Source organism: Microcaecilia unicolor, chromosome 1 (genome assembly GCF_901765095.1).
Source record: "Microcaecilia unicolor chromosome 1, aMicUni1.1, whole genome shotgun sequence".
In the NCBI taxonomy this organism is placed as follows: Eukaryota; Metazoa; Chordata; class Amphibia; order Gymnophiona; family Siphonopidae; genus Microcaecilia; species Microcaecilia unicolor.
In genome coordinates, this window is record NC_044031.1 from 589,436,463 (window position 1) to 590,589,895 (window position 1,153,433).

Consider the following 1,153,433-nt stretch of genomic DNA (forward strand, 5'->3'; position numbering starts at 1 on the left):
AATGATCAAACTTGAACTAAAGCAGTTATCCTAACCCTTTCCTCCTAGCAGAAGGCCCTGGAGACATATCCACAGTGCAGGAGACTGCAATTCTAACATCTACTGAAATGCAGGTCCTAGCTACAGGATAACTTTCTGCTTCTCCAAGGTAATGCTCTCCTCTAAGGCAGCACAGAGATTACAAGACTGGAGGTAGGAGTTTTCTACTATGTTTCTGTAGTTCTCCTCTATATAAAACTTTGCCTCAGCTCCTCCATGTCTGCTATTCTAAACTTTAGAGAGCAAACTACCTTTTTGAGAGACAGGAGCTCTTTGTAGATCCCTAGTATAGGAAGGTAGTTTACCATGGAAATGGAAATTCAAGGACCAGGGGTCATGGTGACACGTAGTTGGAGATAGAAGATTTAGAAGAAAGATGAAAAATTATTTGCCATCAGATGAAATAATTTATACCTGCTTGTTCAGACATAAAAACCAATGATTAGGGCCTGTAGAAGAAATGAGGATTGAGGCTTAAATAGTTGCATAATGCATAATAGTTGAGAATGCAAGTCAGTGTACAGAGCATAATATAACTATATCAGACTTCCAAGAAGGCTAGGCCAACCTGCACAAAGCAGCCATGGTTGTAATCCTAACATTGGCCAGATTTTTGGACATCAACCACATGAGTTTTGGTTGTATAGAAACAGAGAGGAAACAGCTAAGTAGATAGGGTGGGTCAATTGGCCCTTATATGCTGTCATCTGCTATATTAATATGACACCATTTTCGTATTACAACCTGTGGAATGTGAAAATTTGAAAAGAAACAAGATAGCATGGCATGTCTCTCTTAGCATTCCATAGGACAGTAGTATTCCCTGATGGACCTTGAGGGCTGCAAAAAGGTGAGTTTTCAGGATACCCTTGATGAATATGTATGAAGAAGACTTGCATGCATACTACATTCATTACATGCAAATATACTCACACATATTCTTTAGGGACATTCTGAAAACCTTACCTATTTATGGCCCTTGCACAAGTAAAACCACTGCCACAGGAGAAAAAGAACATGAAACTGATATTTTTCCTACTATAGAAAATAATAAATTAGATGGTAAAAATGGAGGCAAATATCATTTGTTGTAACTGAAGAGGTGCTGTGAGAACTTCCAAAGCAGGACAAATCTTCATAGGTAAGTTATTTGCTGGGAAATAGCTTTTAAACTTGGGAAAGGTAGATTTAGAGTTAAATAGGTTATCTCAGTGTCTTTATTTTTAAATTACTCTTCTTATTTAGCAAAGGCAGTTTAAAGAATAGGGTTTTTTTTTATTTGTTTAGCATTTAAAGTCTCTATTACAGTTCCATAGGCTAGCAGTTAAGAGTCTATTCTAGAGTTTACCATAGTATCAGTGTACAGCAGAGCTGACAGTCACAGGAAACCCCAGTTTAGAGTTTTACCTTTAGTTTGCAGCACAGCTATTGTCCCCATAGTATAAAACCCTTTCCCCTACAGTTTTAAAACTTGAACTTTCTGCAACAGCCTACAACATTAACAGATAACCTAATTCAATCTTGTTTCCCACCCGCCCTTTCCAACTCCCATCCACCCCAAGTACAACTCTTCAATTATAGGCTTAATTTATTTATTTGTTACATTTGTACCCCACATTTTCCCACCTTTTGCAGGCTCAATGTGGCTTACATAGTACCGTAATGGCGTTCGCCAAATAAGTTGATAACAAATACAAGGTTATTTTGTGGTCGAATGAGGTAGGTGTGTATCAGGCATCATGAGGGTCGAGGGAATGAAGACTGTATATTTTCCAGTACGATCATTAGTTATGCTGTGTTGCTGGGTGGCTATTTCTGTTATGCCATGTCTGAAGGAAATATAGATTGTAACGTCATCTGCATAGATGAATGGGTTGAGGCCTCGATTGGATAGGGACTTTGCCAGTGGGATCATCATTATGTTGAAAAGTATTGGTGATAATGGTGATCCTTGAGGTACTCCACAGGCTGCTTTCCATGGTGGTGATATGTTTGAGTTTGATTTTACTTGGTATGTTCTGGTGGTTAGGAAACCCTTGAGCCAGTTAAGTACATTTCCATCGATCCCAAAGTGGCCAAGGAGTCTTAGTAGTATATTGTGGTTTACCATGTCGAATGCACTCGACATGTCGAATTGGAGAAGTATGCTTTTACCTGTGGCTATTTCCTGCTTGAATTTAGCCAGAAGAGTGACTAGGACAGTTTCAGTACTATGGTGAGGGTGAAATCCTGATTGTGAGTTGTGTAGTATTGAGAACTTGTCCATGTATTCCGTAAGCTGTTTGGTCACCAAACTTTCCATCAGTTTGACTACCAGTGGGATAGACGCAACTGGGCAGTAATTGGTGAGGTCGTTTGTGTTTTTCTTAGTGTCTTTTGGTATTGTGTTGAGTAAGATGTTCCTATATTCCTCAGGGAAGAGACCTTGTTGTAGCATGAAGTTTAGGTGGGATGTAAGATCTGCTATGAAGCTGCCGGGGGCGGATTTAAGTAGATGACTGGGACATATATCCAGTTTGCTGTGGGTGTTGGCGAACCTATGAGTCACTTGTGTAATGGATTCAGTGGTGAGGAGGGTAAAGGTTGACCAGATAAGGTCAGCTGGGTAATCACCAGGGATTAGGTCCAGGTCGTTGAGAAGTTTTCAATGTCGGTGTTGTGCTGAGGAAATGTGCTGCGTAGTTTTATTATTTTTTCATTAAAGTAATTAGCAAGTTTGTCTGCGGGTGGGATGTCTTTGTTGGCTCTGGTGATAGTGGTGGTGTCTAGTAACTTATTTATGAGTTGGAATAGTTTTTTTCAAGTCTTTGTAATCCGGTCCTATTTTAGTTTTGTAATAGGACCTTTTGGTTTGTCTTATTGCATATTTGTATTTTCTATGTATTTGTTTCCATGCATTGAGTGTATGTTCATCTTTTATGTTTTTCCATACTCGTTCAAGTTTCCTGGATTGTGTTTTGAGTTTTCTAAATTTGTCGTTGAACCATGGTATCGAGTTTTGTCTTCTTGATATTCTTGTTATTAGTTGTTAGTCAGTTATACTAATTAGGATAACAAGGGAGGAGTCCTCGAGAATTTTAATTGCATTTCATTACTTTTTAAGAAGCAAACACTAAATAAATCACACAATATACCATATAATCTAAAGGCTCTTTTATATTAATCTAATATCCTTTCTACATAAGAATAGCCATACTGAGTTAGACCAATGGTCCATTTAGCCCAGTATCTTGCTTCCAGCAGTGGTCAATCCAGGTCACAAGTAAGAAAACTCACTTTTTTCAGATACATTAGAAGCAGAAAGCCTGTGAGGGAATCTGTGGGACCGTTAGATCATGAAGGAGCAAAAGAGGCACTCAGGGAAGACAAGGCCATAGCAGAGAAACTGAATGAATTCTTTGCTTCAGTCTTTATGGAAGTAGACGTAAGAGATCTATCATTACCAGAAATGTTTTCCAGAGTGATGATGGGGAGGAGCTGAAAGAAATATTTGTGAACCTGGAAGACATACTGAGCCAAATTGACAAATTAAAGAGTAGTAAATCACCTGGACCAGATGGCATGTATCCAAGGGTTCTGATCTGCTGTTAGCAATATGCCTGTTGTTAAAGTCATCCATAGTACCTGGAGGGCGGCCAATGTGACACCAATTTTTAAAAAGGGGGCCAGGGGTGATCCATGAAATTAAAGACCAGTAAGCCTGACATCAGTATCTGGTAAAATAGTGGAAACTGTTATAAAGAATATAATTACGGAACACATAAATAAATATGGTTTAATGGGACAGAGTCAGCATGGGTTCAGCAAAGGGAAGTCTTACCTCACCAATTTGCTTCATTTCTTTGAAGGTGTGAATAAACATGTAGATAAAGGTGAGCCAGTTGATGTAATGTATCTAGGTTTTCAGAAAGCTTCTGACAAAGTTCCTCATGAGAGAATCCTGAGAGTTATGAGATAGGAGTCAATGCCACCTTGGGTGAACCTCTTCATAAAGGTGGTTAATAAATGAATGAATGAATGAATGTTCTGTTGTGGATAATAAATTGGTTATTGGACAGAAAACAGAGGGTAGGGTTAAATGCACATTTCTCTCAATGGAGGAGGGTGAATAGTGGAGTGCCACAGGGATCTGTACTGGGAATGGTGCTACTTATCATATTTATAAATGATCTGGAAATTGAAATGAGTGAGATGATTAAATTTGCAGATGACACAAAACTATCCATGGTTGTTAATACACATGTGGACTGTGAAAAATTGCAGGAAGACCTTAGGAAATTGGAAGATTCTTTCAAAAAGTACAAAGACTAGGGGACACTCAATGAAGTTACATGGAAACACTTTTATTACAAATAGAAGGAAATATTTTTTCACTCAATGAATAGATAAGCTCTGGAACTCATTGTTGGAGGATGTGGTAATAGCGGTTAACGTATCTGAGTTTAAAAAAGGTTTGGACAAGTTCCTGAAGGAAAAGTTCATAGTCTGCTATTGAGGCAGACATGAGGAAGCCACTGCTTGCCCTGGGATTGGTAGGATGGAATGTTGCTACTATCTGGGTTTGCGACCTTTATTGGCTACTGTTGAGAAACGGGCTGGATAGACTATTGGTGTGACCCTGTATGGCTATTCTTATGTCCTTAACTTTATGAAATACATTTTTGTCAACTTTGAATAACCTAAAATATATCCTAAAATAAAGTCCTTTCACAGCCCAAATATCTGGCACTATTTACTAAATGAAGACACAAACACCTGCAGAGAACTGAGCCCTGTATTTTTAAGCCACGCAAAACTAAAGAAAGATCATTGAAGATTCTTCTGGATCATTTGCTGTGAAATAAACAGATGTACAACAAGAATGTTAAAGAGTGTTTCATTACAGTATTCTACAATTCACTTTCATTTGATATAAAAGTTACTATTAAACATTTTCCTTCCTCCTCCACTATTCTCTGTTTTTGGTTTTATAATGACTGCAGCTTTTCAGAAAAATAAATCCAGCAGTGAATCAGAATGTGTGAGAGAGACATTGCAAATTAGGCAGCTGGAATGCAGCAATTAGACAAGGTACACTAACGCAAAAGGTTAATTGATGATGCTTTACGAATTCCTCCATGCTTTTAAAGGATGAAATCCATTTTGCTGTATTTGCACACGTTCCATCTGTGCCCTGTTTTCTATAGCAATTTGTTCCTGCTGCACTGAGGTCCCCTGGTGCTTGCAAGTGCTTAATCTGCTTTCTACTATTGTTGAACAGTAGTAGAAAGCATTCAGGGTCAATAAGTTGGCTAAGTAGTTTTGTCTCCCATACTAGTGAAGAGCCTTAGAAATGGCATTTCCTGCTCAATCTTTTTTTTTTTTTTTTTTTAACTAATAAACCTGCCAGAGAGGACTAGTATGGGCCAGAAGTGTGAACTTCAATGAACAGGGAAAAGACTGGCCGACTCTGAAATCAAGTATATAAGCTGCTTATATCTATATAGTTTTTAATGCATGGAAATTGTGCGACTTCCAATTGGTGAGATTATTAACAGCAAGGCAATCCCTGCAAAAAATTTAACTGTTACATTTTAAACTTTTTTTAAAAAAATAGGTTATTTAGGAATAAATGACAGAAAATAAGTCACTACTGATGTTTTCTTTTTCCAATAATTTATTTTGCATTCTGTTTAGAAAAGAAAGGATGCTAAAATAATGCACTTCAAAAAAACTGGGAGTGATGCCTGTTTTTGGACATCTAATTGTGGTACCCAAACTGCATGAGTTGGATTTCAATACATAGCAAGAGATCAGAGCAGGAACAACAAATTCTAGTGTTCTGTCTGCTTCAGGAATACTCCAAGGAAATATTTCTTTATGAAAAGTGGTAGATGTGAGGAATGACATCCCAGTGAAGGCGGTGTTGATGAGGACTGAATCTGAATTCAAGTATGGGATAAGTACAGATGATCTGTAAAGGAGAAGGGATAAATTTAGTATTAGGTATGGTTATGCAAACTGGATGTGACCTTATCTGCCTCATTTTATATATTTCTATGTAAGAACACTTTGGGACATACCCAGAATCTATCTCCCACCTTACCCTCCTCTCTCTATCACCTGTCTCTACCTACCTACCCATCCATTTACTACCCATCCATCCTTCTATTATGTTATACTTAATATCCTACTTTACATAACAAAATTCTGTGTTACCTATTACTATGTAAGCTGCATTGAGCCTGCTTTTAGTGGGAAAGTGCGGGATACAAACATAATAAATAAATAATAATAAATTAATTAATCTAGCCCATGGGTGTACTTTGGCTGCTTCATTGGGGGGGAGGGCGTGGCTTGGTATATTAGCATATTGATTTGCATAATACAATTCACATATATTCATTATAGTTATTCAAAACACACACACACACACTAAAACACTGAATATGAAGCCAGCATATTAAAACAACGATTTTTTTTTAAACTGAAATGAGCCAGCACCATGGGAAATTTCTCTCATTATTCCCCTCTCACATTCACACAAATTAGCAAGGGGAGAGTGCATTTTCCCTAAGCCTGACACCAGCACTCTTTTGTTTGCCATCTCTAAATCCCAGCGCTTTCGCCTTCCTTACAGCAACTCCCCATACTATACCACATGGATAGAAAAAAATATCCCCTCCCCAAACAAACAGCACTTTTGTTCTGAGGCCATCCACAGACAGTACTTTTTCATGCCCCCTCCCCACCCCTTACAGGCAACACTTTTTTTTCTAGCCCTCCTTCCCCAGAGGCAGCACTTACCTAGGCCCCCTCAGCAAAACTTTTTCCTCTTGGTCCCCTCCAGTGACAGCACTTAACCCCAGGGGCAGCTCATGACAGTCTGCTGCCTGAAATAAGGGATGAGGTGGTACCCCCCCCCCCCCCACGAGGCACCCAAAAGAGAGGACCCCCTGAAAAACTCTGATTAGGAAGGAGGATGAGTAGGTCCCCTCAATCTAAACACTAATCAGGCAGTTGCCCCAGGAAAAATAGAATGTAATTTATTTTCCCAAACTACACAAAACAAAACAAAAAAAAGCTGCCAACACTGCCTATACTCAACAAAAATTATTTGAATTAAATTATGTTGCCTGGAACTCTAGTATAGAAAAAATACTGATCCCTGACTGTTCATTGTCACAGTATTAAATGAAAGCATAAATTCTGCATTCACAGGAGCCTTCCTCATGCAACAGTGGGTGCAGAGCTGAACTACAGCATTTCCTCATAGAATTCACCACACAAAATAAAATCAGATAATCTCAGTATCAAAAACATAACCCCTTTCCAACTGACGTATTGGGCCCGATAGTTAGCTGACGGCAGTTAGTATTTTGCTAACCGCTGCCAGCTTTATTCCCGCATATTCAATGCCAAGTCATGGCCATGCACTGGCATTGAATATCCAGGTCTACGTGGCTGGATAAAACATAGCTTGTGTGATATTCATCACTTAACTGGCTGGGAAGAACCATATTAAGATAGTACTATGTTTGATGCGGTTATCCTAGCCAGAGAAGGGGGTCTTGTAGTAAAGCTTAGCTCGATTTAATTTTTAGTAAAAGACCCCTAAGTGCTTTATCCCCGTTACAACTCACTATACAAAAATATTCAAATTGTGATCACCACAATTGTTGATATCCACCACTTGCTGTGCAAAGAGCTTTTCAGGAGCTGGGGGAGGGGTTAAAACCTTTGGTACAAACAATAGCTTTTTCTGAAGTATTACCTACCTTTGGAAAGGGAGAGAAAAGATTGCAAAGTACTGAAAATTTCAATAGCTGGCTCAAAGCCTGGTGTCACCAAGAAGGATTTAGGTTCATAGGAGGATGGGGCAATACATGGAGAAACAAAAGACTATATTGTAATGATGGGCTGCATCTTACTGTGGCAGGAAAAAAAATCCTTGGGGAGAAATTTAGGCGATATATTTCTAGGCATTTAAACTAGAAGGCGGGGGTGGCATATGGAAGCAGGTCACTTTAAGCTAAAGATAAGATGTGACAGTAGAAAAGAAAGCAATGAAAGCAACAATCTTAGCAAATCACTTCTTACCAACACAGTAGGAAGTGAGACTAAACAAAAAATGAAACAGAAGACAAAAATGCCACTGAAATGTAGATGGAAAGCGATGACCACAAATACTCGTAGTCTAAGCAATAAAGTTCATGACCTGCAAGCCCTGAGAGTAAATAAAAGCAAGAGAAAAAGGAAACTGATATGGTTCTCCAAGCAAATGGCTGAGAAAATAAAGGCTAAAGAGTTTGCGTTCATGAAATACAGAAAAACTCAAGAAGAGGAACACAGAGAGGAATACCGGATGAAATTGAAAGAAGCCAAGAGAGATATATGACTGGCGAAAGCGCAAGCGGAAGAACAAATGGCTAGAAATGTATGGAGGGGTGACAAAAATTTCTTCAGGTATATTAGTGAAAGGAGGAAGACTAAAAAGGGAATTGTGAGACTGAAAGATGCTGCAAACCGCTATGTAGATAATGATGAAGAAAAAGTAAATTTGCTAAACAAATATTTTCGTTCTGTTTTCACAGAAGAAAATCCTGGAGAAGGACCACGATTGACTGGCAAAAGTACATATGAGAATGGAGCGGATATAGCACCATTCAGAGAAGCGAGTGTGTATGAACAACTTGAAAATCTAAAGGTGGACAAAGCCAAGGGACCGGACGGGATCCACCCCAGGATATTGAGGGAGCTCAGAGAGGTTCTGGCGGGTCCTCTTAAAGATTTGTTTAATAAATCCTTGGAAACAGGAGAGGTTCCATGGGAGTGGAGAATGGCGGATGTGGTCCCTCTTCACAAAAGTGGTGATAGGGAAGAAGCTGGAAACTACAGGCCGGTAAGCCTCACTTCGGTTATTGGAAAAGTAATGGAAGCGATGCCAAAGGAAAATAGTGAATTTCCTGGAATCCCATAAGTTGCAAGATCTGAAACAACATGGTTTTACCAAAGGTAAATCGTGCCAAACAAATCTCATTGAATTCTTTAAATGAGTGACCAGAGAATTGAATTGGAAACGTGCTATAGATATAATCTACTTAGATTTCAGCAAAGTTTTTGAATACACTTGACAGGCTGAAGATAGGACCCAACGTGGTGAACTTGATTAGGAACTGGTTGACGGACAGACGTCAGAGGGTGGTGGTAAATGGAATTCACTCGAATGAGGGAAAGGTGAGTAGTGGAGTGCCTCAGGGATCAGTGCTGGGGCCAATTCTGTTCAATATATTTGTGAGTGACATTGCCGAAGGGTTAGAAGGTAAAGTTTGCCTTTTTGCGGATGACTGTAATATATGGTAACATATATTAAATGTTTTTTTTCCTGGGGCTCTGTGTGTGTGTGTGTGTGGGGGGGGGGGGGGGGGGGCTGTTCCAGGGTTGTGGTGGATGCTTCTGGCTGGAAAAGGTTTAAAGTTAGTTTGGAAATTATTAATAGAGTTAGGTGAAGAAAGTGTGAGATGTTTCTTAAATATGGTTTTATTTTTCAAGAAATAAACCATGATCAGGTGGGGATTGTACTATAAAATGTTTCTTGCTGTTTGGGGTACAAGTCAGGTTAAAATTGACTTTGAAATTCTCTGTGTAGGAAGTTTTGCATTTACTTCTATGGGGGGAAGGGACAGCCAAGATTCTAAACCAAACAGACAAGAAAAAAACCCAGTCTTTAGCTGACAAGCTGATTGGTTGAGTGATGTCAGAGGTTCCTCTAGGGGGGGGTGAGTTGCTAGGGAGACTGCTGAGCTAAGAGAGCCAGTGTTGCCAGGTGGGCGGTTTTCCGCGACCCGCCGCGGGAAATTTTTGCCCGCGGCGGGTCGCGTTTTTTTTCGGCTTCTTTTTTTTCTTTTCCGCGGTTTTTCGGGCGGTTTTTTCGGCCGCGGGGGGCGGGGTTAGTGACGTTTTGGGCGGGGTTAGTGACATTTTGGGCGGGGCCGGTGACGGGGGAGGCGGGGCCGGTGACAGGGGAGGCGTGGCCGGTGACGGCGGGGGCGGGGTTGATGACGGCGGGGGCGGGGGTGATGACGCGGGGGTGGGGGTGTCAGGGGCGGGGTTTGAGTTTGGGCGGGTTTTGGGCTGTTTTTACGTTGGATTGGGTGGGAAAAAATTTTTCCACCTGGCAACACTGAAGAGAGCAGGGAAGCACTGGGAAAGAAAAACGTATGGTGTGTGTCTGTGTAATGTAAGAGAAAACAGTATATTTTATCAGTTTAAAATGAAATGTGACATTGAAAAAGGGTACTTTGATATTGAAGGTGAGCTGAGGTGAGTGTGAAGGGTGTTTCAGAGATAGAACTAGGTTCCAAGAGATAAAAAGTGAGTTACAATTTTGTGGAATGAGAGTCTGTATGCTAAGGTATTAAGTGGGCACACAGCTGCCTACTCTTTTTAGAATAGGGAAAAACAGTTGAGACTCATGTTGAGAGAGACTGGTAGGAGTGTGGGAGACTGTGATTTCTGCTGGTAGTTATACTAAGTGAGAGAAACTATAAGGGTGTCAGGGAAGGAAATGTGCTAGAATTTAAAGGGTGATTAAAGGGGAAATTGAAGGTGAATCTGTTATTTGGAGAAAGAAGCTATTAGGCTGTGTCTGTGGGGAAAGGTGTGTTGTTTGTGAGTGCTCTGAGTTCAGTGCAAGGTTTGTCTGGTGGCAGATTAAGCACTGCTTCTGCATGAGTGTGCTGTATTTTCAAAATAGATCTGATAGCTATAAAGGGAAATGTTATGTTTTTATGTGAAGTCTGTGAGATGGAATGTTGAATATGGAATGGGTTACTGTGTGAGATCCCTGAATGCAGTGCAAAAACCTTCTTCTGCCACATTTTAGAATAGGGAAACAACAGTGAGAAATAGGTTTTGTAGTGAGAAAACCTTTAACTTATTTTATTTCAATTAGAGAGTGTGGCCACAGTATTGAGAAATGATTAATTGTCACCAGAGTGGAGTCAGTTCCTGAACAAGTACAGGGAGTTTAAGATTTTGCTTCCCTGATTATTTTCTTTATAAGTGAGGTTTAGGAAGAAGAGATCAGTGAATTATCCTCTGAAGGGTTCCGGCTGAGCTCCAATGCAAGAAAAACCTCACCTAAATAAACTCAACCACAGCTAAGTGACATTTGCAAAGGGTGTTGAAGGACATATAATTTTTTGTTGGTTTACAACATTTTAAGGGAAAACTAAAGAACAGAACAACATCAAATATAAAAAAAATCCATGTTTTCCAGACTTGCCTAAGTGTTCTGGGTTCAAGTGAGATCCTTGCACAAACACCCATAATACCCATAAAGACTCAAATTCTGACATCAATAGCAGGGAAAGAGTATTAAAACAAATATCTGATTTTGATTAAAAGACAATTTAAATATTTATCTGAAAAGGTTCTTTTCTGCCTTTTTAGGTGATTTTGTTGAAAGAAACAGAAAAAGTTAAGGGTGTACATGTAGTTCTACATTTGAATGTTGAATATGTTATTGCAGTACTATTAAGCCACACACTAATTGTGAATTTGAGTTTATTTGAATGAAAATTTGTTTGCATTTGTATTCAATAAAGAAAAAGATAATTTGCAAATCTGAAGGTGCGGTTCTTCCATTTCAGGAACAAATCCTAAATTTAGCTTCTTTTCCTCCTTTATTCTTTGAGAGTAAAGGACGAGGTTAGTTTATTTGTTCCACTCCCTCAGCTGTGAGTGTGTGCTCCCTGGATATTCGCCATGACTACAATCATCAGGTATCTGGGAGCACATCACTACAGTCCAGCCGAGAGGGGTGGTAACATGACACCAAGATTTGTAACAGAGTGGACACCCCGGAGGGAGTGGAAAATATGAAAAAAGATCTGCAGAAGCTAGAAGAATGGTCAAATGTTTGACAATTAAAATTCAGTGCAAAGAAATGCAAAGTGATGCACTTAGGGAGTAGAAATCCACGGGAGATGTACTGTATGTGTTAGGTGGTGAGAGTCTGATATGTTATAACTTAGATGTAACTACACATATTATCCTTGCATTTACGAAGTTTGTAATGAGGTTTTTTAAGCATAGGTCTTTTATACCTTGTATTCAGCTTTAACAACATTAGTTGACATTTTATCCAAATTGTAATAAGTGCTCGTTGTTTTTAAGGATAAAGTTTATAATCTGTCTCATTTTTAACACTTGGAAAACAGGCTCGTTTCAGGAGCAAATGAAACGGGCGCTAGCAAGGTTTTCCTCCCCAACCCCCCCTTCTCCCTCCCTCCCTACCTACCAATCCCTTCATCGCCCCCCTTCTCCCTCCCTCCCTACCTACCTACCTACCTACGGACCCCTTCATCGTTCTGACGGCATTGGCATTGCTCTGCATTCCGCACCTCTTGGACGCACCAAACGCCATTGCTCCGCCCTCGACGTCATGACGTTTGACGCGAGGGCGGGGCCCCTAGCCTGGGCGATTTTGGTGGCTTCACCACCATGGTCTTACGAACCGTTCTGGATGGAAGTGACAGTGACGTCACTGTCCTCAGAACGTTGAGGGAGAGTTTTATTATATAGGATGTTATCTAATAGTATGTCTCAAGCACTAGTACTATAGACCTAGTTATATAATATGCTTTTATGTTACTTTAATGACTATATTTCAATTTTGTTTATACTTCCCTCTTTTTTATTGTCTTTTATTTTTTCCTTCTTTCTCGGTTCACATATATGTTTTGAAAGTCCGTCATGTATCACATATGTTTTATATATTTATATATATATATATAATTGTTTTATCATCTGTAATGATTTGGTTTATGTACTCATCATACACATTGCTTTACATGTTATTTTATATGTTTCCAGACTCCTGAGGTAGGCCTGTGGCCGAAACACGGATCTGTGTCGAGTCTGTAATAAAGGTTTTCTCATTTTATCCTCCTGTCCCAGTCTCTGGAGTCATTGGTCCATTTCCCACTCCTGTTTTCTTGTCTAGTTTCAGGTAAACATTTATGTGTTAATACCTTGGTGGTGATGGTCACCTCAGACTGAAAATTAACATGTCTTGGGATATTGTTAGCCTTCTATCATAAGGTGAGCAAATAGCTTCTTAACCTGAAGTGCATAAAGAGTTGGGCTCAATTTCACCAATTTGTCCATTCAAAGTAGAAAAGGGACCACATTCATAAATATCTCCCAATCTGCTGCAGTAGGAAGCAGCTTCCATGCCTATATATATATATTTATATACCCACACTCACCATAAAATTCCATTTGGGTTGTTGCAAGGGTCAGACAAACCAGGCAACTGCCCTAGGCATCAAACTAAAAAGGCACAGAGAGAGAGAGAGAGAGAGAGAGAGAGAGAGAGAGAGAGAGAGAGAGAGAGAGAGGAGCAGTGTCCCTCTACTACAAGTACATTTTCTTTCTCACAAGAAGAGGCATGCAAGGATTTGAAGGGGTGAGGGAGAGTGTAAGTTAAACTTGAACTGGGCCATATTGCTAGGGGTTAGGCAACAGGTCAAGGACACTCACTTGCAAATTCTAAATTCTGGGGTAAGCCTGAGGTAGGAGAAGGGGTTTTGAGGGCATTGTGGGTAGGAGGGGGGCATAAATGGAGCTGATTTGGGAAACTAAAGGCAGGACTTCCATGAAGGCACTTTTAGTCTTAGAATGGGACTGAAGAAGTAGAGGTTTTTGCCTAGCCCATAAGTTAAGGGCAATCTACTCTCTTAACTTCCAGTAAATGGCCTGTCTACCACTGATGATTGCTTAATTACAAAACTTATTGTGTGGAGATGTGCAAGCTGCAATGTGACCTAATTTGGATTTCAACTCAGCTGGGTTTGCTTTGGCTCAGATTTTGTTCCAGATTTCTGAGTTAGCTTGGCGTGGAATTGAATTTTTTAGATTTCACCCAGATTGGTCTTCTTCGATCTGGTTGCATTTTTCAGGCAAGCTGTTTTAGGATTTTAACATAAACTAGCATTACTTTGCCAGTAACTTGCCTTGAGCTTGGATTTTAAAAGGCGAGTAATTAAATAAAAAAAAATATTCCATCCAGGTGGATTGGCATGATGATATCTTGGAACTGAAAGAATACTCTCAACATACAGTATGTAGTGACTTTTAGCAGTTATTTCAGAGTTTCTGATTCAGAATCATTCTTGGCCAGGTCAATCCTAACGTGTATCACAATTAAGCACAGACTTGAGCTTTTGTAAGTCAAATTGAGCCAGCACAGATTCGATCTGAGCTGCCAAAGACTGTAATCATAATGATACCAGGTGTTCTGGATTTTCTAATAAGTTCAAGGGTCAATTAGTCAAGGAGCCATCCCAGTGAAAGTTCTTTCTTTCTTACCAATCTGAAATCCTTAACAGATGGAAGGAGCCACAGGAACCAGGAAGCTTCTTATCATCCCATATGGAAGGCCTGACTAGCGACAGGGGTGCTCAAAATCAAAAGAAATCCACTTATCTCTCATTCCGTTTTTATGAACTTTCTTTCAGATGTTGTTTTGCAGAACTGAAATCAATGGGCATATGGATTAAAAGAAAGCAGCATTACTACCTTATGGTTCTCAAAATATCATCTCTATCTGTTTCTAAGGATAATGTCTTCTTTTTAATCACAGAAATGTACAACCTTATTCAATGACTTTTTCACAGCCAGCACTTCCCTACTGCTATTATTACTAATATCTGCATAGTGCTACCAGGCATACACAGTACTTTTCAGATACACACAGTAGACAGGCCCTGCTTCCTAGGAGTAGCCTAATAGTTACAGCAGCTGGCTGACAACCAGGAAAGACCAGTTCAAATCATTCTGTTAGATAATACGCTGAAATCTTCTGCTCAGTGTGCAGCGGCGGCCAAAAAAGCAAACAGGATGCTAGGAATTATTAGGGAAGGGATGGTGAATAAGACCGAAAATACTATAATGCCTTTGTATTGCTCCATGGTGTATCTGCACCTTGAGTATTGCGTTCGGTTCTGGTCACTGTATTTCAAAAAAGATATAGCAGAATTAGAAAAGGTTCAAAGAAGAGCGACTAAAATGATAAAGGGGATGAAGCTCCACTCGTATGAGGAAAGGTTAAAGAGGTTAGGGTTCTTCAGCTTGGAAAAGAGATGGATGAGGGGAGATATGAGGTCTACAAAATCCTGAGTGGTATAGAATGAGTAGAAGTAAATCGATTTTTTACTCGTTCCAAAAGTACAAAGACTAGGGGACACTCAATGAAATTATATAGAGATACAACAAATAGGAAGAAATATTTTTTACTCAATAAATAGTTAAGCTCTGGAACTCTTTGCCGGAGGAGGAGGTTAGCGTATCTGGGTTTAAAAAGAGTTTGGACAAATTCCTGGAGAGATTTGCATGCATGTAACAATGCATGTAATGTGGAGGGGCATAATTGAAAGGGGCCGGCCATCTATATGCCCCGTAAAGCGGCATCCCGACCGTATTATCAAAACAAGATAGCCGGCTATCTTTCATTTCGATAATATGGTCAGAGCCGGCCAAATCTCAACATTTGGGCAGGCTTTAGAGATGGCTGGCATTGATTTTCAGTGATAATGGAAACTAATGGCGGCCATCTCAAACCCGGCCAAATCCAAGGCATTTGGTCATGGGAGGAGCCAGCATTTGTAGTGCACTGGTCCCCCTCACATGCCAGGACACCAATCGGGCACCCTAGGGGGCACTGCAGTGGACTTCAAAAATAGCTCCCAGGTGCATACCTTTCTTACCTTGTGTGCTGATCCCCCCAAATCCCCCCCAAAACCCACTCCCCACAACTGTACACCACTGCCATAGCCCTTAGAGATGAAGGGGGGCACCTACATGTGGGTACAGTAGGTTTTGGGGAGGGTTTGGAGGGCTCCCATTTACCACCACAAGTGTAACAGGTAGGGGGGGATGGGCCTGGGTCCACCTGCCTGAAGTGCACTGCACCCACTAAACGCTGCTCCAGGGAACTGCATACTGCTGTCATGGAGTTGGGTATGACATTTGAGGCTGGCAAAAAAATTATTTTTAATTTTTTTTTGGGTGGAAAGGGGCTGGTGACCACTGGGGGAGTAAGGGGAGGTGATCCCCGATTCCCTCCAGTGGTCCTTTGGTCAGTTGGGGCACTTTTTGGAGGCTTGGTCCTAAAACTAAATGAACCAAGTGAAGCCGGCCAAGTGCTCATTAGAGCCGGCCTTCTTTTTTCCATTATCGTCCAAAGCCGGCCATGTCTTAACCACGCCCCTGTCCCGCCTTCCATACCCTGCCAACACGCCCCCTTAAATTTTGGCTGGCTCTCCGATGGAAAGCAATTGAAGCTGGCCAAAATCAGCTTTTGATTGTACTGATTTGGCCAGGTTTAGGAGATGGCCGGCCATCTCCCGATTTGTGTCGGAAGATGGCTGGCCATCTCCTTTGAAAATAAGCAGGATAATTAGCTTAATCAGTGTTGAGAACTGCACTTAACAACCAATAATGAGCTCTAATTGGCAATAATTAGAATTTATGAGCATTACTTGCTAAACGTATTCTATAATGAATTGCGCCTAAATTCTAATGTGCGCAGTTCAAAAGGGGCATGGCTATGGGTGGAGAAATGGCCAAGTGCATTTAAATCTATGTACAGGGATTTATGCCACATTTTTGTTGGTGTAAATGCTACAGTACAAACAAAAAAAAGCCACAGACAGAATCCCCCTTATAGTGACATACCACCCAGAGCTGGAAAAATTAAGAAAAATCATAAAAGATCTGCAGCCTCTACTCCAGGAGGATGAATTACTGAAAGAGATATTCCCATCCCCACCAGTGCTGGCCTTCTGACAGCCACCCAACTTAAAACACAAGCTAATTAGAAGTAAGCTCCCAACACAGACTCAAAAAGAAAAGAATGGCACACATCCTTGCAATATATCCAGCTGCAAACTATGCCAAAACATTTCGCAGGATCCCACGGTCGTTCACAAAGGAAAAATATTCAACATTAAGGAATCTTTCACTTGCTCATCTTCCAATGTGGTATATATCATTCAATGTAAAAAATGCAACATTGGAGAAACCAGTCAGATGCTAAAGAAGAGATTTAATTTAGACACCATATGAAAAATGCCAGTACCAATAATGATGTCACGCCTGTGGGGCAGCACTTTACAAAACCAGAACACTGTACCAGTGATTTCATGTTAAGAATCTTAAAAGGGAACTTTAAAACAATACAGGAACGTAAGACCTTTGAAGTCAGAATGATTAAATATTTCGACACCCACCAGACAGGACTTAACAAAGATCTGGGTCTTCTAGCCCATTATAAACCATAAAATTGTACTGCTTTGTCACCCTCCTGTCTCCATGCATATCTCCCTGTCCCTCTTCCTGTCTCTCACGTATCCACCCCCATCCTGTTAGGCTGCCACTGGAATGCTTTGATGTTTCACTTATATATACACTGTCATCTACCAACATTTGCTTATTTCCGATATGACGAAGAAGGGCAACCTTCGAAAGCTAATCAAGAAATGTATTAAGTTATGTCCAATAAAAAAAGATATCATCTTATTTTCTTTCCCATGTTTTATTTGGTTTTATTTCTATTGATTACAATTAAAATTTGTAATCGAGATTAATCATGCAATTAAAGGTATGTTATTTATTTTCCCACTGCAGCTCCTCATGACTCTGGGCAATGGAGAGTTAAGTGACTTGCCCACAGTCAGAAGGAGCTGCAGTGGGGAAAAAAATAATATACCTTGAATGGCGTGATTAATCATGATTAAAATTTTAATCGAATTGCAGCCCTAATATAAATCTATCTATCTTGCCTCTTCTGGAGCACGTTTATTTTACTGTTTTGGATCTTATGCTATTTCTTTGTTGTTTTTTTTCCATCAGGGGCGTACATGTTAAAACTTGTCACTATTTTTTTTGCTTCCATCACCTCCAGTGGAAGGTTGTTCTGTGCACCTACTAGCCTTTTTGCAGTACTGAGTTCAAAGCATAGTCAATCAAAAACACCAAGATATTTAAATAATGTCACTGATTCAACCGGGGTCTCATTCTTAGTCCCGCTAATGCCAATCTTTAAAAGAGCATTCATTTCTACTTCTTTCATCAAATAACATAACGTTTTGGTTTCTTGGTATTAAGGTGGAAGCTTGGAGCAGTGTACAGCCTTGTATTTTATTAAATCCTGATTGCAACTGAGTCAGAAAATCAGGGCATTTTCTTTTTGAGCAATACAGGACTATTTTATCCGTGTAAAAGAAGTTCATTTGTTCCAGAAACAAATGAAATCTTGCTTGTGCATAAAGTGAACAACAGAGGGCAAAGAATGGATCTCTGACAAAACCCCAAGGTCATGGGAGTCATTTTAAAAGGCTTGTGTGGTATTTGTATATGTAAAATAGTGGGTTTGCGCATGTAAATGGCCCATTGTGTTTAAGTAATAACAATAGAAAAGCAGCTACTTAAACAAATATGATCACAACATGCAAAGTTTTCAAAGGGGTGTATTCTGGGGGGCAGTTTGGTCCTGCCTTAGGAGTAGAGAATGACACGGGAACGGGGACATGGGGTTAACAATGGAAATGGGGTTGTGGACAGAGCCCGTGGGGATGGAGGAGGGACAGGAGTGGGGACAAACTTTGTCCCTGTCCCTGTGTTATTCTTTAAAAGCTTGAGATTAATCTTAAACAGGTTGTTCCAACTAGATGGAACAGCATCTATAAAATGCTACTATCAATATGTAAAAACTTAGACAACTGACAACTGAATTCAATGGTAAAAAAATGCAGAAGCTGTTTTTGGATTTAAATGAAGCACTGTTAAATGGCATTGTTTGTGTCTTGTCTGCCTTTGATGTGGCAACAAGAGTCTTGTCTGCTGATCAAACTCCTACCATCTACAATGTCTTTCCATCACATGCCCAGTTGCTCAAGCAGTTTACTGTTACTGCAACAGATTCATCCATTGCTGCTGGAATCAAGGAGCATTTTCAACACTTAATTGACCCTTATTTTCCTGTTCATCCAGTGCACAGTGTTGGTTCTCTACTGCATCTACATTGAAAGACAATCCAATTATCTTCCCAGATGACATAAAAACACAGTCAAACAAATCTTTGAGAAGGTTGTACCAAAACCAGATTGAAATGAAAGGGGTGAGTTCCTCAACATCAACAACTCAGGATCCTCCACAATCTACTTTCCCAGAAAGGGTAACATCTGTGAAAAAGCCCCCCTCTAAAAGAATGAAAATGGATGTTAGCAGTGTAAAGAGTGACTTCTATGGAACAATGCTTCCTTTGAAGGCTATTGCTAATGAATTGGACAGTTATTCATGTTTAAGTGATGTAGACAATGATGTTTTGATTTTTAGAAAAACATGCAAAAGTGCTGGCCAAAACTGGCAAAACTTGCACGGCGGCTCATGTGCATTCCTGCTACCAGCACGTCTTCTGAGAGGATACTTTTTGTTGTGGGAAGCCCTGTCGAAGACAGGAGAGCTAGACTGAATCCTGAGATTGTCAATGACTTATGTAAAACTCCTCTCCCACGGGTGTGTCCGAACCTCCGACCTCTGCTGCTGGGCTGCTGCAAGATTCCTTCTCCCACGTGTGTGGCCGAACCTCTCACCTCCACTGCCGGGCTGCTGTAGGATTCCTCTCCCACTTCTCTGCCCAAGCCTTCGGGTTCTGAAGCTGAGCTGCGTCTGCCTCTCCTCTTTTCAACAGTGAATTACCTTAGGAGGATAGCATCCCACCCAGCAAAACTCTTCCAAGCCCTTATCCTCTTTTCCAAAATGGCTGATGCCCCCACTCAGTCGGTCCCCCCCCTTGTGAAATGCAGTACCAGTCCCACATGACTGTAGCTTTGTAGTTCAAACAGCCAGTCCTAATAACTTTTGTCCCTCTTCTCACTCCTTTCTCCCGAGGGAGCAGGGTTTTAATGCACTCCAACAACAGTTCAGTCAGTGCTTCCTCTCTCCCTCTCTCCGTCTCTCAAAAACACAGTCCAAACTCCTTGCTTCTTCTTCTCACGTTGTGTTAAGTAAAAGAGACCGTCCTCCCTCACTTGTCAGTCAATAACCTCCTGACAGCCACCCCACGGGTTAATTTGGCTGTGTTTAACTCCTCCACAACAGCCTACCAAAATTAGTACAGCAGCTGTAACAGTTCTTATCACTTATTAATCCTTTCGGCTGTACCTGAGCAAGAGCCGAGACTTCCATTAGCCCTTCTTCCTCCTCCTCCAGCTGGTCTCCTTCTCCCTCAGCTCCCTGCACAGCCTTATCCCAGTCCATCAACTCATCCTCCCCAGCTCATCTCCCAGGTGCTCCTCCTCTACGTGATTGGACCCCATCCTCCCAATCTTCCCCTTCCTCTGAGGACTGCTGGGAGTTGTAGTTCTGCTCTTCCTGTTCCCTGTTCCGCTCTAAGGGCTTCTGGGGTCTGTAGTTCTCTGTCTTCCCTTTGAACCTCAACTGATCCCTTCCCACAAGGGGGTGACCCACCCTACCTCGAGAAGTCTGGGATTTGTAGTCTGTTCTTCTTGAAGGAAAATCTTTCCCTTTACTTCTTTCTTGAGTCCCCTCTTCTTCTCCAAAACCTGACTTCTCACACTTATTATTCATCCACAGAATTAAAAAAATCAATAACAGGGCATATTTCTCCCCTGCTGGGGCATACAAAGTAAATTGTATTTTGTACCCCTGGACATTTTAACAGGGTGGATTATGGTTCCTTGGGGTAGTAGAAGTCATCTATTGTTGGAGTTGGAAGGGTAGAAGGTGGCGGGGGGGGGGGGGGAGGAGATTATTATAGTTGCTTGTTGTTATTCTTGTTTTGTATTTGTGATTTATAAAGAACAGTTGTACAGAATATTGAAATGGTTTCAGGAATTCCTACAGAATAGAAGCTATACTGTTAGGAAAGATAATGTTCTCTCTCGCTGTTGGTCTTCAGGTTTTGGGGTCCCTCAGGAGTCCCCTCTGTCACCCTTTATCTTTATTTTCATCATGTCTTCTTTGGGTAACCTTTGTTTTAGTTCTAAGGAATTATTGTTATCATACATAGATGATATTTTACTTTTAGTTCCCATATTATGAAATAAGGAGGATACTATTGAGAGGCTTTCTTTATGTATGAAGAAGATTCAAAATTGAGCTTCCATGAACCTGCTGAAATTAAATTCAGGAAAAACCAAGATTTTGTGGTTTTGTGACCCTGGTTCAGTTGTTCCAAAAGAGATAACTTTGTTGCAGAACATTTCTTTTCATGTTGAAACTAAAGCTAACATACTTGGAGTAATTCTAGATTCATCTCTGAATTTTGAAGCACATATTAGTCATCTCTGGAAGAAAATGTTCTTTAAACTGAGACAATTAAGATTGATAAAATCTTGTTTTAATCTGCTTATACCTTTTTAGTTCAAATGCTAGTTTTATCGCATTTAGATTACTGCAATGTGCTTTATTTGAATCTATACACTAAATTAGTGAGAAAATTGCAGTTGATTCAAAATACTATTGGGGTGATCATAGGTGCCCGGTATAAGAGGCTTGGGGAGGTATGCCTCCCCAGCCACAGCAGGATGGATCAGCTGTTTCTATAGAAATGCTAAATAGTAGTAGTAGTAGTTCTCCCATGAGTCCCGCTGCTCTGGGGGGTTTAAATAGCAGCAGCGGCAGTGAAAGCTGTCTCTAGTCTTGTGTATAACCAGTTGTAATTTGATTACCTTACTGCTGGGAGAGCAGAGCAGGGGGGTTGGCTGGAGGTGTCCTGGGTTGCCAGGGAGATATTTAACTAGGATGAATTCCTGCACATGAGCAGTTCATACCAAAGAGACTTGCACTGAACCCTGAAATTTTAAAAGTGCTAAAAATAAGTTTTAAAAGTATTTGCATTAAATCTAATTGCAGAATTTAGGTGCTAAGAAGTGGGATTGGTATGCCATGTACTCAAATTTGCTCAAGCCATATGCAAACTAGTCCGTTTTTGGGAGGTTCTCATTTGCATATTTATGGGTAAAAATTGTTGGAAATGTTTACAGCCTTAATGTTAGGGCATGGCTCTGATCAAAAATGTGAAGTTTGATCCAAAAATGAAGGGTTTAGCTAGTGTTTTTGACTAAAAATTCCCATTAGAGTGTCTGTATGTTAATCTGCATTCAAATAGAGCTCTCTGACTGGATGAGCAGCTCCTGTTAGAAAATCTGCCCGGGAACAGAGAGGAGAGGAGAGAATCAATGGGTGGGTGGGTGTGGATGACTGGAGGGGGGGGCAGGGGAGAGGAGAGAATCAATGGGTGGGTATGGTTGGCTGGAGGGGAGGCAGGGGAGCGAGGACAAGAAATGAAGAAGAAAGGCACAAAGTAAAGAAATAAATGGAGAGGAAGCCCTGGAAACGGAGTTAAGAGGACAGATAGCAGCAGAATCGGATACTGGGCCAGCATGATCAGAAAAACAAAGACACCAGACAACAAAGGTAGAAAAGATCATTTTATTTTCATTATAGTGTTTGGAATATGTCCACTTTGAGAATCAGGTGCTCAACATTAAATGCTTATATTTATTTACTTATGTATGGCATTTTATCCCACATTAAACATGAATTAGGATGTATTGTGGCTCTACATGAGAATTGTGATATTATGATCCTTGTTTCATATTGTTGACGGTCTGCATTTTCCGTATGGGTGGTCTATTGGTGTATTAGGTTCTGCCCAGTGAATATTTATGGTACAGTAAGGTTCTGAGTGTGTTTTTGCACAAAGTTGTGCATAGTGTTTTGCAGTTGAGCGATTGTGGTTAGTATATGCTTTGAGCAACCACTTTATTCTTTGACATATGATACATATCTAATATCTAAATTTAATAAAAGGTATTAATTGTGACTTTTATTTTTATTTATTTATTTTTTTCTGTGTGTTATCAGACAATTATGGATATAAGCTCCACCCCTGGCCCCACCCCCTAACCCTGCCCCCTTTAGCCTTCCCAAACAGTTGGGCCACCGACCGCCTATGGGGGTGATCTTTAACCCAGGTTTGACAGTATTTCATCTTATCGAATACAGCTACACTGGTTTCCAGTTCAACAAAGAATATTGTATACATTTCTTTGTTTTTTCAGGCAATCTATGGGTTTTCTTCCTCTTTAATTACTGATTTAATTTGCATCTCTTCAGGCAGATTTTCAGAGAGATTACATAGCCTGCTGATATTATGCCCAGTAACGTTGAAGGGAGTTAGATTTTTTAGGATAGGAAAGACAATCTTTTCTAATTTTATGATCCTGTTTTGGAATGCGCTCCCCTCTGATATTAGGACAGATGCTAATTATTTTTCTTTTCATAAGAAAATTATTACCTATTTGTTCTCTATGATTTTATGTATTCATGAACTGTATTTTAGATTGCTTTTACTTTTTCCGATGATATAAACCATACGGGACCCATTCGGGGAGGGTGGCGGTATATAAGTATGTATTGACGTTGACAATATTGTTCCTTTTTATACTTTCAATAAAAAGATTCAAATATAAAATGATAAGTGTTCAAGATGAGGACAGAGCCTGCGGGGCAGGGATGGGGACAGAGCCTGTGGGGACAGGACAGGGTGGGGACAAACTTTGTCCCCATGTCATTCTCTACTTAGGAGTATACACGTATTTCCTATTTTGCAACGGAAATGTGTATCTACTTCATAAAATCTGGACCTAGTCATTTTCAAGTGTGTCAGTTAAGTATTCATTTTGAGCTAGTTTTAGAGAAGTGATGGTGGTCAATTGTGCTTATATTTCTGTCATTGTATTTTATAGCTTCACTTCATAATTTGATCCCATTGAATGTCCAGTTTTGTAAAATCCAGCACTTAAACATGTGAAGGGTAGTTCTGTAACCTGGGTACCCACATTTATGAGCTTCTTGTGTGGAAATGTTTAGAATGCTAGCACTTGTGTGCATAAGTGTGCACTTATCCATGAAATTGCAAGCACAGAACCTAAATGCTATTCTGTATGGGCACGAATAGATGGCAAATACAAGATGGGTAAACCCATGGATGAAGCATGGGAGGGGCTCCCACTTACGGGATACTGTGTGTTATGTACGTCCCTGCTACAGTTACATAACCACAGTTACCCCTGGCTGGTGTAACTGCAGGTACAGAAATGATAGGTCCGCCGATACTGGGTTATATTAGTTTCCCAAAATGGAATCTGGGCACCCAGATGCTCTTATAGAATAGGCTTTCACTAGGTCTCCTTGGGTGTTGTAGCATTGCCCCCATAGGTTACAATATCCACCCTTTCACTTGTAAGTTTGGGCGCGTAAACAAAACCCCTTGAGATGTAGCTCTTTTTTTTTCCTTTGCAAAATGACTATTCCCTCTGGGTGTGTTGCAAACTATATTTTTCTACCTTAGAGGTATTTTACAAAAGTCTGTGCATTCAGTGAGCCTTTTAGAATATGTTCTACAAATTGGTAACATCTAGGGACCGATATTCAGACCATGGGATGTACATTCGTACATAAGTATTACAACACTGGGACAGACCAAAGTTCCATCAAGCCCAGCATCCTGTTTCCAACAGTGGCCAATCCAGGTCACAAATGTAGCCAGACTACTTCCCGTGGTCAGCACTGAGCCCCAATATTGAATGCCGAGCCATTTCAGGTGACTGGCATTGAATATCTGGTTTCTTTTTGGCTGGTTCATGCGTAACTGGCCAAGCCGATATTCAGTACCAGCCAGTTAAGTTTGAACTGGCCAAAGATAATACAGCTATTGATGCGGCCAGATTTGGCCATCAAACTTAGCCAGCGATGCGCCAAAAATTGATGGATGTCTGATTATATTGCATGATATAACTGGCTGTCCGCTACGCATTAACTGGCGATATTCAGCAGGCGATACCTGTCTATCTACCATTGAATATCGCTGGATAGCTGGCTAAGTATCATTTAACCTGCCAGGTGCTATTCCACGATGTTATCATCTCTTTGTGGTGTGGACCACTGGCTCAATGATGGCTCTGCTGAAGAAGTTCATTGTCTTCAAGGGAAATCTTGTGTCAAAGTTCCCAGGTTGTTCCAAGTTGTCATTGATGACCTGTAGTTCTATATCTCTGATGACATTTTGGGGGTCAATGTCTGGTCTTTCATCAGATGAAGTTGCAATGCTGGTGGCAAGAACAGTCATCTTAGGATGGATCTCTGTGTCCGAGTCAGCGTATATAAGCGCAAAGAAGTTCTCCATATCTGGAGATATGTAGTCAGGTTTTAGAAGTTTCAAGTTTATTAGGGGTTTATACCCTGCCTATCAAATAACAATGTCTGAACAGCTTACAAATAGTAAAAAAAAGAATGGAGGGGAGGGGAGGGGAGAAGGTACAGTACAAACAGTGGCGTTCCTAGGGGGGCTGACACCCGGGGCGGATCGCCGATGCGCCCCGCCCCCTGGGTGCAGCGCCCCCCAGATGCAGCGCGACCCCCCCTCCCGGTGAAAGGACACCCCCCCGTGAAAGACCCCCCACGGGTGCACGCCACTGGGGGGGTGCCGCGCTCGCCTGTCCGTCGTTCGTTCCATGCTCCCGCTCTGCCCCGGAACAGGAAGTAATCTGTTCCGGGGCAGAGGGAGCATGGAATGAACGGCGGACAGGCACATGCAGCACCCCCCCCCTAGCGGCGTGCACCCGGGGTGGACCGCACTCACCGCCCCCCCTTGGAACGCCACTGAGTAGAAAACAAGACCATGAGGGTAGAGGGAGGAACTACAATATTGAGAGAAAAGAAGGTAAGGGGATGTATGAATGGGTTCAGTATTTTGTGGTTTTTGAGGCACTCACACTTTCCACCACAAGTGTACCAGTAAAATTTGGATATGGGCCTGGGTCCCCTTCTCTACAGTCCAATGCACCAACCACTTGGCTACTCTAGGACCTGTTTGCTACTCTAAGAGAAATGGTCATCTGCAGCTGTCATAGAGTCTAGCATGTACTGTCACTTTCACCTCTGGGGAAGGGAGGGGGTCAGAGACCACTGAAGGGTTAAAGGGAGGTCATGTCTTTATTCCTACAAAGGTCATCTGATCAGTTTGGGCACCTTTTCAGTACTTAGTCATTATTGAGATAGGTCTAGATAAAAACATTGTATTTTGTGCCCTGGGCATTTTAAAAATGTTTCATTATTGCAGAAAATGCCAAATCTTAAACCCACCCTAATCTCACCAAAGCACACCTCCAACATGCCCCCTTGAGATTTAGACAAACTGCATAGAAAAACGTCTTAAAAATTAGTTTTGAAAATAGTGATTTGGATGTTTTTGAAAAAAAAAAACAATCATCTGTCTCTTTGTGCCATTTTTTGGATGTTTTTCCATTTTAAGATTGAGCCCTATAGCATTTTATAATCTACATGTTTCCTTGGACACTCCACCCGCAGCTCTTCCCAAATTCCATGCCTATGCACACCCACCAGCAAAGTATGTGCCATCATGCCATGCTCTGTACTTTTCAACTAGTCAGTATTCTATAAAGGATCCTTTATGTGTGTATGTTGTAAATATCTGTGTATAAATGATTAAAATACCCCAAAGTGGGCTTATGACTGCTTAAAATACATGCCCCATTATAGAATTAACACCATGGGAGCAATTCTATAATTGGCTGCATCCATTTGGGTGGCCCAATGCCACCCAGTGAGATCCTATTCTATAATGGCACCAGTGGACCCAGATTTTATTACAGAATACTAGTGTAACTCGGTATTGGCATTCCTAACATTTAGGTGCCCACAGTTAAACCAGTCATTGGCACCTAAATATGGCAGGGACATGAGCAACTTATAGTATTCCTATGTAAGTAGGAGCCCAACCTATATCCTGCCCATGCTCTACCCATGTGCATTTACACACCATGGACTAAATTGTATAAATGTTACCAGAAAATTGGCACCGAAAAAATAGTGCTTAACGCTATTCTATAAGCAGCGCTCAAAGTTAGGCGTTGTTTATAGAATAGCACTAATGGCCGGAATCTGGGACTACCTTTAGGCATAAACATTTACATCAACTCAACCCTGGTGTAAATCCTCATGCCTAAATTAAGTGTGGATCCCCTTTATTCTCTAACAGCATGCATAAATTGTGGGAATGCCCCTGATGCGACCATGACCATGCCCTCTTTTTGGAGCAGCACATAAATATGCACACGCAAATCCAAATTGATGCCAATTAGGGTCCAAATATCAGCTAATTGGCTCGTTTTTCAATTAAATTGCACATGCAAATTGGTACCCTGTTATAGAATTGCCCTTCATATGTCCAGGAAAGCAGTATGCAATAAAAAAATATTCCTTGGAAATATTTGCAGGTACAAAATATGCCATTTCTCACCTTTTTTTTTATTTGGGGTTTTCAAATCTGTTTCTATTTACAAACACCTCTGGATCTTCTTCCTTTCACCATTGTGATAAGAGTGTTTCTGTTAATGTTCTCAAAGAATCTCTCTCTCCTCCCCCCACCCAAAAACAAAATCATATATTCCTTTTTCTTAAAGCTTTTCACTGGTTTCTTATGTCTTTTAGATCCATCAACTATAGCAATGACTCTCACTTTGAAAGTCATCCAAGTATCATCCTGTCTTCCCTCACTGGAACTCAAGAATACTTAAATCTAACTAGGTCAAAGTATAGGGACTCAAACATGACTCCAGACATCTCTTACTTTTCACAGAAATCCTTGTTCATGTTTATAGCTCCATACCTGTAACATGGCTGTCGTAGCCTTCACCAAGTTAAAATCCAAACTTCTCTCTGCCCCTACTTTCAGTTATAGAGCTTCATATTCAAAAGGTTTATCTAGTTAACTTGAAGAGTTATCCAGAAAAACCTTGAGTTTTCTGATTAACTAATGAGTGGGGCAAGGGTATTTTTTTTTTCTTGGGAAAATTCTTTCCTAAATCTGTTAAAAAGATGTGGTGCAAGGTGATGATAATCAGTGTGGACTGGTCAAAATTATCCTCATAACTCTGCTTGACCAAATAGCTGTCCTAAAGTTATAGCATGCCTGATCAAAGATGATGACTATAAAGCCTATCTTGTCACTTGAGGGTCTTTATATTTTATGTCACCTACAGGTAAATGAACTCACAACGTTAACAGGCAAGTAATCCATACAGGTTTAAACCAGAACAACATACACAGAGAAACAGAAGAGGGCTTTGCTTGAGAGCAAACCTAACAGGAAAGTAATCCATACAGATTCAAACCAAAACCACTCACACAGGGCTCAGAGCTGTGCCCAAAGCCATAGCATAACAAGAAGATCAGTTCCCTCAGAATCAAACAACAGTACAACAAGAAAAAGGAAAATAGACCTGTTGCAAAGGCAACATAGGAAAGCTCCCTGGGTCCTTATAAAGGAGTAGGTTGATGATGTCACAAGTAGGAAATGAAGCAGAAGCAGGGAGACCAAAGCGAGGCTTGGCTTCAGGGACACTAAAGCGAGGCTTGGCTAACAGGAAGAACAACAACAGGAAAAAAGGCAGGCTGGAGAGGTCACAGAGCTAGATGCAGAGAAACAGTAGGTCTGAACATAAGGGCTCGGCTACAACCATGACACTCAGTTAATTTTATTGAGTCGCAGCTGTCTAACTATCAACGTCTTGGGCATGTTTTTTAAAGTGTGGTAAAATTTTGCATTTACTGCATGTTATGTACCAAACTTAAGGTGCATAAGTGCAAAGCTCTTGCAATAAATGCAAGGGGGAGGGGGTACATGTGTGACATTTCCCTGTATTTCGACAAGGTCACGCATATACCACATGGGCACACATTACATGTATTACTCTGCTGCCCATCTCGTCTTCCGCCAGGGTCGTTTTACTCATACTAACCCTCTCCTCAAGTCGCTTCACTGGCTCACTATCCGTTTTCGCACCCTGTTCAAACTTCTTCTACTAACCTATAAATGTACTCACTCTGCTGCTCCCCAGTATCTATCCACACTCGTCCTTCCCTACACCCCTTCCCGTGCTCTCCGCTCCATGGATAAATCCTTCTTATCTGTTCCCTTCTCCACTACTGCCAACTCTAGACTTCGCGCCTTCTGTCTCGCTGCACCCTACGCCTAGAATAAACTTCCTGAGCCCCTACATCTTGCCCCATCCTTGGCCACCTTTAAATCTAGACTGAAAGCCCACCTCTTTAACATTGCTTTTGACTCGTAACCATTTGTAACCACTCGCCTCCACCTACCCTCCTCTCCTCCTTCCTGTACACATTAATTGATTTGATTTGCTTACTTTATTTTTTGTCTATTAGATTGTAAGCTCTTTGAGCAGGGACTGTCTTTCTTCTATGTTTGTGCAGCGCTGCGTACGCCTTGTAGCACTATAGAAATGCTAAATAGTAGTAGTAGTAGTGGCAGATAGCACAGGTGTACCCACACTATCTGCAGGCCATACAAAGGGGGCCCCTACACAAGTCAAGAAAAGAAATTGCTCTGGCAGCACAACCTAACCTCCCTGAACTTCCTCTCGAGTCCCCCCTCCGATCACAGAAAACATCTGCCCCACAATTTCTCCCCTATCAGCATTCCTCCTCAAGCGACCCTTCAACAGGATCCTCCTAAGAGACCTTCCACAACACTTATTCCCTAAAGAGACACCCAACAGGTACCCCCCAAAGAGTCAAAGCACTAAGCATTCCCTACTACATCCCAATCCTTCTGGTAACAATTTTCCATAGTGCTGGAAATGGTGGGCAGTGGGAGTATAACTACGGCCGGCACCCGCATTGGTCAGCGGTAGTTTCAGGTTGCCAAGCGGCAATCCTTTGGTAAAAAGGCCCCTAAATACATTCATATTTTTGAAAGCCTTGCTCCGGATTTTATTGGAAGACTATTTGTCCATCCCTATTTTCTTTTGCTCTCTTGGATTTGTATGTAGTGTTGAGTTTTCCTTTGTTTTGCTGCAATAAGAAATGTCATCATTTCCCATGTTGTTTCATGTCATTGGTAAATGAAAACCAAGCAACCCCCCCCCCCCCCCATGAATAGTGTGTACTCTTTTGAAAGAATGCACACTATTTTCAAAGAAGAATGTGCATTATTTGTGACATGTGCACTCTTTCACAATGTGTGTACTCTTTCCAGATAGTGCGTGCATGCACAAACCTAAACATACACACACACACACTTTGTGAACAGTTTACATTCTTTCAAAATATTGGTCACTGTTTGGGGAGAGTGTAAACTGTTTCCAAAAGAGGGTGCACTCTTTCTGAAAGAGCACACACCGTTATGACATTGCTCCCATGACATCATGAAAAATAATCCTGAAAAAAATAAACATTCCTGGAAATGACATGTGAAATGACAGAACACAAAAGTTTTCTGTTTGCACATCCTTATCACAGATGGGTACATGACTGAGGGTGCCTTTACTAAGCAGCAGTAAGTCCACCATGGGTTTACCACATGGCAATCCAGAACTATTGCCGGCCTAATGGGGGTGCTGGCAGTTCCACTACCAGCACGCAGCATTTTCAGGGCTAGGGAAAATAGGTCCCTATTTTTTACGGCAGCAGTTACCCAGTGGTAATCAGGCAGGGTTACTGCCGGGTTAGCATGGGAGCCCTTACCGCCATCTCAATGGCTGCATCACTACTCTGCTGAGATGTCTGTGCGGCCAGTCTACTAAGAATGATGGCCCCAGACATCCGAATTGTTGGTTTTTTTTTGTGTGTGTGTGTGGGGGGGGGGGGGGGGGGGGGGTTGGGCATTTTGTTTTCAAAAATTGTCCTATAAGAAAAATGCACTGAGCACAAAATCTGTAGGAAAACAATTGTTAAACCAAAAACTTTTTCAGGTTCCAAAATGGCTGTTTTTTTTAATGTTTCGAGCAAAACTTACAAAATCGGACCTAGACATTTGATCAAAAATGCCCCTCTATATGTTCCACCTCTGCTTACACCCTGTTATTTACTGTTTTATTTTATACTGTGTTGACATTGTAAGTAGCATACTATAAAGTTTGTTCAAAAAGAATAGTTATATAAAAAATGCAACACTATACTATAGTAAAGCCCTTTAATCAAAAGTATTACCTACAAATCAAAACGTAATTATGGATGACTATCTACAAATATTTTTAATGATACAAATCCCCATACATATGCTGTTATCTAAACACATTAATTGTATTAAATGTCCCACAACAATAACTATCATCACTTCCAACAAATGTCCAATATATATGTGTGTATGGGATTCAGTTCTCAGTCCTTCCAAATGCTCCAAGCAGATTCATCCATTATAGAACCACAGTTTCTTCAAATATCAGAATGAATGTCACACCAAAATAATGCTAAAAAAAAACAAAACCCTTTTCACAATGCGTTCTTTCAATAGCAGTTCTCCAAAGAGTTAACAAAGTGGATACTTGTGGATCTCTTAAAACTTCACTGGAAACATTGTCACGTCCTTAAAGCTTTGTAATCCAATAACAGCTCTAAGCAAGCTGTGTTTCACCAATCAGCATCTTCAGGAGCTGTTAATCCTCCCTGCAGAAAGTAGCACATAACTTCTGCCGATGTAAGAGAGAATGTGTTTGCTCATATTTCTGTAATAATATAATATAATACTATATAACTTACACTGAATAATAAAACCATTTACTCACATAACCTTCATTATCAAAACAATTCAGCGATCCCAAGGATGATTCTCAAGTCTAAGTGCCCTGTTTACTAAGCAGCGTTATAGGCGCATTAATGTTTTTAACACGTGTTAACCATGTATGTGCTTTAAACATGTATGTGCCTACAATATCCCTATAGGTGCCTACATGGTTAGCACACGTGCTAAGTGTAGGCACGCTAAAACACACAAACACATCTTAGTACACAGGGTCCTAACTGCTGTAAAACACTGGCACATGCGCCATAGAAATGCTCCTTTTAAATTGCTGTGTGAACCACATAGCATCATGTTATATTAACAATTTTGCCAAAATTACATGATCTCACTCCATTGTATTTCCTTATTTAGTCCATATGGATGGATTGTGCACCATGAATAAATTATTTTTTACTCTAACTTATGAAGTAACTGCAATGTATTACCCCCCTCTACTAGATGTGGTCTGTAGTGGAGGAGTAGCCTAGTGGTTAGTACAGCAAACTTTAGCTCCTTGTGACTTTAGGCAAATCACCTAATCCTCTATTGCCCCAGGTACAAGTAAGTACCTGTATATACTATGTAAACTGCTTTGAATGTAGTTGCAAACACCACAGAAAGGCAGTATATCAAGTGCCATTTCCAATAACGTTATAAATCTCAAATCTTCATCCTCATGATTCTTTTCAACCCAGTGAGTTACTAAAGGTGCCTGTAAGCATTGTCTTCTAATGTTACTAAGGTTCTCAGCCACTCTATATTTAATTTGTGTGTGTTACTGTCTGCCCCACATACCACTTACCACAGGGGCATGTAATAAACATAAACAACCCCCTCCGAGTTGCAATCAAAACTATCCCTTAAAAATAAAGTTTTTTGAACAGCTTGATTTTATAGCCGATCTGCATTAAATGCAAATTTACAATATGTGCATCTTTGACAGGCCACAAAACCAGGGAGTAATTGCTGTTGACTTTGTTTAATATTTGTAACAGATACTATTTCAGCCAATTTTTTTGCTCGTCTATATGCAAATGAAACCTGATGGAAAACAGAGTGTATTTTTAATGTCCCAATATTTTAAAATTGCTTTATGTATAGGCATTGCTTGAGATGAATATGATAAAACACAAACCGTGTTATCTGCTGAATTTGAACTTTTAACATCTGACAGCAGCCACTTTTGGTAGGTATACTTCACTCTTTTATAAGCCCTACTAATAACTTGCCTGGGATATTTCCTTTGTTGAAATCTCTGAATCATGATATTAGCATGATCGTTAAATTCCTGCATAGCTGAATATAATCGTCTAATTCTCAGAAATTGACCACTAGGAATACTGTCCCTGAGACTTTTAGGATGATAACTAGAGTAATACAAAAGGGAATTTCGATCTGTTTCTTTGCGAAATAATGATGTAATAAAATGTCCCTCCACTATATAGAAATGTCCAAAAAATGAATTTGATTCTGATGATATTATTACTGTTACATGAATTCAAATACTGTATGAAAGTCTGAAACTCATGCACATCTCTAGCCCAAATAAGGAGTGCATCATTTATAAATCTTTTCCAAGTGATAATATATTGCACATACATACATACATGAAAAAACATACTGTTCATACTGAGCCATATGTAAACAAGCAACTGTGCTGGGCTACAGTACCCCCCATCATCATCCCCTTGACCTGGAAATAGTATGATGTCTTATACTGGAAATAATTATTATCAACAACCAATTGAGCCATATCATTAAGTACTTGAATATGGTCTGTTGATAACTGAGGGGTCCTTTTAGAAAGGCACGGGAGGGCCTATGCACGTACAGTGCATGCCAAATCAGCAGTACTGCCCAACTAGCACGTGAGCCAGGCAGTATTTCTGAATTGGGCACAAGCTGAATCCCACGCTAGAAAGTAGTTCCCTATTTTCTACCGTGGGCTGCTTACCTTGTGGTAAACAGCAGTTGGCTCACACTGCATGCTTACCAGGCAGGTAGTGCGTGAGTCCTTACTGCTAGGATAATGGGTGGCGGTAAGGTCTCGGGTGAAAATCGACGCATGATGGTTTCAATTTTAGCGCAGGCCCATTTTCCGGCCGCTTAAAAAAAAGGCCCTTTTTCCTAGACGTGGTTAAAAAATGGCCTGGCATGCACCCAAAAGATGCGCTGATACTACTGCAGGCCACTTTTTACCGTGACTTAGTAAAAGGACCCCTGAGTTTAGACCAGATAATGAGCAATTACCTGTTTAGCTCCCTCTTGTAGGGGGGGGGGGGGGGGAGGGCCTGGTTCCGCCTGCCTGAAGTGCACTGCACCCACTAAAACTGCTCCAGAGACCTGCATACTGCTGTGATGGACCTGAGTATGACATCTGAGGCTGGCACAGAGGCTGGCAATCAGTATTTTGAAAGATATATTTTGAAGGTGGGAGGGGGGTTACTAACCACTGGGGGAGTAAGGGGAGGTCATTCCTGATTCTTTCCGGTGGTCATCTGGTCATTTTGGGCATCTTTTTGTGCCTTGGTCGTAAGAAAAACACGACCAAGTAAAGTTGTCTAAGTGTTCGTCAGGTAAATCCTTGTTTCTTTCGATTATGGGACGAGGACGTCCAAGTGTTAGGCACGCTCAAGTCCTGCCTTCGCTACGCCTCCGACACACCCCCTTGAACTTTGGCCGTCTCTGCGACGGAGTGCAGTTGGGGACGTCCAAAACCGGCTTTTGATTATACCAATTTGGACGGCCCTGGGAGAAGTACGTTCATCTTCTGATTTATGTCGAAAGATGGGCATCCCACTCTTTCGAAAATGAGCCCAATAGTATTATATTATAATATTATAGAAAGATAAGCAAACACATTCTCTCTTATACCGGCAGAAGTTATGTGCTGCTTTCTGCAGCGAGGATTAACAACTCTTGAAGATGCTGTTTGGTGAAACACAGCTTGTGTAGAGTTGTTTACTCTAACACTTTGGGATTAGATTACAAAGCTTTAAGGACTTGACAATGTTTCCAGTGAAGTTTTAATAGATCCACCAGTATCTACTTTGTTAACCCTTTGGAGAGCTGCTATTGAAAGAAGGCATTATGAAAGGGGGGAGTTTAGCACTATTTTGGAGTGACATTCATTCTGATATTTGAAGAAACTGTGGTTCTATATTGGATGAATCTGCTTGGAGCATTTGGAAGGACTGAGAACTGAATCCCATACACACATATATATTGGACATTTGTTGGAAGTGATGATATTTATTGTTGTGGGACATTTAATACAATTAATGTTTTTAGATAACAGCATATGTATGGGGATTTGTATCATTAAAATTATTTGTAGGTAGGCATCCATAATTAGGTTTTGATTTATAGGTAATACTTTTGATTACTATAGTATAGTTTAGTGTTGCATTTTTTATATAAATATTCTTTATCAACAAACTTTATATATTATGAAGACTAGTGACATTTCTTAATTCCCTATATATTTTTCTTTTAAGCAGCATATTATGCCATAGTGTGTACTATTATCTGAACAGTATTTCTGCTGAAGTTGTCTATTGCCTATGTCCAGTTTGTCCTTGCTGAACACCACCTGTACACCGCCTTGGGTGAATTTCTTCAAAAAGGTGGTAAATCAATGCTAATAAATAAAAAATAATTCAGCATGTTATAGATGAGGATGAACTGCTAATGCTCTCCTTTGAGTCACTACAACAAATGCATGGACTCTTGCTTGGGACTGGTATGCTTACAGACAATTACATCACTGTATTCATTCTTTGTTCTGGTCATTGTGAATTGATTTTGAGGAATCTAGTTTAAATGAACATAGGCTCCTCCCAAGGTTTGGTGGGTCATTACTATGATGGTTTCCAGAAACCTCTGGGATCTCCTCAGCTGTCTATCATTTTGGACAAATGGATTTGTGATTTTGGCCCCTTTCCTATGGACAATTTTTTTGTCAGCTTAAAAGAAATTGGCAGAGAGTATCCAAGAGGCGCATTACAAATTTCTTATGTGGAACAGCGATGGGCAAACATTTACGGTCTGTGCTCTGAGAAAGGCAGGGACAAATCAAACTCGGGTATACATATAAAGTATTACATACCATGTAAAATGAGTTTATCTTGTTGGGCAGACTGGATGGACCGTTCAGGTCTTTATCTGCTGTCATTTACTATGTTTTTTTGCATTTAGAAAATGTGAAGAACTTGTGTCAGTATATGGGGTAAATGGGGGGGGGGGGGGTAGTGTGGGTAAATGGGGTGGGAGGGTAGTGTGGGTTTTGTTGGTGTGTTTTTTTGGGTTGAGGATGTAGGGTACTGAGGGAGAGATTTATAGAGGTGAGGGGTGTACCATTCTTTAAAAACATCTTCATATTGTCACCTTGTTTGGATGTTATCTTGCTAAGTTTCAATGTCTGAGATCACTCTTTTGATACCTGTGATTTGTTCATTTGGAGACGTCACAAAAATACTTACACATAAACAAGTAAAAAATAAAGTACATTACATTCATGTCGTTTGCTATGAATCTCAACAGTGTGAAAGAAATCTTAAGGTTGAAATTAGTGAGTAAACTGTTAGTTAGCAATATTGTTGGACTGCTGGTTTAATCATGTACTAATAATGAATGTGACTATGCTGCAGCCATAATAATAAAACCACTCTCCTAAGTATTGGTATGCTGTGTGGTTTTGTGTTCCAAAATTGCATCATATATAACTGCCTATATGTGTTTGCGATACCAGCGTTTAATCATGAAAGGCGTGCAACCTGCATGGAGTGGCAGGTGTAGCTCTGGCTGCTGTGATGGGCAGATTGGATGGACTGTGCAGGTCTTTATCCGCTATCATTTACTATGTTACAATGAGTTTTTGAAATCACAGAGGCGCTTTCCTTAGAAGGGATGCAAAAAGAGGAAGTTCATGGTGGGCTAAGAGGCATGAAGGGATGAGGAGTAGGCAGAGAGTGGGCAAGAGGATGTAAGACTACAAGGTGGTGAGAGACTCAAATATCACAACCTCTATCATGCAAAGACTGCACTATATCCAGAACCAATATGGTCACTTGAACTCTGCACTACGATTGTGAAAACACAAATAATAGTGTGTCACCAAACTGGAAGCAAGCGATATGGCCCAGCATGATCCCGCTGCCAGGCTGTGCATGAGGTATCTAGGACTGGCTCCCAGTGTTCATTGTACATTTCACTTACAGTTCAGAGTTTAGAAACCGGGAGCACAAAAAATTATCATACTAATTGTAAAAAAATTATACCCTTTTTTATTTATGTATTTATATATAAAAGAAATACAAAAAAAAAATGAACACACAGAAAATGTTTATTATGGCAATTCAGTTTTGTCAGTGCCCTCTGCCTGGGCCACTGCCTCAGATCCACTGGAAGTTAATAAAGTCCGTCTGTTATAATGTCCCTTCATGATACCCGAGTTGTTATTCTCATTCAGAATTTGTTTCTGTTTTTGCCTGTTAAGGGACTGTACGAGTCCTAGTACAACAGCTGCTAACGAATACTGTCCAGTTAGTTTTCTTGGCTGTAATATTAAAGGATTTGGCTGTACTCTTCCTAGAAGAAAATAGGTTTTGATCTTTCCTTCTTGCTCACTGATACCCTTGACGTAAATCTCTCCTCGGTATTCAAAAGCAAATCCTTGATCCTTCAGAATAAGATACGTTTCTTCAGGCACTTGTATTCTGCCACTAACACCAGTGCTGTCCATTCGACTTGCCAAGTTAACAGTTTTGCCCCAGATGTCATACTGGGGTTTCTTAGCACCAATAACTCCTGCTACAACTGAGCCATGACTAATACCTAAAACAAAGGAAAGGAAAAATGATATAAAATTGCAGGAAAAATATATTCAAATATTCACAAATACTGTATTGTAACCTTTGGGCTTCATCAGTCCAGTAGATATATTCTCTCTCATTGTAAAAGTCAAGGGTGTATTTGTTTGATTGACCATCTAGGGTGTTGCCATCAATGTGGTTTACATTATAATAATATTAATACAAAAAAGGATATGGAAAATATAATATAAAAAGAAAGCAAGCCTGCTATATCTTACAGGACTCCAGAATCAGAGCAGAGGGAGAAGTGGCCTAATGGTTAGCACAGCAGGCTTTGATCCTGGCAACCTGGGTTCAGTTCTCACCACAGCTCCTTGCAACCTTGGGCAAGTCTCTTAACCCTCCATTGCCACAGGTACAAAAAATTAGATTGTGAGCCCTCTAGCAACAGGAAGTACCTTCATATAATGTACACAGTGCTGCATACATCTAGTAGCATTAAAGAAATGATCAGTAGTAGTAGAGCAGTCCAATATATCAGCAAACCAGGTCAGATGTTAAAAGCTAGCTGAAACAAGTAGATTTTTAATAGCACCACATATGAAGAGAGGGAGGGCTCCATGTGTAATGACAGAGGACGGGCATTCCATAGCATAGGTCCTACTCGCTAAACATCAATTTACGAAATGTATGAGGTGGAATGGCCTGGACCAAGGGGATAATCAATAAGTTTTTAATATGTCCTAAACACTGCTTATGGTGCAAGTATGTAAATTAGCTCCTTATCACATAAAATCATAATAATAAGTTCATTGTCATAGTAATGCAGCTTATATAAATTGCATTAATACTTGCAAAGACCAAAGGTTAACTGTAGCAAAAGAGCTGTTGTTCATTTTCCTAGGCCAAGCATTGTATGCTAACACACACATCCATGCTAGGCCTTGGACATCCCCAGAAATGAATAAAGGGTCCCGAAAACCAGCCCCCCCCCCAAGGTCATGTACACACACACACCCCCATCATCATCAGAAACCTTTCACTTAGCTAGATCAGCTAAACGTTTGGCGCAAGATAAGAAAAGTCCTGACCCTGAGAGAGCAGTTTGAAACACTGACCAATGTCGGTTTGGGGACTACTTTGTTCTCCTGGAGAAAGCTAGATAAGTGCATTTCACTTTGTTAAAAAATATTATAAGAAATGAAATGGTGATGTGGTGTGTTTTTTTGCCACTGATGTAGAGCTACTAGCTCCGAAGGTGTTGTACCTGGCACTCCTTGAGACTTTTTCTACCCACTTTTCACTTTGTTTAAATCTATAGATTTACTTCACAGACTTGACTATATATTGAAGATTATATTGAATATTTGCAGCTGGTTGGATCAGTTCATCCTCTACCCATCTTTTTGGAATATAATTGTATTAAATAATCATATAGCAATTTTCTCCTATCTGTGGTCTTAAAAGCTCATGTACTTCAACATAATTTTATGTTGGACAAAATATTTATAAGAATATACATACTAAACAGGGTCTGACTGATAATATAGCATATCTGATCTACAGACCATAGGACATCTCTTGTCAGTTGGGATCTTTATATCTTGTTCTGACAAATGGCTTCACAAGCCAAAGAACATTAGCATTCTGTGAAATGTGTCTCTCTTGATGGAAGTTTCTCTGGATCTTTATGTAAAGTAAATTGTGAAGAACAGCCATAATGCCCTTTTCTTTAGGCTTTCCTTTATGCATGCCGAGGTTCCCCTCCCCCACCCCCCCAAGCTGTGACAGTGGTAAAGAAAGAAAGTAATTCACTTAGAAGTAAAATGGAGCAAAGGAGGAAAAAGGCCTCAGATGACTGTGGTAAACCAATCGAATAAACCCTATATCAGAGTGTCATGATATTCAAGCCACAGTTCTCGGTTTCTATCATTGATCTAAAAAAACCTCCATGAAAATAATTCTCATTTTTGTTAAATTTGTTCACATTTTTGTTAAACTTTTGCTAATTTATCATAACATGGATTTTTTTTTTATCAAAACATGCTCACAAAAACAGATTTCCCTTATGTATGAAGTATTACTAAATAGCTGAACTTAGCTTAAGGCAGTCCACAGAGATCCCAACGGGGACCCGTTTTACCCCTTGGCTTCCTCAGGGGATTTAATTTACTGCCAGCGTAGCAAACTCCATGACAGCTACATAAGAACATAAGCATTACCATACTGGGACAGCCTGAAGGTCCATCAAGCCCAGCATCCTGTTTCCAACAGTGGCCAATCCAGGTCACCAATACTTGGCAAGATCCTAGAACAGCTAAAGGAAAGGATAGTGAATTTCCTGGAATCCAATGGGTTACAGATCCGAGGTAGCATAGTTTTACCAAAGGTAAATTGTGCCAAACAAATTTGATTGAGTTCTTTACTGGGCAACTAGAGAGTTGAATCTAGGACATGCGTTAGATGCAATCTACTTGGATTTCAGTATAGCCTTTGACACGGTTTCTCATAGGATACTCTTGAATAAACTTGACAGGCTGAAGTTAGGACCCGTGTGGTGAACTGGATTAGAAACTGGTTGACACACAGATGCCAGAGGGTGAAGGTCAATGGAATTCACTTGGACGAAGGAAAAGTGAGCAGCCTAGTGCCTCAAGGATTGGTGCTGGGACTGATTCTGTTCGATGTATTTATGAGCATATTGCCGAAGTGTTAAAAGGTAAGGTTTGCTTTTTTGCAGATGATACCAAAATTTGTAATAGAGTGGACACCCCGGAGGGAGAGTAAAACATGAAAAGGATCTGCAAAAATTAGAAGAATGGTCTAATGTTTGGCAGTTAAAATTTAATGCAAAGAAGTGCAAAGTGATGCATTTGGAGAGTAGAAATCCAAGAGAGCTGTATGTCCTAGAAGGTGAGAGGCTGATATGCATAGACAGGGAGAGGGACCTTGGGATGATGGTTTCCGAGGATCTTAAAATAAAACAGTGTGACAAGATGGTGGCTGTAGCCAGAAGGATGCTAAGCTTCATTGAGAGAGACATCACCAGTAGAAGAAAGGAAGTGTTGATGCCCTTTTATCAGTCACTGGTGAGGCCCCATCTGGAGTATTGTGTTCGATTTTGGAGAACATATCTTGCTAAGGATGTAAAAAGTCTAGAAGCAATCCAGAGGAAGGTGACAAAAATGATATGGGGCTTGCGCCAAAAGATGAAAGAAGGGACAGGAGAGATACGATACATTTAAATACTTCAAGGTATTAATAGAGAAACAAATATTTTCCAGAGAAGGGGAAATGGTAAAATTAGAGGACATGAATTGGTGGTAGACTTAAGAGTAATGTCAGGAATTTCTTTTTCACAGAGAAGGTAGTTGAAGTTTGGAGTGCCCTTCTGAGGGAGGTGGTGGAGAAAAAAAAAATCGGTGATAGAATTCAAATGAACACAGAGGATCTCTAGCTAGAAAATGATGGTTAATTAACCCCCAAAACTTTAAATGGTTGCATGTCTGTGGATGTGTCAAGTGACGCTTAGATAGCGACTCTGGCTGTGACGAACTAAGGTCGGTGCTAGGCGGACTTGTAAAGTCTGTGTCCTATATATGGGAATCTGGTTTAGTACGGGCTGTAAAGGGTTTCAACAGCAACTTCAGTAGCTGGAACCTGAGTACAGTGCACATAACAAGATGGATATGGATAGGCTGGAGTGGGCTTTGTTGGTAACTCCAGTAGTTGGAACATAAGGACAGTGCTAGTGGAATAGCAACATTCCATGTAGAATCTCAAATAGTAGCAACAGAATCTCCAATAGAAGCAACATTCCATGTAGAATCTCAAATAGGGAAAGGGAAATGGGACTTGATATACCGCCTTTCTGAGGTTTTTGCAACTACATTCAAAGCGGTTTACATATATTCAGGTACTTATTTTGTACCAGGGGCAATGGAGGGTTAAATGACTTGCCCAGAGTCACAAGGAGCTGCAGTGGGAATTGAACTCATTTCCCCAGGATCAAAGTCCACTGCACTAACCACTAGGATACTCCTCCATTAGCAACAGTCCATGTAGAAGCCTGCCCTTGCAGATCAGCAGTGCGGCCGTGCAGGCTTCTGTTTCTGTGTACGTGCAGGACATCAGACTCACAGAAACTGAAGCCTGCACAGCCGCGTTGCTGATCTGCAAGTGCAGGCTTCTACATGGAATGTTGCTAGTGGAATAGCAACATTCCATGTAGAATCTCAAATAGTAGCAACAGAATCTCCAATAGTAGCAACATTCCATCTAGAATCTCCAGGGGCAATGGAGGGTTAAGTGACTTGCCCAGAGTCACAAGGAGCTGCAGTGTGGAATGAACTCAGTTCTCCTGGATCAAAGTCCACTGCACTAACCACTAGGCTACTCCTCCACTCCTATGTGCACCCCATGCATGCCAATTTGGATACCACCCAGTTACCATGTGGCCCGGGCGGTAATTTCATTTTTTTTACGCGTGCCCACTTCCGGCACGTGGCGCTAACCGGGTGGTAATCAGCATTGTATGTGCGCTGACAATTAATGCCCGGTTAATGCATGAGACCTTACCGCTAAGTCAATGGGTGGTGGTAAGGTCTCAGGCCCAAAATAGACGTGCACCAATTTTTATTTGGCTGCACGTCCATTTTCGGTCAAAAAATGTTTTTTTTGCAGGCATGCTGAAGAATGGACCCGCGTACATCTACAACAGTGCAGGCCATTTTTTGGTGCACCTTAGTAAAAGGATCCCGCAGTAATTTTTATTAATGGCCTTGTGCTAATTAGTGCATGGCCACTAATTCCAAAAATTGAAAATTGGCCATTTGACAGTTGCAGCAAAAATGGCTTTGTCATGTGGGATAAAACTCGCGAATGGACGCGCTAAGGTCACTTTTTGTGCAGCTTGGTAAAAGGGCCCCTAATTTAACTAAAATCAAGAGAATTTTGATGAACTGCAAACATATCTCATAGAGTTTAATAAAGAAAACAATGATTTTTTGTTGTTCTTTTTGTTCTAATTCTTGGACTCCACTTACCTATCCGGAGTTCAAAGTTGTTAAATGAATGCTTGTTGATCTCTTGAATGCTTTCATTCAGTGCTAGAGAGAAGTCTGCCACAGCACACAAATGTCCCCACTTATCTTCACATAGCTAGAGAACAAATACAACACCATACATTGAACAAGATGCAATTCACCTGTTTTTCCCCTTTCACTGCATGTTATTTACTGCAATTATGCCTTATTTTTTTATTCTGGAAAAGATAAATAGGTGAAATCTTCACCCATGCACATAAATCTCAGGTTTCATTAAGCCTCAGCAGGCTGCCGCTAATGGAGGGTAAATGATTAATGGATTCTAGCTGAATGCATTTCTACTGAGATGATTTGTGTAAAGTGATAACATATTTATGCTGAAGTTCAAAATATTGTTCATTACCAAAACAAAGAACAAGCAACTCTAGGTATTTTGGTTTTCAACCCATTTAATTAAAATAGATCTAACAGTAATTTACAGTACTAGCAGGAACTCATTGAAGTTTCAGTAGAACATAGATGGGCCTTCACCTCGCCAACGTTTTGTAGCAGAGTATGCATGTTTTACAGACAACAGCATTCCCTTGTGGTCATAAGTACATAAGTACATAAGTACATAAGTAGTGCCATACTGGGAAAGACCAAAGGTCCATCTAGCCCAGCATCCTGTCACCGACAGTGGCCAATCCAGGTCAAGGGCACCTGGCACGCTCCCCAAATGTAAAAACATTCCAGACAAGTTATACCTAAAAATGAGGAATTTTTCCAGTCCATTTAATAGCGGTCTATGGACTTGTCCTTTAGGAATCTATCTAACCCCTTTTTAAACTCCGTCAAGCTAACCGCCCGTACCACGTTCTCCGGCAATGAATTCCAGAGTCTAATTACACGTTGGGTGAAGAAAAATTTTCTCCGATTCGTTTTAAATTTACCACACTGTAGCTTCAACTCATGCCCTCTAGTCCTAGTATTTTTGGATAGCGTGAACAGTCGCTTCACATCCACCCGATCCATTCCACTCATTATTTTATACACTTCTATCATATCTCCCCTCAGCCGTCTCTTCTCCAAGCTGAAAAGCCCTAGCCTTCTCAGCCTCTCTTCATAGGAAAGTCGTCCCATCCCCACTATCATTTTCGTCGCCCTTCGCTGTACCTTTTCCAATTCTACTATATCTTTTTTGAGATACGGAGACCAGTACTGAACACAATACTCCAGGTGCGGTCGCACCATGGAGCGATACAACGGCATTATAACATCCGCACACCTGGACTCCATACCCTTCTTAATAACACCCAACATTCTATTCGCTTTCCTAGCCGCAGCAGCACACTGAGCAGAAGGTTTCAGCGTATCATCGACGACGACACCCAGATCCCTTTCTTGATCCGTAACTCCTAACGCGGAACCTTGCAAGACGTAGCTATAATTCGGGTTCCTCTTACCCACATGCATCACTTTGCACTTGTCAACATTGAACTTCATCTGCCACTTGCACGCCCATTCTCCCAGTCTCGCAAGGTCCTCCTGTAATCGTTCACATTCCTCCTGCGACTTGACGACCCTGAATAATTTTGTGTCATCGGCGAATTAATTACCTCACTAGTTATTCCCATCTCTAGGTCATTTATAAATACATTAAAAAGCAACGGACCCAGCACAGACCCCTGCGGGACCCCACTAACTACCCTCCTCCACTGAGAATACTGGCCACGCAATCCTACTCTCTGCTTCCTATCTTTCAACCAGTTCTTAATCCATAATAATACCCTACCTCCAATTCCATGACTCTGCAATTTCTTCAGGAGTCTTTCGTGCGGCACTTTGTCAAACGCCTTCTGAAAATCCAGATATACAATATCAACCGGCTCCCCATTGTCCACATGTTTGCTTACCCCCTCAAAAAAATGCATTAGATTGGTGAGGCAAGACTTCCCTTCACTAAATCCGTGCTGACTTTGTCTCATCAGTCCATGTTTTTGTATATGCTCTGCAATTTTATTCTTAATAATAGCCTCCACCATCTTGCCCGGCACCGACGTCAGACTCACCGGTCTATAATTTCCCGGATCTCCTCTGGAACCTTTCTTAAAAATCGGAGTAACATTGGCTACCCTCCAGTCTTCCGGTATTACACTCGATTTTAGGGACAGATTGCATATTTCTAACAGTAGCTCCGCAAGTTCATTTTTTAGTTCTATTAATACTCTGGGATGAATACCATCAGGTCCCGGTGATTTACTACTCTTCAGCTTGCTGAACTGACCCATTACATCCTCCAAGGTTACAGAGAATTTGTTTAGTTTCTCCGACTCCCCCGCTTCAAATATTCTTTCCGGCACCGGTGTCCCCCCCCAAATCCTCCTCGGTGAAGACCGAAGCAAAGAATTCATTTAATTTCTCCGCTACGGCTTTGTCCTCCTTGATCGCCCCTTTAACACCATTTTCGTCCAGCGGCCCAACCGACTCTTTGGCCGGTTTCCTGCTTTTAATGTATCTAAAAAAGTTTTTACTATGTATTTTTGCTTCCAACGCTAATTTCTTCTCAAAGTCCTTTTTTGCCCTCCTTATCTCCGCTTTGCATTTGGCTTGGCATTCCTTATGATCTATCCTGTTACTTTCAGTTGGTTCTCTTCTCCACTTTCTGAAGGATTGTTTTTTGGCTCTAATGATTTCCTTTATCTTACTGTTTAGCCACGCCGGCTGACGTTTAGTCTTTTTTCCCTTTTTTCTAATACGTGGAATATATTTGTCCTGAACCTCCAGGATGGTGTTTTTAAACAGCATCCACGCCTGATGCAAGTTTTTACTCTGCGAGCTGCTCCTTTCAGTCTTTTTTTCACCATTTTTCTCATTTTGTCGTAATCACCTTTCTATAGTTAAACGCTAGCGTACTTGATTTCCTAGTTTCACTTCCTTCAATGCCAATATCAAAACCGATCATATTATGATCACTGTTATCAAGCGGCCCTCGTATCGTTACCCCCTGCACTAGATCATGAGCACCACTAAGGACTAAGTCTAGTATTTTTCCTTCTCTTGTCGGCTCCTGAACTAGCTGTTCCATGAAGCTGTCCTTGATTTCATCAAGAAATCTTATGTCCCTTGCATGTACAGATGTTACATTACCCCAGTCTATATGCGGGTAATTGAAATCCCCCATTATTATTGTGTTGCCCAGTTTGTTTGCGTCCCTGATTTCCTTTAACATTTCCGCATCCGTCTGTTCGTCCTGGCCAGGCGGACGGTAGTACACTCCTATCACTATCCTTTTCCCCTTTGCACATGGAATTTCAATCCACAGTGATTCCAAGGAGTGTTTTGCTTCCTGCAGAATTTTCAATCTATTTGATTCAAGGCTCTCGTTAATATACAATGCTACCCCTCCACCAATCCGATTCACCCTATCACTACGATATAATTTGTACCCCGGTATGACAGTGTCCCACTGGTTATCCTCCTTCCACCAGGTCTCAGAGATGCCTATTATATCTAATTTTTCATTTAGTGCAATATATTCTAACTCCCCCATCTGGTCGGAGCCAGAACAGTGCAGATAGAGGGCAATGATGTCGCCGAGTGGTAGGTGGTCAACTCAAAGGAAGAAGAATCCCCAATCCCAGTGCATTGTACTGTCACTAACTTAGGGATCCTTTTACTAAGGTTTGCTGAAAAATGGCCTGCGGTAGTGTAGGCACGTGTTTTGCGCCGACACAGAATTATTTTTTAGTGCACCTACAAAAAATGCCTTTTTTGCCGAAAATGGACGTGCGGCACAATGAAAATTGCCGCGCGTCCATTTTGGGCCTGAGACCTTGCCGTAAGCCATTGACCCAGCGGAAAGGTCTCACGCAGTAATCAGGTGGTAATGGTTTACTCGTGTCAAACTCCACTTGATGCACGTAGCTGCTGCGCGTCAGAAAAGAAAAAAATATTTTTCAGACGTGCGTAGTGGACGCGTGCCAAAATTGAAATTACCACAAGGGCCACGCGGTTACCAGCCGGTAACTCCAATTTGGTGCTCGTTGGGCACACGTAGTCGCCCTACACGGCTTAGTAAAAGGGCCCCTAAATATGTAAAATAGTGCATTAACCAGTAAACACAGAAAAAATGAACAGGAAACACAGACGAGCCTCCTGGAGGAAACAAATGGTTTCCTTTTCAGAAAGTTATTTCATATTATTGCAAAGGAATGAAATACAAAACAACGTACGCATCTGGCTTCGCCTACATAAGTGCACAACTATGGAATGGCCTCCCAAAAGCTGTGAAAATAATCCACGACCGCTTTAGCTTCCGAAAATCACTAAAGACCATCCTGTTCGAAAAGGCATACCCTACTGACTCAACTTAAGTGCCTTGAACCCAGCAACACAATAAATCCAAAGCTGTAATGAACACTGAATAACCTTTCTTCCACACGATTCTCCTAAACCTCTTTGATTATAACATCTGAATGAACACTGATTAACTTTTCTTTTATATGATTCTCCTATAGTGTCTGTAACACATGAACCTCATTGATTATAACATCACCTTGTATTTGTTTCACCATCGAAGGCGACTAACGCCTCATGGTACTATGTAAGCCACATTGAGCCTGCAAATAGGTGGGAAAATGTGGGGTACAAATGTAACAAATAAATAATAATAATAATATCTAGACTTCCATTGCCTTGATGGCTACGGTACAAGCATATCTGTTTCATAAAGTATATCCTTTCCTCCTTTTCTCTTCCTTGCATTTATTCTTGTGTTTGTGATCCTCCTAAATGTGCCACCCATTGCAACTGACTTTAAATGAAAATTACACACTTTTCTGGTTATTCCACGTTTATCTGTCTATTTATCTATTTTCCAATGATAAAGACACTGAGGGGTCCTTTTACTAAGCTGCAACAAGCAGTAGCATGCAGTGGCGTACCAAGGGGGGCGGTGGGGGCGGTCCGCCCCGGGTACACGTCGCTGGGGGGTGCCACGGCACGCGCCTGTCGGCTCCGAGTTCGCTAACTTCGCTCGTTCGCTGCAGCTCCCTCTGCCCTGGAACAGGTTACTTCCTGTTCCGGGGCAGAGGGAGCTGCAGCGAACGAGCGAAGTTAGCGAACTCGGAGCCAACAGGCGTGCGCCGAGGCACCCCCCCCCAGCGGCGTGCACCCGAGGGGGGTGTCATTTCGCCTGGGGGGCGTGCTGCGCCCGGGGGTGGGGCACATCAGCGATCCGCCCCGGGTGTCATCCAGGCTAGGAACGCCACTGGTAGCATGTGCTTACTGCAGCTTAAAATGCCTTACTGTGAGGAGTGCTCAGGTGTCCTGTGGTAAATTTGACATCTGCAAGCTTCCCACGCGCTAAAAATTAGATTTTATTTTTTAGCGCTGGGGCAGGTTGGGGAGGAGAGTATTTGCATACTGTGCTAATAGGTTAGCACAGTTACATTGCTGCACGCTAACCAATTAACAAGTGGTTAATGCGTGAGCCACTACCAACTATAAAACAGGTAGCAGTATGGGCTCAAACGCTAATGGAAAAATTAGCGCATAGCCATTCATTTAAAAGATAGAAAACTCAGCCATTTTACCCATGCGGAAAAATGGCCTTATTGTGCGGAAATGACACACTTAAGCACGCCTTAAGGCCACTTTTTACCGCAGTTTGGTAAAAGGGCTCCAAAGCATTTTTCCCATAAATAAAAGGGGGCCAGTGCAGAAAGCTACTACAAGCATGTGGTTACTGCGAGGTGTATGCGTACGTTCATGGGTGCAGAATGCAGAAAGGGATTTACTATAGAAGTTAACTCATGTGGTTCACGAGAGCACAGTATATTAAAATGATTGGTAATGAGGCCCATGAGGTATTACGCCACAATGCACTGAGGTAAACATGAGATTTTAACACACACAGGACTAGATTATATATATGGCGCTGAAAAAATTGGTGCCCAAAAAAACTGCACTTAGCGCTATTCTATAAACCTCACCTAATGTTAGGCGTGCTTTATAGAATATGTGTAGCGGCCATTCCAGTGACTAAAATTTAGGCGCAACCATATACGCCCAATAAAACCTGGTGTAAATGCCCATATCTTATTTAGGCGTGGATCGGGCATATCCTGTAACAGTGCGCGTAATTTTCAGGAATGCCCATGACCCTCCCATGGCCACACCCCCTTTTTGTGATCCACACATTAGAATTTACATGCACCACTTTACAAAATACGCTTAGACAGCTGTGCACGTAAATTCTAATTAGTGCCAATAATTGCTTTAACAGTAGCCCATGTTAGAGGCCAATTATCAGCGCTGATTAGCTTGTTAAATGATTAAGTTGCACATACAAATTGGCTATGTGCGCTGATTTGCACGCATAAATTTAGTTGCCATATATAGAATCTAGGGGACAACGTGAGAAATACACTGCCAGTTAGTTGAGAAGATTTTATGCCAATTTTTATTTCTGTGCTGTCAGTATGGAAGTAACAGCTGTGCATGGAGGTAACCGTACTCATGTCCAAAGAAAATGAAAGTACCAGCACACATCTGCACATGCCATTTTGCACATAAATATTAGCCTCGCAAAAATGTCTTGAGCATGAAACTTTTGCTAGGCTTTTATGCTCAGCTTTTGTTATGTTTGAACGTCTGCACAGTGAAGCCACCCTTACCACAGAATCTTTGTGAACAGACTTTCCTTCATTAGCGTGCAAGTTCTGAGTGCTTTGAATTTGCATCTCATTAGCTTGCTGCATCACGTGGAATATTTTCTCATGTGGCTTTCTGCATCAGCCTCAAAATGGGAGAAAGCCACAAGTAAACAGGCTCCTTCTCTTGTAAGCCTACCTGGGCTGGGAATTACCTAGCACACCTGATTGTATCTCACCTTGAGCTCGGATTTGGAAAGTAATTGCATCCAAAATCCAAATCCAGCAAAATAAAAAGGAAAGGAAGAATGGGTTAGCAAAATAAAATATTATCTATGTTTACAGACAGCAGTATTTTAATGTTAGTGCGACTTGAAGTTTTTTGCTTAAAGGTCAAAGAGATTTATTTGTTTAAAACAGCATCATGACTGTTAGCTGTCAGAAACACTGAAAAGATATGTTCTTTAGGCACTGCAACACTTCTGCAAAACCAAGGAAGTTATCATTTCATACAGTGGGTGCTATGACTCATGCATGATAAACGCTGCTTAATAGCTGATAAGCGTCAGCAGCTTCTTACCTGCTTTTCCGGTGACAGTCCTGACACAGCCATGTATGTGCTTCCAATTGTTTTGATTTTTTCAATATCTTGAAATCTCTCTTCACCTAGCAGCTAAACAGAATAATGAAATTTGTGTCAAGACCATGAGTTTTTGTTCGGCATTATTCTAGTTATCCACACGGGCTACTGTTATGATGGATTATTTTAACACAACTCGTTTGACTTTAGCACAAGTCGCATTTTATGCAGTGAGACCTATGGGTCCCTTTTCTATGCCGTGCTAGGTGTTAACGAGCACTTAATGCAGCTAAAGATGGAGTGCTGTGGGATACGCTCAGGCCCTCTGTGGTACCTTCAAAATGCACACGCCCTAAAAAATGTTTAAGAACATAAGAACAGCCATACTGGGTCAGACCAATGGTCCATCTAGCCCAGTATCCTGCTTCCAGCAGTGGCCAATCCAGGTCACAAGTACCTGGCAGAAACCCAATTAGCAGCAACATTCCATGCTACCAATCCCAGGGCAAGCAGTGGCTTACCCATGTCTGTCTCAATAGCAGACTCCGGGCTTTTTCTCCAGGAACTTGTCCAAACCTTTTTTAAACCAGATACGCTAACCGCTGTTACCACATCATCCGGCAATGAGTTCCAGAGTTTAATGATTCGTTGAGTGAAAAAATATTTCCTCCTACTTGTTTTAAAAAGTATTTCCATGTAACTTCATTGAGTGTCCTCTTGTCTTTGTACTTTTTGAAAAGAGTACAAAATTGATTTGAGGGGGTATGTTGAGGGGGTATGTTAGAGGTGGAGAGTGGACATTCCTGTGCTAACCAGCCAGTGCATCTACGTTATCGAAAGCTAACTGGTTAGTGCAGGGATACTGTGTGAGCCCCTACCACCTACAAAATGGATGGCAGTAAGAATGGCAGTGCACTAATAGCAACATTAGCGCATGGTCATTAATATAAAAAATAGAAAATAAGCCCTTTTATGGCCATGGTACAAATGGCCATAGCAAGCAGGAAAGACTCACGTAAGAGCATACTAAGGCCACCTTTTGCCGCATCTTAGTAAAATGACCCCCTAGTTACTTATAACTGGGGTAACAGTAAAATAACCCGTCTTAAGAATAGCTCATGTTGATAATGTCCCCTCAAAATGGTCTACAAAACAGTTTTAGATAAATTGCTGATAATTTCAAGAATACTCTAATTCTATCCACGGAATTCTGAGATGGTGACTACTACCCTTGTGTGAAGATACAATGACTGTTAATCTTCTTCAGAAGAAATCCACCTGGGTAGAGAACTCAAAGATCCCATGGTGCGTAGCAAAAGTGAACGAAGTGGGAAAGGAACCATGGATTCAAGAAACAAGGGTAACAAACTCAGTACTTCACCTGTGCTTTGAGTTTAATCTGGTAATCTTTTCCATGCTCTTCTTTTTGCATTTTCCTGTATTTCTTGAATGCAGTCTCTTTTGCCCTTATTTTTTTGGCCACTTGTTTTGAGAACCATATAAATTTCCTGTTTCTCTTGTTTTTGTTTACTTTCCTTGTACAAAGATCTGCTGCCATATTTATAGCATCTTTCAGTTTGGGCAACTGCACTTCCACGTCTCCTATGCCTACCTATGCCACCAGTTCCTTCTTCAGGTTTTTCCCCATTTTACCAAAATCAGCATACTTTGAGTTTTGTGTATCTGCACTCTGCTTTTGCTCTATATCAAACCATATCGTGTGATGATCACTATTGCTTAGGTGGGCACCCACCCAGACATTTGAAACACTTTCTCCATTTGCAAGCACTAGATCCAGCATCCACCCTTCCCTCCTAGGTTCCGTCACTATTTGTCTGAGCAAAGCACTTTGACAGGCATCACGATCTCTCTGCTTCTTTACGATTCTGCTGATATGACGTTCCAATCTACAATAGGATTGACTGTGACGTCCTTATATCGGTGATGCTGTAAAATCTGCTTTTTATAGACTGCAGTTTCTATGTAGAATGAAGCTATATTTGTCAGCTGGCAATTTGAGATCGATCTCATAAGTACTAGTTATTTCCAGAATACATCATTGCAATTTATTTGTCAGTCTTCCAGCAAGTTCTCTGAAAGCATTGCAACATATATGAAATTCATCAGTATGTTTATTGATTGGACACGAGAAAAATAAACATATTTCTCCACTCTCGGCCTCTTTTCGCTGATTGCCTATTGTTTGGAGAGTCTAATAGAAACTGGTAATGCTGGTTCATTGAGCCTTAAATGGTGATGCTCCATAATATATTAATAATTTACTTAAGATTTATATATTAGTTCAAGCCTTGAGATCAGTGGGCATTCAGACACTGCAGACACCCTCAGCGAGGAAACCCATCTATCACGGACAATACCAACAGAGTAGAACAAACTGCTGTATACTGTCACATATTTGCAAAATAAACTTTATTCAATTACCCCTCTGTGCTGATCATTAATCAGCATTAAACTGCTGTTGGAATGAAGATTAATAATCAGCACAGAGGGGTAATTTTATAAAGTATTTTTTGCAAATAAGTGGCAATATACACATATAACCTGGCTCTTACGAAACAGCAATCATATAAAGAGATGAAGGCTAGCAAAAATAGCATAATTAATATTAAAAACATTTATAGTTCAGTCTTATCAAGGAAGAAGGTCCCACTATTTTCATATATAATAAAATTTCATTTATTCAATTCTCATCAAACTTTATTTAAAAAAATATTTTATAGTAAGCAAAACAATTGACCATTCAAAATAAAGAAAAAAAAGTCCTAAAAAAATGATTACAAAATAACCTTTCCTTCCATTTGTGTTAAGTAATGTGTCTAATTATGCAGGATTTCAGAAATAATTGAAGGTCTGGTTGTTTATAAAGGCATATGGCAAAGAAAATGGAGAATGAAAGGTCTTGATATTATGCAAACATTGTTGTTTGTTGTTTTTAGTGCTGCTGTTTAGTAAAATGGTTTAATGTTTGTTGATTTGTATGGATATTGGATGTGAATCAGGATTTGTGGATGATTCAGACTTTGTTGATTTATGTGTTTGGAATTGAACACTGCTTAGGTCTGTGCATTCAGAGTGTGTAGGTCATGCATCGACAAATTTTCATTAAATCTAGGATCCAGCCCAAAAGCTTAGGAGCCAGCAGCTGAGACGTCTCTCACTTCTCCTTCTCCACCCTTCCAACATTGTCTGCAGTGAATTTTATTTTTCTTGGGGGGGGGGGGGGGTAGGGGAGGGGGAGAAGAGGGATTGGAATCCCCTGCCAGATCAGCAGTAAACTCATTCAGAAACTGATTTACTAAGGCTCCTTTCCTATTCTATGTCCCTGGGCAAAGAAACTTTAGTAAATCAGTTCCTCAAGGTGACTTTGCATATCACTGGCAGAGGCCATCAGTCTCCCTTCCTTAAGTATGCTGCCAGCAAAGAGGCAGCTGGGCCACACAACTCCTGTGCAGGCCTCGGCTGAATATCAGCCCACCCACATTTAGCCCCCATATTAAGTGTCAGTGCCCAGATATTGCCCAGCAAGGAGTACTGGGGTTAATTTAGCGAGTGACAGTCAGCATCAAAAAAAACCACAGACCGTCGCCAGCTGAATATCAGGGGGATTATATTTATTTGGCCAGCGTTCAAAGGGTTTATTTATGCTCTTAATTTTGAGAGGCTTAACAATGCTGTGACTTTGAGGTGGACATACCAGATTGCTCTGGGATCATGATTTAGCCTAGATAAGGAGGTAGCTTGCTGGTGCAGTAACAAGAAAACCAATCTTAGCCACAACCTTAAATTATCTGTTGCTGGGATCGTGACATTGTGGGTTGTTTCTTTGGTATGTACGATATGATATGGGTGCCAAAGGAAGAATAGTCTTTATAGAAGCATCATATTCTATTTAAAATTTTAAGGCCAAATTAATAACTGTAAACTAAATAGTGTACATTGTTTTTAACCTTCAAGTTCATGGGACTGATGCATCTTGTTCCAGAAGTATCAGTGAAAATACCCCCGTGTTGTCAATATACAACTCTCTTTCTTAATTAGATCGAAAGAGGAGTTGAAATTTCAATAAGGTACAGCAGATTGTGATCTAAGTAAAAGTCTTGGCACTGATTTTTAGTGCCATAGCAGAAATGACAATGTGTTTATCATTGGTAGTACTGACAAATTTACATCAGGCTGTTAATGTTTTTTTTTTTTTAGTTATTTTATCAGTTGAAATAACTGAAGATACAAGATGTGTGAAACATCATGTCCAGAACAGTAGCTACAAGAATGTGGGTGGAAAAAAGACATGTCTCATGCTGTGGCAGTGTTCAAAGAGATTTAAGACGTACTGTATTAAAGTTTAGCTGGATAATGAGTTACAAAAAATGTGAGGAAAATAAACAAGATTCTATAAAGATGGAACAAACCTACCAAGACCTCATTAGGCCATACATTTCTGTTTTTTTATTGATGAGTCAGACTATATAGCAAAAAAGTACTTCAGTGGTATTTTAACAATTTAGGATCATAATAAGTTGAATTACAGATTTTGATGTTGATTTATCAATTCTTTTTCCCAAGGCTAGACATAAAATGAAATTAATCTCCTGATAAATAAAGTTCAGTTTCTATTTTATTCCTTGTATATAATGGATTATCTTTGGGGCTAAAATAGAATACTTTGCCCTCTACTTTGGCCTCACAGTTTTTTCTCCTCTTCCTTAGGGGGAGCTGGAACAGATATTATAATACGGGTGCTGAAATCACCTTTTGTACCTGTGTCTCCTACCCAATCCCCTGTGGCCATGTTACCTATATTGGTGAGTTAATAGAGGAAAATGACTGACCCCTTAATCCTCCATGTTCATTCTTCACTATTACTCAACACACCCTTCCACATTTCCATTTTCCTTACTTTTTAAAATTTATATTTAATACACCACTCTAGCTGCAATCATGCTTTCTCTTTTGGTGAGAACCTCCAACTGCTTTCAATCCCCCATAACCCCTCCTATTTCTTCAGCCCTTCTCTCTCTCCAATAAGTTCTCGCAGCAAAAGGAGGCAACAACAGGGAAAGTGCTATTTTAGTGTGGGGAGAACAAAGAACATGGCACCTAAGGTTTAGAAAGGAATTACGGGGACTAGGAGGAAATAGGTAGTAACAGCTTAAGGGGTGGAAAAGACCCGAACGCCAGGAGATACAAAATTTTACAATTCTTTGGGTTGAAGGTTTTTCTGTGAAGTGACTCCATTTCTATTTTAACATCTGACTGTTTATCCCTCCCCTCTCCTCCACAAGAATATTAAAAATATTCATGAGACAACTTTCAAACAGTTTCATGAACAGGAAATAGGAAAAAATGAAAATGAAGTAAAAAAAAAAATTCCAACAGTGTCTTCAGTCCAATCTTCATCACAGCAACAAAAACTATAGTGAGGTTTTCCAATGACGAGCTCCATTTGTATTTTAACAAGCAGCTATTTTAGAAAGCTATTCCCATGCCTATTGCATGTGTTGTGTCTTTGTGTGTTTGCATGTGTGTGTGTAGGGGGAGGGGTGCAATTTGTTTTTCTCCCATGTGCAGCTTTTTAAAATAGGTGCTCCCTCTGCATATGGAGGAACTTGGATGTGCAGCCATGCTCTTATTGTTCAAAAGGCTTTATGTTTGTCAGAGCCTCTTGTAAAATAAAATGGGAATTCCACACATCCTGACTTGGACGTGTGAATTCCGTTCTACTATTACTACTACTACTTATCATTTCTATAGCGCTATTAGACGTATGCAGCACTGTACACTTGAACTGAAGAGACAGTCCCTGCTCGACAGAGCTTACAATCTAATTAGGACAAACAGGACAAAAAAGGGATAAGGGAATTACTAAGGTGGGAATGATAAAACATGGGTACTGAACAAGTGAGTGGGTTAGGAGTTAAAAGCAGCACCAAAAAGGTGGGCTTTTAGCCTAGATTTGAAGACGGCCAGAGATAGAGCTTGATGTACCAGCTCAGGAAATCTATTCCAGGCATATGCAGCAAGATAAAAGGAGTAGAGTCTGGAGTTAGCAGTGGAGGAGAAGGTGCAGATAAGAGAGATTTACCCAGTGAACGTAATTCCCAGGAAGGAGTATAGGGAGAGATAAGAATGGAAAGGTACTGAGGAGCTGCAGAGTGAATGCATTTGTAAGTCAATAAGAGGTGTTTGAACTGTATGAGGAAATGGATAGGGAGCCAATGAACTGACTTGAGGAGAGGGCTAATATGAACATAGCAACAGTGGTGGAATAAAGGTCATGCTGCAGAATTTTGAACAGTTTGAATGGAAGAGAGATGGCTTGTTCTATCAAAAATCTGACTCTGTGTATGAGTTTATCTTGTTGGGTAGACTGGATGGACCGTGCAGGTCTTTTTCTGCCGTCATCTACTATGTTACTATGTTACACTCTGCCTACACTCCACCTATGTGTATGCCCACCCTCAAATTATACGCTATGTAAAACGTGCATAGTTATAGAATATGTTCTACTAGCATATCTGGTGATCCACTGTAGGTGCCTTCTTTATAGACTTACCCTGTTAATACAATGAATGTATGTGTGAAGGGTTTAGTAATTAAGATCTATGCTCCTCCCATTGGAGATATATTTACAGTCTGATGATCTTGGGACATCCAGATGATCCAACAGAAAACTATGATCTACTCCTTACGGTTCCACATTGGAACACTGCCCCTCTAAGTTATGATTTCTGAAGCAGTTTCCGAAGTATGCTATTAGTAGAAAATTACAGTCATTTAGTCCACCTGATGATACCATCAAGCTCAAAACCTGTGACCAGCACAGGTGGGGCTATCACAGATCAAACGAAAATATGGTTGAACTAAGACTACCAAATAGATTAACTGCCCAGTAGATGACTTACATCGAGCACAGTGTATTGAATATTAAAACAATCACACAACATGCCCCAACCACCTTGCAAAGACAATTGGTATGTTGGTCAGTTTAATTGGAATGAAGAAATATACCAGACCAATACAGTAGGAGGCACAGACATATCATCATCACTGTCTACTGAACACCATTTGGGTTCCCAGCCACTCTATGAGGAAGGCTTGTAAAGAAGCTGGATCACTAAAGTTACTGGTGGTGTTATGTAGGGTTACCTGCATAATTGCGAAAATAGGAGGCCATATCTTAAATTAGTTAATTTTAACTCTCCCTACATGGCTAAAAATAGTTTGCTATTTATTCCAGACCTAAAGAAGGCCATAGTCCTCCATTGCAAACATTTGCTTTCACAAGTGATTGGCTCACAGGTCTGGGTGGCCTATCATCAAAGCTTTCAGATATCAAAGAATATGCATAACAATAGGCCTTGGGTACTTAGCTTCTTTTGGTCTCTGTGATGGTGTGTGATGAGTACACTCTATCTCAAAGTCATAGAAACATTTCAAAATGCCATTATTTCTCATATAAACTGCTGCAAGAAGGTGAATGCTTTTGCAGAATCCATGGTTATGCATACCTTCCAGTTCCTGCTCTATCTGTGCCATTTTCTTCAGTTGCCTGCTCAGTGCAATCTTGTTGGGCAGACTGGATGGACCGTACAGGTCTTTATTTGCTAATGTCTACTATGTTACTATCAGGCTTAGTTTTGAAAGATAAGGGCGCCCATCTTCCGACACAAATCGGGAGATGGGCATCCTTCTCTCAGGGTCGCCCAAATCGGCATAATCGAGAGCCGATTTTGGGCACCCTCAACTGCTTTCCATCGCGGGGACGACCAAAGTTCATGGGGGCATGTTGGCAGCGTAGTGAAGGTGGGACTGGGGCGTGCTTAAGAGATGGGCATCCTCGGCCGATAACGGAAAAGAGAAGGGCATCCCTGACGAGCACTAGGCCGCCTTTACTTGGTCCATTTTTTCTTGCAACCAAGCCTTAAAAAGGTGCCCAAATTGACCAGATGACCACCAGAGAAAATCGGGGATGACCTCCCCTTACTCCCCCAGTGGTCACCAACCCCCTCCCACCCTAAAAAAAAAAACTTAAAAAAAATTTTGCCAGTCTGTATGCCAGCCTCAAATGGCGCCCTTCTCTTTCAAAAATAAGCCTGATAGTCTAGTATTTAGAGCACCAGCCTCAATATGAAGGGGTGCATGGTTCAAATCCCACTGCTGCTCCTTGTGGTCATGGGCAAGTTACTTAACCCTCCGTCGCCTAAGGTACAAAATTAGATTGTGAGCTCTCCAGGAACAGGGAAATACCCAGTGTACCTGAATGTAAATCACCTTGAGCTAATACTGAAACAGGTGTGGACAAAATCCAAATAAATAAATTACAACAACAGAAAAGAGTAAACCTACATAACAAACCATAAAATTAATTTAATAAATGAACAATCATAAGTCAACATAAGATATCTTTCTGCTTGTTCCTCAGAGCAATACAGTATTCTAACTATTTTATACTTGGATGCCATTTGTGATTGATTATTAAAGTGATATCTTTGGCTTTATAAACATTTTTGATTATTTCAGCTCAAATTTCCTCTGGAGCAAGTTAATTTTGTCTTTCATTTTAATTGATGGATTTAATATTAGTTTGCCAAGAAAAATAATTTTAGACCTTCTGTTTGTACAAAGGTACAATTTATTTTTTTTAAAGAATGAGTACTTATGTGTAATTTGATAAATAAATGGAATAATAATAGATTTCTTTCTTTTCTATTTTATAGATATTTGGTGTTTTCACATTTTACCCCTCATACAGCAATAAGCTGAAATGTTTGCCATATTTAGGGCCCAATTTACTAAGCCGCACTCTAGGTGCGCTAACTTTTTAGCTAACATTTGAAACACTCAATATATTCCTATAGGTGTCTCTGGTGTCAGCGCATGCTAATTTTTAGCACACGCTAAAAAGTTAGCGTGCCTACAGCGCAGCTTTGTAAACAGGGCCCTTCAATTTTTATAAGGACTTAGGATTCATGTATTAGATTATTTGGATAACTTTTATGGTCTGGTGTTTGGTTTTACTGTTTCTTCTTGCTTGCTGTACTTTGCTTCTCTGGACTTGCCTAGCTTATGTAACTAATGGTTAAAGCAGTTTACCCTTCTATTTTAATATACATTCTTACTTTATAAAATCTCACAGTACATGAGATTTTTGATATGAACAAATATATCGGAGAGGAAAGCCAAAGACATGTCCTGCTTCATGAGTCTGAACCTGTGGCCTCCTCAGGGCCAAAGTGTTTTTATTTTGCCTTGTGACTCCTATATATATATATTTTTTTTTTTTGTTACATTTGTACCCTGCGCTATCCCACTCATGGCAGGCTCTATGCAGCAGGCAATGGAGGGTTAAGTGACTTGCCCAGAGTCACAAGGAGCTGCCTGTGCCGGGAATCAAACTCAGTTCCTCAGGACCAAAGTCCACCACCCTAACCACTCTACCACTCCTCCACTCTAATTCACGCTGGTAGTGGTTTGCAACTTGATGAAGTGGAGTTATTGAAGGGGTACTGTCAACTCTGTGATAATTTGTGAACATTTTCCTGTAGGAACATAAGAGAATTGATATGTAGGGGTCAGTTCTCTAACTGAGTGCCTGGTAGGAGCCTATTCTATAAACAAACGCAGGTGCTTGGTTTTCTTTATTGACTGGCATAATAGGTCATATACGCATGGATAAGTTAGGTGCACATGCTTATGCTAGACATAAGGCTGGCGTGTGCGTGTGCCTATACTCCAGAGAAACACATGCAACTTGTAGTATTCTATAAGTTATGGTTGTTACTTTAGATGTACCCTTCGTGTAAATGCAGCATTTAAAGATCTGGAGAAGCCAAGATGTTTAAATCAGGAGCGTAGCCAGACTTCGGCGGGAGGGGGGTCCAGAGCCCGAAGTGAGGGGGCAATTTTAGCCCCCCCTGGCACTGCCAACCCCCTGCCACTTTTGACCCCCCCCCCCGGCACCACCGCCCCTCCCTTGTCCCTTTCGACCCCCCACCCGCCGCCACCAACCCTTCCCCGCCACCGCCAGGTACCTTTGCTGCCGGGGGTCCCCAACCCCCACCAGCCAAAGTCCCCTTCAGCGCCAGTCTCTGAGTCCAGCGCGTTCGCTAATCTGGATTCTGTTTCTGTGAGTCCTGACTGAATTCGGCTGGGGAGGGTCGGTGGCGGGGTCAAAGCAGGGGGGCCAGGGCTAAATCTGTGGGGGCCCATGCCCCTGTGGCCCCACCTAGCTACGCCCCTGGTTTAAATGCTATTTCAAAACATGTGATTCAAATGTGGGGGAAGCTGAGTACATCTAGATGTCAAGGGGATGTAGGAAGGGTGAGTAGGAGTGGTTTGGGTGGGCCTGCAACACATAGGAAATCTACATCTGTTTGGGGAAACCTAGATGCTGGTATTTACACCTGCTTCAAGGCATGATTAAGTGTCTGCTGTAGAGGTTAGCTGTAGCCACCAATTTCAGAACTTCCTCCTCCACTGAAGTCCTGACCTTGATGCCAGCTTTCTCCCAGTTAGAGAATCTCCTCAGTACAAAGACCCCTTAAAGAATACTATCTGGCAGCACCCGACCCCCCCCCCCAAACAGAGCACACTCCAGACAGCAACCATCCCCCCAAATAGGCCCTCCTCACAGCACTGAAATCCATTCCAAGCAGGCCTCCCAGTGGAAGGCCTCTCCCCCCCTCAAAAACTCCCCCACTGGACAACACAATTCCTACTTGCCACTGCACTGAATGCCCCTTTTACCTTTCAGTTTTAAAACAAAGAGGGAGCCACGAAGGGAGTGGCCACTCATGGAATGCCTAAGGGGCTAAGCAATCTTTCTTGTGTGTCAGCTTCAAAGTGTAATTATGCAAATGAGAATAACAGAAGAAGGATATGTTGCATGCTTTTTGAGATTTATAGCAGTTTGAAGGACTGAAACCTTTGGAATGTGTGTCATTATCATTCCAGTACATTACCTCATCAAAATCTGCGATGATTTCATTCAGCAAACGCAAGCATTCTACTCCTTGATTATTCATTTCAGTCTGGGAGTAAAAATCTGCAAATCCAGGAATGGAAGCAAACATCACGCCAACTGCATCATAGGACTGGGAATATAGTTCCTACAAGAGGGACAACAAATTGTGAGAATAAGTAACATAAAAATACAACTATTTCACTTCTATGCAGATTGAATGTTGCAGAGTATTACAGATATACTCGTACTGATATAAGTAGTCATGAAAGAATGAAATATATTTCTCCACATTAAATTTAAACTAGGCTGTTTTATAGTTATCTTAAAGTGATTTTTGGAGGGCAGGAAAGGCTCCTGCCTGTTTAAATTCCTACAGATATTCAGCAGCATTTAACCAGGCAGTGCCACTGAATATTGACACTAACTGGCCATATCAAATATAGACAGGAGAGGTGTGTTCCAGGGGCAGAGTTGGCGAAAAGCACAAGTTATGAAGGTGTTGGCAAATTCAGTACCAGTACTTGCACAGCTAAGCAACTAAGGAGAACTACATAAAGGGCCGTCCTAACTTTGGTTGCTTAGCTATGTGGTTGCCAGCGATGAATATCGGTCAGCACCCACAAAGCTTCTGGGCAGGGGCTGCTAACATGCAAGGGTCCCCCTCCTTCCCAACCCCCTCCAATTTAACCCAACCCCCAGACTCCCCCACAACAACAGAATCTCCTCCACATGATGCAACCCGTCCCAAATCCCCTCCCCCAGAGCCTTTTGGCCCCCAACATGGTCATTATATATCCTGTCTTAAGGAAGAAGACACAAGAGATCTACCTGTACCAAAAATGGTTTTCAAGGGTGAGGATGCGGAGGAACTGAAAGAAATCTGGGTGAACCTGGAAGATGTACTGAGCCAAATGACAAATTAAAGAGTAGTAAATAACCTGGACCGGATGGCATGCATCTGAGGGTACCGAAAGAACTCAAACATGAAATTGATGATCTGCTGATAATTATCTGTAACCTGTCAGTAAAATCGTCTGTATTACCTGAATATTGGAGGGTGCCCAATGTAACACCAATTTTTAAAAAGGGTTCCAGGGGTAATCCAGGAAATTACAGACTGGTAAGCCTGATGTCAGTGCCGGGTAAGATAGTGGAAACTATTGTAAGGAATAAAATTATGGCACACATAGATAAACATAGTTTAATGGGACATAGTCAGCATGGATTCAGCCCAAGGAAGTCTTGCCTCACCGGTTTGCATCATTTCTTTGTAGGCTTGAATAAACACATGGATAAAGGTGAGCCGGTTGATGTAATGTATCTAGATTTTCAGATAGCTTTTTACAAAGTTTGTCATGAGAGACTCCTGAGAAAGTTAAAGAGTCATGAGATAGGAGAAATGTTCTGTTGTGGATTAGGAATTGGTTATTGGTAGGGTAAAATGGCCATTTCTCTCAATGGAGAAGGGTAAATAGTGGAGTGCCACAGGGATCTGCACTAGGACCAGTGCTATTTAACATATTTATAAATGATCTGGAAATTGGAGCAACAAATGAGGTGATTAAATTTGCAGATGACACAAAATTATTCAAGGTTGTTAAAATACATGGTCTGTGAAAAACTGCAGAAAGACCTTAGGAAACTGGAAGACAGGCCATCAAAATGGCAGAAGAAATTTTAATGTGGACAAATCCTAAGTGATGCACATTGGGAGGAATAACCCAAATCATAGCTACCTGATGCTATGGTCCACCTTGGGGATAAGCACCCATGAAAAGATCTAGGTGTCATTGCTAGAAAATATGCTGAAATTTTCTGCCTGTTGTGTGGCAGTGGCCAAAAAAGCAAACAGGATGTTAGGAATTATTAGGAATGGGATAGTGAATAAGAACAAAAATACTATAATGCCTCCTTATCACTGTGACCTCAATTTGAGTATTACGTTCAGTTCTGATTTCCGTATCTCCAAAAAGATATAGTACAATTAGAAAAGGTTTAAAAAAGAGCAACCAAAATGATAAAGGGTATGGAACTCCTCTCATATGAGGAAAGGATAAAGAGATTAGGGCTCTTCAGCTTGGAACATAGACAGCTGAGGGGAGATATGATTGAGGTCTACAAAATACCGAGTGGTATAGAATAAGTAGAAGTGAACTGATTTTTTTTAAAACTCTTTCAAAAAGTACAAAGACTGGGGGGCACACAATGAAGTTACATGAAAGTACTTTTAAAACAAATAGAAGGAAATATTTTTCACTTGGTGAATGGTTGAGCTCTGGTACTCATTGCCAAAGGATGTTAGCATTAACAATAAAACTTTTATTCTGTCATATATCTCTCAGTTCAATGCGGATCACATTTGCAACAAAGCAGCGGTAAGCATATCTGGGTTTGAAGAGGCTTTGGACAAGTTCCTGGAGGAATAGTCCATTGTCTGCTGTTGAGATGGACATGAGGAAGTCACTGCTTGTCCTGGTTGTTAGCATGGAATCTTGCTATGTTTGGGTTTCTGCCAGGTACATGTGACTTGGATTGGCCACTGCTGAAAACAGAATACTGGGCTAGATGGACCATTGGTCTGACCCAGTTTGGCTATTCTTATGTTCTTAAGAGTGGAGTTGGCTCCTGCCCTGATGACCCCTAGATTACTAAAGATTTAAAAGGTAGTCCCAGGGGTCCTATAGGGTGTGCTTTGGGCCATGCTGGGGTCTAAAAGTCTGGGGAAGGGGTAAGAGGAGGGAGAAGGAGAGGAAAAGGATTGAGGGAACCTTTGCTCTTGGAGGGGGGGGGTGAGGAGAGAAGGGGAATCAGACTCAGGGGCTGGGTCTTTGCTTTTGGGAAAAGGTTATAAATTTGTTTTTTTTGGGGGGGGGGGGGGGGAGGGAATGTGACCAAGAACCCTTATTTGAGTCTCAGCCGATATTCAGCTGAGACTCACATAAAATGTCTTATATGGGTGCCTGAATGAAAATTGGATGGGAGCCCCTCAAGCATTGGAAGCTACCTTCAATCCAGTCAGGTTTGGATATTCAATGCTGCTGTCTGCACATTCCCTAGCATTGAATATCAAGTCTAACTTAGCCAGTGATGGTTATGTGTTTAAAAAAATGTTCCCTGCCACTGACTGAATATTGACCATTTAATAAACAAGACATAACTTCAGAAAACCACACAACTCAAGGTGAAGGGATTTGGAACTTGGTTGTATTTCATCTCTTCGATTCATCTCTTCAATTGAACTGTAAGAAGTATATATTTATTTTTTTTTCAAAACCTGTTAATTGCCAAAAATCATGATTTAACACTATAGCAGACTAGTTTGTTAACATGAGGTTAGAATTAACGGTTGATGAACCAAGCTCAAGGTACATTAGGGTCATCTCCAGGATGGGAATTTTATAAATTCGTAGTAGGACCAGTGCTGGGCAGACTTCTATGGTTTGTGTCCCACAACTGGTAGGGAGAGATAGATATTAAGTAAACCAGTGTTCAATCATGAAGAAGTGAAACCAGTGCAGAATGCCAGATTCAATTCTGGCCACCTTGTTGGGCTGACATTTACTATGTTACTATATAAGATTTAGAAAAAGGAACAGTGGCATACTGACCATTGGATGGTTTCGTTCTCCACTTAAGGCATAAAGACTCCTGAGGCAGGCCTTCGGCCGAAAAACAGTGGTGTGTCAAATCTAATTGTTCAATTGAGCATTTAAAATTTTTCTCATTTTGTCCTTGGAGAGCCTGGGTCCACTCCCCACTGTTCCTGTCTCTTTGCATCCTTTGTGGGATTTCAGTGTTACTCCACCATGGCGGACTTTCTTAGTACTATGTAAGATTTAGGCATCCCAATGCAATATGCTTAGCGTCAGTTCTATAATGGCTTCTTGGCACCTAGATACCATTATAGAATACCAGTGTAAATCAGTATTGGTGTGCCTAAAGTTAGGTGCCAACAGTTAAACTAAATCAATGGCAGTTATAACTGTTGGAATCTTATTTATTTATTGGACTTTATTATTTGCCTTTATGAAGACATTCACCCAAGGCGGTATACAGCAGGAACAGTTTTGCATAAAACTTACAATTTTGTTAACAACATAACAATAGTAAAATGACCAAATATAAACATAAATACAATAAATGAGATAAAATTGGAAACAGCAAATTGAAACCTAATAATAGGACCACCATGAAACAAGGATCAAAAATATACACATGTAACAGAACTGCAGAACAGCAATATAACAGAAATATGCTAAATGTCATTACATTACAGGCAGTACCATAATAACATGGGAGAACATTCAAGGAACAGCTATAATATGATGTCAGCATACTAGCAATTGAACACTTAATAAGCATACATTACAACGTTTGAACATACATATAATGCTAATGCTGTTCCTACAATACAAGTTTTAATCCACCTATCCCATGACTATTTAATTTTCTCAGGAGTCTCTCATGAAGAACTTTATCAAAAGCTTTCTGAAAATCTAGAGACACTACATCAACCGGCCCACCTTTATCCACATGTTATTCACACCTTCAAAGAAATGAAGCAAATTGGTGAGGCAAAACATCCCCTGGCTTTGTGTGCATTTCTTGATCTGGACGTCCCAAAATGTCTATACCTGAAACAATTGGGTCTATACCTGACACAGTTAGGATGTTAGTATTTACACCTCCTCTGAGGCAGCCATTAAGTGTTAGTTAATTATCCCTTGGAACTGGGATTTGAACTGGTGACTGAGAAGTCAATTTTGCCTACTTATCTAATGTTTAAAAACATATAACATTTTATTTTAGATAAGAGGGTTATCTTGGTTGGCTACTTAATTGGAGTGGAGAAGTGGCCTAATAGCTGGTCCAGTAGGCATTGATCCTGGTATCCTGGGTTTAATTCCCACTGCAGTTCCCTGTGACCCTGAAGAAGTCACTTAACCCACCACTGCCTCAGGTACAAAAACCAAGATTGGACTGTTATTCTGTTACTTACATGCACTAAAGGTGCCTCTTGTTAGTTGCTAATTTATGGAATTGTCTTTCATGTCTCCTGTGTTAATTTTGGGTATATCTGGCTACTGATGTATCTGACTACTAGAGCAATGATGAGAAGCTGGATAGGGAGAGGCAGAAGACAGTCACTGTTCTGTCAGTGAGTGAGTGATAAACTGCAGATAGAAATTTGCATGTTGCTCTCTAAATCACACCCAATGCCTTAAGAGATGATGTGACATTAAGGAACCGGGGCCTCTCATATGACAGCCTGGATGACATGTTCGAAGGCACAGGGTGAAAGATTAAAATAAATCTCTTCTGATGGATAATACTGTCAACAATCTCAAAGCACCTGAGCTGAGAGCAGTGAAGATAGGTATAAAGTAGTATGCTAAATGCCCAAGAATAAGCAGTAGGTGACTGGATAATACAGCAATACTTCCTTTACTGTCTCTTATTCCAAATTCTAGAAATAAGGGTAAACAAACAAGTTGTTGGCACATGAAGGGGCATATTCAAAAGGGACGCCCAAGTTTTGCTGAGGATGTCCTTGCAAAATGTCCCGGAGAAGGGGCAGGGAAACCCATATTATCGAAACAAGATGGACGTCCATCTTTCATTTTGATAATATGGTTGGGAACGCCCAAATCTTGAAATTTAGGTCGCCACTAGAGATGGTCGTCCCTAGACTTGGTCGTTTTTTGATTTTCGGTGATAATGGAAACCAAGGACGCCCATCTCAGAAACGACCAAATGCAAGCCCTTTGGTCGTGGGAGGAGCCAGCATTTGTAGTGCACTGGTCCCCCTGACATGCCAGGACATCAACCGGGCACCCTAGGGGCACTGCAATGGATTTCATAAATTTCTCCCAGGTACATAGCTCCCTTACCTTGTGTGCTGAGCCCTCCAACTCCCCCCCCCAAACCCACTACCCACAACTGTACACCACTACCATAGTCATTACGGGTGAAGGGGGCACCTAGAGGTAGGTACAGTAGGTTTTGGAGGGCTCACATTTACCACCACAAGTGTAACAGGTAGGGGGATGGGCCTGGGTCCGCCTGCCTGAAGTGCACTGCACCCACTAAAACTGCTCCAGGGACCTGCATACTGCTGTGATGGACCTGAGTATGACATTTGAGGCTGGTATAGTGGCTGGCACAAAATATTTTTAAAGATTTCTTTTGACGGTGGGAGGGGGTTAGTGACCACTGGGGGAGTAAGGGGAGGTCATCCCCGATTCTCTCCGGTGGTGATCTGGTCATTTTGGGCACCTTTTTGTGCTTTGGTCATAAGAAAAACATGAGCAGGTAAAGTCATTCAAGTGCTTGTCAGGGATGCCCTTTTTTTCCATTATGGGTCGAGGAGGTCCATGTGTTAGGCACGCCCAAGTCCTGCCTTCGCTAAGCCTCCGACATGCCGCTGTGAACTTTGGCCTTCCCTGCGACGGAAAGCAGTTGGGGATGCCCAAAATCGGCTTTCGATTATACCGATTTGGAAGACCCTGTGAGAAGGATGCCCATCTTCCGATTTATGTCGAAAGATGGGCATCCTTCTCTTTCGAAAATAAGCCTGATAGTAACATAGTAGATGACGACATATAAAGACCTGTAGGGTCCATCCAGTCTGCCCAACGAGATAAACTCATAGCATAAGGTATGATGTGATACTACATATGTATACCTGATCTAATACTTGGCGATATGCACATTTGGTGACACCCATCTGCCAAATTAACTCAGTACTGGGTCATTTTAGAAGGTGTGGATGACATATACATATATAAATGCCCAATGCATGTAAATAGTTATTTCAGAAAGCAGTTATTTATACATATAGACCCTCAACATGCACATTTTTCAAGGGATCATGCTGTAGCCACATAATCATACTTTACAAAATCTGGATGTTGGCATCTAGAGGCTGAAAACCCTCAGTGATGACGCTTCTTTTTTTAACTTTTTATTTTTAAAATAAAATGGCTGTTCCTGCTGGATATACCATCGCTTAGAAATGTATGTCCTGATCTCCTTTGGCATATTAAAAAAACAAAGACTTTCTGTGCCTTTCTTGATCTGGATGGCCCAATCTTACCTAGATACCTAATAAAGATTTCAGTATTTACACCTGCTCTAAGGCAGCTATTAAGTGTTAGTTAATAATCCCTTGGATCTGGGATTTGAACTGGTGACTGAGGAGTCAATTTTGCCTACCAATATAGTGTTAAAAAAAAACAAAAAAAACCACTTTCTTTTAGATAAGAGGGTTATCTTGTTTGGCTCCTTAATTGGAGTAGCGAAGTGGCCTAATGGTTAGTCCAGTAGGCTTTGATCCTGGCATCCTGGGTTAAATTCCCACTGCAGCTTCCTGTGATCCTGGGCAAGTCACTTAAACCACCATTGCCTCAGGTACAAAAGAACAAGATTGTGAGCCCTCTAGGGACAGAGAAAATATCTGCCTATAATGTGTGATTGTCCTCCACCTTGAACTTGATGGTTAAGCAGATTATAAATGTCAAAATTAAATTAAATCGACTCTTCATGGATGTCTAGTTTTGTATAGCCTGGCACTTATACATACATATTCTGATATTGTAAAATCATCACCAACAAGTGCAAGTATCAAGCTTACATATTCAAAACTCCCACTAATGCTGCTCTTTTTCTGAACATATTTCTTACCAAAATGGCTGTTCCCACTGGATGTACTGGTACTTGCATGCATATTTCCCAGTATTGTTAACAGTATTTTACACAAGTCTCCTCGTTTATCGGTCCTTTTGTAAAATGTTTAGGGAATTGTATGAATTCTAACATGCATGTTCCAAATTCTACCTAGATGCCCTATGTAAAACTGGACCTTATATCTGCATCTACAGCATCATGTTGTGATAATATGTTAGTCCAGTTAATAGGCATCACCTACAGCTTATTTGCTGGCCTTAACTTCTATATGCTGAATAAGAACATAAGAATAGCCATACTGGGTCAGACCAATGGTCCATCTAGCCCAGTATCCTGTTTCCAACTGTGGCCAATCCAAGTCATAGGTATCTGGCAGAAACCCAATTAGTAGTAACATCCCAAGCTACCAATCTGGGGGCAAGCAGTGGCTTCCCCATGTCCATCTCAATAACAGATTATAGACTTTTCCTCCAGGAACTTGTCCAAACCTTTTTAACTCAAATACGCTAATCGCCATTACCACATCCTCCAGCAATGAATTCCAGAGCTTAACTATTCTTTGAGTGAAACATTTTGTCCTCCTATTTGTTTTAAAAGTATTTCCATGTAATTTCATTTAGTGTACCCTGGTCTCTGTAATATTTGAGTGAATGAAAAATTGATTTACTTCCACACGCCCACACCACTCAGGATTTTGTAGACCTCAATCATATCCCCTCCTCAGTTGTCTCTTTTACAAGCTAAAGAGCCCTAACCTCTTCAGCCTTTCCTCATATGAGAGAAGTTCCATCCCCTTTATCATTTTGGTCGCTCTTCTTTGAACCTTTTCTAATTCTGCTATATCTTTTTTGAGATATGGCGACGAGAATTGAACACAATACTCAAGGTGATGCAATCCCCTTTCCTGTAGGCAAACCTCTCCTCAAAAGCATACCTTAACTTGCTTCCAACAGGCCTGTTATTTGCCCACTCAATCCCTGGTCATCCACTGGAATGAGGTAAGATTGGGCCCCCTCTTCTCCCACCATGCCTTGCTCTAATTTCAAAGTAGCATCTATGACCCCTAGCAGTAATCTCCCTTTTTATCACTCATGGACATCTTTCTACATAAGGGGTGACTGCTCTGACATGGAAGGATGTTCTTGAGTAATAGTGCTGTAACATTACCACTAGGGGTCATAGGTACCATTTTGAAACTTAGAGTCAGGTGGGGTGAGGGTGGAGGAAGACCACTCACACTTTGTTCCAGTAAGTGACCAGGCATTCAATTGGTAGGTGATGGGGGGATTGGGAGTGGGGAAGGGATATCAAAGTGTGTTTTAGGGGGGGAGTCCTCTACTGGAAGAGGCTTACATTTGGAGGTTTTGAGTTGAGGGGTTGAGAATTGGGATGATCAGATTGGGGTTAAGATCTTGGGAGGGCTACTCTTGAGAGCTGGGCAGAGAGGCAGAGAAGGGCTTGATCAGGGGAGATGCTTAATTGGAGGAAACACTTGATGGAGGGGGGGATGGAGATTCTTATGTGCAGAGTCATGGCCATCTACTGGTCTACTGGCAGCGTGGCTGCAGTTAACACCACTTTTTGAAACAGCATTAAAACCAACCACACTATCGGCAGAGTAGCACATAGCACCAATTCATGTGCTGTTATTGCCAGATACACCCTAGTGCTAGTTCTTTTCCACCTACAACTCACCCCTACCTGTGCTAAGCAGATAATGCAGGATTTTTACCATGCTTGCTGGTTTTAGTATTCAGTAGCCATTACAGCAGGTCCACGCTAACAGCTGCCATGCAGTAAAACCCACATTAGCTGTTAGCTGCTTAACACACCTTAGTACCCCCCCCCCCCCCCCCAAGCCTGGCATGAAATAATATGAATGCAATTAGCATGGTACTTATTTTACTGGTGCATTTGAAATGGATACAAGGGCACTAATTTCAACAGGCCAATCATTTTGTTGGAAGGTTACATTAATTCAAATTAGCTAAAGCAAGGTTTCTGACAAACTTACATACTTATAAAAGTTAAGCCTATTATATTTTATATGGGAAGTTCTAAAAGATTTGATAGTAATCCCATTACCTTTTCAGCTGTGCTAATTTTCCTAGGAAAATTACTTTAAAATTTATCCTAGATTTTTCCCCCCACAGGTACTGGATGGGAGATGAGTGTTAATGAATTAGAATACATTAAGCCCAATTTTGAATAGATTGTCTAGGTCTACATAGGGTAACCTCAGCAGAGATTTTCACAATTTGCAGCCTATTCTACAAAAAACTAACTTGACATAGAGCCTTTTGTAAAATGCCTATTAGGCTGTCCTAAAAACATAAGTGGCACCAGCCATTTTATAAAAAACATATTCAAAAAAGAGAATGGCTTCCTTTGAAGCTTTTTAGGTGCAAGCAGGGCTTAATTGCTGTGGGAATGGTCTGGGATGCAGTTCCATCATTTCTTTTCAGATTCCAGAGGCAGGGGATGTTCTATTCCAGCCTCACCCTTCCAGGTACAGTAGTATGCAGGGAAGAGGAGAAAGGGAGAGTCTGGAGCATAGTAGAGAGCAATCAGTCTGCTCCCCAATTCAGCTTCTCTTCTCTGCCTGCCCCTGGCTCATCCATCCTCTATTCTGGCTTCACAATTCCACGTCCTTTTTGCTTACAAATTAAGATCTGCATTTAGAAGTGTATAGGATAGATTTTGCAAAACTGCAGTCAGTTAAGTAACCTATTTTTGTTAATTTTTGAGATGCTTTTAAATTCTAGAAATATAAGCACATTTCTCCAAAGCCCTGGTCCAAAGATTTTTACGCATGAATCAGTGGATGAAAATGCCAGTAGGACATTTTCTGAATTATATCCCCCTAATTCTATATATGGCGCTCAAAATTGCATGCCCAATTTGCATGTGCAATTTAATTGCATAATTAGCCAATTAGCACCAATGAATGAGTGCTATCAATTATTGGTGCTAATTGGCAATATTTAGAATTTACGTGCATATTCTTATAGTCCTTATTCTATAAAGATGTGCACGTAAATGTTTTCATGCAGATATGAAAAGGGGTGTGGCCATGAGAGGATGATGGGTGGGTCAGGGGCATTCCTGGAATTTGTTTGCAGTGTTACAGAATAAGGTCATGCCACACCTAATTTAGGCACGAGGATTTACACCAGGTTTCACTCCGTGTAAATACTCATGCCCAAAATTGGGCGCAGATCCCAGTGTGAAATGCTATTCTATAAATGGCACTGAACTCGGATCACCGTTTATAGCGCTTAGCTCTCATTTTTTTCCAGCACCATTTTTTTGGGCCCATATACTGAATCTAGCCCTATGTGTATATTGTCATTGTAAGATAGGAACTCTTTGTATATTTTTAAGATAGGCCCAAACTGCGCTGAGAACATGACATGTGTAAAGAACAGTTTTCTCAAAACAGAAACTTCAGAAGGGTAACCCCTTTTTTTTAGTTAAGGCTCACTGGTTACCTATTCAAGTGAAAATAATTTTTAAGGTTTGTACTATGGTATTCAAGATTTTATTTGGTCAAGCCCCACAATATATGGTATCGCTAATTTCTCTCCTGTCTTTTAAAAGTATTATACAGTTAAGAGATAGAATGATACTATACTTTCGAAATGGAAAAGGGGTTAGGTATAAGATGTTATATTGTCCTCTTCCTTTTTTGGCCACAAAGTTGTGGAATGATCTTCCTTTAGAGCATAGACAATCCTTTGGTTATTTATCAATCCGCAAATGTCTTAAAATGTGGCTGTGTGTGTTCTCTAGGTATGTCTAGACTCTTATGATTGTGGTCCACATTGAACTTGTTAAGGTATATGCAGGCTATAAACATTCTATTGATACTGCATATTCATTTACACGTGTGAATCTGCATATTACACATGTAATTGGCACTCAACCCTAACTAAACGATCTGCTAAATGTTTAAAACCCTCTAAGGAAGGCGAGGAGAAACTTGCAGTAGGATAGGTCTGAAGTAACCGGGCATTGCATGCACACTCTGAGTGAGCATTAATAAAATACAATTCTGTATAATTACTAGCCTTTGTTAGGTGGATTCCAGGAGCTTCTTGTAAAACTGATTGTCTTTAATGTCCCATTAGCTCCTGTGCATGGAAATCTGAAGCTTTGGTTCTGGTTCACACTTTCAAGGACAGTGGCAGGAAAATTTGTTAATGCTTTCTTCCAGGTGGAGCACCAGATCTGGGCAGTGAGGACACGAAGAAAAGTCTGCTAGTTTAGTTAGTTTCGGTCATGGCACAGGTTTCTGTTTATGAGTTTTGTTTTTGCAAAAGATTTACTGTTCAGAAAACACAGCCACCTTTGTCTTTTTTCAGAGTCTTGCCTGGTGACACTGAAACAAATCCTCATTGAATACTCAAATGTTATGATAACATAGTGGAGGCTCTTTACCACCTCTTTTTAGTTTTTTTTTTTAACTTTTAAAAAGCAACATATGATTATGGTGCTGCATTATGAGAAACTAAAAATCCCTGGTATGGATATAGTGCCAGGAAAATGATTGCAATTGATCTGGGAGCCATTTTGGGCCTCTATGATGCCTTTGGCCAGCAGCAGCAGGGTGTTGAATACTTAACTGAATTATGAAGCACCAGAGACCATATGTAAGCTTAAGTTTGGCTGAGGGAGGGGATAATTTGTTGTGGATATAGCCAGGGTACTGTACAAGGCAATTTGGAATTGTGAATGTTACTTTGATGTCTATGATTCACCCATTGTGTTGTTGCCTGATTGCTGTATTTGCCTGTGTTTGAATAAAAAATGATTTAAACAGAATAAAAAGTAACATGACCACCTCCGTCCTCTCACACACATACTCTTGTTAATAGGCACTAAGGTAAATGGGATCAAGAAATGACGCATGGGTAGCGTGATGATTCACACTAACTTGCAAACCAAGAAGAACTCCCAACACTCTTCTATGTTATTTTTTCTGGACAGGCTTTTACTCCATTGCATACAGTCTGTACTTAAAATTGGGATAAACCCATTACTGAGTCAACCTGTCCTGCAAAAAATACCAAGTCACTGGGTAAGCTTATCATACCCATTCTGCTTTGTAAATAAAAGCTAGACTTCAATCTGATCAAGCTCACCTCTAAATCACCGAAAAACTCAGGTACCCATACCAAGATGGGTTCTACAGATAACACCATATGTTTGCTGCATAGTTATGGTGTGAATGTTAATGAAAGCATCTGCTATAACTAATTTGCCTTGAGTTTAGCCACCTATTTATCCCAACGGAATCTGTTAGATCAAAAAGGAGCAAAAGGGGCACTCGGGGAGGACAAGGCCATGGCAGACTGACTGAATAAATTATTTGCTTCTGTCTTAAAGGAAGAAGATGTATGAGATCTACCTATACCGGAAATGGTTTTCAAGCGTAACAATGTGGAGGACCTGAAAGAACTCTCGGTAAAGCTGGAAGATGTACTGAGCCAAATTGACAAGTTAAAGAGTGACAAATCACCTGGGGTACTGAAAGAACTAAAACATGAAATTGCTGATTTATTGTTTGTGATCTGTAACCTATCGTTGAAATTATCTGTAGTACCTGAAGATTGGAGGGTGGCCATTATAATGCCGATTTTTTAAAAAGGGTTCCAGAGGTGATCCGGGAATTACAGATCAGTAAGCCTGACTTCAGTGCCAGGGAAAATAGTGGAAACTATTACAAAGAATAAAATTATGGAACACATAGACAAACATGGTTTAATGGGACAGAGTCAGCATAGCTTCAGCCAAGGGAAATCCTGCCTCACCAATTTGCTTCATTTCTTTGAAGGCATAAATAGACATGTGGATAAAGGTGAGCCAGTTGATGTAGTGTTTCTGGATCTTCAGAAAGCTTTTGACAAAGTCCCTCATGAGAGATTCCTGGTTATTGGACTGAAAACAAAGGGTAGGGTTAAATGGTTATTTTTCTCAATGGAGGAGGGTGAATATTGGAGTGCCGCAGGGATCAGTACTGGGACCGGTGCTATGTAACATATTTATAAATGATCTGGAAAATGGAACAAGTGAGATGATTACATTTGCAGATGACACAAAACTATTCAGAGTTGTCAAAACACATGCGAATAGTGAAAAATTGCATGAAGATCTTAAGAAATTGGAAGACTGGGCATCTAAATGACAGGTGAAATTTAATACGGACAAATGCAAAGTGATGCACATTGGAAAGGATAATCCAAATCATAGTTACCTGAAGTTAGGGTCCACCTTATGAGTCAGCACTCAAGAAAAAGATCTAGGTGTCATTGTAGACACTTGGTAGCTTGGTATGTTTCAAGTTTAGGCTGGCCACTTGGACGGAGAAACATGTGACCATATTCCCACATGTCTCAAGCATTCTGTAATTTTCCTCAACTCTGAAAATGAGTTCTAAGCCTAATAAAAAGGGGAGCTCTGACCAGTGAAGTCAAAAGCTCATCTATGGATGGACACATCGCATAGAAAGATCATTCCTGGTCACAAGGAAGGGCTTCCCAGCTGATGATAAGAGCCTGAACGTGGTAATTCATGATCAGTGATATATGTATATTATGATGTATTATTGCTTCTTTTCCTGGTCAAGAGACTCCTGGTGTTGCTTGGATGTAATGACCAGTGATATAATGATTTTTTCTTTTCTATTAGTGTTTCTCTTCAGCTATATAGCTTAATCATTGTGTATATATCTTAATCATTGTGTATCTAAGACAATAATGACTTATACACTCTCCATTTTAAAGTGAATTTCCAATAAAAGTCTCATTTACCTAATACGAATCCAAAAGAATCCACAGTAATTATTGAATAGTCTGTGTTAGTGAGGCAGGCTGTAAAACCAGGTCAGTACACAGTTCCATCCCTATCTTCTGGAGTGACTGCCTCGTCTGCAGTGGGAGCATTGAAAGGGGAACTGCTCCCCCCCGAGGCTGATGTCACCCTTAGTCTGGAAGTATGGAGTACGCCTCCGATGCTGGCGTCTGTGGGCTCTGTAGAGTGGCAGTTCTCAGGATCTCTTGTGATGACGCAGGGCTGTCTTACTCGGGAGAGCCATATGGAGAGGCTGCTGCATCCACGGCAGTCCAGGAAACTGGAGGCGATAAGTGTCGGAGAGGAGTTGGAAGTGGCAGTAGCTATAGAGGGAGAGCATTTACATATACATGCAGTACTCAGTGAGTCTTTCTTTCTTCAAAAACCTGTGGACATAACATTGCATACTTTGTGGGACGCAATGGTTGGCGTGGAACAGTCTGTATTCCAAAAACTTTTGTTAGTTTCTCAACAAGTTTCAATGGATTTTGCCCATGTTGGAACAACAAAACTACTTTAGTTGAAAAAAGGGTGGAAAATTTGGAAACCGGAGTTAATGAAAGACATGATTTATTGGTAAAACATAATATTCAGCTGCACTGCAAGATAGAGAACATGGATAATATTTTAAGACAAGATTTATAAATTTTCCTAAAGTATCTGCTGAAGCATCGTTGGTTACTTAAGAAATATCTGGGAGTTTTGAAAGTTCCAGAGCATTTTTATTTGCCAATATCTAAGATACACTTTATTCCACCTTTTTCAAAAAAAGAAATGGATAAACCTAGATGCAGTAACTAACTTGGAAGTTTCATATGATTTGCTGAATTTGACTCAGGTCATTGAAATGGATGTGACTTAAGTTAAGCCTGCAGCTTTACTTGTTTCCTCTGTATTAGATCTGGATCATGATTTGGTTTTAAGGCTCTTCTTCTGACACCGTGATTCTCTTTTCTTAGGCTATAAAGTCCAGATTTTTCCTGATGTTGCAAGGATGACCCAGAAGGGTCGCCAACGATTTTTGGCTGTGAGACCACGTATACTACAGTTGGGTGCCCTTTTCTAGTTGAATTATCCATGTAAATGTGTCATTAATTATAATTCTGTTAAATATGTTTTCTTTGATCCTGACCATCTGAAGAATTTTTTTGACTCTTAAGTCACCTGATATTGTCTCCCTCCCCACTCCGTAAGTTAGGCATGATTCCTGGGCATAAGCACTAGTCTATAAACCAAGCCTAACTTTAAGGGTGGCTTATAGAATAACAGTGCTGATTTTTCTTGCTACATATATAGAATCTAGCCCTTAGTGTGCAAATTTGTGCATGCAAGTTACAAAATAAGGTCAATTGAACACACCCAAAATTGATCATGTACAAATTCTAGGGAGATGTGAACATGGGAGGGGCACGGGCAGGTCAGGGGAATGCCCAAGATAAGCATGGACACTTACTCTAGTACTCTATAATAGTTATTACATGCTTAATTGCCATAATAGAATTCACTCTTAGTATGTTCTATCAGAGCCTCTAACTTCAGGCACTCTTTCTTGAATTTGTTCCTATGTGTTTACGGGGTGTGTCATGGGTAGAGAATGCTAGCGCATTGTCAATACCATGTAGTAATGGGCACTTTTGTAGTTAATGAAGGATCATTTATCAGATTCTAAATAGGAGGTACAAAATACTTCAGTGTTAACTCTAAGCAAGGTACTAAGTGGTAGCTGCAAATTTAGGGGCCCTGTTTCAAAGCGGCTGTAAGGCTATCACACAGGTAGTGTGTGCAGAATTAGCACTACTGCGGGACATCCTGAGGTATTTCTGAGATCAGCACATGCTGTTTCAGTGCTTGAAAATAAAAATTATTTTCTGTCATGGGGGCAGCGAATAGGCATTCCTGATGGTAACTGGGCAGTGTGGGAACACTGCCACACACTATCCAATTACCTCATGAGTAGCGCATGAGCCCTTATCGCCTATTAAATAGGAGGCGGTAAGGGCTCAGGCGATAATGGCATGTTCTGACAGAGTCCTTTTGTCAGAGTGTCCTTTATGGACCCAGAATTTCTTCATTTAAAAGTCTTTTTCAAGACTACACTATACAACTTGATGCTCAGAACACAAGTTATCTTGAAAACCATCTACATTTTCATGAGACTCCTGATGCAGGCCCACTAGCCAAAACACGATGCCGTGTCGAGTCCTTTTATGAAATAAACTTGAGTTTGATATACTATCATTTCCCATGTGTTTTCTTGGTTAGTGTCCTGTTTACTACACTACTCCTTCTGTTTTTGACCGCTACTCGTAGTGTTCTGCATTCCTTCACTTTGTGGTTGATCCCTGTGCATGCTAATTTGGAAATTAGCTTGTGGCCATTTTAGAGCTGTGCTAAAAAGTGGCCGGAGCACCATGTGCTAAAACTGCCACCGCCTACTTTTTTGCATGGCTTAGTGAAAGGACCCATTAGTATGGCACCTGTAATGGCAAATACTGGGAACACCCCCAATATTTGCCACATCAAATTTGTGGCTACTACATAGTAAATCTCATGATAAACTGCAAATTTTACCACGATTTAGTACAAGGGCCCCTTAGATACTACTACTACTACTATTTAGCATTTCTATAGCGCTACAAGGCGTACGCAGCGCTGCACAAACAGGCGTACGCAGCGCTGCACAAACAGATGTTTAATCCAAATGAATTGAAAGATAAAAAAAAGTATTTTAACAATAACAAAAAAATATCCAAGTAAAATACATAAAAATATTTTTGCAGGTGTGTGGCTATGTGATTGAAAGCTGAAGTCATTTTAAAGGCATTCTTATCATAGCAAATTAAACAGCAGTAGTAAAGCATATCTTTTTTGCAGAAAATCACAACATGAGATCTAAAGAAATGGAGTTTGCTAACAGTCTGAAACGGTCTTACTTTTCCATAGAAATAAAGCCATTCAACACATGAGCTTATAGCTGATGTTTAAAAGAAAACCTGTCAATTTATCCTCTGTGATGTGGCTTTCTCAGTTTATTCCCATTTAATGCATTGACCTTGCACAATACATTTCAGTATTTTCCCACAGTAACATTCTATTAATGTATTTTCTGTTTCTTTAAAGGTTTATGGATATTCTGGAGCTACTATTATTTGTTTCAAGGGTATAATCTTGTATTAATTATTTGTAAATTCATAAATACACAAATAAATAATCCCCACCCCCCCAAATATCTATTCATATGTTGCATATTCTAGAAGAAAAGCACTGACTATTCACCTGTGAAATTAAAAATCACTGCATTTTGGCACAGTGAGGGAGTAATTTTAGTTTAAAACATTTTACTGAGTATCAAAAAGTAAGGTGAAGAAAAAGTACAAGAACATTTCTTCAAACATGGTACAAAGAAAACAGTTATACCATATATGATTAATAACAAAAAGGATATCCAAATAAGACATGGATGTTTTGTTCCCAACAAACATAGATTATGCTACAGACAGTAACAATCAGCTTCCTTGGTTATTCAGTAGGAAAATAAGATGTATTAGAAGACGTACAGTTAAAAGTAATAAATGACGAGTCAGTTTCAAGGGGGTAGTCAGATACAGAGTTTCCAGCTCTTTTCAAATGTTGATACAGATCCATTTTTTTCTGCTGAGTACTTTTCATATTTGGCAATCAAGCATAAAGAATTCCACCACTCAGCTTGGCTCAGCAAAGTTGAGTTTTCCCAGCGAAGCACTATAGCCCTAATGGTCACAATAAACGTAATCTTCAGTAGGGGGGGGCCTGAGGATCGGGCAGCAGGGCAGTTAGTCCAAAATTACCTAAAAGGACATGTACGTGAGATTTTTTAGTAATATGAAAAATTGAGGAAATGGTAGCCCAAACTTGTTGCCAATAGGTGTGGAGCTGTGGGCAATCGTACAGAAGATGAGAAAATGTGCCCATCTCACTGCTACACGACCAACAAGTGCCTGTTTCTGAAGTTTTGAATTTTGAGAATTTCTATGGAGTCCACACCACCCTGTGCATAATAAGGACTCAACCCATACATCTATGCAGACAATGTTATGATATACATCCCATTTAAAAAAGACATAACTGAAATCACAAATGAAATCACACATAGCCTCCAAATAATGAACTCATGGGCAGACGCATTCCAACTAAAGCTAAACGCAGAAAAAACACAATGTCTCATCATGTCCTCACAATACAACACAAACAAACCCAATACCATAAACACACCAGAATACACCCTTCCAGTTTCTGACAGCCTGAAAATCCTGGGAGTCACAATTGACCAAAATCTCACACTTGAAGACCATGTGAAGAACACAGCAAAGAAAATGTTCTACTCAATGTGGAAACTTAAAAGAATCAAACCATTCTTCCCAAAAGAAGTATTCCGCAGCCTTGTACAATCAATGGTGCTAAGTCATCTAGACTACTGTAACGGCATCTATGCTGGATGCAAAGATCAAATTACTAAGAAGCTTCAAACCGCCCAAAACACAGCAGCCAGACTCATATTTGGGAAAGCAAAATACAAAAGCGCCAAACCCCTAAGAGAAAAACTACACTGGCTCCCATTAAAAGAACGAATTGCGTTCAAAGTGCACCCTGGTCCACAAAATTGTCTACGGGGAAGCCCCGACCTACATGTAAGACCTCATAGACTTACCTACTAGAAACGCAAAAAGATCATCATGCACATTCCTCAATCTCCACTATCCTACCTGTAAAGGACTAAAATATAAATCCACATACGTGACCAGTTTCTCATACATCTGCACGCAGCTATGGAACGCACTACCGAAGGCCATAAAAACAACGCAAGATCTAACCATCTTCCGAAGTCTACTGAAAACAGATCTCTTCAAGAAGGCATACCATAAACAGCTATCCTAAACTTTGAATAATAACGCTATACACGATCTATGCTAAACCGAAACTTCACCACAAGACTGATTACCTTCTTGCTATTAATGACTAAGCAATACCACTTCTATACCTATATCGAATAGGAGCTCTCTATAGTCACTGGCCAAATGCTGCAACTAACGTAACCTTCATGCAATACCTTAATGTATTCTTCTTTACTAACTATATATGCACATTTTATATATATATATATATATATATATATATATATATATATATATATATATATATATATATATATATATATATATATATATATATATATACCATGATCAGCTCCATATATGCTATGTACCATGTATGTTATCATGTATGTATGCACCTTAACGTTACACTACTTGTACTTCTGTTACCCGGAAATGGCAACCGCCATTATGGCAAATGTAAGCCAGCAAATTGGTGGGAAAATGTGGGACACAAATGCTACTACTACTACTACTACTAATAAAATACATTGATTGATTGATGGCAGTTGAGTGTAAAGATTTAATATTGGACAACCATAAGGGTTCCCATTGTTTACTTGTAAGGGTAACATTTAAGCCTTTTTCCCCAAACTCCCTCTGTGCCCACTGATTTATGATATTTGTGACTTTGTAGTAGTTTGTACCATTTGGATATTGCTCCTTTAGCAGTGGAGACTGTGTTGCAATTAGGGTTGTACATTTAACACGTTAATAACACGATTAACATTTTAAATGTTTAACTCATGTAAGAAGTTTTAACATGAGTTAACGCCTCTCTCTCCCCCACAGTGAACATCCAGCATTGCTCTGCCTGCACTTCTTCTTTCTTCTGCAGTTCCTTCTCCCTGCTTCTCATGGTCACTGCACTCAAAGCATGCTGTGTGTCATCTGGCTCCAAGCCTCTGAAACAGGAAGTTCTGTCAAAGGAGGCGGAACTTCCTGTTACAGAGAGGCTTTGGCACCAGCAACACAGCAGTATGCTTTCACTGCAGTGGCTGTGAGGAGCATGAAGGTGGAGTTTGGAGGGCTCCCATTTTCCACCACAAACGTAACAGGTAGGGGGGGATGGGCCTGGGTCCGCCTGCCTGAAGTCCACTGCACCCACTAAAACTGCTCCAGGGACCTGTATACTGCTGCGATGGACCTGAGTATGACAATTAAGGCTGGCATAGAGGCTGGCACAAAAAGTTTTTAAAGTTGTTTTTTTGAGGGTGGGAGGGGGTTAGTGACCACTGGGGGAGTCAGGGGAGATGATTCCTGATTCCCTCCGGTGGTCATCTGGGCAGTTTGGGCACTTTTTTGGGACCTGGACCTAAATAAAAGGGACCAAATAAGGCAGACCAAATTTTCGCCAAGGATGCCCTTCTTTTTCAATTATCAGGCGAAGCTGGCCATCTCAAACCATGCCCCTGTCCCGCCCCTGACCTGCCTTCACTACCACGCCAACACGCCCCCTTGAACTTTTGCCGGCCCCGCGACGGAACGCAGTTGGTGCCGGCCAAAATCGGCTTTTAATTATACCGATATGGCTGGATTTAGGAGATCGCCGGCCATCTCCCAATTTGTGTCGGAAGATGGCCGGTGATCTCCTTCAAAAATAAGCTGGATAGTGGAATTAGAAAAGGTACAGAGAAGGGTGACAAAAATGGTAAAGGGGATAGGATGACTTCCCTATGAGGAAAGGCTGAAGCATCTAGGGCTCTTCAGCTTGGAGAAAAGATGGCTGAGGGGAGATATGATAGAGGTCTATAAAATAATGAGTGGAGTGGAACTCTTTCCAAAAATACTAGGACTAGGGTGCATGCGATGAAGCTACAAAGTAGTAAATTTAATACGAATCAGAGAAACGTTTTCTTCACTCAATGTGTAATTAAACTCTGGAATTCGTTGCCAGAGAATGTAGTAAAGGCTTAGAGGGGTTTAAAAAAGGTCTGCATGGCTTCCTAAAGGAAAAGTCCATAGACCATTATTAAACTGACTTGGGGAAAATCCACTGCTTATTTCTGGGATAAGCATCATAAAATATATTGAACTTTTTCGGGATCTTGCCAGGCATTTGTGTCCTGAATTGGCCTTTGGTCTGTCACAGTGTGGCAATACTTATGTACTTTCAGGAAAGCTGAAAGATTGTTCACATTAATTTTCCCCCTTCAATCCGCCCTTCTGTGGTCTCTCTTGGCTCTTTCTTTAAGGAACTTGTGGACTCAATATTTTTTGAAAAATAAAGTTTTTTAGCTTTCGAAATCTCAAGTTTATAGTTCCTGATCACATTTCTCCATGATACACAATCAACATCCAATTGTGTTCAAAACCATGATTTCTCAAGCTTCCTGCACTCAACCTTTAGTGCCTTAGGCTCTATGGTGACGGACAGCATGTAAATGTTTTGCTTTTATACATTGAAAGGGGCAACAGTATCAGCTATAGAAGATAACTCAGCATTCCAGGTAGTAACCATTTCCTGAATATTAGTAGAATCATTGACCAAAAATTAAAAACATATACTTGTTATTTAAAAGTATCTCTATCAAAGTTAACTCTTTTCCATCTACATTGGCTCGACTTAGCACTAGCCTGCTTCTCAACTAACATACTAAAAGTAAAATCAATGTTACAATGATCAGACCAAATTAAAGAGGTGGTGCCCAAGTCAGAAATTAGATACAACAAAGTATTAGAAACAAAAAGATCATCAAGAACATGCCCATCTCTGTGAGTAACTTCCGCTGGTAACCACTGCAGATGTAAAGATGATGGAAAGCTTTTAAAATAATTAACAGTGGAATCATCTATAACATAAAGATGGACGTTAAAACTGTACAAAATACAAGTAGTTTAAAAATTAGCAAATGCTGTGCAATAATCTTTCATTAAAAAATTAATCATATCCTTCATAATTCCAGGAGAACTGTAAACTAGAAGGCAACCTGTTTCTTCACAATCCTGATCCTAGGCAATGCCCAGGGAAAGGCAAGTATACCATAGTTAGTAAAGATTTGTAACACTGTTAAGAGAGAACTACTCCTTACAAAGAACTAGCACACATCTCCTCCCTTTTGACAACTCTGAGAGCAATAGACAGGTTTGTACCCCAAGGAACATAAAGCATTCAGTCTATGTCCTTCTAATTGAGAAAGACAGGTTTCTGTAATAAATGCTAAGTAATATTCAGAATCTCCTACTAAATCCCTAATCATGTCCAGTTTATTACAAACCAAGCTAAGGTTAGAAAGAATGCATGGAACTGGAGTAGAATTAGTAACAGTAGAAATAACAGTTCTATGTATAGGTACTAGCATCCTAATCACCATCTGTTGAAATGCCCATTACTCCTTCCTTGACCCACAATCAGGAATTTGATAATAACAACAATAAGCAGAACAATCAATTAGATTCTCTAAACTTTTGGACCTAGCGGAATGCAGTTTAACATTACGTTCCCATACAGGTAATGAGAAAGGAAAGTTAGACATTGACAAAAACCCACTAATGAACCCCAGTGACAACAGAAATATTAGACTGCATCATGCTCTCAAAACAACCCTTCTCTGCCTCCAGTATAAAAAAATTATATTATAAGATACCATTCAAATTCTAGGTTCATTCTTTCAATTATTTTTGCTTACCAGGTTGCCCGCAAAGATACACTAATGCCCCTTAGGAGTGCCCCTTTAAGAGCAAGCCTGAGGTGGCTCACCTCACAATTGGCATGCTTATCAAAGTGGAAGTCCAGGCTGGCTGATGTCATCACAAATGGGCAGGACTAACACCGAACCGTCAATGTTCCCAGCACAGCACATCACAGCATTAAGATGTGCTAAGCCCAGATTCTATTGTCCTTTAGTAAAAGGGCCTCTTTACTGATAAAACTCAATCAGAATACTCACAGAAGAAAAAGTTGCATGTTCAATCAAAAAAAAAAAAAAAACAGCACTCTTCTACATGCAAGGCAGAAATGCAAAACATTACAAATATTGAAAAAAAAAATAGCTTTCATTAATGCACACCTCATTATCACGATCCTTCTCCAGGAAGTGCCGAGCAACATGACTAGGTAGAATGTTCCGGAGCATGTTTTCATTGTGTTCTCTTAACTCCTTCATTTCATTGATTTCTTCTTTGGCCTGGACCCGCCACAGAAAGTCAAGTCTGGCTGTGTATTCCAGCTGTATCAATTAACCAAACAAATATTATCAACAGGATCAAAAATTGCCATATAACTCTCATTGTGTAAGTTAGCAATACATGGACAAATTTTACCAAAAAATGTTGACACTGGAACCTCGAACATGGAATAGTTGTATTAATTAATTAATTTATAACAACTTATATCATGCTCATTTACAAATCTGAGCAGTTAACAAAGCAACCCATATAATCCAAGAACTTATTATATAAGACACAGGGCTGGACTTAAGCAGGGGCAACAAGGGCAGTCACACAGGGCCCCAAGCTTAACTGAGTCAGTTTTGCAATTGGCTGCTGACCAAAAGTTAAAGCTTATTTTTCCTTTCCATCTCCATCTCTCTCTCCTTCTCTCTCCCTCTTCCTCCCCCCTTGGTTATTGTGCATCTGAGCACTGATGCTCTTTACTCCTCCCACTACACCCTGGGCAGCTCTTACATCTCCTCCATCTCATTCCCCCTGGCCCTTTGGTCTTATAGCCTTTTTGGCTTCACCTTCTCACAGGGCTAGCCTAAAATAAATAAATAAATCCCTGACACCTCATTTGAAATCTTAAGCCAGGGGGAGGGCACCAAACTGGCCTGCAATTACTAAGACTGGCCCTAATAAAACAGACACTACAAAAAAAGCAAAACACATTACATGTTTTCCAAACATTGACCTGAGGAAAAAAATGTATTTCAATTACCCCATCACATCCTTTTTATACACCCCTCCACTAATTTTGACTTTTGCATTGTGGAATGCAAAAACATCTGGGAGTGTTTAGTATCTCAAACCCTAGTCCAATTTTGTTTATATGATTTTTAAATTTTTTTTTGAATGCATATGTCCAGCTGCAAGAAATGGAAAAATGTAACATAATACAGAACATAGTACGACTGAGTTTCTCACTTTAGGAATCTATCTTTCTAATTGCTATTGAGAAAGAAAAATAGCTTCTCACAGGAAACATGATACTGACGCACCATTCTCTTGTTAAATGAAAAACATACTGACTGAGATTATGTATTCATCCTCATTCTGAAGCAAATCATGTACAGCAGCTGTCAGAACAATGAAACATGCTTTTGGAAGGGCTTTATAACTTGGCATGACTTCAGCGTGATGCTTTTATTGCATGGGTGAGTAGACACATTTAGACTGAGTGTAATTATGATAGAAGATATATGAAGATGAACACACAGCATCTGCATGGGATCATTTCACATCCTGATCTAACAGCAGCAAAATCCTCACAGAACAGTTGTGAGGATTATCTTGTGAAGAGGATAACCAGACCACCTCATAATGAGATTATCTTGTACAGATCATCCATTGATACATTTATCCTGGGACAAGACCATTTATCCTGTGATTATGTTACCAAGTGAAAATGAAAGTAATTGGAGGCAGGTGATGGGTAAACTAGGAATCTCTTAGCTGCTGTTAGCCATTTGAAAAATAGGGAGAGAATTACTATGTTAATAACACAGTTGGCATCTTTCTGCCATCTTGTCTTCATTAACAAATGCTATCCCTGCCTTCTTTCATAGTTTTTGTTTCAAGTTTGATTTTATGCATAGGTAGGGTTACCATATTTGCAGAGACCAAAAAGAGGACACAAAAAATAAAATCCTGCACCACCTCCCAACCCCGCATTGCACTCTGCCGCACAGTCACCTTGACCCCCCCCCCCAAGAAAACCAGACTCCATATGCAGTGAAAATACTAGTAAAAGTAACAGAAATGCATTTTCTTCCGTAATCTGCTAAATACAAAATTAGAAAATACATACATTAAAAAAAAAAACTCATCCATGAGCTGCATGTTCTCCTTTCCGTCCCATTCATAAGGAACATGGACCCTCTCCTCTACATCCCCTTCTATCCAAATCCTGCATTTCCCCTTTTCCCTTCCCTTCTCTCCCCTCCATGCACAACATGCCCCCCTCCCTTTCATCCACATGCAGCTTGTCCCCTTCTCTCCCTCCCATACATGTGTAGTTTGACTGTTTCATTTGGGGGGGGGGCAAAGGATGGGGTGGGCCATCTCTCCCCTGCCCTCCCCTCCATCCATCCATGTCCAGCAACTCTCCATTCTCCCCTGCCCTCTCCTCCATCCATCCATCCATAGCCAGCAAATTTCCTCTCTCCCCTGCCCCCTCCATCCATCCATCCATGTTCAGCAATTCTCCTCTCTCCCCTGCCCTCCCCTCCATGTTCAGCAATTTCTCTTCTCTTCCCCTGCCTCCCCTCTCCTCCTATCCATGTCCAGTGATTTCTTCCCTGCCCTCCCCTCCCATCCATGTCCAACGATTCTCCTTTGACCCCCACCCTCCCCTCCCATCCATGTTCCCGAGTTCAGTTCCAACCCAGCCCCTCCTTCCAGCCCTCAGCTCCCCGACAGCCATCCTCTCCGTTTCTGCTGCCCTGCATTTAAACCTTTTATTTAAAATCGCAGCGATGGAACATTTAAAACAATTTATTGATCAGAAAAAGGTATTATGATGCAAGTTGGATTCGTGCAGTTTGATCCAGGGTTAAAAGTATTGTTATTATTTAGTGGATAATGTGTTAAGCTTTACTTTAACTTTAAATGACTAACTCTCATCTCCTGAGTTTGTAACGGCTCTGCCCCTCTTACTTGGTGGTCTAATACAAGATGAAAACTTTTTTTCTTTATGTTAATGATCTAAGATTTCCTGGAATCAACTAATCTGTTTTTTCTGATTCAAGTATTATATGCTTGTAAAATTTAAAATGATAAAGAATTTTAAAAAAATCGCAGCGATGGCACTGAAAACATCACAGTGTGACAGCGGGCTCACCTTCAGCCTTTCCCTTTGCTCTCAGTGCTCCGCCCTCGTGGAAACAAGAAATACATCATCAGAGGAAGGTGGGACACTGAGAGGGAAGGGAAAGGCTGGAGGTGAGCCCGCTGTCACGCTGTGCTGTTTTCAGTGCCGTCACTGCAACTTAAAATAAAAGATTTAGTTGCATCAGGAATGGAGAGGAGGGCTGTCGGGGAGCTGAGGGGGGGGGGGGGAGGGAGGGACCAAGAGCTGCCTGCAGCTGGGTTGCACCAGCCCTGCGTTTGGGGGGCATTTCCCCCTTTGCCCCCAAACTACGCCCATGACCCCCTTCCCCTCCCATCCCATCCATTTGCAGCATATCAAACCCCCTCCACCTTCTATCCATGTACAGCTTGTTCTCTTTGGAATGGCTGCCGAGATTTCAAGCGGTGGTCTCGCAAGATTTCCATGGAAGTTTCACGAGATCACTGCTTGAAGTCTCGGCAGCCATTTTAAAGCAGTGGCAGCGGGCAGGAAAGAGTGGGGTTCTTTCCTCCTCTGAAGATGCCACTAGACCACCAGGGCATTTTACGGTAGGTTCAGGTGGGGGAGAGAGAAGGCCCGCCTGCCAGCCAGACTATCCATCCGCCCGTCAGCCCACCAGCCAGTCTGCCTGTTCAGAAACCCAGACAAATAGGCAAGCTGGTAAAACCACCAGAACCCCCGACAGTCCCCTGAAAAAGAGGACATGACCGGGGGGGGGGGGGGGGGGGGAATCCAGATATAAGATAATTATATGAACAGGTATGGTGGCTATGGCCCAACCAATATTTTGCTCAACACAGCATCAGCACTGAGTTTGGAGTTGGAAATTTATTTCACCACCCCCTTTAGTTAGGTCTTTTCCTTTTTTTCAATTTAAAACATTTAAAGGACCATTTAACTAAAAACGTAGCTTGTGCTAACAAAATCAGCACATGCTCTCTGAAGTGTTCTGTAGAAGCTCGTAGCGATAGAGATATGCAATAAAAATATTTTCTAGTTTATCAAGGTTTTGTATTGGACTTTAATGTACAACCCATCCGACATGGAGAAAGAGCACTATTGTTTACTAGGAGTACCAAGGCAGCTCTACCAATAAATAATTGTATTTATCAAAAATGGCCCCGCACTTCAGCCCTTTCAGTCTTATGTAAATGAGGCTGTGCAACAGGTTTCTGTACATGGTACCATATCCAGTGCGTTTTTTCTAGCAAAAAAGGTGCCAGTACTCAAATGCTAGGCCACCCTTCAGGGTTGGGGTGATGACTGAGCAACCCACCCCACAATAGCTAGGCCCCCTGCAACCAGTCCCAGAATCTATGACAAGGCAGAATTGGTGCGTAGAGTCTGAGCTCTTTCATTAAAACTTGGGGTCCATGGGTCAATTTCAGCAGACAATGGAAAAGGTGCCAGTACTCAGTATCCCCAAGTACCCCCTCAAAAAAAGCCCTGACCATATCCCTCCACATCCTTCACACGCTGCCTATGAAGAAGACATATCGAACTGTACATTTTGAGCCTGATATTTCACAGAAGCTCAGCTTCTCAATAGAGACTCCTAAACTGGGCACTAAAGTTAAGTGCCTATATTTATAGATTTGAGGTGTCTACTGTTTTTTTTCTGAATATAGGTGCCTAAATTTAGACGAGCAAGAGCTAGATCACCAGGGATATCCAAGGTAGGCCCAGGAGACCTATGTGGTGGGAGGGAGGAAGGGGCACCAGAAACCCCCTTATTGCTACCCAGAAGGTAACTGAGCAGCAGCCAATATTTAAGCTCATGCTTGGTTAACTCAGAGAGTAAAATTAGGACAGCCTTTTTGCTGTCCTAAGTTTAACAACTTACTCAACTGGTTAGTGGTCTGAATAGCCAGTTAGGTACCACAGATATAACAAGTCACATGCATTTGGCGTGTGGCACATGCAATCGGGCCCCTTCTCCAGATCACATGCTTAAGGGGCCCGATCACACACATTGGCTTCCTAAACTCCCCAGCAGTTTATCACAAGAGTCTGGCATTGGCTCACCTCTTTTTCCCCTCCCCAGTTTCCTCAGGCAGGTATTGTTGGAATTTATTGTATTTTACATGCATTGCCTGTCACCTATTATTTCTCTGTGATTACTCTGTGACCTCTGATGTGAATTACTTAGAGAGGTCACACTGCTATGCAACTTCCTGTGGGGGTTAGATGCAGCACATGCAGCACATGGAGCACATGGAGCTCATGATCTCTCCTAACCTGAGAGGATCTATGGTGGTGTGAGCATCCATTACCATCTAAGCACATGGAAGGAGCTGATAATACAAATGTATAGTAATATGTATATATAAGCCTGTCTGATTATAATCTAACTACAAACTGTGAGTAAACAGATGTTTTGTTACTTCAACTTTAAAGTGACTCAGCAGTGAATTATTCAGGGGTGAATGAGAGAGAGATGAAGAAAGAAATTAACATTTCTAAAGCTGAAGCTGTGTGTACTAAAATCTGCTAATTATTTACTACAAATAATCCAACAAAAGGGTTATGGGCCCAGGGCTCAGGAATTGAAAAAGAAGAGAAATATTACCAGGCAGAAAAAAAGGTCACATTTTTCTCTTAAGTTTTAAAGGAAAGATTCAGTCTGTCTCTCTCTCCCCCCACACAGCAGACAGAAGGCTAAGAAAATGGCTGAGGGAAGAAATTCACCATTGTTCTATTCTCTCAAGGTGCCTAGATTAACTGAGTTTAATTATCAGAAGTGGGAACTAAGATTCATATGTCTCCTTCGAGCAAAAAGATTAAATATATGCTTAGACCAAGACAGAACAGCTGAAAATATGGCTGAATGGGACAATGCAAACTATTATGTGAAGTGCATGCTTTTGGAAGCTCTCTCAGAGAAACAAGCCATATTAGTGGAGGGAAAAGATACACCAAAGGACATTTTATATAAACTGAGAACTATGTATGCAACTACATATGCAAAGCAGCAACCAATTTGGCTGGCAGAGTTGAATGAAACCAAATTAAGGGATAAAAGTAAATGTAATGATCACATTATGCATCTTATGTCTTCATTTCAAAAGTTAGAACTTTCTGGAATTCCCATGTGTGATGCATTGAAAAGAGCATTTCTTTTTACCTCACTATCAAAGAAGTTTGATGTTTTTAGGTCTGTAAATGAGGCCATTGAAGGGCAATCTTTTGAACAGACAACATCAAAACTAAGGCAGGAATGCATAATAAATGATTCTGAGGAGATGTGTTCTCAAAGTCAGTCAGAGAGAAATGAAACAAATTTCTTGGCAAAGAACAGAGGAAGGCGGAGCTATGGGAAAACTCCACCCAAGGGCAAGCTGATTTGCTACTCATGTGGAAAGGAGGGACATGTATCTAAATGGTGTAAGGAAACACAAAACACTCCCTCTAGCTCACCTAAGCCAATGGAACTAAAGAATTTTCAAACCAGGAAATGTATGAAGGACAAAGATAAACACAAGGGCTTTCTAATGGCAGAAAAATCTTTGACTATGGTAAATAATAATTCAAATGAAAGTACTTGGATTTTGGATTCAGGGAGCACATGCCATTTAACCAATTCTAAGGATTTCTTTCAGGAAATGTGTCCAGAGGAAGGTATTCTTAAAACTGCAAACGCAGGGACTGCTAAGATCCAAGCAAAAGGTATTGGATTCTTAAAATGCAAAGTGTCTAATGAAGTTAAAGAAATTCCTGTAAGTGATGTCTTGTATATTCCCCAAGCAGTTTGTAATATGCTTAGTGTATCTACATTAGATAAGAAGGGATTTGTGATTCATTTTGAAAACAGTAAGTGCACAATCTCTAAAAATGATGAAGTGTATGCTGAAGCTTTTATGCATAATGATGTTTATAAGCTGAACATTTCAGGTGAAGCCTCACATATGGCGCAAGTAAGGAAGAATGATGGTAAATGTAGTCTGGAAATCTGGCACCGCCGCCTGGGACATCGTGATTCTAAGGTGATCCAGGATCTTTACAGTAAGCAACTGGCCACCGGCATTCAGATAAGTGCAGATGCTGGTAATATGGAGAAATGCATAGACTGTGTTACTCAAAAAGGTGTGAGACCCTCATTTCCTGCATACACAGGAAATAGGAGTAATAAAGTACTGGACTTAATACACAGTGACTTATGTGGACCGTTTAATATCCCATCATTGGGAAATAACAGATTTGTGCTAATATTCTTGGATGATTTCTCTAGATACTGTGTGGCCTATTTGCTGAAAGAAAAAAGTCAAGTCACAGACATGCTGAAGAAATACGTAGCCATGGTGAGCAATAAATTTGAAAGAAAACCAAAGGTTCTTCAGACCGACAATGGTGGTGAGTTCACTTCACAAAGCATGCGCACATTTCTAGAACAAGAAGGCATTCAGCATATCACAACAGTAGCTTATACACCAGAGCAAAATTCTGTTGCAGAGAGAAAATTTAGGTCACTTGTGGAAATGACCAGATGTATGCTGTCAGATAGCAATCTCCCTAAAAGACTATGGGGGGAAGCCATTCTCACAGCAGTGTACCTACAAAACAGAATGCCAACTAAAGGCGCTGAGCGCACACCACATGAGACATGGCATGGTAGGAAGCCAAACCTGTCACACATAAGAACATTTGGAAGTACAGCATATGCTCATGTACCAAAGCAAAGAAGGCATAAGCTGGATTCCACAACAGAAAGGGGCATTTTAGTTGGCTATGCTCCAGGACACAAAGGATATAGAATTTTGAATCTGAAAACTGGCATTGTTGGCATAAGACATGTTACATATTTTGATGAAAACAAAAGGGTTGATAAAGGCTGGATTATCCCAGATGAGCCTTATCATCCAGAATATGAAACTAGAACCATAATAGACATGCCAGTGTATATAAATGCCATACCAAGGCAGATGTCTGAAAGCAACTCACCTGTATCTAACGAGGAACAGGCAGAGGAAGCAGACACAGAAAGGATCATTGAAGAAGACAGTACAGTTGGAGAAGGGGAATCAATTGGAGAAGGACTCTCAGATTTAGAGGATGCGGAAAGGTCAGACCAACCTGTTGTCAGACGCTCATCCAGGGAAAACAAAGGTGTTCCACCCCCAAGACTGTCTTACTTAACAAAGTCAGCAGAAGCTCAAGAGCCCTTAACATGGGATGAGATTGAGAAAATGCCAGCAGAAGAAGCTGCTGAATGGCATAAAGCTGCACAAGAAGAAATTGATGCATTGGATAAAAATAATACTTGGATTCTTACAAAATTACCTCCTGGCAAGAAAGCTATAGGATGCAAATGGGTATTCAAGTTAAAAAGGAATGCACAAGGAAAAGTGGAAAGGTATAAAGCAAGATTAGTCGCAAAGGGATATCTTCAAAAATATGGAGAAGATTTTGATGAAGTGTTTGCACCTGTAGTGAAACACACGACAATCAGAACACTTCTGAGCATTGCAGTCTCAAAAGGCATGCAAGTCAAACACATTGATGTGAAAACAGCATTTCTTCACGGAGATATAACTGAAGACTTGTACATGGAACAACCAACAGGTTTCATAAATACAAAACAAAGACAGCTAGTGTGTAAATTAAACAAAGGTCTTTATGGATTAAAGCAAAGTGCAAAATGTTGGAATGATAAATTGCATGAAATATTGACAAATTTAGGATTTAAGCAAGGTGAAGCAGATAAATGTTTGTACACTAGGTGCACAAATGGACAATATGCATACATTTTAGCTTTTGTTGATGATCTGCTCATTGCAAGCAAAAGTGAGCAAGAGTACAAGGACATTGTAAAATGTTTAAACCACAATGTTGAGATAAAAGAACTGGGTAATGTGTCATACTATCTTGGTATAGAAATTGAGAAACAAAATGATGGTTCTTATCTTCTAAGCCAGAAGCAGAAAATAAATGAGCTTATTGAAAGTTTAGGTATGCAAGATGCCCAAGTTGTAAGCACTCCCATGATCACTGATTTTCTGAAGGATGAAACAGTAAGAGAACCTTTACCAGATAACATCCAATATAGATCAGCCATAGGTAAGCTTTTATATCTAGCTACCACATACAGGGCTGATATAGCAAATGCAGTAGGAATTTTGAGCAGAAGGGTCAGCTCACCTACCAAATCAGATTGGACTGCAGTTAAAAGGATGGTAAGGTATTTAAAGGGTACCATTGATTGTAAATTAAAGATTTCAGCCAATAGTAATCCAAAACTAATATGTTACTGTGATTCAGATTGGGCAGGGGATCATTCTGATTATAAATCCACAAGTGGATATGTGTTTATGTATGGAAATGTACAAATTTCATGGGCCAGTCATAAACAAAGTATTGTGAGTTTGTCTTCTACAGAAGCTGAATATGTGGCCGTATCGGAAGCGTGCAGAGAACTGATGTGGATTGAAAAACTTTTGCTGGATTTTGGAATAGCTGAAAAGAGACCAATCCAGATAATGGAAGATAATCAGAGCTGCATCCGACTGTCACAGAATGACAAGGTTCAGTCACGCACCAAGCACATCGCAACGAAATACCACAACGTGCGAGAGTTGGCGAAAGAAGGGGTCATCAGTCTACACTATTGTCACACCAGTGAGATGACAGCTGACATCATGACCAAACCATTACCCAGAGAACATTTTGTGAATCTGCGTATAAAGCTTGGACTTTGTATGAATAAATAATTGCATGACAGTTATGCATGAGAAGGGGTTTGTTGGAATTTATTGTATTTTACATGCATTGCCTGTCACCTATTATTTCTCTGTGATTACTCTGTGACCTCTGATGTGAATTACTTAGAGAGGTCACACTGCTATGCAACTTCCTGTGGGGGTTAGATGCAGCACATGCAGCACATGGAGCACATGGAGCTCATGATCTCTCCTAACCTGAGAGGATCTATGGTGGTGTGAGCATCCATTACCATCTAAGCACATGGAAGGAGCTGATAATACAAATGTATAGTAATATGTATATATAAGCCTGTCTGATTATAATCTAACTACAAACTGTGAGTAAACAGATGTTTTGTTACTTCAACTTTAAAGTGACTCAGCAGTGAATTATTCAGGGGTGAATGAGAGAGAGATGAAGAAAGAAATTAACATTTCTAAAGCTGAAGCTGTGTGTACTAAAATCTGCTAATTATTTACTACAAATAATCCAACAGGTATGGCATCTGACCTCCCCTCTCTTCTGCCCCCCCCCCCCCACACAGGCCCTAAAAACTTGGCCATTTGCCAGCACTCTTACATCAGACCCTCTCTGGCTAGTCCCGGGGTCCTTCCCTCTGTCGCAGCTTCCTGTTGCCATGTAAGCAGGACATGGCAGAGGGAAATAAGCCTCTGAGCAGCCAAAGACAGCTTGATACAGTGTTGACAAACCTGCAAATTTGTAGCGCTTACGCAGGGGAGGGGGCGGGCAGAGGGAGGAGGGCAGGGAAAATGTCAGATGCGGTGGAGGAGGGAGGGAGGTAGAAATGCTGCTCTTGAAGGGTACAGGTAAGAATGGGGGAGGGGGAGGGAATGCTGCACTTGAATGGAATGGGTGGAAATGGGGGAGGGGACTTTGTATGGAAAGAGTGAGAATGGGGAAGGAATGCTGTACTGGAAGGGGTGGGAAAGCTACACATAGAAAGGAGAGGGAGTGGGGGAAATGCTACATATTGATGGGGGGAGGAGAAAGGAAAAGATGCTAAGATGGTGGTTGGGGAGGGGGGAGAAGAAGAGATGCCAAAATAGTGGGGGAAGATAGAGGAGAGAAGAAGGGATGCCAAGGTGGTAGTGGGGGGGGGGGGGCGGGGAGGAAGGATCCGTGGGGCAAGAAGGAAGAAGGAGAGGTGCTGGACTTGCAAACTGGAGACAGAACAGGAGCAAGGAAAGAGAAAGGAGCACTTGCTGGACCCTGGGAGGTACAAGGGTAGAAGGAGGAAAGAGAAAGGGAGAGATGCTGGTTTCAGAGGGGGAAGACAGGAGGGAAGAAAGACAGAGAGGGGAGGAGATAAGCCAGCATATTGGGGGGGGGGGGCATGGCATGGGGCACCGAAGAGTTATGTTGGATAGGGCAAGAATGGGGACATAGAGATGACTGGAAGATAGGAGCAAGGACAGAAGGGTGATGCTGGGTAGGATAGATAGGGGATGCAGAGAGAAGGTGGATGCTGAGCATGGAGAGAAAAAAAGTGTCAAATGCATAAGGTGACTCTGGCAAGATAGTTAAGAGAAGATAGAGGAAACCAGAGACTGGGACCAGCATTAGAAAGATAATGACCAGACAAAGGTGGAAAAAATAATTTTATTTTCTATTTATTGATTAGACTATGCCAGTTTTGGAATGTGCTTCTACCAGAACTGGTTTTGGACATGGCTGGGGACCACAAGAAAAACCTCACTCATTGGCCTTCAATCTTCAGCACAGCAATGGTAAATTTCAATCTTTGGGATGGGCCAGCCTTGGTGTCTCGGCTACCGGCTCTGCCCAGGCTCTACCCATAGACTGCCCAGCTCTATCCAGACAGTGTAGGGGTGGTTAATGCTGCTATTCAGCAGCACTGTGTGGTTAAGTGCCAATAAATATCAGTCAGTTTAGCAGGGTTTAAAAAAGGTTGGGATACTTGAGAAAATCCACTGCTACAAGCATCCAAAATGGTATTATATTACCAATTAACTAATTCAAGCTTCAATTCTATTTTAATTTAAAAATCAAATACAAAAATGTCATCTTTTGACAAAGACCTCAAATGACCAAATAAGCATTTTAAAAGAAAAGTTTCCTTTGCCTAAAATTCAGTCACTTGGCGTAACTGCCCGTGACTAAATTTAGTCGCATGGACAGGTGCTCGGTGTATTCTATAAACTGTGTGGAACTTTAGGCTTATTCTATAAAGTATGCCTAAATGTAGGCATACTTTATAGAACATGCCTAGGTGTATTTTGTTTTGGCACAAATATTTAGCTGTGATATATAGAATCTAGTCCTGTTACTTGCAAGAAAATAAGGTCAACTTGCTTCTGCCAAACATAATACAATTTTTTTCCTCTTAATTGGGTTATTCAAACCCTTGATATTTAAAGACAAAAATGTGTTGGTATACCCATACAAGAACCAGCTTAACTAGGATGACAGCTGTAGGACATCCAGACTAGCAAGCTTCAAGCCTCCACAATACAATGACAGGAGATGATTAGAACAATGCAGGGATACTCATTGAACTCTAATCATGAGAATAAGACTCCGTGGAACACTCTTCCTCTAGAAATGCGTCAAATCCCCCCATTATTAATGTTTAAACAACAGTTAAAGACTTATCTGTTTTGTGAGGCATGTCATTGAATAACTGAAGTCAGTTATTTGGGGGTCCTTTTACCAAGCTGTGGGAAAAAGCCCCCAGACACCATAGCCATGCGGTAAGAGAACTCATTGAGGTGGCAACAAGGGCTCCCAAGCTAACCCGGCGGTAACTGGGCAGCGTGTTTGAAATGGTATTTTTGACAAAAAAGATGCTCTTCTTTTTTAAAAAAGAACCTTCTTTCCTATTTGGATTTTTGACATTTTGTACAAAACAACCAAAGACAGGTGTCTTATCGAAAGTAGCCCTCTATATCTACTAGTACAGGAGCAAGAACAGAGACTGGGGCAGGCTTTTCAGATGAGGATACTTAGGAGGGTCCTTAGGACTCTTACCATCACAAAGGACCAAAAAATCCTCAGGCAATGAGGATTTAATTCCCTCAAGTCTCAAAATAGGTTGAGGGAGTGGAGTTTGTTCACCCAAAGACAAAGAAGCCTCAATAGGAGATAAGGACTTCAAGTTATGGGTGGTCAACTGACCCGATATGACATGTTGATCCATTAGGCCTTTAATATTACACTGGCTTGGTTTACCACCCAAGCCCCTTAAAGACATTTTCTTCTGCTTGACCATGTTGATAATTGCCTGATAACCAGAAATCCAGGCTCCTACGGGGCTCCAAAGTGGTAGGATCTGCCCCTTTGGGCATGCCCCAGAGGCCACAAGCCCGCAGCTGCATCCCACAACAGGGCATGTCTTTTAACCTCTTGGGGGCCTCGCCAACACAGCATTTGGAATGGCTCCTGCCCAGGAACTGTCTGTCTGAATGGCATTTAAGGTGGTCTAGTTCTGCTCCCAATTTTCTCCCTTTATCAAAACAAATTTTTTAGGGCCCTTGGATTTGGCCATGAACAGGTCACTGGAGACTTTAGAAAGGGCTGTTTCTGTTGAACATAGAGGGTGAAAATCAGGTTGTAGTGGACAAAGAATAACTTGAGATGAAAGTCAAGACAATGGCAGAGAACAACACATTCAAGTATCATGGATAAAATAGGGAGGAGGGAGATGGGACAGGTAGAGTCCTGTGAAGATTTTTTGAGGAGTGGTGTAACTATAGCATGTTTGAATGAACCAGGAACAATTGCAGTAGAAAGTTAAAGATTGAGAAATGACAGAAGGGATGACAGTAGATGAAATAGAGCTGATTAGATGGGTGAGAATGGGAACAGGTAGTGAGTCTGGAGGAGGAAAAAAGATGTGCAGTTTCCACTTCAGTGATTTTAGAAAAGGAAGAAGGAAGTTTAAAGGAAGGTTGTGGGAATGAAGTGGGGAAAGTGGAGATGGAGATTACATGATGGAGAACTCAAGGTTAATATTGTTGGCCTTGTTATGGAAGTACTCAACTATAGTCTGGGGAGAAAATGAAGCAGAAGTTTGAAAGTGGAGGCACTTTAAGAAGAGAATTCAGTGTGTCAAAGAGATGGTGAGGGTTGAAGCTAAGAGAGTTTGTGAAATGGATGTAGTAGTCTTGTTTGGCAAGTGCAAGAGCAGTCTGGAAGGAGGTCAGCAAGAGCTTAAAATGTGTAAAGTCAGCATGGGTGCAGGATTTTAGCCAAAGGAGCTCAGCAGAGTTGGCACAGGAACCTAGGCAGCAGTTTCTGGAGGTCAGTCAAGGTTGGGTTTTGGTATGCCTTAGAGAACAGGGAATCAGAGGAGTGAGAGCATCCAGAGCAGAGGAGAGAATGGTATTATAGGAAGAGACAGCGTCATTGACAGACTTGGGTAATGTGGAGGGGCATAAACGAAAGGGGCGCCCAAGTTTTCCTGAGGGTGACCTTGCAGGACGTCCCCAGACAGGGGCGGGGAAACCCGTATTATCGAAACAAGATGGGCGTCCATCTTTCGTTTTGATAATAAGGTCGGGACGCCCAAATCGCGAAATTTAGGTCGACCTTAGAGATGGTCGTCCTTGGAGATGGTCGTCCCCGATTTTCGGTGATAATTGAAACCAAGGATGCCCATCTCAGAAACAACCAAATCCAAGCCATTTGGTTGTGGGAGGAGCCAGCATTCATAGTGCACTGGTCCCCCTGACATGCTAGGACACCAACCGGGCACCCTAGGGGGCACTGCAGTGGACTTCATAAATTGCTCCCAGGTGCATAGCTCCCTTACCTTGGGTGCTGAGCCCCCCAAGCCCCCCAAAACCCACTACCCACAACTGTACAACACTACCATAGCCCTAAGGGGTGAAGGGTGGCACCTACATGTGGGTACAGTGGGTTTCTGGTGGGTTTTGAAGGGCTCACATTTACCACCACAAGTGTAACAGGTAGGGGGCCTGGGTCCGCCTGCCTGAAGTGCACTGCACCCACTAAAACTGCTCCAGGGACCTGCATACTGCTGTCATGGAGCTGGGTATGACATTTGAGGATGGCATAGAGGCTGGCAAAAAATATTTAAAAAGTTTTTTTTTTTTTTAGGGTGGGAAGGGGTTAATGACCACTGGGGGAGTAAGGGGTGGTCATCCCCGATTCCCTCTGGTGGTCATCTGGTCAGTTGGGGCACCTTTTTGAGGCTTGGTTGTAAGAAAAAATGGACCAAGTAAGGTCGCCCAAGTGCTCGTCAGGGACGCCCTTCTTTTTTCCATTATCGGTCGAGGACGCCCATGTGTAAGGCACGTCCCAGTCCCGTCTTCGCTATGCTTCCGACACGCCCCTGTGAACTTTGGTTGTCCCCGAGATGGGAAGCAGTTGAGGACACCCAAAATCGGCTTTCGATTATGCTGATTTGGGCGACCCTGGGCGAAGGATGCCCATCTTTCGATTTGTGTCGAAAGATGGGCGCCCTTCTCTTTCGAAAATAAGCCTGATAGTGGATAAGAATAGAGTTGAAACAATGGTGGAGAGAGTTCAAGGGTCAATAGCCTGAAAATTCCTAAATGTGTTGGTGAAGATTGGATTAGACTGAGGGGGAGGGTGAATAAGTGTGGAAGTTATCAGATGATGGTCAGAGAGGGAATACACTGAAGTGGAGAAATTAGAAGTGTGAAGTTGGAGAAAAAGACAAAATTGAGGCAGTGGCCATGCTGATAAATAGTGATAGCAGAGCATAGCTGGAGACTGAATGAGGATGTGAAAGCAAGAAACTTAGAGGCATAAGAGTCAGAGTGGTCACTAGTATGATTGTTAAAGTTCCCAAGACTGAGGGAAGGGGAGGATGGTTCGAGAAAAAAACAATGTGTTATAGCATTGACTACAAACTATGGGGCCCTTTACAAAGGCGTGCTGAAAAATGGCCTACGGTAGTGTAGATGTGTGTTTTTGGTGCGCGCAGAATCATTTTTCAGCGCACCTGTAAAAAAAATGCCTTTTTTAATTTTTGCTGAAAATGGAGATGCGGTTTTGTACTTTGTTCATTTTTTTGGACCATTTTCGGAAAAAAAAAGTCTAAATGAAAAATGTAGAAAATCAAGCCACGGGGATGTAGGAGAGGTCAGCATTTTTACTAGACCAATCCCCCAGACATCCCCCAGGAGAGAAATGAGGCACTCTAGGGGCACTAAAGTGGACTTCAAATAAATGCTCCCAGGTATACATCTCGCCATTGCTCCCTTTTCTTGTCTGATGAGCCCTCAAAATCCCACTCATAACCCACTACCCCAACTGTACTCCACTACAATAGTCCTTATGGGTGAAGGGGGCACCTATATGTGGAAGCAGTGGGTTTCTGGTCAGTTTTGGAGGGTTCATAGTTTCCACCACAAGCATAACAGGTAGGGGTATGTATGGGCCTGAGCATAGGCGTAGACTGGGGGGGGGCGAGGGGGGGCAATGCCCCCCCAAACGACGAGGACGTGGACTGGCGCTAGAATGAAAAAAAAAAAACCAAGCAGGGCACGCGCTCGTCTCCGTCTGCTTCGCTGCTTCCCTGCCCTCTCTGTCTGCGTCCCGCCCGAAAGGAAATGACATCAGAGGAAGGCGGGACGCAGACAGAGAGGGCAGGGAAGCAGCGAAGCAGACGGAGACGAGCGTGTCTATCTACCCCCTCTCTTCCTACCCTCCGGCGCAGGCAGCACCAATCTTCTCTAAGCCTTTCTTGTTCCTGGCAGCGGTAGCGACGTACACGCTGCCTTCAGCTCTGCCCCGAAGCCTTCTCTTCAAGTTCCTGTTCCCGCATAGGTGGGAACAGGAACTTGAAGAGAAGGCTTCCGGGGCAGACCGAAGGCAGCGTGTACGTCGCTACCGCTGCCAGGAACACAGAAAGGCTGAAGAAGACTGCTGCCTGCACCGGAGGGAGGGAGGGAGGAAGAGAGGGGGTAAACGGAGTCACGATCCTGGACCTCGCGGGGGGGGGGGGGAGCAGAGGGAAGATGAATGGGACTGGGAGGGTGGAGAGCAGAGGGAAGGAGTAAGAGATGGATGGGACTGGGAGGGGTGGGTGGGGAGCAGAGGGAAGGACCAGGAATTGGATTGGACTGGACTGGACTGGGAAAGGAGGTCAGAGGGAAGGAGCAGGAGATGGATGGGACTGGGAGGGGTGGGAAGCAGAGGGAAGGAGCAAGAGATGGATGGGACTGGGAGGGGTGGTGAGCAGAGGGAAGGAGCAGGAGATGGATGGGACTGGGAAGGTGGGAAGCAGTGGGAAGGAGCAGGAGATGGATGGGACTGGGAGGGGTGGGTGGGGAGCAGAGGGAAGGACCAGGAATTGGATTGGACTGGGAAAGGAGGTGAGCAGAGGGAAGGAACAGAAGATGGATGGGACTGCGAGGGGTGGGGAGCAGAGGGATGGACCAGGAGATGGATGGGATTTGGAGAGGTCAGGCACAGCAGAGGGAAGGAGCAAGAGATGGATGGGACGGAGGGATGGTGAGCAGAGGGAAGGAACAGAAGATGGATGGGACTGGGAGGGGTGGGGAGCAGAGGGAAGGAGCAAGAGATGGATGGGACTGGGAGGGGTGGGTGGGGAGCAGAGGGAAGGACCAGGAATTGGATGGGACTGGGAGGGTGGGAAGCAGAGTGAAGGAGCAGGAGATGGATGGGACTGGGAGGGTGGGAAGCAGTGGGAAGGAGCAGGAGGTGGATGGGACTGGGAGGGGTGGGAAGCAGAGGGAAGGAGCAAGAGATGGATGGGACTGGGAGGGGTGGGTGGGGAGCAGAGGGAAGGACCAGGAATTGGATTGGACTGGGAAAGGAGGTGAGCAGAGGGAAGGAACAGAAGATGGATGGGACTGCGAGGGGTGGGGAGCAGAGGGATGGACCAGGAGATGGATGGGATTTGGAGAGGTCAGGCACAGCAGAGGGAAGGAGCAAGAGATGGATGGGACGGAGGGATGGTGAGCAGAGGGAAGGAACAGAAGATGGATGGGACTGGGAGGGGTGGGGAGCAGAGGGAAGGAGCATGAGATGGATGGGACTGGGAGGGGTGGGTGGGGAGCAGAGGGAAGGACCAGGAATTGGATTGGACTGGGAAAGGAGGTGAGCAGAGGGAAGGAGCAGGAGATGGATGGGACTGGGAGGGGTGGGGAGCAGCGGGAAGGAGCAAGAGATGGTTGGGACTGGGAGGGGTGGGAAGCAGAGGGAAGGAGCAAGAGATGGATGGGACTGCGAGGGGTGGGGAGCAGAGGGATGGACCAGGAGATGGATGGGATTGGGAGACGTCAGGCACAGCAGAGGGAAGGAGCAGAAGATGGATGGGACGGAGGGATGGTGAGCAGAGGGAAGGAGCAAGAGATGGTTGGGACTGGGAGGGGTGGGGAGCAGAGGGAAGGAGCAAGAGATGGATGGGACTGGGAAGGGTGGGTGGGGAGCAGAGGGAAGGACCAGGAATTGGATTGGACTGGGAAAGGAGGTGAGCAGAGGGAAGGAGCAGGAGATGGATGGGACTGGGAGGGGTGGGGAGCAGCGGGAAGGAGCAAGAGATGGTTGGGACTGGGAGGGGTGGGAAGCAGAGGGAAGGAGCAAGAGATGGATGGGACTGCGAGGGGTGGGGAGCAGAGGGATGGACCAGGAGATGGATGGGATTGGGAGACGTCAGGCACAGCAGAGGGAAGGAGCAGAAGATGGATGGGACGGAGGGATGGTGAGCAGAGGGAAGGAGCAAGAGATGGTTGGGACTGGGAGGGGTGGGGAGCAGAGGGAAGGAGCAAGAGATGGATGGGACTGCGAGGGGTGGGGAGCAGAGGGATGGACCAGGAGATGGATGGGATTGGGAGACGTCAGGCACAGCAGAGGGAAGGAGCAGAAGATGGATGGGACGGAGGGATGGTGAGCAGAGGGAAGGAACAGAAGATGGATGGGACTGGGAGGGGTGGGGAGCAGAGGGAAGGAGCAAGAGATGGATGGGACTGGGAGGGTGGGGAGCAGAGGGAAGCCTACTGGAAAGAAGACACTGCATAAAACAGAAGACACTGGGATCAAAGCGAATAGAAAAACTACATGATCAGACAACAAAGGTAAATAAAAGTTTATTTTATTCATAATTTATTAATTGAAATGTGTCAGCTTTTTGAAATGTGCATCTGTGATATTTTGCCTGTAAATTTCATTTCCTTCCTCCATATTAGCATATTCATTTGCATATGTATATATGCAAATGATATGCTAATATGCTCCGCCCATTTTTTGCCCCCCCAAATGAAACAGTCAAACTACGCCTATGGGCCTGAGTCTACCTGTCTACAGTGCACTGCACCCATCACTACACTACTCTGGGGACCTACATGTTGCTCTAATGGACCTGGCTATAACACCTGAGGCTGTCATAGAGGCCGGTGAGTACTATTTTTATTCACATTTGTTTTGGGGGGGTGGAAGGGGGTCAGTGACCACTGGGGAAGTAAGGGGAGGTCATTCCTGATTTCCTCCAATGGTCATCAAAGGAGTGTTTGTTGTTATGAACTGTGACATGCATGAGAGCAGGATATAGCAAGCCGTACTGTGCTCCCAGAGATTTTAGACGATCACGAAAGGAAAGAAAACTGTTTCTTTTCTGGATAGTATTTTTACTCAGCTTCGGAAAGACTATTATTTTCATGCCATTGTGCGTTAATGGAGATTTGAGCCTTGCTTTTTGTAAGATAAGTAGTGTTTGAGAGTATCGAAGTAGCATAACAATAAATGGTCTGGGGTACTGTTGTTTCTGCTGGTGCGTTCAATTTCCAGTGGGTGGTCAGGTGTGAGATTCTTTAGAAAATGAATGGAAGCAGATCCCTCTATTCCTTCTCTTAAACCCAGTATATGAACATTATTCCTCCTGGATCGGTTATTTAGGTCCCTCTAGCTCTTTTTTTTAGTGTGAGGCTTTCTTTAGATCTTTGTTGTAAAGCAGAGATGGTTTCCGAATTTACTGTGCATTTTATCACCAGGAAATCAGTCCGAGATTGCATCTGTGAGAGTTGATTATTCATGTTAGCCATCTCTCCCTTAAGTTCTAGCAGCGTGCCCTGATTGACTTGTAATATATCTTTAAGAGACAGGAGTTCATCCATGGTTGTCTGTAATGAGATCCCATCTTCTTTAGTTGTCACCATGATGTCTGAAGTGTGTCTCTCCTTTTTTGGTCTTTTTGAAGCAGGAAGAGGGACAACAGTTTCAGGATCAATTTTTTGGTTTCTTGATGCCATCGATAGTAATGGTATAATAGTAGTTCTCGTAGATGTAAAAAGAGAGCAAATATCCGAAGAAAAGCAGGATTCTAATAAGTGATCTTGAGAGCTGCGGTTTCAGGTTGTCATCACCATCAGGCTTGCTAGCGCTGTCTCCCCCCCCCCAAAAAAAAAAAAATTCAATTTTTGATAAGAATATCCAGCTTATAATCGAAAGACAAAAACGCCTATATTGTGACCTAAATCGGGAGATAGGCATTTATCTCCCAAAAACGAATAACGTGGTATAATCGAAAGCCGAACTTGGACGTTTTCAACTGCACTCCATCGCGGAAGCGTACAAAGTTGACGGGGGCGTGTCGGAGGCGTGGTGAAGGCGGGACTGGGGCGTGGTTATCACCCGAACAGAGATGGGCGCCTTTCGCCGATAATGGAAAAAAAGTATGCGTTTGTAGCTAGAATTTAGGGCACTTTTCCTGGACCCTGTTTTTTCACGAATAAGGCCTCAAAAAGTGCCCTAAATGACCAGATTACCCCCAGATGGAATCGGGGATGACCTCCCCTGACTCCCCCAGTGGTCACTAACCCCCTCCCACCACAAAAAATGATGTTTCACAACTTTTTATTTTCACCCTCAAATGTCATACCCACCTCCCTGGCAGCAGTATGCAGGTCCCTGGAGCAGTTGTTAGGGGGTGCAGTGGACTTCAGGCAGGTGGACCCAGGCCCACCCCCCCTACCTGTTACAATTGTGCTGCTTAATGCTTAGTCGTCCAACCCCCCCAAACCCACTGTACCCACATGTAGGTGCCCCCCTTCACCCTTTAGGGCTATAGTAATGGTGTAGACTTGTGGGCAGTGGGTTTTGAGGGGGATTTGGGGGGCTCAACACACAAGGGAAGGGTGCTATGCACCTGGGAGCTCTTTTACCTTTTTTTTTTTTTTTTTTTTGTAAAAGTGCCCCCTAGGGTGCCCGGTTGGTGTCCTGGCATGTGAGGGGGACCAGTGCACTATGACTCCTGGCCCCTCCCACGAACAAATGCCTTGCATTTATTCGTTTTTGAGCTGGGTGCTTTCATTTTCCATTATCACTGAAAAACAAAAACGCCCAGCTCACAAATTGTCGAATAAAACATGGACGTCTATTTTTTTTGAAAATACGGTTCGGTCCGCCCCTTCACGGACCCGTTCTTGGAGATAAACGCCCATGGAGATAGACGTTTTCGTTCAATTATGCCCCTTCACATAGTACTAAGGCACATTTTCTTCCAATACATGATTTTTGTTCTGTTTCCTATTGTATTTTGATGTTACTGAATATGGTTTTTGTACCTTGCGTAGAAATATGATGATTGGGTGGGTTAGAAATCATTGAAATAAATAAATACATACTGCTTTCATAAGCACTGAAAGTATCTTTGCTGCTTCACTTGACTGAATGATTTCAGAATTACATTTCACCCACTTCAATGCAATTAAACAGGAAATGGAGGGTAAAGTACCCTACTTACTTCTCTGTTTTCTTTAATTCTATTTTCTCCATTGTTTCCCTTTTTAAAATTTAAAATGACTGAATTACAGGAGTGAGTTATAAAGTATGATGGTAAGAACCTGTCAATTAGGCTTAGTGGATGCTTGCTTTTATAGACTAAGCTGGCAATTAAAAAAAAAAAAATAGAATCAATGTTAAATGGATGGTACTAAAGATGAAAAATGGCCATGTATTTTTCCTGATCGTTTGTATGCTGTACTATTAGAGAAAAAACTCTGGTAGTCAGCTAGACTGTAAATTGTTTGTTCAATTGAAACTGTAAGCCACTAGCATGGTACATTAATAAAATAAACAGAGGTGAAACCGAAGTGTCTCCCTGTGCCTAATTTTCTGCTTCCAATCCATGTCAACAGTTCAATAGGTAGCTGTCTTATACAATAATATAGTAAATGATGGCAGACAAAGACCAAAGAGTTAAAATTCAATTTTGCTTAACATTTAAATGCTAATATTTCATCTTATTAAAGAATCCACATAACCACATTTCAACAAGCATTGTAGGTTGTCAAGAGCAACATGAGAAATCAAAAGACAAGATCCGGAAACTGCTACCATATTGTGCAGGATAGCTGCTGAATGTCAGAGCTAGATTCCAATTGCTTAGTTATCTAGCCAGTGATTTTAGATTTTTGTGACTCTTCCATCCAGGCCTCTTATTTGTTTGGGAATTCAGAACCCTGCTTAAAACTTAGGGGCACTTTTACTAAAGCTTAGTGCATGCTAACACTAATGCCTACGCGCCTATAGATCTGCACCAATTCTATAACAATGCACGTAACTTCACATGCTGAGGATGATAACAGCACTTAACGAGCAATAATAAGCACTAATTGGCAATGATAACAATTTAGGTGCCCAAGTTGCTAAGCGCATTCTGTAACGATGTGTGCTGAACTTCTAATGCATGCTGGCAGAAAGGGCTATGGTTATGGGTGGGGAAATGGGCATTTCGTGGGCATTCTGAAATTTACATGCTTAGTTATAGAATATGGCCAAGTGTGCCTAAATCTACGTGTTGGGATTTACACCATAATTTTGTTGGTGTAAATGGATGTGCATAGATTTAGGCACTGAAATATCAACTAAGTGTATTTATAATCAGCGCAGAAATCTAGTCACTGATTATAGAATACGCTTAGTCAGCACTGATTTTGGCGCTGGTTTTCCATATATAGAATCTTCAACTAAATGCTAAAAACCACATAGGCACTAGGGACAGAGAAAGAACTGGTATATAATACATAAACCACTTTGCTTGTACCATAGAAAAGGTGGCATATCAAATGTATGGCCCATACACATACCCATTAAACCATGTCTCTTACTCATGCTAGAGAAACCTAGGGAAAGCCATTGCTTATCCTTGAGATTAAGTAACATAGACTCTTGCTACTTTTTGGGACTCTGCCAGGTAGAATTGGTCAATTCTGTGGCAATGAATTCCAGAGCTTAATTACATGTTGAGTAATATTTTTTCTGATTTGTTATAAATGTACTACTTAGTAGCTTCATTGAGTTTGTGGTAGTCTTTGTATTTTTGGAAAGAGCCACACAAGCAATTCATGTGTACCTGTTTCACTCCACTCAGTATTTTATAGACCTCTATGATATCCCTTCAGCCCCTGTCTTCTCCAAGTTGAAGATCCCTAGCTTTTTAGCCTTTCTGCATAGGAAAATTGTCCCATCTCCTTTATCATCTTGGTTGCCCTTCTTTGTACTATTTCTACTTCTGTGTAAACACAGAAGAACACAGTCTTCGTAGACCCAAAGTAACAAGGAGCATAGCAAAGATGACACAAAGATAAGATCTTAGACAATGTGTAAACAAGTCCACTTTAATCGATAAGTCCAAACCAATATGATGATTCAAGACTCGTAACTCAAGAAGACTCGACATGGCGTGTTTCGGCCAATCGGCCTGCCTCAGGAGTCTCAATGTTCTTTGGGAGTAGTCTGCAGTGACAGATTATATCTGGCAATCTGTTTTCAAGTGAAAACCTTGTATGTAGTACTCAAAACACGAAGAGAACGTTGTGCATGACCGAGTTTTGAGTACTACATACGAGGTTCTCATTTGAAAACAGATCGAGTCTTCTTGAATTACGAGTCTTCTTGAATCACCATATTGGTTTGGACTTATCAATTAAAGTGGACTTTTTTATACATTGTCTAAGATCTTATCTTTGTGTCATCTTCGCTGTGTTCCTTGCTATTTCTAATACCATCATCTTTGTTGAGATGCTGTGACCAGAACTGCACATGATATTTGAGGTGCAGTCACACCATGGAGCAATACAAAGGCATAATATTCACTGTTTTGTTCCCCATTTCTTTTCTAATAATTCCTAACATTCTATTAAAAGAAGCCATTGCACACTGAGAAGAGGGTTTTAATGTATCATCAATGCTGACACCTAGATCTTTTTCTTGAGTGGTGACATCTAATATGGAACCGTACATCATATAGCTATACTTTGGGTTCCGCTTCCTTACATGCACTTCACACTTGCTCATATTAAATTTCTTCTGCTATTTGGATAACCAGTCTCTGAGTCTTGTAAGGCCCTTTTACAATTATTCACAATCCTCTTGTGATTTAACAACTTTAAATAACTTTGTGTTGACAGCAGATTTGATCACTCGTTATTTCTGTTTCAAGGTCATGTTGATAATCAGCTATCCCAGCAAAGATCCCTTATGTTTTTGAGAGTTACAATGAAATCCTTGATTTTCAGTAGGCTTTTGAGAGGATAACACTAACTGGCTTACATTGGCAGGGGGCTAGAGGAAAGATCATTAGATGGGAAGAAATATTAAAGATATAAAACCTTGGTTTTGACATTAAAATCTTTGTACATGCCTTTAGAACTTGACCCAATCTTTTTGTTCTAGGGATGTTCAGAGTTTATGTTTTCCTGATTGACAGATATGATGAATGTATCCTTCAAACAGGGTAAGGTCTCAGACTGTCTGAAGAGACAGTGGTGACCCCTCTGTTGAAGATGAAAAGGCTGGAGATTTGTGAAAATTACTGACCTATTTCTAATCCAATATAATCTAATTTTGGAAATTTTTAGTCCACCTTCTTCACCAAAAGGTCCAAAATAGATAACATAAAATAACCCATTTCTAGCTCTTGGAGAAAGAAGTGGCAGCTCTGGTTGGGGATTACATGGAAGACTTTGGTCTATGGGATGAAGATTTGGCTGGATTACTAAATCTATTTTGGTACTTTATAAGGTGAAGTTTATTATTGGAGGAAGAAAGGGAAAAATTACTGCATATTTCTATTGATATGAGTGCAAAATTTGATATGGTAGAGAAGACAATCCTTGTGGAACCTTGTGCTAATGTGGAAATATGTGATAAAGTTTTATGATGATTTAAATCTTTTCTGTCTGGTAGAAAACATAGGGTACAATTTGATGGACTTTGCTCTCAAGTTAGAGAATTGGTTTGGGTAGTCCCTCAAGGTTCCCAGCTGTCTCCTCTATTGTTTAAAGTTTACATATCCCCGTTAGGTGCTTTGGTTCAACATTTTGGGTATTTATTTTCTTCTTATGCAGAGGATATACAGCTCATTCCTCTAATAAATGAGGGTGTAGTAAGCAAGAAGAGAATGTGTTTTAGTGTGGAATGTGAATAAATCAGCTACCATGTGTTTTGGGGATATTGATTGGCATGGTCTTTGTTTTCAAGTTGATGTGGGTGAAGAAATTATGCAGAAGGTGTCTTTCCTGAGAGCTTTAGGCTGATTTTAAAAGAAGGAATGATTGGACAAAGGCAAGTAGAACGGGTAGTGAACAGCCTTTTTTTGGGGGGAGGCCCAGAGGTGGACTAAGGAGCAACACATTTCCTCTCTGCTCTCTCCCCTCCCCATTAAAAATCTTATCTCTGTTGGCGGGGATACCCAAGCCCTGCCAGTCAAAGAGATCCATTGCCTACACATGCTCAGTTGATGTGTGAACTGAGCATGCATGAACAGTGCAGGCATCAGTGGCTGAAAGCATGCCACCAACTTTCTCGCTGCTGAAGCTGCATCGGGTGGGGGGGGGGGGGGGGAGAGGAGGAGTGTGGGTATCAGATCTCTTCAGCTGTCAGGGTTACATTTTCACCAGCCATTCAAAGGTGGTGCACTTTTAGAGAGGGTCTAAACCCAAACTGGTAGTTAGACAAGTGTTATTTTCAATTATGTCTTGTAAGGAAATTGAGACCTCTTTTAGCTGCACATCTGTTTCAAACTGTGGTATAGGTGCTTATTTTTTCTCCCAAGCCCTTTCACTCATCCTACACCACTACCATAGCCCTTATGGGTGAAAGGGGGCACCTAGATGTGGGTACAGTGGGTTTCGGTTGGGTTTTGGAGGGCTCCCATTTACCACCACAAGTGTAACATATAGGGGGGATGGGCCTGGGTCTGCCTGACTGAAGTGCACTGCACCCACTAAAAGCTGCTTCAGGGACCTGCATTCTGCTGTCATGGAGCTGGGTATGACATTTGAGGCTGGCATAGAGGCTGGCAAAAAAATGTGTTTAATTTTGTTTTTTTTGGGTGGGAGGGGGTTGGTGACCACTGGGGGAGTAAGGGGAGGTAATCCCCGATTCCCTCCGGTGGTCATCTGCTTAGTTGGGACACTTTTTTGAGGCTTGGTCCTAAAAATAAATGGACCAAGTGAAGCCGGCATAGTGCTCGTCAGAGCCACCCTTCTTTTTTCCATTATCGCCGAAGTTGGCCATCTCATAACCACGCCCCGTCCCGCCTTCCATACCCTGCCGAAATGCCCCCTTGAAGTTTGGCCGGCCCTGCAACGGAAAGCAGTTGAAGCTGGCGAAAATCTGCTTTTGATTATACCGATTTCGCCGGCTTCAGGAGATGGCCGGCCATCTCCCGATTTGTGTCGGAAGATGGCCGGCCTTCTCGTTCGAAAATAAGCAGGTAGGTGCCTACATTTCAGAACGCCCACTAAATGCCTATTTCCCCACCCAAAACTATGCCCCTTTTTGCCTGGGCACGTTAGAAGTTTGGCACACATCGCTACTGAATGCACTTAGCGAGTTGTTTGACTAAATTTTAATCACTGCCAATTAGTGCTCAATATTGCTTAAGAGCAGATATCAGCGCTCATTAGTTAGTTACATATGGTGTTTTGGTGCCTAAATCTAAGTGCACTATATAGAATCCAGGGGATTAGGACTAAAACTCTCTCTCTCAATGGCTTCATTATCTACAGTTATGCAGATGCCAAATCAGTTTTAATTCCAGTTTAATCTTCTTTAAAACAGGTCTCGTTGCCAGTTAACAACAGTTTAGAACTTATTAGCTCCTGGATAATGAGATATAAATTAAAACTAAGGAGCCCTTATATTAAGCTGTGATAAAAAGTGTCCAGCGCTAGTTTGAATGCATGGAATTAGCTTGCACTGGGCCATTTTTTGCCATAGCAAGTTAAAAGGCCTTTTTAATGGGGCGGTAAATGTCTGTGTGCTAATATTAAAAGTATTGCATGGCTATTTACTACGTGAGCCCTTAATGCCATCTATTTACTTGATGGTAAGGGCTCATGCGCTACTCCTATGGTAATCAGACAACACTTGGCAATGTGGCCGCGGTATCGATTACCGCCCCCCTAGCAGAAAATAGAAAATTATTTTCTACCGCAGGAAACAGCACACACCAACTTCAAAACTACCGCAGGATGCTCGTGCAACCCCTGCAGTAGTGTCGATTTAGCGCATGCTACCCATGCATTAGTTCTACAGCAGCTTAATAAAACTGCCCTTAAATGCAGATAAAACTAAATTCTTACTTTTGGATTACAGACCTGACCCTTGGAGACTCATATATTGGTTGGGAGTCCATACTGATCAGACTTTATCAGTGAATATATATATTTCAATATTGTTAAAAGAGTTCCTTTTTTTTGTTAAGGAAATTAAGACCAATAAGGAAATTCTTTGAACTTATTCAATTCAGGCTGCTTGTTCAGTCCATATTACTTTCTAAACTAGATTACTGCAACCTTTTGTTGTTGGGTGCCCCTAGATGTCAACTGCAAAAATTACAATCAATACAAAACACGGCAGTAAGATTGATTTTTTCGTTACAGAAACATGATCATATTTCTTGATTTTATTTACAGTTACATTGGTTACCGGTGGAAGCTAGGATTTTATTGTTTAAAATTTTAACAGGAAATTGTCCAACTTATTTAATAGCACCTGTGGAGTTGAAGGATTTTAGGAGGAATAAAAGATCTTATTATTCTTCACCTTTTTCTGCTCCCTCTCCTAAAGGGATAAAAAGATTTGGCTTACTTGAACAATTGCTGGTATCTCAGGCTCCAAAAATTTGGAGAGATCTTGTTTTAAGACCAGAAGATTTGGGGTCCTGTTTACTGAGGCGTGCTAATGTTTTTAGTGCATGCTAAAATTAGCACGCGCTAAACACTGGAGACATCCATAGGACTATATGGGTGTCTTTTGCATTTAGCTCCCGCTATAAAAGCTAGCATGCCCTTAGCACAGCGTAGTAAACAGGGCCCTTGAATAGTTATGTTTATTTTCAGAAATATTTGAAGATTATTCTTTTAAAAAGATTTGTATAACTTTCTCCTTTATTTGATTATATGATATTATTGTAATCCCTGAGTTTTGTCTCGGGGATTTTGTTTTTAAATATTGTAAACCACTTAGAACTTAGTGGACAGGCTGTCTAGAAATTGTATGTAATAATAACATGAGTGTCTGATCTATCATCAAGACATGAATTGACATCTCCAACCAGTAACGTAGCTTGATATTGTAAAACATATTTGGTCACAAAACCTTGCAAGTTATCCTTACAACCCGTCCATTTGCCTGGTGGACAACACACAACAATGCAGTGAAATGTACCTAAAGATGCAGAAACCTGAATGGAGAAGCAGATCACTTCCAGGGAGGATAGACACTGAGAACTGATTTAATAAACTAATCAAGAAAAAAGATCTAGATATAATTACAGTCTCCCCACCCTTTACCTTATCTTGGGACATGTAGTACTTTATACCCATTTGGACATACAGACTTCAAACAGGGGTCGTCTGGAATTGAAAGCTTGGCTCTTCTCTTAAGCTTTTATTACACGTGGAGGGGCATAATCAAACGGCGCCGGCAAAATCGATCGCCGGCGATCTATTTTGGCGGCGCCGCAACAGCTGTCCAGAACCGTATTATCGAAAAACATGGCCGGCCAACTTTTGTTTCGATGATACGGTTGGGGCCGGCCAAATGCCACAGATCGCCGGGTTTGAGATGGCCGACTTTGTTTTTCAGCGATAATGGAAACTGGAACCGGCCATCTCAAACCCGGCCAAATCCAAGGCATTTGGCCATGGGAGGGGCCAGCATTCGTAGTGCACTGGTACTTCTGGATGTTTAGATCTTGCTGATCAGTTATGTTATGACTTAGTGTTCAGGAGTGCTGTATTTTGTGATAGTGTTTTGTTCAGGAGTGCTGTATTTTGTGATAGTGTTTTGAGAAATGTTCAAGAAAGACTTCATACAAATGAAAAAAGTCCCTGCCGTGCATTTTCCCTTGATGGCCGTCCCTGCCGTGCACTTCCCTTAATAGCCGTCTTTCTCTCCGAAAGTGCACTTCTCTTAATGGCCGTCTTTCTCCCTGAACAGGGAGATCAAAAGTTTTTGCACACTGCTTTTTTTGTAGCAACAGTAGGATTTGAATCAGCCACCTCTGCTTTAAAAGACCACTGATGTAACCACTTGGCCACAGCTCCACTTACTTGGGTGTCCCTCCCTTTTGATTATACCCCTCCAGGTCTCTCTCAGCCACTCACAGACAGCTTAACACACTGTGATTGGCTGAGAGAGACCTGAAGGGGTATAATCAAAAGGGAGGGACAGCCAAGTAAGTGGAGCAGTGGCCAAGTGGTTACATCATGGCTTTAGTAATGCAGAGGTGGCTGGTTCAAATCCCACTGTTGCTACTAAAAAAACTGTGAGCAAAAACTGTTTTGATTTCCCTGTTTGGGGAGAAAGACGGCCATTAAGAGAAGTGCACTTTGGCTATTAAGGGAAGTGCACGTCAGGGATGGCTATCAAGAGAAAGACAGCTATTAAGGGAAGTGCACGTCAGGGATGGCCATCAAGAGAAAGACGGCTATTAAGGGAAGTGCACATCAGGGACGACCATCAAGGGAAAATGAACAGCAGGGACTTTTTTAATTTGTATGAAGTCTTTCTTGAACATTTCTCAAAACAGTATCACAAAATACAGCACTCCAGAACAAGTAAGTCATAACATAACTGATCAGCAAGATCCTTTTCTTTTTTTACGAGCTGGCCGACTGGCTTCCCCTCCTAAGAAGGAAATGTTCTAAAGTTTTTTTTTTTGTTTGGGAGGGGGTTGGTGACCACTGGAGGAGTATGGGGAGGTCATCCCCGATTCCTTCCGGTGGTCATCTGGTCAGTTTGGGCATCTTTTTGAGACTTGGTCGTGAAAATAAATAGACCAAGTAAAACCGGCCAAATGCTCGTCATCGCCGGTTTTCTTTTTTCCATTATCAGCTGAAGCCGGCCATCTCGTAAGCACGCCCACATCCCGCCTTCACTACCCTGCCAACACGCCCCCTTGACGTTTAGCCGCCTCTGCGACGGAATGCCGGCGAGTGTGTCCAAAAATCGGCTTTCGATTATACCGATTTGGCCGGTTTTAGGAGATGGCCGGCCATCTCCCGATTTGTGTTGGAAGATGGCTGGCTATCACTTTCGAAAATAAGCTGGGTGGTGACTTACTATCCACTCACTTCACACCAGGATTAGTTTGCTGCACACCCTGTAACTTAGACCAATTTCTCATATCTTATTTAACTGTAATTTGCCTTCAGTTTAGTCATCCATCTATTTATCCCAATTATCTGCTATTGACTTTGAACTACCCATCCTGTTCCCATTTACATACCTCAACTGCATTCGGTCCCTCAACTACATAGGAAAATGTTTTATCGTAAGAACAGCATTAGTATCATATGACCTATCCAATCTGCCCATCCATTCCACCTACTCTCCTTATCACTCCCTTAGAGATCCTATGTACTTGATCCAGCTCTATTGAATTCAGATACTGTTTTCATCTCCATCACTTCCACCAGGAAGCTGTTCCATGAATTCATCACCCTTTCTGTACAGAGCTATCTCCTCAGTTACTTGTGAGTCTATGCACTTTCACCTTCATCCTGTGCTCCCTCATTGCAAAGCTTCCTTTCAATTAAAAGAGAGATGCCTCCTGTGCATTTATGCTACATAAATATTTAAATGTCTATCTTATCTCCCCTCTCTTGCCTTTCTTCCAAAGTAACAAAACAAAATCCCAAGAACATTTCCACAAATAAAGCAATATAAGCACCCAAACAAGTGGAATTAAAGTCGCCTATGAAAATGTTTTTTTCAAAAGCAATCACAAAAATCCCCATCAAAATTATCTTATTTTCTTCTTGTTTACTTTATTGATAATTTCTTATTTTTAGTATGTTTATTAATCATTTTTGCTTACTCAATGCACTAATGTAAATACTATAAGGAGGAAAAAGCCTCAGCAGTCACAAGCTCATGCTGTGGAAACGAAATCCAGTTGTTATGACAAAATTACCACAGCAGCCTGATGACTAAGACCAATCATTGGCAAAACCTTCAAGAGAATTTTTTGTATTTGCAAATTTTTTTTCGTGCATATAAAAACGTGTTTATGACCATCTACTTACTTATTTCAGTATGCTTGTAACCATTGCTCTTGACAAAACACTCAAAGTCCTGTGCAAATTCTTCAATGTATCAATACAAATGCAACAGCACTAAACTTAGACTCACTTTGGTCTTCAATATGTGAAAATTTAGGACAGCAGCACTTAACTTTTAAGCTTGCTTCTTCTTGAACCTGATCCCCCAAAGCTTCTTCAGTGGAAACTCAGGGTCACAAACAATTCCTCCTGCTATGCAGAGCTCCGTGATCGCAGCTCCAAATACCCTTGGAGGTTTTGCCAATGATTGGTCTTAGTGATTTGGCTCCTGTGGTAATTTTGTCATAACGACTGGATTTCATTTCCACAGCATGAGCTTGTGACTGCTGAGGCTTTTTCCTCCTTATAGTATTTACATTAGTGCATTGAGTAAGCAAAAATGATTAAACATACTAAAAATAAGAAATTATCAATAAAGTAAGCAAGAAGAAAATAAGGTAATTTTGAAGTGGATATTTGTGATTGCTTTTGAAAAAAATTCTTTCTTCCAGAGTATACATATTGAAGTATTTAAATCTATTCCCACACACTTTGTGAAGAAGAACACTGGACATTTTAGTAGCTGCCCTCTGGACTGACTCCATCCTGTTTATATCTTTTTGACTGTGCAGTCTCCAGAACTGAACACAATATTCTAAATGAGGTCTCACCAGAATCTTATACAAGGGCATCACCTCCTTCTACCTTTCACCATCTCATTTTCAGGTCCTGCTCCTCTTTCGTGCACAAAAGTTCATCACTGTACTTTTCCCTCAGGTTTTTACAGCCCATATATATGACCCTGCATTTTTAAACATTAAATCTAAGGTGGAAAATTCCAGCTCATTCCTTTAGCTTCACTAAGTCCTTCCTCATGTTAGCCACAGCATCAGGAGTATCTACCCTATTGTAGATTGTGTTATCATCTGGAAAGAGGCAAACCTTACCAGCCAGCCCTTCAGCAATATCGCTTACAAAAATGTTAAAAAGAACCAAACCTTGTGGCACACCAATGGTGACATCCTTTTCCTCAGAATGAGCTCCATTTACCTTAACCCTCTGTCATCTTCCACTCAACCAGTTCCTAACCCAGTCACTCACTTTAGGGTCCATATTGAGGGCACTCTATTTATTAGTTGTCTATGCAGAATAGTGACAAACACTTTGCTATAATCTAAATACACCACATCTAGCACTGTTCCTGATCCAACTCTCTGGTCACGCAGTCAAAGAAATTAATCAGATTTGTCTGACAAGACCTGCCTATAGTGAAACCATGTTGCCTCGGGTCCTCCCATTGGATTCCAAAAACTTTACTATTCAAAGTTTTAAAAACATTTCCAATAATTTACTTACCACAGAAGTCAGACTTACCAGCCTGCAGTTCCCAACCTCTTCCTTACTTCCACTTTTGTGGAGAGGAACCACATCAGCTCTTCTCCAGTTCTACAGGACAACTACTGACTCTAGAGAAGCACTGAGAGAGTGCGGCATCCCAAAGCATGTGAGGACATGTGTGTCTTACCCCTGAAAACATCTAGTTTGCTGATATGGCTCACTGTGCAACACAGCTAGAGCTTTAGAAGGAAGATCCTATCTTGGAAGCCATCTCTAAGGATGCTGTCAGCCCCAAAACATGAGAGGAGGGATCATTCCTATGGTTCTGGGGTATAATTAGTTTCTGCCCTTTGCTTGCAAAGGGCAAGTTGGATTCTCAGGTCCTTCATCAGCAAGCCTAATATATTTGCTGCTATTGTAGTCTTTTCAGAAAGTAATCATTAGTTGTGCTGTAACAGAATATCTATATTGTGTAATCCTCTTTATACAAAAGATCTATTTTGTAAGCTTGAATGCCATATTTGCTTATTATTATTATCCTATAATAAATAGTATATATATTTCCACCTAGGCAATATACTTCTTGTGTGCAGACATCACCCAAGCTTTTATGGACTAACATAGGTGCAGACAAGACCAGATAATCACTAATCTGAGTGACTATCTGACCCTATATGTGCCTAGAACCCGGGGCTGACAAAGGCAGTAGAAGCATGACAGGGAGAATTTCTACATCACATTAGCCACCTCACTGAATATGAGAGCTTCAGCTTCCTCTCCTTGCTGCTCCATGCCCTTATCACTTGCATCAGCCTAAAACTAATAAGAAAGCACCACTATTATTATTGCTAGTAATGTTAGAAGGGGAATGGGAATGGAGTGGAAGAGTGGTCTAGTGGTTAGGGTGGTGGACTTTGGTCCTGGGGAACTGAAGAACTGAGTTCAATTCCCACTTCAGGCACAGGCAGCTCCTAAGTCCCTTAACCCTCCATTGCCCCATGTAAGCCACATGGAGCCTGCCATGAGTGGGAAAGCGTGGGGTACAAATGTAATTAAAATTAGAGGCTTATGTGCTAACATCTAGAAGGAGAGAGAAATAGGAGTGCTTCTAGGCAAGGAAGAGTGAGGGCAATAGGGATCACAGTGCTGTTTGGCAGGAAGTGGTGATGGAGATTCTTCAGGGATCTACTGGACTGTGAGAGGGTGAGCCAAAGTTTTTAGCTTCTGGATGGGAGCTATACAGAGATATGCTCAGCAAGAAAAGTGTGTGAGGGGCCAGGGGGCTAATAGTTTGAGTGGTGAAGAGGGCCAGTGGTATGATCTACAGGAGAGGAGAAGAGGGTCAGGGATCTACTGAGGTAGGAGAGATAGTAGAATCTCATTTGTTGTATTTTTCTAATAGGCCTTGCATAGGTGTTGCAGTTATGGTCTATTTAAATCATTCCCACAATAGCTTCCCAGTCCCTTACTTGTCCTCTTTGTCTGAATAGGTTGTAAGCTCTGTCAAGCAGGGAATGTCTCATACATGTTTAGTATACAACACTGTGTATGTCTAGTAACGCTATAGTAACGCTTATCTGATATCGCTGCCTGGATGTCTCAACGTCATCTAAAACTTAACATGGCCAAAACTGAGCTTCTCATCTTTCCCCCTAAACCTACCTCTACTCTCCCCCCTTTCTCTATTTCTGTGGATGGCACTCTCATTCTCCCTGTCTCATCAGCTCATAACCTTGGGGCAGTGGCGTTCCTAGGGGGGGCTGACACCCGGGGCGGATCGCCGATGCGCCCCGCCCCCGGGCGCAGCGCCCCTCCGGATGCAGGGTGGACCCCCCCTGGCGAAAGGACACCCCCGCAAAGGAACCCTCCCCCTCCGGGTGCACGCCTCTGGGGGGGGGGGGGGTGCCGCGCGCGCCTGTCCTCCGTTCCTTGCTTCTTTTTGCCTCGGAACAGGAAGTAACCTGTTCTGGGGCAGAGAAGAAGCATGTCGTTTCTTTCTCTATAACATTAGCAAAATCCGTCCCTTCATCTCTGAGCACTCTGCCAGAACCCTTATCCACACTTTTATCACCTCTCGTCTTGATTATTGTAACCTGCTTCTCGCCGGCTTCCCTCTTAGCCATCTCTCTCCTCTTCAATCAGTCCAAAACTCTGCTGCGCGACTCATTATCCACCAAAGTCGCTATGCTCATGTTAGACCCCACCTTAAGTCACTTCACTGGCTCCCTATCTGTTTCCGTATTCAGTTCAAGCTTCTCTTCTTGACCTATAAGTGTATTCACTCTGCCGCTCCCCAGTACCTCTCCACTCTTGTCTCTCCCTATGCCCCCCCTCGAGTACTCCGTTCTGTAGATAAATCTCTCTTATCCGTCCCCTTCTCCTCTACTGCTAATTCTAGACTCCGTTCCTTTTGTCTTGCTTCAACTCACGCCTGGAATATACTTCCCGAACTTGTGCGTCTAGTCCCGTCTTTGGCCGTTTTCAAGTCCAAACTTAAAGCCCACCTCTTTACCACTGCTTTTGACTCCTAACCATTATTCACTTGCCCTGTCTTTATCCTTACCTATTTATTCCCTTACCCTTATTTGTTCTGTCTGTTTACCTGTCTTATCTAGATTGTAAGCTCTTTGAGCAGGGACTGTCTTTTTGTGTATGGTGTACAGCGCTGCGTATGCCTTGTAGTGCTATAGAAATGATAAATAGTAGTAGTAGTAGAAGAGACTTGAAAGTGTGTTATTATAGTATGGCAAGTTTATTACATATGTGATCTTTGATGAGATTTTTATTTTTGGCTGGTTTTCTATTATTTCATAATGTACAAGGCAGTGGTAAAATTTATGTCAGTTACTGAGATGACACCAGAATCTGAATTAATTTTATATGGTGTGCTTAATGGAGAAATGAAATGTCCTAGTTCTACTCTGCATAAAAATATACAAAATGACAGTAAAGACCATATGGTCTATCCAGTCTGCTCATCCATACCATCTACTAATCTCTACTAACCCTTTCTGTCCCTTAGAGATCCTCTGTGAATGTCCCATGCTTTCTTGAATTCAGATACAGTCTGTCTCCATCACCTCCACTGGGAGGCTATTCCACGCATCCATCACTCATTCCATAATGAAGTATTTCCTTAGATTACTTCTGAGTCTATCCCCTTTCACCATCATCCTATGCCCTCTGGTTCTACTACTTCCTTTCAGTTGAAAAAGACCAACCTCCTATGCACTTTTGTCATGCCTCTATCATATCTTCCCTCTTCTGTCTTTCTTACAAAGTATAAATATTGAGATCAGTAACCATTTTGGGGGCAGGGAGGGGAGTTCTTTGGATGCAAGGTATGCATTTAAACCTAGCACTGTGGTGACCCTGCATAAATAATGACCTACATGTGATCATCATCCGTCAGGTATGCCTCAACAGAAAAAAAGAAATGAGGCCCACTATACTAGATCAATGAATCAATTTTACATTGTCATAGTGCAAGAGCTACCATTCAAAAATGTGTACTTTCATTATTCGGCTTCAAATTATTTTATGCTTGATATGAAAGTAATACAAGTCAAATAATATTTTTACTAGATGCACTTGGTAGATGATATTTTTAAACTGATCTCATGGGAACACTGAACAGAAAAAACAGTGATCGTACTGAATATTTGTATGTTAGGTGACTCATGGCTGATACAGTTTATTGATGAGGTTTCTTGCTTTGAAGGAAATTGGCTCTTTATAAGGCACAATGATGTGATAGTAGCAAGTGTTGTGTTGTTTTGTACTTTATGTTTTTATTTGTATTTTATCTTTATTATGGATGTTAATGTGTTCACCACCAATACGATGGGGTGTGTGGCTAATAAATATTTTAACTAACTAACTAACTAACTAACTAACTAACTAACTAAATAAATAAATAAATAAATAAATAAATAAGTATTACCTGCTGTCCATGATAAAACACAGCTAATAGAAACATTGCCATCAATAGCAAGGATGCCTCTTTTGTCCCCAGGAAGTCTGTGCTGGAAAACAAAAAGATAGCACTACTTATTGATCTCCAAGTATAGATTTTTGGTCTGCTGCAGTTGTTTCCATTATAAAGTACTTACTGCCCAACCTGTAACAAAGATTCTGCAGTTAGAAAGGGAGAAAATCAAGAGCGTTTTTATTGTTTTATTTATGTATTTGGATTTATCTACTGCCTTTTTGCAGAATTTCACCCAAGGCAGTGTGCAGTGTAAAAATTAGACACAGGCAGTTTACTATTACAGTGACAACATGACTGTAATACTATCAGCATAATACATAATTAGAACAGCAAGGTGAAAACTCGGACAAGGCAAATTAAATCATAGTAATAACAATAATATGGTATAGCGTCAGCACTGTCACATTAAAACAACGCAGTAAAATATTCATATAATTAGAGGCATGATACTTACAATGACAACACAATGCACTCTAAAACATCTTTATAGACATGCAACCCAGAGAGATAAGACAGGGTAAACAAAGGAGCTGAGATAGGGAAAGGGAAGAGACTAACTTGAAGGTTAAAAACTGCTGGTTCAGTCAGAGAAGGTACCTGTAGCTGATCTCAGAGTATGTGTGATTAGCAAGCCCTGATATAGTATTAAAAGCTAATGTCAATCTGGGTGTGTGTGATTGACTAGTTAATCTCTACACTCATTAAAGGTTTGGTAGAACATCTAGGAATTCTCCTGCTTCCTAAAATAGATGCGGTCTTGCATTTGGTAAAATTCTTCTGGCAGTGGGTGTCAGTGGCGTTCCTAGGGGGGCTGACACCCGGGGCGGATCGCCGATGCGCCCCGCCCCCCGGGTGCAGTGCCCCCCCCCCCAGAACAGCGCAACGCCCCCCCCGGCGAAACAACCTCTGATCACCCGGTGAAGGAACCCCCCCTGGTGCACGCCACTGGGGGGGGGGGGGTGCTGCGCGCCTGCCGGCTCTTTGTTTTCATGCTCCCTCTGCCCCGGAACAGGAAGTAACCTGTTCCGGGGCACAGGGAGCATGAAAACGAAGAACCGACAGGCGCGCGGCACCCCCCCAGTGGCGTGCACCCGGGGCGGACCGCCCCCACCGCCCCCCCCTTGGTACGCCACTGGTGGGTGTCCTATTGCAGGGTTGCTTCTGAGAAGACTCACTGATGAGCAAGGTTGGTGTTAGACATGCAGGAGTCTTTTATCACTGAAAGCAAGGCTCCTACAATTAGGGGGGGCCTTTATACTTAAATTTCCTTGTAAATGTTATATTTCTTTAGAATCCACTAATAATATTTTCTTTGAACCCGGAAAGCTTACAGAATTTATTGTTAGTAAAGCGTAACGTGTTGCTAGCCCTGATGGAACGCTAAATCGGCTGCTCCGACTTGAATCTTTGCCCTTCCCTGTTCATTAAGTTTTCTTGAATTTTTATTGGCTGAGGTGGGATTCCACTTCAGCCTTGCTTATTTATTTTTAAGCACCTAGATCTTGGATCATTTAATGTGGACTAACAAAAATTATACTTTTACTGATTGTTTATTTCAATAAGTATTATCATTTTCCTTTATTCCAATTTATGTATTTGACATAAATGTAATGATAAAATGAATAAAAAAAAGACATGCAGGAGTCCAGGGCAGAAACAGGGGGAGGGGGATGCAAAGTTCACTTTCCAGCTATGTCTCCTTCTGATCAAGACAGGCTTGGAGCCTCCTGTGATAAGGGGGCCCAGGGCAACTGCCCTGGTTGTAAGCCTCTAATATCATCCCTGATGGCAAGTATCACATTGCATGATTTCTTTTTGTGAGTTTATGGTCAGGGATGTACCATGGAAGAAATTTAGGGACCTCAAAGCTGCATAGAGAAAAATCCTATTCTTGAAATACATGGAGGGGCATAATCGAAAGATCGTCCAAGTACGAATTAGGACGTTCTTACGAAAACGCCCAAAAATAGACATGTATAATGGGAAAATAGTGTGGGCGTTTTTCGATAATCGATTATCCCTGTAAGAAAACAATCAAATGACGAGCGCATAAGCGTGACTAAATTGGGCGCCCTAACACGGTCGATTATTGCAGGTGCAAACGACCAAATCACGTGGTGTGTAAAATAATGTACATAGGTGTATCGCAAGTACAGTACATGTTGTTCAGGCCATCCAGGTACGGGAAAATATGAGGAACGCGTATATGTGTCAACTACAGACATAGCATGCTGCTCCACCCATACTTTCATCATATGTGCCCATCTGCATGTCCGGATCTGCATGCACTGTACACCTACTGAACATGCAGCTATATGCATATTGTGTATATGTGAAAAGGGTCGGGTGGGGTGCGTCATACTCATCTATATAAGGCACGTTCCACACACGTGCAGGCATGTGCACGTCAAAGACGTCTATGCTTACGAGGGCGTCCACGTGCTGTATGTTATTGAAACGACGACCATTCCCATATCCCTACAAGAATGTATTTCGTTAGTTATGTGACTATTATATTAGTGTTATGTGACAATTTCGTTAGTTATGTGAAGGCCACATTTTCCAACCTCTCTTTGCAGCCTCTATGTGGCTTACAACGCATCCGAATAGTGGAAACATGAGACCAATGAAACCTATACCATACTTTATAACATGGTCATGATAACACATATAAAGTAGTTTAACAAGCATACATTATAATGTATACAAACGGTACTGTCTGGCCTCATGCCCACCTCTCTGGCATCATCTGCATAGGAACCAACTCGGTGGCTGCTGTGGGTGCTTGACCACCCCACCCCCAATATTAAATAAATGCCTTGTATGTATGGAGGGAGGGGTCATCTCCACTGGGGGTTCCACCCCCCAAAATGTTAAAAAGGTGGCTCCTATGATTCAGTACCAATGGAGGTGGTCCCCCCCCCCCCCAACACTGTAGACCCTCTCTCTCTGGTATTTGAATAGCAAATGAATGTGTGCAGAGGACAAAAAGGACCATCCCCCCTGACCCCTGCTCTACAAACTTATATCTTACAGACGCTTTGGAGTCCACCGGGACCTGGAGTCCCTCAGGAGGCGGTTCCGCCGTGTGAGGCGGGAGAGGCCTGACCTCATCCGGGCGGTGCGAAGGCACCTCAGGGCTCGCCATAAGTATTCAAAAACAGGACACCTGTACAGATTAGTACATACATTTCTTGAATAATGCAAATGTGTTGTACAATATCAGCTGCCTCATATTTTCACATTGAATACATCAGCTATGGTATATAATGCTGAGGAGAAAAGGGGAAACAATGGGAAACCCAATAGATGGATGGTTACTTCATCACAGTTGCAATGTAATACTTGTGTTAGAGAAGGGCACAAATAAAAATGGTGCTCATTATTTGCAGCTGTGATCACACTTTCTCCAGTAGTCGATCAAGGTGTGTTACATTCAGGTATTCTGGGTTTGTGTCAAACTTTGCCCCTGAAGTGACTTGCCTTATGTGGGATTTGAACCAGCAACCTTATGATTATAAGGCTGGTGCTCTAACTACTAGGCCACAGCAGCCACCAGGCTTTAGCCACCAGCAGGTACTTTGGGTTGGGACCTGTACACACACCCCTCTCTCTCACCACCACGTCATAGGCCTCAGTGGCAGTACCTGTAGCCACCTTGAGCATTTTGTCCAGGCTACCGATTAAAAACAATGTGCATGTTCCCTACTACCTATGGAGGAATTTAGGAAGGTGTTCATAATGTGCTATACACATCCATTGCATTAATCATTCTCCCCTCCCCCGCCTATGGACCTTGAGAATGGGTGGCCACTTCATAAATGGGGACTGGGGTACACCACATAAACAAGGAAGATGGAAGCTACCGGGAACCAATACAGCACGTCCAACAGCTGGCCCACACCACTGAGGACCTGCCAACCCCACAGTACAGTGCACATGAACCTGGTGAAAAGAGAGCTACCTAAGATCTGACTCCAGACTACATACATACAGTGAATGCACACTCCTTGACTATGAGCACAAAGAGAAGAGGTGTCAGACAAATGAGAGCTTACCATGAACGTCTATTTCAAGACTGTGTAGTGCGCCTTTTATCTTCTGGAACATTAACTGCACATCTCCCTGATTGAAATGACCCTTACCGAGGGGTGCTTGATTTGGGGCGAGTGTAGTAAATTCGTGGCCCCCACACACTGCCTGCTACAACCAGGCAGAGAGAATGGGAGAAAGGAAGGGAGCATCAGGGGATGTGGAAGAGAGGAAATGGAAGGCGTGGTGGCTGAGGGCCAACAATAATTCCCCCCCCCCCCTAAATACACAGGTGTACCCAAGCATACATTGCTAAACACATACCTTCATATAAGTGAGGGTAAAACCCTGTAAATGATTATTACGAACAACCGGCAAGGTCTCAGTGCAGGAAATGGCAGGTAAAATGGCAATGAAGAAAGGGAAGGCAGGTGGAGACGCCCATACTTATCTACTCATAATCGAAACCATGTGTTCCTAATCGCTATCTGAGCTGGGCACGCTTAGGAATTATGTGTATAATTGAAAAAGAAACGCCCATATCAGAAACGCCTATTCCCCCGTCTCAATGGGCGTTCTTGGCGACTATATAAACGCCCACTCCGTATTTTCGATAACCCCATTGGTACAATGCCACCACGTATGCCGCCGACCCGGAAGGGTAATTTTGTTGAAGCTGAGGTGGAGCTCCTGGTGCAGGAAATACTACAGCGGCACCAGAGTCTGTTTGCTCCCACAGGGCAGAGGCTGGCTGCAACAACAAAGCAGCGCGAATGGGAGGCAGTACGGGACAGCCTGAATGCTGTCTTCCATGCTGGGAGAGACGTGGAGGATTGCAAGAGGAAGTGGCGGAAGCTGAGGAGGGATGTTCGGAGGAAGGCGGGGGCCAATCCCCCAGGCAATGACACTGCCAACCTCACGCCCATGGAGCTGATGGTGCACTCCCTCCTACCCCAGGAGGGCATCCATGGGATTGGCTCCCTGGACACCTCGGGCCAGGCTGAGGACTCAGGTAGGTGTTTCATTATGCAGTTGGGGTATCTGTTGTGCTGCAGTACACTTGTGTTATAGAAGTTGGGGCCAGGGGGAGGGAGGTGAGGAGTGGGGGGCAGGAGGAGGGAGGTGGGGGGGGAGTGTCTCTGGCTGTCTTTATGTACATTAACAGGCCACCTTTATGATGGTGTTGTGACCTGGTAACCCCTACTCACTAGCTCTGTACCCTTACTCCCTATCCCTACCGTTGTCATTGGGTTTCCTCTTACTTGTCCTGTGTGCCCATCTTTATTGAATTGTAAGCTCTATTTGAGTAGTGGTACTGGTCATGTGTGTTATAGGAGCAAGCAGACAGGGTGGGTGCTGTGTGTGTGTGTGAGCACCCCCAATATTGAGGAAAGATCATGTAGCTGTGCAGGGAGGAGTGTTGGTCACTGGGCTTAGCACCCCCAATACTACTTTCCAGTAGGCTCCTATGGGTGTGTGTAGGTTACTACTGTGGCAGAACTTTGGGGGCCGTCCTTCCCTACTACTCCCTCCTATTTTCCCATTAACAAACTGTGCCTAGTTCCCTCTGTGACCTCTGTGCTCTACTGAGTGTGGGCCACATGCATTCAACTGAAGGAGCCTGTAATGGGGGTCATAAAGCAGTTCTATGCAGTCTAGCAAGTCAGTAGTAACACAACACATGCTGCAATGTTGTTCAATTTAACAATTATACAACTAACAGCTTGTCCACAACGTTGTGAGTGGTGTCCTTCTCTTGGCTGCTCATCCACCACCTCTACCTAGCTGCCTGTGGGGCTCTCTCTTTCACACCCGTGTCAATTCCATTCCTCCTCACCATCTCTTTGCTGGGTCATCAGGTTGGGGGACATGCCAATGTATATGAATGCTGAAAGACAAAAGTGGGTTATTTGCACCAACACTATTCCTCACTCTTGTGCTATACAGGTGATGACTCAGAGGAGGCTGGCCCTAGTGGCCTGCAAGGCCAATGCCCTACACCAGCAGTCCAGCCTCAACCTCCACAGCCTGCAGCACCAGCAGTCCAGCCTCTGCCTCCATCCCCTGCAGCACCAGCAGTCCAGCCTCCACCACCTGCACCAGCTGTGCAGCCTCTGCGTCCACCACCACCTGCACCAGCTGTCCAGCCTCTGCAACCACCACCACCTGCACCAGCTGTCCAGCCTCTGCCACCACCACCACCTGCAGCACAGGCACATGCACCACCAGCAGAGGCCGCACCTCCAGCACCGGAGGACTTTGGTGAGGAGGAGGGCCAAGCTCCCCGCCAGAGGCCATCCGGCCAAAGGAGGCAACTCCTGCGGCTGGCCACGGAACTACTCCGCCACAACGTGCGCTTGGAGGAGTACCGGCACCAGAAACTCGAGCTGCAGCGCCAAGCACTGGAGGCACAGCAGCGAGCCCACCAGGAACTCCTCCAGGCGCAACGTGAAGGCCACCAGGAGGTGCTCCAGCAACTGAAACGGCTGGAGCAGAGCATCCAACACCTGCGCCCTCAGGGCACAGCACCTACTCCAGCCCCCGTGCTGCTGGAGCAGCCCCTGCCATCAACGTCCTCCTCCACTGACCACCACCAACCACCAGCTAAGAGGTGGGCGTTGCGATCATCAGCCTCCGCACCCACTCCTGCAGCACCCACCAAATCTGCTCCCATTCTGGGTCCTGTGGCCAGACCACTAGAACCAACAAGGTGGCCCGATTTCCACGGTGCGGCCGAAGCCGCAGGCTGCCGTGGGGATAGGGAGGAGGACACTGGGAGCAGCAGCTCAGAAGAGGGTGAAGAGACTTCCCGTGCAGCACCAGCTGCAAAGGAAGGGCGTGGGAGGGGTAGGAGGGGACGGGAGAAAGGAAGGGGAAAATGATGGGACATGCTGTAGGGTGACGGTTGGTGGGAGGGGGGTGGGTGTGGGAGGGGGGTGGTGGTGGTGGGGTTGAACACACACATGCACTTAATGTAAATGAATAAATGTTCACTTACTTTCACCTAAAACTTGTTTCAATGAGTCTTTGTCTTGCTCTTACGCCAAGCTGGTAGGCATTGAGCTCTGCTCTGTGGGCTGGGGGTGGAGGGGGCTCCTCTTCCAGCTCATCTGGGGCCTCTTCTGGTGGTGGCTGTGGCTCCTCTGGGAGAGGCTGTCCTCTGCGCTGGGCCAAATTGTGTAACATGCAGCACGCCACAAAGATCTTGGCCACCTTTTCTGGACTGTAGAGCAGCTCTCCTGAAGACCGGTCCAGACAGCGGAAGCGGTTTTTCAATAAACCAAAGGTGCGCTCAATGATCCCCCGGGTGCTGCGATGTCTCCTGTTGTAGGTTTCTTCTGCCCCTGGTTGTAGGTGGATCAGGGGGGTCATGAGCCATGTCCTCTGTGGGTAGCCTCGGTCACCTTTGCAGAAAAGCCGAATGAGATAGATGAGTGTGTATTGCTTGGAGCAGGTACGGGGGGGGGGGGGGGGGGGGGGGGGGGGATTTGGATAGTGGGTTGTGGTGGAGGAAGCCAGGGCGGAGGGTTGCCCAGTGGAGGAGGTCTAGTATGGGTGGTACATGCATGTTGCACTTACCTAGTAGCCATCCACCAATGAACTCCCCTCGCTCGAACCTGCGGAAGATGCCCGAGTGCTGTAGGATGTAGGCATCGTGGGTGGAGCCGGGGTACCTGGCACACACGTCTAATATCTCCCCCTGGGCATCACATACAACTTGCATGTTCATAGAATGAAATGCCTTCCTATTTCTGTAGGTGGCTTCGTGTGCCCGGGGGGGTCTGAGGGCTACGTGTGTGCAGTCTATCACACCGATGACCGAGGGGAATCTAGCAAGAGCATAGAAGGCGGCCATGTTGTTGTGCAGGGCCTGGGGGGGGGGGGGGGGGAAGTGATGTAGTGTGAGTTATGAAGGCATCCAGGAACTGGGTGAGACAGTGTGAAATAGAAGCCTGGGTGAGGCCTGTGTTAGCAGCTAATACGGATTGAAAACTGCCAGTGGCCAGGACAGAGAGAGAGGAAGTGATTTTGAGGTGGGCAGGGATGGGGTTATTCCTACGTGTCTGGGGCTGAAGGAGGGGTTTCAGCTGCTCACACAGCTGATGAATGGTGGCCCTATCAAACCTGAACCTTGTTAGACACTGCTGGTCAGTGAGTTGTAGGAAGGTGGTGCGGGGCCTAAACACTTGGGGCCATGAATACCTCCTGCGGTGGGTGGCCTCTTCGTGTAGCATGCATACCACAAGTGCATTAAGTGCATCCATATCCCCACCACCAGTGCAAGTATTAGGACTAGTAGTCAAACAGCAACACACACAGATCTGTCACTTCCAGCCACCACGCCCTCTGGCCACTCACTCACCAAACAGTACAGGAACACAGAGACAAACGGAGGTCAGGGAATAGAGTATACACGTGGGAGGAGTGAATGGGGAGGGATAGGGGGAGGGGAAGGGGGCGATGGAGCAAAGGAGTAGGAGTAAGGAACGGCCAAAGGGTATGACACAAAAAGAGGCAGGGCACACAGACGACCGTCACAGGTACTCAACACGCTCGGCTTTCTCTCTGCAACCACCACTTCAGCTCTTCCACCAACAATGTCGCCACTCTCCAACTACGCACAATCGCTAATGGGTCTACAGACGCTTTCCCCCTTGCTCTGGTCGCTTTTATTTCGGGTCCATCATATTGCGCCCATCTTCCTGCTCAACCAGAGCCATTTCGCTATTCGTTATACGTTGTACACGTCCACGTCATATCACCACCCCTAACACGCCCCCGACACGCCTCTTATTTGGACGTTTTTACGTGAACGTACGAGCGACACGGACGCACTGAAACATTGTTTTCCATTATATTGATTTACTCGTTTTTGTGAGATTAACGTCTATCTCCCGATTTAGGTCATAATATAGGCGTTTTTGTCTTTCGATTATAAGCAGGATTGGCTCAGTTCCTTTAAGGGACTTGAAAATCAAAGACAGAATTTTAAATATGGCGCTGAGGTATACTGATAGTAAGTAAAGTTTTTGTAGGAATGGTGGACTATAATCATGTCACTTGTAATCATGTTGCTTGTAATCTTCTATCAGTTGTAAGTTATTTGGAACTGGTGCAACTCTTAGTGGTTAGACTGATGTAGATTGCATTGCAGTAGTCCAGCTGTGTGGATCACCATAACAAGATTTGTCTTTCTGATGTACAGAGAAAGATTGTGTAACTGTCACAGGTGATGATGCAACTCCTGAAGGTTGTCTGGATACGGGGTAGCAGTATCAATTCCAGCTGTTTAATGGGTAGAGCAGTGGGCTGAAAACCAGAGAAGCCAAGTTCAAATCCCACTTCTGTTCCTTGTGAACACGAGTGACTTATTTAATCCTCTAGTGCCTTGGGTGCAAACTTAGATTGGAAGCCCTCCAGGTACAGAAACATACCTGAATATGTCTCATAAGGGCTCTTTTACAAAGCTGCGTTACGTACTAACAAATGCTTACTGCAGCAAAAATTACTTACCATGGGGCGCACTGAGACATCCCATGGTAATTTGGGGATGTGTGTGCACTACCCACATGCTAAAAAATAAAATTTATGTTTTAACACTGGGGCAAGTTTGGGGGCATGTTCTGTGCTAATCGGTTAGTATGTCTCAAGACTCTACCAGTAAGCTCAAAAATTATTTTCTAAATTTGTTCAGTTTTCAAACTTTAACATGATAGAAGATCTTGCCATTTAAAATCAATGCGGTCATCTCAGTTGCTTCCTGTTCCAGCAGTTTTGGAAGCCAAGTTATCATGTGAAACGTCATAGACCTTTTCTTGTGTTCCATGGGTGATCAAGCTATATGTTAGATTTGGTAAGCATGCTTTTTGAATTAACTGTTTTTTTAAAATATCTTATTGTAACCCACCTTTACATGCTATGTAAGTGGTCAGGATATCGGGTTAATAAACAATTTAATTTAATTTGACAGGGGTTGATATTCAAAGTGATTCAAATTGTCTGTCTGGGGCTAACCAGGGATATTCAATGGTACTTAACTGGATAGTGCTGCTGAATATCCCCCCTAACCATCCATACTAAAACCAGGTAGTTTGTGGGCAGTGTGGAAGTGGAGTTAGAGTGGAGATAGGGTAATGCATAAAGCTAGCCAGTTAGGAGAAATTTTCAATCTGCTAACTGGTTGTTCAACTGCATAAGTTAGGACAGAGTAAAAGAATAAAGGCTGTCCTAACTTTATGTGACAAAGGCAACTGGGCACCAGTTTGAATATTGGCTGCTGCTCGGTTAACCTTCTGAATCATGACAACACCCTCTTCCAATGCCCATTTCCTCTCCCACCTTCACTGAAACCACATCAGACCCCCCCCCCCCCCCCCCCCCCCCCCCCGTCCTGCCTCTGGAACCTCCCTAGAACAACAAGCCTGCCTTCTATGTTTTTGGGCTTATCTGCCTGTTCCCTGCTGGTTCAGTGCCTGTTGCGGTAGCCTCCCAAAAATGGCCACCATGACCACTAGCAGCAATCTCATGGTACTTGCTGTTCCAGGGGTAGGGGGATGTCTACTGTTGCTTTTGCTTCTGGGGGCCTGCATATGATCCAACAGCTACCACATGCCGAATTAGTCCTGGATATTTGATGCTAGTGGCTGGACATGGCCTGGCATTGAATATCTGAGGCTAATTTTGCCCACAGCGATCAGCACTATAAAAAACTCAGACCACTGCAGGCTGAATATTGACTGGGACATTTATAGTCTGCTTCTTTCCAGAAAACATTTGAAATGGATAACAAACCAAAAATCAGCTTAAAATAAGATTTCTTTGTGTTTTAGAACTTATTTTTTGAGAGATTTTATTTTTGGCTCTGAATAGGGTTAAATATCTGTCCATTGAATAACATGGCATATGTGTATATGTGAGTGGGGGAGGGGGGGAGGGGGATGAGTTAGGGACCAATAAAGGGGACTCCCAGTTCTTCACCTGATTATCTTTCAGGATCCAGTGTAGAGGGACCATTACAGTCTCTCTAGGAGGATATTCGTAGCCCAGGACCTAGAAAATCTCAGCCCTGGGCTCATCCTCCATCTCCAAATGAATGGGAATGGCAGCCTTAATGTCCCTGTCAAACCCGGGAAGGAAAGGCACTCTGGTGAAGACTTCCTTCTTTCCTCTGCAGGTGGTGGTGGTGGTGGGGGCAGATGACAGATGGGATACCATAGGACTCCTCCTCTGAAAAGTACCGTGGATCCTCATCAGACTCCCATAAGCACTCCTTATCAGTGTCAGAGAAAAAACTACTCATTGGAGGGCCGAGATCGAGCCTGCCTCAAAACAGAGGAGCCATGTTCTTTAGACAGATATCGAGGAGTGGGCTCCAACCTTGACACCGGTGAAGCTTCCTCCACCAACGTCGAGGGGGTGCCCACACAGGTGGCTGCCAATACTGGAGTCGCACCTGACACCAGCATCAGAAATCTCACCATAGGATGAGGGCCTTGTGGGGCAGCATGAAGGGGAACGGCTGGTGCAAGCACCCCAGATGTCGATGCACACTGCTGTAAAAACCCCACTAACAGTTAAGGAAGCATGGCCATGATGTTATAATCAAGAGATGCCATCGGGAAAGGCTGGGGTGCTGGTTCAGAGACAAACTGATGAACTGCTGGGGTCGAGATGGGTGCCTGGTCCTGGCTGCATGTAAACCCGTGCATTGGCACCTTCTGTATAGAGGGGGAGTGGTCTTCTCAGCGCCGATGCTTCTCAGGGACCATGCGTCAAGGGGGATTGATACTGATGCTACTTGGCATTTGCTGGCCATCAATTCTCCTCGATGCCAATGTGGGTGGTATCGAATCCCCATGTCACCGATGCTGACTGGTCCCGGGGATCCTGCACAGCAGCCAACGTCGAGGCAGGAGGAGACTCACTTGATGCACATCCACTCCCAGTGTCTAAGACAGGTCTCTCAGCCATATGGACTGATGCACTTGATGCAACTCCTGACATCCATGTTGACACTGATACTGACGCTGAGGTTTTGGACCGGGTTCCAAAAAATCTTTTCCCTTTGAGCCTCTCTGGCCAGCTGGGTTCTTTTCTTCATATAAAGGCAAAGAACACAGCTGGAAGGGGTGTGTTCAGGCCACAAACACTGAAGACACCAAGAATGAGTGTCTTTTGCAAGAGATGGTCGTATTGCATCTGCTACGGCGCTTAAAGCCACTGGGAACCTTTGATGACATGGAAGGGAAAATAGCCATGGCCAAATCAAGCAGCTTGATGGCACCAGAAAAAATGAGGGAGAAATACCCGAACACAGCTCAAGCCTAAGAAGGCCTACTGAGCTCACCAAAAATAAAGTAAACCAAAAAGTGGGGAAAAATAAACAAACTATAAGGGAAGGGAGAGGGACCTTTCCAAGGAATGAAAAGAACAAAGAGTCAGTGCAAAAAACGCTGAATGGAAGGCACAAAAATAAAAAACGTAAGCTCATGTACCAGATGATGTGAGGAGCATCATCCTCCCTGCAGATGAGAAGAGACTGGTGGTCCTCCGCTCTTCATGGCAGACAGGATGGCACTCGCACATGCGTGGTGGGGACACTGCCTGTGTTCTTAATGCTCTAGTAGCTTGTTTAAGTTGCACACTGGGAGACGTGGATGATGTCACCCACATGTGAGAATATGGCCTGCTTGTCCTCAGAGAAAATTGGTTTCAACCACTGCACAGAACCTTCAACCATAAGTCTGTTTCATGAGAAAAAGCGATGTTACTTTCATAACATAGAGTATAAATAGAACTAATTATACATTCTACAGCCCTTGACTGAGAACACTGCATTACATTTACACCCACAACAAATATGGACATAGCTGGTTTTCATGAATATTTGTTTTGTTTTTGTTCACAAAATTTTAGAAGGCTTTCAGGGCTCTTAGCCAATTAATATGTTTTATAGTTCATCTTTCTTTTTCTTCTTCCATAAAAACCCCCTTTAACTAAATTGCAAAATGTTGTACTAATTTTCCAACATGGGGAGAGTGATTGTCAAAGCTTTTCCTCAGGTATAATCCCCACTGAATATTTTACCACTCTTCTTTGCAGATAAAGTACCAACATTGAAAAAGGAGGCAAATCTTTTCTAGGGACTTTTATTTTGAAAGCCCTGAAATGAATTTCTGCAGTTACATTTTCACCTACTCCCAAGCAGTAGATGTAAATGCAACATACACATGTATATTGGATCCATTGGTCTCCTTTGCAAATGTCCTTGTAGACCTATGAAAATAACATACCCATGGAATTGCAAGCAAGGTGGATGTAAAATAAAAATGCCCCAACAGATCCTAAAGCATGTTTTTTGATACACAGAGTGGGTGGATATAGCTGCAACTGAAGCTAAGTGGGTGCTGGAAGAAGGGCAGGCCAGGACTGGGCCTGACCCAAAAGTTGTTTTGGTACCCCATTATAGTCATTTTTGAATTAAAGGAGATATTACTGGACACTTTTGTTTATGTTTATTGGTTTTCTGTTTGGACACTGCTGACACTATCAGGCTTATTTTTGAAAGAGAAGGACGCCCATATTTCAACACAAATCGGAAGATGGGTGTCCTTCTCCTAGGGTCGCCCAAATCGGCATAATCGAAAGCCAGTTTTGGGCATCCCCAACTGCTTTCTGTTGCGGGGATGACCAAAGTTCCTGGGGACATGTCGGAGGCGAAGCAAAGGCGGGACTTGGGCGTGCCTAACACATGGACATCCTCAACCCATAATCGAAGAAAAAAAGGGCGTCCCTGACGAGCACTTGGACGACTTTACTTGGTCCTTTTTTTGTTATGACCAAGCCACGAAAAGTTGCCCGAATGACCTCCCCTTACTCCCCCAGTGGTCACTAACCCCCTCCCATCCTCAAACAAATAGTTTAAAATATTTTGTGCCAGCCTCTACGCCAGCCTCAAATGTCATACTCAGGTCCATCACAGCAGTATGCAGGTCCCTGGAGCAGTTTTACTGGGTGCAGTGCACTTCAGGCAGGGGGACACAGGCCCATCCGCCCCCCACCTGTTACACTTGTGGTGGTAAATATGAGCCCTCCAAAACCCAGCACAAACCCACTGTACCCACATCTAGGTGCCCCCCTTCACCACTTTGGGCTATGGCAGTGGTGTACAGTTGTGGGGAGTGTTTTTTTTTTTTTGGGGGGGGGGGGGTTGGGGGGCTGAACACACAAGGTAAGGGAGCTATGTACCTGGGAGCAATTTATGAAGTCCACTCCAGTGCCTCCTAGGGTGCCCGGTTGGTGTCCTGGCATGTCAGGGGGATCAGTGCACTAGAAATGCTGGCTCCTCCCAAGACTAAATGGCTTGGATTTGGTCATTTCTGAGATGGTCGTCCTTAGTTTCCATTATCGCTGAAAATCAGAAACGACCAAGTCTAAGGACGACCATCTCTAGGGACGACCTAAATGTCAAGATTTGGGCGTCTCCGACCATAATATCAAAACGAAAGATGAATGCCATTCTTGTTTCGATAATACGGGTTTCCCCACCCCTTCGCCGGGATGTCCTGCGAGGATGTCCTCAGGAAAACTGGGGCATCCCTTTCGATTATGCCCCTCCACAAAGAGAAGTTTCCATGGTCCTTGAAGTTTCCCATCTTATCATTTAAGCTTCTATTTGTATACAGACATTCGTTTGTTTGTATCTACAGCTGCTTATCAGTTGTCATGGATAATTTGCAAACCACTTTGGTTGTACCACAGAAAAGGTAGTATATCAAGAATCTAATAATTAATCTTTACTGTCTGCATCTCCCTTAAAAGCACCTGGCTTATTTTTACCTGTGTTGCAACCTCTCTATCAGGATGCTCTAACGTCCCATGATATTTCAATATATCTTTTCGGCCAAAATAGCCCCGCCAAAAAAGCTCCAAACAAAAAAGGTTCCCGACATAATAGTCCTTGACATAACAGCCTCTGTCAAAACGGCCTGCCTACAAAATAACCCTTGACAAGTTAGCCGCAAGACAAAAGGGCCCGATCAGACTGCCCAGAATATGGGACTGCATTTTTTCCTAATAATCTTGCCTTGCCAACCAGGATAAGGTTAGTAAGACTATGAAAATGATGGCAGTATTGTTTTGTTTTTAAATAGCATGTTGATAGAAGAATAGTTTCTTTAAATAGCAGAACAGATCATGAATACCAGTTTGTAGCTATAGAATTTTATTTATATATGCTTTATGCAATTGAATGCTGGTAGGAGTCTTGAAGATTTCAGTTGTAGTTTATTATATTTTTTGTGATGTGTTATTTTTTCTTAGGGGGGCTGTTTTGTTAAGGGGGCTTTGTGTAGAGGCTATTTTGTCAAGGGTTGTTTTGTGGGAGGGGCCATTTTGGCACGGGCTATTTTGTTAGGGTGTGAAATGTCAAGGGTTATTTTGTTACAAGGCTGTTTTGTCAGGACTTTTTTGTTGGGGCTATTATGACTGGGTGCCTATATTTTCAAATGTATGGTGTAATGAATTACCATATTGTTGATTTTTTTCAGATATAGCTAATTGCATCTCATCCACTCAGAAACAGATTGAAGGCACTGATTTAAAGCCAGATTTTGCATAAGGTATCTAGCTAGGAATTAGGACATCCAGATCATAATGGGGATAATTCTATAGGGAGCCACCTAGTTGAAGTAGCAAGACAGAATGTAAAAGGCAATATTTTAGTTATCTATGCATGTAGGTGACTACTTATGTTCATCACTGACTTCTTGAACAATTCTGACTGATAGAAAAGTACACACCATGGTTTGATGGTACATACTTTGATGTACATGGGTGGAGTTCTGGGCATAGTGTGGGTGGAGCACACAACTGCACCAATAAGTTATAGAGACGGCTGAGGGGAGACATGATAGAGGTATATAAAATAATGAGTGGAGTGGAACAGGTGGATATGAAGCATCTGTTCACGCTTTCCAAAAATACTAGGACTAGGGGGCATGCGATGAAACTACAGTGTAGTAAATTTAAAACAAATTGGAGAAAATGTTTCTTCACCCAACGCATAATTAAACTCTGGAATTCGTTGTCGGAGAACGTAGTGAAGGCGGTTAGCTTGGCAGAGTTTAAAAAGGGGTTGGATGGTTTCCTAAAGGAGAAGTCCATAGACTGCTACTAAATGGACTTGGGAAAAATCCACAATTTCGGGAATAACTTGTATAAAATGTTTGTACGTTTGGGTAGCTTGCCAGGTGCCCTTGACCTGGATTGGCCGCTGTCGGGGACAGGATGCTGGGCTCGATGGACCTTTGGTCTTTTCCCAGTGTGGCATTACTTATGTACTTATAATTTATTCATGTTCTAGAACACGACTAAGCACAGACAGTTACATTAGCTATAGATCTGGTGTAAGTGCTCATGTCTTACCTGTAAATGCATTTTTGGCTACTTGCATTAGTATTTCATAAATAAAAGCAGACGCCTTTTTTTTTTTAAAGAATAGACTTAAAATCAATGCAATTATCACTGCCTTTGGTAGGTGCCCTGTTATAGAAATACCTTCCATGTGTATAATTCCTTGAGCATTTTTTTCCAAAAGGATCACATAATGAATAGCCTTTTGTGTAATATATATAAAAATGATGAAAAGTACAGTGCAAGTGCTAACAGCCCTATTAGTAAGAAACATGTTCCATAAAAGAGCAGAATCACCCCGGGGTTTGAATATATAAATGCTGGCACTTACATGCCTAAATGACAGATTTTACAAAAGTAGACATTATTATATAAAAGCCACACAAGCTTTCTAAAATGATCTCCCTCGAGTATCCACAATACTTTAAGAAGCTGGGGCTGGAGGTCAGTAGAGATGGATGTAGTCAGCATTAACATGGAATGAAATTCTGGAACATCATTGGCAGAAATGTATGGAGAACTATGTAGAAAAGTAAATACATGTAATATAAGACCAAGTTTCAAGAACTGTTTTAATTTTTTATTCATTAGAGTATCTTCATTTAAAGAAATGTTCTGGAGGTGGAGGCATTACTTTTCATTTTACCCTTGTAGGTGCCCACAAATCCTGGAAAAATTGTGACTAAAATGTACTTTCCATGTTTTTTTATTGATTATATTGTTGGTGCTGTATATATATATATATACACACACACACACACACACACACACACACATATATATATATATATATATATATATATATATATATATATATATATATATATATATATATATATATATATATATATATATATATAATGTTTTTTTTTGTAAACAGCTTTGATTTAAGTGATCTATAAATTTGTAAGATATATGCATGGATAGCCAATGTGACTCACATATTTTATAAAGTGCATGAATAAACTGTGACTCGGCCTATGTGCTCCACCGAAAATCCAGTTCAGAACATGTCAAAACACCAAATGTGCATGACAGCACTGTTACACCTGGGGCAAATTTGTAAGAAACATTATCCCCCGGATTCTATATAGTGCACCTAGAGATTGGCGCTGAAATCAATGCGGATTCTATAACAATACACGTAACTTAACAAGGTAATGAGCGCTGATAACAGCACTTAACAAGCAATAATTAGCACTAATTGGCACTGATTAGAATTTAGGCGCACAACTTGCCTGTAACAATGTGTGCCAAACTTCTAATGCATGCAGGTAAAAAGGGGTCTGGTTATAGGCGGAGAAATGAGCATTTTGTGGGCATTCTAAAATTTACACGCCTAGTTATAGAATATGGCCCAGTGTGCATAAATCTACGCGCTGGGATTTACACCATGTTTTCATTGGTGTAAATGGATGCACATAGATGTAGGCATTGAAATATCAAATAAGTGCACCTAAATCTAGGCACCGATTATAGAATACGTTTAGTCGGCACTGATTTCAGCACCAATTTTTAGATACCATATACAGAATTTCCCCCTATATGCAAAAATGACTTTATGAAATTACCCCAGAAATCTATTATTATTAATTACATTTGTATCCCATGCTTTCCCACACATAGTAGGTTCAATGCGGCTTACATAGTAAATAGAATTACAAAGTCTTGAAGGAAAATGTTACAAGTTGTAGTAAACATAGTAGTAGCGGGGTTTTGAGGATATGTAAATTGACCATGGAGAGGTAAACAAAGATAGGATAAGCAAAAGGAGAAGAGATTGAGAGGGGTAAGGAGTAGGAAGGATGGAGAGGAAGAGATTGAGGAATGAGCATAAGGAGATTGTGAGACATGGTCAAAGGTATAATAATCGTCAAGGCAGGAATCTAAAAATGGATACATCAAAAGCTACAGAGAGACTGAGGATGACAGCCCTATTGGAATCCCTTCAATTACATTTGTCTCTGAAGTCACAATTTTTGTTTGCCTGTGGTCTTTTTTTCCTGATTTTCAGACATATTTTTTGGTTGTCTATCATATTTGCATTAAAAATATTTAATCCATGTTAGAACTTTCTAACACATGGTAATCAGTACACATTAATTCATGAGTTAACATGCATTAAATCAGTTTTTAATGGCCACTAACAAAATGTACAGGAAATGCAAGGTTGATTGTGCACCACATTTTCTAATATCTTGCTCTCAAATTATTAAATTTGACACTGGCAAGTAACCAACTAGCACATTAGTCTCTTAAGTGAATGATGCCTCCATTTCCATTTCCGAACAGTAGGCAGAGATCCTTCATCAAAAAGGCATTGATTATAACCTTAAGCTCTTTATTTAAAAGAAAATCTGTATTTTAACATGGAAATCGCATATACGTCTCAATGGTGATTTTTTAAAAAGTAACTGTTTACAGGTGGGGATCCTCACCACACAGAGATTCCAGTGCAGTGTGGCAGGGGCATGGTGCAAGTGGTGATGGGGGTAGGGCAAAAATCTTTATGGGTATTCCCCATTTAACAAAGGGGAATATATATCTATGGGGAAAATATCCCTGCTGGGTTTTACATCAACTGAAAGCCATGCACAGATTTTTAAAAAGTGCTCATTTCAGCCAAGGATTAAGGGGAGTCATTTTTGCTTCAAAAATTAAACCAAAATTGTGGCATCAATACTTAATTGGTGATGCTTACACGTACAGGTTTATAAAATAGGGTAATTACACATGGAAGCAGCACCACTTCCACGTGGAGGACATAAGAACATAAGTGTTGCCATACTGGGACGGACCAAAGGTTCATCAAGCCCAGTACCCTGTTTCCAAAAGTGGCCAATCCAGGTTACAAGTACCTGGCAAGATCCCAAAACAGTAAAATAGATTTTATGCTGCTTATCCTACAAAAAAGCAGTGGATTTTCCCAAGTCCATCTTAATAATGGCTTATGGGCTTTTCTTTTAGGAAGTTAGCTAAACCTTTTTTAAACCCTGCTAAGCTAACCGCTTTTACCACATTTGAATTCCAGAGTTTAGTTACAAGTTGAGTGAAGAAATGTTTTCTCCAATTTGTTATAAATTTACTACTTAATAGCTTCATTGCATGCCCCCTAGTCCTAGCATTTTTTGAAAGATTAAACAAATGATTCACATCCACCCATTCCATTCCACTCATTATTTTACAGACATCTATCACATCTCCCCTCAGCCGTCTCTTCTCCAAGCTGAAGAGTCCTAGCTGCTTTAACCTTTCCTCACAGGCAAGTAGTCCCATCCCCCTTATCATTTTTGTCGCCCTTCTCTGTACCTTTTCTAATTCTACTACATCTTTTTTGAAATGCGGTGACCAGAACTGCACACAGTATTCTTGGTGTGTTTGCACCATGGAGTGATACAAAGGCATTATAACGTTCTCATTTTTGCTTTCCATTCCTTTCCTAATAATACCTAATATTCTATTTGCTTTCTTAGCCGCCACAGCACACTGAGCAGAGGGATTTAAAGTATCATCAACGATAACACATAGATCCTTTTCCTGGTCAGTGACTCCTAATGTGGAACCTTGCAAAACCAGTTATCTCTGCTGAATATTTGCAGTTACCCCCTGGATTCTATATAGCACGCTTAGCATTCCACGCTGAAATTCAAGTGTATTCTATAACAATGCACATAATTGGCTTAAGCTAAAAGCCCACCTTTTTGATGCTGCTTTTAACTCCTAACTCTTGTTCAGTTGTTCAGAACCCTTATTTTATCATCCTGACTTTAATATTCCCTTATCTCTTGTTTGTCCTGTTTGTCTGTCCTAATTAGATTGTAAGCTCTGTCGAGCAGGGACTGTCTCTTCATGTTCAAGTGATAAGTAGTAGTAGTAGTAGTAGTTAACAAGCCAATCAGCGTTGTTAACAGCACTTAACAAGCTACTGAGCACTAATTGACAATAATTAGAACTAAGCTTGGCATTCGCACAGCATCCACCGGCTCTACTCAGAAACCCCAACATATTTCATTAAAAGAAATTATTTCATTCCAATGCAAATCAATTTTGGAACATATTGGCTGCAGCTTGATTAGACTTCTTCATCTAACAATACATTAATTCATTAATGTAACAACAATTTAGCCTTATTCTCCACCCCGCCCATCAGAGTAGCCATAACCCCCAAGCCCCACTTTTCAAGACTAGTCAGTATCGACCCAGCCTCAGCCCACTACTACAAAGTTCATTACTCATATAATTTTAAGCGAGACTTGCGGTGTCACCAAGTCCCACCTCAGCTCAAGGCGGTATCGCACTTGAACGTTTTTCCCTGGCCCAAACTTACATGTCGATTCTTGCAACTCTCCCTTTCAGTACCTCCCCCATCCCTCCTCCTTGGCCACCCCGCCAAAGCAGTGATAGCTACAGCTTATCACTGCTCACCCTCAAATCTGTGGCCGAGGAACAGCTACAGCAGAATGCAACAAATCCTGAATGGTGCTCAAAAAGGTATCCAAATCATAATATGAGACAAGGGAACATCATCAGATCAGTACAAACCAGGATAGTCAACTGTTAAAAGCTCATGAGTGAGCACCTCCCACCAATAGAGGCCAAGAATTTTGACACTTTGGCATTAACACGTTTCTGCAAGTTCTCAATAGCAAGAAGCTCTTGTTCTCCCTGCCACACCTTGCAAGGAATGATTTATGACCATACCAGCCGAGCACTGGGAAAATGACACAGAATGGATAATAAATCTTGCTTCATTCTTTGAATGAGGTTAACACCTTTTACGGTGCACAAATCATTCTCCCCAAGATGCACTAAGATGAAATCAGGATAGGAATGACGCTGCACATCCATCAAAGTTGACAGCAGCTGGTCCCACTGTACCTCCCACAGACCCAACCACTTAATGGACACACTCATTGTAGCAAGTCCCAAATTCATCCTCCAATGGGACTCAGAAGCACACTTTTTAGCCCAAAATATGAAAGAATGGCCGCACAGCCACACACAGAATTCAACTGGAGAGGGCTGAATTGAAGAAATTAAAACAAAACAGAGAAATTAAGGCACAAGATCTCACACATAAATCTTAAAGCACTGTGATGATCAACACCCCACCTGCTGAATCAACCCTACCAACCCCTCATTCACAGTCACCACAGACTCAGTCCTAATCCTAAAAGAATAAGTGCTGAACTAGTGAGATCCAAGACCCTAAGAAACTCAATGAGTGCTGTAGCACTGCCCCAAATTTATAGGAAGTTAATGGTGTCCCATCTGCATGCACCAGCCAGAACAACACGCCCTGAGGCCGCAGTGATACATATCGTGCCGCCCAGGACACAGGACATGTCAACAGCCCAGGGACACACTGCAATCTCACTCACGCCCCCTTACCAAGCTGATCACTCTTAGAATGAGGCAAGAATAGTGCCAAAACCCTGGGCCCCAAAAGAACATTTTGTAACAACACTCTAGATGTCCCCACATCTGTCTTGGACAGAGACACCAGCTCTTCAAGTCTAAAAGCTCTGAAAAACATGATGGAGAATGCCAAAAAAGAGCTACGTCAAACAAAGAATTATGCACTCCCCCTAGAGCCCCTACTAAAGAGATAAGGAGTTCATGTGAAATGGGCAACCGCACCAAATGTCTGCCAATGTACCCACTCCGCACATAGCCCATAAGCAGTTTCTTAAGCAAAAAGTATCTAGCAGGGTCACAAAACCCACGAATTTTGGAAACAAAAGCTACAGCAGCTAAAGACTGAGACACCGAGCCCCCAAGAAAGCCCATGCTGCAAGTCACCAGAACAAACCGCAGGACCCAATCTTCCAAAATTGGGAAAAGCCCATCCCAATTATGTCCTGCAGAAAATATTTGAAAACGCTGCCAATCCGACACATAAGACTTCCACGTGTTAGCAGCCAAATATTTTTTCAACAATTCTTTGAAGACAGATGAAATGTGGTCCATAACTCCATGGGCATGTCCACTGGCAACTCATTTGCATTGGGAAACAAAGACCGGAAACAGGACCACTGAAACCGAGAAAGAGACTCAGCAATCCCATTATCCCATCTTGGAAAATGTTTAGCATGCAATGAAATATTGTTATGCAAACAACCCAACACCACCTTCCAACACAACTCTACCATAAGCAGACAATGAACAGACTGCTTATTTACAGCTTGTACCACTATCATATTATCGGAATACAGAATCACCCTGTGGTTAGCCAGCAACACACCCCAAAGCAACAAGGCTAACCAAACCGGGAAAAGCTACAAAAATGCCACATTAGTGCACCAGCCCAACTCCTTCCACCACTGTGGCCATGGGGCCGTGCACCACTGCCCATGAAAATACACCCTTAATCCAGAACTGCCAGCAGCATCAGTAAAAAGCTGCAAATCCACACTAGAGATGACTGACATTTCCATATCCCATTGAACTCCTGCAAGAAAGCTAACCACATCACCAAATCTTCTAGTATTCCATGAGGTATCTGCACACAATAGTACTGTTTGAGAATCCTTTTAATTAACAATGCCAGGTGCTGACAAAAAAATTCTCCCTATAGGAATCACGTGAGCTACAAAATTAATACAGCCCACCAAAGATTGTATCTCTCTCACTCACAATGTTTTGCGCTTGAATACCACTTCAATGTAATCCCGTAATGCTTGCACTTTATCTGGGGGAAAGCGAAACTCCATAGCCACCAAATCAAGCTGAATGCCCCCCCCCCCCCCAGAAAAAAACAAAGAAGTTGTCAGACCCTCTGAATTGCCCTCAGCCAGGGGTATACCAAATGCTTGAGCAACGCTACGATAAGCAGACACCAAATGCTCGCACTCACCCGTCCCCGCCTGCCCCCCAAAACAAACAAAAATCATCTAAATAATGATCCAAAGCAGATAAATGATCTTTAATAATTAACTGTAGTCAGGAGGGAAAACTAAAATCTAATGTGTGCCTTGGAATCATGAAATCTAACAAAAGTGAAATCTTGCTAAACATAGTTAAGTTTCATTAGAACAAGTGTAAACAAATAGATTGAGTTATAACCTTTTTAGAAATGGCAGACAAAGACAATTCCCTATGGCTTTGCTACACATCTTAGTGCTGTGAAAAATATAGCAATGTATATCTTCCCTCTGTAAAAAACTGTATTTACACATTACTGTAAATTGTTCTGTCTAGAATACACAGTTGAATGGAACGGCGATAAAATGCCAGATGAAGGAAAGGAAACCCAATAAAGCAATGTTGACTTGCATGCCAAAATCAGTCTATTACGTCACTTTTAAGGCAAATTGATTTATTCTGAAGAAAATCATCAAGAAGTCTCATGTACACAATAAATAGATATGCTAACATTGATGGATCAGATATTCAAATGAACTTATGCATTTAGTAGTGGCCACTAAACCCCTAATTCTATATATGGTGCTCAAAATTGCATGTGCAAATTTGGGCATGTACCAATAGCGCTTTTTTGGCACTATATATAAATTCACCCCATATGCATACGTTTTAGCCCTGCCCATGATTGGCCCAAGCTTCACCCATATGTACATTCCTCTTGCAACTACATGTTATTTATTTATTTTATTTATTTGGATTTTGCTCACACCATTTTCAGTAGTAGCTCAAGGTGAGTTACATTCAGGTACACTGGGTATTTCCCTATCCCTGCAGAGCTCACAATCTAAGTTTGTACCTGAGGCAATGGAGGGTTAAGTGACTTGTCCAAGATCACAAGGAGCATCAGTGAGATCTGAACCAGGCATCTCTGGATGTCAGGACTGGTGCTCTAAACAAAGCAAAAGAAAGCACTATAGGGCCTTTCAGGAATGGGACCATAGGCGCCCCGTATAAGAGGCTTGGGGAGGCTAAGCCTCCCCAGCCCAGTTGTGACCTTCGCCGCCTGCCTCCCGCCCCCCCTCTGAAATTTAAAACTTGATACCGGCTCAGGGTTATGGGAAGGCGGCGTCGGCAGCGACACAGCACGTCAGGACCAGTGAAATGCGTGCTGGCTCGGCGCGCCTTCAGCTTCCCTTCGTTCTGTCTCTCAAGCGCTGGTCCCGCCTTTGAGGACCTGGTGCTCGGTGGGAGGGAGGGAAGGAGGAAGGCCTGATGCTGGGTGGGTGGGAAGGAGGAAGGCCTGATGCTGCTGGGTGGGAGGAAGGAAGGAAGGAAGGAAGGAAGGAAGGAAGGAAGGCAGGCAGGCAGGCCTGATGCTGGGTGGGGTGCCTGGCACTTGATGCTGGGTGGGTGGGTGGGAGGGAGGGAGGGAGGGGTGCCTGCCTGCTTGCCTGCCTGATGCTGGGTGGGAGGGGTGCCTGGTACTAGGTGGGTGGGAGGAAGGGGTGCTTGATGCTGGGTGACAATTATGGGTTTAAGCTCTGCCCCCCAACTCCGCCCCAACCCCACCCCCTTTAGCCTCCCCAAACAGTTGGGCCACCGACCGCCTATGAGTGGGACAATCAGAGGTTCTTTATTAAAAGGACTTAGCATGGACCGTTTTTCAGAGACAACTCACCTGCATCAAAGGTCACAGATTATTTCAGCAAAACAATGTAGATCTGCCACGTAATAATCAAGTTAATGCGATCCCACTACAAAATCCCAAATCTACGTTCTTAAGTGGCAGATCTACATTGTTTTGCTAAGATACCCTGTGACCCCTGACACAGGCGAGTTATTGCCAAAACACGGCCCGTGTCGGGTCCTTCTAATAAAGAACCTCTGATTGTCCCACTCCTGAAAGGTCCTATAGTGCTTTCTTTTGCTTTGTTTGGAAGACTGGTGCTCTAACCATTAGGTTGATCCTCCACTCCACTGTTATGTAAGCTAATAGCATTTAGGTGAAATTTTGGCAGTTACATGCATATGTGGGCATAAATACACATAAATGCCATTATTCCAAACATTTACATACATAATCAGTGTAATTGCCTCTTTTCTCTAAAATTAAGTGGATTAAATTAAGACAGGAAAAATGCCAGCTAGGTTGCTGCATATATGTGTTTCTTAAAAATGCTGCAGCTGGCATATCAGATAAATTCTTGGGGCCAGGTATGAATAGTGACTTGGTTGTTTTTTTATAACACCCCAGAATTTCCAAACCCGATGAAAGTTTGAAAATATGCAGTATTTTTCCTGTTATCAATGTGCAAACCATATTTAATTGCATATGAGAGGTAGAAAAAGGCCGCTAATTAATCTAAAGGGAGTCTAACTGACACATTTGCCATATATATTGCTTTCACCTTTGCAAGCCTGTCCAGTTGGCTAGTAGGCAACAATCACTACCTTAATTAATCAAAACTAATTGTGGATAGAGCAAAAACACATCCTTTTCCCCTAGGCTCCAAGTGTCCCAAAGTCAGGTTTAGAGTAACCCTAACTCTTCATATAAACCCCACCTTTTTAAAAAATTTCTCATGGGCACCTACTTCAATTGATGTATCAAAAACACTTTAAATATGTACCCTATCACTTATTGATCCTTAATGCAATTACCACTCTGTATTTCTCATACCAGAATTGGCAATCACCATCACCGTATTATGTAAGCCACATTGAGCCTGCAAATAGGTGGGAAAATGTGGGATACAAATGCAACAAATAAATAAATAAATAAACAGGACAATAATTCCCAAGCATGTGTTGCTCTGATCAATTCTAGTAACAAAAAAAAAAGTGCAAGTAATGGGAATAGGAAATCATGTACCTCGTTTTTATCTTGACTGATTTAATAATAAAACTACTTTCCTAATATTTTCAGAAGGTTGGACACTAACAGAATGGAGGAGTGGCCTACTGGTTAAGGTGGTGGACTTTGGTCCTGAGGAACTGAGTTCAATTCCCAGCACAGGCAGTTCCTTGTGACTCTGGGCAAGTCATTTAACCCTCCATTGCCTGCTGCATTGAGCCTGCCATGAGTGGGAAAGTGCAGGGTAGAAAATGTAACAAATACTAACAGAATGTCAGTAATAACATCAAATATGAGTACATCAGAAAGTTATTAGTGTACAGGATTGTGGTTGTCAGGTTAATTCAATTTACACATGTTGAAATGAGGGTCAGTGAACAGGCTGTAGGTAATCATTTTTTCTTTGGACCAGTTTAATATACCTGTGACAAGTTCTCAAGAGTTAATCTCCCATTTATTTAGGTCAGTAAGAAAACAACAGTTGTACTAGATTTCAATAGTCAGCTAAGTCTGAGGGTGCTTGACTTTGTCACAAGAGCTCAGTAAACAGGACGGGGAAGAACATAGGAGCCAACTTTTCAAAATTATTGGGGGTGCTAAAACCAATGGAAATAACCCCTCCCTGGACACATACAAGGAATTTTCTCAATACTGGGGATGCTCAAGCACCCACAGGGTCGGCTCCTATGGGAAGAAGGTGATGGCAATGACAGGGAGATAGATCACCAACATAATCTTATAGGAGGTACACTCCAAACAGAAATCCAAACACACACAAACTCCATAATTCTATAAAACGCGCCTCGAGATGCACGCACCCAGATTGCACACACATCTTAATTGAATAATGAGCCAATTATCACCAAAATTAGTGGCACTAATTGGAATCAATTAAGATGTGTGTGTGTAAATTTAGATGTATGATACATGCCTAAATTTTACATGTGTCCCGAGGAGCAAGGCAATGGGGGTCATGGACAGTTTGGGGTGGAGCGTGGGTGTGGATTTTGGTTATACGCACAATTGGGGCTATGTGCCTAATTTTAGATGCTGATAAATCCAACAAACAGGACAAAATCTCAATGAGCAGGGATTAATAATGATACCAACGAAAAAATCTCAGCAAACTAATTGCTTTAACCTCAAAACAGAACACATTTGATATGAAACTTTTTCATTTCTTTTCACATTTTGTGTGTGTGCATATATATATTTATGTTAGATTTGTACCCCATGCTTTCCCCACTCATGGCAGGCTCAATGTGGCAGGCAATTGAGGGTTAAGTGACTTGCCCAGAGTCACAAGGAGCTGCCTGTGCTGGGAAATGAACTCAGTTCCTCAGGACCAAAGTCCACCACCCTAATCACTAGGCCACTCCTCCTCTTCTGGATCTTCAGATGCCTTTGTCAGTATACTGCATCATATAACATTTTTTATGCTATGCAACCCATTCTTCATGTGCATGTGATAATGTATAAATAACTGTCCATACTTAATGACTATGATTTCTGAACATGCGTGCATCATTATAGGACAGACTTTTAAATGCTCAGTTGGGTATATATGCTAATCTCAACTTTGTAAAATGTTTCAGACACATCCATCTACTTGCTTCCATGATATTACCGAATTCTATTATTTTGCCTCACTATTCTAATGTAAGCCACATTAAACCCGAGTTTGCTTGGGATAATATGGGATATACATGTCAAAAAATACCCCCCCACCCCCTTTATCCTCTATCTTTTATGGCACTGCCTATCCAATTGGATGGTGATGGCACAAAGAAAGCAAGTTTGGTCCAGTGACGACTAACTCAAAACAACCTGTTCCTTAGCCCAGAGATGGGTAGTAACTTGTACTTTGTTACAGTACTTAAGAACAATTGGCAGCACTTTTACTTGTAATGAGTTACATTTTTTTTAAATACTTTTTACTTATAATGAGTTACTTCTGTACCTAGTATCAAAGTACAAATTTGGAAAGTAGTTTAAAAAAAAAGTATTTTCCATTCCTCTGCTGCTCCCCCTTTACAGGCTTTCCAAGCGGTGTCAGATGCAGCTTCCAGCTGATTGGGCCCGAACTTCCGGTCCCCAAAACAGCAGAGCTGGGAGCGGAAGATCAGGCCCAATCAGATGCAAGCTAGGGTTTGACATCACCTGGAAACCCTAGTTCCCGCCCTTTATACCTGCCCAGAATAGCAGTTAGTTAGCTATTACTTTGTTGTTGTTAGGCTCATCTGCCTCCCCAGTCTGAACTGCACCTTCACTGCCCACTCCCTCTTCCCTCCCATCCACCATGGCCCTGCAGCACAGTCTTGCTCCTTCCTTCCCACTGCACCTCTACTGGGCTCACGTTAATAAACTAACATGGGAGACACATGGGTCATGACTCTCTGCAGCGCCACTGGTGAACACTATCTACCCAAAATGGTTGTTTTGTGGCTGTACATGAGGAATTGTGATACTGCATAAATAAGTGTGTGCTTTTGTTCCTACTCATGCATCCAAAGGCTATGTAATCCTTTCAAGAAAGCCAGTTAATCATTCAACTTATTAGTGGAACATAACCATAAAGGCATTGAGCTCCTTTTATTTTCCACCAGAAAGAAGTGCTCAGTTGTGGCACAGTATAAATCATCGTAAAAGAAAAATATAAGAAAACCATTATGATTAAATAAAAGAGACCTGCGTGAAACAAAATATTTATTTTTATTATTTTAACTTATAAGACCACTTGTTCCTGAAACATGCTCAAAACAGAATAATCCATGTGTGTATCTACAATATAAACTTCTACATGTAAAGATGTTGATTCCATGGGCCCTAATGAAAGGAGAGTTTAACTTTGCTTCCATTTAATTTCAATATATTCCATCTTTATAACACCATGCATCCCATGGCAGATTACAACAGTTAAGATTGTAAGCTCTTTGAGCAGGGACTGTCTTTCTCTATGTTTGTGCAGCGCTGCGTACGCCTTGTAGCGCTATAGAAATGCTAAATAGTAGTAGTAGTAACATATCAGGAAACAAGATATCCTCACTGAGATCTGGCCATGCATTACTGTATTCTATAGAACAGTGTAGAAAAATGAGCATAAAATACATAGGGGCACTTTTACTAAGCTGCGTAAGCTTCTACATGCGCCTAACGCATGCCAAAATGGTGGTGCAGTGATACCCGGGTTACATTTATTAATATTATCATCTATGAAATGCTCATATAAGAATGTTTTGGCTACACTGATTAAATCTCTTTACTTCTATGATCATAGGAGCAAGGGCAGATATTATAGACTGCTTAGAAGTATTCTCTTTTAACCCTTCTTTTAATTCTCCGTGACTCTGACTCCAACTCCACTGCTCTTCAGGAAAGGACTTGTCAGGAAAAAAGCAAGGAGAGTTAAAATTTTGTTATACCAATATCAGATTGGCAGTGACTAAGGCAGATTTAATCAGGGATTTTTGTGGGAGACAATAAATTACTGTCTTTTATTCTTAACTGAAACTTGGATAAAGAATAATGATAAAGTAATTGAAAATTTATTATGCCCCCAGGATGTGCCATGCTTTCTGTCATTAGAAAGAACAAAACAATATTCTACATCTGCATACAGTAGAAGCTGGAAGTAATTTTACTTAGTGTGAAAGTGCCTCCTTAGGGTTATCTAGTTGGCCTACTTCTGGTTTACAGACCTCCTAGAAATTAGGGTGACTGTATAGATGAACTTTACTCTCTATTTCTGTCCTTCTTTTCAGACAGTCTTAAAAATAGGAGATCTTAATTTACACTTGGAAGATTATGCTGACAAACAATGTTATTTCTTTTATATAATTCTTAGAGAAACTGAACCTTAAGATTGTCAATGATCAGAGCACTCATGATATAGGACATACACTGGATGCCATAATATCACCAATAGAGAGGAAAGAAGTTTTGATAGATAACTGGACATCATCTAAATCTCTTTGGTCTGATCTCTATATTCAAGAATTTATGATGTACTTGAAGTTGGAAAGACCCCATACTAAGAAGCGAACAATGGTTCTGTCCAGGATCAAGACTGATACTCCCATTATTATTCCTATTATGTTTACAAGTGGAAGAACAATTCTCTAATTTAATAGCCTTCTATAATTCTCTCTTAGACCAATGGAACACATCTGTTCAGATAGCCCTAGACAAGGTAGCTCCGTTTAGACTGTTACCACAGGCTAGATCTAAGATTATTGGTTCATCAATGAATTATGGATCAAAAAACAAGAATGAAGGGAATTAGAAAGAACATTGAACTTTACTCCAGTGGATGAGCTGAAAAATGTATGATGACAACAGATTTATTCATATAACAGAAAAGGATGTACTTCACTAAAATAATTGAAAACAGAAATTCCTCAAAAGAAATGTTTAAAATTGTACATAAATTTGACAACTCTGTTAATACAATCTCCAAACTGAGCTCACCCAAGATGATTTTGCATTTTATTTCCAAAATAAAATTACCAAGATTCAGAATAATCTAAATAAGGAGACCAAAATCTCAAATGAATCTGTCATGATTGATCAGGATAATGCCCCAGATGGGCAACTAGGATGTCCAGCTGACAGTATCTGGAACATGTTTCCCACATTAACAGAACAAAGGATATTAAAATTGGTTAGGAAATTTGCCATTAGAACCATGCCCTGCTAGGCTAATAAAAAACAAAACAAAACCCTTCTACTTGTCTGATCATAATCACCTAATTAATAAACCAACTACTACAGGAGGGTAATTTTCTGACTCAACTGAGGCAAATTTTGCTGAGTCCACTGGGTTCCACATTAGAACCTTTTCCCTCTTCCAATTATAGACCAGTGGCTAATCTACCCTTTCTTATAAAGGTTGTAGAAGCAGCTGTGGGGATGCAACTTCAAGTCTACCTCTTACAACATTGACTATTAGATCCAAGGCATTCAGTGTTTTGATGCAACTACAGTACTGAAACGATACTGCTGGCTTTCCTAACAAACTTAAGAAATACATCAGATAAAGGTAGACATACTTTGGTCATACAGTAGGACTTGTCAGCAGCATTTGATTTAGTCAGTCATGAGGTGCTGCTTTCAAAGATTAAGGGCCCTGTTTACTAAGCTGTGCCAGAGGTGCGCTAGTGTTTTTAGCATGCACTCAATGCTAGAGACACCCGTAGGAATATACGGGTGTTTCTAGCATTTAGCGCACACTAATTTTTAGAGCACACTAAAAACACTAGTGCATCTTAGTAAACAGGTTCCTAAATGAATTAGGATCTCAAATAAGGTAGTGAATTGGTTCACAGGATTTTTAAAAAGACAAAACCTTATGGGTTTCTTGGAACAAAACATTCTCAAACTCTTGAAATATGTCTCAGGGTGTACCACAGGGCTCTCCCTTTTCATTTATTTTATTCAATGTATATTTGAGTGGTCTGGAAAAAGCATTATGTCCCTTTGAGATTTCTTATTACTCTTAAGCAGGTATCTCTATCTTGCTCTCAACTGGAAGTTCTTTGGTAGAAACCTTTACTTTCATGAACCTGCTGTTTGAAAATATCCATAATGTAGTCAACAGATTAAAAATAACTCAAATAAAACCAACATATTATGGGTCGGGAAGCTGACATGCCAACAAGATTTAAAGCATGACAGTAGATTTCAAACTTAAATATGGAAAAGCGTATAAATGGAGTTATTAGTAAAACATTTGCCAATTTAAAATTATTACGTAGGATTAAACCTTTTCTGGGTCCATCCCAAGTGCAATTAGACATTCAGGCCATTATCCTGACTCAGCTGGATTATTGCAATATTGTTCTGTTAAGCTTTCCTAATTGTCAATTACATAGACTTTAGATTATGCATAATGCCACTATTAAACTGGTCCACAGACAGTGCTACTCTGGCTATTTATAAAATCTAGAATTAAGTTCAAGTTTTTATCGTTCATTTTTGAAATTGTTCATGGCCTGGCACATGATTATCGTAGTATGTCAATCTCTTTTTATTCCTCAGTCAAATCTCTATGTTCATCTCAGGAAATCTGTTTAACAATTCCATCTAACTCCTTGTGCATAAAAATCTGTCACAAGACAAAAATAGATCATACGCAAAGTAACAAAGGACCTGTATTTTAGCACGACCTATGTTTTTCTTGGGACTATAGCCCAATTTCTTTTTCATTGTTATCTACCTAGTTCTCAGCCCAGTCATTGGGACTTGCTTAGCCAGTCAAATTTTCAGGATGCCCACAATGAAAGTGCATGAGATAGATTTGCATACAATGGAGGTAGGGCATGCAAATTTATCTCATGTATATTCATTGTGGGTATCCTGAAAACTTGACTGACTAGATGTGTCCTGAGTACTGGGTTGAGAACCCCTGACCTAGCTCCTTAACTTGGTTAACTGGAATAAAAATACTCATGCAAAATTAGATTTGAATTTGGTAAAAGCAGTTAGCTTTGCAGGGTTTAAAAAAGGTTTGGATAGCTTCCTAAAAGAAAATTCCATAAACCATTATTAAAATGGACTTGGGGAAAATCCACTGCTTATTTCTGGGATAAGCAGCATAAAATGTATTGTACTGTTGTGGGATCTTGCCAGGTACTTGTGGCCTGGATTGGCCACTGTTGGAAACAAGATACTGGGCGTCATGGACCTTTAGTCTGTCCCAGTATGGCAACACTTATGTACTTATGTAGGTTTAAACATGGTTATTTGAGAAGGCCTTTGGGGAATTTTTAGACTATTAATTTGTTTTATAGAATTTTATTGTGTTTTAGTTTAGTATATGAATTATGTGATCTTTTGTGTTTTGTATTTTATGTTACATATTATATCTGATTTTAAGAATGATTTACTGTAATTCACTTAGAAATATAATGATAGGTGAGTCATAAATCATCATCATCATAATAATAATACCCGAATACTGGCGCTGAATATAGCCAGTCTCTGGATAACTCCTGACCCCCCTCTGGATCCAGATAGTACTAGGACAGTCTGTAGAGATTTTCAGTGGCATTATCCAGATAATCCCACTAAAAATCCAGGCACAGCCCCAGTCAGCACTACTGTTCTGGGTATCAGTACATAGCTTTGAATATTGAGCCATCAGTTTTCTCTTGCACCTTTATAGCTAAAGTCTATTTTATAGTTCATAGGTAATAGATGGACTTCATAAAAGGTATTTTATAAGTGTTGTGGGAAAGATTTTTCTCATACAATTTGAAAAATTGAACTTGGAGGTTGAATTTTTAGATGGATAAAGAACTTCTTATCAAACTGCTTGTAGAGAATATAACTCAGAATCAGGTTTTCTGAATTATGTGGTATAAATAGTGCAGTACCACAAGATTCAGTGCTTGGCCTAGCACATTTTAATCTGTTTTATAAGTTATTTAGATGTGGAACAAAAGACGGTGATGCAAAACTGAGTGGGCTGTAAATATAGTGGAGAGCACACTTTTAGTACAAAAGGGTAGACACATTAGGAAAATAGCCAGCTGAAGTTTAATTTAGCTTACAATATACCACACACTAATTGTCCTCTGAAGGGAGAAATATGCACTGAAACAAATCATGATAAAGGTTCTGTGTGTTACAGTGAATTCTAATTTAAAAAGTTCTCGGCCATCAGTAACAAAACAGTCGAAATGTATACACCTCCATTTATCTAGACTACGTGCCTGAGATAGTTGCTACTGCAATCTCAAGAAAGGAAAAAAAAAAGAAACAAACTTCTAGAAACCCAAGCAGTTATAGAGACTTTCGTGGCCCTTATGCTGATCTTTCCTGCACACTAAGGACATTTTTACTGTAGCTGTAAAAAATGGCCTTTTTTTTGTATTAATGACTACTATGTAAAAGACACTTGGGGCCCTGTTTAGTAAAGTGTGCTAGCATTTTTAGCAAACACTAATGCTAGAGACACCATAGGAATAATATGTGTGTCTCTAGCCTTAGCATACGCTAATTTTTAGCGCATGCTAAAAATGCTGGCACGCATACAGTGCAGCTTAGTAAACAGGGCCTTAAGGATTTTTCCCTAACCATCAGAAGACACCTTCAGGAGAACTAGGGAACTGGGAGTTTCTATTGATTTGCAAGTGAAGTGTTTTTCATTTTTTCAATATGGACTTGATATTGTTTTCATGAACTGATAAACTCATAAACAAGTTGGATATGACTATGAGAATTTAAATGAACATTGATTGATATGAACAATATATGAAGTTTTTTTTATGACCTACGATGTGGGCAATATATCAAAGGGGTTCCTTTGTTAATTGACAACTCTGCCGAGGTCTTTTTCTCCATATTGGTAACACACTCAGTTCCCACTATTAACAAAGATATTATACATCTTTTAACAGATTAGGTTTTGTGGACAGGATCATTAGTGCTCAGCCATTTTGAAAAATGGCTGGATGTGCACATACCGCCACCCATTTTGTAGGCAGTAAGGGCTCATGGACCATGTTTGGGCTATTAGTGTGTAATAATGTGGCAGCACTAACTAGTTAGCAGAGGAATGCCCACTCTCCGCCACCTTACATGCCTCCTCAAAAATATTTTTTCATGTGTGGTTAGTGTGGGCCAGTGGCGTAGGAAGGGGGGGTGGGAGGGGCGGTCCGCCCCGGGTGCACGCGCTCGGGGGGTGCCAGCCCCGCTGGTTCCCTGCTCTCTCTGCCCCGGAACAGGTTACTTCCTGTTCTGGGGCAGAGAGAGCAGGGAACCAGCGGGGCCGACGCAGCTCCGAGTGCATGGATCGGCCCTCCCGCAGGTAAGAATGCGGTCCGGGGGGGGGGGTGCGCCAAATGGGGGGGCACCGAAAGGGGGGGTGCGCCGAAGGGGGGGTCACGCCGTGCTGCACCGGGGGGGGGGGGGGGGTGTGCAGCGGCGACCTGCCCCAGGTGCCATTAGCCCTCGCTACGGCACTGGTGTGGGCACATTTGGCAGTTACTGCAGGACACCTGAGCACATTCTACAGTATGCCATTTTAAGCTGTGTAAGGTTAGCGCCTAACATAACTTAGGGGCCCTTTTACTAAGTTGTGGTAAAAGGGGGGGGGGGGGGCTGTGCTAGCATCAGCGTATGTCTTTGATGTGATGAGGCTCCCTTTTACTGCAGCAGATAAAAGGCTATCTTTAAAAAAAATAAATGGCTGTGCAGCCATTTCAGGGGGCAGCACTTACTGCCACCCATTGAGGTGGCGGTAAGGGTTCCTGCGCTAACCCGGTGGTAACCAGACAGCATGCGGCAGTGCCCGATTACTGCCGGGTAAACACTGTCGCTATAAAAATAGTAAATATTTTTGTAGCCCTGGAAATAGCATGCACTGGGGGTGGGAACTACTGCTGCAGTAGCCCAGCGGTAGTTCCTGTTTGGCGTGCGGTAAGCCTACGGTGGGCTTACCACTGCTTAGTAAAAGGGCACCTCAGTAAAAGGGCCCCCTATATAGGTACATATACATGGTAACATGGAGGGGCATAATTGAATGGGGCCGGCCATCTATAAGGGCGGCCATCTTCAAGGTCGGCCCCGTGAAGCGGCGTCCCAACCATATTATTGGAACAAGATGGCCGGCCATCTTTTGTTTCGATAATATGGTCGGAGCCGGCCAAATCTCAACATTTGGGATGGCTTTAGAGATGGTCGGCATTGGTTTTCAGCGATAATGGAAACTAATGGCGGACATCTCAAACCCAGCCAAATCCAAGGCATTTGGTCTTGGGAGAAGCCAGCATTTGTAGTACACTGGTCCCCCTCACATGCCAGGACACCAACCGGGCACCCTAGGTGGCACTGCAGTGGACTTAAAAAATTGCTCCCAGGTGCATACCTCCCTTACCTTGTATGCTGAGCCCCCCAAATCCCCCCCAAAACCCACTCCCCACAACTGTACACCACTACCATAGCCCTTAGGGATGAAGGGGGCACCTACATGTGGGTACAGTGGGTTTTGGGGGGGGTTGGAGGGCTCCCATTTACCACCAGAAGTGTAACAGGTAGGGGAGGGGATGGGCCTGAGTCCACCTGCCTGAAGTGCACTGCACCCACTAAAAACTGCTCCAGGGCCCTGCATAGTGCTGTGATGGAGCTGGGTATGACATTTGAGGCTGGAATAGGGGCTGGCAAAAGAATGTTTTTTAATTTTTTGGGGGGTGGGAGTGGGTTGGTGACCACTGGGGGAGTAAGGGGAGGTCATTCCCGATTCCCTGCGGTGGTCATCTGGTCAGTTGGAGCACCTTTTTCCCGCCCCTTTGCGGCACCATCCTTACACATGGGCGCCCTTAGAGATGGTTGTCCCCATTCGAAAATGCCCCTCCACATCTCTGTCTCTCCCTGCCAATTTTGGGGTACAAACTATAGAAGTCAACCCAGCACCAGTCTTACTTCCCAAATACTAGAGTTGCTGAAGGCCATTCTAGCCTCAATCCTGATAATAGAGATCTGGCCCATAGCATTCTACATGAAGATCAACCACTAGAGTGGAGGAATGATTATTTTATTTGTATTTTGCTCACACCTTTTTCAGTAGTAGCTCAAAATGAGTTACATTCAGGTACACTGGGTATATCCCTATCCCTGAAGGGTTCAAAATCAAATTTTGTATCTGAGGCAATGTAGAATTAGGGGCCCTTTTACTAAGCTGTGTAGGCACCTACGCATGCCCAATGTACATGAATTTGGAGTTACTGCCTGGCTACTGCGTGGCCCAGGCAGAAATTTTGTATTTTATGCACATCTGCTAAATGTGCTGGAAAATAATTTTTATTTTCTTGCGCGCGGCGGAAACCGGGTGGTAATCATCATTCTATGCACATAGATGATTACCGTACGGTTGCCGCATGAGATCTTACCGCTATCTCAATGGGTGGCGGTAAGGTCTCAGACCCAAGATGGACGTGCGCCAATTTTTATTTTGCCGTACGTCCATTTTGGGCAAAAATTTAAAAAGGGTCTTTTTTACAGGTGTGCTGAAAATGGATCTGCGTGCGCCCAAAACACATGCTTACATTAGCGCAGCCCATTTTTCAGTGCACCTTAGTAAAAGGACCCGTAAGTGACTTGCCCAAGATCACAAGGAGCAGCAGTGGGATTTCAGCTGGCCACTTCTGGATGCCAAGACTGGTGCTCTAAACACTAGGCCACTCCTCTACTCCACACTAAACACTCCTCCACTAAACACTACAAAAAGTAGGCAGAACAGAAGGAGTAGTGTAGTCAACAGGACACTTCCAGAAAAAATATGTGGGAAATAAGGATATAACAAGCACAAATTTATTTCATTAAAAAGACTTGGCACGGCACCATGTTTTGGCAAATGTGCCTGCCTCAGGAGTTTCATGAAATGGTTGATGGTTGTAAAAATAACTTGAAGTTTAAGGATCAAGAAAAAGACTTTTGAGTGCTGACATTCTAAATCTGGAGAAACCCGCAGACAAAGAGGTACAAAATTCATCAAACAGGAATAACAGTCTACTCCACTGAAGATGCATGGGCAGAACTTTACAGCATATACAGTATGTTGATTGTACCCCAACTGGAACTGTGAATATTGTGCATTAAGAATCTTTTAAACAAATTTATGTATTTATATATTAGCATTTATTTACCACCTTTTAAAGGAATTCATTCAAATAAATAATATGCATAATTTCTGTACTTCAAAAGATCTTACATATTCAACATAATTCACAAAGCACCATGTAACTGCATCTTAAATATTTTCAGATTATTACTCTGGTTGTAGTTAATAAAAAAAGAACGAACTGCACATTTTTTCAGAGATACATTCTTGGCACTTACTTTCCATTATGATGAAAGTTGTCATACCGAAGGAAGAGAGAAGTGTAAATGGTCTCAGTGAGAAGTGAATAGATCGCAATCATAATGAGCAGCACAGCCAACTTCAGGACCGAGTTGAGGCGCAGAAAGACAGCGCAGGTAACCATTGCGAGCACTCCAGTGAAGACAAAATACTGAACAAAAAAGAGCAGTGGTAAGACTTGGAAGTCACATGGAGAGTTCTTCTGCAGAGCTGCACATGACAGGGTATCCACTGTACCACCAGATGAGTCAGGCATTTTTACCCACAGACACAAAAAAGTCATTCCTGTCCACATATGGCCATATACATATGTAAACAACTTTTCATACTGACTGGTCTACAAGTACACTCCAAGACATGATGGTTTGTCCTTTGCCAGTGGGCATGCATGGGGTGGAGTTTGGGCTGAGCATGAGGCAGTTAGCACTACAGTCATAGATTGTGAAATATCTTAATCTATTCACATACTTGTGGCATATCTATGAGTGGGCCTGGATAGGCATACGCCCAGTCAGCAGCCACGCATCTGTGATGTGGCTGGCAGGGATCCCCAAGCCCCAACAGCTGACGACTCCTGTCATCTCTCCCTCCCTCCCCCACAGATGAGCTGGTGTCTCTTAATTCCACCCCTCCCCAAATAACTTTTAAACAATTCAGTTCTTTGCTGGCAGCAATAGCGTCTCACATATGCTACTGCACCAACCCCAAAGCCTTCTCTTTTACATGGTCCCACCTATGTGGAAACAGAATTTGAATCAGAGGGAAAGTTCTGGGGCCAGCACAGCAGTATTTATGAGTTGCTGCTCACTGCTGGTGAAGTACTGAAATGTTTAAAAGGTACACGTGGGGAGGGGGGAAGTTGAGAGATGCCAGATCACCTGCAGGGTGGGAGGTAGGGTTCTCATGCCCACCCAATTTGGGCTCAGGCCCACCCACAATTGGGTGTCTGGCTATACTACTTGCATGCACCAGCTCTTTAGCAGATGTAAGTGGTCAAATCTACATTCAAAACCACGGAAGCTAGTATTTTATAAAGACACATCAGCATTTGTATTTATAAAACAATGACTGTGTAGATGCCCTGGGAAGAGCTCTTGAGAACAATTGACCCCTTTCCAATTGGCCATTAGTGCCTGTCAAGCTTTTTTGTAAGAAATATTTTCCAGTGATACTGTCTAGCTTATTTTCGAAAGAGAAAGACGCCCATATTTCGACCCAAATCGGGAGATACTACTACTTAACATTTCTAAAGCGCTACTAGGGTTATGCAGTGCTGTACAGTTTAACAAAGAAGGAAGGTCCCTGCTCAAAGGAGCTTAGGTGTCTTTCTCCCGTGGGCGAACAAATCGGTATAATCGAAAGCCGATTTTGGTTGTCTTCAACTGTACTCCATCGCAGGAACGAACAAAGTGGATGGGGGTGTGTCGGAGGCGTGGTGAAGGCGGGACTGGGGCGTGGTTATCGGCCGAGGAGAGATAGGCGTCTTTAGCTGATAATCGAAACAAGAAGGGCGTTTTTGACTAGAATTTGGTCCGCTTTATTTGGACCCTTTTTTTTTTTCAGGTCCAAGTCCCAAAAAAGTGCCCCAACTGACCAGATGACCACTGGAGGGAATCGGGGATGACCTCCCCGGACTCCCCCAGTGGTCACTAACCCCCTCCCACCAAAAAACCCCCCACTTTACAAACTTTTTTTCCCAGCCTGTATGCCAGCCTCAAATGCCGTACCCACCTCCGTGACAGCAGAATATGTTCTGTCCTCTGACAGCCTTTCTCTGGTTCTGATGTGGCTCTCGGGTGAGTGTGACACCTTTTCTGTTATGCGCACTGCAGAGTCACATCAGCAATGCATTGTGGTGGGTGTAGGGTATTGGGCTCCGTGATTCCACTAGCTTGTGTTAAATGCTCACGATGTTGGTAGTGGTAGGCTCTACTCCCATGGTGCTTTTCCCTCTGCTTACTGGGTCAGTGTGCCCTGTTTTGTTTCTGGTAGTCCATGAAGTAGTGGCCATTTTTGTAAGCCAGTTTTAGCTCCCTTTCATGTGTTACTCACGTTACTGAAAGTGGGCATTGTACAGCATTCTGCCAGCTCTGACCTACTGCTAATCTCAGTACCAGGGAGACTCTTTGCCAGTGGGGCACAACCTCTGATCTGCAGTTAACTGTGAATAAACGTGCTTATTCCAATAAAGGACGTTTTCGGAGACATTAGTCTTCAGGTGTCAACTGGTGTGCCAAGGTTCTACAGCAGCAACAAGTCCTAGAGGCCTGGAGCACTTTTAGTGGGTACCGCAGTGCACTTCAGGCAGGCGGACCCAGGCCCATCCCCCCTACCTGTAACACTTGTGCTGGTAAATGGGAGGCCTCCAAAACCCACTGTACCCACATGTAGGTGCCCCCTTCACCCCTAAGAGCTATGGTAGTGTTGTACATTTGTGGGTAGTGGGTTTGGGGGAGGGGGTTGGGGGCTCAGCACCCATGGTAAGGGAGCTATGCATGTGGGAGCTGTTTCTGAAGGCCCCTGCACTGACCTCTAGGATGCCCAGTGTCCTGGCATGTCAGGGGGGGCCAGTGTACTATGAATCGTGGCCCCTCCCACGACCAAATGGCTTGGATTGGGACGTTTTTGAGCTGGCCGGTTTTAGTTTCCATTATTGCTAAAAAAACAAAACGCCCAGCTCAGAAATGAACAAATCCATGGCATTGGGTCCGTACAAACCGTATTTTCGAAACAAAAAAAAAAGACGTCCATTTTTTTCGAAAATACCGTCTGTCTCTCCTCTTCACGTACCCGTTTTCGGACATAGACGCCCATGGAGATAGGCGTTCACATTCGATTATGCCCCTCGACGTCTCATAGCAGAACTACCCCTAAAATTTAGTGCTGAACATGACAGAAAGGTTAGTCCCAGCTACCTCATGCTGCCCTGCTTTGTCCCCAGGAAGTAATATGTCACTACCATACAGTTAGAATATTTAGATTTTGCTGGCACATTCCATTGCACTTTGGATCATGCCATAATATTTTCTTCTAAAACAGTGGCTTAGCCACAGGTGGGCGGGCCCACCCACTTAGGGCTCAGGCCCACCCAACAGTAGCACATGTTTAGTGGTAGCTGGTAGGGATCCCAAGCTCTGCCAGCAGAAGACTCCCCCCTGATGGTAATGAAAACGCTACTCTCCACGATTCCGGCACCTGCACATGCTCAGTTTTCAGTGCATGCCTGCTGCAGACTGCCAAGGTGAAAAGAAGCGTTTTCCCACCAGCTGAGATATTTTTCTGGTTGTAGTGGGGAGGGGGGAGAACACTTGTTGCTCACCCATTTCTTGCTTAGGCCCACCTAAAATCTGTTGTCTGGCTACGCCCCTGTCTAAAATATGTTATATGGAGCCATACATTATTTTTCCATAAATGCTAGACATAAAATGTAAATGGGGTGTTTACACAAAAATGTCATCTGTATGGTGATACAGGGACTGGGGTAATCATCTGTCCTTCATTTACCCTACAGGTCAGGCATGTACTGCATGGGGCTGTATTACATGCTCTGGCAGATAGCACAGGTCACCTAATGCCAGGCAGGGTTGTTACACTTAATGCTACCTCTTGAGGTGGCGTTAAGTTCAACCATACTATCAGCAGTCATAACAGCTAGAGTGTGGGATGCACCCTTGTTCTAGCTTTTGGTGCTGTCCATACCAGATCACCATCCATGTCGTGCCAGAACTTGCCTCTAACTGCACAAAGAATATTTTCTGCGCTGACTTGTTTTACCATGTGGTAGCCATTCCAGGGGGTCCATGCAAATGGGTACCGCATGCTGACAGCTGCACTAGCTACTTAGTGAAATTTAGAAAACATCCTCCTACATGTATATTTATATCCATTTGTTTGTTTATTTTGATAATGCCATCCCTAAATGTACTTAGTTTATCAGGATAGTGTACCTATATTCCTTTCCTCATAGGAAGTCATTCAATCTCCTTTATCATTTGGATCACTCTTTTCTTTACCTTTTCTAATTCTGCACTAGCTTAATCATGAATTAAGGATAAAGAGTCTGAAAGTCAGAGGCAGCTGCTGCATAAAGTAAAACACCAGTGCTTTATTTCTACAGTCAGTGGCGCTATCCATTTTATTAGCATTGCTAGATATATATTTATGCGCTAGCCAGCATCACCATGTATCCATTTGAGTTAGGTCTGGCTTAACTGAAATGGCTAAGTTAATCTTGAGAGTGGCTGAACTTTGCATAACTTTTGGATCACTCCGGACCATCCCTACCTTATCTCCAAGCATATGGATAACATATTCATATAATTCAGAGAGAGAGAGAGAGAGAGAGAGAGAGAGAGAGAGAGAGAGAGAGAGAGAGAGAGAGAGAAGACATATGTGGTTGGCGTAAATGGCCAATCTTGCAGTGTAGGCACAATCTCTTCCACTTATGCTAATATTTGATGAAGGCACATCAGCTTACTAAATATGAAGTCTTTTATAAAATGCATATAGCAGTGCATATTTGGGCAGCACACACATCAGCAGAAGCCATTTTACAAAAGAATACATTCAGAAAAACAACATGGCTTGGGGTTTTGCATGTATGAATAGCACTAATTGCATCATATCTATATTAGTTGAATGTTCTAATGCATGCTTATTAGGTGGATCATTGGTATTATACTAACATTGTATTATATCTCTGATATTTGAATTCCAGTGCTGCTAAATGTGTATATTTTTGATACTGTTTCACTGTAGTTCTATTATTAAGTTCCAATTTACTGTTTTCAAGTTTACCGCATTTATTGTATTTATGTTTATTCTTGGTTATTTTACTACTGTTATGTTGTTAACAAAATTGTAAGTTTTATGTTAAACTGTTTCTGCTGTACATCGCCTTGGGTTAATCTCTTCATAAAGGCGGTGAATAAATCCCAATAAATAAATAAATAACAAAAAAAATAAAGGGCTGTTTTGCTACTTACACAAGCAAGTGATGGATTTTGCAAGTCCAAAGAGAACCAATTAAGGCACTAAGCTCCAGATTCTATATAGGTCACCCAAAGCTGGGTGTGCAAATTTGGGCACCAATTGCAGATCCGTGTTCAAATTAATTAGCTAATTAGGCACTAGCAATCCATAATTGGTGTTAATTGGCAGCAATTTGGAGTTACCTGTGCATCTGCCCTATGCCCTGTTTTATAGCATGTGACTCTATAGGGGGCATGGCCAAGGGAGGGGCACAGGCAGCTCAAGGAAATTTCCAGAAGTTAGGTGCAATGTTACAGAATACTGCCATTTACACATCTAAATTGGGCACCAGCATTTACTCCACCATTTGGAAGGCATAAATGCTCATGCCCAAAATTAGGCACCAAAATGCACGCTAAGCTATTCTATAAAGGTCATTTCACACGCTTAACTGTGGGTGCCATTTACTGAATTCCCTCCTAAAGAGTAATTCTATAACAGGATGTCAACTTGTACGTACCCGTTGTGCACATAAAGTGACACCATACTAGCATGTTCAGAGGTAAGTGTGCACTTATGCATATAATTGCTAGCAGGATGCTTAAGCGCTATTCTGTAAGGGTGCAACATATGTGGCATAGCGTGTAAATGCAAGGGGAGTGTACACTGGTAGAGCATGGGTGGACCTGTAGAGGTAGATGTTCAGCCGGCGGTGGTCAGCTTTTTTTTTGGCTGCTGACAACTTAGTCTCTGGATATTCAGAAAACCTCCTTCCTCAGCCAGTCTTTTTTTTTAATACAATTTTTTTCTTTCTTTTTTGAGTGCAGAACTTTCAACTGTGCATTTACTTGACATTAGTAGTAACTGTTCAAAGTAGTTGACATTTGTTGCTTGAAATAACAGCAGCTCTATTGCAGCAAGTATTGCAATAAAAATGACACATCTTTAAACTGAGACCCCCAACAGGCACCCATTTCACCACTGATTCTTTGGGGGATCTTTCAAAAGTCATTTGCAATGTTTGCTCTTGCATCCCCACTCTGCTGCGAATGCAAGAGCAAGCATTGCGAGTGATCTTTGGAAGATCCCCTGAAGAAGCAATGGTGTAACAGGTGCCTGTTAGGGTCTCAGTTTGAAGATGTTGAAATACTTGCAGCGACCTCCATCTTCCAGATCTCTTCTGGATGCTGATTCACTAGCTCGGTATTTTGTGAATAAGGTCTCTTCACTCATATCTTCAATATCTTCTCTATTATTGCCCGCTATTATCCCAATATATCCTAGTGATTCCTCTTCACTTAATGGTTGACTGGTTTCTCCCCCTGGTCCACTTTTTTAATTCTGTCCCTCATTCAATTCTCTGTTTTACCTTCAGGTATGCATCTCACTACCTCACCTCTCGATCCTTTTCCTTCTTGTGGATAAAACTTCTAGATATGATCTTCTTCCATTAATTTTACATTTGGTCACCTTGAATCTCTCATCTGGCTTTGTCCATGACTCCTGGAAGAAAGCTATTATTAAGCCCATTCTGAAGAAGACTTCATCCGATCCATCTAGGACAGAACATTACCGGCCCCTTTCGAATCTCTCCATAGTGTCTATAATTAAAGAAAATGTTGTTTTTGACTAATTAGTTCAATTCTCTGACCAGCATTTTGTCTTGCATCCTTGCCAGACAGGGTTTCGAGCTTTACATAGCACCAAAACCACTATTACAGCTTTAAATAGTGAGCTTCATTATTATCTTGATTCAGGTTCTGTTGTTCTTCTGGTTTCTTTGGATCTCTCTACAGCTTTTGACCTGGTGGATCATTCTCTTCTGTTAGCTCACCTTCAAACCCTGGGAATCTCTGGTACTGCTCTCTGGTGGTTATTTTCATTCCTCTATGATAAGTGTTTCTCTGTCTCTTCCTGTTCATCTGCTAGACCACTGAACTGTGGTGTTCCCCAATGTTCAGTTCTCTCTCCTCTACTATTTAATATATTTTTTTAAGTTCTTTAGCTCTTCTCATTCAGAATTGCAACATTAAAATTTTAATTTATGTCAATGATATTCTTCTGATTTTCCCATTGTCTCCATTCGCTCCTGATTTAGCTCCGTTACAGTCATGTCTCCACTTGCTTGCGGATTGGCTTGACAACACAAAATGGTACTCAATCCTTCCAAGATTACAGCCTGTTGGATCACAGGTTTCCTTTCCCCTCAATCTATTGCAATTAATCTCTTCAATGTTCACACTGTTCCTGTCTCATCTTTCCATTACCAAGGGGTAATATTTGATTCCAAATTGGCATTTGATCACCAGGTTTCCCAAGCTGTCAAAAAGGGTTTCTTTTGACTTTGCTGAATTCGATCTGTTAAGCGATTTCTTGATTTCTCTTTGCTTCACACTCTCATTCAGGCATTTGTCATCACCTACATTGACTACTGTGATTCCATTTACTGTGGCATTTTGAATTACCTCCTTCGTCATTTACAAAAACTTCAAAATTCTGCCGCCCGCTTCATATGCAATGCCAAACGATATGATCATGTTACTTAACTTCTTTCTCACTTACACTGATTGCCTGCCCATTTTAGATGCCAGTTTAAAGTCCTCTGTCTAACGCATAAGGCATTACACTTAGGTGCTACACTTAGGTGCCCCATCATTATCTCTCCTCTCTTACCATTCCGTACACTCCACGTGCTTTTCGATCTCTTGACTCTCACCGATTGGTTCTCCTATCACTAGATATGCTCACTATGAAACAACCTATGCTTCAGTCTACTGTTTTCTTTCTCCCTCCCTTTGGAATGGTTTGCCCACTTATTTTAGAGCTTTTGGTTTTCAATTGAATCTGGGTTCCCCAGAGACTAATGGTTCTGCTCTGCCTCAATAGCTAGGGGATAGAGTGGTGGTCATTTTCTTGTGTGACTGTGGTTTGATTGTTTATCTTTCCTGTTTTAAATGGCATTCCTTTGCAATTTTTCCATTTTTAATTTGATTTTAGTGTGAGCTGCCTTGGCCTGGTTTCAGATTTGGTGTGATACAAAATTTGTAATAAACATAAACATAAAAATTATGTGTACCTACTTTGTAGGCATGGACATTTACACCAGCCATAGAGCTGATGTAAATGTTTGCACCTAGATTGCAAAATAACACACATACCCCTGGATTCTATATATTTAGCCCAGAATTGCACCCCCAAATTTGGGTGTGTTCCCAAGATATGCGTGAAAATTAATTGAGTAATGAGCCTTTAACTATCAATAATTGGGTGCTAACACCAATGATCGATATTAATTGGCATTCATTAAAATTTGCACTTGCACCTAGCTGCACACTATTCTATTGTTACAGAATCGCACTTGGCGCCAATTTCTTCCAGTGACAAATTATTGAGCGCCGTTTACTGAATCCAGCCCATAGATCAAAAGAATTTATAATCTATGTACATAAATTAGAACACTCTATTCCTAAGTATCCCGAATCTACTCCTTCCCTCCTCTTCAAAGAGAGAAGCAGTAGGTCTTCTGGGGCAGGAATGATGCCTAATTGCTTCTGCTTCACAGGTGGTAAAATGTAAAATGGCAACCGCTGTCCTATGGCTCACTTTTGCCTTTCATGTATAGGATAAAGGCAAGCTGTGGATCTGTGGACATTACTTTGAATTTTGGTGCCTGCAGGCCAAGAGTAATAGGGCATTTCTCTTGCTCCCAAACAACTGCAGCTTCTTTCTGAGGTAGAGGAAAGGGCAACTGTCCAGTTGGGATTCTGGATATGATCAAGGTAGCCTGATCTGACTATTGAGTTGGTTTGGGGTTTCTAAGGCAGTAGGGGGATTGAGTATGGGGAGAATAATGAAGGTCTGGGGGTATTTTTAGAATGTATAACAATTAAGCTGAGGGTGGGGGGGGGGGGGGAATGGACCACGGGGTTACATGCACCTTTAAATTTGTAGAGACCAGATCGCATAACATGTTGCCATGGCTGAGAATGCACAGTTTTCTTGGCCACAGTAATGCAAGGGAACTTTCTTGCAGCAACACAGCATGAAAATGTGTTACTGTACTGCAGCTTAGTAAATTGCTCTCTTTATCTGTTAATCTATAAGATGCCACCAGTTTGTGTGTTCTGATACCTCATACAGTTTAAAAGAGCAGTAGAAATAATTTTGTATGGTGAACCAAAGAACTAATGAACTGACCTTTAATTACAAACTGTATGAAATATTTATAGATCCCTGCATAGATTAACACATTACCTATTCTCCAGTATCTGGCAAGAGTATTCTTTGTGCCTCGTTCTGACTGTATTTCAGTGAGTCTTATTCTGCAATAGACATCCTCCCTAAGGAGCAGGATAATGAAACACAATGCTGCTTGCCTGTTTCTATGACATGCTACAAGGAGGGAATAATGGAGCTAACTTACATTGCAAGAAGCTATGAGTCAATGCCAGGCTAAAATTAACCAGCAGCATAGCACAATCTCCTAAAACAGATAGCAATGTCTAGTGTTTTACAGAATATTTGTCAGGCCCAGGTGATCTTCGGGAATAATTAGTACACTATAACCTGCTGGTTACATGCATAGTCTTTGAAACCTGAGAGATGGGTCTGGATGTCATCACAGACGCATATCATGTGACCATCAACAGGTCTGAAAGGATTAAAGGAAAATGAACCGCAGTTATAGAATTCTTGTCTCAAGGGCCCTCCTACAGATGGACGTGTCAAACATAAAAATGACTATCTGAAAACCATAATCAAACCAGAAAATTAGACGTTTTTCTGGCTGAATTATGGCTGTGAGCTCTACGTTTCTTTGAGACATTTTCGGCAAAACATCTCAATTCGGACTTAGATGTCATATCGAAAATGCCCCTCCACGAAACAAAGCAGAAACCTATTTTCCTTTATAGAATAGGCTCCTACTGTGCATCCTCCAGATGCTTAATTCTAGGTGCCCTATTATAGAATTGTCTCCATTATGCCAATAATACATCCGTGCTCTTCAGCTCTGTTAACCCTGCTGCTGCTCCTCGCAGTGACCCCTCCTTACGTCAGCAGCTCTACTTTATCACCCTCTCCCTCCTCCCCCTCCCTCCCCTTAACCCTTTCCTTACCTCCTATCTCCCACCTTTCCTCTTTCCTTGCAACACTTCCCTCCCCCCCAATCGTACCCCTCGTTGGCCTTCAGCCCAGTTGTGTCCGACCCCTCCTAATCGGATTGGCCTATTTCTTTGCCAAAAATGTGTGGCTCTTTCAACTTTTTCTCCTTTTGTACAATGATTTTTAGGTGTTCAAAGACAATTCCTTCTTTGAGAGAAAGCACTAGGGTAGTTTCTCTTGCTAGCCCTCGGATCACACCAGCCACTTTCATTTTCAGAATATTCACAATCACCGTAATTATATATATGGTGCTCAAAATTACGCACGGAAACATGGGCACACACGCAATTCTATGTATAATTTAATTGATAAACATGCTAATTAGCATTAATAATTGGGAGCTAATGATCAATTATCAGTCCTAATTGGCATTAATTATAATTTTTGCACACAGTTCTATAGAATAAGGGAGATCCTGCCTAATTTAGGCATGAGAAATTACACCCAGGTTTTATTTGATGTACATCCTCACACTCAAAATAACCGCTATTCTATAAACAAGCGCCGTTTATAAAATAGCACTTATCGCTAATTTTTTTTATCGATGTTCAAATTTGGGCAGCATTTATATAATTGAGCCCAATATGTATGAGATAGATTTGCATATACTGGAAGTAGTATGTGCAAGTCTATCCCGTCCATATTCATTGTGGACGTCCTGAAAATGTGTCTGATTAGCTGTGTCCCAAGGCTTGGGTTGAGAACAACTACATTAGGGCCCTATTTATTTATTTATTTATTTATTTATGTATTCATTATTAGGATTTATTTACCGCCTTTTTGAAATAATTCACTCAAGGCAGTGTACAGTATTTAGTAGTTACCATACAGTAATTAACACAGTTTAATGTATGGTAATTGCAAAGTCTCTGCAACTTTATTTCATGCCATTTATTTCATTTATTTCAATATTTAGCTCATCCTCCTAAAAATGATCAGAGCAATTTCCATAAAATCATAGAGGTTGATATTCAGCTGTATTTAAGGGGGAAGTTATCAATGTAGGCTACCATTAAGATGTGTCATTTTACTGTTAACCCAGGTTTTTAGTAACTAGGGGGCCCTTTTACTACACCGTGTAGGCACCTACACGCGCCTAACGCATGTTAATTTGGAATTACTGCCCAGCTACCCTGTGGCTTGGGCGGTAATTTCATTTTTTATGTGCATCCACTACACTCGCCGGTTAACGTGTGAGACCTTATTGCTAAGTGAATGGGTGGCAGTAAGGTCTCAGACCCAAAATGGATGTCTGCCAATTTTCTTTTTGCCGCACGTTCATTTTTGGCCCCCAAAACGAAGGCATTTTTTACAGGTGCGCTGAAAAATGGATCTGCGTGCATCCAAAACATGTGCCTACATTACCGCAGGTCACTTAGTAAAAGGACCCCTAAGTCTTGCTGCATAAAATGGGACCTGTGCCAAAAAATAGCATGAGTTAATGGTAAAATAATCCACATTGACGGCAGCCCATATTGATAACTTCCTCCCCTTAATCAGGCAGAAGAGGCTCCTGCCCAGTTAAATAGTGCTGACCAATCCCCAGCTACCATTCAGCAGCCCTTAACAGGAGAGTGGCACTGAATAGTAGCACATACCGATGCAACACTCTCCAGGCAGAGTCTGGGTGGTCCTAGAAATTATCAAGGTACTCTCAATGTTCAGTGCCAGTGCCCCAATAACCATCTGCACAAGGAGGACCACATAAAAAGCTGTTCTAACTGGGTACCAGTGCTGAATATCCATAGTAACTGGATAACTTCCTTGAACCGCCAAAGACCTGGATAGCTAGTGCTGGTAGCCAGATATGGCTAGACACCGAACATCGAGTACTTACTGTGCCCGTGACAGTCAGCATTTCTACAATACTGACCACCATGGAATGAATATCAGCTCAGTACATAATAATGCATAATTTGCCATGTTAACAGTTAACACAAAATAGCTATTTCCATGTTAACTGAAAGGTGCAGTTCCTACCTTTCACTGCTTCTTTCCATGTTAGGTGGATAACACAACAAATTGCCCTGTGTTTTTAGCACAGCACTTGCATGAAGGGGGGAAGTTATCAATGTGGGCCACCATTAAGACAGGTTATTCCTCTATTAACCACAGTTACTAGTAACTAGGTCTTACTGCATAAAATGGAACCTGTGCCAAAACAGCATGAGTTAGTGATAAAATAACACATCTGGATAACTTCCCCCTTAGTGTGAAGAGTTTCTGGTATCCAGAGCTGGTATTGTGATGTCAAAATGCCTCATTCCACCAATGCTTAAGAGCCAACCTCATCAGTGATGTCACAATGGCTTGACTGTCCTGTACTTGGCTCACTTTTATTATATATGGCAGTGATTTCAGATTCTAGAGACATTTCTTTTTTCTTTCTTTAAGAAGGGGGGGAAGTTATTAATGTGGGTGACTGTTAAGATGTGTTATTTTACTATTAACCCCAGTTATTAATAACTATGTCTCATTGCAAAAAATAGGACGTGCTAAAATAGCATGAGTTAGGGATAAAATAATACACCTAGGACCAGATTCTATATATGTTGCCTAAACAATTGGTGCCGAAGGAAAGCACACTTAGGCACGGTTTAAGAATATGCCTAAATCCATCCGCGTTTCTAGAATTTAGGTGCAGCCAATTATGCCAATAAAAACCTAGTGTAAATGCCCATGTCTAATTTTAAACATAGAGCGGGTTATTCTATAACACTGCGCATAAATATTTGGAACGCCAATGACCCAGCCATGCTCCTCCCATAGCCACGTCCCTTTTTGGGAGCCACATGATAGCATTTACACAGACCACATTATAGAATATGCTTAGCGAATAGTACACGTAAATTCTAATTATTGCCAATTAGTGCTAATTGCTTGTTACCATCTAGCACTGATTAGCTCGTTATTCAATTAAGTTAAATGCACAAATCAGCTATGCGTGCTGATTTGCACACGTAACTCAAGGCACCATATATAGAATTAGGTGGCTAACCAGTAGCCCACAATGATAACTATGCACCTAACAGTTAATGTATGTTAATTGCTGCTCTGACAGCTAACATGGCTTAGTAAATAGGCCTTTTATCTTTTATTCACCTGATTGTTCAATAAAAATCTGGTTCATTTCTATGAGCACTGACATGAGGTTTACAAGAAGAGGCTTAAAAAATGCTGTACCTCTGGATAGAAGCAGATATCGGTGAATAAGACAGATGAATTGAAGGTCTGGTTCTTTAAGGTAACTGACTTATCAAAATCACACCATAGCTGTGGATGAAAATAAAAAACAAAGCCAGTAAGACAGGTTGCTGTAGTATATTGAACAATGCAAAAAAGTTAGTATGACATATTTACATCTGCTTGTTCAATGCAAATACATCAGAAATAATTAGGCATTAGAAGATAGGATTTGCTTTTCAGTGGCAGTAAAATCTTGAGTAAATCCAATTGCAGATATGTATTTATTGCTTCATGTGGCAATAGGGAAGGTGATTTTCAAAGCCATTTCCCTGAGTGACAGAGAGGGGCATCTTTGATATGACGTCTCAATCCAACTTTGGACATTTGCAAAAAAATGTCCAAAATCTGAATAGGAAAGAAGGTCATTTTCAAAAAAACAAAAAGTCTATTTTTTAAATACTATTTTGAACAAGGTTTTATGATTTAGATGTTTGTTTTTTGATCCATTTTCAAACAAAAAACGTCCAAGTGCAAAACGCACAAAATCAAGCCATTGGGATGTAGGAGGAGCCAGCATTTTTAGTAGACTAGTCCCCCAGACATCCCAGGAAAGCAATAGGGCACCCTTGGGGGCACTGCAGTGGACTTCATAAAAAGCACCCAGGTACACATCTCACCATTGCTCCCTTATCGTCTACTGGGTTCCCCCAAAACCCACTACTCCCAACTGTACACCCATAGCCCTTAGGAGTGAAGGGGACACTTATATGTGGGTACGGTGGATTTCTGGTGAGTTTTGGAGGACTCACAGTTTCCTCCACAAGTGTAACAGGTAGGGGGATGTATGGGCCTGGCTCACCTGTCCGCAGTGCACTGCACCCAACACTAGACTACTCCAGGGACCTGCATGCTGCTCTGATGGACTTGAGTATAACATCTGAGACTGGCATAGAGGCTGGTAAGTAATGTTTTTAATCACATTTTGGGGGGATGGGAGGAGGTTAGTAACCATGGGGAGAGTAAGGGGAATTCAGCCCTGATTCCCTCCAGTGGTCATCTGGTCATTTAGGCAACCTTTTTGTGCCTTATTCATTATAAACCAACAAAAGAGTCAATCCCAAAAATGTGAAAATCTGGCAAAACAAAAACAAAACGGGTGTGAATAGAGAACTCCACAGCAAATGTTCAAATATATAATAATTAAATAATTAATAATTTTATAAGAGTTCAATGGAGAGTTCAGTATAGACTGTACCTACAGCCGAGGAATACTTCAGTGAGTCAGGCTGCGAAAAGTGGCTCACTTGAAAGCTCTATACATCATAGAATACTCTCCAAACAGAACTCTCAATTTAAAGTGTGATTAATATGGTGCATGACCCCAAAATTGAAGTGTGAAATCAAAACCTAAGCATTAAAATAGTAGTAGTGTTCTCTACAAACATCTTACGTCGCCAGAGTCCACCTGATGGAGGAAAAAAGGTGAACTCCTTTATATATTGAGTGAAGTTAATGTCTTTCAACCTTATAAACTCTAACAAACACTGGGAATTGAGAAACAGACAGGAGCAGACTTATCTGAACTTGCAACTCTGTCGCTCATATGATGTAAGTTCCAAACATATGGCTGTCCAAGTGTTAGGAACGCCCAGATCCCGCCCTTAGCATGCCCCTGACACGTTTCCTTGTGATTTGAATGCACTTCTGACAGACTTCATAGAAAAACGCCTAAAAATTGGTTTTGAAAATACCTATTTGGACGTTTTTGTGAGAAAAATGTTCAAATGCAGATTTATGCCACTTTTTGGGTGTTTTTCTCTTTTGAAAATGAGTTCCAGAGTCTTTTAAATACTGAAATGTTTTTTGTTTGAAAAGCGACCAATTTTTATGTGGGTATAAGCATGCACATAGTTCAAAAATATATGTACACCCTGACCCCCTACCCCCTTTAACTCTATGCTGCTACAGTATTTATATACGCAACCCTTCTAAAATGACCTTGTTTTCATACCAAGCTGCACTAGTTGACTTTTCTTTACATTTCTAAAGCTTTGGTCATGTTCTTGAGAATTAGATTAATCTGTGACTTTCAATTTGCATATCTTTGCTACTGCACCTCAGAGAAAGGAAACATCATTGAAACAGAAGCAACTTGGTTGCTGGAAGAATCTTTGAAGAGCAGCTAAGTATAATTTAGTTTCTCTGCATATTCAATTGCATTTTTCTGTGTTTTCAAAATAAAAGAGGAGTTTATTATGCCTCTGGGACATCCTCCTGCCTGTTCATTTCCTCTCCAGTGCAGTAACAGCATTGTTGGAGCCAGTGCACAAGGACTGGCACCATTCCTCTGGCATCACAGCTGTGCATTCCATGTCAAATGCTGCAGCATGTCTGATAAAGAGAAGAGATGGCTGAGGGGAGATATGATAGAGGTTTATGAAATAATAAGTGGAATGGAATGGATCTCTTGTTTATTCTTCCAAAAATACTAGGACTAGGGGACACACAATGAAGCTACAAAGTAGCACATTTAAAACAAATCAGAGAAAATATTTCTTCACTCAATATGAAATTAAACTCTGGAATTCATTGTCAAAGAATGTAGTAAAAGCAGTTAGCTTAGCAGGGTTTAAAAAAGGTTTGGATAACTTCCTAAAAGTCCATAAGCCATTATTAAAATGACTTGGGGAAAATCTACTGCTTATTTCTAGGATAAGTAGCATAAATTGTATTGTACTGTTTTGGGATCTTGCCAGGAACTTGTGACCTAGATTGGCCACTGTTGGAAACAGGATGCGTGGCTTGATGGACCTTCGGTCTGTCCCAGTATGGCAATACTTATGCACTTATATAAAGGGTTGCAAGTGGCATGACTACATCATTCCTTTCCTGTAGAAACAGCACTGGCTATCCATACTGTACAAGGCCAAACTTAAAACTATCTCTGATCTTCAAGGACCTCAGACAATATGGGCCAGAGTACCTAAGAATGAGTTAGCCCATTATACACTTTTGCAGTCTCTAAGGCCCCCTCAAGGAACATCTGTAACTATATGTTCATCTAAGAAAACCACAGGATGTGACATTCACCAATGAATCCTCTTAGGAGTAGCCCCCCTCCCCCTCCCCACTCTAGAACTCACCTTACTCAAACCTACCTCTATTTCAGGAAGCAGGTGAGAACCTGGCTCTTTCCCCAAGGATTTAATGGCTATGGCAACTGATTATCCATAAACTCCACATCTGAGACCAGCTCTAAATACCTTCAACTGGAAATATAAGAACATAAGAATAGCAGTACTGGGTCAGACCAATGGTTCATCCAGCCTAGTATCCTGCTTCCAACAATGCACAATCTAGGTCACAAGTACCTGGCAGAAACCCAAATAGTAGCAATATTCTATGCTACCAATCCCAGGGCAAGCAGTGGCTTCCCCATGTCTATCTCAATCGCAGACTATGGACTTTTCCTCCAGGAACTTGTCCAAACCTTTAAACCTAGATACATTAACCGCTCTTACCACATCCTTTGGCAATGAATTCCAGACTTTAACAGTTTGCTGAGTGAAAAAATATTTCCTTTTATTTGTTTTAAAACTATTTCCATGTAATTTCATTGAGTGTCCCCCTAGTACATAAACTGATTTGCTTTTTCCCTTCTACACAACTCAGGATTTTGAAGACCTCAGTCATATTTCCCCTCAGCCACTTCTTTTCTAAGCTGAAGAGCCCTAACATCTTTAGTCTTTCCCCAAATGAAAGGAGTTCCATCCCCTTTATCACTTTGGTTTCTCTTCTTCAAACATTTTCTAATTCCACTATCTCTTTTTTGAGATACAGCAACCAGAATTGAATGCAATACTCAATTTGAGGTTGCACCATGGAGCGATACCGAAGCATTATAGTATTCTTAGTCTTATTTACCATTCCTTTCCTAATAATTTCAAGCATCTTATTTACTTTTTTAGCCACTGCAGCACACTGGGCAGAAGATTTCAGCGTATTATCTACATTGACACCTAGATCTTTTTCTTGGGTACTGATTCCCAAGATGGACCCTAGCATCAGGTGACTAAGATTTGGACTATTCTTCCCAATGTGCATCACTTTGTATTTGTCCACATTGAATTTAATCTGCTAAGGTCTTCCTGCAATTTTTCACAGATTGCATGTGCTTTAACAACTTTGAATAGTTTTGTGTCATCTGCAAATTTAATCACCTCACTGGTCATTCTCATTCCCAGATCATTTATAAATATGTTTACTAGCACCAGTCACAGTACAGATCTCTGTGACACTCCACTGTTCACCCTCCTCCATTGAGAAAAATGGCCATTTAACCCTACCCTCTGTTTTCTGTCCAATAACCAATTCCTAATCCACAACAGAACATTGCCTCCTATCCCATGACTCTTTAATTTTCTCAGGAGTCTCTCATGAGGACCTTTGTCAAAAGCTTTCTGAAAATCTAGATACACATATCAACCGGCTCACCTTTATCCACATGTTTATTCATGCCTTTAAAGAAATGAAGCAAAGTAGTGATGCAAGACTTCCCTTAACTGAATCCATGCTGACTCTGCCCCATTAAGCCACATTTGTCTATGTGTTCTGTAATTTCATTCTTTATAATAGTTTCCACTATTTTTCCTGGCACTGAAATTTCCCAGATAACCACTTGAATTCTTTTAAAAAAATCAGTGTTATATTGGCCACTCTCCAATCTTCAGGTACTATGGACAATTTTAATGACACAGATCAGTAGATCAGCAGTTTCATGTTTGAGTTCTTTCAGTACCCTATGGTGCATGCCATCCATTCCAGGTGTTTTACTACTCTTTAATTTGTCTCAGTTCATCTTCCAGTTTTTCCAAGATTTCTTTCAGCTCCTCCACATCATCACCCTTGAAAATAATTTCTGGTACAGTTAGACCTCTTACATCTTCTTTTATAAAGATCGAAGCACAGAATTCATTCAGTCTCTCCACTATGTCCTTGTCCTCCCTGAGTATCCTTTTTGTTCCTTAATGAACTAACGGGCCCACGGATTCCCTCACAGGCTTTCTGCTTCTGATGTACCGGAAAAAGTTGTCACTGTGAGATTTTGCCTCTGCGGCAAGTTTCTTTTCATATTTTCTCTTAGCCTTCTTTACCAATGCTTTGTACCTAAGTTGTCAGCACGTATGTTGCTTGTTATTTTCTTCATTCGGGTCCTTTTTCTGTTCTTTAAAGGATGTTCTTGTAACTCTAATGGCCTCTTTCAATTCAGCTTTTAACCATGTTGGCTGCCATATGCTCTTCTTTCCACCTTTGTAAATACATGGAATACATATAATTTGCCTTCAGTCTAGTCACCCACTCATTTATCCCACACCTTTTTTTTTTTACCTATCATGTCTGTCTATTATAAGACTCAACTTGTCCCTTCTGCTGCCTATTAAAATTGTATTATGCTTTGTGTGTATCATATCTATGTTATATAAATGTTCTTGTATGCTGCCTATTATGTTATCATTCATATTCTGTTGACATTTATCATATTTCTGTTATATGAATGTTCTACTGTGCTGTTTTAACATGCACATTTCTGACACTGTACTATATTATTACTATTACTATATTTTCTTGTCTACCTTTAAGTTCACCTCAATGTTTTAACTGTGTTTTACATTGCTATTTGGAGGCATATTTTCAAAGCACTTAGACTTACAAAGTTACGTGGAGGGGCATTTTCTATATGACATCTGAGTCCAATTTAGACGTTTTATACAAAATGTCCAAAACCTAAATAGGAAAGAAGGTCATTTTAAAAAAAGACCTGACACGGGCCGTGTTTCGGCGCACAAGCGCCTGCCTTAGGGATTTTTACAGACAGCGTCCGGCAATTTACTTAGATTGTCTGAATATTCCCGCTCATATATTGTGAAGACACAGTCTGACCCCTGAGGCAGGCGCTTGTGCACCAAAACATGGCCCGTGTCAGGTCTTTTTCACAATAAAGGATAGCCATTGTCTCTTTCTTGAAGGCTCAGTGTTGCTTTTTCTTGTTTATGTTTTACGCTTGTATGCTGTATTACCTGAAACATAACCATAATATGCAATTCTATACTGTAAATAGCACCTTCTAAAATTTCTGTTTACATGCATCCATCATTTATACATCTAAATGCCACCGTTTAGACAGGTAAAATCCAAACTGACCTGCACACCCAAAGAAAACCTGAACTTGGATTCACAGCAAAGTATGAAAACATTTTGGCATGCATTGCTTACAGTATTCTGATGAGCAACTGAATACTTAAAAACTTTGTACAATGACTGATATAGTATAAATCTCGACTGAAATGTTTGTGTGAGACAACCACTTTCTGAAATTAGATATTGAGCTGTAATAGGGACAGAACCACCATGATCATTTCATGTTCCTGATAAATTAATTTTAGAGGTCCCTTGTCACAAAGATTCATCAGTTTAAGATTAATGTAGCTAAATGTTTCACCCTGCCAACAGATAATCTGAATCCCCTGTCATTCTGGGAAACAGAATGAAATCATTTCCAACAGCAGGTGAGGGCAATGTTCTCATTACATTATTCTAATCAGCTGTGAACTGATAGTTCATTTTTCTTTAATAATTGTACCATACTCTTTTTGTAATGAAATGTTATCCATGATAATTGATCACTTGAATACTGATTCACTGCATTGAAGCATAAGGGGCAATTCTATACCTGGGGGCGCATGTGTTAGGCATCCCGATGGTGTGTGCTGGATGCTAATTCTATAAAAGCATTTGTGCACATAGATGCCATTATAGAATACAGGTGTAAACCAGCATTTACATATACAAAATTAGATGCTCACACATGCCAAGTCAACTGAGGGTTCTGAGCCATTGTAAAAAGTGGCTTGTGGTAGTGTGGGCATCTGCACAGGGCCATTTTTAGCAGCGGCTGTGAAAAAAGGCATTTTTTTTAATGAACAGTAAATGGAGGTACGCTAAAATTAAAAGTAGCACATGGCTATTTACTGTCTGAGCCCTTACCGCCACCTACTGACCTAGCAGTAAGGGCTCATGCGCTACTCGTGAGGTAATCAGGCATATAAGTACATAAGTATTGCCATACTGGGACAGACCAAAGGTCCATCAAGCCCAGCAGCCTGTTTCTAACAGTGGCCAATCCAGTTCACAAATACCTGGCAAGATCCCCAAAAAGTACTAAATATTTTATACCGCTTATCCCAGAAATAGTGGATTTTCCCCAAGTCTAATTTAATAATGGTTGATGGACTTTTCCTTTAGGAAGTCGTCCAAACCTTTTTAAAACTCTGCTAAGCTAACTGCCTTTACCACATTCTCCGGCAACGAATTCCAGCACACACCAATGTGGCTGCACTGCCGATTACCGCTGGGAATATGCCCTACAGTAGAAAATAGAAAATTATTTTCTAGCATGGGAAACAGCGCATGCCAGTGGCGTCGTGAGGGCAGCTGACACCCAGGGCGGGTCGCCGCTGCGCACCCCCCCCGCGTGCAGTGCAACACACCCTCCGGAGCGCAACCCCCTCCCCCCGAGAACATACCTGCTGGAAGGCGGTGAGGGGCGGGCGGGAGAGCCAATCCGCCGAGTGCACGCCACTGGGGGGTGTCGGCACCTCGCTGTTTCCTTGCTCTCTCTGCCCCGGAACAGGAAGTAACCTGTTCCGGGGCAGAAAGAGCAAGGAAACAGTGAGGCGCCGACACCCCCCAGCGGCAAGCACCCGGGGAAGACCGCCCCACCGCCCCCCCTTCCTACGCCACTGACGCATGCCAATTTTGAAACTACTGCAGGGTGCCCATGCTACCCCTGCGGTAGTGCCAATTTGGCGCAAGCTACCCACACATTAGCCCTACTACTGCTTAGTAAAAGGGCCCCTGGGAACCTAATTCTGTAAGTTACACACATAAATGGAAGCCATGTCTATTTCCTACCCATCTGCCCCCATGTGTATGTCCTCTGTGCAGTTACGAGCTAATGACCAAATTGAATGATAGTTTGACTATAAACACTTTCTTCAACTTCATGTTGTAATATTAGAGATCATTCTGAAAATATGATTTAAATTTTGGAGTTTGGCATGCTTGACTTTCATGGAAAAAAGGCCTTTGTATATTGTGGAACTGATTTCTGAGGTTGAATGATCAAGAAGGCCATGGGACCAATATATCTCAAGAACTTTATAAGCTTTTGTGAGAAGTCCCATAGAGGGTGATATGATAAATCATATTCATTAACGTTTGAACTTCTATCCGGCATGTATGCTTTTAACTTATATTAGTTGAGTTAGCATGATAAGATTAGCTCCTAAAGTATGAAACCAACCACCAGCAGACAGGATGGTTGGCAAAATTCAGGAAAAATAGTTCTGGACTGTTACTCGGTGGTATTGCGATATATTGCATGTTGGGGATCTAAGTGCTATTCCATGGCCTGTCTTCTACTTCCTGGAGGTGGGGATGTTGCAGAGGCAATCTTCACAGGCCCTGGAGGGAAAGAGTCCTAGTCATTGCTCAACAGTGACATTTGGGGGCCCAACGTAGGGACCACATTAGCGGAGTTCCAGTCCTGGATTATAGCCTCTGGTCAAAGTCTGCTGCTGCAATGGCTGAACAGCAAGGGGGAGAAAGGGGAAAACTTGGCTAGCTGTGAATGTAGATTCACAGTACTAAAGCCAGTTAGAAGGTGATTTTGATGGGGTTATAAGCTCAATGGAGCAGAAAGAAACTGTCAGGAAAAAATATATTTCATGGGTATTTTCTGTCAAGCTCATTACTTGATTCTGTTGGACTTTTATGAAGTATAAATAAAGTAATTTAAGAGAATGTACTCTTGACTGAGGTGCTTGCCTCTACTGAATCTAGTACAGCCTCCTGATATTGGAAAAAACACATTAGGAAACTTGCTCAGCATGCTAGGTGGAGTCTCTTTAAAGTTCTCTTGGAACATAGCCAACCAAAGGGGGTCTTTTACTAAAGCTTAGTTTGAGGTATCTGCAGCGGGGCCTAATGTATTCCTATGGGCCCTGTTGCAGATAACTCGAGCTAAGCTTTAGTAAAAGACTCCCAAAGTTTGTTAAGCTATAGTAGCAGAGTAACTAACTGCATTAGGTTCAAGAGAAACCTACATTTAATCAAGATCAACCTCATTTGCCCATCTCTGTGGCAGCTTAGTAAAAGGGCCCCTACGTGACTTGCCCGAGATCACAAGAAGTAGCAGTGGGATTTGAAGCAGGCACCTCTGGATGTCAAGACCAGTACTCTAACCACTAGGCCACTCCTCTACTTGCCATAGAGTAGTTGTATGATTCCTTAGTTGTACGATTCCTTAGTGTGGCTGTGCCACATGAACTTTATCTTACCACAACATCACTTTGTATTTGTTTACAGCGGAGTCTGTAACACCTCACTGGTACTATGTAAGCCACATTGAGCCTACAAATAGGTGGGAAAATGTGGGATATAAATGTAACAAATAAATAAATAAATAAAATAAATGTGTTCATGCCTAAATGTAGGCACACCATCAACAACATATGCTAGTTTTTTTATAATGGATCTGGCACGTACATTTGCAGTTAGAAAATACTAGCTTAGTGCTCAGATGTTTGGTGCCTAATACTTAGCACCTTTTATAGACTGCATATAGGACTAGATTCTGTATATCTAAAAAGATCAGTGCGGAAAAAAATGCACTTAGTGCTATTCAATAAACCTCACCTAAAGTTAGGCACAGTTTATAGAATATGCGTAGCACCCATGAAGACAACATTTGTTTTGGGCCATGGAAGTAGGTATGATATTAAACTGGATAGGCCAAGTATCCTTTGTTGAGGAAGAGTTGAGAGTAGAAATATATCTTCACTGTGTAACCTTCATTCCCCTTAAGATCTTATCATCGTAATCCACGCCCCCACAATCTCAGAAGTCAGCCCTTACCTTCACTAATAGTTGAACTAGCCTGGAAGAGAGGGCCCCATAATGCATTACCATGTTTTGGGTCAAAAGCATTTCCTGTGTAGGCGGCCACTACAATAGCCTGATCCTTAATGGATATGCAGCAGGAAAGCAGAGAACTTAGATACATGGGTAGTTTGTTAGATTCTAGACTATTGTCTACTACTCCTATTTAATACACAAATTAGACAACTTCAGCTACTCCAAATCACTTCCTTTAAACTTCTTTATAGCATGAGGAAATTTGATAGAGTGAATGTTCTTTAAAAAAAAAAAATTGCTGGCTTCTAATTGCCTATTGCCTTCCATTTAAGATCCTCACATTGGTCCATCAGACTTTTTCTTTAGGAAACCCTCCTTTTTTCTTTAGTCTTCTAACACCCTATAAACCCTCGCACCAGAAAGCTGAAAAAGAAGAAATGAAGGAAAAGAAAAAAGAAAAGAGGATATCATCCCACCATATTTATGTAAAATCAGAATTATCAGCTAAAGTCCATGATTATGAGGATCAAATTCAAAATGGAAACATAAAAAATACACTTCATATAGAATAATGAAAGGAAAATAGCATTATACTAAGTTACTTTAAGAAAAAAACTCTACAGAACTCCTCCAGAGACCACCTCCTGAAGCACTGATACAGAAATCTACCTAGCAACCAAAAGTGAAGTGAAATGTGAGGGCTCCCAAAATATAAACTTCATAGGCTGATAGTATACCATGCATTTACAGGGAAATTTCAGATACAAAGAGGCTCCCAGCTGCATAAAGTCAGAACGAAGCAGCAAGAACTGTCTATGTCTTCTCTGAGTCTCTCGAAACACCTCTGGAAACAACAAAAATTTAAGACACATAAAACATTTTTTCTTTAGATCTGAAATAATATTTAAGCAAAAAATCCCTATTAGTACTCATAGCCAACGTTACAACCATTGTTGCCCAGGATCTCCCATGCAAACCACCAGGTGATCTATCAACTTCTCTAGCTTCCAATGAATCCAAAGTAAGATATTCATTATTCACGTGCCCCTCCCCCACACACTTTTGGGTGCATAAGTACATAAATACATAAGTATTACCATACTGGGAAAGACCAAAGGTCCATCAAGCTCAGCATCCTGTTTCCATCAGTGGCCAATCCAGGTCACAAATACCTGGCAAGATCCCCAAAAAAGTACAAAACATTTTATACTGCTTTACCCAGAAATAGTGAATTTTCCCCAAGTCCATTCAATAACGGTCTATGGACTTTTCCTTTAGGAAGCCATCCAAACCTTTTTCAAACTCCGCTAAGCTAACCACCTTTACCACACTCTCTGACAACGAATTCCAGAGTTTAATTACACGTTGAGTGAAGAAAAAGTTTCTCTGATTCATTTTAAATTTACTACATGGTGGCTTCATCGCATGCCCCCTAGTCCTAGTATTTTTGGAAAGCGTAAACAGACGCTTCACATCTACACGTTCAACTCCACTCATTATTTTATAGACCTCTATCATATCTCCCCTCAGCTGCCTTTTCTCCAAGTTGAAGAGCCCTAGCCGCTTTAGCCTTTCCTCATAGGGAAGTTGTCCCATCCCCTTTATCATTTTCGTCGCCCTTCTCTGCATCTTTTCTAATTCCACTATATCTTTTTTGAGATGTGGCGACCAGAATTGAACACAATATTCGAGGTATCGAGGCAAGTAACAGGCCTGTATAACCAGCAGTAACAAATCTGAAGTCAATTGAAGAGTGTCCAATAAATGTCTTAAATAATTGTTTAGGTGATATATTTTCAACATTCTCAACCTTAAAGATAAATCTGAGACATATTAATACAATGAACTAAATTATTTATCATTGAAGAAAGCCATATAGAATCCAAAGTCGGGGGGTCACGTGATGACGTGGGGGGGGTCACGTGATGACGCGGAGCTGAGCGGACGCCCGAAGCACCGGCTCCAGCCCGCCTTCAAATAAATCGGCAAAATAACCCGCTAATCCCTCCCGAAGTGACTCCTCAGCGAGACATCCGTGCACAGGATCGTAAGTGCAGCAAATTGAGACGCTCACGAGTGCTTATAAGAGAAAGAGAAGCAGGGTATGCCAGCGAAGACCCCGCGGGGGAAGAAAAGCATCGGCTGCGAGGAAAACAAGATGGCGGCGGCTACAGAGACTCCGATAATGGGGCCGATTCCGCCCGAACTAATTAAAGAATTGGCGCAGCAACTGTCAGTGGTCCTAGAGGAAAAGCTGTCTAAATTGCAGACATCAGTGGACAATATCCGTGAAGCGGTGAAGCGGTGGAGCGCCAGAGCGCCCGTTTGCAACAAGTTGAGGACCGAGTGTCACAATGTGAAGATGAGGCTGCGGGCGCGATCGGGAGAATTGCAACGCTGGAATGCAAGTGTGAGCAACTGGAGAGAAAGGCAGATGACTTAGAAAACCGCAGTAGGCGCAATAACTTACTGATTGTGGGCCTGCCTGAAGCGGTCAAAGTATCGGAGCTCAGGAAATTTCTAGAACAATGGCTCCCGGAACACTTAGCGCTGGAATTTGGCGGGAAACCGCCACAAGTGGAACGTATACACAGAGTGGGAGCAGAGCGGCCGGCTGATAGCAGACCGAGACAAGTCCTGGCGAAGTTACTGAATTATATGGATAAAGAAGCTATTTTGCAGGCCTACCTGCGAAAACCTGACTTGGAGTACAATGGTAAAAAAATCCTGCTTTTTCAGGACTATTCGGCGGCGGTGGCTGATCAGCGGAGGATTATGGGTCGCCAGTGTAAGAGACTGTATGAGAAGGGAGTTCGCTTCTCCCTATTGTACCCGGCTAAAGTACGTGTGCTGCACGAGAATAAGACTTTGTTTTTCACTAAGTCAGAAGCATTGGAAACCTTTGTGACCAACTTAAAATGAGGTGGAGCTGCTGAACTGCAAGGATTTTAGGGTCACAGCTAGCTGAGGATGGCTGTAGGACACTGAAACATGCGTCAGGAGACATTTTGAAGAAAAGGGAGCCACCATGCACGAGTGAGTCTTGATGACCAGAGATGGTGACTATGATGAAAGTAGCTGGGCAGGACATCATGGTGGTGAAGGTCATGGCCACTATACTTGCGGGCCCTGCGGATATGAGAAGTTTCTGGATTGACTCTCTGCAATAATAAGTCTGGATTACCAGACTTTAAAAGTGTGGGAGCTCCCTGTTGAAATCTTTCTGGTAGTATGTATTGATGACAGGTTATGTCGTTTATTGTTATGTGTTAAGGTTATCGCTATTAATCGGGACATAAGTTGGGGAGTCAGGGGAAAGGGAGGGAAGAGGAAGGGGGCGGAGTAGCCGGGAAGAGTTGGTGGTGTGTCAGAAAGGTGTGTGTGTGGTGGAATGGGTGAGCGAGGGGAAAGGGTTCTGGGGGGGGGGGGGGGGAGAGTATTAAGATGGGGACCTGGAAGGGGGAGAGGGAAGGGTGGATTAGGGGAAGGGAGCAGGGAAAGGGGGAATTGAGGGACTTAGCGGTTAATCTACTGAACAGCACTGGAATGATCACCAAGGGGTGGAGATTTGAAAAACTGGTAGGTAGACAAGGCACAGAATGGAAAGAGACAAGTGTGAACGAATGGCCCGAGGGCTTAGCTGGGAGGCTCTTGGGTTCTGCAAAGGAAATACAAGCAGGGGGAGACGATGAGTGGCAGTTGAATGGTTAATTTAAGGATTGTGACTTTAAATGTGGATGGAGTGCACTCCCCAGTTAAGCGTACGAAAATACTGCAGGCACTCAAGAGGCAGAAGGCTGATATAGCTCTGTTGCAAGAGACCCACCTAAGTAAAATGGAACATTTAAAATTAAAAAGGGACTGGGTAGGAGATGTATTTTTCGCCTCTTACAATGGGAGACAACGAGGGGTAGCCATACTGTTTAAGAAATCTATTTCCTTTGACTTACATAGAATGTACCAAGACCCAGACGGGAGATTTCTCATAGTAGCAGGAGAACTGCAGGGCAAACGGGTGGGGTTGTGTAGTGTGTACGCACCCAATGTATACTCACACAGTTTTTTCACCTTGCTGGCCGCCAAATTGGTAACATTTGATCAATATCACTTAGTAATAGGGGGGGATTTTAATGTCGTCAGTGACCCTTCTATAGATTGTAAACCCCCCAGAAGGGCAGGCAAAGATCAAGACGATAGAGGAGTCAATTTTTTGATGAAAGAGTTAGATTTAGTGGATATATGGCGACACCAACATCTAGATGAGGCTGATTATACATTTTCTCGCACCCTCATGGGACGCACTCTCGTCTTGACTACTTGCTCGTGCCTTACTCGGTAGTCCTGGGGGTGTGTCAATCGGGAATCGGGGAGCCAGAGGTATCTGACCACTCGCCGGTGTGGCTGGAGTGGCAAGGGGGAGGACGGGAGGGGGCTGACCTATCTGAGAAAGAGCTGGATAGATTATGTTGTAAGTACATAAGTACATAAGTAGTGCCATACTGGGAAAGACCAAAGGTCCATCTAGCCCAGCATCCTGTCACCGACAGTGGCCAATCCAGGTCAAGGGCACCTGGCACACTCCCCAAACGTAAAAACATTCCAGACAAGTTATACCTAAAAATGCGGAATTTTTCCAAGTCCATTTAATAGCGGTCTATGGACTTGTCCTTTAGGAATCTATCTAACCCCTTTTTAAACTCCGTCAAGCTAACCGCCCGTACCACGTTCTCCGGCAACGAATTCCAGAGTCTAATTACACGTTGGGTGAAGAAAAATTTTCTCCGATTCGTTTTAAATTTACCACACTGTAGCTTCAACTCATGCCCTCTAGTCCTAGTATTTTTGGATAGCGTGAACAGTCGCTTCACATCCACCCGATCCATTCCACTCATTATTTTATACACTTCTATCATATCTCCCCTCAGCCGTCTCTTCTCCAAGCTGAAAAGCCCTAGCCTTCTCAGCCTCTCTTCGTAGGAAAGTCGTCCCATCCCCACTATCATTTTCGTCGCCCTTCGCTGTACCTTTTCTAATTCTACTATATCTTTTTTGAGATACGGAGACCAGTACTGAACACAATACTCCAGGTGCGGTCGCACCATGGAGCGATACAACGGCATTATAACATCCGCACACCTGGACTCCATACCCTTCCTAATAACACCCAACATTCTATTCGCTTTCCTAGCCGCAGCAGCACACTGAGCAGAAGGTTTCAGCGTATCATCGACGACGACACCCAGATCCCTTTCTTGATCCGTAACTCCTAACGCGGAACCTTGCAAGACGTAGCTATAATTCGGGTTCCTCTTACCCACATGCATCACTTTGCACTTGTCAACATTGAACTTCATCTGCCACTTGCACGCCCATTCTCCCAGTCTCGCAAGGTCCTCCTGTAATCGTTCACATTCCTCCTGCGACTTGACGACCCTGAATAATTTTGTGTCATCGGCGAATTTAATTACCTCACTAGTTATTCCCATCTCTAGGTCATTTATAAATACATTAAAAAGCAACGGACCCAGCACAGACCCCTGCGGGACCCCACTAACTACCCTCCTCCACTGAGAATACTGGCCACGCAATCCTACTCTCTGCTTCCTATCCTATGATGTGCAGGATGTGACCCCAAGAGTATTCTGGGAGGCCTCAAAGGCAGTACTACGAGGAAAGATTATCTCGTATGTGGCCTCAATGAATAAAAAACGAGGGGAGAGAATCCGAATACTTACCTCGCAACTGAAAGAAGCGCGACGAGCGCTCATTGGGCGTGCCTCTGACTCCACTAGGAAGGCATATATGGAACGGAGGAAAGAGGTGCAAAAAGTGCTGGAGGAAAGTGCACTATATAACATAAAATTATACAAATACAAATTACACCGGTGGGGCAATAAGACAGGTAAATTACTAGCATCCCTAGTGAAGCAAAGAACGGCAAAAAGATTTATAACTAAAATAAGGAATAGGGAGGGTGAAGTCAGAACTCAGTTAGCTGATATTAAAAAAGAGTTTGTTGAGTATTACTCAGCGTTATACCAAGCAGGGGATTTCTCAGAAGATAAATGCTTGGAATTCTTTGAAGGGTTAGGGCTGCCCAGAATTTCTGAGGAACAGAGGAGGGGGTTAAATGCACCTATTCAGGGTAAGGAAGTGCAACAAGTGATTAAGCGCCTTAAGTTGGCCAAAGCGCCAGGCCCAGATGGCCTAGGGGTGGAGTATTACAAAATATTGCAGGACGTCATGGTTGCACCCTTTATAGCTATGTGTGAAGACAGCAAGGAAAAGGGTGCATTGGGGGCGGTATTAAATCACGTGCATATTGTGTTGATCCCTAAACCGGGGAAAGATGAGGAATTGGTGGGTTCCTACAGGCCCATATCGTTATTAAATCAAGACATAAAGATCCTGGCAGCGGTGTTGGCGGACAGACTGGGAAAGGTGGTTCCAGACCTGGTCCATCCGGACCAGGTGGGTTTTGTTAAAGGGAGGTATGCTAACATCTTGAAGGTGAGCCGAATATTAATGGAAGGTGCTGGCAGAAAGGGAGACGCTATAGTGGCAAGCCTTGATGCAGAAAAGGCTTTCGATAAGGTTGTTTGGCCTTACTTGTTTTGGATCCTTGACCGCTTTGGTATTCAGGGAGATTTTCTGGGATGGGTTCGAGCGTTATACTGTCACCCAACGGCGCAGCTCCTTGTCAATGAGTCCCTGTCTGATACATTTACTTTGGGGGGAGGGACTAGGCAGGGTTGCCCCCTCTCACCGCTGCTATTTCTTCTAACTCTGGAACCCTTGGCAGCAAAACTACGGCAGGACACCACGCTGAAAGGATTAAAGGTGGGTGGGGAGGAATATATCATCAATTTATTTGCAGACGATATGCTGCTTTTGTTGGATGAGGCAACTCGTACCCTGCCACTGGTTATGTTTTATATCCGAGCATTTGGGGCTTTTTCGGGTCTTAGTATAAACTTTGACAAGTCCGAGGCCCTACCGGTAAATGACCCGTGTATTAGTAGAACCTTACATTCCTTCCCATTACGTTGGGCTACAGAGGGTATTAAATATTTGGGGATCCACATCAGTGTGAACTTGGCATGGGTATACAAAAAAAATGTGTTAGACCGACTAGGAGAGATAAAAAACATATGCCAAAAATGGAAAGAGCTACCTGTGAATTTTTTAGGGCGCATAGCGTTGGTTAAAATGGTCTTGTTGCCCAAGATACTTTACCCATTAAAAATGCTCCCCTTATGGGTCGGGGCTTCGGAGGAGCATTCCTATAAAAGTATTGTAGGTACTTTTATCTGGCATGCTAAATGCTCGCGGATAGCGTTTACCAAGTTGACTAGGAATAATGGGCAGGGGGGACTCCGACTCCCAGACCTACGGGTTTATAATGTAGCAGCACTGATGCGGTGGATACACGAATTGATTACGGAGAAGGGTTTTTTTGCCCCACGGGGCTTTTGGGAGAGCTGGTGCAGGCCAAATGACCCTTTTACAGTTTTAGAATCCTGGGCAGTACAGGGGGCAAGAAAGAAAGTGGATAATCCTTACGTAGCAGCCCTTCAATTGGCCTGGAGATGGTGGAGAGGACAGGCGGGAAATAAAGTGGGGGTTAGCCCATTCCTACCATTGGTGGGGAATATGGCTTTCCCAGCGGGAATGGGAAGGTCAGTCTTCTGTAAATGGAGGGATAAAGGCTGTCGGTTTATAGGTCAATTTCGGGGGGAGGGGGAAGATGTCTTTCCTACATTCGCCAAAGTGTGTGACGAATTACAGATTCCTGGCTCTCACTTCTTTGCATACCTCCAGGCACGAGATTACATACTGAGTGTGGAGCGTCAGAGCAAGACGATAGTGCGATTTACAAAACTTGATCACACCTTTATGCAGATGACTCCGCTTCATAATAGGTTGACTGGCTGGTGTCAGTTGATTAGGGAGCAAATGCAATCCCCCCACTTAAAATCACTAGCTGCAGCGTGGAGTGAGGATACTGTGGAAGAGGTGTCGGTGGAGAGATTGAGCACAGTCTTCCGAGATCTGCGGGGGCTCACACCGAATGCGTCTTTACAAGACACACAGTATAGAATCCTGTACAGAGTGCATATCACTAAAGTTAGGGGGAAAGCCCTGGGAATGTGGGATAGTGACACATGTGACAAGTGTGGGGGGGGCAGTGGGCACCTTTTTGCACTCTTTCATGGAATGTCCTACACTGCAGGAATTATGGTCTGGGGCGCTGACAATCTTGGAAGAGATATTACAGCGCTCAGTGGAGTGGCAATACTCAATTACATTAATGGGTTGTGGGCAGGCTCTTAAGGAGCAGGAGCTGAGAGTTTCACAATGTAAATTTGTTTTGTTAGCCTTGATTTTGCTTAAAAGGTGTGTGCTGAAACAGTGGGTGCAGAGAGAGCCCCCGGCACTTGCAGTGTGGAAACATAGTATGCTTGAGATGGCTCATTGGGTGGCTATGAGATATAAGTTTGTGACCTCTCTGGGTGCTCGTCAATATCGTGATCTGTGGGGAAGAACATGTGCCTTGTTCATGATGCCTACATAAGAAGAGCAGAATCGATTAAGTCTGTGTGCTGTTTAAGTGATAAAGGACAGGGGGGAGGGGGAGGGGGGAGGGGGAGGGGGGAGGGGTCTCTGCTGGGGGAGGGGAAGAAACGGGGGGGGGGGGAAATAAAATAAAACATGGAATTCAGTAGATTGTTGGCAGAGTTGTCAGTACATGCTTTGTTGTTTGTATTAATGTTGCTTTTGATGCCTGTATATGAATCCATGGAATAATAAAAACATTTATAAAAAAAAAAAGAATCCAAAGTCATTTCTGTAGGTTTATTTTTATTTATTTAGTTTTGCATTTGTACCCTACATTTTCCAATTAGGTTGTCGGTTCAATGTGGCTTACAGTTTAGTACAGTGAGCCAGGAATTTTCTTTTTTTAAATTTATTTATAACTTTTAATCATATAACTAAGCAGAATACCCTTGTACACTAAGCCAGGAAAAAGCAAATAAGAAGGTAACCAACAATATAAAGATAACATCATAATATTAGCAACAATGAGAGATCCAATTTCAAAACAGAGGAACAAATAAGAAATAAATCATCCAATTGAAACTATGAGAAAGCATATGAAGCTACCACAAAAACACACACATTAATTAACCCCAACTATCCCATGATGTCTGGCCCACAACATGGTCAGGTGAGAAGGATCCCAAAACACATTTTTAATGAACTGGAAGCTTACTATACATTTGCATGGGCACCAGGCACTTCCTAAACAAACATAATTGCTTTGGATCCCTCTACCTTGAGCACACCTCCAGCACTTGCAGGCCTCTGCTTCAGGTTACCTCCATCTTGGTTCTGCCATACTCTCTTCACCCTGAATAGTTTTCCCATGATGGTACCACCTGAGAAGACCTTTTACCTGCTCTCTAGCAGCCCACATTTCTTGTAGTGGGTGCTGAAAACTTGGGCACATTAACTAATTTCTTTCAGCTGTGGGGGCTGAATATGGGTATCCGGGCTTAGGGGCCCTTCAAACCCAAAGGAGAACTCCTGCCCTCACCTGCAGAGGCAGACTCCAGTGGGGACTGCACCAGACCAGTTCTAAACTCTTCTGCATGGCTCACAAAATGATCAGTTGGTTCCACAACAAGGGCAGCAGTAGTTGAGGACTGAGAAGAACACTGTTTATATCCACCCTTGCGTTTTTCCATTGCAGAAAATAGAAAAGATAAAAAAGATGCTGCAACAACCTAGCATGTGGTAGCCATCTTGGATCATTTGTATCACTCACAACCCATGTTCAAACCACACATAAATTGGAGACACTGACAGTTTCTACTAATTTTGTCATATACAGCATTAAAGAACAATTGGTATATAAGAAATTAACTTTAGTTTATTACACAAATTAAATATGAACTAAACTAAACAGAAGTTCTTTGCTTCTTAGTCTCTAAGCCTACATTTGGGTCATGGGATAGAGAGTGGCTGGACTTTCACAGGCCCCATGGCTGCTGCTACCAGGGGAGTCCAGCGGTTTTCCTCAACTGTTCCAGCTGATACTCTAACCATAGGACTAAAAAGGTCATGATGATGCTGCAAGAGAAGTAAAACAATATAAGGGAGCAATTTTCAAAACAGCCTGGATTGCAAAGTCCGTGGATACTTTGACCCAAAGACTTTGCAACAGTTCTGAAAGGAAATGTATGAACACATTTTCCCTTTGAAAATTGCTCTTAGAAAAAGTACCCACACAGATCTGCACCTACTTTTTCTGGGGGGTAATTTTTCCTTTCAAAAATAATGCATGTAGATTTGAAAATGAAAAACTCTACCTATCATTGCTTCCCCACACCTAACTCTACCTCTGACCTCGCCAAATTTTTCTACAGGTAGAAGTTTGTATATTGCTGATAACCATTAATGCTTTTACTTGTGTGAAGGTTGGGCAATGTTCAGGCAGACAAACTGGCTTTTGAAAATTGCCTTTTAAGAAAATAGCAACTTAAATTCCCATCTTAGCCACAGAAACCATGGTAAAAGCAGTCAGATGTAAGCTGTGACTTAAGCACACAATATTATCAGAGAAAAGAAGAGCATAAGTTGATGTAGATATTAGAATGGGAAGGGAAGGAAAGGGAAGGGAATGGGCGATGTACTACCTTTCTGTGTTTTTTGAAACTACATTCAAAGTGGTTACATATTATGTGCAGGTACTTATTTGTACCTGGGGCAATGGAGGGTTGGGTGACTTGCCCAGGGTCAGGAAGCTGCAGTGGGAATTAAAACTAATTCCCCAGGATCAGGGTCTGCTGAACTGACCACTAGGCTACTCCTCCCCCTACCTAACCCTAGTTCTGTGATTTTCCCTTTTATGGGTTAGAATAACGTTTCTGGTATACCAGATTTAAGAGAAGAGCAGATGAATAGAAATTACATATCTAATTCCAACTTTTCAGTTCAAAAACAAACCTTCATCAGGGTACAATGAACATCAACAGCAAATTCTTATTTGGAAGACAAGATATCCCATCTTCCCTCTTGGTTTCATGTAGTACTGCTCCCATTAGTGCATGACATATTTACTGATACTTGTGGTCCTATTGGACTTAAGAAGGCATATGTTTCAGTCCTATTCCTTTTAATAGATATTGGTGTATAGGCCCGTCAAACAAATGCCAAATTCTTCCATACCATTTAGAATGGTTGTTCATCTTTACTTACATGTGTGCCTGATTCACTACCCTTGAAATTAGCTAAAGGAGCAAGAAATGTAAAAAAGGCACTTTTTATTCAGTGTGATTGGGGCTGGTAATGACGCTCAAAGGGGTCTGATTTCTCCTTGATCCCAAGAAGCTATTAACCGAAAGGAAGCTATTATCACATCACAGCCTGAACATTCATTGCTTATTGCTAATGATTGTGGTGGCCACATTCTTCAGATGCTGCCACATAAAGGTCCATTTTTATATAAAACATTGAGATGGGAATTGAGATGTTCAATTCAGCACATTTACAATTCCCCTCACATTTAATAATAGGTTCTGCTAGATATGGAGCCTTCTATAAAATAATAGAATGGCATGCAAGAGTGCACACACAGTGGAAGCAGCAATTTAAAAAGCCGCACATGGAGAAAAACAGCATCCTTCTCTCTACAGGTTTCCATGCTTGCTGCTCTTTGAAATTGCTATCCCCAAAATCAGACCCTCTGAACTCCCCAATATCATTAGTGTCTATTTCTGAACTCCCAACCTCGACATCATTAATATGCATACTTGAAACTCCTGCATCCTGTGCATCATTAGTAGCCATACCTCCAAAACCTCCCAGTAAAGGCAGCCCCCCCCCAAAAAAAAACATATCTATACCTGACTCTCCCCCAGGTCTTACTAAAGGTCTCCTTGGTGTGTAGTGGGGGTAGAAGTGATCCCCAATCATTCGTGTCTCTTCCAATGCTGAGTTCAAAATGGTGGCAGTGAATCCCTAGCAGTAGTACTTGCCTTGGGCAGGTGTAAAGGCCAACATGGAAATTTTTAGGTCTACATGTATATTCCTCTTGTAAAATGGGGAATATTCATGTAGATTTTCAGCCTGCCTAAACCATGCTCTATGCATGTTCACACTATACCCCTTAAAAATTACCATTTGCACATGTAGCCAATCAACATATGCCAAAACTCCTATTTATATGTGAAGATGCTTCTAAATTAACCTCCAAAATAAATTAAAAGTGTAAGTACATGTAAGACGGAGATTTTTGAGATATATGGGAGAGAATGAGTCCTTGTAATTCATACTGTGATACTGTATCCTTCTTGTTTACAGAATTTTTGGTATTTATGCTAGTATAGAAAATTCAATGAAACCAAACTAAATGTATTTTCACTTTTCTGGCTCAATTCATTCATGCCTTCATATGCTTATTCAGAAAAGTGCTACAATAGAGACAGTATACAACATACTTGGTTTCTGCAAATTCATTTTAACTAGTTGACACCACACTGACAGTTTTCTTCTTCTATAAAATAAAAGAATAAAAAAAACAAAGGGAGTGACCAACTTGAACAACTGTGGTAAGAAACATTAAGCTATATTACAAAAAAAGCCCCAACAAAACTTAACAAAGGAAAACGAGATAGGAGGTATCATAACACAAATCAAATCGGCAATGTGATCTCCTATAGTGCTAAGTTATTCCACATCTGCAGCACTTCATGTGTATTAATCATTTGCCTCCTATACTGGATTGAATCCTACAGATTATTAAATTTTATTAAATTTTGTAAGTTAATTGCTTTTATATAGATTTGCAATAAAACCAAGAGACAGCAACCCCAATACTTAGCTAACACCACGATGGCACAGCGCTGAAGACAGAACAGCACTGGTCCCTATTTTTTTACTTTAACAGAGATGACTATGGGGCTTATTTTCGAAAGAGAAAAACATCTAAAAAGTGGCATAAAGCAGCATTTGGATGTTTTTCTCATACAAAAGTCCAAGTCAGTATTTTCAAAACCAATTTTTAGATGTTTTTCTACAAATTCTGTCAGAAGAGTGTTCAAATCACAAAGAGGCATGTCAGGGACATTTTGAAAGTGGGATTAGGGCATGCCTAACACTTGGACATTTTACGGCCATAATGGAAAAAAACAAAAATGTCCAGGACTAAAACCAAGATGTTTTGGTCTAGACCTGTTTTCAGAACAAATAAGGCACAAAAAGGTGCCCTACATGACCACTGGAGGGAATCAGGGGTGACCCCCTATACCCCCCCAGTGGTCACTGACCCCTTGAATAAAAACATGACTTACCAGCCTCTATGACAGCTGCAGATGTTAAAGTCAGGTCTATTAGAACAGCATGCAGGTCCCTGGAGTAGTGGTTGGTGCAGTACACAGTGGAGGACCCAGGTCCCTATTGTCCTTTCTACCTTTTACACTTGTGGTAGAAACTGTGACCCCCTCCCAAAGTCACCAAAACCTTACTGTACCAACATATAGGTGCCCCCTTCACCCATAAGGGCTATTGTAGTGGTGTACAGTGGAGGACAGTGGGTTTTGGGTGGGTTTTGGAGGGCTCAGGGGACAAGATAAGGGAGTAAAGGTGAGATGTGTACCGCGGAGCATTTTTATGAAGTGCACAGAAGTGCCCTCTAGGGGGCCCCATTGCTCTCCTGGGATGTCTGGAGGACCATTCTGCTAAAAATCTCTACATTTTTGCACCTATTTTTTTTTCTCGAAAATGGACCAAAAAACAAAACATCCAAAAGAGACCTTTTTTAAAAAATAAATAAATAACATTCTTTCCTATTCAGATTTTGGACGTTTTATGCAAAACGTCCAAAATTGGACTTAGATGTCATATCAAAAATGCCCCTTCACACTTTCTAAATTGCTGGTCACAATGGTGACATTCCAGAGACTGGGGCAGTTTCAAAAGAAAGTAGTAAGTGATACTTGTTAGTCTTGTAAGGGTTCTGTGAGGACTTTAATTCATTTAATTTATGAATGCCCTAATTTGCGAATATTTTGGAAGGAGGTCTAGCCAAATATTACAGATGTCCTGCATGTTGATCTTGATTTGTCATTTTGGGCCCTGTTTACTAAGCAGCGTTATAGGAGTGTTAGCATCTTTAATGTGCGTTAACTGTGTATGCACCTACAATATCCCTATAGGAGCCTACACAGCGCACTAATTGTAGGTGCATTAAAAATGCTGGTTATTTGGAAGTCATTACTCCTTCTAGAATATAACCCTAGGTCAACTAAATTTCTTTTTCATTTCTTAATATTGTTTATTATAAATCATTGGAAAAATAATGGTGATTTGCACTTCAATTTGTGGTGAAACTGCATTTATTTAGAAGTTATGAGGAAACTGTGGATCACAGGAACTTCAATACTGACAAAAATTAATAGGTGGGAGTTCTTGGATTGTTACATGTTGAGTGTTAACTGAGAGATTTGCTGTAGACGTAGTTTTCATTTGCTGTTTATTCATCGGCTTGTACAATGTTTCATATGTGATAAAATAATAAGTGATTCAAACAAATATATGAGATAGTATAGTGGTTAAGTTCAGGTGAGTGCTTATGACTTCATAACCTAATTCTGTCCAAAAATGGTCACTAATTTCCTCCCCTGAATTCCAGATGTTGGCAATGTCAAGATAGCAACTTTACACATTAGAAAATGGAAAATGTGGTCATGCATATATTATAATTAAGTTCATATTTTAAAATTCCAACCTGTTCAAAAAGGCATAGCACAATGACCCATCCTAAATACCAGACAATGAAACTCTTCCAGAACTAGACAAAACTGAACTCTCTGCTCCTGACTGCTTCAGTCACTCCGTCACTAACGAACGTTAACTTACCACCATCTTATCTCTCACGCCGGAAATGAACTGATTATCTAATTTACTCTACAAGATACTCTATAATGTATGAACTTAATGCAATACCACTTTGTATTTCTCATTCCGGAATGGCGATCGCCACTATGGCATACTGTAAGACACAGTGAGCCTGCAAAAAGGTGGGAAAATGTGGGATACAAATGCAATAAATAAATAAATAAAAGACCCCCATTGATATCTATGCACCTACATACTGATAAAAATAAAATTTTGCACCCATAAAACTATACAAGAAATTTTACTAATTGTGAAAGAGAAAATATTTGGGGAACAAAAACAGGCTTTTTCAGCAAAAATAGGAAATAGTACATATTAGAAATCACAAACACGCTTTTTTTTCCCCATTTTAGCATGCAAAACTGATTTGGTGAAATCTTCTTTCCTGTAGCACATGAGCCTCAAGGTCTTTATTTTTCTCATAAACAAGGGGTCTGACAATATGGGCAGGATACTATGGAGCCGTTTTACTAAGCCGTGGTAAAACGTGCCCCGCGTTAGTGGCAGTGGCTGTTTCTGCTGCATGCCAGGGCCCCTTTTACCGCAGCGGGTAAAAATGCTGAAAAAGAAATGGCCGTTTCAGGAGGGCGCACTTACCGCCATCCACTGAGGTGGTGGTAAGGGCTCCTGCGCTAACCAGGCAGTGCATGATGCTGCCTGATTACCGCCAGGTAACCCTCTGCATTAATATTTTTTAAATATGTCCCGCTAGTGGTGGAAATGGTGCACGCTGGGGGTGCTACTATTGCCGGCACCCACAGTAATTCCAGGTTGCCACACAGCAGACCTTTAGTGAAAGAGCCCCTAATTGTAAAAACAGTGTTACACTATCAATAGGGAGCAGTTAACACAGAAACCCAAGCTGCAAACACAGAATTTGTAAGGAGACTGTTTACATTGTTGATAGAAAAATGCGTTCATTGGGTGCTCTAGAAAATGGTAGCTGGCATTTCTTTGACATTTTTGCCTTGCTGAATTGATTGCAAACAATGCAGTGTTCCAGTAGAATGTTACACCATTTACCTATGCCAGATCTCATGAGGACTGGCATCCCCTGAGAAAGAGCTATTGTAATTGAACTCTAATGGCTCAGTAAGCATGAAAAGAACAGAGCAAGGGAAATGCTTTTGTAGTCGATAATTCTCAGAAGGACGAGATAATTAGCCAGTTTGGAAGCTCTGTCCTTAAATAGCAAATGCAATATGTTGAGGATTTAAAGCGTTTGCCCTGGATTCTATATATGGTGCCTGAAAATCCACGTGGAAACCGAAGCATCTAATATAATAAAACGCACCCTCAACGTTCTGAAGCCACGTTCTGTGAAGCCGGAAACTTGAAGCCGGAAGCCTGAGTTCTGTGAAGCCGGAAACTTGAAGCCGGAAGCCTGAAGCCTTGAAGCCTGAAGCCTTGAAGCCATCTGACGTCACTCCCAGGCTGAGGCTGAAGGGTTCAGCCTGCCGTCTCTGCCCCGCCCTCGCGACAAAACAAACAAATCCGGAAGCGAAACGTCAGGGAAGGAGGCAGCGCTCCCGACGTCTAGCCTTCCCTTCACTGTGTTCCGCCAAGGCGGAACACAGCGAAGGGAAAGCTAGACGTCGGGAGCGCCGCCTCCTTCCCTGACGCTTCGCTGCACGAACCGCCACGGAGGTAAAGTTAAAAAGAATAAAAAAAAAAAAAAGGATGCATGGATGCGAAGGGGGGGGGCATGGATGCGAGGCAAGGATGCGAAGTGGGGGGGCATGGATGCGAAGGGGGGGGGAGAAGAGGGCGGGCCAGGCTGGGACATGGGAGAGAGCGTAGCATGGATGCGAGGGGGGGGGGAACATGGAAGGGCGAGAGGGGACTTGCTGGAAAAGGATGAATGGAGGCGGCAGGGGACAGAGGAGCATGGATGGGCATGGATTGGGAGGGCAGGACTCAGGGAGAGAGGGAAATTGCTGGATAGGGAAAAATGGAGGGGCCAGGTGACAGATGAGCATGGATGGGCATGGATTGCAAGGGCAGGACTCAGGGAGAGGGGAATTGCTGGATAGGGATGAATGGAGGGGACAGATGGGCATGGATGGATATGGATTGCAGAGCAGGCCTCAGGCAGAGAGGGGAAATGCTGGATAGGGAAAAATGGAGGGGCCAGGTGACAGATGAGCATGGATGGGCATGGATTGGAAGGGCAGGACTCAGGGAGAGGGGAATTGCTGGATAGGGATGAATGGAGGGGACAGATGGGCATGGATGGATATGGATTGCAGAGCAGGCCTCAGGCAGAGAGGGAAAATGCTGGATAGGGAAAAATGGAGGGGCCAGGTGACAGAGGAGCATGGATGGGCATGGATTGGAAGGGCAGGACTCAGGGAGAGGGGAATTGCTGGATAGGGATGAATGGAGGGGACAGATGGGCATGGATGGATATGGATTGCAGAGCAGGCCTCAGGCAGAGAGGGGAAATGCTGGATAGGGAAAAATGGAGGGGCCAGGTGACAGATGAGCATGGATGGGCATGGATTGGAAGGGCAGGACTCAGGGAGAGGGGAATTGCTGGATAGGGATGAATGGAGGGGACAGATGGGCATGGATGGATATGGATTGCAGAGCAGGCCTCAGGCAGAGAGGGGAAATGCAGGATAGGGATGAATGGAGGGGGCAGGTGACAGACAAACATGGATGGCCATGGATTGGGAGGGCAGGGCTCAGGGACAGAGGGGAATTGCTGGAAAAGGATGAATGGAGGGGGCAGGGGACAGATGGCCATGGATTGGGAGGGCACGGCTCACACTCTCTCTCTCATATACAATGTCTTTCTGACTCTCACTCTCACACACTCTGTCTCACACTGTATCACATTCACTCTCTATGTGCCACACAGTCACTCACACACTCGCTTGGTCTCATACACTCACTCAAACAGAGAATCTGTGTCTCACACACACTCTCTCTCTCGCCCACTTGCACACACTCTCATTCTCACACACACACTCTCTCACAAACACACTCACACCCAGACTCACGCTCTCTCTCACACAATCACACTTTCACTCTGACTCTCAAACAGACACTCTCACATACACTCTCACAAACATACACACTCCGAGGAAAACCTTGCTAGCGCCCGTTTCATTTGTGTCAGAAACGGGCCTTTTTTACTAGTATTCTATAACAATGCGCATAACTTAATTGGTTAACTAGCTAATCAGTGCTGTTAATTGGATGGTAACAAGCAATTATCAGCACTAATTGGCATTAATTGAGGTTCATGCGCACTAAGTTCGCTAAGTGTATTCTATAACGTGGTGCACCTAAATTAAAAGTTGCATAGTTGAAAAAGGGGCATGGCCATGGTCGGAGCATGGACATTTCTAAAATCTATGCACATTATTATAGAATACACCTGATCTGCACCTAATTTAGGCATCGGGATTTACACCAAATAAAACGTGGCCTAAATGGACGCAGCAAAAGTTAGTCATATAGCGAGCTGCTCAGTGTATTCTATATACCGCTTAGAAATTTAAGTCTATTCTATAAAATGTAAGCATACTTTAGAGAATATGCCTAGGCGTAATTTTTTTTTCATGTGGACTTTTCAGAAACCATATACAGAATATAGGCCTTGATGTATCTACATCTACGTGTATATAGGGATCGATATTGAAAGTGATTTAAATGGCCAGAAGAGGCTCCTGGGCATTTAAATTGTTTCTTTGGGGCTATCGGGAATATTCAATGGCGCTTATCTAGATATTGTCACTGAATACCCCCTTTAACTGCCTTTGCCGAAACCGGCTAGTTTGTGGGCACTCTGGAACAGAGTTGGGGATGGGGCAGAAACGTAGCCGGTTAGCAGTAATTTTCAGTCTCATAACCAGCTTAGTAACTGTATAAAGGGCCCTGTTTACTAAGGTGTGCTTGCATTTTTAGCACGTGCAAAAAATTAGCTCGCGCTATGTAGGCACTTATAGGAATATTGTGGGCGCGTATACAGTTAGCATGCGCTAAAAATGCTAACGCACCTCTAGCGCAGCTTAGTAAACAGGGCCCAAAAGTTAGGTAAAAAAAAGGCTGTCCTAACTTTGAGATCCTTTTACTAAGCTTCAGTAAGCACTAACACATGCTTGCAGCAGCTTAAAATGCCTTACCGTGGGGCACACTCAGGCATCTCATGGTAATTTTGGCATCAGCATGCGCTTCCCACATATTAAAAAATACATTTTACTTTTTTAGCACTGAGGGAGGGTCTGGGGGAGAAGAATAGGCGTGTCCTGTGCTAATTGATTAGTACAGTTACATTGCTGCACACTAACTGAATAGCGCGCGAGTCCTACTTACATAATGGATGGTGGTAGGGGCTCACATGCTAATGGGAACATTAGCGTGTGGCCATTAAGCAAAAGTGACCATTTTACCCATGTGGTAAAAATGGCCTTTGTGCATGGGAATGACCTGCATAAGCATGTGTTAAGGCCACTTTTTACCTCAGTTTGGTAAAAGGTCCCCTTTATGAAGCAAGCAGACCATGCACTGGTCTGAATATCAGCCATTGCCTGGTTAACTTCAGGATCGGCAGTCATACTCAGATACTCAATACCAAGAAAAGTGCATTCCTCAGCACTAAATATCTGGAGTTAAGTCAGCCCACGATGGGAAGTGGCTTGCGCTGTGGGTTGATTATTAACCCAATCTATATCTATCTATAAATAGATACAGTTTTTAAAAAACATATTTCTACAGTAAAATAAACATATTGGTTTGATTTTCGATTTACTGTTATATTTCAAGTGTATAGCATTATTGTTTTTTTCTCTGATGCTTACAATATTTATCACAGCTCCAAGGAAATTAATCATTATGGAAGCAAAGATGATGACGTTCCTGGCCAGGTAAGTCTCGTTAATCCAGCAGCAAGTTTTCCGGAGCACTAGGGGTAAACATTTATAATCCTCCGCAGTGGTTATTAGCACGAGAGCAGCATGCAGCATAATCAGAATAGAAAACTGAATGATCATTGGCATCATCCTGTGAAAATAAAAGAACAATTTAGTACACAGTGAGATTTTAGTAAAGCAACAAAATAAAGACTCCCATGTTATCTATTTTAAAACAGATTTTTTATTCAGTGGGTCGCATGTGAATAATTATCACAATAGTTTAAACCAGGACACAGCTTTCCCAAAGATACAGTGGTGAGGCACATTAAATTAAAACTTGAGGTAGGGAATGTAATTGCTCCCTTCCCCAACATAATATGTTATGTGGCTATAATAAATTGATGGTATAAAATCATCTGACACTGTATGGCATGTCCCAGCTCTAGTTCATTCAGAATCTGGCAGCACAACTGAGAAAAAACTGCAGGTGGTGAGACCAGTACATTCCAGGGCCAAATTTAAAGATTTCTTTGATTCTCTAGGTCCTCAGACAAAATGGGCTACAGTACCTAAAGAATAAGTCAGCCTCCTACTTGCCTTTGAGGCCTCTAAAGTCCTATCAAGGAGCATCACTGTCTGTACCCTTGTCAAAAGAAATTGCATGATGTGATACCTGCCAGCGAGCCTTCTCAGGAGTAGCCTCCACATTCCGGAACTCACTCCCAGAGAGGCTACGTATAACTCGAAACTACCTCTACTTCAGAAAGCAGGTGAAAGCTTGGCTCTTCTCCTAAGCTTTTAATACATATGGCAACTGACTCACTCACATCTGGACTAGCTTGCAGCACACCTTGTAACTAAGACCAGTTCCTTATATCTTATTCAACCTTACATGTGGAGGGGAATAATCGAACGTCGCCGGCAAAATAGGTCGCCGGCGATCTATTTTGGCGGCGGCGCAACAGCTGGCCGGAACCGTATTTTCAAAAAAGATGGCCAGCCATTTTTTTTTCTCGATAATACGGTGTGGGCTGGCGAAATGCCTTGGATTTCGCCGGGTTTGAGATCGCCACTTTTGTTTTTCTGCAATAATGGAAAAAACTGCCGGCGATCTCAAACCCGGCAAAATCCAAGGCATTTGGCCATGGGAGGAGCCAGCATTTGTAGTGCAATGGTCCCCCTCACATGCCAGGACACCAACCAGGCACCCTAGGGGGCACTTCAAACATCTTTTATAAACAACCAAATTAGCTTCCAGGTGCATAGCACCCTTCCCTTGTGTGCTGAGTCCCCCAAATCCCCCCCCAAACCCACTGCCCACAAGTGTGCACCATTACCCTAGCCCTAAGGGCTGAAGGGGGGCACCTACATGTGGGTACAGTGGGTTTTGGGGGGTTTGGGAGGGCTCAACATTACCCACCACAAGTGGAACAGGTAGGGGGGGGATGGGCCCGGCTCTGCCTTTCTGCAGTCCACTGCAACCAACAACAACTGTTCCAGGGACCTGCATACTGCTGTCTGGGTGCTGGGTATGACATTTGAGGCTGGCATACAGGCTGGCAAAAAAGGTTTGTATTTTAATAATTTTAGTGTGGGAGGGGGTTGGCGACCACTGGGGGAGTAAGGGGAGGTCATCCCCCATTCCCTCCGGTGGTCATCTGGTCAGTTGGGGCACCTTTTTGAGGCTTGGTCGTGAAAATAAAAGGACCAAGTAAACCCGGCAAAATACTGCTTATCGCCGGGTTTTATTTTTCCATTATCCGCGAAAGCCGGCCATCTGGTAGCCACGCCCAAGCCTGCCCATGTCCCGCCTTCGCTTCGCCGCCAACACGCCCCTTTGAACTTTCACCGGCGAGGCGAAGGGAAAGCGGCGAAGCTATCACAAATGTAGCTTTCGAATATATGCTTTTCGCTGCTTTTGCGAAATCGCCGGCCATATCCTGATTTGTGTCGGGAAATAGCCGGCGATTACTTTCGATTATAAGCTGGATAATTAGCTTTCAATTTAGCCTCTCATCTATTTATCCTAATAATTTATCTCAAATCCAAGCAACCTTCAATAGCTGCTTCTACTATTGTGACAACTATGCTGCCTCTCTCCTTACATCAAGAATGCAAATCTTATTCCAGTTGTGCATGCTATGATAACATCAAGACCAGATTACTGTAATGCACTGTACACTGGTCTGACTTCAAAGGGTCTGTACCAGCTCCAATTGATTCAGCAAGACTGATAGAAGGTTGCAAGAGATGTGACCACATCACAGCATTTTTGCAAAAACTTCACTGGTTACCAGTACAATACAGGGCTAAATTTAAAACTCTATGTCTGATCTTCAAGGCCCTTAAAGGAAATGGCCCCCCAAGTACTGGAAGAACAGGATGACCCTCTAGACACCTATCGTTACTGCAGAAAGCAAGTGAAAGCTTGGCTCTTCAACCAGGCCTTTAATGGAAGAAGTAACTAACTTGTTAGTCTCACAAGGACTGACACGGGTTGCACATACTGCAGCATGTTTATCCATTTCTACCCTAGCTGAGATAACATTTTATGATCTCTCTGACCTCATGCACTAAAAAATAAAATCTATGTTTTAGCGTGTGGGTAGCGCATGCACATGTAAAAATTACTGCGGGATGCCTCAGCATGCCCCACAGTAAGGTGTTTACCGCAACTTAGTAAAAGGACTCCATAATAAGTACTATATCATGTTACTGCTATTTCTAGGATTAATTCTGCCATGCCCAAGTTTACCTAATTGTTGTATTTATGCTTATGTTTGATCATTGTTATGCTGTTAACAAAATTCTAAGTTTTATGCCAAGCTGCACCATGGGTATATCTCTTTGTAATTGCGGTTAATAAATCCTAACATATAGATACATAAATAAAATGGCAAAATACAAAACAAGTCTTCAACAGCCCTGAAATGATCCTAGAGGAGTGTTGCTAGACATTTAAAATTACCAGCAGGCAATTTGCAGTCATAAATCAGATGCTCATAGATTTTTATGATCTTCTGGCTGGCAGTTTTAAAAGGGCAAGCCTTGTCACCTCAGATGCAAAGGTCATTGAAGGTGTAGGTTTTTTCAACATATCTTTCCATTGCCCATTTTAATCCACTTACATTTAAAAATAATCCTTTCCCATGGCTTCTGTGTGTGTTTGTAGAGATAGAAAAATCATGTAGCCAAAGGGCAAAAGGCCATGCCTTCAGAGAAACCCTGTGCTTTTTTTTTTTTGTGGTGCAAAGAGCAGACCAAATACACCAAATGTTGAAAGCAGTGAGCAATTCATTAAAAACAGAAGAGATAAATCAGTGCCCGAAGTGGCCACGTTTTGCCTTTGTTAGACTGCATCAGGGGCTAATGATTAACCATTGGGACACACTTCCCTCTATAACAGTGGTTCTCAACCTTTCTTCCATTGTAACACACCTGACAGACATTCACATCTGTGACACACTGAACACTACAGTTCATGGCTGGAAAAAAAAATCCCTTGCATATCATTCATTAATTGCTGACAGTGATGCAAACAAAGGTAGTGACTGCTGGGTGGGAAAAGCAGACTTGCAACGTTTCCAGTTGAGGCTGGTGGCAGCAGTGAGCATTGTGGGCAATGGTGAAACAGAAAGGACCTGTTATGTGGATTTCATGTACCTGATTCCCTGCTCTGCTCTCCCTAGCACATAGGCACACTTGGTTGTTAAGGAAATCAAGGGCTTGCTGTCTGCCACATCTTTGGAGATATGCCTCTCAGCTGCTGGTGACACACACGAGTGTCCCAACACACTGGTTGAGCACCACTGCTCTACAACTAAGAAAAGAGGCAAATAGCCAAACCAGTCATAGCAGTGCTCACCACAGCTTCATTCATTCATTTGCCACTTTTGTTAGTTCTAGAGCAGGGGTTCTTAACCCAGTCCTTGGGACACATCTAGCCAGTCAGGTTTTCAGAATAGCCACAATGAATATTCATGAGAGAGATTTGCATATAAGGAAGGTAATGCATGTAAATATATACTATGCATAGTCATTATGGCTATCATGAAAACCTGACCGGCTGAGTGTGTCCTGAGGACTGGGTTGAGAATGTTTTTATCCACCTTTTTTAATGGTACCATTAGATATGGTACATTGATGTAGATGGGGGGGGGGGGGGTATTCCTCCACATTAGCAAGAATCTGTGCCAAAGTTTCAAGCTAGGTTATGGGCCTACGGGGGCTGCACTGTCCAGTTTTAAACTACTGACACAGGGCAAAATACGTCGACTTCCTTAGTTGTTTCCAGAGACATTCTGGTCAAACACCCCATGGCTGGCAGAAACAGGCCCTACATAGGAAATATGTAAGTTACACCAACACTGAATTATATGCAATAAACCGTTAAACTCAACCACTGCCCAGCATATCTATTTTCAGTTTACATGTGGCACCCAACAAGAGTTTTCTTACCTCTAGAGTCTCTCCCACCATTGTTTCTTCATTTTCGGTTTGTTACTATCATCATTTGATGATCAGAAGTAAATGCGGGCGCTAGAGGCCATTAGTGCCCTACTAGCACCTGCATTTACCTGTGCTTCATGTTCAGCCACCAAGAGTGCCAAAACAACACAGCGTGCAGCAGATCAATGCAAGTAGCATGCTAATGTATGCCGGTGTGCTCTTTCATTCTGATGCCCCATGATCAAAGAAACAGCATGCTGAACAACGGCGCTCTACCACCTAAAATCCTACGCCAGCTTGGAGCTGGCATTAGGGCAGGAGGGGAAGCAGATGGACAGTAGCCATGCGGCAGGGTGCAGCTCTTCACCCAAGCTGTCACTGTCAGCTCTGGGTGTCCAGTGGACCCCAGAACCCCCACCCCCAATGGAAAAAAATACATGGGGAAAGCCACTGCTTGTTCCAGGGATCAGTAGCATGAATCTTGATACTGTTTGGGATTCTGTCAGGTACTTGTGACCTGAATTGGCCACTGAAGTAGGATATTGAGCTAGATGGACCATTGGTCCGAACCAGTATGGCTATTCCTGTGTTCTTAAGTGTCTTATGTGGGCCCCAGATGAATATTGTCCCATACCCATACAAGCTCCGGCAGTCAGCATAAGATGAATTATCCTTAGGTATTCAATGCTGGGGCCCAGATATGGCCTGCTTTCCTTGACGGTTTACTGATATTGCCCTCAGAGGCTTTCTGATATACCTGAAAAAGTTATTACTATGAGTTTTGCCTCCAATGCAATTTGTATTCGCTTTTGGCCCTCTTTATCAATGCTTTGCATCTAACTTTATTTATTTTAGATGTGCTCACACCTTTTCAGTAGTAGCTCAAGGTGCATTACATTCAGGTAAACTGGATATTTCTCTGTCCCAGGAGGGCTCACAATCTAATTTTGTACTTGAGGCAATGGAGGGTTAAGTGACTTGCCCAAGACCACAAGGAGCAGCAGTGGGATTTGAACCAGCCACCTCTGGATTGCAAGACTGGTGCTCTAACCACTACGCCACTCCTCCATTTGCCAGTGCTTATGTTGCGACTTATTTTCTTTATTCGGATCTTTTTTCACATTGTGATGTTCTTTTAGCTCTAATAGCCTCATGCACTTCTGTCTTTAACCATGATGGCTGTTGTTTGCTCTTCTTTCTACCTTTATTAATACGTGGAATACATTTAGTCTGGGCCTTCCAAAACAACATCCATGCCCGATTAAAATCCAGACCTTTGGAGCTGAGCCTTTCACCTTTAAAACAAACATTTTCCTAATTTTTTCATAGTCACCCTTTTGAAAATTAAATGCTGCTATAGTAGATTTCCTTAGTGACTGCACTCCAGTATTAAGTCAAATCAATCATGTTATGATCATTGTTTCCCAGTAGAGCCAACACCGTTAAACTCTTGTACTGAGCCCTGCATTCTACTAAGGGCTAGATCTAAAATAGCTCCCCCCTCTTGTTGGTTCCTGTACCAGTTGCTTCAAGAAGCAGTCAATTATTATGTGTTTTACATCCCTAGCACTCCTGATACGGCATTTAGAGACTCATTTTCAAAGCACATAGGCTTACAAAGTTACATGTAACTATGTGGTTTGAAAATAAACATCTTAATCAGTCAATATTGTGATAATTGAAATCAACACACAATAGCAATTCTACTGTTAGAAATGTACCAGAGAGGACCAAGAGAAACAAAACTAACAGAAAAAAAATCGGAGAAAGAAGACCTCAGTTAAAAACGAGACTAACCCCACCGGCAACAGCCTTTACAAAGGCAACTTGCAATAATCATTGGTTATTAAAAAATGCCACTAAAAATGTCATATCATGCCTCTTCATTTAACCTAAATGATAATTGTTTCATCTGTTGTCCCTAAACAGTTTATGCTATAAAAGAAAGAGAGGTTTTTTGGTTGTTGTTTTTTTTTATAAATGTCACAAACAAGTCTACAATATATGCAGGACATAATGCCCAAAAGCCATATAATCAATTCAGAAAAAGGCACATGTTAAATATGTCCACCATCTAACAGTACTCCTGACAGGGGGTCCCTATTTTGCTGGAAATGCTGCTTAAGGGGAAAATTATGTCTGAACATCACCACTTGACTGGAGCTCACAATGTGACTTTTCATCCGTCCGCATTCAAAGATGGGGGAAATTATACACGTGGCCATAGAAAAACCCCAAACATGTCCATTTTACTGCTGTGCTAAAAGTTGCCGGCTTAGTAAAAGGAACCCTAAGTTATGTGTGCTCTTTAGCAATCTAGGTGCAAGCATTTACCCTATCTCTATGGCTAGTGTATGTGATTGCACCTAAAATACAGGCATATTGTTACCTATTAGACTAGTATTCTGTGAAAAAAGACATGTGCATACTTTTTCTTATTGCATAGGCTCTGAATAGGTGCATTTTTGGAGTCTAAAAACAGGTGCTCCTTTATAGAATTACCCTCTATGTGGCATGATGATCGATAAACTGAGATATTAATAAGTAAACAAATAGATAAAATTAATATTGCAAGAACCCCCTGATGATCAGCAAATCTATGACCTAATAAAACCATCTAATTGGTCTTGCTACTATATAATTTATGATTGTAATAATAACATACACCAAGATTCATATTATGATAATACTCTAAATCACATTTATTTTTCTTAATTATTTATTAGCCTGTATAATTTATTGACAATGTTAGATGCAATTTATGCAAAGAAAACAAGAGGAATTACTATTGGAAATAGACAACAAAGTACCTAAGTTATAACTTACTAAAATAAAATAGCTCAAAAGAGAGAATGATATAAAAGAAAATTTCCATTAGCAATCATCAACATATCTATTTAAACAAAAGTGAAAACAACATTATCTGGCCACAGCCGTCAAATATGCCTGTATCCTTCATTTTCAGCTCTTATTAGTAAATTACCATCTGGTGTTCAAATTAAAGAAAAATTCCAAATTTAAATTAAATAATTGGGGAGGTCAACAGCGAGAAATCCATCAGAGCTGGTTTCAAATCTTGTTTTGTACTGTTCACTAATTTGTTGGCTTTGGCTTGATGAAAATCTGGAAAAGTAAACATTTGGGGCAATTCTGTAAACTAGTGCCTCAGTTTAGGCATCCTAATGCCATGTGCCTAGTGCCAATTCTGGAACAGGATCATGGTACCAAGATTTCATTATAGAATACTAGTGCATGTCAGAATTGGTGCTCCCATGTTTAGGCCTGCCTTGTTACGTCATGTCAATGACAGGTGCAAGCTGATGTGTCTAAGTGTGCCAAGTGACACATGTTATTTATAATATTCTATAAAGTATGCATGTATCTGGAAGACTTGCCCATGGCCCACCCATATTCAGATCATGTGTATTCTCCCCTCACAGTTAGGCACTGAATACTATGTAATGAATATAGGTGTCTAACTGTCAACATGTTTGACACACATATGTGGCACGTACTTCTAGGTGCCAGCTTATAGAAGTGCTCCAATTATGATCAAGAATGACAAGATGCTTAGCATATTAACAAATAATTGTTGAGGTTGTAAATACTATTAAAGGGGGCTGGCAACATCAGGAAATTTTTGTGGCCAGAACACTCCACCAAGCACAAACCATCTAGTGCTGCCCCAAATCAAATCCTGCTAAATAGTGTCCCCTAAAAAGAACCCCCTATTATAAAGACCCCCTTGGAAATATCCCCTCAACACTGGAACCATAACCAACCCTTGAACCCTCCCCCAAGGCCCTCCCCTGGGCTTACCTTAATAAAATCCCTGTTCCCTAGTGGCCTGGGAAGGAGCAATCTCCAGTCGTTCCTTTCAGGGCCGGTCAAACCCAGTAAGCAGGGTAAGCACTGCAGAAGGACGTCTGCCCTCAAGGGCGTCACTTTGCAAGCAATCAAGCTCTTCTGAGTATCTAATCTCTGCTGCTCATCTCAGTCTGGCTCCAAAGCTGTCAGCTCTCTGTCCTGTCCCCTCCCCCCTCCCATGCAGAGAAATATCCTCCTTGTGTTTGTCAGAGGATGTCACTGCTCCAACTGAATCTGGCTCTGAAATAACTTGTGGGAGCTCAGCTAACCTCTGTCCTCTGCCCAGAGAGGGCTCAGACAGAGACAGCACAGCAGAGCCTGGACCCTTGTTTTGTCAGAGACTGCTGTTTAGTGCTGCACCTGACCCACCCTTTTCCACCCCCAACACAGCAACTCACAGGACAGGAGGGCTAGATGCCTGCTTTCAATTCCTAACCATCACCTATCTCTCACTTCAGTAATTCCTGTTAGTCTGTCCAACTCAGATTGTAGAATATGTTAGTTTATGCTGATTAAGTCTGTCCTAGCTAGATCCTAAGCTGTGCTCAATGGGAAGGCTATTGTGCTGCATGCAGAGTCCAACTTCTTAGGATTTCAGGTTAATTTTTGAAGAATTTGAAGAGGGGCTATCTCTGTTCTACATGTGTGACTGCAAGGCCAAGTGTCTGAATAGGGATCTGTTTGTTAGATTCTGAAATTTTGATAACACATTGTTTTTCAGAGTTGGCAAGACTGTCTGTTCTCCTAATTCCTGGTCTGTGTGCTAAGTTATTTTTCTTCTATACTGGTGTAATATTTTCAATGATGCCATGGCTGGTAAAAGGGGTGTGTCTACTGTGGGGGCGGAGCCATAGTGATCCCGCCTCTGGATGGGTAAGGGCGCCGACTAATAGACTGCAGGAGGGCGCTAGAAACCCTAGGGCCGGCCCTGGTTCCTGCCCTCACTGGAGCCATCATGCAACATGGTACCGGTGTCCCTAGTAGTAGTCTTATGTGACTACTACTAGGGGTCATGTTTCTGCATCAGGACTTCTTTGCCCGGGGAGCTTTGGTAGAGGCTATATGTGTGTGCATGTGTCTGTGTCTGTGTGTGTGTGGGGGGGGGGGGGCAGGGGGACTTCCAGTGGCTGTACAATAGGGGGTGCTCTTCAGGTGGGGGTCTCTGGTTGGGGGCACTATTCTGGGGGTTTCAAAAGTGGGTTTGTGCTTGGAAATAGGGGGTTATTCTGGTCTTACCTATTTTATACAGTTGCCGACTCCTTGAAGATATACCCAGGAGCATCAGGCTATTGCTTGGCGGCCCAATGTCCCAGGGACAATGGAATAATGCTGCTTGCTAGGTCTCTGACAAGCTGTGTTATCCTTTTCTCACAGGCATCAGCAACCTGTGGTACTCCCAAGATAAATCAAGGTGTGTTAAGAGCCTGCTTTTTACTGCACATTAATAACTACCCTACTAAGGTATTTCCACAAGGTGCTCTGTTACAGAATTTCCTTTGTGGACAAATACATGTGCACTCCTCCAGATTTTTCTGCAAAATTCAATGCAAGCTACTTTATTCGATTTGTATATTAATGAGATACTTTGCATGCATTTGCATGCCTTGAACCTCATTATAATGCAGTTCTGGTAAACTAATATGAATTAAAGGAAATAACACAGAGTTTTACCTTTTAACACACATTAAACAGCAAAATCCTGTTATTACCTTAATTCAAAGCAGTAACTACCCCTCACAATCTAAGTTTCAACAGCAACTGAAAATATCTTTATTTCAGTTGGCCTATTCCTAATAAATCTTTTATAATGTGAGATTTTAGAAGCTAGGAACGGTTGAAGATATGATTTTGAGGATGGAGATGGTTGAGGTTCTGTTCTTTTATTTCCAATACATTTATGTATTAATAACCTGAAAGTGTGTGTGTGTGTGTATATACAGTGGTGGAAATAAGTATTTGATCCCTTGCTGATTTTGTAAGTTTGCCCACTGACAAAGACATGAGCAGCCCATAATTGAAGGGTAGGTTATTGGTAACAGTGAGAGATAGCACATCACAAATTAAATCCGGAAAATCACATTGTGGAAAGTATATGAATTTATTTGCATTCTGCAGAGGGAAATAAGTATTTGATCCCCCACCAACCAGTAAGAGATCTGGCCCCTACAGACCAGGTAGATGCTCCAAATCAACTCGTTACCTGCATGACAGACAGCTGTCGGCAATGGTCACCTGTATGAAAGACACCTGTCCACAGACTCAGTGAATCAGTCAGACTCTAACCTCTACAAAATGGCCAAGAGCAAGGAGCTGTCTAAGGATGTCAGGGACAAGATCATACACCTGCACAAGGCTGGAATGGGCTACAAGACCATCAGTAAGACGCTGGGCGAGAAGGAGACAACTGTTGGTGCCATAGTAAGAAAATGGAAGAAGTACAAAATGACTGTCAATCGACAAAGATCTGGGGCTCCACGCAAAATCTCACCTCGTGGGGTATCCTTGATCATGAGGAAGGTTAGAAATCAGCCTACAACTACAAGGGGGGAACTTGTCAATGATCTCAAGGCAGCTGGGACCACTGTCACCACGAAAACCATTGGTAACACATTACGACATAACGGATTGCAATCCTGCAGTGCCCGCAAGGTCCCCCTGCTCCGGAAGGCACATGTGACGGCCCGTCTGAAGTTTGCCAGTGAACACCTGGATGATGCCGAGAGTGATTGGGAGAAGGTGCTGTGGTCAGATGAGACAAAAATTGAGCTCTTTGGCATGAACTCAACTCGCCGTGTTTGGAGGAAGAGAAATGCTGCCTATGACCCAAAGAACACCGTCCCCACTGTCAAGCATGGAGGTGGAAATGTTATGTTTTGGGGGTGTTTCTCTGCTAAGGGCACAGGACTACTTCACCACATCAATGGGAGAATGGATGGGGCCATGTACCGTACAATTCTGAGTGACAACCTCCTTCCCTCCGCCAGGGCCTTAAAAATGGGTCGTGGCTGGGTCTTCCAGCACGACAATGACCCAAAACATACAGCCAAGGCAACAAAGGAGTGGCTCAGGAAGAAGCACATTAGGGTCATGGAGTGGCCTAGCCAGTCACCAGACCTTAATCCCATTGAAAACTTATGGAGGGAGCTGAAGCTGCGAGTTGCCAAGCGACAGCCCAGAACTCTTAATGATTTAGAGATGATCTGCAAAGAGGAGTGGACCAAAATTCCTCCTGACATGTGTGCAAACCTCATCATCAACTACAGAAGACGTCTGACCGCTGTGCTTGCCAACAAGGGTTTTGCCACCAAGTATTAGGTCTTGTTTGCCAGAGGGATTAAATACTTATTTCCCTCTGCAGAATGCAAATAAATTCATATACTTTCCACAATGTGATTTTCCGGATTTAATTTGTGATGTGCTATCTCTCACTGTTACCAATAACCTACCCTTCAATTATGGGCTGCTCATGTCTTTGTCAGTGGGCAAACTTACAAAATCAGCAAGGGATCAAATACTTATTTCCACCACTGTATATTTATTTATTACATTTGTATCCCACATTTTCCCACCTATTTGCAGGCTCAGTGTGGCTTACAATACATTGTGAATGATGGAAATACAATTTGTTACAGTATGATTATGGGTTACATTGTGAAGAGTTATGGGAAGACAAAATTAAAGTCAAAATATCAGTTCGGGAGTAGAACAATGGAATGTAACAATGAGGAAATGATAGGGCGATAGAACAATAGCAAGAGAACATAAGGGTATTACAATTTTATCTGTGGGTAGAGTTTTACGTGTGGTGAAAAGACGGGGGAAGAGAACTCAGAAGAGAGTGTATTGATGCATTTCTATTAGTGTGTGTGGACTTCATGTGTTTTGATCCTTGCAGTAGGTTTTCTCAAAGAGATGAGTCTTCAATAGTTTGCGGAAGTCGGTTAGTTCGTAGATCGTCTTCAGGTTGCGTGGTAGTGTATTCCAGAATTGCGTGCTCATATAAGAGAAGGTTGATGCATGCAGTACTTTGTATTTTATGCCTTTGCACTTTGGGAAGTGGAGATTGAGGAACGTTCGGGATGATCTTTTAGCGTTTCTGGGTGGCAGGTCTATTAAGTCAGACATGTAAGCAGGGGCTTCACCGTGAATGATTTTGTGAACTAAGGTGCATACTTTAAAAGTGATACGTTCCTTGAGTGGGAGCCAGTGTAGTTTCTCACGTAAGGGTTTTGCACTTTCGTATTTTGGTTTTCCGAAGATGAGTCTGGCAGCTGTATTCTGGGCTGTTTGAAGTTTCCTCAGTGTTTGTTCTTTGCAGCCTGTGTATAGTGAGTTGCAGTAGTCTAGATGACTGAGTACGAGTGATTGCACTAGGCTGCGGAAGACAGATCTTGGAAAGAATGGTCTTATTCTTTTCAGTTTCCACATGGAGTAGAACATCTTTTTGGTTGTGTTGTTCGCATGAGTCTCAAGTGTTAGTATATATATATATATATATATATATATATATGTAGTGATTTTATTATTTATGGATTACTCTTGCTTTCTTTTGGCATTTTTTATTGTACATTGCCTAGAGCAAGAACATGACAACCAGGACATTTTAATACATAAATAGTGAAAATCTTGTTTTAGCATATTAGAATTCAAATAGTTCAGGACCACAGAGAGGGAGCAAGATTTTCCAGGGAAGGCCTCCGAGGGGGGTCCAGTCATTCATGTCGCTATAAGGTGGCACAAATGGCTTTGTCAAACCAGTTTTACATGCAAACTGGCATGCCCCACCCCCACCCATTTCAGTATCTCTCTTGTCTTTTCCTCCTCCCCTTGGCAGTGTTTATGAAGGCTACTGACAGCATCTAAAATGAAAGCAGCCTGCCTCCAGCTGGCCTCAGACGTGTTCCCTCTGCTTTGTCTTGCCTCCTCTGACACAACTTCGTCTGTTCGTGCAGACAGAATACAGCAGAGGAAACACTTTGAAGGCCAGTTGCTCAGTGGCGTTCCTGGGGGGGCTGGCACCCGGGGCAGATCGCTGATGCGCCCCGCCCCCGGGTGCAGCGCCCCCCCAATGCAGCGTGGACCCCCCCCCCGGCGAAAGGACACCCCCGCAAAGGAACCCCCCCCGCCAGGTGCACGCTGCTGGGGGAAGGGTGCCGTGCGCGCCTGCCCTCCGTTGGTCCATGCTTCTTCTCTGCCCCGGAACAGGAAGTAACCTGTTCCAGGGCAGAGAAGAAGCATGGACCAACGGAGGACAGGCGCGCGTGGCACCCCCCCAGCGGCGTGCACCCGGGGTGGACCGCCCCCACTGCCCCCCTAGGAACGCCACTGCAGTTGCTTCTTTTTTAATGCTGCTGGCAGCCCACAGGAACACTGCTGGTTTACTAGGGTGGGGAGGAGGGAAAGATATTGAACTGGAAAAGGTGGCGGCAGTGGCAACAGGCGGGGGGGGGGGGCGAGTATAGGGACAATACCTTGTGTGCACTATCGCTTGCTCAGCTGGTCCAAGAAACAGGAAGTTACATTGGACTAGTAACTTCCTGTTTCTGGGACCGAACGAGACAGCAGCGGAGTGCACATGGGAAAGACCCCACTCCTGCCTTCTGCTTGCTATTGCTGTTGCTGCCATTGTGCAGACCCACAGGAACAGAAGTTGGTGAATGAGCAGGAGAGGGAGCAGAAATGGAAACAGATGGGGCAATTTAGGATATGGAGAGTGGAGAGGGATGGGTCAATGCTGAATGATAGTGGTAGTGTGGAGCAAAGAGAGATGGGCTGATAATGGATGGTGATGGGGGGTATCTCTAACAAAAGCCTGTGCTAATCTTGTTCTAATACTTATGTGGTTCTTTAATAATAATTTAAAATTAGGAGGAAAAGACCGCAGAAGCCCTTGGTGTTCAGTGCCTCAGCATAGACAATATTAGCACTCAATGGGCAACCTGCTTAGCCATAGGTCAGAAAAACCTCCATATAGTTTATATCCTTTTCATGCGTGCATTTTTTAATTTTGTATTTAAAATATCAAACTGTTCAAAAATCACTTAACTTCAGGCACTTGACTTCATTCCAGAGTGAGGGGGGTGGGGACAGAGGGGTGGTGCATTCAATTTTGCTTTAGACACATGTTCAACTTATATTCAACAGTGACTTATGTATTAACTTTTCCAGTTTTGTCCTAATTTTTCCTTCCTGCGACTAATACTTAGCAGCAACATAACCCCCAAAATACGGGTAGGTGTGCACATGGACGTAAATGCCAAAATTCCACCTAAGCGCTATTTTGTACGTATGAGCATAACTTACATGACATGTATTTGCAAAGAGGGCATACACCTTGCAGAACCTGGGGGGGACTCTCAGATGCATACGTTGTACTTATATATGTATCTCTGACTGGGGGGGGGGGGACTCTTAAGTGCATAAGTTGTTCTGGCACATGTATCTCTGACTGGGGGAGGAATTCTCACATGCATAAGTTGCACTTACACATGTATCTTTGACATGTAGTAGCAAACACTTACACCAGCTCTGTGGCTGGTGTAAGAGCTCGCACCTCTTATAGACATGAATTTTCAAAGGCAAAGTTCAGAATTACGTGGGTGTAAACAAGCAGAGGTGAATAGACTGGTTGATGCGACCTAACTGAATTTTCAGTCAGCTAAAAGAACATGCACAATTTTACAATGCAAATACTTTAATCTCCCGAGTCACATCTCGGGGCACAACTTGGTCAGGGGAGAAAAAAGTACATATATTAAAGTATCAAGACTATAAAAGGGTCATTTTCTAAGGTGTCTACTTTAAGCTGGAAAGTAGGTACCTATATAGTATAAACCATGCCAACTCTGCAAGCATGGACACTTACACCAGCTCTAGAGCCAGTGTGAACTGATGCCTAGATTTCAAAACAATGGGGGGTAATTCTCAAAAAGTTGCCTAAAGTTAGGCACTGTGATGATGTACACTAATCATGAATTCTAAAATGGCAGTTATGCACATAATTGCCATTATAGAATACTAGCGTAAGTCTGCACTATTTCATTAGCTGGTGTAAATGTTCCCATCTAATTGTAGGCGTTTAGGCACCAGTGGCATAGCTACGTGGGGCCACAGGGGCCTGGGCCCCCGTAGATTTGGCCCTGGACCCCCCCGCCAATGACCATCTCGAACCCCCCTCCCACCGCCAACCCGCCATCGCCTACCTTTGCTGGTGGGGGACCCCAAACCCCACCAGCCGAGGTCCTCTTCTTCCGGCGCAAGGCTTCGTTCTGTTTCTGAGTCTGAAGTCCTGCACGTTGTATTTGCAGGACGTCAGACTCACAGAAACAGAACGAAGCCTTGCAGATCTGCAAGGCTTCGTTCTGTTTCTGTGAGTCTGACGTCCTGCAGGTACAGAAACAGTCCTGCAAGTACAGAAACTCACAGAAACAGAACGATGGCTAATCTTCAAGGCTTCGTTCTGTTTTTGTAAGTCTATGTACGTGCAGGACTGTTTCTGTACCTGCAGGACGTCAGACTCACAGAAACAGAACGAAGCCTTGCAGATCAGCCAGCAACCACAGGACGTCAGACTCAGAAACAGAACAAAGCCTTGCGCCGGAAGAAAAGGACCTCGGCTGGCGGGGGTTGGGGGTTGGGGGTTGGGGTTTCCCGCCAGCAAAGGTAGGCGATGGCGGGTTGGCGGCAGGAGGGGGGTCAAGAGAGTCGTTGGCAAGGGGGGGGTCAAAGTTGGTGGTGGTAGTGGCGGCGGCGGGAGGGGGGGGCTAAAATGTGCCCCCTCACCTCGGGCTCTAGACCCCCCTCCTGTCGAAGTCTGGCTACACCCCTGTTAGGCACACAACTGATTGTATTATATATACCATATGGGTAAGTGTTAGGGATGCCTCTGACCCACTCATGTTCATCCCAGGTTCACGCCTCCTTGCAGTTGTGCACTATGGATTTTGAATGCACATTTTGTAGGATACCAGCTAAGGGCAGTTATGTATTATCTGCTAATTAGTGCAAATTAGCACTAGTTAACGGTAATTGTAGCCAATTATTGCTCATTAACATCAATTGTCAGTTCATAACTGTGTGTAAATTAGATGATTTTATAACCTATCTGTATAATGGTGTGGTCTGTCCACACGCCACGCAAACTGTGCCTATGTGCATGGTTACTGTAAAAGTATGTGCTGTTGGTTCTATGTATGCTTATAAAGGTGTGCCCAGAGAAAAAAGCCAATTAAAGTGCATATGTGACCACATACCAGGACCAGCCTAATCATTAGTCCAGACTAGGTAGTTGCCTAAGGCAGTAGAATCTGGGGGCATTAAGGAGCCCCTGCAGTCTAAGCAAAATAGGTCCTGACAGTTGCACAAACTCAAAGAAACAGGAGATACTTTTGCCAGCAGACAGGCTAGGCAGTTTGAAAATAGTCAATTTCCCCAGATTATTCTGGGAGGGATAGTGTTGGGGTGATCATGATGGAGGGGCCAAAGTGCATAAAAGTGAATTGAAGATGGCAAAAGATTGGTTTGCCTAGGGTGTATAATACTCTTGCACAGACCCTGCCACTTACATATGTAAATGCCCAAAACACCACCATTTATGCATGTTCTTAGTGCCAAAAATGGACTCCTCCTTATACATTACACTCTGTTCTGACCCCATATTACTGGAGGCAGGGTATATTGTGATGTACATTTAATATGAGCATTATCTGTTTTTAGTAGCATTGTTGTGTAATAGCACTGTGTACTGGGGCTTACCCCTTCTATTGTTTGCAGTATCCTGTGGACTCTGTGAACTTTCCCTATTGGCTGTTAGTGCTGAGCTAAGGCCAGCCCTCCCTCTCTGCCCTTGCGGGCTGTGTGAGACAGCCCAGTCTTCCTAGCATGCCTTTGTGATCAGCAGCTGTTCTAGGGACTGACCCCTCAGTAGTGTACCTCACCACCATTTGTCAAAATTAATTGGTTTTGACAGGTGACACTCCCACTTATGGGTTTTCAACTAATCAGAAGTGAGGGCAGCCCAAGCCACACCCTCTATCCACACCTTTGATGACATCATTGTCCAAGCCATGCCCATTCCTGCCCCTTGGATGACATTACCAGATATGATGTCTTGACCCCTCCCAAGCCCCACCCATTTTGCATAGCCATGTCCCTTGTCATGCCTTATTAGTGTAACTCCATCACAAACACCCTCCTTTTTTGCATAGCCCTGCCCCCAAACCCTGCCCAATTTAGTGATATTGCAGGAAGTGACATCACAGCCATGCCCCTTTTTCAATATGGCGGCCACTACTGTATGCATCGCATCACATCACTTCCTGTTTCCACTACTAGCCACCATCTTGGATGGGGTAATGTGATGGGAAATGATGTTAAAAAAAACCCTGACACCACCCTCTATAACCTTGGAGGAATTTAGTTGTGCATGCTCAGCTTAACCTTTTTTTTCTCACAGGAAAGAAAATAGACATTTTTTTAATTTCTTTTTTAATAGTTTTTTTCTTTCAAAAGGATACCTTGTGCTTAATTTTAAAGCTGTAACTTCACTTTTTTCCTCACAGGAAAGAAAATAGACATTTTGTTTTCTTTTTCTTAGAATTTTTTCCTTCAAAAGTATACCTTGTGCTTACTTTTAAAGCTGTTTTTACTGAATGATATCCGTTTTAAATTTCAAAACAATAGACCAACCTTCCTCCTCCTCTTTGGTTTTAGCTTACATAAGAAACCGTAGGGGTCTGACTCGTTAGGCTTTGAGATCCATTCATGCGGGGCAGAAGCCCATGGGCTGTGCCTGCAAAAGCTGGCTCCCCTCCTGTTTTCAAGAGAGAATTGTGTGAAAGATCATGCCCCGCAGCGCACACACACACACTGGTATCTTGGTCTGTGAATTTTAAAACACAGGGATAGTATGAGCAGAAAAAGTGCTTTTTTTATATAGGGGTTGCCTGTGTAAGATCAAAACAGCCTGTAGCCAAACTAATTATTTCTGCGGCCCCTCCGAAGGATACTGCCTTTCTAACTCATCTCTCAAGGCAGCGTTGCTGCTTTGTGTGGCAAACCCTCCCCTCCCCCTACTCCCCCTCCTGTTTTTGAGACCTCTGTGTGGGCTCAAATAAGGCTTCCAGACTTCACACAGCTAGAAGCTTCTTTTAGTGTGCAAATTAAAAATAAAAGAAAAAGTGGTAGAATAAATACTTTTATATAGGGATTGTTTTGCCCCTAATAGTATTCATTTTAGGTAGCATACAATGTTTTAAAAAAATGAAGTAAAAATGTAATCAATAACCATAAGGCAACATATTAAAATTTTGAATCAAAACCTATTGATCATACAAGACCCTTTGAATTTTTTTAACTACACGAGATTCAACCTGCCATTGGGCCTTGTTTCTGTCGTGTTTTTGCTGAATGGATATCTTAGGGGGTCTTTTACTAAGGCACACTGGCGTTTTTAGTGCACAATAAAAATAGGTGTGCGCAAAATGCTAAAGACGCCCATGTATTCCTATGGGCATCTTTAGCGTTTTGTGCATGCCTATTTTTAATGTGTGCTAAAAATGCTAGCTCACCTAAGTAAAAGACTTCCTTAATTTGTTCATTCGGTGGCACCCTTAGATCGTAATCCATAACTAGCTCCTTTAGACTGCAGAAATGTATTTTCTTGCTGTTTTCGCTGTTGAATGTGATACCTTTTACCTTCAGACGAGTCTCACCGCTGGATGGTTTGTACCTATATGCTTTATGACAGGCCGATACAAATCTGTGATATACAAAAAGTTGTGTAGATGCAGTGGCGTACCAAGGGGGGGGGGGGGGCAGTGGGTGCGGTCCGCCCCAGGTCCACGCCACTGGGGGGGGGGGGGGGGGGTGCCGCATGCCTGTCCAACACGTTCATTCTGTGCTCCCTCTGCCCCGGAACAGGTTACTTCCTGTTCCAGGGCAGATGGAGCATGGAAACAAACGAAGCGGACAGGCGCGCGGCACCCCCCCAGCGGTGTGTTCCCGGGGGGGAGGGTTCTTTTGCCAGGGGGGGTCATGCTGCACCCAGGGGGGGCACTGCACCCGGGGAGCTGGGCGCATCCACCCCGGGTGTCAGCCCCCCTAGGAACGCCACTGTGTAGATGTCTGTTCAAAATGGCAGACCTCATAGATTTCCCCCTACCCTGTACCCTTTAGAGATAGCCATTTCCAATTCTACGGTACACCATGTCCCTACCAGGGCTCTCTTGCCATCATTGTGGGCGCATTTGTCCTGCTGACTTATTACGGCACAGGTGTGACACAATAGGAACATGAGTTTACTGTGCACCTTAAAGGGCAGTATGGGGAAAAAGAGTCCATGTGGGGAGAACACCTTGACTTTCACAAGCCCGAAATAATCGGAGAGGGGGTCAAAATTGTCATAGATGATTTTGGCGTGTCCAATCAGATATTCTTTAGTTTTATTGACAAAAGAATACAGGCTGGTAAAATCATAATAGTGTATTATCTCAACCTGTTTAACCTGATACACGGCATTCATTCTGCCTTCAAAAAGAGTGTCTCATGGAACTAAAGGTTCGGGTAATGTGGCTTTGCTCAGAAAGGCCGCACATTTATCCACTCATCTTCCCAAATACTGATGACCTTAAACCCTTTCTCTTTTAGGTAATCTGTTTTTTAGAATAATAGCAGGTCGTGCAGCTATGGTAAAAGCATCTGTTAAATTCAAAGGCAGTGCGCTCACTGTTAACGACAGCATAACCATTGAGAAAGTAGGCACCACCACATTTCGTCCCTCTTTAGAACATGTCTGATTTGTATATGTTTTTTGTCCTTGGTATACGTCAGCCAATGGATGCTGACGATTGAATATCTTTTGGTCTGCCGATAATAATCGGCAACCGCTGGCAGAACTATGGTTTTCAGTTTTAAAGACATGAACCTGAACATGGCCATACACGCGGAAGCAAGTGTGATATATAGTGGATCAAGTCTATACAATTCTTTAAGGTCACCTCCCCCCCCCCCCCCCCGGTATTTCTTCTATGTCTACCTCCACAGCTCTTTCCGTCATTTTTATAATTTCCTCTCTGTATGGGACACGTGATTTTTGTAAAATATATTAAAAAACAAAACCACTAATTGGGAATGCACAAATATAAACAATAGAAAATCCCCAAGTGCAAAGGAATATAAGATGTAACACCTCACAAAGTTTAAAATATATGTGTGATGAGACGGTACTCTGAGTTATCTTAATCCAAGACGCTCTCATGTTTAAGACTTCATTAGGCAACAAGAACTATGATCCATCCCTTTAAAGCTCTCATTTAGTGCCCCGATACATCCTTGAGTAAACTGTTGATGTGAATGTGAGTAGTGCGATATAATAACAAATTAAACATACATCCAATACTTGATAGCAATGATGTCCCCAAACAAAATAGAGAGACGCCAAAGAATGATGACAATAATGAAAAACAAAGTCATAGTCACTAAAAGTTAGTACTTATCTGAAGCTCAAATGATAGGTAGCAAAAAACTATCCAACCGCTGACTCTAAAGAGCTCCATTTCGAAGCCTTCTTCAGGAAGCCTGGCATCAAAAAGAGTAGAAAGCAGACTGCAACTGGAATCAAATGTCTTTCAAGATGGTGAAGAGGATGGAGGGGAACACCGACTCAATTTCCTGCGGAATCAGATATACCCAAAAATGATATGTTGAAAAAGCTTTATAAACGCATAAATTGAACAGATCAAGCAATGCTGTTCCATTCAATACATTCATTCAAACCGTAAGGATGTATCTGGGCACCAAATGAGAGCTTTAACGGGATGGCTCATAGTTCTTGTTGCCTTATGAAGCCTTAAACACAAGAGCGTCTTTGTGAGGTGTTACAACTTATACTCCTTTGCACTTGGGGATTTTGTAAAATATAGACAATAGAAGGCTAGTTCTTTTTGTAAATCAAACATCTTATGCTTTTTCTTGTTGTACCAGAATGTGAATGCTTCTTTCTCATCAGGCATCATGCTCTCAATGCCACAGTACTTTTTCTCAGGCATTTCCTCCACATAGTTTTGGTTTTCCACAATGTTAAATAAGTGAGGAAAGTACCCTTTGCTGCCTTCAAAGCCTATGGATTGTGGAAGCTTGCTAAGCTTCATGGGCAGAAAATTTAGAGAATCTATAAAGCGAATGCACAGCGCATCAAGTCCCATTTCTAAAAGCTTACCGTCCTGCGCTAAGAAACTCATATCCATCATTTCCCGCAACAGCTAATGATGAAATAAACATCGGAACCTTTCGAATTGTGCGCTTTGAAAGTATAGTCTTTGAACTGCTTGTCAATAAAAAAACCTATGAATCTGGAGAGACAATTCACCCCTTGAATTCCCAATCATGCTCACGGTTAAGATCCGTTGCAAAGATGTAGTTGGGAATGTGCACCCCTGTTTCCTACATACATTCACAGTCATTAATGATATCTTTCAGATGTTTTAGGCCTAGCCAGACTTGTCACATAGCATAAATGTTTTTCCCCCTTCAGTAAAGGATCACTGTACTGCAAACATTTTATGATTTTGCATTTGTGCTTTTTTTCTGTGTAGCAATTATTTTAGACAAACATTCTATCTCTTTTTTGGATGTCAGGTTTGTACACTGTTTAAAACATTCCTTAGAATGATGGTACAACTGGCAGTTAGAGCACCTCAATCTATAGCCCTCCCGAACCACGTGTGTGTTGGATAGACACGGATTACAGTATGATTTGCACATGTGGTTGCAGCTATAAGACATTTTACAGTGTTTACAGAAATTTTTCTTATCGTAGAACTGTTTGATATCTAAGATACTGTAAAAATGATCACGATGTAGTAACAGATATACGATCTTATGGAATGGCTGACGATCGCTTGTTTTAAAAAGACACCAGCCTTTTCTGTCTATACGATGTAGGACTCATATGTTTATGCCCAGATGTTGTTCAGAAACCACTACGTTGCTCAACATAACTTTTTTGTTTTCTGACCATCCTCGCTCAGCGTGTAGTTTTTTGGCTTCATGTAACAATTCTACATCTTTTAGCCTGACAGCGGTTGTGAGTGCCTTGAGACTCCCCCTGAAGTTATTTCCCACATTGTTTAGATCTACTAAATGCCTTCTTCTTTTTCCCCAATAATGTGGCTATCGAGAACACTTTGTAAAGATTTGTTACAACTCCCACCACCCCCTTTGTTTCTGATAACCATTGCAATGAGATACATGTTCTCATTGATGTGTATTTCTCTGAAACTCGGCAGAAAATTACTGACCTGTTCTAAGAAATGCGCCGCCTTGGTCCCTCCCGATCAGTGATTTCTAGAATATAATGAATTATATAAACCCCCCAGGCATAAATCTTATTTGTAAGTAATCCTTGGGTGATGCTCTTCTGTTTATGATATCTAAAGCTTGTTGGATACCCTGTCATCTTGAACATTGCTGAATGATCTTGTAGTGTCTACATTAACAAAACAAAAATGGTCTGAGTAGCTCATACCAATAAAACTGGATGAGGGACTAGTTCACCTGTTCACAAACTCTATATATCTCACAGTTCCAGGTTTGTTGTAACATTTTCAGACACATTGTCTATAACAGGCACATTTTCAGGGTCTGCTGTACCATTTTCAGACACGTATTGTCTATAACAGACCCAATTTCAGAATCATTATCGGCCTCATAATCGCTACCGGATGTGTCTATGTCCGAAGATCCGCCTTGGCTCTGGTATCACGGCGCACCTATTTCTCCCTTTTTCCATGGGAGGGCAACTCGCTTTGATCAGTAGGGGTGATGGCGGTCGCAATGCTGTTCGTGTTCTGTCCTCTTTTCTTGGTGCTAGCTGTTGATGTTTCACCAGCCATCTCTTTTTCTTGATCTGGGGGAGGTAAAAAAGTAGAACATCATAAAACTAATGAACAAAATGAACACATGGCCTATCCACATGGCAGCGATTACAAGTGCCATTTTGAGACTCTGCAGCTGTATCAAGCATAAAGCAAAAATTGTTCTTTTTCAAAACAGAAATGCTTACTTTCTTGCTGATGTAAACCTCCAAGCTGATTGAGACATTTCTTTGACTAATAGGAATGATCAGGGTTTGCGGTGCTGTTCGTATTCTGCGCTGTCAAAATACACGAGAGACCATCACATTCATCATATGTATCTATATTTTGCTTGTTTTAATACAACAGTATAAGGACCTGCAAAATACTTACATTGTCGCTTTTTGAGGACTGAATCTTTTCTTTTTCAGCTGTAAACATGTTCTAACTGTATGTGTGGCGGTGCATTACAGCGAGTTTTCCATTGTTATCCCCAGACCCCTGACACACTGTAATTGTGTTCTTCCTGTGTACAATACATAGGCCTTTAGTAAATTATGTATTCATGTCAGTTGATGCGAAGAGGCAATGTAATATTTTAAAAAATCTTATCTTATTACTGCCGCTGCTCTCTGTAGATTCCATTTCTGTGTTGTGGTGGGGTTTTTTAGTTTAAAAACTAAAAAAGATCATGCAGGCCTTATACTTTCCAGCCATACTATTCCTTCTGGCACAAGCTTGGTGCTGTAGTAGTCTACTCATTTGAGAGGTGTTTCAGAATAAACGTGCCTATGTGAAATACGATTGGCAAAGGAGGAGAGGCCCCCGTCTCTGTGACACCCATCCCCTATATTTTTGGCCGACCGTCCGAAAGGTCAATTGTGACCAGATGTGCTGATGCTGGAGAAAACCAAAAGGTCCTGAACCTGTTTTTTTTACACAGTTTCAGAAGAACACACATGCTGCTTCATTAGTTTTATGATTTTTATGATATATGCTTTTATTCAATGACCGTAGCCTGCGCAGGCTGTGATCTACACTTGTATGCGTTGTCACTGTTCAACATGTCCCAAAGTCTGAAACAGAACAAACAAGTTTAGAAGTACATACTTTTCTAAAAGGAATCAAGTTTTCTTTCAAGTATAATACAATGGATATAAACATGCCTCAAAGTCTGAAACAGATACAATCATATTGAGAACTACATGCATTTGTAAAAGGAATTACATTTTCTTTCACGTATAATACAGTTTATATAATTTATAAAAGCCCTATCCTTCAATCTGTTGGCCAAACTATCTAGTTTTTCAATAAGATTAGGCACTGAATTTACACTTTTGATGAGGTCCATGATAGTGTTAATAGTTTCATTAAAAACCATCAGTATTTCCATTTTATGCTCAACTATCAGAATGATGTCTAGAAAACGTTCCAAGCACAGTCTCTCACAAAGCTGTCGCAGTTTCTGTGCTCTGACATCAGGGTGCCATCTCAGGAATGTGTGTTGGCTCAGTCCCCACCTTTCCAATGCAGAACCTTGACAGTCTTTTTCCCAGCCTCAGCCCAGCAGCGATGTATAATGCTGTAAACCGCTATTCATACGAGCGAATTGAAAACACTTTCCCAGTAAAGAGCATGGATCCTCGTTTGCTTAATAAGACTTCTATGGTGCCACCATCCCATGTCTTGGGCATCCTTGGGTCTGGAAGCCCATTTGCAAAGTCTCTGTATATCTTGCGCATTTTTGCTGGCATCCTGACAGCAGCACAAGAAACACAAACATGTGACGCTGACTGGCTGTGGCTTCGCAGCATCTCTATACCCTTCGTTGTTCACCTACAAGAGAATATGTACAGTCAGTTAAAGGCGGATCAAGAAAAACATCCACAAAGGTATACCTCAGAACATATTTTGTCAAAAAAAGAAAACAAAATTACATGCATACCTGTGAACCGGGGAAAGATAATGCCTCTGTCTGGTTTAGAAGATCCACGATTTCCATATCCTCAGCCACTTGATATATTCCTGCATCATCAACAGCATCTCTAAACATGTCTTCTACCTAATCCACAGCATTTTCAGTCACAGTTGTATTCTAATCACAATCTAGGTCTTTTTTTTTTAAGCAAGATGTTGATGAGAGTGAAACAGCTTTTGCCCACATGGCAGTTCATTCAGCAAGGACACTGTTATTTCCTGGCCCAGCAATGGGCCCTCCTGTTCCGTTTCAGCCATACACTGAACGTTCTGGTCACTAACAATGTTTTCTGATTGTCAGGTTGATTACTGGTGGGTAAAGACTGAGTTATCACCCTCTCTTTAACAACAAGGGCTGTTTACCCCTTCTGGTCCTCTGTATATTAGGGGTTTCGTAGGACTCCATGTTTAGCTGTTGCGTCTTTCTGATCCTCTTGATAGATGGAAAGTAGCTGAGGTGATGTATTTAGAATGGTGGTAACATCTTTTTTATATGTATCATTCACATGTTGTTCTTTTTAGGCTCCTTACGGTCTACCTGTAGTCATGTCCAGACATGCCTAGCTTTGCCACATGTTATGACATTTTCATTCACATGAGGAAAACATTACCCATGTGAATGGATCTCAAAGCCTAATGAGTCAGACCCCTACAGTTTCTTATGTAAGCTAAAAGCAAAGAAGAGAAGGAAGGTCAGTCTATTCTTTTGTTTTGAAACCTAAAATGGCTGTCATTCAGTAAAAACAGCTCGAAAAGTAAGCACAAGGTATCCCTTTGAAAGAAAAAAATTATAAGAAAAAGAAAACAAAATGTCTATTTTCTTTCCTGTGAGATAAAAATGTTAAGCTGAGCATGCACAGCTAAATTCTGCTGAGGCTGTAGGGGGCAGCATTGAGTTTTTTTGAATGTCACTTCTCACCATATGACCCTATCCAAGATGATGGCTAGTAGTGGAAACAGGAAGTGATCTGATACATACAGTATGGGACAGGGCTATACAGAAAGGGGCAGGTTTGGGATGGTTATGAAAATAAGGTGGGTATGGGGCATGGCTATGCAAAAGAGGTGAAGCTTGAGCAGAGTCAAGACGTCATATCCAGTGATATCATCCAAGAAGGAGGGAAGTGGACATGTCTTAAGTATGTCCTGGATGGTGATGTCATCAAAGGGGGCAGGGAGTGGGCATGGCTTGGGCCTGTCCTCGCTTCTGATGGGCGGAAAACTCAGAAGTGGGCGTGTCACCTGTCAAAATCAATTTTGACAAATGAAAATGAGGTACACTACTTCCCCCCTTAATCTACTGTAATTCCATCAAGATTTTTCACCATCTCCCCAAGTGAAACCCCATTTATTTTCTCTGAGTTACTCTCCTTTATTCCCCTTTGAGTGTTACAGCTTCTCTTCTCATCTGGGTGGAGGATCTGGCCATCTCCTTGCCTCTGAGGTGGCTAGATACAGACTCTGTATGCAGAAGGCCACAATTCTTTTACAAGCAACTGAAGTGTAAGTTGGATTTTCATTGTTTATTCTGAGCACTACAATAAAGAAGATTTGCTTAAGAATTGAGCATCTACTAGTAAAGCTTCTACTTAGGGATAGTTTATGCTGGCTGTTTAAACTATACTATACTTTGCCTAGAACAGTACTCCTAGAGTAATTATACTAATTTTTAGGCACCTATATGGAGCCTATTCTATAAAGGGGTTTTTTTTAAGGTGTAATCACAGAGTTGGTATAACAGATTATGGAATTGTGTTGTGGTCATGCAACAGGATTAATTTCCCTAAAGCAGCTAATGCGAAACAGGGATTACCTGTCTTGAATAGTGCATAGTTTTTTTTCCCCTGTTTGCCGCTGATGCAGCTTACACTCTTTTTGATGATTTTGCTTAAGCAGAGTTTTTTCTTACCTATGATGGTTGTGGATGTGCTTTAGCTCTATGTAGTTGGTATGAGATAAAATTTTGACTCTGAGGTCTTTTTTGCCAATTAAAAAAAAAATGTTAATGCGATTTTTAAATCAATTAGAGTGACGCTGCTAGGCAAGTTTATAGAAACAAACTAAAGAGTTTCTAGCTCATGTGATATTTTTGTCTATGAAAGATCACGGCCCAGCATGCTAAAATATGCATATAAATGAGAGTATTTCATAATTTATGCACGCAACTGTGCACACTGCCCATGTTCTGCCAAGACTCTGCTCAGGGGTCTTCCCACCTTCAAAGTATCGGCCATCACATTTAGGCACTATTTTATAGAACAGCACATAGCTGGAATATATGCTCACATGTGGGCATATATGTTGGTAATCTGGTCATTTATATGCATTTGAGGGGGGTAATTTGGGGGTGCTTCCTTTTAGGTGGTGAGATCCTATTACATAACGGAATCTGGAAATCCATATTCCATTATAGATTACTAGCACAGCCCCGTATCGGTCTTGGAGGTCATACGGGCAGGAGAGATATACACTCGCTTCTTTTTGTAGTGGGTCAAGACTCAAAATTGCAGCCATGACCCCTAGTGGCAGTCTTGGGGTACATGAGTGCTTGAGTAATTTTTTTTTTTTTGGGGGGGGGAGGGAGGAGGATCGGGACCAGGCTTTGATCTGACTGCAGGGGAAGAGAGGAGGATCAAGATCAGTAGGGGGGACCCAGAAAGCCCAATGCTACTACCTAGAAGTTAACTGGATACTGGCTAATTTTCACATTATTGCCTAGTTAGTTTCTCAGTTAAAGTTAGGGAGCCTTTTTGCTTTATTACCTTATGTAACTGCCACTAACTAGTTAATTACTGGCCACTGTTCTCTCTACGCTGAATGGGAGTCCTCCGCCTACAGTTCTGCCAGTATGTGTGTGTGTGTGGGGGGGGAGGGGCCTGTTTCACTATCACATTTTCAATAGTGAGGGATAGGCAAGCTTTGCAGGACTCCAGGAAACTGGCCTGTGCCTAGCGATTGAAAAAACAATATTGAAACACCACACCCCACTGGTAGCAATGCAGTTGGAGGACTCCCACTCAGCTTAGAGGGAACAGTGGTACTGGCCTTCCCAAGCATCCAACTAGGGACCACCCGACATTAACTGGATAATACAGGGGTGATATTCAGTGGCACCAGTGGCGTTCCTAGGCTGCCTGACACCCGGGACGGATCGCCAATGCCCCCCCGGTGAAATTATCCCCCCCCCCACTGGCGAAATTACACCCCCCCACCAGCAAAATTACACCCTCCCCCGGGTGCATTTTTACCTGCTGGGGGGGGTGCCGCACGCCTGTTGGCCGAGTCCGCTCATTCCCTCCCTGCTGCTCCCTCTGCCCCGGAACAGGAAGTAACCTGTTCCGCACAGAGGGAGCAGCAGGGAGGGAACGAATGGACTCGGCCAACAGGCATGCAGCACCCCCCCAGCGGCGTACACCCAGGGCAGCGTGCACCCCGGGGCGGACCGCCCCCCCCCTTTGGTACGCCACTGAGTGGCACCGTTCAGTTAGGCAGCCACATACAATTTAACCAGGAAGGATCCTCTCCTGCCCATTTAAATCTCTATGAATATCGGGCAGTGTGTGCTTAGACTGCCAGTTAGATCCTCTGCTGAAAATGTATCCTATAAGGAAAACGGATTTCATTACCACAATAAAGTGAATGAATGATAATGATGTCAGTTTGGTTTTCTGCACTTATTTTCAGTGTCATCATTGGTTATACCACACTTTTTTCTTTATTCTTTTATTTTTATAATCAAAGCTATATTTGGAGAAAAAGGATGACACCTCTGTGTAACATCTGCTTGAAATTTCAAAGACAGTGCATTCAAATACATTTTTGTACAACTTTAAGAAAAAATATCTAATAGGTTTTACAATACTTCACAAGCAAACTCAAAAGTGATAGATGAGAAAACTTACATGTATTGATCCATTCCTCACGGTTGAACTAATATAGCAAGTAATTTTCTGAAAATTATAGCATAATACTGTATAAGATTCACTGTACTACAAATGAATCGTATTTACCTTGACGAAGGAAGCAAACTTTGGATTGCCGTGATAAATACAAGAACAATAAATGCACAGACCAAGTTTGACTTGAATACTTCATCCCTCATTTGAGAATACTGGAATAAAAAGACAACAAATGAGGATTAATTGATTGCATCTTAAGTGGTTTCTTTGCAAGTTTCAACTTTTACAAAGGTACTGAAAAATTATCAAGTGATGGATCTGGCAGGTAAGGCAACTCATTTAACAAAAAGTGGTTCTTATAAAATCTGTTCCAGCAGAGAGCCATGCATTTAGTCTCAGCAAACAAGCTAACCTCAAATACCATTTCTGATTTGTGCCTTTTTTTGAAATAAACTCATTCGAAGAAGAATAGAAAACACACAAAGAAATTTTCAATTAAACTGGCATTCAGTTCTAAACTGAATCAGTCTATCAAAATCCTGTTTTTCAGTTTTCTCCATGAGCAAAGTTGACTCTGATTTACTGTTTCTTTAAGTGGAAGTTCAAACTAAAACATCGAGGGGGGAACTTATTGAGGTGCAATAAAAGATTGCATTTTACTGCATCATGATTTCCCACGGGATTTAGCAACCTGCAGTATCTCAGTCCCGCAGGCTGTTGAATCCTGTTTTAAAGGAATAATGCTGTTTGAGAGCTCCCTCGCAAGCGGTGTTATTCCAGTGGCCCAGGAGCATTGGGTCACAAAAACGCAGCCTGATGTTCCTGGGTCAGCAAATCAGGGACCTCTGGCTTCCAGACCCCTGGCTGAAACTCCTCCCCTGGGTCAAGCCCCACCCACCCACCCCCACAAAGTCCAAAAGTCCTCATTCCCTCTCACCTCACCCCCACTCCTAAAGTAACCCTTGCCACCCCCCGAAAGAATACCTTCAGAACAGTGGTAATTCAAGGGGGTTCTTCAGGAAGGAGTGATGTCCAGTCGCTCCTGCCCAGTCCAGTACTAGCTGCAAAATGGCACCCCTTGCAGTAATCTTGCATTCTACTTCCAGGGGTCATTTTTCCTCAGAGGGTAATTTTACGATCATGTTTTTTGTCTTAATGCTTGTGGTGTATCACCGCAAGTCGTGTTAGTGTATTTGCATAGTAATGAGATGCAAAACATGCATTTCCAAGTTTTGCATCTCATTACTACTTAACCAACAGCGACTTATATATCACTGCAGTAATTTAAGTCAGGTGGCATTAGGGCCCTTTAAGTCGCATTAAGGGGGAAAATAACACTGTTATTTTGTAACACAACTTAAAGCCCTAACGCTGTTTGATAACTTGCCCCCTGAATCTATTGGAACCACTTTTCTGAAATTTAAACTGCTGATTTTGCCACATTCACAAAAGCGTGTTCATTTCATATTTAAACCAACAATAGATCAGAATCAGTTTTGCCCTTCCTGCTTTGGTTGACCAGTTCCTTCACATGCACTTTATCTCTTGCATGTATATTGGAATTTGCTTTATTGGCATCTCTAACTTTAATAACATCTGTTCTTCATGACAGCTTAAGCTCACTGGTCTTTATTAGGTTATACTAGAAACTTAGTAATATTATATCATGATTTTATGAGACATTGAAATGAAAATTTGTTTAAACTGAAAGACTTGTTGAGTTAATCTTGCCATGCATTTAAATAGAACTATTACAAGGGACTCGGAGGATTTCCAGAACACTCAGTGCATAGGTATAAAGCAGCTGCCTGTTCAATGATAAAGGGAAAGGAAATATTTGCACAACAAATTTAGATTAGAAGAAAGGTTCTTCAATATGGTGACATTTGACTGATGCTGCTCATGAACATAGATTATTTTAACTGCATCTTCAAAAAGCAATATTCCTTTTGGACAGACTTGGTTAAGGCTGGCTAAATAATGTGTAATGTACGTAGATGCAATAAGTTACATCGAGGAATTGTTACCACTACTACTATTATTGCTACTATGGTTTGCAATCTTTAAAAAGTGCTCCCAGGCATAAACAGCACTGCACAAACACATATAGAAACACAGAAAAGAAACAGAGAAAAATGAAGGCAGATAACGACCATATGGCCTATCCAGTCTGCCCATCCATGCCATCTACTCTCCCTATCACTCCATTAGAGATCCTATGTACTTGTCCTATGCCTTCTTGAATTCAGATACTATTTTCATCTCCACCACCTCCACCAAGAGTCCATTCCATGAATTCTCCACCCTTTCCATGAAGAAGTATTTCCTCAGGTTACTTCTGAGTCTATCCCCTTTCACCTTCATCCTATGCCTCCTCGTTCCAGAGCTTCCTTTCAATTGGAGACTCGCCTCTTGTGAATTTATGTCACACTGGTATTCAAAAGTCTCTATCATATCTCCCCTCTCCCGTCTTTCTTCCAAAGTATACATATTGAGATCTTTAAGTCTGTCCCCATACACTTTATGACGAAGACCACTGATCACTCTAGTAGCCACCCTCTGGACAGACTCCATCCTTTTCAAATCTTTTTGAAGGTGCGGTCTCCAGAACTGTACACAATAATCTAAATGAGGTCTCACAAGAGTCTTATACAGGGGCATCAACATTTCCTTTTTCCTACTGGCCATTCCTCTCCCTATGCACCCAAGGTTCCTTCTAGCTTTTGCCATTGCCTTTTATACCCATTTAGTCACCTTGAGATCACCAGATACAATCACACCCAAGTCCCACTCCTATTTCGTGTACAAATGTTCTTCAACCCCTAAACTATACCGTTCCCTTGGGCTTTTGCAGCCCAAATGCATGACCCTGCATTTTTTAGCATTAAATCTTAGCTGCCAAACTCTGGATCATTTTTCAAGCTTCACTAGGTCCTTCCTCATGTTATCCACATCATCAGGGGTGTCTACCCTACTGCAGATTTTGGTATCATCCACAAAGAGGAAAACTTTATAAGGCAGCCATTCAGCAATATCACTTACAAAATGTTAAAAAGAACTAGCCCAAGAATTGAACCTTGTGGCACACTACTGGTAACATCCTTTTCCTCAGAATGAGCTCCATTTTCCACTACCTTCTGTCACTTCCCACTCAACCAGTTCCTAATCTGTCAGTCACTTTAGGGCTCATACCGAGGGCACCCAGCTTATTTAATTGTTGACTGTGCCCTCTATCCACAGTATTCGACTGCAGACTGTTCCTATGCAAATTATTTCTGTTGTCGGACCTCAGTTGTGGAATGCTTTGCCTCTTTATGTGCGACAATCAACTTCTTTGGTGGTGTTTAAGAAACAGATAAAGGCTTTGCTGTTTTAGAGAGCATTTTCTGAAGCATAGTTGGTGGGGGGCTTGGGCTTCAAGATTAAGGTTCAGTTTATTAAGTGTATTGATGATGTTTTATGTGATTTGATTATGTTTGTTTTATTGTACTCCGCCCAGATTTTTGGAAGGGCGGATTATAATGTTTTGTAAATAAATAAATTAATTAAATTAATAAATTTGATCGTCCCTAATCAACAAAGCTTACAAGCTAGTCAAAAATGAACATATAAAACAAACAATAGAGTCTAGAATTCAAAATGTGTAAACAACCTCAAAAGTGTAAGTTTTTAAGCAGGATATGAATATGGCCAGAGAAGGATTATATTTCATCTCAGGAAATCTCTTCTGGGCAAATGGTATAGCCAGGGTGAAACAGTTCAGTTAGAAGTTAGCAATGGAGCAAAAAGGCACAAATAAAATTGCCTTACCTGATGGAGTGACATTTCTGCTTGAGAAAGACAAATCTGGGAGTCATCAGACTATCTTTCCTTACCATCCTTCCTACTCCTTAACCTTCCCTATCTCTTTTCCTTTTGTTATCCCATCTCTGCTTGCATTTACATCTAACTCACATTTTCTCAAACCTTACAACTACTCGTTTACTACAATTGTAATATACTTCTCCAGACTCTGTAATTGTATTTACTATGTAAGCCGCATTGAGCCTGCAACATGTGGGAAAGCGTGGGGTACAAATGTAATAAATAAATAAATCAGTGTAAAAATTGTACTAGAAGTCATGAAATGAGATTGCAGCATTAAAGGAACAAGTGTAGAAAGAAAAGAGAAGGCCCAAGACTGAACCTTGAAGTACTTATCTGGCAATGTTTTTCAATGGTTCAAAGGCTTTCTCATCTCTAGATTCTACATAGTAAAACAATCAGGCCTCATCTCAGCTTCCTGGTCCCCTAATTGCTGAGTGCCACAATGCTCTCCTCTCTCCTACCATCCTGTTTAATATAATGATGGCACCTCTAGGTTATCTACTTGAATCAAATGGTTTCAACTGTTTCATGTATGCCGATGATGTTACAATCTATGTCACTTTTGACAAAGATATTGAAGAAATCTTAACCAATATAAAATCAGGCCTAGACCTAATGGAATCATTGGCAAACAATTTCAAACTGAAACTTAACAGAGAGAAAACCAAATTCTTAACACTAACAAACCCTCACCAACCAATTACTTATTCTACCTTTACTATTGGTAAAAAAATCTTATTCACTGGAGCATAATTTGAAAATCCTGGGAATAATCCTTAAAATTGAGCGTAGTACCAGAAGATTGGAAGGTGGCCAATATAACGCCAATTTTTAAAAAAGGTTCCAGGGGAGATCCGGGAAATTATAGACTGGTGAGTCTTACGTCGGTGCTGGGCAAAATGGTAGAGACTATTATAAAGATCAAAATTACAGAACATATTCAAAGGCATGGATTAATGAGACAAAGCCAACATGGATTTAGTGAAGGGAAATCTTGCCTCACCAATCTACTACATTTCTTTGAAGGGGTGAATAAACATGTGGATAAAGGTGAGCTGGTTGATATCGTGTATCTGGAATATCAGAAGGCGTTTGACAAAGTACCTCATGAAAGACTCCAGAGGAAATTGGAGAGTCATGGTATAGGAGGTACTGTCCTATTGTGGATTAAAAACTGGTTAAATGCTAGAAAACAGAGAGTAGGGTTAAATGGTCAGTATTCTCAATGGAGAAGGGTAGTTAGTGGGGTTTCCCAGGGGTCTGTGCTGGGACCGTTGCTTTTTAACATATTTATAAATGACCTAGAGATGGAGGGTAACTAGTGAGGTAATTAAATTTGCTGACGACACAAAGTTATTCAAAGTAGTTAAATCTCGGGAGGATTGTGAAAAATTACAAGAGGACCTTATGAGACTGGGAGACTGGGCGTCTAAATGGCAGATGACGTTTAATGTGAGGAAGTCAAAGTGATGCATGTGGGAAAGAGGAACCCAAATTATAGCTACGTCATGCGAGGTTCCACGTTAGGAGTCACCGACCAAGAAAGGGATCCAGGTGTCGTCAAGGATGATACATTGAAACCTTCTGCTCAGTGTGCTGTGGCGGCTAAGAATGCAAATAGAATGTTAGGTATTATTAGGAAAGGAATGGAAAATAAAAATGAGGACGTTATAATGCATCTGGATATTCGCCACGACTAAAACAATCAGGTATCTGGGAGCACATCACAACAGTCCAGCAGAGAGGGGTGGTAACATTTGTATTGCTCCATGGTGCGACCGCACCTCGAATATTGTGTTCAATTCTGGTTGCCGCATCTCAAAAAAGATATAGTGGAATTAGAAAAGGTACGACAAAAATTATAAAGGGGATGGGACAACTTCCCTATGAGGAAAGACTAAAGGGGAGATATGTAGAGATCTATAAAATAATGAGTGGAGTGGAACAGGTAGACGTGAAGCGTCTGTTTACACTTTCCAAAAATACTAGGACTAGGGGGTATGCGATGAAGCTACAAAGTAGTAAATTTAAAATGAATCAGAGTAAAATGTTTCTTCACTCAACGTGTAATTAAACTCTGGAATTCATTGCCAGAAAATGTGGTAAAGGTGGTTAGCTTAGCAGAGTTTAAAAAATGTTTGGACAGCTTCCTAAAGGAAAAGTCCAAAGACCATTATTAAATTGGACTTGGGGGAAAATCCACTATTTCTGGGATAAGCAGCATAAAATGTTTTGTACTTTCTTGGGGGGATCTTGCCAGGTATTTGTGACCTGGATTGGCCACTGTTGGAAACAGGATGCTGGGCTTGATGGCCCTTTGGTCTATCCCAGTATGACAATACTTATGTACTTATGTAAGGTTAAGACCTTATTTTCAAAACAATTTTCAAATCATTAACTCAATCGTTGGTACTATCAAAATTTGATTACTGCAATGCAGTCTATGTAAGACTTAAGACCTCACTAATCAGAAAATTACAAACTGCTCAAAACACAGCAGTTCATCTCGTACTTAAAGCTACCCAATACTCCAAAGCGACCCTGCCTCTAATCAAACTATACTGGCTACCTATAAGTTCACACATTACTTTCAAATTATGTGCATTCACCACCAAATAATTTATGGTTCATCCCCATCTTACATGCAGAATCTTATAGACCTATCAGCACGCAATGCTAAAAAATCATCCAGAGACTTTCTTGTATTACACTTCCCTCAATGTAATAAAATCAAATATAAAACTATCCACAATGCTGGATTTGCATACCAAAATAGAACCATATGGAACTCTGCCCAAACAACTCCGTCAAACTGAAGACTATCTCATATTTCGTAAACTATTGAAAACTCACTTGATAAGATCGACCTCTAACAATAGAAAGCCACATTGAACTTGAATCCTATTTGAGATAATGTGGGACATAAATTTCATAAATAAATTAATAGTGGAGCAATGATGAAAGAACCACCAGAGAATACAATAAAAATGTGATGGGAGAAAACCAAGAGTCCTGAAATCCAATTAAGTACAGTATGTCAAGGAGTAGACAGTGATCAACAGAATCAAAAGTGAATCATAGGTGAAGGAGAAGAATAAAGTTTGAATGTCAGACCAGAATCAAAGATGACACCAAGGATTGTGACCTTTATGGGAAACATGCAAGGCAATGCTGAGAGGCAAGATTATTAGTTATAAATTTTGGAAGATCAATTAAATAATTTGATCACAACAAAAAACACCCATCCACTGGCTGGATTTGATTTATGTGATCTGAGCTGTTATTCAGCAACACTGCCCAGTTAAGTGCCCTTGAATATTGGTGATTGGCCTACTAATCATGATTTAACCAGGCAGAAGCCTGATCTGCCCGATTAAATCACTTTTAATATTGACCCTTATATTGCTAATATTGGTGTGGAGAAAGAATGGACCAAAGATGTCAAGACAGATGAGAAGTGCACACATTGAGATGATTTTGGTGGGTGATTTTATAACAGGGCACCTAAATTAGGAGGGTATGAAGATGCCTCCTTAGATGCAATTTTATAAAGAGGGATATTTTCGATATGATATCTAAGTCAGATTGGACAAATGTCCAAATTCTGAATAGGAAAGAAGGTCATTTTCAAAAAAACAAAAAAGTCTCTTTTGTTTTTGAAAATACTGTTTTCAACAAAGTTTTGTGATTTGTGTTTTTTTGGTCCATTTTCAAATAAAAACTGTCCAAGTGCAAAACACACAAAATCAAGGATGTAGGAAGAGCCAGCATGTTTAGCGAACTAGTCCCCCAAACATCCCAGGAAAGTAATAGGGCACCCTCGGGGGCACTGCAGTGGACTTCATAAAATGCACCCAGGTACACATCTCACCATTGCTCCCTTTTCTTGTCTGCTGAGCCCCCAAAACCCACCCAAAACTCACTACCCCCAACTGAACACTACTACCATAGCCCTTATGGATGAAGGGGGCACATATATGTTGGTACAGTGGGTTTCTGATGAGTTTTGGAGGGCTCACAGTTTCCTCCATAAGGTAATAGGTAGGGGGAGGTATGGTCCAGGGTCCACCTGACTGCAGTGCAGACTATTCCAGGGACTTGCATGTTGTTCTAATGGGCCTGAGTATAACATCTGAGGTTGGCATAGAGGCTGCCCTTTATAGACTAGCGCGGAGTGCCAGGATCCGCACTCAATTTTAGGCACAATGATTTACCCCAATTGAAACCAGGTGTAAATATCAGCATGCAAGTTGGACGTGGATCTACACTATTCTATAACACTGCATGCATTTTAAGGGAATGCCCCTGACCTGCCATGCCACTCCCCTGGTCATGCCCACTTTGCAGCTCTGCGTGGAAACACTTAGGTGCTATTCAATAAATGGGTGTGTACTGTAAGTGTGCTTCCAGATAAGTGATACTGCATTTGGGAGCTTTGTGCCAATTGTCAGTCATTCCATTATGGTTTTTGAGTGTTAATAATCTTTTTTGAAGAATGATAGATTAAAGGGAAAGAAAGATACAATATAATTGAAAACCCATAAATAAAGTTATAATGCACTGATTTAGGTAGGAGGCTTTTTTTTGGTCAGTTATTATATTAGTCACTAGTGGGATTCACCTATCTATTTGGTGTTGATAACTGATATCATATCCCAGTGATAAATGAGACCTTTTTCCCCCATTAGAATATTTTTGAGTGAACATTGTGTCTATTTGTTGAGGTTACCAGTTCTACGACAGAAGAATACTGAGAAGCCATTATATATATTTTCTTTTGTACAGATCTGCCATTTCTGCCCTGTTTTGGCACCTTGCATCGTTAGAATGCTTTTCCATGCTGAAAATTAAGTGTGGAAGCAGCACCAGCACCTACAAAAACAATTCAGGCCCTCATATCTGCATTGCTGTGGTTGACTTCCATAAACCTCTTAGGTCTTATGTGAGGTGGGTACTTAACCTCTACCAGTCACCCTTGGCAATTCCCTTTTCTATCTTGGGACTTCTGGGCTTGCTTTTCTTTTCCTTAGCCATACCCCCATTCCCAGAGCTGGTATTCATCTTTCCTCACAGGACACTGCAGCAGGGCTATCCAGGCTTCCTGTCATTCCTAACCCCAGATTCCCATCATGTAATCTGATTTGCTTCATTCAGATCGATGTCCTAGATATAGTTTCCTCACCTTCTCAAAGGGAAAATAATACCATTTTCCAAATTCTTTCCTTCAAATGCTGTTTCACCTGGCAAATACTTTGTCACCTTATATATATACATACATACATTTAATTTCACTAGCTTTCTCTCGTATCTCTACATAAAACCCAGACACAGAGAATTAATTGCACTAGCTTTATCTCTTATAGCTCTAAAGAACATACAAACATAAAATTATTCGCACTACCTTTATCTTTTATAGCTCTAAAAAAAACATAGAGAATTAATTGAATTAGCTCTATCTCCTTATAGCACAAGGACAGCAAACAGAGAATTGCACTGGCTATTTCGTAGACAGTGTTGAGAAAACAATTATGAAATCCTATGTCATCACTGAAGAGAAACAATTTGTATGTAAGAATAGTCCAAAATTCCTCAAGGGCCACCATGTAGTTGAAGCTATTGCTGCTGAAGGAGGTGCCACCACCTACTGAATGAAGTACTGACATAATTTTTCATAGAAGGACATGGGGGCAGTCCTATAACTTGGTGCCACTGATTCTATAACGGCATCTGAGTGCCAAAATGCCATTACAGAATACTAGCGTAAACCCAAATTAATGTAATGTGCCAACATTTAGGCATGACCATTTACAACTAAGTGCACCAAGCAAATATGTAACTTATAGTATTCCATTAGTGTGTATTTTGGAGACTCGCTCATCTCATCATCTTAGTGCAACTCTTATTCTGAAGACATTTTTATTTATTTTCTTTATTTGTTGCATTTGTACCCCACATTTTCCCACCTATTTGCAGGCTCAATGTGGCTTACATAGTACCATAATGGCGTTCGCCAAGTCGGTTGATAACAGATACAAGGTTATATTGTGGTCTGATGAGGTAGGTGTGTGTCAGGCTCCATGAGGGTCGAAGGGAATGTAAATTGTTTATTGTCTCATACGAACATTGGTTATACAGTGTTGCTGGGTATGGTGATTTACGGTGGATCGGTGGGGTAAGCCTTTTTGAAGAGATTGCTTTTTAATGATTTCCTGAAGTTTAAATGGGACTCCATTCCATAGTTGTGCGCTTATGTAGGAGAAGCAGGATGCGTAAGTTGTTTTGTATTTAAGTCCTTTGCAATTTGGGTAATGTAGGTTTAGATATGATCGTGATAATCCGATTCTGTTTCTGGCTGGTAGATCTATGAGGTCTGCCATGTATGCTGGGACTATGCCTTAGATAATTTTGAGGGTCAGGGTGCAGATTTTGATGATGATCCTTTCTATGATTGGGAGCCAGTGCAGTTTTTCTCAGAGGGGTTTGGCACTTTCGAATCGTATTTTACCAAATATTAGCCTGGCTGCTGTGTTTGGGCAGTCAGGAGTTTTTTTTTTAGTTGTTTTTTGCATCCCACGTAGATTCCGTTGCAGTAATCTACATGGCTTAGGACCATTGATTGTATTAGGTTTCGAAAAATTGCTCTCGGGAAGAAAGGCTTTAATTGTTTGAGTTTCACATTGCGTAGAACATTTTTTTTTATTACGGAGTTTACTTGGCTCTCAAGGGTAAGGTTGCGGTCGATTGTGACTCCAAGTATTTTTAGGCTGTCTGAGAAAGGGAGGGTATTTGTCAAACATTTGCCAAACAATCAAAAATACACTTAGCTTTTTTTCAATAGACTCACTGCCAACATGGCAGTGAGGCATTCTGTGTGAAAGCTTGTTACGTGTCATCGGACTACTACTACCCTGACGAAAGAAACAAAACACTGGACATGCTGGCAGTGAGTCCATTGAAAAAAAAAACCTAAGTGCATTTTTGATTGTTTGACAAATGTCTTCAGAATAAGTGTTGTACTAAAAAGATGAGTAAATTTAAATAAGAGATAAAAGTGGACCAATGATGATTGCAGCATTGCTCTGCTTAATAAATAGCGGTGACAAATGAAAATAATAATGCTATTTCTGATGGTCCAAAAAAATAAATAAATAAATAAATAAATAAATAAATAAAACAAAGGGTGCTTAAAGAATTTGATAGACTGGGAGTTGGTTCACATTGTATTAAGAACGTCCCTAGCACCATCTCTTTATAGCCAGGTAAATTTTATGGGGCTCTTTTACTAAAGCTAAGTAACACACTAACAGAATTAGCATGCGCTAAATTCTAAGAAGCCCATCGGTATATAATGGGCATCTTAGCACTTAGTGTACACTAATGTCTATTAGTGTGTTAAGCTTACACTAAGCTTTAGTAAAAGGACCCCAAGCATGCTAAGATTTAGCTGTACAAAATGCAGTCAGTATGGGAGGGATTCTTTTTTTGTTGTGCATTAGAAATTCGGTGCACATTGTTACAGGATATGCTTAGCGCGTTTTGTGTCTAAATTCTAATCAGTGCCAATTAGTGCTCATTATTGTTTGTTAAGTGCTGTTAGCAGCGCTCGTTAGCTTATTAAACCAATTGAGTTGTGTGCATTGTTATAGGATTGCATGGATCTCTAGGCACGCTATATAGAATCTCTGGGTATAGAGGGAATTTTAACACTAAAACTTTACATAAGAACATAAGTATTGCCATACTGGGACAGACCAAAGGTCCATCAAGCTCAGCATCCTGTTTCCAATAGTGGCCAATCCAGGCTACAAGTACATGGCAAGATCCCAAAACAGTACAATACATTTTATGCTGCTTATCCTAGAAATACGCAGTGGAGTTTCCCCAAGCTTTATAATGGCTTATGGACTTTTCTTTTAGGAATCTATCCAAACCTTTTTTAATCACCGCTAAGCCAACTGCTTTTACTACATTCTCTGACAACGAATTCCAGAGTTTAGTTGTTTGACTACCTCTCAAAATTAAATGGGACATGACTGGATATAAGCTGGTGCACTGCTAGAACTTTCCAAACAAAGTCCCTGTCAAGCTCCATGATGGTCTGGTGACCAAGGCTTTTCGGGAGTGCACTGGGTCCCTAATTGGTTTGAGTGGGTGGCAGACTGTCCTTCCTTTGCCATAGTGGGTTCGCACCACCTTGGTCCAATGAATGCTGGAGGTGGTGAGTAACAGCTATGCACTGGATCTGGCATGTCCTCTTTTAGAGGCCTTCCTGATCTCCTCTTGTGCCTTATTTAGGCGCTGGCCAACATGCTTCTTCATCTGGTCCAGCTGGGGCTATGGAGATTATGCCTCCTGAGAAGCATGCAGAGGATGCTGCTATATCTTTCAGGTCCTAGACCTCAAAGGTCTCAATGCAGTGATACAGGTACTACGATTCTAGTTGGGCAGACTGGATGGACCATACAGGTCTTTATCTGCCGTCATTTACTAAGTTACTATATGAAGTTGCTGGACTCAGTCATCACCTCAGTAAGATCGGCAATTTTCTAATATCCCTGGATCTGATCGAGGCCTACCTTCACATTCTCATTGCGTTACTTGTGCTTCTATGGCCCGGTTTTCACTTTTGCACTCTTCCTTTCAGGCTACCGACAGCCCCTTACACCTTTTCCAAGCCCACCTATACTCACAAGGAATCAAAATAGACACCTACCTTAGTTTTTGGCCTGTTACAGTTAGTTTTGGGATGGCTTTAAGCCCCTAGGGTTTAGAGCCAAATTAGGCTTTGCTACTTAGCTGTCCAGACCAGGCCTGAACTATATTTTTTAGAGAATTAAGCTGTTAGCATTATTGATCCAAGCTGATGTACTAGAGAACATTGCAATGTAGAGCTTGGATGGATACAGCTTGAGGGCATGATGACCTAGCGCAAGTGTGTCCCTCCATGTGGTCAGAGGGTGGATCTGTTGATACACCCCTTTAATGGACCTATCAGAGAATGGGTTGAGTATGCTTAAGCTCACTAGACCTTTGCATCATTGGACCAAACCCCATGACTTAATCCTTAATAAGTTGGAGCAATCATGAAATGCCAATCTCAATTACTTCCTTGTTAGCCTCTAAACAGCCAATGACAGGACATACCATTAAAGTCTATGAACACAACCCCTATATAACATTGGATTTCCTGGACATTAGCCAATAAGAGTATGTGGAAGAAGGAGTTCACCAGGCCAGCAGAGGGACAAAAAAATGTACCATGGAGAGAGATTTCCTGCTGAAGTGGAGAGCACAGAAGATCTCTCCCTAGTGGATGGTAAGAAATTTCCACTGAGGGATTCAAAGAAAGGGTGGTGAATTCATTTAACAGCCTCCCAGTGGAAATGGTGGAAAAGAAAACAGTATCTGAATTAAAGAAAGCTTTGGACAAGTACAGAAGATCTATAAGGGAATGAAATGGAGAGTAGATGGCATGGATGGGCAGACTGGATAGGGCATATGGTCTTATCTGCCTACATTTTTCTATGTTTCTATGTTTAGATAAAACATCAAATATGCTGAACAGTGAAACTTTTGTTCAAAATAGACTTTTTTGGAACAGTACTGGTTTGACAGCTAGCAAAGTCTGAGAGAGAGAGAGAGAGAGAGAGAGAGAGAGAAAAAACCATTTTAATGTGAACAGTGGGCTAGCAAGCAAATGAGTTGTATCGACCCTGTGTGGAAACATTATACAATAACATCTTATCAAGAACATAACAACATAAGCATTGCCATACTGGGACAGACAGAAGGTCTATCGAGCCCAGTATCCTGTTTCCAACAGTGGTCAATCCAGGTCACAAGTACCTGGCAAGATCCCAGAACAGCAAAACAGATTTCATGCTGCTTATCCTAGAATATGCAGTGGATTTTCCTAAATCTATCTTAATATTGGCTTATGGACTATTTTGGTAGAAAATTAGCCAAACCTTTTTTAAACCCTGCTAGGCTAACTGCATTTACCACATTCTCTGGCAACAAATTCCAGAGTTTAGTCACTTGTTGAGTGAAGAAATATTTTCTCAAATTTGTTTTAAATGTACTACTTAGTAGCTTCTTTGCATGCCCCCTAGTACTAGTATTTTTGGAAAGAGTAAACAAACAATTCACTCCACTCCACCCAGTATTTTATCAACCTCTATCCTAACTCCCCTTAGTGGTCTCTTCTCCAAGCTGAAGAGTCCTAGCCGCTTTAGTCTTTCCTCATAGGGAAGTTGTCCCATCCCCCAGTTATCTGTTTTATATCTTTTAACCAGTTTTTAATGCACAATTGGACATTGCCTCCTATGTCAAGATACAGAAGTTGTAACCTTTTACATACTATATTGTCTCTAATAATTGCCTGGGCTATTATTAGAAACACTGGATTTTCTGAAGTCTAGGGTGGGCTATTGTTGGAGGCACTTCAATTTTTTTACGAAGCCTGTTCAAACTGTCAGGTGCCACCCTCCACCCTCAGTTCTGAACTGTGCACTGCTTCTAGCCGGTCTCAACAACATCCTAGGTATAAGTGAAACCTGGTTAGATGAAAGTGTGGGTTTACCACCGGCTGAACTACGCCCAACAGGTTTCAACATCCAACATCAATCAAGACTAGGAAGATGGGGTGGAGGAGTGTCAGTCTCAATTCGGGATACAATCAAAATACACAGAATCTCCACCCCCCAAGTAAATGAATCACAATGAGGGGCATAATCGAAAGGGACGCCCAAGTTTTGCTGAGGACGTCCTCGCAAAACATCCAGGTGGAGGGGCGGGGAAACCAGTATTATTGAAACAAGATGGACGTCCATCTTTCGTTTTGATAATATGGTCGGGGACGCACAAATGCTGAAATTTAGGTCATCCTTAGAGATGGTCGTCCCCTAGACTTGGCCGTTTCTGATTTTCTGCGATAATGGAAACTAAGGATGCCCATCTCAGAAATGACCAAATTCAAGCCCTTAGTCATGGGAGGAGCCAGCATTTGTAGTGCACTGGTCCCCCTCACATGCCAGGACACCAACCGGGCACTCTAGGGGGCACTGCAGTGGACTTCATAAATTGCTCCTAGGTACACAGCTCCTTTACCTTGTGTGCTGAGCCCCTCTAATCCCCCCCAAAACCCACTACCCACAACTGTACACCTCTACCATAGCCCTTACGGGTGACGGGGGGCACCTAGATGTGGGTACAGTGGGTTTGTGGTGGGTTTTGGAGGGTCACATTTACCACCACAAGTGTAACAGGTGGGGGGGTGGTGGGCCTGGGTCCACCTGCCTGAAGTGCACTGCACCCACTAAAACTGCTCCAGAGACCTGCATACTGCTGTGATGGACCTGAGTATGACATTTGAGGCTGGCATAGAGGCTGGCAAAAAATATTTTAAAAGATTTGTTTTGAGGGTGGGAGGGAGTTAGTGACCACTGGGGGAGTAAGGGGAGGTCATCCCCGATTCTCTCCGGTGGTCATCTGGTCAGTTTGAACACCTTTTTGTGCCTTGGTCATAAAAAAAAAACAGGACCAGGTAAAGTCGTCCAAGTGCTCATCAGGGACGCCTTATTTTTTCCATTATGGGTCGAGGATGTCCATATGTTAGGCACGCCCAAGTCCCGCCTTCGCTACGCCTCCGACACACCCCCGTGAACTTTAGTCGTCCCTGCGACGGAAAGCAATTGGGCACGCCCAAAATCGGCTTTCGATTATACTGATTTGGGTGACCCAGTGAGAAGGACCCCCATCTTCCGATTTGTGTCGAAAGATGGGCGTCCTTCTCTTTCGAAAATGAGCCTGAATGTCTTTTAATCTAGCTTGAAAAGCAGAAACCAATCTAGCTGCTCATGGTATACCAAGCAACTCGTAACAATACAGGCACCATGATCTTGAGAAGAAGTAATAAGAAGAGATCTGTTCATTTCGAAGGGGTGGGGGTGGAGAGTGGAGGAGAACAATGCCAGGTTACTGCAAATTCCGAGGGTAGGTGATTATTGGGGGACTGAAAAATTGGTTGTATAAATTAAGTGGTTTTCTGGCCCTTAAATGGGGGTGGAGGGTGAGAGATTATTAATCTGTTACTATTAATTTGTGCCAAATTAAAGTCATAATTCATTCATAAGAAAGGTCTTAGTTATGTTGGTTATCCTAATGCTCTTGTATAGGAATTAAACATAGCATTGAGAGAGGTCATTTAGGGTATCATTCAGATACAAAAACCCAATTTCCTCTTTCAGTCTAATCAGGGCAGACTCAGTGGAGGAGTCCAAGATGGCTACATCTCAAGTGATTCAGCTCTTGAACAGCTTGGGATGGGTGGTGAACTGCACCAGGAGCAATTTGGTTCCCTTTCGGTGGTTGGAATATAGGTTCAAGGTTTATTTTACTTGATTGACTACCCAATAGTTAAGCCATCCAGGTGGTTTATACAGCTTTTGGATCTTGCCAGGTACTTATGACCTGGATTGGCCACTGTTGGAAACAGGATACTGGGCTTGATGGACCTTCGGTCTGTCCCAGTATGGCAACACTTATGTACTTGTGTACTTATGGTTTACAATATAATCAGTCTTGACAGAGGTTAAAAAAGAAAGAAATTACAATGTACATAGTAAAGAAGAAAGAAGAAGAACAATTATTATTCTATATCTGGGACTTGTGTTTAATATTGGCTGTGGGACAGTGTTTCTCATGAAGGAATGGATGCACGAGCTACAGTCCCAGCTGAGTCATCAGTGTGCATCGTGGGCATCTAGGGTTTGGATCTATCTTCAGGTCCTTGGCTCCATAATGGTGGCCCTGGAAATGTTTCCAGGGGCATGCATGTATATGAGACCCCTGCAGGGGGTCATGTTTCTATACTGGCCCCTGAGATCTCAGAATTTCAAAGGCGGGTTACCCCTTTTTCTGTGGATTCACCAGACCTTTGCTTGGTGGACTTTCAACTCTCATCTGTTGAGAGAGGTACCTTTGGATCCCCTGCAGTGGAGTTTGGTCACCACAGATGGCAGCCTCAGGGGCTAGGGGGCTCACTGTGGTACAAAGAGTAGTGCTGGGTCTCTGGTCCTTTCAGAAGTCAACGTGGTTGATCATTTGCCTGCAGGGCAGGGTGGTGGTGTGAGTGATGTCGGGCAATGCTACAGAACAGGCTTGTGTCAACATGCAAGAGGGTACCAGGAGCCACATGGCCAAACTGGAGGCAGCAGCTCTATGCTGCTGGATAGAGAAGCATTTTCTGGCGCTCTCAGCGGTTCACATTATGGCCAGGACAAGCAGATTTTTTCAACTGGTCCATCCTAGGTCCAGGGGAGTGTGAGCTGATCCCGGAAGCTTTTCAGCTTATTGTGGATAAGCGGGGCAGGCCAATGTTTGACCTGATGGCCTTGAGCTGCAATGCCAAGGCAGCTTGGTTCTTCAGTTGCAGAAGAGAGGCTAGCTCTGCAGGTTTCCCCACATTGGTTCTTGAGTGGCCTCAGTTGGAGCTGCTCTTTGAGCCCGATATTCAGCACTGTTTAACCAGCCAGGAATGGATTTGCACATATTGGATAACTGGCTATATCACATGATATAGCCTGCTATCTACGAATATTCAAATGCTGGCTGGCTAAGTTTAGCAGGCAAACTAGGCCGCATAAAAAGCAGTCCCATCTTTGCCCACTATTAATTTAATAGGCTAGCACTGAATATTGATATAGCCGGTTAAGTTATAGCTGGAAATAAAAACCCCATATATTCAATGCTGGTCACCAAAACAAGCCAGCATTGAATATCTGGGGTTAGTGCTGGTGGTAGCAGCTAACCGTGCTGCGTGCCACCAGATGAATATCAGGGAGTTTGTGTTTTCACTCGGATCGCTAATCTGGAAGGTACATCACAAGTTTTTCTGCATCCTTCTCTGGTCCTTCTGATTGCAACGGATTAGCAATGAAGACCCTGGTATGTGGACTTGGTGTCTCTACCAGCATATCTTCCTGGCCCTCTTCTGAGGGCAGGTGTCCTCCATCAGGCTCCAGTGGAGATGGAGGATCCAGATCCCTTCTAGTGAGGCAGCATCTCATGAAGTGACTGTTTTCAGCTTTAGTCATCTCCACCCTCCTGACGGTCCGTAAATCATTCACCTCACTGGCTTATGTTCAGGTCTAGAGGGTTTGTGAGCATTGGTGTGCTAAGTGTTCCGTGTCATATTTGAGGGTGCAGGTCAACCAATCAGTGAGACTTATAAAGATTGTATCCTATAGAAAGGGGGCTTGTTGTGCAGAGAGACTGATCCTGCAGATCCAAATGGGCCCTGGACAGCAGACAAGAGCTTATAGTGCTCAGGGCATAAAGAGAGCAACTCCTACAGATTGTACATGATATTCCTCTAGCAGGACATCAGGGGCTGACACGTACATGCACTAGATTGACCCAAAACTTCTATTGGTCTGGACTATCTCGAGCCATAGCTGACCACTGTCGTACCTGTGATGTGTGCCAAAGAGTTGGTAAGACCCAAGATCACCCCCAAGCTCCCTTGAAACCTTTACCAATTATCAGTCAGCCCTTTGAGACAAGAGCTGTGGATATAGTGGGGCCTCTAGTTGTCCCTAGCCGGATTGAGAAAAGATATATACTGACAGTGGTGGACTTTGCTACCAGATATCCTGAAGCGGTAGCCTTATCCTCCATAGAATCAGAGAAAATTGCCACTACCCTGCTAGAAATATTTTCCCCCGTAGGATATGCATGAGAAATACTCTCAGACAAAGGGACACAGTTTATGTCTGAGCTGATCCAGAATCTGTGGGTACACTGTGGAGTGAAATCTGTACGTACTACTCCATATCACCCTGAAACTAATGGGTTGGTAGATAGATTTAATGGAACCTTAAAACATACGTTAAAGACTTTTGTGGACGTAGAAAAACCACAAAAATGGACTGAACACCAATATCCCATGTGGAGTCCAAGAGAAGATGGAGTGTGGGAGAAGAATCAGGTTCTTCAAAAACAGACCAAAGATGCTGAATATGAATCACAAGTTTAATAAAAGATGACTTAACGTGATACCATGTTTCGGCACTAAAAGTGCCTTCTTCAGGAGTCTACGTAAAAATTAATGAAAACATGTGTAAAACATATTGAGTACACATCAGAAAAAAAAGAAAGAAAAGAAAAGCATAAACATTGAAAATTAAACTCCTAAAATTAAAATAGTTAGTTATAATATATATATATATATACAAACAACAAAGAAAATGTTGCTACAAAGGTGGACAACCAAAAATATAACATTGTTAAAGTAAAATCTATACAAAGTTACATCATTTTTAAATGAAGGGTGAGACGAGTGGTATTGAAAAAAATCTCTCTATTATTAAGAAACCGATGTATAAGACCAGTGTGTTTTTTCTAGGGAAAAAGATGCCAGTACTCAAATGCCAGACCACCCTTCAGTGGTGGGGTGATCACTCAGGGATCCACCCCACAATAGCCAGACCCCCTGCAACCAGCCACAGAATCTATGACAAGGCAGAATTGGTGTGTAGGGCCTGAGCTCTTTCATTAAAACTTGTGGACTGTGGGTCAATTTTAGCAGACAATGGAAAAGTTGCCGGCACTCAGTACCCCCAAGTACCCCCTCAAAAAAAGCCCTGTATAAGACTAAAGGTGCCTTCAAAGAAGGGAGCAAAGAAATGTGTGCATGTATAGGTCAAAAACACAAGTATATGTGTATACAAGAACTGACCTTGGTAAACGTGTCTGGCAATCTTTGTCTTCAAAATAGAATCTTTGAAAAGTAGAACGTCGTGGTCTGAAAGGGAAATGCTAAGACTGAAATATGGATGCAATGCGATATGAATGACACAGGCAAAGGTGTATCATGAAAGTAAAAGTAACAAAGGGACCAGCCGAGTGAGTGAATACAAAAAACCCAGAGTGAATAAACACAAAAAACTATGATTGTATGGGCTCATAATATGTCTGTGGGACCAGGAGAGGTAATGCTGAACAAAAGTTATAAGAGAGTTGAAACGCACCTGATAGTGAATGCATATGCTAAAAACAAAATGTACTGAAAACAACACACAGACCGATTATAAAACGCAACAATATTCAATTCAGTTTAATTCAATTCTTGTATACCGCTAATATTTGCTTTCCAGGGTTCAGTGCGGTTTACATTCTGGGTGAGACAAAAGCAGATAGTGTTAGTGTGAGGTACGAGACACATATGCTGAAAAGCTGAAAATGAATGTGTTTATGAACTGGAGCTATATTAACATCATATGGCATATGGATGTGTTGTGATGGCATAATGAATATGCCTCGTCTACCTCAGGTAATAAAAATAAAGACATTTTTTAAAAAAGAACTTGAAGTAGACACGGTGCCGATCAGCCATAAACTGCACTAATTGTAAGTGAACTGGAAATCAGTGACAGTAACCAGATAAAATGCTATGTTGTGGATTAAAAACAAAAAATGCCTTCAGAAAGAACCAATCTGAGGTATTGTGAGTGATATCACTTCTGGATGTCGCTGTAAAGCATAAAAAAGACAGACTGTGTGTTGGAGGTGTTTAAAGGATGGAAAAAGGCACCAAACCGATATGATGTGAATAACATGGACTTCAATGTATCATGAAAGAAAATATTTCATCTGTCCTAGTGATGTGAATAACATGAACAAAAATGTATTATGAAAGAAAATCTGCAAAGGGACCAAAGTGAATACATGAGCTCCTTGTAAAAAATGAAAAAAAGATACAGTGCCAATTGGAAATCAGTAACGTTTAATCAGATAAAATGCTCTGTTCTTGATAATATAGAACAAAATAAGTACCTTTATAAAGACCGAGGGATATCGCTTCTAGACGCCGCTGTAAGGTTTGAAAAAAGCAGACTGTGTGTTGGATGAGTTTAAAAGGACTGCGAAAGAGCGCCAAAACAAAGGGGAGTGCGGACGCATGCGTGTTGGTGAAACATCGGTAAACGGCACAAAGGTACATAAGTACATAAGTACATAAGTAGTGCCATACTGGGAAAGACCAAAGGTCCATCTAGCCCAGCATCCTGTCACCGACAGTGGCCAATCCAGGTCAAGGGCACCTGGCACGCTCCCCAAACGTAAAAACATTCCAGACAAGTTATACCTAAAAATGCGGAATTTTTCCAAGTCCATTTAATAGCGGTCTATGGACTTGTCCTTTAGGAATCTATCTAACCCCTTTTTAAACTCCGTCAAGCTAACCGCCCATACCACGTTCTCCGGCAACGAATTCCAGAGTCTAATTACACGTTGGGTGAAGAAAAATTTTCTCCGATTCGTTTTAAATTTACCACACTGTAGCTTCAACTCATGCCCTCTAGTCCTAGTATTTTTGGATAGCGTGAACAGTCGCTTCACATCCACCCGATCCATTCCACTCATTATTTTATACACTTCTATCATATCTCCCCTCAGCCGTCTCTTCTCCAAGCTAAAAAGCCCTAGCCTTCTCAGCCTCTCTTCATAGGAAAGTCGTCCCATCCCCACTATCATTTTCGTCGCCCTTCGCTGTACCTTTTCCAATTCTACTATATCTTTTTTGCAACAATGTGAAGAGTAGCTCTAAAATATGTTTTAAAGAACACTCGACGAAATGCAGAGAAAATAATAAAACTGCAAAACATTTTGTTGATTATACGTACAATCTTGGTCTGAAGTTGCTGTGATCAACTATTTGCCGTGAAGGCTTAATATTTATCAGAGATCCTCATTTCACATAGAGGGCAAGATTCAGTAAATGGTGCTCAAAAATCAGCGCCACAAAAATCAGAGCTCAATGCTATTCTATAATGGGCACTTAAAGATGAGCACCCATTATAGAATAGCATTAAATGCCGATTTCAGTGGCCAAATTTGAGCTCCAGGACTTACACCTGTTGAAACCAAGTGTAATTCCCAGTGCCCAACGTAGGTGCACATCCCCGGTATTGAATAACACTACACACAAATTTTAGGAATGCCCCTGACCCGCCCATGCATAAGTGGATGCGCCTAGAGTTAGGTGCAGCCATGGCCGCTAAGCATATTCTATAAACCACACCTAAATCTAAGCACAGTTTACAGAATACGCCTAGACAGCGCTGATTTTTCAGGCACCATACACAGAATATAGTCCTAAACGTATAAGAGGAAAATGTAAGAAATACAGATTCCTAGCTCTCACTCTATTCTCAAGGGCCTTGAGTCTATGATAAACAACAAAACCATTCTTGATATCAAATAGTCCAGTAGCCTGCAACATTGCCATCTGCACTTCCAGATTTAATAAACATTTTCCTATCAACCAGTCCTTTTAGAAAGCTCTTCTAACTTGCCACAGTCTCTTTAGTAAAATTACAAAGTTGAGAAATAGTTCTTTTTAAGGAGACCCTCAGTCCTGGTTACTACTTGCCAAATATCAAGAAGCTTCAACTGTGAACCTGATCCTGACCTGAACAACGTCAAAACCCAAGGGATAGGACACCACTTTAGGAAAAGGACAGTCCCTCACAGTTCAATCCATGAATATATCTCACCTTTTCTGTTTTTCCTTTATTCTTTCTCTTTCTTTGCATTTTTTTGTTTGTTTGTTTTACTGTTCTAAAAACAGTAAAAATGTGGACCGCATGCAGATGAATAACCCTGAAACATAAGGGGAGTAGCCAGCACTGGCTTTCTGGGGGGGCCCAGGGGTGGATGAAGGGGAGAAGGCATTTCCTCTCCCCACTCCCTGGCCACTGCCACTGCGGAATTTATACCTTTGCTGCCAGGGATGTCCAATCCCCGCTAGCTGAGGGATCCACAGCCAGAATTGCCCCAGCGCTGACTCTGCAGGGAAGAAGTCTGTGGCCTCCCTTCCTGCTGCTGACATCAGCACTCATTTTGAATAAGCAAACTGAGCATGCACGAGGCGTGCCGACGTCAGCGCCAAGAATGGAAGCCATCAACTTCTTCCTTGCAGAGATAGCACTGGGGCAGTTCCAGCTGTGGGTCTCATCGGCTGGTGGGGATTGGGCATCTCCCCAGCCAGCCAAAGAATACTCCGGTTGCAGAGGGGGACTGAGCCAAACGTGGGGGGCCCAGACCCCAAGGCCTCCCCTTGGCTATGCCACTTCCAACGCTGGAAACCCATCGTGCCACATTTCATCCTCAGTTTGAATAAACAATGAGGATTATTTTATATGATGGTCCATTTCATCAATAACCCTGGTGATCCAAGTGGTATTTGATGATTATGGGCTCCTTTTACTCGCTGAATGGGAAGAAGCCAATTCAGTTCCCATTGGATGGTCATCATTCAGCACATGCAAATTGGAAGTGCAGCTTTGTTAAAGGATCCCTATGTTTGATAGTGGGATTTTGATCAATTTTTGTTTGGTGCTATATATAGAGCAGCCACTGCAATTCCGTTTGAATATAGTGCCTTAGGATCCTAAATTTAGGGTAACTATTGAAATGCTCAAGTTAAAGTGCTCAGAGCTGAAAATCAGTGCACATGACTTAACTCATTTTCCTTGACCTGGTCCTGTCCCATTTTTTTTGGAATCCTAAATGCCAGTGCTAGGATAGGGCAGGGGAACCAGCTCTAAAAATTAGGTACTTACATCTTTTGAAAATTGACCTTTACCTGTTTTGATGGCAATAAATGATGTAGGAAAGCCTTTAAATTTAGGAAATAGGGGTAGGAAATCCCTGCTGAGAATAAAAAAAAAGCCTACAAAGCTGATACAAAAAGGTCCATTACCAACATGATAAGTCCAAAACTATCCCAACTGGAAACATTATAACCTGAAATTCATTGCCAGCGAATGTGGTAAAAAAGCAGTTAGCTTAGCAGGGTTTAATAAAGGTTTGGATCATTGAATATGGATCAAGATGATGTTGACGCTTTCTTTTCGTCATTTAGACTCTCTCTTTCTGGGATCTAAAATAAGAATTTATCCTGATTTGGCTAGACAAACACAGAAAAGGCGCAAAGCCTTTTTGGCATTAGGTGCAAATTTTGTACTTAAATTTCCTTGCATATGTTGAGTATTATTTCAGGCTAAACAATTTCAATTCTTGGATTCCAAGCAGTTAGAAGATTTTTTGCTGTCTAAAAAAGAGGTAAATGTTATAGTCTAGTCATAGATAGTACACTGTATGATTGCTTGGAGTAAACTAGCTGGGTAGCAATAATTATAAATTGATTTCCTAGATTAATGGGTTTATTTAAGCTCTTGGATCTAATTGACCTAATTATAGTGGTCGAAAGTGGGGAAAAGATTTCTGTTATTGATAACATTGAATATTTCTTTATGTTAAGATTTTCCAATTTCTTGTATTATCTTTTTAAGAGCTGTATAATATATAATTTGAATAAAAATAAATAAAAAAAAACAACAGAGATAAAGGCTATAAAACTGGATTCAGGCAACTTTCATTTTTGAAAGTTTTGGGTACTATAGGGTCAATAGAATCGGACTACGCAATTTTTTTTCACAGTTTTTGTTTTTCATGTTCTACAGCCTAAAAACTTCAGGTACCTAAGGGGGGGCATGTGATTTCTTTGGTTAATTAATTTTTATTGATAAAACGTTTCTCATTTTTTAAAGATGTAATTAATCCATACTTGAGGCTGAAATTTGGCAGGAATATGTAATTGATACCCCTCCATATTGTGGTATAAATAAATCACATACCCCACTTTTGGTACCGTATCTCTCAGCAGGTCACAATGTGTTTACATCATTAATGGCACAATGCTTCTTTTGCACAAAGATCTTATTAAGATAAATAGTTATTTGCAGGCCTGGGGACATCAGGGCCTCTACTTGAAGTGGAGGAAGAATGTTTTTAGTATAAATTCAATGAAGGTTAAACAAACTAGAGGTCGATAATAGAGATCCATTATTTATGCTTCCCAAATTTGTTAAGCAGACAAATAAATGAAAAGAACTTGATGACCTCTTCCCTTTAAGCTCAATAATTACAAAAGATTATGAGTAAAAATGCATCATCCATGAAGCCGTTCCTCCTTCCAGAGATGCTGCAAGAATTTTGAACAAGCAATACATACTATGCATATGCAGGAGTTATTCAAAATGCTGCTTTAAGGAAAAAAAGGTTTGTTAAACAAGATGTCAACATGTTGAAAGGCATCAAGACTAGGGAACCAATGCACAGACCAGTAAAATGAAGCAAAATCAATCACACCGTGGGTTTTATTTTCTCCCGTCTTCACAACAATTCATGCTGAGGCAACAGTTCTTTACCTTTAACTTTGTAATTTCAGCATCTTAGACTTTTCCCATCAAAGTGGGCACCATTTTGCATACTCTGAACTGAATTAATATGTTCTGCATCACAACCATAACCAGTATGCTTATCTACTGTTTTCAGCTCAATCACGCTTACAAGAATCACAACACAAAGCTGTCTCCTTTAATTCTCCTCAAATTCAGTGAATATGCTCAGACAATTTTATTTGGACAAAATAAACAGCTATCAGGACTCAGCTACCTTATGCTCCAGGCTGGAGTCTTTAAACATCAGAGAGAAAGGCTTGATATGCTCTCGTCTCAACTTATCGCCACTCCGTAAGTCGATGGTGTGCTCTATTCGCTTGTTAATTTCCTCAGGCCCAGACTGGACATGCAAAGCTTGTGCAAGATGGTTTGGAAGCAGATTTATTGAATTTCTTGTTAGAGCAGCCAGAGTCTAGGGGGAAGCACATGCAAACAGAATAAACCTGCTAGTCCCCTGGTGTTAAAATGCAAGGGTTTTAGTTCATGTTGCATTGCAAATCGTACCAGCATTCCATGCAATTCATTCAGTGAACCTACAAGGTAACGTAAGGTTAGCAAAAATGAGTTTCGTTCAACTGAAAATACACAGCTGGCTACTTTTAAGGCATATATTACACATGGTATATTTCTGTGCCCTTGCACTTGACATTCCACTGGTCAAGATCATTATTGTAAATGGCTTTATTATTAAAGTTATAATAACACCAAGGGGTCCTTTTACTAAGGTGATCTGCAAAATGGCTTGCGCTGGTGTAGACACGTTTATTGGATGCGTGCAGGTCCATTTTTTCAGCGCACCTGCAAAAAAAGCCCTTTTTGGGGGGGCCGAAAATGGATGTGCGGCAAAATAAAAATTGCCATGTGTCTATTTTGGGCCTGAGTCCTTACCGCTACCCACTGACCTAGCAGTAAGGTCTCATGCGGTAACCAGGCGGAAATGGTCTACACATGTACAATGAGGCATATTTTCAAAGCACTTTGGGAGGCTAAGTGCTTTGAAAATAAGCCTCAATGTCAATTACCACCGGTTAGCAGCATGTGCCGGACAATTTCCGGTGCACTTAGTGGATGCATGGAAAAAAATGAAATTACCGCCCGTGCCACGCGGTAGCCGGGCGGTAGTTCAAAATTGATGCACGTAGGATGTGTGTAGATGGCTTCATGGCTTAGTAAAAGGGCCCCTAAGAGTTATTATTATTGGGAATGACATTCTGATCTTATGAAAAGAAGGTAAAAAGTGACAGAGGGATAGTATGCCCCGTTTAACAAAACATCACCCCCCACCCCAATATTCAGCGCTATTTAACTGGCCAAGAACTGCTCCTGGCCAGTTAAATAGCATTCAGCTTAACTGGTTAAGCTCCAATGGCCACCCCCCCCAAAAAAAAAACTCCACACTTATCCAATACCAATCACTGAAAATGGCTCGGCATTGAAAATCTGGGGTCAGCGTTCACCACAGAACTTATGCGGGCTGTATCTCACCAGCTGAATATCAGCCCTCATGTATTTGCATACAGTCTCCCAGATTCTATTTGGGTGCACAAAATTGTGCATGATCCTGAGAGCCGTGCGCAAATAAATTAGTTAATGAGCCATTTATCATCAATAATTGTTGTCAATTATTGATGTTAATTGGCTCTAATTTGGCTTTGCGCATACATCTTACTGCACACAATTCTATAGAAATGTGCGCCTAAATCCTCTTGCATGCAACCCAAAAGGGGTATGGCTATGAGAGGGGCATGGGTGAGTCAGGGACTTTCCAAAGATGTAGGCGCCATATAGAATATGGAGGTTGTGTGCCCAAGTTGCGAGCCAGGAATTGCACCAGATTACAGTTGGTATAAGTCATTGTGCCCAAGTTGGGCATCAAAATACATGCTAATGGCCTTATTCTATAAAGGTTCTGCTCCCAACTTTACACTCCTAAATTTATTCTCCTGTATTACTCTCCTAAATTATGAGCGTAATCTATGCTCCTAAATTTATGCTCCTAATTTAGGGCTGGCCTATTACGCTCATAGATTTAGCATAGATTTAGAAGCATAAATTACGCTCTTAAATTTAGGAGCATAGGGCCAGATTCTATGGCGCCTGAATATGGCCCAGTTCACCTAAATCTACATGCTGAGATTTACACCAGGTTTTCCTTGGCATAAATCCTATGCGCATCCATTTACACCAAGGAAAATGTGGCATAAATAAATACCGGTGTGTAGATTTAGATGCAGAGCGGCATATTCTGTAACACTTGTGTGTAAATTTTGGAATGTCCATGAAACACCCATTTCCCCACCCATAACCACACCCCTTTTTGGCTGTGCGCATTAAAATGTAGGTGCTGTGCATTACAGAATACACTTAGCGAGTTATGCATGTAAATTCTAATTATTGTCAATTAATGCCCATTGTTGCTTGTTAAGTGCTAGTATCAATGCTGATTCGCTTGTTAAGCCAATTAAGTTACGTGTGTTGTTATAGAATTCACTTAGATTTTGGCGTGGAACACTTTGCGCAATATGTAGAATCCGGAGGATAACCTTTATAGAACAGCACTAAGCTCACATTGTTCCCAGCACCTACTTTTCGGCTCCATTTAGTGATTGTGGCCCAATTTTTTTCCACAGGTTTAACCATAATATTCTGCACCAAATGAGACATTTGGGGGGGGGGGGCTAACATGGGCACCGGAGATAGTGAGGCCCCCAGTGCACACCAGTTCCACCACTCCTAGAAATTAGCTGTAATTTTTACCACTGGGGGTTACCGCTGGGTTAGCGTGGGAGCCCTTACCGCCACCTCAATGGGTGGCGGTAAGGCATCCCCTGGAAAAGGCCACGTGGCAAGTGTTTACTTACCACATTTACTTTTTTGGGCTTTTTATCTGCTGGTGTCAAAGGGGCCTTGGTGCCGATGCTACTGTACGTTCCCTTTTACCGCAGATTGGTAAAAGGGGTTCTTTATTAGCTGAGACTTTTGGGACTAATTTATTCAGTAGGGTTTATATTCGATAAGGAAATTACATGGAGCCATTTTTTGTGCTACTTAATATTCTGTTCCCCATCTCCAAAATAGGATGCATCATATTTGTATTGTTTTCTCAAAAAATGATATTTTAATAAAAGACATTGGCTTCTGACAGCTGTCAACATTTTAATAAACCTGGTATTTCATCAGAAAAAAAAGAAAACACCAGTCTTCTAGGATTGTTCTTGTTTTAAAGAGTTAACTTCATTTATCACTTCTATGTGAGCTAGGTAAAAGATCCAGAACGACCCATAAAATAGTAACAATAACAAATAATCCTATTTGCACAAATGTAAGCGTGGCCCTAGGAGAACAATGCACCTGTTGCCGTTCTGCCAATGAACTAATGTTGGCAAACAGAAATCTGGCACAGAAAACAGAGCTTCTGATCATGCCATGTCAAGAAATGGAAAATAGAAAATGAACCCACACACGCAGTGATCTTTAACCTGTTCACTCCCTTCAGTTACAGCATTAGCTAACAGAGTTGGTGCAGTTCTTTAGTTCTTGTTGAGAGGTTAAGTGACCTGGGGGAGCTTAGATTCCAGTATATGGAATTTCACTATGGGCTGAAATGGGATAAGAGCCTCTGGGCAAATAGTAAGGCATAAATTCAAAGAGGAAACGCTAACTTCCTTGTTTACAAAGCCGCGCGGCATTGCCGACACAGCCCATTCAAAGTGAATGGGCTGTGTTGGTAGTACTGCACCGCCAGCTGCTAACGCGGCTTTGTAAACAGGGGCCTAAGAGTTCTAGCCATGCAAAAGAATATGCATTCATCAAATAGTCATAGTTAATACTGGGAAGAATTAAGGGGCCCTTTAACTAAAATGTACTCAAATTTGCACTTAATGTGGGAATTTTCCATGAGCTAACTGCAGATTTTATGTTTCCTTTTTATAGGGCATGTTCCTTTTTGAAGGTCATGTACTAATATTTCCATTAGTATGTGAGGCCTCCAAAAACTTAACGCAGGCACTTACCTCAGGATTCTATATATCGCGTCTTAATTTCCGCATGGAAATCGAAGAGTATTCTATAACAGTGTGCCTAAGTTAATTGGTTAACTAGCTAATCGGTACTGTGAATTGGATGTTAACAAGCAATTATCAGCACTAATTGGCAATAATTTAGATTTATGTGCACAACTTGCTAAGTATATTCTGTAACGTGGCGCGCTTAAATTCTAAGTCGCAGAGTTGAAAAGGGGGTGGGGCCATGGGCCAGGCATAGCCATTTCTAAAATATATATAGTAACATGGTAAATGATGGCAGATAAAAACCTGAACGGTCCATCTAGTCTGCCCAACAAGATAAACTCATTTTACATGGTATGTGATGAATAATATGTATACCTGAGTTTGATTTGTCCTTGCCTTTCTCAGGGCACAGAATGTAAAAGTCTGCCCAATACTGTTCTAGAACTTTCCGTATCTATAGAATACACCCGCTCTGTGCCTAATTTAGGCATCAGGATTTATGCCAAGTAAAACATGGCGTAAATGGCCGTGACTGAAATTTGGTCATGTAGAGAGACGCTTGATATATTCTATATGCCATGTGGAAATTTAAGCCTAATCAAATCTTAAGCCTAATCATTAAATTATAGGTGTGCTTCAGAGAATCTGCCTAAGCGTATTTTTTTTCCAAGCAGAACTTTCAGGCACCATAGCTCTTAGTACCTTCTCTTTAAGAAGCACTAGGTGTTCCTTCATTAACTCTGTGTTAACAAGTTAGTGTCCACTACTAGTAATGCACTAGCTGGTTAACGCAAACATGCCCATTCCCCACCCATGCCGCACTCCCTTTCAAAAATATTTTAATAAAATTATTACTTCATGGTTTAGCGTGTGAAGACAAGCAAAATGCCACACAACATGTTTATGCAGTAGCTTGTTCTTGTGCATTAACCTCGTGTTAAGGGCTTAGCACCTTTTAGTAAAACAGCCCCTAAATATAGATCACCTGATATTGAAAGTAATTTAAGCAGGCAGGAGGGGCTAAACTGGCCAATGCCCCTGAATATCATCTTTGACTGCCTATGTTAAAAGTAGGCAGGACAGGGGTGCTACAAGGGGTGACACTGGGAAGGAGCTGGTGGTTATGCGGGTGCCAGCAATATTCGTTGCCAGGACTAACCATTGAAGTAACAATCCTTGGTCAGGGGCCACAAATTGTGGCTGCCCTTGGATGCTGGCTAATTTGGGCTCTAAATATAACATCTGTGGCTTGCAACCCCCCCCCCCCCCCCCCCCCCAGCAACAGCCTGCTCAAGAAGCAGAAGGACAGCTCTCGCCCAGTATGATACAGCACTTGCCCCTGAAACATTCATTGGCCCAGTTACTGCATTTTAAGTGCTTCACTTAAGTGTTTACTTCAGCTCTTTCACTATAGAAATGCTTTATGTAATATCTAGTTATTACACTATATATCTGATCTCCTTTTTAACTGCAGTGCATTTGATGCTTCAGTGATTTCAATTGTAAAATTAATATTGTGTGTTCAGCAAATTAATTTTTGTCTAAAGTACTGTGGTTTTACTTGCATGCTGTATTTGCTTCTTGTATTTTGACTAAGGCCAAATGTAAGGTCTCAGTCCTGAGCCGAGAATGGCCTCTGCATGGTCTTTGCCTGACACTGAGAACTTTATTTTACCGTCTGATTTTATTGGGCTATGGACATATTACAGTCATGCCAAAGGAGAAGCATTAAATCTTTTGCTGATAATATGAAAAACAATACTTAGAGGTTCTTTCACTAAGATGCAGTTGGCAGGTAATTTTGTGATTTGCGCTAGCAAACCGTGCACTAAATAATATATTTTTTAAATTTTATCACAGAAGGGGCATGTCTGGGGGAGGGGATGGAAAATGGACATGCCAATGCTAATCAGCGCGCCCTCATTACCATGTGCAACTGATTAGCACAGGATTAGCACATCAGCCCTTACTGCTCCCCCTGTTTATAAAGCCACGCTAGCAGCTGCCGGTGCGCTAATGCCGACGCAGCCCATTCATTTTGAATGAGCTGTGTCGGCATTGCCACGCTGCTTTATAAACAGGGGGTAGGCGTTGGTATGTGCTCACATTCTAATTTTTTTTAAATGGCCACATGCTAAGGGAAACAATAGTGAATGGCCACTGGGAAAATGGAAAATCAGCCATTTTACATCTGCAGTAAAAATAGTTGTAGTGTGTGGGAAAATTCCCCATATGGGCACACTAAGACTACTTTCTACTGCAGCTTAATGAAAGGACCCCTTAGCACCCTAACGAAGATCAGTAGTGTTTTTGGGCAGTTGAGGAAAATGAGAGAACTAAGTTCCCTAACATATCCAGAAAATATTACTTGTCTCTTAGAATATGTATAATAACCTTTCTTTCTAATAAATAAGCTTCATGGGGGCAGCAAACAAAACTGATCATGATGGTACAAACCCTGTGAGTGTCAGGGCTTGGGCCTGAGCATGGAGAGGCTAAGCAGGGTGGTCCAGATAAGCAGGAGCAGGAGAAAGAGACAAATTCAGGCCAGGATGGAATGGCAGACAGAGTGGGAGCAGGAGCCAGGACAGCATACAGATGACAAGCAGGTAAGGCAGCAGGAACCAGGAACAGAAAGGTAATTTGATAGCAAGTAGCAACAGGAAAAATCAGAGCTGGATATAAGCCAGGCACAGGAAAGGACCATCAGATTATTTGTTAGACCAGAAGGGTGTGCCGGGCTGACTTCCTGTACGTGATAGACATACCCCTTGCTGGTCTAATGGGGGTGGGGACCTCCTTCCACCACCTCCACTCAGAGGCTCCAAGGGCTGGATCACCTCCACTCAGAGGCTCCAAGGGCTGTGGCTCACTCACAGGTTAGAAGTCTCCAAAGTCCAGACCATGGGGTCCTAGGTTTCAATCCTGACAGAGTATATTTTATCTTCGGAGACTGCCTACCAAAATGCCTTTGGTTATTTCTTCTCTATTCTACAAAACAATAATCGGACAATGACTGAACAAATGTTTTCAGGGTCCCCAGTTAACGGGGGAAGTTATTAATGTGGGTTATCGTTTTACTTTATCGTTAACCCCATTAGTTACATAGTATATGACGGCAGATAAAGACCCACATGGTCCAACTAGTCTGCTCAATAAGGTGCCAGAGTCACACCTGCCACTGTGTGCAGCTTATACTCTGTCATGAGCAAATCCTGGCACCACAAATAGGGCAGCCACACAATCCTGAAAGAGTGGTTTTATCATTTTGATTGCAGGATAGTCATATTCATTGCCAATACCAGCAAACTGACAACATTTTATTCCCTATGAATCGTAAGGTGTTTCCTCCCCCAGTGGCATAGCCAGACCTCAATGTTTGGGGGATCTGGAGCCCAAAGTGGGGTGCATAGTTTGGCCCACCTCCCTGCCACAACCCCATGTACCTTGGCTGGTGGGGATCCCCAACCCATGCCAGCTGCAGCCTTTCTCCAGCGCTGTTCTCTGTGCATTGCCTGCTTGCTTCCCCTCACATCGTGTGCATGCTCGGTTTTAGTGAAATTAAGCATGTGCGAGTCACGCATACTCAGTTTCATTAAAACCGAGCATGCACACAACATGAGGGGAATCAGGGCAGGCAATGCACAGAGAACAGCGCTGGAGAAAGGCTTCAACTGGCTGGGGTTGGGGACTCCCGCCAGCCAAACTAGAGGCCCTCGATCCAATTTGGGGGGACCCAGGTCCCCAAGGCCCCCCGTAGCTACGCCACTGCTCTCCCCCTCTGAGATACACTCATAGCATATGATATGAATGTGACACAAATTCGCACACTTGTTCTTGATCTGTCCCTGCTATTCTCAAGTCACAGACCACAGAAATCTGGCCGGCACTGGTCCTACTACCCAATCACTGGAGTTGCTGTCAAAGCCTGCTGCAGTCCATCCAAATTCATCATTCTATAATCGGGACAGAGACCCTAAAACTCTGCCCTGTTTTGTCACATTTTGGGACACAGACCATAGAAGTCCACCCAGTACTGACCTTATTTCTCTACTACTGGAATTGCCATCTACCCACCTACAAGTTTTGCTTTTATTCCATCCCTTTTGCATATAAGTTCCTTTGTATTTATCCCATGCATAAAATAGGACCAGTGCTAAAACAGCATGAGTTAGAGCAGGTCAACCCAGCCCTTGGGACACACCTAGCCAGTCATGTTTTCAGGGTACCCACAATGAATATGCATGAGATAGATTTGCATGGAATGGAGGTAGCACAGGCAAATCTCTCTCATGCATATTTATTCTGTATGTGTCGGCAGCTCCTGAAGAATTATATATTGTGAAATGGAGAGATTCTATTGAGCCCAATCGAGATAAGTTTTAGAGTGTCGTTAAGAATTATAACTGCTATTTGAAGTGAACTGCAAAGATCAAAGATGGTATATTGAAGTCAAGAAGCATTATTATTATTATTATTATTATTATTATTATTATTATTATTATTATTATTACTACTACTAATAGTAGCAGATGATTTAAATAAGGGAGGAGTGGTCTAGTGGTTAGAGTGGTGGACTTTGGCCTGGGGAACTGGGTTCAATTCCCACTGCAGGCACAGGCAGCTCCTTGTGACTTTGGGCAAGTCACTTAACCCTCCTTTGCCCCAGGTACAAATAAGTACCTGTATATAATATGTAAGCTGCATTGAACCTGCTATGAGTGGGGAAAGCGCAGGGTACAAATGTAAAAAAAAAATAATAATAAAAGATACAAGACAAAGAAGAAAATCTAGAAAATGTGGAGGTGATAGAAAATCTATAGCAACCTTTAAATATATCTACAAGGCATATGAGGTACTGTTAATAACACTGAAGTCTTTTCTTAAACACAAAAAATTTAGTTGTTGGGAATATAGAACACAATTATAATTAAAATTAGTTGAGCAGTAATATATGAGGGAGAACTAGCTATTATTTGGTGATAATAGATAATTTAAACAAGCTAATTAGTCAAAGTGAAGGCCTCTTTTTCAAAGCCGTGCTACCGACTCTCGGTGCGGCAAATGAGAGGAAGCCCATTCAATTCCTATGGACTTCATCTCATTTGCTGCACGGGAATTGCTAGCGCAGCTTTGTAAAAGAAGCCATGGGTTTGTAGTGGTATCCTTAAAACCTGACTGGCTAGGTGTGACCTGAAGACTGGGTTGAGAACCCAATAGTTAGAGATAAAACCATATGTTTTAACAGTAACCCATGTTAATAATTATGCCCCTAAGTCTGCAATTTAGGACAACCAAATTAGACCAATTTAATTAGTTCCTATGTTAATTAGTTCCCATGTAGGCCCCTATTTACTAAAGTGTGGTAAGGTTTTTCAGTTACTATGGATTAACAGTCAAATTTAAGATGATACCACTGCAAAAACTCTACCTTAATGGTCAGGGATGTTCCCAGTAATAACATTCAGCTAACACAGAAAACGTTTCCATCCAGTACAATGAATGAATGGTAGATGATGCAATGTCTATAACGTAACTGTTTTGTGCTACTTGACTTGTTAACAGATAATGAGCAGTAAGGAGCACTTCATTAATTGCAAGGCATATACCCTGTCCATTCCATGCTCCTTTCCAGGTGAGGTGGTTAGGGGCACTCAGGGAAGACAAAGCCATAGTAGAGAGATTAAATGAATTCTTTGCTTCGGTCTTCACTGAGGAAGATTTTGGAGAGATACCAGTGCCAGAAAAGGTATTCAAAGCTGATGAGTCAGAGAAACTGAATAAAATCTCTATAAACCTGGAAGATGTAATGGCACAATTTGAAAAATTGAAGAGTAGCAAATCACCTACACCAGATGGTATTCATCCCAGAGTACTGACAGAATTGAAAAATGAACTTGCAGAACTTTTGTTAGTAATATGTAATTTATCTTTAAAATCAAGCAAGGTACCGGAAGATTAGAGGGTAGCCAATGTAACACCGATTTTTTAAAAAGGTACCAGAGGTGATCCAGGAAATTATAGACCAGTGAGCCTGATGTCGGTGCTGGGCAAAATGGTAGAGACTATTATAAAGAACAAAATTGCAGAGCATATTCAAAAGCATGGATTAATGAGACAAAGCCAATATGGATTTAGTGAAGGAAAATCTTGCCTCACCAATCTATTACTTTTCTTTGAAAGGATGAACAGACATGTGGATAAAGGTGAGCCGGTCGATATTGTGCATCTGGATTTTCTAAAAGCATTTGACAAAGTACCTCATGAAAGACTCCAGAGGAAATTAGAGAGTCATGGGATAGGAGGTAGTGTTCTACAGTGGATGAAAAACAGGTTAAAATATAAAAAACAGAGAGTAGGGTTAATTGGTTAGTATTCTCAATGGAGAAGGGTAGATAGTGGGATTTCCCAGGGGTCTGTGCTGGAACCACTGCTTTTTAACATATTTATAAATGATCTAGAGATGGGAGTAACTAGTGAGGTAATTACATTTGCTGATGACACAAGTTTATTCAATGTTGTTAAATCGCAAGATGATTGTGAAAAATTGCAAGAGGACCTTACGAGACTGGGAGACTGGGCATCCAAATGGCAGGTGATGTTTAATGTAAGCAAGTGCAAAGTGATGCATGTGGGAAAGAGGAACCCAAACTATAGTTATGTAATGAAAGGTTCCACAATAGGAGTCACCGATCAGGAAAGGGATCTAGGTGTCATCATTGATGATACGATGAAACCCTCTGCTCAGTGTGAGGTGGGGCTAAGAAAGCAAATATAATGTTAGGTATTATTAGGAAAGGAATGGAAAATAAAAATGAGGACGTTATAATGTCTTTGTATCACTCCATGGTGCGACCACACCTCGAATATCATATGCAGTTCTAGTTAAAAAAAGATATAGTGGAATTAGAAAAGGTACAGAGAAGAGCAACAAAAATGATAAAGGGGATTGGATGACTTCCCTATGAGGAAAGGCTAAAGCGGCTAGGGCTCTTCAGCTTGGAGAAAAGACAGCTGTTGTTTGTTTGTTGCATGTTTACTCTTTTCAAAAATACTAGGACTAGGGGGCACGCAATGAAGCTACAAAGTATTAAATTTAAAACAGAGAAAATATTTCTTCACTCGGCATGTAATTAAACTGGAATTCATTGCCAGAGAATGTGGTAAAAGCAGTTAGCTTAGCGAGGTTTAAAAAAGATTTGGATAGCTTCCTAAAAGAAAAGTCCATAAGCCATTATTAAGATGGACTTGGGGAAAATCCACTGCTGGATAAGCAGTATAAAATGTATTGTACTGTTTTGGGATCTTGCCAGGTACTTGTAACCTGGATTGGTCACTGTTGGAAACAGGATGCTGGGCTTGATGGACCTTTGGTCTGTATCAGTATGGCAATACTTATGTTCTTATATACCATGCATTAACTGTAACAATACTGCATTATTAGTGGCCTGTACAAATAGTGAGTGGTAATTCTTGCATTAAATACCTCATGCACTTTAGTAATTAGACTCCACACTGTGAGCCCACCTAGATCTTGACTTTAGACATGTGGAACAGAAATGTTAAAAATAGTTTAAAATATAGCTCAATGCACATTCATTACAAGAATCTTGAAATTCAAATTCACTTGGGGGCCATTAGGACAAAAGTCAAGAACCACAGTTCTAAATGAGGTCTTCATCAACCCATGTTAAAATAATTTTTTTTCCTAATACTTTATTATTTGTCTGAGGAGAATTTCCCTGCAAACTCTATTGAAAATGTTCTGCTGAAACAGACATTTCTTTGTCATCTATTGCAGTGCAGTAAATCTCCTCTTTAACGCCAATAATTGAATGCTCAGCAGCATTTTTTTTGTTTTATTTTAATAGACAGATCATTTATATTAACAGCTTTTCAGCTGTTTCAGTATCTAATTACGGATGCTGACGGAGGCCAATTCACAATTACACAACAGTAAAGAGAGATGGGAGAGATGTGATTATATGAAAAACATTTTTTTGTTCTATGCAGAAAGATTCTGTAATGTTCTGCTCATTTTTTTCCCAACAGGTTGATAGGGAAACTCTTCATGTTTGAAAATTCTGTTAGAATTGGGGTGGGGTGGGGGTGGGGGAGGCTGTGCTGTAACACAGCATGTCACTGCAGTGATATTTGTTTTCAGATATATTATTTGATATTAAACTGGACCTCATCACACATCATTAGGAGATACAAATTTAGAACAACACAGAAGCTTAATGAAATAATAATTTTAGAAACCGAGATAAAATAGTTATTGATTTCACGTTTCTCGTGTTGGATGATAAATGTTCTTCCCTGACATTTTGTATACAAGAAGGACCGTTATTTATTGTTCTCTTTTGTCACAGTCATTGCTGCTAAATGAAATTGCCCTTAGATGGTACTGTAAAAGCTACACAGAGCCAGATAGAATTAAAAAAAAAACAAACAAACAAAACCTTGAAGATTAAAAACCAAGGATGCAGAAAAACACACAAGGTATAGAAAAGTGACTGGTCACAAAACAAGCCAAGAAGAGGTTTGCTTATGGCTATAGTTAGTGCTGTTCAAATTCATATATAACATTATTTTGCTATTCTGGCTTTATTAGATACTAGGTTAAATTGGGACCTCCCTCCCTGATATTCAAAGTGATTTAAGCGGTTTAAGCGGGCAGAGAGGCTTCTGCCTGCTTAAATCACCTTCAGACACCTAACCCCCCAATATTCAGCAGTGCTAAACCGGGGAGTGCCACTGAGTATTGGCTCTGACCTGCCTCAGAAAAAGTGGGCAGGTCAGGGGCAGTACAGGGGGTGGCACTGGGGATGAGCCAGCATTATTCAGTGTCTGGACTACATAGCTAAGTGGGTGAATTTAAGACAGCTCAAAAGCTGTTCTAAATTCACCCACTTAACTAGATGGGCCCTGGTGCTGAATATTGGCAATCTTAAATCCCACTGATCTCCCTCCTGATGCCCCCAAAAGAGCCTCCCTCCTTCCTACCCCTCTCCTCAGTCCACAAGACTCAAGCGCCTCCTTCTCCCCTCTCCCCACATGGCCCTCAACTCCCAACCCTTGGGCCTACCTTAATAGCACTGGTGGTCCTAGTGAGGGCACTAGGGGCAGGAGCAAAGCCGACTCTCAAGTACTGTGAGCTGCCATGAGAGGTCAGTGCAGACATTTTCCAATGGAAGCTACAAGGGCAGGAGCAAGTGGCCTTCACTCCTGCCCCCATTGCCCCCAGTAGGACCACCAGAGCTATCAGGTAGGGCAGAGGGGGGTTGGGTGGCCATTGCTACAGGGGTTGAATGAAAGAGGCTGGGGGTAGGAAGGAGAGGTTCTCTTTTGGGGGGCTAGGAGGGGGATTGGGGGGACTTAGACTGCAAAACTAATTATGCGGGTCCTGGCCAATATTTAGCCGAGGTCTGTTTGAATGTCTTATGCGGGCCCTGGTTGAATATCGACCCGCATAAGCTCTGGCAGTTAGCCCCACCCGATTGAGCCTCCTGATATCAATGCTAGTGCCCAGACATGGGCTAGCTGAATATTATTCCCATTGTTTCTATGTACCTGCAAATTAGTTGGGTATTCCTGTGTGGAAGGTATCTTATCCTTTGTTTTCTATTAATTAATTTGCATTTATTGTTTTATTAAATTTGTGTTTGTTTTATTATGGGGGTTTGATATTTTCTTTTGCTTCCTTCATTAAATTGAATATTTTACTTGTGTTTTATGTTATGCATTTTGTTTCTTTGTACACTACCCTGGGTGATCTTTGGAAGAATGGAAAAATACTTTAGAAATGCTTAGAAATATATATATCATTCATGATGAGTAGCATAAAAAATCAGACCAAATTATTGTGGTAGAGATGTGATCAGTATGAAAATACTTAGCTTAGTTCTGTGGTGCAGAAGATCCACCCAAGCTCTAAAGACCCTGTATGACAGGAGCTTGAAGGTCTCAGATGTGTTGCAGAGGGGATATGCTCAATACCACTCAAGGAGGAAACATGGCATCAACAACTACAGTAAACCCTGCAAAAGATCAGATGGTAGCAAGGGCTGCCATCACTGTCAATCTGCCTTCAAGGACTGCAAGAGTTCTAGTGTCATATAAGCAAACTGCCTTGGAGGTTGAGGGTGATAGAGATCTATAAAATAGACGTGAATCGTTTGTTTACTCTGTCCAAAAATACTAGGACTAGGGCATTGAGCCTGCCATGAGTGGGAAAGCGCGGGGTACAAATGTAACAAAAAAAAAAAAAAAGCTACAAAGTAGTAAATTTAATACGAATCAGAGAAAGGTTTTCTTCACTCAACATGTAATTAAACTCTGGAATTCATTGCCAGAGAATGTGGTAAAGGCAGTTAGCTTAGCAGGGTTTAAAAAAAGGCTTGGATAGCTTCCTAAAGGAAAAGTCCATAGTCCATTATGAAAATGGATTTGGGGAAAATCCACTGCTTATTTCTGGGATAAGCAGCATAAAATGTATTGAGCTTTTTTGGGATCTTATCAGGTATTTGTGACCTGGATTGGCCACTGTTGGAAACAGGATGCTGGGCTTGATGGACATTTGGTCTATCCCAGTGTGGCAATACTTATGTACTTATGAAAGATGAAGATTGCAGCAAAACAAATAAAAAGGGTGACCCTCATCTACAAAGATATTTGGAGAAGGGATGCAGTGTGGTTCAAAACTTATATACAGATGTGGTTCCAAATAGCACCAGAATATGCAACCTACTCAGTTATTTATGTAACCCCCCTGTTAAACTGGGATTACTAAACAGAGTAAGTCCCTGTGAAGAGTCACTGAGGGAAGTGACTGGGAGGTCCCTGGGTAGGAGGAAGCCCAGCCCATAGGAGTTTTTATGAAACAAAATGCAGAAGAAAAGTCCTCTGGTACAGAAGAGTGACAGGGGGTGGAGTTAAGAGATAATAAAAGTGTGTGTTCGCCCTTGAGAGGGGTCTTGGTGTGGTTTTCTTTTTCTTTGTGGATTTTGGCACTTCTGGCTAGCGGAGCCAGAAGGATAAGTTTGAGGAGTTTAGGGACCTGGAGGCTAGAAAGAGCCTGGCCCACGGACCAGGGTGCATTGAGGAGAGTGGAGGAGTGGCCTAGTGGTTACAGCACCAGTCTTACAACCTACAGGTGGCTGTTCAAATCCTACTGTTGCTCCTTGTGACTCTGGGCAAGTTACTTAACCCTCCATTGCTCTTGGTACAAAATAAGTACCTGAATATATGTAAACTGCATTGAATGTAGTTGCAAAAACCTCAGAAAGGCAGTATATCAAGTCCCATTTCCCTTACCTCTTATTCATTCCTAGCCAGTTAAATGGTTTTAAATATTGGGCAGATTGTGTCCAAATTTTCTTTCAATTGAGATCTAATTTTATATACAAACAAACAAATCCTACTTGATGGAAAACAAGAACTTCATGACAGAAAGAACTGGACATAGAGATCCAAAACCTGGTCTCATTTCTATTACTTATCAAATTCAAAACTACCATCTTGTTGACTAGAAATGTCACAGAGAACTTCCAATTTTAATGGCTCTATAAAATAGAACAATTTTATCTTTTGCTTCTTAACTACCTTATATTTCTATTTATAAATGAGAAGGGAAAAAGATGAATGACCATAGAACAAATGTTGCCTTCTAAATGTGCCACTTAGGTAAGAAACTGCTGTTCTCTTGGAAACTGAAAAGCCACAATTCAGGCTCAGGCACACACTGAAATGAATGTTATTACTATCTGAAATCTGATAGTCTAAAAGAAGAGTGTTGATAGCCCCAGTCCACCTCTGAGCAGACAGGTGTTCATATGACTATAAAACTATACAAAAACATCATTGGTGCTAATGGTCATCCTTGGCAGCCTCAGCACAAGGCCCAGAGCCTGGGTGGGCATAAGAAGAGAATTACTGGCTAACCATTAAAGGTTCTTGCTCCATAAAGGGTAGAGAAACATTCACAGGACAAACGGACTGCTGTTAGATTATGCACATGATTACAGCCTGAGCAAATGATTATTTTCTTAAAAAAAAAAAAATCATCCTAACTTTATTGATCTTACATACTGGGAGGCCAATACAGGAAGCAACAAGGGGCTTAGCTGCGGGGTTACTGTGGGTTGAACATGGGGTGTATGTGCTAAGCGATGAAGAGGGGGCTTGTGCGTGGGAGTTAACTTGCACAGAAGACACAGCCTCACATTGTATTAAAAAGCATGCTGATGAGCTCATTTAGATATTCCATGCAATGCAGGGAGTATGCTGCTCATTTTTGATTCGGGAACAGCGCAAGAATTTTTTCGGTAGGGTCTGGGATGGAATAGAAGATTTTGTGGAAAGGGTATCTTGTCAATCTTTCAAATTTAACTGCTGGTTTTGTCTTGTTTTCCAACTGGAAGGAAGCCCCTGCAAGGCAGCAAACGTGCACATGTTGGAACAAAACCAAAAGTGAAAGCACACATAGGCTTTTGCGAGGCTCATATTTAGGCGCAGGAGAGCAAGCACTGATGTGTGCTGATACTTTCAGTTTTTGTTTCGATGTGCAAGAGAAGCCGTGTTTACTGTGAAACCTTGTGCGCTTGCGCCCGGCATATTCTCCCCACACTTGCTGCAGGTTTTCCGCACATAAAATTTGCATGCAGTTTGCTTCTTGCATGCCACTATGTGTGCGGTAGAAACCATGCGCTCAGATATCCATGCACAGCTCTACTGTGAGCCTTTCTGCATTGACCCCTGGGAAAAATACAGAGAGGCAAATACTTTGGGGCTGATATTCAGAGCAATTTAGGGCGCTGGAGAGGCTCTGGCCCACATAAATCACCTGTCCCCGCCCAACCGCTGATATTCAGAGGCACAAAACCAGGCAAAATAAAGTGGGCTGGACAGGGGTGGATCGGGGTGGCATGTTGGGGAGGAGGTGTGGTTATGCGGGTGCCAGCGATATTCAGCCAAGGCCAGCTTAAGCTGGTGAATTTAGGACAGGTCAAAAGCTGTCCTAAATTCACCCACTTAAGCTTATGCAGGCCCAGCTGAACATTAGGCTGGGACCCAGATGGGTTTTTAAAAATTGAAATTCCCTGATTCCCCGACGCAGTCCCCCCTTCTCCCAGCCCATGGCCACAAGCCACTTCCCCCAAACCCCTCCCGCTCCCAACCCCCAATCCCTCAGTAGTTCAAGTAGACCTACCTGGGCCTACTTTGATACCTGGTGGTCCAGTGGTGGTTGTTGGGGGCACGCTGCTGCCCCTTGTGGCGCCTTCCCAAAATGGCTGCTGCAACCTCTCACGGCAGCTTGCGGTACTACCATGAGCTGCCGTGAGAGGACACAGCAGCCATTTTACAAAGGCGCCAAAAGAGACACAAGAGGGCTCTACTCCTGCCCCCAACAACTGCCACTGGACCACCAGGGATCAAGGTAGGCTCGGGGGGGGGGGGGCTACCTGAACTACTGAGGGGTTAGGCGCAAGGAGCATTTGGGGGAGGAAGGTGGAATGGCTTGTGGCTGTGGGCAGGTGAGGGGGCTCGGGGGCTTCAATTTTTTCAATAAAGCTTATTTGGGTCTTGGCCCAATATTCATCTGGGGCCCACATAACTGTTACAGGGGCCCCAGCTGGATATTGGCTGGGCCCTTATAAGCTCTGCCACCCAGCCCGCCCATATGTAGCCCGCCCACATGGCCCGGCATTGAATACTGGGAGCTAATTTAGCCGGTGACAATGTTTAAAAAAAAAAAACACTCACCATCACCGGCTGAATATCGGGAGGTTTATACAAATTATTCAGGTCAATATGCATTCCAACCTATTGTCTAAATATAATGAAAATACAGAAACCAAGACAAAATACACAGAGACTATTCAAGCATTGTTTCAAGTTCTGTTTTCCCAGAAGTAAATACAGTACACCTCAAATACATATGCACAACGCAGACATTTTAGACAACAGCAAATCATGCCATGCACCATGTTAACTTTGTGAGAGCCTTTCAATGATGAGTACATTTAGAATTAGCAAGTAGGTTTGTTGAAGGAAGATCTCTCACAAAGTGGAGCTAAATGTGATGAACAGTTTTCAGACTTACAGGCTAAATGCATACAACAAAAGAAAGATGCACCATGTCCTTATAATTTTCTCATATAAAAATAATGAAGGCATCTTAAGCTGACCTTGTTTGCCAATGATTCCTTTATGCTTCAAATGCAAAAGAAAAGTGCATTTGTGCATTATACATGTTTCAGCTTTTAATGTGCTTAAAGACCCTGGTTTTTGCGGTTAGCATAAAATATAGGAATAATGCTTCAAATTCTAGGGCAGACTTGATTCCATGAACACTGACATATTCTGTTTAGTTATATTTATTTATTTATTCTTGCTCCTCCAAATGTTCTACAAGATCTAATTCTAATTTCACAACTAAATGCACTGCAGAATAATGTCAGATTACTCTGCCGTGGGGACTCAAAACAACAAAAAGGGGGAAAAAAAAACTTTCCACAGGCAAACACCAGTCAAGCAAAGAAAGTGGAAGGCACCAGGCAAAGTCCAAGATTGGCCAAGCAGTTCAGTTTATTTATTGTTACATTTGTACCTCATGCTTTCCCACTCATGGCAGGCTCAATATGGCTTACATATTGTATACAGGTACTTATTTGTACCTGGGGCAATGGAGGGTTAAGTGGCTTGCCCAGAGTCACAAGGAGCTGCCTGTGCCTGAAATGGGAATTGAACTCAGTTCCTCAAGACCAAAGTCCACCACCCTAACCACTAGGCTACTCCTCCACACCTTTTCATGGAGAAGATGCCATTGGCATTTTCATCTGCACTCTTGTTTGTCTTTGCGCTTTAGAAAAGTGCACTTGACAGTTTGAACTCGTTGGATCCTTGCAGTTTGCAATTTTAATGTTGGTTGCAGTGTTGACAGGTCCCCCAAAACACGGGGCCTGTGTTTGTGAAATTGTTGTCGAGTGCATCCTGTATACTGCATGTGAAGACTGTATTGTGAATGCTTCTATTGTTTTTAAAAAATAGACTGAGCTGCTTGGCCAGTCTTGGACTTTGTCCTGGTGCCTTCTACTCTCTCTGCTTGAATGGGGAGTCAATCAACAACTGTGTTGCGCCCACATCATTTCCAGGGTACAAGGAGTCAGCTGGATACACTACACTAAATTAACTCTTTTTTTTTCTTATTGTTGGTGCCACTTTCATTTATCTTGTGCTCTCAATGGAGAGAACCACTGCTATGGCATTAAGCATTAGGAAACAGAATATTTCTTGTTATTCAATATCAAAGTTCGGGAAAAACTACTTTATAGCAGAGGTCTGGTGAAACTCGCCATTACTAAACTGTAAAAATCTATGGAGCTGCGGTTTAAAAAGTAATTATATGTTGGTAGCGGCATTTCAGAAAAGATGCAGAAATCAGAACTGAGATGTCCACAGGGACATGTCAGGTTCTGCTAGTGTTTTAGGACAGGATATGCCGATGCAAAACCTGTTCTAAGATACATGGAGAAGTGGACGTTTATGTGCATCCATTTTATAATCATAAAACCCCAGTTTCTATTTACTGCGACTTAAATTGCGTGTGCAAATCTGGTCGTATTCTGCATTGTGTGCAACTTAGTTAACAAGCCAATCAGCACTGATAATTGCCACTTAACATGCAATTATTGACAACAATTGGCAATAATTAGAATTCACACATACAACTGTCTAAGTGTATAACGTGATGATCGTAAATTCTAAGTTGCATAGTTGAAAAGGGGGGTGTAGCCATGGGCATGGAATGGGCAGGCTGTGGGCATTTCTAAAATCTATGCGCGTTTTTACACAATACACTTGGTCCCCGCCTAATTTAGGTATCAACATTTGCATCAAGTTATAATTGACGTAACTGCTTGCGACTAAATTTAGTCACGTGGATGAGCGCTTGGCGTATACTACAAACTGCACAGAAATTTAAGCTTATTCTGCAAAGTACACCTAAATTTAGGCGTACTTTATAGAATACATATAAGCAAATTTCATTTCAGTGCTGTTTTTTTAGGCGAGATATGTAAAATCTAGTCCAAAGTGTCTAAAATATGATGAGCAGGGTCCAACTGTGCGCATAAACATTATATACTAAAATTCCAACATACACATTTTTGTTGGGGAACATTCCCTCCTAATTCTATATAGTGCACTAAAATGTAAGCGCCAACTAGGCACCTAACTTTTACAGCTCAAATAGAAGATAAGCACCAACACAGGAGTGAAATGGCAGTTATGTACCCACGTGGACTAAGGTGTTATTCTATAAGTGTTTTAATGCATAACTGCAAAGAGGTGTGTTCACATGGGAGGAATATGGGTGTTCTGACTATTTAAGCGCACGCTTTATTTACTAAATACTGTCAGTTAGGTGTCTAACTGCTGCAATTAAATAAATGTACCCATTTATTTGCCATAGAACAAGGGTAAGTGCTTGTACCTAAATGTAGACACTTAATTGCTGACTTACTACACTGACAACCCTTTTTATGAAGTTGCAGCAAAAGGGGCCCGCACTGGTGTTGACATATGCTTTTGACATGCGCCGAGGCCCCCTTTTACCACAGCGGGTAAAAGACAGGTCTTTGGGCTTTTTTTCAGGAAATGGCTGTGCAGCAAGTGAAGCGTTTGCCATACAGCCATTTCGGGGGGGGGGGGGGGGAGCATTTACCACCACCAATTGAGGTGGCGGTAAGGGCTCCTGTGCTAAGCCAGTGGTAAATGGGCAGCACTGTGAACCCTCTAAAAAACAATAAATACATACTGTACCTACATATAGGTGACACCTGCAGGCATAAGGGCTATTGCAGTGGTGTACAGTGAAGTACAATACGTTTTGGGTGGATTTTGGAGGGCTCACCATACCATATAAAGGGGTAACAGTGAGATGTGTACCTGTGAGCTTTTATGTGAAGACCACTGCAGTTCCCACTAGGGTGCCCCACTGCTCTGCTGGGATGTCTGTGTGGCCACTCTACTAAGAAGGTTGGCCCCCATACATCCCAATGGCTTGTTTTTATGCGTTTTTCCCTTGGATTTTTTTTTTTTTTAAATGGTCCTAAAAGCGTCACTGAGCACAAAAACGTCTAGCAAATGGCCATTTTCAAAACAAAGATGTTAGACGTTTTTCTGGTTTAAAAACGGTCATATTTGCTACTGGAGTTTTGGACACTTTTCACAAAATGTTCATAATCGGATTTAGACATCATATCGAAAATGTCCCTAATTTGTCTTTCTTTTTCAAATTACCTTTGCTCAAAAGAAAGTATTCACTGGCAATTGGTTTTACTCTAAAAATAACTTGCATTAGATGTCCTCCCCTTTACTCAGAACAATTAATTCCTGTTGCAGTTATCTCCCAGTAGAAATCTCCTTTTTCAAACTATGTTTAGAATGGAAGAGAAGGTGTAAAATGACAATTCTGTCTTAGGTGCAGTTAACCAAGTTTCTGGTCTTTGCCTCATGCATCCATCCATGCTAAAAGTTTGCATATCCAGTGTAACACACACCTGCAACTTTTCACCTTGGGAATGAGGAAAAGATAGCAAAACATGCAGTTCTAGATGTTTCAAGGTCACAGTCTGTGGCTTAGACTTTTGATTTGTGAAGGTTAATAATCTGACTCTACTACAGTGGAACTTTGATTTATAATGAAATATTGAGTTGTTTATGGCATTTCATTTTAGAAAGACAATAAAAAAAACCTGGCATTTTTGTAATGTGGACCATAGGTTAATTCTATCCCGAGGAGGTTTAATCATTTGCAGTTCCATGTTAGAGAAAAGGTTAAAGATGGATGTGTTTCCTTTGAGGCTTCCATTAGTGAGTTGCAGTCAAGCATGCTTTCATAGTTGCTGACATGAAGGAAAATTTGACTTACATTCTGTTTTCCCACAATGTTATCAAATGGAAGTTCAGGGCTCCATGATCCTTCTGTAAATGTTGCCCCACTGTTTCTCCTGTCTGATGCACTCACAGCCTCCTTTACAATGTCTTCAGGTAAGGTCAACAGACTTTCTTCTGGCTGTTTTATTAAATAGGTCTCTATATTGTGTTTCCGCAGGAATTCATTACGTTCTTTACCATGTCCTTCTTCAACATTATAATCCCCATTGAGACAGTCCAGGGTTGCTTTTGAGATGTGAATCCTTCTGCAAGAATGAACCAGAATTTAAAAAATACAGTAAGTGTATATTTGGAAAATTGCATCGCACTTTGATTTCATGCATTTTCATATTCCTCAAAGACATTCAGAAGAGATTGAGGCATGGCTACTCTATGCCTTCTGTTTCTTGAATTCTATTTTCAAAAGTCTATGCAAGAAATTCTTAAGCAATTGAATGAATTGTACATCTCTCTTAGCTGATGTGCACAATTTCTAAATTGAAATAGGTCTAAATAAGTATGTGTTTCCCATCCACAGTGCATGTAATAATGAGATGTTTTGAATGTAATTGGAAAGCAGTATGTAAATTAATAAATTCCTCTGGTACTCAAAAAATATAATGAGCACTTTTATGTGTTTATATAACCAAAGAAATATCCAGTGTATCAATTTATATGTGAATCTTCATTAGGGATGTGCAGTCATTTGGAAACAACAAGAAAAACACAACAAAACAGACTTGTTCTGTTTAAAAATGCACTGGAAAAAAAGCCTGCCAGTCAATTTTCAGCCAGCAGTGGTCAGTGTTTTTATTAAACACTGTCACTGCCTAAATTAGCCCCAGATATTCAATGTCAGGCCATGTCCAGGCACCAGCATTGACTATCCTGCTCTCTCTGGACTTCTGCTAGCTGTCTGAACTTAAGTAAGTCCTGACCAAAATTCACATAAGGGGGGGGGGGGTCAATTATTCTCTCCCCACCACCATTGAAAAGATCTAAACCTCCACCTCCAAAAAGAGAATCCTATTTTGGCATCCCTCTCACCCACCCATCTTTAGCTCCCTCCCCCCCCCCCCCCGGGCCTACTTTGCATTCATTGGTGATCCAGTGGGGTAGGTCAGGCAGAAGTGAACCCCACTCACTCCTGTCCCTATCGGCTCCATTTGAAAATGGTCACTGCAAGCTCTAGAGGTAGTCTCACAGAACCACTAGAGGTCAATTTTTCATATTTGGAGGACTGACCTCTAGCAGTAGTACTGACCTCCTTCCTATCTCCACCAACTTAATCCAACCATGAGTATTTGCCCCTCCAGGCACTAGGGGCAGTAGTGATTGGGATTCATTCCTGCCCAGCCTACCCCACTGGACCACCAGGTTATGTAAGGTATGTGGAATGCTGACCTCTAGCAGTAGTGCCATGAGACTACTGCTAGAGCTTGCAGCAGAAATTTAACAGATGGAGCTGATAGGGGCAGGAGTGAGTAGGGTTAACTCCTGCCCAGCCTATTCCACTGGCCCATCAGGGAGCAAACGATAGGTTGGGCGGCAGGAAGGGAGTCTTCTACTGGTGGGAGTGCCAGGAGGTGGGAAAACTCATAGTTGGGGAGTTTGGTTGAGTGAAATTGGTGGTGGTTGGGTGGTTGGGTAAGAGGTCAGGCCTTGCTGGGGTTGGGAGGTGAAATGGAAGGGAGTGCAACCACATTTTCAGCCAGTATTGGAATCTACGTGGGTGCCAGCTGATATTCAGTGCCAGAACCTGTTATGCAGTCCTAAATGCCTGGTTAGCTAGGCGGCACAAGGAATGAATATTGCTGGCACCCACATAACTTCCAACTTTTTTCAACTCTGTCTCTGAAACACCCCTCTACTTTCCACTTTCAAAACAGCTGGTTAGTGCCAAAATTCAGTGGTGCAGAATATTTATATGAGTAGGAGAGGCTCCTGCCTGCTTAAATAGCTTTGAATACCAGACTCCTGCAGTGAAATTTATTTTATTTTTTTTTCTCATTTCATTGTAGCACATGATTTCCAAATAATGTTGATTATAGATGAAACAAAAATAATTGGATTAAAATGTAAACTGCCAAAAAATGCCCCCCCCCCCCAAAAAAAAAAAATCAAAATGAAAAATGGCCCATATACACATTCCTAATCATCAGCAAGACTCCTCGGGATAGGATGAGGTACAAAAATTAGACCCAACAAGCCTCCATTCTTAGTCACCAGAGGTTTTTTGCCCTGATTAGAGTCCACTTATAGTCACTGCAGTGACAGTCATTGACAGAGAGTGACTCCTTTTGGAACATAGTGTGGTTGCATCATGGCTCCCATCTGCAGGTAATTTTGCTGTCTGATAATGGAATCCCTCCTTTTTCAGAACACATGCAGCCTATTTTAGACAGAAGCTAGAAATCATGACTGATATATCCAAGTTGGAATGTACACAATTCCGGTAGTATTTTAGAAAACAATCTGCTACCGCAGAGCTTTTTCTAACGTACATGCAGGAGTGTACGTGTATATGCCTGCAATGCAGCAGGAACAGCCATTTCACAAATATACATGTTGAAATATTGAACTGAGGAAATGCAGCAACATATATTTATTTATTTAGTAAATTTTTTGCATGTCCTCCCAAGCATGCCCAGATTGGGTTACAAAATTACACTCAATAAGAAAACACAATACAAAACCTGACATAATAAAAACATTCAAATATTAATTTCAACTAACAGAGAGCAATTCAATACAGCAATTGCTCAACTTAAATTCTAATAATCTTCCAAAAACAGATGAGTTTTTACAGCCTTCTGAAAACCCAGTAGGTCATTAATGGATCTAATAGCAGGAGGCAAAATATTCCACAGCCAAATCAAGAAATAAGAGTAAGCTCGTGAATAAGCACACTCTAGTAAAAAAGAACTGGCAGAGGGCAAAAGAAAAATGTAACAATTGTTTATATCTAGGTGCCATTGCCATGCATATGCCTGCCATTCTGCAAATGTATATATGTTGTTAATTGCCAACAGGGGATGCAATTTTTTTCCATTAAAAAAAAAAGAAAATAAGCAATGGAGGAATAAAGGGCTGAACTCTCTTAAACCCTCTTGTAGTGGGCTATGCTATGCTATGCTATCAAGGACTTATTACTTGCCAACTCTCTTAAGATTCAAGGCAAGTTACAGTTGTGAAAAGAGACTGATAGAATCAACCAGTAGTTTTGCATCTTAAACAGGAAGCATACATATGAAAAACATTAAATGAAAAAAATTACATCTCACTCAATCTAGAAAACAAATCAGTCTTCAAAGAGTTTTGAAATAGTAAAAATCTTTGAGGGGGAGATTATTCCAATAAAGGACAGCTGAGAAGAAGAAAGAGTGAGAAAAGCAACTTTAAACCGAATACCTTTGTAGATGGAAATGCAAACAACAAATAATTGCAAGTCCTATAGCTAGCCCTAGACTTTAGCAAGTTTATTAATTGAGGTCCACCTTTAGGATCTGTACCATCCAAAAATTTAAAGACAAAACAAATTATTTTAAAAATAATTTGAAGTTGAATGACTAGCCAGTACTTAACAATGGAGTCAAATGATCCATTTGAGTCTTTTGAAATATTAATTTAGCTGCTGAATTTTGGATCATCTGAATTCTTGAAAGCTGCTGGGAAGACAAATCCAAATATAATGAATTACCATAATCTAATAAAGATAAAATAGTCAATTGAACGATAATTTTAAAATGGTCTTGAAAGAAATAAAATCTTAACATTCTCAATTGTTTCAATTTAAAGTAAGCTTTTCTTATCAAGCCAGTAATCTGTGGATCCATAGTCAAAGATAAATCCAAGACTACACCTAGAACCTTAGAAGTTTTCACAACACTTATCAGGGACCCCTTCATTACTTGAAATCTTGTGGGGGATCTTATCCAAATCTAATGAAAACCATAGTAGCTTAATTTTGTCAGCATTACGTTTAAGTTTGAACCTAGGTGACCAACATTTTACCCTATTTATACAATCATTAATCCCAGAGAAAATAGAGTCCTTACTCCTATCAACGGAGATCAGAAAGAAAATATTGTCTGCATAAGACAACATGAACTCTCCAGGTTTCAACAAAACTCAATCAAGAGAGCTCATATATAAATTATGCAGAAGCGGATAGATAGGAGAATGCTGCGTAACACCAAAGGGATAATACCTTGAAGAAGAATATTTGTCATCCTTTAACACTGAGTACTGTCAATTCCTTAAAAAAGAATCAAACTCAGTTAAAGACAGTTGCACTAATACCAACCTTTGACAACCGAATCATCAAGATGTCATGATTTACAGAGTCAACGGCAGCAGAAATATTGCAACAATGTCAACTCTCCTGTACTGCATAAAACATGTCTTACTTCAGAAGTCAACTGCAACAGCACAGTATTTTGAAAAGATCTGTCACTACCTTCTATATGACATCTATGACCCTATAACAAACTAAAGCAATTTTGCAAAGAATGGAATATTAGCAAATGGTCTAAAATTAGAAACTAAGGATTGATCTCCATTATGTTGTTTTAATATAGGAGTCAACACAATATGCCCTATATTTTGAGAAAATTATCCTTGTTTTAATGCTGAGTTTACAAACAAAACAACCCAATCCAATAGGATCCTTTAACTAATAAGATATATATTTTTAGTAATCATTTTGTATGTTTGAAGTTTTTTTGTGTGTATGTGGAAGTGATGGGGTGATTATGGTGATTTTTGTTTTTATTTTGTTAGATAACAGACCCCTGAAGTTGCTCGATTGAGCGAAACATGGACCATGTAGGGTCAAGGTAGAAGTGGTTGTGGTTTTTCCATCTTTGAGAGACTTTTGTTTATATTCGGCTGGACATGGCTTGTGAATCTTATACAGAGTGTGAAGATTTAATCAACAGAATTAAATGACTGATGTCCATGGCATTTCAAGCTGTAGAATGACTGATGTCCACGGCGGTTCAAATTGTAGTGCTGAATGATCTAGGAAATACAAGACTTATTGATAAGACAGGAGTTCTACAGTCAATGTTTGTTTGGCTCTCAATCATCATGTTGGTGGACTGTTGAGATAAGTATAAAGATTTTGTCACTGTCAACAGCCATGTTATTTGACAAATAGTATGGTATTTATGGTTTTTCAAAGATAATATGTGTTTGATACTATAATAACACGTTAGAATGGTGAGTGATTGTATGAATGGTGTAGTTTATTAGTTTTGGTTTTCTGGAAAGTGTATAATATGATTGATAATAAAAGTATTTGTAAGTAATCATTGTTGTAACGAAGATAGTATTCTTAACAAATAAGAAGGGATAGTGTCTAAAAAACAACCAGATCTAGATAACCTATTTATTAAAGGATTTTTAAAAAGTCTTAGAAACAGGCTCAAAAGAAGACTAAAGTTTATCAGTTGGAATACATATAAGATGAGTCATCCAAAACTGACTCATCAAAATCATCTTCATTTTGAGAAGTCTTAAAAGATTGATGAATATTTTGTACATTAGCAGCAAAATAACCAGCCAAAGCCTCTGCAGAAGGCTGGATGGAAATGGAATTATTAGGTAAAGATACATTTTCTTTTAAGGGCCCTGTTTACTAAGATGCGCTAGCATTTTTAGAGCATGCTCATTTTTAGTCCATGCTAATGCTAGAGATACTCATATATTCCTATGGGTGTCTTTAGTGTTAGTGTGTGCTAAAAATTAGCGCTCGCTAAAAATTAGCACACGCTAAAAACATTAGCACACCTACATTGCAGCTTAGTAAACAGCCCTAAGTTTAGCCTTTCAGTTATCACCAATTGAGAATAATATGTTCTTTTGGCAAAATCTATACTCCTTTGGCATTCGAATTGAGCACTTCTCCAAGTCTTCTCAGCTTCACTCTTGGATTTACACCAACTACATGCTAGCCTCCTACATCTCTTTTTAAGCTCCAACAACTCTGCTGACCCATATGAGCACTTATATGTACAGGTGGAAGGGAACAGCTGTAAATCTTGACGTTGAAATATTGGGTCATACATGTGCATTCCCTTTCTAAAATGGGAAATACATATGTAGATGTTTGACCACATTTTCTCCCAATCTGCCCCCTTGTTATTTATATGTGGAGAGGATTTACACCTGTAAATACCGAATTTCTAAAATCAGGATTTATAGTGTGTACATATGTAAATTCCAGTACTTATGTGTACATCATGACTAGGGCTTCTAAATAAGGGCCATAGCATTCCTAACTCCTGCTAGCCTGAGGACTGGAAACTGGGTCCAAGAACAAGCAAGGTCTCCCGCATGGTAACATATAGGGGATAGTCCCATAACTAAGCACCACAATTTAGGTGCACATTTACACAGGCTGTGAGCCTATTTTATAAAAATGCTTACATATGTAAGTTTTTAAAAAATAGTATACTAGCGTAAGCGGGCATTGCTGTGTTTACATTTAGACATGTACATGAATGCCAGGACTATGGTTTATGGTTTAATAAACTTGATAGACCGCCTCTAGTACAGGACAGTGAGGTGGTTTACAGTTAAACATACAATTAAAACAGAAATAGAATAATAATAGGACATAAGAATAAGATTAAAGAGAAGAGTACTGTCAGGAATAGGCTAAACTAAAAACACTGAAAGCGCTGAACCACATATTATTGCAGCCAGTCAGAGTCGCACATGATGCCCAAATGCTAGATGAAAAAGATGTGTTTTAAGTGAGCATTTAAATCCTGGAAGAGACAGCTCAGTGAGACCTGAAAGAGGAAGAGAATTCCAGAAAAGGGGGCCAAGGCAACAGAAAGCACTTTGATGAGTAGAATCTAGTTAGGCACGTGAAGCAAGGGGGACAAAAAGTCAGTTGTCATGAACTGAACATAGGGACATGGAGAGTAATAAGTGAGGAAAGACAGCATGGCTGACCAGAATGTACGACCTTGTGGATCATAGTAAGGATTATGAACTAAATACAGTATTGTACGGGAAGCCAGTGGTGTTGTACTAAGAGTGGGGTAATTCGATCAAATCTAGTTGCGTGAGATAGAATTCTGAGATCTGTGTTCTGAATAGTTTGAATGCGCTTAACGGAATGTTGAGGTAGGTCAGTGGATAGTATTGCAATAATCGAACACTGAAATAACTAGAGCATAGAGGAGAGTCATTTGGGAAGAGGAGTTGAGATAAGAATGGATTATATGGAATTGACATAGAATGAAAAAGCAGGACCTGGCAAGATAGGAGATTTGGATTTTGAATAAGTCCTGGTCAAGGTAAATTCCTAAGTATTTAACTGAGGTCACCATGGTGACAGGAGTGCTGCCGATAAAGGGCTGAGAGGGAGGGCAAGGGGAATTGCTAGTCACCCACATGGCAACAGTTTTAGCTGGGTTAAGAAGAAGTTGATTGTTAGCGAGCCAGGAGGAAAAAGCAATGATGGGCACCAGAGATACTAGGATGTAGAAATTCAGTATATGCAATAAGCAATGCATCATTGGCACAGTAGTAGGCACTAATCTCATGTTCTTGGATTAGTGTGGTGAGTGGACTTAGAAAAATATTAAAGAAGAGGGGGGCCAGTACAGATCCCTGAGGGATACCACAGGAAAGTGAATAAGAGGAAGAAGGGGAGACAGGGGAAGAAGACAAAGAAACTGAGAAAGATCTGTCACATATGAATGAAACCATTGGACAGAATACCAATGGATTTAATCAAGCTAAGAGAAGAATGTGATTAATTAGATCAATGGTTGCAATGAGATCCAAGGAAATCATCAAGGCAATTTTCCCATCCTCTAGAGCTGAATGGAATTCACTAATGAGGGCAGTAACCACAGTTTCCATGCTATGTTTTGAGTGGAACCCAGAACAGTGAGGGAGAAGAATGTGAAGAGCGTCTAGATTCTGAGTTAGTTGCTCAAATACTATTCTGTCAATTTGAAGATATAGCAAAGGCTAGAAATTGGCTGGTAGTTTTAGATCAGAGAGGGATCCAGTGTCATTTTTTCAGTATTCATCATATTACAGCGTGTTTCCATAGGGAGGGGACTTCCTCTGTTGAAAGACTAGCATTGACTAAGACCATAGAAAGAGGAATGAGAGCATAAGATTGGATTTGGAAACAGGGAAAGAGATTAGGGTCAAGAGAGCACGTAGTAGTCCTGGTGGATGTGACCAGTTTAGAAAAGGTACAGAGAGATAGTAAATTAAAATAGGACCAAGAAGGGGTGCCAATGAAGAAGGACGTTGTTACCAGTGCTAAGGAAGTGACAGGTATAGAAGGGATAACAGGAGCAAGACTGACAGAGTGATCTATGGATAGTGGCTACTTCAGCACTACTCAAGTTTTACAACTAGGAAGTACCAAAGTATTAAGATGAAGCATAAAAGAAAGAATTTTAGATCCGGCTTCTAAAATTGCTGCTTTTATGGGGTAATATAAACTCTATTCCATGGGTAAACTCTGTTTTTCCCTCAGACAGGGTTTTTATAAAATTACCCCAGGGGTTATGCATATGTAAAATATGTAAGGAGAATCTTTGTGTCTACTTTGATGCGTTCAAAGTGTTGGCAACAGCTGCATCTGTTTCGTCCCTCTCCACATCCTTAACAAAGCTTGCCCACTTGTAGCAGTTCACAATGGTTGCCTAACATGATTCCAGGCTTCTTTCTGCATATGTACGGAATCCAACAGTGATAGATTACGAGCCAGTTCAACAGCACATTTATCCTTGCCAGTCTGGTCATACATAATGCTCATCAGATGACATAGCACAAGAGCCCGATATTGTTGTTTGAAATTGGCTATTATGCCCTGATCCATAGGTCGGATCAGAGAGGTAGTGTTTGGTGGCAGGAAGACCACCTTGACCTTAGACAGACTGACATCATCCCTATGTGCAGCACAATTATCACAAAGCAACAAAATCTAACGCTTTTGTGCCCACATTCTAGTGTCCAACTTCTTTAGCCACTGCTTCCAAATTTCCCCAGTCAGCCATGAATTTGCGTTAGCTTCGTATGACACAGGAAGTCGCTTAACTTTCTTAAAGCAACGGGGCTGTTTGCTCTTTCCAATGACGAGGGGTTCCAACTTCTCACTCCCATCCATATTGCAGCAAAGGAGGATCGTCAGCTGGTCCTTCAATGTTTTACCTCCAGTAGTTTTGGCATGTTTGAATGCAAGTATTCCATCAGGAATCGCTCACCAGTAGAGACCGTTTTTGTCAGCATTGAAAAATGTCACAAGGTGCAAACTCGTTCAAGATGGTAGGAAGAACTGAAACAACCCAATTTTCAGCACCAAAGTCATCAGCGTCTTGTTTCTCATCATGCTGTTTCTTGAATTTTATGCTGTTCCTCTCCTTCCATCTTTCCAACCATCCAACAGTGGTTTGAATTCAGTTAGTGCAAGACTTTCAGCTAGCTGGTTAGCTATCTCCTTAAGCAGTAGACCACTGACAGGAAACTGTCTGCTCCTGACTCGAGAAAACCACCAAAGAAGAGCATCTTCTACCTCCTCAGCTTTACCCGCCCGTTTTCGTTTCCGTTGTGGATTTGTATTGTTTTGCCAGTCTTCCAGAAGCTGGTCTTTCTGCTTCAAGATACGTGAAATTTAACTGGGATTGACACCATATTCTTTAGCAATAGATGCTTGACTTTCTTTCTTTTTTTAATTTTTTTAAGAACTTCTATTCGTTCAGCCAGTGTTAAAGTTTTACATTTCTGCCACGACAATGACCCCAGTGTATGCTCTAACAACATTCTTTCGCTTATTCTGCCTGTGGTAGTTAAATGGGTGGTAAATTTGAAGCCAATCGGCTTCCATATTCCATGCGTGTGCTTATGCGGAGTCTTTCCTGCAGAGGAGCGGTCTTGAACCATGCATATAAGCGAATCTTGCACTTATCAGTGGTGCGCTAAATCGAAGTTTGTCCCCATAGAAACTGATGGTGCCAAAAATGGGACCGAAGTACGGCATGCAGTTAAACAGATCATGTGCTTATCCGACGTGCACTTAAATGGACTGCAGTGTATATATTTTTTTCTCCTGTGCACATGAGAGGCTCTTGTTAGATTAACATGCTTATTTTCGAAAGAGAATGATGCCCATCTTTCAATACAAATCAGGAGTTGGGCGTTCTTCTTGCAAGGTCGTCCAAATCGGCATAATCGAAACCCGATTTTTTGACATCGTCGACTGCTTTCCGTCACGGGGATGACCAAAGTTCACGGGGGCATGTCGGCAAGGTAGCGAAGGTGGGACTGGGGCATGATTAGGAGATGGTCGTCCTCGGCCGATAATAGAAAAAAGAAGGGCGTTCCTGACGAGCACTTGGCCGACTTTACTTGGTCCATTTTTTTTCACGACCGAGCCTCAAAAAGGTGCCTGAACTGACCAGATGACCACCGGAGGGAATCAGGGATGACCTCCCCTTACTCCCCCAGTGGACACTAACCCCCTCCCACCACAAAAAACAAGTTTAAAAATACTTTTTTGCCAGCCTGTATGCCAGCCTCAAATGCCATACTCAGGTCCATCGCAGCAGTATACAGGTCCCTGGAACAGTTGTAGTGGGTGCAGTGTACTTCAGGCAGGTGGACCTGGGGGGGGAGGGTTGGGGAGCTCAGCACCCAAGGTAAAGGAGCTATGCACCTGAGAGCAATTTCTGAAGTCCACTGCAGTGCCCCCTAGGGTGCCCTGTTGGTGTCCTGGCATGTGAGGGGGACCAGTGCACTACAAATGCTGGCTCCTCCCATGACCAAAGTGCTTGGATTTGGACGAGTTTGAGATAGACATCTTTGGTTTCTATTATCACCGAAAAACGAGGATGACCATCTCGGTCGACCTAAATGTCAAGATTTGGGTGTCCCCGACCATATTATCGAAACGAAAGATGGACGTCCATCTTGTTTTGATAATACGCGTTGCCCCGCCCTTTCACGGCACCGTCCTTAGAGTTGGGCGCCCTTAGAGATGGTCGTCCCTGTTCGAAAATGCCCCTCCACATGTCTTTTTCAGTTTGATGCCAGTCAATTCAGAGGTTAAACTAACCAAATGACTTTGGGAATTGTACGAGTAGGGGCTGAGAATGCGTTTACTTTAATGAAAACTGAAAGAAGATATTCTCAGAAGAGGAGCTAGGGCAGAACATGGATTGAGTTGCGATGTATGCATGTATTCTATAAAATTATGCACATATGCATACCAGACATGTAAAGTTACAGGAATTCCAGAGCAGGTGTAAAGTCATTTTATTGCTGGTTTTCTGTGACTATTTCATAATGACACAAAGGTGCCTATGTTCTATTTGAAAATTATTCCCAAAATAGGCATCAACTTGGCCTTCATCCACATAGATAATGAGCTATAAAGTTACCACCATGTAGACATACTTATGCTTTGTCTATAAGGTGAATTTTACACAGCCTGGGTTTTACATACACAAAAACATTCTCAACTTGCTCGCCAAGTATGCTTTAGAAATGCTAGAATTGAAAAGCTAGGTTCAAAATGGCACTGGCCACCCCTAATGGTAGTCGCATGGTACTACTGCTAGGAGTCACTGGTGCCATTTTGAACTTGGTGACAGCAAGGGGCAGGAGAAACAGGGGATTGCTCTTGTCTCAAACCCATTTGACACCATATATCGCTTAAGGTAGGCTGGGGGGGTGAGGGAAAGCCTATAGGAATAGGGTCAGGGAGGGGGGTCTTGAGTGGGTGTTCTTTGGGGAATGGGTGGGTCTTAAGGGGGAAGCTCTTGAGGGGGTGGGAATTGTTCAGGGGAAGATCTTCAAGGAGAAATTGCTTCTGGTGGGGAGAGCTCTTTGAGGGAAGCTAACAAGGTGCTGTCCCGGAATGAAAAAATACCACCAGCTTTCTGTTGGTGGCATTTTTTCCAGGAATAACACAGCTTGCGGTGCTTTAGTGCAAGCCACATTATTATAGTTACACAGTAATGAGCTGTTTTGCATGCATTTGCATGCTTTGCCTCTCATTGCTATGTAAGCTGTGGTAATTTACACTAACATGCCCTTTAATATATATTAAGAGGCAAATAACATAGACTATGGCCATAACTCATCTTGATAACTATCCCTTTAATTATATAAGCCCTATAAAGAGCTGAAATGTACAAGAGATGATACTTTATTTCATGTTTTTCCTTGCAATTCATTATTAATGAAATCAGTTTGGATATATGGATTATTTTAGATATATTGCAGGTGTGAGGCTGGTAACACCCAGTAAAAGGCAGATCATTACACATTTCTACCAAATCATTAGGAAACATTTGTCTGACTGTTTCATAGGCTAAAATTTTCTCTGACCGAACTTGGGTTTCATTTACATTTGAATCTATGTTTATGAACTAGTTTTTGGAAAGTTCTCAAAATATTTTCATAGAATAAAGATAAATCGCTATTATTGCTGTGCAGGTTTCAGGTTTAGAGTCTCCTGGTAGTACAGTCTCTTTTGAAAGTTTATTCTTTGGAATATAAATCTCAGTGAGTTTTGTCCATCCCTAGTTGACATGACCATGAATTTGCTTACCCAGGAATTCCACCTGATTCCAACTTGTTTGCAATATCCACATCCCAAGACCAAACATCGAACTGCCATTTTCGCAGGCCCAGAACGCCACAAAGCACAGAGCCGGAATGTATTCCTATCCGCATATCGACATCATGCTTTGTTCTTGATCTAACATATCTGGCATAAGAGATTGAAACAGGAAAAGATATATGAAGTCAAGATCTGCAACATTATTCTTTGTCAAATAAAATATTTTCACTTAATTTTATCAATTTGACATAATGAAGTACAAATAGCCTTCTCAGAAACAAAGAAACTTCAGAAAACAAATTACATTGTAGCAGGAGCGTGCACAGAAAAAAAACATTTTCACTCATTTTAAAGCCATTTTCATTTTTTGTTTGAGTTTTGGAATTTTTCCAATGTCAGAAATTAAAGAGAGCCCACAGAAGGGCCCTTTTATTAATGCGTACCAAAAAGTGGAATGCCCTGGCATAGGCGTGTGTTTTGGACGTGTGCAGGTCACTTTTTCAGTGGGTCTGGAAAGAAAGGCATTGTACAAGAGTGAAACCAAACTGCACTTGCGTTTGGATACAGAAAGTGAAAGTGCCTTGTTGCTTTGTAGCTTTTACTATATGAGACGTGGGGTAAGGAATAATATATTGTAGAGGAATATATTCTAGTTATTCCCCAAGTTTTCCACGTCATCACTGTGACCCCTGACGCAGGTGCTAGTCACCGAAACACGGCCAGTGTCGGGTCTTTTTGTCAAGGCTCATTCATTAAAGAACAGTGTTCCATTTTTAAAGGCCCGTGGTGCTGTTTTTTTTTGTTTGGACTTTAGTTTGTACTTCGTTCCCTCTCTTTTGTTATAAATAAATAAATACATCAATTACTTGGCATATTGGACTCAATTCTATAAATGGCGTCCAAATTTGGGTGCTGATAAAAATTAGCACTATGCACTATTCTATAAACGCTGCTCAGATTTGGGGGCCATTTTTAGAATAGCGTTTGGTGACGGGATCTGAGCCCAAATTTTGGCACCATGATTTACACCAAGTAGAACATGGTGCAAATTCTTGCACCTAATTTATGTGCGGATATCCCTTATTCTATAAAACTGCACGTAAATTCCAGGAATATCCCTGATCTGCCCATGGCAACCTCCCCTCTTCAGATCTGCACATACATTTTATGCCCGGATCCAGATGCCTAAAGATGTGTGCGCAAATATCAATTCATGTCAAGCAGAGCCAATAATTGATTATTAGTGCTAAATTATTGGCTCTAATTGGCTTGTTAATCAATTATATTGCATGCACAAATTGGTTATGTGCCCATCTTTGTGTTTGTAATTTTCTGATTAGGATATTGCCATTAGCACATGAGCACTTATCGACACCTAGCTTGTAGGCACTGTGGGCCCGACTCTATACACAGCACCTAAAATTAACGTGCGTTAGGCAATTCTAAATACTGCGTGTAAATCTATGTGCAGTATTTAGAATTTGCTTAGGCGTAGTTCATATGTGTAAATCTACATGCATCCATTTACACCAACAAAAAGCTGGTGTAAACACCTGCATGTAGATTTACACGCACTGGCCCCGTATTTTATAACAATGTGCCTAGATTTTGGAACGCCTATGAAACATCCATTTCCTTGTCTCCTTTTCCCTGCGTTCATTTGAATTTAGGAACAGTACATTACAGAATACGCTTAGCAATGTATAAGCATAAATTCTAATTTTTGCCAATTAGTGCTCGTTATTGCTTGTTAAGAGCTGTTAACATGTAACAGCTTGAAGAAACAATTAATCTACATGCATAGCTATAGAATACGCTTAGATTTACGTGCAGAACCGCACATAACTCTAGAAGCGCTATGTAGAATCCAGGGATATGGGCTCACGTGCTACTCCTGTACTAGTCAGCGGATGGCAATGCCCATGGGCTAACCGATTAGCATAGTCTCCACCCCCAAACAGGCCCACAACACACACACATGCAAAAACTACTGTTGGACACCTGAGCATGACCTGTGGTAGTGTATTTTAACCTGCAGTAAGCACAGGTTACTGCAGCTTAGTAAAAGGGCCTCTAAGGGGCCCTTTTACTAAGCCATGTCAGTGTCTATGTGCACCCAATGAGCGCCAAAATGGAGTTACCATGTGACTTTTGTGGTAATTTCATTTTTGGTGCGCATCCGATATGCGCATCCAAAAGATAATATTTTCAGATGTGCTAATCGGACAGGCACCAAGTGCCATTTGACACACACATAGGTCATTTCCACCTGGTTACCACGTGTGACTTTACCTCTAGGTCAATGGCTGGCGGTAAGTTCTCAGACCCAAAATGGACACGCAGCTATTTTCATTTTGCCACACGTCCATTTTCGGCAAAAATTTTTAAAAGGCATTTTTTACAGGTACGCTGAAAAATGATTCTGCGCGCGCCCAAAACATGCGTCTACATTACCGCAGGCCATTTTTCAGTGCACCTTAGTAAAAGGACCCCTAAGTCTTTGAGATGCAAACTATCTTACATTCCCAATGTCATTCCATACGGAGATGGGACAAGGACGGGAAGGTGATAAATAGAAAGAAAAGATAAGAAAGTTCGGGTACGAGAAAAAAAAGGACTTGCCTTTGAAAGCTTGTGAAAAAAAAGTATTGTTAGTCCAATAAAAAAAGGTAAACGATATCACTTCCATTTTCTTTTTTGTTTTTTTTTCTATTTAATACCTTTAAAGTGGACTAACACAGCAATCACAGTACTTTATCCATCGATGTGAAGGGAACTCTGAGCAGGGATTCTAGAGGTAACCCAGCAAAATATAATAGAGCTAAAAGGAGGTGGGCAGGCACCCCTCTGCTAGGAGCAAAAATGCCAGCAAAGATGAAAAAGGAAGGACCAGTACAAAAGTGTTTTTCTGCTTTGTTTTGACTTCACATGTGACACTACTTCATTTACAGCTCAGGAACAATTTTGTGTTACTGGATTTAATGTACATTTTTTTTTACCATGGATATTTATGATAATTTGTATTAATAATCCTGATGCAGGTGCATAGCTGAAATCAGCTATATCAGGTTGCTTCAAATTTTTTTTATTGTTTTCACAATTAAAATAATGTTTAATAAAAGTTATAATAATTATTTTTTTTTTATTTATTGGCTTATCGACTCACTTGTGGGGACATATTTGCTGACTTATCCGATTTAACTATTGAGGAGGTCCACTGGCTTACTCTGTCTTCCCGTTCCTCCTATGCTGATAAGGAAAGGAGAACGGCTTTTGTCTCAGCCTGTATTGCGTGTTGCACATTGTAGGGAATCAAATTCAAAACATACGATGTTCTGTTTCAATAACAAATATTTGCAGCAAGAAGATACCCTAAGCCTGCCACTCCTAAACATTATAGAATGTCTGAGGGGTCCTTTTACTAAGCCATGGTAAGAAGTGGCCTGCAGTAGTTTAGGTGGGTGTAATGGACATGCGCTGGGCCAATTTTCACCGCATCTACAAAAAAAATGGCTTTTTTTTAATGGGATGGGAGAAGGGCCTGCGATAAGAATGAAACAAGTGTGCACCCAAAACCAGCCTGAGCCGTTAACGCCACTCATTGATCTACACTGGAACCAACGTGCATAAGAGGAAATAAATAAATGATTCATCAACGCGTTATGGGCGCATGTCAAATCTCAAACTACCACCAGGAGGGCGCGCTGGCCTGGAGGTAGTCGCAAGTAGGTACACGCTGCACATGCATAGAGCCCACCAAGGACTTAGTAAAATGGCCCTAGATTCTAACTCACATTTTAAAAATATTTGGGGGAAACAGTTAATCAAAATTTGATTCTATAGCTACATATAAAAAAAAAATCACGTTGTCCTGTCTTAATTAAATTCTCATCCTTTCTCTTGATGCTGAGAGCAACCCTCCAAGCTAGTTGCTAATTAGAGCTGCGTGAAAGCTTTTTGTCAGTAAATACACCAGACTTTTTAGTCTTGCAAAAAGCAAGTTGAAGGACATTTGTCCTTCAGCAGTTTGTGAGGTAAATGTACTAAGCAGAGCCGGTTTTTCTAAACGTATTATCATGTTAAGTAATGCCTGGCTTTTTTTCATAAATAATGCAGCACACTTTTTAAAATGTTTTAATGCAACACTTTTTGCATTTGCAAAAATCTGTGCACACTCTATGCAAAATAGATAATAAGCTGCATAATTATGCCAATCACCTCTACCTTGATAGAGACACATTTTCTGCTGTAATGGCTACACAGATGTGATATCCCAAAAAATTATCTCTGGAGGATTTAATATTTTGTGATAAACTAAAAAAAGGCCAGCCTGTTAGAGTGTATCTATCCAGGGCCGGTCTTAGCAAGTGCGGGGCCCTGTGCAGATCAATTTGGTGGGGCCCCATCCTAGCCCCGCCCTAGCCCTGCCCCGCCTTAGCCTCACCCCCACCCTTGCTCCACCCCATTGATAAGATTATTCAGTTTTTAGAAAAATTTTTATTTATGAAACTTCAAATAAAGACAAATGAAACTAAACTTGTACAGAAAAACTGATTGAAATAATGAGCACAATGCTATCATGAAACTCCCCCCCTCCCCAGAAATTATTCAGTTCAAGTCCACTACAATTAGGAGAATAAAGGAAAAATATTAAGAAAAGATCCAGTACTTTCAAATTCCCCTATTACTCTGTAACCCATCAAACCAGAGAGGCAACACAGAGATCCCCAACCCCAAGTAGCCAAAAAAGATGTAAGTGCATAGGTTCCCATTAAAGACAAAACCACAACACATTTACAGTACCAAATGTTTCCATAAATCAGCTATATTAGAGATAGACTTTTAATTAAATTTAGATATTAGATATGTATCATATGACAAAGAATAAAGTGGTTGCTCAAATCATATACTAACCACAATCGCTCAAATGCAAAACACTATGCACAAATTTGTGCAAAAACACACTCAGAACCTTACTGTACCATAAATATTACACTGGGCAGACCCTAATACACCAATATACCACCCATATGGAAAATGCAGACCGTTAACAATATGATGCAAAGGATCATAATATCACAATTCTCATGTAGAGCCACACCCTTTTAGGGTGGATAGTGTTCACAATGAGTTCCTTTTATTAACGACCATATGCCGATCCTTCAAGAGGTAGTGTGTCATGATTTAGGCTCTACACCCTTTCTGATGTTTTGTTGCCACCTTAGTAAGGCCTACACACAATCTCTACACTGCAAAACACTATACACAAACTTGTGCAAAAACACACTCATAACCTTACCAAACCATAACAGCACTAATTCCAAGGACAGGACGAGCTACAACCTTATGCGTGGAAAGGCAGAACTGTAATTACACCAGGCTCTAAAACACCAATACGCTACCTCGTGAAAAACAAAACAAAACAAAAAGGGCTGCAAATACTACACGCTAGCAGGATACTGCACCTTGATCACACATGAAAAACACATGACACAACAGATATGAAGGCAAAATACTGAACTGTGGAAAGTTACCTCAAGAAGTCAGACTCTGCATGCAGCAATACGAGAAAAATTGAAACTTACATGCAAAATATCACAGATGCACATTTCCAAAAGCTGACATATTCCAATTAATAAATTCTGAATAAAATAATTTTTTCTACCTTTGTTGTCTGATCATTTAGTTTTTCTATTCGTTTTGGTCCCAGTGTCTTCTACTACTACTACTATTACTATTTAACATTTCTATAGCGCTACTGTTTTATGCAGTGTCTTCTTTCCATTTGATATTTTTTCTCTCAACACGTCCCCATCCTCCTGTGTCCTTATGCGTCCTGTCTACCATCTGTAGCCCTGTCCCTATCCTTTCTCCAGTTTCAGCATCTGCCTTCAAAGTGTTCCAATCCAGCCTTTAAATTCAGCAATTTTCCCTCCATCCATATCCAGCATTTATCCTCACTCCCCTCCATCCATGTGCATCTACTTTCCTCCCCTCCCCTACATCCATGTCCAGCATTTCTCCTCTCTCCCTTCCCCTCCATCCATGTGCATCTCCTTCCTTTGTCTTTCCTTCCCTCCATTCCTGCCCAATATTTCTCCTCTCTTCCCTGCCCTCCACTCCATCTATGCCCAGATTTCTCCTCTCTTCCCTCCTCTCCATCCATGTGCATCTCCTTCCAGTCTTCCCTCCCCTCCATCCACCCATGTCCAGCAACCCTCCTCTCCCCCTGCCCTCCCCTCCATCCACCCATGTCCATCAACCCTCCTCTCCCCCTGCCATCCCCTCCATCCACCCATGTCCAGCAACCCTCTTCTCCCCTGCCCCCCCTCCAGCCATCCATACCCAGCTCTTGGGCAGCTTTCTCCCCCTCCCCCTTCAGGTCCTGTCTCTTCTGCCCACTCTCACCCATCCGTGTGGTCGCTCATTTTTAAAGTCCTGAGGCGTTCTCCCTCCGACACCAGCGATTCACATAGCCTGCCTTCTGCCAGTGTCAGAGCCTCTCCTCAGACGCGTCCCGCCTCATCTAATGCAACTTTCTGTCTTGCGCAGAGTGGGACGCGTCTGAGGGAGAGGCCCCGCCCCGACGCTGGCAGAAGGCTGGCTATGTGAATCGCCGGTGTCAGACTTGGAGGCAGAATGCCTCAGGGCTTTAAAAACGAGCGACCACGCGAATGGGTGAGAGCGGGGGGAAGGTGCAAGACTTGCACGGGAGGGGAGGAGGCAGAGAAAGGTATTGTCACTGCAGGTATTGAGGCAGACTTGAGGTGCGCCGCAAGGGGCACCCTTAAGCGAGAGGCCCTATGCGGCCGCCTCAGTCGCCTTGGCCTAAGACTGGCCCTCGATCTATCTATCTATCAATCAAAAAATCAGTAAGTAAGGTTAATTTGGCTACAAACACTACTTCTACTACTTATCATTTCTATAGTGCTACTAGACGTACACAGCACTGTACGCAATGGACTAGATTCTATATATCACGCCTAAAAATTCAACGCTGAAATTAAATCATACCTTAGTTTAGGCGTACTTTACAGAATATGCCTAAATTTCCACACAGATTATAGAATGTGCTGAGCGCTGGTCTGTGCGACTACATTTGGTCATGGGCAGTTACACCAAGTAAAACCTGGTGTAAAAGCCAATACCTAAATTAGGCGTGGGCTGCGTGTATTCTATAACAACATGCATACATTTTAGAAACGCCCAAGGCCCGCCCATTCCAGGCCTATTACCACACCCCCTTTCAACTATACAACTTAGAATTTACGCGCAGTATGTTGTAGAATATGCTTAGAGAGTTCTGCCTGTAAATTTTAAGTAATGAAAATTAGTATCAATAATTGCTTAATTGGCAATTTTCAGTGCTCATTGGCTTCTTAATCAATTAGATTATGTGCACTGTTATGGAATACGCTTCAATTTCCAAATGGAAATCTCGGCATGATATATAGAATCTGGGGGATTATGGGGTTAATTCTATAATCTGTGCCTAAATAAAATCAGAGTGAAAAAAAATGCTTAAGCGCTATTCTATAAGCCACACCTAAAGTTAGGTGCGGTATATAGAATAGTGCTTAAATGCAGGAGTCATGTGTTAATTTAGGTACATCCATTTGCACCAATGAAAATATGGTGCAAATGCCAACACCTATATTTATGCACAGAACCCCACATTCTATTCTATAAGTGTACATGTAACTGGAATCCACTCCCACACTCCACCCCGAAATGCCCACGACCCTCCAATTTCCGTGCCCCCTTTTCCATGATCATGCACCTAAATTTTCGATAATTGAGTTCAATTAGCGCCAATAATTGCTTATTTTTTTATTTTGTATTTATGAAATTTTAACAACTTAAATCGAAGCAATTTCACTTGTACAGAAAAGTGCATCTAAATAACATAAACTCTTACAAAGTAATCCTCAAAAAAGAAGAAGAAGAAAATATAATTACACTCAAGTTCACAATACTGGATCCAAGACTTAATACAAAGGGAAATATAAGAAAGACAATTTTAAGGAATATTATACCTGAAGTTCATGGGCTAGATATCTACTTTATGAAGAGCCTAATCATTCTCCTGATAATCTCTTAGATACCAAAAATGTTGACAAGTGAGATGATTCCCATCATATTGCTACCATCCCCAGTCAATTCTTTCCCATCTCCTCACCATTCCCACAGTTTTCTTTCCCATCCCCATTTCTGCATTTAAAAGATTTATAAATTCAAATAAAACATAAAATGCATCCTATACATTATTAAAATTTAATCCAAAAGTATAGGCATTACCTAGGGGTCCTTTTACAAAGGTGCGCTAACATTTTTAGTGTGCGCTAAAAATAAGCATGCTCTAAATGCTAGAGACACCCATATATTCCTATGGGCATCTCTAGTGTTTAGTGCATGCTCATCATTAGCACGAAAATAGTAGCGCGCCTGTGTAAAAGACCCTGTTAGTTAAGCACACAAGAAAACATATCTTTTTTTCAATTTTTTTTTTTTAGCCAAGGTGATGGTGTTTCAAGTTTCTGAACTAAGGTGTACATGAAGACATAATCTGGTTAATCAATGAGGGCAGTAGATTACTTGTGTCCAGCGTAGTACTTCCCGATATCCTTATAAAGGGAACTATAAACTCAGAAAGTATATATTTTGGGGAGAAAAAAACCTCTGAAACCTTAACACCTTACTGAAAGCATGCTTTTCAATTTTTGTTTGCCTGTTACAGGTCAATTTTTTATTTCATCAGTCTTTAAAAAATGCCCTTATTTTTTCTGTGACTTTACAAAAAACTAAGGGCTCCTTTTACAATGCCTCAGTAGTGATTCCTGGTGCGGCACGTGCATCGAAGCCCATTCAATTCCTATGGGCTTCGTCACATTTGGCACTCAGAAATCACAACCGCAGCTTAAGGGCCCAATTCTATCTATGGTGCCTAAAATTAATGCACATTAGGCAATTACACCTACACGTATTCTAAATACTGCGTGTAAATATACGCACAGTGTTTAGAATATGCTTAGGCATAGTTCATGAGACTAAATCTAGGCACATCCATTTATGCCAACAAAAAGCTGGTGTAAATCCCTGAGCGTAGATGTAAATGCACTGGCCCATATTTTATAACAATGCGCATAGATTTTGGAACGCCCCTAGGTATACCCCTTTTTGCCTATGCACATTACAATTTAGGCACAATACAATACAGAATACGCTTAGAAATGTACATGCGTAAATTCTATTATTTTCCAATTAGTGCTTGTTATTGCTTGTTAAGAGCTGTTAGCAATGCTTAACAGCTTGTTAAAACAATGTACGTGTGTAATTATAGAATACACCTAGATTTACATGTGGAACTGCATGGAAGGTTAAAGAGGTTAGGGCTCTTCAGCTTAGAAAAGAGATGGATGAGGGAAGACATGATTGAGGTCTACAAAATCCAGAGTGGTGTAGAACGAGTAGAAGTAAATCGATTTTTTACTCGTTCCAAAAGTACAAAGACTAGGGGACCCTCGAGGAAGTTACATGGAAATACCTTTAAAACAAATAGGAGGAAATCTTTTTTCACTCCACGAATAGTTAAGCTCTGGAACTCTTTGCCAGAGGAGGTGGTAATGGCGGTTAGCGTATCTGGGTTTAAAAAAGGTTTGAACAAATTCCTGGAGGAACGGTCCATAGTCTGCTATTGAGACAGACATGGGAAGCAACTGCTTGCCCTGGGATTTGTAGTATGGAGTGTTGCCACGATTTGGGTTTCTGCCAGGTACTTGTGACCTGGCTTGGCCACTGTTTGGAAAACAGAATAGTGGGCTAGGTGGACCGTTAGTCTGACCTAGTATGGTTACTCTTATGTTCTTATGAGCTCTAGGTGCACTGTATAGAATCTGGGGGTAAGTGACTGAAACTTTGAACAAATGCACTCTCTTTGTGTTCCTTATTGTACTACAAATATTGGAGAAATTGAAGCAGGAACAAAAGCAAAATGCTGAGAATGTGGCAGCAGTGGCAGAAAATTCAAAAACACTAGTGTGCGTTGTAACGGCACATACAAATGTTTTTGAATTTTCTGCTGCTATTCCAACTTTCTCAGCATTTTGCTTTTATTGCTGCTTCAATATGTTCCAATATTTCTTGTATAATAGAGAACAGAAAGAGAGTACGTTTGTTCAAATTTTAAGTCACTTAGGGGTCCTTTTATGAAGGGCAAAAGGGGGCCTGCGCTGGCATCGGCATGTGTTTTTGACGTGCGCCGAGGCCCCCTTTTACCACAGTGGGTAAAAAACACAGGATTCCCCTTTTCTTAAAGAAATGGCCATTTTTGGGGGGAGCACTTACCGCCACTCATTGAGGTTGCGGTAAGGGCTCCCATGCTAACCTGGCGATAACCAGGCAGCGTGCGGCACTGCTAGGTTACCTCCGGGTGAAAGATTTTTGCAGCACCGGAAATAGCTCGTGCTGGCAGAGGTAACTACCGCCGGGCTGCTGTGGTAGCCTGGCAGTACTTCCCTTTTAGCTAGCGGCAAGCTTGCATTGGGCTTACCTCCGCTTCATAAAAGGGCCCCTTAGGGCCCTAGCGGTTCTGGTGCAGCAAATGTGATGAATTAAATGGGCTTCATCGCATTTGCTGCATCGGAATTGTGAGTGCGGCTTTGTAAAAGAAGCCCTAAGTTTTTTTGTAAAGTCACAGAAAAATATGGGAGTTTTTTTTTTTTTTTTTAAAAGGTGGAGGAGTGGCCTAGTGGTTAGGGTGGTGGACTTTGGTCCTGGGGAATTGAGGAACTCAGTTCAATTCCCACTTCAGACACAGGCAGCTCCTTGTGACTCTGGGCAAGTCACTTAACCCTCCATTGCCCCATGTAAGCCGCATTGAGCCTGCCATGTGTGGGAAAGCGCGGGGTACAAATGTAACAAAAATAAAATAAAGACAGATGAAAGAAAAATTGACCTGTAACAAGCAAGCAAAAATTGGAAAGCATGTTTTCAGTAAAGTCTTAAGGTCTCTGAGGTCTTTTTCTCCTAAAAATATATGCTTTCTGCAGTGTCTGGCGGTAATCAGCTGCCTGGTTACCGCTAAGTTAGCTCAGGAGCCCTTACCACCACCTCAATGGATGGTGGTAAGTGCTCCACCCCCCTCCTCCCCGCAAAGGCCGCATAGGAAGTGGTTCACGTACCGCACGTCTATTTCTTTTTGAGAAAAGCGACAGCCTTTTACCCACTGTGGTAAAAGGGGGCCTCAGTTCACGTCAAAAACATGCACTGACGCTAGTGCAGGCCCCCTTTTACCGCAGCTTAGTAAAAGGACCCCCATAGTGCATGTGATTTCTTTAACACAAAGTATTAAGGAAGGCTCTCCACAGAGTGGATGAACACAAAATCCCATGGGATACAGATACAGAAAGGCAAAGTGGGAAGTAGACCAATGACTTCAGGATGCCAAGACTAAAGTGATATAAAGTAGAATAAACTTTATTGTAGACTCGACACAGGCCTGCCTCAGGAGTCTAAAAACACATTTAAAAGAAGAAATTTTATAAAATAAATATGACATAAATACATTAAAAATATTAATGACATAAATGCAGAAATGAACAGCATAAATGAAAATAAGATACATTAAATCACAGGATTTGCAAACGTATAATTCACCTACATTTATATTTAAGAGACTTACATAAAAAAATATAAACAAATTTTCAAACGTATAATTCATCATCCTTAAGTCCACCAATTTCTTTAACACACACACAAAAAAAGGTAAATCATGAGTATCACTTTTGAGCTAAAACCACAATTACATTGCAGCAAGCAGAATATCAAATGAATAAATGGAATGGAATGTGAGTACTCCATTAGGCATTCTGCTTCTCTCGGCACAATTAGGGCAGGAAGCAATAGTTGAAGTTCATGTGGGATGGAGCAGCAAGATTTATTCTCAAATGATGTGTAAGCTACAGCTATATGCTGCCCTGATGTATCATGCATTAAGATTTTTTATAAGGAGTCCTAGCTCATGTAAATGAGTCAAGGGAGTATAGAGTGAAATAAAACGTCAAAGTAATAGGTATCTAGACCTTTTGTTTCAGCCTGATGTGAGGAAATGGTGCAGGCTGTGTCTGGACAGAAAGCTCTTGAAAAAAAAAAAGAGAGACAGTTGACCAGATTAGGAATCTTCTGACGCACATCCATACAAGGGGTGTCTCATCTAAACCGTGCAAGCAACTGCAGCAGAAGTATACACTGAAAAGTAGAACCACAGATCAAAGTCTGAAAGCATTCACAGTTGCTAAGACACCACACAGAGTAAAGACCAGAGAATATGTCAAAAGCAGAGAGTGTTTCTAACAGTTTAATGAGCGAAACAGTAGCACAAAGGTGGCTGGAATCGGAAAGGGCACTGACAACCCCAAAGGCATTCCACATCAGAGAAGCTCATCGCTTGTATGTAACCCCACAAGGGCAATCAGTGTCCTCCTCTGCTCCAAATGCCTTTGCTGTTAGTTTCCAACATGAAATGAATTTTGTATTTGCAGCATTTGCTCTCGTATTTACTTTGGCTTTCAAGAACTCGTTTATTAAAGTGGTTTGCCAGTGTTTTCCTCTACTCCCCCCTCCTCCCACCCCCAAAAATTGTTTTCTTCCATTAATCTGGAGCTCTGGGAAACTCGTGCACCGCTCGAAACTCGGGAAACTCGCGCACCGCTCGCTGCCGAAGGAGAGACTCCTCTCGTCTTGTCGGCAGCTTTTATGTAGTGCAGAGGGGTTCCTCCCTCCTCCGGCCTCCCCACCAATGTCACTCAGGCAGTGGGGAAGCTGGAAGAGAAGGGAAGCTCGGCCAGGGTGCTGCCGTGTGGCAGCCGCCATGTTACGTGCGGCTGCTCAGCAGGCACCTTGCTGGCCTTCTCTTAAGGTGGTTTGCCAGTGTTTTCCTCTACTCCCCCCTCCTCCCACCCCCAAAAATTGTTTTCTTCCATTAATCTGGAGCTCAGATTTTTGCACCAAAACCACATTGTTGCAAATCTTTAATAAATGAGCCCACTAGCACATGTCTTTTTTTGCTGCAGGAATGTCATAGAAACAGAGAAACATGATGGCAGATAAGGGCCAAATGGTAAATCCAGCCTGTTCTTCCTCAGTAACCACTAAGTCCTCCTTAATTAATTCTATGACTTCTCGATACCCCTGATGCAGCCATGAGGTGAAACATGACCATGCTGGTTTTTTTTTTTTATTTTCAAATTGTTAGTTTTATTATCTTTTTTTTAAGTAGTATGTAAACTATTTTTTTTAAAAGGAAGCTGGTTTAATATGCAAACATGTCCTTTCCTCCAGTTGGCTTACGTGGTCAGGTTTTTGTACAGTGCAGCCTGACATTGAAAGGAACTTGGTGTCCCTGTGTTCTGGCATGAAAACTTTACTTTCCTCAAGCTAATGAATTACTCCAGCTTTCCTTTAGTACAGGTAGTTTTAGAGTTGTATTTTATTTGTAGGCTAGAACGTTTGGAGTTGAGCTCTCCTGTCCTAATTATTTTATTTTATTTTACTTTTTATAACTCATCTTTATTGAGTATACATAATACTAACAGAGTGCAATACATAAGTAACAGGCACCCAACTTTCAGAAAATAAACACCCACCTACAACCCCCTTTCTGTGCCGTTTGGCTACCCTTTTAGCCTTGTGTTTTTTGCTACTAATAAAGCTGCCTCAGTTCATCTCCACTTGTGGTCCAGTCCAGTTCTTGGGAGTACTCTTAGTTCTGAGGGGACTCGGTCTACCCAGAGGTTGTTGAGTGATTCTCACACGGCCACCTCTGGGCCAAGGACTCACAAACATCACCGCAGGCAACAGCTATAATGGAAAATCACTACCCCAAAGGTGACAAGCATGATCATGTAAGGGAAGAACATAGGATTTCTTTAAATGTAATACAAACCCAGAAAAAAAATTCCCCCAGAGCACCCAGCACCCAAGGTAAAGAAATCAACGTCTCTGATAAAGTAAACAATACATCGTCCAGGTAGGCCAGAACTTTTAGCTTCCCAGTACCCAAGCAAAGACCAGTTATATCAGAATCTAATCTCAATGTTTGTAAAAGCGGCTCCAGATATATTGCAAAAAACAGAGGAGAGAGAGAACATCCCTGACGGATGCCTCTCTCAATGACAAAATGATCTGTACAAACACTGTTCACCAAAACAGATGCCATGGGGCCCTCATAAAGTAGCTGAATAGCATCATAAAACCAGCCCGAAATAATGATATAACGCAAAACAGGGAAAAGATAAGACCATCGGACCTGGTCGAAGACCTTTTTGGCATCTATGCCCACCAAAAGACAAGGGACCCATTCCAACTGTGCCCCAGCCATAGCTAGTAAAACTTTCCTCACATTAATGACCGAGTATCACCCCCTAATAAAGCCCACCTCATGATCCCCTATTATGCTCAGAAGTAAAGCCTCCAACCTATTACCAAGGATGCATGCTAAGATTTTAATGTCTACATTTAGTAAGGAAATGGGCCGGTAGTAGTAACACTTACTTAGTCTTTGGTTTACCAGGTTTTGGTATTAAAGAAATCAATGCTATATTCAAGTGTGCCAGAAAACTCCCACCCTCAACGCTCTCCAAGAAATAAGAATGCAACGGGTCAATCAGTTGGGGGGCCAGCAATCTGTAAAACTCTGCTGAAAAGCCATCCAGTCCAGGGGCCGAATGACACTTCAATTGTTTAATATAGACTTGAATTTCTTTGGCCTGTAGGGGAGCCCGTAAACTGGCTTGCTGTTCAGGGGACAAGCAAGGTAATCCGGAATCTGCTAGGTAATTTCCCAATTGAGCACCATCAGGCTCCTCAGGAGCAGTGTAAAATGCTTGAAAATAGTGATAGAAACACTGTGCTATATCTTTTGACCATATATACACTTTGCCCGATGCATCCTGCAGGGAGGGTATATAACAGGATTCATAATGCTGCTTTACAAGTTGGGCCAATAACCTCCCAGGTCTATTCCCAAACTTGAAAAAGGAAACGTTCCAATAAATTAACATTCTCCTTCTCCTCTCATGAACAAGTGAGTTAAACGCTGCCTGTGTTGCTAAATATGCCTCTCCTGAGGACTGTATGGGCCCACTGATATATGCTCTCTTTTTTTTAATTGATAAAGTTTAACAATTATATCTAAGCAATTTCACTTGTACAGAAAAGTGTTACAAAAAAGTATCAAACCGTCCAAAAAGAAATTCCAAAACGAAATTAAACACTCAAGTCCACAATATAAGTATCCAAGACTTAATGGGAGGATTGGAAATTATGTACCCCAGGTCCTCCAGCTAGATACTAACTAAATGAAGAGCTCAACTCAGTCTCCTGAAACTCTCTTGGTTGCCAAAAAGGTTGATAGGTGAGAAGGTTCAAAGAAAACATATTTAACAGCATTGTGTCTGATAATACATTTACATGGATATCTTAGGAACAAAGTTCCCCCTATTTGAAGAACACCAGGTTTCATTGACAGAAACTGCTTACGTTGGCGTTGGGTATCTCTTGATACATCAGGAAAGATTTGGATCCTAAAACCTAGAAACAATTCAAAACATTCTCAATAACCATTATTTATCAGGAAATAATGCCACCAAAGCAACCAAGGTCGCTGCGGTGCCTACTTCTGAGTCCAAAGTGTTCAATATAGCGGAAACATCCAAAGAGACTTGAGATATATGCTTTCTTCACTACAGTTAACTTTTTCTCTAAATGTAAAACCCCTGCACTGTACGTTTGTTACGTGCAGCCACGTGGAGGGGCATAATCGAACGTCGCCAGCCATCTTTTTTTTCGATAATACGGTTTAGCCCGGCCAAATGCCAGAGTTCGCCAGGTTTGAGATGGCTGGTTTTGTTTTTCAGCGATAATGGAAAAAAAATGCCAGTCATCTCCAACCCGGCGACATCCAAGGCATTTGGTTGTGGGAGGAGCCAGCATTTGTAGTGCATTGGTCCCTCTCACATGCCAGGACACCAACTGGTCACCCTAGGGGTCAGAGCGGTGGACTTCAGAAAAAGCTCCCACATGCATAGCTCCCTTACTTTAGTTGCTGAGCCCCCCCAACCCCACTATTCACAAAGGTACAACACTACTGTAGCTCTTAGGGGTGAAGGGGGCACCTACATGTGGGTAAAATGGGTTTTGGAGGGCTCCCATTTACCAGCACAAGTGTTACAGGTAGGGAGGGGATGGGCCTGGGTCCACCTGCCTGAAGTGCACTGCGGTACCCACTAAAAGTGCTCCAGGGACTTACATACACGCAGGCCTCTAGGACTTGTTGCTGCTGTATAACCTTGGCACACCAGTTCACACCTGAAGACTAATCTCTTTGAAAAAGTCCTTTATTTGAATAAGCATGTTTACTCACAGTTAACTGCAGATCAGAGGTTGTGCCCCACTGGCAAAGAGTCTCCTTGGTACTGAGATTAGCAGTAGGTCAGAGCTGGCAGAATGGTGTATAATGCCCTCTTTCAGCCACATTCAAGGTAATAACTAAGGTCTCTAACGTGGGTAACACATGAAAGGGATCTAAAACTGGCTTACAAAAATGGCCACTACCTCATGGACTACCGGAAACAAAACAGGGCACACTCTGACCCAGTTAGCAGGGGGAAAAGCACAATGGGAGTAGAGCCCACTACCCTACACCCACCACAATGCATTGCTGTGGTCTCCTTGTGGGCAGTATCTTCCAGGGCGGAAACCTGTGACTCGAGTTTCGTTGTACGCTTTTGCATTTCTATCAGCAATTTTTTTAAGTTTCCAATTTGACTTGATAAAGTCGTGAATCTTGGCCCCAATGCGCCCATTACCGCTGTGAGGGGCCCTTTTATTAAGACGTGCTGAAAAACGGCTTGCGGTAGTGTAGACGCATGATTTGGGTGCACGCAGAATCATTTTTTCAGCGCTCCTATGCCTTTTTTTAAATTTTTGACAAAAATGGACGTGTGGCAAAATAAAAATTGCTGTGCGTCCATTTTGGGTCTGAGACCTTCCTGCCAGCCATTGACCTAGTGGTAAGGTCTCACGCAGTAACCGGGTGGTAATGGTCTATGCACGTAAAATGCCGATTATCGCTCGATTACCGTCCACACACCAGAAAATAAAAATATTTTCCAGCGCGTTGGGTGCACGTAGACGCCTACGCGGCTTAGTAAAAGGGTACTTAGTTATGTTAGCCAGTGTGTCCTCTACTATCTCTGACACTGCTGCCATGAGCAGCATCACCATCTAGACATCAGAGTGGCGCACCCCATCTCTGGGCTTTCTTCCTGCTTTCACTGACATTTCGTCTGTCTCACACTGCAGGAGTTTGTTCATGCAACTATCCCAGACCAAAGTCTCAAGATTGCTGTGAGTTGTGATCACAACTGGGTGAGTTATATAGAATATTAAGAGGCCAGGGCACAGGAGCTAGAGAGTGACGCATCCTCCCACTACCACAGCATCACTCGACCCTTCCCCCCCCCCCCCCCCCCCGGTATGTTAACTTTTTAAGAATCTTCACTGTCTATTGGTTCTTATATTATTTTTGTTACAGCCCACCCTCAGTTCATATCTGGTAGAAAGGGTATGGAATATACTAGAACTTGTTCAATGCATTTTAGTAATTTCGCTTTCTTGCATTATTTGTTCAATGTTATGAAAACCATTCTGTACAAAACAAAAAAAATACTGTTCCTTTTCTCTATATAAAATAAAATAAGTTCAATCCAATCTAATTAAAAACAGAATAATTATGAGAGGTAGGTATTACCCATAGTTGAGGATCTGACTTTAATAGTGTATAGGAAAATACACTCTGATCCTGTTATGATGTTTTGATTAATCTTATGCAATATAGGTTTTTGGCATACAAGCAGTGGTGTGCTGGAGCAGGCTCTCACAGGCTCGCAAGAGCGGGTTGTTAAGTTTTTAAGAATTTTGGGAGCCGGTTGTTAAAGTAGGGCCCTCCATAGTAACATAGTAGATGACGGCAGAAAAAGACCTGCACGGTCCATCCAGTCTGCCCAACAAGACAAACATATGTGAATACCTTACCCTGATTTGTACCTGCCTTTTTCAGGGCACAGACCTTACAAGTCTGCCCAGCAGTATTTCCCGCTTCCCAACCACCAGTCCTGCCTCCCATCACTGGCTCTGGCACAGACCGTATAAGTCTGCCCTCCACTATCCTCGCTTCCCAACCACCAACCTCTCTTCCCCCACCTGCTCCGCCACCCAATTTTGGCTAAGCTTCTGAGGATCCATTCCTACTGCACAGGATTCCTTTATGCATATCCCACGCATGTTTGAATTCCGTTACCGTTTTCATCTCCACCACCTCCATGGCTACTTTAACAACTGGCTCCCAAAATGTGGGCTTGGGCCCCCTGCTGAATTATCTTTTACTTTGCTGGTGGGGATGCTGAGCCCTGCCAAGCCAAGTAAATAGACTGCTGTTGCTCTCCGCTCCTTGTTTCCAGCTCTGAGCAGCAGGATGGGACTTCTCCAGCATGTAAGAGAAGTTTCAGCATGCTGCTCAGAGCAAAACGTTGGGAGTGGTGGCAGTCCATTTATTGGCTGCCAGCAAAGGTATGCCTACTGTGCCCGCACGAAGGGAGGGAGGAGAGAGAGGCAAGTGTTGCTCCCCCCCCCCCTCCAGCCACCCCTGGCCCTTCCAACTGCAGAGCTGGCTACGTCCCAGAGAAAGAGCCTGTTGTTAAAAATTTACCAGCACACCCCTGCATACAAGACATGAAATTATCCATCTTCCTCCTTCATATTAAAGAGAAATTGGGTATGTATTACATTTTGGGGAAGAAATAAAACACAGGAGACATAAGAAAAGAGATAAAGCAGCCAGCCAAGCAAGCTACATTACGATACACTTCGGGGAATCTCAAACACAGCCTCAGAGTCAAGAACACTAATATTCATAAAAGCATCATACACTGTAAAGGGGAACATAAATCAATATTGTCAAGGATAAAGCTGTCATGGTTGAGAAATGATTGTGTTCTGTATACTATATAAAATATAAAGACAAATGCAATGCAGTATGATGCTATTCAAAACATTTGGCTGGATGGCTCTCAAACTAGAACAGAGTTGTATAATGCCAAGTCTGCTTTACAAAGCACCCACATTGGACTAGATTCTAGAAATAGCCACCCAAATTTGTGTGTTGAAAAACAAATGAGCATTATTCTATAAATGGTGCTCCAGGTTGGGTGCCGTTTATAGAAAAAGCGTAGCACCAGGATCCACACCCAACTTTTGGCATGAGGATTTACACCAACTGAATCCTGGTGTAAATCCCTGCACATAAATTAGGCGCGGATCCCCTCACTTCTATATGATACTGTGCATATGTCCTGTGAACGCCTTGACCTGCCCTTGCTCCACCCTTGGCCAAGCCCTCTTTTCAGCTGTACGCTACAAGATTTACATGCGCATCTTTATAAAATAGCACTTAGCAAGATGCACATGCAAATCTACATTGTTACCAATAATTAATTGTTAGCGCTCAATTATTGTGCCAACTGGCTTGTTACTTAATTAAATTGCACTTGCAAATTGGGCAAATTGTAAGTTTAATACAAGTTTATTTATTTCAAAAAATCTCTTCAGTAATGATAAAGCAAACTAATCGTATCAAAAATATGAAACATACAACACAACACTCATTCCCCACATATATATAACATCATTAAGAAAACATTTCCAACCCCCAGCAGTCAGTCCACTGTGAAAATGATGGTAAACCAACTAGCACACTACAAGTGTTCAAAACAGTCCAGATTGGTCAGTTTCTTCCCATCAGTTGAAAGAAACAATCTTCACACATAGATATCGTTCAAGACTCCTCAGTCCATTTCTAAAAATGCAGACATCTTATTGGTGATGTGGTATATTGATGTATGCTGGTTCAATATCACATGGCAGAGTTATAAAGATCTTACATTCTCTACTGGACACTCAGCAAAGACCTGTTAAGGTACCTAGAGATTATTTATATAATAAAATGACTATTGCTTTGAAATAAATGTTTTTCATGGGGGGCTTTTTGTTGTCATTTTTATAAAGTGAAACTGATGATGTTATTATCAATGTAAGAACTTTCTTTATAACTGTTTGCATTTTTAGAAAGCTCATGATTGAAAAATGTTGTTAACATTTCTCAAGTTTTCATGCAAAATGGTTACATGAGAATTTATCAGTAAGCCAACTTCTATGACTTTCCAACTATATTGTTCAGTAGGAGCATGTAAAATACATGTCCATGATACGATGGTCTGTTTTATGGCAAGAGAATATCTGCATTATCTTCTTAAATGAGCTTACACTTATACTAGGTGACAGGTGATTCATATCTGTTGCAACTTTGTAGCAGTGATTCATTTAGTCTGGAAGAGTATTTTATGCCATTAGCAGACATTAAGTTTGCATCCTGAGTTTCAGACTCAGCTTAGATTTGCCTTTACAGTAGACATGGCAGAAACCTCAGATATCTGATTGTACATATAGGGGTGAATTCTATATATAGCGCTGAAAAAAAATCACTATTCTATAAGCTGCACTTACAGTTAGGCATGGTTTATAGAATAGCACTTACATCCAGAAATTGCACTTAAATTTCGGCGCTGACACTTGCACCAACTGAAACATGATGTAAATATAAGCGCCTAAATTGGGAGGGCCCCCTTATTCTATAACAACATGTGTAAATGGTAAGAATGCCCCTGTTTGGCCCATGACCTTCCCATTTCTGTACTCCTTTTTTTACTTGCATGTAAAATTTAGCCAAGGATCCCACGTCTACATTTATGTGTGAAAATTCCAATTAAATCTAATTAGTGCCAATAATTGCTTGTTAAAAGGCCAATTATTGGCACGCATGTTATTCAATTAAATTACATGCGTAAATTGGGTGAATGCCCATATTTGCGTGTGCAAATGTTGGCTACTTTTATAAAATTAGGAGGTTAACATTTGCTTCTGATTGGTCAGAGATGGTAGCAGGTCCTCCAAGGCATTCACCATATGAACAGTGCAAGTTGTGTCACATTTGTGGGCATGACATGTGCCTATAATAGAGCTATATGACTTCAGTGTTCAACATATGAAACTACAGGGCTGATATATCATTTAGGGGGGGGGGGGAGTTATCAACATCAGATACCGTTAAGAGAAATTATCTCTCCACAAGTCATGTTATTTTAGCACAGGGCTCCTATCTTATGCAATGAAATCCTGAACTAAAATGGCACCACTTGTGAAAAAATACCTTAACGGAAGCCCACATTAATATCTTCATCCCTTAGTGTCCATGACTTTGCTATATGTAGAGAAAATAAATATGTTACATGTGTGGTTGTCAGAACACTGCAGGTATGATTTCTTGATTATTCATCTAGGGCCCCTTTTACCAAGCTGCAGCAAAAGGAGGTTTTGGATGCATGCTGAGGCCCCCCCCCCCCCCCTTATACCGCAGCAGGTAAAAGGTATCTTTTTTTCAGGAAATGGCCGTGTGGCAAGTGAAGCATGTGCTGTGCAACCATTTCGAGGGGAGCCCTTACTTCCACTCATTGAGGTATCGGTAAGAGCTCCCACGCTAACTTGGCAGTAATTGGGCAGTGCCACCAGGTACACACCAACGCCACATAAATAAAAATATTTTGTAGTGCCAGATATGACATGCACTGGAGGTGGGAGCTACTGCAGAGCTGCTGCGGTAGCCTGGCGATATTTCCTTTTAGTGAGCGGTAAGCCCGCATTGAGCTTACAACCACTTTGTAAAAGGGGTCCCTAGAGAGGATATTATTAGGGAGTGAATAAAAGCTCACAGGGCTTGCTCTGTAAACAAATGACGAATCTTGAGTTTATAAAAACAGCGCTGTATTACAGTGGAGATATGTATGTTGTAGGTAAAGGCAGAATCAAGGAGAACTCCTAAGATTTTAAGCATTGAATGAAAAGTGATAGGAGAGCCAGCTAAAGTAATGGACAATTCTACATAGGGGTCACCTGTACGAGTGAGAATTATGGCCTTAGATTTTCCTGGATTAAGCTTTAATTAGAAAGACGAGAGCCACTTGGCAATGGAAGAGAGCTTATTATTGAGGGCTGTTAAGGTGCCAGGGTTGGTATCATCAAGGGGGGGGGCTATAATCTGAATATCGTCTGCATAGATCTAAGCTGTGAGACCGAGTGATTGGATAAGAGTTAACCAAGGGGCCATATAGCCATGGGGGACTCCACAGTGCAAGTTATGTGAGGCAGAGGTGGAATTATTCCAGTGGACAAGGTATTGTCTATTAGAGAGATAATCCTGAAACCAGGAGAAACCTGTGTCTGAAATGCCCAAGTCAGAGAGGCTTGAAGAAGGATGGTGTAATCCACTATATTGAATGCGGCAGGTAAGTCCAAAGATAGAAGTTCTACTGTTTTATTTTGGTCTACGTGGTGTAATATGGTGGTAGGAAGATCAAGAAGTGCTGTTTCTGTACTATGGGAATTTCAGAATCCTGCCTGAAGGGGATGAAAGGTGTTACTTTTCTCCAGGTAATCATTAAGTTGGTGAAGAACAATGAGTTCTGTTATTTTAGAGATGAAAGGAAGCTACGAGATTGGGCAATAATTAGAGAGAAGAAATGGGCTTAATTTTTTGTCCTTGGCTTTGGGAAAAATAAAAGCACTTTCCACGTGTTGGAACATAGCCAGTAGAGAGACTCTGAAGGATCAGGACCCAGTAGAGAGAGAAATTGTACTGGGTCGAGAGGAGAAGTGGTCAATTTAATCATCTGTGAGTGGTTTGAAACATCGGCCAAGGACGGAAATGATGTGAAATGGCTGCCTAGTGACTGATGAGCTTGAGGAATATGTTATAGAATTAGACTAAGTTCAGTTATGATCATAACTGCAAATTAGTGCAAATTAGCACCAATTAACTCCAGTTCTAGCTGATTATTGGTAGGTAGTACCAATTAGCACTTAATTTATCAATCAAGTCGCACATGTTACTGGCAGTATTCTATAACTTGTGTGTGCAATTTTGTACACTAAAGGCCAGATTCTATATAAGCCACCTAAAATATCCTCATAATCAAAATTTCTGCCTAAGATTATTCTATAAGCGGCGCCTAGATTTAGGCATGGTATATAGAATACACTTAGTTGATATCCCAGCACCTAAAACTATAGGCCTTAATTTACAGCAATGAAATTGTGGTGTAAATCCCTGCATGTAGATTTACGCGCACTGGGCCATATTCAATAACTACGTGTGTAAATTTTGGAACGCCCACGAGCTAACTGCATTTACCACATTCTTTGGCAAAGAATTCCAGAGTTTAAATACATGTTGCATAAAGAAATATTTTCACTGATTTGTTTTAAATTTACTACTCTATAGCTTCATTGCATGCCCCCTAGTCCAAGTATTTTTGGAAAGGGTAAACAAGCAATTCACATCTACCTTTTCCACTCCACTCATTATTTTATAGACCTCTATCATATCTCCCCTCAGCCATCCTTTCTCCAAGCTGAAAAGCCCTAGCCGCTTTAGACTTTTCTGACTTTTCATAGCCTTTCTCTGTCATTCTATAATTCCACTATATCTTTTTTGAGATGCGGTGACTAGAATTGCACACAGTATGTGTTTGTACTATGGAGTGATACAAAGGCATCATAATGTCCTCATTTTTATTTTCCATTCCTTTCCTAATAATACCTAGCATTCTATTTACTTTCTTAGCCGTCGCATATTGAGCAGAGGGTTTCAATGTCTTATCAGCAATGACACCTAGATCCCTTTCCTGGTCAGTGGCTCCTAATGTGGAACCTTACATCACGTAACTATAGTTTGAGTTCCTCTTCCTCACATGCATCACTTTGCACTTGCTCACATTAAACGTCATCTGCCATTTGGATGCCCAGTCTCGTAAGGTTCTCTTGTAATTTTTCACAATCCTCTTGCAATTTAACAAACTTTGAATAACTTTGTGTCATCAGCAAATTTAATTACCTCACAACTACTCTCATCTCTAGATCCTTTATAAATATGTTAAAAAGCAGTGGTCCCAGCACGGACCCCTGGGAAAACCCACTATCTACCCTTCTTCATTGAGAATGCTGACCATTTAACCCTACTCTCTCTTTTCTATCTTTTAACCAGTTTTTAATCCACAATAGAACTCTGTCTCCTATCCCATGACTCTCCAATTTCCTCTGGAGTCTCTCATGAGGTACTTTGTTAAATGCCTTTTGAAAATCCAGATACACAATATCTACCGGCTCACGTTTATCCAAATGTTTGTTCACCCCTTCAAAAAAATGTGGTAGATTGGTGAGGAAAGATTTCCCTTCACTAAATCCATGTTGGCTTTGTCTCATTAATCCATGCTTTTGAATACGCTCTATAATTTTGTTCTTTACAATAGCCCCTATCATTTTGCCCAGCACCGAATTCAGGCTCAACAGTCTGCAATTTCCCGGATCACCTCTAGAACCTTTTAAAAAAATTGGCATTACATTGGCCACCGTCCAATCTTCCAGTACCATACTTGATTTTGAAGATAAATTACATATTACTAACAATAGTTCTGCAAGTTCATTTTTCAATTCTATCAGTACTCTGGGATGAATACCATCAGGTCCAGGCGATTTGCTACTGTGCAATGTGTCAAATTGCGCAATTACATCTTCCATGTTTACAGAAATTTCATTCAGTTTCTCTGACCCATCAGTTTTGAATACCATTTCTGGCACCTGTATCTCTCCTAAATCTTCCTAGGTGAAGACCGAAGCAAAGAATTCATTTAATCTCTCCACTATGGCTTTGTCTTCCCTGAGTACCCCTTTTACCCCTTGGTCTTCTAGCAGTCCAACTGATTCTTTTGCAGGGTTCTTGCTTTTAATATACCTAAAAAGGGTTTTACTATGTGTTTCTGCATTGAACACAATCTTTTTTTCAAAGTTCCTCTTTGCCTTCCTTATCAGCGCTTTGCATTTGACTTGCCATTCCTTATGCTGTTTCTTATTATTTTCAGTCAGATCCTTCTTCCATTTTCTGAAGGATTTACTTTTAGCTCTAATAGCTTCCTTTTAACCATGCCGGCTGTCGCTTGGCTTCCCTTCCTTCTTTTTTAATACATGGAATATAACTGTCCTGGGCTTCCAGGATGTTATTTTTGAGCAACATCCACACCTGATATAAATTTTTGACCTTCACAGCTGCTCCTCTAAGTTTTTTTTTCACTATTCTTCTCATTTTATCATAGTTTCCTTTTTTTTTTAAGTTAAATGTTAACGTATTGTTAGACTCACCAGGAATCAAATATATGACCCCCAGGAATAGAGGCTGGGGATTTACAGCTGAAGAGTTAATGTAGAAGCCAGTGAATAATTATCTTCTGGGCCAGCATAAGGATAGAGCTTGAGTAGAGACTAAATACTGTTCCAGTGGGATCCTCCAAGGGTCTCACCCTGGCTGCTCAGAGGATAACTAGTAATTTAATTCTAACTTGATTGTGTAGCTTCTCTGACCTCAGCTGCAAGTTTTTATCTCCATTCCCAAGGGTTATGGTGTTGATCCTCACTCTGGCTGAGCAAAAACAAGTGCTGTTTTCCTGGCTCCTGTTCGAACACAAAGGTACATCCTGATGCAGAGTGAAATAATACTCCCGTTGAAAAAAAGAAATTGAATGATCAGTGTTTCGGTGAACAGAGATTTTCAGTACGCCTTATTCATACTGATTAGCTTATGCGATCTAAGTCACTGATTGGTATTTGTCTGAAATCAGAATCCTTTTTAAGAAAGCCATTGATTCAAACTTTTTTTTTTAGCAAAACCAAGTTTGCTCTGCTTTGACCTTCTTGTTGCTTGGGCTGCTCATTCCAGTTCTGTTGCTGCTACTTCACCTGCTCATGCTGTCTTGCAGCTCCGTTGCTTCAGTGTGCTGCTGTGCTGATACCACTGCTCTTGCTGCTTGCTTTCCATTCAGGGTGCGATGCTGTAATCTAGGTACTAACATTTATACTTGCATTATCTCTCGGATTCTGTGTAGCGCAACCAAACTTGTGTGTGCAAATCCAGGTGTACTCTGTATTTGCACACGCAATATAATTAGTTAACAAACCAATCAACACTGATAATTGCCACTCAGACAACTATTGACACTAATTTGGTTTTAATTAGAATTTACTCGCACAACTTGCTAGGTGTATTATATAAAGAGATGCACATAAATTCTAAGGTGTGTAGCCAGAAGGGGGCGTGGTCATGGGCGTTCAATGGGCAATTTGCGGACATTACAAAAAATTATGCATGTGGTTACAGAACGATCACTGTACAACTTTGTATTTGTTATCCACCGACTGGGCAAAGGCCTTTGATGGTACTATGTAAGCCACATTGAGCCTGCAAGTAGGTGGGGAAATGTGGGGTACAAATGCAATAAATAAATAAATGCACCTGCACCACGCTTAACTTAGGCACCAGTATTTGCACCAGGTTTTACTTGGTGTAAATTCCCACAACTAGGTTTTGGTGCAAGTAAGGGCTCTAGATGTATTCTATAAACCACACCTAAGATAGATATGGTTTATAGACTATGCCTAGGCAGCTATTTGTTTGGTGCTACTTTTCGGTCCTATGCATGTAAATGTTTAGCATACTAGCATATATGTGCAAACTTACATATATGCTAGCATGGCAACTAAGTGGTATTTTGAAAATACCCACTTAACATTCATATCACAGGGATAGAGCATGGATGGGACAATGATGGGACTCCCACTGATATAGGCATTCACAATTAGATCACTTATACTGTGTTTACTAAAATTTGATATACCACTTTGTTTATACAGGTCACAGTGGTGTACAATATCTAGGGAAGGGGAAAGGGGATTGGGATTGATATACTGCCTTTCTGTGGTCACAATCAAAGCGGTTTACATATTATATACAGTTACTTAATTTGTACCTGGGGCAATGGAGGGTAAAGTGACTTAATTCATAATTCATAGTGGGCATAAGTGTGAACCCCTAAATGTTAGGTGTATCAATACTGGGTTATGATAGTATTCTTTAATTGAACCAACTGTAGGTGTCTACATTCTTTTATAGAAAAGGCCTCTTCCTGTGTCCTTGAGGTGCCTAGATGAAGGTGCTTAGTTATAGAACTGCCCTCGCAATGTCTTCTGGTGATGACGCTTTCCTGCTTGCTGCTTTGATTTGCACAGTGTCATGGAATAATGACACTACATTTCAGACTTCCTTACCCTTCACTAAATGTCTTGGGATGCTTTGTTCCTCTCTTGATGCCTTGGGATATTTATACCTTGGCATCTGTTGCCTTGGCTCTCACGTAGTACCCTGAGGTATTAATGCTTCTGATCCTGTACTCCTTGGACTAGAATGCAAAGATGGATTCTGCATCATCTTGTGCTTCAATCTGATAGGGCAGTGAGGGAAAGTAGACAAGTTGTTATCGCCACTTGAGCCTCAGTCAGCACTTTAAGCTCTTCGTGTCCCTCTCTGTACAACCCTGTCTGTCACTTAATGACTTGGGCATCAGTGCAAACTACAAAATGAGTTTAGTCTAGATATGTATGGTATAAATCCTTCTAGTCACCAGCATAAAATAAACCATACCTGCCATTTTTACCTTCCTACATTCACAGACCTGACATAAAAAGATTGTGTATATTTATTTAATTTAGTTAAGTTTGTGTTCATTGAGTGATAATATCAGTGGCATAGCCATGGGAGAGCATTGGGGGCTGGGACCCCCACTTTTGGCTCAGGCCCCCTCCACAACTCGAGTATCCTTTGATAATTAATCCCCACCAGCTGATGAAATCTACAGCCAGAACAGCCCCAGTGCTATTTCTGCAGTGAAGAAGTCGATGGCCTCCCTTCCTGCCGCTGAACTGAGCATGTGTGATGAGCGTTGATTTCGGCTGCAGGAAGGAAGGCCATCGACTTCTTCCTTGCAAAGGCAGTGCTGGGAGACTGCCAGTCACAGAGCTCCCACCAGCAAAGGTAAGAAATATGATGGAGATGGTGGTGGCTGCAGCCAAGGGTGGAGGAAGAGGAAATGCATTGCCCCCCTCCAGTCTATCTCTGTCCTCCACCCCCCCAAAAAAAAAAAATCCAATGCTGGATTTGCCCCTGGATAATACAGTATTTTGTAGTAGTGTTTCCCTAAAAGTGTGCCATGGCACACTGGTGTGCCTTCAGACCTAGTCAGGTATGCACTACCTGATACTTAGATCCACACCAGCATGTGGACTGCTGTCAGCATCTCAAAGCAATGGTAATGGGAATTGGGACTTGATATACTGCCTTTCTGAGGTGTTTGCAACTACATTCAAAGCGGTTTACATATATTCAGGTACTTATTTTGTACCAGGGGCAATGGAGGGTTAAGTGTCTTGCCCAGAGTCACAAGGAGCTGCAGTGGGAATTGAACTCAGTTCCCCAGGATCAAAGTCCACTGCACTAACCACTAGGCTACTCCTCCACTCAATGAGAGACACTCAGTGGTCTTTATATGTGCAAAAGCTTCCTGCTGAGTACCTGTGTATTCACAAATGCCTCTCCTCATCCTAAATGTAGCATGTGACGTGAAGTGTGAGAATTAACAAATGATGCTATATTGGGCATGGGTAGAAAGGTCCTACTTTGTGCAGCCCACATTCTGTAGACAGCGCCTCCTGACCTTCCCCTTTCCTGACCCTCTTCCTTTGAGTTAATCTAGACTCTGTTGAAGCTTTCAGCATTTCCTTAACGTTTGTTTTCACTATATGAATCTTCCCCCATATCATACGGACTGAACCCTGGAGGTTAGTGCTTCACAACATTATGGTGCCTTGGGATTGACAACGATGAGAAACACTGCTTTAGGCCACTAATAAAAGTATTAGAAGCTCTATTTTTTCTGAGGGAAATGGTCTTTAGATTAGCCAAACATGAAGTGCATGCCATTGCTCTCGGTTCCTTGCTCCTCTCGGAGTGTTTTGGACTGTTAATATCTCTGTTTGTCTCGCTTCCCTTTCTATCAGTCTCTTAGGATGTTTGTACCACTTTTGATACCACTGTGCCCTCTCTCGATACCTTGGGCTGTTTATACCACTGTTGATGCTGCTTTACCTCTTTTTGGGTACCTCAACAGAAGCATAAACCATATCTTCACATTGAATTCTCTGCAAAGTGGTTTTACCGATAGGAAGAGTAAGAAACTGCCGGGGGTAGTTATTTAAAGCCCAGGGGATAATCTTAAGAAAACCCAGAACACAAGCCCTATCAATTTGAAAAAAAATATATTGGTCAATTTTACTTGCTGCATTCTGTCTGTAAGGAAAAATTGGGCACTCCAGCACTTTTCAACTGTATTAAATGCTTTGTATATATCAAAAAAGAAACCGCATCAAAAGCTTGACCCTCAGAAAGCCTTGAATAAAAGCGTCAAGCAGTGATAATAGCGTTATGTTATTTATGAAAGCCAAATTGATGTAGGGGTCCAGACAGTTATTGTCATCAGAATTCCTGCCATTGTTCTAGGATTATCTCTGTCACAAAAAAAAAGAAAAACAAAAAACAAAAATGGAAACTAGAAATAGAGCAAAAACTATCAGGAACCCCAGGACCTAAAGTTGATTTACTAAGTACAGAACAAGTTGGACGGTGACTCTTGATGCAAAGATGGCACCACAACAGTGTGTACAGATGAATTTAAAATATGCAAACATGCTTGCATTAAGATAATTGAGTGGGATGTCCAAAGCACAATTAGACAAATTCATGCATCAGACCATGTCCCTAACCTCCTTTACTAAAACTATATGAAAATTCTTCCAGTGCTCTTGGAAATGCTAATATATGTTACAAAACCAGTATATATTGATCTAACCAATCTATTAATTTTGCCAAGTATAAAAAAGCCAAGCTGAGTCAGACCAAGACCCATCAAGCCCACATTATATCCCTCTAATTATATAAAAGTTGGCAAAAAATGCGAATGCAAATTTGGACCCCACTCCTCCTTAAGGGCCAATAGATCAGCTCACCTTAACAAGGATATAACTAGGGAACCTGACATAGGGGCGGGCCCAAGGGAGGATGGTAAAAGTCCAGACCAAGATGATGATGAGGAGGAAGGCCCTGGGAATATATCGACACCATGCATGACTGAACAAATGCTGCGTTGTTTTGTGGAGTCTGCAAAAGGTAATACAAGTACTCCTTTTGTTCTACTTTTGAATAAAGGCTTTCTTTTACTCTGAACCTGGACTCAGCTGACCTTTTTGCAACAAAGGGGCTTGGCCACAGGTCCAGAACCCATGCCAGCTGTGCAAGCTATTACAAAACGTAAGAACTACCATACTGGTTCAGAGCAAAGGTCAATAAGCCCAGTATCTTCTTTCCAGCAGTGGCCAATCCAGGTTACAACTCCATGATAGAATTCTCAAAAGTAGAGAGAAAAGGAGAGGCTTCCCCCAGGTCTTCCTCAATAACGTTTATGGACTTTAATTCCAGGAATTTGTCCTCACCTTTTTTAAATTGCTGTTACCATGTCCTATGGCAATGAGTTCCAGAGTTTCACTATATGTTGAGTGGAAAAAAACATGTTTTCTCCTGTTTGTTTTAAATGTGCTATGTAACTTCATGTTGTGTCCTCAAGTGTGTGTTTACTGTTCCACTCCACAGGATTTTATAGACTAGAGAATGACACAGGGACAAAGTTTGGCTCCATCCCCATCCTGTCCCTGTGAGCTCTGTCCCCATCCCCGCAAGCTATGCCCCCATTCCCGCCCCGTCCCCGCGAGCTCTGTCCTCGTCCCCATCCGCTGTAACGGTAACCATGTCATTCTCTACTTAAAAGTACATGATTTGAGTTCAGTTTATTTTTCAATATTTTAGCACAGGGTCCCATTTAATGTAAGGAGACTCTGTGCTAAAATAACCCAACTTGTGGTAAACTTACCCAACTTAATAATAGGCCACATTAATAACGTCCCTCATAACTCATTAGCTGCTGTTATTTGACTAAAAGGATTTGAGTAATGGGCCCTGACATTGATAAAATGAGTAATGGGCAGATGACTGAAAGCCCCATGCTGTTCCAAACAGCGCTTTAAAAATAGCACTGGAACAGCATGGGGCTTTACTACCTCTATGATCAGAGATAATAACATGCAAATTTAAGCACGCTATTCTCTCTGATCATAGAGTAGAAGTGCGGGGAGATTGTGCCTGAGCATGCACTCAGGCACAATCCTCCCACATTTGTTTGACAGACCCCAACTACCCCCACTCCGAGACAAGCAAAGCGGGGGCTGTAGGTCTGGTGGACCTCCGGTCCCCTGACCCCCCCCCTCCCCGACACAAGTTTGGAGGGGCTGGAGATCCGGTGGGTCTCCAGCCCCCCTAACCGCCCCCCCTCCCCAGCATCCTCTGCAATGTCCCTGGTGGCCCAGTGGGCTGTGGATCAATCCCCCCCCCACCTGGTGATCTAATGACCCTTCCCCACCCGTACCTTCATTGGAGGAGGGAGGTGGCCTCCTTTCTCTTCCATCAGTGCTGTCTTGAAAATGGTGGCGCCCAGCCCTGCCCAGTGCATCCTGGAATGTGCTGGGTGGGGCTTCACACCCTTATATGGTATGAAGCCCCGCCCAGATTATCCCAGGATACACTGGGCAGGGCATGGCTGGGCGCTGCCATTTTCGAGGTGGTGTCGATGGAAGAGGAGGGAAGCCACTTCCCTCCTCCAATGAAGGTAAGGGGTAGGGAAGGGCAGCTAGACCACCAGGTGGGGGAGGATTGACCTGTGGCCCACTGGGCCACCAGGGTTATCTGAGGGGATTCTGGGGGGGATTCTGGGGTGCTAGAGGCCCACTGGATCTCCAGCCCCCCCTGGACATGTGTCAGGGGGTCATGAGGAGCAGAGGCCCATCGGACCTCCAGCCTCCTGTCACTAGGGGGGGGGGTTCGGGTCAGATCCTGCTGGGGGGGGGGGTTGCTGCATTGGGGGGGGGGGGGGAATAGGGGCCTGCTAGCATATGGCTTACCATTCCTCCCTAATGGTCTTTAAAGCCTAATGCCAGCTCCTAGCTGGCGTAGGGTTTGCTGCAGCCAGCGAGCCAATCTTTGGCATGCTGGTCGCTGATCATTGGGGAGGAATAGGTTTAGCATGCATTTGCATGCTACTTGCGCTAAGAGCCCTGTTTTACATGCATTTTCGTGCTAGTTGCATTCAAAGCCCGTAAGCGCATTGTTTCATGTGCTCAGGGGCTTTGATCATGGGGCGGTAGCAAATCAGGTGCTAGTATGGTGCTAACAACCTTTAGCACCTGCATTTGCTTCTGATCATCTGGTAAATCAGGAGGGCAAAAGTAAGAGTGGAAGAAAAGACAGTTAAAGAGGTAGAGTGAGGGGCAACATATTTTTCACCTGTGTTGGAAAAAGAAAAAAAGGTGAGGTCACTGAGGTGGAGTTGTGAGACGTGGCAAGGAATGAGGTGTGGAGAGAGATGGTAAAAATAGAAAGGCTAAACTAATACTCTTGTTCACTATTCACTGAAGACGACCTTGGCCAGAGGTCCAAGGGACCTTTTTACTAAAGTGTGTTAAAATCTGGGCATAGTGCATCCTAATAAAGGAGTTTCCTGTACACTAAGCTTATATTTTATGTGGCATTATTTAAAGCATTTTGGTTTTTTTACAGGTCATGAACAGGTACACTTACCACATCCTATTTAGAAAGTGCTAAGTGCTCCTGCGTTAACCCAGCATTAACTAGTTAGCATGAAGGGATTGGTGGGTGGGGGAGGGTAGGCTCTCTGGAGTCAGGGCTATTCTGGCAGGAAGCTAACACCCACAGAAGGTGATCTCTCCACAGGAGAAACGGAAAGTCAAATGTACAACAGTGGAGTGGAGGAGTGGCCTAGTGATTGGAGTGGAGGAGTGGCCTAGTGATTAGAGCACAGGTCTTGCAATTCAGAGGTGGCTGGTTCAAATCCCACTGCTGCTACTTGTGATCCAAAATCCAAATAAATAAAGGGGATGTCAGAGGCATAGCAGGCATGGACGTCCTTCTCACAGAAACAATTCCACTATTCCACTATTCTGGCAGGAGGCATGAGTTTCCTTGGGGGGAGGGGCAGGATTGGTGTGTTGGGGGCTGGGCTGTTGGAGGGTGTTTTAGGATTGTGATCGGGGTGCAGGGGAACTTCTAGACTGTGATTGATAGTACAGGGGTTCTTTGGGATTATAATCAGGGGTGGGGTACATTGGGGTTGCGATCGGATGTGCAGGGTTGGGATCAGGTTGTATCACGTCGGGCAGGAGTGTGACTGGATTGGATCGGGAGAGAGGGATGCCAAAGGGGATAGCACACCACTGAATCAGTTCATTTTATTTCTTTATTATGGATGGCTCTGCATGTAATGCGGTGCTTGTGTTGCATTAACTGACTGCCCTGTGCGGTAAATGTGGGGCAGATGCCAGCCCCCCCCCCCCCCTGCATTTACTGCACAAACTTTGCCCTTAACACACATTCATTTTTGCAGTAAACATGCAAAACTTACTGCAGTTTAGTAAAAGCCCCCCCATATGATAAGATCAGCAAGCAGGATAATTATTAGTTATTGGATTAAATTAATTCATCTCGATGTTCAGTGCTATTTAATTGGCTAGGAGCTGTTCCTTGCCAGTTAAATAGTGCTTAACTGACTATCTGCAAATATTCAGCGGGCGATAGCTGTTATCTCCCACTGAATATTCCCAGTCAGCACTTAGCGGCTAATTGGTCATATAGCATGATATAACCGGCTATCTACTAATATTCAACACATTGCCAAATAAGTTTGGCAGTCAAATTGGGTCGCAGAAAAACCAAGCCTATCTTTGGCTGGTTGAAAATTGGCTTGGCCAGTTAAGTTTAACTGGCCAAAACTAAACTGGATATTCAATGCTGTTCAACGGAAACAGCCTACAATTGAATATTCAGTCACACCATCAATCACGGGAGTTAGTCGGGCAGCCTCCCGCGGTCTTATTATCAGCCCCATTGTTCTTCATTGAGAATCTTGGATACAATTGATGTAGGATATGTATGAACAGCTAACCCATACAATAAAAGACAAATGTTGTAATATATACTGTCCAGACTGACAGAGCCATGGATCCTTTAGATCAAAATGTTTGAAATAAAGATGACATATTTATTGTTTTACTTATTTTATTTTAAATTACAGTAACTATATTGACTAATATGAATTTTCCTGTCAGCATGCTGTTGGGGAGGATTAGTGGGGGTCTTAATATCATATGTTGATGTGATGGTTAATTGTTTTGTTGAGATATTTCATTATAATTTTATTAATTGAATGCTAACAAACTAAGGGGGTCTTTTAAGGGAGTCTCAAGTTATCTGCAGCAGGGCCCATAGGAATAAAATGGGCCTTGCTGCAGATAATTCGAGCTAAGCTTTAGTAAAAGACCTCCTAAACACTTTCATTGAATCTGCTGCTAGTACAGTGTCAGGAGTGAGCGATACTGAATTATCTTAAACTCTGTCAAGCTTGAACATTTCCGAAGTAACATGCTGGCAAGACAGCATCAGACAATTTGCTTCATCTACTAACCAGAGACTGAAATGAGGTAATATAGGATACTAAGAAAAAGCTACGCAGAGAGAGCATAGGAAATATTTACCTGATAGTCTTGATCATGCTGAGACCCATTTCAACACAGCAGTGTGCGTGGTCCTGGCGAGGTTCAGGGAGCCCAGAAACACAGTAATAACAGTCCCCCAGGATCTTTATTCTAAGGCAGTGATGTTCCTACATTAAATGCATCAAAAGAAAGAAAGAGTTTTGACAATGCATCTGTATTCAGAAGACTTGCAAGAAAAAGCTGATAACAGGAACTAAATGCAGTATTTCTTTCTTGAAACACCTGTTCCGTATACATTGACAAATATCCACATTTCCCCCAACTTTGCTTCCACGGCTAAGGCTCTATAGAGGATTTGTTTGTTTCATCAGCAATGTATCCTATCTAATGACAAAGGTTAATGGGCTCGATATTCAGACCACGGGAGGCAGCCCACATAAGTGTCATGATCGGCGATGACCCCGGATATTCAATGCCGGGCCACTTAGAGTGACTGGCCTTAAATATCTGGGGGTTTTATGGAGGGGGGCCGGTTCAAACTTAACTGCCTAAGGGGCCCTTTTACTAAGGTGCGTAGGTGCCTACGTACATCCAACATGTGTGAAATTGGAACGACTGCCCCGCTACCGTGTGCCCCGGGCGGTAATTCTATTTTTGACATACATCCAAAACACTCAGTAGAAAATATTTTCTATTTTCTACCACATGGCACTTACCCGGCAGTAACAGGCAGTTTATGCGCGCTGACGCTTACCGCCCGGTTAATGTGTGAGAACTTACTGCCAAGTCAATGGGTGGAGGTAAGGTCTCAGGCCAAAAATGGACACTTACTGGTTTTTATTTTGCCACATGTCCATTTTCGGCTAAAAAAAAAAAGGCCTTTTTTTTCCAGGCACACTGAAAAATGGACATGCGTGTGTCTAAAACACGCACCTACACCAGCGCAGGCCATTTTTCAGCGCACCTTAGTAAAAGGGCCCCTAAGTGAATATTTAGCTCTGACCACTTAAGTTTACAGTGGCCAAAGATAGGAATGCTAGTTAAGCGGTCCGATTTGGCCGCTAAACTTAGCCAGACAGTGCTTGAATATTTGTAGATAGTCAGCTATATCGCGTGATACAGCTGGTTAGCTGTTAATGGCTAACCGCGAATATTCAATGGAAGTAACTGGCTATCTCCTGCTGAATATTAGTGGTTTGCTGGCTGAATGCTATTTAAGTGGCCATGATCCATTTCTGGCTAGTTAAATAGCACTGAATATCGACCAGAATGTCTTTAATAAATAAAATATATGTAACTTGGAGCCAAATAAATGACCATTAGACCCTTAGACTGCTATTTTATACTGTTCTTTTTGTCATGACCATGAATAGTAGCTGGTTGCTTTCGAATAATCTAAATTAGTTCCCCTTTTATTATGCATATGATTTATTGACGATCTACTGCTTTCAGTTTAAACATCACAGTGGCTTACAATAAAAAAAAAAAAAAATACACAGGACCATGCCCAACAGCTCCAAACACAAATAATTACAATAATTGTTATGAGCCAGAGAAATTGACCATATACATAACCACACAACATTAATATGTTGTTAAATACTAGGGATGTGCACTCTGTGAAATTTGCTTGTACTTGGAAAAGCACTTTTGCTTTGCTGGACCACAGATCTGGAATGCTTTACCTGGCATTATAAGACTTTGTGGCAGTTTGGCATCTTTTCACAAACTATTGAAGACGCATATGTTTGTTCAAGACTGTAGGTGATATGACATGTTACCTTTGTTCTGGTGTTAATTGAGTTTTATCTGTATTTTTATTGTGTATATTTTATTGTAATCCGCTTAGTTGTAGGCAGAACAGAAATGTTTAAATAAATAAATGATAAATGTACACTCTGGAAGAAAAGGCCAGAGAGGGGAAGAACATACATGCACAGGAGGCGAGTCTCTTTCAACTGAAAGGAAGCTACTACTACTACTTATCATTTCTATAGCGCTACCGGACGTACGCAGCGCTTCACACTTGAACATGGAGAGACAGTCCCTGCTGGATAGAGCTTACAATCTAATTATGACAGACAGAAAGGACAAGTAAGGGATAGGGGTTAGGACAGACAGGACATATCAGGGATAGGGGACAGTTGAAGGGTTAGGTTTAGGAGATAAAAGCTCTGGAATGAGGGAGCAATGGGTGAGGGTGAAAAGAGAGAGAATCAGGAGTAATCGAAGGAAATAAGAATGTTAAGGATGACAACCCCAGCTGAAGACTTACTTGATTGCATAGAGTCAGCTGATCTCTCTGTAGCAGCTTCAGCTGCTTTTTCATTCTTTTTTCTAAACGATCAGCAGCTTCCTTTCTGCCTCCTAATGGTTACCAAGGAGATATCTTTTTGGACCTTAATGAGGTAATTTAATAAACATTTTTCCACCGGTAAAACTTGCTTTAACCTCAGAAATAGGCTTTTTAAAAATTATCACAGGGGTTATAGTGTTTAAAAGCAGGCATAGAAAATGTTGCAGTTTTTGTAAGGTTGTTTTATAAAAACTTATAGACACCAATGTTGTTGCCTTTGTAAAGTTACCCCAAAATAAGGAGCCTGCTTGGACTCAACAGACCATCATGCTTAGTTTCTGAGAGGAAGATGACAAAAATGGTGTGGGCTTTGTGCCAAAACACTTATGAGAAGAGACTTGAAGACCTGAATTTGTATACCCTAGAGGAAAGGAAGGATAGAGGAGATATGATACAGATGTTTAAATACTTGAAGTGTATTAATATGCAAACAAATGTTTTCCAGAAATGGGGAAGCTGTAGAATTAGAAGACATGACTTGAGTTTGCAGGGTGGTAGACTAAGGCAATACTTCTTCACAGAGAGGGTGGTGGATGCCGGGACTACACTCCCAGTGTCAGTGGTGGGGACGAAGACAGTGACAAAATTCAAAAAAATGCATGGAATAACAAAGAGGATCCCTACATGAAAGAGGATGCAATCAAAACAAAACATAAATGACCCCATGGATGTTGATGTTTTATAGATGGTAGGAGTGATACTTAGATGACAACTCTAGTAGTTAGAAATTGGTGTTGGGCAGATGTCTATGGTAGTCAAAGGATTGGATTGACTCAGGCCTTAGAGGCTTTCTGTAAAACTTGCTTTGCCATTCAGACAGTGTTTTCTGTCTTCCCTTTGACTGAGGATATCTGGGGGAGGATGTCATATGTGAAAACTCATAGTTGTGAAAATTCTGAAAAATGTTTAGGCAATATATGATGTCTTTGCACTTCTTCCTATTTAGGTGATCAGTTTCAAAGTAATTGCTCAAGTAATCTTCTACCAGGAGGTACTCAACTTCCTTGAATTGACATGTTGATTCCTATCTCTTGTCATGCCTAGAAGGCTGAGGGTGTGGGGATAGGCATTCTTGGGAAGTGTTGTACTGAATCTTAGCACATATAGAGCACCTCTGGACAAAGTTCTCAATTTGATGATTCATGGATGGCCAGAAAAGTATCTCTCTAACATGTTGAATGCATCCTTTGATACCAATATAACTTGCATGAACTCTTTCATGCAGATTATGTCTAGTTCTGGCTAGAATGTACAGTTATTGTCCTTTGTAAATCATACCTGAAAAAATGCCTTTTAAAAATTTTTGGTGAAAATGGATGTGCGGCAAAATGAAAATTGTCACGCATCCATTTTGGGTCTGAGACCTTACCGCTAGCCATTGACCCAGCGATAAAGTCTCACGTGGTAACCGGGCGGTAATGAACTATGCGCGTCAAATGCCACTTGACGAGTGCCCAATACACGCGTCCGAAAATAAAAATTATTTTTCAGACATGTGTATTGGATGCGTACCAAAAATGAAAATACTGCAAGAGCCACACGGTAGCCGGGCGGTAACTCCATTTTGGCTCATGTTGCACACGCGTAGATGCTTACGCAGCTTACTAAAAGGGCACCTTAATTTTTACTGGAGCAAAGATAGCCAGAGGAACAAAGGCATGACTTTCTTGAAGTGTTATTTGGAAAGTATAATCAAACTCTTGAGGAAGAAACAGATAAAGTAAAAATATAAAAATATATGAAGCATTAGTCATCTCAGTGCCTGGGAACATGCTGTTATGCAGAACGTATGGCAGAAATGTGGAACAGAAGAAATACAGAAAGTCAACCAGATAGATGAGAAAAATCTGTAGGATGTGGGTGTATCATTTTGATGTGCAAGAAAACATATGACTCAGACTGTAGCTGGCAGTAACAAAACTGCATATGGACTAGCAGGAAAGATTACTGAAATGAGGATGTGCTAGGAATGTTATCTTATCTGAGGTAAATAGTAAGTAGTTTAAAAATTAGAAGGTAGATTTGCCAGGTTCAGTGCATGTTTTCAGTGGACAGCACAACTTTTCATGTACATGTAGCATGAAGCTAACATAATTATGTGCTAAAAGGATCGATTTGCCTTGGCAGTTGAGTCTCTAGGACATGGATATGTAGTCATGCAGTGTGTTTTTTCAACATAAGAACATATGCATAGCCATACTGGTTCACAACAATGGTTCATCTAGCCCAGAACCCTGCTTCCAACAGTGGCCAAGCCAAGTCACAAGTACCTGTCAGAAACCCAAATAGTAGCAACATTCCATGCTATCAATCACAGGGCAAGCGGTGGCTTCCTAGATGTCTATCTCAATAGCAGACTATGGTCCTATTCATTTAAAAAATATTACCATGAAACTTCATTGTCTCCTAGTCTTTATACCTTTTGAAAGAGTAAAAATTTGATTCACTTTTACCCATTCCACACCACTCAGGATTTTGTAGACCTCAATCAAATCCCCCTCAGCCATCTCTTTTCCAAGCTGAAGAGCTATAACCTATTTAGCCTTTTCTCATAAGGAAGGAGTTCCATCCCCGGTATTATTTTGGTCAACCTTCTTTGTACTTTTTCTAATTCTGCTATATCTTTTTTGAGATACAGCGACCAGAACTGCACAAAATACTTAAGGTGAGGTGGCACCTTGGAGTGAAATAGAGGTATTATAATATGCTTTGTCTTATTTTCCACCCTTTCCCTAATAATTCCTAGCATCCTGTTTGCTTTTTTGGCTGCTGCCACACACTGGGCAGAAGATTTCAGTGTATTGTCTACCAGTGGCGTAGCTACGTGGGGCCAGGGGGGCCTGGGCCCCCGTAGATTTGGCCCTGGACCCCCTACTGACAACCCACTTGACCCCCCCCCGCTACCACCAACCCTCCCCCGCCATTGCCGTGGGCTACCTTTGCTGGCAGGGGACCCCAAACCCAGCCAGCCGAGGAGGTCCTCTTCTTCCTTCGAAGGCTTCATTCTGTTTCTGACGTCCTGCACCTTGTACATGCAGGATGTCAGACTCACAGAAACAGAACGAAGCCTTCGGAGGAAGAAGAGGACCTCCTCGGCAGGCGGGGATTGGGGTCCCCCGCCAGCAAAGGTAGCCCATGGCGATGACGGGGGAGGGTTGGCGGCGGGGGGGGGGGTTTGAGCGAGTCGTTGTCAGGGTTCATCAATAGTGGGAGGGTCAGTAATGGCGGGGGGGGGGGTGGCTAACATGTGCCCCCTCACCTCGGGCTGTGGTCCCTCCTCCCGCCGAAGTCTGGCTACGCCCCTGTTGTCTACGATGATACCTAGATCTTTTTCTTGAGTGCTGACTCCTAAGGTGAACCCTAGCGTCAAGTAACTATGTGGGCCTTTTACAAAGGTGCACTAGCGTTTTTAGTGCACACTAAAAATAAGCGTGTGCTAAACGCTAGAAATGCCCATATATTCTTATGGGCATCGCTAGCATTTAGTGCACACTCAAAAGGCTACTGTGCCTTTGTAAATTTTGATTATTCATCCCAATGTGCATCACTTTGCTTTTGTCCACATTAAATTTTATCTGCCATTTGGATGCTCAGTCTTCCAATTTTCTAGGTCTTCTTGCAATTTTTCACAGTCCACATGTGTTTTAACAACTTTGAATAGTTTTGTGTCATCTGCACATTTAATCACCTCACTTGTTATTCTGTTAAACAGCACCGGTCCAAGTACATATTCCTGAGGCACTCCACTATTCACCCTCCTCATTTGAGAAAAATGGCCATTTTACTCTACCCTTTGTTTTCTATCCTTTAAGCAGTTCCTAATCCACAATAGAACATTGCCTCCTATTTCATGGCATTTTAATTTTCTCAGGAGTCTCTCATGATGGACTTTGTCAAAAGCTTACTGAAAAACTAGATACACTACATAAATCAGCTCACTTTTATCCACAGGTGTATTCATGTCTTCAAAAAAAATGAAGAAATTTGGTGAGGCAGGTCTTCACTTGGCTGAATCCAAAGTCTCTCATGAGGGTCTTTGTCAAATGCTTTCTGAAAATCTAGATACAGGTAGATTTTTTACATCGTTATCAGGAAAGACTGAAGCAAAGAATTCATTCAATCTCTCCACTGTGGTCTTGCCCTCCTTGAGTGCCCCTTTTGCTCCTTGATGATCTAACAGTCCCAGAGATTCATTCACAGGCTTCTAATGTATCTGAAAAAGTTGTTACTATGAGTTTTTGCTTCTGTGGCAAGTCTCTCTTCATATTCTCTTTTAGCCTTCTTTATCAGCGCTTTGCATCTAACTTGTCAGTGCTTATGTTGCTTCTTATTTTCTTCATTTGGATCCTTTTTCCACTTTTTTTAAAGATATTCCTTTGGCTCTAATAGCCTCTTTCACTTCACCTTTTAACCATGCTGACTGTCATTTGCTCTTCTTTCCACTGGACTTCCAAGATGGTATGTTTAAACAATGTCCATGCCTGCTTTAAAGCCCTAACCTATGTGGCTGATTCTTTTAGCTTCTTTTAAGCTTTTTCCTCATTTTATTATAGTTGCCTTTTGAAACTTAAAAGCTACTACAGTAGATTTCCTTAGTGACTTCATTCCAGATAATAGCTCAAATTTGATCTTGTTATGATCACTGTATCCCAGCGGACCCAACATCGTTATCTCCAAATTTATGTACAAGGTCCAAAATGAATATATTTGGAACATGCAAACATTCCATTATAAGGCTCCTCATCACCTCCCTTTCCATTTCCAAATGCTTATATACTTATCTAGACAACATAATAAATTAGTAGATGATGACAGAAAATGACCAAATTTGGCCATCCATTCGGACCAGCTGACATAATGATATATAGTAACAAAGTAAATAATAGCAGATTAAGTGGTCCAACCAGTCTGCCCAACAGACACACTCATTATCCGCAAACAAATCTTTTCCGGAGATGGGAAGGCGGTAAAACGAGAGGACATGAAATGAGATTGAAGGGGGGCAGACTCAAAAAAGATGTCAGGAAGTATTTTTTCACGGAGAGGGTGGTGGATGCTTGGAATGCCCTCCCGCGGGAGGTGGTGGAGATGAAAACGGTAACGGAATTCAAACATGCGTGGGATAAACATAAAGGAATCCTGTGCAGAAGGAATGGATCCTCAGGAGCTTAGCCTAGAATGGGTGGCAGAGCTGCTGGTTTGGAGGCGGGGCTAGTGCTGGGCAGACTTACAGTGGGGGAAATAAGTATTTGATCCCTTGCTGATTTTGTAAGTTTGCCCACTGACAAAGACATGAGCAGCCCATAATTGAAGGGTAGGTTATTGGTAACAGTGAGAGATAGCACATCACAAATTAAATCCGGAAAATCACATTGTGGAAAGTATATGAATTTATTTGCATTCTGCAGAGGGAAATAAGTATTTAATCCCTCTGGCAAACAAGACCTAATACTTGGTGGCAAAACCCTTGTTGGCAAGCACAGCGGTCAGACGTCTTCTGTAGTTGATGATGAGGTTTGCACACATGTCAGGAGGAATTTTGGTCCACTCCTCTTTGCAGATCATCTCTAAATCATTAAGAGTTCTGGGCTGTCGCTTGGCAACTCGCAGCTTCAGCTCCCTCCATAAGTTTTCAATGGGATTAAGGTCTGGTGACTGGCTAGGCCACTCCATGACCCTAATGTGCTTCTTCCTGAGCCACTCCTTTGTTGCCTTGGCTGTATGTTTTGGGTCATTGTCGTGCTGGAAGACCCAGCCACGACCCATTTTTAAGGCCCTGGCAGAGGGAAGGAGGTTGTCACTCAGAATTGTACGGTACATGGCCCCATCCATTCTCCCATTGATGCGGTGAAGTAGTCCTGTGCCCTTAGCAGAGAAACACCCCCAAAACATAACATTTCCACCTCCATGCTTGACAGTGGGGACGGTGTTCTTTGGGTCATAGGCAGCATTTCTCTTCCTCCAAACACGGCGAGTTGAGTTCATGCCAAAGAGCTCAATTTTTGTCTCATCTGACCACAGCACCTTCTCCCAATCACTCTCGGCATCATCCAGGTGTTCACTGGCAAACTTCAGACGGGCCGTCACATGTGCCTTCCGGAGCAGGGGGACCTTGCGGGCACTGTAGGATTGCAATCCGTTATGTCGTAATGTGTTACCAATGGTTTTCGTGGTGACAGTGGTCCCAGCTGCCTTGAGATCATTGACAAGTTCCCCCCTTGTAGTTGTAGGCTGATTTCTAACCTTCCTCATGATCAAGGATACCCCACGAGGTGAGATTTTGCGTGGAGCCCCAGATCTTTGTCGATTGACAGTCATTTTGTACTTCTTCCATTTTCTTACTATGGCACCAACAGTTGTCTCCTTCTCGCCCAGCGTCTTACTGATGGTTTTGTAGCCCATTCCAGCCTTGTGCAGGTGTATGATCTTGTCCCTGACATCCTTAGACAGCTCCTTGCTCTTGGCCATTTTGTAGAGGTTAGAGTCTGACTGATTCACTGAGTCTGTGGACAGGTGTCTTTCATACAGGTGACCATTGCCGACAGCTGTCTGTCATGCAGGTAACGAGTTGATTTGGAGCATCTACCTGGTCTGTAGGGGCCAGATCTCTTACTGGTTGGTGGGGGATCAAATACTTATTTCCCTCTGCAGAATGCAAATAAATTCATATACTTTCCACAATGTGATTTTCCGGATTTAATTTGTGATGTGCTATCTCTCACTGTTACCAATAACCTACCCTTCAATTATGGGCTGCTCATGTCTTTGTCAGTGGGCAAACTTACAAAATCAGCAAGGGATCAAATACTTATTTCCCCCACTGTATATGGTCTGTGCCGGGGTTGGTGGTTGGGAGGCTGGACTAGTGCTGGGCAGACTTGTACGGTCTGTGCCGGGGCTGGTGGTTGGGCGGCGGAGATAGTGCTGGGCAGACTTATACGGTCTGTGCCAGAGCCGGTGGTGGGAGGCAGGGATAGTGCTGGGCAGACTTATACAGTCTGTGCCAGAGCTGGTGGTGGGAGGCGGGACTGGTAGTTGGGAGGCAGGGATAGTGCTGGGCAGACTTATAGGGTCTGTGCCAGAGCTGGTGGTGGGAGGCGGGACTGGTAGTTGGGAGGCGAGGATAGTGCTGGGCAGACTTATAGGGTCTGTGCCAGAGCTGGTGGTTGGGAGGCGGGGTTGGTGGTTGGGAGGCGGGGATAGGGCTGGCCAGACTTGTACAGTCTGTGCACTGAAGAGGATAGTACAAATAAAAAAGCAGCACATATGAATTTATCTTCTTGGGCAGACTGGATGGACCGTGCAGGTCTTTTTCTGCCGTCATCTACTATGTTTACTATGTTTATTATCAATTCTCAATAAAACCATCAATGAATGTGATGTAAAATACTTCTAGACTTTAGAAGTTCGCCTGGCATTTCTAGGACATAGACTGTAGAAGTTTGTCCGGCACTGTCTTTGGGTTCCAACTACTGGACTTGCCATCAAAGCCCACTTCAGCCTATCCAAATCTATCTTGTCAATTGTGGAACACAGACTGCAAACTTTTGCCTGGCGCTGTCTTCACACTCCAATTACTGAAGTTATCATCAAGGCCCTCTCTGGCCCATACTAAACCGGATTGTCATTATATGGGACACAGGCAGTACAAGTCTGCCTGGCACCGGCCTTAGTTCTTCACGACCAGAGTCATCATCTAAGCACCACTGAACACGTCAACATACATGCAGCCATTTAAGTTGTTGGTTTGTTTTTATTCCTTTCATTTTTTAATTGGAGATCCTCTGTGTTCATGCCATGGCTTTTTGATTTTCGCCACAGTTTTTGTCTCCACCTCTTCCCCTGGGAGAGCATTCCAGGCATCAGATACCATGAAAAATAATTTCCTGGCATTACTCCTAAGTCTACCACCCCACAACCTCCATTCATGTCCTCTAGTTTAGCATTTTCCCTTCTCTGGAAAAGATTTGTTTCTATTTTAATATCTTTCAAATATTTAAATGTCTGTATCATAAATCTCCTGTCCCTTCTCTCCTCTAGGGTATACATATTTAGGTCTTTCAGTCTCTTCTCGTACGTCTTTTGGCGCAAGCCCCATACCATTTTTGTAATCTTCCATTGGACCGCTTCAAGTCTTTTTTATATCCATAGCAAGATACAGCCTCCATAACTGAACACATGAATGACATGTACACCGGCATCAACACCTCCTTTCTTTAGCTGGTTATGCCTCAAACCTAGCATCCTTCTGGCTGTGGCCACTGCCTTGTCATACTGTTTCGTGGCCTTCAGATCCTTGGACATTATCACCTCAAGGTCCCTCTCCCTGTCTGTGCATGTCAGCCTGTCACCTCCTAGGACATACAGCTCCCTTGAATTTCTGCTTCCTCAAATGCATCACTCTGCACTTCTTTGCATTAAATTTTAACTGAGAAACATTACACTATTCTTGTAACTGTTGTAGATCCTTTTTCATGTTTTCCACTCCCTCCAGCATGTTCACTCTGTTACAAATCTTGGTATAATCCACAAAAAGGCAGACCTTACCTTTTAACCCTTCGGCAATGTCACTCACAAATATATTGAACAGAATCGGCCCCAGCACCATTTGTTTACCACATATCAAACTATCCAGATATGAACTAAACATATATAATATCCAGTATAAAATCTAATTGAATACATGGTGACAAAACAAGGCAATAATGGTCATACTCAAAAACAACAATAAAAGTTAAGACAAGACTAAAAGACAGTACTGAAGCCAACACTAAAATGCTGGTGCCACTATGCCATTACTACATGAGCAAAATATAAAAAAGTAAATGGGTCTTGTATAAAGGCTAAAGGTTTTGGGTAAACAAGAGAGCCTTCAACTGTTTTCTAAAATTCAGTGATTCTGTCGTGACCCACAACTGGACCTGATGACAATTCCACTCATCCAGCTCTGCAAAGTCAAAATAACCCAGATTCTTAAAAGGCCAATACTTGGTTCATCATATAGTCCAGTGCTTACCAAGCCAGTCAAGTTTTCAGGATATTCACAATGAATATCCATGAGATAGAATTATATGCACTGCCCTCTAGGTACACAAATTTACCTCATGCATATTCATTGTGGATATCCTGAAAATCTGTTCGGATTGGTGTGCCCCAAAGACTGAGTTGAGAAGCACTTACATAGTTCACTTCCATGTCCTAAATGGTACCCCTTAGTCAAAAAAACATCTGATCTTTACCTTAAGGGTCGACCCAAACTAGTAGTTTTGGTTCTGGATGAAATCAAACCTGTGGCCAAAATTCACCACTCAGTTTCAGCCGGAACTGAAGCCAAAACTGATATAAAAATATGACTTGCCCTCCCAGCAGAAAATGTGTCAGGCAACTGCCCTCCTCTCCAGCAGAGACTTGGTCCCCTGGGCTGCCTGACCAGCATATGCTGGGTACCAATCTCAAAATGGCTTCTGGGACCTCCTGTGGCAGTCTTGTAAGGCTTCCGCAGGAAGTCTCACCAGACATTTTGCTTCATCAGCGGAAGCGGGCAGGAACAAGTAGGCTCCCTTCCTGTCCCCAAAGAGGTCACTAGACCACCAGAGTTTGTTAAAGTAGGCCTGTGGAGGGCCTACAAGGTGGTCAGGCATCCCAAGAGGCAAGGTCTTTGCTGGGGGAAGGGGGGAGAGGCGGCAGAAGAGAATGATCATGGGTGGGGTGCAGTGGTGGTAGGGAGAAGAGTTTTGGTTTCTGCACCAACATTTTTGGCAGAAACCCAAACCCAGATTTCGTATCAGTTTTGGTGCCGAATTCAAAATCAAAACTGAAATTCGGTCAGCCACTACTTTACATAGAAAGTTTGATTTTGACCATGGTCCCTCTGCTGTTAAGGTCATAATTACTACTCTGTGCAGGCTACACAGCTACCTTTTTTGAAGCCTGATGCAGTCATACCACTGGATTATAAAAGCTGCTCCATGCACATTAGCCTAATGCCTTTTTGTAAGCCCAATGCAGTCATATCACTGCTGGGTTTGGGGGGTTGTAAGTGCTGCTCCATGCAGGTTATTCTTGTGGGTCTCTTTTCCAGTAGGCACTCTCTGTGCTTATCCAATGTTTTTTGGGCACATTTTGCACAAAATGTGAGCACTTATTGTGGAGGGCCAGTCCATCTGTCTGTCCATCTGTGAATGCCAGAGAATGTGGTAAAAACAAAAACAGTGTGGTTAACCACAGCTGAGACATCGAGGCAAATTCATAATGAGAGGAAGCAGATTTTATTGTACCCAACACGGCCTGTGTTTCAGCAAATGCCTGCATCAGGGGACTATACACATAAAATACATAGAAAATACTTAAAAATATTATAATTTTAAAAATGCATGCCAAACAGAAACTGTAGTGACATATATAAATATAAACACATATGTAAATAATCAACATAAAAACCAGAATGTCCATCCAGTAGAGTGAAGCAAAGCTTCCTAATTGGAAGTCCAAATTTAAGTAACAGAATATAAAAAATACTGTAAAATTACTAAGAACAAATCCAGTGTTCACTTAGAATACCATGAATAATTAAAACATCACATAAAATCATTAAGCATCAGAAAGTTGCACATATGTTAATGATATAAATCTGAGCATAGTGATTAACTCATGAATAAACAGTTAAAATAGAAAATAAATGAAGTGATTATAAACCAATAAATGGCTAAATGGGGACACATCCTCTGTGGGAGAGTGGAATATAGAATATTAAACTCAAAATAATATAATGTATACTGGGGCTGTGACCTAAATATTTATGTTAGTAAGCCTGGTACACATCAGAACATTAACAACTGAATATGAGCTTATGTCATAGAAAAACCTTGCAAAAGAACAAAATACTAATATGTTCCATAAATAATTACCAATATGTTTTTATTATTGCTCATTTGCTTTCTTATTTTATTTTACTTGCTTATTTATTTTCTATCTCTTTTGGCACAGATGTTTATTTGTTTCCATCTATATTTATGTAGACTCCTGAGGAAGGCACTGTGTGTGCTGAAACATGGTACCCTGTTGAGACATTCTCCAATAAAGCTTTTGATTTATGTCTAGCGTCTCTGGTCTGTTTTGAAGAGCCTGACTCCCTTCCTACTCCTTGCCTTTCCCTATGATTCTTTGTGGGACATTTGTGTTCTTTCCACTAACATGTGTACAATGACATATTAATTAAAGTAAGCTTTAGCCATGATACCAAAAAGTCTATATGATATAGGATCAGCTTGTCAGTCGCAAAAAAAAAAAGAAAAGAAAAATTGTGTGCAGTCATCAGTAGGCAAACTTAATGTAAATAAATAATGTTGTAATCTTTATATGCCAGTGTCAGGGCAGATGCTGACTTGGCGTCTATTGATAACGCATTATCTATCTATCTATCTATCTATGTCTCTTTTTGTATATATATTTAACACTATCCAGCTTATTTTCGAAAGAGAAAGATGCCCATATTTCGACCTAAATTGTCTTCAACTGCACTCCATCGCAGGAACGAACAAAGTTGACTGGGGCATGTCGGAGGCTTGGTGAAGGTGGGACTGAGGTGTGGTTATCGGCCGAGGAGAGATGGGCGTCTTTAGCTGATAATCGAAACAAGAAGGGCGTTTTTGATGAGAATTTGGTCTGCTTTATTTGGACCCTTTTTTTTCAGGTCCAAGTCCCAAAAAAGTGCCCCAACTGACCACATGACCACCGGAGGGAATCGGGGATCACCTCCCCTGACTCCCCCAGTGGTCACTAACCCTCTCCCACCAAAAAATACACACTTTAAAAACTCACATCAGCAATGCATTGTGGTGGGTGTAGGGTATTGGGCTCCGTGATTCCACTAGCTTGTGTTAAATGCTCACGATGTTGGTAGTTGGTAAGCTTTACTCCCATGGTGCTTTTCCCTCTGCTTACTGGGTCAGAGTTTGCCCTGTTTTGTTTCCGGTAGTCCATGAGGTAGTGGCCATTTTTGTAAGCCAATTTTAGATCCCTTTCACGTGTTAGCCACGTTACGGAACTTAGTTTTTACCTTGAATGTTGCTGAAAGAGGGCATTGTACAGCATTCTGCCAGCTCTGACCTACTGCTAATCTCAGTACCAGGGAGACTCTTTGCCAGTGGGGCACAACCTCTGATCTGCAGTTACCTGTGAGTAAACGTGCTTATTTCAATAAAGGACGTTTTCGGAGACATTAGTCTTCAGGTGTCAACTGGTGTGCCAAGGTTATACAGCAGCAACAAGTCCTAGAGGCCTGCGTGTATGCCGGTCCCTGGAGCACTCTTAGTGGGTACCGCAGTGCACTTCAGGCAGGCGGACCCAGGCCCATCCCCCCTACCTGTAACACTTGTGCTGGTAAATGGGAGGTCTCCAAAACCCACTGTACCCACATGTAGGTGCCCCCTTCACCACTAAGAGCTATAGTAGTGTTGTACATTTGTGGGTAGTGGGTTTTGGGGGAGGGGGTTGGGGGCTCAGCACCCGTGGTAAGGGAGATATGCATGTGGGAGCGTTGTCTGAAGTCCACCACACTGACTTCTAGGGTGTCCAGTTGGTGTCCTGGCATGTCAGGGGGGCGAGTGTACTAAGAATCCTGGCCCCTCCCACAACCAAATGGCTTGGATTAGTATGTTTCTGAGCTGGGCATTTTTATTTTCCATTATCGCTAAAAAAAAACAAACGGCCAGCTCAGAAACGACTAAATCAATGGTATTTTGATCCGTACAAACCGTATTTTCGAAACGAAAGATGGACGCCCATTTTTTTCAAAAATACGGTCTGTCCCGCCTCTTCACATACCCGTTTTCGGACATAGACGCCCATGGAGATGGGCGTTCGTGTTTGATTATGCCCCTCCACGAGGTTGTTTTACTTACTGGTGGTAAGCAGTATGGTATGCTTCCCATACACCAAAATGCACTACTGTGGGGCACATTCAGAAGCCCTGTGGCAGTTTAGGCATCTGTCCACGCTTTCCTGGGCTAAAAAATACTTTCCCTTGATATTCAAAGCTATTTAACCAATCAAAAATGGCCACTGACTGGTTAAATAACATTTCGGTGCCCAATCACGAATATTCAGTATGAGATAACTAGTTATCTCCGCTGAATGTACATGGTCAGCACCAATAAGTTAACTAACTATATCACGCGATAACCGACAATATTCAGTGACTGGCTAAGTTTAGCTGGCAAATCAAACCACATAAATAGCAGTCCTATCTTTGCCCACTATTAACCAGCCAGCGCTGAATATTCGCTTAGCCAGTTAAGTTAGCACCAGCCAAAAATCTCTCAAATATTCAGGGACCCTTTTACTAAGTTGTGTAGGTGCCTAGGCGCGCCCAACACGAGTCATTTTGGAGTTACTGCCCGGCTACTGCATGGCCCTTGCAGTAATTTCATTTTTGATGCACATCTGCTATGCATGCCGGAAAATAGTTTTCATTTTCTGGCATGCGACAGAAACTGGGCAGTAATCATCACTCTATGCACATAGATGATTACCGTATAGTTACCTCATGAGACCTTACCGCTAAGTCAATGGCTGGCAGTAAGGTCTCAGTCTCCAAATGGACGGGCGCCAATTTTTACTTTGCTGCATGTCCATTTTCAGCAAAAATTTTAAAAAGGCCTTTTATACAGGCGTGCTGAAAAATGGATCTGCGCGTGCCCAAAACACGCGCCTATACTAGCGCAGCCCATTTTTCGGTGCAGCTTAGTAAAAGGGCCCCCTCAATGCCGATTACCAGAAATGGCCTGGCATTGAATATCTAGGTAACGTTATCCAGAAACCATTCTAGTGATCAAAAAATAAAAATGAAAATGAAAAAACTAAAACAAAATTGTGACTCTAAAAGTCAATAATACGTGGGCTGTCTACTGCCAGATGAATATCGGCACCTTTGTATTTTATAGCACCGGAGGCATGTTTAGGGGCATAGAGTAGGCGTGCTCAGCACTAATTGGCTAGCATAGCTACACTGCTGCACGCCAACCACAGCTTAGTAAAAGGGCCCCTAAGCAACAGGGCAACAGGATCTTACCAACAGTCAGCGCCTGATCAAGCAAACTATTGTGGAGGCAAAGACATACAGCCACACATGCCTGAACTGATATTTCAATTGTTTAATGGCATCTGAACATTCAAGAGGAAGCTGATAAAATAAAAATACACTTGCACATCTTATACTATCATGATCAAAAAAGCTAAATATATTAAAAAACTGGTGCTGATAGTTAAATTCCGACGCCAAACTTCTTTGTTTGCAAAAAACAGCGTCAAAGCTATTTAAAATGTCGCTAAAGAAATTCAGGTGCAAGAAATGATAAGACACTTGAAAAACATACTTTAAAAAAAAGTCGCTCATGTGCGTGTGGAGGTCTCACGATTTGATGTAATGGAGCTGAACAGTGTCATTAATGTAAGAAAAGAGTTAACAGGATTAAATAACACCATGCCAAAAAAAAAGATAAAACAAGCAAGTCTTACTGAGTTCTCAGTTCCTGTTGTGCAATCAAGCTCAGAAACAAACAGCAATGAAGCCGCTTCGCAAGTCTTACCAGTATTTAGATTAACTGATGTCGTCAGATGTATGGAAACGTGCTGGTAATGTATTGTATTATTGTATTAATAGGTTTATATTCCGCTCTAACACAAGACTTCAAGGTGGATTACAATCAATAGAAGCTTCACATAAAGGAAGGATCATTCAATTCAAACAATAGACTAGCTGTCTAATAAAATGTTGTTACTAAAGGGCTAAAAATGCAGTTACATTTTGCATAGAGATTTAATTCAATCTTTGCCTTGACACCAAGTAAGTTCTAAGACCTTTTCTAAACACAATATAAGATGGGATACAGCACAATTGAACTGAAATGCACGTCCACCACATGTGCCAGAAAATATATTTTATTTTCTGGCGCGCGGCGAAAATCTGGCAGTAATTCCAACTTGATGCGCGTAGGGGATTACTACACGGTTAACGTGAGAGACCTTACTGCTAAGTCAATGGCTGGTGGTAAGGTCTCAGACTGAAAATGGATGTGTGCCAATTTTTATTTTGCCGCACGTCCATTTTTTGGCAAAAATTAAAAAAAAAGCATTTTTTGCAGGTGCACTGAAAAATGGATCTGCACGCGCCCAAAACCCATGCCTACACTACCGCAGGCCACTTTTCAGCACACCTTAGTAAAAGGACCCTTTACTGCTGTTATTAAAAAAAAAAAACATTTGTATGAAATGTGTGGGACTTTAAACCCAGCTTGGCTGCCTCTACATTCACCTGTATAATACTCGTAAGTAGCAGCAGCATCATTCATATATTATTCTTACAGGCTGCTCACAGAGCTGATTTTATTGAGATGTGCACATATTGATTTTGATTAGATCTATTAATTTTTATACACTAGCCGGCTGATATTCAATGCTATTTAACGAGCAAGGAACAGCCGCCAACTGGTTAAATAGTGTTTCAGTGTCTAACTGCTAATGTTCAGCACGAGATAACCTATTATCTCAGCTGAATATTGTTGTAGCATGATATTCTGTACTCTAGGTTATATACTCTAGATTGTTCTAGAACTATGAGGAATTTTCAGAGTTATTGGTTTTGCTGGAATCAGATACAAATGTATATATATAAAATATACAGCTGCAAAGACTTATTGGAACAGTATCAGATAAACTGGTCTGACCATCACCCTCCCATGTAACAAAGGCTAGCCAGGTAGATTCTTAAATTGTCAATCACCACATCTCCAAAGAACAAAAGTCTACATATATTGACAGCAATCATAAAGACTGGAGTTAACAAAAGACAGCAAAATTCCACCTAATCTGAGAAAAAGAAGCCCACCTATTCTCAGACAATGACTCTTGTAACCCTGTCAAATATGGATGTGTATCTACCAGCAGATGTCCAGACAGAAAGTCTTATGATGTCATTAAACATGTGATCAGTTACCACGCTCCATCTCAAAACTAGATGAAACTAGTTTTCAGGTATCCTTGAGTTTTCATTGGATCAAATACACCCCACCTGACTTCAGCCTATGGTCCAACAAGAAATTATAAAAAGCCTGGAGCGTTTTCATTTTGCTCTCTTTTCTCTTTTCCTCTCTGCTGCTTCCTGATCTGCACTTCCATTGACCTTCACTAGGCCTTGCTGAACTTCACATACATCCAAGATAAGACTCTCCCCAGGCTCCAGCAACAACTGCAACAAAAAGACGTCTTTTCCAGGAAGGATCTCCTTCATCACTCCAACCAGCAGCCTCCATCTATTAATACAGCCTAATTTATAATTCAGACTTTCTATCTCGTAAAGCACATTTCCCTTGTGAAAGATCCCTAAAAACTGCCTCCTCTTAACATTATTGCATTCCCTGTATTGTAAATAAACATTTTAAAGTTAAATATATGGTCTTATTTTCTGAGCACATGTCCTTAAACCTTACAATGCAGGTTAATGCAATTCCACAAATCAAATATATCATTTAATTCCCCCTTTCTTACATATTATTATTATTGTTTTTTTTTACATCTATTACATTGCAGTTAACAATCCTTCTTATCTGTTCCCTTCTCCACTACTGCCAACTCCAGACTTCGCGCCTTCTGTCTCGCTGCACCCTACGCTTGGAATAAACTTCCTGAGCCCCTACGTCTTGCCCCATCCTTGGCCACCTTTAAATCTAGACTGAAAGCCCACCTCTTTAACACTGCTTTTGACTCGTAACCACTTGTAACCACTCGCCTCCACCTACCCTCCTCTCTTCCTTCCCGTTCACATTAATTGATTTGATTACTTTATTTATTTTTTTGTCTATTAGATTGTAAGCTCTTTGAGCAGGGACTGTCTTTCTTCTATGTTTGTGCAGCGCTGCGTATGCCTTGTAGCGCTATAGAAATGCTAAATAGTAGTAGTAGTAGTTAACACCAAAAAGATAATCAGTGGTCATCTTGTCATTTTTATGACTTATTCGTTAATAAAACAGGGCTAGACCAAAACGCTCAACTTATAGCCCTGGATGTTTTTGCTTTGTTCCATTATGGCAGAAAAACCTCCAAGTTTTAGGAACACCCAGGTCCCGCCCTTAACATGCCTCTGACACACCCCCTTGTGTTTTCAATGCACTTCAGATGGACTTCATAGAAAAATGTCTAAAAACTGGTTTAGAAAATACCAATGCGGACGTTTTTGTGAGAAAAACGTCCAAATGCAGATTTATGCTATGTTTTGGAAGATTTCTTTTTTGATAATAAGCCCCAAAGTTTGAGCCAGCCAAATAAACCCCTCAATACTCAATGCCTGTCACCAGAAATTACCCGGCATTGAATACCTGGGTCAGTGCCGATCATGGCACTTAGGCCGGCTGCCTCTCGCAGGCCGAATGCCAGTCTGTAGGTGTTTAAATACATAGTTCAGGTCTAATCATATTCCCGTACTTTTTAATAGGATGTTAGTCTCTCCAAAAGAGGCATTTTTCATACACCAGCTCAAGCTATGAAATATATATAGTTAAAAGCACTTACTGTTAAATAAACAAATATATATATATGGATATTGTTATCTCAGGCACTGCATATGGCAATATTAGACTGGGGCATTCCATAGTGTTTATTCTATTATATAGAATGTAGTAGTCTCATTAAGTTTTTTTTTTTTAGAATGGTTTCTTTAGGAATAGTAATTACTCTGTTTATATTTCCAAGAGGCTATGCCATGTTGGGATCTCCACATAGTATTCGGATAAGGTTCCTAATTTTTGCCTTAAACTGTAATGCTGGGCATGTTCATATTGGACTTTTGATGTGAAACGACCCCTAACACAGGTACTGTGCGCTGAAACACGACCCGTGTTGGGTCATTGATGTATAAGACTGAGTCATTGATGATCAGGATTGACCTATGCTGTGGAATAAAAGGACTTTTTCCACTTTTCAAGGCTCTTGGTACATTTTCAGGCTTATTTTCAAAAGAGAAGGATGCCCATCTTTCAACACAAATCGGAAGATGGGCGTCCTTCTCACAGGGTTGCCCAAATCGGCATAATCGAAAGCCGATTTTGGGTGTTCCCAACTACTTTCCATCTCGGGAACGATCAAAGTTCACAGGGGCATATCGAAGGCATAGCGAAGGCGGGACTTGGGCGTGCCTAACACATGGGCGTCCTCGACCCATATTCGAAAAAAGAAGGGCGTCCCTGACGAGCACTTGGACGACTTTACTTGGGCCTTTTTTTGTTACGTCCAAGCCACAAAAAGGTGCCTGAATTGACCAGATGACCACCGGAGGGAATCGGGGATGACCTCCCCTTACTCCCCCAGTGGTCACTAACCCCCTCCCACCCTCAAAAACATTCTTTAAAAATATTTTTTGTCAGCCTCTATGCCAGACTCAAACGTCATACTCAGGTCCATCGCAGCAGTATGCAGGTCCCTGGAGCAGTTTTAGTGGGTGCAGTGCACTTCAGACAGGCGGAGCCAGGCCCACCCCCCCACACACCTGTTACACTTGTGATGGTAAATGTGAGCCCTCCAAAACCTACCAGAAACCCATTATACCCACATCTAGATGCCCCCTTCACCCATAAGGGCTATGGTAGTGGTGTACAGTTGTGGGTAGTGGGTTTTGGGGGTGAGGTTGGGGGGTAAGGGAACTAATCACCTGGGAGCAATTTCTGAAGTCCACTACAGTGCTCCCTAGGGTGCTGTTTGGTGTCCTGGCATATCAGGGGGACCAGTGCACTATGAATGCTGGCTCCTCCCATGACCAAAAGGCTTGGATTTGGTCGTTTCTGAGATGGGCGCCCTCAGTTTCCATTATCGCCGAATATCAGACACGACCAGGTCTAAGGACGACCATCTCTAAGGTTGACCTAAATTTCCAGATTTGGGCGTCCCCGACCGTATTATTGAAACGAAAGATGGACGTCCATCATGTTTTGATAATACGGGTTTCCCCGCCCCTTCACGGGACGTCCTGTTCATCCCTTTCGATTATGCCCATCCACGTGTTTCAGACCAGCTCATTTCCATACATTTGATGACATCAGTTAGTTTAAAAATCATTAAGACAAGCAGTGGTTTCATCGCTGTTTGTTGCTGCGCTTGATTGCTCCAGACTATATATACTATCATTAAGTTGTGTAAGAGAAGAGGGCGGTACAAAGAGGTTTAGTTGGGATAAATTAATTCTTACTGTCATTGGTACTTTTGATTGCACCTATGTGGGTCTGGTTCTTTTAAGGAGAAGGATGCTATATTGGAGAAACAAGCCAGATGCTAAAGACGAGAATCAATTTACATAGACATAATATTAAACATCACAATGCCACTAGGATGTTATCTCTGTGGAACAGCACATTACAAAACCAGAACACTGCATCAATGATTTTATAGCGAGAATACTAAAAGGAAAATTTAAAACAATCCGGGAATGTAAGACCTTTGAAGTCAAAATGATGAAATATGTTGACACCCACCAGACAGGACTTAAAGATCTGGGTTTTCTATCCCACTATAAACAGAACACAGCAGTGGGAATGACTATTGCGATGAGTCAAATGATATAAAACAAATCTTTATTGTGTGACACAGTAATATTTGCTTGAAGACAGCACATCAAAAATGAAAAATAACACGCTCCACTGGAGTATGGACTCAACATGGTCCATGTTTTGGCATTAGCCTTCTTCAGGAGTCCAAGTCATAGAGCAAATGGAACACAAAAGTGCTGGGTAAGACAAGTAGGCACACGAAAAGCCTTGGAGATAAAGGAGATTATACTGAATAGAAAGATGTAAAGATCTATGTATAATCCACTTTACTCAGAGTCAGAAAGCCACCTATCATAAGCATAAATGCATTTATTTATTTATTTATTTATTTATTTATTTATTGGGGTTTATTAACTGCCTTTAAGCAGGTCTGCTATGACCATTGTTGATGATGGATGCAGTTAATAAATTTCTTAGTTCCTTTCATGATACCGATATATTAGTTCAGAATCTTGAATGGGGGTAATTCTGTAAAGTGGATGCCAACATGTATGTACCAAATACAGATGTAAATCATTAGAATACCAGTGTGCACATACACTTATAATTACCAAAAATCTGCTTAATATCTGTTCTGTAAATATGCGCATGTCTTGCGTAGCGTGTATTTGATAGGCAGTCAGAGCCTCTGGCATTTAGGCACAAACACTTAAACTTGCTCTATGGCTGGCATAAGTACTTATGCCTAACTGCATATGCGTATATGTGCCCAGTTATGCTAGAATTCTATAAAGGAAAGTAGGTGCCTACTATACTTTATAGAATAGGCTCCCATTGGGAGCCCCTTTATAAAACTGCCCTCATTGGGGCAATCCTATCAGTATGCTTTGAGGTACCTATTCTACAGTATAAAGGAAAGTAGATGGCATGGCTGGTAGCGACCCTTCTTCAACCCTTTTCGGCTTCTGAAGAGTCTTAGATCCATGTCAATTGCTCTACAGGATGCCTGAAGACATCGTCGGTTGAAAAATCATTCTTACTTTCTGGACCACACTAGAGGCTTTCTAACTTTTGCACTATTGAAAGTAAGAAAGATGGTCATTGTGTATTGCCTGCTACATAACATTTATATCCATCAGCTTCTTCCTTGGCTAGATGAGGTAGCTTTAGAGCAGGAGTGTCCAACCTCAGCCCTCGCCAGGTCAGGTTTTCAAGATTTTCCCAATGAATATACATGAGATCCATTTGAATACAATGGAGGCAGTGCATGCAAATATTTCATGCATATTCATTGGGAAAATCCTGAAAACCCAACTGGATTGTGGCCCAAGAAGAGATGGACACAGTGGAGAAATCAAAAGATGGTGAAAGGGCAACTGCAGGTGCAGCATTCCAGAACATTTCAGAGGCTAGTGCAAGTGCGTTACCAAGAGCCTGTTTTTAGATAATTTTATAAAGACAAGTAGGCACTTACTTATCTTTGTAAAATACTACTGTAAAAGGCAGAAATCATGTCTACGTTGTAGGTATGGACGTTTATAATCTACACGCACATAAGTGTAGTCTATCCAATCTTTGCCCCAACTCTGCCCCTGCAGACATCCCCTGGCAAAGTCCACACCATCATGTCAAAGTGTATATTTCTGCACCAGCCAGCCAATATTTTACAAGATGCCTAATACACATAAAAATGCCTTTATAAATTACTCCCAAATGGGGCATGTTTGTTGATTCCACCAACTTAAGCATAACTCCCATTACCCCTTAAAAAAAAGGATTAAAAATGCATGTTGTGTAAAAGTCTATACACAGTTTTAGCTACTGTGAGGGATACAGTTTTCATCCAGAGAAAGCAAGCCAGCTAACTGGCTAAAGCCGTATAAAAACTGTTCACCTTACAAACTTAATAATAATTACTTCCACTCGACTTGAATGTACTTGCAGTAACGTGAACAAGAGCGGGCTTGGAGCCCAGATAAAATGAAGCCACACAGCGGATTACAGTGGTGAAGGCGGTTAGCTTGGCAGAGTTTAAAAAGGGGTTAGACAGTTTCCTAAAGGACAAGTCCATAACCCACTACTAAATGGACTTGGGAAAAATCCACAATTCCAGGAATAACATGTATAGAATTTTTGTACGTTTGGGAAGCTTGCCAGGTGCCCTTGGCCTGGACTGGCCGCTGTCGGGGACAGGATGCTGGGCTCAATGGACCCTTGGTTTTTTCCCAGTGTGGCATTACTTATGTACTTATGAAATATTTAATAAAGGTGTCAGGTAGGGGGTCCTGTTCAGTTCACAGGTGGGGGAGAAAGAAAACACAAAACTAGTCCTTAGAATGATGTCTCCTGGGCTGCTCCTGCAGGGCCACTGTGTGCACTACTGTCTCTCAGCAAAGCAACACACTCTGCTTGGCTCTGATCTGGTTCCCCAGAATTAACAGTATAATCTTTAGCAATTAACGTAGGCTGCCCCAGTATATGTGGAGATTTTCATCACACTGGTTCACCCAAAACAATAGCAAACGCTATTGAAAACAATAGTAAAAAGAATATTGGAAATTATGGACTGCTTATGCATGGTCCAACTGTAAAAAGTCTAAGGGGCCATTTTACTAAGCCGCGTAAGCATCTACGCGTGCCAAAATGGAGTTACTGCCCAGCTACCACGTGGCTCTTGCGGTAATTTCATTTTTGGCGCACGTCCGAAAAATAATTTTTATTTTCGGATGCGCATTATTGGACGCGCAGCCAAGTGGCATTTGACATGGGTAGGTCATTACCGCCCGGTTACCACGTGAGACCTTACCGCTAGGTTAATGGCTGGCAGTAAGGTCTCAGACCCAAAATGTGCACACACGTCAATTTTGATTTTGCTGCAGGTCCATTTTCGAAATTTTTTTTAAAAAAGGCAAATTTTCACAGGTGCGCTGAAAAATGAATCTGCATGCACCCAAAACACATGTCTACACTAGCGCAGCCCATTTTTCAGAGCACCTTAGTAAAAGGACCCCTAAAGATATATTTGAAAGCTTCCCATATGTAAATATAGATATCACAAAATAACAATTGAATATCATTAAAACAACTTAAAAATTATTGTAGCTGATAGAGAAACAGTAGCTGTAAACTCTGTATTTTGTGCTCATTTTTCTACACTGTTCTATACAATACAGATGGCCAAATTTCAGTCAGGCTATCCTGTTTCTTGATGGGTTCATCTTAACTGTTGTTGTAATCTGCCTTGGGAAGCCTGGTGTTATAAAGATGGAATAAACTGAAATTAAATGGAAGTAAAATTAAACTCTTTCATTTGGGGCACATGGAATCACATTTGCATCTGTTTTGTAGAAGTTTACATTTTAGATGCACAAATTGACTATTCTGTTTTGAACATGTTTCAGGGACAAGTCAAAATAAAAATAAATATTTTGTTTCATGCAGATCTCTTATGTTTAACTAAATGGGCTAAAAGCCCCTAATGCAGTGTATTGGTTTTCTTATATTTTGTTCTTGTGATGACTATACTGTGCCAAAACTGAAAACTCTTATCTCTATCTGGTCGATAATAAACCAGTGCCACAATTTTGGAGTGGGCTTAAGCTCAAAGTGAGGGGGCCAAGGCCCCCTCACATCATGTCCCTGGGGGGAATAGTTGCTGGATAGGGGGTGTAATAGAGTGAACTGAAACACTCTCTTACCTATCCCTGCTGTCACTGGTGTAAATAAAATATTTTCTGGAATGGCTGTGGGACTGAGGTGTGCCAGGGGGCAGAGCCATGAGGGAGAGTGGACAGAGCCATGGAAGAATGGGGTGGGACTGGGGCATGAACTAAAATTTCCCTCTCAAAAAAAGTGCATTTCTGTTTTTATTTCTTCAGTGTTGCAGTACTTGCCAAGTTACAAGTTCAATTTTGGTGTTCATATTGTAAGTGGGTCCGCTTCCTTCGCTCTGGGTTGGGGCCGGCAGCCCTGTTAGGCTCACAGGTTTCCAGCAAAGAACCAGATCGCCATACAGACTTAGGACCAAAGTGCTTTATTCTCAATTCAGTTCCACTCTCAAAATTGAAATGCAGTTCACAAACAGGGTTCAGGCCGGGTTCAAAACTCTAGCCAACATTCAGTTCTTCAACAGTTCAGGCCCTTCCTTTGCACTACCTCCCCACTCCCTCAGAAGGGCTCAGTCAAAGTTCAGCCTGCTGTTCTATACATCCCAATAATTCAACCCTTTCACAAACAGTCTCTTTAAAGGAAACCGATACTTCATGCCCCTGTCCTCCTCACAGCACCCAGGAGGACCCTGTACTGAGCAAGGCTGGCAGTTTTTCTCCTACCTCACAACACCACACCCCTGTGGCCTCTCACACTGCCTTCATGTGCTGGACAGAGCTACATTTACATTCTCACACTCCATGGCAGCTTACTCTTTCCCCCCAAGGAAGCTCCAGTGGCAGGCCCTTCCCGTCCTCCACCTACTCCATGGCAGCTTCTCTCTCAATCAGTTTCCTCTCCATCCTGGTGGCTGGGAGCCACCTGGAAATCTCTCTCCCCTCTCACAGCTGGAGGGAATTATATACCAGCAATGCAGCTAAGGGACTAAGCTTCACCTCCCCTTCTCTCTCTAGTGGGGAAGGGAGTATGGCTCCCCTAGCAGTGATCACATTAAATCCACCAGTACCCTTCAACAATTTATATCACAAATTGTTTAATCCCAATATCAAACCACACACACACACACGGAACTCACTCACACAAACCTTTCATACCGCCACCCCTTAACAATGCTCATGTTATGATATAACGTACTGATAATTTGCACATTGAATTAAACCAAATTCATGGATATCATAACATGAGCATTGTTAAGGGGTGGGGGTATGAAAGGTTTGTGTGAGTGAGTTCCGTGGGTATATATATATATATATATACTAGTAAAAAAGGCCCGTTTCTGACACAAATGAAACGGGCGCTAGCAAGGTTTTCCTTGGAGTGTGTATGTTTGGGAGAGTGTATGTGAGAGTGAGTTTTTGAGAGTCAGAGTGAAAGTGTGAGTGTGTGAGAGAGAGAGTGACTCTGGGTGTGAGTGTGTTTGTGAGAGAGTGTGTGTGAGAATGAGAGTGTGTGCAAGTGTGTATGTGAGACACAGTGTGAGAGAGAGTGTGTGTGTGTGGGCAAGAGACAGAGTGTGTGTGAGACACAGATTCTCTGTGAGAGTGAGTGTATGACACCAAGCGAGTGTGTGAGTGACTGTGTGGCACATAGAGAGTGAATGTGATACTGTGTGAGACAGAGTGTGTGAGAGTGAGAGTCAGAAAGACATTGTATATGAGAGAGACAGTGTGAGCCGTGCCCTCCCAATCCATGGCCATCTGTCCCCTGCCCCCTCCATTCATCCTTTTCCAGCAATTCCCCTCTGTCCCTGAGCCCTGCCCTCCCAATCCATGGCCATCCATGTTTGTCTGTCACCTGCCCCCTCCATTCATCCCTATCCAGTATTTCCCCTCTCTGCCTGAGGCCTGCCCTGCAATCCATATCCATCCATGCCCATCTGTCTCCGCCATTCATCCCTATGCAGCAATTCCCCTCTCCCTGAGTCCTGCCATTCCAATCCATGCCCATCCATGCTCCTCTGTCACCTGGCCCCTCCATTTTTCCCTATCCAGCATTTCCCCTCTCTGCCTGAGGCCTGCTCTGCAATCCATATCCATCCATGCCCATCTGTCCCCTCCATTCATCCCTATCCAGCAATTCCCCTCTCCCTGAGTCCTGCCCTTCCAATCCATGCCCATCCATGCTCATCTGTCACCTGGCCCCTCCATTTTTCCCTATCCAGCATTTTCCCTCTCTGCCTGAGGCCTGCTCTGCAATCCATATCCATCCATCCCTATCCAGCAATTCCCCTCTCCCTGAGTCCTGCCCTTCCAATCCATGCCCATCCATGCTCCTCTGTCACCTGGCCCCTCCATTTTTCCCTATCCAGCATTTCCCCTCTCTGCCTGAGGCCTGCCCTGCAATCCATATCCATCCATGCCCATCTGTCCCCTCCATTCATCCTTTTCCAGCAATTCCCCTCTGTCCCTGAGCCCTGCCCTCCCAATCCATGGCCATCCATGTTTGTCTGTCACCTGCCCCCTCCATTCATCCCTATCCAGTATTTCCCCTCTCTGCCTGAGGCCTGCCCTGCAATCCATATCCATCCATGCCCATCTGTCCCCTCCATTCATCCCTATCCAGCAATTCCCTCTCCCTGAGTCCTGCCCTTCCAATCCATGCCCATCCATGCTCATCTGTCACCTGGCCCCTCCATTTTTCCCTATCCAGCATTTCCCCTCTCTGCCTGAGGCCTGCTCTGCAATCCATATCCATCCATGCCCATCTGTCCCCTCCATTCATCCCTATCCAGCAATTCCCCTCTCCCTGAGTCCTGCCCTTCCAATCCATGCCCATCCATGCTCCTCTGTCACCTGGCCCCTCCATTTTTCCCTATCCAGCATTTCCCCTCTCTGCCTGAGGCCTGCTCTGCAATCCATATCCATCCATGCCCATCTGTCCCCTCCATTCATCCCTATCCAGCAATTCCCCTCTCCCTGAGTCCTGCCCTTCCAATCCATGCCCATCCATGCTCATCTGTCACCTGGCCCCTCCATTTTTCCCTATCCAGCAATTTCCCTCTCTCCCTGAGTCCTGCCCTCCCAATCCATGCCCATCCATGCTCCTCTGTCCCCTGCCCCCTCCATTCATCCATTTCCAGTAATTCCCCTCTCTCCCTGTGCCCTGCCCTCCTAATCCATACCCATCCATGCTCCTCTGTCCCCTGCCGCCTCCATTCATCCTTTTCCAGCAAGTCCCCTCTCGCCCTTCCATGACCCCCCCCCTCGCATCCATGCTACTCTCTCTCCCATGTCCCAGCCTGGCCCGCCCTCTTCTCCCCCCCCCCCTTCGCATCCATGCATCCCTTTTTTTTTTTTTTTATTCTTTTTAACTTTACCTCCGTGGCAGTTCGTGCAGCGAAGCGTCAGGGAAGGAGGCGGCGCTCCCGACGTCTAGCTTTCCCTTCGCTGTGTTCCGCCTTGTTTTGAAGGCGGAACACAGCGAAGGGAAGGCTAGACGTCGGGAGCGCCGCCTCCTTCCCTGACGCTTCGCTTCCGTATTTGTTTGTTTAGGCGCGAGGGCGGGGCAGAGACGGCTGGATGGCTTCACACCACGAACGCCACGAACTCCACGAACCCCACGAACCCCACGAACCCCAGATGGCTTCAGAACGTTGTCCTCATTAGAACGTTCACGGTGCGTTTTATTATATTAGATGGTTTGATATTGGGATTAAACAATATGTGGTATAAATTGCTGGTGGATTTAATGTGATCAAATTGTGTACCCGAATATATGCAATATCCCCCAGTGTCGTGTAGATTAGTATCCCCTAGCAGTGAGCCACTGATCCCCCTAGTGGGGTTGGAAATCCATTCCACCCTTTTGGGGCTACCCTCCTCTCGCCTGCTTGCAAAGGCTTCTGGGAACCGTAGTTTGGGGATTAGCTGTTTCTCTATGGGGCCCCGAGTGCTAGCTTTGTCACAATATTTCTAATTTATGATCACTTGTTCTGTATTTGGTGAAGGTGTGTCTGTGTTTTGTGTGTGAAGAAGTCATGTAAAGTTTTTTTTTTTATATGTGGCAGTAATGGTGGGTAAGGAAATTGGGGGAGGGGCTCCCCTCCTTAAGTTCTGCCCTGGGACCTAGCATGTCTAAAATCGGCCCTGTGGAACTGTGAGGTTAAGGTGGTTGTGCCTATTGTGAAGGAGTGCTATTAAGGAGGCATGGCAGCTTCCTATAGACTCCCTCACAGTACTGTATAGAAGTACATTTTAGAAATTAGGAGGAGTTATTAATCTGGCCTATTGTTAAAGAAATGTTATTTTTCAGTTAACTCCAATTATTACTAATTAGGTCTCATTGCATAAAATGGGATCTGGGTTCTCTCTTTATTTCTTGGGATCCCCTCCCCCCCCTCTCTCTCTCTCTCTCTCTCTTTCTCTCTCTTTCTGTTTCTCTTCCATTTCTCCTTTCCATTGTCCAGCACCTCTCCATCTCTCCCTTTCACCCCCATGAGCAGTTACATAAATTTGGTGGTGAGCAGCACCAAGATCTTTTTGTGGCTGCTGGAGTTCACTGCCTCAGTCATAGTTTCCATTGGTAACCCTTCCAAGTCTTCTTGTGGGTCTTCAGATCATGCTCCTCCCCCCACCCAGGGTTCTGCATCTGTCCCGCTTCTCAATCCCCTCCCCCCCCCCCTGCTGGTCTACCTTAAAATTGGTGTTCTGTTGGACACCAGAAGTGGCAGCATTACACAAAACATAAAAATAGCTATTTTTTTTTCCAAAAATGGGTATTTTCTAGATGTTCTTGTGCTCTGTGTGTTTATCTTTTGGTCCAGTTTCAAAAAGAAAAAATATTCATGTGAAAAATGCACAAAATCAAGCCAGTGGGATATAGGAGGAGCCAGCTTTCTTAGTAGACTGGCCACACAGATATCCCAGGTACACATCTTACTGTTCTTCCCTTATCTTGTCTGCTGAGACCCCCAAAACCCACTACCCCAACTGTATACCACTACAGAAGCCCTTATGGGTGAAGCGGGTACCTATGTGTAGGTACAGTGGGTTTCTGGTGAATTTTGGAGGGCTCACAGTTTCCATCACAAGTGTAACAGGTAGGGGGAGGTACAGGCCTGTGTCCACCTGTCTGCACTGTACCCAACACTAGACTACGGGGACCTGCATGCTGCTCTAATGAACCTGAGTATTAGATTAGATGCTGGTAAGTAATGATTTTAATCACATGTTTGGGGGTGGAAAGGGGGGTCAGTGACCACTGGGGGAGTAAGGGGAGATCATTCCTGATTCTCTCCAGTGGTCATCTAGTCATTTAGGGCACCTTTTTGAGCCTTATTCATTATAAAAACAGGTCTAGCTCAAAATGTCTTAGCTGGACACTTTTGTTTTGTTCCATTATGGCTAAAAAACGTCCAAGAGTTGGAATGCCCTGATCCCACCTGTAACACATCCCTGACACACCCCCTTGTGATATGAACACACTTCTGACCAACTTCATAGAAAAATGTCTAAAATTTGGTTTTAAAAATACCAATTTGGACATTTTTTGGAGAAAAGCATCAGATTTATGCTACTTTTTGGACATTTTTCTTTTTGAAAATGAGCCCTATAGTTTCAGGTGTAATAACTTCCATTGCCATGTGATAACTTTCTGCAAATTTCACAATAACATAATTGCCAATGTCATTTTTCATTCTTTAGAAATGAAAGCAAAAAATAGGAAACTAGATAGTGCAGCCTAGCATAAGATTATAAACCTTGCTATACTGGGACAGACCTAAGGTCCATCAAGCCCAGTGTCCTGTTTCCACCAGTGGCCCATCTAGGTCTCAAGTACCTGGCAAGATCCCAGAACAGTAAAACAGATTTTATTGTGCTTATTCTAGAAATAAGCAGTGGATTTTCCCAAGTCCATCTTAATGATGGCTTATGGACTTTTCTTTTAGAAAATTATCCAAACCTTTTTTAAACCCTGCTAAGCAAACTGCTTTTGCCACATTCTCTGGCAACAAATTCCATAGTTTAATTTACACATTGAGTGAAGACATACTTCTCCGATTTTTAAAAAAATTGCTACTTAGAATCTTCATTGCATGCCCCCTAGTCCTTGTATATTTTGAAAGAGTAAACAAGTAATTCATGTCTATCATTTCCACTCCACTCAATATTTTATAGATATATATCATCTCCCCTTAGCCATCTCTTCCCCCTAGCACTAACTTCTTAACCTTTCCTCATAGGGAAGACATTCTATACCCTATATAATTTTTGTAGCCCTTCTCTGCACCTTTTCTAATTTTGCTATATCTTTTTTGAAATGTGGTGACTTAAATTGCACAATATTCGAGCTGTGGTGGCACCATGGAGCAATACAAAGACATTATAATATTCTCAGTTGTGTTCTCTATACCTTTCCTAATAATTCCTAACATTCTATTTGTATTTTTAGCTACTGTTGCACATTGAGCAGAGAGTTTCAATGTATCATCAATGATAACACCTAAATCCTTTTCCTAGGTGATGACTCCTAATGTGGAACTTTGCATAACACAGCTATAGTTTGGGTTCGATTTTACTACATGCATCACTTTGCCTTTGTTCACATTAAATGTCATCTGCCATTTGGGTGCTCAGTCTTCCAGTCTTGTAAGGTCCTCTTGCAATTTTTTCACAGTTCTCTTGCAATTTATGAACTTTAACTTTGTGTCATCAGCAAAATTAATTACCTCACCAGTTATTCCCATCTCTAGATCATTTATAAATATGTTAAAAAGCAGAGCTTAGGTTTCTGATGCACAGATTCATTTTATATTTGCAGTGATTCTGTTTATACTTTCAGGTACATTCATTTCAGAAGCTCTGCTGAGGAGTCCTGTTACTAATATACTTGAAAGATAAAAAGATGAAATTCTAGCAACATCAGTTAGCAGTACATTATACATGGCTGCCCTCAGACTCAATAGTGGCCACTGTACTGAAAGGGAAACGAAAACAAAATCCTTTCCTGCCTGCGCTATCTTAGCTCTGAAAATGAAAACATTAATCATTTTTGTACACTGTATTTATCTTTGCCAACATGTTTTTGATTCACCAGTTTTTCCTGCTCCTCTGTATTTCTGGTTCTATCAGAACTACAACTAGGATCTGTTACCATGAACCTTCAATTTTCAAGTACCTGCTGATTTTTTCCCCCCTGTTTTGGCTATGGAAATCACAGGCCCTAAATCCAGCCACTAGGTGTCACTGTTTTACAGAGTCTGGGACATTCTCACTATGAGCTGTGACCACTCTCCCAGCAGCATTCCAATCCTAGCCAGCTGAGCCAAGAATCAAACCCGGCATCTTTTACATGAACTGCCACTGGAAGGAACCAGCTATAAATATTTAGTTACTAAGGGATCCTTTTACAAAGGCGTGCTGAAAAGTGGATTGCGGTAGTGTAGGCACGGGTTTTGGGCACGCGCAGAATCATTTTTCAGTGCGCCTGTAAAAAAGGCCTCTTTTTTCCCCGAAAATGGACGTGCGGCAAAATCAAAATTGCCGTGCGTCAATTTTGGGTCTCTGATGTTACTGCCAGCCATAGACCAAGCGGTAAAGAATTTGGTTGGTAAGGACCTATGCGTGTCAGATGCCACTTGGTGCGCGTCCGCTACGAGCGTCCGAAAACAAAAATTATTTTTCAGACATGTGTAGCGGATGTGCGCCAAAAATGAAATTACCGCAAGAGCCACGCAGTAGTCAGGCGGTAAGTCCATTTTGCCGCACGTTGGGCGCACGTAGGCGCCTACATGGCTTAGTAAAAGGGGCCCCTAAAAATGAAGTAGATCCTTAGGATGGAGGGAGGAGGTGCTTCATTTAGGAATGAAATTTTGAAGCACTTTTTAAATATATTCAAAAATAAAAGAAACCTCCTAAAATAAGTCTGCCTGAAAAGTCTGTCTACAGTAGGGTGTTGAGGTAATAAAAAGCTTACTCAGAGGAACCACTGCAGGAAAGCTTCAGCTGCTGCGCAGTGTAAGGCAGCTTAAAGGCAACATATGGATATGCTGTATCTGGCAGAAGGATGCACTGTCTCTCTGTAGCATGTTAGTCTTTAACAGGTCCAGAAATCCAAAAGCCATTGCTGCCTTCTATAAGCGGTTCAGTTCTTTATAGAAAGTTGTTTGTTTGGTTTTTTTTTCAGGTACTTTTCTTGCATTCCTCAAAATCTTCTGCACTTCAGTCTGGGCTTGATACATAAAACAGTAATTGTCTATGTGTAACTGCACTTAAACTTGGGCTGCAGGGGGCAAGGGCTCTTCTTGTCATCCTTGCCATACACATTCTCTTTTGCATCTGAGACAGGCCCCAGTTGCTGTTTTTTCCCAACCAAGGAGAAGCTTTACACCTGGGTCTACATTTTGTAAGTGGTGCTCAAATTTTGGTGTAAAAAAAACCGCATGGAGTATTTTTCTGTAAATGACACGCAGACTTGGACACCGTTTATAGAATAGCACTGAGCACCGGAATCTGCGTCCAATTTTGGGTGCAAGGATTTACATCTGAAATCTGGTGTAAATCCTTGTGCCTAAATTAGGTGCAGATCCGCCGTATTCTATAATACTGCACGCAAATTCTAGAAATGCCCTTGACCCACCCATGCTCCCTTTTCAGATCTGCATGTAAAAATTTATACATGCATCTTAATATTGACACTTGCATTGCATCCGTTCCTGACACACTCATGAGCAAAGAATACTATCTAGCTTATTTTCGAAAGGGAAGGAAGCCCATCTTCCGACACAAATCGGGAGATGGGCGTCCTTCTCTCAGGGTCGCCCAAATCAGCATAATCGAAAGCCAATTTTGGGCGTCCCCAACTGCTTCCCATCATGGGAATGACCAAAGTTCCCGGGGGGGTGTCGGAGGCATAGCGAAGGCGAGACTGGGGTGTGCCTAACAGAGGGGCATCCTCAAGCGATAATGGGAAAAAGAAGGGCGTCCCTGACGAACACTTGTCCGACTTTACTTGGTTCTTTTTTTTTTTACCACCAAGCCACAAAAATGTGCCCTAAATGACCAGATGACCACCGGAGGGAATTGGGGATGACCTCCCCTGACTCCCCCCCAGTGGTCACTAACCACCTCCCACCCTGAAAAAAACAACTTTAAAAACTTTTGTCTTTTTTTTTTAGAGTACGGGTGAAGGACCTCCTTCGCTATGCCTCCATCCCTGCGACGGCAGTTGAGGACGTCCTTCGCTATTTATTTAGATTTTGCTCACACCTTTTTCACTAGTAGACCAAGGTGAGTTACGTTCAGGTACACTGGATATTTCTATGCCTCCGTCCCTGCAACGGCAGTTGAGGACATTCTTCGATATGCCTCTGTCCCTGTGATGGCAGTTGAAGATGTCCAAAATGTGAATGTTTGTGAGAAGGACATCCATGCCTGGATGTTTCTATGAGAAGAACATCCATGCCTGCCATGCCTCTGACACCCCCTTTATTTATTTGGATTACAGGTAGCAGCAGTGGGAGTTAAACCAGCCACCTCTGGATTTCAAGACCAGTGCTCTAACTACTAGGCCACTCCTCTGCACTCTTTTGAAATTTGGCCATTCCTGTGGGGAGGGGGCAGTATGCAGGTCCCTGGGGGGGAGGTATGTGTGTGTCAGCGGAGGCATAACGAGGGTGTGGACGTCCTTCTTTCAAACATTTTGGACATCCTCAACTGCCACCCCCCCCCCCCCACACACAGATGGCCAAAGTTCAAGGTAGTGGAGTGGAGGAGTGGCCTAGTGGTTAGAACACTGGTGTTACAATCCAGCGGTGGCTGGTTCAGATCCCACTGTTGCTACTTGTGATCCAAAATCCAAATAAATAAAGGGGGTGTTGGAGGCATAGCAGGCATGGACTTCCTTCTCACAGAAACATCCAGGTATCAACATCCTTCTCACAAACATTCTCCTTTTGGACGTCTTCAACTGCCATCGCAGGGACAGAGGCATATTAAAGGACATCCTCAACTGCCGTTGCAGGGACGGAAGCATAGAAATATCCAGTGTACCTGAATGTAACTCACCTTGAGCTACTACTGAAAAAGGTGTGAGCAAAATCTAAATAAATAAATAGCAAAGGACATCCTCAACTGCTGTCACGGAGGCATAGCAAAGGACATCCTTCACCCATACTCTAAAGTTTTTAAAGTTGTTTTTTTTTCGGGGTGGGAGGTGGTTAGTGACCACTGCATGCCTTTTTCCATTCAGTTAGTGCTTCAGTTAGTCCACTGCAGTGCCCCCTAGGGTGCCCGATTGCTATCCTGGCATGTCAGGGGCACCAGTGCACTACGAATGCTGGCTCCTCCCATGACCAAATGACTTTGATTTGGTCATTTTTGAGATGGGCATCCTTAGTTTCCATTATCACCAAAAACCGGGGATGACCATCTCTAAGGTCGACCTAAATGTTGAGATTTGGGCATTCCCGACCGTAGTATCGAAACAAAAGATAGACGCACATCTTGTTTCGATAATACAGGTTTCCCCGCCCCTTCACCGGGATGTCCTTAGAGATTGGAGCCCTTAGAGATGGTCATCCTATAGATGGTCATCCCCGTTCGATTATGCCCCTCCATGACAACCTTATAAATTGGGAAAAATAATTATGGCCACAGCTTTATTAACCAATCAAAAATTCATAACCAACACAAATAAAAGTTATTATTAATATTTAAATGCAATCTTCACTTTTCTTATTACCTTTTATAAAGCTAGTCAGTGCCGACCTAGCTGCACAAATTTATTCCATAGAATATATTAATACTCCATGAACCACCTTGTAAAGTGAGACCTGCGGTGACATCAAGACCTTACTTCTGCTTCTGGTGGTTTCGCACACAAGCAGACTACACTGTAAAATCCATATAGCCAGTAAATTCATTGTCCTTAAATGAAGGCTGCTTGAAAAATTCTCATTTAAATTACCACAGCTACAACTTAAACTACCCCTTTTAACATCCCTAAACATCGTTATCCCAACTACTAAATTACCCAAGATCCCAATCCCAACTCTCACTCTTCAAAATTTTGGGAGGGATTGGGTGGGATGACATTTCTTGTTTCAGTTCCCTCAACTAGTTTTCCTCCTTGCTGCCCATCAATTCTCCTCAGCCCGGAGCCCGCCAATTTTCCTGATGTTCTCGTGCTCTTTTGCTCTGCCCCCAACCTTTAAAAAAAATGTACATACCCTTTGAAGTCACCATTCTTTCTGCTCTAATTTGAATGCCTTACTAAACCTCAACATCTCTTCCCAGTAATCCCTTCTTATTTTGTTTACCCCTTTTTGCTAATTAATTTAATTAATTAATTTAATTACATCAAAATTTCAATAATTTTAATTTTAATTCCGTAAGTCTTTATAAGACTCCCATTGAAAAATAATTAAATTATCCTCTTATCGAGTATATCTCTCCCCCGCCACCATCCATTTTTCTTTCATCCTTTCACCATAAGAAAATATATATAGTCACTACTGCAGCAATGCCAATATTAATCACCCATAAATGTTATCTTTATAGAATACTGACTAGGAAGATGCACACATAAATTCTAATTTTTTTTGTTACATTTGTACCCTGCGCTTTCCCACTCATGGCAGACTCAATGCGGCTTACATATTGTATACAGGTACTTATTTGTACCTGGGGCAATGGAGGGTTAAGTGACTTGCCCAGAGTCACAAGGAGCTGCCTGTGCCTGAAGTGGGAATTGAACTCAGTTCCTCAGTTCCCCAGGACCTAACCACTAGGCCACTCCTCCAATTAGCACCAATAATTGTTAGCACCCAATTATTGACACTAATTAGCTCGTTGCTCAATCAAATTGCATGTACAAATTGAGGTACGCCCAAATTTACAAGTGTGATTTTGAGCGCCATATATAGAATTTGGAGACTAATGTATACTTCCTGCAGCTTATATGAGATAGACAATGGCTGTTCTATTTTTTGATAACACAATTTGCAAAAAAAAACAAAATTAAAAAAATTAGATGTGCAGCCCTATATTAGATAGAATGTAGAAATCAGAATTGATTCGTCTAGATCAGGGCCTATGAAATTCCATTGTTTTACAAAAGGATCTTCTAAACTATATGCAGGTGTGCATATGCTTTTGGCTGCACATGTAGTAGGAACAGCTTTTTTTGCAAAGATACATGTTGAAAGCCTGAATGGAGAAAACACAGCAATCTACATGTGTAACATTTTTTTGGTCACAATCAGGTACAACAGGTATTTTCCTGTTCCTAGAGGTCTTACAATCTAATTTTGCTCCTGAGACATTAGTGGGTTTAGTGAATTGCCCATAGTCACAAAAAGCCACAATGACATTTGAACCATGCTCCCCTGGGTCTCAGCTAGCTGCTCAACCATTAGGCTACTCCTTCACTTACATGTTTAGACCTGCCATTTTTCAAACCTACATGTATATATGCCACTAAATAAAGAGAAGATTCAGTCTTTATTTATTTTAAACTGCATAGTTCCATTGATTTTCCATTGATTTTTCTTTCAACTGTGGAGACTTTATGCCGTGAAGCACTCATTTACTAAGGTCGCCTTCTAATCACTCTTGTTGTTAGTTGCTTAGACTATTGTAATGCTTTGCTTAATGGTATCAAGGTTTCTGATATTAAAAGACTACAAATAATTCAAAATATGGCCATTAAGTTAATTACTAACTCCAGGAGATTTGACCATGTAACTCATCTGCTTCACAGGAGCATTGGTTACATCACAGGTCTACCATTCTGGTTTTGCATTATATCTCTCACGTCTTCTAATTACCTATGTCCCCACCAGGTCGCTGCCTTCTTCACATTGACACCGTCTAGTGGTACCCTCCTATCGCATCATCTGCCCTTTCAAAATTCTGCTGCACGACTTATATTCCACCACTGTCGCTATGCTTATATTAGCCCTCTCCATGAGTCACTTCATTGGCTCCCTATCCATTTCCACATATAGTTCAAACTCCTCTTATTTACTTCCTAGTGCATTCACTCTGCAGCTCCTCAGTACCTTTCCACTCTACACACTCTCTACACTCCTCCTCGGGAACTCTGATCATTGGGTAAATCTCTCTTTTCTGTACCCTTCTCCTCCACTGCCAACTCCAGACTCCATTCCTTTTATCTTGCTGCACCATATGCTTGGAATAGACTTCCTGAATCAATACGTCAGGCTCCAGTTCTGGCCATCTTCAAGTCTAGGCTAAAAGCCCACCTTATTGAGGCTTCTTTTAACTTCAAATTCCTGTTCATTTGTTCAGTAGCCATGTGTGTTTTATAATTCCTATCGTAAGTAATTTCCTTATCCCTTATTTGTCCTGTTTGTCTGTTTTGATTAGATTGTAAACTCTGTTGAGCAGGGACTGTCTCTTACATTTTCAGTGTACAGCGCTGCATATGCCTAGTAGTGCTATAGAAATGATAAGTAGTAGTAGCAGTAGACACTATTAGAACAAAACATTTTAGCGTGTTTGTCCATCTCTCTGGACTCCCTATATCCCTAAAATACTCCCTGCAGGTCTTTAAAAAGAAATTGAAGACATCTCTATTCCAGGATGCATCTGGCTTAATCTGGAGATTTCTTTTGGTTGATGTTATGCTTCCTCCTGCTCTTGCTCTTCACGTCTCCCTGGGGGACAAGTGAAGGGTCACTGCTGGTTCTGGTACCTTAATAGTTTTGTTTTCCTACTGGTTATCACATTTCCTTTCCATTCTATTGTTTTATTATTACATAAGTACATAAGTAATGCCACACTGGGAAAAGACCAAGGGCCCATCGAGCCCAGCATCCTATCCACGACAGCGGCCAATCCAGGCCAAGGGCACCTGACAAGCTTCCCAAACGTACAAACATTCTATACATGTTATTCCTAGAATTGTGGATTTTTCCCAAGTCCATTTAGTAGCAGTTTATGGACTTGTCCTTTAGGAAACCATCTAACCCCTTTTTAAACTCTGCCAAGCTAACCGCCTTCATCACGTTCTCCGGCAATGAATTCCAGAGTTTAATTATGCGTTGGGTGAAGAAACATTTTCTCCGATTTGTTTTAAATTTACTACACTGTAGTTTCATCGCATGCCCCCTAGTCCTAGTATTTTTGGAAAACGTGAACAGACGCTTCACATCCACCTGTTCCACTCCACTCATTATTTTATTATTTTGTTAACCACTCAGAAAGTCTGTTAATTGGGTGCTATATCAAGACTTGAATAAATATCCATCAGCACTAGGGAATAAGGGCGAGAACTCCCTTAATCCCTTTTGAGAAGGCCTGGCCCAAACAAGCATTTTTCACAAATGTGCACATTTAAGGAGCAACTGCAAATCCTGACATTGATCTATTGGGATATACACGTTCATTCTCTTTTTGTAATAAGGAATACATATATAGATTTTAGTTCCACCCAAGCAGGGCCAATTTTAGCAATTGGGGGGCCCTGTGCTGACCAGTTCAGAGGGGCCCCCTAGCCCTGCCCCCTGTTGACAAGAAGCTATTTATGAAATTTCAGATAAAGACCCACAGATGATGGATAAGAAATAAGGAAGATTCTATAGGATCTGGTATTTTATCTTCAAAAACAGTATCCTAGTCTATGTTTAAAAAATATATAAATAAAAGATTGAGTCAGAGAAATTTTGAGTGCAGTACAATAAGCTCTCTCCGACCTTGAAATAGTAAATTTATTATCACTGGCAGGAATAATAATTTCACCAATTAGCTTCCTTTTAACAGGAAAGCTATTCGTTCAAATAAAAATGGCTATCTGGCCATTATTTTAATTCCAAGAATTCTAGAAAGAGGAAGGCAATTCATCATTTGTTCTTTATGCATTTGGACAATGTTCCACAACAAATTTGCAGGGGATACATTCTGGTCCACAGGTGGGTCAAGGAATACTTTTTTGACCTAAAATATCCAATCTTCTCTGGGCTAGAGGCTTCAAATTGAAACTGACTCACTCACTGAGAAATACACACTGTCTCTCTCTCTCTCTCTCTCTCTCTCTCTCTCTCTCTCTCTCTCTCTCTCTCTCTCTATCTCTCTCTCTGAGAAACACAATAAAAAAAAAAATTCTCTCTCTCTCTCTTTGTATTTGAATCTAACTCCACAGAACTTTATAATCCATTCCTGAATTACAAGTGCAGCACCATTCAGACCAACATGGGAGTTTAAATGATGGTCTGGCTCATTCAAGGACTGTGCAAGTATACAACCACTAGGTTCTGTACTGATTTTTTAAGTAATTAGTTGGATAAAAGATTTGAACTGAAAGATATAGGAGAGTTTAGATTTTTTTTTTAAATCTTGGTTGAAAAAGTATTAGGGGCCCTTTTACTAAGGTGTGCTGAAAAATGGCCTGTGGTAGTGTAGGCGCAGGTTTTGGGTGCAAGCAGATCCATTTTTCTGCGCGCCTATAAAAATATTATTTTTAAAAATTTTTGCTGAAAATGAACGTGTGGCAAAATCAAAATTGGCATGCGTCCATTTTGGGTCTGAGACCTTACCACCAGCCATTGACTTAGCGGTAAGGTCTCATGCGTTAACCGGGTAGTAATGACCTCCGCATGTAGAATGTCAGTTGACGTGCGTAGCTGACTAGCATCAGAAAATAAAAATTATTTTTCGGATGCGCATAGCGGACACGCACCAAAAATGAAATTACCACAAGGGCCATGCAGTAGCTGGGCAATAACTCCAAACTGATATGTGTTAGGCACACGTAGGCACCTACGTGGCTTAGTAAAAAGGCCCCTTATTCTCCTTTGTCCTTCTCTCACTGAGGCTCAATGGCTACACTTTTCCAAACTGCACAGATTAGCCCTATATACATTATATAAGAGCTGGAGAAACATATGTCAAAATGCCTATTAAGTTATACTTTCTATCTTCTTTCCCCACTTACAGAGAAAAACAGATTTGAATAGGATTGTAAATTGAGGTTGACTGTGTCTGCTGTGCCTGCAAACAGTGTTTCTGATCTGATCTTAAGAATAGAATGGAAAATGAAAGAAGTGGAATGTGCCAAGAATAGAACAGCATCAGCCCCTTACGCCTATCTCCCGAGAGAGCTATTGCTAGTTTGTGGAGTCTTAGGGATGGACCTGTAACTGTCTACTTACCAATTACCAGTTCAGTTTTGGCGTTCCTGTTTCTCTGGCTCCTTTGGGGGTGTGGGGGGAGGTCTGTTAGAAAGTGGCCTAAGCACAGCTGGGCTGAAAGCTGACTGACCCCGACCCGTATCGTGTTTAGTGCCGTTCATAACAGCAGCAGCAGGAACTGAGGGAGACAGCAGTCTGACTTCTGAGAACAGATGGGCTGACCAGATCGCTTGCATTCACAATCACAGTTGCACCTCTCTGGACTCCTGTGGCTAGGCTGTTACAGAAATGCACCTGTGATATGTCAGGGAGCCCTGTCTGGCACCTAAAAAGACGCTCCTGATTGGCTGGATGCTGTGAGTATCTCAGACTCTGAGTTACTCCCAGTGTCCAGCAAATCAGGAATGCCCTTTAGGCATCATAAAGGACTCGAGTACTCGGATTGGTCATTTGCCGCAACGCACAGCAAAAGGTAAAGCCTGCTGACCAGGCTGACTTGGGAACATTGTAGGGGGGGGGGACAGGGGCTCTGGCAAGACTGAGACGCAATGGCACTGTCATACCGGGGCCATGCGTGACCTTGGGATTGTGAGGCCCTGTGCGGCCAACCCTGCCTAAGATTGGCCATGCACCCAAGTCCTTACAGCCTTGCAATCTATGGGGCCCTTTTACAAAGGCACATAGGTGCCTGCGTGCATCCAACATACATCAATTTGGAATAACTGTCCAGCTACTGCGTGCCCCAGGTGGTAATTCCATCTTTTATGCGCATCCAATACGCTCGACAGAAAATATTTTTTATTTTCTACCATGTGGCACTAACCAGGTGGTAATCAGCTTACGATTGCCACCGGTTAACGCAAGAGACCTGACCCCTAAGTCAATGGGTAGCGGTAAGGTCTCAGGCCCAAAATGGAAGCGCACCAATTTAAATTTTGTTGCATGTCCATTTTTGGCCAAAAGAAGTCCTTTTTTGCAGACACGCTGAAAAATGGACCTGCGTGCATCCAAAACACGCACCTACCCTAGCACAGACCACTTTTTGGCACACCTTAGTAAAAGGACCCCTACATGCAATGCAGATATACACAAAATCAAGTTTTTCATATGCAAATCATGAATAAGGTGAATATTTCCCATTTTCTCTGAGCCATAATTAAACACTTATAAATATGAACTGAAGCAGGCAACTGAGTCTATTTGATTTAAAAGTCATAGAGCAGACAAGCACTGGTAACCAGGAAATCTCATTTTGAAAGAATATCTTTCATCACCAAAAGGATACTTTGAACTTTCTTTAATTTAGAGGCAATCTCCACAGAACAGCAGGACGTTGCAAGATTATAGGGGCCGTTTCACCACACTGCAGTAAAAAGTGGCCTTAGCGTGTCCTTATGTGGGTCATTCCTCTACGCTATGGCCATTTTTCTGCAAGGGTAAAATGGCTGCTTTTTCTTTTTTTTAAATGAATGACCTAAATAATATCACAGAAGTACTCAAGTATATAAAAAGTCTACAATTGTTAATAAACATACATTAATATAAAAACTTGACTAGATCTAAATCAGATATTACATTTTATTTTAAAAAAATATATAATAAAATAACCTTATTACCCCAAACACTGGTTGGTTGGTTGGTTGGTTGGTTGGTTGGTTTGGTGAGCGGAGCCATGATCTTTGGGGCCCCAGCTCTCAGCGTTTCTTATTCTTTTTTTGAAAAAACTATACATTTAAGAATCTCCTTTTGTGGAAAATATGGTATCTGTGTAGAGATTCTGTTGTCTATAACAGAATTTTAATGGAATAAAGCTGTAAGACTGATCAGAGATTTCCGGGATGAGAATATATACATGATGGCGTTAGAACATTGAGATTTGCATTTGGGACATGATCGATTTGGACTGTTTTTATGTGGAGTGGATTCAACTGGTGAACTCTGCCCTCCTCAACTGCATTTTTACAGACTCAAGAATACATGAAAGATATTTGGGACTTTCATAAATTCTACTGACAAGTTTAGTATTTGCTGTTTTGAGGATGGTGAATGATTTGTAACAAACACATTAGAATTTGTATGGTGTCAACACATTATTCTTAATAAATGACAAAGTCATTAATTTGAATAATGAGTGAGAGGAATGAAAATAAATGCAGAGTTCACCAGTGTTTGGGGTAATAAGGTTATTTTATTACATAATTTTTGAAAATAAAGATTGGTTTTTTAAATATCTGATTTAGATATAGTCAAGTCTTTATATTAATGTATGTATTTTCAAATTAATGGCCACGTGCTAATTTTCCCATTGGTCGCACGCTAATCAGTTAGCACACGGCAATGTAGCTGCGCTAACCGATTACCAGAGAACACGCCTACTCTCTGCCTCCATGGCCTGCCCCCAGCACTAAAAAATAAAATCTATTTTTCAGCAGGTGGGAAGTGCACACCAATCACAAAATTACCTTGGAATGCCTGAGCACGTCTCGCAGTATGGCCATTTTTGCGCAGTAAGCACACTTTACTGCTTGACCACAGCTTAGTAAAAGGACTCCATGGTGTTTCTGTTGCAGATTTTCTGGGGCTAAAAAGAGGCATGGGGCCAATGATTACAGAAATGGAATGAAATTATTTATTTACAAAGCTTTCACAACTGATGTTTTCATAAATGCACTGATTTATGATGGGCAATTATGTAAACAGGTAACTAGAAGGCGGAAAAGGTCTGCCGAGTAACTAAACCAGTAGATTTACTGGAAACAGTGACTTGACCCAGGGACTTGAACCATTGCAAACTTAGGGGTCCTTTTACGAAGCGGCAGTAAGCCCAACACGGGCTTACCACATGCTTTTCCAGGACTACTGCTGGCCCAATGTGGCCGCCGGTGGCAGTTCTGGGTTGAGCATGCGCCATTTCCGGGGAAAAATTTAAAACCCTGGAGATGGTTAGTGCGGTGGTAACCCGGCGGAAATCGGGCATTGCTGCGCACTGCCCAGTTACAGTGTGAGCCTTTACTCTCACTTCATTGGGTAGAAGTAAGTGCTCCCCGCCACATGTTTCTGAAAAAAAATCCCTGTTAATAGCTGGTAAGAGTTATCTTACCACATGGCTATTTTTTGAGGGGGGCTTTTTTGCCTGCTGCAGTAAAAAGGGCCCCTGGCATGTGGGAAAAATGGCCCCACCACTACCAAACGGCCCTCTTTCTCACAGCTTGGTACAAAGACCCATCAAGTTCTGAAACCAGATTCATACTTGAGTACCACTGCTATTTCAAGAAGGAAGACAATAGTTATTTTGACTTTTGAGTTATAACAACTAGTCTAATCCTGTTCCAGGAGGGTAGTGCTTGGATAATAAAATTTAAGAACAGAGCCTAATGATATTCTCTAATTAAAACACATAATTATCACACAAATCCAATGTTATGGAGGCATCAAAGAAGGATGTCAGTGTTGCACAACATCAAAATTATGAATATATCACTGGTCAAGTGACTTAATTGGACGTGATTGTGGTGCTAAAATATTGGGCAAAAATAAAGATGCTCATCCCTTATGACCTTTAAGAATACTCAATTAGACAGAAAAGAAGAAGTCTCTTATAAGGTCTACATTAAATTGTCATGATAAATTTACACTGTGGCAAATGAAAATCTTATCTAAATGTCATTCTTGTGTACATTAGGATTCCAATTAACTCTGTCTCTGGATTTAATATTAAATAAACCACTGAAAATGAAGATAACCCACTTGTCGATGCACAATATCGAATTTTTAACTCACAAATCCCCCTTTTGATCTCTAATGCTGTACTTATCTTCCGCTTTGCATTTGAGATCTCTTTCATGGCAAAACTTTTGTCTTTGGATCAATTGGAGCATAATTAGTTCATGCTGACTGTATTCATGCCAAACAGATAAATCTTTCATGAATTAAAATATCACTGTCGATGCTGCAAGACAATAAGAGATTAAGAGTGTTTGTGCATGTCAAAAAGACAAAAAGGGAGGGAAGAGAGAAACCAGTAAAAATAAAAAAAAAAAGTATGGGAGAGAAGAAGAAGAAACTAATGAATTGGGGAACACTTTTCAATCTGTGTATTTTAAATCAAATATTCACAGATACATTCTATCTGCAGATTTTGTCCCAAGGTTCCAAGTGAGAATAGCCACATAATTCCACTTTGAAATATGACTTGGGTACAAATACCCATGGCCATCTGTACCTCAGTTTTCTGTGGGTATTTTCTGCATGGAAAATAACGTGTGTGGAGTTGAAAATGGAATCCACATGCCTTATCATCTTCTGATTTTAACACGTCCCTGGAAAAACATCTCTCAGTGTAGCTAATGTAGATGTATTGTGGAACAGCACACAATGAAGGAGGGCAATTTTCAGATGAATGATTTATATGGGTAAATCATTATTTACCTGCATATATGTTTCTGAAAGAATTCCCTGTTAATAGCTGGTAGACTAGATGGGTCAGCTAGTTTATCTGCCATAATCTACTATTATCATTTCAGTGTCTACATGTAATGGGAAATCAGTGCTGGGGAGAATGGTTTCCAAAAGCTTTTCTGCAGGTAAAATAGTGTTTGATCTGTGAAAATAGATATTTATATAATCTGCAGGCTCACATTTTGGTAAACCAATTCACTGGTTGTGCTTTAAGCAGAAAACCTACTGCTGAATATTGATCCCTCTCTTTTCACTCCTAAACGCTTATTGCTCAATTTCATAAAACATGAACATTTCTGAAAATAAAGTGTCACTTCTCATATGTGGACACGATCCACCAGATTCTACAAAAGGCACTCAAATTTGCACGCGCAATCCTGGGTTGCTTATACAACTAAACCGGCTAACAGGTCAATAAATGCCAGTAATTGGGCGCTAAGAGTCAATTATTGGTGGTAATTGGCAACATTTTGGATTTGCAAGTGCATCTTGCTAAGCACTATTCTGTATAGATTCATGCGCAAATTCTATGGTGTGCAACTCAAAAGGGGGTGTGGCCACAGAAGGGGCATGGGAGGGTCAGGGGTGCTCCCTAAAGATGCATGCAGTTTTACAGAATTCTAGGGATCTGCAACCAACTTGGGCTCTGGAATTTACACCAGGTTTCTTTTCAGCAGGTATAACTATGGCACCCAAAGTTGGCCATGAGATCCACACTTACAAGCTATTCTATAACAGGGAGCGCATCCTTTATAGAATAGCGCTCCGCACTGGGTTTTTTTGGTGCCCAAATTTAAGAACCATTTACTGAATCTACCCTCGTGTGGACTTAGAAAGAGCAATACAGAAAGCTCTTTCAACAGCTAAAACTAGCACTTAACATGTAGACTGAAGAAGTGGTGCTGGGCATGGAGGGAAGTTGGAGCTTGTAATTTGTTTACTCAAAACTGGGTACATTATTTGGCCTAGGAAAATTAGCAGTGGAGAAAGGAGGCGCAAATCTCTTCAGTTAGTTTTCCTTTTATTATTGTGTAAATAAAAATTATTTATGTGCACAGTAGTGTTTCTTTCACTGTTATTGTAAACCTCGAGACTTAAATAGGTTCCAAGAAAGGTCCACAGCCGAAGCAGGAAGACACCCTCTACGAAAATCCAAAGGAACCAAAGCAGGATTAGAGGATGACACAATGACAATCCACCAGGGAGATAAAGTTCAAAGCGAAAAGACCCAACACGGGCCGTGTTTCAGCGAGCGCAACCGCCTGTCTCAGGGGTCACTATATACAACTGAGATCTCTGAGACAACTGAGAGTAATGCCCAGTACAGTAGCAAAAGCCAGTGAAGCAGCAGACTCCACAGTGCTGGTTAATTGCTGACCTGTGAATTGTCTGTGGTGTCCTTCTGTTTACTCCTGCTTTGTTTCCTTTAAATAGTTTCCTTTAAATAGTTTCCAGTCATTCTCACCACAAAGATATAAAGGCAACCAATGCCCTATTAAATTTTGGACCATACCTATAACATGTTCCATGTTTTCTGGTGATGCGTCCTTAACTGTGGAGCCATTCTAAAACTCCTAAATATTTATGGGGCCATTGGAATACTTTATGGAATGATCTCATGTATGTATCATAGCACCAAGAGGGAATTCCAGAGACTTAGGCCCAAATGATTTTGCAGCCAGACAGGTGGAAGAATTGGTCAACTAACTACAATATATTAGGAATTTGAAGTGAGAAAAACCATTTCATTGTTGGCATACGTGGAGGGGCATAATCAAACGTGAACGCCTATGTGTAAGAATGTCCATTTCCGAGAACTGGTCCGTGAAGGGGGCGGGCCGAACCGTATTTTCTAAAAAAATGGACGTCTATCTTTTTTTGCGAAAATACGGTTTGTGCCAGGCAAATGCATTGGATTTGGTCATTTTTTGAGCTGGGTGTTTTCGTTTTTTAGCGATAATCGAAACCGAAGCGGCCCAGCTCAAAAATGACCAAATCCAAGGCATTTGTTCGTGGGAGGGGCCAGGATTCGTAGTGCACTGGTCCCCCTCACATGCCAGGACACCAACCGGGCACCCTAGGGGGCACTTTTACAAAAAAAAAAAAAAAAGTAAAAGAGCTCCCAGGTGCATAGCATCCTTCCCTTGTGTGTTGAGCCCCCAAAATCCCCCCCAAACCCACTGCCCATAAGTCTACACTATTACCATAGCCCTAAGGGGTGAAAGGGGTCACCTACATGTGGGTACAGTGGGTTTTTTTTGGGGGGGGGGGGGGTTGGAGGACTCAGCATTAAGCAGCACAAGTGTAACAGGTAGGGGGGATGGGCCTGGGTCCATCTGCCTGAAGTCCACTGCACCCCCTAACAACTGCTCCAGTGACCTGCATACTGCTGTCAGGGAGCTGGGTATGACATTTGAGGGTGAAAATAAAAAGTTGTGAAACTTCATCTTTTGTGGTGGGAGGGGGTTAGTGACCACTGGTGGAGTCAGGGGAGGTCATCCCCAATTCCCTCCGGTGGTCATCTGGTCATTTAGGGCAGTTTTTGGGGCCTTATTCGTGAAAAAACAGGGTTCAGGAAAAGTGTCCTAAATTCTAGCTAAAAACGCATACTTTTTTTCCATTATCGGTGAAATGCGCCCATCTCTGTTCGGCCGATAACCACGCCCCAGTTCCGCCTTCGTCACACCTCTGACATGCCCCCATCAACTTTGTCCGCATCCGCGACGGAGTGCATTTGAAAACGTCCAAAATCGGCTTTCGATTATACCGATTTATTCGTTTTTGGGAGATAAACGTCTCCCAATTTGGGTCGCAATATAGGCGTTTTTCTCTTTCGATTATAAGCAGGATAAACAGTTAACATTTCATAGTTTTACATCTAAGTCCTCTACTATTACTGTCCTATGTCAAAGGTTCCAATGGAATGGTGGTGACAAAGAACATCTTTCTTGCATCATGATGCAGGTGAAAGGATTGTGAAAGCATCTCATTCACTAAGGGGCCCTTTTACTAAGCTGTGATAGGCTCTAACATGGGCCAAACAAAGCAAAAAATGGAGTACCGTGGCTCACTCTCATGGCCTGGATGCGACCCACAGTAATCTAGTTTTTGCTATGCTATGCCTCAGTCATCCTGTGATAACGCTGAAAATCTGTACACCCTAACAGTGCACTAAAAGTTTTCTAAATTTTTGAAAGGGTGTGTCATGTGTTGGAAGTGGGCATCCCTGCACTAACCAGTTAGTGCTTCTATATTACCATGCACTAATTGGTAAGTGCAGAGATAATGTAGGAGCACTTATCACCTATAAAATGTATGGTGGTAAGTGCTCACATGGTAATTAAAAAAAATGGTTACCCCATACTGGCACTGCAACATGGAGAGGGTCAAAGTAAACAATGCACAAGTGAAAGAAACAGCAAAGGGCCTTTGTTTTTCCACCATTTCGTTAGAGAACGCTGACCAAGTGTGCTACTAGGCAAGAGATCATTGGTCTTTGCATCAGTTTTAACCCTCACATTGGGTTTATCGTTATGTGTGTTTATTTTCTCAGATGACCCCCTGACGCAGGCACTGTGCACCAAAACACGGCCTGTGCCTTGTCCATGAATTAAAGACCAGTCCCAGCTTTGAAGGCTCTTGGTGCTATTGCGTTCACACCCCATAATGGCAACATTAGTGCATGGTCATTAATGTAAAAAATAGAAAAAAAAATATTTTTACAGTTGCGATAAAAATAGCCTTAGTGCACAGAAACGGAGAAAAATATAGGGAGATAAAGATCGTATGGCCTATCCAGTCTGATCATCCATGCCTCATCCATGCCATCTTCTCTCCCTGCCACTCCCTTACAGATCCTGTGTATTTGTCCCAAGCTCTCGAATTCAGATACTGATTTTGCCTCCACCACTTCCACCAGGAGGCCATTCCATGAATTTACCACCCTTTCCATTAAGAAGTATTTCCTCAGTTTACTTCTGAGTCTTTCACCTTTCACCTTCATCCCATGCCACCTTGTTCCAGAGCTTTCTTTCATTTGAAAGAGACTCACTTCCTATGCATTTATGCCACTTAGGTATTTAAATGTCTCTATCATATGTCCCCTCTTCTGCCTTTCTTCCAAAGTATACATATTGAGATCTTTAATTCTGTTCTCCTATGCTTTATGACAAAGACCACTGACCAATTTAGCAGCCGCCCTCTGGACCGACTCCATCCTGTTTATATCTTTTTGAAGGTGCGGTCTCCAGAACTGTACACAGAATTCTAAATGAGGTCTCATCAGAGTCTTACACAGGGACATCATCACCTCTTGTTTCCTACTGGCCATTCCTCTCCCTATGCACCCAAGCATCCTAGCTTTCATTGTCACCTTTTCTACCTGTTTGGCCATTTTAAGATCATTAGATAGGAGCCCATCCAAGTCCTCTTTCGTGCACAAAAGTTATTCACCCCCTAAACTTTACCATTCCTTTGGATTTTGCAGCCCAAATACATGACCCTCATTTTTTAGCATTAAATTTAAGCAGTCAAGTTCGATGTAAGTGTGTGCTAAGGCCACTTTTTACCGCAGCTTAGTAAAAGGACCCCTAAGATTCTATCACATGGATTAAAATAAAAGAGCTGTATCAGAGATTAATTTTGTGCCAATACCAAACCACTTCATAATGTGAAATAGAAAAGGCCATTCAAGCTTGTTACAGGCCTTTTCTGCATCTAATGATAAAGTCACCAGAAGGGTATCAATTTCCTATACACGACAGAACATTACAGAGCAATTAAATAGCAATACAGAAGAGATCTCATGTTCTGGATTGGCCAAGACAAATTCCCAACATAAACCCAATTGAATGTATTAAGACCTGAAGAAAGCTGTTCATGCAAAAAAGCCTTCAAATGTTACAAGGTTGAAACAGTTCTGTATACAAGAATGGGCCAAAATTCCTCAAGGGTGGAGCAACAGATTGATCAACAGTTACAGGAAAAGTTTGGTTGAAGTTATTGCTGTGCCATCAATTAATGAATGAAGGGCATTTACACATTTTTACACACAAGGATAGATACTGTTGAATCTTTTTGCTAAATCCAAAAATTTCCTTTTTGTCTGAATTATGTATTCAATAAGGTTATCTTTCTCTCTGATCAGAGTTTAGATGATCTAATCATATTTTGAGTACACACTGTGCTAAAATACAGACCGTTTTATGAGAATCCCTGTTATGAACTGCTTTCCTTAAAGTTTAAATTTCTCTTGCATCCATTCACAGAAGAAAATGGCAATGCTTCATTGAACACATTTCACAGCTTAACAGAGAATGTTTTTTCCCAATAGGGCTTTACAATACCCCAAAGCACACTACAAATACTTCTTTCACTGATAGTTTGTTGCCTCATACACAATTCAACATAAACATTTATCTGCTGAAGCCTTTGACTATTTTGCTAACACAGTTCCCTGGTAGCAAACTGCATAAACTTCAAAAACATTGGGTTCTCCAGTCTTCACAGATATGCCCTCACTTTCAAAGCATAAAGACTTACAAAGTTACATATTCTGTAAGTCTAGGTGCTTTGAAAATGAGCCTCTATCTCTCCAAGCTTCTAGGTTCCTGCCATGCCTCTACAGTGCACCTTTGGAACAACCTTTCCTCAGCCTTTGCTGACCCTGGTCTCTCTCCAATGAGTCTGAGTTTTTATGGGTCTTCTGGGCAACCTATAGCAAACTGCTTCCCTGACTCTTGCCTTTATTCCCAGCTGCCCCCCTGGAGATTCTTTTTACTGTGCTGACAACATCCTCATTATCTTCAGCTGGATTTCTTAGGCAAGCCTTGCTGGGACTGTAATCTCCACATGTTCACAGCTAAAGCAACATTCCCTTTTCCCTTTCTTTCTTCATTCATTCATTTATAAGACACTACTCCCTTATTGTATAAAAAGTTGCTTACATGTAAATGCCTGTTGTGGGCAAATACTAGGATTTATACATGTATGTGTACACTTACATACATAAATGACAGTCGTGAGACCAACTGCTTTGCTATAATTACACACTAAGGGGCCCTTTTACTAAGGTGCATAGGCACCTACGCACATCCAATGCACGTCAAATTGGCATTACCATCCAGCTACTGCATGCCCCAGGTGGTAATTCCATTTTTGATGCATGACCAAAACACGCAGTAGAAAATATTTTCTATTTTTTACCACGTGGCACTTACCCGGCGGTAATCAGCAATTTATGTGCACTGGCTGATTACCATCCAGTTAGCGTGTGAGACCTTGCTGCTAAGTCAATGGATGATGGTAAAGTCTCAGCCTGAAAATGGACGCGCACTGGTTTTAATTTTGCTGCACATCCATTTTCCAGCACCAAACAAAAATATGGCTTTTTTCCAGGCGCGCTGAGCAAATGGACCTGTGCGCATCAAAAACACATGCCTACAGCAGCGCAGGCCACTTTTAGGCGTGCCTTAGTAAACGGGCCTCTAAAATGGCTGATGTCCACGGGGCAGGTCCGACATTTATGTTCTTAGCTTTTGGAATACTACAAATTATGCACTAACATTTATGTCAGCCATAGACTTGGTGTAAATGCTAGCTCCTAAATGCAGGAGCACTGGTGCCAACTTATGCTCATTCTATAATGGCAATGACATGCATAAGAGCTGTTATGGAATAAGCTCACTGTCTGCTTAACTTGGGTGTCTAAATGGTGGTGCCCAGTTATAGAATTGCCTCTTAACCACTTATAATCTCGCTGTTGCTCTTTACGATCACTGTTCCCTCTAAAGCTGAACAGGAGCCTTCCACTATAGTCCTACCTGTGGAGGGCGCAGATTCACTATTACATTTTCAATAGAGTGATAGGCAAGCTCTGTAGGATTCCAGGGAACCTGCTTATCTCTAGTGATGGAAGACACAGTATTGAAGCAGCATTTCTCAGTGGCAGCTGTCATAGCCCAGGAAGGCTGAGTCCTTGGGCTGCAGCTGAGCTTACGCTGCCTAACTAACCTGGAGGCTAGGTAGGCCCCGACTGGCAGCAAGTGAGTCACGCCCAGGCTAGGATCAGGTTGGCCAAGACTAGAGTTTCACCAGGGGAGTAGGGAGCACTGAACGGAGGCCAACAGCAGGCAAGCTGCTCCAGATACCAACAGTGGTACAGAAGAGGATCAAGAAAGTCCAACAGTTCCAAACCGTAGAGCAGGCTGCGATCAAGGCACGGTCAGGCAAGCAGGAGTCAAGGCAGGCAGTGGTCCAGACAAATAGAGAAAACAAGCTGGGGTCTGAGCTGAGAAGTCAATCCAAGAAAGGAAGCAGGATCAAAGACAGGCTGGAACTGAAACATGGTCAGACAGGCTGTAACTCACCCCAGGCAAAGGTAGGAGACCTGTTGCAAAGGCAGAGCATGAAAGTCCCAAGTTTCCTTAAAGAGGCCCCAACTCATGCTGTCATCTTCGGGCATTCAGATGGTCCTCCTGCTGTTGGCCTTTTAAATTCTGTTCCACAGAGCATGTGCCTAGAGGAACCAGTGCCAGAGGGAGCAGCAAGGGAGCAGCCTCCATGGCTGACGGGCACCCCGAAGTGCTGAAAGCAGCAATGCAGGTAGCCCACTGTGCAGAAGAGGCAGCCCAGAGCCCAGGAATGAGCCATGGACCCCACCCCCAATGCCCACCACCAGTGGGAGGTAAGCTGGGGTGCGGAGCATGGCTGCGGCAGTGACAGCAGAAATGCAGTTGAAGTACTCCCACTCAGAGGGAACAGTACTTGTGATCTCTGGCAAGTCACATAACCCTCCTTGCCTCATGTACATGCGCAGATTATAAATCCCCTACAAGAGACTGTTTGAGAATTCAATTGCTTCTAATATGTTTGTTTTTGATTGGCATGTACAAGAAGAGGTTATATAAAGATTTATAAATGAGCCTTCCAGAGACATGAAAGTATCCACAGCACCTGAATGTAACTTGCCTTGAACTACTAAGAAAAGCATGAGCAACATCCAAATTCAATGTCCCATTCCCTACCATTAAAAAAATACAATATTCACAGCAAAGGTGCAAATATCCTCCTAACCACTACACATGTGGGGTAATTTGACAAAGGCTTTTCTAGGTGTACAGGCTGGTTTACATGTGGAAATGGCCTTCAAAAATTGTGGCCCTTTAAAAAGTTTTTTTTTCCATGGTATACATGCATAAGAGTATGCACAGTTCTAAGACAGCAAAGGGGTAATAGTCAGCCTGCACAGGTAATTGGCTTATAAGCCGCTTGCAGCTGTGGGCTGATCTAACCCCAGATATTCAATGCCAGGGTATGCATAGCTCTTGGCATTGAATATCTGGGCATGTCTGCTGACCTGGAAGTTAACCCTCGGATTGTATAAAGTTTGCCAAAATTGCAAGTGCAAATGTAGGCATGGTCCCAATTTGCGTGTGCAATTTAATTGAATAATAAGCCAATTAGTGCCAAAAATTGGCTTTTTAACGATCTGTGAAGACTGATTAGATTTAATTGGGAGCAACTTGTGTAAAGTTAGGTGCGGGATCTGCACTTAAAATTTACACTTGGTCCAAAACAAATAATGAGGCTACAGAAATGGGAGGGTCATGGGCATTTTGGGGAGGAACAGGGGCATGACTTCAACTTACACACATAATTACAGAATAATGGTGCTCTGCGTGTAAATTTAAGCCTGGACATTTGTACCACATTTTCGTTGCTGCAAATGGCCCTGCCTAAATTTATGCATGACTCTCAGCTTAAGCGTACATTCTATAAACCTCACAATAATTTAGGCATGGCTTATAAAATACCATTTAAGTGGGTATATTTCATCGCAATTTTTTTTAGGTGCCATAATCTAGCCTTAACTGGGCACCAGACAACATTTAGACTGGTGCTTGGTTAACTCGATGCATAAAGTTAGGCCAGCTGTTTTGTGTAACACGTCCTATCAAAACATAAAACATAGTTGTCACAGAGAAGGAATTACAAGAAAATATCGGTTGGATAATGATAAAGAACGTACTGTAAATAAGGAATCAATAAATGGGACAGAAACAATGGTAGACCAGAGATGTGTACAGTTTGTACTATCATTAAAATCTTCTATGCATGAAGAGATTGGGAACCAATGCTAATAACCCACAGCTTGAAAACAAACTGTACAATTTTTTTTTTCATGCAGCACATAACTAAGATGTGGAATCTGTTGCTGGAGGTAAACGGTAAAAGCGACTAACATAGCAGGGGTTCTAAAGAGGTTTGGATAAAGTTCTTGGAGGAAAGGACCATAAAAATTACTATCCAGATAGACTTGGTAGAGCCATTGCTCATTCCAGGAAATAAACTATGAGATTTGTTGGATATATAAGCATTCAGTCTTATTTGCATTCTATTATCTTTCAAGGACATTTATGGTCCCTCTAATCTGAAGAGGTTGAGCATAAATTGTTTTACTGCCAGCTTATTACTGTGTAATTTTCAGACTCTCAAGTAATTTATGAATATAACTTGATTTTCCTGTTTCTTGAGTTATTGAAACATGGTCTGAAACAAATCATCCACAATCTGGACTTAGAAAAGTTTTTCAGCAAGGACATATTCCTGAAGACCAAAAAATATTAGTACCATCAGCTGAAACACTGGATTGTGTTTTACTCATTTCATTCTGAGTCACATTATCTCTTTCCTGATATGCAATCTCTTTATGTCCAAGCACCACAACACCAATTTCCAGCATAGCAAGAAGCTCATAAGTGCTCATTGGTCACCAAACTTCTTTATCTAAATACACTAAGAAATAATTATGCAGCCCATTCCATTAAAAAGTTAGAGAAAAAAGTACATTCTGGGAAAACAACAGTTTTATTTATTGTCTAAAAAAATCACTTTTATATTAATGAGAACAATTTTCAGACTTGCAAAATCTATAAGTAACTCAACCCTTTGATTTTGCACCAGTTCTCAAAAGGAAAGGATGCATTTAGGTGAAAAGTACCCACAGAGATCCACACATGATCTTTCTGTCTGTACTCCACCCTTTCTAAACAACGCACGCACTTTTCAAAATACTAACTTGGGATTCCTTTTATTAAGGTGCCGGTGAAAGTGGTGGAGCCAAGGACTGTGTCTGAATATAATAATGCATAGGAGAGACATGTGGAATCTCTTAGGGAGAGGAGGAGAAAGTGGTTGCCGTGGATGGGCCATTTGGTTCTCATCTCTCCCTACACTCCTCCCCGGGAATTCAGTTCAATGGGGAAATCTCTCTTATCTGAACCCTTCTCCTCCACTGCTAACTCCAGACTGCATTCCTTTTATCTTGCTGCACCATATGTAACATAGTAACATAGTAGATGACGGCAGAAAAAGACCTGCATGGTCCATCCAGTCTGCCCAAGACAAACTCATATGTGTATACATTACCTTGAATTTGTACCTGTCCTTTTCAGGGCACAGACCATATAAGTCTGCCCAGCAGTATTTCCCGCCTCCCAACCACCAGTCCTGCCTCCCATCACCGGCTCTGGTACAGACCATATAAGTCTGCCCTCCCCTATCCTCGCCTCCCAACCACCACCCCCTCTTCCCCCCAACTGCTCCACCACCCAATTTCAGCTAAGCTTCTGAGGATCCATTCCTTCTGCACAGGATTCCACTATGCATATCCCACGCATGTTTGAACTCCGTTACCGTTTTCATTTCCACCACCTCCCGCGGGAGGGCATTCCAAGCGTCCACCACCCTCTCCGTGAAGAAATACTTCCTGACATCTTTCCTGAGTCTGCCCCCCTTCAATCTCATTTCATGTCCTCTCGTTCTACCGCCTTCCCATCTCCGGAAAAGATTCGTTTGCGGATTAATACCTTTCAAATATTTGAATGTCTGTATCATATCACCCCTGTTCCTCCTTTCCTCCAGGGTGTACATGTTCAGGTCAGCAAGCCTCTCTTCATACGTCTTGGAACGTAAATCCCATACCATCCTCGTAGCTTTTCTTTGCACCGCTTCCATTTTTTTAACATCCTTCGCAAGATACGGCCTCCAAAACTGAACACAATACTCCAGGTGGGGCCTCACCAACGTCTTATACAGGGGCATTAAAACCTCCTTTCTTCTGCTGGTCACTCTCTATACAGCCTAGCAATCTTCTAGCTACTGCCACCGCCTTGTCGCACTGTTTCATCACCTTCAGGTCCTCAGATACTATCACCCCAAGATCCCTCTCCCCGTCCGTGCCTATCAGACTCTCCCCGCCTAACACATACGTCTCCCTTGGATTTCTACTCCCTAAGTGCATCACTTTGCATTTCTTCACATTGAATTTTAATTGCCAAACGATAGACCATTCTTCTAGCTTCTTCAGATCTTTTTTTCATGTTTTCCACACCCTCTGGGGTGTCCACTCTGTTGGAAATCTTGGTGTCATCCGCAAAAAGGCAAACTTTACCTTGTAACCCTTCGGCAATGTCACTCACAAATATATTGAACAGAATCGGCCCCAGCACCGATCCCTGAGGCACTCCACTACTCACCTTTCCTTCCTCCGAGCGAACTCCATTCACCACCACCCTCTGGCATCTGTCCGTTAACCAGTTCCTAATCCAGTTCACCACTTCGGGTCCTATCTGCTTGGAATAGACTTCCTGAGCCGGTACGTCAAGCTCCATCTCTGGCCGTCTTCAAATCTAAGCTAAAAGCCCACCCTTTTGATGTTGCTTTTAACTCCTAACCCTTGTTCACTTGTTCAGAACCCTTATTTTATCATCCCCACCTAGTAATTCCCTTATCTCTTATTTGTCCTGTTTGTCTGTCCCAATTAGATTGTAAGCTCTGTCGAGCAGGCACTGTCTCTTCATGTTGAAGTGTAAGCACTGCGTATGTCTACTAGCACTATAGAAATTATAAGTAGCAGTAGTTTTCTGCTGTCATGTTTCTATGTTTTTCTATGTTTCTATGTCTAACTCAATTTACAAAAATAAAACATACAAAATGCTACATTTAGAGGCAGATTTTAGACAGAATATGGGGGAATTCACATGGGGAGATAGCATGTGAAAGAGGAAGTCAGGACGTGTGGAATTCCCCTACTATTTTACAAAAGGCTCTGACAAACATAGAGGCTCTTGTAAAATAGATACATGACTGCATGTTAAAATCCCTCCAATCACAGCAAAGCAGCATTTTTAGCTTCTTTGGATAGACTGGATACACTTCTGTGATTTTTGCTTTTTGTGTTTAAGATTTGTTTGTCTGGAAGTGTATATGTGTGTGGTATATTTTTTTTTTATGTTTTTATTATGTATGTGTTTTGTGTCTCACTTAGGATAAAGGTGGGTTAAAAATAATTAATTTAATCTAAAGACGTGGAAGCAGCTTTCTAAAACTGCCACTTCCTCTGCTAAGGACCCTGATCCTGGTGTCAGCACAACCCTCTGAGATATTCCCCACCCCAATGCTATCGTCCCCCGGAATACAGACCCCCTAAAGAATTCCTCCAGGCAGCACCCCCCCCCCCCCCAGAGCAAACCCCCTCAGTGGCACATAAAATCCCTAATCAGCCCACATTCTGGCTCCGAACCCTCCAATCAGGCTCAAATTGAAGGCACCTGACCCCCCCCCCCCCCCCCATTAGACCTACCTTGGCAGCATGCAACACTCCCCAACCAGCATCTCTTGTAGCAACCAGATCCTTCCCAAGATGTCCCCATGGTGGGAAAGACCTCCACTTGTAGGCAAGAGCCTGCATTTTGCCGCCTCCCCTAGACCCAAGCACTTGAAGGCAACCATTCCCCAGTAGACTGCTCCACTTATACCCTGGACCTATCCCCTGGGCTTACCAGTCCCTAGTGTCTATTTGAATGGGAGCATTGCCCACTTACATAGTTTGTAGCTGCAGTGTATTAGAACTGTAAAATACATTTTGGATACTCTGACATCTTACGGGGCCATTTTACTAAGCCGCGTAGGCACCTATGCACACCAAACGTGCATCAAATTGGAGTTACAACCCGGTTACCACGTGGCCCTTGCGGTAATTTCAATTTTGGCGTGTGTCCATTAAGCACGTCTGAAAAATATTTTTTATTTTCTGGTGCGTGTAACGGATGAGCGCCAAGTGGCATTTGACGCGCGTAGGTCATTATCACCCAGATTTTTTACCGCTAGGTCAATGGCTGGAGGTAAGGTCTCAGATCCAAAATGGGCGCGTGGAAATTTTGATTCTGCCACATGTCCATTTTCAGCAATAAAAAGAGAAAGGCCTTTTTTACAGGCACGCTAAAAAATGGATCGGCGCAGGCCCAAAACCCACGCCTACACTACCACAAGCCATTTTTCTTTTCTTAATAAAGCTGATTTTCAGACTGTTGTTCAAAAACATTCTTTCTAAATTTAGGGCCTATTTTATCAAGTCGTGCGGCAATGCTGACGGAATCCATTCAAAGTGAATGGTGTTTGTCAGGATTGCTGCACCAGGAGCCACTAGAGTGTCTTGATAAAAGAGGCCCTTAGATTATTGCAACTTGCACTTCAGATTGGATGTTTTGCACCATATTTTTTTTTCTTCTTTGTATATCGTATTGGCTCCCTTTATCCATTCATATTCAATTTAAAGTGCTGATATTACTTCACAAAGTATTGCATGATTTGTCCACCCTAGCCACCACCCTTTGTGCTTCACTGCTGAAAGTTTGTTTGTAGTGCCTACTGAGAACATTTATTTGAAAGCTATACTGCAAGAACATGTATTCTTTGAAACTGGACCTAATCTAAGGAATGCTTTTATCAGGTAGCTTGCAGTTGAACGGACGATCTTCTTAACTTTCAGAAGAAGGCTAATACATACCCCTTATAATGCTCCATGCTGTTTATGATGACCGCTTGTGTTGTGGTTTATTGTTTTTGCTTAAAGTTATATATTGTGATTATCTGTAATTTGTATTGCATTTTCTATATTATGTACCTGTTTTTTGCATTAACATTTTGTATCTTTATTAATTTTTTTTTTAGCACATCAATCTGACCGGTCCTTTTACAAAGGCATGCCAGCGTTTTTAGCATGCACTAAACACTAGAGATGCCCATATATTCCTATGTCAATTACTTCCAATATACTCAGCTTCAATTATATCCTCATTATAACTAGATACTTAGAGGCGCTTATTATAGGATCATCAGATTAACGTACCAACCTCTAAAATGGCTATTATGAGCCAAGCATTTTGAAGAGAGGCGATATCGAAATCCTCATCAATCCCAATTCTTTGAATTTTTTTACTTATTTTTTCATTGTAACATTTTTTTATATCATTTATCTTAGTCTCTCCAATTCTATCTTTAAATTCAGAGTTAATACTTAGCTTTTCAGCAACATTAAATGATGTGCGGTGGAGACCCAATATCACCGACATAGATCCATGGTTCGCATAGTGCTGTTTCAAGGTAGTCTCCTATGTTTTCAGCAGCGGTTTAAACAATGAAAAAATAAGTAAAAAAAATGCAAAGAATTGGGATTGATGAGGATTTCGATACCGCCTCTCTTCAAAATGCTTGGCTCATAATAGCCATTTTAGAGGTTGGAACGTTAATCTGATGATCCTATAATAAGCGCCATTGAGTGTCTAGTTATAATGAGGATATAATTGAAGCTGAGTATATTGGAAGTAATTGACTATACACTCCCTTCACATCTTTAATTAGATGTATGCCTATATATTACTGTAATAGTGCATATATTCCTATGGGCATCCCTAGCGCTTAGCACATGCTAAAAACGCTAGTGCGCCATTGTAAAAGACCCCCTGAATTTGCAATCTACTTAAAATGCTTGTTATGAGGAAAAGAAATTGTATGTATGTATGTATGAATGAATAAATAAATAAATAAATAAACAAATAAATAAATAAGTTACACCTTGAAAAAGAACTAATAATTTTGAAAGTTGATGCTTAACTGTTACAGCACATTAGCCAGATGTGAAAATGGACTCAAATGAACTTGAGTATAATTTGTCTTCATAAAGCATAAAAAAGCTATGGGCCTTTTTTTTTACTAAACCACACTAGCAATTCCCATGTGGCAAATGAGAGAAAGCCCATTCAATTCATATGGACTTCCTCTCATTTGCCACGCCAGGAATCGCTAGTGTGGTTTAGTAAAAGGGGCCCAATATTTTCTCAAGTCCATTTTGGTATGTGAAAACCAAAAAAAGCCATTACATGAGGAAAACTGAACAGGAAGATAAAACAGGAAAATCAAGTTATCTTCATAAATTACTTGAGAGTTTGAAAATTACACGATAATAAGCTGGCAGTAAAACAATTTATGCTCAACCTCTTCAGATTAGGGGGACCATAAATGTCCTTGAAAGATAATAGAATGCAAATAAGACTAACTGATAGATCTAGTTTTTCCTACATAAGCACACAACTGTGAAACGCATTACCAAAAGCCTTGAAAATGACGTACGGCCATCTAAACGTCCGGAAATCACTAAAAATCAACCTGTTTAAAAAGGCATACCCTACTGATTCAATCTAAATGCCTAATCTCTGCAACACAACCAAACTAAAGCACGTAATGGACATAACACAACTCTTCCATTCTCCGATTCCCTAATGTGGCTATACCACATGAACTTGATCTTACCACAACATCACCCTGTATTTGTTCACACCAGAGCCTGCAAAGGCCTCTCCGGTACTATGTAAGCCACACTGAGCCTACAAATAGGTGGGAAAATGTGAGGTACAAATATAATGAGTTTTTGAAACATGGGGTGAAACAAATCATCCACATTCTGGGTTTAGAAAAGTTTCAGCAAGAACATTTTCATGAATCTTGACAAAAAATGTTAGTACCACCAGTTCAAACACTGGATTGTGTTTTACTCATTTCATTATGTGCCACATTATCTCTCTCCTGATATGCAATCTCTTTATTTTATGTCCAACAGGCAAGTGTTTTGAACACTGTAATAATAATAAGATCAGCTCAAAGTAAGGACAAAAAGCCAGGGCTGGGAATAGGGAAGGAGAAAAAGGCATTGCCCTGGGTAACATGTTTCTTTGGTCTTTGGGCAAGTAGAGGCACTACACCATTGTGTTTTATGTGGTGTCCCGAGCACTACACTACCAATTTCTAGCAAAGCAAGAAGCTCATAAATGCTCATTGGTCACCACACTTCTTTATCTAATTACACTAAGAAATACTTATGCAGACCATTCCATTAAAAAGTTAGAGAAAAAAGTACAATCTTGAAAAATAACAGTTTAATTTATTGTGTAAAAATCACTTTTATATTAATGATTGCAATTTTCAGACTTGCAAGATCTAAAAATAACTTAACCCTTTGATTTTGCACCAGTTCTCAAAAGGAAAAGATGCATTTAGATGGAAAGTACCCACAGAGATGCACAATCGTGTACTCCACCCCTTCTCAAAAACACATGCACGTTTCAAAATACTAGCTTGGGAGTCTTTTTATTAAGGTACACTAATAGATTCAGCATGTGCTAAATGCTAAGTAGCCCATAGGTAGAAAATGGGCTTCTTAGCATTTAGCAAATACTAAATCCATTAGTGCACCTTTCTAAAAGGACCACTATCTGTATTATAGTATTTCCTGCCCTAATCTGCCTCTAGGAATGCCTCTGCTTAACACATACAAAAGTCTGCACATTGTAGAACATAGTATAAACTTTGATCCAAGAGAGAGAGAGGGCCATTTTCAGACCCTTGATTTATGTGGGGAAATGGCCACTATCCTCATAAATGGCTTTTGGAAAATGTCATTTTCAAGTTTTGACCCCTTGCTTTAGTATCATGAGACTACTGCTAGAGGTCAATGGTGCCATTTTGAACCCAATTCCAGCAAACACAGAAGTGAGTGGGGATCACTCCTTTCCAACTCCACTAGAGACTAAGGATGTTTGAAGGTAGGCCTGGAGGGGAAGAGTGAGCTACGGGAAGTTGGGCAGTACTTTGAGATTGAAGGGTTCTTTCTGGGTAAGGGGAGGTTTGCTCTGGAGGGACTTCTTCCTGGGTATGGGTGTTTGATTGGGGGAGGTTCAGCCTTGGGGTACCTTACTGTCATCTGGGGGTGGGGCAGTTTCTCTGGCTGAGTATCAGCCCCTTTAAGATGAGGCCCAGGTGCATCAGGGCTCTGCTTTGCAGCCTAGAGCTTCTAGGACATTAAAATAACCCCAGCTTTTTGCTGGGGTTATTTTTTTAAAAGCTATAACGTGGTGATAATTTACATAGTAATGAAGCATCTTATATGCATTTACATGCTTTGCATCTTATTATTATGTAACCCACTGTAACACTGAATACTCTGTGTTATAGAAATATAACTTACAGTGTTAAGGGGTAAATAACACGCATTATAACTGTTACACAACTTGATAAATATTCCCTTAGTAGACTGATTGTAAGCTTCAAGAACAGAGACTGTACATATTGCACTGCAAGCACTTTTGTAGCACTGTAAAAATGTTTATAATAGTAATGGCAGGCTCAGAAAACTTGGACACGTTTGTCTTCTGGTGGTATGTGCTGTTTGAATGAGAAGTCTTAGTTATAGATATGTTTACCTTAGCTTGTGTAGTTGAGAAATTATTACTGTATAGATTTTGAATATGTCCTGTCTACCAATGCAGCATAGCAATATAGTATTAGCTCTGTAATTTTAATTTTAATTTATCTATATACCACTATGGAGAAATGTTCCCTCCCATAGAGGACATATTTGTGGAGTAATCTTGAAATTATGGATCAATCAATAGTTCTTCTAAAGTAATCTTAGGTCTCACAGTAGCCTTCCTCAGCAATCTTCTTAGCCTATAGCTAAGAAGATATTTTGGAGAGATATTTTGATTGAAACAGTATCTTAGTGGTGTCAAACTATTTCAATTTTATAACGATGGCTGTCTTGCTTATACACTGAGAGATTAGTAAGCTCGACTCAGGAGAGAGACCTTGGGGTGTTGGTGTCAGAGGATCTGAAGGTGAAGAAACAATGTGACAAGGCGATGGCCATGGCCAGAAGGATGCTAGGCTGCATAGAGAGGGGCGTAACCAGTGCTTTTTTTGTGCCAGTATGCGCCAGTATGGCGTACCGGCACCTTTTTTTCCTAGGCTCAACTACCCGCCCTTAGCTCCCCAGCCCTGCTTTCCGTTCCTGCCACCCGCGACACCCCTTTTAAGCCCCCATCAAGTTCCAGTGCCCCAACCCCACCTGCCAGCCCTTAGCTTCCCGACAGCCCCCCCCCCCCCCCCGCAACGTGTTTAACTCTTTTATTTTTTTTTTACATGAAGTCGCAGCGCCGGCATTAGTGAGAGGACTAGGCTTGCCTCCTCCTGCCTTCCCTTCATTCCCTCTCAGTGTCCCATCCTTGCGGAAACAGGAAACTATGTCACAGGAAGGCAGGACACTGAGAGGGAAGGCAGGAGGAGGTGAGCGTGGTCCTCTCACTAACGCCGGTGCTGCAACTTCACGTTAAAAAAATAAATAAAAGATTTAAATGTGTCGCGCGCGGGGGGGAGGGGTTGTCAGGAAGCTAAGGTGAGGCTGGGGAGCTGGAACTCAATGGGGGCTTAAAAAGGGGGGCAGGTGGAGGCCTGGGGCAAGTTACTGGACACGGAGGGGAGGATAGGGGGCAAAGGAGAATCGCTGGACCTGGAGGGGAAGGGAGGGCAGGAGAGAGAGGAGAAATCGCTGGACATAGATGGGAGGGGAGGGCAGGGGAGAGAAGAGAGGAGAAATCGCTGGGCACAGATGGGAGGGGAAGGCAGAGGAGAATCGCTGGACATGGAGGGCAGGAGAGAGAGGAGAATCGCTGGGCACAGATGGGAGGGCAGAGGAAAATCTGGACATGGATGGGAAGAGAGGGCAGGGGATAGAGCAGAGTTTCTGGACATGGATGGATGGAAGGAAGGGCAGGAGAAATGCTGGACATGGTTGGAGTGGAGGCAAGACAGGAAGGAGATGCACATGGATGGAGGGGAGAGAGGAGAAATGCTGGACATGGATGGAGTGGAGGGCAGGGAAGAGAGGAGAAATGTTGGAGAGAAGGAAATAGATGAACACGGTTGGAGGGGAAGGGAGAGAGGAGAAATACTGGACATGGATGGAGGGGAGGGAAGACAGAGGACGTAGATGCACATGAATGGAGTGGAGGGAAAGAGGAGAAATGCTGGACATGGATGGAGGGGAGGAAAGACAGAGGAGGAGATGCATATGGATTTTGAGGAGAGAGGAGAAATTTTGGACATGGATGGAGGGGAGGATAGAGAGTTGAAATGCTGCACATGGATGGAGGGGAGGGAAGAGATAAGAAGTGAGATGAACATGGATGGATGGAGGGGAGGAGAGAGGAAAAATGCTGGACATGGATGGAGTGGGAGAGGAAAATTGCTGGACGTGATGGAGAGAGGAAGGAGATGCATACTGACAAGGTGAGGGAAAGGGAAATGAGGAGAAAATCTGCAAATGGATGATAGGTAAAAGCTGGATCCACTCTATTCCTCCTCCAGTCAAGTCCGCAAAAGACCCAGCTTTTAATGAAATAAATGGAAAGGTCTATGTCCTGATCGTGACTAAATAGATAGGGATGGGCTGTAGTGTAAATTTTAAGGGGCTTTGATGTTAGCTTCAGAACTTAGTACAAGAACAGTACTGGACAGACTTCTATGGTCTGTGCCCTGAGAAAGGCAAGGAAAAGCAAACTCAGGTATACATATAAAGTATCACATACCATGTAAAATGAGTTTATCTTGTTGGGCAGACTGGATGGACCGTACAGGTATTTATCTGCCATCATTTACTATGTTACATCTTGAACTGTATTTTTTTTAGAAATCAGGGTGTAAGATATCTACAGGGAAGTGTGTGTGTGTGTGTATGTGTGTGTGTTGCATATGCCTTCCATTAATAACTTTCCTAGTCGGTGCACTATCAACATCAAATTTTGATGGCAAGTCAAGGGAGTCAAGATATATTTTTTGTTCAATTTAATCCACAGAAGCTGACATTTAGGGTTTTAATTCAATCCACAAGAAATTTTCAGGTCATGATGGAGGGAATAAATGGATTTAGTGTGGCTGAGAACTCTTTTGTGTGTTTGGAGAGGAGTGAGTAAACACTGGCTTACAACCTGAGGGACCCTTTCACCAAGCTGCAGTAAACAGGGCCCTGCAGTAGTGGCAGCAGCCGTGCGCCAGGGCCCTTTTTACTGCAGCAAGTACAAAGCCTGAAAAAAACACATGGCCACATGTAAAGCTTGCACTTACCTTATAGTCATGCAGGGGGGGAGGGGAAGCATTTACCGCCACCCATTAAGGTGGTGGTAAGGGCTCCTGAGGTACCCCAGTGTGCACTGCCTGATTACCACTAGGTAACCCGCTGCGGTGAATTAAAAAAAAATCCAGCAGCACTCGAAATGGCATGTGCTGGAGACAGAATTACGGCGGTAGTTCCGGGTTGCTGCGTGGCAACCTTTAGTAAAAGGGTTCCTCAATCATTTGGCTTTTGGAGTTGGGGGAAGAAGATAGGGGTTGGGGAAGATTAGGACTAAGTTCCACATTTTTTAATGCTAGTTCTCCTTTGCTCATTGGCTCTTCTATTATAGGCTGGATAGTGTAGAGCAGGGATGCAGGAGTTCAGTCTTCGAGTGTCACAAACAGGTCAGGTTTTCAGGATATCCTTAATGAATATGAATGAAATAGATCTGCATGGAAACTACCTCATGACTGTCGACACTCCAGGCCTGAACTCCTGCATTCCTGTTGCAGGGGAGCCGCAGGATGCAGAGCACTCCTGTTAAACGGTCACATTTCAATTAGTATGATCATTTTAAGATGTACATGTGCTGCATATCATTAATTCAATGACACAGGTTGTTAATTCCAATCTTAACACAGTATATCTTAATTTTGTTTATGATGCACACTGCATATTGGAAAAGCACTGGACAGCATCAAAAATCTAAGCAGAAAACCAGACCAACAGAACTTCTACAATTCCTGTTATAGCCAATTGATGAAGCAACACTTTCCATCCGATATTTAAAACCATTTAACCAGCCAGAAATGGCTCCTGGACAGTTAAACGGCACTTTACCGACTATCTGGTAATATCCAGTGGGAGATAGCTAGCTATCTTCTACTGAATATTCCCGGTTAGCGCTTAGCGGATAACTGGTTATATCACACCATATATAACTAGCTATCCACCGATATTCAGCGCATTGACAGCTAAGGTTGGCAGCCAAATAAGGCCGTCAAAATAGCAGGTATACCTTTGGCCGGTTTAACTTAATCGACCAGTGCTGAATATCAGCTTGGTTGATTAAATTTGAACTGGCCAACAGCAAACCGGCTACCTGCCGTGGTCTGAATATTGGGCCCCTTTAAGTCTATGGATCATTTCTGAAGCTTTGCTGTTTTTGCTAAGAAAACATCATCCCCATGTTCCTTCAAAAGACAACATAAGTATTGAATTCAACTCACATGTGCTAGCCGATCAAATCTGGCAAAGAGTTCATTCAGCATTCGGACCAGTTCCTGTGCAGATAGGGTGGTGGAAAGGTTGGTGAACCCTTTAACGTCTGCAAAAAGAATGCTAAATAAAATATGGAAATAGCATATTAATATTTCGTTCCATTTCATCAGGTCAATCAGCTCAGTAAATATAGTTATCGGCATCCTAAATAATTAAGTAGAAACAAAATATCAACATTAGAAGATAGAGAATCTAGTCATTTAGAAGGCGTATAGAACTGTTCTTCTAATATTTGCTTTGGAACCCATCGACACCAACACTTCCAGTCATTCTGCACCATTTGAAAAGAAGATGCAATTAAAGATGGATGATAAATGTTGGGGTTGATATTCAAAGTGATTTATCAGTTAGATTTCACAGTTAACCAGGCAAATTGCAACTCTTTAAATTTTGGGACCGGCGACTGGTTAACGTTTGGGAGAAGTACTTGGTGCCTGAACAAAAGTTAACCAGTTAAGAAGAGGTGGCAATCGAGGTATGCCAGTGGTATGATTTTCTTTTCAACAGTGCCAATATTCAATGCTATTCAGTCAGAGCTAGATTCTGTAAATGGCACCAAATTTGGGCATCAAAGGAAATGAGTGTTGAGTGCTATTCTATAAATGGTGCTTTGAGTTGGGGGCCATTTTATAGAATGGTACATAGCGCAGGATCAGTTCCCAACTTTGGTTGTGAGGATTTACACCAACTGAAATATGGGTGTGGATCCCCCGAATTCTATGATAATGCTTGCATCTTTAGTGAATGCTGTTCACCTGCCCATGCTCCTCCAATAGCCATGTCACCTTTTCAGTTCTGCTCTAAAAAATTTACAAGTGCATCTTTATAAAATAACAATTAGGGCCTCTTTTACTAAGGTTTGCTAACGTTTTTAGTGCGTGCTAATATTTAGGGCATGCTAAACATTAGAGATGTCCATAATGGATGTCTCTAACGTTTAGCATGCCCTAAATATTAGCGCATGTTAAAAACGATAGCACGCCATAATAAAAGAGGCCCTTAGCAAGGTACACCCAGAAATCCAAAATGCTGCCAATTAATGCCAATAGTTGATTATTAGCACCCAATTATTGACACTAATTGGCTCATTATTCAATTAAATTGTACGCACGCCCACATTTGCTCACACAATTTTGAGAGCCATATATAGAATCCTAGGGTTATGTGGCTGGAAGACAGTCATTTATGCACCAATATAAGAAAAAGGAATGGGACTTGATATACTACCTTTCTGTGGTTAAAGTATTGGCATAGCTACGTGGGGCCTGGGGGGGCTGAGCCCCCGTATATTTGGCCCTGGACCCCCCTGCTGATGACCCACCACCAACCCACCGTCGCCTGCCTTTGATGGCGGGGGACCCCAATCCCCACCAGCTGAGGTCCCCCATCAGCAAAGGTAGGCGACAGTGGGTTGGCGGCGGGAGGGGGGTCGAGAGGGTTGGTGGCAGGGGGGGGGGCAAAGTCGACAATGGCGGGGGGGTCGGCGTCACTGGGGGGGGGGGGGCTAAAATGTGCCCCCTCACCTCGGGCTCTGGACCCCCCTCCCGCTGAAGTCTGGCTACACCCCTGGGTTAAAGTAGTTTACATGTTATATACAGGTACTTATTTTGTATTTGAGCAATGGAGGGTTAAGTGACTTGCACAGTGGCACAAGGAGCTGAGGTGGGAATTGAACCCAGTTTCCCAGGTTCTCTTGCCATTGCACTAGCCACTAGGCTACTGCTGCACTAATATACACACCTCTATGATTAGCATACCAGAATTTACACATGTTGTTGCTAACTAAATCTAGGTGGTTCCTTATAGAATTACCCTTGTTATGTGTGATGCTACACTGTTCCAAAAAGTACTTGACCTTGGGAATGACATTTGTTAGTTGCTGCACGGCTGAACTGAGATATCATCACAGAGATATTGAAAAAGGCTCTGCTGTAAAACTGAGGGGTCCTTATACTAAGGTGCACTGAAAAATGGCCTGTGGTAGTGTAGACACATGTTTTGGGCATGCACAAAATCATTTTTCAGTGCACCTGCAAAAAAAAAAAAAAATGCCTTTTTAAAATTTTGCCGGAAATGGACGTGCGGCAAAATGAAAGTTGCCACGTGTCCATTTTGGGTCTGAGACCTTACCACCAGCTACTGGTTCTCCAAGGGCTGCTAGCCCAGGGGGTCAAAGGTCACTCCTGAAACTGGAGTACAACCAGAGCTAGAGATCGGGCCCTTGGTAATTGCGAAACATGGCCACGTTGGGCTTTTATTTATGTTTTTATGTGAATAAACTTGAACCCTTATTTGCACCACCGATTTACTGTTGTGTTGTTCAGTCTGTATGTGTTATACAGACTACATATGTGTACACCTTTACACACGTTCTTTGTAATTACTGCCAAATCACTATGGTTTAGGGAGTCATAGATAACATTAAATCAGATCAAGTGCTGCTGAACACCGATTACAGTTTTTATATGTTTTTGATAAGAAACAGACACATGACTAAATAAAACCCTAAATTATATTCTTTATTCTTTTCTCTTTTTTTTAAGTGATAGTGGCTATTATCATGAGCTGACAATTAAGTTTCACAAAATAATACAGCAAGGGCTATTATTATCTGAACATGATAACTGATACGGGTATAGCTATCAGAAAATATTTAAAGCGATGCTTTTATTTATTGTAACTGCAATAGTAGTCAGATTCACTTTCTGTTATTAAAGGGTACAGGGGATGGATAGGTTGTAGAAGTATCCTTCACAATTCCAGGAGCAGGAAGCGCTTTGCCAGTGAAAATCAGGCTAATCAGAGCTAGAATCTATGTCAAGTACTCTGGGAGGTTCAGATCAGCTGTGAACTACTGCTGCATGCAGTTGGAGTGAACATTAACCCCTCAATTCTATACAGTGCACCACATGTTAGGCGCTTACCCCTGGATTCTATATATTGCACCGAGATTTCTGCACAGAAGTTGAAGCATATTCCATGATAATGCGTATGACTTAATTAGTTAACAAGCTAATCGGCACTGATAAATCGGATGTTAAGCAATTATCAGCACTAATTGGCATGAAATAGAATTTACAAGCAGTACTGTCTAATCATATTCTATAATGTGGTAAGCAAAAAAGTTGGTCACATAAATCTAGAATCCTTGTGTTTTGTGAGTAAAATTTGGATGTTTTAATATGACTTTCAAATATGCATCTTCATTATTGCTTTCTGATCAGCTGTTTTCAGATACTTTGGCTAGGTATGGTGGTTTTTTTTTTTATTAAGATTGAGAAGCTTCAGAGCACATTTCCATCTCTGGGGGATATTGCATAACCATTTTCAAATTCTCAGGTTTGTCTGCCTCACGGGCGAATTTTAATAATCCATCTGTAGACTCGTCCAAATTAGTCTCACATTTACATAGTACTTTCTGTCCCCTGGATCCAATTCCATCTATTTGGTTGAAACTACCTTCTTTGGGGCTGACACCGCATATTCATGCTAAGCTTTCTAATTGTCTGCTGGTGAGGTTCCATCTTTGCTTAAGACTGAGCTTATTAGGTCACTTTTGAAGAAACCTAAATTAGAACCTCTACAACTTATGAACTACCGCCCAATATCTAACAAGCCGTTTCTATCTAAAATCAATGAAACAGTTGTTTTTCAGCAACTTCAAACTTTTTCAGAATCTATAAATGCCTTACATCCCCATAAATTGGGATTTTGAACTGGATTTAGTACTGAGACTGTGGTTACTGCACTACTGAGTTGTTACAGTTTTATCTTTTAGATATCTTGGTATTATTATTATTGACTTTGCGTTGTCATTCTCTGCCCAAATTTCACATGTGATTAAAACATGTTTTTTTTCTTTCTGTGAAAACTAAGGTCATTTAGATCTTTAACGCTGACTTTCTTTGTACTCTCGTGTTTGCTTTTGTACACTCTAAATATGACTACTTTAATATTATTTATGCTGGTATTTCCAAATCAAATTTGAAAAGACTCCAAACCTTACAGAATATGGCATGTAATCCATATAATCTTAGAAATCTTACTCATTATTTACAGTTTAGAAAATGGTTATTTCAAAAATTTGTATTATAAGTAATTTTAGTAGGGGTGTTTTATACTTTTACATCTGTAATTCTCTAGGTATGACCAGCTTTCATGTTAACTGTGAACCACATTGAATTTGTTATGGTATATGCAGGATATAAGCATCATGCTGGTATTGGTATTGGTGACTGAGGATTTTCAGGGGGACATTGGGAGTGACTCTTTGGGGCAGAGAGAGAATCAGGAGGGGGCGTGTATTGAGGGCACCGGGGGGGGGGGGATGTGCACAGGGGGCCATTGTGGGGGAGAAGGAGTGAGGGGAAGCTGATGAATTAGTGCCCAGTAGAATCGGGCCATGGCTTATCACCAATGCTCCTGGGCACTATGAATTGCACAGCTTGCAAGGTTGATCGCAAGCTGTGTTATTGATATATTGCGAAAGTGACTTTTACCACCATAATAAATGCTTCCCTAAATCTAGCCAGGCAAATATTTCAGTGGAAAACCTAGCCAGTTAGATTCAGTTAAAAGTTCTTCTAAAGATAACTAAATTTGATTTATAAAACCTTTTCCACATCGTCTGTCTATGGCTTTAAAAAAATAAGATTTAGTACATCATGCTCTAAATCATCAACTCATCATCATTAAGATGATAAATCAATGAAACTACCAAATAATTTACCACAAAATAGATATTTTTTTAAATAAGGCTCTTTACAAACCAGAAAAATGATTTTCTTACCTGACATTCTCATAGCGATGAATATAGATCTTGTGAAATTGATGTTGTAAATGTTCATCCTCTACATTTGTCATGTCATTAATCATTTCTAGTACAACAAATCGAGGCAACACAGAAAGCACCAGTCGTTCCTAAAATAAGAAACATTTTGGCATTAGGATGATCACTTACCATTGCTGTATAATAATGTTCAGTCAGGATCAGGTGTTAGATGTCCATCAAGATTTAAGGTTAAACCACATACTTTTAAAACAAATAAGAGGAAAGTTTTTCACTCAACAAATAGTTAAGCTCTGGAACTCATTTCAAGAGGATGTAGTAACAGCAGTTAGTGTATCTGGGTTTAAAATAGGTTTAGGCACATTCCTGGATGAAAAGTCTATAGTCTGCTATTGAGATAGACAGGGAGAAGCCACTGTTTGCCCTGAGATTGGTAGCATGGAACATTGCTACTGTAACCTACCAGGACATGCTCCCGAGGAGGGTATTGTTCACACACATCTCGCTCCCCAGGGCTTGGGGTTCACAAACAAATTTCTTCTCTGTCTCATACTACAGTGCACGTCGGATAAGCGCATGCTCTGTTTAACTGCATGCCGTACTTCGGTCCCGCTTTTGGCGCCATCAATTTCAATGGGGACAAACTTTGGTTTAAGACCACTCCTCTGCAGAAAAGGCTCCGCAGAAGCCGATTGGCACGTGACAAAGGGGCGATAAATTTGAAATCTTATTGATTAACTGCCACAGGCAGAATAAGCAAAAGAAAGTTGTTAGAGTGTACACTGGAGTTGTCGTCGTCATCGTACAACTGTAAGACTTTAACACTGGCTGAACGAATAGAAGTTCTTAAAAAATTAGAAAACAAAGTCAAGCATCTATTGCTAAAGAATATGGTGTCAATCCCAGTCAAATTTCATGTATCTTGAAGCAGAAAGACCAACTTCTGGAAGACTGGCAAAACAATACAAATCCACACCAGAAATGTAAACGGGCGGGAAAAGTTGAGGATGCTCTTCTTCGGTGGTTTTCTCAAGTCAGGAGCAGACAGTTTCCTGTCAGTGGTCCACTGCTTATGGAGAAAGGTAATCAGCTAGCTGAAAGTCTTGGACTAACTGAATTCAAAGCCACTGTTGGATGGTTGGAAAGATGGAAGGAGAGGAACAACATAAAATTCAAGAAACAGCATGGTGAGAAACAAGACGCTGATGACTTTGGTGCTGAAAGTTGGGTTGTTTCAGTTCTTCCTACCATCTTGAACGAGTTTGCACCTCGTGACATTTTCAATGCTGACAAAAACGGTCTCTACTGGCGAGCGATTCCTGATGGAATACTTGCATTCAAACAAGCTGAAACTACAGGAAGTAAAACATCGAAAGACCAACTGACAATCCTCCTTTGCTGCAATATGGATGGGAGTGAGAAGTTGGAACCACTCGACATTGGAAAAAGCAAACAGCCCCGTTGCTTCAAGAATGTTAAGCGACTTCCTGTTCAGAAGAATCCACAGCCAAGCGGAGAACTCGAACGCCCCATGGGAAAACACAAGTATAAGTGAGAGTGGGATGTTTGACCACGGAAAAACAAATCCTGGAGACAAGATTCTTAAAAAGCTTGTTTGTTGATGAAAAGACTCAACACAACTGTTGTGTTTCGGCCATCAGGCCTGCATCAGGAGTCTATAAAACATACATATGCAAATAAAGAAAAATTAAGTACAAAAATATAAAACATATATATGATAAAAAACCACAGTAAGCAATAACATATGGTAAAAAACAAATAAAATGAAAAGATAAAATGTGGGAATAACATCATTTGCTAAACGTAAAAAAATGTGTTCACATATACAATGTTCTCATAAAGTGCTAATATTTGCAAGAACAATGCGTACAATAGAATACATATAAATAATGAATAGAATAGGGACTAAACATACAGAGCATATGAATGAAATAGTATATTGGAAGGATATGCTATAATGTGTATAGTTACGAGCAGTAAGCTTATAATGAAAACTGAAAAGATTTTTACATAATTACATATTCGCATGTACAATATTCCCATAGAATGCTAATGTTGCCTAGCACCTCGTATTGAACCTGACTATTCTCTGTTTGCTGCCTGCCAAGACCCTCGGTTTGACCCTGACTATTCTCTGTTTGCTGCCTGCCACGACCCTTGGATTGACCCTGACTGTTCTCTGTTTGTTGCCTGCCCAGACCCTCGGATTGACCTGGTCCATTCCTTGTTCACTGTCAGCCTGGTCCTGTGGAGTGTTTCATCCCTCACTGCTCTTTCCGCTTCCGCCGGCCACAGCCAGGGGTCGTGTGACCCCAATCATATCCAGAAGTCCTGGTGGCCACCTGCACCTGAGAGCTCAACTCCTGGGGAACGGTGGTCGCTCCCAGGTGAAGCCCGGGGTTGTTCAGCTGCCTGACAGAGTGCGGCGTCTCAGCATTCCACCGTGCTCAGTCGGAGCATAAGGGCTCACTATCAGCATCCTGACACTATGACAGTTTTTACCATCTGGCAGACATAGTCTATGGAACTCACAAACACAGTAGTGTACAGAGGACTATGACTGATTACTTCAAGTAAGCCTAACGTCAGTTAACGGAGACTGTATAACATCAGTTAACCAAGACTGTATAGTATATGTATAATAAACAGTACTGTACATATGTTTATCAAATGTCAAGCTTCTTTGGGTCAAAACGGTTAAGTGCACTCTGCGGTTAACTGCATTTATTTCTTTGGTCCCAGACCCTTGCACTTAAGCGGATTGCACTGTACATATATATAATATGGATTTACATATGCTAGAGGTAGTGTATATAAATCTGTTATGATATTAATATCCTGCACTGTTTCTGTTGCATTAAAAAAAATCTAACATACAATCTAATACAATTCAGCCAACACACTATAGAGAATTTTGTTAGGAAAGTGTTATGGTTATAAAAACTGTAAACTTAATTATAGTTACCCTGGCAACCACAGCTCAGCATCTCTTTTGCACTATTATTAGATCATAGGACATCACAAATGGGTTTCTATCACATTATGCCATTATTATGTGAAACAGAATATTTTGCAATTCAGAAAAATATTATACCAAAAATAAAGTATGCCAAACAATTTCAGAACCTGTCTGATATGAACTATCAGTGCTTCACATTTTATCACAAATATGTGGGAGAGAAAAAGTATGTGGATATGATCAGAAATGTGGGTGGTTAAAGCATGTCTAATTGGACATAAATTTAAGAACATGACAAGTTTATATTCTAAGAACATGTGAGCTAGTCAGATGAATGCAAAACACAACAACTTGAGAGAATGGATGAAAAGCTGACAAAGCTCAATATGATTAGAAGATGTACAAATATGTCATGAAAACTTTACTTTTGACAGTCAAAATGAATAAGTAATCAATGTAATATCCATGGAATGGCAGTTCACTATTGCCCATATGTATAAATATGGAAATACATTATTAAAAAAAGTGTTGTATATTTAGAAAACTGTATTACGTGATAGCATGCCATGTCAATTATTTATGCTTGACTATACTTCCATTAAATACAGCAGTAGAATGGGAGTCAGTCATGAATGTCATGTGACAGTGTGAATCAGCTGACAACTTTTTAGATTAGACTATAGAATGTATTCCCTACATACCACATTCCTTCAAACAAATATTAATGGTTTGGTAAACCAACTGCCTCAATTTTTCTTTTTTTTTGGGGGGGGGAGGGAAGGGTAGCTGATAAATTACTGAAAGGTAACTCTAAAACAAAGAAATTATACAACCCCCTCCCCCCACCACCACCAGCAGAACAGGTAAGCATGATAGCTATGGAGTGGCCTGAAATAAACAAAAGACTTAGAAAATAGGTTAAAGAGTCCCAAATTGGAAAAGCCTGATCCAGATAGAGTGACTAAATTTTGGCTTAAACAGTTACTTCACCAAGATATGGCAAAAGTATACTTCTCCTCCAATTCGACATGTCCAGTGCGTTCGACATGGTCAACCACAAGATATTACTAAGACTCCTAGACTACTTCGGAATTGGCGGAAACACACTCAAATGGATCAAGGGCTTCCTAACCACCAGAACATATCAAGTGAAATCTAACACTAACATCATCACCATGGAAACCAAACTGTGGAGTACCACAAGGATCACCATTATCACCGATCCTTTTTAACCTCATGATGATCCCACTAGCCAAGGCCCTATCCACTCAAGACCTCAACCCATTCATTTATGCAGACAACGTCACAATATATATCCCATACAAACAAGATCTGTCAGACATCAACAACGAAATCAAGCTCAGCTTGAACATCATGGACTCATGGGCAAATGCATTCCAATTAAAACTCAACACAGAAAAAACACACTGTCTCATCATCTCCTCCCAACACAACACATACAAACCCAAAAACCTAAGCATCCCAGGCCACACCCTCCCCATCTCAGACAACCTAAACATTCTCGGAGTAACAATCGACCGAAACTTCACTCTAGAGAACCAAGCGAAATCTACCATAAAGAAAATGTTTCACTCAATGTGGAAACTCAAATGCGTGAAACCATTCTTCCCAAGGGCTATATTTCACAACCTGATACAATCAATGGTACTAAGCCACGCAGATTACTGCAATGGAATTTATGCAGGATGCAAAGAACAAATTATAAAAAAACTTCAGACCACAAAGAACACAGCAGCCAGGCTTATATTTGGAAAAACACGTTATGATAGCGCCAAACCCCTCCGAGAAAAACTGAACTGGCTCCCAATCAAAGAACACATTGCTTTCAAGGTCTGCACCATGGTTCATAAAATTATATATAGCAAAGCCCCAGGATACATGACAGACCTCATAGACCTACCAACTAGAAACACAACAAGATCAGCACGAACTTACCTAAATCTCCACTACCCAAGTACTAAAGGACTCAAATACAAATCAACTTATGCATCCAGCTTTTCTTACTTAAGCGTAAAACTATGGAACGCTCTGCCAAAGATAATAAAAACGAACGACCACCTAAGTTTCCGGAAAGAACAAAAAACAAACCTGTTCAAAAAGGCATACCCCACTGACCCAACATAAAAACCTAAGTTCCTGCGACACTGCAAAACCAAAGACTGTAATGGACATACCTTAACCCTCCCCCCTCCCTAACTTCCCCAATGTATCTACTGAACACGAACCTTCTCTTACCACAATAACACTTGTATTTTTTCATACCACAACTAGCGAATGCCATTGTGGTACCATGCAAGCCACACTGAGCTTGCAAATAGGTGGGAAAATGTGGGATACAAATGAAACAAATAAATAAATAAACTGCAAAAAAATCAATTCATCAGGCAGACAGATTTGATACCACATTGTTTAGTAACAGGAACACCGCTTCTATTTCCAAAAGGAGATGAAAGTAACCTTCCCCCAAAATTACAGATCAATAACTTGTCTACCTACAATCTATAAGTTGTCCAATGCAATAGATACTAACAGAATATATGATCATATATAACGGCATCATGGCAAGTGTTATGTTTCTGCTATGTTTTTGCTAAGCAGGCTGAGGAGAGGCTGGTACCCACTCTGCTAGAGCTAGGGAGGGGCTAGGAATCTCTCTGCTAGGGTAGCTGGGTGGGACTTGCTTGCTATTGGTCAGCTGAGTGGTAGCTGAAGTCTGCAGTTACTGACATCAGTAGCCAGGAGCTATTTTTACCTGCAGTTCCAGGTAAGCGCTGCTTTAGCGTTTAGGATTTTCCTGCTGTAGCTCCTTATCTATCTTTTTCCCTGAGAGCTTGCTCTGGGTGCGGGAGGGATCTGTTCCTTCCCTTTTTGTGTTCTTAAGTGCTGACTTGTCAGCATTTATTCTGTGTTCCCTTGTATGTGTTTGTCTCAGCGTGCGGTTAATTGGCTTTCCCCTGCAGCTGGGTTGTTCTCTGGTTGAGGTTAGTGTGTGTCTTCTGTGATGTGTTAGCTTGTTCATTTTAGTTAATTTGTTTGTTTTAATTCTGTTTGATGTGGTTTCACCTCTTGTTCTGGGGTTAGTGTGCTGTGTTAACCCCTCTGTCCATAGGCGGTCGGTGGCCCAACTGTTTGGGGAGGCTAAAGGGGGTGGCCCAACTGTTTGGGGAGGCTAAAGGGGGCGGGGTTAGGGGTGGGGCCAGGGGTGGAGCTTAAATCCATAATTGTCTGATAACACACAGAAAAAAATAAATAAATAAAAATAAAAGTCACAATTAATACCTTTTATTAAATTTAGATATTAGATATGTATCATATGTCAAAGAATAAAGTGGTTGCTCAAAGCATATTCTAAGCACAATCGCTCAACTGCAAAACACTATGCACAACTTTGTGCAAAAACACACTCAGAACCTTACTGTACCATAAATATTACACTGGGCAGAACCTAATACACCAATATACCACCCATATAGAAAATGCAGACCGTCAGCAATATGAAACAAGGGATCATATCATCTCAATTCTCATGTAGAGCCACAAAACACCCTAATTCATGTTTAATGTGGGATAAAATGCCATAAATAAGTAAATAAATATAAACTTTTAATGTTGAGCACTTGATTCTCAAAGTGGACATATTCCAAATACTATAATGAAAATAAAATGATCTTTTCTACCTTTGTTGTCTGGTTGTCCGATTCTGCTGCTATCTGTTCTCAGTGCAGGTCAGGAAGTCATCCTCGTTAAATATCTCCCTGGCAACCCAGCCAACCTCCCCCCCCCCCTGCTCTCCCAGCAGTAAGGTAAACAAACCATAAACCAATTTCTACAATTGGTTACACAAGGCTAGAGGGCTTTCACTGCAGCTCCTGCTGTGAGGATGGAGGTAAATCAACAATTTAAACCTCTCAGAGCACAGCAGGGGAGGCTTAGCCTGTCCAAGCCTCTTATACCGGGCGCCTATGCCTCTGTCTCTGTATCTGCTGTGTGTGGGTATCTGTGCTTAGAGTCTGTGTTCTGGCTAGTACTCCTGTTGCTCAGGACTCTTTTCCTGGCAGGGCTGGGTTCTGCCTGGTCTGTCGTACCTGTCAGTCTGGTACAGCTTTGCCTGATACTACTGCTGCTTCTGTTTACCCTAAGGCCTGCCGGTCGCCTGAACCTAGGGGCTCAACTCCTGGGGGACAGTGGCTAAGTGCAGGTGGAGACTGGCGAAGCTGTTCCAGTATCTGTGTCCCTGTGTCAACCGAGTAGTTCCTGTGGTGACCAGCTGGTTCCTGTAGCTCCGTATCCGGTAGTAAAGACCAAATTCTATAAATAGCACCAAAAAAGCAATGCACTAACAGGTTCTTTTACCAAACTGTAGGGGAAAGGGCCCTGTGCCTGGATTGGCCGCTGTCGTGGACAGGATGCTGGGCTTGATGGACCCTTGGTCTTTTCCCAGTGTGGCATTACTTATGTACTTATGTGCTACTGGCAGGAGCTGTTTTTTCCACGCTCCAGGGCCTTTTATACCATAGCAGGTAATAAGACCCCCAGACACACATGGCCATGCGGTAAGAGAACTCTTACCGCATGTAGGGCATGTTTGGTAGTAAACATAGAAACATGGCAGCAGATAACGGCCAAATGGCTCATCCAGTCTGCCCATTCACAATAACCACTAACGCCTCCCATATGCCTGTCCCACGCTTTTATAAATTCTGACACAGTTTTTGGCTCCATGACCTCCACCAGGAGGCCATTCCACGCATCCACCACCCTTTCTATAAAAAAGTATTTTCTTAGATTCCTCCTAATCATATTTCCTCTTAACTTCATCCTATGCCCTCTCATTACAGAGTTTTCCTTCATTTGAAAAAGGCTCATCTCCTGTACATTAATGCCACTGAGTATTTAAACATCTCTATCATAACCCCTCTCTCCCGCCTTTCTTCCAGTGTATACATGTTGAGGTTCATAAGCTTGTCCTTATATGTTTTATGACTGAGACCGCTTACCAATTTATTAGCTGCCCACTGGACCGACTCCATCCTCATCACCATACCATCTGTATTTCACTTGCATCACTATTAGCACCATGAAATGATAGGGTTTTCTCTTTGTTCAGCTGCAAATTGTAGTGTTCAGTGTGTCATGCATGTGAGCATTGTCTGTCAGGTGTGTCACAACAGAAGAAAGGTTAAGAACCACTGCCCTAGAGGAGAAGAGAGACAGGGGTGATATGATACCAGACATTCAAATATTTGAAAGGTATTAATATACCAACAAACCTTTTCCAGAGACAGGACATGAACTGAGGTTGCTGGTGGGGGGGGGGGGGGGGGGGGACTCAGGAATAATGTCAGGAAGTACTTTTTCACAGAGAGGGTGGTAGATACCTGGAATGTAACGGAATTCAAAAATGCGTGGGAAAAACACAAAGGAATCATTTAAGGAGGAATGGAACCAAACAAACTTAGCGGTGACTAGATGGCAACTTCAATAATTGGGAAGCAAAGCCAGCGCATGGCAGACTTCTATGGTCTGTGCCCTGAAAATGGCAAGGACAAATAAAGATCAAGTATGCATATATAGTATCGTATCGTACCTTATACTATGAGTTTATCTTTTGGGGCAGACTGGATGGACTATGACAGCCCAGAACATGGCAGCCAGACTTATATTCGGCAAACCAAAATACGAAAGCGCAACACCCCTTCGCGAAAAACTACACTGGCTCCCACTCAAAGAACGTATCATGTTCAAACTCTGTACCTTGATCCATAAAATCATCCATGGCGACGCCCCAGCCTACATAGACCTAATAGAACTACCACCCAGAAATGCAAAAAAGTCCTCCCGCACATTCCTCAGCCTTCACCCTCCCAATTGCAAAGGCGTGAAATACAAATCAATGCATGCATCAACCTTCTCTTATACAAGCACATAGCTCTGGAATACACTGTCATGAAATCTAAAAACAGTCTACGAAATGACCAATTTCCACAAACTCCTGAAAACTTATCTCTTCGACAAAATATATCACAATGGACAACACGCGTAACTCTACATTCTTTAAGAGATACAGGAACGTTCTCTAATGCCTTTTGCTCTCACTATCATGTACCTAATGCACATAACTTTAACACTATCAAGTATCTCACCATCATACACACAAAACCTCTGCTAACACAAATGTCTATTCTTTCCTACTTCCATTACCATGTATCTCTCCACCATGCACCAATACCTGTTGTAAAACCAAATGTATATTCTTTTCTATGTTCAGCATCCACGATGAATTGTAAGCCACATTGAGCCTGCAAAAAGGTGGGATAATGTGGGATACAAAACTATAAATAAATAAATAAATATGTTACTATTTTACTATGTATAAGATTCAGTGTATGCCCAGACTGTACATTCCTAGAGCTGAAGGAAGAATGGGCTTCATAAAAATAGATTATACATGCACTGACTTCTTTGAATGACGCTGTTTCTTCTTTAACAAAGGCTGTGATGACTTTCAGTTCTTCAGCAATGAAGGCTGAGCATGTTTTACCTATATTGCACAGTCAATTGCAGAAATTATCGGGTGAGTCTTTGGAATCACAGAAGGTTCAGGCTGCCCTGATTGAAGATAAAGTTTTCATGGCTAGAATAGTTGAGAATCTAGAGAACTCTGAGGTATTTGAATTTGAGACTGTTAAATTTCCCAAAGCATCTGTTTTTTTCCTTCAGTGTGTTTATTGAAAACTTATTTTGAGGAAAATCTGTTATTGCCAAAAGAAGCTTTTCCACCTACAGCTAAGGTATATTATATATCTAATAAATCTAAGACATTACCTCAGCAGGATAAAGCCTCAGGGGCTGCTCAGATTCTAAACCTGGAGAAAATATCGCAGAACAGCTTAGATTTGACTGTTCTTCTGGAAAAATCTGATTCTGAGACTGTGACTCGAGAGACCTTAATAGTGACTTTTTTATTTCCTCAAGATCGTGACCATAGTTTGAAGTTATATTTTCATCACAGACAAAAACTTTTTATGGGTCAAAAAGTATGGATATTTCCTGACTTAACTAAAAGTACACAAGATCGTGGAAAGTTGTTTCTCCCTATGTGGCAACAAATGCTTGCAATTGGTGCCAAGTTCATTTTGAGATTTCCTTGTAAATGCTGTGTGACTTTGGGTTATCAGAGGTTTGTCTTTTTTGACCCTAATCAGTTTAAATTAGTTCTGGAAGCAAAGATGTCAGAGATTCCTATACCTGCAGGTGAATAAGAACAGATGAAGATTTTGTATAGATACGTTCTCTCTCAAGTAATTCTTTATAGTGTTTCATGTTTACCCTTGTTTTAGGGATTTTTCTTTTTCAATCTCTCCTCTTTGTTGAGAACTGATATAGCACCTTTTTTTTTTTTTCCTCTTTCCAGTTTTGCCTTATTATTCTGTAATACTGCCTTATGGTGTTGTCCTTGTCAAGTTGATACTTGTAATGTTCTGTTAAATGCAATAAATAAACATTTTTTAAAAACGATTATACACATAGAGCTTCTATCATAGGCCTCAACACTTATTTGACTTCATCATTGCTTTTGACTCGTAACCACTTGTAACCACTCGCCTCCACCTACCCTCCTCTCTTCCTTCCCGTCCACATTAATTGATTTGATTTGCTTACTTTATTTATTTTTTGTCTATTAGATTGTAAGCTCTTTGAGCAGGGACTGTCTTTCTTCTATGTTTGTGCAGCGCTGCATATGCCTTGTAGCGCTATAGAAATGCTAAATAGTAGTAGTAGTAGTAGTAGTAATCAACCAATGTGCAGAAAGTGCTGAATTATGAGAGCAAATGTCCAGAATCAAGTTCCATCATTAAACTTGATGTTCCAACGAGTAGAAGGCATGAGAATCCAACTGTAAGTACAGGAATGGAGCTAACAGTGGGGATCTTTTACTAAAGCTTAGCTTGAGTTATCTGCAGCAGAGCCCATGTTATTCTTATGGGTCCTGCTGCAGATAACTCAAGCTAAGCATTAGTAAAAGACCCCCAGAATATGCAAAGCAGGATAAAAAGCTCTTTAAAGAAGATGATCGGCAAATAAGGAAAATCAAGGGGCAATTGCACAAATACTATGGGAAATATAAAGCATTACTCCAGGAAGCTGATCAAGTCTGGACACACAACTTGCTAAGAAGAGATGAACTGAAATCTAAGAATGATAGATTGATAGTTCCAGTTTAGGACAGCAGATTATGGCTAAGATGGTTAACAGAGAGCATTGAAAAAAACCCTGGTGCACCTGATATTTGTACATGTTGTAAGAAAGAGCTGGAAACAGTTACTCATCTCGTAGCTAGCTGCAAAGTGCTGATGGCAGAAAATTGTACATGGAAAACCACAACAAGGTGGCAGACCTCATTCATTGGAAATTCTGTAAGCATTACAGCATCACTGTACCAGAAAGGCAGTGGGAACATGATCCTAAGAGGATTGTGGAAAACAAGAATGTTATGATCACTTGGGACATCCCCACCTTGACAGATAAAAAGTAGGATGAACAAAAACCGGACTCAGTGGTAAAACAGAGAAACATCAGGGCAGCATTAATTATGGAAGTATCAGGCCCAAGTGATTACTCTGTGAATCATGTGGAGAGAGAAAAGAACCTTAAGTACCAAGAACTGCAGTTTGATGCCAAGAAAATGTGATGAAAAGATACAGAAATATTCCCCCATCATGTTGGTTGCACGGCTTGATCAAAAAGAATTTTCAGATATACCTGGATAGGTTACCTGTACATGTTACATTTTACAAACTGCAGAGGGAAGCACTTTTGGCATGACGCAAGTTCTATGGCAAGCGTTAGCAGTAAATTTGAGAGACTGAGATCTGAAGTTCATTCCTGTCATTGTATGCACAAAACTAACCCATTTGGAGACATTGCCCATGGAGAAAATTGGTTTTGTGATTCCATTCTAATAATGTCTTCAAAGAAAATTGAAACGGTAAGCAGTTATCTTTCTTCTAATGGTTAGATCAGTGGTCTGAACACCAGGTGAGCCTACCTCAAATCCCAGTGCAGCTCCTTGTGATCTTGGGAAAATCACTTAACTCTCCATTGCCTCAAACAAAAAGTTACCACCACCACCCCCCCACCCCCCCCATTTACTAAGCCTCCTGCGCGGCAATGCTGACACAGCCCAGTCAATGTGCATTAGCACACGGCTTAGTAAACAGGGGAGTTAGATTGTGATCCCTCTTGTAACAGAAAATATATCACTTCAATAGCTTTTGGGCTTTCAGGTTGTATATACAAATTTTAATTAATTAATTAATGTATAAAAAGGCAATTCAAGCTTCTCCTTCTTACCTACAAATGCATTCAGTCTGCTGCCCCTCACTACCTCTCCTCCATCATCTCCCCCTATGTTCCCACCCGTAACCTCAGTTCACAGGACAAATCCCTCCTCTCTGTACCCTTCTCCAACACCGCCAACTCCAGGCTCCGCTCATTCTGCCTCGCCTCACCCTATGCTTGGAACAACCTTCCTGAGCCCTTACGCCAAGCCCCCTCCCTGCTCATCTTCAAGTCTTTGCTTAAAACCCACCTCTTCAATGCTGCATTCGGCACCTAACTCTTAACATTCACTAAATCCAGACTGCCCCAATTTGACCGCCCCTATCGGACTGTCCGTTCACTTGTCTCTTAGATTGTAAGCTCCTTCAGCAGGGACCGTCCCTCTATGTTAAATTGTACAGCACTGCGTAACCCTAGTAGCGCTTTAGAAATGTTAAGTAGTAGTAGTACTTTTTACTTGGATAGATACAAACTAGAAAAGGGTTGATAAACTGCGCTGATTAAAACACTTAGGGACCTATTTAGTAAACTGTGACAAGAAGCTATTGTGCCACAGGAACAATTACAATACATATAACTGCTTGCAGCTGCTAGAGGTTGAAAAGGGTTGGAGAATAGATGGATTAAGGGTGTGGACAGCACTTTGTAGTTAGTGTATATAAAGTTACTGTGTGTTGTCTCAAGATGAGGTGGTGGTAAGTGTATCATTAATATGTTGATATCATTCATATGTTGGGCTACAGTAAGTTCATCATTGGTGAACTTATTGTAGCCCAACATATTAAACATAACCCACCCAACTGCTCCCCCTGACGTCCATAATATAATATTCCCTCACCCTGTATAATATAATATACCCCCAACATCTATATTACTACCTCTTACCCCTTCCCTTAGTCTTAACCTCAGTAGTGCAACCCTCACCTCCCACTGGACCTCCCATACCCCCTCCCTCCTCAACATCACAGTACAACCCCTGAACCCCATAATAGATTCCAGCAAATCTCACCACCCTCAACATTGAGAAGCAAATGTTCTCTCCCTCCCAAGATCCCTCTGACTCTTCATGGGTTTCTGATAGAGAAGTAGGAGTGATTGTTAGATGCTTCTCTCTCTCTTTTGCTCTGACCCCAAGCAGTAGTCTCACAATACTATTGTTAGGGGTAAAGCTGCCAAGTAAGAAGTGTGTGCTCCTTAATTGGGAGCTTGATTCCTATCAGTAGTAATGCAACACTATCAGTAGGAGCCACATCCAACCTTTAGGACCAGGATTCAGACTCAGCAGGAGCATCTGAGAAGAACTTCTGCCCCTACTAGCCATTGGGACCCCATCCCCTCCATAAGAGCTAGGAGATGAGTCAGCCAGGTAGTGGGATTTTCTGCTTGTTGTTAAGGGAGGGTGTTGGGGCAGTGTGGAAATTTGTTGAATCCTACCAGGGAAGTCTGAAGGGGGGTGGGGGGTTATACTGCTGATATTAGGGGAGTAAGTGGATGGGGCTGGGATGGTTGTGATTACAGATGTTGAGGTATAAGAAAGATGGGGTGAATTTGCTGCCATAGGGGATGTCCTGGGGTGGGGGCATCTCCAGCAGTATGGATACACTTACTGCCTCCACTTCTAAAGCTGGTAAAGGCTAGGGATGTGTAGTCAGAGAATTTTTGTTTTATCTCATTTACCATGTCATTTTGTTGCTAGGGAATATTGTAAAATCAGCTTGCTTAGCAGGGTTTAAAAAAGGTTTGGATAACTTTCTAAAAGAAAAGTCCATAAACTATTATTAAGATGGACCTGGGGAAAATTCACCATTTATTTCTAGGATAAGCTGCATAAAATGTATTGTACTGTTTTGGGATCTTGCCAGGTACTTATAACCTGGATTGGCAACTGCTGGAAAGAGGATGCTAGGCTTGATAGACCTTCGGTCTGTCCCAGTGTGGCAATGCTTATGTGCTTATGATTTTGAGCATTTTTTCATCACAGAAGCAATGTTGTCGTGAGTGCATACTTTTTTAGAAAGACCGTGCACTCTTTCAAAAGAGTGCACACTTTTTGCACACTGCACACTCTTCCCCAAACGTGTGCACTATTGTAAAGAGGTCACACTGTTTTAGAATGAATGCATACACCTTCCTAAAGAATGTCCTCTATTTGCAAATAGCACACACTCTTTGGAAAAAAAGTGCACATTCTTTTGCAAAAGTACACCTTCTTTCAAGAGACTGCTTACTATTGAGGACAAAAATCACAAAATGCAAATAAAAAAAAGGCCTCAAAGCTTGAAGAGCATTGGTCTGACCAACCTCAGTCTTTCCCAAAAGGGTTCACAGATATTATCATTGGACTTGATAAATCATCTAGCTCTAGAAAAAAAAAAGCAACAACAACACAAAACTCCCCAAATCGGAGAAAACATTTGCTCACCATAAAACTGGTGCTCCAGTTTTAAGTATATTTTAGTTATCAATTGCTTATGTACTATTTAGTTGTTTATTTATGATGTGAGTTTTATGTGTACTATTTTACATGTGGAGGGGCACATAGGACCACATTAAAGGCAGTCCTGTCTTTATTCTTTGTAGACACTTGTTATACAGCTTCAGCTGGTGTACAGAACTAAGCAGTTTACATACAAAAAAACCAAAAAATACAGAAAACTGGAAAAGGAACTACAACGTCAGATAGGAAAGAAGGGGATAAGAAGACAACTCAAGCATACCAGACAGACCAAGGAAAAACCAACGGGTGACTGGAAAAATGGGAAGGGTAACCAGGGGAAGATAAGGAAGTTGCTGAACCCCAGCATAATTAGTGACCAAAAACTTGCTTGATGAGCCAAGTTTTTATCGCTGTTTTGAGTTTAGGAAGTGACAATTCTCAAATGTATTTTTATTTTATATTTATTCATTCATAAACAAACTAGCAAGATAACTCTTGAACATAAATATACAGGCATTAAATAATAAAGGAAATGAACATCATACCATCATAAATCCTTCCTTAGACCATAAAATGGAGAGAGAAGGGGAGGAAAAAATCTAAATACTGGAGCTTAAACAAAGGAAACAAATTATTATAGGCCTCCCGCACCTATTTGACTCTCCACTTTCCTAGCTGCAGGAACTTGAGATATAAGCTGCTCTTTGCCTCGTCGTTCAGCTACACCTGCCCCCGTTTCTGGAACGCTCTACCATCACCGTTAAAAGAGACAGCTGACCACAGCCTATTCAAGAAATCTCTCAAGACTTATCTGTGTTATCGTTCTTATTCCACTCCTGCTTGATCCCCTGCATTCCCTCATTCCTCCCCCCTGTTGTCCCCCTCTCTTCCCCTCCTCTACTCTCTACTCCATCTTGCATATGACTTATAGTATTGTACTCTTCCTTCAACGTTGTAAGCCACATAGAGCCTGCCTTGGTGGGATTATGTGGGATATAAATGTTCACAATAAATAAATAAATACATAAAATTAATGAAAGGTGTTACCTCAAGATCCCTTTGCTTAACATGCAGGCTTAGTTGTTATACACACTACAACTTCTTCAAGTCCAAAAAGGAGCGCAACTGCTCTGGAACAAAAAATATGTACTTTGAGCATATATGTTCCTACATTTACATGGAAAGGCTAACAAGAAAGTACCCCCCATGTCCTTGACTTCTTTACTTATTGAGGAGAACTTTCTTCCTCTCTTGGGTACACAGCACCGTCCAGGTAGATATTTATCTTCTGACCATAAAAAAGATATTGACAATGTCTAAAATATTGTTTCATTATGGCATTAACAATAAAGTGAAAAACCCAGTAAATACTTCAAAAATATATGGTCTCAATAATGTAGTAAAGCATGAGGAAAAGACCTCAAAACACCCAAATGCGTACTACAATTTCAGTGTCTTTCACTGGGGTTCTGTTATTCATCATTGGTCTAAAAAACTTCATATTTTAATTTTACTTATAATTGTATTGGTTATTCCAGGATATTTAGACTCTCAGATTGTTTTCCTCAATCAATTTTCACATTGTTCATTATAGCATTAACATCTTGTTCAAAAACCATAGACACTAATAATGTGGTCTGTTCTGTGAATTCAGTGATAGACTTTCTAATACAGCAGATATGTTTTTCAAATCCATCGATGGTTCACGCTCTGAACCTACAACCTCACCTTGGGCTTTTTTAAAGAAACAGGAAGATAATAAATCTTGTTTACTGGAGGCAAACGATCAGAAGAAAACGTCAAGATCTCAACTAAATATTGTTTGAAGATTTCCAAGGGGGGAGTGGCCAGAGCTTTTGGAAAATTCAATATACATAGACTGAGTCTCCTGTTATAATTTTCCAAGAACTCAACTTGCCTACGAACAGCCAGTCTATCGAGAACCGTTGCGTTCTTAAATATTTGCAGACTTTTATCCTCAGAGTGAATTTGTTTAACTTGACCACTTATAAGTTCGATTTTGTTGTATTGCTTCCATTGTTCATGTGATAACATCTATGTTGGACAAACTTCATGAAGTTTATCTATACAACTGACAGAGCATAAAAGCAATATAAAGAGGAAGAAAATAGAGGCTCTTGTGTTGAAACATTGTATACAATGTTACCATGAGTTCTAAGATCTAAGAGTTGTAGTTCTAGATAAGTTATCACCAACCATGAGAGGAGGAGACCGAAGAAAATTTCTAGTTCAAAAAGAACTGAGGTGGATTGAACCACAGGGTTTAGAAACATGTATAGAGAGTCAATATTTTAAGATGCTGAGAGTTATTTGATGTTTTTAATACATGAATGTTTTTCATAAGGTAACTAAGCAGCAACAAAACACTTTCCCTGATGCAGCGGCGGGAGCGCAAAATGCTGGCCGTGTCAGAGCTGTTTGATGAAGAATGCATGGAACCATATGAGGATTTGTTTTCACAAGCGGATTTTCGTAAATAGTGCAGTAAAAAAAAAAGGCTGCTGTACATGTGAATGGTTCCATTATACAAGAGAAAATATTCCGGAGTTTAATTGCACTGTGATAGTTATTTAAGAAGATAATTGGAAAAGACTATTTCAAAAACTTTTTGTGTATGAGTCACTATTGTGTACTTTAAATAAAATGGGGAGGTTTTTTTAGCCAATGATTGAAGAAAGGAGAGCAGGCTTTGATACAGCTACTGCAGTACTCTGAGATTTTTTCCTACCCCTGTATCTGGTGAATATGATAAATAGATTTTTGAAGGAATAATTTCTATAAGGATTAATGGGATATGTTCCAAAGGGGTCCTTTTACAAAGCGTTTTTAGCATGCGCTAAACGCTAGAGAAGCCCATATATTCCTGTGGGTGTCTCTAGCTTTTAGCATGCGCTAATCATTAGCTCGTGCTAAAAACAGTAGCGTGCCTTTATAAAAGACCCCCTAAATTTACAGTGGATTTTACTGGAGGTTATTTCATAATATGTGGTACCAGCACTGAATATCTGGACTGTGGCCGCACCTGGAATGCACCCAGGTAGGTGCGCTATTCAGTTCACTACCCAGTTGGTAGGTGTAAGGTTTTTCCTGAGATGCTCCTCCCAAAACTGCCCTTATATGGAAGGCCGGCCCCTTAACAGAGGTAATGTGAGATACCACTAGAGGTTGTGGCCACCATTGGCAGGAGTTACTGGGGGTTCACTCCTGTCCAGTATACTGTACTGGTCTAGACAACCAGTGGCTTGAATGTAGGCCTGGGTTGTCTACAAGGGAGAGGGAGTGGGGAGCTTGTAGGAGTATGCTCATGGGGGGCTCTGGAGGATAAGCTCATGTGGCGAGGAAGGGTCTGGGAGGGGATGACAACAACAAAAAAAGTCAACTTCAAGCCCCTACCTGGAAGTATGCAGAGTTAGAAATGCCTTTTGTGCAGTCCTATTGGGCCAGTTAACAATGTAGCCACTAGTAGTGAATATGGCCTACGCCCACATAATTGGCAGCTCCTCCATGATTTTGTCTAGCCTGCCCCAGCTCTCACTATACAGTGCCAAGGCAATGAGAGCAGATATTCAGTGGCACTGCCCAGTTACATGCCATTAAATGTTGGCAGCTGGCCAGCTCAGTGCGGTTTAATTGGGCAGAATCCTCTCCTGTTCCCTTAAACCAATACTGAATATTGACCCTGTTGATTTTTAAATCCCAAGTACCAGTGTACATTATGTATGAATACCTGGTTGCTGTATGGCTAACAATACGTACATCACCTGGGAGTTCTCATGTCTTGGGGGTTCTCAATCTCCCTCTCTTCACCTTTCACCTACCTACCAGCTATGAATTTCCTGCTTTCATCCTTTGCCAGACTATACTCCTTTTCTCTCCTCACCTCCCATTCCCCTTTCTCTCTCTCTCCCTCCTTCCCCAGTCCAGGACAGGACTAAAGGGTTCACCACAAGTGAACCTTGAGCCATGCATCACCCCCTGTATAGTCCAACATATCTTTTCCCCTTTCTCACCCCTCCCCCATATCTAGCATTTCTACTTCCTCTCCCTCCGCCCTCCCCACAGTGTCTATCATCTCTCCTTCCTCTCCCTACCCCTCACAAGGTGCCCAACATCTCCAGTGCCTATTATATTTCTTTGCCATCCCTACCCCCTCTCACAAGCTGGCCAGCATGAATCTTTTCTTCCCCACCACAAGGTTCCCAGTATTTCCCCTCTCCCTCCTTCCCTGCTCACCCCACCCCCACCCAAAGTGTCCAGGATCTCCCTTTTTCTCTCCTTCCTATGTACAGCATCTTCCATTCTCTTTGCCCTTCTTCCTGTGTTCAGCATCTCTCCCATGTCATCCCTATCCTTTGCCCCTCACCACCACCTCCACTTCCAACATACTGACATCCTGAAAAGTGGTATGCATGGCATAGGACCTCTGAGTGCAGGCATATGCTTCAGCTCTGTTGGTCCCCCCCCCCCCCCCTGAAAGGATATCAGTGGTGCTGGGACCCAGTAGAGCTTGAGTGTGAGCCTGCACTCAGAGGCCTGTCCATGCAGAGGGCTTCAGGATATCTGGGTAAAGGAAGAGTGGTGGCAGTGACAGTAGCGGGGAGGCAAGAGTAGGCCTTGTCCTGCCATTTCATTGTTCTCAAACTTTGCTGCTCTAGGTGGATGCCTAATTCCTGTAATGGCTTTACCCCTCTGTTTTTTTTCACCCACTACCTAGTCACCCCATTTCCATCCTCTGCAATCATCTCTCATCTACATTCCACTGTCTCCCATACCCTCATTAGACACTTTTCTAAAATTGCTTACATGTGTATTCTCATTTACATATATAAATGAGCTTTTTACACATGAAAAAGGTGCCTAACTCATCTAAAATCACATCTTTAGTGTCTGCTAATAACACTAGTTCATTTTTCTCTCCCCAAAACCAAAGTACCAGAGGACTAAACTAATTTTTACTGATAAAATAAGACCTCAGATGTCCTTGGAAATTCTTTCATCATAATTATGCATGGAACAAACCCAAAGTTTCCATTTCAATAATTTTAGTTCCTTTTCCACACAGCTAAAAAGTGCCTGGAAACTATGCCATGGTAAATTTAGACAAGTGATAATTAAGGCTTTGCTTTGTTTGACAACCTTTTATTTGAACTACATTAGCATACAATCTAATGTCAATATTACACAGCTTTGCTGGCTGCTTGCATCTTTTCACTATTGTTCACAGAACTATAACTTCTTCTATCATAATAACACATAGCTACAGCAGTTGTTACAAAATAACTGATTTCCCTGAAATGCACAGTTTGTTTGCAATCCGGCAGGCACGTTGTACCTGTGGGACTGTGGGCTCATTCTGTAAGGCAGTGGGTTCTGCTGGTCCTCTGCCCCCGCTGATGTCAACTTCCAGTTCCAGGGGCAGAGGACTAGTGGAACTGACAGCACATGCTTGAAGGCTGCTATAGCCTTGAGCTTGCTTTTGTTTTGTTGTTGTTTTTCTGCTGTCTGCAGTAGCGATTCGAGCAGAAGGGAGGTTGGGATTTTCCACGGCACCGCAGAGAGTTCGCTGTGGCGCACAGTTTGGGGAAACACTGCTCTAAAGGGAAGGATTTAACAGTGTAGGCCAACTAATGGATCAGTGCCCAAATCTCCATGAGTTGGAGGCAGACTGATAATGATCTGGGCCTCTAACCCAGGGTCGTAGCTACGTGGGGCCACGGGGGCCTAAGCCCCCATAGATTTGGCCCTGGACCCCCCTGCCAACGACCCTCTCAACCCCCCCTCACGCCGTCAACCCGCCGTCGCCTACCTTTGCTGGCGGGGGACCCCAACCCCCACCAGCCGAGGTCCTCTTCTTCCTTCGTTCTGTTTCTGAGACTGACGCCCTGTACGTGCAGGATGTCAGACTCAGAAACAGAATGAAGGAAGAAAAGGACCTCGGCTGGTGGGGGTTGGGGTCCCCCCCCCCCTGCCAACGACCCTCTTGACCCACCCTCCCGCCGCCAACCTTCCCCCGCCAGCAAAGGTAGGTGACGGCGATGGCGGGGGAAGGTTGGCGGCGGGAGGGTGGGTCGAGAGGGGCGTCGGCAGGGGGGGGGGTCAAAGTTGGTGGTGGCGGCGGTTGGGGGGGAGCTAAAATGTGCCCCCTCACCTCGGGCTCTGGACCCCCCTCCCACCAAAGTCTGGCTATGTCCCTGCTCTAACCATCTATCAATAATGATTAAACTAGGTGGAAGCTAGAGGAGGGTGGGCCCCGGTGGGCCCCCTACTGCTGTGAGCCCTCAGGTGCTGCCCTATTGTCCCAATGGTCACTGTGAAACAGGTGGCTTTGCAAATGTAAGCTGTACATATACTTTCCCTTCTTCAACTTAACTCTGCCTCCATTCTACATAGGTAAAAGTACTTGCGTTTGTTTCAATTTGGATACCCTTACCCACACTAGTAAAGGACAGCAGCATTCAAGCTCTCCAATTCCATGGGTAAAAGCTGTTTTCCACTCAAGTCATTTTGCATATTGTTTAACATAACAATGGTATTTGTATACTGATGTAACTGCGAAGTACTAAGCAGTTCACAATAGTCATTAAGAAGATAGTACAGTCTCCTAGGAATTACACACAAATTAATTATCAATCAGTAACTCTGGTTATGTAAAGAAAACAAATTTCTGAAAAAGATAGGTTTCAAGATTCCTCCTAAATAAAACATAAGAGTCAGACTGAGAAAACTATTTTGAGAGATCTTGCCAGAGTTTAGGGCTTGATAAGCCAACAAAAATTCATAGATTTTCAATCTCTTACAACTTTTAGCAGAAGGAAAAGTAAAAGGAGAATTATTAAGTGCTTTCCGAGACTTGGACAGAGATGTGAACTGAAAGTTATCCAACATATAATCTGGAACAGCGCCTTCTAAATTTTTAAATAAGAAACAAGCAAACTTATACAAAACCCTAGCCTCCATGGACAGCCAGTGTGGTTTTACAAAATACCCTGAAATTCTATTCAATTTTCCTAAAGAGAAAATTAGGCACCCCATATATTCTGTATTGTTTGAAGCTTTCTTAGCTTGTGATTTACACCTCCCAAAAAAAATCACATTAGAAAAAGCTTTGACATTAGAACATAAGAGTAGCCTTACTGGGTCAGACCAATGGTCCGCCTAACCCAGTATCCTGTTTCCATCACTGGCCAAGCAAGGACACAAGTACCTGGTAAACACCAAATTGTGGCAACATTCCATGCTACAAATCCCAGGGCAAGCAGTTGCTTCCCCATGTCTGTCTCAATAGCAGACTATGGACTTTTCCCCCAGGAACTTGTCCAAAATGTTTTAAAACTCAGATACACTAACCGTTGTTACCACATCTTCTGGCAAAGAGTTCCAGAGCTTAACTATTCATTGAGTGAAAAAATATGTCTTCCTATTTGTTCTAAAAGTATTTCCACGTAACTTCTTTGAGTGACCCCTAGTCTTTGTACTTTTGGAGCCAGTAAAAAATTGATTTACTTCTACTCGTTCTACACCACTCAGGATTTTGTAGATCTCAAGCATATCTCCCCTCATCCGTCTCTTTTCTAAACTGAAGAGCCCTAACCTCTTTAGCCTTTTCCTCATATGAGAGGAGTTCCATCTGCTGTATCATTTTGGTCGCTCTTCTTTGATCCTTTTCTAATTCTGCTATATCTTTTTTCAGATACAGCAAACAGAACTGAACACAGTACTCAAGGTGTGGTCGCACCATGGAGTGATACAGAGGTATTATAGTAGTTTCAATCTTATTCACCATTCCTTTCCTAATAATCTCTCATTAGGAACTTTATCAAAAGCTTTCTGAAAATCTAGATATACTACATCAGACGGCTGACCTTTATCCACATTTTTATTCATGCCTTCAAAGAAATGAAGCACATTGGTGAGGCAGGACTTCCCTTGGCTGAACCCACGCTGTCCCATTAAACCATGTCTGTCTATGTGTTCTGTAATTTTATTCATTATAATAGTTTCCACTATTCTTCCCAGCACCAACATCGGGATTACTGGTCTGTAATTTCCCAGATCACCCCTGGAACCCTTTTTAAAAATTGGAGTCACATTGGCCACCCTCCAATCTTCAGGTACTATGGATGATTTTAAAGACAGGTTACACATTACTAACAGCAGATCAGCGATTTCTTGCTTCAGTTCTTTCAGTACCCTTGGATGTATGCAATCCAGTCAAGGTGATTTACTACTCTTTAATTTGTCAATTTGGCTCAGTACACCTTCCAGGTTCACCAAGATTTTTTTCAGTTCCTCCGCATCATCACCCTTGAAAACCATTTCTGGTACAGGCAGATCTCTTACATCTTCTTCCATAAAGAACAAAGCAAAGAATTCATTCAGTTTCTCTGCTTTGGCCTTGTCCTCCCTGAGTGCTCCCTTTGCTCCTTTGTGGTCTAACAGACCCATGGATTCCCTTGCAGGCTTTCTGCTTCTGATGTACCTGATAAAGTTGTTACTGTGAGTTTTAGCCTTTGCAGCAAGTTTCTCTTCATATTGCAATAAATAAATAAAAATATTCACTTTTAGCCTTCTTTATTAATGTTTTGCATCTGACTTGCTAGTGCTTATGTTGCTTTTTATTTTCTTCATTTGGGTCTTTTTTCCATTCTTTGAAGGACAATCTTTTGGCTGTAATATCCTCTTTTACTTCACCTTTTAACCATGCTGGCTGCCATTTTCTCTTCTTTCCACCTTTGCAAATATGTTGAATGCATCTGGTCTGGGCTTCCAAGATGGTATTTTTGAATAATATCCATGCCTGATTTAGTGTCCTAACCTTAGCAACTGATCCTTTTAGCTTCTTTATAACCATTTTCCTCATTTTATTATAGTTGCCCTTTTGAAAATTAAATGCAACTACAGTAGATTTCCTTTGAGGGTTCATCCCAGTAGCTCAAACTTGATCTTGTTACGATCACTGTTTCTCAGGAAACCCAACATCGCAACCTCTCGCACTATACACTGCATGCCACCAAGGACTAGATCCAAACTGGTTCCCCCTCCTGTCAGTTCCTGGACCAGTTGCTCCAAGAAATTTTATCTAGAAATTTTATCTCCCTTACACTCCCATTATTATAGTGTTGTCCAATTTGCCAGCTTTCCTAATCTCTGTAGCATTTCTTCATCTGTCTGTTTGTTCTGTCCCAGCAGATGGTAGTACAGCCCTACAAGAATACTTCTTCCCTTCACATGGAATTTCTATTTATAATGATTCCATGCTGCTATCTGTTTCATGTGGAATGTGACTCAATTCCCGCTTTAACATATAGTGCAACCGTCCTCCAATTTGATCTCTTTATCTGTCATGGTTGTGGCCGTGCCCTTATGTTCAGACCTACTGTTTCTCTGTATCTAGATCTGTGACCTCTCCAGTCTGCCTTTTTCCTATTGTTGTTCTTCCTGTAAGCCAAGCCTCGCTTTGGTCTCCCTGCTTCTGCTTCATTTCCTACTTGTGACATCATCAGCCTACTCCTTTATAAGGACCCAGGGAGCTTTCCTACGTTGCCTTTGCAAGAGGACACTTAATCTTGTGTTACCTGTTTAGATCATTTCCCTGCTCGGCTTTGTTCCTGAGAATCTTGCTCCTGAGGGTCTGTTCTGTGTTTCGTTGAGTCTTGTGTTTCAATGCTTTACTTTGTTTCTGTGAGTTTGCTTTTGAACCTTGATCCTGAAAGCCTGGCTCTAGAGCCACACCCTGCCCTTGGTGTCTGTATCTGTTTAACTCTACCCTTGGCTCCTGCTTTTAGTCTAGCCTGCTTTTGACTCTTGCTATAGTTAAGCTCTGTGTTTAAGTCAAGCTCTGTGTTTAGCCAAGCTCTCTTCCTGTTTTCCCTGTTCTGTTTCCTGTGTGTGTAGTTCTTGTCTATTAATTCTGAGAGTCTGTAGAAGCCAGCATCGTCCCTGATTACTGTGTGATTTATTTAGTGTTTTCTTCTTTGAAGGTAATGAAATGTAATTAAAACTCTGTAAAAGCACTCCTCCCTTGTTATCCTAATTAGAAAAACTGACTATAAATGAATAGTTGTGTTAGAGGTGAGCAGGAGTTGGGGGGGGGGGGGGGGAGTAAGATTGAAGACTAAACTAAGTCCTGTTGTGCCTTCTAGAGGCTGTTAATGTTGTGCACTGTGACAGAAAGTTCAAGCTAACTCAGTAATCCAATTGCCCTTAATAAACTTTGAAAATATTATTCTTCCTCACACCTTTATAAACACCTAAATCAGGTCAGTAGCAGTGCTACCTCTCCAGCAGCCAAAGAACAGAAAATAACTGTCTTTTAGAACAAAATTTTAGTCTTGCTACTATCCTTCTTAATGTGCTTTGGGTGTTAAGTTTCTACCTCTAGAGAAAGTTTCAGTTTAAAACTATGGGAAAAGGGTTGTACACTATGGAAACTAGATAATGCTTGCTTCTCTCTTTTTTCCCCTAAGACTGAACTAGGCCTTGCTGTGCCTGCTAGAGGCTAACTGCTAATTCTGTGGTATAAAGTTCAAGTTTTAAAACTAGGGGGAAAAAGGGAGACTAGTTGATCACAGTTTTTTTTTAATACTGCCTATCAATAACCTACAATTCCTCCTTTAAACATGAATCTTTAAGCTCCCAAAGCACAGAGCAAAATAATGTTCACTTACCAGAGAAATATCCTCTTCTATCAGAACTTCTCAGAAAGAAAGATAAGTGGGACCATTCCTCTCTATAAAATTTTACCAGAGATTGAACTAAAAGTCTATATTTATCAATGTCAAAGAGGCATCTCACCAGTGGCGTAGCAAGGACGGGGCGGTGGGGGCGGTCCGCCCCGGGTGTCTGCGGGTGGGGGGGTGTGCTCCATCATGTCTCTCTCCTGCCACCGCCTGCCTTTTTCTTTTTTTTTAAATCCGTGCAGCCACGCAGGCAGCGCTTCGCATCTGCCCTGCGTGTGCTGTGAAAGAAGTAAATCGCCAGCGCTGGCTTCAGGGCTTCCCTCGATGTCCCGCCCTCGAGGAAATAGGAAGTTACCTCACAAGAGGGCGGGACATCGAGGGAAGGCCCGAAGCCGGCGCTGGCGATTTACTTCTTTCACAGCTCACGCAGGGCAGACGCAAAGCGCTGCCTGCGTGGCTGCACGGATTTTTAAAAAAAGGCAGGCGGTGGCAGGAGAAGAGGGGGGGGGGGCTTCTATTGTTGGTGTCAGTTCTGAGAGGGACTTTGGCAAAAGCTTTCTGAAAATCCAGATACACTATTGGCTGATGTTTATCCATATGCTTATTCACACCTTCAAAACAAAAATGTAGCAGAATGGTAAGGCAAGAAGTATCCTTTACTCAAATGTACCTTGTAGTCCCATGCAGCACGTTCATCTCCAAAGCCTGCAACCAGTCACAGAATCTATGACAAGGCAGAATTGGTGTGTAGAAGCTGAGCTCTTTCATTAAAACTTGGGGCCCATAAGTCAATTTTAACAGACAAAGGAAAAGGTGCCGGTACTCAGCACTACCAAGTACTCCCTCAAAAAAAGCCCTGAGTACACATGACTGCATTCATGTCAGGCCCGAGGACCATTACATATACACACAGTACTACTGTAAGCACACATATTCTAGAACTCAGTAACACATGTTGGTGCCATCCAGCTCTAAAGTAGTCGATTAGCAAGCAGTAAATATAGTAGTTATTTAATAAGCAAGCGTTATAACTCTTTAGCTTGAAAAATGGTAAAAGAGAAAACGCTTGGCATAATAATTGGTTAGTATAGTGAATAAGCCAACCCAGAAGTACAATGCTCAGTAAAAAGAAGTGAGGGTGGGGGTGCTCAGAGGGGATAAAGGGACTGGGGAGGGAAGTGCTCATGGGAAAAGGGGTCTGAAACTGGAACTGTGGGCTGAAACTGTGGGGACTGGGGGCTTTAAAGGAGACAGGGAGAACTGGCTGGGGCTGAAGCCCAGGACTGATGGGAGAAAAGGGCTGGGGACTGGTGGGATAGTGGGGCTGAAAAGGGTGGCAGGTGGGAGATGTGGGCTGGAACTGGAACTAGGTGCAGGTGGAAAGAGGGGGCTGAAAAGAGGGGGCAGAGAGAGGGGACAGACCCTGGATGTAAGGGGGGGAGCATGAGGGAGGGCAGACCGTGGATGGATGGGAGAGGGTGGGCAGATGGATCGAAGGGGCAGAGAAAGGGCAGATGGTGGGTGGAAGGGGGAGAGAGAAAGAGGGCAGATGGTGGATGGAAGGGGCAGAGAGAGAGGGCAGACACTGGATGGAAGGGACATTAGAGAGGGCAGACACTGGATTTCAGAGAAAGAGCAAAGACAGATGCTGGATGGAAGGAAGACAGTGAAAAGAAGATGAGGAAAGCAGAAACCAGAGACAACAAACTGTAAATAAAATATATATTTTTTATTTTTTTGCTTAGGGTATAGTATTCTATCTGTGTTTATGTGTTAATAAATGTTTATAAATAGAACATATAAATAAGGTAATCGTTTTATTGGACTAATTTTGAATACATTTTGACTTAACTTTCAGAGAACAAAACCCCCTTCCTCAGGTCAGGATAGGATACTATAACAGCACTATACTGTATTGTCCTGAGGAAGGAGGTTTTGGCCTCTGAAAGCTAAATGTATTAGTCCAATAAAATGGTATTTTATTTTCTATATTTGTTTTATTTCTATTTGTTAATTTGTAAAGCGGTGATCGGATTTGTTAGTTTTTTCAAATTTTATATTTTGCACAGTACTAGGGGACATTTTCTGTTTCTGTGGTGCTTCGTTGTATGCAGAGTCTGGCATCGGGGGTTCAGTTTAATTTTTGTCTAAATAGAAAGTTTATGATTACTTATTCTATAGTGGATTAGGGTGTATCTGTGTTTGTAAAAAAAAACATGGCTTTCGGTTGGCATTGACTGTGCAGGATCGACGATCTGTACTAATCTGTCTGTTTTCATTTTACAATAGGTGAATTGATGTTCTAGTGCTCACTGTAGCGTTTAAGATGCTTGTGTGACTTGTAGAAATGACTGCTTATGGTATGGTAGAATTACGCTATAGGTCCTGAGTGTTTTGTATTCTCGGTATGCCTAGTACTGGATTTTGGGGGGGGGGGGGGGTTAAAAAATGTCCGGCCCTGGGTGTCAACTACCCTAGCTACGCCACTGCATCTCACGTGTCTCAGTTTTCTCAGTAGGAAGCACTGATATGTAAATCGAGAAAGAGTACTATCTACATAGACCCCTAAAGTTTTAATAACAGAGAAAAAATATATTTTGTTTGTTTAACCTGAATATAATCTAATAAAGGATCATGGTGATTGGAGAACAGCACAAACTTAGTCTTCTCTGGATTTAACTTACATGTGTAGTTTATCATGCAAGCTGAAATGAGATCTAAACATTTCTCAACTAACTGAGTAACCTGACTTATGGTCTAATAAACAGGGATCATAACAGTGATGTAATCTGCATATATATAACACAAGAAACACTGAGTTTCTAAGAGTGACATTAGTACTGTGATTTTCATCTAAGCAATTTATTAAATAGCATACCTGTTGAAAATATGTTTCAGCCATTCAATTGGTAGGTCAAACAAAGCAATAAAATTCCCTTTTCATTTTACAGCTGAAGCCCGCAGAAAAGTTCTGGTCAAATCAATATCTTTATTCCTGCTCATCCCATGTCTCCCCTCAAATTCTCAAATGTTCCCCTTCCATTGCCCATCTTGGCACTCCATTATCCTTCTACTGGACTGCTTCATTCACCATTCTCCCATTATCTCATTCTTTTGTCCTTCCATTAAGCAGCTGGTTCCTTTCTGGCTCCTTCACACCTGCCCCAACACTTCCTTATTATTTCCAAGCTGATTTGCTTCTAAACCACCCCTTTCACTTCTCCAACCATTCTCTTTCAGTTTCATCACCTTTCTATCATCCCCTTTCAAGCATTCCTATTCATCCTAGTCACCCACTATCATACTCTCCCTCTTACTACCTCTTTATGTTTCCTTCTTTTGCAATTTTGCAATGTATTATTTTCTTTCACCCTTCTTCACCAATGACCATCTTTGGTCTTACTTATCTATTTCCCCCATCTTAGCTGTCTCCCTTACTTCCATTGACCTTAGTCCTCATTTCCCCTCTTTTCACCTTTTCACATACCTATCAGCTATCAAATTTCCACTCTTTTTCCAGCCAATGCCCACTTTCTCTCCTCCTTCTCATTTTCTCCTCCGTCTCTCAGTCCTTACCAAGCTTCCTATTTCCCCCTCCAATTTTCACCCAAGGAGGTTTTATGACAGAAGACAGCATGATGTCAAAAAGTTGAAGCTGTCTCCCCTACTAGCCACAATATTGTATGACCCCAAATGTTTGCAGACACTATTGGAAACAATAGCAAACCTGTGAGGTTTTTGACTGCCTATATGTGGGTTATTTTTTATTTGATAAGTTTTTTATTTATTTGAAAGCTGCCCAAATGTAACCCGAGGATTTTTTTTTTAACCTCTGGGGGGAATCACCACAACTAGGCCCTGAGGCTCAGGCAGAGCCGGGGCCTTTCTTAAAGCTGCCCCCTACAAATAGTGAGCTTCCTGCAACTCCAAAAACAAGTCTGCCGCTCCGGAGCACCTGAACCCGTGGGCTGCGGCAATCAGACTCTTCAAACATCCAATATAGACAAGATTACAATAATCCAATCTAGAAAGGACTAGAGCCTGGACTAGTAGATGAAAGTGGTGAGAATCAAAGTATTTGTGAATGGCCCTTAACTTATTCAGCGTATAAAAAGATTTCTGAATTAGAACTTTGGCATGATGGGGGCGCTAGCGAGAGTCAGTAAAATGGCAGCATAGGAGTGCAGCTCCGACAATTGCACAACAAAAATCAATTTTATTTTGCTGCATCCCCTCAATTGTCTTGCTGTTAGTGTCACAACCACTTCATAATGGCAGCATGCAAAGCAACAAGCATCCTAAAACTGATCCAAATTCTCCATAAAAACAAAACGGAGGTAAGATTGAGGATACTTCCTCGCATGCCATATTTGAAGAGATTAGATCGCTTAGGGGTCCTTTTACTAAGCTGTGGGAAAAAGGGCCCTGCGGTAGCAATGGGGGCTGTTTTTCCCCACATATCAGGGCCCTTTTTACCACAGCCGGTAAAATGCCCCCCTCCCCCCAAAAAATAGCCACATGGTAAGATAACTCTTACTGCTCGGCCATGCAGCAGGGAGAACTTACTGCCACCTACTGAGGTGGTATTAAGGGCTCCCACTGTAACCCGGCAGTAACCAGGCGGTGCATGGCGATGCCCAATTACCGCCGCGTTAGCACCGTGCTAGGGAACAAATTCCCAGATCACCAGAAATGGTGCATGCTCCAGCCAGAACTACCGCCGACGAATGCGTTGGGCAGATGGTAGTTCTGTTTTAGCTTGTGGAAAGCTGATGTCGGGGTTACTGCCCCTTTGTAAAGAACCCCCTTAGAGAACTCATGACAGATAAGAAAGACACTATCACTGAACTTAAGGAGGATATTTCATCTTTGAGGACTGATTTTACTCAATACCATGCTTGCATTGAGATGCTAGAAAACAAGCAATTAGGCACAGAGGAAAATATCCAAATGTTGCAGCACCATGTTAAACACATGGCTTTCCTCGAACATGAGCTGGACGAGCTAACAACAGAGCCCGCAAGCACAACTTTCATATTCTCGGTTTAAATGAGAACAGAGAAGGTTTTGATTTAAATACATTTCTACTTGCCTTTTTACTGTCCCTCCTTGACTTACAATTTGAACATGAACTTTTTACTGTCCCTCCTTGACTTGCAATTTGAACTTGAACTTCCTCACTTTAATAGTCCCTTATCCCTATGTGTCCTGTCTGTCTGTCCTGACCCTTATCCCTTATTTGTCCTGTCTGTCTGTCCTGACCCGTATCCCTTATTTGTCCTGTCTGTCTGTCCAAATTAGATTGTAAGCTCTCTTGAGCAGGGACTGTCTCTTCATGTTCAATTGTGAAGTGCTGCGTACGTCTAGTGGCGCTATATAAATGATAAGTAGTAGTAGTAGTAGATAGAAGTGTTTCATAGAATTCCATTGCAAAATTCACTGTCAAACAAGTATTCCATGCCTGTTCTTGTTAAACTTCTGGGATATGCTCAAACCATCCTTATAATGTGCTAAACTGAAGGCACCCCTCAAATATGAAGGCCAATCTATTCTAATAGTACTGCAAGCGGCTACTGGCCTACAGACCTCGTTTGAAGGAGATAAATGCTCATTTTGGCCTGCGATACCCTGCGTGCATGCGGGTCACCTACAATAATACTACCAAAAATTTCACAGAGCCTGATGACCCTTGCCATATTTCTGGAGGCTGTGCTGCCCACACCGATTGACAAAACTTGACAATAAATCCTATAACTCCCTTTTTTTTGTTGCTAATATATGCAAACTGCTGTAAGACAATGCTTCTGCATGATTAATTGTCATTGACTTACATCCTCTTGAATGATGAGTGATTTTAGGTCATGAGGTTATAATATTTCTGCCTATTGTATCCTGCTGGATTGTTTTATTTTAATTTTTGTATTACTTCTTGTTCTATTCTCTATGAACCTTGCGTATATAAGTGCACTTGTGTGTGTTCGCGTGAATGCATGCATGATTATCTGTGTGTATAATATCTCAATTGTACTTGATCTTATCTGTGTTAACCTCACTTCTTTTTACTGAGCATTGTACTTCTGGTTTGGCTTATTCACTATACTAACCAATTATTATGCCAAGCGTTTTCTCTTTTACCATTTTTCAAGCTAAAGAGTTATAACGCTTGCTTATTAAATAACTACTATATTTACTGCTTGCTAATCGACAACTTTAGAGCTGGATGGCACCAACATGTGTTACTGAGTTCTAGAATATGTGTGCTTACAGTGGTACTGTGTGTATATTTAATGGTCCTCGGGCCTGACATGACTGCAGTCATGTGTACTCAGGGCTTTTTTTGAGGGAGTACTTGGTAGTGCTGAGTCCGGGCACCTTTTCCTTTGTCTGTTAAAATTGACTTATGGGCCCCAAGTTTTAATGAAAGAGCTCAGCTTCTACACACCAATTCTGCCTTGTCATAGATTCTGTGACTGGTTGCAGGCTTTGGAGATGAACGTGCTGCATGGGACTACAAGGTACATTTGAGTAAAGGATACTTCTTGCCTTACCATTCTGCTACATTTTTGTTTTGAAGGTGTGAATAAGCATATGGATAAACATCAGCCAATAGTGTATCTGGATTTTCAGAAAGCTTTTGCCAAAGTCCCTCTCAGAACTGGCACCAACAATAGAAGCCCCCCCCCCCCCCCCCCCCCCCCCCACACACACATTTAGAAATGTTCAACTACAACCTCTAAATTACACATCATAGCAGGCATTGAAATGGAGGACCCACAGTACTATTCTATTATTATCCAATTGACAAATTCTAGATTCCAAATCCTTAGTGTTTACCACTAGAACTTTTCTGTTATTACTTCATATTAAAAATAAGAGGAAAATGTGATTTTAGGACCTCATGCTGATCTCCTTCAAGATTGTATTGTCAACTGCTTAGATAACGTATCAAAAAAAAAAGTTATTCCACTAGGTTGTTACTAGTGAGAAGAAATAAATAAATAAAAGGAGACATCAAGGAAGCAAAGGGCAGCACTTTATATACTGACAATGTTTGAATAAAGTGCCAGAGAGGATATGAAAGTACGCTACAATAAGATGTTGGCAAATACACATTTAGAATTACTCAAGAAGAATTAAAAATACAAAAGGGTTTACTGAATAATCCTTATCTGTCAATATCCAACAATAAACATTTGTTGAATCCTCTCCAACATTTGCAAAATACTGTTCAAGATTCACAAAGGTTCATTGTAATATAGGTGAGTCACATGCACAGTCTCAATGGCTTTGATTCACTCCAGATATGACTGACCTCTTGAAGAAATATAGTAGGATATTGTCATTTATCAACTGTAATAAAAGGAGATATTCAGTCTGAAAAATATTTGGCATAGATTGAAAGAAGATATTCACGTTTTGGAGGAGGATGTGCCATCACAGAGGTTTTACTAATGATCTTCAGTCTAACCATGGATTTGCACACAAGTAATGATGCACAGAAATACATAGAAGCATAGAAACATAGAAACATGATGGCAGATAAAGGCCAAATGGCCCATCCAGTCTGTCCATCCTCCGTAACCATTATCTCTTCCTTTTCATAAAGGATCCCTTCTGCCTGTACCATGCTTTCTTAAATTCTGACACAGTCCTTGTCTTGACGACCTCCATTGGGAGGCCATTCCACGATTCCACCACCATCTCCATGAACGAATACTTTCTTAGATTCCTCCTAAGCCTATTTCCTCTTAACTTCATCGTATGCCCCTTCATTCCAGAGTTTTCCTTCATTTGAAAAAGGCTCACTTCTTGTACATTAATGTACCTGAGATATTTAAACGTCTCTATCATATCTCCTCGGTCCCTCCTCTCTTCTAGCGTATACATGTTGAGGTTCTTGTTGACTTAGCAATGGATCAGTGGATTTTGTCAGCAAGGATCCTTTTAATGTGAATGCAGGTTAGTTCTCAAACTATACAATCTTCCATAGACATCACATTCAAATGAATGATTAAATGGATATACAGCTGCTCTGCGGCAGTGACATTTCTCTATCAGCTACACGGTGCAGTCTGTTTCACTCTGTTATATGCCTGTGTGGCAAATCTGACATTACCAGGCCCAATTTCAGCTGGGTTCACCGACTCAACATTTAACTGTACAAATATATTCAGCAGTAGTATTTGTTTACGTGGTTTCACTGAATATTTGTCTGAGTGGTCACCACCACTGATGATTATTCATTTAATTTAGGCCTGCTGTTTGAGTGATATCAGTATCACAGGCCCTGTACTTAATTGTGGAGGGGAGGAGTGGCCTAGTGGTTAGAGCACCAGTCTTGCAATCCAGAGGTGGCCTGTTCAAATCACACTGCTGCTCCTTGTGATCTTGGGCAAATCACTTAACCCTCTACTGCCTCAGGTACAAACTTAGATTGTGAGCTCTCCTGGGGACAGAGAAATATCCAGTATACCTGAATGTAACTAACCTTGAGCTACTACTGAAAAAGGTGTGAGCAAAATCTAAATAAATAAAAAGTGGCTTACAGGTTTTTTGACCAATAGAATATATAGGGTGAAAGTGCAGGTTACTGTATTAGAAACTTGGAGCATGGATTGTGGTGTTCTTCAGAGTTCTCCACTTCTCCCGATTTTGTTTAATCTTTTGATGAAGTCTTTGGGAGTGGAATTTGACAAAATTAAAGCTCCTTGTTATATCTATGCTGATGACATCTCAGATGTCTTTCCATTACCTCATGGTAAGAGTACCGATTTGTATGGGATCTCTCTCAATGCATGTCTATCACTGAGAAACAGGTGTTTTCTAACAAATTGAAACTACAAAAGATAAAACAAAATTTCTCTGGATAGGACCTCCAGCTGAGTAGTACAAAATCTGTTATTTATGCTTGATGCCCTTGATCATAAATTTGAAACATCAGTCTCAATGTTTACTATGGCAAATCAGATTATCCTATTAGTATACAATTTGTTTTTAGTTTTGCGGAAATTGAGGAATATTAGAAAGCTTTTTGATCCATCTATTTTTCATGTTTTAGTACAAACATTTGTTTTATCCAAAACGAATTATTGCAATATAGTCTAATATAGGCTGCACTTCTTCCTTGATATGAAAAATTCAGGCTGCACAAAAAAACACTGTCTGGTTGATTTATGTTGTCCCACAGTTTGAAAATGTTTCACCTCTTTACTGTGAGCTTTGCCAGTTATGGCCCAAATTCAATTTTATATGGTTATGCATCATCCTATTTGTTGTCTTATATATGTCTATCAAAGGGTGTGAGGTCTTATTCCCTCTGGCAACTAACCCTGCCCCAATTTCCAAGTGTTAAAAAAATATGAAGCTTTTAAAACAATTAACCATGTCAATGGCCTATCAAGGTCCATTAATTTGGAAAGCTTTACCTTCTGAAATTAGCAAATTCAGGGATTATATGGCGTTAAGGAAGGAATTGAAAACATATTTATTTAAGAAGTTTATATTAGTGAACTGATTGTGAATACTGGTTTTGTTGCTAGAAATGGCCTAGTGCTCTCCCCTTTTGTAATCCGCACTGAACCATATAGGCAATCGCAGAATATGTGTTTAATATAATGTAATGTAATGATAACGTAACCATTTACAGCAGGCATTCTTAACCAGTGGTGCCCCCACTCCCAAGTAGTGCAGGAAGAGGGCAAACGGGGTGCGGAGAAGAGTCTTGAAACTTTCTAGACAGAGTGAAAGCAGTTATTAGGACAGTGGATGACAAAATGGAGGCAAAATGCTATGCAAGAGCCATTGAAAACCATTCCTAGCTGTCCCCCTGCATCTACAAAATGGGTGTTGTTCCCACAGTCTGCTAAGACTTGTGGCGGTAAAAAATCACGAGAAGGCATCAGCTGCCTCTCAGAACTTTCCCTACTTGTAGGCAGAAGTGCACCCTGAAGATTGACAATACACTCTGCAGCGGGAACATCTCTTTACAGATTCTGTGAGAGACGCCACCCCCTCAGTACATTCACTGCAGCGTCCCTGAAGCAAATCAAATTACAAAGCCAGCAGGAGCCCTCTCCCCCCCCCCCCCCCCCCCCCACACACAGATTCTATATAGTGGGCCTACAGCTCTGCACCGAAATCCAGGCGTATTCTATAACAACACGCGTAACTTAATTGGCTTAACAAGCTAATCAGTGTTGATAACAGCAACAAGCAATAATGAGCACTAATTGGCAATAATTAAAATTTACACTCGCAACTCGCTAAGTGTATTCTGTAATGCAGTGCATCTAATTTCTAATGCATGCAGGCAAAAAGAAGCATGTTTATGGGCGGGGAGATGGGTATTTTGTGGGCATTCTGAAATTTAAGAGTGCTGCTTATATAATACGCTTAAGCAGAAATGTTTTCTGTTCAGATTTTTTAGGTGCCATATATAGAATCTGGCCCAAATGTCCAAATGTCTTCCCCATGAAGTATATTGTGAACATCCCAAAACTCCATTAGTTGTTGGGTAACCAGTCCCTCCATTACTTAATTTAAAAGGGGAAAATAATTTCAGTAATGTATTGCTCTTGATTGTAATTATTCAGAGCATATATTCCTCGCAATCAGTAAAATTAATGTGCTTTTTTAAATTCTGGATTGTGCATTAGGCTGGTATAATGTCCACAGTGTCTGGACTCATTTACCCTATTTTAATAAAAATCTTTATTATGCTTGTCCTTAATCAGTTTTATAACTAAATTCAAAATGGGAAAAATCTCAATGCTACTTTCTCTTTTTACTTGTGTACAGTTTGGATGAGCATAAAAACCTGGTAATCATGAATTATTTTTTCTACATGTTCTCACAATGGTCCTGTCTCAGAGGATATTTAACTACATCTGCATTGATTGGGACAGTGGTATAGCCAGACCTCTCTGCCTGCTACTCCCCTTCCCCTGCCCTTGCAGTATTAAAAATAAATACATTGGCTGACCCGGACAGCTGCAGAATCCCAAGCACTCTCATCCTCTTGGTTGTTAGCAGCCCATGTGCAGCCGCCGACACCGACACTGCCCCACTCCCACACATGCTCAATTCAATCAGCATCTTCCATGCATGAATGCGAGGGAGTGTCAACTGAATTGAGCATGCACGGGGGGGGGGGGGGGGGGGGGAGGATGTGCTGGAAATGTGCTGCTCACTGCTGTGGGGATGGGAGGGCAACCAACTCTCTAGTGGCCAAATGGTTAATGCAGTGGCCTTTTATCCAGACAACCTGGGTTTGATTCCCACTACAGTTCCCTGTGACTCTGGGCAAGTCACCTAACCCTCCATTGGCCCCAAGTACCAAAAATAAAAACAAACCTTAGATTGTGAGCTCTCTAGGGCCAGAGAAAGTACTTGCATATAATGTGTACAGTGCTTGCCATTACAGAATTCACACGTGGAGGGGCATAATCGAACATTGCCAGCCAAATAGATCGCTGGCGATCTATGTTGGCGGCGACGCTACAGCTGGCCAGAACCGTATTATCGAAAAAGATGGCCGGCCATCTTTTTTTTTGATAATACGGTTTCGCCTGGCCAAATGCCTTGGAGTTTGCCGGGTTTTAGATGGCCGGGTTTGTTTTTCAGCGATAATGGGAAAAAATGCCAGCCATCTCCAACCCCGCGAAATCCAAGGCATTTGGTCATGGGAGGAGCCAGCATTTATAGCGCACTGGTCCCCCTGACATGCCAGGACACCAGCTGGGCACCCCAGGGGTCAATGCAGTGGACTTCAGAAAAACCTCCCACATGCACAGCTCCCTTACTTTGGGTGCTGAGCCCCCCAACCCTCCCCCAACCCCACTACCCACACATGTACAACACTACCAAAGCTCTTAGGGGTGAAGGGGGCAACTACATGTGGGTACAGTGGGTTTTGGAGGGCTTCTATTACCAGCACAAGTGTTACAGGAAGGGGGGGATGGACCTGGGTCCGCCTGCCTTTAGTGCACTGCGGTACCCACTAAACGTGCTCCAGGGAACCTTCATACACGCAGGCCTCTAGGACTTGTTGCTGCTGTATAACCTTGGCACACCAGGTGACACCTGAAGACCAATCTCTTTGAAAAAGTCCTTTATTTGAATAAGCACATTTACTCACAGTTAACTGCAGATCAGAGGTTGTGCCCCGCTGGCAAAGAGTCCCTGGTACTGAGATTAGCAGTAGGTCAGAGCCTGCAGATTGCAGAATGGTGTACAATGCCCTCTTTCAGCCACATTCAAGGTAATAACGTTCTCTAACGTGGGTAACACATGAAAGGGATCTAAAACTGGCTTACAAAAATGGCCACTACCTCATGGACTACCAGAAACAAAACAGGGCACACTCTGACCCATTTAGCAGGGGGGAAAAGCACCATGAGAGTAGAGCCCAGTACCCTACACCCACCACAATGCATTGCTAATGTGACTCTGCAGGGCACCTAACAGAAAAGGTGTCACACTCACCTGAGAGCCACATCGCAACCAGGGAAAGGCTGTCGGAGGATACAACACATTCTGCTGTCATGGAGGTGGGTACGGCATTTGAGGCTGGCATACAGGCTGGCAAAAAAGGTTTTTAGTTTTATTTTTTTTAGTATGGGAGGGGGTTGGTGACCACTGGGTGAGTATGGGGAGGTCATCCCCCATTTCCTCCAGTGGTCATCTGGTCATTTGGTGCACCTTTTTGAAGCTTTGTCGTGAAAATAAAAGGACCAAGTAAACCCGGCGATATACTGCTTATCGCCATTTTTTTTCCATTATCGCCGAAAGCCAGACATCCGGTAGCCACGCCCATGCCCGCCCATGTCCCGCCTTCGCTTCACCACCGACACGCCCCTTTGAACTTTGGCCGGTGACGCGACGGGAAAGTGGCGATGTTGCCAAAAAAGCGGCTTTCGACTATACCGATTTGGCTGCTTTTCCGAGATCGCCAGCCATCTCCCGATTTATGTCGGAAAATGGCCGGCGATCACTTACGAAAATGAGCTGGTTAGTGTGTATCATCCCAGTGTCTAACTTTAGGCAATCTTTTGTGCTTTTTTTTGTACTTTTGAAGCTAAAACAGGAACAGGCAGCTCCTTGTGACTCTGGGCAAGTCACTTAACCCTCCATTGCCTGCCGCATTGAGCCTTCCATGAGTGGGAAAACGCGGGGTACAAATGTAACAAAATAAAAAGGACATCAAATAAACCTACTCCATTAATTTGTTGTTCAAATCATTGACTGAACAAACACGTTTATGAAATCTATGCATGCCTAGGAGTTGGTTCCAGAGCCAGCAGAGAAGTTTTTAAAAAAAAAAAAATATATATATGTATTCCCATTGTAAAATGTGAAATACACATACATTTTTGACCTGCCAAAACATATGTCTTTGAAATCTTTGTGTCCTTGCCATTTATACTGAAATCATCATTTTCAAGTGTAGCCAACGTACATATGTAAATGCTGCCACTGACACATATAGATACTTCTAAAAGGGCCTCCTTTATGTTCTCATGCACCTCGCTGACAACTTCTCTTTTATACCTTCCTCTAAGAGGGCAGGCTGTACTCCAAAAAAAAAAAAAATTAAGTTTGTTAGATCTGGGGGGGGGGGGGGGGGGGGGGAATCGGTTAGGGATTTTCTTTCTAAAACCAAAAATAAAAAACAAGAAATTGTTTTAGGATGAACTTGGTTATTTATCTGAGATTTATACTGTTGTTTTGTATTGTATGAGTATGCTATTGTGTATCTTTGGACGCTTGTCTTTCTGTTATCTCTGTATTTTCAATAAATACTTCTTTGAAATTCAAAATTTCTCAATTATATAAAAAGATACCCAACTGTTTCTCTTCCTTTGTAGGATAAGGTCTGAAGTCTTCTTGTGCTCAGTTTTTACAGAATCCATCTTGAATTTAGGCAGTTGCTTGCTTTTTAAATTTACAGTCCTTTCCCAAGTAACTAAACTGTTCTTTCTTGATCTGCCCATGATCTGCAGCTGAAAGCGTTGTAAATAGTACCTCCTTCCATGCCTAACCCCCTCCTCACCCTACTGCTTTTTATTTAACAACTGATTCCAAACCAGAGGTGGGAAATTCAGATGTGCCTACTTCAACATTAGCTTCAGGACTTTTAGTACAAGAACAGTGCTGGGCAGACTTCAATGGTCTGTGCCCTGAGAATGACAAGGACAAATCAAACTCAGGTATACATATAAAGTATCGCATACCACGTCAAATGAGTTTATCTTGTTGGGCAAACTGGATGGACTGTACAGGTCTTTATCTGCCATCATTTACTATGTTACTATATTGTCCACAGAAAAGGAAAGCCATGAAAGTGGAATTATGATATGACGCTACAAGGAGGAAGTTTCCGAGAAACAGGAAAAATTACATTACTGAATGGAAGATAGATGCCTAGATCAGCCTGTTACAAAAACAAAGAGTGTCTAAACCATAAATGTAAATATAAAATGCATTATTTCTATGACATTCATAATTTAATAAATAAATGTAATGGGAAATTGGCATCAAGAGTATTATAGTTGACAAATATAGGATTGTTTCTTGCCAAGCAAAGCTCTACTTTCATCATTTGCCAAAAACCAAGTGAATTTGTGTAAACTTCTCCAGATCATACTCATCTGCAAACCTTGCAGGCAAAGACATGAAATAATTTTTTTTTGTTACATTTGTACCCCGCACTTTCCCACTCATGGCAGGCTCAATGTGGCTTATATGGGACAATGGAGGGTTAAGTGACTTACCCAGAGTCACAAGGAGCTGCCTGTGCCTGAAGTGGGAATTGAACTCAGTTCCCCAGAACCAAAGTCCACCACCCTAACCACTAGGCCACTCCTCCACTTTTTCCAAGTTAAAGGACAGTTTCATCAAGCTTCCTTCAGACTGTATTTCTACTTTGCTTGGCATGCTATAATGGTGCTCATTTTCAAAGAAGGAGGACATCTTAAAATGCCTAAAAAAAAAAGGTCCATCTGCTAAAAATGTCAAAATCCTGATTTTGGAAATTCAGAATTTGGACGTTTCACACAGCAGTTCATCCAATTAGCAAGGATGCGTATTGTGTGCGTGCTTTGGGTGAGACTAGGGAGGGCACAAAAGTAGAGCATCCAACGGGGATTTTCAAGTGGGAAGAAGCGTTCATGTTTTTTTTTTTTATTCGGTTCAATGCAAGTACACGCCAAATGAAAAACATCACCACTTTAGTACCCTGAAACCAGTCTGCAATATGTCTCATATCGCAGACTAATGAGAATATTTGGATATCCAATAAGCCCAAACCACCCTTAGTCTTAGGTAATATTAATACTGAGATGGGTACTTGAGCACGTTTACTTCACCTGCCCAAGCTAACGGGAAATCCTCCATCTCCATGCCACTGGACTGAGTCCTGCATCTCATTGATTACACACTTTACCTAGTTTAGGTGTAAGTGACATAATTTCATCATTGATCCTGAGAGGAAATGCACCTCGTTGAATGTCAGCTTTGTAATAGACTTCTAGTGGGCCAGTCAAGAATTCTGATGAGAATCCATCTGGTCCTGGTGCAGTTTGAGATTTCAGTTGCTTAATACCAAACTGAATTTCTTTTGCCCGTATTGGCATGTCCAAATGAGCACTATCTGATTCATTGAGCGTTGGAAGCATGGAGTCCTTCAAATAATCCACAAGTTGTGGACCCACACTATCTGGGAGGGCTGCATAAAAGGCACAAAAATAATCATAAAACATAGAGACTACATCTTTTGGTTTAGTCACCACCTGCCCGGATGAGATCAGCATGCTAGCCACATAATATGAATCCTGGTAACGCTTGGTTACTTGAGCTAAAAGGCGACCCGAGTGATTCCCATAGCAATAATATTGAAATTTATGATAAAAAAGCATTTTCCTTGTCCTCTCATGAACAAGTGCATTCAAGTCAACCTTAGTGGTTTGAAACACTTCCTCCATAGCCCTTGTAGGAGGATCTTGTATATGAGCTCTTTTTGCAACAGACATTCTTTTTTCAAAATGAATAATACCCTGGGCAATACATCTCTTACGAGCTATCACATACTACTACTACTACTACTACTACTACTACTTATCATTTCTATAGCGCTACTATTAACACAACTTTTGCGTTTCCCCATAATAGAGAGGGGTTATCCCAATGCTGAGCATTAAATTGCAAGAAATCCTGACATTTTCACTGTAAAAAGGACTGAATATCATCATGCAAGTAAGCTAGGAATCTCCAAATACTGAAATGTCTTGCTGTCCCCCCCCCCCCCCCCCAAATAAAATTTTAGCCAAATGAGAGAGTGGTTTTAGACCTCCATCTCTGACCTCTGCACCTGAGAGAACAAGGACTGGGACAATAGAAGATAATCTATGCGGGAACAGGTATGATGCACCCAAGAGAGATGGAAGTAGTCCCATTCAGTCGGATGCAGTAGGCACCAAGGGTTGACCAATCTCAGGGCAGAGCATAAGAAAGGAAGACCTCTAGCAAGATCAGGGCCGTGTCAACACGGTAAGTGAGGTAAGCATGGCAGGAGGGCGCCATCCTCTGGGGGGCGCCCCGCCGCACCATGCTTACCTCACCCTCTTCTCCCCAGATCCTTTTCCTTTTTGTTTAAATTTACCTCTGTCCGGCGGCAGCGTAGCGTTAGTGAGAAGGAGGCAGCGCTCCCCCGCCCCGACATGTCAGTCTTCCCTTCGCTCAGTTCCGCCTTCTTCTGACATCAGAAATGACGTCAGAAGAAGATGGGGCACTGAGCGAAGGGAAGACTGACACGTCGGGGCGGGGGAGCGCCGCCTCCTTCTCACTAACGCTACGCTGCCGCCGGACAGAGGTAAATTTAAACAAAAAGGAAAAGGATCTGGGGAGAAGAGGGCGGGTAGTGTAGCGATCGTTTTCGGGGGGGGGGGGCAACTGCTGGAGGGGCGCCAGAGAGGGGGGGCGCCAACTGCAGGGGGGCGCCGGAGACCCTAGGCACGGCCCTGAGCAGGATTCTGCTCTGCCAAGGCTGCCCTTCTGCAGGATCAATCCAGGTGATAATCCAGGACTCAGTTCAAATCACCGGCCAAGACCATTGGCCTAGACAGATCACGCAACCCCAGAGAAGCCATCTCTACAAAATATTCATGATCATAATTATTAGGTGCATACACCAGCAATAATGAGAAGAGTTCCCCTATAATTAACAGATAATAAAATATATCTGCCCTCAGCATCCTTGCACACCATTTTTACCTCCCTAGGCAAATTCTTCAGAATTAATATCACCACCCCTGTATTTTCTGGGGTGACAAGGAGTAAAATACCTCACCAACTCATCTCTGTTGCAATTTCATGTGTTCATTATTAGTTAATTTTCTTGCAAACAGGCAATATCAGTGTGATGGAGTTTTAGTAAAGTCAGGATCTTCTTTCATTTAACAGGTGAAGATATGCCCAACACATTCCAAGAAATATGTTTCAGCTGCCCATCAAGTACTTCCCAAAAAGAAAATTCCAACGAGGCCTGACACTATCAATACCCACCTCACGGGGTCCCAGCCACCACCCAGAGGACTAGCATATTGCACAATAAACAAACCCATAAGAATGTAGATCAGAGAAGGCATAAAGAAAGAGACCCACCGGTTACCCTTCACCAGCCACTCATACCAATTACTGCAGCCAGAACCCAACTATTCACACTGAGCCAAAATTGCCCCTACCCACTCCCCACTGATCCCCTCCACCCTCTCATCCCCCCCAAACCCTCTCTCTTATCCAATATAAAATCATACCTAGAAAAACAAACAAACAGATTGACAAGGGACACATCAAGATTGCATTACAGGGCCTCAACCACCTCCTAATATATAAAAAAAGCAAACTTTCTGAGAAGGTCTGAGAGAAGAGGACATTTCTCTGGTAAGTGAACATTATTTTGCCTTGTGCTTTAGGAAATTAAAGATTGGGGTTAAAAGGAGGAATTGTAGGTTAGTGATAGGCAGAATAAAAATATAAAAAAGCAAACTTTATCAACTAATCCCTATATTAATTATTCAACCCAAAAATTAAAGCGGATGTCATTTCCAACTATCACCCTGTGGCGTCTATTCCTTTATTTGTCAAAACGATGGAAAGTCTAGTTCATTCTCAGCTCATGGATTATCTGACCAAATTTGACATCTTACACTACTCTCAATCTAGGTTTTGTCCACAATTTAGCACTGAAACTGTGTTGGTTACCATTGTGTCAACTTTTAAAAGAGAAATTTCCTTGGGGCGGAAAATCTTATTATTACAATTCGACATGTCCAGTGCATTTCACATGGTGGACCATGGGCTTTTAACTTATCTTATGGACACTTTTGGAATTGGAGGCAACGTGTTTAACTGGTTTAAGGGTTTTCTGGCTTCAAGAACTTACCAAGTTAAGCAAACTCGACCATTTCCGCACCATGGGAGACTCAATGTGGAGTACCTCAAGGATCGCCTCTCTCCCCCACCCTATTCAATCTAATGTTGACCCCTCTGGCGAAAGCGCTTGCCAAACAGGATCTCAATCCATTTATTTATGCAGATGACGTAACTATTTACATCCCTTTCAAATCTACGCTGACAGAGATCTATGAGAAGATCGAAGCTAGCTTTTCCATCCTAACCTCCTGGGCGAAAAAATTTCAGTTTAAGATAAACAAAGACAAAACACATTGTCTTATGCTTTCATCACAGCATAATAAAGTAATCCCAACTTCACTTGATGTCAATGACTTTAAGCTACCAATCTTAAATAACTTGAAAATCATTGGGGTCGAGCTAGACAATCACCTGCTTCTGGACCATCAAGTGAAGATTGTCACAAAAAGAATGTTTTTTGCAATGTGGTGGCTGAAGCATATCAGAAATTGCCTACCTAGAGATCTCTTCCGCACTCTCGTTCACTGGCTGGTCCTTTCTCACCTGGACTACTGTAGCAGGATATATGCTGGTTGTCATGACTATTTACTTCGGAAACTCCAGACAGCCCAGAACACAGCTGCTTGATTAATACTAGGCAAATCGCGCTTTGCCCGTGCACAACCATTGCGTTTCGACCTGCACTGGCTCCCAGTCAAAGATTGCATCGTCTTCAAAGTCTGCTCTTTAACGCACAAGATCGTATATGGAGAGGCCCCTGAATACATGCTCGACCTAATTGATCTGCCTCCAAGAAATGCTTTGCCAACATTGCGCAACTTTCTCTGTATTCACTATCATAGCTGCAGAAAAGTCAGATACAAACATATGTTTGCTTTGTCTTTCCCTTATACCAGTGCAAAGACTTGGAATGAACTGCCGAGGCAATTAAATGGGATATTAGACCACCAATTATTTAAGAAGTTCTTAAATACATTCCTATTTGTGAAAGCCTATTCCTTAACGAACCCCTCCATTGACTCTCCTGTTGTAGTTTGAAGTGGGACTCTATCCCAAATGCACTTGTTGGACTGTTTTTCATTCCCATGTCTTTCCTGTGAATTCAACCTCACTCTGTCATCCTGTCTCTACCTTTCTTTCATTGTAATTTTTCTTGAGTTACTGTATGCCACATTGTGCCTGCGCTAGTGGGAAAATGTGGGATAGAAATACACTAAATAAATAAATAAATAAATAAATAAATATGCTCTCTTTTCTCCCTAGTTTTAAAACTTGAACTATGTACCACAGCATTAACAGACAGCTTCTAGAACACACTGTAGGCCCTAGTTTAATCTTAGGGGGGAAAAGAGAGAGAAGCAAGCATTATTAACTTGTTTCCATAGTATACAATCCATTTCCCATAGTTTTAAACTGAAAATTTTCTCTAGAAGTAGACACTTTTCCCATAGTTTTAAACTGAAGCTTTCTCTAGAGGTAGAAACTTAACAGCCAAAGAACTTTAAAAGGATAGTAGGAAGGCTAAAATCTTGTTCTAAAAGACAGTTATTTTCTGTTCTTTGGTTCCTGGAGAGGTAGTACTACTACTGACCTGAATTATGTGTTAATTATGGTGTGAGGAAGTAGAATATTTGCAGAGGTTATTAAGGGCAATCTAACCGAGTTAGCTTGAGAGGGTCTGTTTGACGCAGTCCCCTTAGATTCAAAACTATATAAAGAGGAAAGACCCACTTAACTTTCTTTCTGAGAAGTTCTGAGAGAAGAAGACAATTCTTTGGTAAGTGAACATTATTTTGCCTTGTGCTTTGGGAACTTAAAGATTGGGGTTTAAAGGAGGAATTATAGGTTAGTGATAGGCAGAATAAAAATATAAAAAAAGCAAGCTTTATCAACTATCTCCATACTCATTTCCCTCTAGTTTTAAATCTTGAACTTTGTACCACAGCATTAACAGATAACCTCTAGCAGGCACTGCAGGACCATTTCCAGTACAGGTAGATCTCTTATATCTTCTTCCGTAAAGACAGAAGCAAAGAATTCATTCAGTTTCTCCGCTTTGGCCTTGTCCTCCCAGAGCACTCCTTTTGCTCTTTCATGATCGAAGTCCCACGGATTCCCTCACAGGCTTTCTGCTTCTGATGTATCTGAAAAAGTTGTTACTATGAGTTTAAGCTTCTGCAGCAAGTTTCTCTTCATATTCTCTTTTAGCCTTCTTTATTAATGCTTTGCATCTGACTTGCCAGTGTTTATGTTGCTTCTTATTGTCCTCATTTGGATCCTTTTTCCATTATTCTAAGGAAAGGGAAATGGGACTTAATATACCGCCTTTCTGATGTTTTTTTTTTTTTTTTTTTTTGCAACTACATTCAAAACGGTTTACATATATTCAGGTGCTTATTTTGTACCAGGGTCAATGGAGGGTTAAGTGATTTGCCCAGAGTCACAAGACAATCTTTTGGCTGTAATAGCTTCTTTTGCTTCACCTTTACCATGCTGGCTGCCGTTTTCTCTTCTTTCAACCTTTGTAAATACGTGGAATGTATCTGGACTGGGCTTCCAAAATGGTATTTTTGAATAATGTCCATGCCTGATTTAGTGTCCTAACCTTAGTTTCTTTTTAACCATTTTCCTCATTTTATTACAGTCACCCTTTCAAAAATTAAATGCAGCTACAGTAGATTTCCTTTGCTGGTTCATCCCAGATAGTAGCTCAAACTTGATCATGTTATGATCACTGTTTCCCAGAGGACCCAAAACTGCCACCTCTCGCACTATGCCCTGCAAGCCACCAAGGACCAGATCCAAAATGGCTCCCCCTCTTGTCAGTTCCTGGACCAGTTAAGAAGCAGTTGTTTATTACATCTAGAAATTTTATCTTCCTGGCACTCCCTGATATAACATTTATCCAGTCAACATCGGAGCACTCATTATTATAGCACTGCCCAATTTGCAAGCTTTCCTAATCTCTGTAAACATTTCTTCATCTGTCTGTTCATTCTTTCCCAACGGACAGTAGTACAGCTCTACAAGAATACTGTTTCCCTTCATATATGGAATTTCTATCCATAATGATTCCATGCTGCTATCTGCTTCATATGAAATGCTTATTTTATTTGACTCAATTTTCAAATATAGCACAACCCCCTCCAATTTGATCCTATCATTGTGATACAATGTATACCTTGTTAAAACAGTGTCCCATTGATTGTCCTCTGAGATGCCTATTATACCTATCTTATCATTTAGTGCTATATATTCTAACTCATCTATCTTATTTTTTAGGTTTCTAGCGTTTGTATACAGGCACGTCAAATTGTGTTTTATTCCCTTTGATTTACAAGCTACTTAGAAGTTGAGGGGGATAATATGCATCCTTTATCCTGCTCTATAATTAACCACACCTGACTTACTTTCGGCATTGTTAAAAACTCTCTACTGGGATTTCCTACATTAAGGTGGAGCCCATCCTTTGGGATTAGTCCCCCCCTTTCCCAGAATGTCACGCAGTTCCTAACAAATCTAAATCCCTCATCCCTGCACCATCATCTCAACCATGAATTGAGACTTTGGAGCTGTGTCTGCCTCTTGGGTCCTGTGCATTGAATGGGGAAGATTTCTGAAAATGCTACCCTGTAGGATCTGGACTTCAGCTTTCTACCTAAGAGCCTAAATTTGGCTTCCAGCATTTACCTCCCACATTTTCCTATGTCATTGGTATCCACATGAACCAAGACAGCTGGCTCCTCCCTAAGATCCTGTCTAGGTGACACGTGAGGTCCACCACATTCTCACCAGGCAGGCAAGTGACCAGCTGGTGATCCTCACATCCACCATCCACCCAGCTATCTACATGCCTAATGATTGAATCACCAACTACAACAGCTGTCCTAACCCTTCCCACCTGGGCAGAGGTTCTCAGAGACATATCCTCAGTGCAAGAAGATCATGCATCCCCTGGTGGGCAGGTCCTTGCTAAAGGAGTACTTCCAATTTCACTAGGGTGATGCTCTCCTTCTAGGAGACCTCTCTCCTCCAAGGCAGCACAGGGTATGTCAGACTGGAGGTGGGACTTCTCTACAACATCCCTGTGGAAACAGGAAGTTATGTCAAAGAAAGAGCAGTGTATGGCAGAAGGAAGATGCTGGGGTACTGATTCAGGTAGCGTTAAATGAAAAGCTGTCTATATTTGGGAGGGGAAAACTGCCTTTAACCCATTAGTGCCCAATGTTCCCATAATAAAATCTCATATGGGAACGTTGGGCATTAATGAATTAAAGGTAGATGGGGGAAGGTGGCCTTAGAAAGAGGAAGGGGGTTGCTGACTCTTCTTTATTCCCTGTATATGCAACGCTGCTAGAAAGCTCTGGACCAGCTTAACCTATAGAGCCAGTGACATCACAGGCTCAGGTGTTTGGCACCCTTTATCTCTGGTGCCCTGGGTCAGAGCCTCACCTGGTCCATAGGTTAAGCTGGCCCTGTATAAAAATGTAAAATAAATAAAGACAGCATCCTGTACAACAGAACTCACATGACTGCCAGACTATACATGTGTGAGTTTCACTTTGGTTTACAGGAACTGGTTAGGCATTCAACACAGCAGTCACATGACCACCAGCAATTAAGCCCACCAATTAATGATCAAACTGGCCAGGGAATAAGGCTTTGGAGAATGCTTTAGATAAAGTGGCATTTATTTGTAGGTAGAATTCATCAGGGAAGAGTTCTAATGGTTGGAATTATGTTCAAAGTAGTGGGTCAAAATACTTAAATAAAAGTAAAAATAAATTTATATTTTAATACTTAAGTAAAAGTAAAAAGTATAGTGAAGAACACATTAAAAAATGTACTTAAGTGAAAGTAAAAAAGTTATTGACTAACATAGGGGTCCTTTTACTAAGCTGTGGGAAATAAGGCCCTGTGATGATGGTGGGGGCCATTTTCTCCCGTACTAGGGCCCTTTTTACCACAGTGGGTAAAATGCCCCTAAAAAATGGCCATGCAGTAAGATTACTCTTACCACATGGTTATGCAAGGGGGAAACACTTACCGCTCCCCATTGAGATGGTGATAAGGGCTTCCACGGTAACCCAGCATTAACTGGGCAGATCTATTAAAAATTTTGTTTTACAGCGCCCCAGAAATGGTGTGCACTCAATGCAGAACTACCGCTGGCAGCTGCGTTGGGCCGCAGTAGTTCCAAGTTAGCTTGCGGTAAGCCTGCGTTTGGCTTACCAACATTTTGTAAAAGGGCCCCATAATACTTTTTGAGTAAAAGTTAAAAGTGCCTCAACTACAATGAATGCAACTATTGTTAATATTTTTATTCCAATAATTTTGCTGCTCTATAATTCAATCCAGTTTGCTTTTAGTAAAACTAAATTTTGAAAATGAATGTCACTCATGTGAGTGCATATATGAGTCACTTATCCTGCACAGCTGAAAAAGTGTTCAACAACTTCACTAGCAGGAAGTAGAGCGTTCGGTCTGATGAAAAGTTCCCTCAAACCAGACCAGGCTGAAAAACTACTAAAGTTTTATGACAGAGTCTGCAGGTGTTGATCAAGGGAATTTCTATTTGAAACACTTTATTACTGTCATTGCCATTATCAACTGCATTAGAAGCAGTGCTGTATAACTCATCACTTGCATCATCATCTTCGTTATCATTGTCAGACTATGCAATTACAAAAAAGGCCTTCACAAAGTTGGAATTGTCTGTCATTGTTCTAGCAATTTTCCATCTGACGTCAAGCTCAGATATATACATGGGGACAAGATGGGTAATACAGATCAATTGAGATAAATAGATGGGTGGATAAACTCAAGGCAAAATTTTTGTACAGTTAAACAAGACATGAGGAACTGGTCTAAGTTTCAGGATGTGCAGCAAACTAGTCCAGGTGCAGAATTAAAGGCTTGTGAGAAGAGTCAAGCTTTTATCTGTTTCCTGAAGTAGAGGTAGTCTCGAGTTAGACATAGCCCTCTGGGAGTAAGTTCCAGAGTGTGGAGGCTACTCCTGAGAAGGCTCTCTGGCAAGTATCACATCACATAATTTCTTTTGATGAGGGTGGACATAGTGATGCTCCTTGAGAGGACCTTAGAAGTCTCAAAGATGTGTAGAGAGCTTATTCTTTGAGTACTCTGGCCCATTTTGCCGGAGGACCTTGAAAATCTCATAGAGTTTTAAATTTAGCCTTGTAAAATACTGATAGCCAATGTAGTTTTTGCAGGAAGGGTGTGATGTGGTCATGCCACTTGCAGCCTTCTATCAGTCAAGCTGCAGCATTCTGAATTAGTTGGAGCTGATGTAAGCTCTTTTTGGTTTGACTAGTGTTCAGAGCATTACAGTAGTCTAGTATAGAATGTTTGTACGTTTGGAAAGCTTGCCAGGTGCCCTTGACCTGGATTGGCCGCTGTCGTGGACAGGATGCTGGGCTCGATGGACCCTTGGTCTTTTCCCAGTGTGGCATTACTTATGTACTTATGACATTATCATGGCATGGACCACTGTGGTCAGGCTTATTATGGAAACAAATTAGGAATGCAGAATGATTGTGGTGAAAATATAGTATGTAACCCATAATATCATACCCAGTTCATAGAAATCACTCTTGGGAGATAAAGAAATTTTATAATGCACAAATAAGGTCAGTTAAAAAAGACTTCCAGTCTTGTTCAAGAGTCAGACAATGCAACCTGAAAATTATTCTCCTTGATATTAGAATTGGGTAATGGTGCTCCTTTAGAATCAAGTCAGCCACTGCAGAATGCAGACACCCTGAACAAGTATTGTGTACAGAGAATAGATAACCTTGATGCACTTTTTGATTCTTTTGCTGTTGGAGACGAGTTGTATACCATTATGAATGATAAAAATGGCCCAGATCATTTTCATGAAAAGAACTGGGAAGCTGTTACAGGGATTAAACAGATTACATCCTAGACGTTTTTATGGTCTGGTGTTCTTTCTGTAATCCGCTGTGAACTATGTAAATGGTATTAGTGGAATATAAGAAAGTTAACTTTATCTGCAAATGTAACTGTATCCCCTGCTTTACTATCCACGGCACTAACCACAAGGCTATTCATCTGCTCTGCAGGAATATCTGTGGCCGTATTTTTGAAAATGATGCTAGGCAGATGTTCATATGCCTGTTTTTTTTTTTGTGGTTCAAAAATTGGACATTTCACTTTTGGAAAATGGCTATTCATTTTGGACGTTTTCACTGTAAAAACGTCCATCTCACAACCATAATAAAACAGGAAATTTAAATGTTTTTCCTGTTTGATTATGGCTGTGAGATGGACAGGATTTTTAAAATATTTTATTGTTTTTTACAGTGAACAGATAAAATGTAAATATAGACTGTAGAATAGATTATTTTAAGCTAATTCTATACAGTATTATTATGCACCAAGCTTATGCAGTCATAAAAATTCCAATAACTCAAATATGTAATCAGAACAAAATAACTCCCTTGTTTACTAAGCCGCTTGCTAATGCCGAAACAGCCTATTCACTTTGAATGTGCTGTGTAGACATTGCCATGCGGCAGCTGCTAGCATGGCTTAGTAAACAGGGGGGTAATTGAGTGCTTGTTTTTTGGGGGGGTGTTATTAGCAGGATGTGTTTTAGGGGGAGGCCTTAGACCCTTTTTGGAAAATACCCCACCAAAACTCTGTGCTCTGACCTGCTCTAAAACTGGATTGCCTAGGATGTACTATTTTAGATGATTCTACATAATCATTGAATTGATTAACTACTACCTTTTCAACTAATTTTGCAAGAAAGCAAGATCCTATGATTCCTGCTCATTATAGACCAATGATTTATTTTTCAAACTAGGATGGATCAATGCATGCTTCCAAGTAGAGAGCCTTCCTTAGACCAGAGGACAGATTCTGATTCAACATTAATAATATCAGTGGTAGTAGTCCATAAAGAAGTAGTCTGAACCAGCTGGAAGGTGAAGGGTTCAGCTGGCAATAGGTCACAGATGAGAACAATTTAAGGGATATGTTTACTAAGGCTTGTTAGCATTGTTAACGAGCCTATAAATTTAAGGCTCATTAAATGCTAACGCGCCAATACATTCTTATAGGTGCATTAGCATCTAACGTGCATTAGCATTTAGTGCGCATTAAAAATGCTAACACACCTATAGAATGCCTTTGTAAACACAGGCATAAATAAGGATACCAATTAAACTATCATGAAAAATTGCCAACAAGTAGTAAAAAATATAGAACAAAGGAAAAAAAAATGAATAAAGTTAGCACCCTTTACTTTTTAGCCAAATGCTCAGAAAACAATCAAGTCTTAAGGCCTTTCATGTATATACTAGCCGTTGAGCCCGTAAAAACAGGCTGGTATTGAGGTTTTCCTCCCCCCGCAGTCACCACCGCTCCCCTCCCCCAGCGAAGTCGCCACCGCTCCCCCCCCCCCCCGAAGTCGCCGCCGCCACCCCTCCACCTGGCCCGGGCCCTCTCTTTACTTTTGAACTTACACTTCCATTCGCCGAACGCAGCAACGCACATCAGCTGAGCTGCCCCTTCCTTCTCTGCCTGTGTGTGTCCCGCCCTCGCTGACGTTATGTCACAGGAGGGCGGGGCCACAGGCAAAGAAGGAAGGGCTCACTGCAGCTCAGCTGATGTGCGTTGCTGCGTTCGGCGAATGGATGTGTAAGTTCAGAAGGGAAGAGAGGGCCCGGGCCGGGTGGAGGGGTGGCGGCGGCGACTCCGAGTGTGGGGGAGGGGGAGCGGTAGCAACCTCGGCGGCGCAGTTTCCCTCTCTGTCCCGCCCCCCCCCCCCCGTCATCACGTATTGACACGGGGGCGGGACAGAGAGGGAAGTCTCTACTGTGCATTTGCGAGTGAGTCGGTCACTCGCCATTTATATGTTTGATCATAAGATGAAAGAAGATATAAATTAATAGGTAAAACTCTCCAAAGTGTGGCTGCCTGATACACAAATAAACTTGTAAAGTATTTCATGAGAATACCCTTAGGACTTGGAAAATCAAATACAAGAAATTTGTGGTTGTTATATGATGTTCAACCTAATGTGTAACAAACAAGCAATGTCAAATAGAGAGGCACTAATCCCTGAACAATTTTCAATAAAAAACACCCTAGTTTAAAAGTTATCTTCGCCTCACTAGGAAGCCAATGAAGCTTTCTGAAATGGACTGTAAGTCTATCAGACTTTCTTAAGGAATAAATCAGATGAATTTCAACATTCTGAGTCATCTGCAATTTTCACAATAAATGTTTTGGCAATCCCAAGTAATAATATTACAGTAATCCAATCTATTAAGAATCAGTGATTGGATTATGAGGTGAAACTGATCAGTTAATAAAAATTTCCAAACAGCCCTCAATTTTCCTATGACATAAAAAGACTTCCTAATAAGAGAATTTATCTGAGGTTCCAAGGTCAGTCTGTTATCCAAAACAATACCCAATATCTTTATAGACTGATCCAAGATAAAAACGTCACCATCAATGGTCAAATTAGTTGTTGACTCCTGAGCCATTTTCATTTTTATTAATAAAAACTTAGTTTTATCTTTAATTTTAAGCAATGAGAAGACATCAATGTCTGTGTTTACAAAGGCGTGCTATAGGCTCATTAGTATTTTTAATGTGCATTAAATGCTAATGCACGTCAAATGTTAACGCGTTTATAGGAATGTATTGGCGCATTAGCATTTAACATGCCTTAACTTTAAAGGCGTGTTAAAAATGCTAACGCGCCTTAGTAAACATACCCCCAAGTTTGAAATAAGTGAAAGGCAACAAGAAATAGCAATAGACATCTCTTGTAAATCAGTGAAAACAGGAAATATAATTGTAATGTCATCTGCATATATATAATTCATATATCCTTCTTTCTCCAAAAGTAAACAAGGTCAGTGATAAGGATAAGCCCTGGGATACACCTAAGGGGAGTTACCAGCTTTCCGATATATTACCCACAAATTTTACACAATAGGATTTGGCAGTCAGGTTCAAACCCCCACTATAACTCCTTTTTTATAAATGGGTTCCCTCCAGGACCTGAAAAATATCTACTATACCTGAATGTGCACCACTTCTGGAAGGCTCGGCATTATAACTAAACAAAAAAAAAAGAGTTGATGGGGGACTTGAACCTGGGTTGCTTGGCTCACAGATCACTGCACTAGGGTACTCCTCTGACCTGTTTGCAACTTTGTTCAGAACAGCCTTAATACCTGCTGCTGACATAAAGCCTAGTTTTTTTTTTTTTTTGTTACATTTGTACCCCGCGCTTTCCCACTCATGGCAGGCTCAATGCGGCTTACATGGGACAATGGAAGGTTAAGTGACTTGCCCAGAGTCACAAGGAGCTGCCTGAAGTGGGAATCAAACTCAGTTCCTCAGTTCCCCAGGACCAAAGTCCACCACCCTAACCACTAGGCCACTCCTCCACTCGTTTCCTATCCAGTTTCACTTTCATGTGACCCTTGTGTTTTTTCCTCCCCCTCCCCTCTTTTTTCTATACAATATTGTAGTTCTCCCCCTCTGCCTCTTCTGTCCATATGTCCTTACAGATAAGCATGTGTACTTCAGTGGCGTAGCCAGACCTGACATTTTGGGTGGGCCTGGAGCTAATATGGGTGAATGATGGATTTCTAAGTAGTCTGCCCAACAGCTGCTCTGAATCAATATAAACCACATATATACTTAATAGAAAAACAGATATTTGTAATACAGTTACATGGGCAGACTGGATGGACCGTACAGGTCTTTATCTGCCGTCACTTACTATGTTACTATCCCATATCTTAAACTTGACCAAAAATAAGTCTGCAATAATGGCAAACATCTCAATACACATGACAGGATCCTGCAATATAATTACAGCAATAGCATATATCCTTCAAACTTTGCTTTATAACAAATGCCTGATAAAGTAAACTTTGAAGTCTATCTCCCTTCTGATGCTGACAAAATAAAATAACCATGGTTTGGTACATATCCTTCAACTTTACATTATAATAAATATATATGCCTTATTAAGCTGTATTAATCAAACATTTAAAATTTGGTAAATATACCTTTGAAGACTTCTTCCTTTTCTACCTACTGTGGAATTTGTAGCATATAGAACATAGGTACAATGTTTCCTCTTATAGCTTTCCATAGGAAAAATGCATTTAAATTCGGGTAGCACCTCAATAATAGCAACACAAAATCCCTTCAGCTCCAGGTACTTTGTGAAGTAACAGAAAATCCTGCAAAGAAGCTTCTTAGAGCCTATGTTGCAAACCTTAACCAATTCTGAATACAAATGCCAATAACAGTACCTTTAAAAAGGCAGCAGTGAATACACACAACAGCAATATGCATCCCATTGGAAAGACCAGACAAGTCAGACTCCTAAATCCCCCACACAAACTACACGCCAGCAAAATCTCTCACCTGCTCGTTCACATGCAGAACACAGACCAACCCTCATCGATTATAGAATTAAGGACCAAAAACCAGAAATTGTCCTGTAGCCTGGCATCAGCCCTTCCCTTCCTTACCCCCCTATCCATCCTTGTAGCCCATCATCGGCCTTTCCCTTCCCTATCCCATCATCCAGCCCTTCTTTCCCCCCCCTCCATTCCTATAACCAGGCATCAGCCCTTCCCTTCTCTACTGTACCCCCACCATCCATTCCCATAGCCCAGCATCAGTCTTTCCCTTCCCCACCATCCATGTGATAGCTAGGCATCTGCCCCACCCCTCCCTGCACGCAGCCTAGCATTAGCCCTGTCCTACCCCCTTACCCATAACTCCCTAGCATGGCATCCCTTCGCTCCCACCCAGAAACCTGCCCACATTAAATATAAAGCTTTTTATTATTATTATTTTAACCTGGGCACTGCAGAGACTATCCCCACACAAAACCCCACCAACATAAAAAATACAACTTTTTTTTTTAATTTGGGCATTGAGCCCACCCCCACCCAAAAACACAACATTAAAATGTATTGTTGGTGGGTTTCTGGGTAGGATCGTCATTGTCTAGGGGGGGGGGGGGGAATGGTATATTTAATGATTAAAAATATACCTTTTTTCCTCTAGGCAGTGAATAACCCATACCCACCAAGAAGCCCACCATCAGCATTACACTGTACATTTAAAAAATATATATTTTACCTGGGCAGCTGGGCCTGAGTTTTCAAAAATTGTGTGCACATGGTGGCAAGTATCTCAGACAGCACTGCAGACTGTGCTGTGCTCTGTGTACTGGCTGGCTCCTGTGCCTGTTCGGGGCCACAGAGGAGTGCTGAGGCCTTGAGGGCTCAACTAAAGGCTGAGTGAGCTCAGCAAAGGTCCAATAACATCTTCTTCAGCCCTTCTAGCACCGCACCGCCACTGCTGCCACTGAAGCTGTTGAGCGCTCTGCTGCTCTCGCCCAATGCCAACGGTCAGTCAGGATGCCTGTCTTGCCTTACCCCACCCCACCCCCCCACGCCCCATAGGCTGGCACCACAAGAAAATTCTGCTGCCAGTGCTGCAGCACGGCCAGGTGTCCTCCAGCCGAGTGCAACACTAGCGGCAGAAATTTCCTTGTGGTGCCGGCCTGCCTGGCAGGCATCCTGACTGACAGTCAGTGTTGGGGCGAGAAAAGCAGAGCACTCAACAGCTTCAGCGGCAGTCGCAGCAGTGGTGGTGCGGCGCTAGAGGGGCTGACTTCCTGCCCCGCAAACAAAATTTTGCTGGTTACCGGTCGCAAGTAGTTGAACTGGAGAGGAGAGCTCCTGGTTTTTTTTTGCTGTGTTGCAACTGCATGTGTGGCTGTGAGCTGAGCCAATGAGGCTGGAGCTGTGGCAATTTCCTGAAAGGCTGTGCACTCCCACTGCAGCATAAGACAGAATCGATTGGAGGATCAGGAGAAACTGGGTGGGCCTGAGCCAAGACTGGGTGGACCTAGGCCCACCCAGGCTCACCCATAGTTGCGCCCCTGGTGTACTTGTCTTTACCACTCCCTTTAGATTGTAAGCCTCTCAGATACCTGTTTGATGGGTAGGATAGAAAGCCCTTAATAAATTTGAAATTGAAACTTTCAGGGGAGAAGCAGGGGACAGCAACCATTGGGGGATTCATGAGGCGACATGCCTTAATCCTTCCAGTGGTCAGCTGCTCAATTACAGCAACCTTTTGTAACTTGAACATGACTGAAAGAGGTCTATATCATTCTTTTTAGACATGGACATTTCTTCCCATTCGAAAATCCCTACTGGACGTCCTACTTTTGGACCCTCCATAGTCAAGTCCAAAACACACTCATAACATGCCCCCTTGCTTTTTGGACAAACTGCAGTATGAAAGGTCCAAATTCTGACTTAACAAAATTAGAATTTGGATTATTTTTTTTAGCAGATGGACTTCTTTTAGGCATTTGAAAATGTCTATCTGCTTTGAAAATGGGCACCTTTATTATCAGCATTGTTAAATGAGGTTAACAGTATACTAGACAGTAGCTGGATTATTTTAGCTATGTCTCTAGATCTAGCATCAGTGTTTGATCTAGTAAATCATTAACTGCTTTTTGTGTCATCTGAATTCTACAGGAGTTACTGGTACCATGAAAACTGGTTTATCTTGTTTCTGACCGATCATACTTTTTCAGTTGCAGTTGGATTCATCACATTGAATCCTTATACTTTGAAATACGGTGTTCTCCAAGGGTCTGTTCTATCACCTATATTATTTTATATATCCATGAGTCCATTATTTATCCTCATATAGAATTTGTGTCTATGCTTTTACTGATGACATTCTGTTGGTGGCCAAGGTCTCCACTGATACATTTGACCCTGGGCCCCTACAGAATTGTCTTTGTGCTTTAGCTCACTGGCTCTCTAAGGGGCCCTTTCACTAAGCTGTGGTAAAAAGTGACCTTGCACTAGTTTTGGTGCGTGACATTGGTGCGCACTGGAACACTTTTTACAATGACGGTAAAAAGGTCTTTTAAAAATTGGGGTAGTAAGTAGCCATGTGCTAATATTAAAATTAGTGCGTGGCTATTTACTGCCTGAGCCCTTACTGCCACCTATTTAGAAGGCAGGAAGGGCTCACGATCTAACCCCGCGGTAATCGGGGGCAATGTGGCTGCACTGCCAATTACCACCGGGAATGCCCCTCGTGGTAGAAAATAGAAAATTATCTTCTACTGAAAATAGAAAATTATTTTCTACCACAGGAAACTGCACACGCCAACTTCGGAACTATCACCAGGCTCCTGCACTACCTCAGCAGTAGGGCCGATTTGGCACACGCTACCTATGCCGTAGCCCTACTGCGCCTTTGTGAAAGGGCCCCTTAGTGTTGAATATTGCTAAGACTACTGCCTATTGGATTACAGGATATCTAAGCTGCCAGTATTTGGTATAATAGTTACAACTGTGAATACTTTTAAATATCTGGGAGTTCTGAACAGATTTCTTGTGCATTAAAAACCGGTTTTCAAATGCTACATCAGATTCATTCTATGAGGTGCTACTATATTGAGGCTGCTCTAGATACTTTGTTATACACACATTGATGATCTTGTGTCTAGGAGTATGGTAATGTGGAGGGGCATTTTCAACAGGCCATCCAAGTCTGAACGTCCCAAACGGACATCCATTTCACATGTATTATCAAACAGGATACAGCATAAACATTGGAAACATCCAGCATGAACATCCATTTCACAAACTGAAACTTCCAAATTTTGAACAGGATAAAAACAAGGGACATGGACATCTGTATAGCAACATTCCTAGAAAATGGCCAGGTACCACAGATCCTCCCAGGATTTCCATTAGCCACCAGTCCAACTGCATTTCAGCCTATGAGTGAGACTTGGGAAAATCACTTAGCTTTCCGTTGCCTTGGGTCTAAGAGCTGTGTCGACACTAGTGCACGGCAGCTGCTAGCACGGCTTAATAAACAGGGGAGGGGGGGGTAGATTGTGAGCCCACTTGTAACTGAATATACATCACTTCAATAGCTTTCAGACTTTCAGGTTGTATATACAAATTTTAATTAATTAATTTATAAAGGTAATTTTTGCTTGCATAGATACGAACTAGAAAAGGGTTGATAAATTGTGCTGCTTACAACACTTAGGGGCCTATTTAGTAAAATGTGGCAAGAAGTTATTGCGCCATGGGAACAGTTACAGTGCATATGATAACTGCTTCCAACTGGTAGGGGTTAGAAAGGGTTGGAGAGGTGAAGGATTAAGGATGTGGACAGCACTTTGTAGTTAGTGTATGTTAAGTTACCGTGTGTTGTCACTATTACAGATATCATGGGTCACTTACTGCCTTCTCAAGGTGAGGTGGTGGTAGATAAATCCAAACTTTTGGAGGAGTGCACACTCTGCACATGTTTAAACAGTACTATGGTTAGCATTTTCATTTGCAGTAGTAGGATTTTCCTGCTAATAATCTATTCAACTACCACAGATGAGATATCACCACATTTTTCCATTTCTACTTCTTGGATATCAAATCATCTTATTCAACAAATGTATCTAACAGAAACGACATATCTACAAAACAGGTGTGATGCTACGTGGGGCCATGGGGGCCTGGGCCCCCGTAGATTTGGCCCTGGACCCCCCTGCTGACTACCCTCTCGACCCCCCTCCCGCCGCCAACCCTCCCCCGCCATCGCCTACCTTTGTTGGCGGGGGACCCCAATCCCCGCCAGCCAAGGTCCTCTTCTTCCGACGCAAGGCTTCATTCTGTTTCTGTGAGTCTGACATCCTGCAACGTGCAGGATAACGTGCAGGACGTCAGACTCACAGAAACAGAATGAAGCCTTGCGTCAGAAGAAGAGGACCTCGGCTGGCGAGGGATGGGGTCCCCCGCCATCAAAGGTAGGCGACAGCGGGGGAGGGTTGGCGCTGGGAGGGGGGGTTGAGAGGGTCATCGGAAGGGGGGTGAAAGTTGTTGGTGGCGGCAGTGGGGGGGGGGGTGGCGGCAGGGGGGTCAGCGGCACCGGGGGGAGGGGGGGCTAAAATGTGCCCCCTCACCTCGGGCCCTGGACCCCCCTCCCGCCAAAGTCTGGCTACGCCCCTGCTACAAAAAGAGAATGTCACACTGGCTTTCACTGCTGCTGTTTTTGTACTCCTCATTACTGGCAGGCTGAACTTCCAACCCTCTTCCAACTTCCAACTCAATACACAGGCATACTTATACTTGGGGAGGGGACTAGTGGCAGTGGTACTGCTGGTGCCAACTCACACAGCAGTAGTTTCCAGTCACTCTTTTCACCTTCTCTCACCTGCATGCTTTTCTCTTCTTGAAAAGGGCATGAGTATGTTCAAGGTATGAGTTGGAAGAAGAATAGTCTGTCTGTCTGTCTCTCTCTCTCTCCTTCTCTTTACATATCTCCATTATGTGGACGGCTTCTCTGCCTGCTGCCTGTCTCGTACTAGTATTAGGCTAGCAGCAGTGATGTAGCTAGGACTGCATGGGCCCCAGGTGGAAAAATTAAAATGGGCCCCTATAACACCATCTATCCCAAGGTAATGAGGACTGGGGGGGGGGGGGGGGCGTAGAGGAGGAATCCTTTCAGAGCTCCAGTAAACAAACCCTGCAAAAAGCATACACATTCCAGACCTATATAGAAAATCTGTCATAATAAATAACCATATAACCTGAGATGCAAGGTATCAGAGATGCACATTTCTCAAATTCAGAAAAAAAAAATTCTATATTTGTTGTCTGAGCATTCCTTTGGTCCCAGTGTCTCCTTTCTGCTTTCTCTGATTTTATTAACTCTCTTTTCATGGTCTCCTGTCCTTTTGACATTTCTTCTCTCTGTATGTCCACTATCCATTTTCAACTGCATTCCTATCCATCCTGACTAGCATCTCCCTTCTGTGACCTTGTTCCTATTTTCCTCCCATGTTCAGCATCTGCCATCTCAGTGTTATTATCCTCCCTCCATATTCAGCATCTCTCCTCCATGACATAGTAAGTTAGTAAGTGTCAGCACAGTCTATCCAGTTTGTCCATCGAGGTGGCCAAAGTTGAATCTGGCACTCTGCATAGGTTCCACTTCTTCAAGATTAAATATCTCTGTCTCTCCCTGCCAATTTTGGGGCACAGACTGTAGAAGTCTGCCTGTCACTGGTCCTACTTCCCAACTACTGGAGTTGCAATTGAAGCCCACTCCAGACTTGATTCTGATCTGTTTTAGCCATGTAAAAGCCCCAGACCATAGAACTCTGCCTGACATTGGTCTTTCTTCCCAACATCTGAAACTGTTGTCAAAGCTCACACCAGTGTCCTTATCTTACTCTGTCCAGCATCCTCTCCTCTGTTTTCATCCCTCCCCTTTTGTCTAGCATCATATCTCTGTGTCCCTGTATCTATGCTCTCTCTATGCCCAGAATCTCTTCTCTGTATTCCTGTTCCTTCCCATGTCCTGCTTCTCTCCTCTTTCTTCCCTTTCTCCTGCACCCCATCCCCATGTTCCAGCATCTCTCTCTCCCGTCCTCCTTTGGTCCAGCATCTCTCCACTCTTTCATCATGATCCAGTTTCACTCTCGCTGTCTTCCCTCCAATCCCCCAATCTGACATCTCTCCCTCTCTTCTGTTTCGCTCCAGGCCTCTCTCTCTCTCCCTTCTGTTTTCCCTTAGGTCCAGTCAGAACCAGAGAAACACCTACATAGATGGAGGTCCAAAAAATAAGAAAGAAAGTAGGGCAGAACAATGGCAAATCCATAAGGAGCCATAAGACACTTTATCATTAAACCTTTTATTTTGGACCTCCCTTGTAGCTCCTTGTCGATTTGTCATTGTCCTGGGGGTGGGGAGGAGTGACAGATATGCCAGACCCCTGGGCAGGATAAAAAGGGGAAGGTTGCATGGGGGAGGGTTGAACTGCTGGTGACCTCTACCATCAGGTGGTCCTGCATATTTTGCCAAGTGAGCATTGCCATTGGCAGAATTAGCAAGAAAGGGACAAGTCAGCACAGATAGTATGCCTCTTAAGTTTCCTAGTCAGCTCCACTGGAAGTAAAAACACACAGTTTCAGCCAGTAAATCTCTTTCCTCTCACATAGAGTGGATATAACAGCTTTTACTCTGTGTCTGCCTTTTTTTTTTTCTCTGCTAGGCTAGAGCTATTCGACAATTGGGTACCGGTGAGTCCCTGGCTTAAACAGCACTACATTAAGAAAGAGGCATCACATATCACCACAGAGACTGAGTAATACATCTCTTGTCTAAATAAATTTGCCAAGCTTTGCTTGTTCAAAGAAACTTCCTCTCTTTCTCTCTGATTTCCTTCCATACCTATATGCTGCTCTTTGCCCAACATTTCCCCAACAAAAGCCTGCTGGCACAGAGCCCTGCTGATACAGTCTTTAGTCAGCGTACTGAAATAATTCAGTCATTCAGACGTTTTGGAAGCATGAAACTAACCATTCCTTTAAAAAACCTACAGCTGCAAAAGCAAGATGTACAAGCATGCCATTGGCCGATTTCCTTCCCTTAACCCTCATATAGTGTAGGATTCCCACCCCATCCCGCTTTGAGCCAATCTAACAGAAAAGCAGCCAATAAACACACAGCTGCTACAACCAACCAATGGACATACAGAGGATGCAAGGCGGCCCAGGAATGACTCTGCAGGTGTCAGATTGTCAATTAGGCAAATAGTGGGTGTGGAAAAGTGCCTTACAATTTCTGTAGTGTGCACTGTGTGATGACAGTGTGCACTCTAGCAAAATTCCCCAGGAGTGTGAACTCTCATCAAATGTGACACAGGAAGAATTCTCAGGTTTCTCAAGATATATTCTCAGGTTTTTATGACATGAAACAACATGGGCTATATCTGACATATCTTACGCCATTGCAAACAATAGCTCATCTCTAGTACTAACTCACTTAAACTATGACCGTAGCTTTGCTGGCATTATTGACTTCCACAAAGGCAATCATGTATTGTCATGCAAGATGCCGCAAACAGTTGTTAATGTCTTCCCATATGTGATGAACTATTTTCTATGTAATTTTTTGATTCAAAACTGTTGAATGAGATTTCTCTTACCAAGAGGTGAAATATATTTGTTAGACTCTCAGTAGAAGTGAGCAACTGAGGTCTGGTGAAATTTCTAGAGTAAAACTATTCAGAAATCCCATCATCCACAAGAGTTCAGCACCTTATTTTTATTTATTTGATATACAGTGCACTCCATTTAAATGCACGTCGGATAAGCGCATGCTCTGTTTAACTGCATGCCGTACTTCAGTCCTGTTTTTGGCACCATCAGTTTCTATGGGGACAAACTTCAGTTTAGCACACCACTGATAAGTGCAAGATTCGCTTATATGCATGGTTCAAGACCGCTCCTCTACAGGAAAGACTCCGCATAAGCGCACGCATGGAATACGGAAGCCGATTGGCGCGTGACAACCAACAAGATTTCAAATTTACTGCCTCTTTAACTGCCACAGGCAGAATAAGCGAAAGAATGTTGTTAGAGTGTACACCGGGGTCATCGTCATCGTCGCTGCAGAACTGTAAGACTTTAACACTGGCTGAACGAATAGAAGTTCTTAAAAAGTTAGAAAACAAAGTCAAGCGTCTATTGCTAAAGAATATGGTGTCAATCCAAGTCAAATTTCACGTGTCTTGAAGCAGAAAGACCAGCTTCTGGAAGACTGGCAAAACAATACAAATCCACAATGGAAACGAAAACGGACGGGAAAAGCTGAGGAGGTAGAAGATGCTCTTCTTCGGTGGTTTTCTCTAGTCAGGAGCAGACAGTTTCCTGTCAGTGGTCCACTGCTTATGGAGAAAGCTAATCAGCTAGCTGAAAGTCTTGGACTAACTGAATTGAAAGCCACTGTTGGATGGTTGGAAAGATGGAAGGAGAGGAACAACATAAAATTCAAGAAACAGCATGGTGAGAAACAAGACACTGATGACTTTGGTGCTGAAAATTGGGTTGTTTCAGTTGTTCCTACCATCTCAAACGAGTTTGCACCTCATGACATTTTGAATGCTGATGAAAATAGTCTCTACTGACGAGCGATTCCTGATGGAACACTTGCATTCAAACATGCCAAAACTACTGGAGGTAAAACGTCGAATGACCGACTGACAATCCTCCTTTGCTGCAATATGGATAGGAGTGAGAAGTTGGAACCCCCCGTAGCTTTAAGAAAGTTAAGCGACTTCCTGAGTCACATGAGGCTAACACAAATTCATGGATGAATGGGGAAATTTGGAAGCAGTGGCTAAAGAAGTTAGACACTAGAATGCGGGCACAAAAACGTCAGATTTTGCTGCTTTGTGATAATTGTGCTGCACACAGGGATGATGTCAGGCTGTCTAATGTCAAGGTGGTCTTCCTGCTACCAAACACTACCTCTCTGATCCAACCTATGGATCAGGGCATAATAGCCAATTTCAAACAACATTATCGGGCTCCTGTGCTACGTCGTCTTATGAGCGTTATGGATGACCAGACTGGCAAGGATAAACTTGCTGTTGAACTGGCTCGTAATCTATCACTGTTGGATTCCCTACATATGCAGAAAGAAGCCTGGAATCAAATTACACAGGCAACCATTGTGAACTGCTACAAGCGGGCAATCTTTGTTAAGGATGTGGAGAGGGACGAAACAGATGCAGCTGTTGCAAACGCTTCAGATGAAGAGGTTATTGACATCCCAGCCAGTGTTACTGAAGAGGAGTTCCATTGCTACATAGCTGTTGATTACGATCTACAAACAGCTGAAGACAGCAGTGATGTCAAGATATGCGCCTACACGCAGGCAACAACGACTGATGATGGAACAGATGAAGAAATGAGCAGCGAGGCACATGCTGGCGAAATTCAACAACCTCCTCCTGTCACTTTTGCAAGAGTGCTGGAGAGTCTCAACACCGTGCGGGCCTATCTGGAGGCCACTGGATGTCAGTGCTATGACAGTTTTTACCATCTGGCAGATGTAGTCTATGGAACTCACAGACCCAAGATTGTATAGGGGACTATAACTGATTACTTCAAGTAAGCCTAATGTCAGTTAACTGAGACTGTATACTGTATGCATAATAATAAACAGTACTGTACATATGTTTATCAGATGTCAAGCTTCTTTGGGTCACAACGGTTAAGTGCACGCTCCTGTTAACTGCATGCATTTCTTTGGTCCCAGATCCTTGCACTTAAGTGGATTGCACTGTATATCCAAGTGTACTAACACAGCAACTACTTTGTACTGCAAAAACAGTGCCTCAAATGATAAATGTGCAGGGCTGCATACCTGAAGAGTTGCAAATTAAGGCTTAAAAGTAAGTGTACTTATTTGGATACCTGTCTCTGGTTTTCTGTCTCTAGCCTCAGCCTAGCTTCGACACACCTTCTGGTCTCCAGGAATGCTTGACGCTGAGCTCTGTCTGACAGGTAGCTAATGAAGGTTCCAGCTGTATTCATACACAGAAACAACACGGCTTGAGCGATTATCTGAAACAAAACAGAGATGATCATTGTCAGACTTTTCAAACAACAGATATCAAAATAAAATAATAAAAAAAAAAGGTTTCAGCATTGCCTATGGTGTGAACTTCATGGCTAAAGGATCCTTTTACCAAGCGGCGGAGGCATATGTGAACGAGTTTGCCACCACCAGTTAAAGGACTTTTTAAAATGGAAATGGTGGTGCGGTAAGGGCTCTCACACTGCCTGATTACCACCGAGTAAACCTCTGGCACTAAAAAATGTAAAAATATTTTTCTGGCCCGGAAATGCCGTTCAGTGGGAGTTGGCACTACTACTGAGCTCCTGCAGTAGCCCGATGGTAGGGCCGAATCACCACACGCCAAGTATGCGGTAGCCCTACAGCGGCTTGGTAAAAGGGACCCTAACTGACTAAGGAGTGGAGGAGTTGCCTAATGGTCAGTGTGGCAGCCTGAGAACCAGGGGAACTGGGTTCAATTCCTACTGTAGCGCCATGTAATTCTGGGCAAGTCACTTAGGGGCCCTTTTACAGAGTGGCAGTAAGCCCAACGTGGGCTTACCACTTGCTGTTCTAGGACTACTGCTGGCTCAACACAGCCACCGGTGGTAGTCTCACCCCGAGAGTGCACCATTTCTGGGAGAAACCCCCCCCCCCCCCCCCCCAGTAATGGCTTGTGTGTCGATAAACGAGGCAATTGAACATCACCGTGCGCTGCGCGGTTACCGCCGGTTTAGCATGGGAGCCCTTATTGCCACCTCAATGGATGGCAGTAAAGGTTCACTGCCAGCATGGTCATGCGGTAAGAGTTCTCTTACCGCATGGCCTCGGGTACTTGGGGTTATTTTACCTGCTGCGGTAAAAAGAGCCCTGGCGTGCAGGAAAAATGGCTCCCACCGCTAACACAGGGCCCTTTTGCCCACAGCTGGGTAAAAGGACCCCTTAACCGCCCCCCCCCACACACACACACACACTGCCCCAGGCTCAAAATAAGTACTTGTATGTAATATGTAACCCACACCACTTTGATTGTAACCACAGAAAAGCAGTATTTCAAATCCCCATCTCCTTCCCTTACAAAGTTGTGGTAGCATAATTCATCTCTCTTTATAAATAGCAGTATTTATTTGTGCCCGTTGCCTACACATGTAAATGCCAATTTCAGAAAGCTTCTATTTATACATGGAGATCTACGAATTCAAAAGAGTATGGTTTGATTGTGGTGGGGGTGGGCTGAAAATATATTTTTCACCAGCTCCAAGGCATACACAGATTTTTTTTAAGTGTTCATTTCACCCATGGTTTTATATAATGGATTAAGGGGCCCTTTTTCTTAGCAGCGGTAAGCCCACCAAGGGCTTACCATGAGCTAATCCAGAACTACCGTCGGGCTACCCCAAGAGCCCGGCAGTAGTTCCCACCCCCAGTGAGCGCCATTTCCGGCGCTATAAAAATATGATCTATTTTTGTAGCGCTGGAACTTAACCGGTGGTAATCGGGCAGCGCTGCATGCTGCCGGGTTACCGCCGGGTTAGTGTGGAACCCCTTACCTCTATCTCAATGGGTGGTGGTAAGGGCTCCCCAAAAATGGCCATTTCTTTTCCTCAAAGACAGCTTTTTACGTGCTGCAGTAAAAGGGGGCCTCAGTGCATATTAAAACCATGCGCTGACGCTAGTGCAGGACCCTTTTTAGTAAAAGGGCCCCTAAGAAAGTAATTCTCCTTAATTTCCCCCCCTTTTTTTTGCTTCTGTCTCTAAATTTATTTTTCTTTTAATTTTTTTATTTATAATATTTCAAAAATGATATTCAACATATAAACCATATTTGAATATGGAAATAGAAATAATCATCAGAATTATACAGTCAAAAAGAAAAATACATCAATTTTAATTCACAATAAAATAGATCCAAGATGAGAAGGAAAAAAGTATATTATAAGGAAAAACTAGCTAAGAGCTGAACCTTCTACACAGGTGTTTGTAAAAGAAAACACAATGCAGCCAGCAAGCGGTATTAACCATTAGCCAGGAGCATTAGAAACCCCTTCTCTATTCACAAGAAATTCAAGTAGTTGCTTAGGCTAAAAAAAAAAATGAAGAAATTAGCAGAACCAACAGTTACAAAATGACAATATAGAATATGTAAACAAAATGTTGCTCCTAAGGCCAAAAATTCCTTATACCTCTTCTGGGTTTCACTAGCAAGATCAGGGTAAAAATTTTAGAACCCAAGAACGAGTCTAAATTCAATGCAAAATTATGATCTCACTAATTAATTGATGGCACTAATGAATATGGGTTTGTAAAATGTCCTCACTATATGGCCAAATCTATAACTGGGCACCTCTATTTAGGGACCCTGAGCCTGAGCCTTATTCTATAACAAAACTCAGGCATCTAAGTTCTATCATAGAATACAAACATAACCTGGTCTCAGTGCACCTAATATTTAGGTACCTGCAGCAGCCATAGATCTGGAGTAAGTTTGGGTGCCTAAATGCAGCAGTAACTCTATAAGATACATAAGTGGGAGTCCTGCTCATGTGTATGCTCCCCCCCTTTGCAAACAGTTGCTATGCAAGATAGTCACATATTTACAGAATGGCTCTTAGGCAGAATACTAGCATATATGCACAAAAATGATAGAGGTCTATAAAATAATGAGTGGAGTTGAAATGGTAGATGTGAAGCGTCTGTTCACGCTTTCCAAAAATATTAGGACTAGGGGGCATGCGATGAAGCTACAATGTAGTAAATTTAAAACGAATCTGAGAAAATCTTTCTTCACTCAACGTGTAATTGAACTCTGGAATTCATTGCCAGAGAATGTGGTAAAGGCGGTTAGCGTAGCGGAGTTTAAAAGAGGTTTGGACGACTTCCTAAAGGAAAAGTCCATAGACTGTTACGAAATGGACTTGGGAAAAATCCACTGTTTCTGGAATAAGTAGTATAAAATGTTTTGTACTTTTTTGGGATCTTGCCAGGTATTTGTGATCTGGATTGGCCACAGTTGGAAACAGGATGCTGGGCTTGATGGACCTTTGGTCTTTCCCAGTATGGCAATACTTATGTACTTATGTAAATGCCCTCATGCATGCCCCTATCACTGCTCCCTCTAAGCTTAGCAGGTGTCCTCCAACTACATTGCTACCAGCAAGAGGTGGTGTGTTTTCAATTGCTATGGACAGGCAGGTTCTCTGGAGTCCTGCAGTCCTTGCCTGTCCCTCACTATTGAAACTGTGATAGTGAAACAGCACCCCCCACTGGCAGGACTGTAGGTGGAGGAATCCCACTCAGTTTAAAGGGAACAGTGGCCCCTATGCTCATATTCTAAACCCTTATGCACACAATGGGCATGTAAATGTTAATATTCAGGATCTAGAATTGTCTTTTATGAGGGTAATTCTATAAGTTGGGTGCCAGCATTTGGCATCAAGAACATATACAAATGGCCAGAATATTGACATATACATACGCAAATGCCAATATTCTGGCTATGTGCTATTCTTAAAAAGTTGCCTAAATGTGATGGTGTGTAGTTTGAAAGTGGGTGTTCACGGGATGGAGTCTGGGTGGAGAGCACAGTTCTGTCATAAATTAGTATAGCGTAATAGGATAGAATTAGTGGAGTATGGAATACTTTCAAACAAAAACTATAAAAAGCTTGTTTTCTGCACAACTCTGTCAATAAAATTTGGGATATATCATCCTGAATAAGCCTACACTCATGTTGGCCACCTCGCCTAAATGGCATTATTTCACTACCTGGTTCTTGAACTGCCACAATGTTTTCTTCCGTGCGAACTGATCAGGCCCTGCTGCTTCCTGACCGGCGATCAGTTATAATTATAGTTCCTGCCTCATTGCAATATATATTGGATACTTATGCGTTTACCAGAGAATATATTTGGAAACCAGTGTGACCCCCCTGATGAAGGTTATCCGAAATTTGGCCAGGTTGGGTCAAGTTTCCATTAAAGTTGCATTTGGGTGGTCAGGTTGTAACCAAAGGTCTGACGGAAAAAAATGAGTTTTTAGGAGAATTTTAAATTTAGCAATGGAAGATTCAGAAAAACTGTAGAAGGGAGATCATTTCAAAGTTTTGGAGTGAGAAAGAAATAGACAGAGGATCGGGTAGACTCATAGTGGGCAAAACAGGGTGAAGCAGGACAAGATGTTTGGCATCAAGAGATCAGAGGGGGTGATTTGGTACATAGGGTATAGTGAGGGAAGATAGGTAGGGGCAGGGGCGTAGCCACGGGTGGGCCTGGGTGGGCCCAGGCCCACCCAGTTTTGGTTCAGGCCCACCCAGCAGTGGAGGCAGCGGAGCGGAGGGAGCAGGCTGAGCTCCGTTCCCACATCTGCCTCCCTCACTCTCACGGCAGCGCTTCCCAAACGCTGCCCACCGCCGCCACGATCGCGGGATTTACCTCCCTCCTCTCAGCACTCAGCAGCAGCGGTAACGAATCATACATGCTGCCTCCTTCTAACCTGGAAGCGGCAGAGGAGACGCTTCTGGGTTAGAAGGAGGCAGCGTGTATGATTCGCTACCGCTGCTGCTGAGTGCTGAGACGGAGGGAGGTAAATCCCGCGATCGTGGCGGCAGTGGGCAGCGTTTGGGAAGCGCTGCCGTGAGAGTGAGGGAGGCAGATGTGGGAACGGAGCTCAGCCTGCACTGTAAATTTTTTTGGGGGGGAGAAGAGGGCTCCGGGTCGGCAGGTGGAATTGCAGGACATGGATGGGAGCGGGAGGGGCGAGAGGAGAATTGCTGATGGCTGGAGGGAGGGGACAGGGGAGAAAAGAGAATTGCTGGGATAGAGGGGGGAAGGGGCAAGAACAGAATTGCTGGGTATGGCTGGATAGGGGCAGGGCAGAGAGGAGAATTGCAGGGGATGGATGAATGGAGGGGGGCAGGGGAGGGAAGAGAATTGCTGGGGATGGATGGAGGGGACAAGGGGAGAGAGAAGAGAATTGCTGGGGATGGATGGATGGATAGAGGGGGGCAGGGGAGAGAAAAGAATTGCTAGGTATGGATGGCTGGAGGGGAGAGGAGAGTTGCTGGACATGCGTGGATGGAGGGGTGGAAAGAGGAGATAGGAAGGTTGCTGGACATGGGTGTATGAAGGAGAGGGCAGGGGAGAGGAGGGTTGCTGGACATGGATGGAGGGAAGGACAGGGGAGAGGAGGGTTGCTGGACATGGATGGAAGAGAGGGAAGGGAGAGAGAAGAAATGCTGGACATGGATGGAGGGGATGGAAGAGTGAGGAAGGAGATGAGGGGAAAGGAAGAGAGGAGAAAAACTGCACATGGATGAAGAAAATAGGCAGAAGCTGGATCCACTGGACAGTCAAGTCTGCGGAGGACCCAGCTTTTACTTATGGATATAGAGCAAGAAATGAAGAAGAAAGGAGGAAAGTAAAGAAATAAATGGAAAGGAAGCCCTGGAAATGGAGTTAAGAGGACAGATAGCAGCAGAATCGGATACTGGGCCAGCATGATCAGAAAAACAGTCACCAGACAACAAAGGTAGAAAAAAAATCATTTTATTTTCATTATAGTGTTTGGAATATGTCCACTTTGAGAATCAGGTGCTCAACATTAAAAGTTTATATTTATTTACTTATTTATGGCATTTTATCCCACATTAAACATGAATTAAATTGGAACCTGGGATCATTTAATTTTTTTTTCCTGGAGAGAGTAATGCATTGCCCCCCCCCCCCCCCAGGCTCTCTGCCCGGCTATAGCCAGCTCTGCAATTTTGAGGGGAGGTGCATAGGTGGACGGGGGGGGGGGGGGGATGCAGAGGTGGACCGGGGAGAGAGCCTGTTGTTAAACATTTACCAGCACACCACTGTCTAGTGCCTACCCATCCAACCTGTTCGCCCACCCAAAAATTGACTTCTGGCTACGCCACTGGGTAGGGGGTGTAATCCAGTATGTGGTGGAGCCTGTTTCTCGCAATTTCTTAATAAACATTATATGCTTACTCTCTTCTGCCTCTTTTCTTTCTCCAGTACAAATTTTTAATAAGGATCAGATCCTCCTAACTTAAAACCATGGTAATTGTTTATGTTTAAAGCAAAATGCTATCTGCACATAATCAATATGTGGTGGCAAAGTCATTTAGATGAGGTGGCCAGTGTGAGTATATGTTTATTGCAAATTTATTCAGGATGGTATATTTGAAATTTTATTGAGTAAAGTAGTGTGGTAGCTGTGTTAATCCACTTTTAACGGTAATAAATAGAAATAACAAAACAGAGAAAAGAAAATAAGATGATTCCTTTTTTATTGGACTAACAATAATTTGATTAGCTTTCAGATCAGAAATAAGTTACGCAATCCAGGAGGGAGACTTTTTGACCGGTCCTGGCTTTAAACTTACATCCCAAAACAGGGTAGTATTTGTAGTCCCTGATTCTATCCAATGAAATTAGTGCTGTGGGTCCCATAATGCAACTGGATGAGGTTGGCAGAAGTCTGCTTCCTGGAATAGGTAACTTGGCAGCTCTGTATAAGTGAAATACAAAAGCATTCCAATGAAAGTCTCACAGGAAGAGGGTGAGGTGGGTTAAGTGAGAAACAGGGAGAGATGGATGGGTGATAAGAAAGTGACCAGCAGTATAATTTTTGTGGTTTATAATGGGAGAGAAAAACTGATCTTTGTTAAGTAATGTCTGGTGGATGTCAAAATATTTCATTATTTTGACTTCAAAGGTATTATGTTCCTGGATTGTTTTAAAATTTCCTTTTAGTGTTCTCACATAAAATCATTGATGCAGTGCTCTAGTTTTGTAATGTGCTGTCCCACAGAGGTTACATCCTGGTTGGCATTGAGATGTTTAATATGATGACTATGTAAATTCTTGTCTTTAGCATCTGGCTTGTTTCTCTAATATAGCACCCTTCTTCACACTTTTTGCATTGAATGATTTATACCACATTTGAAGATGAGCATGTGAAGGATCCTCTTATGCTGAATGTTTTTCCCCTGTGAGTGGTTATGGGATCTTGTGAAATGTGTTGCTTGGAATGTTGCAGGGATGTGTGCCATTCTCCTCTTTTTCAGCTTGTATTGGGAGCTTGCTTTTTTTTTTGTTGTTGTTACATTTGTACCTCGCGCTTTCCCACTCATGGCAGGCTTAATGCGGCTTACATGGGGCAATTAGGCTGTCGGAAGGCCAGAACTGGAGGAGCTGGGACTATCTCTTTCAGTAATCCATCCTCCTGGAGTAGTGGCTGTACATCTTTTATGATTCTTCTCAATTTTTCCAGCTCTAGATTGTATGCAGTGATGTGCGGTGACATTTATAGCAGGGGATTCAGTAGATGTGCTAAACATTTGTGCAATGTGTACCCTTAACTAAAGTGAATGTACTCACTGTTTGTGCTGAACAACACCACATCCTGGTCTCTTTCTGAGAGTCACCTATAACATTTGTCACTTCTCATGTTGATTTGAAGAAACTTATGTTCTGTATCTCCATCACCTTTCCGAAATCTATCCTTCAGATTTATATACAGATTGACGAGTAGCATTGTTCCCATTCTTCACAAAAATTAAAAATATTATTCCCCCATTATATCCCACAAGATGTAGAAATGGTGGGGGGCACTGGGCTATATGAGCCTAAAGAAGTAACACAGCAGCAGCAGGAAGAGGTAGCAGGAGACCAATGACAAACTTGGAGGGAGAGGAGAGAAGGGACATGTGGAAGGGTATTTTCGATATGGTGTCTAAGTTGGAGGGGGTTGGGACAGGTTGGGTCTGGTTCTTCTGTCTGGGGTGGGATGGGAAGGCCTGCTAGCATGCATATGCATGCTGGACAGAGCTGCCCAATCCTGCTCAATGCTTTGCAAACCCTAATGCCAGATCTGAGCTGGCATAGGGTTTGCCACAGTGGCAGCACCTTTGTTTAGCATGCTGCCCGCTGAGCATTGGGGAGGAATAGTTAATGAACTGCTTAGCATGCATTTGCTTGCTTCTTTTGGTCAGAGCTGGCAAACGCATTGTTTCATGCACTCGCCAGCTCTGATCATGGGGCGGGAGCAAACGCAGGTGCTAGTATTTGAGCTAATAGCCTCTACTGCCCACATTTTCCTCTGATCCTTGGCCCCTAAAAGAGTAAGTCCCTGGTTGAGAGTCACTGAGGGGAGTGACTAGAAGGTCCTTGGGTGAGAGGAAGCCCAGCCTAGGAGGAGTGACTTTGCAATAAGGTGCAGAGGATTCAGTCAGGATTTGAGGTGTTTGTCTCTTGGGTCAGAGCAGATATGATAGTATCCTGTGGCTTGGCTGTGTATAATGGATTTTTTTGTATGTGAAAGGTGGAGGTAGCTGTATTCATTATCGTATTACTATATAATGTTTGTAAGCCGCATTGAACCTGAATTTGTTTTGGGATAATGTGGGATATAAATGTCAATAGCTAAGTAACTAACTAAATATATAAATAAAATCTGTCCATAGGTTTCCTATATAAGATGTTTGTACATAGCCATTGCTGAAGGAAACTGTGGTGTCTACAAAGTTGACTTTTTCTTGGAATAGTCAATTTTGAATTTGATTGTAGGATGTTATGTATTGAAAGAACTGTAAAACTGAGCTTGAGAAGAGACTCTCAAACAATTGTACAGTTCTTTCAATACATACCATTCTATCTTTTATAAGTTGTATGTGTGCCCTCCACCACTATTCCCTCTAAGCTCAGTAGGAGTCCTCTATCTGCATTGCCACCACCAGGAGGCGGTGCTTCAACATTGTATTTTCAATCACTAGGGACAAGGAGGTTCCCTGGAGTCCTGCACAGCTTCCCTATCCCTTCACACTATTGAAAATGTGACAATGAAAGAGCACCTCCCACTGGCAGGACTGTAGATGGAGGACTCCCGCTCAGCTTAAAGGGATCAGTGCCCTCCACCCATATTAGTTGGTATTCTATACAATTTACAATTTATTAAATTTACTATACCACTAGCAGCCATGCCTGTGCCTAACTCTAGGCGCGTCCATTTACATCAAGTAAAACTTGGTGTAAATACCAGCACCTAAGTTAGGCATGGAGCAGGTATAGTCTATAACTCTGCATGTAGATTTTTGGAACGCCCATGGCCTGCTCGTTTCATGCCCAAGGCCACACCTCATTTTTGGCAAAGCACATTAGAATTTACACGCACCACTTTACAGAATACGCCTTGCAAGTTGTGCACGGAAATTCTAATTAATGCCAATTGATGTCTATAACTGCTTAAGTGGCAATTATCGGCACTGATTGACTTGTTAAGTAATTAAATTAAACACACAAATTCAGAATATGACTAGACTTGCACATGCAATGTTGGTCATGCTATATAGAATCCAGGGGTTAACGCGTGAATTACTGGTACTGCACAAATGTGGTGATCACGGGACCCTTTTACTAAGCTGTGGTAGGACATGTGCAGTGTGTACCAAAAACAAGACTACCGCCAGGCTAGCATGCCCCCATGGTGGTAATTTTGGATTTGACATATGCTCATTCTGGCGGTATACATTATGTAGTTGGTATGCGCTGAATGGTTACTGCTCATGTACACGTGAGCCCTTACCTCTAGATAAATGGGTGGCGATAATGGCTCAGGCTGTAAATAGGCAGGCGCTAGTTTTAATTTTAGTGCACGCCCATTTCCCGGCTCATTTAAAAAATGCCCTTTTTCCCAGACTCAATAAAAATGGCCTGGCACACACCATAAACATGTGCCCATATTACCACAGGCCACTTTTTACCACAGCTTAGTGAAAAGACCTCTGCTTTTGCTATTTTTACAATTAGCACATATGAATTTGCACATTAACCCCCAGATTCTATATATGGTGCTTAAAGTTGCATGCGCAAATTTGGCACCGCGGCCAACTTAATTGGTTAATAAGCCAATCAACACTGATAACCGGCCACTAGCAAGCAATTATCATCAATAATTGACACTAATTAGAATTTACCTGTGTGACATTCTAAGCATATTCTGTAAAGTGGTGCACGGAAATTCTAATGTGCAGATCTCACAAGTGGGCATGGCCATCGTCATGGGAGGGTTATGTGCAGATCATGGGCATTCCTAAAAAAAAATACACACACTGCTATAGAATATGCCTGATCTATGCCTAAGTTAGGTACAAACATTTACACCAGATTTTAGTTGGCATAAATGGTCGCACCTAAATTTTAGAGAAAGGCACAACGAAGGTGACAAGGTGGATGATGTCAATAAAACTACTACTAGACTCGAGAAAAGTTCACATCAAGAGTTTATTGATAAAAACTGGACTTTTATTGATAAAGTCCAGTCTTTATCAATAAACTCTTGATGTGAACTTTTTTCGAGTCTAGTAGTAGTTTTATCGACATCATCCACCTTGTCAACTTTGCTGTGCCTTTCTCTTGGTTTTACCATTGTGGAGGTTTGCTTTCTTCAGTGATTGTCGACCGCACCTAAATTTTAGTCATGGGAATGGGCACTATCCTGCTTATAATCGAACGAGAATAACGCCCAAGTTCCGACCTAAATCGGGAGATGGGCGTTCTTCTCACAAAAACAAATAAAGCGGCATAATCGAAAGCCGAACTTTGGACGCTTTCAACTGCACTCCGTCGCGGATGCGGACAAAGTTGACGGGGGAGTGTCGGAGGCGTGGTGAAGGCGGAACTGGGGCGTGGTTATCACCCGAACAGAGATGGGCGCCCTTCGCCGATAATGGATGCGTTTGTAGCTAGAATTTAGGGCACTTTTCCTGGACCCTGTTTTTTGACGAATAAGGCCCCAAAAAGTGCCCTAAATGACCAGATGACCCCCAGAGGGAGTCGGGGATGACCTCCCCTGACTCCCCCAGTGGTCACTAACCCCCTCCCACCACAACAAATGATGTTTCACAACTTTTTACTTTCACCCTCAAATGTCATACCCTCCTCCCAAGCAGCAGTATGCAGGTCCCTGGAACAGTTGTTAGGGGGTGCAGTGGACGTCAGGCAGGTGGACCCAGGCCCATCCCCCCCCTACCTGTTACAATTGTGCTGCTTAATGCTACTAGTCGTCCAACCCCCCCCAAACCCCCTGTACCCACATGTAGGTGCCCCCCTTCACCGCTTAGGGCTATAGTACTGGTGTAGACTTGTGGGCAGTGGGTTTTGAGGGGGATTTGGGGGGCTCAACACCCAAGGGAAGGGTGCTATGCACCTGGGAGCTCTTTTACCTTTTTTTTTGTTTTTGTAAAAGTGCCCCCTAGGGTGCCCGGTTGGTGTCCTGGCATGTGAGGGGGACCAGTGCACTATGAATCCTGGCCCCTCCCACGAACAAATGCCTTGCATTTATTCGTTTTTGAGCTGGGCGATTTCATTTTCCATTATCGGTGAAAAGCAAAAACGCCCAGCTCACACCTTGGCGAATAAAGCATGGGCGTCTATTTTTTTTAAAAAATACGGTTCACTCCGCCCCTTCACGGACCCGTTCTCGGAGATTAACGCCCATGGAGATAGGCGTTTCTGGTCGATTATGCCCCTCCATGCGTATTCTATAAACTGTGCCTAACTTTAGGTGAGGTTTATAGAATTGCACTAAGCGCAGTTTTTCCAACGCCAATTTTTGGGTACCATATATATATAGAATTCACCCCTAAGGTCAATTTGTATTGGGGGCCTAACTTGTTGGGGCAGGGGCGGAGAATGGGCATGGAGAGTATATTGCAGTTAGGACACTAATGGACATTTTAACATGTGCCCTGCATAAGAAATGCTGAGCATACCCCCTAATAGGTGTTGTATTCAATTTGCACTTATGGAACTCTCTACCTATTCCCATCTGAACAGAAAACAGCTACCTCAACTTCAGGAAGAGGCTAAAAACCTTTCTCTTCCCAAAGACTCCTTCAAAATAATCCATCATGATTTCTATTTCCTAGTATCATCCATTATCCTTTCCTTTAATGTTTTTTGTCTCATGCATTACACCAATGGTCACTAATGTTTCTCATACCTCACACTAACACTATCTGCTTTTGTCTCACCTAGAATGTAAACCGCACTGAACCCTGGAAAGGGTATTAGCGGTATACAAGAATTGAATTGACTTGAATTATCAAACACTAATTCCTTGCATTAAAGTGTGGTAACTGCAATATTTAATGCACTTTAATAAGGGACCCACTTAATGATTAACCAAAAATTAAATTTTATTAGCACGTAAGATAGGCAACACTCACAATCTGTGACACACATAATTTATGATAAGAGATTTAGCTAACTGTTCCATGCAGACTTTGCATTTTGCAGCCCTCTGTATCACTTGGAATAGACCCAGACAATCCTCGTTTGCAAGAAAGTGTAGAAAACTATATAGCAACTTTCTCTATGCAGATGGCACAACTTCAAGTGATAATTGTCTAAACACTATATCCTTGGACCACAAATACATACAAGAAACTATTACAAAACTAATCAGATTCAACCTTAACCACAACTAATTAAGCTTCAATAATGATACCTGGATGACATCATAGGATGCCAACCTGACTGGAAGAAAATAATAGTAAAACCTTCAACTATTTATTTATTTGTTACATTTGTACCCCACATTTTCCCACCTATTTGCAGGCTCAATGTGGCTTACATAGCGCCGTGGGGCGAAAGCCCAAATATAGAGTGATGTTATTTTAAATGAAATAGATATGTACAGACACATTAGGGAAACATAGAGAGGGAAGTTATATAAAGTTCATTAAGTTCATAACAAATTTGGGTTTCTTTGAGTTACTGGATTCAGGTAATTAAGTTGGGTCCTTAGGATATGCCTTTTCGAACAGGTAAGTCTTGATGAAGTGTTTAGCATTTTGACTGAAGGAGAAGAGAAAAACAATTCTATAACTCTTAATACATTTCATCTTTCAATCAGATCTAAACTTGACCACTGCATGGAAAAAGTTTACATTCTTCACGTCACAGTTTTATCAGCTGCCCATCTTTGAATACCCCCATAATTCCAGCTTCCCCTCTTCCCATACAGAAAAGTCAATTATGCACAGCCAAGCCACAAACTGCATACATTCTGAACCAAGAGCCAAGGATGTAAGTAGAGCTGTACTGAATATCATATTTTACTATTCGACTGAATACGAATAATGAAAAATATTATTCAGCCGAATGCAAGTACTGAATACGAATAATAAATAATAAGTATTAAGCTTTAACATAACAAATAATAAAAGAAGCAAGGTGAGATCAGAGATCAAGTGTTTATTTCAGTAGGATTTAGCACAGTAAAGACCCAGATTATTCATATTCAAAATCCCTATTACTATGTAAGCCGCATTGAACCTGCTTTTAGTGGGAAAGCACGGGGTACAAATGTAATAAATAAAAAATCACTCCGGCCGAATAAGAATAATGTATTCGGGGGCAAATTGAATACAAATATTTCGTACAGCCCAAGTTGCAAGACTCAAAGTCTTGACTGAAACCTTCAAACAAAAAGGCTGCAACTCAAAATAATCTCTAAGAAAACCTCAGAATGAGTCTCCTTTCTGGTGACATACCCCCAGATTCTATAAATGGCACCTAAACTTAGCACTCAGTTGCACACCCATTTATAGAATAGGGTCAGTTATGTGCATAACATAGCTAATTGGCACTAAATTGGCACTTAATTGGAGATAGGTGCTGATAATTGCATTAGAAGCACTAATTGATACTATTCTGTAAACTGACAGGCAGATGATGAAAAGCAAACACGGGCACTAGAAGCCAAAAGCGCTGTAATAGCGCCCATGTTTCCTCCTGCCCGGTGATCAGAGCCGGCGAATTTGTGTAATGAGCTCACCAGCTCTGAACACAATGAGCTTGCAAATACATTACCTAGTCCTCCCCAATGCTTAGTGGGCAGCGTTAGGGTTTGTCTAGACATTGGGGAGGAGTGGGGAGGAGTGGGGAGACCCTGTTCAGCATGCATTTCAATACTCACAGCACCCCCTCCCTGCTCACAAAAGGGGCTGGAGGTCCAGTGTACCTCCAGACCCCACTACCGTACCCCACCCCCCAACATAAGGATAGAGGTCCGGTGGACCTCCAGACACTCCTACCCGGTAAAAAAGGTAAAGTCCCTGGTGGTCCAGTGTGACCCTAGTAGCCCCCCTACTATAAAGATCAAATCCCTGGTGGTCCATTGTGACCCTAGTAGCCCCATCCACCCGCCCTGGTGGCCTAGACCCCCCCAAGTCCCTCAATATCCCATACCTGTAAGCTGGAGGAGGGAGTAGCACTTCCTCCTTCTGTGAGAACCGCCTTCAAAATGGTGGCACCCTCCCCTGCCCACTGTATCCTGGGATGGGCTATGGGCTGAGGGGAGAGACATTAGGCAAGACTGGATAGGTGGGGAGAGAGAAAGAAATGAGGCAAGGCTGGATGAGAGGAGAGGAAGAGAGGTGGGAAGAGAGATAGAGAGTGACAAAGAAAGATGGGGTGATACTCGATAAAGGGGGGACAGAGATAGAGGCTATGGGCTGGGACAGTGACAGAAATTGGGCAATACTGGATAGGTGGGACATTGGAGTCAACTTTTAAAAGTGATTAGGGATGCTAAACCCAAAGAAATTACACCTCCCTGGACACAAACAGTTTGCTCATATTTGGGGTGCTCAAGCACCCACAGAGCTGGAACAGATCAGTGTTAGAGTTGGTTATAGTGGAAGGGGTGAAGAAAACAGAAGAGGAGAAATAAAAAAGTAGTAACCAGAGACTGGATGAATAAAATTAGAAGAATTAAATGGCCACAAAGAAAAAATAATTTTATTTTTAATTTAGGATGAAGTAATACGGTAGCCGTGTTAGTCCACTGTGAAAGTAAATAAATATAAAGAAAGAAAAGAAAAAATAAGGCAACACTTTTTTATTGGACTATATATATTTTTTGACTAACTTTTGCTTCCAAAAACTAGTAAAAAAATATTGAGCCCTGTTTACTAAGCTGCGATAGAGGCGCATTAGCATTTTGTGTTAAGCATTAGCGCATACTAACTGTGTAGATGCCCATACTATTCCTTTGGGCGTCTACACGGTTAGCGTATGCTCATTTTTAGCACCTTAGTAATCAGGGCCCATAATGTTAGTCCAATACAAAGGCATTTTTAAAGGTAATCAATAGAAATAAAACAAAATAAAACATGGAAAAGAAAATAAGATGATACCTTTTTTATTGGACATAATACATTTCTTGATTAGTTTTCGAAGGTTGCTCTTCTTCGGCAGATCGGAAATAAGCAAATGTTGGTAGATGACAGTGTATATATAAGTGAAACATCAAAGCATTCCAGTGACAGTCTAATAGGATGGGGGTGGATAGGTGAGAGACAGGAAGAGTCGGGTGGATGAGGTGACAGGGAAATATGCATGGAGACAGGAGGGTGACAAAGCAGTACAATTTTATGGTTTATAATGGGCTAGAAAACCCAGATCTTTGTTAATTCCTGTCTGGTGGGTGTCAAAATATTTTTAATGTAGCAAATGGAATGTCAGTTTTTGAAATTTACATCTGTTCACTTTATATTTTGCACAGTACAAAGGGTTGTGTCACTGTTTCTGTTTATTTGGTTTTGGACTGTTTGCAGAGTATGGCTTCTTGGGTGTTCAGTTGAATTTTTGTCTTCATATTTCTATTTTTAATTTGTGGTTACTTATGCTATATTTCATGAGGGTCTACCTCTGTTCATGTATGAAAAAGACTAGGTATTCTGTTAGCATCGAGCGCTTGTGTAGGACAGTTCTGTCCTAATCCATTTTGTTTTGTTTTCCAATAGGGGTATTAATATTCTTCTGCTCACTGCAATGTTCGGGGTGTTTTTTTTATAGGGAGTACCATGTGTGACCCCCTGGAAGTTTTCTTGTAAGCATACTAGATTCTGTGGTCCAACTTCTAAAGAATACTTTTTACTTTTACTTCACTACTTTTGAAGCCAGTGCTTGTACTTTTTAGTTAAGTACTTTTAAAAAGTAACAACCCCATCTCTGGATAATTGCATTTAGGTACCCAGTTGCTGCTTTTTAGGTGACAACATTTACTCCTACCATAGACGTGGCGGGACATTTTAGAAAGGACGACCAAGTAAAAAAAAAAAATTCAGCTTGGTTCATCCAAAAATACATTCTTCTCAAAGATATTTTTGAACAGGAAATATATCAATATTTCCTTTTTGAAAATGCATGTGACGATCATTATTTTGCCTTGAGAACATCCAAAGTGAACAGCCATTTTCCAAAATGAAATGTCCAACTTATGAATGGCAAAAATCTAGGGACAAGAACTCTGTCTGGCAACATTTGTACGAAAATTGCCACACAGACACCCCTGCAGAGCAGAGGAGCAGCCTAGTAGTCAATGCAGCTGACGATAAAAAAGGCACTCAGGTATGAATTCCACCTTAATTTCTTTATTATGTATTGTGAGCCCTCCAGGAACAGAAAAGAAATACTATACCTAACTGTACACCACTACAATGGCCTTCAAGCCTGCAAGAATCTACTTTCTTTCTTTAGTCACCTTACTTTTTAACTCTTCTTACTCTCTCATCTATCTATATGTTCCATCTTTGCTGATACCCTGCACTGTCAATTAAAATTTTCTATTACGTATTGTGTTGTTATTGTAAATAGTATACTATCGGGCTCATTTTCGAAAGAGAAGGTCACCCATCTTTCGACACAAATCAGAAGATGGGCGTCCTCACAGGGTCACCCAAATTGGTATAATCGAAAGCCGATTTTGGGCATCCCCAACTGCTTTCCGTCGCAGGGATGACCAAAGTTCACGGGGGCGTGTTGGAAGTGAGCGAAGGCGGGACTTGAGCATGCCTAACACATGGATATCCTCGACCCATAATGGAAAAAAAGGGTGTCCCTGACGAGCACTTGGACGACTTTACCTGGTCCTGTTTTTCTTACAACCAAGGCACAGAAAGGTGCCCGAACTGACCAGGTGACCACTAGAGAGAATTGGGGATGACCTCCCCTTACTCCCCCAGTGATCACTAACCCCCTCCCACCCTCAAAAAACATCTTTAAAATTCTTTTGTGCCAGCCTCTATGTCAGCCTCAAATGTCATACTCAGGTCCATCACAGCAGTATGCAGATCCGTGGAACAGTTTTAGTGGGTGCAGTGCACTTCAGGCAGGAGGACCTAGGCCCATCCCCCCTACCTGTTACACTTGTGGTGGTAAATGTGAGTCCTCCAAAACCCACCAGAAACCCACTGTGCCCACATCTAGGTGCCCCCTTCTCCCGTAAGGGCGATGGTAGTGGTGAACAGTTATGGGGAGTGGGGTTTGGGGGGGTTTGGGGAGCTCAGCACACAAGGTAAGAGAGCTATGTACCTGGGAGCAATTTATGAAGTCCACTGCAGTGCCCCCTAGGGTGTCCGGTTGGTGTCCTGGCATGTCAGGGGGACCAGTGCACTACAAATACTGGCTCGTTCCATGACCAAATGGCTTGCATTTGGTCGTTTCTGAGATGGGCGTCCTTGGTTTCCATTATCGCCGAAAATCAGAAACGACCAAGTCTAGAGACGACCATATCTAAGGACCACCTAAATTTCAAGATTTGGGCGTCCCCGACCATATTATTGAAAGATAGATGTCCATCTTGTTTCAATAATACGGGTTTCACTGCCACTCCACTGGGACATTTTGCGAGGATGTCCTCAGCAAAACTTGGGCATCCCTTTCGATTATGCCCCTCCATGCCATACTTTATATTGTTATTTGAGTATTTTTACTGCTGTAATTGCCTATTGCTCATGTTTGATTTATTCCTACTGAATACCGCCTTGATTGAATTCCTTCAAAAAGGCGGTAAATAAATTCTAATAAATAAATCAATCAATAAATAAATTTGTAGGTACAGAAGGTATTTTGTTGTATTTGGAGGGCTCCCAATTTCTACCAAAATTGAATTAGAGTGGGATTTGGACCTGGGTCCCCATGTGCCTACATTGTTCTTAGGGTTATTCCTGGAACCTGCTGGCTGCTTTGTTGGGTAAGCTCATAATACCTGAAGCTGTCATAGAGCCTGGTATCCCTTTTCAGTTTCACTTCTTAGTAGGGTGGGAAGGAGACAGCATCCATTGAGGATCAAGCCTTAATCCCTACAGTGGTCAGCTGGTCATTCAGAGCACCTTTTTGTTACTTGGATATGATTGAAACAGGTCTACAGAAAAATGCCCTTCTTTTTCCCCTTGCATATTTCTTCCTGTTCCATTATCACTGTTAGGTGTCCTAATTTTGGTCCTGCCCTAATCCCGAGCACCACACGCCTCAGCCTGCCTGCTTGCCATTTGGAAGCACTGCAGTGTAAAATGTCCTATTTCTGCATTTCAAAAATTGCTACTTGAACGTTTTCAGCAGATGGACATTTTTTTTGACTTTTTAAAACATCTATGTGCTTTGAAAATGAGTGCCATAGCATAAGTGGTCACACCTAGAGTTTGGCACACATTTGCAGACTTACGCTAGTATTGTATAACAGATTTGGCACACAACTCTGCCGTTATAGAATACCACCTTAGTGCCTATCTCTTCAAAAGCTCTATGAATAACCACACAAAGTATAGATGCCCTCTCCACATTGCACAACAGTATTGTAACTCCACCAAAATGTAATTTGTAAGTCACTTTGAACCAAAATTTGTTTTTGGAATATAGTGGGATAGAAAAATGCACAAATAAATAAATCCTAGTATTGCCATCTTTTCTTGACTCTGTCCTAATTTGAGAAAGGGGATTTTAGCTCTTAAGAACTAGCCAAGAAATGTATTGTTAGTCCAATAAACAGGTATCAGCTCATATTTTGTGAGGCTTTGTTTTATGTGCTTTTACATTAATGGGAATAAAAGGTGAAGAAATGACATAAAAATTTGCAGCTTTGCTCATCTAGCTGGATGCACTTTCTCTCTGCACTTCTTCTGCCGGTACATAAAAGCAGGGCCACAGAGAGACACAGCCAGGTCTGTGGCAAAGAATATTGAGGCCCCCCATCCGCCTGGAGTTATTGAATGTCAGGTTCCAGTGATTGAGAGAGACTGATCTGCTGGTCACGGGTCCTTCTTCTGCCGCACTCCAACTCTTGTGAAGTAACTTCCTGTTTCTGCATAGGCAGGATAAAGAAGGAAGAAGGACCCGTGGCTGGCAGAGCTGTCTCTCTTGATTGCTGTTGCCTGCCATTCAATGATTCTACACAAGCAAAGGGTGAGGGGGGGGAGGGGGGTTGGAAGGGAGGGAAAGATGCAGGATATCACCTGGGCTGCTGGCCTGGGGGAGTCTTTTCCCCTCTCCCAGAGCCCTGCATAAACGTTGGTCCCTGAATACCTCTTTTGTTTGTGCAGGGTAGGTGTGTGTGTGTGTGTGGGGGGGGGGGGGGGGCAGCCCTACTCCTCATTTAGCCATAATGGATCTCCCAAATGTGGGGCAAGCAGTCATTGGGCTCCCCCAGTCCTCCTCACTCCCAAATATATGTAGAAAGCAAACTTTCTCAGAGTATCAGCAAGACAGTGGAACCAGAAGAGAAGGCCAGCAGTTATGATGGCAGTATAAAAACTGACCCCTAATGCTCATTTATGATGAGGGCTAGATTTCTTTTACATCAGATACTGGAAAAGTATTCATCAGTAAGCAATTCAGAAGAGGGTACAAGAGGTCATTTGTCTACATGTTATCAGAAAGTGTTTGAATATCTGCCCTTTACAGAAATGGGAACAAGCAAGCTATAGAGAATCTCATTCTCATTTCAAGCGCATCTTCCTGGTAAAGAATTATACTAATTTGTTTTGCAGCTTGTGTTGTTGTTGTATAAGACATACTGTTTACTCAAAAACCCTTTTCAGCACCCACCCATCTCTTAAATGCTTATCACAACCATTTGACATCTACTTACAGCTGCAAAACGTTCAATAGAAAAGGTAGAGTATCATCTTAAATAAAACAGATTCTCTCTAATTTAATGGCTAAAGGAAAATAAGGTTTAAATGGTGTGGCTTGTAATATTAAAATGTTTCTGCTAAGCTGTGCAAGTGGTTGTGTCATGGTTGGGGAAGGTGAGTCCTTGGACCGCAATGAGGTTGGCTTTACCAGTGTGGCATAAGTGCAGCACAGGCCCTCATCGACAAACCCTCCTCCCCAGCCCTCTAGGTTTGGACTTAAGGGGATATAACATAATAACATAGTAAATCATGGCAGAAAAAGACCTGTATGGTCCATCCAGTCTGCCCAAGATAAAACTCATTTTACATGGTATGTGATACTTTATATGTATCCCCGAGTTTGATTTTCCTTGCCATTCTCAGGGCACAGACCGTAGAAGTCTGCCCAGCACTTTTCTTGTACTAAAAGTTCTGAAGCTACCTCAAACTCAGTGTCGGTGGCAACTGCCGGTGTAGGAGGTGGAGGGTCTCTAGCCACCTCTCTCAATAGCACTACAGGTTTTAGAAGGGAGACATAGAAGGTGTTATGGATGTACATGGTGGGGGGAAGAGGTAACCAATACGCAATTAGTCACAGATGAAGTTGCACTGCAAAACGACCAATGAACCTGGGTGCAAACATCTGAGAGGGAACCTTCAACTGAAGGTGTCTGGTGCTCAGCCACACCTTCTTCCCAGGGCAAAATGATGGAGCTGGCCACCACTTGTGATCAACCTACTTCTTGTAGCTGGATGACATCTGCATAAGTAGTTGCCGAGTCTGGTGCCAAATTTCCCAGATATCTCCGGCCGCTTGCTGGACTGCGGGTATGGAGGAGGAAGGGTAGACTGGTACTAGAATCCGGGGATGTTGCCAACATACCACAAAGAAGGGAGAAGAGCTGGTAACTTTACTAACATGGTTATTATAGGAGAACTTGGCCCAAGAAAGTAGAGGTGCCCAGTCTTCCTGACACTCATTAATGCAGGCTTGGAGGAAACTCTTTAGTGTCTGGTTAACCCTCTCTGTCAGGGTGATAGACTGAGAAGTCCAACTGGATGCTGAAGTTCTTATATAATTTTTGCCAGAAGCGAGAGGTGAACTGAACTCCTCGATTACTGACTTTGCATTCTGGCAGTCCATGGAGATGAAAGATCTCCTTGATAAAGAGCTGGGCCAAGGAAGCAGTCAATGGAAGGGAGCTCAGGGGAACAAAGTGTGCCATCTTAGAAAAATGATCTACCACCACCCAGATAATGGTATACCCTAGAGAGGGTAGAAGATCGGTGATAAAATCCATGGCAATTTCTGACCAGGGATGCTCAGGAACTGGAAGAGGCTAGAGCACACCCCAGAGGCATGTATGTGCTGGCTTTTTCCTGGCACAATTGACGCATGAGTTCATGCATTCTTGCACTTCCCGAGCCACTTGAGATCACCATTAATGGTGTTCCACCAGCCGAAGTGTCCTCTTTATTCCCGGGTGCCCTGACAATTTAGAATCATGTGCCCACTGCAAGATCTTCCTTCTTAGCCGCTTAGGAACCAACATCTTCTCAGGGGGCACTGTAATTTGGGAGGTAGCCAGAATCTTCCTTAGATCAATGATTGGTTGAGGCTCGGAGATGGTGCCAGTGGAGTTGAAGGACTGGGAAAGTGCATCATCCTGGGCATTCTTCTCTGCTGGATGATAGGTCAAGTGAAAATCAAAGCATGAGAAGAAGAGTGACCACCTGGCTTGATAGAGGTTCAGTCTTTTGGCTTTTTGTAAATATACCAAGTTCTTATAGTCGGTGATGATGGTGAATGGGTGTGTAAGCCCCTTCCAAACAGTGTCTCCATTCCTCCAGGACTAACTTGATGGTCAGAAGTTCACAATCCCCAATGGTATAGTTCAGCTCAGTTGGGGTGAACTTTTTAAAGAAGAAGGAACAAGGCAACAGTATCCTGCTGGGGGAGGCCTGAGAGAGGATGGGCCAGCCCCTATGGAGGAGGCATTCACTTCAACAAATAAGGGGTGTGATATGTCAGGTTGTTGCAGTATGGGACCCATCAGAAAGGCCTCCTTGAGCTTGGAGAAGGACAGTTGAGTTTCATCTGACCAATTGTGGGTGTCCACCCTTTTGAAAGTGAGGGTGGTGAGAGGTGCTGTAAGGATGAAGTAATTGTGGATAAATTGCTGTTAATAGCTGGCAAAGCCCAGGAATCTCTGAATGGCTTTAAGGCCCGTGGGTTGTGGTCAGTCCTGGATTGCCACAGATTTGTGTGGATCTATCTGAAAGCCAGAAGAAGAAATGATATACCCCAAAAAGGGAAGAGCCATCTGCTCAAAGAGGCCCTTTTACTAAGGCACACCCAAAAGTAGCTTGCGCTGGTGTAGGTGTGTGTTTTGGATGTGCGCTGGTCCATTTCCTGAGCATGGCTGGAAAAAACGGGATTTTTTTTATTGTGCCAGAAAATGGACTGCAGAAAATTTAAAACCAGCGCGCATCCATTTTTGGCCTGAGACCTTAATGCCACCCACTGGCTTAGCAGTAACGTCTCACACACTAAATGGGCAGTAAGTGTCCAGCATGCGCCAACTGCTGATTACCACCGGGTAAACACCCCACGGTAGAAAATAGAAAATATTTTCTACCGCATGTTTTGGGCATGCGCTAAAAATGGAATTACCACCTAGGGCATGTGATAGCCGGGCGGTAGTGCCAATCTGATGTGTGTTGGATATGTGGAGGCACCTGCGTGCCTTAGTAAAAGGGACCCTCAGTGCAACGCAGAGAACTGTTCAGTGCAATCTGAGTTACCATAACTAATAATGATAATAATGATACATGATTTAATATTACAACTCACCAAAGTGTAAAACTGTGTTAAAACGAACTTGAAATGCTTACATTATGTCCTAGATTCTCCTTTTAGAATGGTGTAATGCTGTCTTAATAGTCACTCAAACATGAAAAACATCCCGCCTAAAATATGGGATTAAAGATGCTCCAGAAAGACAAAGAGACACACAGAGATGGAAGAAGATGTATAGAAACAATGCTAGGCTGATTATTCTACTAATAATAATGTGAATGAAGCCATCCTTCCTTGAGTACAATGTAAATACATTGATCCTGTGTGCCGAGAGCACTGTCTGAAAAAAACGCCAAAACTAGTAAAACGGAGCATGCTCCTTAACTGCTACTAAAAATAGTCTGTGAACACATCAAACGTTATGTAGTGATGCTTTAATATGTAAATATAGAAGAGGATAATTCCCATAAGGATGTTTCTATTCTGTGAAATACACATACAAAAAATAGAAAATGTATGCCAATATCTTTCTTAAACAAAACAACATAAGCAAGATAAAAGTATAATGATTATAGAACCAAAAAAAAGCTTCATGACAGCAGCTGTTGTATCTACTAATCGGCAATATTAAATCCATGCTGAATTCCTTCTGTATTAAAAATCAATCAGTACATTGTTAAGTGTGTTAATAAACAATATTGTTCAGGATTCCCACTGAGTAAAATCAGTAGCACATTACAAAATGTGCCAAACAATGTTAAGCAACACATACTGTTCCAAATGCAAAATGGTAGTACATTGCAAACAGTCCTAATAAACAATACTATTTAACACATATTGATCATTATTCATTTCATTGCGATATTGTGTGTGCATAACACAGATACAGATAAAACTGCTTTGAAAACTGAAATAATAGTTCTAATCTGAACAACTCAGCAGTGCATAACAAATGCAACAGGTACATGGAAACAAAATCTGTGTACATATTAAAGTACATATTAAAATAGAAATAAAATTATATATATATATATATATATAGAGAGAGAGAGAGAGAGAGAGAGAGAGAGAGAGAGAGAGAGAGAGAAATAATCATATTCTGATACCCATTAATATTCTAAACTTTGCCCAATATTATTGAATAATATCATACAATTTGAATGATAAAAATAAATATCCATAGAAATTAAATTATAAAAATACAGATAGATCCATTTCTGCGTTGAGTCCTACTGGGTGTACAGTATATAATTCAAAAATGAGCCTTTGCTCATGTCTTAGCATTGATATATCCACATTATCTCCACACCATCTCAATTTCACTAACTTGATCACTACAAATCTCAAATGTGAAAATGTGTGTGCTAAATCAATACAATGCTGGACCAATAGTGCATTAACATTACCTCTCCTAATGTTGTTCTTGTGTTCCATCATTCTGATCCTAATCTTTCTTGCTGTCATACCTACATACATAAGATTGTATGGACACTGTATGATATAAACCACATTTTCCATATTGCAGTTTGATAGGTGCCTCAATGGATAAATCGTCTTAGTATGTGGGTAAACAAAATTAGTTGTGGACATTGAAGAATAAAATACAGAGCAGAACCCACAGGAGTAATGACCCAATTGTAATGGCATTTGTAAATGTACTGGAAGTGAAGAAGGTGTCACAATTTCCATGATGGTTTTATAACGGGTATATGCCACAGTCAGTTTTCTATCCTGAAAACATCTATGTCCCTCCGGTTTGTGCCAATTTTTACTAGAATCTTTCTTATATCTCCTGCTAAATTTACGAATTTAAGGCTGCATACAATATCTGGTTGAGACTGATTCTTTTGAATAGCCAGCAAATCTTTTCTATTTGCAGTCATTGCTTATACATCTTGATGGATATCCCCTTTGCCTGAATCTATTTGCCATTGGTACAGCCTGTCACTTAAATTTGTCATAATCACTACGTGGAGGGGCATTTTCGAACAGGGACGCCCATCTCTAAGGGTGCCCATTTCTGAGGATGACCCCGCGAAGGGGTGGGGAAACCCGTATTATTGAAACAAGATGGGTGTCCATCTTTCATTTCGATAATATGGTCGGGGACACCCAAATCTCAACATTTAGGTCAACCTTAGAGATGGTCGACCTAAATGTTGAGATGGTCGACCTTAGAGATGGGCGACCTCGGTTTTTGCCAATAATGGAAACCGAGGACACCCATCTTAAAAATTACCAAATCCGAGCCATTTGGTCATAGGAGGAGCCAGCATTCGTAGTGCACTGGTCCCCCCTCACATGCCAGGACACCAACCGGGCACCCTAGGGGTTACTGCAGTGGACTTCACAAATTGCTCCCAGGTACATAGCTCCCTTACCTTTGGTGCTGAGCCCCCCAAAATCCACTACCCACAACTGTACAACACTACCATAGCCCTTAAAGGGTAAAGGGGGGCACCTAGATGTGGGTACAGTGGGTTTTGGGTGGGTTTTGGAGGGCTCACATTTACCACCATAAGTGTAACAGGTAGGGGGGGATGGGCCTGGGTCCGCCTGCCTGAAGTGCACTGCAGTACCCACTAAAAACTGCTCCAGGGACCTGCATACTGCTGTGATTGTTATGGAAACTCTCAAAATGCAAAAAATGGTTCTTATCAGTCATTTTTTTTAAATTGTTGTTGAAAAACCATACATACTCTTCATGATCTTAATATCAAGAAAAGGAATCTGCTGGTGATCAAAGTGCAGGGTGAACTTCAAATTGGGATCAAGAGAATTCAGCCAGATGTGAAATTCTGTTAATCTTTCTATGCTTCCTCTCCATAAAACCAGCACGTCATCAATGTATCTTTTCCACAATCTTACCTCTTCTTGAAAGGGATATTCTTCCAAAAATTTGTATTAAAAAAAAGACACGTACAAAATGACTATATTGAGAGCCATTGTTGCTGCCATTGCTGTGCCTTTTGTTTGGTTATAAAAATTCCTTAAAAAAATAGTTTTCCTTTAAGGCCAAAGAAGACATCAGTATTATAAAGGGGGTTGGGATCTTAGAGCCATCCTGACTATCTAGTATAACATCTGTGATGATATCAAGAGCCTGTTCTTGAGGTATATTTGTATAAAGTGCCTCCAGATCAAAAGTTACAAGAACAATGTCAGTTAAATCTCCTTCAAATGTGTCCAGAATATTGATAAAGATAAGACTGGAATATAGTTCCTGGCTATAATCTATTCAGGAAGGACAGGGTAGGAAAAATGGTGGAGGAGTGGCATTGTATTAAGAATAAATTAAAGTGACATAATTGTAAGACATATGAGGTAAGTAAGAAGCACTGTGGGTTAATCTGGAAACAATGAATGGAAACTGTATTTACATTGGTGTGATATACAGGCCTCCATTACAGTCATAAGAAAAGGACAGCAATTTAATTGAAGACATTCACAAAATAGCTAGGAAAGGGGAAGTTCCGCTTATAGATGATTTTAATATGCCGGACGTCGATTGGGGTGTCCTGCTATGGGGTCATCTAGAAGCAAGGGGATCTTGGATTCTCTACAGGAAGAATTTTTCTAGAAGTTGGTAACAAAACCCACACAGGATGGAGCTATTCTAGACCTGGTGCTTATAAACCAGGAGAGTGTTTCTGAAGTTACGGTGGGAAATCATTTGGCATCTAGTGATCACTGAATGGTGTGGTTCAATATTACAACACAGGAGGTCCTAGACTTCAAAAGAACTAACTTTGTCAAGATGGGGAAATATCTCAAGGAAGAGTTAGTTGGATGGAAACAGCTGGAGGAAGTAGAACATCACTGGGCAAAACTTAAAGGAGTTTTTTTTTTAAGTGGCAAACCTTTATGTTAGAAAAGCACATAAAAGTAAAAGAAGGCTGTTTTTGGTTCTCAAACATAGTAGCTGAAAAGGTAAGGGGAAAAAATTAGACTTCATAAATTACAAGACAACTTAGAAAGAGGAAGACCGACAAAAATATCTGGAAAAGCTAAGAGTAGCTGTAAAAGCTATCAGGAAAGCAAACATGCAAATGAAAGAAAAGATAGCTAATATGGTAAAGTTGGGGGACAAAACATTTTTTAGAAATGTAAGTGATAGGAGGAAGTGCCACAATGGCATTGTGAAGCTCAAGGGTGAAGGGAAGATATATGTAGAAGCTGATATGGATAAAGCTGAACTGCTTGACAATTATTTATGTTCAGTGTTCATCTAGGCCGGGGGTAGGACCACAAAAAAACAAATGCTAATGGGGATAGATGTATGGTAGGGACCAGGACTGATTCTCAGAAGACTGTGTTTGTGAGAAGCTAACTAAACTAAAAACAGACAAAGCGATGGACCCTGATGGGATACATCTGAGGGTACTCAAGGAACTGGTAGATATTCTGGCGGTTCCCTTGTCTGACAAGGGAACATTAATATACAGGAGGCTGGCCTTTTTCAAACGAAGGAAAACTCTGGTATGAGAGGGCAAAAGGTAAAGTGCTATAGGTTCAGGAGTAATCCAAGAAATACTTTTTCACAGAAAGTATGGTTGACATGTGGAATAGCCTCCCGATGAGGTCATGGAGATAAGGACTGTGTCTGAATTTAAGAAAGCATGGGACAAAAAAGGAGAACTCTTTAATTTCTCAGTTGACGTGCAGTGCCTCCACCTGGGAAAAAGAAGTGGTTAGTGGGTTCAGAGACCCTCTTCTCCTCCCAGTTTCTGCTCCAAATCTCCTGTGGGATATAAGCTGGCAATTAGTTAGAATAGCCCCTTGGAGCCCTTGGTTCTCAGGGCACTTTCCAGAATCACTCCAAAGTCCAGCAGTTTATATGAAAATTAACTGGAACTTTTATTAACCTCTGCAACCAGCAGTTCAGTCTGTTCAACCCAACAAAATAGATAATAGTCCAATATGAACTTGATTTCAGAAGAATATTTACAGGAATGCAGATCAGAAATATATACACTTTGTACAACGCCTCTCCTTGTCCATCCTTTCCAGTTGACAATCTACCCCACACAGGCTGTGTGGTTCCTGGTTCCAGCTCCAGCTCCTGGACGTGACTCCCTTGACCCATGCTCCAGAGCTCCCGATAGTCTCTGTCCGTCTGGACTACAACTTATCTCCTTTCCCCAAATTTACAGGTTGTCAGTTCTTAATCTGGGACTCCCCTTACTTCACACCTGTCTCTGGCAGGGGAATTTTGGATAGCCAAAAGACCATGGGCAAGCACATGGTAATCCTTTTATCACTTCTTAACTCCTCCCAACATGTCACTCATCCCCTTTGCTGCATCATCTTGCTGCATCCTAACCCGTCCCATTGGGCTGGGTTTACTTCCCACCTAGGGACCTCCAGGATACTCCCCCAAGTGACCTTCTACCAGGGCTCTATCCTCTCAGTAACCCCATACAACAGGGGGGGGGGGGGGTTATATGCAGTCACTATGAGGTTCAGACATTGTTTATTTCACTCTATTACTCACATATTATGCTTTACTATGAACAGAAGATGTATATGCTATAGTTGAATGTTTTCACATTTATTTGTGATTTATATTTGTTTTATCTCTTCATCTGCTTATGTTGTTATATCACTTTGGTTGAAGTCATTGGTTTCAACAAATTTTAAATATATTTTTAGGATTGTATTTTTATAACTTTTATGTCATGATTATGAGTTCACACTCATAATGTTAGTTTCAAAGTTTTAAAGTTTTTTTTAACATATCTGCATGCATGTAATTTAAATTTATTTACCATAATTATTTTTATTTCGCTATATTTTTATTAATTTTGATTTATTTATTAGTGTTATTTCAAACCCCTGATGCAGCCATTTCAGCAAAACAGACCAGGTCAGGTCTCTTTTAATAAAGAATTCTCTGGACTCTTGGTCTGCTCTGTTTTCTACTTCTTGTCCTATTTGTGGTGCCAGTATTTGATCATGATGGAGTGTAACCTTCATGGAATGGTACGAGTGGCTCTGAGTGCCTTATTGGGTAGACTAGATGGACCATGTGGGTCTTTATATTTATTTTGAAAACAAATTTTAATCCGCCTACAGCTAAGAGGAGTACAATATTATGTACATAATAGTAACAAATAACAAAACCAGACAGATCGTCATCAGTCCAAAATCACTAAAAGGCACAGGCTCAACCCCACATCTTAAGAAAAAAGTACATTTTCAGGCCTTTCTTAAACTGCTCCACACTTCCACACAGTCTCAGATATTCAGGCAGCCCATTCGACATCACAGGCCCTGCAAATGAGAAAACGACTGCAGGAATCTCTGCATACTTAACAGACATTATTCATTCACTTGAAACCTGCATTGATGTTCCTGGTCATAAGGCCCTTCCAGGTTGGTAAACAGATATCACTTGCCTAAAGTATCATGGTACACATACAGCATAATACAGAATCTGGTGAATTAACTTTACAATCTTGTATTGCACATGATAAATAATTGGCAGCCAGTGTAACTGTTTTAACAAAGGTGTCACATGTTCGAACCTTGGAGCACCAACTACCAATCTGGCAGCAGCATTCTAAATAGTTTGTAATGCTTGCAATCTTGATTTAGCAAATCTAAGATATAACGCATTGCAAAAATTGATCTGGGAAAGAACTAAACTCTGCACCACTGATCTAAAATCAGACAGCATCGGTTTTAATTCGGCTAAAAGATGCAGCTGGAAAAAAGAGGAACCAACCACACTCGGGATTTGATCCTGCATTGACAAATGAGGGTCAAAAATGAGTCCCAACACACACACATCTTATTGCTAATAGGCAATTCAACATCACCTGCCTTCATAACCCTCAATTGAGACAGCTCCTCCTCCTTCATTATGAACATTAACTCAGTTTTTCCTAAATTCAGAGCCAACATATTCCTTCCCATCCTGTCTGCTAGTGCATCCATCCATCTGCTATCATATATTATATTACTATGGGGCTCATTTTCATAGCACTTAGACTTGCAGGTTCCATTGGTTACCACGTAACTTTGTAAGTGCTTTGAAAATATGCCTACGTGTATATGTTAAATGAAATAGATTAGACAGCAATGGTAGGGAAGATGGGAGCAACAGTAAAACTTAAGCCTATCCTTAATAGAAAAAAAATAGATTTATAAAATAGATTAATTCCTTTCCTCGTAAATGGAAAGTGACATATGGGTATGTTATGCTAAACTTGTTGAAGATAAAACGGCCAATACATCAGAACTAGAATATATTTACACTGAACCCAAGACATTCTCTTGACATCCATTTCAGTTTTTGTTACTGTAGCAGATTATGAACATATGATTCAATCTGTGCCATCCTTATTAATTCAAAAACATTCTATGTTACATCATTCAACAATATGTGTGCTGAAGAAAAAAACTATAACAAATGGCAAAGATTAAAGTGTTACTGTAAAGATATTATAATTCTGATTTCAATTACTAGAAGAGTAATTTGAACTTTTTATCATTTTATACAGATTGTTTTTGCATAAAGTTGTAAGTATATGTGATCCAGGCCACTGAGGAGCTCATTTTTGAAAGAGAAAAACATCTCAAAAGTGGCATAAAGCAGCACTTGGACGTTTTTCTCACAAAAACATTCAAATCAATATTTTCAAAACAAATTTTTACATATTTTTCTATGAAGTCCATCAGAAGTGCATTCAAAACACAATGGGGTGTGTTGGGGGTGTGTTAAGGGCGGGATTTGGGTGTTCCTAAGACTTGGACATTTTACAGCCATAATGGAACAAAGCAAAAAAGTCCAGGACTAAAACTAAGATGTTTTGAACTAGACCTGTTTTTATAACAAATAAGGCACAAAAGGGTGCCCTAAATGACCAGATGACCACTAGAGGGAATCAGGGGTGACCCCAATACTCCCCAGTGGTCACTGACCCCCTCCCATCTGCCCAAAATGTGAATACAAATATGACTTCCCAACCTCTATGACAGCCTCAGATGTTAGAGCCAGGTCTATTAGAACAGCATGCAGGTCCCTGGAGTAGTGTAGTGGTCACTGCAGTGCACCATGGCTTGGGGGACTCAGGTTCCTATCTCCCTCTACCTGCCACATTTGTGATAGAAACTGTGAGCTCTCCAATACTCACCATAAACCCATTGTACCCACATATAGGTGTCCTCTTCACCCATAAGGGCTACTTTAGTGGTGTCCAGTTGGAGGTAGTGGGTTTTGGGGGGCTTAGCAGGCAAGAAAAGGGAGCAACAGTGAGATGTGTATCTGGGAGCATGTTTTTGAAGTCCACTGCAGTGCCTCCTACGGTGCCCCATTTATCTCCTGGGATATCTGGGGTACCAGTCTACTAAAAATGCTGGCTCTTCCTACATCCCAAAGGCTTGATTTTGTGCGTTTTGCACTTGAATGTTGTTTTTTTTTTTTTAATGGACCAAAAAACAAAAAACATCCAAATCACAAAACCTTGTTCAAATACGGTATAGCAAAGAGAGGGAGCAAAGTACAAACAAAAAGTCCGAACAGCAAAACAAAATGTACCAGGAGCCTTCAAAAAAGAGGGATAAGAATTTTAATTGAATATAAAGATGAAACAATCCTAGAATGGACCCAACACGGTCCGTGTTTCGGCACACAGCGCCTGCATCAGGGGTGTCGAAATGCAGCAGAAAAACGTATGGCTGTGGGCTGGAAGCAAAATGCTGCACCACCGCGTTATCCTTCGTACAATGTCAAACGGAGAGATACTCTCACGAAACAACTGCTTCCACTTCTAGTAAACATCACAGCTTTCAGGCTTTCACACAGGGGCTTTCTCCTTTAAAGCCTGGCAGGTGGTTCACACTGCTTCCACCTGGTTCAGTGCTTCTCTTTCCCACCTGATGAAGCCTGATTCTGGTATCTGTGCCTAATTGTTTTTTTTTTTAATTTATTTATTTATTAGTATATTTCATTATTTCACTACAAATTGTGAATATGCAATCGGCATTACAATCAGGAAATCCATATAAGGATAAATCTTAAGGCCTATTCGTCCACAAATTAAGAAACATTTGGTTCCAAGAATCCAGAAATATAAGTAACATAAGGTATTTAACAAAAAAACAAAAAAACAAACAAAAAAAAATATATATATATCTACCAGTTGCTACCTCGGGTTAACGACCCTAGCCTGCTATTTATGGGGGGCATACAACATTCATATCTACTCTAGCATCAAGAAATTCTTTTAACTGTTTAGGGTCCACAAATTGAAACTGTTTGCCCTCCAGCAGTAAATTACATGTACAAGGAAATCGTAATACAAAATTTATTCCCAATGCCAACGCTCTAGGACGCTGTTCCAAAAAGGCCCTGCGTCTAGTTTGTGTAGGCTTTGAGAGATCTGGAAAAATACGGACCTTTGATCCCATAAACAGATTTTCTAAATGTCTTAAGGAAAGTCTTAATATAGCATTGCGGTCAGGCTCCAGAACAAAAGTGACCAGCATAGTAGACCTCTGAGTAATAATTTCCAATGAACTCTCAAGGAATGAAGTCAGATTCATTCCATCCCCCACCACTGGGGGGTTTCCATCACCCCCCTTTGGGTTCCAGATGTAATAGGCCCGTGTTATGGGGGGTAACGAATCCTTATCCATTCCAAGAATGTCCACCATATACTTTTTGACCATTTCAACAGGTGGAATTAAAGGAGACTTAGGGAAATTAAGAAACCTGAGGTTAAGTCTCCTAGCCTGATTCTCCAAGTACTCCATTCGTTTGTGGAGAAAATTGTTATCCTTAACCAATGCAGTCTCTAAAGTTCCCATTTCTTGCAATTTAGTATTCATATTTTCCAATTTCGAGGACTGCTGTGCAGACACCTGTGCTTGGAGTAGCGCAGCTTCAGAAAGAGTTTTTATATTGTCAGTATTTTCTTTTAATGTAGTTTGCATAGAGATTTGAATGTTGTAGACCATATCCCATAGTGACTCTAGTGTCACAGTTGCTGGTCTAACCACGCCACTAGCTCCAGGAGGGGATTGAGTTTGAGCACCAACTTGAGACAGTCTAGTAACAATGTCCTGAGGAAATACCTGTAGTGCTGATTGAATTAATGCTTCTCTTGGCTGGTGTTCATTCTCTATCGCTGTAGTCCTTCCCTCGGGCAGTTTAGGTTGAACTCCTTTGTTCTCCGTCTCTGCTTGGGCTGTCAGCAACTCCCTTCCGGGTTGAGGCGGAGCAATGCGCTCCACAGGGCTCAGGGAAGCCCCGTTAGCACTCTCAATCGACGCCGACGCGTCGAGAGCTGCAGAAGGGGTCGAAGTTCCCCGAGGTCCCGGTTGTTGCCTCGGGAACTGCAGAGTAGTCTGCCGCCACGCCAAAGGTGCCTCAGGAACCGAGGGATGCTCCTTGACTTTCCCCCTCCGTTTCCCCATCGTAGGGGACGAGGTTACAGAGGCAGCGAGAACGCCAAACAACAGAGTCACCTCAGCAGCAAACTCAGGTGCGTCCGGTCAGAGCGCCATCTTGGAAAAAAACCCGTGCCTAATTGTTTTGAAAGAGTGTTTGACTGCTAATCTTGAATGACTGCTTTCCTCTATCATGTTGAATTAATGGAGGTCCATTTCTCCTTTTATATTTGTATTTTTGAATTGTAATCTGCCTTGGTCCGTCCGTCGGTTATGTGCAGTATAGCAAATTAAATAAACCATAAACCTTAAACGCACTTATCCAGATAACAGTACTGCTATCTGGATAAGTGCTGATGACTGCTATATTCAGAGGCAGTGTCCTGATAGTGCTCTGAATATCCTTACAGATCGCCTCGGCACTATGCAGAGAGTGCTGGGTTGGAGCAAGGGCAGAGATAGGGCAGCCCTGGAACTTTCTATTCAGATAACTTAGGGGCCCTTTTACTAAGATGTGGTAAAAGAGGCCCAGTGCTAGTGGTAGTGGCTGTTTTTGTCGCTCACCAGGACCCCTTTTACCGCAGTGGGTGAAATTAGCCAAAAATGAAATGGCCGTGTGGTAAGTTCAACTTGCCGCATGGCCATTTTGGTGGAGAGCACTTACCGTTACCCACTGAGGTGGCTGTAAGGGTTCCCGGACTAACTCGGCAGTAACCCTCTGTGGAAATATCTTTTTCAATATTTCTGCTAGCGCCAGAAATGGTGTGCACTGGGGGGCAGAACTGCCACTGGCACCCATATTGGGCCAGCAGTAGTTCCGGGTTTCCATGCGGCAACCCTTTAGTAAAAGGGCCGCTTAGGTGACTGCCCTATGGTAACTGGATAGTAGACTGAATATTCCCACTCTCTGGATGAGTTCCCATGCTTATCCTCCTTATCGGGACATTCAGGGCCAGCTACCATCTGGAAAGTGGTGCTGAATATCCAGATATTTGTTGGCTGCTGTTTCCATCATTTCAAAAAATGCTGACTGTGGTAGCTGTATGTTTACCTAACACAAATCATTCAAATTTTAGAAAGGGCTCTTAGGAATGGCTACTCAGGTAGGTAGCATGTTGTATGTGTGTCAGTGGCACAGAAAGAACTGACTTAATTAAAAAAAAAATCATTGTCCCTTCTCTGGCTGCAGAGATAAGAAGAGAGACTAAGACTGCATATAGTCACTAGTCGGAGACAATCATTAGAGAAAAACTTTTCAGAGACAGATTGGTAATGGACAGAACTGTATGTGTATCAGAGACATAGAAAGAACTGACTTAATGATTCTCACTGTCTCTGGCTGCAGAGACAGGAACAGAAACTATCACTGTCTATAGAGGCCCTTTTACTAAGTTGTGAAAGGGGCCCTGGGCTAGCAGCGGAGGCCGTTTTTGCCACACACCAAGGCCCCTTTTATCACAGTGGGTAAAAATTGGAAAAAAAAATAATTGGCCGCACGGTAAGTTTGCACTTTCCACGTGGCCATTTCGGGGGAGGAGGGGAGCACTTACCACCACCCATTGAAGTGGCGGTAAGGGCTCCTGTGCTAACCCAGCGGTAATATTTTTCCATCATTATCGCTAGCACCGGAAATGGCATGCACTGGGGGCAGAGCTACTGTTGGCACCTGCATTGGGCTGGTGGTAGTTCTGGATTGGTGCATGGCAAGCCTGTTGCCGTGCGCCAACCCTTTATTAAAAGGGCCCCATAGTCACTAGTCAGAGACAAGTTGTAGAAGGAAGATTCTCACACACAGCTGGCAAGTACTATGGAAGCAATTTTATAACTGGGCACCTGGCAGGTATCTATTCTGTCATCAGAAACTCAGGTCCCCTTTTACTAACCAGCGGTAAGAGCTACAAAAATGTATTATTTTTGTAGCATCAGCGTGTACCCGGTGGTAATCAGGCAGTGGCGCGCACTGCCCGGTTACCGCCGCGTTAACACGGGAGCCCTTACCGCCACCTCAAGTGCTTTAATTGTCGCACGTCCATTTCCCTTTAACCAGCTGCTGTACAAGTGGGTCCTCAGTGTGCGTGTAAAACACGCACCGATGCCAGCGCCAGCCCCCTTTTGCCGCAGCTTGGTATAAGGGGCCCTCAATAAAATAAAAAACTTTTTATGTAAGTGGCAACACACCGAATGAAGCAATCTACACTTCAACACTAAAAAAGTGGAGAAAAGAGACCTCAGAAATACAGCTCAGCCCACATAGTCAAGGCTCAAGCTTGGTGTACCATCACAGGTCAGAAAAAAACTCCACTCTTCATATAGTGCAAGAAAGTTTTTTAAATCTCAAACAGGGTGAAACACCACATAACAATTATATAGGTTTTAATAATCAAAAAATGTCTTTCGCCAGTTAATACTTTATCATACAAGTCGACACAAATTTATAATCCACGTATGCTGTCTTCACTTCTTCAGCAAATAATGGACCAAAACGTGATGTCCCACACAAAGCATGTCTCCAACATATATTTGTATATGCAATACCCAATAGGGAATGCCCGTTTCACCAAAGCTGCATCAGGGGTAGAAATCCTGTGTCATGAACACTGTGTCCTTATACTCACTGGGGCAACTGGCAAAAAACGCCAACACAGAGTTTAAAGAGGGAGCTCAGTCCCCAGTAGTTGATTACAAGTCATTCCGTAGTCAACTGAAAACTCATTTATTCAGCTCAACCTTTAAAGAGGAAAAGAATTAACTTGCAACTATCAAATGTATTTTCGACCAAACTCATCATAACTTGTAATTATCTTCCATTGTGAAAAGAACAAAACGTCAACGGAATTATACCTAAGTAATTGAATACATTTATCATATCACATTAAAGTTCATTCTACAGTTATATTCCAACAATGCCTAACAATAGTAGATCAATTTATATTTGTCAATTATATTTAATGAATTGTTAATACATGTTTCATTGTAATACCTAATGTTCAATTGCTATGTAAGCCAAATTCAACCCGAGCACATATTGGGATAATGTGGGATAAAATGTCAACAAATAAATAAATACAGAGGATAACCAATCCATTCCTATTATGTCAACTGCTCTACAGACTGCCTTAAAAAAGACAGGCCATTCAATAGTTTCTGAAGTTTGAATAACTTGCTTGTGTGGATTCTAGGTATCTATTCTGTACAAGAATGTAGGCACTTACTTTCCTTTATATCAGTGCTTCTCAACCCAGTCCTGGGGGCACATCCAGCCAGTCAGGGTTTTAGCATACCCACAATCAATATACATGAGATAGATTTGCATAGCAAGGAAACAGTGCATGCAAATCTATTTCACGCATATTCATTATAGATATTCTGAAAACCCAACTGGCTGGGGGTGTCCCCAGGACTGGGATTGAGAAGCACTGCTTTATAGAATACTAGTGTAACAGCAAAAATATGCACCATTAATTTAGGCATGAGCACTTTTTTTAAAGACATAGAGCTAGCACAGGGAGTGCAAATCTATCTGCACTGGAGGCAGTGCTTGCAAATCTATCTCCTGCATATTCACTGTGGATATCCTGAAAACCTGACCTGCTGCGGCTCTCGAGGACCGGAGTTGCCTACCCCTGAGCTAGCATATCAATGTGCATCTAAGTGCCAGAGAAACGCACTTAAGTTACAGTATTCTGTAAGTCAGGCACATAAGTGTGAGCCCTGCCTAGACTCCACCTGTGAGCATGCCTACCTGTAGGTGGAGGCATCCGCGTACTGCACTTTATGTAACCAGACAGGCAAGTGATTCAAATTGTGAAGCTGTAAAGCATTTTAAGGAATTGTCAGATATGACGGAAAAAAATATTTTCTAAGAATAAAGTTTCAAGATGGTTGGAATACAAAAAGAAGTTGGATTTAAGTGATGTCACAAATGGATTAAAGATATTAAAAGCTGGGTCAATAACTGCTTATATATAGAGTTACCTTTGCTGATTTGGTAGTCCAACTAAGGAGATTTACCTGTAAAATATGCACTATATAATATGCACACATATTTGCAGAATTGCAGAACAGCCCTTAGGCTAATGACATATGCATACAATTGGTGTGTGCCTGTTCACATGTACTTTATAGAACTGCCCTACACATAAAACTGCCCTGCACATGTGTGTCAGATGTACATTGAACTTTTTAAAAATAATTATTTGCAATTTCTAACTTCAGAGGCTGCAGAGACTGCATAGAAAAGAGACACCCAGAAAAGAGAACACCTAGGTAAAGGCAAGCAGTCTATCATCTAATGCTACTTATTTTTGCTAAAGTGCCATGAGACCAGCAAAACACTTCCGTAAACATATATGAGAGACCATTCCTGCCCTTTAGAGCATATAATCTAATCTGAATGAATCACAATGCTTGCGAGTGGTAGGCATGGAAATAGTGGTAGGAGAGAATGCAAGTCAGTTGATACTATGGCACAAGATCGAGGACCATCATCAATGCTAGTAAGGAGGAACAGAGGAACATTTTCAATTTCTATGAGTCAAAAAGGCAGCACTAATAGCTGAAGCTTCTAATGCAACTTCTGCTTAGCTCTACACAGAGGTGCAATGGAAGGCAGAGACAGTGTAGGATGGTGAGACAAGAGATTGGTAGCAGAATAAAGCCAGCAGACTGAAGTAGGAGATGCACTCTATTCCCTGCTGAGAACAAATTAGATTGGTGGTTCTAGTATCCTTTTTAATTCTTTCCACCCCAATGGAAGTTGGAAAGAATTATTTTAAAAATTGATCAGAATGAAATAAAACTTGGCAAATGTGTCCTATAGGTAAAATGGAATATTGTCTTCTAGTACAGCACACTGATGTATTGTAGGTATAAGCTGGTGACTCAAGTGGAGGAAAGGCAGCACCAGAGGCAAAGGGACAATAGAAATGCAGCAGGGGAAAGAGTAGGCACACCCTCAAGCAGTACTGGGAACATGAGCAGCAGTTTATCATCTAATCTTTACTCCCGTACCTTTATCGACTAATCCCATGTAGGCACCACTGAATCATCTTTCTTGACAGAGGAAGAGATGAACATCAGTAGGCTGCAAGTAAGACACCTTCACAAACTTGTATGGCATGGCATCTTGAACAGCTTATTGAGACTATTACTACAGACTCATTGGCATATTGTGCATACAAGTCCTCAAGCTACTCAGCATTTTATTTCCTGCCTACCAACTAGTATATCAGTGAACGGATATTCAGTGGAAGAGGATATCATGAGCCTACATCATTAATGGCTAGCACCAGATTTGGTGGAAAACCTGATGTTCCAAAAGACAAATCTACCCTTGCTTCCTACAGCTGGGTAGAGGTCAAAGTGCATAGCTCCACTAAAGCAATTTAATCGCAGACCATACTCTTTGCTCTCTGTGTCTTGCTATGGTTTTGCCAGTTGCCACTCTACTTGTTGCTACCTGGTCTCTTCGTTCATCTGAGATCTGTTAGGCCCACATTTAAAAACAGCTAAAGACAATCTTTTTTCTTCCCTGCATTTCTCTCATTCTGGTGCTACTGTAGTCGGTGTCATTGCCTACTCCACTTCTTTCAGGCCCTGCCACTGCTTGACTTGCTGTCTTGTTTCCAGTGTGTTCACTCAGGCCTACATATAAAAACAGCAAAAAAATCACCCTCTTTCCTGTGTTATTCTGCTTCTGGTTCTGCTGGACCCTGTGTCACTGCCTGTTCCTCCTCTTCTGGGCCCTACTACTGCTAATCCATGGTATTCCTCCTGCTACTGCCAGAGGACTGTTTTGTCTCCAAAACTAAAGAAATAAAAACACCAAAAAATATAAAGAAAAAATGTATATGTGACTAAAGTCACCAGAAACAACAAATGAGGTTTTAACTAATTCTATTACAGGAAACAATTTGTAATAAAACAGTCCAAACTCCAATTCTTTTATGTGAAAAAAAATATTTTTTTATGTTACAAAATTTCAAACATGTAACTTTTTCAGACTACTTATGGCCCATTGTTCATTTGTCCATTTATCCACTTATCAATACTGTCTATAATTAAGTTTTATTTCAGGTATACTGCACTATTTAACTTATTTCAGGTATACTGCACTATTTCCCATCCCCCATCTCTCTTTTTCCTATCAGCCACATGAAGGAATTTCTGGCTGGTCACATGCTCTGCTGGGGTCTCATGTTGCTAAGGCAATTCAGATACCTGGTATATCCTGTTTATCAAAAGTGAGTTAGAGGTGTGGCAAGGACAAACTGCAAGCTTCCAGCACATATGAAAGTCCCAATTACAAGTCTCCAGCCCATGTGCAGCACCTATGATTGGTCCAGGGTAGAGGAGAAGTGAATGCTCACAACAGCCTATAAAACCCTGCTGCAGACAAAGGAACTCTGAAAAACCAGGCATGTTTGGAGAGAGAGTGTTTCAGATCCGTCAATGGCCTATGGTTTTTCCCAAGGAGGTTTTACTCCCCCCCCCCCCTTGTTAGAAACTAATTATCTATAGCTATGAATCTTTCATTCATTCTCTGCCTTCTCTCTGTTCTGTGACCTTTGTATGAGGAACAAACTTTTCTTCCTTCTTTATCTAATTAGTCTAATTACTTATAATTACCAGAGGTGCTGATGTTAGATTTTGTAAGTTTGTTATAACTTGAAACTGATGTCTGATGCTGTGCTGGTGGGTGAGTAATTAAAAAGACTTTTAATTCTCTCTAATTCCTGTAAATTATTTCTGTTTTATAATGTGATTTCATAAGTGTTGTAGAGCATAGCAAACCAAATTGCGAAGCCTAGAACAATACTTGCAATCAAAGCTGAACAATTCTACTCATAAATCTTCCATCAGAATAACCAATGACTCAATAGAAAACCAGGCATGGAACTGAACTAGATGTTAAAAAGAGCACTGATAACATCCTTTTGCTTTGAGGAAAAGGATGTTATCAGTGGTGTACCGCAGGGATCGGTCCTTGGGTCCGCTCTTTTTAACATCTTTGTGAGTGATATTGCAGAAGGACTATCTGGTAAGGTTTGTCTCTTTGCAGATGATACCAAACTCTGTAACAGGGTGAACACCCTGAAGAGTGTGAATAGCATGAGGAGGGATCTAGTGAAGCTTGATGAATAGTTCAATAATTGGCAACTAAGATTTAATGCTAAAAAATGCAGGGTCATGCACTTGGGTTACTAAAATCCAAGGGAACGGTTCAGTTCTTCTGTGTATGAAAGAAGAGTGGGACCTAGGGGTGATTGTGTCTGATGATCTTAAAGTGGCCAAACAGGTAGAAAAGGCAACAGTCAAAGCCAGAAGGATGCTTGGATGCATAAGGAGAGGGATGACCAGCAATTAAAAAAGAGGTGATAGTGCCCTTGTATAAGTCTCTGGTGAGGTCCTATTTGGCATACTGTATGCCATCCTGGAGACAGCACCTACTAAAGGATATAAACAGGATAGAGTCAGTCCAGAGGGCAGCTACAAAACTGGTCAGTGGTCTCTGTCAGAAAACATATAGGGTCAGGCTTATAAACCTCAACATGTATGCACTGGAAGGGAGGCGGGAGAGAGGGGATATGATAGAGACATACCTCAGTGGCATTAATGTATTGGAGATGAGTCTTTTTTCAAATTAAGGAAAACTCTGGAATGAGAGGGCATAGGATGAATTTAAGAGGAAATAGGCTTATGAGTAATCTAAGAAAATACTCTTTCACAGGAAGGGTGGTGGATGAGTGGATGGCCTCCTGGTGGAGGTTGTGGAGGCAAGGACTGTGTCAGAATTTAAGAAAATGTGGGACAGGTATGTGGGATCTCTTAGGAAAAGGAGGAGTTAGTGGTTACTGAGTTTAGGCAGACTGGATAGGCCATTGGCCCTTATCTGCTGTCATGTTTCTATGTTTCTAACTGTAACATCCACAGCTCAATCACCTTCTCTTTCTCCAGTATAATATATGCCATCTTCTTTCAGTAATGTCCCTCTGATGTCTACATAGGAAAAACAGGTCAATCCCTAGTAAAAAGAGTAAATGGACACAAATCTGCCATTAGAAATGGCAACCTCTAAAAATCAGTACAAGAACATACCAACCTTCCAGGATATTCAATGAGACCTTGCCATATTCCTACAGGGAACTTCAAAGGGACTGTCTATGGTGAAACAGCTGAATTGGAATTCATCCAAAAGCTTAACACCATCACTCTAGGCTTGACATGGACAATGGATTCATGGCTCATTACAGGTGTGAATGGACAACTGTTTTTAGGCTATCCCATTGCATGCACATGTCTCATATGAATATTCACTGTGGATATCCTGAAATCCTGACTGGCTGGAGTGCCTCCAGGACCAGGTTTTAGCTATCTTTACCCCCGACCCTCCTTCCCACTTACCACATTTGTCAGCTAACTGAACCATGCTGCTGTTATCACTCTCTTTCCACACCCTGCCCTGAATTTTTCAGTACCTTCTCTGTGCTCTGTCCCACCTCTCTTTCATCTTCATGTATATGTATCTACCTCCTGAGCCACACTCCATGCATCTGATCTGATAAAGTAGATTCTGGTCCTCATCATATGCTCATGCTTCTATACATTGGTTACTCTGAGAGCCTCCATTTGCCTCTGTCATTCTTGATACACCAGTGTTACGTCTGTGCTCCCCTCGCCCTCTGGTGGCCAGAACCGGTGGCTGCTATGGACTATCACCCATTCCAGACTTTAGACCAGTCCAGTCCGGATCTTCCAGGCTGCCAGACTTGTCTGTTTTGTTTGACCCTGCACTGCACCCGTAGCTGCCTGATGATTGCTGCAGCTGAAGCTCAGCTGCTGCTGGGCTTATTATCCATTTGGAACCTCTCTGCCTTTGCCTTTGCATTGCGTCTAAGGCCCTGGTATGTTGGTGCTTTTGCACTTCAGCCTGAGTTGTTTCCTTGCTCTAGTTCTTGCCTGAAGTCTTGCCTGTTCTAGTTAGTCTGTGTTTAGTTTAGGGTATTGCTTGTTTACTGTATTGCTTGTTTCCCAGTCTTGTGACTTGTTTGTATGTCTTTGTCTAGTTCTGGGTTTATCTGTGTTTGTTCCCTGCTTCAGTGGCTGCTTGCAGCTTTCAGTTCAGTCTCCTGACAGCTGTGTTTGTTCCCTGTTTCAGTGGCTGCTTGCAGCTTTCAGTCCTGTCCTTTAGCCTATCCTTTCCATGCCTTGCTGTCCCTGTGCTGCCTAGCTGTTATCCAGTCCTGCCCTGTCCAGCAAGTCCTGCTGGCCACCTGAAGCCTGGAGCTCAACTCTTGGTGAAAAGTGGCCAGGTGCAGGTGAAGCCTAACTGTTTGTCAGAGATCTGCCCTGTCTCTAGCGTGGGGTGGTTTTGCCTGCCACTGCCCAAGGGCTCACAAACCCATTTTCCAGCTTTGAAAACGTGACAACCAGACTTACATGGCAGCCACTTTGAAATGTCATATTTCTCAGTTATGCAACTTTTATTTTGACTTCAGTTAGTAGAGTCTAAAAAACTAGTATGGTTTGAAATAGCTTTTTGGCCTTTTGGCTAAGACCAAGTGTATGATATCAACACTGAATATGCAAGAGGTAGATTTCCATACATATTCAATGGGGATATCTTGAAAACCAAACTGACTGAGTTTGTTCTAAGTATTATCTTGAGATTCTTAGCGGTCATACACTTATGTAAAAATGTGTTGCCAGTAGGTTTGCCAGCTGGTTTGCATTTCTGGGTTTTATTATTCCTTACTGAGAATGGAGGATGGGCTAGGCCTATTTTAGATATGTTATACTGTTTTGCATTGCTTTTTATTGTTCATAATATGAATCATTTGAATCCCAGTTTTGGGAGGAAAATGGCATTCTATAAAGATAACATAGTAATGTTGTTTTTCTGGATATGTTGATCTAGATCTGGGTTTAACCCTCTGCATATATGGACTTGTAGTTCTGATTTTCCTAAGTTGTCAGCCACTGTACATGATACTAATTTTAGTTTGTTTTTCCTTTACGCTGATTCCTTTTTAGTTCCCTATAGGGAATTAACTACTGCTCATGGCTGGCACCTACACTAGGTAGGATAAGTTGAATTGTTCGTAAATAGATTTGGTTTGGTCAAGAAAAGCAGTATTATGAGTCTATGTGGACAGTCTGTTTTGCTAAAAAATAACCTGAAGCTAGTTTTCTATCCTAGTCCACTCTTATTCTGATATTCAAAGCTATCAAATACCCAGGCAAATAATAATAAAAATAATGAATTAAACAACTGCCTGTTTCAGAGGTTAGTTAGTAACTCTTCATTTATCATTTACACATTTAACAAAAGATGGAAGAAAGGAAGCTTAACATTTTTCGCGCTAGGCCTACTTCAGCATAACACTGTTCCTTTGGCAAAGTGATTCTAGATGACAAGCAAAGAGATAGTTTGGAGCAGTCAAACATATGGAATCCAATCATCTCATTTTCAAAAAGGGACTTATCATCAAGACCTTTTTAAGAGTTTTCAAATGCTAGCCTTTGAATGTCTAGGCTGTACTTAAGTGTCTACAGTGTAGTATGTTGATGACACTTTCACAAGCACCTGCATAAATTCATTGCCAACTCAGATCTTTGAAAATAAACATAGAGAAATATATTACATCTTGAATCTATTTTCTTTTTTTTTTAAGACAATTATACATTTTTAAAAAAATCTTTATTTTTATTATTTGCAATTGATTTCAAAGTTAGATTTTAAAATATTTTGGGATCACGGGCAAACCCTTTGGTTTGGAGCAGGGATGAGCAACCATGATCCTCAAGGGCCACAACCCAGTCGAGTTCTCAAGATTTCCGCAATGAATATGCATGAGATCAATTTGCATACATTGGAAGCAGTACATGCAAAAAAAACTTGTACATATTCATTGTGGAAATCTTGAAAACCCAACTGAGTTGTGGCCCTCGAAGACCATGGTTGCCCACCTCTGATTTGGAGGGTGCTTAGAGAGACTTCAGACCACTTTTCTTGCAGGTCCTGAGGGGTATGATAGGGCAAGGTGAGGAGGAAGAAAGACTATCGTCAAGGTCCTCAGTGAAGTACTATCAAATATCTCCTTGCTGCTCAACCACCAGCAAAACAATAACCACACCATGGAATTGGCTATAAACACTTAACGGGGTGATCAAATTTTCTGTAGATGAGTTCATCAGTTCTTAACAGCTCAAAAAACAACAACAACAAACGTCTCAACAAATTCTGTAAGGAATTGGTGATGGTGTTCTCCCTTAGGACTCTCCTTTCTTGTGATGGCTATTTCTCTATGGTATATGCCCAGCTGTCTCCTCTTGTACAGAACATCTCTTCCAGTTTTCCTCTGAATTTCTGGAATGAGTGAATCTACTCTTTAAGCACATTTGGAACACTACATGCTAGCAGAATCCTTCACCTCAGTCACACATGCAGAACATGGACAGACCCTCATCTATATAACATAGAGTAGCCATACTGGGTCAGACCAATGGTCCATCTAGCCCAGTATCCTGTTTCCAACAGTGGCCAATCCAGGTCACAAGCACCTGGCAGGAAATCCAAATTGTGACAACATTCCATGCTACCAATCTAATACAGAATAGACAGCAACAACAAAAATGGAAATAGAGACCCCCCTCCTCTCTGCCCAAGGAGGCCAGACTCTATAAACAGTGCAATACTGGTAAAAAAGAAATAGAAATGCATTTTCTTCTGTACTTTGCAAAATAAAAATAGAAAAAAATATACCTTTTACAAAGCAGGTACATCTCAGTCCTTACAAAGTATTAAATAAAAATAATTTTCTTCTACCTTTGTTGTCTAGGAATTTGGCTGGTCCCAGTCTTTTTTTCCATGTTCTACGAGTCAGCCATACAAATTTTTTTCCAGGTTGGCATTTCCATTTATTCTCTCGCCTCTTGTCTTCTTCCTTTCCTTCTCTACATCTATTGGCAGTGTCCCCTTCTCTACATCGTTTTATGTCCCCACTATGAAATAGATGTGCATAGAGCTGCCAAGTGATCGAGCTCCAGAAGGGAGATTTTTCAACCATTCCTGGTGTGAACTGACATCCCAAATTCATGTGGGATTTGCAGTCCCTGATTCTACCCATCAAAATCTGTGCACTCGGACCCCTGCAGGGTTGCTAATTTGAAGACATCGGAGATGTGCATTTTTAAGTACTGTCATATTCCTAAAATCAACTTCAAAATAAAATACCTTTTTCTACTGTTTGAACAATTTATTTTCTCATTTGCTTTGGTCCCACTGTCTCTTTTCTGTTTTTTTCTGTTTCTTCTGCCTTTACAGGGTCTCTTGCCCATCTGACATTTCTTCTGTCACCAAGTGCAACAGCCTTCTTTCCTCTGCACCACTATTTGTCCTGTCTAGTATCTCCCTTCTGTGTCCCTTGTCCCTATCCTACCCCCAAGTTCAGTATCTGCCCTTTCTGTGTCCCCATCTCCCTCCTTTTTCAGCACAAGCCTACCTGGTCTCCTCATCTCCCCCTTTTCTAATATCTGCCCTCCTGGTGTCTTCATCTCTCCCTTTTTCTAACATTGCCCTGTGTCCCCATCTTCCCCCTTTTCCAGCATTACCTCTTTCTCCCCATCTCACCCTTCTCCCCATATTCCCATTCCTCCCTTCCAGTAGTGCCCTCTCTGTGTCCCTATCTCCTTACCCCCCTTTTCTAGTAGTGCCCCTGTGTCCCTATCAGTGAACAGTGAAGAAAAATGAGCTCAACCTATACTTTATAACTACGGTTTCTACCGGCTATAATAATTTTTTAAGCTGTTTTAGTGATATTCGATTGTTATTTCTTTTCTCCTCCAGCTTTTAAGGCACTGCCTATCCAACTGAAACTGCTGTAGACTTGTTACAGATGGACCACCAATAAAAAATTACAAGTTGGGTGCAGTAGCTCATAAGTTTGCTTGCTTTGTTTCGAGTGAATGGCAATGACAACTGCGCGAGGAAGTAGAAACAGATTAACCAAACTGGCTTCCCTGGCCTGCTTACAACGGACTAGATAGGCTGAGTTTCACTCCTGCCTATTAAACCTTCTTGGGCAGCTTTCTCCCTTCTCCAGCCGTCCCCCCACCCACATGTTACGTCCGTGCTGATTTTCACTGCCCACCTGCGTGAGTCTTCCCCTACTCCGAGTGCTGTCTGTTTCGCCCGCTCTCCCTCTGACACCGGCGATTCACATAACCAGCCTTCTGCCAGCATTGGGGCCTCTCCTCAGGCACGTCCCGTCTCTTCAATGCAACTTCCTGTCTTCCGCAGAGGTGGGACGCATCTGAGGGAGAGGCCCCGACGCTGGCAGAAGGCTGGTTATGTGAATCAACGGTGTCGGAGGGAGAACGCCTCGGGACTTTAAAAACGAGTGACCACACGGATGGGCGAGAGCGGGTGGAGCAGACAGGACTCTGAGTAGGTGTAAGACTCGCGCGGTAGGGGGAGGAGGCAGAGAAAGCCATTGGCACTGCAGGCATTTGGAGCTTAGGCGCCATCTCTTCTAAAAATCTGTTTGGGGGAGTGACCGCTCCCCCTGCGCCCCATCTAGCTACGCCACTGACTTGCAGACATGTTTAGCAGTAAGTCTTTGCAGTAGTGTGAAAAATTGTGCCAAAGACACCAGTACATACTTGATTTGAACGAGGCCTAGGAGGGAGCTCCGAGTCTACATGACCATCTAGTCCAAGGTCCTCTAGCGCGCCCCCCCCCCCTCCCAACAGATTTTATTGCTGGAGCTGATGAGACAGTTGAGATAACCACCTCCCAATATTTCATAATTTGTGTATGTGTGTGTGGAGGGGGGTGGAGGCATAGGAGTCAACTTTTCAGAATTATTGTGGGTGCTAAGTCCAATGGAAATAACCCCTCTGTGGATACATACAAGGAATTTTCTGAATATTAGGGGTGCTCAAGCACCCACAGTGCCAGTTCCTATGGGGGGAGGGGTTACTGGATTCTTATAGTTGGAAGTACATAGGGACCCTTTTACCAAGCTGCGGTAGGCTCTACGCGCATGCAGCGTGCACCAAAATGAGACTACCGCCAGGCCAGCACCCCTCCTAGCGGTGATTTCAGATTTGGCATGCACCCTTAATGCCTGGATGAATTAATTATTTATTTCCTCTCACACGCACCATTTCTGGCAGTAATCAGCACTTGGCGCGTGCTGACCGGTCACCATACGTGTAGCGTTTGAGCCTTTATCGTTAGACCAATGGGTGGCATTAAGGGCTCAGGCCAGCTTAAACACACACTGGTTTCAGTTTTACCGCATGCCCTTTTCCCATCACATTAAAAAAAAAAACTTTTTTGCAGAAAGGGTAAAAAACTGGCCCAGTACACGCCTAATACATTTGCCTACACTGCCGCAGGCCGCTTTTTACCGTGGCTTAGTAAAAGGGCCCCTTGGATGGGCATAATCGAAAGGGATGCCCAAGTTTTGCTGAGGACGTCCTCGCAAAACGTCCTGGCGAAGGGGCGGGGAAACCCGTATTATCGAAACAAGATGGACGTCCATCTTTTGTTTCGATAATACGGTCGGGGATACCCAAATCCTGAAATTTAAGTCGTTCTTAGAGATGGTCGTCCCTAGATTTGGTCATTTCTGATTTTCAGCGATAATGGAAACCAAGGACTCCCATCTCAAAAACGACCAAATGCAAGCCTTTTAGTCATGGGAGGAGCCAGCATTCGTAGTGCACTGGTCCCCCTCACATGCCAGGACACCAACCGGGCACCCTAGGGGGCACTGCAGTGGACTTCATAAATTGCTCCCAGGTACATAGCTCCCTTACCTTGTGTACTGAGCCCCTCACCCCCCCAAAAAAAACCCCACTAACCACTACTGTACACCACTACCATAGCCCTTACGGGTGAAGGGGGCACCTAGATGTGGGTACAGTGGGTTTCGGGTGGGTTTTGGAGGGCTCATATTTACCACCACAAGTGTAACGGGTAGGGGGGGATAGGCCTGTGTCCGCCTGCCTGAAGTGCACTGCACCCACTAAAACTGCTCAAGGGACCTGCATACTGCTGCGATGGACCTGAGTATGACATTTGAGGCTGGCATAGAGGCTGGTACAAAAGATTTTTAAAGATATTTTTTGAGGGTGGGAGGGGGTTAGTGACCACTGGGGGAGTAAGGGGAGGTCATCTCCGATTTCCTCTGGTGGTCACCTGGTCAGTTCGGCCACCTTTTTGTGGCTTGGTTGTAAGAAAAACAGGACCAGGTAAAGTCATCCAAGTGCTCGTCAGGGACATCCTTTTTTTCCATTATGGGTCGAGGACGCCCATGTGTTAGGCACGCCCAAGTCCTGCCTTCGCTACGCTTCCGACATGCCCCCGGGAAATTTGGTCATCCCCACGACAGAAAGCAGTTGGGGATGTCCAAAATTGGCTTTTGATTATGCCGATTTGGGCGACCCTGTGAGAAGGACGCCTATCTTCCGATTTGTGTCAAAAGATGGGCGTCCTTCTCTTTCAAAAATGAGCCTGATAGCCAGCAAATGCTGATTTTCAGCTTTAAGAGGTCAAATTTGCTTAATCTAGTCAGTCACAATTTCAACAGCTTGATGTAGGAAAATCAAGCAGAAAACTACAATGTATAGGCCAATAATGTTCTGTGTTGTTTAATGGATTTTTCATTTAATTCAGTTTTGTTTTGTTTTTTTATTTCAAATGCAATTTCATCAATAGTGTTCACTATTCAATAGTTTGCATTACTGAGTAATAGTGTGCCCACTGATAGTGTATGCCAGTGTTTCAGAAGTTGGTCTTGGAGTATCCTCTTGCCAGTCAGGTTTTCAGGATATCCATAATGAATATGCATGAGACTGATTTGCAAACACTGCCTCCATTGTATGCAAATCTCTTTTATGCATATTCATTTTGGATATCCTGAAAAACTGACTGGCAAGAAGGTACTCCAGGACTGACTTGGGAAGTTGTATGCAATAGTGCGTACTATCGAGCAACAGTGTGCGCTAGTGAACAATGGTGCCTACTGTTGTCATTTCAGCTGTAAAATAATATGAAATACCATGGGATATGTTACTGACATTTCCCATCTCATTTCAATTTGCTACATTTCTTTGATGGCGTGAATAAACATGTCAATAAAGGTGAGCCATTGATGTAGTGTATCTAAATGTTCATAAAGCTTTTGACAAAGTCTTTCATGAGAGACTCTTAAGAAAATTAAAAAGCCAAGAGATAGGAGGCAATGTTCTGTTGTGCATTGGGAACTGGTTAAAAGAAAGAAAACAGAGGGTAGGGTTAACTGACTATTTCTGTCAATGGAGGAAGATGAATAGTGGAATGCCTCAGGGGTCTGTACTGGAACTGGTGCTGTTTAGCATATTTATAAATGATCTGGAAATGGGAACAAGTGAGGGCATTAAATTTGCAGCTGACACAAAACTATTCCAAGTTGTTAAATCGCCAACAGACTGTGAACAACTGCAGGAGAAACTTAGGGGTCCTTTTACAAAGGCGCACTAAGAAATGGCTTGCGGTAGTGTAGGCGAGGGTTTTGGGCACGCGCCAATCCATTTTTCAGTGCACCTGTGAAAAAGGCCTCTTTTTTGACCGAAAATGGATGTGCGGCAAAATCAAAATTGCCGCACGTGTATTTTGGGTCTGAGACCTTACCGCCAGCCATTAACCTAGCAATAAAGAATCCAGGCGGTAATGATCTTCGCTCATCAAATGCCACTTGGTGCGCATCTGTTCTGTGCGTCCGAAAATAAAAAATATTTTTCAGAAGCACGTATTGGATGTGCGTCAAAAATGAAATTACCGCAAGAACCACACGGTAGTCCGGCGTTAACTCCATTTTGGCAATCGTAGATGCTTACGCAGCTTAGTAAAAGAGCCCCTTAGGAAATGGAAGACTGAGCATCCAAATGAAAGATGAAACTTAATGTGGACAAGGGCAAAGTGATGCACATTGGGAAAGAATAATCTACATCATACCTATGTGATGCTAGGGTCTAATTAGGAGTCAACCTCTCAAGAAAAAGATCTAGGTGTCAATATAAGCAATATTTTAAATCTTTCATTCAGAGTATGGCGGTGGCCATAAAAGCAAACAGAATTCTAGAAATTTATTAAGAAAGGGATAGAAAATAAGACAAGAGAAAATCAAATCAAATCAATTCTTGTATACCGCTAATATCTCCTTCCCTTGGGTCAGTGAGGTTTACATTCTAGATGAGACAAATCCTGATAATGTTAGTGTGAGGTATGAGAACAATTAGAGACCATTGTTGTAATGCAGGAGACCAAAAACATTATAAAAAAGGATAATGGATAAAAATAAGACAAAGAATATTATAATTCCTCTGTATCTCAAAGGAGTCATAACTAAGTTGAACAGCTTTGATGATAAAGGAAATTCCTGGGGTACTCCACACTTTGACTGTCAACTACAAGAAAATTCAATATTTTTCCCAATAGAATAATTTCAGTTGGACAAAAAAAAATCTTTAAACCAGTTTAAAACTGAAGCATTCAGCCCAATCTCACTTGATCTTTGTAAGAGTAGATCATGATCCACTGAATCAAATGCAGCCAATATAACAAATTGAAGTAGTATAATCTGTTTCTCCAAGCACAAATATTTTCTGATTTCAGTAATTAGGGTAAGTGGTAAAGTTTCTTACTATGTTGTGTTCTGAAACCAAATTTTGAGGAGTTCAAACACAAAAATGTATCCAAGTAATTTGCCAATTGTTTACTAATCAATGTTTCAAGTAATTTAGGGGTCCTTTTACTAAGCTGCGGAAAAGGGGTTCTGCACTAGTAGCAGGGGCCATTTTTGTTGTGAGCTGCGGCCCTTTTTACTGCAGCGGGTAAAAAAGGCTGGAAATAGCCAAGGTCATGCGGTAAGATTGATCTTACCACATGGCCATGCAAGGGGGAGCACTTACCGCCACCCATTGAGGTGGCAGTAAGGGCTCCAACGTTAGCACGGCAGTAACTGGGTAGTGCATAGCGCTGTCTGATTACTGCTGGATAACTGCAGTGCTAGAAAATAGTACCCTATTTTCCCTAGTGCAGGAAGTGGCGCACACTAGGGTTGGAACTATCACCGGTGCCCGCGTTGGGCAGGTGGTAGCTCCATATTGGCCGCAGTAAGCCCATGTTGGGTTTTACCACAGCTTTGTATTTTTTTTTAATTATTTATTTATAATTTGAGTTATACATCTTATCCAAGAAGCATAAAAAGAAACTAATTCAATTTTTTAAACAAAACAGTCTATACTTGAGACAAAAATAAATGTCTCAGTAAAAGAAATAATCATTGTTACATCGACCTCAAAGTTGCAAATACTTAAGTAGATCCTAGATAAGGTAACAAATTAAGGTAATTAAATATATTTTTTTAGAACGTTACATATTCCGGGTATATTCTCAAACTATCTTTCAGTGCCCATATGAGATTCTAAACTTTAACATTAACATTCTCAGCCTCTTTAGCTAACAAAAAATCTTCGAGTTGTTTTGGATCCATAAACTGGTAACTATTCTGAAGGTAAATAAAATGACAAATACAAGGAAATTTTAAAGTAAACGTTGCCCCCAGATTTAAAGTTCTTTGACGTAATGCCAAAAATGCCTCACGTCTATATTGAGTATCTCTAGCGAGATCCGGAAATATCCTAACTTTGGAACCAAGAAACATCGAATCCAAATGTTTAAAAAACAACTTCAATACCATCTCCCTGTCTATCTCAAGAGCAAATGTCACTAGTGCAGTTGTCTTCTGTGTAACCACTTCCAGGGAGGATTCAAGAAAAGATGTCAGGTTCATTCCTCCATCCACAACAACTTGGTTGCCTCCAGATTTAGATGGTATTAAAGTCTGAAGATAAATTACCCTTGTTATGGGTGGTAAAGATTCCCCATGCATCCCCAAGACTTCCCGAAGATATTTTTTAACCATATCAATAGCCGAGATAACTGGAGATCTGGGGAAATTGACAAGCCTCAAATTAAGTCTTCTCTGCTGGTTTTCAAGATATTCCATCTTCTTTTTAATAAAGTTACTATCCTTAATTGTGGCTTTGTTCAAGTTCTCCAGTTTCTGAATTTTTTCTTCAAGCACTTTTGTTTCAGACATCTGACACACGTTGATTTGATCCTGAGTCAACAGAGCTTCTGACAATGTTTTTATTTCGCCAGCGTTTTTTAACAAAACTGATTGAAGCGAAGAATGCATTGAAAAAGTTAGGTCCCATAGAGGGGCATAATCAAACAGAAACGCCTATCTCCATGGGCGTTTATCTCCGAGAACGGGTCCGTGAAGGGGCGGACCCAAGCGTATTTTCGAAACAATTAGACGTCCATGTTTTATTCGCCAAGTTGTGAGCTGGGCGTTTTTGCTTTTCAGCGATAATGGACAATGAAATCGCCCAGCTCAAAAACGAATAAATCCAAGGCATTTGTTCGTGGGAGGGGCCAGGAGTCGTAGTGCACTGGTCCCCCTAACATGCCAGGACACCAACCAGGCACCCTAGGGGGCACTTTTACAAAAACAGAACAAAAGGTAAAAGAGCTCCCAGGTGCATAGCACCCTTCCCTTGTGTGTAGAGCCCCCCAAATCCCCCTCAAAACCCACTGCCCACAAGTCTACACCATTACTATAGCCCTAAGGAGTGAAGGGGGGCACCTACATGTGGGTACAGTGGGTTCGGGGGGGGGTTGGACGACTAAGCATTAAGCAGCACAATTGTAACAGGTAGGGGGGGGATGGGCCTGGGTCCACCTGCCTGAAGTCCACTGCACCCCCTAACAACTGCTCCAGGGACCTGCATACTGCTGCCAGGGAGGTGGGTATGACATTTGAGGGTCAAAATAAAAAGTTGTGAAACATCATTTTTTGTGGTGGGAGGGGGTTTATGACCACTGGGGGAGTCAGGGGAGGTCATCCCCGATTCCCTCCAGTGGTCATCTGGTCATTTAGGGCACTTTTTGGGGCCTTATTCGTGAAAAAACAGGGTCCAGGAAAAGTGCCCTAAATTCTAGCTAAAAACGCATACTTTTGTCCCATTATCTGTGAAATGCGCCCATCTCTGTTCGGCAGATAACCACGCCCCAGTTCCGCCTTCGCCACACCTCTGACACGCCCCCATCAACTTTGTCCGCATCCGCGACGGAGTGCAGTTGAAAACGTCCAAAATCGGCTTTCGATTATACCGCTTTAATCGTTTTTGTGAGATAAACGCCCATCTCCCGATTTAGGTCGGAACTTGGGCGTTTTTCTCGTTCGATTATAAGCTGGATAGTGACTCAATAGTAACTACGGCAGGTACCACAGCTTTGTAAAAAGGGCCCCTTAGTGAATAGAGGAATACCAACTATTGGTCTAAATTTGGATGAAGATGACAAATTCAAACCTTGAGATCTGGACATAACAAGACACCCACATTTACATGCTACTGTGTGCATAAATTTACAGAACACTAGTAGTGACAGGTGTAAGTGACAGCACAGTAACTAACTCTCGAATTCTATAAAAATTGCATGAGCAATTTAATTGAATAATGAGCTAATTAGCATCAATAATTGGATTTTAACCAGCAATTACTGGTACTCATAAATTTAGGTGTGGGATCTGTGCCTAACTTTTATGCATGAGTTTAAAAAGGGGGCATGGAAATGGAAGGGTCATAGGTGGGTCATGGGCAGATCAGGGGCTTTCCTTAAGTTATGCGCATATTTATAAAATAAGGGCATTTGAGCCTAAATTTGCGTGTGGGCGTTTGCAGCACATTTTAGTTGGTACAAATGGCCGTGCCTGAAGCTAGGCACGATTCCCAAGCATAAGTGCTATTCTATAAACTGTTCCTAACTTTAAAGGTGTTTTATAGAATGGCACCATATATAGAATTTAGTCCCACGTGCTATTCTGTAAGGGCAGGTGTAATGCAGTGGGGCATTCACATGGTTGGAGCATTGGAGGGGCTTGAGCAGGTATGCCACTTTGCTTGCAGCTTACAGAATACTGTAAGTTACGTGTGCCCTTGCTGCATTTAGTTGCTGTTGTTACATCAGGTCTATAGTTGGTCTACTACTACTACTATTTAGCATTTCTAAAGCGCTACAAGGCGTACGCAGCGTTGCACAAACATAGAAGAAAGACAGTCTCTGCTCAAAGAGCTTACAATCTAATAGACAAAAAAATAAAGTAAGCAAATCAAATCAATTAATGTGTACAGGAAGGAGGAGAGGAGGTTACAAGTGGTTACAAGTGGTTATGAGTCAAAAGCAATGTCTAACTGCAGGTGCCTAAATGTTAGCCTAAACACTAGTATTCTATAACAACAACTGGGTGTCCAGGTGATGTTATATAATAGGATCTCACCATGGGCACTTGGGCACTGTGTTATGTGCTTTGGTGGATAGCATGTAACACAGTGCCAGCCCAGTACAGCTCTTCTATACCTGTGCAACCTGATCCTCCATGATCCAATCCCCCGAGTCTATCTCCTTCTAAGGCAATCACACCTTATATGGCTTATTAACCCCTAGTGGTAGTACCATGAGACTTCTGCTAGGGGTCATGAGTGCCATTCTGAACCCAGGGTAGTGCTGGGACATGAGCAGGAGGAGACTTCTCCTGTTCAGGATTCCTAGACTACCATACTGACCTGTGGGTAAAGTCCAGGGCTTTTTTTGAGGGGGTACTTGGGAGGATACTGAGTACCGGCACCTTTTCCATTGTCTGCTAAAATCGACCCATGGTCCCCAAGTTTTAATGAAAGAGCTCAGGCCCTACACAAAATTCTGCCTTGTCATAGATTCTGTGACTGGTTGCAGGGGGTGTGGCTATTGTGGGATGGGTCCTTCAGAGATCACCCCACCCTTGAAAGGTGGCCTGGCATTTGAGTACCAGCACCTTCTTTTGCTAGGAAAGAATGCACTGGTAAAGTCCTTGGGGGGGGGGGGGGGGGTAGAGAATCAGGATATTGAAGGGGCCTCTCTGGAGATATTGTATTGGGAGAACTGATTAGGGAGACACTGGGTTTTGGGGGGGGGGGGGGGGAGAACATTGGATAGATGCAATATTGTATCATGGCTACACACAACCTCCCCCCCCCCCCCCCCATCAGTAAAGCACTATCCGCATTAAAGATACATGATGTTTGCACTCCAACAATTCTCAGACAGTTAGGCCAGTGGTTCCGAAACCTGGTCCTGGAGGCACCCCAGTCGGTCAGGTTTTCAGTATGTCCACAATGAATATTCATGAGATAGATTTGCATGAAGTGGAGGCAGTGCATGCAGATCTCTATCATGAATATTTATTGTAGGTATCCTGAAAACCTGACTGGCTGGGGTTCCTCCAGGACCAGGTTGGGGAACCACTGAGCTAGGCCCAAAAATCATCCCTAGACTATCGTCTCCGATTCATTTGTCTTTATCATCAGACATTTTTCCAGCCTCTTTGAAACCAGCTACTGTTCACCTATTGTTAAATGAGTCAATAGATCCTACTATGATTGAGAATATCAGCCAATATCAACTGTATCTAGCATTTCAAAGATCACTGAGAACATTATTTCACACCAGTTAACTGATTTTGTAGAATGGATTGAGATTTTAGACCCTTACCATTTGGTTTCAGTAGGCTCTCTTACTATCCACAGTGCTTAGATCATGTACATTTCTTTTTGATATGCTCGACTATCACTGCAGCTTTTGATACTGTAAATCATGCAATACTGTTACTTTGCTCGGATTTATTAGAGATTTCTGCTACGGCTGTATCTTATTTCAGATCTTACTCAACTGATAAAACACAGCAGGTATGGTCTGATGATGTTCATTTATCAAGTTTTCCATTAAGTGCTGCTAGAGTACTACAAGGATCAGCTGTATCGGTTCCTTCGTTTATTACACATCTGGTTCTTGTATGTAAAGTCTTTCAAGATTTGAATTTCTTTTTTATCAGATTTATGCAGATGATGTTCAATTCTTTTTTAGTTTTGATTGTTCAATAACTGATGCTCTTTCAAACTTAGAATCCAGCCCTGTCGCTATTTCTAGCTGCGTTTTTCAGACCTCTGTCAGCGGCTAAATTGAAACCCACATAAGGTTTTGAAGATGTTAGAACCAGGCTTTGAAGGATTGTTCAATCTAAATTGGGCTATTACAACTCTCTGCTGTTGGTACTTCCATTATCCTGTTTAAAACCTCTCCAGATGGCTCAGAATGTGGCTGCCAGACTTTTGACTGGTAGCTCTAAAATGCAGCACATTATCCCGATTCTCCACGATCTGCATTGGTTGCAATTAGCAATTCAGTTCAGATGATACTCGGCTGCTTTCTGTTCCAGCTACACAGAAGATACACTTTGCTGAGATATGAGCAGGTTGCATTTCAATCACAGGACTGGGAGAGTGGAAACTTTTCCTCAGGGTTCTTAGAGTTTTAGCAGGCATTGAGTGGCATTTTTGATAATGTGTCTAAGTTGGACTTTGGACGTTTTGCGCTAAACGTAGCAAATCCGAATAGGAAATAAACCCATTTTTAAAAAAGGAAAACGTCTTTTTTTTTAAATACCATTTCGAACAAGGTTTTGTGCTTTGTACATTTATCTATTTAGGCCATTTTTGAAAAAGAAAAAAATAAAGCACAAGTTAAAAACACACAAAATCACCTTGAACAAGTTCTTATTGAAGCTTCACATGCAGTACTGTGTTCAGTTTTGGAAGCCATATCTCGCTTTAAGTAGTTCAGAGGAAGGTGACAAAATTGGTATGGAGTTTGCACCACAAGACTTATGGGAAGAGACTTGATGACTGGAATATGTGTACCCTAGAAGAAAGAAGGGATAGGACAGAAACGACATGGACAAAAGTACTAATATACACATTTTTTCCAGAGAATATTTATTTATTTATTTAATACATTTATACCCTACATTTTCCCACTAGTTGTAGGTTCAATGTGGCTTACACATAACCGTAGGGTAGGCTACAGTTCAGAAAGTATAAATGAACAATGTAATAGTAGGTTATTAAGCTTATAGGTATCATATAAAACAACAGAGATGACAAATGATAGATTAGGTTGAGTTTGGAAGGTATGCCTTTTTGAACATGGTGGCCTTCAATAATTTTCTGAAATTTAAATAATTCTGAGTTGATTTTAAGTTTCTGGGTAGTGCATTCCATAGTTGTGTGCCTATGAAGGAGAAGTTGGATGTGTAGGTAGATTTGTATTTAAGGCCACTGCAATCTGGATAATGTAAATTTAGGTAGGATCGGGAGAAGCTGGAACTGTTTCTGGGTTGTAGATCCACCAGATCTAACATGTATTCGGGAACTTCTCCGTAGATGATCCTATGAATATGAGTTGAGATTGCAGGGTAGTAGAGTTAGGAGTAACATCAGGAGGTACTTTTTCATAGAGAGGGTAGTAGATGCCTGGAATGCCCTCCTGGTGGAGGTGATGGAGACAAAAATGGTGACAATTCAAAAATGGGATAAACATAGATGTTCCATATGTAGAAAGAGGATAGAATCAAAAACAGAGCAGTGCAGAGTTGGCAGCTCCATTTACACAATCTGTGTCCTGAAATGCCAAAGATGAATCAGAGTCAAGTACATATATATTTTATACCACATTCAGAAGATATGCTATGAGTGTGGGTGTTGTGTATCTCAGCAGAATAGAGACTGACATTGTAAGGTTAAAATTAGCAAATAAAATGCGGATAGTTAGCAGCATTGTGTTGGATATTTAGTTTAATCATGTACTAACAATGAATATGACTTTGCTGCAAGCAAAATACAAAACCACTCTTACAGATTGCATCATATATACAGTAACTGCCTTTTTATGTATGGCATTGTGGTATTTGTGATGCCAGTGTTCAATCATGGGGGAGTGGGTGTGGCTCTGGCCACTTCAATGCGCAGACTGGATGGACTGTGCAGGACTGCATCTGCTGTCATTTACAATGAGGCCTTTTTAATAAGCTGCGGTAAGCAATAATGCATGGTTACTGCAGGATAGAAAGCATTACTGTGGGGCACGTTCAGGCGTCCTGCAGTAGTTTTTGGATCGGTGTGCACTTTCCATGGACACTAAGGTCATCTCAAGGACTATTACTAACCACACCCTCTCCAAAAGACATCACATGATATGATACCCACAAGTGAGACTTCTCCAGAGTAGCCCCCACACTCTGGAATGCACTGTCTGAAAGGCTGCGCTTAACACAAGACTACCTCTACTTCAGTAAGCAGGTGAAAGCTTGACTCTTCAACCAGGCCTTTAATGGAAGAAGTAACTAACTTGTTAGTCTCACTCACACAGACAAGGATTGACTCGGGCTGCACATACTGCAGCAGGACATTTTTATCCACTCCTATTCTAGCTGAGATAATATTTAACCATCTCTCTGACCTCATGTGCATTTTTCTTTAAATTAATCACCTTATTTTCTAACTCCTTTTATTCTCTTGCCTATCTATATGCTCCTTCTTTGCTTATACACTACGCTGTCTATTAAAATGTTCTATTACATACTGTGTTGACTTTATAAGTAGTATACAATGCCATACTTTGTATTGTTATTTGAATATTTTTACTGCTGTGATTTTCTATTGCTCATGTTTGGTTTATTGTTTGATTTATTCTTACTGTACACCGCCTTGAGTGAATTCCTTCATAAAGGCGGTAAATAAATTCCAATAAATAAATAAAAATAAAATAGAATAAAAAAGTACTTTGTATTTTTTAGTGCTGGGGGAATTTGGGGGCAGAGAGTAGGCATGCCCAGCACTAATTGGCTAGTTCAGATACATTGCCATGTGCTAACCAACTGGCACGCGATTAGCGCAGGAGCCCTTACCACCTAGAAAATAGGTGTCACTAAGGGCTTTCACGCTAACGGCCACGTGCTAATGGGGAAATTTTACAGCTGCACTAAAAGTGGCCTCAACATGCATGAAACCCACGAGCTAGTCATAGCGCAGGCCACTTTTTTAATGCAACTTAGTAAAAGGGCCTTCTCAGTGTATGTTAGTCAACATAGCTATAGCTCAGTGTTCAGGTAATTGTTTATCTCCAAACCAGTGGACTTGCAAGTGACATTTTAAAATTCATGCCAGCAATAATGCTAAATGCAGGTATAGCAGTTAATTTTCAGTTTAACAAGAATTTAAGCCTAGGACTGCCTGTGGGTGTAGCTTGCCCTTAGCTACAGCGGATGCTTGGATGTGGTGAGACATCAAGATAACATCAGAACAGAGCCGTACTTCAGGGAAAAAAGCTGTGTCAGTTCTTTAACTCTGAAAATATGACACAGATAACAAAAGCTACAGGGTGCTCTTGCCGGCTGGCTGTGTAAATTTGTCATTTTATTTTTTTTCATGAGAAATTAGAGCTGTCATAGGAGCTCGGTGAGAAAGAAAAGAAATAAGATTGTGTATCATAAGCAAACAGCATTTGTGCAGCTCTTTGTTTTTTTTAGAGCAATATTATGTCAGTTCACTGCTTGCACACACCCATCTGTACCCAAACCAAAGCAGAGGTACATCATTAAGTGACAATCTACAATTAGTATTTATATTTACTTGGCTGACTTCTAATATCCGCTACCTACGTTCCTGTACCCGCTCCGCCGAACGCCTCTGGCGGAAATCTCGGGCCCGTGCTGATTTCTTACACTTTAAGTTCATGCTGACCTCCTTCCAATCTGCTCTTTTACGTGCCAAACAGGATTATTATATCCAACTGACCAACTCTCTTGGCTCTAATCCTCGACTTCTCTTCACCACATTGAACTCTCTCCTCAAGGTGCCCCCTCCCCCAACTCCCCCTTCATTATCTCCTCAGACCCTTGCTGAATTCTTTCACAACAAGGTTGAAAAGATAAACCTTGCTTTCTCTACCTCACCACCTCTCCCTCCACTAGTCCGTTCCCCTCTCTCTCCTTCCCCTCATTCCCTTTCCTCCTTTCTTAAAGTTACTATTGAGGAAACTACACTTCTCCTTTCTTCCTCAAAATGTACCACCTGTTCCTCTGATCCCATTCCCACCCACCTTCTTAATGCCATCTCTCCTACTCTTATTCCTTTTATCTGTCACATTCTCAACCTCTCACTTTCCACTGCGACTGTCCCTGCTGCCTTTAAACATGCTGTGGTCACACCTCTCCTTAAGAAGCCTTCACTCGACCCTACTTGTCCCTCTAATTACCGACCCATCTCCCTCCTTCCTTTTCTCTCCAAATTACTTGAGCGTGCTGTTCACCGCCGCTGTCTTGATTTTCTCTCCTCACATGCTATTCTTGACCCACTACAATCTGGTTTTCGCCCTCTCCACTCAACCGAAACTGCGCTTACTAAAGTCTCCAATGACCTATTACTGGCTAAATCCAGAGGTCAATATTCCATCCTCATTCTTCTTGATCTTTCCACTGCTTTTGACACTGTCGATCACAGCATACTTCTCGATACCCTGTCCTCACTTGGATTCCAGGGCTCTGTCCTTTCCTGGTTCTCTTCCTACCTCTCCCTCCGCACCTTTAGTGTTCACTCTGGTGGATCCTCTTCTACTTCTATCCCTCTGCCTGTCGGCATACCTCAGGGTTCTGTTCTTGGTCCCCTCCTCTTTTCTATCTACACTTCTTCCCTTGGTTCATTAATCTCATCCCATGGCTTTTCCTACCATCTCTATGCTGATGATTCCCAAATCTACCTTTCTACTCCTGATATCTCACCTTGCATCCAAACCAAAGTTTCAGCATGCTTGTGTGGATGTCTCAACGCCACCTGAAATTAAATATGACCAAAACCGAGCTTCTCATTTTCCCCCCCAAACCCACCTCCCCGCTCCCCCCGTTTTCTATTTCTGTTGATGGCTCTCTCATTCTCCCTGTCTCCTCAGCTCGAAACCTTGGGGTCATCTTTGACTCTTCTCTCTCCTTCTCTGCTCATATCCAGCAGATTGCCAAGACCTGTCGTTTCTTTCTTTACAACATCCGTAAAATCCGCCCCTTTCTTTCCGAGCACTCTACCAAAACCCTCATCCACACCCTTGTCACCTCTCGTTTAGACTACTGCAATCTGCTTTTTGCTGGCCTCCCACTTAGTCACCTCTCCCCTCTCCAGTCGGTTCAAAACTCTGCTGCCCGTCTCATCTTCCGCCAGGGTCGCTTTACTCATACTACCCCTCTCCTCAAGACCCTTCACTGGCTCCCTATCCGTTTTCGCATCCTGTTCAAACTTCTTCTACTAACCTATAAATGTACTCACTCTGCTGCTCCCCAGTATCTCTCCACACTCATCCTTCCCTACACCCCTTCCCGTGCACTCCGCTCCATGGATAAATCCTTCTTATCTGTTCCCTTCTCCACTACTGCCAACTCCAGACTTCGCGCCTTCTGTCTCGCTGCACCCTACGCCTGGAATAAACTTCCTGAGCCCCTATGTCTTGCCCCATCCTTGGCCACCTTTAAATGTAGACTGAAAGACCACCTCTTTAACATTGCTTTTGACTCGTAACCACTTGTAACCACTCGCCTCCACCTACCCTCCTCTCTTCCTTCCTGTTCACATTAATTGATTTGATTTGCTTACTTTATTTATTTTTTTGTCTATTAGATTGTAAGCTCTTTGAGCAGGGACTGTCTTTCTTCTATGTTTGTGCAGCGCTGTGTATGCCTTGTAGCGCAATAGAAATGCTAAATAGTAGTAGTAGTAGTAGTAATTCTGATCAAAAGAACCTTTGCTTCTTTCTGCTTTGTGGTTACCAGCAATGGGTTGTCTGTAACAACGGAGTGTGCAAAAAAGGGTGATTTCCCTTTGCTCCCAAAACTCATGGATTAGCATCTGTATGTTGGGCATGCAGATGCTTTTTAATGTACATGGCCAAAAAGCTATGGTTCTTTTTCAGATTTTCCAATTTATCCCAATATTCTGCTGTTTTTCATTTCATTTCACATGTTTGAATAACTTTTTCTGTATGAGCATTAACATTTTTCTTAACACACCCAAATTGAGTTTACATGTGATAATTCATAGGTATAAATGAGTACAATCAAGTTTGAGTGCATTATAATTTTTAAAGTGCCCAAATGAACCAATTGCACACCAACAAATGCACATCTCTGTCATCTAAGTTCCTGCTAAGCCATCCAAGAATCTATAATGAGACAGACTCTACAATAAAGATGAGCAGCCCCAAAATGTTCATTTCATGTCATTTTCCATGTTATACGCAGAATTATTCATTTTGGTTTATTTTAGTTATTCTTAATTTTTTATTTGGGGGTCCATATTCTAGAACTTCAAAATCACACAGGACAAGCCATTCCAGCAAGTCTGCTATCATGGACTCTATCTCTATCAAATTGCAAATGGAAGCAGAGGCCACCAAATCACAAGTTCTTTATAGTCAGCAAGAAGCAGCCATAAAAACTGAGAAACGTAATCTAGAAGAGGAGGGAAAGAAAGCAGTGACTGATGCTGCTACTGCCACTGCTGCCACCTCTGAATGCAGGAAGGCAGAGTTAGACATTGCCTTGGAAATGCGCCAAGAGAAATAAGCAGCTGCCACTGAGGCCCAAGTTAAGGTACTTGAAGCAGACACAAAGCAGGAAGGTGGGGAGAGCCAGCCTATCCACATTATTACAAAAGATTCTACCCAGTGAACTGCAGCGTAAGTGAAGGCTCATACCCCAGTGCATACTAATGCACAGTCACAGTCTGAGTCAGAAGAGTCATCAGATTTAGAGAAAGTACATCCTTCCCAACCAGAATCTAGCTCACCTGAAAGAAGCAAACCTATGGCAAAGCACATCCTGGAGGCAAACCGTTACCACAGTGATCCACACGCTCGCACTCATATGAATGCACTACCACTGGCTCTTCCTTCAGGAAAGTGCACCAAGAGAAATGCTTCATTTCAACCACAGACTCAGGTGCCACACAGGAACTAGGCTCAAATAAAGGTTAAGCAGTTGTGCCCAGGGAGAGCATCAGCTAAACAACCTGTGATTAAGCCACATTCTACAACTGACTACAACCTGATTTTATAAATCTGGTCATTAGTGATTTTGTCTTATGCTCAGTCATAGGCACAAAACAATCTCAGATACGATCACCTGGAATCTCAACAGAATTATAACTGCCACAGTGCCGTTTTCTATTGTTTCAGTATTTGTGCGGCACTGCGGAGAGTTTTGCAGCTTGGCTTACATTTTCAATCTTATATTGAAAAGCTGATAATTGGAGCACATTCCAAATGTGAATGCTGTCAGTGTTTATCAGCTGAGCATACGTTCAGACGCCCAACACAGGCAATTTTATGCAGAAACAAGGCCGTGTCGGGTCAAGAATTTGCTGGTTGGAATAAAGATTGCTGGTTTCACAAAGCATCTCCATCTCCTCACTAATGGGTCCTTTTACAAAAGCACGCTAGCATTTTTAGCATGCTAAAAATAAGTGTGCACTAAATGCTAGAGATGCCTATATATTCCTATGGGCATCTCTAATGTTTAGTGTGTGCTAATTATTAGTGTGCACTAAAAACGCTAACATGCCTTTGTAAAAGACTCCCTTTGGTTGCTTTGTCTTTGCCGGGATCTTTGGTCCTTCTTCGTCTGCCTTAATGTTGACGTTTACATCTCCTGACTTACATGTCAACATGCTTTTCATAATCACTGCTAGACATCTATGTCACAGCACCTCCCATGCAAAGGCCCGACTTCACCCCTTCCCAGATGATATTCTCTAAACAATAACAGAGGACTCACATTGAAACTGTGGCTTTTCTAAAATGACGATTTGAATAAGGATGCAGTTTCAACACGGATTTAAAACAATCCATTCAAAGTTGCATGGATTTTCAGCAGTGGAAAATGTGTAAATGCTGCCACTAAAAATCCAATTAGATTTCATTTGCCACTCTTGCTGCACTTTGGAGGAAATTCCCATTATTTTTTAATCCCAACGCTATAAAGCTTGAACTTATCACAGACGGCACTTGAATTCATCAGCTCTTAACCAGTTTTTCTCTTTGCATAACCAACTGACTATGTAATTTCAAAGGGTCCCAATTAGGCATGTTTGAACTGTGCAAAGAAAAGAAATTCAGTTTTCTGGTACCAAGAATCCTAGGGAAGAGAGCCATTACCATCCTCAAGATTGAAACAGCCAATCTGAAAGGCTTAGGGCCCCTTTTACCAAACTGTGGCAAAAGGGGGCCGGTGCTGCTGTCGGCGTGTGTTTTACACACGCGCCAAAGCCCCCTTTTACCACATCTGGTAAAAGGGAAGTCTCGCTTTCCCACAAGAAATGGCCATGCCACAAGTAAAGCACTTGCCGCATGGCCATTTCAAGGGGGGGGAGCCCTTACTGCCACCCATTGAGGTGGCGGTAAGGGCTCCTGCATTATCCCGGTGGTAACCGGGCAGCTCGCAGCACTGCCCGATTAACGCTGGGTATACTCCGGCACTACATAAATAAATTTTTGTAGCACTGGAAATGATGGCGCACTACGGGTGGGAAGTACTACCGGGCTGTTGCGGTAGCCCGGTGGTACTTCCTGTATAGCGAGCAGTAAGCCCACATTGGGCTCATCACTTATTAAAAGGAGCCCTTTATTTACTACTAGACTCAATGAAGACTGTTACAAATTTCCCAAAATTTAAGGATGTGCATTTGTTAGCACTCATTCAGTTCATACATGTAAAACTGATTTAATGCATGTTAACCTAAAAATTAATGGGACCCTTTTACTAAGCTGCGCTAAAAGGCAGCCTGCGCTATGACTAGTGTGAGATTTCCACGTGCACTGAGGCCACTTTTAGCACAGCTGTAAAATGTCTAATGTTGTTATTTTCTGTATTAATAGGCATGCGCTAATTTCCCCAGCGCATGGCCATTAGCATGTGAGCTGTTACCAACACCTATTTTGTAGTCGGAAAGGGCTCATGTGCTAACCATGAGCTAATCAGTTGGCGAGCGGCAATGTAGCTCCACTAACCAGTTAGCACTGGGCATGCCAATTCTCCACCCCCACACTCCCAGTGCTAAAATTGTGCATGGGAAGCATTCGCAGATAGCAAAACCTCCACGGGACACCTAAGCATGCTCCATGGTAGTGCATTTTCCCGCATGGTAAGCACACATTAGTGCTTACCACCACTTAGTAAAAGGACCCCAATGTGTGTTAAGTCAATTTGAACATTGGTTTGGTAAAAAAAGAAATTAAGGGGGTCTTTTACTAAAGATTAGCTCGAGTTATCTGCAGCAGGGCCCATGTTATTCCTATGGGCCCTGCTGGAGATAATTCAAGCTTAGCTTTAGTAAAACCCCTAAATATGTAAGATGTACTCAGAAAGATATCTAAATGTGTCCAATATATATAGTGCCTATTTTTCTATCATCGCACATCGAGGAGGCAGTAATTATTATTACTATTATTATTATTATTCCATACTTGATATACTACCTTTCTGTAGATACCATTAGAAATCAAACAAAATAAAACATGGAAAAGAAAATAAGATGATACCTTTTTTATTGGACATAACTTAATACATTTCTTGATTAGCTTTCGAAGGTTGCCCTTCTTCGTCATACTATTTATTTATTTATTTATTTATTTTATTTTTATTGCTTTTGTATCCCACATTTTCCCACCTATTTGCGGGCTCAGTGTGGCTTACACTACATTGTAACGATGGAAGTACAATAAGTTATTACATGATTATGTGGCATGAAAGCGGTTAACATACTCTATTTTTGTAGGCACTTTTCTGTCCCTAATGGGCTCACAATATAAGGTACATTGAATGTTTTTCCATCAAGGAGAATACCTGTGGTATTATATAAGACTAGTAAGAAAGGCCCGTTTCTGACACAAATGAAACGGGCACTAGCAAGGTTTTCCTCGGAGTGTGTATGTTTGAGTGTATGTGAGAGTGACTGTGTGTGAGAGAGAGAGTGAATGTGCGAGTGTGTGTGTGTGAGAGAGAGTCTGGGTGCGAGTGTGTCTTTGAGAGAGAGAGTGTGTGTGTGAGAATGAGAGTGTGTGCAAGTGCGTATGTGAGACAGTGTGTGAGAGAGAGTGTGTTTCACACAGATACAGTGTGTGCGAGAGTGTGTGTGAGACACAGACTCTCAGTGAGACTGAGTGTATGAGATCAAGAGAGTGTGTGAGTGACTGTGTGACACATAGAGAGTGAATGTGATACAGTGTGAAACATAGAGTGTGTGAGAGAGAGTGTGTGAGAGTGAGAGAGAGAAAGACATTGACTGTGAGAGAGAGAAAGTGTGTGAGAGAGAGAGAGTGTGTGTGACAGAGATACCTCCCCCCTCTCTGGTGTCAGGCCCCCCTCCATCCCTCTCTCTGGTGTCAGGTCCCCCCCTCTCTCTCTGGTGTCTGAGCGTTACTGTGCAGGACGCTGAACTCTGGCTGTGCTTCAAGGAACTGACCAATACTATTTAATAGAATGCACCTCCAACATTCTGAAGCCGAGAAACCTTGTGTGGTTGGTCACTTCTGCTTGTGACGAACCCGGAAGTACGTGATGTCAATTCAGGAGATGGATACAGAGAGCAGGAATGCCTCAGCCATGCAGTCAGCTTCAGAATGTTGGAGGTGCGTTTTATTATATAGGATAAGTACTGGATTTTTATTGGATTTCATTATCTTTGATTTTCAGTTGATATAATTATGGCTCCTTGATGTGTGATGATTGAAAAATAGTCCATTCGTATATCTGTGAAATTATTTGCAATATATATACTGGACACATTTGTATATTTTTCTGAGCACTATTATTATGATTATTACTTTTTACCAAAGTGGTGTTTAGATTTCTTATAATTGGATTTGGGATTTTTTGATTTCTCTCCTTTTTTTGTATTGTTATTGTTAAATAAATTTCAACACATTAAAGCAGTTCTATAATATATTAATTTGCTTTTTTTTATCAAATACATCCAAAAATTAAAAACATTTCCAAAGATTCTGAAAATGAACCATATTTTTGGCCAGTACACCTCCCTACTAACCTTTACCGGATAATTTTATAAACCATTTTGCTGGGCAAGGAAAAGTTATGTCTTACCTGATACATTTCTTTCCTTTAGTTCTGTTAGACCAGTTCAGACCAATGGGTTATGCCCCTCTACCAGTGAATGGAGACTGAGGTAAAAAATAGTTCTTGTGACTAGTTCCTTAAGAGTATTATGTAGCACAGAATGTTCAATATTTCAAATATCCAAGCAATGGTGCTCAAAATCTGCCTGATGGCCAGTACAGAAATTTTGAGACCCAATCAGTAATAACCCTACCAGCTAGTGAGGCACACAGATATTTCACTGAGGGGCCATTTTACTAAGGCGCATAGGTGCCTATTCTGCTTATTTTTGAAAGAGAAGATCGGCCATCTTCCGACACAAATCGGGAGATGGCAGGCAATCTCTCAAGTCTGGCAAAATCAGCATAATCGAAAGCCGATTTTGGCCAGCCTCAACTGAAGTCCGTCGCAGGAGTGGCTAAAGTTTAAGGGAGCGTGTTGGAGGCATAGCGAAGGCAGGACTGGGGCGTGGTTAACACATGGCCACCCTCTGCCAATAATGGAAAAAAGAAGGCCGGCCCTAACGAGCATTTGGCCGGTTTTACTTATTCCATTTATTTTTAGGACCAAGCCTCCAAAAAGTGCCCCAACTCACCAGATGACCAGATTCCGGAGGGAATCGGGGATGACCTCCCCGTACTCTCCCAGTGGTCACCAATCCCCTCCCACCCAAAAAAAACAAAAAAAAAAACATTTTTTGCCAGCCTCAAATGTCATACCCAGCTCCATGACAGCAGTATGCAGGTCCCTGGAGCAGTTTTAGGGGGTACTGCAGTGCACTTCAGGCAGGCGGACCCAGGTCCATCCCCCCCTACCTGTTACACTTGTGGTGGTAAATGGAAGCCCTCCAAAACCCACCCGAACCCACTGTACCCACATGTTGGTGCCCCTCTTCACCCATAAGAGCTATTGTAGTGGTGTAGAGTTGTGGGGAGTGGGTTTTGGGGGGGATTTGGGGGGCTCAGCACCCAAGGGAAGGGAGCTATGTACCTGGGAGCTATTAATGAAGTCCACTGCAGTTCCCCCTAGGGTGCCCGGTTGGTGCCTTGGCATGTCAGGGGGACCAGTGAACTATGAATGCTGGCCCCTCCCACTACCAAATGCCTTGGATTTGGCCGGTTTGAGATGGCCGGCATTGGTTTCCATTATCGGCGATCAATAGAAATAAAACAAAATAAAACATGAAAAAGAAAATAAGATGATACCTTTTTTATTGGACATAACTTAGTACATTTCTTGATTAGCTTTCGAAAGTTGCCCTTCTTCGTCAGGGCAACCTTCGAAAGCTAATCAAGAAATGTACTAAGTTATGTCCAATAAAAAGGTATCATCTTATTTCTTTTTCATGTTTTATTTTGTTTATTTCTATTGATTACCTTTAAAAGTGGACTAACACGGCTACCACACCTCTCTACTCATTATCGGCGAAAACCGATGCTGGCCATCTCAAACCCGGCCATCTCTGACATTTGGCCGGCTCCAACCGTATTATCGAAACGAAAGATGGCCAGCCATCTTGTTTCGATAATATGGTTCAGAACACCTCTTTATGGCACCGGCCTTAGAGATGGCTGCCCATATAGATGGCCGGCACCATTTGATTATGCCCCTCTATGTGTGTTCAATGTGTATCAATTTGGAACTACCGCCCAGCTACCATGTGCTCTGGGCAGTAATTCCATTTTTTATGCACGTCAAATACGCGAGGCAGAAAAAAAATTATTTTCTACTGCATGGCACTAACAGGCAGTAATCAGCAGTGTACGTGTGCTGATGATTATGGCCCGGTTAACGCATCAGACCTTACCGCTAAGTCAATGGACGGCGCCCCCCGTCCACCTCAGTGCCCCCCATCCACCACTGTGCCCCCCACCCACCTCTGCGCCCCCCCCCCAAAAATTGCAGAGCTGGCTATAGCCGGGGGGGGGGGGGGGGGGGCAATGCATTACTCTCTCCAAGAAAAAAAATTAAATGATCCCAGGTTCCAATCTAATTCATGTTTAATATGGGATAAAATGCCATAAATAAGTAAATAAATATAAACTTTTAACGTCCAGCACCTGATTCTCAAAGTGGACATATTCCAAATACTATAATGAAAATAAAATTATTTTTTTCTACCTTTGTTGTCTGGTGACTTTGTTTCTCTGATCATACTGGCCCAGTATCTGATTCTGCTGCTCTCTATCTGTTCCCTTGACTCCGTTTCCAGGGCTTCCTTTCCATTTATTTCTTTTCTTTCCTCCTTTCTTCTTCATTTCTGGTCCTCCGCAGACTTGACTGTACAGTGGATCCAGATTCTGCCTATTTTCTCCATCCATGTGCAGTTTCTCTCCTCACTTCCTTTCCCCTCATCTAATATCCTTCCTCTGTCTTCCATCCATGTCCAGCATTTCTTCTCTCTCTCTTCCCTCCCCTCCATCCATGTCCTGAAACTCTCCTCTCTCCCCTGCCCCCCTCTGCTCATCCATGCCCAGCAATTCTCTCCCCTGCCCCCCTCTGCCCATCCATGCCCAGCAATTCTCTTCCCTGCCCCCCTCTGCCCATCCATGCCCAGCGATTCTCCTCCCTCCCCCCCCCCCGCTCCCATCCATCTTTCTGTATTACCTCCGTCGAAGCGCCGCCTTATTTAAAGCCCTGCTGCCTGTCTCCAGCCTTCCCCTGCTTGCTTCATGATGTTCGTTCCCTCAGTCCCGCTGCAGAAAAAGGAAATGACGTCAGAATGACGTCAGAAGGCGGGACTAAGGGCACAAACTCATCAGACGCAAGCAGGGGAAGGCTGGAGACGGGCAGCAGGGCTTTAAATAAGGCGACGCTTCGATGGAGGTAATACAAAAAGAGACGGATGGGAGTGGGAGGGGAGGGTGGGGGCGAAGGACATCATTGAACATGTTTGGAAGCGGGAGGGGAGGTAAGCATGGCCTGTGATGGCGCCCTCCTGCCATGCTTACCTCCCGTAATGGAGCCGGCTCGCCCCAAAGAACAACTGGCTCGCAAGAGCTATCAAAATTTAACAAGCGGCTCTTGTGAGCCGGAGCGAGCCGGCTGCAGCACACCACTGTCTCAGGCCCAAAATGAATGTGCAATGATTTTTATTTTGCTGCCTGTCCATTTTTGGCAAAAAAAGGGCATTTTTTGCAGGTGCGCTCAAAAATGGACCTAGCACGTCCAATACATGTGTCTACACCAGCGCAGGCCATTTTTCAGTGCACCTTAGTAAAAGGACCCCTTATTCAGGAGATGTGTGACATACAATAGGTTAGGAAAAATGTACAAGTAGAATCCATGATATCTGAAAAATATACTCCCCTGTTTACTAAGCCACGCTAGTGGCTGCTGTGCACTAATGCTGACACAGCCCATTCAAAGTGAATGGGCTGTGTCAGTACTGCCACAAGGCAGCTGCTAGCATAGATTAGTAAATGGGGTGGGGGGATAGTTTGTAAGGGAGGGATTCTGGACTGGTCTGATAGGATTACAGGAAGAAAATTATCAGGTAAGACATAACTTTTCCTTCTATAGAATCCTATCAGACCAGTCCAGACCAATGGGATATAGCAAAGCAATGTACCCAACATAGGTGGGACTCAAAGATCTAAACATTAAAAAAAAACAACCCTGAAATAAATGCATCATTAATCTCCCCAGTCTAATAACCTGACAAAGAGATATAGATAAACTAGAATAGCCCTAGATTTCCTTTCCAGCGGTACCTAGTAGAGAGAATCAACAGCAATCAGAAGGGTTCTGGAAAGAAAAAAAGGTATGGAAAAGGAGAAGGATGTGATTCCCATGATAAGAAGGAATAATAGAAAACAGCATTGATAGACCATGCAAGACATGCGCAGACCAAGAAACAAACCCAACTGATGTTTTCCTTGAAAGAGTCTTTGAAGACAACAGCCTAAGACTAAAGCACATCTAAGAAAGAAATATTGCAACTACAATGGAAGTTCTGGAGGAGTTGAATGTCCAGAGAAGGAAAAACAAGAGGAAAGTTATCAGGGGCTGAAAAGCCACTGTGCTTCCCTATCTACATCTATGACATTCAAGGAAAATTAAGAAGCACCCTACGCTGAGAGTTAAGAAGGGAGACCAATGATAATAGCTATTGATTGGCCTGATACCAAAGAGTGCTCTATTCAGACATGAAAGCCCAAATGTCATTGTAATAGCAAGAAGAAGACATAAGGGCCCTGAGACACACGACTCTCAGACAGGACAACCCATGATTGCAGTCTATATTAATCTGAGAATAAAATACAATATTAGAGACTTCCTGCAGTTGTATAACAATGGTGGCTAATGCCAGTGCTATCGAATTAGCTTTGCAAAACAGCTAGACTGTAGAATCACATAAAGTATGTGGCTTGTATAGCCTGAGCCATATGAGTGACCTGCAAAACTGTACTAAAGAGTTGTGTACTAAAGAGTTAGTCAGCCACCAAAACCAGTGAAGACAGTCTACTTAAACAGCAATGCACTATAAGTAAATGCATCGAGAAATGTTATACGTGTAGAGCTATAGACGAGGCTGCCAAAACTGGAGACATCCAGGCCATCGCTAAAGCAGGAGTTAGAGGTAGTTGTGCAGAAGTATCCATATAGGTATCCATAGTAGCTGGTGCCATAGAGGTGGCAGCATGATAGAAGTAGCTGTGGTAATTGGTGACACACAGGTGGCTGCTGCCTCTGAAGCCATATGCTTGCGTGCTGAAGCTGAAACCATATCTGCTGATGCTGCATGCAATATTTATTTATTTTATTTATTTCTGCATTTGTACCCCACATTTTCCAATCTAATGATAGGTTCAATGTGTCTTACAGTTGTCTACAGTAAATTTGTAGTGATATATAGAACAATAAGGTTTACAGTCGTCAAATTTGAGAGCTGCAAAAGTTTTGCAGTTGCTTCAAAGTAGACAGGTTGAGTGTTTCATGGTCATTTGGAGTGATGGAAGCCTAGTTCAGTTCTGTTCATTGTCATAGTTATGTAGTGTTTTCCAGTGATCCATTTGGCTACATTGGATCATAGGGAAGGAATTTTCTGAATAAGTGGGCTTTCAGGTGTTTTTGGAAGGTCAGGTAACTGTAGATGAGCTTTAGATCTTTCGGTAGTGTGTTCCAGAGTTTGGTGCAGATGTATGAGAAGCCGGTAGCACATGTAGATTTGTATTTAAGGCCTTGGCATCTAGGGAAATGGAGGGTAAAGTAGGATCTCACAGACTTAGTTGCATTATGGATTAGTAGATCCATTAGGCTGGTCATGCAACCCAGTGAGAGGCCGAAGGTTAAACTGTAAGCCAGAGAACAGATCATGAATGATATGTGTGCTTTGATTGGTAGCGCTTTCAAATCTTTTTTTTTTCAGAATATAAGTCTAGCTGCTGTATTTTGTGCAGTTTGTAATAAGATTTGGTCTTCCACCTTGCGTAGATGCCACTGCAATAGTCAGCATGTGCAAGGACCATGGTTTGGACCAGGGTGCAGAATACATCTCTTGGGAAGTAGTGTTTTATAAGCTTCAGATTCCAAATTGTGTGGAACATTTTCTTTATAGTGTCTGCTACCTGGTTTCCTAGGGAAAGGTCACGATCTATGATGATTCCTAGGATTTTCAGTTTGTCTGATATGGGGAGAGATGATCCCAGGGCATTGATGGTTGTGAAGCATTCAGTATTGTCTGGGGATGAGAGTATTAAGCAGTGCGTTTTTTCCTTATTCAGTTTCATCTTGAAGGCTGATGTCCAGGATTCCATGGCATTCATGCTGCTCATGATTTTGGAAATAAATTTCAGAAGGATTATTTTTGAAAGGGATAAAGATTGTAACATTGTTGGTATAGATGAAGGGGTCAAAGCCTTGTTTGGATAGGGATCTGGCTAGTGAGACTATAATTATGTTGATTAGTATAGGTGAAAGTGGTGAGCCCTGCTCTTTAGTAATTACACTGGCTTCCAGTGGCACAAAGGATTCACTTTAAAGTGCTGACAATTGTTCATCAGGCGTTGTTTGCTTCTTCCCCATCTTATCTGAATAAGCACTGCAGGTGTACCATCCCAGATATATGTTAAGATCAGAATCGACTATGCATATATCTGTTGGTGCAGTAATGCAATTGCAAAATGCTGATACAAGAGCTTCGGCTTTTGTGTCAGCTGGAATCTCCTTGTGGAATGAACTATCTGGCCAGTTTTGGTGATGCTCTGACCTTAAGCAATTTAAAAACTTTTGAAACCAAAACTGTTTCTCCATTTGGTAATTATACATGAGTCTGATGTTTGATGCTGAGTAATGTTTTGTATTTGTGGTTGAATATGAATGTTTTTATGGTGGTATATACGTTTTATAAATAAATACATAAATAAATTCCACTCTTCAGGGTGGGGTGATTACAGAGTTTGACTTTACTTGATAGGACCTGGAGGTCAAGAAACCCTTGAACCAAGCAATTACCTTCCGTCCGATTCCTAATTTATCGAGTATTCTTTGTAGGATTTGGTGGTCCACCATGTCAAATGCACTTGACATGTCAAACTGGAGTAGGAGGATGTTTTTGCCTATTGAGATTTAATGTTTGAATTTGGTGATCAGCACCATTTATGTGTTGTGGAGGGGCCTAAAACCTGATTGGGATTCATGTAATATGGAGAATTTGTTGATGTGTTCTGTTAGCTGCTTGGCCACTATTCCTTCTATTGGTTGTTAGTTTTACGGATGCAACTGGTCTGTAGTTTGAGATATCATTGGTGTTTTTCTTGGTGTCTTTTGGGATTGGTGGGAGTAGTATATTACCCGTATCCAGTGGGAATTGGTCTTCCTGGAGCATAAAGTTTAGATGAGATGTGAGTTGTTCAATGAAGTGGTTAGGGGGTGCTCGCATGATGTAGTTGGAACATGTGTCTAGCTTGCAGTGAGCGATAGAGAATTTTCTTAACACTTGTGCTAAGGAGAGCTGGGCAAAAATAGTCCTTGTTCTATCTGCTGGTGATTCCACTGGGGGATGGTCTGTTTCATCTATGAAGGTTTCAAGTTTGGTATCAAGTTTGTTATCTTCCTGGGGAAGGTTTTACTTTAAGTTGATGATCTTTTCTTCAAAGTATTTGGCCAGTTGGTAGGAGATCATTGTTCGTTGTCAGTATTTTGATGTCTTAGGTTGTTTACAAGCATATGTAATTTCCTCGAGTCTTTATAATTACTACTACTACTACTACTACTATTTAGCATTTCTATAGCGCTACCAGGCGTACGCAGCGCTGCACAAACATAGAAGAAAGACAGTCCCTGCTCAAAGAGCTTATAATCTAATAATTGGGCCTATTATTTGTAGAATTTTCTTTTTACTTGTCTTATTTGTGTTTGTACCTCTTTTGTGATTCCCTCCATGTGGCTATGGTTGATTCATTTTTGTTTTTTCTCCATGCTCGATCTTGTCTTCTGCATTGCACTTTTAGTTCTTTAGTTGTCATCAAACCATGGGACTGTTCTGCATTTTTGAGAAGTTTTCGTTAGCATGAGTGCTATTTCATCTAGAATTGTAGTGCATCTTTAGTCCCATTCTGTAAGGAATTCTGTAGAGTTGGTTGGTGGTGACCACCGATTTTCATATACAGAGTGCCAGAATGTTGTTGTGTCTACTTTCCCTATTTTTTTGTATGAGGTTCTGACTTGTGTTTGTCAGGGTCCTTGTTCTTTCCAGTAGAGGGTCAAGTCTAGCCTGATATGGTCAGACTAGGGTTTCTGCCAATCTCTGGTTCTGTATTGTGAAGTTCTTGTCCATTGAGAATCTCTAAGCAAGGAGATCTAGTGCATGACCTTTTACATGGGTCGAGTTCTCTGGTGGCCGTTGGAATTCCCATAGTTGCAGAAATTTGTTGCACTCTCTGGTGCTATCAGTGCTATGATATTCCAGATGTAGGTTAATGTCACTTATTAACATCACATTTGGGTTTGCTACACATGTATTTGAGATGAAATCCATAAGGTTTGTCTGAGCCACTCTCCAGTTTCCTAGGGGTCTACAGAATAGGATGCAGCACAGGTGGTTGAGTGGGGATTTGTCTTTTATCTTGATCGATGCGATTTCCAGTTGCAGTGTTATGGATTCAGCTATGGGTTCCATTGTGAAGAATGATCTGTATATTAATGCGATGCCCCCTCCTTTTTTCCCATTTCTGATCCAGTGCAGAATTTTATAGCCTGGAGGGCAGAGGTCCAGTATTATAGGGTCTTCTTTGTCGTGAATCCATCTTTCGTTGAGGAAGATTAGTCTGAGGTCTTCTTCCATTACCCAGTCCTTTATTGTTTCCGTTTTGATTATTGCTGATCTAGCGTTGATGTATCCCACTGTTATTGGTAATTGGTTATCCTCTGTTGTTGGGATTATGGGAGTTTTCACTAGTTGGCTCTCATTTGGCTTGTTGGTTTGGTGTAGTGCCCTTTTTTGGTGTTCACTGTGTTTGAAATGTTGTTGGGTCTCTTGTTTGCTCAATTTTTATATTGATGGAAGGTGGTGTGTCTGGTTGGGTGATCTGAGTTGCATAGTATAGGTATGATGTTGTTGTCTTCTTGTGTTAGGGCTATTGTAGTGGTAGTTAGTGTTAGGATAAATAATCTTAGAAGTCTTGTGATGTGTATTTTTTCTTCTTACTGTGTAAGGGGGGGAATTGGTCATTGTTAGGATTCTGTAAGTTTTGATGTGTGCCTGTGCATGTTTCTAGGATTGTTGTGATTGTTGCTAATATCTTGTAGGTTAGGAGGATATGTGCCTGTGATGTATAATTTCTTTTGTACTGTGAAAAATTTTAGTTTTCAAGTATTTGTGTGATTAGTTTATGGGTATGCACTCTGGCCTTTAGTGTTTGTGGGCTAGTAGATCTTGTAATGTGTAAGAGACTAGGGATGTTTGAATATTTGAGTGTTTTGTCTTATCTGAGCTAGTATTTTGACTAATCGGGTTAGTGGGAGAAATTTCTCTCCTGATCTGTTGCAGGGCATCAAGTGGGGACTGGTACCTGGAGTGACTCTTCTCTACCTGTGAACAGTTGTCCTCTGCATAGTTCTGCACTGTTCTCACCGGGGGGGATGCTTTCATCATTGGGGTATAGAAAATCCTCTCCTGGGTCTTTACTTTTCTGGGGTCACAGATGTTGCTTAGTCACGCTGAAATCCTGATGGTCAGGTCATTCCCGGTGCTTTGGTTAAATTCCTCTGATGCCTTTTCGCAGAGTGGGTGAAAGCACAGATGTGATGTCTCTCATATTTCTTCACTGGCTGCAATTTTTGAGCTGGTGCACTCGGTGCAGATTGTGTGCCTGCTGGACCATTTTGTGGTGGGAAAAGATGTGCCTCCTGTGCCGGGCTTCCCTGTCCTCAGCAAGCTGCACATAAGACAGTTGGGGATGCTCTAGTGTTGTCCATGCGTGTTCTGGTCAGCAGATTCATCCGCTGGTCGATGGTGGGAAGGTGGTTTTATAGCACTCCTCAGTTCCGGGTTCGCTTTCGGAGATCTGTGGAAGGGTGAGAAGTGGTGACCGGTGGGATTCTAGGACTACATGAATGGGTTCAGTGCAGCCTAGGTGAGGAGACATGCAGTGGATCCAACAGTTTCCCGGTTTCGACAGCACAATGCAATGGCTCATATTAAAAAATTGCACATTTGCCATAGCTGAAATATGTGTGGATGCTGATTTTGATGCCCTACTTATGGTTACCACAGTCAATGACATAAATGTCCATCCAATGTACCATAGACAGCTGATGCCACATAGGCAGGTTTGAAACTGTGCCATACACACAGCTTCCATGACTAGGCCATACAGGTTGTTGCTGGAACTGTGCTATTCAGGCAGACACAGAAAATAAGCGGCTGCTTAAGCTGAGTAGCTCATGCTATAGTTGTTGCAACTATGGCACGAGCTAGTTATTGCAGGTAAATAAACAGTGACTATGGAAATTGTACACAGAGGTGATGGTAACAGGAGTGACACAGGTAGACGTTCAGGACAGCTAGACTGGCAACTGCTTTAGGAGAGCAATACACGGGGCTGCTGCTACAGGGGAACAACCCATAGGAATACTACCATTATGTAATACAGGTGGCCGCTGCCACTGTGCAACCAAGATGGTTGCAGCAAAGGTGGCTTCTGCCATTATGCAACACAGCTGGATGTCATCACTGTGCAATACCACAGGGTGCAGTTAGTGTGCAATATCAGTGCTATTGTGCAACCCAGGCAGTTGCTGCCATTGTGCAACCCCAGGCATATGCTGCAATTGTGCAACACAGCTGGATGTCACCACTGTGCAAACCAATGAGTGCAGTTAGTATGCAATACCAGTGCCACTCAGCAACCGTGCCAGTGAGCTGAGAAGCCCAGGAAGATATAGAAAGAACTGTGGAGGTGAACCACTGCTGAATGGAAAAACTGTGCAATCAGGCATGCTTTGAATCCTCAGTGGCTACTGAAATGAAAAAATACTAAAGCAACTATCCCGAATCCAGCAAGCCAAATGAGTTGTTGAAACACAGTGCACCCATGAAATTTGGTAGAACACAACCAAGAATTGCATTGTACAGCTTTGATCAGATAGGAATTTTTTTTTCCTTTTTAAGAATAATATTGGTGATGGGAAAAAAAGCAAGTTTGGCTATTTATGCCAAAATATAGCCAGCTGGCTGAAGAAGATAAGAACAGTTAATTCATAGGAACTCAAATATTGTAAAAACTAAATACAGTTAACTGAAATTAATGACTGCTACACATATGAACAGACTTAGGGCCTTGTTTACTAAGCCGTGGGGTAGGCGCGCTAGCATTTTTAGCATGTGCTAAAAATTAGCATGCACTAATGCTAAAGACACCCATATATTCCTATGGGTGTCTCTAGCGTTAGCACATGCTAAAAACTCTAGCGCACCTTAGCAAACAGCCTAATTGATATTCAAATTAAACACAGAGAAACATAGTAGAATCTGTATCTACTCTTCAGGCAGCTACTGTAACCATTAAATTGCAGCATATAGCAAGGAATCAAATAATAGGAGCACATGTCCTAGTAAGGGGTAAAATCATTATGTTTTTAACTTAAGGAGAGCTAATAAATGTTTGGATTTGCATACTGTGAACCAAACAGACAGGAAATACTTGAAAAAAACAAATACCAGCTGACAGAAATGGAAAAATAATTTTGGCGGGAAAAATTGTAACAGTCTGGTGGAAGATATAATGTCACACAAAACAGGAGTATCTCATCCTCCACATAACAGAGTCAAAGAAATATTTGTTGCTTATACATAGCCAAAGAGAACATTTCACTGCTTATATAAACCAGACAAACAAAGGTTCCTGTCAATAATCCCTGCTGTGAGACAGGGGCGTAGCCAGACACCCAATTTTGGGTGGGCCTGGGCCCAAGATGGGTGGGCAGAAGAACCCTGCCCCATCCCACAGGTGATTTGGTCTCTCCTTCTCTCGCCATATGGTCCCTCAAATTTCCCCCTTCTCCCGTATACCTTTTAAATAGCAGATTTTCACCAGCAGCGAGCAGCAACTAATACACACTGCTCATGTTGGCCCCACACACTTCCCTCTGATGAAGCTTCCTGTTTCCGCCTAGGCAGAAATACATCAGAGGGAAAACTGTGGGGCCGGTGCGAGCAGTATATATGTCACTGCTCACTGCAGGTGAAGATCTGCTACTTACAGGGTATGCAGGAGGGACACTTGTTGGGAGTTTTCTGCTGGTGGAGCTTGGGGATCCCTGCCAGCCACATCATAGGTATGCTGCTACTAGGTGGGCCTGAACCCAAAGTGGATGGGCCTGGGCCCACCCAAGCCCACCCTTGGCTACGCCACTGCTGTGAGAAAAAAGTCAACCCAGATACCAGTGAGAGCTTAATAAGGAACAGAGGTGCAAATACCAGAGCACTAAAATAACTGAATTAAATCAGAAAAGGCTCTCCCAATGCAGGCTGACTTCAACAGGAGATGTTGGTGATCCAATGGTCTGGTGGGGGAGGGAGGGGTGGTAGGGATTTCAGAGACCTCTGAAAAATACCTCAGCTTCATAGCACAGCTACCTATTTTTAATAGGAACTTATGCCAAAGAAGACACCCTAACTCAACAGAACCCCAGGCATTAAACAGGGTTAGGAGAACAAGCCAAACAGGCACCCCCCAAACTCAACTAAGACTCAGCATAAAACTTCCTTAGGAGCACAAAACCCCAAAGGGGTAGTTAAAGTTCAACTGAAAGTAGTTACAAACCAGGTCAGGAGCATCCATCCACTTGAGAGACTGAGGAAATACTGAACATTTTATACTGCATAATACCCTTGAGGGGTGAGTTTTACTGCAGTTTGGTAAAAAGACCCCTTTGTTTTTATCTCAACGCATAATATTTATTTATTTTATTTATTTGTAGCATTTATATTCCACATTTTCCCACCAACTTGCAGGCTCAATGTGGCTTACATTTGCCGTAATGGAGGTTGCATTGCAGACCATAGTATTGCGTTAAGGTGCATACATACTTGGTACTAAACATGTAACATAACATAGTTAGAATGGATCAAGTTGTATATGTACATCATGTGCATACATTCATGGTAAAGAATAATACATGATGGTATTGCGTGAAGGTTCCTAAGTAGTGAATTGGATTGTAACATGCATTGGGTCTTCGACTATATAAAGTCCCTATTCAGCATACGGTTTAAAGTGGTATTGCTTAATCATTAATTTCAGAGAGTTTAATCAGTCATGTGATAAAAGTTCGGTTTTGTATATATCGTGTATGGTGTTGTTTTTTTTTTTTTTAGTATTTACGATGAATGCTTATGGTATGCCTTCGTGAAAAGATCTGTTTTCAGTAGTCCTCAGAAGATGGTTAGGTCCTGCGTTGTTTTTATGGCCTTCGGTAGTGCGTTCCATAGCTGCGTGCAGACGTATGAGAAACTGGTTGCATATGTGGATTTATATTTTAGCCCTTTGCAATTAGGATAATGGAGATTAAGGAATGTGCGTGATGATCTTTTTGCATTCCTCATAGGTAAGTCTATAAGGTCTGACATTTATGTCGGAGCTTCTCCGTGAACGATTTTGTGGACCAGGGTACAAACTTTGAATGCAATACGTTCTTTTAGTGGGAGCCAGTGAAGTTTTTCTCTTAGAGGTTTGGCACTTTCGTATTTCGCTTTCCCAAATATGAGTCTGGCTGCTGTGTTTTGAGCGGTTTTTAGCTTCTTGATGATTTGTTCTTTGCATCCGGCATAAATGGCATTGCAATAGTCTAGGTAACTGAGTACCATTGATTGCATTAGGCATGAACCAGGATGCTTCTTTTTATTACTTTTTTGGGTCACCCCTACTTTCTTTTGACTAATTTTATAGGAGCCCATTTATGCATGTGAATCAGCATTTTCCATAGCATCCTATCAGACTAGTCCAGTGTCCCTCTACCAGTGGATGGAGACAAAGAACACAGTTCTTGTGACTCACCACTTAGCCCAGCCTGCATCCTCTTCACCTTATCTCCTCTCAAGGAGATAAAGAGCACTCATCAAAGTCATACAGCAGTGCTCTGAAAGCAAGCTTGTAAGACAGGTTCATGCTCAGAAGAGAAAACTGCAACTCATCATCGTGGATGGCGAGACCAAACACTTTCTAACACATCTCTCCAGTTACACACTATAGAAATGATCCCAGAAAGTATAGTCTATCACCACTTAGCCCACCAGAGATTTGGGGGGGAGGGAGTTGGGGGGCTGGAGATCCACTGGACCTCCAGCCCCTGTGTCGCTGTTCAGGGGGGGCTTGGGGGGTACTTTAGGCCACCAGGGCCTCACTTTTGGAGGGGATCCAATGGACATCCAGGACATGGTAGCAGCCCAGGTTGACAGTGGCAGCTCATACTGTCTGATGGGGTGGGGGGTGGGACCAGAGCCTTAACCCTAACGCCAGCTCTGAGCTGGTGTAGGTTTAAGGTGCTATTCCATCCCTACAATCAGAGCTCTGTTCTCTGATCATAGGGGCGGAATACAAGCAAAGCTCATTTAAATTTAATTTAAATGAGCTCTGCGCTATTGCTTCGTTCAGGCACTGACAGCCCGATGAGCATGGGGGCACAGGTAAATGCGAGTCCTAGTCAAGTGCTAGTGGCCTCTAGCACCTGCATTTACCTTTGATCATTGGGCTGAAGATGAGGTTTTGTCTCGGAGGTTTCATTGGACTCTTCACTTTCCATGGAACCCCAGGTTAATAATTTATTTAGGAAGGTATTTTTTCAACTTAAGCAGTTAAGATTTAAGGGTCCTTTTACCAAACGGAGGTAAAAGGTGGCGTTGGCGTGTGGGATTGCCGCATGCTGAAGCCACCTGCTATCACTGCTGGTAAAAAAGGCCTTTTTTTTAGAGGGCCAGTAAATGGCTGTGTGGTAATTAAAAAACTGCCGCAAAGCCACTTACTGCTGGAGCCCTTACTGCCTCCTATTTAGGAGACAGTGAGCGCTCCTACAGTAACCCGGCGGTAATCGGGCAGCGCATGGCACTAGAAAATACAAAGGTATTTTCTAGCACCGGAAATGGTGTGCGGGAGACCAGAAACTATTTCCTGGGTGAGCCCAGTAGTAGGGTTGATTCACCGTACACCAAGCCAGCAGTAGCCCTACTACCTTTTAGTAAAAGAGTCCGTTACTTTGCTCATATTTTTTCGAGATTGTTTCGCTTTAATAGTCCAGATGTTGACTCATTCTCATCTGGACTATTGTAATGTCCTATACTGTGGTATTTCTGCTAAGCAGCTAAACAGATTTCAGCTCCTGCATAATATTGCAGCCAGGATTATTTTTGGTCTAAGGAGTAACCCCTTTAATGATACAGACGCACTGATTGTAAGTCCGAGATTGCAATATGTTCAAGGTTTCTTCCCTGAATTTTAAAATATTGCAAGGCGAGATTGTTGAATCTTTGACTTACACTATAGGTTTGTTGAGAACTAATCAAAATTTTCATTCTTCAGACTGTGCTTTGCTTACATATCCTTTTCTGAGAGGTGTTAGAACAAAGCATTTATTAGAAAGTTTGTTCACAAAAAGAGGGAAGCTGTTGCAGGGACAGGGAGAGGCAGAGGCCCTGGAGGAGGAAGAGGAGGGCCCCGCTGATAATTTTTCCTTTAACAGCAAGACCAGATGATATGGAATTTCTTTTTTGGACATGTTTTGTTGCATTCAGTTTTTAATAAACATAAGTATGAACAAAAAAATATATAAGGGGTCTTTCACTAAGGCGTGCTGGTGTTTTTAGCATGCGCTAAAAATAGGCATGCGCTAAATGCTAGAGACATTAATGTATTTCTATGGGCGTCTTTAGCATTTAGCGCACACTAAAAACACCAGTGCGCCTAAGTAAAAGACCCCCATAGACGACTTTCCTATGAGGAAAGGCTAAAGCGGCTAGGGCTCTTCAGCTTTGAGAAAAAGTGGCTGAGGGGAGATATGATAGAGGTCTACAAAATAATGAGTGGAGTTGAACGGGTAGAAGTGAAGCATCTGTTTATGCTTTCCAAAAATACTAGGACCAGGGGGCATGAGATGAAGCTACAATGTAGTAAATTTAAAATGAATTGGAAAAAATATTTCTTCACTCAACGTGTAATTAAACTCTGGAATTCGTTGGCAGAGAATATGGTAGAGGCGGTTAGCTTAGCGGAGTTTTAAAAGGGTTTGGACGGCTTCCTAAAGGAGAAGTCCATAGACCATTATTAAATGGACTTGGGGAAAATCCACTATTTCTGGGATAAGCAGTATCAAATGTTTTGTACTTTTTTGGGATCTTGCCAGGTATTTGTGACCTGGATTGGCCACTGTTGGAAACAGGATGCTGGGCTTGATGGACCTTTGGTCTTTCCCAGTATGGCCATACTTATGTACTTATGTACTTATAGTTTGTTCACATTACAGGCTGCCTTTATTTGGAATAACCTCCTCTTAAGAATTAGACAACAGTCTTCTTATACATCTTTTCATAGACAACTTAAGACATTTTTATTTTACAGATACCTCATTGAATTATATTGTAAACTTACTAATTATTTTATAGTAACTTAGTTACTCTAGTATTTATTTTACAATGTTATATTTATTGCATTTTCCAAGCGTGTAACTGGTCTCTTTTATGTAATATGCTTTAAACTTCTTGGGAGAAGGCAGACAATAAATATTCAAAATTAGATTAGCTCTTTACCATATTACTTTGGACCCCATCTGAACTGTGTGCACACTCTGAAAAGCTTTATTCGCTTGTATGCTTTTTTTCCTTTCAGCTCTTTTTTGTTGAAAGCTAGTACATGTCTTTACTGAAACTGATCTTAATGCCCTTTTACTAAGCTGCGGTAAAAGGGGGAACCTGTGCTGTTTTTTTGCTGAGTGCAGATTCCCCTTTTACCATAGTACGTAAAAAGGTGGAAAAAAGAAATGGCCAAGTGGTAAATTTGTACTTGCCACATGGCCATTATGGGGGGGGGGGGGGGGCGCACTTACTGCCACCCACTGCATTGACGGTAAGGTCTCCTGCGCTAACAATTTTCCATAGTGCTGAAAATGGCGTGCGGAGGGGACAGAACTACCGCCGGCACCTGTGTTGGGCCAGAGTTAGTTCCGTGTTGCCACACGTTACCTCTTTACTAAAAGGGCCCCTATGATAATGCCTTTAATTGTCTGTTTATATTCTTACAAATATTGTTCCTTCTCTTGTGTACAGTGAAGTTAATAAGTATATTCTAGTAAAGCTGTATTTGGATGGTATCAAAAGAGACAGCAGCTTCCTGAGCTCTGTAAATAACCCATTTGAACCCCAGAATTTATCAGAGAAACACTTTTTTAAACAACAAAGCTGTTTGTTGTTTAAAAAAGTATGTTTCTCTGATAAATTCTGGGGTTCAAGCTCAGGAAGCTGCTGTCTCTTTTGATACCATCCAAACACACTCCAACCAGCACAGGTTTCAGAACCCTGATTCCAAGTACAGGAGAACTCAATCTTAACACCCAAATCCCTTGGGACCTTCCTCCTGCAGAGCATAAGGAACTGCATAGCAAACAGGAGCCTCAAGACTACACAAACAATTTGCTAGATCTAAGATACTATTTTAGTCTACTAGTGCTTTCCTTAAATCCGTTTATTGGGCCGTTCTCCAGTCACAGTTGTAGCCTGGCTTTATCACATTATCAGAAAGGGGTTCTCCTCAACTTGCTTCTAGATCTGTCTGCTTACAACTATAATTTCGCAGCATGCTTCAAGTCTTTTTCAGTTTTATGTGTCTTTCCAGCTCTGTGCCATACCTTGCACAGCCTTAAACTACACACCTTAATTTTAGCCCTCAAGCCACCACGTTAGTTAAATTGGTCAGCTATGCCCTCTCTCTTTCTCTCTCTCTCTCTCACACATATATTTACAGCAACATTTTAAAGGCCATCAGGCCAATACTCAGTGCTATTTAACTGTCCTGGCTCCTGCTCAGTTAAATACCATTTAGTCAGCTAACTGCTAATATTCAGTGGGAGATAGCCGATTATCTTCGCTGAATATTCATGGTAAGCAAATAGCAGCTAACTGGCTATATTGCACGACATAGCTGGCTAGTTACGAATATTCTAGCGCTGGCTGGCTATGTTTAGCGGCCAAATAGGACAACCTAAATAGCAGTCTCTGTCTTTGGCTGCTGTAAATTTAACCGCCAATGCAGAATATTTACTTAGAGGTCCTTTTACTAAGGTGCGGTAAAAAGGGGCCCGTGCTCCAACCCTTTAGTAAAAGGGCCCCTTAGCCGGTTAAGTTTGAGCCAGCCGGAAAAAGAAAAAAGGATATTCAATGCTGGTCAGCGAAAATGACCCAGCATTGAATATCCAGGGTCAGCGCCAATCGCGGCACTTATGTGGGCTGCCTTCCGCAGTCTGAATATCAGGCCCCAAGTCAATGCTCCTCACACAGAACCCCATCAAATTTTCCAAGTTACCCAGTCCTGGAAGTCTGCCCACTTCATCCTGATGCATTATTGGATTTCGATAGGTAGAATCATGCACTACAAATAACACACTGCTTCAGGATACAAGTTTAAAACCAGGACTGGCTAAAAAGTCTCCCTCCTGGAATTGGGTGACTTAGCAACTCTGCTCCATTGCCCTATAACAATACACTGAAATACAGACAACAACTCAGTTCCTTAAACCCCAATTTAGAACAGCCCTTAGGTTTCTATTTTTGCTTTAGGGCCTGACTTCTAGCCACCAACATTCTCAGGGTGTCTCTCTCAAACTCATTCTACTGACAGGCTAGAGTTTCTGTGACCCAAGTCTCTTTTCCCTCTTCATCTCTCTAGAGACAGACAGCAATTTAGGCTCCCCAATATCCTGCTTAAATAAGCACAGGTGGCTAATTAGTTTGTGCTCCAAACTTTGGCAAACCTGGCTACTATGATTCCCAGAAGCCCTAGGAGCATACTGCTTTCTGAGCTCATTTGTTTTCTAGAGGTCCCCCTTGTGGCCAGCAGACCTAATCACCATGCTCAACACAAAAGGCATCGGTATAGAAATGTACTGTAACAAATAAGATATATTACAATAAATAAGAAGCTCTTGAAGAAAATAAAATGGGAACCAAGGAAACACAAAATGCAAATAGAGATATATGATCAGTGTTCCCTCTAAGGTGAGCGCAAGAGTGATCGCTCATACAAATTTAGAGCATCGCTCTCTTAAGATCATTGTGTGCTTACTTCAGAGGAATGCAGGAACAAAACTTTTTACTGCCCCAGAAGAATGGTAAAAACTTTTGTTCCCCTTCCTGTCTTCCTCCCCGCAGGTTTCACTTACCGGCAGTGATTCACATTAAGAAACTGTCTCCATGGCCTTACTCCTGCTGCATCCCGCCCTCTACAGCAACTTCCTGTTTAGCCTCAAAACAGGAAGTTGCAGAAGAGAAGGCGGGATGCGGCAGAAGGAAAGCCATGGAGAAGGCTTCTGACTGTGAATCGAAGCCACCTGCCAGTGCAGAAACCCAAGGAGGCTGGAGATGGGCTGCTGCATCCATGATGTATTCTATAAGGGGTGCTTATTGATATTCTAGCTGCTAAAACTACGTGCCTCCGTTTACATTAATGAAAGTGTGATGCAAATCCCAGTGCCTAGATTTAGGTGCATTGGGCTATATTCTATAACTATGCATGTAAATTTTGGAACACCCACGAAATGCCCATTTCCTCACCCATAATCATGCCACTTTTTGCCTGCGCACATTAGAATTTAGATACAGTGCGTTACAGAATACTCTTAGGAAGTTATGTGCGTAAATTCTAATTATTGCCAATTAGTGCTCATTATTGCTAAAGTGCTGTTAAAAATGCTGATTGGCTTGTTAAGCCAATTAATTACATGCACTGTTACAGAATATGCGCAAATTTTAGCGCAGAATGCTAGACGTGCTATATAGAATCCGGGGCACTATCCAGCTTATAATTGAAAAAGAAAAACGCCTATATTGCGACCCAAATCGGGAGATAGACGTTTATCTCACAAAAACGAATAAAGCGGTATAACCGAAAGCCGAATTTGGACGTTTTCAACTGCACTCCGTCGCGGATGCAGACAAAGTTGATGGGGGCGTGGTGAAGGCGGAACTGGGGCGTGGTTATCGGCCGATCAGAGATAGGCGCCTTTCACCGATAATGGAAAAAAAATATGCGTTTTTAGCGAGAATTTAGGGCACTTTTCCTGGACCCTGTTTTTCCACGAATAGGGCCCCAAAAAGTGCCCTAGATGACCAGATGACCACTGGAGGGAGTCGGGGATGACCTCCCCTGACTCCCCCAGTGGTCACAAACCCCCTCCCACCACAAAAATATGCCATTTCACAACTTTTTATGTTCACCCTCAAATGTCATACCCACCTCCCTGGCAGCAGTATGCAGGTCACTGGTGCAGTTATTAGGGGGTGCAGTGGACGTCAGGCAGGTAGATCCAGGCCCATCCCCCCCCCCACCTGTTACACTTGTGCTGGTAAATGGGAGCCCTCCACACCGCCCCCCAAACCCACTGTACCCATATGTAGGCGCCCCCCTTCACCCCTTAGGGCTATAGTAATGGTGTAGACTTGTGGGCGGTGGGTTTTGAGGGGGATTTGGGGGGCTCAACACCCAAGGGAAGGGTGCTATGCACCTGGGAGCTCTTTTACCTTTTTTTTTTTTTTTTGTAAAAGTGCCCCCTAGGGTGCCCGGTTGGTGTCCTGACATGTGCACTACGAATCCTGGCCCCTCCCACGAACAAATGCCTTGGATTTATTCGTTTTTGAGCTGGGCGCTTTCATTTTCCATTATCACTCAAAAACAAAAACGCCCAGCTCACAAATTGTCGAATAAAACATGGACGTCTATTTTTTTCGAAAAAACGGTTCGGTCCGCCCCTTCACGGACCCGTTCTCGGAGATAAACGCCCATGGAGATAGACGTTTTTGTTCAATTATGCCCCTCAATGTGTACAAAAAACATGAAGCCCCCCCCCCCCCCCCACACACACGAAAAAAACCCCCACTGCAAAAGCTTTGTTTAACATGAAGACTAATCAAACTTTTTTTAAGGCTGTGCACACTTGTGGGGTAATTCTGTAAGGTGGCGCCTAGTTTCAGGCACTAACAATGCATATAAATGTCAGTAATATAGTCATTTACATATACAAGTAGCCATTTAAGAGCACAAATGACCTCTTATAAAATATCACCCAGTGTAAACATACAAATGGTGCTTACTTTGATGGCAGGCATGCACATGAGCTGAATGTAGGCCATGTGCATGCCCAAATTCAACCCATACAAGTATGACAATCCTACTACATAAATGAAGAGTGACCGACATGCCGCGCATGCGTCACATCACAGGTCTCTTGCGCATTGCCACTGTAGCTGTCCCGGGCCAGCCCTTCGGCTGATGGATGATCTTCGCTCGCTCGCTCTGAGCGCAGGCTTCTATTGGTAGAGAACACACCCCCCACCCAGGAAGCATCCTCTGAGGCAAAGAGCCGCATCCTGTAACCTATAACTCGATCTCACGGGGACAGGATGTGTACGCAATTGGGCCGACACTTAAAAACATATGAACGGAGTAGCCTAGACAACTTAATTGGCTTAACAAGCTAATCATCGTTGTTAACAGCACTTAACAAGCAATAATGAGCACTAATTGACAACAATTAGAATTAACGTGCACAACTCACTAAGCGTATTCTGTAATGCACGCAAACAAAAAGGGGCATGGTTATGGGCGAGGAAATGGGCTTTTCATGGGCATTCTGAAATTTACATGCATAGTTATAGAATATGGCCCTCTGCGCCTAAATCTATGTACCGGGTTGTATGTCATTTTTTTGTTGGTATAAATGACACGCGTAGTTTTAGGCGCTGGAATATAAACTAAGCATATTCTATATATTGTGCCTAAATCTAGGCACCTCTTAAAATATGCTTAGGCGAAAATGTTTTCCACATGGATTTTATAAACACCATATATAGAATCCCCCCTTATTGTATAAAGGAACATCGACCCTACTTTCCTTAGTGTAGTATTGAAAATACGTACCTATAAGTTAGGCATGCTCACATGCCAGCCATAGAGCTGATGTTGTTGTTCCATAGTGCTAGACATACATGTGTAAATCAATTTATTCTATAAGATATGCATGTGTGATTTCTGCCCACGATCCATACAGACTCCACCTGCATGTATGCCCACGTGTAAAAATATGCACTAGTCAACATATGCACATATTTACACAACAGAGCTAAGGTGGAATTTTGGTGTTTACTCACGTATGTGCACAGGAGCGTCGCAAGTCACAAACGTGACCTGTGCAACATGCCCCCAAACACTCCCACCCCGCCCACTTGCATAACATCAGCAAGGCACGCTAATGGAAAGGGTGCAATTGTGATGCCCCAGCTTCCCTTGCTCCCTATGCTAGCTATAGCCCTGTATATGCACACATATGACATATATGCCACTATTCTTAATCAATTATCCCTTAGATTCTATATAGCATGCATAGAGATCCGTGCCGAAATCTAGGCATATTCTATAACAATGCGCGTAACTTAATTGGCTTAACAAGTTAATCAGTGTTGTTAACAGCACTTAACACGCAAAAATGAGCACTAACTGGCAATAATTAGAATTTACGCGCATAATTCGCTATGTGTATTCTGTAATGAACTACGCCTAAATTCTAATGCACGCAGTTCAAAAGGGGCATGGCTATGGGTGGGGAAATTGGTGTTTCGTGGGCATTCCAAAATTTATGTGCACAGTTATAGAATATGGCCCAGTGTGCGTGTTTTAGGTGCCATATATAGAATACACTTAGGCAGACATCTTTACCGCACAGATTTTTTTAGGCACCATATATAGAATCTGGAACTATGCACATACAGTAATACCTCAGTTTTTGTTGATAATCCGTCCAAAAACAATCGGCAAAATCCAAAACTGACAAAAACCGAGGCAATTAGTATTAGCACTCGCAATCAATAAAAAAAAGCACAAAAACACTGGTAAGCAACGAGAAACAACGCCACACTGAGCAGGAGAATGCGTGGGTCGCCCTTTGTTTTCGCAAAATTAGCAGCGAGGTCATGTGGGCATGCCGACGAAATCCAAGACAAAATTTTCACGAAAAAAACTGACGAAAACTGAAACCGACAATAACCGAAGTCAATGAAAACCGAGGTATTACTGTAATTGCATTGTAACTTTTAGTGAATACTTTATAGAATTGCCTTTTATAGTCTTAAATCTGGCCCTGTAAATTATGCAAGTTTCCATTGTTGTTAATAAATATAGGAAGTTGAGAAATTTATCTTCACTGAATTAGACTAAACTTTCTGTATAGCTGTATACAATGACATGCAGTAAGAACCCAACATGCATATGCTTTATAAAAGTTTTCAAATAGATACTACCCAGGCTATTTTACATACTTGTGATCTGTTTTGCCTTGTTTGAGATACACTATTTTGACGTCACAATTAAATTGATAAATTTGTCCACACAGCTCAGGTGTGCTGTTTATTGTAGCCAGTTCTATGCATCCAGCTTGCATTGGAAGAGTATAATTTTCTTCCAGAGACAATTTGGCCCTGCAGTGATTCCCAGGTGAAATCCAGTGATCCAATTAGTTGTAAATAATCATAATTATTAGCTGCTAATAATTATGATCAGCACATCATAATAATCATCTAGTGTAAAAGCCTACAAGTATATAACATGTTTCTTGCAATATAATTTTATAAGGTAACTTTCAAGAAAAGATATTTCAGAATTATTTACATTCACTGCAGCAAAACATAACAGGTTAACTTAATAAGTGTTGAAAAAGTGAAACGCACAGAGGGTTGACTATGAACTGAAATCATATATAGGTCAAAGACTGTAATTGTGACCATATTGCTTAAATAACATGTATAGAGGGAATATTTAATAAAAAAACAACAAAAAACTTTCCTCTTGAAACTATGGGGTCCTTTTACTAAGGTGCGCTGAAAAATGGCTTGCAGTATTGTAGGTGCGGGTTTTGGGAGCACGCCAATCCATTTTCAGCGCACTTGTAAAAAAGGCCTTTTAAAATTTTTGCTGAAAGTGGACACGCGGCAAAATCCAAATTGCCGTACGTCCATTTTGGGTCTGTGACCTTACCACCAGCCATTGACCTAGCAGTAAAGTCTCACACGGTAACCGGGTGGCAATGACCTACGCGCGTCATATGCCACTTGGTTCGCATCTGATATGTGCATCTGAAAAGAAAGATTATTTTTCGGCCGTGCGAATCACACGCGTGCCAAAAATGAATTTATCACAAAAGCCACACGGTGGCTGGGCAGTGACTCCATTTTGGCACACGTTGGGCACACATAGATGCTTACGAGGCATAGTAAATGGGCCCTAAGTAACTTAGCAGCTCTGCAGCCGCGGGCTGAGAACCAGAGAAGTTGGGCGTCATTTTCTCCCTTCAAACCAGAGATGACAAGGGTGGACTTTCCCACAGACTTATGGACAATGGGGGGAATTATACGGTGCCTGAAAAATTGGTGCCAAACAAATGCGCCTGGCATGATTCTATAAGATGTATGTGTTCTTTATAGAATCAAACTTAGAGTCAACTGTGCCTAACTGTAGGCATCCAAGTTAGGCGTAATTCTACATGCATGAACATAAAATTTGAGAATGTCCCTAGAATGTCCCAAAAATGCCCCTAGCCACGCTCCAAAGTGTTATGTGTGATTGAATTTATCCATAGATTGTTGTACATCCCGATATGCATGTAAAAACTAATTAGGGCCAATTAGTATTGATAATTGGTTATTATCTCCTAATTATCAGCGCTGATTGGCTCATTATTCAATTAATTTATGCACATAAAGTGGGCATGCACCCAATTTAACACGCATAACTCTAGGCACCATATACAGAATTTGGGCTAATATGGCTGAGGTATTTTACTTAGGTGCATAGGTGCCTACGCGCGTACAACGTGCATCAAATTGGAACTACTGCCTGGCTACCACGTGCCCTGGGTGGTAGTTCCATTTTTGCCGTGTGTCCAAAACACACGGTAGAAATTTTCTACCATATGGCGCTTACCTGGCGGTAATTGGCAGTGTACGTGTGCTGACGATTACGGCCTGGTTAACAAGTGAGATCTTACCACTAAGTCTGGGTGGTGGTAAGGTCTCATGCCGAATATGGATGCATGCTGGTTTTAATTTTGCCTTTTTTGCAGACACGTTGAAAAATAGACCTGCACATGTCCAAAACACATGCCTACACAAGCGCAAGCCATTGTTCGGCATGCCTTAGTAAAAGGGCCCCCATATTTGCTGCTTTTGAAAGGAGATAGACAAAACAGAGGCTGTATTAGGACAGTTTTTAAAGGAATTTACCCAAGTAACTTAATAATTAGCTGAGTAAATTACATAAGAACATAAGAGAAGCTCTTCTGCTCTCTCACTGGGTGATTGGCATGCAGTTTAAACCAGAGAATAGAACATCACTATGAGAAGACTCAGAACTCTTGAACTACAATTTTCTTTAATGCAGTAATCAAATAAGAAAAAGTAACTCAGATGTACTAGACAAGAGTTTTTGCCTTGCAAACTGGGCCTCTGTTCTCCACCAGTTCTCTCTCCATGCAAGAGAGAAGCTAAAAGTAATTTAACAACACGCTATTTATACAAAGAAGCTTGAAAGAATCATACAACAGAATACAACATAGGCAGTTTCAGTTCACAGAGGAGATATGCTGCAGACTGACTCTTACCTGATGGAAAGAGAAGAGGAAAAGGGGGCAACTAGCCCAGCATACACAGAGAACAAGGCAAGCCAATAGAGTTTCATAAGACACAAGGAACTGGACATGTGCTCTGAAAGAGCCTATTACAGGGAACTACATGAATACAGGGGATTTGTAGTCTTATTATATATCCTATCATCTGCCTCCATGCAAATGGAGAATAGAACAGTTGACATATTGGGACATAAGGTTTATCTTTATTTTTCCTTTTTGTAGATGTTTGATCTTTTCATATTAAACATTAAACATTGTAGTTCAGGGTACAGATGCAGTAGGTTGAAGTCCATAAAATAAGCAGATGTGACAGTGATTGGCCATACATATTAAAGCTCATGGATAAAGCTACACTAAAAGCAATAGAGCAGAAACCCTGGAATGTAAACCAACCTCTCCTCTTCTCCCATTCTCTATTTCTGTGGATAACACGCTCATCCTCCCTGTCTCATCAGCTCGTAACCTTGGGGTCATCTTTGAATCTTCTCTCTCCTTCTCTGAACATATTCAGCAGACTGCTAAAGCCTGTCGCTTCTTTCTCTACAACATCAGCAAAATTCGCCCTTTCCTTTCTGAGCACACTACCAGAACCCTTATCCACACTCTTATCACCTCTCACTTAGACTTTTGCAACTTGCTTCTCACAGGTCTCCCACTTAGTTATCTCTCTCCTCTTCAATATGTTCAAAATTCTACTTCATGACTTATATTCCAACAGTGTCGCTATGCTCAAATTAGCCCTCTCCTCAAGTCACTTCACTGGCTCCCTATCCGTTTCCGCATACAGTTCAAACTCCTCTTATTGACTTACAAGTGCATTCACTCTGCAGCTCCTCAATACCTCTCCACTCTCATCTCTCCCTACACTCCTCCCCGGGAACTCCGTTCACTGGGTAATTCTCTCTTATCTGCACCCTTCTCCACCGCTAACTCCAGACTCTGTTCCTTTTATCTTGCTGCACCATATGCCTGGAATAAACTTCCTGAGCTGGTCCATCAAGCCCCATCTCTGGCCATCTTCAAATCTAGGTTAAAAGCCACCTTTTTGATGCTGCTTTTAACTACTAACCCTTACTCACTTGTTCAGTACCCTTATTTTATCATCTCCACCTTAGTAATTCCCTTGTCTCTTATTTGTCCTGTTTGTCTGTCCTAATTAGATTGTAAGCTCTGTCAAGCAGGGACTGTCTCTTCATGTTCAAGTGTAAAGCGCTGCGTACATCTAGTAGCGCTATAGAAATGATAAGTAGTAGAAGAGTCATCACCAGAAAAGATGTAGCCCTGTATTGATCAATCAATTGTTCTGGTCACACTTGCTGTATGGTGGTGTAAAAAAAGCCATTTGATTAATTATATATGAAGAAAATTACACTGGAGCTTTTTTATTAAAGGGCATTAAGCCTTAACATGTGTTTAGCACGTGAAAAAAGGCTTTTCACAAAACACGTTAAAAGCTTTGTGCACGCGCTAATCATGTGCTATTTATTTTTTACAAAATATTTTTTGAGATGGGGCATGTCATGTGTGAGGAATGGGCATGGAATCCTTCCAGCTAGTGAGTTCACATTAGCGCACGCTAACTGGATAACACAGACAATGTGGGAGCACTTACTGCCTCCTAAATGGGAGACAAAAAGTACTCCAGCTTTAATTATTTTTGCAAGTCCCATGCGCTAATGGAAAATGTAGCACGAGGCCTGCAAGAAATTAATTAATTAATAATTTTTAAAAAAACACTAAATTCTGCTGTGTTAAAACTGGGCTTGGCACATGGGGAACTCTCGTGTTAGGCTTGATTCTATATATGGTGCCTATAAAAATTGGCACAAAAAATGCTATTCCGTAAACTTATGCCTGAAAACTGCACCTAACTAGGAGCAGCCATTTGCACCAACTGAAACATGGAGGAAAGATTAGGCGCAAATTCTAGGAATGCCTCCGATCCGCCCATGACACTATGTCCATGCTTCCTTTCTGGACTCACATGTAAAATTTAGGCACACTAATTATGATTTATAACAAATTACTAATCTATGTATGAAAAGTTATTCCATTATTATACTTCCTCTGTGTACATCTGTATGCTGCTCATGTTATAAATGAGATTAAATAAAAATGCTACCAACATTAAACAATGACAATGTTGATGCAGCAGCTCAAAGGACTGTTTGCTTTGTTTTGAATTTAAAGGGATGACGGCTGCATGGGGGAGGGAAAAGTGAGACAAACCTCCAAGGATTCAACTTTTTTGACTTCACGCATCTCTTGTTCTGTCTTACCTCCTTGGGCTGCAGCCCTGCATGCGCTGCTGCCAGATTCCTTCCTCCTCCCAGACCACTACTGCAGCGGCCTGAAGGAACCACGAGCTGCAACCCTCACACTTGTGGCAGACAAAACAAAAAAATAGCATGAAGCTGTGCGTGGGGCCATAGCCCTGTATGCTGCGCTGCCTGCTTACTTCCTCCTTCCTCTCCTCAGGATGTAACTTCCTGTTTTGGAGAGGGAGGAGGAACGAAGCCAGAAGTGGCGCGCAAGGCTGCAGCCCCATGAATGCTTTAATGCTGTTTCTTGTTTTGCCGCTGCAAGGATCGGAGAGGAGGAGTGCAAGTGAGATGCCCAAGCCACAGGGCAGCTGGACACTGACACCACCAGGAGTGGACCTGAGACACCCCACCCCAGCCCAGTCTCTGATTGGTGCTTCCAGAAAGTGTTCTTTTAAATTTGGACAAAATTTTGGATCTACCAATATAAACTAAGAAAACACAGAAGCCGATAGAAGGTAGGCATTATGCTCGTAATGGCCAGAAAAGTGAATTCCATCTTTCAAACATATTCCTCTAAGTTTATTACATGTTATTCATTTTAGGGCAAGATATCGAAGGCTTGTGGTTTGTCTCCTGAAGAAGCTAACAGGCTTATTTTCAAAAGAGGATGCCCATCTTTCGACACAAATTGGAAGATGGGCGTCCTTCTCACAGGGTCGCCCAAATCGGCATAATTGAAAGCCGATTTTGGGCGTCCCCAACTGCTTTCCATCGCGGGGATGACCAAAGTTCATGGGGGCCTGTTCAAGGCGTAGTGAAGGCGGGACTTGGGCATGCCTAACACATGGGCGTCCTCAACCCATAATGGAAAAAAAAAGGACGTCCCTGACGAGCATTTGGACGACTTTACCTGGTCCTGTTTTTCTTATGACCAAGCCACAAATAGGTGCCCGAAATGACCAGATGACCACCGGAGAGAATAGGGGATCACCTTACTCCCCCAGTAGTCACTAACCCCCTCCCACCCTCAAAAAAACTCTTTAAAAATCTTTTGTGCCAGCCTCTATGCCAGCCTCAAATGTCATACTCAGGTCCATCACAGCAGTATGCAGGTCCCTGGAGCAGTTTTAGTGGCTGCAGTGCACTTCAGGCAGGCGACCCATCCCCCCCTACCTGTTATACTTGTGGTGGTAAATGTGATCCCTCCACCAGAAACCCACTGTACCCACATCTAGGTGCCCCCCTTCACCCGTAAGGGCTATGGTAATGGTGTACAGTGGTGGGCAGTGGGTTTGGGGGGGGGGGCTCAGCACACAAGGTAAGGGAGCTATGTTCCTGCGAGTAATTTCTGAAGTCCACTGAAGTGCCCCCTAGGGTGCCTGGTTGGTGTTCTGGCATGTGAGGGGGACCAGTGCATTATGAATGCTGGCTCCTCCCTTGACTAAAGGGCTTGGATTTGGTCGTTTCTGAGATGGGCATCCTTAGTTTCCATTATCGCCGAAAATCAGAAACGACGGTTTAGGGACGACCATCTCTAAGGATGACCTAAATGTCAAGATTTGGGTGCCCCTGACCGTATTATCGAAATGAAAGAGGAACATCCATTTTGTTTCGATAATACGGGTTTCCCTGCCCCTCCACCGGGACGTTTTGCAAGGACGTCCTCAGCAAAACTTGGGCTCTGTTGAACAAACCACATCATATTCCACCAAATTAAGATAAGTGCCCATCTATAATGAAGTACCATATTAAATGAAAAAGTTGTATTAATATAGAAAAGAAAAATAAATAAATAAATAAAGCAATTATAAATGATTTAATTTCCAGAGGTTTTTCAGACTAATGAGGAAGCTTGTCCGGCATTCATTTTGAAAAATCATACCAGTGAAAGCCAAACATCTGAAGTCTTTTCCTCCGGTAAAACATAGAAGCAAGAATAAACGGGAGGTAGAAATACTTGTTTACTAGAGCATTGTAGTAGTTTCATCAGCAAGAAGAAAAAGTAAAGTTGATATAATATACCACTGCAATCCACAAAACAAAAGGAGCAAATTCCCACATGTCATCATTTTCTTTTGATGTAGGCACAGGATAAAAAAAGATGTAAAATACTCCCAGGTCTCAACCTAATTAACGATTTTTTTTTTTTAATACTGTACTTATAAATAGTAAGTCTGATTGCTAAGCACCTGATACTCATAATGTCTGTTTTGATGGCCCTTTACTCGGTGAAAACATCAGAATACAGTGAGTCTCTATTACTTTACATCTAAGAAAGACTTTTGGCTGTGGTCCTATCAATCCAGTGACACATCTGGCTCAATCTGGAGGCATGCAGTAACCTTGAGTAACAACAATTGTTTATTCAGCCCCAGACTGCTCAAAGCACGGAATTGGGGGAATATCCAAATGACATCAATGACATTCTTGTGGTTGCTATAACTGTATCAATAGGGCATGGACCAATCACCCATCATGATGGTATCGTGATTTGAAGGCTGCTTCTGATAAGGACTAGCATAAAAGAAGCACCTGCAAAAGACACAGATGAGTACTCATCGGAAACACCAAGAATATCATCACTCAATGTCATATGTCCATGAGAGCCTGAGCAGAAGCTTATCACCATCTGCTTTGGGTGCCAGGTGCCTGAGTGAAGAGACAATTCAAAATCAGCAGGGCTTGTATACCTTTTATTCTAAAGTTTGTGATCACTCTGGGCTCTTTAGGTGGCTTTTGCCCATAGGGGGCATGTGTTATTCCATCTGATCTCTGTTCATTTTATCATCCTAATGTTTTTATCAGAGACATTTAAACTGTCCTAACCTTTCCTTCTGTCACACTTCACACTTCCTTTGTAAATAAACTTTTTTTCTGTTTGTTCACTGTGATCCGTGTGACTTATTAATGAATAGTAAGAGGGAATTCTGAACTCTGGGACCCTGCTGTTAGATGTGCCACCCCTAGATTTCTTCCTGTTCCGGGGCAGAGAGAGCAGGGAACCAGCGGGGCCGACGCAGCTCCGAGTGACGTGCACTCGGGGCGGATCGTCCCTCCCGCAGGTAAGAATGTGGTCCGGGGGGGGTTGCGCTCCGGGGGGGGGGGTGCGCCGCAGAGGGGGGGGGGGTGCAGCGGCAACCCGCCCCGGGTGCCATTAGCCCTCGCTACGGCACTGGCTCACACCATTTTTAGTAAGGCGTCAAGGTGAGTTGCATTCAGGCACACTGGGTATTTCTCTGTTCCTGGAGGGCTGACCATCTAATTTTGTACCTGAGACAATGGAATGTTAAGTAACTTGCCCAAGATCACAAGGGGCAGCAGTGAGATTTGAACTGACCACCCCTGGATAGTAAGACTGATGTTCTAACCACTAGGCTACTCCACTCTCTGTCATTCTAGTGTCACATTAACTTGTTAGTGAAGAAGATTTTTTATAAATTGAGAATGCTGCATGAGTTGAAGGTACGGTCTCTTGTGACACCCTTATTTGATTATTGTAATTTGCTATTTTTAGGCTGGCCTTTATACTTGATTAAACCTTTGCAGATGGCGCGGAATGCATCAGCACAATGTCTTTCTGAGGTTTCTACATTTGATAACATTTCTTCAGTATTGCATGATTGACATTGGCTACTGGTGAAATGGAGAACACAGTTTACAGCAGAGTTTGATTTACAGAGTTGTAAAGGGTGATGTTCCTATCCCTTTAGCACTGTATTGAGAACTTGCTGTCCACCAAGTCTTCTTAGATCTGCTGATAAATCATTGCTAACCATTCCTTCTTACAAACAGGTTAGACTACAGGATATCAGATCCAAAACTTTTTAAATCGAATGATCTCAACTGTTACCTGTGGAATTCGTAAATGTGGCGAATTATTTACAGTTCAGGAAGTTATTCAAGGCCTATTTCTTCACTCAGGCTTTTTCTGGATGATTTATTTTAATTATAGTTTGGAATCTGTTATTTTAGTTTTAGTTTTTGTGTGATAAGAGATTATTTTTATAATTTTGTGATGCTATTTTTGTACACCACCTAGAATATAGGATAGAGCAGTCTATAAATTGTGTAATAAATAAATAAATAAATACATACATACATACATACAATAAAGAGCTCTCCCTCACTTTAAAGGAATGCAAGCTAGACTGCTGGATCAGGAGGGTGGGGCTCAGGCAGAGAACATGTTAAAATATCTAGGGCCTCTTTTACAAAACCGCGTTACCAATTCCCACGTAGCACTTGAGAGGAAACCCATAGGAATTGAATAGAAATGGCTTCCTCTCATTTGCTGCACCGGGAATCGGTAGCGTGGCTTTGTAAAAGAGGCCCCTACTGTGGGGGGAGGGCCAGAACAGGGAAAATGGGTCATCCAAGAGAGATTCCAAGCTGGTGCAGCAGTGTCTGAAAACAGATCTGGGGCAGGAGGAAGAGTTCTTAGCCTGTGACTGCAGTGTTTGAAGACGGGTCAAGGTAGAAAAATAATATTATGAGGTGTTTACCTAGCCTATGCCCGCAGTATCTGAAGATGGGCCAAGGTGGAAAACTAAAGTCTACAAGTGAGAGTAATAAAGTTGTGCCTGTGTCATAGCAGAATCTGTCAAAACTATAGATTGTCTATGCACCTTTTTATGTTTCTCATGTTTAAACAACAATCCTATATAATAAAACGCACCTCCAACATTCTGAAGCTGACTGCATGGCTGAGGCATTCCTGTTCTCTGTATCTACTACTACTACTACTACTATTTAGCATTTCTAAAGCACTACAAAGCGCACACAGCACTGCACAAACATAGAAGAAAGACAGTCCTTGCTCAAAGAGCTTACAATTTCCTGAATTGACATCAACGTACTTCCGGGTTCGTCACAAGCAGAAATGACCAACCACACGAGGTTTCTCGGCTTCAGAATGTTGGAGGTGCATTCTATTAAATAGGATTGGTCAGTTCCTTGAAGCACAGCCAGAGCTCAGCGTCCTGCACAGTAACGCTCAGACACCAGAGAGAGAGGGGGGGCCTGACACCAGAGAGAGGGAGGGAGAGGGGGTCTGACACCGGAGAGTGGGGTATCTCTGTTATACACACACTCTCTCTCATACACACTCTCTCTCTCTCTCTCTCACAGTCAATATCTTTCTCTCTCTCACACATACTCTATGTCTCACACTGTATCACATTGACTCTCTATGTGCCACACAGTCACTCACACACTCTCTTGGTCTCATACACTCAGTCTCACAGAGAGTCTGTGTCTCACACACACTCTCTCTCTCGCACACACTGTATCTGTGTGAAACACACTCTCTCACACTGTGTCTCACATACGCACTTGCACACACTCTCATTCTTACACACACTTGCACCCAGACTCACTCTCTCTCTCTCTCACACACACACACACTCGCACATTCACTCTCTCTCTCACACACAATCACTCTCACATGTGCTCTTGTGGAGTTTGTTTACTCCTTTTCTTGCTTGTAGTTTTCTTTTGCTCTGTCCCTATCTGCCTGCTGCTCTTAGTCTGTGTCTAATTACCTCTCTCTACACTGCACTTGGGATTCCCTGTCTCTTTGGCTGTGGTGTTGTGTGGTGAGCTCCTACCTCGTCCCATTTGTTTGTTTAGCTTCCCCTTCCTTTGAGTTCCCTTTGTGCTGTGTTTGTATTCTGCTCTGCTCTTGTAGCAGTCTCGGGACCCTTTTGTTTCTCTCCGTGGGGGGGGGGGGGGGGGTTTGTTTGCTCTTTCTTTGTACTCCTGATTAACCAGTTGTCTGCAGTGTTCCCTGTCTCTGGTTGCTGTGTGTGTGCTGAGCTTGGTTTAACCCTTTGTCTGCAGAGCTTCTCTGCTTCTGGCAGTTGTCTGTTTTCTGCAGTCTTCCCTTTGTGGCTGTTTCAGACCTTCCTTTGCTGTACTACCTCCTATATTACAGAGCACTGTCCCTTTCTATGCTGGGTGTGTATGTTAGGCTCCGCACTCCACTTTGCGGACTTTTCCCTTCCCTGTCTGTTGAGGGTCTCTGCCTTCAGTATCTTATTTTACAGTCCCTGACATTCTTTGTTTGTGGTGGGCTACGGCTTGACATGTTTCTGTGTATGCTTCCCTTTCTCCTTGATTACCAGCACCGAGGGTGTTGCTGGTGCTCCGGTCCCTGTGGGGGACTCCTCGTTTAGTCTCTTTCTCCCCTCCCTAAGTATGAGTCGGTTCAAGTTAGGCCATGAGGCCCGCATGCTTGAATTCTGAATGAATCGGTTCCTGATAGGCCATGAGGCCCACCTGATTGCCCTATCTTCCCTTTTCTGGAGGTACAAGTTGGTTGCTGCATGTGTGTACTGGGCTTTGTAGCTGGGGTAGTGTGTAGTGCCTGCTCGGCCCACCTTCGGCCTTGACCTTACCTAGGGTTACCATATGGCTCCAGAAAAAGGAGGACGGATTGAGCCAGCCGGGTTTTACTTCCATTGCTTTGAAAGCAATGGAAGTAAAACCCGGCTGGCTCAATCCGTCCTCCTTTTTCTGGAGCCATATGGTAACCCTAACCTTACCACTATATTAGGCCTTGGCTAGGGCCCAAGGGCTCACAACCAGACTAACAACGCTATTTTCAGAAATGCTCTCTATTCCACTCACAGGACCCAAAAGAGGCAGGCAGAGCTCCAGAGTATCAATGCATGGTTGAAACACAGGGATGAGGGATTTATTTTGTTAGGAACTGGGGAAACATTCAGGGGAAAGGGAAGCTTATTCTTAAAAGATGTACTCCACTGTAACTGAGATAGAACCAGGCTGATGGTACTAAACATTTAAAAACTAGCTTTTAAACTAGAACGAGGGGTGAGGGGAGGGAGGAACCAACAGTCATTCAGAAGTGCATGGCTCAAAGTGAAATACCTTTGAACGATACTATCAAAACACGGAATCTAAGGCATCCTAACATAAAGGTTGCAGCAAAGGAAAAAAAAACCTGCCAGAAGCATGTGTGGGGAAAGCAAAGACTGCAAATTATCCTTGTAAACTTCTAAGCAGCTTGTAGATACAAAGAAAAACACAAATTGAAATATCTATATACAAATGCTAGAAACCTAAAAAATAAGATGGGAGATTTAGACCATGAAGCACTAAATGAAGCACAGAGTGAAAGAGTAGCCTAATGGTTAGTGCAGCGGACTCTGATTCTGGGGTTACTGGGTTCAATTCCCACTGCAGCTCCTTGTGACTCTGGGCAAGTCACTGAACCCTCCATTGCCCCAGGTATGAATAAGTACCTGTATATACTATGTAAACCGCTTTGAATGTAGTTACAAAAACCACAGAAAGGCGGTATATCAAGCCCCATTCCCATTCCCTTTTCTCTAAATGAAGAGGCATCTCAGAGACCTGGTAGAAGGAGGACAACCAATGGGACACTGTTACCAGGACACAACATATTGTGGATAGAGTGTATAAAACTGGAGGTGGAGTGGCACTATATGTTAAAGAAGGAACTGAGTCAAACAGAATAAAAATTTAGTGGGAAACGGCAATGTGGTATCCTTATGGATAGAAATTCCATATGTGAAGGAAAAGAGAATATTGGTAGGGTTATGCCACCTGGTCAGAATGAACAAACAAATGATGAAATATTAAACAGAAATTAGGAAATTAGTATACTAATGGGCAATTTCAATTACCACTAAACCACCGGAGGCAGCAGTTTGTGTAAATTGTGGATTGGAAGATGAACTGACACAAAATTATGTTTGAATAAAGTGGAGACCTCAGCGTTCCCTGCCCCACTGGCAATCTGGGGCTAAATCAGGAACTTTATCTAATCTGGTCAAATCCACCAAAAACCAAAGCATTCATTAACATTTGGTCAGTTGCTTCTAAACAACATTTCAGCTGTATCCATTTGAGATGTTTACCAACTGGGAGCTTATGTTCAACTATTAATTCATACCCAGTAGCGTAGCCAGACCTCAATTTTTGGGTGGGCCTGGGGGTGGACTGGGTGGGCATGACCCACATATTTCCTCTCTGTCCATCCCCTCCCGTAAAGATAAATACCTAGGCTGGCGGGGATCTCCGGGCCCTGCCAGCTGAAGAATTGTCTGGAGGACCCCAAGGCTTGAGAAGTCTCATCCCTGCGCCAGTCACTAGCGTGGCAGGAAGCAGCGTTCAGCAGCGTTGCCTGCGTGCCTGCCTGCCTTTTTAAATAATTTGTCTCCCCAGGCTCCACTGCATTTATTTCTTCGCCCGTCGCAAAGCGCTGCCGTTCACACAGGCAGCTCCGCTCCCCTTTGCCGCGTCCATCCAGCCCTCTCTGATCTACTTCCTGTAGTGGATACGTAGGGCCAGATGGATGCGGCAAAGGGGAGCGGGGCTGCCTGTGCGAACGGCAGCACTTTGCGATGGGCAAAGAATTAAATGCAGCGGAGCCTGGGGAGACGAATTATTTTAAAAAGCAGGCAACGCTGCTGAACGCTGCTTCCCGGACCCGGTGGAGCCATGGGAGAAAAGGCAGCGACAGCAGCAGGATGTTGGATGGGTGGGCCTGGAGGGAAAGTGGCTGGGCCTGGGCCCATCCAGGCCCGCCCGAGGCTACGCCCCTGCCAATTCTTTTATTAAACCATACGAGTAGGGCACCATCTTCTTATCAAGGGGATGGGACGACTTCCCTATGAGAAAAGGCTAAAGCGGCTAGAATTGCTTGTTTATTCTTTTCAAAAATACTAGGACTAGGGGACATGCAATGCAGCTACAAAGTAGTAAATTTTAAAACAAATCAGAGAAAATATTTCTTTACTCAATGTGTAATTAAACTCTGAAATTCGTTGTCAGAGAATGTGGTAAAAGCGGTTAGCTTAGCGGGGTTTAAAATGGTTTGGATAGCTTCTTAAAAGAAAAGTCTATAAGCCATTATTAAGATGGACTTGGGGAAACTCCACTGCTTATTTCTAGGATAAGCAGCATAAAATGTTTTGTACTTTTTTGGGATCGTGGCAGGTATTTGTGACCTGGATTGACCACTGCTGGAAACAAGATGCTGGGCTTGATGGACCTTCTGTCCTAGTATGGCAACAGTTATGTACTTATGTAACCTTGAAGGCAGGGATAAACCATGGTGCAAATTGCAAAGAATGCACCCATGGAACGTCAACAAGATGGTTTAAAACTGAAAAGCATGATAAATAGCATGGAAGATAGTGTTATAGTGTAAACATTTTGTTAAACTGCAACTGTAGAACAGTTAAATCAAATTGTGTTTCTATTTGCTGCCATCCAGAACAGCTATCGCTTAATTTTAATGGCCACCCAGAAGGATTGTCACTTAATTTATTAGTCAGTATCTTCTTTATTTTAAAATACATGCCCAGTGATAAAATTAGGAAAATGGACTCCTCCGTTGTATTTAGATTAACTTTTTAATGCTATATGGAAGACTTTTTTTTTCCACTAAAGGATCTAAGGTAGTAGTGTATTTACATTTTTTTTATGAGGTAGGAATGCCTTAGGAAACATAGAGGGGCATAATCGAACTGGGTGCCCATCTTTAAGGGCGCCCATCTCTAAGGACATCCCGGCGAAGGGGCAGGGCATCCCATATTATCGAAACAAGATGGGCGTTCATCTTTCATTTCGATAATACAGTCGGGGACGCCCAAATCTTGACATTTAGGTTGACCATATTGACATTTAGGTCGACCTTAGAGATGGGCGATCTCGGTTTTTGCCGATAATGGAAACCGAGAATGCCCATCTCAAAAACAACCAAATCCAAGGCATCTGGTCGTGGGAGGAGCCAGCATTCGTAGTGCACTGGTCCCCTGACATGCCAGGACACCAACCGGGCACCCTAGGGGGCACTGCAGTGGACTCCAGAAATTGCTCCCAGGTGCATAGCTCCCTTACCTTGGGTGCTAAGCCCTCCAACCCCCCCCCCCAAACCCACTACCCACAACTGTACACCACTACCATAGCCATTAGGGATGAAGGGGGCACCTACATGTGGGTACCGTGGGTATTCGGGTGGGTTTTGGAGGGCTCCCATTTACCACCACAAGTGTAACAGGTACGGGGAATGGGCCTGGGTTTGCCTGTCTGGAGTGCACTACATCCACTAAAAACTGTTCCAGGGACCTGCATACTGCTGTCATGGAGCTGGGTATGACATTTGAGGCTGGCATAGACGCTGGCAAAAAAATTATTTTTTTTTTTTTGGTGGGAGGGGGTTGGTGACCACTGGGGGTGTAAGGTGAGGTCATCCCCAATTCCCTCTGGTGGTCATCTGGTCAGTTCGGGCACCTTTTTGAGGCTTGGTCTTGATAAAAAAGGGACCAAGTAAAGTCGGCCAAATGCTCGTCAGGGACGCCCTTCTTTTTTCCATTATCGGCTGAGGACGCCCATCTCTTAACCATGCCCCCGCCCTTCCTTCGGTACACTGCTGACACAGCCCCTTGAACTTTGGTCGTCCCTGCAACGGAAAGCAGTTGAGGATGCCCCAAATCAGCTTTTGATTATGCCGATTTGGGTGACCTTAGGAGAAAGACGCCCATCTCCCGATTTGTGTTGGAAGATGAGCGCCCTTCTCCTTCGAAAATAAGCAGGATAGTAACCCACCTGATTGCTAAGCCATGCTATGGGCAGCTGGTGTACTAATGCCGACACAACCCCTTCAAAGTGAATGTCGGCATTAACACACCTGCAGCCACTAGTGCAGCTTAGTAAACGGGGGTTAATTAGGGGGTCTTTTACAAAGGTGCGGTAGCGTTTGTAGCACACCCTAATGATTAGCATGCGCTAAACGCTAGAGATGCCCATAGGTCTCTAGCATTTAGCACACACTTATTTTTAGCACTTGCTAAAAATGCTAGCATTTCTTGTAAAAGGCTCACTAAATACCTTATTTTGGGACCTAATACCATCTAAAGGACTCTAACTGGCCTCACCAAGACAAGAAAAACATGGATTATTTTCCTGTTGCTGTATAGATGTTATTTAGTATAATGTTTCTGATCAGAAAGCTTTCTATATCAAGATTAAACCAAATAACCAAATATTTGATTCCTTCAACTGCCATTGTTAATGAAGATCCTAAAAGGCTGCTTTAATGCAATGCATGTCTAAAGGGGATATCTCAAATTTAATCCAATTAACACTGTACCCTGAAAAAAAATGGAACTGTCCAGAAGCATAGCCAGGTGGGGCGCAGAGGGAGCGGTCGCTCCCCTAAACAGCTGTGTTAAAAAGTGGCGCCTAAGCGCCTCAACCGATAAATATTTTTTTCCGCTCCCTCTTCTTCTGCCGGCGCTCTCCCGTCCGTGAGGTCACTTTTACTTCCCGATGCGTTCTCCCTCCTGCGCCGGCGATTATCAGTCAGCCTGCCAGCGTCGGGGCTTCTGCTGCTTCTCCTCCTCAGGCGCGCGTCCCGCCTACTCTAATCAACTTTCTATTTTGCGCAGAGGTGGGACGCGCGCCTGAGGAGGAGAAGCAGCAGAATCCCCGACACTGGCAGGCTGACTGATAATCGCCGGTGCAGGAGGGAGAATGCTTGGGGAAGTAAAAAGTGACATACTGCTCAAAATTTTGGAAATTGAGTTCAAATACAAGAATGTCTTAATGGTTACGCTGGACGTGTGTTCATTATACACATCCATTCCTCAGGACGAAGCTTTGAACAATATAAAGACCATACTTGAAAACAGAACAAGACCACACCATATACCTACGGACTTTCTTCTAACACTCGCGAGAATAGCGATGAAAGAGAATTATTTTCTTTTTCTAGACAAATTATATTTACAAACGAGTGGGGTGGCGATGGGGGCTACATTTGCCCCGTCCATCGCCAACTTATACATGTCCCAGTTTGAATCAACAAGGATTGTGCAATCTCCCTTTCATGAGGTCATTGCACAGTGGTGGAGATATATCGATGATATCTTCATGATATGGACAGGCTCAGTTACAGACCTACACAAATTTATGACCTGGCTCAATAGCTGTGATCAGAACATTCAGTTCACTGAACAACACTCATTTCAATGTATCCATTATTTAGATGTAGAAGTGAACATTACACCAGATGGATTTGTCACTAAAGTATACAAAAAAGAGACAGACAGGAATACGTTTTTACACAGCTCCAGCTGTCACCCCATACATTTGAAAGAGAGCCTTCCTTTCTCACAAATGCTCAGGACAAGGCGTATTTGCTCTGATCTTTCTACTTTCAAGACTCAAGCTGATAACCTCATGTCTAATTTACTTGACAGAGGCTATAGCAGATCCATTTTGAAAAGAGCATATCGGAGGGCCAAATACAATAACAGGAGTTTACTTCTTTCCAAGAATCCGAGACATCAAGAAGATGACAACAAATTCACCATGGTAATGCAACATAGTGAACACAGTGAACATCTTGCGACCATGATTAAGAAGAGATGGGAAATTATGAAGACTACGCACACTTTTGAAAAAATTGACTTACAGGATCGCCTTCTCTAGGACAAGAAATATTAAAGAGATTCTTAGTCCGGCAGACATCAGACCATCGACCAATAGAAATTCAACTAAAATTCACTTCAAATGCGGCCATTGCCAGATTTGCAACATCACCACGCAAACTAAACAAATTACTAATCCCAAAACCAAAAAAACATGCAGGTTATTACATTTCACTAACTGTTTTTCTGATCATGTTGTGTATTGTCTGACGTGTCCCTGCAACTAAAAATATATAGGGATGACTACAAGACCTTTAAAGGTCAGAATACTCGAACATAGATCTAATCTTAGGAGGTTAGCGATCAAGGAACCCATTGTTGAACATTGTATTGAACACAAACATAAATTTGAAGATCTACGATGTGTTGCAATTGACTGGATAAAACCGTCTCCTCGGGGCGGTAATCGTAAGCTTACACTAGCAAGGAAAGAAGCTAAGTGGATTTTTGAATGGGACACTTTAGAGCCCAGTGGGCTGAACAGTTCAATTGATTGGTTCAATTTTTACTAGCATTCAACACGTCACGTTGACGGCAGTATTTCAATCAGCTGTTTGAACGTGAACGCTGAGGCGCCATTTTGAAAAAATTCATGCCTTCAATTCAGTATGTCTGCTCGTGGTGTGACTTTTTTTGTGTTTTTTTGTGTTTTGTATTCTTATAAATATTCGTTTTCTGACAGCAATTTACAAATATATGTACTGTTTGTTTCAGATTTCAGCATATAATGAGCACTCCGTTCCTGATGAAGCCGTGGTCTTAGGTGAAACGGTGATCTCCGTAGAATGGACAATGAAGAGTGCTTGAATTCAGTTCAAAGCTAAGTTTTTTTCTCTTTATGCTGATTTGATTCAGGTCATTAGCGGGGCCTGACATTTAAAACCACCGCTGTCAGTTAGTACATTTTTGGTTGAGGCTTCTAAATAATTTAGCCCAAAGGTGACAGAGTTTTTGCCCAGTGATAGAAACGCTGTGTGAGTTATAATTTGAGCAATATATAACCATGCACTAAACCGCAGGCACTTTGCCAGCGGTTTCTGAGGGCTTTTCTCTGTTACACCAATCCAACACTAATAAGTTTAGGCTGCAGCCTTCATATAGTATTGAAGTAAAAAGTGACCACAGATGGGAGAGACGGGCGGAAGAGAGGGTGAAGCCAATTTGTAATCTAGTATGATTGAATTGAAAAATTTAAGTTGGGTTATCTATCTTTTTTTTAATGTAAGAAAGTGTAATCTTTTGAAATCAATGCAACCAATCTAGAGCTTAAGGAAGGGTAATTTTAGCTTAAAGAGTAAAATTAAGAATGTCATTGAAACATTTATTAATAACCAGCAGACCTAAATTGTTAGGATAATTCTGACAACAAACATTTTATATCATCCGTTATTTCAGATTGGCTACTTTAGTGGCATCTTAAATTTTGTCTTGGTGTCATACTTCCTGATTGTATAAGAACAATTTTAATTGAAGCAATAGTAAAGTTTATGGCAGTTAATATGATTATCAGCTTTTGTGAATACTCTCGTCATAGTTCAACAATGGAAATGAAAGAGGATGTATAAAAAGTAGAAGTGACCTAGAATGTTTCAAGTCCGCTTTTTAAGTTGAACTTTACCTTTGCTGGATTGTCTTCCATTGCATTCTACTTGGCTTATAAACCAAGTGTTCATAATTCCTCTTCATTCTTTATCATAAAACCACCAGCAATAGTAAATACTTTTTACATAGTTATATTCTAGCAATTGAAACAGCTGAGAACTAGAATGCTGGTTCAAATTCACTTTACCACTGGCACACTTATTTGAGGATATGCCTTGGTTTATTTAGACACCACTTAACTGTAGTGTGACAACAGCCGGTGGTGGGAGGAGGGGCTGGTGGTTGGGAGGCGGGGATAGTGCTGGGCAGACTTATACGGTCTGTGCCAGAGCCGGTGATGGGAGGCGGGACTGGTGGTTTGGAGGCGGGGATAGTGCTGGGCAGACGTATACGGTCTGTGCCAGAGCCGGTGGTGGGAGGCGGGGCTGGTGGATGGGAGGCAGGGATAGTGCTGGGCAGACTTATACTGTCTGTGCCAGAGCCGGTGGTTGGGAGGCGGGACTGGTGGTTGGGAGGCGGGGATAGTGCTGGGCAGACTTATACGGTCTGTGCCCTGAAGACAACAGGTACAAATCAAGGTAGGGTATACACAAAAAGTAGCACATATGAGTTGATCTTGCTGGGCAAACTAGATGGACCATGCAGGTCTTTATCTGCCGTCATCTACTATGTTACTATGAAAGGGGAAGACGGCAGGGAGCTGGATGGGAGGATCAGAGTGAGAAAGGGAAGGGATACGTGCTGGTTGGAAGGAGGAAGAGAGGGGCTGGATGGGATCCTGAAAGAAAGAGTCAGAAAGAAGGGGAGGAGAAAGATCTGGAAGAGACAGTTACTGCATGGAGAGTGGGAAGGGACAGGTGCTGGTTGGAAGGAGGAATAGAGGGGACAAATACTAGAAGGAATGGTCAGAGAAGAGGGCAGGTGTTGGAAGGAAGAGTCAGTGAGGTGGGTTAGAAAGGGGACAGATGGCAAAAGGAAGGTGGAAGAGAAGGGACAGACTCTGGAAAATAGGGAGAGAGAAGGGAGAAAGGGGGCAGACATTGGATGGAAGGGGAAAGAGTGCAGGCTGGATGGAAAAAGTAGCGGAGGCACACACTAGGTGGAAGAGGGTTAGGGGCAGACACTAGATGGAAGGGGGGAGAGAGGGGCATCCTATTATTTCACAGGGTTTTTTTTTTTTTTTTTTGCTAACTCTCCCCCCTTTTCCAGCACCTTCTCTTTCCTCCCTACTGTACAGCACCTTCTTTCTATTTTCACTCCTCTACCCAGTATATTCTCTCTTGTTTTCTCTCACCCCCTCCAGCATCTCTCCCTAACACTCCATCCAGCTGGATGGAAGGGGATAGGCCTCTAAAGGGGTTGACTGCTTAAATATTTTAAATTTAAATGCTTTACTTTTTGTCTATTAGATTGTAAGCTCTTTGAGCAGGGACTGTCTTTCTTCTGTGTTTGTACAGCGCTGCGTACACTTTGTAGCGCTCTAGAAATGTTAAATAGTAGTAGTAGTAAAGGGGTTGAGTGAGGGCAATTGCTGGCTTGGAAGAGGGAGGGAATCTTGGAGGATGCTAGACATGAGGTGAGTAGGAAGATGGGGGAGATGCTGGACAAGGGGGAATAAAAAAACAGAGGGGGGTACTGGACATTACACAGGGATGAGGACCAAGAAGGGGTATGCTGCACATGGAAGGAGTAGGGATATAGGGGAGATGCTGACATGGAAAGGAGAGAAGGACAAGGAGGAGTGCTACATACGAGGGGGAAGTAGGGTGTCAGGGAGAGATGCTGGATGGAGGTGAAGGAAAGAGGACATCCTGGACGGAGGGGGGTAAGAGAAAATGAAAGAGAATATACTGGTCAGAGGAGTGAAAATAGAAAAAGGGTGCTGTACAGAAGAGAGGAAAGAGACAGTGATGGAAGAGAGGGGATAGCAAAAAAAAAAAAACTATGAAATAGGATGAAGAATGAGAGGGCTGGAGTAAGGGAGATGAAAACTGTAGGCAGATGTGGTTAAAAATAAAAAGGAAGATTGAAGACTGAGTAGTAAAAATGAATGAAGTCTAAGAGGCAGAAAACTAAATGAAGAAAAGCTGAAAGGAAAAGATCAATTCAGAGGTGGATATAGGAGAGAAAGTGAAGAAGGCAAGAAGCAAGAGAAGTGGCAGATGAACTGGAGATCATATGAAGAAAGTTAAGAAAAGCCAGAAACTGGAGACTGAGACAAACATGACGGAAAAAGAAAACAAAATGACCAAACAGCAAAGGTAGAAAGAAAAAAATGATTTTTAATTCACTGAATGGAAAATGTCAGTTTTACAGTAAGTTTATACTGCTTTCTTTATATTTTGCAGAGTGCTGTTTTGATTTCTCTTTCTCTAGTGTTGCAGTGTGGCTTCTTGGGTTTTAAGTTTAGTCTACATGTTCATATTTTAACTTTGTGGTAATTTATTCTGTACCTGTCAAGGGTGTTCAGTTTTTGTGACTGAGGCCAGGTACTCTGTTTGCACCTAGTTTCTATTTAAGCATCTGTAAGAATTCAACTTGTTCCAGTTTTCTAATGGGCATATTGATGTTCTAGTTCCTACTGTAGTATTTCCTGTGTTGCATTTTTCTAGATAAGGTCTTTGTTGTGTTACTTCTGTAAATCAGTGCTGTTATGGTCAAATAGATTATATAGATTTTGAGTGACTTTTGTAGGCTTTGTATTACAGGTACAGCTGTTCCTCGGTAGAGTACAGGGGCATTCCTGTTAATGGTGTCACCAGACTCATGGCTGAAGAATGGAGTGTTGGTTCTCCTGAACCACAGAGGAAGGGCCAGTGCCAGTGGCACCAGCACTGCACTCTTCAGTCATGATCATGACAACACTAGCAGCACGAGCACTCCTGGTTGACAGAGTATGAAGTGTAGCTAAGTGCTAAAGAGCCAATGTGGGGTGAGGGTGCTCTAAGTTAAGAGTGTGAATGGTAAATGACTGCAAATACTTTGCTTCCTAGTTCAGGAAAAATTCAGTGAAAAATGTTTGGGCAATTCATAATGTGTTACCGAGCAGCATTCTTAGATGACTATCAGCTAACTAACCATAACAAAAATAATATCAATTTTTCTATTGTGCAATGTGTTTCTCCACTACCAGGGAAGTAGACACATACTCATACTGTTTCCTGTGGTTTCCAATTTGACTTCTGCTAGTTCAGTTGTGTGATCGTTGCTGGCGCCTATTTTACAAAAGTCTGCTCCCCCTGACCTTAAAACCTAGCTACGCCTCTGGAACTGTCAATGATGGATAGCAGAGTTAGAATGGTTTGAGATTCAAGACTATTCATGACGTACTTTGATATACTGTAATCGGCCTATGTCAAGTCCACTTAGGATGTAAACCGCACTGAACCCTGAAATCATATTCACCAAATTTTACACCATCCTGTTTATTTCTCCCTTACTGAGGACCAGATGCTGAAAGCTTACCGGGCTTGTAACATTCCATTTTGACTTGTTTTAGACAGTTTCGTACATATTTTGGCTTCCCACCAAGGAGCGTATTGCCTTTAAGGTTTGCACTCTTGTCCACAGGATTATTTATGGTGAAGTTTCTGGATACATTTTGGATCTCATAAAACTACCACCCAGAAACAGTAACAGCCTATCCCAAACTTATTTAAATCTGCATTATCCAGACTGCAATGGACTTAGATACAAATCAACTTATGCATCCACAACTTTTCTTACATAAGTACACAACTGTGGAACGCTTTGCCCAAAACCGTGAGATCTATCCATAACCATCTTAACTTCAGGAAACTACTGAAAACTAACTTGTTTAAGAAGGCCTACTCCCTGACTCAAATTAACTTCCTACTTCCTGTGACACAACAAAATATGGACCATACTAGACTTCTATCACCACCCCCTTTTTATTTCTTTGTTGTTTTATACTTATGTTTCTTACATGCTTACTACTATACTATGTATTTGTATCAATGACCCGGAGCCTACCTCTACGGTACTGTGTAAGCCACATTGAGCCTGCAACTAAGTGGGAAAATGTGGGATATAAATGTGTTAAATTAATTAAATAAATAAATAAATAGTATCATGCACTTAATGCTCAAAGGGGCCCTTTTACTAAGGCATGCCCAAAAGTGGCTTGCACTGGTGTAGGTGCATGTTTTGGACATGTGCTGGTCAATTTTCTTAGTGTGCTGGAAAATGGATGTGCAGCAAAACGAAAACCAGTGTGCGCCCATTTTTGACCTGAGACCTTACCGCCACCCACTGACTTAGCGGTAAGGTCTCATGCGCTAACTGGACAGTAAGTGTCCAGCGCATGCCAACTGCCGATTACTGCTGGGTAAGTGTTCAGCGGTACAAAATAGAACACATTTTCTACCACATGTTTTGGGCACACGCCAAAATTGGAATTACTGCCGGGGCACATGGTAGCCGGGTGATAGTGCCAATTTGACACATATTGGACACATGTAGGTACCTACGCTCCCTTGTAAAAGGGCCCCTTTGAGTTTTGGCACTGCTTGTACCATTCGTGGAAGCAGTGGCCAAAAACTAGATGCAAATGTATTAAAATGAGCTCATTAGGCCCTTCAAGGTCATTGAATGATCTGGTGGAATTGTTTAGTGTGATTCTCATGTGTGGGGTAGAAGAGGCCGAACTGAGCCTCTGCACGCTTAAGTGAATTACTCATGGCCAGGAGTTACTCTTGTGCTTCTGAGCGGTGGTCTTACTGAGATTTGGAAAAATCATAATATTGATCCCTCCATGGGTGATCAGAGATTTCAATTTGGCTTTCTGTAAAATTGCCAAAGAATGTGAGTATCTTAAAAGTTTAAGAACAATCGGCCTTGGGAATAGTTGATCAGTAGAGCACGCAGCAGCTATTAAGACTCATCAACTTTCTAACTTTAAGAAAATATGGACACCTTTTGATATATTCTTCCAGTCCAATTAACTTTAATTTCAATTTTATCTGATCTGTACTAATCTTATTATACATTTTACTCCAGCAATGTTAGCATTCAATTTATATAGCAGCCTCTGCAGTTGTTCATAAGTTCTTCATTTGTTATGATTATTGTTATCTGTCTGTTTATACATGATATTTCTCTTTTGTAATGTCTGCATATTAAATTCAATAAACAAATCACTGAATAAAAATGAGTTAATTCGTATTAAAACAAGTATTTCAAGTGATGCACACACTTTTCCTTGCAATGCACAGAAGGGAGTGCCTACTTGTAATGTTTAAAATTTTCTGGCAGGTCTGAGGTGGTGTTGCAAATGAAAAAGCAGCTTCTCGGTGCAGCATTTGTCACGTGCGGCGTGTATTATATGTGTGTGTGTGCCCGGAACAGTAGTGCAACCTTAAAAAATAAAAAATAAAAGTGTTCTCGTTGACATACACAAAATACTACAATAAAAAATGACAACAAAAAAAGACAACCAACAAGAATAGTCCATGAATGTGTGCATTTGACGTACACCTATGAGTGCATACCTATGATACACTTCTTTACGGCAGGGTCCAAAGAGCAGTTGTTGCTATTTTTCAAACCTGGACAGACACAGAAAATCGACACTTACTGCAAGACCATTCTGCGCATGTGCCGGGCACTTTCTCTACCAAACATCATGCAATCTATCCGCACATCTCATTTGTATGCGATTTCCATTGTGCATCGATCGCTATTCCTCATTTGGTAAGTTGAGCAGTGGCTATAAATGCACGCGGTTGTTACAAACAACTTTTGAGCATTAGCCCCTGAAGTAGCAAGGAGATCAGGGGCTAAACCGAACAGTAACAATGAAAGAGGAGAGCTTTGACAGGTTCCTCTATGCAACCAAAAAGAAGTGGAAATTGAAATGTTGATCAATATTCAGTTAAGAATTTTAATCATCTCAATTTTTTGGGGATCAAACCTAGACCAGTCGAAAAGCTTGGAGTAAATATTCCCATTTAATCCCATTAAATGCCATTTTCATGCGTCTAAGAAGATAGAAAATACTGGTTCTACCCTAGATTTGGTCAGATGAATAATGGGACAAAGTACGGATGTTGTCTGCAGGAAAAACAGTTTTTTCATAAACCCAATCTGTTACTGTGAATCAACTATTAGAACATTGTCTATAATTTGGTAGCTAAGACTTTTGTGTGTATTTCACAATCTATATTAATTAGTTCAAGGCTCAAGAAATCCCAGGTGTCAGATCACCATGGCAACTAGAAATTTCCCTCTGGCGCCTGGGATTTTCATACCTTTTTGCTATTGCCACTTCTGCCGGAAGCCTAGTTGCTGGAGCAACAGCTTCCTCCTCTTGCACCCTATGGTGCTGTGTGAGTCTGAGTCACATGCTGCAGGAACTATCGCCTTGATCTCGGATCTTGGCACTGAATACCTGGGGTAAGGTCAGCCCTTGGCTGTGAGCAGCTCCGAAGTCACATACCGCTATGGGCTGAATATTGGGCAGAATATTTTTAATCTCAACTTCCAAGTTCCTAAGTTCAACATTTTGGATGTTAGCTTTTTTTTGCCACATAATTGATTATATGGCCACTCAATGTGGCCTTCAGAGCTTTCCACGTCAAAAAATTGGGTGTGTACATTTTCTGGTGTAAGAATTCTTTTAGGACCCTCACTAGCTCAATATACTCCGAGGACTATACTAGAAGGAGGTGTGCACTGTTTGATTATGCAATCCCTCTTATGGGGTGGCTGCGTTAGTATTGTCTGCCCCTATATAAGCCAGGGACCCTTGTCAGTGTGAAATGTTGCTGATGAGTTTGCTATGGATTGTTGTTTGCTAAAAACAAAACTGAGCTTATTTATGACCTGTGTGAAGCCTCTCTTGAATTTGTTTGTTTAGTGTGAACTGTCAAAGACAGAGGGACAAGGAGAAAGGAGATAGGCTCAGGACTTGAACCACAGAAGGTAAATGTACAAGATTATTCCTGTTGAGAAGAATCTGTGTGGAAGTGGATCCTAGAAAGGAGAGATTGTGTGTTTTATTCAGAAGGAAGGATGTTTGCTCCTGTACTCAGGAAGCCCTTGCCTCAATGGATTGGTTATTATTGGAAGAGATCACAGACACAGATAAAAGGCATGTGTGGAGGATTACAGCATTTATTCAAAGCTGTACAACCTTGGGGCAGACTACTTCAAAGTAATAATTGCTTTTGCAAATTATCCTCAGTAAAAATGAGTTGGAGCAATCTCTGAGTGATTGTTTTGAGGCCTTGAATGGAAATTCCTTCCCCCTCGAGAAAAGCTGCTCCCTTGGATAAGAATGTGTATGTGTATGCAATGAGGAAAGAGGGGAGAGGATCAGGAGAAATAAATGTTCCGTAGGGGTTCAGGGGTGTGAATCTGTCGATAAACCACCCTCCTCAATCAGTTTACTTTCCTTACACTGTTAAACATTAAAAGGGCAATTCTCTAAATTAAGTGCAAACATTTACCTGCCCCTTGTGCACCTAAATGTATAGAATTGTAGACCTTATGTGCATAAGTGTACACTAGGGCATTTCAGTTTGGAGAAGAGATAGTGGCTGAGAGGAGATATGATAGAGGTCTATAAAATAATGAATGGAGTGGAATGAGTAGACGTGAATCACTTGTTTACCATTTCCAAAAATACTAGGCCTAGGGGGCATGGAATGAAGCTACCAAGTCGTAAATTTAAACAAACCAGAGAAAATATTTCTTCACTCTGCTCCAGATTCTGTGGCTTAAGGAAATACAGACATCCTATAACATCTTCCCTTTTCTTGCAATTATTTGTATGTTTTCCGCCAGGAGCCTTTTTATGTGATTGTGAAGAATTTCTTTCAAATGTATTTCTTTTGCTGTCATAGAGTTGAAGTACTAAAAAGGTTGGGATTCTTTATCAGATTTTGCTTGTAAGCTTAGCCTTTGAGGGGGTCATTCTATAAGCAGGCACCTGACACTGTCTGACAGGGGGGGATGATCAGAAGCAAACGCCGGCGCTAGAGGCTGTTAGCACCATACTAGCGCTGGCGTTTGCTAATGCCCCATGATCAGAGCCCTCGAGCGCGTGAAACAACGCACTCAAGGGCTCTGAGCATAACTAGCATGCAAATGCATGCTAAACATATTCATCCCCAATGATCAGCGGCCAGCGTGCCAAAGATTGGGTCGCTGGCTGCGGCAAACCCTATGCCAGCTCCAAGCTGGCATTAGGGTTTGCAGATCATTGGAGAGGAATGGTGAGTCCTGTCCAGCATGCATTTGCATGCTGGCAGGTCCCCATTCCCCCCAACAACAAACCTGCCAGCAACAGAGGGCTAGAGGTCCGGTGGACCTCCGGTCCCCTGGATGATCCTCCCCGCCAGGTTCAGGGAGGGCTGGAGACCCGGTGGGTCTCCACCCCCCCTAACTCCCCCAGCAAAAGGTTCCTTGACCGGTGGGTCTCCACCCCCCCCTAACTTCCCCAGCAAAAGGTTCCTTGACCAACCAACCCCCCCCCCCCCCAGTGACAGGGGGGCTGGAGGTCCACTGGACCTCTGGTCCCCCCCCAACAATCCCCCCCCCCAGGTTCAGCGAGGGCTGATCCGGTGGGTTTCCAGCCACCCCTAGTCGCTCAGCAAGGGGTCCCTGGTGGTCCATTCCCCCCTACCTTGTGTGTTGGAGGAGGGAGGGTAGCCTGCCTCCCTCCCCTCCTTGCAAAGCCGCAAAACGGCGGTGCCCAACCCTGCCCAGTGTATCCTGGGATGCACTGGGTAGGGCTATACACCATACAGGTTTGGAACAGCGCGGGGCTTTTGATCATCTGCTTTAATGTGTAATAAAAGACTGCATTTATTGCCAGAGAATGTGGTAAAAGCAGTTAGCTTAGCAGGCTTTAAAAAAGGTTTGGATAATTTCCTAAAAGAAAAGTCCATAAACCATTATTGAGATGGACTTGGGAAAATCAACTGCTTATTTCTAAGATAAGCAGCATAAAATCTGTTTTACTGTTCTGTGTTCTTGCCAGGTGCTTGTGAGCTAGACTGGTCACTGATGGAAACAGTATACTGGGCTCGATGGACCTTCGGTCTGTCCCAATATGTCAAAGCTTATGTTCTTATGTAATTTACAGAATACTGTAAGTTACACATATTATTGCTGTGTTTACACATCCACAGTGATTGCTGGTTAACTGCAGTTGTGTAAATGTTAGGCACACTAATACAAGGTTTCATTAGAATTCCATAATGGAACCATGACAGAATAGCTTCCCATTATGCATCCTTGAGTTGTCCCGTAAGCATTTGGTAGGCCACCGCTGGAAGTCTCGGCAGCCAATTTTAAAGAGCGATGTGGCAGTGGAGGGTCAGCGCCAGCAGTGGGCAGGAAAGACTGGGGTTCTTTCCCGTCTGAGCCCCAAAGAATCCATTAGACCACCAGGGTGGCTGCCTTAAAGGCTTTAGATATGTGCTGGGACCCACAAATCAGTGGTGGGGAGGAGAGACGCCGTGAACCGGCTCGCAAGATGGCTTGCAAGATGTCAGAAAAATTAACAACCGGCTCTTGTGAGCTGGTGCGAGTCGGCTCCAGAACACCACTACATCTAGCCCAGTATCCTGTTTCCAACAGTGGCCAATCCAGGTCACAAGTACTTGGCAGAAACCCAAATAGTAGCATCATTCCATTCTACCAATCCCAGGGCAAGCAGTGGCTTCCCCATGTCTATCTCAATAGCAGATTATGGACTTTTCTTCCAGGAACTTGTCCAAACTATTTTTGAACCCAGATCTGCTAACTGCTGTTACCACATCCTCTGGTAATGAGTGCCAGAGCTTAACTATTTGTTGAGTGAAAAAATATTTCCTTCTATTTGTTTTAAAAGTATTTCCATGTAACTTCATTAAGCATCCCCTAGTCTTTGTACTTTATGAAAGAGTGAAAAATCCATTTATTTCTACTAGTTCAACACCTCTCAGGATTTTGTAGACCTCAATCACAGCTCCCCTCAGCTATCTCTTTTCCAAGCTGAAGAGCCCTAACATCTTTCACCTTTCCCTCATATGAGAGGAGTTCCATGCCCTTTATCATTTTTGTCAATTTTCTTTGAACCTTTTCTAATTCCACTATATTTGTTTTGTGATACGACAAGCAGAATTGAACATAATATTCAAGGTGAGGTCGCACCCTGGAGTGATACAGAGGCATTCTTGGTCTTATTTACCATCCCTTTCCTAATCATTTCTAGCATCCTGTTTGCTTTTTTGGCTACTGCCACCAGTGGCGTAGCCAGACCAACATTTTTTTTTTTTTTTGGGGGGGGGGGGCAGACTTAAAATGGGGGCTCACTAGGCATTAGGTGTGAGCAGTATACTCCTGAATAATGCCTTAGAGTGCACTTAATGATGAATTTTGAAGCAAACAGTCTGGCCAACAGCTGTCCTGCAGCAACATAAACCCCACACACACTTATGGAAACCTTGGAAGCAATGACATTTTTAAATATAGTCACATTACCCCATAACTTAAACTTGCCATTATAGTAGACTTGAGTCTGGTCAGCACCTCAACACACATTACAGTATCCTGCAAAATAATTACTACAACGGTACATATCCTTTAACTTGCTTTATAACAAATATAAAAAACTTATTAATCTAATTTAATAAAACCGGTAAATACCTTTGAAGTAGCAGTTTAAATATGTAGTCTAAGAAATTTAATATAATACTGACTTCTAACACTGCACATTGGAATATCAAGCTGTTAATTTTAACATAACTTGAACACAATTTGAACATAACTTTACTGAGATTTTGGTGTAATCTCAGTAAAGCAACAGCAAGACAAGGAGACACGGTCCACACACACAATACTGAAACTCAGACAAAACAAAACAGCTAAGTTTGGTGGAGAATCGTTTTGCAACGTTCATGCTACATACTTTTATATTGAGCAAGTTTATGTTTAGAACTCTGCACGGTGCTGCAGACAGACTGTACTGTCAGTGTGTGGATTTTGTGCCTTTGGCAGCATGAGTAATACTTTGCACCTGCATTTGATCAGATATCAATTGACTCCTGACGCAGAAGCATGGTCCATGTTGAGTCATTTGCATGTTTCAATAAAGAATCTTCTGTCATCCATCGTCCACTTCGCTGATTTGTTTTTTGTCTGAGCAATCTCAGTAAAAACAGACCCTTTCCAGTCCCAAGCATATTGTGATGTACCTGTAACACAAAGCCTACAAAAATCACTCAGGACCAATAGAGCTAATCTACTTTAACAAAAAACCACTAACTTACAGAAGTAACATAACAAGAACCCTACCTAGGAAAATTCAACACAGTAAATATTGCAGTCAGACCTACAACATCAATATGCCTATTGGGAAACTGAACAAGCTGAGGGGCCCTTTTACAGAGCAGGGGCATAGCCAGACTTAGGCAGGAGGGGGTCCAGAGTCTGAGGTGAGGGGGCACATTTTAGCCCCCCACCACCACCACCGCCGACCCCCCCCCCCCGCCACCGCCGCCGCCACCGCCACCGCCACCAACAACAACTTTGACCCCTCCCCGCCGACGACCCTCTCGACCCCCCTCCCACCGCCAACCCTCCCCTGCCGCCGCCGTCACCTACCTTTGCTGGCGGGGGACCCTAACCCCCGCCAGCCGAGGTCCTCTTCTTCCCGCGCAAGGCTTCATTCTGTTTCTATGAGTCTGACATCCTGGATGTACAATGTGCAGGACGTCAAACTCAGAAACAGAACGAAGCCTTGCGCGCGAAGAAGAGGAACTTGGCTGGCCGGGGTTGGGGTCCCCCGCTAGCAAGGGTAGCCCTCGGCGATGGCAGTGGTGGGGGAGGGTTGGTGGCAGGAGGGGGGTCGAGAGGGTCGTCGGCAGGGGGGTCCAGGGCCAAATCTACATGGGCCCAGGCCCCCATGGCCCTACAGTGGGGGAAATAAGTATTTGATCCCTTGCTGATTTTGTAAGTTTGCCCACTGACAAAGACATGAGCAGCCCATAATTGAAGGGTAGGTTATTGGTAACAGTGAGAGATAGCACATCACAAATTAAATCCGGAAAATCACATTGTGGAAAGTATATGAATTTATTTGCATTCTGCAGAGGGAAATAAGTATTTGATCCCCCACCAACCAGTAAGAGATCTGGCCCCTACAGACCAGGTAGATGCTCCAAATCAACTCGTTACCTGCATGACAGACAGCTGTCGGCAATGGTCACCTGTATGAAAGACACCTGTCCACAGACTCAGTGAATCAGTCAGACTCTAACCTCTACAAAATGGCCAAGAGCAAGGAGCTGTCTAAGGATGTCAGGGACAAGATCATACACCTGCACAAGGCTGGAATGGGCTACAAAACCATCAGTAAGACGCTGGGCGAGAAGGAGACAACTGTTGGTGCCATAGTAAGAAAATGGAAGAAGTACAAAATGACTGTCAATCGACAAAGATCTGGGGCTCCACGCAAAATCTCACCTCGTGGGGTATCCTTGATCATGAGGAAGGTTAGAAATCAGCCTACAACTACAAGGGGGGAACTTGTCAATGATCTCAAGGCAGCTGGGACCACTGTCACCACGAAAACCATTGGTAACACATTACGACATAACGGATTGCAATCCTGCAGTGCCCGCAAGGTCCCCCTGCTCCAGAAGGCACATGTGACGGCCCGTCTGAAGTTTGCCAGTGAACACCTGGATGATGCCGAGAGTGATTGGGAGAAGGTGCTGTGGTCAGATGAGACAAAAATTGAGCTCTTTGGCATGAACTCAACTCGCCGTGTTTGGAGAAAGAGAAATGCTGCCTATGACCCAAAGAACACCGTCCCCACTGTCAAGCATGGAGGTGGAAATGTTATGTTTTGGGGGTGTTTCTCTGCTAAGGGCACAGGACTACTTCACCGCATCAATGGGAGAATGGATGGGGCCATGTACCGTACAATTCTGAGTGACAACCTCCTTCCCTCCGCCAGGGCCTTAAAAATGGGTCGTGGCTGGGTCTTCCAGCACGACAATGACCCAAAACATACAGCCAAGGCAACAAAGGAGTGGCTCAGGAAGAAGCACATTAGGGTCATGGAGTGGCCTAGCCAGTCACCAGACCTTAATCCCATTGAAAACTTATGGAGGGAGCTGAAGCTGCGAGTTGCCAAGCGACAGCCCAGAACTCTTAATGATTTAGAGATGATCTGCAAAGAGGAGTGGACCAAAATTCCTCCTGACATGTGTGCAAACCTCATCATCAACTACAGAAGACGTCTGACCGCTGTGCTTGCCAACAAGGGTTTTGCCACCAAGTATTAGGTCTTGTTTGCCAGAGGGATCAAATACTTATTTCCCTCTGCAGAATGCAAATAAATTCATATACTTTCCATAATGTGATTTTCCGGATTTAATTTGTGATGTGCTATCTCTCACTGTTACCAATAACCTACCCTTCAATTATGGGCTGCTCATGTCTTTGTCAGTGGGCAAACTTACAAAATCAGCAAGGGATCAAATACTTATTTCCCCCACTGTAAGTAGCTATGCCACTGTTACAGAGCAGGGGTAAGCCCAAAGTGGGCTTACTGCTCGCTCTTCCAGGACTACCGCTGTCCCAATGCGTCTGCCGGCAGTAGTCCCATCCCGAGCGCGTTGCATTTCCAGGGGAAAAAGAAACCCCCAGAAATGGCTTGTGTGGCAATAACCCGGCAGTAATTGGACATCGCCACGTGCTGCCCAGTTACTGCTGGGTTAGCGCAGGCACCCTTATTGCTATCTCAGTGGGTGGTGGTAAGGGCTCCCCGCCACATGGCCATGTGGTAAGAGTTCTCTTACCTCGTGGCCACGTGTGTCTGGGGGCTTTTTTACCCGCTGCGGTAGAAAGGGCCTGGAAAGTGAGAAAAATGGCCCCCACCACTAGCACAGGGCACTTTTTCCTGTAGCTTGGTAAAAGTAACGTAGAGGGGAATAATCGAACGGCGCCGGCGAAATACATGGCCGGCGATGTATTTTGGCGGCGTCACAAACAGCTGGCCAGACCCGTATTTTCAAAAAAGATGGCCAGCCATCTTTTGTTTCGATAATACGGTTCCGGCCAGCCAAATGCCTTGGATTTGGCCGGGGTTTGAGATGGCCGGCGTCGTTTTTTAGCGATAATGGAAAGTTATGTTGGCCATCTCAAACCCCGGCCAAATTCAAGACATTTGGCCGTGGGAGGAGCCAGCATTTTTAGTGCACTGGCCCCCCTGACATGCCAGGACACCAACCGGGCTCCCTAGGGGTCACTGCGGTGGACTTCAGAAAAGCTCCCACGTGCATAGCTCCCTTACTTTGGGAGCTAAGCCCCCCAACCCCCCCCCCAAACCCACTACCCACAAATGTACTGCACCCACTAAAACTGCTCCAGGGTCCTGCATACAGCCTCTAGGACTTACTGCTGCTGTATAACTATGGCACACCAGTTGACACCTGAAGACTAATCTCTTTGAAAAAGTCCTTTATTTGAATAAGCATGTTTACTCACAGTTAACTGCAGATCAGAGGTTGTGCCCCACTGGCAAAGAGTCCACTGGTACTAAGATGAGCAGTAGGTCAGAGCTGGCACAATGGTGTACAATGCCCTCTTTCAGCACCATTCAAGGTAAGAACTACGTTCTCTAACGTGGGTAACACAGGAAAGGGAACTAAAACTGGCTTACAAAAATGGCCACTACCGCAAGGACTACAACAGGAAACAAAACAGGGCACACTCTGACCCAGTAAGCAGGGGGAAAGCACCAGGGGAGTAGAGCCTACCAACTACCAATACCTACACCCACCACAATGCATTGCTGATGTGACTCTGCAGTGCAAATAACAGAAAAGGTGTCACACTCACCCCAGAGCCACATCACAAGCAGGAAAAGGCTGTCGGAGGACAGAACACATTCGCTGCTGTCATGGAGGTGGGTACGGCATTTGAGGCTGGCATACAGGCTGGAAAAAAAGTGTTTAAAGTGGGGGGTTTTTGGTAGGGGGGGGTTAGTGACCACTGGGGGAGTACGGGGAGGTCATCTCCGCTTCCTTCCGGTGGTCACGTGGTCAATTTGGGCACCTTTTTGAAGCTTGGACCTGAAAAAAAAGGGACCAAGTAAAAGCGGCCAAATGCTCTTCATCGCCACTTTTTTTTTCCCATTATGGGCTAAAGCCGGCCACTTAGTAACCCCGCCCATGCCCGCCCATGTCCCGCCTTCGCGTTGCTGCCAACACACCCCCTTGAACTTTCGCCAGCTGTGCGACGGGAAAGCGGCGATGGTGTCAAAATAGCGGCTTTCGATTATAGCGATTTGGCCGCCGTTGCGAGATCGCCGGCCATCTCCCAATTTGTGTCGGAAGATGGCCGGCGATCACTTTCGAAAATGAGCTGGATAGTAACATAGTAGATGACAGCAGAAAAAGACCTGCACGGTCCATCCAGTCTGCCCAACAAGACAAACTCATATGTGCTACTTTTTGTGTATATCTTACCTTGATTTGTAACTGTCATTTTCAGGGCACAGACCGTACAAGTCTTCCCAGCACTATCCCTGCCTCCCAACCACCAGCCCTGCCTCCCAACCACCGGCTCTGGCACAGACCGTATAAGTCTGCCCAGCACTATCCCTGCCTCCCAACCACCAACCCCGCCTCCCACCACCGGCTCTGCCACCCAATCTCGGCTAAGCTCCTGAGGATAAATTTCTTCTGAACAGGATTCCTTTATGTTTATCCCACGCATGTTTGAATTCCGTTACCGTTTTCCTCTCCACCACCTCCCGCGGGAGGGCATTCCAAGCATCCACCACTCTCTCCATGAAAAAATACTTCCTCACATTTTTTTTGAGTCTGCCCCCTTCAATCTCATTTCATGCCCTCTAGTTCTGCCGCCTTCTCATCTCCGGAAAAGGTTCGTTTGCGGATTAATACCTTTCAAATATTTGAACGTCTGTATCATATCACCCCTGTTTCTCCTTTCCTCCAGGGTATACATGTTCAGAATAAAGAATAAAGTTAAAATTCTTTCTATTTTTGTTGTCTGGTTGTTTTCTTTTTCCCCAATTTTGTTTGTCCCAGTCTCCAATTTCTGCTTTCCTCTGTATTTTATTAACTTTCATTACAAGATCTCCAGTCCATCTGCCACTTTTTCTCTCCTTTTCTGTCTCTTCTCTGTGTTTATATTTGCCCATTTAAATTTTACCCTCATTCGCCCTTTCTCTCACACCTAGTCATTAGTTTCCTCCTTTTCATGACTCATTTGTCTACTGACTTTTCCCATTTGTTTCTTCAGCACTTCCATTGGCCCCTCTATCTCCTTTCCCAGTCTCCCACCCCTCCCCATCTTTCACCCACTCCCTAGTCCTGCATTTCAATTCCCTGTACTTGCCCTCTCAGCCCTCACCTATCCTTCCTTGCCTGTCTTCCCGTCACCAGCCCATCCCTGTCTCTCCTTCCTTCTCTTACCTCCAGACCATTCTTCTGTTACCCCGTACCCAATCTCCTACTGCATCTCTTTCACCATCTTTTAGCCACATTAATGCCATCCCATGATATAACTGAATTCTATTATTCACTGTATTTTCAAATATAAGCCACATTGAACCTGAGTGTGATTGGGATAATGTAGGATATAAATGTAAAAAAAAAAAATCCTTTATCCTCCACCTTTTAAGACAGTGCATATCAATCTGGATGGCGATGGCACAAGGAAAGCAAAGTTTGGTCCAGTGAAGACTAACTTAACCTGTTCCGTAGCTGGGCTCTAGTATTACCATAATGAAAATGTGACCATACCATGACTCTGTGGTTATGTTCCACTAATAAGTTAAACAATTAACTGGCTTTCTTAAAAGGATTATATAACCTTTGGATGCATGACTAGGAACAAAAACATATACTTATTAATTCGATATCACAATTCCTCATGTACAGCTACAAAACAACATTTTAGGGCGGATAGTGTTCACAATGAGCTCCTTTTATTATTGCCCAGATAGACATAAGAGTTTTCAGTTTTGGCACAATATAAGATTTTCCAAGAAAAAAATACAAGAAAATCAATGGACTGAATTAGGGATTTACAGCCCATTCATGTTTAAACAAAATAGATCTGCATGAAACAAAATATCTATTTTTATTTTGACTTATAAAACCACTTGCCCCTGAAACAAGCTCAAAACAGAATAATCCATTTCTGTATCTAAAATGTAAACTTCAACAAAACAGTTGAAATGAAGATGTAATTCTGTGTGCCCCAGTGAAAGGAGAGTTTAATTTTACTTCCATTTAATTTCAATATATTCCACCTTTATAACACCAGACTTCCCATGGTAGATTACGACTACTTTTAAGATGAACCCATCAGAAAACAGGATATCCTCACTGACATTTGGCCATCTGTACTTTATAGAACAGTGCAGAAAATACAGAGGGATCCTTTTACTAAGCCCATATGGAGTCGTATCTATATATGGGAAGCTTTCATATAAATTAAAAAGCTGTCAAATAAATTAAAAAATTCTTTTGACTTCCATTTTTTAAGACACTGCCTATCCAACTGGAACAGTTTTTGCCTTTTTACAGATGGACAATGCATAGGCTACCTGTTATAATCTGTTGCTATTGTTTTGGGTGAGCGAAAATGGTGGCAAAGTCCACCTACTGGCTTCAGCCCATATAATGGGCTAGATAGCTCACAACATCTGTTCTCAATCTAACCTCCTTACTCCCATCTCTCTCCTTGGGCCCCCCCATCTCTCTCCTTGGACCCCCCCCCCCCTGCATTGCTCCCATCCCGCCCCCAACATTTCTTCTCTTTCCCTGCCTCTGCCATTGCTCTCGTCTCTCTTCCTTCTCCAAAGCATGCAACTGTTTTTTGTCCTTCCCTCTAGCTGCCATCAATGCCGGCTGCGGTGATAGTTAAAAAGCACAGCCGCGAAGGACCACAGCTCTCTGTAGTCTGCACACTGCGACTACTTTCTGCAGGATGGCCCCGCCTCCTCGGATACAACTTCCTCTTTCAGAGTAAGCAGGGTTATCTGGAAGCAGCCAGAGCGTGGAGAGAGCCGCAGTGTCCCGTGGCTGTCAGTTTTGTAATTATCATTGGGGGCTGGCATTGGTAGCAGCTGGAAGAAAAGATTAAAAACTGTATGCTTGCTGGTGAGCTTAGGATGGGGGGAGGGGGGAAGGCAGCAGGCGAGCAAAATGTATACTGGGCGACCATTCTGTACACTGGATTGTGAGGGCCTGATACATGATTGGGGGGGCTGGGCCCCTGAAGCCCCCCCTCCCCCCGTAGCTACACCTTGGCTGCCACACACTGGGCAGAAGATTTCAGTGAATTGTCTACAATGACACCTAGATCTTTTTCTTGAGTGCTGACTCCTAAGGTGGACCCTAGCATCAGGTAACTATGATTCGGATTATTCTTCTGAATATGCATCACTTTGCATCTGTCAACATTCAATTTTATCTGCCGTTTGGATGTCTAGTCTTCCAATTTCCTAAGATCTTCCTGCAATTTTTCACAGTCCACATGTGTTTTAACTTTGAATAGTTTGTGTCATCTGAAAATTTAAACCTCTGTTTACAAAGCCGTACTTGCAGCGGCTTTGTAAACAGGGGGGTTAATCATCTCACTTGTCATTCTGATTTCCAGATCATTTATAAATATGTTAAATAGCACCAGTCCCAGTATAGATCCCTGCCACAGTCCACTAATCACCCTCTTCCATTGAGAAAAATGGTTATTTAACCCTATCCTCTGTTTTATGTCCAGTAACCAATTCAATTTAGTATCATATATTCATACATAAGCAGTTGGTCAATTCAGTTTATAGCTGAAACAAAAACAAATATACATATGGCTATACACCATATAGGGGAGTTTCTTATACAAATGCTTTTCCTCACCCCAAACTAATAGGTGTATGTAAGTCATTGTATGCTAGTGCGCATGTGTGTGCCTTGTTTGGCGCCAAAATAACTATTCAAATAGAGATATGCAGGTGTAGTTCTTTAATTTTTAATTTTGGGGTTTTTATATTTGGACATTTTAAAAAAGTGATAGTGGCTGTAGTAAGCTGTTTTTGAATGTTAAAGGCACACAATTCATTTTGTCTCAATGGTGTGGATGTAGAATTTCATGTACAGAAAGGTTGTTTTATAACCTTAAAAACAGCCATTATGAAGTTATATTGTTCTTCTCTCACATAAAGATGTCTTTTTTTTTTAACAATGATTATGAAGCGCAATTCACATGCAGGCAAGTTAGAATAGGCTAAAATGAGACTTCAGTTCCTTCAATTGAAAGTGAATTGCAGAAATTATTGACATTAATGCTCTGTAGCTTCGGCCAAATACCAGAATTCTGTTTTCTTCCTAAACCCCCTCCCCCCCCCACCCTTTTACAAACCACGCTGGCAGCTGCTGGTGCAGTAATGCCGACACAGCCCATTCAAAGTGAATGGGCTGTGTCGGCATTGCCGCGCAGCACCCGCTATCACGGCTTTGTAAAAGGGGGGATAAATAAGGAGAATTTTGTTCTCAGCCTTGTATAACATTTCCCAGATGCTTACGATAACTAAGGGGCCCTTATACTAAGCTGTGGTAAATGCTAGCGTACATGTACTGCAACTTAAAATGTCTTACCGTGGGATGCGCTCAGACATTCTGTGGTAAATTCAAAATTGGCATGCACTAATAGCATGCTGAAAATTATTTTTACATTTTTGTTGGAAGGGGTGTGTCTGGGAGATAGATAGTGGTCATTCCTGAGCAGCACCATTACCACATGCAACTGATTAGTGCAGGATTAGCACACGAGCTCACATGCTTTTTGTTTTTTAATGTCCGTGCCAGGGGCGTATCTGTGTGGGGCCACCAGGGCCTGGGCCCCCGCAGATATCCCCCTGGACCCCCCTCCTGCCATCAACCCTCCCCCGCCGTCGCCGTGGGCTACCTTTGCTGGGGGGGGTTGTACGTGCAGCGACGTCAGACTCTGATACTGGATTCAGCAGCTTTGAACAGCGCGGAGGACGAAGAAGAACTTAAAAGACCTCGGCTCGGCTGGCGGGGGTTGGGGTCCCCCGCCAGCTGAAGGAATATTTTTAAAGGCGGCGGCAGGAGGAAGCGGACTTCGGCTGGCGGGGGTTGGGGTCCCCTGCCAGCAAAGGTAGGTGACGGTGGCAGGGGGGGTCGGCAGTGGTGGCCGGGGGGGGTCAGCAATGATGGTGGCGGTGGGGGGGGGGGCTATAATGTGCCCCCTCACTCTGGCTCTGCCCCCTCTACCGCCGAAGTTCAGATACGCCTCTGGTCTGTGCACTAATAACAACATCCGTGCATGATCATTAATACAAAAACTGGAAAATTGGCCATTGAACTGCTGCAGTAAATATGACCTGAGTATATGGGGAAAACCCCTTGCAAGGGCATACTAAAGCCTCTTTTTACTACAGCTTAGTAAAATACCATTGTAACTTTAATATAATTGGATGAGGAAACTGCTTGCCAGTTGGTATTGTAGCAGAGATCCAATGTGATCTCTCAATTTTCAAATGGTCGTGTGAATTCAATATTAAACAACTGCAGGATAAAATCTTGAATAAACATTATAGGTCAGTCCCTTCTTTCCTTTTACACAAGCCAATAATTCAAAATGTATTCCTTTGGCTCTGATTATTATCTCTATTAGGGCATATTCTAAGCCTTCCAGTGCATTTTGGCTCTTTTCAAAGCACATCAGCTTGTCCTACAGAAAGTTAACATCGCTGTCCAGTTTAGTTATCCTGTGTTGAAAATCTGAGACATATTCCATTGAGATATGTAGTTCAACGTGGATACTTCAAATGGCATCATAATTCTTCAATACATCTTTATTGCCTCTGAGCTCTGCCATTATGGGTTCAATGTATTTTTTTGGCCAAAACATGGCCCATGTTGGGCCCGCCTCCAATCAAGTTTTTGTATTTCAATCTATATGGGAAACTGAGCATGTATCAATAAAAGTATTTGTCATCTACCATCCTCTTTCATCTGTTTGGTTATTCTCACTGGTTTCTGTTTGGTCTTGGGACAGTACCATTTTGGAAAGAGGGCAGATTGTGATTGGCCAACTTTTTCACATTTGCTACCACAAATGCTGAATCAATTTTATTTTCCTTGCATTCTGACATGATTCAATAACAACCTTGGTGGTGCGGGCCAAAATCTCAACCTTGCTCCGGCAGTGAGGACCAACTTCTTTAATGGTAGCCACAGTTATAGTTTCAGACAGCCATCTTTCAGTAGACCCAGGCTTCTTTCTTACTCAAATTGCTTTAACTAGAATATCACCAAGAGTTGTTATTTTCCCTTATTTAAAAGGTGGTGCCATCCTCCAGTGAAAAAACAGCCACAGTTGAGGAACCTATTTACTAAAGATTAATTCCATTTTAGTGTTAATATTTTAAAAATTGGCACCTAGACATATGCACCATTTACATACATCTTAGACACCAATAATTAGTAGTTATGTGTGAATATGCAGTAGGCACTATTCTATAAGGTGTCATTAAGTGCCATAGCACATAACTGCTGGGGAGGGACATATATGTGGGCAGAGCGTGGGCGGGCCATGGATGTGTCTTCAAGTGATGCACATAACTTATAGAATACTATCAATTATGTGTGTCTCTTGGCTCATGTTGGCATGCCCGTTTACACCTGTCGTTGACATAATGTAAATGATTATGTCTAAATTTAGGCAGGCCCTTACCAACTTACTCGAGTATTCTGTAATGGCAACTTAGTTCACAGATGCCTTTATAAAACTGGCAGGCATTGCTACACCTAAATGGAGACACCAATAAGATTGTCGGTGGGAAAATGCTTATTAAAAAGGGTCCTGAATTGAACATTGTACAATTATTATTTATTTGGACTTTGCTCACACCTTTTCAGTAGTAGCTCAAGGTGAGTCACATTCAGTTATACCGGGGTTCTGACTTCAATGTGTTTGCACCAGCTCCAAATGATTCATAATGCTGCAGCAAGACTAATAGAAGGTTGTAAGCGACATGACTACATCACACCAATTTTGCTTAAACTTTAATGGCTACCAGTAGAATGCTGAGCCAAATTTAAACTCTCTGTTTGACCTTCAAGGCCCTTAAAGGAAATGGCACAGAGTACTTGTAGAACAGGATCTCATTCTATACTCCTTCAAGATCACTAAGGTCCTCCCAAGGAGTTTCCCTAACCATACCCTCTCCAAAGGACATCACACGATGTGATGCTCGCATGTGAGCCGTCTCCAGAATAGCCCCCATGCTTTGGAATGCAGTGCCTGAAAGGCTTCACTTAATACAAGACTATCTCTACTTCAGGAAGCAGGTGAAAGCTTGACTCTTCAACCAGGCCTTTAACGGAAGAAGTAAATGACAAATTACAATGCATTTTTGTAGGATTGCAAAAACTAAAGCCTATTTTTCCAGTAGGTATTATTTCCTGTGTCTGTGAGTGGGAGCGGATGGTTTTGATCAAGAACAGTCAATTAAGGATATTGTTATAAATTATTTATATAGCATTACATGAGAGTCATTCCCACAAGATAATCACATTTCTCATCAGTACTGCAGTGAAGCACAGATCCAGACCCTTAAAGAAATACCTTGGCACTGGATTGCAGGCAGAATAAAGTGTGTAAGGGTCTGGAAGTAATGTCACTGGGCCAAAATGGTCATCTGAATATAAGAATAGCCATACTGGGTCAGACCAATGGTCCATCTAGCTCAGTATCCTGTTTCTAACAGTGGCCAATCTAGGTCACAAGTACCTGGCAGAAACCCAATTAGTAGCAACATTCCATGCTACCAATCCAGGAGCAAGCAGTGGCTTCCCCCATGTCCATCAATAACAGACTATGGACTTTCCCTCCAGGAACTTGTCCAAAACATTTTTAAACCCAGATACACTAACCGCTGTTACCAAATCCTCCAGCAACGAGTTCCAGAACTTAACTATTCTTTGAGTGAAAAATATTTCCTCCTATTTGTTTTAAAAGTATTTCCACATAACCTCTTTAACCTTTCCTCATAAGGAGGATTTCTTTCCCCTTTATCATTTTAGTCACTCTTCTTTGAACCTTTTCTAATTCTGCTATATCTTTTTTGAGATATGGCAACCAGAACTGAATGCAATACTCAAGGTGAGATCGCACCTTGGAGCAATACAGAGGCATTATAATATTCTTGGTCTTATTTTGCATTCCTTTCCTAATAATTCCTAGCATCCTGTTTGCTTTTTTGGTCGCTACTGCACACTGGGCAGAAGATTTCAGCATATTATCTACAATGACATCTAGATCTTTTTCTTGCGTGAGATCCCCAAGGTGGGCCCTAGTATCAGGTAACTGTTATTTGGATTATTCTTTACAATGTGCATCACTTTGCATTTGTCCGCATTAAATTTCTTCTGCTATTTGGATGCCCAGTCCTCCAATTTCCCAAGGTCTTTTTCACAATCCACATCTGTTTTGACAGCTTTGAATAGTTTTGTATCATCTGCAAATTTATTCATCTCACTCACAGTTCTGATTTCCAGATCATTTATAAATATGTTAAATAGTACTGGCCCCTTTTGCTCCTTCATCATCTAATGGTTCCACAGATTCCCTCGCAGGCTTTTTTTTTTTTTTTTTTTTTAATTACATTTATACCCCGTGCTTTCCCACTCATGGCAGGCTCAATGCGGCTTTCATGGGGCAATGGAGGGTTAAGTGACTTGCCCAGAGTCACAAGGAGCTGCCTGTGCCTGAAGTGGGAATCGAACTCAGTTCCTCAGTTCCCCAGGACCAAAGTCCACCACCCTAACCACTAGGCCACTCTTTCTACTTCTGATGTACAGAAAAAGGTGTTACTATAATTTATTGTCTCAGTGGCAAGTTTTTCTTTTAGCCTTCTTTATCAATGTTTTGCAGCCAGCTTGACAGTGCTTATGTTCTTATCTTCTCCATTCGGATCCTTTTTCCATTCTTTGAAGGATGGTCTTTTGGCTCTAATAGACTCTTTCACTTCACCTTTTAACCATGCTGGCTGTCATTTGAACTTCTTTCCTCCTTTGATAATGTGTGGATAACATTTGGTCAATGGTATTTTCAAACATTGTCCATGCCTGATTTAAATTCCTAACCTTTGAGGCAGACCCTTTTAGCTTCTTTTAAACACTTTCCTTATTTTGTCATAGTCACCCTTTCAAAAATTAAATGTTACTACAGTATATTTCTTTAGTGACTTCACTCCAGAAATCAGCTCAAATGTGATCATGTTATGATCACTGTTTTCCAGCAAATCCAACACTGTTACATCTTGTACTATGCCCTGCATTCCATTAAGGACTAGATCTAAAATAGCTCCACCTCTTGTCAGTTCTTGGACCAGTTGCTCCAAAAAGCAATAATGTATTACACCTAAGAGTGTTATCTCCCTAGTGCTCCCTGATCTAACATTTATCCAGTCAATATCGGGGTCATTGAAATTACTCATTATTATAATGTTGCCCAATTTGTCTGCTTTCTTAATTTCTGTAAACATTTCATCTGTCTGTTCATTCTGTCCTGGTGGTAGTACATCCCTACTAGTATACCCCTTCCCTTCATACATGGAATTTCTATCCACAAGGATTCTAAGCTGTTATCTGTTTCATGTAGAATATTTATTTTGTTTGACATAATTCCCTCTTTAACATATAGAACAATCTCACCTTCAATTTGATCCACACTATCATTGCGATATAATTTGTATCCTGACAACACAGGGGTCCTTTTACTGAGGTGTGCTGAAATATGGCCTGTGCTACTGTAGGCGTATGTTTTGGACATGCACAGATCCATTTTTCAGTGCGCCTGCAAAAAAGGCATTTTTTGTCGAAAATGGATGTGTGGCAAAATAAAAATTGGTGTGCGTCCATTTTGGGTCTTAGACCTTACCGCCACCCATTCACTTAGCAGTAAGGTCTCAAGCGTTAACTGGGCAGTAGTCGTCAGTGCACATACAATGCCGATTACTGCCCAGTTAGCGCCGCACACTGGTAAATAAAATATATTTTCTGGCGCACATAGCGGATGCGTATAAAAAATTAAATTACCACCCGGGCCATGCAGTAGCCTGGCAGAAGTTCTGAATTAGCATGCATTGGGCATGCATAGGCGCCTACACAGCTTAGTAAAAGGGCCCCACAATATCTTATTATTCTCCTTCCACCAGGTCTCTGAGATGCCTGTTATATCTACCTCTTCATTTAGTGCTATATACTCCAACTATACCATATTATTTTTTAGGCTTCTAATTGTGTTTTTTTCCTTGCATCTACAACTTGCTTTGAAGTTGACGGGGATAATTTGCATCTTTTACTCTGTTTTTCCTATTAAACACTCCTGACTTTGTTTCAACATTATTGAAACCTCTCTATTGGGATGTCCTAAAGATCCTGTTTCAATAGTATCCGTCAAGGATACTCCACACCGAACCTTGCACTCCTGAGCAACTGTCAGCTTCTCCCATCCCCTATTTTAGTTTAAAAGCTGCCCTATCTTTTTTTTTTATGTTAGTGCTAGCAGCCTTGATCCATCCTGGTTAAGGTGGAGCCAATCCTTTCAGAACACTCTCTCCCTTTCCCAGAATGTTGCCCAGTTCCTAACAAATCTAAATCACTCATCTCTGCACCATTGTCTCAACCATGTATTGAGACTTCAGAGCTTCACCTGCCTTATGGGTCCTTCACTTGGAATGGGCATCATTTCCGAAAATGATACCCTGGAGGATCTGGATTTCAGCTTTCTGCCTAAGAGCCTAAATTTGGCTTCCAAAACCTCCCTCCCAAATTTTCCTATGTCATTGGTACCCACATGTAGCAAGACAGCTGTTGCTCCCCAGCACTATCTAAAATCCTATCTAGATGACGCACAAGGTCCACCACTTTCGCACCAGGCAGGCAAGGTGGGAGCTCCATGTAGCCTCTCTGTATTGTGGTGATAAACCACGTCAATCCAAGTGATTTTGCTTACCCACTACAGTGCTATGCATTGGCAGTCCCGTATTTCAGTGTCATGCCAAAAAAAAAAAAAGATAGCAGCTCTCTACTCAGTGGTGAGTAGTAGCAGGCATAGAAGATCCAAGATGACATGCGCAGATACCATGATGCAAGGGAGAAGAGGAGGGAGCAAAGGAAGAGATGGCCTCAATGTCTACAAATAATCAGCTTATCATACCAGTGGAACGGTAGGTGCTTTTACAGAAGTTAATGAAAAATCCTTTAAAATGGATTCAATATGTTCATAACATGCAGAGATATTAAAAACAACTCAAAAGCATGAATCTCATCAACAAATAATTAATATGCTCATCTTCTATAATCAAAGAACTTCAGTCAATGACATACACTCATCAATTCAAGAACTGTGGTTATGGACCCTCAGAACAACAAGATAGCAGGTCTCATATATGAAAAAATAATGCTCATGACATGCCTTCGATCTTCATTGGTCCTTTTTTTCAAAATGTATTTGTATATTTGATCAATCACCTTAAACAATGTTCCTTCAATCATATACATCATAATTATTCAAAAAGAGCTTAGCTTTAAATAAAACGGACACACTACCACACTGGTTTACAGAGCTTAAAGCAGGGCATGGCAGCAGCAGGGATGAAATTTGCAATGTTAGCAGTTGACCTTTGCTTCAATAATGCAGAACTAGGCTGTTAAATCAAAGATGTGGAGGTGCAATTAGAAGAACAAGCTGATACCCTTACAACTTCGGAGGATAAATTTGTGGACTTCAGTAATCAACACTCCAAGATATGGAACAAGTTAGAAGATCTAGAGAACTGGAGGAGTCATTGTAACCTGCGATTAAGTGGAGTGCCAAAGAGTGCTGAGTCCGTGAACCAAGTGGAGGTGGTGGGCAAAATAGTAATGTGCCTCCTGAAGGATGAAATGTGCATGGACTTGGCTGTCTTCATGCATATTGAAAATGCACATAAGGCCCTGTAAGCCCCTAGATCCAACTTGCACCATTATATAGAACCATTTTTATAGCTTCCAGATGAAAGAGATTGTGGCAAAGAAAGCTAGATCCTTGGAACCATTAATACGGGACACATACAAAATTGAGGTGCATTTGGATATTTATCTTACTACTCTAAGGAGGCAAAGTGAAATGAGGAGCTGAGTGAGAAACTGTGACAGGAAAATATTAGATACCTATGGCTGCATCAGTTTGGCTTTCATAAAAGGTGGCAAATCATATAGAGAACATAATAAGGAGGCGACCATGCAGGCTTCAGTAGAGGCTAGTTTTTTGGAAGCAGAACAGCGATCTGGGAAGTCTGAGCAATCACAGACAGCCCATATGGAGAGGGCCCGCTGACAGTGAATAGATCAGGGGAAGAGAAGGTTGCAGAGACAAGTGAAAGGGAAGACCCCACCAGTGACAACTCAGAACTAAGGTCAAGGACCCATTGGGCCAGTTGCCTTGGCCATGCATGTCACGTTTGCAGGGGTTGCAAGAAGCTTATATGGTTGATGACACTGGTAGCAGCTACTGCACAAAGACTGAATTGAAATCAACTGCTCATTGTCAGCCAGATGCACTTACTCTACGGAAACAGCCCTTCCCTTACCGATCCCTTAGCAAATCGGTAAAAAATGGGCATGCATGAAGGAATCATATTCAAATGAGCTGCTTGCTGTTAGCTCATTTGCATGCGATTTCCTTCCTAAGGAGGGGAAGCCAGTCGGCCAGCCGAGCATGCGCAGAGCAGCCAATCGTTATGCTGGCTGGCTGCTCTGCGCATGCCAAAGACGACTTCATACACGTCACTCTAAAAAAAAAAAAGGATGTCCCTGACGAGCACTTGGACGTTTTTTTCCTTCAGATTTTGTGATGGGCGTCCTTTTTGGACATGTTTTTCTTACGTGCCCGAAATGACCACCGCCGGGGAGAATCGGGGATCGGGACGTGCAAGGATGTCCAAATCAAAACTATGTGGACGTCTCTTTTGATTATGCCCCTCCAGGTTTCTCTCAGTCAATCACAGTGCGATATATGCTATATCTTTTTTGAGATGCAGTGACCAGAATTGCACATAGTATAAAGGCATTATAATTATCTCATTTTGTTCTACATTCCTTTCCTAATAATTCCTAACGTTCTATTTGCTTTCTTAGCCGCCGCTGCAGCATATTGAGCAGAAGGTTTCAACATATCATCAACGATGATACCTAAATCTCTTTCCTGGATAGTGACTCCTAATGTGGAACCTTTCATCATGTAGCTATAGTATGGGTTCCTCTTTCTCACATGCTTCACTTTGCACTTGCTCACATTAAACATCATCTGCCATTTGGATCCCCAGTCTTGCAGCCTCGTAAGGTCCTCTTGCAATTTTCTACAATCCTCATGCGATTTAACAACATTGAATAACTTTGTGTCATCAGCAAATTTAATTACCTCACTAGTTACTCCCATCTCTAGATCATTTATAAATGTCTTAAAAAGCAGCAGTCCCAGCACAGACACCTGGGGAACCCCACTTTATCTACCCTTCTTCATTGAGAATACTGACCATTTCCCTTCGAAGGGACACCACCTTGTTAGTGGTGGAGGGGCTTCCGTGTTTCAATGACTCAGAGGGCTATGCTAAAGGGTTACTCATATCATACAAGCCTCTGAGGAGAAACCAGACAAAGAGTGTCCCAATTAGGGAGAGTGAAAAGATGGCGACCTGAAGCTCGTACGCTCAACGGCCCAGCTGACCTCTCACGTTTTGTCTTTGTTTACTTGAAATTTCCTCTCTTCAATTGCAGTTACCTTAACTGAGAGGAAGGGGACAATCGGTGGGTCAGCCGCCGATGGCCAGCATTTTGTCCCCTGTGCAGCAAGTGTGGGACCGCTGCATGATGAGCTGCCCACAGATGATTGGGTTGGTGAGTCCTTTGATTAGCGCCGGCAAAGGAGCGTCGACGCTCTTGGACCTGGAAACAACTTCATCGCTCCCAAATCATTTAACCACCATGTCCAAAGGAGTGGAGGAGGGAGTTAGGAGTGTATGCTGAAACGGAAGTCGTTTACATCTGAACTCGTGTCAGCGGTGCCACTCCTAAACCGCAAGAGCTATCAGCTTGGAGTTTTTGGCTCCCATGGAGGTTACATTGAATATCATCTGGAAGGTGCTCCAGGACCTAACGGTGGTAGTAAATAAGTTTGCTTCCGATATAATCTTATTAGTGAGCCATATGGATAATCTAATTGAATCATTTGAGAATGAAAAATTGATATGGCAAATTAAGTTCTACAGGAATAGGAAATGGTTAAGAATTTGAAGATAATAGACCAGAAAAATTTGAACAAAATGAATATTATTACAGATGATTAATATCGAGATTGTTGTTTTCCCAGAGTTCCGGGTATGACTCCTAAAGTTTTTTCCTCTGAAATGATTCCTCTTAGTATATTTATTCAAAAGGAGTGAAGCCTGTGAAACTGGGATTACCTTAATCAGTGGGAATTGGATTAGAGACTCAAGTGTTTGTATTGTTAAATAATTTCTGGTTTTAAAAGAGAAAAAATGAAATCAGTTGTATTATTTCCACTAATATTGGATAATACCGTATTTTTCGGACTATAAGACGCACTGGACCATAAGACGCACCTAGGTTTTAGAGGAGGGAAATAGGAAAAATTTTTTTTTCCTTTTTCCCAACTCTAAAACCTAGGTGCTCCGGTGTGTCTTGTCCGAATCCCGCCCTCCCCCCGGCCCTGTCACCACTTCTTCCTACTCACGCAATCTTCCCTGGTGGTCTAGTGACGTCGGGGCAGGAAAGAGAATTGAAGTCTCGGTGGCCATTTTGAATCTCGCCGAGACCGTCAGGCTGCATACAGGAGGATGGAGAGCAGCGCGCTGGGCAGGAAAGAGGGGGCTCTTTCCTGCCCCGACATCACTAGACCACCAGGGAAGATCGCGTGAGTAGGAAGAAGTCTACCTTTGAACTATAAGACGCACCCCCCATTTTCCTCCCAAATTTTTGGGGAAAAAAGTGCGTCTTATAGTCCGAAAAATACGATAAGTATGTTTCCAACGAAATAAATTGACTATACACCGTTTTGGGTTTGAAGAAGCCAACCAGACGATCAATGTGGAATAATGATTCAGATAATAAATAACTGGGGATAATCAGGTTAACACCACATTTTCTTTGTTTACTGTTGTTTAATTGATCTCCTTGTCTTGTTTCACTCTCCCTATTTTGTGGTCTAAGGAAGAGTTTATAATTACCTGATTGAAATAATTCTTGTATTATTTTGTCTGTATTTCTGGCAAGTTATTTTAGTGCTTGTACAATTAAATTCTTATAAATAAATTTTTTAAAAAAAGAGAGAATACTGACCATTTAACCCTACTTTCTGTTTTCTTTTAACTGGTTTTTAATCCACAATAGGACATTAGATCTATCATTAGATCATATTATCTTAGACCAGACTAAGGCCCCCTTTTACCAAGCTGCGGCAAAGGGCCGGCCTCGCTTTCCTTCAGGAAATGGCAGGGCAGCAAATAAAGCACTTGCCGCATGGCCATTTCGGGGGAGGTGGAACCCTTACCGCCACCCATTGAAGGAGTAAAAAAATCAATTCACTTCTACACTACTCAGGATTTTTGTACCTCAATCATATCTCCCCTCACCCATCTGTTTCTGTTTTCTGAGCTGAAGAGCCCTAAACTCATGCCATCAATCCTTATTCAGCTTCCAAGGTCAATGCATAACTATTATACTGCACATTTGAATTTAAAAACAAAACAAAACAAAAAAACTGTAGCCTTCCTGTCTGAAATCACACAAAATAATAAGGACACCTAAACAATAACAATCCTTCCTCCCTGTGTAAAAATCAAGTTATGAAGACTACTATATCATTAATGTCAAAATACAGAGTTCACTAATGGCCGTCATGCATTCTCATAAGATCAAAATCGCAAAACTATCAGTTTGTTTCAGCTGATCGTAGCTGGCCTGAGATGATAAAATGGCTCTGCTTCAGTCTTGAATCTGAATGCTGTTTGCTGCAACACTTAATTAGTCTTCTAAATGAACTGTTTTTCTAACCTTCAGGGCTGATCGTGCAAAAGCTGGCAGCAGAGGAAACCAATGCAGAAAATGGCCTTTTAGTGATCAAACGCCTTCTTAAAATGTTTGCTCATAAAGAAAGCGATCAATAAAATGTGATCCTGCACAAATTATAATAGATTAATATCTATTTAAATTATGCTCATCTGTTTTATATTGTTCCACTTTAGACAGAGATTTATCAAAATTAACATATTTTAAACTGTGTATAAGAATTGGCACCTGTATGTGACAGAAATAAAACAAGCAAATTTAAAAGATTGCAGGGTTTTTTTTTTCATCTGGATGGTGCTTCCAGGCTTAAGTTATGGCTTTGGCCAAACATGTTTCATTTTAAAAGGAATGATGTCATGAAATGAATGCATTAAAATGAAATATCAAAGAGCTGCAATATTATTGCGACTTCTGACATGTCTTTTCAATATCTTGTTTGGTATCCACTTATAATATCATACAGTAGGAGATGATCTAGGTGGAATGCAATTTTGGATTAAAAAGAATATAGTTGTCCATTGATATATTGAAAAAAAACATAAGAAGATTCCTCATTGCAGCTGCAAATTCAGTTCTGCAGAATATTATCTTGTTTGCCTGATATTATTCATTTTGATGAGCTTTTTAAGTAGGTATGTCGGAGATTATTCAGAAAGGAATGGAGAACAAAACCAAGAATATCATTATGCCTCTTTATAACTGGACAGAGTTATTGCAGTTTGAGTGTTGCATGTCATTCTGGTTGCCCCCATCTCAAAAAGGATATAATGGAACTGGAAGAGGGTCAAAGAAGGGCAATAAAAATGATAAGGAGGATGGGGCATCTTCTTTATGAAGAATGGCTAAACAGATCTGGGGTCTTCATTTTGGAGAAAAGAGGACTGAGCAGGGGTGTAACTGGGTGGGAGAGAGGTAGGAATGGGGAGAGATGAGTGGCCTCTGGGGAGGGCAATTATGTTTTTCATGGGGGGCAAGGTTTCTGCATAAGGGTGGGAAGGGTCCTCTGGGGGAACTTAGATGTTTAGCAGAGATGATGGGGGAGTGGCCCACTAAGTTAGGGATCAGAGTTGTGTGCTGGGGGGGGGGATCAGAGAGATGTCTGGCGCTTTGATGTGTGTGGGAGGGGTTCAGATCATGGGGAGGGTGCACCGCCGTGCCAGGATACATGGGGTTTATTTATTTATTTTATGGGAGCCACACCATGTTATCTGCAGTGGAAGATAGAGTGGGTACTCCTGCACTATCCACCACTCCAGGTAATGTGGTGTACTGTATTATCAGACTGTCCTGTGCGGTAAATACAGGGCAGATCACTATATTTACCACACAAGTTTTCAAGTTATTGCGTGTTTATTTTTGTGTTTAATGTGCAGTAACTGCAAAACCTACCACAGTTTAGTAAAGGGACCCCTAAATTTCATTGACTTAAAACATGAAGTAATCCTTATATCTATGGGACAATGTCACTAAATAGCATACAAATATTTATTTTAGTATGCATGCTAAATTAGCATTAGTTGCATTGTCATTATGTTAAGGAAATGCATATCCTACACACAATAGAAAGCCCAGGCAAAGGTGATCATGGGCGTTTTACCGTGTTCACGTTCTCTGTCTTGTCTTTACATCCACCACAAACCAGCCCAAGGCAAGGCAGCAACCCTTTCAGAATCCCGATCTCCTCCAATAACAAAGACCTTCCAAGCATTTCCAACTTCCCCCCTCTCCCAGAGAGGAGGCACTCTCTCCAGGTAGGTACACCTGCCTGAGGAAGCCCCTCCCCCCATAGAACACCAACATGCCTGAGACCTGGCCTCTGAAATCCTCACTGAGATGGGAGAAAACATCAACCTCTTGCCAGAGACACAGCAGTCTTCCATATAGTATCACCTAGTAGAAGATGATGGAGCCTTGCAAAAATTTTATAAAGTTTGCCCAAATTTGAGCATGATCCTGAGTTGTGTGTGCAACTAAATTAGTTGGCCATTAACACACAATAATTGGCTACTAACAATTAATTATTAATAATAAAGACACTATTCCAGCATCCACATACTACTTAGCAGTTGTCATCAATGCCCAAAAAATACATATAAAAACCTTTAACACCAAAGGACCCACACAACAGGAAGGTTCAGCAACTTCTAAAGCAGGCCTTTACTTCTTTAATGGTGGGAGATCAGGTGGTCGCCTGTAATAGCTATGTAATTTGGGTTCTCTGGAGATCAGTTCAACAGCTCCCAGAGTCACTTGAGGTGGTACACTTACAGTCAGGAGCTACCTTCCTGGGGAATTTTCTCTATGACCTTTTTACATTTTCCACACATTTGTTTGCCTCCATGGTGATTGCCCAAAGATGGCTGCGACTGCACCATTAGGCAGCAAATACAGCCTCCATAGTGTGCTTGAATAAGCTGCCATTTTGAGGATGCTTGTTTGGTGAGGGCCTGGAGAAGATGTGAAGGACTTGGGTGAAATAAAACCACAATATCTTCCCGAGGACCATCCCTGTGTGGCCTCATGGCCTTCTGGTACCAGGGCTAGATGGTGAGATTATGGTAGGCCTACATGGTGAGATTAAGGGAAGTCTCAGTATCCCAGGTGTTCTTCAGATTCTGTTCCCCAGAGGTGTCAGAAATCCTTGTCATTTAACCCATTAGTGCCCAATGTTCCCATAATAAGCTCCCATATGAGAATGTTGGGCACTAATGAGTTAATGAACCCAGAGGCCAAGGGATCCTGGATCCTCCTCTTTCAGTAAAACAGGTAAAGGCTCCAGTGATGGCCAGCTGGGCCCCTTGCTGGTGCTAGTGGGAGGCACAATCTCACAGTTTCATCATAAGCGGGCCTGTATCACTACTAACCAGTGGATGCTGAAGATGGTGCAGCTGCGATACACATTCGAGTTCACTGAAGCTAGTTCTGATGTCTTTATGGCATCCCCTTTTCAAGTCCACTGTAAGGAGAAAAGCAGTATAGGACACCTTGCAGTAGCAATTATAGCATAGAGATGGCAGAGCCAGTCTCTCCACAGGAGGAGGGACAGAAATGTTATTCCATTTATTTTGTGGTACTAAAAGAGGGAGGCTCTTTCAGGTCCATTTGGATCTCAAAGGGGTGAATGCCTCCCTTTGAGTACCCTAGTTCTGCAAGAAGACACTCTGCTCAGCGATTACCTCAGTGAGGCTGAGTGAGTTTTTGACCTTCCTAAATCTTTAGACGGTGTACTTGCACATTGCAATTCAAGGACTCTAGAAGTGGTATTTCCAATTCCCTGTGTTGGACAGGCACTTTCATTTCAGGGCTTTCCCTTTTGGCCTCACAACTTCCTGGACCTTCTCAAAGAGCATAATAGTGGTGGCTGCTCACCTCTGCAGCAAGAGGTCTCTGTCCATCCCTATCTGGAAGACTGGCTAACAGTCCATCTCATTTGTGCTATGGCTTCCCAGACAGCCACAGCACAAGCAATTTTTTACCTCAAGAGCCTTGGCTGGGTGGTCAATTTTTCCAAGAGCCTCCTGACTTCAACCCAAAGGCTGGAGTACCTTAGAGTGCATTTCAACACCAGTCTAAGTACAGTGTTTCTTCCTGAGGAGCACATGGTCAAGCTGCAGTCCCAGAAGGAGCTCCTCAGTTCGATGGTGGCTACACTGGAGGTTATTGCTCTCCTAGTGGGCTCTATGGTCACAGGAATTTCATGTTTTCTTGCCCATAACACACTAGTAGGTCAGATTCTTCTGCTGGTGACTCTGGATTGGTCCCATCAGTCTTCATATGCTGACCTCATGTGTCTGGAGAAGGAGCCTCCTCTCCAGTTTCCATGGGGATCAGGACTACTCCAACAGAGATCAGTGCTGTTGGAAGCCCCCAATCCCTTTTTGTTTACATTCTGGTCTTTGAGAGGGGACACCTAAGAAATCGGGGTTACCCATTGTCCTGAAGGCTTTCAGGAAGTCCACACTCATGGTCTATATGAGAATCTGGAGAATATTTGAGGACTGGTGTGCAGAGAGCTTGTGGTCCCTGTGGCACGTTCATTTTCCAGAGGTGCTGGAGTTTTTGCAGTCAGAATTGGAGTACAGTTTGGCCTTTAACTCTCTAAAGGTACAGATTACAGGCCTTGTGAGTTTTAGACAGGATTCTTGACACTTCCTTAGCAGAACATCCATGTATTATGCTTTTTTATTTTTGCAAGGGGTCAGACAGATCCAATCCCCCAATTCAGGCAGTTTTCCCTCAGTGAGATCTTACCCTAATTCTGAATACTCCCTTGGACCCTCCGTTTGAAACGATGAAGAATGCATCAAGGGCCATACCCTGAAATCAGTGTTCCTAGTGGCTATTTCCTTGGCAAGATGGGTGTCAGAATTACAGACCCTTTCATGTACGGTCTCTTAGTTATCCTTTTCGAGGGGATCAGTCTCCCTCAAAATGGTGCCTTCTTTCTAAACATAGGTAAGCTCTCTATTCCATGTGAATCAGGCTGTTGTTTTTCCAGCTTTCTCTGAGCTCAATCATTTTGGATCAGCCAAGATGCAACATAAACTGGACATATGCAGGGCCTTGCTGCTGTATTTGGAGGCTACTAACTTGTACTGGTTATCAGACAGCCTCTTCATACTCTTTCAGAGTTCTGTGTAAAGGTATGTGGCTTTTATGTCATCTATAGCTCACTGGATTAAGGCTGCCATTGAGACAGCCTACATTATTTGTGGAAAAGTGGTGTCAGTGGGCCTGAAGGCTCTTTCAACCCATTCCCAGGTGACCTCTGGGGGAGGGGAGGGGAAAGGGGGGAAGGAATGAGGTTATCTGCAAAGAAGTGACATGGTCTTGCAGGATGAAAAGGAAGGTGAAATTCATTCATATCTGTTAATTTGCTTTCCTTGAATCCTGCAAGATCAGTCCAGAACCCACTCTGGAAGACTGCAACCTTTGGTATATCTTCAGGCTTTACCTGTTCTTTTCCAGTATTTGTATAGAGTTAAGAGTTCTCATGGCAGAGAATATATATGTTGTAGTGGTGTTAATGGGGCTATTGATATTGGTGTGTGGCTTTGGCAGTAGCATACTGGGAACTTCCAGTCTTCACCAGACCTTACACTGGTGATGTCACAGAATGATTCAGTATCTCTACCTTCATCTGCTGGAAGGGACAAAACCACTTCTCTGGACTGGTTTTACAGGATTCAAGGTAAGGAAATTAAGAGGAATTAATAACGTTCACTTTTTAAATATGTACATTGTATTTCTGTATGCAAAACATTACACCCTTGGAGAACAAAGGGGAAATTGCTTCAATAGTAAATGATAGGATAAAGAAAACAGATGCATGGTGTACTTGATCAAAATGTGTATTTCAGTAAGTACAATAGGTGATTGACATATCATCTGACCACAATTTTTGATGTTTTATCATGGGAAATGATACATTGCGGATAATATTCAAAAGGGTTTGACTAGGTTGGAGAGGCTCTTGGCTGGATAAACTCCACTGAGCTGGCCATGCCCGGATATTCAGTGGGACTTAACTGGACAGTGCAGCTGAATATCCCCTCTAATCACTAAAGCACTAACTGGCTAGGACGGGGTATGGGTGGATCCAGTATGTAACCAGTTAATGCTGTCCTACTTTTATCTGCAGAGCTAGCTGAGCACCAATCTCAATATCAGTCACTGTCCAGTTAACTTCTGAGTTGCTACACTAACCCGAAGAGTCAATGTGGGAGGCCAGACATTCCCCGGCATTGAATATCTGGGGTGAACTCAGCCCGCAGCTGTCAACAGTTTACACGATGGGCTGAATATTGACTCCAGTATCTATAGGTAAACTCTAATCGATGCTAGCTAATAAAGATGCTATGCAAACCTATGCGCTTTAGGATCACATATGCTGAGATGAAAAGCTACGCTTGGAAGTCAAATTAGATGACAGGTTCAGCTTTATTACTGTAGAATACATTTTTTTTTTTTAGAAATGTTGACTGTATCACTAATTTCATTAAAAAATGCAATTCCCTTTATAATAGGAGACCCACAGATATTTTATCCTGATAAATGCTGGCTTCTGCATTAGTACCAGAACTGTCAACTGAATAAAAGCATGTGTGTGCATAAGAACGTTAATTAAGGATAAAAATATCAGAACAATATGTATTTTCAATGCAAAAAAAACACTGAAGATGTAGGAATACTGTAGGGGGACTGGATGATTCATAGGAACTGGCGTGGGATTATGGAATCTTTCACCTCTTCATCACTTCAAATTGAGCTTGCTATGGAATGAAAGATGTTATTTTATTTTTGTTTTAATTTCTTATATACCACCTGCAAGTCCAAAAGCTATTGAAATGGTATGCATTCAGGCACAGTCAGTATCTTTTTGTCTCTGGAGGGCTCACAACCTAAGTTTATACAGAAGGCAATGGAAGATTAAAGGGCCCGTTTACTAAGCGATGGTAAAAGGTATCCCATGGTGGCATCAGTGCGTGGGATCGCCACATGCCAAGGCCACCTTTTACTGCAGCAGGTAAAAGGGCATTTTCCGAACAGAGGCAGTAAATGGTCGTGTGCTACCTAAAATATTGTTGCGTGCTATTTACTGCCGAATCCCTTAGGAGGCGGTGAGGGCTCCAGTGGTAATCGGGCAGCACGTAACATTGCCTGATTACTGCCGGGCATCCCTACTCCCCGCCTACTGGTGCTAGAAAATAAAAACTAACTCCAGAAAAGGCGTAACGCAGAAATGGATCTACTGGCAGACTCCTGGGCGAGCCTGGAAGTAGAGCTGATTTGCTGTGTGCTACCCTGACGGTAGTCCTACTGCTGTTTTTTTTTTGTGTGTGTTACATTTGTACCCCGCGCTTTCCCACTCATGGCAGGCTCAATGCGGCTTACATGGGGCAATGGAGGGTTATGTGACTTGCCCAGAGTCACAAGGAGCTGCCTGTGCCTGAAGTGGGACTTGAACTCAGTTCCTCAGGACCAAGGTCTACCACTCTAACCACTAGGCCCCTAAAAGGGCCCCTAAGTGACTTGCCAAAGATCACGAGGAGCTGCGGTGGGATTTGAACTGGGCTCCCCTGGTTCTCAGCCTGCTGTTCTATTAGGCTCCTCCTCCTCTGAGAGCCATTAGTCTATGTAAAATGAATGAGAGGTCACAGTCCAGTGCCCAACAGATAGTATCCGACATCACTGAAACCACTGTCATGATCTGGCACTGATACTAGTATTATGGGAGATCAAAGAGGTCTCAGAAAAGAGTTTCATTCTCCATAGCAAGGCTGAGGAGCACTGGCAAAACAGCGTTGGGAGATGCTTCACAGATACCCTCGTTGCACCTGTTCTGTTAAGAAATAAAGCATTTCAGTCTGCTGTGTTCTTAATCAGGCATATTTCATGAGCAATAAATTAATGAGATTGTTGTTGCTGTTTTTTTTTAAATTTAACAAGGTTTTTTATTGAAACAAGTACAGCATGAATATTGCAATATTAGGAACCAGCAAACAAATAAACAACCATGGACATATCTCTAATTTCTGCAATAAAGTGTCTCACTGCTATCACTTCATAATGCAACTGATTAAGAAGCTCATTTTCAAAGCATATAGACTTACAAAGTTATATATGTACATATCTTTGTAAGTCTATGTGCTTTGAAACTGAGCACCTTAATTACCTACTGTCTTCTTCATGACCAATAAATACTTGGCTTATTATATTCAATGGTCACTAAACTGACCTCTTGCCTGTAGGAAATTTATTTCACAGTCTGAGGGTGACCTAAATCCATGATTAGCACTTTCCAAAAAGGGTATGTTTGCATCCTTAACAGCCCTTACAGCCCTCTCCCATATGAAAGCATAACATATATTACAAAAAAAAGAAAAAAATATTTATATCTATATGTTTTTTTCTTTTTTTGTAATATATGTTATGCTTTCATTTGGGGGAGGGATGTAGTGTTATTGTATTTGTTTGTTTATTTATTTGTTAATGATGCAAACATACCCTTTTCAGAAAGTGCTAATCATTGATTTAGGTCATCCTCAAACTGTGAAAAAAAATAGATAGATAGATATCCAAACCATACCCTCTCTCTGTCTCTTTCACACACACACAAATGAATGGCTCCCGTTTTGTCCCCTGCTCCTGTTGTATGCTGCATGGATCTCATCTGTGCAGCTAGCCAACCAATTTTAACATGAAAGAATTCTTTCAACAAGCAAGCCTTTCTAGTTACAGGCCTGTAGCAAACGACAAGTGTTCCAAAATGCTTGTGTCACCCAAGGTTTAGCCAAAACAATAGATGCATGAACATAGTGCTGTCAATCTTTATCACAAAGATAGAACTTATTTCCATGTCTTTGGAGTGCCTTATGCTCTCAGTTCAAGGTGAAAACGGAAAGCCCCTTAGTGTTTTCCACCACGCCTGTATAAACTGTCTTCTACATCGGACTGGGAAGGTTTCATGGCAGAAGACAGTGAAAACTGGCCAAGTACCAAGCTAATTTGGAATCCGCCTCGAGGGGAAGGATCATAAAACCACTAGAGGGAGCCAAATTAATATTCTGGAAAGTCAAAAAGGCAAAAGGAAAATATTGAGATCTAAGACTAGAGGAGTGATCCCAGTGTGCTCTGGGGAGCAACTGGCCGAGCTATTTTTACATCCTGTAGCTCTGCGCACCTCCCCCTCCCCCCCTCCCCTCGGTAACAAGGTATGCGGTATTACAGCAGAGAGGCAATATATGCTTGGAGATAAATGTGATGTTAATTTCAAAACCTTTAGTCCACCAGGGAAGATAAATACAGAATGCAAAACAAATTTGCATTTTTCTTGATCGCTAAGGAAAATATTCGTTTCTTAAATGTGTTGGGAAGGGATCACAGCCTATGAACAACGTGCACAAACACTGCTGGCTGCTCCTGATTCTTCAGCGTAGGCATGTATCTTCCTGGGTAAGGAGTTCATTGATAAAAATGCGTGCATTTAACTGAATGAAAGCTTATGTCTTAGTAATTTAGCAAACCATGTAGTTTAGCAACACAGGATTCACACAATTCTCAGTTGCATTCAATTTTTATCGGGTAGATGCAACAATACAAATGATTTTAGTGTATCCCCCCTTGGTGTCTTATCTATGCTTTTGCAGTGAGTGTAATTGTGTTTGAACTTTGAATATAAGCACAAAAAGACTCGTTTAAACGCCAAGGATCAGCAACAGATCTAAGCTATGTAACCTTTCTGAAATCTTGGGAAAGGGGGGATTTGTAGAGATATTTTTTTTGTTTTGTTTTTATGAATGTACGGTATGCATTTTGGGGGTATGAAAGAGTGACAAACGTACCCCACAGTATGCAAGTTTCTGGTAAACATTGAAGTCACAAAACTACTCAAGAACTGGAAGTGAAGGGCAAAGACCAACAAGCAAGAATTTTTGCTTGAACATTGCTAAGAAAAAAAAAAAAAATCTGTGCAGCTACGGCGGAGTTTACAGATCTTATCAAACATATACCCAACAAGGAAAGCAGCCTGATGTACAGAAGAATGACAAGCAGATGGCCAGTTAGAATAGTCTAGTTACCATAAAATCAATTTGCGCCTCTTTCCAGTGCTATAATAAACACTTCCACATTATTTGCAACTCTGCAGAATTCTCAGGGATCGACACCTGCAAAAGGGTTGAATGAAAACAGCACACACAAAAGGAAACCTGAACAGAACAATATCCGGCAATACAGTATGCTTGAACCAACAAGTAGTTAAGTCATGCAATTCCACCCTAACTATAAAAATTGAGGGAAAGACTCTACCTGGTTGATGGAAGTCACTGCGAGTCGGGGGATAACCAGCTGCATCACAATTTGTAGAAGAGAGGTTACCAATCCAGCGAGAATAGCCCAAGTGAGGGGCAATGGAAGCATGCTGTAGGTGGCGAAGAGGGTAAAGAGCACATAACCAATGCCATCCCCCAGCAGGCCATAGCCAAGACCTGCTGCGAGGATCTGAGTAGCCATGGCCACCCAAGTCACCACCCCACTGTACTGTAAATACGTGTAGGAAGTCAAGTCCTTCCTGACCACTACTAAGGCACAAATCACCACTTCGATCCCAGTAAAAAATCCCAGTAAAATGCCTTTGATGGGGTCCATGGGCGCCGACGCCAAAGTGAGATGCAAGACCAGCAAGGTCAGTTTGGTCAGGATGTCCAAAATGTTCATGACCACTTCGGACTTGCGCCTCTGCCCCAGAAAATACCGCTGGTAAAGCCTTTCCAGATCCCTGGATTTGAAGGAATTCCTCAAGGTGGGGAAGATGACCCCCCGGTAGGTGTAACCCCAGTTCAAAAAGAAATCGGAATTGCTGGGGGCGCAGTCTAGGTGGAGGAAGCCCAGGTCGCTGTTGGTCCTTTCTGGGAACACCTTGGTGCCCCCTCCGTTGCTGTGTCTGTCGCCACCGGAGGTCTTGCTGGTGGACTGCCTGCTGCCATTGTGGGGGTAGGACTCCTCTGAGGAGCTTTTGTGCTCGTTGATGAACCTCTGCTCGGTGATGTGTCTCACTGCCGTTTGCCAAAGAAGCCTTTTCGGTCTGGTGCTGCTGTTCCCGGTCGGTGTCCTGTTAATGGTGTAAAGTTCCTCGCTGTCACTTGAGCACCTCACTTCAGAGAGTTCCATGGTGGAGCTGTAGAGTTTTTGCTTTGCACGTTTACTGAAATACATCTGTTTGTTTGTTTGTTGTTTTTGTTTTTTTAGTAGCTGCTGTTCTGGGCTACAGAAAGGTGGTTCCTTGGGATCTGAGCTGGTAGTTCAAAAGTTTCATTTTGCACTTCGACTTGGGACACCCGTGTCACCATTTTTCCCGTGTAGTTTGAAGATGAACTGTGATCATGTGTTAAACGGATCTGTTCTATTGCACTTTTTAAAAACGATGTTTCAGACTGTGGGAGGGCATATATCTTACAAGGTTGCAAAATAAAACATCTGGTCGGGAATATTCAGGAATCACATTGCCCATTTGGTCCCTGGAGTCGTGACAATAACAATTAAAGATAAGCTTATCACCAGTGGATCAAGAATACCTAGAAACCGAGTAATTAGTTTTTATTTTATTTTACATTCAGTTGTATCACTTATTCGGCCTCTGTAATCCTCGAAGGCCTGACGGAATCCACCCAGGCTTGAAATTGAGCTTTTGATGAGGGCATTGATAAAGCCAAGGAATCTGATCTAGGTGCAGACGATTTCCCCATGCAAGAAAATTGGCATTTCCATCATAATTGCAAATCCCGCAGCGTCTTGGATGCTGAATATTTGTCTGCAACGGAAAGTATCACCTTGTAAAACTCCTGGATGGGAAGAGAAGTAAGACAAGTGCTACTGTCGGCAGGCAATAATATACATAGCTACAATTACAAGTTCAGTTTCAGAGCCGGTACTCAGTGCTCAGTCAGTTCACAATGGAGTGCCCGAGTGCGCGGAGCAGTAAATCACTGATCGGTGCGAAGCTTTCATGAAAGACTTAAAGCCTTTGGCAAAATACATTAAATTTCCAAGCGCGGAAATGCAAGCAGGGATAGAATCCGACCTCTTGGACAGGAGTTCTTATTAAGGTCCAGGGAAGCACAGAATCGGCTGGCTGCAGCCCATTAAGTTTCTTTCCCGAAGTGGCACTTTGGGGACCAAAGACTGCAAAGAAAGAAAATCCATTGTTGCTATTTCTAAATCCCCCCTAGAAAAAGGTCCCTTCTTACTTAGGTGGCAAGCAAGAATGCAGCAGCAGTCCTTTGTTATGCATTTTGTTTTTTTAAAAGGCTTTTCTTGATGCTGATTAAGCTGGTGGGAAGAAGGAAGCAGCTGCTAGGATGGTTCTCAGCCTCGCTGCTTTTACACAAGTGCTGTAGATGTGGAGCGCATTGGAGCCCAGCATAGAATGTGCATTACTGGAGTAAAGACCTGCTGGAAGACGCAGAGTCTGCAGTCAGCTGACGCTGCCCTGTGACGTCACAGCCAGCCTCTCGCCTTCCTCCAGCCCGGACGGCCGCTGGACCTTGCGGTGCTTCTGGCTGGTCTCTGATATACCGACGGGTGCTGAACTTAATGCTGGGCGGAAGGGAGCGTCTCCTGTAGCTGAAATCAGGTGCTTCTCTTCTTGCACTGTAGTTTGTGCTTGCACGCCTCCAAAAGCCTCACCGGGGGGAGGGGGGGATTCTGATTAAGAAAACTGAATCAGTAGAAGAAGCCGAACTGATGAATGAAGACCCGAATAGCTGAAGGGAGAACGAGTGAATCACGGGCACTTTTTAACGTGGGGGGAAAAAAAAAACGCGTCCTGACCTTCCATTTCAGCTTAGCAGGAAATTATGAAAGATGCATCACGGTGTTTTTTCAATGTGCGAGGTGGGGAGGTCTGCGCATTTTCTTGTTTCTGAACTGAATTGTTTTGTGCATATCAGAGCCGTGTGTGTGTATGTGGAGGGGGAGGGGCACATAAAATAAGGAAACTAAAATAGGTATGCTTCAATTAGCTCTTAATGGATATGTTAGTGTAAACGTTTCTGTGCATACCAGCAGAAGACATTCTGTGACCCTTATCCCAAGGTCATATCATTAACTTCCATCTGTATCTAAGTAATTAACCATTGGCCGGGAACTGCCTTGCCTATGACTCCATGTCCCTCCCCCCCCCCCCCTTCCGTTTAATACCGTTCTTACATTACCTTACAAAAATCAAACAGCACACCAATTGGAAGTAAACAGTCCACATCTTAAATTGTAACAAAATTCCAAACAGTAGCACCTCCAGTTACACTTTATTTATTTGGATTTTGCTCACAGCTTTTTTGTAGCTGAAGGTGAGTTACATACATACACTGGATATTTCTCTGTCCCTGAAGGGCTCACAATCTAATTTTGTATCTGAGGCAATGGAGGGTTAAGTGACTTGCCCAAGATCACAAGGAGTAGCAGCAGGATTTAAACTGGCCACCTCTGGATGTCAAGACTGGTGCTCTAACCATTAGGCCAACTTAAATATTGAGACAAGGTTTCCCCCCCCCCCCCCCCCCCCCCCCGCTACTTGTCTTGCAGTGTTCATCTACCGCTCCATCTCTGATTATTGCCACTGCGCCATCTCTGCCTTGACAGCTAGGATCTTGGAGCCAGGGCTGGTTTTAGACATGGTAGGGCCCAGGGCAGAAATTAAGGAGGGGGTCCCTGATCTCTGATCCCCTCCCCTTGCCCGATTTCCCCACTGCATTGCTACTACACGGTCCAGGCATCTCTTACCCTTCTTCCCACCATGGTCCATCTCCCTCCCTTCCCCTCATCTTGCGGTTTTCTTTACAAATTTATTTCTCTTTTCAGAAAGGCCCCCAGCAGCCATCCTCACATGCTACCTCCAGCTGTCTCAAAAGCTTTCCCTCTCTGCAGCGATCCGCCCAGGCAGAAACAGGAAATTGCATCAGAGGGGGTGGATCACAGCACAGAGGGAAAGCGGGGACATCCAAAGGCAGCTTGTGAGGATGGCTGCTGAACCTGGGTCCCTCTGAGAAGGGAAATACATTTTTAAAAGAAGATCAGGAAGGTGAGGGGAAGAGAGGAAAAATGGACTGTGGTGGAGAGAAGGGGAAGAGATGCCTGGACCTCTGGGCCCCCTGGAGCTGTGGGGCCCAGGGCAGCTTCCCCGTTTGCCCCTCCCCCCATAGCCAGCCCTGCTTGGAGCAGGCACGGACCTCAATACTCTAACCAGGTCCTGAGATCCACCATGATAATCAAATCTTGAACCCTGCTATTGTTATGGCTCATCCCCTGGGGCCACAACCCCTTTAGCTCGGTTGTTTGCCCACTGTGACAACTATAACATAATAAACCCCAAACATTGTCACACCCTTACAACAGAAGAACAATCCCAACCAAGCCAATATAAATGTGGGCAGGACAATAAGTCGCCTCCAAGGAGCAGGGAAAAACCATGAGACTCAGAGGGGCTTTAAATACTCATGCTGGCAAACCCACCCCTACCTGATGGCCCAGCCAATGGGGTCACCAGGGTTCCGCTGGGAATAAGTACATTACTTGACATGGCCAATCATGTTGGATGACCAGGGGCACTACTCACTGCCTTCCTCATGATCCTCTTCACCTTCTCGAATTTTCTCTCTGGCTTCCCAAGTTCAGAGTCAAGGTAAGTGCCCCAGCCCATGGTTAACAGGGGCCCTTCAAGACTAGCTCCCGGGCTTATCTCTAATCATTGGAGCTGGGACTGCCTTACTTATGACTCTGTCCCTTTCCTCCCCCTTCCCTTTAATACCATTCTTACATTAAACCTTACACAAATCAAACAGCACACCAATTGGAAATAGGCCACATCTATGAAGATTGTGACAAAATTCCAAACAGTAATACTCCGAGCTATGCTTAAATATTGAGACAAACCATCCCCCCTCCCAGCTACTTACCTTATCAGCAAAGTAGCAAGTCATCAACTGCTCCATCTCTGACAATCTCCTTTCCCATAGCCCCACCTTGAAAGCTAAGGACCTTGAAACAGGAATGGAACCCTATGCCCATTAACCAGGTCACGAGACCCACCATGATAATTAAATCATGAACCCTGCTTTTGTTATGACCCATCCCCCATGAGCTACAACCCCCCCATAGCTCGGGTGTCCACCACAGTGCCAGAGACCTTATCAATTGCCCTACCCCCAATTAAGATTCCAAACTACAGCCTATAGAATCATAACACTGAAAAAATGTTCAATAATTTATTGTATATCATTGAGAAACAGGTCCATTCCAATATCAGACAGATTAATTTTATCATGCCCAATTAAGCCTTTAGATTGCATATCAACCCATTAATGCCTAAGTTGGTAACCCCCCCCCCCCCTTCCCCTGTACTGTCAACCAACCCCCAATCTGTCTGTTGACTTTCGCCAGACCATGTGTCCATTTTCTCACCGCTAGGTGAGTGAGCCTGAGGATGATGTCAGACAACACTACCTGGGAAGAAGGGTAACATTGCACTACCAATTTCAAAAATAATTCAAAATACCCTGCTCAACTTGCTCACATACATGTGACCACTACAGAAAAACCAAATCTAGTGCAAAAAAAAAAAAAAAAAAACCCAGCAAGAACAAGAGAAAAAGAAAAGGGCAAAGGAGTAAATCCTCAAAACTAAATGCCCCATCCAAGACAAAGTCTCAATAACAGGGACTAAAGCAGAAACCATCGCAGGCCCACTCCCCGTCACTAACACAAAATGTAATGTAGGTGCAGAAAAATGCCAAATGGTATTAAAAAACTCCACCACAAAAATGTGAGCAGTCACAGTATGTCAACAAACAGTCACTGCAAGCCAGTGTGAGAACAAAATAGACCAGCAGTACCTGAAGGAGTGGTCTGAAACACAAATAAACATATCATATACAGCGAACAAATATAACTTAACTGAAAAGTTTTCAATGCATACATGCAGTGCAACCAGCACCAGATGATAAACCCAACAAAGGGACCCTCGTTTCACCGAAACTGTGTCAGGGGTAAGCACATTTTCAGACAAACCACAGTCCCAAACCCTCAACATTTATATACAAAAGACTGCCAGATGCTTAGGCAGGAAAAGCAGGAAGTCCCCCAGCTTGGTGACATCATCAAAAGAAGTGGGACAGACCTCTAGACATTTGAAAACAAGATTCATTCAGCACAGATCATGTATTGCTACAGGGAACCTGGAGGCGCCTTTAGTGCAGCATTGTGTAACATTTAAACACACTTTTGAGGATTTCTCTTGTTAGGTTATTGATAGAATTGTTCTCATTCTGAGATGTGGTGATTTGAGAAGAAAACTCAGACAGCAAGAGCAGTTTTGGATTTCAAGCTTCAGATTCTGGAACCTATGGGGTTACATTCTCAGATTGAATGGAACGCCTTCTTTTGATGATGTCACCATGAAGAACTTCCTGCTTTTCCTGCCACTCCAAGGCACTTTTGCAGCACCGCTGCAAACTGGTATCTGGTCAAAACCATCCCATCCATGTGCAGCAGGAAGGCCCAAGTCAGATAAACAGCCACATGATCAATCAGGCACATGGCAACCTCCTAGGACCCTTCTTAGTACAATAGACTGACCCCTTCCAACTTAGTCATTTTTGGAATGAACTAGATGTACAGTATATGGAAGATATCACTCATCAAAACTACATGCTGTCACAGTAGACCCCCTACTCCATGGGCTCCTCTGGTCCAGGCCAGGGCCACCGAGAGGGGGGGGGCAGGGGGACAAAATTCCCCGGGCCCCCCACTATGAATCAGAACGTGGGGGGCACCTATTGATAAGGTTCTTGAGAAAACATTGTATTTTGCTGCCCCTAAAATTGTGCCACCCTAGACAACTGCATACTTTGCCTAGTAGTGCTAGGGCTGGCTCTGATGCTTGCCTGATTGCAGTGATGTATTTTTCCTTCTGGACAGGGTTTTTTTTTTTCTAGGGTATTGTGACACACTGAGGTGTCACATAGACCTGGGAGGTGTGTTGCAGGACCAGTAAGAGGTTCTCTCTCTCTCTCTCCCAGACAGAAGGAAACTGAATCCTCTTTTGCTGCCCTGGTCTAGTGGAAGACTATCTCCTCCTCCTCCTGCTAGGTCCAAGGTGGATATTACCAATTCCTCTTTTCCTGGGCCTGGCAGGGCATCAATACTACTTTCCCTTGGCAATCATGGAAGTGACACCTTGTTATGCTGTCTTCATACTATGGGATCTGGAAGTTACAGAAGTAGCAGTCATAGAGGGGCATAATCGAACGTCGCCGGCCAAATAGATCGCCGGCGATCTATGTTGGTGGCGGCGCTACAGCCGGCCGGAACCGTATTATTGAAAAAGATGGCTGGCCATCTTTTTTTTCGATAATACGGTTTAGCCCGGCCAAATGCCTTGGAGTTCGCCGGGTTTGAGATGGTCGGGTTTGTTTTTCAGCGATAATGGAAAGTTATGTCGGCCATCTCAAACCACAGCCAAATTCAAGGCATTTGGCTGTGGGAGGAGCCAGCATTTTTAGTGCACTGACCCCCTGACATGTCAGGACACCAACCAGCCACCCTAGGGGTCACTGCAGTGGACTTCAGAAAAGCTCCCACGTGCATAACTCCCTTACTTTGGGAGCTGAGCCCCACAACCCCCCCCCCACCCAAAACCCACTACCCACAAATGTACTGCACCCACTAAAATTGCTCCAGGGACCTGCATACAGCCTCTAAGACTTATTGCTGCTGTATAACTTTGGCACACCAGTTCACACCTGAAGACTAATCTCTCTGAAAAAGTCCTTTATTTGAATAAGCACGTTTACTCACAGTTAACTGCAGATCAGAGGTTGTGCCCCACTGGCAAAGAGTCCCCTGGTACTAAGATGAGCAGTAGGTCAGAGCTGGCACAATGGTGTACAATATCCTCTTTCAGCCATTCAAGGTAAGAACTACGTTCTCTAATGTGGGTAACACAGGAAAGGCAACTAAAACTGTCTTACAAAAATGGCCACTACCGCATGGACTACAACAGGAAACAAAACAGGGCACACTCTGACCCAGTTAGCAGGGGGAAAAGCACCATGGGATTAGAGCCCAGTACCCTACACCCACCACAATGCATTGCTAATATGACTCTGCAGGGCACCTAACAGAAAAGGTGTCACACTCACCCGAGAGCCACATCGCAACCAGGGAAAGGCTGTCGGAGGATACAACACATTCTGCTGTCATGGAGGTGGGTACGGCATTTGAGGCTGGCATACAGGCTGGAAAAAAGGTTTTTAGTTTTATTTTTTTAGTTTGGAAGGGGATTGGTGACCACTGGGGGAGTATGGGGAGGTCATCCCCAATTCCCTCCAGTGGTCATCTGGTCAGTTGGGGCAACGTTTTGAGGCTTGGTCGTGAAAATAAAAGGACCAAGTAAACCCGGCGAAATACTGCTTAACGCCGCTTTTTTTTTTTCATTATCGGCGAAAGCCGGCCATCTGATAGCCACGCCCATGCCCACCCATGTCCCACCTTCGCTAATCTACTAATATGCCCCCTTGAACTTTCGCCGGCGAAGCGACGGGAAAGCGACGATGCTGTCTAAAATGCTGCTTTCGATTGTACCGATTTTGCCGCTTTTAAGAAATCGCCGGCCATCTCCCGATTTGTGTTGGAAGATAGCTGGCGATCACTTTCGATTATAAGCTGGATAGGCAGCAGCTTGGGATGGTCCCCTGAGGCCAAAATAGTGTTCCATGGCCACTGGCAGCTAGTGCATAAGGGAGAAAATGGAAACTGCTTCTTTCTGCTGCAATTGCCCTCTTTAATGATTGATTCTTTCATTGCCTCTGCCAGCCTGAAAATAAAGAAGTGTCACCATTCTTTCACTACCTGTAAGGATGGAAGAAGGGCCTGGATTGGAGGCCATTTTTCTATTCTATTCTTTCAGTTTATTAGTAACCTGCTACCTGATTAAGGGGCCCTTTTACTAAAATACTGTGAAATCTGGTCCTAATGTGTTTTAACATGGGACTTTCCCACACACTAAGCCCTGATTTAACAAGACATTTAAAGAGGGATTTTTTAAAAAATATTTTAACCCAAGTAGTGCATTAATGTTGTCATTAGTGCATAGCACCTGCATACAGTTAACACAGGAGTGCTTACTGTTTCCTATTTAGGAGGAGAAGCAACCAATTCTGTATATAGTTGGCTATCTGTGTTCTAAAGTAAACTGTTAATTCATCACTTACCTTCACTTAGGCCCCTGTTTACAAAGCTGGTGGTGCGGTACTGCCGATACAGCCCGTTCACTTTGAATGCGTTGTGTCGGCATTGCTGCTTGACGTTTTAAACTGGGGTGTTAGTAAACTACTAGTTTAGACAAAGAAACTTGATGTGGACTGTGTTCTTGAGTGGAAGATAATCTAATGCATGCTTGCTCAGCCTTCTAGAGAATTCTTAGTCCCAGCCCTGGTCCCAAAGAAAAGAAATGAGTGTGGCCCTGTCTCAAAATAGAGAAATGAGCGTGCCCCTGGTCCCAGCTTACCGAGCAGACTTTAGGCATCTGCCTAGCTGTACACAAGGGGGTGGGGGTGCGGGGTTACACAGCCTTCAGAGAAATTAAGCAATTTGAGGGGTAAGGATTTCTCTTGGCTAAAGCAATGTTGACTCTGTCCCATTAAACCATGTTTATCTATGTGTTTGGCAATTTTATTCTTTATGGTACTTTCTATTATTTTGCTTGGCACTGACATCAGGCTTTCTAAGAATATCCCTGGAACCCCTTTGAAAAATTGGTAATCCATTGTTCACCTTTCAATCCAGGTACTATAGATGATTTTAAAGACAGGTTACAGTCATTACTCTATTTACTTCTCTGTAAACTGAAATCTAACTAATAAAAATAAAAGTAAATTTTAGGGAGTTCTTTGGCTAAAACCCTCTTTCAACCCCAAAACAATTCAGCCAGTCACTTGCAGCAACAGTCCCACCAGCAGAATGTGCCTGGCAGAACCACCTGTGAGCCTACCTCATCATCGAGCAGCAGCTTTCTTTTCACACTTACACAGTGTCTTCTCAACACTCACGGACACCATCCCCCTAATTTTATAAAAGTTGCCAAAAATTGCACGGGCAAATTTGGGTGCATGCCCAATTTGCACATATAATTGAATAACGAGGTAATTAGCATCGTTAATTGGCTTTTTAACAAGCAATTATTGGTACAAATTAGATTTAATTGGAATTTACGCACATAACTTTAGGTTTGGGATTCGTGCCTAAATTTTATGTGCGAGTAAAAAAAAGGGGGCATGGAAATGGGAGGGGTGTTCCTAGCATTTATACGTGTTGTTTGCACCACTTTTCAGTTGGTGCAAATGGTCATGCTTAAAATTAGGTGCAAATCCCGGGCGTAAGCGCTATTCTATAAACCGTGCCTAACTTTAAGGTTGGCTTATAGAATAGCACTTTTTTCTGCACCATATATAGAAATCACCCCTATAAACATACTCTCAAGTTCTTATCGTTTGTACATTCCATTTCTTTCAGAGCACTGATACTTAAGTTTGGCCGTGTTTTATAAAATCCTCATGAACTTTCTCCAAGTTTGGATAGCAATTGCTTTAGCCAAGGAACCACAAGAAGGGTCAATTGTTAAACCCAATGTAGCCAAAAGTTTCTTCACAAACAGAGTTTTATATTTCTTTATAAAGAAATAGCTTTAAAAAAATAAAAAGAACAAATAAACTGTGAAAACTGCAATAAGTGTGCATGATTGTTATGCTGAGAGTAAGAGCTGCTGCAAGATTTAACTGCACCTGGATTGATTTAGGGACCCTTTACAAAGTGTCAGGCTTAACCCAGAACTACTGCCGGCCTAATGCGGCTGCTGGCGGTAGTTCTGCCTCGAGTATGCACCTTTTCTGATGCGCTGGAAAAATATTTTTATAGCACGGCGCTAACCCGGTGGTAATTGGGAATCACCTGGTTACCGCAGGAGCCCGAGGTGGCGGTAAATGCTCCTCCCCGCTTGGCCATGCGGTAAGAGTAATCTCAGTGCACAGCCATTATTTTAGGGGCTTTCTAATCTACTCGCTGCGGTAAAAAGGGCCCTGGCGTGTGGGAAAAATGGCCCCCGTTGCTACCGCAGGGGCATTTTTCTCACAGTTTAGTAAAAGGACCCCTTAATGAGTGAATGGGTGAATGATAGATAGATGTATGTATATCTATCTAGGTAGTTAGATATTATGTAGATATCTATAAAATAGTACTTTACCTGCAATCTGGAATTTTGTAATATTACCATCCTATATACATGTATAGTGTCATTCTGTATGTGTTTTTAACTGTTGTTAGGGGAAGTGATCTTGGGAGTAGGGATGGGATAGGATTTGAAACCTGCATACATACTACTGAGATTTTGACAGCATGTACACATTTTCTTCAGAAAAAAAAATATCCAGACAAGTGGCAGCTATAAATGTGTACAAACAGTTTTCCTGGTGTACTTTCCAAAGTGCAAATATGCCACTTCCTTTATTTTGAAAATTCTGTGTGGAGTGAAAACTTTGTGCATGCTTTTTGCCAATGTGGGCAGAAACAAGATTATCCCCTTTCCCCCGTATTCTATAGAGCACACCTAAAGATCCGCGCTGATTTTGGCACAGATTTATAACAATGCGTGCAAATTAATTGGCTTAATAAGCTAATGAGTGCTGATAACAGCACTTAATAAGCAATAGTGAACACTAACTGGCACTGATTAGAATTTAGGAACACAACTCGCTAAACGTATTCTATAACTATGTGCACCAAACTTCTAATGTGAACAGGCAAAAAGGGGTGTGGTTATTGGCGGGAAAATGGTCGTTTTTTTGGGTGTTCTGAAATTTACACTCCTACTTATACAATATGGCCCAGTGTGCCTAAATCTACACACCAGGATTTACGCTAAGCTTTCATTCGTGTAAATGGGTGAACGTAGATTTAAGCTTTGAAATATCAACTAAGTGTATTCAATAGTCTAGAATACGCTTGATTTCAGTGCCAATTTTTTTGTACGTATTCTATAATCTAGAATAAGCTTAGCACTGATTTCAGCGCCAATTTTTTTAGGTGCCATATATAGAATCTCCCCCTCTATGTAGTACTTGATATACTGCTATGGATTTACAGCCTGCTTCACTAACACAGACTGCTCAGTAATTAGTGTGGATTCTTTTGGATTCGTATTAGGTAAATGAGACTTTTATTAGAGGTGCTAAAATCTACAATGATTAAGATATATATATATATATAATTAAGTTATATACACACAATGATTAGCTATATAACTAAAAGAAACAATACCTATCTATAGACAATCATTATATCACTGGTATCTACATCTAAGTAATGCTAAGAGTTCCTAGACCAAGAAAAGAAGCAATAATACACTATAAACAATTATCACTGGTCCTTACATCATCTAGGCTCTTATCATCAGCTAGGGGGGCCCTGTCACAGCAAAAGCCAGGAGCTTCTTTGACCAGGAAACAAAGTTCTCTGTGCAATTCCTACATTACTCACAGATGAGCTCCCACTTTACTGAAACTCTCCTTTTTATTAGGCTTAGAACTCATGTTCAGAGCTAAGTTAAATTACAGGATACTTGAGAAACAAGTCATACTGTGGGAAATGTTTCCCAGTCCAGCTGGCCAATCTGAGCTCGAAAACAAACTCCATCTTTTTCTTCACATAGCAAATTAATCAGAGCTGTGTCTTATTTTCTACATTCCAACTTATTTTCACACAAAGTTAAGCAATCATTTTTAAACAGAATTACTTCTAATCAAAAATACAGACCCTGAGTGCACTGGTCGGTCAAGGCAGAGCTGAAAAACAATCTTTAAAATTCACTTCCACTACACTTGGTCAACATACATCAGCGCTGTCATACTTATAAGGTTATCTGAACCTGAAATGTCTCTGCTGTGCTCTGTGCTCTGTCCCTTCCAGCTTAATTCCCTCCCCTCTTGTTCCCTGTAAATGAAGCAGGATGCAGAAGGCACTCAGGAACCTGCATACTATATATGATTAACCAGCAGAACCTAGCACTCAGGTATGCCCCAGTAGTTTAAAATAATTTTTGAACAGAATGATCAGTAAATACACTGAAGTGTTTACATACATGAGGAAGTGTTTACACACATGATTTAAAAAATATTCAGAAGCAGGAACTGTGAGTAAAGCTTTGGATACATGACTTTATTAATTTGCACCCTGAAGTGTTCTTGAGTCTTTTTTCTCACTAGCAGAAGAAGTAAGCCTGCATGTAGGTAGCATTTAAAGAAGATCCTAGCTAAGTGTGACTTTGCTGATATTATTATACTCTTCACCACCAACATTACCTGCTAACGGAACTTTATAGTCGCTGCATATTTCACACACACTCCCATGCATTAGCAGAGCTCACAGATTCTATAACGGTACAGTAGACATGAGAGAAAGCTAAACAGATGTTTAAAGGAGCACTGCCTTTTATGATTTATACAAAACGTTTGCTTTCCTCAGTTAGTATTCAAAGCTCTTCCAGTCCAAATTTTGTTTTTGATAAATACATTTGTTACATTTTAGAGTTTTTATGTTAATTTTAAAGGTAATCAATAGAAATAAAACAAAATAAAACATGAAAAGGAAAATAATTTTAGAATTTTATGTAAATCACCTCGACTCATGCACAAAAGAGGAGTTATATCAAATTAATAAACGATAAATGAAAAAGCAAACAGTAGGGTGATTGAGCTCACAAAAGCACCTACATTTTAATTCTATAAATGGGGTGCACATATTGTGTGCATATTTATAGAATAGTTTCAGTTACAAACGTAACTTAGGAGCCCTTTTATTTTAAGCTGTGTTAGGTGCTAACACATGCCTAAAGTACCTTAAAATATTGTACCAAGGAACACGTTCAGGAATCCTGCAGTAACTGCCAAATGTGCACATGCTAACTGCAAACTATATATTTTTTGAGGGTGTGTGTCAGAGGGTGGAAAGTCGGTGCTCCTGCACTAACCAATTAGCACATCTACATTACTGAATGCTAACTGGTTAGCACAGGAATACCACGTGAGCCCTTTCTGCCTACAAAATGCTATGTTAATGTTAGCCCTCTGCTGAAGTCACTTCATTGGCTCCATATCCGTTTCTGCATACAATTCAGACTCCTCTTATTGACTTACAAGTGCATTCACTCTGCAGCTCCTCAGTACCTCTCCATTCTTGTCTCTCCCTACACTCTTTCCTGGGAACTTTGTTCATCCGGTAAATCTCTCTTATTTGTATCCGTCTTCTCCACTGTGAACTCCAGACTCTGTTCCTTTTATCTTGCTGCACCATATGCCTGGAATAGATTTCCTGAGTCAGTACGTCAAGCTCCAGCTCTGGACATCTTCAAATCTAGGCTAAAAGCCCACCTTTTTGAGGCTGCTTTTTCACTTCCTGAGTACCCATGTCTGTTTTATAATTTCCAACCTAAGTAATTCCCTTATCCCTTATTTGTCCTTTGTGTCTTGATTAGATTGTAAGCTCTGTTCAGCAGGGACTATCTCATACATGTTTAGTGTACAGCGCTGCATACATCTAGTAGCACTATAGAAATGATAAGTACATAAGTATTGCCATACTGGGACAGACCGAAGGTCCATCAAACCTAGTATCCTGTTGCCAACAGTGGTCAATCCAGGTCACAAGTACCTGACAAGAACCCAAAACAGTACAATACATTTTAGGCTGCTTATTCTAGAAATAAGAAGTGGTTTTCCCCAAGTTCATTTTAATAATGGTCTATGGACTTTTCCTTTAGGAAGCCATCCAAACATTTTTAAATCCCGCTAAGCTAACTGCTTTTACTACATTCTTGGCAATGAATTCCAGAGTTTAATTACACATTGAATGAAGAAATATTTTCTCCAATTTGTTTTAAATTTACTACTTTGTAGCTTCATTGCATGCCCCCTAGTTCTAGTATTTTTGGAAAGGGTAAACAAGCGATTTACGTCTACCCGTTCCACTCCACTCATTAGTTTACAAACCTTTATCATATCTCTCAGCCATCTTTTCTTCAAGCTGAAGAGCCCTAGCAGCTTCAGCCTTTCCTCATAGGGAAGTCATCCCATCCCCTTTATTATTTTCGTTGCCCTTCTCTATACCTTTTCTAATCCCACTATATCTTTTTTGAGATGCGGTGACCAGAATTGAACACAATTTTCGAGGTGCGGTCGTACCATGGAGTGATACAAAAGCATTATAATGTCCTCATTTCTTTCCTAATAATATCTAACATTCTATTTGCTTTCTTAGCAAAATCCATAAAATAATAATTAACGCATAGAAATTTCAAAAAATCCTAAAACCAGGAAGGGAAAAAGAAAACAAAGGGGACCAGGAGAAACTTGTGATATTTCAGTTTGTTAGTTGATTGTTAGTTCATTATTTAGGCGACCTTTTACTAAAGTGCACTAATGGATTTAGTACATGCTAAATGCCATGCAGCCCATTATGGGCTAGATTATATATATGGTGCCTGAAAAAATCCACGCAGAATACATTTCTGCCTAAGCATATTCTATAAGCGGCACCTAGATCTAGGCATGGTATATAGAATATGCTTAGTTGATATCCCTGTGCCTAGAACTACGTGCATCTATTTACAGCAAGGAAAATGTGGCATAAATACCGACATATAGATTTAGGGACAGAAGGCCATATTCTATAACAGTGCATGTATGTAATACTGTGGAAAATGTGAGCGTTTAAAAGCAGCAGTGCAGCTTCTGCAGGAACATCCCCTCTGTGAACCTGGTTGGTTATTTTGTTGCTTAGTGTCATAGAAAGGTGAAATTTTTCTTAGGGTTCTTTTCCATATGCAAAAGGAGGTGGAGTGGCCTAGTAGTTAGGGTGGTGGACTTTGGTCCTGAGGAACTGAGCTCAATTCCCAGCACAGGCAGCTCCTTGTGACTCTGGGCAAGTCACTTAACCCTCCATTGCCTACCACATTGAGCCTGCCATGAGTGGGAAAGCACAGGGTACAAATGTAACAAACAAAAAAAAAAAAAGTAACAGCTCTTGGTCATAAGCAAGATGGCTTTTCTATGGGAGGATTTTTAAAGTAGCCTTATTTGTTGTTTTTGTTGATAATAAAAAAATTTGGAGTTTAACTGAAAATAGTCCTTCTGATCTCCTCCTGGCTGCTTTATAGCCATAGGAATATGGAGGCAACTAATTTTTTTGTTATTATTTTTTGTGCCAGGACTTTTATGAGCAAGTTGGTTTTTGCCTTTAAGTATATTTTTTAAATTCTTTGCTCTCTTGCGGTTTAAGATGGTGTTATGTATTTTATCTGTTCTACTGTGCCTTGAGGTTACTTAATGATGCCTTAAAAAAAATAGTTCTTTTATAGTTCCTTGCTATTATACTTCAGGAACCTCATAGGAAAAACAGCTTTATGGAAAAGCCTTGATAGAATTGTGCCTTAGTTCCTTCTTGGGTAAGATTCTTTGCATTTTATTTTATGATTTCTTCTTTTTTATAGGTCCAGTGTTTTATAGATTCAGATATTTTGTGTTCATAAAAATCCTCCCCCGCCTTCCATTTTCCCTTTTCTTCCTTCAGGTATTCTGACCTATATTATACTCTGTGGCTGTCCTGATCTGACATCAATTCAATATAAACAGACTTGACACCAAAACATATTGGGGTTTTGAAGTTTGTGTTGAAAATTTTCATTTATATATTGTTTGGAATTGATACTTTTCATTAATTTATGGTTATTTGAAAGATAGTTTGTACCCAGCTGGTTAATTATATTTTATTTATGATTTATTAACTGATTGTGTATTCCTTTGCACCCCATTTCCATATTTTGCTTTTGCAAGGAGACTGGCTTCTATTGGATTTCCTCTCAGATTTATAGGTTCCATTTGATCTTGTTGATCATCTCCCTTGACTACTAAGCTCTGAAGTATAATGTTTGTAGGGTCCATGTTTCAATGGCTGGCAGAATTTTTGTCCCTTAGGTGTATAGTTTGTCTCTTAGGGGGGAATTCATCAAGCATGTAAAAAGAATCGAAGCGGTGCAAAGAAAAGCAACAAGAATGGTATGGGATTTGCTTTACAAGACGTATAAGGAGAGACTTGCTGACCTGAACATGTATACCCTGGAGGAAAGGAGAAACAGGGGTGATGTGATATAGACGTTCAAATATTTGAAAGGTATTAATCCGCAAACGAACCTTTTCTGGAGATACAAAGGTGGTAGAACGAGAGGACATGAAATGAGATTGAATGGGGGCAGACTCAAGAAAAATGTCAGGAAGTATTTTTTCACGGAGAGAGTGGTAGATGCTTGGAATGCCCTCCTGCGGGAGGTGGTGGAGATGAAAACGGTAACGGAATTCAAACATGCGTGGGATAAACATAAAGGAATCCTGTTCAGAAGAAATGGATCCTCAGGTGCTTAGCCGAGATTGGATAACAGAGCCGGTAGTGGGAGGTGGGGCTGGTGGTTGGGAGGCGGGAATAGTGCTGGGCAGACTTATACGGTCTGTGCCAGAGCCGATGGTGGGAGGCGGGGATAGTGCTTGGCAGACTTGTACGGTCTGTGCCCTAAAAAAGACAGGTACAAATCAAGGTAAGGTATACACAAAAAAGTGGCACTTTTCTTGGGCAGACTGGAAGGACCGTGCAGGTCTTTTTCTGCCGTCATCTACTATGTTACTATGTTACATCATTAGGGCCTTAAGTCATGTTAATTGGGCCTTAATGCGATTTAAAAGGTCCTAACACTGTCTGACCTAAAATATTATGGCAATAAATAAGTTGACATGAGTTAGATAGGAGTAAGATGCAAAATATGCAAATGCATGCTTCGCATCTCAGTACTACGCAAATGCTTCAGCATGACTTGTGATGATACTTCAAGTTGTGTTTAGGCCAAAAAAGCTGGGTATAATAACCCCAGCTTTTTGCTAGAGTTATGTTACCATCAGAGAGCTGCAGTCCAATGCTCATGGGCCAACAGGGCTGGGTCCCCCTTATATAGTCACGCCATTTGGAGAATGGCACTGGATAGGGTAAGACTGATTGGGCATCGCTTCAGCCCAAAGAACCTTTGGACCCTGTGAACCCCCAGATGACCTCCAAAAGATCCCCCCATTGGACCACCAATGCTTTGATAGGTAGCCCCTGTTGGGGATGGGGCAAGAGTGTTTTGCTCAGGGGGTCTGAGGCCAGAGGTGGGTCTTGCTTGGGAAGGGGGGGGGACTTGATCAGGGGGAGGGAACCCATCCCTTTTGGTCCGATGATTAGGTGAGATTCAGCAACCTGTGGTACCGGGATCCCGCAGGTTGCTGAATCCCACGAGAGATCAAGATGCAGTAAAAGGCAAACTTTTATTGCACCTTAATGAATTCCCCCACTTAGTGGTACAGTTATCAACATGGGCTACTGTTAAGATGTGTTGTTTACCACTAAAGGGGGAATTCATCAAGTTGTGGTAAACGTTTCTCTCTTACCCCACCTTGATTTCAACCCATGTTGATAACCAAACCACTAAGAAGGTTTTAGGGGTTTTAGTCATAGGACATTTGGTCATATGACAGTTGATCATAAAATTTGGTGAACAATTGGTCACAAGCCATTTAGTCATATAGGAATATGGTCCTAAGTCATATTGTGTTATTGGCCATAGGCATGCTGGTCATCGTGGTTTATGGTGATAGGATTATTGGTCTCTTATTATTCATCATAGCTAAATAACATAACATAACATGACATAAGACAATAAATACAGAATAAAGACAGATAATAATTAGGTATAAAAGATATGAAATGGTAAAACTAGGTAAAATGTAAATTCAATATTCTATTTCAGACCATATCACAACGACAACTCAATTGTTTTCACACAGTATCAATGTTGTGCAATAAATGCCATAGTATGTAAGTAAGTGATGACTCATTATCAAAGCACTTAGACTTACAAAGTTCCACAGGTTACTATCAGTCACATTTTCGAAAGAGATGAATGTCCAAAAAGTGACATAAATCGGCACTTGGACATCCTTCTCACAGAGACGTCCAAGTCGGTATAATCAAAATCGTATTTTGGACATCTTTATCAGAAGTCTGTCGCAAGGACGTCATGTCACTAACTCCCTCCCACCCTCAAAAACATGATTAAAAATATTACTTGCCAGCCTCTATGCCAGCCTCAGATGTCATACTCAGGTCCATGACATTGCATGCAGGTCCCTGAAGTAGTTTAGTAGTAGGTGCAGTGCATTTCAGACAGGTGGACTCAGGCCAATACCCCCCCTACCTGTTACATTTGTGGAGGAAACAGCGAGCCCTGCAAAGCCCACCAGAAACCCTCTGTACCCACATATAGGTGCCCCCCATCACCTGTAAGGGCTATGGTAGTGGTGTACAGTTGGGGGTAGTGGGTTTTGGGAGCTCAGCACACAAGGTAAGGGAGCTGTGTACCTGGGAGCAGTTTATGAAGTCCACTACAGTGCCCCCTAGGGTGCCCGATTGCTGTCCTGGCACATCAGGGGGACCAGTCTACTAAGAATGCTGACTCCTCCCACGTCCAAATGGCTTGAATTTGAACGTTATAGACTTGGACGTTTTTGTTTTTGTAAATGGCCGAAAATCAAAGACGTCCAAATCCAAGAACAACCATGGTATTTTCGAACACAAAGATGGACGTCCATCTTTTTCGAAAATGACCTTTTCCCCGCCTCCGAATTTGGACGTTTTACAAAGACGTCCAAATTCCAACTTAGACGTTTCTTTCAAAAATGCCCCTCTACGTAACTTTGTAAGTCTAATTGCTTTGAAAATATGCCTTTGTAAGTCTATGTGCTTTGAAAATGAGCACCTATATCAGTTTTGCCATATGTTGCAACTTCTCTCTGCACATGCTATTTCAGTAAATGACAGTGATTAACTGGTGATGCTTGCAAAAACGATGCCTTCTGTTGAGTGTGATCTTTCTGCAATCCAGTCATAAACTTCCAAAATGTTGAATGACAGAACTGGAAGAGAGCTTGTAAACCGAAATGCCAGCACTCAACAATGTTAGTTGTGCAAGCCAGTCCATTTGCTGCTGATTCATATTGATTTCCTGTTTCAATCTGAAAAAGTGGGTGAACATGCACATTACCATAACCCCTTCATTGTCGGTCTCTAATGTGTGTTCAAAATAAGTTGAGTTCATCCACATGTTCTATGCACATGACTGTTATGTGCTTAAAGGCCCTGTTTACTAAGATGCGCTAGCATTTTTAGTGCATGCTAAAAATTAGTACGCACTAACCGTGTAGATACTCAAAGGAATATTATGGGCATCTATATGGTTAGCGTTCACTAATGCTTAGCACATGCTAAAAATGCTAGCGCGCCATTAGCACAGCTTATTAAACATGGCCCTAAGGGGTCATTTTACAAAGCGGCAGTATGCCCAGCCCTTAAAGTTCACTGTTCCGGGACTACCGCCGGCCCATAGCGCCCGCCTGCAGTAGTCCCACCCTGAGTGCACACCATTTCTGGGGGGAAAAAAAACCCTAGAAATGGCTTGCACAGCGATATCCCAGCAGTAATCAGGCATCACCATGAGCTGCGGGTTAGCGTGGGAGCCCTTAATGCCACCTCTGTAGGTGGCAGTAATGGCTCCCTATCTGGTGGCCATGCAGTAAGAGTGTCTCGATGGCTTTCAACATATGTGGGTAAAAAACACTGTCTTTAAAAAGACACGGTGCTCTAAACAGTGATGCAAATCTGAGCAGGGTGTGCAAGCTCGGCAAGGAAATTTCACACACCCTGTTTGGATTTGCAACCCTGTTTAGAGCATTGCATCTTTTTAAAGACAGCGTTTTTTACCCATATATATCCAAAGCCATTGAGTCACTACATAGAGACCCCTGAAGCAGGCACTTAGCTGAAACACTGTCGGGTCCTTTCAAGAACAAGGGCCGGCAGAACATGGTAAGCAGGGTATGCATGGTAGGGGGATGCCAACATTCGAGGGGCACCAGAAACTGTCATGCTTACCCTGCGCTACGGCACTCCCACCACACACTGATTGATCATCACCTCCTGTTTTCTGCAACAGAGGTTAGCATAGAATGTGAATGTAGCAGTAGCAGCCCAGTGCATGGAGCAGCCAGTCATCACGACCCTTTAAGTTTCCTGCGACTGCTTTCTCTTGCCCTCACCATCTATTCCTGAGTCACTGCTGCTGTTACTGCTACTGCTGGTTGTGCACGGGGGCCGGAGGGAAGATGGTGGTGAGTGCGGAAGCTGGTTTGGTGCTACAAGCTGGCTATTGCCACTGCCCTGGCCATCTTGCTCATCCAGGGCTTGGTGGTGCAGAGCTTCAGCAGCCTGGAGGAGGAGGAGGACGACGAGCAGGGGGAGGTGAAGGAGACTCTGGGGTGCAGAGACAGTTCGGGGTGTGGGGACCTGGGGAAGGTAGCCAATCCAGGTGAAAGGTGCAGAGTTGGTAAAACTTTGAAGCCCTATACTTATCTCCAAATGAGTATGGTACAGGGTTGAGAGAGCCAGTTCATTACCCCTGCTAACTCATCCCTATGGTCTAGATTTACCAAAAAGCAGTTTTGCATTAATGTGGGTTATTTCCCACAAGCCCCATTTTTTTGCAGGAGGTTCTATTACAAATCCTGCACCTAACTATCTTCTGAAGACTACTGAAAGCTGATTTGTTCAAGAAGGCATACCAATAACATCCATCCTCAATACTAAATAATAATGACTGCAAATAAATTAGAAAAATCGAACTTCTATCAATTGACTGATCAACCTCTTTACTATCAATGATCAAGCTCTAATACTTTAATCATTATGTCGAAGATAAGTTATCTATAGTCGATGAATGTCACAATCCAATCTTTCACTTAAGAATCAATATGCATTACCATAACGTATTCTTCTCTTACAAGTATGTATGTACTTTAATGCAACACCTTTTGTAACCATGCTACCCGGAAATGGCAATCGCCATGACGGCAAATGTAAGCCACATTGAGCCTGCGAATTGGTGGGAAAATGTGGGATACAAATGCTACAAATAATAATCATGTTAATAGTGGTAATGCAATAGCACACTTTAGTAAATCCAGTCCATGATTGTCAAGCTGGATGACAGCAGAGTGACAGGGGGAGGAAGAGGAGTCTGATTTATCAGATTTGTCTTTCTTGCTTGGGTTTTTATGTGGGAATCTGTATGACTGCAGCACCGTGAGCCTTCATTGCCAACTAGCTGGAGATTTCCCCCCTATAAATCCATCTCCCCCCCCCCCCCACCCAATCTCAACTCACAGCACCGATGCTTGGCTGGGGGTGGAGTGGGTGTGTGTGGGGGGGGGGGGTGAAAGCCCACAAAATGACTTTCTGGTACCCAACTATGTTAGACCCTGCTTTTAGCCACTAAGACAGGGGTGGACAACCACAGTTCCTAAGGGCCACAACTCAATCAGTTTTCCAAGATTTTCACAATGAATATGCAAGAGATTGATTTACATGTGCTGCATCCATTGTATACAAACAGATCTCATGTATATTCATTGTGGAAATCTTGAAAACCCAACTGGGTTGGGGCCCTCGAGGACCTTGGTTGCTCACTGCTGCACTGAGTGGTGCCACGATGACTGAGAGTCTTTTTAGCATTTGTATAACACCAGGCTTCCCAAGGCAGATTGCAACAGTTAAGATGAACCCATCAGTAAACAATATGTCCTCACTGAAATTTGGCCATCTGTATTGTATAGAACAGTGTAGAAAAAGGAGCACAAAATATAGCCTTTATTAGTGCTGTTTCCATCAGCTACAATAATTTTTAAGCAGTTTTCATGATATTCAATTTTATTTCATGATATCTACTATAATAAAACTCACCTTCAACGTTCTGAGGACACTGACGTCAGTGAAGCCAAGCTCTGACTTCCTTCAAAAGGTTCGAAGGTTTGTGGTGGTGAAGCCACCAAAATCGCTCCGGGCCCTGCCCTCGAGGGCGGAGCAATGGCAGAACAACGAAGGGGTTGGCAGGGAGGGAGGCAGGGAGGCGGGGGGTATGAAATCGCTCCGGGCCCCGCCCTCCCGTCAAACGTCATGATGTTGGGGGCGGAGCAATGCCAGAACAACGAAGGGGTTGGCCAGGGAGGGAGGGAGGGAGGGGGTGTTGGCGACGAAAACCTTGCTAGCGCCCGTTTCATTTGCTCTGAAACGGGCTTCTTTTACTAGTATCTACATAAGGGAAAATGTCAAATAAATTAAAAAGCTATCGAGTAAAAAAATATCCTTTTGTTCTTCACCTTTTAAGGTACTGGGCTGTAAAAGGGGGCGGGGTGGGAGAAGGGAGAGGGAGAAGAGAGAAAAGAGAGCTGGAGGGGGGAGGGGTTGGACGGGGTGGGGGGCACTAACTGATAGTTTTTAGGGGGTGCCAGAGACCCTTGCACTGGCCCTGTCAAGAATAAAGTTTTTAATCATATCGTCCTCCTGTTGTTTTTGGAAGCTCCCTGCTGGCTACACTACTCCTCCAGTGAACACTTTTATACGTGTGAGCTATAGTCTTCCACTTCTGTGGATTCCTTCCTAACAATTGTAAGTGTAATTTATAGAATACTGATAGTTATGTGCTACTCTGTCGCATTTAGGCACGTATATTTATGCCTACTATTGACATGGCGTAAGTGGGCAAACCTGTCGGCAACATTTAAATGCCAACTTATGCAAGTATTCTATAATGGAATCTGAGCACACAGAGGGCCCTGTTTACTAAGACGAGTTAAGAGTATTTAACGCACCTACAATTAGCGTGTGTGTTAACCGTGTGGGCGCCTATAGGAATTGTGTAGGCGCATACACAGTTAAAGCGTGTACATGGTTAACGCACGTTAAAAATGTTAACGCCTATAATGCGGCTTAGTAAACAGGGCCCAGAGTTTGTGATAGAATTCTTGGTCAGCATGCTGCAACTTTTGGCACCCTGTGTCCCCTTTAGAATGCTAGCATCATTTACATGCCTACTTGCCCCTTACTGTAGGTGACTTCTTATAGAATTACCGCCTAATGCCTGCATATCAGCAGTTTCAGAAAGTCATTATTGTAAAGTTGTTGTTGTTTTTTTTTTTTAATGAAAATATGGGTTAGCTAATTGGAGGACAGTTCTGTAACAGTACACCTATATATAGGAGCCCAGAGGGTGCCTTATTGGAACAAATTCTATAAAAAGAAAGCAAGTGTTACTTTCTTTTATAGTAATTAAACTCTGGAATTCGCTGCCAGAGAATGTGGCTTAGCAGGCTTTAAAAAGGTTTGGATAATTCCCTAAAAGAAAAATCCATAAGCTATTATTAAGATAAACTCGGGATAGTCCATTGCATATTCTTGGATAAGCAGCATAAAATCTGTTTTGCTATTCTGGGATCTTGTCAGGTACTTGTGGATTGGCCATTGTTGGAAACAGGATATTGGACTTGATGAACCTTCAGTGTCTGTCCCAGTATGACAACGCTTAACACCAGCCTATCCAGATATACAAGTGAGGCAAAAAAAAGTAACCCTCTAGAGTTTTTTGCTGTTTTCTCAGCAACTGCTTGGAATTTCAAAGTGAAATTGTACAGCGTTATTTGTTGTTACTATCTACGTTTATGTGCAGAGTGGAATGAGATTATCTTTAAGCAGGGCAAAGTTACAGACTTTTTAGCATGGCCACCCAGCGATCTTCGCATGCTCAAAATTGTTTGCACTGTAAAATTACCATTATTATTATTATTATTATTAAAGGGTACCAGCTTACTGTTAATGACATCACATTGTCTGGGAAGCAATGTTGGAGGCCTATCACATGCTCTACTCAGACCCGCAAACAAACGCCAAATTCAAAGAAGTGCTGCAGATGATCTGGGACAGTCTGCCACAGGGACCAATTGACAAGGCAGTTAAGAACTTGCCAAAATGATTGAGGGCCTGTGTTAAAGCTGGGGGTGGACACTCTAAGCATTCACAGTGACTGCAAAATTCTGATAAATTGTTTTGTATCATTTGAATGACATTATTTTTTACCATGTTTTAGCTTGAACATTTTTAACGCACAAAAATTGCTAAGTAGTAACACTAAAATGTCAGTAGCATCAGCATAACTTAAGATAATTAAATGTTATTTAATAGTAATACATAAGACTAAATAAGTAGATAAAATTTCTTCTTGAAATTTAAAGTGGATGCTGAAAAAACAGCAAAAAAACTCTAGAAGGTTCCTTTTTTTTTTTTTTTTTGCCTCATCTTGTATATCAGCTTAAAACAGTAGTTCTCAAACCTGGTCCCGTAGGCACCCTAGCAAGTCGGGTTTTTAGGATATCCACAATGAATATTCATGAGAGAAATTTGCATGCAGTACAGGCAGTGCATGCAAATTTGCACCAATACTTGGGTGCTAACGATCAATTATTGGCACTAATTGGCAACAATTTGGATTTAAGCGTGCATCTTGCTAAACACTATTGAATAAAGATGTGCACGTAAATCGTTTATTGTGCAACTGGGAAGGGGCTTGATCATGGGAGGAGCATGAGTAGATCAGGGGCGTTTACTAAAGATGTGCACACTATTATAGAATTCGGGGAATCCATGCATAATTTACATGGAAGATTTACACGTTTCTGTTGGTCAGTGATCATTTACCCTTCCGGAAGCTGCTAAAAACTTACCTCTTCAAGCAAGCCTATACAAATGACTTAACAACCATTTTGGAATGTTTAGCTCATTAAGGGACCCTTTTAAAAAACTGTGAAGTTTTGCACTCACTGTGTGTTATATACTGTTGCAGGTGCTCTCAACATGTTCCCATACAATTACCACACAGAAAAAATTCTTTATTGTGCTGTGTGCATATTCGTAGTTGCACAGATCCACTTACTTTTTTGGAAGCATTAAGTGCACCCACTCTGAATGCAACAGTGACAGTACATGGAAAAATACCACGCACTAACTCCAATGCATCGTCCGCTCCCATTTCCCACCCATAGCCTATTCATCTCTTAGCCCATATCAAGCTATTCAGCATGATAACGATTACTGTACTCATATACTAATAGTTATCGTGTACTTATTCATAAGCTAAGTGCTTAGTACACTTTAGTAAAAGGGCCTTAAGCTTTATTATGGCTAGAATAAGTGTTAATTTGCAACCAAGCTGGAAATACAAAGCAGTTTCACAATGACAATGAAATCTGCTTCCAATTGTATTTATAGTGAAAGGCTTTATATGAAGTTCTTTTTCTTTTACAGTATGTAAAGCTTATAAGTGCATGTTTTACAAATGACTTTCCCCAATGGAGATTTTTTGTTTTTGAAATATATTTATTGAAGAGCCATTGTAAAAAATACACACAACGCTAGAAAAGAAAGAGAAAAATAGAAAAAAAAACCTAGAACAATCAACTTACATATAAAAATAACAAAAGGTCCTGTTCTCCATCCCCATCCTATATGGGACGTTTTCCAGAATGCATTAGCTGTTAAACACGGGAATTAAGCTGTCAAACAAAGGAATTAATGCATGTTGTTAACACAGACCCATGCAACAATTATCACAGTGAATTAACTGTTTGTTAGTTTATATTGAATAATTTGATATATGGCCTTTCAAACCAAAGATATAAAAGGTGACTTACGCTATGGTACATGAGAGGATATAAAAAAAATATTGTTTATTTATTTGTTACATTTATATCCCACATTTCCCCACCTATTTGTAGGCTCAATGTGGCTTACATAGTTCCGGAGAGGCCTTTGCAGGCTCCGGTGTGAACAAATACAGGGTGATGTTGTGGTAAGATCAAGTTCATGTGGCATTATGGTACATGAAAGGGAAAAAAAAACACATCAGGTGTAATAAGTTAGCTTACACTGTGTAGTACAGAAAAAGAGGAAGAAGCAGATGATATTGATAGTCCAAGAGAGGGACTTGATACGGAAATGCTATACAGATATACTATATATAGAGAGAGAAATGTTAGCATTACTCTCCCCAACTCAGCAACACCTGATTTCAGGACTCTCTAGAGGCTACTTTTACTAAGTGGCAGTAAGCCCAATGTGGGCTCACTGCTCACAATAATGGAAGTAGCCACAATAATGGAAGTAGCCACAATAATGGAAGTACTTCCCACCCCTACTGCACCATCATTTCCGGCACTATCAAAATTTATATATTTTTGTAGCACCGGACTGTACCCAGCAGTAATCGGGCAGTGTCGTGCACTGCCTGGTTACCGCTGGGTCAGCGTCGGAGCCTTTACTGCCACCTCAATGGGTGGTGGTAAGGGTTCCCCCCCCCCCCCCAAATGACCGCGCGGCATGTGCTTTACTTGGCGCCCAGACATTTCCTGCAGGAAAGCGAGACCTTCCTTTTTACCTGCTGCGGTAAAAGGGGGCCTCAGCGCGCGGGTTTCTGCCAGGTACTTGTGTCCTGGCTTGGCCACTGTTGGAAACAGGATACAGGGCTAGATGGACCATTGGTCTGACCCAGTATGGCTATTCTTATGTACTTATGGCATTCATATCCAACATTATCCCAAACAAGTTTGGGTTCAATGTGGTTTACATCAAACTTTTAAAGCAGTGGCAAGGAATTCACTAAGTAAGAATGCTTTCAACAATTTGAGAAATTTCAAGTAGTCCATAACACATCTGCATGACATTGGTAGGGAATTCCATTTCCTAGTAGCTTGATATGTGAAGCTTGCATCATGAATAGATTTGTAATGAAGATTTTCACAACACAGAAAATGGATGAGAAGATAGTCTCTTGATGTCAGATGAGCATTATGTAAAGGTAATTCTAACAAGTAAATCTAACTAGTTCGTGCCACTGAATATCCCCATTAAACAGCCATCTGCTAACCGGCTAGGTTAGGGTTGGGCTATGTGTGGAGTTGCAGCTTAGCAGGTTAGCAGGGATATTCAGTTTGCTAACCGGTAAATAACCACATAAAGTTAGGATAGAAAAAAGGCTGTCCTAAGCAGGGAGGAGATTCCCAAGTGAAATCCAGAGTATCCTGAGGGAAGGCAAGTAAACTGTAGGAGGAAGGTATAGGAGGAAGGTGAAGCCAGCATCAGAGCACTGCAGGGGAAAGGAGACAGGGGGACAGTGGAGCCAGCAAGTACTGCAAGGGAAAGGAAAGAGTACAGCAGTGGGAATCCTGGTAATGTGCAAAACATGGACACTTACAGAGAGACTGTTCTGTGCATGTGCTAGGCACTTTCCCTACCGAGCTGCTTGCTGAATTTACTTGAATCTCATTTGCATGCGACTTCCTTTGAGCATTGCTCACTATTTCAAAATCAGTAACTTCTACTGTGAATCTAAATGCACATGGATTTTAATAGGGACTTTCGAGCATCGGCCCCTCAGTCACCTACATTTAAAAAAACTGACAAAAGGTCTCAACTAAATCTGAGTGCCCTCAACAGCTTTAGAAATGCTACCAAGTTACCCAGTTACTTGTTGAAAGCCTTTTGACCGGAACTGATTTTAAACTTACATCATAAAGCAGATTTTCCACAAAAAGCTGAAAACTTTTCTGATTGATAAATAATATTACTTGTTAACTATTATGTATCACAGTCCTTATAGTGTATTATCTCTATGATATGAGTATTTTGTAAACCGCATTGAACCCAAATGGGGATATAACGGTATACAAGTACATTACTGGTATTGGTAAAGTACTTCCTGATTTTGCCCATTAAAATCAGTGCTACAGGTGCTATGTTGCAGTGCTTTTGAACCCAGTCCTTGAGGCACACCTAACCAGTCTGATTTATAGGATAACATGAAATAGATTTGAATATTAAAGGGGCAGTGCAAGCAGATCTATCTCATGCATATTCATTGTGGGTATACTAAAAACCAGACTGATTGGATGGGCCCCAAGGACTGGGTTCAGAACCACTGCCATATTGTACCAATGAGGTTTTCATAAATCCAGGACTGCTCTAGAAACTTATTCCAAAAACTTTTCTTCTTCCATATTCTTAGCACTATAAACTTGCTCTGGAACCCTTGTTAAAAAAAATTTTTGTTGCTGAATTCTTGGGCTTACAATCCTGAATCCCTGTATGAAATTCATTGTTACTATTATATTATTAGAGACTTTTACTACGCTTACTCTACATTCTGATTGTCCAATTAGTGATCCAGCTCAGAAATTCTGTGAAAACCATCTCAAGAAAAGTAAAAGCTGTAATTAGTCCCTGTTTTCTGGAAACCTCTAGTAACCTTTCTGAACCTTAAAAAAAAAAAGAATATTGGCACTCAAAAAGCATTACCCAGTTCTAAAAAGCAGATTTTAGATCAGTCCTGGCTATCTGACAAGTCTATCAGCAGCATAGATTTTAATGAGTAGAATTGGACTATAAATCTCACACTGCTTGGAGTATGAATTCAAACCAGGACTTGCTAAAAAGTCTCCTTCATGGAACTGGGTAAGTTGTCAAGTACAGAGACTGTCCTTTTTGTTTCCACACCCACCTGAGGTTCTTACAGATCATGCCCTGGTAGGCTGCATTTTCCTGCTCCTCAAAGGAAAAACATCATGCTAGCAGAGACTCCAAGGGTGGCTTTTTCAGTGCTGGAGATTGTAGGCCAAATGAGTGAGATTTTTCTCACGGGCCTCAGCCATGTCTAAAACTAGTTCTGGCAGATGTACATTCCAAAAACTGACATTTTCCAATCAATAAATAGAAAAATAAAATTATTTTTTCTACCTTTGCTGTCTGGGCATTTTATTTTTCTTATTATGTTGGTCTTAGTCTCTGGTTTGTGGTTTATTCTTTCTTCTCTTAACTGTCTTGCCAGAGTCTCCTTGTCCATCTCTGTCTTGTTGCCATATTGAGCATCTCCCATTTCTGTGCCCTATTCCCTCCCCCCCCCCCCACATGCCAGCACCTCTCTCTCTCTCTCTCTCTCTCTCTCTTTCTCTTTTCCTTCCTTCTCTCCTGGCCAGCATCTCTCTCTCTCTTTCCTCCCTCTGCCCCTCCCCCCTCCAGAGGTCCAGCAAATGTTCCGCTCTCGTCCCTCGCTCCTGTTCTGTTTCACTTTTGCAGGACCAGCACCTCCCCTTTTTGTTCCTTCACCACAGGTCCTGGCACCTCTCTATTTCCTTGTCCTTACCCCCCCCCCCCCAAAGTCCAGCACCTCTCTCCCTCTCTGCATCCTCTTTCTTCCTCTCCCGCTCATTGAATCTCTCTTCCCTACCTGTCTATCACCTCTCTCCCTCCTTGCCTCCCTGATATGGCACTTTTCTCCCTCCTCCCCACCCCCACCCCCAATATAGCATTTCTCACTTCTGCCTCCCATCCCATGCAGGCACCTCTCCCTCCTTGCCCAAGTCATCTTGGGTACTGTTGACTATATACGGTCTGTGCCAGAGCCAGTGGTGGGAGGCAGGGCTGGTGGTTGGGAGGCAGGGATAGTGCTAGGCAGACTTATACGGTCAGTGCCAGAGCCGGTGGTGGGAGGCGGGGATAGTGCTGGGCAGACTTATACGGTCTGTGCCAGAGCCGGTGGTGGGAGGCAGGGCTGGTGGTTGGGAGGTGGGGATAGTGCTGGGCAGACTTATACAGTCTGTGCCCTGAAGAGCACAGGTAAAATCAAAGTAGGGTATACACAAAAAGTAGCACACATGAGTTGTATTGTTCGGCAGACTGGATGGACCGTGCAGGTCTTTTTTCTGCCGTCATCTGCTATGTTACTATGTTGAGCAGCAGCGATCCCCAGCTACTACTGCCCATGTTAACTCTACAGTTTAAAATGGTGACTGTGACCCTTTGTTGTAGTTTCGCTAGAGTTCACAGCCACCATTTTAAACTGTGGAGCCGGCAGAGGAAGCAGCAATTTGAGGAGAGGAGGGGGCTTTGGCGTGTGAGCTGGAGTTGGTGGCCCAATGCGAGTGTCACATGCCAAATGCGTGTGACTTGGTATGCCTGTTTCCCTCTACTCCCCCCCCCCCCCACACTGGTCCAGCACCTATCTCTCTCCTCCCTCCATCTCCATCTCCTTGGTCCAACACTTCTTCCAGTCTGTGCCTTCCTCCCATCCGGTAGAGCAGCACCTCCTTCATCTCTCTATCCCTGGGTCTTCATCTCACATGCTCAGCATCTGTCTCCTTTTCTCCCCTTCCCGGTTCCAGCATCTGTCCCATTCCTTCCCTTCCTCTCCCCTTCCCGGTTCCAGCATCCCTCCTCTTTCTACTCCCCCCATTCCTGGTTCCAGCGTCTGTCCCCTTTCTGCTTCCACCCTCTCCCTCCCTACTGTCCCTGGTAGCGGACAGAAGACGGAATATACCCAGCAGACAGGATCTGGACCGAATTCGAACTACTGTCAGAGGACCTCATCTCTAAAACGCTCAAAAGATTCGCCAAATCCCATTGCAAACTAGATATCTGCCCAAACAACCTCATGAAATCAGCTCCTCAACAATTCATAACAGACCTAACGAACCACGTGAATTTCATGCTACAAAACGGACTTTTCCCAAAGGAAAAAGGAAAAATTTTACTTACCCCAATACCCAAAGACACAAAGAAAAACGCAAGCGAAATAACTAACTACAGACCAGTAGCATCTATTCCACTAATAACCAAAATAACCGAAGGGATGGTAACCAAACAACTCACAAATTATCTCAACAAGTTCTCAATACTGCATGATGCGCAATCAGGATTCCAGTCAAATCACAGCACAGAAACAGTACTAATCACCCTTATCAACAAATTCAAACAAATGATTGCTACAGGCACCAACATACTCCTCCTACAATTTGACATGTCAAGTGCCTTTGATATGGTTGACCACGGAATTCTATTACACATACTTGAATATTTTGGCATCGGAGGCAATGTCCTAAACTGGTTCAAGGGATTCCTAACCTTGCGCTCATATCAAGTCACATCAAATTCAACTACGTCTGCTGCATGGACACCTGAATGTGGAGTACCGCAAGGATCCCCCCTCTCACCAACTATTTTCAACCTAATGATGATTCCCTTGGCAAAACTTCTATCAAATCATAACCTTCACCCTTACATATACGCAGATGATGTAACGATATATATTCCTTTCAAACAAGACATTAATGAAATCTCCAACGAAATCAACCAGAGTCTACACATCATGAATACCTGGGCAGATGCATTCCGATTGAAACTGAATGCAGAAAAAACTCAATGCCTCATACCTCCCAATACAACACAAATAAATTTACCGAAATCAACACACCTAAACTACAACTGCCAATCTCCGAAACTTTAAAAATCCTAGGAGTCACAATCGACCACCTCCTAACACTTGAAACTCATGCAAACAACACAACCAAAAAGATGTTCTACTCCATGTGGAAACTGAAAAGAATAAGACCATTCTTTCCGAGATCCGTCTTCCGCAGCCTAGTGCAATCACTCGTACTCAGTCATCTGGACTACTGTAACTCATTATACGCAGGCTGCAAAGCACAAATACTGAGGAAACTTCAAACAGCCCAGAATACAGCAGCCAGACTCATCTTCGGAAAACCAAAATACGAAAGTGCAAAACCCTTACGTGAGGAGCTGCACTGGCTCCCACTCAAGGAACGTATCACCTTTAAAGTATGCACTTTAGTCCACAAAGTCATCCACGGTGAAGCCCCTGCATACATGTCTGATTTAATAGACCTACCACCCAGAAATGCTAAAAGATCATCCTGAACTTTCTTCAATCTCCACTTCCCTAACTGCAAAGGCATAAAATACAAAGTACTACATGCATCAACCTTCTCTTATATGAGCACGCAACTCTGGAACACACTACCACGCAACCTGAAAATGATCTACGAACTAACCGACTTAGGCAAACGATTAAAGACATATCTCTTTGAGAAAATTTATTGCAAGGATCAAAACACATGAAGTCCATACACACTAACAGAAATGCATCAATACACTTTCTTCTAAATTCTCTTACCCCAAATACTCCACCCACATATAAAATTACTTTACCTTAAGGTTTTCGTGCTATTGTTCTATCACCCTATCTTTTCCCCATTGTAACATTCCATAGTTTCTACGCTCCAAATGTTGTTTTGACTTGACTTTGTCTTCCCACAACTCCTCATAATGTAACCCATAATTGTACTGTAACACATTGTATTTCCATCATTCACAATGTATTGTAAGCCACGCTGAGCCCGCAAATAGGTGGGAAAATGTGGGATACAAATGCAATAAAATAAAAAAAAACAAATTCAATTTAATCAGCCTGCCTCGGGGCTTCGGGCCCTCTCTGTAACATGACCCACCCTCACAGAAGTAGGAAGTTGCTACCAGCAGCAAGGGGACAAAGTGACAGGGAGCTGTGGGGAGGGAGGGAGGGAGGGAGGAAGAGAGGGAGAAAGACAGATGCTGGAACTTGGAAGTGGGGATCAATGTGTGAGAGGAGGGGGCTTTGGCATGTGAGTTGGAGTAGGGTGCCCAATACATGTGTCACTATATGTGTGCCCTAACACTATACCATTAATATCTCTAGTGTCGGCGGGGGGAGGAGGGGGAGGAGCGAGCGGCTGCCTTTTTGATGGATGGCAATATATTGTCTAATGGTGCCTTGAAGGGTCATCAAGAGTTTGTCATCAGGAGTTGTGACCATGTGATTAATGGAACTGGGTTGATTTGCTGTGTTTGGGGCAGCAAACTATTGTAGCTACCATTTAATTAATAACAATTGCCTTGAAACAAAATTTTATAAAAACAAATTGAACAAAGAAAAATCTGCAAACAACACAGGAAACTAAATAAAATGACTTTTTTTTTCCTTTTTTACTTGCATAGCTCTACTCTTTAGTACTGTATGAACATGTTGAAATAAGGCTATAGAACATATTTCTCTAAAGCCTTTTTCTAATTGTTTGGGTCATGGTTATAATGATGTTGTGCACCAACAGAAATAAGGCCCAGGGCACAGATCCAGGATATATCAGTTTCATTGTTTACATTCTGTAGTCCAAGCCTATGAACTCTAAATGAATCAAGATAACAGGACCAAGGCTAGATTAATCTGGCTCTCTGTCATTGAGGCAGAGCCAGGTAAATAAATAAAAAAAAGGTTAATTGTCAGAAAGTGTTTGCTTTTCCAGTTCTACTATTTCAAAGCCCTTTTGTATAGAAAACACACTGATGGACCAATTGTAACCTTTCAAGCAGCTATAATGGAGCTAGTAAGACTAGGCGTTCATCTACGGTGGCACAATTTGGGGGGGGGGGGGGGGGGGTTGACAATGCAGCTCTCATACAAAAGGAGAGTAGCACATTAATGCCAATCTCAGCACTGCATGGGGGGCTTGTTGCAGAGGATCAAGGCCCATGCTCAAACACTGCTATGACAAGAAGTCTGTCTCACAGGGAGTTTGACTCAGCAGTATCTGAGTGTGAGCTTGTACTAGGAGCCCCTGTACTGAAATGATGGTTCTTCAGGCCCAGACAAAAGTAGGATGACAGAGCCAGTAGCAGCAGGAGGAAGAAAAGAAGGAAAATGCTGAGCATGGGTAGAGTTACCATATGGCTCCAGAAAAAGGAGGACAGATTGAGCCAGTCTAGGTTTTGCTGCCATTGCTTTCAATGGAAGCAAAACCTGGACTGAATCAACGTGTCCTCCTTTTTTTGGACCCATATGGTAACCCTAAGCATGGGGGAGGGAAAGAAGGTAGAAGAGAAGAGATGATGGGCACATTGAAGGGGTCTAAGGAAGGGGAGATGAGATGTATGAAAAGGAAGGGGTGATGAAGAGGAGATGCCGGGCATTGAAGGGGGGAGAGTAGAACCTTGAACTATCCCTGGGAGGCCTAGGCTTTTAAATATTCTTGGCCTGGCCTTGCCTGGAGCCACAGAGCAGGTGTTTGTTAGAAAAGTTATGTGAGCTACTTTGACTGTAGATATGAAATACATCTTCATATAAATATCAGTTCCATAAGAGAGTTACAATGGTTAAAATCGAAATAATAATGCTCCTAAAAAAACCCTGAGGCCAAATATTCAAAACTATTTAACCAACTAGGAATGCCTGATTAAATAGCGTTTTAGTGTCTAAATGTGGATATTCAGAGGGCGATAACCGGTTATCTCCCGCTGTATATCCACAGTTAGCAGCTGGTCGCTATATTGCACAACATAGCCAATTAGGAGTGGATAATCAGCACCAAACCAGCTATGTTTACCGTTAAAATAGGCTGCATAAATAACAGGCCTATCTTTAACTGCTAAGCAGTTAACTGGTTATCGCTGAATATTGACATAAGTTGAAACCGAATATTCAGTGTCGGTCACCAGAAAAGGCCCAGCATTGAATATCCGGGTTTAACGTCAGCAGTAGACAGCAAAAGTGCTGCCCGCTGCCAGCTGAATATCGGGGGGGGGGGGGGGGGGGGGGGGTTAATGTTCAATTTTTACATTCCTTTATATTTCTAAATGTTTCTATTGGTCTAGAAACATGTCCTCTAAAAATATGAACTATATGGAAGCATGATTACGGTTCCAGATCACATTTTTTTAAACACATTTTTGAGGAGCACATTTGAGGGTTTTTTTTAACTTGGTGGGTTGGAAGTATGCTCATTTAAGGGTAACATAGCCTGACAAAAGTATCAACCTTTTATCATGATGACATTCATTTTTCGTTGCCAGTGTCCAAACATCTGAAACAAAGACAAAGGACAATACTCCAGCTTGTTTTCTATCAACATCTATGTGTTTTTAGGACGCCAGTGCCCTTATTCATAAAGGTTTTGTTATTCCCATAAACACAAAATGGAAAACAAAATATTAGCATCAGGTTCCTATGGTTATTTTTTTTAACAGTATCATGCAGGCCCAGATTTAGGCAGAGACAAAATAAGCAACTGCCTAGGGTGCAAAAAGTTGAAGGCTTCAACAGATTTCTCAGACTGCCCGAGTGTGCTATTTGAGAGAATGCTCAAAAATGGCTATGCAACCAATACAAACATATGTGTGTTTAAGACAAGTGCACAAAATGCTTCTGAGCAGACAGCAAATCATTTTGCATGTAAAATTAAAATCACGCTAAGCTAAAGTGAGAAGATGTGATAGAGAGCCAGAAATGCTGCCATTAAGTGGAACTATATTTGGAAAACTGAGCATCTGCTTGCGAATTGCCACCTGCAATATTCAACAACTTTATACTCACGAGGCATTTACATGCCCAATATACAATCAACAGTTAACCTCTCTTAATTTAGGAAATTTAAGAGCAAGGCTAGTAGATTTTAATAAGCCAAGGGTTCATTAAAAATGTCCCTTCTAACTTTCATAGGGGAAAAGGCGGTCAGTTTGGTTTGTTTGCGGGTTATAACACCATTAAACAGAAACCCACATGAGCTTGATTCACTCATGAATGGGATTTGGAAAAAAAATGTAACAGAAAGTCATTTATCAGATTAAAAGAATAAAATCTATGTAGAACCTCTAAATTTAAAATACTCTCTGGTGGGAGGAAGGGAATGGGGGTAGGAGTTGGGGAGAGGATTGGAAACATTAAGGAATGGAAAAGGGGTAAGAGGATGTTTATTATAGATCAGATCATGCTAATAGCATTTTCTTCAGCTCTGTTGTCCATTTTTCTTCTACAGGACTTTATAAAAAAAAGGATAAACCTTGGACATGCTCCGACTTTGATGTTACCAGAAAGAAAAGGCATAAATTCAGGAACTGTCGCTGAGCATCACATTTCAGATAAATAGTATGTCCTTTAGTTTTTTTTTTCTAAATCTGAAAAAAACCCAAAAGAAAACAGATCCTGAAATGAAAGTCTTTAGGAATGAGTAGATGGTTAGTGATTTTGATATATATAAAATACAAGGAATTATTTTTTGTTTACTTTCACAACATGGTCAGAATTCAAAATCGGTGAATTAAAAAGTCCTTAGTCTATTATGATTTGAGAATATAATATTGTTACACAGAACAGACACCAGTTGCACCTTGCTAGGTCACTTTCCTGCTTATAATCGAAAGAGAAAAATGCCTATATTGCGACCCAAATCGGGAGATGGGTGTCTTTCTCCCGTGGGCGCCCAAATTGGTATAATCGAAAGCCGATTTTGGGCGTTTCCAACTGCAATCCGTCGCGGAAATGGGTAAAGTTGACCGGGGCGTGTTGGAGGCGTGGTGAAGGTGGAACTGGGGCGTACTTATCTGCCAAGGAGAGATGGGCGTCTTTAGCTGATAATCGGAAAAAAGGCATTTTTACCGCGATTTTGGGTCACTTTTTTTGGACCCTTTTTTTTCACGAACAAGTCCCACAAAAGTGCCTCAACTGCCCAGATGACCACCGGAGGGAATCGAGGATGACCTCCCCGGACTCCTCCAGTGGTCACTAACCCCCTCCCACCAAAAGAAAAACCCACTTTAATAACTTTTTTTCCAGCCTCTATGCCAGCCTCAAATGCCGTACCCACCTCTATGACAGCAGAATGTGTTCTATCCTGTGACAGCCTTTCCCTGGTTTTGATGTGGCTCTCGGGTGAGTGTGACAACTTTTCTGTTATGCGCACTGCAGAGTCACATCAGCAATGCATTGTGGTGGGTGTAGGGTATTGGGCTCCATGATTCCACTAGCTTGTGGCAAATGCTCACGATGTTGGTAGTTGGTAGGCTCTACTCCCATGGTGCTTTCCCCCATGCTTACTGGGTCAGAGTGTGCCCTGTTTTGTTTCCGGTAGTCCATGAGGTAGTGGCCATTTTTGTAAGCCACTTTTAGATCCCTTTCACGTGTTAGCCACGTTACAGAACTTAGTTCTTACCTTGAATGTGGCTGAAAGAGGGCATTGTACACCATTTTGCCAGCTCTGACCTACTGCTAATCTCAGTACCAGGGAGACTCGTTGCCAATGGGGCACAACCTCTGATCTGCAGTTAACTGTGAGTAAGCGTGCTTATTCCAATAAAGGACATTTTCGGAGAGATTAGTCTTCAGGTGTCAACTGGTGTGCCAATGTTATATAGCAGCAACAAGTCCTAGAGGCCTGCATGTATGCAGGTCCCTGGAGTACTTTTAGTGGGTACCGCAGTGCACTACAGCCAGGTGGACCCAGGCCCATCCTCCCCTACCTGTAACACTTGTGCTGGTAAATGGGAGGTCTCCAAAACCCACTGTACCCACATGTAGGTGTCCTCTTCACCCCTAAGAGCTATGGTAGTGTTGTACATTTGTGGTAGTGGGTTTTGGGAGAGGGGGGTTGGGTGCTCAGCACCCGTGGTAAGGGAGCTATGCATGTGCGAGCATTGTCTGAAGTCCACCGCACTGACCTCTAGGGTGCCCAGTTGGTGTCCTGGCATGTCAAGGGGGCGAGTGTACTATGAATCGTGGCCCCTCCCATGACCAAATGGCTCGGATTAGGACGTTTTTGAGCTGGGCATTTTTAGTTTCCATTAGTGCTAAAAAAAACAAATGCCCAGCTGAAAAACGTCCATTTTTTAAAAAATACGGTCTGTCCTGCCTCTTCACGTACCTGTTTTCGGACATAGATGCCCATGGAGATAGGCGTTCGCGTTCGATTATGCCCCTCTTTACAAAGCTATAGTAATATACACATCGGACCCAGTTCTGTAAATGGCGACCAAATTTAGGCACCGATAAAAATGCATGCTAATCGCTATTCTATAAATGGTGCTCCAAATTGGGTGCCATTTATAGAGTAGTGCTTAGCACTAAGAGCCACGCCCAATTTTGGCCATGAGGATTTACACCAAGTGAAACCTGGTGAAAATCCTTGTGCCTAAATTAGGTGTGAATCTTCCTAATTCTATAACACTGTGTGCACATTCCAGGAATGTCCTTGACCTGTCCATGCCACTCCCATGAAAACATCCCCTTTTTGGGGTCCACATAAAAAAATTTACATGCGCATTTACATGTATTAACAAAGGTGGAAAGAAGAGCAAACAGCAGCCAGCATGGTTAAAAGGTAAAGTGAAAGAGGCTATTAAAGTCAAAAGAACATCCTAAAAAGAATGGAAAAAAGGATCTGAAGAAAATAAGAAGCAGCATAAGCACTGTCTAGCTAGATGCAAAGTATTGATAAAGAAGGCTAAAAGAGAATATGAAGAGAAATTTGCCATGGAGACAAAAACTCATAGTAACACCTTTTTCAGGTACATCAGAAGCACAAAGTTTGTGAGAGAATCAGTGGGACCATTAGATCATGAAGAAACAAAAGGCCATAGCAGAAAGATTGAATGAATTATTTGCTTCAGTCTTTAAGGAAGCAGATGTAAGAGTTCTACCTGTACCAGAAATGATTTTTAAGGGTGATGATGCAGAGGAACTGAAAGAAATCTCAGTGAACCTAGAAGACGTTATTGTGCCAAATCAACAAGTTAAAGAGTGATAAATCACCTGGACCAGATGGTTTATGCTCCAGGGTACTCAAACATGAAATTGCTGATCTGCTGTTGTGACCTGTAACCTCGCGTTAAACTCATCCATAGTACCTGAAGATTGGAGGATGGCCAATGTAATACTGATTTTTAAAAATGGTTCCAGGGGTGGGTCAAGGAAATTACTGACCGGTAAGCCTGACTTCAGCGCTGGGGCAAATAGTGGAAACTATTAAAAACAATAAAATTATAGAATACTTAGGCAAACATGGCTTATTGGACAGAGTCAGCGTGGATTCAGCCAAGGGAAGTCTTGTTTCACCAATTTGCTTCATTTCTTTGAAGACGTGAATAAAGATGTGGAAACATTTGAGCCGGTTAATGTAGTATATCTAGATTTTCAGAAAGTCTTTGACAATGTTTCTCATGAGAGAACCCTGAGAAAATTAAAAAGTCATAGGACAGGAGTCAATGTCCTTCTGTGGATTACAAATTATTTATTGGATGGAAAACAGAGGGTAGGGTTAAATGGCTGTTTTTCTTGATGGAGGAGGGTGAATAGTGGAGTGCCACAGGGAGTTGTACTGAGACAGGTGCTATTTAACATATTTATAAATTTTGTTTTTGTTACATTTGTATGCTGTACTTTCCCACTCATGGTGGGCTCAATGCAGCTTACATATTGTATACAGATACTTATTTGTACCTGGGGCAATGGAGGGTTAAGTGACTTGCCCAGAGTCACAAGGAGCTGCCTGTGCCTGAAGTGGGAATTGAACTCAGTTCCTTAGTTCCCCAGGACCAAAGTCCACCACCCTAACCACTAGGCCACTAGGCCACTCCTCCACTCCTATCTTGAAATCGTAATGACAAGTGAACTGATTAAATTTGCAGATTACACAAAACTATTCCAATTTGTCAATACATTTGTGGATTATGGAAAAATTGCAGGAAGACCTTAGGAAACTGGAAGACTGGGCATCCAAATGGTAGATGAAATTTAATGTTGACAAATGCAAAGTGATGGACATTGGGAAGAATAATTCAAATCATAGCTACTTGATGTTAGGTTACACCTTAGGAGTCAGCACTCAAGAAAAAGATCTAGGTGTTATTGTAGACAATATGCTGAAATCTTCTGCCCAGTATGCAGCAGTGGCCAAAAAAACAAACAGGATGCTACGAATTGTAAGGAAACGGATGCAAAATAAGACCAAGAATATTATAATGCCTCTGTATTGCTCCATGGTACGACCTCATCTTCAGTATATTGTTCAGTTCTGGTCAGTATATCTCAAAAAATATATATAGCAGAATTAGAAAAAGTTCAAAGAAGAACAACCAAAATGATAAATGGGATGGAACTGCTCCCATATGAGGAAAGGCTATAAAGGTTAGGGTTCTTCAACTTGGAAAAGGGATGGCTGAGGGGGGATATGACTGAGGTCTACAAAATCCTGAGTCCAGTAGAACGGATTTTTCACTCTTTCAAAGAGTACAAAGACCAGGGGACACTCAATGAAGTTACATGGAAATACTTTGAAAAAAATAGGAGGAAATATTTTTTCACTCAAAGAATAGTTAAGCTGTAGAACTCGTTGCCGGACGATGTAGTAACAGCAGTTAGCGTATCTGGGTTTTAAAAAGGTTTGGACAAGTTCCTGGAGGAACAGTCCATAGTCTGTTATTGATATGGACATAGTGGATGCCACAGCTTGCCCTGGGATTGGTGGCATGGAATGTTGCTAATAATTTTGTTTCTGCCAGGTACTTGTGATCTGTTGGAAGCAGGATACTGGGCTAGATGGACCATTGATCTGACCCATTATTTCTATTCTTATGTTTAATCAGCGTTCAAACTCCATGCAAGCATTTGAAGTCTGGAAAATTTTTCTTATTTCCAATTGTTTTATATATATATATATATATTTTTTTTTATTCAATGCCCCTATATCAAAACATTAAAATATATTCTTCCATCATTCTACTTCTTTAAAAAATGTATGAAAAAAATATTTTTTTCCTTTTGCATTCTTTATGAGAATCAATATGCAAAAGAAATGTGAAGAAACGTATGTTTTAAGCCTGTAAAATGTATTAGATATTTTTCTGTCTTAAATATGTCTGAAGTGTATTTCTCCTGTTTAGCCAGCAGATGGAGCATGTTTATGCTTAAAGCTGCTACAGAGGACTGACTTCTACTTTTTTTTGTTTGGCACACAGATAATAGGAAGTGTCTGTAATGATGTAACCGGTTTTTATTTGAAACTTGACTGTTCTGGGCTCTGACTGGCCTGGAGTTTTGAAATTATCTAGCAGTGGCTGGCTTTCGCTTCAGTTTCAGCCTGGGAGAAGGAGAGAAAGATCTCTTTGCTGAAGCTCTGTGAACAGATGTATGTCCTGATCTCCCCAGGTACTTTCTAGGAATTATGCAAGTGTTTAGTTAGTGTTATAATTTATCCACATTTCAGTTACCTGTTACTGTTTCCAATTGCACTATTTTGTTCCACTTTTCAATATTTTTAAAGAGAATAAACATAATTGTTTGTTCGCTCTGATTGTTTGGACTGATAAAGAATCCTGGTGGTTTGTATATTGGGTCTATGAATGCTTTCTGGTATCTGTGGGACCACTGGGAGTGTGGAGTAACCTAGAAATCACTGGGGATAATTGGAGAGCAGGAGACTCACCCAGAGGCAGTTGTGACCCAATCAGTAGGAGGAGGGTGCTAGTGTAGAGCACAAGCAGCAGGTGCAAGTGGACCTGAGTTGTGCTGGAGATTGACCTATAAGTGGCTGCGGGGTAACCCTAGTCTGGTGGCTAGGCATTTCGTGACAAGGAAGTTGCACCTCCTTTATTTCGTTGAAAACTCAATGGGAACCCGTTTTGCTCCACAACATGGGCTTCCTCAGGGGGGTTTAACATTCTGTAATCAAATAAATGCAACCAGATCAAAAAAGTGTACCGATTTCTTTTAAATGGTTGATCTCCCAAAACATCCTCAGATTACAGTAGGTTACATATTAAATAAGGTTTGTCATGCTTGAAAAAAGATCAGTGATGCACTGTGTACCCTGTATCATGTGGTTACTGTAACAGTACTCCTACAAAGCTCTGGGCCCATAGCTACACACCTTCTTCCCAGATCTGCCAAGGTACCCATTCCCAGAGGGATACTTTTGGGCAGTCCAGGATTTCTCCTAACCTCATCCTGATGCATTATGGGACCTGCAGCACTGATGTAATGGAGAAAATCAGGGACTAAGGACACTACGCTGCTTTGGAATATAAGTTCTAAACCCGAACAGGCCAAAAACTCTTCTTCCTGGAATGGGTAATGTAGCAGATCTGTTTCTCTCGCAATTATATGTATGTGCCACAAAAGATGAGGAGATATGGTTGAGAGAGCAAAGTCACAGTGAAAAATCTGCCGAAGCAAAGGATCACTGAAATCCCACGGAAATAGCAGAGAAAGCTTGCTGACGCTACCAATTCTGGTTGCTACATAAAAGTCTTTTTAAAGACCAATTGTTTTTATATACTTTTACGACCCACCATTCTTCTGTTGATGATTTACATGCCATATGAAGACTCCTGAAGTAGGCATTGTCGAAACACAGGCTTGTGTCGAGTCTTCATTAATAAAAGTTTGATTATACTTAGAAGACTCTGCGTGTGTTCCTGGTTAGCCTGGACTACTTCCCACTCTCTATCTACCATCTGAGAGAGCAAAGTCTACATCAATACTATTTCCTTTGAAATAAAGATGGATCAGAACAGGCACATCTCATTTCACTACAGAAAGGTGATCCTTATGCTTCACTTGCAACCTCAGAAAGTGAACATATTTTAATATGGTATCAATTAAAATTTATGGTGACCTGAAGGCATACAGACATTATTATGTAACCCCGGGATTTTACGGATCACCCGTTATGTATGGAGTGGGGATCGGCAGTGTATTTCATAGAAAAGCACAACTGTTGCTCAGAAGGGGCATTGAGATTGTTAAACCGCACATGAAAAGCATGATTAAAAACATAGCCAAAGATGTGTTGGGTCACGTCACCATGGCCGTTCTGAATAACATGAACAATGCTGAGCAGACCGAATCAGAACTAGTAGTCATGCAAAAAGCCCTTAAAAGAAAGAGAGGGGGTAGACGCTTTTAGAAGGACCACACAAACCCCTTAAAAGAAAGAAACCAAACTGTGTAGTGTCTCAGAAGCCTAAGTGCGTGGGTAAGAAGAGAGTTAGTGTTGCAAAGCTGGAAGAGAGGAGTGGCCTAGTGGTTAGAGTGGTGGACTTTGATTCTAAGGCACTGGGTTCAATTCCCACTGCAGGCACAGGCAGTTCCTTGTGACTCTGGGGGGCAAGTCACATAATCCTCTATTGCCCCAGGTACAAATAAGTACCTAAGCCACATTGAGCCTGCCATGAGTGGGAAAGCAAGGGGTACAAATTAAAAAAAAAACATATTTTGAGAAAAAATCATGGCTTTTGTGAAAGATGGCTCTGAAGAATGTGTTAAATAAGAATTGGACCTCTTTCAATTGTCACCCACACAAACCAGTATCAAAAAAAGCATTTATGTGGAAATACCACCTTTATCGGTTTTATTGGAAATCGCGCTGCTTGACTTTTACATAACCGGTAATAGGGAAGATTATATGGATTTGAGCAATACATTGTTGTATCTGACCTGTAAGACTGTGAAAGAAGATGGCATGGACATAGCAGGGGCGGCCAAAGTGGCACTAGTAAATTATCCAATAACATCCCTCTTCAGCCAGCTGCACATCACGATCAGAGATAGACTCATCAGTCAGAGCAACAACTGCTACCCTTATACAGCCCTCATAGAACTGCTTCTCAATTACGGCGAAGGACCCCTCAAAATGCAGTTTACAAGCAGTCTGTTTTGTAAAGACTCAGCCAGGAGCCATAAGTTGATAGACCCTGGTGGTTCCAAGTAGCCAGAATGTAGAATTATTGGGCCATTAACACATCAATTTGTTTTTCCAAGAAAAAAACTTCTGAACAATGAGGTAGATAAAACTGATGAGAAGTAAAGATGCCTTCTGTTTAATGAGTTGGGATGCCAATGAACCCTACAACATACAGATCCTGTCCACATTGTTGTTCGTAAAGAGAGTAAAAGTGTCACCAGGAGTAAGACTGTACTTCAACAGCACTTCAGCGTGACCCAATGTAAAGTATGCCACTAATCGCGTGGGGCTGAAGGTGTTTAGCATACCTGTCAGAGCTTGTGTTATCAACCAGGAAAATCTCTTTCTGAAGCAGTTGCCCAAACTCATCATCCTGGGGTTTGTGGACAATGATGCTTACAGCGGGTACTACCGTAAAAACCCCTTTAATTTTCAACATTACAATATCAACTTTGCTGCTCTGTACATGGCCAGTGAAAAGTGCTGGGAAAACCTCTTCAACTGGACCTTGAACATGGCCACTGTATGAGAGAATACATGTAGTTTGTAAAAGTGACCTGTAAACATATGAAAGATAGCGTGTTGATGATCGACTATTCAGTGTTTTATAGAGGTTACACTTTGCTGGCTTTTGATTTGTCATAAACATAAACATAAGAGTAGCCTTAAGGGGGTCATACCAATGGTCCATCTAGCCCAGTATCCTGTTTTCCAAACAGTGGCAAGCCAGGTCACAAGTACCTGGCAGAAATCCAAATCATGGCAACACTCCATACTACAAATCCCAGGGCAAGCAGTTGCTTCCCATATCTGTCTCCATAGCAGACTATAGACTTTTCCTCCAGGAATTGGTCCAAAACCTTTTTAAACACAGATACACTAACCGCTGTTACCAAATCCTCTGGCAAAGAGTTCCAGAGCTTAACTATTCATTGAGCGAAAAAAATATTTCCTATTTATTTTAAAAGTATTTCCATGTAACTTCCTCGAGTGTTCCCTAGTCTTTGTACTTTTAGAATGAATAAAAAATCGATTTACTTCTACTCGTTCTACACCAGTCAGGATTTTGTAGACCCCATTCATATCTCCCATCATTCATTTCTTTTCCAAGCTGAAGAGCCCTAACCTCTTTAGCCTTTCCTCATACGAGAGGAGTTCCATCCCCTTTATCATTTTGGTCGCTCTTCTTTTTCTAAATCCGCTATATCTTTTTGAGAAATCCACTTTTGCAAATGATTTGCCCTGTACCTTAAACATGATCGTCTACAGGGTGTTTGACAATGTAAAAAAAGTTAATCAGCAAAGGAATATCCTGTTTGACTACATGTAAAGCAATGAACACCATACAGATTTATCATTTGTTGAAGGAGGACCCGTACACTGCAGAATTGTTTTTAGATGTTTTACTAAAAAAAAATACAATGGGGGAAAAGGAGTCTCCTCTGCTTGTACTACAAAATATAAATATAGGAAAACTCTCGTAGGTGTAAGTCTATATATATGTATGTAACAAGGAGGAAAAAGCCTCAAGAAGCACCTCTTCTCTCAACTAAGTGAAAAGAGGGCTAGGGCTTCTTCATCATGGGTTAAAAACCTCCTGGGTTAGTATGCAAAAAGCACCTGATTCAACGCTTTCTTTTTAAAGTTCAAGTGATAACAATATAAGTGGACACTTAACTTAGCATCGTCCCTCCTGTGTTTAAACACAGTTTATTAAACACAGGAAGGATGAGAAGAGCCAGGACAACGCTAAATTAAGTGTCCACTTATATTGTTATCACTTGAACTTTAAAAAGAAAGCGTTGAATCAGGTGCTTTTTGCATACTAACACAGGAGGTTTTTTTGCCTATGATGAAGAAGACCTAGCCCTCTTTTCACTTAGTTGCGCGAAGAGGTGCTTATTGAGGCTTTTTCCTCCTTGTTACATACATATATATAGACTTACACCTACGAGAGTTTTCCTATATTTATATTTTTTAGATGTTTTACCAGCAATTGGTTACTCGGCCTGCTCTTGTCGTGGAGACCATTAGTGTTAGTGGTAAATACCCATCCACACAACCTACCCGGCGAGCACTGGTGAGCCATCTATCTGTGTCAGAACGGGGTCGGCTAGTTTTTTGATTCTTACTGACATTCCCCTGATTATTGTTTCCTATGTTTCCTTGCAGTATTACGGATGTTTTACAGAAGCACTGTGAAACTATTGTGTACCACAACAGTTGGTTACAGTACCCTCTATCTAGTACCTGTGGTCACCACTGCATGTTTTTCTTACACCACCATTGTAAAGACTTGTCTTTTGAAAATATTTTACAATTATATTCTGAGGACTCTCTAAAAAACAATGAAATGGTGTTACAGTTTGTGAAAAAAAAAAAAAAAGTTCTGTTGAAACCTAAAGAGATGTGTTTTCCACAGAGTGCCACACAGTACTACTACTACTATTACTACTATTTAGCATTTCTATAGCGCTACAAGGCATACGCAGCGCTGCACAAACATAGAAGAAAGACAGTCCCTGCTCAAAGAGTGTCCAAATGAAACTCTGAAAAGGAATCAAGAGTCTGGCATCATGTGTCTGTGTACAAAGTGTTTTTATTAAAATTGTACATATTACATATTTAACCACTGTTGTTGGTTCAATACATATTGTTTCTTATAGGCGAGGCTGATGTATTTCACAGGTTTCTTTTTTTTTTAAGGGGAAGGGTTTCTACAGTTTTTATAGGGCTAGTGAATTTCACAGAAACCTCTGTGGGCTTTTTTTTAAAGAAGTTCAAGCAAATGCCTGTTACATGCATTGCCAACTACTGTTGAGGGCATATTGAGTTCAGCCAGGGACCACATGAATTCCTCCCATCCTCTGGGTTTCCATTGTTGGGAAAGAGCTTGTGTATAAGTAGCCCCGCAAACTTGGTCAAACAGGTTAGACCCACTTACGGGGTAACCCTTGTATACAAAAGTCCCATCGGTACCCCAGATTACCACATCCTTGTTCCTGAATAGCTTATCAAACAACACTTCGGTGTTTTTCCTATAACACGCACCAATTACTTTTAACACCTCCTGATGAACAGGGTCAGATGGACCATCATTATCTAGTGATGCCTTTGTCTGTTTAGGACTTTGTTCATGGAGATACAGGTTTATTTTTTCTCCTTCCTTTTTGTCCTGTCTGACAAACGACAGGTAGCACTGTAACACAGCTGAAGAACTTTTGGCCTTTCCATAGTTGGTTAGTCTGGAACTTTGAAGAATACTGCTTATTTCTTCATCAAGCATTTGAATGGCATCCATTCTAATATTTTCATGGGATGCTAGAGGACCTCTTAAATGATCAAGCTATTGGCTAGGGACGAATTACATCTTTTCAGCATACTGCTTTGCCAATAAGGCTCATGATCAGCAGTAAGGCAAAGCTTAGCAAGGGTCCAATAAAGGTATCCTTTTGTTCACGAGATTCTTTATTTCATGCCCTTGTTTTTTCAGAAAGCTAATCTGGTGCTGTGATAGTTTAGGGCTATCTCTGCTATAGCCGCTATTAAGTCATTCGAAATTATACAGAAGATGGCCTTTCTCTAGCGGGGCAAAGCCTTTACTAAAAGATTTAAAAGCTTCAGGTTCCTCTTCATATGGCTAGACATGTTGTTGCCTATGAGAGCGCAATTACAGTGTGTGGAAAAAGTAGGTGCCCTCTGTTTTCTCACCATACACAAACATCAACTTGGGGGGAAATATGTCCGTCCTCAATCTGTAAGCCTCGGGTGTCAACGCATTCAAATCCACAATGCGATAGTCATATGGTTTTCTGGAAGTGTCTTTGAAGGCCTCAAGAAAGAAACTCATCTTGCCTGGATATGTTTGTCTGACAAGAACAGCTATCTGCTGTTTATTTCTCGGGTTCTTAAACAATACCATATATTTTGTATTTAAGGTGATGGTGCAGTTTATTCTGCCTTGACAAAAAAACGTTTTGGACAATATATAAAATACATTTCTGTAGTTGTATATTTGGTAAAGGCTTTTTCAATCTCATCATTTTTAAAACCAATCTGCATAAAATCATTGACAGTGACCAGATTTACTTTATGGGGCAGAAACAACAGGTCATTGTTAAATGTCACCAGCAGTGAATCCATAAAATGTATAAAAGGGTAACAGTTTGTCAATTCTTCCTATATAGGTTGCCAACAGGTGTAACAACATACAATTTGATTGGGTTTCATGCTGAAGTTTGGTGTGTTCTAATAATTTTTAACAAAGAAAATTTTACCACTATTGGAGGGTCCCCCTATGATGCACGAGAAGGGATGGCACAAACATGCCTCAAAATCATCAGTAGCCATATCAAAACTGTAAACTCCTGACCATCTCGAAATCATAGTAAATTCTGCTTAGGATTTTTTTGTTTATCATAGGGCACTGCACATTTCAATACTAGTGCTGTAGGTTTGGTGGGGAACCATATAAGGGGAGTAGGTAGGGGGTATAGGATTAGCAGCATGTTGCATCTCTTTATATACAGTGACATGACTGCAGCCAGTTGGGCTGATGGTTTTGCTAAATGAGAGGTAGAAGGAGGTGGGAGCCATGGGGATGAAGAGAGAGAGAGGTTTGCTTATCTGTAACTTTTTTCCCCAAAGCAAGGAGGAAAAGTACATCTGCCTTACGGTTACTGATTATGTCCGCACTTCTTGGAAGGGCAAAGCGGGTATTCCCTGTAAGTTTGCTGATGTCTAGGGAAAGGGGAGGGGCCATGGCGGAATCTGCAGACCTATTGATCTCACACAAAGAACAGCATGCTTGTGAAAAGCTGAGAGGGGGAGGAGAGATTGAAACCACCTTTTAAAAACAGCCAGAGTTGCCAACAGTGTAAAATGTGTGGGTGTGGAATTTTTTTCTCTGCCTGTTTGTTGTGCGGGGAGGGGTTGTGGCTGTAGACTAATTTTTTTACACAGCCAAGAACAGCATGCTGTACAAATCAGACACCTCACACAGAACAGTTGTGATCTCCTGAAAAAGCAGGAAGGAACAGACCATAGCTAAAGGATTTTGCTCTGCCACTAATTTTCATTGCTATTTCTTTTACCGCTGCTGTACATAACTTTTTAAAAATGTGTGTGTTTGGAACAGCCCCGTAGCATTCACACTAGTTCTTTCTATGGAGGATGGCTTGGGAAGAGGAAAGGGAGGGGTTGAAGGCTGCAAACAAATTGGACTGATGGCTAGGGAAAGGGTGCAGTGTTGGTGGTTTTTTAGAAGTCACTTCCAATCACGTCACCCCATCCAAGATAGGGGCCAGTAGTGGAAACAGTAAGTAGTCATCATCTTGGAAAAAAGGGCATGGCTATAACATCACTCCCTGTGACATCACCAAAAGGGGTGGGGTTTGGGGGGCAGGGGTTATGCAAAGGGGTATGGTTTGGGGTTAGTCTATGCAAATAGGTGGATTTAGGGGCAGAGTTATACAAAGGGTTGTGGGGCAGTGATGTCACATCTGGCAACATCAAAGGGGGTGGGGCATAGGCAGAGTTTGGGTGTGGCATAGGCAGAGTGTGAGCAGGTTTGGACATGCCCTCGCTTCTGTGTCACTTTGTTATCAGAGGGCTTCACTATGGAATTCACTTTCTTTAGCCTTGCAATGCTGTCCACATCTTCAACATGCTTTCATGGAGGAACCTTATCAGCGTGCCAAGTCTGAGGCACTTCTACCATTCTGTTTGCTTCCTGTGCTCCTCTGAAGAGCAGGGTTTGCAGCATAATCTGTTTTCAACTAGAGACCCTTTCCTGTTCATTTTCCCAACAGCGTGATATGAAGCCCTGCCCCCCTTGTGACATCATCATCATCTTCAACATGCTCTCACAGAGGAACTTTATCAGTGTGCCGAGTATGAGGCACTTCTCCCATCTTGTTTGCTTCCTGAACTCCTCTAAAGAGCAGAATTTGCAGCATAATCTGCTTTCAACTAGAGACTCTTTCCTGATTTTACAACAGCATTTCGCATAGCCCTGCCCCCTTGTGACATCATCAGCATCTTCAACATGCTCTTAATGAGGAACCATATCAGTGTGCTGAGTCTGAGGCACGCTGCTGAAGGGGCACGCTTAAAGAGCGTGTCATGCACCTTAGTGTGCACTTTTGAGGGCAACTTTAGGGCTATTGGACATGAAAGTACTGTTCAAAAGATCCTTTTGTACAAGCATCATATCTTGTTTGTTACTATTACAGCTGTGTTATCTAGGGTTCAGATGGGCGGAAAATCAGGAGTTGGAAAATGTGGGGAAGTTAGTAGGTTTATCAATACCAGTAATACAATCAGCTTACAAATGAGTATGCCACAGGGATACAGTAAGCAGAGATTTGGGTAATTTGGTAGATTGTATGATATCATGTATATGGGGTGTTAGACCTATTTATGATAATGTTAGGAAGAAAAGATTGAGAGACAAGGGTAGGTGTATAATATACCTTGATCCAAAATACAAAAACAGGAGGGGTCCTCTATGATGAGAAAGCACACAAAGTAAAAGTAGAGGCTGACCAAAGACGAGTCACCACTGGAGATATGAATCCAACAGTCTTTATTATTATACTTAAAAGAAAGACCCGACACGGGCCGTGTTTTGACGCATGCAAGTGCCTACTTCAGGGGTCATACAGTGAAATCCAAAACAATATACAGGACAGCAACCCTGCTCTTCTCTGGAGTTTTGGATCTTACTTGAATTGACTACACAAACAATTTGGGTAAGATCCAAAACTCCAGAGAAGAGCAGGGTGGCCTTAATGCGCTCTTACCCGGGTTTTTCTTGCACACTAAGGCCATTTTTACTGCAGCCAGAAAAAGGCCAATTTTCTATTATTTTTCTATTAATAGCCTTAATGTTGCCATTAGGGCATGGTCATTAAAAGAAATTACTGTGGGAGCACTTATTGATGCCTATTTTGTAGGTGTTAAGGGCTCACGGTCCTGTGCTAACCACTTAGCACATGGTAATATGGATGTGCTGACTGATTAGTGCAGGAACACCTTCTCTCTGCCCCCTGACATGCCCCCTCCAACCAAAAAACAAAATATATATATTGGCGCCCCAATTACAGCATGCAGATTTGGAACTTACAACAAGACACCTGAGCGTAAGCCATTTAAAATTGTTCTAAGCGCACATTAGCGCTTTCCTCAGCATAGTAAAAGGATCCCTAAATGTGTTCTTCTTTTAGAGGACTAGTGCTAAAAAGGTGCAAAATTAAATTAGATATATTTATTTGTTTACCACCTTTAAAATAATCTGTGAAATGATTGTGATAGATCAGTGTTCTTCAGTACAAGGCCCGGGACCAATGGTGGCCCTTGGAGATCTCTGGGGCGGCCCTCATCATTATTCTGACTCATTTTCTGCTACTCCCTGCCTTTCTACTCAAGTTCATGACAGAAAGGGGGAAGTGGCTGAGGAGAAGAGTGCATGCATTTTGGGGATCTTGCGAGGTATTTGTGACCTGGATTGGCCACTGTTGGAAACAGGATGCTGGGCTTGATGCCATGGACCTTTGGTCTGGCCCAGTATGGCAATACTTATGTACTTATGTATTGGTGAAGTGCTATATGGTTTTTCTATACTAGAATGTTTTTCTTGTTGATTTACTTATTTCAGTAAATTAAACAAAGTATATAAAATAAAACAAGACAAGACAAAGGAACTCCTGGGAACATCTTCATCCAGTAAGTCCAGAGAGGCCTATTATATTATTTCCACAGTACACAAGCTGCATGCATTTTACTGCAGCTTAATAACTAGGCCTGTAAATGAGTGGAAATGTGTGATTCTGATCCTTCTTTTATGACACAAAAGCTTTTAAATTTATGTGTGTTAGCATCATGAATGGTGACGAACAATTTTCCATTTTCTTTTTTAGTGCAGCCATTTGCTGTATATCTCAGTTTCATACACTGGTAGTTTGTTGAGCAGAGTGCTGTGTGTCATACTTTAGAGAAAAAAAAATCAGGTAGAAAAAAAGTAGCCAGAAATTGCCAAATATTACTTGAGCAGCCTAGCAGGCTCTATTTCTATTTGGCAAATAATTAAGCCCAAGGTAAGAAATATATACATATGTACTGACAGTACCCAAAGGAAAAAAAACCCATAAACTCTAAACAAAGAGAAGGAAACCTTTTTTCTTGCCTTTGAAATGACCCTTTGGTGATACCGTAACTATGATGAGATGCAAAGCATAAGTTTTTCATTCATGATCTGGCATCAGACAATGAGATGAATTATTTGCATAGATGTCTGCTCCTAAAGGACTCATCTCAAGACTTAATGCATATCTACTCTACAATAATTGAATATATTTAAGTGAGTTTTAGCTTGTAAATTGAACAGATAGGATCTGTCTCATGTAGGCAACTCAAAGGTCTCATTTTTGCAGTCACTTTTGTCTCCAGCTACCCACTTTAACTTTTCCGTCTTTGTTTATCCTCATGCAGTACATTCTGTGAGTGCCACAAACTATTTGTCATAATCCAGCGTGCATTCAGTGACCTGACTTAGAACTGTAATTACCACAACAATCAGAGCACTGTCATGGTTTTCTCAGTTTGATATATGGTACATTACCTACTGCCACTAAAGCTCTAAAGAAACCCAACCTCAGCAATAAAAAGGAACAAAAATGAAAATTTCCAGTGAGCTCATCTAACTGAAGAGGGAGAGTGATAAGCAAAAAGATTTCCAGAAGGAAAGAGCTCTCTGTGTTTTCAGTATCTTTATCTTTATTTAAAAACTTGGTATACTGCTCAGCTTTCCAGATCAGAGAGGTTAACAAAACTTAATCCAAATAAAATAAGGTAGTCAAGAGCTCCATCAGTTGATAGATAGACCTAAACCATAGGAGAGGCATAATTGAATGAAAACGTCTATCTCCATGGGCGTTTATCTCCGAGAACGGGTCCGTGAAGGGGTGGACCGAACCGTATTTTCGAAAAAGTAGACGTCCATGTTTTATTCGACAATTTGTGAGCTGGGCGTTTTTGTTTTTCAGTGATAATGGAAAATGAAAGCGCCCAGCTCAAAAACGAATAAATCCAAGGCATTTGTTTGTGGGAGGGGCCAGGATTCGTAGTGCACTGGTCCCCCTCACATGCCAGGACACCAACCGGGCACCCTAGGGGGCACTTTTACAAAAACAAAAAAAAAGGTAAAAGAGCTCCCAGGTGCTTAGCACCCTTCCCTTGTGTGTTGAGCCCCCCAAATCCCCCTCAAAACCCACTGCCCACAAGTCTACACCATTACTATAGCCCTAAGGGGTGAAGGGGGGCACCTACATGTGGGTACAGTGGGTTTGGGGGGGGGGGTTGGACGACTAAGCATTAAGCAGCACAATTGTAACAGGTAGGGGGGGATGGGCCTGGGTCCACCTGCCTGAAGTCCACTGCACCCCCTAACAACTGCTCCAGGGACCTGCATACTGCTGCCAGGGAGGTGGGTATGACATTTGAGGGTGAAAATAAAAAGTTGTGAAACATCATGTTTTGTGGTGGGAGGGGGTTAGTGACCACTGGGGGAGTCAGGGGAGGTCATCCTTGATTCCCTCTGGTGGTAATCTGGTCATTTAGGGCACTTTTTGGGGCCTTATTCGTGAAAAAACAGGGTCCAGGAAAAGTGCCCTAAATTCTAGCTACAAACGCATACTTTTTTTTCCATTATCGGCGAAAGGCGCCCATCTCTCCTCGGCCAATAACCACACCCCAGTTCCACCTTTGCCACGCCTCCGACACGCCCCCGTCAACTTTGTACGCTTCCGCGATGGAGTGCAGTTGAAAACATCCAAAATCGGCTTTCCATTATACCGATTTATTCGTTTTTGTGAGATAAACGTCTATCTCCCGATTTGGGTCGAAATCTAGGCGTTTTTCTCTTTCAATTATAAGTTGGATAGTCAACCAAGATCACTCAATCAATATAGACATACAAAACTTTATATTCTCCAGACTAAAGATCAAAGGTCAGTCCAACAAAATATACAGAACCCTGTGCCCGCCCTATCTACGACTAGGGGGCACACAATGAAGCTACAAAGTAGTAAATTTAAAACGAATTAGAGAAAATATTTATTCACTCATTGTGCAATTAAACTCTGGAATCTGTTGACCAGTTTGAGATCCCTTTCACGTGTTAGCCACGTTACAGAACTTAGTTCTTCCCTTGAATGTGACTGAAAGAGGGCATTGTACAGCATTCTGCCAGCTCTGACCTACTGCTAATCTCAGTACCAGGGAGACTCGTTGCCAGTGGGGCACAACCTCTGATCTGCAGTTAACTGTGAGTAAGCGTGCTTATTCTAATAAAGGACGTTTTTGGAGAGATTAGTCTTCATGTGTCAACTGGTGTGCCAATGTTATATAGCAGCAACCAGTCCTAGAGGCCTGCGTGTATGCAGGTCCCTGGAGCACTTTTAGTGGGTACAGCAGTGCACTTCAGCCAGGCGGACCCAGGCCCATACCCCCCTACCTGTAACACTTGTACTGGTAAATGGGAGGCCTCCAAAACCCACTGTACCCACATGTAGATGCCCCCTTCACCCCTAAGAGCTATGGTAGTGTTGTACATTTGTGGGTAGTGGGTTTTGGGGGAGGGGGTTGGGTGCTCAGCACCCGTGGTAAGGGAGCTATTCATGTGGGAACGTTGTCTGAAGTCCACCGCCCTGACCTCTAGGGTGCCCAGTTGGTGTCCTGGCATGTCAGGGGGGCGAGTGTACTACAAATCGTGGCCCCTCCCATGACCAAATGGCTCAGATTAGGACGTTTTTGAGCTGGGCGTTTTTAGTTTCCATTATCGCTAAAAAAAACAAACACCCAGCTGAAAACGTCCATTTTTTCGAAAATACGGTCTGTCCCACCTCTTCACGTACCCGTTTTCGGACATAGATGCCCATGGAGATAGGCGTTCGCGTTCGATTATGCCCCTCCACGTTGAGCAAAACATGTTCTAGCCTTTGTAGAAAGTTCATATGTATACTTCAATAGTTTATAGTAAATTGTGTGAAAGGGTCTTAGATGTACCTTTGACTAGGGTGTATTGTGGTCGCCCTAATGCAGTATTCTCCAGATTCTATATATGGTGCCCAAAATAGCATGCTTAAATTTGGCGCACATCGGGTCTATTCCATAATTGCGCGCACAACTTAATTGACAAATGAGCAGTTAATTGGCAATAACTGGGCAGTAACAATCATTGGCACTAGCTGGCAATAATTAAAATTTACACGCACATCTTCCTAGACAAGATTCTATAAAGATGTGTGTGTAAATTTTCTGCACGGATCTAAAAAGTGGGCATGACCATTGTTATAGAATGTGGCAGATTCGGGCCTAATTTAGGCACGAGAATTTACACCAGGTTTCAATTGGTGTAAATCCTTATTCCCAAAATTGGGTGTGGATCCTGGCACTAAGCATGAAATAAATGTGAATGCACTGCCTCCACTGTATGTAAATCTATCTCATGTATATTCATTCTGGGTATCTTGAAAACCTGACTGGCTTGGTGTGTCTCGAGAACTGGGTTGAGAACCCCTGGTCTAGTGAGATGGGAGGGAGCTGATGCCACACTAGGATCTATTAGTAAGGAGGGCCTTAACAAAATAATAAAAGGCCCTTTTACTAAGCTTAGCATACGCTTAAAGCCAAAAGGCCCATAGGTAAGAAATGGGCTTCTTAGAATTTAGCATATACTAATTCCAGTAGCACATGCGAAAGGTTTAGTAAAAGGGCCCCTAAATTTTTAAGGCAGATTTAAAGCACAAAAAAAGATGAAAGAAAGACCACTGGTGGGAAACAATTGGACATTCAGGTGAGAGAAAACCACTAGGAAATTTTGCTGCAGAGATCTTAGAAGAGCGTAAAGGATTACTACTACTACTACTTATCATTTCTATAGCGCTACTAGACATACGCAGTGCTGTACATCAGACCTTTTCTCACACGAGCACGCAGCTTTGGAACACACTGCTGCGCAACTTAAGAGCGACCCACGAACAAGCATCCTTCTGCAGATCACTGAAGACCCATCTATTTGAAACAATTTACGGAAAGAACCAAAACACAGAGTCCACACTCACTGTTCATCAATGCATCATACATCCACTTATGATCTCCCATCCCCCATAATTCAACACTACTCATACACTTACTCACAGAAATATGTACACCACTTGCCTTTGTGTCTTAACACTGCCCTTAAGCTTCATGTTGATGTCCCACTGTGATATTCCTAATGATAATTCGATTATCTCGCATAACTTGTACAATATAACCCATAACCAAATTGTAACAAATGTATTTTCATTATTCTTATCTTATTGTAAGCCACACTGAGCCCGCAAAGAGGTGGGAAAATGTGGGATACAAATGCAAACAATAAACATAAAGAGACAATCTCTGCTCAACAGAGCTTACAATCTAATTAGGACAAACAGGAAAAAAAAAGAGATAAGGTGGGAATGATAAAATATGGGTACTGGACAAGTGAGTAAGGGTTAAGAGTTAAAAGCAGCATCAAAAAGGTGGGCTTTTAGCCTAGATTTGAAGATGGCCAGAGATGGAGCTTGACATACCGGCTCAGGAAGTTTATTCCAGGCATATGCTGCAGCAAGATAAAAGGAATGGAGGGCCAAATGCACTAAACTTAACGAGCCATTAACAAGCCATTAACAATCAAGTAGTAAACAGTGGCATGCACAAAAGGCTTCTCCAAGCCATTTTCTGATCACGGTAGCAGCTAACGAAAACGGAATGCAGATGAGCAAAATAGTATTATAATGTGTAGAAATCGTATTGTAATGAGATGCACTACCATTTTCCGATTGCCTAACCGTGGAAAATCTAATGGGAGGTCTGTACCTCTTGTTGGGGCTGCACGGGATTTCAAAACTTCTATAAATGTAACCAAAGAAAAAATGGGAAAAAAAATGTCCAAGTGCTCGTCAGGGACGTCCTTCACTGCCTAGCCATGTCCAAGTGCCAATCAGGGCTGTCCTTCTAAAGTGCCTAACATTGACGTCCTTCACTAAAAAAAAAAAAAAAAAAAAAGGACGTCCCTGATGAGCACTTAGACGTTCCCCCCCCCCCCCAAAAAAGTTTTTTGTTATGGGTCTCCTTCAGTGCCCAAAATGCCCACCAACGGAGAAATGGCCCCTCCCTGGCGGCTCTGCCTGCTCTCTGCTTCCCTCCTGTTCAGGATTGCACCCATGCACTGTTCCTGCTGGCTCTTCCTTCAGAAAGAAAACGGACAAAAATTATTTATATTTATATCTTTTTTGGAGGTGCCCCAAATAACCACCGGCATTGGGACGTGCAAGGACATCCAAATCAAAAACTATTTCCCTTTCGATTATGCCCCTCCTCCAGGTCTCTCTCAGCTAAATGCGGTGTGATTGGCTCAGAGAGATCAGGACGAGGGGCATAATTGAAAGGGACGTCCAAATAGGTTTTGATTTGGACATCCTTGCACGTCCCGATGCGCAATCCTTCCCCTTCTTCCAAGAGTGGGGCAGCAGGGATCACCGGCTATACCGGCGGTCCGGCCCACGGCTCTGGCAGTGCTTGTCAGGGACGTCCTTTTTGGACGTCCTTGGCATGCGCAGAGCAGCCAGCATAATGCTTGGCTGCTCTGCGCATGCTCGACCGGCCGACTGGCTTCTGAGGGAATAGAGAATGCAAGTGAGCTACAATGAGCAGCTCATTTGCATTCCGATTCCTTGATGCATGGCCGTTCCCTACTGATTCGCTATGGAATCGGTAAGGGAAGGGCTCTTCCGAGGACCTTAGTGCATCTGGCCCAGAGTCTGGAGTTAGCAGTGGAGGAGAAGGGTGCAAATAAGAGAGATTTACCCAGTGAATGGAGTTCCCGGGGAGGAGTGTAGGGACAGATGAGAGAGGAGAGGTACTGAGGAGCTTCAGAGTGAATACACTTATAAGTCAATAAGAGGAGTTTGAACACTCAGTGTTTTGCTGACCACTGCCGGTGTTAAGCCTAGAAATTTGATGCTGGGCTGAATTTCTGGATTTGCAGAGCCAGCTAAAGCGGAAGTGCAGTATTTTGCATTTAACTAGTTATAGGACGCATAAAGATAGGACTGACTTTTATTCGGTCGTATTTATGTGGTTACATTGGTCTGTTAGGTGCTGAATATCGGCACTTAACTAGCCAAGTGCTGACTCCGCCCCCGGAATGTCTTCAAAATTGCCGGTTTTGAGATAGGCAGTAACTGGACATTTTTAGCATCACTACAGTGCCACTGAAAATGACCAGTTAGCCCCAAACAAGCGATTTAACTAGCCAGGGGCTGTTTACATTGTTTTGAATATTGACCCATCAGTGACCACAGGAAAAAAAAGGTTTAGTAACTCAGGACCATAGTGAGACATTTTATAATAAATCTTCTAATATGGAAACATTTTCAGAAGTCCTCATGCAGTAGAATGGAAACTCTGCTAATGAAAATGGTGCCTCTAATATTCTGGTTCATCATTGGCTAGCACAGGCCACTTAATTGTAATCCTTTGTATTTAGGTTTAATTGCGAATGCACTCAAGCTCTATCCTCATCATGTCATACTTACATATTAAGAGTTTTTTTTTTTTTTTTGCTATTTTCTCACTAACTGCTTGGCATTTCAAAATGAAATTTTACAGCTTTTTTTGTTTTTGCTATCTACATTTATGAGCTGAGTGCAATGAAATTATCTTTAAACACAGTAAAGTTACAGATTTTTTGGTGTAACCATCCAGTGATTTTTGCATATTCAAAAATGTTTACACTGTAAACTACATTGTTTAAAAAAAAACTGGGGTACCAGCTTACTGTTAGTGACATCACAATGACATAGACTTCTGTCTCGAGAACAATGATGGAGGCTTATCATAAGTTCCACCCAAAGCCTCAGTACTGCAGATTATCTGGGACAGCCTGCCATAGAGACTGATCAACAAGGCTGTTAAGAACTTCCTAAAATGACTGAAGACCTGTGTTAAAGCTGGGGGTGGACACTGAGTATTCACAACGACCGCAAAATTGTGACTCATTACTAATTATATTGTTTGAATGACATTATTTATTTATTGCATTTGTATCCCACATTTTCCCACCTATTTGCAGGCTCAATGTGACGTACATTATGCCGTAATGACGATTGCCATTTCCGGATTGAGAAATACAAAATGGTTCTTCAGTGACAGAGTAGATTAAGCAATCAAGTGTAGAGAGTTTGTTTCTGGAATGAGAAGTAGAGTGGTATAACGATAAAGTTCATTAGTGCCAAAGTACAGTTAAGCAATCCAGTGTCGAGATTTTAGCTGTGTTTTAGCTTGAACATTTTTAACGCATAAAAATCTCTAGGTAGTAATGCTAAAATGTCTGATCACAGCCAATATAGTGCTGTACTGTTATGACTAGAGGAATGTGAGCCCTTGTGCCCTGACTGAGCATGGCTAGGATGGAGTGACACCGCACTCGGTCAGGCAGCCAGACAACCCATAGCTTCACCTGGAGAGCGACCGCCGTTCCCTGGGAGTTGAGCCCCCAGGTTTGGGCAGCCACCAGGACTTCTGGAACCGGCGGGGTTGTGCGACCACTGACCAGACAGGCAGGCAAACAGACACAGTCCAAATGCCAGGTAAATCCGTAGAGCAAAGAGTAGTCAAAAACAGTCCAAGGTCAAGGCAGGCAGCAAAACAAGCGAGGTCCGGGAAACAATCCGAGGTCTGGAACACTGGAACTGAAGATAAGGAGCACCGACATGGACCTCAAACACAATTGAGGCCGAAGCAACGAAGGACTGGAGGCAGGGCTTTATATAGTGTTGAAATCACTCTCAAACATGTGCAGCTGATTCAAGATGGCTGCCCCCATCAGCAGAGATGCCTACATCCAAATATGGGCTTCCTTCCTGACCTCGTTACTCCAAGATGGCTTCCCAGGGCCTGATCTATCCAAGATGGCTGCAGCCATTGATCCAACCCAGATGACGGCTGCCAGAAATAGGAAACAGAAACAGACCCTCCTGCCTTCCTGAAGCTAACCAGCACTAAGATGGCTGACTATCTTCGCCGAACCACAACTCGCCGGCGAATCGGCTGCGCAGGCCTGGCACCAGGTGAGGAACGTAGCAAACAAATTGAAGTTTGACTGGCTATTTATACAGTTCAACCTGGCCTGTTAGCTTTGTGGCACTGGCACTGAATATTGCTGGTGCCCGCATAACACCCAGCTCCACTCTGACCTGTCCCAGACCACCCTGGCACTAACCTCCAGATTTTATGTAGCGTGCCTAAAGATCGGTGTCAAAATCGGGGCGGATTCTATAACAATGCACATAATTTAACAAGTTTAACAAGCTATTGAGCGCTGATAACAGCACTTAACAAACAATGATGAGCACTAATTTCACTGATTAGAATTTAGGCACACAACTCACTAAGTGTATTCTATAATGATGTGTGTTAAACTTCTAACGCACATAGGCAAAAAGGGGTGTGGTTATGGGTGGGGAAATGAGCTTTTTCTGGACATTCTGAAATTTACACGCAAAGTTTTAGAATATGGGCCAATGCATGTAAATCTACATGCCTGGGTTTATGCCATGTTTTCATTGGTATAAATGGATATGCGCAGTTTTATACGCTAAGATATAAACTAAGCGTATTCTATAGCGGCACCCAAATCTAGGTGCTGATTATAGAATACACTTAGGCCTCCTAAGTGTCACAGTAGTCAGAGTGGATATTCCACAGCATTGTCTAGTTAAGTGCCGTTGAATATCTGCCCTCCAGCCTCTTCTGCCTGGTTAACTCTCTTTGACTATCAACGCCACAATATTGAAGTGTTTTTGTAAGCAAGTCATTGCCATTTGCCCTATGTTTTTTTTCTGGACAGCATAGCTTTTTCCAACAGAGTAGTTAATTCTATTTTCGTTAAAATCAGGCTTTGTTATGAAATTCAGTTTAGCAAGTGAGGGTAATGTTCCTCTGTAATGTATTTCTGAAACATGGCAAAATAATTATATCTATCTCTTGTGGCATGGATAGGACAGCCCCCCCCCCCCCCCCCCCAAAGTAGCTGAATTAAAAAGCTAAAAGAACTACGTAAAAGCTTAGAAATATTCCCTCACAATTAGGGTTACCATATGGCTCCAGAAAAAGGAGGACGGATTGAGCCAGCCAGGTTTTACTTCCATTGCTTTCAATGGAAAGCAATAGCTTTCAATGGAAGTAATTGAGCCAGCCAGGTTTTACTTCCATTGCTTTCAATGGAAAGCAATGGAAGTAAAACTCAGCTGGCTCAATCCGTCCTCCTTTTTCTGGAGCCATATGGTAACCCTACCCACAATCAAAAGGTGTTGCTTCTCCTATCTTCTTGGATGTTTTGATGCCATGGGAAAGTGGAGAAAGACTGAGTGGGGCAAAGCAGCACAGCTAGGTTTCCTACTGACATCCGGCATGTGAGAGAGAAAACCAGAGCTGGAGTACAACCCTGGAGGTTCCCTTCCCTGTGCTTATGCTCAGTATGCTCAGTATGCTCAACAGCTGGAAACAGGAAGGAGTTCAGTCACTTCCCCTGCCCTTATGAAAATATCATGCAAACCCTCCTGAGAGAAAGGGAGCAGCATTAGTAGCTTTGAGGCTGAGTTAACTCCTGGAACCTAGGTAAGCCAGAGGTGGTTTGCCCAGCCCTTTTCCCCTAGATGTTGAAAAAGCAGGATGAGCAAGATTGACAGAAGCTTGAGAGAGAGAGAGAGAGAGAGAGAGAGAGAGAGAGAGAGAGAGAGAGAGAGTTCTGTGTTTTCCTTTAATCCTTAAAAACTTCCCTGAGCCTAAGGAGCTGATTTGGGCTGTGAAACACATTAGTCAAGAAAAGGACAGTCTAATGCTACCGGCAGTGACCTTAGGAAAAGGCAATGAAAGTCCAGAAGTAGCGTGATTTGTGAGGACCAGGGGCGTAGCCAGACCTCGAGGTGGGAGGGGCCAGAGCCCAAGGTGGGGGAGCATATTTTGGTCACCGCCGCCCACCGCCACCGCAAATACCTTGGCTGGCAGGGGTCCCTCAACCCCAGCCAGCTGAAAACTTCATCCAGCGCTGGTCTCCGGTGCCGCCACATTGCCTGCCCTGCTCTCTCTTCCCCTCATGTCAAGCAGGCTCATTTTAGTGAAACTGAACATGCTCAATTTCACTAAAACTAGCATGCTCGACATGAGGGGAAGACAAAGCAGGGTAGGCAATGTGGCGGCGCCTTCACAGACCAGCGCTGGATGAAGTCTTCAGCTGGCAGGGGTTGGGGACCCCCGCCAACTAACCAGGGGCCCAGAGGAAATTTAAGAGGATCCAGGCCCCCGTGGCCCCACCTAGCTACACCACTGGTGAGGACGTTTGGCTGTATGCTCCAGAGAAGGAGGGGGAGGGGAGTGAAACTCTGGGACCCAGACAAGCTGCGGTAAAAGGGGCCCTGCGCTACTGGCAGTGCGTGTTTTTGCCGTGCGCCAGGGTCCCTTTTAAAGCAGCGGATGAAAATAACCAAAAATGAAATGGCTATGCGGTAAGTTTGCACTTGCCACACAGACATTTCAGGGGGGAGCACTACAGGTGTTGGGCCTGCGGTAGTTCTGGGTTACCACTCGGCAACCCTTTATTAAAAGGGCCCCTAATTGAGAAGGAGCAGAGTCTCTGAACTATGCCTGCAGTTATAAGAAGGGAATAACAGCAGGCACAGTGGTTAGAGTCATAGGCTCTGTAAGTTTTAAACCTTTAATCAACTTTTGTTTCCTGTGTCAAGCAACAGACCCTAAACTTCCCTAACAGAGGGGGAAGGGAGAAACACAGGTGGTAATATGATATTGGGGAATAATTGCTGAGCTGTTACTGAAGACATGGAAGAAGCTTGCTGTTGAATTTGTAAGTAAAAACATACTAGTTCTTTTAAGGAATGGATTTAAAGGAACTGAGAGCTGAAGAGAGGCTTTTCTTGTTTGTCTTTTTCTGCTAAGAGAAGATCCTGTTATAGAGATAAAATGGGACTGTGTTGCTATCCAAACAAAGTTGAATCCTTTGCCTTCTTTTGTGAATAAACAGATTTTTGTTATATCCTGTCTAGTAAAAGAGTTCTTCAGGTAAATGGGAAGGGGAATATTCTCCTTTTAAAAGGGCTGCTGTAGAACTGCTTTGTAGATGGTATCCAGCAGAGGGCTGTGTAGTTAGTCTATCACTGCAGCCAAGATGGTGACTACCTGTCACAATCTATATCTATATATCTACCTTTATTAATCTTTACCTCTTCCACTATAACCAACTCCAACACTGATCTGTTCCAGTGCTGTGTGTGCCTGAGCATCCCCAATATTGAGCAAACCCTTTGACTGTGTCCAGGGAGAGGTAATTTCTATTGGGTTTAGCATCCCCAGTCATTTTGAAAAGTTGACTCCTATGTCCCCACCTATCGAGTCTTGCCCAATTTCTTTCACTCTCCCCGGCCCATAGCCTTTGTCTCTCTGCCCCCCCCCCCTTATTCAGTATCACCCCATCACTCTGTCAGTCTTTCTCTCTCTCTCTCCCTCCTTTCTCATCCAGCCTTGCCTCGCTTCTCTCTTCCTCCCCACCTATCCAGTCTTGCCCAATTTCTCTCTCCCCCAGCCCAAAGCCTGTCTCCCTCCTCCTTTTATCCAGTATAGCACCATCTATCTCTATAATTCTCTCTCTCTTCCTTCCTCCCTCCCCATCCATCCAGTCATGCTTAATTTCTCTCTCACCCTCCCATCTACTGTGGTCCTGCAGCACAGTCTTGTTCCTCTCTCCCCTTCCCCCCGTGTGCCTCCACTGGGAGGCATGTGGGACTCGACTCTCTGCATCACCAATAGTGCCTCCTACATCAGTCCTGGAAGTTTATTTCAGAGGAGGCGGGCTGCACTAGTGGCGCTACAGAGAGCTGGGCATCACATGTCTCCCATGGAAGTTTATTAGACCGAGCCCATCAGAGGTACAACGGGAAGGATGAAGCAAGGCTGTGCTGCATGGCCATGGTAGATGGGAGGGGAGAGGGAGCAAGCCCTACACTCAGTAAAGATGCAGTTCAGGCTGGGGAGGCAGCTGAGACCAACACCAACAGAAGGTAACCTCTCCACTGAAGATCCAATGACAAGCAAAGAAGAGTGTAGCAAAAAAAAAACCCTCTCTCAGATGGTGTTCACAAAAAGATGTTTATTCAAATCGATAAAATAAGCAACCCGACACGAGTCGTGTTTCGGTCATACAGGCCTGCCTCAGGGGTCTAGGAATCTGTAAAAACAGTATGTTTTCCTAGAACGGTAAGATTGCACCCAATCTCATATGGTATGTAAGATCATACGTGGATATGATAAGATAAAATCTGTGGTTAATCTCTTTGAAATGTTGTCCACTAAAGTAGTGGTCCTGGGAGACCCAAACTTACACCTAGAGAATGATTCAGATAACAATGTTCACAACTTTAAATCATTCTTGAAGACAAATGAACTCACTATGTTTAAGGGAGGTCCAACCCATGAGCATGGCTTTGCTATAGATTTCCTCATTTCCTATTCCACCAGTCTGATTGGATCACCTAAATGGAAGCCTATACATGGTCAGATCACTTCCAACTAGACTTTACCATTAATATCTGCCTGAAGAGCCATCCCAACCACCACCCTGTTAAGCTAATATCCACCAGAGGGAAAATCGACAAATCCAGCTTCTGGAATGAGAGTACTAACTGCTCCAGGTCAGACTTCTGCAAGCTGGAGAGCTAGTCACCCAATGGAACTTGCACGGGTCCAGAGTTTCTTGTGTCTTTTGTGACTTCCGGTTCAAAGTCATCACTCTGCACTAGGGCTGCTGTCATAGGGACCCACTTCTTCAATAGGTTGACGTGGAAGATCTTCACCTTGTCCCTCTTGTCAGGTTGTGCTACTCTATAGTTGACAGGCCCTTTCTTTTCCACTACCTCATAAGGTCCTTGCCACTTACATAGCAGCTTACTTTCAGAAGAGGTTAGAAGGACTAAGACTCTATCCCCCAGCTGGAAAGTTCACTGAACGGCCATTTGGTTGTAGGCTCAGAGCCTGAGCCTTTTCCAGGCAAAGCTTGGCAGCGTCACCTGCTTTCTTCAGCCTCTCCTGCAAGGTGAGTACATATTCAACCAAGTTCTTCCCTGGACTGGGTTCCTTTTCCCAAGCTTCTCGAATTACATCCAGAATTCTTCTAGGCCTTCTTCCATATAGTAGTTGAAATGGAGAGAACCCTGTCGAGCTCTGGGGCACGTTCTGGATGGTAAACAATATATATGGGAGTAGGAGATCCTAGTTCTTCACATCTTTGGTCACAAACTTCCTCAGCATCTCTTTCTAAGTCTTATTGAAACGCTCGACCAGGACATCTGTCTATGAGTGATATACTGAGGTCCATAGAGTCTTCACCTTGAGTAAGGCACACACCTGCCTCATCACCCTGGACATAAAAGTATCCATCAGTATCTCTGACAGAATCCCCATCCAGAAGAAAACTTTTTATATTCTACAATGTGATGGCCTCTGGATAGCAGGTGGCATAATCCTAAATGACTAGACTATACTTATGGTCTCAGGCAGTACATTCCAGAGGTCCCATGAAGTCCATTGCTGTCTGCTCAAATGGGGTATCAACAAGGGGCATAGGCACAAGAGGGGAAGGTGAGACCCTTGCAGGACTACTCAGTAGGCAGGTTGGCAAACACTGGCAAAAGAGCTCTACTTGCTTAAATACCCAAGGCCAGAAGAACCAGGCTAAAATCCATTCCCGGGTCTTCTCCTCCCCCAGGTGACCCCCCTAGGAGGTAACTGTGGGCTAGTTACAAGCCTTGCCTATGGTAGGGCAAGGACACTAGTAGCTGCTCCACCTCTTTCCTCACCACCAGGGTTCCCTCAGCCACCCCATACAGCAGGTAATTCTTTACCACAAGATAAGTGGGTGCTTCTTTAGAGGGGTCCTGGTTGTCCATGGGTTTCCTGTCTACTGCAACTACCCTAGCTCGGGCAACCCTAAAGGAATTGTCCTCTGACTGCTCCCTTTTAAAATTCCCCTTAGCACTCTCACTACTCCAGGTAGCATGTCCAAGGGGTTGGGGTTTTGATGAAAGTACAGTATTAGAATGTAAGAATAGCCATATTGGGTCAGACCAATGGTTCATCAAGCTCAGTATTCTGCTTCCAAAGTGGCTAATCTGGGTCACAAGTACCTATCAGAAACCCAAATAGTAGCAACATTCCATACTACCAATCCCAGAGCAAGCAGTAGCTTCCCCCATCTCCATCTCAATAACAGACTACGGACGTTTCCTCCAGAACTTGTCCAAACCTTTTTTTTTTTACCACAGATACACTAACCGATGTTACCACACTGACTATTTTTTTTCAGTGAAAAAAAAATATTTCTTTCTATTAAAAGTATTTGAATAGTTGGTCAGACCAATGGTCAAACTAGCCCAATATCCTGTTTCCTACAGGGCCAATCCAGGTCCCAAGTTCCTGGCAGAAACCCAAATAGTGGCAACATTCCATGCTACTAATTCCAGGCAAGAAGTTGCTTCCCCATGTCTGTTTCAATAATATAGACTTTTCCAGCAGAAACTTGTTCAACCCCTTTTGAAACCCAGATATGCTAACTGCTGTTACCACAATTTCCAGCAACGAGTTCCAGGGCTTAACTATTCATTGAGTGAAAAAATATTTCCTCCTATTTATTTTAAAAGTATTTCCATGTAACTTCATTGAGTGTCCCCTAGTCTTTGTACTTTTTGAAAGAGCAGAGAGACTCAAACTCAAGAACCATCAATGTGTACTTTTACCTACCCTCCCATCTCTCTCTGTTGTTCCCCAGGTCTCCATCCTGTCTCCCACCCTCTTCTCACCCTCATCCAATTTAACCATTGCCTCACTTTCTGCAAAACTGATGACATTCAGAGTTTATACCATCTCACTTCCTTCTGATCTTTCAGAACTAAGGGCCCCTTTTACCAAACTGCAGAAAGAGGGGCTCTGCAGTAGCATCAGCACATGGATTTGACGCTTACCGAGTCTCTTTTTACCACAGAGGATAAAAGGCAAAAAAGAAGAAAATGGATGTGAAGTAAGTGCACACTTGCTGTGCAGCCATTTCCAGGGGGAGTCCTTACCACCACTTCTTTAGGAGGTGATAAGGGCTCCCATACTAAATATAAGGAAATTAATGGGAGGGGAGAGCATAGGAAAGTGAAGCAGAAGGAGAACCTACCCCACTAAGAAAAGAAAATAAAGGGAAAAAATTTTTCCAGAGGCTAGTTACATATATTATAGGAGACAATTCAGTGGAGACAGCACCCAGAATAAGGGAAGATGCTACTATTGGGAATGACGGTTCCTAGCTTCCAAAATCTTTTTTTTAGATGAAAACAAAAGTCTTACTTCCCAGCTTTACAACACACTTACAAGGAAATTGGAGGAAATATGTTCCTCCTAGGGCCAGGACTTGAGGTTTAAAAGCCCCAAATTATTTTCTCCTCATCTGCATGACCCAGGAAAAGTCAGGAAATACATGAATTATTTGACTCAAAAACATCTGATCTTTGAAATGGAAATACAAATAGAGGATCCAGACACAGTCTGGTTCAAAGGCAAAAGTGGCAATTAGAATACCTTTGATGACAGCTTCTCCAGAACTGTCCAAGAATTCTGTTAGATTAAAACTCTGGTGAATTTCAATCGTATTTCTCCCTTCTAGTCTCAAGGCCTGAACATAATCTCCAACATAATACGCTCTAATAATAGGTAGCATAGAATACATAGATATCTTTAGGACTTCATTAAAATATTTCTTTAACATCTCCAAAGGTGAGAACAAATCTTAAATGTAAATGTGTCTCAAAATTTTCTAATGCCTCTATTTTTTTCTGGGATAAGATATTATATTTCAATAAAACCAGTCTAGACAGATTTTAGTTCTTGCATTGACTGTTCTAAATACAAAATTATTTCCCCATGTTCTTAACAGTCTTACCTTGGGTTTGAATTTGCATTTGGAGAGAGTCAGAACCTTCCAAAATCTTATCAAATTTAGTCAGCATAGAATTCTCCAAATAACATATTGCAGCCAGTAATTCTACAAAATCGATGGAGCCACTTAAAGAAACACTTCCAGTGCAGAGACCATCTCCCCAGACGCCGCACTCTTCTTCTCCCAAAGGTGCGGCAAGCTCTACTTCTGGAGTCCCTGAAGAGCCAATGTTTATCTGACGGCATCGCCTCTCTGAGAAGGAGAGGACTCCCCATCAGGACAATCAACTTTGCCTCTACTGTGGGCAGGCCGGTCACTTCCTAAGACATTGTCCGAATAAACAGGGAAATGCCATGACCCAGGGTCACTGAAGGGGGTGGTCCTGGGTCGTTTTTCACTTCTTCCGGATAATCTTGTCTCCGTCCCAATTTCCCTGTGCTGGAAGGAACTCAGTATTAACACTGTAGCTTTTATCGATTCAGGAGCAGGAGGAAATTTTATTGACACTGGTCTCCTGAACCAACTTGGAGCTCCTTCAATTCTTTGCAAACCTATGCTACAAGTGACCTCCATTCAAGGTTTAACTCTTCCCTACTCCATCATTCATGTTGCCCAGCCCTTGCAGATGCAAGTTGGAATTTTGCATAAGGAGGAAATTCAATTTCTGATGCTTCTCCGAGCCATTCATCCTGTTATTTTGGGCCTACCCTGGTTACGGCTATACGCACCAAGTATCAACTGGACTACGGGTGATTTCGGCAGTTGGGGTTCTCAATGTTTCACCACATGTCTCACGCCGGTGGTGTCTTCCCCGAGGACTATTGCGACCTCCCCGGGGGTCTTGAGCCCGGGTGATGCTTCTCTCCCCAAGGAATATCGTGATTTCCAACCAGGGGTGTGCTGGTAAATTTTTAACAACGGGCTCTCTCTCCAGACATAGCCGGCCCTGAAATTTGGGGGGAGGGGGAATACATGCCTCTCTCTCCCCTCCCTTGTGCGGGCACACTAGGCATACCTTTGCCGAGCCCCACCAGCCAATAAATGGACTGCCACCATTCTCTGCTGCTTGTTTCTGGCTCTGAGCAGCATGATAGAACCTTCTTGCGCTTGCATGAAAAGTGCCAGCCTGATGCTCAGAGTCAGAAACAAGGAGCAGGGAGCATCAGTAGTCTATTTACTGGGCTGGTGGGGCCAGCATCACTGCCAGTAAAGTAAAAGAGAATTCAGGAGGGGGCCCAAGCCTACATTTTAGGAGTCAGTTGTTAGAATAGCCATGGGGAGGCCTACTTTAACAACCGGCTCCCAAAATTCTTAAAAACTTAACAAACGGCTCTCGCGAGCCCGTGAGAGCCCGCTCCAGCACACCACTGTTTCCAACACATCTTTAATGCGCAGGAGGCGGACTCTCTTCCTCCTTATCGCCCTTTTGACTACCCCATTGAGCTCCTCCCAGGCAAAATGCCCCCTTAGGGCCAGCTCTACACCCTTTCTCGGAGGAATCTAATACCATGCAGGAATATATTCAAGAAAACCTCCGTAAGGCCTTCATCAGACCCATCCCCGGCGGGGGCAGGGTTCTTTTTTGTTTCCAAGAAGGATGGCACGTTGCGATCCTGCATTGACTACCGAGGTCTGAACGAAAAAAAACCGTCAAGAATCGGTATCCGCTTCCCCTCATTACAGAACTTTTCGACCGTCTGCAAGGGGCAACATGGCTTTACCAGAAGAAATTAATTGAGGGCATGCAATGGATGTGGTCTACTTAGATTTCAGCAAAACCTTTGATACTGTTCCTCATAGGAGACTCATAAATAAACCGAGCAGTTTGGGGTTGAGACCTAAGGTGGTGGTAAACTGTATCAGAAATTGATTGACTGTACATAAGTACATAAGTAATGCCACACTGGGAAAAGACCAAGGGTCCATCGAGCCCAGCATCCTGTCCACGACAGCGGCCAAGGGCACCTGGCAAGCTTCCCAAACGTACAAACATTCTATACACGTTATTCCTGGAATTGTAGATTTTTCCCACGTCCATTAATAGTGGTTTATGGACTTGTCCTTTAGGAAACCGTCTAACCCCTTTTAAACTCTGCTAAGCTAACCGCCTTCACCACGTTCTCTGGCAACGAATTCCAGAGTTTAATTATGCGTTGGGCAGTGGCGTAGCCAGACAGCCAATTTTGGGTGGGCCCGAGCCTAAAGTGGGTGGGCACAAAATTATCTCTGCCCCGCCAAACCTCCACCTCAAAATATAAATACTTTAGCTAATGAGGATCCTCAAGCTCTGTTAGCTGAAGACTTTCTCCGAAGGCAATTAATACCAATCGGTCCACCACTTTTCTCTCTTCCCCGCCTCCAGTCCCCGGTCTGGCACCTCTCCCTAGCTCCACCCCATTGACAATTAATACCTTTAATTAAATTTAGATATTAGATATGTATCAAATGTCAAAGAATTTTAGATATTAGATATGTGTCATATGTCAAAGAATAAAGTGGTTGCTCAAAGCATATACTAACCACAATCGCTCAACTGCAAAACACTATGCACAAATTTGTGCAAAAACACACTCAGAACCTTACTGTATCATAAATATTACACTGGGCAGACCCTAATACACCAATATACCGGTACGGAAAATGCAGACCGTCAACAATATGAAACAAGGGATCATATCACAATTCTCATGTAGAGCCATTAAACACCTTTTTAGGGTGGATAGTGTTCACAATGAGCTCCTTTTATTAACGACCATATTTTATAACGATCCTTCAAGAGGTAGTGTGTCATGATTTAGGCTCTACACCCTTTCTGATGTTTTGGTGCCACCTCAGTAAGGCTAACACACAATCTCTCCACTGCAAAACACTATACACAATCTTGTGCAAAAACACACTCATAACCTTACCAAACCATAACAGCACTAATTCCAAGGGCAGGACGAGCTACAACCTTATGCGTGGAAAGGCAGCATTATAAATACACCAGGCTCTAAAACACCAGTACACAACCTAGTGAAACAAAAAACAAAACAAAACAAAAAAGGCTGCAAATACTACACGCTAGCAGAATACTGCACCTTGATCACACATGAAAAACACATGACACAACAGTGTAGCGCTCTAGAAATGTTAAATTGTAGTAGTAATATGAAGGCAAATTTCTGAACTGGAAAGTTACCTCAAGAAGTCAGACTCAGCATGCAGCAATACTAGAAAAATTGAAACTTACATGCAAAATATCACAGATGCACATTTCCAAAAGCTGACATATTCCAATTAATAAATTCTGAATTAAAAAAATGTTTTCTACCTTTGTTGTCTGATCATTTAGTTTTTCTATTCGCTTTGGTCCAAGTGTCTTCTGTTTTATGGAGTGTCTTCTTTCTATTTGATATTTTTTCACTCACCATGTTCACCATCCTCCTGTGTCCTTATGTTCTCTCCCCCTGCCCTCCCCTCTCCTCATCCATGTCCAGCAATTTCCTCTCTCCCCTCCATCCATCCATCCATGTCCTGATGTCCAGCAATTTCCTGTCTCGCCTCCCCTCCAGCGATCCGTTCTCTCCCCACCCCCGCCCTCCTCTTCATGTCCAGCAATCTGTTCTCTCCCTCTTCCTCCCCCTGCCGTGATGGCCAGCGATTCTCCCTGCCCTCCCTCAGCTCCCCTCTCCCTGCCCTCCCATCCCATCCATGACCAGCCATTCTCCCTGCTCTCCCTCAGCCCCCCAACAGCCCTCCGAGTCTTCTCCGTTCCCCCTCCCCTCCCATCCATGGCCAGCGATTCTCCCTGTCCTCCCTCAGCTCCCCAACAGCCCTCCGAGTCCTCTCCATTCCCTCCTCCCCTCCCATCCATGGTCAGCGATTCTCCCTGCCCTCCCTCAGCTCCCCAACAGCCCTCGGAGTCCTCTCCGTTCCCCCCTCCCCTCCCATCCATGGCCAGTGATTCTCCCTGCCCTCCCTCAGCCTCCCAACAGCCCGAGTCTTCTCCATCCACCCCCCCCCCCGCGTGCACACGAGTGTGTTGAACCTGTCCATTTTCTTTCAGTAGCAGCGAGCGACGTGAAGGAACTGCAAGTTCGCCAGCTTCAAGTTCTCCCTTCCCTGTCTTCACAGTGTGGGACCTGCCTTCACGGAAACAGGAAATACGTCATCGTAAAGGCGGGACCGACACTGTGTGAAGAGGAAAGGGAGAACTTGAAACAGTGTCTTGACGTCGCTCGCTGCTACTGAAAAGAAAAAGGACAGGTTCAACACTCTTGCGTGGGGGGGGGGGGGGATGGAATGGAGGAAGAGGAGCGGAGGAGGGCTGCCGGTCGGGCCGAGGGAGGGAAGGAGGCGCACCACGCAAGGCCTCTTAGAGCGCGAGGCCCTGTCACCCGCACCGCCCTAAGACCAGCTCGACTCGGGGTGCACCACTCCACTCATTATTTTATATACCTCTATCATGACTCCCCTCAGCTGTCTCCAAGCTGAAAAGCCCTAGCCTCCTTAGTCTTTCTTCATAGGGAAGTCGTCCCATCCCCACTATCATTTTAGTCGACCTTCACTGCACCTTTTCCAATTCTGCTATATCTTTCTTGAGATGCGGCGACCAGAATTGAACACAATACTCAAGGTGCGGTCACACCATGGAGCGATATAACGGCATTATAACATCTTCACACCTGTTTTCCATACCTTTCCTAATACTACCCAACATTCTATTCGCTTTCCTAGCCGCAGCAGCACACTGAGCAGAAGGCTTCAGTGTATTATCAACGACAATACCCAGATCCCTTTCTTGGTCTGTAACTCCTAATGTGGAACCTTGCATGACGTAGCTATAATTTGGGTTCCTTTTTCCCACATGCATCACCTTGCACTTGTTCACATTAAACGTCATCTGCCATTTAGCTGCCCAGTCTCCCAGTCTCTTAAGGTCCTTCTGTAATTTTTCACAATCCTGTCGCGAGTTAACGACTTTGAATAACTTTGTGTCATCAGCAAATTTAATTACCTCACTAGTTACTCCCATCTCTAAATCATTTATGAATATATTAAAAAACAGCGTTCCTAGCACAGACCCCTGAGGAACCCCACTAACTACCCTTCTCCATTGTGAATACTGCCCATTTAACCCCACTCTTTGTTTCCTATCCTTCAGGTGACAAAGGGTGGTAATAAATGGAACTCACTCTGGAGAAAAGTAGGTGAGTACTGAATTGTCTCATGGATTGGTACAGGGGTTACTTCTATTGAATATATTTGTAACATCGCCAAAGGTTTGGAAGGAAAAGTTTTCTTTTTTGCAGATGACATGAAGATTTGCAACAGAGTACACATCCTGGCGAGAGAATCAAGAGGAATATCAAGTAAAGAAGTTTTCCTAATGTTCACAAACATTCTTAAATGCTCAGGCATACTGAAATAAAAAAAACAAAGCAAAACAAAAAAATGTTTTTAAATTTACATGTGTCAAAATAACACTTTCAAACTCCTCTTATTGACTTACAAGTGCATTCACTCTACAGCTCCTCAGTACCTCTCCACTCTTATCTCTCCCTACACTCCTCCCTGGGAACTCCATTCATTGGGTAAATCTCTCTTATCTATACCTTTCTCCTCCACAGCCAACTCCAGACTCCGTTCCTTTTATCTTGCTGCACCATATGCCTGGAATAGAGTTCCCGAGCTAGTATATCAAGCTCCATCTCTGATGTCTTCAAATCTAGGCTAAAAGCCCACCTTTTTGATGCTGCTTTTAACTCCTAACCCCTATTCACTTGTTCAGTACCCATGTCTATGTTATCATTCCCTATTTGTCCTGTTTGTCTGTTCTGATTAGATTGTAAGCTCTGTCGAGCATAGGGTTACCATATGGCTCCAGAAAAAGGAGGACAAATTGAGCCAGCTGGGTTTTACTTCCATTGCTTTCAAAGCAATGGAAGTAAAACCCGGCTGGCTCAATTACTTCCATTGAAAGCAATTGCTTTCCATTGAAAGCAATGGAAGTAAAACCCGGCTGGCTCAATCCGTCCTCCTTTTTCTGGAGCCATATGGTAACCCTAGTCGAGCAGGGACTGTCTCTTATGTGTTCAGTGTGCAACACTGTTTACATCTAGTAGAGCTATAGGAATGATAAGTAGTAGTAGTAATATAAAGGAGGGGAGGGGAAGGAAAGAACCCTCAGTATATCTTATCACCCATACTACAACCAGATATGTAACTAATTGTTACTGCAGGTGAGATTTTTTTTAATTTTATCGGGTTCTCTCTAATTGTGACCCATATATGCCATTAGACCTCTGTGCTTAAAATAATGTAACAAATAATGTAATGGTGGTGGGAGGCAGGAATAGTGCTGGGCAGACTTATACGGTCTGTGCCAGAGCCGGTGGTGGGAGGCGGGGCTGGTGGTTGGGAGGCGGGGATAGTGCTGGGCAGACTTATACGGTCTGTGCCCTGAAGAGCACAGGTACAAATCAAAGTAGGGTATACACAAAAAGTAGCACATATGAGTTATCTTGTTGGGCAGACTGGATGGACCGTACAGGTCTTTTTCTGCCGTCATCTATTATGTTACAATGTTTAGTGTTCCTAGTCACATATCAAAGTTCAATCAATATAAAAATGAAAATGAAATCACTTATGTTGTGATAGCTGACGTATTAACAACAATCTTTATAATTAGCCACTGATTCTCCCTCAAATGCCCGACTCCACGCAGGTTTTGTTTGCTCAAACAACTGCTTCAGGGACTTGGATTGATCTGTGATGAACTGGGAAATAGCTTCAAAGTGCTCTGAACTAATAAAAGTCGAGCTGCTGATTAGTTTTGAGCACTGTGAAGCTGTTTGCCACAATTTGTCACAAATGTTTTGGGTAAGCAGCGTAAAATGTATTGAACTTTTTCGGGATCTTACCAGATATTTGTGACCTGGATTGGCCACTGTTGGAAACAGGATGCTGGGATTGATGGACCTTTGGTCTGTCCCAGTGTGGCAATACTTATCTACTTAAGTATGGCCTTGCAAACTCGCTCCTCAATAAACTGATTAGTTTATAGGGTGCCATCTGCCTCACTGTGGTTTTGGTGGTTGCAACATCTTTTTCTAAGCTGTGATGAATATTTTATTTTTCAGCCTAAGACTGCCAAATGTCTATCTTTATTAAAGTTTCTATTTGCAACATCCAATTATTTGCTCCTGCTTCTACTTTTCAATTCTTATAGTAGTACTAGATGTAGACAGCATTATTCACATTCCAGAAGCCAAATTCAATATGAATGAGTTGATCCTTTTGTACTGTATACAGAGCTGTGTCTATGACTGTCAGCAAGCAAGCGTGGTATGTATCCTAACAAGTAAGCAAGCATGAGCAGCACCGCAATTTTTAATAATTAGATTAGAACACTTAAAACACTCTTGTACAAGTGTTTATTGTCAAAACAAAAATATTATTCTGGAAATGCAGTGTAATTACAGAGATAATATGCCAATAAATTTATTATTTAGATGTTAAAATTCTAATGAAATAATTAAGCACTTATTTTCTAATTCTGTGGCATTTTGTCAAGCTGTTCTTCACTGTGGTTCGCTAAGAAGTCTGGGCTGGCAAACTGCTCTGACCTGTTTCTCAGGAGATGTCTGCTGACACACAAGTCAATGTTCCTTCCATGGATATTGATTGTTCCTTCTATATGTTACAGAGATACCAGTATCCTATGTTAACAGGGATTGCAATTTTGGTATCCATTCTGAAGATAGTGACCATTAGCTGTCCATATTCACACACAAATGCACCTTCTGGTTTCCAATATGCTTTTCAAAAAGCAGCGCACTCATTTGATTTATGTAGATCATTAAGCAGAAATTAATTCTGACGTGCTGTATACACTGCAATATGTCAGATGAAATGTACAGCAGCATAACATTCTCCTTCTCTTGCCCTTGTTGTTAATCAGTGACAAGTTATGCAGTAGAATTCAGATTTATGTAGGAAGCTGAGAGGCAACAGGTTGTGGTAGCTTCTGCCATGGCCACTTGTACTAGACTTAGATCAACATGGTTCTAATTTTCAAAGCAGATGGACGTCTTAAATGCCTTAAAAAGGTCCAAAAAAGTTATGAAAAGTTTTTCTAATTCAGCAGTTGACCACTGAAGGGATTAAAGCATAATCCCTCATTAATCCCCCAGTTATTGCTGTCCCCTTCCCTCGTCCCTGAAAGTGAAACTGGAAAGGAAAACCAGGCGCTATGTCAGCTGCAGATATTATGGCCTTTCTGAACACAGCAATAAGCAGGTCAGAGGAGTAGCCTAGTGGTTAGTGCAGTGGCCTGAGATCTAAATCACCCAGGTTCAAATCCAGCTTCAATTTTTAAAAACTAATTCTGACCCTTCCTTAAAAATACCTACTGTACCTAAATATATAAGATTCCTACAAGCCTGAAGGCTATTGAAGTGGTATATGTTAGGTATTTTTCAGGTCTTGGGGGGATTACATTTTTTTAAAGGAGTTATAGGGGAGTTTGAATTTGTGTCTCTAGGTTTATAGTCCACTGTACTCACCACTAGTCTACTCTCTGCACTACAGGGATATCTGTGGCCATATTTTTGAAAATTATGCCAGACAGACATTCATGTCCCTGGTTTTTTGTTGTTCAAACGTTGGACCTTGCATTTCAGAAAATGGCTATTCATTTTGAAAGTTTTCAGTGCAAAAACAGCCATAATTGAACTTGAAATCTAGACATTTTTTTGTCTGATTATGGCTGGGGTTTTTTGAACATTATGAGGTAGGATGGGTTTTTTTGGGGGGGACGGGGTACTTAGATGTATTTTTGAAAATGCCCCTCAATGTCTCCTTAATGCAACCTTTTAGAGTCTGTAATAATCTGATCTTTTAACATCTTTATATCTCCTGGGTTCTTTCTTATATAGTTATACCACACAAGCACTGCTTTTCCCTGGGATCTTATATATGGACAATAATTTAGAATTAGTACATTGCATAAAGTTCAAAATATAGTACATGACTACAATTCTATGTACCAACCACTGTTTCCTTAACACCTACTCTAGAACCACATCACCTGTAATAAATAACTTGGAAATCTTTCACCCAGATGTTTCATTTGTCATCCTGTTGCAATGCCAGAGTTCCCCATCGCAGGTTTACTTGGTTCCTTTTGCTGTGATCTACAGTTCGTCAGTCTTCTGCCAGGATCTCTCAAACTCCTTCTACTTCTCGCTGGATCTCTTCTGGTGATGTTCTTTTAGGCTTCTTTTACTTCCTATTGCGATCTCTCCTGTTAGAATCCTTCAAACTTCTTCAACTTCCTGTTGTGATCTGAGCTCCTCTGGATTAATGCAGTAGGTTTTATGGAAGGTGAGTAGGGATTTTTGTGGGCTGATCTTCCTGTCACAGACTGACCAAGGAAATGAGGCTTAGCAATGGTAGAAAAATCACTCCTCATGATGACAGGCTTCTTAGGTTTACTGGGCCCCTGCTTCCTCTTTCTACATGGGTTTACTAAGCTCTTACTGTGTACAAGTGAGCATTGTCCCAGTTCCAGCCTCACCATTGGATTTTCCCTAGTTCTTCAGCCCAATCCTTTTTCTCTTGATTTATAAAGTCCTTATCAATACATACCATATGGATAGGGCCAGTCTTAGGAAGGGGCATCAGGGGCGGTCGCACAGGACCATGTGCTCCCAGGGGCCCTGTGGCAGTGGTGGCCTCGGTATGTCTCTCTTTCCTTCTCCTCACCTTGAATACAGCGTCTCTCCCTCCCTCCCGGATTCTCTAAAGTTGCTTCATCCCAGTGCCGACTGCAATTAAGCACACTACTGTGGCCAGTGTCGGGGCCATCCCTCTACCAGTACCACCTTCCATGAGGTAGCTTCCGCACAGACAGAAATTGAAGAGGTAAGGCCTCAACCCTGGCCATGGTAGTGTGCTTAATCACAGTTGGCGCTGGGGATGAAGCAACTTTAGAGGATCTGGGAGGGAGCGAAAGGATGCTGGATTTGAGGTGGGGAAAGAGAGAAATATGTTGGACCCATTGGGGGAGGGGGAGGAAGAAGGACAGAGATATTTGGGGAGACAAGAGATGCAGCAAACCAGTGAAAGGGGGAGGGGCAATCCAAAGTAACATTTCTGAATATCATATAAGAATATAAGAATAGCCATACTGGGTCAAACCAATGGTCCATCTAGCCTATCCTGCTTCCAACAGTGGCCAATCCAGGTCACAAGTACCTGGCAGAAACCCAAATAGTAGCAATAGTGGCTTCCCCATGTCCATCTCAAATAACAGACTATGGACATTTCTTTCAGGAACTTGTTCAAAACATTTTTAAACTCAGATATGCTAACCACTGTTACGACATCCTCTGACAATGAGTTCCAGAGCTCAACTATTCTTTCATTGAAACAATATTTCCTCATATTTGTTTTAATAGTATTTCCATGTACTTTCATTAAGTGTCCCCTGGTCTTTGTACTTTTTGAAGGAGTGAAAAATCAATTCACTTTTACCCATTCTACTCCACTTAAAATGTTGTAGACCTCAATCATACCCCCCCCCCCCCTCAGCTGACTCTTTTATAAGCTGAAGAGGCCTAACCTCTTTAGCCTTTTCTAATATGGGAGGGGTTCCACCACCTTTATCATTTTGTTCACTCTTTTTTTAACCTTTTTCTAATTTTGCTATCTCATTTTTGAGGTACGGTGACCAGAATTGAACCTCAAAATCAAAATAAATGTTGTTCAGAACATTTGGTTACTGTGGTTGATTTCATTTTTTTTTTTGTTTTATCTAGATTCAGATGGACATTAATTAAGAAAAGAACTGATATTTATGTACTTATATATTATTGGAAGACCTGTTTCCATTGGGAGTTGTTTTCTGTTGTTATTTTTTGGGGGACTCCATTAGAAACTTATGATTAGAAGCCATTGGTGGAGAATCATTTAGGTAGATCATCCCAGGCAGTTGAGGTTTTATTTGTTCAAAGATCCTAAGTTTATGATTGGTTGTTCATTAATGTCCTAAGCAAAATTTTATTTTGCTTTGTTGAGGTTTAGATATTTTGTGATTTTGACCAGAATTGAATACAATACTCAAGGTGAAGTCGCACTATGGATCGATACAGAGGCATTATAATATTGTTGGTCTTATTTTGCATCCATGTCCTAATAATTCCTAGCATCTTGTTTGCTTTTTTGGCCGCCACCGCACACTGGGTAGAAGATTTCAGCTTATTGTCTACAATGAGAACTAGATCTTTTTCTTGAGTGCTGATTCCTAAGGTAGACTCCAGCATCAGGTAACTATGATTTGGATTATTCTTCCCAATGTGCATCACTTTGTATTGTACACCTTAAATTTCATCTGCCATTTGGATGCTCAGACTTCCAGTTTCCTAAGGTCATCCTGCAATTTTTCATAAACCACATGTGTTTTGACAACTTTGAATAGTTTGTGTCATCTGCAAATTTCATCACCTCACATGTCATTCTGATTTCAAGATCATTTATAATATGTTAAATAGCACTGGTCCCAGAACAGATCCCTGTGTCTGTCCACTATTCGCCCTCCTCCATGGAGAAAAACAGCCATTTAACCTTTCTGTCCAATAACCAATTCCTAATCTACAGAAGGACATTGCCTCCTATCCTATGACTTTTTAATTTTCTAAAGAGTCTCTCCTGAGGAAATTTGACAAAAGCTTTCTGAAAATCTAGATACACTATATCAACTGGCTCACCTTTATCCACATGTTTACTCACACCTTTCAAAGAAATGAAGCAGCTTGGTGAGGCAAGACTTCCCTTAGCTAAACCCATGCTGGCTCTGTCCTGTGAAACCATGTTTGGCCAGCACTGAAGTCAAACTTACTGGTCTGTAATTTCCCAGATCAACCCGGAACTCTTTTTAAAAATCAGCATTACATTGGCCACCCTCCAATCTTCAGGTACTATGAATGATTTTAATGACAGGTTACAGTTCAGTAACAGCAGGTTTAGGAAGAAACTGAAAGCTTGTTTGTTCTCTCGTCTTTTTGGGAAATTGAATTTAGAATTTTTTGTATTTTATAATAATGTAATGTGCTGGATGTTCTTTCTTGTAATTTCTCAGTCTGATTGACTGGTTTGTATTTTACTGTAATCCGCATTGAACTATTAGGTAATTATGGAATACAAGTGTAAATGGAATATTTGAGTTCTTTCAGTACCTTGGGGTGTATGCTATGCAGTCCTCACAGCCCTGGGGTATATGCCATCACAGCCTTCCTTTCTCCACTTTTAAAATTAGCTATGAGATACCACAAAATAATAGACTCCACCTGCATTTGTCAAAATTAATTGATTTTGACAGGAAACATGCCCACTTCTGGGTTCCCAGTCATTCAGAAGTCTAAGCCCCCATGCCCCACATCCTTTGATGTCACTGGGTGTGATGTCATATTCCTGTCCCATTTATTGAAATCATAGGAAGTGACATCATGGCCATGCCCCCTTTACCAAAATGATGGCCACCACTTGTTGCACTACGTCACTTCCTGTTTCTACTGCTGTTCGCCATCTTGGATGGGGTCAAATTACAAGAAGTGACATTAAAAAACCCCAACAAAGCCCCTTATAGCCGTGGAGGAATGTGCACATTCAAAGCTTAATTTTTTTTTTCTCATAGGAAAGAAAAATAGGCATTTGTTTTCTTTTTATTATTATTTTTCTTTCAGAATGATACCGCGTGCCCATTTTCAAGCTGGATTGTGTTAGGTCCATATGTTTTTAAGAACGACAGCCATTATAGGTATTAAAACAAAAGGCTTGACCACTCCTTCTCTTTGCTTTAAAGGTCACATATAGACAAAAGCTAAACTGTTTTAAGATTTACTTATAGAAGAAACCGTAGTGGGGTCTGGCTCGTTAGGCTTTCAGATCCCTTCACACAGGCAGAAGCCAATAAGCCATGCCTATAAGAACTGTTTGTCTCTGCAGCCAGATCAAAAATAAATAAAAAAAAACAACAACTGTGTTGAATATGTAAAGCAAACCTACAACATAGTATTTAAAACAAAAGGATCAACCCTTCCTCCTCTTTGCTTTAAAGGGCATATATAGACAAAAGCTAAGCTGTTTTAAGATTAATTTATACAAGAAACTATAGGGGGTCTGCTCATTAGGCTTTCAGATCTGTTCAGACAGGCAGAAGCCTGTGAGCCCTGCCTGCAAGGTCTGGTTTTCTCTGCAGCCACTTTGAAAGGAATTTTATAAAAACTGTGTTGAATATGTAAAGCAAACCTACAACGTAGTATTTAGTAAAGCCATCTAGTTTTTTTTTTTTTTTTTTAGCGATATCCTGCTGGTGTGAGAGAATCTACAAACCCTATCATGTAACCCCTCCCTTTTTTCTACAGGCAGCTGTTTATAGAGCGCTATGCCTACAGTGTGCACATCTATACCTTGTCAAACCCCTACTGTTTTTCAAGACATCTGTATGAGATCATGCCCTGTAGAACTGGTTTCTGGCCAAAAGACCCCTCCCACACACAGAAATGTAGTTGTTTTGTTTGACAGATAAGCAGACTTATTCTTTAATTCCACAATTCATTCATTTGAGTACTTATATACCACTTAGACCTAAGTGGTTTACAGCTTCACTATACAGGTACTGGATCTGTCCCTACTGGGCTCACAATCTAGGTAGTATATGATACTACTGTTGTACCTGGGGCAACGAAGGGTTAAGTGATATGCCCAGGGGGAAAAAAAGTTACAGATAACCAAACTTTTTGTCCTTTTAAATGCATAATTTTGCTGTAGCAGTGTTCACTTAAGCATCACATACGTTTTTAAAAAGTTCAATACAACATACGTGACAAAACTAGGGAAAATACTTTATACAGGGGGATTTTTCTGCCCTAACAGTAATCATTTAGGAAGAACAACATGCTTAAAAAAACTTAAGTAAAGCATCTGCCCTGAGTCACATGTTGATTGAGATGAGCTCCCCAACTCTGTTTGGAAGCATCTGTTGCCAGTAAAATGGAGGGAGTCAACAGGTGGTGGTAAGGGCTTCTGCAGTAATGACCATGTGCTAATTGGAAAAATTTGTACATTGCCATTACAAAAAAAAAATCCTGGGCCATTTTACTGATACGCTAAAGGTAGCATGGGCTACCTTTTAGCACACCTTAGTAAAAGCCCCCTTAGCTTTTGTGTGGCCTAAGATGAATTGACAGCTGCAAGTCATTTGCATAAAAGCGATAAATGCCAAATTTGAATAATAATAACTAATGACTGCTTACACTTTGCCTAAGTGATTGATTCTCTAAACTACTGAACTATTTGAACATGGAAAAACCCAAGTTATTTGCTACATATACCATATTATTCATTGGGACCTATTATTAATGTGGGGTTTCCATGTTTAAAACATTAATGAGGACTCGATATTGTGCCATTTATGCATATAAATCTGCACTGTATTGTCAAGCATGCAAACATCAATGTGTTTTGTCAGGAATGCTCTACTGCTTTTGAAAAGTTCTTCCATATTTTAATATCCATCTGATATAAAAGTATATTTATACAATTTGTCTGTGTAGGTGATTAAAGATGATTTTGAATTTATTAAATGTTTTATTAATTCCCACATAGTTTCTGTTATGTCCAGTTGGAGTCTGTAATTGCTTTTCATTTTGTTCTTTATTTTATGTCCTAATTATATTTCTTGATTATTATAATGTTTCCCTACCATTTCTATATAATCCACACTTATGTTTTTAGATGCCCTTCCATATTCAGAGACCCTTTTACAAAGACTCAGTAGGACTACTGCATGGGTAGTATGCACCAAATCAGCCTTACCACCGGGGTAGCATGGGAGCCTGGCGGTAGTTCCGAAGTTGGCACGCAGTTTCCTCTGGTAGAAAATAATTTTCTATTTTCTACTGTGGGAGGAAGGGGCAATCCTGGTGGTAGTCGACAGTGTGGCCACATTGCCACGTGCTACCCAATTTCTGCGGGGTTAACGCATTGTTATGATTGGGGTCAGAACCCCTCTCAAACTTACCTCTTTCCTGGTGGTCAGCTTAGCTGGCTTCTGTTTCTTTTGTTTGTCCTTTCTGAGCAGCTAGCTCTGTCTCTCTATGCTGGCACCTTCCAGCAGCATGGCTCTAATTGTTTCACTATACTGCACCTGTGTGTGTTGCCTGAGTTACTCTACCTCTCTTTGGGTGTACTGGCTTCAAGTGCTTCACGGTGCTGCATTGGTGTGGGTTGGGCCTCTCTGGGTTTCAATGTGCTCTCTGGGTCAGTGTGCTTTTGCCTAGGTCTAGGGAGTGTGACATCATCAGGGAGGGCCTTGATAAGGAAGTGGTGTTGTTTCCTTCAGAGCCTTTGCAACAGTGGTGCTTGCTTTAGGTAGGGTGGTGCAGTGTGCACTTCTGACTTTGTGTCTAGTTTTTCTGCTTGCTTTTGCTAAGGTCCAGGTTAGTGTTAGTGCAGTGTGCACTGGTGACTGTGTGTTTAGCTTTCCTGCTTTTCCCTTATGGTTCCCCTGCTTTTCCCTCTTGGTTTTGGAAGCATTGCCGTGTGTAGGGCTTTGGAAGCTCTGTTGCTGATAGAAGTACTTCAGGGTTTGGTGTTGTTAGGAACACAACAGAGTTTGCTGTTAGAAGTACTTCTGGTGTTTGTGCTATTGGGAGCATTGCAGTCTTTGCTGTTGGTGTTTGGTGCTTTAGAAGCACTTTTGGCTTATGTGTTAGCTTCCCTGCTTTTTCCTTGTGGCTCCCCTGTCTTCCCTTTTAGTGCTAGGAGCTCTTCTGGTTGCTTGCCAGAGTAGTGCTTAGGAAGCACCTTGTTAGTTTTGTTTCTAGCTTGCTAGAGCAGTGCTTAGGTAGCTTGTTAGTTTTGTGTTTAGCTTGTTAGTGAAGAGCTCTGCTTGTAGCTTGGTGCTTAGTAGCACCTGTGTTAGCTTTGTGTTTAGTTCCCTGCTCTGTTAGTTTAGGGCTTAGGAAGTCCCTTTCTTGAGCAGGGCTTAGGAGCTCCTGTTTAGTATAGGGCTTAGGAAGTCCTTTTGTCAGTTTATTGTTAGGAACACTCCTGCTGGTTTAGGGCTTGGGAGCACGTATATCAGTTTAGGTTTAGGAGCACTTCTGTTTCCAGTCCTGGTCCCTGTGTCATCCGGTATCCAGTAAGTCCTGCTGGCTACTCGAACCCAGGAGCTCAACTCCTGGGGGGCTTAGTAGCTAAGTGCAGGTGAAGCTGTGTGGACCAGTCCGGTGTGCTCCAGTCTGGTGTTCCAGTCCTGTGTCCTCCAGTCCGGGGAATTCCAGTCCAGTGTTCCAGTCTGGGGGGTTCCAGTCCTGTGTCCTCCAGTCCGGGGAATTCCAGTCCAGTGTTCCAGTCCGTGTGTTCCGGCTCGCTGGGCGGTGCCTGCAGTCCCTGCCGGTGTCGGTATGCTTGCCCAGCATTGGTTGGTGGGTTTTGCCTGCTGCTGTCGCTCCTCGTCAGCAGCCCAAGGGCTCACGTTTGCTCCAGAGCCCAGCCCCGCGGGCTCTGAACCTGAGAACCTGACACGCATGAGCCCTTACCACCTACTAAAACACTCAGGAAGTAAATAGCCGCACGCTAATTTTAATATCAGCACATGGCCATTTACTGCCCCATTTTAAAAAGGCTTTTTTCTCGCTGTAGTAAAAAGTGGCCCAGCAAGCACCAATTTCAGATGCCAAAATTAGTGCAGGCCACTTTTTACTGTGGTTTAGTAAAAGGGTCCCTAAGAATTTTGTAAAATACAATAATTTCTTAGTTCTAGTCAGGAATTCAGCATTTTCTTTTTTTGCATTAAAAGTGTCTAATAATGTTTCATTCACAGTGAGGTAGCCATGCCAGCAGTAGGCCTCTCCAGACCTTGGTAGTGAAAAATGGAGGCACCTCATTACCATTAAGGAGGAATGAGTTGGTGTGGGGGTTCTGAGAAGCATCAGAAAAGACCTTCATTATTTTTCTCTACAACCTGATTAGATGATCATAAAGATCTGCATCTTGGGTCACATAAATACAATCCATGTACCTAGACACATCTGTTGATCTGGAAAATTAAAGAGCGGTAAGCCTCACTTCAGTGCCGGGGAAAATAGTGGAAAGTATATTACTACTACTACTACTTAACATTTCTAAAGCGCTACTAGGGTTATGCAGCGCTGTACAATTTAACATAGAAGGACAGTCCCTGCTCAAAGAGCTTACAATCTAAAGGACACGTGAACAGTCAGTCTGATAGGGGCAGTCAAATTGGGGCAGTCTGGATTTCCTGAAAGAGTTAGGAGCCGAACGCAGCATTGAAGAGGTGGGCTTTAAACAAAGACTTGAAGATGGGCAGGGAGGGGGCTTGGCGTAAGGGCTCGGGAAGGTTGTTCCAAGCATAGGATGAGGCAAGGCAGAATGAGTGGAGCCTGGAGTTGGCGGTGGTGGAGAAGGGTAATGAGAGGAGGGATTTGTCCTGTGAACGGAGGTTTCGGGCGGGAACGTAAGGGGAGATGAGTGTAGAGAGTTAGTGAGGGGCAGCAGACTGAGTGCATTTGTAGGTAAGAAGGAGAAGCTTGAACTGAATGCGGTATCTGATTGGAAGCCAGTGAAGTGACCTGAGGAGAGGGGTGATATGAGTATATCGGTTCTGGCGGAATATAAGACGTGCAGCAGAGTTCTGAACAGATTGAAGGGGGGATAGGTGGCTAGGTGGGAGGCCGGTGAGGAGTAAGTTGCAGTAGTCAAGGCGAGAGGTAATGAGAGCGTGGACGAGAGTTCGGGTGGTGTGTTCAGAGAGGAAAGGGCGAATTTTGCTGATGTTAAAGAGGAAGAAGCGACAGGTCTTGGCTATCTGCTGGATATGCGCAGAGAAGAAGAATAACATTACAGAACACATAGACAAATATGGTTTAATGGGACAGAGTCAACATGGATTCAGCCAAAGTAGGTTTTGCCTCACCAATTTGCTTCATTTCTTTGAAGCAATAAATAAACATATCGATAAAGGTAAGACAATTGATGTAGTGTATCTAGATTTCCAGAAAACGTTTGACAAAGAATCTCATGAGAGACTCCTGAGAAAATTACGGAGTCATGGGATGGGAGACAATGTCCTTCTGTGGATTAAGAATTGGTTATTGGACATAAAACAGAGGGTAGGGTTAAATGGCCATGTTTCTCAATGGAAAAGGGTGAACAGTGGAGTGCTACAGGGATCTTTTCTGGAACTGGTGCTATTTAACATATTTATAAATGATCTGGAAATCAGAATGAGTGATTAAATTTACATATGACACAAAACTATTCAAAGTTGTCAGAGCACATGCAGATTCTGAAAAATTGCAGGAAGACCTTAGGAAACTGGAAGACTGGGCATCCAAATGGCAGATGAGATTTAATGTAGACAAAGTGATGCACATTGGAAGGAATAATCTAAAAGTTATCTGATGCTAGGGTTTACTTTAGAAGTCAGCACTCAAGAAAAAGATCTAGGTGTCATTGTAGACAATACTACTACTACTACTACTTATCATTTCTATAGCGCTACTAGACGTACGCAGCACTGTACACTTGAACATGAAGAGACAGTCCCTGCTCGACAGAGCTTACAATCTAATTAGGACAGACAAACAGGACAAATAAGAGATAAGGGAATTACTAAGGTGGGGACCGGCTCAGGAAGTTTATGCCAGGCATATGGTGCCAAAATCTTCTGCCCAGTGTGTGGCGGCGGCTAGAAAAGCAAACAGGATGCTAGAAATTATTAGGAGAGGGATGCAAAATAAGACTAAAAATATTACAATGCCTCTGTATCTGTATGGTGTGACCTCACCTTGAGTATGATATTCAATTCTGTTCGCTGTATCTCAAAAATAGATATAGCAGAATTAGAAAAGATTCAAGGAACAGTGACCAAAATGATAAAGGGGATGGAACTGCTCCCATATGAGGAAAGGCTAAAGAGGTTAGGCCTCTTCAGCTTGGAAAAGAGACGGCTGAGAGAAGATATGATTGAGGTCTACAAAATGCTGAGTGCTGTGGAACGGGTGGAAGCGGATCGATTTTTCACTCATTAAAAAAGTACAAAGACAAGGGGACAGTCAATGAAATTGCATGGAAATACTTTTAAAACAAATATGAGGAAATGTTTTTTCACTGAAAGAATAGTTAAGCTCTGGAACTTGTTGCTAGAGGATTTGGTAATGGTGGTTAGCTTATCTGGGTTTAAAAAAAGGTTTGGACAAGTTTCTGCAGGAAAAGTCCATATAGTCTGTTATTGAGATGGATGTGTGGAAACCACTGCTTGCCCTGGGATTGGTAGCATGGAATGGTGCTACTAATTGGGTTTCTGCCAGGTACTTGAGACCTGAATTGGCCACTTCTGGAAGCTGGATACTGGGCTAGATGGACCATTGGTCTTCCCAGTATTGCTATTCTTATGTTCTCACGTCTCATGAATGCCACCTCTGACATTGCCATATGCAGTGAAATCCTCCCAGAACAACATTTACATACACAGATCTTCTGGCTGCGGTCCTACAGAATGTCCAGACATCTCATTTGGAGATGCAGTAGACCCTTGGCGGGATCATGCAGTTGTTTGGTCACCTCCAGACCCAGATAAACAAGATGAGAACCAAGCTATATGCTATCAGAGATGGAGAACTGATGCACATAGCTCAAGACCTCCAGATGAGGAAGAGCCAGGCCAATAGCAACCAGGAGACTGCAGGTGGGGTGGGGGTGGGGGAACATTTTCTGTGTAAATAGAGGTTACAGGAGAGAAAAGTCTGTATGGGTAAGGGAAGAGAGAACATGCTGCTATAGCTCGATGGACAACATATTTGATATCTTATGTAGGGGTTTATTTCTATTCATGGGTATAGGTGGGGGAGGGTGAAGGGAGGGGATCTACCATATTTTGCTGTATAAATATGTTTATACTCGTTTTTTTGAAGAATTCTGTTTATTGAGTTTAAAATAATTTAACAAAATAGAACCCCACAATAGATCCAAAATGACATACCTTACAAAAGCTTATAGTAGCATCAGTACAAGTGAGTTTGTACCCATTTTAAATACAATGCTTATGCCCATTCTATGTCTGACACATACCAGCTACTCCAATCCACATGAGCAATATTGTTCAATACTGGAAACTCTATAGAATAAAATATTAATTCATGTGGCAGCAGTCTGAATGAAAGAAAAACACTAAAAAGTACTAAAGAAATGTTGAGAGAAAAAGACCTCAGAAATACAGCTAAAGCCTCCATTGTAAAGGCTCGAGCCTAACATACCATCACAGGTGAGAAAAAAGCTCCACTCTGCATATAGCACAAAAACATAACTTCCATTAATCTTCAAACAGAGTGAAAAACCATAGGCCTTAATAATCCAAAAGGAATTTCTCCGTTCACATTTTATCAATTCAAACTGACACAAGTTTATAATCCACTTATCTCACACACTGTCTTCATACCTTCAACTAATAGTGAGCAGAAAACTTATGACCAGTGTCTACTTGTATCCCTAATGCATCTCACGGCAATGCTTTTTGGTGATGGTGGGCACAAGCCGGCATGTTTGAAAATATAAGTGAGAATAAATAAAAATGGTACCCACAAATGAAGACAACGAGGGACAGCCCTTCCTTCCTTCCAGGCCAGCCGCCCTGCATTTAAAAAGTTGCAGAGCGGTGGCAAAAACGCAGGCTCGCCTCTTCTTTAAGCCCTTCCCCTTCTCTCTCAGCGTGCACTGTGCCGCCTTCGCGGAAACCGGAAATTGCATCAGTGCATGCTGAAAGAGAAGGGGAAGGGCTTAAAGAAGAGGCGAGCCTGCATTTTTGCCGCCGCTCTGCAACTTTTTAAATGCAGGGCGGCTGGAAAAAAAATGAAGCTGAGAGCGTCGCAACGAGGAAGGGAGCGCCAGGAAGCGCCGCAGGGCCCCAGGAGGTGCGAGGTCCTGATGATGGAGGGTGGGGTGGGACTCCGGAGCCGGGCCCCCCTGGAGGCCCGGGCCCGGGGAATTTTGTCCCCCCTGTCCCCCCCTCTCGGCGGCCCTGCCATTTTAATGTGCATTCGGCACGCTTAGACGCTTACGCGGCTTAGTAAAAGGGCCCCTAAGTGACATAGAGGGGCATAATCTATTCAGCCATAATCATGGCACAGACTGTATAAGTGTTGTCCAGTTCTGGCTTTGCTTCCCAATTAGTGGTGTTGTTTCCTAATCTCCGCTAAGCTTCTTTGGATCCATTCCTTTCAAATAGGATTCCTTTGTGTTTATCCCATGCATTTTTTAATTCCGTTACCGTTTGCTCTCCACCACCTGCCATGGAAGGGTATTCTAAGTACCTACCACCCTCTCAGTGAAAAAAATACTTCCTGGCATTATTCCTGAGTCGGTTCCCTTTGATCCTCAATTCATGTCCTCTAGTTCTACCACCTTCCCGTCTCTGGAAAATTTATCTCTGTGTATTTATACCTTTCAAATATTTAAACATCTGTATCATATCATCCCAGTTTCTCTTTTCCTCCAGGGTTTACATGTTCAGTTCAGCAAGCCTCTTCTCATACATCTTGCTATGCAAATCTCACACCATTTTTGTTGCTTTTCTCAGAACCGCTTCAAGTCTTTTTACATCCTTTGCATGATACAGCCTTCAACTATGAACACAAACACAATATTCCAAGTGAGACCTCACCAACAACTTGTACAGGGGCATCAACACCTCCTTTCTTCTGCTGGTTATACCCCTCTCTATGCAGCTGTTATGACTGGAGAGATGTGAGCCCTTGTGCCCCGACTGAGCACGGCTAGGAAGGAGTGACACCACACTCGGTCAGGCAGCCAGACAACCCCTAGCCAGACAACCCCTAGCTTCACCTGGGGAACGACCGCCCTGGGAGTTGAGCCCCCAGGTTTGGGCAGCCACCAGGACTTCTGGAACCGGCGGGGTTGCACGACACTGACCAGACAGGTAGGCAAACAGACACAGTCCAAAAGCCAGGTAAATCCGTAGGCAAAGAGTAGTCAAAAACAGTCCAAGTCCAAGGTCAAGGCAGGCAGCAAAACAAGCAAGGTCCAGGAATCAAGCCGAGGTCTGGAACACTGGAACTGAAGGCAAGCAGCACCGGCATGAACCTCAAACACAATTGAGGCCGAAGCAATGAAGGATTGAAGGCAGGGCCTTAAGTAGTGGAGGAATTAGGCTCAAGCGTGTGCAGCTGTTTCAAGATGGTTGCCTACGTCCAAATATGGGCTTCCTTCCTGACCTTGTTACTCCAAGATGGCTGCCCCCTCCTGAGCTAGCCAAGATGGCTGCTGTCCTTGATCCAACCAAGATGACGGCTGCCAGAAACAGGAAACCAAAACAGACCCATCCTGGAGAAACCACATCCAAAATAGTCGACTATCTCAGCCGGACCGCACCTCGCCGGCGAACCGGCCGTGCAGGCCTAGAACCAGGTGAGGAACGTAACAGCAGCCTAGCTCCTTCTGGCCACAGCCACTACCTTGTTGCATTGTTTTGTCACCTTCAGATCCACGGACACCATCTCCCTTATGTCTGATCCGAGCTTACCAATCTCTCCCCTCCAACCTGGTACATCTCCTTTAGATTTCTACACCTCAAGTGTATCACTCTGCACTTTTATGCATAAAATTTTAAATGCCAGACCATTGGCCATTCTTCCAATGTTTGGAAATCCTTTCTCATGGTTTCTACTTCCTCCAGAGTATTCACTCTATTGGCTATCTTCGTGTCATTGACAAAAGGCAAACTTTTCCTTCTAACTCTTCATCAATGTCTCGCACAAATATATTAAACACAATCGGCCCCCAGCAGCAACCCCTTAGGCACTCCACTGCTCACTTTCCTTTCTTTCGAGTGGATTCCATTTACCAACACCATCTGTTGCCTGTCGGTCAACCAGTTTCCAATCCAGTTCACCACTTTGGGTCCTAAGTTCAGCCCTCTCAGCTTATTCATCAGTCTTCTATAAGGGTCAGTATCAAAGGATTTGCTGAAATTCAAGGTGATTACATCTGCATCATGTCTTTCATTCAGTTCTTTGGTTACCCAGTCAAAGAAGTCAATCAGATTCATTTGGCAGGATTTTTCTTTGCCTAGAATGGGTGGCAGAGCTGGTGGTTGGGAGGCGGGGCTGGTGCTGGGCAGACTTATACGGTCTGTGCCGGGGCTGGTGGTTGGGAGGCGGGACTAGTGCTGGGCAGACTTATACGGTCTGTGGCAGAGCCGGTGGTGGAAGGCAGGGATAGTGCTGGGCAGACTTATGTGTTCTGTGCCAGAGCTGGTGGTGGGAGGCGGGACTGGTAGTTTGGAGGCGGGGATAGTGCTGGGAAGACTTATAGGGTCTGTGCCAGAGCTGGTGGTGGGAGGCGGGACTGGTAGTTGGGAGGCGAGGATAGTGCTGGGCAGACTTATATGGTCTGTGCCAGAGCTGGTGGTTGGGAGGCGGGGTTGGTGGTTGGGAGGCGGGGATAGGGCTGGCCAGACTTATACGGTCTGTGCACTGAAGAGGACAGTACAAATAAAAAAGTAGCACATATGAATTTATCTTCTTGTGCAGACTGGATGGACCGTGCAGGTCTTTTTCTGCCGTCATCTACTATGTTTACTATGGTGAAGCCATGTTGCCTCAGATCCTGCAACCTGTTGGCTTCTAGTAGTAGTAGTAGTAGTAGTAGTAGAGAATGACAGGGGGACGGGGAACCGCAGTAACCGCAGGGATGGGGACAGGGACAGAGCTCGTGGGGACGGGGCGGGGACAGATCCCACGGGGATGGGGTGGGGATGGGGACAGATCCCATGGAGATGGGGACAGAGCCCAGAGGGATGGGGACAGGGGACAAACTTTGTCGCTGTGTCATTTTCTACTTTGAAGCTTGTTAATGAACTGGACTGTTATTTATGTTTAAGTGATGCCTACAAAGATATTTAGATTTTTTGGAAAAACAAGCAAACATACTGGCCACAACTAGGAAAATTTGTATGGGAGATCCTGTACGTCCTGCTACCAGCACATCTTCTAAGAAGACAACATCTATTCCAGGAAGGACTGTGGAAGGCAGGAGAGCTAGATTGAATCCTGAGATTGTTGATGATTTCTTATTTATCCACAGATTTAAAAAAAACATAACAGTGCTTTATAAGGCATATTTTTCCCTTCTAGGGCATATAGAACGGGTTGTATTTTATACCCCTGGACATTTTAACAGTGTGAATTAGGATTCCTTGGTTTAGTGGAAACCACCTATTGTTGGGGTTGGAAGGGTAGAGGGTGGTGGTGGGAAGGAGGGTTATTATTGTTCTCTATTTGTAATTTATACACAACAGTTGCACAGCATATTGTTCCTTTTTATATTTTAATAAAAAGATTTAAATATAAAATCATAAGTGTTTGAGGCTTCTGCAGATGGGGACAGAACCTGCGGGGCGGGGCGGGGCGGGGATGGAGCCAGGGCCTGCGGAGACGGAGACAGAACCTAGGGGGATGGGGTGGGGACGGAGACAGAACCCACGGGGGCGGAGACAAACTTTGTCCCCGTGTTATTCTCTAAGTAGTAGTAGTAGAAAGTCAACTATCCTTTCCTTCAGCAGCGACTCATTATTTTTCCTACCACCGTTGTGAGATTTATCGGCTTGAAGTTTCCCACTTCTTCCCTGTCTCCGCTTTTGTGTAGAGGGACCACATCAGCTCATCTCCAATCCTGCTGAACCTCTCCCATCTCTAAAGATCTATTGGATAAATTCTTAAGATGTATTCTGTTTATGCTGTTAGTGCCAGCAGCCTGGTTCCATCCTGGTTAAGGTGGAGTCCATACTTTCAGAAAAGGCTCTTTCTTTCCCAGAATTTTGTCCAGTTCTTAACAAATCTAAATCCCTCATCCCTGCACCATTTTCTCAATCACACATTGAGACTTCGGAGCTCTGCCTGCCTCTTGGGCCCTGCACATGGAAAGGGGAGCATTTCTGAAAATGCTACCCTGGAGGATCTGGAATTCAGCTTTCTACTTAAGAGGCTAAATTTGGCTTCCAGAACATCCCTCCCACATTTACCTATACCATTCGTATTCACATGTACCAAGACAACTGGCTCCCCCCCAGCACTATCTAAAATCCTATCTAGGTGACACATGAGGTCTGCCACCTTCTCACTAGGCAGGCAAGTGAGCAGGCAATCCTCACGTCTACCAGCCATCCAGCTATCTACAAGCCTAATGATCAAATCACCAACTACAACAGCTATCCTAACCCTTCCCTCCTGAGCAAACACTTCTGGTGACACATTTGTATTTACTGCTTCCATCGCATTCAAATAGATCTCATACATATTCATTGTGAAAATCCTGAAAACCAGGCTGGGTTGTAGACCTAACGGACTGGATTTGAGGACCCCCCCCCCCTGTAAAGATTGATCTCATCACATGGTTTCCAATATTATGACCTTATTAAAATGCACAAGTTACATATTTTCCAAGATGGAATGAAGGCTCAATATAAGCCAATGACAAAAAATTTGATACTTTCAATCTTGGAAGGGTAAGGGACAATGCATATCAGACAAGAATTCTGTCCTTTTTATTAGATTGTAAACAGAGATCATATCAGACCATCTATCCCAAGCATAAGCTTGTTTAATCAACAATAGTGGATACAATCATGGTTTAAAGTGCTCAATTATGTTTTGAGATTGGGTTTTAAACTCTTGTAGGGATTATGCTAATCTCCCTAAATGAAAAAAAAATGCCCAACATGTATATTTCTATGTAAATAGCCAGGATGAAAACTAGAATAGCTTAACAATGTGTTATAATGAGGAGTATGATAAATGGATTTTTAAAAAAAACGACTTAGAAATTGTCCAGAAATGACATCTTCATTGTACAAACAAACTTGAAATTAACATCACATGAATTCAACAAACAAAAATGAAGATATCTCTAAATTATCTCCTGACCAAAAAATAAAACACTTCATCAATGTAACAATTCCACAAAGCAACTTGATGTTTATATGAAGCAACTGCCAGCCAATGTTGTTCAAAGACACCATCAACAACATTTTCCACCACTGTGCTTCCCTTTTGATTTTAGCACCTTAAATCTAAGAACAAGCCCAGCTCACATGTCACAGAGAAAAAAATGTTATAGCAGAGTTAAGTGTGATTTGACAGTCTTCATCTTCAGTAATTTACTTAAAAATCAGCTCATCAAATTGGGATCATGAGCCAAACCCTGAGATTGTCTGTGTTGCCAGTCTGGGCTGACAAACAGCCAGTAGCAGCTCTTTCACCTGAGGCAGATGCCATGAGAAACCAGTAAACATTTTTCACCTGGAAAGGTTCTGGCCACCCAGCCATATCAACTGCCAACATTATTCCCAGTGGGCACCAGGAATACCATTAAACATTTCAGTACATCTAATACAGGATCTTGTTTTCAGTACTTAGCACAGTGTTCCAGCTTAAAGACTGTGAAAGATTGAGTTTCTCTCCAGTCAGTTAATTACATTTGAATGAAACAATATTGACTGGGCAGAGAACCTTTAATAGTATTACGCTGAGAAAAACAGTTTTATTGCCACTATCCTGCATGCTAGGGGTTTGAAGCACAGTTTACTTACCTTCTCCTGGTGAGCTGTGTGTCAGTGTATGCTGGGTTCAGGTATGCTCAATTTCACTAAAAGGAGCATGCAGGGTGTGAGGGGAAGAGAGAGCAGGGCAGGCAATGCGGCAGTGCCGGAGACTGGCGCTGGACAAAGGTTTCAGCTGGCGGGGGTTGGGGACCCCCACCAGCCAAGGTATTTGCAGCAGCGAGGTGGTGGAGTGCAGTGAGGTGGCAAGGCGGCAATGGAGGGGGGCGGTGAGGCGGAGGGGGAGGCGGCAGACCAAAATGTACCTCTCCCCCACCTTCAGCTCTGGCCCCCTCCCACCGTGAGGTCTGGCTATGCCCCTGCTATACTTATTTATTTTATTTATTGTGAACATTTATATCCCACATATTCCCACCAAGGCGGGCTCTATGTGGCGTACAATACAGGAGAAGGTACATCATAATAACAGTAGTGCAAAGCTGAAGGGAAGGGGGGAAAAAAAGGTAGAGAAGGGGAGGCAGGGGAAACTGAAGGGGAATGGAAGACAGAGATGCAAGGATTAAGCTGCTGAGGAGAATGAACGATCACATAGGTAGGTCTTCAGGGATTTCTTGAATACGCTGTGATCAGTGGTCGCTTATAACGCTGATGGGAGAGCATTCCAATAACGGGGGCATTGGTAGGAAAATGAAGAGGCAAAGAGCAGCTTGTATTGTAAGTTCCTGCAGGTAGGGAAGTGGAGATTGAGGTAGGTGCGGGATGACTGCACAGCATTCCTGGGTGGGAGGTCGACCAGATTGTACATGTAGGCAGGAGCGTCCCCATATATGATCTTGTGTGTAAGGGCACAGACTTTGAACTCAATCCGCTCCTTGATCAGGAGCCAGTGGAGCACAATACTTTTCTGTTCTTGATTCCCTTTGGTCTGCTTGTCCTGCTTTCAGGGAGAGTCAGGCATTTGTAACACTCTGGCTACTCCAGATGTCATAAGTGAAATGCACGCCTCTGCCTTGGCCTGCTGTGCCTGAAACTAGGCGTGGCAATAATTGTACTGCAGGAGATCACCTGCCTGCTAAACGTAGCCTCTCAAAACCCAAGGCCCCAATGCTCTAAGCTTTCCATGCTTGTAACATTTGATTTAGACTGGTTGTAGCCAGTCTAGCTCGCATGTTATTCAGCGTGTAACGCACAAAGGAGTTCTGCATCACTTTTACCGTCTGCCATAACAGCTACTGATAATCCTAATGAGCTTGTTGTAATACATTAGCAGACTATTGGAACAGATATGGGGAAAGCCCACTGCTTGTTCCTAGGATCAGTAGAATGAATCTGGCTACTATTTGGGATTCTGTCAGGTACTCGTGACCTGAATTGGCCACTGCTGGAAGCAGGATACCGAGCTAAATGGACCACTGGTCTAACCCTGTATGGCTATTCTTGTGTTCTTATCCTATGCAAATGTATTACAACAAGTTCTTTAGCACTAAAATGAGTATTCCGTGCAATGCATAGACTTTTTCCCTGCACTGCACAGAAAGGAGCACCTATCTTTAACATAAAACTTTTTATCATGCAAACATTTCCGGCAGGTCTGGAGCTGGCATTGCATGAGGGTGACTTCTTGGTGGAGCAGTCTGCTTGCATTTTTTAACTTAAAAAAAGTTTCCCAAATTTTCTTTTTTTGACTGCAGCCCATTTAAATGCCCTAAGCATGAACACAGACATTCCAGGACACCAACTGGGCACTCTAGGGGGCACTGCAGCAGACTAACTGATGCACTAACTGAACAGAAAAAGCCCTTCCCTTACCGATCCCCTAGTGATGCCTTAGCAATTCGGAAAGGAACGGGCATGCATGAAGGAAATCGCATGCAAATGAGCTGCTCGCTGTTAGCTCATTTGCACATGATTTCCTTCCTAAGGAGGGGAAGCCAGTTCAGAGCAGCTAGGCATTATGCGTGGCTGCTCTGCGCATGCCAAAGACAGCTTCATACACGCAGACAAGCTGCATGTATAATATCTGTCTACAACCTTAAAAAAACACAAGTCTAGGTGAAAACATCCACGTCTGGGATGTCTTTTTTGAGTATGGGTGAAGTACGTCTAAGTGTTAGGCGTTAGGCACCTTCGCTATGCCTCCATCCCTGCGACGAGGCAGTTGGGGACACCCAAAATCGGCTTTCGATTATGTCGATTTGGGCGACTCTGAGAGAAGGACGCCCATCTCCCGATTTGTGTCAAAAGATGGGTGCCCTTCTCTTTCGAAAATAAGCCTGATAGTATTCTCTAGAGCAGAAGGAAAATATAAGTGCTATAATGTAATGTAAAAAACATGACAGATTTGCTATCAGCTGTGTATGTTTTCAGTTTCTCTGAATGAATTGCTGTCTTGTGTTTGCATTCAATGTATGTGAATAATTGAGGAGACTGAGACAAACAGGCAGGAAGGGAATTTTAAGGCTGCATTGCAGTAAAACCTGAAAAGCTATTACAACATGTTTATGACTGTGAGAGAACACAGCTTGGAATTAAGATTCTCTCATTGCAAAATTTAAAAAAAAATCATGAAATGTTATAGGATGGTATAAATTGGGTTCAGCAGCAAAATGACCTGTGACTTTCCACTTCATTTTCTGTTGCTTTTGTAGTTTCCATACAATCCACTTGAAAGGTAAACACCTCGGGCTCTGGACCCCCCTCTCGCCGAAGTCTGACTGCACCCCTGATAATGGGTGATTTCAATTACCCCGATATTGACTGGGTAAATGTAACATCAGGGCATGCTAGAGAGGTAAATTTCCTTGACAAAATCAAGGACTGCTTTATGGAGCAGTTGATACAGGAGTCAACAAAAGAAGGAAATATTCTAGACCTAGTCCTTAGTGGAGCGCATGATCTGGTGCGGGAGGTAATGGTGCTGGGGCCACTTGATAACAGTGATCGTATTATGATTAGATTTGATATTAGCTTTGGAGTAAGTACATACAGGAAATCTAATACATTAGTGTTTATCTTTCAAAAAGGAGACTATGATAAAATGAGAAGAACAGTGAAAAAAAAACTTAGAGGAGTGGCTGCTAAGGTCAAAAATTTAAATCAGGCGTGGATGCTATTCAAAAATACCATCCTGGCAGCCCAGCCAAATATATTCTGTATATTAAAAAAGGAGGAAGGAAGAACAAATGACAAGTGGCATGGTTAAAAAGTGAGGTGAAGGAAGCTATTAGAGCTGAAAGAAAATCCTTCAGAAAATGGCAGAAGGAATCGACTGAAAATAATAAGAAACAGCATAAGGAATGTCAAGTCAAATGCAAAGCGCTGATAAGGAAAGCAAAGAGGGACTTTGAAAAAAAGATTGCGCTGGAGGCAAAAACACATAGAAATTTTTTTTAGGTATATTAAAAGGAAGAAGCTGGGAAAAGAATTGGTTGGACCGCTAGATGACCGAGGGGTAAAAGGGGCAAACAGGGAAGACAAAGCCATAGTGGAGAGATTAAATGAATTATTTGCTTCAGTCTTCACCGAGGAAGATTTGGGAGAGACACCGGTGCCAGAAATGGCATTCAAAGCTGATGAGTCAGAGAAACCGAATGAAATGTCTATAAACCTGAAGTATGTAATGGGGTAATTAGACAAATTGAAAAGTAGCAAATCTGGACCGGATGGTATTCATCCCAGAGTAGTAATAAAATTGAAAAATGAATTTGTGGAATAATTGTTAGTAATATGTAGTTTATCTTTAAAATCAAGGATGATACTGGAAGATTAGAGGGTGGCCAATGTAACGCCGATTTTTAAAAAAGGATCCAGATGAGATCCGGGAAATTATAGACCGGTGAGCCTGACGTCGGTGCTTGGCAAAATGGTAGAGATTGTTATAAAGAACAAAATTACAGAGCATATTCAAAAGCATGGATTAACGAGACAAAGCCGACATGGATTTAGTGATATGAAATCTTGCCTCACCAATCTATTACATTTCTCTGAAGGGGTGAACAAACATGTGGATAAAGGTGAGCCGGTTGATATTGTGTATCTGGATTTTCAAAAAGTGTTTGACAAAGTACCTCATGAAAGACTCCAGAGGAAATTGGAAAGTCATGGGATAGGAGGTAGTGTCCTATTGTGGATTCAAAACTGGTTAAAAGATTGAAAACTGGGGCAAGATTACCCTTCACTAAATCCATGTTGGCTTTTTATCTCATTAATCCATGCTTTTGAATATGGTCTGTAGTTTTGGGGGTCTTTTACTAAGGCTAGCTCACATTTCTGGTGCACGCTAAAATTGTAGGCTCGCTAAACGTTAGAGACACTAATGCATTCCTATTGGCATCTCTAACATTTAGCGTGCCCACAATTTTAGCGTGCGCTAAAAACATGAGCGCGTCTTAGCAAAAGACACCCTTCGAGAAAAATTGCATTGGCTCCCAATCAAAGAACGGATCATCTTCAAAATCTGCACTCTAGTCCACAAAATTATATATGGCGTAGTCCCAGGATACATGATAGACCTCATAGATCTACCAATAAGAAACAGAGTTGGGTCTGCAAGATCATACCTAAACCTATACTACCCAAATTGCAAAGGACTGAAATACAAAACAACCTACGCATCTGGCTTCTCCTACATAAGCGCACAACTATGGAATGGCCTCCCAAAAGCTGTGAAAACAATCCATGACCACCTGAACTTCAGGAAATCACTAAAAACCAACCTCTTCAAAAAGGCCTACCCCAAAGATCCTACGTAAACCTCTTCACCCAAAACACAGCATGCCTAATGATCGTACTGGACAACACACAATCTTCATCCCTTCCGACCCTCCATATATACCTCATTCGATCACCATACAACCTTGTATTTGCTATCAACCGACTGGGCAAACGCCTTAACGGTACTATGTAAGGCACACTGAGCCTGCAAATAGGTGAGAAAATGTGGGATACAAATACAACAAACAAATAAATAATAGTCTCTACCATTTTGCCCAGCACTGACATCAGGCTCACCAGTCTATAATTTCTGGGATCACCTCTGGAACCTTTAAAAAAAAAAATCGATGCTACATTGGCCACCCTCCAATCTTCTGGTACCATGTTTGATTTTAAAGATAAATTACATATTACAAACCGTAGTTCTGCAAGTTCATTTTTCAATTCTATCAGTACTCTGGAATGAATGCCATCCAGTCCAGGTGATTTGTTACTCTTCAATTTGTCAAATTGTGCCATTACATCTTCCAGATTTATAGAGAATTCACTTCGTTTCTCTGACTCTTCAGCTTTGAATACCATTTCTGGCACCGGTATCTCTCCCAAATCTTCCTTTGTGAAGACTGAAGCAAAGAATTCATTTAATCTCTCCACTATGGCTTGTCTTCCCTGAGTGCCCCTTTTATCCCTCGGTCACCTAGCAGTCCTAATTATTCTTTTGCCGTCTTCTTGCTTTTAATATGCTTTTAAAAGTTTTACTATGTGTTTTTGCCACTACCACAATTTTTTTTTCAAAGTCCCTCTTTGCCTTCCTTATCAGGAGTTTGCATTTGACTTGCCATTCCTTATGCTGTTTCTTAATATTTTAAGTAGGATCTTCTTCCATTTTCTGAAGAATTTTCTTTTAGCTCTAACAGCTTCCTTCACCTCTCTGTTTAACCATATCTGCTGTCATCTGGCCTTCCTTCCTCCTTTTTAAATACATGGAATATAACTGGCCTGGGCTTCCAGGATGGTATTTTTGAACAGTATCCATGCCTGATGTAAATTTTTGACCTTTTGCCTTTTGCAGTTGCTCCTCTAAGTTTGTTTTTCACCGTTCTTCTAATTTTATCATAGTTTCCTTTTTTAATGTTAAATGCTAATGTTACAAGAAATATTTAACTTGGGGAAATTGCTCAGAGCATACGCTGTATTTTTATATTTTAAGAAAAGGCGCTGTATTTATAAGTTTTAGGATATATATTTTGGTTATTTCTCCACCAATTACCTATTAAGGTAATAAGACTTACAATTGCAAGAATAAAGGGGATTAAGTATTATATTTTGTTGAATCACATTAACCTGCAATGCATAAGATTTAGGAACTTGTGCTCAAAGCATGGCACTAAGTTTTAAAAACGACCTTACATTAACCTGCACTGCAAGTTTTAAAAGCATATGCCCAGAACCAGTGCCGTAGCGAGGGCTAATGGCACCCGGGGCGGGTCGCAGCTGCGCACCTCCCCGGGTGCAGCACGGCGTGACCCCCCCTCTGCGGCGCAACCCCCCCCCGGACCGCATTCTTACCTGCAGGAAGGCCGATCCGCCCCGAGTGCACGTCACTCGGAGCTGCGTCGGCCCCGCTGGTTCCCTGCTCTCTCTGCCCCGGAACAGGAAGTAACCTGTTCTGGGGCAGAGGGAACAGGGAACCAGCGGGGCTGGCACCCCCCAAGCGCGTGCACCCAGGGCGGACCGCCCCTCCCGCCCCCCCTTCCTACGCCACTGCCCAGAACATAAAGACCATACATTTAGCTTTAGAAAGATTTATTTAAAGTTGCAAGCAAGAGGTAGTCTTTTAAAAGGGATCTTGGAACAGAGAATTTGTGCTTAAAAAAAAACAAGGTAACAGGTCTAAATCAAAGGTTAACTTACAAAAAGTCCTTGTTGTTGTCCAGCTGATTGATGAGCAGCATGAGGTAAGAGGAGCCCAGGCATTATGCAGTCAGTGATGAAGAGAAGTTCAGCAGGAGGGAAGAGTCTGTCTGGAGATGCCTGCCTGTTTAGCTGAGCGATGAGCACATGGTGGCAGGAGGAGAGGTACTCACAGCAGTCAGGAGAGAAGGGTAGAGCTGCAGCAGAGGAGAGAGTCTGTCTTTGAGTCTGTGTCTGTCCTTTTTATACAGTTCATTTGCAGGGAAAGATGATCGCCTGTCCTGGATCATTTGCTTCCTGGTTTGCATTGGACCCTGGGTAGTTGCAAAGAATCATGGTACCTGTTCTCATGTTTTATGACATCATAAGACTTCCTGTCTGGACTTCTGCTGACAAATGGTCTATTGAAGCAAAAGGCTTCCTGTTTGGACCTCTGTGGCAGATACACATCTGATAAGATTTGTCTGAGGTAGCCAGCAGATGGTCTTGTTTATGCTTCCCTTTTGTCAATAGGTGTGTGGATTCACACCTCCACAGCCTTTCTGTCTCATTGTGTCTACTGGTTGTCTTTGATCCTTTGTTCACCCTCAGGAAGGCTTTTTGATCAGAGGAAGGGAGGAAGTTTAAAAAAAAACTCTTGAAGTAGCTTCTTACTTGTTTGTATTTGGATAGTCCTTTTGTTAAGAGTAGTAGAGGTGTTAATGGCTTTAGGTAACCACCTAGCCAAGCTTTGGCTATCAGAAATTTCCCAGGGAAAGGGAGGGGGAAAGAGGGACTTGGGATCTTAGATCAATTTCTCTGCTGCAGTTTCAATAAGTCTTTTAAAACTGTATTTTTATATTGGTACAGTGGTGGAAATAAGTATTTGATCCCTTGCTGATTTTGTAAGTTTGCCCACTGACAAAGACATGAGCAGCCCATAATTGAAGGGTAGGTTATTGGTAACAGTGAGAGATAGCACATCACAAATTAAATCCGGAAAATCACATTGTGGAAAGTATATGAATTTATTTGCATTCTGCAGAGGGAAATAAGTATTTGATCCCCCACCAACCAGTAAGAGATCTGGCCCCTACAGACCAGGTAGATGCTCCAAATCAACTCGTTACCTGCATGACAGACAGCTGTCGGCAATGGTCACCTGTATGAAAGACACCTGTCCACAGACTCAGTGAATCAGTCAGACTCTAACCTCTACAAAATGGCCAAGAGCAAGGAGCTGTCTAAGGATGTCAGGGACAAGATCATACACCTGCACAAGGCTGGAATGGGCTACAAAACCATCAGTAAGACGCTGGGCGAGAAGGAGACAACTGTTGGTGCCATAGTAAGAAAATGGAAGAAGTACAAAATGACTGTCAATCGACAAAGATCTGGGGCTCCACGCAAAATCTCACCTCGTGGGGTATCCTTGATCATGAGGAAGGTTAGAAATCAGCCTACAACTACAAGGGGGGAACTTGTCAATGATCTCAAGGCAGCTGGGACCACTGTCACCACGAAAACCATTGGTAACACATTACGACATAACGGATTGCAATCCTGCAGTGCCCGCAAGGTCCCCCTGCTCCGGAAGGCACATGTGACGGCCCGTCTGAAGTTTGCCAGTGAACACCTGGATGATGCCGAGAGTGATTGGGAGAAGGTGCTGTGGTCAGATGAGACAAAAATTGAGCTCTTTGGCATGAACTCAACTCGCCGTGTTTGGAGGAAGAGAAATGCTGCCTATGACCCAAAGAACACCGTCCCCACTGTCAAGCATGGAGGTGGAAATGTTATGTTTTGGGGGTGTTTCTCTGCTAAGGGCACAGGACTACTTCACCGCATCAATGGGAGAATGGATGGGGCCATGTACCGTACAATTCTGAGTGACAACCTCCTTCCCTCCGCCAGGGCCTTAAAAATGGGTCGTGGCTGGGTCTTCCAGCACGACAATGACCCAAAACATACAGCCAAGGCAACAAAGGAGTGGCTCAGGAAGAAGCACATTAGGGTCATGGAGTGGCCTAGCCAGTCACCAGACCTTAATCCCATTGAAAACTTATGGAGGGAGCTGAAGCTGCGAGTTGCCAAGCGATAGCCCAGAACTCTTAATGATTTAGAGATGATCTGCAAAGAGGAGTGGACCAAAATTCCTCCTGACATGTGTGCAAACCTCATCATCAACTACAGAAGACGTCTGACCGCTGTGCTTGCCAACAAGGGTTTTGCCACCAAGTATTAGGTCTTGTTTGCCAGAGGGATTAAATACTTATTTCCCTCTGCAGAATGCAAATAAATTCATATACTTTCCACAATGTGATTTTCCGGATTTAATTTGTGATGTGCTATCTCTCACTGTTACCAATAACCTACCCTTCAATTATGGGCTGCTCATGTCTTTGTCAGTGGGCAAACTTACAAAATCAGCAAGGGATCAAATACTTATTTCCACCACTGTATATACTTGTATCTGATTCAACACAATCAATAGTTCTGCTACATATTTCAATAATTCAGACAATTAAACTCATATCATAACACTAACTTATTGGGATTTATTGTATGTACTTAATCCGGAGCCAATATCAGATCTGATCATATTGTGATCACTGTTATCAAGTGGCCCCAGCACCATTACCTCCCGCACCAGATCATGTGCTCCATTGAGGACTAGGTCTAGAATTTTTCCTTCTCTTGTTGGCTGCTGTACCAACTGGTCCATAAAGCAGTCCTTGATTTCATCAAGGAATTTTACCTCCCTAGCATGTTCTGATGTTACATTTACCCAGTCAATATCAGGGTAATTGAAATCACCTATTATTATTGTGTTGCCCAGATTGTTAGTTTCCCTAATTTCTGATAACATTTCTACATCTGTCTGTTCATCCTGGCCAGGTGGACGGTAGTACACTCCTATCACCATCCTTTTCCCCTGCACATGGAATTTCAATCCATTGGGATTCTAAGATGTGTTTTGTGCCCTGTAGAATTTTCAATCTATTTAATTCAAGACCCTCCTTAACATACAATGCTACCCCTCCACTAATTCTATCCACCCTATCACTACGATATATGACAGTGTCCCACTGGTTATCCTCCTTCCACCAGGTCTCAGAAATTCCTATTATCCTATATAATAATTCTCACCTGGAACATTCTGAAGCTCACTCTGTGGGAGGAAAACACTGAAGGCTAGGCTGCCAGGAACACTCACTATCACTCATGCACCACTCACTGTCACTCAGGACCCGCCCTCAGCCACGCCACTTCCGGACATAATTCGCAACCTCAATGTTCTAAATGAAGCCTCAAAAGCCCCTCTAAACTGGAACAGTGAGGCGCCAGAGATATCTTGTTTGCCCATGCCTGCAAATCGGAAGTCTGAACTCTGAACCGCTGTATGCCCCGCCCTCGCGTCAGAACATCATGACGACAAGGGCGGATCACACTGTAGGAAATATCTGTGCCGGACCACACTGCACGAAAGTAATGCGCGATCCCAACGGAAACACCATCATGGAGTTCGCAGGTGCCTCGAGGGGGGTTCGGGGACAGCTGCCTCGCTGATGACCGGGGGGGGGGGGGTTGGGGGACAACTGGCTCGCTGACGTCCACTCGCGAGGCTCCAAACGCTATCTCCCCGTGCCTGCATGGTGTTTCGGGGACAGCTGGGTTGCTGAACATGCCTCTACAGGCTGCAAACCCCATCTCCCCCTGCCCCACAACCTTGCTAGCGCCCGTTTCATCTCTCCCAGAAACGGGCCTCTCTTACTAGTATCTAATATTTCATGTAGTGCAATATATTCTAACACTCCTATCTTATTTCTTAAGCTTCTGGATTTCGCTTATAGACATTTCAAACTAGGTTTTTGTTCCTATTAACATCTTGCTCAGCAGTTTACATTGATAACTTTCAATCTTTTGTCTCCTTTTTATTTAAAGACACCTGGAGGCATATTTGCAAAGCACTTCAGGGTCCTTTTACCAAGCTGTGGGTAAAATGGCCCTGCACTAGCTGTGGGGGCCGTTTTCCCATGCCCCAGGGCCCTTTTTACCGCAGCAGGTAAAAAGACCCCAGACACACATGGCCATATGGTAAGAGAACCCACTGAGGTGGTGATAAGGACTCCTGCGCTTACCCACCGATAATCAGGCAGCACGCAACGATGCCCGATTATCACCAGGTTACCACCATACAAGCCATTTCTGGGGGGGGGGGGTCTTTTTCCCCGTAAATGGCGCGTGATCTGGGCGAGACTTCTGCTGGTGGCCGTGTTGGGCCAGCGGTAGTCCCGGAAGAGTGTGCGTTGGGCTTACCTCCAGTCTTTAAAAGGGCCTCTTAGACTTGCAAAGTAACCTATGGAACTTTGTAAGTCTAAGTGCTTTGAAAATGATTCCCCGGTCTACTATGGTCTCTATTGCAACCTCGGTATCAGGATATCCTATCTTCCCTGTTTTGGTGATATGTTTGAGATATACCTTGTTCCAAACCATGTGCTTTTGAACGACTGTTGGCCTTCCCCCAGTTTCTAGTTTAAAAGCTGCCCTATCTCCTTTTTAAATGCCGATGCCAGCAGCCTGATCCCACCCAGGTTAAGGTGGAGCACAACATTGTGGAATAGGCGCCCTTTCCCCAGAATGTCCTTCCTACACCACCGCCTCATCCACGCATCGAGACTCCAGAATTCTGCCTGACTCTTGGGCCTGCATGTGGAATGGGGAGCACTTCTGAAAATGCTGGCCTAGAGGTTCTGGGTTTGAGCATTCTACATAAGAGCCTAAATATGACCTCCAGAACCTCTCTCCCACATTTTCCTATGTCATTGGTACCCACATGTACCAAGACAGCCAGCTCCTGTCCTATTAAACCATGCTTGTCTATGTGTTCCTCTTGTATCAATACAAGTTTTTATTATTATTTACAAAATAGAGGCCTTGGCCTCACATGAAGTGTTTTCCAAATCTGTAATTCTATGGATTCTCACCAGGTCCCTTTGCAAATACTGATTTAATGCTGGTTTCCCTCCAATTTACTTGAACTTTTTAAAATTATATCAGGTTTCACTTCTTTATTTTTTTGTTTTGTTTAGAGAACTAATTTAGTAGTAAGGATGTATTTATTCACAGTGTGCTAAAAGCATATGCATTTGTCAATAAAGAATACTAATATATGTTTGCATTTACATGCCTGACTTTAGGCACAAGCACTTATGCTAGGTCAAAGGATGAGGTAAATGCTTTTTCCTAATTGCTAGTTTTCTCTAACCTGCATGGATAAGTGCTAGGCATGCCCCTGACCCACTCATGCCCCTCGCAGGTCTATGCTCCCTTGCAGTAGCGTGAGATAGAATTTGTGCATGCAGTTTATCGAATACTGATTAATAGCAGTTACACGCATAGGACTAGATTCAGTACATGGCGTTCAAAATGGTATTCTGTAAAGGGTGCTCTGGGATGGGTCCCTTTATAGAATAGTGTTGGATAATTGTGCTTTTTATGTGCTAATGAAAATATGTGCTTTTGACCCCTGATGAAAGCTGGTATGCAGAAACTTGGCCAAGTCGGGTCACTTTCTAATAAATGTATTTGTAGTTGAATTTGAGACTCCTCCTTCCTTTGGACTCTCTCTACTTTGGTTTGGTTGCACAATTATGGGCACCATATATAATATCTGGGGAATAACTGCTAATTACTGCCAATTAATACCAATTACAACTAATTAGCAGCTAGTTATCCCATTAAGTTATGAGCACAATTGACTCTTGCATGCACAATTTTGCAATCTAATCGTAAAATTGGGAATACAGGTTTATAGAATTAGAGGGTTTGTGTCTCTGCTATTTCCAGTGAGATTTCTCACCATACATCCACCACCATTTCCATGAAGAAATACTTTCTAATGATGGATGAAAAGTACTGTATCAATACAAGTTTACATTATTATTTACAAAATAGAGACCTGCTGTGTCTCAATTGAAGTGTTTTCCTAGTCTGTAATTCCATGGATTCTCGCCAGGTCCCTTTTCAAATACTGATGTAATGCTGGCTTCTTTCCCATTTACTGGAACTTTTTTTTTTTAAATATTTAATCAGATTTCACTTCTTTGGTTTTTTGTTTAGAAAACTAATTAAGTAGTAAGGATGTATTTATCCACAGCATGCTCAGTAGTAAACAGAGATTAGTAATGGGATGATTAATAAAAATACAACTCTGTTGGGGTTAGCTTGAAATTCTTTCTGAAACAAAACCAAATGTGTTGTCTGCTAAGTCAGTGCACAGATATAATTAGCCATTGGAGGTTGTCTATAAATAAATAGAAATGGATAGAGAACAGGTAATTATAAATCTCACAAAATATCTAGGAGACAATAATCATATAAATGTGGATTGACCGTTGCACTTGTCTGATTATTTCTTAATCACCCCCCCCCCCCCCTATGTACTTTTCACAGTGCACATAAACATGAGCACAGGAGAAAATGGCTGGAGTGAAGTCAGAGAAGATTAAGTATACAAAGAGGGGCATAATCGAAAAGGTCGCCCAAGTTTTCCTGAGGACTTCCTCACAGGACGTCCTGGCGAAGGGGCGGGGAAACCCGTATTATCGAAACAAGATTGGCTTCCATCTTTCGTTTCGATAATATGGTCAGGGACGCCTAAATTGCGAAATTTAGATCAACCTTAGAGATGGTCGTTCTTAGAGATGGTCGTCCACGATTTTCGGCGATAATGGAAACCAAGGACACCCATCTCAGAAACGACCAAATCCAAGTCATTTGGTCGTGGGAGTACACTGGTCCCCCTGACATGCCAGGACACCAATCAGGCACCCTAGGGGGCACTGCAGTGGACTTCAGAAATTGCTCCCAGGTGCATAGCTCCCTTACCTTGTATGCTGAGGCCCCCACCCCACCCCCAAAACCCACTACCCACAACTGTACAACACTACCATAGCCCTAAGGGGTGAAGGGTGCACCTAGATGTGGGTACAGTGGATTTCTGGTGGGTTTTGAAGGGCTCACATTTACTACCACAAGTGTAACAGGTAGGGGGATGGGCCCGGGTCCGCATGCCTGAAGTGCACTGCACCCACTAAAACTGCTCCAGGGACCTGCATACTGCTGTCAGGGAGCTGGGCATGACATCTGAGGCTGGCAAAAAATATTTTTAAAGGTTTATTTTAAGGTGGGAGGGGGTTAGTGACCACTGGGGGAGTAAGGGGAGGTCATCCCCGATTCCCTCCGGTGGTCATCTGGTCAGTTCAGGCACCTTTTTGAGGTTTGGTCCCAAGAAAAAAATGGACGAAGTAAAGTCGCCCAAGTGCTCGTCAGGGATGCCTTCTTTTTTCCATTATCAGTCCAGGACGCCCATGTGTTAGGCACATCCCAGTCCCGCCTTCGCTATACTTCTGACACGCCCCCGTGAACCTTGGTCGTCCCTGCGACAGAAAGCAGTTGAGGACGCCCAAAATCAGCTTTCGATTATTCCGATTTGGGCGACCCTGGGAGAAGGACGCCCATCTCCCGATTTGTGTCGAACAAAATGGGCACCCTTCTTTTTCGAAAATAAGCCTGAAAGTGATCGCATTTTTATTTTTTTAATTAATTCTCCTTCAGTATACATATACCCCCAGATTCTATATAGCACGCCTAGCATTCCGCGCTAAAATCCAGTTGTATTCTATAACAGTGTTCGTAACTTAATTGGCCTAATAAGCCAGTCAGTGTTGCTAACAGCAATGATGAGCACTAACTGGCAATAATTAGAATTTACAAGCATTTCTCCCTAAGTGTATTCTTTAATGCACCGCGCCTACATTTTAATGAGTGCAGTCAAAAAGGGGTGTGGTTATGGGTGGGGACATGAGCATTTTGAGGGCATTCTAAAATTTACATGCACTGTTATATAATATGGTCCTCTGCGCCTAAATCTATACGCCGGGATTGTATACCACATTTTTGTTGGTGTAAATGGAGACATGTTGTTTTGGGCGCTAGGATACCAACTAAGCATATTCTATAAATGTTTTCCGCTCAGATTTTTTCAGGCACCATATATAGAATCTAGCCCATAGGGGTAAATTTTATATATAGTGTCTTCAATGTAGGCACGTCAGAATAACACACGTAGTGCTATTCTATAAACAGCATCTACAGTAAGACAGTCTATAGAATAGCACATAGGCTGGGGGAATGCACATACATTTAGACACTGCTATTTACACCACTGAAAACCTAGTGTAAATGCCCACACCTAGATGAGCGAGTGTTCCCCCAAATTCTAAAACAACGTGCATAAATGTGATTGACACACTTGACATGCCTACACTCCTCCCATGGCCATGCCTCCTTTTCAGCTTGTAATTTATGCGTACCTCTTTTTAGACTACGCCTAAAATGAGGAGCATGTAAATTCCAATTATTGCCAATTAGTGATGATAATAGTTGTTATCGGCAAATTATCATGACTAATTGGCTCGTTACTCAATTGAGTAGGGTGCGTAAAATGGCTGTGCTCAATTTATAGTGCGCCACTCACCATGCCTTATATAGAATCCGGGGAATAATACAAAAAAATGAATATATTTTTTTATATAAAAGTAAAACACACTAATCATAAGAAGTTATTGAATCATATCGGGCCCTTTTACTAAAGCTTATCACATGCTAATGGAATTAGTGTGTACTAAATGTTAAGAAGCCTATAGGAATAGCCTACTCTACTACTCTGCTACTCTAAAGCTACTCTGCTATTACTAAAATTACATTGGCTTCAAATAAATGCATGCATCACTTTCAAATTATGTGTATCTGCCACGCTATACAAGTGACTATTTCATATTTCACAAATTGCTAAAAACTTACTTATTAAGATTATCTCTTATTGATGAAAGCAACTAATTCACTGTTAAGTCTTTAAGATGTGCTAGTCCTGATGCTTTTATTTCATTCTATTATTGCAATTTGGGAAGTGAAGAACAAGGAAGTCTCTGGAAGATTTCAATGTGTTGCTGCAGATAACTCAAGCTAATCTTTAGTAAAAGACCACCTCAAAAAAGGTTCTGCGTATAAGATGGAGATATGCCATATATTATTTAATACTGTAAAAAGGATTAGGCGTTCTACTTATTAAGTTATCAAAACTCAACAACCAAAAACGAAAAGTAGAAAATAGATAAGTGTGTGTCACATAGTATGATATAACTTAAATTTTTGGGGATGTCTCATAGATAATAGTTTGGCTGTATGTTATGACAAAATATTTTTGTCTGGCAGCCGTAGCAGTTTTTAATCATTGACTACCCCCTCCATCCAAAATATGATAAATTGTAATAAAGATGAATATCATGTAAAAAGTACTTAGAGCACACACTTATAATGGTAGGAAGAAAACTATTTGTACAACCACCAATCAATCAACAAAATAACTTATCTTGTGTATTTTGTGAATATAATAAGGAGCAACCAGGAACCTTCGTTATCCCGACAGGACCTGTTTCGCCAAATTGCTTTGTCAAGGGATAATCCTTGTGTATTTTGTGAATATAATAAGGAGCAACCAGGAACCTTCGTTATCCCGACAGGACCTGTTTCGCCAAATTGCTTTGTCAAGGGATAATCGGTTCCAGCTTCCTGGTATATCTTATGCTCACTCTATCTTAATGCAAAAACCTGGTTACTAATATGCACATCTTAATAGTGGCCCACATTGATAACTCCCCCCACCTAAGTTTTTAATAAATGAAATAACTTAAATATAAAGATCATTTGGCATAGGTAGAGTAGCAGCAACGGCTGGTAATTTTTCTGGGAATAGACTAAAATTGGATAAACAGTTCTTCATATTTATTTTTAGATACAGCTAATGATCTGATCACTCTAGTGAAATGAGAATTGTAGCCCTTGCAGATCCCCTCCTGAATGATTGTTTAGGTTCTGCAGCAGGAAGAAAATAGATTTTTAAAAAAGCAGGCATGTCAGTGAATAATTCTTTATTGAAAAAAATAATTACCTTTTACATTTTTTAAAAATCATTTCACAATAAATTAAATATAATTAGCATAATACATCTGGTAATACATCCAGTGTCTTTTCCCAGTATACTGCAGTGGAGCTATGGGACATGTGGCATGCTAAACTGATGACATGCGATGAAGAGTACTTCATAATTGTGGATACTAACCAGCTAAATCTGACATAAGTGTTCATAGTAAAACATTATAATGGGCTATATTAGACCTCAGCTGATATGATTTTTACACCCTGTTAAATTTAAATGTATCCAGCAAATTCAATCTAATTTTTTTATGGTTTTCTCTGTTGGTATGCCTCCAGGTACTATACTCTGTAGGTATTTTTAGTTTGCTATTTCAGCTCTCTATCAGCAGGCACTTTTGTTTCCACTTGTATTATACCTTCAGGGGTTTATGACTCCTGTTTTAAATACTGCCATCTGATATACCGCCTACTCTTTCAGGTGGTCCAATCTGTCAGATGGTTCTTCATAATAGAGAATAATTACTGTCACTCTGTTAACAGCTCATTCGATGGAGAAGGAGAAAGGGCAACAATTCAGATGGGGAAAAAATAGGGCAGCGATTTGTAGTTGCATTTAATTTAAGAGAAAGGAAATAATTATATCTCTGCCATTCTAGTGGGGCTGTGCCTTACTGCAAACCAACACATTTAGGTCCCATTTTATGCAATGAGAACCACATGCTGTTTGAGAGGAGTAACCTTTTCCAACTCTTTCTGACAGAATGGTGTTAGTGTAAACGAAAATTAAAACTTGAACCACAGCTTACAGCATAAACAGATAGGGGCCCTTTTACTAAGCTGCGTAAGCGTCTACGCTCACCCAATGCGTGTCAAAATGGAGTTACTGCATGATTACCACATGGCTCTTGCAATAATTTCATTTTTGGCACATGTCCGATACGCATGTCTGAAAAAATGCTTTTTATTTTTGGGCGCGCATAACGGACGCGCGCCAAGTGGCATTTGACGTGCGTAGGTCATTACCGCCCGGGTTCTTTACTGCCAGGTCAATGGCTGTTGGTAAGGTCTCAGACCCAAAATGGACGTGCAACAATTTTGATTTTGCCGCACATCCATTTTCGGGAAAAAAAGAGGCCTTTTTTACAGGTACGCTAAAAAATGGATCGGCACAAGCCCAAAACCCACGCTTACACTACCGCCAGCCATTTTTCCGTGCACCTTTGTAAAAGGATCCCATAGTCTTTAGAAGGCATAGCAGGGCCTTGTTCAGCCGGTTGATGCAGTGTATCTAGATTTTCAGAAAGCTTTTGAAGTGCTCCTCACGAGAAACTCCTGACAAATTCTTTTTTAAAAAGTAATGGGATAGGAGGCAATGTCCTTCTGTGGATTAGAAATTGGTTATTGGACAGAAAACAGAGGGTAGGGTTAAATGGCCATTTTTATCAATGGAGGAGGGTAAATAGTGGAGTGTCACAGGAATCAGTACTGGGACCGGTGCTATTTAGCATATTTATAAATGATTTGGAAGAAGGAACCATGTGTGAGGTGAATAATTTCATACATGACACAAAACTATTCAAAGTTCTAAAAATGCATGTGGATTGTGAAAAATTGCAGGAAGACCTTAGGCATCCAAATGGTAGATGAAATTTAATGTGGACAAATGCAAAGTGTTATAAATTGGGAAGAATAAGCTGAATCATAGTTACCTGATGATGGGGTCCACCTTAGGCATCAGCACTAAAAAAAAAAAAAAGATCTAGATGTCATTGTAGACAATACGCTGAAATCTTCTGCCCAGTGTGTGGTAGTAGCCAAAAAATCCAACAGGATGCTAGGAATTATTAGGAGAGGGATGCAAAATAAGATCAAGAATATTATAATGCCATGCATTACTCCATGGTGCGACCTCACCTTGAGTGTTGTGTTCAATTCTGGTTACCATATCTCAAAAAAGATATAGCGGAATTAGAAAAGGCTCAAAGAAAAGTGACCAAAATGATAGAGGGGATGGAACTCCTCCTATATGAGGAAAGGCTAAAGAGGTTAGGGCTCTTCATCTTGGAAAAGATACAGCTGAGGGGGGATATAATTGAGGTCTATGAAATCCTGAGTGGTGTAGAACAGGTAAAAGTGAATCGATTTTTCACTCTTTCAAAACATACAAAGACTAGGGGGACACTCAATGAAATTAACATGGAAATACTTTAAAAACAAATAGAAGGAAATATTTATTAACACAAAGAATAGTTAAGCTCTGGAACTTGCTATAGAGGGTGTGATAAAAGCGGTTAATGTATCTGGGTTTAAAAAAGTTCTGGACAAGTTCCTGGAGGAAAATGACAATAATCTGTTATTGCAGTGTTTTCCCAAGTCCAGTCCTGGAGTACCCATGGCCAGTCAGGTTTTCAGGATATCTACTACTACTACTATTTAGCATTTCTATAGCGCTACAAGGCATACGCAGCGCTGCACAAACATAGAAGAAAGACAGTCCCTGCTCAAAGAGCTTACAATCTAATAGACAAAAAATAAATAAAGTAAGCAAATCAAATCAATTAATGTGAATGGGAAGGAAGAGAGGAGGGTAGGTGGAGGCGAGTGGTTACAAGTGGTTACGAGTCAAAAGCAATGTTAAAGAGGTGGGCTTTCAGTCTAGATTTAAAGGTGGCCAAGGATGGGGCAAGACGTAGGGGCTCAGGAAGTTTATTCCAGGCGTAGGGTGCAGCGAGACAGAAGGCGCGAAGTCTGGAGTTGGCAGTAGTGGAGAAGGAAACAGATAAGAAGGATTTATCCATGGAGCGGAGTGCACGGGAAGGGGTGTAGGGAAGGATGAGTGTGGAGAGATACTGGGGAGCAGCAGAGTGAGTACATTTATAGGTTAGTAGAAGAAGTTTGAACAGGATGCGAAAACGGATAGGGAGCCAGTGAAGGGTCTTGAGGAGAGGGATAGTATGAGTAAAGCGACCCTGGCGAAAGATGAGACGGGCAGCAGAGTTTTGAACCGACTGGAGAGGGGAGAGGTGACTAAGTGGGAGGCCAGCAAAAAGCAGATTGCAGTAGTCTAAACGAGAGGTGACAAGGGTGTGGATGAGGGTTTTGGTAGAGTGCTCGGAAAGAAAGGGGCGGATTTTACGGATGTTGTAAAGAAAGAAACGACAGGTCTTGGCAATCTGCTGGATATGAGCAGAGAAGGAGAGAGAAGAGTCAAAGATGACCCCAAGGTTTCGAGCTGAGGAGACAGGGAGAATGAGAGAGCCATCAACAGAAATAGAAAACGGGGGGAGCGGGGAGGTGGGTTTGGGGGGGAAAATGAGAAGCTCAGTTTTGGTCATATTTAATTTCAGGTGGCGTTGAGACATCCAGACAGCAATGTCAGACAAGCACGCTGAAACTTTGATTTGGATGCAAGGTGAGATATCAGGGGTAGAAAGGTAGATTTGGGAGTCATCAGCATAGAGATGGTAGGAAAAGCCATGGGATGAGATTAATGAACCAAGGGAAGAAGTGTAGATAGAAAAGAGGAGGGGAACAAGAACAGAACCCTGAGGCACGCCGATAGGCAGAGGGATAGAAGTAGAAGAGGATCCACCAGAGTGAACACTAAAGGTGCGGAGGGAGAGGTAGGAAGAGAACCAGGAAAGGACAGAGCCCATAGGCGTAGTTTGACTGTTTCATTTGGGGGGGCAAAGGATGGGGCGGAGCATATTCATTTGCATATATACATATGCAAATGAATATGCTAATATGGAGGAAGGAATTGAAATTTACAGGCAAAATATCACAGATGCACATTTCAAAAAGCTGACATATTTCAATTAATATATTCTGAATAAAATACTTTTTTACCTTTGTTGATCATTTAGTTTTTCTATTCGCTTTGGTCCCAGTGTCTTCTGTTTTATGCAGTGTCTTCTTTCCAGTAGGCTTCCCTCTGCTCCCCACCCCTCCCAGTCCCATCCATCTCCTGCTCCTTCCCTCTGCTCACCTCATTTCCCAGTCCAATCCAATTCCTGGTCCTTCCCTCTGCTCCCCACCCACCCCTCCCAGTCCCATCCATCTCTTGCTCCTTCCCTCTGCTTCCCACCCCTCCCAGTCCCATCCATCTCCTGCTCCTTCCCTCTGCTCACCTCATTTCCCAGTCCAATCCAATTCCTGGTCCTTCCCTCTGCTCCCCACCCACCCACCCACCCCTCCCAGTCCCATCCATCTCTTGCTCCTTCCCTCTGCTTCCTACCCCTCCCAGTCCCATCCATCTCCTGCTCCTTCCCTCTGACCTCCTTTCCCAGTCCAGTCCAATCCAATTCCTGGTCCTTCCCTCTGCTCCCCACCCACCCCTCCCAGTCCCATCCATCTCCTGCTCCTTCCCTCTGACCTCCTTTCCCAGTCCAGTCCAATCCAATTCCTGGTCCTTCCCTCTGCTCCCCACCCACCCCTCCCAGTCCCATCCATCTCTTGCTCCTTCCCTCTGCTTCCCACCCCTCCCAGTCCCATCCATCTCCTGCTCCTTCCCTCTGACCTCCTTTCCCAGTCCAGTCCAATCCAATTCATGGTCCTTCCCTCTGCTCCCCACCCACCCCTCCCAGTCCCATCCATCTCCTGCTCCTTCCCTCTGACCTCCTTTCCCAGTCCAGTCCAATCCAATTCCTGGTCCTTCCCTCTGCTCCCCACCCACCCCTCCCAGTCCCATCCATCTCTTGCTCCTTCCCTCTGCTTCCCACCCCTCCCAGTCCCATCCATCTCCTGCTCCTTCCCTCTGACCTCCTTTCCCAGTCAAGTCCAATCCAATTCCTGGTCCTTCCCTCTGCTCCCCACCCACCCCTCCCAGTCCCATCCATCTCCTGCTCCTTCCCTCTGACCTCCTTTCCCAGTCCAGTCCAATCCAATTCCTGGTCCTTCCCTCTGCTCCCCACCCACCCCTCCCAGTCCCATCCATCTCTTGCTCCTTCCCTCTGACCTCCTTTCCCAGTCCAGTCCAATCCAATTCATGGTCCTTCCCTCTGCTCCCCACCCACCCCTCCCAGTCCCATCCATCTCCTGCTCCTTCCCTCTGACCTCCTTTCCCAGTCCAGTCCAATCCAATTCCTGGTCCTTCCCTCTGCTCCCCACCCACCCCTCCCAGTCCCATCCATCTCTTGCTCCTTCCCTCTGCTTCCCACCCCTCCCAGTCCCATCCATCTTCTTCAGCCTTTCTGTGTTCCTGGCAGCGGTAGCGACGTACACGCTGCCTTCGGTCTGCCCCAGAAGCCTTCTCTTCAAGTTCCTGTTCCCACCTATGCGGGAACAGGAACTTGAAGAGAAGGCTTCGGGGCAGAGCTGAAGGCAGCGTGTACGTCGCTACCGCTGCCAGGAACAAGAAAGACTTAGAGAAGATTGGTGCTGCCTGCGCCGGAGGGTAGGAAGAGAGGGGGTAGATAGACACGCGCGTCTCCGTCCGCTTCGCTGCTTCCCTGCCCTCTCTGTCTGCATCCCGCCTTCCTCTGATGTCATTTCCTTTCGGGCGGGACGCAGACAGAGAGGGCAGGGAGCAGCGAAGCGGACGGAGACGAGCGCGTGCCTGCTTGTTTTTTTTTTTTTCACTTCTAGCGCCAGTCCACGTCATCGTCGTTTGGGGGGGCATTGCCCCCCCTCGCCCCCCCCAGTCTACGCCTATGACAGAGCCCTGGAATCCAAGTGAGGACAGGGTATCGAGAAGTATGCTGTGATCGACAGTGTCAAAAGCAGCGGTAAGATCAAGAAGAATGAGGATGGAATATTGACCTCTGGATTTAGCCAGTAATAGGTCATTGGAGACTTTAGTAAGCGCAGTTTCGGTTGAGTGGAGAGGGCGAAAACCAGATTGTAGTGGGTCAAGAATAGCATGTGAGGAGAGAAAATCAAGGCAGCGGTGGTGAACAGCATGTTCAAGTAATTTGGAGAGAAAAGGAAGGAGGGAGATGGGTCGGTATGCATGATCTTCATTTTCATACATTACCTCCATTATATGCAAATCTTTTTCTTGCATATTCATTGTGGAGATACTGAAAACCTGACTGGCAAATGGTACTCCAGGGCTGGACTTGGGAAACACTGTTCTATTGAGATAGGCATGGGAGAAGCCACTGCTTGCTCTGGGTTTGGTAGCATGGACTGTTGCTGTTATTTGGGTGTCTGCCAGGTACTTGTGACCTGGATTGGTCACTACTGGAAGCAGGATACTGGGCTAGATGGACCGTTTGTCTGACCCAGTTTGATAATTCTTATGTAAAATACTCCAAAAATGGGAAGAAATCATAGGAACAAGCAAGACAGTTACAGAAACATACATTGACTAAGCTTGACAATAAATTCAGATTTTTTTGCACTTTCAATTTTTAAATATTTAGGGCAGTGTTTCTCAAGTCCAGTCCTGGAGTACCCCTTGCCAGTCAGGTTTCAGGATATCCATAATGAATATGCATGAAAGAGATTTGAATATAATGGAAGCAGCCTATGCAAATCAAGTTCATGCATTTTCATTGTGGATATCTCTTATTTTATCATCCTCACTTTAATATTCCCTTTTCTCTTGTTTGTCCTGTTTGTCTGTCCTAATTAGATTGTAAGCTCTGTCGAGCAGGGACTGTCTCTTCATGTTCAAGTGTACAGCGCTGCGTAGGTCTAGCAGCGCTTTAGAAATGATAAGTAGTAGTAGTAGTAATATCCTGAAAACCTGACTGGCAAGAGGTACTCCAGGACTAGACTTGGGGAAACACTGATTTAGGGCATCAGTGAGTCATGTGCTTAAAGTAATGGACATTTTCTAGAGAATAACTCCCTTAGAGCCCCTTTTACCAAGCTGCAGTAAGCTCTAATACGGGCTTACTGCAGCTTAAAATGGCATACTGTGGAGTGCGCTAAGGCATCCCGTGGTATTTTTTTTTTTTTGCTTTATTTTTTATTGCAGTTTTTGAAATTAACAATCCAAGTATCCACTTGTACAGCAAAGTTAGAGTGTAAAAAGAAAAGAAGAAGACTATAACCCCAATATTTAACTGCTTGACCAGTTAAATAACAGTTATGCACCTAACTGCGGATATTCAGCGAGAGATAACCGGTTATCTCACTCTGAATATCCCAACAGCTAGCTGCTACCCAGCTATATTGTGTGACATAGCCAGTTAGGCATGGATATTCAGTGCCAAACCGGCTACACTGAGCGGTCAAAACAGGCCACTTAAATAACAGGGCTATCTTTGACCTTTAAAAAGTTAATGGGTTAGCGCTGAATATAGGCGTCACTGGTTAACTTTTTAGTGGCCAAAATAAACCTGGATATTCTACTACTACTACTTATCATTTCTATAGCGCTACAAGGCATACGCAGCGCTGTACACCATACACAAAAGACAGTCCCTGCTTGAAGAGCTTACAATCTAGATAAGACAGGTAAACAGACAGAACAATTAAGGGTAAGGGAATAAAGAGGTGAGGATAAAGGACAGGGCAAGTAAGTTAGGAGTCAAAAGCAGTGGTAAAGAGGTGGGTTTTCAGTTTGGACTTGAAAACTGCTAAAGACAGGGCTAGATGTACAGGCTCGGGAAGTCTATTCCAGGCGTGAGGTGCAGCGAGATAAAAGGAACGGAGTCTTGAATTAGCAGTAGAGGAGAAAGGGACAGATAAGAGAGATTTATCTACAGAACGGAGTACTCGAGGGGGGACGTAAGGAGAGACAAGAGTGGAGAGGTACTGGAGAGCGGCAGAGTGGATGCACTTATAGGTCAATAGGAGAAGTTTGAATTGAATACGGAAACGGATAGGGAGCCAGTGAAGTGACTTAAGGAGAGGGCTAATGTGGGCATAGCGACTTTGGTGGAAGATGAGTCGTGCAGCAGAGTTTTGGATTGATTGAAGAGGAGAGAGATGGCTAAGAGGGAGGCCGGTGAAAAGTAGGTTACAATAACCAAGACGAGAGGTGATAAGAGTGTGGATAAGGGTTCTGGTAGAGTGCTCAGAGATGAAGGAACGGATTTTGCTAATGTTGTAGAGAAAGAAACGACAGGTTTTGGCAAATTGCTGAATGTGAGGAGAGAAGGAGAGAGAGGAGTCAAAGATGACCCCAAGGTTACGAGCAGATGAGACAGGGAGAATGAGAGTGCCATCCACCGAAATAGAGAAAGGGGGGAGAGGGGAGGTAGGTTTAGGGGGATATGGCCCAGCATTGAATATCTGGCTTTAACGCCGGCAGCTGACTGCAAATGCACTGCCCTAAACCCCCAGATTCTACATAGTATGACTTGAATTGTGCTTGTAATGGTTGTGTTATTCTGTATTGTGCACGCAACTTAATTATCTTAACAAACCAATCAGTGCTGACAATTGCCACTTAAGCAATTATTGATACTAATTGTCTTTAATTAAAATTTATGCGGGCAACTTGCTAAGTGTATTCTGTGATGTCTGTAAAATTCTAATGAATGCAATCAAAAAGGGGGCAAGGTCACGGGCATGCAATGGGTGGTTTGTGAGCATTTCTAAAAATTATGCGCGCTGTTATAGAATACACCTGCCCCGCACCTGTTAGTCACTGGCATTTACAAATTACTGCAGCTAGATTTAGTTGTGCGGATCAGCCCTAGGGATATTCTAGAAACTGCACTGAACTTTAGGTGTAGTTTACAGAATACACCTAGGCATTTTTTTTTCATCGCCGATTTTTACAGCACCATATATAAGGGTATGTTTACTAAGGCACGTTAGCGTTTTTAATGTGCCTATATAGTTAAGGCATGTTAAACGCTAACGCACCAATATATTCCTATAGGCATGTTAGCATTTGACACGCGTTAAAAACGCTAACGCGCCTATAGCGTGTCTTTGTAAATACAGGCATTAGAATGTAGCCCATAATGTCTAATCTGTAAAGGAAACAAAAATATTAAACTCCAAGTCCTCAGTAGACAGAGAATACAAGTACAACATACAAAAGGTAATATTATTAAATTATCTTTAACAATCAAATATTAAAAGGGGAAAAAACTGCATACAGCTATCTTCACTGGGGATCAACTGAACTGTCAAAAAAGCTTTTTCTTGCTCCCCCATTGCCCCTTAAGTGGTCATTAAGGTAGACAGATGTGTAGCTTCCTGGAATAGGCTTCCTGAGCCGTTACGACTAGCTCCATCCCTGGCCGCCTTCAAATCTGGGCTAAAGGCCTACCTGTTTGATGCTGCTTTTGACTCCCAACTTGTCACTTGCTCGTAACCTTTATCTTGTCTTCCTCTCTTCAATAGTCCCTGTCCCTATGTGTCCTTCTGTCTGTCCTACCCTTATCCTTATTGATCCTGTCTGTCTGTCCTGATTTAAATTGTAAGCTCTTTTGAGCAGGAACTGTCTTTTCTTCATGTTCAATTGTGAAGCGCTGTGTACGACTGGTAGCGCTATAGAAATGATTTATAGTAGTAGTAGTAGCATCCAAAAAATATATATTTAAAAATTGTTACTTTACTATACATTTACAGAGGAATTTTAAAAAGAACAGAGCCCCCATTTGCAAAATACCAGGTCTAAGCAAAAGAAATAGTCTTCTCTTCCTTTGGATCAAATTGTCTCCGCCTCCTTCATCTCCTCTTTCTTTGGGTCATCCCATATAAGAACATAAGGGTTACCATACTGGGACAGACCAAAGGTCGATAAGCCCAGTATCCTGTTTCCAACAGTAGCCAATCCAGGTCACAAGTACCCAGCAAGATCCCAAAAGAGTAAAACAGTTTTATGCTGCTTATCCTAGAAATAAGCAGTGGATTTTCCCAAGTCCATCTTAATAATGGCTTATGGACTTTTCTTTTAGGAAATTATCCAAACCTTTTATAAACCCTGCTAAGTTCACTGCTTTTACCACATTTTCTGGAAATAAATTACAGAGTTTAATTACACACTGAATAAAGAAATATTTTCTCCGGTTTGTTTTAAATTTACTAATTAGTAGCTTTATTGCGTGCCCCCTAGTCCTAGTATTTTTGGAAAAAATAAACAAACAATTCACATCTACCTGTTCTGTCCCACTCATTATTTTATATACCTCTATCATATCTCCTCTCAGCCATCTCTTCTCCAAGCTGGAGGGCCCTAGCCACTTCAGTCTTTCCTCATAAGCAAGTCATCCCATCCCCTTTATCATTAGCATTGCCCTTCTGCCCTTCTCTGTACCTTTTCTAATTCCACTATACCTTTTTTGAGATGTGGTGACCAGAATTGCACACAGTATTCGAGATGTGGTCGCACCATGGAGCGATACAATGGCATTATAACATTCTCATTTTTGTTTTCCATTCTTTTCCTAATAACTCCTAACCTTCTATTTGCTTTCTTAGCCACCGCTGCACACTGAGCAGAGGGTTTCAAAGTATCATCATTTAGTTTTTGTCAAGGGGGCACATCTGAGCTAATCAATTAGCACAGCCAGATTGCGACATGCTGATTAGCATGTGATTAGCGTGTGAGCCCTTACTGCCTATAAAATAGGTGGTGGTAAGGGCTGATGTGCTAATCTTTTTTAATGGTCTTATTAAGTAGACCTAACTGAAGAACTAGTTGAGAAGAATCTTTTTTAATGGCCATATGCTAATGGCAAAATTAGTGTGTGGTCATTCATAGAAAAAATAGAAAAAATTGGCCATCTTACAGTAGCAGTAAAAATGGACTTAGCACGCAGGAAAAACTTGCCTAAGGTTGCATTAAGACAAGTTTTTAGCTCTGCTTGAAAAAGGGGCTCTTAGTATGTCTAGACCTTTTAAATTCTTCTCAATCGTTTGCCCAATATTTTTAGCAATATAAGTTGTGCTTCATATCCCATACGTGAAATTAAAAACAATCTTAAACAGTCTTAAAGCAATAGGCGAGTACATGTCTGAAGCAGCACTGCATAAAGGGAGCAAGAGTTAACTATACATGCGCATGAAATCATAATTAGTAAATCTAGCTTAACCTACCAGCAGCATAGTCACGGGTGGACCTGGGCCCACCCAGATAGCACTCAGGACCACCCAGCGGTGATGCACAATTCACAGCTGGTATGGAGAAAGCAAGCTGTGCTTCTGCAGTCCTGCATCTCCCTCTCTTTATCCCTTAATGATCTTCTTTTTTTAAAGGGTCACTGGCAGCAGCAATGATTCCTACAGGCTGCCTTCTCTCAGCCCTGTCCTGACCCCTCTGACACAAATTCCTGTGGGACAAGGAAGGCTTTGGGGTCAGCAATAAGCAGTGTGTAGTAATTGCTGCCGCTGTCCCTGCCCCTTTAAAGAAAGAAGCTTGTTAAGGTAGATGATGGGGGGAGATCTAGACCCAGAATTTAAAGGAAAGGCTAGACAACATCAGGACCACCAAGAGGGGGGGGGGGCAGGGGGCAAAATTCCCCATGCCCGGGACTCCAAGGAGGGCTCAGCATCTCTCTCTCTCTCTCTCTCACCTGCTCCTGATGGGACCCGGGTGATCGCGTCCCAACAGGAGCAGGAGAGAGAAAACTACGGCACTGGGCACCCCTTGGAGGCTGGAGAAGAGCAGACACAGCAGGACTTCGGGCCAGGGTCTCAGGTTTGACTGGTGGGGGTCCTCCCCAGGCCCTGCCAGCAGAAAAGGTCTTCCTCTAGTGTTGCTCTTCACTCTGTCACATTGCCTGCGAAGCGACAGCTTTTCCTCTCAGGCCGCACATGCTCGGTTTAGAAACTGAGATGATAATGAGATAATAATATTACTAATCCTCATTTATGATATAATAAGCAGGATAAAGTAGGAATGCTGACTCTCCATCCGTGACACACGCACTCTGAAAAAAACATTTAGAAAAATCAGTAACATGAAGCTTAGAATGCCCAAACAAGCAGAATACCACAAAATACTTTAACATGTTTATGGGGGTAGCCTGATTGTGGTGCACACTAAGGGCTAAGGGTTTTTTTTTTTACTAAGGTGCGCTAGTGTTTTTAGCTCATGCTAAAAATCAGCTGGCGCTAAATGCTGAGATGCCCTTAGGAATATAATGGGTGTCTCAGCGTTTAGCGCCTGCTAATTTTTAACATGAGGTAGAAACACTAGCACACCTTAGTAAAAGGCCCCTTACATTCAGGAAATGGCACCCAAATTTGGATGCCAAAAGAAATGAGTGCTAAGCGCTATTCTCTTGAGTTGGACACTGCTTATAGAATAGCGCTTAGTGAAGGGACCTGCAACCAGTTTGGGGGCACAACTATTTATATCAGCTGAAACCTAGTGTGAATCCTCACGCCTAAGGGGTCCTTTTGTTAAACTGTGGTAAAAGGGGGCCTGCACTAGCATCAGCACGTGTTTTTGATGCGCGCTGAGACCCCATTTTACCGCAGCGGGTGAAAGGCTGGCCAATTTTGGAGAAAAGAAATAGTTGTACGGTAAGTGAACCACTTACTGTACAGCCATTTCGATGGGGAGTACTTACCGCCACCCATTGAGATGGCGGTAAGGGCTCCCGCGCTAACCCAGCAGTAACCGGGCAGCGAGTACCACCGGTTAAGTTCCGGCACTACAAAATCTAAAAAATTACTGTAGTGCTGGAATGGTGCACACTGAGGGTGGGAACTACCGCTGGGCTCCTGTGGTAGCCTGGCGGTAGTTAGGTGCAAATTTGTCATATTCTATAACATTGAGTGCGAATTCTAGAAATGTCCCTGACCTGCTCAAACCCCTCTCATGGCCACACCCCCTTTTCAGATCATGCTTAAAAATTTACTCACACATCTTTATAGAACATTGACTAGAAAGATGTGCATGTGTAAATTCAAACTGTTGCCAATTAGTACCGTATCTCAAAAAAGATATAGCGGAATTAGAAAAGGTTCAAAGAAGAGCGACCAAAATGATAAAGGGGATGGAATGCCTCCCATATGAGGAAGGGCTAAAGAGGTTAGGGCTCTTCAGCTTGGAAAAGAGACGGATGAGGGGAGATATGTTTGAGGTCTACAAAATCCCAAGTAGTGTAGAATGAGTAGAAGTAAATTGATTTTTTACTCGTTTCAAAAGTACAAAGACTAGGGGACACTTGAGGAAGTTACATGGAAATACTTTTAAAACAAATAGGAGGAACTATTTTTTTCTCTCAATGAATAGTTAAGCTCTGGAGCTCTTTGCTGGAGGATGTGGCAACAGCGGTTAGCGTATCTAGGTTTAAAAAAAAGGTTTGTACAAATTCCTGGAGGAAAAGTCCATAGTCTGCTATTGAGACAGATACGGGAAGCAACTGCTTGCCCTAGGATTTGTAGTAAACATAGTAAATGACGGCAGAAAAAGACCTGCACGGTCCATCCAATCTGCCCAAGAAGATAAATTCATATGTGCTACTTTTTTATTTGTACTGTCCTCTTCAGTGCACAGACCGTATAAGTCTGGCCAGCCCTATCCCCACCTCCCAACCACCAACCCCGCCTCTCAACCACCAGCTCTGGCACAGACCCTATAAGTCTGCCCAGCACTATCCCCGCCTCCCAACTACCAGTCCCGCCTCCCACCAGCAGCTCTGGCACAGACCGTATAAGTCTGCCCAGCACTATCCCCGCCGCCCAACCACCAGCCCCGGCACAGACCGTATAAGTCTGCCCATGGAGTGTTGCCATGTATGTATGTAGTATGGAGTGTTGCCATGATTTGGGTTTCTGCCAGGTACTTGTAACCTGGATTGGCCACTGTTTGGAAAACAGGATACTGGGCTAGATGGACCATTGGTCTGATCCAGTATGGCTACTCTTTTGTTCTTAATGTTAATGCCCAGTTAATGGCACTAATTGGTTAGCTGGTTATTTAATTAAATTGTGTGCATGCCCAAATTTGTGTGCACAATTTTGAGCATCATTTTGTAGAATTATCCTGCAAGGGTTTATCACCCTTTAGTAAAAGGGTCCTAAGTTTGTACTTGAGGCAATGGGGGTTGAAGTAATTTGCCCAAATTGACAAGGAGCAACAGTGGGCTTTGAACCCTAGCTTCCCTGTGTTCTCAGTCCACTTTTCTAACTGTGAAGCTATAAATATTTGGTCTTTTGAAAGAGGGGCTATGTGTGCATTTTGCAATCAAATGCAGACCTTTCTAGTTAAACAAGTTAAGAATCCTCAAGTGAGTTGCAGAAAATTTATTGTTGCCTGTATTTTTCTTTATTTTGTACTTTGCCTTCAGCATCTGTGTAGTAAGGTGAGCAATAAACATCCAAATAAATAAATAAAAAGAAATAATGTGACAGTCGTATAACTTGAGGATGCCAAAGGCTAGCTTGGTTAAAGAAGAAGTTAATTTATAGGGCATTATATACTGATGTTCTAGGGTGAAAGAAAGTACTATGACCAACGGGAACAAGAAGTAGCCATGATCTATTATCAACGGATAGAGATAATAGAAGCATGCTAAGAAGGTCTTTTACAAAGGCGCACTAACGTTTTTAGTGCTTGCTAATCATTAGCATGCACTAATCACTAGCAATGCCCATAGGAATATATGGGTGTCTATCCTGCTTATTTTCGAAAGAGATCGCCGACCATCTTCCGAAACAAATTGGGAGATGGCCGGCCATCTCCCGAAGCCGGCCAAATCGGTATAATGGAAAGCCTATTTTGGCCGGCTCCAACTGCTTTCCGTCGCAGAGCTGGCCAAACTTCAAGGGGGCGTTTCGGAAAGGTATTGGAGACAGGATGGGGACATGCTTATCAAATGGCTGGCTTCGGCCAATAATGGAAAAAAGATGGCCGGCTCTGACGAGCATTTCACTGGCTTCACTTGGTTCGTTTATTTTTAGGACCAAGCCTCAAAAAAGTGCCCCAATTGACCAGATGACCACCGGAGGGAATCGGGGATCACCTCCCCTTACTCCTCCAGTGGTCACCAACCCCCTCCCACCCCAAAAAAATTTTAATTTTTTTTTGCCAGCCTCTATGCCAGCCTCAAATGTCATACCCAGCTCCATCACAGCAGTATGCAGGTCCCTGGAGCAGTTTTTAGTGGGCGCAGTGCACTTCAGGCAGGTGGACCCAGGCCCAACCCCACTACCTGTTACACTTGTGGTGGTAAATGGGACCCCTCCAATCCCCCCAAAACCCACTGTACCCACATGTAGGTGCCCCCCTTCATCCCTAAGGGCTATGGTAGTGGTGCGGGGTGCGGGGAGTGGGTTTTGGGGGGATTTGGGGGGCTCAGCACCCAAGGTAAGGGAGGTATGCACCTGGGAGCAATTTTTGAAGTCCAGTACAGTGCCCCCTAGGGTGCCCGGTTGGTGTCCTGGGATGTGAGGGGGACCAGTGCACTACAAATGCTGGCCCCTTCCACGACCAAATGCCTTGGATTTGGCTGGATTTGAGATGGCCGGCATCGGTTTCCATTATCGGCGAAAACCGATGCCGGCCAACTCAAACCCGGCCAAATCCAAGGCATTTGGCCGGCCCCAACCGTATTATCGAAACGAAAGATGGCCGGCCATCTTTTTCGATAATACGGTTGGGGCTGCCCTTTGTGGTGCCGGCCATATAGATGGCCGGCGCTGTTCAATTATGCCCCTCCACAGTATTTATCGCACACTTATTTTTAGCAGACACTAAAAACGCTAGCAAACCTTTGTAAAAGGGGCCCTAAGGGAGAGTTGGCCAAGCATAGAAAGATATTTAGGGGGAAATTATCAAGCTGTGCTAGTGCTCTAAGGAGTCCTTTTACTAAGCTGCAGTAAGCACTACTGCAGCAAAAAAGGCCTTACCGCAGGGCATGGTCAGGTATCCCATAGTAAGAGGCCATTTTACCATGCTGTAAAAAGTGACCGTGGCACATCCTTACACCGGGTATTTCTGTGCACTAAGGCCATTTTTCCACATGGGTAAAATGGCCGCTCTTTCTATTTTTTGAATTAATGGCCCCATCAGTGCATGGCCAATTATGTGCTAATCAGTTAGAGATCCTTTTACAAAGGCTCGCTAGCATTTTTAGTTTGTGCTAAAAATTAGCGTGTGCTAAATGCTAAGATGCCCATTATATTTCTATGGGCGTCTTAGTATTTACTGCCGGATTTTATATAATGTGTCTAGAAATCCGTGCTGAAATCCAGTCATATTCTATAACAATGTGCGTAACTTAATTGACCTAAGAAGCTAATCAGCTTTGATAACAGCACTTAACAAGCAATAATGAGCACTAATTGATAATAATTAGACTTTGTGTGCGCAACTCACTAAGCATATTCAGTAATGTACTGCGCCTAAATTCTATTGCATGCAGTTCAAAAGGGGCATGGCTATTGGCAAGGAAATGGGCATTTTGTAGGCATTCTGAAATTTACACATGTAGTTAGAGTATATGACCCAGTGTGCGTAAATCTACATGCAGGGATTTACACTACATTTTCATTGGTGTAAATGGAGGTGTGTAGTTTTAGGTGCTGGCTTACCACTTGCTCTTCCAGGACTACCACTGGCCCAACGTGGCCACTGATGGTAGTCCCACACTGAGTGTATGCCATTTCCGGGGGAAAAAAGAAGACCCTTGTTAATGGCTTATGAGGTGATAATCCGGTGGTAATCAGGCATCGCTGCACGCTGCCCAGTTACCACTGGGTTAGAGCAGGAGCCCTTATTGCCATCTCAATGGTGTTCTCTTACCGCATGTCCATGGGTACCTGGGGGCTTTTTTTACCCGCTGCAGTAAAAATGGCCCTGGTGCGCTAGAAAAATGGCCCCCACCGCTAGTTCAGGGTCCTTTTTCCTGCAGCTTGGTAAAAGGACCCCTAAATGTATTCTAGAACATGGTGACTCTAAATTCTAAGTCACATAGTTGAAAAGGGGCATGGCCATGGGCGGGGTGTGTGTGTGTGTGTGTTTCTTTAATTTATGCACATTATTATAGAACTCACCCACTCTGTGCCCAATTTAGGCGTCAGGATTTACACCAAGTACAATGTGGCCTAAATGGACGTGGCCAAATTTGGTCATGTGGCAAGCCTCAGTGTATTCTATATACCGTGTGGAAATTTAACCTCTATTCTATAAAATTTAGTTGTACTTTACAGAATACACCTAGGCATAATTTTTCTTCATGCAGATTTTTCAGGCACCATCTATAGAATCTCCCCCATAGTGTGTGCATGTTTGCACTATGGTGAAATAGTGCACATTCTCCTGAAAGTTGTTAGTGTGCACTAACAAAATTGCAGATGTTTTCCTTTTGTTTTGGGCAAAAAAAACCACTGATATTTCTCATGTCATTTTCAAATGAATGCATATCCCTTCAAGTACATTGTATATGCTTTAATTTGAAGGTAGATCTTTGTACAGATGATTTTGTGCACTTATAATTTTAGGCTTCCAAATGAACCGATTATGTGCTCACAAATGCACCTGTCTAATAAATTCTTCCCTGTGCAAACAAACTTCGTGAAGTGGCAAGGGGCACTGCTTTTTCTCTCATATATGCTGGAACTTTGTTCCTCATATCTTAAAGCTAATGTCAGTGCTTTAAACTCAGTCTTAACATCAAAGCACAATTAGTATTGTCCCATTATTTTTGCATGGCTGCTTTTTGCACCAACTGGGGATGTTGTTATACCTAAAGCTAGCATGGAAAAATATACGATACAATAATCTAACAAGGTATTAAAACCTTCATAGAGTATCTGTGTAATATTTATCAGAAAAGAACCATGCACCCTCCTCAGCTGATGTATATTAGAAAAATACTTTCACTATTGACATGATCTGTTGCTTTGTAGGTAAAAACAATATATAATTCCATTCACAAACTACAGACTTGGGGCATAGTTATTAACATGAGCTATTTTTAAGACCTATTATTTTACCACTAATTTATGCTAGTTTAGCACAGGTCCCCTGTTATGTGGTTAAACCTACTTATAAATAATTGGGGCTAACTATAAAATAATACATCTAAATAGTAGCGCACATAGGGGCACATTCTATATATGGCGCCTGGAAAATCCGCAGGGAAACAATTTCTAACTAAGCGTATTCTATAAGATTTAGGCATGGCATATAGAATATGCTTGGTTGATATCCTAGCACCTAAAATTACATGCATCCATTTATACCCCCAAAAAGATGGCATAAATCCCTGTGCATTGATTTACGTGGACTGGGTCATTTTATATAACAATGTGCGTAAATTTGGGAACACCCACAAAACGCCCATTTCCCCGCCCATGACCATGCCCCTTTTTGGATGTGCACATTAGAAAGTAGGTGCAGTGAGTTACAGTGAACACTTAGCGTCTTATATGCATAAATTCTAATTATTGCCAATTAGAGCTCATTATTTCTTGTTAAGTGCTGTTAACAATGCTGATTGGCTAACCTGCTTATAATTGAACGAGAAAAACGCCCAAGTTCCGACCTAAATTGGGAGATGGATGTTTATCTCACAAAAACGAATAACGCGGTATAATCGAAAGCCGAAGCGTACAAAGTTGACGGGGGCATGTCGGAGGCATGGTGAAGGCGGGACTGGGGCATGGTTATCACCCGAACAGAGATGGGCGCCTTTCGCCGATAATGGAAAAAAAGCATGCGTTTGTAGCTAGAATTTAGGGCACTTTTCCTGGACCCTATTTTTTCACGAATAAGGCCCCAAAAAGTGCCCTAAATGACCAGATTACCACCAGAGGGAATCGGGGATGACCTCCCCTGACTCCCCCAGTGGTCACTAACCCCCTCACACCACAAAAAATGATGTTTCACAACTTTTTATTTTCACCCTCAAATGTCATACCCACCTCCCTGGCAGCAGTATGCAGGTCCCTGGAGCAGTTGTTAGGGGGTGCAGTGGACTTCAGGCAGGTGGACCCAGGCCCATCCCCCCTACCTGTTACAATTGTGCTGCTTAATGCTTAGTCATCCAAACCCACTGTACCCACATGTAGGTGCCCCCCTTCACCCATTAGGGCTATAGTAATGGTGTAGACTTGTGGGCAGTGGGTTTTGAGAGGGATTTGGGGGGCTCAACACACAAAGGAAGGGTGCTATGCACCTGGGAGCTCTTTTACCTTTTTTTTTTTTTTTGTAAAAGTGCCCCCTTTTTGAAGGTACGGTCTTCAGAATTGTACACAATATTCTAAATGAGGTCTCACCAGATTCTTATACAAAGGCATCATCACCTCTTTTCTCCTACTAACCATTCCTCTCCCTACGCACCCGAGCACTCTTCCAGCTTTTGCCGTTGCCTTTTCTACCTGTTTGCTAGATTGGCTAGAACTTGCACCTTAAAGATAAAACCTATTCTATTGTAATCTATTCCTGTTTTTATATCCCACCTAAATCAATCTAGAATCAAAGCGGGTTACATCCAGATAAAGTAACAACTAACATGGCATCAAGCATGTACTACAAATTTTCCATATTTTGCTAAATAAGTAGGTTTTCAATGCTTTCCTAAACATCATGTAATCTAGATCAGTGCTTCTCAACTCATTCCTTAGGGCATGCCCAGCCAGTCAGGTTTTCAGGTTATCAGCAATGAATATCCGTGAAAGAAATTTGCAGACTGAGGAGACAGATTTGCACTATCTCATGATGTTTATTTATTTTCAACATTTATATATCACCTACACCTAAGCAGTTTCCAAGAAACAAACATAAATTAAAATCACCAGACAAAACAAAATGCTACATAAAAGCCATAGAAGTAGTGCTACTCCAACCAAGTTTTAAGAATGTAATTCCAAAACAAACAATGTGTCTCTCTCTGTACTGTACTGCAGGTTGGTCCTGCAGTACAGAGAGAGGCACACTGGCACATCTATATCCCTCCCTTGAGAAAGCGGTGGAGCGAAATGTGTCCCCGTAGGGAGACAAGAGTAAAGACATGAGACCATCCAGCATTTAAAGCTAAGTCAAAGGAAGTTTTTTCTTTGTGAAAAGTTACCTAAATAAAATTTGGAGGAGGTTTTTTTAGGTCGATGATGATTTTAGCCTGAGATATGCCTTATGATTTATTCATGTACATGGGCAAGCTGCCATTTTGAGACCTTTTTCCTCCATAATTAAGTGAATCTCTCAACACATATGTCAATATATATAATTGCTATTAGTGTGCAGCCATTGACAAAAATTAGCACATGAGCCCTTACTGCCACCTATAGAATGATTGTACGTTTGGGAAGCTTGCCAGGTGCCCTTGGCCTGGATTGGCCGCTGTCGTGGATAGGATGCTGGGCTCGATGGACCCTTGGTCTTTTCCTAGTGTGGCATTACTTATGTACTTATAAATGGTAAGGGCTCATGTACTAATCATGTGCTAATTAGTATGAGTGAATCTAGACTGTTCTGCCCCCATAAACATGGAAGCAGGCTGCATGCTGTTTTTATAGAATATTCAGTGCTTGTGCCTTTAAGACAACAAATTGTACCCTTGGACTACAAATCTGTGTGATTTTGCATTTCTCTCTGATGGGCTCCTTCAGAGCACATATACAGCTCCCTGTGGTTATGGGAGACTTCCCATTGGTTGCTTCTCTTTAAGCATGCTGAGCTAGTGGTGCCCCTGTCCTTTTTCTCTCCCCCCTGAGAGCATGCTAGAAGCAGCTCTCTGACCTAGTAGCATTACATGCCTCCAAAATCACAGTAATTCCAGCAAGTCTTTTCCCAACCCACAACCTACAACCTTCTGTTTTACTGTGCAGCATTACCTCTCCCAGCATGTGCTGACATTGTCCCAGTTCTCTGAGTCTAGGGCACACTGGTTGAGAGTGAATTCTGGTAACAGAGGCTAAAATACTTTTCAAGCAAGAAACAGTAAGTTATTTTCTCTTTATTCAAGTTACTACGTTAAAGAAGATTTGCTTGAGACTCTATCCTGGTGATGTTGTATGCTTACAGTACTGGGTTTAAACTGCATGCTAATCATTCTGGGAGTGAGGCAGCAGAAACATTACAAAGACACACCGATTAGCACAGAAATACCCCCTCTGTGAAGGATAAAAATTAATTTTTAGCGTGTGGTTTGTGCATGCAGATTGCACAACTACCTCAGCGCATCCCACAGTAAGACCTTTTAAGCTGCGGTAAGCATGCTTTAGTGCTTACCGCAGCTTAATAAAAGGCCCCTTTAGACGACAATCGGAGAGAATAATACAACTAACCAGAGGTGTAGCCAGACTTCGATGGGAGGGGAGTCCAGAGCCCAAGGTGAGGGGGCACATTTTAGCCTCCCCGGCGCTGCCGACCCCCACACCACTTTTGAACCCACCCCCCCGGCGCCACCGTCCTTCCCCCATCCCTTATGACCCCCCTCCCCCACTACAGCCAGGTACCTTTGCTGGCGGGGGTCCCCAACCCCTGCCAGCAGAAGTCCCCTTAAGCACCGGTCTCCGAGTCTGGCGTGCTCGCTGATCTGGATTCTGTTTCTGTGAGTCCTGACGTCCTGCATGTTCCTACGTGGCAGGGGAGGGGCGGCAGCTGGGGGGATGAAAGCAGGGGGCCCAGGGGCTAAATCTGCGGGAGCCCTTGCCCCCGTGGCCCCATGTAGCTATGCCCCTGAAACTAACGCCTTTCTTTTTCCTCACGTTTCCATGTTATCTTTTTGAATCCTTTGGTGAATTGAGTTATCTTAGGGGGTTGCAAAAGCTACATTTCAGCTATGTAGTACTCATGTTGAATTAACGTTCCTTCTAGATTGTGACATTATGCAAACATTTCTTATGTCACGAAACTGAGCTGAGATTGACAGTTTCCAAGTTATGCAAAAATTGCAAGGTTGTACGATAGCTAAGTCCAAAGAAATCATCACTGAAAATATTGTAACAATACCTGAAATCACAAATGTTAAAAGAAATATCACAGAATATTTGTGCTCTTCTGTTTCTTTCACAGAAGCACTAGCTGCCAGCAATACAATACATAACTGTCTACTAGAAAGGGAACATTTTATTAATTTATTTATAAAAATGTATACACCTTTTCCTTGGAACAATTCCAGTTGAGATGGTGTGCAAAACAATAAAACAATGTCCAGAGAGATTAAAACAAAATAAAACAAAATAAGCATATATTTAAACCCAGAAAGCATGTGACTCAGACCGATCTAACCCGTGGTCTGTCTACTCAGCTGATCCAGATGGATAAAAGTAACACTTAAGGTCCTTATGGAATTGCCATAGTGTTACATTGGCATGGAGCCATAGGAAAGATTGAGAAGGTTAGAGCTCTTCAGCTTGGAGAAAAGGTGGCTTTGGGGTGGTATGATAGATGTCTAGAAGTTAATGAGCAGAGTAGAGCGGACAGATGTGACGCGTTTGTTTACACTTTCAAACAACAATAGAACCAGGGGACACAAGATGAAGCTAGAATATGGCAGATTTAAAATAAAACAGGAGAAAGTTTTTCTTTACTCAGCATGTAGTTGGACTCTGGAACTCGTTACCGGAGAATGTAGTGACAGCAGCTGGCCTTACGGAGTTTAAAGGGGGTTTAGACAGATTCCTGAGGGAAAAGTCAATTGAACATTATTAAAAATTTAATTTTTTTAATGGGTATTGCTGGGTTCTTGAAGCCTGGATTGGCCACTGTCGGAGACAGGATGCTGGGCTTGATGGACCCTTGGTCTTTTCCCAGTATGGCGGTGCTTATGTTCTTATGTTCTTATTCTGCTGCAACTGCTTTACAGTATATGTCTGTGCTCTCCATTTCTGCTTACCCAGTTCTTTCTGTCTTGTTTGGTAGAGATGGGCTGTTTCCAATGAAACACCATTTGCTTTAAGAAGGGTGTGCCTTCTTTCACGTATGCACACTTGTTAAGAAAAGTATGCCCTCTTTACACATACCCCTGTATTCTATATATGGCACTGAGTTTTCAGCACCAAAGGTTGCATGCAGATCAAAGATCTGTGCACAAAGTAATTAGCTTATGAGCCAATTAATCACAATTAACTGTGTTAACAATTATTGCAGTTAATTGACAATAATTGAAATTTTTGTGCACATCTCTCTGCACCTTATTCTATAACCCTATATGCCTAAATCCCCTAGTGCACTACTCAAACGGAGTATGGCCAGAGGAGTGGCAGAGGCATTCCTAACAGTTGCATGCAAGGTTATAGAATAGCCCTTTTTCCGCGCCAAAATGTCTAGAGTCAGGTACTGGCATTTACACCAGGGTTCAGCAGGTGAATACCAAAGCCTAATTTTTGGTGTAGAAATGGGCTTTAAGCATTTTTCTATAAGTGGCATTCTACCTGAAATGCCATTTACAGAATATGGCTCCATGCTGGTTTTTTATGGCACCCCGAAATCTTGGTGCCAGTTGTGGAATACACTCCATAGTGCACAATCCTTTACCCACAATGCATACTCTTTATGACATTCATTCTAGCCTGAAAAAAAGGAAAAATGACACAAAAACCTTTTGGCTGTCCATTCCTGCTATCTGGTGCAACTAAAAGATTTGTCTGTGAAGACCACAACGTCTTTTGTGGAACATACACCTCCAGGAAACAGAGATGGGTAGTAACAAAGTACTTGTACTTTACTTCAAAACTTAAGTACAATTGGCAGTACTTTTAATTGTAACAAGTTACTTTTTTTTTTTTTTTTGCAATACTTTTTAATTGTAACAAGTTACATTTAAGTTGTACTTTTGTAGTTAGTGACAAAGTACAAATTTTGGAAAGTATTTTCCATCCCTCTGCTTCTCCCACTCTACAGGCTTTCCAAGCAATGTCAGACGTAGCTTGAAGCTGATTGGGCCCGAACATCTGGTCCCAAAACCAGCTGAGCTGGGACCAGAAGTTTGGACCCAATCAGATACAAGCCAGGGTCTGACATCACCTGGAAACACTAGTCCCTGCCCTCTACACCTGCCAAGAACAGCTGTTGATTGGCTATTACTTTGTTGTTGTCAGGCTCAGCAACCTCTCCAGCCTGAACTGCATCTTCACTGCATGCAGAGTCTGATCCCTCTCCCCTCCCATCCACCATGGCCATGCAACACAGTCTTGCTCCCTCTCTTCCTCCCAGAGCACCTCTGCTGGGCTTGCGCTAATAAACTACCATGGGACATGAGTGGGGCCCAGCTCTCTGCAGCACTACTAGTGCTTTCTGCGCCAAGCTCACATCCTCTGATATAAACTTCCATGACTGGTGTGGGAAGCACTAGTGGTGCTGCAGAAAGGCAGGTCCCACTTCTCCCAGTGGAGGTGCACAGGAAGGGAAGGGAGGAGCAAGACTGTGCTGTAGGGCCAAGCTGGGTGGGAGGGGGGAGAGAGAGAAATTAGGCAAGACTAGATGGGTGGGGATGGAAGGTGACATACAGAATGGCAGAGAGAGATGGAGGAGGAGGAGGGAGAGAGAGAGAGGGGGCGAGAGAGAGAGAGAGAGAGAGAGAGAGAGAGTGACAGAGAAATGGTGTGATACTGAATGGGGGGGGGGAGAGACAGAAGCTATGGGCTGAAGAGAATGAGAGAAATTGGGCAATTCTGGATAGGTGGAGACATAGGAGTCATCTTTTCAAAATGATTGGGGATGCTAAACCCAATAGAAATTACCCCTCCCTGGACACAGTCAAAGGGTTTGCTCAATATTGGGGATGCTCAAGCACCCAGAGCACTGGAACAGATCAGTGTTAGAATTGGTTAAAGTGGAAGAGGTGAAGAAGACAGAAGAGAAAAAAACATGATACATGGACAGGAGACCCTTGGGATGAGAGTTAAAAGAAGAAAGGAAAGCAATAACCAGAAACTGGGACCAACACAATTAGAAAAAAAATAAATGGCCAAAGGTAGAAAAAAGAATTTTATTTTTAATTTAGAATGAATTAATGTGGTAGCCTTGCTGGTCCTCTTTAAAAGTTAATAAATATAAATTTAAAAAAATAAGGTGACACCTTTATATTGGACTACATATATTTTTAAACTAACTTTCGGAGACCAATCTACTTCTTCAGGTTGGGACAGTATACAGCTTTAATAGTATGCTTGTCCTGACTTAAGGAAGCAGGCTTTGGCCTCCAAAATCTAGTCAAAAAATGCAATTAGGCCAATAAAAAGGTATCACCTTATTTGCTGTTTTTATTTTATTTGTTAATTTTGAATGTAGCAATTGGACTATGCCAGTTTTTGAAATTTACTACTACTGTCTATATTTTGTATGATGCAAAGGGAAGTGTCAGTGTTTCTGTTTCTTTGGTTTTGCACTGTATGCAGAGTATGGCTTCTTGGAGGTTTAGTTTAATTTTTGTCTACATATTTCTATTTTTAGTTTGTGGTTACTTATTGCATACTTCATGAGAGGCTACCTCTGTTCATGTGTGAAAAAGGCCAGCTATTCTGTTAGCATCAAGTGTCTGTGTAGGAATGATCTGTACTAATCCAGCTGGTTTTGTTTTCCAATAGGTGTATTAATGTTCTTCTGCCCACTTCAATGCTCAGTGTGGTGGTGTTTTTTTTTCTAGGAAGGAACTTGTGTGATCCCTGGAAGTTTGCTTGTAAACATACAGTTCTAGGGGGTCCTTTTACCAATCTGCAGGGGGAAAAGGGTTCAGTGGTAGCAGCGGGGGCCGTTTTTCCCCACTCGCCAGGGTCCTTTTTACTGCAGCGGGTAAAAAAAGCCCCCAGCACACATGGCCCATTGAAGTGGCAATAAGGGCTCCTGCGCTAGCCTGTTGGTAACTGAGCAGCAAACAGCGATGCCCAATTACCGCCTTGTTATCTCCGTTGAAGCCATTTCTTTGGGTTTTCTTTTTTCCCCCAGAAATGGCATGTGCTTGGGGTGGCAGTAGTCCTGGAAGAGCAAGCGGTAAGCCCGCATTGGGCTTACCACCGCTCTGTATAAAGGTCCCTAGATTCTATGGTCCAACTTGTTAAGAATACTGTACTTCATTACTTTTACTTGAGTAATTGTTTTGGAGAAGTCTTTCTACTTGTGTCTTGCTTTCCTGGTGACAAAATTATTCTTGCATTTCTATTCCAGTCAGCATCAAGATTTTAATATGAATTCAATCTCTATCCCAGCTATTTGTGGAAATTGTAATTCTTATTTTCCTCATGGTTGTATACGTAATTCATGTATGGGGGAGGGGGGTCAATGTGGTGTCTGGCCATAGACACCAAGTAGTTTTCTGCCAGCACCCCAATATTTTTTTCAGCCAGACCCAAATGACATTGAAGAGCTTCATTCAATGTGAAACTTTCCTAGGAGGGCAGCATTGCTATGGATGATAGAGTCATGGAGGAGGCAAAAGCCTCTCTCAGTTCTGAAGAGCACATACCTCCAGTGCGGTCTGGAATTGAAGAGCTGGATGTGCAGCTTGCTATGCCAGTCTGAATGAATGCTAGAATGTCCTATTAAAATCCACTAACCCAGAAGCAAGTTTGGTGGAAGAGGCACAGATGTTACAAAATTGCAGAGCATATTCAAAAGCATGGAATTTAATAAGACAAAGCCAACATGGATTTAGTGAAGGAAAATCTTGCCTCACCAATCTATTACATTTCTTTGAAGGGGTGAACAAACATGTGGATAAAGGAGAGCCTGTTGATATTGTGTATCTGGATTTTCATAAGACATTTGACAAAGTACCTCACAAAAGACTCCAGAGGAAATTGGAGAGTCATGGGATAGGAGGTAGTGTCCTATTGTGGATTAAAAACTAAGATAGAAAACAGAGAGTAGGGTTAAATGGTCAGTATTCTTAATGGAGAAGTGTAAATAGTGGGGCTCTCCAGGGGTTTGTTCTGGAACTGCTGCTTTTTAACATATTTGTAAATGCGCTAGAGATGGGAGTAACTAATGAGGTAATTAAATTTACTGATGACATAAAGTTATTCAAAGTTGTTAAATCGAAAGAGGATTGTGAAAAATTACAAGAGGACATTATGAGACTGGGAGACTAGGTATCTAAATTTCAGATGACGTTTAACGTGGGCAAGTGCAAAGTGATGCACATGGGAAAGAGGAACCTGAATTACAGCTATGTAATGCAAGGTTCCACATGAGGAGTGACCGACCAAGAAAGGGATCTAGGCATCATCGTTGATGATATGTTGAAACCCTCTGCTCAGTGTGCGGCAGAGGCTAAGAAAGCAAATAGAATGTTAGGTATTATTAGGAAAGGAATGGAAAACAAAAATGAGGATGTTATAATACCTTTATTTCGCTCCATGGTGCAACTGCACCTCAAATATTGTGTTCAATTCTGGTCGCCACATCTCAAAAAAGATATAGTGGAATTAGAAAAGGTGCAGACAAGGGTGACAAAAATGATAAAGGGGATGGGATGACTTCCCTATGAGGAAAGGCTAAAGCGGCAAGGGCTCTTCAGCTTGGAGAAGAGGTGGCTGAGGGAAGATATGATAGAGGTCTATAAAATAATGAGTGGAGTTGAACGGGTAGATGTGAAGCGTCTGTTCACGCTTTCCAGAAATACTAGGACTAGGGGGCATGCGATGAAGCTACAATGTAGTAAATTTAAAATGAATCGGAGAAAATGCTTCTTCACTCATCATGTAATTAAACTCTGGAATTCGTTGCCAGAGAATGTGGTAAAGGCGGTTAGCTTAGCGGAGTTTAAAAAAGGTTTGGACGGCTTCCTAAAGGAAAAGTCCATATACCGTTATTAAATGGACTTGGGGAAAATCCACTATTTCTGGGATAAGCAGTATAAAATGTTTTGTATATTTTTGGGATCTTGCCGGGTATTTGTGACCTGGTTGGCCACTGTTGGAAACAGGATGCTGGGCTCAATGGACCTTTGGTCTTTCCCAGTATGACAATACTTATGTACTTATGTAAGGTGGTAGAGGCCAGTGAGTGATTTTAAGCCTAGTCAGGGATTACATGCCCCAGCCTGTGACTTTGAATATCCACTTGCTATTGTTGCATTTATTTTATTTCTATATCCAGTGCTGTCTCTAAGTTATCAAAGCATTGTACATTCAGGTACAATAAGTGTTTTTCTGTCTCCGGAAGGCTCATAATAAGTTTGTACCTGAGACAATAGAGGTTAAGGGCTAGATTCTATATATGGTGCCTGAAAGATCTGCATGGAAAAAAATTACACCTAGGTGTATTCTCTAAAGTATGCCTACATTTTATAGAATATACTTAAATTTCCACATGGTAAACAGAATATGCAGAGTGGCTCGCCATGTGACCAAATTTGGTTACACCCATTTAGGCTATGTTTTACTTGGTGTAAATCCCAACACCTAAATTAGGCACAGATCATGTGTATTTTATTATAATGTGCATAGATTGTAGAAACGCCCATGGCCTGCCCCCATTCAACTTAGAATTTAGGCGCACTACTTTATAGAATACATTTAGTGAGTTGTGTGTGTAAATTTCAATTAATGCCAATTAGGGCTGATAATTGCTTGTAAAAATATCCAATTAAGATCACTGATTAGCTAATTAACCAATTAAGTTATGCACTGTGTTACAGAATACACTTTTGTTTCTGTGTGGATTTTCAGGTGCCCTGTATAGAATTTGTAAGTGACTTGCTCAAGATCACAAGGTGCAGTGGTGGGTTTTGAATCAGGTTTCTCTGGTTTGTAGCCTACTGTTTTAACCATTAGGCTACTCCTCTACTTTGTTGGAGAGAACCTTATGCTCCTGCTTAGATCAAGCCTTGAGGATGACTAATGAGTTTAACTTAATTAAAGGGGCAAGGCCAGTGGATCAGAGCATAGGAGGTTAAAATGGAGAAGCAGGCTTTCATCTGGGAAGTATTCAAAACTCTGTGGCTGCTTTAGTTAAGGACCAAGTAGTTATGCATAGGAAATCTGAAGATCTGAGCAAACATAGCAGAAGACATAATTCTTCATTTCTTGAATTTCCCAAGCTCATCTGTGATATCACTTGAGAGTACAGGTAAAAATATATTGTAATGAAGTTCTTAGAATTCCATATGAGACTATGTTTCCTCCCACAAGGGCTTTTCACTTATCCTAGTGGTTAGGGCAGCAGACCTTGATCCTACAGAACTGAGTTTGATTCTTACTGCAGTTCCTTGTGTCTCTGGGCAAGTCACTTAACCTTCCATTGCCTCAGGTACAAATAAGTACCTGTATATACCATGTAAACTGCCTTGAATGTAGTTCCAAAAACCACAGAAAGGTGGTATATCAAGTCCCATTCCCTTTTCCTCATCTGTGAATAAAACAGATGAAGAGAGTGAAGTGAAGCACAAGGAAGAACTCAGTTTAAGGAGGATCATTTGAACCTTGCAGGCAATGTGGAGAGTTGCCAAGAGGAACACAGTTACAGGTTCACTTTGATGGTTATCTTTGGTCTTCAATATAATAAGACCTGGGTCTTAAAACTTTTTTTTTCTGCAATGAGGATATTTCGGGGTTTTTTTGAGGAATAGAATATGAATATTTCTTGATCTTTCCAAGACAGCTTAGATATGTTGTAAAATATTTGAGGTAATGAGGAAGAAGGGTGTTGCCCCTGGGCCTTCTTTTCTTTTCCATTTTCTTTGCAAATGCATTAGCAAATTGTATAGCAATGTGTACATATTCTGTGAACCTGAGCAACTTTCTACCATCAAGTCTTTTCTTGATGGTAGAAATTTGGTGGGAAGCTCTTCTCAGGGGGAGGGTGAAGAGAGGTCATTTTAGGACAGTGTTCTTAAAGTATGCTTATAGCCTATCTACTCAGACAGACCAGTAATTGCTTTTTCCAGTTCTTTCTATTTTCCTTATTAATTGGTTTCCCCCCCCCTTTTTTTTTTTGCATGACTCCTCTCCTCAGAGATTTTCAGGTCACATTGTGAATGTAAAGGCTGCAGGAATAGTTCTATAAGGAGACACCTCGATTTAAGCAGCAAGTACATGCATAAATGCTGGTATTCTAGTTATTTACATGTGAACATACATGTGTGTAAATGACAATAATCCTGCTACACATTACATACCAGTCTTCAATAGTGTGTATTTTGTAGGTGGGCATTTATATAGTTGGAGTTTGGGTGGAGTGTAGGCATGGCAAACACTTGCATAAATTAAACAGTAGCTATAATGAGCTGTAGCCTAATGGTTAGTGCAGTGACCTGGGAACCAAGGGAATGGGGTTCAATTTCTACTGCAGCTCCTTGTGACTCTCAGCAAGTTACTTAACCCTCCATTGCCCAGGTACAAAATATATATATGTTTAAATCATTTTTATTAGAACATATGCAACCAACAAAAGAACATTCAGCAACATAGCAAAAGTGGATTCTTGGAATAGAAGCTGCTCAGAATGCATATTTAATCTGGACACCCTTCCCTCCCTACCCACTTGCATCCCTAACGCGAACACCATGGTGAAAGGAATAAAACAGCAACCAAAAGCGTACTTCTATATAATAAGTAACCTGCTTTGATTGTAACCATAGAAAGGCAGTATATCAAATCCCATCCCCTTTCCCTTTTAAATGGTATGAGTTTTGTGTGTACTTTTCTAAACTAGGTGTGAGAATTTATCCCAGCTCTATGGTGTGTTTGCAAGTAAAAAAAAAAAATACATGCGTGTGTGTCCATTGATGCTAGTATTCTATAAAGAAAAACAGGAGCCTACTTTTCTTAATAGAATAGACTCTAAATAAGCAAGTTGATGGCAACTATAAATAGAGGCTCTTTTCTAGAATTACCTTGCATTCATTTCATGTATCCCTACTACTACTTAACATTTCTAGAGCGCTACTAGGGTTACGCAGCGCTGTACAAATTAACAAAGAAGGATGGTCCCTGCTCAAAGGAGCTTACAATCTCCACCTTATATCCCTTGTATTCTGTTATGCTATTTCAAGATTATATGAAATGTATATTTGAAAATCTACAAATAACTATCTGTATCCTCATCAAAAGAAATTGTACGATGTGGTACCCACCAGCAAGCCTTCTCAGGAGTAGCCCCCACACTCTGGAATTTACTCCCAGAGGGGCTACGTGTAACTCGAGACTACCTCTACTTCAGGAAGTAGGTGAAAGCCTGGCTCTTCTCCCAAGCTTTTAATACGTAGGGTGACTGACTATACACTCATTCTGCACCTAGACTAGCTTGCTACACACACACTGTAACTTAGATCAGTTCCTTGTCTCTTGCTTAACTATACAAAGAACTTGCCTTGAGTTTATCCCAACTGACTCTGTACCACGCATCTTGTTCCCATCATATATCTGCTCTTGGTCCCTCAGCTATATGGTAAGCTGTATTGTAGAAAATCTTTAGCATCATATCTATATTAGTTGAATGTTCTAATGCATGCTTATTAGGTGTATCATTAATATTATCCTAACATTGTATCATATTTCAGGTATTTTGAATTCCAGTGCTGTTAAATGTGTATATTTTTGATACTGTTTCACAGTAGTTCTAGTATTAGATTTCAATTTACAGTTTTCAAGTTTACCTCATTTATTGTATTTAGTTTATTCTTGGTTATTTTACTATTGTTATGCTGTTAACAAAATTGCAAGTTTTATGTTAAACTGTACTTGCTGTATACTGCCTTGGGTGAATCGTTTCATAAAGGTAGATAATAAATCCCAATAAATAAAAATAAACAATTAAAAAATAATAAGAATTCATGTAACCTCTGTCAGGTCTTGAAACAGTTGTCATTTGAGTTTTTTTAAGAACATAAGCCTTGCCATACTGGGACAGACCAAAGGTCCATCAAGCCCAGTATCTGTGTCCAACAGTGGCCAATCAAGGTCACAAGTACCTGGCAAGATCCCAAAGCAGTACAACAGATTTTATGCTGCTTATCTTAGAAATAAGCAGTGAATTTTTCCCCAGTAGATCTTAACAATCGCTTATGGACTTTTCTTTTAGGAAATTATCCAAACTTTTTTTAAACCCTGCTAAATTAACTGCTTTTACCACATTCTTTGGCAACGAATTCCAGAGTTTAATTACACATTGAGTGAAGAAATATTTTCTCTGGTTTGTGTAAATTTACTACTCATTGTGTGCCCCCAAGTCCTAGTATTTTTGGAAAGATACTAATCATGCTTTATGGCCCCATGGCTCCATGGTGATTTATTTATTTATTTATTTATTTGTTACTTATATCCCACATTTTCCCACTCATGCAGGTGCAACGTGGCTTACAGAGAATTAAATAAGAGTACAAAGTTAAAAGCTTAGGCAAGCATAAAAGAAGCAAATAGGAGGGGAGAAACTAACAGCATGAACTAGGCAGGGTAAGGGACAAGGGATGCATCAATCAACATGGTAAGTTGGGGGGGGGGGGGGTAAGTCTTAGCAAAGAGGAATGTCTTTAACAACTTCTTAGATTAGATTTGTAAGAATCAACTTTATTTTATGTGTCTTATGGAGATCCAGGGCAAGGTTTATCCTTTGATGAGCCCTAAGCAAATACACATTAGTAAAACTCACAACCAGGGTCTCCAATGATTCTTACTAGAGAGGAAAACCAGAAGAGAAAGAAGAAACAGTTAAGAATTGCAACTCAATGACCTTTCCTGTCAAATGGAGGACAATGCGCAGGAGGTGGGGAAAATAGATAGACCTCTGAAGGCTGTGGTGACTCTTGTCTCCTTCTCTCCCAACTCTTCTTTCTGCCAGCAATTGACGGCAAAAATTTGCCTTGGGAGCCATTGCATTAGTACATATGAGAGAGACCTCCTAAATATTTGGGCCCTAGGTATATGTCTGGTTTGCCTATGCCGTTATACTGCTCTGTGGTTGTATGAAGGCAAGTGCTTATATATGGAGCATACCCCTCCATTTTCCTTCTCTAGAGAAAGAGAGAGTAGAAAAACAACTTCCAAGTTTTATGAGCAGATGCTTTTTCCCTTCAGGAATTACCTTTTGAGTTTCCTAGATATTCTGATTTTATGAATATATCAGTTAAAGCTTCTTTGGTATATTGCTACTTTACTAACCACCACCACCACCACTGGTGTGACATCATTGGAGGAATTGTCTTTACTTATAGCTAATATTTTATCTCTAGTTAAAAACTGTGGAGTAGTAGCCTAGTGGTTAGTGCAGTGGGCTTTGATCCTGGGGAACTGAGTACAATTCCCACTGCAGCTCCTTGTGACTCTGGGCAAGTCACTTAACCCTCCATTGCCCCTGGTACAAAATAAGTACCTGAATATATGTAAACCACTTTGAATGTAGTTGCAAAAACCTCAGAAAGGCAGTATATCAAGTCCCATTTCCCTTTCCTCATCATGGAAGATTTTAACTTGCATGCAGAGAATCTATGTGTCAGAGGAATGTGATTTACTTTCATTTTTGGACTTACTGGGTTACAGATAATTGATTTCTTCATGGACATATCTTAGATCTATTCTGATAATAATTGTATCAATTAAGTCCAAATTAGTCCGTTAGGAGTCACGGATCACGAAAGGGATCTAGGTGTCGTCATTGATGATATGTTGAAACCTTCTGCTCAGTGTGTTGCTGCGGCTAAGAAAGCAAATAGAATGTTAGGTATTATTAGGAAAGGAATGGAAAACAAAAATGAGGAAGTTATAATGCCTTTCTATCGCTCCATGGTGCGACTGCACCTCGAATATTGTGTTCAATTCTGGTCGCCGCATCTCAAAAAAAGATATAGTGGAATTAGAAAAGGTGCAGAGAAGGGCAACAAAAATGATAAAGGGGATGGGACGACTTCCCTATGAGGAAAGGCTAAAGCGGCTAGGGCTCTTCAGCTTGGAGAAGAGGTGGCTGAGGGAAGATATGATAGAGGTCTATAAAATAATGAGTGGAGTTGAACGGGTAGATGTGAAGCATCTGTTCACGCTTTCCAGAAATACTAGGACTAGGGGGCATGTGATGAAGCTACAATGTAGTAAATTTAAAATGAATCGGAGAAAATGCTTCTTCACTCATCGTGTAATTAAACTCTGGAATTCGTTGCCAGAGAATGTGTTAAAGGCGGTTAGCTTAACGGAGTTTAAAAAAGGTTTGGACGGCTTCCTAAAGGAAAAGTCCATAGACCGTTATTAAATGGACTTGGGGAAAATCCACTATTTCTGGGATAAGCAGTATAAAATGTTTTGTATATTTTTGGGATCTTGCCGGGTATTTGTGACCTGGATTGGCCACTGTTGGAAACAGGATGCTGGGCTCAATGGACCTTTGGTCTTTCCCAGTATGGCAATATGTATGTACTTGTGTACTTAGTATTAGGGCCTTGTATAGTGTGACCATTCTCTTATAATGTTTCATTAAACTTTTTAATTGATTCTTCGCTTCAATAGGTGGCATGGAGGTGTATTTTCAAAGCACTTAGGGTTACAAAGTTCCATAGTAACCTATGGAACTTTGTAAGTTTAAGTGCTTTGAAAATAGGTCTCTAAGGGCCCTGTTTACTAAGCAACATTATAGGCGCGTTAATATTTTTAACGCGTGTTCTTGCCTACAATATTCCTATAGGCACCTACATGGTTAAGCGTGCATGCTAAGTGTAGGCATGCTAAAAACACTAATGCACCTTAGTAAACAGGGTCCTAGGTCTTCTAGTGAATTTTAAAAATAAACATGGGCCTATTTATTAAAATGTGGTAAGGTTATGCAGCTACAGGGTGTTAATCACAAAAATTAATTCAGGATAAGTACAAAGCCTGTCTGGTGGCATAGCCAGCACCAGCCCTGCAGTTACCACACAGGGAATTATACTAGCAGGGGAGACACAACAAGTAGCAAATGCATAAGTACAGTGGGAAATAAAGTGTTACTCCAGGAACTATTTGTTGATCAAAATTAGCACACCAGTCTTTGGTATCCGTGGTCAACCTCCTACTCTTTCTCGTCACACTTCTTGATCAAAATTAGAGCATAAATTGTTAAGGTGAATTGAAAACTAAAGATGAGTGATTAATAGTTGCAGCCCAGGATGGCAGATTATGTACAAATGGTTTACTGCAAGCATTGAAAAAACTGGTGCTAGATCTGTAGATTCCATCAGAAACATCTGTAGATTTCTTAAGAAAGAGTTGGAAACAGTCTCTCATCTTGTAGCTGGCTGTGAAGTTCTGACAGCAGAAAATCTCTACACAGAAAGGCACAACAAGGTGGCACGTCTCATCCATTGGAAACTCTGTAAACACTGTAACCTCGCTGTACTGGAAAAGCACTGGGAACATGACCCTAAGAGAATCATGGAGAATGAAAAGGTCATGATCACCCCCATTGTGACAGATAAAAAGTTGAGTGCCAGGAAACTCGACATAGTGGTGAAAGAGAACTACATAAAACTATATAATGGGACATATGTTCTGGACCTGCCCAAGGGTGAGACAATTTTGGAAAAGTTCATTGCAACAAATCTCTAGAATGTGGGTGACAAATTGGAATTATGCTCTGTTACTCTTGTTTGGTAAGCCCAGCCTACAGGCCTCAAGGCCAAAGGGATATATAGACTTTGTGAAGCAAGCTACAATAATAGCTAAGAAGACTATATTGGCAGACTGGCTCTCCCCAAGCGGCCCATCCATCCAGAAATGGAGCCTGCAAATGGTGCAACTTTTACGCATGGAGAGACTGATGTTCCAGGAGAACGCGCCCCCAGACAGTTTCCACTCCAGGTGGGGCCCCTTTTTAGACACGCTACCACCCAGGGCCCGAAGCCAACTGCTGAATTTGTGACTTGTTAGCTTAGAATGGTTTTGACCTCTTTGTATGCATTAAGATAGAGGGGGGGAAGGGGGGATAGGAAGAGGGGGGAAAGGGGGGTATAGTGGGGATAAGAGAGGAAGGAGGGGGTGTGGGTGGGGTATAAAGGTTAAACGGTTGAAAATGGTCCGATACAAAATCTGTTTATTATACTTGAACTGATGTATACTCTGTGGCTATAATAAAAATGATTTAAACATAAAACTATATTTAAAAAATCCACTATACAGAAAATATACTAATAAAAAAACATAACTGTACAAAATACAATGAAAATGGTGCTCAGAAAGCAATATTGTGATCCCTCATGATTAAATCACCACTTGGCAACCATTGAATTTAATCATTGCACCTTAAATCCCTACCTGGCAAACAGTCCATAACTCTTAAAAGAAAAAAAACTTCTCTATCAAACGAAATCCCAGATAATCAAGGTCTTCTCACATAATCCAGAAAACTCAGGTAGGGTGGTGCTAGCGTGTCAGACCAAGGTTTCCAAATAAATGTTCACAATTCAATACCACAAATAAACAGCAGTCATAACAATTCAAATTAGTTCATAATCCTTTCCTTCTCCAATCCTCAACATGATCACGTTTTGCTTAGCTGCTTTCTCAGGAGGACGGATTCAGAATCAGCAAAATCTACAAAGAAAAAAAAAACATTTTCAAACAACAAAATAAACAAACAAAAAAAAACTAATTCAAAAAAATATTCTTTCAAAATAATCTCATGACGACTCACTGACCAAGTTCATCAGCGATCCCTGAATGAGGGCAACTCACGAGCATCGCTCGTCTATCAAATAAATATAGCATCACAACCCAATATAATGACACAACACTCCCCGACTGGATATAGAAAAAGTCAATCACCGAAGGGCCATTCAATTTCCCGATTTAAATCTTGGGGAATAATAGTGTTCCATAAAAAAATTAATTTCTGCACCTCATAAATCAGGGCCCTGTTTACTAAGCAGCACTAAAGATGCGCTAGCATTTAAGACATCAATATAATGACAATTTTGGAGTCATCCACCCTTCCCTTCTCTCCCCTGGTTTCCTGTTCCTTTCTTTCCTTCCCCATCCTCTCCTTTATTTCTTATGCAAGTTTAATGATGTATTAGCTTAATTTACTGTATTGGCGGCCGCCTTTGCAGTGCAATGTAAGCCACATTGGGCCTGACAGAGTTGGGAAAATGTGGGGTATAAATGAGATAATAAATAAATAAAGATGCACTAGCTTGTGTTAGCGCACGCTAAACAGCATGCACTACAAGCTAAAGGCACCCATTTATTCCTATGGGTGTCTCTAGCATTTAGTGTGTGCTAATTTTAGCGCAAGCTAAAAACGCTAGCGCACCTTAGTAAACAGGGCCCTTAAAATCCAAAAAAGTATGACTTGCTTGATGCCAATGCTTAACTAGCGGGGCTTCCATCCTCCCTATGTGAATACAACTTAAATGTTCAGCAATAGCACGCTTAGTTTGACCAATATACATTTTATGGTATGGACAGATAACACATTATACTACGTGTTCAGTATTGCAGCCAGTGATATTTCTAAGAAAAAAATAGTTTATTCTTATTAGGTATATTAACAAAGGAAGCAGTCATAAAATAAGTGCAGTAAACACATTGACCACAAGAGTAGTCCTAGCCAGAATTTCTCCTAAATTCAATTTTAGGAAAAGCTTATCAATAGAAATCAAACAAAATAAAACATGGAAAAAAAAATGGAAAAGAAAATAAGATGATACCTTTTTTATTGGACATAACTTAATACATTTCTTGATTAGCTTTCGAAGGTTGGCCTTCTTCGTCAGATCGGAAATAAGCAAATGTGCTAGCTGACAGTGTATATAAGTGAAAACATTCAAGCATTACTATGACAGTCTGACAGGGTGGGAGGAGGGGGGTGGGTAGGAAGTATGCATGGGGACATCAAAGCATATCATTGATATTCTTTGATATGCTTTGATGTTTTCACTTATATACACTGTCAGCTAGCACATTTGCTTATTTCCGATCTGACGAAGAAGGGCAACCTTCGAAAGCTAATCAAGAAATGTATTAAGTTATGTCCAATAAAAAAGGTATCATCTTATTTTTTTTTCCATGTTTTATTTTGTTTGATTTCTATTGATAACCTTAAGAGTGGACTAACACGGCTACCACACTCCTCTACTTAGGAAAAGCTTGAAACTGAAGATAAATCTCCAGGATCTTCCAATGTCAGTGTATAACCTTGCATATAAGAGGAGTTTTAGAGGAAAAAGGCAAAACACAAACAGGAGAGGTCAATGTCTCACAGGGTCAAGGATTCAAAAGCCATTCACGATGACTATTACTGGTTCTCTTATAAGCTTTCTTTAGTTCTAGAGAAGGATAACCTCTTTTCTGGAACCCTTGTAACATCACTCCGGCTTGTACTTTAAAATACGCATCAGAGGAGCATAATCTTTTTAAACGCAAAGGCTGACTATAAGGCAGTGGTTCCCAAACCTGGTCCTGGAGGCACCCCAGCCAGTCAGGTTGTCAGTACATCCACAATGAATGTTTGTGAGAGAGATTTGCATGCAGAGGAAGCAGTGCATGCAAATCTCTCTCATGAATATTCATTGGTGATTTCCTGAAAACCTGACTGGCTGGGGTGCCTTCAGGACCAGGTTTGGGAGCCACTGCTATAAGGAATACTATTATGTAATGTTCTGGGGTGATGGCTGAGATAATGAAGCTGCATATTTCTATCAATGTCCTTTATATAAATAGATTTCTGAAAAGTCCCTGCACTCTAATGAATATCAATGTCAAGAAAATGAATATGATGTTCAGATTTAGAAACTGTAAAAATTAAATTAGTCACATTGATATAAATGATCAATAAATTAATCCAACTGTAATGGATTACCCTTCTACACAAAGAAGATATCATCAATGAAGGGTCGCCAGAGTAAAACATTAGCTCAAACGCTGCCATATAGAGACACGCCACCATGGGGGCTAAAGTAGCCCCCATGGCAACTCCTTTGATTTGTAAATTGTAAATAAAATTGCTGTTCAAATTCAGAATAAATTTTAGTAATCACAAAATCAGCCACTAGAATGGCATTCATCAGAGAGACGTCAATCCTAAGCGATTACTCGGAGAATTGCGTAAAGACAGAAAAGATTTTTAACAGAGACCAAGAAAATGTGCCACAGGCCTCATTACATAGTTTTCAAGCACACCTGGATTAATTGCCTATACATGTAACATCATACAAACTCCAGAAGGAAGCTCTCTTTGGTACAATGCGAGTACTACAGCGAGCATTACCAGTAAATTTAAGAAACTGAGATCATACTCCACATACCTCTGGCTTAGACGTGAAGTTCATTGCTATCATGGTATGTGGAAAAATAACACCACCTGATGAATCAAGGAACAGTTCCCTACGAAGAGTTAAAATGTCCAAAAGAGTAGGGAAGGGATGTAGGACAACCAATCAAAGCAGGACTCCAGAGGTAGATAAAAATATATATGTATTAAAGAGACCAGATACAATGGACTCGACATGGTCCCGTGTTTCAGCAGTAATATGCTTGCTTCAGGAGTCAGAATATCTGTTTAAAGCAATAACCATTGTTTCACAAAAAAGTTAAAGTATGGTATAAATCATCAGCACTAAGTCTTAGTAAAACAAACGTGACAACACATAAAGTTCTCTCAAACAGCGTGAGATGCAAAGGGTGAAGGGCTTTGATTTGTGGGGGTGTCTGTATCAGAGGGAGTCCTGATTGATGAATGTAGGGATCAGGAATGAGTCTTCATTTGGGGGAGTCTAGATTATGGAGGTGCTGATCAGGAGAAGTCTGTTCAGCTGGAGGAGTAGTGGCGGGGGGGGGGGGGGGAGGGGGGGGGGAGAATTGTGAGCATGCAGAATCATTTGTACACTACCAAACCCTTTAAAAGATAGTAGGCCCAACTTAGTACCCACCATCTTTGTGGGAAATTCTATAAATCGGCACCTAGGTAGGTACTATTTATGCACATCAAAGGCACCATTAAATTGACAATTAGGTGCCTATATGCTGTTCTATAAGGGGTCATTTTACTAGGTTGTGGCAAAAAGTGGCCTGCGTAGTGTGGGTGCGTGTTTATGGTGTGCGCCAGGCCAGTTTTTACTGCGCCTGGGAAGAAGGACATTTTCCCAATGGACTGGGAGAAGGGCCTGTGGTAAAATTAAAACCAGTGTGCACCTATTAACGGCCTGATTCCTTAATGCCACCCATTGATCTAGCGGTAAGGGCTCACATGCTACATGTGCGGTAAATGGTCAGCGCGCGCACCAACTGCTGATTAATGCCGGAAACGCCGCGTGCAGTAGGAAATAAAAAGATAATTCATCCTGGTACTATGGGCATGCTCCAAATCTGAAATTACCACCGGGGGGGAGGGGGGCGCTAACCTGGCGGTAGTCTCATTTTTGTGCATGCTGCACATGTGTAGAGCCTACCGCGTCTTTGTAAAAGGGCCCTAAGGTAACACCTAACTTCTATAGTGCCAAACTGCAAGGGGTGCACATGTGGGCAGAGTATGGGTATTGTATATATTATATGTGTATAGAATACAATAAACTACACGTACACTTGGTGCACCAATTTATGCCTGCCAATAACATGATGTAAGAGGACCAGCCTACACATTGGTGCATCAATGCTGACCTTATGCTAATATTCTATAATAGAATCTTGGCACCACAAATGCCAACACAGAACTGGTACTAAGCACATGGCAATGGGTCATCTAAACTGAGGAACAAATTTATAAAATAGCCCTTTATGTGTTAATGCAGCTAGGAACCCACAATGTTCCTGGCTGCAGCAATGCAAATGTATATTTACTGTAGGAGTTACTAACCTGCAGTAGTGGGGTGCCACCATGGACATAGTTTGTTTCATTTGGGGGGGGGGGGGCAAAGGATGTGGCTTGGCACATTTGCATATATACATCTCATACATATTCATTATGGCTATTTAAAACAAACAACAAACATACAGACGCACCAGACTAAAATGCTGAATATGAATCTAGCATATCAAAAACAATAGGGCCAGACACTTTATGAAATAACAGAAAACCCTACAAAACAAAAAAACACTCAAAACCTATACAGAAAATTTAACACACAACAGCCCTAAACCACCTATGAAAAGACAGTGCTATAAATATTAAACTGGACCTTAGAGAACCAATATACCTGCTACTGGAAAACTGGAACAAGCTGGACTGCTACACATCCCTACACAAACACTACATGCTAGCAGAATCCATCACCTCAGTCACATATGCAGAACACGGACAGATCCTCATGTGATACAAAATAGGGAACCACAAAAAACATGCCCACAAAACTGAAATATAGATCTCTTCAAGAAAGCCAGACTCTGTAAGCAGTGCAAATACTGGTAAAAGAGAAACAGAAATGTATTTTCTCCTGTACTCTGCAAAATACAACAATACAAAAAAAAATGTACATTTCACAAAGCAGGCACATCTTAGTCCTTAAAAAGCAGTAAATAAAAAGAATGTTTTCTTTTCTACCTTTGTTGTCTGAGCATTCTATTTTTCTAGTTGGGCTGGTCCCAATCTCTTTTCCACTTTCCATGTGTCAGTCTTCTCCTAAATTCTTCTCCAGGTTGGCTTTTCCATTTCTTTGCTCTTCTCTTGTCTTCTTCCTGTCCTTCCCTGCATCTGTCTGGCACTGATCTTTCATTTTACATTTTTTTTTCCACTTTTCTCTCACTCTTAGTCCTTAGTATCCATCTACCTACTGGCTTTGACCATCTCCCTCTCATTCTCTCTTGAGCACTCTCGTTCCTACCCTCTGTCTCTCCCTTACCCAGTTTCCTAAATTCCTCCCCCATCTTTCACCCACTTCAATAGTCCACCATTCCCATACTCTGTACTCACCCTCTTTGCCCCCATCTACCCTCCACTGCATCTCATCACCCTATAGGTCCCAGCTCCATCCATGTCTCTCCTTCCTTCCCTTGCCTCCAAGGCCACTCTTCTGTCTGTTACTCTATACCCCATGCCTAATAGCTTCTCTTTCACCATCTTTTTAATCCCTTTCCACCCTAACTCAACCCCTTTCAGAGACTCATCCCCTTCTCCTATACCCCTCACCAGTACCCCAAGCCTCTTATCCTCTCTCTAGTCTTCCATGTCATTCACATTATGTTTTAACCTTTCCCCGCATCATTCCCTTTTCTTGCCCTTCTTATATCCCTCATTTCACTTCCTGCTTCTTCCCCTCTCTCACCCCCCAGTCCCATCCATCTCCTGCTCCTTCCCTCTGCCCCACCTCTCCCAGCCCCATCTATCTTCTGCTCCTTCTTTCTGCCCCTCCTCTTACAGTCCAGATTGCACCCCCCACACATGAGGTCCAGGATCGCGCAAGCACACACACACACTCCAAGGACTGGGATCGTTATCCCCTCCCCCCTCCTCTGGCGCTGCAGTCTTTAATTTGTGTGGGCTGCCGGCAGCATTAGCAATATCTACACACTGCCCTCATTCTGCCCTGGAAGCCTTCTCTTCAACTTCCTGTTCCCGCATAGGTGGGACTAAGGGATGCTGCATAGAGAAGGCTTCTGGGGCAGTGCGAAGGCAGTGTGTATACATCGCAAATGGTGCCAGGAGCCCAGACAGATTGAAGACTGCAGCGCCAGAGGGGGGGAGGAAGGGAGGGGATAGAGGAATCCCAGATTGTGCAAGGCTTCGGGGTGGGGGGTAGAGGGATCATCATGGATCTTGCAGGGCTTCAGAGTGGAGGAAGGTGGAAAAGAGGGAGACAGGGAGATGCTGAGGTGATGCAAGAGGTGGAAATCCATTTGGGGGGCACTGCCCCCATCACTCCCCTAAACTACACCCATGGGTACCACTGGTTAATGACTCCCATGATGAACAGCACTGTAGTAAGATGCCTTATTTTACAGCAGCTTAGTAACTACCCTTCTTACCCATTCTGAGAAGACCAATTTCAGATAGACCAAATAACTGGGTAAGACAGAATCTACCCACATAAAGGACTTTAAATACTGCATCTTCACTTTAATATAAAGATGGTCCAAACTGATTTTTTTTTCTCCTGGTATTCATGGATAGGACTCTAGCAAAAATAAAATAGTTTCATATGATCCTGTGATTAAATCCTGAAAGTCCCTGAGATAAGATAGTAGAACTGTCAGTGCTGATGACAAAGTTCAAAACATCCACTAGCAGTAGTTTTGTTGAAATGAATAGAAGCATTAATTATCTTGATTTCACAGGCACTGATAGCATTTCCAGTAAATTCAATGAATTATGCTTCCATTCAGTGCACATGCTCTTCATAAATTATGAAAACTTTTTATATGATTCACCAAAAGAAAATGATTTGCATGATGTAAAATAGCGTATTTAAGTAAAACATTAATGCATGGAATAATGCAGTCTAAGTTGTACAGTACAAAGATGTATACGCACAGCCATTGAATCTTATCTATAGTTCTCAAATTTTAACTTGCCTATACTACAGCCTTCTCTTCTTGTATCATTCTGAGGTATCTTTATTCTAGATTATTGTTATATTTTGTCATATTTTAATCAATTTATCCCCAGCAGTTTGGCCTCTAAGATGCATATAGCAGTTAAATATAAGGTTAGATATCTCCAGTACAATTAATAAAAGAGATATACGGTCACTGTGCAGGCTTTTCCCAAAATCTCCAAAAAGATATTTGAAAGGGCCAAAATAAAGCTATTTGAAGTAAATAATATATCCTCTTATATTTTCCATTGGCAGCCTCTTTCTCTCTACTTTCCCATCCACAACTAATCATCCCTTTGCCATCCAAGTATGAGTTTGAGCCAAGATATCTCTACCTTGGCTTAGAGTCGAAGTTCAGCCAACCTCTGGTTTGCCCACACTACTTCTATGAGATCCTGATAAAAGGCAGTGTCTTTTTGTGGATTAAGAACTGGTTAAAAGATAGAAGACAGTGTAGGGTTAAATTGTCAACACTGTCAATAGAGAAGGGTTCCCCAGGCATCTCTGCTAGGACCGCTGCTTTTTAATATATTCATAAATGATCTGGAAACAGGAATTTGAGTGATGTGATCAACTTTGCATATGACACGTGGTTATCCAAAGTTAAATCATAAGAGAATTGTGAAAAACGGCAAGAGCAACTTATGAGATTTGGAAACTGGACATCCAAATGGCAGTTGACATTTAATGAGAACAAGTGAAAAGTAATGCATGTATGGAAGAGGAACCCAAACTATAGCTCTATGATGCAGGGTTCCACATTAAGAGTCAATGCCGACATTAGGAGTCAATGCCCAAGGACTTAGCTGTCATTGTTGATAATACATTGAAACTATTCAGTGTGCAGCAGTGGCTAAGATAGCATTAGAATGTTAGGAATTATTAGGAAAGGAATGGAGAACAAAACTGAGAACATTATAGTGCCTTTGTATTACTCCATGGTGTGCCTGCACCTCAAATAGTGTGTTCAATACTGGTCACTACATCTCAAGAACTACTACTACTTAACATTTCTAGAGTGCTACTAGGGTTACGCAGCGCTGTACAGTTTAACAAAAAGGACAGTCCCTGCTCAAAAGAGCTTACAATCTAATGGGCGAAATATATAGCAGAATTAGACAAGGTACAGAGAAGGTGGTAAAAATATTAAAGGGGATGGGATGACTTCCCTATGAGGCTAGGGTTCTTCAGCTTGGAGAAGAGATAGCTGATGGGAAATATGACAGAGGTCTATAAAATATATACTTAGTGGAGTGGGCAGACATGTATCACTTGTTTACTCTTTACAAAAATACAAGGACTAAGGGGAATGAAATAAAGCTACTAAGTAATAAATTTAAAACAAATCAGAGAAATTATTTCATCACTCTGTGAATAAGTAAACTCTGGAATTCATTGCCAGAGAATGTGCTAAAAACAGTTATCTATTATCATTTTATCTGGCAATGAATTCTAGAGTTTACTCCTACACAAACAGAGAAGTTGAACAAAGATTTGGTCAAAGATATCCAAACGTTAGGAATGAAAGGGGAGATGTTGTTGCTGGGAGATTTCAACCTGTTGTATGCAGATTGAAAGGTCCCATCTGCAGAACCGAAAAGAAGTAGAAAGATCGTGGATGCTTTTGAAAGTGCACTGCTGAGACAAGTGGTGATAGAACCCACAAGGGGAGGGATGATGATGATCCAGTGCTCAGAAATGGAGATAGCGTGTCAAACAGCAGGGTGGGTGTCCACCTGGCCAATACTGTTTATCATACTGTATGGTTTGATTTAAGAGCTAAAGCGGAATGCAGATACACAAAGCTCAAAATCCTGAATTGTAAGCGTGGGGGAGTACCTGAAGAAAGAGCTGATGGGATGGAAGGCCATAGGAATGGTGGAAGATCTGTAGCTCAAACTGAAAGGAGCTATAATATCAGAAACAGATCTTTCTACAAAGGAAGGTAAACAAGAACAAAAGAAAAAGGAAACCAATATGTTTTGTCTAATAGCATATTGGAGTGGAGGAGTGGCCTAGTGGTTAGAGCACCAGTCTTGCAATCCAGAGGTGGCCACTTCAAATCCCACTGCTGCTCCTTGTGATCTTGGACAAGTCGCTTAACCCTCCATTGCCTCAGCTACAAGCTTAGATTGTGAGCCCTCCTGGGACAGAGAAATATCCAGTGTACCTGAATACAACTCACCTTGAGCTACTACTGAAAAAGGTCTGAGCAAAATCCAAATAAGTAAATAATAAGTCAAGGACAAAATAACAGCAAAAGAGGCAGTGTTCATGAAATACAAAGAATGCAAGAGGAACATAGAAGAGATTACCAGATAAAACTCAAAGAAATACAGCTGGCAAAGGCTCTGGCAGAAGAACAACTGACAAAAAAACATAAAGAAGGGATACAAGATTTTTTTTCAGGTATATTGGTGAATGGAAGATGGCTAGAAATGGAATAGCGAGACTGAAAGATGTTATGAACCACTATGCGGAGAGTGATGAGGAAAAAGTAGATGTGCTTAACAAATATTTCTGTTCTGTCTTCACTGAAGAAAATCCTGGAATAGGACCTCGGTCAGCTAATAAAGGCACATATAAAAATGAAGTTGATATTACACCATTTACAGAAGAAAACACTTCTGCCCTTGCATTCTCTTCTTTCTCACAGCCATTCTATATGATGGACTTGAAACACTGAAAGTGGACAAAGCCATGGGGCTGGATGGAATCCAACCCTGAAACTTGAGAGAGCTCAGAGAGGTTTTGGTGGGTCCTCTTAAAGATTTGTTAATAAATCATTGGAGATGGAGGTTCCATGAGATTGGAGAATAGCAGATGTGGACCCTCTTCACAAAAGTGGGGACAGAGAAGAAGTGGTAAAACTATAGGCTGGTAAGCCCAGTGACGTAGGAAGGGGGGGTGGTGGGGCGGTCCGCCCCGGGTGCACGCCGCTGGGGGGGTGTCGGCTCCGCTGGTTCCCTGCTCTCTCTGTCCCAGAACAGGTTACTTCCTGTTCCAGGGCAAAGAGAGCAGGGAACCAGCGGAGCAGATGCAGCTCCCAGCGACTTGCACTCGGTGCGGTTCGGCCCTCCCGCCCATCCCTCGCCACTTTCCCTCATCGCCTTCCCTCATAAGTATGCGCTACGGGGGGGGTGTGCGCTCCGGAGGGGGGGAGGGTGCGCCATGCTGCACCTGGGGGGGGAGTGCGCAGCAGCGACCCGCCCCGGGTGTCAGCTGCCCTCGCTATGGCACTGGGTAAGCCTTCAGTGGTTGTAAAGGTATATAAATAATAAGTACATAGGCATTGCCATACTGGGACAGACCAAAGGTCCATCAAGCCCAGCATCCTGTTTCCAACAGTGACCAATCCAGGTCACAAATACCTGGCAAGATCCCAAAATAGTACAATACATTTTATGCTGCTTATCCAAGACCTAAGCAGTGGAGTTTCCCCAAGTCCAATTTAATAATGGTCTATGGACTTTTCCTTTAGGAAGCCGTAGAAACCTTTTTAAAATCCAACTAAACTAACCACCTTCACCACATTCTCTGGCAATGAATTCCAGAGTTTAATTACACATTGAGTGAAGAAACATTTTCTCCAATTCGTTTTAAATTTACTACTTTGTAGCTTCATCGGATGTCCCCTAGTCCTAGTATTTTTGGAAAGAGTAAACAGACGCTTCACATCTACCCTTTCCACTCCACTCATTATTTTATAGACCTCTGTCATATCTCCCCTCAGCCTGAAGATCCCTAGCTGCCTTAGCCTTTCCTCATAGGGAAGTCATCCCATCCCCTTATACTTTTTGTCGCCCTTCTCTGCACTTTTTCTAATTCCACAATATCTTTTTTGAGATGTGGTGACAGAATTGAACACAATATTCGAGGTACGGTTGCACCATGGAATGATACAAAGGCATTATATCGTCTTCATTTTAGTTTTCCATTCCTTTCCTAATAATACCTAACATTCTATTTGCTTTCTTAGCCACCACAGCACACTGAGCAAAAGGTTTCAACGTATCATTATCGACGATACCTAGATTCCTTTCTTGGTCGGTGACTCGTAACGTGGAACCTTACATTACATAGCTTTAATTCGGGTTCCTCTTTCCCACATGCATCACTTTGCACTTGCTCACATTAAAAGTCATATGCCATTTAGACGCCCAGTCTACTAGTCTCGTAAGGTCCTCTTGTAATTTTTCACAATCCTCTTGCGATTTAACAAATTTGAATAACTTTTGGGCTCATTTTCAAAAGAGAAGGACGCCCATCTTTCGACATAAATGGGAAGATGGGCGTCCTTATCACAGGGTCATCCAAATCGATATAATCAAAACCCGATTTTGGACGTCCCCAACTGCTTTCCGTCGCAGGGATAACCAAAGTTGAAGGGGGCATATCAGAGGCGTAGCGAAGGCGGGACTTGGGCGTGCCTAACACTAGGATGTCCTCAACCCATAGTCGAAAGAAACAAAGATGTCCCTGACGAACACTTGGACGACTTTACTTGGTCGTGTTTTTCTTATGGCCAAGGCACAAAAAGGTGCCCGAAATGACCAGATGACCACTGAAGAGAATCAGGGATGACCTCCCCTTACTCCCCCAGTGGTCACTAATCCCCTCCCACCCTCAAAAAACACCTTTAAAAATATGTCGTGCCAGCCTCTATGCCAGCCTCAGATGTCATACTCGGGTCCATCACAGCAGTATGCATGACCCTGGAGCAGTTTTAGTGGGTGCAGTGCACTTCAGGCAGGTGGACTCAGGCCCATCCCCCCCCCCCACCTGTTACACTTGTGGTGGTAAATTTGAGCTTCAAAACCCACCAGAAACCCACTGTACCCACATGTAGGTGCCACCCTTCACCCCTTAGGGCTATGGTAGTGGTGCACAGTTGTGGGTAGTGGGTTTTTTTTTTGGGGGGGGGGGGTTGGGGGGCTCAGCACACAAGGTAAGGGAGCTATGTACCTGGGAGCAATTTATGAAGTCCATTGCAGTGCCCGGTTGGTGCCTGGCATGTGAGGGGGACCAGTGCACTACAAATGCTGGCTCCTCCCATGACCAAATGGCTTGCATTTGGTTGTTTCTGAGATGGACGTCCTTGGTTTGGATTATTGCCGAAAATCAGAAATGACCAAGTCTAGGGATGACCATCTCCAAGGACAACCAAATTTCAGGATTTGGGCATCCCTGATCGTATTATCAAAACGAAAGATGGACATCCATCTTGTTTTGAAAATATGGGTTTCCCCGTCCCTGGATGGGGACATTTTGCGAGGACGTCCTCATCAAAACTTGGACGTCCCTTTTGAAAATGCCCCTCATAAGGTCTACCACCTTTGCTCCAGGCAGGCCAGTGATCAGGCAATCCTTATGTTTAGCAGCTACCCAGATATCTACATGCCTAATGATTGAATCACCAACTACAACAGCTGTCCTAACCCTTCTCTTCTGGGCAGAAGCTCCTGGAGACGCATCCTTTGTGTGAGATGATATTGCTTCCCCTGATGGGCAGGTCCTAGCTTTAGGATTATGTCCTACTTTACCAAGGTGATACTCTCCTTTGCGGAGACCTCCCTCCTCCAAGGCAGCAAGGGGCTGCTGGACTGGAAGTGGAACTTCTCTACAATGTCCCTGTAGGTGTCCTCTATGTAACTCCCTGCCTCCCTAAGCTCCTTAAAGTCTGCTAATCTATCTTCAAGAGAATGTACTCATTCTCTGAGAGCTATGTGCTCTTTGCATCGAGCACACACATATAGCCTCTTGCAAACTAGGAAATAATCATACATATGACACCGAATGAAAAAGACTGGATACTACTATTATCAACAAAAACTGGGACATTCTCAGATCACTTCGTTTTTTTGCACAGCAGCATTTGAGGTTGGCTTTCTCACAAGGGAGAAATCTGAAAGTGTTGCTGAATCTAGCACAGCTATCATCTCCAATGGAGTTCAACAATCTGGAGGCACCTGTGGGTCATAGGAAATGTGATGTACAAACATGTAAGACCTGCAGGTTGACAACAGAGAATCTAACTTTGTCAATCTAACAAATGGCAAGACTTTCTTCATTAGGTCATCAACCACATGCAACTTGAACTATGTAGTTTACATCCTTCATTTTAGGTGCAACAAAGTTTATGTGGGAAAAACTAAGCGATTGCTTAGAGTAAGGATCAACGAGCATTGGTCTAGTATTTTTCAACTAAAACTGGGAGCTCCTCAACACTGTCATCTCAAATCTCATATCATTGATTATTTTGATTGTTTTGCCATTGATCAAATTCTCCCCTCAGCACGATTAAGTGACAGAGACAAGTTGCTATTGCAGCGGGAACAACGCTGGATCTTCCATTTATAATCTTTGGAACCTATGGGGTTAAATTCCAATATCAATTGGGTTTGTTTCTTCTAATTACCAGTGGATTACAACAGCATATCATCAGATGTCAATCTTGATGTCAGTCTCTGACACGCTACATTAGGTGAAGTGCAGGCATTTGTAGAAAGATGCCACCGCCATATTTCATGCATATGTGAAATGAGTAGCAGCGCTATAGTAAGCCTTAGTATTCTTTGAATTTCTGTATGAACGCTGGCAAGATTCACACTACAATTACATTGTTTTTCATCATTCTTTCACAGGTGACAGTTCTTTTGATCCCCTGATGAAGCTTTAGTGAAACAGGTGCCTGTTCGGATTTCTATCAATATGAAGATAAGTGTCACCAGTTTTTCATTTTGCTGTTGCTGCTGTGAAAATGTTTACAGTAATTATGGCATGCAACAAGTTTGAGTAAGAAAAAACTCTTTAGCAAAGATAATGATTATATTAATCAAAAAAAATATAAAAAAGAAAAATGTTTTTGTGGTAAAGGAAGTTTTTTAATGAGATACCAGCAAGAAGTTTAATAAAGTTGTAAAGGCTGGAAGGAGGTTTTCTGAGACCAGTGATTGATTTGTCGCTAAAAGTAGTTATTTTAATCCACATGGAAAACAGTGGCACAAAAATTCTTTGTGTTTTCTGAGGTTTCTTTCCTCCTGACATGTGGTCAGCTATAGGACTCATTTTCAAAGCATTTAGACTTACAAAGTTCCATAGGTTACTATCCAGCTTATTTTCGAAGGAGAAGGGCGGCAATCTTCTGACACAAATCAGGAGATGGGCAGCTTTCTTCTAAGGGCGCCCAAATCGGCATAATCAAAAGCCGATTTTGAGCGGCTTCAACTGCTTTCCGTCACAGGGACGGCCAAAGTTCAAGGGGGCGTGTTGGCAGGATGGGGGCTTGGTTGAGATGGCCGTCCTCGGACGATAATGGAAAAAAGAAGGGTGGCCCTGACGAGCATTTGGCCGACTTTACTTGGTCCCTTTTTGTTCATGACTAAGCCTTGAAAAGGTGCCTGAACTGACCAGATGACCACTGGAGGGAATCGAGGATCACCTCCCCTTACTCCCCCAGTGGTCACCAACCCCCTCCCACCCAAAAAAACAAATTAAAAAAAAAAACATTTTTTGCCAGCCTCTATGCCAGCCTCAAATGTCATACCCAGCTCCATGACAGCAGTATGCAGGTCCCTGGAGCAGTTTTTATTGGGTACTGCAGTGCACTTCAGGCAGGCAGACCCAGGCCCATCCCCCCCCACCTGTTACACTTGTGGTGGTAAATGGGAGCCCTCCAAAACCCACCCGAAACCCACTTTACCCACATCTAGGTGCCTCCCGTTACCCTTTAAGGGCTATGGTAGTGTTGCACAGTTGTGGGGAGTGGGTTTTGGGGGGCTCAGCACACAAGGTAAGAGAGCTATGCACCTGGGAGTGATTTGTGAAGTCCACTGCAGTGCCCCCTAGGGTGCCCGGTTGGTGTCCTGGCATGTGAGGGGGACCAGTGCACTACAAATGCTGGCTCCTCCCACAACCAAATGGCTTGGATTTGGCTGGTTTTGAGATGGCCGCCCTTAGTTTCCATTATCGGTGAAAACCAATGTCGGCCATCTCTAAGGGCAGCCCAAATGTTGAGATTTGGCCATCCCGACCGTATTATCAAAACAAAAGATGGCCGCCCATCTTGTTTTGATAATACGGTCGGGTACGCTTCTTTACGGGGCCGTCCCTAGAGATGGGCGCCCTTATAGATGGGCGCCCCCCGTTCGATTATGCCCCTCCACGTAACTTTTGTAAGTCTAAGTGCTTTGAAAATACGCCTCCACGTGTACCAAGTTAGTATGCATCTTTCCCACAATTAGAGTTTCAGTTTTTGACAAACATTTTGTGAGAACTTTCTGTGCTAATTTTTATGATTAGAAGGATTGTACAGAGTCATTTGGAATAAATAAATAAATGAGTGGCTAAACTGAAGGTAATTACATGTAGAGTTAAAGAAGATACAAGGAACTAGTCTAAATTACAGGGTGTACAGCAAGCTAGACCAGGTGCGTGAGTAGATAGTCACAGCAGAAAAACTGAAGAACAGTAACCCTTGTGGACACACAGACGAATCAGGCACAACAAGAGTGATAAAGGAAAGGACAGCAGACGATGTACAAACTAACACTTTTATTCTGACATTTAGGACTCAACACGAGTTGTATTTCATCCCGCAAAGGCCTTCCTCAGGAGTCTTTGCTTGGATGTGTGCTGATATTAAGCTAAGCTTAATGTAATGCTGGTGAAGTTCGATATCTGACTGCTTTGCTCCAAAAAAACTTCATAAAACTTCAGATGGCGCTTGGACACTCGGGAGTGCAAACTTGAAAACACTCCCGAGTGTCCAAGTGCCATATGAAGTTTTATGAATTCTTTTTTGAGCAAAGCAGTCAGATATTGAACATCACCAATATTACATTAATTTTAGCTTAATATCAGCACACATCCAAACAAAGACTCCTGAGGAAAGCCTTTGCGGGCTAAAACACGACTCGTATCAAGTCCTGGATGTAAAAATAAAGGTGTTAGTTTGTACATCGTCTGCTACCCTTTCCTTTGTCACCCTTGTTGTGACTGATTCATGAGTAGATAGTCACCGCATGTATTCAAAGCTTGGGAGTACAGTCAGGCTTTCACCTTTTTCCTGAAGTAGAGGTAGTCCCTGGAATGTACCTTACCCTATCTCTGTTATACATTTGCTGGTCTAAAAAAAACTAAACTAAGCCATCTATGTGATCAGCATTGGCTGTGATCCATATGTTTATCTGCCTATTCAGCTCTTTATTCTAAAAACTCTTGCAAACCTCCTGCAGCCAGGTAAGTTACACAAAGCCTAGCAGTGTAAGGGTTAGCCTGTTATAAAACCTGAATATGCAGAGTAATCATTTGTACAGTAGGTTGCAGCGAAGTTTAGATTTTTAAAAAGAATCATTAAGAAATAGCTTCCTTTCAAGCGTTCAACCTGTCAAGATTTCTACAATGTGTTCATACGTGAAATTTCCATCTGAAGATAACTAAAACTGTTACCTGCATTTTCCTTCTTGAAACACAAAAACTGCATCCTTTCCCCCAGTTTATAGCATATCATAGAATATTCTTAACAACTCTAAATCTGCGCCTAATAGCAATATGTTGCTATGGAAACCTGAAAGATTAACACCTATCCTCTGCAGAGGTTTGCAGTGCAATCTTATTCTCCCAGCAAGAACTAAATTAACAATTACTCACTTGACAAGAACAACGGAGACTAAGCATATAGCGCTGCATAAATCATTCTAGGTGTCATAGAAATTAGTTGGAAATAATGTTTTGCTTATATAGAGTGATCTAACTATAAATATCTAAGAATACAAGTTGAAGGTGCACAGAGCAGTTTAATAATAAGAAGTGAGCAAGTAACTTGCACAAGAGGCTTTTCATTCAACGGAAGAGGACATTATTTCAGTCATCTTTGTTTTTAAAACAGTGTTTTATCCACAAATGGCCCATTTAGATCCAGTCCATTCAGAGTGTGAATAAAATTGTGTCTTTCCTCATGATTATCCACACTTGGTGGGAGAGGCGTAGCCAAACAGACAATTTTGGGTGGGCCTGAGTCCAAGGTGGGTGGGCATGGAATTCATGCCCTCCCCCTGTCCCTAGCCCCCCTCTGCTCTTCTCTTCATCCCTCCCTCCACCTGCAAGCCCACAATATTAAATACCTGAGCAGGAGGGGATATACAAACCCCGCCAGCTGAAGATTTCCTCCTGCTCAGACAGTCAGCACTCTTCCAAACAAGCCAGCAGCACTTTCCTTGAGCTGATGCCACGGCCAGCAGGCTGTGCACGCATGAAAACTAAGCATGTGAAGAGGGGCTGGTGTTGGTTTCAGCTCGAGGTAAGTGCTGCGAGCTGCCATTTGAAAGAGCAAGCCATAGCAAGAGTGTACAATTTTGGGTGTGCCAGAGTCCACCCATGGCTACGCCACTACTTGGTGGTGGTGGTGGTGGTGGTGGTGGTGGGGTGTTCTCATTTACAGGGTTAGAGTCGGTATTGCAACACTTGCACTGCTTTGCCCACAGAAATGCTTTGATAATTACCCATTGTGCAAAGGACTAAAATATAAACTAACATATGCATCTAGTTTCTCCTACATAGCCATGCAAATCTGGAATGAACTACCAAAAACCATAAAAACAACCCACGACATAACTAATGTCCGTAAATTATTGAAGACCAATTTATTCACGAAAGCTTACCATAATAACGCACCCTAATTGTCAATTAACAAGATGTACACTGGAAATTCTTTATTTCCTATCGCTCATACTAATTTTGAAGTTTAATATTCATGATTGTTTCAAACTAAGTTATCCCGATTTTTATTATAAGATGAACTTTCCTTCCTGAATACTTACATTCTGTCTCCTCTACCTTAACTAAGTATTTCTTTTTTTTCCGGAACTGGTAATCACCATTACGAAAATATGTAAGCCACATTGAGCCTGCAAATAGGTGGGAAAATGTGGGATACAAATGTTGTAAATAAATAAATATATGGTTGTCCATTTGCTAGTACACATTTGGGGCCCTGTTTACAAAGATGTGCTAGCGCTTTTAGCGTGCACTAACCATGCAGATGCCCATAGGAATATTATGGGCATCTACACGATTAGCGTGTACTAACCGCATGCTAACCGTCCTGTTTACTAAGGTGCGCTAGCATTTTTACTGCAGGCTATAAATTAACGTAATCTGTATAGATGTCCATAGGAATATTATAGGCATCTATGGTAAAAACGGTAGCGCACATCCAGCGTGACTTAATAAATAGGGCTATTAATGTGTTCAACACTCATTTAACACACACTAACCAATGCATTAAGGAGGCCCTTTTATTAAAGGCGGAAGGGTTAGCGTGGGCTTGTCATGCGGCAAATTAGGTCTATTTCCGGGTTCACCCAGGAGCTTAGCGGTAGCCCCATCTTAGTCACATACCACTTCTAGTGCTAGAAAATACATTATTCTATTATATTCTAGCACTGGGGAGTGTGCCTAGTGGTAATCAGGCAGCATCGCGTGCTGTCTGGTTCCCACCAGAGCCCTTACCTAAATATGAAGTGGTAAGGGCTTCCGCTGTAAATGGCCTTGCAGCAATATTTTGCTTGCCACATGACCATTTACCAGTCCTCCTGAAAAAAGGCCCTTTTACTGACGGTGTTAAAAGGTGTTCTTGGCGCATAGCAAACCTGCGTGCCGATGCCACTGCGAGTCGCCTTTTTACTGCCATTTGGTAAAATGGCCCCTGAGTTAATTAATGCACGTTAAAATGTTATAGGACTTGATTCTATAAATGGCATCCAAATTTGGGAACCAACAAAAATTAGCGCTAAGCGCTATTCTATAAATGGCTCTCAGAGTTTATAGAATAGCATTTGGCACCAGAATTGGGCATGAGGATTTGCAGCAAGCAAAGCCTGATGTAAATTCTCCCACCAAAATAAGGCGTAGATCTCCCTTATTCTATAAAACTGCATTTAAATTCCAGGAATGCCCTTGATCCACCCATGTCCCTCCCACGGCCATACCCTCTTGTCAAATCATTCCATAAAATTTATGCCCAGATCCCGGCACCTAAAATCGATTATCAGCACCCAAATATCAGTGCTAATTGACTCAAATTACAAGGCAAATTGGCTATACACCCATATTTGTGCGTGCAATTTTGAGCACCATATATAGAATTAGGGCAATGGTGTACATTAAAAAATTTCCACTGCAATGGATGTGTGAAATAAACCCCAAAACACCCAAAGATCAACGTTTATTTACCATTTGATGTTTTCATGTATTTTATATAAAGAATCCTGAAGCAGGCCAGGGGCTGAAACATGGTACTGTGTCGAGTCTTCACCAATAAACTTTCTACCATCAACTGAAGTCTCCTTATTCGTTTCTGGTTAGCCTAGTCTATTTCCCACTCTTTGTGCACCCCAAATATAAAAATGAACCACATATTTTTTTGGCCTGTGCATATCCCTAAATACCAGGAGAACTAAGAATGTATACAATTTCTCAATGTCTTCATATTGTTTATATTTCACTCCCTATACAGAGTGTTAAATTACTTTTGATTGACAATAATAATATTCAATTTGTTTGGATAGATATTGGAAAAGTCCAATACCAACTGCATTAATTTGATGCCTGACAGACTGAGAGATGAGGAGAAAGCTAAAAATTAGAAAACCCAGCACGAAAAATCTCTATTGCTTCCAAATACTTTTCCTAAGACATAGCTGTCTAGTGCATGCATTGTTAAAAACAAAATTACAGAGCATATGATTAATTATGGCTTAATGAGAAAGAGCTAGCATGGACTTATCAAAGGGAAATGCCTATTTAATTTATTACAATCCTTTGATGGTATAAAATAAACATTTGGGTAAGGGTGCAATCTGTCCATACAGAGGGTACATCCATCTGGGGAGCTGGCAAATGTGAGCTCACTAGAAGCACACATTAAAAGTCACATTGAACAATTATAGTAAATGGACACTTCTATGCAGTTTAGTTGTAGAAATATCAGAGGGCAATCTGAGAATGACAAGTTCATTAGCAACTATTAGCCAGATAGACTTGTGGATTACTATCTCTGGGAATGAGCTATAGCAGGGGTTCCCAAACTTTTTCGGTTTGCGGCACCCCTCCCCGGCCACATAGGTCTCTGTGGCCCCTCCCCAGCCACATGGGTCTCTGCAGCAACCCCCCAGCCACATGGGTCTCTGCACCCCACCACCACATGGGTCTCCACACATCCCCGTCACATGGGTCTTCCTTTCCCTGTAGCCCCCCTCCTCTCAAACCAGCACAACTCTGCCTTACCCAAATCCAGCATCGCTCACTACCTTTCTTCCTGCAGGTCCAGGATCACTGCCACTTTCTTCTCCTTCCTCCACCACCGCTGAAGTGCTTGCAGCTTACATTTTCGGGCTGTCCGTGATTTACACAGGCACTACGGGGCCTTCCCAGTCTGCTGCGTCCGCTCTGATGCAACTTATTGTTGCGAGGGCCAGACGCAGCAGATGGAAGTCCCCAAAGTGCCTGTGTGAATTGTGGACAGCCTGAAAATACAAGCTGAAAGCACTGCAGCGGCGGCAGCAGGGGAAGAAGCAGGAAGCGGCAGATGCTGGACGTAAAGGAGGGGAAAGTAGGGAGAAATGCGCCGCGGTACCTCTGAGAGTTTTCTGTGGCGCACCATGGTGCCGCAGTGCACAGTTTGCTAACCGCTGAGCTAAACTGTTGGATCTTTCTATTTGAATTTATTGTATATTCCCAGGTTTCTAAGTGACAAGATTCTGGGCTTGAAGGATCATTTTCAATTTACACTGCTATTAAAATCATAGAGAATACCTGTGAAACATAAGAATAGTTAGAGGTCCTTTTACTAAGCTGTGGCAAAAAGTGGCCTGCAGTAGTGTGGGCACGTGTTTTTGGTGCGCACCAGGCCAGTTTTTACCGTGTCTGGGAAAAGGGGCTTTTTTTCAGTGGGCCAGAAAAAGGGCCTGTGGTAAAGTTAAAACCAGTGTGCGCCTATATTTATTTATTTGTTGCATTTGTTGCATTTGTATCCCACATTTTTCCACCTATTTGCAGGCTTAATGTGGCTTAATATTCCGCCCTGGTTATTGCCATAGCAGAGTAAAGATACAATTAATAATTACAGAAAAATATATGTAACAAATGAGATAAAGCATTAGTTATAACGGGATCAATAATAAAATGTCAGTTAAAGTTGTAATGCACTAAAGTTCAGGTGATGAGTCATTGTGGTATGTTCTAGTGAAGAGAGAAGTCTTCAGTGATTTCCGAAAGTTGATTAGGTCGCTTATTATTTTCACATTAAGTGGTAATGCATTCTAAAGCTGCGTTCCTATGTAGGAAAAACTGGATGCATGTATTAATTTATATTTTAGTCCTTTGCAGCTAGGGAAGTGAAGATTTAGGAATGTGCACAAAGATCTTGATCTAGCGGTAAGGGCTCACGCGCTACACATGGGGTGACTGGTCAGCATGTGCCAAATGCTGATTAACGTTAGAAATGCTACACATGGTAGAAAATAAAAGAATAATTTGTCCCAGTGGTATGGGCACATGCCAAATCTGAAATTACTGACCCGGGGGGGGGGGGGGGGGGGGGGAGGGGACGCTAGCCTGGTGTTAGTCTCATTTTGATGCATGCTGCATGTGCGTAAAGCCTACCTTACCTTTATAAAAGGGCTCCTTACTGAGAAAGTTCTAAAGAAGCTTGCATAATTTGAAAAAGTAAGTTTTGCAGTAAGGATGTGCACTTGTGTTATGATGAATGGTAAAATGTGATAAATGAAGGCATTTTTGGTTAGTCTATTTTTAAAAGAACTATGACCTACAGAGTAGAATGACCTGAATCCATATTAATTCTATTTGTTTTCAGTTGCAATGTAGGTGGGGTGGGGGAGAGGAGACAAAGTAGAACTATTTTGAGAGGGGGAGAAAGCACAAGATACTTCATTAATTATGTTGAAACTTTTGACAAGCAGCCAGACAAAATTATCCCTGTTTCCTTTCTCTCAAATCCCATAGCTGTTGATGTCATCAGCAGCTCAACAGTAAAGTGAAATAAAGCAGCAGCAGAACACCAATTTACTTTGCTGAACTGCAAAAACTGAAAATTTACAGAAATCATCCCCAAATCAAGACATGGCTCTGAAAGCCAGCCAACCAGGATTGTATCTGTCCTAGAGACATAACGATATAACATTTTAGGGGTATATTTACTAAGGTGCGTTAGCATTTTAACGCACCTGTAAATTTAAGGCACATTAAACGCTAATGTGCCTATACATTTCTATGGGTGTAATAGTGTTTAACGCGCGTATACCATTTGCGCACGTTAAAAATGCTATCACGCCCATAGCGCCGCTTAGCAAACCGACTTTCGATTATGCCGATTTCTGCGACCCTTCTCTTTCGAAAATAAGCCTGATAGTGAGTAGTATACTATTGGGCTCATTTTTGAAAGAGAAGGACGCCCGTCTTTCAACATAAATTGGAAGATGGACGTCCTTCTCCCAGGGTTGTCCAAATCGGTATAATCGAAAGCTGATTTTGGACGTCCCGAACTGCAGTTCGTCGCAGGGACAGCCAAACTTCAAGTGGGCATGTCGGAGGCTTAGTGAAGGCAGGACTTGGGCGTGCCTAACACTTGGATGTTCTGGACCCATAATGGAAAAAAATACGGACATCCCCGATGAGCACTTGGATGTTTTCACCTGGACCTGTTTTTATTACGACTAAGGCACAAAAGGTGCCCAAACTGACCAGATGACCACCGGAGGGAATCGGGGATGACCTCCTGTTACTCCCCCAGAGGTCACTAACCCCCTCAAAAAACATCTGTAAAAATATGTCGTGCCAGCCTCAGATGTCATACTCAGGTCCACGACAGCAGTACGCAGGTGCCTGGAGCAGTTTTAGTGGGTGAGTCAACTTCAGACAGGCGGACCCAGCCCCATCCCTCCCCTACCTGTTACGTTTGTGAAAGAAACATCGATCTCTCCAAAACCCACCAAAAACCCACTGTACCCACATCTAGGTGCCCCCCTTCACCCATAAGGGCTATGGTAGTGGTGTACAGTTGTGGGTAGTGGGGTTGGGGGGCTCAGAACTCAAGGTCAGGGAGCTATGTACCTGGGAGCAATTTATGAAGTCCACTGCAGTGCCCCCTAGGGTGCCCGGATGGTGTCCTGGCATGTCAGGGGGACCAGTGAACTAGAAATGCTGGCTCCTCCCACAACCAAATGGCTTGCAGTTGGTCGTTTCTGAGATGGACGTCTTTGGTTTCAAAAATCGCTGAAAATCAGAGATGACCATCTCTAGGGACCTCCATCTCTAAGGACGTCCAAATTTAAGGATTTAGACATCCCTGATGGTATTTTCAAAACAAAAGATGGACGTCCATCTTGTTTCGAAAATAAGTGTTTCCCTGCCCCTGGATGGGGACGTTTTGCAAGGACATCCATTTCGAAACGCGGATGTCCCTTTCGAAAATTTGAATATTTTTACTGCTATAATTGTCTATTGCTTATGTTTGATTTATTCTTACTGTACACCACCTTGAGTGAATTCTTTCAAAAAGGTGGTAAATATAAATCCTAATAAATAAATAAATAAATAAATAAGTGTCAAAAAGGTGCCAAAACTGACCAGATGACAACTGGAGGGATAAAGACATGATCCCCAATGGTCAATGACCCCCTCCCGCCCCTCTAAGAGGTGAAAGTGACAGTACATACCAGGCTTTAAGGCAGCTGCAGATATAATAGCTATTCCTTTTAGAGTAGCAAGCAGGTCACTGGAGTAGCCTAGTGGTCAGTGAAGTGGACTGTAGAGAAAGAAACCCAAGCCCATATCCGATTCTAACTTGTACACTTGTGGGAGAAGTTGTGAGCACCCCTCAAAACTAGAAAATACCTATTGAACCCACATATATGTGATACCTGTGGGCATAAGGGCTGTTGTAGTAGTGTGGAGTTGGAGTATATATCTTTTTTTTACTGTTCCTGGAGGGCTCACTGTATAATATATGGGGGTTATGATGTGATGTGTACCTGGGACCTTTTATGTAATGTTCACTACAGTGCTCCCTAGGCTGCCCCACTTGTCTGTATGGTCAGTCTAGTAAGACTGCTGCCCCCTCCCCCCCCCCTTGGACATTTGTTTGAAAATGGCTCTTCAAGAAAGCTGCATTGAGCACAAAAACATCTAAAATATGGCGATTTTCAAACCACAAAGATGCACGAAGGGCCTTTAAAAACAAAGGGAACACAGTTCTTTCATTAGAAAAATCCTTTAATAGTGAACTTTGATTGAAGAAAGACCCGACACGGGTCGTGTTTCGGTGCTACCGCACCTGTGTCAGGGGTCACACCAATGACAAAGGAGGTTTCAACAGACTAATTTCAAACGTCTGATGTTTTCCAAAATTTTGTATATGTTCCTCCAGGTATAATGCAGTGCAAAACTCACACACACCGTCAGTGTAAGTCTTTCTTCAATCAAAGTTTACTATTAAAGGATTTTTCTAATTAAAAAAACTGTGTTCCCTTTGTTTTTAAAGACCCTTTGAGCTGTTTTATTTGCTTGGACTTTTTCTGTACTTAGTTCCCTCTCTCTGTTACATTACATAAACCACAAAGATAGACATTTTTTGGGGGGGCGGGGTAAAAAATGACGATGTATGTTACTAGATTTTTGGACTATGTCCAAAATCGGATTTGGACCTCATAAAATGCTCTTCCACATGTCACTATGAAAAAAAAAAAAAGATTCATCAATGGTAAAATAAAAAAAGAAAAAAAAAGTAACTTTAAAAAATAGTTTGCTTCCAGAATTACCAGTCTGGAAGCTAAGTCCACACAGAATAAGTGAAGCACTTACTGTTTTTCCCCTAGTTTCAGCCCGGGACAAGAAAGAGAGGAAGCGCTTTGCTGAAGTCCTGTAAAATAGTTATATTTGATAACTGTTGAGCAGCTATATGTCCTGATCTCCCCAGAAACTTTCTAGAAAGTAAACAAATGTTTATTTAGTGTTATAAATGTTTAGTTAGTGTTATACTTGATCCATATTGCAGTTACCTTTTGTTGTTTTGATGATTACACATTTTTTTGTTCACTGTTCCAAGTAACATGGCTGAACCCAAGTCTACTGGTTCTAATGGTTGTAGTAGCTGTGAATTGGGGGGTGGGGAGGGAAAGTGTGAGAATGGGAAAGTAAGGTTGAAGTAGGTAAAGCTTACTGGATAACCTGTCCGGAAGCTGTGAGAGAGCAAGACAGCAGTGAAGGAGTATGGCATAGCCCACCTACTCATCCTTTAATTTTAGAAGATATGGTTGAGTTTGGGAATATAGGTTTTTGGGGAGGGAATGGAATATGACCCAGTGAAGGTGGTTATTGGGTAAGCAAATTAGATTAATTGATTATATTAACTGGCCAGTTAGTGGTTTCAAAGACTCAGGACTACATGAGTGGCACCACCGTGTAGATGCAGGGGAGGGATTTAAAAAAACATAGGCCATCTTTTTTTTCGATAATACGGTTTAGCCTGGCCAAATGCCTTGGAGTTCGCCGGGTTTGAGATGTCCGGGTTTGTTTTTCAGCGATAATGGGAAAAAATGCCGGCCATCTCCAACCCAGCGAAATCCAAGTCATTTGGTCGTGGGAGGAGCCAGCATTTGTAGCGCACTGGTCCCCCTGACAAGCCAGGACACCAGCTGGACACCCTAGGGGTCAGTGCGGTGGACTTCAGAAAAACCTCCCACATGCATAGCTCCCTTACTTTGGGTGCTGAGCCCCCCAACCCGCCCAAAAAACCCACTACCCACAAATGTACAACACTACCAAAGCTCTTAGGGGTGAAGGGGGCAACTACATGTGGGTACAGTGGGTTTTGGAGAGCTTCCATTACCAGCACAAGTGTTACAGGTAGGGGGGGTACTGTTTGTGCAGCGCTGCATATGTTTGTGCAGCGCTGCGTACGCCTTGTAGCGCTATAGAAATGCTAAATAGTAGTAGTAGTAGTAGGGGGTATGGGCCTGGGTACGCCTGCCTTAAGTGCACTGCCGTACCCACTAAAAGTGCTCCAGGGACCTGCATACACGCAGGCCTCTAGGACTTGTTGCTGCTTTATAACCTTGGCACACAAGTTGAAACCTGAAGACTAATCTCTTTGAAAAAGTCCTTTATTTGAATAAGCACGTTTACTCACAGTTAACTACAGATCAGAGGTTGTGCCCCACTGGCAAAGAGTCTCCCTGGTACTGAGATTAGCAGTAGGTCAGAGCTGGAAAAATGGTGTACAATGCCCTCTTTCAGCCACATTCAAGGTAATAATGTTCTCTAACGTGGGTAACACATGAAAGGGATCTAAAACTGGCTTACAAAAATGGCCACTACCTCATGGACTACCGGAAACAAAACAGGGCACACTCTGACCCAGTTAGCAGGGGGGAAAAGCACCATGGGAGTAGAGCCCAGTACCCTACACCCACCACAATGCATTGCTAATGTGACTCTGCAGGGCACCTAACAGAAAAGGTGTCACACTCACCCGAGAGCCACATCACAACCAGGGAAAGGCTGTCAGAGGATACAACACATTCTGCTGTCATGGAGGTGGGTACGGCATTTGAGGCTGGCATACAGGCTGGCAAAAAAAGATTTTTAGTTTTATTTTTTTAGTATGGGAGGGGGTTGGTGACCACTGGGGGAATATGGGGAGGTCATCCCCCATTCCTTCCAGTGGTCATCTGGTCAGTTGGTGCACCTTTTTGAGGCTTGGTCGTGAAAATAAAAGGACTAAGTAAACCCGGCGATATACTGCTTATCGCCGTTTTTTTTTTTTCCATTATTGGCAAAAGCCGGCCATCTGGTAGCCACGTCCATGCCCGCCCATGTCCCGTCTTCGCTTTGCCGCCGACACGCCCATTTGAACTTTGGCCAGCGACGCAACGGGAAAGCGTCGATGTTGCCAAAAAAGCGGCTTTCGATTATACCGATTTGGCCGCTTTTCCAAGATCGCCGGCCATCTCCCAATTTATGTTGGAAAATGGCCGGCGATCCCTTTCGAAAATGAGCTGGATTGTGAGCAATGCAAGTTTCATTAGACTGTATGTTATTGTGAAAATGTTATGGGGTAGATTCAAGAAAGTGTGTCAAAAATTAGGAGCCAAAAATATGGGTGCTAAGCACCAGTTCTAAAACAGCAATTGTATACGAAATTGCATTATAGAAGGGGAAGGGAAATAGGATTTGATATACCGCCTTTCTGTGATATTTTTGCAACTACATTCAAAGCGGTTTACATATATACAGGCAGTTATTTTGTACCTGGGGCAATGGAGGGTTAAGTGACTTGCCCACAGTCACAAGGAGCTGCAGTGGGAATCAAACCCAGTTCCGCAGGATCAAAGCACATGCCAGTGCTTACCACAGCTAGGTAAAAAGACCCATATGTTACTGTACAATGTTTTATCACATAATTTAGGGGTCCTTTAACTAAGCTGTGGTATAATGTGGCCTTAGAGCACCTGTTATGTGGGTTTTCCCATGTGATAAGGCTATTTATACCACAACAGTAAAATGGCTAATTCTCCCATTTTTGCATTAGTAGTCATGTGCTAATGTTGCCATTAGTGCTCGGACATTAAAAAAAATTTACTACATTAGTGCTTACTAACCTCTATTTTGCAGCTGGTAACGGCTCATGTGGTAATCCCAAGCTAATCAGTTAGTGTGTGGTAATGTAGCTGTAATAACTGAATAGCACAGAAATGTCTACTCTTAATCCCAGACATGCCCCATTCACACAAAAATAAAGAATATTTTTTGGGTTTGGTTAGCACATGCCAATTTCAAACATTCCACAGGACACCTGAGATCATCTAAAGGGTTGGTGGATGACAATAGCCTTGCCACACACCAAGCTGGAACTACGGCCAGGCTACAGCAAGAGCCTGGCGGTAGTTCCCACCCCCAGCGTGCATCATTTCCAGTACTACAAAAATATTTTTGGAGCACTGGTGCGTACCCGGCGGTAATCGGTTACCGCTGGGTTAGCATGGGAGCCCTTACCGCCACCTCAATGGGTGGTGGTAAGTGATCCCTCCCGAAATGGCCATGCGGCAAGTGGTTCACTTACTGAACGGCCATTTCTTTTTGAAAAAAAGACAGAATTTTAGCCGCGGCGGTAAAAGGGGGCTCCAGTGCATGCCAAAGACAAGCACTGATGCTAGCGCAGGCCTCCTTTCACCACAGCTTAGTAAAAGGATCCCTCAGTCTGTGTATTGCTCCGAATGCTCATTTTAATAGTGATGAGCTGCTTGTAATACATTTGCATAGGGTTATTGGTAGCTGCTACTGTGAACGATAAAAGGCTCCCAGAACCCCTTTTTGCATTAGATGCTAAATAATGTTTGTTTTAGACCAGTTTCAACTGGTCTAAAGCAAATGTTACAAGCACAGTAAGCTTTGTGCATCAGGTCCTGATTTCTGTAAGCATACTCTTTCTTTCTGCCGCTTCTGAGGAAGACCTGTCTTCCAATAATGTAAGTCCTGGAGAGAAACACGCTGAGTCACGTATGTAGAATTATTTTACCAGCTTCACTTTTTAAATTTTTCTATTTATGGTTTACTGTAAAATGTATTATAGACTGGAAAAGTGTCATGATAGGTGAGGGATTTGACTGTGTTTAACTGATGTAATACTTTTAGCTATCTTGGTCCCGAACTTTGGAACACCCTTCCACCTCACATCAGAACAGAACCCGTTCTGCTAAAATTTAAGGGGCCCTCTTACAAAGCTGCGGTAAGCACTAATTGGTGTACCATAGGGCAGGCTGATGCATCCTGTGTAATTTCAGGATGTGTGCACATTACCCATGTCCTAAAAAATAAAAATTTTTTTTTGGGGGGGGGGGGCTCCGGGGGTGTCTGGTGGGACAAAGAATGGGTGTGGTCTGCGCTAATCGTTTAGCACAGTTACATTGCTGTGCGCAAATTGATTAGTTCATACTTAGCTCGTGAGCCCTTACCACCTGCATAATGGGTGGCGTAAAGGCTCACGTGCTAATCTAGTTCAGTGGCCATATGCTGATGGCAAAATTAGCATATTTATTTATTTATTTATTTGTTGCATTTGTATCCCACTTTTTCCCACCTATTTGCAGGCTCAATGTGGCTTACATGATACCGTGATGGCGATCGCCAATTCCAGTATGAGAAATACAGAGTGGTAATTGCATTAAGGATCAATAAGTGATAGGGTACATTGGGTAGTCAAGGAGGAAGGGTTAAGTTTTGTCCAGTTCTTGTATAAGATCCGTTGTGTTGTGTGGTTCCGGTGTTTAGGTTGGGTCATTATGGTATGCCTTTTTGAACAAATTGTTTTTTAATAATTTCCAGACTTCACTGCGGAAACCCAGGCCAAAGTATCGGCCTGCTTATCCGACATTGCTGCCTGGATGTCCAACCGCCACCTGAAACTGAACATGGCCAAGACCGAACTTCTTGTCTTCCCACCCAAACCCACTTCTCCTCTCCCTCCACTCTCTATCTCAGTTGATAACACCCGTCTCATCTGCCCGCAACCTCGGTGTCATCTTCGACTCCTCCCTCTCCTTCTCTGCGCATATCCAGCAGATAGCCAAGACCTGTCGCTTCTTCCTCTATAACATTAGCAAAATTCGCCCTTTCCTCTCTGAGCACACCACCCGAACTCTCATCCACTCTCTCATTACCTCTCGCCTTGACTACTGCAACCTACTCGTCACTGGTCTCCCACTTAGCCATCTATCCCCCTTTCAGTCTGTTCAGAACTCTGTTGCACGTCTTATGTTCTGCCTGGACCGATATACTCATCACCCCTCTCCTCAAGTCACTTCACTGGCTTCCAATCAGGTACCGCATACAGTTCAAGCTTCTGCTACTAACCTACAAATGCACTCGATCTGCAGCCCCTCCTTACCTCTCAACCCTCATCTCCCCTTACATTCCTACCCGTAACCTCCGTTCTCAAGACAAATCCCTCCTTTTAGTACCCTTCTCCACCACTGCCAACTCCAGGCTCCACCCTTTCTGCCTCACCTCACCCCATGCGTGGAAAAAACTCCCTGAGCCCATACGCCAGGCCCCTTCCCTGCCCATCTTCAAATCATTGCTCAAAACCCACCTCTTCAATGTCGCCTTCGGCACCTAACCACTACACCTCTACTCAGGAAATCTAGACTGCCCCAACTTGACATTTCATCCTTTAGATTGTAAGCTCCTTTGAGCAGGGACCGTCCTTCCTTGTTAATTTGTACAGCGCTGCGTAACCCTAGTAGCACTCTAGAAATGTTAAGTAGTAGTAGTAGTAATAATTTCCGAAAGATTGTTAGGTCGTGCTTTGTTTTCATGATGTTTGGTAGTGCGTACCATAGTTGTGTGCTTATGTAGGAGAAGCTGGATGCATAACTTGATTTATATTTTAGTCCTTTGCAGCTTGGGTAGTGGAGATTTAGGTATGTGCGTGATGACCTTTTTGCATTTCTGGTTGGTAGGTCTATGAGGTCTGCCATGTAGATCGGGGCCTCGCAGTGAATGATTTTGTGAACCAGGGTGCAGATTTTGAACACAATTCATTCTTTGATTGGGAGCCAATGTAGATTTTCACATAGGGGTTTGGCACTTTCATATCTCATTTTTCCAAATATGAGTCTGGCTGCGGTGTTTTGGGCAGTTTGTAGTTTCTTAATAATTTGTTCTTTGCATCTGGCATATATTGCATTGCAGTAGTCTAGGTGACTTAGCACCAATGATTGTACCAGACTGTACCGCATGGCCATTTTACCTCAGCAGTGAAAATGGCCTTAGTGTGCAGGAAAGGCCTGCATCAGGGTGCACTAAGGACACTTTTTACTGCTGTTTGGTAAAAGGACCCATAAGTCACTACTCAAACCTCATCTCCTCTCTGAGACCTTTGGGCTATCCCCTTCTTAATCCGCTCCCCAGTGGCGTAGCAAGGGCAGGGCGGTGGGGGCGGTCTGCCCCGGGTGTCAGCGGGTGGGGGGTGCTCTGCTCCAGCTGTTCCCACCCTGTACTGCCTTTAAAAAACATTTTCGAAGCGCCGGCATGGCGCTTACTGTGTATATATATATATATATATATATATATATATATATATATACATATATACATAAATACATACATCTTTTCAAACAAGTTTACCCTAATGAACCTACTTAATCCTATTACTCCACCCACACTACTCCTGCTCTGACACTGACTTTGACTCTGACACCGATTATACCTTTGACCTTCTCCCAAATCTTATCATACTCATCCTCCAATCCTTTCTTCTCCATCCTTCCATACCATACCCCTCCCAATCTCCTTTCCTTTTGCCTATCCTATCCTTTACCTTCCCAAATTATATTGTTTTATTTACTATGAAAGACGCATTGAGCCTGCTATGTGTGGGAAAGTGCGGGGTACAAATGTAATAAATTATATATATAAGTATCGCATACCATGTAAAATGAGTTTATCTTGTTGGGCAGACTGGATGGGCCATACAGGTCTTTATCTGCCGTCATTAACTATGTTACTGTCCAGCTCATTTTCGAAAGAGATGGGTGTCCATCTTTCAGGAGATGGGCGCCCTTCTCTCAGGGGTGCCAGAATCGGCATAATCGAAAGCCGATTTTGGGCATCCCCAATTGCTTTCTGTCACCGGGACGGCCGAAGTTCCAGGGGCGTGTCAGAACGGTAGTGACAGGGACAGGGGCATGCCAGTGCGTGGTTGAGAGATGGGTGCCCTCGGCCGATAATGGAAAAAAGAAGGGTGTCCGTGGCAAGAATTTGGTCCACTTTATTTGGTTCCTTTTTTTTCAGGTCCAAGTCCCAAAAAAGTGCCCAAACTGACCAGATGACCACAGGAGGGAATCAGGGATCACCTCCCCTGACTCTCCCAGTGGTCACTAACTCCCTCTCACCCTCAAAAAAAACAACTTTCAAAACTTTTTTTGCCAGAATCTATGCCAGCCTCAAATGTCATACCCAGCTCCATTACAGCAGTATGCAGGTCCCTGGAGCAGTTTTAGTGGGTGCAGTGGACGTCAGGCAGGCGGACACAGGCCCATCCCCCCCTACCTGTTCCACTTGTGGTGGAAAATGGGAGCCCTCCAAAACCCACCCAAAACCCACTGTACCCACATGTAGGTGCCCCCCTTCTTCCCTCAGGGCTATGGCAGTGGTGTATAGTTGTGGGGAGTGGATTTTGGGGGGGTTTGGGGGCTCAGCACCCAAGGTAAGGGAGCTATGTACCTGGGAACAATTTGCGAAGTCCACTATAGTGCCCCCTAGGGTGCCCGGTTGGTGTCCTGGCATGTGAGGGGGACCAGTGCACTATGAATCCTGGCCACTCTCACGACCAAATGCTTTGGATTTATTCATTTTTGAGATGGGCGCCATCAGTTTCCATTATGGGGGAAAACCGAGGGCGCCCATCTCTAAATCCGGCAATCTCAGCATTTAGGTCGCGATTTGGGTGCCCCCAACCGTATTATCGAAACGAAAGATGGACGCCCATCTCGTTTTGAAAATACGGTTGGCCCCACCCCTTCACAGCTCCATCCTCGAAGATGGGTGCCCTTAGAGATGGGCGTCCCCGATCGAAAATGCCCCTCCATGTTATTTTAAGCTGCACTAGGTGTGCGCTAGCGCTTACCACAACTTAGTGAGGTGATTAAATCTGCAGATGACACAAGACTATTCAAGGTTGTTAAAACACATGAAGACTGTGAAAAAATTGCAGGAAGACCTTAAGAAACTGGAAGACTGGACATCCAAATGGCAGGTGAAATTTATTGTGGACAAATGCAAAGCGATGCACATTGGGAAAAATAATCCAAATCATAGTACCTGAATCTAGGGTCCACCTTGGGGGTCAGCACAAAAAAAAAGATCTAGGTGTTATTTTACACAATACGCTGAAATCTTCTGCCCAGTGTGCAATGGCGGCCAAAAAAGGATGCTAGGAATTATTAGGAAAGGGATGGTAAATAAAACCGAGAATACTATAATGCTTCTGTATTGCTCCATGGTGTGACCTCACTTTGAGTATTCCATACAGTTCTGGTCACCGTATCTCAAAAACGATATAGCGGAATTAAAAAAAGGTTCAAAGAATTGCAACCAAAATGATAATGGGGATGGACTCTCATATGAGGAAAGGTTAAAGAGGTTAGGGCTCTTCAGCTTGGAAAAGAGATGACTGAGGGGAGATGTGATTAGAAGTGAATCGATTTTTTCAAAAAGTACAAAGACTAGGGGCACTCAATGAAGTTACATGGAAACACTTTTAAAACAGATAGAAGGAAATGTTTTTTCTCTGAAAGAATAGTTAAACTCTGGAACTTTGCCGAAGCATGTAGTAACAGCGGTTAGCAAATCTGGGTTTAAAAAAAGGTTTGGAAAGTTCCTGGAGGAAAAGTCCACAGTCTGCTATTGTGACAGGTATGTGGAAGCCACTGCTTGCTCTGGGATTGGAAGCTATTTGAGTTTCTGCCTGGTGCTTATGACCTGGATTGGCCACTGTTGGAAACATGATACTGGGAAAGATGGACCATTGGTCATACCCAGTATGGCTATTCTTATGTTCTATGTCCTTAGTAAAAGGACCCCTTATTTTGGGGAGGGCATATTCAAGGGAGAGTTTCTTGGTGTGAAACTGGCAGCACATCACCTCTGAAGAGACTGACAAGGGCATAAAAGTCAGATTCCATTCTATTAAGAAAACGATCTTTTATGTATGTTGAAGTTGCACTCTGCTTAATCTAAGCAGAATTTAAATGTGCAAATAAATCTTTTTTTTTTTCTCTCTGTGTGTGCAATGCCTTCCTTGAAATCTATAGAGAAATCACTCTGGAGGAATATTTTGCTGTTCAATGTTTTATTGAGAGCCGCAGTAGAGATTTTATGCCATATAGTCAGCCTGCTATTTTAAAAATGCACTATTAAATAGACAAAATATGCATAGGCTTAACATAATACAAACCTGTCACAAAATCTTACTGTGCCCTTTCTCCATGCAGACATCTACTTATAGAGCCAACACTCCCTAGAGACTCATTCTTTTGTTTTATCTTTTTCTGCTTTTCACATAAAGTCATCTTGCTGTCTGCCGTCTCGAGACTAATTTGTTCTGTATCCTTTGCATACAGTTATACTTCACTGGAGAAGATCCATGTGTCTTGTACACTATTTAATGCAGAATGGATTCCCTAGCATCTACTGAGATCATTATACCCTCAATATCTTTGTCCTCAATAAACGTATCTAATTTACTTTAGAATTGTTCTTGCCACAGCTACTTCTACTGGCTTAAATTAATCAATTGTTAAAGGGCCCTTTTACTAAGCTGCGCCGAAAAATGGGCTGCGTTAGTGTATGCTTGTGTTTTGGGCGTGCGCAGGTCCATTTTTTAGCGTGCCTGTAAAAAAGCCTTTTTTTTTACATTTTTCCCAAAAATGGACGTTCGGCAAAATAAAAATTGGAGTGCGTCCATTTTACCTTACCACCAGTCATTGACTTAGCGGTAAGGTCTCACGTGGTAACCATGCAGTAATTATCTGTGTGCGTAGAATGATGATAACCGTCCGGTTTCTGCTGCACACAGGAAAATAAATAAATTTTCTGGTGCATGTAGCAGACACACATAAAAAACAAAATTACCGCCCGGGCCTCATGGTAGCTGGGCAATAACTCCAAATTGATGCGTGTTGGGCATGCGTGGAGGGGCATAATCGAATGGTGCTGGCCATCTATTTGGCCTGCGCCGTATTATTGAAAAAAGATAGCCGGCTATCTTTTGTTTCGATAATACGGTTGGAGCCGGCCAAATGTCAGCATTTGTGCCGGCTTTAGAGATGGCCGGCATGGGTTTCCAGCGATAACGGAAACTAATGCCGGCGATCTCAAAGCCGGCCAAATCCAAGGCATTTGGTCGTGGTAGGAGCCAGCATTTGTAGTGTACTGGTCCCCCTGACATGCCAGGACACCAACCAGGCACCCTAGGGGGCACTGCGATGGACTTCAAAAATTGCTCCCAGGTGCATAGCTCCCTTACCTTGGGTGCTGAGCCCCCCAAATCCCCCCCAAAACCCACTCCCCACAACTCTACACCATTACCATAGCCCTAAGGGGCGAAGGGGGGCACCTACATGTGGGTACAGTGGGGTATTTTGGGGAGGGGGGTTGGAGGGCTCCCATTTACCACCACAAGTGTAACAGGTAGGGGGGATGGGTCCACCTGCCTGAAGTGCACTGCACCCACAAAAATCTGCTCCAGGGACCTGCATACTGCTGTCAGGGAGCTGGGTATGACATTTCAGGCTGGCATAGAGGCTGGCAAAACATTGTTTGTAAAACTTTTTTTTGGGTGGGAGGGGGTTGGTGACCACTGGGGGAGTAAGGGGAGGTGATCCCCTATTCCCTCCCGTGGTCATCTGGTCAATTGGGGCACTTTTTTGAGGCTTGGTCCTAAAAATAAATGGACCAAGTGAAGCCGGCGAAATGCTCGTCAGAGCTGGCCTTCTTTTTACCATTACCGGCCGAAGCCAGCCATCTCATAACCATGTCCCCGTCCCGCCTTCCATACCCTTCCGAAACGGCCGGGTTTATGAGATGACCGGCGATCTATTTTGAAAATAAGCAGGATAGGCACCTACGCAGATTAGTAAAAGGGTCCCTCAATATTTTGTCCTCATTAAACTTATCTAATTTAGAATTGATGTTGCCGCAGCTACTTCTACTGGCTTAAATTCATCAATTGTTACGTAAAAAAACAACAACAACATCCCTTCTTTGATCATGGTTCAGTTTGATATGCTTTTAAATGTGAGGATGCCTCTTTTTGAGGGGTAATTTTATCAGTAAAAAAGGCTTTTATAAAATTATTCCATGGGTTATATATGTAAAACTATGCACAGACAGTGCCAAGAAAGCACATATGTTTACATACTCGTATATAGAATTATTCTGGAGCAGAATTTGGAAGAGCATGGGAGGTCTCATTTTATGCCTGTTCTTTATAAAATGTGTGTATGCATTTAAGTTATGTGTTAACATTTACACCTGCTACCTGATAGGCATAAATGTCTATAGCTTGAGTCTAACTGCAATTACTGCCAGTTTACATTTCCAAAGGGCATATGGGCACCTATGGGGCTCATTTTCAAAAGAGAAAAATGTCTCAAAAGCCGCATAAAGCAGCAGATGGATATTTTCACGGGAAAATGTTTGTCGGGATTTTCAAAACTCAGATTTGAGATCATTTTCTCTGCAGTTTATTTAATTCACAAGGGAACATGTTGGGGGCATGATTTGGGAAGGATTTGTGCAGGCCCAGAATTTGGACTTTTTTCAGGGATAATGGAATAAGATAAAAATGCCTAGGGCAAAAATTGGGACATTTTTATCTAGATTTGTTTCAATCATGACTAAGTCACAAAAAGGTGATCTAACTGACCTGCTGACCCTGGAAAGATTAAGGCATGACCCTCCCTTTAGTCACCCAATGATCATTAGTCCCCTCTCACTCCCCCCTCCCCCCCAAAGATGTGACAGTGGCAGTACATACTAGGCTGTATTACTTCAGATATCATGGCCATTCCTATTAGAGCAGCAAGCAGGTCCCAGGAGTAGGCTAGTGGCCTGTGCAGTGGACTGTAGACTTGGGGACCCAGGTTTATATCCCACTCTAACTAGTATACTTGTGGTGGAAACTGAGCCTTCCAAAACCCACAAAATACCAACAGCACCTATAAATAGAAGACACCTGCAGAACTCAGGGATTTTGTATTTATTTATTTACTGGGATTTATTAACCACCTTTCTGAAGAGTTTCACCCAACGTGGTGTACAGCAGGTACAGTTTAACATAAAACCTACAATTTTGTTAACAACATAACAATAGTAAAAAAGACCAAATATAAATATAAATACAATAAGTGGGGCATTTTAGATATGACATCTATATCTGACTTTGGACATTTTGCAAACAACATCCAAAAATCGACATGTTTGAAGTTGAAAAACTGTGCAGTCATTCATCCATATATTTTTTGCTCACGAGGATTTTCTTCATTTTACACCTTTATCACATACTATTAAGGGATTTTCATTATCCATATTTGTCACTTTCCTTTTTCTGCAAACACAAAAGGAATGCACAATAATGTGCATTTGTTAATTGTATCTCTCTGTAAGTTTTGATTTAAAGTTTACTCCTGATGAAGGCAGTTGAGTCGAAATATGGCCTGTGTTGAGTTCATGTAGCTGGGACTTGTTTACACTGGATGCAGAATAAACTTGTTTTAAAAGACAGTATTATTATTTTTATTATTATTATTTGTTACATTTGTATCCCACATTTTCCCACCTTTTGCAGGCTCAATGTGGCTTGCATATAACCGTTAACGATGTTAGCTGATTACGGTCTGAACAAATACATGGTATGAATGAATACAAAGTGATATTGTAGTAGAATGAGGTAGATTTAAGGTGGTTACGTGTATGGCCGGTGCGTTGGGGGGAGTTAGAGAGGGAAAGGGGGAAGAAGAGTCAGATAATGTCTGTTATGGTCTTTGATACAAGTATCATCTTGATGCTTCATTTCCTTTCACACCTGTGACTGTTCCATTTGGATTATTATGGGGAAGTCTTTGGTTTTCTCTTTCTTTGGACTTCAGCAAAATATCTACAATTGGACTTGGATGTCATATCAAGAATGCCCCTCCATATATCTACAAAATAGGCAAAAAACCCCCCACAAAAATTAGGGAAGGACCAATGGGTTTCCAATAGCAAAAAAAAAGAGAGAGACCTGGCTGTGTTGATTGAGGCATCTTGGATTTTGCAGTAGGTGAAAGGCATCCAACTGTCTCCTCCTTATGTCAATAATGAGGAGCAGCAATCGCTTCCCAAGTGCTCAATTGAGACAAGCCATGAACCTCACCATAATTTGACTAGCAACACGTACCGGCTGGACACTTTCCAGCTTCCGACATTAGTAGTGATGATGTCATATCATTACGTTTTCCATGAGATTTACAAGAATCGCAGAGGCTGCAGAAGTTTGACAAAAAATTGCTTATCAGATATATCGACTCCTGAAGCAGACATTGTTTTGCCAAAACACAGCTTGAGTCTAACCTATTCCACATTAGCCTCTTTACACGTATATTTAATACATTTTGACATTCCTTTTTACCTTTGGTTCTCTCTCTCTTTTTTTGCTATTGGAAGTCAATTGGCCCTTCCTTACTTTCTGTGTTGTTTGGACTTTATCTTCATAGGGAACCCACTTCTTTTTTACCCTCTGTTATAAAACAGTCAAAAACCAAGGTGCCTCTTTGTCCTATTAACCTAGGTGCCCTGTTATAAAATTAACATCTACAGCAGCCTATTTGGGCCTGTTCTATAAAGGAAAGTAAGTACCTCTTTCCTGCAGAGAATAATAATGAAGAGCAAACACACACCATATTTTAGATGCAACCACTTATACCAGCCATAAAGCTTAAATTGCTAAACAATGCAAGTACATTATAGTATTCTATATTTTATATATGCAACTCATATGTACACCCACCTTTAAACTACATGCACTTAGGTTCTCATTTAGCGTTTTCAAGTGTATGTGCACACAGACACACTCCTGTTTATAAAATTAACCTCTATATCTGGAGAGGGGGTAGAGAAGGAGATGTACAGAACACAGGTAGAATTTGCACTTGTAGTCAAACATGGCAAGTCATACACAACAGGCATGTGACATACGCATTTAGGGCTAGATTTAATAAATGGCACCTGAAAACTCCGCGCGGAATAAATTTCCTCCTAAGTGTATTCTGTAAGCGGTAACTAGGTTTAGGCACAGTATATAGAATATGCTTAGCTGATATCCCAGCGCTTAAAACTACTTGTATCCATGTACACCAAAGGAAATGTAGCGTAAATGTCAGCGTATAGATTAATCAAATTACACTGGCTTCCCATCAAAGCGAGAATCACCTTCAAATTATGTACTTTTATCTTTCAAATCCTAAATGGCACAGCTCCAGACTATGTGGTACCATTAATAAATTTACCTCAAAGAAATGCTAAATATGAGGCAAGAAACTATCCTGGACTACACCTCCCAAATTGCAGACTTCACTTACTTAGGAACCAAATGGTGAAACTCCTTTCCACTCAAAATAAGAAATATACAGGAATATATTAGATTCTGCAAAATCCTCAAATCATTCCTATTCAAACTCTCACAAAGAAAAGCCATATCTCAAACAATTAATTATTACCTGAATTGGTTATTACTCTATTTATTATTAACTTTCTCTTTGCTTCATGTGCAATTTCTCATTCATAATAGATTTTCTAAATGTTAATCATCCATAGCTATCCCAATATATTTATGATACTGGTTGTTACATTTGTACCCCGCGCTTTCCCACTCATGGCAGGCTCAATGTGGCTTACATGGGGCAATGGATGGTTAAGTGACTTGCCCAGAGTTACAAGGAGCTGCCTGTACCGGGAATCAAACTCAGTTCCTCAGGACCAAAGTCCACCATCCTAACCACTAGGCCACTCCTCCACTCTGTATTGTAAAATTGGATTCTTACAAAAAAATTATTTTCTTATGCATTATTCTTTGTTATATATCCTATACTGTTTATTGTAAGCCATGTGGATCTTTTCGGATCAAACAGGAGAAGGCTCCTTTGCCGGAGCCCTTTTTTTCGCGCTACAGCGAAATTAATGCAGGCTACCTTGGCTGTCTCTAAGGCATCTACAACTTGAACTTTGTACCATTGCTATATCTACAACTTGACCCCTGAGACAGGCGTCTTATTGGCGCCGAAACACGGCCCGTGTCGGGTCTTTGGCTAATAAAGTACTCCTGTTGTCCTAGTCTTGAAGGCCCAGTGTTGCTTTTTTTCTTTTGAAGCCATGTGGAGGAGCATTTTCGAAAGAAACGTCCAAGTTGCGATTTGGATGTCTTTGCAAAACATCCAAATCCAGTGGTTGGGAAAACCGTATTTTCGAAAAAAGATGGAGGTCCATCTTTTGTTTTGAAAATACTGTCAGAGACATCCAAATCCTTAAACTTGGACGTCCCTAGACATGGATTTTCGAAACCAAAGACGTCCATGTCAAAAACGTCCTAATGCAAGCCATTTGGACATGGGAGGAGCCAGCATTTGTAGTGCACTGGTCCCCCTGACATGCCAGGACACCAACCGGGCACCCTAGGGGGCACTGCATTGGACTTCATAAAATGCTCCCAGGAACATAGCTCCCTTACCTTGTGTGCTAAGCCCCCCAAAACCCACTACCCCCAACTGTACACCACTACCATAGCCCTTATGGGTGAAAGGGGAACCTATATATGGGTACAGTCGGTTTGTGGTGGGTTTTGGAGAGCTTGCTGTTTCCTCCACAAGTTTAACAGGCAGGTGGGATATGGGCCTGGCTCCGCCTGTCTGAAGTACACTGCAGGACCCACTAAAACTGCTCCAGGGACCTGCATACTACTGTCATGGACTCGAGTATGACATCTGAGGCTGCCACAAAATATTTTAAAGATGTTTTTTGATGGTGGGAGGGGGTTAGTGACCACTGGGGGAGTAACGGGAGGTCATCCCCAATTCTCTTGGGTTGTCACCTGGTCATTTTGGGCACCTTTTTGTGCCATATTTGTAATACAAACAGGTGAAAACGTCCATATGTTCATCAGGGACGTCCTTGCTTTTTTCGATTATGGGTCAAAGACTTCCAAGTGTTAGGCATGCCCAAGTCCCGCCTTCGCTATGCTACCAACACACCCCCTTGAAATTTGAACGTCCTTCTGACGGACTGCAGTTGGAGACGTCCAAAATCGGATTTCGATTATACCGATTTAGACGTCTCTGGGAGAAGGACGTCCATCTTCTGATTTATGTCGAAAGATGGACGCCCTTCTCTTTTGAAAATGAGCCCAATAGTAACATAGTAATATAGTAAATGATGGCAGATAAAGACCTGTACGGTCCATCCAGTCTGCCCAACAAGATAAACTCATTTACATGGTGTGTGATACTTTATGTATACCCAAGTTTGATTTGTCCTTGCCTTTCTCAGGGCACAGACCGTAGAAGTCTACCCAGCACTGTTCTTGTACAAAGTTCTGGAGCTAATGTTGAAACCCCTTAAAATTTACACTCCAGCCCATCCCTATCTATTCAGTCACAATCAGGGCATAGACCATAAAAGTCTGCCCAGCTCCTATATTGTCTCCCAATTACCGGCGTCACCACCCAATCTCCACTAAGATTCCGTGGAACCATTCCTTCTGAACAGGATTCCTTTGTGTTTATCCCATGCATGTTAATCTCCACCACGTCCCACGGGAGGGCATTCCACAAATACTTCCTGACATTAGTCCTGAGTCTGCTCCCCTTCAACCTCAATTAATGTCCTCTAGTTCTACCGCCTTCCCATCTCCGAAAAAGGTTCATTTGCGGATTAATACCTTTCAAATATTTGAAGGTCTGTATCATGTCACCCCTGTTTCTCCTGTCCTCTAAGGTATACATGTTCAAACAAACATTGTTCTCAAACTTGTTTGGGATAATGTGGAATATAAATGGCACAAATAAATAAATAACAGTGCGCATAAATTTTGGAATGCCCATGAAACACCCATTTCCCTGCCTATAACCATGTCCCCTTTGGCTGTGTGCATTAGAATTTAGGTGCAGTGCATTACAGAATACGTTTAGCAAGTTGTACATGTAAATTCTAATTATTGCCAATTAATGCTCATTATTGCTTGTTAAGTGCTGTCATCAACACTGTTTGGCTTGTTATACTAATTAAACTAATTAAGTTGCACGCATTGTTATAGAATATGCCTGGAGTTTGACGTGGAACACTAGGCATGATATATAGAATCCGAGGGTTAGTCCCCTTCTTCAGTTCAAATGCACAAGTGCCCTTTTCTCCAGCATTAGTGCCTTGCTTCCCCCTTCCCCTTGTGGTAAAGCAGGGCTCTCCCTTCCCTTAAGCCTCTTCTCCCCAGTTCGGCAACTCTTTCTTGCTCTCTCATAACCTTTCCCTTCAGTCCCTTAAACATCTCACACTAGATTACCAGCAGCAGCAGTACCAGCAGCACTGAAGTCAGGCTGCATTGGCCAGCCTGTGGGACCTTCCTGCTGCCAGTCTGCCTCCTCTGATTCTACTTTGTTTTACTTCCCGTTTTTGGAGGAGGCGGGACCGGCAGAAGGAAGGTACTGCGGACTGGCTGACACAGCCTATCTTCAGCGAGGCCATCAATGATCATTGAAGTTTCTTTATTTTAATATTTCTAACTCGCTTATACCTAAGTTAGTGCCTCACTACAGGGCATGTTATATTCAGATGCACTAGGTATTTGAAGAAAGTACGAGAGAACATTCTCTCACTATCACCTGTCTGACATTATCAGTGCATGACCCACATTTTTGGTCAGGATAGAATCAGCTTCTGTAAGTACTGAGTCATTTTTAATGGTTTATCTAGTGCCTCAGGGACTTCCTGATTCCTGCTGGGTTGGCTTTCAGGCTGCATAATGGATATCTAACATGAAGGGAATGTTACAGTGCTGACCAGGTCTGGGGATGGAGGTGAGCAGAGTATTTCTGATATGTCAGCTATTTTTCTCTTTATAAAATGATGTGAGTATGGAAAAAAGCTCCCTTGTACTATGTGTTACATGATTGCTGCAATTGTATATGCTATAGATCTCATTTTTAAACAGGGGTCAGTTTGTCAAAAAAATAAAAACAAAAATGCATCACCGTGAGAGCCAAGACACCAGACAAAGTGGCAGACACCCTGTCGGCTCTGATATCTTATCTCTACTCTCATTCCCTTCAAGCTGGCTCTCCCTCCTTCTTCAGTTTTATCTCCCCCTATATGCCACCTTTTCAACAGCTAATTTGCCCTCTTCCAGCATCACATAGCTCACAGTGAGTTTGAACTGCATGGTGCTCTTTCAGTCTTTAGACAGATTACCTTATCAAACACACAAGATAGGGACAGGGAGTGGTATATTGGATTTGGACCTACTGCTTCCCTATTGCTGCTGGTGCGGAGCTTTTCACAGTGGGATTTTCGGCAGCACACAGCTTATACTCACTGAGAACTCTGTGGTATAGGCAGGAGCATAGCTAGGTGGGGCCACGGGGTGCATGGGCCCGCGTAGATTTAGCCCTAGCCCCCTGCTTCCACCTCCCCCGCCACTGACCCTCCCCCGCCAACCCTCCCCCGCTGCCACTGTCAGGTACCTTTGCTGGCAGGGGTCCACAACCCCCGCCAGCCAAAGTCCTCTTCAGCGCTGGTCTCTGAGTCCGGCGCGTTGCTGATCTGAATTCTGTTTCTGACATTAGTCCTGACGTCCTGCATGTTCCTAAGTCAGAAACAGAATTCAGATCAGCAACGGGTCCACAACCCCCGCCAGCCAAAGTCCTCTTCAGCGCTGGTCTCTGAGTCCGGCGCGTTGTTGATTTGAATTCTGTTTCTGACGTGCGTCCTGACGTCCTGCACGTTCCTAAGTCAGAAACAGAATTCAGATCAGCAACGCGCCAGACTCTGAGACCAGCGCTGAAGAGGACTTTGGTTGGCGGAGGTTGGGGACCCCCCGTCAGCAAAGGTACCTGACAGCGGCAGCAGAGGAGGGTTGGCGACGGCGGGAAGGGAGGGTCGAATGTGGCGGGGGAGGGTCAGCGGCAGGGTTGGGGTGGAAGCAGCTATTTACTGCCCCATTTTTTAAAAAGTCTTTCTCTCACTGTGACAAAAAGTGGCCCAGCACATGCCAATTTCACACACCAAAACTAGCGCAGAGTGCCCTTTACAGAATACTATCTTATGGCACCTAACTTTAGGTAGTATTTACTGAATTTGGCCCTAACAGTGTGTGTGCTCTCAGAGGCAAACACACTTACAATTCTTCTCCCTAAAATTCTAGTTTAACTCTCCACTGAAAGACTGCAAAATGGAGGACCTACAGCATACTAGAATGTAAGCTGTCTATGTGAAGCTACTCCTGTTGTGTACCCCCTTGGTGAATCTCTTCCTAAAGGCAGTTAATAAATCGTTAAACAAAAATAATAATAATACTCATAATATATACTGTGTCTTTGAGCAATTGTGCAAAATTGAGACAAAATGCTTTCTGTTTTCCTAATAGCCTACTGGGAAAAAACTGCTTGCTATTAATTGGTTCTGTTGCATTTCCCATCCTTCAAAGGCACCAGGCTATTGGGGTTCACAAAAACATGTGGCTGATGATATTCAAAGCGATTTAAGTGGGTAGGAGAGGCCCATCTAAATTGCCTGGGCCCACCCAACTGCCAATATTTTGTGGTACTTAACCAGGCAGTGCCCTCAATATTGGCTCTGACCGGCCCTCAAAAAAATGGGCAGGTCAGGGGTGGTACAGCGGGCAGTATTGAGCAGCCGAAATTAGAACACCTCAAAAGTTTGACTTCATAGAAAAACATCTAAAAATTGGTTTTGAAAATAACAATTTGTACGTTTTTGTGAGAAACATGCACATATGAAAATTTATGCCACTTTTTGGATGTTTTTCTCTTTTGAAAATGAGCCCCTTTAAGACTAAAATACTGTATGTATGCCCTGGAGAAGGGAAGGCAGATCAGGAATATTGTAGACATTCTCAAATACAACATAGGTATGTAATATAATATAGAAGAACATATTTTCAGTGGGGTGGGGTTATGAAATGTACTTGGTGGTCATCATGCATCATATCAAGTTAGAGGACTACAGACTTGAGAAAAACAGAAAGGGTGGTGGGTGTATTCAGCACCTCCCAGTCAAGATTATAGGGTAAAAATTACATCAAAATTAAATAACATGGGTCTAGGCTACTTAACGAATCTTATAGAAAATCACTTTGATTGTCCATCATTAGAAGGGGTCCAAGAGCTTTTCAGATGCTTCCTTCTTAACCCTTACTATTGATAGATGCCATTCCATCTCCATTACTCGCCAAATCTTATTTTGTCAATCTCCAGTTCTCAGGGTTTCTTTGACAGAAATAAAAATATATTAAAATAAATAATACTAATAATAGTATATGAGAAAATGAGGATATGTAGTATCTTTTTATTAGAGAAAGGAAAAGAAATACATACACTAGATGAGCATGCCAATTGTTGCTCACAACTAAGTTCTATTTATCTACAGATGCCCTTATATTTTCTATAACAACCAAACTAAGTTTTATTTGAATCACTGACCTGAACATAAGAATGTTCTTTGTTCTTTTGTCAGCTCCCTGAACCATACAGGAAGTACTGTACTATCTTAAATTACACTGTATTCTTGACTGAATCAATGAACTGCAAACATTGAATGGAACTCACACAAGGGTGATTAAACAGTTCAGTACAAGAAATTTGCATTGCCTTCAGAAAAATCTGCACTGTTTTGAATTCAGTTGAAATGATTCTTGGAGAAAATTCAGCAATCTGGTCATCAGGTGCTTGCGACTTGCAAAAATAGTTACTGTAAAGACTTGCAGAGCTCATTCCAGACAGCATGCTAATGTGATATATCAGTCAAAATGACATGAAATTTGTAATATAATAAAGAACTCACTTCTGCTGTACAGGCATGATCTACTGCTCTTCTTGTTTCCCTAGAAACCTGGGTAAAATTTTATTTGAAAGAAGATTTGCCATAGTTTTTTGGGTTTTTTTTGAAAAATAGTGAATAGATATCTAATGTCCCCCAACTCATCATAATCAAACTGTGGGCTGCTTTTTACGTGTGTTGAATTAATCCTTTATGGCCCCAGACAAATTCTTTTTTGATGCAAACAGAAATGACTTCATCTGTTCCCAGCTCACATGAATAGATTCAGAACTTATGTAGTCACAAGCCAAAATTTTGGGGCTCTTCCCTCATCCCATCTCAGGAATACCAATGATTCCTCTTCTTTAAAATACTTATAAGGGTCCTGTTGGAAAAAGGGTATGTTGGTGGTTTCAAAATCTATGAATTCTATTTTGGTTCCCAAGAAATCCTTATTTCTAGTATATCTTAGCATGCCTCCTAATGTTTGATATTACTTTCATCCATCACAGAGGATGACATGATTTTATAATTTCCCCGAGCTTGGGTAACAGATTTAAGAACATAAGAATACCCATGCTGAGTCAGACCAATGGTCTATCTAGCCCAGTATCCTACATCCAATAGTGGCCAATCCAGGTCACAAGTATCTGGCAGAAACCCAATTAGTAGCAACATTTCGTGCTTCCAATCTCAGGGCAAGCAGTGGCTTCCCCCATGTCCATCTCAATAACAGACTATGGACTTTTCCTCCAAGAACCTGTCCTTTTTTAAACCCAGATATGCTAACCGCTGTTACCATATCCTACAATGACACCTAGATCTTTTTCTAGGGGGGGGGGGAGACAAAAAGAGTACCTGAATTTAAGAGAGCTTGGGACAGTACATAGGATCTCTAAGGGAAGTGATAGGGAGAGTAAATGGCATGGATGGGAAGACTGAAGAAGCCATATGGTTTTTATCTACCAACATTTTTCAATGTTTCCATGTTAGGAATTATTAGGACAGGAACTGAGAATAAAGCAAAACATTTCATAATGCCTCTAAACTGGAAAAGGTACAGAAAAGGCCAATCAAAATGATAAAAATGATGGAACAATTCCCCTATGAAGAAAGACTAAAAAGTTAAGGTTCTTCACCTTGGAGAAAAGAAAGCTTCTGAAAAACTTCCTCATGAGAGACCCCTGGGAAAATTAAAAAAGCCATGGGATAGGAGGCAATGTCCTTCTGTGAATTAAGAATTGGTTATTGCACAGAAAACAGAGAGTAGGGTTAAACAGTCATTTAATTACCTCAGTAGTTATTCCCATATCGAGATCATTTATAAATATGTTAAAAAGCAGCGGTCCCAACACAGACCCCCATGAGACCCCACTATCTACTCTTCTCCATTGAGAATACTGACCATTTAACCCTACTTTATCCTTTAATCAGTTTTTGATCCTCAATAGAACCTCATATCCCATTACTTTCCAATTTCATCTGGAGTCTTTTGAAAATCGAGATACACAACTGAAAATAGGCTTGATTTAAACCATCATATCCCTTCACCCTTCTATAACTAGGGAAAAAAGGCTGCTGACTCAATTCCTCTAATCTCATAGTAGTCCTAAAAATATTAGAACTATTCCCCCACTCACCCCTAATATTTCTCAAGCTGATTCATATCCCCACTCTGAGAATGTTTTAGGGATATCCAGTCATTCCAAATGACCTATGAAATATCAACATGTTATTTCAGAATCAGGATAACCTTTTATATTGCCTTTTCTATCAGATTTGTATTCAATGTTTCAAACAATGGAAAGGAAAAAGTAGGTATAAAGAGAAAATAAATATCACAAAAGGGCCCAGCTACAAGACCACAACTGTGAGGAGGAGAAAAAAATATCTCAACAAGGAACAGCAAAAAGAAATAAGGATAGGGAACCCTCAATCTATCAAAATACACCTGTTACAGTAGCATCTCTCTCTACTACAACCCACTACTATCCAATGTTAGGAAATTAAAGATAAGTTAAAGGCAAAACCCCTCATTCTATAACTTTGCACCTAATGGTAGGTGACAAGGACTTACATATGTTATAGAATGATAGCACTTATATACATTAGAAGCACTAATCATTTGCAGTTATTCTTGTAAATGCTAGGCACTATTCTATAACATATGTACCAAAATCTTATAGAGCAGTGATTCCCAAACCGGGTCCTGGAGGCACCCCAGCCAGTCAGGTTTTCGGGATATTCACAATGAATATTCATGAGAGAGATTTGCATGTACTGCCTCCAGTGCATGCAAATCTCTCGCAAGAATATTCATTGTGGATATCCTGAAAACCTAACTGGCTGGGGTGCCTCCAGGACCAGATTTGGGAACCACTGCTGCAAGGGGGGGGGGGGGTGTAATAAATGCTTGACTTTGTTTGCTTTCTAATTTTTTAAGAATTTCTATTCGTTCAGCCAGTGTTAAAGTCTTACAGTTGTGCGACGACGACTCCAGTGTACACTCTAACAATATTCTTTCGTTTTCTTCTGCCTGTGACAGTTAACCAACAAGATTTCAAATTTACCGCCCCTTTGTCACGCGCCAATCGGCTTCCATATTCCATGCGTGAGCTTATGCGGAGTCTTTCCTGCAGAGGAGAGGTCTTAAGCCATGCATATAAGCGAATCTTGCACTTATCAGTGGTGCGCTAAACCGAAATTTGTCCCCATAGAAATTGATGGCGCCAAAAACGGGACCGAAGTACGACATGCAGTTAAACAGCTTATCCGACGTGCACGTAAATGGAGTGCACTGTATATATAGATAGATAGATAGATAGATAGATAGATAGATAGATAGATAGATATAGTGCCATTTGGGCAATTTTTTCCTCCTGTGAACCTTTTAAATAAAGCAGCGCCTGTGTCCACATCATATGTTCTTAAACAAATCTTTGACACGGAATGGGAAAACATTATTTTTCAATGAGGCCCTTAGTAATTTAATCACTGCTATCCTGACCTTGTTCCCAAAGTGGGTTAAGGTTAAAATATATCTTTTCATCTTTTAATAGCTTTGGAATTTAAAAACTAATATAGAAATAGAAATAGAAATTGACTGTCCTATTTTCCTAATCCTCCTCCTTATGGAACTTGAATGCAGACAGATAAAAAGGTAAATGTGAATGGATAAATCCTGAAATTATTATTTTTTGTCTCTGAGCAGTTCCACTAAATGTCAAGTTTGAATTAATACAGTTTTATATTGTTTATAAAGCACACTATGAGAATGGCATTATTTCTGTTAATGAAATACAAATGGCCTAGAAAGTTGTTTTTTCTTTTGTTAATGACTGTTCAGTTTGGTGGCCTGCCAAAGAAACTGAAAGCAATTTACTATAACAGAGGCATAAGATTAATATTCATATGAATTGGACACATGCTAATGCTAAAGGATGATTTTTTTATGAGTTTGAAATTTGAAAGCAGAAGTGTCAATAGCCAAAACTTCAGTATTTGCAACCCAAAAAGAAGTCAAGGAGCAAATGTGGTCCGTCTTCACAAAAGTGGAGACAGAGAAGTGAGAAAATATAGGACAGTAAGCCTTACTATGGTGGTTGGAAATGTAATGGACATACTACTCAAGGAAAGGATAGTGAGATTCCTGGAATCCAATGGGCTATGAGGTCCAAGGCAACATGTTTCACCAAAGGAAAATCATGTCAAATGAATCTGATCGATTTCTTTGACTGGGTGACCAGAGAATTGGATAGGGGACAAGCACTAATCAGATCTGTCTGACAAGATCTGCCTCTAGTGAAGCCATGCTGCCTCAGGTCCTGCAATCCATTGGATTCCAGAAACTTTAATATTCTCTCTTTTAAAAGTGTTTCAATTAATTTATTTACCACAGAAGTCAAAATTACTGTCCTGTAGTTTCCAACCTCTTCTTACTTGTGCTTTTGTGGAGAGGGACCATATCTGCCCTTCTCCAGACCTCCTGGACCATTCCTGACTCTAGAGAAGCATTGAAAAGGTCAGTCAGTGGAGTGCCTAAATGTTAGCTCATAAATGCCATTATAGAATTTCTGCTCAATGTGCTGCATTTTGATGTCTAAATTTGTGTGTACTTTATAGAATTGATCCCAATTTTGCACTGCAAAGAGTTGTTAGACGGTGGTTGGTACTTCATTTGAGCTGGTACTGTAAAGCATGATAGGGTAATATGCTGCCATTCATATTTCCCCTACATTGTTATAAGAAACTGGAGTTCCAACTTTCTAAATTTTTGTGAAATATAAAATCCCTCACATTACTTTGAGCAAACGGAAAATACTTAAAGCACACAGTGGAGTCAACTTTTCAAAAATCTCTTGTTATATTTAAACTGTGCCAGGGACCTTGAAAATTTCAAACTGGGCATGATAAGGAGTTACCTTCCTGATCTGTGTTGGAGAGAGATCTTTTGTCCCAGATTCCAACAGATATTATTCTAGTCATGACTCCAAAACTGCTGATAAAAATAGTGAGAAAAATGCACAGCAGTGCATTTCACTCTAATTTTTCCTCATTCTGTTCACACTTTTCACCACAGTCACTCTCTCTCTCTCATACTCGTACACACCCACTACACTATTGTGTATTTTTTTCACTATTTTTATTTTATTTTGTTCTCAGCACTTTTTTGAAATATATTCTTCTTCAGTCACTTTGCCGCTCTATAAGCCTTTATATTTTTAATGTCTTTTTTTACTTTATTTTTTCATTGTTTCCCTTTCATGTTCTTGAGTTTATTTCATCACATCACACACTCTTTATACACCTTTGTGCAATACTGTCCAATACTTTCTTGTCTCCACCATTCCCACACCTTGCCCACTGTGTAACTTTGTGAGCATTGTTCACATCTTTTCCCTACCTAGTTGTACTTCTGCTGCCACTACAACCTTCAATAGTGTATCAGTATATTATTTTTGTATTTATGTACTTGGATTTTGCTCACACCTTTTTCAGTAGTAGCTCAAGGTGAGTTACATTCAGGTACTCTGGATATTTCTCTGTCCCAGGAGGGCTCACAATCTAACTTTGTACCTGAGGCAATGGAGGGTTAAGTGACTTGCCCAAGATCACAAGGAGCAGCAGTGGGATTTGAACCAGCCACCTCTGGATTTCAAGACTGGTGCTCTAACCACTAGGCCACGTTAGTCTTTCTAAAGGTGTGTTATACATCTCAACTTTTTTTCCACTGTATTTGTTTGCATTTATCTATGATGCTATTTGTAATTTTTGATATTTTACATTTCACACATCTTTTTCAAACTCGATCCAGTGTTTTTGTACATTTTCATTATTTATCATCACTCACAGGTTAGTTTTTATTCTTTTTTAGATTTCTACAGATATATATTTTGGCATTTGTCATACTGTTTTACCCCTGTAGGCTCGTTGATTTATTCTTGTGCAAATTGTGATTCTATGTTAATCATTGCATATGGGTACATATTTATGTAACGTTCTCTATATATGTTTTATCTCATAGATGTCACTTGTTCCTCCATGTCTTATTCTATTGTACTTATTGTTATTATTTTATATGATTGTATTTATTGTTTTTATTTGTTGTGTTTTAGACTCCTGATGCAGGCACTTTGCCGAAACATGGTGCAATGCCAAGTCTTATTTTAGTACTGATTAAAGACTTTTACTACATCATTACATCTCCTGGAACTTTGGAAGAGTCCTGTTGATCATGCTACTCTCCTTTTTTTGACTCAAATTTTAAAAACAGAATACCAATATAAATGAATAGAAACATAAAACACCAAATTAACACAAAGACACATAAAAACACAACATATATTTCTGGAAAAAAGGAATAAAACCAATCCACTGCACCACTGTCTGTTAATCATTAAGTCACAACTGAGACTTGTATTACATTGAGAGTACTCTCCAGCAAAAAGAAAGAGAAAAAAAAACCCCTCTTACCTTTTTGCTGGATGAATCTCAATGCAAAGCCCAGCTGTGAACTCAAAGATCGCTTTGGAGTCACAAACTGTCAATTCAGACTGAATAGATTTAACACTTCACAGCAGGAAGGTCATATAGAGTTCCTTTATTCAGGATAAAATGTATTGCTAGCAATGAAGAAGCTTCATAGAAAAAGACCACTGGCAATTAAGGTCAGTTGTCTTTCATGAACTTCTTACTTTCCAGAGAGAACATGCAGTTTATATGAGCAATCTTTGTAGAAACAACTTACATCAGAAAGTGTGCTAACAAGCAGTCTGAATCAAAGGATGCAATAGGTCACCAAGAATACATAGAAATAAAATATAAATTGATAGGTGGGATACAGATGGTCAGTTTCAGGACTATGAAATATAGTGCTTTCTTAAACATAAACAAGTCATTTTGGAACTTGGGGGTCAAAATGAAACATCATTCATTAGTCATGCTTAACCTTTAGAAATGTGTCTAGTGCCTGGGGTCTTTCAAACCCCCAAGAACAATCAATCTCTATAGATTGGGTCCTTCCTGAGGTCAAGGTGAAGGCTGAAAAGAGCAAGTCAGTCTCAGCATTTTCTACTATTAAATTAGGAGTATTTTAATATTTTAGACTTAAAAAATTAACTCTCATTCACCAAATCCACACCCTCTTCATAAACACCCGCACACATTCCAACACAGACACACAGAGAAATGCAAGTACACATATGCATAGACATTTAAACCTGCCACTCAATAATGCACTCTTTTGAGGACCCTTCACTCACTAATGTACTCCATTAATTTCCCACCCATTAACTTATACTATTAAGGCCCCTACCTAGAAATGACTCCACTAAACCCCTCCTATACAGACCCCCATCCACTGCAACATTCCAGTAAGGACCATCACCCATTCACACAATCTCCAAAGACCCTTAATAAAATCCCCAGCCCACTAATGTATCTCACCAAAGCTGCCACAAATACTAACACAGCCCACTGAAATTACCACCCACTATTGCATTCACACTAATGTACCCAACTAATACAGGACAGAATGTGTTAATTATAGAGATCCCAGATCAGGGAACTTGTCAGCCAGGAAATCAGGGCCTGAGAACCCTGAAACCTAGCACATAAGAACCGCCATGCTGGGAAAAGACCAAAGGTCCATCAAGCCCAGCACTCAGGAGATTGCTTCTGACTTTTAGACTTATGTTTCCTTTTTACAGGTTTCCCCACCAACAGAATGGATGAGAAAAACAAAGTATCTCAAATTGTAAGGATGGCCCTGTGAAAACCAAACCTGAACAGCCTTTGTGCAGGAGGTTAAGCTAGTCTCCAAATGTAATTACTTTGTATTCACCTTGGGTGAATTTCTTCAAAAAGGTGGTAAATAAATTCTAATAGATAAATAGATCCTAATAAATAAATAAATAAGTAAATAAATATGAGAATCCTTCCACAGCCTTGGATTGTAAGCCAGGGGAGTTAGACTGCAATCTGCACGGACAGGGGACTTGGACTGCAATCTGCAGGTTTTCAGGAAATCCCTAATGAAAATTCATAGTAAATATAGGGGATGTCATATATTTTAATAGTCAACACCATTCAATTAGCTATATAATGACTAATAATCTTTTGACTAATTATTTAAATTGCTATTTGCAATGATCAAAGGTCTTTATTCACACTACAAAATGTCAAAAAATACACATATAAAACCTGTACATACAAAACTAAATATTCTCCTACACTGATTAAACTAATGTAAAGTGACAGCCTCTGATACAACTTACAAATACAATAATCATTACATATTGTAAATTACTTATCTCCACCAGTTCCAAAATGATGTTTCTTACAATGTTGAAAATCACTATTCAGTTCTTCCATAAGCCGTCAACCCTCATCAGTAGGGGGGTTTGCCAAATGTTCAGATTAGCATTGCTCTCAAAAAAGACACTCAAAATTTCACTGCTGAGTTAATAACAAACTCCATTACATTAGTTTAATCAGTGTAGGAGAATGTTTAGTTTTGTATGTACAGGTTTTATATGTGTATTTTTTGACATTTTGTAGTGTGAATAAAGATTTTTGATCATTGCAATTAGCAATTTAAATAATTAGTCAAACGATTATTAGTCATTATATAGCTAATGAATATTCATGAGATATGTAACAGACTGAGGAATTCGGTATAAGGAATGTTACTGACATACTGACTGACATTTCCTACAGTCAGATCGGTTTTCGATTCAGCACCAAAACTGACCCAAAATCTGGGTTTGGGTTTCAGTCAGAAAGGTTAAGGTGAGGTGTATCTGCACTGCTTGCAAATTCACCTTACCTCATGCATTTTCACTAGGGGTATCCTGAAAACCATATTGAATGCCACCCTCCTGGACTGTAGTTTGATATCCCTGCTCTAAGCCACGCATCAAGGAGCTTCACTTGAACTAAGCCTCTGTTTGAGCTTGAACATACTCTCTTCAGGGCTTTCTTTGGACTGAGACAAAAAGGTTAAAGGCTTCTTCAGGATAACTGGTCCACCAATAGTCAGTGTGGTTCCATGGTCTTTAAATCAAGCCTTCAATATCAAATCTGCTTTTGGTTCAGTGTCAAGGAAAGCTTGGCATACATCCACTTTTAATAATATATTTGCAATGGGGGTGATAGTTCTAGGTCTGGGATCTTTGTAACTATGATACCTGGGCCTGTGAAACCTGGAACCAGAGCCAACACCAAGGAGCTTACTCTAGGGCCAGGAATATGAATTTCCGAGCTTAGTAACCAGCATATCCATCCCTGTGCTCTGTTATGAACTATTCCAGATTTGGAGCCCCTGATATAGAGATACAACACCCAGTAGTCTCAAACTCAGGAATCTCAGGCCTAGTAGCCCTGAATCAAAGCTCTATGACTTGTGAATCCCTTACTTGGAGCTTGAGAAATGTGGATCCATGCTTTGGGTTTCTCAGGCTCAAGGTGACATGAGGTCCCTGACCTAATGATCTTGAAGTACCCAATACTAGGATCTTGGGTCCCGGGGTATCCATCTTACTGATTACAGATCTGTGGAAGTATATTTTTCTTTCTTTTCCCCCCCCCCCCCCCCCCCTGCTATTTACCGCTAATTGGAAAGAATATGGAAGTTTAAATTTTACTTCACCCCAGCCAATCGGGGTTTTCAACCCAGTCCTTGGGACATACTCAGCCAGTTTGGGTTTTCAGGAGTTCAAAATCTCTGCCTCAGACTCTACATTCAGCACTGGATTTTTAGCTTATTACTCTACATTGATAGCAATACCCAATGTACTTCATTACCATACTTAACCTCTTGATTCTGTTTTCACAGATATTTTTTTGTGTGTCAAACCAAATTATTAGGGGTTCTTTAACAAAGCTGTGGCAAAAAGTGGCCATATAGTGTGCCCTTACATGGGTCTTTCCTGTGTGCTAAGGCCACTTTTTCTGCGGTCAGAAAATGGCTGATTTTCTATTTTTGGCATTAATGGTCACACACTAATGTTGCCAATAACACATGGCCATTAACACATGGGCCCTTACTACCTCCCATTTTGAAGGTGGTAAAGGCTCATGCACTAATCATATGCTAATTAGTGAGAGAGCAGGACTGATGACACACTAACTGATTAACATAGCCACACCCACTCTCCACCTTTAGACACGCCTCCTTGGGAAAAAAAACAACAACATTTTTTTAGAAGTGATTTGCTCACATACATTTCAAAATTACTGCGGGATGCCTCAGCATGCCCTGTGGTAAGTACTACTATTATTACTACTACTACTAATCATCTCTAAAGCACTACTAGACATATGTACACTTGTGGTAAGCATGCATTAGTGCTTACTGCAGCTTTGTAAAAGGACCCCCTTGTGATTAGCAAAGAAAAAGTGCATTAATACAGTAGTAAACACAGAAAGCTTAGAACACTTTATTTCAGTGTTTTCATCCTTTTCTCCTTGTTAACAGGCCTGATATAATTTTTTTCCCATTGTGATTTTTCAGTCCATTGTTCCTATGTATAGAATAGGGTCATTTACGCACCCAACTGCCTTTGGTTGTGCCAGTATTTACACCAGGTTTTAGCAGGTAAAAGTCCTTGTGTCCAACGTTGGGCATGGGAATCCGCATTAAGTGCTATTCTCTAAAGGTTGCTTAGCACTAAGCAACATTTATAGAGCTGGCATTTGGCATGATCTTTCCAGCACTTAACTTTGTGCACCATTTATAGAATTCCCACCTTTGGACTATATCATGCCTAAAAAATTGGTGCCAAAATGAAATTTGCCTAAGTGTATTCTATAAAGTACGCCATAATTTAGGCATACTTTATAGATTAAGCCTAAATTTCTGCACAGTATATAGAAATATTACGAATGCTGACCCATGCAACTAAATTTAGTCACGGGCTATTATGCCAAGTAAAGCTTGGTATAACTCCTGACACCTAAATTATGCACGGACCAGGTGTATTCAATAACAATGCACATAGAGTTTAGAAATGCACATGACCTTCCCATTCCATGCCCATGGTCATGCCTATTTTTCAATTACGTAACTTAGAATTTACACGCACCACATTACAGAATACGCTTAGTTATGCGTGTAAATTCTAATTCATGCCAATTAGTGCTAATAATTAGTTGTTAACATCCACTTATCAATGCTGATTAGCTTGTTAACCAATTAGCTTATGCACATTGTTATGGCATATGGTTTGATTTCCATGCGGAAATCTCGGTGCGATATATAGAATCCTGGGGTTTATGTAGACAAATTTCAGAAACATGTGGCTAGGTGAGCTATATATTTGCCTCCCATTGGCAAGTGCTTGACTTGTGCTGAAAATTGAGTCCTATGTTTTTAGTTCCCTAGGTTTGTTGAAATACAGAGGATTGCAGAAGCTTTTGATAATAAAAGCAGGCTGTAATTGTAGCATCCCAGAGAGTCCTATTCTGTTTGAAAATCTGATATTTTCACTTCTGTTAACATTTTTTCAAATTAAAATAGGGCACTTTCCACTGAATAGCTAGAGAGGCTTTGTGTCCTCAATCATCAAAGTACAATTGGAAGGTTCAAGCTGTGAGGATTAACTTGATTTACTGTAGAGAGATGTCATCTGATTAATAACATGAAGCACTATAGTTTGTATAGCAGAGGCTTTGTTAGCTGTTCTCCCACTGCTAATGCAATGTACTTCATCTATCAAAATATTACAGTGTCTAAAACATTCTGAAGATATTAGCAGAAGAACTTCTAATCTGAATTAACTACAAATAAATAAGAGCTCAACCTGCTGTCTCAATGTTATAATGGGCCCAGTAGTCTTCTTAATTTATTTTGGGGGGTGGGGGAGTTTAAGAGAGAGCTTCAAAGCCTGTTGAGTTCCACAGAGGGACAACAAGAAGGCAATTAGTTTCAGAAGGATCTCAGAAACCTATCTGGATTAGGGTGTGTCTGTGTGTGTTTTTTTTCTGGGGAACAGAGGCATGTTGACTATGTAGAAAACATAGAAACAAAGAAAAAATGAAGGCAGATAAAGGCCATGTGGCCTATGCAGTCTGTCCATCCATATTATGCCTTCCTCTCCCTTAGAGATCCTACATACCTGTCCCAAACTTGCTTGAATTCAGATACAGCTTTCATCTTTATTACCTCCACTGGGATGCCGTTCCATGAATCCACCACCCTTGCCATAAAGAAGTATTTCCTGGGGTTAATACTAAATTTGTCCCCTTTCACCTTCATCCTACTTCCCCTCATTCTGGAGCTTCTTTTCATTGGAAGAGACATGCCTCTTGTGCCGGGTAAGCGCCACGTGGTAGAAAATAGAAAATACTTTCAACCACGTGTTTTTGGTGTGCGCCAAATTCAGAATTACCACCCAGGGCACACAGTAGCCGAGCGGTAATGCTGATTTCGAGTGCGCTGGACAGGGCCACCAAGAGGGGTGGCAGGGGGGCAAAATTCCCCGGGCCTGGGACTCCAAGGAGGGCCCGGCGCCGGAGTCTCTTGCCCTCTTCTGCTCCCAGGCCACCGGTGACACAGTCCCTAGTCTCCACCTACCTATTCTCAGCTCCCTTCTGTCTCCCATCTGACCACCTTCATTTAAAAAAATAAAAAAATAAATAAATCTCTATATTGGCAGCGCAGCGCCTACTGTGTGAAAGAGGTAGATCGCCTCGGGTGGGCCTTCCCTCACTGTTTCCTGCCCTTGCGGAAATAGGAAGTTACATCAAAAGAGGGCGGGGCACAATGAGGGAAGGCCCGCCCGAGGTGATCTGCCACTTTCACACAGAAGGCACTGCGTTGCTGATTTCAAGATTTATTTATTTTTTTTAAATGAAGGTGGTCGGATGGGAGACAGAAGGAAGCTGAGGGTAGATAGGTGGAGACTGGGGACTGTGGCGCTGATGGCTGGGAGCAGGAGAGGGAGGCGACAGCAGTAGCGATTGGGGGGAGGCGGCGATCCTTGTGGGGCTCTGGCGCTGAATGCACATAGGACCTTATGCGCCTGTGTAAAAGGGTCCCTAAGTGGTTTGAAAATATGCCCCAGTAACCTATGGAACTTTGTAAGTCTAAGGGGCCCTTTTACAAAGGCGTGTAAGTGCCTACACGCATCCAGCTCGTGCCAAATCAGTATTACCTCCCAGCTACCATGTGCCCTGGGCAGTAATTCTGAATTTGGCACACACCAAAAACATGTGGTTGAAAGTATTTTCTATTTTCTACCGCATGGCGCTTACCCGGTGGTAAAGGGCATTGGACACACGCTGCATGCCTTCCGCCCGGGTAGCACGTGAGACCTTACCGCTAAGTCAATGGGTGGTGGTAATGTCTCAGACCGGAAATGGACGTCCGCTGGTTTTTATATTGCCGCATGTCCATTTTCCAGCCCCTTAAAAAAGGTCCTTTTTCCAGGACACAGCAAAAAACTGGCCTGATGCACCCAAAAGATGCGCTCGCATTGCCACAGGCCACTTTTTGCCTTAGCTTAGTAAAAGGGCCCCTAAGTGCTTTAAAAATGAGCCCCCAACACCCTCATATTCTATATAATGCGACTTAAATTGCTTGTGCAAGTCCGGTCATATTCTGGATTTGCGCATGCAACTTAAGTATTTAACAAGCCAATCAACATTGATAACTGCCACTTAACAAGCAATTATTGACACGAATTGGCATTAATTAGAATTTACATGCAGAACTGTTTTCTGTATTGTGAGGCACATAAATTCATAAGGAGTGTAACGGGCAGGTCGTGGGTATTTTTCAAATCTATGTGCATCTATGCACTTCACTGGCTATGTTTTTGCCAGCTTTGTGAACCTGGAAATTCAATGCCAGAGCCCAGACGTGCCAGAGCAGTGCAACATAGTAAGTTAAGAGAGAAGGAAAGGGGCAGTGGTCATGTCTGTATCCAATAATGAAAGACCAATTCAGCTGCTGTCAAGCCCTTCCTGGACAAATCTGATCATGCCATTGGGCTCTCCTAAAGTCAACTTGATAATTGTATTCAGTTATCTTTAGCTAGCTATATTTCATGGCACAGTATCTGAGTTAAGTTAACCAGATAAAATATTTAGCTAAATTCACTGCTCACTAGAACACATAGGCAGGTTGGAGAGCAACTCACACTTATTTGAAAGGCAGTACATGGAAGTCCCAAGATCCCTAAAATAGGATTCAGTTCTGATGTTATCAACGGGCATCCAGAACCTTCCCCACCACTGGCTCTTTAAAGACAGGACTTTCTTGCACACCTAAGAAAGACAGCTTTGTTCAGCACTGGAGATCAGAGGGGAGTAGTACAGCAGGCACCTTGGAGCACTGAAGGCCACAGCACAGGTAACCAGCTGTGCTGAAAAAACCGTGCAGAACCGCAGAGAAGGCTGCAGAGCCTGACCTCAAAGCCCACCAAGGCTAGATGGTGAGCTTGGGTGCAGGGCTTGGCCACAGCCATGACAGTACCTCTCCCCCAGAGACCCTCCTTCCATCAGTCCAGGTTTGAATCTATGGGGAAACATACAATGATTAATGAGCAGTGGAGCGTGGACATGGATTGCTGGCTCCCAGGAGTTCTCTGCAGGACCATAGCCCTTCCATGTGACAAGCTACTGAAGTCTGCCTGGAATCAAGGATGTCTTGGACCTCATACTCATTATCTGGATCTGTGACCGTGGTACAGGGTATGGGAGGTTTGCATCTTTTCCACTACAGCGCAAGAAGTTTAAGAAGGGATACATGGAGCCCAACTTGGTGAATAATAGGATATGGCACAATAAACCAAGGAGCAAACTTGGTAGATGGAAGTTTGAGTTAAAGGTTCTGGGTCAATAGCCAAAGTAGATTCCCAGGCTGGAGCTGGGGAGCAGGATATCTCTTCTTATCCGCCTGCCTTTTATATTTTTCCATGTCCCAGACCAAGAGTTCCCATGTTTTTCTCCATTGGCTAGTGAGGGATACAGCTGTGACCTCAGCGGTGGGTACTGAGGAAGTTTGATGTATGGGCAACAGCTCTCTGGGATGCCGCCCAAACACAATTTGGAATGGAGGTAAGCCGGAGGATTCACTCACATGGTTGTTGTAGCTGAATTTGGCCAATGGTAATAGTTGAGATCTGTCATTCTGTTGGGAGTATACTTAGCTGCACAGAAAGATCTTTAGGATCTGATTGACTCTTTCCATCTGCCCGTTGGTTTGAGGGTGATAGCCAGACGAGAAATCCAGATTAATTCATAGGGTCTTGCATAAATTCCACCAGAACATTAAAGTGAACTGAACTCCCCAATCTGAGACAAAGGTTTCGGGTAGACCATATAAACGGAAAACCTCTTTGAAGAAATGTCAGGCCAAGGCAGGTATGGAAAGTAAAGCAGGTAAAGGAATGAAGTGAGCCATTTTAGAATCAAACGATCACACGTAGGGGGGAGGGGGGGTGAATACATCAGACATAAGGAGATCTGTCACAAAATCCATGATTATGTGGATCCACAGAGCCTCCACTACCAGCAGAAGTTGAAGAAGCCCCCATGAACATGAATGGGATGGCTTGTGGCAGGCACAGATGGGGAAAGAGGTCACAAGTCCCATACATCCTTCTTTATCTGCAGCCACCAGTAGGCACGGGATATGAATTCCATTGTTCTGTGAACTCCAGGATGTCCGGCAAATTTGGAATTATGATTCTATCTTAATACAGCATCCTGGAGTCATTTGAGCACTGCAATCTTACCCGGCAGTACCAGTAGGGATGTGGCAGCAAGGATCTTATCTGGGTCAAGAATAAATTGAAGGTCAGGACTCTCATCAGTAGGTTCAAAAGATCAGGAAAGGGCATCAGCCTGCATGTTTTTCTCAGCCAGGTGGAAATAAAATCGAGCAAAGAATAGTGACCAACAAGCCTGGAGGAGTTGAGTAGCTGGGCCTCCTATAAATATAGGAGGTTCTTGTGGTCAGTGGTCACTATGAATGGCTGTCTAGCTCCTTTAAGGAGATGGCACCACTCTTCCAAAGCCATCTTAATGGCTAGTAGTTTTCAATCTCTGATGATGTAATTTGTCTCCAAACAAGGTAACAGCTACCATTGGAGGCAGATTGGGGCAGAATGGCACTGGCCCCAACGGAGGATGTGTCAACCTCTACAAAGAAAGACTTTTCAGGATCGGTATGTTGGCGTACTGGGTTGGCTCATTTTTTAAGATCAAAGGCCAATCCCAGGTGGTAGCCTCATTCTGAATTAAAGCTGTAAGTGGAATGGCAATAGTTGAGTAACCATGAATGAATTTTTGATAATAATTTGCAAAGCCTAGGAAATTGCTGCCCCAGGGGGTGAAGCCAGTCTTGGATGGTGGATAGCTTAGCGGGATCCATTTTAAGGCTGAATGAATCGCTTCTGCTGGCTGTAGAGACAAGTTTGAAGGTATGTTTTAGGAATCCTTCATGTTTGCGGACCTTTGTACAAGCAGCTGACAAATGAGTTTGTGTAAATTCTGAGTTAGACCCCTGAAGCAGGTGCTGTTTAGCGCCGAAACACGGCCTGTGTCGGGTCATCAATAAAGAACTTCTTTGTCCCAGTCTTGAAGACCCAGTGTTGCTTTTTTTGTTTGTAGCCTAGAAAAGGCAACTTGTTCTTTTCAAAGGCACACTTCTCCAGCTTAGTGTAAAGGTGATTCTCACAGAGGCGTTGCAGCACCTGTTTACTTGATCCCGGTGTTGAGCAAGGGTTTTGGAATATATATTAGTATGTCATCTAAATAGACCAGAATGCAGCTCTGAAACATGTCTGGAAGACATCATTCATGAATTTTTGGAAGATGGCTGGGGTATTCAGGAGTCTGAAAGGTATAACCAAATAGTCATAATGTCCATCTCTCATGTTAAAAGCTGTCTTCCAGTCATCTCCCTTACGGATGTGAATCAGGTTGTAAGCTCCCCTGAGATCCAACTTGGTAAAGATGCAGGCTCCTTGGAGATGATCAAAATGTTCTGATAGCAAGGGTAAGTGGATATTTGTTTTTTTTTTACCATGATGGTATCCAATCCTCTGTAATTCCCTACAAAGAAGAAACTGGCACCTGCTAGAGAGGTAGAAAGATGGATGAAGCATCTCTGCAGATTTTCTGCGATATAAATTGACATAGCCTGGGTCTCACGTACTAAAAGTGGATAAACTCTTCCCCGGATTGGCATTACCCTGTAGGAGATCAGTGGGACAGTTGTACTCCCAATGAGGAGGAGGTGTCTCCACTTGCTTTTTAGAAAATATGTCAGAGAAAGCCACATAGGCCCAAGGCAAGCCATCAGGAATACCTATGTCAGGAGAGGCTAGGGCAATGATTGGTGTTACAGAGTCAAAGCAACGTTGGTGGCAGGTGTTACCTCAGACCGTGATTTCACCATTATCCCAGTCTATTATCGGATTGTGCTTCTGTAGCCAAGGTAAACCCAAGATTATTGGGTTTACGGACGGATGGAGGATGATAGCTTCCCTGTGCAAGGGCTCATATTCTTAGGTACAGTGGCACAAACTGGGGTGGCTTTAGCTAAGTCCTTGGTGGGGTTTTTATAATTTTGGACGAGGGTATCTTTGATAAAATTCCCTCCTTCTCTGGAGTCAATGAAGGCCTGGTGAGTTTTACTTCCAGATCTAATTCTAGCGAAGCTGGAACTAAAAATTGATTGCGGAGAATCCTGGAAGGTAGGCCTAGTGCTGTTTCCCCAGCCAGAGCTAGGCCCGAAAGTTTCCCAGCTTGTTCAGGTATTTGCAGGTGTAATGTCCTTTCTCCCTAAAATAGAGACACAAGTTTTAAATCCAGTATCTCTGTTTTTTTTTGCTCAGAGAGGGACAAAAAGTCCACCTGCATGGCTTCCCTGGAGTCTGAAGGGGAGGATTCCTTGGTTGGAGGACTATGGCACACTGAAAGTTAGGAGCCAAACAGACCATCCTATGAGAAGACTGTCACTCCTGGGCTTATTCCTAGAACCAGATATCGATCCAGTTACAGAGGCAAATAAGGTCATCCAGCATAGTGGGAAGGTCCCAACCTGCCATCTTGTCCTTGATTTGAGGTGCCAAGCCCTGCCTGAGCACTTCTATTAAGCTTTCATTGTTCTAGTTGAGCTCCGATGCTAAGTTATGGAACTGGGCTACGTAGTTCACAAGGGTTTGAGACCCCTGTCTCAGGCCAAGGAGTTCAAATCTGTGGAGGTAGCCTTCCCATGCTCCTCAGTGACTGTCTTAAATTGTCCGAGGAAGCAGTCGAGGTTATTGAGTATTGGGTCATTCTGCTCACAAAAGTAGGGAGGCCTATGCTAGGACTTGACTGGACAACAGGGAAATGATGTAAGCCACACGGGCCCTATCCGAGGAAAAGTCTCTGGCTTGAAGCTCAAATATTATCAAGAATTGACTTATGAACTCTCTACAGGTTTTGGGATTCCCATCACATCATGCAGGGGCCACTTGGCAGGTGCCAGATAATGCAGAGGCAGCTGCAGAGTCTGGTGCAGGAGGCATCATGGCCTGTGGTTAATCCATGCAGATGGTCAGGTCCTGGACAAAACCAGAAATTTGCTGAAGCTGGAGGGCGAGTTGCTGAAGCACCTGTAAAGCGGGTGACTCACTTGAGCCCATGGCCTTTGCAATCTGTCAGGGGCTGGGGAGGGTGAGCCCTTGGGCCACTGCCAAGTTTACGCTGCTTAAATATCCTGAAGGTGAGTCACGCCCAGGCTAGGATTAGGGCTGGCTGAGTCTAAAGGTTCACCAGGAGGTACAAGGAAGTCCAAACAATCCCAGAGGTCAGGACAAGTAGTGGTCAAGGTGAGGCCAGGTAAGCAGGATTCAGGGCAGGTAGTGGTTCAGAGGAATTCATGAGAGAAGCCGGAGTCTGAACTGAGAAGTCAATCTGAAGAAGAGAGAAGGAACAAGAATAGGCTGGGATACAGGCTTGTGGGAGAAGCAGACTGGCACAAGGGCAGACAGGCTGGAGAAGCGAACTGGAACACAGGCAGGCTGGAGAGGTGGACTGGAACACAGGCATGTTGGAGAGCAACTCACATCAGGCAAAGGCCGGGAGACCTGTTGCAAAGGCAGTGCATAGAAGTCTCAAGATCCCTAAAATTGGTCTCAGCTCTGATGTCATCAATGGGTGTCAGTAACCTTTCTCACCGCTGGCCCTTTAAATACAGGACTTTCTACGCTCACACATAACTAAGAAAGCTGGCATCAGCCAGTGCTGGAGATTAGGGGGGAGTAGTCTGGTGGGTGCCTTGGAGTGCCGGAGGCCATGGTGCGGGCAGTCCACCATGCTGAAGGCACAGTCCAGGACCACAGAGAAGGCTGTGGAGCCTGATCTGGATGCCAGGCCAGCAGGTGAGCCAAGGCATGGGGAATGGCCTCGGCCATGACAATAAGGACGTCAAAGCAGCTATACAGGACAGGTAGGGCCTCATGGCTAAGAATTATCGAAGGAGGTTTGGAGCCAGTACTTTTCAAAAAGGGGATTGACCTCGAGCTGTTGTACAACAACTGTTAGACCTAGCCTCCCAGTGGCTAGAAAAGAAAGCCCCGCAGGACTTGCTCAAAGCAGTAGTATTAGAGAAATTTCTATTTTACCCTTCCCTGCAAAATCTTGGGTTGTTAGACAAGGACCAGTATCGATAGAGGAAGCTACTTTATTTGTAGAGAGATATATGAAAGCAGAAGAAGTGTGGAGCGAGAGAAAGGAAGAGCCAATGCTTAAGAAAGCCCCAATGCCCCTGGTAGAGAAGAGGACCGTTAAACCCCATAGGAAGGGGGTAGGGAATTCCAGGAAGAAATAGGTGTTACCTTCACCAGGGGATCTTGGAAGATCAAAGTGGGAGACTATTAGTTGCCGTCCCCGGAAGATTGTGGACTGACCTATCATTGTATTATTTTGGAGGATCATGGACTAAACTTTGTTTTGGATTGCTACAAAGGGATCGTGGACTAACCTTTATTCTGGAATACTAGAAAGGGATCGTAGACTAACCATTTTTGCTGTGTGATCTAATTTGGATGGTGCTGAAGTGAGAAAAGCAAAGTCTTCATGGTCACTCGGCCTAGGTTTCCAGGTAGGTGGTATGAGACAGCAGTAATAATGGCCACACACTAAATTTCCCACTAGCATGTAGGCCCCTACCACCACTTATTTTTCAGGCAGTAAGGGCTCATTTGATAACCATGCGTTAATTGGTTAGCAGGTGGCAATGTAGGTGCACTAACCAATTAGAACAGAACACACCCACTCCCTGCCCCAGCACTAAAAACTAAATTTAATTTTTTAGTGCATGGGTAGCGCATGTCAATCCCAAAATTACTGTGGGATGCCTGAGCATGCCTCGCGGTATGGTATTTTTTGCTGCAGTAACCACACATTACTGCTTACTGCAGCTTAGTAAAAGGACCCTAAAATAAGTATTCTAATGGTTAGTGCAGCAGCCTGTGAACCAGGGAGATTGTATTTGATACTTACTGCAGCTCCTTGTTACTCTGGGCGAATCACGTGGAGGGGCATAATTGAACAGGACGCCCAAGTTTTCCTGAGGGCGTCCTCGCAGGACGTCCCGGCTAAGGGGCGGGGAAACCCATATTATCGAAACAAGATGGGCGGCCATCTTTCATTTTGATAATACAGTCGGGGACGCGCAAATCTCCACATTTAGTTCGACCTTAGAGATGGTCGTCCCTAGAGATGGTCATCCCCGATTTTTGGCGATAATGGAAACCAAGGACACCCAGTGCACTGGTCCCCCTGACAAGCCAGGACACCAACCGGGCACCCTAGGGGGCACTGCAGTGGACTTCAGAAAAAGCTCCCAGAAGCATAGATCTCTTACTTTGTGTGCTGAGCCCCCCAACCCCCCCCAAAAACAAACCACTCCCCCACAACTGTACACTACTACCATAGCCCTTAGGGATGAAGGGGGGCACCTAGATGTGGGTACAGTGGGTTTGTGGTGGGTTTTGGAGGGCTCACATTTACCACCACAAGTTTAACAGTTAGGGGGGGGGGGGGCTGGGTCTGCCTGCCTGAAGTGCACTTCAGTACCCACTAAAACTGCTCCAGGGACCTGCATACTGCTGTCATGGAGCTGGGTATGATATTTGAGGCTGGTATAGAGGCTGGAAAAAATAGTTAAACATTTTTTTTTAGGGTGGGAAGGGGTTAGTGACCACTGGGAGAGTTGGGAGAGGTCATCCCCAATATCCTCCGGTGGTCATCTGGTCATTTAGGGCACATTTTTGTGGCTTGGTCATAAATAAAAAAGAACCAAGTAAAGTCGGCCAAGTGTTTGTCAGGGACGCCCTTCTTTTTTCCATTATCGGCCAAGGATGCCCATGTGTTAAGCACGCCCCAGTCCCGCCTTCGCTATGCTTCCAACATACCCCCGGAAACTTTGGTCATCCCCACAATGGAAAGCAGTTGAGGGTGCCCAAAATTGGCTTTCGATTATGCCGATTTGGGCGACCCTGGGAGAAGGACGTCCATCTCCAGATTTGTTATGCCGATTTGGGTGACCCTGGGAGAAGGACGTACATCTCCCGATTTGTGTCGAAAGATGGGCGCCCTTCTCTTTCGAAAATGAGCCCACATATCCTCCATTGCTCCAGGTACAAAATAAATACCTGAATATAATATGTAAAAACTGCTTTCATTATAACCAAATGAAGCTGGCATATCAAAATGCCATCCCTTGAAAACTGGGCTCTTTCTGCCTTTTAAAACAAATAATATGAATATGCAGCAAAATCTTGAATTTGCCAAACATTATTTAACACATGTGTAGTTAATTCACACTACAGAACGTGGGAATTATTCTTTTCACTTAGAAAAGACTTTCCATAGCGAAGCTACTTATAATATTAATTAACATTATCTTTCTCCTCAAGTCTTATCAGCTTGAGGTATTTACTGCAGCACCTCAGGTCTCTGAGCGCCAACTGACTAGTTGAAAGGAGACCCCTAAAAGCTAATGCAGTCTTTATGAAGCTCATAAAAGGACTTAATCACATTAACAATTAACCTCTCTTCCCAAGCTACAGCTAAGGTATTGAGATCTCACTGACTCAACATATTTAGAAGTTCTTTCTTCATGGGGTACAAAGACATGCTTTTTAAAAAAAATTTTTAGTTTGATTCATGTTCAGAGCAATCAGCTTTGGATGGGATTTGATATACTGTCTTTCTGTAGTTATAATCAAAGTGGTTTACATATTACATACAGGTTCTTATTTTGTACCTGGGGCAATGGAGGGTCAAGTGACTTGCACAGTCACAAAGTGCTGCATTGGGAATCTAACCTGCTTCTCAGGCTACTTCACCAACCTTAGGCTACTCCTCCACACTTTGCGTGTCCTTTGTTGAAGTGAATTCCTATGGTCTACTGCAGGGGCGTAGCCAGACAACAGTTTTTGGGTGGGCCTAGGGAAGAACTGGGTGGGCACTAATTGTTCTCCCCCTCCCCCAACTAGCACCCAAAAAATATCTCATTGGTGGGAAAACGCTTCTTTCCATCTTGGCACTCTGCAGCAGGCATGCACTGAAAACTGAACATACGCAGGTGCCAGTATCATGGAGAGTAGCATTTTCGTTACTATCAGGAGGAAGTCTTCAGCGGCCGAGCTTGGGATCCCACCAGCTACCACTAAACGTGTGCTACTGCTGGGAGGGCCTGAGCCCAAAGTGGGTGGGCCCCGGCCCACCCAGGCCCACCTGTGGCTATGCCACTGGTCTACTGATATATCTTGGAAAAGGAGCAAAATGACAGAAGCAGTTAGTTGAATGAAGATCCCGAGGTATAGGAAAAAGGGTGACGTGGCACCAATATCGACAGGAAAACCTCAAAGCACCACTGCTATTTATCATTTCTATATTGCATCAACATATATGCAGCATTGTACACATACATATAACGGAGGAAAGAGGATGGGATTTGATATACTACCTTTCTGTGGTTACAATCAAAGCAGTTTACATTTTATATACAGGTACTTATTTTGTACCTGGGACAATGGAGGGTTAAATGACTTGCCCAGAGTCACAAGGAGCTGCAGTGGGATTCAAAACCTGTTCCTCAGGTTCTCTGGCCATTTCACTAATCATTAGACTACTCCTCCACATATAAAAGACAGTACCTGCTTTGTGGAGCCTACAATCTATTCAAGACAGACAAATATCACAAAAAAACATGTCATACTTCTCGCCTGTTTTCTGTGGTCTCTAGCAGCATTCTGTGCTAGAAGAGTCTGATTTACCTAGTGGAAACTCTGCACTTCCTTTATAACCCTGCAAGAGGGTGCTGACTGATGTCATCACTTCCTGTCTAATAGTATATAAGGAAGTTCCTGACTCTAATGCAGTGCCTTTGCAATGGGTCGCCTAGCCTGTTCTAGAGTGAGTTGCAGTTCTTGTTCCGGTTTGTGTCCTGAGCCTTGTTCCAGTCCATGTTCTAGCCTTGAGGTTAGGTAGGCAGCGTAAACCTAACTGTGGCCCAAGAGCTCACCTACCTCAAGTCATGACAAAAGAATACTAAGGATTTTCATTTATTATGGGAAATAATTAAAAACTAGATGGGCACGAGTGGGAGAATATGAAGTAAAGATTTAAAAGCTGCCTCAAAATGGTGAGCTGGTTCCAGTCTTGTTCCAGTTTGTAGTTTTAACCTGGTTCTAGCCTATTCCCTGGCCTTGACTCTGCTGGGCCAGCTCCAAAGGACTCTCTTAAGAGCCACTCTCTGCCTTGACTTGTCAGAGTACCCTCAAGGGCTCTTTTAAGAGCTATGCTCTAGTCTAGTCTTTGCTGGGGTGTGACTCACCTACCACCAGATGGGCCCACTTAGCCTTGGGATTAGGTAGGCAGTGTAAACCTGACTATGGCCTAAGGGCTCCCTTACCTCAAGTCGTGACAGATTGCAAAGGCCATGAGCTTGGACAAGTCACCCGCTTTACAGCTACTCCAGCAACTTTATGGATCTGTCCAGGATCTGAATAACTACTTGGGCCACCTACAGGACCTCACTCAGGAGGTCTAGCAATAATGGACTCAGCATTAACAGATTAGAGAAACCCTTCAAGGAGTCTGCGCTCAGCAGGCTGCAATGCAAACTGCAGGACCCCTGGTTACGAACCCAATGTCTCAGCCTTGAGCCTCAGCACTGCCGCACTTTGATGGGAACCTCAAGGTATGCCAAGAATTTATTAAGCAGTGCTTGATAAATTTTGAACTACAACCCTCCAGCTTTCCATCTGATTGGGTAAAGATCACCTTTATCATCTCCTTTCTTTTCAAGCAAGCGCTAGCTTGGGGATCTCCTCTGTGGGAGCAGAATGATCCACTTATGTTCAACCTGGCAGTCTTCGTAATGCACTTCCGGCAGGTATTTTGACAAGCTGGAGCATCTCTCCTCAGTAGTTTCCAAACTCATACATCTATGACAAGGGACACTAACTGCGGGCCAGTATGCCATTCAATTCTAGACCCTGGTTTTAGAACTACAATGGACTCAGGAAGCCTAGGTGGCCGTCTTTTGGCATGGTCTGGCAGGGCCCATTAAGGATGAACTGGCAAGATGGAATCTCCCCACCAATTTGAATGACCTGGTCTCCCTATGCATCAAGGTGGACATCTACTTTTAAGAGAGGGGTAAGGAACATGGGGGCAGATGCCTCTCTACACAGTCGACATCCCAGTTTCAGAACCCCAGTGACCCACAGACGCCAGCTCCTCCTGCCATCCAGGAGGAGGAAGTTCCCATGCAGATAGGACATTCTCGACTTTTGGAGGAGGAGAAATTGCATTGGAGAATGCAAGACCTCTGTCTATACTATGTGGACCTGGAACATTATGCCAAGCGATGACCCAGAAAACAGGGAAAACTTCAAGGCCTAGGATAGGGGGAAACTGAGTTGTTCCAGTCTCCCTCATTAACCTACCTGTATCCTTCAATGGAGAGATAAGAAAATCGTTGTTCAAGCCCTCCTTGATTATGGAGCTGCCAGTAGCTTTGTGGACAAATGCCTGATACGCCAGTATGACATTCCTGTGAATTCCCACAGAAATCCTCTTTATATGTCCTTGGTCTATGGGGACCCCCTGCAAGGGTATTTGCGAGCAATTACTTGACCTATTTCTTTTCTGGTGGGCCTCCAGCATCAAGAAACCATGAAGTTCTTTGTACTCCCCAGATCTGTCTATCAGGTTGTTCTCGGGCTTCCTTGGTTGCAGAAACTTGAACCTTGCATCAACTGGTGTTCCAGAGATATTCTAGCCTGAGGTCCAACCTGTTCTTGGTATTGCTTAATGCCTATTCAGCCTCAAGTGACTCTACCTAAGATGGATTCACCTCTGCCTCATGATCTGCTGGCCGCCCTTGCCTCCAATGCAGATGCTTCTGGCAAGAAACAAGCTGTGAACCTACCACCTCACTAAGAGTGTGGTGGCCCTAGTGACATCCAGCTGAGTAAGACACCTCCTCAGGGCAAGGCCCCCTCACCTTCCATCTTGGAACCCCGATCCATCATGGACCCTGCAAAGATTCTTGCTGTCTCACATATCACTAGACCTCCGAGGAAAACTCTGGTCCCTAAGCGATCAAGGAAGTGAGTGTTGCACTGGACACACAACTTAAAATCTACAGGGTGCCCATGGAAAAAGAAGAACCTTCTATTGGGGGTACATCAATCCTGGTGGCTCCAAATGTCTTGTAGTATACACAGGGGCATATCTGAAAGTCGGCGGTAGCGGGGGCCGAAGCCAGAGTGAGGGGGCACATTATAGCCCCCCCCCGCCGCCGCCACCGCCGCCATTTCCGACCCCCCCCCCTGCCGCCGCCGCCATCACCATTTCCGACCCCCCCCCCGCCGCCGTGGGTACCTTTGCTGGTGGGGGACCCCAACCCCCACCGGCCGAGGTCCGCTTCCTCCTGCCGCTGTGAGGTTTTTTAAGTTCTTCATCGGGACTCGTCCTCCGTCACTCTGTGCTGCTGTTCAAAGAAGCTGCTAGCTGAATGCAGTTTCGGACTGAGTCTGACGTCGCTGCTGCACGTTGTACGTGCAGGACGTCAGACTCATGTACAACGTGCAGCAGCGACGTCAGACTCAGTCCGAAACTGCATTCAGCTAGCAGCTTCTTTGGACAGCAGCACAGAGTGACGGAGGACGAATCCCGATGAACTTAAAAAACCTCGCAGCGGCAGGAGGAAGCGGACCTCGGCTGGTGGGGGTTGGGGTCCCCCACCAGCAAAGGTACCCACGACGGCAGTAGGGGGGTCCAGGGCGAAATCTGCGGGGGCCCAGGCCCCTGTGGCCCCACGCAGATACGCCCCTGGTATACAAGAAACTTTAGTCACTATAAAGATAAAGGGGAGGCTACACTATCTTCTTGCTTGGGAGGGCTTTGGACCTGAGGTTACATGGGAACCTGCTGTCAATGTTCATGTCCCTGCACTTATAAGACATTTTCATCATCTTTACCCTCTCAAACCAAACGCATGGGTCTGGGAAGGGGGCTTCAGGGAGCGAGTACTGTTGCGCCCGTCACCTGTTTTCCGTGGTCTCCAGCAGTATTCTGTGCCAGAAGAGTCTGATTTACTTCCTGGAAACTCTGTACTTCCTTTATAGCCCTGCAGGAGGGCACTTACTGATGTCATCACTTCCTGTCTAGTAGTATATAAGGAAGGTCCAGACTCTTATCCAGTGTCTTTCTAATGGGTCGCCTAGCCTGTTCTAGAGTGAGTTGCAATCCTTGTCCCAATCTGTGTCCTCAGCCTTGCTCCCAGCCTTCTTTCAGCCTGTGTCCTTAGCCTTGTTCCAGCCTTACTCCAGTCTAACAATCAATTATCAGTGCTAATTGGTATTAATTAAAATTTACATTTTAATTAATACCAATTAGCATGTGTATTTTTGTGCAATTTACATGTGCATTTTTGTGTGTGGGTATGGTCTTGGGATAGTCATGGACGGATTAGGGGCGTAGCATTAATTTATGTGCATTGTTATAGAATAAAGGGGTCCATGCCTAAGTTAGGCACAAGGATTTACACAAATGTTTTGTTGGTGTAAATGGTCAAACCTAAATACAGTTGCCATTCCTTGCGCTAGGCACTATTCTATAAACGTCGCCTAACTTTAAACATAGTTTATAAAATAGTGCTAAGAGCTATTTTTATGGTGCTAATTTTTTAGATTCAATTTATAGAATTTAGTCCATAGTACTAATATTCTAGGTCTTATATGAATAAACCCTAATAGTCTAATATTCTAAGTATATGTTTATTTATTTATTTATTTATTTGTTTGTTTTCTACATTTGTACCCCCCATTTTCCAACATAGTGGAAGGTTCAATGTGGCTTACAGTTATCTAAAAGTAGGTAGATTACAGTTTATATAGGTTTAAGTGAATTACAGTTATCTTAAAGTGGTTAAGCCATAATCAGGCTAATTTTCGAAAGAGAAGGACGCCCATCTTTCGACACAAATTAGAAGATGGGTGTCCTTCTCAGAGGGTCGCCCAAATCGGCATAATTGAAAGCCAATTTTGGGCGTCCCCAACTGCTTTCCATCGTGGGGACGACCAAAGTTTTCCGGGGGCGTGTCGGAGGCATAGCAAAGGCGGGACTTGGGCGTGCCTAACACATGGGCGTCCTCGACCCATAATGGAAAAAAGGGTGTTTCTGACGAGCACTTGGAAAACTTTATCTGGTCCTGTTTTTCTTACGACCAAGCCACAAAAAGGTGCCCAAACTGACCAGATGACCACCGGAGAGAATCGGGGATGACCTCCCCTTACGCCCTCAGTGGTCACTAACCCCCTCCCACCCTCAAAAACATCTTTAAAAATATTTTGTTCCAGCCTCAAATGTCATACTCAGGTCCATCACAGCAGTATGCAGGTCCCTGAAGCAGTTTTAGTGGGTGCAGTGCACTTCAAGCAGGCAGACCCAGGGCCATCCCCCACTACCTATCACACTTGTGATGGTAAATGTGAGCCATCCAAAACCCACCAGAAACCCACTGTACCCACATCTAGGTGTTCCCCTTCACCCGTAAGGACTATGGTAGTGGTGTACAGTTGTGGGGAGTGGGTTTTGAGAGTTTGGGGGCTCAGCACACAAGGTAATGGAGCTATGTACCTGGAAGCAATTTCTGAAGTCCACTGCAGTGCCCCCTAGGGTGCACAGTTGGTGTCCTGGCATGTCAGGGGGACCAGTGCTCTACGAATGCTGGCTCCCCCCATGACCAAAGGGCTTGCATTTGGTCATTTCTGAGATGGGCGTCCTTGGTTTCCATTGTTGCCGAAAATGAGAAACGACCAAGTCTAGAGACGACCATCTCTAAGGACGACCTAAATTTCAAGATTTGAGCATCCCCGACCGTATTAGTGAAATGAAAAATGGACATCCATCTTGTTTCGATAATACGGTTTCCCCACCCCTCCATCGGGATGTTTTGCGAGGACGTCCTCAACAAAACTTGGGCGTCCCTTTCGTTTATGCCCCTCAATGTGTGTTACAGACATCTTTGAGCAACAGGTACCGTGTTATAGAGCTGTTTGGGGTGATGCAAAGGTAGCTCAGTTTTGTCCATTGTTGGGGCTGTAAAGTATTTACCAGTGATTCATTTGGCTACATGGGGGTCATTGGAAAAAAACCTTTCTGAATAGGTGGGCTTTCAGACGTTTTCCGAATGGTAGGCAATTGTTCATGAATTTAAGTGTTTCGGTAGTGTGTTCCAGAGTTTGGTGCAGACATATGAGAAGCTGGTTTTGTATGTAGATTTGTATTTTAGACTTTGGCAACTATGGAAGTGGAGGGTAAGGTAGGATCTTGAGTTTTTTCTGCGTTGTGAATTGGTAAGTCTATTAGGCTGATCATTTAGCCTGGCGAGAGGCCGAAGATTATTCTCTAGGACAAGGAACAGATCTTGAAGGATATACTTACTTTGATAGGAAGCCAGTGTAATTTTCGGAGTAAAGGTCTAGCACTTTCAAATCTTTTTTTTTTTTCTGAATATGAGTCTTAATGCTGTATTTTGCACTGTCTGTAGTTTCTTTAAGATTTGTTCCTTACATCCTGCATAGATTCTATTGCATAGGCAAGGATCACGGTTTGGACAAGGGTGCAAAATATGTCTCTTGGGAAGCATTGTTTTATGCGTTTGAGTTTACACATTATGTGGAACATCTTCTTGTATACTTATCCTTATAATTTATAGTTAGGTAATCAGTGGTGCTAGTTAATATAAGAACATTAAAAAAAGCCATACTGGTTCAGACCAATGGTCCATTTAGCCCAGTATCCTATTTCAAAAGTGGCCAAGCCAAAAGCATCTGGCAGAAACCCAATTAGTAGCAACATTCAGTGTCACCAATCCCAGGACAAGCAGTTCTGCTTCAATAGCAGACTATGAATTTTTCCTTTAGGAACTTGTCCAAACCTTTTTTTTAAACCCAGATATGCTAACTGCTGTTACAACACCCTGTTCCAGGGCTTAACCATTTGTTGAGTGAAAAATATTTCCTTCTATTTGTTTTAAAAGTATCTCCAATTAACTTCCTTGAGTGTCCCCTGGTCTTTGTACTTTTAGAAGTAGTAAAAGATAGATTTACTTCTACTCATTCTACACCACTCATGATTTTGTAGACCTCAATCATATCTCCACTCATCCATCTCTTTTCCAAGCTGAAGTAGCCCTAACCTGTTTAACCTTTCCTCATATGAGAGGAGTTCCATCCCCTTTATTATTTTGGTTGCTCTTCTTTGAAGCATTTCTAATTCTGCTATATCTATTTTAAGATACAACGACCAGAACTGAATGCAATACTCAAGGTGAGGTCACATCATGGAGTGATACAGAAGCATTATAGTATTTTCAGTCTTATTTACCATCCCTTTCCCAATAATTCCTAGCATTCTATAGGCTTTTTTGACTGTCACTGCATATGAGCAGAAGATGTCAGTGTATTTTCAACACGAAACATGGATCTATGTCGGTTGACATCTGGTCTCCAATTTTGCATATATAAAAAAAATGAGAAGCTGTAGCTGAAGCTAAAAGCTAAGTATTTCGATATAGTGAGAAACTGTTATGTATAAGAACTTGGAAAGCTATTAAGCTTAAACATATTTGAAAAAAAGAAAAAAAGAAAGAGATTGGAAAATGCTAAAGGAAGTATTCTTAAGGATTGATGAGGATTGCGTTACACCCCTTTACTGACATTGCTAGGCTCATTTAGCCTTATTAGGGGAGGGTACGCTGATCTGACTGATCCTAAAAAAATATATTATGACTTCCTGATTCGGGGGAATCTAGAGATAATTTATTATTGGTGAAAAGAAATAGATTGAAGTAGAGCATATATATAAGAGAGAGAGTGTATTATCTGCAACACCTAGATCTTTTTCATGGGTGCTGACCCCCAAGGTGGGGCCTAGCAACAGGTAACTATGATTCAGATTATTCTTTCTAATGTGCATCACTTTGTTAAATATGTGAAATGCAATTCTATAGCCTAGGTGCACACGTTTACATACATTATGGCCTGGATTCAATAAATGGTGCCAAAAGGTAGGTGTCAGAAAAATTTGTGCTTAGCACTATTCTATAAAATGCGCTGTGGGCTGAGCATTCCTTATAGAATAGTTCCTAGCATGTATTCTGGTGCCCAACTTTGGGTGTGAGGATTTACACCAACTGAAACTTGGTGTAAATCCCGGCATGCAACTTGGGCGTGTAGCCCCCAAATTCTAAAATACTCGCCAGCTTATAATCGAAAGTGATCGCCGGCCATCTTCCCACACAAATTGGGAGATGACCGGCGATTTCTTAAAAGCGGCAAAATCGGTATAATCGAAAGCGGCATTTTTGACAGCATCGCTGCTTTCCCGTTGCTTCGCCGGCGAAAGTTCAAGGGGGCGTGTCGGTAGATTAGCGAAGGCGGGGCATGGGCGGGCATGGGCGGGCATGGGCGTGGCTACCAGATGGCCGGCTTTCGTCAATAATGAAAAAAAAAAAGCGGTGTTAAGCAGTATTTCGCCGGGTACTTGGTCCTTTTATTTTCACGACCAAGCCTCAAAAAGGTACCCCAACTGACCAGATGACCACTGGAGGGAATGGGGGATGACCTCCACATACTCCCCCAGTGGTCACCAACCCCCTTCCATACTAAAAAAATAAAACTAAAAACCTTTTTTGCCAGCCTGTATGCCAGCCTCAAATGTCGTACCCACCTCCATGACAGCAGAATATGTTGTATCCTCCGACAGCCTTTCCCTGGTTCTGATGTGGCTCTCGGGTGAGTGTGACACCTTTTCTGTTAGGTGCCCTGCTGAGTCACATTAGCAATGCATTGTGATGGGTGTAGGGTACTGGGTTCTACTCCCATGGTGCTTTTCCCCCCTGCTAACTGGGTCAGAGTGTGCCCTGTTTTGTTTCCTGTTGTAGTCCAAGCGGTAGTGGCCATTTTTGTAAGCCAGTTTTAGTTCCCTTTCCTGTGCTACCCACGTTAGAGAACGTAGTTCTTACCTTGAATGGTGCTGAAAGAGGGCATTGTACACCATTGTGCCAGCTCTGACCTACTGCTAATCCTAGTACTAGGGGACTCTTTGCCAGTGGGGCACAACCTCTGATCTGCAGTTAACTGTGAGTAAACGTGGTTATTTCAAGAAAGGACTTTTTCAGAGAGATTAGTCTTCAGGTGTGAACTGGTGTGCCAAAGTTATACAGCAGCAATAAGTCCTACAGGCTGTATGCAGGTCCCTGGAGCAATTTTAGTGGGTGCAGTACATTTGTGGGTAGTGGGTTTGGGGGGCTCAGCTCCCAAAGTAAGGGAGCTATGCACATGGGAGCTTTTCTGAAGTCCACCGCAGTGACCCCTAGGGTGGCTGGTTGGTGTCCTGGCATGTCAGGGGGGCCAGTGCACTAAAAATGCTGGCTCTGGGTTTGAGATGGCCGACATAACTTTCCATTATCGCTGAAAAACAAACTCGGCCATCTCAAACCCGGTGAACTCCATGGCATTTGGCCGGGCTAAACCGTATTATCAAAAAAAAAGATGGCCGCCATCTTTTTTGATAATACGGTTCCGGCCAGCTGTAGCGCCGCCGCCAACATAGATCGCCGGTGATCTATTTGGCCGGTGACGTTCGATTATGCCCCTCTCCTCCCATAGCCCACCTCCTTTCAGGTCACATGCAAGAGAATTTTGGCATGGATTTTTATAGAATCATGTGCAGCCAGATCTGCACACAAATCCAAATTACAGCCAATCAATGTCAATAATTGATTGTAACTTAGGCACTCGCAATGCATCCACATCTTTCATTATCATATGTCACAGTTAAAAGACTGAACCCACAAAATATTAAGATGGCAAAACATTGGCCGCAGATTTATTCAGAAAACAATTTCTTAACAATATATATAAAATAGCAAATTCTGTAAATACCCAAAAATACACAAATTAAAACATCAAAGTAATAAATCTTTAGTTTTCCGTTCAGCTAGACAGTGTCGAACTAGCCGTGAAAAGTTCCTAAGCCCTCAAAACTCTTCTCATTCATGGCAGTGATGCCCTCAAGGATCAAAAATAAAAAAAAGGTTTGACTTAACCAATCCCCTCCCCCCCCCCCCGATTCCATATCTCCTCCATTCCCACTAAGCTGTGACCTATCCTCATCAACCTTCCCACCCTTCATGCCATATCCCTATCCACCAAGAGGGGGGGGGGGCAATGGCCCAAATCCATCCACACCCTTCCCCCCCAGCCTACCCTCCCAAAACAAAGCCTGCCAAAACCCTAACACCATAAAAATAGATAAATTCCTCCCCCTCTTATAAATCCACCAATTCCAATCTCCCAACTTCTCTCAAGCCAAATTGAGCCAGCTGATACTACCCTCCAATACCTTCCACCTTCTCTTCCCAGCAACAAACAGCAAACAAAATTAAGCTCAAAGGTGCCTGCATGCTCGGCCAAGTTAAATGCTCATGGTTCACACCATGAGCATCTCTTAACAGCTTATTGACTAACTCAAATGTCATACTCAGGTCCATCACAGCAGTATGCAGGTCCCTGGAGCAATTTTAGTGGGTGCAGTGCACTTCAGGCAGGCGGACCCAGGCCCACCCCCCTACCTGTTACACTTGTGGTGGTAAATGTGAGCCCTTCAAAATTCACAAGAAACCCACTGTACCCACATGTAGGTGCCCCCCTTCACCCGTAAGGGCTATGGTAGTGTTGTACAGTTGTGGGGAGTGGGTTTTGGGGGGGATCAGCACCCAAGGAAAGGCAGCTATGCACCTGGGAGCAATTTCTGAAGTCCACTGCAGTGCCCCCTAGGGTGCCCGGTTGGTGCCCTGGCATGTTATGGGGACCAGTGCACTACGAATGCTGGCTCTTCCCACGACCAAAGGGCTTGCATTTGGTCGTTTCTGAGATGGACGTCCTCGTTTTCCATTATTGCCGAAAACCAGGGACGACCATCTCTAAGGTTGACCTAAATGTTGAGATTTGGGCGTCCCCGACCATATTATCAAAACGAAAGATGGGCGCCCATCTTGTTTCGATAATACGGGTTTCCCCGCCCCTTCGCTGGGACGTCCTCTCAGGAAAACCTGGGCACCCCATTCGATTATGCCCCTCTAGGAATGCCTGGTTTGTAAATTGCATTGAACCCTTCGGGGTAATCACAGGTTAGAAATATTAAATTGTATTGTAAATTGTAACTTTGATTTGGGTTATTTTTTCCAATGCAAATCACTTCGCATTTGTCCACATTAAATTTCATCTGCCATTTGAATGCCCAGTCTTCCAATTTCCTAAGGTCTTCCTGCAATTTTTCACAATCTGCATGTGTTTCAGCAACCTTCAATAGTTATGTGTCAGCTGCAAATTTAATCGCCTCACTTGTCATTCCAAAAAAATGGATATTGTTATTTAGACCTGGTACTTGGCATGTGCAGATTAGAGAAAGCTGCTCTGATTGTCACTGGAGGGATTAAAGCAAGTCATCTCCATTATACACCCCTGCTGCCCCTTTCTCCCGAATGTGAAACTAGCAAGGGATACCAGGATCTATGACTTCTTCAGGAAATATGGATGTTCAAGGTGCTAAAATCTTTTTGAAATTAACTTCATAATAGACCGCCATTCGGAGTGACCTAATGGTTAATGCCCAGGGCTAAGAACCAAGGGACTCATGTTCAAATCCAACTTCAACTGTTTATGACTTTTTTTTTAATTGTGAGCCCTTCAGTGTCATAAAAATACCTACTGTACCTGAATGTCTATGAAATCTGCAAGCTTGAAGGCTAATGAAGTGGTGTATATTCAAGTACATTAGGTATTTGTCTGTTCCTGGAGGGTGCACAATACACTTTTGCAAAGTCAATTTTTGAGGTTAATTTTATAGCTTAAGATGGCTAAATCAGAGTATTTTAAGCCTGTTGTACTTTTCTTCATCAAATATTAGCATAAAGGGCCACAAATACATCTTAATGTAATGTGCAGTTACTTGCACCGGTCCTAGAGCTGAAGTAAACAATCACATCTATATTTTGCAAATATACACATATAGTATTTTATAATCAACATGTGTAGTTGCTTGTACTTCCCATGTTCTGCATAACCTCCATCCGTGTGAAAACTCACAGTAAAAGTGTGTGTCATGTTAGCAATGTGAATACTTTTATACTGGTCCTTGTTTTAAAACAGGACTCTTGTGTGAATAAATGATTAAAACCCCACCATATATGTACTTTGACACCTAAAACTAAGGGGCATAGTTATCAACGATGGCTACTCTTAAGGGTGCTATTTTACCACTAACTTGTGCTGTTTTAGCACAGATCTTATTTTATGCAAGAATACGTCTAGTCCACACTGATAGCTTCCCCTCTTAATGCTGAGTTTTCACACAACCCAAATCAGAGATTCAAAACACCGACAATCCACCTAGTCTAAAGTAGCTGTCATTCCCAAATAGCTCTTAAATAGACTGTGTTCTGATTCTGATGCATACATAAGTGTTCTATTCCATTATATCAAAAACTTTGTTTTATTCCCACAAGAACTATCCCTACCCATATACAGTAGACCCACATTCTATTAATATAAATACTGGGTTTGTCTTTGCCAGGCTGATTTGACTTAATGACGAGACACTTCAAACTGTTTCTTCTTAAACAGTAAAGTGCCCCTCCGCGATTGACCGTACATTAATTCAAGTCTTTGCCTGTTGTCAAATTAATTACAGTCATTTTCTTACTGAGCAGAAGGTCACTTACTTCTCTTCCATTCTAATGCTAATGAAACTTTTGTATAAGACATGCTGGGCTGTAGCTTTTTCCAATGTCTTTTAATTTTCCAATTTACTTTTTAGTTTTTTGGCATCATGTTTGCTGATCTTTGTGATATTGAGGATAATTATATAACAAGTCACATAGCTTGGGAGGTAAGTATGCCTAGTTTGGACCTATTTATAAAAACATGCAGATGTGTTTGTGTCCATAAAATCGCCCCCACAATAACAGCCGACATTGTTACTAAAATGAGGTCACAGACCTGTTCAGTAGCCAGTGTAAATGTTCACATGTACAGTACATACAACCAGATTTATTTTTTTAAAGATGGCGTCCAATTTTAGGGTTTAACCAATAAACACCAATAAAACATCTCAATAGGAAATTTTTAAAAAGGATGATTATTGGATAAAACATCAGAAAACACCACTTCCCCTAGTATGTCTCGTGTCCTTCACTCAGTTTTTCTGCACTGTTGACTTCAAAATGAAACAAGGGCATTTTCAATAAAACATCTAAGTCTGATTTTGGACATTTTGCTAAAAAAAAAGAGTTCAAAAAACAAGTGGCCAACATAGCCATTTTTGGACCTGAAAACTTCTATCTTTTTGGTTTGAAAATCATCTTTTTCTAGATGTCCAAGAGAAAAAGGCCCAAAAGCCAGTCACTGGGTTGTCTGGGGGCCATCATTCTTAATAGACTGGCCACACAAACATCCCAGCAGAGCAGTGGAACAGCTTGTGAACACTACTGTGGACTTCACATAAAAAGTCCCAGGTACACATCTCACCATACTCCCCTCATATTGTTTAGTGAGCCCTCCAGAAACAGAGAAAAAATACTGTACCTCATTGTACACCACTTCAATAGCTCTCGAGATTGCAGGTGTCACCTATATGTAGGTACAGTAGGTATTTAGTGGTTTTTAGAGGGCTCACACATTTCACCACAAGCGTACCAGTTAGAGTGGGATATGGACCTGGCTCCCTTTCTTTACAGTCTACTGCACCAACCATTAGGCTACTTCTGGGCCCTGCCTGCTGCTCTGACAAGAATGGCCATCATATTTGAAGCTGTCATAAAGCCTGGTATATACTGTCAGTAAGACATCTTAAGGGGGTGGGAGGGGGTCAGTAACCACTGGGGGAGCGGTGATAGGGGTTATGCATTAGTCCCTCCAGTGGTTATTTGGTCATTTAGGGCAACTTTTAGTCACTTATTTGTAACATAGTAACATAGTAAATGACATCAGATAAAGACCTGTACGGTCCATCCAGACTGCCCAACAAGATACTTTATATGTATACCCGAGTTTGATTTGTCCTTGCCTTTCTCAGGGCACAGACCGTAGAAGTCTGCCCAGCACTGTTCTTGTACTAAGTTCTGAAGCTAACTTCGAAGCCCCTTAAAATTTACACTCCAGTCCATCCCTATCTATTCAGTCATGATCAGGGCATAGACCATAGAAGTCTGCCCAGCTCCCTTTTTGTTTCCCAATTACCTGTGTCACCACCCAATCTAGGCTAAGATTCCGCTGAACCATTCCTTCTAAACAGGATTCCTTTGTGTTTGAATTCCATTACCGTTTTCATCGCCACCACCTCCCGCGGGAGGGTATTCCACAGATCCACTACCCTCTCCGTGAAAAAATACTTCCTGACATTAGTCTGCCCCCCTTCAACCTCAATTCATGTCCTCTAGTTCTACTGCCTTCCCATCTCCGAAAAAGGTATTTTTGCGGATTAATACCTTTCAAATATTTGAATGTCTGTATCATGTCGCCCCTGTTTCTCCTTTCCTCCAAGGTATACATGTTCAGGTCAGCAAGTCTCTCCTTGTACGGTTTGCAACGCAAATCCCATACCATTTTTGTAGTTTTTCTTTGCACCACTTCCAGTCTTTTTACATTTTTAGCAAGATACGGCCTCCAAAACTGAACACAATACTCCAAGTGGGGCCTCACCAACGACTTGTAGAGGGGCATCAACACCTCCTTTCTTCTGCTGGTTATTTGTGATTGAAACTGGTCTAGTCAAAACCATATTTACTTTGGCCCTAGATATTTTCATTTTGTTTCATTATTTCAGAAAAACATCTATCTTATGTGCTGCCCAGGTCCTCCTCAAAACAGGCTCCCAACATACCACCTTGAAATTTGGTTGAACTATAAAGAAAAACATCTAAAAACGGAGTGTTGAAAATTGCAACTTGGATGTTTTTGAGAGAAAAATGTCCATCTACCACCTTATGACATGTTTTGAATGTTTTTTTGTTTTGTTTTGAAACTGAGCCCTACAGTATTTTATTCCACCTACAAAGATATTCAGCATTAATACCTGTAACATAAAAACATCAGTAATCATAGAATATGTGTAGCCTTAAAGAACTGTTAATAAGCTATTTTATAAAATAAAAATGGAGGAACCCTTTTAGCAAGCCATATAGGGCTACTGCAGCTTGGTACGCAATGATTAGGCCCTACCACCGGACTACCGTGGCAGCAAGGTGGTAGTGTCATTCCCACCACAAGGCATTTCCAGCACCAAAAAATATTTTAAATTTTTTACTGCCAGGGGCTTACCTGGCGCTGCCCGGTTACAGCCAAGTTAGCGCAGGAGCCCTTACTGCCTCAGGTGGAAGATCTTAAATTTGTGGTTCTTACACAAGTGATATCTTGAAGTGGAGGCAATGTTCTGCAGAAATTGCTTTTTATATAACAGAAGTTTATATATTTGTGGGACAAAGAAATGGTAATTTATGTATAGCCTCATTTTGATGAGGCCTCTTTAAACACTGAGGGGAAGACAGACAGTGCATGCGTTAGCGTTTTTATGATGGAAGATGCCATTGCGGGGACGCATGGAGTCTAATCTGGATAAAGCAGCCAGTATGAGATTTTTTTAGATTTAGGTGCAATATGTAATGTGGAACATGTTTTAATTTAGTTGTATTTTTTTTTTTCAGTTTGGTCTCCCTAAGAAGCTATAAGTGAAACATGGCTTTGGAATTTGTAAGAACACACTGCACATACAGTAAGACAACCAGCGGGAGTGATTTCAGACATTGGAGTCAATAGTTGGATTGTTGTTGCAAATGTATTGGAACTGGTTAGTGAAGATTATCAAAGACTATCCATTTGTGGACAGGTACCATATTGAATTTTCAGAGTGTGGAGCATTGCAACATCAGAGTGTTTGTGGGGGTTTTTTTGTTGACTTTTGCAATAGTTTAAGGATTTTTGGAGTTTTAATTTTTGGGGAAAAACTTTTTGAATAGACATTCAACTTTGGCATCCAGTTTAGGATAAGTTGGAATAGGGCTTCAATGGCAACTTCATTAGCTAGAAATGAGGACAGTGCTGGGCAGACTTTTATGGTCTGGGTCCAGCATATGTTAAGATGGGTTTGGACAGGATGGAGTGGGCTTTGATGGCAACTTCAGTAGGTGGAACTTAAGGCTAGAGCTGGGTGGACTTCTAAGGCCTATGTTCCAGAAAGACTCATGATAAAGTATATATCGCATTCATTATTGATTTAATCATGAATTGATAATGAGTGTGACTGTTAGGCAGACTGGATGGACCGTCACTTACTATGTTACTATCACGCTTATTTTCAAAAGAGAAGGATACCCATCTTTCGACACAAATCGAGAAATGGGCATCCTTCTCGCAAGGTTGTCCAAATCGGCATAATCGAAAGCTGATTTTTTTTGACACCCTCAACTGCTTTCCATCGCGGGGACGACCAAAGTTCATGGGCGCGTGTTGGCAGGGTAGCGAAGGCAGGACTGGGGCGTGATTAGGAGATGGTCATCCTCGGCCGATAATAGAAAAAAGAAGGGCATCTCTGACGAGCACTTGGCCGACTTTATTTGGTCCATTTTTTTTCACCACCAAGCCTCAAAAAGGTGCCCGAACTGACCAGATGACCACGGGAGGGAATCGGGGTTGACCTTCCCATACTCTCCCAGTGGTCACTAACCCCCTCCCACCATAAAAAACAAGTTTAAAAATACTTTTTTGCCAGCCTCAAATGCCATACTCCGGTCCATTGCAGCAGTATACAGGTCCTTGGAGCAGTTGTAGTGGGTGCAGTGTACTTCAGGCAAGCGGACCTGGGGTGGGGTTTGAGGGACTCAGCACCCGAGGGAAGGGAGCCATGTACCTGGGAACGATTTCTGAAGTTCATTGCATTGCCCCCTAGGGTGCCCGGTTGGTGTCCTGGTATGTGAGGGGGACCAGTGCACTACAAATTCTGGATCCTCCCACAACCAAAGGGCTTGGATTTGGACGTTTTTGAGATAGACGTCTTTGGTTTCCAAATTTCAAGATTTGGGCATCCCTGACCGTATTATCGAAACAAAAGATGGACGTCCATCTTGTTTCGATAATATGCGTTGCCCCGCCCCTTCGCGGCACCGTCCTTATAGTTGGGCGCCCTTAGAGATGGTCGTCCCCATTTGAAAATGTCCCTCCACGTTTGCTTGGAGTTAATACTTTATTCACTAATTTTTTTTCATCCTTCACAATAAATATTAAGGGCTCCTTTTACTTAGCAGAAGTAAGACCAATGTGGGCTTACCATTCGCTATACAGGAAGTACTGCCAGGCTAACACAGCAGCCTGGCAGTACTTCCCACCCCTAGTGCACCATCATTTTTTTCTGTAGTGCTGGAGTGTACCCGGCGGTAATCAGGCAGCGCCGCGCGCTGTCCGGTTACTGCTGGGTTAAGGCAGGAGCCCTTACCACCACCTCAGTGGGTAGTGGTAAGGGCTCCCTCCTGAAATGGCTGCACAGCAAGTGCTGCATGGCCATTTCCTGCAAGAAGGCAAGACTTCCCTTTTACCAGCTGCAGTAAAAGGGGGCCGCGGCGCACGTGTAAAACACATGCCGCCAGTGCCAGCCCCCTTTTGCAGTAGCTTGGTAAAAGGGGCTCTAAGTGACATCTAGTGAATTAATGGACTGAAGAATTGTACTGAATAGCACCATCATCTAAGTTGTGATTTAACCCCCTGTTTATTAAGCTGTGCAGCAATGCCGACACAGCCCATTCAATGTGAATGGCCTGTGTCGGCATTAGCACATGGCAGCTGCTAACATGACTTAGTAAACAGGGGGGTTAGTAATTACAAACATGTTTTGAGTAAGTGATGGATGATGCGAAGATCTTTTTTTTTATGTTTTTGGATTTTCCGGGGAAATTTTGAAAATTAAAATATTAATAAACAAAAATGTATTTTATGTGGGTTTTATAGTTAATTTGTATTGTACAAATAAATAATGATATGAAAGTTAACTAAATTAGGTGGATTATTAATATTTGTTAACAGTTTCATTAGAGATATCCTGAAAACCCAACTGGCTGGTGGTCTCCCAGGACAGGTTTGAGACCCTCTGTGTTAGAGAACACTTTCCATTGACTTGAAAGTTTCATTGTAGTGCAAGGGTTCTCAATCTGATCCTTGGGATACACCCAGGCAGTCAGGTTTTCAGGATACCCACAATGAATACATATGAGACAGATTTGCATACAATGGAGGCAGTGCATGCAAATTTCTCTCATGCATAATCATTATGGATATTGTGAAAACCAGACTGGCTTGGTGTGTCCCAAGGAATGGATTGAGAACCTGTGTTGTAGTGTATAAAAAACAGTACCTACATGTATCTATCTATCAGCTGAAAGACTTATGCAAAACATAGCCAAGCTTATGCACTTATACTCATACTACAACATAGTGAAGCATTGTTGAAACTTACTGTGAGGTACTTGATTGCATTAATAGCAAGTTGAAGGGTGCTACAGCTATTGAAAATGAGTTTCAGTATTTTTTTTTTACTGATGGTTCAGGTTTTTCTTTTCATGTTTAACTGATGCTGCAGCTGCAAGGTTCTCCAAATTGTTGCTGTCAGTTCGTGCCCACTGAACCTAACCACTGATTGCTTGCTGCTCTGGTTCCTCTTCATTTTTAATGATGCTTAAAATATGTGTTCTAATCATTTTTGCAGGCCTTTGCCCTTGACCTAATCAACAGCCTATGTACTGTACCTGCTCTCTGCTTGCCTCCTATTGACCTCATTTTTTCAGGTTTTTTTTCTACATTGGCCAGTGATGCAACAGCAGATTTAATTGGCTTTATCATTGAGATGGTGTTTAATTATTTCACTCTCCCGACACAATTAGGCTCCAACATTTTTAGAATTTACAAATTATCAGTACTGTATTCCTAGAATATAGAAAATGATGTTCACCTTCTAATAGCTTTGAGCTGACTAATTTTAAGAATGAGAACAAGCCTAAAACAGATTTAATTTAACTGTATCTTCTGAGATAGAGGATTATTTTAACAGCATTTTATATGCAGAAAAATGTCTGATGTAAAATTGTGTAAGGCTTGTTTATTTTCTCAGAATCTGCCTTTGCTAATCAGGCAGCGGAAGCAGTGGCCCGTCTCATCTCTCTGGGCAAAGTTACATATGCCCTCCAAATATCTAGCTTTCCCAACCTTGAATCTGCTCATGGCAGTTTGGTACAGGCTCAGCCGTAGCTAAGTCTGTAATTAAAGAGGAACCCAGTTTTAATTAGTTAAAAAGATATAGTTTATTAGTATTAATTAGCATTGATACATTACCCAATAATGAGGATACCAGCAATTCAGTCAATCATACAGTGGAACAGAATCACATGACACATCAGCTCTTGGTGGTGCTCTGTCTCTCTCCTCCATCAGCATCTGCCTCTGCATCTGCGTCTGCATCTTACACCTCTCGGGGTGCTTCATTTATACTGTCTCAACCCAATGGATTCCAATGGGATCCAGCTTTGTCAGCAGAACTTGCTATCCCTTATCAGTTGATAAGGAACCGATAAGGGTGACTTCATTGGGTCCCAGGTTCTAACTATACACAAAAGGGGTGCAAAGCACAGCTGGTGAGATGACTTCATCGGTCATTCTGCTCTTCTCAGCTATTCTCAGCTCCCCCTCCCTCTGAGTACTCTCTAACTACGTACATCTACCCCTTTATCTACTTTCATTAGCCCAAAACATCTTTCATGACTCTTCACCGATGCCAGTCCCAGGCATGTTTTTAAGAGCAAAGGACCCCCTCCCATGCCAGCTCCCTGAGAACTCTGTTCAGCTTGTGGAGGAGTGGCCTAGTGGTTAGGGTGGTGGACTTTGGTCCTGAGGACCTGAGTTCAATTCCCACCACAGGCAGCTCCTTGTGACTCTGGGCAAGTCACTTAACCCTCCATTGCTCACCACATTGAGCCTGCCATGAGTGGGAAAGCATGGGGTACCAATGTAACAAAAACAAAAAATGTATTTTGCATCAGAGATGACTTTGGATTTTTAAGAGAAGCCTAGCTCTTATTATGAGCCATTTGCTTGTAGAGGCCTAGCTCTTTAGCCTGAGCCATCGACCTGTATTTTACTGAGAGCAAGGGCGGCCATATATATACAGGCTATACGTGCTTAAAAAGTAGGCACACAGCAAGTTTGCACCTTCTGGGAATGATTCTATAAGAAACTTTAGGCAGAAAGAACCTGCAAAAATGCTGGTATTTCTAGTGATTTATGTGTGTAACTGGACACATAAGCATGTAAACATAAAGGAATATTTTTGATATGATGTTCAAATGGCTAAATAAACATTTAGTGGAAAACATCTAAAATCGCAAGTCCATGATGGAAGAAAGAACTAAATGTTTTCCATTATTCGAAAATATCCCCTCAAAAAACCCATGTAGAAAGAGGATGCACTGCAAACATCATAGGCTTTTGGAGATAAACATTTCCACCAATTGATAAAACACTATGGGCCCTGTTTACTAAGCCACGCTGTAGGCGCACAAACTTTTTAGCATGCGCTAAAAGCACGTACTAATGCTAGAGATGCCCATTGTATTCCTGTGGGTGTCTCTATTGTTAGCTCCCACTTTTAGTGCGTGCTAAAAAGTTAGCGTGTCTACAGCATGCTGGCTTAGTAAACAGGGCCCTATGTAAAATGTGCAACAGCGGTACTGGTCCCCACATCTGGAAAATATCCATGGCAACGGCAGGACATTCCTTCTATGTGCAAAATGTACATATATATCTCTGCCCATTGAAGAACATTCCTTAGTGTGCACAGCTATATCACTGTGCAGGGAGCACAATTTCTCTGTGTGTGGGAGTCGGAGCTCCTGTGCTTCAGGCACAGGAGACAAATCTTCAAGCACCACCACTACCTGCCTCCACAGAATATCTTCGTGGGGGCAAAGGATCACCTTGGAAAGGTGAGTCTGAAGCATGGCCCCCTAGCATTTCAGCACCACTCATGAGAAAGCTCTATACATAGGCAGGGTTCAATAAAGCGAGGGTCCCTTTGTTGTTGTAGTATTTGTTATTGATTTTTCATAAGAAAAAATAACACAACATTGCTGAAATCAGAATGTACAGAATATCCAATGAATGTAATTTTGGGTTCCTCTTCCACTAACCATGACGTGCTAAAATGAGGGGCTGTACATATCTGGATCCCCTCTCCCCCCCCCCCCCCCCCCCATCTGGCTATAGCCATATATCACAGGTTATGTGCTATATACCGGCTTCAGACCGTGTCCCTTAAAGGATTAAATGGCCAGTTAGAATGGGAAGAGTTCTTCTGACGTAATATTGAATATATTAATATGAAAGTTAGCCAACAGGATAAGATGTCAGTCCTAGGGTGTGTGGCCAATGAAGGCGTCTATTTAGACAGTCACCATTGTGTGCCGATGGTTCATGTTGTTTGGAAGAAAAGTGGTCATTTTGGGTTTTTTTCTCCTGATGAAGTAGCAAAACAGAAGGATTCCTGGATCTGTCAAGAAAGAGTTATTGGATACTTTTGATCAATTATGAGGATGGGCAGACTGGATTGGTCATATGGCCTTTATCTGCCGTCATGTTTCTATTCAATGGACCAAAGATGTGATATCATAGACGTGGTTTGAACAATATTAAGAGTATTCCCTGGATTGTCTTTTTGCCAGCATTACCATGGTGAAGCTAAGTACTATTTCTGTTCCCTTATGCATATGTTTTAGGTTTTGAATTAATTCTTCTGATTTTTGGAAAGTTAGGAGCTTGGGAAGTAGTTTGGGTTATTGTTTGCGCACTTTAATTATAAAATAGTCACAATTAACCCCCTCCGTTTTTTTTTTTACTGCAGACCTTTTTTCTCTTTTTGGAGTTGTTTTGCTCTGCAGGTGTTTTCAGAGGAGGTAGGAGCCAATGATGAGAGCCCATTCAGGTGTTGGCCAATTAAGTGGTACCCTGCGCTTATGAGGCTTTATTTGTTTGAATTTATAATGTGACATTTACTGGGAGTGCATAATCAATACCATTGATTCAGGGCAACAGTATAATAAGTTTCTGAAATTATTGCTCTGGGCAGTTTTTTGAATTTTTGATGGTATACTATTTGCAATGTCAACACAATACGTAATAGAACATTATAGTTGATAGTGAAGGGTAAGCCAAAGTTGTAACATATAGATGGGTAAGAAAGTAGGAAGAGTTAGAAAGTAAGGTGACTGATTTGAAGAAAGTTGCACATGAAGTCAGAGAGATGGTTAAATATTATCTCAGCTAGAGTAGGAATAGATAAACATATCTTAAAAATATCTTCCCTAATATCCACAAATGTTGCTGAGTTCTGACACTGAGACTTGCAGACCCTACTCATCTTCCAAGAGGATATTTGTCTTAAACCTGAAGCTGTCAAAATAAAGTAATTATACAGGCTACAGTTTATATATTGAAGATTTTAAAACAATTGAAGCATGTTGGTTACATTATCTGTTGGGGCACTGGATTTGATTTGTCAGATTTTGAAAGATAGATATGCTACCCACAGAATTTCAGTATCTTTCATTATAAGGTTAGCTGAGACGGTGTAAAAAAATATTTTCTTTTTCAGGGAAGTTCTTCCTACAATTTATGGGTCCTTTCACTAAGGTGCACTGAAAATCGGCCTGCACTAGTGTAGACACGTGTATTGGACATGTGAAGGTCCATTTTTCAGTGCACCTGCAAAAAAAGGCCCCTTTTTGGGCCAAAAATGGACGTGCAGCAAAATAAAAATTGGTGTGCATCCATTTTGGGCCTGAAACCTTACCGTCAACCATTGACCTAGCGGTAAGGTCTTATGCATTAACCAGGCAGTAATGGTCTACACGCGTTCATTGCTGATTACCACCTGGTTAGCATTGCCAGAGAAAAATTTTCGACATGCTTAGTGGACGTGTGTAAAATATGAAATTACCATCCGGGACATGCGATAGCTGGGCAGTAGTTCAAAACTGACATGCGTAGGATGTGAATAGATGCATTTCTGGCACTGGTATCACTTCCAAATCTTCCTCGATGAACACGAAGCAAAGAATTCATTTCAGTTCTTCATTATGGCTTTCTCTTTCCTGAGTGCCCCTTTTATCTCTGTCATTTAGCAGTCCAACTATTTCTTTTGCCGGCTTCTTGGTTTTAATATAACTAAAAAAGGTTTTACTATATGTTTTTGCCTCCAATGCAATCTTTTTCAAACTTTTTCTTTCCCTTCCTTATCAGTGTTTTGCATTTTACTTGCCCCTTATGCTGTTTCTTAGTATTGTTAGTTGGATCCTTCTTCCATTTTCTGAAGAAGTTTCTTTTATCTGTAATAGCTTCTGTCACCTCTCTTTTTAATCATGCCTGCTGTCATTTGGCCTTCCTTCCTCCTTTTTTAATACATGGAATATAACTGGCCTAGGATTCCTGGATCATATATTTTAACAGTATTCATACCTGATGTAAATTTGTGACCTTCAAAGCTTCTCCTCTAAGTTCTTTTTTTTTCCACTGTTCTTCTCATTTTATCATAGTCTCCTGTTTGAAAGTTATCCAGAGCTGATAATATTATGATCACTGTTATCAACTGGCCCCAACACCATTACATCCTACACCAGATCATGTGCTCCACTAAGGACTAGGTCTAGAATTTTTCCTTCTCTTGTTGGCTCCTGTACCAGCTGCTCCGTAAAGCAGTCCTTGATTTGGTCAAGGAGTTTCACCTCCCTAGCATGCCCTGATGTTGCATTTATCTAGTCAATATCAGGGCTATTGAAATCATCCATTATTATTGAGTTACCCAGTTTGTTAGCCTCCCTAATTTCTGATAATGTTCTCCTGAGGCTAGAGTAGCAGACTTGGTGGAGCTGAGGGAGACAGAGAGGTACATAGAAGAGACCTCATGGATGTTGTAGAGAAGTCCCACCTCCAGTCTGTTAGCCCCTGTGCTACCTTGGAGGAGGGAGGTCTCCTAGAAGGAGAGCATCACCCTGGTGAAGTAGGAAGCACTCCTGTAGCCAGGACCTGCCCACCAGGGGACATACTATCTTCTCGCACCGAGGATATGTCTCCAAGTGCTGCCCAGGAGGGAAGGGTTAGGACAGCTGTTGTAGTTGGTGATTCAATCATTAGGCATATAGATAGCTGGGTGGCTGGTGGACGTGAGGATCGTCTGATGACTTCCCTGCCTGGTGCGAAGGTGGCGGACCTCATGCGTAACCTAGATAGGATTTTAGGTAGTGCTGGGGAGGAGCCGGCTGGCTTGGTACATGTGGGTACCAATGACATAGGAAAATGTGGGAGAGAGGTTCTAGAAGCCAAATTTAGGCTCTTAGGTAGAAAGCTCAAATCCAGAACCTCTAGGGTAGCATTTTCTGAAGTGCTATCTGTTCCATGCGCAGGGCCCAAGAGACAGGCAGAGTTCCGGGGTCTCAATGCATTGATGAGACAATGGTGCAGGGAGGAGGGTTTTAGATTTGTTAGGAACTGGGCAACATTCTGGGGAAGGGGGGAGCCTATTCCAAAAGGATGGACTCCACCTTAACCAGGGTGGGACCAGGCTGCTGGCATCAACATTTAAAAAGGAGATAGAGCAGCTTTTAAACTAGAAACTGGGGGAAGACTGACAATCACTCAAAAAACGCATGGTTCTGGATAAGGTATCTTTCAAAGATATCACCAAAACAGGGAAGATAGGGTATCCCGATAGTGAGGTTGCAAAGGAGACCGTAGTAGATCAGGTATCCTAAAATAAAAATCAGACAAAAGATTGCAAATTAATACTGTCAAGTACTGAACATGATGTAAATAGGAACAACAAACATAATTTGAAATGTCTATACGCGAATGCCAGAAGCCTAAGAAAAAAGATGGGAGAGTTAGAATATATTGCACTAAATGAAAAATTAGATATAATAGGCATCTCTGAGACCTGGTGGAAGGAGGATAACCAGTGGGACACTGTCATAACGGGGTACAAATTATATCCTAGTGATAGGGTGGATTGAATTGGTGGAGGGGTAGCACTGTATGTTAAGGAGAGCCTTGAATCAAATAGATTGAAAATTCTGCAGGAAACAAAACACATTTTGGAATCCCTATGGATTATTATTATTATTATTTATTACATTTGTACCCCACGCTTTCCCACACATGGCAGGCTCAATGCAGCTTACATAGTAACAATATAAATAATTACAAAGTCGTAAGAAGAATATACAGTTTATAGTAAATGCAAAACTAATGGGAACTAATTGAAATTCCATGTGTAAAGGGGAAAGGGATAGTGATAGGAGTGTACAATCGTCCGCCTGGCCAGGATGAACAGACGGATGTAGAAATGTTAAATGAAATTAGGGACGCAAACAAACTGGGCAACACAATAATAATGGGTGATTTCAATTACCCCAATATTGACTGGGTAAATGTAACATTGGGGCATGCTAGGGAGGTAAAATTCTTTGATGAAATCAAGGACTGCTTTATGGAGCAGCTGGTGCAGGAGCCGACAAGAGAAGGAAAAATTCTAGACCACCTGCCAGTTTGTTTTCTGGGTCAGTACAATGCAAGTGTTCACATGTACGCATATTCTTTCATACACATGCTAATGTTTTATAAAATCAAGTAGTAGTATACTTGACTTTTTGTTTGTTTGTTTCATTTGTACCCCGCGCTTTCCCACTCATGGCAGGCTCAATGCGGCTTGCATGGGGCAATGGAGGGTTAAGTGACTTACCCAGAGTCACAAGGAGCTGCCTGTGCCTGAAGTGGGAATCAAACTCAGTTTATAAAATAGGTATAAAATAGGCATGTGAAAATTTGTGTTACCTAGGCACAACCTCATAAAATTACCCTCCACATAAGTAAACCATTGTCTGTTCCTGTAATGCAACACTGTGTAAAACACAATCATCAATCATCTGTAATAAAGTGGACAACAATAGAATGGGTCAATTTTAAATGGTGAAGTTCTGACTGTGATAGTGTGCTGAAATATAAAGAGCAATTTTGGATCTTCATGCTGAACACAGCTATCTCTCTTGGGTAATTGAGATTAAATGCATGTCATTATGTTGAAATGCAGTTTGGTTGTATTCCACTTTGGCTACTAACTGGGTGTTCATGGATCATATGGTTGAGTAAAATCAATAGAGAAAAACACAGGCCATTTTAATCCCTTATAGTAAATGCATGGAGGAGACACTGTAGGGTTCATTTATAGACCAGTGTGGTTTTATTCAGTAATGTCCATTATATTAGATGATGGAGATTAATGTGGAATGCTACTTTAATTAAATCTTCATTAATTGGATTTAAATATATGAATTATAGATATGCTTATTTATTTATTTATTTTATTTATTTATTTATTGCATTTGTATCCCACATTTCCCACCTCTTTGCAGGCTCAATGTGGCTTACAAATACATCATGAGTGGTGGAAATACATTAGAAAATAGACATTTAGTGTTACAGAAGGATCTTGGGCCACATGATAATGAAAAAACATGATAGTAGTATAACAAGCAGATATTGTAAGACAGTTAAATATAAAAAGGACTTATAATAATGAATATGGAATATTTGGATTGGATGAGATATATAGTTCCATGAATTTATGATGTTATAATGAGGAATACTGTAGTCTGGTTAGTGGGATTGTTGCTTTTATAACATATGCCTTTTAAAAATATTTAGGTGATTTTTATAAAATTACCATTATTGTCCAATGAAGAGGTTTTTATTCATTGACTAGGTTGTTTGTGATTTGATACATTTGCAATGTGGTAACTTGAGGAGGTGTCACTAAGATTTGTTACATTTTTTTTTTTGTTACATTTGTACCCTGTGCTTTCCCACTCATGGCAGGCTCAATGCGGCTTACAAGGGGCAATGGAGGGTTAAGTGACTTGCCCAGAGTCACAAGGAGCTGCCTGTGCCTGAAGTGGGAATCAAACTCAGTTCCTCAGGACCAAAGTCCACCACCCTAACCACTAGGCCACTCCTCCACTCTCATTGACTTTCCAGGTAGATATTATACCAAAATAACAATGTAACATGTATGCAAAATCATGTGGAAAACAAGTCATTGGTCTTATGCCTGATTCTTAATGCAAAGGCACCTGCAGTGGGGTGAATTATGCTGAAGCGGCTCTTGCAATTTTGGGGTGGTAGCAAGGAAGAAGGAGCCCCCCCTTGCAGGTTCTCTCAAATATTTTCAGTTGCTGTCCCTATTCTGAGGGACCTTTCAACATTGTTGCTTGGGGCCTGTTATTTTGCCATTGGCTCCACATGTCATTTTTTTCATACTGTTTTGCTTCCAGAGGTTGGCTATGGATTTTTCCCTTCTTGAAATTGCAAGAAATTGACACCTTTGATAAAGGATGATGATGAGTACCTTTTCTGTTTTGTTCAGACTTTGGTAATCATTACCTTCCTAGTGGCTACAACATTTTTCAAGGTGTTGCTGTTGCCTTCTGCAGTCCACAGTTCTTGGACTTCCCCATTGGATTAGTTCTCAAGATCTTGGTCACTTTTAGAAAATGGGTGGGAGCAACAGATGACCTTCAAGTGGGGGTATAAACCAGTGGTTAAAGGAATGGGCGAAGAACCAGAGATAACAGGGTTCAAATCATATTTCTTCTACCAGCTCTTCTTCTTCTGACATTGGGCAAATCATTTCATCCCTATCACCTGATATTATAAGCCCTCTGGGACAGTAACCTTCCTATTGATCCTAGATTGCAACTCACATTGAGCACAGTTTTAAAAAGCTGCGTTATGAAATCCAAATCCCTATCCAAAACTGTGGAAGCAAACTGATCTGCAGGCGTTTTGCACCTTTCTAGGGTCATGGCCTGCTATTAGCATTTTAACAGAAGACATATTTCATTTCTCCATGAAGGCTAATAAAGTATTTTACCACTACAATAATTCAGAAACATAGTAGCAGGCATCTCTGGAGTAAATGCTTTGCTGACATTTCACTCCTTAACAGTATAAGGCAGATTGAAAGGGAGAAGAGGATAGGCACCTGCAATAAAAAAGGACTATTATTATCTACTTATTAGAAGAAAATACAAACAGAAATGCACAAACTTGAGTTGTATATAATGGAAGCAGAGGCTGAGTGAGAACTAAGTTATGAACCAAGAAAATCTTACTAATAGGCTTAATTTCTAACCATTAGAGCAGATTTAGGGGCAAAGATATCATCAATTGTGCTGCTTAATGCTTATTAGTCGTCCAACCCCCCAGACCCACTGTGCCCGCGTGTGGGTGCCCCCCTTCACCCCTTGGGGCTGTGGTGGTGGTGTAGACTTGTGGGCAGTGGGTTTTGAGGGGGATTTGGGGGGCTCAGCACACGGGGGAGGGGTGCTATGCACCTGGGAGCTCTTTTACCTTTTTTTTTTTTTTTTTTTTTGTAAAAGTGCCCCCTGGGGTGCCCGGTTGGTGTCCTGGCGTGTGGGGGGGGACAGTGCGCTGGGAATCCTGGCCCCTCCCACGAACAAATGCCTTGGATTTATTCATTTTTGAGGTGGGCGCTTTCATTTTCCATTATCGCTGAAAAACAAAAACGCCCAGCTCACAAATTGTCGAATAAAACATGGACGTCTATTTTTTTCGAAAATACGGTTCGGTCCGCCCCTTCACGGACCCGTTCTCGGAGATAAACGCCCATGGAGATAGACATTTTCATTCGATTATGCCCCTCCACATCTGCCAAATACAATCAAATTTCCTAAACACTAAATACAATATTCTGCTACATACCATTACTACATCCATGTGGACTACAATATATAAAAAAAAGACTAGGCAACCCTAGGAAGTAACATCATTATAAACAAATGGCTGATACTACTAAATAATATCTCATTTATGTAGCTGCAGATATATTCCAAACAAATACGTTTTTTACAGAAAGTAATCAAATCTGAAATGGTAGTGTTTTCCAGACCAAAGCTGCTTGGTACATGAGAGGAATTAAACATCTTACATGATTTAATCCTCTCTAACGATGGAAAAGCAATAACATTTGGTTACGAGCTCTATGAAAATGAACTTTTTGAAGAAATATGATCAATCATATAAACAATCAGGAGCATCACCACTCTTAATTTAAAAAAATAATTGGAACATGGAGATACACTTCTTGCAAATCCACGGACGTGAGCCACATGTTTTGTTGTAAAAATGGAAGGATGGTAGTTAGTGTGGTCATCTCAAATTTCTCTCTTTTGATGTATCTGTTGAGACTTCGGAGGTCTAGAATGGCTCGAAAACCTCCTATCTTTTTCTTTATGAGAAAGTATTTTGAACAGAACCCCTTGTTCCTTTGGGCAGGATGTACTTCTTCGATGGCTTGGGCAGATAAAAGCATGACAATTTTCAGTTGTCGTAATTGCTCCACTGGAGCTGAGGACAGAGGAGGCAGTTGCGATGGTGGGAGATAAAGAAAATTTATGTGATACCCATTTTGAATACCTTTCAGCACCCAAGTGGCCATCGTGATTGCTCTCCAAGCACTGCAAAAATACTGAAGACGGCCCCATACCAGAACGTGAGGATGAAGATTTATGTCAAAAGCTAGTGCTCGGTTTCATCTGTTGAGCAGGTGTCTATTTTTTCATGGTCGGTTTGACTTAAAATGGTAGGTAGTTCTCTGGGAGTAAGAGTTAAGCTTTTCTTGATATCTGCCTCTGGAAGAATTGTAAGATAGACATTTATAAGTCGATCTGGAAGTTTTTGCACTGTCATCTTCTAGGATGTCTAAAGTAGTATACTCTTGTTTTATGTCCTTTATATTTTCTGTCACCTTTTCTCCAACTAAAGTGTTCCCTGTACAACATGGGGCATCTGCTACTCTCTCAAAAATATCTTCCTTCAATGCTGAAGCTCTGAGCCATGAGAGTCAGCTGTTAGATATTGCTATTGCGGAGCCTCTAACAGCCATATCATAGCTGTCATTTGCAGCATGAATCATCTGCTTAGAACAATCTTCAAAATGTGCTAAAATCAACTGGAAAGAAGGTTTGTTAGCTTCTGATAATCTTTCCACTAACTGATTCAAGTTATCCATAATAGTATGTAAATATTGACATAATGATAATTATTCACTGCAATGTGAGCAGCGAGCATGGAATTTTGGTACATTGTTTTACCCATTAAGTCTATAAATTTAAGGTCCTTGTACTTAAGGCATATGGTCTTTAGATGTTTTGTTCTTCCTCATTGCAGATTTGACTATCAAAGAAACATGAGACAATTGTTGCTTGCCACGTCCTAAAACTTCCTACACTCAATATTTATTATCTGAATTTCGTTTAGTTGGTCTAACTGAATTAGGAGTTGACCAAATGGATATGTACAGGTCTTGAAGTATTTCATCTATAGGGAGCCACAATATTCTCCTTATGAAGGTCATATAATGGACATATAATAACTCTTCCTCTCTACGATTCTTTTCCTCTCTACGATTCCCTAATGTGTCTGTACACACGAACCTTATTCTACCACATTACTGTATTTGTTCATACCGGAATTGGCGAACGCCTTACGGTACTATGTAAGCCACATCGAGCCTGCAAATAGGTGGGAAATGTGGGATACAAATGTAACAATAAATAAATAAATAATAAATCATTGAACACTGTTAAGATGTGTTATTTTACCACTAACTCATTCCTCTGACCATCTAGACCTGGTCCACAAGTGTTTCTTCTGTTTTTATCACTCTCACAGTGTCAGTTCTCAATCACATGAGCTTGGGCGCAGGCCAGGACTGGTCTTACTCTGGTAGGCAGTAGGATATTTTTATTTATTGGGATTTATTAACTGCTTTTATGAAGAGATTCACCCAAGGATGATCAATCCATTTCCCTCAGGATCAGACCTCCCTGTCTATCCTCTTTCCAGCGATGTACCTCTCAGGGTCACACCCAGCCTTGAATAGGCTTCCCCTGTTCCAACTCCTACTCCCAGGCTAGGTTCCCCTTACTCACCTGGAGCTCTTTCACCATCACAGTTACTGCTTGTAGGGGCAGGAACTCATCTTTATTTCAGCCTTAGTTTATTCTGACTTTAGGATACCCTCTCTCGTCCTAGAGTCCTGGCGGGGGTGAAGGCAACCAAAGACCTCGTGCACCAGCAAACAAGAACTTTTATTGCCTCCAAACTCCACCCTAGCTATAAATCATAAACTTGATGCATTTCTCTCTGCAAGTTATTCTACAAATGCACTCCTTAGGCTGGACTTTCCTCCCACCAGGGACATCTCACATGCTTCCCCTAGTGACTCCAGGGAAAGATCCACAACACTCAGTAATCCCAATATAATGGAGGATTACACTATTTTAGCACAGGTGCTCATTTTATGCAATGAGACATGGAGGGGCATTTTCGATATGACATCTATGTTCAAATTGAGATGTTTTGCCGAAAATGACAAAACAAGTCGAGCTCACAGCCTAAGCAAACCAATTCCTGCTTCAGTTATGACTTTGAGCTAGATGTTTTTATGCAAAAAAAATCCCTCTGTAAATACCATTAAAAAGAACTCCTAGGAAAAAATGGAGCAAAACAAGCCTTAGCGAAACCTGACTGGAAGCATTCCCAGTAAACTAGCCATACAGACATTCCAGAAAGTGCAGAGGGGCAGCCCAGTGGTCAGTGCAGTGGACTTCACATAAGGGGACTCAGGTAAAAATCCCATCTGAACTCTTTTATATTGTGCCCTCCAGGAGCAGAGGAAACCTACAGTAGCTAACCAGTTCATTTTTGAAAGTGATTGCCAGCCATCTTCCGACACAATCGGGAGATGGCCGGCGATCTCCTGAACCCGGCCAAATCGGTATAAGCGAAAGTCGATTTGGGCCGGTGCCATCTGCTTTCCATCCACGGAGCCGACGAAACACTCAAGAGGGCTGTGTTGTAGGGTAGTGAAGGCAGGACGGGGGTGTGCTCACGAGATGGCCGGCTTCGCCCGATAATGGAAAAAAAAAAGCCAGGCTTGACGAGCATTTCGCTGGCTTTACTTGGTCCCTTTTTTTTTCACGACCAAGCTTCAAAAGGAGCCCCAACTGACCAAATGACCACTGGAGGGAATGAGGGATCACCTCCCCTTACTCCCCCAGTGGTCACCAACCCTCTATGCCAGCCTCAAATGGTATACCCAGCTCCCTGATAGCAGTATGCAAATCACTGGAGCAGTTTTTAGTGGGTGCAGTGCACTTCAGACAGGTAGACCAGACCCATCCCCCCTACCTGTTAGACTTGTGGTGGTAAATGGGGAGCCCTCCAAAACCCACCAAACCCACTGTACCCCCATGTAGGTGCCCCCCTTCACCCCTTAGGGCTATGGTAATGGTGTACAGTGTGGGGAGTGGGTTTGGGGGAGATTTGGGGGCTAAACAACCAAGGGAAGGGAGCTAAGCACCTGGGAGCTATTTTTATTTTATTTTTTAATTTTTAGAAGTGCCCCCTAGGTGCCTGGTTGGTGTCCTGGACATTGAGGGGGGCCAGTGCACTACAAATGCTGGCTCCTCCCACGACATTTGGCCAGGCCCAACCATATTAGCGAAAATACGGTTGGCTCCACCCACTTACGGCGCCAGACCCGGAGATGGCCACCCATAGAGATGCCGGCAACGTTCGATTATACCCCTCTAAGGTCCACCACTGCAATAGCCCTCAGGCTTGCAGGTCACATATATTCAGGTACAGGAAGTATTCTATGTTAGAACATAAAGAACAAAAGAATAGCCATACTGGGCCAGACCAATGGTCCATCTAGCCCAGTATCCTGCTTCCAGCAGTGACCAATCCAGGTCATAAGTACCTGGCAGAAACCCAACTAGTAGCACCATTCATGCTACCATCCCAGGGCAAGAAGGGCTTCCCCCACGTCCATCTCAAATAACAGACTATGGACTTTTCTCCAGGAACTTGTCCAAACCTTTTTTAAACCCAGATATGCACTGTCATTACACATCCTCGAGTTCCAGAGCTTAACTATTCTTTGAGTGAAAACAATATTTCCTCCCTATTTGTTTTAAAAATATTTCCAGGCAATTTCATTGAGTGTCCCCTGGTCTTTGTACTTTTTGAATGAGTGAAAAATTGATTCACCTTTACCCATTCCACAACACCAGTGGCGTCGTGAGGGCAGCTGACACCCGGGGCGGGTCGCCGCTGCGCACCCCCCCCCCAGGTGCAGCGCGATGCACCCTCCCCCCTCCGTAGCGCAACCCCCCCAGTGAGAACATACCTGGATGGCGGTGAGGGGCGGGCCAATCCGCCGAGTACACGCCGCTGGGGGGTGTCGGCGCCTCGCTGGTTCCTTGCTCTCTCTGCCCGGAACAGGTTACTTCCTGTTCCGGGGCAGAGAGAGCAAGGAACCAGCGAGGCGCCGACACCCCCCAGCGGCGTGCACCCGGGGCGGACCGCCCCACCACCGCCCCCCCCCCTTCCTACGCCACTGCCACCACTCAGGATTTTGCAGACCTCAATCATATCTCTCTTCAGCCCTACCTCTTTAGCCTTTCCTCATATGGGATCAGTCCCATCCCTCTATCATTTTGGTTGCTCTTCTTTGACCTACATATTTGTACTGAAATGAAAGAGTTAAAGTAGGAATTGAACCTGGAACCCGTTGTTCACCGTCCACTGTACTGACCACTATGTACTTCATCTGTTTGCTTGCTGCTTTCTTAAGAATGACCATAATATCTGCAGCTGTCCATAGATCCTGGTAATTGTCACATCTTTAGGGAATGGGACAGGGTTAGTGATCAATAGGGGATTAGAGAGGGTTAGTAGTCAGGTGATTAGTTAGGGTACCTTTTTCAGACTTAATGTGACTGAAACAGGTTTAGATAAAATCCCTGGACCTCATTTTCTGTCCCATTATTGCTGAAAGACATTCAGGATTTTAAATCCACCCTAGTCCCACCCAAAACGCATCTCCAACATGCCCCCTTGAAATTTTAGATGAACTGCAGAGTAAAATGTCCCCAATTCTGAGTTTTGAAAATCGGCAACATTTTTGCGAGAAAAACGCCCATCTGCCACTTTTAAAGACATGTTTCTCTTTTGAAAATGAGTGACTTAATTACTAATAGCTGGGGTTAACAGTAACGAAACCACCTTAATGGTAGCTCACATTGATAACTTACCCCTTACAATACACATTTACATTTATGGTAGATAAGTCCATAAGTATTGCCATACTGGGACAGACCGAAGGTCCATCAAGCCCAGTATCCTGTTTCCAACAGTGGCCAATCCAGGTCACAAGTACCTGGCAAGATCCCAAAATGTACAATATGTTTTATGCTGCTTATCCCAGAAATAAGCAGTGAATTTTCCCACAAGTCCATTTTAATAATGGTCTATGGACTTTTCCTTTAGGAAGACATTCAAACCTTTTTTAAACCCCGCTAAGCTAACTGCTTTTACTACAGTCTCTGGCAATGAATTCCAGAGTTCAATTATACGTTGAGTGAAGAAAAACTTTCTCTGATTCATTTTAAATTTACTACTTTGTAGCTTCATTGCATGCCCCCTAGTCCTAGTATTTTGGAAAGAGTAAACAAGCAATTACATCTATTCATTCCACTCCACACATTATTTTATAGACCTCTATCATATCTCCCCTCATCCGTCAATCTGAAGAGCCCTAGCTGCTTCAGCCTTTCCTCATAGGAAAGTCATCCAATCCACTTTATCATTTTCGTTGCCCTTTTCTGTACCTTTTATAATTCCACTACATCTTTTTTGAGATTCGGTGACCAGATTGAACACAATATTCGAGATGCTGTCACACCATGGAGCAATAAAAAGGCAATATTACATCCTCATTTTTGTTTTACATTCCTTTCCTAATAATACCTAATATTCTATTTGCTTTCTTAGCTGCCACAGTACAATGAGCAGAGGGTTTCAATGTATCATCAACGACAACACCTAGATCTCTTTCCTGGTCGGTGACTCCTAAAGTGGAGCCTTGCCTTACTTAGCTATAATTTGGGTTCCTCTTTCCCACATACATCACTTTGCACTTACTCACATTAAACATCATCTGCCATTTAGATGCCCAGTCTTCCAGTCTCATAATGTCCTCTTGTAATTTTTCACAATCCTCTTGCAATTTAACAATGTTGAATAACTTTCTGTCGTCAGCAAATGTAATTACCTCACTAGTTACTCCCATCTCTAGATCATTTATAAATATGTTAAAAAGCAGCAGTGCCAGCATAAACCCCAGGGGAACCCCACTATCTACCTTTCTCCATTGAGAATACTGACTGTTTAACTCTACTCTCTGTTTTCTATCTTTAACCAGTTTTTAATCCACAATAGGACACTACCTGCTATCCCTTGACTTTCCAATTTTCTCTGGAGTCTTTCATGAGGTACTTTGTCCAATGCCTTTTGAAAATCCAGATACACAATATCGACTGGCTCACCTTTAGCCAAATGTTTGTTCACCCCTTAAAGGAAATGTAATAGATTGGTGAGGCAAGATTTCCCTTTACCAAATCCATGTTGGCTTTGTCTAATTAATCAATGCTTTTGAATATGCTCTGTAATTTTGTTCTTTATAATAGTCTCTACCATTTTCCCTGGCACTGATGTCAGGCTCACCAGTCTATAATTTCCTGGATCTCCTCTGGAACCTTTTTAAAAATTCGTTGTTACATTGGCCACCCTCCAATCCTCCGGTACCATGCTCGATTTTTAAAGATAAATTACATATTACTAACAATAGTTCCACAAGTTCATTTTTTTCAATTCTATCAGTACTCTGGGATGAATACCATCCGGTCCCAGTGATTTGCTACTCTTCAATTTGTCAAATTGCCCCATTACATCCTCCAGGTTTATAGAGATTTTATTCAGTTTCTCTGGCTCATCAGCTTTGAATACCATTTCTGGCACCAGTATCTCTCCCAAATCTTCCTCGGTGAAGAACAAAGCAAAGAATTCATTTAATCCCTCCGCTATGGCTTTGTCTTCCCTGATTGACCCCTTTATCCCTCGATCATCTAGCGGTTCAACCAATTCTTTTGCCAGCTTCTTGCTTTTAATATACCTTAAAAACTTTTACTATGTGTTTTTGCCTCCAACTCAATCTTTTTTTCAAAGTCCCTTTTGCCTTCTTTATCAGCGCTTTGCATTTGACTTGACATTCCTTATGCTGTTTCTTATTATTTTCAGTCAGTTCCTTCTGCCATTTTCTGAAGGATTTTCTTTTAGCTCTAATAGCTTCCTTCACCTCACTTTTTAACCATGCCGGCTGTCATTTGGTCTTCCTTCCTCCATTTTTAATACACAGAATATATCTGGCCTGGGCTTCCAGGATGGTATTTTTGAACAGCATCCACACCTGATGTAAATTTTGACCTTCAAAGCTTCTCTTCTAATTTTTTTTCACCGTTCTTCTCATTTTATCATAGTCTCCTTTTTGTAGGTTAAACACTAATGTGGGAAAGATTAGTGGTAAGTCGGCAGGTAGCAACAGAAGGAAGGTGATTGGGTAAGGAAAGCGAGGGGATTGATTGGAAGGGAAAGAGACAGGATAGGATGAAGTTTTGGTGGTTAAGAGTCATTAGTTAGTTAGATAGGAGAAGGTGAGGGTGGATAGAGGGGAGTTTAAGAACCCTACCCAGCCTGCCCGTTGTGTGGAAGTTTGAGTTTTGGGGGAGTGGGGGAGGTTATTTGGGAAGGATGGTAGCAGCTTTTAAAAGAAAAGGGGGTGCCTGGATGAGGGTTTAAGAGGCACCAGAAGTGGTTAAATGAATGTTGTGAAATATATGAAATGGAAAAAAACTCATGGGCGGAACCGCCATGAGTAAGATGTGGCTTGACGACACCGTAAGTCACATGGGTGGAGGGGGGGGGGGAGGTGGGGAAGGTGAGCCAGTTTCGTTACCGAATGGCTTAGCATTATTAACCGCTCTGTGAAGTAACCTGGTGAAAAGATTGTTATGTTATTAAGTGGATGTTAAGTGAAATGAGTTATTTAGTAATATTTGGAATTAAGCTGCAGCCAAACTTATTCCAAAGAAAGTGTTGTTTGTGTTATTTTTAAATATAGGAAAATGTGTTAAAGACTGCCTGAAGTGCGAATGTCAATGTTAAGTTGCATTATCCCATAACTTAAACTTTGCCACTATAGCAGACCTGAGTCTGGTCACCTTCTCAACACAGATCATAAATAATTATTGCAGTGGCACATAACCCTCTGCTTTGCTTTATAACAAATATAAAATGCCTTATTAAGCTGTATTACTAAAATAAGTAAATACCTTTGAAGTTTTCTTTTCCCTTCCTCTGGTCCTACTGCTTTCTCTCCTTTCTGAGGCTAACATTAAGTTCAAGTATCCTTCTAGTTTTCTTTCCACCCCTTCTCCTTATAAAGGAGCAGTCAAATAAAGGATTGCCACAAACAGGGAAATTCTTTGAAATGGTCTCACTGTGATAGCAGCTGAGAAGTGGCCATAGCAGTGTGGACAACATAACTGGGCAGACTGGATGACTAGATGCTTTCTTGGGAACACTGTCAGGAACTTTGTCTCTCTTGGAAGCTAAAATTATAATCAACTTCCATAAATTTTGTGATAAGCACAGAAGATCCTTACCTCCTAAAAAGTGGGTAGTGGAAGCATAATATAATGACACCATGTGCAGCAGAAGTCACATGCACAAAGCAGCAGTTTTGACCCTGTCAATGCTTCCTCTACCCATCACTCACCAGAAATTCTGGCAGCACCTCAATAATAGCAACACAAAAACTCTTCAATGCCACATACTTTATGAAATAACAGTAAATCCTGCAAAGATGCTTCTCAGAGCCCATGTAGCAAACTTAACAGCACCAATTCTAAAACACACAAATACTAATAACTGTACCTTTACAAAGGCAGCAGTAAAAATATAGAGCACCAATATGCTTCCTATTGGAAAAACCAAACAAGTCAGACTCTTATGGATCCCCACACAAACTATATACCAGCAAATCTCTCACCTTGGTCACATGCAGAACACAGATTAACCCTCACCAATTACAGAAAAAAAGACGAAAAATTAGAACAGGAAAAACACTGAGAAATCACATTCTCTATAAGCAGAACAACACAGGAGAAATAAAAATAAAAAGGCACAGAACCTAGTCTCAGGATAAGAGCTGTGAGATTTTGCAGCTTCTATTATGAAACTGGTCCTGCAGGAGCAGGAAATGACATCTTATTAACGGCTCTCCTGCTGCTGATGGAGGGGGAGCAGAGATGCCAAGGGTAGCCCATGCCAAAGCTGAAGATTTGTCACTGCTATGCTGGAGATTTCAGGCCAATAAGTGAGTATTTTTTTCATAGGCCCCAGCAATGTCTTACATCAGATATGGCAGATATACATTCCAAAAACTAACATATTCTAATAAATAAATAAATAGAAAATAGAATTATTTGTTCTACCTTTGTTGTCTGTCATTTTCTTTTTCTATTTGTGTTGTCTGAGGCCCAGATGCACTAAACAAAACGAGCCTTTAATGAGACTTTAACGACCCTTTAACGAAAATTTTAACCGTGGCATGCATTAAAGGCCATTTTCTGAAGACGCTAGCAGCTAATGAAAACGGAATGCAGATGAGCAAATTGTGCAGAAACCCTATTGTAATGAGATGCACTAACCTTTTCCGATTGCCTTAACAGTGGAAATCGCCGGAAAATTTAACGAGAGGTTGTACCTCTCGATGGGGCTGCCCGGCCCCCCTCCCTTCCTCTTTTCCTTTCTCTATCTCCCCCCAGCTCTGCCTCCCGCCATCCTCCACCCCCGTGCCCCACCCTGCCGCCCCCCCTGAGGTCATCGCCGCCGTCGCTCCCCCCTCCACCGGGCCCCCCCTCCCTCTTACCGGGCCCGCGCAATGCCTCTCACTGATTTCTGTTTTTTTTTAAATTTTAACTCTCTTACCATGGTCTCCTCGTCTATTTTGACATTTCTTTCTCCATGTTCACCATCCATCTTCCCTCTGCGTTCCTATCTGCCCTGTCCAGTATCTCCCATCTCTCTGCCCCATCCTTCCACCATGTTCAGCATCTCCACTCTCTCTGTTCCTATTCTTGTCCTGTCCAGCATTGCTTTTCTGTGTCTCTGTCCCCTTCACAAGGCCATCACCCTCCTCTGTGTCTCTATGCCCCCCCAACATCAAACGTGTCCCTTATCTCTCCTCATATTCAGCTTCTCCTCTCGCTTTTCCCAAATTCTCCCACACTACCGCCCCCTTCCAGTGCCAGCATATCTGTATCTATCTTCTTCCCCTCCCCTGGGCCACATGTCTCTTTCTTTCTTCTTTTCCTACCCCTGGGGTCTGCATTTCTCTCTCTCTCTCTCTTCCTTCCCTCTTGTACCCCGTTCCCCAACCTCAGGGCCAGCATGTATCCCTCTCTCTTAGGTTCAGCAGCTCACTGTCTCTCTTCTCTTCTTCCTGCCCACCTCTCCAAGAATCCAGCAGGTATACCTGTCTCTCCTCCACCTTATCTCATCTATCTCCTCCATCCCTGACCCTCATTTTGAAGATCTTCTCTTTCCCTCCTCACTATTCCTTCATTTACTTTACTCTGCCATCCCCTACCCTGGTCCAGTCATCTCTTACCCCATCTGAGCCTCTGCCCTCCATACCTGCCTTAGATTGCCAATGATGGTGACAGTGTTTCACTCAGGCTATCTCCGGCTGATCCACGAGGCCTTTCCTCTTCCAGTTCCCGCCCTTCTTTTCGACGGGCAGGATCTTGCAGAAGAAATGCTCCGCGGATTGGCCAGAGACAGCCTAAGTGAAACGCTGCCACCGTCGGCAATCTAAGGACACTTGGATGATGGAGTGAAAGATGACCAGACCGGTGTGGAGGTGCGGGGGCAGAGTGGAAGAAGTGAGAGATGACAAATGATTAGCCCATAAGGGTGAGGGTAGGAAGCCAATCCAGGAGCAGCTTCGCAGGTTCCTCACCCTCTTCAGCAGCGGAATTGCGGGTCTTGCGGCAGGGCAACTCCATCCTCCGATGCACCCAATGATGCTAGCGCCTATCTCTGTAGCCCGGCTCTGGACGTGCTAGCTCCGCCTACCCACACCACTGACTTGGTAATTCAACGTGGTGCGGGTAGGCAGGAGCCAGCACATCCGGGCCACAGAGGCAGGAGCCAGCATCATTAGAAGCAATCAGAGGCACGTTGGGAGACAGAAGGCATACACAGAGAACAGCAGCTGCTGCATCTGTCAAGCAGAGGCTCACCTAAAAGCCTCAGCTGCAGCAAACTGCTATACCTAGAGGTAAGTGGTGTCTAAAAATCAGGCACCTCTTTGGCCACCAGTGTAGGGGGGGCTTGAGAGGGGGATGAGGGGGCCTGGGCCTCCGAGGCCCCCCCGTAGCTATGCCACTGCTGTTGGCCTTCCCCCAGGTTGTTGTCGTTTAAAAAGCTACTCTATCTCCTTTTTAAATGCCAATGCCAGCAGCCTGGTCCCACCCTGGTTAAGGTGGAGCCCATACTTCCAGAATAGGCTCCCCCTTCCCCAGAATGGTATTTGATATGTTTATATTTGCTTTTATAACTCGCCCTATCCCCAATAAAGGTTTCAGAACGGGATAACGATAAGAAAGATTGATCCATTTTCCTGAAATGGAATAGTACAATAAATTGAAATATATTGCCTTTTGAGGGTTACCAAAGTGGTTTATATAAAAAAAATTGTAAGAAAAGGAACATGAAACATTTAATAGCAAAGCACCAGCAAAGACATAATAAAAAAGGCATCAGTTATAGTAGATAGGCATGAAATACTGTTCTACCAGGTGCCTGCATCTTCAAGTGGTTTTTCAATTGAGATTACATCCCTGATGAAAGAATTGGTCATAGTGACCATATTCATAGACTCCCAACAGCAGAAGATAAATCATAGAAATTAATGAAAAATTGTAAGAGGACCAAAAACTGTTTAGTGAACTCCTCAAGATAAACAGGAGATAATATATTGCTACTATTACTACTACTACTACTACTATTAAACATTTCTATAGCGCTACTAGACTTACGCAGCGCTGTACAAATTAACATGAAAAGATAGTCCCTGCTCAACAGAGCTTACAATCTAAATTACTATTATGCCACAAACCCTGTACCTAATTAGAGGGTACACAGAGAGAGCTTGAAAAAAAATAAAAATGAAGAAAGAGATAAAATATCAAAGGAAAAACTGCAAAAAGCAACTGACATAAATATAAGATATTTGATTGGACAAATTTAAAGTACCCATTTTAGTAAGCTAAGCAATCTTGCAGAAAAGACTAGAGAGAAAGAGAGGAGAGAGAGTGTGTGTCTTTGTCTCCACAACCTGCACCAGGAAGCCAGTGGATGAATTCACCACCCTTTCCATGAAGAAGTATTTCCTTAGGTTAGTTTCATTTAGTGTATTTAAAACTTGCTATACTGCTCAAAATGACAAAGCAGAGCAGAATGATGTACATTCCTGAGTCTGTCCCCTTTCCCCTTCATCCTATGCCCCCTCATTCTAGAACATTCTTTCACCTGAAAGGGGCTTAGGTTTTAAACATCTCTATCATAATCCCCTCCCCCATATTTCTTCCAAAGTATACATATTCAGATCTTTAAGTCTGTTCCTATACGCTATTTGATGAAGACCACTGACCATTTTAATTGGCACCCTCTGGATTGACTCCATCCTGTTTATATCTTTTGAAGGTGCAGTCTCCAGAACTGTACAGAGAGACAGGCAGACAGACAGAGAAATTGACTGGGGGGGGGGGGGGGGAGGACGTCATTTGGAGAAGACTGAAGGAAAAGAAGTGCTAGACACTTTGGATGAGGATGTGGAACAGGAGGGAGAGAATGGTGTGTTTTTTTCTGTTTTCTGTGAGAAAATATGGGCTTCATTTGAAAATGATTCTTTCCATTTCTTTTTGTGAAGTCAGTATCAACAGTCAAGTTGATGCTGCTGGAAAAACGGAATCACATTTGTGAAATGAAGATCTATCACCTGTAAAAGCATCACTTAGATAATATTATAACTAAAGTGCTACTTGTGCACAGACTTTTCCAGTTGGATAAAAGGGTGCTGAGATGGCAACAGATAAACTGATTTTGTGACAATTTAAGCAAAAGTATTCCACTAGAATCTCAAACATACAGCAATGTATTACATGCAAATTGTTGAAATCTACTATAATAAAACTCACCCTCAATGTTCTGAGGACACTGACGTCAGTGAAGCCAAGCCCTGACTTCCTTCAAAAAGGTTCGAAGGTTCGTGGTGGTGAAGCCACCAAAATCGCTCCGGGCCCCACCCTCGAGGGCGGAGCAATGGCAGAACAATGAAGGGGTTGGCAGGGAGGGAGGCAGGGAGGCATGGGGGGTGGGAAATCGCTCTGGGCCCCGTCCTCGAGGGCGGAGCAATGACAGAACAACGAAGGGGTTGGCAGGGAGGGAGGCAGGGAGGCGGGGGGGTGGGAAATCGCTCTGGGCCCCGCCCTCACGTCAAACGTCATGACGTTGGGGGCGGAGCAATGGAAGAATAACGAAGGGGTTGGCCAGGGAGGGAGGGGTGTTGGCGACGAACACCTTGCTAGCGCCCGTTTCATTTGCTCTGAAACGGGCCTCTTTTACTAGTATAGTAATAATGCATTATGATGGAAGCACATTTATGCTGTCATAAGAATCTTCAAGCACAAGTTTTCTTCTGCTGTTATAATTGTTGGTAATGGTTTCTTGTCAGTAAAATTGACATTCATTGGCACAATATAGCAGAAAATAGTTTGGACTTAATTTACCCAAATTGGTTCTGATCCGCAGAATACACGTAGTAGGAAGTTTTTTTAAAACTTTTCCTCCAAACTTTCATCTGTTCTGTATTTGCTGGTATCTCCTGGTTTCTGTATAGGGCACCCAAATTTGGACATGGATTACTCAGTGGGCATTTTACAAAGGCACGCTAAAACTAAGCATGCGCTAAATGCTAGAAATGCCCATATATTCCTATGTCCTAAAGTATTTGTGCTGTGAGATCCAGTGTACCAAATTTTATAAACCATTTTATTCAATCACAGCGTCATTTCCACATTCTACTTTATTCACATTTGGTGACCTCAGCAGTGCTCATTGCTCCAAACCAAAAGAATGGCAATGTCTTCAGCACTAACGTCATCGGCTCACCCGATTTAAAGATTTTTTATATAGCTTTTATATTTTTTCTATAGTTTTTACTTATCTTAATATGTCAGCCCCATGGATTTAATTGTCCGACATGCATGTTTCGCTCCGATGTGAGCTGTATCAAGGACATATCCCTACAATAGAAACAAAAAACCTTCATTATTTCCCATCTCATTGCTAGACAAAAACTAATTTTGGGTCCATCAAGCATGGGGAGATTGAAGAGAAAAGGTAAGAAAATGGACCCTTGAGGTATTTATTTATTTATTTGTAACATTTGTATCCCACATTTTCCCACTGTTTTGCAGGCTCAATGTGGCTTACATTTGCCGTAGTGGCGGTTGCCATTTCCGGGTAACAGAATTACAAATGGTGTTGCGTTAAGGTGCAACATACATGTTGACATACATTTGCCGTAATGGCTGTTGCCAATCTGGGTAAGAGAATTATACATGGTATTGCGTTACAGCAAACATGCATGGTGATATACATGGAAACATATATGGAACAGGTCGTGGTGTATATATTGTCAGCCGCTCCTCCCGGCCGTGCAATTGTCTCTCTCACTTATCCGTGCTGTCTGCTTCCAACTCCACACTCATCCGTGCAGTTCGCTCTCACTGCCACACAGTTCCGCTAGCACGGTGATGCAACACAGTTCAGCTGGCCGGTCTTTTAAACAAAGTTCAGCTAGTTAGACTTTAAACACAGTTCTGCTAGCCAGGCTTCAAACACAGTTCGGCTAGCCCAGCCTTCCACAAAGTTCAGCTAGTCAGGCTTTAAACACAGTTCTGCTAGCCCGGCTTCAAACACAGCTCGGCTAGCCAGACTTCCCACAAAGTTCAGCTAGTCAGGCTTTAAACACAGTTCCGCTAGCCCGGCTTCAAACACAGCTCGTCTATCCCAGCCTTCCCACAAAGTTCAGCTAGTCAAGCTTTAAATACAGTTCTGCTAGCCAGGCTTCCCAACAACGCCCTCTTCAGCAAGGCCTCAAAACCGTTCAGCTTAGCTAGGCTTTTTTCCCCAGCACAGCTTAGCCAGGCTTTTAAAGATCCACCACCCTCACTTGTCAACACTTTACCTCTTGACAACCACCCGCCGGATCTCTCCTGACTATTACTCTTTTCTGATACTTTTGGGCTCCTCTAGAAGTCACTCTTCTTCTCCAGCCACTTCCTCTCCCACCTCCATTTCCTCTTCCACACCTTCTCCTCCTACCTGCTCCAACTCCTCCCATTCCATCCCCCCATTCTCCACCCCCTTCCTCGGGTGTTCCACCCTCTCCTCAGCTGATTCCATCTCACAATCAGCCCCCTCTCCTTTCCTCTCATGTGGCTCAGGTACTCGTTTGTCCTCCTCTCTCCTATTCTTCCAGGCAGTCTGAAATCTGTGTTCTCTACGCTCCTGCCTCCGCCCCTCCCGCAATGCATTCTGGGATCTGTAGTTTTTCCACTCTGGCTTTTCTCTCTTCCCCCCTGCATTCTGGGCTCTGTGGCTTCTCTGATTCTCACAATATATATCATGTGTATACATACATGGTAAAGCAGAATATGTTATGGTGCTGCATGAAGGTTCCTGAGTAATAGCTTGGATTTTAGTATACATTAGGTTTGTGTTTGTGGTTGGGAAGTAGATGAGGAAGAGACTACCCTGTAAGAACGATCAGATAAAAAAGAAAAAAATACTTCAAGACCATTCCTGATAGACCCAAGGCTCAGAGATGTGACGAGCAATGAGTGATCAATGAAGTCAAATGCTGCCAATAAATTGAGAGAACATGTGAGGACACAGAGGCCTTTATCTAAGTGCGATTAGATTTCACTTAAAACAGCAGTGAGGACTGTTTCAGTATTATAGTGAGGTCTGAAGCCAGATTATCTAGGATGGAGAGCAAAGGTCTTTTCTGAGAAGAATGCAAGCTGGGTAAACATACCATTTTCAAGGACTTTGGAAATGAAATATAGGTTGGAAACTGGTCAGTAATGAGCTGGTGCAGAAGGATCTAAAGAAGTTTTTTTGAGGATGAGGCAAACAACTGCAGTTTTCCATAGAGAGGGCACCTGTCCTCATGAAAGGTTAAAGTTTATTAATGAGACAGCAGTGGGAAGTACTCCAAGATGAGGTTCTTTGCAATAACGGTATATCAAGAATAAATAACCTAACCTAACCTCACCTCACCTTTGATCCAAGAAGAAAGGTGATCTAAGGAACAAGTGGTGGGTTTCATTTGTGATATGAGTTTGAAAAGGAGCATAAGGATTGTTTTTGAAAAGTAGACCAGGAAGAGAATTCCACTGTGTCTTTTGGGGAACAATGGTTATTCAGTCTTTCTCGGTCTTATTTAAATTTGCATTATCCAGACTGCAATGGTCTTAAATACAAGTCTACCTACGCATCCAGCTTCTCCTTCATAGGAACACAGCTCTGGAATGCACTACCTAAATTCTTAAAATCAACTCAGAACTATCTAAATTTCAGGAAATCACTGAAGACCACCTTGTTCAAGAAGGCTTACTTTCCTGACTCAACCTAATTTACCTTTTCTACTGTTACAGCAAAATCCATAGGCCATATTGTTTCAAGAAATTCTACCCACTTCTCCAGCAATTAATATGTTGGAAGAAATGATTTATTTTGGGGAAAATAGCTCGAGAGCAACTCGCTGTATTTATAAGTTTTAGGATATTAATTTCTCCACCAATCACCAAAGGTGATAATTGCAATAAATTAAATAAATTAAATATATATATATATATTCAGAACACTAAGAGACCATATTTTTAGCTTCAAAAAGATTGATTTAATATACAATTGCACACGAGAGGTAGGTTTTAAAAGGGATCTTAGAACAGATAATCTGTGCGTAAAATAGAACAAAGTAGCAGGTAGATCAAAAGTTATGTTACTTACAAGTCCTTGTTACACAGTATGAACAGCATTAGGTAAGCACATGTTTTAGGAGCAAGGCATCAGCGGACCCCAAAGAGAGCAGCAGTTTCCAAGAGAGGCAGGTTTCCAGAGGAGGCAGGTCCCAAGAGAGGCAGGTTCCAAGAGGAGCAGGTTCCAAGAGAGCGAGCTGGGCTGTTTCCAGGCCTTTTATAATGTTAGCAGAGAAGCATGGTGTGTGCATGTCTTGGATATTTTGCAAGGCATTATGGTTAATGTAGTCTCATGTCTGCACACGACCCCTGAGTTGGTCCCATGTCTTATGACATCATGAGACTTACAGTCTGGAGTTTGCTGGCAAATGTCTTTTGATGTCCTGTTCAGTCTCTGGGGCAGATACACATTACAAGTCCTTCCTTTCTGCACATGTCTGGAAGCTGATGGGAGGGGCAGGTATACCTTTGACAAGCAAATGTCCTGTTTATGCTTCCTCTGAGTATTCAGGTGTCCACCTTAGTCCATCTTTTGTTAGGTGGGAGGGCAGAGGAAGCTCTTTTGTGTTTGTTAAGTGTTTGTAGTTAACTTATTCCTGCTCTCAGAAGCTCCCAGAAAAAGGAATGGAGAGAGAGAGGCTTGAAATAAAACTATTCTCTCTGCTGCTGTGTCAAATATATATTTTTAAAAGATATATTGCTGTATATATATCCAGCAAATATGCTACATATTTCAGTAATAAACTGATACCGTTACAATATCATTTTTTATTCACTCTTATTATCTGTGTTGCTCTTTATGATACGTAATCGTTTACTATTTTCAGTGCATTTTTTCTAACAAAAAAGGTGTCGGTACTCAATGCCAGGCCACCCTTCTGGGGTGGGGTGATCACTGAGGGACCCAACCCACAATAGCCAGGCCCCCTGCAGCCAGTCACAAAATCTATGACAAGGCAGAATTAGTGTGTAGAGCCTGAGCTCTGTCATTAAAACTTAGGGTCCATGGGTCAATTTTAGTAGACGATGGAAAAGGTGCTGGTACTCAGTACCCCCAAGTACCCCCTCAAAAAAAGCCCTGACTATTTTACTATTACATTGTTTAATTGTATTATAATGAACTGTAGTTTTCCTTATGATCTTGTGTAAGCCACATTGAGCCTACTACTAGTGGGAAAATGTGGGGTATAAATGTGTTAAATAAATAAATAAAATAAATAAAGTATTATATTTTAGAGTGCCAATAACAGAATTATTTCCTTACTTTCCAATTCTTATATCGTACAGATATTGTGCGGATCACATAAAAAAAACTGGGAACATCCCAGGAAATACAAAATAATACTGGCAAGGAACTAACGTAGTATTGTATCTATAAAAGATCATTAATGATCAATCCAGTATTCCCAGATTTTAGCTGTCCATCTAAAATGACTGATAATCCATTAAACATCTGACTTCTCTTGGAAGAGAAATCCAAATTGAAACCATTCAATATATAAGTGAAAAATTGGCATGTTTGCAAAAACCTTTTACAGTGGGGAAATGCAATTTCATCTGATTCCTAAAACAATATTGCAAATTGCCTTGTGATACTGAGATGGAACCAACTAGATATGCAGGAGCTATCCTGTAAAGTATTTTAAAGGCCATGATACCATCTTAAATTTCACTTGAGACTCAATTGGGAGCCAATAAAATCAGAGAAAGAGTAAAAATATGCCTAACCACCGTGTTCTGAATAGTTTGTAGTTTCTTAAACACAGCTTTTGAACACCCTGTAAAAGCACTGTTATTAGAATCCACTGGTTCTCAACCTTTTTTCAGTCCGGACACACCTGATGGATGAAGTTTGCATATGTGACACACCTCATTCATGACCCTTGTGGACCTTTGGTTTGATGCAATATGGCAGTTTTTATTAATTAAATATAAGTATGTTCTGCATTCACAAATACCCTATCCCCCCCTAAAAACAGGTGCAGATCATAGCTAGCACATATTCTCCATGAAGTTACCACAGGAAAAAAACAAGTTCTGAAACAAATTCTGATTCTCATGTCATCTGAGTAACAGCAGCAAATTTCTCCACTACCAGGTACACTGTGAAATATTACAGAACCTGGAAAAATAACTCAACATAGATGTAGCAAACTGAATTAGCACTAATTATAGCACTAAGTCCTGTGATTCTAACAACATGAACCCCACTTAAAAATAGGCAGTACTGCGAATATTACACAGGGCTCTAAAACACCAACAGAACTACTACTGGTATTACAGAACAAGTGGAACTGTTACAAAGTTCTACAGAGAAGCACGGCTTTTTTGAGAGGGGAACTTGGGGGGTACTGAGTACCGGCACCTTTTCGATTGGCTGCTAAAATTGACCCATGGGCCCCAAGTTTTAATGATAGAGCTCAGGCTCTATACAGCAATTCTGTCTTGTCATAGATTCTGTGACTGGTTGCAGGGGGCCTGGCTATTTTGAGGTGGGCCCTTCAGTGATCACCCCACTCCTGAAGGGCGACCTAGCATTTGAGTACCGGCACATTTTTTGCTAGAAAAAACACACTGCACAGAAGCTACATGCAAACAGAATACCACACCTAGGTCACACAAAACATTCACAAACCCTCACCAAATACAGAACAATGGATCACAAATTAGAAATATAAATATGAAAACAAAAATTGAACTGGGAACCTCAAGAAGTCAAATTGGTCACATACTACGATGCAGGAGAAATTAAAACAGAAATGCATTTTCTCCTGTATTGAACAAAATACAAATACATCAGTGATGCACATTTCCTAAAGCTAAAATATTCCAAATAATACATTCAAAATAAAACACTTTTTTCTATCTTTGTGGTCTATGTTTTTTTTTTTCCAAGCACATTGGTCGTTTGTCTTCTGCTCTTTTTACATTGGGTGCTGTTCATTTGTCCTTTCTCCACTTTCCTCACTGCACCCATCTCTGACATATTTCCTCTTTATGTTCTATCTGCCCACTCAAATTTTACCCCTCACTCTTCAGTCCTCCACCTACATTTCACTTACTTATCAACTCTCCATCCCCTCCTCTCACCCCCTAGCTCTCCTGTTTCACTACTACCCTGGCAACCTATTCCCTTCTCTTTCACCCTCTCCCCCCATTACTACACTTCTACCATCTCCTTGACAACCCCCATGGTCTCTCACACAAGATTCTACCATGCCCAGTATCTCCTCTCCCTTCTTACACCACTATAGCCCAGCCTCTCCTCTCTTTTTCTCTACCCACACTTGTAGCTCAGCATGTTTCTACTACTACTACTACTGCTTATCATTTCTATAGCGCTACAAGGCATACACAACGCTGTATACCATACACAAAAGACAGTCCCTGTTTCTCTTTCCTCTCCTCCTGTGATTCAGAAACTCCCTGTCCCTTTTCTCTCCCCTCTCCCTCTATGGTCCAGCACCTCTCTGTCCCCTCTGCTCCTTTCCCTCTTATGGTCCAGCAGCACCTTGTCCCTTCTATAGAGTAATACACAAAACATACCTAGACAATACATCTAAAAAGAATCAATCACACAGTAATAAGTGGTACAGTACATCAAAGATATCAAGATTAATGTATTAGAACATGTTTATTCATGCTGGAGGATCAATCACACTTAAGACATCCACTTGAAAAATCACTCAAAGGTAACTGGGTGTTGAAACCAGCATTATGCTTTTGCAAATGGAAGCCTTGAGCCTGGCTGATCCTCAATAACAATTAAATGTGTTTTAATACATGTATTTTGATGTCTTTGGTGTTTCTTCCTTTATTTGGGGGATTGTTCTCCTAAGATTAAATATTCATTAAGGAAGGTGAAATGCGATGTTTAAAGGTGTATGCTAATGCCAATCAGGGATAGTGGCATTGGCTCTTTAAAAAGCACATTTTCCATGCTAAACATTAAAGTGTCTTTAAAAACAGAAGAATGTCAGGATGCTAGGTAGATGTGTGAAAGACAGCTTCTAGTTTCATTTCCCTCCTTTAATTAAATTTCCTGCTCACCAATTCATCAAGATGAAACCAGCCAAGAATCAGTAAACCTTGAATGAAAAATCATATTCTTTTCCAAATGCTTATCCTACACTGTCATGATCAAAACATTTGAGGGTCATAAGAATTAGCATGTTATATTTATTCTCATGCAGAAAAAAAATAATGGAAACTTGGTGTTTGGAAGGAAACAAATTGGAGACTACCAAAGTGAGACAGTGATTTTTAAGGTAAAATTTCAGTAAGATACTTCAGATGCAAATAGGGAAACTAAGCTGTGTACTTTGAAAACAATACCACAGAAACCCTGTGTTTTTTTTCAAATCTGCCTATATCCATAAAAAAAAAAAAAAAACCTGCAGATTACAGAGAACAAGAAGTCTAGACAGTTCAAGAGAATTACAATTCCTATTAAAATCTACCAATACAATATAAAAATTAACCTAATAAGAACTTCTTGAGGAGTGGCCTAGTGGTTAGGGTGGTGGACTTTGGTCCTGAGGAACTGAGTTCAATTCCCACTTCAGGCACAGGCAGCTCCTTGTGACTCTGGGCAAGTCACTTAACCCTCCATTGCCCCATGTAAGCTGCATTGAGCCTGCCATGAGTGGGAAAGCGCGGGGTACAAATGTAACAAAAAAAAACAGAAAAGCTTTCCGAAGTTTCTTATAGAAGTAATAATTAGTAATCATTCTAATTTGTGCTGGTAAAGCACTCCAAGTATGTGCCACTAAAAATGAACCTTTGGTATAGATCCAAGATGAATGCACACATCGGTTAACAAGTCTTTTAACTATCAATTAATTGACCTTAACAATCAATTATTGAAGTTAATTAGCACTAGTTTGGTTTTGCACAAGCATCTGCCTATGCATTACTCTATAACACTGGGCACCTAAATCTCATAAGGGCCCTTTTAATAAGTGGCCTTAAGCCCTCCGTGGGCTTACTGCATGCCAATCTGGAGCTACTGCCGGCAATGCGGGTTCCAGTGGTAGTTCCACCCCCACTATGTGGCATTTCCGGTGCTGGCAGAAATATTTGAAACATATTTACACATGCGCTAACCTGGCAGTAATCAGGCAGCTGCCCTGCACCACCTGGTTACTGCTGGGTTAGCGTGGGAGCCCTTACTGCCACCTCAATGGGTGGCGGTAAGTGGTCCCTCCCCATGTGGCCATTTCTTTTTTTGGCCTTTTTACCCGCTGCAGTAAAAAGGGCCTGAATGTGGGGCAAAAATGGCCCCTGCCGCTAGCGCAGGGTCCTTTTTACCTCAGCTTAGTAAAAGGGACTCTAAGTGTGCAACTCAAAAGTGGAGTGGCCAGGGAGGGATGTGGATAACATAGTAGATGATGGCAGAGAAAGACCTGCGCGCAGGTCGGGACACGCTGAAAAGTTGCACAGTTCTATAGAATAGCACCATTTATGTGCCAAAATGCTATGAGTTGGGCGCCACGTTTACACCAAGTTTCAGCTGGTGTATATACCGGCACTGGACTTTCAGCACTGGAATTGGCTCTAAGCGCTATTGTATAAAGAACGCTTATCCCAGAGCATCCTTTATAGAATAACTAGTAAAAAAGGCCCGTTTCTGACACAAATGAAACGGGCGCTAGCAAGGTTTTCCTCGGAGTGTGTATGTTTGGGAGAGTGTATGTGAGAGTGTCTGTTTGTGAGTCAGAGTGAAAGTGTGATTGTGTGAGAGAGAGCGTGAGTCTGGGTGTGAGTGTGTTTGTGAGAGAGTGTGTGTGTGAGAATGAGAGTGTGTGCAAGTGTGTATGTGAGACACAGTGTGAGTGAGAGTGTGTGTGTGTGGGCGAGAGAGAGAGTGTGTGTGAGACACAGATTCTCTGTTTGAGTGAGTGTATGAGACCAAGCGAGTGTGTGAGTGACTGTGTGGCACATAGAGAGTGAATGTGATACAGTGTGAGACAGAGTGTGTGAGAGTGAGAGTCAGAAAGACATTGTATATGAGAGAGAGAGTGTGAGCCGTGCCCTCCCAATCCATGGCCATCTGTCCCCTGCCCCCTCCATTCATCCTTTTCCAGCAATTCCCCTCTGTCCCTGAGCCCTGCCCTCCCAATCCATGGCCATCCATGTTTGTCTGTCACCTGCCCCCTCCATTCATCCCTATCCTGCATTTCCCCTCTCTGCCTGAGGCCTGCTCTGCAATCCATATCCATCCATGCCCATCTGTCCCCTCCATTCATCCCTATCCAGCAATTCCCCTCTCCCTGAGTCCTGCCCTTCCAATCCATGCCCATCCGTGCTCATCTGTCACCTGGCCCCTCCATTTTTCCCTATCCAGCATTTCCCCTCTCTGCCTGAGGCCTGCTCTGCAATCCATATCCATCCATGCCCATCTGTCCCCTCCATTCATCCCTATCCAGCAATTCCCCTCTCCCTGAGTCCTGCCCTTCCAATCCATGCCCATCCATGCTCCTCTGTCACCTGGTCCCTCCATTTTTCCCTATCCAGCATTTCCCCTCTCTGCCTGAGGCCTGCCCTGCAATCCATATCCATCCATGGCCATCTGTCCCCTCCATTCATCCCTATTCAGCAATTCCCGTCTCCCTGAGTCCTGCCCTTCCAATCCATGCCCATCCATGCTCATCTGTCACCTGGCCCCTCCATTTTTCCCTATCCAGCAATTGCCCTGTCTCCCTGAGGCCTGCCCTGCAATCCATATCCATCCATGCCCATCTGTCCCCTCTATTCATCCCTATCCAGCAATTTCCCTCTCTCCCTGAGTCCTGCCCTCCCAATCCATGCCCATCCATGCTCCTCTGTCCCCTGCCCCCTCCATTCATCCCTTTCCAGCAATTGCCCTCTCTCCCTGAGCCCTGCCCTCCCAATCCATGCCCATCCATGCTCCTCTGTCCCCTGCCGCCTCCATTCATCCTTTTCCAGCAAGTCCCCTCTCGCCCTTCCATGTTCCCCCCCCCTTCGCATCCATGCTACGCTCTCTCCCATGTCCCAGCCTGGCCCGCCCTCTTCTCCCCCCCCCCTTCGCATCCATACCCCCCCTTCGCATCCATGCCCCCCCCCCTTCGCATCCATGCATCCTGTTTTTTTTTTTTATTCTTTTTAACTTTACCTCCGTGGCGGTTCGTGCAGCGAAGCGTCAGGGAAGGAGGCGGCGCTCCCGACGTCTAGCTTTCCCTTCGCTGTGTTCCGCCTTGTTTTGAAGGCGGAACACAGCGAAGGGAAGGCTAGACGTCGGGAGCGCCGCCTCCATCCCTGACGTTTCGCTTCCGGATTTGTTTGTTTTCTCGCGAGGGCGGGGCAGAGACGGCAGGCTGAACCCTTCAGCCTCAGCCTGGGAGTGACGTCAGATGGCTTCAAGGCTTCAGGCTTCAAGGCTTCAGGCTTCCGGCTTCAAGTTTCCGGCTTCACAGAACTGAGGCTTCCGGCTTCAAGTTTCTGGCTTCACAGAACGTGGCTTCAGAACGTTGAGGGTGCGTTTTATTATATTAGATGCTTAGTACAAATTTTTTCCAATGCCAATTTTTGAGCACCATTTGTAGAATTCTCCCCATCCCCCACATTCTATATAGTGCAACTTAAGTTGTGTGCACAAATCCGGTCATATTATGGATTTGCATGCACAACTTAATTGACTTTAACAAGCCAATCGGTGCCAATAATTGCCACTTATCAAGCAATTATTGACACTAATTGGCTTTAATAAGATTTTATGCGCACAAATGTCTGGGCATATTCATTAATGTGATGCACGTAAATTCTGAGATGGGGATCTGAAAAGGGGGTGTGGCCATGGGAGGGGCATGGGCAGTTCATGGGCACTCCTAGAATTTATGTGCAGTTTTATAGAATATGCCCATTCCATGTGTAATTTAGGCGTCGGCATTTACACCAGGTTTTCATTGGTGTAAATGGCCACAACAAAATATAGTCACATAAAATGGGTGTTGGGCGTATTCTATAAACTATGCCTAGATTTAGGCATATTCTGTAAACCACACCTAACTTTAGGCATTGTTTATAGAATATGCCTTGGTGTATTTTTTTCGGTGCCGATTTTTTAGGCGTGATAAATAGAATCTAGCCCTATATATATGGAAAACAGGGGAAAATGAAGCTACACTTTTGCAAAAAGTGATCTGCAGCTGCCGTTCACCTTGGGTGGCAAACAGGAGGATACAGGTACGTTGTCCTGCACCTGGCATACCCCCTTAAACTAGTAAAACCAGGAGACATTATGTTCTCTGGAGGATAAATGTACTGGGAATCTCATCTGGGACCCAGAATGGCTCATCTTCATATGAGCATCACTTGCTTCTGGTGTGGGTGTATATTGGGGTGGGGAGAATTTTTTAAAAGGTGCTGAAAAATCTGTACTTGAAAAAAAATTGGTGCTAAATGCTGTTCTATAAAGTGTGCTCCGGTATAAGCACCTTTCATAGAATAGCGCTTAGAGCTGATTCCTGTGTCTAACTTTAGGTGCCAAAAGGCATATCCCACCGATCCAACATAAATACCTACATCCTGCAACACAGTAAAACCAAAGCTCATAATGGACAATCTACAACCTTCCTCCCCTCAATCCCATTGTACCTAAAACACATGTACCAGTATTCAACCACTATATCACCTTGTATTTGTTTCTACCAGTTTAGGCGAATGCCTTCATGGTACTATGTAAGTCACCTTGAGCCTGCAAATAGGTGGGAAAATGTGGGATACAAATGTAACAAATAAATATTTTCACTTGCTAAAAGCAGGTGTAAATGCTGGTGCCTATTTTTCAGGCGTTGAGCACGCCTATCATAGTATTCTACAGCATTGCACTTAACTTCTAGGAATACCCATGATGTGCCCATATGTCCCCATATGGTACATAGGGCAAAGTAAGAGGGAAATAAAGTTGAGAATAGCGGATCATTTATGCCATATTCATAATCAACATTTGCATGCCCCCTTGGTCCAACATTAGATGGAAGCCAATCACTCCAAAGAGGAATTAAAATGTTTAGTTCTGTTACATTTGAAAAAACATAGAGGTAGATATATAAAAAAAAACTTCTGTTAAAAGAACAAAAAATGATATATAATTGGCAAAAGGTCATTTCTACTGGCCTCAACAAAGAGATAGAATGGTACAAGAGTGATTTCATTGGATTTACCATCATAGTGGGTGGGACCTACTCAGATATAAACGGCGCATGTAGGGGCGTCTTTTTATTTGGGTTTACTTTGAGCGGGAGGTTCCTCCTAGTGTGCGCTGTAAATATTTCAAAAGAACTTTGAATTTATATTTGAGGTGGGTGATTATATAGCAATATTTTAAGAAAGTTAAAGGAACTCTCAGTAATGGTCAATAATCGTAGTGTTGATTATAGATTTATTATTTTGTAGATTTGCACAAAGGTAGTAATCTGATCTCCTGAAGACGCTTTTACGTGAAACACTGGACCGTGTAGAGATCGGGATACATAAGATTGGAACAGTGGATAGATTTGAGGAGAGACTGAGAGCGGACACGTGGAAATGCATTAAGAAGATACATAAGAGGTTCTGGGAGTGAAGTTTCATCTACTCCTGGTCAAGTGGATATCCACCTGTGAATTCAACAGTAGCTTTTTTTGAGAAAAACATTAATTCAACTTCAGAGTGGATAATCGTCAGTGGGTTAAACAGGGGATTTTTCTGAATATTGTATTTTTGGATACCACGTTTACGCATCAGTTTATCATTTTAGACGTGGTGGGAAATTTGTGGTTATTGACATAACTAAGATCCGGTGATCATTTTAGCAGCTGTTAATTTCAACAGACAAGCAATTCAACCCCTCAACCCCTCAATCAGATAAGCCATTTTCACGTGTATGATTGAATGAGGGGTCACCAACCTTGCTTAGCAATTTATTGCTACCTCAGCTGTGATCACCAGATAACACTGATCACCTTTTCATACACTTATACACAATTCAGATCAATTGTATTTAATTATATATTCTGCCTCGCCTCACCCTATGCTTGGAACAACCTTCCTGAGCCCTTATGCCAAGCCCCCTCCCTGCCCATCTTCAAGTCTTTGCTTAAAACCCACCTCTTCAATGCTGCATTCGGCACCTAACTCTTACCGTTCAGTAAATCCAGACTGCCCCAATTTGACCGCCCCTATCGGACTGTCCGTTCACTTGTCTCTTAGATTGTAAGCTCCTTGAGCAGGAACCGTCCCTCTATGTTAAATTGTACAGCGCTGCGTAACCCTAGTAGCGCTTTAGAAATGTTAAGTAGTAGTAGTAGTAGTATTCTTCAATTTGTATGGATCATATGTCTCCCATAGCAAACAAGTTAAAAGCAGCATCACAAAGGTGGGCTCTATTACTCTAAAAAGTAATAAGTACAGACTGTATAAGTCACACACACACACACACACACACAGTCTAACTACTTTTGCAGTATTCACCCATTACAGTGAATGTACAACACAACAGCGAAGATGACTCAAAAGGCAGACGATGCTTCAGATGGTCTAAATGTTTATTATGAAGCAAACGAGGCTCAACAAAGTGATTCGGCCAAAACTGCCTGCATCAGGAGTCTATTATGAAAATACATATAAATAAATGATCAAAATGAAAACATTTAAAATCAATAAAAACAGAATGTTAAAAAAATACATAAGATAAAATGTTTAAAAGGATTGAAAAATTATTTTAAAAAATAGGATTAAAAATAGTATAACCAAACATTGCACAGTAATTCTGATCCACAAACAATATTTCTTACAAGCACAAAAGTATTTGCGAGTACAGAGAGGATGAACAATGTGCATACAATGTCATGAAATAGTATAATGTAATAAAACATATAAGTATCTCTTAAATTGTACTGAAATGTCCACTTGGAATAACTGGTAAAGAAATGAGTCGAAACATAAGTCAAAGATACAATGTCACCAGTAATAGCACAATCTCATAGTGTAAAAAACAACATATGTAACAAATATGCTAAGGGGCACTTTTACTAAGCCGCGAGGGTGCCTACACGAGCCCAACATGCATCAATTTGGAGTTATTGCCTGGCTACAGCAAGGCCCGGGCATGTTTTTTACATGCATCCGCTATGCACACTGGAAAATATTTTTTTTATTTTCCTGCGTGTGGTGAAAACTGGGCAGTAATCATTATTCTATGCATGTAGATGATTACCTCATGGTTACCACTTGATACCTTACTACTAAGTGAATAGCTGGCGGTAAGGTCTCAGACCCAAAATGGACACGCTCCAATTTTTATTTTGACACATGTACATTTTCAGCAAACATTTTAAAAAGACCTTTTTTACAGGTGTACTGAAAAATGGATCTGCATGCACCCAAAACACGCTCCTACTGTAGTGTAGCCCATTTTTTGGTGCACCTTAATAAAAGGACCCCCTAAGGTGTTTATTGAGTATATGTACTATAGTCATAGCACTAATGCTATATATGAGAGGGACATGTAAACAGTAAAGCATGAGCACTTCGAATGAGAAAAACATTTGAAGAATCCTCAAAAATCTACCATCATCAAAAATATACCAATCATACTGGAAATGTAAAGAAATGAATGGTCTATGGTGTACAAAAATAGTATAAAAGTAATAAATAAAAAAATAAAATAAAAAAAATGAAAATAATTTTGTCCAAAACAGTACAAAACACCAAGTGCCTACAGTCCAAAACTGTATCCATGATCAAAAAGAGTGTAAATACGTCTGTGGAGAAAACAGTTAAGGTACCTTAAAAAAAACTTAATGTGCGTGGAAGGGATCCAGTGGGTATGCAAGTGGAAATCAATGAGAATACTTACTGTCTTGAATCATTGTGAGAAAAACGAACGACACATAAAGTGCTCCATGTGCTAAAACAAGTAAAAACTGTATATTAAAAATAAAATGAGGGTATGAGCAAGAGTTTGAAAGAAAAAACTAAGATGACTAAACAGGCTTATAAAATCTACTCAGTGGCAAACCCACTTATACTGCCGTATTTGAGTGCCCAAAATGACATCATTAATTATAAAAAGTGCCAACAGTAACGTATCTATAGGATTATACAGTGATAAATAATTTAGGGCCCTGTTTACTAAGCAGTGTTACAGTTGCATTAACATTTTTAACGCACATTAAACATGTACACGCATTAACCATGTAGGTGCCTACAATATCCCTATAGTTGCCTACATGGTTAACGCGCGTGCTGTGTAGGCGCGCTAAAAATGCTAACGCACCTTAGTAAACAGGGCCCTTAAAGTGGTAAGTATCACATGAATAGTGAAAGTATGCAAGCCATAATGGAAACAGACAGTAAACAAGTAACTTAATATTGGACCAGCTCAGTGCTCAAAATCAATAGGCTGTTAATAATGTAGCACATTGCCTGGTGAAAAGGAACTAATTAGGAAATAAGTACACTGTGCTGTTTGTTGAAAACAAGAAGAAGAAAAAAAAAGGGGTGACAAAGTGGAGAACAACACTTGTCTTATCTCACACAAGCTTCTAGGCTGCAAGCGAAGGCTTGTCAGTAAAACCAAAAAACAGGATCAGCCGCTTGCGCTCCCGTATTTAAACGCGTGATGTGATGTCGGTGATGATGTCAACAGACTCAGCAAAACTATGTCAGAATATCATTAAGTTATATGCATAGCTGTTACAATCAAATCGTATCCCAATGAATGAGTAGAGCTGAAGGAAAAGTAAATCAAAAAGGTGCGTTTGATCATATTGTCATACATGTCAGACCTTATTGACTTGCCACCCAGGAATGCTAAAAGATCAGCACGTGCGTTCCTGAATCTTCATTTCCCCAGCTGTAAATGACTAAAATACAGACTAACACATGCATCTAGCTTTTCCTACATGATCATGCAGCTGTGGAATGCACTGCCACTTGATCTGAAAACAATTTACGACCTAATTAACTTTCGTAAATCACTGAAGACTTATCTCTTCAACAAGGCATACCACAATGACCCATAAAAGGAACTTTAACGCATCAACACTTACCTGATATTCTGAATGTTTTCTCCCTATGCCTGATTGCTAATTTTATTATGTTATTCATGTTCTTTATGTAATACCAAATGTATCTTTTTTCTCTGGAATGGCGAATGCTATGACGGAATATTGTAAGCCACATTGAGCCTGCAAATAGGTGGGAAAATGTGGGATACAAATACAACAAATAAATAAATAATTAATTAACCCCCTAATGTTGTCTGGTGTAAGGTGTAAATGCTGGTGCCTATTTTTCAGGAGTTGAGCACGCTTATCATAGTATTCTACAGCATTGCACTTAACTTCTAGGAATACCCATGATGTGCCCATATAAACAGTTAATCACAGTTATAACAGTTAATTAAACAGTTTAATCACGGTCTGGGAGGAGAAAGCTTTTAGCCTGCCTAAGCTAAGTAAAACTTTATAGCCTATTTGGCAGAGCAAATTTTTGTTCAGCAACAGAAAAAAACATTATTCAAAAAAATAATAAAATAATGAGGAGGTTTTTTTGTATCACCTATGATGATGAAATAGTAGCCCTTATTCCATTTACATATGTGGGAGGGGTTTTTCTTGAGGCGTTTTTCCTCCTTTTTTGAATGATTTTTGCTTACACATTGATAACTGTGTTCTGTAATTATATGTGTGGCTATTGGATGGAACCAGTTCCCTTTTGATATCTTTAGGTTTCTTTCAGTGTCATTACATTTCTGCATTTTCTCCCACTGTCAATAACTATCAAGCACCAGCCAGCCTTGAACCTGTGACCTTCATGCTGAAAGGCAGCTACTTTCTAGGAACAGATATTCTACCTCTTTGGAGTCTGCTATAACCAGCTGAAGCCTATCTGGATCTTCTATTTTTGGTACTCTTAGTTCCTGTCTCCTGATTGGCCCTGCAGGAACCAGCCCAGGGCAAATCTGAGCATTTCTGCCCACCTATGGCCTTGTTTCCTGTTTCTACAGTATTGTTCTCCCAAGGTTTGAATACTAGACTGGAACAATACAATACAATACAATATTTTTTCTTATATTCCACAGAATACCAAGATTGGTTCTACGTGGATCACAATAAAGAAGCTTGATGTAACTAGGAAATACAATTACAACAGAAAATCAAAATGAGAGAAAATACACATTATCCAATGTCTAAATAAAGATTTCTGAAACAAACAGGTCTTCAATTCTTTTCTGCTCTAATAGATAATGGCAAAGCGTTCCACATTAGTGCTGCTTGATAAGGCAAACACAGGTTTGCACATCTACTATGTTTGATCCTTTCAACTGATGGGAAATGCAAAATCACAAAAACATTGCATGACTGGAAAAGAAATACTGCAACTGAAAGATCTAGGAGACTGACCAAAAACAGATTTAAAAACCAGCGTACAAATTCTAGCCTAAACTGGAAACCAGTGCAATCTCCTTAATACCGGGAAAATTCTTTCAAACTTTTTTTGCATGGCTAATCAGCAAAGCAGCAATATTCTGCAGGGTCAGAAGACATCTCGATAATTTGACTGAACAACCAATTTACTCAAGGTTACAGTAATCAATCAATGATACAACCAGAGCCTGAGCTGTTATTCTAAAATGATGAGACACAAAGCACTTCCTAATACCATGTAGCCATCGCAAAATAGAACTAGGATATTTTGAACAATCCTCCTTCTTGTCCTGTTCTAGTCTAGTATTCCAGTAGAGGTGACGTGAGAGGACTTCATGAGCAAGATAGAACTTCACTGGTAAGTTATTTGTTGGGAAAATGCTTTAAACTTGGGGAAAGTTAGACTTGAGTTGTCTGTATTTTTAAATGACACTGCTTATTTAGCAAAGGCAGATTAACCCATTAGTGCCCAAAGTTCCCATATTTGTTCCCACATATGGGAACATTGGGCACTAATGGGTTAAGGAATATGGGTTTTATTTATTTGTTCAGCATTTAAAGTCTCTATTGCAGTTTCATTGGCTAGTATTAAGGGACTATTCTAGAGTGTACCATAGCATTAGTACTGAGCAGAGCTAATAGTCATAGGAAACTTCAGTTTAGAGTTAGCTCTTAGAAATACTCTACTTAGGTCTATAGAGGGGAACCTACAAATAACCATACAAATAATAAAAATAATAATAAACCCTAAATATTAGCATAGCCTAGAATATAACTGACAATTATAGGGGACTTCAGTCTACACATTCCTACTCCAATAGCAACTTAATTAAGAAATTATCAATAACAAGATGCAGACAGCAGTTCCGCAGTGAGATGGTGGGCTATCCAGTCTTTTGCACTGAGTGTCACATATTTGACTATATGCCAGTATGTGTGTACTTGGTGCAAACTAACAAGGAGGATAAAGGTCACCTGAAGGGAGAGCATCACCTTAGAGAGAGGAAGGGAACCTGCAACTAGAACCCGCTCCCCCCCCCCCCCCCCAGGGAATGCAATATCCTCTTGCACCGAATATGTATCTTCAGGGGCTTCTGCCCAGGTGGGAAGGGTTAGTATGGCGTATTAGTTTGAGATTAAATCATTAGGCATGTACATATCTGGGTGACTTGTGGAAGTGAGGATCGCTTGGTCAGTTGCATGCCTGATGCGAAGGTAGCAGACCTCATACGTCAACTAGATAAGATTTTAGACAATGCTGGGAAGGAGCTGACTGCCTTGGTACATGTTGTTACTAAAACATAGGAAAATGTGGGAGGGAGGTTCTGGAAACCAAAATTAGGGTCTTAAGTAGAAAGCTAAGATCCAAAACCTCCAGGGTAGCATATTGAGAAGTGCTCCCCGTTCCATGTACAGGACCCAAGAAGCAGGTAGAGCTCTGAAGTCTCAATGCATGGATGAGACGATAGTGCAGGGATGAGAGATTTAGATTTATTTATTTATGTAATATATTTATATCCTGGACAGGCTACAAGAAAACATTTTCTGTTCACTGGCATTTTATACAATATGAGTTATTTAGCTCCTGTGTTCAGACTTTTCTAAACCTTATTCCTTTTGGGTTGAGCACTTTTATTAATCTATACATTTATCGCTGTTCTAAACAGTGTGCATTTCTTCTTTTTCTTCTGAGAGTTTTGCCTTTTTAATTTGGAGAGCTTCATTTGTGTTTGTTCTGGAACACTGAAATATATTTTTTTAAGTTTATTCCACAATTGTTTCCTCCTTTTTTTCTTTAACCTGTCACATGCCCTATCTCTCTTATGCTATTCAAGATTTATTTCTAGCTTTTCTCTTTTGAGGGGTACATGTCTTCTATATAATATGTGATTTGAACTTTATTTTTTTCCATAGCAAATATCATCATGTCTATATCTATGACTTTGTTTGATGAATAGGTTATTTTTTGGTGCAGGCATGTTTTATAGCAGAATAAAAAAAAAAAATTCAAAGAAGAGTGACCAAAATGATAAAGGGAATTAAGGAAAGGCTTGAGAAGTTAGGACCTCTTTAGCTTGGAAAATAGATGGCTGAGGGGGGATACTATAGAGGTCTACTAAAGATTGAGTGGTGTAGAACAGGTAAACGTAAATCGATTTTTTCCTTTTTCAAAAAATTCAAAGACTAGGGGACACTGAAGGAAGTTACATGATACTACTTTTAAAATGAACAGGAGGAAATATTTTTAAACTCAATGAAAAGTTAAGCTCTAGAACTTGTTGTCAGAAGATGTGGTGTCAGTGGTTAGTGTATCTGGGTTTAAAAAAGCTTTACATAAGTACATAAGTACATAAGTAATGCCATACTGGGAAAAGACCAAGGGTCCATCGAGCCCAGCATCCTGTCCACGACAGCGGCCAATCCAGGCCAAGGGCACCTGGCAAGCTTCCCAAATGTACAAACATTCTATACATGTTATTCCTGGAATTGTGGATTTTTCCCAAGTCGATTTAGTAGCGGTTTATGGACTTGTCCTTTAGGAAACCGTCCAACCCCTTTTTAAACTCTGCTAAGCTTACTGCCTTCACCACTTTCTCCGGCAACGAATTCCAGAGTTTAATTATACGTTGGGTGAAGAAAGATTTTCTCCGATTTGTTTTAAATTTACTACACTGTAGTTTCATCGCATGCCCCCTAGTCCTAGTATTTTTGGAAAGCGTGAAGAGACGCTTCACATCCACCTGTTCCACTCCACTCATTATTTTATATACCTCTATCATGTCTCCCCTCAGCCGTCTCTTCTCAAAGCTGAATAGCCCTAGCCTCCTTAACCTTTCTTCATAGGGAAGTCGTCCCATCCCCGCTATCATTTTAGTCGCCCTTTTCTGCACCTTTTCCAATTCTACTATATCTTTCTTGAGATGCGGCGACCAGAATTGAACACAATACTCAAGGTGCGGTCGCACCATGGAGCGATACAACGGCATTATAACATCCTCACACCTGTTTTCCATACCTTTCCTAATAATACCCAACATTCTATTCGCTTTCCTGTTGGAAAACTCCACCATCTGCTATTGAGACAGACATGGGAAAAGATCTTGTTTGTCCATGGGATTAGTAGCATGAATCTTGCTACTATTTGGGATTCCTTCAGGTACTTGTGACCTGAGTTGGCCACTGTTGGAAGCAGGATACTGGGCTAGATGGAAATTGGTCTGACCCAACATGGTTATTCTTATGTTTAAGCCACAGAGCCCCTGATAGGGATTCTGTGACAGAATGAACCAACCAAAGTAAAGAACATAATAAGTGTCATACTTTTATTTTGCCACACACCTATTTTCAGCAAAAAAAAAGGTCTTTTTTGCAGGCGCATTGAAAAATGCACCTGTGTGTGTCCAAAACACACGCCTACATTAGTGCAGGCCATTTTTCAGCGTGCATTAGTATAAGGACCCCTAAATGATTGCTTTTTTGTTAGTGCCTTCAAAACATTTCTTCTCCCCATCAGATATTCATATTTTTTTGTTTTTTTGTTATATTTGTACCCTGCACTTTCCCACTAATGGCAGACTCAGTGCGGCTTACATATTGTATACAGGTACTTATTTGTACCTGGGGCAATGGAGGGTTAAGTGACTTGACCAGAGTCAGAAGGAGCTGCCTGTGCCTGAAGTGGGAATCGAACTCAGTTCCCCATTTCCCCATTGGGGTAGATTCTATATATGGCGTCCGAAAAATCCGCATGGTAAAAAAATATACCTAGGTATGTTCTCTAAAGTACTACTATATTTTATAGAACAGGCTTCAATTTCTGTGCAGTATATAGAATAATGCCAGGCACCTCTCTATTTGGCGTAAATCCTGACGCCTATATTAGGTGCAAAGCAGGTGTGTTCTATAGTAATGCGTGTAAATTTTAGAAATGCCATAACCCCCTTTTCAACTGTGCGACCTAGAATTTATGCACACCATGTTACAGAATACGCTTAGCAAGTTGCGCGTGTAAATCATAATTAATGCCAACTAGCGCTGATAATTGCTTGTTAACATCCAATTGACAGTGCTGATTAGCTAGTTTACCAATTAAGTTATGTGCATTGTTGTAGAATATGCTTCAATTTCTGCACGGAAATTAAGGCGCCTATATAGAATTTTGCAGATTATGTCCATAGCTATGCATGCCTTTATGAAGAACTGACAAGTAATTCTATTCACAGAACGAGAGTTCGGGCCTATCCATGATTTGTCACAGCCACATGCTGATGCTTCCAGATACCTGCAGTGCTATTAGCACTTGGTAGATGCTGAAACTATAATTACTACATTGTACTTGGCCTTACTACCTGGCACAATTCTCAGTTCTTCCTTCAGGAACAGGCTCATTTGGCAGCTCAGCATCATGTGAATAAAGATTATAACGTGTATGTAAAAACAAGAACTCTGGCTGAGAGAAGCATGTTTTCTATTTCATTTCTTACATTCTATAGATTTTCCACTAAGGGAGTAATTTGGTAAATAACTTGAATATATAGAACAGCATTTTACATATTCAAGTAGGCACATATAAAATAAACCTTGGCTTATAAAAGAAAGGATGGACTCATGCTGGAATCGACACTTCTGTGTATCCTACAACATAGTTTCAGGTTTCACATTTATCTGATAAACTGCTCGTTGGCAAACCGTCTGTAAACAACGAAAGAAATAAAGTAAGAGCAGAGCAACAGAGCTTTGTCATTACATGTCCTAGATCCTGGAACTCTGACTCCAATATCTTACATAAGAAAATAAGTGTTGCCAAACTGGGACAGACCAAAGGTCCATCAAGCCCAGCATCCTGTTTCCAACAGTGGCTAATCCAGGTTACAAGTACCTGGCAAGATCCCAAAACAGTACAATACATATTATGCTGCTTATCCTAGAAATAAGCAGTGGATTTTTCCCCAAGTCAATCTTAATAATGATTTCTAGACTTTTCTTTTAGAAAGCTAGCCAAACCTTTTTTTAAACCCCTCTAAGCTAACTGCTTTTACTCCATTCCCTGGCAACAAATTCCAGAGTTTAATTACATGTTGAGTGAAGATATATTTTCTCCAATTTGTTTTAAATTTACTACTTTGCAGCTTCATTGCATGCCCCCTAGTCCTAGTATTTTTGGAAAGAGCAAACAATCGATTCATGTCTACCCGTTACATACCATTCATATTTTATAGACCTCTACCATATTTCCCCTCAACCATCTTTTCTCCAAGCTGAAGAGCCCTAGCCACTTTAGCCTTTCCTCATAGGGAAGTCATCCCATCCCCTTTATCATTTTTGTCGCCCGTCTCTGTACCTTTTCTAATTCCACTGTGTCTTTTTTGAGATGAGGTAACCAGAACTGCACACAGCATTCAAGGTGTGGTTGCACTATGAATCGATACAAAGGCATTATAACATCCTCATTTTTGTTTTCCATTCTTTTCCTAATAATACCTAACATTCTATTTGCTTTCTTAGCTGCCGCCACACACTGAGTAGAGGGTATGACACTTAGATCCCTTTCCTGGTCGGTGACTCCTAATCTGAAACCCTGCATCACGTAACTACAGTTTGGATAATTCTTTTCCAGAAGCATCACTTTACACTTTCTCACATTAAATGTCATCTGTCATTTGGATGCCCAATCTCCCAGTCTCATAAGGTCCTCTTGTTTCACAATCCCTTTGCGATTTAACAACTTTGAATAACTTTGTGTTGTCAGCAAATTTAACCCCCTGTTTACTAAAGCTTAGCTCAAGTTATCTGCAGCAGGGCCCATTTTATTCTTATGGGCATTTCTGCAGATAACTGGAGCTAAGCTTTAGTAAACAACCCCTTTAATTAGCTCACTAGTTACTCCCATCTCTAGATCATTTATAAATATGTTAAAAAGCAGCAGTCCCAGCACAGACCCCCTGGGGAACTCTACTATCTACCTTTCTCCATTGAGAATACTGACCATTTAACAATACTCTCTGTTTTCAATTTTTTAACCAGATTTTAATCCACAATAGAACACAACCTCCTATCCTATGACTTTCCAATTTCCTCTAGAGTCTTTCATGAGTTACTTTGTACAGATACACAATATCAACCTGCTCACCTTTATCCATATGTTTCTTCACCCCTTCAAAGAACTGTAGTAGATTGGTGAGGCAAGATTTCCCTTCATTAAATCCATGTTGGTTTTGTCTCAATAATCCATGCTTTTGAATATGCTCTGTAATTTTGTTCTTTGTAATAGTCATTTTGCCTGGCACCGGCGTGAGGCTCACTGGTCTTAAGTTTCCCGGATCACCTCGGGAATCTTTTTTTAAAATTGGCTTTACATTAGTCACCCTCCAATCTTCCAATCATCTATCATGCTTGATTTTAAAGATAAATTACATATTACTAACAATAGTTCTGCAAGTTCATTTTTCAATTCTATCAATACTAGGATGAATACCATCCGGTCCAGGTGATTTGCTACTCTACAATTTGTCAAATTACATCATTATATCTTTCAGGTTTATAGAAATTTCATTCAGTTTCTCTGACTCATCAGCTTTGGATACCATTTCTGGCATCAGTATCTCTCCCAAATCTTCCTCACTGAAGACAGAAGCAAAGAATTCATTTAATCTCTGCTGTGGCTTTGTATTCCCTGAATGCCCCTTTTACTTCTTGGTCATCTAGCAGTCCAACTGATTCTTTTGCTGGTTTCTTGCTTTTAATATACCTTAAACAGTTTTTACTATGTGTTTTTGCCTCCAATGCAATCTTTTTGTCAAATTCCCTCTTTTTGCCTTCTTTATCAACGCTTTGCATTTGACTTGCCATTCCTTATCCTGTTTCTTATTAGTAATTTGGAAAGGAAATTTGAATAATTTTAAGAGTCAAAAACTTTATAAAAAACACGTGCTTTAATGTCAATGTTGAATTTCAGGAAAAAAAATTTCCAAGCATAAAGTTGATAGTAGATGATTCCAGGGAGTTGGACTGGTAACACTTAAGATGGAATATTGAATTGTACCTAAACTAATGTGATGGAACAAAGGAATTACTAGAAGTTTCTACTGGGATAACCATAATCTATGCAAAGAAGATTTAGAAATCAACTGTTATGACATGACTATGCATGTGGAGTTGTGGGTTTTTCACAGTTTCTGCTATGTGCTGGAAAGTTCCCACAGCCTCAACCAATAGGAATCTAAATTATGTATTCAGTGACATCACTGGTCAGTCAGGGGCCCTTTTATTAAGCAGTGTAAGCATCTATGCACGCCCAAATTGCACCAAAATGGAGTTACCACCCGGCTACCCCATGGCTCTTATGGTAATTTCAGTTTTGGCGCGCATCCGATACGTATCAGATGCGCACCAAGTGGCATTTGATGCACGTAGGTCATTACTGCCCGGTTACCGCATGAGACTACCGCTAGGTCAATGGTTGGCAGTAGGTCTCAGACCCAAAATGGACGCATGGCAATTTCTCGTTTTGCTCCATGTCCATTTTCAGCAAATATTTAAAAAGGCATTTTTTTGCAAGTGCGCTGAAAAAAATGATTTTGTGCGTGTCCAAAACACACGCCTACACTACCGCAGGCCATTTTCAGCGCACCTTAATAAAAGGACCCTTGAATAAAGCAGTGCTCTGATGTTTTTTTTACCTGTTAACCCCAGTTAGTAGTAACTGGGTCTCACCGCATAAAATGGGACATATGCTAAAATAGCACGAGTTGGTGGTAACATAGCATGTCTTAATGGTAGCTCATATTGATAATTATGCCTCTGAATATTTCTTGTAACTGAGTATATCCCAGAACTGCCCAGAGTAAGCCCATGAACCACCCCAGCACTAACTGGATAGTGCTATAGTGGTCTCACTGGATTTTCAGTAGTGCTATCCAGTTAAGTGCCACTGAAAATCCAGGGGTCAGCTCACCTTGATTTAACCAGGCAGAAGCCTCTTAATATCTTAGTTTTTATTAATATAAGTCTTCTATGTATAATTTCCAAAATTTATGCACAGAGATATTGAAATTAGCACTTTTACATGTAATAATTGGTGATTAAACATAGAAAATGCAGAGCAATGTCACTCTTTTCTTTTGTAAAATCACTGCTTCTACTGCATATACTGGCAAATATACATGTATTTTCTGGCGTCTTTATACAGATGTGAGGGCTTAAATTTAGGCATCTGTCCCTTTGAGCTTATAAAGAGCTGATTATTATTTTTACCAAGTTCTGGAGTTTTCTTTTCTTGGTTGGAATAAAACCAAAAGTAGAGGAAGTGCTGTTTGCCATGGGATTAAAGCAAATCCTGCAGACAGCTAATGACAAGGCTTAAATCAGATTAATTTAGACAATGCCAGTGGAAGTCAGAGAAAGTTACTGGATTCAATCTGCCCTTGCAGTGGAGGGGTTAACTTCCACATGCTGCTAGTTCTCTAAGACTTCTGGTGAATCTAGATAGAAAGAGTGAGAGATCCCAGATACAGACCTGTGGTGGTATGGGCAGCTGGGCCTCAGCAATCCACAACAGGAATCCCTGACTTCCTGGGACTAAAGTCAGCAGGAGGATTTCCAAAATGGAAAGAAGAGTTGGACTGGCATAGAGCTTCAACAGAAAGGAACAATGGTGTTTGTCTGCACTGCACACGTGGCTGGGCATAATCGAAAGGGGCGCTCAAGTTTTCCTGAGGACGTCCTCACAGGACGTCCCGGCAAAGGGGCAGGGAAACCCGTATTATCGAAACAAGATGGGCATCCATCTTTTGTTTCGATAATACGGTCGTGGACGCCCAAATTGCGAAATTTAGGTCAACCTTAGAGATGGTCGTCCTCGATTTTCGGCGATAATGGAAACCGAGGATGCCCATCTCAGAAACGACCAAATCCAAGCCATTTGGTCATGGGAGGAGCCAGCATTCGTAGTGCACTGGTCCCCCTCACATGCCTGGGCACCCTAGGGGTGGACTTCAGAAATTGCTCCCAGGTGCATAGCTCCCTTAACTTGTGTGCTGAGCCCCCAAAACTCACTCCCCACAACTACACCACTACCATAGCCCTAAGGGGTGCAAAGGGGGCACCTACATGTGGGTACAGTGGGTTTCTGGTGGGTTTTGAAGGGCTCACATTTACCACCACAAGTGAAACAGGTAAGGGGGGCATGGGCTTGGGTCCAACTGCCTGAAGTGCTGTCATGGAGCTGGGTATGACATTTAAGGCTGGCATAGAGGCTGGCAAAAAATATTTAAAAAGGTTTTTTTTTAGAGTGGGAGGGGGTTGGTGACCACTGGGGGAGTAAGGGGAGGTCATCCCGATTCCCTCCGGTAGTCATCTGGTCAGTTCGGCCACCTTTTGAGGCTTGGTCGTAACAAAAAATGGACCAAGTAAAGTTGCCCAAGTGCTCGTCAGGGACACCCTTCTTTTTTCCATTATCGGTTGAGGACGCCCATGTGTTAGGCATGCCCTAGTCCCGCCTTCGCTACGCTTCCGACACACCCCCATGAACTTTGGTTGTCTCCGTGACGGAAAGCAGTTGAGGACGCCCAAAATCGGCTTTCGATTATGCCTATTTGGGCGACCCTGGGAGAAGGACACCTATCGCCGATTTGTGTCAAAAGATAGGTGCCCTTCTCTTTCGAAAATAAGCCTGTATCAGCTCCCCTGGAGACAGAACTGAGCTACCACCTATCTAAGAGCAAGGACAGTCACAGAGAGATCCAAAAGGAAAGTTCCCTACCCTTAACTAGAAGTAAACCTACACAGCTTTCACTAAGGACCCATTTACACTAGGTTAGCACATGGCAATGTAGCTGCGCTGATTAATGCAAAACATGCCTAGTCTCCATCCGCCAACCTGTCCTCAGCATGGGTAATATACGTACATGCAAAAAGTACCGTGGGATGCCTAAGCATGCCCCATGGTAAACACGAGTTAGGGGTCCTTTTACTAATCTGTAGTAAGCACTAAGTTACTAGGAGAATGCTTAGAAACTGATCAACACGCAAAGGGAGTGAAATTGTCTATGCATCTCATTGCAGCTGTTAAAAGATACCTTAGGGGTCCTTTTACTAAGGTGCGCTGGTAAATTGGGCTGCGCTAGTGTAGGCACGTGTTTTGGGTGTGCGCAGATCCATTTTTCAGCGTGCCACACTGGACCACCAGGGAGAAGACTGGTGTATGTGGGCCTATTATTGAGGGTTGTGGCCTATTGGAGGAGATATGATCAGTGGGGGTTATGCTCTGGGGTGGGGGTCAGAACATATCATCAGGCTTGGAGGGGAAAGATGGATCTGCTCGACGAGAAATAGGGGAACTGGGGGTCAGAAGTTATCATCGGACTTTCAGGGATTGGGAGGGGGATATATGATTGGAACGGAGGTTTAAGATTGGAGAGGATTGGAGCAAGGGTGGAACTGGTTGTGCCACCATGGGTGTGTTTGTGGTTCCTAGGTTGTGCCCATACTGTGTTACATACCTGGGTAGATAGAGCAGGTGGACCTTTGCTATCTATCCAGGCATGTAATACCATGCTCCTACAGTGAGTTTCTGCCCTGTGGAGAAAATGTAGCTCACTGTAGATGCTGGGCATGCATTTACTGCACAGACTTTGCACTTAGCTTAGCTTACCTTTAGCAGTTAAGGTCCGGTAAGTGCAAAAGCTTACTTCACTTTAGTAAAAGGGTTCCTTAGATATGTTGCAACATTTGGATCTTACCCTAGTCCATACCAAACCATTGCCCCTTGTCAGATACACATCTTGAGAATTTAGATGTCTAAATCCCAAGATCAGGTTTCAGGGCTGCCGAGAGACTGAGTCGGGCCCTGCCACCCCTCCCCCCCGCATTCAAATCGGCAGCGCCGTCGCCTCACCTCCCTGAGAAAGCACAAGATCGCCTCCCTTCAGGCCTTCCCTCCCTGTGTCCCGTCCTCGCGGAAACAGGAAGTTACATCAGACGAGGACAGGACACAGGGAGGGAAGGCCCAAAGGGAGGCGATCTTGTGCTTTTACAGGGAGGTGAGGCCGCAGCGTTGTCAATTTGAATGCAGGGGGCCCGGTGGCAGACGGTCGACTGAGCCGAGGGCGGGCAGGCAAGTGAGACCAGGGACTGCGGCGCGGGGAATTTTGTCCCCCCTGCCCCCCCTCTCTGCGGCCCTGTCAGGTTTTAGATATTTATCCAAGGTAAACATTTTTATACTAGGATTTAAATGTCACAATCATAAAAAGGGCTTCCAAAATAAGGGTCATTGTCTTTTAATGAATTTGCAATTTTGGTGAAGCTGATGGAATAGCCAATTACATGAATATTTAGACATCCATTCTATCCTGGACACCTCACAATCTGGTTTTAGGAGAAAGTTTACTGCATATATATATATTAGGTTGAACTTTTAGAGGCACTCAGAACTGCCATTGATTATGAACAGCAGGGGTTGATGATACAGGTAGACCTTTCTGTGGCTTTTGATCTTATTGACCATGCCCTCTTGCTTGGAAGACACCACAGTCTTGGTATTGATGAAAATGTACTTTGTTGGCTTGCTATTTTTTGATTTAAAAAAAAAAGGTGCACATGAGAACTAGTTTATTACAAGCTTGGGAAATAGACTGTGAAGTCTCCCCAAATTTGTCTTTTTTTAAACCATCCTTTCAAATGTTTTATTTCTTCTTCTGGTCCAGTCAGAGGCCTGGGCCTCACTTGTTATGAACTGATGACATTCAAAGGTTTTAAACCATTACAGTTTTGTTTAGTTTTTTTTTGGCAGAGGCAATTACCATGTTAAACAGATGCTATGCTAAATGAGTGGATGAAAGTTAACCATCTTAAATTGAGCCCAGAGAAATCTGCATTAATGTGGGTAAGGAGAAAAGGCAGAAGTCTCCCTGAGGCAGGAATAAATGAAGAAGGATGTAAAATATTGCTCCAATAAATTCTGCTTTCATTATGGAGGATCAGTTATAAAGAAAATTTTTACTGTCTTGCGTTTGGTCAGACAGACATATACTGGGGATGTGAACAGGCAAAAAATTTCAGGGTTTCTTTTCCATTGAAACATTAGAATGTTTCAATAAATACTATTTGACTTAGGGGGTCACTTCAGAAGACTTGTACAACTACACATGTAAAAAACAGCATTTACACATACATCTGCTATGGGTATTTCAGGTACTATTTTGTCCTGGCTCACATCTTACTTTCATCAGCAGTCGTTCCAACTTATTACGGGTCACCTTTCTTCTGCTGTTTATCCTTGCAGCTTGGGCGTACCTCAAGGTGCAATTCTTGCTCCTATTCTGTTTAACCTCTTCATTTCTCAATTGATCTTGCTTATTCAATCTTCCAGTTCTAGCCCTTACCGTTAGGCTGATTATATTCAAATTTTACACTCTTACACTTCAGATACTAAGGATTCTTCCTCCTCGAACTCTTACTTGGATCAGGTGACAGCCTGGCTTGGCGAAAACAGACTCTCCCTTAATGTTTCTAAAACTGAGGTAATTCACTTTCCCAATCCCTATTGCACTGTTCCATCACCCTCTACACTTCAGGGTCACATGCTGTCCTAGATTGATAAAGTACAGGTCTTAGGGGTCATTTTTGGCTGCAAATTTTCCTTCAAACATCACATCGACAGAACTATTCAACTATCCTTCTTTGTTTTGCAATGGATTTGATCAATCAGACCCTTCCTCCCTATTTCTAGCATTCGTATCCTACTTCTTACTCTTGTCATCACTCATTTAGATTACGCAATTCTCTTTTGGGGGGTTTGCCTTTATCATCTTTAAAATGCTTACAACTTATTCAGTCTACTGCAGTCAAGCTTTTATATAATGCCCGGAAATTTGATCATGTCACTCCCCTTTTACAGCAAAAGAATTGGTTGTCTGTGTCCTTTTGGATTAACTACAAATTACTTCTCTTGGTACATAAAGGCCATCTTCTATCAGTCCCAGAATATGTACGTGCAGGACGTCAGACTCACAGAAACAGAAGCCTGCGCGGCTGATCTACAAGGGCAGGCTTCTACATGGAATGTTGCTAGAGGATTAGCAACATTAATATTCCATGTAGAATCTCAAATAGTAGCAACAGAATCTCAAATAGTATCAATATTCCATCTACAATCTCAAATAGTAGCAACATTCCATGTAAAATCTCAGATAGTAGCAACAAAATCTCAAATAATTTATTTGGATTTTGCTCACACCTTTTTCAGTAGTAGCTCAAGGTGAGTTACATTCAGGTACTCTGGATATTTCTCTGTCCCAGGAGGACTCACAATCTAAGTTTGTACCTGAGGCAATGGAGGGTTAAGTGATTTGCCCAAGATCATAAGGAGTAGCAGTGGGATTTGAACCGGCCACCTCTGGATTGCAAGACCAGTGCTCTAACCACTCAGCCACTCCTAAGAAAATTAAAGAGTCCAGCAATAGGAGGCAATGTTCTGGTGTGAATTAGGAATTGGTTATTGGACAGAAAACAGAGGGTAGGGTTAAATGGTCATTTCTCTCAATGGAGGCGGGTGGAGTGCTGCAGGGATCAGTACTGGGACCTGTGCTATTTAACATATTTATAAATGATATGGAAATCGGAATGATGAGTGAGGTAAGTAAACTTGCAGATGATAAAGAACTATTCAAGGTTGTTAAAATACGTACTAACTGTGAAATATTGCAGGAAGATCTTAGTAAATTGGAAGACTGGGCAGCCAAATGACAGATGAAATTTAATGTGGACAAATACAAGGTGATGCACATTGGAAAGAATAATCCAAATCATAGTTACCTGATGCTAGGGTCCACTTTGAGGGTCAGCAGTCAAGAAAAAGATCTAGGAGTCATTGTAGATAATACGCTGAAATCTTTTGCTCAGTGTGCGGCGGCGGCCAAAAAAGCAAACAGGATACTAGGAATTATTAGGAAAGGGATGGTGAATAAGACCAAAAATACTATAATGCCTTTGTATCGCTTCATGGTGCAACTGCATCTTGAGTATTGCGTTCTGTTCTGGTCACCGTATCTAAAAAAAGATATAGCAGAATTAGAAATGGTTCAAAGAAGAGTGACCAAAATGATAAAGGGGGTGGAACTCCTCTCATATGAGGAAAGGCTAAAGAGGTTAGGGCTCTTCAGCTTGGAATAGAGACAGATGAGGGGAAATATGATTGAGGTCTACAAAATCCTGAGCGGTGCAGAGTGAGTAGAAGTAAATTGATTTTTTACTCTTTCCAAAAGTACAAAGACTAGGGGACACTGAAGGAGGTTACATGGAAATACTTTTAAAACAAATAGGAGGAAATATTTTTTCACTCAATGAATAGTTAAGCTCTGGAACTCTTTGCCAAAGGATGTGGTAATGGTGGTTAGTATATCTGGATTTAAAAAAGGTTTGTACAAGTTCCTGGAGGAAAAGTCTACAGTTTGCTATTGAGACAGACATGGGGAGGCAGCTGCTTGCCCCAGGATTGATAGCATGGAATGTTGCTAATAACTGGGTTTCTGCCAGGTACTTGTGACCTGATTTGGTCACTGTTTGGAAATGGGATACCGGGCTAGATGGACCATTGGTCAGACCCATTATGGCTACTCTTATGTTCTTATAATTAAATCACGCACCTAGGTTTCTTTATAGGACCCTAAATGGAAACTCTCTTTATGATTGTCTTTTATTAGACTTGATATACCACTTTCCTTTGACAGACCAAAGAGGTTTACAATCCAAATATAAAATATAAAAACAATAAATTAAATAAAAATAAGAATAAATAAAACATAAAAAAGGAAATCCATTCTTAATAGAAAAGCTTATCCTAATCACTCAAGAACATACACACTATCAATTCGCTCATGATACGTACTGTGAATTGCAGCAACATCTAAACAGATATCATAATCCCGTAAAAGCCTGAGTAAAGAGATGTGTTTTCAAAAAAAACTTAAATCATTTAAAATCTGCCTCTTCCTGTAACGACTTTGGTTAATTATACCATAAGTACGGAATTGCCCTCTTTACATCTTTGGGGAAATTTTTTTACCTCACCATATGAATCCCATGGCAATCAGTGGGTTTTTTTCTTTTTTTTTTTTTGAATGCCAGTTTTTTGAATGCCAGTTGATATGGGTTTTTTTATGTAGACATTCAATGTTGGTATCTAGATACCAGCCAGTGCTGAATATCTGAGGATAACTTGGCCAGTGTTACTTATCTGGGTATCAGAAATATATAGGTCAATACCTGGAAAATTAACAGGATAAAATTAGGACAATGTTTTTGCTGTCCTCACTTTATCCAGGTAGTTACCTGGTTAGTGGATTGAATATTGCCGCTAATTGGATAAATGCCAACTCCACCTAGGTTCCAGCCCCGGCTTATCCTGGCACTACATATATAGTGCTGAACTGGTCTGTCTGGATTTTCAGCGGCTGGATAATGTCATAAGCTGTTAGACTGCTATGCCATGCCCACCCGTGGAGTATCTGATCACCTATAAAGTTGCCTTGTTAACGTTCAAAGCTCTCAGGTTGTGTGCCCCTGATTACCTCTCTCGTCACACTACCCCTACTCACCTGCAAAGCTCCTTCACTCTTAACGACCACCATCTGATGCTACCAAGTCCTAAATCTGGTCAACTTGAAACAACCAGACACCGGGCTTCTTTTTTTCTCTTCCCCCATGTATGGAATAATCTCCCTCTCTCCCTTTGTAGCAACCTGTTCCTCAAAAGTTTTAAAACAAATTTGAAAACCTGGCTATTCAGACAAGGTTTTGGAGAGGGGGCTCAGCCAGAGTTCGATGTCAGTTAATCAGATCGAGTTTCATTGCTTATGTATGTCTTGCCAGTGGCGTAGCCACAGGTGGGCCTGGGTGGGCCAAGGTCCATCCAGTTAGGGCTCAGGCCCACCCAACAATAGCACACGTTTAGCGGTAGCTGTTGGGGATCCCAAGCTCCGCCAGCTGAAGACTTCATCCTGATGGTAACAAAAATGCTGCTCTCCACAATACTGGCACCTGCGCATTCTCATTTTTCAGCGCATGCCTGCTGCAGGCTGCCAAGGTGGAGAGAAGCATTGTCCCGCCAGCTGAGATATTTTTTTTTTTTTGGGGGGGGGAGAACACTTTGTGCCCACCTACTTCTTGCCTAGGCCCACCCAAAATCTGCTGCCTAGCTACGCCCCTGTGTCTCGCTGTCTATCTGTGTGAATGTGTTACCATCCTATCATTATTTTGGTGTTCTTTTCACTTTCTTTATATCATTAGCTTTGTACACCGCTCTGTTGTGCCCTGACAGCTAGGGTGGTTTAGCAAGTTCAATAAACTGTAAATAAACTATCCGATGAGCGGGCTTACCTGGATAGGAGCTGTTCCTACCTCAATTAATCCCACTGAATATCCACCCCTTTTTGTATATGGCTCTGTATACTGCAGATTTTATTTATATCTGTCTATTCTTTGCATAACCTCTTCTGGATGTCTACTTCCTGCAGAGTACAAATTAATTCTTTGCTATGATTTCTGACTTTGCTTTTGCTTAGCTGCTATTGAATATCTTTTCTTCTGGCATTCCTTCAAAAAAAGTAGGTTCGTTTTTGTTCAAACATAGCAGCATAATTTTTCACAATTTTCCCCTCACATATGTCTTGGTTCCTCAGCCTCAGCATAATACCAGTCTTCAGAACATTCTGGTCATGATACTTACTGAATAGTCCATGCTCTGTTTTTAAATACATGAATATTCATTTATTAAGACCAAAGGGAACTTCTTGAGTGCCCCCATATGGTTCCCTATAATAACTACTTTACACATCAAAACTAACTGGTGCCTTATGCTATAAAATGGTAATTTTGTTAGTGGCAAGCATGTTGAACAGTGTTGTACATACTCATGTAGGTGTGTATAACATTGCCTAGGGGTATATACAAAAAAGGGGAAAATTCTATATAGGGTGCCTTAAAAATTAGCGCTGTAAAACCACGCAGTTAGCATGATTCTATAAACTATACCTAAACTTAGGAGATGTTTTTAGAATACGCTCAAGGCCTAAATAACTGCACCTAACTTTGGAAGATCAGGTGTAGTCTATAATAGTGCAGGTAGTTTTTTGAAACGCCCACAGCTTGCCCATTCCATGCCCATGGACATGCCCCCTTTTTGACTGTGTGCATTAGAATTTATGTGCACCTTGTTATGAAATACGCCTAGAAAGTTGTGCGTGTTAATTCTAGTTAAAGCTAATTACAGCCACTAATTGGTTGTTAAGTACCAGTTAATCAACACTGATTGCCTTATTAATCAATTAGGTTGTGCATCCAATTTGGCCGTGTGGACGAATTAGTGCGCATAACTTAAGTTGCCATAGATAGAATTTGGTGGAAGTGGGCACTCAGAAAACATAGCACTTAATTTTATGCATTATGATCTGGAGTCAGTAAAATTTGGCACCAAAAAAATTGGCACTGAATAATATTCTATAACAGGCATTATGGGATTGGTGCCCTTTATAGAACAACACACAGTGCCAGGATCTGTGACCAATTTTGGGTGTGAGGATGGACACCAACTGAAAACCGGTGTACATCCTGGTGTGTAAGTTAGGCACAGATTCCTGGTATTCAGTAATACTGTGTACTTCTTTAGTGAATTCTCCTGACCCACCCATGCTCCTCCCATGGCTGTGCCCCATTTTGATTCACACAATATAAGATTTGCATGCAGATATTTATAGAATAGTGCTTAGAAAGATGCATGCACAAATCCAAATTGTTGACAATTAACACCAATAAGTTATTATTAGTACCCAATTATTTGGTGCTGATTGGCTCAATAGCCAATTTAGTTGCGTATGTATCTCAGGATAGCATACAATTTTGCGTGCTTAAATTTGTACACCATTTATAGAATCTAGCCCTATGGGGACTTACATTTAGAAATTCAGAAGTTGCATATTAGGGGTGGGCAGCTAGAAATGTTTGTTTTTTGTCATTTATAGAAATTTTCAAATTTATTCTGGTTTTCTTGGCCATTTTATAATTACTTTTACTATTAAATAGGACTCAACCACACTATTCAATAATATGATTAAATCTTCCAAGGGTGGTTTGGGTAATGACAATGCCGTGGCAATCTACTTCATACAGTGATGGAGGAAAAAAAGCCTCTGTATCCCCTATACAGAACTGATTTTATTCTGATTATGTGGGGTAAGATCTTCATCGGCTTAAAAAAACCTCCTTCATCATTCTATTTTAAATCCAGAAATTGCTATGGTTTTAACTCAGAAAGCTTAATTGTGAAACGGCAAGCACTTATCTTTTAATCCGACGGGGTCCCGTTTCACCGAATATGGCTTTTTCAAGGGTATAGACCTCGTGCTTGAACTGGTTTCTGTGATTCAAAAAAAGAAAATGCAGAGAAATCAAAAATGTTTACAGAATGTCAGCATCTAACAAAGTTTTATTACATTTCAGTCGAGGAGTGGCCTAGTGGTTAGGGTGATGGACGCTGGTCCTGGGGAACTGAGTTTGATTCCCACTTCAGGCACAGCTCCTTGTGACTCTGGGCAAGTCACTTAACCCTCCATTGCCCCAGGTACAAATAAGTACCTGTATATGTAAGCCGCATTGAGCCTGCCATGAGTGGGAAAGCGAGGGGTACAAATGTAACAAAAAAAAAATAACCTAGTAGCTTCCTAAATGGACTTACGATTATCCCAGTTTAACTTCTCCTCAGTGTGCTCTGCAAATTGTTGAAAAAATGGCAGCTACCCCTACCAACGCCACCTCCTTTTTTGTATGAGATCATGTATTCTGTTCCTCCTTGTTTTTTCAGAGCTGAGGAAAAAAGTTACAGATAAGCAGACTTTTTTCTCCTTTTAAATGCTTTTAGTTTCTTTTAGCAGTGTTTACCTGAGAAAAAGACAAGTTTTTAAAAAGTTACAGGAGTGTGGTAGCCGTGTTAGTCCACTCTTAAGGTTATCAATAGAAATCAAACAAAATAAAACATGGAAAAGAAAATAAGATGATACCTTTTTTATTGGACATAACTTAATACATTTCTTGATTAGCTTTCGAAGGTTGCCCTTCTTCGTCAGATCGGAAATAAGCAAATGTGCTAGCTGACAGTGTATATAAGTTAAAATTATTCAAGCATTATTATGATAGTCTGACAGGGTGGGAGGATGGGGGTGGGTCGGAGGTATGCATGGGGACATCAAAGCATATCATTGATATTCTAACAGGATGGGTGTGGGTAGGTGAGGGGAGGGTGATCAACAGAGACATACAGTTTTATGGTTTATAATGGGCTAGGAACCCCAGGTCCTTGTTAAGTCCTTTCTGTTGGGTGTTAAAATATTCAATCATTCTGACTTCAAAGGTCTTACGTTCTTGTATGGTTTTAAAGTTACCTTTCAGTATTCTCACTGTGAAATCACTGATACAGTGTCCTGGTTCTGTGAAGTGCTGTCCCACCGGGGTGGGGGCCCTACTGACTGTATTGTTCATGTGATGTCTATGTAAATTGAATCTTGTCTTAAGCATCTGGCCTGTTTCTCCAATATAGCATCCTTCGTTACATTTTTTACACTGAATGATATATACCACATTGGAAGATGAGCAAGTGAAAGATCCCTTTATGTTGAATATCTTTCCTTTGTGGATGACTTTGGGGTCCTGTGAAATATTTTGGCATAGTTTGCAACTGGATAAATTACAGGGAAGTGTGCCCTTCTGTTCCTTTTCAGTCTGTCCATCTGAGGAAGAAGGGCAACCTTCGAAAGCTAATCAAGAAATGTATTAAGTTATGTCCAATAAAAAAGGTATCATCTTATTTTCTTTTCCATGTTTTATTTTGTTTGATTTCTATTGATAACCTAAAAAGTTACAGAAAGCACTAGTAAAAGAAATAACAATGAAAACAGTGGCAGAATAAATGCTTTAAACAGTGATTGTTTTGTCCCTAACAGTATTCATCTAGGAAGTATAAAATATCTTTAAAAAGTTAAGTAAAAGCATATGCAAAGAGTATGGATATAATCAGTAGCCATAAGACAATAGGCTAAAATTTTGAATCAAAACCTGTTTATCATAAACGAATCTTTATTTTTTTTTTTAAGTGCACGAGCTTCAATGTGCTATCAGGCCTTGTTTCTGACTATTGCTTTTTGCTAAATGGATATCTTAGTTTGTACATTTGGTGGCAACCTAAGGTCGTAATCCATAACTAGTTCCTTTAGACTGCAAAAATTTACTTTCTTGTTGTTTTCGTTGTTGAGTGTGATGCCTTTTACCTTCAGATGGATCTCACTGCTGGATAGCCTGTACTCATATGTTTTAGGATCACCGGAGACAAACTCTGTGATATGCTCACCCTTAGGGATCTTGCTCGTTAATTCACCTAAATAGTCACCCTCCTTATTTACAAATATCACAGAGTCTATATTGTGATAAAGACATTGCTCTTGTCAAGAACCCTGTATAGCTCTAGCCAGGCATGCACCATTATAAAAGAGGTTATGAAGATGTTAGTGTTACCCGGTGGTGCACAAAGTTCTTTTGTGCGTTTTCATGTGGCACATGTCGCATCATTGTCTATTAGATTACAAGACAACATGATATATTGGGAGGGGGGGAACAGGTGCATATACAACTCATCGGAGTCTCTTGAAAGAGTAGCCTAGTGGTTAGTGTAGTGGACTTTGATCCTGGAGAACTGAGTTTGATTCCCACTGCAGCTCCTTGTGACTCTGGGCAAGTCACTTAACCCTCCATTGCCCCTGGTACAAAATAAGTACCTGAATATATGTAAACCGCTTTGAATGTAGTTGCAAAAACCTCAGAAAGGCGGTATATCAAGTCCCATTTCCCTTTCCCTCTTATGATGCTAGTGGCAGGTAGATTTCTTCTTTGACCAAACTTCCCCCACAAAGAGTATAAGAACAGTTTTGCAATTTATCGTTTTTCAGGATTTACGGTTATCTGATCAGCACATAAAAGCACACCTTCTTTCTGATAGAAATCATCTATGTACTGGTTTTGTTGTTCAGCATCAATTCACCACTGAGTAAATCCCGATGCTTCCTGCTTTTGACGTAGATGCGTATTTATGTATTCTGCAAAGAGTTGTATAGATGTCTGTTCAAAACTCCAGACCTCATAGATTTCCCCCACCCTGTACCATTTAGAGATAGCCATTTCCAATTCTACAGTACACAATGTCCCTATCAGGGCTCTCTTGCCATCATTGTGGGTGGATTTCACCCATTGACACGTTACAGAGCAGGTGCAACACAATGGGAATGTGAGTTTACTGTGCACCCCAAAGGGCAGTATAGGGAAAAAGAGTCCACGCGGGGGAAACACCTTGACTTTCACAAGCCTGAAATAATCAGATGGCGCCAAAATTGTGATAGATGATTTTGGGGTGACCGTTCAGATATTCTTTAGTTTTATTGACAAAAGTGTAGAGGCTGATAAAATCATAATTGTGTATTTTCTCACCCTGTTTAACCTGATAGTACAGACACACAGCGTTCATTCTGTTTCCAAGAAGGGTGTCTTGTGGAACTCAAGTTTCAGGTAACACGGCTCTGCTCAGAAAGGCTGCACATTCCCTATCTGTTTTAACCAAACTATCCCACTCATGTTTCCAAATACTGACGATCTTAAACCCTTTCTATTTTAAGTAATCTGCCTTGCACTGTGTTTTGTAGTTGAAAACCCCCAAAGTGGTGCTCGTCAATGGGTTTTATTTTTTAGAATCATAGCAGGTCATACAGCTGTGTTAAAAGTACCTGTTAAATTCAAAGGCAGTGCACGCGCTGTTAATAAAGACATACCCATCAATAAAGTAGTCACCCACCTGCATTTTGCTTACCTTTAGAGTGTGCCTGATTTGTATTTGTTCTTTGTCCTCAATGTAAATCAGCCAATGGATATGCAAAAGGGGCAGAGCTTGGGCGGGGTCATTTATCCAGTGATGTCAATGGAGGGCGGGAGTGGGCATGGCTTGGGGGGGTGGCTTTGATAGTGACATCATCAGAGAGGCATGGAGTGAGCGTGGCTTGGGTTTGGCCTCACTTCTGATTGGCTGAGAAACCAGAGGTGGGCATGTCACCTGTCAAAATCAATTAATTTTGATAAACGCAGGTGAGATACTCTATTTCAGACCATGCCCCCTTGCCATATAGACATACTGCAGTGTTCAACGTCAACATCATGGCTTAATATAATCAGAATTTAAACATCCATCCGATATAGATGTATAACTACCACAGCTTCTAAAATAATCACCTTGGCACATAATTCCTGTGGAGGGGTATTTTCGATATGACATCTAAGTCGGAATTTGGACATTTTGTGCTAAATGTCCCAAATCCAAATAGGAAATATAGCCACTTTTGAAACAGCAAAACACCTATCTTTTTTTTTTTTTCAAAATTGGCCACATGCAAGATGTTTTTATGTTCTGTGCATTTATCTTTGTGGTCCATCTAAAAAAAAAAAAAACATTCAAGTCACACAAAATCAATCCATTGGGATACAGGATGAGCCAATATTCTTAGTAGATTGGTTACACAGACATCCCAGGAGAGCAATGGGGCACCCTAGGAGACAGTGCTGTGAACTTCATATAAAAGCTCCCAAGTACACCTTTCACCATTGCTCCCATATCTGCTGAGCCCTCTAACCCCCACCCCCCAAGTGTATACCACTACAATAGCTCCTATGGCTGAAGGGGTCACCTATATGTAGGTGCAGTAGGTTTCTGGTGAGTGTGGAAGGTCTTACACTTTCCACCACAAGTGTAACAGGTAGAGTGGGATATGGGCCTGAGTCCTCCTCTCTACACTGCACTGCACTCACCACTACACTACTCCAGGGACCTGCTGGCTGTTCTAACAGAACTGGTTATGACATCTGAAGCTGTCTTATTGGCTTTTATGTACTGTTTTTATTCACATCTTTGGAGGGTGGGAGGGGGTCATCCCTGATTCCCTCCAGTGGCCATTTAGGACACTTTTTTATGCCTTATTTGTTCTAAAAACAGGTTTAGACCAAAATGTTGAAGTTGTAGCCCTAGACATTTTCGTTTTGTTCCATTATGACTGTAAAACATTCAAGAAATAGGAGCACCCTAAGCCCACCCCCAAAATGTCCTCTTGTGATTTGGACGCAATGCAGACACATTGCATAGATAAACATCTGCAAAACAGGTTTTGAAAATACCAATTTGGATGTTTTGAGAAGAAATTTGTCCAATTGTTGCTTTATGACACTTTTTGGCCGTTCTTTTCTCTTTTGAAAATGAGCTCCTTAGTGTGCAACTGCTAGGGAGGTGTGGAAATGGGAGGGGGCAAGGGCAGGTAAAAGGGTGTGTCCAGCAATTATGTGCTAAGGTTATAGATTACTGTCAGTTGCACACGCAACTGACAGGAGTTAGTTGTAAATAGTTAGTTACACCAGCTTTTGATATGGCATAAGTGCTTGTGACTAAAGTTAGGCACTAAAATGTAGACTTGAGCTAGTTTCTTATAATGGTAATTATTCATGTAATTGCTGATATAGAATTTGCGCTTAGCATCTAACATTTTAGCATCTAACTTTAGATGAACGTTTTATAGAATTACTTCCTAGTAGAAGGAAGAGGATGAGCTAGTCCAAGAGCCTATGGCAGCAGTAGAAGTGACAGTAGCATGGATTTGTAAAGGTGCAAGAGGCCTTTATTGCATTTTTTTCCTTCCAAGCCTGACTTCCAGTGCAGTAGCCAGAGGTGGCAGGACCTGGGAGAGGAACATATACTGATGTCCCTTGTGCCTTGAAACCCTTTGTTGCTGCAGGCAGTGGCGTACCAAGGGGGGGGGCGGTCCGCCCCGGGCGCACGCCGCTGGGGGGGTGCCATGGCGTGCACCTGTCAGCTAAGTTCGCTGACTTCGCTAACTTCGCTGCAGCTCCCTCTGCCCCGGAACAGGTTACTTCCTGTTCCGGCTGGGGCAGAGGGAGCTGCAGCGAAGTTAGCGAAGTCAGCGAAGTCAGCTGACAGGCGTGCGCCGCGGCACCCCCCCCCCCAGCTGCATGCACCCGGGGGGGGGGTGTCATTTTGCCAGGGGGGGGGCGCTGCACCCGGGGGGGTGCATCGGCGATCCACCCCGGGTGTCATGCCGGCTAGGATCGCCACTGGCTGCAGGTATCACTTCCAGTAGCCCTAGGACCAGCCTCTGTCGTAATCAGTATATGTTTGTTTGTTTGGGGTTGCTGTAACTGCAAGTTCTCCGATTCTCCATCACTCCCACAAATCCAAGCTCCTCACCTGTTCTCTGTGTTTGTCTGGTCTTGCATGTGCAGACTTCTACACAAAAAGACAGAGATGAGTATGTTCTCAATAATAGATGCTCTCATTTCTCTTTTTCTTGTTTCATGAAACATGCTTAACAACATTTAAACCAAGCTGGGGGGAGTGGGGACTTTGCTATTTGGCCATGTCTATAAATGCAAGATGTAAAATTCCAACAAGTTTATGTACAGCGGTAATCATTACTTTAGCTATTGATCTATTTTCTCTTATTTACAAAGTCCCATTTCATGTTCTACTAATGATTTCTGTAAGATTCCACTGCAGCCTAGCCATCTGTTACTAAAAGACATGTAGGAGAAAGAAAATAAATACCGGCCTAATGCCATGACTACATATTCAATCTGTTTCTTCTTTACTGTCCATCTCTCCTCAACCTCCTTCAGTTTTTAGTGTCTGTTGACTAGCTCAATAAGTTCCATTGAGCAGGCACTATATCAGCTATGTGACCATAAAGCAGTCCACCCATCTTGTCATACTAAAAAGTTATACATATAAGTAACAGTATTTTCCCTTTGAAACCAAAGTATGCAAATATGCCTCATATATATTTCTTTGTGATAACCTATAATCCAGAATGACTTGTGGTCCAAGGGTCAGTTTTAGTACTGTTGCCTTAGAGCAGAGCAGAAGTAGCATGTTTAATATGTGGTTTATACATGTTAATATAGAGTAATATGTAATCCAAATGAATATATACAGTAATGTGGACATACAAAGAAAACACAGTTCAGTGCAGTACCACTATTTGATTTATTTAATCTAAAGCAGGGGTGGACAAACCTAGTCCTTGAGCGCCAAAACCCAGTCGGGATTTCAAGATTTCTAAACGAATATGAATGAGATCTATTTGCATACAATGGAAACAGTACATGCAAATCCATCTCATGCATATTCATTGTGGAAATCTTGAAAACTTGACTTGGGTTGTGACCCTTCAGGACCATGGTTGCCCACCCCTGATCTAAAGCATAACTTTGCTTATAAATCAATCCAAAACAGAAATGTACTCGAAGAGAAAAATATATCAAAATCTAGACCTTTAAATGAAATAGAGCCACATGTGTCACCATATTTACACGTGCTACAGAGCACCTCGAACACAATAAACTAAACTAAACTATTTTCCCTCTCATTCTTTTATGGTACCCAAAATTACACAGCGGTATTTGAGCATCGATCCACGATGTGTACACAATTAAATTGTCTAAGGTGCCAATATTTGGATGCTAATTGTCTTAGCACCGCTAGTGAATTGGGTGCACATTTTGCTGTACTCTATTCTATAATAATGTGTGCCCAAATCCCATAGTATGGGGTGTGGCCATGGGAGGTGCGTGGGTGGGTCAGAGGTGTTCCCAAAATTTGTGCACAGTACAAATTGGGTGCCAGGAATTGTACCTGGTTTCAACAGGCATAAGTCCTGGCACCCAAATCTCTATAATGGGCTCTCATCTTTGAATGCCCATTATAGAATAGCATTGAGCACTGAGTTTTGTTTTCAGATCCAATTTCTGAGTGCCACTTACTCAATTTAACCAAATATCTACTGTCTTATGTATAGAAACCTCAAAAGTATTCTATGTCTAGCACAACAACTTGTTAGAATTCAGTAAGTAAGGACTATTTGGCTTACCCCATCTGTCTAGTTGTACTAGATTATATTATGCTAATGCAGACCTTCACCTGTCATTGTATGTGAATATAACAAACAGATTTGTATCTTGCATGAACTGCAAACAGGCTTGTTTATGGAATCTGATATATTTTCAAGTAGCAAGCTTTTTATCTTACATTGACATAGTGTATGTAGGATCTAAACTAAGTAGGTGTGATGAAAATATCATTATTCACATGGTCATATGACACCCTGTGGTGAATAGAATGTTTGATTGCTAACAAGCTAACATGGTGTGAAATGTAATTATATCATAAGATTATGCCGCTTCCCCAGAAAATCCTAAGTGCACTATGATGTATTAGCAATGCTCAGTTCATTGATTAATGTCATTCACACAATGAGTATCATGCAAGAAAGTGGAAATATATTATGCTGAAATGAGAATTAAGACTAACAAGAACAACTTAGTAGTCAAAAGTCTGCATTTCAGTACAGTGTTGTAGTATTCAAGGTTATTAATAAGATTACTTAGCCTCAAGTATGCCATTTGCAAATATAAAGAGCACATAATGATACCAGTGAGAACAGCATATCAATTAGCAGTGATAATATGGGGTCAAAGAAATTTAGGGAACGATGGGATAGCCCATTTAAAGGACATTTTGAAAATACATAGGGCAGATGGATCAGACTGGAACGTTGAATTCAAAGGCCTTTTGGGGGCTTATTTACTGAAACAGATTAAAAATATGCATTAATATAGTATGATTAACATATTATTTACTAAAGGGTGTAAAGAGTTTAATAAATGCCACGTTAAATTTAATTTTACCACTGTATCAGCGTTACCAGCCATGGCAGCACTAGGCAGCCCGCTATGCCTCTTAAAGCACCATCTGAAGCCCAAAGTAACCTCCAGGGACCACTCTGGGATAAAACACAAACAAATAAAACATGAAGCAAAATATATTTTCATATTTAACACCCCTGAGATCCCACTTCCTCACAGATTCTCTTATCTAGATCGCAACAACCCTCTCCTAAGTGGTTGAAAATTTTTTGGAGCCCCACTCCCACTTACTCTTCCACCCTGCTCACTTGAAGGCATCAACTGATGCCAAATAACCTGATATTTTTCATTGTCAAAAAGAACGATCTGCTGCTGAGGAGATAGTCATTATGCTGATTATACGGTGCTGCTTGTCCTGAAGCTGCCTTTAGGACTCCATGGATACTGAGACACTGACAGGCATGTTATTTCACTGATGATTTCAAAGAAAATATAGTTATCTTTTTGGTTCCTGTGAATTAACACTTTTTATGGTAAGTCATTTTTGTATGCATTTATATGTAATACTACGTCTCATAGTATATTTTCCAGCTTATAATCGAAAGAGAAAAACGCCTATATTGCGACCCAAATCGGGAAATGGGCGTCTTTCTCCCGTGGGCGCCCAAATCGGTATAATCGAAAGCCGATTTTGGGCGTTTCCAACTGCAATCCGTCGCGGAAACGGGTAAAGTTGATGGGGGAGTGTTGGAGGCGTGGTGAAGGTGGAACTGGGGTGTGGTTATCGGCCGAGGAGAGATGGGCATCTTTAGCTGATAATAAAAAAAAGGCGTTTTTACCGCGATTTTGGGTCACTATTTTTTTGGACCCTTTTTTTTCATGAACAGGTCCCAAAAAAGTGCCCCAACTGACCAGATGACCACTGGAGGGAATCGGGGATGACCTCCCCGGACTCCCCCAGTGGTCACTAACCTCCTCCCACCAAAAAAAACCCACTTTACAAACTTTTTTTTCCAGCCTCTATGCCAGCCTCAAATGCCGTACCCACCTCTATGACAGCAGAATGTGTTCTATCCTGTGACAGCCTTTCCCTGGTTGTGATGTGGCTCTCGGGTGAGTGTGACACCTTTTCTGTTATGTGCACTGCAGAGTCACATCAGCAATGCACTGGTGGGTGTAGGGTATTGGGCTCCGTGATTCTAGTAGCTTGTGGCAAATGCTCACAATGTTGGTAGTTGGTAGGCTCTACTCCCATGGTGCTTTTCCCCCCGCTTACTGGGTCAGAGTGTGCCCTGTTTTGTTTCCAGTAGTCCATGAGGTAGTGGCCATTTTTGTAAGCCAGTTTAGATTCCTTTCACGTGTTAGCCACGTTAGAGAACTTAGTTCTTACCTTGAATGTGGCTGAAATAGGGCATTGTACAGCATTCTGCCAGCTCTGACCTACTGCTCATCTCAGTACCAGGGAGACTCGTTGCCAGTGGGGCACAACCTCTGATCTGCAGTTAACTGTGAGTAAGCGTGCTTATTCCAATAAAGGATGTTTTCGGAGAGATTAGTCTTCAGGTGTCAACTGCTGTGCCAATGTTATAAAGCAGCAACAAGTCCTAGAGGCCTGCGTGTATTCAGGTCCCTGGAGCACTTTTAGTGGGTACCGCAGTGCACTTCAGCCAGGCGGACCCAGGCCCATCCCCCCCTACCTGTAACACTTGTGCTGGTAAATGGGAGGCCTCCAAAACCCACTGTACCCACATGTAGGTGCCCCCTTCACCCCTAAGAGCTATGGTAGTGTTGTACATTTGTGGGTAGTGGGTTTTGGGGGAGGGGGTTGGGGGCTCAGCAACCATGGTAAGGGAGCTATGCATGTGGGAGCGTTGTCTGAAGTCCACCACACTGACCTCTAGGGTGCCCAGTTGGTGTCCTGGCATGTCAGGGGGGCGAGTGTACTACGAATCGTGGCCCCTCCCATGACCAAATGGCTCGGATTAGGACGTTTTTGAGCTGGGCATTTTTAGTTTCCATTATCACTAAAAAAAACAAACGCCCAGCTGAAAAACGTCCATTTTTCGAAAATACGGTCTGTCCCGCCTCTTCACGTACCCGTTTTCGGACATAGATGCCCATGGAGATAGGCGTTCGATTATGCCCCTCTTTATGTGCTTAGGGGCACTTTTACTAAGCTGCATAAAAAAGGTAATGCCCTCTTACGTGGGTTTTTCTGTGTGCTAAGGCCATTTTTACTGCGGCCGTAAAAATTGCCTTTTTGTATTTTTTGTATTAATGGCCATGCATTAATGTTACAAGTATAAATCCAAATAGATGGAAAAATGGAAATCAAAACACAGTAGCAAAGCAATATTAATTCTTGAGATTCCTTTAAGCAATCTGCCAAAATTTGGTGATAGGTTTTTGGCAAATTGCTTAAAAGAATCTCAAGAATTAATATTGCTACTGTGTTTTGATTTCCTCTTTTCCATCTATTTGGATTTATTCTTGTGTATTTGATTTGAGATGGCAACTAGTTCCTGGAAAACAGCATTTGGATTTTCTTCAGAAGAGACAACTGATTTATTAATGAATGCTTCTGTATTTGGATCACAAGAATCAATGGTATTGACAGTTGACCTTACCACATTAATTACCAAGATGAAATATATTGCTAAGCTAGAAATTAATGGTGCTTCTATGATCAAGTATTGTAAACTGGAACAAATTCCACGGAGGTTAAGAATGAATTCTAGTCCACAACTGTTTAAAGATGATAATGATTTCACTGACAAGTGGAACAAAATTCTGTACAGATGTTCCTTAGATCTCATGCTGCTGTTGATTGACAAAGACAAGTGGGTGTTGGTGGAAGAAAAACAAATATTAGATGAAGATTTGGATAAGTTGAAAACATCATTAGGTCAAGAACGGTATGATGAACAAGTCTCGTTAGCAAAAAATGAAGTAGATAAATACCGTGAGAGTTTAAAGAAACAGAAGGCAAAAAAAAATTGCCAGAGATGACAAGGACTACAAGACTAACCAAGTATACTGGTGAGAGGTTTTCATAAAGATTCCAGTTCATCCTCGAGTTCCTCTAGTGGGTCGGATTCTTTTTCTGATGATTTTTTGGAATTGGGCCAGTCCAAGACCTACCGGGGTTGCATTACCAGAGGACACTGTGGATCCCAACGTTCCAGGCTAATGACGTGAGCCCAGAACAGGAGATGACCACTGTGATTAATTCTTCAAAGCTTATACTTTGGGCTTGTGATACTAGAAACTAAAGAATTTTTTTTTTTTGGGGGGGGAGAAGAGCTCAGCTTAGCAGAGTCATGGGGCACTCTTTAGTTTTAGCCTCCACTCTCCACTCGTCACTTACATATGTATTTCCATATTCCAGTTTGTCAAATGAAATAGTTAAATCTTTGAAAATGCATTGGCATGTCTTACAATTGTTCCCGGGATTTGAAGAATACCCTATTATAGCATACAAGTGGAGAAAAACAATAGGGGAAATGCTGGCATACCAGCGCTATAATGTGCAAGTCTCAAAATCAACAAGAGGACAACAAGCAGTATGTGGCACATGTCAATGGTGCCCGCTATACAAAAAAACAGAAGAAACCAGTCTTCGCAAAAAAACAACAGAAAACAAAACAGCGAAGATGACTCACAGGAACACGAATAAAAGTAAAATTAAAAAATAAAAATCAAATGACCCCCCCCAAAAAAAATAATAATAATCACAGAATATGTATTAAAAATATAAATACATTAAGTAGACGACACTTTGGTTATAAAAATTAAAAATAAACTTTATTAGCCAAAAGGTAGCAGGGAGAAAGGGACTCGACACAGCTGTGTTTCAGCCATACAGGCCTGCGTCAGGAGTCTTCTCACCATATGTTGATCCTGAATTCTATCCAATTATTAGAGAAATATATATATCTCTTTTAAATAATGTAGAGTTAAGTCCTGCCCGAAATGAAGTCAAGCGGGAAAGATCAAAGCAGCGTCTTGTGTCAATGAATGCAAACCAATGCCCGCTAGCCATTACGGGTTCAGAATGGACTGACCCTAAGGCAAGACATACAATACAAGCAAAAGGAAATGTTTCTTGCAATTCTAATAATGTGGTATACCTATTGGAATGTCTGTGCCAACTATATTATGTAGGTCGCAGCAGAAGACCTATAAGACTAGAGTAAATGAACATAAATATCAAATCATCACTGAGAACCTGCAAGCATCTCTACTAAGCCACTGGAAAGACAAACAACATCACTGGAATGATATAAAATGGCGTATTACTGATGTCATACATGAAGGGTGGGAGGGAGGTAATTTAGATAGAAGACTAAATTATAGTGAACAATTCTGGATCTTCACATTGAAGACGGTAGCTCCACTAGGATTGAATTCTGAATTAGAATGGATGACGTTGATCTAAGGGTGAAAGCTGATTGGTGGAGAATTTAATGATAAGGTATAAAACAGCTGTTAAAAAACATTGTCGCCATCTTACATTTGTTAAGAATGACATAATATTGAGACGATTGGTAGCAAGGATCTTGAAGCTAAGTATTTCTTTGAATGTATAAGATTTGGAATGATGCAACTAAAGCCAATGCACTGTACATTTTTACAGGGGAAATATCCTTGAAGCAGCCAAACGGTGAAACATGATGTCGTGTCAGAAAACGTATTCCCCTGGGAAGTGACTTATCTGTTTAGTGCTGTTATGGCATTAAACTGATATGAGTGACTATAATTCTTTGCAGAAGGTTTGCACTCAATAGCAACTTTGAATTTAATAGAGACTTACTAAAATACATTAATAACGCCATATATAAAACAAAAATACATAAAAAAATATATATGAAGAACAATGACGATTGGAGAGTGGAGGCTAAAACTAATGAGCGCCCCATGACTCCGCTAAGCTGAGGTCTTCTCCAAAAAAATTCTTTAGTTTCTAATATCACAAGCCCAAAGTATAAGCTTTGAAGTGTCACTATCTGCCGGACTTGTGCTAAGTAAATGAGCTTTAAGTGAGTTTATTGGCACTGTGATTAATTGGCATCATTTTCATGGGATCTGTCATTCATGCCTACCGTAAAATTTGATCTGTTCCAGTTTCAGACTGATTTTGAGCACTTTTTGCTTCTAAACAAATCCATCCTGATAGTTCTATTGTAAAACCTAAATCGATGTGGGTCTCTCCAGTTCCATTGGATCTCATTTTGGTTGCCATTAAGAGATTGGTTCTTCAAGATATCACACAATTATCTCAACAATAGATATTCTGCAACAACAATCTAGGGAAGAAATAGCAGTGATTTCAGCACTGCAGAATGACCCAACTATTACTATTTGGTGTGCTGTGTGATCAGGCGGGGAGCGAGGGTCGCCAAGCAAGAGAAGCGGGGAGGGGGAAGTTGTTTGTGTACCCTAGACCCCCATGGGAGGACAGAGTCAAAAGGGCCAGAATCAAGAGTTCAGGGCCAGTGCGGGAAAGCAGCCTGTCTCCTTCACCATTGAGGTCAATGAAGCTGAATGACTACAAGTCCCAGCAGCCCTTGAGAGAGAGGCCTGGTAGGATAAGGAAGTGTTACCCCCACTACAAGTCCCAGAATCCTAGGGGAAAGGAGGAGGATCTGGGAGGGATGGATGAACAGAATAGGAAACAGCTGGTGGAGGGGGAGGTAATGATGATGGGAAGCAGCTGGTAAGGAAGGCTATAGAAGAGCCCATGGACTGGCAGTCTGGAGAAGGTGGGGGAGGATTGGAGAGAGATGAGGCTTCAGAAGGAAAGCCCATGGACATTTCAGCCTTAGCTCAAACTAAAGGTGGGCAGGTAAAAGGGCTCCTGGCCACATGATTCTGTGACTTAATGAAAGAGGGAAAGAAGTGACTGCAGAAACACTCCAACAGGGGTGAGGGTTTTCAACTGGGGTCAGGGGGGTGGCTGTCAGATGTTAGAGACTGACAGAGCTTGGGTGGGACCCTTCCATATCCTTTTATGAACTATTTTCTCTGTTCTAGGTTCCCTTAGAAGCACGTTGTTCATTTCTCTCACAGACGCGCTGATTATATTTAGCTGTATCCGCAGCTCCTGACATTTACAACATGTATTGATTGTCAAGTTTGGGTAGTTTAGCTTTTTTCAAATTATTAGCTCATTGTTTTCTTCAAACATACCTCCCTTTTCAGCACATTTTTGTCCCATATATTTTTCTCACATTTTGGGATTTCTTTGGCTGTATTATTCATTACATTTTAAGGTGTGAAATATATTGAGGAAGCACATCAGGCATATTGTATATTTCTTTTCTCACACCGTTGTTTATTTATATATGCAATGTATTTGGACAGGTTTACGACCCAATTGTTACTAATTTTGTTTGACTTCAGACATAGGGTCTTCTTTACTAAGCCGCGCTGTAAGCGCGCTAACGTTTTTAGTGCGCACTAATGCTGGAGACACCCATCTATTGCTATGGGTATCTCTAACATTAGTACACGCTAAAAATGATAGTGCACCTTAGTAAACAGGGCCCATATCTTCTCTGTGTGAGCGTAACAGGCAGGGGCATAGCTAGGTGGGGCCACGGGGGCATGGGCCCCCACAGATTTCGCCATGGCCCCCCTACTTTCAACCCCCCCACCGCTGACCCTCCCCCATCACTATCGACCCCCATCCTGCTGCCACCAACCCTCCCCTGCCATCGTCGTCAGGAACCTTTGCTGGCGGGGGTCCCCAACCCCCACCAGTTGAAGTCCTCTTCAGCGTCGGTCTCCGGCACGTTGCTGATCTGGATTCTGTTTCTGTGAGTCTTTTCTTGACTCCTGACATCCGCAGGTAGGAACGTAGGAACGTGCAGGATGTCAGGACTCACAGAAACATAATCCAGTTCAGTGAAAGCGCTGAAGTAGACTGGCGCTGAAGAGAACTTCGGCTGGTGGGGATTGGGGACCCCTGCCAGCAAAGGTACCTGGTGGTGGCGGGGGAGGGTTGACAGCAACAGGAGGGGGGTCGATAGTGGCAGAGGAGGGTTGGCGGCAGTGGGAGGGAGGTCGATAGTGGCGGAGGAAGGTTTGGCGGCGGCGGGAGGGGAGGTCGATAGTGGCGGGGAAGGGTTGGCGGCAGCAGGAAGGGGGGTGAAAAGTGACGGGGGTCCGGCGGCGCCGTGGGGGCTAAAATATGCCCGCTCACCTCGGGCTCTGGACCCCCCTCCCGCCAAAGTCTGGCTATGCCCCTGGTAACAGATATGTTTTTATATTTATTGCACACTATTGCTTTTTAATGTACAGTGGTGGAAATAAGTATTTGATCCCTTGCTGATTTTGTAAGTTTGCCCACTGACAAAGACATGAGCAGCCCATAATTGAAGGGTAGGTTATTGGTAACAGTGAGAGATAGCACATCACAAATTAAATCCGGAAAATCACATTGTGGAAAGTATATGAATTTATTTGCATTCTGCAGAGGGAAATAAGTATTTAATCCCTCTGGCAAACAAGACCTAATACTTGGTGGCAAAACCCTTGTTGGCAAGCACAGCGGTCAGACGTCTTCTGTAGTTGATGATGAGGTTTGCACACATGTCAGGAGGAATTTTGGTCCACTCCTCTTTGCAGATCATCTCTAAATCATTAAGAGTTCTGGGCTGTCGCTTGGCAACTCGCAGCTTCAGCTCCCTCCATAAGTTTTCAATGGGATTAAGGTCTGGTGACTGGCTAGGCCACTCCATGACCCTAATGTGCTTCTTCCTGAGCCACTCCTTTGTTGCCTTGGCTGTATGTTTTGGGTCATTGTCGTGCTGGAAGACCCAGCCACGACCCATTTTTAAGGCCCTGGCGGAGGGAAGGAGGTTGTCACTCAGAATTGTACGGTACATGGCCCCATCCATTCTCCCATTGATGCGGTGAAGTAGTCCTGTGCCCTTAGCAGAGAAACACCCCCAAAACATAACATTTCCACCTCCATGCTTGACAGTGGGGACGGTGTTCTTTGGGTCATAGGCAGCATTTCTCTTCCTCCAAACACGGCGAGTTGAGTTCATGCCAAAGAGCTCAATTTTTGTCTCATCTGACCACAGCACCTTCTCCCAATCACTCTCGGCATCATCCAGGTGTTCACTGGCAAACTTCAGACGGGCCGTCACATGTGCCTTCCGGAGCAGGGGGACCTTGCGGGCACTGCAGGATTGCAATCCGTTATGTCGTAATGTGTTACCAATGGTTTTCGTGGTGACAGTGGTCCCAGCTGCCTTGAGATCATTGACAAGTTCCCCCCTTGTAGTTGTAGGCTGATTTCTAACCTTCCTCATGATCAAGGATACCCCACGAGGTGAGATTTTGCGTGGAGCCCCAGATCTTTGTCGATTGACAGTCATTTTGTACTTCTTCCATTTTCTTACTATGGCACCAACAGTTGTCTCCTTCTCGCCCAGCGTCTTACTGATGGTTTTGTAGCCCATTCCAGCCTTGTGCAGGTGTATGATCTTGTCCCTGACATCCTTAGACAGCTCCTTGCTCTTGGCCATTTTGTAGAGGTTAGAGTCTGACTGATTCACTGAGTCTGTGGACAGGTGTCTTTCATACAGGTGACCATTGCCGACAGCTGTCTGTCATGCAGGTAACGAGTTGATTTGGAGCATCTACCTGGTCTGTAGGGGCCAGATCTCTTACTGGTTGGTGGGGGATCAAATACTTATTTCCCTCTGCAGAATGCAAATAAATTCATATACTTTCCACAATGTGATTTTCCGGATTTAATTTGTGATGTGCTATCTCTCACTGTTACCAATAACCTACCCTTCAATTATGGGCTGCTCATGTCTTTGTCAGTGGGCAAACTTACAAAATCAGCAAGGGATCAAATACTTATTTCCACCACTGTATGTTGTAACTTGTATTTCTTTTGATTTTCAATACTCTGTACATCATCACATTTTGTTCTTTTTTGTGTGTATATGTTTAACTTTTTTTAGCTAAATTTTCTGTTGATGTACATTGTTACATTTAAGTATAGACAGTTATATTTCAATTATACTCTTTTTTATAGATTAATGCTAAGAAGCTTTTTATATTATATATATGTTTGGTTAAGGTTGTGTTTATGTTTTGATATTCTATATTTTATATTATCTGTGTACTCATATGAGGTCTGTGTATGTATTTTATTGTCTTTCTATGTATTTATAGACTCCTGATGCAGGCCCTGATGCCAAAACATGATCCATGTTGAGTCCGATTGAAGAATTGTCAATAAAACTTCTCCAGCCATTTTGTCAGCTCTGCTGTTTGCCTTTGCTTGTTTGCTGACTGCGGGGTGTGGACCCTTGTTTGTTTGTTTGCATAATATTGAGCACCATTTATAGAATTTTCCCCTATGTATGTAAATTGCAGCTCTGGTCATGCTCTACCCCAATTCCTCTTCTGAGCAAAAGTATACACCCTTTATGTGTGTAAATCAGGGTTTTACAAACAAAAAATGTTTATAAAGTTACCTCCAAAAAGTGTTGTGTTAGCTGGTAAGCACCTTTTACATCTGAAGTTTCTTACAGGAGATGTCATAGGACTAGAGAATGTACCAGCTGGTGGGTGGTAGACTTTGGTGGGGGGGGGGGGCACAGTTGGATTTTTAGGGGCTATTTTGACTTGGGGGTGCAATGGTTCACTGTAGAATGATTTGAACTCAGGGATTCAAGACCCTGTATATGTTCCCGGTGGGTTGGTAGGTGAACATGACCATGCATTTCCTGTAAGGGGAAGCACCTGGATCCTTCTCATAGCATTAAGAACTCTGTTTTTTTTTTCTTGCCTTTCCAAATAATGCTTAACTCAGATTAAAACATTATAAATAATTATGGGGTCAATATTTTAAATGATTTAAATGGCCAAAAATGTCTCCTGACCGTTTAAATCACTTTTTCAAGCTAACTGAACATATTTAGTGTCACAAAAAAAGCCTAGTTAGCACCTAAGATGAAACTGGACACTTTGTAGGCATTCCAGGGGTGGAGTCAACACTTAACCAGCTACGATAACTGCATAAATAGGACTGCATAAAACACAGTCCTATGTTTAGATGGTTCTTCTAAGCTGGTTAAGTTCTGAATATTGCACTTAATCAGGTAGGCATTATCCAGCCACATATGCAGGGATATTCAATATTGGTGCACAGACATGGCCCGGCTTTGATATCCAGGAATAAAGCTGATGGCGGTCAATAAAATGCCGACCACCACCAGCTGAAAATCTACCCTTGTATTTCAATTAACCAAGTTGGTGTCAGAGTAAGCGGTGGGGGGGGGGGGCGAGGTGAGGTGGTGGGGGGGTCGAGGAGGAGAGGCAAGGCAAGACAGTGGGGGGGGAGGAGGCAAGGTGAGGCATAGTGGTGGGGGGGGCGGCGGGGCGGCACTCAAAATGTGCCCCCAGCCTCGGGATCTGGCCCCCTCCCACCGTGAGGTCTGGCTACGCCCCTGCTTGTCATGCTGGCATTTCCAGGGGGAGCCCTTATCGCCACCTATTTAGGAGGCGGTAAGGGCTCCTGCATTACCCGGCGGTTTAAAAAAAAAGTTCTGTCACACTGGAAATGACGCATGCTGGGGGCAGCATTACTGCCAGCTCCTGCAGTGGGCCAATGGTAGTGCCAGAATAGCACGTGACAAATGCCGGGTAGCACTACCACGGCTTGTAAAAGGGCCCCTAAATTTCTAGAATTAAAACAGGAGCAGGGTTGCTTTCAAAGTTTGCTAGAAGGATGATGACTTATAATAACTTCTTTAGAGGAGGCACTGGCTAACGTCGGGCCAAAAAGTAAATGAGTATTTTTAAAAAACCTGTGTCAGAATTTAGCCCACAAACTAATGGATCAGGGCTGCTGGGATTCACCCAGCCCACTAAAAAGAAAACACAAAGCAGTAGCCAGTGCATCCTGAAAAAGTAACCACAAAAGTAACAGATCAATTTGGAAACTCTAAAAAAAAAAAAATAATAATAATAAAAACAATAGAACCTCAAAAGGAATCCTTCCCAATCACCCACCAAATAACCCTTAAAAACACTCATGTTTTCTAACTAGGACAAATAATGGGTTAAGGTCTCAAAATAGCCACAATTATAAAACATTATAAATATTAAAAACCACAATAAATGGAGCAATGTCAGGCAAGAATAAAATTAACAGTTCCATCTACAAAACAGTCATGGATATTGTCCCAAATAGTAACAAATTAACTCATGGGCGAAAGTTACCAATTCTGAGTATGGACATTATCCACCTTATAATTGAAAGAGAAAAACGCCTAGATTTCGACCCAAATCGGGAGATAGACGTTTATCTCACAAAAACGAATAAATCGGTTTAATGGAAAGCCGATTTTGGACGTTTTCAACTACACTCCATCGCGGAAGCGTACAAAGTTGACGGGGGCGTGTCTGAGGCGTGGCGAAGGTGGAACTGGGGCGTGGTTATCGGCTGAGGAGAGATGGGTGCCTTTCGCCGATAATGGAAAAAAAGTATGCGTTTGTAGCTAGAATTTAGGGCACTTTTCCTGGACCCTGTTTTTTCACGAATAAGGCCCCAAAAAGTGCCCTAAATGACCAGATTACCACCAGAGGGAATCGGGGATGACCTCCCCTGACTCCCCCAGTGGTCACTAACCCCCTCCCACCACAAAAAATGATGTTTCACAACTTTTTATTTTCACCCTCAAATGTCATACCCACCTCCCTGGCAGCAGTATGCAGGTCCCTGGAGCAGTTGTTAGGGGGTGCAGTGGACTTCAGGCAGGTGGACCCAGGCCCATCCCCCCCCTACCTGTTACAATTGTGCTGCTTAATGCTTAGTCGTCCAACCCCCCAAACCCACTGTACCCACATGTAGGTGCCCCCCTTCACCCCTTAGGGCTATAATAATGGTGTAGACTTGTGGGCAGTGGGTTTTGAGGGGGATTTGGGGGGCTCAACACACAAGGGAAGGGTGCTATGCACCTGGGAGCTCTTTTACCTTTTTTTTTGTTTTTGTAAAAGTGCCCCCTAGGGTGCCCGGTTGGTGTCCTGGCATGTTAGGGGGACCAGTGCACTACGACTCCTGGCCCCTCCCATGAACAAATGCCTTGGATTTATTTGTTTTTGAGCTGGGCGCTTTCATTTTCCATTATCACTGAAAAACAAAACGCCCAGCTCACAAATTGTCGAATAAAACATGGACGTCTATTTTTTTCGAAAATACGGTTCGGTCCGCCCCTTCACGGACCCGTTCTCTGAGATAAACGCCCATGGAGATAGACGTTTTCGTTCAATTATGCCCCTCCACGGCACTCCAAAAATAAAAATTCACACCACCTTGGTCACTTTGGTCTACACGAAGGACCATACAAAGTATGCTCTGGTTTTCTCCAATTTACTATGATGAACTCGTTTAAACTTCATGTAATTCCCCATGATATGGGTATTACTAGAGTCTACAGTGTTAGAGATTTTGAGGCCCTGAGGGGAGGGAGGTCTCTGCTGCCAGTGGGCTAGAGAGCTGAAATTAGAGAATGACACAGGGATAAAATTTGTTCCCGTCTCCATGGGTTCTGTCTCCAACCCCATTCCATCCCCACAGGTCCCATCTCCATCCCTGTCCCGTCCCCACAGGCTCTATCTCTGTCCCCGCAGGTTCTGTCCCTGCCCCATCCCCTTGGGCTCTGTTCTCATCTGCAGAAGCCTCAAACACTTATGATTTTATATTTAAATTGATTTATTAAAGTATAAAAAGGAACAATATGCTGTGCAACTGTTGTGTATAAATTACAAATAGAAAACAATAATAACAATGAGCAGCTATAATAACCCCCCACCACCACCACCCTCTACCTTTCCAGCCCCAATAGCTGACTTCTACTAACCCAAGGAATCCTAATCCACCCTGTTAAAATGTCCAGGGGTACAAAATACAGCCCATTCTGTATGCCCTAGAGGGGAGAACTATGCCCTATGAAGCACTGTTATGATATTTTTAACCTGTGGATAAATAAGAAGTCATCAACAATCTCAGGATTCAGTCTATCTGTCTTCCACAGTCCCTCCTGCAATAGAAGATGTCTTCTTAGAAGTTGTGCTGGTAACAGGATGTAGAGGATTTCCAATGCAAAATTTGCTAGTTGTGGCCAACATGCTTGCATGTTTTTCCAAAAAATAAAAATATTGTCGTCTGCATCAATGAAAAGTAAATAATAGTCCAGTTCATTAATAGGCTTCAAAGTAGAAAGTGACATGGGGACAAAGTTTGCCCACTCCTCTTGGGCTCTGTCCCCATCTCCGTCCAGTCCCCGTGGGATCTGTCCCTGTCCCCGCCCCATCCCCGCTGGATCCGTCCCTGCCCTGTCCCCGAGGGCTCTGTCGTCCTCATCCCCACAGTTACCGAGGGTCCCCATCCCCGTCCTATTCTCTAGTTGAGATGTCCCTGCATGGGAGGAAGTCCAGCCCAAGGGAGTTTTGTTGAAATAAGTTGCAGAGAGAAAGTGTGTCCCTGAGTGACAACAGGGTGGAGTTTGGGTTTAATAAATGGAGTTATGGTCTCTGGTTGCTTGTACTCCCTTGGGAGTAAACAGGCTGATTATAAGACATATTGCTGTTCCATAAGTGGCAACGAAAAAGGAGATTGAGCTGCAGGTGGACAAGGGGAGTCCAGCCTGGAAGCGGGATCAGGACGGGGGAGCCTAAGGCTGGAGTGTAGCCCTGAGAGGTGCACTGCCGGAAGAAGGGCAGCTTAAAGGGTCTGTGCCTACAAGGAATTGGAGTGGAAAACAGGAGTATTGGAAACAACCTTGGATTTATTCCTGTCAAGAAAGGATGGGTTAAGGACAGGAGGGATGTAAATACAGTATGTTCAGCTGTGAATTACCTTGAGAGGGAGGAAGAGAGGTAAAGCCTGGCAGAATGGATCTTGTATAAACTGTTTACATAAGGAGTTGGAGTACTGACTACTGGTTGCAAAAGTTCTGGAAAAGTTGGGGTTGGTTTTGATAAAACTACCAGAGTACAGTGTGTTTATTTGGTAAAACAGGAGAGCGGGTGCTCCTGGACTGAGAGAAGCAGTACCCCAAAGTTCTCTTTGGTACTCCCAAATCCACAGATTTTTTTTTCCGGACCATTGACCCACTCCCTAGCTCAAATGGTGGAACCTGTGACTGAATGAATGAGGAGCTCAGGAGAGAAGAGAATAGAGCATTTGAGAGAAATAAGTTTACCCTGTAACCCGGGTCCAGGTTGTTGCAGACTTGAGTTAGTAAGGGGCGAGGCCCGGGTTACGTTCAGAATTCAGAAGTACAGATGCTGACTCAGGCTTTTATAATTGAAAATTTTGGATCTGCAGGGTCTCAGATTAAAACTGCTCAGCTTCTCCATAACTGGAAATACTGTTTATATATCGGAAGATTGAAAAACTGAAAATTATGTTGGGCTTTTGAATTTGAGGATCCTTAATTTTCCACAAGTGCTGACACCTACTCTGAAAGAACTTTTTTTACAAGGTTGTTAAAGGAGGTATTCAAATAATCAGAGACAGGGTTTTCTCTCCTACATAGGAGAAAACATTTTTCCTCAGGAACAGAGGAAATCTGAGGATATGAAAGAGAGAGAGAGAGAGACTCATTTCAGGCTTGGGAGGAGGAGTAAGTGTTGGGGTTTGGGTAGGGGAAGTGGTTGAAAAAGTATTGGAACTGGAAGAGAGAGAGAGTGCTAATGTTAGACTAGGGACCAGAGATTTATAGATTAGACTGGGGTTATGGGTGAGAGGGAAAAGTGCTGAGGGCCAGCTTTATTTACTTGCCATTTTAAATGGAAAATCCCACAGATAATCATATATATATTTTAAAGGCCATGAAATGCAGCATTGTACTGCATCTTGATCTGCCAACAGTGAGCAAGCAAGCGTGCTACAAACATTTTTAAAATCTTTGTTCTACATAGTGCCTCTCCAATCAAACTCACAGCAATAGATATCACAGCTTAGTGATATAGTTTATAAAGGTTAGTAACTTTGTAGCTATTTTTGAGGTTCATTGAACTGATATCATTTTGGAAAATGTGTGATTCACGCACCGTAGTTCAGCAGAGAGAGGCAATAAAAAGAGGGAGGCATTCCAGCATGGTGCTTAAAGCAGGGCTCAGAGAACAGAATGTGCAATGGGCCACTGCCACAATACATCAATAAACCGTGACAGATTTCATCAAAAGAGCATTAAGCAAATAAAGGGAGCCGTCACCAAATGCAATTCTTATGAAAGAAAATGAAAAGCCATACTTGCTTATCACTACCATTTCCTATTTATTGAGTTTGTTCAATACCCTTTCAAAATCTTTGAAGCATACTTTTTTTTTTTTTTTAAATACAGGATATCACCTTTGGCCGTATACTAATTATCCAGAAACTCCCCATATCTGGAAATTACAGACTACCCAGCTCTTCTGTAAACTATTCCTCTAGTGTCTATGCCCTTCACTCTTGCATGATTCATAATCTTAGATCAGCTGTTTAAAACGCACAGTTCTACATAGATAAAATCTGTGAAACCATAGCTGATCTAAGACTGTGAACAGTGTGAAAGAGAGAGACATGTCGGCTGCCAGAGAAGCAGGTTAGAAGAATTGAGCTGGATCAGACTGTGGAAGGGGGTAACTGTATTAGGCTGCTGTGGTGAGGATGAGCGTGTGAGCCATAGGTCAAAGAACTCCCACTAAGAAATAAGGAACCTGTATTACTGCCTTAAAGGGTCTTGGGCCTAATTGCAGCAATAGTTAGTGCTTTGGGCTAAAGGGCTTAGCTCTGTTTAGATTTAAAAAAAAAAAAAGGAAGAGACAAGTCCAAAAGCCTGTCTTAAAGGACCCTCACTTAACCATGGGTTGGGCTCCTTAATTATGACTAGGGGTGTGGACTTCCTGCAAAAGATCCAGAAGGAAGTCGGGTCTTGACAGGGGGTGGACTTGTACTCCAGGAGGGGGGGAGTTCAAGGGATAGGCCCGTTTAAATCTAAGCACCTATTTCCTACTGGACCCTCTTAACCCCATTGACCAGGTGACCTTGAAGGCTGGGCTTTGGGGGCTAGGATATTTAAGCAGCCCCCTCTGAGATCAGGGCATTCCTGCTCCTCAGAAATGGCTTACCATGGTATCAGGGGTTATGTCTGAAGCAGCAGTGGAGAACTTAGTCAGTGAGGAGGTCTCCCTGTATGTCAACAACAAACTCAATGAGGCCAGGAGTCCCGAATAGGCTGGTACTTTACCTGCTTCCTTAGCAGTCCCCTCCCCTTTGCTGGTGCATGTCTAAAGAGAGTGCCCACATGGCAATAGAGCGTGGGGGCTGTCAGCATTACCTTAGGCTGTACAAGACTTAGCCTAACTGAGGTTTCAGAGCCTACTCTGTATCAGCTAAAGACCTCTGGGAGAGCAGCTCTGACATTCCCCCCTCCCCTCCTAGTCTGATCCCTGGGAGTGTCACTGAAAGAGAGAGATGTGATCAGTGATTAGAAGGGTGTAGGGGTTGTAGGATGTTCCTCACCTAGTAGCCATCCTCCTCTGATCTCTCCATTCTGAAAAGCATTATGGATGCCAGAGCATGAAAGAACATTTGAATTGTGGCAGGATCCAGGAAAGTTTGTATACACATCTGTTATCTCCAGCACTGCATTACAGAGAACCTACATGTTGATGGAGTGATAGGACTTGCGATTTCCATATTCTGCCTTACTGACATCAGGTGATCTGAGAGCCACATGTCTCCTATCTATGACACTCAGCACTGCAGGGAATTGGGCAATATGATAAAATGTTGTCATCATTTCTTGCTGTTCTGCTTCACACATGGGGGACTGGATATAAAGGGTGACCCTTTTCAGAAAGTGGGTGATATGAGGAAACTGCTTGGCTGGCTCCTGCTGCAGCTCCTACAGGCATTTGGAATGTGCCAGTTGACAGGCCAGGGCTGTGTTCACTCTCACAAGGACTGGCAGGGCATGCCCCCTCCAAGCAATAGGTTCCAGGTCCTCTTGCAGCTGTTCACACAGGTGCATTATGGTCTCTTTATTAAACCAGAACTAAGCCACACATTGGACATCTGTCAGGTCCAGGAACCTGGTCTTTTGCCTGCACACACTCTGCATCTGCTCTTGCCCTCTCCCACTCCCCAGTTGGGCATGCCCATGAGCACATTAGCCATAAAAAGCTCAGCAATCATTCTGTGCTGCAATCACAAAAACATTCACACAAACAGTGGGACAGTAACAAATACAAGAATACACCAAAGACACGCAAAAGTAGCTGCAGTACTCACTAATACACTAATACTCAGATACCAAACACAGCAATTCGAATAAAGGGTGGGGGGTGGGAACAGGGGAGGAGGATAGGAGCAGCAAGTAGTAGGAAGCAAAGAATGGACAGAGACACAGTAGGTATAGGTGAGAAGGGAGAAAGCATGAGCAGCAGGGACAGAATGTAAACTAAATGCGTACAGGGTTGGGTCACAGCACACACCAAGTTTGCCAAATATCACTAGAAGCACAGTAGAGCATGTGATATTGTGTATCTGGATTTTCAAGAGGCATTTGACAAAGTACCTCATGAAAGACTCCTGAGGACATTAGAAAGTCATGGGATAGGACACAATGTCCTATTGTGGATTAAAAACTGGTTAAAAGGTAGCTAGCAGAGTAGGGTTAAATGGTCAGAATTCTCAATGGAGAACGGTAGATATTGGAATTCCCCAGGAGTCTGTGCTGGGACCTCAACATACTTATAAATGATCTAGGTATGGGAAAGCTAGTGCGGTAATTACATTTGCTGATGAAACAATTATTCAAAGTTGTTAAATCACAAGAGGATTATGAAAAGTTGCAAGAAGACCTTATGAGACTAGCTGGCTTATTTTCGAAAGAGAGATGTCCATCTTTGACATAAATAGGAAGATGGACATCCTTCTCCCAGGGTCGTCCAAATCGTTATAATCAAAGCTCGATTTAGGATATCTTCAACTGCACTCTGTCACAAAGACGGCCAAAGTTCAAGTGGGCATGTCGGAAGTGTAGCGAAGATGGGACTTGGGCATGCCTAACACTTGGACGTCCTTCACCCATAATCAAAAAAAACCAAGGACGTCCCTGACAAACACTTGGACGTTTTCACATGTTCATGTTTTTCTTACAACCAAGGCACAAAAAGGTGCCCGAAATGACCAGATGACCACCGGAGGGAATCAGGGATGACCTCCCGTTACTCCCCCAGTGGTCACTAACCCCCTCCCACCCTCAAAAAATATCTTTAAAAATATTGATTGCCAGCCTCTATGCCAGCCTCAGATGTCATACTCAGGTCCATCACAGCAGTATGCAGGTCCCTGGAGCAGTTTTAGTGGGTGCAGTGCACTTCAGTCAGGCGGAACCAGGCCCATCCCCCCATACCTGTTACGTTTGTGGAGGAAACAGCGAGCCCTCCAAAACCCACCACAAACTCACTGTACCCATTTCTAGGTGCCCCCCTTCACCATTAAGGGCTATGGTAGTGGTGTACAGTTGGGGGTAGTGGGGTTTGGGGGGGCTCAGCACACAAGGTAAGGGAGCTATGAACCTGGGAGCAATTTATAAAGTCCACTGCAGTGCCCCCTAGGGTGCCCGGTTGGTGTCCTGGCATGTCAGGGGGACCAGTGCAGTAGAAATGCTGGCTCCTCCCATGACCAAATGGCTTGCATTTGGTCATTTCTGAGATGGACGTCCTTGGTTTCGAAAATCACCGAAAATCAGAAATGTCTATGTCTAGGGAAGCCCAAATTTCAGGATTTGGATGTCCCTGACCGTATTATCGAAACGAAAGATGGACGTCCATCTTGTTTGGAAAATACGGCTTCCCCGCCCCTGGATCGAGATGTTTTGCGAGGACGTCCAAATCAAAACTTAGACGTCTTTTTTCGAAAATGCCCCTCTAGGAGACAAAAGTTATTCAAAGTTGTTTTGCAAGAGGATTGTGAAAAATTGCAAGAGGACCTTATGAGACTAGGAGACGTGCAGGCTCATTTTCGAAAGAGATGGACATCCAAAAAGTGACATAAATCGGCATTTGGACGTCCATCTCACAGAAACGTCCAAATCGGTATAATCAAAACCTCATTTTGGACGTCTTTCTCTGAAGTCCGTCAGAAGGACGTCCAAATCTCAAAGGGGCGTATCAGGGGCATGTTTGAGGCGGGACTTGGGTGTTCCTAAGGCTTGGACATCTTTGAGCCATAATGGACGCCCAACGTTTTGAGCTAGACCTGTTTTTAACATGAATAAGGCACAAAAATGTGTCCCAAATGACCAGATGACCACTGGAAGGAATCAAGCATGACCTCCCGTTACTCCCCCAGTGGTCACTAACCCACTCCCAACCTCCAAAATTGTGATGGAAAACATTACTTATCAGCCTCCATGCCAGCTTCAGATATCATACTCAGGTCCATTACAGCAGCATGCAGATCCCTGGAGTAGTCTAGTAGTGGGTGCAATGCACTTCAGACAGGTGGACCCAAGCCCATACCCCTGATACCTGTTACACTTGTGGAGGAAACTGTGAGCCCTCCAAAACTCACCAGAAACCCATTGTACCCATATATAGGTGCCCCCTTCACCCGTAAGGGCTATAGTAGTGGTGTACAGTTGGGGGTAGTGGTTTTTTTTTTGGGGGGGGGGGGTTGGGGGGGCTCAGCACACAAGTTAAGGGAGCTATGGTCAGATGTGTACCTGGGAGCTTTTTATGAAGTCCACTGCAGTGCCCCCTAGGGTGCCCGATTGCTGTCCTGGGAAGTCAGGGGGACCAATATACTAAAAATGCTGGCTCCTCCCATATCCCAAGGGCTTGACTTTGGACATTTTAGACTTAGACGTTTTTGTTTTCGAAAATGGCCGAAAATCAAAGTCGTCCAAATCACAGGACAGCCATGGTATTTTCGAACACAAAAGATGGACGTCCATCTTTTCGAAAATGACCTTCTTCCCGGTTTGGAATTTGGACGTCTTTGTAAAATGTTCAAATTCAGACTTAGATGTTTCTTTCGAAAATGCCCCTCCACGAATCTGAATGGCAGATGATGTTTAATATGAGCAAGTGCAAAAGTGTTGCATGTGGGAAAGAGGAACCCAAACCATAGCTATGTAATACAAGGAATCACTGTCCAGGAAAAGGATCTAGGTGTCATCATTGATCATACATTGAAATAGTCTACTCAGTGTGCAGTGGTGACTAAGGAAGCAAATAGAATGTTAGGAATTATTAGGAAAGGAGACTGCTGATGGGAGATATAATAAAGGTCTATAAAATAATGAGTGGAGTAGAATGGGTAGACGTGAATCACTTCTTTTCTCTTTCCAAAAATTCTAGGACTAGGGGGCATGCAATGAAGCTAGCTACTAAGTAGTACATTTAAAACAATGAGTAATTAAATTCTAGAATTTGTTGCCAAAGAATGCAGTAAAAGCAGTTACCTTAGCAGGGTTTTTTAAAAGTTTTGGATAATTTCCTAAAAGAAAAGTCCATAAACCATTATTAGGATGGACTTGGGGAAAAATCAACTGCTTATTCCTAGGATAAGCAGCATAAAATCTATTTTACTGTTCTGGGATCTTGCTAGGTACTTGTGACCTGGATTGGCCACTGTTAGAAACAGGATATTAAGCTTGATGGACCTTCGGTCTGTCCCAGCATAGCAACACTTATGTTCTAAAGACAAAATGGAGTACACTTGAACACTAATTATAGCAACTGTGGAGATCAGCGCTGATGTTAGGCATCCTCATGTTCCACCACTTTCGTGGAACCTGGATTCTGTGCTGATTTGATAATCAGCTACAAATTAATTTGTTACTCAACACCACTAAAATATACTAGAACCTAAGGGCTAGCAGCCATTCCTAGTATCATGTTAGCCTAGAACCCATGACAAGGTACCGCTGGTGGGATTAGAACCTGCAACCCCTAAATGGCAAGCCAACTGTTCTAATTTCTATGCTACCTCATCTACTATGTAGCCTTCTGTCTCTCATCTGCAAAGATGTTTTGGGAGGCCAGCATGTTCAGGTCAAAGGGTGAGCTTGCCATTTCCATGTATGTAATGCCCTGGAAAAAAAAGATACTGTAAGAAATCACATGCCAATGAGCCAAACTCCCTCTCCCTCTCATCCCTAAACAGAAGACTTCAGTACGGCAAACTTGAATATAGACATTTCTGTTAGCAACCTCTTACAGGACATCTCCCACACCCAGGAGACACAGTGAACAATCTGGGTTTCACAAAACACAAATTTCTTCATGGGATGGGTCTATGCTCGAAAGAAAAATCTCTCTATCCCTCACTCTAGCCAGCTAACTTGGGTAAGATATATATGCTGACCAGCTGCTACAGTGGGGCTAGTCAGTAGGTTCAATGGTTGCTGTGCTAACCATTAGACTACACTACCAAGCCAGTCCAGATGTGACCTGGAAGCTCCACCAAATCAACAGGAACACCCACCTATTCCTATCAACCTAGACAAATGTCTGAATTTGATTGTTGTGTCCATGTGAAAAGCTTGCACAAAAAGTAATATATATGAACCCAAAGCTATAAGAACAGGTTAATCCATAGGAAAAGTATTCTGTTCAACAGGAGGACAGAGTCAGGGGTGCTATATATAGAATATCGCCTAGTGCCAAGATTTACGTCCACCTGTTAGACATGAACATTCACGCCAAGGAAAGTCCAGGCCTAACTTATGCACAGATCCACCAAATTTTATAACAATGTGTATAATATATTGGAACATCCTCGATGTGCCCATTTTCCTACCATGGTCACCACCCCCGTTTAGATCCATGCACTAGAATTAATGTGCACCACTTTATAGACTATACCTAAATACATGCGTGCATAAATTTCAATTATTGACAATTAGTGCTGATAATTGCTTAACATCCAATTATCAGTGCTGATTGGCTTATCAATCAGGTTGCACGTGCAAATCGGCTACGCTGTTTATAGAATCTGGGAGAAAGTCCCTTAATGTAGCTCTGCACTAGCAATGCTAATGCAGTTTAGTAAAAGGACCCCCAAGTTTTGATAGGAGTCTTTAATGCTATCCATGAAGAAACCCAGTTTTACTTGCAGAGGGCATTAGAGAATTATGTGCCCTATTTAACTTCTTTTGCCTTCCATTAGTGAAATCGCTTCACTGGCTCCCTATCCGTTTTCGCATCCTGTTCAAACTTCTTCTACTAACCTATAAATGTACTCACTCTGCTGCTCCCCAGTATCTCTCCACACTCATCCTTCCCGTGCACTCCTCTCCATGGATAAATCCTTCTTATCTGTTCCCTTCTCCACTACTGCCAACTCCAGACTTCGCGCCTTCTGTCTCGCTGCACCCTACGCCTGGAATAAACTTCCTGAGCCCCTACATCTTGCCCCATCCTTGGCCACCTTTAAATCTAGACTGAAAGCCCACCTCTTTAACATTGCTTTTGACTCGTAACTACTTGTAACCACTCGCCTCCACCTACCCTCCTCTCTTCCTTCCCGTTCACATTAATTGATTTGATTTGCTTACTTTATTTTTTTGTCTATTAGATTGTAAGCTCTTTGAGCAGGGACTGTCTTTCTTCTATGTTTGTGCAGCACTGCGTACGCCTTGTAGCGCTATAGAAATGCTAAATAGTAGTAGTAGTAGTAAATCAGTGAAACAAAGCAAAGAACTGCACAAAAGCCTTTTCAGTGATCAGGCCTAAGATGTGACTCAGGTATGAGAAAAAAGCTGTAGTTTTAGAAAAAACTAAAAGTGCCCCTCTTTCATAATGTCTTTAACAGATGAGAGATAAGGATGACATTTAATCTAGGACAGGCAAGTGAATAACTGCAGCATGTTGTTTTTATGTTGTTGTTGTTGTGTTTTAATTAATTACTGTTGTGTTCCATTATGCAAGTGGTTTCTCTTACAGATTTTTAACAAATGATTGTATATTGAATTGTAAACTACCAAGAGAAAAGGTGTGTAAGCCTTCATAAATAAATAAATATAATATGTGAAAAAAACCCTATGACTCCTGGCCTTTATTTCCTTATATGAGCCCTCCGTTTGAATCAGCTGCTCTCAAACTGACAAGTTGTTGTATCGTACCAGATTAAGCTTTTCACTGATTTCTCACTCCAGCAGGGAAGCATTTTGTGACCTTTTTCAATGAGCCTTTTCTACTGGAAAGAGTGTTTTATTTATGAGATTTCATTGCCGATTCAATAAAGATGAACTTTTCAAGGCTGGAAAAGAGCCTGCACAGAAAAGCATTTCAACCAGGTTTCACATTTGCTTCATGTAATTTACAATGCTGTAGAATGATCATGTCTCAGGATTTGAGAAATGCTGCTTTTCAATGCAATGAAAGAAAAATCATACACAAGCAATGGAAAGTATTAAAACTTTTACAGTCCATATCTAAGGATAAACAAATTAAGGGCCCTTTTAACTAAGGTGCAGTAGAAAAATGCTGTAGATGCCATAATGTGGATTTCAGCACACACTTGTGCCCTAATTAGTGTGTCTGGAAATAGCATGTGGAGGGGCAGAATCACGGTACCTAGGATGGACTCCATATAAGGCATGCACTGCTGATACCACTGTGTTATGTACCATGAGTACCGTTAGCGTGCGCCAATGACCTCGATCCCCGCATGCTAATTTTTCCATGCAGGAAAGTAGCCACTTCTTGTTAATGAAGTGGTATAGTGGGAGTGGTGTACGATGTGAGTGAATGCTCTGTGTGGGGGGCCCTGTCACCAAGGTGAGGTAAAAAAATGGACTGTGGTAGTGCAGGTACATGGAATAATGTGTGATATAAATGCTAAAAAAAAAAAAATCCTTTATCCTCCACCTTTTAAGACACTGTCTATCCAACTGGATGGTGATGGCACAAGGAAAGCAAGTTTCATTCAGTGAAGACTAACTCAAAATAACCTGTTCCTTAGCTGGGCCATATAGTATTACCATATTGAAAATGAGATCATGCCATGCCTCTGTGGTTATGTTTCACTAATAAGTTAAACAACTAATTGGATTTCTTAAAAGGATTATATGAACTTTGGATACATGACTAGGGACACAAACATTAACACACACTTATTTATTCAATATCACAATTCCTCATGTTCAGCCACAAAACAACATTTTAGGGTGGATAGTGTTCACAACAAGCTCCTTTTATTATTGACCAGATAGAGATAAGAGTTTTCAGTTTTGGCACAGTGCAAGTCATCACAAAGGACAAAATATAAGAAAACCTATGTACTGTGTTAGGGACTTATAACCCATTTAGTTAAATTTACACAAAAAAAGATCTGCATGAAACAAAATATTTATATTGACATATGAAACCACTTGCCCCTGAAACATGTTCAAAATTGAATAATCCATTTGTTATGGCAAATGTAAACTTCTATAAAAAAGATGAAGATGTGATCCTATATGCCCCAATGAAAAGAAAATTGAATTTTACTTCCATTTAATTTCAATATATTCCATCTTTATTCAGAAGGATCCCAAGGCAGATTACAACAATTAATATGAAACCATCAGGAAACAGGATATCAATTTGACCCTCTGCATTGTATACAATGTATGTTTGTATGTATATATGTATTTATGTAGATTTTAATGTACAAAAATGAACACAAAATACAGAGTTTGTAATTGCTGTTTCTACCAGCTATAATAATTTTTAAGTGTCTACGCGTGCCCAATGCATGCTAAAATGGAGTTACCGCATGGCTACTGCATGGCTCTTGCGGTAATTTCATTTTTGGCGCGCAGCTAAAAAAATATTTTTTATTTTCTGACGCACATATCGGACGCGTGCCAAATGGCATTTTGCAATCTTAGGTTATTACTGCCTGGTTACCATGTGAGACTTTACTGCTAGGTGAATGGCTGGCGGTAAAGTCTCAGACCCAAAACAGATGCGCAGCAATTTGCATTTTGCCGCAAGTCCATTTTCGGCAAAAACTTTTAAAAAGCCTTTTTTACAGGTGCGCTGAAAAATTATTCTGCTCGTGCCCAAAACCCTCACCTACACTACCGCAGGCCATTTTTCAGCGTACCTTAGTAAAAGGACCCCTTTATTACATGTCCAAGAAAAAGGTATGTATCATCTTATGGGTTTTTTGTTTATTTATTTATGTATTTTATTTATTTGTTACATTTGTATCCCACATTTTCCCACCTATTTGCAGGCTCAATGTGGCTTACATTATACAGTAGAGGAGATTACCAATACCGGTATGAACAAATACAAAGTTAGGTTAATGGCAGGGTAATGATCAAGTGTGAGAGGCACATTGGGGGTTATAAAGCAGAAGGGTTAGGTAATGTCCAGTATGAACTTATATCTTATTGTGTTGTGGGGTTAAGGCATTTAGGTTGGATCGTTAGAGTATGCCTTTTCCAATAGGTAAGTCTTTAGGAGTTTCCGGAAGTAAGCTGCTTGCCTGCTGTCCAGGGCTTCCTGTATCAGCAGGATAGGTCTCTCTGTACAGCAAGCCCACTTTCCATAGGTTAAGATCTTTACCAATCTCATTGGTTTGCTGACAAGCCCTCTGCTTCAGGGTTTCCAGGTCAGGGTCAGAGCGCTGTGCTTCCTGAAAAACATGTCTGTCCTATATTAGTATCCATATCTGGAATTGTCTCTGCTGGTGATTCTGACAAATCAGGGTCATCAGTCTGATCAATAGGTGTATCAGTTAAGTCAGGCTGTTCTATACTCATGGCCCAGGCCACCTCTGGAACTGGTGCTGCTGGAAGCACTGGAGCACCTCCTCCTGTCACTTGGTCAGCTGGTTCCATCTGGACTGGCTCAGCATCTGGAACTGGAGAGGTGATCTCTGCTGCTTCTGCTTGTTGGGCTGCCCTGGCCTAATTACAAGTCACCATAATGGAAATGCTGACTTTGCTATCAAGGGTAATGTTCATTGGATCCATGTCAGTCCCACACAGTATCAATACTGGCATGTTTTTCATTATTCCTACTTCTCTGTATCCAGGTTTGGTAGCCCCAGTGCATTTTTACTAATGAAAAAGGTGTCAAAACTCAAATGCTAGGCCACCCTTCAAGGGTGGGGTGATCAGTGAGGAATCCACTCCACAATAGCCAGGCCCCCTGCAACCAGTCACAGAATCTATGACAAGGCAGAATTGATATGTAGAGCCTGAGCTCTTTCATTAAAACTTGAGGTCCATGAGTCAATTTTAGCAGACAACAGAAAAGGTACCAGTACTCAGTACCCCCAAGTACCCCCTCAAAAAAGCCCTGGGTACCCCAATCCAGGAATACTCGAGCAATGGGTACAGTCTCTGGATCCATTGGCTGCAGTGCGTCCTGGTAGAATAGAATCTTCCTGCACTAGTTCTGGTTGTAACAAAGTCATGCTAGAGCCAGTGTCCACAAGCCCAGCCACCTGGTCTGGTTCACAGTTACTGGAGTGCAGTACTGTTGTGGAAATCCATCTGCTTCCTTGCTTGATGAATGGCCAGTAAGCTTTTTTGCTGTGGGTCTCCTTCATGGTACTGGAGCCACCCACGAAAGCCACCAGCTTAGGTGCAGGAACTGGAATGCTCTTTAGTGCAGGCTTGGGATTATCTGGGCAACACACTTTGAAATGTCCTGTAAGCCCGCACTGGAAAGAAGGATCTTCATGCCTAAAGTCTTTAGGTTTTGGGGGAACACTGGAGGGTTTGCTGACAGTCTCTGAGGTTACAGGGATATTTGGCTTAGGGCCCTGGCTGCCCTTAGGTACCAGCTGCTACGGATAAGGACAGCTTCTATTTACCAACCAGGGATGGTTAGTCATGAAGATGTCAGCTAACTCAGCTACCTTCTCTGGAGTACGGGGCTGGTGATCTTGAACATATTCCCTCACCTCTGGATGACAATGCTGAAAAAACTGCTCCAGGACCATCAGGTTTTGGCAGTCCTCCAGGGTTTTAACTTTAGCTCCACTGAGCCACCGCTGGTGCCGGTATCTTAGCTGGATCACAAACTCGCTGTGCTTTAGTACTTTAGTCTGTAGGTCTCAGGGGTAATGGCATAATGGTTCAACAAAGCTTTGTGCACCTCCGCAAACTGGGAGCACGTCTCCATGGAGAGTCCTTGGAATGACTGAAGTGCTCTACCAGTGAGCTTTCCTCCTAGATAGTGCACCCAGTCTTTCTGAGGATTCTCATTCAGGCAGAAATTTTTTTCAAAGGCATATAGATATCCATCAATGTCACCTCTGGTGTCATCAAACTGCACAAACAGGTTGAGCCCAATCTGGGCTGTGGATCCTACTTCTGGCCTTTGTGGAGGGGTTGGGCTGGAACTTTGTGGATGCGAGCCATTTCCATCTCCAACTTCATTTTCTGCAGCTGGAATTCATGTTCTAGCTCCCACTGCTGCTGTTGCTCTTCCTGGTCCCATTACTCTCATCACAGTTGATCTAGCTGCTGTTGCTCTATCATGTAGATCTGCCAAATTTCAGCTGACATGGCATCTGGCCCTGTCAATGCATGGTCCATTGTCTACGAGGAGTCTGGTCTCCCCTCAGGAGAACTCTGCGCAGGCTGGTCCTGCATCTCCTCCTCACTGAGGCCATCTGGTTGCTCTTGTGTTAGGTCAGACATCTCCGGTGTCTGCTGGCCATTGCCAGTCACCATAAGCATGCTGCTAATCTCCTAACACTACAAAAAACTAACTGAAGAGGAAAGAGACCCTGTTACTGTTGCACTTGTTCATTGTGCTCTGTATATGGAGATTACAGATAAAAAATGACTCTTAATCCCTCAGTAGGTGGTGACCCTCGCACCACACACTGAGCCTGACAATCCCACTCACTGAGCCTGACAATCCCACAGCTGCCACAAAAAAAGAAGAACAAGGTCTGCCATGAAATGCCTAGCCACCTGCCTGGGGTTACCCCGTGTCCACTTAGAGTTTCTATCTCCAGCACAGCTCAGGTCTGCCTGCACCTGCTACTTGTGCTCTACACTAGCACCCTCCTCCCACCAACTGTCACAACCATCTCTGGACGAGTCTCCACACTCCCAGTGGTCCCACAGTTCCCAGAAAGCATTCACAAACCCAACACACAAACTGACAGGATTCTTTTTCAGTCCAGACAGGCAGAGTCTACTACTACTACTACTTAACATTTCTAGAGCGCTACTAGGGTTACGCAGCGCTGCACAATTTAACAAAGAGAGACAGTCCATGCTTAAAGAGAGTCAACAAACTAAACAGGTTTATTGTCATACTGGAACAATGAACAAAAAAAAGTGCAATTAGCAAACAATAACAGGTAACTGAATTATAGATCAATTATAACACTAACTAAATATTTGTATACTGTCTAAACAGTACCTTGGAAGATCAGGATATATAATTCACTGAGCCTCAGCAAAAAGATCTGTCTCTCTTTTCTCCCGGGCTAAGACTGAAGCACTAGCCAATACTACTGGGTAATTTTTCAAATTCCAGGCCAATCAGAACCCAGTCAACAAGTTTTAAAAGTATACTGCTTCATGCTTGTGCTAAAGAAAAAGAACATTCAGTTCCCTATAACAGCTTTACAGCAAAGAAACAGTACCTACTGACCAAATAGGAGAAATACACTTCAGGACATAATTCAAACAAAAAAATATCTAATACATTTTTACAAGCTTAAAACACACTTTTTCTTCACAGTGCAGCCCTCCTCCCTCCCAGTGTTTGAAAGCACACTGGAATCACCCACAGCTGCTGTTGACCCTTTCAAACTAAAACCTTCCAGGCCAGTTTTCTGTACAAAAAAAAAGACAGCAAGATAATGTTCACAAACTTAACTTCATAGATTCAGTGGGATTGAGGTCTGCTGCCCCTTCGGTCTCCAAGCAGTTTGTCTCCTCCACCTCCATGTCTACTGAGCTTTCATCTGGTTTAAACGGAATCTGCTCACAGCCCATGGGCTCAAGATCCTCCCCTTCCTGTCTCAACCTCCTCCCTTCTACTTCCGCCCCTCTGTTGACTTGGTCTCCCAGGATCCTCTTTCCCTTGAGGGCAGTCCCTAGGCTGAGGATTACTCTCCCCTCCTCTTTTCTTCTTTCTTATGAAAAGCTTAGGGGTCTTACAGGGATACCTTTGCTGTTCTTCCCCACAGTATATTGTGGGAAATTTTGTGATAGCAAAACACACCACCACTTGTTGATTGAAAGCACAGAAACTTACAACTTGCACATCTACATTCCAACTTGAGCTAATTGGAGAAGGCAGATGTGCAGACATACTGCCTGTGGCTAATCAGTAATGAAATGTTCCTAATTAACTCCCTAACCTTCAGCTGCATGGTAGAAATCACTTCATTAGCAGAGAAACTATCTCTAGATCAATGCTAAACAAATACAACAGCACACTTGAGAGACCTAAAATTAAGTGTTTTGCCTTTGTCACACAGCTCTGCAAACCTCACACTTACTTTGTAGACCTGTTTTTTGGCCATACATACAAACCTTGGTGTGGAAAGTGGTAATTTCATCTTTCTACAAGCAGGTCCATTGGCAACTATAACATATAACAAGACAGAAAAGAAATCAATTTACTACACTTACATATACTCAGTGACCTGACTGAAATAGCCACATATGACCTCGCCTACAAAGATATAGAGCCTAGGTAGCACATTGGACAAGAATCACAGAGAAGACCATGGTGTGGAAGGAAGGAATGCAGCTGCCATACACAGCATAGATAATGCATGCAAGTGTCCAGCTGACAGCTGGATTCTATCTGCTACTGTTAGGTGTCAGTTCTAACATTCCTTGTGTCTGTGCTGTGTTCCGTGTGCTTTAAACACATTCCTGGGCTATGTAGAATATGTTCCCATTCTGTTAGTAGAGATGTGTTGGTGGTCTACTGGTGGATGTGTGTAAATGGCTATGTAATGATGGGTGTGCATGGAACCCAACGCTTAACAAACTGCTACTGTCAATTAGAATGAGGCACACGTGTTGGCCTGCAGACAGGTCTGATCTTCCCTTATCATTATACGCAAGAGGGACAGTGATACAGTATTAAATATGTTCCACACTGCCACAATTGAATGTCACTTGTGTTTTGCACATGCAGGCTTCGTATATCATGTGCTCTACAATGTTGCTATGTCCTAATATGTCACACATGTCAGTTAGGCTTTATTTTAAAATCAGAGATGACACACATCATATAAAACATATGCACCTCTGCTTATTCTTACATACATTTGTTCTAATCTGTTGACTTTATATATGTTTTTATACAGTCTGACATTTGACTCCTGAAACAGGCGGGTCATCCCACCAAAACACAGCCAAATAAACCTAATTATTTATTCTATACTGAGTCAGAGCTATGTGGTCTGTGTCTTAATCACAGTGAGACACACTGTTAGTTAGCATAGGGACCAGAGCCAAAATCCAGTACATAGTTAAAAGGCACAGCCATTGGGAAGCAGGGAAGGCTATACACAAGCAGAACACATCCACACAGCACCCTTTAATAACCAAACAGGAAATCTTTCCTGACAGAGGAAAGGATAAACCAGTAAAAATTACTTGCAAAGGCCTACAGGAAATATACTAAGCACATCACTTCCAACAGAGGTATCTAGAAAGCCCTAGGCCAGGAATTCTGAACACATGCCTGGGGGTCACACCTGGGAAGTCAGGTTTTCAGGATACCCACTATGAATATGATGAGATAGATTTCCATGCCCTACCCTCATGGTAGCCAAATAGATCACATGCAATTTCATTGTGGGTATCCTAAAAACCTGACTGCCTAGGTGTGTCCCTAGGCCTGGGGTGAGACTCCCTGGCCTAGGAGAATATTAGTCTATAAGGAAAGGAGTTCTGCTCTTCCCTATGATACCCATTGATGCAGTCCTTTTACAAGCAAAATGAAACTAATCTACATAGTCTGGGACAGCCATCTTGTTAGCAAACTGCACGTTTCATGCTCTTTTTGGGACACTTTGAAAGTTTACTGCCCCTTATGTATTTTTTTCTGATTAGAAATTGTTGGGGTAAGTTGGCTCAAAATTGACAGTGTGGCTTTTGATTCTTATCAGATAAACATGTAGAAATCTTACAAACTGTGGCTTCTTCACAGAGCAGTTTTGAGATTAATGATAATCCAGGATAGAATGAATTGTTAGAATGTTCTAAAGATCTAGCTAAATGAGAGATGCATAGTGTGTTTTTGGTGGAATATTGCAAGAAAGAAATTATTCCACGGGGACTAAGGATTTGCCTTAGCCCTAAATTATTTCCAGAGGATGTTAACTTTGTGGCCAAATGGAACAGTACTCTTAACCAGTGCTCCTTAGACTTGATGTTGCTCCTTATTCAAACTTTGAAATGTAATATTGATTTAGAAGTACCTAAGCTTGAGGAGAAGAAAAAGGGATTGCATACTTTACAAAATTTTGACAACTGTTTAAAGGAATTAAATCAAAATATTGACAAGTTTAAGCAAGATTTCAGGCCACTAAAGTTAAGAAACTTAAAAGGGATCAAAAATATTACAATAGTGGTTTTGTGTATGCTTGGATGACAGTGACAGATAAGGGCGAAGCATCTAGTGGATGAGAGGATGAAGATGGAGAACAAGGAAGACCGTACACATGAGCTCGTCGGAGGGTTGATTCGCTGTGATGAATTTATCACAATACAGTTTTTAAAAATATATATATTTTATTTATAAGTCTTTCAAATTATTTCCAAGCAATTTTCACTTGTACAGAAAAGTGTTATACAAGAAAAATATAACCTCTCATAAAGAACTATTTTAAAGAGAATATAATAAACACTCAAATCCACAATATAAGGATCCAAGACTAATGGAAAAAGGAGAAATTGAGAAAAAAATAAAGGCAATATTATACATGAGGAATATGAGCTAGAAACTAACTACATACAAAGCTTTACTGAATCTCCTGAAACTCTGTTGCTATAAAAACTGACAAGTGAGAAGATTCAGTGAAGACATATTTAACAGCATTATATCTAATAATACATTTACATGGATATCTTAAGAAAAAAGTTCCACCTATTTGCAGAACTCCAGGTTTGTGTCTATGTTGAGTATCTCTTGATACGTCAGGAAATAATTTAATCTTAAAGCCTAGAAACAATTTCTCTCTTAAAAAAAAAAAAAACATTCAAATAACAATTGTTTATCGGGGGATAGTGCCACCAAAGCAACCAAAGTCACTACGGGGGCTGATTCTGAGTCTGAGGTATCAAGTAAAGTGGAAACATCCAAAGAAATTTGCTGTTGTTTCCCTGCTTTTCTCAGTAGATAATACGTTTGTGTAAAAAGGAAATTTATCTTCTGGAATTCCCAAAATTTCCTTCGTATAACACTTCAGCATTTCCAAGAGCCTAACCTTGTTACCCTTGGAAAGTTTAAAAAGCGAAGAAATTATTGCTCCTTATATAGTTTTCAAAAGTTTCTGACATTTCTCAAATTAGATGTCTTTAACCAATGAGATCTGTACATTTTTTTAAATTTATCCAATAATGGTATTGAATTTTTAATAGGAAAACATTACAAAAGGGAAATAACAAGGAAAGGAGTCTTTAAAAGAGGATAGGAACGCCACTAATCAGATACACTGCATCATCTTATACAATAAAGATACAAAATAATAAGAAAAAAAAAGCCAGAAACACTGAGAAAAGAAAGTTAAATACCTAAATTATTGGTTAATAGCCTACTAGGTAGAAATCATATTTTGAAAACAATCATCAATAGGAGACCACGGTTTCTTTTTTACAGGGAGCAAACCACGTTTTCCTGCAACAGTTAACTCTAGTTTTTGGTGTTGTAACACCGAGTTCCACCAAAAATGCACATTTAACAGGTTAGCAGTTTACCAGTTAGCTAGGATAGTAATCTGTGCTATAGTGAGAAGAGCATTAAGAAGTCTGGCACCAGCACTAGATAAGGCTACATTAAGAGAATATGATTTAAAGACCACAATGGAGAAAGAAATATCATAATCTAGATGAAATATAGATTGAATTACAGACCATACTTGCGTCCAAAAAGACTGAACTAAAGGACATTCAAATAACATATGCAGTAAGGTTCCTGTAGAGCTCTTACAATGCCAACGCTTATTGTTTGTAGATAAGCCTGCATTACAAAGTTTATTTGGAGTCCAAATAGATCTTTGATACAAGAAATAAAGAGATTGTTGTGATGATGCTAATGTTAAGGGCCTCATTACAGAGACCTAAAAGGAACGCCAGACTTCTTCAGATAAAACATGGCCAACATCTATTTCCCATACTGAGCGAAGAGATGAATTAGTAGGTAACGTTTTCGAGAGCAATAGCTTATAGACAGCTGAAGCAGTATGTCCAGCGATAAGCAATGTCTCAGCAAAAGCAAATATAGAGGGTTTCTCTAAGGAGTATTTTTGAACAGAATCCTTCTTAGAGAGGCAATGTTGGAGTTGCAGCCATTTAAATACATTTAATTCCTTCAACTGATATTTTTGTTGTAATAAAGCAAAGGATAGCAGTGCTTGATCTTCCATAAGAATATCCTGCAGTATTCGTATGCCTTTATCAATCCATTCTTTCCATAGAAAAGGAGTTTTATTAATCTTTATGGAAGGATTGAACCACAGTGAAGCATAGGTAGTTGTATGCATTGGAAGTTGCAATGTGGAATCCAATTCTTTTAAACATTGGATAGAACACCGAAGAATGGGATTCAAATATTTGGTAGGAAGTGCTGAAGCAGTCAAAAGAGATTGTGGTAGCAATGGAGAAACAAAGGACTCTTCAATATTTAACCATAGTGGTTTATATCCGGACTTAATGTGAAACCAAAAACATGTTTGCTGTAAGACAAAAGCTTTATGATAACAGAGAAAATCAGGAAACAAAACACCACCCTGCCCTTTAGGGATAGACTGACACGTTTGGTCAGAACACTGCTCGTTGAGTTTTGAGGCCTTGTTTGTTTCAATTGTGAGATGTTTGATAGATCTCCACAGTCTGGGTGAGCCATCCTATTAGCAAACTGCATGTTTTTAGACTACAAGTTCCTGCATGCAATGGGGTAAATCCAGGACTGGATCGACACTGTGAGGCAAATCTGGATCCATTTGGCAACTTTAATTCTACACCAGGCTCCCACTATCAGATAGGTGCCCAAGGTAACCTAGCCTGGCTATTGTTCCTACCTGTTTCAACATCTAAGAGTTATCAGCAGGTCTAAGGAAAAGTACAGGGAAAATCCATGGAGAGGATAAGGAGTCACACATAGGGCACAGGAAGCACAAGACATATGTCAAAGGATCATACACTGTTTGAGGGGTAATGGAAACAGATCCAAGCTGGTTTTTTTTTTTTAACATGCTGAGTATGCTCAGATACCTCGCATTGCAGTGTGGGATATGTATGATCTTGTACTGGATGTGTGAGTCAGCAGTATGCCAACCTCCCATCCTACACCAGGCTGTGATATCTCAGCATTACAAACATATAATCAGGAGAGTGGCACTCAAAGTTTGTCGACTCTCACTGACACTATTATCTGGGAGAATGAAAAGACAGGCATGACACACTGAGTACATATATCATAGCAGTACTACTTGTTTGGAAAGCTTCACCATTCAACTTACCTATTAGCCAGCTGTGGCCATACCTGCCCTCCTCAAATTGCTGGAATAGGGCAGAGTGAGGCAGGATATAGGAATCATGGGTAGACCCTGGGAACCTGGCTACCACATTCAGGATTTGCATGTTTGCATCACAAACCACCTGCACATTCATGGAATGGAAGTGCTTATGGTTCCAATATATTTCCCTTTCACTGGGTGGTATAAGCACAACATGTGTGCAATCTATTGCTCTTATGTGTGGTAGCCCTGTGATGCTATTAAACTGTTCACTCAGAGCCTCTCATTGTTGCCTAATATTGGAAAAATGAACATAGTTCCTAAAGTAAGTACATCATGGCATGTAGTATCTGGTGGAGACAGTGAGACACTAAGGAGGAACCCATGCTACCAACTGTGGCCACAGATGGTTGAAAGCTGTCAGAGGCCAAATAATGTAACACACTCAACAGCTTTGCAAGACCAGGTGTAGCATGGGACCCATCTGTGATGAGATCCAGATCTGCCCTTAGCTCCTCACATAATTCCTTTATAGCTGCTGTGCTCAGACAGAACAGAACAACTACAGGGTCCTCACACTGCCCTTACAGCATTCTCCTCACCACAAACACCCGGGGGGTGACGGGGATGTAACTTGCACCTATGGGGCCGGCACTGCCTCTGCACCAGCTGCTGCTGCTGTTCCTGCTGTGGATTCTCCTGCACCACCTGTGCCTGAGCCAGATCTGGAGCTGGAACCTGAGCCTGAACCTGGCCTAGGGCCTGGAACAGCCCAAACATGGGGCTCAGCCAAGCCATTGTAAAGAAACTGACTGGTGGCTGTCTACATGTCATTATTAGCTCTTTCCATTTGCCGCACGCTACTGCACACTATTTCTCTGACACATAAATGACTGAAAATATGTTAACTACACCTATATCCCAGGTGGTAAAACCTCCAGCGCTAGCTCACGCGATAAGGAATTACATACGCTACTTTAGACACGTGTTACCACACTTATATAGACACGTCTACAAACACCCATTTCTTCCAGATCCGCCCATGTCCATGTTAGGTATTAGCATGCGAATGGCCACATGCTAATGCAGATTTCTATGCATCTGCATCTACCGTGGCCATGCGGTATCAGTTCCTGTGCGCTAAACCATGTGTTAACTGCCTAACGTAGCTTAGTAAAAGGGGCCCTAAAGCAAATTAAGGGCCTCAGTTGAGACCCAGTATTCTCAGTGGGGTCTATGTATAAACTATTTGCTTAACTCTAATAAATGCATACTAATATACATTAAAGAATGCTAACTGATTAACACCATATTAGTAAATGAAGCCTTATAATGACTTTTTAATGAAAGAAAATTGGTTCTTGCATTATGCACAAAAATATGCTAAAGGTCTAATTTACTTATTTCAGATTTGATATGGTACGGTGACCATTCATCTGTCGTTATTTAAACTACAATGTATATTAGTGAAACCTAAGAATAAATATGTATATTATTTATGTAATACAAGTTTTCGAATATATCGGTGCATGTTGATATGTACTATTCTATCCATATAATTATGTAGAACAATGAACTTGCTTAATCTAGTCAGATAACCAAGAATTTATCAAGTTAGATTGGTCCCTTTAAAAATCACCTGAGGCTAAATGGTCAAATTTAGGTGCCAACATTACTAGTAGTTATATTTACTCACAGCACCATGAACATTCTGTGATGCAAGGTTAGCTCAGAGGAGACAGCAATGGGCATAGATTCAGGGGCAATTTCTAGATTCTTTGCACTGGGACAAAGTCCATGGAGTATTTTTAACCTGCATGTTTTGCACTAATTTTAAAAGTGAAAATAGACTTGAATGTTTGTTTTGAAACATGCCATAGGCATGAACTACCCACAAACATCTGCATCTCCTTTTTCCTCCACGTCTAAACACAAACCTGGGTAAGCCTTCTCTCACTGTATCTAAACTGCTTGAGCATTTTGCCTACCTAAGCTGGCTTCTGTTTCTTGAATCTTAAGTCATTCGTGATCTGAGGCAACCTGGTTTTGACTCTCTCCATTCCACTGAGATAATTCTTGCCAAAGTTTCTAGTGATCACTACTCAGTTGTCACCCTCCGCAATATACTCCCAACTTTTGAGAAAATAAATCAGTCTATTCCTTGATATTCTGTCTTTTATTAATCCTGTGACTGTTTTTTCTTGTTTTAATTCTTCTCCTACTTCACCTTTCTACTATCTCTATCGCTTTACTGGTCAGTATACCCTAAAGCTCTTTTCAAGCCCTCTTCTTGTAGTTACACTTATTCTCTTAGGGGGTCTTTTACTAAGCCAGGGAAGCATTTTTAACTCACAATAGAAATCAGCTGGCGGTAAATGTTCTTCCTTGGAACCTCTATCCATGTTGTGCATTTGTTTTATGTCTATAGAAGATAGATCATATATTCAAAAACACTTTATATATATTCAGTTCAAGGATATAGATAAGCTCATGAATGAGGTGTGGTTGATAACATTGTATGTGGCTTGTTGCATACCAATATACCACAGGAGGAAGCTTTAGAACATAAAAACATAAGAATATCCATGCTGGGTCAGACCAATAGTCCATCTAGCCCAGTATCCTGTTTCCAACAGTGGCAAATCCAGGTCACAAGTACCTAGCAGAAACCCAGATAGTAGCAACGTTCCATGCTACCAATCACAGGCTAAGCAGTGGTTTCCCCCGTGTCTATCTCAGGAACTTGTCCAAACCTTTTTTAAACCCAGATATGCTAACTGTTACCACATCCTCTAGCAATGAGTTCCAGATCTTAACTATTCTCTGACTGAAAAAAATATTTCCTCCTATTTTTTTTAAAGTATTTCCATGTAATTTCATTGAGTATCCCAGGTCTTTGTACTTCATGAAAGAGTGAAAGATCTATTCACTTCTACTTGTTCTACACCACTCAGGATGTTATAGACCTCAATCATATCCTCCCTCAGTTGTCTCTTTTCCAAGCTGAAAAGCCCTAATTTCTTTAGCCTTTCCTCATATGGGAGGAGTTCTATCTCCTTTATCATTTTGGTTGCTCTTCTTTGAATCTTTTCTAATTCCGCTATAACTTTTTGGAGATACAGAGACCAAAATTGAATGCAATATTCAAGGTGAAATTGCACCACAGAGCAATTCAGAGGCATCATAATATTCTTTGCATCCATTTCCTAATAATTCCTAGCATCTTGTTTGCTTTTTTGGCCACTGCCAAACACAGGGCAGAAGATTTCAGCATATTGTCTACAACACCTAGATCTCTTTCTTGAGTGCTGACTCCTAAGGTGGACTCTAGTATTAGGTAACTATGATTCGGATTATTCTTCTCAATGTGTATCACTTTGCATTTGCCTACATTAAATTTCATCTGCCATTTGGAGGCCCAGTCTTCCAGTTTCCTAAGGTCTTCGTACAATTTTTCACAAGCCACAAGTGTTTTGAAAACTTTGAATACTTTTGTGTCATCTGCAAATTTAATCACCTCACTTACTATTCCGTTTTCCAGATCAGTTATAAATATGATAAATAGCACCGGTCCCAGTATAGGTCCCTGAGGCACTCCACTTTCCACCCTCCACTGAGAATGACCATTTAACCCTATCCTCTGTATTCCGTCCCATATCCACTTCCTTATCCATAGAAAGACATAGGAGGGGCATAATCGACCAGAAACGCCTATCTCCATGGGCGTTAATCTCCGAGAACGGGTCCGTGAAGGGGCGGAGTGAACCGTATTTTTTAAAAAAAATAGACGCCCATGCTTTATTCGCCAAGGTGTGAGCTGGGCGTTTTTGCTTTTCACCGATAATGGAAAATGAAATCGCCCAGCTCAAAAACGAATAAATGCAAGGCATTTGTTCGTGGGAGGGGCCAGGATTCATAGTGCACTGGTCCCCCTCACATGCCAGGACACCAACCGGGCACCCTAGGGGGCACTTTTACAAAAACAAAAAAAAAGGTAAAAGAGCTCCCAGGTGCATAGCACCCTTCCCTTGGGTGTTGAGCCCCCCAAATCCCCCTCAAAACCCACTGCCCACAAGTCTACACCAGTACTATAGCCCTAAGCGGTGAAGGGGGGCACCTACATGTGGGTACAGGGGGTTTGGGGGGGGGTTGGACGACTAGTAGCATTAAGCAGCACAATTGTAACAGGTAGGGGGGGGATGGGCCTGGGTCCACCTGCCTGACGTCCACTGCACCCCCTAACAACTGTTCCAGGGACCTGCATACTGCTGCTTGGGAGGAGGGTATGACATTTGAGGGTGAAAGTAAAAAGTTGTGAAACATCATTTGTTGTGGTGGGAGGGGGTTAGTGACCACTGGGGGAGTCAGGGGAGGTCATCCCCGACTCCCTCTGGGGGTCATCTGGTCATTTAGGGCACTTTTTGGGGCCTTATTCGTCAAAAAACAGGGTCCAGGAAAAGTGCCCTAAATTCTAGCTACAAACGCATCCATTATCGGCGAAGGGCGCCCATCTCTGTTCGGGTGATAACCACGCCCCAGTTCCGCCTTCACCACGCCTCCGACACTCCCCCGTCAACTTTGTCCGCATCCGCGACGGAGTGCAGTTGAAAGCGTCCAAAGTTCGGCTTTCGATTATGCCGCTTTATTTGTTTTTGTGAGAAGAACGCCCATCTCCCGATTTAGGTCGGAACTTGGGCGTTATTCTCGTTCGATTATAAGCAGGATTGCCTCTTATCACATGACTTTAATTTTCTCAGGAGTCTCTCATGACAAACTTGTCAAAACCTTTCTGAAAATTCAGATACACTACATTAACTGACTCGTCTTTATCCACAGGTTTATTTACACCTTCAAAGAAATGAATCAAATTGGTGAGGCAAGACTTCTCTTGGCTGAACTCATGCTGACTCTGTCCCATTAAACCATGTTTGTCTAGGTGTTATATACTTTTATTCATTATAATAATTTCCCCTATTTTTCCCGGAACTGAAGTCAGGCTTACCAGTCTGTAACTTCCTAGATCCCTCCTGGAGCCCTTTTTTAAATAATCTCATCACTTAAATTTTGAAAGCTTGCTTTAGTCTACATATTTCTACAGTGTTTCTGGGTACACTGGCAGAGATCTCGTTGAATAACAACTATTTTGGTTTGATGAATTATTTTGTCAGCAAATACATGGCATTGGGATGGGAGCCATGTTGGCACCATCAGTGACACTTTAGATGTAGAAGCTTTTGAGCAATCTCATTTATATGAGTCTGTTTGGTTTCAAGTTGAATTGATTTAGGGCATATTTCTGGATGGTGTCCTACCTGGATAGTTTCTGAGACTAAATTGGTGATTTGTTTTGGCTGATTTTCTTTGAATCCTAATTTGCAGAATAAAATGTTATGCTATCAGGAAGTTACTGAGTTTCTGGATATTAAGATCATTTGATAAATATATATTTAGAGGGTAATTTTATAAAGTAGGTATTAACATTTATGAGCAGGCTTCATGCATGAATGTTTATAATACTAGCTTATATGTGTGTGAGGGTGCACATACACACATGCATGCTGGATATTTGATTAAGTGCTATTCTATAGCTATGCATACAATCTCTAATAGTACATAGATGCCAGTGTAGTAGGCTAGTTGCCACCCGGACAGTTCCCAACCACCAATTCCCACCTGGAAAATTCCCACCTAGGACTTTTTCTCAAGGTGGACAATTCTCCACTTAGGACTGCCCCCCCCCCCCCCCAACTATTTCTCATGCATGTTGTTTTCATGCATGTGTTGGTGTTCTGTTGGGGATTTTTTTGTTATGCATTGTATCTTTTTATGAGAAGTGTTATTGCATGATGTGTTGGCAATATTTTGTATAAACTTGGATTTTGATTTATTTTAATTTGTTTGGTGCGGTGTGGTGTGGTGTGGCATGTTAAAGGTAATCTACTACCAAATCGGGAAATTATTGTATTTAAAACAAAGTACGTTTTTTTAACATTCCATAACAACCTGTACTCACTGTTATTAAATAATTTTACATTTTATTCATCTTACTCTATAAAACTTTATACAAAAACACTTAAATCCCCCATATCACATACATATATTATAATCCAATGTTACTAACGTTGTTGAGACTTCTTATGAGTGACAAATCCTGCTCATATAGACCACCTAGAACCTTAATAATGTCTTGCTCAGCATTTGTTCAATATTGGCTTTTTCTGTATCAAAAGTCCTTCCATTAAATAAATAAATTCTTGTCCTTGAATGTTATAGCAGGTCTACATAATCCCAGTAAGTCAATTGTTCAGCACAATAACGACAAAAGCACTGATAGCGTCTTCAAAAAACCTTTAGACGTAATCTTCCTCCAATAAGAAGTCCCAGCAATCTCAGGCTAAAATGGCTCCTTCCAAGCCCACTTATTCTCCCCGTCAGTTCTTTAAATATCACGGTTCTCTATGCGAGACCACATTTCGCACGTAGCTTCTTCAGGAGAACCGCACCCTTCATCCTACATAAAATACATATAACTTTCTATGTCACTCCTACATATTATACCTTCAATTATTGTATATATAAAATTACACACCTTTTAATCCTCTTTTAAATTGTTTTTTATCATATGAATTTCTTCGGCAACTTACCCCTCGGGTTAATTTCCGCATCTGGGCTGACAGGATATGACGACATTTTAACTAGCTAACCCGGATATATATACTGTTGTCTAGCCACTCCTCTTTATTACGTATAATTCAAATCCATTCCACCTCCAGGTTTAACCCTAGAGGTGTAACTGTACTCCACTGAAAAATAAAACGTTGTTCAATATTAAACAGAATTTCACTTACATTGCCACCACGATCCAAAACAGGGATCTGTACTAATGCTATACATCTAATGTCCTCTATCGCATGTTTATGTTCTTCCCAGTGGGCAACCAGGGGGGCATCACTCCTCAGGTTTCGAATATTACTAACATGTTCAGCTATTCTGATTTTTAATTTCCTCTTAGTGTGACCTATGTAATATTTATTACATGGGCACATTATACAATACACAACCTGTTCACTATTACAATTCATTACAGAGTGAAGATAATAATATTTTTGAGAACCTGGTATTTTCACTTTATTCGTGGTTAAAGCATATTGACAATATACACAATTACCGCAGGGGGAGTGGTGCCCCCCATATTTAGTTGTTCTGGGGCGTTTTAAAAGTTCCCCTAAATTAGAATGGCGGCTATATGCCATTTTGGGATGCTCCTTAAAAACTGGGTGAATACCCAGCACATGCCAAAATTTATGAATGATATGACCGATCATAGGTGCCCTTTGGGAAAAAGGTAAAACACATGCTAAGGGCCTCAAAGCCCTCTTAGATTTTGGAATAAACAACCAGTCTCTTTGAACGTATCGGGCTCGTTTATATGCCCGTTTCAACACTGACAAGGGGTAACCACGTTGGAGGAATCTCTCTGTCATATCATATGCTTGAATTTTAAATTCCTCCAAGGAGGAGCATAGCCTCCGTAATCTTAAGCACTGACCCACAGGGACCCCCCTCTTTAAAGCTGTATGATGGAAACTCGAGTAATGTAACAGGGTATTCCTGTCAGTACTTTTCCTATAGATTGAGGTGGATAAGTTGTTAGAGTCTGTTTTATAAATTTTAATGTCCAAAAATTCCAATGTCTCTCTAGAAATCCGAGCTGTAAATTTAACACATGGATCAGCCTCATTTAATTCTTGTATAAACATAGTCAAATCCTCCTCGGATCCCCTCCACAACAATATGACGTCATCAATATAACGTCGCCATAGCACTATATGATTGTGCCACAATGATGAATTAACAAATTTCTCCTCAAAGTGTGTCATGTAGAGGCACGCCAATGAGGGGGCAACTGACGCCCCCATGGCGATACCCCTTTTCTGGAGATAAAACTGTTTTTCAAAGCAAAAATAATTGAACTTAATCACCCACATTAAAAGTTGGTGCAGAGCAAGTTTCTTTTCTTTAGAAATATTACATCGTTCCAGAACAGACCAAGCTACTTCCATGACTCCTTCCTGTGGAAGGTTAGTGTATAGGGCTACCACATCCAAGCCCACCAATAAGGTGGACTCATCTACCAAACCTTGATCTTTAATCGCATCTAACACCCCCATAAAGTCCGTGGAGTCTCTAACATATGAATCCGCTAAACTGACCCACGGCTGGAGATAACCATCCACCATTTTAGAAAGTGGTTCCAATATTGAATCCCTAGTACATACTATAGGACGACCAGGGGGGTCCACCGTTGATTTGTGAACCTTCGGGACAAAATATATATAAGGAATTTTTGGATTAGGGTGGCAAAGAAACCGTTGTTCTTGCACTGAGAAAATCCCATCCATTGTACCCTTCCCCACATACGTCGCTATCAAATCCTTTAAATATTCTGTAGGGTCACAGCTCAAGCTTTCATAGAACTCCCCTTGCTGTAATTGGCGTAAGCCTTCATCAATATATTTCTGTTTATCTAACACTACCGTGGAGCCTCCTTTATCGGCACGTACTATTACTATTTGATCATTATTCGCTAGTTGGTGAATGCAGCGTTGTTGAGCCTGAGTAAAGTTAGTTCTATGAGGCATCTCAATTGTTTCCATGCGTTCTAATTCATTTAACACCAGTTTTTGAAAAGCCACTATTGAAGGGTCAGGAGCTCCTGGAGGGGACCATCGGGATTTAACACCTGTCCGAGGTAGAACCTTATTCTCCTCATTCTCCAACTGAGGGGTACCAAAGAATAACCTTAATTTTAATTCTCTAAAGAACTTATATAACCCTTGTCTAGTAGCAAACGCATCATACCTTGTATAAGGAACAAACGATAATCCTTTATTTAATACTTCTATTTGCTGTTGGGAGAGGTGAAATTTAGATAAATTAATAACTGTACTTACTTCTTGTTTTTGCCCCCTCTCACTGCTCTCTTGTTTGTTGCCGATTTGCCCCCTAGGGTCGTTTCCTGAACTTGCGGAAGTAACCGTAAAAAAGTCTCTGGTAAAAGAGTGCTCGTATTTGTTATCTCAGGTATTCCTTCCCCTTTCTGTTCTTTACCCTTTTTAAACTTATCCTCTTCACCCGAAGAGTCACTTGATGATAACTTAAATTGGACTTTTCTGCTGGACCCACGGCCTCTACGATTTTTACTCCTTTTATCCATCCATCCATATACGAATCCTTTTGTATAGTCATATTCATCACGTTTAAATTTTGAGATTTTTAATTCTCGCTGTTGGATGCGATATTGGTCTATACTGGAAATATGTTCCTCCCATTGTTTTTCAAATACCGATTTATCATAAGCTTGTTTAATACTCTCAATTTTATTGTTCAATTCCTGTTGTATTTTAGCTATCTCCTCATGTAAGACATCAATTGTTATTAACATTAGATCTAATGAGCATCTAGTTATAACGGAGTTCCACTTTGCTACGTACTGCTCATTACCCAAGAACCGTGGTTCTTTATTAATCCGTAGTCCACGTGGGACTCTATGAGCATGACAATACTCTATCAGTGCAGCCGAGTGTAACTCCGTCCTCACCAGTGCCTTATGTATTCTTAAAATTTCCTCCCAATTGCATGTCTGTTGCTGGAGGGGATCCGAGAACAATCGTGTACCGCCTAATAGCTGCACTATTCTATCTTCTGACAGCCCAGATTTGGTATCCCACCGGGCAGTTGCCCACTGGGAAGAACATAAACATGCGATAGAGGACATTAGATGTATAGCATTAGTACAGATCCCTGTTTTGGATCGTGGTGGCAATGTAAGTGAAATTCTGTTTAATATTGAACAACGTTTTATTTTTCAGTGGAGTACAGTTACACCTCTAGGGTTAAACCTGGAGGTGGAATGGATTTGAATTATACGTAATAAAGAGGAGTGGCTAGACAACAGTATATATATCCGGGTTAGCTAGTTAAAATGTCGTCATATCCTGTCAGCCCAGATGCGGAAATTAACCCGAGGGGTAAGTTGCCGAAGAAATTCATATGATAAAAAACAATTTAAAAGAGGATTAAAAGGTGTGTAATTTTATATATACAATAATTGAAGGTATAATATGTAGGAGTGACATAGAAAGTTATATGTATTTTATGTAGGATGAAGGGTGCGGTTCTCCTGAAGAAGCTACGTGCGAAATGCGGTCTCGCATAGAGAACCGTGATATTTAAAGAACTGACGGGGAGAATAAGTGGGCTTGGAAGGAGCCATTTTAGCCTGAGATTGCTGGGACTTCTTATTGGAGGAAGATTACGTCTAAAGGTTTTTTGAAGACGCTATCAGTGCTTTTGTCGTTATTGTGCTGAACAATTGACTTACTGGGATTATGTAGACCTGCTATAACATTCAAGGACAAGAATTTATTTATTTAATGGAAGGACTTTTGATACAGAAAAAGCCAATATTGAACAAATGCTGAGCAAGACATTATTAAGGTTCTAGGTGGTCTATATGAGCAGGATTTGTCACTCATAAGAAGTCTCAACAACGTTAGTAACATTGGATTATAATATATGTATGTGATATGGGGGATTTAAGTGTTTTTGTATAAAGTGTTATAGAGTAAGATGAATAAAATGTAAAATTATTTAATAACAGTGAGTACAGGTTGTTATGGAATGTTAAAGGTAATGTTTAGGTATTTGTATGGGGAGGGCATTGCCCCCCCCCCCCCCCCCCAAATTATCTGAAAAGGGAAAGGGAAGCAGATAAATTTTAGACTGTGATGCTTCATAATTGTTAAGGGTGAGAATTGGTGAAGTGGTAATTGTCCTGGGTGGCAATTTTCCAAATGGGAATTCGTGAGTGAGAACTGTCTAATGAGAACTGTCCAGGTGGGAGCTAACCTGGAACCAGATGCCAGTGGGCATACAGATAAGAGCAGAGTTTGAGGGTAGCCTGGATTGCATAACTTACAGAATATTTTAAGTTACATGTATATCTCTAGAAGATAGGTGTGCACATTTGTTCCAGCTCTCTGGCTGGCATAAGTGTTGGTGCCTAAGTGCATACATGCATATCTACCAGTTCTGTTAGCAGGTGTCTTCTTTCCTTTATATAATACTATCTTTTATAGAATAGGCACCTATACATAGGCAAACGTTATAGAAAAATAAAGTGTTCTAATGGTTGCAAGGTGCCAAAACAGCAGATCCATATGAAAACACACTTACATCCCATTTATAGAATAGCGCTTGCGTTTCTACATGGATCTGCAAAGGAGCTGTGGCCATTGGAGGGGCCTGGGCATGTCTTGAGCTTTCCCTTTAAATGCAGGCAATGCTATAGAATACTAGGGATCTGCACCCAACTTGCATTCCTGGTTTCAGTTGGTGTAACTCTTTGCATCCAAAGTTGGGCAGGGATCCTGGCACTACAATGCTATTCTACAAAGGGCATCGATCCCAGAATACTCATTATAGAATACCGTTCAGTGCTGATTTTTTTTTTTGTGCCAAATTTTGTGAGCCATTTACTGAATCTAGGTATTTTTCTGTCCCTGGAATGCTCACAATTAAAAAAAAACAAATATTACAAAAAGATGTAATGGGATTTGAATTGGCAACCTCCAGATCTCTATAACTGACTGATTTAACCATTAGGCTACTCTTCCATCTGGGTGGCCATTTTATAATATGGATATTTCTCAGCTGCCACAAAGCTGTCTGTGTCCCTTGTTTTGCCCTGTTCATAATTTGGATGTTTCAGTCTGTAAAATGGATATTTATGCTGAATGTTTCCAGCACATGGACATCCATCTCACATGTATTTTAGGATAGGCTGCATCCTATTCTAAAATACATGTGAGTTAGACATCCATTTGTGATGTATTGACTTGAACATCCACATTCTGAGTTGGTCATCCTTTCTAAAATGCCCCTCCACATGTTCTTTTCAGATAAGACTGATTGACCATCAACATCGCTTGACTACACGGATGATTTCAGTCCATATGGGAGAATACTGTTTGAGAAGGAGATGGATTTAAGGACCTGATGTGGACAATCACTGATCAGGTTTCTGCACATTGGCAAGGGGTTGATGAGAGACTTTTGTTACAAAGAACAGTATTGGATCTTCACTTTGGATGCAATTACACTGAGAGGTTTGAATAAAGAGGAACAATTGATATCTTTAAAATACATTCAATCCACCATTAGCATTCATGAGCCTTGTTTTGGATTTCATCAACCATGTGTATGGTTCTTAATGTTATTGTGTGCTGATAAGAACATAATATAAAAACTGTAATGGAGATTCAAGATCAGCCAAGGTCCCTCAAAGCCAGCATCTAATCTAAGTCACATGTACCCAACAATTCCTGAAAAATAGATCTATTTCTCCAAGCTCATTTCTAGGGATGAGCAGTTGCTCTCCCAAGTCAATCTGGTCAACAACATTTTAATTAAATGCAGATTACTTGAAGTTGACTTTTATTGTTTTGTTAGTCTTTGTAATTTGTTTGATGTGGTTTTTGGATTATGTTTGTTTAACTTGTAAAATGCCTAAAACCAGTGGTGTTCCTAGGGGGGGGCGGTGGGTGCGGTCCGCCCCGGGTGCACGCCGCTGGGGGGGTGCCGCGCATGCCTGTCCTCCGTTCGTTCCATGCTTCTTCTCTGCCCCGGAACAGGTTACTTCCTGTTCCGGGGCAGAGAAGAAGCATGGAACGAACGGAGGACAGGCGCGCGCAGCACCCCCCCAGCAGCGTGCACCCGGGGGGTTCTTTCGTGGGGATGTCCTTTCACCGGGGGGGTCGCGCTGCACCCAGGGGGCGGGGCACATCTGCGATCCGCCCCGGGTGTCAGCCCCCCTAGGAACACCACTGCCTAAAACTAGGAATTGTGTGGCATATAAAATCTTTAAAATAAAAAAAAAAATATTGGCTTTCCTTCAAGACCTTGATCAAACTTCTTTTGAACCCTGTTATGTTAATCATATTACCTATATCATCCAGCTTAATTATGTGCTTCATGAAAAAAAAATTCTATGATCAGTTTTCAATCTGTTGGTTAATAGTTTCATGGAATGTCATCTTGATTTTATGTTTGATTCTATAAGATTTTATTACATCCCTTTTATCATTTGTCACTCTTCTCTTTTTGAGTTCTACTATATCCTATTTTGAGATGGAGTAGCTAGAACTGCATGTCATATTCAAGATGCAGTTGCACCATAGACCTATTCAAAGGTATAATGATCTCATTCCTTTTCGCATAATCCCTAGCATTCTATTTTCTTTTGTTTTGTCAGCCTCAGTTTATTGGACTGAAATTTCCAGCATATTATCCACACTGATTGCAAAATCCTTGTTATTGGGTTGTGGTTCCTAACATTTAAACATATCATTCTGTACTTTTCCATGTTCATCATTTTGCACTTGTCAACCTTAAATTTGATTTGACATTTAGATGCCTAGCTCCGTAGTCTGTAAGTTTTTACAAATCCCTGCTGTTTTATTGATTTTGATTAATTGTGTCTTGTCCACAAATTTGATCACCATACTCTCTGCTGCATTTTTACAGATCATTTGTGAATATCTTAAACAGCATGGGTCTCAGTACGGGTCCTTGTGGAGCTCTATTACTAATCTCTCCACCCCCCCCCCCCCCACCCCCATTTAGAAAACTGACCATTTAGTCCTACTTTGTTTTCTGTGTTTCAACCAGCTATTAATCCCCAATAAGACACTACTTTCTTTTCCTGATTTTAATTTCCAAAAGAGTCTCTCATGAAGAACTTTGTCAAATGCTTTCTGAAAAGTCAGATACACTATGGTGATCATTCTAGAAGCTCTATTCTTCTCTTAGATGTCTGAAAACTGGTATTTAGATGTCCATTCTGTAAAGATGTCTGAATTCCAATTATATAAAAGGTATATAGTGGGTTTCTCCAGGGATCTGTGCTGGAACCGCTGCTTTTTAACATATTTATAAATGATCAAGAGATGGGAATAACTAGTGGGGTAATTACATTTGCTGATGACACCAGTTATTCAAAGTTGTTCAATGGACAGAGGATTGTGAAACATTGCAAGACGTTTAATGTGAGCAAGTGCAAAGTGATGCATGTGGGAAAGAGGAACCCAAGCTACAGCTACATGAAGGTTCCACATTAGGAGTCACAACCCAGGAAAATGATCTAGCGGCTAAGAAAGCAAATATAATAGAATTATTAGGAAAGAAATGGAAAACAAAAATGAGACTGTTATAACGTGTTTGTATTGCTCCAAGTATGGTGCATACACAGGTGACAACCTTTTTGGGGTGTTATTGAGGAACCTGACACTTAGTATAAATCACAGGAGAACAGGACTTTGCCACATCCCAGCATTAGGTGAAGAAGTGTCAGATGCTGATATGTTCCCTCTTACCTGTGATCCAAGCCCAAATAACCCAATTAATAAAAGAACTAACTCTACACCAAGGATATTATTTTAAAAAGATAGTGTTCATTTATTTAAAATAGCAGCAAGAACAGAATGAAAATGCAAGTCATGAAACAGCAGTGATTTGTATCATGAGAACAGCATAGAATAAACACACATTTCCCTAATGTGACTAATATAAACCCACAGCATTACACAAACGTTACTTTGGTAAACATACAATCTTGGTAGATGATACAGGCATCCAGCAGATGTCAGATGTCAGCGTATTCCTCAGAAGGTCAGACAGACGTGGAGGTGGGCCGCATTTCAGATGGAATTCAACCCTGTATTCTAGCTTGCAACCCTCTTATATTGAAAAAGCTAGCTGCAACCATTCATGGCCTTGCTGTTGAGGCACAACAACTTGTTTATCTCCAATGCAGTGGCTCTATGGGCCACAATATTGTCTCACTGGCACCACAGTGAAGGGCATTCTAACATGAGGTCAGTGTTTAAGGTAAACAAGTGCTTTTCTGGGGTTCAAGGTGCCACTAAGTCTGGAATAAGACTATCGAATACTGATTTAGAAAACCAAAGTTAAATGTAAAGTCAAATGCAAAGCGCTGATAAGGAAAGCAAAGAGACCTTGAAAAGAAGATTGCGTTGGAGGCAAAAACACATAGTAAAAACATTTTAGGTTTATTAGAATCAGGATTCGAGCAAAAGAATCGGTTGGACCGCTAGATGACCAAGGGAGTGCACTCAAGGAAGACAAGGCCATAGCAGAGAGATTAAATTAATTTTTTGATTCAGTCTTCACTTTGGAAGATGTGGGAGATAAACTAATACCAGAAAAGGTATTCAATGCTGATTAGTCAGAGAAATTGAAACAAATCTCTGTAAACCTGGAAGATGTAAGGGAGCAATTTGATAAACTGAAGAGTTTATCTTTAAAATCAAGCATGGTACCAGAAGATTGGACGGTGGCCAATGTAACGCCAATTGTTAAAAAAGGTTCCAGAGGTGATCTGGGAAATTATAGACTGGTAAGCCTGACGCTGGTGCTGGGCAAAATGGTAGAGAATATTATAAAGAACAAAATTACAGAGCATATACAAACATTGTTTAATGAGACAAAGCTAGTGTGGATTTAGTGAAGGGAAATCTTGCCTCACCAATCTGCTACATTTCTTTTGAAGGGGTGAATAAATATGTGGATAAGGGTGAGCCGGTTGATATTGTGTATCTGAATTTTAAAAAGGCGTTTGACAAAGTACCTCATGGAAGACTCCAGAGGAAATTGGAGAGTCATGGGATAGGAGATAGTGTCCTATTGTGGATTAAAAACTGGTTAAAAGATAGAAAACAAAAATTAGAGTTAAATGGTCAGTATTCTCAATGGAGAAGGGTAGATAGTGGGGTTCCCCAGGGGTCTGTGCTGAGACCACTGCTTTTTAACATATTTATAAATGATCTAGAGATGGGAGTAACTAGTGAGGTAATTAAATTTGCTGACAACATAAAGTTATTCGAAGTTGTTAGATTGCAAGAGGATTGTGAAAAATTACAAGAGGACCTTACAAGACTGGGAGACTAGGCATCCAAATGGCAGATAATATTTAATGTGAGCAAGTGCAAAGTGATGCATGTGGGAAAGAGGAACCCAAACTATAGTTAGGCGATGCAAGGTTCCACATTAGGAGTCACTGACCAGGAAAGAGATCTAGGTGTCATCGTTGATGATACATTGAAACCATCTACTCAGTATGCAGTTGCGGCTAGGAAAGTTATGGAAAACAAAAATAAGGATATTATAATGCATGTATATTGCTCCATGGTGCAACTGCGCTTCAAATACTGTGTTCAATTCTGGTCACTGCATCTCAAAAAAGATAGTAGAATTAGAAAAGGTACAGTGAAGGGTGATGAAAATAATAAAAGGGATGGGACAACTTCCCTATGAGGTGAGGCTAAAGCAGCTAGGGTTCATCAGCTTGGAGAAAAGACGATTGAGGGGAGATATGATAGAGGTCTATAAAATAATGAGCATAGTGGAACAGGTAGATGTGAATCACTTGTTTACTCTTTCCAAAAATACTAGGGCTAGAGAGCATGCAATGAAGCTACAAAGTAATAAATTTAAAATAAATCAGTGAATATTTCTTCACTCAACATGTAATTTAACTCTGGAATTCATTGCCAGAGAATTTGGTAAAAGCAGTTAGTTTAGCAGGGTCTTAAAAAGGCTTGGCTAGCTTCCTAAAATAAGTCTATCAGCCATTATTAAGATGAGCTTGGGAAATTCCACTGGTTATTTAAGCAGCATAAAATGTATTGTACTGTTTTGGGATCTTGCCAGGTACTTGTAACCTAGATTGGCCACTGTTGGAAACAGGATGCTGGGCTTGATGGACTTTTGGTCTGTCCCAGTATGGCAATACTTACATTCTTATGTAATGTACATCCCTTTTGTGGCGAGGTGGGGGGGGGGGGTATATGCTAGATATGACATTTTAACATTTTTTACTTTGTTGGTTGACTGCTGTAGTACTAATGTATGATGTATGTTTTTTCTTTGCTTTCTTTTTAAAGAGATAAGTAACAGTTCCTTCTCCTCTGAGGGCCTTGCATCTGCCTCAGTTGCTCCCCCCTCAACACCATCCCAAAAATATTGGTGAATATTATGTCACAAGTTTTGATGGGAGGGGGGGGGGGGCTTTACAATTGTGGAGTTTGGCAGCCAGCTGTTATTCAATCTACAAATTGTTTCCATAAGGCGCCATTGTCTTGCCTTCACAGAAGAGGAAACGGACACATCCACCTCCTCCTTCTTGTCATCCCCAGACTGATGGTATGATCTATATACATAGTGGGTATTGAGAGAGACATTATCTGGCAGGGAGAGATATGGAGTGCTATACAGGTTGTGTATTTAGGTTCTGTCTTACAGATATTAATAGTGAAATTTCATGCCTTCCAAATGCATCATCTGAGGAGAAGTGTCTTCTCCCACCACCCCCCACAACCACCCTGACCTTGGACACCCACTCCAGTCACCACCCAGTCTCTGCAGGAGAGGGTGTGTGCCCTCAGCATGCCCCTCCTCGCTGTTCCTTGTGTGTGTTGATGTGTGCAGGGGGTGGGAGGAGGGGTTTTACATTTGTGGAAGAGGCCGGTCACAAATTGCTAATGTCTCTTCTGTTGAATCTTTTCAGGTGTACAAGAACAGGAATACGAGGAGGAACTGGATGAAGCCACAGCTGAGCTCTCACCCTCCCCACCTCTTGTCCCCCTCAACACCATCACCCCCCCCCCCCACATCCATCTTTCCCTTACCCCTTGTCATCCCAGTCCCACTCCCTCCCCCAATATCCACCTTACCCTCACTCCTCATCATCCTGCTCCCACTTCCCGAGCCCACATCCAACCGACCCTTGTCCCTCATCATCCCGCTCCCACTGCCCCACTTCCCCATCCCACTTCCACTTACCTTTATCATCCCGCTCCCACTCCCCCACTGCACATCCACCTTTCACTCGTCTCTCTCTAACCCACTGGGCCCCTGCACCTTCCTCCCCCTCTCCTCCCCACCAGCTACGGCCACTCCACCAACTACCACCCTTCCTTCTCCCTGCCATCCCCACCATCAACTGTCCCCTACTGCTCCCCTCAACATCTGATATCACCAAGGCCACAGACGCCAACATTAGCACTACATTGCCACAGGGCTAGGAGAAAGTAGTGCAACTGTTGGAGGATGTCCGCCAAGATGCTGCAGCAGTGGCAGCTTCATCTGCCCCTGAGCTGCAACAAGGAATGTAGGACAGAGGTGCAGCCCAGTGGCAGGATGAGGACCCACTGTGCAGCATCCTGGAGGAGTTTTACAGGCTGACACAGCAGGTGGACATAATGAGCAATATGCTGCATTTCGGAATACACGGTTCCTTCTTCTGGAGTCTTGTTATCTGTATATGAAAAGGTAAATCCTCAAATCGTAAATTGTAAAAGTAAATGGTCTTGAGAAAGACCTTTGTGGTGAAGGAAAGTAATGCCACTTCTAAATGCCACTAAACAAAAGGTCTTGATAAGTTAGATCTTAACAGCACACATGCAAAGATGATATAGTGGTACATTGTTTTCGTATAATTTCTTTACTTACCAGGTGGACAACATGTTGTCGTAATTTAAAAGTAAAAAATATTGAGGGTATGAACAAATGAATGTAACTAAACAAAAGCATGGGGGAAAGACAGGAGACTGCACTCATCACTCATTTGGCGAAGCTGTCTAGCTGGCCTCTTGAGGGCAATACTCCAGGTATAGGGTATGTGGGAAAGAGCACTGTGGTCCTTGCTTCCTGGAGGCCTGCATAGAAGGAACAAGACATCAAATTAGAGACACAGATGTGTGTCAGAGGGTGAACATTGAATAAAATGTTGCCCACAACTTACCATGGCTGGTGGAGGTCTGCTGAGACATGTAGCCAGTGCCTGTGAGGGGTGAGATAGGAAAAAAGCGTTATAGAATGTCATGGCACAGCAATATGAGATGATAATGGGAAATGGGAGACAACAGTTATCATGCATCACTGGGGTTTGGGGCAGTACACCAGGTATAGAGTAATTGGAAAAAGGGACAGTGTTCTAAGCTTCCTGGATACCTGCATAGAAATAATACAGCAAATTAGAGGCACACATGTCTGGTGGAGGCGTGGGGAACATTCGATAAATTGGAGGACACAACTTACCATGCCTGCTGGGGAACCGCAATGATATGTTGTCCTTGCTTAGGAGGGGGGAGAAGGCAAAGAGCATTAAAGGTGGTCACATGGATATGGGATGTGAATGGGGAAATGGGAGACTACACTTTCTATGTATCAATGGTGTTCAGGCCACAGGGTAAGGGGAATAGTGGGTACTGTTCCTTGGTTTCTGGAGACCTGCACAGATGTAACAAGACAGCTGATTGGAGACTCACATGTCTGTTAGAGGGGTGTTGAACATTGTAGAAACTGGGAGCTGCTACTTACAATGCCTGCTGGGGGTCAACTGGGACATACGTACAGTATACAGTCTCCATTAACTGACGTTATAGAGTCTCCGTTAACTGACGTTAGGCTTACTTGAAGTAATCAGTCATAGTCCTCTGTACACTCTTGTGTCTGTGAGTTCCATAGACTACGTCTGCCAGACGGTAAAACCTGTCATAGCACTGACATCCAGTGGCCTCCAGATAGGCCTGCATGGTGTTGAGACTCTCCAGCGCTCTTGCAAAAGTGACGGGAGGTTGTTGAATTTCGTCAGCATGTGCCTTGCTGCTCATTTCATCATCTGTTTCATCATCAGCCGTTGCCTGCGTGTAGGCGTATATCTGGACATCAGTGCTGTCATCAGCTGTTTGTAGATCGTAATCAACAGCTACGTAGTGATGAAACTCCTCTTCAGTAACACCGGCTGGGATGTCAATAGCCTGTTCATCTGACGCGTTTGCAGCAGCTGCATCTGTTTCGTCCCTCTCCACATCCCTAACAAAGCTTGCCCACTTGTAGCAGTTCACAATGGTTGCCTGTGTAACATGATTCCATGCTTCTTTCTGCATATCTAGGGAATCCAACAGTGATAGATTACGAGCCAGTTCAACAACACATTTATCCTTGCTAGTCTGGTCATCCATAACACCCATCAGACAACATAGCACAAGAACCCGATAATGTTATTTGAAATTGGCTATTGGATCAGAGAGGTAGTGTTTGGTGGCAGGAAGACCACCTTGACGTTAGACAGCCAGACATCATCACTGTGTGCAGCACAATTATCACAAAGCAACAAAATCTGACGCTTAGCCGGTGGTGGGAGGCAGGGCTGGTGGTTGGGAGGTGGGGATAGTGCTGGGCAGACTTATACGGTCTGTGCTAGAGCTGGTGGTGGGAGGCGGGGCGGGTGGTTGGGAGGTGAGGATAGTGCTGGGCAGACTTATACGGTCTGTGCCCTGAAAAAGACAGGTACAAATCAAGGTAAGGTATACAAAAAAAATGGCACATGTGAGTTTATCTTGTTGGGCAGACTGGGTGGACCGTGCAGGACTTTTTCTGCCATCATCTACTATGTTACTATGTTTTTTGTGCCCGCATTCTAGTGTCTAACTTCTTTAGCTACTGCTTCCAAATTTCCCCAGTCATCCATGAATTTGCGTTAGCCTCATATGACACAGGAAGTCGCTTAACATTCTTGAAGCAACGGAGCTGTTTGCTCTTTCCAATGACGAGTGATTCCAACTTCTCACTCTCATCCATATTGCAGCAAAGGAGGATCGTCAGTCAGTCCTTCAACGTTTTACTCCCTGTAGTTTTGGCTTATTTGAATGCAAGTGTTCCATCAGGAATCACACGCCAGTAGAGACCGTTTTCGTCTGCATTGAAAATGTCACGAGGTGCAAACTCGTTCAAGATGGTAGGAAGAATTGAAACAACCCAATTTTCAGCACCAAATTTTATTTTGTTTATTTTTGTTACATTTGTACCCCATGCTTTCCCACTCATGGCAGGCTCAATGCAGCTTACATGGGGCAATGGAGGGTTAAGTGACTTGCTCAGAGTCACAAGGAGCTGCCTGTGCCTGAAGTGGGAATCAAACTCAGTTCCCCAGGACCAAAGTCCACTGCCCTAACCACTAGGCCACTCCTCCACTCTAAGGTCATCAGCGTCTTGTTTTTCACCATGCTGTTTCTTGAATTTTATGTTGTTCCTCTCCTTCCGTCTTTCCAACCATCCAACAGTGGCTTTGAATTCAGTTAATCCAAGACTTTCAGCTAGCTGATTAGCTTTCTCCATAAGCAGTGGGCCACTGACTGGAAACTGTCTGCTCCTGACATGAGAAAACCACCGAAGAAGAGCATCTTCTACCTCCTCAGCTTTTCCCACCCATTTACATTTCCGGTGTGGATTTGTATTGTTTTGCCAGTCTTCCAGAAGCTGGTCTTTCTGCTTCAAGATACGTGAAATTTGACTTGGATTGACACCATATTCTTTAGCAATGGATGCTTGACTTTGTTTGTTTTCTAATTTTTTAAGAACTTCTATTCGTTCAGCCAGTGTTAAAAGTCTTACAGTTGCGCGAAGACGACGACTCCAGTGTACACTCTAACAACATTCTTTCACTTATTCTGCCTGTGGCAGTTAACCAACGAGATTTCAAATTTACCGCCCCTTTGTCACGCGCCAATCGGCTTCCATATTCTGTGCGCACGCTTATGCGGAGTCTTTCCTGCAGAGGAGCGGTCTTAAACCATGCATATAAGCGAATCTTGCACTTGTCGTGCGCTAAACCGAAGTTTGTCCCCATAGAAACTGATGGTGCCAAAAACAGGACCAAAGTAAGGCTTGCAGTTAAACAGAGCATGCGCTTATCTGACATGCACTTTAATGGAATGCACTGTATATATATATATATATATATATATATATATATATATATATATATATATATATATATATATATATTAACAGTTTTCCAGAATATTGTTTAGTAATATGCTTATGGCTTTCATGAGTTTTTGTTAAATCTATATACTTTCACTTTGTGGTTATGTAGAGAGCCTTAATAATTTTTTTTCTATAGTGACATCACTCAAGTATCAACACCTGAAGAGTTTCCGCCTCCACTGGAGCCTTTGTTAGTACTAGAGCAGAAGAGCTTCTTATTCAAGCTGATGACAATCCAGGGGAGAGACAGCCCTAACCGAAGTCCCTGAGGAAAGTCAGACAAATTTTTATATCCATGGGAGAGCAGTCTTTCAGTAGCAGTAAAAACGGACAGTAATTATCTTCATGGATCCCTTAGCGTCTGGAAATGCCGGGCTCACAAGATAAGTGCACAGTTTATTTTTGTTTAATCTGGTTTGTAAAATAAGCTGGCTTCAGTGATGAATTAAAGTGCATTATGAAAAATAGATTTAAGGGCACAATTGCACATATATTCAGCACTTATAGCACATTGGTATACACAATATCACTAAGAAAGTGAGCTCCCAATGAATGAAGTGCTATACTTCACCCAATAGTGGTCTAGTAAGACTACCGTGTGGGTGCTTATTTCTTTGAGGGAGCTCCTCTCATTTTTATCAATAGTGATTATTGTATTAGTACATTTTCTGACTCATAGAATTAGCACCAAGTCTGGCTTTTTGTTTGTGTTGACTGTATTTTACATTGGTCTGCTTATTTTATTTTGTATACTTTGTTTTATTGTGAAAACTGAATTATCAAATGATGTCAATTAAATATATAAAATGATAGTTCACCTAACAATATCACCTTACTTTTCTTTGTTTATAGACCATCATTCCCCTGTTCCAGTGCAAACATTCCTCCAGATTTGCCAACAGTCACATCCCTCCAGAGAGATTTTATGCTGTGAGAAACTTTGGAAACAAATTGTGGTATTCTTCAGATCTTTAATTATGCATGGTATGCATTTGCTTCCTTAGTAATTGACGGCAGATAAAGACCTTAACGCCATCCAGTCTGCCTAACAGTCACACTTATTATTAATTCATGATTAAACCAACAATGATTATGCTCTTTCTGTGACATAGGCTGAAGAAGTCTGCCCAACACTACCCTTGCATTCCAACTACTAGAGATGCTGTTAAAGCCCACGCCAGCCTATCCAAATATATAAGAACATAAGAATAGTCATACTGGGTCAGACCAATGGCCATCTAGTCCAGTATCCTGTTTCCAACAGTGACCAAAACAGACCACAAGTACCTGGCAGAAATCCAAATAATAGCAACATTCCAGCTACCAATTCCAGGGAAGTAGTTGCTTCCCCATTTCTGTCTCCATAGCAGTTTTCCTCCAAGAACTTGTTCAAACCTTTTTTAAACTGAGATATGCTACCCACTGTTACTACATTCTCCAGCAAAGAGTTCCAGAGCTTAACTATTCATTGAGTGAAAAACAAAATATTTCCTCCTATTTGTTTTAAAAGTATTTCCATGTAACTTCATTGAGTGTCCCCTAGTCTTTGTACTTTTTGAAAGAGCAAAAGGGTTGATTCACTTCTACTCATTCTACAACACCATGGATTTTGTAGACCTCAATCATATTCCCCCTCCCCCTCAGCCGAACATAAGAATAGCCATACTGGGTCAGACTAATGGTCCATGTAGCTCAGTATCCTGCTTCCAGCAGTGGGCAATTCAGGTCACAAGTACCAAGCAGAAACCCAAATAGTAGCATCATTCTATGCTACCAATCCCTGGACAAGCAGTGGTTTCCCTCATGTCTATCTCCATAACAGACTATGGACTTTTCATTCAGAAACTTGTTCAAACCTTTTATAAACCCAGATATGCTAACCGCTATATCCTCTGGCAGTGAGTTCCAGAGCTTAACTATTCATTAAGTGAAAAAAAAAAACATTTCCTCCTATTTGTTTGTAATTTGCTGGATACAGACCGGAAAATTCTGCCCGGCATCGTCCTCAAATTCCAGCTACTGAAGTTGCAGTCAAAGCCCTTTCCAGCCCATCCTAAACTGGATTGCCATATATGGGACACAGACTGTACAAGTATACAGGACACAGGCCCTTTTCTGCCATTCTTTGGCACTGACATTTAAAGAGAAAAGATGGGGAAAGTTTTAAAATAATTCACAATGCAATTTGTCTTTCATAATTTCTAAAATAGTATTCTCACACACACAATTTTGTTTCTGATATGAAAGCCATCTTTTTCAAGGAAAGCTAATAATGCAAAAGTCAGGAAGGCAATGCAATGAATACAGGGCTAGAAAGCTATAAAAGGTTCCACTGAGTTTAATTACTAGGGGTCTAATGCAGTAAGTCGGCATTAAACAATGTGTAGTAGGATTTTAATACACATTTTAACTACCACCCTAATAATTAGTTTTGAAACTGATGAAGAAAGTTGATAATATGCAGAGCACCAGGTAGTTAAAAAGTGTGTGTTAATACCCTAAGCCATGCTAAAAACAGAAGTAATTGACGTGCTCTAAAACCAAAGTAATTTCTTCCATTTTATTGCTTTGTTCAATTTCATTTTGCATTTTTAGTGCATGCTATATTTTTGGCCACACTAAAATGTACAGTTCAGTTTAATTTGTTTGATATCTGTCCCTATCATTCAAACCTAAAACAGTTAATAATTTCGGGCCTGATATTCAGCGTTTTGATGATCATCATCGGTGTTATACCTGGAAATTCAATACTGGGTCATATCTGGCTCCAACATTGAATTTCTATATACAGAGATGGTGATAACAAAGCTGGTTAAGTGCCATATTCAGCACTTAACTAGCTATGATGAACCACATGGGGGGGGGGGGGATTCTACATATAGCGCCTAAAAAGTCTGCACAAAAAAATTCACTTAAGTGTATTATATAAGTAGCGCCTAGATTTAGGCGATGTATATAGAATATGTTTAGTTGATATCCCAGCGGCTAAAACTACGTGTGTTCATTTACACTAATGAAAACATGGCATAAATCCCGGTGTGTAGATTTAGGCACACTGGGCTATATATTCTATAATTACGTGTATTGCTCCACCCATAACCATGTCCCCTTTTCTCTGCACACATTAGAAGTTAGGCGTGATACGTTACAGAATATGCTTAGCGAGTTGTGTGTGTGAATTCTACTTATTGTCAGTTAGTGCTCATTATTGCTTGTTAAGTGCTGTTAACAAGCAATAATGAGCATTGCTGTTATCAATGCTAATTAGCTTGTTAAGCCAATTAAGTTATGCATGTTATAGAATTTGCATGGATTTTGGCAGATCTCTAGACGTGCTATATAGAATCCAGGGGATAAAGATAGGACTGACTTTTGTGATCCTATTTATGTAGTTACTTTGGCTAAGTGCTGAACATCAGTATGGAACTGGCTAAGGGGGGGGGGGGGGGTCATTTACTTATTTATTTATTTATTTATTTATTTGCTGCATTTGTATTCCACATTTTCCCACCTATTTGCAGGCTCAATGTGGCTTGCATTATGCCACAATGGTAGTCACCATTAACGGAATGATAAATACAAAAAGGTATTACAATCAAAGGTACATGAAAATATCGCATGGATTAAATATGATAATAAACATTGAATGAATTATGATAAATAAGTAAATTATTCATAACAGGTACATAAGAATTGAATAGGAGATGTTGAAACATTCAATATTATTAAAGTAAATTAAAGTATCCAGATTGGAGAAGTCAATGTTGGGTTGATCTGATACATATTAGATTTTAAGTCTTTTGTGAAGTATTCATATTATAAGTCTTTTTGAATAGGTTGGTCTTCAGAAGTTTCCGGAAAGTTAATAGGTCGTGTGTAATCTTTATAGCATTTGGTAGCACATTCCACAGCTGCGTGCAGATGTAGGGAAAGCTGGACGCATATATCGATTTGTATTTGAGTCCTCTGCATTTAGGATAATGGAGGTTTAAGAAAGTTCGTGATGAACTTTTTGAATTTCTTGCTGGAAGGTCTAGGAGGTCTGACATATATGATGGAACATCTCCATGTATGATCTTGTGAGTCAGGGTACAGATCTTAAATGCAATGCGATCTTTCAATGGGAGCCAGTGTAATTTTTCTCTGAGATGATGGGCACTCATATTTCGCTTTGCCTAATATGAGTCTAGAAGCGGTGTTTTGGGCTGTGGAGTCTTTTGATAGTTTGTGTTTTGCAACCGGCATAGTATTAGTGATTGCACCAGAGTGCAGAATACCTCTTTTGGGAAAAAAGGTTTCACTCTTTTAAGTTTCCACATTGCACGGAACATCTTCTTTGTTACATTTTTCACATGGCTATCAAGGGTAAGATTCCGGTCTATTGAGACTCCCAACAGTTTTAATGTGTCCGCAACTGGAAGGATGTGGTTTATTGTTTTTATATTAGTATAATTCATTTTATTAAACTGTGATGAAATAATTAGGCATTGAGTTTTTTCTGCATTGAGTTTCAGTTGGAATGCATCCGCCCATGAATTCATTATTTGGAGACTGTAATTGATTTTATCTAGGATTGTTGATAGATCATTTTTGAATGGAATATATATTGTGACATCATCGGCATAGATATATGAGTTTAGGGATTGGTTTGATAGTGACATGGGTAAAGGTAACATCATTAAATTGAAAAGAATCGGTGAAAGTGACGATCCCTGAGGCACTCCACATTCCGTCTTCCATGGTGAAGATATTACTGACTTTGATATTACTTGGTACGTTCTTGCTGTTAGGAAGCTTCGAAACCAATTCAGTACATTTCCTCCAATTCCAAAGTAATCTAGAATGTTCAATAGGATATCATGATTAACCATATCAAACGCGCTAGACACGTCGAATTGTAAGAGAAGGACATTATTGCCAGCTGCAATTAATTGTTTGAATTTGGTTAGGAGTGTTATAAGTACTGTTTCGGTGCTATGATTCGTGCGGAATCCAGATTGGGATGCATGTAATACTGAGAATTTGTTCAAATAGTCAGTAAGTTGTTTGGTAATTAAGCTTTCCATTACCTTAACTATGAGGGGTATGGATGCGACTGGACGGTAATTGGTTATATCGTTTAATTTTTTTTTTTGGATCTTTGGCAATTGGTGTAAGTAATATATTGCCTTTATCCAATGGAAAGAGACCATGTTGAAGCATGAAATTTAGGTAGGAGGTGAGATCTGTAATGAAACGTTTAGGGGCTGTTTTAATAAGTAGCTGGGGCATGTGTCTAATTTGCAATGGGATTTGGTGAATTTGTTGATTGCTTGGGAGACTGCTTCCTCATTCAGTGGATCAAAGTTTGTCCATATTCGATCAGCTGGATATTTGTCAATAGTTGGGTCTAGGCAGTTTATGAATTTTTCATATTCAGTTGGGTTAGAAGGTAATGTAGAGCATAATTTAATAATTTTCTCATTAAAGTAGGTGGCTAAATCATTAGCTGAGGGGGTTTCTGTATTAGTTGAGGTAATCAGTGAGGTGTCGAGAAGATTATGAACAAATCAAAATAGCTTGTGTATATTCATGTAATCTGATCCGATTTTGGATTTATAATATGACCTTTTTGTCTGTCTGATTGTGTATTTATATTTTCTTAGCATGTTTTTCCACTCATTAAATGTTTGTTCATTTTTCCTTTTGGTCCAAGCTCTTTCAAGTCTTCTAACTTGAGTTTTTAGTTTTTTCAGATCGTCGTTGAACTAAGGTAATGAATTATTTCTACGCGAAGTTCTTATCTGTAGTGGTGCTATTGTATCAAATATATTTTTGCATCTGGTATCCCAATTTAGGAGGTATTGGTTGGAGTTTGATTGGATAGTCCATTCACTCGTGTAGAACTGTTGCCAGAATATTGCCGGAACAATATGGCCTCTTGTAGTATAAGTTTTGCGTTCTTGTTTCTGGTCTAGATTTTTTATCCGCCATTGCATGGTTAGGTTAAGTTTACAAAGTTTACAAAGGCACAGTAGCATTTTTATCATGCACTAATGAATAGCACACACTAAATGCTAGAGATGCCCATTGGAATCTATGAAAAACAAAAATCCCTCTGTCACTGGTACAAATAAATCTATAGCCTCCACAAAACCTGGACTACTGCTACCTGATGAGATAGTTCATAATTATTCTATGCAAAATTTCATCAACGGTTGAAGTTTTTATTTAGTGTTTTGTATTACATTATATGAGAGTACCCTCAGACTTTCCCACTCATTTTTGCATCTAGTTTCACTGCTGCTTGGTGGTATAGCACTTCTTTCATCGGGTTACTCTTCTTTTTTTATATTTTTCACCATATGCATGCTATTAGTGTCGGCTAATAATACATTTTTTTCTTTTTGTATGTGTACCAATACTTGCCGTGTTCATTCACTAAGTATGAAAAGGTGGCATAGTCTTTCATAAAAATTGCACTTATCTTTCTCTCTGTACAAGCGTCCACATAAATTTGCTGAATCAAAGGGCGGAACTGTGTGCAAACTTCCAACCGCCTTCCCCTGGACACCTGACACCATGGGTTTCAATTTTTTTTTCCTCAGGGACTTGGGTTAAAGCCTTGGTCGTAATAAAAACAGGACCAGGTAAAGTCGTCCAAGTGTTCGTCAGGGACGTCCTTGTTTCTTTCGATTATGAGTCGAGGACGTCCTAGTGTTTGTCACACCTCTGACACCCCCCCCCCCCCCCCCGGGAACTTTGGCTATCTCTGCGATGGAAAGCAGTTAGGGACGTCCAAAATCTGCTTTCAATTATACCGATTTGGACAACCCTGTGAGAAGGACGTCCATTTTCCGATTTATGTTGAAAGATGGGCGTCCTTCACTTTCAAAAATGAGCCCAAAAGCCTCTTATCCAGGATCATTATAGCCTTGGATCTGGGACCCATAAGCTAGAGTTACTCTGACCCATTAACCAAAGAGACTTTAACTCAAGGTCTCTAAGCCATAGAGCCCAGACAAGAGACCTTCAGCATAGGACCCCATAAACCTGAGAATCTCCTAGCTGGTCCTTCTGACTGAGAGATCCTTTGAGTTAGAATCCATAGGCCATTAAGCCTATGATCTGGGACCTGAGTTAGACTCCTTCCTCTAGCATCTGTGACTCCAAGCCTAAGACTTTCTGCTTTAGTGTGATTTAAAAAAATCCTTTATTTTGTGATATTTGGCCTTAAATATTTCACTTTATTACATAGGTTTTTTGTATCACCCTTAGTAGTCCATGACAAACCTACTTAAAACTCATGATGGCTGAATGACTTTTAATTCACTTTCTTAATCAGAGCTCAGGAAGATAGGAATTTTGCCCATCTCAGCTCCACTTACATACACCAGAGCCTCTACAATAAAGACTTCCAAATTTCTGAAAGAATGCCAGAGGTCAGGTTGGTGCCAACACTGGTGCTTAGGTACACTATGGTCAGTTCTACATCCTTTTATGCATGCTTTAATTCCGTGCGTGAGTACATGTAACCCAAATAGATTTTTTTCTTCACAGATGACAACCTTGAGAAAAAAAGATTTAATAAAGGTATTTTTCCCTAAGAGAATTGCATGCTAAGATGAAGAGAAGGCAGTGTTTGGGAGCAAATACAATGACAGCTCCTTTCTTTTCCAGTTTCCCATCCAATTTGTTTGTTTTGCAGAGGAAACTCGTGCCAACACAGCCACTTTACCAACTGTTCTTGTCTACTCTGAGTTATGATCTGCCAGATCAGATGATAAATTAGCTAAATAGGAATACTTGGAGAGGTATTCTGCCCAGTAAAAGCTTTTGCAAATTCAGTGAATTTCTACAGATGTTTTCAGGCTGTTTAAGAAAACAAAATGTGACACAGCAAGATGTAGCATACCTTTGGTAGTGGTGGTGGCAAGGTAGAGGTGAGGGTATTCTTCAAAGAGTGGGGCGTGTCTCTCTCCCCCTGCCACTCCCCCTCTGCCATCCCCCCCCCCCCCCCCGGAGTCTTCCAGTGGCGCCCAGTGTCACCCTCCCCTGTCTTCCAATCTCCCAAGCCACCGGCAGCCTCAGTGAAAGAAGAACGCATGCTACTTTAGACCTGCCCTTCTCTCTCCTACAGCTTCCCGACTGCTGCATGGGAAAAGGAAGTTGAAGGAGAAAGAGAGGCTTCCAGAGGCAGGTCTAAAGCAGTGTGCGTGCTGCTTTCTCGCAGAGCGGCTAGGGGATTGGAGGATGGGGTGGCAGCTTGTTTGGGGGGGGGGCACTGTCCCCCTCGCCCCCGAAAACTACACCCATGCTATAAACTTGTATGCTCAATTTGATATTTACCTCCAGATGTTAAATATGGTGCACAAAACTGCACAAGCGAATCTGGGAATGTGCCCAATTTGTGAATTCATTTGAGTAACAAGCAAATTCCTTTCAAACTGAAGTTATTCTGTCAACCAAAACAACCAGCTTTCCAACTTCTGGTCTCGTAACTGCAGGATCCCATAGGGATCTTTCCATCTCACCTATCCTGTTCAATCTCTTTATATCATCCCTTGCCTCAATACACCTGGGACCTAATGAACAACTATTATCCTATGTGGATGACATCCTGCTTCTCTTATCAATGATAGCATCAAACATAGATCCAACTCGGGCCCCGATGCACAAAGACAACTGTAAAATATGGCTGCCTCGTTAAAATTTAGTGAATCGCTAACAGTCAGCGATGCATAAAAGGGATTGCATGCAAATGAGCTGCACGGATCCCCTTTTGTGCATCTTCACTGGTTGCGAGCTCGAGCTGTCAAATCCATTTGACAGCTCTGATGCAGTGGACCTCCACTGGTTTTTTTTTTATTTACCCTAGTGGTCCAGTGGACCCTGAACCCCCCATACCTAGAACCTTTTTTAAAATACTTTCCCTGGTGGTCAAGTGGAGCAAACCCCTTCCCCTGTTCAGGCACACAGCCCTCCCTCCTGCATCTGACCTACACCCTTGCCCCTTCCTGTACCTTTACAGCGAGGTGAAGGCAGGAGAGCAGGAGCAACTGCTCCTCTATCCTGCCTTGGGCCTGCACAGAACAAAATGGCAGCACCCAGGCCCTGCCCATTGCACTCTGGGATGCACTGAGCAGGGCTAAATACCATATAACTGCCATAGAATATAGTAAAAGCAGTTAGCTTAGCGGGGTTTTAAAAAGGTTTGGGCGGCTTCCTAAAGGAAATGTCCATAGACCATTATTAAAATGGACTTGGGGAAAATCCAATGCTTATTTCTAAGATAGTGGTAACAACAAACAAATAAATGGCTATGTTCCACCTCACACTCTTGGAAAAATATACAACAAACAACAACAATTATTAGGTAGTAAAAAACAGCTTCCTGTGAAGTCTTACTATTGAAAGGGGATGTCTCATATATATCTTTCGGCACAAAATATCACGCTATTAGCGAACTTCTCATTTAGTGCCGGTTTTTATAATCATTGACTACCTCCAACCTCCGATAGTACTTTAGACTTGCTGAACCTTTGTGTCTATAATATCTATATGTGTTAGTGCCACCTTTTCATATAGCCATAGATTCAATTTTCTTCTTTTTTCTTTTAATTTTTCGCAATGTACTATCCAATAATATACATTTACAATCTCTCTGTAGTAATCTACACTTAAGCTTCAAACAGTGCAAAAAGGAAGGTTTTGTACTTATCTTCGCACTGCTAAAGGCTGCAGTTTCATACAGTTATGATGTATTGAACATCACTCCGTCCTGTCTGAGATGTCTCTCGACTGCATTCAACTTCAACTTAGGTATACATGGAGGGGCATAATTGAACGAAAACGTCTATCTCCATGGGCGTTTATCTCCGAGAACGGGTCAGTGAAGGGGCGGGCTGAACCATATTTTCGAAAAAATGGACATTTTTGAGCTGGGCGTTTGTTTTTTTTTAGCAATAATGGAAACTAAAAACGCCCAGCTCAAAAACATCCTAATCCAAGTCATTTGGTCGTGGGAGGGGCCACGATTCGTAGTACACTCGCCCCCCCTGACATGCCAGGACACCAACTGGGCACCCTAGAGGTCAGTGCGGTGGACTTCAGACAACACTCCCTCATGCATAGCTCCCTTACCACGGGTGCTGAGCACCCAACCCCCTCCCCCAAAACCCACTACCCACAAATGTACAACACTACCATAGCTCTTAGGGGTGAAGGGGGCACCTACATGTGGGTACAGTGGGTTTTGGAGGCCTCCCATTTACCAGCACAAGTGTTACAGGTAGGGGGGGGGTGGGCCTGGGTCCGCCTGGCTGAAGTGCACTGCGGTACCCACTAAAAGTGCTCCAGGGACCTGAATACACGCAGGCCTCTAGGACTGGTTGCTGCTATATAACATTGACACACCAGTTGACACCTGAAGACTAATCTCTCCGAAAACGTCCTTTATTGGAATAAGCACGCTTACTCACAGTTAACTGCAGATCAGAGGTTGTGCCCCACTGGCAACGAGTCTCCCTGATACTGAGATGAGCAGTAGGTCAGAGCTGGCAGAATGCTGTACAATGCCCTCTTTCAGCCACATTCAAGGGAAGAACTAAGTTCTGCAACGTGGCTAACACGTGAAAGGGATCTAAAACTGGCTTACAAAAATGGCCGCTACCTCATGGACTACCGGAAACAAAACAGGGCACACTCTGACCCAGTAAGCAGGGGGAAAAGCACCATGGGAATAGAACCTACCAACTACCAACATTGTGAGCATTTGCCACAAGCTAGTGGAATCATGGAGCCCAATACCCTACACCCACCACAATGCATTGCTGATGTGACTCTGCAGTGCGCATAACAGAAAAGGTGTCACACTCACCCGAGAGCCACATCAGAATCAGGGAAAGGCTGTCACAGGATAGAACACATTCTGCTGTCATGGAGGTAGGTACGGCATTTGAGGCTGGCATAGAGGCTGGAAAAAAAGTTTTTAAAGTGGGTTTTTTTTGGTGGGAGGGGGTTAGTGACCACTGGGGGAATCCGGGGAGGTCATCCCCGATTCCCTCCAATGGTCATCTGGTCAGTTGGGGCTCTTTTTTGGGACCTGTTCGTGAAAAAAAAGGGTCCAAAAAAGTGACCCAAAATCGCGGTAAAAATGCCTTTTTTTTCGATTATCAGCTAAAGACGCCCATCTCTCCTCGGCCGATAACTACACCCCAGTTCTGCCTTCACCACACCTCCAACACGCCCCTATCAACTTTACCCATTTCCGCGACAGATTGCAGTTGGAAACGCCCAATATCGGCTTTCGATTATACCGATTTGGGCGCCCACGGGAGAAAGATGCCCATCTCCCGATTTGGGTCGCAATATAGGCGTTTTTCTCTTTCGATTATAAGCTGGATATTCTTCCGACAGGAGCCTGTTTCGCGTCTATTCGCTTTATCAAGGGAAATTTGTGTATACTTCAGCAACAGACTATGCAGCCATAAAGCCATAGTCTGTTGCTGAAGTATACACGAGTTTCCCGTGATAAAGCGAATAGACGCGAAACAGGCTCCTGTCGGGAGAATATGTATACCTAAGTTGAAGTTGAATGCAGTCGAGAGACATCTCAGACAGGACGGAGTGATGTTCAATACATCATAACTGTATGAAACTGCAGCCTTTAGCAGTGCGAAGATAAGTACAAAACCTTCCTTTTTGCACTGTTTGAAGCTTAAGTGTAGATTACTACAGAGAGATTGTAAATGTATATTATTGGATAGTACATTGCGAAAAATTAAAAGAAAAAAGAAGAAAATTGAATCTATGGCTATATGAAAAGGTGGCACTAACACATATAGATATTATAGACACAAAGGTTCAGCAAGTCTAAAGTACTATCGGAGGTTGGGGGTAGTCAATGATTATAAAAACTCGCACTAAATGAGAAGTTCGCTAATAGCGTGATATTTTGTGCTGAGAGATATATATGAGACATCCCCTTTCAATAGTAAGACTTCACAGCAAGCTGTTTTTTACCACCTAATAATTGTTGTTGTATATTTCTAAGATAAGCAGCATTAAATGTATTGTGCTTTTTTGGGATCTTGCCAGGTACGTGTGACCTGGATTGGCCACTGATGGAAGCAGATGCTGGGCTTGATGGATCTTCTGTCTGTCCCAGTATGGCAACACTTATGTACAATATCACTCTTTTATGTATAAAAATAAAAATAAATATAAATAAAGGTGCTCAGAGCAGTGCAATCCATCCATGGTGATATGAATACAAGGATTCAATCATCGCACCTTCAGGACTTGTGAATCCATTTACAAAATGGCTATCTCCACTATTTCCACTTATCTGAATCAATCTTGATGATAGTCCATGGAGGTGATGCTCTCACATCCACTGTCTCCTCTTCCCAAAACTCTTGTACTCAAAAACAACTGTGTTAAGAAAATCAAACACTTAGGAGCCCTTTAATCACCTGGCGGTAGCCCTACTGCCAAGTCTGCATTTCCAGTGCTAGAAAATATTTATTTTCTAGCACTGGTGGGCAGGGTGTGAGCATGCCCGGCCCCTTGACCGATTACTGCCGGAGCCCTCCAGTAAGAGCTTCAGCAGTAAACTGCCACATGGCAATTTTTTAATTACTGCACAACCATTTACTGCCTTCTGCAAAAAAAAAAAAAAAAAAAAAAACACTTTTACCCACAGCAGTAAAAAGTGGCTTCAGTATGCGGCAATCCCATGCACCGATGCCACTGCAGACCACCTTTTACTGCCATTTGGTAAAAGATCCCCCTTAATCTCCAAATATTAAAAAAATATGAGATCTATTTATCCCAAGTTGATCATCTTCAATAAGTCCTCATTTCGACGTGGTGCTATGTTTCGCCAAATAAGTGTCATCAGCAAAAGTTGTAAACATTTCTGAACTTGAGCACTTTAATAATAAGTGCATGAAAAAAACTGTTATAATGACAAACATTACCTTTACAAACAAATAGAGCAGGGCTTACAAGCTATTCTGCTCCACTTATTTGGGCACCATTTACTGAATCTAGTCCTTAGAATGCAAAGTTGCATATACAAGTATTAGAATAGTAGACTAGTAGTAGTTATGCACATAACTCAATAGTTAAATGTACTTAATCAATAGCTGCTAATTGGCATTAGCATCCAATAATTGGCTATAATTGGAATTAATGGGATCTAAGGGCACTAATTTGCAGTTACGTGCATAACTGACCTTAGTTGGTATTCTACAAATTGAGCACACAAAATCTATAGTGCACAATTGAAAGTGGGCGTGGACTTAGGAGGAGCATGGGTGGGCTAGGGGTGTCTCTAACACTTCCGCATTCATGCATGGCAGCAGTGAGGTATGAGCATTTACACCAGCCACTGAGCTAGTTTAAGTGCTCGGGTCTCAGTTTGTCACGTAACTGCAGGCTTATACTAGTTTTCTATAACAGCAATTACATGCTTAATTGCTGATATACAATTTGTGCTTAGCGCACATCCTCCCACTGCCTAACTTTAGGCAACCTGTGTGTGAGTGGAGGGGTAACCTAGTGCTTAGTGCAGTGACCTGAGAACCTGGGGAACTGAGTTCAGTTCCCACTGCAGTGCCCTTGTGACTCTGGGCAAGTCATTTAACTCTCCATTGCCCCTGGTACAAAATAAGTACCTGTATATAATATGTAAACTGCTTTGACTGTAATGAAAGAAAGGCGATATATGAAGTCCCATCCCCCTTTAGAGAATTAAATTACCCCCCTCCCCAGAAAAAAAGTATAAAATATGCTAATGTATGCTTGTACACAAAAATTATAGACATGTACATTTGCACCCGCTGCAGGGTAGTCTTAAATGTTTGCAGCTGCAATATAGACACGTTTTCTACAACTTACACAAGTATTTTATAAAGACAAGTAGGCACCTAAAATAGGTGACTGAAAAGGGCTGTGCTAGACAAGCCCTTTTGAAATTACCTTCTAAACGTATATGTTGTATTAGTTTCTTTGTGTTCATGTTAAAATTATAGTCGGTATTCTATGTAGAACCAGGTGGGAATGAGATTGATCTCTGGCCAGAATGTCTCCATAATTGGGTTTTAATTACATCTTTTGCAGTTAGCATACTTGCATATCACCGGTAAAGTAGAAAAAAGTGGGCAATTGCTGGACTTTTCCCTCTGAAATTTACTTATGTATGTTTGAAAAACAGAGAATATTATGCTTTTGCAGCTTTGCAGACTCAGCAGTTCTTACAAGAATTCACTCTGCCCTTTGGGAGTCAACAAATTCAGCAGTTTATGCCAACTTTCATCTTTTTTTAGCAGAACTTAGCATAAGTCTGGCCTGTATGTTTCTGGAGTCTGAGTAGTTCTAAGTATTACATTAAATAAATTTGGAAAATCATGCAGACCCCTACACTTATATGGTGGTTTGGCTTAGATCCAAACCTATTACCATAGAAGCTATACATGTCAAGATAGAGAATCTGCTCTCTGAAATGTAACTTGCTTAATTCCTCTGATATCTTACAACAGCACTGCCCAATGTGGGTCCTTCTGTAGAAGGATGGCAGTAAAGAGTTCTCACCTCATGACATAAGTACAATAGACCCCTACCCCCAAAACACTTGACACATATCTAAACCTCCCACCCCTTGAATCTCCCAATATGAAGGCCAAACTATCCTGCCCCCAAGCACCTCTAGCATCAGGGCATATAACTCCTTACACCACAGGCTCTTATGGGGGATTTTGCCTGGTATCTTGTGCGATCCATAAGTAATCATGTGCACCTTTCTTTAAATTAGTCACCTTATTCTCTAACTCCTCTTAATCTCTTACCTATCTATGGGGCCCTTTTACTATGCTGTGTAAGCATCTACGCGCACCTAACACACGCCAAAATAGAGTTACCACCTAGTTGCCATGTGGCACTTGCTGTGATTTCATTTTTGGCATGAGTCTGATACGTGCGTCCGAAAAATAATTTTTATTTTCAGACACGCATATCGGACACATGCCAAGTGGCATTTGACGCACACAGGTCATTACTGCCCGGTTACCGTGTGGGTCTTTACCACTAGGTAAATGGCTGGCAGTAAGGTCGCAGACCGAAAATGGACATGTGGCAATTTTGATTTTGCCACACATCCATTTTCGGCAAAAATTTTAAAAAGGTCTTTTTTTTACAAGCGCGCTGAAAAATGGATTGACATGCAACCAAAACCTGCGCCTACCCTACCGCAAGCCATTTTTCAGCGCACCTTAGTAAAAGGAACCCTATATGTTAACCATCTCTCTGACCTCATGTTAAACTTTCTTTAAATTAGCCACCTTATTTTCTAACTCCTCTTACTTTCTTACCTATATATATGTTTCATCTTTGCTTATACCCTACACTATCAATTAAAATGTGTTATTACTATTGTGTTGACATTGTTTGTATTATTTGAATATTTTTACTGCTGTAATTGTCTATTGCTTATGTTTGATTTATTCTTAATGTATACCGCCTTGAGTGAATTCCTTCAAAAGGTGGTAAATAAATCTAAATAAATAAATAGATAATCCATGGATGATCCTGATCAATCGGTACCCAGGTTCAAAATGGATCTGACATCTTAGTTGTATGCTCATGATACTATTGTTAAACTGGATTCTATTTTATGTATTTTATATATGAAGACACTTGATATTTAGAGATAGTTAAAAATGTATTCTTTCTATTAGGCAGATGAACTTGACAATGACTTTATTTTATTGGCCTTTTTGGTTAAGGATACGAATTGGATGTAATTTTATGTATGAAGATACCAGATTATATGTATTTACTGGTTTTATGTTCATTTGTCTTGATTTTGTTGTTTTATATGCTTTGTATAAAACATGTTATTCATGTAGGGCCCCGTTTACTAAATCGCACTAGAGGCGCGATAGTGCTTTTAGCATGTACTAACTGTGTAAGTCCCCACAATATTCCTATGGGTGCCTTAACAGCGCACCCTAATTTTGTGAACATGCTAAAAATGCTAGCGTACCTTAGTAAACAGAGCCCTTAGAATGTAAAAATAATGCAGAACATAAATAGTCAAGCTGCTAAATAAGGGTGTGCATTGATACTGCTAGAAGATCAGAGGCACCATTTCAATCTTTAGGTGCTATCTGAATATCATGCCTGCTCAAAGTAGACACTAAGGAAATCTCTAGTAAAAGTTGGGGAGGGGGGTATAGGGGTGAGGGATATGCCCTGATGCTGGGATATCTTGTGGAAAGAGAAGTTTCGTCTTCATTGGGAAGGAAGGGTTGGGGAGTTTAGGTGTGTGTTAAGGATTCACATGGGCAGCCATGACAGCTAGTCCATGGTCATGTCCCATGCACTGGCTATCATATCAGATTCTAATCTGTAAGTCATTTCTAAAATGCCGCTGTATATGTATGCGTCTCAATTGCACTTGTCCTCTCAGCTGCTTATTAAGATGCTTCATCATAGCTTACTGACATCATAAGCATCATATCTATGCTCTTTCAATGTACTGTGCTGGCATCTTATCATATCTATATTATATGAAAGTTCTAATACATTGCCTGTCAGAAAAAGAGGAAGTTCAGAGGTGGAACTGTAACATAAGTACATAAGTATTGCCGTCCTGGGACAGACCAAAGGTCCCTCGAGCCCAGCATCCTGTTTCCAACAGTGGCCAATCCAAGTCACAAGTACCTGGCAAGATCCCAAAATAGTACAATATATTTTATGCTGCTTATTCTAGAAATATATAAAAAAGAAGTATGTTGGCTAAGCTCTACCTTAATATAGTCCATGATTACATCTCGTCACGAATATATTGGCTCAATATAAGCCAGGCACGCACAAGTGTCTATGTGACTGTATGAGACGCCCCTTCATTCTGTTGTGTCAACTAGCTCTCCTTTTTGTCTATTTATGTATTCTAGAAATAGGCATTGGATTTTCCCCAAGTCCATTTTAATAATGGTCTATGGACTTTTCCTTTAGGAAACTATCCAAATTTTTAAACCCTGCAAAGCTAACTGTTTTTACTACATTCTGAGTTCCAGAGTTTCTGATTCATAATTTTTATTAATTTTTATATACTTATTACAGAAGTTATCATACTGCAAAAGTGTAATACAGCCATTAAATACAACAAATCATCTAAATAAAGACAAATATTGGCTTCCTTAGACCTCAATAGTGGGGTGGCAGGAAATAGTGAAGATATACAAAATCAAAACATATTAGTGAAACTTTTATGGTACCGTCAGTCCCATTTATAATTCTAATTCTATCGTTGTTTAGCGTCTAGAAAAGTCTGAAGCTGTTCAGGCATATAATATATGTATTTAGCTTGATTCAACCTGATGACACATTTACATGGGTAAGCCAGGAGGAAAGAGCCTCCCATTTCCAATACTTTAGACCTCATAGATAGAAACTTTTTACGTTTTTCTTGTGTGGATTTAGTCACATCCGGATAAAGCCAAATCTTTTGACCTGCAAATTCTCGATTAGTAGATTTAAAGTAAAGACGCATAACTGCATTTAAATCCTGTTGAAATACAAAGGAAATTATCAATGTCCCCCTTTCTGGTGATTCCTCAATTGTTTGCTCCAAAATGGCTGTGACATTTTGTAGGTCAATAGAATTTTCTGTCCCAACTTTTTTCATCGTGCTTGGAATATAATATATTTTATCCAGAGGAGGAAATACTTCTTGGGGAAAGTTTAAATTTTCTTTTAGATATCTCTGGAACAGATCTTTTGGAGATTCTCCCAGTATTCTAGGAAAATTCAACATTCGAAGATTTAATCTCCTATTGAAATTCTCTACCTGTTCCAGTTTTCTTCTAATTTCCATATTGTCTTTTACCACTGCCATTTTGAAATCTTCTGTTTGTTTTGTCTCTCTCTCTAAGGCCTCAATCTTTAAAGTAAAATCTTGTTTTGCCAAATCTAGGGAGCCTTTCACTTCCTGTACATTGAAATTCAAAGTCTTTACCTCATCCGAAGATTGTCTCAAGGTTTTTTCTATTTCTAATAACTTCAGCCAGATCTTGCCCAGGCTCACCTCCGTCTCCTCTGCAGCTGCAGTTGTCTTTACAGAGCCAGGCTCCCCTCTGGGCTCCCCAGGATAGCCCTTTCCGGGCTCCAAGAGAAACCCTGACTCGCTCAAGGCAGTTGCAGGGCAAGGAGGCGTCGTAGAAGGCGGGGAGAGAGAAACTTCTATTTCCTGCGGGGAGGTCGCTTCACCGGCCCCACTCGCTAAGGACTCCGCTCCGCTTCTTCGGGACAATGCAGGGAAGAAGCGTTCCAAACCTCCGCTTGCCGGTGTGGACGTCGCGGGGTGAAGGGGAATCCCCCGAGTCATCCCTTTACGCTTGGTATGCGACATTACAGGAAAAAACAGGTATATAATTTAAATTCCGCAAGCAAAAGGCAGGAGCTCGCTTCTAGCACACCTGCTCACGGCGCCATCTTGATCCAGAGTTTAATTACATGTTGAGTGAAGAAATATTTTCTCCAATTAGTTTTAAATATATTACTATGTAGCTTCATTGCGTGCCCCCCGTCCTAGTTTTTTTTTGAAAGAATAAACAAGCGATTCACGTCTACCTGTTCCACTCCACTCATTATTTTATAGACCTCTATCATATCTCCCATCAGCCATCTTTTCTCCAAGCTGAAGAGCCCTAGCCAATTTAGCCTTTCTTCATAGGGAAGTCATCCCATCCCCTTTCATTTTCATTGCCCTTCTCTGCACCTTTTATAATTCCACTATCAGGGAAATTTTCGAAAGGGAAGGGCGCCCATCTTCCAACACAAATTGGAAGATGGGCGTCCTTCTCTCAGGGTCACCCAAATCGGCATAATCGAAAGCCTATTTTGGGCGCCCTCAACTGCTTTCCGTCGTGGGGATGATAAAGTTCACGGTGGCGTGTCGGCACCGTACCGAAGGCAGGACTGGGGTGTGATTAAGAGATGGGAATCCTCGGCTGATAATGGAAAAAAGAAGGAGGTCCCTGATGAGCATTTGGCTGACTTTACTTGGTCCATTTTTTTTCACAACCAAATCTCGAAAAGGTGCCAGAACTGAGCAGATGACCACTGGAGGGAATCAGGGATGACCTCCCCTTACTCCCCCAGTGGTCACCAATCCCCTCCCACCCCCCCCCCCCAAAAATGTAAAAACATTTTTGCCAGCCTCAATGTCATACCCAGCTCCATCACAGCAGTATGCAGGTCCCTGGAGCAGTTTTTAGTGGGTGCAGTGCACTTCAGGCAGGCTGACCCAGGCCCATCCCCCTACCTGTTACACTTGTGGTGGTAAATGTGAGCCCTTCAAAACCCACCAGAAGCCCACTGTACCCACATGTAGGTGCCCCACTTCTCCCCTTAGGGTTATGGTAGTGGTGTACAGTTGTGGGGAGTGGGTTTTGGGGGTGGCTCAGCACCCAAGGTAAGGGAGCTATGCACCTGGGAGCAATTTCTGAAGTCCACTGCAGTGCCCCCTAGGATGCCCGGTTGGTGTCCTGGCATGTGAGAAGGACCAGTGCAGTACAAATGCTGGCTCCTCCCTATGACCAAATGCCTTGGATTTGGTCATTTTTGAGATGGGCATCCTCGGTTTCCATTATGGCCAAAAACCGGGGACGACCATCTGTAAGGTCGACCTAAATGTTGAGATTTGGGCGTCCCCGACCGTATTATCGAAACGAAAGATGGATGCCCATCTTGTTTCGATATGACGAGTTTCCCTGGCCCTTCTCCAGGATGTCCTTAGAGATGGGCACCCTTAGAGATGGTTGTCCCCGTTCGAAAATGCCCCTCCACATCTTTTTTGAGATGCGGTGACCAGAATTGCACACAATATTTCAGGTGTGATCACACCATGGAGCCATACAAAGGCATTACAATGTCCTCATTTTTGTTTTCCATTCCTTTCCTAATAATACCTTACATTCTATTTGCTTTCTTTGCTGCCGTCGCACACTGAGCAGAGGGTTTCAATGTATCATCAACAATGACGCCTAGATCCCTTTCCTGGTCGGTGACTCCTAATGTGGAACCTTGCATTACCTAACTATAATTCGGGTTCCTCTTTCCGACATGCATCACTTTGCACTTGCTCATATTAAATGTCATCTGCCATTTAGATGTCCAGTCTCCCAGTCTCATAAGGTCCTCTTGTAATTTTTCACAATCCTCTTGTGATTTAACCACTTTGAATAACTTTGTGTCACCAGCAAATTTAATTACCTCACTAGTTATTCCTATCTCTGGACCATTTATAAATATGTTAAAAAGCAGCGCTCCTAGCACAAACCCCTGTGGAACCCCACTATCTATCCTTCTTCATTGAGAATACTGACCATTTAACTCTACTCTCTGTTTTCTATCTTTTAACCTGTTTTTAATCCACAATAGGTACTACCTCCTATCACATGACTCTCCAATTTCCTCTGGAGTCTTTCATGAGGCACTTTGTCAAACGCCTTTTGAAAATCCAGATACACAATATTGACCGGCTCACCTTTATCCACATGTTTGTTCACCCCTTCAAAGAATTGTAAGGTTTAAAGGTAACTAGACTCAATATGTTAAGTGAAAATTAAAAACCAAAAAACTAGAACAACCACTTCAAAAAGTGCAAAATAGACAAAAAAAAGTGGCATACCCTCACTCTTGAATATCCACTCTACTTTTCAATTTTCCAAAATGTTTTTAAAAGATTTTTAAAGATTATTTTAAATAATGATTTGGCTTTTAAAGTTTTTCACATAAAGCTAAAAGGAGCAAAGGAGGAAAAGACCTCAGTAGACTGATTCACCATTCAAAGGTAGTTAAATGGACGCCATATCCTGGGATAAGACTTTGCACACCACAGTTCACAGTGTAATTATTGGTCTAAAAAACCTCCAAAAATATGTAAACTTTATACTTAATTTAGTCCAAAATCATGAATTGCATTCTCCTAAAATGTGAAAGCATCATCATATGAAATTTTAACAAAAATGCTGAATACAAGTCAATGTACTTCAGAAGTTGCTCCACTAGATATATATACCAAAAAGTTGTACTTAGCTTGGGCAGCATATGTGATCCCAAAGGGGACCCATTTCACCTCCTGACTTCTTCAAGGGAATCTAGTTGGCTGCCAAAATTGTAACTGTGAAACAAACAATATTTTTTCAGTGACATAGAGTGAGGACTAAACGTGACCCTAAAGGATAACCAACAACTGTATATGGCCTGCATGCTCCCTGTGACCTACTTTAGCACAAGGAGTGCAAAATGGCATCAGCATTTAAAAGGACACCGACACATGTGCAATGCCAGCTGCATGCATGTGCATGTGTCAGCTGAAAAATCAATCAGCAAAAAATAAAAGAATCAAAAAAAAAAAAAAAAAACGCCATCCATTCAATCATATTTAAAGGAACACTGAGAACCAATGTAAAGCTATCATTGACAAAGAAACATAATCTGTTCTGATCTGATCTCTGTAAACGTTCAATCAGTCATACTGCAACTTGCTGTATTACTGAGACAGACCCAAATATAAGCTGTTATAATAATCTAATTTAGACAAAATTAAACTTTGAACAACAAGTCGTAAATCGGACTTTGGTATCATTGGCTTGCTCTTACTCAGCACGTGTATCTGATAAAAACAAGTTTGAACAACTTTACCAACAACATGATACTTTAGATTTAACTGCGAGTCCAGTAATACTCCAACACTAACAATCTGATCTGTAATTAAAATATTGCAGTCCTGAAGTCAGCATTGGCTCCTCTTCTCGCCAACATAATTACAGTTTTTGCTAAATTGAAAGCTAGTTTGTTTTCCCTTATCCTATGTTGTATAATCTCTAAGCAGTACTGCAATTTAACATGTCCTATCACAAAATGTTCATTCGCATGATAAAAGAATCTAACATCATTGACATATATCGTATATTCTATTTTCAGATTCCTCAACACATTACTGACTGGCAAGGCAGACCCCTGTGGTACACCCATATCCACCTGAAAGATCTCACTACTATTCAGTTCTTCAAATAAGAGGCAAACAATTCATAAACTTTCCCCCTCAAACACTTGTGCCAAAGATGGTGGAGTAGAATAGCATGGTTCACAGTGTCAAATGCTGAAGATGCATGAAGTAATATAAAACTAAACATTATTGTCCATACCTTTCTTAAGTACATCAAATGTCAATAACAGTGTTTCTGTATTATGTATCATCTGAAAGCCATAGTAGTTTGCATTTAACAATGCAGCACTGTCAATATAGTCAATGAATTGCTGCAATACCATTTTTTCAATAAATTTAGCTAAAAACTGATAAAACAGACATTGACCTATAATTTGCAATAACTGAGGGGATCTAAGGGGTCCTTTTACTAAGGCGCACTGAAAAATAATTTTGGACATGTGCAGGTCCATTTTATAGCGCACCTGTAAAAAAATGTCTTTTTTTGGGGGGGGGGGGCGAAAATAGCCATGCGGCAAAATAAAAATTGGTGCGCATCCATTTTGGGCCTGCAACCTTACTGCCACCCATTGACTTAGTAGTAAGGTCTCTTAGCAGTAAGGTCTCTTGTGTTAACCAGGTGGTAATCGTCAGCATACATACACTGCTGATTACCGTCCGGTTAGTGCCACACGTTAGAAAAAATATATATTTTCTGATGTATGTATCGAACGTGCATAAAAAATGGAATGGGGCAGGTGGTAGTTCTAAATTGACGCACATTGGACGTGCATAGGCGCCTAAACGCCTTACTAAAAGGACCCCTAAATGTTCTTTCTTCAGCAAAGGCTTAACAATTGTTACATTTAACTGATTAAACAAATTTCTATCACACACTGATTTATTCACCAAACGTAAGCCTGACAACCCGACTGGCTAGGCATGCATTCGAGGACATGAGTTTACTAGTCCGGTGCTTCTCAGCTATCTACAATCCAATGGTATTGTAGGATCTGAGACAGCATGGCTTCACCAAAGGAAGATCACATCAAATGAATCATTAATTTCTTAGAGTGGGCAACAGAGAATTAGATTAAGCTGTGCTGAATGTGATTTACTTGGATTTTAGCATAAGAAGCTAAAGAATAAACTGAGCAGCCTGAGGGTGGGTCCCAAGGTACAGGACTGGATTAGAAACTGGTTGAATGACTGATGACAATAATAAACGGAATTCACTCTGAGGAGACAATGGTGATTAGTGGATCGCTTTAGGAATGAATTGCGGGGGCAGTTCTCTTCAATATCTATGTGAGTGATTTCATAGAGGGATTATATGAAAAGTATCTTTTTTTCAGAATGGTACTAAGATGTAGACTGAATAAGAAATGATGTGCGAAAGCTCGAGGAATGATCAAATGCTTGGCATTTAAAATTCAATGTAAAATAGTATACTGAAAAACATCTGAGGTAAAAAAAAAATAAAATAAAAAACTAGAGAAGTGGTGCACTGTGCTAGGTGGGAGGAGGAAGGGGTGTGTCTGATGTGCATTGACCAGCAGAGACATCATAGGTTGCAAATGTCTGTCAATAACAAGTTTGCAAAACAAGGTGACCAGGTGGTACCTAGAGCCAGAGGGATACTGAAATGCACAGGGTGGGGCATAAACAGCCCCACTGGCCCTTAGCCAAATATCCTCATGGTCTCATCTTTGTCATTAACAGAAAACATATAATAGGCATCTCAGAGACCTGGTGGTGGAAGGAGGGCAACTAATGGGACACTGTCCAGCTTATTTTTGAAAGAGAAAGACGCCCATATTTCGATCTAAATCAGGAGATGGGCACCTTTCTCTCATGGGCGCCCAAATCGATATAATCAAAAGCCGAATTTGGGCGCCTCCAACTGCAGTCTGTCGCGGGAACGGACAAAGTTGATGGCAGCGTGTCGGAGGCATGGTGAAGGCGAGACTGGGGCGTGTTTATCGGCCGATGAGAGATGGGCGCGCTCGGCCGATAATGGAAAAAGGAAGGGCGGCAGTAGCGAGAATTTGGACCGCTTTTTTGGACCCTTTTTTTCACGAACAAATCCCCCAAAAGTGCCCCAACTGCCCAGATGACCACCGGAGGGAATCGAGGATGACCTCCCCTGACTCCCCCAGTGGTCACTAACCCCCTCCCACCAAAAAAAAAGAACTTTAAAAACTTTTTTTCCAGCCTGTATGCCAGCCTCAAATGTCATACCCAGCTCCATCACAGCAGTATACAGGTCCCTGGAGCAGTTGTCAGTGGGTGCAGTGGACTTCAGGCAGGTGGACCCAGGCCCATCCCCCCTCTACCTATTACACTTGTGCTGGTAAATGGGAGCCCTCCAAACCGCCCCCAAAACCCACTGTACCCACATCTAGGTGCCCCCCTTCACCCATAAGTGCTATGGTAATGGTGTAGAGTTGTGGGGAGTGGGTTTTGGGGGGCTCAGTACCCAAGGAAAAGGAGCTATGGATTTCGGAGGCATTTTAAATTTTTTTTTTACATTTTTACAAGTGCCCCCTAGGGTGCCCGGTTGGTGTCCTGGCATGTGAGGGGGACCAGTGCACTATGAATCCTGGCCCCTCCCACAATCAAATACCTTGGAGTTGTTTGTTTTTGAGCTAGGCGACTTCGGTTTCCATTATCGCTGAAAACCGATACCTCCCAGCTCCAATCCGCCCAAATCCGATGCATTTGCCCGGCACCAACCGTATTATCGAAACAAAAGATGGACGCCCATCTTTTTTGAAAATACGGTCTGTCCCTCCCCTTCACGGACCCGTCCTCGGAGATAGTCGCCCATGGAGATGGGCGTCCGTGTTCGATTATGCCCCTCTGTGTTACCAGGGTACAAACTGTTTTTTGACCAGAAAGCTTTTACACTGCTGGTTCAAATGCTGATCTTGATTATTGCAACATCCTATTTTTTTGGCATTAAGTCTCAATACCTCAAGAAACTGTAAATATTACAGAATACTGCAGCAAGATTGATTTTCAAATTAAATAGATACAACAGTGTATCACTATAGCTGGTTAATTTTGCATAGGGCTGCCCATAGCTGAAAGTATTTAAAGCCACTTGTATAATCTTTCACATTCTTTATGGCAACACATCCAGTTTGCTGATTAATATATCATCAATATGCCTGGCCCGATCTAATAGACTAAGGGGTCCTTTTTCTAAGGTGCACTGAAAAATGGCCTGCTGGAATGTAGACATGTGTTTTGGGTGTGTGCAGAATTATTTTTTAGCGCACCTACAGAAAATGCCTTTTTTAGTTTTGCAGAAAATGGACGTGCATCAAAATGAAAATTGCTGCATGTCCATTTTGGGTCTGAGACCTTACTGCAAGCCATTGACCTAGAGGTAAGGTCTCACGCAGTAACCGGGCAGTAATGGTCTATGTGCGTCAAATTCCACTTGGCTCACGTAACTGCTGCGCATCAGAAAATAAAAAATATTTTTCAGACATGCGTAGCGGATGCGCCAAAATTGAAATTACCGTATGGGCCACGCAGTAACCGGGCAGTAACTCCAATTTGGCGCATTTTGGGTGTGCGTAGGTGCCTACATGGCTTAGTAAAATAACAGTTGTTCCTATCCTCTTTGTCGTACAAGGGAATTAGATTTCAGAAGATTTTTTTACCTCACTCTTCCCAGTATCAGGGATTTCCCTTTGGAACACTCTCCCCACTGATATTAGGAGTGAAAGCAACTGCCTCAGCTTTAGGAAGAAATTAAAAACCTTTTTATTCCCAAAGACTATCATGTGATTAACCTAAAACTCTACCCACAGATAAAACTGGTACACCCTAGCGTTCTCAGGTTATTGTTCTATCGTCTTACCATCACCCGTTGTTACACTCCATTGAAATATCCCAAATGATATTCTGAATTGACTTCGTCTTCTCTTAACTCTTCACAATGTAACCCAGAAAAATCTTATTGTAACAAATTATACTTCCATTAATCACAATGTATTGTAAGCCACATTGAGCCCGCAAATAGGTGGGAAAATGTGGGATACAAAAGCAATAAAATAAATAAATAAATAAAAATTACCGTATGATTAACAAGACTGTTGGCTCTTATTTCTCTGTTTCCTCTTACTGTTCATAGGCTTGATCTTGCTTGCATTGTTCAAAGTCATATCATTTAATTGATGTTCTAAGTCATGTAATTTAATTGAGGTAAACTGCACAGAACCCTGGAAAGAGGATTTTAGTGGTATATGAGACCTAATTTGAATTGAATATTGCAATGATAGGGTGGATCAAATTGGAAGGGGGATGTGCTATATGAGAGGGAATTGAATCAAACAAAATAAACATTCTGCTGCAAATGGCAACGTGGAATCCTTATCGATAGAAATTCCATGTGTGATGGGAAAGAATATTCTGGTAGAGCTATACTACTAATTCTATAACTCAGTCATCAAATAGACTTAAATGCAAATACAAATTAAAACTCAAACACAAAAAAGTGATAATGTGCTCAGTTCATACCCATTCCAACCATTATATCCCCAAAGGAATATGTGGCAGTGTCACAAATGGAACCATCATAGCACATGTGGAGGGGCATAATCGAACGAGGCGCCCAAGTTTTCATGAGGCTGTCCTCGCAGGACGGCCCCATAAAGGGGCGGGGTAACCCGTATTATCGAAACAAGATGGGCATCCATCTTTCATTTTGATAATACGGTCGGGAACGCCCAAATCAGCCAATTTAGGTTGACCTTAGAGATGGTCATCCTTAGGTCATTTTTGAGATGGCCGTCCCCGGTTTTCGGCCATAATGGAAACCGAAGACGCCCATCTCAAAAACTACCAAATCCAAGCCCTTTGGTCATGGGAGGAGCCATCATTCGTACTGCCAGGATACCAACCAGGCACCCTAGGGGGCACTGCAGTGGACTTCAGAAATTGCTCCCAGGTGCATAGCTCCCTTACCTTGGGTGCTGAGCCCCCCAACCCCCCCCAAAAAAAAAACCCACTCCCCACAACTGTACACCACTACCATAGCCCTTATGGGTGAAGGGGGGCACCTACATGTGGGTACAGTGGGTTTCAGGGGTGGTAAGAGGTAGGGGGGATGGGCCTGGGTCCGCCTGCCTGAAGTGCACTGCACCCACTAAAAACTGCTCCATGGACCTGCATACTGCTGTCATAGAGCTGGGTATGACATTTGAGGCTGGCATAGATGCTGGCAAAAAATGTTCTTAAAGTTTGTTTTATAGTGCTAGGGGTTTGGTGACCACTGGGGGAGTAAGGGGAGGTCATCTGGTCAGTTCGGGCACCTTTTTGAGGCTTGGCTGTGAAAAAAATGGACCAAGTAAAGTCGGCCAAATGCTTGTCAGGGACGCCCTTCTTTTTTTCATTATCGGCCGAGGACGCCCATCTCTTAATCCCGCCTTCGGTACGGTGCTGACATGCCCCCGTGAATTTTGGTCGTCCCCGCGACGGAAAGCAGTTGAGGACACCCAAAATTGGCTTTTGATTATGCCGATTTGGGCGACCTTGAGAGGACACCCATCTCCCAATTTGTGTCGGAAGATGGGCGCCCTTCTCTTTCGAAAATTCACCCGTTAGTGTTCCACATCCCTCTATTGTGTATGTACATACAACGTTGCCTTCCACGGCATTGCAAATGATCACTTGAGTTTGCCCCAAGTCGATTATGCCAGCATGTACCCACAATGTACTTTAATAAACCTTTCTCTATATTCATTTGAACATTTATACCATAGTACCCTAAGTATGGATAGCAGAATACAGAATACAATGCAGGTGATTATGGGGTTGCAGCTCTACTAAATCATTGACACAGGGAGATACAATACCCAATGCACTATTGAGAATCTACACCTATATATATTATTTTGCCTATAAATTTAAACATACACTGCTAACACCGCTTAACATCACTTAAATATTCATATAAATTACATATAAAGTTCACTTCCCTTGAAGATATCTCCCTTGTGCTCGTACTCAGTGTCCACTCTTCATCCTAACCATTCATACTAGCAAACTCTCTCAGCTTCAAAACGATCCCCTTTGACTCTGGGTGAATTTCGCATTGCATCTTCAGAAAGGGAATCTACGAACAAACATATAAATTTTCCCCACATTCTCTTCACACAAGCTGAAATGTATTCTTTAACCATGAGCTCCTATATTCATTCTCAAATAAAGTTCTACAATACTTACTAAACTAACAAAAGAACTCAATTGCAGACACAAACTTCGAGCGGGTCCGCACAAGGCTCCACCTACCACCAGCGTGGAGCACATTACATCACTGCCCACAAGCGCATTAAATTTGCATCAGCATCACAGCATTTCTTATTGGTCAAAGACCCCTTCTCCACAAAACCGGACCGCCCACCCAAAAGCCTCCAATCAGATTTAAATTACATCCAGTTACATTGCACTGATCACTACCCCAGTCCTCCTTCTCAGTATCACAGCCACTCAATCTCTCGTTTAAGTCTCGAGGCTGAACAGTGTCCCAAGTAAAAATAAAGCGTTGCTCCTTTTGGATCAATATGTCACTCAAGGATCTGCCTCTTGTCAACAATACTTGTAAAAGCACTGTATAGCATAAATCCACAATATCATGTTGGCACTCCTGCCAATGAGCTGACAGGGGTGCCTCCGCCTTGCATGGTCTGATATTACTGATATGTTCCCCAATACGGGTCTTTATCTTGCGGGTAGTATGCCCAATGTAGCACATGTTGCAGGGGAACCATATGCTATAAATTACCCATATGGAATTACAATCCGTCCTACCCCGCATGTAAAAAGGCGGGTGCTGTGTGAAGGCTGAATTACCTTCACAAACATATTGGCAATATGCACATCCTCCACACTAAACATTAACGTGTGCTAAACATGTAGATACCCATAGGAATATTATGGACATCTACTTGGTTAGTGAGCGCTAATTTTTAGCATACAGTAAAATACTAGCACACCTTTGTAAAAGACCCCCTTAAAGAACTCAAATTTGCTGATCTACTGTTAGTGATCTGTAATCTGTCATTACAATTGTCCATAGTACCTGAAAATTGGAAGGTGGCCAATGTAACTCCAATTTTAAAAAAGGGTTCCAAGGGTGATCTGTGAACATAAGAACATAAGAATAGCCATGAATAAACATGTGGATAACATGTTGCCAGTATTTTAGGTCTCTGCTAGTTACTTGTGACCTGGCTTGGCCACTCCTGGAAACAAGATACTGGGCTAAATGGAACATTGGTCTGACCCAGTATGGCAATTCTTATGTTCTTATGTGTGTACTCCAGCATGGTAGCTGTGTAGCTTGTCCTTTCTATGATGGGTGTGAAGGATTGCACAAGTTGTGTTTGCTCACTTTCCCAGGGTCAACCGGATCTTCTGTCAAACTCTTGTTGCTCTGGCCTGTGGGACCCTGTACCTGTCCTCATGGAAGAGCTTACTTTCATTCTAGAGAACCAGGAGGGCAAAGTTGTCACTTTCCTTATAGGAAAAGTTCTTCTTCCTCTTGGTTTCCATCTTCCACATGCACGAAAGGGCTCAGTAATGGGTGTGGTATATATTGGTAGTTTGGCCCACAGGCACGGGGATGGCCTGATCATTGCTAGGAGGAGCAGTTTATGTGCAGAGTGGAACTTTATATGTTTTCTGCTACATACAGGCACTATACAACTTGTGCTAAACCTTTTGCACCACAGCCGGACATACTGCTCTGAATGTTTAATGGTGTTACTATGTGTTTAGCATTATACATTTTGTGATTGGCTCTAAATGGATAGTGCTATATTTTTTGTGCCCCTGACAGAGACGATGCTAGATGTTTTCCGCTGCAGGCATTGAATGGACACCTGGGACACTATTGGGCTCAATTTTGAAAGAGAAGGATGTCCATCTTTTGACATAAATCGGAAAATGGATGTCCTTTTCCCAGGGACGTCCAAATCAGTATAATCAAAACCCAATTTAGGACGTCTTCAACTGCACTCCGTCGCAAGGACGGCCAAAGTTCAAGGGGGCATGTCGGAGGCGTAGTAAAAGCAGGACTTGGGCATGCCTAACACTTGGATGTCCTTGACCCATAATCGAAAAAAACAAGGATGTCCCTGACGAACACTTGGACGTTTTCACCCGGACCTGTTTTTCTTACAACTAAGGCACAAAAAGGCGCCCAAAATGACCAGATGACCACCGGAGAGAATTGGGGATGACCTCCTGTTACTCCCCCAATGGTCACTAACCCCGCCCCTGGGTGCATGCTGCTGGGGGGGTGCCGCGTGTCTGTCGACAATGCTCGTTCCCTGCTTCCTCTGCCCCGGAACAGGTTCCTGTTCCGGGGCAGAGGGAGCAGGGAATGAGCGAAGCCGACAGGCGTGCGGCACCTCCCCAGCAGGTAAAAATGCACCCGGAGGGGGGGTGTCCTTTCGCCGGGGGGAGGTGTCCGTCCTTTTGCCGGGGGAAGGTGTCCTTTCGCCGGGGGTGGGGGGTCGCGCTGCACCCGGGGGGTGTCCTTTCGCCGGGGGGAGGTGTCATGCTGCACCCGGGGGGGGGGGCGCATCGGCGATCCGCCCCGGGTGTCAGCCACCCTAGGAACGCCACTGGACTGAGTTAAAGTTCCCTTTTAGTATCCTGACCTTAAGATCACTGATGTTGTTCTCTTGTCCCAGTAAATGCTCCTCTACAAAGGAGTCACCTTGGTTTGTCTTGGGGCAATGTCTCCAAATGGATTAGTTTTGCACATACTGCAACAGCAATGCCCTTATTAGATTGTACCAGGGGCGTAGTCAGACAACAGATTCTGGGTGGGCCTAGGCAAGAAGTGGGTGGGCACCAAGTGTTCTTCACCACCACCAAAAAAATATCTCAGCTGGAGAGAAAACGCTCCTTTCCACCTTGGCTTACCATCAAAGGGAAGTCTTCAGCTGATAGAGCTTGGGATCTCCACCAGCTACCACTAAACGCATGCTACTGTTGGGTGGGCCTGAACCCTAGGCCCACCTGTGGCTACGCCACTGGATTGTACGCTCTGTTGACCAGGGACTGTCTCTTCATGTTCAAGTGTACAGCGCTCAGTACATCTAGTGGTGCTATAGAAATGATAAGTAGTAGTAGTATGTGGTGTATGATCTCAGTCTCCCAAATTTATTGCTAACGCACGTCATAATGCTTGTTTCATATGAAAGACAGCTTCCTATGTGCTTCCCTTTGCTTTGTAGTCTCTGAATTGTGTTTAAAATCTGGCCTGTCTCTTCAATGTGCCATTCTTCTTCACATTTTCTGCATCGAATAATATATAATATATTAGAGAAGGAGCATGAGTAGAATCACTTATGGTGATTGTTTTTCCCATGTGGGTAATTGTGGAATCCCTCTAATATGTGCTGGCACATTTTAGAACTTGATATATTGCAGGGACTTGTGCCATTCTCTTCTTCATGAGCGCTTGTTAGAAGCTTTCTTTTATCTAATTTTTCTTTAGATTGGATGGTTGTCAGAAGGTCAATACCAGAGGAGCAAGGAATATCTCTTTTAGTAAAACATCCTGCTGGAATAGTCATTGTAGGTCTTTTATAATTGTTCTCAGTCTTTCCAGCTCTAGATTGACTATCACTACAAAGGTGTCTCTGCGGTTTTCTTTTCTTCCTATTGCAGTAGATTTTCCATGGGTGTTTTAACTGAAGAAGAAATCTTCATAGGGATGATTTTTGGGTGGTGACCTTTATGTTTGCAGGATTCAGATAGAACTTTGATGTTTTTTTCTTGGGTCAGAACACATACAATGGAATCATGTAGCATGGCTATACGTAATGAACTTTTTTGTATGCAAAAGGTGAACGCTGTAATTGTGAAGGTAACTGCATCTCTCAGCTGGTGAATACTTTGTAGCTAGCTTTGAGAGCCTTTATTAAAGGACAAGTAAGAAAATCAATAAATGAAATAAACTAAATGGGGAAAAAGTGCTTGTTAAATAAGGCCATTAGAATACATTTCTCTTACAATTAACATGAACTGGAATTTCAAAAACAGCTTTTCTAATACTAGGAACATAGTAACATAGTAGATGACGGCAGAAAAAGACCTGCACGGTCCATCTAGTCTGCCCACGATAAACTCATATGTGTATACCTTACCTTGATTTGTACCTGTCTTTTTCAGGGCACAGACCGTATAAGTCTGTCCAGCAGTATTTCCCGCCTCCCAACCACCAGTCCCGCCTCCCATCACCGGCTCTGGCACAGACCCCGTATAAGTCTGCCCTCCCCTATCCTAGCCTCTCAACCACCAACCCCTCTTCCCCCCGCCATCAAGCACTTCTGTTTCTTTAAATTGTAGCCACTGTACTTTCCCCTTGTACTTAAGGTGAGCTATTTGTTTTATGCAATACAAGTTCAATATTCAAAATCTGTTATGTTTTACCTCATGCTAAATGTATAGCTCTATTTATTACATATTCAGAGATCTTATCAAAATAGATGGTAATTCTATAAAAGCATCCATACTTTAAAGGTAGAGTATGTATCAATTCAGGGGTATTTAGTCATTTATGTGAGGATGAAGCAATGTACATGGGTAAATGATCCCTTATAGAATCCCAAGCAGAGCATAAATACAACATACCTTGAAGTGATGGTGCATACTTTGCCAGTGGGCATGCACAGGGGTGGAGTTTGGGTAGATCACGAGCATAATATGCAAATATGCTCATTGATTATCAAATAATATCTATATGAAAACCTTAGAAATGAAGGCACAGATATTTATACCTGCTCTAGAATTGGTGCAAATGCTCCCATCTGCCATTTATACTAGTGTTTTGTAACAAAAAGTAGGCATTTACTTACTGAATCTGAGTGACTCTGATGAAAACTTGCAGTTGTGGTCCCCGTAGTAACTAGTGTCCTTGGAGCAATTTCAAAAAGCCTGGAACAACATCTAAACAAATTGTGCACTGGTAAAATCACAATCTAACAATTACAGAAGGCTGCACTGCTTGGAACTGCTCACATCTTACGTCAATACCTCTGAATATCTTAGGCTTTTGGGAAGGACTTTATATTTACAGTGACAAATCCAGCCAAGAACATCGGGTAGGCTGTACGAAACCACAACAATAACTCTTGATTAATGGAAGCCTGAAGCCTTTCCTTCACAAGATAGGCCTAGAATTTCATATCTACATCTTTTAAATCTATTTTTATATCATACCCCATCAAAGGTTCTTTGAAGAATACTACCAACAGGCAATATCACAATGGGTAAAAAAATAAACAATGCACATATTGGCGAAAGTGTTACTTAGGGGCCCTTTTACTAAGCCGCGTAAGCGTCTACACGCGCCCAACGCGTGCCAAAATGGAGTTACTGCCCGACTACCGCATGGCTCTTGTGGTAATTTCATTTTTGGTGCACATCCGATACGCATGTCTGAAAAATATTTTTTATTTTTGAGCATGCATAATGGACGTGCTCCGAGTAACATTTGATGCGCGTAGGTCATTACCACCCAGATTCTTTACTGCTAGGTCAATGTCTGGCAGTAAGGTCTCAGACTCAAAATGGATGAGCAGCAATTTTGATTTTGCCACACGCCCATTTACAGACGCACTAAAAAATGGATCGGCACGTGCCCAAAACCCGCGCCTATACTACAGCAAGCCATTTTTCAGTGCGCCTTAGTAAAAGGACCCCTAACTGCCCTATGTTTAATTCTGCAAGACTAAAGTTAGAGCAATAATTATTAGCCATAGAAAACTATATTAGCATTTTCTATTTGAATGGCATGTGAAGACAGCAAAATTGTAATCTGCAGTTAATTCTATTCCTATGCAAGCATTTATTTTTGGGACTAGGTCTTTATAAGATGTATACCTTTCTACAATTTCTTGACATAATATTTTAGAAAAAGAGTAGTTTGTCTAAAAAAGTGACCAAAAGTTAGACAGACCTTTAGCTTCAATATAAGCCTATTCATAGACCTCTAAGTGCACTTTAGGATTTCATAGGTAGTACAGTATGCACAGCAGGACCAGCTAACACCACAGAAGTGCTGTGACTACAGAGTATAATTAGTCTGCATCTCCTTTGAACCAGAGAAAAAAAGAAGACATAGGGGTCATTTTACTAAGCAGTGGTAAGTACTAATGTTGTACACATACCAACTCACAGTGTTGCTCATACTTTGTGTAATCCCCCATCACAATGGGGACTACTAAGAGGTACAGTTAGAACTCTCCAGAGTCATTGGGGGAAGGGATTGAGATATAAGAAGGGTGGGGATCCAGCCCAAGGGAGTGGGTTCTGGGATAACTTGTTCACCTCTATTAAAATCCCTTCATTTACTCCCTGTTCATTTACGCATTCACTTTAAAAACCTGTGCTTAGCTTTTAAGGCACTCCATCAGGGCGACCCGTCTTACCTCTACAGCCTGATTTTTCCATGTACCTTCTTTAGACACTTCATTCTTTGGACACACACTATTTGGTTCTCCCTTCACCCAAAACAACTCATTATGAATCTACCAGCTACTCTGCCTTCTTTTTCTTGGCTCCCAATCTTTGGAAATCTATGCCCCAAACAAAAGTTAGTTGACCCTATTTTAAATCATTAAGACTGCTTTAAAAACCTTTTTCTTTGAACAAGCTTTTTTCCCTTACCAGGGTCAACAGCACCTGGGACATTGGTTTGTTCAGAACAGTTTGCTGCTTATTTGAGTGTCTGTTTTATTATTTTTAATGCATGATTTGAATTTATTTTATTATTGGACTGAATGCTCTTTTGTCTTTGTTTTCTTTACTATCAGTAAGACGTTCCTTTCTTTACATGTTTTTAGTCTGTACATTGCATTGACCCATTCTGGAAAGGCAGTATAGAAAATCTTCAAGAAACTATAAACTATAAAATGTACTTCCCATGTGCCAAAATGTACTACCGGGGGCATGCTGAGATCCCTGAGGTAGTTCAGACATCTACCCATGCTTCCCCAGCACTAAAAAATACTTTGAATTTGTAGGGCTCAAGGCATGTTTGGGGTGGGGGGTAGAGAATAGGTGTGCCTAGTATTAATCGGTTAGCACAGCTACATTGCTGCACGCCAACTGGAAAAGTAGTGATGCAAGTGAGCCCAAATAATAACTAAATAAATATAAATTACTAAGATGATCACTGAGATTCAAAGTCAAAATCACCACTTAGCTCTATGAAGAAAATGTCTTGCTGAACCAAGGCACTGAGTTTGACAAGGCTCCCCGTTTCATCTCCTGCATCAGGTACCAACATTCATGTTGAAAAGCTGCTGAAAATTGTTCCAAAAATTGAATATCATGCAATTTTGAGTTGTTTTGGATACAGAATATTTTTTGGTTATATGAGTGTCAGACTAGTGATATTTATGGAGCCTCACTTTTGAGTGCCATTGATGGCAATTTTAACCGCTTTCCCCCGGATTCTATATAGTGTGCCTAGAGATCGGCGCCAAAATTGGTGCAGATTCTATAAGAATGCGCACAACTTAACAAGCTTAACAAGCACTGATAACAGCACTTAACAAGCAATGATGAGCACTAATTGGTACTGATTAGAATTTAGGCAGACAACTCACTATGCCAAACTTCTAATACATGGAGGCAAAAAGTGGCGTGGTTATAGGCGTGGAAATGGGCGTTTCATGGGCATTCCAAAATTTAGGCACCTAGTTATAGAATATGGCCCAGTGCGCCTAAATCTATGCACTGAGATTTACACCAGGTTTTCATTGATGTAATGGATTTGCAGAGGTATCGGGGCTGAAATATCAACTAAGCATATTCTAATTTCAGCGCCAATTTTTAGAATCTCCTCCTTTATGGTGTATGCTTGGGCAGCTACACTGTATTCATAAAGTATTAGTGTGCTATAACTGACAGTCTCTCTTTCATACTGGGACAATCCAAAGAAATATCAAACCCAGCATCCTGTTTCAAACAGTGGCCAATCCAGGTCACAAATACTTTATTTTATACAATATTTTATACAAATATTTTATGTTTTGATGTTTATTACCAACCTGGTGTTAGGATGCTCATTGTGAAGAAATCTTTATTAGTGTGCTCAATTATCTACAAGATTTCTCGTGGGAGTTTGTTATTTAATGGACAATTTGATGGCAAGAGCCTACTTTCTGCCATACTGCCAGAAAGAGCATGCAAGCAATTTGGGTCCCTTCTTTTTAAGGAAGACTAAAATGAACATATACTTTGGTCAAGGCTGTCATGAATGAGTTACTGTTGAAAAATCCCAAACACAGATCCTAGGACAATAGAAATATAATATGTGAAATAAATATAAAAAGAAACATTTGCATGAAACCCCCAGAAAAGGGGCAAAGTGGATGTTATGTCTAACTTAACTGATGTGGTTCATTGAATCTCTTCGCAGCATATGGTAAGAAAAAAGAACAGGAAAAGCTCTTTCCAAAAGAATTTCCTTTCTATAATCAGTAACACAAAACTTCAGGCATTAAATAAATAGGTGGAGGAGGTTTAAAAGCCATCGTTCTTGCAGCCAAGTCTTGTGTCTCTCCCCTCCCCCCCCCATCACAGTTCTAGTGTATTTCCCTTTCCCGCCCTACCCACAGCCCAGTGATCCCTTGTGTTCTACTTGCCTTGACCACCGATGCTGCTACCAGTAGCGGTACTGTATGGAGATCAGCAATCTGCCTCAGCACCTCATGGGGAGGTTTTCTCTCCTGAAATTCAACATGCCACAATTTTCCTTTGATTCAAGACCAGTGTGTGAGAAATAAGCCATTGGTGAACAGCATTCAAGCTCAGCCACTCAGCCAACCTTCCCTACTATGACGGGTCCCGCGTGTTCCCGCCTTTGCGGAACAGGAAGTTTCATCAAATGAGATGGGAGCCGTGGTAGGGAAGGCTGAGGTGCTGAAGCAGGTTGCTGTAATTGCTACAGTACCGCTACTGGTAGCAATTAAGGGAGCAGGAGAGATGCCAGCCCTGAAGTGAGAGTCACTGGGGGAGGGGGGTGAGAGGAAAAACTGCGGCGCTGCAAAGACAGGAGGACTGGAGGAGGAGAAAGATGGGAGAAACTGCTGCAAATAAGGTGGGGTCTCTCAGATCCCCTGTTGCTTGTTGCTGGGTAGACAGCCAGCAGTTTTTTGTTATATGAAGGCTGGCTGTACTTGTGGCTGGGGAGGCTTAGCATCCCCAAGCCTCTTATACTGGGCGGCTAAGGGGGAGCCCTTCAAAACCCAACAAAAACCTACTGTACCCAACTATAAACCACTTCAATAGCCCTTTTGGCTGCAGGTGTCACCTATATAGGGGTACAGTTGTTTGGATTTTTTTGTTGGGGGGGGGGGAACTTTCCACCACAAGTATAATAGGTATAGTGGATTATGAGCCTGGGTCACTTTCTCTACAATGCATTGCACTGACCACTAGGCTATTCCTGGAACCTGGTTGCTGCTCTAATAGGACTGGCTATAACATCTGAAGCTCCAGTATACCCAAAATGACACAAACCAAATTAGCATTCAGACCAGGAATTAGGAGAACAGTCTTGCCAAATCTGAAACATAATATGTTATCAAAATCTCAGAATCGAATAAACAGATCCCTATTCAGACACTTGGCCTTGCAGTCACACATGCAGAACAGGGAGAGCCCCTCTTCAAATTCTTGAAAATTTAACCTGAAACCCTAAGAAGCTAGACTCTGCATACAGTACAATACCAGAAAAACAGAAAGAAATGCATTGCTATGCATTGCAAAATAAGAGAGCAGATGTAAATTCTCAAATTGGACATATTCCAAACACTAAAATGAAAATAAAATGATTTTTTTCTACCTTTGTTGTCTTGTGACTGTTTTTCTGATCATTTTGGTCCCAGGCTCTGATTCTGCTGCTCTATCTGTTCTCTTAACTCTGTTTCCAGGGCTTCCTTTTGGTTGGTTGATCTATTTATTTATTTATTTATTTTACTTTCCTCCTTTCTTCTTCATTTCTTGCCCTACATTCCATAAGTAAAAGCTGGGTCCTCTGTGGAATTGACTGGATCAGGTATAACGTGGATCCAGCTTTTGCCTATTTTCTCCATCCATGTGCAGTTTTTCTTCTCTTTTCCTTTTCCCTCATCTCCATCCATGTCCAGCATTTCTCCTTTCTCACATCCCTTGCATCTATGTCCAGTATTTTCGACCTCCCCTTCATCCATGTAAAGCGTTTCTCTTCTCGCTTCCCTCCCCTGTATCCATATCCAGCAATTCTTCTCTCTCCTCCACCGAAGTCCATCATTTCTCCTCTCTCCCCTACCTACCCCTCCATCCGTCCTTGTCCAGCAATTCTCCTCTCTCCCATGCACTCCCCTCCATCTATCCATGTCCAGCAATTCTCCTCTCTCCCATGCAATCCCCTCCATCTATCCATGTCCAGCAATTCTCCTCTCTCTCCTGCTCTCTTCATCCATGTCCAGTATTTCTCCTTTCTCCCCTGGCCTACCCTCCATCCATCCATGTCCAGCAATTCTCCTCTGTCTCCTGGTCTCCTCCCCATCCATATCCAGCAATTCTCCTCTCTCCTGCTCTCCTTTCCATCCATGTCCAGCAATTCTCCTCTCTCCCTTGCCCTCCCCTCCCTGCTCTCCTCTCCATCCATGTCCAGCAATTCTCCTCTCTCCCTTGCCCTCCCCTCCATGCATCCATGTCCAGAAATTCTCCTCTCTCTCTCCTGCCCGCCCCTCCCATCCATGTCCAGCAATTCTCTCTGCCCTGCCCTCCCCTCCCATCCAAGTCCAATGATTCTCCTCTGCCCTGTCCTCCCCTGCCATCCATGTCCAGTGATTCTCCTTCCCCCATCCTCCCCTGCCATCTTTGTCCAGCGATTCTCCAGTCCTCTCACCCCTGTTCTCCCCTGCTATCCATGTGCAGTGATTCTCCCTCCCTCCCCTCTGCCCATTCCACTTCTCCCGCTGCATGCCTGCCTGCCTGCTTGAGAGTTCAGGCCCCCAGCATCAGCCAATACAAGGCCTGGCACCAGTGCTGACGAGCCTTCGCGCCCAGTACAGTCTACCCTCCACTTTGCCTCTTTTTTCTTACTTTAAGTGTGAAAGTTATTTTAAGTTTTGCTTTGAAACATAGAAACATAGAAAATGATGGTTGATAAAGGCCATAAAGATATCCAGTCTGCCCATCCATATCATCTGCTATCTCTTCCTCTCCCTAAGAGATCCCACATGCCTGTCCCATGCTTTCTTGAATTCAGATACAGTCCTCATCTCCACCACCTCCAGAAGGAGGTTGTTCCATGCATCCACCATCGTTTCCATACAAACATTATTTCTTTGGATTAGTTATGAGTCAACCTCCCTTCAACTTTATCTCATGCCTTCTTTCCAGAGCTTCCTTTCAGTTGAAAGAGACCTGCCTCCTGTGTATTTATATTGCAGAGATATTTAAATGTCTCAATCAAATCTCCCCTCTGTCATCTTTCTTCCAAGGTATACATATTGAGATTTTTGAATGGAATTGTTCAACACTTTTAATACATCTTCATGCCATATAGAGAATCTTTGTGTTTTTCCCACACTTTTTTGGATTCTGTCACTGATTTTGACCCTGCCACTTCCTTTGGTCGAATATTCCAGGCTTCCAACTCCCTTTCATGATGTTGCTTTTAAGTTTCTCCCCTTGCAACATTTTCATGGAGAGGATAGTGGATTCCTAAAATGCTCTTTGATGAAAAGTTGTAGAGTCAAAAACAGTCTTCATGCTTCCAAATGGTCTAAATCCAGACTGAAAGTCTTTAAAAAAATCTAGAAACTGTGAGCTGGTAATAGGTATCCCTTTCAATTAGCTTACCCAAGTAGATTAGAAATCAATCTGAATTTCTCTTTAAGGCTAATGTCTAAAGAAGTTTGGGGTTGTTTTTTTTTTCAAAACAAATTTCAGCAAAACCTGCTTTAGCAAATCAGGAATGTTCTCCTTTGTTAAAGAAATGTTAAGAATTATTATGATATTATGATTTGAGTGATGACCCTTGAACCCATCAACTGAGAAGGACAGGGATCTAAGTTACAGGTAATTGCCCTGACTCTTTTCATTAGGGTTTCCAAGTGACTAGTAGAGATGAAAAATGAATCCCAGGAGCTGTCCAGATGAGTGAATCAATTTCAGAAATCAGGTGTGTCCTGAGATGGCAACAGAATGTCTGATTTGTTAATTAAGGAATTGCAGATGTTTATAATTTTGTCTCTGAAAAATTATGCAAATTGTTTACACATATCTACAGATTGGTTCTGAATATCTAATAAATGACAAAAAGATAATTATTTGACAGTGTGCATTCAATCAAGGGTGTGCATTAGTACTGTCTATTAGCCAACTAAATTAAAACATTCACTGTACTGCAGTTTCCTGACAGATACTGACACCCTGTTCCAACTATGAAATCTCTTTCAGCTTATACAATCACAGGCTGCCCTGCCTTACCAGCAACTTCAGGAGAACTGAACTCAAAAGAACCAGCTGAAGTTTTCTGTCTGCTAGTCTAGTTCAAGTTTCAAGTTTTATTTCATATACCTCCCTGGGAATACCATCTGGGCAGTTTACAATACCATAAAATCAAAGTGGGAAAAGTGAAAAGAACTACAAATGTGAACAGGAAAGCTAGGCAGTAGCAGAAGGGAAGTATTAAAAAGGGAGGAGGAGAGAAGAGGGAGAGGGAAGGTATTAAAATGAAGATAAAAAACAAACAAACTGCTGGCAGCCGGTGCCGATCCCAAAGAGGGCAAAGGGGCCCAATATAAACAGGTGTCCACCAATTTGTACTAAGCAGAAAAAGCATCTTGGAATAGAAATGCACATGTCAGCTGTACACATACTGAATGTGCAGATTTTCAGCCTAACATAAACATAAGCAAAAGCATTGTCATGCTGAAGGTCCATCAAGCCCAGCATTCTGTTTTCAACAGTGGCCAATTCAGGTCACAAGTACCTGGCAAGATCCCCCAAACAGTGCAATACTCGTTTGATTAAAAATGGATAGAAAACTCCATTGTTAGGAATGAAAAGTGCTTGCCCCATTGAATTTAATGTACCTAAATGATTCAAATAATTCCAATGTCTGAAAACGAACAGAATGGGTAAATGAATTGAACATGACCTGAACCAAAAATGTTTGCTGTGCCTGTGCACATCCCTAATAGAATTTTTAGGGCTTTTTTTTTTTTTAATAGATCAGGTTCCAGCTCCGTGATCCACCTCCCTCCAGTTTTGCTGTTCCTGCCTCTCTGCAGTTGAACTGATTTTTCTTCAGCGCAGGAATTGCAGTATATATTGGATACATAAGCATTTACCAGAGAAAATATTTGGAAACCAGTGTGACCCCTGACAAAGGTTATCCGAAACTTGGCCAGGTTGAGTCTAGTTTCCATTAAAGTTACATATGAGTGAACTTTTGCAGTCCCGTTCTTCCTTGGATCACTGCTGCTCTCTGTACTGTCTTATTGGATACTGCAGTGGGTGGTCTCCTGTTTTGTTTCTACTTTCAGCTCCCTCCATCCCCAATTTTTCATTTTCTATTGAAGTTATCAAACCTCCATGCATACAAAAAGGTGGCTACAAGTCAATCCCTGCTACAGCAGTTTCCATTCTGATTTAAAAATTCTAGAAACTACAACTATTTCTAGTAACTGAGATCATATATATCAAAAGCTACTGTTTGTTACTGTAGTTATACTAAAGTGGAACCTTTGCCGGTTAAAATACAATCACTGTAAATTATACAGTGAATGATAAAGCTTACTTTGTTAGGATCACACCTTTTAATCTAAGCCATCAATTGATGTTCCTTGCATGCTGTAATGAAATTACACACTTAGATATAGAAAATCCATCCAAACAAACACATAGGCTATTACTTCTAAATGAATGGTGAGTCAGGGTACATGGTAAAAATGAGTATTTTAGCTTGATGCCCACAGAGAAAAGTGGCTAGCTGTTATATAAATGGGAAAGCACTGTACTAATGCTGTAAACACCGGCCATATCACAATGTGAGAAATATAAATTAATTCCATTTCCATTATGGAAACGTAGGGGCATACTATTATTCTGTAGATTTAGCTTTTGTAGGCAGCCAAGAAATTCAGACTAATTCTACTGAGTCATGAGTAAACATCCTGTTAGTATTATAAAAACAACAACAACAACAACACAGTAGAATTCCTAGGGAAAGTGCACAGATGCCCAATTAAGTTTTGTTTGTGTGTGTTTTTAATAATGAATATGTGTTTTCAATGCAACTTTATCTGGGACTGATTCTTCTAAATGCCAAGGAATAATACAATGATCGGTGTGAGTAATTCTGAGCATAAATTGTGGTAATATGCATAAGAGCATAAGGGAATTACCTGTCAAGTGCCAAAGGGATTGGTCCTTAGCCCTGTTTTATAGATTTTTATGAGTGATATTGTGGAATAGTCGTTGGATAAGGTTTACCTCTTTGCGGCTGCTGCCAAAATCTGCAATAGTGTGGACATCCTAGAAGGTATGGATAACATAAGAAGGGATTTAATGAAACCTGAAGAATGGTCTAAAATTTAACAACTAAGATTTTATGCAAAAAAGAAAAGAAAAGAAATGCAGGACCAAGAGAGTGATACTCTATAGGGCACTGGCTCCTAAACCTGGTCCTCGAGGCACCCCAGCCAGTCAGGTTTTCAAGATATCCACAAAGAGAGAGATCTGCATGCACTGCCTCTACTGACCATTTCTGGTGTGAATATCTGTTTGTTTGTTTTTTTGGGGGGCAGCTTAAACTTAACTGCCCAAGAATATTCAGCACTGGCTAGTTAAGTTTATAGTGGACAAAGATATTTAGGCAGTTCAATTTGACTGTTATGCTTAACTAGCTGGTTATATCACACAGTATTTATTTATTTGGATTTTCAGTAGTAGCTCAAGGTGAGTTACATTCAGGTACACCAGCAGGCTTATTTTCAAACGAGAAGGACAGCCATCTTTCGACACAAATCGGAAGATGGGCGTCCTTCTCACAGGGTCGCCCAAATTGGCATAATCGAAAGCCGATTTTGGGCGTCCCCAACTGCTTTCCATCACAGGGATGACCAATGTTCACGGGGGCGTGTCGGAGGCATAGCAAAGGTGGGACTTGGGCATGCCTAACACATGGGCGTCCTCGACCCATAATGGAAAAAAAGGGCGTCCCTGACGAGCACTTGGACGACTTTACCTGGTCCTGTTTTTCTTACAACCAAGCCACAAAAAGGTGCCTGAACTGACCAGATGACCACCGGAGAGAATTGGGGATGACATCACCTTACTCCCCCAGTGGTCACCAACCCCCTCCCACCCTCAAAACAATCTTTAAAAATATTTTGTGCCAGCCTCTATGCCAGCCTCAAATGTTATACTCAGGTCCATCACAGCAGTATGAAGGTCCCTGGAGCAGTTTTAGTGGGTGCAGTGCACTTCAGGCAGGCGGACCCAGGCCCATCCCCTCCTAACTGTTACACTTGTGGTGGTAAATGTGAGTCCTCCAAAACCCACCAGAAACCCACTATACCCACATCTAGGTGCCCCCCTTCACTTGTAAGGGCTATGGTAGTGGTGTACAGTGGTGGGTAGTGGGCTTTGGGGGGGGGGGTTGGGGGCTCAGCACAAAAGGTAAGGGAGCTATGATCCTCTGAGCAATTTCTGAAGTCCACTGCAGTGCCCCCTAGGGTGTCTCGGTTGGTGTCCTGGCATGTCAGGGGGGACCAGTGCGTTATGAATTCTGGCTCCTCCCATGACCAAATGGCTTGCATTTGGTCATGTCTGAGATGGGCATCCTTGGTTTCCATTACTGCCAAAAATCAGAAATGATCAATTCTAGGGATGAGCAACTCTAAGGATGACCTAAATGTCAAGATTTGGGCGTCCCCAACTGTATTATCGAAACGAAAGATGGACGTCCATCTTGTTTTGATAATATGGGTTTCCCTGCCCCTCCACCAGGATGTCCTCAGCAAAACTTGGGTGTCCCTTTTGATTATGCCCCTCCAGGTATTTTCCTGTCCCTAGAGGGCTCACAACCTAAGTTTGTACCTGAAGCAATGCAAAGTTACTTGCCCAAGATCACAAGGAACAGCAGTGGGGTTTAAACTAGATCCTCAGGAGCTTAACCGACATTGGATAGCAGAGCCAGTAGTGGGAGGCGGGGCTGGAGGTTGGGAGGTGGGGATAATGATGGGCAGACTTATACAGTCTGTGCCAGAGCCGGTGGTGGGAGGCGGGGATAGTGCTGGGCAGACTTATACGGTCTGTGCCAGAGCCGGTGGTGGGAGGCAGGGATGGTGCTGGGCAGACTTATACGGTCTGTGCCAGAGCCGGTGGTGGGAGGCGGGACTGGAGGTTGGGAGGCAGGGATAGTGCTGGGCAGACTTATACGGTCTGTGCCAGAGCCGGTGGTGGGAGGCGGGACTGGAGTTTGGGAGGCAGGGATAGTGCTGGGCAGACTTATACGGTCTGTGCCAGAGCCAGTGGTGGGAGGCGGGGCTGGTGGTTGGGAGGCGGGGATAGTGCTGGGCAGACTTATATGGTCTGTGCCAGAGCTGGTGGTTGGGAGGCGGGGCTGGTGGTTGGGAGGCAGGGATAGTGCTGGGCAGTCTTATACGGTCTGTGCCAGAGCCGGTGGTGGGAGACGGGGCTGGTGGTTGGGAGGCGAGGATAGTGCTGGGCAGACTTATACGGTCTGTGCCAGAGCCGGTGGTGGGAGGCAGGGATAGTGCTGGGCAGACTTATACGGTCTGTGCCAGAGCTGGTGGTTGGGAGGCGGGGCTGGTGGTTGGGAGGCGGGGCTGGTGGTTGGGAGGCGGGGATAGTGCTGGGCAGACTTATACGGTCTGTGCCAGAGCCGGTGGTGGGAGGCGGGGACAGTGCTGGGCAGACTTATATGGTCTGTGCCAGAGCCAGTGGTGGGAGGCAGGGATAGTGCTGGGCAGACTTATACGGTCTGTGCCAGAGCCAGTGGTGGGAGGCGGGGCTGGTGGTTGGGAGGTGAGGATAGTGCTGGGCAGACTTATACGGTCTGTGCCAGAGCCGGTGGTGGGAGGCAGGGTAAGTGCTGGGCAGACTTATACGGTCTGTGCCAGAGCTGGTGGTTGGGAGGCGGGACTGGTGGTTGGGAGGCGGGAATAGTGCTGGGCAGACTTATACGGTCTGTGCTCTGAAGAGCACAGGTACAAATCAAAGTAGGGTATACACAAAAAGTAGCACACATGAGTTGTCTTGTTGGGCAGACTGGTTGGACCGTGTAGGTCTTTTTTTCTGCTGTCATCTACTATGTTACTATCTGGATGTCAAGACAGGTGCTCTATCCACTAGGCCACTCCTCCACTCCAGTTAGTTACTATGCACTGAAGGGTAAATTCTATAAGTAGCTTCTAAAAATCAGTGTCAATAATGTGTCACACTTAGCACAATTTTATAAACAATACATGCCTTTTATAGAATTGTGCTTAGCACTAAGCTGCACCTAACTGTGGGTGCCTGCAGTTAGGCCTCATATAAGCAGGCCTAAATACTGGCGCCTATATTAGGTGCATTTAGACGTGATTCTGTATCAGCGTGCATAACATCCAAGAATGCCCTCAAGAACACCCCTAACCACGCCCCCAAATTTTTATGCGCGATATGATTTAGGCAAATCCATTATAGAATTAGATATGCGCCTAAATCCTAATTATTGCACAATATATAGAATGTGGCCCTTAGTGCTAATATTCAGCAGAGATAACCAGCTATCCCATACTGAATATTAGTGCTTAGCTTGCTAAGTGCTATTTAACTGGTTCTAGGAATGGCTCTTGGATGGTTAAATTGCGCTGAATATCGGCTGGTATAATTGACAAATATTCAAACCCTAATGATCTCCCACTAAGGATGATTTTACCGCTAACCTCAGCGGTGACACTGACCAATTCTTATCTTAATATGGTGAGAATTACACACCCACCTCTTCATCGGGAAGCAGTAAATTCTTTAATTATCAAATTATAGATGCTTTCTTCTTTGTATACTTTATATCAGCATTATTGCTATTTATTTCAAACAAATCTTAATACTCATAAATGTTCATTTCAGCTGGGGGGAGGGGATTCTTTGGCAAAAAGAAAACCCTGTACCCTGGCTGAAATGAGCATTTATAAGGGAATGGGACTTGATATATTGCCCTTCTCTACAATCAAAGAGGTTTACCTATTATATACACTAACTTGTTTTGTACCTGGGGTGATGGACTTGCCTAAAGTCACAAGGAGTTGTAGTGGGAATTTACCGCTTCCCGATGAAGAGGTGGGTGTGTAATTCTCACCATATTAAGATAAGAATTGCTGAGTATCACCACTGGTTACCGGTAAAATCATCCTTAGTGGGAGATCAAAAGGATTTGAATATATGTCAGCTCCCTAAAAGAACTTTGTGCTAGTGGAAGGTACATGGCAAATATTGGCATGGACATTTATATCTCCTGTAGGACCGATGTTAATGTCCATGCCTTGCACTTAAGTTAATCCTATATAATAAAACTCACCCTCAACGTTCTGAAGACACTGACGACAGTGAAGCCAAGCCACTGACGTCACTTCCTTCAGTACAGGTTTGAAGGGTTCGTGGTGGTGAAGCCACCGAAATCGCCAAGTCGCCGGGCCCCACCCTCGCGTCAAACGTGTTGACGTCGAGGGCGGAGCAATGGCGTCACACACCGAGGGCAGAGCGATGGCGTACAGTGCATGGAGCAATGGCGTCTGAACGACCAAGGGGTCGGTAGGTACGTAGGGAGGGAGGGAGAAGGGGGGTGTTGGGGAGGAAAACCTTGCTAGCACCCGTTTCATTTGGTCCAGAAACGGGCCTCTTTTACTAGTCTTTTATAAAGAAAAGAAGGCTTCTCCCTAGTAATCTCTAAAAATGCATTATTACCTCTTCTATCTGCTAATGTCCCGTTATGCACTAGCATTTCTCTGGCTCTGGTCATCTATTAAGGGTAGAAAAAGATATTCTGAATATCAAGAAAGAGAGGGACCAAGGCTTTACCTTTTGCTGGTCCCTATGGGGAGGAATTATATGAAATAGAAAGGGAAAAAGAAAGTGTATCAATAACCAGGAACCAAGGACTTGGAACTGCATTAGAGTAAAAGGAAAATGGTAGAACTAGAACCAGAAAGATGAGAATTGCTTGTGTGAGAGGCTCTCAAACCTCCCTCCAAAAATTGTACATACCAAAGAGGCAGCCTGAAAGACTGCAGGTACATCCCTGGATTCCTGTAGCAGCTTTTTAAAGATTCTACTCAAATCATGTGGTACCTTTGTACACATTTGAATTTCTATTTATCAATTGCCTACAAAGTATTGACGGTTGAGCTATAAATAACGGAATGAATATTTGAAAGCATTTATCTGGACAACAATGTCGACCAGGACATTCAGAGGCACTATCTATGAATATATTTGAATACTTCCCTAATTTTCCAATAAAACTCAGACTCTATCTTGACCCAAAGGATCTGGGGTTTTCATACCAATGTTGATGCCACTTTACCCATATTCTGGTGTTCCTTACAGACTCATTTGGCACTATCTGAATAGGGCTTGGTTAAGATAAGTGGTGCCTTGTCAAAGCATCTTTGAATTCTTTTATGACAATCATTAAGGGCCCCATTTACTAAGCGGCAGTAAGCCCAACGCAGGCTTACCGCTCGCTAAACAGGAAGTACTGCCGGACTACCGCAGCAGCCTGATGGTACTTCCCACCCCTAGCACGCCATCATATCCGGCTCTACAAAAAATATATTTTTGTAGCACCGGAGTGTACCCGGCGGTAATCAGGCAGTGTCGCGTGCTGCCCGGTTACCACCGGGTTAGCACAGGAGCCCCCCACCCAAAACGGCCACACAGCAACTGCTTTACTTGCCGCATGGCCATTTCCTGCTGTGGTAAAAGGGGGCCTCAGCGCATGTGAAAATCATGCGCCGACGCCAGCGCAGGTTCCCTTTTGCTGCAGCTTGCTAAAAGGGGCCCTAAATGATTTGAAAGGTTCAAAAAGTAAATGAAATGTTGTTGAAAGCGCTTATAAACTTGCAGCATTGCTGCTAATAAGTTTGCAGTCTCAACCAGTTAAATGTCTCTGAGGTCTTTTCTCCTCCATAAAAATAAAAAAATTATAAGAAAAGGAAAAAACGTTTTTCAGTAAAGAAAAGGGGAAAGCCTTTGCATACATTTAAATTGATCTGGCAACTCATGTGCAGACCTAGAGTTTGTATTTCATATGACTGTTGAGTTCATTTATTTATTTATATTTTGCTGGCCCCTCATATATTTATTTATTTATTGCATTTGTATCCCACATTATACGACCTATTTGCAGGCTCAATGTAGCTTACAATGTATCGTTCTTGGTGGTAATAGATTAGAACATAATCACTTATTGTTACATAGAGATATTGAATAACATATTAGAGTTTACAGCAAGCAGATATGATAAAAGTAGTTACTTATTGTTAAATAGAGATTATGAGTGATATAGTAAAAGTATAAAGCAAGCAGATATTATAAAATAGTTCTGAGTAAATGTGTGGGAGATGTGTACATTTATATTTGTTATTCTTTGTGGTATGTCTTTTTAAAAAGATGGGTCTTCAGTGATATTCGAAAGTTTGTTAGTTCGTAGATCCCTCTCAGGTTGTGCGGCAGTGTGTTCCATAGCTTGGCACTCAAGTAGGTGAAGTTTGCTGCATGTGTAAGTTTGTATTTTAGACCTTTGCAGCTTGGGAGATGAAGATTAAGGAATGTGCGGGCTGTTCTTTTGGCGTTCCTTGTCGGTAAGTCTATCAGGTCTGACATGTACGCTGGGGCGTCTCTGTGGATGATTTTATGAACTAAAGTACAAATCTTAAACATGATGCGTTCTTTGAGTGGGAGCCAGTGTAGCTTTGCTCGCAGTGGTTTAGCACTTTCATATTTTGCTTTTCCGAATATTAGTCTGGCTGCAGTGTTCTGGGCTGTCTGGAGTTTTGTGTTTTGGTTTTTTTTGTGTATTTTCCCTTGGACATTTTTTTTTTAAATGGTCCTAAAAGATAGATGAACCGAGACAAAAACGCCTAACAAATGGTCATTTTTGAAGCAAAAAGTTGGATGTATTTCTGGTTTGTAAATGGCCATGTTTGCTACTGGATTTTTAGAGGTTTTTCCAAAAACATCCAAAATCGGATTTAGAAGTCATATCAAAAATGATCCTCCACATATTGTAAATTCATTTTGCATAATATATTTTTCAAAGCATACTTTCACTCTGAAAATTTGATTTTGTTCTTTTGAGAATTTAATGAGTGGAGAATTTCAGATACTGAAGTGGTGGTCAAAATATGTAGAGAAAGAAAGGGAGGAAAAGAATATAAGGGGTCTTTTTACTAAGATGCACCGAAAAATGGCCTGTGCTGGTGTAGATGTGTGTATTGGACACGTGAAGGTCCATTTTTCAGCGTGCCTGCAAAAAACCCCTTTTTTCTTGGTCAAAAATGGACGTGCGGCAAAATAAAAATTGGCGCGCATCCATTTGGGGTCTGAGACCTTACCATCACCCATTGACCTAGCGGTAAAGTCTTACACATTAACTGGACAGTAATGGTCTATGCATGTACAATGCTGATTACTGCCTCGTTAGCGCCACATGCTGGAAAATTTCCAGTGCGCTTAGTGTATGCGTGTAAAAAAATGAAATTACCACCCAGGCCATGTGGTAGCCGGGCAGTAGTTCAAAACTGACACATGTAAAATGCACGTATGTGCCTATGCGGCATAGTAAAAGGGCTCCTAAGATTGGAGGGACAGAGATAGAGGAGAGGAGAGGAGCAGGTTACAAACTCTTGGGAGGATATGGAGGAAAAGAGTTAGAATAAGTTACCATTGTGGGGCATGGCTGGACCTAGATCCCCCTAGTGTCCCTTGATAAATGGAAAAATTAACAACAACTGTATATATTGCAAAACATATATACATTTATTTTATTCCTTAGAAATACCCTTCATATATATGTAAGGTATTTCTAAGGAATAAAATCATTTTATATGTGTTTCACAATATATACAGTTGTTGTTAATTTTGCACATTTAATTCATAAAACTAGTTTTTGAGTGTGAACCTAGATTTATATATTTTGGTTGATAAATGGAAAACAATAATATTAACCTCTCTCACAATATGCTAATATATCAACCTAAGCGTTTATTGTACTTCTGTACTATGTACTAGACTTCTACAAATCTAAATTTTGTAACCGCCTTTTTAGCAAGATGTAAGCCACATTGAACCTGCCATATGGTGGAAAAATGTGGGATACAAATGCAACAAATAAATAAATAAATCCATAAGCATTGGGGAATTACACAGAAAGGAACACAGTTTGCAGCCTTTCCCGTGGTCATAGGACCACAAGAAATCAGGGGTCCCGCTCACAGGGAGCCTAAGCTGGTATTTATAATAATAATAAAATAATAAATAAATAAAATCTATCTTACCAGTGAAACTAGTTGGATAGTTCATCTTCTCAGCGCCAGTAGATTTTCAAAGGAGTTGATCTAACTGCCTACCTCCTGAACTTAATCAGCTAGACCCATTGAAAATTTACTGTTCTAATTAAGTCACATAGTTTGGTCATGGTTTCTGTTTTTTTTCCCCCATCAACAAAGAATACAATTAAATATTCAAAGCAAGGCTATTTAATCAACCAGTTGACTCAGAATATCAGGAGGCATTATTACAGTCTTAAATTATTTAACATGCCAAGATAATGATACATGATCCTGTGACTTCAATGGAATTAGAACATTTCTTGAACAAAGGGTGTCAGAAGAAAAGAGTGTTTCAATGTTTTAACGGTTTCAAGTTGCCAAAGTAACAGTGCACCTTACTATCGCTACTGCTCTTAGCTAGATTATTTGCTCCAAGATTCCGTAATACGCATACATTTAGCCCTATGCTATTGTACATATGCAATTACCTAGTGAATTAAATAGTACAATTGTCACTAAACTCAATCAGTGATTAATATAATGTTTGTTGGTATTGTTTTAATAGGGCACATTTTACCAAGCTGCAGCAAAAGGGGGCCTGCACTGGTGTCAGCACATGCTTTTGATGCACGCCGAGGCCCCCTTTTACTGCAGTGGGTAAAATACAGGTATTTCTTTTTTTAAAGAAGTGGCCACGTGGCAAGTGAAGCACTTGCCGCGTGGCCATTTCAGGGAAGGGGGGAGCCCTTACTATCACCCATTGAATAGGCAATGGGTACACACCTAACAGTAATCATATAACATATATTTATTTTTGTAGTAACATATATTTATTTTTGTAGTGCCAGATATGACGGCTTGCTGGGGGTGGAAACTATTGCCGGGCTGCTGTGGTAGCCTAGCAGTAGTTCCTTTTTAGTGAGTGGTAAGCCCGCGTTGGCCTTACTGCCACCTTGTAAAAGGGGCCCTTAATAATTTATAAAACAGTGTTTGATATAGTTCATTGTATACAAGCCCAAATGGTATAATCATTATTTAAGAATTCAAACAATAAAAATAATAAGAAGAATTATACTAAACAGATTCAAACTTCTTACTGGCTTTAGCCTGAAAATCAAGAAAGCTTGAATTTGAACTACTTGCGATCAGTAAGCCTGCCTAAGCATACAGTGTATTTAGAAATTCATTATCATATAAAGAAAGCATAGGTCACTAGGGATGTGATTTCATATCCCATGTTGATTCCTGCTGATACCAAAGGAAAAAAACAAGAAAATGTCATGTTTTTTTCTTGTGTTGTTAATAGTGCACACTATTCGAAAAGAGTGTGCTCTGTTTGCAAAGAGTACACACTGTACATGTTATTTGCAAAGAAAGCACACTCTTTTGGAAGGAATGTGTACTCTTTCCCAGTAGTGCATAATCTTCCTGAAAGAGTGCATACTTTTCAAGAATAGGCACACTTTTCGTAAAAAGCGCACACTGTTTCAAAAGAGTGTGAACTTTTTTGCGAAAGAGTGTGTGCTTTTCCAAACATTGCTCCTGTAATGAAAAAAAATAATGGCAACCCTACCCCCTGAAGAAAAACTCAAACACTCCTGTAAATGACACATGATAAAAGTGGAGCTGCACCCCCCCTTACCGGTCATTATTTTTCAAAGGCAGGTGTAAGAATGTTATCAAAGGTGGGCTTTCAAGCTGAATTAGGATAGTGTACTAGCTGGAGGTGTGGCCTAATGGTTAGTGCAGCAGATTGCGGACTTGGGTTCAATTTCTGCTGTTGCCTAATTGTCAGCAATGGGTTGGGATCCTGGGGAACAAGGTTCAATTCCCTCTGCAGCTCCATGTGACCCTGGGCAAGTCACAACCCTTGGTTGCCCTGGGTACAACAGTAGTGCAATGTACTACTTAGATTGTGAGCACACTAGGGACAGACCCAGTGCCTGTAAAATAAAACTGTAAACTGCTTTGGTCTAAGCAGGATATCAACACTGAAAAATGAAATGAAATAAGGTTCAAATATTATCATCATAGTGGACACAAATGCGAAGAAAGAAGTTTCTTGAATTAAGACAAGATGTGATATTATTGCAGGCCAAGTTTCAATTGCGCTTCCCGTGCAAATGTGTTGTAATATACGGGGACAAGAAATTTATTTTCTATGAGTTTGATCAACTTTCTGATTTTATAAAGGCCAGGAGGCAATCTGGGCATTCCTCATAGTTTAAAGGGATTGTATAAATAAGAAGCCTAAATTTTTGTTTTGCTAATTTTGTTAATTTCCAACTCCTCTTGGGTTATTCTTTAGGACATCTTGGGTCTCAATAAGTGGACTAATTCAGAGCTTTGAGTCAGCTGATGTATGTATTTGAAAATGATTTTTTGAAACTAAGTGTATCATATGCCCTGTAATATTTCCTCAAAGATATTTATCTTTGTAAACCATATGTTTAAAATGAATAAATAAATAAAAATATTATCATCACTGGCATAATAGTGTGCTTGTCTCTATTGGTTCTCCACCCCCTCCTGGAGGCACACCTAGTAAGTTACATTCAGTGTACCTGAATGTAACTCACCTTGAGCTACTACTGAAAAAGGTGTGAGCAAAATCTAAATAAATAAATAATAATAAATAAATTGAGGCATCAGGATTACCACAAAGAATATGCATGAGATAAATTTCCATATAGCCAAGACACATAGGGCTAGATTCTATATATCACACCTAAAAAATCGGTGATGAAAAATTACCCCTAGACGTACGCTGAGCGCCCATCCGCATGACTAAATTTAGTTGTTAGTTACGGCAAGTAAAATTTGGTGTAAATGCTGATGCATAAATTAGGTGCAGACCGGGTGTATTCCATAACAACATACATAGATTTTAGAAATGCCCATGACTGGATTTGCGTGTGCAACTTAAGTTGTGCTATATAGAATCTAAGGGATTATGGGCTAGATTCTATATATGACACTGAAAAGTCAAAGCGGAAAAAAATCCACACTTTGTGCTATTCTATAAACCTTGCATAAAGTTAGGCGCGGTTTATAGAATAAGACTAGTGCCCATTCCCGCAAATAAATTTAGTCACAGCCATTTACACCAACTAAAGCCTGGTGTAAATACCCACACGTACTTTACGTTTAGATCAGGCATATTCTATAACACCGCATGTAAATTCAAAGAACGCCCATGACCCACCCATGCCCCTCCCATGGCCATGCCCCCTTTTCAGATCTGTGTCTTTCAATTTACATGCATCACTTTACAGAACACGCTTCAAAAATTGTGTGTGTAAATTCTAATTAAAGCCAATTAGTAGCAATAATTGTGTAAGTGGCAATTAGTGTTGAATTTTTTTTATTTTTGTTACATTTGTACCCTGTGCTTTCCTGCTCATGGCAGGCTTAATGTGGCTTACATGGGGCAATGGAGGGTTAAGTGATTTGCCCAGAGTCACAAGGAGCTGCCTGTGCCTGAAGTGGGAATTGAACTCAGTTCCTCAGGACCAAAGTCCACCACACTAACTACTAGGCCACTCCTCCACGCCAAGCTAATTAAGTTGCATGCACAAAATGGAATACGACCAGTTTTACATGCAACTTAGGGAGTCTTTTACTATGGTGAGATTGTAATTTTAGTTTATGCTAAAAATCAGCTGGCATTAAATGCTGAGACATGGATTCCATTTGCCACTCATGGGTGTCTCAGCATTTAACGCCAACTGATTTTTAGTGCAAGTTAAAAATGCTAGTGCACCTTAGTAAAAGACCCCCTTAGGTCGCACTATATAGAATTTGGGGGAATTAGCATCTCTGAGACCTGATGAAAGGAGGACAACCAATGGGATAACATGATAAATTATACAAATTATACCCAAATGACAAGGTGGATCAAATTGGTGAGGGGTGGAATTATAAGATAAGAATGGCATACAGTCAAACAGGATAAAAGTTCTGCAAGAAATAAATATAATGTGGAATACTTATGGATAGAAATACCATGTCTAATGGGTCTATCATCCACCTGGACAGGATGAAGAGATACAGTGAAATGCCAACAGACGTTTGGAAGATTAACAAATTTGGTAGCACAATAATAATGGAAGATTTCAATTACCAATCAGAATGTAAAAAAGGTAAACTATTTCCAAAGCATACAAAAACAAAATGTTCTGCTTATAGCATACTGTACAACTGACTAAGTAAATTACATACTGACTGAAATAATCAGTCAAGGGCAAGGTATATTCTCTCTCCATTCCAGAAACCAAAACTGTGAAAGAGTACATCCAGGATAATTTGTCATGGGGCTCTATCCATCCTTCCACCTCCCTGGCAAGGGCAAGATTCTTTTTTGTGGGGAAGAAGGATGGATCCTTACAGCCATGCATTGATTTTCACGGTTTAAACGCAATCACCATAAAAAATAAATGCCCCTTGTCACTCATAGTGGAGCTGTTTGACCGTTTACAGGGAGCCACCATTTTCACCAAACTGGAACTCCATGGGGCCTATAATTTAATCCATATTTGAGCTGGCGGTGAGTGGAAAGCCTTCAACACATGGGATAGACATTACAAGTACCTGGTGATGCCGTTTGGATTGTGTAATGTCTCTGCTGTTTTCCATAAATAAGGTGCTCGGAGATATCTTGTGTCTTGCTGTACCTAGATGAAATCCTGGTTTCTCTACCTCCCTGACCAAATACCGAATTCACGTCAAGATGGTGCTGCAGTGCCTACTGGAGAATGGTCTATACGCTAAGCTGGGAAAATGTTCCTTTGAGCAGATGGCTCTTCCCTTTTTGGGATATATAGTTTCTTCTTCCAGACTTCAGGTGGACCTGGGCAAATCTGCAGGAATCCAGGACTGTTGAAAACCCACGGGTTTAAGGCCCTTCAGAGATTCTTGGACTTCACCAACTATTATCAGCAATTTATCCAAAATTACTCCAACCTTATAGCACCTCTCCCCGAGCTCACTAGCAAGGGAGCGGACACCCGCAGCTGGTCAACTGAAGCTTGGCTGGCCTTCTCAAAGCTTAAAAAGGCCTTTCTGTCAGCTCCTGTGCTTCAGCAGCCTGATACATCATGCCCATTTTTGTAAAAGTGAATGTCTTCTCTTTAGGTGCTGGGGCCATCCTTTCTCAGGTCTCCCCCAGTGGGAAACTCTTTCCTTGTTCCTTCTTCTCTAAGAAGTTCACCTCAGCCAAACAGAACTATACCATTGGGGAATGTTAGCTCTGGAAGGATGGAGACAATTATTGGAAGGGGCTGCACACCCTTTCATCATAACCACTGACCATAAGAACTTGATATATCTATAGGAGGCCAAAAGACTGAATACTCATCAGGCCAGGTGGTCACTCTTCTCCCATTTTGATTTTTAGCTGACATATCATCCAGCAGAAAAGAATGCCTGGGCTGATGCCCTCTCCCAGTCCTTCAATCCCACTAGCACCATTTCTGAGCCTCAACCCATCATTGATCCAAGGAATATTCCACTTATTCCCAGATTACTGTGCTTCCTGGGAAGATAAAGGTTCCTAAACATCTAAGAAGGAAGGTCTTACTGTGGGCGCATGATACTAAACTGACAGAGAATCCAGAAATAAATAAATAGAACACTGGCTGGTGGAACTCCATTATTGGTGACCTCAAATACCTCGGGAAGTACAGGAATATTTTAACTCTTGTGTTGATTGTGCTAGAAATAAGCCAGTGCATGCTGTAAACCTCCCGGCCACTGGGGCTTTGGAAATGCAGCCCTCTGCTGGCCGGGGTCTCACTTGCCAGTCTCTTTGGAGTTCCCTTGGCTCCCAAGCCCAGCTATGTATTGTAATTAGCCAGACAAACTGCTGAGCCACAGACAGTTCCAACCAAAACAGCTCCAAACCACCACCAGTGGTAAATCCTGGGTAACTCCAGCAAGCACAGCACAGAAGCAAACAGTTCAAAACAAAGTGGTTTCCTTTATAATCCCCCCTCAGGGTATTCTTGAACTAAGCTCTGTTGAGGCTCCCTAGCACTTGGCTTCAGGACAGTTTGTAAAGACATGTGCTCTTCCTGCTCTCTACCTGGCCTCACTGGCACTGTGCTTCTCTGCAGGACTCCAGCTGGTCTTCTCCCAGTCACTGGCAAGTACCCACCTCTATATCCTGGGCGCCTCCCTTACTGAGGGTGACTGCTGTGACATGCCTTCCTCCTGCTGGATATCCTCCCTGTTATGTCCACTGTGCCCCAGTCACTCCTCTGGTTCACGGACAGTGACCTACCGCACTTCCCCTGGAACTATAACTCGGATTCTCCAGCCTTCATCAATATGCAAATTAGGCAGTCCTGAAATGCAAATTCAATTTATTAGGACTTGGGTTCAGTCTTGTGGGGAACAACTTCTTTCCAAGTATCATTCACTTGCACATACACTGACTGAGCCCCTTTACTTTGAGAAACAGGGGTCTCAGTGTAAAACAGCCACCACCCCTGGATAGGACTTTCTTCACTCTCATTGACCTTACAGTCCTATCCTCCACCCCACAGCTGTTAGTTCATTTTAAATAAGTCACAAGTCCATCAACAACCTGGCCTGGTTCACAAGTCCATCCAACACATGGGCTGGTAAGTACCTTCACTTTTAGGGTCTCCTTCTCGCTCTCTCTTCCCTCTTCCAGGCACTCCTCCTCCAGCAGGATTCCCAGGCTCCCCTCTCTTCTTCTCTGCTCCTCAGGAGGTATTGTTTATATAGGGCTTCTAATAGCCCACCACACCCCCTCTGGGCCCCTCCTCCCCGTTCCGGAAGAGTTCAGAGCCTTCTGGGTGCCCTTCTCTTAACAGAGAACCTCTACTACAGATACTCCCTGGTCCCCCTGTTCAGGCCTTAGCTGGAGCTCTATCTGCTGGCAACTTCAGGTCATTACCCGGATGTCCCAATTGGAACTCCCCCTAGGGACCATACCATGGCATTGTCCCCATTTCTTGTAGGAGAGCGGCCCCTAGCAGCCCCCTCAGGGTAGGGCAGGCCTATGCTCACCCATGGGGCTTGCTGCAGCCTCTCCCGCTTCCCGAGCAACCCTGGTAAGACATTTCCATGGACTTTATCACCAATATTCCATCCTTTCAAGGGTATACTACTATCTGGGTGCTAGTAGACTGCTTCTCGAAGATGGCACACTTTGTTTCCCTGAACTCCTTCCCATCGGCATCCTCCTTGGCCCAGCTCTTTATCAAGTAGATCTTTCATTTCCATGGACTATCAAAACACATTGTCAGTGATCGTGGAATCCAATTCACCTCTTGCATCTGGCAGAATCTATGTAAGATCTTTGGCATCCAGTTGGACTTCTTCTCAGCCTATCACTCTCAGTCTAAAGGCCAGACAGAGAGAATGTTGGGTGTTATTAGGAAGGGTATGGAGTCCAGGTGTGCGGATGTTATAATGCCGTTGTATCGCTCCATGGTGCGACCGCACCTGGAGTATTGTGTTCAGTACTGGTCTCCGTATCTCAAAAAAGATATAGTAGAATTGGAAAAGGTACAGCGAAGGGCGACGAAAATGATAGTGGGGATGGGACGACTTTCCTATGAAGAGAGGCTGAGAAGGCTAGGGCTTTTCAGCTTGGAGAAGAGACGGCTGAGGGGAGATATGATAGAAGTGTATAAAATAATGAGTGGAATGGATCGGGTGGATGTGAAGCGACTGTTCACGCTATCCAAAAATACTAGGACTAGAGGGCATGAGTTGAAGCTACAGTGTGGTAAATTTAAAACGAATCGGAGAAAATTTTTCTTCACCCAACGTGTAATTAGACTCTGGAATTCGTTGCCGGAGAACGTGGTACGGGCGGTTAGCTTGACGGAGTTTAAAAAGGGGTTAGATAGATTCCTAAAGGACAAGTCCATAGACCGCTATTAAATGGACTTGGAAAAATTCCGCATTTTTAGGTATAACTTGTCTGGAATGTTTTTACATTTGGGGAGCGTGCCAGGTGCCCTTGACCTGGATTGGCCACTGTCGGTGACAGGATGCTGGGCTAGATGGACCTTTGGTCTTTCCCAGTATGGCACTACTTATGTACTTATGTACTTATGAGAATAAACCAGACATTAAAAAATTTCCTCTGATCCTACGTTAATGAGCGCCAAGATGGCTGGGCCCATCTACTCCCTTGGGCTGAGTTCTCATATAATAACCATGTTAATACAGTGACCAACTGTTCTCCCTTCTATGTGGTATGTGGCAACATCATCAGCTTCCAGTGCCAGTCCACATTTCCTCCTCTATGGGCGGATGGAGATATCCAAGAAATTTGGCACCAGACTTGGTGACTACTTATGTAGACATCAGCCAGCTACAAGAAGAAGGCCAATTTCAAGCAATGGCCAGCCCCCACATTTCACCATGGGGAGAAGATGTGGCTGAGCACCAGGTACCTTTGACTCAAGGGACCTCTCAGAAGTTCGCACCCAGGTTCATCGGTCATTTTGCAGTGCAATATCAGCTGGGTCCAGTTATGTATCAATTATATCTTCCCCCCACCGTGCACATCCACAATGCCTTTTATGTCTCCCTACTAAAACCTGTGGTGTTAATGAAGTTGGCAGCTAGTGTCCCGTTCCGGGCCCTTACCTGGCGGACCGCGGGCAGGAGCGGGAACCAGGGGCGCCCGTGGGAACCGGGACGGCAGGGAGAGGCTGCCGAGGGGATCGGCACTGCCGTCAGCTGCTCCGAGGCCGGCGATCCAGAGGAGCAGGCGCCGGCCTCGGAGAAGGAGATCCACCAGCCAAGATGGCGGCGCCGGCGTCTTCGTCCTCCTCGCTGGAGCAGGACCAGCGAGGTAGCTCCGCCCACTCGCGCCGGATTGGCCAATCCACAGAGAGACTCCGCCCGCCGGACGGGAGGACCAATCCGGGTCCCTCTGCCTGCCTGGGCGAAGAGGATTGGCTCCAGCTGTTGCTATCGGAGGGATGAGCGGGGGATTTAAACGGAGACACGGAAGGGGTCCAGTGCTTCCGTTTTGTGTATCAGAAGCCACCTCTTGTGAAGACTGTGTTTGTTCCCAGTGTTCAGCTAGCCGTCCTGCTAGCCACCTCTTGTGAAGACTGTGTTTGTTCCCAGTGTTCAGCTAGCCGTCTTGCTAGCCACCTCTTGTGAAGACTGTGTTTGTTCCTAGTGTTCAGCTAGCCGTCCTGCTAGCCACCTCTGGTGAAGACTGTGTTTGTTCCTAGTGTTCAACTAGCCGTCCTACTAGCCCTTCCCTAAAGACTGTGTGCGGACTTCCAGCCAGGCCAGCCGTCACCCCGCGGTTCCAGCAGTCCTGCTGGCCGCCTGCAGCTGAGGGCTCAACCCTCGGTGAACGGCGGTCGCCGCGGGTGAAGATTCGGGGTGCTCGACGGTTCCCTGGGGCCTTGTGGGGCTCGGGGAGACTCGAGAGCTCACCAACACCAGATAGACATCAGAGCCACGACAGGAAACGGAAGCCATGAGCTCGCCGACGCAACCCGATCTACGGGACCTGGCCAAGGTACTCCAGCAGCAACAGGAACAGCTTAATGCCCTGTCTGGGGCGCTCCAGAACGTATGCTCTCAACTTTCCACGCTTCAGGTACAGAACCAGGCCGCTGCGGTCCAGGGGGCCGCAGCGGCTCCCCGAGTGGGAGGGTTCCGCATGGGACCTCGGTTCCCTGAACCAGCACGATATGATGGGACCCCCGGAGGATGTCGGGGGTTCCTCAACCAGTGTAATCTGGCCTTCCGGATGCAACCGGAGGCGTTTGCTTCGGACCAAAGTAAGGTGGGCTATATTATGGGCCTTTGTGTAGGGAAGGCCCAGGCTTGGGTGGCCCCCCTGAACGAGCAGCAGGACCCCATTCTGGATGATTATAGTGAATTTCAGCGCCGGTTCCGGATGGTGTTCGACCTTCCGGGGAGACCCTCCTCCGTGGCGTCGGAACTGCTCCGGATTCATCAGAGAGAAGGAACGGTGGCCGACTATGCCATCCGGTTTCGGACCTTGGCCACGGAGCTGCGCTGGAATCCGGAGTCCTTGATGGCCATCTTTATGGAAGGCCTCCAAGAACGGATCAAGGACGAATTGGTGGGACGGGAGATCCCCGGACAATTGGATGCCCTCATTTCGCTCTGTATACGAGTTGACACTCGATTCCAGGAGCGAGCCAGAGCCCGGGCGGAACGGCAGAAGTGGGCACGAGGGACATCCCGGATGGGCAAAGGGCCGTCCCCCCGCCAGGAGAACCGGGACTCCACGGAGCCCGGGGAGGAGCCGATGGTGATGGGCCGTCAACGGTTGACTCCCTCCGAAAGACAGCAGCGACAGTCGAACGGACTATGCTTCTATTGTGGAAAGGCTGGACATTTCCTCCGGACTTGTTCCGTCCGGCCGGGAAATGCGCTCCCCAAGGCACCCTGAGGGGAGGGTTCTTGGGGCACTCCGCTCCCCTACCGGACTCCTTGATAACACTACCAGTAACGTTATGGTGGCAGGAGACCACGATTCAGACCCAGGCCCTGGTGGACTCAGGGTCAGGGGGCAACTTTATTGGACTCGAACTGCTGCAGCAAATGGGCTGGCCCACGCTCCCGCGGAGGCCGGTGCTGCGAATAACCTCCATCCAAGGGACTACACTTCCCCAGCCGGTCACGGAGATCACCCCCGGGTTGGGATTACAGGTGGGGGAGGATCATCGGGAGGAGGTCCAATTCCTAGTGCTATCCCGGACCATCCACCCAGTGGTTCTGGGACTGCCGTGGTTACGGTGCCACAACCCGGTTATCGATTGGCCCGGGGGAAGGATTCAAGCTTGGGGTAGTTCCTGTCAGGAGACCTGTTGTAAGGGCCAGGCTGGCAGCTGTCCGGCCTTAAATACGTTGCCCGATGAGGGACGGGTTGAACTGGGCTCGCTGCCTATGGATTATAGAGACTTTGCAGATGTGTTTAATCCCAAGGAAGCAGAGGTGCTACCGCCTCATAGGTCTTTTGACTGTGCCATTAATCTGAAGACGGATACGGTGCCCCCACGGGGCCGACTGTACAAGCTGTCCCGAGGAGAGTCCAAGGTAATGCAAGAATACATCCGGGAGAACCTGCGAAAGGGGTTCATCCAGCCCTCTACGTCCCCAGCGGGGGCGGGATTCTTTTTTGTTACCAAGAAGGATGGGTCCCTGAGACCTTGTATCGACTATCGGGGGTTAAATGCCATCACCGTGAAAGATCGTTTTTCGCTACCGCTCATTCCCGAGCTCTTTGACAGGCTGCAAGGAGCACAGGTGTTCACAAAATTGGATTTGCGGGGGGCCTACAATTTAGTTCGAATCCGGTCAGGGGACGAATGGAAAACGGCCTTTAACACCCACGAGGGACATTTTGAATATCGGGTGATGCCGTTCGGTCTATGCAATGCCCCTGCGGTGTTTCAACGTCTTATCAACTACGTGCTAGAGGATTTGCTAAACTCCACGGTGATTGTATATCTGGACGGCATTCTGGTTTACTCTAAGGACCCCACGGAGCATACGGGCCATGTTCGCGCTGTGCTGCACCGGTTACGACAAGCCCATCTATTTGCGAAACTCAGTAAATGCGCTTTCCATCAGCGGTCATTACCCTTTCTAGGATATATTCTGCTACCCGGGGGCCTACAGATGGAGCCCGACAAACTCCGGGCCATTCGCGAGTGGCCACAACCGTTGGGACTGAAGGCCCTACAACGGTTCCTGGGCTTCGCCAATTACTATCGCCAGTTTATTCCCCAGTATTCCCGATTGACAGCACCACTGACGGCGCTCACCCAAAAGAACGCGAGGGTCCGGGATTGGCCGCCAGAGGCGCAAGCGGCTTTTCGTCAGGTAAAAGAGGCCTTCGAGTCAGCGTCCATCCTGCTGGCCCCCGATCCGGAGAAGCCTTTTATTGTAGAAGTGGACGCGTCCGCCTTGGGGGCCGGGGCGGTCATCTCTCAAATCAACCCCGGAGGCCGGCGCCAACCGTGCTCCTTTTTCTCACGTAAATTCTCCCCAGCAGAACGGAACTATACGGTCGGGGATAGAGAACTCCTGGCCCTGAAATTAGCCCTGCAGGAGTGGAGGCACTTGCTGGAGGGAGCGGAGCACCGGTTTACGGTCATCACGGACCACAAGAACCTTCTATACCTTCAAGAGGCTCAGCGATTGAATCCCCGACAGGCTCGGTGGTCATTATTCTTTGCCAGGTTTCATTTTCAGTTAGTATTCCGGGCGGCGTCCCAGAATACCCCGGCGGACTCGCTCTCCCGGGCATTTGAGGTCCCTGAAGAGACCAAGGAGGCTCATCCGATGTTAGATCCCGCGTGTCTCCGTGCGGCTACAGGGGAAGTCGCACCGATCAAGGAGTTCGTGTCGGCCGCCGACCGAAAGAGAGTCATGCAATGGGGACACTCATCTAGATGGGCCGGGCACTTCGGGTATCACAAGACTCTCCGATTCATCGCGAGACAGTATCGATGGCCGCAAATGAGGCGGGATATTCTCCAGTTTGTTACCTCGTGCCCGGTGTGTGCACGGACCAAGCCAGTAGGGGGACCTCCCGTGGGGGACCTGCAACCATTGCCCGTACCGACCACTCCCTGGTCGGAGGTATCCATGGATTTCATCACTGACCTACCCCGTTCCCAGGGTCATACCGTGATCTGGGTTGTGGTAGACCGGTTCTCAAAGATGGCTCACTTTGTTCCATTCTCGAGCCTTCCTTCGGCAGCCTCTCTAGCCCAGGCCTTCATTCACCACATTTTTCGACTACATGGGCTGCCCAGTCGGATCATCAGTGACCGAGGACCCCAATTTACCTCACGCTTCTGGAGAGCCTTGTGCACGGCCTTGGGAGTGGAGACCCATTTTTCATCCGCCTATCATCCCCAAACCAATGGCATGGTTGAGAGAATTAACCAAACACTGAAAGGATTCTTGCGAGCCTTTGTTAACCAACGACAAGATAACTGGGCTTCTCTACTTCCCTGGGCCGAGTTCGCTTATAACCAGAGTGACCATTCATCCTCAGGGCATTCCCCGTTCTTCGTGGTATACGGACGACATCCTCGGTTTCCAGGGCCGTTCCCTTCTACCACGGTAACCCCGGTAGGGGACCAAACCCTGGCAGACTTACAGAAGGTCTGGGAGATGACTAGGGAACAACTACAGAAGACCGTTACCAAAGATAAAATCTTTGCCGACCGCCACCGGCGACCCGCCCCAGTGCTCCAGCCAGGGCAGAAGGTATGGTTAAGCACTAAGCATCTGAGACTCCGAGTGCCTTCCCGGAAACTGGGACCTCGTTATGCTGGACCTTTTGCTATTCAAGAACGAATTGGACCAGTCACATATCGGTTGCGGTTACCCGGGACCCTACGAGTGCACAACGCCTTCCATGTCTCCTTATTGAAGAGGTTTCGAGGGTCCGGATGGCACCCGCGCCCATCCCAAGAGGAAGCTCTCCAGGTGGCCCCGGATCCAGAGTATGAGGTAGGAGAGATTCTGGACTCAAAATGGCGGCGGGGAAGACTGTATTATTTGTTATCATGGAAGTCTTTTGGCCCCGAAGACAACTCCTGGGAACCCGTAGCTAATGTACATGCCCCAGAATTGGTTAAAGCCTTCCACGCCCGATATCCGTCCAAACCTGGACCCCGGGAGAAGGGGTCATCCAGGGAGGATACTGTCCCGTTCCGGGCCCTTACTTGGCGGACCGCGGGCAGGAGCGGGAACCAGGGGCGCCCGTGGGAACCGGGATGGCAGGGAGAGGCTGCCGAGGGGATCGGCACTGCCGTCAGCTGCTCCGAGGCCGGCGATCCAGAGGAGCAGGCGCCGGCCTCGGAGAAGGAGATCCGCCAGCCAAGATGGCGGCGCCGGCGTCTTCGTCCTCCTCGCTGGAGCAGGACCAGCGAGGTAGCTCCGCCCACTCGCGCCGGATTGGCGCATCCACAGAGAGACTCCGCCCGCCGGACGGGAGGACCAATCCGGGTCCCTCTGCCTGCCTGGGCGAAGAGGATTGGCTCCAGCTGTTGCTATCGGAGGGACGAGCGGGGGATTTAAACGGAGACACGGAAGGGGTCCAGTGCTTCCGTTTTGTGTATCAGAAGCCACCTCTTGTGAAGACTGTGTTTGTTCCCAGTGTTCAGCTAGCCGTCCTGCTAGCCACCTCTTGTGAAGACTGTGTTTGTTCCCAGTGTTCAGCTAGCCGTCTTGCTAGCCACCTCTTGTGAAGACTGTGTTTGTTCCCAGTGTTCAGCTAGCCGTCCTGCTAGCCACCTCTTGTGAAGACTGTGTTTGTTCCCAGTGTTCAGCTAGCCGTCTTGCTAGCCACCTCTTGTGAAGACTGTGTTTGTTCCTAGTGTTCAGCTAGCCGTCCTGCTAGCCACCTCTGGTGAAGACTGTGTTTGTTCCTAGTGTTCAACTAGCCGTCCTACTAGCCCTTCCCTAAAGACTGTGTGCGGACTTCCAGCCAGGCCAGCCGTCACCCCGCGGTTCCAGCAGTCCTGCTGGCCACCTGCAGCTGAGGGCTCAACCCTCGGTGAACGGCGGTCACCGTGGGTGAAGATTCGGGGTGCTCGGCGGTTCCCTGGGGCCTTGTGGGGCTCGGGGAGACTCGAGAGCTCATCAACACCAGATAGACATCAGAGCCACGACAGCTAGAGACCCTCCACTGCCTACACCAGCAATTACCACTGACCCAGAATTTGAGGTATGGGCCATGCTGGATGTTAAGAGAATCAGGGGGAGACTACACTATTTCCTGGCCTGGAAGGGTAATGGACCAGAAGATAATATATGGGAACCTGCTGTCAATGGGTGAGGCCCAGTACTCATTAGCCATTTCGTCTTTATCCCCTTAAGTCCAAACCTATGGTGGTGAGGAGGGGGCTTCAGGAGAGGGTGAAGTCACATCCCTCACCTAGTTCAGGGAACCACTAGAGTCCTGCAGCATTCCGTGCCTTGAGTCTTGTGAGTATTTACTTCCTGGTTGCTGCACTTCCCTTTTATAGCCCTAGAGAGGAGAGGTATGATGAAAGTATTTAAATATCTTCACATTAAAAATACACAAGGGGCAAACTTCTTTCAACAGAAAGGAGGTTGTGGAAAAGAGGGTAGTAAGATTAGGGTGACAGCAGGTGATCCCAATGCCTAGAATAGCTTCCTAGTGGAGGGGTTGTGATGAGGATAGTATCTGAATTTAGAAAAAGTATGCTATAAGCTCATAGGAAGGAATGATGCCCCACTCTATATGCTAAACCTAGTGGACCTACCGCCCAGAAACGCCAAAAGATCGGCCCGCAAATTCCTTAATCTGAATTTCCCCAGCTGCAAAGGAGTGAAGTACAAACAGGCTTATGCTACGACCTTTGTATACAAAAGCACACAGTTCTGGAATGCGCTACCCAAAACCCTGAAAACCATGAACAATCTAACCAGCTTCAGCAAAGCTCTGAAAACACATCTCTTTAACAAAGCTTACAAAAGTCACCCTCAATGATACAATTCATTCCCCAAATCACCCGAACACACCTAAAACACTTTGCACACAACCTACCCAACATCCGCCCATCTCCTACCTCTTTTACCTCAGCTTATGATCAACTGTATTTACATCATGTATTGACTTTATCATAACCTTACTCTGTAAGCCACATTGAGCCTGCAAAAAGGTGGGATAACGTGGGGTACAAATGCAATAAATAAATAAATTGTAGAGTTTAGCCATTTGTGTGGATGCACAGACTGTGTCATATTTGCAATCATTTTCTAGTTTTTTTTTATGTTTCTATATTTAAGCTACATCACTTCTTAGCTGTGCTGCTACAGTATTCTATTCTTTTTGAGTTTTGTATACCGCCTGTTGTTCCACAGAGGGATTCACAGCAGTTAACAGAAAAGAGGGTCTCAAACATCAGAGGAATTAGAATGTGAACAATACATAGTTACAATGTGAGCAGTACATAATTGATTTTGAGACAATAATCATTACTTACTAAAAAGATAAGTAAGATGATAAACCTTTCAATGACACAGGCAATTCATTCCGAATTCATGTTCCGTAAAAAGGAAAAGAACTCTCATAAATTGACTTTAACCTTTTTAAAACAGGATAGCCCAGTTGGAAAGTGTGTATTGTATTATGTATTCATACTTTACTTAACTTGATAGCTTGCCTCACCAGTTAGTTTGAAGCAAATAACAAACTATTAAAAAATAAAGGATAAAATATCTCAATTACGTTACCTGTTTCATCTCAGTAACACAATGTCCCCCATGCTATTTATAAAACTATTAAAAAGCCAAATTATAAAACCATGCTTTCAAGTTCACACAATGCAGAGAGGTGATGTTATTTATGTGAAGTTTCCACTAAAGGAAGAGCTGTGACTAGTGTGAAAATGTAATTGAAATTTGAATAAATAACTATGACAAAACAGACATTCAGTAACAGCTAACCTTCATAGAAATAGCAAGGTCACAGAAGTATTTTCTTTTGTGGATTATGCTAAGTTGCATCAGAGTAGACAAGCTTAAAGATGTAGGCAGTGTAGGGGATCTATCTAAGATATCTCAAGAAATAGCTGCTTGGTGGGGTAACATGAATGAGAGTGGGCCTGGAGCCATGACAAACTGGAGCCGCAGATTGGGTGCAGGTAAAGGGAGCTAACACAGACGACTAGGCGGTCAGACGCACAAATGGGCAGTGGCCTGGTACAGCAAGTAAGAGGGTACAGGGGAAGGGGAGGGGAGAGGTCAGGTTAGAAGGGGAGGGAAGAAAGTTGTTAGTGAGAGGACAGGTCTAGAGGAGGAGAAGGGGCGGGTCGCTGGAGACAGGAAGCGAGGTGACTGTAAGGGTGCAGTTACCACTTTTATCCGATTTGCAGACTGCTCCAACAGCTCACCCACCCACTCGCCCCAATGTCAAGGACGAGCGGTTGGTCTTAGCCTGATAGAGCCCATAGTAGGATATTTGATACCAAAGCAAGTTTCAAGCAGTGATCAGATGTGAAGTGGTTGCCACATGCTAGCAGTGGCATAGATGAGGTCACAACCAGGGGCAGTTCCCCTCTTGTATGGAGGGGGCCCAGTTCCAGAGTAACAGAAGGTTGGCGGTGCCTACCTCAGACTTGTACGGTATGGGGAGACTGAAGGCAACAAAAGAGAGAGTCAACGGATGAGAAGGGGTATGCTTTTATGGCAACCCCTCCTCAAGAAAATAATTGATAGCACCATGGTATTTCTATGGTATATGATACAGGCGGTGCAGGGACGAGTTTCATGAGTAAGGTGAAAACAGTAGGAGCTGTGTGACTCTAAAGGCTATACACCATGCCAAAATGCTCTTGATAGAGATTATGTATTTAATTGCTAGATATTATAATTGTTGTATGAATCTAATTGCATAATGTAATTATCTATAAATATTTAAGTAGTAGAATGCTGTGGCCATAATAAATTCCATTCTTCTTTGGATAAGTTGTCAAGCGTTGATATATTGGAAGGCGTGGGGGATGAATGGAGAGTGCCAGGTACCGCTGCCCGGTTTGAGGAAAATAATCTTTATTATAAGTGTCAGGTATGTGTCCTGCTCCACTCTCAGGTGGGGAAATGTCAAACACAAAACTAGTCTGTAAACATAGCAATGTCTTTCTGTGGCCTGCTCCTGCAACTGGCCGGGTCAAAATTACCAATGTGTACGGCTCTGAGTTGAACTTGGCGTACCTGATTGTTAGCAATTGTAATTCATACACAGGTGGTAGATTCATATACTGTGGAGCATCGCTGCTTCTCTCTGAGCCTCCTCAATCTAACTGTACCAAAGACTTTATACTTCCCAGTCCATGCCCTCCTGGCTCCACCCCTTGTGTCACTTCCCCCTTGGGCCAAACTATGAGTTTTAAACTGGTTCTGACACTAGCAGGGAGTATCTTTAAGGGGAAGTGGCAGCGTCCTATAGACTCCATAACACTTGGTAACTAAGGGGCCATTTTACTAAAATGCATTAACTGGTTATAGACTACAGTTGGGGGCACAACTTTATTGTTAAATTACATGGTAATGGTTTTAATAATCAATAATTGTTTATAATTAGAATTAATTGGCGCTAACTGGCACTAATTTGCAATTATACGATATTTTAGAACCTTAGCATGTCATTTCTTTAGCGCACAATCATAAAGCGAGTATGGATGTGGGAGGAGCATGGGTTGCTTAGCGGCTTGCCTGGAATTTACTCACTTACCCTCCCCCGCAGCTAGTGGCTGCGGGTGCGCTAATGCCAACATAGTCCATTCACTTTGAATGGGCTGTGTTGGCATTGCCACGTGGCTTTGTAAACAAGGGGCTAAGTTTGTAGAATACTGTTGGTTACACACTTAACAGCAGTTAGGTGCAAGCATTTACACCAGTCATTGAGCTAGGAAAAGTGTTCATGCTGTACTTTCCCCATATTCATGGAAGCAGGGTACCTTATTATGTATATTTAGTATGAGTATTATTTTTATTCAATTGCATTGTCTGTGTATAGATAGCACTATGTACTAAGGCTGCTATCCCTATAGTTTGCAGCTTCCTGTGATTGATTCCTTGTGAGCTTTTCCTATTGGGTCTTAGTTATCAGCCAGGGCCAGCCCTCCCTCTCTCCCCCTGGGGACTATGATAGACAGGCCCAGTCTTCCTAGCACACCTTTGAGATCAGCAGCTGTTCTAGGGGCTGATCCCTCCTTAATCTACTGTGATTCCATAAAAATTCTTTACTATTTTCATAGGTCAATATTTCCACACTTTCCCCTTTGAGTATTACAGCTTTTCCTCTCAGCTGCGCTGAGGTTCTGGACACAGACTCTGTTTTGCAGAATACAACAATTCTTTCCAAGAAACTGAACTGTATGTTGATTTTCTTTATTTGCTATGATTGCTACTTTAAAGAAGAGTTGGATTAAGAACTGGCAAGCCAATATTCAGCTGGCAGCGGTCAGTGTTTTTTAAAACGCTGATCATCGCCAGCTACATTATTCCATAATATTCAGTGCCGGGCATGTCCTGGTACCGGCACTGAATATGGGGGGCCAATTTGGGATGGGCAGGCTGCTGTAGCTTATACAGGCCCAGCCAATATCCAGCAGAGCCCGCATTAGAGTTATGCGGCCAGGACTGAATATCGGACCAAGTCCGTATAAGTTTTTTAAAAATTGAAATCCCCTTCCTCTCCCCTCCAAACCCACATTCACAAGCAACTCCCCCCTGATAATGGCATCCGTCCCCACCACAACCCTTCCTCTGGAGTCCATGTAGGGCTCCCTGAGCCTACATTAATCACTGGTGGTCCAGTAGTGGTTGTAGGGGGCAAGAGCAGAGGTGTTTTGTGCTATTTTTCTCATGAAGTGTATTATTGCAAAGTCACTTCATATTTTAGTGCATAGGGGCCTAGATTCTGTATGTATCATAAAGGAAAACAGAATGTCATTTTTCATCAAAATGTTTTGGTATATACAACTGATGAGTACAATTTTGAGATAACCAAGGTTCATATACTGCTTTTTTTGGAAAAATTCACCCAAGGCAGTGTACAGCAAGAATAAGTCGAACATAGGCAACGGACAAATACAGCAGTAAAAATATTCAAATAACAATACATAGTATGGCATACCATATTACTTAAATTGTCAACAAAATATGCAATAGAACACCTTAATAGACAGCATGTGGTGTAAGCAAAGATGGAAGACACAAGAAAGAGTAACAGGAATTAGAAAATAAGAGGACTACTTTAAAGAAAGTTGAATGTGAAATCAGACGGGTGTATTAATATAATTTTTATTTTATTATTTTTTGTTACATTTGTACCCTGCACTTTCCCACTCATGGCAGGCTCAATGTGGCTTACATGGGGCAATGGAGGGTTAAGTGACTTGCCCAGAGTCACAAGGAGCTGCCTGTGCCTGAAGTGGGAATTGAACTCAGTTCCTCAAGACTAAAGTCCACCACCCCAACCCCTAGGCCACTCCTCCACTCAACTAGTGTAGGATTAGGTAAGCAAGTTCTGCTACAATATATACAGTCAACATAAGTCCTTGTGTGTGTGCGATCATCAAGTTAATTGTTTCTTCTGTTAAAGGCTTGGGAGAAAAATCAAGCTTTCACCTGCTTCCTGAAGTAAAGTCTTTTGTTGAGCAAAACTTTTCAGGGAGTGCATTCCAGAGTGTGGAGGCTACACCAGAGAAGGCTTACTGGCGGGTGTCACATTGTGAGATGTCCTTTGGAGACAGTGTGGTTAGGGTACTCCTTGGGAGAACCTTAGTGTCCTTGGAGGTGTGCAGAGAGAGATCCTGTTCTTCAAGTACTGTGGACCATTTCCTTTAAGGACCTTGAAGATCAGATATAGAGTTTTAAATTTAGTCCTGTATTGTACTGGTAGTAAGTGAAGTACCATTTATTCATTCATTGCTAGACAAGAACATACTCACTGATATTCAAAAGCATTTAACCAGCCAGGAATGGCACCTGACCAGTTAAATTACTCATAACCTGTTATCCGCAAATTGTCAACAGGACATGGCCGGCCATGACCCGCTGAAAATTATTTGCAGTTAGTGAATAGCCAGTTATATTGCACGAAATAACTGGTTATCCACCAATTTTCAGTGTGAGGTTGGCAGTCATATTTGGTCACATGAATACCAGGACTATATTTGTCCAGTTCAAATTTAACCAGCTAGTGCTGAATATCGGCTTGGCTGGTTAAGTTTGAAATGGCCAAAAATAAATTGGATATTCAATGCTGGTCACCATAAATGGCACAGCATTGAATATCCAGGCTCAGTGCTGACCACGGGAGTTAGCCAGACTTACTCCCGTGGTCAGAATATCAGGCCCAAACAGTAATTTTATTTTAAAGTGTTTCTTTTCTGTATCCAAAGGATTGAGTTTTATTACAGTTAGATTCGAGCTTGAAATATGTCTTCCAGCTTTGTGGTAAGTAATGATACCATAATGCATATCACAAAATGCCTAGCCACCCATCTGGGGTTACTCCGCAGCCACTTATTGGGTCTTGCCCTGGGATTTATAGTATGGAGTGTTGCCACGATTTGGGTTTCTGCTAGGTACTTGTGACCTGGCTTGGCCACTGTTTGAAAAACAGAATTCTGGGCTAGATGGGCCATTGGTCTGACCCAGTATGGCTACTCTTAAGTACTTTCTAAAAAGTACCTGGGAAGATCAGGACATATAACTGTTGTTTACTGAGCTTCAGCAAAGAGATCCTGCTCTCTTTTCTTCCTGGTTAGGACTGGACTCAAAACCAGTAACTGCTAGTTAACTTCAAACTCCAGGCCAATCAGAGCCCAGAACACAACATTTCAAAAATATATTGCATCTTGCTTCCTGTTTATGTTAAACTAAAAAAAAAAAAGAGTATTCATTCTTTGTAACAGCTTTACTGCAGAGAAACACCACCTGCTGGCCAAATTGGAGAAATACACTTCAAGACATAATGCAGGAAAATATCCAATACATTTTACAGGCTTAAAACATACAGTTTCTTCACAATGCATAAGTCGCAGAGCAAAATATTTTCAAAATCTTATTATAAACTCAATGGGGCCAATACTCAGACCGTGGGAGGTAGCTGGGCTTTGGTGACTGGCATTGAATATCCAGGCATTTTTTGGACAGTTTCAACTTAACCAGCCAATTCAATATTCAGCGTTGGCCAAAGATAGGCCTGCTATTCCAGTGGCCTAATTTAGCTTCCAAATTTAGCCAGCGATGCACTGAATATTGGCAGATACCCAGTTATACCGTGCGATATAACTGGCTGTCCGCTAAGCACTATCTGGCAGTATTCAGCGGAAGATAGCCAGCTATCTACCAGTGAATATTTATTTATTTATGAATATCGCTGGATAGCCAGTTAAGTGCCATTTAACTGGCCAGGAGCAGTTTCTGGACGGTTTTAAATATCAGCCAGAATATACTAAACATGAGTTCACTTAATAGCCAGAGAGACAGAATAATCTTATCCACTCTATGATTCCAATATTTAGACCGCGGTGTTAGACCAGCTAACTCCCGTGGTTGGCACTAAGCCCAGATATTCAATGCTGGGTTGTTTCCGGTAACCAGCACTGAATATCCGGTTTATTTTTTGGAGGTTTAAAGATAACCATCTAAGTCAATATTCAGACTTAGTCGGTTGTCTTTAAACCAGCCAAAGATATACCAGGTTTTCACGCAGCCAAATATTGCCCCGGTTTTAAAATCGGCAGATAACTGGTCATATCGGCCGATATATCTGGCTAGCCACTTGCCACTAACTGGAGATATTCAGCAGGTGATAACCAGTTAACCCCCACTGAATATGGACGGATAGCCGGTTAAGCACTATTTAACCAGTCAGCAGCCATTCTGACTGGTTAAATAGCACTGATTATCGGACAGTATATGCACAGTACATCACAGGGCCATCAAACCAAATAACATGTAGGTTGTAAATCCCTCTTCTTTTGGATTAATAATCTTAAGTGTCATTCAAACCTCGATATGTTACTATTTTCAGGGGGCACCTTTATCATGTGAATTATTTTTTGTTTTTGAGTTGCCAAAAACTGTACTGGCAATATTGCTGAACATGAATCCCTCTGAATATTTAATCATATGTAAAATGGCCTTTCTATTCCTTCGGAAGCAATTAAAATGACCTTCAAAATGAAAGGCATGACTATAATCTTGTTCATAAGACAGCTGTAATCACTGCTTACTATTTAAAGACTGCTTCCTTCTCTTCCTAAGGTATTGGATCTTATATTGCATTTCCTTGCTGCAGGTGCTGCACCAGCAGAGAGTATGCAGCGTCCTACTGGGCATCCGTTTGCTGCTGATGAGAATCTTTATTCAAATCATGAATATTTGTGAGTGTGCTACGGATACTGACCCTGAGAAGTAGCAAGAATATCTGGGGCATAGTGATCGATGTGGGCTACCATCAAGACATGTTATTTCACCACTAACTTATGCTGCTTTGGCACAGTGCAATGAGATCTAGTTACTAATAACTGGAGTTAACAGTGAAATAGCACATCTTAATAGTAACCCAAGTTGATACCCCCACCCCCACCCACCCCCAACACACACACACACATACACTTATGCCATGTTTAGCACTTTTGACTAAGAAACAAAAAGGGACCCAAAATATGAAAAAAAATGTTTCTTGTAAAATAAGATTATCAGCTAGTTACTTATATATATATATGTATATCTATATCTATATCTATATCTATATATATATATATATATATATATATATATATATTGTTACACATTTATATCCTAAAGCAAATGCTGTTATAGTAGTCATGAACCCAGGTTGTATGGTGAGTGCTCCGATAATTTGATTAATTATTTGGACTTTCTTTCTTCTTTTGACTTGGTAGGTCTGAGTGCTGCTAGAAGCTGAATTACCCTACGTTTGAGGGTATTTTTAAAAAAATCAATACTGGAATCTTTTTTTTTTTTGTATCAGGATGTTAAACTATGGAACAATTTACCTTTAACTATTAGGAGATTATAGTTTTATTATATTTTTAGAAAAGCGATAAAAACTATTGTTTAGTGAGGATGACAGCTATAAGAGTTAATAAGATTAGGAGTTAGAATATCACTTATCAACCTTGTTGTATTTTCTTTGATTGAAGGAATCAAATTTGCTATCCACTTAGAATCTTTTTTAAACTTAGCGGAATGTAAGAACAGGTATAATATAATATAGTCTAGATGGTGGAGTAGACTAATGGTTAGTGTAGCGGGCTTTGATCCTGGCAACCTGGGTTTGATTCCCTCAGTAGCTCTCTATGGCCTTGGGCAAGTCATTTAACCCTCCATTGCTCTAGGTACCAAAAACAGATTGTGAGTCCTCTTAGGACAGAGAAAGTACCTGTATATAATGTACAGCACTGACTACATCTAGTAGCACTATAAAAATGATTAGTAGTAATATTTGTCTATCATCTGCTCTATATGGGGGCATAGTTTATTTATTTAATTATTTATTTGTAGCATTTGTATCCCACATTTTCCCACCAATTTGCAGGCTCAGTGTGGCTTACATTTGACGTAATGGCGGTTGCCATTTCCGGGTAACAGAATTACAAATGGTATTGCGTTCAGGTGCATACATACATATATAGTAACATATATGGAACATAACATATATGGAACAGGTTATGGCATATATATATACCATGTGCATACATACATGGTAAAGAAGAGTTCAATATGGTATTGCATGAAGGTTATTGAGTAATAAATTGGATTGTAACATACATTTGGTCATCTAGTGATAGTGCTTGATCATTCATAGCAAAGAGGATAGTCAGTCATGTGATAAGAGTTTGGTTTTGTATAGATCGTGTATAATGTTATTATTTAGTGTTTAAGATGGATATTTATGGTATGCCTTCTTGAAAAGATCTGTTTTCAGTAGCCTTCGGAAGATGTTTAGGTCATGCGTTGTTTTTTTGGCCTTCGGTAGTGCATTCCATAGCTGCGTGCAGATGTATGAGAAACTGGTCGCGTATGTGGATTTATATTTTAGCTCTTTGCAGTTAGGATAGTGGAGATTGAGGAATGTGCGTGATGATCTTTTTGAGTTCCTAATAGGCAAGTTATCAATGTAGGCTACCATTAAGACATATTATTTTACCACTAATTCATACTGTTTTAGCACAGGTCCTATTTTATGCAGTGAGACTTACACATTAATTCTATACAGTTAGGCATGAAATGACAGTTACAAGAATAGCTTCAGATGTGCACATAACTTAATTATCTAATTGGCAGTTAACTGGTGATAAGTACCAATAATTAAAATTAACAAGTATTAATTGGCACTAATTTGGAGTTATGCATATAACTGATGCCCCTAGTCTATAAATTATCAAAAGCTTAGCATAACATTAACCCACAACTCCTACTAGTTACCTAACCCTATTATAAAATTTGATTCAAATCCAAGAAAGTTTTTAACAGTGCCAGTACCTGTAAATAAATTGTAAAGTGCTTAGGTCTAGGTGGAGAAAGAAAGAAAGAAAGAAAGAAAGAAACTGTTCAGGAGAGAAGAAAACATATTTAGATCCCCCAAACTGGACCAAACATTTACAAAAGTAAGCTAACAAAAAAGTTGCTCCAAGGTTTATTGTCCCTTCCCTCAATGCTAAAAATACCTTCCTTCTTTCCTAGGTAATCTTTGTAACATCTGGATATATCCACATCATTTGACCATGAAACATAACTTGAGAGTTGCAGAAACAGAGTTTCATTACAGCATTAAATCTTGCTGAAATACAAAACAAACAATTAGTGTAGCTCTCTGTGTAGCTTCAGTTATGGATTCTTCCAGAATAGCTGAAAGGTTGTTCTAGTCAATCTGACCATCGTAACCACGATCTCCCACTGTTTCCCCCCAAGCATTCTTTGACAAAGTTAGTAAGTAAAATATCTTGTTTACTGGAGGAATAGATTCTGAAGAAAACTTCAATACTTCAATTAGATATTTGTTTGAAAACCACTTTAATCAAAATGCTGGGGGTTTTAGGGAAATTCAATAGTCGAAGATTGAGCCTTCTATTATAATTTTCCATTTGTTCAGTTTTCCTATGAATAATTAACTTGTCCTTAACCACTACGTTCTTAAATTCTTGGAGTGTTTAAATCTCCCCCTCAATCTGTTGGAAGTGGTTTGAACAATCACTCTTCACTCCCTCCACCATCTTTGTTAAAATGTCAACTTTTGAAACCAGAGGTTACCTCTTCATGGTGAAGTAAAGATCTTTTAAAGTTTTCCATAAGGGCTTAGATTCTATAAATGGCGCCTAAAATATCGGTGCAAAAAAAAATATCATTTAGCGCTATTCTATAAATCATGTTCACTGGAGGCACGGTTTATAGAATAGCACTTAGCACAGGGAACCACAACTACATTTCGGTGCAACCACTTACACCAATGAAAACCTGGTGTAAATCCCCACACATAAATTAGGTGTGGATCCCCCTTATTCTATAACAATGTGTATAAATTTTAGGAATGCTCCCGACCCGCCCATGCTCCTCCCATGGTCATGCCCCTTTTCAGATCCATGCAGCAGAATTTATGTGCACCTCTTTATAGAATACACCTACAAAGATGTGTGCGTAAATTCTAATTATTGCCAATCAGTGCCAATAATTGCTTGTTATTGCCCAACTATTAGCGCTGATTGGCTCATTATTCAATTAAGTTCTGAGCACAAATTGGAGACAGGTCCAAATTTGTACATGCAACTCAAAGCGCCAGATATAGAACTCAAGGGATGATGTCACACAGCATGACTATGATCGAACAGGACATCACGCAATCTTCATCCATTCCGACCCTCCACTTATACCTCATACGATCACTATACAACTTTGTATTTGTTATCCACCGACTCGGCAAGCGCCTTTGACGGTACTATGTAAGCCACTTTGAGCCTGCAAATAGGTGGGAAAATGTGGGGTACAAATGCAAGAAAGAAAGAAAGAAATCATTATGGGAGCTATAGCCACCATTGCTACTCCATTGACTTTCTATTCATGGGGGCTGCTGTCTGGTGCTTCACCTCCACCTGAGGCCTTTGGAATCACAAGATCCAACACCTGTACTTCAGCACACAGCACCACCAATGCTACCAGACATGGCAGGCTCAATGCAGCAACGGAGGGTTAAGTGACTTGCCTAGAGTCACAAAGAACTGCCTGTGCTTGAGGTGGGAATCAAACTCAGCTCCTCAGGACCAAAGTCCACCACCCTAACCACTAGGCCACTCCTGAAGCATCTAAACTTTCCCTCTTTTTTGTCTATGTTCTTTTACATTTTCAATTTGTTCCTTTGACACTGCGAGTTAGTAAGTCTTCACAATTGGTGGCAAAGATTGCTTTGGAACTTTCAAAACTTCCATTAAATATCTATTAAGTGTATCCTTAGGTATAACCAAAGGAGCTTTAGACAAAATCAAAATTCTCAAGTTAATTTGAAACCCTCTGCTCAGTGTGCTGTGGCAGCAAAGAAAGCAAATAGAATGTTAGGTATTATTAGGAAAAGAATGGAAAATAAAAATGAGGATGTTATAATGCCTTTGTATCGCTCCATGGTGTGCCTGCAGCTTGAATACTGTGTGCAATTCTGGTCTCCGCATCTCAATAAAGATATAGTGGAATTAGAAAAGGTACACAGAAGGGCAACGAAAATGATAAAGGGGATGAGACGTCTTCCCTATGAGGAAAGGCTGAAATGGCTATGGCTCTTCAGCTTGGAGAAAAGATGGCTGAGGGGAGATATGATAGAGGTATATAAAATACTGAGTGAAGTGGAATGAGTAGATGTGAATCGCTTGTTTACTCTTTCCAAAAATACTAGGACTAGGGGGCATGCAATGAAGCTACAAAGTAGTAAATTTAAAATGAATCAGAGAAAATATTTCTTCACTCAACATGTGATTAAATTCTGGAATTCGTTTGCAGAGAATGTGGTAAAAGCAGTTAGCTTAGCAGGGTTTAAAAAAGGTTTGGATGGCTTCCTAAAAGAAAAGTCCATAATCCATTATTAAAATGGATTTGGGAAAATCCACTGCTTATTTCTAGGATAAGCAGCATAAAATGTATTGTACTGTTTGGGGATCTTGCCAGGTACTTGTGACCTGGATTGGCCACTTTTGGAAACAGGATACTGGGCTTGATGGACCTTCGGTCTGTCCCAGTATGGCAACACTTATGTACTTACTTTTAATTAATTCAAATCTTTATTAAATTGAACATGTTCCTGCTCAAGCTGTACAACTCTCTTTTCCTACTTGTTTAATGTCAATTTATTATCACCTACTTGATTGCAGAGTACTACTTCAAAGGACTAGATAGTGTCCAAGGAAAGAAACCCACAAGTTTTAGAAGGGGAAAAGAGATTGGAAGTAGAAAGGGGGTGAACTTATCAACTTCTTCCATTGCTTTGTCGTCCAACAGGTCCAAAGAGGGGCCTCTGGCTCTATCTGATTCCTCCAGGATAGTCTGCTGGGTCTTTGCTTCTTCCCGCAGCAGTTCTCCACCCCTGTCATGCTAGCAGCTGGATTTCCGCTTCCCAACTCTCCTGCCACTTGAGTCTTCCTCAGTGGGGGAGGGGGGGGGGTTAGAACTAAGCTATGCCATTCTCAACATTCACAGACACCCAGAGCTTGGTTGCAAGTCAGGGCTTGAGGAGTCTTCCAACCTGAGACAGGATGCCGAGTCAGCTGATGATGGCATCTCTCCAGCCAGGCATACTGTATAGATTGATACTAGAGTCTGAAAGTGGGCCACATGGAGGGGCATAATCGAACGGGGCAAGCCATCTATAAGGGCGGCCATCTCTAAGGCCGGCCCTGTAAAGCAGCATACCCGACCATATTATCGAAACAAGATGGCTGGCCATCTTTTGTTTTGATAATACGGTTGGGGCCGGCCAAATCTCAGCATTTGGGCTGCACTTAGAGATCGCCAGCGTTAGAGATGGCCGCCATTGGTTTTCGCCGATAATGGAAACTAATGGCGGCCATCTCAAACCCGGCCAAATCCAAGCCATTTGGTCTTGGGAGGAGCCAGCATTTATAGTGCAGTGGTCCCCCTCACATGCCAGGACACCAATCGGGCACCCTAGGGGGCACTGCAGTGGACTTCACAAATTGCTCCCAGGTGCATAGCTCCCTTACCTTGTGTGCTGAGCCCCCCTAAAACCCCCAAACCCACTACCCACAACTGTACAACACTATCATAGCACTTAAAGGGTTACGGGGGGCACCTACATGTGAGTACAGTGGGTTTCGGGTGGGTTTTGGAGGGCTCCCATTTAGTACCACAAGTGTAACAGGTAGGGGGGATGGGCCTGGGTCCACCTGCCTGAAGTGCACTGCAGTACCCACTAAAACTGTTCCAGGGACCTGCATAGTGCTGTGGTGGAGCTGGGTATGACATTTGAGGCTGGCATAGCAGCTGGCACAAAAATGTTTATATATTTTTTTTGAGTGGGAGGGGGTTGGTGACCACTAGGGGAGTAAGGGGAGGTGATCCCCGATTCCCTCCGGTGGTCATCTGGTCAGTTGGGGCACTTTTTTGAGGCTTGGTCCTCAAAATAAATGGGCCAAGTAAAGCTGGCCAAGTGCTCGTCAGAGCCGGCCTTCTTTTTTCCATTATCGGCCGAAGCCGGCCATCTCTTAACCACGCCCCGTCCTGCCTTCGGTACCCTGCCAACACGCCCTCTTGAACTTTGGCCAGCCCTGCAGCGGAAAGCAGTTGAAGTCGGCCAAAATCGGCTTTCGATTATACCGATTTGGCCGGGTTTAGGAGATTTGTGTTGGAAGATGGCCGCCCTTCTCTTTTGAAAATAAGTAGGATTTTGGTCCATAGGAATTGAAGTAACAAACAGATGAGAGAAAGGAGAAAAACCTCTCTGCCATGATCGTTTAAGCTTTTTAATTGGAAAATGAAAGTGTCCTGAAGGGATTCGCCATCTTGGATCTGACCTTTTAACTATCTTTACCCAAAGAGAAAAACATAGTTAGGTCAGTATTCAGCAGTAATATGAAACAGTGCCACACCAAGGGCTATGTGAGTGGTATGAAATTTGGAGCATCCTATTCAGACTTTGAGGTTCTTTGTGTGTCCCCTCGATGTTTCATTTAGCTGTTTAGATGTTAAACTTAATACATTAAACAATTTTACCTGCAGTTATCCAGTTCTTTCTCTTCACTCTGGCTATCTACTGATATTCAGAGGCACTATCCAGGTTGTGCCCTTGGTATGACCCCTAAAGTGACTGCCTGTGTTGAGTAGAAGACGACACAGGAGCTCACTCTGAGGAGAAGGATTTTACCAGTGGTGTGCCACAAGGTTTTGTTCTTGGGCCAGTTCTTTTTAACATTTTTGTAAGCGATATTACTGATGGGCTGTCTGGTAAGGTTTGCTTCTTTGAGGATGATACCAAAATCTGCAATAGGGTAGACACCCCTGATGGTGTAGATAACATGAAGAAGGGTTCGGAGTTTTGCACCTAAGATTTAATGCTAAAAAACTGCAGGGTCATGCATTCGGGCTGCAAAACCAAAGGGAATGGTACAGTTTACAGGGCGAAGAACTTTTGTACACAAAAAAGGAGCGGGGTTTGGGTGTGATTATATGTCATGATCTTAAGGTGTCCAAACAGATAGAAAGGGGGATGACAAAGGCTAGAAGGATGCTTGGATGCACAGACGGAGGAATGGCCAATAGGAAAAAGTAGGTGATGATACCCCTGTTTAAGACTCTAGTGAGACCTCATTTAGAATATTGTGTACAATTCTGGAGACCCCACAGCTTCAAAAAGATATAAACAGGATGAAGTCAGTCCAGAGGGTGGCTACTAAAATGGTCAGTGGTCTTCATCATAAAGTGTATTAGGATAGACTTAAAGATCTAAGTATATATACTTGGAAAGGCAGGAGAGGGTAGATATGATAAAGCCATTTAAATACTTATGCTGCATAAATGCACATGAGGCGAGTCTCTTTCAACTGAGAGGAAGGGTTGGAATGACAGGGCATAGGATGAAGGTGAAAGGGGATACACTCAGAAGTAACCTGAGGAAATACTTCTTCATGGATAGGGTGGCAAATTCGTGGAACGGCCTCCCGATGGAAGTAGTGGAAACTGAAACAGTACCTGAATTCAAGAGAGCTTGGGATAAGTACATAGGATTTGTAAGGGAATGATAGGCAGAGTAGATTGCATGGATAAGCAGACCAGATAGGCCATATGGTCTTTATCTGCCTACATTTTTCCATTTTCAATTTTTTTCTATTTTATATAAATAAATAAATATAATAGATATATAAAGACATCACATAACTGTAGGGCAAAGCAAAATGACTGTCATTTATTTTCTTAAGTGGGGGCACCCATGGATGACTGTCAATGTACCCTGCTGGTACTACACAAAACATTTCTTTTCCATTGAGTTCAATATCACTTTTTCAGTACCTTACAGCATTAAGCACTGTAAATAGAGCACAGTGTGAGAAGTGCCATAAACTGATTTGATGGGCTATTATTTTGGTTGACCTTTCACTTGCTTCTGTGAATCCTAGCGGTTTTTGAGTTCCCATTCCAGCAGAAAGCAGGCTATCATCTATTTTTTTTTCAAATAAGACAAAATGACCACCATTTGAGAAGAAATGGAAGTTGTGAACATGACATAAACTACACCGCAACAAAAAAGGCAATATTGATTTTTTTGACAATGTAGAGTTACTTAAGAAGAAAAACTTGACACAGAATAAGGTTGGTCTGCTGTAGGTAGAAACTTCCCTCTTTGTTGATTCTAAAGGATCCTTTGGGGTGTAGCTGGCACATAAATCCAGGGCTACTCGATTCCAGTCCTCAAGGTTCACAGGCAGGTCGGATTTTCAGGATATCCTAAATGAATATGCACGAGAGAGATTTGTATACCAAGGAGGCAGTGCATGCAAATCTCTCGCATGCATATTCATTGCGGATATCCTGAAAACCTGGCCTGCCTATAGACCTCAAGGACCAGAATTGAGTAGCCCTGTTTAAAACCTATGATTATAATCTCACATTCATTTCAAACTCTCATTTCAACTCCAAATTATAACATTAGTTAAATTGTCTTGCTGTGTGTTACATTACATCTTATCTGCTCAATATACCCTTACAAGAGTAAAAAAGATTTACAGATTTTGGTTCATAGTTTAGTTCTGGACCATATTAATTATACTTTGTCTTCTTATGTGTGAATCTTTTTCAGATTAAAAGTGTCCAAAAATGCAGCTATTTGACTTCCAAGTACATAAGATCGTAAGTATTGCCATACTGGGACAGACTGAAAGTCCATCAAGCCCAACATTCCTTTTCCAACAGTGGCCTGTGTAACACAAAGCGATATGACCTTGTTATACTGATAATTAGTGAGCAACACTGGCTTCACTGTCACTTATCACTGACTTGATTTCACCCTGTGTTGCATGCCAGACAAACAAATGGAGGAGTGACTTAGAGATGAGAGCACTGCTCTTGACATCTAAAGGTGCAGAGTTCAAATCCCACTGCTGTTCCTTCTGATCTTGCACAAATCACATAACTCTCCATTGTCTCAAGTACAAATTAGACTGTGAACCCTTCACAGACACAGAAATGCCCACTGTACATGAATGTAACTCACCTTGAGCTGCTACTGAAAAGGTGTGAGCAAAATTCAAATAAATAAATATGTACCCATGCCTCCTGTAAATGGAGCTTGCTTCTACACTGCACACAGTGCCATCTTTGCTTTATGCAGACTCTTCAGTTTGGAACTTAGTGCCTGCCATTTTATCTTTGGCTTGATTGTTCTTATCAGCTTACCAAAAAGGCTTGAAGACATAGCTTTTTGGACTTGCCTTTGGTGAAAGTTCAGAAAAGCAGAGCCTCTCGATAGTAAATCGATGGCTTGTGTGTTCTGACTTGTGTAGTGGATGGTTGCTGCTGACTGGATTTGCCTCACTTTCTCCAACATTCTCCATTTTGTTTGTTGGGTTAGTTTTATGCATTTGTCAATAGTGTGTGTTAATACTTGTGCCTACATATTTTTTTTTCTTTTGTTATTGCCTTGATATGGAAATGTAGGCTGTATATCAAATGGAATTAAATTAAACAATATAAAAAATTAATAATAAAGAAAAAAGTTGTAAATTTGCCACATTTATCATGTGATAAGTTTTAACTGAAATATGAAACTTACTGCATTTATTCAAATAAGGTGGCATAAGAATGAATTACATTACACTACATGATTACATTATCAGCTACACACACTTTCTATCTGTAAGAAACCAAAAGGGCATAATAAAATTTGTCAGCACTGTGATAATGATGGCAGCTAAGGAAGTAGGCATCAGAGAATATAGCTAGTGCTAGGTAGATATATTAGCAGTTAGAGGGACTAATTTTATGAAGTCCTGTTTTTGATTAGGCTGGCACCCTCTCTGTGCAGAGAGAGTGCCATAACATTGCTGAAATCAATCCCTCCCTGTTTTTTCATTCTATTTAATTTGCATTATTTCTAGTGAGTAAGGGGGATGGAGAGTAAAAGTCTAGATTGAGGTCTGAGAGACGAAGGGAAGCAAAGAAACAAGGGAGGACAGCAGTGATTGGTGCCCTAGGCTGGGATACCACACCAATCAAGTAAAGGGAAGTTTTGTGTGGAAAACTATTTTGGTGGGCTAGGAACATTAGGCTTCGGGAGCCCAGGCAGAGGTGCTGTCAACCTTCCTTTCTTCCTGGCATTTGGGTTTGGTTAACAGAGTTTGGGGGATTGAAATGGAATAGGGTGATTTGCCATGGCAATTTTTTGGCTATTCTATATTGAATGGTTCTCATTGATGGCATTTTGTGTATTTTGAGTTTGGGGAGATTTGAGGGTGAAGCTATGGGGTCAATTGCAGTACCACTATGAGCCTGCAGGGATGAGGACAGGGTGTGTCATTACCACAAACCCTGTCATGTTTGAGTTTATAGTACCTGTTCAGTTAGTTTGTTACCATTTAACTGACAAAAATTTTAACTGTTAAATATTATCATGTAATGTTTGAAAGTTGAATTTGACCCTGTGGTTGGCAATGGTTTTTGGGAGGTAGGAAAAAGGGATTGATTGGAAGTTAATAAAGCTGTGGCTGGATGTTTGGCACAAGCCATTGGTTTGTAGTCTTTACTTTGTTGGATATCTTTTGATGATGTCAAGGGTGATGGGAGAGTGTGAATGATAATGTTGTGTGGCTACAAATGCACATAACTGACCTCTTGCAAAATACTGATTGGAATGGAGGAGTAGCCTGAGAACCAGGGGAACTGGGTTCAATTCCCACTACAGTTCCTTGTGACTGTGGGCAAGTCACTTAACCCTCCATTGCCCCAGATACAAAATAAGTAGCTGTATATAATATGTAAACTGCTTTGATTGTAACTACAGAAAGGCAGTATATCAAATCATATCCCCTTTCCCTTTCCATGATGTTATGAAGGGTAGGCATGCACAGTGGCAGAGTTTACGGAGAGTTACCAAGTAGGTGCATTGATTATAAAATATGCTGATTTACACATGTACTTGAATCATCTTGGCACTTTTACACCAGCTCAATAGCAAGTGTAAATGTCCACTCCTGCAATATAGACATGATTTCTGCCATTTATGTGTGTACTGTATTTTATAAAGACATATAGGTGCCTAACACGTACCTTTATAAAATAGTACCTAAGTAGGTCCCCACACACCCATAGGCGCCCGCTATAAGAGGTTCAGGGAGGCTAAGCCTCCCCAGCCCGGCCTTCCACGCCTGCTGCTTTCTTCCTAGTATTGCCCTTATCTTTCCTCCCCACCCCACCTCCTGCCTTAGGCTGTAGAGGTTTTCCTTCCCTGTCTCCTGTTTCCACCTCTGCCGTTCCTACAGTACTAATTATAAATCAAAGCTGCGCGGGACCGTGACTCTCTGCATGCTGCAGCTGCTGCCTCCTCCTCTGCCTGCCTGCCAGCCAACCTCCTCCTCTGAAAGAGGAAGTTATAGCAGAGCAGGCGGGGTCAGCTAGAAGTGGTAGCTGCAGCATGCAGAGACCCACAGTCCCCCACAGCTTTGCTTTATAATTAGCGAGGCTGAAATGGCAACAGGAGGGAGGGAGCGTCTGCTTTCATAGGCACGGCTGTCGGCTCTGCTGGTCACACTCCCTCTGACATAAATTTCCTGTTCCAGAGGGGGAAGGACTGGCAGAGAGCAGGCAGCCAAACCTATGAAAGCAGAGGTTCCCCAGTTTGTTTGTTTTTTTTAAATTGCTGCTGCTCTTTTGCGGACAAGCAGACACAGACTCTGCAGGAAGTTCAGAGAAAGAGAGAGTAGAGGTGCTGGTTGAAAGAGGGCTAAGAGAAAGGAGGGAGATTCTGTGTGGGAGTTGGAGAAAGAAGAGGCTAGCTGCAAGGGGATACAGAGCAGAGGGACATGCTGGCTGAAAGGTGGGGGGGGGAGAGAAAGGTGGGAGAAACACTGGATATAAAAGGTGGAGAGAAAAAGGGATATGCTGCATGAAAAGGGGGAAATAGAGGGGAGTTGCTGGATGAAAGATGGAAGAGAGGAGAAATTCTATCAGGAAAGGGGTAGAGAGAGAGAGAGGAAGACACTGGCTGGAAAGCGTGGAGAAAGAGAGGGGAAGATGCCGCATTGAAATGAGGAGAATGGAGGGGTGCTGAAGGGAACAAAGGAGAAATACTGGCTGAAAGGGATGGAGAAGATGGGGAGATGCCAGATGGAAAATGGTAGAGAGGGGAAATCTGCATGGAAAGGTGGAGGGAGAGGGGAGATATTGAATGGGAGGGGGAAAGAATAGAATTAGTGAAAGACTGGAGAATATAAGGAAGGGGAATAGAAGAACTGAGCTGAGGGAAAGAGAAAGCTGTAGGTAGATGCAGTAAAACAGAGAAATTGAATAGTAAGAATAAAAGAAATTTGGACAGAGAGATGGAAAAATAAATAGAATAAACCTGATAGGGAAAAAAATCATTGTTGGAGACAGATGTGTTAGAGGAAATGAAGATGACAGGAGAAGAGAAATGACAAACAGAGAGAAAACCCTGTGAAGAGAGCTAAGAGAATACAAAGGAAAGTAGAAACTAAGGACTGGGACTGACACAATGAGAAAAATTGGCCAGACAACAAAAGGTAAATAAAAAGAAATTTTAGAATACATCACTGTTCACACGGCCAATAGGAATATGCTAGACTGAGGAGCTAGGACTGACCAAGAGCCAAGTGTTAGACTACCTGCACACAGTACTGCACATACTATTCTCTTTAGTATACTGTATTATTTTAAATTTTTTGGTACATAATTCCCTGGAGTGTACTCAGTGTGCATGATACCATCAGTTACAGAGGTACTAGGGGGAAGCAGCTGGTAGGGGTTCTTCTGTACTGTGCTTAAAAATGCATCTGCTGCCCCTTTCCTGTTGATATAGGTGTTGACCCCTAAGGCTTTTAACTTGACCCCGCCCACCTTAGCCCTGCCCACCTTAGCCTCCCCAAACAGTTGGGTCACCAACCGCCTATGCACGCACCCTATTAAACTAGGCTGAGTAATAAAATTATCCTCCAAGTGCTGTTTATTGACCATTGTCTTTCTTCTTGTGAATGCTGCTCATCTTTTTCTTTGATATTATATTTTCATTGTCTGTTGGAGTCAAAGAGAATGAGTGTTAAATCTAGTAATCTTTTTCAGTAAAAACTTTAAAATGGGTAGTCATGGTAGTCTGGTTTAACAAAAAATGACAGACGTAAGTGGTACCTTATAGACTAACCAGTCCATTGAAGTATCAGCTTTAGAGGATCAGAAGCCACTTTGTCACAGGATACTGATCCTTGAAAGCTCATGCCTCAATGGCTCAGTTGGTCTATGTATTGCCACCCACCTTTGTCATTTTTGTTATAGGAGTAAGACTTTTGTGCTGTATGCTAGCTGTATGTTTGTGGTGAGGGAGGTAAAGTGGAAAGAGCAGCTATAAAAAGAAGGGATGAAGGAGGAAGAAGTTGGTAAGTAGGAACTCTCATGAGCGAAAGGCCATTGACAAAGATCTCAGTCACTCTAAGCAAGGCTAAGGATTAGAAACACCGAGTTCGCCTTGGAAAAAAATAATCTACTGATTTTACAGACTTCAACATTTATGATATTCTCTTAGTCACGTGAAATTATGCAGCATTCACTGAAGATATCTGGAGAGACATTTGAAGCGGCATTTCCAGCCCTAGGGTATGTTGAAGATCCACAGAAATGTGTGAAAAAGCACTTTCAGGACTATAAAAAGACTGCTTTAAGACAAAGTGGCTGAGATTCATCAGTACATGCACTGAATAGGAAAAGGAGAGAAATATCAAAATAAAACATTCAGAGAGAACCCCAGGCAATTCTGAGGGAAATGGAGATGATTGGTAAATGCATTAAAAATGCCATTTTGTAAAGCTGAAACAGAGAAGTTCTGGGGAAAATGTGATGTGACTAGCAGTGTGTGACTGGTGAATAAAGTTTCTGTGCTCTGTGAGAATAATTTTGTATAGAAAGGGAAAGTGAGTGATGAGGGCTGGGAAAAGAGGCCTCCTTAAGGAGCACCGAGATGTTTTAAGCTGTGATGGAGGAACCACACATTTCATAAATTAGGCATTTTTGCTGTCTCATGAAATATGTGCTCACTTGTAGAAAGAAATTAAGTACAAATGTGCACACACAGTTCTACAAGTACATTTTTACATAAGATGCATGCTGACGTGCAGAGTCAGGGGGGATTGCAAAATTGCATCTAGAGCTCCAAGCCTAACTTAGACAGCAGTATCTCTGCGATGCTGTTGTTGCAAGGTATTTAGATGGTGGCATCGTCTATACTGAGAGCATCAAAGTTTAGCTCTCAGCACCAGAAACTGCTTGTACAGAAACTCTTTCTTTTCATAGGCCAATGCAGTCAAGCCCTTGCCACCTGGGGAAAAAGGGAAGGGAAGGGATTTTACACCAAGTACTTCATGGTTCCCAAAAAGGACAGGGGGATTTCATCCTATCCTAGATCTAAGGGCTATTATAGCAAAATTTAAATGACCTCATAACTGGAGTGAGCTTTGACAGCAGCTTCAGGGGTTTGAAGTAAGACTTGTGCAACTTTCTTTAAATCAGTCACACTTTCTAACTCTTCTTACTCTCTTACCTATCTGTATGTTACTTCTTTGCTTTACCCTTCACTATCAATTAAAATGTTCTATTATGTATTGTGTTGACATTGTAAGTAGTATATCATGCCATACTGTGTATTGTTATTTGAATATTTTTACTGCTGTATTTGCCTATTCCTCATGTTTGATCTATTCTTACTGTACACCACCTTGAGTGAATTCCTTCAAAAAGGCAGTACATTTATTTATTTATTTATTTATTTATTTATTATTTATTTATTTATTGCACTTGTATCCCACATTTTCCCACCTATTTGCAGGCTCAATGTGGCTTACAAAGACCTGTTATGGCATCGCCATACCAGGTTACAAAATACAATTGATGTTATACAGATTCAAGGAAAGCAAGAGGATCTGGTCAAGCAGTTATAGATAGATAAGTTCTGAATAAAGGTAGTTAGGAGTTCCTAATAAATAATGCTGGGCAGACTTCTACCATCTGGGTCTCATAAATGGCAAAAACAGATCAGGAAGTGGGCTTTAGCAACTGCAATAGTTGGGAAGTGGTAGGTGGGCAGACTTCTACTGTCATGCCCCAAAACGGGCAGGGAGAGACAGAAATATAGTATACCGGTATTTAATCATGAAGAAATGCTGTGCAGAGTGCCAGATTGAACTCTGGCCACCTTGATGGGTAGACTGGACTGTGCAGGTCTTTATCTGCCAATATTTACTATGTTACTGTGGTGTACATTGAACTACTGGTCCTGGAGGAATCACATTAAAAAAAAAAAGGAGTTACAGTGGGATTTTTACTCTTGCATCCCTTGGTTTATAGTTCATTGCAGAGGAGTGTGGTAGCCGTGTTAGTCCACTCTTAAGGTTTCCAAGAAACAAAAGAGAATCCTGTACAATCTTACCCCACCAGAAAGAGCGGCCATAAGAACCCTACAAACTAACGAACGCATTATTATCAAACCCGCAGACAAAGGAGGCGCAGTGGTAATTATGGACATACAAAAATACATTGAAGAGGGGCACAGACAGCTCTCAGACAATAAATACTACATGAAACTAACTGAGGACCCCACACAGGATTATACAAAACAGCTGAAAGACCTTATCAAAACATTTCCTACACAAGCGCAACCTCACCTGAAGAAACTCATACCAAACCAGCCTTCTGTGGGCACATTCTACATGCTACCCAAGATCCACAAACCAGGAAACCCTGGCGGACCAATCATATCAGGTATTGGCACACTCACGGAAGAAATATCTGGATTCATAGAGGGAATTCTGAAACCTCTCGTACACAAAACTAACAGCTTAGCTAACAGCCTCATACAAAACACCACAGACTTTCTGAATAAATTGGAAAATATCAAGCAACTACCACCTAACACCCTTCTGGTCACGATGGATGTAGAATCACTATACAGCAACATTCCACATGCGGATGGCATAGCTGCATGTGGAAGACTCCTAAAAAAATCCACACTGGACCATCAATACTCACCAGAAACTATTACAAAATTAATCAAATTCCTTTTAACTCGCAACTACTTCCACTTTAACAATGATATCTATCTACAAATAATGGGCACTGCGATGGGCACCAGGACAGCACCCCAATATGCCAACCTTTTTATGGCTGAGCTGAAAGAGACATTTCTGAATACACACCAGACAAAACCTCTAAAATACTACGGTACATCGATGACATTTTTATGATTTGGACGGAGGGTGAAGAAACTCTGAAACAATTTTATTCTGCCTTCAATACATACCATCCTACAATCAGATTAAAAATTGACTACTCCCCAGAAAAAGTCAATTTTTTGGACACCACGGTCTCAATCAGTGATGGCTGTATACAAACATCTATATACAAGAAACCCACAGACAGATGCAGCTACCTCCACAACTCCAGCTTCCATCCTTCACATACAAAAAGATCCATCATTTACAGCCAAGCAACATGATACCACCGTATCTGCTCTGACCCAGGGGACAGAGACAGACACCTTAAAAGCCTGACTGCATCCTTCAAACAGAAAGGCTACAACCCCAAAATAATCTCCAAGAATATTGCCTCCTCCCTCAAAACACCCAGAGAGAATCTGCTACAGTACAAGGAGAAAAAATCCACAGACAGAATCCCCCTTGTAGTGACATACAATCCAGAGCTGGAAAAACTGAGAAAAATCATAAGAGATCTACAACCTATACTCCAGGAGGATAAATTACTGAAAGAGATATTCCCATCCCCACCAGTACTGGCCTTCCGACAGCCACCCAACTTAAAACACAAGCTAATCAGAAGTAAACTTCCATCACAGACTGAAAAGGAACAGAAGGGCACACGTCCCTGTAATTTATCCAGTTGCAAACTATGCCAAAATATTTCACAGGACCCCACAGTCATCCACAAAGGAAAGATATTCAACATAAAGGAATCTTTCACTTGCTCATCTTCCAATGTGGTATATATCATTCAGTGTAAAAAATGTAATGAAGGATGCTATATTGGAGAAACAGGCCAGATGCTTAAGACAAGATTCAATTTACATAGACATCACATGAACAATACTGGTGCCAGTAGGGCTCCCACCCCTGTTGGTCAGCATTTTACAGGACCTGGACACTGAACCAGTGATTTCACAGTGAGAATCCTGAAAGGTAACTTTAAAACCATACAAGAACGTAAGACCTTTGAAGTCAGAGTGATTGAATATTTTAACACCCAAAAGAAAGGACTTAACAAGGATCTGGGGTTCCTAGCCCATTATAAACCATAAAGCTGTATTTCTCTGTTGATCACCCCACCTCTCACCTATCCACACCCATCCTGTTAGAATATCAATGATATGCTTTGATGTCCCCATGCATACCTCCTACCCACCCCCATCCTCCCACCCTGTCAGACTGTCATAGTAATGCTTGAATATTTTCATTTATATACACTGTCAGCTAGCACATTTGCTTATTTCCGATCTGACTAAGAAGGGCAACCTTTGAAAGCTAATCAAGAAATGTATTAAGTTATGTCCAATAAAAAAGGTATCATCTTATTTTCTTTTCCATGTTTTATTTTGTTTGATTTCTATTGATAGTTCATTGCACAAACCACTAGGCTACTCTACTGCAATAACCTCTTTGAGGCCATTTTCATAAGAATGCTGCCAAACAGATTTCCCTATGTCTTGTTTACTTTTCACCCATTTATAAATTTAAAATGTTTCAGTTTCTAACATGGTTGTTCAGGATGGACATCTCCAGCGTAAAGACATAAGTACATAAGTATTGCCATACTGGGAAAGACCAAAGGTCCATCAAACCCAGCTTCTTGTTTCCGACAGTGGCCAATCCAGGTCACAAACACCTGGCAAGATCCCAAAAAGTACAAAACATTTTAGACTGCTTATCCCAGAAATAGTGGATTGTCCGCAAGTCCATTTTTAAAACTCCATTAAGCTAACTGCCCCTACCACATTCTCTGGCAACGAATTCCAGAGTTTAATTACACGTTGAGTGAAGAAATATTTTCTCTGATTCGTTTTAAATTTACTACGTTGTAGCTTCATCGCATGCCCCCTAGTCCTAGTATTTTTGGAAAGCGTGAACAGACGCTTCACATCTACCCGTTCAACTCCACTCATTATTTTATAGACCTCTATCATATCTCCCCTCAGTTGCCTTTCTAATTCCACTATATCTTTTTTGAGATACGGCAACCAAAATTGAACACAATATTTGAGGTGCGGTCGCACCATGGAGCGATACAAAGGCATTATAACATCCTCATTTTTGTTTTCCATTCCTTTCCTAATAATACCTAACATTATATTTGTTTTCTTAGCCGCAGCAGCACACTGAGCAGAAGGTTTCAATGTATCGTCCTTCTCATATGTTTTCAAACAGGAAATATAGACGTCTTTCCTGTTTGAAAATTGCTGTGAGATACTCTTTTTTAACATTATGAGCAGGACATCCCAATTCTGCCTTGGAAGTTCTTTCAAAAATGCCCCCTCTATGTATGCTAAGCTTAACAGATGTGGGGTTTAGCATACATCTTTTTCATAGTGTGGATTTTGAATGCCAGATACATTGACATACCACTGGTTTACTGCAACTCGTGTTAACTCTTGTGTCAAACATGTGTTAAGTAAAGTCTTTGCTAAAAGCAGCACACATTTAAGACTAGATTCTATATATCACACCTATAAAATCAGCACCGAAAAAAATACACCTAGCATATCCTATAAAGTGCACCTAAATTTAAGTGTACTTTATAGAATATTCCTAAATGTTGGCACGGTTTATAGAATACACCGAGTTCCCCATCTGCATGACAAAATTTAGTCATGGGCAGTTACGGCAAGTATAAGTTGGTATAAATGCCAACACCTAAATTAGACATGGACTGGGTATATTCTACAGCAACGCACATAGATTTTAGAAATGCCCTTTTCAACTATGCGACTTAGAATTTACACGTATCATGTTACAGAATACGCTTAGATAGTTGTGTGCGTAAATTCTAATTAATGCCAATTATTGCCAATAATTGCTTGTTAATTGGCAATTTTCAGGACTGATTGGCTTGTTGATGACCAGAATATGACCAGATTTGTGCGCACACCTTAAGTCATGCTATACAGAATCCGGGGGTTAGCTCATTGGGGCCAAAGAGAGGGAAATATTTACTGATGAGATAATGCTATAGAAAATCTGTTCTGGTCAACTAAAGAAATATCTGAAAGGTGGCAGATTTCAACAATCTGTGCCCCAAAATTGTCAGGGAAAGACAGAGATTAAGTATACCACTGTTAAATCATAAAGAAGTGGAACCTGTATAGAGTGCCAGATTCAACTCTGGCCACCTTTTTGGGTAGACTGGATGGACCATAAGGTCTTTGCCAACATTTACTACATTACTATGTGGCAGAAGCTCCTGCAGGTTTGTTTTGTCCTCTGGCATCCTCCAGGTCAGGTTGAAGAAGGATTCAGATGAAACATGTTTTAAAGAAGAGGATGATCTATCATTCATATATTGACCTGAATTGGAGACAGCTGACCAAATTCACCCTCCTGCAACCAGCAACCAAAATTATGAGGCTGATCTCATAGTAGAGATTCAGAAATGGAAGAGTCTCATGTGAATGACCAGCTGGAGAGAAGAGAGATAAAGGTGATAGTTTGCCCTAGAGAGGCGTGGTTTTTTTTGTTTTATGTTTTTTTTTAAAGTTTTTTCTTCTTATGGGTTTTGTTTACTGTTGAGGGGGTCTTTGGTTGCCTGCCAAGTGACCTGAAGAATGAGAAGGGGGATCCCATTTAAAAGAAGTGAATCCATTGGCTAAGGAAAAGGAGAGTTGCTGCTAAGAATAAAACAGTAACGGTGAAGGAGAGCTTTGGGTAGGCAGTGGAGAGACCCATTCTAGGAGTGTGAGATAGGAGTCAGGGAGTGCCCATTTTGAGGGCAGGGTGGGCCAATGCAAAGGTCACCCTGGGTGGAGGTTAGGCCAGGAGGGTCTTAACCTGAAACATAGAGAGGAGCACAACCTTTGGAACACCATCTTTGGGGATAGGCATTGACTGGAGCTGTACAAATTGTAAATAATCCTGTTTCAGAGTACCTTGCAGGACTATCATAGCACTTTATTTTTTTTTTAACTGTTCTATTGTATTCGAGAGCTATTTGCTCTCAATTACTTGTGAATACTTGTAATTGTGTATATGTTTAAATGCAAATAAATTTAAAAAAGAAAACAGATCTTAATTGTTTCATCTTTAACAAAATATCTACTTGACCAGATTAATTATTTTGGAATCAAAAGTTAAGGATCAATCTAATATAACTCCTAACACATTTGAGGCACTGTCAATAGTTAATGTGTCATTGCTATTTAACCCCCCCCCCCCCCTTTTAGAAAGCCGCGTGACAATGCCAACAAAGTCTGTTTACTTTGAATGGGCTGTGTCAGCATTACAGCACTGGCAGCCGCTACAACGGCTTTGTAAAAGAAGGGGGGAGGAGGTAAGTGAACTATTGAAGGAATGATAGAGTATTGTTTTCTTAACCATTAAAGTTTTGTTTTTGTAGAGTTAAGTTTCAACAAATTGCAATGGCCCAATTTTTAATTTTATCTATACAGTTTAAAATTTACTGTTGAGGCTTCTCTATATCAAAGCTTATTTCCTGCAAAACAAAAATATTATTGGTATAGGAATAGAGGGACTCACCCATGACCTAACGTCACTGAATTCAATTAACTCATAAAGATGTTGAACAATATCAGGACAAGGGCAAGCCCTGAGGAACACCACAATCAGGATGCCAAAAATGAGAAAACATTCCTTCAACTTTTACTGTACAAGATCGATTTATCAAAATGTTTTTGAACCAGTCAAAAACTGTCCCTCCTATCCTATTGCCACTCAGTTTGTTCAACAGAATAGTGTGGTCAATCATATCAAAAGCTACTGATACAGTGGTGGAAATAAGTATTTGATCCCTTGCTGATTTTGTAAGTTTGCCCACTGACAAAGACATGAGCAGCCCATAATTGAAGGGTAGGTTATTGGTAACAGTGAGAGATAGCACATCACAAATTAAATCCGGAAAATCACATTGTGGAAAGTATATGAATTTATTTGCATTCTGCAGAGGGAAATAAGTATTTGATCCCCCACCAACCAGTAAGAGATCTGGCCCCTACAGACCAGGTAGATGCTCCAAATCAACTCGTTACCTGCATGACAGACAGCTGTCGGCAATGGTCACCTGTATGAAAGACACCTGTCCACAGACTCAGTGAATCAGTCAGACTCTAACCTCTACAAAATGGCCAAGAGCAAGGAGCTGTCTAAGGATGTCAGGGACAAGATCATACACCTGCACAAGGCTGGAATGGGCTACAAAACCATCAGTAAGAGGCTGGGCGAGAAGGAGACAACTGTTGGTGCCATAGTAAGAAAATGGAAGAAGTACAAAATGACTGTCAATCGACAAAGATCTGGGGCTCCACGCAAAATCTCACCTCGTGGGGTATCCTTGATCATGAGGAAGGTTAGAAATCAGCCTACAACTACAAGGGGGGAACTTGTCAATGATCTCAAGGCAGCTGGGACCACTGTCACCACGAAAACCATTGGTAACACATTACGACATAACGGATTGCAATCCTGCAGTGCCCGCAAGGTCCCCCTGCTCCGGAAGGCACATGTGACGGCCCGTCTGAAGTTTGCCAGTGAACACCTGGATGATGCCGAGAGTGATTGGGAGAAGGTGCTGTGGTCAGATGAGACAAAAATTGAGCTCTTTGGCATGAACTCAACTCGCCGTGTTTGGAGGAAGAGAAATGCTGCCTATGACCCAAAGAACACCGTCCCCACTGTCAAGCATGGAGGTGGAAATGTTATGTTTTGGGGGTGTTTCTCTGCTAAGGGCACAGGACTACTTCACCGCATCAATGGGAGAATGGATGGGGCCATGTACCGTACAATTCTGAGTGACAACCTCCTTCCCTCCGCCAGGGCCTTAAAAATGGGTCGTGGCTGGGTCTTCCAGCACGACAATGACCCAAAACATACAGCCAAGGCAACAAAGGAGTGGCTCAGGAAGAAGCACATTAGGGTCATGGAGTGGCCTAGCCAGTCACCAGACCTTAATCCCATTGAAAACTTATGGAGGGAGCTGAAGCTGCGAGTTGCCAAGCGACAGCCCAGAACTCTTAATGATTTAGAGATGATCTGCAAAGAGGAGTGGACCAAAATTCCTCCTGACATGTGTGCAAACCTCATCATCAACTACAGAAGACGTCTGACCGCTGTGCTTGCCAACAAGGGTTTTGCCACCAAGTATTAGGTTTTGTTTGCCAGAGGGATTAAATACTTATTTCCCTCTGCAGAATGCAAATAAATTCATATACTTTCCACAATGTGATTTTCCGGATTTAATTTGTGATGTGCTATCTCTCACTGTTACCAATAACCTACCCTTCAATTATGGGCTGCTCATGTCTTTGTCAGTGGGCAAACTTACAAAATCAGCAAGGGATCAAATACTTATTTCCACCACTGTAGGTCAAACTGTAAGAGTAGCGCTTAACCACCCTACTGATAATTACTCTTGCTCTAGTAACTAATGCAAGTGTAACCTCTGGGACAGTCTCACCTCTGACTCAGCTCCATCCCAGGGGCACATAAGCAGATATCTCTCTCCTCCTCTCTTCACCACCACACTTACAGCTCCCACAGGTGGGGTCATATGAGCTGGGCGTGGACTGGGGCTGAAATACTCCGGTAGACCGGGGGGGGGGGGGGTTCTCTTTCTCTGGGCACTCACTCCTGAAGAATAGCCAGCAGTCTTGTTTTTGCAAAAAAAACAGTAACTTGCTTTACTAATAGGAACTCAAACACAGTTCATAACAGTAAACTTGGTCTTAACACTTCAGGGATCCTTTAGATGTATCAGCACAGCTTTAACCTAGTCTCTAATGATATCAGGGTGCTTTTCTGTATTCACATTTCAGTCTTTCCAAACTGTGATTATCTTTCCACCAAACAAAATAAAAAGTATGCTGCACAGGGTGATTTTCTCCTCTTAAAAACTTCAGTCCATACACACTGGTACACCTTTTGTCTCACATTTCTCTTCATTGCAATTGAAACAGGGTAGTTGACATTGTCCTCAGAGTCAGATTCCCATTCTCAAATTTAAATCTAGAGATTAGATACGTGGTAATCTCTGCATTAAATCCCCCTTCCAGTATTTTCTCTGCCCTGGATAGAGCAACGGTGAAGGTCTTGCTCTGTCCTCTATTTAACATCCTTTAAGATCCTTAGACCAGAGTCACCACTGCGTGGAGGATACTGCCAAGTTCCTGGTCAAATGAACCATCCAAGTCCAAGACCCATCCTAAACAGGATTCTCCCTTGGTATCATGGGTAATCTGGTGATGGTGGGCTACCAAAGACCCAGAACTCCCTACACTCTGGACTTTTAACAACTCTCTGGCCCAATCTCCATGGGCTGGCCCTTCCATGGTTTTACCATGGGGCTGTCAGTTACAACTCCTTACCCTCAGTGACAGCCCTGAAAATCTTAGGCCTTTTCAGGAGGGGGGGGGGGGTCACACACAAAAGAGATTTGCAATAATGTACAAACTCCTAAAATCATGCTGAAAGGAGCTTAATATGGAAAAATTATCAATAAAATTGGCAATTCATTTATGTAGTTAACCATTGAACAACTGCCGCAGAAGGCAGCCTTAATAATACTTAAGGACAGGAGTCGACTTAAGTTTCTGAAATAATATCAAAACTGGACCTAAATCTATCTACAGGGACAGCTAGATTTTGCTCAACAAGCATCTCTACTGATTGAAGTTGTTGTTGTTGCTATTCCAGAATGAGTGGATTGTGTAGAGCAATCACTTTATCAGAGCTAAGCCACCCCCTCTTTTTAATGTCCTTGGACTGTGATGCTATTTATAACCTGGGGGCATAACCCCTGCCTTATCAGACTATCAGGCTTATTTTTGAAAGAGAAGGGCGACCATCTTTCGACACAAATCGGAAGATGGGTGTCCTTCTCACAGGGTCGCCCAAATCGGCATAATCGAAAGCCGATTCTGGGCATCCCGAACTGCTTTCCATCACGGGGATGGCCAAAGTTCATGGGGGTGTGTCAGAGGCATAGCGAAAGCGGGACTTGGGCATGCCTAACACATGGACATCCTCGACCCATAATAGAAAAAAAGGGCGTCCCTGACAACCACTTGGGTGACTTTACCTGGTCCTGTTTTTCTTACGACCAAGCCACAAAAAGGTGCCCGACCTGATCAGATGACCACCGAAGAGAATCGGGGATGACTTCCCATTACTCCCCCAGTGGTCACAAACCCCCTCCCACCCTCAAAAAACATCTTTAAAAACATTTTGTGCCAGCCTCTATGCCAGCCTCAAATGTCATACTCAGGTCCATCTCAGCAGTATGCAGGTCCCTGGAACAATTTTAGTGGATACAGTGCACTTCAGGCAGGCGGACCCAGGCCCATCCCCCCTACCTGTTACACTTGTGGTGGTAAATGTGAGTCCTCCAAAACCCACCACAAACCCACTGTACCCACACTAGATGCCCCCCTTCCCCTGTAAGGGCTATGGTAGTGGTGTACAGTTGTGGGTAATGGGTTTGGGGGGTTCAGCACACAAGGTAAGGGAGCTATGTACCTGGGAGTAATTTATGAAGTCCACTGCAGTGCCCCATAGGGTGCCCGGTTGGTGTCCTGGCATGTCAGGGGGACCAGTGCATTACAAATGCTGGCTCCTCCCATGACCAAAAGGCTTGCATTCGATCGTTTTTGAGATGGGCATCCTTGGTTTCCATTATCGCCAAAAATCAGAAACGATCAAGTCTAGGGATGACCATCTCTAAGGACGACCTAAATGTCAAGATTTGGGCGCTCCCGACCGTATTATCAAAACGAAAGATGGACACCCATCTTGTTTCGATAATACGGGTTTCCCCGACCCTTCGCCGGGACATCCTCAGGAAAACTTGGGCACCCCTTTCGATTATGCCCCTCTATATGTGTCAGTAAGCCATGTATCTGATATAAAAGTTATCTCAGAATCTCGTATCAAGTCTCTTAAAAGATGAGTTTTATTACAAATAGGCTTTGCATTAAAACAGTAGCAAGGCACAGGGATTAGTAAATCCAGAGGGGAGTTTCATTTACTAAAGAGATAAGGCCCAGTATTCAAACCAATTTATTCAGGCAGGAGAAGCTCCTGCCCACTTAAATCACCTATAGCTGCCTAACCCCCACTGAACTGTGCAGTACTACTTAATATTGGCTTTGATCATCTATGCTAAAAGTGGGCAGATCAGGGGCAGTACAGAAGTGGTGTTAGGGAGGAGCTGACAGGTTTGCGGGTGCTGAAATATTCAGTTCAGAGATTCACATAGCTAAGCAACCAAAATTGTCCTAATTTCATCCAGATAGCTATACAGGCCCTGTCAGTGAATATTGGCTGGGACTGACATTTTTAAAGATGTGCAATTTCCCTCTGATTCCCCCTCCCACTCCCCTGATGAGGTCCATAAGCCCATTCAACCTTCACCCAACATGGTCCATTGCCCCCTCACACTAATCCCAACTCACAGGTCTACACTTCCTTTCCATCCCTACCCCTCATCTACCAGTCAGCATAGGTTGTGGCAACCATTTTGTCTCAAATATCTATCACATATTTACTCAACATAATCTCATCAGACAATCTAGAATTTAGGGGCCCTTTTCCAAAGAAGCAGGAGGGCTAACGCTTGGGTAGCGTGCTCCCAATCGTCACCACCACCAGGATAGAGCATGTGCCTGGTGGTAATTCCAAGTTTGGCGTGCGCCGAATCCCGTGATAGAAAATAATTTTCTGTTTTCTACTGCAGGGGTGTTCCCAGTGGTTACCAGCAATGCATCCACATTGGCACATGCTGCATGGCTACCACATGGGTAACGCATGAGCCCTTACTGCTAGGTTAATGGCTGGCAGTAAGGGCTCAGGTTGCAAATAGGTGTGTGTGCTAGTTTTAATATTAGTGTAGGACCATTTCAAGGCCATTAAAAAACAGCCTTTTCCTAGCTGTGATAAAAAATGGCCCTAAAAGACGCACCCACACTACCACAGGCCACTTTTTACAGCGGCTTTGTAAAGGTACCCCTTAATAAATTTCTTGATTCGGGTACATTTTCCATGTTTTCCAATCTTCTATAAAATGCTAAGTTGTCTTTAACATTGACTGTTATATAGAATCAAGTTTTACAAGTTTTGATTCCACAGTTTCCAATCTTTTACTATATCTATCAACTGAAATGAATGTTCAACAGATATGCCAGAAAGGAGCCTGCATTCTTTGGGGAAGTGATGTCACCAAAGCTTGGGGAAAACCCACTCCGCTGACTGATGCAGTGTCTCCCAGAGGATGCCTAATCAAAGCAGCAGTCGATGCAGAGTGACATCTTTCAAATCCATCCAGCAGGCCAACTGCTGGAGCTCAAGGGAGCAGGCTCACACCCACGTGGGTAGTGCCATCCTCCCCCCCCCCCCCCCCCCCCATGTTAAAGATAGAGAAACAGTCTTCAAAAAAGCAAAATGATGAGGTTCACAGGATCACCACCATCTTGCTCTGCCCCCAAATGCATCTCTGGTGCTCTACTACATGCAAGGTCTGACTTCTTGGGGTTTAGTTTAATTTCTACATATATTTATTTATAATTTGTGGTCACTTATTCTCCTATTGTAAATGTCATCACATACCATTGCAAAGGGTAAAATAATTTAAATCTGCTTTGGCTTTTTATTTGTTATTTCTTGTTTATGAAATAAATTGCTGATAACTTTATGATTACTGGATGAACTTATGGGGTTAGGCAAGCATTAAATATTTGTTTCCTATTCTAGAGAGTGCAATTGGTGGTGGGGGGGGGGGGGCGCCATGAATTGTTACAGCATTGTTCCCTTGACATTACGCTCTTATAAATTCGGCATTCACTCAGTCACCCCCTTCTATCCAAACACCACACCAGAAGCCAATTTCTTTAACAAATGTGGATTTATTTAGGCCGCAGCCAGGTCCGCAAAATTTATTTATTGTAAACCTTCACATAAACAATCATTGGTAAACATCCTTGATAAACATCTCCCTCCGAGTACACAGCCCTTCTTGCTTATATTACTACAGGCTGTGCCGTCCAAGCACCCTGTTCCTCCTCAGTGCTGTCTGCTATAGCACGCTGTCCAATCAAATGCATCCCGTACAAGGATGCATTTACCACTTTAACCAAAGCTATTGGCCCCCTGGCCGTCCAAGCCAGGAGACTAGCCGTATCCATCTTGTTCTGTAATCCTGCCCGCATGCAGGCATAACATTTTGCTGAGTATTGTAACTTGCAACAGGTCATTAACATATACATAGTAACTCAGTTTGCCATATTATCCGCTGAGGTGCTGTGTACTCGTCGCTAATGTTACCTAAGTTCCATAGCTTATGCCTTGCTGCGACAACGACCCTTTCCCTGTACCTCATGGGCGGGAGGGCGGGTCAACACTGCTCCCTCTGCTTGCTGCAATCCAAATGGCGCTGTGTTTCCCTTCACAGCCCTTCTTCACCCCTCCTCCCTACCCGCCCCTTTTCCCATCACCCTTCAATCTCTTAATCTCCCTATCCCCTCCCACTCATCCCTCCCTCTCCTCCCCACCCCAGATTCTTCCTGAGCCTTCAGCCCGGTTGTAATCGGCTCCCCTTTAAGGGTGAGCCTTTCCATCAACACGGGCATTCGGCATTCACTCAGTCACCCCCTTCTATCCAAACACCACACCAGAAGCCAATTTCTTTAACAAATGTGGATTTATTTAGGCCGCAGCCAGGTCCGCAAAATTTATTTATTGTAAACCTTCACATAAACAATCATTGGTAAACATCCTTGATAAACATCTCCCTCCGAGTACACAGCCCTTCTTGCTTATATTACTACAGGCTGTGCCGTCCAAGCACCCTGTTCCTCCTCAGTGCTGTCTGCTATAGCACGCTGTCCAATCAAATGCATCCCGTACAAGGATGCATTTACCACTTTAACCAAAGCTATTGGCCCCCTGGCCGTCCAAGCCAGGAGACTAGCCGTATCCATCTTGTTCTGTAATCCTGCCCGCATGCAGGCATAACATTTTGCTGAGTATTGTAACTTGCAACAGGTCATTAACATATACATAGTAACTCAGTTTGCCATATTATCCGCTGAGGTGCTGTGTACTCGTCGCTAATGTTACCTAAGTTCCATAGCTTATGCCACAGCCCACGGCAACGACTCCTCGTTCGCCGCGGGCTCCCCCCAAACCCTGGCTGCGACCTACCACCAGCGTAATGGCTTCAATAAAATTCTGTAAATCAAAGTTATAGCACGCAAATCAAATGCTATAGCACGCTGTGCAATCAAATGCAATGAAATGCATCCAAACTCGTCCCTTCTTGCTTAATATTACTACAGGCTGTGCCGTCCAAGCACCCTGTTCCTCCTCAGTGCTGTCTGCTATATTACTACAGGCTGTGCCGTCCAAGCACCCTGTTCCTCCTCAGTGCTGTCTGCTATAGCACGCTGTGCAATCAAATGCTATAGCACGCTGTGCAATCAAACGCAATGAAATGCAAATCAAATGCTATAGCACGCTGTGCAATCAAATGCAATGAAATGCATCCCGTACAAGGATGCATTTACCACTTTAACCAAAGCCCCCTGGCCGTCCAAGCCAGGAGACTAGCAATCAAATGCAATGAAATGCATCCCGTACAAGGATGCATTTACCACTTTAACCAAAGCCCCCTGGCCGTCCAAGCCAGGAGACTAGCCGTGTCCATCTTGGTCTGTAATCCTGCCCGCATGCAGGCATAACATTTCGCTCAGTATTGAACTTTCAACAGGTCATGCCAGTTTTAATAAATAGGCATAACATTTCGCTCAGTATTGTAACTTTCAACAGGTCATGCCAGTTCTAATAAATCATTCTGTATTGTTTTCACTAATAGCACACTGCTCATCCCCGCTAAATCATAGCCCCCTAAATGCAGGATGAGAAACTGTGGCTAAATCATTGCCCCCTAAATGCCGGAGGAGAAACTGTGGCGCACTGGAAGTCATCAACTCCCACTGTATGGTTGGCAACAATTGAGCCCACAGCATCCCTCTCTTACCCAACCATCGTACAGCCCAAAAATAAGAGTGACCACAGATCCATATCTGGTACTGTTCCACCACGTCACCTGCAAGTCACATGCAATTACCATACTATCAAATATGGCAAGTCACATGCAAATAACATATTATCAATTAGGGCAACAACAGGAAAGCCAACCCAAGCAATTAACATATTATCAATTATGGCAACCACAGGAAAGCCAACCCCAGTAAACCCCACTGCAAAGGACCACCCACCCTAACAGGGCTAACCCTAACAGGGCTACTAACGTGGAGGCCGAATGTATCTTTTGTACGCATTCGATCCCCACCGGCCTAACCGTTTAATTTGTTCACATGGAACTCCATGCAGAGCAGCCGAAGTGGGGACGCATTAGCATGGAGCAGCAGCCAGACACCCCCCATTGGTCTAATCTGCAGGTACTGTTGCAGATTGTGTAAAGGACATGTAGTTTCCGGTAAGTGTGGTCTAATCCACATGTGTGAACCTCTGGCCAACTGGTCAGTTTTTGAGCTCCGTATGAGTAAATCAATCCCTGTCTGTGTAATAGTCACATCCCGCATTAACAAACCCTTGTCAGCCCCCGCAGACTTAGACTGGGCCACCAACTCACTCACCCTAAGGGCCCTATGAAAAGCCAATGCGAAGGCACAGCGGAATAGCCGTACCTCAAATGGCAAATCACACACCTCATCCATAACTGCCAACCAGGCACCCAGATCACCATGTAAAATAGGCTGACGCTTATCCACTGAGGAACCCACTACCCTGTGCCACCCTTTCATCATCCTTGACACTACAAAAACCTTGGTGGGATTCTCCCAGCCAAACAATTTGGAGAAAAATTAATACTAGCAATTGTAATGGCCACCTGTGGCCTCATGTGCTGCATATAAAATAGAAAAGCTGAGATATACTTCTTCCAACGCCTGAAGAGCTAACTCCCACACTTCACGGGGCCATAAGTCCAAACGATGTCTGGCACTGTTGTCGGCCTGTTGTCTGCCATGGGAGCCTTGGATCTGAAATCTGCAAACTTAAAGCGAGAAAGAGCATCCGCTATAATATTCTCCTTTGGCACTGTTGTCGGCCTGTTGTCTGCCATGGGAGCCTTGGATCTGAAATCTGCAAACTTAAAGCGAGAAAGAGCATCCGCTATAATATTCTGCTTCCCAGGAATATGCTTCGCCTTTAAGGATATATTCCAACGCAGACACTGCAACACTATCGCTCTTATCAAATTAATAACTGGCACTGTATTGGCAGATAATCTGTTCAAACTCTCTACTACTGCCATATTATCTGAATTAAAGACAATAGCTTTATTTGCCAAACCCGACCCCCAAATATGTAAAGCCCCAAATATGTAAAGCCACCAATATGGGGAATAACTCCAAAAGGTTATATCCCGTACAATCCCTGCCTGAATCCATGCCTCCGGCCACTTTTCAGCACACCACGCTCCTTGAAAATATATACCAAAACCTTCACCCCCTGCCGCATCTGTAAACAGTTCCAATGCATCGGCGGGCTGCGGAAGGTCGTGCCAAAAAGTTCTACCATTAAACTGCTCTAAGAATACACCCCAGACCTCTAGATCCTGCCTAATACTTTGTGTCACTCGAATATGATAGTGAGCTTTCAGTACCTCCCTTGTCGCTAAAGCCAGCTTTCTGGCGAAAATGCGACCCATTGGCATTACCCTGGTAGCAAAACATAACAAACCTAAGAGCTCCTGAAATTGTTTAAGAGTAGCTTTTTTAACTTGTTGCATCGCCCGCACTGCCTCCAGCAAGCGTCTAATTTTTTCCGCTGGCACATCCAACTCTATACCTAGGAACGTTATCACATTCACAGGCCCAACAGTCTTATCCTTAGCCAACGGTATCCCAAAATGAGCCGCCACTCGCTTGAAAGTGCTCAACAAAACCGCGCAGTCTCCCCCATCCTTACCCACTAACAAGAAATCATCCAAATAATGGACTACCGCCCCTACTGAAGTGACCTGCTCAACCACCCAATGTACAAAGGAACTAAATTGCTCAAAAAAGGCACAGGAAATAGAGCAGCCCATGGGGACACATTTATCAAAGTAAAAGTGTTCATTGACACGGAACCCCAGCAGCGGGAAAGAATCTGGATGCACCGGTAACAAGCGAAAAGCCGACTCCACGTCAGCCTTAGCTAAAGAAGCCTGACTCCCCTGACCCCTGATTACTTCTATCGCCTTATCCACAGAAGCATAGTGCACTGAACAAGTTGTAGGATCGATAAAATCATTAACCGACTGCCCCACGGGATAAGAAAGATTATGTATTAATCGAAACTTCCCGGGCTCCTTGTTTGGAACAATCCCAATTGGCGAAACTATCATGGCTTCAAAAGGTGGCTCACGAAACGGCCCTGCTATTCTACCCTTAAGCAACTCCTTCTGAATTTTCTCTGCAGCAATCTGATGATGAGCATGTATTGAGACAGCATTTCTGGGGTAATATGTAGAATGCAATAAAGGGCCCTGATAAGGAATAACATAACCCAAAGTGAAACCGGATGTGATGGCCTCCGCACTTACCCTATCATAGTAATGTGCCAGCCATACCTGCATACGCTCTAACTTAATTGGCGAAGGCGCCAGCTGACCCCAACTACTGACCAGTGTATCCCGACGGCATAGTCGAGTACCCTGGCTGCTGCCGACATTGCCCTGCTGAATGTCCCCCCCCACACACTGCACAGACATGCCTGAATTTACAGGGGTGCCTGGCCCCCCCACATGCCCTCCCGGCATTCCTAAGTACCTACCCCTTTCATAATCCAACAATTCTCGTTTCCAAATCTTTTCTTTCAGATTCTTGGAAATACAAGAAGACAAAGTATACACCCCACATAGCACACCAGTTTTTGGATCTATGACACTTTTTGTCGTCTCTTGACTTAGACCCAGCAGTACTCCCGTCTCACCTGACCCCCCTGCCGGAACCCCTAAACCTACCCCTGGCCCCCCCACATGCCCTCCCGGCATTCCTAAGGACCTACCCCTTTCATAATCCAACAATGCATTGCGAATGCCTTGTGCTAAGGATAAATCATTATTCATAACATTCGCCTGGGTGGCAACAGTCGCACTACTTTGACCCGTAGGCAAAACACCACTTTGACCCATAGGCAAAACACCGCCGCACCCAGACTCATCAGCCGACGGCAGCGGAGCCGCACCATCCGGCCTGCACCATCCGGCCTGGACGACGGCCCTGCCTCCGCAAAGTCATCGGCCAATGAGTCAGATGGGCGCACCGGATCACCCATAGTTTGTAATCTCTGTGGAACAGATGACATTCCATACTGTTCTATTTGCTTCCGGAGCTCCGTCATCAATGCATCCAAACCTTCTTTTTCCTTTCCGGAGCTTCCCGCAGCCTGCTTGCTCCTTCCAGACACAGCCGTGCCTCTCTTAGCCACAGCCTTCGTGGGCACTGGAACTGTGACATTTTTGGCGCTGAAGATCTGGATTTACGCTGAGATGGCATCTCTGCAACACAGAACTAATATGACAAAATGTAAATAAAGTTTGTACCCCTGCTTTAACACCTGCTCTCTACCCCCAGCCTATAACATCTTGAATCACTATGCCGTCACATATATCGAAACCTAATAGCGACCAAATCCCATGAATTAGCCTAGAGTACCCCCATCAATACCATGCGGGATTCAAATGCAACAAATAAATACATAAAATAACCTAAACAAAATTATCCCTGAAACCGAAAATCGCATCCCACTATTTCCCACCGCCAGCATCACTAACTGTAACCAATCCTGAAAATATACCCCTTAACTGCTCCCTCTGCTTGCTGCAATCCAAATGGCGCTGTGTTTCCCTTCACAGCCCTTCTTCACCCCTCCTCCCTACCCGCCCCTTTTCCCATCACCCTTCAATCTCTTAATCTCCCTATCCCCTCCCACTCATCCCTCCCTCTCCTCCCCACCCCAGATTCTTCCTGAGCCTTCAGCCCGGTTGTAATCGGCTCCCCTTTAAGGGTGAGCCTTTCCATTTCCTATTCTAGAGAGTGCAATTGGTGGTGGGGGGGGGGGGGCGCCATGAATTGTTACAGCATTGTTCCCTTGACATTACGCTCTTATAAATGTTGCTCAAGGTTATTCTGTATTTTTATATAATTGGATTTTTGGAGTGTTCTTATGTACCCTCCTTTGGGCATATGTGTAAAGGCAGGTAAATTGTCAAAGCAAATGAAATGAAATAATTGCAACTCCCCCTGCTGCTTTGCCCAAACCACATCTCCAGGAATGCCTATGCATTGCTCATATAAAAATACGCAAGATCTTTTGCATGCAAATACCCATGAACAATTTTTTAAGAATGTTTTTCCTTATGCAAAGTAGACTCTACAGGCAAAACTGCTTTATGAAATTACCTCATAAACGGTGAGATACCAAAATATTGGGACTGACCTAAAGTGTCTCTCTAGAAAACTGTATGGTTTTATATTTCTGATGTATACATTGTAAATTGTGTATGTGTAGATTCCTTCCTGGGAAAGGGAAAAGCTAAGAGAATAGCACAACCATTACTCCATGTATTAACAAAGATTGAAAAGCCACAGTAAAATGACACCTACACTTTATTGCCTTCAAAAAATTAATTCAGCATTCTTACTTTTTAACTTTGCTTAAGACTAAAGGTCAAAATTTAGCCTCTAGTCATTGCATGAGCATTGAGACTTTTGAGCTGTGCTAGAGATAACTTGTACGAATACCGTGGACAGCCAAGAAACTGAACAGATGGGTCCTTGACCAAACAAAACCCAAATTCTCACTAGAAGTTCACATGACTAGACTGAAACTGTTATGTATCTGCCATAATATGCAATGGACAGACTCCCTAGAAAAAGGAATTATCACCCTAATTCTATATATGGTGCTCAAAACTGTGTGTACAAATATGAGTATACATCCAATTTGTGTGAGCAGTTTAACTGATAAACAAGCCAATTAGTGCTGATAATTGGGTGCTAATAATGAATTGGTGCTAATTGGCATAAAATTAAAATTTGTCCACACATTTTTAGGTGCTGGGATCCGCATATAAATTTTATGTGTGGATCTAAAATGGGGGCACAGCTAGGGGAGGGACATGGGCAGACCAGGGGAGTTCCTGGAATTTACATGCAATTATGTAGAATAATGGAGATCCACGCCTAATTTAGGTACGAGAATTTACACCAGGTTTTACTTGGTGTAAATCATCACGTCCAAATTCAGCACAGATCCCGGAGCCAAACACTATTCTATACAACTCTGAGATCAACTCTGAGCGCCATTCATAGAATAGCGCTTAGCGCTAATTTTTATCAACGGCCAAATTTGGACACCATATATAGAATTGAGTCCTATACGGGAAAAGGTTGAAGATGGCATGGAAGACCAGCAATAAAGGTGCTGTCAGGTTTATAACATGGCAAAGAATGCTGTTCGGAGCAGCAGGTATAGCAGGGATATTAGCACAGAGGGTTTGGAGGGATAAAGGAGGGGTGGGGAATGGTAAATGGCTTAATAACGGAGGTGGGAAGGGGTAAGTTTGAGTGCTGTAAGGATTAAGATTGTGGATTTGCTATTAGGTGCAGCAGGGTTGGTGGAGGGCAGGGTTTCAGTGGGAGGTTGTGAGGGGATTGATTGAGTGGGAAAACATTTCTTGTGGTAAAGGGATGGAGGGTGATGGGTGTGGGAGCATTTGTGTGTGGGAATTTTTTTGTTGGTGCGAGTTTGTGTGTTTTTATGGTAGGGAGGGGCAGTAGTTGTTCTGTTAGTGTTGTTCTGTTCTAAAAAAGGAGCAATTTAAGAGGGGAAGAAAGATAGAAGACCTCTGGTGTTTCCCTGTTTTTGTGTAGAGGAATAGCTTAGGGGTCCTTTTACTAAGTCATGCTGAAAATGGCTTGCGGTAGTGTAGACAAGTGTTTTGGGTGTGCGCCAATCCATTTTTTAGTGTGCCTGTAAAAAAGGCCTCTTTTTTGCCGAAAATGGACGTGCGGCAAAATGAAAATTGCCACACATCCATTTTGGATTTGAGACCTTACCGCCAGCCATTGACCTGGCGGTAAAGACTCACACAGTAAGCAGGCGGTAATGACCTATGTGCGCCAAATGCCACTTGGTGCTTGTCCGTTAAGCGCACCCAAAAATAAAAAATATTTTTCAGACGTGCATATCGGACACATGCCAAAAATGAAATTACCACAAGAGCCACGTGGCAGTCTGGTGTTAACTCCATTGTGGCGCACATTGGGCAAATGTAGATGCTTATGCGGCTTAGTAAAAGGGCCCCACAATGATTAAAGAAGCCAGAATAGCATTCTAGAGGTTGCTGGTTTGAGACCTAGTGCAGTTTTCCCCCTTCAGTATCAGTGGTTTGTTCTAGGTAGCAGTTCACGTCCTCAGGGTGAGTAGAGCTGTAGCTTTGCTTCTGCACAGTTCTTCCTTTTTCCACGTTAGCAGTCTGGGACTGTGGGGCAGTTCAGGACTGTTGGCTGAGGTGGCCTCAGCTGCACCGCTGTGCTTGGTGTCTTTGGTTTGGTGGTGGGAGTCACAAATAGTGTTCACTTACCAGAGAAATGTCCTCTTCTCTCAAAACTTCTCGTCGTCGTATCTCAAAAAAGATATAGCAGTATTAGAAAAGGTTCAAAGATGTTTGACCAAGATGGTAAAGGGGATGGTACTCCTCTTATATGAGGAAAGGCTAAAGAGTTCTTCAGCTTGGAAAAAAGATTGATGAGGTGAGATACGATTGAGGTTTACAAAATCCTGAGTGGTGTACAACATGTAGAAGTAAATCGATTTTGTACTCGTTCCAAAGTACAAAGACTAGGAGACACTCAAGGAAGTTACATGGATATACTTTTAAAACAAATATGAAGACATATTGTTTCACTCAACAAATAGTTAAGCTCTGGAACCCTTTGCATGAGGATGTAGTAACAGTGATTAGCATATCTGGGTTTAAAAAAGGTTTGGACAATTTTATGGAGGAAAAATCCACAGTCTGTTATTGAGATAGACATGGGGAAGCAACCGCTTGCCCAGGGGTTTATAGCATGGAATGTTGCCACAATTTGTGTTTCTGCTAGGTATTTGTGACCTGGTTTGGCCACTGTTGGAAACTATGCTGGGCTAGATGGACCATTGGTCTAACCCAGTATGGCTACTCTTATATTTTTATGTTATGTTCTTATTGATAGGGGAGATGGAACTGAAGGTGATAAAGGCTCCTGTTTGGGGAAAAGGTGGTCTTTGGTTGCTTGTACCCCTGCTGAGACCTTTGGTGGGGAGGGGAATCCCAAAGTGTCTAAATAAGCTCAGACTGAATTGAGGAACAGTTGCTGCCCATACAAGTGGCAACTGGGATGGTGTGAGAAACTGGTTGGGTAAGGGGAACCCAGCTCAAAAGCAGGACTATAACAGGGGATGCCTGTTCGAGGTCCGAGTGCAGTTTTAGAAGTGCATCGCTGGAAGAAGGTCAGCCTAAAGGGTCTGTGCCTGAGGGAAGCAGATTGGAGTCAGAGGAGTTGACAACTGCCTTGGATTATTACCAGCCCCTTGGATGGGTAAAGGACAGATCTTGTAATTGTGTAAATACCAATGAAGTCTACTCAAAAGATCCAGTTGGAGAAAGTGTGGTTGGAGATTGTGGTATACAGTCTCGAATGAACCAGAGGGCTTCTACTGTTCATATTGGCTTACACTGAACCTATTTGGCTGTTGTTTACAGAAAGTTCAGTAAAGTTGAGTTCACATTAAATGAAACCTTTGGAGTGCACTTGCTCCCAGGACTGCTAAGACATCTGCTAGAATCCTCACTTATTCTTCCCCATACCCTGGATCTCCAGTCTAGACCTCTGACCCACTCCAGTGCTCAAACGAAGGACTGTGTTGGATGGAGAATGTGAAATGAGCCAGAGTGTGTTGTAAGGGAGGGAAATGACAATAGGAGTCCTGTGTGTGTGAGTGTATATTGTGTCCCTGTGACCCGGGTTGGGAGGGTGTAACTGAGCTAGCGGTGTCAGCAAGACCCGGGTTACATTAACATGAAATAGAATGTGTTAATAACATTAAATAGTGTGCACTAATAAGAAACTAAACAGAGCAAAGCAAAATGTGCATCCCTAAAACTGACAGGGCTGCCTGACTGGCCTTCTGGTGGCATGGGCAGATAGGGTTAATTTTGGCTGGCTCAGAAATATACAGGTGTGTTTTAGTTATAATTGTGGTTGCTGTTTATTATACTCCACCTTAGGACTTGTGTATCATAGGTAGAGTATCGAGGCTTATAAATAAATAAATGAAGCTATGGCTCTGTAACTGGTTTTATGGCTTATATAATGAAAGCCTGATGAAAGAGCACTCTGCTACTAAGCCACCTGTTCGTATTCCTGTCTCTTCTATCATAAATACTCCTGTATATCTTTGGGATAAGGTTATCTCTTTGGGGTACATTTAGACCAGTCCTCCAGACACGCCAAGCTAGTCATGTTTTCAGGATATCTACAATAAATATGCATTAGACATATTTGCTTACAAAGGAGACAGTGCAGGGAAATTTATCTCATGCATATTTGTTGTTTTCTCTTAAATCATTGTACATCAGCTATATCACATAAATACCTTTATTGCTTTAATAGACATTATTACAAAATACATTTAAAACAAGCCCACCCAATCCCTGAGCTGAGTACAAATTTGCCCACTGTGGTGCATTATCCCTTTGAATCAATCTAGTATGAATCAGGACATTTTGCCATTTTTTTCAAACCTATAGGTTACCATCTACTTGGTGCCCTCCTGGCCCAGTGGATACAGTTATTGCTATATTTCAATGTTTGGTACTGCGTGACCTTCAAGAGGCACAATCTCAACTTAATACCAGCAGGGAAGCTTTAAAGGAATTACGATCAAATTTGTCATGTTCCCTGACTGTTCAGGATATGGACTTCTGAGGATGGGGTGGCCATCTTGGATTTGGGTAGCTCCAGGATAGGGCGGCCATCTTAGAGGTTGGCGTGTTAAGTTGTGGCAGTCATCTTGGAGTTGGGCAGTTTCAGGAAGGAAGGCCAAATTTGGGTGTAAGGGCGTCTCCGGTGGGGGCAGCCATCTTGTTGACAGCTGCACATGTTTGGGCCTAATTCCTGTTCTATTTAAAGCCTGACTACCAGTCCTTCCACGCTTCGGCTTCTACTCTGATCCTTGAGTAGTTGCAGTGCTTCTGGATACCTTCATGTCTGCTTCTTGGTCTTGATCTCTGCCTGATCCTGGATTCGCTATTGTTTGCTGCCTGGTACTGACCTCTGCCTGTTCCTGACTCTTCTTTTGCCTGCTGCCTGGTCTTGACCTGTGCCTGATCCCGGATTTGCTATTGTTTGCTGCCTGGTATTGACCACTGTTTGTTCCTGGACCTTCTTTGCCCGCTGCCTGGCTGTGCCTCGTGGACTTTGTTCTGGACTCAGTTCTTCCTGCTGTTGGCTTCCCACACCTAGGGGCTCAACCCCTGGGTGACGGAGGGAGACACAGGGGGAATTCGGGGTTGGCCGACAGCTCGGTGGGAATTCTTCCTTCATCGGGCACAAGGGATCACATCTCCACTTGGCGTGCCTGACAAAATTCAACTATAGTGGTTCTGTCTGCTGACAAAGGGGGGGAGGTGTAGTCATCCAAAATATATTCCAGTATACAGAAGAGCCTAATAGACAATTGTCGGACACATGGAGGGGCATAATCAAAAGGGACAGCCAAGTTTTGCTGAGGATGTTCTTGCAAAATGTCCCGCTGGAGGGGCGGGGAAACCCGTATTATCGAAACAAGGTGGACGTCCATCATTCATTTTGATAATACGGTCGGGGATGCCCAAATCTTGACATTTAGGTTGTCCTTAGAGATGGTTCTCCCTAGACTTGGTTCTTCCTGATTTTTGGCAATAATGGAAATCAAGGACACCCATCTCAGAAACGACCAAATGCAAGCCCTTTGGTCATGGGAAGAGCCAGCATTTGTAGTGCACTGGTCCCCCTCACATGCCAGGACACCAACCGGGCACCCTAGGGGGCACTGCAGTGGACTTCATAAATTGCTCCAAGGTACATAGCTCCCTTATCCTGTGTGCTGAGCCCCCGCAGAACCCATACCCACAACTGTATATCACTACCATAGCCCTTACGGGTGAAGGGGGGCACCTACATGTGGGTACAGTGGATTTCTGGTGAGTTTTGGAAGGCTCACATTTACCACCACAAGTGTAACAGGTAGGGGGAGATGGGCCTGGGTTCGCCTGCCTGAAGTGCACTGCACCCACTAAAACTGCTCCAGGGACCTGCATACTGCTGTGATGGACCTGAGCATGACATTTGAGGCTGGCATAGAGGCTGGCACAAAATATTTTTAAAGATGTTTTTTGAGGGTGGGAGGGGGTTAGTGACCACTAGGGGAGTAAGGGGAAATGATCCCTGATTTTCTCCAGTGGTCATCTGGTCAGTTCGGGCACCTTTTTGTGGCTTGGTCGTAAGAAAAACAGGAGCAGGTAAAGTCGTCCAAGTGCTCGTCAGGGATGTCCTATTTTTTTCCATTATGGGTCGAGGACACCCATGTGTTAGACATGCCCAAGTCCCGTCTCCGACATGCCCCCATGAACTTTGGTCGTCCCCGTGACGGAAAGCAGTTGGGGATGCCCAAAATCGGCTTTCAATTATGCCAATTTGGGCGGCACTGTGAGAAGGACGCCCATCTTCTGATTTGTGTTGAAAGATGGGCGTCCTGTTTTGAAAATGAGCCTGATCGTATTATAGGAGATTAAATAATGATACCACTAGGGCGATATGTGAACAAGTGATGCTAGTATTACATCAAGCAGCACAAGAGGGGGTATTAACAACAAAAGAATATCAATATCTGCATAGGAAAAACCCAGTAATCCCTCTCATATATTTTGGCCCCAAAATACATAAATCTTTAAATAATCCTCCAAGCCATCCTATAGTATCAGGTTGAGGATCTATATTGGAGCCATTATCTCAATATCTGGATCATCACCTGTTCCCCCGAGTCAGCTTAGCATAATCCTATATACAAGACTCAGCTCATTTATTATGTGGTTTACAAGAATTATCAACAGTAACAGATCAGTCATATTAGTTACCATGGACGTCACAACTCTATACACAAATGTGCCACAAGCGGCCGCGTTAAACGCTAACGTACCTATACATTTTTATGGGCGTGTTAGCGTTTAATGTGTGTACACCATTTACGTGTGTTAAAAATGCTAACGCGCCCATAACGCCATTTAGTAAACCTAGCCCTTAAAGAGAAACTGTTAGACTGAAACGCTGGAGCCCCTAAAGGATTGAAGCTCAACTTGTCAATCAATTAAAGATAAGAACATTATATTCAGAGAGGTTATGGTTGATTCTAAGGGATAATGCACCACAGTGGGCAAATTTGCACTCAGCTCAGGGATTGGGTGGGCTTGTTTTAAATATATGTCTTGTGTAATAATTTCTATTAAAGCAATAAAGGTATTTTTGTGAATAATTTATAGCTGATGTACAATGATTTAGGAGAAAACACTGTAGAGAATAATCATTGTTAATAGGTAGAGATCCTATATTTAGAAGTGATGTATGCATATTTGTTGTGGATATCTTGAAAACTAGACCAGCTTGGTGTGTCTGGGTTGAGAACCTTTGATTTAGACACATTTCTCACTTTTTGTCTCTCAGATTTATGTTCTGGTCTGCTTTTGTATTTATATTCTGCATATGCAGCACTATTTAAGATCATGCTTACTGAGATCTGATTTGGAACTATTAGCACATTCTTTGATAATGAATAGGCTAGACCCGTGGCTTAGCTAAGGGTGGGTCTGGGTATGCACAGGCCCACCCAGCCGAAGCGCCACACTGCTATCTTCCCTCCTCTCCTCCATGGCATCCCGGCATCTGCACTCCGGTCTCTGAACCCCTTGCCTCCCTGGTGTCGGTGCAGGTCTCCTCAGTACCTGCAGCAATTCATTCTCGCTGCATGCGCTGACCCCGCAGGCTTACATCCGCTGTGTTCTGCCAGACAGAAAACAGGCAATGATGTCAGCAAGAGCAGGACATGGCAGATGGAAGCTTGCGGAGCCAGCACAAGCAATGAGAATGAATCGCTGCAGGCACCGAGGACACCTGTACCAATATCGGGAAGGTACGAGTTCAGAGACAGAAATGCAGATGCCGGAATGTCACAGAGAACAGGGAGAAGATGAGGGGTAGGTGAGAAAAAAAAAACTTTTATGTTCTTAAAAAATATCTCCAGAAAGATATTTGTGGTGTGTGGTTGGGAGAGGGAGAGGACACGTGCACATGGAAAAGCCCATCCAAATTACCTCTGGTCCCATCCAAAATACTGAGTCTGGCTATGTCTTTGGGCTAGACCAGTGGTTTTCAACCTAGTCCACAGGGACCACCTGGCCAGTCCGATATTCAGAATATCCACAATAAATGTGCATTAGAGAGATTTGTAGGCACTGCCTTCTTGACATGCAAGCTCTTTCATTGTATATTCATTGCATATTCATTGTAGATATCCTGAAAACCTGACTGGCCAGATAGTCTCTAAGGACTGGATTCAAAACCATGGGGCTAGTCTACAACAATCTCTTGTATGCAGTGATCCAAAGGGTTTCTGTTAAAAGATTACAACTAGCCCAATGGTTAGTGCAGTGGCCTCAGAACCGGAGGAAATTAGGTTTGATTCCCATTGTAAGGTTTTTGGGACTGTTAGCAAGTCACTTAACCCTCCTTTGCCCCAGGTACAAAATAAATACCTGCATGTAATTTGTAAATCACAGAAAGGTGGTATATCAAATCCCATCCTATTTTCCTTTAACGCAGCTTTTTATGACTGTGTTTGTCCATTGTTAGTCTTTCATCTGTTGCTGTCCCAGCATGCTTATTTTACAGGCTCCCCTGGATCTTTTGTTGATCTTTTTGTTATATTACTCCTCTGCTTGCCCTTGATGCTGTTTGAACAGTGGTCTTCTTACCATACCATCCCTATAAAGATTCATTTTGAAATGAGTCATTGGAGAGCCTTCATTTATCTGGCTCCTTTTCTTTCTTTAAATTTTATTACTAATTCAAATTTAACATACAAATACATTTAACCTTGTACTGGAAAATATGTCCAAATGGAACAATATTAAAAGGAAATGTCATCATTGCAGACAGTAACTAAAGGCCCCTCAGAAAGAAAAAAGGGAGATTAGAGATGCAGAAATTTATAAATGAAAATAATTCTAAAGCCCATTCTTAAAAAAAAAAAAAGAAAGAAAGAAAGAAAAGAGCTGAATATTACGGAGTTGCATTCATAATTGCACAGTTATCACATGGACCCTAGCCTGAGGCTGTATGAATGAGCATCTCTCCTGGCTCAGACTTCCTAAATATGTAGGAATTATCCTGAACGGTATAAAACACTTTACAAGGAAATCATACATAGCAGAAAGTTGATGGTTATGGCAGCCGCTCTCTGTCTCACCTGCAAAAACTCTTCACAAGTGTTCGTTATGTTACCATATACAAATCAGAAAAAAAACTGATATTTATTTCCCAGAAAAGAGATCTCTCTGTATCAGAAATATACCATCAAAATCAGTGGAATATCAGTCTCCAAAAAAAAAAAAAAAAAAATCTGTTAATTCCAAACAATCCATAGACTGCAGCTGACCTTCCTCACCAAGGGCTCTTTTTACTAAGCCATGGTAAAAACTGGTCTGCGGTAGTGTAGGCGTTTTGGGAGCGCACCAGGCCAGTTTTCATCGCGTTTGCAAAAAAAAAAAAAAGGGCTTTTTTTTTAATGGGGTGGGAAAAGGACATGCTGTAAAACTGAAATGAGTGCATGTCTAAAATCCATTGACCTAGTAGTAAGGGATCACGTGCTACACGTGCGGTGACAGGTCGGCAAGCACCAACTTCCGATTACCACTGGAAATGCCATGCATGGGAGGAAATAATTAAATAAATCATCCAGGCGTTATGGGCATGCACCAAATCTGGCATTACAGCCAGGGGGAAGCGGTAGCCTGGCGATAGTCTCATTTTGGTGCATGCTGCACACACGTAGAGACTAACACACCTTTGTAAAAGGGCCCCCCATGTTTCTAATTTTCTTTCAAACCTTCCAATCCTCTCTTTAAGGTGCTCTTCACCCTGAGTACTAAGGTTTCCAGTTCTAAATTCAAAATTAATCTCGAAGCCTCATTATAATTATTAAATATACTACCTACAGACCTGAAAGCCATTAAAGCAGTGTATATTCAGGTGCAGTAGGCATTTTTCTGTCCCTGGAGGGTTCACAATCTAAGGGGCCCTTTTACTAAGCTGTACTTAAAAGTGGCTAATGCTATTTGTAGTGTGTGGGTTTCCCACGCACTGTTGCCACATTTAGCATAGTGGTAAAATGGCCGTATTCGTATGTTGTCATGTAATGGCCACACACTAATTTCCAAATTAGCGCATGGCCATTACCGCAGGAGCTGTTACCACCACCTATTTACTAGGCAGTAAGGATTCCAGCGCTACTCCCATGCTAATTGGGCAGCACATGGCAATGTACCCATTCTACTCAATTAGCACAGGGCACGCCTACTGTCTGCTCAAAGACACACCTCCTGCACCAATATTTTTTAGCATGGGATTAGCGTGCTCTGATCTGCACACTACCATGGGATGCCTCAGTGTGTCCCATGACAGTGCTTTTTGGAGTGTGGTAGAAACATGCTAGTGCTACCGCAGCTTATTAAGAGAGCCCCTAAGTTTGTAACTGAAGCAATGGAAGATTAAGAGGCCCCTTTACTAAAGCTTAATGTGTGCTAATGGAATCAACACACGCTAACCCCTGGATTATATATATAGGACACCTAGAGATCCCTGTCAAATCCAAGCATATTCTATAGCAACACTAATAACTTATTTGACTAAACAAGCTAATCAACATTGAGAACAGCTTTCAACAAGCAAGAATAAGCACTAATTGGCACTAATTAGAATTTATGCGCACAACTCGCTAAGCACAATTCTGTAATGCAGTGCGCCTAACTTTTAATGTGCGCAGCCAAAAAGGGGCATGGTTATGGTCAGGGAAATGGGCATTTCATGGGCATTCTGAAATTTATGTGCATAGTTATAAAATATGGCCCAGTGCATCTAAATCTATGTGGCAGGATTTACGGCATGTTTTCATTGGTGTAAATGGATGAGCGTAGTTTCAGGCACTAGGATGTCAACTAAGCGTATTCTACATACCTTGCCTAACTCTAGGCGCTGCTTATAGAATACACTTAGTTGGCACTGATTTCTGCATCAATTTTTTTAAGTGCCATATGTAGAATCTCCCCCAATCTTGCTAAAAAGCCAATTTTGGACTAGAATCTATATATGGTGCCTAAAAAATTGGCTCTGAAAGTATTTCCACCTAGGTGTATTCTGTAAACAGAACCTAGTTTTTGGTGCAGTTTATAGAATACATTTAGCCGGTATATAGAATATGTCTAGTGGCCATGCCTGCATTTAACTCTAGGTGCATCCATTTACGCTAAGTAAAACTTGATATAAATACCGGCACCTAAGTTAGGCATAGAGCAGATGTATTCTATAACCGAGCATGTAATTTTTTTGGAATGCCCATGGTCTGCCCATTCCACACCCATGGCTACAACCCCTTTTTGACAGGGCACATTGGAATTTATATGCACCACTTTACAGAACACACCTAGGAAGTTGTGCATGTAAATTCTAATTAATTCCAATTAGTATCAATAATTGCTTGTTAAGTAGCAATTATTGGTGCTGATTGGCTTGTTAAGTAATTAAATTGCATGTGCAAATCCAGAATACGACTGGATTTGTGCATGCAATTTCGGTCAAGCAATATAGAATCTGGGGGTTTATGCCTATGGACTTCTTCGCATTTAACATGCACTAATTCCATTAAAATATGTTAAACTGTAATAAAAGGATCCCTAAATGAATTGCTCAAGGCCATAAGGAGCTGCAGTGGGTTTTGAAACTCTAATCATTAGGCTACGTCTCCTCTCCTCCATTGAAGAGTAACTGAAGTGTGCTACTTTATCCTTCTGTATTTCCCATTTCAAGATATGCCTTTTTGGTGGCAGGGCCAGTACTATGGAATAGCCTTCCAGGGTATCTTATGCTTTGTTTGAATTTGCAGCGATTCAAGAAGCTTTTGAAAATGCATTTATTTCTGAAGGATTTTTCACGTTAGCAGAGGATTTTCCAACATGGCAGAAGCGGTAGGCATTGATGTTGATGGGAGCAGGTACTTTTTAGACTGTGTTGTTTTTATGTTTGTATGTTATTATTGAATAATATATATGATTTTCTTTATAAGCCGCTTAGCTGTAAGCGAGGTAAAAGTTTTTAAATAAAAATTTCCCCCTTGGTTTTTTCTGTAACAGTTACCATGATTATGTGAATACTTCTTTTTGTTAGATGTTGTCATTTCAACAATGTAATATGTACGTATGGAATTTATGCACAATGTCTTGATGCTTGTTGACAAGAGGCACTATAGCAAGTATTTTAGGAGCCCTCTTATTAAAATGCATTAAAAAATGGCCTTACTGCATTTTAATGTGGGACTTTCCAGCATGCTAAGCCCATTTTTAATACATCAGTAACAAAGGACGCTTTAATTTTTTTCATCTTTGTAGGTCCTGCACCAATTTGTCCATTAGCACATGTGACCTGCAAAAAAATTAACGCAGGAGCACTTACCACCTCCTATTTAGGAGGCACTAAGCCCTCCCATGTTAACTCAATGTTAACCAATTAGCATGTGCTGCTCCTAACCATTGTTCCCTCTAGCTGAGCGGGAGTCCTCCACCCACAGTCTTGCCAGTGGGGGGCACTGTATCACTATCACATTTTCAATAGTGAGGGACAGGCAAGCTCTACAATTGAAAACACAATTGAAAACATAATATTGAAGCAGTACCTCCCACCCCCTCCCTACTGGCAGCAATGAAGTTGGAGGACTGTCGTTCAGCTTAGAAGGAACAATGCTCCTAGCACATTAGCTGGTTAATGCTTCCATGACCATTCTAAGCCCATGGCATGCTCCCTGTTGAAAATATATATTTTTTTAAAATAAGTAACACGCACATTAGTGTGCGCAAACAGGCGAATTAACGCAAAACACTTTCATGCATTTTGTGGTAAGCCTTTTCTCACATGCTAAACCTTCGTTAGGGCTTAGTGTACTTCAGTAAAAGGTCCCCTTAATTAACAAAACTAAACTAAAGTTCATGTCTACATATGGAAGGTTCTAAATTAAACATGTACTTACTACCACTACTACTACTTATCATTTCTATAGCGCTACTAGACGTACGCAGCACTGTATACTGGACACTAAGAGACAGTCTCTGCTCCACAGAGCTTACAATCTAACTAGGACAGACAAACAGGACAAATAAGGGATGAGGGAATTACTAAGGTGGGAATGATAAAAAAAATGGGTGCTGAACAAGTGAGTAAGGGTTAGGAGTTAAAAGCAACATCAAAAAGGTGGGCCTTTAGCCTAGATTTGAAGATGGCCAGAGATGGAGCTTGAGATACAAAGAGGCCCTTTTGCTAACATGCACTAAGCAGTTGGGGGTAATTTAGCAAATGACAGCATTTTACTCATTTACACATTTAAGTGCCACTTCAGTGTGCAAATGACCTCTATATATCAACTAGAGGAAAAGAAAGAAGACTGTTTTGATGGCACTTGAATCAATGAGGGGCATGCACATGGGTGGAGATTGGGCAGAGCATGGGTGGAGCATGCAAATATTCATATAAATTATACCACTCTATAATTTATGGGTTATCAAACATACATGTAGGTGCAGGCATTTACACCAGCTCTAGAGCTGATGTAAGTGATTGAGCCATAAATATAAGCAGGTTTTCTGCCACTTGTGCTAGAATTCTATACAGAAAGGTTGCACCTAATTTTTTTTAACACAATAGGCTTGAAATAGGTGCCTGGTTACACTCTTATCTTATGCAACATTTTATAGAACTACTTTCTTAGTGCAGGAATTAATTGGTAGTAGTAATGTTACCACACTGACATGACAAATCATGCTCATTCATGCGCTAACTGCTTACCCTATTATGCATAGGTTCTGGGGGCAGGAAATGGGCATGAAGAGCACATTGTAGTTATCACTCCGTAACATACCGTATGCTAATTGCCACTGGTGCAGTACAATATTTTTGTGGGATCGTTGTACACAAACGTGCTGCAAACACCCCCAATAGTTGCTGCACAGGCTTCACACTTACCTTGCAGGGAGTTCAAAACTATACTGGGCTTTAGTAAAAGGACCCCAACATTTCACATTGCAGGGTAGGTGATAAAATACACATGTCTCTTATAAGTAAAAAGTGCAGCTTTGTCCCTTTCCATTCATGTAAACAAATTAAATCTCCCATTAACTGATCTAAATACAGAAGCAATGATTTGTTAGCATTTCCATTCACTGGCTCCATGAAACCAAGTCTGCCCTCAGTGTGCTGAATGCAGCAGCCGCACTGCTCAGAGCATATGGACAATCCAAGGCAAAAGCTATATAAAGAATTGTAAAACAGCATGGAAAGCTATGACTGACGCCAGTTATTAGATGCATGTAAAAGCATAGGGATGAAGGTAAACAACTAGACATTGATACCATCTGGTATTTTCCTTTCTGTGGTTATATAATAGAGCTTGCATTTTAACATATCCACAGTGAAAGGAATTAAAAGGCAGAATCAACAATCTCCCAAGCTCTCATGCAGTTAATGAAGTGGAAAATGTTTGAGAGAATTGAGGTCACCACATTGGTAAAACAGTTTATCGGTGAAGGTGAACAAAAAGAGAAACAGTTTACATTTTAATTTGTAGTCTGCCTTCCTCTGAGAGCTGCAAGGTTCTCAGGGAAATAGGTTTTATACATGTGCAGTTTGGGCATCAGTGATTTAACAGGTCAGCAATGCAAACAGAAAGCCTCTGTACAGTGTCTGGGGTTCCTAGCCTGGAATTTCTCAGGTGAAGTATAACACCAAGTTTGACGAAAAGTATTGCAGATCATAGTAACACAGTAGATGACATGAAGAACATAAGCATTGCCATAACATGTTTTCTACATAAGTATTGTCATACTGGGACAGACCGAAGGTCCATCAAGTCCAGCATCCTGTTTCTAATAGTAGCCAATCCAGGTCACATGTACCTGGCAAGATCCCAAAAAAGTACAATACATCATTGTATGCTGCTTATCCTAGAAATATACAATACAAAGGGTAGTAGAATTTAAGACAAGAGTAACCAATAGCTTCCAAATAGGTTTTTCAGGGAAAGTCTCATAGTCACCGGGGCTGTTTTTGTTTCACCAATAAGGTGCACCCTTATTTTGTGAAAATTTTAATCATAGACTGACCCCCAACCTACCTCTTATAATTATTCTCTTAATATTCAATTTTTAATTATTAAAGTTTTCTTCATTTCTTAGTTTTTTTTAATATTGCTGCAACATTTGTTGACTTCCATGTGTTCTGTCAATTATCAGACAATATCCACACTATAATGGCTATGCTTCACATTTCATACTTGCGGAGGTTTCTTTTACAACACTTATCTGTATGTCCAGGTGTAACTGGAACCCCAACAGGTGCCTGTTTTGCTATTATAACTTTCTCAAGGGATAATCTTACACCAGACCTATAAAAATAAGATCAGAGTCCGTTAGCATGTACATCTAGTACGGCACTCCTGTTAGTATAATCAATCTCATAGTTTACAGTCTTTCAGCCTCCTCGTCAGCCCACCACCATTGAAAAAACTAATGGTGACGGCGTCTTATGAGCAATAACGGTGCCGGACACATCCGGCTTCCGGTAGTACTTCCGTGGACTCTAAATGTGCATCACATAAAACATCCCCAATGTATATACGTGTTCAACCCCTTAGGTTCCAGGGTATCTAAATGATAGATCCAAAAATTTTCTTGCTGGAGTAATTTTCTATTACGATCATCTCCCCTAGGTACTGGGGTAGCGTGATCAATCAACATACATCTTAGGACATCCACTGTGTGGTTGTTTTGCATGCAGTGCTGTACCAATGGAGCTCCTATGTTATGCGCTGTAATCCATGACTGATGTACGGTCATCCTTGCCTTGAGTGATCTACTTGACTTCCCAATGTAGACTTTGTTACATGGGCAAATAATATAATATATGATATACGGGGTTCGTCAGGTGGTATGATGTCTCAACTGATAAGACCGGCCATTGTGTCTAAAACTAGCAGTCTCAATAGTTAAATCACACGTTTTGCAGCTAGTCCTATTGCATTTGACATGGCCGGTTATCGCCGATGTGGGCTCTGGGTTTCCACACAGTAATTCGGCAGGGCTCAGCAGTTCCTTTAGGTTCCTAGCTCGTGAAAATGCTGTCCTTACCCGATGATGCACAAACAAAGGATGAGATCTCATCACTTCCCAATGTTGCCTTATAATGCTGGCTGCCATCTCTCCTCCAGGGGCAAACCGTATTACAAAAGTTATGACAGAATGCTAAGAAATTATTACGAAAGGGATGGTAAATAAGACCAAAAATGCTATAATGCCTCTGTATTGCTCCATGGTGCGACCTCACCATGAGTATTGTGTTCAATTCTGGTCGTCGTATTTCCAAAAAAGATATAGTGGAATTAGAAAAGGTTCAACCAAAATGACAAAGGGGTTGGAACTCCTCTCATATGAGGTAGGGCTAAAGAGGTTAGGGCTCTTCGGTTTGAAAAAGAGATGGCTGAAGGGAGATATGATTGAGGTCTACAAAACCCTGAGTGGTGTAGAACAAGTAGAAGTGAATAATTTTTTACTCTTTCAAAAATTGCAAAGGCTAAGGGACACACAATGAAGTCACAAGGAAATACAAATAGTTAAGCTCTGGAATTTATTGCTGGAAGATGTGGTAACATTGGTTAGTGTATCAGGTTTTAAAAATGGTTTGAACAAGTTCCTGGAGGAAAAGTTCATAGTCTGCTATTGAGATAGACATGGGGAAACCACTGCTTGCCCTGAAATTGGTAGCATGGAGTGTTGCTACTATTTGGGTTTCTGCCAGGTACTTGTGATATGAATTGGCAACTGTTGGAAACAGAATACTGGGCTAGATGAACCATTGAATCTGACCCAGCATGTTTTATATAACAGGATCACCATGTGAAGGTACTCAGCAAAACTTATAGATCAAGGTCGATATTGTGTATCTGGATTTTCAAAAGGCGTTTGACAAAGTAGCTCATGAAAGACTCCAGAGGAAATTGGAGAGTCATGGGATAGGAGGTAGTGTTCTATTGTGGATTAAAAACTGATTAAAAGATACAAAACAGAGAGTAGGGTTAAATGGTCAGTATTCTCAATGGAGAAGGGTAGATAGTGGGGTTCCCCAGGGGTCTGTGATGGGAGTAACTAGTGAGGTAATTACATTTGCTGACGACACAAAATTATTCAAAGTTGTTAAATCGTAAGAGGATTGCTAAAAATGTTACAAGACTGGGAGACTGGGCATCTAAATAGCAGATGATGTTTAATGTGAGCAAGTGCAAAGTGATGCATGTGGGAAAGAAGAATGCAGATTTTAACTACGTATTGCAAGGTTCTGCGTTAGGAGTCACCGACCAGTAAAGGGATCTAGGCGTTGTCGTTGATGATACGTTAAAACCCTCTGCTCAGCAGCAGCTAAGAAAGCAAATAAAATGTTAGGTATTATTAGGAAAGTAATGGAAAACAAAAATGAGGACATTATAATGCCTTTGTATCGCTCCATGTACACGCGTTAACTGTGTACACATCTACAATATCCCTATAGGTGAATACACGGTTAGCACACACACTAATTGTATGTGCATTAAATATGCTAATGCACCTTAGTAAACAGGTCTCTTAATCACCTTGCTTGTTGTTCCAATTTCCAGATCATTTATAAATATGTTAAATAGTTCTGGTCCAGTATAGTTCCTTGTGGTACTCCACTATTCACCCTCCTCCATCTATACTAAATCTCACTAGGGTGGCTTTGCTATAAAAGTATGGTAGGAAGAAAAAAGAAGAATGCATACTGGCCGCAAGTCACCAGGATAGAATGGCTTATGCACTAGGGGTAATGATAGTGGTAGTGATACTGCAAAACCTTCAGGAGAAGAAAACTTCCCTGATGCAAACATAGGCCATGGTGAACTTGTTCATGGACCAACTGCAGTGTGAGATAAACCACAGAAACTGATGAAAAAGTTAAGAGGATTAAAAACTTTTAGGTGGATTCTTGAAGATAAAGGAGATAATGTACTGCTATTTTTACACTATAAACCCTGTATTTGATTACAAAGGGTACACAAAGAGAACCCATTAGAAAATGCCAACTAAGATCCTTGATTGGACAAATTAAAGAATGGTACCTGAATGAGGATGTCTTGAAACAGCTGAGTGATCCTGTAGAAAGAGAAAGAGAGGGAGAAAGGGGATTCCACAAGGAGTGCAGGAGGAGAGGTACCACAGCAGTCAAACATGTGAAGGCAGAAATGAGGAATGTCTCTGTGATAGATGAGATGCATATGGAGAGACGAGTTCCAGATATGCAAGAATTGCAGGAGACAGACCCAGAGATGGAGGAATTATATGGAATTATAGGTTCTGGTTTATATAGATATAGATAAATATGCTGGATTCCAGGAGAAAGAGAAAGGTTATCCAAGTTGAATTTAACACCTAGAGCAGTGGTGATACTGGCTAATATCAGGCAGAAGACTTCCAAAGGGAGATCCAAGTAACATTCCTTATAGACCGATAATTTGTCTACCTCAAGGATTTGTTCTTTCTCCTCTTCTATTTAATTTGTTTAGTAGTCTTGTAACTGCTCTTATTCAGCAGTATACTATCAAGTCCTATATTTATGTGGAAAAAAAGTCTACATAATCTACTATCCTTGAAATATCTTGGTGTAATCCTTGACTGCTCTTTGACATTTGAACATCATATTTCTAAAGTCACCCATTCTTTCTTTCATTCACTTCAACATATCTGTTCACTTTGTCGTTATTTAGAGGATACTTCATATGCCACCTTTCTATATTCTTTAGTAGCTTCTATACTGGAATATCACAATATTATCTATGCAGGTTTGTCACGAACGTCTCTTTAAAATATTCAAATGGTCTATAATACAGCAATTCAGTACCTTTGCAATGCCCGAACATTTGATCATATTATTCCACTTTTCAAACAGCATCATTGGTTACCTATTTCATGCCATATTCAACATAAGATATTTACATTTGTACACAAGGTTCTATATACAAGTTGCCCATCCAATACAGGGTTTTAAAAAAAATAAAGATTGCTACCACCTTCCAAACTCTTCATTCTGGTCTCCCACTCTTCTTACTCAAACATCTTATACCTTATTCCCCAACACATACTTTACGCTCCTTCTAACAGCATCATTTAGTGGTACGCTCATTTCTTCAGGTGCTAGAACCGCCTCGTTCTCAGTTGTTTCATCCACCCTATGGAATGATATCCTTCTGCACCTCCGAGCTGACCTTTCACTTCTAAGATTTAAAGCTATTCTTAAAGTTCACCTTTTTACCAAAGCATTTTCCTCTGGATCGGCGTGTGACAAAGCCATGGTAGCTCTACCATGGTGTTGAAAAAGACCCCCTAATTTATCTATGACTAAAGGTCCTGTTTACTAAGGTGTGCTAGCACTTTTAGCGTGTGCTAATGCTAGGGAAACCCATATGGATATATGGGTGTCTCTAGCATTAGCGTGTACTTAAAACGCTAGCACACCTATAGCACAGCTTAGTAAACAGGGCTTAAATGTTGTAAACATCTTCGGGTCAATAATGAAAAACTTTATGTGTTCTGACCATTCAAGTTAGTGATCAGACAGAATTTATGTGTTTTTCAATAGCAGGAATTAGGGAAGGAAAAATAGAAAATGAACATACCCATTGTAAATAAAGTACAACATGTATGGCTGAACTTATAAACACCAACCCAGAGCTAGTACAATATCACCACTATTGACTCATCAATATGAGAGACTTGAAGACCTGAACATGTATACCCTGAGGGAAAGGAGAGACAGGGGTGATATGATACAAATGTTCAAATATTTGAAAGGTATTAATTTACAAACAATCTTTTTCTAGAGAAAGGAAGGTGGTAGAACTAGAGGGCATGTATTGAGGTTGTGTGTTTGGGGGGGGGGGGGGGGATGGAAGTACTTTTTCACAGAGAGGATGGTAGATACCTGGAATCTAATCTAACCTGAGATTTGTATACCGTGTTACTCCCAGTTTGAGGTTCAAGGCTGTTCATACGCAAGAAACTCACAATATCATGAGGAATTACATAACATCAAAAAGATTTTTTTAAACAATTTAATATTTATCAAATAAAAAAGTTTTCAACCTTCTACACAGTTGCTGTAGGAGTTGGTGGAGATGAAAACAGTAACATAATCCAAAAATCCATTGATAAACACAAAGGAATCCTGAATAGAAGGTGTGAAACCAAACAAGCTTAGCGGTGATTAGATGGCAACACCAGTAATTGGGAAGTGAAGCCAGTGCTGGGCAGATGTCTACATTCTGTGTCTTGATTGTGGTTAGACAGATTCAGCTTCTGTAACTGGAGAACAAGGCAAGTGCCAGGCAGACTTCTATGGTCTGTTTCCTGAAAATGGAAGGACAAATCAAAATCAAGCATACATATCATACCTTACACTATGAGTTTATCTTGTTGGACAGACGGGATAGACCATACAGGGCTTTTTCTGCTGTCATCTACTATGCTACTATCGGCCTTATTTTCGAAAGTGATGGGCGCCCATATTTCGACCCAAATCAGGAGATGGGCACCCATCTCGCAAAGGCGCCCAAATCGGTATAATTGAAAGCCAATTTTAGGCGCCTGCAACTGCCCTCCGTCGCGGGAATGAACAAAGTTGATGGGGGCGTGTCAGAGGCGTGGTGAAGGCGGGACTGGGGCATATTTATCGCAGAGATGGGCGCCTTCGGCCGATAATAAAAAAAATGGCCGTTTTTAGCTTGAATTTAGGTCACTTTTTTTGGACCCTTTTTTTTCATGAACAAGTCCCAAAAAAGTGCCCTAAATGACCAGATGACCACCAGAGGGAATCGGGGATGACCACCCCTGACTCCCCCAGTGGTCACTAACCCCCCTCCCACCCAAAAAAAAAAACAACTTTAACTTTTTTTTCCAGCCTGTATGCCAGCCTCAAATGCCATACCCAGCTCCATCACAGCAGTATGCAGGTCCCTGGAGCAGTTCTTAGTGGGTGCAGTGGACTTCAGGCAGGTGGACCCAGGACCAACCCCCCCTACCTGTTACACTTGTGTTGGTAAATGGAAGCCCTCCAAACTGCCCCCAAAACCCACTGTACCCAGATCTAGGCGCCCCCCTTCAGCCATAAGGGCTATGGTAATGGTGTAGAGTTGTGGGTAGTGGGTTTTAGGGGAGATTTGAGGGGCTCAGCACCCAAAGGAAGGGAGCTATGGACTTGGGAGGTATTTTACTTTTTTTTTAACTTGTTACAAGTGCCCCCTAGGGTGCCCGGTTGGTGTCCTGGTATGTGAGGGGGACCAGTACACTACGAATCCTGGCCCCTCTCATGACCCAATGCCTTGGATTTGTTCATTTTTGAGCTGGGCGCCTTCGGTTTCCATTATCGCTGAAAAACGAAACCGCCCATTTTTTTTTTCGAAAATACGGTCTGTCCTGCCCCTTCACATACCCGTTCTCAGACATAGACGCCCATGGAGATGGGCGTTCGCGTTCAATTATGCCCCTCCACGTTTTCAGAAAAATACTTACTTGATGGCAATTTATATTTAGATTCTAAAGCTGCTATAACTTCTGGAAGCTAATGTCCTCAACAACAGAGAAAGGCTGGACATCTACAACTATCATTTCACCTACAGCTTCGTCTTTTGAGTCTCTGGACCAGGGGCGTAGCCACGGGCGGGCCCAGGTGGGCCTGGGCCCACCCAATTTGGGGTCAGGCCCGCCCAGCAGCAGCAGCAGCAGAGCGATTCCGGTGGCTCCCTTCCCCCGTGGCGTGCAGCAGCTTTCACGGTTTACCCCATCTTCCCTCACCCTCCTTGCAGGCCCGCCGAGCAACGATTCCGGTCGCAGGCTCAGTTTCGGCTCGCACACGCTGCCTGCCCGCTGCCGCTCAACAATCTCCTTGCAGCTCCTAAGCGGCAGCGCGAACCCGGAAGCCAGAGACTTCCGGGTTCGCGCTGCCACTTAGGAGCTGCAAGGAGATTGAGCGGCAGCGGGCAGGCAGCGTGTGCGAGCCGAAGCTGAGCCTGTGACCGGAATCGCTGCTGGGCGGGCTGAGGGGGAAGCAAATGGCTCATCACCATCATCAGACTGAGACTCTGGCTATGTGAGTCACACTGCAAGCAGGGAATCCAAGCTTGCAGAATTAACAAGAAGAGACCCCTAGAATAGAAGATGTGAGCAATATGGCCACAGGGAGTATAGGCTCTGCCTGTTGATCAAGAGGAGAGACTGGGAGCGCTGTCTAGAGGAAGAAAGGGAAGATGGGATAACAAATCTCACCAAACACTCAAACCCTCCCTCTAGCAATGTTGAATCACTACTCTCCCCATATTCACTCACACTGTCCAGTACATTCAGCTTTTCCTATACTCACCCAATCCCCTGTCATTCAATCCTATCCATTAACTCACTCATCTCTCTGTCACTTAGAATTCCCATCCATTCACTCAGTCTTCTTGCCACTTTTAGCCCACCCATCCAGTCATAATCCCCCATTCACTTACTCAGCCACCCTCTGCAAATCAGATCCCTAGTGTCTACTGACTCACTTGTCATCTCTCCATTAATTTACTCATTCACTCCCAGTATGCGCACTCACTCGGCCCTCTTAGTTTTTAAAAACATTTTTGCTTTGTTTAGCTCTTTTTCTTTTTGTAGTGGCTACTTGCAGCAGTGGCCAAGAAACGAAGATTTGAGGGAGGAGCGGGAGGCAGGAAGTAAGAGAGAGAGAGTGGGGACTCGGGAGAGAAGGAGGGGAGATGGAGCGGGAGGCAGGAGGTAAAGAGAGTGGGGTGAGAAGGAGGGGAGATGGAGAAGGGCTGGAGAAAGAGAGAAGCTACTGGTGATAAGGATGGGGAGAAAGGGGGGGATCCTGGCTGAGATCAGAAAGAGGGAAGATGCTGGAAGGAAGGGTAGGGAGAGAAACAGAAGACACATTGAAGGATGGGGAGAAAAAGGGGGAAATGATGAATGTAAAAGGGTAGAGAGAGAGAGATACACTGGATAGAAGAATCAGGAGAGGGGGTAGATGGATGGAAGGATGGGGAGAGAAAGAGGGAAAACGGAAGGATGGGGAGAGAAAGGGAAAACGGAAAGATGGGGAGAGAAAGAGGGAAAACAGATGGAAGGATAGGGACAGAAAGACACTGGATGGAAGGATGGGGTGAGAAAGAGGGGAGATGGATGAAAGGATGCAGAGAGAAAGGGAAGAGACTGGAAGGATGTGGAGAGAGAAGGGACACTGAACAGAAAAGGATAGAGAGCTAGAGAGACACTGGATAGAAGGAGGGGGAGAGAGCGACATTAGATGGAAGGATCAGGAGAGAGGGAGATGGGTGGAAGGATGGGAAGACACAGGATGGAAGGGTAGGGAGAAAGAAAGAAAGAAAGAAAGAAAGAAAGAAAGAAAGAAAGAAAGAAAGAAAGAAAGAAAGAAAGAAAGAAAGAGGAGACATTAGATGGAAGGATGCAGAAAGAAAGAGGGGAGACACTGGAAGGATGGGGAGAGAAAGAGGGGAGCTGCTGGATGGAAAAGGGGAGTAGTGAAAGACTGGAGAATAAGAGGAAGGGGCATGGGGAGAACAAGGGTGAGAAAAAGATGAAAAGCCATAGGTAGATGAAGTAAAAAGAAGGAAATTAAAGAATGGATGAAGTAAGAATGAATTAAATCTGAACAGAGAGAGAGGCAGAAAAATATTGAAGAAAGCAAAGAAAAAGGAGAGAAAAATGACAAGTGGCCAGGAAACCCCAGCAGAAGAGTTAAGCGAAAATGAAGGAAAGCAGAATAAAGAGACTGGGAGTAACACAATGAGAAAAAGTAAATGGCCATACAACAAAGGTAAAATAATTTTATTTTTAATTTAGGATAAAGTAATATGGTACCTGTGTTAAGAAAGTTTCAGAGACCAATATTTCCTTCCTCAGGTCAGGAGAGGATACCATAACAGCATTATACTGACCTGAGGCAGGAGGTTTTGGCCTCTGAAAGCTCATTGAAAAGGATGTTAGGCTATTAAATTTATTTTCTGAAACCTGATGCACTGAAAAGCAGCACTTTACCCTTGTGTGACAAATGCATCTGATTAGTGTGACTAAAGGTTGCTGGGGGAGGGGGGTAGAGAGAAAAATTTGTGCCCACCCACTTTAGGTTCAGGCCCATCCAAAATTGGCAGTCTGGCTATGCCACTGCTCTGGACTATCTATCATCCACTGTTTTTTGTTTAAAATCAAAATTCTTATGCTTTGTTGGTTTTCATTTTTCCTGACTGGGCTTTGGGTGGGCATAGTATTGTGTTTTGTCAACATAGATTTAAATTCCTCATGATATTTGTGCTTTAAGTGGTTGTTTAAAGCAGAGGTCATGAAATTTTTAGACTGACCGACACCATGTGAAATCGTTGCTCTGAACATGCCACAGATTGCTTTGCTCAGATCTTTGGCCAAAGATCTGAGCAAAGCAATCTGTGGCATGTTCAGAGCAACGATTTCACATGGTGTCGGTCAGTCTAATATCATGAGGAATTTAAATCTATGTTGACAAAACACAATGGATAAAAGAAGTCTGGTATCCATTGTGTTTAAGTTAAAACACTTCTAAACGAAAATGCTCTGAGCCAATGGAACTATACAGCTGTGTATCAACACTCTGAGCCAATGAAGTAGAGATAGGAGAGAGGCAGAATCGCCCCCTCTAACCTCATTGGCGCAGCAGTTGTCCATCATGAAGCTCTGTGCCAATAAGGTTGAAGGGGCTGGTTATGCCTCACTCCTCTCTCTTCATTGGCTCAGAGCATTGTGATGCACAGTTGAATGTGTCACACAGCTGGGAGTGAAAGAAGAAGTGTTCATATCTTGCAGAAGCAGCAGGAGCCAAAGAAACTGTTGAAGAGTATGTAGTTTTAAAGAGCTTAGCAATTGTTGCCAGATCTCAGGTCAACAAAGGGACTGAAAGTACAAAAGGAAGTTGGGACAGAATTGAAACCAAACAGGCATTCACTTTTGTATTGCAAATATTATTCGTATTTGAATTTTAAATCACTATTCAGCAGAATATGAAGAATATATTTGGCGCAGAATCATTTCAAATACGAATATTCAGTACAGCTCTAAAGTTTGTCCAGTATTAGTCTCACTTCCCCACTGCTGGAGTTGCCATCTACACATCATTCCTGCCCTTCATAAAGGAACTCATAGCTCTTAATGTGTTAAGTTTTATTTTGCTACTATCTTTCATTCTGTTTAGGGATCCTTTGTCTCTACCCAAGCATTTTTAATTCTGTCACACCAGAAGGGCATTCCACCAACCTCTCTGTGACAAATTATTTCCGGACATTACTCCTAAGTCTACTACCTGTAACCTCAATTGATGTCTTCTAGTTTTATCATTTCTTTGTCTCTGGAAATGATTTGTTTGTAGATTAATACTATTCAGGTATTTAAACACCTGTATCATATCTTTTCTATCCCTTCTTTCCTCTGAGGTATGCATATTCAGGTCTTCAAGCCTCTTCTCGTACATCTCTTGGTACAATGTTTACATCATTTTTGTCACCTTTGTCTGGACCGCTTCAAGTCTTTTTACATTCTTAGCAAGTTACAGCCCCTAAAATTGAACACAATATTTCAAGTGGGGCCTCATCATTGGCTTGAACAAGGGCAATACACCTCCCTTTTTCTGCTGGTGATTCCTCTTTCTATGCAGCACAGCATCCTTCTGGCTATGGCCATCTCCTTGTCACATCATGCTGCACTTCTTTGCATTAAATTTTAACTGCCAAACAGACCATTCTTCTAATGTTTGTAGATCTCTTTTCATGTTTTCTATTCCCTCTGGGTGTCCACTCTTGCAATTCTCCATGTCATCTGCAAAAAGACATATTCATCTTTCTAACTCTTTTAGCAATGTCATTCACAAATATTTTCAACAAAATCGAACCTCGTACCAATCCTTGAGGCACTCCAGTACCCATCTTTCTTTACTAGGAGTGAATTCAATTTACCATCATCCTCTGTCAGTTAACCAGTTTCTAATCCAGTTCACCCTTTTGGGTCCTAACTTCAGTCTGCTACGTTTATTGATGAGCCTTCTATGAAGAAGCATATCAAAAGCTTTCAAATTTTACCAATTTGAAACAGGACTTTGTTTTCTGACAGAATCATCAACAGTTCTAATTTACTGTCCTATTATATTTCCTCTGACTTTTTAGGGTATTCCTTTTTTTTTTTTTATCACATCAGTCACATGGATCAGATTTAAAAAAATAGTTAACAGCATCTCAAGAGTTATTTTAAAAGCATTTATACACTCAATCAGTCACCTACCTTAACGCTCATTTAGGTTTAAATAATTACCGGTAAAAGGTTTCCTCAAACACAGTCACTCATTCCTCACTATTCTGCTTTTAAAACATTCTCAAAATTGTAAAAAATGCACAACAGTTTCACACTATCGTTCTCTGCTTTCTTTTTTTAAACTTTTTTTAACCCCACATACAAAACATCTGCTTCAAACTGCCCCCTCTGAAATACTCTGATCCTGGCTGTGCCCAACTGACACAAAAAGAACCCACTGTCCACCTGACTCTGACCCTGGTCCTGTTCTTCTGCTATGCAGCATAAACCTTATCAATAAGACCATAGTGCGAGACTCAGCCAGGAATCCCTTTTAGCAGGTGCTTAAAAGACATCTGAGGCTGGTGTTCATAAACCCTTGGTCCCCTCCCCCTTTTCAGATTTTGGGTCAGGACTAAGGCCAATCAGATCAGTATCATGTTTCCAGCAGTGGCCAACTCAGGCCTGCTACAAGACAATATACCAGAACCATGGAGCTGTTCAAACAACCACCAGAACTGAATGCACAAGGGAATTCATAGGAGATAGGGGGAAAAACATTTGAACTAAGCTTCCTTCTGTATGCTTCTTCATAGAAAGCACATGAGGAGGAGGATGTGCATGATACCACCCAGGGCTCACAAAGAAACCATAGATTTATATAATACATTCACAATTTGCAGAAGCGCAGAAAGATAATTTTAAAGTTGTGCTCAAAAAGTTTCAAAGATATTGCATTTCAAGAAAAAATGCCACATATGAGAAGAATATTTTTTGCTTCCCAGATGCAAAAATAGCAAGAAATTATTAGAGATTGCTGGAGCTCAAGAGTTAGTCTTGTGGTTTGGAGCCCAGATGAAAACCTCACTTGTAATGGGTACAAGCAATGCCAGAGCAAAACTGCAGGGGATTAGACAGAATTGAGGATAGACCCTACAATGCAGATATGCAAGGCTTCTGAAATTGCACAGGCTCAGATAAAGAAAGTGGCTAATTCAGCAGGTAGCGGCTCTATAATGGCTATGACAGCAAGACAAAGACAGCCATCCAAAGGCTGAAACAGAAGTGCACATAGCCAGGAGCAACTCCTTAATACAAGGGAGTAGAAAGCCAATAAACTGCATTCATAGCTGCACAGCATAAAAAGACAAAAGCTGTCAGTGCTGTGGACAGCCACATGCCTAGAAGCAATGTTCCGCTTATGGACAAAAATGTGGAAAATGCACAAGACCAAAACACTTCCATAAAATGTGTTGGTCAAACTGAAAAGTGCACAAAACACAGGCAATTACAGCCAGTGACAGTGATGAAGGCTTTTTTTTGTGGTAGCATAACTGCAAAGAATGCTAACAAAACTGAGTGGCTTAATATACTACCATTGTTCCCTCTAAGCTAAGCAGGAGTCCTCCACCTACAGTCCTGCCAGTGGGGTGGCGCTGTTTCACCATCACATTTTCAATTATGAGGGACAGGCAAACTCTGCAGGACCCCAGGGAACTACCTGTTCCTAACGATTGAAAACACAATATTGAAGTTCCATCTCCCACTAGCAGCAATGCAGGGGAATGGAGGATTATGCAACTTGCCCATAAACGTACTCCTAAAGTTGGTTTACCAACTTGAGAGAGGTTGGAATTAGTGAAGAGAGTAGGAATACAGACTAGTAAAGAATCCTGTAATCTTTTTGCAAATACCTTACAAAAGATGCTCACAGACTACAAAGATGTTTTTGAAGGTGCTGAAGACCTACAATCTGTGATGCATGAAAGAGAGAATATTCCAGGAACCATCAAAACCAAACTGTGTGAAGAACTGGGAAGAATGGAATCCAAAGGGATAATGCAACATGTGGAAAAACCCACAGACTGTGTATGGTCCATGGAAAAAGTGCAGGAGAAAAAGAGGAAACTGCAGATCCATTTTGACCAAAGACTCTGAATAGATGCATTAAAATAGAGCATTTTCCTCTGCCGACCTGAACTGAAATGCTAGGAGAAATGTCAGGCTCCAAAGTCTTTGCAAATTTAGATACCTCCAGTGATTTTTGACAGGTGCAGTAGGACAAGAAAAGTTACATTTAGATGGTTATTTTAGAAGTACTAGTCTCATTTTAGAGGTGCCTTTTTCTTGCTAGAGTATATTGACCAGCTGCAATGATTTGAATTTTAACATGTGAAAATATCCCAGAATATAAACGAACTGAGCAATGAATATATTATTTTTAGCTTTTTATTTAGAATACAGCGCATGGGAAAAACCTGCACAAGTGTATATTAAAGCCACTTTTTGCCACAGCTTAGCAAAAGGACCCCATAGAGAGGTAAATAAAAACAAGCGCAGGGCAGTTCTATAACAAGGTGCCTACTTTCCTGTATAAAATTAGCATACCTGGATATAGATGCTTGTAGCACTTACACCAGGCATAGATTTGGTATAAATGATCTCCTCACTTAAGTAACTATAAGTTACATATGTAAGTAGGAGTCCTGCCCTATATTCCCTCCTTCTAATCTAATGTAATCTACTTTTATTACATTTTACCTAGACGCGACTCAAGGCAGTTCACAAAAGACAAAAATTGGGCCAAAATCCCAATAATTACAATGTCACTAAATAAATCAACTGGCTAAATCAGAATTTTAAATATAATCTAATTACTTAACAAATAGAGATCAAATAAATAGGATTTCAAAAGTCTCCTGAATGTGAAATAACACGTCACTCTGATACTATGTGGTAGTTTGTTCCACAAGTCAGGACCACTACCTACAATATATCTCTTCCTAGTAGAAGATTTCTGACATATGGAGTTAGAAGGTACAATTAGTCTAGCCTTCCATGACAAGCGTAGTTAGTGGTCTAGAGGGTTGAGTAAAGTGAAACTGTGTCACAAAGACAAATAGGGACTAAGCCATACAGATTTTAATAAGAAATATCACTATCTTGACATGTATTATGGCTTTGTCAGGAAGCTAATACAATCTTATTAACTCGATCAGTAGATTTTCCCCCTAATTTTAGTTTAGCTGTTACATTCTATATAATATGCAGTCACCAAAGCTGTGTATCAGGTAAACCTAACAGAACAATGTTATAGCAGTCTAGTTGACTCATGATTGTTGCTAACAATACTGTTTGTAATTGAGAAGATTCTAGGAATGGCTTGATTTTTTTTTATTTATGACATTTATATCCCGCATTAACCCAAGTAGAACTCAGGTTCAATGTGGCTTACATAACAATTAGAAAAGCATGAACATGTTCAAAATATGTTAACAGAAAGTTAAATACATCATACAGTGTTAGACCAGTAAAGCTTGACTAACTTATGTAATTAAATTCTTAGAGGCCTTTTTTATGAGCTGGTTGTGAGCCCAATGCAAGCTTACCGCTCATTAGGAAGTACTGCCAGGCTACCGCAGCAGCCGGGCAGTAGTTCTCTTTCCCAGGGTGCATCATTTCAACATAAAAGCTTAAGTTTAACAAAAACTTTCCTAACCAGATTGTTTACATGTTTCAACAGAACAATGTTATAGTAGTCTACTTGACTCATGATTGTTGCTAACAATACTGTTTGTTAATTGAGAAGATTCTAAGAATGACTTAATTCGACGTAAAAGCTTAAGTTTAACAAAAGCTTTCCTAACCAGATTGTTTACATTTTCACCAATCTCAGAGTAGGGTCTAATGTTACTCCTAAAATCTTAATATCTAATTGGACAGAATTTTCAAAATTGGCTACTTTTATTTTAAGCTCTGGTAAATCCATAAGATGTTGGTTTTATCAGGGTTTATCTTTAGATCATTAGATAGCATCCATTGGCATATTTTATCAAACAGCTTTGACATTAAACTGAAAGTTTCCTGTAATATACTTTCCATCAGAAATATCATCAGCAAAGGAAAAGTACTTGATATAAAAAAGGTCTAACAACGTATTATAATCCACTCAAATGAATATTAAAGAGAATTGAGAGAATAGGGAGCCCTGCGGCACCCCCTGCAACATATGCCAAGGATTTGAGGAGTTTGTTCCAGGTGACTGCATGAAATAAATTCCAGGTTTCCATGTTTATTAGCAAACTTGATATACCACCCAAGGAAAGTCCATCAGGGTGGTTTGCAATACAAATTCAATAAGAAGAATGAGACCAAAAAGGAATTCCATTAAGGACAGGAAAGCGAGTGTAGACAGGAGAGGGAAGGGAAGAGAGGTGGGTCTTGCAAGAGTGGGAAAGGACACCATGAGGTGACAATAGCTGGGCCAGCGGATGGCAAAGCACCGCAGGAATCATAGGCCTTACTGAATTTGCAATCACTGCCTCCATTGTATGCAAATCTATCTCATGCATATGCATTGTGGATATCTTGAAAACCAGACTGGCTTGTTGTGTCCTGAGGACTGGCTTGAAAACCCCTGAAATATGTACTATCCAAGAAAAATACATATTTACAGAATAGCCCTTTGGTGAAATATTGGCATGTATATGCACCCATAAAGCATATGTGCTAGTATTCTAAACATTTACATGTGTAACACACACACAAATATTAGCACCAATGATATATACGTTCATAAGTAATGCCACACTGGGAAAAGACCAAGGGTCCATCGAGCCCAGCATCCTGTCCATGGCAGCGGCCAATCCAGGCCAAGGGCACCTGGCAAGCTTCCCAAACGTACAAACATTCTATACATGTTATTCCCGGAATTGTGGATTTTTCCCAAGTCCATTTAGTTGTGGTTTATGGACTTGTCCTTTAGGAAACAGTCTAACCCTTTTTTAAACTCTGCCAAGCTAACCACCTTCATCACGTTCTCCGGCAACAAATTCCAGAGTTTAATTACGCGTTGGGTGAAGAAAAAGTTTCTCTGATTTGTTTTAATTTTACTACACTGTAGTTTCATCGCATGCCCCCTAGTCCTAGTATTTTTGGAAAGTGTGAACAGACGCTTCACATCCACCTGTTCCACTCCACTCATTATTTTATATACCTCTATCATGTCTCCCCTCAGCCGTCTCTTCTCCAAGTTGAAAAGCCCTAGCCTCCTTAGTCTTTCTTCATAGGGAAGTCGTCCCATCCCCGCTATCATTTTCGTCGCCCTTCGCTGCACCTTTTCCAATTTCACTATATCTTTCTTGAGATGCAGCGAACAGAATTGAACACAATACTCAAGGTGCAGTCGCACCATGAAGCGATATAATGGCATTATAACATCCTCACACCTGTTTTCCATACCTTTCCTAATAATACCCAACATTCTATTCCCTTATTTTGTCGCTGCATATTTGTCCCTATTACTATTTGTCATCTTTAGATATTTCAGGGTTTTTTTTAGATGTTTAGTATATGGCAAAGTAAAAGTTTATTGTGCTTTGGAAGGTGATTCAATGTTTTTGAGATGTATAATTTGGGGGGGGGGGGGGGGGGAGGAAGGCACAATCTGGGAAAAAGCAAAAGGAATTTGTGAGTGAGTGTATAGAATACTGTTGGTCCCCCTTGGCCAATGGCCTATGCACCCTGGGCACTGACTAATAATTATATGGACATATAGAGAAAGAAACACTTACAGTACATATTTTTATGGCTGCAAGTTTCAAGCTGAGACAGACCTCAAACTGTTCATTATCATCACACACATGGAACAGTGCACTATCCAGAACACAAAGGTTATTATTGCATTTCTAGCATTATGACTTCATTATGGAGTACATGCCTGGAGAGAATTTACTGGTGGAAGACATCTTATTTGGATCATCAATTAGGGCAATCAGTAGAAAGGAAAGGGGATGGAATTTGATATACCACCTTTCTGTGGTTACAATCAAAGCGGTTTACATAATATATACAGGTATTTATTTTGTATCTGGGGCATTGGAGGGTTAATTAGATTGTAAGCTCTGTCGAGCAGGGACTGTCTCTTCATGTTCAAGTGTACAGCACTGTGTACATCTAGTAGCGCTTTAGAAATGATAAGTAGTAGTAGTAGTTAAGTGACTTGCCCAGAGTCACAAGAAGCTGCAGTGGGAATTGAATGTGGCTCCCCTGGTTCTCAGTACTAAAAAAAGGGAGGAAGATTACCATGGCTCTAAAAAATCAAATAGAACACTACATTGAAGAGTCCAGTAATATTACAAAGATATATATTACTACTTTTTCTTTAACGTCTTTCACTGGGGTTGTAGTATTCATCATTGGTCTAAAAACCTCAGGTCTGGGAGAACAGAAAAACAATACAAGTGCCAGGTATGAGGGGTCCTGTTATCATCACAGGCAAGGAAGAAAATAACATAAAGTAATCCTATGCAGCAAAGTCCTCCCATGGTCCTGCTCATGCAGGCCATGGCATGTACTACGGTCTCTTATCAACAATATTCACAAGCCTGCCTCTGGCTGGATCTTGAATAAAGTTCTTCAAGGTCCTGAGTCAAACCTAGCCTAACTGGCTGTCATGGTTGCAGTTCACAGACACGGGTTGGAGGCATAGGCAGTAGGCCTCTGCTTCCCTCTGGGCCTCCTTAACCTAACTGTGCACTCAGTTTTTACACTTCCTGGGCCATGGGGGAGGGAGGTGTGTTTGTGGGTTGAAGGAGATCCAGCCTAAGGAGTATGTTTAAAGAGTAAGTTGCAGAAAGAATTTGTTATGAAATAGTGAATAACACTGGGGGGAGGTGTCAAGGAATATGATAAATATGGGTGCTGCACTGTGTGCGGGGTCTTTGGTTGCCTGTACCCCACCAGGACCCTTGGAGGACAGGAGGAGGGTCCTGGATAGGCAGAATAAACCAAGGCTGAATAAATGAGTAGTTGCTATCCAAATAGTAGCAAATGAGAAGGAGGGTTGTGTTCCCGGTGAGTAAGGGGAACCTAGGCTGGAAGCAGGAACCAGAGCAAGGGAAACCTGTTCAAGGCCAGGGTGCAGCTCCAAGAAGTGCATCGCTGGAATGAGGACAGCCAAAAGGGTCTGTCCCTGAAAGAGAACCAGATTGTGATCAGGATTATCAGGAGCAGCACTGGATTATTAATTGCCCAAAGGGACGGGTAATGGACAGGAGAGGCTGTATCAGGTAAATAATTAATATCCCTATGGGAAAGTTTGGAGAAGTGGTTGAGACTGTGGTACATGGTCTTGATTGAAAGAAAAAATCACAAACAAAATGCATGGTGTAAATAAGGAGTTACAAAGAAGTTTATTTATTTATTTATTTATTTATTGCATTTGTATCCCACATTTTCCCACCTTTTTGCAGGCTCAATGTGGCTTACAATGTATCTATCTTGATGGAAATAGATTAGAGAATAGACAATTACTGTTACATAAAGACCATGAATAACATAGTAGAAGATTTAAACAAGCAGATATATGAGAACAGTGTTACATATACATTTGTTGATCTTTGTGGTATGCCTTGTTAAAGAGGTGGGTCTTCAGAGATTTGCGAAAGTTAGTTAGTTCATAAATCATTTTTAAGTTACACGGCAATGCGTTCCTTAACTGTGTACTCAAGTAGGAAAAGTTTGACGCATGCGTTAGCTTGTATTTTAGACCTTTGCAACTGGAGAAGTGCAGATTAAGGAATGTGTGGGATGATTTTTTTTAGCATTCCTGGGTGGTAAGTCTATTAGGTCTGATATGTAGGCTGGGGCATTTCCGTGGATGATTTTATGAACCAGGGAGCATATCTTGAACGTGATACGTTCTTTGAGTGCAAGCCAGTGTAGCTTTGCTCATAGGGGTTTAGCACTTTCATATTTTGTCTTTCCGAAAATAAATCTGGCTGCGGTGTTCTGGGCTGTCTGAAGTTTCTTGATTATTTGCTCTTTACAGCCAGCGTAGAGTGCGTTGCAGTAATCTAGGTGGCTGAGCACCATTGACCATTACCTGCCTGAAGCAAAAAATTCAGTAAAGTTGAATTTGTATAAAATCAAATCCTTGGAGTACAGTGTGGTCTTTAGAGTGGGAGTGAGAATACTTGCTTGCAACATATAAATAGGTAAGAGAGTAAGAAGACTTAGAAAGTGAGGTGACTGATTTAAAAAAAGTTGCACATGAGGTCAGAGAGATGGTTAAATATTATCTCAGCTAGGGCAGGAGTGGATAAACATGTCCTGCTGCAGTATGTGCAGCCCGAGTCACTCCTTCTGTGTGTGTGAGTGAGACTTACAAGTTAGTTACTTCTTCCATTAATGGCCTGGTTGAAGAGTCAAGCTTTCACCTGCTTCCTGAAGTAGAGATAGTCTTGTGGTAAGCGGAGCCTTTCAGACATTGCATTCCAGATCATGGGGTCTACTCCGGATCTGTTGAATCTAACTGTATTCCAAGGTTCCTGACTTGTGATTTGAGGGGGAGTTTGTACTTCCTAAAAGGGATTTTGATGTCAGGTATGTATCCACTTGTGTTAGGGACCCAGAGAAGCTCAGTTTTACTTGGGTTCAGGCAAAGTTTGTTGTGTTTAGCCCATTCTTGAATTGATGTTAGACAGGTAATCAGTTTATTCAAAGCTGTAGGTAAGTCTGGTTCAGTGGGTATGAGTAGCTGCACATCATCCACATAGATGTAGAACTGAGTGTCCATTGACCGAATTGGCTCAGCTATTTGCTTGAGGTAGATATTGAACAGAATAGGTCACAGTATCGATCCTTGTGGTAACCCGCAGGTCAGTGCAAATTGAGCATATATCCACATTTGTGTGTGCAATTTTTAGTGACTTTTATAGAATTTGGGAGATAGTGCCTAACTGCTATAGCATGCAGCTGCAAAGGGGTATGCACATAGAATAGAATATTATCACTTTCACGCACAACTGCCAACATTAAGGCATGAGTATTTACACTAAGCCTAGTCGTGGCTTAAGTGCTCGCTCCTAAAGTTGGGCACATCAATGCTGACTTACACTTATTTATTTTATTTATTTACTACATTTATATCCTGCCTTTATCCAGACGGGTAACAACAGTCACATACATGGTCCTAGACACGTAACCACCTCTAAGCATATGATGATGAAACGTGATCTGTAAAATGGCTGTAACCACAAAAAAAAAAAGTCAGTTAAGTCCTCATATTGCCAAAAAGGCTTTTACAAACAGATGCATTTTTAGCAACCTACTACTACTACTATTTAGCATTTCTATAGCGCTACAAGGCATACGCAGCGCTGCACAAACATAGAAGAAAGACAGTCCCTGCTCAAAGAGCTTACAATTTAATAGACAAAAAATAAAGTAAGCAAATCAAATCAATTATTGTGTACAGAAAGGAGGAGGGTAGGTGGAGGCAGGTGGTTACAAGTGGTTACGAGTCAAAAGCAATGTTAAAGAGGTGGGCTTTCAGTCTAGATTTAAAGGTGGCCAAGGAAGGGGCAAGACGTAGGGGCTCAGGAAGTTTATTCCAGGCGTAGGGTGCAGCGAGACAGAAGGCGCGAAGTCTGGAGTTGGCAGTAGTGGAGAAGGGAACAGATAAGGATTTATCCATGGAGCGGCGTGCACGGGAAGGGGTGTAGGGAAGGACGAGTGTGGAGAGATACTGGGGAGCAGCAGAGTGAGTACATTTATAGGTTAGTAGAAGAAGTTTCAACAGGATGCGAGAACGGATAGGGAGCCAGTAAAGCGACTTGAGGAGAGGGGTAGTATGAGTAAAGCGACCCTGGCGGAAGACGAGACGGGCAGCAGAGTTTGAACCGATTGGAGAGGGGAATATCTTCACGTGATTTCAGGTAAGCATGATAGAATGAATTTGTCTTTTTACTGAAAGATCCATCATTCATAGGAGTAATTTAAAATAATGCATTAATTTGGTGATGACCCAATAAAGATATTTCGTATAAAATAATGCATTAAACACCTTTTTCCAAAGGTAAGCTTGAAGCTAGTTACAATAAAGTGCTGTAGGTTCCCTGCCCCCGTTGCTCACCTTCTAATTTGTACTTGAGGTAGTGGATGGTATAGTGATTTGGCCAAAGTTACAAGGGGTGTCTGTGGAAGAAATATAATTCAAACCCTGTCTTCCCAGATACTCCTCAGAACATACAGCAAATGCAGCAAATGTTTCCTTGCGTATTTTTTCAGTGTGTCTCAAATCTGTATTGGTAAAGCTGTTGACTTAGGTGCCAATTACGATGCTATTAGCCATGTAGACACTTCCCTACTGGGTGCAGGATGGAGATAATCATCACATTTCTCTTCGTTAACAAATGGCTTACAGATGGTCTTTTCCCTCTGTAAGACAGGGTTCCAAATGCTAAATCTACAGAGACACTGACTGACTGCTATTCACATTCTGAGTCATGAACGAAAATGGACATTTCTGAAGCCAAGATCATTTTTGACTTGTATAAAATTGTCCTTGCAAACCCTTTTTTTTTTTCCTTTTAAGAGATATGGTTAAGAAATACAGTTTCGAGCTTGAACATATGTGTTTTAGTACAGTAAAAATTAGAATTGAAGATGTGCTAATATGCTTATTTACGCTCAGGGATTGTGACACTTTGTAAATGTCCTGTTCTCCAGATGTTTTTTCATTTAATGCCAGGTAGATATTTGCTTGTGTTTAATTACCTAGAAAAGATTAGTATTCTTAAAACTGACAATAAAATGTAATAATATATTTATTTTAAGTAACGGGGGAAAAAAAGGCTATCAGTCATCAGACTTGTATGGAAACTCACAGGGCACGATTAACGGTTGCTGCTTTGGATTCTGATCATTTAAAATTGGTTTGAATGAAAGAATTGTCAGCAGCAGCAGCAGCATTCAAATTAAAAGTAAACCTTTCTAAATGATGAAAGAGAAAACAGCGTGACATGCACAGATTAAAAATGCAAATAGCCTCTAACAGAGCTGGAGATAAGAACAGCTGCGGTCAAAGGAGGAAAGTGCTTTCTGGAAAATGAGGTGCATCTTGAAAAATAAATGAAGCCTCTCATAATTAAAAAAAAAACCAGAAAACAGCCTTTGCTCTCTAGCTTTGTATAGCTCGTTTGTTCAGGTAATCTCCTTGAATTGTGTTCAAGACTCGGGAGGGATATTTATTCTTTCCATTTACCGAAATGGATTGAGAGTAGACCTTCAGTTAGCTGAATTGATAACATGGAAGTAAATACTGTAAAATACTGTAGTTAGGCTGCATGGTGGCTACATAAAGTGATATGGATGATTTATCTGTATAACTGTATATGGATTTCAGTGGTCCAATCCATACAAGAGAGACCAGGGGTTCTCAACCCAGTCCTCGGGACACTGCAAACCACTCTGACTTTCAAGATATCTACAATGAATATGCATGAGATACATTTGAACACATTGCTTCCATTGTATGCAAATCTATCTCATGCATATTCATTTTGGATATCCTGAAAACCTGACTAGCTGGGAGTGTCCTGAGGACTCAATTGAGAAACTCCGAGTTACACCATTGAAACTGCAATCCTAACTTTATATGGATGAGTTATCACTGCAATGTTAGGCCTGCTGTTTCTATGATTTAACTTAGGGGTCCTTCTATTAAGCTGCAGTAAAAAGTGGCCTTAGCATGATCTTACACAGGTTTTTCCCATACGCTAAGCTCAGTATTACTGCAGCTGTAAAATGGCCAAATTTCTATTGTTTTTGTTTTAATAGCTATACACTAATGTTGTCATTATTGTGCTGCCAATCCGGAACTACCACCGGACTACTGCAGGAGCTCGGTGGTAGTTCCCACACCCAGCACACACCATTTCCGGCATTTCAAAAATATTTGCTATTTTTGAAGTGCCATTGCTTACCCTCGTGCTGACCAGTTACCGTGAGGTTAGCGTGGGAGCACTTACAGCCACCTCAGTGGGTGGTGGTAAGTGCTCCCGCCCAAAGTGGCCATGTGGCAAGTGGTTCACTTACCGCATGGCCATTTCTTTTTGTGAGAAAAGACAGCCTTTTACCCTCTGTGGTATAAGAGGGCCTCAGCACGCATCAAAAACACAAGCCGATGCAAGCGCAGGCCCCCATTTTACCGTAGCTTAGTAAAAGGACCCCTGAAAGACCCACCCTATAATAGCCAGGCCCTCATGTAACCAGCCACAGAATCAGTGAAAAGGCAGAATTGGTGTGCAGAGCCTGAGCTCTTTAATTAATACTTGGGGATCATGTGTCACATTTAACAGGCAATGAAAAAGGTGCTGGAACTCAGTACCACCCAGTACCACCTGAAGAAAAGCTCTGGACCTAATACACACACATTCTAAAGAAGAAGTTCATTAAAAAATATATCTACTATAATAAAACTCACCCTCAACGTTCTGAAGACAACGTTCTGAAGTCACTCAGTCACTCCCTGAAGGGTTCATGGATTCATGGTGGTGAAGCCACAACACTGACCATCTCTCTCTGCCCCGCTCTCGCATGACAGACCAATCAGAAAAAACACCCTCAACATTCTGAAACACAAAGGACCATCACAACACCGTTCCCAGGCAACACTAGGCAATGTAAGATGGACCAATCAGAGGAAACTACGTGACAATAAGGGAGGAGCATTCCCCAGCAGAATGGCTCATTATCTGTGCAGCACGGAGAGCACAGAACCACTGCTAGAACGAGAGAAGACTATTCCTGCTGTGGGTATGTGCAAAAATAGACCGGGGGGAGGGGGGAGAAATTTTTTAATGCCTAATGCCAGTACTGAAGAGTGCCAGAAGGCCTATAGCACAGACTATATTTGGGATCGCTTGACATGGAGTCAGAGGAGCCGGAAAACAACGTGCCCATCACCATCTGGGACGTGGGCAAACAGGACAAGCTGCGGCCCAGCTGGAAGGATTACCCGCGACCCAGCCAGCAGCAAACAGCGACCAAGGACAGCACAGCACATCCCCCAACCCCCAAGCAAAAAACAAAACAAAAAAAGACACACATCAACAACCTGCACACACACCGCACCCTCACACACTCACACACACACACACACACACACACACACACACAAAATAACTCTGTGACACATACACACACACAAAAAAAAAGCCACATGCTAGAGCCCGTTCATGGGCATAGACTGGGGGGGGGGCGAGGGGGGGCAATGCCCCTCCAAACGCAGGGCCGGCAACAGGCAGCTCTCCCTTCACCCCACCCTCTCCCCGTTCCTTCTCCTCCCCCCCTGGCCCCCCCCCCGTGAGCCGGCTCTCCTCCCTCCCTCCGTATCCGTCCCTCACCGACCTGATCTTCGAATCCTTTGCCTGCCCGCTAGGCGCTAACGCTCTCTCCCCTGCTGGTTCGCGCTTTAAAAATGGCCGCCGAGACTTTCAGAGGCGGCCTCGCGAGAAGTCTCGGCGGCCATTTTGAAGCGTGAACCGGCAGTGGAGAGTCAGCGCTAGCGGGCCGGGCAGGTGAAAAATTCGAAGATCGTTGGTGAGGGACGGATCCGGAGGGAGGGAGGAGAACTGGCTCGCTGGGGGGGGGGGGGAGGAACGGGGAGAGGGCGGAATGAAGGGAGGGGAGAGGAGGGTCACTACTGGATTAAGTGGATGGAGGGCAGGGGAAAAGAGGGCCACTGGGTATGGGGGCAGGGGAGAGGAGGGTCACTGCTGGACTGGGTGGATGGAGGGCAGGGGAAAGGAGGGCCACTGGGCATGGGGGCAGGGGAGAGGAGGGTCACTACTGGACTAAGTGGATGGAGGGCAGGGGAAAGGAGGGCCACTGGGCATGGGGGCAGGGGAGAGGAGGGTCACTACTGGACTAAGTGGATGGAGGGCAGGGGAAAGGAGGGCCACTGGGTATGGGGACAGGGAAGAGGAGGGTCACTGTTGGACTGGGTGGATGGAGGGCAGGGGAGAGAAAAGAAATGCTGGACATGGATGGAGGGGAGGAAAGAGTGAGGAAGGAGATGAGATGAGGGAAAAGGAAGAGAGGAGAAAAACTGCACATGGATGAAGAAAATAGGCAGAAGCTGAGGACCAGAAAGGAAGAAGAAAGGAAGAAAGAAATAAATGGAAAGGAAGCCCTGGAAACGGAGTTAAGAGGACAGATAGCAGCAGAATCAGATACTGCACCAGCATGATCAGAAAAACAGTCACCAGACAACAAAGGTAGAAAAAAATTATTTTATTTTCATTATAGTGTTTGCAATATGTTCACTTTGAGAATCAGGTGCTCAACATTAAAAGTTTATATTTACTTATTTATACCCCCCCCCAGGCTCTCTCCCCGGCTATAGCCAGCTCTGCAATTTGGGGGGGGGGGCGCAGAGGGGGACTGGCGGGAGAGCCTGTTGTTAAACATTTGCCAGCACACCACTGCCTGTCGCCAAACCCGCTGCCTCTCTGATTCAGTGGCTATCCATTGGCAAACGAACACTGGTTATTCCCAAAAAAGCCAGCTCTTGCTCCCTTCCTTCCTCCATATTAGCATAATTTGCATATACATATATGCAAATGAATATGCTAATATGCCCCGCCCCTTCCTTTGCCCCCCCAAATGAAACAGTCAAACTACGCCTATGAGCCCGTTTCATTGGTTTCGGAAACGGGCCTTTTTTACTAGTATTAAAATAAAACAAATTTTGTACTACCATATATTTCCCATTTTCATCGGAATATCTTTCTCTTTCCCTCGGGCTAAATATCAAAAACTAATATTTAAAAAAATGGGTCTTTAATAACCTTTTGATTGATTTTAAATTGATTTCTGCATGTTTAGCCATTGGGAGATTATTCGTAAGAACTGGGGCCAACCCCCTGCCAAACAAAAAAGTGAATGAACATTTTGATTTCCACCGAGCTTTAGAAATATGTGGCATGGCCATTCTAAAATCCTGCAAAGACCCAAGGGTCCTCACAGGAGTATAAGGAATGGCCAAATTATAAATTATAAATTAAAAGGAAGCCGCTCATAATAGGCTTTATGTGACAAAGTAAGAAGTTTAAAGGAGATGTGAAATTGGACTGGTAATCAATGGTAAGCTTAAATAAGGGGGTTATATGATCATACTTACAAATATTTCCTAAGACCCTCAAGATAGTATTCTGTAATGTTTGTAACTGTTTTATTTGGTTTGTAACTGATGGTTATTTGTTATTATTTTGGTTGTTCTGGCATACACCATGTTACTGTAGTCCAAATGAGATATTAGTAAGGCATGTATTAATGTATGTAATGCTGCCTCATCAAAGCAATCTCTCACTGCCCATAATTGATGTAAAATAAAAAAAACCTGCTCTTTATAAGTGATGACATTTGATTATGAAAAGGGGCAGGAGTGCCACTAAATATTGCCTTTGATTGCCCCCCCCCCAAAAAAGGGCTGACCAGGGATGAGCCAGAGGGTGGCACTGGGGTAGGAGTCAGGGCTTATGCGGATGCTTGCAATATTCAGCTGAGGCCTGCATAAGTTAAGCGGGTGAATTTAGGACAGCTCAAATGCTGTCCTAAATTCACCCATTATCTTATGTGGGCACCAGCAGAATATCGAGCTTGGACCTGAATTTTAAAAATATTTTTCCCTTCCTACCCCCTCCCAGAACCCTCCCCTCGAGGTGTGACTCCCGCAACAAATCCCCCCAGGCATCATCCCCATCCCCTCCTCCCAGTCAGGATAGGGCTCCCCTGGGCCTACCTGACCTTCCTGGTGTACTAGCAGGACGTAGGGACAGGAATGAACTCCTCTTGCTCATGCTCCTAGAGGCAGCTTCTTCAAAATGGCTGTCATGACCTCTCACGGTACTTGCACTACTGTGAGCTGCCTCAAGAGGTTGCAGCAGCCATTTTACTGAGGCACCACAAGGGGCAGGAGTGAGGGATCTGTGCTCCTGCCCCCTACGACTCCGCTGGACCACCAGGGATGTAGGTAAGCCCGGAGCTTACCTTCACCGTTTGGGGGAGGTGGGGGTTGTGTGGTTCATGCAGGGGGGAGAGAAGGAGGGAAAAGGGGACAGTTGGAGTGGGAGGGGGTCAGATTTTTTTTTACATGGCTAAGCAGCCTTATTTAGGACAGCTCTTGAGCACCCAGCACCCGCATAAACTGGGGCTCCTCCCCAGTGCCACCCCCATTGCTGCCCCTGACCTGTCCACCTTTTGTTTGGGTGGTCTCAGGGGATATTCAGTGGTACATGTCCGGTTAAATGCCACTGAATATCTCCAGTTTGGCACCGGGGAGCTAATTAAGCAAGCAGGAGAGGTTCTTGCCCACTTAAATTGCTTTGAATATCGGCCTCTATGCTACTATGTTAAATGTACTGTTTAGCACACGAGTGCCCTCTCTCCACCCCTCTGACATGCCCCCTCAAAAATATAAAAATAGTTTTTTGGCACATGGCTAGCGTACTCGCATTTGGCAATTACCACAGGACATCTGAGCACGCCCTAAGGTACACCATTTTAAGCTGTGTTAGGCATATATTAGCACATAACGTAGCTTAGTAAAAGGGTCCCCTATTCGGTTAAGTTGTACATAGAACAGCTGAATTTCACTGTTCTCTACATAACTTTAGGCTGCACTCCTATCACACTCCTAATCCAGACCTATTGTTGGCAAGTCACACATTTTTGGCCATATATGGCTAGAGTCTATATGTGGCACCTAAAAAATTGGCACTGAAGAAAGAACTATTCTATAAGCCGCACTTAAAGTTAGGCACAATTTATAGAATAGTGCATACACCCAGGAGTTTACCTAACTTTAGGCGCGGCCATTTGCACCAACTGAAACATGATGGTGCAAATGTGCATGCCTAAATTAGGCGTGTATCACCCCTTCTTCTATAATGAAGCATGGAAATGCTAGGAATGTCCCTGTTCCACCAATGCCCCTCCAGTTTCCATACTCCCTTTTTCAGATCATGCATATAATTTAGATGCAGATCCCATGCCTACATTTACATGCATAAAGTCCAATTACATTTTATCTGTGCCAATAATTGCTTGTTAAAAAGCCAATTACTGGCACTAATTGGCTTGTTATTCAATTAAATTGTGTGTGCAATTTTTGCCAGTTTTTATACTATTAGGGGGATAGCGACATACAACCAAAGGTTGCATGTTGTCAATGCTGGAAAATTTGAAAACAGCTCACACCTGATACTGGCACATTAATGCTTTGAAATGTTGTTAGCACAGTAATCTTGTTAAAGCCCTATTTATTAAGCACATTAAAAAGGGGCTCTTACATGTGTTCTTAACATGAATTGGTACCCCCCCCCCCCCTTGATTTGTGAATGAAGGGTTTACTAAAGAGTGTTACACCCATATAAGAAACTCATATTTGCAGTAACACATGGAGGGGCATAATTGAACAAAAACGTCTATCTCCATGGGCGTTTATCTCCGAGAACGGGTCCGTGAAGGGGCAGACCGAACCGTATTTTCGAAAAAAAATAGACGTCCATGTTTTATTCAACAATGTGTGAGCTGGGCATTTTTGTTTTTCAGCGATAATGGAAAATGAAAGCGCAAAGCTCAAAAACGAATAAATCCAAGGCATTTGTTCGTGGGAGGGGCCAGGATTCGTAGTGCACTGGTCCCCCTCACATGCCAGGACACCAACCGGGCACCCTAGGGGGCACTTTTACAAAAACAAAAAAAAAGGTAAAAGAGCTCCCAGGTGCATAGCACCCTTCCCTTGTGTGTTGAGCCCCCCAAATCCCCCTCAAAACCCACTGCCCACAAGTCTACACCATTACTATAGCCCTAAGGGGTGAAGGGGGGCACCTACATGTGGGTACAGTGGGTTTGGGGGGGTTGGACGACTAATAAGCATTAAGCAGCACAATTGTAACAGGTAGGGGGGATGGGCCTGGGTCCACCTGCCTGAAGTCCACTGCACCCCCTAACAACTGCTCCAGTGACCTGCATACTGCTGTCAGGGAGCTGGGTATGACATTTGAGGGTGAAAATAAAAAGTTGTGAAACTTCATTTTTTTGTGGTGGGAGGGGGTTAGTGACCACTGGGGGAGTCAGGGGAGGTCATCCCCGATTCCCTCCAGTGGTCATCTGGTCATTTAGGGCACTTTTTGGGGCCTTATTCGTGAAAAAACAGGGTCCAGGAAAAGTGTCCTAAATTCTAGCTAAAAACGCATACTTTTTTCCCATTATCGGTGAAATACGCCCATCTCTGTTCGGCAGATAACCACGCCCCAGTTCCGCCTTCGCCACACCTCTGACACGCCCCCATCAACTTTGTCCGCATCCGCGACGGAGTGCAGTTGAAAATGTCCAAAATCGGCTTTCGATTATACCGCTTTATTCGTTTTTGTGAGATAAACGTCCATCTCCCGATTTAGGTCGGAACTTGGGCGTTTTTCTCGTTGGATTATAAGCAGGATAGGCAGTTGAAAATGTGACATGTTTCCTTTTCCCAGGCCAAAGACAGAATTTGTACTCTAAAATACACCTTATACCCTCATCAAAAAAAACAAATTTTCCAAGTAGAAGAGCCCCTGGAACATTTCTCTACCAAAAGCAAACTGTGCCAACTATCAACAAACCCCACTCCTAGTCAAATGCCAAAAACTACTGCTGGGCATCCACTTACTCCAAGAGGCAGCTTCAAACCTCCTAGGGCAGGAGTGAGGCCTAGTTCACTACATTGAACGGTATTCAAGCACCATGAGCTTGCTGGTTTTCTGACAAATAGCAATCTACTTGTTTCAGCTTGACCACTCCATAACATATAGGATGTGATTTTAGAAAGATTACGCACCACGCATACATATAAAAAGCTGACTTACACATACAAATGGGCATACATGTGTAACGAGCAATTTTAGAAAAGCTACTGTATATCTACAGCACACGTAGATTGGTAGAAGGTGTGTTGTGGGCATGCTTTGGTGGACCTGTAGTTATATATTAATTTGCTATTTTGTAACCAAAATATATGCGCACTTAAAAAAAAATTCCCTCATTGGTATATTATATGTATGGCATTATAGTGGAATTAGAAAAGGTATAGAGAAGGGTGATGAAAATGATAAAGGGGATGGGACGACTTCCCTATGAGTAAAGGCGGAAGTGGCTAGGGCTCTTCAGCTTGGAGAAAAGACGGCTGAGGGGAGATATGATAGAGGTCTATAAAATAATGAGTGGACTGGAATGGGTAGTTTTGAATTGCTTGTGTACTCTTTCCAAAAATACTAGGACTAGGGGGATCATGATGAAGCTACAAAGTAGTGCATTTAAAATGAATCAGAGAAAATATTTCTTCACTCAACGTGTAATTGAACTCTGGAATTCTTTGCTAGAGAATGTAGCAGGGGCGTAGCCACGGGTGGGCCTGGGTGGGCCCAGGCCCACCCAGTTTTGGTTCAGGCCCACCCAGCAGTGGAGGCAGCGGAGCGGAGGGAGCAGGCTGAGCTCCGATTCCACATCTGCCTCCCCAGCCCGCCACTGCCCCGCCACCGCCGTACCTTTAAATATTACAGTTTTGCTGGAGTCGCGGGCAGCCGGCATTGAAGACATCGGCAGGCTTACGCCGGTTCCAGCAGCCTTCCCTTCCCTCGTTGCAAGTCGGATGATGGCTCCGCCCTCGTAGAAACAGGAAATACGTCAGAAGAGGGCGGAGCCATCATCCGACTTGCAACGAGGGAAGGGAACGCTGCTGGAACCGGCGTAAGCCTGCCGATGTCTTCAATGCTGGCTGCCCGCGACTCCAGCAAAACTATAATATTTAAAGGTACGGGGGGGGGGCAGGAAGGAAACAGGGCAGACGGGAGAGAAGGGTTGCTGCACATGGTGGAAGAAGGGGAGAGGAGGGTTGCTGGATGGAGGGAAGAGGAGGGTTGCTGGACATGGTGGAAGAAGGGGAGAGGAGGGTTGCTGAATGGAGGGAAGAGGAGGGTTGCTGGACATGGTGGAAGAAGGGGAAAGGAGGGTTGCTGGATGGAGGGAAGGGGAGAGGAGGGTTGCTGGACATGGTGGAAGAAGGGGAGAGGAGGGTTGCTGGATGGAGGGAAGAGGAGGGTTGCTGGACATGGTGGAAGAAGGGGAGAGGAGGGTTGCTGGACATGGTGGAAGAAGGGGAGAGGAGGGTTGCTGCACATGGTGGAAGAAGGGGAGAGGAGAGGGCAGGGGAGAGGAGGGTTGCTGGACATGGTGGAAGAAGGGAAGAGGAGAGGGCAGGGGAGAGGAGAGGAGGGTTGCTGGATGGAGGGAAGGGGAGAGGAGAGTTGCTGGACATGGTGGAAGAAGGGGAGAGGAGGGTTGCTGGATGGAGGGAAGGGGAGAGGAGGGTTGCTGGACATGGATGGAAGAGAGGGAAGGGAGAGAGAAGAAATGCTGGACATGGATGGAGGGGATGGAAGAATGAGGTAGGAGATGAGATGAGGGAAAAGGAAGAGAGGATAAAAACTGCACATGGATGAAGAAAATAGGCAGAAGCTGGATCCACTAGACAGTCAAGTCTGCAGAGGACCCAGCTTTTACTTATGGATATAGAGCAAGAAATGAAGAAGAAAGGAGGAAAGTAAAGAAATAAATGGAAAGGAAGCCCTGGAAACGGAGTTAAGAGGACAGATAGCAGCAGAATCAGATACTAGGCCAGCATGATCAGAAAAACAGTCACCAGACAACAAAGGTAGAAAAAAAATCATTTTATTTTCATTATAGTGTTTGGAATATGTCCACTTTGAGAATCAGGTGCTCAACATTAAAAGGTTATATTTATTTACTTATTTATGGCATTTTATCCCACATTAAACATGAATTGAATTGGAACCTGGGATCATTTAAATTTTTTTTTCCTGGAGACAGTAATGCATTGCCCCCCCCCCCCCCCCCCGGCTCTCTCCCCGGCTATAGCCAGCTCTGCAATTTTGAGGGGAGGTGGACGGGGGGGAGGGGGGGGGCGCAGAGGTGGACCGGGGAGAGAGCCTGTTGTTAAACATTTACCAGCACACCACTGTCTAGTGCCCACCCATCCAACCTGTTGGCCCACCCAAAAATTGACTTCTGGCTACGCCACTGGAATGTAGTATAACCAGTTAGCTTAGCTGGGTTTAAAAAAAAGGTTTGAATGGCTTCCTAATGGAAAAGTCCTTAGACCATTATTAAAACGGACTTGGGTAAAATCCATTGTTATATCTAGGATAAGCAGCATAAAATATATCGTATTGATTTGGAATCTTGCCAGGTACTTGTGACCTGGATTGGCCACTGTTGGAAACAGGATGCTGGGTTTGATGGACCTTAGGTCTGTCCCAGTATGGCAATACTTATGTACTTATGTAGTTGTTTATCAGATTTTATTTGGACTTTTACCTGATTACATGCAAAGCTTGTTGGAATTGCCTTTACATAATGCCCAATCTACACAGAGATTATCTTCTCCATTTTCCATGTTGCAAAAATCTACAAGTCAATTCATGATGTTAACTTTTCTTATCAAGCTACTACAAACTGGAATTCTCTTCTAAAGTCAATAACCTATGCCACAGATTACTTGAAATTTAGTAAACTACTGAAAACACTCTTGTTTAGTGAATCCCTTCCCATTGCTGGCAATTGATAATCTTTTGGTGAATCTGATACTATGCCTATTGCTCTTTGTATTTTAGTTTTAGTTTACTTATTGTGTTTTGATTTGTTTGATGTAAGCCGCATTCAACCTGAACACATTTGGGATAGTGCAGAGTATAAGTGTCATAAATAAATAAGTAAATATACACCTGCTCCTGTGTGTGGATAAATGTTAGGCAACTATTCATTTGAATTTGGAGGTTGAATTAATGATTGAGAAGGGAGCTGTACCTCTATGGTGTTCAAAACTCCTTCAACCAGTACAAAAATTATTTTGGAGCTCAGCATTATTTTTGAGACCCTTTGAGTGTGCAGTCTTGCAAAATCTGGTATTAAGTGGGACATTTTATACCCAAGCACCTCCATTTAGGCTCCTGGGTTAATGAATTGCACTGTGCATATATAAGAACTGGTACTTGCATGTGTAAGGAGCAAAACCTGTTGCTTTTACATGTAAATGCTGACAGTACATGCCCAAAGCTTGGAGTGATGCAACTGTTTTGTACACCTGCAAAAATACATGTATTTTTCCACCAGTTTTATACATATTTTACAAAAAGAAAAACTCTGCATTTTGCAAACCATTTGCAAAATAAGTTGCAAATTGTAACTGTCCCAACTTTGAGACCTCTTTTCTTTCTAAGCAACCTATACAAAATTAATCTTCATTTTGTATTATTTTTTCCTTACCGTTAAATGCTGTTACTCATAGGAACATGAGGCCCCAAGTCTTTTTGTTAGTGTGCCAAACCTCTTTGCTTCCATGGCTTTAAGCTTTTAATATAACAGAACTTTCGTGCTTTTTAATTAATGCCCATCATTTCTCTCCTTCATGCTCTATCCAGTGCTTGTAACTGGCCAAATTTCGTTTTTTGCTGATGTCTTTACTTTTCCTTTCCTCTGTGTGAATTGCTTTGGATTCCACAGATACAGAGGTGTGAGGTTTAAGCAGCTGCTCCTTGAGCTACATAGAGATAAAATTTGCTAAAAGGGTAATTCTATAAATTGACGTCTTGGTGTAGGCACCCCAGTACCAGTGGCATAGCCAGGAATTTTGGTGCTTATAATGTCGTATCTCCTTCCCTTCTCCCTCCCACTATATCCCTCCCTCCCCCTCCCCCGTACCTTAAAATCACCTCCAATAAAAAAAGAAAAAAACATTATGCTATATTAATTGCTTTTAACATATATGACAATCACAGGTCATGCCCTGTCTTGGAGTTGTCACAGGGGGGAGCTCTGGCTCCCTGTTTCCAGATCGTTAAGATAGGCAGAAGAAATATTGTTTCTCTTTTAAGGTTTTAAATACAAATGATGGTAAGTGTGTAGAAAACACAACATTTTTTGAAAAATAGAGAGGAATAGACCTCATAAAGACCAAGACCACTAAGATGGGAGCACATCTACTTCTTTTTATGGTTGCCGCACAATGTGATCAGTCAAAAAGTAATCATTGGTATACAAAAACGTCCCTCAAAAAAGATTGGGTAGATCCAATATCATCAAAACTTTTAATTACTCTTTATAGTATCTTCCCAACTAAGAAAACATTTTTAGCATTTAAAGGAAAGAAAGCACTTAAGCTCACAGTTGAATCACATCAAAATCTGTATATATCTGTTCCACCAGTTCAACTTTCTTAAAAAGCCGGGTCAGCAGACTTTTCAATTCACGTAGGCAAAGGTCCTAACGGGGACCCGTTTCACAAAGGCTTCATCTGGAGACCTTGCCAATAATTTGAACCGTGTGAGTCTTTTCCAAACAACAGGTTTAAGGTTTGACGGGCATAGGACCTGTCAGGTTGAAAGAGGGTCATTTTCCTTGGAAAGGGGGGAGAAATAAGAAAGCTCTGGCCCAGGTAGGAGAGATATGGGGGAATGTTCTAGAAGGGTGAAGGCAGGGAAAGTCTATAAGCCCAACAGTCTGAGAGGAATAAGGCCTCTATCCTAATTGGGAGAGGGAGGAGACAAGTTCACATATAAGTGGGGAGTTAAGGAAGTGGGAGGCGTTTTAAGCCTCTGAACCCATACAAGAACTCCCTAGAATGAAAGCAGGCAGAAGGAGAATTGGGGGGAGAAAAAGAAAAACCTACAGCCTACTAATAAAGGAGAGCCTGACTTTGAAAGTATGGGCATTGACACCAGGAGATACAAGAAGGACATGATACCTGCCTTTAGCTCTTTAATTATAGACTTGGAAATGTATCTTTAAACTAGAACTAACAGCTAGGGGTAGATGACAGGGCCATAGGGTCATGTTCAAGTTTGTCTTGTCCAGGGTGTGGTGACTATTGGGCTGAAACTCCTGACTACTTTGCCTAGAAGGAGTCAGCCTGGTTTTTTAGCTTAGTGTAAGGAAAGCTGGCTGGAGAAAAACCCCAGAGAAAGTGCCAGTCTTTTCTGAAGAAAGTCTATTTGCTTAAAGGGTGGTCTATAAGATACTAATTTGCAGAAGCCTAGGAACTTGGTCACTGTCTGATCCTGTGTAGCTCTGCCAGATGGAACTGTAGGGATGTAGGGTGGCAAGGATGCTGACTGTTCTCCAAGTAGGAGCAGTATTTGCTAGAAGAAGAGTCCAGTTGAGTGGTGGAAAAAAATTCACCCTGAGTGGACAGTGTGCAGGAAAAAAGGACTACTGATGCTAGAGGACTTGAATGTGTAGAGTGACTCTGATTCCCTTTTAGTAAAAGCAAGGTTCTTTCCAATTTGTTCTCTGCAAAAACCCAAGGGGGGCAAGAAAAATTCCAGAGCATAATTATATCAAAAAATATTTTCTTCAATTTGTATATACTACTTAGTGACTTCATTGCATGTCCTCTAGTCTTTGCACTTTTTGAAACAGTAAACAACCAATTCATATCTACGCATTCCACTCATTGCAACTAGTAAGCATACGAAGTACCATATTGGGTCAGACCAACGTTCTATCTTTCCAGTAGTGACCAATCCAAGTCACAAGATCCTGGCAGGATCCCATAATGTAGTTAAATTCCATACCACTAGAGAATGACATGGGGACAAGGAGCCGCAGTAACCACGGGGATGGGGACGGGGTGGGGACAGATCCCGCGGGGACAGCGTGGAGACAGGGATAGATCCTGCGGGGATTGGGACAGAGCCCACGGGGATGGGGACAATTTTTTCCCTGTGTCATTTTCTACTTTGAAGCCTGTTAATGAACTGGACTGTTATTTATGTTTGAGTGATACAGATGACGATATTTTGATTTTTTGGAAAAACAAGCAAACATGCTGGCTACAGCCAGCCAAATTTGCACGGAGTATCCCATACATCCTGCTACCAGCATAACTTCTAAGAAGACATCTATTGCAGGAGGGACTATGGAAGACAGGAGAGCTAGACTGAGATTGTTGATGACTTCTTATTCATCCACAGATTAAAAAATCATAACAGTGCTTCATAAGGCTTATTTTTCCGCTCTAGGGCATACAGAATGGGTTGTATTTTATACCCCTGGACATTTTAACAGTCTGAATCAGGATTCTTTGGTGTAGTAGAAGTCAGCTATTGTTGGGGTTAAAAGGGTAGAGGGTAGTGGTGGTGGGGTTATTATAGCTGCTTGTTGGTATTATTGTTTTCTATTTGTAATTCTGCCTCGCCTCACCCTATGCCTGGAACAACCTTCCTGAGCCCTTACGCCAAGCCCCCTCCCTGCCCATCTTCAAGTCTTTGCTTAAAGCCCACCTCTTCAATGCTGCTTTCGGCACCTAACTCTTACCTTTCAGGAAATCCAGACTGCCCCTATCGAACTGACTGTTCACTTGTCCTTTAGATTGTAAGCTCTTTGAGCAGGGACTGTCCTTTTATGTTAAATTGTACAGCGCTGCGTAACCCTAGTAGCGCTTTAGAAATGTTAAGTAGTAGTAGTAGTAGTAGTAGTAATTTATACACAACAGTTGCACAGCATATTATTCCTTTTTATACTTTAATATAAAGATTTCAATATAAAATCTTAAGTGTTTGAGGCTTCTGCAGATGAGGACAGAGCCCATGGGGATGGGGCAGGGACAGGGCCTGCAGGGATGGGGTGGGGATGGAGACATAACCTGTGGGGACGGAGTGAGGATAGAGACAAAATCCATGGGGATAGGGCGGAGATGGGGATAAACTTTGTCCCTGTGTCATTCTCCACATACCTCTTACCCTCAGGGATAAACAATGACTTTCCCAAGATCTAATTTAATAAGTCTATTGACTTTTTCCTTCTGAAACATGTCCAACCTTTTTAACAATCAGCTACACTAATTGATTTTGCCACATCCTCTGACAATGACTTTTAAGGATTAACTATGTGTGGAGTGAAAAATAGTTTCTCCTATTTGTTTTAAAAATTACTACTTTGTAATTTCAAAACATTTCTCCTAGCCTTTTTTGAAATGGTAACGTCCATCTTGGATAAAACAGTGTGGTAGCCATGTTAGTCCACTTTTAAAGGAATAAATAGCAATAAAACAAAACAAAAAGAAGATTTGATGATACCATTTTCATTGAATTAACAATACATTTTAGGATCCTTTTACTTAGCTGTGTTAAGTGCTAATGCGAGCTTAACACAGGGAAAATAGCCTAACACAGGACTCATTAAAGCATTTTGCAGTGATTTAGTCATCTGCATGTGCTGCGTGCACTATTTATAGTTTATAGTTTCTGGTTATTGTTTATTTAAAAACTTGATATATCACTGATAAAACAGAATTGGCCAAAGCGATTTACAAAATAAAATACTCGAAGAAGAAAAGAAAATGAAAGGAATGCCAATATAAACAGGACGGCAATCATTCATTCAATAGCAGAGAGATGGGAGGTAGGGAATATGGGGTGTCTGCTTCTGCATGAACAGGTCTTGGTTCTTCAACAATCACAAAAAAAGGCTCCTTTCTCAGGTTGCGGAAGCAATATGTCGAAACCATAATATTGGCACTTGCATTGCATCCGTTCCTGACACACACACACATGAACAAAGAATACTATCGGGCTAATTTTCAAAAGAGAAGGATGCCCATCTTTCGACATAAATGGGAAGATGGACGTCCTTCTCCCAGGGTCGTCCAAATCGGCATAATCAAAAGCCGATTTTGGACGTCCCCAACTACTTTCCATCACAGAGATGTCCAAAGTTCATGGGGGCATGTCAGAGGCGTAGCAAAGGCGGGACTTGGGCGTGTCTAACACTTGGACGTCCTTGACCCATAATCAAAAAAACAAGGACATCCCTAACGAGCACTTGGACGTCTTTACCTGGTTGTGTTTTTCTTACGACCAAGGCACAAAAAGGTGCCCGAAATGACCAAATGACCACCGGAGGGAATCGGGAATGACCTCCCCTTACTCCCCCAGTGGTCACTAACCTCCTCAAAAAACATATTTAAAAATATGTCCTGCCAACCTCTATGCCAGCCTCAGATGTCATACTCAGGTCCATGACAACAGGTCCCTGGAGCAGTTTTAGTGGGTACTGCAGTGCACTTCAGGCAGACAGACCAGGCCCATCCCCCCCACACCTGTTAAGTTTGTGGAGGAAACAGCGAGCCCTCCAAAACCCACCACAAACCCACTGTACCCACATCTAGGTGCCCCCCTTCACCCGTAAGGGCTATTGTAGTGGTGTCCAGTTGGGGGGTAGTGGGTTTAGGGAGGTTAGGGGGCTCAGCACACAAGGTATGGGAGCTATATTCCTGGGAGCTATTTATAAAGTCCACTGCAGTGCCCCCTAGGGTGCCTGGTTGGTGTCCTGGCATGTTAGGGGGACCAATGCACTAGAAATGCTGGCTCCTCCCACATCCAAATGGCTTACATTTGATCGTTTCTGAGATGGACGTCCTTGGTTTTCATTATCGCCGAAAATCAGAAATGACCAAATCTAGGGACGACCAAATTTAAGGATTGGGACATCCCTGAAGGTATTTTCAAAACGACACAAATAAAAATGTTATTTATCAATATTTTAATGCAACCTTCACTTTTCTTATTACCTTTTATCAAGCTAGTCAGTGCTGACCTAGCTGCACATATTTATTCCATCAAATGTATTGATACTCCATGAACCACCTTGTAAAGTGAGTCCTGCGGTGACGTCAAGGCCTCACTTCTGCTTCTGGCGGTTTCGCACACAAGCAGACTACACTGTAAAATCCATATAGCCAGTAAATTCATTGTCCTTAAATGAAGGCTGCTTTAAAAATTCTTTACCGCAGCTGTGACTTAAACTACCCCTTTTAACATCCCTAAACATCGCTATCTCAACTACAAAATTACCCAACATCCCAGTCCCAACTTTCACTCTTCTAAATTTTGGGAGGGATTGGGTGGGATGAAATTTCTTGCTTCAGTTCCCTCAACTAGCTTTTCTCCTTGCTACCCATCAATTCTCCTCAGCCCAGAGCCCAGCAATTTTCCTGACGTTCTCTTGCTCTTTTGCTCTGCCCCCAACCTTTAATAAAACCCCAAACAAACCAAAATTTACATAACCTTTGAAGTCATCATTCTTTCTGCTCTAATTTGAATGCCTTACTAAACCTCAACATCTCTTTCCAGTAATCCCTTATTTTGTTTACCCCTTTTTGCTAATTAATTTGTTAATTAATTTAATTACATTCAATTTCATTAATTTTAATTCCTTGTCTTTATAAGACTCCCACTGAAAAATAATTAAATTATCTTCTTCTGTCCCCTGCCACTCCCCTTTTTCTTATATCCCTTCACCATAACAAAATATATATAGGCACTACTACAGCAATGCCAATATTATCCACCCATAATTGATCTTATGGGTTTTCTTAATTGAAAAAATAAATGAGTTTTTAGAAGTTGTTCTAATTAAAGCGAGAATATCGTTCTATGTCTTATTTCTATATTGCATTTTTGGGGGAGGGTGCTTGTCAGGGGCAGAGAACGGGCATGAATGGCTATGGAGTGAATTTTATATATGGTGCCAAAATAATTGGTAAAAAGTTCACACAAGCCCCAAATATTAAATCTGAAATCTCTCTCTCAGAAAAAAAATTATTTTTATAAATACTACATATGCAGGTACACTGAAAGAGAAAAACACTCAAGTGCACACAAAAAGTGGATAAAAAAGACCTCAGTCAAGCCACCCAGTCAACCCAAGTTATAAGGCTTAGGCATGGCTCACCATCACAGGTCTAGAAAAAACTCCACTCAAACAGGGTGCTTAAAATGACTTTTCAAAAAATCCAACAGAGTAACAAACGCATGTATATATCCACAGGAAATCAAAAAATAGTCACTATTTAAACCCAATCATAGCATGTTGATAGCTTAATAATCATCCACTTATCTTCTTATACAATATAGAGCTAACCAGCACATCCAAGGGTCCAATATACCCCCCAACAGGGATTCCCCATTTTGCCAAAGCTGTGTCAGGGATAGCAATCCTGTGTCATGACCACTTGAGTTTTGAATGCAGTAGTCATGACACAGCATTGGCGAAACGGGGTATCCCTGTTGGGGGGTATATTGGACCTTTGGACATGCTGGTGAAAGGGCCCTTTATAGAGCTAAATCAACAAGATCTACTCTTCATCAGCAACAAGAAAACTTTTGTTTATGTATCAACTTTATGTGAATTTTTTACTAAACATTCTGAAGTTTTCTTACATTGAGTAGATGCATGTATAGAACTGAATAGCACTTTCACTGGAATGTTTAGAGAAAATTCACATAAAATTGATACATAAACGGAAGTTTTTTTGCCGATAATGAAGAAGAGTAGATCTTGTTGATCACATTTAGCTCTATAAATCTTTGGATTTGAGGCTTTTCCTTCCTATTTTTGATGTAGTAGTCTCTATCTTTTGTGGTAATTTTATAAAAGCCTCTGTAAATCTGGGTTTTAAACCTGACAAAAAAGTTTATAAAATTACTCCCATATGATGCTGCGATTTTTTGTAGATGACATTACATTGCTTACTAATATCAAAAAGCATATAATTGGACAGCTGCAGACGGCTTTCATTTAATTAGCATCCGCCATTTTGGAGGGTGGAACGCTGCATAAGTTCAGTACAGGAAGTTCTTAAGTAAGTTTCCAAGCAGTCTGTACATGACTTTTTTGTACCCTCTTCAATATAGTAATAGTCTGCTCGTTGTATTTTCAGAAGATAGACGGTACTGCTCCTTAAGAAGCTGTTGGCAAAACGGGAGCTCGCTGTAGGGCATACCTGGAGTCCTGTACGAGAGAGCAGCAGAAGGTAAGTGTACTCTTTACGTAATAATGAAGTAAAGTGACATATACTATAAATTTAAAAAATCAAAAATAGAGACGCAGAGGATTTTTGGCTAATGAGGATGCTTGTGGTAGGTGGAATTTTCGTACAGTAATTAAAATGCTTACAAATGAGTCGGTGAGCCTACAGATAAAAGGATTGGCTCACTGAGCGTCTGAAGCCTTTTCCTCTGTAGTATGGTAGTAGAGGGAAGTTGTCTTGCTTTTTGAGGATACCTTGGCGATTGAAGTGTGAGCAAGCACCACATAGAGTATTAATTGATACATTGCTTACTGCAAGCAGTTAATTCTTCACCTTCTACTTACAGATGTGGACAGATTTCCTCCCACATCCTTTTTTTGTAATCCGTTCTCCAGTCTTTCAGCAAATAATTGGAGCTGCTTAACTGGCTGCACAAAAGAGTTGTTTCTTCTTAAATGCAAGCAAATTCATCACTATTTGGGGGGGGGGGGGTTTGGCAGGATTTCAAAAATTTAGCACTTTGGAGATCTAGAAATATAAGAACAATATTGAAATCACACGTTTATAATTGTTATAGGGTTTACTTTGACCATATTAAAATGTGATAGTATCTCTTTACATTGTTAATATCTTTGGAGCTGTTAAACCAGCAAAATTCATTAGACTAGTTATACAGTACATGCAGGTGCTCAGTCTTCTGATCAAAATGGCTTAAGAACAAATTGAGCAGTGTCCTTTCCCCAGCATTGTGCTCTCCAGAGACATGCGGATGTCAGACATTAAAGGAGAAAATCAATGTTCAACTACTTGGAAACTCATTAATACTAACATTTTGAAGGCCATGTTCAGAATATTTTTGTAAAGGCTGCATTAAGCCTACACCGAAGCATTCAAAATGCCCTCACACTATTTAGAATCACTTGGTTGGTTTTACACATTTCACCAGTCTATAAATTTATGGTCCCACTCAAATCCCTTTTCTCAGTATCTATTCATGGCAAAGACATTATACCCTCATTAAAACTGCTTAATCTCAATACAGCTAAAAGTTTACACATTTTCTGCAATGTATGTACTTTTAGATGAACTGAAAGGGTGCACAAAACGTTTTGGTTTATGGTTTGTTTGGATTGTTTTCCCAATATTTATATGGGGTTTTTTTTGTTTGTTTTACACATTCTTTACAAAAACTATTTGTTACACTTGTTTCAACTTTAAATGCACACAAATCATTAATGCGTGTATAAATTCATAGCTTAATTGATATTAAGTGGGGAATATTATCAAAGAGGGCTTCTGACATATGCAATTAAACCGCAAAATTCATCTCTGCATATGGCTCGACATCCATCCACGTCCCTCATGACTGCCCTGACAATGGACCACCTCTGCAGACTTACTTTAAAGATTTCCTGGCCTCAATCAACAGCTGGTTTTAGTCAAAGAAAAGTCCATTTTTTTTTTCACAGAGAAGTTGGCTAGATTCATATTGCATATTGTACCTCACAGCATTTAGCTGCTTTCCTTTTAAAAGGCCATAAAAATATGTTCGTATACTTAGAAACTGAATGAAGCAAAAATGTGTGAATAATATAAACAGCAGGTACACCACTCTGGAATGCAGATACATTACTTTTTCTCTTCCAAGTCTCCTCATACCCTTTCATCCCTAACAATCCATAAAACTGGCCACAGAGGATCACCATTATGTCTCAGGTCTTAACATGTCGCCTGTCATTCCACTTAGACCTTCAAAGAGGAAAGTTCTCGTCCAGCAGGGCATTGAACTAGACTAGCCACTCACATTTTTCAACAAGTTGACAACATAATCGTGCTAAGTCCTGTCAAGGTTTATTTATTGCTCATTGCTATTCTCTCTCCCCCTCTACTTTCACCTCACATGCTGTTCTCTCGCGGTTGCCATAGAGATGTTGCACGGCATTAATCTAACTTTAGGATATCCTTACCACCTTGCATACTTTAAAAAGCTTTAAGCTGCTTGGCAGCCAGCCCTAATATCATTCTTTATCTTTGCTTTCATCTATCCTGCTATCCACTTGCTAGGCATAGTTTTATTTAACTTTTTATGTGTGTGTCAAAGCAAGAGAAGTTTCAAAGTCATTTAGCTGGGTAAATTGGACTCCTTTGAACATTGCCTCCTCTCAGTCCAGCTAAAACTGAACACTGGCGTCCACAGCATGTGCATATTTATCTGCATCTAGGGGTGCCCACATGTATGAGGCATTTGCACATGTAAATGTACAGAATATCAGTCCTTTTGCAGATAGGTATACACTTATAAATGGTTTGTAAAGGAGGAGATTCTATATATGGTGCCTAAAAAATCAAGTCAGGTGCCAATTATAGAATATGCTTAGTTCAGTGGTTCCCAAACCTGGTCCTGGATCAGGAGCATAGCCAGACTTCGGTGGGAGGGGGGTCCAGAGCACGAGGTGAGGAGCATATTTTAGCCCCCCCTGGCACCGCCGACCCCCCCCCCCCCCCCGCCATTGCCGCCACCCCCCACCATTGCCGACCCCGCCACCACCCCCAACTTTGCCCCCCCCCCGCCGCCGACCCTCTTGACCCCCCTCCCACCGTCAACCCGCTGTCACCTACCTTTGCTGGCAGGGGACCCCAACCCCTGCCAGTCGAAGTCCTCTTCTTCCCACAAAAGGCTTCCTTCTGTTTCTGACGTTCTGCACATTGTACGTGCAGGACGTCAGAAACAGAAGGAAGCCTTTTGCGGGAAGAAGAAGACCTCGGCTGGTGGGGGGTTGGGGTCCCCTGCCAGCAAAGGCAGGCGACGGCGGGTTGGTGGCGGGAGGGGGTTCAAGAGGGTCGTCGGCAGGGGGGTCCAGGGCCAAATCTATGGGAACCCAGGCCCCCCTGGCCCCACGTAGCTACGCCACTGTCCTGGAGGCAACCCAGCCAGTCAGGTTTTCAGGATATCCACAATGAAGATTCATGAGAGAGATCTGGATGCGCTGCCTCCATTGCAATGAAAATGTGGTGTAAATCCCAGCTCGTAGATTTATGCACACTGGGCCATATTCTATAATTATGTGCATACATTTTGGAATGCCCATAAAACACCCATTTCCCTGCCCTTAACAATACCCCTTTTTGCCTGCGTGTGTTAGAAGTCCAGCGCACTTCGCTACAGAATATGCTTAGCCAATTAGTGCTCACTATTGCTTGTTAAGAGCTGTTATCAATACTGATTAACTTGTTAAGCCAATTAAGTTATGTTCATTGTTACAGAATCCACGCTGATTTCAGCACAAATCTCTAGGCATGCTATATAGAATCCAGGGGAAAGTGAGCAACTGGTATTCTGTAAGGGAGCGCGTACTTACCTCAATTTACACCTTCCCAACTGCAAAGGTATTAAATACAAGACCTCCTATGCATCCAGTTTCTCCTTTTTGAGCAGCCAGCTTTGGAACACTCTGCCAAGATCCATCTGAACAATCAACGACCATCTACCATTCAAAAAAATGTTGAAGACCCATCTCTTCAAGAAAGCTTACCCTAATGACCCAACTTAACTTTTTAAGCCCACCCACATGATTCCTGCCCCGACGATTATTATACCTTCGACCATGTCTCACAATCTCTTCCTCTCCATTCTTCCTACTCCTTACCCCTCCCAATCTCTTCTCCTTTTGCTCATCCTATTTTTACCTATCCATGCTCAATTTACATATCCTCAAAACCCCACTACTACTATGTTTACTACAACTTGTAACATTCTCCTTCAAGACTTTGTAATTCTATTTACTATGTAAGCCGCATTGAACCTGCTTTGTGTGGGAAAGCGTGGGGTACAAATGTAATTAATAATAATAATAATAAGTGGCAAAGAACTAGATTCAGTAAATGGTTCCCAAATACACACTGAGCGCTGTTCTATAAATGACGGTCTGAGCTGAATGCTGTTAAAATACTGTATAGCACCAGGATCCGCACCCAACTTAGGGCGTGATGATTTACACCAACTGAAACCTGGTGTAAATCCTTGTGTGTAAGTTAGTCGTGGATCCCCTGAATTCTATAATACTGTGCGCATCTTTAGTGAATGCTACTGACATGCCCATGCCCCTCCCCTGGCCATGCCCCCTTTTCAGTTGCAAGCTTAAAAATTTGCACGTGCATCTTTATAGAACAGCTCTTAGCAAGATGCACCCTCAAATCCAAATTATTGCCAATTAACATTGATAATTGATTGTTGATGCCAGTTGGCTCGTTACTCAAATTGTGTGTGCAAATTGGGTGCATGTCCAAATTTGCACATGCAATTTTGAGTGCCATATATAGAAACCAGGGGACAGTGTGTAAATGCAAGGGGTGGGTTCGCATTGGTGAGCTGCAATTTATATGTGTATCTTACAGGTTACTGTAAGTTATGTGTGCCCTTGCTGCATTTACACAACTGCAGTTATGCCAGGTCTATGGCTGGTATAGCTGTGGACATGTAACTGCTAAGCGCACTAGGTTCAAATCCCACTGCAGCCTAATGGTTAGTGAAGTGGGTTGAGATCCTGGGGAATTGGGCTTAATTCCCACTGCAGCTCCTTGTGACCCTGGGCAAGTCACTCAACACTGCATTTCCCCAGGTACAAATAACTCTAGATTATGAGCCCATTAGGGACAGAAAGTACCTGTAAAAATGTTATCTATATAAACCACTTTGACTGTATCTAAAGAAAGGTGGCATATCAAGTGTGGAATAAATCTAAAGATAAACAAGTGCACTGATGCCAGATTACACTAGTATTCTGTACTGGAATCTGAGCATCCAGATGTTGTTCTAGAATAGGATCTCACCACGCGCCCCCGGGTTGCCTGAATGGAGATGCACAGTTATACAATTGCCCCCTTAAGGCAAATTCTATATATGGCACCTAGAAAGTCTGCACGGAAAACATTTCCACCTAAGCATATTCTATAAGGGGCACCTAGATTTAGGTGCACTATATTGAATATGCGTAGATTTAGGCACATTGGGCAATATTCTATAACAACGCATGTAAACTTTGGAGCACCCACGGAACGCCCATTTCCCCGTCCATAACCATGCCCCTTTTTGCCTGTGCACATTAGGGAATTTAGGCGCAGTGCATTACAAAAACGCTTAGCAAGTTATGCATGTAAATTCTAATTATTGCCAATTAGTGCTCATTATTGCTTGTTAAGTGCTGTTAACAATCTATATGTGTGTATCCCATTTTACAAAGGGAATACATGTTTATCGGAAGACACTTCCCCATTGGATTTTACACCATTCTGATTTTGCCTGATGAGTATCAATCTGGATGAGTAATTTAGCTGACAAACATTGGTCAAGTGAATTACAATAATCTAATTGAGATAATAAAATAGGTATAATCCTTTCATGAAGATATGAAGATAGGCATCTTCTTAAAAGAGCTCAAGTTCATAGGGGCCCTGTAAGGAACTTCCCCGTGGGATATTTCAGGAGCACCTTATTGTGGATTTTTAATTTCTGCATCCATCATTCAGATTTTATGTTTTATTGCTCATAGGGCAGTCTGAACCCCAACAGAAATCTCCAAACTCAGCCTTCAGAGGGATAACAAATGATAGTGTCATTCAGCAAAGAAAGCATTCACATTTATCTTTTAATACTACATTAATATAAGGACCTTGTAGAGGACAGTTTGGGGAAAGATTAAATATACTAGAAATCTAATGTGAGCTTTCATTTTAAATTAGTATTTGACAATAGATTGCATGTATATTTCTACCTGTAATAATAAATTTGTAAATATTTTACCAACCTTGCTCTTGAAACACATCCTTGAAAAAAACTGGAATATAATTATATTTGAAGTTCAAACATGAAGATGTCAAGCTACAAAAATGTAATAAACTTAGAAAGGCTAGAGCAATATTCCAGTAACCTGCATATCATTATGTATTCCAGGTGCTATAATTGCAAATGAGAAACTATGGTTTTGCTGCCCTGAATGTAGTAATTATTTGGTGTTTTAATAAGCTTCAATCCCTATTGTTACCATTATGCTTTCATTTTCAAAGAAGGGAATTTGGCTGTTCATTTACTCCCCATTGTACCCCTGACACAGCCAATGTGCCACTCCGGGCCTTTTTTTAAATATATCCTGCCTTAAATATATAAAATAACTCCAGCTAATATAGAAATCTGACCCCTAACGGTAATTGTGCCCTTATGAGAGCAGCAATAGATGAGGCAGGAGCGCTTGGACCCCCCCTGAATGACCCCATGGACCCCCCCTCCCCATACACTGGACCACCAATGCTGTGAAAGGTAGCCCCTGTGGGGGATAATGTCAGGGGAGGGGCTCTGAGCCCAGAGAAGCATCTTGATTGGGAAGGGGTGCTTGCTCAGGGGGAGAGAGATCCAGCCCTGTTGGCCTGGGAGTATTGGGTTATGGCTTTGCAGCCCGATGTTCTTGGACAGTAAAATAACCCCAGCAAAAAGCTGGGGTTATTTTACTATGCTTTTTTGGCCCTAATGCGACTTGCAATGTATCACCGCAAGTCACGTTAGGCTATTTGCATAATAATGAGATGCAAAATGTACATTGCATATTTTGCATGTCATTACTCCCTAACCCGCGGTGACTTAAATTTGGCCACGGTATTTGGTGGTATTTTAAGTTAAGCGGCATTAGGGTCAAATAACGTGCATTAAGAGCAAAGTAATGTGCATTACAGCCCTAACGTCACTTGATGAATCCCCCCTAAATGAACTTTTACCCATTGTTATTGAGAGATCTGCTCTGTTCTCTGCACAATTACTGCCACCTGCAGATCATTTGAGCCTCTCATTCCTTTATGATCCTCAAAAGCTGAAGCATGAAGTTATACCTGCTCTGAGGCAGGAGTAACTCTTTTTTGTGTTTGTGCCAGTATAAATCAGTGTGTCTGCATGTATCACATTAGATACATGCAGAAGTGCCAATCCCTACTTTTTCCATTCTCCATCCCTGGGAATACGTACATGCATATTACTCAAAAATGGAACTAATCTTTCTGAGCACCTGCTCTTTATGTGTGAATATGGCAAGAAATTTTTATAAGACCTACTTGAGTGTGTAAAATGTTGTTCTGTATGTTCAAATCACTTATAAAATTACCTCCTAAATGTAAACTGTACTGGTATTTAAGAAATTTATTCTACAATAAAAACATAAATGCCCAAAATTATCAATATTCAGCAGACAGTGGTCAACATTTTTTTAAACACTGACCATTGCTAGCTAAGTCAGACTCAGTTAGTCAATGATGGGCCATGTCCAGACATTGGCATTGAATATTCAGTTCTGACAAGACTAATGCTGGCTGTTCAAACTTTACTGCCCATCCCCACCTCCCAGCAACAGTGCACATGCTCCAGACAAAAGACCACTAGTCCACCCTCTGTCCCCATGGCCACCTCAGCTCACACAGTACCTGTGCCTGTGTAATACATATCCACCACATCAGACTCCCACCCCCCAATCTGCCTATTGCCATATGTCACAGGCTATGTGAGGAGCATTGCACAATATGTTGTAAAAAATAATAATGTATGTGATGCCAAGAAGACCCGTCACCAGAAGCCTGTCTCCACCAACTTGTGTTTTGCAGGTGCTTTGGAATCCACCAGCACCTTGAGCTGCTCCGGTGCTGATACAGGAGTGTCTGGCGTGAGGACCTCACCCTAAGCTAGGGCATGCGGGATTGCCCTGTAAGTACCACAGACATAGCACCCATATCACAGTTCTGTTCCCGATCAAGGCCTGAGTATGCAGCCACCCTCCTTACAGTGTGCTCACAACCCCCATATCTACTAGAATGTGTTGCAGTTAACCCCCAACCTATGAGATGACATAGAAAGGAAGGGAGGGGGAAGCTTTTTGGACCGCATCCTCCAGCGACCAATAGAAAAGTGCCTAGCGTGACATACACACCTATCTAGCACATTGCAGTAGTCAAAGCAGGGGAAATAAAACAGTATCCCCAAATACCCAGAAAGGGAATCAAGCCCACATCCGCTGCATTCAGGGTCCACAGCCCTAAGCCTTATGCCAAACAAGAATCTGTCAAAGCAGAGTTCAAAGAGGACAGTACACTGACCACAGAGGGTCATCACACCATCAGTTGCCCCCCCCCCCCAAATGGATGTCCTCTCATGCCCCTTACCCACAATCATTGGATATACCATTGTGTGCTCCAAAGAATAAATGCTGCCCTGTGTGACATCCCTCAACGTCCAAGCTGGGGAACCCTGAAATGGATTTTCCTGAAGTCCATTTTAATAATGGCTTATGAACTTTTCTTTAAGGAAGCTATCCAAACCTTTTTTAAACCCCGCTAAACTAACTGCTTTTGCTACATTATCTGGCAAAGAATTCCAGAGTTTAATTACAAGCTGAGCGAAGAAATATTTTATCCGGTTCATTTTAAATTTACTACTTTGTAGCTTCATTGCGGGCCCCCTAGTCCTAGGATTTTTGGAAAGCGTAAACAAGCAATTCATGTCTACCCATTCCACTCCACTCATTATTTTATAGACCTCTATCATATCTCCCTTCAGCCATCTTTTCTCCAAGCTGAAGAGCCCTAGCCATTTTAGCCTTTCATCATAGGGAAGTCGTCCCATCCCCTTTATCATTTTTGTCGCCCTTCTCTGTACCTTTTCTAATTCCACTATATCTTTTTTGAGAAGCGGTGACCAGAATTGCACACAATATTCAAGGTGCAGTCACACCATGGAGCAATACAAAGGCATTATAATGTCCTCATTTTTGTTTTCCATTCCTTTCTTAATAATAACTAACATTATATTTGCTTTCTTAGCTGCCGTATTATCAACGATGACACCTAGATCCCTTTTCTGGTCAGTGACTCCTAATGTAAAATCTTGCATTGCGTAGCTATAGTTCAGATTCCTCTTTTCCACATGCATCACTTTGCACTTGCTCACATTAAACGTCATCTGCCATTTGGATGCCCAGTCTCCCAGTCTCCTAAGGTCATCTTGTAATTTTGCACAATCCTCTTGCGATTTAACAAGTTTGAATAAATTTGTGTCGTCAGCAAATTTAATTACCTCACTAGTTATTCCCATCTCTAGATCATTTATAAATATGTTAGAAAGCAGCAGTCCCAGCACAGACCCCTGGGGAACCCTACTATCTACCCTTCTCCATTGAGAATACAGACCATTTAACCCTACTCTCTGTTTTCTATCCTTTAACCAGTTTTTAATCCCCAACAGGACAATATGTCCTATCCCATGAATAATTTTCTCTGGAGTCTTTCATGAGGTACTTTGTCAAATGCCTTTTGAAAATCCAAAAACACAAATCGACCGGCTCACCTTTATCCACATGTTTGTTCACCCCTTCAAAGAAATGTATTAGATTGGTAAGGCAAGATTTCCCTTCACTAAATCCATGCTGGTTTTCCATGCTTTTGAATATGATCTGTAATTTTGTTCTTTATAATAGTCTCTACCATTTTGCCTGGCACCGACATCAAGCTCACCGGTCTATAATTTCCCAGATCTCCTCTGGAACCTTTTTAAAAAATTAGCGTTACATTGGCCACCCTCCAATCTTCTGGTACCATGCTTGATTTTAAAGTTAAATTACATATTACTAACAATAGTTCCGCAAGTTCTGCCTGCACCAGACCTGAGCCTGAGCCCGAGACCCACCTTGGAGGCAGAACCCGAGGAATTCCCCCCACCCCCCTCTCAGCAGCCCTGATTAGCCACGTCAAATCTGGTTCCCTCTTCTCTTAGAGTTATCATCCAGAGAATCATTAAAGTTAGATTCTTTTTCAACCCTACTAACACAGAACGATAGACCGTCCTCCATCCAGACCCTCGATCTCTATCCCTGGATTGGCAACCTTAACTTTTGCTGCTCAAATTCTATTTTAGTCAACTCCATTCTGCCTAGCTACATTACTATACCTCCTTCATCTCTCTCGGACCTAAAATCGGCCCCAGAAGCTCTCTTCTATTGGCCCGCATTTCTCTTATCCAGCCAAGCTCTCTGCTGGTGATTTGACTACTTATATTTCCAAAAGGTCACTGTGCTTGCTGCTTGCTGCCCCCCTTGTCCCCTTCTTCATCGCCTCCCTTTCCTTATCCCCATCCCGTCTTTCTTCTCCTGAACCACTCCCTATGTCATTCTCCTCCCCCCCCCCCCCCCCCCCCCCCCCCCCCCCCCCCTTTCCTCCTTGCCCTCACTCCTGGTCCAATTTTAACCTTCCATCCTTTATCTCTTTTGAATGGTATTTCAACTTGTGCCACAAAATTACCTGTTTGTTGGATTCTATTACATCTTCCTGGATTAATTTGAATTCCCATGGTTTCTCTCTCTTGCCTTTTCTATGGTTACCAACAGTCTTTTGACTGGCGAAGTCCCCACCCTTGAAAAACTGCTGTTATCAACCTATTCTGAAAAACCTTCCCTTGTCTCTACTGCTCCTGCTAGCTATAGACCAATCTCCAATTTACCTTTTCTTTCAAAATTGACAGAAAAAATTGTTCTTGATCAATTTGCCCAGCATGCTGAATTATCACATCTCCACCCATTCCAGTCTGGTTTTCGGAATGGTCACTCTATTGAAATCATTATCACATCCATTCTTAATGATCTTCATGCTTCTTTGTAATATGGTAAGTTCTCCATTCTTATTTCCTTCAATCTTAGTGCTGCTTTCAACCTAGTTCATCACTCTCGTCTTCTCTTTTACCTCTCCTTTGTGGGTATTTCTGGCATGGTTTTTGAAAGGTTTTCTTCCTATCACTACCTAGAGACCTGAAGACAATCAATGAAACAACTATCTTTCGCAAATCCCTCAAGACGTATTCCTTCAACAAAGCTTACAATGAAAACCCAGAACTGTACTAATCCACCTCTGAAAACCCAGTCTAAGAAAACCCATCGTTTAATATTCCTACTAAATTTCTTCCTTCTTCTCTCTATTTCTTCCCCTAATTAATCTCTGCACAACAATAATTGTACCTGACATCCAGGATTAACTGTGTGTAACAAAACTATGTAAGCCACTTTGAGTCTGCAAATAGGTGGGATAAGGTGGGATACAAATGCAATAAATAAATAAATAAATAAATCTAGATGGTCAATCTTTCTTTGTACTTTTACCTGGCTCTTGTTCTGATTCCTTCGCCCAGGGTTTCCTGCTCTCTTCTATGTTCAATATTTTTCTAGCTCCTCTTGCTACTATAATTCAGTCCTTTTCCATTAGATTTTGCATATATGCTGACGATATTCTCATGGTTTCTCATCTTGACCCAGCACACCCTGATCTTTCTCCTCTTCAAACTTGCTTGGATGCTGTTTATCCACTAACCGTCTAATCTTGAACTCTGAGAAATCTGTCGCACTCTGGGTCACCAGCTCTCCATCATTTCCCACTCTCATTCTCTCCTTCTCTGAAACGCCTCTTGGTTACTTTGGAGTTACTTTTGATTCACAACTTTCCTTTACCCCTCACATTTCTGCCACTGTGAAGTCTTGTTTTTTTCTCCCTTCATAAAATTCCGTGGTTTTCTGGATGACTCTTCTTGTGCTGCTCTCTTTTCCTCTCTAGTTCTCTCTTGACTTGATTACTACAATGTAGTTCTGACTGGCCTTTCTAAAGTCTCTCTCGGTTCCAAACAGTTCAAAACATTGCAATTCATCTGTTCTGACCTGGTTTTACAGCCTGCCTCACTGATACAGCACTAACACAGACTTCTCAGAAATTACTGTAGATTCTTTTGGATTCATATTAGGTAAATGAGACTTTTATTAGAGGTTAATTATTGTCTAATATACATAATGATTAAGCTATATACAAAATAATTAAGCTATATAACTGAAAAGAAACAATAATACCTATCTATAGTTAAAAAGAAGCAATCATTACATCACTAGTCCCTACATCCAAGCAATGCTAGGAGTTTATAGACCAGGAAAAGAAGCAATAATACACTATAATAAAAACAATACCTATACATACATCACTGGTCCTTACATCATCCAGGCTTTTTATATCAGTTGAGAGAAGCCCCTTTTTCAGTGACACCGGAGTCTCATGACCAGAAGTCTGGTTCTAAGCAATACGTCCATCCATAGATGAGCTTCTGGTTTCACTGTAAGAGGCCCCCTTTTTTTATTAGGCTTAGAACTCATGTTCAGAGCTAAGGAAAATTACAGAATGCTTGAGAATTTCTCTGTTTAGGTAAACAAGCCATACTGTGGGAATGTGATCACATGTTTCTCAGTCCATGTGGCCAGTCTGAACTCAAAACAGGCTCCACCTCTCCCTTCACATACCAAATTAGTTAGAGCTGTGTCTTATCTTTCACACAAACAGAATTCAAAAATATAGACCCCGAGTGCAATGTCTGTCAAGACAGAGTTGAAAAACAATCTTTAAAATCTTTCACTACATCATATCTTTAGTCATTCCCATCATTTTGACCATGTTTCTTCTTTTCTTGCATGCCACCATCGGCGTCCTATCATTTTGCATGTTGGCCTTTAAAGTTCTTCATTCTGGTGTCCCCTCATAGCTTAATTCCCTGATGTCTCCATATAACCATTCCTGTTCCCTCTATTCCTCCTCTGCTTCCTGACTTTCTGTTCCTTCAGTTCACCTTTCTCGTCTGGAATCTACCCACCACTCTGCCTTCTTTTGTTTGGCTCTCTCCCTTTGGAATGCTCTCCCCCTCCCCCTCCATTCTGAACAGTTTCTGCTATTTTAAGGCCTTACTAGAAGCCCATTTATTTTCACTGGATTTTCCTACACCAGCGCTTAGAGTCCTGGTCCCAGAGTCACAGTCTATAATCTGGGTTGTGTGAGGTTTTTTTCTTCTCTCTTTTCTCTATATTTTCCTTATAATTTGTAGTTCCTTTCTTGCTTTTTTAATTTTTGTGATTGTTCACCGCTCTGATGTATTTGGAAGAGTGGTATAGCAAATTTCATTAAACTAAACTAACTGCTTGGTTCCTAATGATACAGATTTACTTTCCTTAAACCTTCCTGATGCAGTCTCTAGGATACTCCTAGCTTCTAGGAAGCCTTCTACATGAAAATGTTACTTGATTCTGCTATGAACTCTCTGTTTACCTTTATGGAATACCTCCTCCATCTTTTGGATTCTAGCCTCAATACTAACTCAGTCAGAATACACTTGAGTGCCATCAGTTCTTTTCCTTCTAAAGTTGATAATAAGACAGTTTCAGTTCATCCCTTGATAGATTCATGAAAGGTTGTTTAATACCAAACATCCTATCCAACCACTTCCATTGGCATGAGATCTCAATGTCATCCTAACAGCTCTCATGAAACCTTCATTTGAGCTACTTCATTCCTGTTCTCTAAAGTTCCTCACATATAAGGTACTGCTCTTACTGTCTCTTACTTCTGCTAGAAGAGTCAATGGACTTCAAACCCTTGTGGAAAACCCACCTTACACCAGGTTCTACAACGAAAGGTTTGTACTCTGAACCCACCCCAAATTCCTCTCTAAAGTGGTGTCTGAGTTTCATCTCAATCAGTCCATTGTACTAGCTGTCTTCTTTCCTAAGTCACACTGTAATCCTGGAGATGCAGCACTGCATACCTTACACTGCAAGTTACTCTAGCGTATTATGTGAAGTGTACAAAACCTCATAGGAAGTCCTCCCAGCTTTGTGTATCCTTTCATACTAACAGATTAGAGATACCCATCACCAATGTACTATATCCACTTGGCTGGTTGACAGTCCAGCTCATTTTCAAAAGAGAAGGGTGCCCATCTTTCAACACAAATCGGGAGATGGGCGGCCTTCTCTCAGGGCCGGCCAAATCGGCATAATCGAAAGCCGATTTTGGCCGGTCTCAACTGCTTTCCATCGCAGGGACGGCCAAAGTTCAAGGAAGCGTGTCGGCAGTGTACCAAAGGCAGGACAGGGGTGTGGTTAAGAGATGGCCGATAATGGAAAAAAGAAGGGTGACCCTGATGAGCATTTGGCCGACTTTACTTGGTCCCTTTTTGTTGACGACCAAGCATTGAAAAGGTGCCCGAACTGACCAGATGACCACTGGAGGGAATCGGGGATCACCTCCCCTTACTCCCCCAGTGGTCATCAACCCCCTCCCACCCAAAAAATAAAAATAAAAAACATTTTTTTTTGCCAGCCTCTATGCCAGTCTCAAATGTCATACCCAGCTCCATCACAGCACTATGCAGGTCCCTGGAGCAGATTTTAGTAGGTACTGCAGTGCACTTCAGGCAGGCAGACCCAGGCCCCCCTACCTGTTACATGTGGTGGTAAATGGGAGCCCTCCAAAACCCACCAGAAACCCACTGTACCCACATCTAGGTGCACCCGGTTACCCTTTAAGGGCTATGGTAGTGTTGTACAGTTGTGGGTTTGGGGAGGGTTTGGGGGGCTCAGCACCCAATGTAAGGGAGCTATGCACCTGGGAGCAATTTGTGAAGTCCACTGCAGTGCCCCCTAGGGTGCCCAGTTGGTGTCCTGGCATGTGAGGGGGACCAGTGCACTACAAATGCTGGCTGCTCCCATGACCAAATGGCTTGGATTTGGCCGGTTTTGAGATGGCCGCCCTTAGTTTTCATTATAGGCGAAAACCAATGTCAGCCATCTCTAAGGGCGACCCAAATGTTGAGATTTGGCCATCCCCGACCATATTTTCTAAATGAAAGATGGCCGCCTATCTTGTTTCGATAATAGGGTCGTGTATGCTTCTTTATGGGGCCATCCCTAGAGATGGGCACCCTTATAGATGGGTGCCCCCATTCGATTATACCTCTCCACATCTCCTACATGTATACTCAGGCTAGGCTGGCCATTCGTGGCTGGGTCACTGCTCACAATGTGAGAGCCATGGCAGCTTCAGTAAACCATTTTTGTTCTGCATCCATTGAAGACATTTACACGGAAACTACATGGTCTTCTATCCACAACTTTACTGCTCACTACTATCTAGAGCAGCATTCAAGGTGAGATAACTGATTTGGACAAGCAGCCCTGTAAAATATTTTACTACTTAAAAGTCAACTCTGCCCTTCTGCCCTTTTTTTTCCACCATGCTCACTAACTGCTTAGTTGCCAAAAAAAAATCATTTCTGTTGTGAGCCTGGTAGCTAGTGAGTTCCACATGTGAGAATATTATGCTTGCTTGTCCTTGGAGAAAGCTAAATTGCTTACCTGTAGTGGGTGTTTTTCGAGGTCAGCAGGTATATATTCTCACATCCCTCCCGCCTCCCCTTGGAGTTGTCTTCTTAGCTTTAGTACTATACTGCAGGTCCCACACTCGAGCACTGGGCGGAAAGGCATCTGTGCATGTGCCGTGGGGGCACTGCCTCAAAGATTTAAAGTGACAGTGCACTTGTCAGTGTCTGCACTTGGCTCCATGGATGACATCACCCACATATGAGAATATATGCCTGTTGACCTCAGAGAACACTCATTACAGGTAAGCAGCTTAGCTATATGTTGCCTTTATAAAATGTGGTATAACATATGTGCCTGTATATTCCTTTCATGTTAAGTGCCTTGCTATAAAATTACCCTTCACGTATTCATCATATCGAGCTAAAACTTCTAATTCATCTTGATTCATACCTCTTGCATTTGAATACATAAATCAAAGCTAATTACAAATGTACCCTACTGGTTTGTGTTCACCTATGATCTTTTTATAATAATGCATCCTGAAGTGATTGGTGTATTTATACTTTATTAATATGTACTCAAAGGGAGAGAAAGGCTAATTATAGTCTTTGAAGTCACAGCATTTCTGAAGTGTTAGTTAGCTGGACTACCTGGGTGTCAGGGTTTAAGAGTTACATAATATCTTACAGAACTCAAAAACCTCTTACATCTTAAGAGGAACTCATTTCAAACTGAGGTAATTTTTCTGGATTTTTTTTTCTAATCAAGGGCCTGATTTCTTTAAAAATTGATTTTTAAATTATAATCTTTGAGTTAGCTGATAGGGTACCTTTAGGGTTGCTATTTGTTGCTTTAGTAGAAAGGGATATTGAAAAGGATCTTGTATGCTTGGTCTAAGGCAGGGGTTCTCAGCCTACATAAGTACATGAGCATTGCCATACTGGGACAGACCAAAGGTCCATCAAGCCCAGCATCCTGTTTCCAACAGTGGCCAATCCAGGTCACAAATACTTGGCAAGATCCCCAAAAAGTATAATACATTTTATACTGCTTATACTAGAAATACTATCTACTGGCAATGGCACTCTTCTACTGTAACTTGGTATGTATACCTCACAAAACTCAGTAGAACTCATAAACGTATACAATCAGCATAGTATTGCTTTAAGTAGGGAAGTCTCATAGGTCGCAGGGGTTCAGTAGCAATTTCTTATATGCCCCTGCTTCGCAACTATTATAATCATCGACTTACCCTACCACCCTCCTTAGTTACTACTTTGTCTATTTTGTTTTTTATGTTTATTTTTTCTACGAATGCCAGAGGTATGTCTATGCTTGATCTTGCATACCCAACGGGAGCTTCGTAATCAAACAGTCTAACAATCTGACAAGGCTGTAATTGGACTTATGAAAAAAAAGTTCAACATAGCTTTGTTTTGAAGTGCGGAACTCTCCCCGACAGGTGCCTGTTTCGCACAACTCGACTTTCTCAAGGGGTGGTGCAACAACATTTGCGTGTGGGAGAAGGCAACATTTGTAGTGCACTGGGCCCCTGACATTATTATTATTATTATTAGCATTTGTATAGCGCTACCAGACACACGCAGCACTGAACACCTGACATAGAGAGACAGTCCCTGCTCAATAGAGCTTACAATCTAAAAAAGGACACCCACCGGGCATCCTAGGGGGCACTTACAAAAATTTAAAAAAAAATAGCTTCCAGGTGCATAGCACCCTTACCTTGTGTGCTTAGCACCCCAAAACCCACTCACCGCAACTCTACACCATTACCATAGCCCTAAGGGTTGAAGGGGGGCACCTACATGTGGGTACAGTGGGTTTTGGGGTTTTTTGGAGGGCTCTACATTAAC

The 1,153,433-nt window shown here is 42.2% G+C and overlaps 1 protein-coding gene and 1 non-coding gene across 2 annotated transcripts; both read right to left on the reverse strand.

The window, feature by feature from the left end:
• Nucleotides 1-37,006: 37,006 nt before the first annotated feature.
• ADCY8 (adenylate cyclase 8) lies at nucleotides 37,007-615,388 on the reverse strand. Its single transcript, XM_030219235.1, has 18 exons — nucleotides 613,290-615,388; nucleotides 463,159-463,308; nucleotides 397,901-398,031; nucleotides 393,060-393,171; nucleotides 325,481-325,608; nucleotides 290,711-290,869; nucleotides 278,111-278,381; nucleotides 256,380-256,577; nucleotides 231,102-231,202; nucleotides 201,893-202,094; nucleotides 172,146-172,235; nucleotides 158,807-158,979; nucleotides 120,757-120,838; nucleotides 84,236-84,394; nucleotides 60,776-60,922; nucleotides 49,794-49,886; nucleotides 42,579-42,693; nucleotides 37,007-37,555 (listed from the first exon to the last, which is right to left on the reverse strand). The coding sequence occupies exons 1-18, from the start codon at nucleotides 614,193-614,195 to the stop codon at nucleotides 37,068-37,070; spliced, it is 3,705 nt and encodes a 1,234-aa protein (XP_030075095.1). The 5' UTR covers nucleotides 614,196-615,388; the 3' UTR covers nucleotides 37,007-37,067.
• Nucleotides 544,104-544,325, reverse strand: LOC115460799. The gene has a single exon (XR_003940585.1). It is a non-coding gene; the product is annotated as a small nucleolar RNA U3 (small nucleolar RNA).
• Nucleotides 615,389-1,153,433: the final 538,045 nt, after the last annotated feature.

What these genes read in the sequence shown, in the direction of transcription:
- ADCY8 (XM_030219235.1), bottom strand. Translation starts at nt 614,195, where the DNA reads ATGTATTTCAGTAAACGTGCAAAGCAAAAACTCTACAGCTCCACCATG. An exon ending in CAGTGACTTCCATCAACCAG is followed by an intron (nt 463,309 to 613,289) that starts GTAGAGTCTTTC and finishes GTTTTGTTTCAG; the next exon opens with ATAATCGCTCAAGCCGTGTT. An exon ending in GACTGTCACCGGAAAAGCAG is followed by an intron (nt 42,694 to 49,793) that starts GTAAGAAGCTGC and finishes TTTGTTCTCTAG; the next exon opens with CTATGTGAAGATAAGTGGGG.